General features: G+C 36.8%; 2 protein-coding genes and 2 pseudogenes across 4 annotated transcripts; 3 read left to right on the top strand and 1 right to left on the bottom strand.

The window, feature by feature from the left end:
• The first annotated feature begins 39,333 nt into the window (after positions 1-39,333).
• LOC122890879 lies at positions 39,334-65,036 on the top strand (annotated as a pseudogene).
• Positions 65,037-91,065: 26,029 nt separating this feature from the next.
• On the top strand, positions 91,066-634,779 carry SYT1 (synaptotagmin 1). 3 transcript variants are annotated; one of them, XM_044229383.1, is made up of 10 exons: positions 91,066-91,365; positions 284,120-284,168; positions 429,722-429,904; positions 481,299-481,483; positions 487,423-487,536; positions 489,880-490,047; positions 493,493-493,660; positions 538,859-538,976; positions 627,132-627,265; positions 631,695-634,779. In XM_044229383.1, the coding sequence occupies exons 3-10, from the start codon at positions 429,739-429,741 to the stop codon at positions 631,899-631,901; spliced, it is 1,260 nt and encodes a 419-aa protein (XP_044085318.1). In that variant the 5' UTR covers positions 91,066-91,365; positions 284,120-284,168; positions 429,722-429,738; the 3' UTR covers positions 631,902-634,779. The 3 variants fall into 3 exon arrangements, with proteins under 3 accessions (XP_044085318.1, XP_044085316.1, XP_044085317.1); XM_044229381.1 differs by having other exon boundaries at positions 91,067-91,365; positions 487,414-487,536; XM_044229382.1 differs by lacking the exons at positions 91,066-91,365; positions 284,120-284,168 and adding an exon at positions 357,541-357,794 and having other exon boundaries at positions 487,414-487,536.
• A 71,176-nt stretch (positions 634,780-705,955) lies between these two features.
• PAWR (pro-apoptotic WT1 regulator) lies at positions 705,956-820,231 on the bottom strand. The gene is made up of 6 exons (XM_044228882.1): positions 819,641-820,231; positions 749,149-749,280; positions 736,412-736,446; positions 715,691-715,835; positions 713,544-713,648; positions 705,956-710,951 (listed from the first exon to the last, which is right to left on the bottom strand). Exons 1-6 carry the CDS (start codon positions 820,166-820,168, stop codon positions 710,865-710,867), a joined length of 1,032 nt encoding a protein of 343 aa, XP_044084817.1. The 5' UTR covers positions 820,169-820,231; the 3' UTR covers positions 705,956-710,864.
• Positions 746,424-747,077, top strand: LOC122892267 (annotated as a pseudogene).
• Positions 820,232-875,644: the final 55,413 nt, after the last annotated feature.

The raw sequence follows: 875,644 nt of genomic DNA, 5'->3' as shown, positions 1-875,644 counted from the left end.
CTTTTCGTACCCCCCCAAGCACTCCACGTTGCATCTCCACTTCCTCATATCAGGGAGATCATATGATAGTTGTCTTCCTCCGATTGATTTATTTTGCTGAACATAATACCCTCTAGTTCCATCCATGTAGTCGCAAATGAAAAGATTTCATTTCTTTTGATGGATGCATAGTATTCCATTGTGTGTGTGTGTGTGTGTGTGTGTGTGTATATATATATATATATATATATATACACACCATTTCTTCTTTATCCGTTCATCTGTTGATGGACATCTAGGATCTTTCCATAGTTTGGCTATTGTGGACATTGCTGCTATAAACATTCGGGTACCTGTGCCCCTTTGGATCACTATGTTTGTATCCTTAGGGTAAATACCCAGCAGTGCAAATTCTGGGTCATAAGGTAGCTCTATTTTCAACTTTTTGAGGAATCTCCATGCTGTTTTCCAGAGCGGTTGCACTAGCTTGCATTCCCATCAACAGTGTAGGAGGGTTACCCTTTCTCCACATTCTTACCAGCATCTGTCATTTCCTGACTTGCTAATTTTAGCCATTCTGACTGGTGTGAGGTGATATCTCATTGTGGTTTTGAATTGTATTTCCCTGATACCGACTGATGTGAAGCACTTTTTCGTGTGTCTGTTGGCCATCTGGTTGTCTGCTTTGCATAAATGTCTGTTCATGTCCTCTGCCCATTTCTTGATTGGATTATTTGTTCTTTGGATGTTGAGTTTGAGAAGTTCTTTATAGATTTTGGATACTAGCCCTTTATCTGATATGTCATTTGCATTTATCTTCTCCCATTCTGTCAGTTGTCTTTTGGTTTTGTTAACTGTTTCCTTTGCTGTGCAAAAGCTTTTGATCTTGATGAAATCCCAGTGGTACATTTTTGCCCTCACTTCCCTCACCTTTGGCAATGTTCCTAGGAAGAGGTTGCTCTGGCTGAGGTCAAAAAGGTTGCTGCCTGTGTTCTCCTCAAGGATTTTGACGGATTCCTTTCTTACATTGAGGTCCTTCATCCATTTTGAGTTTATTTTCATGTGTGGTCTAAGGAAATGGTTCAATTTCATTTTTCTGCATGTGACTGTCCAATTTTCCTAACACCATTTGTTGAAGAGGCTGTTTTTTGTTTTGTTTTTTTGTTTTTGTTTTTGTTTTTCCATTGGACATTCTTTCCTGCTTTGTCGAAGATTAGTTGACCATAGAGTTGAGGGTCTATTTCTGGGCTCTCTCTTCTGTTCCATTGATCTATGTGTCTGTTTTTGTACCATTACCATACTGTTTTGATGATGACAGCTTTGTAATAGATCTTGAAGTCTGAAATTGTGATGCCACCAACTTTGGCTTTCTTTTTCACCATTCCTCTGGCTATTCGGGGTCTTTTGTGGTTCCATATAAATTTTAGAATTATTTGTTCCATTTCTTTGAAAAAATGGATTGTACTTTGATAGGGATTGCATTAAATTTGTAGATTGCTTTAGATAGCATAGACTTTCACAATATTTGTTCTTCCAATCTATGAGCATGGAATATTTTTCCATTTCTTTGTGTCTTCCTCCATTTCTTTCATGAGTACTTTATAGTTTTCTGAGTATAGATTCTTTGCCTCTTTCTTTAGGTTTATTCCTAGGTATCTTATGGTTTTGGGTGCAATTGTAAATGGGATTGACTCCTTAATTTCTCTTTCTTCTGTCTTGTTGTTGGTGTAAAGAAATGTAACTGATTTCTGTGCATTGATTTTATATCTGACACTTTACTGAATTCCTGTACAAGTTCTAGCAGATTTTGGGTGAAGGCTTTTGGGCTTTCCACATATAGTATCATATCATCTGCAAAGAGTGAGAGTTTGACCTCTTCTTTGCCAATTTGGATGCCTTTAATTTCTCTTTGTTGTCTGATTGCTGAGGCTAGGACTTCTAGTACTATGTTGAATAGCAGTGGTGATAATGGACATCCCTGCTGTGTTCCTGACCTTAGTGGAAAAGTTCTCAGTTTTTCTCCATTGAGAATGATACTTGCGGTGGGTTTTTCATAGATGACTTTGATGATATTGAGGTATGTGCCTTCTATCCCTACACTTTGAAGAGTTTTGATCAGGATGGGATGCTGTACTTTGTCAAATGCTTTTTCAGCATCTATTGAGAGTATCATATGGTTCTTGCTCTTTTATTAATGTATTGTATCACATAGATTGATTTGTGGATGTTGAACCAACCTTGCAGCCCAGGAATAAACCCCACTTGGTTGTGGTGAATAATGTACTGTTGTGAATTAATGTCACAACACTGTTGGAGCCTATTGGCTAGTATTTTGGTGAGAATTTTCGCATCTGTGTTCATCTAGGATATTAGTCTGTAATTCTCCTTTTTGGTAGAGTCTTTGTCTGGTTTTGGGATCAAGGTGATGCTGGCCTCATAAAATGAGTTTGGAAGTTTTCCTTCCATTTCTATTTTTTGGAACAATTTCAGGAGAATAGGAATTAATTCTTCTTTAAATGTTTGGTAGAATTCCCCTGGGAAGAACTTCCCTGGAGTTTGGAGGTTTGGAGGTTTGTTTGGAGATTTTTGATGACTGTTTCAATCTCCTTACTGGTTATGGGTCTGTTCAGGTTTTCTATTTCTTCCTGTTTCAGTTGTGGTAGTTTATATGTCTCTAGGAATGCATCCATCTCTTCCAGATTGTCAAATTTGTTGGCATAGAGTTACTCATAATATGTTCTTATAATTGTTTGTATTTCTTTGGTGTTGGTTGTGATTTCTCCTTTTCAATCATGATTTTATTTATTTGGGTCCTTTCTCTTTTCTTTTTGACAAGTCTGTCCAGGGGTTATCAATCTTATTAATTCTTTCAAACAACCAGCTTCTAGTTTTGTTGATTTGTTCTACTGTTGTTGTTGTTTGTTTGTGTGTTTGTTTGTATCTATTTCATTTATTTCTGCTCTGATCTTTATTATTTCTCTTCTTCTGCTGGGTTTAGGCTTTCTTTTTTGTTCTTTCTCCAGCTCCTTTAGGTGTAGGGTTAGGTTGTGTATTCAAGACCTTTCTTGTTTCTTGTTTCCTTTCAGGACTGCCTTTGCTGTGTCCCACAGATTTTGAACCATTGTGTTTTCATTAGCATTTGTTTCCATGAATTTTTTCAATTTTTCTTTAATTTCCTGGCTGACCCATTCATTCTATATTTTTTAAAAGATTTTATTTATTTATTTGAGAGAGAGAGAGAGTGCACAAGCCAGGGGGAGGGGCAGAGAAGGAAGGAGAAGCAGACTTCCCACTGAGCAGGGAGCCTGATGCAGGGCTCCACTCAAGACCCTGAGGTCATGACCAGAGCTGAAGGCAGATGCCTAATTGACTGAGCCGCCCAGGTGCCCCAGAAGTGATATTTAAATACCCAATACAAATATGGTTCCAGATGCTAGACTATAGTAGCATCTGTCATGTAAGGTTGTACATTCTTGTAATTTCTTATTCTTGCTAAAACTTGAGAGAAAGGAGGGAGGAAATAAAAAAAACTGGAACTCTTACCTTTTCTAGTTGGTAATTTGTGGCAGACACCGATGAGGGAAGAAGGAAAGAAGCTTTGAAAGGAAAGAGGATGTCCATTTTTGCTTTAGACCAATAGGGAATTTATGAATTAGAAAATGAGGCTTTTAGTCAGTATCTGAGTGACTGAAAATCTATGAATCTAGATGGTATTCAGGACCCAGGAGTATGAAAGAGTCTATTTTAATAATTGTATTCTTACAAGTTTATTTCATCTAGTAAATTGACATCTAGCACTTCAATATACATACAAATATTTTTAAACCTGGATCCATTTATTTTCATAAGTGACAAGTTTGGTCTTTCTCCACATATTTAGTTTCTTGATATTGTTATCTGAGAATTACATTAGATTAATATTTTTAAATAATTTATTTTCCTGTTAAGAATAATGTTTAAGCTTTATGTTATTTTTTAACCCCAGAAATTTTTAGACTACATCCTTCTATATTTCAACTGATATCCATTTAAAATCACAATCTCTTTGTTCTTCCATTCTTAATATAATTTATCACTCAGTCAATTGAAGTTATCTGTTTGACTAATTTTTTAAAGGAAGTATATTGCCCCCTCTTTTTTAGACACCTTTATTCAGTGTCATGATCAGACTATTATATTTAACAATCAATAGCATGGGTGCAAAAAAATTTTTAAAAATCTACATTAAAACTCTTTGTTGGAATGCTTTATACTTTCCATGAGACAGAAACTAAAATAATCTTTTATACAATTAGTCACAAATACAGTCCTAAGTATTTTGCTCCTATACATGAGTACTATCTAAAACGTGTCTTTGTAGCAGCTAGGCCCTGCCACCACTGTTCTTGACTGAGATCACAAGTCGTTTGTAATCTGTACCTTCCCTGTCACTTCGCTGGCTCTCCTCTCCTGCTAAACTTTGTTTCCTGGCAGTAATTAAGGCCTTCTGCCACCACCATAGCTACTGCTGCTGCTGGAACACAAAAGCCACCTTGGTTTTGTGGTTTGGCAAAGTATTAGCCCTCCACCACCAGAGGGGTTAGGGTTTCCACCTCCAAAATTTCTTCCTTTCATGGATCCAGAATTTGAGGATTGATTGTTGTAATTGCCAAAATCATTAGAGCTTCCACCATCTCTAAAGTTGCTTGTACTACCACCACCATAGCCGCCTCCTCCATTGTTATAACTATTCTAACTGCCACAGTCACCATTGCCACTGCCCTGTTTCTGTAAGTCTGTCTACCACTTTCATAGCCTCTGCTTCCTCCAGAGTAACCAGGGCTGCCTCCCCAATAACCACCATCATTACCAAATCCATTGCAGCCATCCCACTGCCACCATATCTACCACCACCTCAACTGCTACCATAGCCACCTCACCCACTGACCTCGTGACCAAAGTTGTCATTCCCACCAGAACTACCTCCATGTCCACCACCAAAGTTTCCAGGACCACTTTTACTTCCTTGGGTGGATGAAACATTACCCATCTCTTCCTTGGATAGGGCGTTCTTTACTTCACAGTTGTGGCCATTCACAGTGTAGTATTTTTGAATGACAATCTTGTCTACAGAGTCATGGGTTCTCAAATGTTACAAAAGCAAAGCTTCTCTTTTTGCCACTGCTTCAGTCAGTCATGACTTGAGTCACTTCAATTTTCCCATTCTATTCAAAATAATCTCTTAAATGATGTTCCTCAATGTCTTCTTTAATGCCATGAACAAAAAACTTTTTCACAGTTAAGTGGGCACTACATATTTGAAAATCTTCTATTGAGACAGCCCTCTTTGGTTCTACAACTCTTTCATCCACTTTGTGTGGCTTCACATTCATGGCTGCATCTACCTCATCCACAGTGGTGTAAGTGACAAACCCAGAACCTCTGGAGTGCTTAGTGTTGGGATCTCTCATTATCACACAGTCCATAAATGTTCCCCAGTCCAAAATGGTTCCTCAGACTCTCATCAGTTGTTTCAAAGCTCAAACTTCTGATGACAAGCTTCTACAGTTGTTCAGACTCTTTGGGAGACTCTGATTTAGACATGATGGTGGTGGTGGGAGTGGGGGTGGGGGTCACTTTAAGGATGATCACTCAGTCAGAATGTATATTGGCTTCATAATGTCTAAAAATGGTGTTATATGACATTTGTAAAAGAATGATAATTTGGTTGGATAAATATTTTCTGAACATGGAATCTTTTTTATTTTTTTATTTTTTTAATTAAATTTATTTTCAGCATAACAGTATTCATTATTTTTTCACCACACCCAGTGCTCCATGCAATCCGTGCCCTCTATAATACCCACCACCTGGTTCTCCAACCTCCCACCCCTGCCCCCGCCACTTCAAACCCCTCAGATTGAAAAACAATCTGAGGAATCTTTTTTATTTTAAAAGTTTTGGGCGGTGGCGGGGGTGTGCCTGGGTGGCTCAGTGGGTTAAAGCCTCTGCCTTCAGCTCAGGGCATGATCTCAGGATCCTGGAATCAAGCCCTGCGTCAGGCTCTCTGCTCAACAGGGAGCTTGCTTCCCTTCCTCTCTCTGCGCCTGCCTCTCCGCCTACTTGTAATCTCTTTCAAGTAAATAAATAAAAATCTTTTAAAAAAAAAACTTTTTTTTTTCCTGCTCAACAATGCACAGATGTGTGCTGAAAATCCGATTTGTGTTCTAAAAGTATTCGTGGCGTTTTGTTTTGTTTCATCCTTTGTCCTTTTTATTACCAGAATTTGTCTAAAAGGAATCTTAATTAAAATTGCTTTAAAAAGAAGTTTAGAAATCTTCCCAGGTCAAAAATGTTTTCTTCAATTTACTTGATCACTGCTTCTAATCCACCTACCCTGTTTCTCATTCTGAGAGATGTATTTATGCAAGTTGAGAGTCTTTATATCTTGTATGAGCTGGTCTCAAGGCTCTGTTTTGAATCTGTAGTAATGTTATGAGTATCTTCCCCATTGCTTCTCCCACATTTATATCTTCATATAAGAAATTCATTCTACAGGCACACTAACATAGATTTGCTAAAGCTTTGAAAGACTGACTTTTTCAGCACCGATACTGGTTTTCCTCCTTTGTTTATTCCTTTTGGCCGTGTGGAAATCTGGGAGAGAGTTGTTTCCTTCTGTAATCTAATAACAAGCTTATCCAGACATCCAAAAGCACTGATTTGAAGTGCTGTTATATGTTACAACCTTATAAGAATGTCTATATCCATGTTACTAATATAATGCCTAAGATAAATTCATATAAGTAGAATTATTGATACAAAATTATGAACATTGAAGCCTTTTTTAAAATTAAAAAAAATTTTTTTTGACAGAGAGAGATCAGAAGTAGGCAGAGAGGCAGGCAGAGAGAGAGAGTAGGAAGCAGGCTCCCCACCGAGCAGAGAGCCAGATGCGGGACTCGATCCCAGGACCCTGAGACCATGACCTGAGCCAAAGGCAGAGGCCTAACCCACTGAGCCACCCAGGTGCCCTGAAGCCTTTTTTTTTTTTTTTAATTCCAATATTAGTTAACATATGATGTTACATTAGTTCCAGGTGTACAATAATGATTCCATAATTCTTTGTATTACTCAGTGCTCATCTTTCTTTTTCTTTTGAACATTTAATTAATTAACTTATGTATATCTATATGTATGGGGGGTGTAGAAAGAGGGAGAGAATCCCAAGCAGATGCAGTATTGAGGATAGAGCCCAATCCAGGCTTTATCCCACACCCCTCAGATCATGACCTAAGCCCAAATCCAGAGTCAAATGCTTAACCAACTGAGCCACCTAGCCTACCCCCCCCCCACCAACCCTGGCTCATCTTGATAAGTGTTCTCTTAATCCCCTTCACCTATTTCACCCATCTAAGCACCCACATATGGGAACATCAAAATCTTTTGATGGTCATTATCAAAATAAATTCCATTACAGAAATGTAATGTCAAATTAAAAGTCTTCTATCAGTAGATTATGTTTTCATGTGTTTATTTTGAGAAGCTAAAAATTGTATCTCAATATTTAAGCCAATTTAAATTTTCTTCCAGTGAAGTTACACATGATTTAGTAAAATAACTTGATGCTGTATAAATTGTCTTTTCAGGTCTTTGATTTTTTTAAAAAATAGATTCCAATAAGTCACTTAATAAAGTTTGATCAGTTCTTTGTATAGTAAGTATACTAATGTCCTGTTATATTATTTATAATAGGTTCACCTCTATAAAAAATAGACCCTTAAAAGAATAATCTTTTATTGATATGCAAATTTATACTTTACATAGTTGCAGTTATTCTACATATGAATTTTAACAGTGGTCAACACAAAAATCTTTAAATTTCCATCTTTGTCAAGAATTCCTTTTCTGCAGAGGGAAAATATTTAGTTTTTATTTCATTTTTCTTCTAGCACAATAATTCCAAGTCGTTTTTATCAAAACATAAGATGGGGCACCTGGGTGGCTCGGTGAGTTAAGCTTCTACATTCAGCTCAGGTCATGATCCCAGGGTCTGGGAATCCAGCCCTGCATCCAGCTCCTTGCTTGGCAGTTCTCTCTGCTTGTTTTCTCTCTCTCTCTCTCTCTCTCGGCCCACACTTACTCTCTCTCAAATAAATAAATAAAATCTTTCTTAAAAACTAAAAAATAAATTTAAAATGTCATGTGACTTGTAGGATTAAGGATGTGGCTCAAAAATCACATTTTCCATTAGCCTAAAAATTGAGAACCAAAATTTATCCAACCCATAAGAGAAAAACTGAACAAATAAAATGAATTTCCAAAATCAAGAACCAACTGTATTAAAACTTAAAAAGTTTTTATACTAAATGTCCTTTATTTTAGTATGTTTGATTTTTTTATATATATTTCTCTGTAAAGCTCCATGAAAATAGTGTCTACTTCTGTTTTCATCACCAACTTCTCCTAAATCTTGGCAGAGTACCAGCTGAATTATAATATTTGTTAAATATAACAGATCTTACAGATGTATATGTGTGTGGAGGGATGTGTGTGTATGTGTGTGTGTGTGTGCATGCATTAATAGTGCATTTAATAAGTGCATAGGTGGTATATTTTCTGAGTCCTTGTATGTCTGAGAACCTAATGATCTATTACTATGTAGGAAGAAATCCTTGGTTTTCTACAGAATTCTTGAGTTTTATTTTTATTTTTTTTTAAGATTTTATTTATTTATTTGACAGACAGAGATCACAAGTAGGCAGAGAGGCAGGCAGAGATAGAGGGGGAAGCAGGCTCCCTGCTGAGCAGAAAGCCCGATGTGGGACTCGATCCCAGGACCCTGGGATCATGACCTGAGCTGAAGGCAGAGGCTTTAACCCACTAAGCCACCCAGGCACCCCGAATTCTTGAGTTTTAAACTTGTTTGTTCAATACCTTTAACTATCACTCCACTGCCTTTTAGCATTATATTATTATATGGTATAAATTCAAAGCTATTATATTTTTGTTCAGAGTTTATAGACCTTGATCCTCCTCTCTTCAAAATTCAAAACTTTTACTAAGACATGTCTTGATAAGGATCTTATTTGACTGATTCTGGGGGGAGTACAGTCCCCTTTTATCTATATACCTAGTTCATATTTTTTTAAAAGATTTTATTTATTTATTGGACAGAGAGAGAGATCACAAGGAGGCAGAGAGGCAGGCAGAGAGAGAGGAGGAAGCAGGCTCCCCGCTGAGCAGAGAGCCCAATGCGGGGCTCGATCCCAGCACCCTTGGGATCATGACCTGAGCCAAAGGCAGAGGCTTAACACACTGAGCCACCTAGGCGCCCCTACCTAGTTCATATTTTAATTAAAACAATTTTTCTTATTTTTTTCTTATTGTCTTTTATTATGTTATGTTAGTCACCATATAGTACATCATTAGTTTTGACGTAGGGTTCCAAGATTCATTGTTTACGTATAACTCCTAGTGCTCCATGCAATACATGCTCTCTGTAATATCACCAGGCCAACCCATCCTCCCACACCACTTCACTCTAAAACCCTCAGTTTGTTTCTTGGGGTCCACAGTCTCCCATGGTTCATCTCCCCCTCTGATTCACCCCCCTTCATTTTCCCTTCCTTTTCTAATGTACTCCATGTTATTCTTTATATTCCACAAATAAGTGAAACCATATGGTAATTGACTTTCTCTGTTTGACTTACTTCACTCAGGATAATCTCCTCCAGTCCCATCCATGTTGGTACAAAAGTTGGGTATTCATCATTTCTGATGGCTGAGCAATATTCCATTGTATATATGGACCATATCTTCTTTATTCATTCATCTGTTGAAGGGCATCTTTGCTCTTTCCACAGTTTGGTATTTTTAATATTGTTTCTGGTCTTATTTATTCTTCACCCACATTCAGAATTCCTAATTACCTTCCCATATTCTTTCATATAACTACTTCTGTCTTCCTTAATTCCATTTCTTAGATTTTAAAATAATTATTATAGGGGCAAGTGGGTGACTCAGTGGGTTAAAGCCTCTGCCTTCAGCTCAGATCATGATCCCAGGGTCCTGGGATCAAGCCCCGCATCGGGCTCTCTTCGCGGCAGGAAGCCTGCTTCCTGCTCTCTCTCTGCCTGCCTCTCTGCCTACTTGTGATCTCTGTCTGTCAAATAAATAAATAAATAATCTCTTTTAAAAAATAAAATAAAATAAAATAAAATGATTATTATAAAAGGAAAAAACTGAAGGAGGAGAAGTAGAAGCAGCAAGTCTTTACCACTGGGAAATAAAAACTCTTTAAAAATCACCTCTTACACCTAGGTGAAATAAAAAACTGAACAATATATAGATTCATATTGTACATCTGCCAGAACTTGAAAATATCTAGCTAAATGTTTCTTATAAGTTACAGAGAATAGGAAAAGGAATGTCATTGAAATCTGGTATCAACTGCACAAATAAAAAAAATTTCCACTCTTTGGAACAAACTATTTTCATATGAAGGTCAGGAGTTCAACAAAAGAAAGTGTAAACATGTCTTTTTTGAAGTATCTGCTTAGAACTAAACACTAGTACTTCTACCTTGTTTTATCGGAGCAAGTTGTATAGTCAAGTTTAAAATCAGTGAACAGGAAGGTATACTCAACCCCCAAGCAGATCTTGTTCTGGGAAGAAAATAATTATTTAAAACAAAAACCAAAAACCAAAGAGGATAGTATGCTAAAAGTATATCTACCAATTCCTATTTAATTGAACTAAAGTTTTAATCCAGAACGAAGGTTGAATTTTGTCCAGTGACTTTTTGGGGGAATATAACCCTATCATATATGAAATATTTATAAATATGTGAGGAAATAAGGGCTTTTTACTAAATTTGTTGTGAATAGTCACTTAAGAAGAGATAAAATTAGATTTGTATCTCACACCATATCACACAATAAATTCCAAATGGATCAGAGATAAAAATGTGGAAATGTAAACCACCATGTACTTAAAGAAGGCAACGATAAATCATTTATAACCAGAGAAAATTTTAATTATGACTCAAAACATTACTAAGTTTGAGCACATCAAAACCTGAATTCCAAGAAATAATAAAAAGAAAATACAAATGATAGTTACATATTGCAAAATATTTGAAACCTGTAATATATACAAAAGACAAATGGTTCTAATATAAGAACAGACTGTTCAGAGAAGAAGAAATAAAAATGGCCCAAACATGTGAAGAAATGGTGAAGCTCATACATAATAAAAATAAATATTAAAATTATATTTTCCAACTCTGGCCAAAATTCACAAATTTGACAACAAACTCTATTGTATGAAAACTGTAATAATACTGATACATCGCTAATGAGGATGCAAAGTGATTCAACACTTCTGGTGAAGAATGTAGCAAGACCTAGAAAAATTGCTAAGCATTTACCAATTTACTCAATTCCCTTCTAGGAGTCTACTCCTAATACAGATCAGCAAAAATATGAAATCTCTCATAAACAAAGTTATTCTTTGTGCTATTATTTGTAATATTATCGGAAATGACCCAAATATCCATCAGTTTGGTACTGATTGGATAAATTATAGAAATTTATCATATTATAAAAATATAAAAATATGAAATCTCTTATAAACAAAGTTACTCTTTGTGCTATTATTTGTAGTATTATCGGAAATGACCCAAATATCCATCAGTTTGGTACTGATTGGATAAATTATAGTCTGTGTAAGTAATCAATACAATACAGCTGAAAAATGGAATGAAGAATATTCCTATAAATTGAAATGTAGCAATCTTTAGGATATAATGTGAAATGAAAAAAGCAAAATGTCAAAAAATAAATACAGTATGTTATCTTTTCTGCAAGAAACATATAAACGTATATATATCTATTTTCTTACATTTGAAAAAAAAACACACTAGATTGGTAAATTAAAAACAATATTATGCCTGTAGAAGAACTGAGGAGATTTAAGGGTTTGGTTAAAAAAGTCACAAAATATAGTTACATTATTATTTTTGTAAATTATTTTCTGATATTATTTTTGTTTCAATCTTACATTTCTGGACTAAGCATAAGATCACCAGATAATATAAAAGGCATCTCCTTAAGGTGAAATGTTTGCATCCTTTTCAGGTCATCATGCCAATTTGTTTTTAATTGAAATTTTGTTGGCTTTGTGATTATTGGAGATTTTTCAATAGAATCTGAGAGTGAGTTGACTATGAGTCTACTTATTCCATGTAGTAATTTTTTTTTTTTTTAAGATTTAATTTTTAGGTAATCTCTATACCCAATGTGGAGCTCAAACTCAACCCTGAGATCAAGAGTCATGTGCTCCACTGACTAAGGCAGCCGGGTGCCCCAGTAATTTTCTTTTTTTAAATCTGTTCATAGACATCTTTTAAAAAGTGGAAAAATTTACATTATACTTCTCATATAAATTCACACACTAGGGACGCCTGGGTGGCTCAGTGTGTTAAGCCTCTGCCTTCGGCTCAGGTTGTAATCCCAGGGTCCTGGGATCAAATCCCGCAACGTGCTCCGTCTCAGCAGGGAGCCTTCTTCTCTCTCTGCCTTTGCCTGTCACTCTGCCTGCTTGTGCATTCACTCTCTCTCTCTCTCTGGCAAATATTTTTAAAAATTCACACACTAATTATGAAATTCTAATTATCTTTATGATATTTTTAAGATCTGACATAAATAATCTCAGTCTCCTTTTTAAAATGCCTTAGCTGATCTTCTTTATCTACTTAATTTAGTTAATATTCCAAGTCATACCAGCAAAAAATAAAACTTTCTTTATTTGAGATTTTTCTTCAAGTTGCTTAGGTCCATAATTGTTGGAAAAGACTTTGGAAATTTACATTATTTGTTTTTACTATAGAGGCTCATGACATGCCTTTTGATATCTAAGATTTCTCTCCTAATGTTTAACATTTTTTCAGAATTTTTATAATATAGTTTCACATATATATTAAAACTTTTCTGATATTTTTTGTGCCAATTAGAGTATAGGACAGCTATTTATTTTGGTATGATTATTTTGTGCTTAAGCACTTTTTTTTCTCATTAGTTCTTGCAGGTAGAAAAACACGTTTGCTCTTTTTATGACTATGATGTCAGGTTTCCAAAAGTTGCAGCCAACATATCTGAGTTGTGACTTATTGACTTAATAAAACATGAAATAAAATGTTTAATATCAAATTAAAGTGAGAATTCTTTCAGTTGCATTTAAATATGCTGATTATTCTTCATAGTAAGATAAAACCTATCTATTCTTATTTTACTATTGGGGATTTTCTATATACTATCCTATTATTAGTTTCTACTTTAAAAAGTGGGAATTCCAACAGATCTTTTAGGAGCACATTCCAATAATTAATAACCCTCATTATTAGAAGACATCTTTTAACTTACTTAAATTTTTAGTGTTTCAATTCGACCTAGGTACTTATACTCTTCCTCGTCAATTGAGATAGTTCATCATCAACATTTTGCTGTTTCTCTCAATGTTCATTTTTCATGTGAATGTTATTTATCCTTTTTCAATTATTTTCATACATCAAAAATATTTAATAAAGGGTCTCGTCATCTTCATAAATACATCATGGACTAAATTTTAATTACTACCTTTAATTCCTTATATAACCATACTTGTCATGCCTGAAAGGTTCAAGTGGCTTTTGACCTGATTTTTTAAATTATTTAATAGTAATTTTTACCTTTATCATTTAAAGAAAATGCTAACCAAAAAAAGATTATTCTAATTTTACTATAAACAATCACTAGGTAAAAGAAAATTCTTAAGCAATTAGATTTCTGGTGAAAATAAATATACTTATAAAACTAGTTTAACCACTTAAAATTATTTTTCTAAAGCATTCTGCATTGAAGATGATATTTTCCAGCTGTGCATTTTTTTAAAGATTTATTTATTTTAAAGCACATGTGAGCAAGTGGAGGGGCGTAAACAGAGAGGGAGAGACAATCTCATGCAAGCTCCATGCTCAGTGGGAAGCCTGATGCAGGGCTCAGTGTCATGACTCTGGGACCATGACATGAGCCAAAATCAAGAGTCAATCACTTAACTGACTGAGCCACCCAGGAGCCCCACCAGCTGCGCATTTTAAATTGAGCTTAGATAACTAATATTAGACGATTAGCCAAAAATAAATATGTATACTAGAAAATACATATGAATTAAAATGGACTTTATTAAATACATAATATCAATAGGTAAATATATAATAAGGCAATAAAAATACTAAATATGTGAAATATTTTTCAACTTACATTCAAAACTATGATTTAATACTTTCATTTTAGGTAAGAGGAAAGGATTTTTTTAATTGAACATTATTTTCTAGACAAAGATCAGTTAATCCAAGAGACCTTAAAAATGAGGACTACCTTGATATTGCTATATATACCCAGACATAGAACATTGCTTTCAGAAACAGTTCTCAAGACTTGTGACAGAAAAGTAATTTTGTTTTAATTAAGGTTTGTTGAATGAAATAATGACAATATATTTATTAAAATTAGCATAGTATATTTTTAATAAGATTCTGAAAATACCAAGGAAAGGCTTAGTTTCATGTTAATTTTTTATTTTGAAATTGATTTGTTCCTTAAAAATCTAGAAATTAATAATACTTAGAACATATCTAATTTTTAATTCAAATCAATGGAAATAAAAATGACTTTTTCTCTCTATAGTTCTCTAGATACGTGTATTTTACTTCAAGGAATATCTTTATCAGTAGAAACAGAAAATAAATATAAACTCTTCTCCTGTACAATATAGATTACTCAAGTCTAAACCTATGATAGACAACTATTCCCTCTTCACAGATTGACAATGACCTAAGCCAAAAAAAAAAAAAAAATCAAAAAGAATTATGTTTTGAACTTCTAAGTACTGTCTACTGTGATTGCTCGTCATAATTAAAATCAGAAATCTTTCAAGTGTCACTAACTTAAATAAGGCTTTTGTTGTTTTATAAAATCCAGTGGAGCATTTAGAATGGCTGAATCAATTTTTCTCCCTTACTATAGCCTCAGTGATCTAATTCAGTCATTACAAAACAATTCTTCCTTTATTCCTATGGCCTAAGCAAAAGTGAGTTAAAATAGTAGAGAAAAAGTGAGTATCATTGATTGAAACCAGAGAGAGAGATATTTTACTCATTAGCTTTGCTTTTTATTCTCCTAATTAGCTTGAGCTTTTCAATGAGAATGGGTGGCAGATCAGTGGGTAACGAGTTTGTTATTCAGTGATATGGAGAAATGCAATACAACTGATTATTGACTTTCCTGTGAGGTATAAAAGCTCCTTCACAAATAGTGTGCCACTTCATTTTTGGAACAAGCAAGAAAGTAAAGAAATTTGTGGTTAATGAAATCTAATAGAGAAGGTAGATTTTAACATGGGTCTGCTCATTCCCAAATGAGAGAGTTCTGTTCTCTGAAACTTATCTGCTATGACAGTAGAAGGAAAGAAATGAGATGGTATTTATCTGAGACATGTATTTTATGTGGTCACTGTATATTCATTTGTTCAATACAAATTTATTGAGTTCCTATTTGACAATTACTGATTATAGGCACTTAAATACAGTGATGAGCAACACAGATAAATTCTTTGCTCCTTGCATGGGGTTTATAATCTAGAAAGAGAAGACAAAAAAAAAAAAACATATAAATTAGGAAAAGTGCCATGTAAATGGATTTATAATTTTGCTAAGATGGGGTATTTTATAACAGATGAGTGTTCTATCACAAACCAAAAGGAAGCTTGATTTTTTAAAAAAGTTTAAACTATTATAAGCATTGAAACATTAAGTACTGAGTACTTAGAGTACATAATCTCTGAGAAGCAGCAGTGTAAGGTTAAACAAACTTTTTGAGTTACTTCTTTCCTTCAGGTTCTAAACAAAGGGCAGGAGACTGATGAACAAAGAATGGACCCAGAGAAAAGACCTTTCCTAGTATTTAGAGAGGGAGCATAGCTTTTTGTCAGCTCTACAAGGACAAAAAATAAAAACACAAGGGACCAAGATTTCAATAAAATGGGTTGTGCAGAGAACTAATATTAATGCTATGTCAGTTTCCACTCAAGATATTTAGCAAATGTTAAAGCTACATGAGGCATAAGACTGAGCAGGCAAGAAAGAACTCTATAAACAATCAAAGAAAATTTTTGGGTCGTCTATACATGTAAAGAAAACTAGGATTAGGCTTTAGAACTCACCAGTAAACAACCCCAATGTAGTTGGAAGGCCACATGTAAAGGAGCTTACCATTTATATGTTTTCCTTTAGGGGTGTTATGGCTTCAGGTCTTACATTGAAGTCTTAAATCCATTTTGAGTTCATTTTTGTATATGGTCAAGTTTCATTCTTTTGCACATGGCTGTATAATTTTCTTAGCACCATTTAGAGAGGACATTCTCATTTCCCTATTGTATATTCTTAGTTTCTTTATTGTAAATTAATTGGTCATACAGGCATCGGTTTATTTCTGAACTCTCTTTTCAGTTCCATTGATCTATGTGTCTGTTTTTATGCCAGTACCATACCATTTTGATTATGATAACTTTGTAATATAGTTTGAAATGCAAAATGCCATTTCAAGTTTTCTTTGGGTATAGTTGACAGGTAATGTTATATTAGTTTCAGGTGTACAACACCTGCAGGGATTTGACAGGTTTATACATTATGCTGTGTTCATTACAGGTATAGCTAGCATCTGTACCATTACATCGCTATTATATAATAGACTAATTCCTTACTCTGCTTTTTATTCCTATCACTTACTCATTCCATACCTGGAGGCATGTATCTCTTTCTCTATTTCACTCATTTTGCCCAACCTTCCCTCTGGCAACCATCAGTTTTTTCTCTGTAATTATAGTTCTGATTCTGTTTTCCTTTTGGTTATTTCTTTAGATTCCATTTATGAGTGAAATCATATGGCATTTGTCCTTCTTAATCTGACTTATTTCACTTAGTATAACACCTCATTCTTTTTTATGGGTGTGTATATTCCTGTGTGTGTGTGTGTGTGTGTGTGTACATACCACACTTTCCTTATCCATTCATTTACTGATAGACACTTAGGTTGCTTCCATGTCTTGGTTATGCTAAATATTGCAATAAACATAGGGATGCATATGTATTTTTGAAATAGTGTTTTGTTTTCTTTGGGTAAATATCTAAAAGTTGAAATAGTGGTATTTCTATTTTTAAGTTTTTGAGGAACCTCTGTTCTGTTTTCCACATAGCTATACCAGTTTACATTTCCACCAACAGTGCACAGGTTCCTTTTTCTCTACCTCTTCACCAACACTTGTTTCTTGTCTTCTTGGATTTTAGCCATTCTAATTGGTGTGAGGTGATATCTCATTGTGGTTGTGATTTGCATTTCCCTGATGATTACTGATGTTAAATATCTTTACATGGTCTTTTGGCCATCTACCTTAGTCTTCTTTGGAATAATATCTACACATGTCCTTTGCCCGTTTTTTAATAGGGTGTTTGGTTTTGGGGTATTGAGTTGTATCAAGTTTTTAATATGCTTTAGATACTGACGCTTCAACAGGGTATGTCATTTGCAAATATCTTCCCCATTCAGTCTTTTTGTTTTTTTGATCATTTCCTTTGCTGTGCAAAAACTTTTTATTTTGATGTAGTCCCAATAGCTTATTTTTTTTCTTATTTTTCTTACCTTAGGAGACATAGCTAGAAAAATGTTACTAGGGCTGATATTATAAGATGAATTACTGCCTATGTTTTCTTCCATGATTTTTATGGTTTCAGGTTTCACATTTTGGTGTTTAATTCAACTTAAGTTTATTTCTGTGTACGGTGTTAGGAAGTAGTCCAGTTTCATTTCTTTTACATGTAGCTGTCCAGTTTTCCCAGCATCATTTGTTGAAAAGATTGTGTTTTCCCTATTAACATGTTCTTCCCTCCTTTGCGATAGGTTAATAGACTGTACAAGTATGGGTTTATTTCTGGGGCTTTCTGTTCTGTTGATCTTGTTTTCCATTTTTGTGCCCATACCATACTGTTTTAATTACTACAGCTTTGTAGTATACCTTGAAATCTGGACTTGGGATACCGTCAGCTTTGTTCTTCATTCTCAGGAGAGCTTTGGCTATTTGGGGTCTTCTGTGGTTCCATGTAATTGTTACCATTATTTGTTCTAGTTCTGTAAAAACACTACTGGTATTTTAATAAGGATTGTATTGAATCTGTAGTTTGCATTGGATAATAAGCACATTTTGACAATATTAATTCTTCTACTCCATGAGCATAGAATATCTTTCCCTTTGTGTCATTTTCAGTTTGTTTCACAAATGTTTTATAGTTCTCAGAATACCAGACTTTCACCTCTTTGATTAAGTTTATTCCTGGGTATCCTATTCTTTTTGGTTTAGTTATAAATGGAGGTTTTTTTGTTTTTTTGTTTTTTAATTCCTGTTTCTATGACTTTGTGGTTAGTGTATAGAAACCCTACTGATTTCTGGGTATTAATTTTGTATCCTTACACTTGCTGATTTTTTTTTAAATTTCTAGTAGATTTTTTGATGATATCCTTAGGATTTCTAGGTATCGTATCATGTTGTCCAAAAATAATGACAATTTAATTCCTTTTTTTTACCAATAAGGATGGCTCTTATTTCTTTCTCTTGTCTGTTTACCATTGCTAGGGTTTCTGGTACCATTTTTAATAGATATGGAGAGAAATGGATCTTGCTCCTGACCTTGGAGAGAAAGCTCTGTTTTCATTCATCTTTATTGAGGAAGATGTTAGCAGTGAGTATTTCATATATGACCAGGACTGGTGTGCACTTGAGGACCCTGGGTTTGCTGATGTTGTAAGCTCCCCATGATGTCTTGACCCCACCATTTATGACATCTGGATTTGCCAGTTCGAGTGTCAGGATCCTGCAGTTATGCTGTTTAATCTCATCCTCATGGCATCCAGACCCTGCTCCAGTTTGGGCTTTTAAGGAGGAAGGGGAGGGACACCTGGGTGGTTCAGTCTGTTAAGCATCTGCCTTCAGCTCAGGTCATGACCTCAGTGTCCTGGGATCAAGTCCCACATCAGGCTCCTTGATCAGCAGGGAGCCTACTTCTCCCTCTGCCAGCTACTTTCCCTGTTTGTGCTCTCTCTATATATGTAGCAAATAAATAAATATTTTTTTAAAAGGTAGAAGGGGAGAAAGTGTTCCCACATCTCCTCAGCCCTATCAAATTGTGGCTTTTTTTTTTTTTTCCTGTACTCTATCATGACTAGGGCTGATGTGGATTTGCAGAAACTGGGCTCACTAATATTGCAAACTCAGAGATAACTGAACTCCCCAGTTGTGTGCCCAGACCCTGCTCCATCTTAGGCTTTTAATGTGGGGCAGAAACATAAACCATGTCATTCTCCAGTCCCTTTGACCTGGAGAGCTTTCCTGTAGTTTCCCCGCCACTCTGCAGAATTCTAGTGTTGTCTCTTCTATATGTTTGTGCCTCTTTTAATTTTAATTTTTATTTTTTAGTGTTCACCTTCTTTTTATTTATTTACTTTTATTTAAACCATGTCTTGTTTTCTGTGCCCAAGGACAGAGAAGGATCTATTTATGGTCGCTCAGTACTATTTTTCCCCACGGCTGTTTGCAGCACTGGGAACGGGTCTATATCTCTCTTATTATTCTCTTTTCATTCTGTCTTTGGTTGTTCAGTCATTTTACAGTCAGCCCTTATTCTTCAGGAGGATTTTTTCTGTTAATTGGTGTAATTTGGTGTGTTCTGTGGAGTGGGTGAGTTCAGGGTTTTCTTGCATTGCCATCTGAATGGGAGTGCCCCACAATTGGAATTTTGATAGAGATTGCATTGAATCGATAGACTGATATGGGTAGTAGTAGATTTTTAACAATATTCTTCTGATCCATAAACATGAAATATCATTCCATTTATTTGTGTCTTTAGTTTCCTTTATTAATGTCTGTTAGTTTTCAGAGCAGAGGTCTTTCACTTCCTTGATTAAATTTATTTCTTCATATTTCATTCTTTTGATGGAATTGTATATGAGATTACATTCTTTATTTCTTTTTCTCATAGTCCATTATTTGTGTATAGAAATGTAACAGAATTTTGTATATTGATTTTGTATCTTGCAACTTCACTGAGCTTGTGATTAGCTAACAGTATTTTGGAAAAGTCCCTAACATTTTCTTTACATGCCATCTGCAAATAGTGACATTTTTATTTCATCCTTTCCAAGTTAGATGCCTTTTCTTTATTTCTTCTTTCCTTCTTTTTCTCTTTCTTTCTCTCTTTTAACTGCTATAGCTAAGACTTCCAATACTTCATGGAATAAAAGTAGCAAGAGTGGGCATCTTTGTCTTTTTCCTGATTTTAGAGGAAAAGCTTATTCAGATCTTCAACATTAAAAACAAAGTTAGCTGTGGACTTGTCATATATAGCCTTTATTATGTAGCCTTTATTATTCTTATAAAGTATGTTTCTTATATACTCACTTTTATATTAAAGTATGTTCCCTCTATTCTCACTTTGTTGAGAGTATATAAGTCATAAATTGATGCTGAATTTTCTGAAATTATTTTTCTGCATCTATTTAGATGGCCATGAGATTTTTATCCTTCATTTTCTTAATATCGTGTAGCATGATGATTGATTTGCAGATGTTGAACCACACTTGCAATTTGGAATAAATTCCACTTGAGCATGGTATATGCTCTTATTAGTGTATTGTTAAATTCAGTTTTCTAATATTTTTTGATGGTTGTTGCATCTATGTTCTTCAGGGATATTGGCCTGTGCTTTTCCTGTTGATTCCTTGTCTGGTGCTGTTACAGTGATGTTAGCCTCATAACATAAGTTTGGAACGATTTGTCCTCAATTTGGAAGAGTCTGAGAAGGATTGGTATTAATTCTTTTTTGCATAGTGAGTAGAATTTACCAGTGATACCATCTGGTCTTGGACTTGTTCGTTGGAAAGATTTTGATTTTCAGATTGAATCTCTTTACTAGAAATCCATCTATTTAGATTTTCTATATTTTCATGATTCAGTCTTGGTGGGTTCTGTATTTCTAGTAACAACATTTTTTTAGGTCGTCTGATTTGTTAGCATATAATTGTTCAAATAGTCTTTATGATTCTTTGTATTTCTGTAGTATCAGTTGTAACATTCCTTTCATTCCTAATTTTATTTCTTTGAGCCCTCTTTTTTGTCTTGATGAATCTAATTAATGGCTTGTCAGTTGTGTTTATCTTTCAAAAACCAGTTCTTGGATTTATATTTTTATTGTCTTTTTTAGTCTCTATTTCATTTATTTCTGTTCTGATCTTATTTTTTTAAATTAACATATAATGTATTATTTACCCCAAGGGTACAGGTCTGTGAATCATCAAGTTTACACATTTCACAGCGCATACCATAGCACATACCCTCCCCAGTGTCCATAACCCAACCATCCTATCTGCACCCCCCACCCCCTAGCAACCCTCAGTTTGTTTCGTGAGACTAAGAATCTCTTATGGTTTGTCTTCCTCCTGATCCCATCTTTTTTTAGTTTTCACCCACTACCCCCAATGCCTCCCTGCTCTACCTCTCAAATTCTTCATATCAGAGAGATCATATGATAATTGTCTTTTTCTGATTCACTTATTTCACTTACATAATACCCTCTAGTTCCATCTTATTATTTCCCTTACTGTATTAACTTTGGCTTTTGTTTGTACTACATTTTCTAGTCTCTTGAGGTGTAAAGTTAGGATTGTGTTTTTGTTTTGAGATTTTTGTCCTTTTTCAAGGTAGGCATTTATCACCACGAACTTCTCTCTTAGAACTGCTTTTGCTGAACCCATAAGTTTTTAACATGTTACATTTCCATTTTCATTTGTCTCAAGGTATTTTTTTCTTTTTTGATTTATTCTTTGACCCATTGTTGTTCAGTAGCATATTGTTTAATTTTCACATATAATATTAATTTCCAGTTTTCATCTTATAATTGATTTCTAGTTTCATACCATTGTGATTGGAAAAGATGCTTGAAATGATTTCAGTTTTAAATTTATTAATACTTGTTTCATGGCCTCTATTCTGGAGAATATCCCATGCACACTTGAGAATAATATGTATTCTATTTCTTTTGGCTGGAATGCTCTGTATTTATCTGTTAAATCCATCTGGTTTAATGTGTCATTTAAGGCCAATGTTTTCTTATTGATTTTCTGTCTGGATGATCTATCCTCAATATAAGTAGGGTATTAAGTCCACCCATTTTTATTGTACTGTCTATTTCTCCTTTTAGGCCTGTTAATATTTGTTTTATAAATGTAGGTGTTCCTATCTGGGTGCATAAATATTTACAAATGTTATGTCCTTTTGCTGGATGACTCCTTTATCATTACAAAGCTCCCTTCTTTGTCTCTTATTACAGTCCTTGTTTTAATGTCTATTTGTCTGAGGTAAGCATAGCTACTCCGTGTTTCTTTGTCTTTCCATTTGCATGGACTATCTTTTTCCATTCTGTTGTTTCTGTATGTGTGTATCTTTATATCTGAACTAGTCTCTTACAGGCAGCGTATAGCTAGGTCTTATTTTTTTTATTATTCATATAGCCACTCTGTGTCTTTTGATTGGAAATTTTAGTCTATTTACATTTAAACTAATTATTGACAGATATGTACATATTGACACTTTATAAATTTTCTGGCTTTTTTATAGTTCTGCCTTATTCCTTTTTTCTTGCTTTTTTGTGGTTTGATGATTTTCTTTAGTGGTATGCTTAGATTCCTTTCTCATCATCTTTTGCGTACCTACAGTTGGTTTTTAGTTTGTAGTTACCATGAGGCTACATAAAACAACATATTTGTAGCAGTCTATTTTAAGTTGATAAGTTGTATAGTATATGTATATACTATATATACTATAACATATACTGTAGCTCTACATTTTTAGTTTCCCCAGCCCTCTACATTTTATTATCATTTGTTCACTTTTAGCAATTTCTTTTCTTCTCTTATTTTGTGCACTGAATGCATAAAAGAGGTGTGTTGATTTATACTGAAAATTATGATAGTTATGTACATATGTGTTTTGAAGGTAAAATAGAGCTCTCAGTTGACCTGAAATGTGCATGCAGCTTTAATGAATAAATAAAACTTTTTGTTGTCTTATGCCTCTGATACTATGTTATTGTAAATTACTGATATGTGACCTGACCTTACCTTGTCTGATACATTTTCCAAGATGATCCAACCATATATTCACTCTCCATCCTTCTCATCCTTCCATATTTCTTCAGACGTATTAGCTTTCTTGATGTTCTGAAACAAGGCAGATCCATTCCCAATTCAAGACCTTTAAATAGGAAATCTCAAAATTGAAATCACTTCCATCTGATATATGTGTGAAACAATCTCTCACATCTTCCACATCCTATGTCAAAAAGTTGTCTCCTCCATAAGGCCTCTCCCTACTGCCCTATTTAACATTTCAGTTTCTACATGATCCCTTTTCCTCTACCTGGCTTAATTAATTACCTATATATTAGATGGTGATAAATTATATAGGTATATATGGCTCGTTTTTTAAAAATTTTGTTTCTCCTCCACCAGAACATAAGGGCAAAACTTTTCCTTTATCTTTTTGAGAGAAGTTTTAGATTCACAGTAAAATTAAGAGGAAGGTAAGAGATTTCCTACATGCATCCTGTCCCCACACATGTAAAGGTCATTCCATTATCAACATCCCTCCAGAGTGGCACAATCATTACAATCATTACAGTCATTACAGTTGATGAACCTACACTGATACACAATAATCATTCAAAGTCCATAATTTATATTACATTTCACTTTTGGGGTGTAAATGCTATGAATCTGAACAAATGTCCAATAACATGTGTCAATTATGGTACCATACAGAGTATTTTAAGGGCCCTAAAAATCTTCTGTTCTCTGCCTATTGACTCTTCCAAACTTAACCTTTGGAACCACTGATCTTTGTATCATGTTGTCAGTTTTGTTTTTAGACACTGTGTAGCCTTTTCAGATTGGCTTCTTTGACCTACTAATATGCATTTGTTTCCTGTGTGTTTTCTCATGACTTAATAGTTTGTTGTTGTTTTAGCACTGAACAATATTCCATTATCTGGATGTACCATGGTTTATTTACCCATACACCTGCTAAAGGATTATATCTTTGTTGCTTCCAAGTTTTGGCAGTTACAAATCTACTATAAACATTGTAGTGCAGGTTTTTGGGTGAAAGTAAATGTTCAGCTCCTTTGGGTAAATATTAAAGAGGATGATTGTGAAGTTGTATGGTAAGAATATGTTTAATTTTTAAAGAACTACCAAAATTCTTTCAAAGTGGCTGTAGCATTTTACATGCCCACCAGCGGTGAATGAGAACTTCTATGGCTCCGTATCTTCACCAGTATATGGTATTGTCAGTGTTACAGATTTTGGTGATTCTAATAGCTTTCCAGTGGTATCTCACTGTTGCTTTAATCTGATAGAGGATGTGGAACATCTGCTTATTGGCCATGTTGGTATAACGTTTTTGGTGAGGTATCTGTTAAGGTCTTCATCCCCATTTTTTAATTGGCTTGTTTTTTGAGTTGTAAGTGTTCGTCATATATTGTGGATAATAGCCCTTCATCAGATGTTTCTTTTGCAACTATTTTCTCCCAGTTGGTGGCTTGTGTATTCATTGTCTTGAAAGTATCTTTCAAAAAGCAGAATTTTAAAATTTTCATTAAGTTCAGTTTTGTTTTGTTTTGTTTTCTTATGGATAATACGTCTTGATGTTGTGTTTAAAAAGTCCTTACCAAAGCCACAGTCATCTGGATTTTCTAGGTGTTATTTTCTAGGGATTTAATGGTTTTGTATTCTACATTTATACCTCTATTCTATTTTGAGTTAATTTTTATGAAGGGTTTAAACTCTATATTTGCATTCATGTTTTCACATATAGATGTTCAGTTCTGGCAGGGTTTTCTGTCTGTTCTTCAACTGATAAATCCCCATTTCCTAGAAAAGTGCTTGGTGCATAGTAGGGTCTCAATAACTTTTTTAAGTGAAAGAATTTATACTTATGAGTGTATCACAAAAATAGAAATAAAACTTCATTTGGATTAAGAAACATTTTTTTCAAATATGATTATTTATGGAGAGATTATTTAGGAATTTATTTACTAGTGAGATAATTTCTTAAACGTGTTTTTTATGTAACACTTGAAACTAAAAACTTTGAAGGGGTTAGGAGATTCAATTAATGGATGAGAATTAAAATAACTGGAAGAGGGAAAGAAAGGAGAAGGAAAGCCAAACTGGCCAGGTTAATAAGTAATCAAATATTTGAGTCCTGAAGGTCTTTGTGGCCAATATATCCTAAAGACTAGCTGCTATGCCTGCTTTCTAGAAAATAAATACACCTTTGAGAATCTCATCAAACTGTGGTCAATGAGTTAGATCTTAGAACAGATTCTGTTTGTTTTAGACAGACAAAATAATGTAGTATTCATTTCACCTAACTGTTTTAGAGCAAATTCATTTTCATTAGGGGAACATTGAATTCTTACTATGTTCCAGAAAAACTGCTAAACATTTTCATTGTAATTATGTCATTTAATCTTCACCAAAATCTTATAAGAAACAGTGCCAGGTTAGACTCCAGCTCTGCTTTGACTGTGAAGCACAGAGAATTTTTTCAAAAAGGGTATTTTGAGGTATAGTGCAGAAAGGTACCACAATAGGAAATTCAGTGGATCCCAGTAGGACATCAAGGACTGTTTTGGTCACCTAGGGAAAAGGGTGAAAGAAAGCTGGTTAAATGCCAAAACCTATGCATAAAAACTTATAAACATATTGTTATTCCAATCCTTTGGATAAGGAATATGATCTCTTACTCAAAGTGTGCAACATATGCAGCAGTATCTGCGTTACCTGGCAGTTTGTTAAAAACAAAGAATCCCAGACACATTTTAGACCTATGGAATAAAAACTTGAATTTTAACAGTATAAATGAGTGAATCTTATGCACCCTAATGTTTATGATACACTACACTAGGAGATAGAACAATCTGGATATGAAGTTTGGTTCTACCTTTATGACATAGGCCAACTACAGATCATATTCTTTATCCAAAGAGAGGTGAATGCAAAAATATTGAAAGGGTAACATATGCAAGATTAGCCTGTTATAACATTTGGATTCATTACAGAAAGAGTAACTGAAGTCTTACATATATTTTTTTCTACTACATGATGGCAATTCTTAGAATGAAGCAAGTACTTTTATTACACCTTTACTAGCAGAAACAGTCACAAGGTGAACAAAAATAAGTGGATAATGAAAACAACCATCCGTAGCATATCATACTCCAATAGGGCAGTAGGGGGCGTGGTGGGAAAGTCCTTGAGTTTTAGGTAGTCTTTTGCATATGGTTTCTGTATTGGGGAGAATATGTGCTATGGTGAGTGCCATGAATTATGTAAGACTGATGAATCACAGACCTGTACCCCTGAAAGAAATAGTACATTATATGTTAATTTAAAAAATAGGGTTTGTCCATGCCTTTCCCCCACTAAACCAAGATGGTTACTGAGGAGGAAGGTAAAATACAAAGAAATATAAGTTTTCTTCTTTCCTGTAGAAATTGAGCATGATTGTGTAAGATTGCTAGAATCATTGTGTTGAACTAAGCTAGAAAGATTTTAGATATTTGGCTAAATTTCACTCCTCCCAACACACCCACAGATACATTCCTGCCTGGTAGCTGCCTAGAAAGTGTCAAGAAAGTACTCATGAGATCAAATACAGATCCAATACATAGAGAAAAAATATATAATTGACTCTACCCGTCCACACCTGAACTATACTGTGAGCTAAATTTTGCTACATTAGTGTTTTAACATTTGGAATATAATCCATGACCTAATACCTATGCTTTTAAAAATTTGGTTATATTATTTTGCTTAATTGGAAGAATATCTGATAATAGTAACAGTATTTTAGATCATTATTTAGAATAATTTACTGCTAATTTTACAATTTTATATACATTGGTACTTCACTAAACCTGGCTTTTAAAAATTGTGTTCAGTTGCCTTTAATTCTTGCTTAATAATGAATTTAATCAAGGTTTTTAAGAAGCACATAAATTTGAAAAAAAATCTAAATGGTGGTGGATTGTTTTTAAATTAAGGACCTTATTTATAACTGCTATGATTGAATTATGCATATGAAACTGAAAAATCAAATTTTGTTTTCCTCTACTGGTTTTTATTGTCAAAACCACAAAGCTATTATTTTATGTTTAACTATAGTCTTTTCTGGTCTTTTGCATTCCATTCTTTTTAAAGTGTATACAGTTTGCTATATCACTTTTCACCTCAGGGTGACAGTCCCATTTTCTAGAACTTCTAAAAACTCATGAACAATACTTCTTCATGAGTTTTTAAAATATTATTTTCTTTTGGCTTGCCATATGAAAAGAGTGGAAGTTAGTAACAATAATAAGCCTATTTCTATGGAAATGGTCTAGATATTAGATATTATTTAATCAATCTTGCTAGATGCTAAACAATTCATGAACTTCTTGTTGAAATTCAATAAGCAGTTTATGAATCCTTGAATTGAGAGAATGTGTTTAAAGAAATCAGAAACTGGTAAGTTCCAATGGTGACAAAAGCTAAGCAGTCCAAATTCAAACTGGCAATGAAACATCTCCATTTTTACTCGTCGTGCGTGGGCTCATGGCAGTGAGAATAGAGAAGGTGTGACTATAAGGTAATGAAACTCATTTTCTTAGCTGGTTTGTAAAATAGGCTCTCTGAACAATTTCAGATGAGAAGTTCCAAAAGTGTTTCAAGCCATGGTAGCATCATTGTAATTAATGTAAAGTCTCCCAGCATCATTTCTTAGAAGGTCAGAATTCATTCTGGTATTTGTTAGCAATCGTCCTTGTTTTTTCCTTGTCACACCTTTTAAGTTGGTGTAAGGTGTTTTGCACCTGGAAGAATGCCTTTTAACGGCCCTTGGAAAGGATAGTACAAGGAGCCTCATTCACATGTGGAGTGTAGGAAAAGAAAATACAAACATATCCTTTGGTACTGTCAGTGTGCATTCTTTATTCTGCCATGGATACATTGCTTTTCATTTAAATTTTGGTTAACATACAGTGAAATACTGGTTTCAGGTGTAGAATTCGGTGTTATATTTTTAATTGCTCTCTTTAACAACCTTGATCCAAAAGCTTTAGAAGTAAACAGCTCCCTACCATTATCCTATTAGGAGTGAACAGTCTCTCAATCCTGACCTAATTTTTAGAAAGGAAAAAACAAAACAAGACAAAACAAAACAAACAAAAAAACCAAGCATTTAAAAAATCACTCTGAAACACAGTTTCTACGAACGTTTTCCTGTGGGTGATCTTACTAGTTTATTAAACATTTGTAATCACAGAACTTAAAATACGGAACCACAAGCATGTCAGCACAGTGTGTAATCTGAGTGCTCGCAGGGTAGGCAGCACTCACAGGGAGCGATTTCTAGAACTGTCGCTGCACCAGCTGTCCGGGGAGCGGAAGCTGCCAGTCTACCCTCCGATCCCCCTTGGAGGAGAATAGGTAGAAGCAACAATCCACGTGGGCGGAAACTGAGGAAATGGAGGAATAAAGTAGAGGCAGAGGGGAAGGTGGCGCGCGCATGGCTGTGATGGAATAAATGACACAGCTTGAGTTCAACAGCGCTTCTGTTCCTGTTTTTAGACTGATGATGCACAAAGCCCTATTTTCTCCCCCTCCTTTTTAAATTAGCAAACATAATCCTCACTAAGCACCTGACCGTCTCGATCCTAGACCGCAAGGGTGTCTGTCTCTTTTCATCTGTCATTTTAATGCAAAATATGAATGCAGTTTCACTGCTTTAAGAGATTCATTGGGAGCCTACTGATATTTTCCCAAGGACAAAAACACTTAAAGATACATCTTTTATCAGAATTTCAAGTATTGGAATAATAGAGGAGTGATGACAAGAATAAGCAAATGGCTTAGGGGAAAATCATAATCTACTTTCCAAAAGTAACCATTTTTAAGAATTTTTTGCTAACACAAGTCATAATTAAATTGTTACATGATTAAAATGAAACAATAGACAATGTAACTAAATGTTAGTCTTTCAGTATCTCTCTCTCTCTCTCTTTTTTCCCCAAAGGGATGAAGAATATAGGATGTAGTGGGCTGAAATGAATAGCCCAATTACACAAACATATTTTTGGTTGATTTGGAAAAATAATAAAAAATTTGCTACACCCATATATCAGCATGACCTTTTCTTCAACAACACCAATGTTTAAATCCCCTTTGGCTGCTCATGTGAATTCAGCCCAACCACCAGGCATGTACCTGGTTGCAATTAGCTGTAAACACACAATTCCCAAGATAGACTGCTTAAGTTTGGGTGGAAAGCCTGCCATTAGTATTTCTTAGACACAGGTAGGTTATTGCTATATCAAGGCCTAAGCATCCTCTCATGGAGGAAAGTATCTAGAGTATCTAGCTATATTCTTCATAGGATAATCTTTAATCAGAGTCTTTGCATTGAGTATATACACAAACTAAGATGAGACCGTCTGAAAGCTTTAAAATCTCCAGTTCTTTCGGGTCCTGAATATAGGACCCAAAGTGACAATTCAGCCAAGTCTGTGCCTGTGTCCTGTACATGATCAGGGGACCACTTATTTCATGTGCCCACTTCACTTTAGTGTATGTGAAAGCTTACAAAAAGTGGGGCAATCCCATATACAGAAAAAAGGACAGATAAATATAAACATAGAAAAGATGTCAAGTTGGATACATACCTTCCAGGACACTTGGTTATGTGGTTATAGAAAAAAAAAAAACAGATTGTGAAATTGATGGAATTAAAAAATAATTATACATGGGGGGGAAATGTCCAACTATGTGGACATTGCAAAATGTCTTTGGGAATTCTTCATTCAAATGTGGGTGTAGACACCAACTTATTTCATTTGTTATGTGTTTTTATTTTACAAGTTCCACATTTAAAAGCACATTCTAAAGTCTGAGCTGCAGAGCTAATGCGAAAATAGCCTATTTCTAAAATTATTTTCCTATTGCTGTTACTGTACAAATCTACTTTTGAAAATAATTAGATCTTTAATATCTTAAAAATTTAAGTTGAGAAATCTCATGAATAAAATATTCACGGGGATTTCTATTTGACAATGTGTGAAATAATGGATCCCAGTATCAAATTTATAAAATTGTAGCTCCACATTCGACAAAGAATTTTCTAAGTACAGACTAAAGATCTTTGGTATGTTTTATCATTTTAGCTGTATTGGAGACTGTCAAATTATCATAAACTCTGATAAAAGTTTACTCAGTTGAAGATCTAGTTCTTCATACAAAAGATTATAGTTAGTCAAAACTGTGGGTGGATTACCGCAGATTCACAGAAAATGCATTTCTGTTTTCAGAGAAGATAACTATTTCAAAAATGGTTTAAACACTTTCACAACTTATGGTAGGCTTGTTTTGTGAAGTGGTATATACTGTTAAGATCATGGAATTTCTGAATTCAGGTTGATCTGGATTTTATTCTGTGGCCTACCATTTACTTGCTTTTTCGGTGAGACCATCTTAGAGTCACAGAGTCTTAGTTTTCAGATTTATTAAGCAGAGATGACAATTTATCTCATGGAAATTTATGTGAGGATTTAAATGATATCAGTAAGTTGTTTAGGACAGGAAACAGAGGTATTGACCTAAAATCAAGAAGTTGAATCTGTTCATATTCAAAAAGAAATTAAGGCTATCTAAGATGTAAGGAAGATCTAGCCAAAGAGAAAAGTGGTCTTGTTTCAATGAAATAAAAATGTCAGAAGTAGTTAAGATGAGGTCTTCTCCTCATCTTAAGGAAGAATAGAGAATGTAAAGAGATACAGTGAAAATGAGAAACTAAGTATTACATAATTCAGCAATTCATATTGAAAGTTTTCATCTTCAGGTCAGTAGATCAAATATGATCTCAGGCAGTACAGAACACTCTAAATATACCGGTTGTTCCTGCTGTGAAAAAGACAGAGTATAATTAAGCTCTCATCCCACCCAGGTCCACACCAGACTCGGCTCACCCAGGAATGAGTCACAGCTCTGATGGGCTGATTGCCCTGGGCAGAGCCAAAGTAGTGATTAAATAGCTCAGAGCCCTGGAGCTTGAGGGAACCTCTGCTTTAATTCTCCCTCAAGCTTAAATTAAGGCTGATTCTGGAGGATATCCAGTGATTGCTAGGGATTTAAGAGGATGGTCTTCTGCAAACCATCCACAGGAACTGATGCCAACAAACTCTTCACTGAGCAGATGAAGTGCAGGTTGGGGAGCTCTTGGGCTAATTTGTTTCTCATATATGATGAATGTTTTCAAATATAAATTATTAAATGCATTTTAAAATTGACTGTATAAAATGAATTTTCAGTTAACCTACACTCCAAATGGTCTGCAACAAATAAACAACTAAAGATATGAAAACATTTCTTTACTCAACATATGACTAAGTTATTCCTTTGAATAAAACATTACTCCTCCCCACCCAAGGCTCTAGAATATACTAATTAACTCTTATTTTATTACATGAGAAGACTTTATTATAAGGATCCAAAAAGACCCTTTCTAAACTGCTCAAAATAATCTTTTAAGTTGCTTGGCCCAGAAGTTTATAATGGGTACTAATTAGTTTCACTGTTGAACATGATGATGCCGTTAAGGTCCGTGACTTGAGTTTTACATATCTAGGTTATCCATACACTATCCATGCATTGTGTATCCAAGTTCTCTGTGGATATTTCTGCATTGCCCATCCAACTGTGCATGGAAAATTTCAGTTCCCCACCCACATTTGTGCACATTCATGGTAATATAAATTTTAAAACATCTACCATATTAAATATGTGAGAAAGACTGTATGTAACCCATCACCTCTCTTCATTGTTCAAAATGAATATATATGGGGGAGTTATGAGGACAAAATGCATTTACATACAAAGTGAATCATATACATTTAATTTTGGACTTCTATAGGCTTATAATCAAACATAAGTGGACAGAATTTACATAGAGTATATATTATTATCATGGTAAATAAGTTCCTTTAAAAAAGTATTTGAACAAGCGGGATACTTGGGTAGCTCAGTCATTTCAGATTCTGACTCTTGATTTTGGCTCAGTTCATGATCTCAGGGTTCTAAGATGGGACTTCATGCTCAGCAGGGAGTTTGCTTAAGATTCTCTTCCTCTCCCTCTTCTCCTCCTCTGCTCTCTCTCTCTCTCTCTCAAACTAAATAAATAATTTTTTTAAAGTTTTTAAACAGTTGGGTTTCATTTTCAGTTATAAGTTACTGGAAATGTTTTTCCTCCACTGGAAAGAAGAATATACATTTCATCATGATTAAAATCTCCCACTCTGAAGCTGTACCCCTCTCATACATTTATAGTTGCTATTTTTCCAATTTGACTCAAGGGGGCTTGAACAATGAACGATATAATGAAAGCTTTACAGTTAAATTCAGATCATGTATCATACTCTGGAACTCACATTCCAACCATCTTGTTTGGGGCAAATGTTTAACTCCTCAGAATTAGTGTGTGTGTTTAATTTGGTAAGACAGGGATGCCTGGGTGGCTCAGTTGGTTAAGCAGCTGCCTTCGGCTCAGGTCATGATCCCAGCGTCCTGGGATCGAGTCCCACATAAGGCTCCTTGCTCGGCAGGGAACCTGCTTCTCCTTCTGCCTCTGCCTGCCATTCTGTCTGCCTGTGCTCGCTCTCACTCCCTCTCTCTCTGACAAATAAATAAAATCTTTAAAAAAATAATAATAATTTGGTAAGACAGTTTGTACTCTGATAAGTTTATAAGGTAAATTTTAATTATTTTATTAACAATTTTATTATTTTATTATGTCCTATTTTAATTATTTTATTATCAATTACTATTTTATTAATAATGTCCTATTTGCCCCAGGGGTACAGGTCTGTGAACTGTCAGGATTATACACTTTGCAGCACTCACCATATCACGTACTATCCCCAAAATACATGATCCAACCACCCTCTCCACAGCCCCACTCCCCCCAGGAACCCTCAGTCTGTTTTGCAAGATTAAGAGTCTCTTATGGTTTGTCTCCCTCCTGATCCCATCTTGTTTCATTTTTTCCATCTGTACCCCCCAAGCCCCCACTCTGCCTCCCAAATTCCTCATATCAGGGAGATTATATGATAATTGTTTTTCTCTGATTGACTTATTTTGCTCAGCATAATACCCTCTAGTTCCATCCATGTCATTGCAAATGGCAAGATTTTATTTCTTTTGATGGCTGCATAGTATTTCAGTGTGTGTGTGTGTGTGTATCTATATAGATATATATGCATACATACACATACACACTCCACATATTCTTTATCCATTCATCTGTTGATGGATATCTAGATTCTTTCCACAGTTTGGCTATCGTGGACATTACTGGTATAAATATTCAGGTGCACGTGCCCCTTCAATCACTACATTTTTATCTTTAGGGTAAAAACCCAGTAGTGCAATTGCTAGGTGGTAGGGAACCTCTATTTACAACTTGTTGAGGAAACTCCATGTTGTTTTTCAGAGTTGCAACTTGCATTCCCACCAACAGGGTAGGAAGGTTCCCCTTTCTCTACATCTTCTCCAATATCTGTCATTCCCTGACTTGTTAATTTTAGCCATTCTGACTGCTGTGAGGTGGTATCTCATTGTGGTTTTGATTTGTATTTTCCTGAATCCGAGTGATGTTGAGCACTTTTTCATGTGTCTGTTGGCCATTTGGATGTCTTCCTTGCAAAAATGTCTGTTTATATCCTCTGCCCACTTCTTGATTGGATTATTTGTTCTTTCAGTGTTGAGTTTGATAAATTCTTTATAGAATTTGGATACTAGCCTTTATCTGATTTGTCATTTGCAAATATCTTGCTTCCCTTGCCTTTGGGGATGTTTCTAGGAAGAAGTTGGTGTGGCTGAGGTCGAAGAGGTTGCTGCCTGTGTTGTCCTCAAGGATTTTGATGGATTCCTGTCTCACATTGAGATCTTTCATCCATTTTGAGTTGATTTTTTGTGTGTGATGTAAGGAAATGGTCCAGTTTCATTCTTCTGCATGTAGCTGTCCAGTTTTCCCAACACCATTTGTTGAAGAGACTGTCTTTTTTCCATTGGACATTCTTTCCTGCTTTGTAGAAGATTACTTGACCATAGAGTTGAGGGTCCATTTCCGGGCTGTCTATTCTGTTCCATTGAGTTATGTGTCTGTTTTTGTGTCAGTACCATGCCGATGATGACAGCTTTGTAATAGAGCTTGAGTCTGAAATTGTGATGTCACCAACTTTGGCTTTCTTTTTCAACATTCCTCTGGCTATTTGAGGTTTTTTCTGGTTCAATATAAATTTTAGGATCATTTGTTCCAGTTCTTTGAAAAAAAATGGATGGTATTTTGATAAGGATTGCATTAAATGTGTAGATTGCTTTAAGTAGCATAGACACTTTCACAATATTTGTTCTTCCAATCTATGAGCATGGAACGTTTTTCCATTTCTTCATTCCTTCCTCAATTTCTTTCATGATTACTTTAATAGTTTTCTGAGTACAGGTTCTTTGCTTCTTTGTTTAGGTTGATTCCTAGGTATCTTATGGTTTTGGGTGCAATTGCAAATGGGATTGACTCCTTAATTTCTCTTTCTTTTATCTTGTTGTTGATGTATAGAAATGCAACAGATTTCTGTGCATTGATTTTATATCCTGACACTTTACTGAATTCCTGTATGTGTTGCAGCAGTTTTGGAGTGGAGTCTTTTGGGTTTTCCACATAATGTATCATATCATTTGCAAAGAGTGAGAGTTTGTCTTCTTCTTTGCCAATTCAGATGCGTTTTATTTCTTTTTTTTTGTCTGATTGCTGAGACTAGGACTTCTAGTACTCTGTTGAAGAGCAGTGGTGATAGTGGACATCCCTGCCGTGTTCCTGACTTTAGGGGAAAAACTCGGTTTTTCCCCATTGATAATGATATGTGGGTTTTTTATAGATGGATTTGTTGATATTGAGGTATGTAACCTCTATCCCTACACTTTGAACAGTTTTGGTCAAGAAAGGATGCTGTACTGTGTCAAATGCTTTTTTAGTATCTATTGAGAGTACCATATGACTTTGTTCTTTCTTTTATTAATGTATTGTATGACATTGATTGATTTGCAGTTATTGAACCAACCTCACAGCCCTGGAATAAATCCCCCTTGGTCGTGGTGAATAATCCTTTTAATACTGTTGGATCCTATTGGCTAGTATTTTGGTGAGAATTTTTGCATCTGTGTTCATCAAGAATATTGGTCTGTAATTCGCCTTTTTGGTGGGTCTTTGTCTGGTTTTGGGATCAAGGTAATGCTGGCCTCATAAAATAAGTTTCGAAGTTTTCCTTCCATTAGTATTTTTTGGGACAGTTTCAGGAGAATAGGTATTAATTCTTCTTTAAATGTTTGGTAGATTTCCACTGGGAAGCCGTCTGGCCCTGGGCTCTTATTTGTTGGGAGATTTTTGATGACTGCTTCAAAATCTTTAATGGTTATAGGTTTGTTCAGGTTTCTTACTGGTTCAGATTTGGTAGTTTATACATTTTTAGGAATTCATCCATTTCTTCTAGATTGTCTAATTTGTTTGTGTAGAGTTGCTCATAGTATGTTCTTATAATTGTATTTCTTTGGTGTTAGTTGTGATCTCTCCTCCATCATTCATGATTTTATTTATTTGGGTCCTTTCTCTTTTCTTTTTGATAAGTCTGGCCAGGAGTTTATCAATCTTATTAATTCTTTCAAAGAACCAGCTTCTAGTTTCATTGATTTGTTCTACTGTTCTTTTGGTTTCCATTTTATTGATTTCTGCTCTGATCTTTATTATTTTTTTTTTCCTGCTGGGTTTAGGGTTTCTTTGCTGTTCTTTCTCCTACTCCTCTAGGTGTACATTTAGGTTGTATACTTGAGACCTTTCTTGTTTCTTGAGAAAGACTTTTATTGCTATATACTTTCCTCTCTTTTATTAATGTATTGTATGTCATTGATTGATTTGCAGTTACTGAACCAACCTCGCAGCCCTGGAATAAATCCTCCCCCCACCTTTTTTTTTTTGTCACCTTTGCTATGTCCCAAGTATTTTGAATAGTTGTGTTTTGATTTTTATTTATTTCCAGGATTTTTTCTCAATTCTTCTTTAATTTCCTGGCTGACCCATTCATTCTTTAGTATGATGCTCTTTAGCTTCCATGTATTTGAGTTCTTTCCAACTTCCCTCTTGTGATTGAGCTCTAGCTTCAGAATATTGTAGTCTGAAAATATGCAGGGAATGATTCTAATCTTTTGGTACCTGTCAGGTCAAATTCAGGTCTTTGACCCAGGATGGGATCTATTCTGGAGAACGTTCCATGTACAGTAGAGAATAATGTATTTTGTTGTTTTTGGCTGAAATGTTCTGAATATATCTGTGATGTCCATCTGGTCCAGTGATTCATTTAAGGCTTTTATTTTCTTGTTGATTTTTTGCTTGGATGATCTTTCCATTTTAGTGGGGGGGGGGTGTTAATGTCCCCTACTATTATTGTATCATTGTCAGTGTTTTTCTTTGATTTTGTTATTAATTGGTTTATATTGTTGGCCGCTCCCATGTTAGGGGCATAGATATTAAAAATTGTTAGATCTTCTTGTTGGACAGACCCTTTGAGTATGATATAGTGTCCTTCCTCATCTCTTATTATAGCCTTTGGCTTAAAACCTAATTTACCTGATATAGGGATTGCCACCTCAGCTTTCTTTGGATGTCCATTAACATGGAAAATCGTTATCCACACCCCCAACTTTAAATCTGGAGGTGTCTTTGGGTCTAAAATGAGTTTCTTGTAGACAGAATATAGGTGGGTTTTGGTTTTTTATCCATTCTGATACCCTGTGTCTTGATTGGGGCATTTAGCCCATTTACATTCAGGGTAACTATTGAAAGATTTGAATTTAGTGCCATTGTATTGCCTGTAAGATGACTGTTACTGTATATTATCTCTTTTCCTTTCTCTCTACTACTTTTAGGCTCTCTCTTTGCTTAGAAGAACCCTTTCAATATTTCCTATAGGGCTGGTTTGGTGTTTGCACATTCTTTTAATTTTTATTTGCTCTGGGAGCTTTTTATCTCTTCTTCTATTTTCAATGATAGTCTAGCTGGATATAGTATTCTTGGCTGCATATTTTTCTCATTTAGTGCTCTGAATATATCATGCCAGTTCTTTCTGGCCTGCCAGGTTTCTGTGGATAAGATTGTTGCCAATCTCATATTTCTACCATTGTATGTTACAGACTTCTTGTCCTGAGCTGCTTTCAGGATTTTCTCTTTGTCACTAAGACTTGTAAATCTTACTATTAGAGGATGGGATGTGGATCTATTTTTATTGATTTTGATGCCTCATTGATTCTCTATGCCTCCTGGATTTTGATGCTTGTCCCCTTTGCCGTATTAGGGAAATTCTCAACTATAATTCCAATATACCTTCTTCCCCTCTCTCACTTTCTTCTTCTTCTGGAACCCTAATATTCTAATATTGTTTCATCTTATGGTATCACTTATCTCTCTAATTCTCCCTCGTGGTCCAGTAGTTGTTTGTCTCTCTCTTCTGCTCAGCTTCTTTATTCTCCATCATTTGATCTTCTATATCACTAATTCTCTTCTGCCTCATTTATACTAGCAGTAAGAGCCTCCATTTTTTATTACACCTCATTAATGGCTTTTTTTATTTCAACTTGGTTAGATTTTAGTTATTTTATTTCTCCAGAAAGAGTTTCTCTAATAGCTTCCATACCATTTTTGAGTCCTGCTAGCACCTTGAGAATCATCATTCTGAACTCTAGTTCTGACATGTTACAAATGTCTGTATTGATTAGGTCCCTAGCCATTGGCTCTGCCTCCTTTTCTTTTTTTTTTTTTTTGTGGTGAGTTTTTCAGCCTTGTCATTTTATCAAGATAAGAATATGTGAATGAGAGAATAAAATACTAAAAGGGTGGCAAAGACCCCAGAAAGGTGCATACTAACCAAATCAGAAGAGATCCAAAACTGGGGGGAGGAGAAAGGGGGAAAAAAAAATAAAAAATAAAAAGTTTTATATATATATATATAAAATATATATACCATATGTATTATATCATATATAATATATATATCATATATATATATTAGACTAGTGAATAGAATAGAGCCACATAGTTGATTTGTATGTATTTTGGTCTCTCCCAATTTTAAAGAAAGAAAATAAAAAGAAATACATATATATATATATATATATATAAAATGAGTTTCTTGTAGACAGAATATAGGTGGGTTTTGGTTTTTTATCCATATAAATATATATATAAATATATATATATATATATATTAATAATATATTAATATAATATAATATATTATATTATATATTATAAATATATATTAATAATATATTATAATATAATATATTAATAATATATAAATAAATATATATATATAAATATATATATATAAATATATATATATATATATATATTTGGGTACACACAATGAAGGGATGCAATATGACTGTAAGGATGAAAATTTTTAAAAATTCTAAAAAAGGAATTGATAAGATAAGTTGGTTGGGAAAAAAAGAAAAAGAAAGGAGGAGGGAATGTGCACAGGCTGGAGAGTAAAGCAAAGCCATGTGCTAGATTAGGGTATATTGTCATTATTTTCTATTAGAAGAAATTGTGTCCCAAAATTTTTTAGGAAAAAAAAAATCCTATATATGTACAAAAAATAAGATTCAATACAATGAAGGGATAAAATATGACTATAACAATGAAGGTTTAAAAATATTTTTTTAAATAAAGGTATTGTTAAGATAAACTAGTTTTAAAATGGTAAAAAAGGAAAGAGGAAAATTTTAAAAAATAAAATTAAAATAATTAACTTTGGAAGACTAGAGGATCATGGGGGAAAAGCCATGAATTCTATGCATTGCTTTCCCCTAGCTCTGGAGTTCAGCTGTTTTCCTTGATTGGTGAGCTTGGTCTTGACTGGATGTTCTTCCTGATCTTCTGGGGTAGGGGCCTGCTGTAGTGATTCTCAAATGTCTTTGCATGTGACAGAATTGCACTACCCTTGCCAAGGATGGAGCTAAGTAATCTTCTCAGGTTCACTCTTGGAGCTTTTGTTCCCTGAACACTTTTGTAGAGCTTTGAAGGACAGGAATAAAAATGACAGCCTCCCAATCTCCAGTACCGGGGAGCCAAGACCTCGGGGCCCCACTCCTCAGAGCCCCCTCAAAGAAAAGCAATCTCTCCTGTCTCCCTTGTTTCCAGCGACACTCTGAGCTCACCCGGCCTGTGACCGAGCATTTTTGTCTCTGGCGCGAAGCCCTATTTGGTGTCTCCAAACCCAGCAGATTCCTGCCACACTGCTTCTCCCAGAGCAGGAAGGCTATTCTCCCCAGATGTGCCACTCGTGGGGTTCCTGCTCAAAGAGCAGTGTCCCGACTATGCCTTGGATCATGGTTTAAGGTAACCCTGATCTGAATGCTCACTCCTCAGCTCTGTCTCTGTTGCCGGCTTCTCCACTCTGATACCCGGCAGTTCTGCCACACTCAGACACCCTGATCTTTCTGTGACCCATAGGACCTGAGACCACACTGTCCCTGCGAGGGCTCTACCCCTGCTTAGCCTCTGGAGTGACACCCCTCAGTGGAGCAGAATTATACAAGTTCAGATTTTGTGCTCCATTGCTCCACCACTTGCCAAGGGCTAGCCTCACCCCCCACATTCTGTCTTCCCATTGCTTCAGATTCACTTTTCCACATGACCAGAAAGTGGTCAATTTTCTGTTCCTATAATTGTTTCTCTTCTTCTCTTCTATTTCCTGCTGAGTTTGTAGGTGTTCTGAATGGTTTGATACATCTCTAGCTGAACTCCTGGGATATGATATTGTTTCAGTCTGCTACTCCTCCACCATCTTGCCTCTCTCTCCTTTCTAGACTGTTATAAGGTCTTTAAAAAACAAAACAAACAAAAAAAAAGGAAACAAAAGTATTGGGGCACCTGGGTGACTCAGTGGGTTAAAGTCCCTGCTTTTGGCTCAGGTCATGATCTCAGAGTCCTGGAATGGAACCTGGCATCGGGCTCTCTGCTCAGCAGGGTGCCTGCTTCTTCCCTCCCACTCCTGTCTCCCTCTCTGCCTACTTGTGATCTCTGTCTGTCAAATAAATAAATAAAATCTTAAAATAAAAAAAGAAACAGAACTATTCCCTGAATTCCCTCATTATGCCGAGTGAAGTCTTAGACACTCAGTACTATTTGTAAAACCACATCGTCTCTCCCTTTTTTTAAACAATTGTTTGTTAAAACATTATTTCAGATGAAAAACATAATAATTTAATATTTGTATATATTCAAAATAATCATTACAACAAATCTAGTTAATGTCTTATAATTTTTTCTGATGAGGACTGCTAAGAACAACTCTCTGAGCAACTTGCAATATAAAATACACTGTTTTTATAGTCACCCTGCTATACTTATTTTTTTATCATTTAATTTTAATCTTTTGACCCCTTTCATCCATTTTACTCCCTGCTTTCCCAACTTTTGGCAACCACCAATTTGTTTTCGGTATCCAAAACTTTTGTCTTGTTTTGTCTGATTCCACATGTACATTAGAACATATGGTATCTGTCTTTGACTTATTTCCTTCAGCATAAACGCCCTCCAAATTCATCTATGTTGTTGTAAAGGGCAAGATTTCAGTCCTTTTTAAGGCTGAATAATATACCATTCCATTCCATATACTCCATACACACACATACACACACACACAAGCACAATTCACATCGTTTTTATCAGTTCATCCATTAATGGTTACTTTAATGGTTGTTACCATATCTTAGCTGTTACAAATAATGCTACAATAAATATGGGGATGCATATATCTATTCCAGCTAGTGTTTTCATTTTTCTTTAAATAAATACTCAAAGCTGGAATTTCTAGATTATATGACAGTTCTATTTTTAATTTTTTTAAGTATCTCACTACTGTTTTCCTTAGTGGTTGTACCAATTTACATTGCCTTCAACAGCACACAATGGTTCCCACATCCTCTGGATACTTTTACATTTTGTCTATTTAAGAATAGCAATTCTAACAGGTATGACCTGATACCTAATTTTTTTTTTAAGATTTTATTTATTTATTTGAGAGAGAGAGAGCATGAGAAGGGGGAGGGTTAGAGGGAGAAGCAGACTCTCCACCAAGCAGTGAGTCTGATGCGGGACTCAATCCCAGGACTCCAGGGTCATGACCTGAGCCGAAGGCAGTTGCTTAACCAACTGGGCCACCCAGGTGCCCCTGATACCTGATATTTTATTTGCATTTTTCTGATCATTAGTAATACTGAGCATCTTTGCATGTACTTATTTTCCATTCATCTGTCTTTTTTGGAAAAATGTCTATTCAGAATTTCTGCTCATTTCTTAATCCAATTGTTTTGGAATTTTTGCTATTGCACTATATGTGTTCTCCATAAATTTTGAAAATTAACTACATATCAGATATTTTCTCTCATTCAGTATGATATTTTTTCATTTTACTGATGGTTTCTTTTGTTGGATAGGGGTTTTCAATTTAATGTAGTCCTACTTGTTTTTTTGTTTTGTTTTGTTTTGCTTTGCTTTGCTTTTGTTGCCTTTGCTTTTGGTGCCTGAATCAAAAAATGAGGACCACAATAGATGTCAAGAAGTTCACCATCTGGTTTCTTCTAGGAGTTTTATGGCTTCGGGTCTTACATTTAAGTCTTTAATGCATTTTGACTTAATTTTTTAGTATGATGAGAGATAGTGGCCCAGTTTCATTCTTTCCAGGTAGGTGTCTAGTTTTCCAAGCACTATTTATTGAAGAAACTATTCTTTCTCCAATGTATACTGTTGGCTTTTTTGTCATAAATTAATTGCACATGTATGTGTAGGTTTATTTCTGAGTTCTCTATTTTGTTCCATTGATCTAAGTGTCTATTTTTATGCCTATGATTACTTTTGATTTGTAATATAGTTTAAACTCTGGGGGTTTGAAGTTTCCAGCTTTATTCCTCTCGAAAGACACAAAGCCTTTTCTTATTTTTTTTTTTCTTTTTGCTTTGACTATTCAGGGTCTTATGTGTTTCTATACAAATTTTAGGATGCTTTGTTCTATTTCTGTGAAAAATTACCATTGGGTTTTTCATAGGATTGCATTGAATCTATAGATTGCTTTGGGTAGTTTGGACATTTTAAAAACATTCTTTCAACTGGTGAGTACAGAATATCTTTTTATTTATTTCAGTCATCTTCAATTTCTTTCATCTATGTTTCATATTTTTCAGTGTACAGGTCTTTCACTTCCTTGGTTGAATTTATTCCTTATTTCTTATTGTTGAAATTGTAAATGAGATTGTGTTCTTAATTTTTCTTTCTGACAGCTCATTATTAGAAATGTAGAGGAATACAACAGATTTTGTATACCAATTTTATATCCTGAAATTTTACTAAATTTGTTGATTATTTATAAAAAAAAATTTTAAGGGAAGTCTTTAGTGTTTTCTATATACAATATCATGCTATCTGTAAATAGCAACAGTCTTCCTTTCCAATTTGAATGCTTTTTACTGTTTGTTTGTTTGTTTGTTTGTTTTCTTGCCTAACTGTTGTGGCTAAGACTTAAAATACTTTGTTGAATAAAAGTGTGAAGAGTGGACATTTTCTTATCTTAAAGGAAAAGCTTTTAGCTTTTCACCATAGATAGACTATGATGTTAGTTGTAGGTTTGTCATATATAGCCTTTATTATGTTGAAGTTCGTTCCCCATATACCCACTGTGCTGAGATTTTTACTATAAATACATACTGAATTTTGTCAAATGATTTTTCTGCATCAATTGAGATAATATTGAGATGATATGATTTTTATGCTTTGTTTTGTTAATGTTATGTATCACATTGATTGATTTGAGGATGTTGAATCATCCTTGCATCCCTGGCATAAATCTGCTTGAACATGGTGTATGATCTTTTAAATGTGTTGTTAAATTTGATTTGAGGATGTTGAATCATCCTTGCATCCTTGGCATAAATCTGCTTGATCATGGTGTATGAACTGTGCAATGTATTGTTTTGAATTCAGTTTGCTAATATGTAGAGAATTGTTACATCTATGTTCACCAAAGGTATTGGCCTGTAATTTTTTTTTTTCTTTTGGTGTTCTGGTCTGGTTTTAGAATTAGGACATACTCATAAAATTAATTTGCAAGTGTTTCCTTCTCTATTTTTTTTCCTTTGGAAGTGTTTGGGAAGGATTGGAATTAATTCTTTGAATGTTTATTAGAATTCACCAGTAAATCTGTCTGGTCGTGGACTTGGACTTATTGGAAAGTGTTTAATTATTGACTCACTCTCCTTACTAGTAAATTGTTCTTATTTTGAATTTTTTAATGACTCAGTCTTGATGGGCTGTATGTTTCCAAGAATTTATCTATTTCTTCTAGGTTGTTCAATTTGTTGGCATGTACTTGTTTATACCAGTCTCACAATCCTTTGTATTTCATCTGATTTTGTTTATTTGAGCACACTCTCTCTTTCCTATATTCTCTCTCTGATAACCTTAGCTGAAGTTATGTCAACTTTATCTTTTCAAAGAGCCAGTTTTTAGTTTCACTGATCTTTTCTGGGGTTTTTTTTGTTTGTTTGTTTCTCTTTAATCTCTAGTTCATTCATTTCCACTTTGATCTTTGTTATTCCTTTCCTTCTCCTAACTTTGGGTTTGATTTGTTTTAGTTCCTTGAGGTGTAAAGTTACGTTGTTGACATTTTTTTTCACATTTCTTGAGGTAGGCATTAATCACTATGAACCTCCCTCTTAGAACTGTTTTTGCTGCATTCCATAAGTTTTGGTATGTTAAATTTCCATTTTATTACTCTCAAATTATTGTTTTTGTTTGTTTCCTCTTGATTTCTTCATTTACCTATGGATCTTCAGGAAGATGCTGGTTATCTCCACATACTTGTGAATTTTCTGGTTTTCTTATAGTACTTATTTTTATACCATTGTGGTGAGCAAAGATACTTCATATAATTTCAATTTTAAATTTATTAAGACTTTGTTGTGGCTTACTCTATGATGTATCCTGGAGCATGTTCCATGTACATTCTTTGCTTTTGGACAGAATATTTTATATCTATATAGATATATATAGATATATATATAGATATATATCTGTTAAGTCCACCTGGTCTACTATATCTTTTCAAGCCATTGTTTTCTTATTCATATTTTGTCTGGATGATCTATTCATTGACATAAGTACATACTTTATTACATACTTAAATTTACTAATTGGCTTTTACACTTGTCCTTATCTTAAATAACAATCAAACTAGATGTATATAACTGGCTACCATGAAGAATATAAGATAAAGGAAAAACTAGTTCAATGCTTAATGAGAATTATGCATTTATTTTCTTTATTTCTTGTATTTATGTGAAAACTTTAAAACTTTATAACTAATATTTTACATTTTGCAATCCAACATATGACAACCCCCAAAACCTAAAAACTAAAAACCAATATTCAATGATATTTCCAATAAAACTCAGGAACAGATTTTCTTCTCTCCTATCTCAGTCAATACCAGATCAATTTCTTTTTCAAAAGATACAACAGGGGCGCCTGGGTGGCTCAGTGGGTTAAGCTGCTGCCTTCGGCTCAGGTCATGATCTCAGGGTCCTGGGATCCAGTCCCGCATGGGGCTCTCTGCTCGGCAGGGGGCCTGCTTCCCTTCCTCCCTTTCTGCCTACTTGTGATCTCTCTCTGTCAAATAAATAAATAAAATCTTTAAAAAAAAGATAAAACAGTATTGCCAATTGCTTCTATGAGTGAACTTGCATGCTTTCAATCAGTTACTGTTTCTGTCCCCTTATGTTATTTAAATAAAAGAACAATCTTAATTGGCAGAAATTCATTTATTAAGAGGGTTTATTAAATATTTTTTCAAAAATTTTTCCCCTCTCTGAGAGCTACAAAGTGGCAAAGAACATAGTGGATTTTTTTTCTACTCATGTCTAATCAGATTGCATAATGTCAAAATAATGTTAATCTGCTTATCACATCTGGAATGCGGTACAAAATACATAATCATATGGAAGACTTATCATTTGAATTAAAATACAAGAATGAATTGAAGTACTGAAACTGTATATATGGCTTCAACTTGGTAAGTTATTTAGTTTGAGACCAAAAAAATACAAAAAATCAACTTTAATTCAAGTAAAATAATGTAATATGGTACATTAATCTCTACAATTTGGAACTTTTAAATTTATTTCTTCATAATTGTAAGTGATTTCTAGATTTTGTTTTCATATAATTTTTCTTCCTTATTCTCTATATTATTTGTTTATATGTCTGATTCTGCAGCAAAAGCCCTATTTTCCTCAACTGGTATTCCCATTCAGCCACTATATTGTGCTTCACCTAGTGCAGGAGAATGTTTATTCTAATAAACAGATATGTAAATAATGGTACTGATATAGACAATTATGTACAAATTAAAGTTCTTTGAAAGAATATTTAAGAACAGAAAATATTTTAAAAACAATCTAAAAAAAGCAAAACATGATTTAAATTTATCTAATCATAAATACAATTCCAATTTTATATAGATATGCATACATATACATATGAAAATGCTAAAGATTAGTACATCAAGATAATATTCTATATGCTGGGGACTGAGAGCTAGAAAATAAGATTAGAGACATTAATTTTCTTTATATATTTATCTCCAAATTTCTACAGTGAATATGTATTATTTTTATAATAATATGTATTAAATCATGTTTTAAAGTATCTTTAAAATATTTTTATAAATAACAGAATTTGGTGTGAACTTTTGAAAAGCTAATGTCTCACTTCATTAATATCCAATCTAATCTTCCCAGAGATGATCATATACCTTTCATTACTCTAGCAGGAACGGAAAAGTACAGCTAGGTTCCTTGTTGACTATTATAAGTTGAGGAAAAATTAATTACTTCACCTTCTAGTTATATCTCCAATTTAAAACTACATATATTGAATAGGAAAAACTAAAGTTAAAAAAAATTCTGATCTGTCAACTTTGGAGTATTTCAATTTGTGGATAATATCAATAAAATTTTGTTTGTGAAAGAGTTACTGGTTTCCAGTTTTACACACACAAAAAGTTTTTTTTATAAACAGTTGAAAGAGCACAAGATAGAATTATATTTTTATTTTATCTTTTAAACTTTAGTACGAGCTGTAAATCAATGTGCAGAACTTTTTCAATTTTTATATATTCTTTTCTTTCTGAAAGTAATAAATGTTGAAAGTTTCTATAAAATGTAAGTGCCACTTGATAAATTGATAAAACAAAGATACAAAGAGCATATCGCACAGACAAGACCCAATTGGGCATGAGTTTTAACTGTAATCTTAGCTGACATTTATCTAAGATTGTCTTCTACTTTGTCATTACACTATTACAGGTACAAGTTTGGCCCATAAACCAGAGGTTCTCTAATTCTGTCTGAAAAGTCAAGGCTGATTCATTCAAATTTATCTGGAATCCCAAGGCTGTTAGAGGATGGATTATTAAATAGAGATGTATGGTTCTCTGCAAGGTAGCCAACACTGCATTGTGGTCCATAAAAGCTCTATAATTGCTCCAGTCTTTTAACTTACCAAAGCTCTCTATTTCAGAATAGAAGGTATAAAAAGAATAATCTTTACTTTATTGAAAAGCTTCAACCTATCCTGTTTTACTCATAGAAAAATTCTCTTAAACTGACCTTGGAAAGCTTTCTAAGAGATTGCTCTTTTAAAAGTGAAATCTTCCATACAAGAATTCTACCCAGGAGGTTTAGAGATGGTTTCATCTCCATTAGGTACATGGAGATTCTGAATAGTTAGTTAAATTTTCTGGTCCATTTTATGGATCAGTGCCTGATTCCTATCTCCCAATTTACCACTCTAATAGTATTTTCTCATTTGGTATGCATGGATATAAGGACAATGACATATGTGCACATATATTAAATTACTGCCATCCTTTACTAAATTTACATTTCTAAGTGTTTGATTTTCAAAACAAGGATTTGGGTCCTTTAAATAGCATCCAAAACAAACCAAGGATAACAAAACTCTAACTTTATCTTAAAAAAAACATAAACCAATCTTGAGTACTGTTTGATTATATATCCTTATGCTTGATATATTCTTATTTGAAATTTTGATCTAAATTTAAAATCTCTTTTTACACAAAATTTTATATAAGGACTAGTTGCAGGTTGATTTTTCAGTTCATTTAGTGCCTCAGTAAAAACAAACTTTATTAAGTTTCAAGTTTCTGGGAAGTATGGGGTTTTTTAAGCTCCAATTTTAGTTGTTTTTTTTTTTTTTTTTAATGAAGAGCTCTGAAAATTGTGGAGCACACATTTCCTGAGCTTCTTTTTTTTTTCCCCCAAGACTTTATTTATTTGACAGAGAGCACAAGTCGATGGGGTGGGGGGAAGCAGGCTCCCACTGAGCCATTCAGGCGCCCCACCCTAATTGTACTTTTAAAAACTCAGTGCATAATTTTTACTTTTGAAGGAAGATAACAATTTTTTAAAGATTGTATTTATTGATTTGAGACAGAGCACACAAACGTGGAGGGGGGGTAAGGGGGAAAGCAACAAGCAGACTCTGCACTGGAGCCCGAGATGAACCTTGACCCCAGGACCCTGAGATCATGATCTGAGCTAAATCAATAGTTGGACACTTAACTGACTGAACCACCCAGGTACCCCTGAAGGAAAATATGTTAAAACTTATTTGTCAAGATTACCAACTAAAGCAAATATGATGGCAAAATAAATACCTTTTTAATATTAAATTATTTAAAAGATGAAAACTCCAGAATTTATAGGGATAACCTCTATCATGAATTTCTTTTATTAAAACTATAATAATGAATATAAGTTAAAGAAAGTTTCAGAATTATGCCAGTTGAAGTCTTTCATAATTGTTACAGAGACTTAATGTCTTCACTTCATAAAGTACTACTTTAGTGCTTACAGTTGGACTGGCTCTCTTCTGTAAGGTCAATGTGAGGTGATAAATTGAATCCACCCATGAATGGAGAAAACCATACAAAGCTTCTAGACTTCTGTTTTTATCTAGTGTCTGCTTCTTGTATCAAGAGTGGGGAGGAAGGACATGGAATATTTGGCTTGGATCATGGCAATGCTGCAGATGGATAAAGTAGAAAAAGAACTTAATCATGTTTTTGCTTCTTCCTCCCATTACCTTGGGGCAAATAGAGCCTGACTCACACTAGTAATGTTTCAGAGCACTGGTAAGAGATTTGCTAGGAGTAATCTGAAGGCCTTATGCATTTAAGAATTTTATTAAAACAGATAAAACTAACTTAATTTGGGTAGTGCTTCCCCACCTCTTTTTCTAAATTTACTGGCCTGATAAATTATAATCTAAACAGGGTCTTATCCAATGTTTTACCTGGGGAGAGAATAAGGGTAAAGCTTTTTCTGACTCTAGGTAGAAAGAGTGAATTGTCCCTGGTTTTCTGGTGACTTTGGATCTTCATCCAAAGGCTCATTTGCTCTTTATTCCTTCAGCTCTGTGGAGCTGTTATGGCCTCCCTCCACTTTGTCTGACAAATAGTTGATATACTAAGGGCAAATGAGCTCACTGGGTAATATAAAATAAAAAATCAAACTCTCCCAGCACACCATTTATTAAATGAACTGTCCTTCACTCTGAAGGTAATCTTGAACTAACAGATGAAATCACCCAAACTCATTTATCCCCCATCCACAAAATAATCTGTTATTGCTGGTCCAGAAAAATATTAAAAAGCATAACAAATAGCATGGAGGACAAGGGGAGTTCGAGAGGAGTAGGGAATTTGGGTAAATTGTAAGGGGAGGTGAACCATGAGAGACTATGGACTCTGAAAAACAATCTGAGGGGTTTGAAGTGGTGGGGGGGTGGGAGGTTGGGGTACCAGGTGGTGGGTATTACAGAGGGCACGGCTTGCATGGAGCACTGGGTGTGGTGAAAAAATAATGAATACTGTTTTTCTGAAAATAAATAAATTGGAAAAAAAAAGTAAAAAAAAAAAGCTTATCAACAACAATAAAAAGAACCCATCATTCACAAAAAAAGCTCATGTGAGAAGAAAAGATAAAGTAAAAATCAAAATTTTTCAGCTAAAGAAATACTCCAAACCATGAAGCAGGAGACTACTGGTATACAGCATCAATATAAATTAAATCCAATTAAATAATCTAAAATACACCACAATGAATTAGAAATTCAAAAACTGAAAACAGAAATGAAAAACAACATTATTCAGGAAATTAATTGAAGGAAACAAGAAATCAACTCAAATAAATATTAAGATATAAAGTACCTAAGGAAGATAAGTATGACTGAATATCTCACTACAGTGAGATATAGGGAATATAAATACAAAAAGGAAACAAATAAAATCTGAAAAAAAATTTTTTTACAAGATGTTGAAGACAAACACAGGAGATCCAACATACATACAATTAGAATGGAAAGACAAAAAACTAAACAATGATAGAGCTAAATACTTCAGATTTTTCTGAAAAAAGAGCAGATCTGATCTATTAAAAGGATCCCTCTTTGTACAAGGAAAATTAACCTGGTGGGGTCAAGTTCAAAATAGATCAAATTAAATTTTTAGAAAAAAACTGTGCTTCCAGACACGAAAAGTCACTTAAAAAGAAATTGGTATAAATAACTTTTTCTTGTAAAATGTCTGTTCAAAATTTTTTTCTTTTGTTTAAACTAGGTTGGTTCTCTTATTATTGAGTTATGAGCTTTATAAAGCTTATTATTAAGAAATGTTATCATACACATATTCTCAAATGTTTTCTCCTGGTTTGTAGCATTGCAATTTCACATATACTTTTTAAACATTCGAAATGTGGCAAGTATGACCTAAGGAAATGAAATTTAAAAATTTAAATTTAGTCGATTTAAATTGAAATACAAATAGGCAAAAGAAGATAGATGAATGCCTAATCAACACTTTAAAAATATCCAACACCATTAATCATTTGACAAATGCAAAATAAATTATGAGATACCCCTCTAGATCCACTAGTACAGCTAAAAATGAAAGGAGATGGCAATATCAAGTGTTTCTGCAAATGTAGAACAACTGGAAATCTCATCTATGGCTGGTATAAACTCCACATTAGACTATACCTTACCAGATTATCCAACAATCCTACTCCTCTGTATTTAACCAAGAGAAATGAAAATTTATGTCTGCTCAAAGATTTGCAACTGTATGTTCGTAAAGTTTTATTCATAATGTCCACAAACTGAAATAACCCAAAGGTCTATCAAAAGGTAAATGAATAAACAAATTATGGAAAATCTATACAAAAGGAACAAACTAATTATTCACAATAATAAAGATGAATGTTATAAGCATATATTAAGTAAAAGAATCTTGAAACAAAAATATCATATATAATTCCAACTATATAAAATTTCACAAAAAGAAAATTTAATAATAATTGTCAGGGTTGGGATAGATATGTGGAGGGGATTTATTGCAAAAGGGCATGATGTAACTTGTGGGGATGATGGAAATATTCTCTATCTTGATTATGGTAGCAGGTATATGAGTACATACATTTGTCTCAAAACTAATGCAAGTCACTTAAAATTGATGAATTTTACTTTGTGCAAAGTATACTTTTACCTGATAATATTCCTAGAAATGAATGATTTTAAAAATAGTGCTTATAAAAACCTATAGAATTCAAAACTGGTGCTTTATGCAAAGCTTACAGCTAAAATATTTATATTACAAAGTAGAAAGACCAAAATGAATGAGTTCAACATCTAAATTATTTTAAATTGTTATAGGATACATGTAAATAAATAAAACAAAAGATAATAAAAGAAAAATTTAAATTTTAATATAAATAAGAGCAAATGCAATAAAGAGGACATTACAGCAGCTAAGAACAAAAACACAGGCATATTTGACAAGATCAATTAGGTTTTCAGTGTGAGTTCACTGGTGCTTATTGCATTATTTATTAAAATTAATGACCAAACAAAAGGGTGCTAATAGATAGTAGTGACAATGATAAATATGTTCAATGAACCAGAGATTATTTTTCATCTAATTCTGTGCATCTGAAGTACGATGAAGAAAAACACTGTTTTGGAAAACCTTCATACTTTTCTTTACAAACTCAAATAACAATAACAATGGCTGATACAAATGATTCTTGATGTTGAGGTCAGGGGTGCCAACCCCATGCACAACTGAAAATCCAGATGTAACTTTTGACTCCCCAAAAACTTGACTACTAATAGTCTACTGTTCACCAGAAGCTTTACTGGTAACATAAACAATTAACATATATTTCTTATGTTACATGTATTAATACTGTATTCTTATAATAAAGTAAAGTAGAGAAAAATGTTATTAAGAAAAGGAAAGATCCTCCTGGGTGGCTCAATCAGTTAAGCATCTGCCTTTGGCCAAAGTCATGATCCCAGGGTCCTGGGATCAAGTCCTGTGTCTAGCTCCTCGCTCAGTAGGAGTCTGCCTCTTCTTCTCCCTCTTCTGCTCCCTCTGCCACTGCCCCTGCTTCTGCTCTGTCTGTCTCTCTCCCTCAAATAAATAAAATCTTAAAAAAAGAAAGAAAGAAAATCATAAGAAAGGGCAAATACACTTATAGTACTGTACTGTATTTGTTTTTTTTTAAATCCACATAAGTGACCCACACAGTTCAAACCTGTGCTATTCAAAGGTCAACGTATTACTTTTTAGACATGTATGTATATCAACATATTACATGTTTGAATTTTCTATTTAAAACTTTCCAAATTTTCAAAAGACTATCTTTTTAAGGAAATATCAAGATTATTAATCATACTAATTTTTAATTAAATTTTTGAAATAGAACAACACAATAGGATGCATACTTATATGTGATTACAAATAACTACTATAAAATATTTTCACCCAAGGAAGTGCATTGTAGCGTGCACATGTGCACACACACACACACACATTTTATACAGTAAACATACCACAATATGTTGCATAGAAAAGTACATATATATTTTTGCCTTAACACTTCTTAGTTATTTCATCATTAAACAGTAGATATATCTGAATAGAACTACTTCCATACTTAAAATTATACTTATATCCTTAGTTTTTATATGAAAATCAGTTTCCTCTCTCATATAGCCTCACTCTGCAAAAGCACCCGCATGGATTTCCATTGGAATAGTTACTTTGTGTGCTCAAGTATTGGGATTCTAAGAAGCCAATAAGAATCCCACATGAGATGAAATGCAAAGCTGCAGATACAAATCCATCAACCAAATTTTAGTAACTAAAATTCAAGAAAAGTTTAGTTGTTGCTCACTTTTCAGTTTAAGAGGTGAATTCTGATCTTCAGACAGTTTTTCTATAAGTAGTAATTAGGAGACCAAGAATTCTTTCACCTATGGTTCCACTATACTATGGATTCTCTTTATAATTTGCATCCAGCTATTGGAGGGAGAAACAGTGTGGAGTTGGCTCTCACATTTTGTCCTGGATAAGACACATAGCCCTTACACTCCATCTCATTGGCTAGAACTTCATAATATGTTCACATCTAACTACGAGGAAGGCTGGGACCTGTAGCCAATTTGCGTGTCCAAGAAGAAGAGCAAATAGATTTCAATACATAGGAGTCACTGACACTGAAATTACTTCTATGCTGTATTTTTTAACATCTGAATGATGAAAAATGAAACGCTAAGCTAAGTGATGGAAAAAGTACTTGGCACGGTGTCCTAACCAGAGGATGAATTAAGAATGGTTATAGCTGGGTCCTATACTATCTCTACCTTTAACAATTGAGTAAATAGGTAAATCATTTTGTAAAATTCCATTTTGAGTTTTGTGACTGGATTATTTCTAAGATTAGCTATAACTCTAAACTACTATAATTATACTTTTGACAGTTTCTGAGCAGTTGAGTGAGACTTAAATGTACAAAGTTCCAGCATATTGAAAAAGGTGAAGAATAATTTCTGAAATGAATATTAAAGTTCATGTGGCTGATTTTTATTCCATATCAGAGTAGAGCTTTTTTTTCCAGGAATTAAAGGGAAAATCAGTAATTATATTACATAAAAATTTATTTAGCTCCAATTTTTCAAAAATTATGTATTTATTTTTACAATTGTGTGCTAACATTCTTATTTCTGGCACACTGGAAGACTGGATAATCATATGCTAAATGAATAATGCATGACTAAATGGATAAAATGAAATTTAACTTTGATAACTTGAATTTTTGTCAAAAATATCCCTTACCTTATAAACTATCTTCATGGTTAATAGAAAAAAATGCATACAAATAAAATACACATAAGAAAAATGTTCCAATAGAATTTAATACTTAAATGCAGTGCTCTCTTTTTCTTCAGATGGTGCTGTAAACAAAATCAATATTGGTCTAATAACTAAGCTAACTTTAGCAAAAGTCTAAAAACTGTAATTTTACAACTGGGACTGGTAAATATATAGATATAACATAGTTCACATGAAGAAGACTGCATTTTCCATAGCACATTACTTACAAGAATTTATATTTTTGGAAGAATTTCCTAAGGGAAAGAACGGGAGAAGAAATGTATTATGTAAATGTGAGAGGATTTAGATTCTGAAGCTGGCAGAAAGCTTCGAAACACTATGGGATAGACACATTTGGGCTTTCATATTCTCGAATATAGCTCATCCCATTCCCCTTCCAACCTGGAGGAGAGTTTCCCTTTCTCCGGTGTTTATAGAAGAGAAAATTTTACTTCCATTCAGGTAAGTGTAGGCAAATTTCCTCTACATTTATATAATTCTTGCATTTGTTCATTTCTTCAACAACTATTTTTGATTACCTACATCTTACAGTTTTCTTTTTTAAAAGATATAATTAGCAAATAACATATTAGTTTCAGGTATACAATGTAACAACTGAATGTTTGTATATATTATGAAATGATGACCATAATAAGTCGAGTTAATATCTATCGCTGTACAGAGTTACAAACTTTTTCTCTGTGATGAAATCTTGTAAGAGCTATTCTCTTAGCAACTTTCAAATATACAACAGGATTATGAACTATAGTCACCAGGCTATATATTAAATCTTCATGATTTATTTATTTTGTAACTGGAAGTTTGTGGTTTTTTATCTCCTTTACCCATTTATCTAACCCACTACCACCCCTGCCTCTGGAAACCACCTTTCTGTTCTCTGTCCCCATGAACTCACATTTTTTGTCTATTTTCTGCAATCCACATAAATGAAATCATATGGTATTTCTCTTTCTGTCTGATTTATTTCACTTAGCATAATGCCATCAAGTTCTATCCATGTTGTCACAAATGGCAAGATTTCATTCTTTTTTGTAGCTGAATAATATTCGTGTGTGTGTGTGTGTGTGTGTGTGTGTGAGAGAGATTTTCTTTATCCATTCATTCATGAACACTTAGGTTATTTCTATATCTTGGCTATTCTAACAACATTGCAATGAACATGAGGTACAAATATCTTTCTGTGCTAACATTTTTACTTTATTTGTATAAATACCCAGAAGTAGAAATGCTGGATCATATGGTAGTTTGATTTTAAATTTTTTGAGACACCTCTATACTAATTTCCATAGTGGTTGCACCAATTTGCACTCTCACCAACAGTGCACATCCTCCCTGTCACTTGTTATTTCTTGTCTTTTTGATAGTCATTCTAACAGGTATGAAGTGGTATCCTATTGTGGCTGTAATTTGCATCTCCCTAATGATTGGTGAGATTGAGAATCCTTTCATATACCTGTTGGTCATCTGTATGTCATCTCTGGAAAAATGTCTGTTCAGATCTTCTCATTTTAAAATCAGATTGTTTGGTGGTTTTGTTTTGTCCTGTTTGCTTTAAGTTGTTTGAGTTCTTTATATATTTTGGATATTAGCCTTTTATCAGATACATGCTGTGCAAATATTTTCTTCCATTCAGTAGGTTGCCTTTTTTTTTTTTTTTTGGTGGTAGATTTCCTTTGTTGTGCAGAAGTTTTTAGGTTGATGCCATCCCACCTGTATATTCTTATCTGTTATTTTTCATAGATTAATTGACTCTACATGCATGGCATTATTTCTGGGCTCCTTATTTTGTTCCATTTGTCTGTGTGTCTAATTTTATGCCAATATCATATTGTTTTGATTACTATAGTTCTGTGTCATAGTTTGAAATCAGGGAGCAGCCATGATCGTATAGTGGTTAGTACTCTGCGTTGTGAAATCAGGGAGCATGATGCCTCCAGCTTAGTTATTCTTTCTCAAGATTGCTTTGGTTATTTGGGTTTTTTATGGGTCCATTTTCAAATACTTATCAAATATTTTCTATGGACAGAAGATAGATCTTGCTCTAAATACATACTAGTGAGATAAACATATATGCTTTCATGAGATGTATAATCTCTAACAATAAATCCCAAATTATAGTATTGGAGTAAAAAATTTGGCACCTGTCAATTATAATAACACAAAACATTAGGAAGTTAAAATCAATATAAAGAGTTTAGTTTCACGTGAAGAGTTAAATGAAGTGATGTATTGGAAGGTTAAACCCTCTTCCTCTACATTTTAGTATCCAGAAAGGTATGGAAATGCTAGGAAAAATATTACAGATCTAAAATAAAAACCCAACTTGGAAGATAGGTATTATGAATTTTACTAATTCACTTATTTATTCTGCAAATATTGAGTTCCTACTATGCGCCAACACACAAGATTAATATGATATTCTCTAGATAAGAAACATAATTGGAATAAAAAAGCACAATATTATAAAGGACATGGAAGGGCCACTTAATATAAGGAAGCATATGTCGTAATTTAAGAAAACTTGGACGCTTTGTAATTTAAGAGAACTTGAGCACATAAGAAAAATTTCCAGGGAAGACCACTGTGTAAAAATAGATATTGTACAAAAAAGGTACCGTATTTGAACTAGAGATTCAAATCTGACAGTTTACTATGAATTTGGATACATGTTAACTTTCCGAGACTCAGTTTCCTCAGACATATCACAGAATTACACCTACTGCAAAGAGTTGTTGCAAGGATTTAAAATATAGGTCCAGATACTGATGCATAGTAGATCTTCTATAAATGGTCACCAGTATTAGGATTACATATGGAGTCTTATAAATTCAAGTAAGAGTTGTCAAGGATATTCCAGATAAATAAAACACAAACAGAAAGGCTGTAATAATAGAATGACTTTGTATTAGGTCTCCAGGTAACAACTGGAAAAAGTGGTAGGAAGTGGGCTGAATAGAGAAAAGATTGGTAAACAATGACTCTAGGGGCACCTGGGTGCTCAGTTGGTTGGGAGACTGCCTTCAGTTCAGGTCATGGTCTTGAAGTCACGGGATCAGGTCTCGCATTGGCCTCCCTGCTCAGCAGGGAGGCTGCTTCTCCCTCTGACCTTTCCCCCTCATGCTCTCTCTCTCTCTCAAATAAATAAATAAAAATAAAATCTTAAAAAAAAAAAGAATGAATCTAGAGAGGTAAAGTGGTAGAAGTTAAGTAGTGAAGGACTATATGATAGGATACACAATCAGATTTTTTGTTCCAGAAAATTACTCTGGTGACAATTGGAGTATGAAGTAGAGATGAGCAATATGGCAGTTCGATCATACACAAAACATTTGGATCAGATCTCACATCCTTCTATGTACCAGGCACAACAATAGGTGATATTAATAGACAACTGACAGGAATATAAACCCCTTGATGTGAGAAAGGAGAGACAGAAAAAGGCCAGTATGATTTCTCAGTTAGAACATTTTAAAGAACAGTTAGGTGAAGAGGGATGTTCCTGGACATTTTAGGATGAGTTCCATGTGAATGTTTACCAAATCTCCTCTCTACTGGAGAGAAACTTAATGAAGGACTTCATATCATTCTGTCTCATTGTAGACACCTGAAAGTTTGTCCAATGGGTTATTAAATAAAGTGGTTATTTGAGAGTAAGGAAAAGTATTCATCAGCTCAAAATCAGTCTTTGAATAAATGCTGACTTTGCTATACCACACAAAGAACCCAAATTTCCAGAAAAAAAACACCACCTCTGTGCCCTGAACTCACTAACATACCCCAAAGGGTACAGCCAACTAGATACCTGATATTAAGCATATAACATTGTACACATTTCCTTAAGGAGAGGGCATGAAAGAGGTATACATTCCTGATTTAATATATTTTTCTGTTCATCATGTTATATAAGCACAAACATTCATAGACCTTTAAATGCCTTATCCACTCTTCCAATATGATGATATCATCACTTTAAGGAAATTGTGTTATGGAAAAAATGAAATTCAAAATTATGATTCATAGGCCTTATCAGTTAATTGAAGATCAAGAAGCAGCTGCTATTATAAAATGATGAAATTTCTATTAAAATTTTTCCCTACATAAGAATTCAAATCATTTTTAGGTCTGGATATTATCTTATGCCTAGAGGATGTGCTACATGGTCTTTATAGATGTTGTCTTCCTCTCATAGCCAGAACTCATGGGTTAGGTCTCCTATGATGGAGTTTGACATGTAGCTGTCCCTAGGAAAGTAAATGACCCATTCATTTGTTTTATGTAACTGAAACAATATTTCTACAAATTAAAAACTGATACTGCTACTTGGCCATTGAGATTTTGGATGTCAATCAGTGAACAATCCTAAACTGAAGTTTACAAAGTTGCCATGGGCAATGGATCTGTTTTAAGGAAAACTGGGTTCCAATTTGCCACTACAGGAATTTCAGCCCTGTTTATGCTTCTCTACCTATTCTCTCTTTCATACTTACTACATTTTAACATTATATAAAATTTTCTTATTTATTTATATTTAATGTTATATATTATACATTACTTCATTCTTGAGTGTTAGTGACTCAAGGACAGAGAGATTTGTTTTGTCCACCAAAGTATCTCACTGTATAGAACAGTGCCTGAAATACATGAGTTATTAAAAATGTATATTGAGTGAATTGAAGCATGAATGGAACCAGAGACCCCTAATGTCACCTGTTCAGTGATAAAAGGTAATGGAAGACTGCTATAATCCATAACAAATAGGATCAGATCTCACAAGAATATTCTGTATCATCCTTACAAGTTGAAACAAATAAAACATAGTCAAGGTTCTGGCTAACGGCAAAAGTAATAATGAGTTGGTAATAAAGTTAAAAAGTCATAAATACCAACTTTTACCCTAAGACAGAAATGGACTAGACCTGCAAAAATAAGGATATTTTCTGTGCTTGCATTTTTTCCTCCTTTTCTCCCTTTCTTCCACTAGCATTTGTAGATCATTTTTACTGATATGGACTAATAATAGACTTAAGAAAATAAAAGGTGTCACCTAGAAGTCTTGGATTTGGACACCTAGACTCTTGGGGCTGTCTAGGTAACTCATGAGATTTGGGATTGCTTGCTTTTCTGGAGAGAATTGGGTATCTTTGCAATTTTAAGGTTGGTTAGGTTATGGTGAAGTGTTACTTTTAGAGATGTAGTTTAAGTTGAAGGATATATGAGGAAATAAAGTAGCCAAAGGAGTAATTTTGTTAACATTTCATGGTTTGAGCAACCACCAACATTGAACCCTCCTTCTACTGGTAAAAGAGGAAACATGTATTTGGTCCATTTCTCCCTGTGGAGACAGAGAAATGACACCTTCCAGCAGTAATGGTATATGAAAATACCTGGAGCTCAGCCTTGCATGTTGTGTCTGAAATGAGTGATGTAAAGAAATAAGATGGCTGATATTTGTTAAATTTAGCTCTGACTGACTGTGACCATACCTAGGAATACCCGATTTCTTTTATTTAGTTAGGACACATATATTGGTCTTATTATGTGCCAAGTCCAGCTCTAAGTGTTTTACAAATATTTACTCATTCAGGAACTTTCAGTAGTCATTTGTGCTCTTTGCCAAATATTCTGGGCTCAGTAAGATTGCACCCCCTGATGTCCCTCTGGTATAACCAAGTGACCAGTTTTGGCTTTTGAGTTGTAAGTTGAAATGATACTTAGGCCTACCAACTAGTTGCCAGTATGATACCCTCCAACCCTCTCTTAATGGACATTTACAATTCTCCAGAGAATATCTCTTCCTTCAGGCTGGATACAAGAGTCCAAAACATGACAAAAACATGGAGGTATCACCTAGCCAACTCATAAATATGTTCCGTGAACATAAAATGAATCTTTGTTTTTAAGTTAGTGAGATTTGGAGGAGTTATTTGTTATCAGAGCATAGCTTTCCCTATCCTAACACCAACCCTTATGAATATTTACAGAGAAAACTGAGCCATGGAAAGGTTAAGTAACTTAAACAAACTCATTCAGTATGAAACAACAGAGTCAGAATTCAAACTCAGGCTGATTTCAGAGTCTGTACTCCAACTGAAAGGCTATGCTGCCTTAATAGACAGTCATTTATAAAGGATAGTTTCTGTTCTTTCTGATTTTTGGAATTCCAAATTTTGTTACTGTAGGTCTTCCAAGATTATCCATTAGCTACCCATTACTAGTGCAGGCCCTCCAATAAATTTAGCTTTTTTTTTTAAATAGCCAGAGTCATATCCAAGCTTAGAAGCCTGAACCCTGAAAAAATATGTGTTTCTCTTAAAAGCAACAGGGATTTATTGAAGGAGTTTAAGCAAAGGAATAAGGAATTACATGATCTAATTGTATTTAAAATAAGCTAGATGATGTTTACATATGTCACAATTAAAAGTATATTATTAAAAATAAGTTGATAGGATATCTCAAAGTTTCAAAAAAAATGAGTCCTAAATCTCAGAGAATTTTAAATAATTTGAAAACATAATATAGTAAGAGAATTATAATTGAAATGCTAACTTCAAATGAATCCCAACTGAGACACAGTATATACTCTTTCCAATCCTTAGAAATGGTTTCTATGAACCTTAGAAATAGTGTCTATGACTAAGGAAATATATTCTGAAAGTCCCACAAAACTACTTTTCTATTCACGATTGATTTTAAAGTGTTTTAAAAACTTCTGGTTAAACATTTGAAACTCTATTTTAAAGGTAACAAAAGAAGATCTGAAAAACTAAGACTGGATTTAACATTCAATAAAACTGCCAATTGCTTTTCAGTTTGGTAGCTGAAAAATATTTAGAGAGTAAATTGAAAGTTTTTATACCTATCATTGAAAAGTGGTATTTATTTCCAGAGTGTCTAAGGTAAAAATATGTAATCAGGCAGAGGTCTAAGAAAATTTTTGTTTACAGTGGCTCATAATACCTATCTCCTGGAGGGGCGCCTGGGTGGCTCAGTGGGTTGAGCCGCTGCCTTCGGCTCAGGTCATGATCCCAGGGTCCTGGGATCGAGCCCCGCATTGGTCTCTCTGCTCAGCCGGGAGAGCCTGCTTCCTTCTCTCTCTCTCTGCCTGCCTCTCTGCCTGCTTGTGATCTCTCTGTGTCAAATAAATAAATAAAATCTTTAAAAAAAAAAAAAATACCTATCTCCTGGAAAGGAGACAATATATGTTGCTCACTTGTCTTCCATTGGTTCCATAATTGCCAGACTCTTTAAGTCAGATTTTAAAAATCTGAAAATAATAAAAGCAAAATCACAATTTTACCCATTCACTTGAAAACTGCAGAGAAAATTCTCTATTAATTTTCTATATTATGCCCTTCCTAGAGAATATAGATCTAGATATTACCACACAAAAGCAACAATAATTTTAATTTTTACGGTTCCTAAGATCACTAAGACTAATAAAATACAAAGGACACAAATTTCATTTAGGCCATTTAAAGAGAGAAGCTATGTTTATAAAACTTTTTTCCTTTTTTTATAGAAGAATTCAATATATCTGTGTGTGCATGTTTATTTTGATTTGCTATTATAGGTCTTTTAAAAATAATTATTCTAATTGCAATGACTTCTTTCTATGTGAATAGAGAATATTAGTAAATCTAAGGCCATTATTCCTACATAAGGTTTGCCTGAGGTCAATGCATTCTTTTCATAAAAGTACATTTGCATATTTGCATTTAGGAAAAATAAATTAACATATACAAATCCTATGAAATTTTTTTTTTTTGGTAGATCTTGCTGCATGACCCTATTATCTTAATCTATTTAGGGTGAGGTTTGTCCATTTATTTAAGTCTAATAAGATTGCTAAGCAAGGACCTTTGCTTAGCAAGTAGTGTTGGGAATAAAAACCAGGGATGCAATGAATAAATTTTTGTCATTAACATTGCCTAGTCACGGTCTAAATTTTTATCATAAGCTTTCTCCAGTGATAGAGAAGAATGGTCAAAAATTTGCCTGCTGAGGTAAAACTTTAGATTAAAGAGGACCTTGGTTTGCCCTAGCATGAGCAGGCCTGGCAGTTTATATGCCCAGGACCACTGAGACCTTGAAAGCATCAACTATTAGAAAGGGGACTGAAAGCAGTCATGAGACAGTGTGGTCTGGATATTACTGTTAGTAGAATATTTTTTTAAAAGATTTATTTATTTATTTGACAGAGAGAGAGATTACAAGTAGGCAGAGAGGCAAAGAGAGAGAGAGAGGAGGAAGCAGGCTCCCTGCTGAGCAGAGAGCCCAATGTGGGACTCCATCCCAGAACCCTGAGATCATGACCTAAGCCAAAGGCAGAGGCTTTAACCCACTGAGCCACCCAGGTGCCTACTGTTAGTAGAAAATTAACGGGCATGGCCTGATTTAGAAAGCAGAGTTCCCTTAAGTCTGGAGATCCTAAAACAACGAACTGACGGTGTCTATTTAGAATCTGGTACAAAACACCTAAAATAAGAACTAAAATGATTTCACTGTTTGTGTACTGTATTTCTCTAAGTGAATATGGAAAAAACTGAACTTTGATGTTTGTGCTGGAAATTTTACCATTATTAATCTCATCTGCCTAAATACTTACTATGCGATTACTACATGGGCAAGAATGTAATAGTGAAAGGAATAAGCATTAATTCCAAATTAAGGTTATCACTGAAGTCTGTGAATTGTACATTTTCTTAGTCTCTTAAATGAAGAAAGAATAGTCCTTATAATTATGTTATTTATTTACCTGAAAGGAACAGGAAGAGCTAAACATATGGTTTAGAATCACAATTAGATGGTTCCTTGCAGTGAGCCCAGTAATCCATGATAATTTGATACAAACTGACATTTGGCTAAAACTGTGACAAGGATAAAAGCCAATTCTCTTTGGGAAATAAGTGAATAATCTCCTATAATCCGGAAACTGGGAAAAAAACAGGAAATACAAGCTAAAATTTAGATTTGTAGCTGAATATAAACTCATAAGTGGTATAGCACTTTTCTTCCTCCAGATCTTCAACAAGACTATAATTCACAGTAGCCCTTTAGATCCCTTTCTTTTTGCCTTACACCCTTGTTTATTTTTCTTAAAAATGTCCCCAGTGACTGCAGACATTTTTCTTAACAGGTGATTTTTCAATGAAATGTCATTTTGGCTTTGTGAGTATCCTTAGTGGCATGTACCAAATGACTCATTTCATTTGTGACCAGAGCCAAATTCAAATTTAATTTTCCAGAGGGGACAAGTTAATGTATAACCTATTGTGCCACCTGGCATCCTAAATTAAATTTCCTGAACTGTTTTTACTGAGAACAGAATCAGGTATAGGTTTTGTAAAGGCATTTTTAACTGTCAGCTGTGCCTTCAATCACTTTTATAGTTATATAATTAATCCATTTGTTACAATTAGTAAATAATAAATACCCAAATAATTTTGAAATTGGGTATTCAAATAATTTTGAAAATGACAACTGGATCATTTAGTTCTATGGAACTGCAATGGCATACACTCTAAACATTAGAGAAATATGAAAACTTCTCACCTGAACTGTCATTATAAATCATATGCTAGAAATTGTGCCTCCTGTATGCTATCATAGAGTGAGATGTTCATTAGAGTTAAACCAAAACCAGTTTAATTCCAAAGCTCATATTCTTTCTACCACATAATGATAGAGTTATAGGTCTTTTGTTGCATTTTATGAAAAGAGTGAACATTGTGAAGTTAAATATAGAAAAAAAAGTTTTCAGACTACTTCAAAATGGTGTTTTGATACAAAGCCCTAATAACATATATTTAAAAAAAAAAAACCTGAGGCTGTGTATATCTAGAGTTCTAAGTTATTATTAAGGTCACTTGCTGTACTGAGTAGCCTGTCATGTTACTAAAACACTATAATTATCACACAATATGTGTCCTATAACTCATCAATTTACATTCTAGCAGCAATTTGCTCATTCATATCCAAATATTCAAAATTGCCCTATATGTTTGGCTAAACCCAAATGAGCCATTTTAAATAGTAAACAAAATATTTTACACTGCTTTGTTTTTTAAAAAATAAATAAGATACAAATTCTAGAATGAAATGATGTTTTCCTTATTCTTATTTAAGAAACAGTTACTCCCTTTCTTATTCTTAAGCAGAAGTTAAGGCTACAGATCCTGAATCAGATCAAATCTAAGTCCACCAGCTCCTGGCTGGGCAACTTTGGGAAGCAGTATGACCTCTCTGGGTTCTATCTAGACAGTGGAGATGACAATGATGATAATAACAAGAAGTATAACACTGACCTCATTTTGTAATTATGAGAATTAAACAATTTTACTTATGTAAAGAACTTTAGGCTCTCTGCTCCTCCCCATTTGGCAGACAGCTGCATTCTCTCGTGCAGTGCCAGAGACACAGGGTGAAGGTCAGAGTAAATGAATTTGGCCATCTTGGGCACCTGGTCACCAGGGCTGCTTTTATCTCTGGCAAAGTGGATATTGTGGTCATTAACGACCCCTTCATTAACCTCAACTACATGGTCTACATGTTCCAGTATGATTCCACCACAGTAAAGTTGACAGCACAAACAGCACAGTTAAGACTAAGAATGGGAAATCTGTCATCAAGAGAAAGCCACCTCCATCTTCTGGGAGCAAGAACCCCACCAATATCAAATGGAGTGAGGTCGATGTTGAGTATGTTGTAGAGTCCACTGGAGTCTTACACCATTGAGAAGGTGGGGGCTCACTTGAAGGGTGAGGCCAAAGAGGGTCATCATCTCTGCCCTTTCTGCTGATGCCATATTAGGGATAGGCATGAACCACGAGAAGTATGACAACTCCCCAAAGGTTGTCAGCAAAGTCTTGTGCACCAACTGCTTGGCCTCTCTGGCCAAGGTCATACATGACAACTTCAGCATTGTGGGGGGACTCATGACCACAGTCCAGGACATCACTACCACCCAGAAGACCATGGACAGCCCTTCTGTGAAGCTGTGGAGTGGTGGCCAAGAGGCTGCCCAGGACATTATCCCTGTTTCTATTGGCACTGCCAAGGCTATAGGCAAGGTCATCCCTGAGCTGAATGAGAAGTTCATTGGCATGGTCTTCCAAGTCCCCATCTTCAATATGTCAGGTGTGGATTTGACCTGCTGCCTGGAGAAAGCTTCAAAATATGATGACATCAAGAAGGTAGTGAAGCAGGCATCAGAGGTCACCCTCAAAGGTATCCTGGGCTACACTGAGGACCAGGTTGTCTCCTATGACTTTCACAGTGACATCCATTCTCCACCTTCAATGCTGGGGCTGGCATTGCTCTCAATGACCAATTTGTCAAGCTCATTTCCTGGTATGACAATGAATTTGGCTACAGTAACCAGGTGGTAGACCTTATGGTCTATATGGCCTCAATAAGCTTACTCTAAAGCTTACTCCAAGGAGTAAGAGGCCCATGGACCACCAGCTCCAGGAAGAGCAGGAGGAAGAGAGAGGCTCTCAGCTGCCAGGAGTCCTTGCCCCAACTCATCCCCTAACACACTGAGAATCTCATGACTTCTGCACATTTCCATCCCAGACCACTTGAAGAAGGAGAGGGGCTTGGGGAGCCCCAGCTTGTGTCATCAATAATGTATACTATACCCCTAAAAAAACCAAAACTTAAACATAATGAGTGTTCAAAAAACACATGTATATTAGTTATTAAAGTCTTCATGCTTATAGTGCCTTCTCATGATCACTGAACTATCTGTAATACTCAATTCCCACTCACTACTATATTTTTTTCTCCTTTTCTTCCTTTTTGCCTCATTTCTTCTGACCATAGTTGGTAAATAACAACTGCAGAATATTTAGAAATAAAGAAAATACATGATGTCTTTCCATCTAAGTTCATGCACTATAAATATTTTGGAATGTGTTTTCCTGTCCCCACTAGGCATACATATATACATGGTTACCATATTATATATACAATTCTAGGTATTATTTTATTCACAAAATGTTAAAAAAATTTATTTAAATCTCTTCACTGCAAAAATGGTTTAAGCTATAAACATATAATAGGTTTTAATGGTTTAAGCTGTGAATTTATACTAGGTTATTCAACAATCTTTCTATTGTGAATCAGTTTATATCTATCTCTTTTTCTTTTTCTTCTTCTTTTTTTAAATCATGATCGCTAATGCTATGATGGATTCAGTCACCAAGTTAGACTCTTTTCTGACTAGATGATAAAGTAGGGAACAAAAAAGGACAAAAGCCCTACCTTCATGGAACTAATGTTCTAGCCGAGGAAGGAGCAGGGCCTCTCTATACATATAAAGGAATGGCATGTGCTAGAAAGAACATTAAGTTAGGGGTGCCTGGGTGTCTCAGTCGTTAAGCACCTGCCTTCTGCTTGGGTCCTGGGAGGGAAACCCCTGTCAGGCTCCCTGCCCAGCGGGAGGCCTCCATCTCCCTCTCCCACTCCCCCTGTTTGTGTTCCCTCTCTCGCTGTGTCTCTTCTGTCAAATAAATAAATAAAATCTTAAAAAAAAAAAAAAGAACATTAAGATATGGGTATGCATGGTAATTGATGGTAATTGGGAGGCTCTCTTTTATTTTTTATTTTTTTTTCAATTTATTTATTTTCAGAAAAACATTATTCATTATTTTTTCACCACACCCAGTGCTCCATGCAAGCCGTGCCCTCTATAATACCCACCACCTGGTACCCCAACCTCCCACCCCCCCGCCACTTCAAACACCTCAGATTGTTTTTCAGAGGCTCTCTTTTAGATAAGTTGAATTTGGAAAACCTCTCTGAGGAAAAGATATTTGAAGAAACACCTGAATGGAATGATTAAGTCATAAAAATTCTGGTGTGTAAAACTTCTTATTGCAAGTCTTTTTAACTATTAGTAGTTCTGTAGGTGGGTGAAAATCAATAAATGTAAGACATGTACATAATTTCATGTCATCTCCTAAAGTCACTCCCTACCAAGTACTTAGCATAAAAAATTGAATATTATACCTCATTAACAATATAAATATAAATATGCTCAACTCAGTGGTTCCCGTATGAGAGGTTCAAGATATGGCTCAGAGAGTTCCATGAATACTCGGGCCAATTTCCTTCTCTGGTAGGTCAGAGGTCATAGATCTGAAAAACAACTTTATATTTGCCAGCAAATTCTCCCCATGTCTATAAAAGAAAATGTAATCAAATCCACGGATATGATTTGAACAGGTTCGTCTCTTTGGGCTCAAGTTTATTGGCAGCAACATACCTACCTATCTTTATACTTATAAAACAATCCAAAATCTCCTGTGGAATCCCAGTAGGCAGAAACGTATTATATTCAGTAATATGTAACCTGCGAAGAGTTACTGACAGTCAGAGTGCATAATGGAGATTGCCTTTGCTTAGAACTTTACATAATCGCTTACAGTCAGCCTTCCTGGAAAAGTCCCCACATTCAGCACTCCAGTCCTTTGATTATAATGCAATAGGACAAATGTCAGGAAATACATTCCCATAAAGTGAAATAAATTTTGTTCTTTAACCCAGAAATGACTATAAACATTACCCTCATGGAAATTTTTCTCATATACATATTTTCAGCTTCTGCAAGGAGAGCACTGAATGACAATTAGGTAGTGGTGTTTTAATTGAGGACAAGATTAAACCTTACTTATCAGATTTTCACATAGTGCAAGCTGATCATTTTGGTCTGTATGCTATAGTCAAGACATGACACAATGACCTCAAAGCATTCGAGAATTGTTTCATTTTCTTTGTCTAAAAATTAAATGGATTTTATTAAGTTATCTCAAGAAAGAATTATACAGTATTTATCCTTTTGTAGTATGCTTATGTATTTAGAAATAGGATTTTTCCTTTATTTTTCCTTTTGTAATATAACACTGTAGGTTTCTACCTCACATAGACGGAAAGTTGCAGAGTTTAAAAAACCTAAACAAAGACTTATGTATACATAAGTCCAAGCCTCATTAGATTCAAGAATAGGAAATAAGAAAGGGAAGAAAAGGGAAGAAAAGCAATGAGATAAGAATGGACTTAGAAACTCTAGAGGAGAATTATGTTAACATCAGGCATATAAGGGTCAGAAGTACCATGAGAGGAGAAAGCAGAGAGAGTAGAAAAAGAGACCTAAATTGTGGATAGAAATTAAGAGGCAAAAAGGAAAGGAAGAGAAAATAAATGTCAGTAGGGAGGATTATGTCAGACCTCAAATAAGTTTAAAAAAAAAAAAAAAGTCAGAAAGGGCAGAGATGGGAAATAAAAGATGTAGAGAAGAGGCAAAGGATCCAAAGTCAGGGCTCTTTTGACTGAAAATTACACAATCTTGCTACAACTATGTTGCAATTAAGAAGAAAATATCTCAAGGATGCATACATTTCTCAGAGAGCCCAAGACATAAAAGTTCTACCAGATCTTTCCAAGGACTAGCACCAGAAACCAGAAAGCTGACAGTGTCAAGTGTTCTTTTTCTTCTACCCTTTCCACTGGCTTCTGTTTGGAAGTTAGATTTTTCTAATGTCTGCCTTTCATTGCTAGTTATTTATCTACTTAGTACAATCAACGTGTCAACGAGTGCTAGGATTTCTGAATTTTAATCCCAAATTATCAAAGAAGATCATTCAATCCAGTCAGATCAAGGATCTACCCCTGGTATAATTGCTTCAGTCATCCTTCAGGAAGGAGGGATAATTAAATTGAGATGAGTTAGTCTTCCACCTGTGGGAAGGAAGGAGTATCCCACTCAGGGAAGGAAGTCATGGAATAGGCAGGAAAGTTCAAAGATAGCAACTTCTTAGAAGTAAAGAGAATAAATTAAAGGAGTAATGGGGGAAGAATCCCTGCAGTCAGTAAAGTAATGGAGTTTTGAAGAAAAACAAATAGGAGAGACTAGGAGAGACAGAATATGTTAAACAGGATTCAACCCAATCATAACCACAGTGCTTCCCACTGACATCTATGTTTGTGAAAACAACCTACCACCACAGAAATTGATTTTCAGCTCTACGTTTTTAGGAAGAATTCTGTTTTTGATACTGTGGAAGAAAAGTAATTCACATAACTTAATCTTCCACAACTGACATACTGAGGGCAAGCACTGACTTTTTCTTTCTGATGGTGGTGAGAAAATTAACAGGAGATCTACCCTCTTAAGAGATGCTTACATCTAAAATACAGTGTGATTAACTGTAAGCAAAATGTTGTATAGCAGTTCTCTAGAACTTATTTGTCTTGAATAACAAACTAGATACCCCTTGATTAACAACTTCCTAATTATCCCTCCCTTCAGTCCCTGGTGACATTCTTTCCTCTGCTTCTATGAATTTGACTATTTTAGATACCTGATAGAAGTGGAATCAGTGTTATTCTTTTTTGTGACTGGCTTATTTCACTTAGCATAATGTCTTCAACTTTCATCCATGTTGTCACATATTTCAGGATTTCTTTTTTAAGGTGGGATGATAATTCATTGTGGGTCTTGTCTTTATCTGTTCCTCTGTTGACCGACATTTAGGTTGTTTCTACATGCTGGCTATTATAAATAGTGCTGCAGTGAACATGGGAGTGCTAATATATCTTCAAGATCCCAATTTCAAATTTTTTAGTTAAATATTCAAAAGTGGGATTACTGAATCATATGATGGTTGTATTTTTAGTTTTTAAGGAACTTTCATACTGGCTTCCATAGAAGCTGTGCGATTTTGAATTCTCAGCAACAGTGTAGGAGGACTCCAATGTCTCCACATCCTCACCAATACTTTTTGGTCTCAGTCTCTGTCTTTGATAGTAGGCATCCCAACATTGTGATATCTCATTGTGGTTTTAATTTGTAGTTCCTAGGTAGTGATGATGAGCAACTTTTCATACATTTGTTGGTTGTTTACATATCTTCTTTGAAGAAATGTCTAGTCAAGTCCTTAGTCTTCTTTAAAAATTGGATTATTGGAGGGAGTGTTTTGTTATTGAGTTATAGAAATTCATTATGTATTTCAGATGTTAATCCTTTACTAGATACCTAGTCTATATCAATTGTCCCATTCCATAGATAACCGTTTGGTTTAGTTGATTATTTTCATTGCTTTGCAGAAGCCTAGTTTGATGTAGCCTCACTTGTTTATTTTTGTATTTGTTGCCTATAATTTTGGTGACATAGCAAAAAATACGTATATATATATATATATATATATATATATATATATATTGCCAAGACCAATGTCAATCTTTTTATCTGATTTCTCCTAGGAGTTCTACAGTTTCAGGTCTTACATTTAAGTCTTAATAATTTTGAGTTGATTTATATGTATAGTATAAGGTATGGCTCCGATTTTATTCTTTTGCCCGTGGCTATCTAGTTTTCCCAACCCCATTTATTGAAGAGACCAACTTTTCTCTCTTTTCGTCTTTTTGGCACCATTGTTAAAGATCAGTTAACCACATATGTGTAGATTTATTTCTAGGATCTCTGTTATGTTTCATTGGTTTATATGTATGTTCTTTTGTCAGTACCATTGTGTTTAACTACTGTAGCTTTGTCGTATAATTTGAAGTCAGAAAGTGTGATGCCTCCAGTTGTGTTCTTTTCTCTGAGGTTTGATTTGGACAATCGGATTCCTTTGTAGTTTCATATGAATTTAAAATTGCCTTTTCTGTTTCTATAAAAAATCTCATTGGCATTTTGTTATTGCATTGAATCTATAGATCATTTTGATGTATATAGTATGGCCATTTTAACAGAATTAAGTCTTCCAAATCATCAACATGGGTGTCTTTCCATTTGCTTGTATTTTCTTTAATTTCTTTTGTCAGTGTTTCATAATTTTCAGTGTACAAGTCTTTTACCTTCTTAGTTAAATCTATTTCTCAGTATTTTTAAAATTTTTGATATAATGTAAAATATTGTGTTTTTCTCATTTATTTTTCAGATTGTTGTTAGTGTGTGGAAACCCAACTGATTTTTTTAAATTATTTTTTCAATTTTTTAATAAACATAACGTATTTTTATCCCCAGGGGTACAGGTCTGTGAATCGCCAGGTCTACACTCTTCACAGCACTCACCATAGCACATACCCTCCCCAATGTCCATAACCCCACCCAACTGATTTTTTTTTTAATGTGATTTTGTATCCTGCAACTTTACTGAATGTATTTATTAGTTTTAACAGTTGGGTTTGTTGTTGTTGTTGTTGTTTGAAGTCTTTAGGATTTTCTATCTGTAAGATTCTGTCATCTGCAAACACGCAGTTTTACTCAGTTCTTTCTGATTCGGATGATTTTATTTCTTATTCTAGTACAATGTTGAATACAAGTGGCTAAAATAGGCACCCTTGCCTTGTGTCTGATCTAAGAGGGGGAAAAAAATTGAGTTTTCAGCATTGAGTATGACATTCACTCTTGCTTTTTCATATCTGGGCTTTATTATATTAAGGTAATTTCCGTCTGTTCCTAGTCTGTCAAGAGTATTCATGATGAAACTATGCCAGATTTTATAAAATACTTTTTCATCTATCACCAATAGCATATGACTTTCATTCTTCTATTAAAATTGATACTTACATGTTGAACTATCCTTGCATCCCAGGAATAAATCCCATTTGGTCATGGTTTATAAAACTTTTAGCATGCTATTGAACTGAGTTTGCTACAATTTTGTTAAAGATTTTTGCATCTATATTTATCAGAGATATTGACTTACAGCTTTTATTTCTTGCAGTGTCTTTATCTTTCTTTGATATCAAGAAAAGGCTGACCTCAAATATAAGTTTGGAAGTGTGCACCCTTCTTCAGTTTTTTGGACGTTTTTGAGAAAGATAACCATTAATTCTTCTTTAAATGGTAAAATACACCAGTTAACTCATCTGATTCTGGGCTTTTCTTATTGGGAAGTTTCTGATAACTGATTCAATCTCTTTATTGCTTACAGGTCTATTTCTACTTCTTCATGATTAAGTCTTTAAAAGTTGCATTTTTCTAGGTATTTATCCATTTCTTCTCATTTTTCTAATTTGCTGTCATACAATTATTCACAGTAGTCTCTTACCCTTTTTATTTCTGTGACATCAACTCTAATGTCTCCTCTTTCATGTATAATTTTTGAGTCATCTTTTTTCCTTAGATAATCTAGTTTGTCCATTTTTTAAAAAATCAACTATTTTATTGATTTTTTCTATTTCATTTCTATTTTCTACTTTCTTATTTCTGCTCTAATCTTTATTAATTCTTTCCTTCTGCTAATTTTGGCTTAGTTTTATCCTCTTTTTTTTCTAGTTCTCTGAGGTGTGAGTTCAGGTTGTTTATGTAAGATCTTTGTTCTTACTTCATTTTTCCTTTTTTTAATGTTTATTACTAAGAAACCCTCTTAGTACTATTTTGCTGCATCCCATAAGTTTTGATAGGTTATGTTTTTATTTCCATTTTCTAAAAATATTTTCTAATTTATCTTTGATTTCTTCTGTGACCCATTGGTTCAAAATAATTTATTTTCAAATTTTTGTATTTTCCATTTTCCTTCTGATTTGATTTCTAGTTTCATTCCATTGTGTTTGGACAAGGTACTTGTGTATGATTTAAATTTTTTAAAAATTTGGTAAGACTTGTTTTCTGAGAAACATGGAATCAATATATCCTAGAGATTATTATTCTGCAGCTTATTTTACATATATCTGTTAAGTCCATTTGGTCAATAGTGTTCAAGTCTGCTATTTCACTGTTGATGTTCTATTTGTTTCTTCTATCCATTATTGATTTATCGTACCATTACTATATTGCTGCCTATTTCTCCCTTCGATTCAATCAGTGCTTTCAGTCTATATGTTTTCTTTATATATTTAGGTGTTCTGATAGTGGGTGCATATATATTTATAATTGTTATATCTCCCTGTTGAATTGACTTATCATTATTTAATATGCTTCTTTGTCTCTTGTGATAATTTTTTACTTAAGTCTATTTTGTGTGATGTAAGTGTAGCCACTCCTGCTTTCTTTTGTTCACTATTTTCATAGAAGGTTGTTTTCTATGCTTTCATTCTCAGCTTATGTGTGTCCATAAGTCTAAAGTGAGACTCTTGTAGCCACCATATAGTTGGATTTTTTTAATCCATTCAGCCACTTTTGATTGTCTTTTGATTGGACAGTTTAATCCTTTTACATTTAAGATAATTAGTGATGGGAAAGTAAATTGATTTAACATCAGTTTTTTAATTGTTCTGTTTGTCTTGTGATTCATTTGTCACTCTATTCCTCTTGCTGTCTTCCCTGTTTTATTGATTTTTTTTTGTATTGATATGCTTTCTTTCTGTTTTCTTTTTCCATTGTGTTACTTTTATAGATATTTATTTGTGGTAACCATGGAACTCACATAAAATACAGCAATCTGTTGTAAACTGAAATCTAGTAGAAAAATCCTACACTTTCATTTCTTTACCCCACATGTACCTTGTTACTTATGTTGTAATTTACACCTGTTTTTAGTTTGTATCCATTAACATATTTTAGATATAATTATTTTAATACTTTTGTCTTTTGGCTTTTATACTAGAATTAAGTGATTTACCTACTTCCATTTTAGTAATATGTTTATACTTAGTTATCATGTTGCTACTTAGCTTTTTTATTTCAATTTGAAGAACTCTCCATAGCAACTCTTGCAGGATAGATCAAGTAGAGATTAATTCCCTCAGCTTTTGTTTATATGATGAAGTTGTTCTTGCTCCTTCGTTTTTAATGGATTAATTTGTCTAAAGTATTTTTGCTTGACTTTTTTTTTTCTTTATCACTTTGAGTAAATAGTTCCACTCCCTTTAGGCCTAAAAGATTTCTATTTAAAAAAATCTATGTACAGTCTTGTAGGGAATCCCTTGTACATGATAATCTTAATTCCCTTGCTGCTATCAAAATTCTCTCATTGTCTTTGACTTTTGACAAGTTGAATATAATTTGAGTCATTATGGATTTCTTTGGATTCACTTTACTTGAGATCCTTCGGGTTTCCTGGATCTAGATGTCCATTTTATTTCCCAGGTTTAGAAAATTTTCAATCATTATTTCTTTAAATAAGCTTTGCTTCTTTATTCTTCTGTGACTCATATAAAACATATACTGGTCTTCTTATTGATATCCCATAAATACTTTAAACTTTCTTACTTTTTTTTCCTTTTTGCTCTTCTAAATTAACTTAAAATATCTTCAAGTTACCTAGTCTTTCTTCTACTCAGTCTAGTCTGACATTGAACTCCTCTATTCAGTTTTTCAATCCAATTATATTCTTTAGCTCCAAAATTAATATTTGATTCTTATTAAACATTTTTCTCTTTGTTCAAATTTTCACTTAATTTTCATGCATTATTCTAAACACATTGGGTGTAATGAGCATTTTGATAATGGTTATTTTTAATTCTCTGTTTGGTAATTCATATATCTCCATTTCATTAGGAGTATTTTCTGGACTTTTAGCTTGTGCTTTTTTTTTTTTTTAAATCGTATTTCTCTCTCTCTTTTTAAAATTTGTCTTGACTCTTTGTGTTAGTATCTGTATGTTAGGCAAAAGTGCCACCTTTCTCAGTACTTGTGGATTGGCCCCATACATGAGATGATGTTCATCAATCCAGCCAGTCACAGCTTCTGTAGGCCTCTCAAATGTTTGTGTAGGTCCAAACCACCCTTTTTGTTCTTATTTCTTACAAGAGACAGAAACTAATCCTTTGTGTGGTAAGTGGAAAGAACCAGAACATTAAATGCACTCTCTAACTCTTTCTTTCCCCAGAAACAAGCTTGGAACTGGAGTTTTTCACTAGTTGTCCTAGTAGGAGTGTCGGGGGTGGGGGATGGTGGTGGTGAGTATTTGCGTCATAGTTCAAATAACCTTTATTCTTAGTGGTTCTGACATCTATAAAATGTCATGTCCCATCAGTGCTCTGATTCATGCAACAGAAAAGCCAATCCTTTAGGCAACCTCCGAAAAAGTTTGAACTTTCAATATACAGTCCAATTCTGTTCCTACCCAAAGAAAAGCTGTGAGCTGTTTTTGTTGTTGTTGTTTTAACCTGCTCATTCCATGTTGAGCAGAAGGAGGAGCCATGGTAAGTGTCCATGCATTAGTTTAATCTATTCCTTGTTCTCTGTTGATCCTCAAGGTCTAACATATGCCAAGTCCCATCAGTACTCTGAACAAGGCAATACAAAAAATAATCCCTCAGTAAGACCAAGAAAATTTGGAATGTTGAGTGTGTGACCCCACTATTTCCCTCCCTAGGACAAAGTTAATGGCTAGTTTTTTGTTTGGTTGGGTTGGGTTTCTACTTGCTCACTCTGTGCTGAGCCAGAAGGAACTATGGTGAGTGCCCACACACAAGTTCAAACAACCACCTTTGTTCTCTGTATCCATAGGAATCTAATGTAAGCGAGGTCCTGTCGATGCTTCAAGACAAGTAATTAATGCTAATTTCTTGGATGACACCCAAAAAAGAATTTTGGATGGGTAGTCCATATCTTTTCTTCCACAGAGAGAAGCTGGGAGCTGTTTTTTTTTTTTTTTCCTCCCTATCCACTTGTTGTGTTGAGCTTAAAATGTAGCTGTGGTGAGTTGATGTGTTCAGATTAAATTGCTCTCTTTGTTTTCTATAGTTCCAAGTTTCTAGCATATGTTGATTTTGTCAACACTGAGACAGGTGAGATAGAAGCTATCCCTTGGGCTGCACCCAAAATACTTGGAATGTTGTCTGTGGTCCAATTTTCTCTCTTTTCAGGGATAAGCTGGGACCTAGAAATTTCTTCCTAATTATATGGCAATGTATCAAGGGTCGGAACTATGGCAGGAGGATGTGTCCAATTTTTCATCACTTTTATAGCTGGCTTCATACTTGCCCGTACTGCAAAAGCCTTTCACCTCAACTAGTTTTTGGATTTGTCATAATAAGAATTGATCTGTGTATTGCTATTGAATCAATGTGTCCATTGGGAAAGAAAGCCCAGGGCTTCCTATTTTGCCATCCTGCTGACATGTCTTGAGCCTTGTTTTTATGCCAGCATTTTGCAAAATATCAGACACTTAATGCTTATGGATTAAGGATAGAAAGCAACATACTGTTGAAACCTTTATGCTATTGACTTATTGAATCATATATTCATTTTTAAAATTGAGTCTCTTGTTTACTAAACACCTTTTTCCTTAATATGAAAGATTCCCCATAGGAAAGACTGCTCATTCCAGATAAAATGGCCAACTCAACACACTTAATAAACAAATTGCTCCAGGCTAGGTTCTTTGAGGAAGTCAAATAAAGAGTGTCCTTCTTTTCTGCCTGGCTTCTGGACAAAATGAGAAGGAAGATAAAGGGTCAGCAGATGCAGAATCAACATATGTCCTTTACTACTGATAAAGGTTAAGAAGGACATAATGGGAAAATCAAAATTGCTTTGCTTACTGGATCCACAAAAAAAGACTGATTTACAAACAGGACAGCTTTACATTGGGTCAACCCTCTTACAAAAAAGAACCTGCCACCTGAGAGAAATAAAAAGGAAGTGTGATATCTGTGAATACTCCTAGAAGGCAGGAAACAAGAATGGTTTACCCCTATAGCATTCCAAGTTAATGTACACAAGTCTAAATTATAATGAGTGTGATACATTAATACTGAAACCAAAGTATCAATGGGTTATTTTGAAAAATAAGAATCAAAAAGTTATGCTGGATTTTTGTCTTAAAGATTTAATTTCATTCATTAATGATGTCACTGATTTCTGTTAGTAATTAATACATCATTATAGCTTTTATTTATTTCTTAATGACAAGGCTTTGGTTATAATTCTCCTATGTTAATTTAGTGGAAGCTATCCAGTGGCAATCTATTAGATTTTCCTAGTTAAATTAGCATGATGGGCTTTTAATAGATCTTTTAATAAACATTATGATCAAGAACATTGTGAGATTAAAATCACTTTCATGACATTTTTTACTTTGTATAGTAACAGATTTCGGTCATTGATTCTGGTTCTCTGAGTAATAACTCAAAATGCATTATTAATATATTTCTATACTGTTAGCAGTGACAAAGTGAACATGAACTAGGCCAAATTTAACAAGATTTTGTTAATACAATATTTAACTAGTTAATTTAAAGTTTTCATTTCCTGTCATTGTGGTTCTCTGACTCTGTGATCTTTCCCAGTAAAATATAAACAGAAGAGATGAGATTTGATTTAGAATTGCAACAGTAATAGATGTACCATCTATTTGCATTTATGTACTTTATGTCTTAGGGTTCAGACCACTAGCAAAGTCAAATCTTGAGTTTAACTTAACCTAAGTGTAAAACCACATTTCCTCTGGAATCTGAATTCTTAAAATTTTCATGTTCAGTTGGTGACTCCTTCTCTTTGCTTTGTGAAAAAACGCATCTAGATTCCTTGAATTAGTGAAAGCAGGAGAACCTCAATAACTGAACCTGCTTTCTGTCTTAAGAGAAGGCAGCTAAGCTGCATGCTGAGATTCTCCTAGGACATATTTGAAAGAAATTTCTGCAGGTGGTTGAGACTTGTCCTTAATGCAGCTGTGGTAATGGAATGAAAATTGCTTACTCTGGGAACATTGACTGTATCATCCTTAAATTATCTGTGCACTACTTAAGTAGTTTACATTGCTGTAGGGCTAGGAAGGCTCAGTTACGTTGCCATCCTGCCATCAGCACTGCCTATATACACTGAGTACTCAACACAAGCAAAGCAAATCATACTATATTTTTTATTTTAAACTTTTATTACATTTTTATTGCTATGTAATATATTGTGAGTAAGAAAAGGTAAAATATATGTGTAAAGACAAAAATGGATTTAGGAAAACTTTTCCTGTAATCTATCATTTAAATATAAACACCTAATATTTTAGATAATAACTATTCAGTATATTTATGTAAGAAGTATGTGTATTTTTCTTTATTTTCCCTCAAACACTCATGTAATAAGGAATCATGTAACACTGACATATCAAGACACTCTGGGGTGCTTGGCTGATTCAGCCAGTAGAGCATACAGCTCTTGATCTCGGAGTTGTGAGTTCAAACTCCACATTGAGCCTAGAGCTTACTTAAAAAGCAATGAAATCTCTTCAGGGCAAGCATTAACAGGCATTTTGAAAGACTGTAGAAAAGCACAGTATTGGCATGCATTAAAAATGAAGACGGAAATTGGCATATGTGTGCTATTTGCTCCATCTCTTCCAGAATCTTACTAAATGCAAAATACCCCATTTCTATAATCCTGTAAAGCTGGAACTTGTAAAGCCAAAGGGTCTGCAATTGTTTAAGTTAAAAATAACTTTTAAATAGCCCAGAAATGGATATTCTAAACTCTGACTTGTGTTTAAGAACTTTTTAGCTATATAGTCAAAGCTTGCACATAATATGTGATGCAATACAATTTTGAAAGCACATCGAAAGTTTAGGGGACTCGGGGTGATTAAGTGATTATAAAATGAGGGTAAAGGAACAAGATATTAACATTAAAAAAAGAAGAACTTGTAGTTCTTCCTCAGACTTAATTTGTCTAATATTGTGGAGACTGAAGGAATATACTGCCATTTCATCACATAGGGTCATTTGTACTATGATGTCCTGAAAATGTGTCAGATTTTAGTAGGGGATCAGAGTAATTAGATTCAGTATAAAAATATTTCAGTAAATTTCTTATACAGATGTGAAACTTCATGTAGCTCCCTTAAAGAAAAACTTTGGTTCAGCACACCGTCTGCATTGAATTAGGATACAGTTCCAAGTGTCTCATAACTATTCCCTTGATCTCTTGTAACCATACTAAACAGGGCCATCAAAAGTGATATTCTTGACACTTAAAACATAATGTCATTCTCTTGCCTTACTCTCTTCTTCTGGGCACGTGGTATCATCTTCTATTTCTTTTTTTGCTTGTTTGTTTTTACTGTGGTAAAACATTTACAATATATAACATAAAATTCACCATCTTAGCCATTTCAAAGTGTATGCCATTCAGTGGCAATTAGTGCAATGGTGTGCAATAATCCCTACTATATAGTTTCAGAATGATTTCATCATGCCAAAATGAAACACTGTACATCCTAAACAGTAACTCTGTGGTCATCTATCTCCTCAGCCCCTGGTAACAATTTATGTGCTTTGTGACTCTATGGATTAACTATTCTGTTTATTTCATATAAATGGAATCCTATAATCTGTGGCCTTTTGTGTCTGGCTTCTTTCACTTTTCAAGCCTTTTCAAGGCTTATCCATGTTGTAGCATGTGTCAGTACTTCAGTACTTTTTATGGATAACCAGGGTTCCGTTGTCTGCGTATACCACATCTTGTTTAGCCACTTATCAGTTGACTGATAGATACTTAGTTGTATCCACACTTTGGCCATTGGAAATAGTGCCGCTATGAATATTTATATACACATTTTTGTTTGAATATCTGCATTCAACTATTCTGAGTGTGTATCTAGGGGGTAGAATATCTGGATCATGTGATGACTCTGTGTTTTACTTATTGAGAAACTGCCAAACTCTTTTCCATAGCAGTTGAACCATTTGACATCCCTACCAGCATTGTATGAAGGTTAAGATTTCTATACATCTTGGGTTGCTTGAGTGGTTCAGTGGATTAAAGCCTCTGCCTTCAGCTCAGGTCACGATCTCAGGGTCCTGGGATCAAGCCCCGCATCGGGCTCTCTGTTCAGTGGGGAGTCTTCTTCCCTCCTCTCTCTCTCTGCCTGCCTCTCTGCCTACTTGTGAACTCTGTCAAATAAAAAAATAAAATATTTTTTAAAAATGCCTATATATCCTTAGCAACAATTGTTTTGATTTTTTTATTATTATAGCTATCCTAGTGGGTGCAAAGTGGTATGTCATGGTGGTTTGTATTTTAATCTTCCTAATAACAAATGATATACAGCACTTTGCATGTGCTTTTGGCAATTTTTGTAACTTCTTTGGAAAAATGTTCATTGAATTCTCTTGCACATATTTTAATAGGGTTGTTTGTCTTTCTGTTATTGAGTTATACATTTTCTTTATGTATTTATGTATTCTTAATACTAAACACCCTGATCACACATGATTTGCAAATATTTTCTACAAATTTGTGAGTTGTCTTTGGCTCTCTAGTGTCCTTTGCACAAAAGCTTTAAGCTTTGATAAAGTTTCATTTGTCTGTCACCTTGTGTTAGTCATATTCTTTGTGTCATAACTAAGAAATCGTTGTCATATCCCAGGTCACGGTTTCCCTGTTTTATTTTCATAGTTTTAGCTCTTAACTTTAGGCCTTTAATCCATTTTGAGTTAATTTTTAAGTATGGTGTGAGGTAAGGGGACAAATCTATTCTTTTTTCTGTCGCTATACAGTTGTCTCAGTACCATTTATTGAAAAGACTGTTCTTTCCCCCCCATAAATGGTCTTGGCACCTTTGTCAAAAATCAATTGGTTATAGATGCTTGATTTCTGTACTTTCAAGTCTATTTCATTGGTTAATATGTTTATCCTTATGTCAGTGCCATACTTGCTTAATTACTGTACATTTGTAGTTAGTTTTACAAACAGGAGATGTGAGTCCCCCTGTTTTTGTTTTCCTTTTTTGATATTGTTTTGGCCATCCAGAGGATCTTGAAATCTCACATTAATTTTAGGATCAGATTTTCATTTCTGCAAAATGGTGATTGTACTTTAATAGCGATTTCATTGATTAGGTAAATTGCTTAGAGGTATACTGCCATTTTAACAAAATGAAGTCTTCCAGTCCATGAACATGAGACATCTTTCCATTTATTTAAGTCTTTTAAGATTTATTTCATCAGTGTTTTGTGGGTTTTGGTGTACAAGTTTTATACTTTGTTAAAATTACTCCTAAGAATTTTATTCTTTTAATGTTATTATAAATGGAATTCTTGTCTAAATTTTCTTTTTTGGATTGTTTATTGATAATATATAGACATGTAAATAATATTTGTGTGTTGATGTTGTATTCTGCAACTTTTTTCCAATTTGTTCATTACTCCAAGAGTTGCATTTGTGGATTTTTAAAGTTTTACATATATAAGATACTGTCATCCAAGAATAAAGGTGATCTTACTTCTATTACAATTTAGATGCCTTTTATTTATCTTTCTTGCCTAAATGTGTAGGCTATAAATTCTAATACAATTTTGAAGTGCAAAAGTGTCTTTTTCCTGATTGTGAGGGAAAAGCTTCAGTTTTTCACCTTTGCTAATTATGTTAGATGTGGGTTACTTATAAAGAACCTTTATCATGTTGAGAAAGTTCCTTTCAGTTTATTGAATCTTATCTAGTTCTAGTTTATTGACTGTCAACCAGTTCTAGTTTATTGAATCTTATCATCATGAAATGGTGCTGGATTTCGTGAAGTTTTTTGTTTGTTTGTTTTGTTTTGTTTTTTGAATCATTTGAGATGATCATATTTTTTGTTTGTTTGTTTTTGTTGTTTTTGTCTTTCTTTACTAATGGGGCATGTAATATTGACTTTTATATATTCGACTACTTTTGCACTCCTAGAATAAATTCCACTTGGTCATGGTTTATAATCCTGTAAGTAGGCTACCAGATTCAGTCTGTTAGTATATTGTACAGGATTTTTGCATTTTTGTTCAGAAAAGATATTGCTCAGTTTTCTTGTGATGTCTGGCTTTTTATGAGACTAACCTCACAAAATATGTGAAGAAAGTGTAACCTAAAGTTAAGGAAGGATTTGAGTTAATTATTTGGTAAAAGTTTGAAAAAATTAACCATTAAAGTAATCTTCTCTTGTACTTTTCTTTTTTGGGAGGTTTTATGGGGACATTTCATGAGGTTTTAATTTGCAGTTTTCTTATCATTAATGATGTAAGTACTTTTCATGTACTTATTAGACATTTTTCTTATGTGAAGTATCTGTTAAACTCTGTCCCATTTTTAAGTTGTTAGCTGTCTTTTTATTGTTGGGTTGTAGGAATTGTTAATATATCCTAGACACAAATCAGGTATATATTTGTGACTGTTTTTTTTCCACAATATGTGGCTTGCTTATTCAATGTATTGTAACTAAAGAATTTTTTAATACTGATGAAGTTTAATTCTTTGTTATTTTCCTTTAACAAGTATTAGTTTGTTCTGAGATGCTTTTCTGGATTTAAGTCCTTTCTCAGATATATGGATTATAAATGACTTCTCTTAATTTGTGTTCTGCCTTTTCTCTCTTTTAATGATGTCTTTTCATGATCAGAAGTTAATTTAATGAAGTCATTTTTGTCAATCCTTCCATTACTGATTAGCATTTTCTGTATTCCATTTAAGAATTCTTTATCTTGGGACACCTGGGTGGCTCAGTCGGTTAAGTGTCTGCCTTCAGCTCAGGTTATGATCCTAAGATCCTGGGACTTAGTCCTGCATCTGGTTCTCTGCTCAGAAGGGAGTCTGCTTCTCCCTCTGCCTGATGTTCCCCACCCCCATAAACCCCCGACAAAGAAATTTTAAAAAAGAAAAGAATTCTTTATCTCAAGCTCATGAAGATATTCTCCTATACTTTATTCCAGAAGTTTTACTGTTTTTCCTTTCACATTTAGGTCTGTGATCTTTTTCCATTTATCCAATTAGATAAGAATCCAATTGGTTTAGGATCATTTGTAGATAGTAAATCCTTCCCCTACTGAATTAATGATATGTTTTTGTTACAAATTAGGTGATTTTCTCTCTCTATATATGAGTGTTTCTGGACTCTACTTTCAGTTCTATTAAACTGTTCTTGTATCAATAAGATGAATATTATGAATATGAAACTTTATAGTAGTTTCATATTAAGTAGGATAGGACTTTCAACTCTTTTGAACTTCTTTGATAATTTCATGGAAAATCTAAAAACTTTAGAGTTATGTATAAATTTTTAATTAGCTTGCCAATTTATATTAAAATTGGCATTGAATTGTATCTGTAAATCTATATGGGACAAATTGACACCCTGACACCAAACAAGATTTATTCCTCCAATACAAGAATATGTATTTCCATTTCCATTTCCATTTATTTAGGTTTCATTCAATTTTCCTCAGCAATGTACAATAGTTAATGTAAGGATTATACCCATATTTTTTAGATTTATTTTTAGGTATTTAATAGCTCTTGATGTTATTATAAATGGTATCATATTAAATCTTTCCTTCTTATTAATTATTTTTATTAACATATAATATATTATTTGCCCCAGGAGTACAGGTCTGTGAATCATCAGGTTTACACACTTCACAGTACTCACTAAATGTCTCTCTTTTTTTAAAATTTTATTTATTTAGTTGAGATAGCACAATGATGGTGGGGTTGGGGGAGGAGCAGAGGTAGAGGGAGAAGCAGACTTTCCAGAGGGGTCTGATGCAGGGTCTCCGTCTCAGGACCCTGGAGATCATGACCTGAGCATAAGGCAGATACTTAACTGACTGAGCCACCCAGGGGCCCCTTAAATGTCACTTCTACTATTTGTTTCTTATATATAAAAATTTACTTTTGTATATTGGCCATTTAGGTAGAAAACTTGGTAAATTCATTTATTCTAAGACTGTTGGCATATAGAAACATAATTTGCAAATTACATATTGTTTAGTTCATATACATCTCTCACATAGTCTTGTGTCAATGTGTCCAGGTACAAACTGTTTTCTGGAAGCTTCTATGTACAATGTCAAAATAGAATTGGTCCAGAGGTACTTGTGTGACATATGGAAGACAGAAGTAAAGCTGTACTGTTTTTCACTAAAGGTTCATATGTTCAGATGTGGTATTAGACAGAATCTGACAGATGTATAACAGAAATATCCTTAGTTTCTAGTTTGTCCCTGAATCTCTCTCTTTTTTTTTTCGAAAAACAACAATTTTATTTATTTATTTTTATGTATTTTTTTTCATTTATTTATTTTCAGAAAAACATTATTCATTATTTTTTCACCACACCCAGTGCTTCATGCAAGCCGTGCCCTCTATATTACCCACCACCTGGTACCCCAACCTCCCACCCCCCCGCCACTTCAAACCCCTCAGATTGTTTTTCAGAGTCCATAGTCTCTCATGGTTCACCTTCCCTTCCAATTTACCCAAATTCCCTTCTCCTCTATAATGCCCCTTGTCCTCCATGCTATTTGTTATGCTCCACAAATAAGTGAAACCATATGATAATTGACTCTCTCTGCTTGACTTATTTCACTCAGCATAATCTCTTCCAGTCCCGTCCATGTCTCTTTATCCCATGTTTAGGTTTTTTTTCCCCCCAAGTAACACTCACAGACCCATAACCAGACTGTTGCGTACAGACCTAAAGAAATAAACAAACAGGCAACAACTTGCCATAAGCTTCATGTGTTAAATTCCTGTTAAACCTTAAGCTTGTAATTATAAAGGATAAACAACTTAAACCTCTAAAAACTTTGCAAAGAGCAAATAAACAATAATAAATATTGTAAGATATTCAGAAGAAATATTTTTAATAAAGGAAGATATAAAATAAGTTTCTACCTTATGATGGGTTTCCTAAAAAAGGCTTGAGGTAGTATATAAAGAAATAGTTATTTAAGTTAATTATTTAAGGAAAAACACTATAATTGAACCACAAACAATTTATTTTATATTTAAAATTAAATGTCAACTTCTGGGGATATCAACAATGTAGATTGCTTAATCATTTTTTTATTTTAGCACTGTTCAATATGTAGTTTGCAAACAGATAAAATGCCACAAAATTTAAAGTATAAAAAAATTCTGCATGTTAAGTTTGATTTTATGCACATCTATTCTAATTGAGATTAGACAAAAAATCCAGCTCTTTTTTTTGAAAATTCATCTTTTTTTAAAAAAAGATTTTATTTATTTATTTTACAGAGAGATCACAAGTAGGCAGAGAGGCAGGCAGAGAGAGAGAGGGGGAAGCAGGCTCCCCGCTGAGCAGAGAGCCTGATGTGGGGCTTGATCCCAGGACCCTGGGACCATGACCTGAGCTGAAAGCAGAGGTTTAACCCACTGAGCCACTCAGGCAGCCTGAAAATTCATCATTTTAAATGAAAGTATAAACATATGGATTGTTGAGAAACCCATACTTAAGCAGAAAAAGCAAGGTATTTTGAAAAGAATATCACAACTGTAAGCAGTAATCATTGAATAGATGGTACAAAGTTCTTAATTCTTTTTGCATGAATGTTTACATTAGGCATGCCAAAACGTTTAACCTTACTTTGATAAAAGACCTAAGACAGTTGCATCCTGTAGACACATCATTTGAGAAATCAAATCATGGAAATCTCAGCTGTATATACTTCAGTTTTCACTACAGTCCCTCTCTTAACAGCAAATATCGAATCCACAGCCTTAGGAATAGGCAGCCCAGCAAAGTTAATTTCCTATACTGTTCTTTATTGGCCTATTGCTACCTCGATTTCTGAATTTCTCATTGACCTCCTCCAAATCAGTTCCATGGTCTTCTGGTCTGTTAGACATGCACAGAATCTGCCCTCCATCTGCTCAACACCACAAATGTTAAATTCTTAGTTTAATCTAATACCACTATAAGTCTTTGATCTCTTGGGGAAACCCCTTCTGATCATTGAATTGAAATAGCTACCTTTGCTTAATTACTCCAAATATCATTCCAGATTTGCTTACTGGCACCCCCTGAACCTAGTTGTAGGTGTGCTCCATTCTAGATTTGCCTGGCATCAGTGTATGCTCTCCCACTGCAAATGCAGTTAATAGAGAATGGGTCAAGAAATGGATATAGCATCAGTAGAACCAGGTTACACTTCCTGTTACCCTTAATACCCATTACCCCGTTACCCTTAATGCTCTGTAATTAGCAGACCCTTTAAACATTCTGACCCTCATCATCCTTTGTTAAGTGGAAACAACAGAATGACATTAGATGGCTATGAGATTAAAATGATATGGATAAAAATACTACAGAAAAACAAAGTATTACCATAAGACATGCTGATTTTCAAAATATCTTTGTAATATTCTGAGATAGGGCTGATTTTTTTTTCCTTGAGTAATAATATTAAAAGTGGTCATTAGGAACACTCAATATGGGATTATTATTACTAGACTTTGAGGTATAATAGATTATATTGGATTTTGTGAATTTCCTAGACGAATATTTGGACAGTATTTACATTTAAAATATATATGTGTGTATGTACATACGTATTGTATGTGTACGTATATATGTATATATACATATATGTATATATGTATATTTCCGAACAATTGATTCACAAATTTTTATTGATTGATTGATTTTCAGTAAGTGTATCTCTTCTTGGTATTCGCTATATAAAATTAAGATCTAAGAAACTTTTTAAGCAGGCTTAAAGTTGTTGAGATTCTTGCTTCTTTCCATGTTAAAAATTTTATACTAGAATAATAGTACAAATGACAAGATTTTTTTCTTTCTTATGCCCCTGTATGAAACCAATCACAAATAACTATTTCCATGTCTTTAAGTAAGTGATTTTATCTCTCTGGACAAACTTTTTTCACATAAGATGAATGAAACAGTTGGAATATAATTTTCTGTATGTTCATTTAATGGAAATCCTTCCTCTGATTTCAAAGAGTATTAATATAATTTTAATATTTTTGCTCTTTTAACAAACTTGTTTTCACTGCAGTATATTCCTTATATAATAGAGTATTTGAAAAAAAATATCACTTGTTTTCTTTCTAAGACCTTTAGCTAACATTAGCTCAAAGTACTTTTATTTTGCCCTTGAGATAGATTCACCTAAATAATATTTTCCTTGCTAACCTCAATAGCCTGACACGGTATATTACTTTTTGAGTCACTGTCCTCCTTTTCATTTCCAATATTTTCTTAGTCATAACTTTAAGAAAAGACTTTTGTAAAGCCACATCGAATATTGCTAGCTCTTTATTTTCTTTTCTTTGGAAATTGTGAAGTATTATAGTTCAGTTATGGGGTTCTTACTCTCTGCCCCAGAGAACTGACTCCCATCTGTATTTATTTTTCTCCTCTCATTCAATTCTGGATTTTCTTTATTCAACATTGTGGGTGTCCAGTTTAAAAATCCATGTGGTTAATTTCTCTTTATCTAATTCTGATACAGAGAGCCCTGATGTTTTTTAGCTACCAGTTAGCTATAAAATTATTAGCAGTACTGCCAGGTCAAATGATCTTGAGTAAAAGGAGTGGAAGGGAAACCAGAATGGATATCTCCTCTGCCTTTAAGTGTCATTAAAACAAGGGGATGGCTCCACTTATTTGCTAGAAAACAAAAACAGAGTGTTCATGAGCTTTTTAGCACTAGAATTAATTTTTTCTTAATTTTTAAAACACAATATAAACTAACTTTTAATTTAAAAATCGTACTTAAGAGCACATTCCCTAAAAATAAAAGTATTCATTTCCTAAAAGATTCAAGTGTAAGACTAACATGCCAGAGAGATAATTATTGACATTTTATGTATAAACACATTCTTATAACATGGATTTAATTTTCCTCTAACTTCAGTGTTCACCTCACTATTGGCTTAAATAGCCTGGATAAGGGAGGAAATCAAATCTAGAAATTAGGAATCTGAAAATGTAGCAGTAGTAGCAGTGACAATAATAAAAATAATAATGGCTAATATCTTCAAGTTCTTGATAAGTGATTGGAATTACTACTTTATATGCACTACTTTAACCTTACAAGAAAAGTTAAGGATCTAGTTTGTATCTTTATGTATCTGTTATAGATGAGAAAATTGAATCTTGGAGAGGGCTTTGTGCATTTTCAAGATCATACAGATAATTAGTGGTGAAATTGGAAGTCTATCCAAATTCTTTCTCCAGAAAATAAACATTTATTCAATTCTCTGTCTTGGAAAGAAACAAGAAAAAAGAAAAGCTGTATCTTGAAAGGCAATGGCAGAAAGTATATATACAATTAAAAAATAGCTATAAGTCTATATAAACATTAGGCAAAATTTAGAAAAGTTTATTATTTTTTCATTTTTTTCACAATCAAAAATGATACTTATGAATGGGTTTTACCAGTTAATGTGGTTATTAAAGGTATAAAGGTTAATGACATGTGGCAATCTTGATTGAATGGAACTCTAGAGTACAACTGATCTACAAGGATATACACGTCTTTACATCAACATGGAGCATTTTCTTGGAACCTCTCTTATGTAGTATCATTTCTGTGGTCTACAGAAAGCCTTAGCTAGGTTTACACTTAATGAATTTCTAGTTTCTAAAGTCTCTAATTCCCACACTTGCCATAAGACACACTTTTCTCCTCAGTGCCCCAATCCAATTTAGTTTCTATTCTGATTCAGTAGCCTAAAATAGATGGCAAAGGGAACATTAAAGTTGTAAATAAATGAATCCATTGAAAATGAATAAAGAAAATGATGAAATGAGATCTTAATCAGAACAAAAAATTTAAAGAAAAAATGAACAATAGTATTTTTATTTTTTAATTTTATTCATTTATTTGACAGAGACACAGTGAGAGAGGGAACACAAGCAGGGGGAGTGAGAGAGGGAGAAGCAGGCTTCCTGTCAAGCAGGGAGCCCCATGTGGGGCTCCATCCCAGGACCCCAGAATCATGCCCTGAGCAGAAGGCAGATGCTTAATGACTGAGCCACCCAGGCGCCCCAAACAATAATACTTTTTTAAGGTAAAGAACAGAGAAGAAAACATTAAGCAAAACAGATGAAAATACTTTTAAAATAGCAAATAATATTTTTAAAATCCCATACAATGAAGGGATAAATTAAATGTCAGTGACATGGAGTCTAGATTAAACAGTGTCTGGTAAATGAAATGAGAAAAGAGAGAAAAGGACAAATGACCTGACCTTCATTTAATGGATATAAGTCTTCTATAAAGGGCAAAGAGGTTATGTCAACAGATACGTCAGCCTAGTAGCACCAGGTAGAAGTCCTCAATCCATCCCCCAAGCTTGAGGAGAACATATGAATAAGAGAGGGAATAAAAATCTTTGTCTTGCAAAAGCTAGAGTACATCGACATCCAGTATGTAAGTAGTCTTCTTAATATTTGTGAACAGAAATAGTATTGATGGTAAATTTAATCTCAGTATACAAGTAAAACCCATTTCTTGTTAGCCAGTAGTCTCCTTTAAGGAATTTTTGGGATACACACATCTAATTCCATTTAAGTTGTCCAGGATTCTAACCATTGGGTATGATATAAGATAGGTGGGAGACAGGAAGAGAAATTGGCTAAAATATTGATAGGACCAAAGCCTGGAACACAGATAACTAACCTGGATTCGTATTCTACTTATTAATATCTTCTAAAGCTAGTTTACTTGCTTCTACATGCAGCTGTTGGATGCAGCTATTTAAATCATGTAGTTTATAATAAGTGGGATCTAGACATTGTGCTGGGAGTATTTTTAGAATAATTATTTCTTTCAAGTGGATATTATAATGATCCTCTCATACAAAGACATTTATTGGAAAACATACATTAAAAAAGTAATGGATTATTCTTGTCTTTTTCCTCCTCCCCCTCCTCCTTTTTTTCCCATCAAATATTTAAAATTGATTTTAAATTAACATCTATTACTTCAATTCCCCAACTATGAAACTATTCTAAAGTAAGATTTGAGAAATATTTTAGAAAATGGAAGATAAATATACACATAAAATTACAATTTTGCAAGATATACAAGAATGTCATTAAAAAGATTAGTTTATAGAGAGGTTGTCTTCTCTTACCCTACACTTAGAATAAGGGCCTTAATGTTAAACATTACATAAATAGGAGAGATTTAATTAAAACTTCAAGAAATGTGTTACTGTTAATTGAATTCTTGCTATAGTTACCTTTGCAAACCAACGTTAATGAAACTCCAGTTCAAAGTGGATGGGTTTGGGGAATTGAGATAGCTATTTATTTCCTTACCTGAGATGCCATGATAATTTTGTCAGTAGAATAGAGAGCCCAATTAGGAGAGTTCTCCTTTATAGCTATTGATCAAGTTTAGACAAACTGCTAGGATTTCTAAATAAAACGAATCAGAGGTTCAAAGGCCATAAAACAAGGTCAATGAGTGAGAAAGGGAAGTACTTCCCGCATTTTGAAAGCCTTTCACCTGTGGAGCAGAAAATGGACTTAACTCCTACCTGAAGCTAAGTTCCGCCCCGCCCCTCACCTAGCTGGCTGTCCCTGCCCCCAGCCGCTGAACCTCCCAGTCTGGTATCTCTCGCTATGGTATTACCAAGCTATAAATTGCCCCAGAGCTTAGAGACAATCAGGTCAGCGCCACTCTCACAAGGGAAAAGCTGCTTACTTCCGAGCAGAATGGTTCAGGGGAAAAAGAGGAGGGAGGGAACCCGTGCCTTAGTCGTCACTGCGCTGGCGAAGGGTGGAGAGAGATGGGGGAGGGGACTGACAGAAACTGCGACCCCAACGGGGTCGCACTTGGCCCAAGTCTGCAAACTTAGTGGCGGCTGCGGGGGAAACTCCCAGAGCACTCTCCAGCGCCAGGCAGCCGCAGCTGCTGGGTGGAGTCGCGCTCCCCGGCCCCACCTATGGGACAGATCTCCAGCATCGCTGGTCCGCAGCACCCTTCCCGAAAAGTCTCCAGGCATCCATCTAGCAAGACTTAGATCATTCCGCCCACCGCTTCCACCCCAGGACCCTGACAGAATACTATGACTAGCCTCAGATAGCCCAGAGGACCCCCTCCCTGTGTCTCAGTGTGAGGACGCTCGTGCAGAATCCTTTCGCATCCCCGCCTTGCTCCGCTTTCACAACTCTGCTGGGTCAAATGGCCAAAGACAAACTTCTGCCTCTCCTTCCGCTGCCACCTTTTCAAAAACCCACAGCCTGGGAACCCACACACATCGGAACTCCTAGGGTGCTGTTGTAGTCTGGGCATGCTCAGTATCAGAGCAGGTTTTGATTGAAAGTTAAAAAAAGAGAGAGAGAGAGAGAGAAGGAAAGAAAGAAAGGGTGAAAAAGCTTTGTATTATGCTGTCTCCTTCTCTTGTACAAATGGCTTGCTGAACAGGTTGTAGGGCATCCCCGCGTTTACCCAAAGGGTCTATCGGATGCCCTTGATTCCGTCTCCTTGGGATCTGTCCCCCTCTTAGTTCGCCCCCTCCCCCAGAATCTCCCTCTTCTGGTCCCTGTCCGCTGTGGGGATGGAGAGACACTAACAGAACTGGGATGGGCGATGTTGGCTGAGCGGATCCACCTATGATTAGTGCGCCCCGATTGGCTCCTTGGAGCAGCGTACCCGAGGTGGAACCAATCAGGCGCTCGGGGCTGGGAGATGATGGGCGGCCGCCTCCTCACTGGAGGGATTCCTGGAGAAGCTGCAGTGTGGGGATGCTCTAGACCCAGTACTGCCCTCGGTGTCTTTCCACCTCCTCCTTCTGCAGCGGCGGCGGCGGCGGCGGCGGCAGCAGCACTTAGCAGCGGCAACTTGAGGCTGCACCCCGGGCCAGCCCCCCAGGGTGGTGCTCAACTGAGAGGGGGGCTCAGCGCCCCAAGGGGTGTGTGTAGGGTGGGGGTGGCCAGCTGGGACCAGCTGGTGGCCCTGAAAAACCTCCCACACACCCACACCCACACACCCCTTTTGTGTTGCAGGCTGCCCCTCCAAGAGCAGAGGCAGCAAGAGGACGTGTGTGTCTTGCACAGGTCCACGCGGGGAGAGCAGTGGGGACGGAGACCGGCACCACCTTCTGGTCCTCGCTCCAGGTAAGACAGCGAGACTGGCAGCGTGGCCACCTCGGAGGTGCCCATTAGCTTGAATCCGTCCGCAACATTTTACTCTCGGTACACTTGGGTTTTGGTGGTGGGAGGCTGCAACCTGGGGAGAAAGCCCCGAGTGGCCTATTGTGAGAAACATAATGAGCCACATGTACATCTCCTGGAAAAGCACTTTGCACAGTGCCCGTGATTTAGAGCCTGGAGTTGCTGTTGGGCATCCCCCATCTTCTTGCGCCCTCTTTCCTTCCCATTCTTTCTTCTTCGACCCCCACCCCCAATCTCAATCTCTCACCTCCCCCGCCCCTCGCTCAGTCTCTCTCGCGTCTTCACCCTCCTCCCATCCTAAGGCGGCACAGGGTTTCTTTCTCATCCTGGAGAGGATTGCCTTTTCTCTGAGGAAAGGAGCGGGTTGGAGGTGATGGAGAAAAGAGAAAGATTTCTTTCTGCCCCCTCCCAGGGGGCGGGGGAGGGGGACCGAGGTAGAATGCAACCTCTGCGAAAATTAGAGTACAGAAAGCATTTAAACTGAATAAAGGGAGTAGACAAGCCATCCAGCCCAGGCTGTCAGAGAGGGGAAGCATCAAGTTTGACTTGATCTCCTCCTTGCAAGAGGCTGTGCCTCTTACTTGATTCCTTCAAATGAAACAAAAATAACCCACTGATCTAACCCACTTTCAACTGCTTAATTGCTGTTGCTTTTAAGTGCTAACCATCTGACTTTTCCTGTTTCCATCTGTCCTGTGGGGCTATTTGGTATTGCCCATCAGTGGTAATGTCTGAACTTTCAGGGGTTTCTCATGTAAAGAAAAAAAAAATTAAAAACAGATGGTTACTTTCCTCAGGTTCTCTGGTATAGCCTTTATGTTGGGAAGTAAAAAATGTAAAGTTTCAAAACATTTGTAAGTGACACTAGTGTTATCAAGAGGTTTGGATTTCTACTTTGAGATGACAAACCTCCTAGTTAGTTTTGTGTACATGTTGATTTTCACTTTATTGAACATTAACCCTTCGGTGAAATAAAGCAACAGTTTCACTTTTGTGTTAAAGCTAATTTTGTGTATGGATTGCCAGTTCATTCTACTTTTTCTCTGTGTTTGCATTTTATTGCCCAGATACCAGATTCATGCCTTGCCTTATTTTCCTTTAATGAGAATATTTAGTGGCTGTAAACATGGTGTTTATGCAATTTCAGTACTCCATTTGGAAGGCACATGGAAGCTCGGTTGGCCAAGAAGCCTCTTGTACTGGAACAAAGTTTAGAAAGTAATGGTAGGAAGATAGCCTCAAATTTAAAAAAATCTTAAAGGAAAATTGTTTTTGTTCTCATGTCTTATCATAAGAAAGAGAAGGCTTTCAAAACAACTGTGTTCCCTGGCCGCCTGCACAATAGGTCAAGTGAAAGGTACTTGTTGGACAGAGCCTTGACAGCAGCTTCAGCATCTAATTCCATCATCCGTGATATAAGCTTTCCTTTCCTATTATTCATCAGAGATGGCTAAGTGATTATTGTCAGATGGGAGGAGGTAGAGAGAAGTGCCTAGCTGAATGTAATGGAAAAGCATTCCAAGTGGGTTCTACATGAGCAGAGAGAAGCCAGCAGATGTTAGTGTCCAGATGAATCCTTTCCTTTGATTTATCAGGGGAAATGCCAAGTCTTACATTTTTTTCTACGTGCACACTTGGGATAAGAAAAGGCAGTTTTCTTTCTAACTCTGTTTGCTCTTCCACACTAATTTATGTACCCCAGAAAGTATTTTTTTCAGCACATATCTTTAGTGTATAAGTTTGTACACTGACTTAGAGAAGAGCTGGTTTCACTTACCATCAATGTAATGCATATTTTCTAAACTCATTTTCCATTTGAGACACTTATCTTTTCTATCTAAGTAACATTACCCAGAGTCACAAAAACAAGATCTTCTGTCTAGGGTTTTGACATTTAAATGCCTTTTCTTTCTTTCTTTCTTTTTCTTTTAATGTAGTGTCTCTGTTGAAAGCTAACTAATTTTTAGAGGTGCCACCTTTTGGATACAAGGACAAAAGGACAACCGCTTAATTGCCTCATGTGTGTACAAATGAATTAACAAGTTTAGACATGAAAAGATGTACAAAAAGGAAACCCAATTACTTCCCATGTGAGCAAATTAAGATTTTGTTTGCTTATTTCTCTACCGTCTTAGGAAAGGTAAAAGTTTGGGCTTGATTTGTAACATTTTCATGTCTTTTTACAAATGTTAACTATAGCAAAGACATGTGAGGGAGATGCATATAAGTATTGAGTTTTTCACATACTTCTGAAAAATTAAGCCTTTATATTCTGGAAGTCAGAACTAATTCCAATTTATAATGAGTGGGTTGAGAAGAGACTTGAAATGATACGTGGTAGGAAATTATTTCCCTGTCACCCCACAAAATGTTCTGGTGTGATAATTTCATACAATCTTCATATTTTCTCCTTTAAAAAGAATATCTTAGTAAATCTTATTAATGTTTCAGAGCAAATATGGTAATTAGACTTTTGCATATGTTTATCAGAACTAAAGGCTGCTCCTATAATAGGAAATCCTAAAAAATTAATTCCATAAAATACCACATGATAGAGAGTTGTTGCAGAGTGGTTTGTAGCTTCATTTCCTAATAGAGAATCTTATTCTATTTGGTCAAATGATCAGATAGTTCTAATCAAGAAATATGAAAATGGATAAATAACATGGTATTTACATGATAAGATTTGCACATTAGGCTTGGTGCTAACTGAAAATAAAACTAGAGTAAGTAGCTTGTTTTAATTATATTTGCAAAATGAAATAGGAGATTAATAAATAAAATGCAGAATGTGTTAGAAATCTGAAAGTTAATTTGAACTTCCTGTTAACCTAAAGACACCGTGGACATGATATCAATTCATCTCTTTTGAGGTCAGTTTATTAAATCAATTTAGAGAAATTCCCCAAGCAGGTTTTGAGAACTATCTAATCCTAAAGACCTCAACTTAAGACAGACAATTATATGAGCCTGAAATACTTATAGCTCTTGTGATTTCCAGTTTGTGCAACAGCCAGGAAGAGATATCATTAATGCCAAATTGGAACATAACATTTCTTTTTCTTATGGTAGTCATTAGATGATTTAGGGGAGGGAGAGCAGAAATAAAACAGTTTGATTACATAATGGAACAAATTTGGTCTGTTATTACAAAAAGCCAAGACCAAAGTTAGACTTTCTGCCATAGAATAATGTGGGTGTGGGTCTTGCAAGTGTTTTTGCGAAACAAAAATGCTTTTTAAAATTAATATCTGATCTACTTGTGGATTTTTAACATTTTTACATGATTTGCTTGTCATAAATCTATTTGTATCAAAAGTTTAATATATAAGAGATGCTTTTTAACTGAATTTGTTTTCCATTGAAGTTGGCCAAATCTATTTAAACAGGAATAAAGTATATGGCAGTCTAAATACATAAGTATTTATCATTTAGGGATACATACTCACACATACATATGTATACACATATGTGTATATTTGTATACATATACATGCCTATACATGTGTATACATTTTTAAATTATGTAACTTTTTCTAAAAGGATTAGAAATTAATGGGCAGTATCAATAATCTGCTGAAGCTGAGGCGTACTCCTGTAAAAAGTACCATTCAAAGAAAAACAACAATGTCTTGGGGTGTTTTTAATGGTTCTTTGGTTGAAAGCCTAGGAATACCCAGAGGCAAAATTAAAGGGGGTCTACATTTTTCCCTTTATATGGCTCTTCTATGGCTTTGGCTAGAAGTTATTTTTATATGAATTGTGTATTAAAACAAAATCTCTTGGTACGAGAAGATGCACCTCTATATACAGGTAACACGCTGAAGTCATATTTTCACATGATTTGGATGTAATGGAAGGATAAACTTTCTGTTTTTATAAGGCTCCTATCAGGTGTTTCTTTCAAAATTTGCATAAAGGTTAACTTGTTCCCCATCTTTTACATAATTGAATGACATGGTTATCACTGCTTTTTCAGGTAAGAGGGTGTGGTTGGTATCTTTGATAATTACTCTAGGAATGATAGTTATTTTTTGTAGTATTTTTGAAAACTTGATTGAAACCTCTCCATTGAGTGTGGCCATTTTTTTAAAGCAGGGATTTAATTTCTCCAGTTAGAAGACAGTATTTTTCCTTCAGCAACTCTGTCATTTTAAGAGTTCTTGAAGAAATACTTATATTGACTATAAGATAAACTATTGTAGTAGGGCATATGAACGTCATTCTACTCAGGTTTTAGGAAAGGAAAATAAACTTATTTTAAATCGTATTGCAAATATATTCATGCTATCTATTGTAAGTAAGAAAACATGCTGTCCTTTCTTGTATCTATGAATAAAACTTTAACTTTTATTGTTTTAAAAATATTATTTTAAAGTGTACAATGAGAAATATGCTATGCTGTCAAAGGAGTAAGCACTGGAGATGTTATTTGTGTAGTTTGAAATAGAATTGTAGAGGTCCTTTTGCAAAGAAGCCTCCTTTAAAAATATGTTTCCTTAATTTAAAAGCAATGTTTAGGAGAGTTCTAAAACAAAGCTCAATTTAGAATAAAAATAATACATTTGTAATAGTATTAGAAATGAATATTCTGCCACGTCTTAAAAAAATGAAAAGCATATTTAAAAAATTATTTCTCTAAATTCTATAATTTTTATATTTGGTTTAATTATAAATTTTATTTGTGTAGAACTAGTTCTTATTCTCTATGGGGTTTTGTTTTTGTTTTTTTTTTTTTTGTCTCTACAATGCTCAGGGCTTGGAAGTTTATGTGGCATGCTGGTTTCCATAACTTACCAGTAATGTAAATGAGGGGATGTCAAAGTTCATCTTTTCGGTTACTGCTATTGTGGAGATACAAAGAAAAAATACTGGTCATTCCTATATTGGTCTCACATGTAGTATGTCGAACATACTAATTATACACATAGGGAGTAATTTTGTTAAAGAGAAGCTCTGGAAAATTGTAAAGCAGATGAAGATAATAAATGCCCTTTATTTCGTAGCTGGTTGTACAAAATGGGAGCTGGAAAATTTCCATGCCACATGAGAATGGGCTTTTTCAGCTAGTATAAAATCTGGTGAAACTATTTGGTTAAGGTATAATTTCCTAACAGCCAGGTAAGACATTTCATCACACATACCAGATAACAACTCTGCTGTAATAACTCCAAACACTGTGAGTAAGACATACGGCTAAGTGTCTCAGTCAGAAATTAATTTTTGGTTGAAATATCCAATTAATTGAATCCAGATATTGTACTGAAACTTGGGTCTTACCACTTCCAAGTGAACCTATTTCCCTGTGAAATATAGCTTTCCTTTTAATTCTAAACAGTGTAGAGCTCATATAGTTATTATATTTTGCCAAAGAATATTATGAGTAAAAGGAGTTGTATGTTTTTCTCCTTCAGCAGGTAAATGTTTCCATTTTTTTTCTTTCTAAATAATTTAACTAGTTAATGAAGGATAAAATGCACATAGACACTTAAAGACAAATAGAATCACAGAGTTACTTAAATGGAGAACATTCTTATAGTACCATTGCTTGAATAAGACATACTATTTCTTGTCTTCCTCCTACATCCTGCCTGACCACAACCGTATTTTCAGTCACCTGGAAATTGAAGGGAAAGGCAGGCAAGACCACCTCATCCCTCTGATGAGAATTCCCTGGGTGTGGCCTCTAGAGGGCAGTCTCTTGTTTTTATCTGAGGTCCATTTCCTCTCTGCGTGGGCCTTGTGGCCCAGACTTCACTCCAGCTTGGAGGCAGGTAATTGGATTTACTAATTGCTACTTAGAGATTTGTAGGCATATTTTCATCAACATGAGGGCAAAAACACACAATACTCAGACAAAACATACACAGCTATACCAAAGTTACTACAAACACTTTCAAAAGGTGATGTTGATCTTCTGTGTTTTACCATAATCTATAAAAGAGCTTTTATTTCAGGTAATTTCTTTTTTTTATTCACAAATGATCCAAGCAAATGGTGAGATTGTTAAACTATGAATCAGTAACTTTTTGTACTTATGAACACCAGCGGATAAAGCTGAAATTATTGTTAAAAAGAATTTCAGATCCTTGGATTGGCTTTAGTACTTCTGAAACACGTACCTGTGTCTTGTTGTGGAGCCCTTAAGCATTTACATAACTTATCCTTATCATCGCAAATAATTGAGAATTGGTTTTCTTTTCTATGGAACTTCTGGATATTATTGTAAAACACCTCCTAAGATTGCTTTTGGGATGGATTATTAACAATCTATTTTCTGACATAATTTTATGTGAGTGTTACTGTAATTATAAACAATGGTATAGCATCACAGCAGCACGCTAGACTTACAAAAGTGTCAGTTTAGAATTTTGTGCTCTCTCCTTGAAAAGGAGAAAGAGCCAACTGAGTATATTTTTACTTCATGGTGTACTGTACCCCAGTATTCTAGCAATGTAAACCATGGATAGGACCTTGTTTACCATCTATAAAATGTGGACTCTGCTGACTTGAGAAAAAAAATCATCAATAATTTCTTTTTTTTTTTTTTTTTTAGACAAAGAACTTAATGACTTTTGAAACAAGGACATGTGGTATAACACAGGGTAGGAAGGCCTAGCTGAGCTTCTCTAGCCATTAGGCTTTGAGTGTGTAAGATTATTAAGAACAGTTGACACAATTTCTCAGGAGAAAGACAAGGTAGCAAAGCATTGAATCTGTTTCTCACTTAGACTCTCTGCCAGATTCTGGTTTACAAGGCTGGCTTTCTGCCTAATCCCCAGCATTTTCATCAGATTTGAGGAATGAATAAAGTGAACCATTGGGCATTACAGCATATTTCTAGAGCACCAGAATCTCTCCTATAAATAGAATAACATCACCATCCTATTTTAACTAGAGTCCAAACTCAAGGCCACAGTTTTTATATTTAAATATATATGAACCAGACTACTGTATGCCTAAAAATGCTTGAGTTTTATCTGTCTGGGTTCAGGAAATTCTCATGTTAAAACTCTAGTTAACAACATGATAGTACATATATTTATTTTTAGTATTTTTGTTAAAAAATATAATGTTAAACTTAAAAAAAAGCAAGCACCTTGAGATATATCTAATAATTCAAGAAAGTGACATGTCAACAAAAAGCCAATATACTCCTAAATTAACCAAAATGGCCCTGCTTTTAAATTTTGAAAACAAAGCAAAAAGGCAAAAAGTACTTGATATACAAGCTTCCAATTCTTTTAAAATCAAGATTTGTAGGTACTTTCTAAAGCACTTCTAGACACCACGAAATGAATATTGATGAGTGGAGAGCCAACTCCTTCAGGAAAGAGTAGACAGGTTCTGTTATGGCTTTGAGAATCTGTTTCATCGTTTATATATTGAACACAGAGCGACAGTTTTATTTCTCTTGACTTCTGGACCTTTAGACCCGTATGCCTTGAAGCATATTACTACTCACTGCTAGAGTGGAAGAGATTTGCTCTGCTCTCTGTCTAAGAGTAATCTTGTAACTCCCTTGCCTTTCCTTATATTTTCTTCCTTCTTCAACTCACCCTTCCTACCCTTTCCTTATTCTTCCTTCTTTCCTTTTTCTATCTTAATGAATTATCTTCCTATAGAACAGGGAGCTTAGTACTCTAGGGCCCGTACTAATCTCTACCAGCTGGATTTATTTTTTTGCCAACAAGCAAGAAATTTATCTCTTAATTTATAAACGTTTTAGGTTAGCTTCACAAAACAGCTGTATAGTTAAATAAGGGAGTAGTCTCTTAATTTGTTTATGGACTGTGCCATGATTTGAATGTTTTTAAGGTCTTACAGGAAAAGTCTAACCTATTGGTAATTCCTAGAACAAACTTGATTACAGAAAGATAGAACAATAATTTTTGGAAGTCCCAATAAATAGCAGGTCCTATTAGGTACTTTTTTTTCTATTTTGTTCTTCTAATGATAACAATAAAATCATTGTTTTCATGACACTTATATAGCACTGTATTTTTAGAGAATTACATTGCCTTATTTAATTTTGGTGATGAAGAGATTCTCCATTTTACAGATGCAATAGAGGAGACTAAGAAATTAAGTTACCTACTTGTAATTACATACTTAGGAAGCCTTTTATAATTTTCACCTACTGAATCATACTGCCTCAGCATTTAATTAAGGGGAAAAAAAGTACATTTTCAGATTTTCTCAATATATATGAAGTAGTTTGCTATTTCCGATCAAAATTTGAAACAAATGTCTGACATCACTAAAATTGGATATACTCTATTTACATTGAAAAGACATGGAAATTTTAATATGCTGTCATTACTTTTGTGATCCTAATTTTGAAATAAGTTGTATTTGTATTTTTAAATTATTCAAAGGACAGCTTTTTAAAATGTAAGAGAAGTCACTAAGCTTGAGTCACTGGGCTCGGCTGGCCCTTAGTCATTGCTATATCACTGCAATACAAGATATCCCTGCACTTGTTTCCTTACTTGTGAACTATAGGGTCCTAGGACACCTCCTGAGTGCACAGAGATATGAATGAGATAATGAGTGTTATAGCTTTACCCCAAGTTCTCCATCTTCATCTCTCATCTTCCTCATTTGTACTCATACACACAACTTATTACTGCTTCCTGAACCTAATATTAATGGAAGTTGTTCAGTATCGATACTTTTCTCTTCTATTCCAAGATGGAGAATGCTAAGCAGGGAACATATCCAAGCGCAATCAGTATTCTAGCCTCATGTGGATGAAGTCCATCACTTAGCAATTCTCAGTGTGAAGAAATAAACCCATTTGGGAGTGACTGCCAGGAGCCATACACGTTGCGATGTGGACCAACTTGATGGACTCTCTAGTTTATCTGATACAAGGAAACAGGAGTTTTAATTGGGAAATGGCTACAGAAAGAAAGCAAGATTAATTAGAGCATAGGAAAGGTATTTTATGGGGGCTTTTGGACAAAAATAAGCTAATCATATTCTCGTATTCTTACTGCATGTCAGGTACTTTTCTGTGTACTTTCTATGCTTCACACCATTTAATATTTCCAGTAATCTTCAGAGGTAGGTACTAATTTGTAATTCTTTACATGAGAAAATTGTGGGGAAAAAAGTAACTTGTCAGGGTCCTGTGACTGTTACGTAGTAGGACATTGATTCAAACCCAAGCAGTCTATTTATAGAACCAGTATTCAACCATAAGCAATCATATAATCATTCAGCTCCTCAGCGGAGGAAAGGGAGCAAATGGTGACCAAGAAGTAGAGGTTTCTAAAAGAGATTGAAGAGATACGCAGGCAAACTTTATCCACTTCATAGTTAGTCAATATGACCATGGTGGTGATGTGAGAAAAGCAGGGAACTTAGAGTCTTATAGTCCTTGGTACAGATACCTACTCTGTAATGGTGAGCTTCAATAAAATATTTCACTGCTAGAGGTTTCATTTCACTAGGAAGAAAAATGTAATAATGTTGGCAAATTGTCTCATACTCTGTTAGTAGGTGGCAGATCTGACTGACCACTCTTGTTACCCATTTTTATTAGTCAGGAACACTTTCACTTGCAAAAATTCCACCTAACTCAAAGTGATCTAAGAAAGAAAAGGGATTTTAGAACTTATGTTACCATAGAGTTCAAGAGTATTTTGGATTTAGTACTAGCAGGAAATGGGAAACCAAATCATAGGATCCCCTACTCCCTTCCCACCTCTCATATTGGTTCTACTTTCCTCTGCCAACACTTTATTCAGACTCAGGCTCTTTGTTTATGGTGGTTGCAATGCACCAAGTAACTATAGGGTTATGTAAGAAACTTTGATGTAAAGAGAACATCTTTTTTTGCCAAAAAATTCCAGGATAAACTTGATGGGAACAACTTGGGTCACATGCCCTGAACCCATGAAATAGGATATTTATGTAGGCTGACCATTGTGTCCTCCCTGGATTTAAAAGTTGGACATAGTATTATTTAACTAAATGGGAAGAGTTTTGTTGAAAATGTCTAGATTTAGGGCAAGCAAAAGCAGCAAACATCCAGTTCCTAAGGTATAGGCACTGACCCTGAGAAAGGATGTCAGCTGGCCTTAATGGTGGATCAGCCCCTATGGCTGGAGCCCCTATCAGCTCCCTGGAGAGCCCCTATTGTTCCAGACACGTACCTCAGTTGGTGGGTCAGGGGAAGATCCAGAAAATTCTACAGAAAGGTCCATAGTAGTTGAGGTTGTGGAGAGTAGTGGCACCCAGAGGCTTGAAGCAATGGCCATTTACCAACAAATATGGAAATGCTCAACAATTTGACAACAGGTATGACTATATCTGTATGGAGAGACTGAATATCAGAGGCAGAGGGCTAAGTTGAATGTCATTTAATTCTTTTGGAGTCTTTACTGCCTTTCTCAACCTTTTTTTAATACAGTATGCAGATACTTATAAAACTTGAGGATTCCTAAATTCTGAACTCAGTAGAGCCAACTGAAGATATGTACAGGGCCAGCTGTGCAGAGGTCAATACTTCAAATTTTTGTTGTGTGTTGGGGGGGAGTGACTTCCAATTTATAACTACCTTATTGCCCTAACCATCTATATATTGTTACAGATGGAACAGAATGAATTTGCACAAAAATATGATACTTTTTCTCCTTGCTGTACCCCAAAATGAAAAGGAATTATTTAGGAATAATGTGTCTTTCTTCAGGAAGCACCAACATGGTTTTATTACATGCAGGCACTGTTTTGGATGCTGGGAATCCAAAAAGGAACCCATGAGACAAACTTCCTGCTTTTAACACAGCTTGCATTCTAGGGAAGGATACAGACAATGAAAACTAGCATCAGTAACACCAAAACACAACTAAGGTGGTTTCAAAAAGTGAGAAACGCTATAAAATAATAAAACAGGCGACTAAATAAGGCAATATTGGGGAGTCTCATCAACTAAAATTATGCAAGTTGAGGCATAAAAGGAGAAGGGGCCACGACATAAAAATTTGAGGAGGAGCCCTGTAAGCAGAGGAAACCAGGTGCAGAAGCCCTATAGAGGGAATGAGTTTGATCTGCTCATGGAAGACACAGCAAACAGAGCTGAAGTGTAAAGATACTGGTTTCAGAGTAGAACCATGCTTTAATACTTTAATTAAAACAATCTTTAAACATGATTAAGGAAATTTCCAAAACAATATGATTGTGTATAACCTCAACATCGTTTCAGTATAGGTGGGATCTCATATCTGTGTGATGTATTTCCAGTCTGTTCATAGGCTTACATTAAAAAAAAAAAAAAAAAGATTTTATTTATTTATTTGACCAAGAATAAGAGAGTACAAGCAGGGGGAGCAGTAGAGGCAAAGGGAGAAGAAGGCTTCTTGCTGAGCAGGGAAGCCCAATGCAGGAATTGATCCCAGGACCCTGGGATCGTGACCTGAGCTGAAGACAGGCACTTAACTAACTGAGCCAACCAGGCAACCCATTGGCTTACATTTTTTTATGGTTACAATCACGGAATAATACTATTTCCACTCTGACTTTCAAAATGCATTGTTAGGTGTCTTACAAGTGTGTATTTTCATTTTCCATATTCATCTTTAGAAGTGTAACTCCCTTTCTTTTGTGGCATGTATCCCTTAGACACTTTCTATGTATCTTCTGTTGAATCTTGATAACCTTTCTTGTTTTGCCCTCCATTTCTAAGGGAATCGCATACATTGCCTACCCCCAATTTTATTATTTCTCTGAATTTAAGTGAACACCTTGGCTTTTTATCACATTAATGATTTTTTTCAGTGTAATTTCCTTTTGAGTATATATTTGATTATATCCTACAAGACTCTAATTTAGATTTTGAAACAAAAGTAAATAAACACTGGAAACATAATGAAACAAATCATTTTGTGTCGATTGTCATTTAGACAACATGGGTCTCAGTGCCTTAACCGGAAATTATTTTTCCTTTATCTAGTTTCATATCCTGATTTCAAGAACTCCATAACCCAAGTCTACCTAGGTCACTTTATGATAGTAAACTGGGTGCTGAAGAGGTATATTAACTTTTGTGAGATTGCAATACCACTCAATATGCCGCAGCAGTAATGAAGTAATAATTAAAGCATCAATCTTAAATGGCCTTCTTTTTTTCCCTTAAGAGTCCTCTGGACATTATATACTTTGATAGTGACCTATTTTGAAAATGGAGTTTTCTTTGCTGAAATTGCACAAAACCACCTATGTGTGAAGATAAAGAGTATTATGCTGAGTATTATAATCAGTATTCTTGTCAATAAATGATATGCTCTGTTTTCCTCATCTGTGGAACCAAGGTTCTTTTGTATCCAACTACCTTCCTTATGTTTTAGTATATAGATACATATATACTTGCATAGATTTGGATTTTTTAAAAATATTGCTGATGGTGCCACTAACTGCAAGTGTTTCAGGATTTTGCAATGATTTTTTTTTTATCATCTCTGATTTGCCAGTGCCTGAGAGATAGTTGGAAAATTATTATGTATAAAATTTTATATATATATAATAATATTATATATAAAATTAATATGTATACACATGGAGTCTGGGTTTCTTAGTCAGTTAAGCGTTTCCCTTTGGCTCAGTTCATGATCCCAGGGTCCTGGGATTGAGCCCCACGTTGGGCTCTCTGCTTAGTAGGGAGCGTATTTCTCCTTCTCCCTCTGCCTACTGCTCCCCATCTTTGTGCTGTCCAATAAAATCTTTAAAAACATTTTAAAATTATTATGTATACTTAATACACACACACAATATGGACAAAAGTCTACCCTACAACCCAGCAATTGCACTAGTGGGTATTTACCCTAAAGATACAAATGTAGTGATCCGAAGGGTCATGTGCACCCAGAATGTTTATAGCAGCAGTGTCCACAATAGCCAAACTATGGAAAGAACCTAGATGTCCATTAACAGATGAATGGATATATACAATGGAATCTTTTTTATGGTGTTATGTTCTAGTATTCTTCTTCAGTTCTCTTTTTTCTAATTCATTAAATAAATCTGGTCATGGCTAAGTAAGTTAACAACCTACTAACAAGTAACAATCTGCAGTTTTAAAAATACTTCTCATAAAAGTATTACCAATTTTCAAAAAATATAGTTCCTTTTAAAATATAGTACAATTAAAAATTAAGCATATGTAAGTACAATAGATATACAGAAATTTGCAGTGGCTTATTTTAAATATAGGGGACCATCATACAGCAAATGCATAAAGTTTAATAACATTTCCATACCAAACTTATAATGTTCTTGCTATATTCATATATGGATAATTTTTTATAAATTTGCACTGGATTATTGTGTTATTTTATTAGTTTTTATTGAAATTCCATTTAACATACAGTATTAGTTTCAGATGTACAATTAATTTACTGATTCAACACTTCCATATAACACCTGGTACTCATCACAACTGTATTCTTTAATCCCTATCAACTGTAACACCCATTCCCCTCACCCACCTCCCCTTTGGTAACCTTCAGTTTCTTCCATAATCTGTTTCTCAGTTTTCCTATTTTTCCCCCTATGATTGTTTTGTTTCTTAAATTCCACATATGAGAGAATCATATGGTATCTGTCTGTCTTTGAATGACTTATTTCGCCTTACATATTACTCTAGCTCCATCCACATTGTTACAAACAGCAAGTTTTCATTCTTTTTTTTTTAATTTTACTTATTTATTTGACACACAGAGATCACAAGTAGGCAGAGAAGCAGGCAAAGGGAGAGAAGGGGGAGGAAGCAGGCTTCCTGCCAAGCAGAGAGCCCAATGCGGATCCTGATCTCAGATCATGACCTGAGCCGAAGGCAGAGGCTTAACCCACTGAGCCACCCAGGCGCCCCTCATTCTTTTTTATGGCTGAATAATATTCCATGTGTATATACATATACACCACATCTTCTTTATCCATTCATCAGTCAGTGGACATTTGGATTCTTTCCATAATTTGGCTATTATTGATATGTTGCTATGAACATCGGGGTGTGTCAATGTGTTGTACTCCTTTTTTGGTATGGGTAAATTTTCTTGTAGAGTAGAGAAAAATACACAGATATGCTTAGAATGTTATTTCGCTTCTTTTAAAGTAGTGAGTACAGAACTAGTTTATGGAACCAAGAGTCAATAAAGATTAAGCACAGATATTTAGAATTTTGTGTTCAAATTTAAAAAGAGGCAAATAATATAAAGACCTACAATCTGTATCTAAATTAGTGATATGATTTTACTAGATGATCTCTCTGACACCTTTCATTATTCCCTTGGTTTTTCTACTGTCTGTGTGAATTTCTCCATAATGGTGCCTAAGATTGGAGATTATGTCCTCAATCTTTCAGTCATTTCATTCATTGCTTGAAACTATTTAAGGAGCACAAACTCCTAGACATCTTCAACCACCTGTAGAAGAATGAAATAAATTTCAGTTGAGACACACCATAAACCAGGAAAAATAGAATACCCAGATGTGAACTGTGAAATAGTAAGGCTAGGGTAGAATTTGCTTTGGTAATGAACAATAGGAAAACCTCAGAGGCTTAAACACCTAAGCCTTGTTTCTTGCTCCCACTACTTAACCACTATGGGTGTGTGTGTGTGTGTGTGTGTGTGTGGCAGAGGTTGAGGGGGGAGAATATTTCTCAGATCTACATAGTCATTCAAGGACCCAGAAGGATGAGACCCTCAGAGACTTTGATAACACTGTCATCCCAATATAATGCTTAAGGATTCATTGCAGTAAGGAGGAAAGCACTGGAAGCCTTCTCACCAGCATGTAACTACTTTGACCCTAGAAGAGGCATAAATAATTTCTGGTCAGATATGAACAGTCAGATCCAGTCCCCATGTCCAAACCTACAAGGGCACAGAATATATAACATAGCCTTGGGGTTGGAAGGAGAGGATATTGTTAAGTTCTTAAAGCCTCCTCTCTAAGTTGCAACTGGAGAGTACAAAGCTTTATGAAACCATGTAAGAATGAATGAATGATTACTTGAGACAGCGATGGCTTCATAGAGGAGGAGATGCATGATCTGCACTCTGAGGAACTTTTATATTATTATGAGGGATGCTTAGTTCATTCTTTAATGAAAGCTTGTCTGTCCTTGACCTGCATCTCAGACAATGGATATAGATTTGATTAAGAATGCTAGAGCTCCTGGGTCTTGTGGCTGGCTCAGTCAGTAGAGTCTGTGACTCTTGGTCTCCCAGTTGTGAGTTCAAGCTCCATGTTGGGTGTAGAGAAGACTTAAAATGAAAATCTTAAAAAAGAAAAATGTCAGCACTCCTGGCAAATTTGGATTGTACACTAAATCATTTTTTACTTACTAGGAGTCCAGACATGAAAACAAGTGCCAATTTAATAAATCTGTTGGGATACGTTAAAGACTCCTCACATCCACCACATGCAAACCTGAACTCATTCATTTCACCAACAAATCTAATCTTTCCCCAATAACTTTGATCCTAATGAATGATTCAACCATCCAACTAGTTGTGTTATTTAGAAATTTGATTTCATGGGTCTCTCATCCTTAATCCCAAATCCAAAATATATGATGTCTTGATCACTTTTGGCTCACAAATATCTTTTAAATTTATTTATTTTTCTCTACCTCCATTGCCACACCATAATCAAATCAACCTGGCCATCTTAATTCCTTCAGATCAATGCCTAGTCTGGATTCTGCTATTCCCCAGCCTATCTCATATTATTTCTCTCATCTTCATGCTCTGGTCACGCTGGTCTTCTTTCAGATTTTTAATATTCCAGTCTTCTTCCTGCTTCAGGACCCTAGCATGGGCTGCTCTCTATGTTTTGAGTATTATGGATGTATCTGCTATGGACAGACAAAAATATGATAAATTTAAAAATGTAATATGGCTGACTGTTTAAGAACAAATTTTTATTACTTATGTTTGAGAACAAATGTTCAGCTTTTCTATATTATAAGAGAACGAGTTTGTCACTTCTAAAAATTAACTGCAGAACTATCAAAAATTGGCAAACTGGGAATTTGAACAGTAATTGAATTTTTTTAAAAAAATTTCACATTTTGGGAAACTCTAAATCAAGTTTAAATTTGAAAATGTTGAATTCTTACCTCCTTTTAAAGAGAAAATGTATTTAGGAGGGCCTGGGTGACTCATGTTACTAAGTGTCTGCCTATAGCTCAGGTCCCACATTGGGATCCTTGTTCACAGGGACCCTGCTCTTCCCTCTCCTCCCTGCTCATGGTCTCTCTCGCTCTCTCTCAAAAAAATAAAAAAAAAATTTTAAAAAGAAGAAATGTACTTATAAATTCATATCTTATACTTGAGGATACTCATGAGACTAAATTTAAGTAATGAAGATCTTGAATGGGATGTAAAGAAATGCTTTAAGTTTATATCACTGAAATTTTAATCTTGGGTTTTTTCCCCCAATTATTTTGATAATGTGTTTTCTCAAAATCATAGCATCACAGATTTCTTTCTTGTTTGTTTCTTTTCTTTTTAATGGGAACACTCTGTGATCTAACATCCTCTGGGTGTGAAAACACACTTCCAGAAAATATCTGAAAAAAAATGCAGTGAAAATAAATCTAGCTAAAGATAAAATAGTGAGACTAACAAATACAGGCTGATATGATCTTTAAAATTCTTTGATTACTGATTACTCATTTGAGAATAATTGTGTCAAAAAAATCTCTGAGATATGTTTTCATTTCTATACTTTTTTCCAACAATAATGTATAAATTATAAAATTATAGCAATAAAGAATTAATGTTTACTATCCCAGTGCAAAAACTCAGATTGAACTTGAGTGCTCTGTGAGTGCAGGAACCATTTTTATGTTGTTTCCAATTATATCCTCATTGCTGACCTACCTAGCAGTCCTTAGCACTTACTAAGTAAGCACTTAAAAATCTTTGATGGGTATTACTAGATGAATCATCCTTGTTGATTTTATTTTCATTTGTTTCTCACTCATTCGCATTTTTCTTCAAATTAATATAGTAACTTAATGTGTGATCTTGGTAATAAGAATCTTCATGAACTGGAATTAATTATAGTTGACTCTCATTTTTATACAAGGCAAAAGATGACTTTATCAGTCTTTACTTTCCCCAAATAAATTGGCCAGAGAGCTCACTATTAAATTCCAAATGACCGTGTGTTGATATAAGTGTTCATTTTGTGGTAATTAAGAGGGCAAACATGTTGAAAGATATATTTCAATTTTACTTTAATGGGACTACTATTTCAGATTATTTGGGTCAGTGCTATCTTTCAAATAGATAATCATTCTTCGCTTTACCTTTTCACTCTCTCTTCATCTTTTCTTACTGCTGTTTTTAAGGAGTTCCTCAGTTGTACCATAAATCTGTATCATAATCAAAGCACAAAGAGTTCTATTACTGAAAAACAAAGACATTCATTCTGTATAGATTTTCAGTGTATGTTTAATTGTCTATATTGGAAACTATTTATTAATTTTTAAAAAGATTTTATTTATTTATTTATTTGTCAGAGAGAGAGAGTGAGCACACAAGCAGGAGGAACAGCAGGCAGTAAGAGAAGCAGACTCCCGGCTGAGCAGGGAGCCTGATGTGGGACTCAATCCCAGGACCGGGTTCATGACCTGAGCTGAAGGCAGATGTTTAACTGACTGAGCCACCCAGGCGTCCCTGTAACGGAAACTTTTTAAATTTTTTTTATTATTTTTTTAAGATTTTTATTTGACAGACAGAGATCATAAATAGGCAAAGAGACAGGCAGAGAGAGGAGGAAGCAGGCTCCCCGCTGAGCAGAGAGCCTGATGCAGGCCTCAATCCCAGAACCCTGAGATCATGACCTGAGCCAAAGGCAGAGGATTTAACCCACTGAGTCACCCAGGTGCCCCATAAAAACTTTTTTAAAAGTATGGTTTCTGGCTAGTAAAAAGCAATGCTTTTAAAGAAGTATTTTAACTTTTTAAATGAAAATGTATTCTCTAAAATATTTAATATATTCAAATAATCCAAAAATGTGAAAGTTGAAAAATAGCTCTTAGATCTTACTTTTCAGATATAGTAAGCTCTGTTACTATATTGTATGTGTAATATACATATGTATGTGTAATATACTATATGTGTAAGATACACATACACATATATTACATTTAAATTCAGTATTCCATTATATACAGTGTGTGTAATGTACATTTTGTTATTAGGTGATTTTATTTTGAATAATACTTTATTTCATATAGACTATAATGATTTTCAAATGTATGTATTTTTACTATTAGAAAGTTAGACATTTTTAATTAATGTAACATGAAATAATTCTATAAAATACATTATTTATAAGTGATTTGGTTTATTTTAAGCTAATTTGGTTTTATAATTTTAAGTTTTTTCTGGTATAATTTGTAATGATTGTGCCAATACACATAAAATACTAAATGTACTGATTTTATCATATGTAAAGATTTTTTTTTTTTTTATGGATTCTTCTCCTACCCACTTAAGCCCCCATGTTGCATCCATGAAACAAGATGGGATAGGGAGGGAGACAAACCATAAGTGACTCTTAATCTCATGAAACAAACTGTGGGTTGCTGGGGGGAGGGGGGTTGGGAGAAGGGGGGTAGGGTTATGGACATTGGGGAGGGTATGTGCTTTTGGGTAAATTGGAAGGGGAGGTGAACCATGAGAGACTATGGACTCTGAAAAACAATCTGAGGGGTTTGAAGTGGCGGGGGGGGGGGGGGGGCGGTGGGAGGTTGGGATACCAGGTGGTGGCTATTATAGAGGGCACAGCTTGCAGGGAGCACTGGGTGTGGTGAAAAAATAATGAATACTGTTTTTCTGAAAATAAATAAATTGGAGAAAAAAAATTCTAAAAAAAAAGTTTTTTTTTAAAGTTTCACTTTTATTACAAAGTATTCTTGGATGACAGATTTTTTAATTAATTTTTTTGTTTTTTTATAAACATATAATGTATTATTAGCCCCAGAAGTACAGGTCTGTGAATGGGTGACAGATATTATAATATCTTGTTTAAAATTAATGTTTCCATTAATTATTATTACCAGAGATCATAATCTCTAGTATTTTTAATGTTTATGGTCCTTTATATGTTCAGACACTACTATAAATAAAAATTTTATAATCACTTTAAATATATCTTTGGTTGGGGGCTACCATATACTAATCCTAAGGATTTTAAAGTATTTAAAAAGTATTTAAATTTTTTAAGAATAATCTTGCACATTTTAGCTATATGAAAAATATTTTAAAATATCTTAAAAAACAATATGGAAAATGTTTGAAGGAACATGAAGTGTTGAGGGGTCTTTATAAAACTCATTTAACTTAATAATAATAGTTTACATGTAGAGAGCTTTACATGCCATGTGCCATTCTAAGAATTATTGTGCATTACTCCTTTAATCCTACTTCAACCTTGTGAGATTTGCACTATTATTCTAATTTTTTAAAGGCTTTTTGGTTTTTTTTTTTAAGATTTTATTTATTTATTTGACAGAGAGAGAGCGATCACAAGTAGGCAGAGCAGCAGGCAGAGAGAGATGGGGAAACAGGCTCCCAGCTAAGCAGAGAGCCTGATGCGGGGCTTGATCCCAGGACCCTGAGATCATGACCTGAGCAGAAGGCAGAGGCTTAACCCACTGAGACACCCAGGTGCCCCTTTTAAAGGTTATTTATTTATTTATTGATTTGACAGACATTAGAAAGGGTGCAGACATAAGCAGGGGAAGAGGAGAGGGAGAAGCAGGCTTCCTCCTGAGCAGGGAACCTGATGCAGGACTCGATCCCAGGACCCTGGCCATCATGAACTGAGCCAAAGGCAGCCACTTAACCAAGTGAGCGACCCAGGTACCCCAATTATGCTCATTTTGGAAATGAGAAAATTGAGGTCACAGAAGTGATGCTATTACTTGCAGCCATATCACTGTCAGGTGTTACAGCTGGATTTCAATGAGGAGGGTTTGGCTTTAGAGTTAATTGTATCTAGATCATTTATTCATTCTTTAATTCAGAAAACTGAACATTAATTTAAAAATAATCAGTATCAATAACCTAGCAGCCATCAAAGAGCTTACCTTTTATTGGGTGCAGGAAACAAGTGGATAAAAGAAGGAAAATGAGAGAGGGAGAAAAAGACGGAGGGAGTGAAGGAGGTAGGAAGTAGAAAAGGAAAAGGATTTGGTGGTAGTATGTTTTATGTAGCTAAACGCCATCAAAGAAGTAAAAACAACAACAAAACAAGGAGAGAAAGTAGAGAGTGCCAGCTTTGGGGGATGAAGGTAGAATGCATTTTATTTTTATTTCCATTTGTGCTGAAAAAAAAAAATCTTTTTTTGCAATATAAAATTGAAATTTATTTCAATTATAATTCTTTCTTACATGTTGAAGTTATTTAACCTTTAGCAGCATACAGTTATTCAGAATAGATCATTTTTAATGACTATTAAAATGTGTGAAGTCATTTGATGATGCAATTAGCTTTTAAAAATTGAATTCTAATTAATATACTGTGCAATATTCGTTTTGGGTATACAACATAATGATTCAACAGTTCTGTACATTTATCAGTGCTTATCACAGAAAGTATAGTCTAAATTCCTTTATTTTACTGAGTTCCCGCCTCACCCCTCTAACAACTACCAGTTTTTCTCTGTATTTAAGGGCCATTTGTTTGTCTTTTTTTGTAATTAGTCCATTTGTTTTGTTTCTTAAATTCCGCATATAAGGGAAATTTTAGGGTATTCTCTATTGGACTTATTCACTTAGCATTATACCCTCTAGGTCCATCCATATTGTCCATCTTTTTTTTTTTTTTGGTGGCTGAGTATTATCCCATTGTGTGTGTGTGTACGTGTATCCATTATTCATTCATCTATTGATGGATACTTGGGTTGCTTCCATATCTTATTTTTTATAAATACTGCTGCAATAAACATGGGGTGCATATATCTTTTTGAATTAGTGTTTTCATTTTCCTTGGGTAAATACTCAGTAGTGGAATTACTGGATGATACAGTAATTTTTTTTTTTTAGTGATTTTATTTTTAACTTCTGAGGAAACTCCATTCTGTTTCCCCCCATGGTTACACCAATTTGCATTCCCACCAACAGTGCAAGGGATTCTCTTTTCTCCACATCCTTGCCTCCACTCATTATTTTTTGACTTTTTGAGTCTAAGCATCCTGACAGGTGTAAGATGATATCTCATTGTGGTTTTGATTGCATTTCTCTGATGATGAGTGATGTTGAACATCTTTTCATGCATCTGTTGCCATTTGTATATCCTCTCTGGAAAAATATCTGTTTAGGTTGTCTGTCTATTTTTAATCAGATTATTTGGGTTTTTTCAGTGTTGTATAGGTTTTTTATATATATTTAAGATATTAATCCTTTATTGGATATATCATTTGCAAATATCTTCTCCCACTTAGTAGGCTACTTTGCCAACTTGCTGACAATTTCCTTTGCTGTGCAATGGTTTTTTATTTTGCTGTAGTCCCAATTTTATTTTTGCTTTTGTTTCCTCTGCCTGAGGAGACATATCTAGAAAAATGTTTCTATGGCCGGTATCAGAGAGATTACTGCCTATGTTTTCTTCTAGGGTTATTATGGTTTCATGTCTCCCATTTAGGTCTTTAATCTGTTTCATCCATTTCATCCATTAAGTCTTTGGTCCAGTGTATGGTGTAAGACAGTCCCATTTCATTCTTTTTTGCACATAGCTATCCAGTTTGTCCAACACCATTTGTTGACAAGACTCTTTCCCCCATTGTATGTTCTTACTGCCTATGTCACAGATTGACCATGGAAGTGTGAGTTTATTTCTGGGGTCTCTATTCTGTTTCATTATTTATGTCTCTATTTTTGTGCCAGTATCATATGATTTTGATTAGTACAGCTTTATAGTATGTCTTGAAATCTTGGATTGTGATACCCCTAGCTTTGTTCTTCTTTCTCAAGACTGCTTTAGCTATTTGGGGTCTTCTGTAATTCCATACAAATGTTAGTAGTGTTTCTTCTAGTTCTGGTATTTTGATAGATCTATGAATTTTGATAAATTTATAGATTGCTTTGGGTTGTGTGGACATTTTAACAGTACTGATTCTTTCAATCCATGAGCATGAAATCTCTTTCCATTTGTTTGTATCATCTTCAGTTTCTATCATCAGTGTTTTCAGAGTACAGGTCTTTCACCTCCTTGGTTAAGTATATTCCTAGGTATTTTATTTTGGGGCATACAACTGTAAATTGGATTGTTTTCTTAATTTCTCTTTCTGCTAAGTCATTACTGTATAGAAATACAACAGATTTCTATAAATTATTTTGTATCCTGCAATTGTACTGAATCCATTTATCAGTTCTAGTGTTTTTTTGATGGAGTCTTTAGGGTTTCTGTATATAATGTTATGTCATTGGCAAATAGTGAGCATTTTAACTCTTCCTTACCAATTTGGCTAGCTTTTATATCTTTTTGTATCTGATTGCTATGGCTAGGATGTCCAGTACTATGTTGAATAGAAGTGGTGAGAATTGACATTTTTATTTTGTTCTTGCTATTAGAGGAAAAACTCTTAGTTTTTCATTGAGAAAGCTACAGGTTTTTCATATATGGCTTTTACTATGTTGAGATATGTTCCCTGTAAACCTATTTTGTGAGAATTTTTATCATCAATACATTTATCAGAATAGGGTGGTAGGTAAAGGTCACATTGGAACAAAGATCTGAAGGAAGTGAGAAACTGAACTTTGATAAGAGGTATATGGTGATTTAAGGAAAGCAGAGGATATTGTGCTCCAGTCAAAGTAAGTAATGGAGAAAGCAAAAGTTTATTTCAGTGAGGTAACATGTGACCAGATGGGGCAGGACACTGGATTGAATTTGGCTGTTATTCTGAATGAGATGGGAAACCATTGGAATGTTTTGAAGAGAAGGGTAAAATGTTTCAACCAAGGGGTTTGTTGTTGTTGTTGTGTTTTAGGATCATTTTGAATAAACTGCTTTTTCCTAGATTGAATGAATGTGACGAGAGTGGAAACAGAAGATTTGCCCTTCGTAGGTTTGTTAGAAACAAAATTGCCCTACACGCTCTCTCTATGTAGTTCCTAGATTTAATGGCCTGTAAATACATTAATAGAGCAGTAAAAAGTTCAGAAATATGTTACTGTAGGATGTTTATTTAAAAATGAGTTTAGAGGGGCACCTGGCTGGCTCAGTGGGTTAAAGCCTCTGCCTTCGGCTCAGGTCATGATCCCAGGGTCCTGGAATCCAGCCCAGCCATCAGGCTCTCTGCTCAGCAGAGAGCCTGCTTCCCTTCCTCTCTCTCTGCCTGCCTCTCTGCTTACTTGTGATCTCTGTCAAATAAATAAATAAAATCTTTTTAAGAAAATGAGTTTAGGGGTGCCTGAATGGCTCAGTTGATTAACTGTCTAATTCTTGGTTTTGGCTCAGGTCAAGATCTCAGGGTCGTGAGATCCAGGCCTGAATCAGGCTCTGTGCTCAGTGGGGAGTCTGCTTGAGATTATCTCTCTCCCTCTCCCTCCATCCACTCTCTCCACCCCCTCCCACCATCTGTCTTCTAGCTTTCTCTTCCTTTCTGCCTCCCCCCTTTGAAATAATGAATAAATCAGTCTTTAAAAAATAAAAATAAAAATGAATTTAATTTCCATCATACAAGCTAAAGCTTATATCATACCACTGATTATTTATTTGTTTGTTTGTTTATTTATTATTTTTACCATTTTATACATGCATTTCCCAGCCACTGTGCTATCTAATTCATTGTCTTGCGGCAAGTAGGTAAAAGTTAGGTTAACTTTAAGATATCTGGGAAAGTGGCAGAGAAAAAAAAAATTCCCTATGCTTGAAAGACTTACTAATGTACTCTCAAAGTCAGAGGAAGAGAAACATTAAGGGTTCATGAATATAAAGTGAGTGCAATTGGTTCTAAAAGCCATCCTCCATAAAATACCTGGATTGGCACTGATTTTCAAGAAAATTGTTTTTAGACAAAATGCTTTTGCTTTTCAATATCTTACATTTAATTTCATTTAAAAAAATACATCAGTGTCAGCATTTAAATGATACTCTGCTGAAGGCTGATTTTGAAAATTGTCAGACATTTGATGTTATTCTCTAAAATTAACCACTTAAATGTTGCTTATAGCTAAATGCATATCAACAAATTACCAATTAAAAGATACTTATAATGCTTACAACTGTGATGATCTATATATCAGTCAGTATGTCCTCCTGATGTTTTAGGTACCCAGTCAGCAAGTATTTTTCTGTTACTTACTAGAGCACTCAGCCACAGATTCTAGACTTTTTTTTCAAGGAGAGGATAATATACTTAAAGAGCTAAGGAAGATCAAAAAACTACTTTCAGTGAAAGTATAAGACAGTGCATTATTTGTTGATAAAGCAAAAAAGAATGGATAAATAAAAGACATGCCATATAAATAGATATGAGGTACTTAAGGTTAAATCACTAGGTTTCATGATCTGTAAGTGCTATTTAGTCATGTGATCTGGGAGCCTCACAAGTCAGGAAGATAGAATGCTAGTTGGTAAAATCAAGATAATAATCTCCTATGACATTTAAACTTTCTACCTTATAATATGGTTATTTGTATACATTTTTTACTTTTCCTATTACAACATGAGCTCCTTGAGAATAGGGAGAATGTCTTAATTGTCTTTATATCCCAAACAATGTCTTATACATAGCCACTATGGAATACTTACTTATTGAACGAGGTATGTGCATTCCTCCTATGATGATAATACATATCCTTTTGTTAGAAGAAATAGATTATTATTCCTTGAGAAGACTGATTATGTTTCTCAAATGTGATATTTTTGGTTACAGAAAAAAAGCTTATCTTTTCTAGATGGAAGTATTTAAAACTAAGTTTTATTTCTAAAGATAAATTCTCAAGTTTTGTATTCTAAAACTATTATTAGAGCAGTTAAACTAAGTTATGTTGAGATTATAGTTAGTAATCAAACTTATTATGTGAGAAAAGTGAGATCTAAACTAGTAACAATACTAGTAATAAAAAATATAAATTGGTAGAGCCTCAGACATAAAAATACATTTTTAGAAAGATTTAATTTATCTATTTATTTATTTATTTGAGACAAAGAGTGTGAAAGAGTGAGAGAGAGCGTGTGTACGCACACAAGCCAGGGGAGGGGAGAGCGGCAGAGGGGCAAGCAAACTCCCTGCTGTACTGGGAGCCCAATGTGGGGCTCCATTCCAGCACCCTGATATCATGACCAGAGCCAAAAACAGATGTTCAGCTTAACGGTTGAGCCACCTGGGTACCCCTTTAAATCATTTTTCAAAAATACTTTAAATCTTGTGTGATTTGGGAAGATTAAGTATTGCTCTTGTATGTAAAAGACTACACAACTACGTAATGTAGGCTTAAGTAAATTGCTCATATTTCAACTAATTTCCCATTTTACTTCCATTTTCTTAATATCATTGTGTATAATGCCCTAGTTAGATGGATAGACCCATTTTCATTTCTAAGCTTTAATGAAACATATTCAGGCTGCTGCAATAATAAAATATATTCAACCCACTGAGAAATAATGTGTGCAAAGTGATTAATATGATGCTTGACACAGACAGATGTTCGGTGAATGATAATTTTTTCTATAATGACAATTATTATCCTTACTAATCTTGTTGGAGTTGTTCTCTTTCTGAAGTGCTTCAGAGATAACTTCTGGCTACCTTCTGAACTCTGAACAGTTCATCCTACTTCTGCCTGGTGATTGGTTAATATCTTTGGTAGCTTCTGAGTCATGCTTCATCAGGAAACCAAGGGTGTGATTTGCATGCCAGCATATCCTCCTTCTTCCTGCTCACTGTCGTTTCTATTTTTACTTTAGAGCACAAGGTTCTTTAAGGCATCTTATATTCCAAGGTTTCCCACATGCACAGATTTACTACCTGTTTCTCTGTAAGAAATGTGTACCTGGTAACAAATTTTTACTAGAAAAAGGCAGCTATAGCTAGGTTAATACCTAGGGCCAAAGCTTTCCTTTCTCCTAAATCTCCTACTCCCCCTACTTCTTCCTGTCCCTGGACTGTTACCAATTTTCTGCCCCATTTCTCCCAGGGTTCCTAGTCCAGTTAATTTCCTTGAACAAGTCAAAAAATGTTTTGAGTACCTATAGCTAATCCACAGACAAGCATGTATTGAATTCCTACTTCATCCAGGGATGTTTGTTCAACACTAATTCAGGATATCTTATCTTGGAATCCGTGTTGCCTCAAAGGTTTTGGAATATTCAGAATTCTATGCAAAAAGTAGTGTGTATGTTTGCATAAGCAGTTTTCTAGGGGATTGAGCTCATAGTTTCCATAAGATTGTCAAAGGATGAAGACCCTAAAGAAATTATGATTTACCCACTAGAAAGTCAAAAATAGATAAAATATATTTTTCTGTTTGAGAAGCTTACAGTATAGGTGAGATGACATAGTAAATGGCAATATAAAAATAAGGGTAGAGTGGTATACAATACAATAGGTAGGAACAGAAAAATCACTTAGTGATAAATTAGAGGAGGAACTGGGATATGATCTGGTTTAGAAGTAAGTTAAGTAGTAAAGTTTCAGGGGACTTCCATCCTATGAGGAAAAGAGCATGAGTATGGCCTTACTGATTATAGTGGTTTGGGAAGATAACAAAGAAGCTATGTCTTGAATGATATTAGATTATAAAAAAAAAAAAAACTCATTGATGGTCACTTGGGTAGCTCAGTTGGTTAAGCAACAGATACTTGGTTTCAGGTCATAATCTCAGGAACATGAAATAGAGCCCTGCCAGGGTCCACACTCAGGAAGAACTCTTCTGTCCCTCTCCTTCCTCTTTTGCCCCTCTCCCCACATGTGCATGCATGCTCTCCCTCTCTCTCAAATAAATAAATAAATCTTTTTTTAAAAAGTTACTGAATATATGAGATATTAATAATTCACTTGGTTTAAAATGTTGAATAGTAAAATGATGTATGGCAGATTATCTTTTAACTAATCTTTAGATTTAAAAACATTAAGGTTTGAAAACCTTAAATAATCTTCAAGACCTTTTTTGTAAAATAACTCTTAATGACAACAGTCAGCATAGTATATCATTAAGAAACATGCTGTGGTCCATTTCATAAAAACACAAAGTATGGTTCTTCATTAACGCATCGTACTAACCTAGACTGAATGTTTATATTTTATTCTTCTTAAATATATCCAATGCACTCTCTTTTTGGGCTTATGTTTTCTCTAGTTGTAAGGGGGAGTGGAATGCTCAGATTTGATATGCATTAAGAGAGTAGATATCCCCACTTGAATATCATAGTGGTATCTCAAAATTAGTATTTCTTAAACTGGACTCTTGACAGCTTCTTTCTTCTCACATCAGCCTCCTTTTCTTTGGCTTTTCTTCAGAGCTTTACAGTTTCTACCAGTTGCAATCAATCTTTCATTCTCCGATATATCTTTCTCTCAATCTTTCCATCTTCACTCCCTACTCTACTTGCATTTCCAGGACCTCCAATGTTCTATCCAGAGTCCAACTCTTTTCTTTCCATAGACATAAATATTGCCCTACCTTCAAGGCTTAGCTGAAAAACCTCAGCTGTGGTGTTTCTAAAGAAAGACTATGCAAAAGTAATCACGCCCCTAACATGAGTACTAATAGATTTTGGAAATGAAGATAGCACCCTATTTTACACTGTCTTTTCCTTATAGACTTATTTAGAATTAATCCTACTGAGTTTTCAGGTTTACATATGTTACTTTTCTTCCTATCTGGGCTACTATCTTCTTGTTGGCAGGGTCAAGTCTCTTCTTGGTTTTTTGTTCATTTGCTTTGGTTTGTTTTTATCCATCACATCATTAAGCACAAAATGGACTCTTGATATATAGTTTTCTGTTGAAATATTGGCAAGATATGTTTTAGGAGAAAAATGACACATAAGCAAAACTAAACACATTGCAACTTACGCTGTACAGAGCTTTTGCCCATGCTTTTTCTCATTTACTGGTCATAACAACACTATTATATATCTTTCTCTTCATTTTGCAGGTAAGGAAACAGACTTGATCAAGAATAGGAAACTAGTAAATGGCTGCGCTGGGCATAAAACTTTGACTCCATACCCAGCTTTCCATCTATCAGAGCTGCCTTCTAAGATTACATTTTAGAAAAGAAATTTAAAGACTGAATTGTTTCTAATTCCTGTTTGATCAAAGAGAAATATATCTGAAACAAATATGTCAACATAGATTGCAGAAATTCTAGATGTTACTGAATTTTAAATTATCTACCATGAAATGACAATTGGGTGGTATTTACTTATATATGGAAGAAGACATTTTTAGCAGCTTTTTAAGGTGAAAAATTAAAGGTACTCAGAACATGAGGAGGAAAGGAAGCTTGGTCAGAAATGTCCCTAGAAACCTGTGACAATTTGAATTGTGTTCAAGAGGCAGGTCACAAATCAATGGCTTGCTGATATCCGTTAAGCAGTCTTTCCTGTCTTTAGAAGCTAAGTAGTGGGTACCAAAATAAACTGATCTCAAAATGCAATCATCTCGTGCCTGTCTTCCTAGATCCATAAAACCAGTGATGTTAAACCTAAGTGTTGAGGATTATTTAAATAAATTCTCTTATATGTGACAAATATTTGAAATAATTTAAGAAAACTATGAATAAATTAATAGCTATCTCATATCATATATATTAGCAATTATCCATTCTGTTCCTCTCAATGTGTGTTATTTTTGTCTTAGTGCTTATGAATCTAGGGTCCAGGCCTTTCTGGTTTCTTTCCATACCTTCTATGGTCTACCTGAGCTCTCCGGCTGGTGGACCCTTAGGAAGCTTAAACTATGCTAAATGGTCTAAATGGAACAGTACTTCGCATGGTTTGATAAAAACCAGATGGATTGCTTAACTTCTTAGAGTTGCTAAAATGAAAACCACCATCATTTTGTGTTTTTAACGTAAAAACAGCCTACCTAGTTCCTATCATTAATTTTAGAAATAACAATCTTATCATTTGTCAAATTATAATATATTTTGAATTCTACAAATAAAAGCCCTCAGGAATTAGCTTAGTCACACAACCAGGGATCTGTAACTGCTATTAAAAATATTTTAAAATAGGGGGGAAAAGTCTTTATGCTATTCAATATAAAAATAGAGAAATAGTTTAACAATCAAAAGAAAAATCACCAGCATCAAACCCCAAATAACTAGTTTACATCCCCTTTCCCTACTTCCCTTCACATACACTTTAATTATGATGAGGGGGAAGAGTTATTTTTAAGAGTTCCACAATATTTTTGAGATAACTAAATACAAATTCTAGTTTGAGAAGGATTGCTTTTGATAGAGTAAATAGAGACAAACATAAGTCAAATTCTAAAATTAAAAATTTGCATGTGTATTAGTATGATGTTGTCCTTATGATTTGTGTGTACTAGTAACTAAGTTGCCCGACTACATTATCTGCTGATGGCCTTTGCCAGCAGGTGTTTACCAAGATATAGAAGGTTTGTTCAGACAAATGGATCACTGCCATTGTTACAACCAGTATGAACGCCCTGAGCATGAGTATACGTGCAAAAACAATTCCAGATTTGCTGGCAATTGCAACATGAAAAGCAAGAGTAAGTAATAGTGAATGAAAATGAACTTTCAAATCTAATAATAATTCTTGCCTTATTTGGGAGAGGGGGCTTTCTATTGGCTGCTTTATCAGACTATATAAACACTGACAGTACAGTTATTGAGCATCTAGACCAATTGTATTATTTCTGAATATAACATACCTATTTATAAGTTAAACATTTTTAAATTATGCAAGATTTTATTTCAATACTAAGTGTAATTTCCAAAGACAGCTTATCTAGGCATATACAGTTCTCTCCATCTGTGTTAAAGAGAAAGAAAATATAAATACCAACATCACTGAATACTCAAAAAAAATCCAGAAAAATTAGATACTCGTGAAATATAGGCTATAAGAGGATTTTACAGAAAAGTTGAGTCAAAGATACTAAGCTTTCTATCTGAATAAAATTTAGTCTACTCTTATTTCTGCTAAAACGAGGCCAGTAGTTGATGACGTGTTAGTAAAAACAAACTTCTTTTAAGTGAAATCTTTTAAGTAAATCTTTTTAAAAGTAAATCTTTTAAGTAAAAACTGAGCCTAAATGTAGGTTATAGACTGGAGTTATGTCCCATTACACAGAGAACTGAAATAAATGAACAAACAAAACCCGATAAATGAATTTTAATGCATACTGTTTAGACATATGTTCCTGTCATAATCAATATACAAAACCTAATAAAGTGCTATCTGTGTTTCTCCTGGAGACCTCAATTTTCAGGGCCCCTCATGCACACAGACCCTCCCAGGTCATGGGAGACTAGGGAGGCTAGGAGTAGATATATTTTTTAGTAAAGTCTGGAAAAATGAGATATTTTAACCATAATTAGTGGGATAACTGTGTTCTTCCCACCTAACTTTGTGTCCATATTGCTTTTACTACCTTCTGATGGTCCCTCAGAATTTAGACAACTGTCAGGACATTCAACACCAGGAACTGCTCCTCTACGTTATCCCTCTGCTCAGAACTCACTTCTCTCTTACAAGTATTTCTTCAGTGCAGTGTTCTGATTTGTGAATAGCACTTTGATCATACCTCTTTTTAGTGTCACTCTTACTCAGTCTTCATTTATGGTATATGGTATTTTTTGCTTTTTGCCACTAGCGTCCTCTAGTAACAAAGACTCATTGCCAACCTCATGACTTTATGGTCGTGCGACCACACAAGTCACTCTCTTATTCATTTCGTGAGGATCGAAACAATAATATTTGGGGTTTTCTTGTTTTTAAGATTGATTATTTATTATTTATTTATTTATTTATGTGACACAGAGAGAGAGAGTGCACAAGTAGGCAGAACAGCAGGCAGAAAGAGAGGGAGAAGCAGGCTCTCTGCCGAGCAGGGAGCCTGATGCGGGGCTTGATCTCAGAACCCTGGGACCATGACCTGAGCCAAAGGCAGCTGCTTAACTGACTGAGCCACCTAGGCACCCCAATAATAATATTTGTCTCATAGACATGTTGTCAGGGGTAAATGAGACAGTGTTTATTGCAACACTTGGACAATAGTTAAAACACGTGAATTAGTTCTTAACATTATGACTATTTAAGTCGGAATTTATGCTCTTCCCTTCTCTTAGATTTCCATAGCATCCTGTAAGATACCTTAAAAATAAATAATTACAGGGGTGCCTGGGTGGCTCAGTGGGTTAAGCCTCTGTCTTCGGCTCAGGTCATGATCTCAGGGTCCTGGGATCAAGCCCCGCATCGGGCTCTCTGCTCAGTGGGGAGCCTGCTACCCCCCTCTCTACCTGCCTCTCTATCTACTTGTGATCTCTCTATATATATCAAATAAATAAAATCTTTTAAAAAATAAATAATTACATATTGAAATAGATTATTCATAAGGGAATTGTGATTTCAAGACAGAATCTATTTGAAATACAAAATAAGAAGGAACAAGGTATTATCCCCACAAAACTAATTCACGATATTTAGGATTATAGGATTAAGTAATCAACATAGTAAATAAGGGAATCAAAAATTCTTTGGTAAAATATTTATCCTGTTAAGTGATTAATGTAAAATAATATTTGTTTTAGCAATTACTAAAGAGTTGACATTTCTGTGTTTCCAGCATCCTAACCAAACTCTAAAAAAAATCCTCATTTGGTGGCTAGAACTATGATATTTTCATTTGAAAAATAAAACATGTTATCATAGAAACATTTGACATTTTAATAGGATCATACATTTGAAGACATAGGACTCAATAATGAATTATTGTCATATGTGCAAAGTATCTTAATAATATAAGCTAATTCTACTCTAGGACAATAAAAAGTGCAAGAGTAAAAGAAACTGTCAAATGCTCTAAGTAAATTCCATACTTGAAGTTCACGGCTAAATTCTAGTTTATAGTTTCTTTGACTAGCTGGGATTCCAATCTAGAGAAATCAGGCTTCCCACTATACTGAGGACTTAACGAAAAATGCAGTCAGTAGTATAGGAGAAAGAAAATGAACAAAAGAAACCTAAGGACAGAAGGCAAGCTCAAATTTATTTGCCATGCAATGGACAGTTACTTTACCCTGGACCCTTTTCCTGAAGTGTAAAATGGGAATGATTATACCAACTTTAAAGGTAGGTGATTCTTAAAACAGCTAAATCAGTTTCTGCATAAAGTCTGTGACTTTGCTAGATGACTGACTGAATGAAAGACTGTGTCTCTAATATCCAACTCTGCATATCACAAAATCTCTTTAATATTCTATTCTTAATCGTTCAGTATAAAGTTAGAACTTCATTTATTTTTTCCTCCTAAAATTGCTACTTGCCCCATCTGAATAAAGACCTGGCTATTTCTGCAGTTGTGCTAAATAGTAAATGAGTAGTGTCTTCACACAAATTATAAGAAAAATACATTGGAAAGAGTACTTGAAAAGATAAGAAAATATATGATAAATAACTAGGAAAGTTCCGAAGGTAAATTCTGAAGGAGAAAATTTTAGCTATCCTTTTCTGTTGAACAAGAAAATACAGTCAATGGAATAAGTATAAATCTCTTAGAAAAGAGAAATTTATCTGAGACCACCAAAAATTTTATTTAAGACTTGTTCTGAATATAAAGAGAACATATTCTGAAATATACACAAGGTGAGCTTAATTTAAAATGAGCAGAGGCATGCCTCGGGGACTCAGTTAAGCAGCCAACTCCTGATTTCAGCTCCGGTCATGGCCTCAGGGTTCTGGGATCAAGCCCCACGTTGGACTCTGTGCCTAGTGAGGAGTCTCCTTCCAGATTCTGTCTCTCCTTCTGCCCTACCTCCTGCTTGCCCCCTCTCCCTCGCTCTCTCTCAAATAAATAAATAAAATAAAAAATAAAGTAAATGAACAGCAACAACCCTCCCTAAGGCAGAAGTATCCCCAAACTACATATCCTCATGTAAATGGAGACTTTGCACTATTTAGGATGCAGTACGATTTCTATAATTGTTTATAACGTAGATTCCAAGTGATTTAATTAGTTTTGTTTGAAACAATATAAAATATTAAAGTACTAAACACATGAAAAGGAGATATCTTTGAATTAGCTTTGTTCCTCCTCGATAAATTTTTTAAAAAAGTAGTAATCTTGTGTCTCTTACAAAGGACAATAAGAATTTTAAATTTCAACATATAAAAAATCATTTTCTGCAGAAATATTAATTTTGATTAATGGAAACCTGTAATTAGAGAAATTACCTTCTTTAAGTCTCAGAATCTCACAATAATATGCCTAAGTTCTTTGACCTCAGATTTATAGACCGTGTCGGCAGTCAAAGACAGCATGTTTAAAATTTTACTTTAAACTTTTCCTTTTTTTTTTTTCTTTAAACATACCAGCTACAGAAGTGGTAGACAGTACATTTAAATATGTAACACTTTTGATTAAACTAAAATGTGCTATGGAGTAGCATTTGTACTTTCTTTGAAATATCATTTGAAAAAATATAAAGTCTAGTTTATTTTTATCAAATGCCAAGTATCAGGCTATTATTAATGACTTCTGAGTTAAGGGAAGAGCGACTTTCCTTTCTCATATTTCAATGGTATTAACATAGAAATATAACTTAATAAACGCTCCTTAGAGCACTCTGGGTAGGATTAAATGTTTGGTGACCAGGAATTAAAGTTTTGTTTTGTTTTTGTTTTTGTTTTTGTTTTTGTTTTTGTTTTTGTTTTTATTAGACCAGGTCTTGGATACTCTATAACTTGGAGCTGGATTTTCATCATTGCCTAGAACCCTGTAAGCTTGAAAAATGACAGTCCAATGGGGCGCCTGGATGGCTCAGTGGGTTAAAGCTTCTGCCTTTGGCTCGGGTCATGATTCCAGGGTCCTGGGATCGAGCCCCACATTGGGCTCTCTGCTCAGCAGGGAGCCTGCTTCCTCCTCTCTCTCTGCCTGCCTCTCTTCCTACTTGTGATCTCCGTCTGTCAAAAAAATAAATAAAATCTTAAAAAAAGAAAATGACAGTCCAAGACCCCTGTGTAGAGGTATAGGCCTCAGGCTGTCCTGATCCTTTAAAAGCAGAGGACAGATAATGCTTTGACACTGGCTCGCATTGGATGCCATCAACAGATTTGCTCCATACAACTAATAAGGATCTATGTAATTTATTAAGTGCCACAGGGGAAATTCTATGCTAGGGCTTTGCATCTGTCATTGCACAAAGATCACAATCTATTGATAAGTGTGTACTGCAAATTAAAATTTTTGGATGAGGTGAGCTTTCCCTTCTGAGTGGTTTTGGAATTTTGTGTTTATCGGGAATACAGTGCTGAGTCTCTGGTGTTCTCCCTGGTTTTTATTTTGTGAAGATAGTCCCCACAACACTGTGGGCAGAGCTAAAATTCTCAAGTTAGGAAATGAACCAATATAGAGGCCCATTCTAGCATTGTGCATAGGCGTCTGTCCTTGTCTTCAGCTCCCTAAGGGGTGAAACATCTCAGACTGAACTGTCTTCTTAACCAAAACTCCTAAACTTACTAATTAAAAATTTCTTTCTTTTTTTTTTTTTTTACCAACATCTTAGACTCTTTAATTTAACTGAAAGTTTCTTAAAGCATTCATGAGTGCTTGAATATTAGTGTTTTGGGTTTATAGTGACACAGATTATATCTTTTGTTCAGTCTGTATGTTTGAAAACGTGTTGTTGGAATAAGAATCTTATGCTATCACTGTACTTAAAAACTCTACAATCTTTGGCAAATTACTTAACCTTGCTGACTCAAATTTCTTACCTGTAAAATTAGAGTCAGAATACTATTATCTCACAGACTTGTTTGGAGGATTTAAATGACTTAATAAATGCTAATGTTCTTGAAACAATGCCTGGAAAGCAATAACAATAAATGTTAATTATCATTACTGTTCCATTTTTTATTATGTTCTCATATGTACGACAACTGTATACCATGCTAAGACAATTCGGGGAGGGGGAGAATAGCAGTCCAAATAGCCAGTTGGTGCAGGAATATTTATTTTCAGTTTGATTCTTTTATCATTGTGTCAAAGAATAACGAACAGGATAATCCCTATTCTCAAAACTTTCTCAGTCCTCTGATCTTCCCATAGTCACAGAAAGTGGGATTTGAATGGCTTTCATCTAGTTTGTCTTAGTAATAGACCCACAGTCCATCAAGAAACAAATGCCATTCTATGGCCCTAGTTAAACAGAATTCATGATTGTCTTTTCCCCTAGGACTTCCTTGCAACCGCAGATGAGAATGGCAGCCTACCAACAGACCCTGCCAGCTGGCGTGTCACTTCACTCTGGGTTTTAGAGAACAGGAGCACAGATATTTTTGATTCTGCAGGCCAATTCAAGTACAATGTACAATGGGGAAGAAAACCTCTAAGGAAAATTTCACATGCACTGAAGTGATGTCTTTAACATTAAAAAAAATGCAATTTCTTTATGTATATCCTTTCAAAATGGATACTGGTAAATTATCAGCTAAAACTGGACATTTATAAAAGAGCATGTTTTCTAACACTAATTGCAGACCCTGTAATGATACAAAATGATGGGCCTATTGATAGTGAAGTGTTTCATTCATCCCTACTTGGAATCATCTCTTCAATATGTATTCAGGGAGTGCCTACTCTATGCTCAGTCCTTAGCACAAGACTGCATTTATTTCATTATTGATGGCTTTGAATTGGCAAATTCTGCTGTGATACTATTACTTATACTAGACTCATATTAGAAAATGTTACTATCACCATGTTCAAACAAATGTGAGGTTACGAATTTGTACTTAGCAATTGATATTTGAGGTTTTTGGTGGTTTTCTCATGATTGTCTCTTGTGTAGGACTTTGCCTTGTCTTCCAGTATATTCCTAGAGCTAGAACATTGCCTCAAATGAATTAAAAGTGCAATAATAGTTGAATGAATGGATATGACAATCTAGGTAATGCAGATTGTCCCTTGGAGGCAGTAAGTTGATGATGAAAAGACATAAGCCTTGGAAACGAAATGTTTCTACTTCAAATTCTATGTGGTAGTCTCTTGATAATTTTTCTTTATACTTAAAAATGTACTTTATACATTAAACATGTATTAATGTATTATGTAGTAAAAGTTGTGCCATCTATAAGTGTGGGTAGAGATGGATACTCTCTACACCACATAAAGTTTTTAAAATGTACTTTGGAAATATGAACACTTTTCCCCTAAAAAGATTTTTCTTTCTTGCTTTCTTCTTATCCAAGAAGATTTTTCTCTTTGAAACTTAATGTAGCTTTTAAAAATGTTCTGTTCTCTCTTTAATCTGCAAACTCAATATGATTGGATTTTTTTGAAGGTGGCTCTTGAAACACTGTATGAAAACTTTTTCTCTAATATTCTTAGTTCAATATGCTTTATATTTTTATCAATGCTTTTTAATGAAACTCCAGAATTATTTTATATCTATATTATCTTATAGGTAAAACAGAATATTTTCCCAGTATAAAGACCTTTTGAAGGAAGTCATTAATTTTGTATAATTGAATTTAGCTTCTAGGTTTTTTTAATCTAAGTTACCTTTGAAACACAAATTAAGAAACCCATGTGAATAGACTCCTATCTAAATTAAGAATATCCTTATCTTGTTAGTTATAATTGTAGTTCAGTAAGACAAACACAAATGTGACAAAACAAGTAAAATAAATGGTCACTGGAAGTTGCTCATAGATCCACTGGTGATGATGGAGAAGCAGTGGATAAGGATAGCTATATTTCCATAGTTTTCTGGCAGAATACATGTTTTGATGGGAAAAAGATACTGAAAAGATGTTTATTTACTATTCCTTTGTTCAACAAATCTTAATTTGGCTGGTTTGCCAGACACCGTTCTGTTACTAGCGCTAGATGGGTGAGCCCGCTAGCCGACACATAACTCTCATAGAACTTATATTCCGGAAGAGCAGCCAGACATTAATAGGTACATTGGTAAGCAAACATGGTGAAATCAAGTATATTGAGTAGAAGAAGAAAATAACAAAGGCTAGAGAATGACTGTGGAAAGACACAGCTGGTTTTGATTGAATAGTCAAGAAAATTTCATTTGACCTGAGACCAAAATGATGAGATGCCAACCACTGGGTGATCTGTATCAGATGCTCTAGGCAGAAGGAAGAGCTAAAGGTTCCAAGGGAGAGGCCTGAGCATGGTATGAGTGAGAGATGGACAGAAGGCATGTTTGGAATCTGTACAACTAGGGAAAGGATGGGAGAGGAGGTTAGCGATAATAAGTAACACCCCCTCAGTCCTTGAAAGCCATGGGCAGAGTTGGACTATACCCTAAGTGTAATGAAGAATCGTAAACAGCATAATGTCGGGCTGTTGTTTATAATTTTAGGAGAAAACTCTTTTATGTGAAAGAATATTTGTTTATATTCCTTAAAGTTATAAGCATTTGGTCCTTGTTGGAGATAACATTTGTGTTAATGTAAATACTCAACACTGTCAAAATGCACATAATTTTGAACTTAATATGGTTTATCAGAACACTGAAAGGCAGTCAAAATCATTTGACATATTTTCCTTTTCATCCATTTGCACAAATGCATTTTTAAGTTCTCTTATAATAAGATAATTTAATCAAACATTTGACTTATTTATTTATCTACTTATTTACGAACTATGCGATGCCTTTGATTCCCATGACTTACTCCATAATTGGAGACTTGTATCTCCTGTTCCCTTAGCCTATTTTGCCAATCCCTCTCTTCCTCTTGCCTTCAAAACCAACAGTCTGTTCTCTGTAGTTCTGATTCTGCTTTTTGTTTCTTTATTTGCTTGCTTGATTTTGTAGATTCTACATATGAGTGAAATCATATAGTATTTGTCTTTCTGTTGGACTTATTTCACTTAGCATAATACCCTCTAGGTGTATCTATCTTATCACAAATGGCATGATCTCATCATTTTTGTGGTTATGTAATATTCCACATATGTATACGTGTGTGTATATATAATGTGTGCGTGTATATACATATACCTATATATATACACCTCTTCTTTATGCATTTGTCTATTTATGGACATTTAGGTTGCTTTCACATCTTGGCTATTAGAAATAGTGCCACAATAAACATGAAGGTAGATATATCTTTTCAAATTAGTGTTTTGTTTTCTTTAGGTAAATATCCAGGAGTAGAACTATTGGATCATACAATATTTCCATTTTTTAATTTTTTGAGGAACCTCCATACCATTTCCCACTTTGACTATCAGTTTGCATTCCCATCAACAGTGTACACTGGTTCCTTTTGTTTTTTCCAAATCCTCTCCAACACATTTTATTTCTTGTCTTTTTAATTGCAGCCATCCTGACAGGTGTAAGATGATATCTTATGTGATTTTGATTTTTGTTTCCCTGACGATGAGTGATGTTGAACATCTCTTCATGTGACTATTGGCTATCTGTATATCTTCTTTGGAAAAAAATGTCTATTCAGTTCCTCTGTCCATATTTAATTGGATTATTTATTTGGTCTTTTTTGGGGTGCTGAGTTATATAAATTCTTCATATATTTTGGGTATTAAGCCCTTTTTGAATATACCATTTGCAAATATTTTCTCCCTTTCAGTAGTTACCTTTTTGTTTTGTAATGCTTTCCTTTACTTTTTGTTTTGATGAAGCCTTACTAGTTTATTTTTACTTTTGTTTCCCTTGCTTTAGGAGACATATCTAGAAAGGTGTTGCTATAGCCAATGTCAGAGAAATTACTGTGTTCTCCTCTGGATTATATGGTTCAGGTCTCACATGTTAGGTCCTTAATATATTTTGAGTTTATTTTTATGTTTAGTGTAAGAAAGTAGTCTTGTTTTTTTCTTTCTCATGTAGCTGTCCAGTTTGTTTATGTCTCCAGTCCATTTATTTAACTATATCCTTCCTACATGAAAACTTTAGACATTATTTTTAAACGCGTACATATATGCCTGTCTCTCTGGCTGACTTGATACTATTCCATTGCTTATCTAACTAAAAAGAATGGTCATGAACAATGGTTTTCATTTCAACTATTTAACTAGCAACATTTTTCATAATGATAGTTTTGTATCTTCCAGAAACAGAAAATTTGAATTGAATTTGCATCTCTTCAACTAAATTTTTCCTAAAAAATGATAGTTTTCTTTTTGATTGATGAAAATTAAAATTGGTTATCAAGTTTTGAGATACTATTTGGTTCTAGTATTTTCCTTCTCTTTATTTTCCAGACATGACTATCTGCCAAACAAACACTGTATTTAAACCCCTGAGAAGTTCAAAAGGGATTGGAGACAGCAAAGGGAGTTCTTTTATATTTCAGTATCCTCTGTAATTAACATTTATGTCTCAGCATTAATGAAACTAAGCTTTTGCCTGCTTTTTATTTTCATTTTAGTGGTGAGGCCATTATTATTTGTAAGAAAGGACAGTCTAGCTGTTAAAAGTAACAGAAGTGTAAATTGGAGGGTAATTGGAAGAGATAATGTGCTGTTAGAAAAACATGTCCAAATATTTGTTTGTGTAGTTGTTGACAAAATGGTGATCATGAGGCCGAACAAATTCTCCTTCACAAGCACCAATTGGTTGTTGTTGAATGGCCTTCACAGTATTCCTGTGATCATATTCCATCTTCCATGCTTGAAACTGCATCTTAAAATGATGCAGTTGATGAAAGAAATGTGCATGCTGCTTCTTTCTCTCTACATCTTAAAATTTATTATAGCAAAGTGCTTTAATCAACCCTTATTAATTCTGGCCATATAGATATTTAACCTCAGCATTATGTGTGTGACTGTGCCCACTGATTCTTAGAAAAGACAAAAATCTTTAAGAACATTTATTTTCCAGGCCCCAAGTGGAAGCAAGCTCAACATACAATAGTAGTCAAAACATAAAGGGTACTTTAGAAACATCTCTGCACCCTCTATATCAGGCAAATAGAGTGTAATGTTTCTTATACATCCACTTCCCAAAGTTTTAATGATTTATAAACTCTGAAGCAAAATGGCAGCTATAATATAAGCTGACAGACAAACTAAATGTGACTGAATGGTAAAAACAGTACTTTATCAATTGTAATACCTGTCACTGAAATGTAGCAAAATTATTAACAAATACGGATATTGTTGATTTTCTCACTCAGGAATAATCTGTTTTTCTAGAAACTGGAAGAGCAAGAACTGGTTAACAACAAGATAAGCATCACTGATTAGTCATCAAATAAGGATAGATGAGAAATTTAAATTTATTTTCCATCTACATAGGCACATCTACATTAGTCTTAAAATGATAAGGTAATCATTGATTATTTCACTGGTATTAATTGCTCTGCATGATTTTGACCCTTCAAGGGAATAAAACTTTATTTTCTAATGGTCATGGAATTTGTAGCCTGCTCTGAAAGTCTTATTTAAGACATTATTAGTAATTTGAATTCTCAAATAAGCACTGGATATGGATATATCTGGTACACAATATTTGGTGTATCCAGTTTTCTCAAAGTAATTTGTGGGATTATAACATAAAACAGGGACCTTGAAACTCAGATTTTACTATTTAAACCCTAGTAATATAATTGCTGGGAGCTGAAGTGGGATTAAAATATATAATCAACTGGATTTGGCCATAGCTATACAGAATTAATTCTAAACTCAGAGAACTGAAAATAGCAATTTTATTTTACAGTTTTAAGGTAGTATGGTAATTCAAAGCTGGAAGTAAAATATATAATTGTTAAATCTCAAGTCAATCTTTCAAAGTAAATATGGATATATCTTTTGCTTTTTATGTAAAAAATAGGAAAATGTATTAAAATTTTAATAGTTTTGCATTAGAATTATATATAGAAGGTGATGGGTTTCTGTTCTTTCTGCAACTATATTTTGGTTAAAGTGATACATAAATATATCAATTCAAAAATTGCTGAGTGAAAATTATATTTTAAGATATTCTGAATACTTAAATTATAGCTATACATTTATATATAAAATGCTCATAATCTTGATGGCAAATAGCCCTTCACATTTTATGTTATTAATTTAACTAGAAAATATTTAACAAATAGTAATACATAAATTTATATATAAATATGAATTTTTTTTCATCTCCTACCCATATTAGAAAAATTATTTATGTCCTTTAAGCTAGGAGGTAATAATGCTTCCCCACTCATTTTTTTTTTCCAGTTAAAGTATCCACAAATGTGTTACAAGCATACCTCATTTTATTGCACTTTACTTAATTTTACTTCACAAATATTGTTTTTTTTTTTTTAATAAGTTTAAGATTTATGGCAACCTTGTGGTGAATATGCCATTTTTTCCCCACAACTTTTGTTCACTTCATGTCTTTGTGTCGTATTTTGGTAGTTCTTGCAATCTTTCACACTTTTTCATTATTATTATAGTCGTTATGGCAATCTGTGATCAGTGATCTTTGGTGCTAATCTCATAATTATTTGGGGGCTCCAGAATTTTAGAAGGCACACTTAATTGATAAGTATTGTGTGTGTTCTGACTGCTACACCACCCAGCTGTTCTCCCCATCTCTCTTTCTGTCCTTGGGCCTCCCTACTGGCTGACACACAACAATGTTGAAATTAAGCCAGTTGATAATCTTACAATGGCTTCCAGGCCTCCAGGTATTTTAAGTGAAAGGAAGAGTTGCATGTCTCTCACTTTAAAGCAAAAGCTAGTAATGATTAAGCGTAGTGAGGAAGGCACATTAAAAGCCAAGATCATTTGAAAGCTGGGTCTCTTGTTCCAATTCTCCCAAGTTGTGAATGCAAAAGAGAAATCTTAAAGGAAATTAAAAGTGCTGTTCTATTGAACACATGAATACTGATAAAGCAAAAAAATACTTTATTGCTGATATGGAGAAAGTTTGAGTGGTCTGGCTAGAAAATCATTTCTACAACATTTCCTTAAGCCAAACTCTAATCTAGAAAGCTCTAGATTCAGTTCTGTGAAGGCCAAGGGAGAGGAGAAAGCTGCAGAAGGAAAGTTTGAAGCTAGCAGAGATTGATTGGTTCATGAGGTTTAAAGAAAAGAAGCAATCTCCGTAACATCAAAGAGTGAGGGGAAGCAGCTAGTACTGATGGAGAAGATGCAGCAAGTTATCCAGAAAACGTAGCCAAATAATAAATGAAGGTAGTCACACTAAACAGACTTCATAGAAAAAACAATCTTGTATTGGAAGATGCTATCTAGGCATCTTTGAAGTTTCAAAGGCCAGGCTGACTCTCTTGTTAGGGGCTACTACAGCTGGTGACTTTAAGTTGCAGTCAGTGCTCATGTACCATTCCAGAAATCCTAGGGTCCTTAAGAATTATGCTAAATCTATTCTGCCTGTGTTCTATAAATGGAACAATAAAGCCTGGATGACAACACCTCTGTTTACAAATTTACTGAATATCTGAAGCTTGCTGTTGAGACATACTGCTCAGAAAAAAACATTGTCATTGATAGCCATTATTCTGACGGATCTGGGCAAAGCAAATTGAAAACCTTCTGAAACGGATTCACTGTCCTAAATACCATTAAGAACATTCATGATTTGGAAAGGCTGGGTGGCTTAGTTGGTTAAGCGTCTGCCTTTGCTTCAGGTCATGATTTCGGGGTCCTGGGATCGAGGCCCACATCAGGCTCCCTGCTTGGCGGGGAGCCTGCTTCTTCCTCTCCCTCTGCCTCTCCCCTGGCTTGCACATGTGCTCTCTCTCTCTCTCTCACTCACTCTTTCTCAAATAAATAAATAAAATCTTAAAAAGAAAATTCATGATTCATTAGAAGAGGTCAAAATATCCACATTAATGGGAGTTTGGAATATGGGAGTTTGGAAATGAGAGTTTGATTCCCACTCATGGGGATGACTTGGAGAGGTTGAAGGCTTCAGTGAGGAGAGTAACAGCTCACATGATGGAAATAGCAAGAGAACTAGAAACAGAGCTTGAAGATGTGGCTGAACGGCTGCAATCTCATGATAAAACTTGAGCAGACAAGGAGTTGCTTCTTGTGGGTGAGCAAAGAAAGTGGTTTTTGAGATGGAATTTACTCTTGCTGAAGGTGCTATGAAGACCGCTGAAATGACAACAAAGGATTTAGAATTTTATATAAACTTAGTTAATAAAACAGCAGTGTGGTTTGAGAAAATTGACTTCAATTTTTAAAGAAGTTCTACTGTGGGCAAAGTTCTGTCACAAAGCATTGCTTGAAACAGAAATTGTTCATGAAGTGTCAACTGATGAGGGAAACTTCATTGGTGCCGTATTTTAAGAGTTTGCCACAGCCACCCCAACCTTCAGCAACTGCTACCCTGATCAGTCAGCAGCCCTTTACATCAAGGCAAGACCTTCCACGAGAAAAAGAGTATGATTTTCTGAAAGCTCAGATGATGGTTAGCAGTATTTAGCAATAAAGTATTTTTTTAACTAAGGTATATATAGTTTTTTGGACATAATGCTACTTCATGTTTAATAGACTACACTGTAGTATAAACAGAACTTTCATATGCACTGAATAATAAAAAAAATTCATTTGACTTATCGCAGTATTTGCTTTATTGCAGTGGCTAGAACTGAACCCGCGATAGCTCTGAGGTATGCCTATATATCGTCTGAATCCATATAATGCAAAACTTGATCTGTCTGATCAGTGAAGCTAAATCAATAATGTATTAACAATAATTCAAATAGCTATGCATAAGAGTATTGAAATCCCAATTAACTAAAATTTAGTTAGACATCAAATTTGTCAATCTCATCACAAAGTGTTAGAATCTGAAGAGCAAATTGGAAATATTAGTGTGTATTAAATTTTAAATACTCTTTCATAGAGAAGGTGGCCTATGAATACTGGAAAGTTTCAACTCAGTCATATCTTGATATGTATGCATATGTAATTCATCCATTAGAAAGCCAATGCAAAGCTGAGATGTGTTTGTAGGTAGCTACTATTACCCCATAAAAAAGCACATAAGTTTAATTGTTCAGTAAGTATTTAATGTTCACTGAATGGGGCAAATCAATATATTGAATCTCTGGTAAAGAAAATCAGTGGATCTAAATGTTGGCATGCTGTATTTCATTAATGATATGAAATATTCTCAAAATTTTGTTGAAAAGAAGGTAGTAGAGGTGTGCAATACTTGATAAGTAACTAAAATTCCTCAGGTTTTTTTTTTTTCTTTTTTTTGTTGTTTTTAATTTTTTTAAATTCCTCAGTTTTAATTCTCATATTAAAAGCATACAGAATTCCAGAAGTTATTGGGGGATGTTTAGCTTAAAGAAATCGTGTTTAGGGGTGCCTGGCTGGCTCAGAGTTAAAGCCTCTGCCTTTGGCTCAGGTCATGAACCTGGGGACCTGGAATGGAGCCCCACATCAGGCTTTCTGCTCAGTAGGAAACCTGCTTCCCCCCCACCCCCTGCCTGCCTCTCTGCTTACTTGTGATCTCCGTCTTTCAAATAAATAAATAAAATCTTAAAAAAGAAATCATATTTAACTATCTTAAAAATCTGTTTTAACTTAATAAAGATAACTATTAATATATATTGCTGGCTCACTTTATGTGAGCCAGTTGCTGCTCTAAATTTATTATTGCTCAGAACACTTATAAGAGAGGCGTATGAGTATCAACATGATACATAAAGCATGCAGAAGTAAAGTTGAAACACTTTTCAAAATTGCTCATATATTCATATATTGCAATTCAATTTATATGTTAATCTAAAGAAAAATCTTTTTTTTTCTAAAGATTTTATTTATTCATTTGACAGACAGAGATCACAAGTAGGCACAGAGGCAGGCAGAGAGAGAGGAAGGGAAGCAGACTCCCTGTCGAGCAGAGAGCCGGATGCGGGGCTCAATACCAGGATCCTGGGATCATGACCTGAGCCGAAGGCAGAGGCTTTAAACCACGGAGCCACCCAGGTGCCCCTAAAGAAAAATCTTTTATTTCCCAAAACTGGTTAAATGTTTTATAATTTGTTTTTTTTTAATTTTTTAATTTTTATAAACATATATTTTTATCCCCAGGGGTACAGGTCTGTGAATCGCCAGGTTTACACACTTCACAGCACTCACCAAAGCACATACCTTCCCCAATGTCCATAACCCCACCCCCTTCTCCCAAACCTCCTCCCCCCAGCAACCCTCAGTTTGTTTTGTGAGATTAAGAGTCATTTATGGTTGTCTCCCTCCCAATCCCATCTTGTTTCATTTATTCTTCTCCTACCCACTTAAGCCCCCATGTTGCATCACCATTTCCTCCTATCAGGGAGATCATATGGTAGTTGTCTTTCTCCGCTTGACTTATTTCGCTAAGCATGATACGTTGTCGCAAATGGCAAGATTTTATAATTTCTTAATAGACATTTGAAAATTATTTATATTCTTAAAGTTGGAAGAATTAGTAAATAATTTTTTCATCTTTCTGTGAATCTCCTTGAATACTAATGAAACTCTGCAAAAGGTCGTATATTAAGAGATTACAGCTTATCAGGATTTCATTTACATTATTAAAATGTGAGAATCAATCAACATTTTTCCTTTCTAAAAACCCTTTGAGTCCTCATGATATGGTGCATAATGTAACACAATAATATAGTGAAATAAAGTAAAAAAAAAATAGAAGAACAATGGTATTTCCCTAAAAAATGAATATAATAGAGGAAGCAATTGCTCTCTGTTTTCAATGTAAAGGAAAACTAAATAAACATTATTAACTATAGGAATAACCTAATAATTAAAACTACTTTTAATACTTAAAAGGTAACACATAAAATGAGGGTTTTCTATTACTCACAGTGCTTTAGTTTCAGTGTGATGTTGAATCTATTAGGTAGGCATTAAATTTTTTTTGTCTTATAAATTCCATGACAACTTTAAGCCTTAGTGCACATAAACATGGACAGTAGTTTTCTCAAAGACTGTTACTCTTTAGGTACCCCCAAATAATTGTGTAGCTTTTCCTAAGGAACTAAAGTCATTCTTCAAGGTCTCCTCCTTCTGATTCTTCTTAATTAAAAAAAAAAAAAAAGTAAATTTTCGCTGGTGAAGATAAGAGTGCCATACATTGATTGTTTCTTAATGTGAAATATTGCAAGGCTACACAATGGAATACTATGCAGCCATCAAAAGAAATGAAATCTTGCCATTTGCGACAACGTGGATGGAACTAGAGGGTATCATGCTTAGTGAAATAAGTCAATCAGAGAAAGACAACTATCATATGATCTCTCTGATATGCGGAAGTAGAGATGCAACATGGGGGGTTACAGGGATAGGAGAAGAATAAATGAAACAAGATGGAACTGGGAGGGAGACAAACCATAAGTGACTCTTAATCTCACAAAACAAACTGAGGGTTGCTGGGGGGAGGGGGGTTGGGAGAAGGGGGGTGGAGTTATGGACATTGGGGAGGGTATGTGCTTTGGTGAGTGCTGTGAAGTGTGTAAACCTGGCGATTCACAGACCTGTACCCCTGGGGATAAAAATATATGTTTATAAAAAATTAAAAATTTAAAAAAAATAAATAAATCTTTAAAAAAAAAGATAAGAAAACCTGGATATTTTTGTACTATTTAGTTTTAAACATTTCCTTTTCATAAGAAGGGCAAATGTTTTGAGTACAAGTCCTGTGAAGTAGACAAAATGTTTATTTCATGGCTACTGGGTAGCTTTTGCCCAATTGCTTAGTAAAATTTAGATACTGTCCAATAAAAGAGCAGAAGCACAATTGTTATAGCCAAGTCTTGAAAAGAAAAGAAAAAGGCATAAGAAGAAAAATTTGTGAATGAGTTTGCAGTGGTACTTTCCAAGCATAAGTCCTAACTTGCTTGCCACTAAATATTTTTGAACCTAGGTTTTAATTTGCTAAGTACATTCATGTAATTTGAAAACACAGGTATTTTATATAGAGCTCTACATTTATTTTTAAACAAATTTTTGAAATTTTTGAAAATTATAAAATTTTCTAGACTTCACATAATACTTAAGCATACAATGCCTTAAACGTTATTTTCTGAACAAATTGTAAATGGTATTGTTAGTTATCAATTATTGAAACCTCTTTTTAGAATGATTTGCACATTAAAAACTCTCAAAGGAAAAATTTGGAAAAAGATAAATCATTTTTATACCTCTAGCCTTTTATTATCTTTCATCTACAATACAATTAGAGGTTGATTTTACTTAGAATTTGCCTTATTTTAATTTTAATTTCAGTTTTTATAACATAAACATATATACTAAAACACAGGTATACTATTTTCTAAAGTGACATATATTCGACATATAATATATTAGTTCCAGGTATACAATATAATGATTTGCTATTTGAATATATTGCAAAATGATCACAAGTTTAGGTGAGTTTTGAGTATGCAACATAGTGATTCAACAACTTTATACATTATTCTTTGTTCATAACTGTAGCTACCATCTGTCACCATACAACACAATTAAAAATACTATTGATTATATTCCCTATGGTGTACTTTAGTCCCAAAGATGTTTCTTTTAATAAAGAAGGCGAGGATTCAATTATTTTCAATACTCAGAAAATCTTTTAAAAAATCTAGAAAAATACAATAAAATATTAGTCCTCCTAACTGCTAATGACTAACTTTATTCTGGGTATTTGTGTACGTACCAAAAGAATAGGAAAGAGTTAGAATGTAAAACTGCCATTTCCTCATACAAAGCAGTTCTTCCAAACAGTTAACAAATAGTTAAAGAGTCCTCACCAAGCGCAAGACTCTAAGTGCTGAAAAAGCAATGACAAAACAGCCATCTCTGCCCTTAAGGGGAAGGCAGACATACCCAAAAGTAGAATATTAGCATGTCACATGAAAAAAAGTGCTATGGAGAAAGAAAAATGAGAATGGGCACATGTGCTTCTGCAGGAGTAGGGGTTGTCCTTGGGCCACCTCTCATGTGAGTAGCATTGAGTGACTTCGGTGACTAGAAGAATGACTTCAAAGTGGGATTAAAGCAGAATTCTGGGTGTCCTGATGCAATCATGATCCAACTATCAGAGGAATGGGTGAGAGAAAGCAGGGTCTGGGGCCCCATCGTCACTCTACCCAAGCATACATTATCTGTAGGTCATATTGATCATTCTGCCATTTCCTTTCATTTCGTTAAAATATCGATTTTAACGCCTACTATGCCAGACATGTGCTATATGCTGTAAGTCTGCTAAACCTAACCCTAAAATTCTGGCACCTTACTAATATCGACCAGTATAATTCTTTGATGTAAATTATTTAAAGATTATATTTTCATGTTCTGATTCATTAAAGCATACATTTATGTTAAACTGTTGTCAGAAAGGGAATTTAAGGGGTGCCTGGGTGGCTCAGTGGGTTAAGCCTCTGCCTTCAGCTTAGGTCATGATCCCAAGGTCCTGGGATCGAGCCCCACATCAGGCTCTCTGCTCAGTGGGGAGTCTACCCACTCTTCTCTCTCTGCCTTCCTGTCTGCCTGCTTGTGATCTCTGCCTGTCAAATAAATAAATAAAATATTTTAAAGAAAATGATTAAAAATATATATGTTAAAAAAGGGAATTTAACATTCAGTAAGGACATTCTCTTATTCAGGTTCTGGGGAGAATGTTTCATGTACATTAATTCATAAAATCACTAAAATAATCCTTATTGTGATTCTCACTTTAAGACAAGAGGGGGAAGGTATCTAAGTTTATGGAGTAAGCAAGTGGCAAAGCGGGCATTGAACCCTATGTCTTCATTTGTTTTTCATGTCAACGTATGTGTACAGAAATCACCACTCCATGAAAGAAATTCACTTTGTAGGTTGATGATATCATCACGATTGCATGTACAATATGGAAAAATTAAAATTATGTGAAAATGTGTTAAAAGATAATTGAGGAAAATTTATAGTATATATACACAAATATAACTCACAGAAACACATAGTATACATATACACTTCTCTAATGGTGGACTAAGAGACTGAATTCCTCCAAGCAAAATGATCAAGTTTAAGTGCTGATGCTTAGAGATTTACAACCTCAAAGCAGCTCTCCTTTCCAGAAGTTGCATACTTATTAGAGCATTAACTACTAAATTCTCCTTTTATGTACTGATGGAAGTCTCAAAAGACAAGCTGTCTGTAGCCAAAATATAAAATGCCATGTGCAGTTAGGTCAAACACTCTGATCTCCCTCCTAGTTATTACTGTCACAAAGCTACTTTTTATTTTGTCAGATGAAATAAAAATGTGAATTTGCTTATGCTTTATAACTAGAAAAACACCATCAAGACCACAAGTTCTTGAGATTTAACAGAAGCAAAATGATCAAAATGGCTGCTTTCACAAAACATTGGTCCAGTTCTCTGCCTTTTGCTTTGAAGGGAACACATAATTTTAATTACCTTTCGTGTATAGAGGGGAGTAAGATTTTTCTTCAGCCATTTCCCTAGGGTCTGCAATACTTGGAGTTACTCAGCCAGCAGCCATGTTGTTGCATGAAAAATCATGCAAATTTCATTTCATGGCCAAAAGGTGAAAATAATTGGGTTTATTAGAAATAAAAACTTTAAGACTATACCACAGTATTATTTTTTCTTGCTTACACATAGACACACATACTTTTATGTAAACCACTCACTCTCTCTCTCTTTCTATATTTGTGTGTATATATATGTGTGTGTGTGTATGTCTCAAACATTTAAAACCTAAAGTCTTATATTAAGCCTGGATAAGCTTTCTTGGGCTCTAGACATCAGATAGTAAAACTTCATAGGTTTGTTTTTTTTTTTTCTGCCCTTCTTATTCATTAACACAGCTTAAACCTTGGATATATACACCTATCTTGTTCAGACTACAAACATTAATTTGTTCATTCATTTAATTAGTGTTTATTGATTTCCTACTATGTGTTGCACATCTTTAATACAAAGAGGAGCAAAAACTAGCATAACCTTGTTGTCTAGAAAAGGAAAAAAAGGTAATTAGATGATTATAAAAAACAATTTCAACTCTAAAAAATCCTGCAAAAGAGAATAAGAAACACAATATTTTGAGAGCTCATAATAAAGACATTTTACTTTATTAGGTAAGTTAGGCATCCTAAATATGGTACACATGAGCTTCTATTGAAAGAATCTATAGAAATTAGCAGTTGATAAGTATGGGGAAGAAAATTCCAGTAAATTCTTGAGAGAGAAAACAGACAAGGAATGGAAAAGGCCACTATGTTAAAGCACAGGAACTGCAGAAAAGTATGCTGAGAAAAAATTAAAGAAGCAGAAATAATCAGATCATGTAGGGTTTGGGGGTAACATCAAGATTTGTCTAAGAAGGATGGGAGGCCACAAGGGAGAGAAGGGATCAGATTCTCATTTTTAAATTATCACCCAACTTTCAGTATTTTAAGTGAACAAAAGGGGCACTAAAGTGGAGATGGATAGATCAGTTTGTCATTAAGAGAGTTTTCTGACTTGTACAACTATATGGATGTAGGTGTTACTCAGCAAGATAGAAAATTCAGTGTGTGGAAAGATCATGAATTTAATTTTGGTCATGAATGTGTGTTTGGAAGTAAGTCCTAGGAGAGATGTCTTATAGGAAATTGAACGTATTGACTTAGAGCTCAGAAGAAATTACTTGTGTTTGGATAGTAATTCAAGCTGTGGACATGGAAGAGAGTGTAGAATAAAAGTAGGGAAAGCCTAAATCTAAACTTTGAGGTACTCCACCACTTAATGTCTGTGTACATAAGAAGGAGCCTTCAATCAATGAAGAAAGAACTGACCCAGAATGAGTGAAATATGGTAAATATGTGACAGAAGACCAGGGAAAAAATACGTTCTGAGAGGGAGGGATGACATTGTGTCAAAAACTATCATGGTATCAACTAAAATCTGAAAAATGTTCATGAGATTTAGTAACACGGAACTCTTTGGGAATCTCAGAAAGAGCTGTTTCAAAGGACTCGTGAAACTAGAGGCCAGAATGATGGGTGAGGAGTTGAGTGGAAGTCAAAGTGGAGATAAGTATAGACACCTCTACTTTCTCTAAGTCTTTGTGATTATGATGTTGGTGACTCCCTGGGGAAGTAAGGTAACTTAATACCTTGGAAATTCTTTTGCTATTGCTTTATTTCTTGTTCTTGTTTTATTCTATACGAGCTAGTGATACAGTTCTGGAGTGCCTCCCTGTCAGGACTGGCCACTTTGTTAATTTCTAAACATGATGAATACTTGCTTCCTATACTGCTTAATTGTATCAGTAGATTTTTTAAAATTTAAATTCAACTAGCCAGTGTATAGTATATTGTTAGTTTCAGATGCAGAGTTCAGTAATTCATCAGTTGCATATAATACCCAGTGCTAATCACATCATGTGGCTTCCTTAATGCCCATCACCTCATTCTCCTGACTGCCTCTCTTGCAGTAACCCTCAGTTTGTCTCCTACAGTTAACTGCCTCTCGTGTTCTTTTCCCTCTCTGATTTCTTCCTATTCAGTTTTCCTTCTCTTCCCCTGTGATCCAGTGCACTGAATCTTATAGTCCGCATATGAGTGAAACCATATGATAATTGTTTCTCTGATTATTTCACTGAACATAATACCCTCCAGTTCCATCCATATCAATGTAAATGGTAAGATTTTATCCTTTCTGATGACTGAGTAATCTTCTTCTGTGTGTGTGTGTGTGTGTGTGTGTGTGTGTGTGTATCACATCTTCTTTATCCATTAGTCTATTGAGGCACAGCTGACCTCTTTCCATAGTTTGGCTATTGTGGACATTGTTGCTATAAATATTGGAGTGCAGGTACCCCCTTTTGATCACTATTTTTGTATTTTTGTGGTAGATACCTAGTAGTGCAATTGCTGGATCATAGTGTAGCTCTATTTTTAACTTCTTGAGGAACCTCCACACTGTCTTCCAGAGTGGCTGCACCAGCTTACATTCTTACCAACAGTTTAAGTCTTCTCATCCTTAGCAACATTTGTTGTTTCCTGGCTTATTAATTTTATTAATAGATTTATAAAATCTTCTACAAGGCCCAAAATACAACATAACTGATGACATCTGTGTCCCAATTCCTATTTCCATGATTTCCTGGGTGAGTTTCAGTGATATGTCTAAGTTTTTTCTGTAGCCCTTAAGAATTGGAATTTAGAATTAGGGTACATAAGAAAGGTAATATAAGGGTGAAATATTAGGTATGAGGCAATTGTGATGTTTCAGACAGTGAAGATGGACTTATTATTACCTTTACTCCATTTCCTTCTTCCCTTTAAGTAATGCATACCTAATGAATATTCTATATTCCATAAGGCATTAGCTGATAAATAGGAAAGGTAAATGGAGATAATTATAAATACACTACAAATGCAAAAGAAAGGCTATGTCAGAGTAAACAAATACAAGATCGAAGATAATGAGATTAAGAGAATGAGTGCAAGATTCTTTTGAATACAAGACTGAGATGCAGTGATAAATAGAGAACTAGTAAGAAAGCAAAATTAAGGGTACCTGAATGGCTCCATCAGTCCAACATTGGACTCTTGGTTTTGGTGGCTCATGTTGTGATCTTGGGGGAGATAGAGCCCAGCATGGGGCTCCCTACTCAGTGGGGAGTCTGTTTTTCCTTCTTCCTTTGTCCCTCCTCCTACTCATGGTCTCTCTCAAATAAATAAATAAATCTTTAAAAAAATTAACTGAGATTATCTTAAAAACTCTGCACTGGTCTAAAAATAGAGAAATATTGGTTATTGTAATAATGCAGGTAATAATTTCGGAGAGTAAATATAAACAATAGGCATTATGTAATTGAAGTATTCTCAAGACTTAGTAAATACTGGGAACATGTAAAAGGGAAAGGCAGTCAGTCTGGAGTCAAAAGGAGCTTTACCTGAAAGATACTTTCAAATGGAGACATTTTTAATAAGTTTAAATATAATTTTTGGCTTCTTGGTCATCACGTGTTAGCAGGGCATCCAAGAATGCAGAAAAAAATAAAAATCCACTGAGATCTATCTTGCAGCTATCTAAACATTTCTTCAAATGTTCTCTGGGAAGGCCCACTCAGTAACCAGCATTTTCTAACATATCTCCTAGACTGATAAAGACAAGTAGGAAATTCCATTGATTGAAAATATGTCACAAATTTATTTAGTTATATTTACTTGCATCAGACTGGAAAGTTAAATTTGACTTTTAGTTGTAAGTAAAATCACTTTACTTTTATTAATTTCTAGTATGTGTTGTGAGTCTGTCTTAGACGACCTAAAGTATTTCAACTTTGTCATAAACAAATGTACACAGTACTCTCGATTTCTCATCTGAAGTTCTTCTAGAGAAGGTTTAATTTTAAGGAAATAAATTCTAAATGTTATGTCTTTATCTTTTAAACATATATTTGCTTTACTATATTGCCCTTGGGTTTTTTTTTTAAATAATTTTTAAGCATATGTATTTTGAAATAATCCACATGTACTAATAAGACCTAACAATGACCAAGAATCATAAGGTAATTTTAAACTAAGCCAAATATACTCAGTGTTTTATTTTTTTATTTTGTATTAGTTGAATAAACATTTGAGTCAAACCTTCAAGTTTGCATAATATTTGTCCAAAAAAGCTATAGATTTCTATTTAATCTAATATTAGATACTTTGTTGATATTTAAGGAACTTTATCTATTTTTTTCTTTGATCTCTTAGTCATTTAAAATTCATATATGCTTAAAAATGCTTTATTCTCATTTTCCAGGTTGTTCATTTGAAAAATTACCTCAGATGATGGCAGTTATGATTTTTATGAAATGCAGAATTCTCTCTTCATTCTTTGCTCTGAACAAGTCTTTAAGTAATTTTTTCCAGTATATAAGTTTTTAGGTTTATTTTTGGCTTTTGCCTGTCATTTTGCTTTGCTTCATTAATAATCAAATATTTTGCAAAATTTCCATGACATAGTAAAATATGTGATTTACTTGACTCAATGACTTATACAGATAATGATTAAACTCACAGTAATTGAAGTCTAATTATTAGCCAGTGATCTAGGTAATGAACAAATGAGCCATCTGTATCACTGTTCACACACTTGGAGACATTGAAAGGGTGTAGTAATATCTTCCTATCCAAAATATTGATTGTGTGTCTAGGAGTATCCTAAAAACTTAAATATCTTTGGGAAGATTAGGTATGTTGGGAAGGGAATTAAATTGGATATACCTTGGGAAAATCAGTTAGTTTTATTTAATTTTGGTTTTTTCATTTACAAAGTACAGATAATTTTTGTCACACAAATTATTCTCACTCTGAAGATATTTTCTGTGACTTTTTCATACCAGAACAATGATATTAATCTTCATTTATTCTTTTGATCACCTATCACCTATCCCTTAACAAAATTCTGAGGATATAAGGACATTTTCAAAGAGGTTTTGGGAAAATGACTATGGGACTCTGGCTCTGGAGAAAGAGAGATTATAGTAATGGCACCCAGGAAACTATATCTGTGGGTGGAAAGAGGGAGTTTGAGATGACAGTGAATAGTTGGTGCATAACTGGGTACCAGAAATACAGTGAAAAGAAATTTTTCTTTCTTGGTTTTGTTTCTGGAGTATGTTCTGTTAATATGACCTTCCACAGCAGATGTTTTCATACAATTTAGCCCCTGAACAGTTTAATGAGTTAGGCCTACTTTAACAGCAACAAATTATAGAGTAATTTGTTTCCTTTTATTGATGTTCATATTGTATATATGTTTCCACTGTAATGTCCTCATTTGCATGAGTTTAAATAGGCATATGAATTATGGCTCTAAGGCTGATGCACAACCGTTTATGGGTCCCTACACCTGACATCGGCTTAACAACACATACAGCTCAAATGCTCTATTAGAAACATTACTTGTTTTTTTTCTTATAAAAACTCTGAATGTAATTCTGAGACAAGAATGCTATTTTGTTTTCTATCTCCTCATGCATTAATTAATACAAATCATTATCTACTTTTGTGAAATATGTATGCAGTCTATAGCTTGATAATCCATTGTCCCTCTCAATTATATGCAATCTAATATAAAAAATAAAACATGGACAGATATTTATAATACAAAAGTCAAAGTTATAATCACTGCATGAATAATACAGAATGTTTTGGGAGTTCCAGTTAGGAAGTGATGATTTTTATCATAGGCAGTGAAAGTGGGCATCTTGGAGAAGGTGACTTTTTTTTTTTTTTTTAAAGATTTTATTTATTTATTTGACAGAGAGAGATCACAAGTAGGCAGAGAGGCAGGCAGAGAGAGAGAGAGGAGGAAGCAGGCTCCCACTGAGCAGAGAGCCCGATGCGGGACTCGATCCCAGGACCCTGAGACCATGACCTGAGCCGAAGGCAGTGGCTTAACCCACTGAGCCACCCAGGCGCCCCGAGAAGGTGACTTTAGATCTGTACTTTGAAAGACGACTGGTAATCTCCTGAAAAAGACAGACTGAAGATCATTTATGAGCTACTGAAGTTTTAGAATAGAAAGGGTATATCAGAGAGATGCTTCCAGTGGTGGCTGGAAGTGGTGGCTTGAGCCAAATGGATTAGAAAGGGGGGAGGGTGAATTTGCAAGTACAAATACAATTAAGGCAATATTTTAATAACAAGTCAGTAGGGATACCTGAGTGGTACAATTGGTTTCTGAGTGTCCATTCTTGGTTTCTGCACTGGTCATGTTCTCGGGATCCTAGGATCAAGCTCTACATCAGGCTCCGCGCTCAGTCTGGAGTATGCTTGAGATTCTCTTTCTCCCTCTGCCCATCTCACTCATGCTGTCTGTCTCTCTAAAATAAATAAAAATCCTAAAAAACAAAAAATAGATCAGTAATTCCCAAGCACTGACCCTCTGCCACAGAAGTATCACAAAGATTGTTTTCCCCATTTTACTGAGATGGAATTGGCATATAACATTATATTAGTTTAAAATATACAACATAATGATTTGATATATGTATATATTGTGAAATGATTACCACAGTAAATTTAGGTAATATCCATCCCTTCACATAATTACCATTTTTTTTTCTTGTGATGAGAACTTTTAAGATCTACTCTCTTAGCAACTTTTGAATACATAGTACAGCACTGTTAACTACAGTCATCATGAAATACATTGCATCCTTAGAACTTATAAATAGAAGTTGGTACCTTGGGACCATCTTTAACCAATCCTTCCCACCCACCCCCATCTCTGGCACCCACCAATCTGGTCTCTGTTATCCATGAATTTGGTTTTTTTCCATTTTACATAGAAGTGAGATCACACAGTATTTGTCTTTCTCTGTCTTATTTTATTTAACATAATGACTTCAAGGTCCATCCATGTTAACAAAAATGGGAAGTTTTGCCTCACCTTTTTGGGGGGTGAATAATAGTCCATTATATATATGGTTTATCCATCAGTGGACCTTTATGCCATCTCCATGTCTTGGCTATTATAAATAATACTTCAACAAAATAAAAATAAAAAATAAATAAACAATGCTTCAGTGGGCATTAGGGTGCATATATCTCATAGAGATAGTGATTTTCTACCTTTTGGATGTGTGCCCAGAGTAGAAATGCTGAATTGTGTGATATTTCTATTTTTAATTTTCTGAGGACTCTCCATACCTTTTTCCACAATGGCTACACCAATTTACATTCCCACCAACAGTGCATGAAGGTTCCCTTTTCTCCATATCCTTGCCAACATTTTTTATTTCTTGTCTTTTTGATGACAGCCATTCTAACAGGCGTGAGCTAATATCTCGTGGTTTGAATTGCATTTTCCTGGTGATTAGGGATGTTGAGCATCTTTTCATGTACCTGCTTTGCCATTTATATGTCTTCTTTGGAAAAATGTCTGTTCAGTTTTTCTGCTCATTTATTAATCATATTTTTTTCTGTTGATCTATATGAGATCTTTATATATTTTGGATATTAATACCTTACCAGATACATTTTTTAAACAGAAAACTTCCAGGTCCCTCATGAGACTTTGATTCAGTGGGTGTTAGTTAGGACTGCAGAACCAATACTGAAAACCTGCCACATGATTTGGATGCATATGCAAGTTTAGGAATCCTCGCTTCCAATGATAAATCTTCTGGCCTTATGGAGACTGGAATTTGGATAAGATAGATAATGGGAGCAAAAAGGAAAGAAATGTAGGAATGACGTAGAATTTACTTTACTACTATTAATTGTGAACATTCAAAATGACAATTTTCTACTATTAGTTGCATTTTATAAAATGTACTTGCAAAAAGTTTTCTTTATATTTATAGGGCATTTAAGGTCTATTTCTGCCATTGTTTACTCTTGACATTACAACAAATTTTGTCAAAATGTTTTAAAAACATTTCTTCTACTTATGCTGACTGTAATTCTGAAGTTATTTTAAAATTTTAAATCATTTTAATAACATTGAATTTTAAAATTACTTGTTATCATTTGTATTTTTAGGAAGAAAAATATCAGCTGATTAAGAAAGAAAAATTGTACTTCAAACAGTTTTCTGGGCTTTGTTACCTACTTTACATCCTCAATTCCTTCTCTTCATTAAGTTTCCCAAATGCATAAGAATAGAAACTATGATTTATGTTTAAATGTACATTTAACATAGGTATTTAATTATGCTATGTTTATAAGGGTGTTTTATTCTAATTTTAATCAGATGTTTCTAGGTAGAAATGAAATATAGTCTTATTTTAATTTAATGGTAGACTCTGCTTTAAAAAAAAAACAACAAAGTAGAAAAAGCTACAAGAAAAGAATCCTAATGCAAGATTCAGTTTTCAGTTGCTGATTTTGTAAATGTAAAGTAGCTCAGCATTCTAGCTGAGCCAGCCAGACAAGTTTAGAAATTATGTACAGGACCCATCTGTTAAGCCAGGATTTTCTTTTATTTAATTTCATTGAAATGTCTGAATATATTATCTAGCCAAATGTATGGTTTTCTGTTAAATATTAGAATCGTGGCAAAACCAACATTCTTATTAGAAGTAAATGATAATCCAGGTAATTACAGAGAAGGTCATTCAGAACTTATTTTTTAGTAAGGAATACTCAGATTGTTTATTGAAAACAACATTCACTTGATGACATTTCTCCTTTTAATGTCAAAGTTCAGTCTAGCTAAATCCATTTATTCCATTCTTTTTGTTTACTGGATACTAAATATATTTAGTTTATTGCTTATTGATCTGTTCTCTTGAATTATACAGTTTTCTTTCCCTATTGATGTACATAGAAAGCATTTTTTTAAAAATTTATAAATACCTTGTTTAGTTGCATCTACTGAAACTATGAAGATGCCTTTTTAACTACATCTAAAACTTTATTGTCTGTCCAAGTCTCTGGGCCTAAGATTTATGGAAACATAGTGTTTAATGCTATTTTGCTAGCTCATTTCTTTTCAAGAAATACATACTTGAAAACTTTTCTGTTCAGTCTCAGTATAAATTCTCAAAGCAGTTACAATTGACCCTGTGCTTTATCAGAAACTTCTTTCCTATATTGAGTTGAATATTTTTTTTCTATTTCTACCTATAGCTCAATCCCTGTGCCTATGCAGAACAAATCTTGTTCCATACAACAGCCTTGCAATTATATGAGGATGGTTATACTCATACTCCTACATTATTGTCCTGGGAGTTCTGCTGAGTCATAGCTCTGGTTTCTTTACATCCTGTCTTCAAATGTATCCCGATTGGTCTATGTAGCCAGAGTTGACTGCCAGACGCTGGAATTAATCTGAACATAACAAAATAAAGTAGGACCCACACTATCTTTGTTCCTGAGCATGTATTTCCATTGAGAGCCCTCACCACCCAGCCACACATAAGCATTCTCGCCTGATCAGATTAGCTTTTAAATTGTTCCATAGTGTTTTCTCATATTTAATTTAAAGTCAAATAAAATTTGAGGCATGCAATAGAACTTAAAAATCAGTTGTGGAAAAAGAAAAATAATGCAAAAAATATTTGCTTAAACCTTAAAAACTCGTGTGTTTTTTGAACAAATCTTTTAGAAATTTTTAAAGCCATGCATTGTCAAGAGACTTTTATGTTTTTCATTTAATTTTTAAGTACTGTTATATCAAACCCTATATAAAATAATTTAGCTCAGATGTTCAGGTAATTAACACAGATATTTTCCTTAAATTAAGACTGTACCATACGTGCTCTGAGTGGGCTTGATTCCTTAAGGGAAGAGACCAGGAAAGCATTGATGTGAGAAGAGACATTTCCTTATTGGTCTCTCCATTTCAGGAAGGTTGCCTGGCAAGGTCTCGTCCCTACCTGTGCAACTGCCAACATCAGTCCATGCAGCCTGCATGTATAATTTGCTTTTCTGGGGAACTATATCATGGCAGTGTTGACTTATTGAGAGCTTCAGACTTAGATGAGAGGGCTGCTCTGGGGACATAGAAGCTGCTTATGTTTTGGTCCTTTTTCAATCTAGGGAAATAGAGCTCTTGGTAAATTTAGAAAAGTCAGCGTTGGCTAGACTGACAATGCTCTCCTGAACACCGCAAGTAATCCTCATTGTAGATGCATTCTTTATGTAGCATTATTCATCACAGTGCTACCTAGATACATATAAAGCAATATACGAAGAGACCAGTTGGGACCCAATTTTATATAAAGAATAGTCTTCATAGAATTATTTATGATTGGAAGGAAAAAAAGATACCACCTAAGTGGCCAACAATTACAGTATTAATTATAGTACCTCCATACAAGGAAATGCTATACATCCATGAATGGTGATACTAAAGAAAAACCTTCAATATTTCCATAAAATATTGATGAGATACTAAAATAAGAATTTCAAGATAGTACAAATAGTAGATTTCATTGTTAAAACATGTAAGTAATGTATTTGGAGAGAAGTAATTGAGACTGAGCTACAGAGACAGAAGGAGAAAAAAAGATTATAAACTATAATTTTAAAGGATTTATCGCTAAATGGTGGAGTCACTGGTGACTTACTGTTTTAATTTCTGCATTTTTGCACATTTTTAAGTTCTTTTTTTAAAAAGATTTTATTTATTAGAGAGAGAGAGAGAGAGAGAGAGAACGTGAGCAGTGGGGAGGGGCAGAGGGAGAGAGAGAGAACCAGACTCCCCGGTGAGCGGGAAGCCCTGACGTGAGGCTAGATCCCAGGACACTGAGATCATGACCTGAGTTGAAGGTAGATGCTTAACTGAGTGAGCCACCCAGGTGCCCCTGAAAGGTGCAAATTTTATAATAAAAGTATATCATTAAAAAGTTAAACAATTATGACAGATATAAAAGTAAACTTTCTAAGTTACAAACAACAGAAATCAGCTCTAGCAAACTTAAGCAAAAAGGGATATTATCAATCATCAGGGTGGCTGGATCCATGATTGAGAAAGATGTCAAGGAAAGCAGGATACCAAGGGAAGCCAGGATAGCTAAACTGAGCTGAGTCAGGCAACATAAGGGAATAGTTTGCCTAAAACTCTTCTGCTTGGGGGGAAAATAAAACAAAAACTTTTCCTCTAATATATTTACCAGTGGACAGTGACTTGACACCTCTGCTCCCATCCCTGGAGTAATTACTCGTTATATCTTTTCCCTCATTTTGTGAAGACACAGTCCAAAGTTGGATGATGTGTGTTATTGGCTCACAACACAATGCATATGTCTACATCCAAGCTTCCAGGGCCCTGCATGACTAATTCTCTGCTTCTCTTGGCTTCAGATAGACACACCTCTTTCATTTTGTAATTATTATTACCTACCGTCAAAGAAAGGGTGTTGAAGGCTTAGTAGTGACAAATGTTCTGTACATCAAGTTTTGGACTGAGATATTGAAATACTGTATTAATACTACTCTAGGGATTCCTAAAAGTCTTAAATAAGATGCTAAAATAGATTTTTTTTCTGTATGAGAAATTCTAATTTTGTTTGCCACAATTTCTATGACTCCAGAACACTTTAAAAATGTGTATTTATGTGGGTCAGGCATAATAGGAATGCATTCTCCTGAAGACCAATATATAAACTAGTTCATGCATCCACTGCAGTCTTAGACACCATATATTAGTATCAATATATTGTAGAGTATCATCTGGATGGTTTTTGCTCAGGAAAGCTATGACATTTAGTTTTTTTATTTAATAGTAAAGGAAGATAAATTGCTAAACTGACAAAATTCAAATTTAAAGATATATAAATATTTTTATTTTTGTGTAAGATGTAGGAGTCTTTTTTAATGAATAGACTTGCAAGAAAAATGTAAACTAAAATTACAATCATGGAAATCCATGATTAGACTAGACATATAGTGATAACTTCTAATTAATAAAACAAACATTTAATAAGGGTGTTCTCTGTACTTTTGTAAGATGCTTCCCAAGGTCACAGAGAAAGTTATAGGTGCAGTACCTGCCGCTGATTTGCTTTATGAGCTAAAAGATGACATCAACAAATGGAAATGAGAAGACAGAGCACACATCAGAGATAAATATATGACTATGCCTCCCTAATCCTTTTGTTAAAAAGATATATATATATATATATATATATGCATATATACATATACTCTCTGCTTGACTTATTTCATATGTATGTATATATACATACATATATATAATATGACTATGTCATAGATGGATGTATGCTAAGAGATATTGGGATGGCTTTAAAACACTGAGATTCCTCTAATACAAATTCAAGGAACAATTAAGTTTTCAATTCACCTAAGACTTCCATAACCACAATGAGAACTTTTTCTTTTTTTAAATTGAAGAATAATTAACATGCAATGTTCTGTTAGTCTCAAGTATACAATATAATGATTCAATAATTCTATACAGTACTCAGTTCTTCTCCAGATTAGTGTACTCTTTTTATTTTATCTCAAGGGTTTTTTTTTATTTATTTTTTATTTTCAGCATAACAATATTCATTATTTTTGCACCACACCCAGTGCTCCATGCAATCCGTGCCCTCTATAATACCCACCACCTGGTACCCCGACCTCCCACCCCCCGCCCCTTCAAAACCCTCAGATTGTTTTTCAGAGTCCATAGTCTCTCATGGTTCACCTCCCCTTCCAATTTCCCCCAACTCCCTTCTCCTCTCTATCTCCCCATGTCCTCCATGCTATTTGTTATGCTCCACAAATAAGTGAAACCATATGATAATTGACTCTCTCTGCTTGACTTATTTCACTCAGCATAATCTCTTCCAGTCCCCAAAGATACAGATGTAGTGAAAAGAAGGGCCATCTGTACCCCAATGTTTATAGCAGCAATGGCCATGGTTGCCAAACTGTGGAAAGAACCAAGATGCCCTTCAACAGACGAATGGATAAGGAAGATGTGGGCCATATACACTATGGAGTATTATGCCTCATCAGAAAGGACGAATACCCAACTTTTGTAGCAAGATTAGTGTACTCTTAATACTCTATTTCAGCCATATCCTATCCACCTCCCTTCTGGCAACTATCAGTTTGTTCTCTGTATTCAAGAGTCTGTTGTTTTGTGGGGGGTTTTTTTTCTAATTTTTGTTTCTTCACTGTTTTATTTCTTAAATTCCACAGATGAATGAAATCATGTGGTATTTGGCTTTCTTAGACTGACTTATTTTACTTAGCATTATACTCTCTTGGTCCATCCATGTTGCCGCAAATGGCAAGATCTCATTCCTTTTTATGTTTGAGTAATATATTCTGTTGTGTGTGTGTATATATATCTTTATCCATTCATCCATCGATGGATACTTTTGTTTCATTCATATCTTGGTATTGTAAATAACCATGCTGAGAGTACTTTTTAATGGATGAAGAGGAGAAAAAGCCTTTTAATAATTGTTATTACTTTGTGTATAAATTATATATAAATTAAGTCTCAGTTGGCAATTCAAATCTTTCTGTGATCTGCTCAGTGGAAATTATTTCCTTTCCTTTCCTTCCCTGTATTCCCTGAACTTTGCTTTTACCTCTATTTTCTCATTCAAGTTTGCATGTGATGATGATGATGAAAATGATGATGAAGTTTTAGTGATTCAAGTACCAAAGTTGAGACAGATTAGCTAATTCAAGTTCATGTAGTTTATAAATAAAAATCACTAAGATTTAATCTTGAGCAGTCTGTCTCTGGAATCCATATATATATTTCAATGAAGTACAGTTGACACGCAATGTTACATTAGTCTCAGGTGCACAACAATGACTCAACAGCTCTATATATTATGCTGTGCTCATCACAAGTGTATCTAAGGGCTATCACCATATAGTGTTGTCATAATTCCATTGATTATATTCCCTGTGCTGTAACTTTCATCCCCATGACATTCATTCCATAACTGGAAGCCTATACCTCCCACTCTCCTTCACTCTTTTTGTCCATTCCCCTACCCACTTTCCTCTGGCAACTCCTCAGTTTAGTCTCTGTATTTTTCAGTTTATTTATGCTATGTGTGTGTGTGTGTGTGTGTGTGTGTGTGTGTGTTTGTGTGTGTGTGTGTGTTTAGATTCCATATATAAGTGAAAACCATATGGCATTTGTCATTCTCTGTATGACTTAGAGTCCATAGTTCTAATCCCTACCCCATGAATACATTATATGGGTTTTTCCCTCTTGTGATTCATCCATTTTGGGAGGTTAAGACATTCATCTTATTTAGTAACATAACTTCCCTTATATGTAAGACCATGATGACCACACAATAAATAAGATTAACAGGAAGTATACCAAAATGTTCAGTAGAGTTGTTATACAGTGTGATTATAAGTAATTTCATCATTTTACAACTTTAACATTGTCCTAATATTCTATAACGAGTAGAAGTCAGCATTGGGGATAGTTAAAAAGTGGACACTCTGCTCAAACACACCTGTTTTCCAGTTATCTATCCCTAATTTTGTGACTATAACAAGTTTTTCATGGCTTCAGTTCTAATCCATAAAATGGAAATATAATTGCCTATATGTTTACATAACACCACAGAGATTATTGCAATGTCATTAACAAAATTTATCTGGTATTTGTACTAAGCCTTGAATCATAAATATTGCAGAAATGTGGGTTAGGAGAGTATAAAAGATGATGAGAATTAGGTATAAAATTTAATAAATAATGCATGAATTTTGTAAATAAGCAAAAGAACATCATTTTTCGTATGTCTTTGTACTGGATAAAACAGCAAATTTAGGTCTGAGATAATAGAAAATATTTTCAAGTCAAAATATTCTTTGCTATCACTATAGAAATTTCAGTATATTTATCTTGTATCAAAAAGTTATTTCTTTCTAAAAGTTTCACTAGGGTTACACAACAAACCCAGAGAGGTATGGAATTACTTGACTTTTCTCTATGCAATTCCAAATCAAATCAGATTATCTGGGGGTGCCTGGGTGGCTCAGTGTGTTGCTGCCTTCGGCTCAGGTCATGATCGCAGGGTTCTGGGATCGAGCCCCGCAGGGGCTCTCTGCTCAGCCGGGAGCCTGCTTCCTTCTCTCTCTCTCTGCCTGCCTCTCTGCCTGCTTGTGATCTCTCTCTGTCAAATAAATAAATAAAATCTTTTTTAAAAAATCAGATTATCTGAAGAATGAGCTTCTGTGATCAGTTTGGAGATCTTAAACTGGACTGTCCCTTACACTAAGCATAGGAGATAGTTTTTCATATTTAACACCATTGTCCCAGTATGTTCTCAACAAATTTATAGGCAATGCCTAAATAATGGAATCATATAGCATAAAGGAGTGGGAATTGCAAGATCTATCTTTGATCCAAGGCTTTGTCACTTGCTGATTACTTAGCTTTGGGCAAGTAATGTAATATCTTAGAATGTAGGCATATTTATTTATAAAATTTAAAAGGTAATTTTCTTGGACCATATTGAGAAGATACATTAAATAACCTTCAAAAATTATAAATAATAATCATTATAAAACCATTTCTAAGGCAGAATGACAGTGGTCTTAATATCATGGAATCACAGTGTTTCTTGTATTGAAAGAAACCTTGAAAGTCCTTAAGTTCAACCATACCTTTGGTGCTTGATTATCTAAGTAAAGATGTGATGGATATAAAATACTTCATTTATTTTACACAGAAGAGATCATTAACTCTGTCCCCAATATGTCTTAGAACATTTTCTTTGAGTTATAGAGGAGTGTTATTTTCTTTTCTTTACTCCACTCTTTTAATCCTCACACAACTCCATTAAATGGATATTATTCCTCTCATAGATGAGGAAATCTAAAAAATAATTGTGATGTACGTTGCCAAGGATTCACAGCTAGTAAGTTGTAGAGCCTGGACTTGATCCCAGACAGCCAGGGTGCAGTCAATCTCCAGAATTTTACATAATCATAACAAACACAGCATATTATTTGTTCCCAGGTAATGCAGAATGTAGGAATCTCTTCTGCTCCCTGCATGGATAGATGTAAGAAGCATGCTTTTAGGGGCGCCTGGGTGGCTCAGTGGGTTAAAGCCTCTGCCTTAGGCTCAGGTCATGATCCCAAGGTCCTGGGATCGAGCCCCACATCAGGCTCTCTGCTCAGCAGGGAGCCTGCTTCCTCCTCTCTCTCTGCCTGCTTTCTCTGCCTACTTGTGATCATCCTTTTAAATGCCATAATAGTCTAGAGTCTAGATAAGCACAGTCTAATATTACTTTCTGAGATGAAGGAAATGTTCTATACCTGTACTGTCCAATATAGTAGCTAGTGGCCACATTTGACTTTGGAGCACTTGATATGTGCTAGTGGATCGAAGGACCAACTATTTAATTTTAATAATTTAAATTAAATAGCTACATGTGGCTAGCAGCCACATAGTGAGCCCTTATTGAACAATATAATTTTAGGTCAATTCTCTCATGGTTTTTTTTTTCCTTTGGCGTATCTGAAAACCTGCATTTCTGTGTGTGACGCTCTCCCTAGTTGGAGCCAGGGAAGACAAAGCAGTGGCAGAAATTTAGAACAGTACAATTAATTCCTGTATTCCTTCATTTGTAACCTCCAAGGTTAACTCCCTCTGTGCGTGTGTGTGTGTGTGTGTGTGTGTGTGATTATTTCTCTGAACCATTTGAGAGAACACCACAGGCATGATCCTCCTTTCCTTTACAGAATACTTAGATGTATATTCCCTAAAAATAAAGACATTATCTTATATAAACCAGAAAATTAACATTTATTAGTCATGCTATTATCTAATCTACAGACCTTATTCAGCTTTCAGCACTTGTCCCAATAATGTCTTTTATATCCAAGCAAATACCATCTTACTCTTTGCGCTTAATTTTCATGTCTCTTTAGTCTCCTTTATTCTGAAAGAGTTCTTCAGTCTTGATTTGCATTAAATGACATAGGCCAGTTTTCAGGCTTTCTCTCAATTTAGTTTTGTCCAATTCTTCCTTATGATTAAATTTATTTTGACAGTAAAGTGATGGTAGGAAGAACAGAGTGATATGTGTCTTTGTGGTGCATCATATCAAGAAGTACACAATGGCCCTTTGTCCCATGAAGGTGATGTTAACTTTGATCACTTTGTTAAGATTCTGTCTATCAGGAAGGTGTTTGCTAGTTAAGATCATGGTCCTTTATTTATTTTGATGCTCAATTATCTGCAGTTGGAGAGAGAAAGCCTTCACAAGCTGGCCCCTATATCTTTTTGACATGACTCCAATATTATTTGAGTATATCCCTTATTTCTGACACAAGAAGAATTTTAGATTCTTTTTTTTTTCTTCACTTTCCACAACTACCCTTGGAATCCGTAATTTTCCCAAAATGCCTAGATTTCTTTTTGTCCTTTTAGATTTCTCTTCGAAAGAGAGGTATTTTGAAATCAAGATCCTAGGGCCAATTTTGCTTCTTGTTGCTACTGGATGTGATTGTTTTTAGGCCTTTTTGGAAGATAGAACAAGGAAGTATACATATTTGTAGTGTATATATGGTACAGACACCCAAATCTCTGTATATTTTATATTAATTATATACCTATATATTTCTGTATCTTAAAAAGCCATAAGTTCAAACCAATATCTCTGATTTCAACCAATACCATGGAATTACATGCTCTCTTCCCCTTTTCTCGTATTTTAACCCTTCTCTGACAGTGTAAAACTAACCTGCTGTTGACACTGTATTTAATTGTTCATTTTTAGAACACAGAGAAAATAGTCTAAAATTATTAACCCACGAATATGAGGAAAGATGTCTACTACATAGAGTTCAATATTTGTTTAGAATTCTCTGTGTCTTCAGATTGAGGATATTTGGTCCAAATAGTTTTAAAATTACCTGAAATCTCCCTTCTGCCCCATAGCCAGTGTGGCTGTTACTCATTGGAAATATAACTCGTATTTTTCTAAGTTTTACTTTTTTCTTTTTTCTTTTTCTTTTTTTTACCACTTGTCGTGTCTATTTTTTTTTTTTTAAGTAAGTGAAACATTACAGATTTCTCAAAATCCAAACTCTTCCAGAAATTACACTCAGGGGTGCCTGGGTGGTGGCTCAGTTGGTTGAGCGTCTGCCTTCAGCTCTGGTCATGATCCTGGGTCCTGGGATCAAGCCTCGCATTGGGCTCCCTGTGCCGTGGGAAACCTTTTTGTCCCTCCTCTCTCTGCTTGTGTTCTCTCTCTTGTCTGTCATTCTCTCTCTCAAATAAAAATAAAAAGAAGAAAAAAAAATCTTGAAAAGAAAAAAGAAAGAAAGAAAGAAAAGAAATTACACTCAGAAGTGCTATTCCTCCTACCCTTCTTCGTAAAAGTTTAGAGGAGGTTATAAATAAGATTATAAATGTTCAGATTTTGCACACTCCTGGCACCTATTTAGGTTCCCAAAAGTCTGATCTAACTACTCCTTTTTTTTTTTTTTATAAACTTATAGTGTGTTATTTGTTTCAAAGGTACAGGTCTGTGATACATCAGTATTACACAATTCACAGCACTCACCATAGCACACACCCTCCTCATGTCCATCCCCAGCCACCCCATCCCTCCCACCCTCCTCCTCTCCAGCAGCCCTCAGTTTGTTTCCTAAGATTAAGTCTCTTACGGTTTGTCTCCCTCTCTGGTTTCACCTTGTTTCTTTTTCCTCCCTTTCCCTATGATCCTCTGCCCTGCCTCTCAAATTCCTCGTATCAGTGAGATCATATGATAATTATCTTTCTCTGATTGACTTATTTCAATTAGCATAATACCCTAAAGTTCCATCCAGGTTCTTGCAAATAACAAGATTTCGGGGGTTTTTGATGGTTGCATAACGTTCCATTGTATAATTACATAATGTTCATCTGTTGATGGACATCTAGGTTCTTTCCATAGTTTGGCTATTGTGGACGTTGCTGCTATAAACATTTGGGTGCACGTGCCCCTTCAGATCACTACTTGTGTATCTTTAGGGTAAATACCCAGTAGTGTGATTGTTGGGTCATAGGGTAGCTCTATTTCCAACTTTTTGAGGAACCTCCATACTGTTTTCCAGAGTGGCTTCACCTAGCTACCCATTTAATATTGCTTTACCTATGTTCGTGCTTTATACCTTTTCCTCTCCTATATGAAAACCAAATTGGAATGTGAATAAAATGCTTCTCAAGCTTGGGTATTTGAAACCTTACTAGTAATGGATTATTTGCATCCCTGTCACAATTGATCACAAAATGCTATTGTGTTTAATTTCCTAATTAAGAATTACTGGACTGTTTTATTTCTTAAAAGGCAGAATGTGGTTACTGTCTATGGGATAAGCATAATGTTATTGCAGGAGTGATGTGCAAAACATAATCAGAGTTAGACCTTATCAGTGGTGCCTTAAATGTGAAGAAAAAGCTGTAATTCTGTATGAAAGTTATAATTGTTAGTTGGAGTGAAACAAGTAAAGAGTCCTGAGGCATGTCTGAAGAAATAAGCAGATTACATGCTTACCTAATTATGAGTGATAAGGCTCCAGATTAGGTCATGCTCCACAAAAGGAAGGGGAGGAAGAAGCATTGTGTCATTATAATCACTTTTATTTTAATGCATTTATTTTAAGAAAAAGCTTTGGTTCTGAAAGTATTACTGCATTTTTCTCCTGAATTCTGTGCATACTTTAAACTAGTCATTCTATTATGTATACTTTGCTAATAGTATTTGATAAATATTTCAGAGAACAAATTTCTTCTCACGGTTAAATATTTGCAGTAAAAATTCTGGATCAAATCTGAGGCATTTCTTCCATTGGGAGGAATATATATATTTATTTCCTTTTATGATCACATAAAAGTTACTACATTTCACAAAAAAAATTAAAACACATTTAATTTTACTGTGATTTTATAACTAAGCAGTAGAAGAAACAAGGAAAACTGTATTTATAGAGAACTCATGAATGACAAAAACTACTATGCATCTTAAACATCTATAGGAAGTAAATACAGAGGATATATCAAGACCAAAATTGTAATAACCGTGTAGGTATTGGCAACATGACAGTCTCCCTATGATGGATACTTTTAAACATACTTTCTACATTCTTGATAGTATATCAAATGTCCACAATAGCCAAACTATGGAAAGACCTAGATGTCCATCAACAGATGAACATTATGCAATTATACAATGGATCAGTACACAGCTATTCTTTGATAGTATATCAAAACACATTTTCTTGTCCATATCTTAATAGCAGTGGAAACTTAGGGTTGTTAAATCAAACTACCAGTTGTACAAACTTAAAATGTTAGTTATACTATGTTTTTAGTAAATGTCATATCTCAATTTTGAAGGGAAAATTTAGCATGCTATCCTGTAGCACAGATATATTAAAGCCTTTTTATATATGAATAAGCATTTTCTAACATATCTCCAGTTTCACTACAAATTTTTCAAAGTGATACACAGCTGTGTCCTGCTTATTTAACACCCAATTTCCATATTTGTGGATCTCATCTTCCAAATGAGGTATGCACTGCCGTTCCTCAGACCCAAACTCTTCTCCATGCCATGACTGTGGTTTCCAAGGCCCCTCATTTCCCTGCACCTCCAACCCTCCTAAAGATTTCTTTCTTTTCCGACCTCTCATGCTTCTTTATATGTTTACCTCATAAATAACTTTATGTAAGTCATTTCTATGAGAAGTTGGGGTTCAATGTTCTAAGCAATTTAGCTGTAAATTTTAAGACTATCGTGAATCATAATTTTTAATTTTTTTTTATTTCCCATGATTGTAATATGTCCCATTCTTTAAATGTGACCAAGGGATCATACGTAAATTTTCCTGGTCCTTTGGAAATACCTTGCCAAATATCTAGAGTAGGTTTCTAACTAGCTAATGTTTTTCCCCTTCCTTTTCAGTCTGAATTAAGTATTGAAGAGAAATTATCCTAATAACTTTCTTTTCCTTTTCGAGATGAAACTGTTATCATGGCAAAGAAAAACAATTAACTTTTCTACTTCCATTGCAATAAGGTTTTCAATAGGTATCAGGAAACTCATCAGGCCCCTATTAGTACCAAAGCTTGCTTTTTCTCACACCTGATTCTATAATTATCATTAGGAATAAAGCACACACAGCCTCCAGCCAGGCATCCAAGCTGCTTCTGTCTGCATTTTTGTTAATTTCTCCCAATGGTCCTCTGTATGCTTCTAATAAAAAATATATAGATTCCTTGATACCATATTTTTCATTATTTCTCTCCACTTTTCCCTACTGGGATTTGAAAGTGCACTTGATCTCAGAGTAAGTAATACTAATTGACACAATTTTTAAAAAATCTGCTATTATAAGATGGGCAAAAGTATAGCTTTGAAAGATGTAATTTTCAAACAGCGATAAAAGAGTTTTGGACATTTTCTCTTGGCTGATCTCATTAGTAACTACTGTAAGAGTCATTTGACACTCCTTTAAAGTGTAAATATTTGACTCATGCTCAACTAGAAATAATTTATATAAGATGCAACATATGATGGCTTATCTTTGGGTATAACTCATTACCCCTGCATTTAATCATTTCTAAAAGATGGTACAATTAAAGAATATAGATGCTTTTATTTTTATGTCTATGATTATTTTGCCCTTGGATTAATTAAATAATAATCCATTACTCAATGCAGCTTAAAAAAATAAAGGTCAAAGAAAAATAATGACCTTAGAAAAGTTTGTGACTTCATTTAAAAAAAAAAAAGAGGAAAAAAGAAACATAAGAAAAAAATTCAAAATTTGGGAAATAAAAAAGATACAACAAATAGGGCATCTCAGGAAATCTGAGAATGTCATAACCCTGGTCATGCTATTCTAAAAAGTACAGTAAATTTTACCACTTTCTGAATCATAAATATAATCACATTGGGGTTATCTAACAGGGATTATCCTAATCTAGTTCATACGTCCATTTTGAGAACAAAAAATAGAAAAGCTTGTGTATTCACAATTTTTCCTGTGATTGTCTGGAAATACAGTGAATAGTTTTAATCCAAAATTTCCTGTATAAGAAGAGAATAAATTAGAAATAATGCTGATGCAGCTGAAGATCAGATAGTACTAGAAATAACAAGGAACCTAATATAAAACCAAAACTTAAAGATGTTAGAAACCTAGAGCACAAGGTAATATTAAGTCCATATTTCAGGAAGGATAATAAAGCAAAATGTTATCAGTTGGAGTCTACAAAAAATCTGGTGTTAGTTTACCTTATAGTTACAACTGATCACTCCAGGATGTGAACATTGTAGCTGGAATGTGACACTGCCTTCTATGCCCACAAAAGGGGCCAACAACACAGTAACCAGGTGGTACCATAGCCTACCTATACCTAATTCTGTTCTATTCTAAATATAACTTAAGTAAGCAGCTGCTAGTCACAGCATAGTTTTAAGGTGGAACTTAAGACTGTTAACTAAAAACAAACAAAAATAAATAAATAAAAATAAAAAGCATTGCAGAATATTACACACAATTTGTCTTATGTCTGAAATAATAATAAAGGAAAACAATAAATACAGAAAAAATTAATAATAGCAATTATTTGGGTGAAGATAGAATTTTTATTCAGTAATTGTACTTGAATAATTCTATAGTGTTTAAATATCAATTAGCAGTTATCACCTGATTATTTTTCAAAAGATCAACTCTACAGAAAAGTCAGCTGATATAATAAAGTCACAGAATTTATAGTCAAAACATGACAACTGTCTAGCCACATGATGTCATAGATGTCATGTATTTATTCTGAGCCTCAGTGTTCTTATCTGTAAAATACAATCAGTAACAAAATTACTTAGCTAAAAGTTTGCAATGTATGAGAAAGTACTTTATAAGCTGCAAATAGGAAGACACATTGGTAGTTATATGTGTACAATATTTATATTGAAACATAATGAACATACAATGTTATTAGTTTCAGGTGTACAACATACTGATTCAACTCTTCTGTATATTACTCAGTGCTCATAAAGATAAGTTTATTTTAATCCCCTTTGTTCTCTGTAGTTAAGGTTTCTTTTTTTGTTTTGCTTCTTCATTTTCTTTTTTAGATTCTACATCTATGGAAAATCATATGGTATTTGTCTTTCTCTTATTTTACTTAGCATAGTGAACTCTAGGTTCATCCATGTGGTTACAAATGGTAAGATCTCGTGTTTTTTATGGCTGAGTAATATTCCGTGTGTGTGTGTGTGTGTGTGTGTGTGTGTGTGTGTGTGTGTGTGTCTATCCTCTTTATCCATTTTTCTATCAATGGACAGTTGGGTTGCTTCCATATTTTGGCTATTGAAAATAATGCTGCAATAAATATACCAGTGCTTAGATCTTTTTCAATTAGTGTTTTTGTTTTCTTTGAGTAAATACCTGATAGTGGAATTACTGATTAAATGGTATTTCTATTTTTAATTTTTGGAGGCACCTCCATATTTTTCTGTAAATATAGTTGTATCGATTTATATTCCCACCAACGGTGTACAAGGGCGGTTTTGTCTCTACATCCTCGCCCACACTTGTTATTTGTCTTTTTGATTCTCATCATTCTGACAGGTGTATGGTGATATTTCATTGTGGTTTTGATTTGCATTTTCTTGAGATTAGTGAGGAGCATCTTTTTTTCTCATGGTCTGTTGGCCTTGAATAGGTCTTCTTTGGCAAAATGTCTATTCAAGTCTTCTTCCCATTTTCATCAGATTATTTTCATTTTTGGTGTTTGATTGTATAAGTTCTTTATATTTCAGATATTAGACCCTTACCAGATATGTCATTTGCAAATGACTTCTCCCATTCAGTAGGTTCCCTTTTCATTTTATTGATGACCTCCTTCACCGTGCAAAAGCTTTCTATTTTTGCTTCTATTTCCTCTGAGGAGACATAGGTAGGAAAATGTTGCTAAGGCTAATGACAGAGAAATTACTGCCTACATTTTCTTCTAGAAATTCTACGGTTTAATGTTTCACATTTAACTCTTTAATCCATTTCGAGTTTATTTTTTGTGTATGGTGTAAGAAAGCTGTGTAGTTTCATTCTTTTGCACATAGCTATCCAGTTTTTCCATCACCACTTATTGAAGAAATTATCCTTTCTTCATTGTATATTCTTGCCTACTTTGTCATAAATTAGTTGATCATATAAGCATGAGTTTTATTTCTGGACCCTTCTGTCCTATTGATCTATGTGTCTATTTTTGTTCTAGGACCATAACATTTTTATTACTCCAGCTTTGTATTATCTTGAAATCTGACATTGTCTTTTACCTCTAGCTTTATTCTTCTTTCTCAAGATTGCTTTGGTATTGAGGTCTTTTGTGGTTCCATACAAATTTTTGGATTATCTGTTCTAGTTCTGTGAAAAATGCTGCTGGCATCTTGATAGAGATTACATTTGAATTTGTAGATTGCTTTGGGTAATACTGACACTTTAATGATGTTAATTTTTCCAATCTATGAGCATGGAATATCTTTCTATTTTTTGTGCCATCTTTAATTTTTTCATCAATGTTGTATAGTTTTCTTTGGTTGTGTTTATTCCTAGGTTTTGTGTGTGTGTGTGTGTGTGTGTGTGTGTGTATAATTGTAAATGGGATTGTTTTCTTAATTTCTCTTTCTACCACATCATTACTAGTATATATAAATGAAGCAGACTTCTGTATATTAATTTTATGCCCTGCAAATTTACTGAATTCATTTATCAGTTCTGGTAGTTTTTGATATAGTCTTTAGGATTTTCTATATTCAGTATCATGTTATCTGTAAATAGTAACAGGTTTATTTCTTCTTTACCAATTTGGCTGCCTTTTATTCCTTTTCTTATCTGATTGTTGTGGCTACAATTCCAGTACTTTGTTGAATAAAAGTGGTAAGAGTGGACATCCTTGTCTTATTCGTGATCTTAGAGGAAGTGCTCTCAGTTTTTTACCATTGAGTATGATGTTAGCTGTGACTTTTTTATATATGGCCTTTATTGTGTTGAAGTATATTCCCTCTAGCCCTACTTTGTTGAGAATTGTTATCATGAGTGGATATTGTATCTTGTCAAATGCCTTTTCTGCATCTATTGAGATGATCATATTTTTTTTAATCCTTTCTCTCGTTAATGTGATATATCACACTGATTGATTTGCAAATATTGAACCACCCTCATATCCCTGAAATAAATCCTACTTGATCATAGCGAATGAATCTTTTATTGTATTGTTGGATTCAGTTCGCTAATATTTGTTGTGGATTTTTGCATCTATGTTCATCAGAGATATTAGCATGCAGTTATCTTTCTTTCTTTCTTTTTTTCTTTTTTCTTTGTAGTATCTGTCTGGTATTAGTATTAGGGTAATGCTGGCCTCATAGGATAAATGTGGAAGTTTTCTTTTTCTATTTTTTTTGTAATCTGTTAAAAAGAATAGTTATTAATTTTTCTCTAAACGTTTGGTAGAATTCATTTGTAAAGCCCTCAGTCTATTGTTTGTTGTGAGTTTTTTGATTACTGATTCAATTTCATACCTAGTTATCAGTCTGTTCAAATTTTCTATTTTTTCCTGATTCAGTTTTAGGTTATAAAATTTATAGCCTAAAGTTCAAATTTATCCATTTCTTCTAGGTTGTCCAATTTGTTGACATATAGTTTTCCATAATATTCTTATAATCCTTTATTTTTCTGTAGTGTCAGGTGTTATTTCTCTTCATTTGTTTCTGATTATGAATTTTCTCTTTTTCTTATTAAGTCTTGCTAAAGTTTTATCAATTTTTTTTAATCTTTTCAAAGAACCAATTCCTGGTTTCCTTAATATATTCCTGTTTTTTTTTGTTTGTTTGTTTGCTTGGTTTTTTTGTGTTTTTTTTTCTCTATTATTTATTTCCTTTATTAGTTTTGGCCTTTGTTTCTATTTTTCTAGTTCTTATAGGTGTAAGGTTAGGTTGTCTGAGATTTTTCTTGTTTCCTAAGGTATGCCTGTATTGCTATAAACTTCCTGCTTATAACAGTTTTTGCAGCATCCCCAAGATTTTGAAACATGTATTTTCATTTTCATTTGTCTTCATAAATGTTTAAATTTCCTGTTTTAGTTGACTCATTCATTGTGTAGCAGTAGGTTGTTTAGCCTCCATGTTTTTGTGTTCTTTTCAGATATTTTACTTGTAATTGATTTCTAGTTTTGTACCATTGTGGTCACAAAGGTTGCTTGATAGGATTTTAATTTTAAGTTTATTGAGATTTAATTTGTGGCTTGTTCTAATTTGTGATCTATTCTGAAGAATGCTCCATGTGCACTTGAAAAGAATGTGTATTCTGTTTTGAAGAGCAATGCACTGCTAGGTCCACCAGCTCTACTGTGTTGTTCAAAGCCACTGTTTCCTTGTTGAATTTTTTTTAGGTCTGGATGATCTATACATTGACGTAAGTGGGTGTTAAAATCCCTTACTATTACCATATTACTGTCAATTTCTCCCTTTATGTACATTAATAATTGTCTTATCAAAATGTTGGGTGCATAGATAATCTATAATTTTTACATATTTATAATTTGAAACATTTAAAATATTTATATAGATATACTTGTGTTAGATTATTCATTATTATGTAATGCCCTTTTGGTTCTTGCTATAGTCTTTGTTTCAAAGTCTATTTTGTTTGGTATAAATATTGCTAGTTATTCTATATAGCTAGAGGTTGGATGGTGGTCAAAGCTTAAAGATAGTTAAATGATATCACCCAAATTTGACCTTTTGAACACAATTCATTTCTTCAAAACCTCCAAGTAAAGATAAAACCAGGGCATAAATTAGAGAGTGAGGCAGATTGAAGCTCGGATCCTATTTGTATCACTTTCATAATCCTGTGCATATTATCTTCTTTGAACCTCATTTTTCTCATCTGTTAAATGAGAGTAAAAATAATAACTATCTCATGAGGTTGCCTGTAGAAGAAAAATATTTTAATACTTGAGACTGAATAGATGCTCATTAAATGGTCAAGAAAACAAGTATGCAGAGACCTTGCTTCTGCCTCTTAAAAACTGAGAACTTTAATCCTCCTGTTTAGAATTAAGATTGATGACTTAAAAAGGAGTGAATAAATATGTGGGTATGATATAGATTTGTTTATTTTTCTCTTAGAAGTTATCGTAACAAGTTTCTTTTGAGAATTTTTATAGACTTTCTGTAGCTTTCCTACTAACTTCATTTGTGCTGTGCCTCTTGCTGGCAACTACTTTTTGTCAATAAAGATAGGCTGGTTTACTTGATATTGTTTCTGTGGGAGAGAGAGGTCCTTTGGGTGCGAAGTGTAGCATGTGGAAGATTTTCCTAATCTAATGAATTAGAGATCTGAGCAGCCGGAAGTAGTGTTGTTAAAAACAGAGTCTATTTTGTTCTGTACACCACTCCCATCTTAGTACAAGAACCACTTGAAGATGACTTTTTTTGTTGTTGTTGTTGTTGTTGCTAAAAATTTTATTTATTTGACAGATAGAGAGAGAGAGATCATAAGTAGGCAGAGAGGCAGGCAGAGAATGAGAGTGAAGCAGGCTCCCCACCAAGCAGACAGCCCGATGCAGGGCTCGATTCCAGGACCCTGAGATCATGACCTGAGCCGAAGGCAGAGGCTTTAACCCACTGAGCCACCCAGATGCCTCTGAAGACGACTTTCACAGATATTATCATGTCTGAGTATGTTCATGGTTGAGTCTTACAGTGTGTTTGGACAGCCTCTTTCCCTCACTACAAGGTCCGCTGTCTTTTTATCCCTAGTGGTAGTTAGATTTATGAAATCTACTCTTGTCTGTGAAATTACAAAGCTAAATTTGTTTCCTCCTTTAAATCTGACATATGTAAAATATGGATATCCAAATGTAGATTTGGGTTTGGTTTCATCTTACCTTTTTTTTTTTTTTTTTTAAGTTTTCTTACCATAATGGCTTCTGTAGTGAGACAGTTAAGTGTAGCTTGTACTAGCCTGATAGTGGCAACTGTGAGAATATATGCTTGCTGCCTTTATGTGTTTTGTACCCTAGTTTCCTCATACATATTAGGAGATAAGTCAGTATTTTTCACTTGTCTCACAGGATTCATTAAATGTCAATTATTTTTGTTTTAAAATATCTACAGAGTATTTGTGTCTCCAAAATTATCTAATCTTGCAAAAACTGGTTTTGAAAGGATCCCTGTGGTCATGAGATTTATAGTTAAGCTGTCAGTTTAAAATATTGTGCTTTCAATTTTATTTAAAAAGCAAAATCCACTTCCAAGTTTAGTTTGTTATGTGAAATTTTAAAAATCTGTGTAAATAGTAACATCACAAAAACATCATAGAAATCTCATTTTGTTCAGTTTTATAGCCATCATTTATTTTAACTACCCTTGTAACTTTCTTTTCAGCAGCCTGTTAGGGAACATCGGAGTTGGCTCTAGAAGAGTTCTCATATCAATTCTTACAAATAAAAATCAAAAATTACATAAAAGTATACAAACATTTTATTCACTTGGCTAAAAGGCAGTTCATTCAATTCAGCCGAACTGGTTCTTTTATTACAATAAGTGTTCATTTTACTTCATCACTTCTGTTAAATTGTTAAAAGCCTTTTTTAGATTTTTTTTAAAAGATTCTATTTATTTGAGAGAGAGAGAGAGAGTGCACAGGGGCAGGGACAAACAGATTGCACACTGAGCATGGAGCCTAATGCACAGCTCGGTCCCATGACCCTGAGATCATGAACTAAGCCAAAATCAAGAGTCAGATGCTTAATCTATTGAGCCACTCAGGTGCCCTAATTGTTGTAGCCTTCTGAAACACAAAAACTCAAAAAGTCTTACTCATGTAAAAAAACAACAACGACAACAACAATAAAAAAAAACTACAACAACAGAAAATTTTAAAGTTCTATTTATATAAATCAAATTTTTGTCAAATTGAGGTGTCCAAAATTATAAAGGCTATAAGCCATCATTCTTAGTATCCTTGGAACTTGTTTAATTTTAAGGAAACTTTGTCTCTAAGCAATCAAGTAATATTTTTAAATTTTCTTTAAAAGGTTATGCCTATGGAAGAAATATCTAGGTCATAACTAATACACTCATCTCTCTTATATCATCTTGTATACTCGTATATTGGCATGTAATGTTTAGATGAATCTGTGTGACTAATATTTGAGCAATCTTGACCTAACCAGTATATCAACTTCTATGAGCCTGGTTATTCTCAAAAAATTTGTTGACTGAGGCATAGGGCCACTAAGGTATCCTAACTTGAAGAAGGAAGTCTAAAGAGGTAAAAAACAACAACACAACAACATCAACAAAAAACCATGCTATAACTTGCTAGATAAAAATTACATCATGTCATGTATTATCCAAAATACCTCAAGAAAACCATCCTTGAGTCTTCTAAGTCCTTTAGTTTAATAAAAATAAAAAAAATGATTTAAATATCTTGTTTCTTGAGGTAACATTTCTTTCAAACCTAAACTACTTGTCAAGTTCAGATCATGGGTTAGAGCATTAGTATTTTTCTAATACAATAAAATCTATCCCATTTGAAAGAGTAGAGAAATGGGAGTAGCTAAATGTCCTCAACATGTGTGTGTTGGAACCCCTTGGAGACTATCCATTTTAAGAATAGTTTAATACTTTCTGAATACTTATCATAACCTTCTATACAAGTATTAACAAGAGATCTAGAGGGTACATTTTCTTTATACATCCTTTGGCTTTTTGAGAGAGAAAGATAAAGTGGAATCCCACATGATTTGGATATATTTTAAAATGCCTGGTTTGTGTATTTAGTTCTTCCTAGAAATGGGAAAGTCATTAGAAGAATTTGTGGATTATCTATATGTAAGAACTGCAGTTTATATGTCTTATTGGTCATGGTCTCCCTAATGAAAGAACATTTTTCAAATCTCTTTACTCAATAAAGATGTATTAAAATATACCATGTATAAAATATTTTGTTGATCCTCACAACAATTCTTTTGGGTGAGTAAAAGCAGTATTATTATGTTTCTTTTTGGTATTGTTGCTAATTTGACTTTCTGACCCAGAGTCAGTACCAATCCATTCCACTTGGGAAAGACCTAAGAGTCAGCTAAAGAAGCAGTAAGTGGATAAAACCATTGGTTTTATCTCACATCTAGAATTGAGATGGCCTGTCAGCCAGTCAAAACAGATTAATTGCCTTTGTGCTATCAAACTAGATGTTGAAGTGAAAAATCTAAAGGGCTAAATATACAGATAAAAATAAATATGAGCTGTTTATGGAAAAGATACACTGAAATTTACTATGGGGGAAAAAAAAGAGAGAGAGAGAGCCAAAACTCTTCCTGATGAAGATTGCTGTATACAAATATATGTCTTTAGCATCTAGTAGAAGCACAGGGAGGAGCTGCACGACCCTCAGATTCCCTGGATGTAAATAGTATCTGGAATTTAGAGATTCTTACAGGTCACATGAAAATGAAGTCTGAAAAGCCAAAGGACCATTCTCTGGCTAGTACTCCACAGAAATCACGCTTTGCCTAATAAGTTTAGATTTGAATGTGTTTATTTCCAGTGAAAGAAGAGGAAGAGTTTTAAAATAGTTAAAACTGAACCTCAGATAATTTAAAAATTTAAGTTCTAAGGATAGTATGTTCTGGGTTTAGATCATTTGGAATCTCTCTTTGAACAGAAGGACAGCCATGGGAGCAATTAGGCTTCTTGTGATGACATCAGAGATATCTTATCCCCTGAGTGGCATTGGTTACATTTCCCAAGAAGGTTAGTCTAAAGTCTGAGGTAGAGTCTCTGCTGGTAAGATTACGAGGGGTGAGTTTTGGATCTCTTAATTTATGGGCTCATTTATTCAATTAATAAATTTTTTAGTTCCTGCCATTAGGCAGTATGCAGCTACAACATAGATAGGGCTGAAGTTTTCTGCAAACTTAAATTTTATTACTTTAGTAAAAATAATATTACTCATGAGAAGGGAAGCTAAATAAAAACATAAAAGAACAGAAGTAGGACCCCCAAAAGAGGAAGCAAATACGTAAGAATGGAAGTTGAAGTGTGGGCTCAGGTTGGGCAAATAAAAATGTGAGATTTATTGTTCTTTATTTATGATGAGAATTAAGGTGGTTGGGGAGGAATAATATCTCCCATAACTCTTAAAACTAGCCTGCTTTTATGTATTGGTTGCCGTTAGTCATTTGCCAGTGAGAACTTTTTTTTTTTTTGCTTTGTTTTTAAGATTTGATTTATTTATTTGAGAGTATAAGCAAGGTGAGCATCAGAGGGAGAAGATGAAGGGAGCCTGATGCCAGTCTTAATCCCAGAACCTGGGATCATGACCTGAGCTGAAGGCAGATGCTTAACTGACTGAGCTATCCAGGCACACTGAGCTTTTAGTTTTATTTTTAAAAAAATTTTATTTAAATTCAATTTAGTTAACATATAGTGTATTATTAGTTTCAGGGGTAGAATTAAGTGATTCATCAAGTGCCCTCCTTAACGTCCATGACCTAATTATCCCATCCCTCACTGACCACCCCTCCAAGCAAAGAGAGCTTTTATTTTTTTTTTTAAGATTTTATTTATTTATTTATTTGACAGAGAGAGAGAGATCACAAGTAGGCAGAGAGGCAGGCAGAGAGAGAGGGGGAAGCAGGCTTCCTGCTGAGCAGAGAGCCCGATGTGGGGCTTGATCCCAGGACCTTGGGATCATGACCTGAACCGAAGGCAGAGGCTTTAACTCACTGAGCCACCCAGGCACCCTGCAAAGAGAGCTTTTAGATAGCAGTTAAGAGAATCTGTAAGTCAAAACAAAAAGAGACAATCCTTACTACACCAAATTGTTAGAGATAATACACATAAGAAATTTGCTCTATAGTCATTTAAAAGGGTGTGCTGTAGTCATCTTAGCTAGTTAGTTATATAGATAAAGGGCCATCTTGTATTTTGGTAGCCTCAAAAAATATTTCAAAGTATAAAGACTCCTGTCTTTATAGTATTTGCTCTGGATAAAATAAAGGTAGAATAAATAAGCAAGGCTTTGGTTATAAGATAGGAAAAAATTGTAAGGAGAATCAATTACTGAACTTCCCTATATTTAAGTCAGTTATTTTTAAGTCACTTCTTTTAGAGTGGTAAAGTTAGGGAAAATTTCAGTGCAGAAACAGGTTTGATTTGGAAATGTTTCCTTAGAGAACGTCCTGTTCATGCTTCTTTATCGGTGATGGTAGTTGAACCAGCATTATATTTAAGTTTGCTAGTAACTTGAAAACTATGATTTTGAACTTAAACTTTAAGGAATCAAGCTCAAATGATGACTTGAATGCTCATTATTATATAATTGGAAAATTAGACCTTGTCTTTCTAAGGTTTATTAAATCATGACATATATATCTTTAAAAACAGCTTTAAGTATAATTCTTACGAATTGGCTTTGCAGAGATTCCTTTTTTTTCTCTCTCTTTCTTTAAATAGAATATTCATAGGTAACATTAGGAGGTACGTTTAATTACTATTTTTTTCCTCATTAAGATGCCAAAATTTCATGTTCACTAAATAACACAAAATTTAAATTCTTTATTTATTAGTAGGTGTGAACAATAATTTTCTCTGACTCTAACCCAGTGCTGCAACTTGACATAAGCAAGCAAAAATGTCTTGATTCAAGGCTGTTGCATTAGGAGAAGCCAGAACTCAATCTGAGTTCTATCCCACTGAAACAATGTGCAACAGTTTTAAGCGGTCTGGTAGAGGGTTCTGTTTGCTAACTGGCTTTTCCTACAGAAGGAAACTTTCCCATATCCTCAAGACAGGAGATAATTTTAGGACTTGGACCAGGACAGCTAAGATAGGGGCACTATCTTCCTTGATAATATCATTTCAAAGGGATGTCTTCCAGGTTCTTGAGGAAGACAGTTGTGAGCTGTGAAACTGGTAAGAAGCTTTTACAAAGATTTACATCTCAAAGAAGCAGAGAAAGATTTTACAATTACAAGTTTTCTAAAATGTTCTATGAAAAGAGAGATCAAGGCCCTCCAGTTTAGTGAAGCTGAAGGAAGCCATCTTGAACAAAATATTATGTTACAATTTGTACTTCTTTTCCAGATTCTTTGACTGTAGACCTGAGTATACCTTATTTGGATATGGAAAAGGAGAGAAAAAAATAGTGATAATGGTTTTGGTACTTTTCTTTGCTCTCTGATACTATTTCTTGAGAGGCTGCCTTTGTGACCTTTAAATGTTAGAATTTGAGAAGAAATTAGATTTTATCTTAGTAATGAACAAAACTGAAATCATATCTTAAATTATTAAAATTGCACAGAAAAGAATTATCATTGAAATACAATTAGTAGTAGTATTTTTAGTATTCTCATTGAACATAGCCATCATGCTGCATAAAAAAAGAGATGTGGTTGTAATATAAAGAGAAACAAATTAAGATAAGTCATGCTAAACAATTACTTAAATAGAATAGCCATGTTCTTATATCAGCAGCTTCTTATTTTCAAACTGGAATTAAAGGGTGTTTATATGCCATCTTGTTAAGGACACAGCAACAATGATAAATTCTCTTATTCTTTCAGAATCTTTTAAACAAAGAGCCTTACTTTGGAATAATTTCGTAGTGCTCCAATGCTGAAACATTGTTTGGAACAAAATAACTCAGAAAAATATTGTAAGAAGTGCTACCTAGATACTTCTCTGGAAGTTAGAATGCTATTTAAGATAATTAAATATGTTTTTCCAGTTACTTGGGGAAGAGGAAATGTGACTGATATTCCTGAGCTCATGATATGCTGTTTAATGTGATGCTGGCATACAAGATAACGTGAAGGTGTGAGGTAGTTAACAGAAGAAGTAAAGGTTTAGAACTGTGAGTCTTTGAACTATATTTTAAAGAACTATAGGAAGAGCTAAAAAAAATCTTATTCTTGTTTTCCTTCTTCTTTCTTTCTTTCCTTCTGCCATCCCTATAAAGCTGTATTTTCAGGATCTCCCTAATTTCTTTTTCCTTTGACACTGATCTTTGCTAGGAAAATAGAACACTGATATAATGTATCACTTCAAATCGCTAACAGGGAGTAAGCTCTCCTTATGCCAGTACTTAGTAAGCCAGGTCTGAAGATGCAACGTTTCCTCTGGGTTTCATAGGATAAAACTAGTAGTGGAATAGAAACTGAGAAATGAGGTCCAACTGATAAGGAAACCTTGTCATAAAGTATGAATTAGCAGCAGATTGCGAGATTTACTTCTGAAGTATTTCATGAGTATTATAGTACCTCTTTCATCCTTTGCTATGGACATATCACCAAAGATAATGACCCTCCAACTATTTGCACAGGTGCAGGAAAGGGGATGGAGAGCCAAAATATGCACACAGACAGAGAGTCACATAAGCATGCCAAGCATACTAGATTATAGAAAAGAATAACTCATCAGTAAGGTAAATGTTATAAAGCCCTGTGACTCATCATTCATGATTTACTCATCTCAAAATTACTTTTTAATTTGTTTTATAAGTTGACAGATTGGACCGGGCATAAATCTAAGCTATCCAGGAAGTATAACTCTACAGTAACATTATGGGAACAGCTGCTGTTTTTGTGTAGCTCATACATAGGTTGCTTTTGTAGACCCTAATGATAACAAAACCAATTAACAGACTAGAAATTGCCAGATATCATGGTTATCTTGCTTCAGACCCACTAAAAATGGAAAGTATTATGCTACTGCTTTTCTTCATTCATCTAAGAATGTGTTTTGTATGTAAATATCGCTGCTTAAGGAGATCATCCCTCATGCAGTTGCCAAATGACAAGGAGGGATACTTTATGAATCTGGGAAGATCTTCAGATCTATGGCACTGCTGAATTTCTGACCACAGATTAAAACTTTTAATCGATATTTTTAAATAAAATAAACCTAGTTCATAAAATGATCTGTTGAATAGTTTAATGTAAAAGAAAGCATTTCAAAGGCAACGTTATTTAAATGTAAATGTGGACTATCTACGAGTTATTAAAGAGAGCGTGGCTTTCATATTCCTGTTTTTCTAGACACCTGGGATCAAAGTCACCTTTTGAACTTGCAAAGTAAGCTTCTAAACTTAAATCTTACTGTGAGGATTTAAGTTCCTTATTTTCATTGTAAAAAGACAAATGCTACCTAAAGATTTATCTGTGGCATTAATATTTCTGTAATGACAGGGGAACTGAATTAACAGGGGAAAGGGTAGGACTCTGGAACATTTAGGTCATGGCTTTGGAATCAGAGCTCTCAGCAGTTTCGTGCTTTGGATAATTAAAATCGATACAAAATAATTACACAGCTAGAAGGATCTCCAGATACTTAATCCAGTCCCTTGCCTCTAGGAAAACTAGCTGTAGTCTAAACTAACTTCCACACGGCATTCAGGCTGTTGTGAGAGAAATGGGAATCTTAGGTTTACTTTCTGCACTTAGAACATTGCAAATGTGGCTTGGTAACAAGAGATTGTTTTTATACATGTGATATATGTACCATACAACAGTCTTCTACAGTCCCAAGATTAGCCGTGATAGCCAAAATGACACTCACTCTCTTATAATTACTTTAAAGAGATTTTAGAATTTCTGACCATGTCCCATTTTTAGTGTTTGTTATGTCACATCTGAAAAATACAAATCAAGTCCAGATTCTTCCTTACAACTTTAGTAATCTCAATGTCCATTGGTTATCTTATTTTTGATTCTTTAGTATTTAGTAAATAGATATAAAAGGAAGATAAAGATAACCATATAAAGTAACATTTGCATTCTCTCCACCTCAATGAGAGATCCTTGAATGCCTGTCCTTAGAGCTTACCACAGTGCTCTCTACTTAGTCATTACCCAGCAAATTCTAGTCCATAATATTTTTTTTCTAAATTGGATTGAAACTAATTCTTATCATCACTCTTCATGGGAGATGAGGTCAATCTTGACAAGTATTTAGTGTCTTGGCCGATTTCAATTCTCTCTCCCAACGTTATGTTTCTTTATTCCATTTTTAATTCTCCTTCTTTGCTTTATAGAGGTCAATTATCATAAGATCAAAGTAAAACAAATATTTCCAAGTTCCATTAATGTTCCACTTTCTTCAAGTAAAATTTAATTTGACAAAATTAGTGTACAACAAAAGATTTTAGATAGTCTTTTGGAGTTCAGTTTTATTTTTTAGATACACTTTTCCTAAAGAAAAAAGCAATGGTTCTTCAAGTTTTGTAAATTAGTAGATGTCAAAATCCCTAAAATACTGTGTCAAGCTAGATTACTGGTTTTGTCCAAGGATAGCTGAAAGTTTTAGGGAAATTTAATATATTACATTAACTACATGCTTTAGAAAAAAATTGAGAACTTTGAACTTATTGAACTCAGGCCACCTTAGGGAACTGCATTCTATTTGACCCATAATATCTCCCTTAATCCTGCCGTCTTTGACTATGGATCAAAACACAGGATTTCTATTATATATTTTCAATTGATTGTTAGGTCTACAACTAACTGCCGTCACAATCTCTTTATTTTATCACCTATATGCTACATTTCTTTATGGAATGTTCCTTTTTTTTTTTTTTTTTTTTTTTGGAGGTAATAAAAAGTTACTTCACGCACAAAGAAATAGAAATAACCCAAGTGGAAGCCGTTCATGCCCTTCCACCTGGAGTAGAGCTGGAGGGGAGGGCTGCAAGTGGAGATGATGTTCTAAGTTGCCATTCAAAGATCATCACTGATCCCTGAGATTACTTAAATCCAGCTCACTATCTTCCTTTGACCACAAATTCAACCACCCTTTTGTACAACCTCATTGTCTTAATAGAGGCCCCGTCAATTTGCTCTAAAAATTTCAACTAACACTCCATCAACACATATCATCAAAGCCCATACCCCAAGAAAATAATTTTCATTTGAGTCCTTTTGAGTCCTTTTATAATCTATTTAGCCTCCATGCACTTCAACCCTGTAATTACCAATTTATTCTTCCCCAAACACCACATTAATCTATGTAGTTGCCACCTGTTGAGTTGTCTTCATTCTGGTTTTCAAAAAACCATTAAAATTAGTCCTTGACATTTGTCTCTATACATTCTTATTCCTGGTAGAAGATTACAATCAGTACAGTAGTTCTCCAAATATGCCTAACTTTCTGAACTCCAACATATTCTCATAGCCTCTCTCTATCCTATCCTACCCCTCCCCCCAAAAAAACACATCTCTTTAGCATCCAAATTACCAAGTATTCTATGTCCTTCTATACGAAAGTGTCCATATCCATCTCAGAAGTTGTACAGAATTGCACCCCACTCTCTGAAAGCATTTATTTCTTCATTTTGTGGTTAACTATATTTATCTAGTTATATATATTTATCTAAATCTCTTTACTTAAAAAGTAGAATCAGCTTACTGTGTTAGTAAAATAGGGTATTAGTTCAATGCTTGCCTCTAATTAGCTCTTTCTGACATCACTTTGTTCCTCTGGACTGGAATGGTATAATATGTAAAATACAGATGTCAGTTAAAACAGCGTCTTAAATTTTGCATGTATTCTGTGAAATCGTCAGAAAATTGACCAGGGCTTTCTGTGGGTGTGTGTTTTTTTCTCCACATCATTCTCTGTATCATAGCCTGCAAATAGTTGACAATCAATAAATTTTCATTGAATAATGTATTAAAGGAGGTATTCACTAAATTATTTTGTACAGAGTACAATAATTGTTAAGAAATGAATAATCCACTTAAGGATATAGTTCACAGTCTACTATAGTTTCAGTCAACTACTAAAAATAGTATAGAAGCATGGCATGCAGGGTTTGGAAAAAGACTTGTAAGTTTTAGTGACAAGTTGTACAATGCTGCCATACCACTACTTTTTTGGAAAAGACTTTGCAAAACCTCTCAATTATACCTCATTGTTATTGTTAATAAAACTATGACTTTGTTGTTCACCATTAACAAAGTCCCATCGCATGGTTTATTTTGTTAAAATGTATGATTTATTATAAAGTTCAAACTTCTTGTTGGTATACTGGTTGCCTAGAGTTGTAAATTTTGCAAAATTATAGATTTTTTTCAATGATGATATCTTATAAACATGGGAAAATAGATCTTTCAGAAGCTCATATCTTTTTGGATTTATGCCTTGATAGGCAACAGTGAAAAAATTAGTTCTTACAAAGATATTAGAATTTTAATCTCTAAAAAACACTTAATTTTCAGAGCAATCCAAATATAGCCTATGCTCAGAGGACAGTTTTTCTTTTTAATGGTAATCTCAACAAATACCATCCTTGCCCTCACCCCCACCTTCTATGTGTAGTACAGGAATGATTACATTAGGCATTAAATAGATTAATTTCATTTGGCTTTTCCCTAGAGTTAAAGACTAAGCAAAAGATAGGAATATTTTTAACAAATTAGTTACTACAAGCAACAGTTTTGATTTAAAAAATGAAAATAAGCTACTAATTCAGCCCCAGGACTTTAATTTGATGTGTGTGTCATCTAATATTTGTTAATGGACTTGACTTTAGGCTTATCTTAGGAGTTCAGGATGCCAATATAACAACAAAATTCCTGAAAAAAAAAATTCAGCTGATGAAAACCCCTTTAAAGAACTGGTCAAAAGATAGGTTATTTTCTTTAAGGCAATAGATAAGATTACTGTGAACAAAATGTGAGTGATATGAGGCTAATTTGTATTAAATGCAAAAAGGAAATAAAATTAATGGATTGAAAACAGAACTTTACCTTACTTATAATCAGCTTACCTTATTTAGCTCAGTTTTTGATAATTCCTTTAATGTAATTTTGGGGGGTGCCTGGGTGGCTCATTTGGTTAAGCATCCAACTTCCCAGGGTCATGGGATTGAGCCCTGTGGTCAGTCTCTGTTCTCAGCCTGGGGTCGGCCTGCCCCTCTCCATCTCACTCTGCTCCTTTGTGTGCATGTGCGTTCTTTCGCTCTCAAATAACTTAAAAAGCAATGTAATTTTGGAAAACTTGTTCTTTTTTGGCTAAAATTTTATTTTAATAAACATGTACATGCTGCCAGTATAGCCCTCACTTAATATAGTTTCTGATGATTAATATCAATATGCAGAAGTCTTATTCCCTCAGATTTGAGACCTGATTCAGCATTCAAAACTTTGTACTCAAAGTCCCGATAAAATTTTCAGAGCAATTTCTGTTTTTATACACCAGAGTTTGGAAACACGTGCATGAAAAATGACAAGTCACCTGACTACCACGTTAGTTCTCATTTCTTGACAGTATCATAGTAAAACAATTTAAAAACAGGGCATAGCCACAGATATGTGTGGAACAGAAAGGAATTTAGAAATAGAACAATTCAGCTGTTGGATTTGTTTCAGAATAAATAAGGGACTATTTCCTAAATTATGTATATTATGTAGGATTGTAGAATCTGTAGGATTGCACAATTTCTGGTTATTCACTGACATGCTCAGGCAAATGTTACTAAGTCAAACCCCTCTTCTCTGTTCAGGAAATGATATCAGCAGTGCTTATATGAAACAGTCATGGAATCATCAGTCTTTGGTGTTAATTTAGTGTTGTGCTTCACTAATGTGGGTTTTAGCAGTGTAAGTCACAGATACAAATCTAACACTATTAATGGGAAATCAGTTCTGTTTGTATCAGAAGAGTAAAGGATAGATAATTGTGCTAACTCTGCCTTTATTACATTTCCTGTCTATCCCCCAGAACCATCATGCCTCCCATGTCTTACCTAAAATGGAAGGTGGCCCTTCTTGGCTTTATTACTTTTCTAATAATTCTTTTCCTCAGAGGAGAAAAATCCGAGGAGGGATAAAAAAAAAGTCTGATTGAAAATATGTGGTTTCCTTTTTAATGTCGCCACCGTACTTAACACTGTCAAAAGAAAAAGTCTGAACCATTTTTATCGTTAGCAGAAGACTTTATATACAAAAATCCTAATATAGAGCCCTTTTATATTTATTTCAGTAAAATATTCTTTAAAAAGTATTAAAATCCGAAAAAGTGTTTTGCTAAAAGATCGTCTCTCTGACAAGAAGGGAACACATTGTCATTTCCTAAGAATTCAAGGGCATCTGGTATATGCCAGCCATCTCTTAACTGGAGATACAGCAAAAAACAAAAAAAGCAAATTTCCTACCCCCAAGGAAGTCACTTTCTAGTAACACTTAATGGATAAAAGCCTATATTTATAAAACCAGAACTACTCTGAAAACCACTTCACTCAGTGACTTTATAGTGCTTATAACATCTTACACGAAATATATAATAATGTTTGTTTCGCTATATATTAACTCACCAAGTTGGAAGGCCAGTGAAAAATACATTTTTAGCTAAAATAGCTCAGCTTTATAGTGACCAAACAAAAAGTACTGGATTTGATCAGAATGCAGTACATAGTTACTAAGTATTGTTAGCATAAAGGATATGAGAATTATTTTAGATCTATTTTCAAAAACAACTTTAAAAATTTTGTTTTCCCATGAGAGACTATGGACTCTGAAAAACAATCTGAGGGGTTTGAAGTGGCGGGGGGGTGGGAGGTTGGGGTACCAGGTGGTGGGTATTATAGAGGGCTCGGCTTGCATGGAGTACTGGGTGTGGTGAAAAAATAATGAATACTGTTTTTCTGAAAATAAATAAATTGGAAAAAAAATTTTGTTTTCCAAAATGTTTAATGTCATTCATTAACAATGGTTTCTTAAAATATTGTGATAGAGGGGGCACCTGGGTGGCTTAGTGCGTTAAAGCCTCTGCCTTCGGCTCGGGTCATGGTCCTGGGGTCCTGGGATCGAGACCTGCATCGGGCTCTCTGCTCCATGTAGAACCTGCTTCCTCCTCTCTCTCTCTGCCTGCCTCTCCACCTACTTGTGATATCTCTCTCTGTCAAATAAATAAATAAAAACTAATATATATATATAGTGATAGAGTACCACCTAAGTTTTTCTGGTGTTTTTTTCAGTTGTTGTTGCTTGTTTTGTTTTTTTGTTGTTGTTGTTTTGTTTTTTTAATTTTATTCATTTATTTGACAGAGAGGGAGACCACAAGGAGGCAGAGAGGCAGGCAGAGAGAGAGGGAGAAGCAGGCTCCTCACCGAGCAGAGAGCCCGATGCAGTGCTTGATCCCAGGACCCTGAGACCATGACCTGAGCCAAAGGCAGAGGCTTAACCCACTGAGCCATTCAGGAGCCCCTGTTGCTTCTTGTTTTGATTTAATTATGCCTGAAACATGTGCAGCTACTTTCCCCCACTGGCTTGGTCCTTCCTAATTCTCCTTGGCAAATAGCAGGATTGTTATGCATAGAAGAATTAACCCTCAAGAAGATGCTTTAAATGGTGATGTCCTTGTGTACTGCCAAGTTCTGTAGCCTCTCTTTTGGGCACAACTTGGCAAAGGGAAGGTATGGGCAAAGGTAGAGGGGAAAGAGGAGGTTCATCTTGTACTGGCAATATTTCAGTGGTAAGCCCTTTTCTTAAAAGAAATGTCACTCGTATTTAGGCTAGATTATACATCATGACATGGAATTAGAAACCCAGTGGGTGGTGAGTTTGGACTCTTCTATGAGACAAGCCAAACAATTTAGGTTAGAGTCAGGGACTCTTCCTACAGGCTGTCACATTCAACCAAACGGAAGAGTGCCTGACAAAAGTTTGACAGAAACCAGCAAAGAAAAACATGCACTTAAAAGAAAATGACTACTAAGAGATTAAAATTTTTAAGTATGTACTGAAATTACTGTTGTTCAGGCTGATGAGACTCTTAGTGCCAACAGACCACCCCAAGGTCAGAAGAGCTATTATAACATTGTGGGATGACAGAGATTTTGTATGTTACTTATGTTTTATTCAAATTATTGTTGTTCTTTATGGGACTCCTTGAGTTCTTTTCCTTGGTCTAGAAAAGCGTGGGCCTGTTGCAAGAGGTACTCTAAAATGCAACTGAATTTAAAGAAATTGTGACTCTGTCTGATTGGAAGAAAAATAAATTTGGGTAGGTTTTTCATATAAACCAGTATCTTAAAATCTTAACATCTTATGTTAACCTAATGAAATATCCATAGAGCCTAGTAAAATTTTTGAAATACCAGCTATAAATTGCCAAGTTCATTTTTTCTCATAGCTTTTAAGAAAGCATAGATATACATATATATAAACTCATTAACAGTAGTGATTGAAAAAAACGCATATATAAAACATGAAGCATCCCATAGATTACTTTGACCATTTAAGTAGGAGGAAAGAAAGCACCATTTCTCAAATAATTTTTTAAAGTCACTATTACTATAACTCAATATATTAAATGCTCTCAAAATGAGGGAATTAGTTATGGAACAAAATTTTCTACAATTAATGACATATTTAATTTTCTTATTTAGTCATATTGCTATCTTTACTCCTAATCAAAATATAATTTAGAAAATGTATTATTTCATCTAGAAATTAACAGCTGGCTTGTAAGAAACACTTATGTCAGGTTAATTACTGTCTTTTAAAATTTTTATAATATACCGTGACAGAAAATTAAGGACGTTCACAGTATTTAGCATAGTTCATAACCCACATATAATGAAAATATACTGTTATTAATGATATACATTCTACAGTTATAATATATGCCGATTGCTGGTCATTTTGTTTCTTCTGTACAATGCTATAAAATGAAGCCATATTTATTCTGTTTATTAATTTAGGCTTCATGGGGTAAAATTTGCATTCATTATATTCATGTGTATATAGGATTATATGAATTTAATCAACCCAAGGCATGGCAAGTAGTATTTGACAGACAGTTTCCTCAAGATTCTAATCTGGTCAAGAATTCATTTTCCTTTCATCTTATCACAGACATATGAGCATCTTAAATCAGACTGAACATTTTAGCATTTTAAGTAGTATCCATTTCCTTCATGCTCACTATGCCAAAATAGAGATAAATGCTTGCTTGGTGTCCACAGAGAGATACTTTCATAGTATACACTGATATTACTATCTCCATTTCTGGTTTCTTAAGTACCTTAAGTTAAAATCCCTTTTCCTGTAATAAAAAGCAACATCCCTCACATTATAATACATCATTTGTCAAATTCCAGATTCTTAAATAAGACCACCTCTGTCTTTCTCCAAACCAAGGATTACAGTAATAGGAAAGACATCCTTCACCCTTAGGCTAATATGGGAAGAGTCATTTTTAGAACTATAGACCAAAAAAAATTAGAATGTCTTAATCATTTTACTTTAGAAGACACTTTGGAAATATGGACTTGCCATGGAATGCTTGAAGAAATACTGAAAGCCATATTTTTTAAAAGATTTTATTTATTTATTTGACAGATAGAGATCACAAGTAGGCAGAGAAGCAGGCAGAGACAGAGAGGAGGAAGCAGGCTTCCCACTGAGCAGAGAGCCCGACAGCAGTCCAGGACTTGATCCCAGGACCCTGGGATCATGACCAGAGCTGAAGGCAGAGGCTTTAACGCACTGAGCCACCCAGGTGCCCTGAAAACCGTATTTTTATGAATTGTCAGAACATCTACATTAAAAATACCTGTGAAATAATGTTTATTTTCATAAAATAACACCAGCCAATATCTGCAGAGCTATGATCATGAGTAAAATGTGTTCACTGGTTTTAAGATAGTTCCAAATGAGTTTAGAAGGTATGAATTGTCACAAAATACTATGGTTAGTATTTTTTTTTTTTTTAGTTTTAAAAACCTAAAACAATATCCAGTTTGAGAGACTTCAATCACAACCATTTCATTTATAATTCACTTTTAAGGGGTGCCTGGGTGGCTCAGTGGGGTAAGCCTTTGCCTTTGGCTCAGGTCATGATTTCAGGGTCCTAGAACCAAGCCTGGCATCTGGCTCTCTGCTCAGCAGGGAGCCTGCTTCCCTCTCTGTCTCTGCCTGCCTCTGCCTACTTGTGATCTCTCTCTCTCTCTGTCAAATAAATAAATAAAATCTTACAAAAATATATATATATATATATAATTCACTTTTAAGTGACTGTGTTCTAGAGATTGACTACAATGACAGGTGTTTCTGAGTCCTTGCTAGAGAAAATGTCTAAGATGGAAAATAGCAGAAATAAGTTCCTGTAAAAGGAACCAAGTAAGAGAAACTAATTTCTGAATAAGAAAATACAGCACACTCTCAAATATCTTTTTGGCACATGCCTCACATTGAAAAGAAAGCATAGGGGAAAAAAGCAGAGGAGTTAGAAGTAGTACGGTGGTTCCCTCTCATTAGCTGGAAAGGAGAAAAAAGGGACAAAGGGCATCCTAAGTTACATTAAATTATCTAAACTATAAAAACCTTTGGGATATGAATTTCCTTCTAATTTAATAGGAACACAGCAGTATAAAAGAATACTATAAGCAATGTTTGTACAGAGCAGCAGAATAAGATTTTTTTTCAAAATTTATGTTTTAGCATTTTTCAGTTACATCATAATTCTCAAAAATATTTTCAAAAACAAAAATATCCCTAAAAAGTAACTGTCAGTTTGGAATGGATCTTTTCAGATTTTTAGTGATATATATAGTTATATATTATATGCAATAACTATAATATTACTGCAGACTATGTTTTCACTCAGTCATATAAGATATAATGTATTTTTACATTTGAACCTACTGTATAATTTTTGTCACTATCCTGTTTCATTAAATGGGTGTATCAGGACTCATAGAGCGATCCCTTTCTAAGTAAATTATTATGATAATATAAACAACCATGAAATATACATATTTCTAGTGAAATTAACATTTTGACACAGTTTCTAATAAGTCCCAGTGATCAGTTGGGACTAGTTTTGGTGGTGTATATACAAAGTGCCAGGCACTTTTTCACATAGTAGTTCATGTAATCACAGCCACCTTTGGTTGTACAAGTCTTAAGCATCATTTTCCAGGGTAGAACAACATGTTTCAGGGAGGTTAAAAAGCTTATGGAAAGGCACATAGCTAGTAAATGACAAAACTAATATTTCAAACCAGTTATGTTTCAAATAGTCCTTATTCTTGCTATGTACAGTGTTACTCTTAAAGTATTTGTGGGAATGCAAACTGGTGCAGCCACTCTGGAGAATAATATGGATGTTCCTCAAAAAGGTAAAAATAGAAATAGCGTACAACCCAGCAAATGCACTACTAAATATTTAACCAAAAGATACAAAAATACTGACTCAAAGGGGTACGTGAATCTCAGTGTTTATAGTAGCATTATCAACAATAGCCAAACTATGGAAAGAGACCAAATATCCATCAAGTAATGAATGGATAAAGATGTGGTATATACACAATGGAATATTACTCAGCCATCAAAAGAATGAGCTCTTGCCATTTCTGATGACATGGATGGAGCTAGAGAGTATTATGCTGAGCAGATTAAGTCAGGGAAAGACAAATACCGTATTATTTCACTTCTGTGGAATTTAACAAACAAAACTGATAAACATAAGAGAGAAGGAGAAGAAGAGAAATGTGGGAAGCCACGCAGAAGCTTGAGATATGAGCCAAACCAGGCCCTGACTTGCACCTCCCTGACATTAAGCGGTTAAGCAACCTCAGCAATGGAAAGGTTGAGTAGCGCGGAGGAAGGGTCTGTGCTAGGAGTCTCATGATTGCCTACGTGACTACCCACTGGGGTTTATCAGGAACAGGACAATGCAGGCCTAAGTCTTAATCCATGCCTGACCTTGCTGTTCTTGCATGGGCCATAAAATGCATCGGGCGCCCTTTTTCAGTCCCTTCATCAATAGGGAACTTATCTGTAAATAAGCAACATGCTGGTGTCAGGATGTCTGAGTGTTTAACCTAAGGGAACTGGTAAACAGGAGCCTGGAGAAACTATTTTTGGTATGTGGCAGGCAGTTAGTCTCCCGTCGGTGCTTCTGCTTCCTATATAATCGTGCACACTTCGTATTAAAGTTGGCACTGCTTGGACATCATCCCCTGTGTCCCTCCTGTCCCCATCTCTTGACATCTCGTCTTCGTCTCACCATCTTCTTACCCTCTCGACCCTGGTCAGGCTGTCACGCTGGCCACGACAGAGAAGCTAGAAGGAGCCTTTTTTTATGTTAGAGAGTGTGTGGAAGGAGAGGCAGAGGGAAAGAATCTCAAGCAGATTCCCCGCTGAGCAGGGAGCCCAGCCTGGGGCTCGATCCCATGACTCTGAGATCATGACCTGAGCCAAAATCAAGAGTTGGAAGCTTACCTGACTGAGCCATTCAGGCGCCCCAAGAAACTCAAAATGATAGAGAACAAACTGAAGGTTGCTGGATGGGAGGTGGGTGGGATGAGAGACATTAAGGAGGGCACTTGTGGTGAGCGCTGGATGTTGTATGTAAGTGATGAATCACTAAATTCTTCTCTTGAAACCAATATAATGCTATATGTTAACTAACTAGAATTTAAATAAAAACTCGAAACAAACCAAAAAAAAAAAAAAAGGCAATACCACCCATGGACATCAAAAGATAAAGCCAATACATTTTTATCTTATTTGGGGGATGGTTACTTCAAATGGGAAATGAGAAAATCCTCTATGTAAACATGGAATATATCCTTTTAGAATAATAGTCACATTCAGATGGTCGGTATATGGATGAACTCTGCCCTAGTTCAGTATAACCATTCCCCCTCTTATTATAATAAAGCCTCACATTTATTTTTACAAAACAAAGATTCTTCTTTTTGATAGACGTCCTCAGCATCTGCTCATTACCTATGGCCCATGGAGGGACTAGGAGCTTCCCTCTTTTGCTTATTAAGCAAAAACTTATTAAACAATAATTTACCAGATTTATGCTGAAGCCTAGAGATATAAGAATGAATTAGAAATAAAGTCCATGTCCTCAAGGAGCTACCAATGTCATAGAAAAGGTATATGAGAAAGGAATTGGTACAAATATGATATAAGGTAAAATGGCAGTCCGGTGATAATTTGGGGTCCTAATACATGAAGACATTGATATATGAGATTTGTATATTAACAGTATACAAATCATAAGCAATTAGGATACTCCTAGTTTAAGAGATATCATTTACTATGTAATGTCAGTTTATAATTTTATAAACAAATAAAATGTGTTGACATTAAAATAAGACTCAGTCTATGTTATGTTAATACACCGAGCAAGTTAGTTAACCTACTATTCCACCAGATTTTTGGTTCACCTGAATGGATCTTTTGCTACAGTCTAGTCCTCACCGCCTTGCCGCTCCTAGTGATCTGGCTCCTAGAACACTTGCTGGAGTTTCTGTGTCATTCAGGATGTCTCTAGCCTCCGCACTTCTGCCTGTTCTAATGACCATGCTCAGCAAGCACCAGCTTTCGAAGGAGACGCCACTAATTAGCTTCGTTGATACAGCATCTGGTAACTGGTTGGTGGGATAAACAAAAAAGACTCCCGAAGTGCAGGACGGAGAAATGAATTCTCCAGACCACGAAGACCGAAATGAAATTATGGACACACAACCCAAAGCCATGAGCCGCTTGATCATTTACGTTGGCCATATCTTTAACATTGCTTGGCAGTAAATCCGGGGCCAAAATGTAGATAATTGGAGTTACACAATGCTCAGCACTTCAATTTGGCATCAGTTTCATAATATAATAAAGCTTATCATTTGTAAGCCCGTCTGCTTTTTGAAAAATAAAACCGAGAACAATTTGATCTGTCCTGCTACAGCAGACACTGATGCAGGTGGTTTAAAAACAAAGCATTTAATCAGGCAGGGTTTTACTTAAACTACTTGATGATTCATCATCCAGCCTCTGCTCATTGTCAACTGTGCCTCTCTGAGCTATTATTTATAGAATATTTAAAGAGCCTGGACTACATGTGCCTCTGTCTTAGGTTCTATTGTACTATAAATTATAGCTGCAATTTGTTTCAAATTCAGCATGCACTGTAAGGATACCATGACTCATACTTTGTTCAAATGAATACTGTATAGTAGTTATACCAAAAAGCACTGTTGTCACTATTAATTTATTAGTAATTCTGAAATATTTCTAGACTACAGTTTTATCATGTTTTCACCTCATAAAATCATTTTACTCCCACACTTTGTTGTGTTTTTGTTTTTGTTTTTGTTTTTTTAACAGGGCAAAATTTAATCAGCGGCTTAATGAACACTGTGTAGATTCTGGTCTCTTATAACGGCCATTGCTATATGAGATTGCTTCAGTTGACATAGTACATTCTCCCTGTGAAAATATCAGCATTCGTGGTATTCCCTTAGTAGAGATGACATAAATTTCTTGGATCACATTCTATACCCTGAGCTATTTTTTCATAATCTATTAAAAACAAAGAAAATAGAATGAAAGTTTAATCTTAAATAACAAAACCACGAGGACAGAATTTTTTTACCTGACATGCTTAGCACTTAATAACTGCAATTAAATTGTTATTTAGTTTACTTCACCCCATAGGCTGCCTGAAAGAATAAGTCTTGTCTTCATCACTGTATCCTCAACCTTTAACCACATACAGGGGCACAATAAAGACTGGTGGCAGGAATTCATGCACGAATGAATGATTCCAGCCTAGATCATTGGAAGGCTGGAGAAAGTTAGAAAAAGAGTAAAGTATGAAAATAGAGAAGAGCTGAAACTGATAATGTATTTATATTATCAATTTCAGATTCCACCACTCTCTTCGTTCATTTGGGTTGCGATAACAAATTGCCAGATGGACACCCATCTTACTGTGTCCTCTCATGGTGGATGGGACGAGAGAGTTCCCTGGTGTCTCTTTTGTAAGGGCACTAAGTCCATTCATGAGGGTGGAAACTCATTGATGATGAAGAATTCAAAATAGGAATTCGGGGGAAACATTCCATCTGTAAGAGCAACCTCAAATTGGGCATCCCCTTCTCAGAGCACATGTTGGTCATGTGCTTCTCTTATACCCAGTAGACGTGTTTGTTACAACTCCAGGGGTACTTAAATGGAGTTTCTTCATCTTTTCATTTCTGGCACAGTGTATGGCACATTAAGAAATACTGAGAGCATTTATGTATAGACTGAAGATATGTACACGGTATCATCATCAAATTCTAAAATGTCCCCAAGTCTAGAGAGAGCTGAAGTGTTGGGCTGAGAAATTATGCAAACTGCATAATATACCAGAAGCAATGCCTGAAAGAATTTAGGCATCCAGCAAACACAAGTTTCAGTGAGATTCGAAAATTCAGTCCACAGTACGAGGTGAAGAAAACACAAATTAGTTTTTCCAGAGGGAAAAGGCTTTTGCAATTTTTCATGGAAGAATCAAGAAGAAAAGAAGGTAGGGCATGGAGAGGGAGCATAGGAAGTAGGGAATACACAGGAGGGACCGGAAGACTATGTATCCAGTTTTCCATTAGGTCTAGCCTAGTTAGCTTGGGCCCTTAGAGATGATTTTTATACCTCTTCAGGTTTAAAAATAATTTTTAATGATGTTTTGAAGTCCACTGATATTTTAGTCATGTTTTAGGGTCTGTGATATGCAGGACAATTACTCAGACTTATATGGCAAAGATACTTAATAGAGTTCTTGGGCTGCTTAGAGAATCAGAGAAATGTTTCCTCCAGCTACTTCATTTGTGGCCTTAGAGAAATAAATGCATTAATCTGCAATTAGATCATGTCATCTTTCAGGATGTTTAGCTAAGGTGAAATGTGTAATTAGACATTTTAAATTGCATGTCACCTCCACCCACAGGGTTGACACATGTTGTTTTCTCTTCGGTACAGTTCTCTGTAAGGATTCACTCACTGTATCCAGAAGTCACCTTGACCATGAAAATAAGTCTGTTGCAAATTACAGTTTCAGAATTAAATCAAACATTATCTTCCATTATTTGTGTACTCTAATTTAAATGAGCATACGTTTGATAAAGAAGTTTTTCTTTTGACTTATTAATTGAACATAAATTTTATATTTGAAGCTATAATTATCAAAGTAATTAAAAGATAATGAATGACAGACTTAAAAATGCCCTTATACCCTGCATACCTTTCATTATGGCAGGAACATACATGAAAAGATATATAGATATACTTGTAGAGAGAAAGATAGAGAAGGTAATATATGTAAATATCCTCTTAATATTGAACCCAGTTTCATTTCATCACTTTGTTTTTCTCATGATAATTACCCTAGAACATTTTTTAAAATAATGGCATGTTTGTTATTATAAATAACTTTAAATATATATTTTTTCATTTGGGATTTTGTTAAATACTACCATGTGCAGGAAGAATAAGAGATGTAACTCATCTATATGTGTATAATAATGCACATTAAATGTTAAAGGCCCATTTACTAAAGTGTACTTAAACTAATGCAGCATTGCCTATGTTGTATTTCTCTACTCTTTTATTTCAGTGTTAATCAGGAATTTAAATTCTATTTTGGGACATGGTATCCTGAGTACTATGTGAAAAAGGAAGTGATGATGGAATTTTTATTTTAGTGTTAACAACAGTTTTCAAGGGAGCTAATTAAAATCTTTATCTGAACCTTGAAGATGGGGAAAACTGTGTGAATGCATATGCTGAGTTCATATGCCTTTGAGATTTTCTTTTCAATTTTATAATTTCCCATTTCTACTTTTTTTATCCTTTCTCCTGTAAAAGCAATATTTCTTGATATCATCAAATGCTCTTTCAATTTAAAGTGACAGTTAAACAGAGATTCTAAGATATTTTGAAATACCTTAAGAGAGTAAAGCATACTTTTTTAAGAGTTTAAGAATAATTCAAAAGTCCCATTTAGTCTCAGCCAGCTGTTACACAATATGTTATACTGAAGTAGTGTCTAGATGATCAGCGGAATCAGAATCCAGGAGATGAGAAAAAACGTTAGTTGATTAATTTTCAAACACACCATTCAGGTTTTGTCAGTATATTTTGAGTGGGGTAATAAAGGTTGGACCACAGGAAAAATAAATGCTTATTTGTCATGGAGCGGTTTAGTTGGTATCGTTGAACTGCACCTTAATAATGACCAGGAAAACAGGAAGAAAACAATCTTTTATCTTATCTTTTATCTAACAGTATTATGCATTTTATTTTCTGCCAAGGTATTGTGTGTGTGTTTGTGTTGGGGTGTGTGTGTGTGTGTGTGTGTGTGTGGAGTGTATGTGTGTGAGAGAAACACTTAAATACAGTGCCTTTTGCTCAATGGTCATCTAGCAGATCAATTGTATTTTCCTTTTCAAAATTTTAAGGTCAAATTCATAGTTTAAGATTAATATTTTTCTTTGCATGAAAATGTGGTGGTAAATATAGGTTGGGGTAGTGTAAGAGGCCAGGATGTGTGGGTAAGGATGGAAACTTCTTTAATATGAAACATTATGATGAAATGAAGTTGCTTTACTTGATAATGAGTTCATACTGTATAGTGATTTGAGAGGGAGTACCTTAGTAACAATGGAGTACTAACATTGATGAAGTGACTATAGTAGTGTGTATGTGTTCTTAATAAATATTTCACACAAGTGAAATAGCATTCTGGGAAATATTTGGAACAATTCAACATAATGTATTAATATAAAGTATAGTCAAAGAAACTGGAGGCACAGTGATTGAGTTTGAATCCTGACTCCTCCATCATGATGGGCAATTTATTTAATTTCTCTGAGCCTCAGTTTTTTTTCTTATCTGTAAAATTGGATAATAATAGCTTATTTTATTATTTAATCTCAAAATGCATTGAAGATTAGGTAAGTAATGTTCCTCTCCCTCCCCTTGCTGGAAGGGAAACTCCAGGAAGCCTTCACGTTTTTAAAGGATGTATATTAAATATCTGAAACAACAACAAAAACATTTTAAACTATTCATCAAAAGAAAAAAATATTAAAATTAATGGCTGGTGAGGACACTTGTACATAGGTTCCATGTTTTAAGAGCAGGTGTAAGATTATGGTGCTTATTGAGATCTGATCTTATATAGTCAGTAGATTGATTAGTAATGAATAATCGAGAAACTCTGGGAAAATACAGATTAGCATCTTAATCAAAGTTTATCTATTATGAAGAGTTCCCTTTCCATTTTCATGGAGAAAGATAATAATGCTAGAAAATGGAGGTAGAACATTACCTTAGCATCAGAGTTTACCAATTAAGAAAGTTGGAGGATTTTTGATCTTGTCTTTTAATGACAGACACCTTAAAGGACTTTGTTGCCCAGGATTGTGAAGGCCATTAGAGTAAAAAGTTCATCAACTTCTTGAAAAAAAACTTTTTTTGCTAAATACTGATCACTGGTTAAATAAACCTGATAACCAACAACAGAAGTCATTTATCTAGCGCTAATTATAAATTTGTTTTGTACTTTGTAATCTCTTACGCGTCCTTGAACTCTGTCTTCGCTCTATTGAATGGTACTGCCTATAGACCAATAGGGCATGTCTCTCTCCATAGCTGCACCTGCATAGCAAGCACAGTGCCTGGGTCTTGAAAAATGGTGGTTCAATGGTAATGAATGAAATGTGTCATTGCATTTTATTCCTATTTTATCGAGATTATTTCATTTCAAGGAGAAATAAGATTGATATTAAGACTCTTGCAGTAAAGTTATTGTCATGGGAAACCAAAGAGTTTAGGTGAAGTTGAGTAGTTACATGGTCAGAGAAGATAATCAGCCCCTGGACAGAGCTCAGATCTATGGAAATTGGCAGCTGTTGTAGAGATGCATGTATTATCTACATTTGCTGACCCGTGTTAAATACGATATCAAATGTTCACTGATCAGCTCTTTACCTTACTGAAACCACTGCTGATTGACAACTTCATTAATAATTAAATTAGAAAGCCAAAGGTATAAGTCAAACAAGCGGAAAAAAACTCCTACATTCTGTAGCAGGCTCTGTCAGAGATAATTGTCTATTAAAAATGCTGCCATGTTTCATATTTCATTGATGAGCAAGAGTCTGCTGTGGATGAAATGTTGATATTCACATATAAAAATCCTGGACTTATGAAATTATTCTGAAATTTATTCTGCATATCCTATCTTATACTTCATAATTGTGTTCCTTCTTCTATCTATATGGCCTGCTTCAATTTTTTTTTAATAATTTTTCAGCTTAAATGTGTTAAAAGGCCTCCTTTCTTTGGACTACTTAGCTGATATTTTAAAATTCTTATGAAAACTCATCTGCACCCCAAAGCCTTTCCTGACTAAAGAGAGAAAAATTAAGTAGGAAACCCAGATCAGTGATTTCAATAAAAATGTCCATCAAAAAGAACATGGACTCCACTCTCAGGTCGTTGTAACAGAGGACCAGGGAGATAATGCCACAGATTTGCTGTTGAACGTTGTATATACTGTATTCTACCCGGTATCCAGTGATTGAAGGAAACCAATTGACATTCTGTGTAATTTATCTATCACTTGTCAACTTAACGGAAAAGTAGGACAGTGTGCCCTGATTATTGGGAAGAATAACAAGTATTTGTAGGGTTTTCTTTTCTATTTAAATGAACACTTTCCTAATTTCTTAATCTACCACTTGCTGAAGCACTTGCTATATTTCAAGCATTGAGCTTAATACTGTAACTGACAAAAACTCTATGAGGTTGATTTTATTAATTATATTTTGCAACTTAGAGGGATCCAAAATGATTAAGTACTTTGCTAATGTACTTTGCTCATGTACCCAAACTAGTTGGGTAGAGACGGAATTGGATCCTGTCCTTCTAAATAAAAAGCCCACGTTCTTTCCTTTTATTGGAATTCAAAATACACTGAACTGGCCCAAATGCACTATACTTTTTCTTTGACTCAAAGGATTTTGCAAGATTGTGTGTACATTAAAAACTCCGTGGGTTAAGCCGCTGCCTTCGGCTCGGGTCATGATCTCAGGGTCCTGGGATCGAGTCCCGTGTCGGGCTCTCTGCTCGGTGGGGAGCCTGCTTCCCTCTCTCTCTCTGCCTGCCTCTCCATCTACTTGTGATTTCTCTCTGTCAAATAAATAAATAAAATCTTTAAAAAAAAAAAAACTCCAAAGATATTAATCTTATAATTTATTTTAAAAATACTCCCCAAGTATATAAATACAGAAATCCTAAAAAATATGAAAAAGTAGTGACATATCATATTTGGTTAAGGAATCATTTACCTTTAAAATTAATTTACTTAACCTGTTTTTTATACTCTAGCATTCAGATAACTTTCAAACATCATTAGAAACAACTTAGAAATTTCTTTTCCCTCAACTTCCTCTCTTATACCCTAAATCCTTACACAGCTTCATTTGGAATCACAGCCTCTTCTAATTCTGTTCAAATTGCAATTTTCAAGAAAAAGAAAAGCCACTTTTGAGTGTACCTTTCATCTTTCCTTGTGAAGAAAGGTACAGTTACAGATAAAGTTTTATCTCCCTTCTTCAAGTACCCTTCAATAAATGGATTATGCTTCTGAGGTCCAGGTTGTTCCAAACCACAACAAAATCACTGCATACAAGAGCTGTCACTTAGAAACCAAGGAATCAATAGATACTTCAAATTTCTCTTTTTAATTTATTTCACAAACCTAAACAGAGCAGAGGTTTGTCAATCACTACCTTGCCATTTGTTCTTCTGTTTATATATTCCAAAGTTATGATTCTTACCTTACCTAGTCGCTACCAGGCATGTTCAGACACATAGCAAAGATCATTCGGAATAGCATGTATTACTCTTTCCAGTGACTGAGTTTTATTACTTGAAGCTATAATTTAAATAAAATAAAGTACACTATGCTGTAATCTCATTTTGTATCATTTGTGCAAGTGTGAATACATTCAAGATCCATTTAATATCTATTGAGAAAAATATTTATAGGAACCAAGAGTCTATTGTACATAATATATATGAAATTATTTTATACATAAATATTTATTCCAAAGTATGCTAATTTTAAACTCATAGTCTCAATTTTTCCAGCAAAATTTTCAGCTATTTTTTTTTTACAAATATGGATCAAAAGTTGTGTTATCTAGTATCAGCTGCATTTTGTGGAATTTCAGCAGTGTTTTAAAAGTATTGAATCAGAGGGTGATGGGGTTATGGACATTGGGGAGGGGATGTGCTATGGTAAGTGCTGTGAAAGTGTGTAAACCTGGCGATTCACAGACCTGTACCCCTGGGGCGAATAATACATTATATGTTTATAAAAAAATTAAAAAAAATTTTTTTAAAGTATTGAATCAGCTAGAAGAAAAAAGTTCTTATTAAATATATATGATAAATGTATAATAAAATTTTATGTAACTACATATATTTTTAAATGTTTATTTATAGTTATTGAAATAATCTTAAGAGTAATTATAATTTAAAAGCATCCATACATGAAAACATTGATTTTATTGTGTCTCAAATGTCCTTTAATCCTTCTGCACCCATCTGTTACTACAAACATGTTGCTTATGAACTGATGCTGCTACCTTAAAACATAAATGAGGGTATATTCTACTAAAGAGATTCTTCTACATGAACACAAACGAGAGAGGTTAATAGATGCACTAATTCTGGGGCACCTGGGTGGCTCAGTGGGTTAAAGCCTCTGCCTTCAGCTCAGGTCATGATTCCAGGGTCCTGGGATCAAGCCCCACATCGGGCTCTCTGCTCAGCAGGGAGGCTGCTTCCCTCTCTCACTCTCTGCCTGCCTCTCTGCCTGCTTGTGATCTCTCTCTGTCAAATAAATAAATAAAATCTTAAAAAAAAAATAGATGCAGTAATTCTGATAGCTAATTCTTACAAGAGGCTCCTAAAAAGAAATAATCAAATATCTAGGCTCTATACTTACCACAGAACAACAGATGTCAGGGCTTCTTTATAAAATGTGTGCCCATCACAGAATGCCACTGGGTTCTACCCTGTTTCAAACTAATAAAAAGCAGTTGCAGTGCAGCAGTATGAGCTTGGGAGGAACTCAGTGGAGACGTGAAGTAACAGTTGGAAATGCTTCCATGTCCTTTGGAACTATAAGTACATTTGAATACTCTATCATGATCAGGGAGGCCACATGAAGTGATTCTGTTTCTGAGGAACGTAGTTCTAAAAATATGAGCTACGGGATTCAAAAAACAAAGAAACACTACTGATGATTTGAAAAACCATAGAAAGCCAGAGTTGGGATGATCTGTATTCCTTTCTAAAGTCTTAAAGTTATTTTACAGTCTAATAGTCAATATGTTATTAAAGAAACTTCATAAATATGGCACCTTTACTGCTTGTATGGTTTGTTGGGAGTTTTGCTGGTTATGAAAGAAGGCAGAATAGGAAATCTTAAGTACTTTGTGTTTTAATCCATGTACTCATCTTTAGGCTTTCCAGAGTTTCTCTTAATAAGTACTTCAAGTAGTGGCATAAATTTTAGGGAATTTAAAAGACATTCTCTTCTGTAACTTAGTATGTACAATAATCTGGCAATACAATGATCTGCAAAGTCAACGCTTATTTCTTGAGTGGGTAAATAAATATGTTTAATGAATAATTTGACAAATAAAAATACCTTTCTGAATCATTTCATCACCTAGTTCTTTATTTTAAAAAAAGAAGTGAGATCACTTAACAACTAATGAAACCATTTGGTGAGGTAGGTGTAATGAACGGATGCATTAACATGCTCCCTGCCTCTGGGACATCACACTCTACTGGAAAAGACCGCAAGTAAAGATCCCAGTGCAGAATAGTAGCATGAGTGGCACATTAAGACGGGGTCATGGGATGCTCTGGAGTAAACAGGAGGGACTCTCACTTAGATCAGTAGGGTTAGGGATGGTTTCTATGAAATATGAATTGGAATGAGGTACCCTTCTGAAAATTTTCAAATGAGGAAAAGTAGTCTAGATAAAGTTTTTAAAGAAGAACCTGCCATGGTTTTCCCTGTAGAACTAAATATATTAGTTCATACTTGATCTACAAAAATTTCTTTTAGTCCAGTGGTCTGTGTCCACATACTGGCTAAGGCACAAGTAATGGAGGCAGAAAGCAATATAAAATTATTGGAATTCTACTTTTTGTAGCCCCATATATATTTGTCATTTATTAATTATCTAAAGTATTCTTCAGACAGCCATATTTTCATTCTAGCTCTCAGAAGCTCTGCAATTCTATACTTGACATGCCCATTGTATGGAATTTCAATATTTGTTGTTGTCTCAAGTTTGCTATTTCAAACTGTCACTCCCTTAAATTCCAGTGATTCAAGAATGCTGCAAACAAGTCCCTGTAGACCAGTGGACTGCCTTTGTGTCTTCATAAATGTTGATTATATCCCTTTGGTTTTCTAAATGGAGATACTGTCTTTGCAACTGATGTTTCCCAAAGTAGTCTGCTCTTTCTCTGGATCACAGTAGGTCATATAAGAAAAACGAGAAGGTAGTTGGAGGCTACATTGCTTAAGTAATGAGCACTTCTTAGGTACTACTAATGATAAGTCAAAAATTAATTGGCAGAAGGACATTTAGCACCAGATAAAACGATCATCCTTCCAGAAGACAGAAGCTGTATAATTGAACTGGAATAACATGAGGCAATGAATTCATCACATCCTTTTCTGCTTGGCATGACATATTTGGTTAAGTGGATATAATCATTTACTAAGTTACCTGATGTTACACTTCAGCAACTTCAGAGTAAAACCTTTTGACTGCTATTACTCAGAACCAATCAGAGAATAAGTGTGATACTGTTACATTCCTATAGTTTTGTTAGAGGAAATCATCTGACATTTTTAAAAAGCATATTGTGATGAAAGTATCAGACTGTGGTTTTTGTTTTATAGGCTTTTTTGTGTTTTGTTTTTGTTTTTGTTTTTGTTTTGTTTTGTTTTTTTGCAGTGGGGGAATTTTTAAGTTTCATTAGTTTGATTTTGCTTACTTCATACTTTTGGACTGTGTTGATATGGATTGTCTGTGCAGAAATTTGAATCACATAATGTAGGGAATTATCTCAGTGAGGTTAGTTACATAATAGATCATGCATACATAGGAATTAGCAAATTGTTACAAAGATTATGTAACTTAATACAGGGTAGAGTGTTTACAACACTGCCTGGCACACAGTAATCATTCAACAGTATTCTTTTTTGGGTATTATAATTAGTATCATCCAGAGTCGAATTACCTTTGTCTCCATGCAAGCCTACCATGGGTAGCCTATAAATGATCAACAAAAATTGAACATCACTACTAAAAAACTAGCTCAAAGTTTATGACCTAACTACAACATCAAGTAAATATGTCAGCTTTGCAAAGAGATTAGAAAAATGTGGTGAGTGGATTTGTGTGTTTGTACATGTACATTTGTGAGGGAAGGGAGGGGAGAAGCTGGCCTATGTATGTTGTTAGTCCTTAATCTATATAGGACATCATAAAGGGAAGCAGTTCTTAAAGCTTAAAAAAAGTGGCTTATAAGAAGAATGAATTTGGTTGATTGGGTTTAAAAATAAATAATGTATAATTTATCCATTTTTTTTCTAAAATCTCTTCACCATGCCACAGCCAAAGTGATATTTTGAAAATTCAACTCTGATCAAGTTACTGCCCCACTTAAAGCTTTTTGATGATTTTATAAAGTACAAGAAAAATGTCCAAAATCATTCCTATGACATATAAGAGCCTCTGTGACCTGTATTCCCCTTATCTTTCTAACCTTATGGCTCCCCACGCCCCCTCTGCTCTCCATGGTAAAGCTGCCTTGGTTACACGCTCAATCACTTCTGAACTTTGCAAGTGCTGAACAATTTCCCTGGAATACTTTTCCCTCCAAACCTTGCCCAACTAATTTATAATTATAATTTGATCTCAACATATAGTAAGTACCCATAAATATATGTAGCATGAATGAAAAAAAATGAATCATTATTTGAATGTGTATTTTCTCAGAAGCTCTATCTTACAGAATAATTTGAAAGTTTTCATTACTAGTTTTCCCTCTAAATGAATTATATTGAAGTTAAAACTCAATTTCAAGATTCCCTTCTTTTATTCAAATTCATGTATCTGGATTTTTAAAAGATTCTTACCAGGTTAATAGAGGGGGGAGGCCTCTATTAAGGGAAAGGCCCTTTATGTGCTACTATATTTGTTTTCAGATTTAGAGTTGGTTTATAATAAAGGGGGAGGGAGATTATACGTCCTTTCTAGAATTTTGAGAGATTTTGAGATAAGACCCCAAACTTAGCTCTCCAAAAATGGAATGACTGCACATATCAAATCTATATTGAATGTCCACAACAATAATTTGCTGTACATGACATAAAAGCTCTATCATAACTTGTGCTGTAAAGATGTTGTGAAGCTATTGCCATACACATGTGCAAGCTTTACAATGTTAATCTCCTGCAACTGGCCCCTCTCATGACGACTCAAGTTGTTTACAGTGAAGAGCTTTGAGAAAAAAGAAATCCTTCGGGGGGGAAAAATGTTGACGCCCCCAAAGCTGATGAGTTTTTTTCTGTTCATAGAGTGGAAGAAAGAAAGAATGATGTAGCCTCTGAGCTTTCCTTCATATGTAACCGGGGTGTTGTCACCAAATGAAGAATTTAGAATTCTATACAATTCCAAAATAATGATATGAACGTGACAAGATTTTATTATTAATTACTCGTAATACCAAGAAATTCTGATATTCTATGGAGGAAAATTATTTCACATGCACTAGATAAAAGGGAAATGATACCCAATCAGAAATGAGAAATTATTCTTCATGTTTTATCTAAACTTTAAAACATTGTTCATAATTTCAAAGCCATCAAGAATTTACTATTCACTTTTATCTCCCTCAACTTGTTACTTCACACCATCAGGCTTACTTCTTAGAAAATAGGAATTAAATATTATGGGATTTTTTTAAGCCTACAAAAGATGTCTTTTTTTTTAGCTTTTGAAAATGCTAGTCAGTATATATCCTAAATGTCCCACACTGCTCATGTCCTCTGAGTAACAATTAGCAGCACACACATAAAAGTATTTCTCTGCCTAGTCTCTGGCACATGGTAAGTGCTCTATTAGATTTTTTTTTTATCAGTGTTATTACTGATTGGTCAGATACTTTGAACACAAGGAAATATAATACTGAATAAACAGGGACGCCTGGGTGGCTCAGTTGGTTGGACGACTGCCTTCGGCTCAGGTCATGATCCTGGAGTCCCGGGATCGAGTCCCGCATCAGGCTCCCAGCTCCACGGGGAGTCTGCTTCGCTCTCTGACCTTCTCCTCGCTCATGTTCTCTCTCACTGTCTCTCTCTCAAATAAATAAATAAAATCTTTAAAAAAAAAATACTGAATAAACAGATATGGCCACTGTTTTTCTAGAGCATGTAGTCTATAATCCTCTATTCTTGCCTCCTAATAGGCATTTATACTTGGCCGACCTGCTGGCATTTCACATAAAGGATATTTAAATTGAAATCGAGTACACGTTTCCCCCTCAAAACCTAAAATCTAGTCCTAATACTATTTAACATCTTTAAAATGATTATCACCTGTGGGAAACAGCATCAGTCACTAGCCAGTGATCATATAGTTACCAAGTCCTAGAGGTGACACTAGAGCCAACACTGCTGTCTTGACCCCTTGACCACATTATGCTCTATCGTTTAAGACAACATGTTGCCTGGAACCTAGTAGATCATCAATAAATATTCTTGAAAAAAAATGAATATAATGAACCCTTTATTAAATCCAAGGTGATATTTTTGACTATGTCTATTTTCTATTCTGTTGAAAGATAAGAGAGTGAGAAGGAACCAGTATATGCTGAGCACTAAACATTTACTTATTTTAATTATTGGTCATACTTTGACTTATCCTATTCTCATAATTCTAAGACTGGTGCCATTATCACCATTTTAAAGATGAGAAAACTCAAGAGTTTGACATTTTTCTCAAGATTTCTGAGCTGGCACATGTTAAAATCACAATTCAGTTCCAAGTCTTTCTAATTCTAAGGACCTACAGTCTTTCTGTTACACCATCTTGATTTATTTTGCTTGCAAATCTGTAGAGAATAGTTTGCTCTTACACCAAATTTTTAGCTTTTCATAACCTATATGTCAAAAATTTCTGTCATATTACTTGTTTTAGACAAGTCAGAATAAAAACTTTGACAAGGTAAGTCACCTGTTTACAGAACCTTAGCCAGAAACCAGTGTTATGATAAAAATTCAAGCATGTGAATTAATTCCCCTTTCCATCTTTTGGATATGAGACTGGGAAAAGGATAATTCCCTCTGTGTCCTTTTTACACATAGAAAGTTCTAAAATGATGAATAATCTTAAAAGCACTGTCTTACTCATAGGTACTGAGATAAATTTAAGTGATATGATCATTGATTTCTGAATTACATGAAAAGAAAGTCAATATATACTTCTGTTCTTTTTAATTTTTCCAGTGTACTGCTGAACAATTACTTATTCTAAAACTAAATACCAAGGATAATAAATATTAGCCAATATTGAACACCAACAATTAGGGACAATAATGTATTATTTTCTTATATCACAGTAGAGGATAGCATTTTAGCAAGCTTTGTACAATGATGACATGTTTTCTAAGTTGTTTTTTCTCACGTATCTCAATATAACAAACATTTATTAAGTGCATGCTGTGGTCAAGGTGACCCTATGGAGAATATAAAAGGGGCTAATATACCACTTCTGCCCTTGAGGAATTAATAATCTGATGGCAAAAGCAGACGTGCATGTAATCAACTGCAGTATTCAGAAGAATAAAGTGAGTCTTTTAATAGCAATACCGAGTGCTCTGATAGTGTCGAGAGAGCAAGGCTAGAGGGCAGAGCAATGTGGAGCTTGTATTGAAGTGGCAGGATATTAAAGGGAAGACATCAGTTATGAAGCTAAAGCACATATAAGCAATAACATGATAAGGGCCTGTAACAGTTAGTGGACTGATAGAATAGAAGGGAAAGCATTCCAGGGACATTTCAGGGGAACAATCAATAATATGTGACAATCAGATATAGGAGTAAAATAAGGTGCAATCAAATATAAATTTAAGTTTTATTATCAAACACTGATCTAAGAAACACAAATAAGAAAAAGCTGTGATGGAAGTACTCAGCGTTTCATTTGAGGTTTGTGGGTTTCATATGTCAGCAGGACATTTATAAGTAGATAGACATCAGGAGGAAATTTGGGTCTATAGTATAGCACAGAGGTCAATGCTAAATATATGCTATTAGGAATAGTCTGCAAAGCAATAATATTTGAAACTAATGCAGTACATGCAAAAATACAGAAACAGTAGAGAACTAAAAATAAAACCTTGGAATTAGACATGGATAAGACGAAGGAAGAGTAAGCAGAAACAGACTTAAATAAAATACTAAACTACCAAATAAAACAAAAAGCGTGTGTGTTGACACAGAATCAAAGCCTAACAATAGTAAAATGGTCCTTAACAATCTCAAAGATGTGGAGGAATTCAAAATAGACAAATATGTGTTGGACTTGACAGTCATGAGGTTCATAATGACTTCAGCAGAAGGAATGGGGAATCCAGATTGCCAAAGATTTAACAGTTATATGAAAGTAAAAGTAGAAAAGTTTAATATGAAAGCTTTGTAGTAAAGAAGAGAAAGCTGTGCATCTGATTAAAAGAGTAGTTGATATGGAATTAATATTTTGGCTTAGTATAAAGAACATTGAATGTGTTTGTAAACTGGTAGAAAAGAATATGAATAAGATTCTTAACCCAAGGTCCACAGAATAGGAGTCTCTTTGGGGCTTAATTTGGTTTTGATCTCTTGAAAGCATAAGCAATATATTGGGTGCATGTGAAAATTTTTAGAAGAGTCAGAAGTTTCTCAAAAGGATCCATACTCCCCACAGCCCCCCAGAAAGAAACTTGGAGTCTCTGAAATATACAGAGGGGACATTTTATGGGCAATACCCAAGAAAACAGGAGAAAATTAATTTAGAAGATATATATTATTTCATTGAGAAGCTAATCTGTGAATCTCATAGTGTTCCATGTATATTTATAACAAGTTTGAGAAGAGTTACTCATATGATCTCTTAATTTATTCTGAATTCTGAAAGGAAATAGATCTAAAAGGATCTTCACTGTATGTATTATTTCAATACATGGTTACTAAGTCTCACTTGTCTACTCTGTGGCAAATTTAGTACAGGGTAAACTCAAACAATTAAGCAGGACACCTAACCCAGGACACCTTAACTTTATGGGGACTATGACAGTGTAGGATTCAGTAATATTTTTAGCAGACATAATACCAAAGCTGAGACATGAAGAATTCATCCATTCACTCAACAAATGTTTGCAGAGTGCCCACATGGGCCAGATACTATCCAAGGTGCTGTTATCAGGCATAAATAAGGTAAAACTTCCTGCCTTCATGCATCGTGGCATGGGGGAAGACAAACAAATTATATCAGGTAGTAGTAAGTGTTTTAAAGAATATATGGGGAATAGATACAGTGACAATGGAAGACTTTCATACAAAGGCAACATCTGATAAGAGACTAGACTAAAATGAGGGAATAAGCCATACAAATATCCAGGGAAAGATTATGAGGAAGAATAGGGGCAAAGATCTTGGGTAGAAACAGGGCTCGTTGGGCTAGAGAAATGGCCAATATATCTAGAGCAGACTGAGGAAGACAGAACTCTGGATGCAGTGAGGAAAGGCCATCTAGGACATAGTAAGGAATTAGAGTAGGAAGCAGTACAATGAAAATTAGAGGAAGTAGCTTGACTTATTCCAGAAATTCAATTTGACTATGACTTAAAAACTGAGGGAAGCATGGGGAAAAAGCCTGGAGATGTTGGCAGGGTTCATAGAATAAAGAACATTCTAAGCCTAAAGAAGTAAGACATATCCTTAGAGCAAAAGTGAGCCTTGAGGACTTTAAAAGGGGGTGTAACATAGTTCATCAGTTTTGCATTTTCAATTTTACATTTTCACTGAATACTTTATGAAGAATACTTTGGCAGAGGTTCAAGATGGTCTTTCAAGGAGAAAATTTCTGTGTTTCCCCAAACTCAATGTCTTGTTCCTAAACTAGTACATTCTCTGCTAATAATGGGACTTGTTATATATACAAGCATTTGAGGAAAATTAATCTGATATTGGTGTGTAGGAGAGGTTGGAGGTAGAAGATTATTCCAGAGGTGGTTGTAGTAATCCAGTGATAAAGTGATAAAGACCTGAGATGGTGGTCTCAATCTATTAATGGTAGAAATGGAGAGAAAAAGGCAAGACGCTCCTGGAGACATTAAGAAGAATTGATAGACTTGTGGCTGGTTATAGAAAGAGGGAGGAAGCGAAGATGACTCCATATGGTGTTGATGACAAAAGTAACCATCGTTTGTATTTGTGTGCTTAGTATTTGTGTGTTTGTGTGTTTGTATTTGTGTGTTTAGCCCACTGTAAATCAACAACAAACTCAATCTAAGTGAATAAATGAATGAACACGTAACCAAATAAGAAAGCGAGGAAACAAGGCTGAGGGAGCTGGTTTTAGTTTGGGGCATTTTGAGCTGGAAAATGAAGTCCAAAAATCTGCCCAAATTAAAGGAAGTCATCAGCATACAATGTCCAAACTATACTATTTCAGCAGTATCATAAAAAATGAGCCAGTTTAGCTAGGTACTCCTATATTTTGGTCATTCTTTGAGAAATACAGCACAGTGTCATGTCATTGAGCCTAAAAGAGTGATAGCTGGGGATCAAATCTCAGCTCCACCTCTGACTACTGTGACCTTGATCAAACTGTATAATCATTTTATTCCTGAGTTTCCTAATCTGTAAAATGGGAATAATAATATTAGCTTCCTCATAGAATAGTCAGGACTTCATAAATGATCATTAGCCTTCAACCATATGCTAGAAACCTGAGGTTAGTAGACCAAAGACATTAAGTAAACTAATCATCCAAAATTCTCAACCAAAAGATATTATCTCTTTGTACAAGACACTATATTGAATACAAAGCTTCAGACTGGAATAGATATATTCTAATACAGTAAGTTTAGGTAATTATTGACTTTTTACTTGGCATTTGCTAGCTTTCCAATAGTTTTCAAAAATAAACATTCCACTGATTTATACTTAAATATTTTAAAGATCATGAAAATTAAATCATTACTGGGGCTTTTAAAAAACTTTAAATAATAAACAAGTACACAATAAATAGAAGATATATCATTTAGAAGTCAGTAATTTATGAAGTTTAAAATCAAAGGTTTGTAGATACTATTATATGGACAAGTTATTTCAATAGAGGTTTCCTTATTCTACTGTATTATACTTGCTATGTCTGGGTTCTCTCATATCTGGGTCCTTCTGCCACTGATAATGGGATATAAAAATAAAGGATGGGCATGGGACACCTGGGTGGCTCATTGGGTTAAAGCCTCTGCCTTCGGCTCGGGTCATGATCCCAAGTCGTGGGATCGAGCCTCACATTAGGCTCTCTGCTTGGTGGGGAGCCTGCTTCCTCCTCTCTCTCTCTGCCTGCCTCTCTGCCTACTTGTGATCTCTGTCTGTCAAATAAATAAATAAAATCTTAAAAAAAAGAAAAAAAAGGATGGGCTAAATACTTTGTTCAAAACAAACTGTTAGATCATAAATACATTTTTAAAATTTTTATAATTTAAATAATTTTTAAGATCTTTTTCTCATCAAAGTATACAACCCCTTCTGTAAATTAAAAAATCTTTTATTGTGGCTTAACTATAAATATCTCTAACCTAATTTATTTAGTGCTTCCTTACAAGAAAAAAAGCTAAAATTTGTCAGATAATAATAATATATAATCATTCTACTATCTGTATACCCTGCTTTCTTTATTGTAGTTAGTTTTTCATGATTTTGGAATTTCCATGATTATGGAAGTTTACATCTTTTGCAATTTCTTGCATTTAATACACTTTCTAAAATATCCACTATGTATATATTTATTTATGTCTTTATTTTTGTATTTGGCACTCCAACATTGGCACTGATTGAATTTAGCAAAGAGTAACAGAGTTTTAATTGAATTTTGCAAGAACCTAAGCAACACGAAGGTAAAGATTTTCTCTCTCTTGCCCTTTCAACTTCAGACCAACAAAACTACCTACTGCATACCGACTGCAAGGTGGGTGCTCAATAAATATGTATATAAAGGAAAAAAGAAAGGAGAGACAGAGGACAAGAGATAGGGAAAAATGAATTAATCACATTTTTTCCCTCAAGAGACTTAGATGCAGCATTAGGATATATGGTATGTACATAAAAAACTATGAACAATCTGTACAGTGATGCGCACTTCAGTATACTATAATTACACTTCCTATATAGCATTTAAAAATGGAAAACTCTAGGTTGTAGTGTTTTCAAATTTATAATTCTTTATATTAGCTTTATATTAAAAAGAATTATTTAACAAAAATGAGAGTAACAGAGCTGACCCAACAGGACTTAGTATGTGCTAGTATTTTTAATTGAATTAAGTTATCCAATCCTCTCAACTCTCCAATAATATTGGAGGGTTATTATATCCTTTTCTTTTTAGATGAAGACATTGAGGAATATAGTAGGAAATGCAAGACTCTGGGTTTGAACTCAAGCTGTCTGATGACAGAAATGACGACAACCAAAAATAAGTCTTTGAAAGATCAATTACGTCCTTTACTGTCAATATCCTCAAATTTTTATACAAGATTTCATTCATTTTTCTTAAATTGAATTTATAGTAAAATAGTAATAGTTATATATAACTATGTAAATGTTATTTTAAATTATTAAAAGTTTAAATTTATTAAACAGCCTAAGTGTTAATAATTATGCTTGATCAAAAAATTTGTTAAGAACACTTTTTTTTTTTTTTTTTTTATTTGACAGACAGATCACAAGTAAGCAGAGAGGCAGGCAGAGAGAGAGAAAGAGAGAGGAGGAAGCAGGCTCCCCACTGAACAGAGAGCCTGATGTGGGGCTCAATCCCAGGACACGGAAATCATAACATGAGCCAAAGGCAGGGACTTTAACCCACTGAGCCACCCAGGGACCCCTAGAGTGAAACAAGCAACCAAGGAAAATCTAAGAACATGTCAATATGTCAATATTCCTCTGGCTCTAGATTTTGTATCTCTAGATTTCTAACTGTACTTCAGATCAGAGTTCAACTATATTCCAACAGTGGTCAATTATTTCTAGTGTTGCTTTTGTTAGATATCTGTAGTTACTATACCACTAACAGTGGCCAATGGATCATGTGCATGTTGGCTAATTTTAGCAGATCTTTAGACTAGATTTCTCTCTGAACTAAATTTATCTTATAAAGAAGTCCAATCCTCTTGAATATTTTAAAATCAAACTTGAACATATTTTTTTTTTGTAAATTTATTCATTTGTCCCCACTAACAAAGGAATTGAGAAACTGAAGACAATCAGTTGAACAAAATCAGGTTGTCAAAATTCAGTGTATTCTGTGCTGAGACTTCAGGAAAAAATAATAATAAAAAGATGAAAGTAGATGCATTGTTTTGTGTATTAGATTGAACAAGAGAGCCAGGCTTTTGAAACTCATTTTTACTGACCGATTCAAGGAAAAATTATGTAAAATTTCTTGCAGCTTTCATCTCGCATTGACTAATATGCTAAAAGGATTTCTCTTGACATTTTTGCAAAAAAAAAAAAATCCTAATTCTAATATTAAAGCAAATACTTGTTTATCTAAGTATTTTAAGCTGTTTTAACACTGTATTCCTCAAGAAAGTAAAGTGCCAATGTTGGTTTGATTTGGATCATGGGTTATAGCAAAGAACTATGAAACCTATGATGAAAAAGGTACTTTTCATTCACTGGATTGAAAACCAAGACATGGATGACAGATTTGACTTTACTATTAATAGCCTTTTAATAATTACACTATAAAAAAAAGGAACATATATAAGTCAAAATTAAGGGCATCATAAGCAAACAACCTTTGGCAGTTTTCCTTGGAAAACCGTATCTTAAGCATGTTCCTCTAGATTATTGAAGAATTTTGGCATATTAAGGCAATTTATATCTAACCTAGTAAAATTTATAGCACATATGTTCAATAGAAGAAAATAATTGCTAAATTAAGGTACCTCTCACTTTGTGGAGACAGTCTGTTAAAATTCATAACTTATTTGCCTATGAAGTTTTATGAATTGATATCTGTGCCATAGAATGTGATCTTTTAATATTATAAAATTTGAAGTATATAGTTAGTTTACAGTATAGTCCTGTAAGTTCTCCGGTCAAATAAAGGGTATAAGAGACTGTATCCATCTCTAATTTGATAATAATTAAAAGATCTATTGTTCTATGAAAGTAGAGAATTTGCTGAAAAATGGAGCTCACTCCATTATGACTGAACCTACAATATCAGAGATGTACATTAGTTAGGACAAGGCATTTTCTTTCAAGTTAACCTCCTCACCTTTTATTTTTCATACATTTGTTTTAACAAATGGATTTTATTTATACTTTGCTCATAAGCTACAACAACTCTAAAGACTGTTTTTAATGACCAATCACCAGGAGCACATTTTGTTCCTCTGATATGTTCCCCTTCACTATGCAGAATTGACCTCACATGAAAGTGACCTAGGGAAAATAAAAACACTAAGTGATTGCTAGGATCGGGGAGGTAATTTTCAGAATTATCCATTCATTTGCATATTCAAGATACATTTGTTAAGCCACTATATTCCACACCAAAGAGTGTCTCAAGTGAACACTGATCAGTGAAACAGACGTATCAGTGGATACTTACCAGTGAAACAAACTGGAAAAAAATAAAACTATAGCTCCAGAGATTTTTGATGAGGTGGTCATGGCAAGAGGAGGAAACAAACAAGCATATATGTATAGTATTAAATACTATGAAGAAAAATGCAGTATTATTTAAATGAAAATAAATTAATTTCTGAATCAAAATGATAAATTTCACTTCTGAGAATAGTTAGATTTCTTTTAATCAGAATACATACCCCAATCACCCTACCCTCTATTTGAAAGTAACTAAAGGGATTAGATCTTTCAGTGGCTTCTCATGGTTCCCATACCTGCCACCTGCCTTGATTAACACCCTCCATGCTTCTCTACATGCATCATATTACAACCACACTGAGGGTTTTTTTTTTACACCTATTGTTCCAACTTCATTCTACCCCTTTACCCCACCCCACCTCCAAATCCAGCTAATTCCTAAATATGATTTCTGCACAGAAGCCAACTCTGGATGAGGATCCCTGCTTTCACTTTCCTAGCATCTTTACCTGTCCTTTTAGGAACTTATTACAATTTCTATTATGTAATGACATAATGTACCTTGTGTGTTTATCATCTATCTCTTTCATTAGCCTGCAGGTTCCATGGAATGAGGGGAGGTGGGGCACTGGAGGCAGCTGTGTCTCTCCCTTGCCAATGTACTTTCAGTATCTTGCACCCTGCCTAACAGAAAATAAGCATTTAAAAAATTGCGAGAGAAAGAATAATTTTCCATAAAAAATATCTCTGGTTTACAACACATGGTTTTATGCAACACATGGCAAAGTGGGTTCTGGTGAGAGCTGGTAATATCTTTTTAACCATGTGACTAAGCAAATGATTCCAGTTAAATCTTGTGTTTTTAAATCTGTGTTATACACTGTTCCTGCCCTAGACTCTGCTGGAAGTCTACTGCTTGCTTGCAGGCTCATACTCTCAATGACAGATGGTTTTTAATCTTTGCTATTTGGCTTCCAGAGTGGGTGTATATTGCTAACTCATGTATTTTCTCCCAACATGTAGAAAATGACTCTGGTGGCCATACTCTGTGAGGAATCAGATACTTTCTGGGCTCTGTAGCTATGGGAGAAAGGTTTTAAATGCTTTCTGGTGGGAAGAACCACTTTTTGCTTGGAATTATTGTTGAAAAAATATCCAACTATGAAAAGCCACAGTTGTGTAAATCATAAAGTCATTTCAACACTTTATTGTTTGATAACCTCATGCCCAGTACTCTGAAGGACGCAAATACATATTAGCAGGAACATACAGTGTTGGTAATATTTCCTACTTTTTTGACATGAAAAATTGGAATTCTCCTTGAAAATGGGAAGAATCCTTCCTTTGCACCTAGTATATTCTAAATCTCCATTGTGGCACTTGTCAATTTTTAGAGTACTATTTCCACATCTGTCTCTCTCTTTCAACAAGAAACTGTCTTTTCTCTTCTTACCCCTAAGACCTGGCCCAAAAAATAAGGCCCATGATAAATAGTCAATTAATATTCACTGAGCAAATCACAAATAATAAATAAGTCCTCACATTGGAATAGACACTCCCTTGTCTATTTCAGCCAAGCAAGATGGAGCTCAGGAGCCACTCAGGAAATAATGCTCTCATATGCAGCATCTATTCCTTTAAACCAAGTACTAAAGGTTTTCTCAAACCTTTAAGCCCCCAAAAGATTTTCCGACGTGGATTTATGCCAGAACCATTCGGTCCATTAGTTGGCAAATAGCACCCCTTAATAACTGCAGAGGAACTATAAAATTCTATTCCGAATATAATGAAAGCTGCAGGGGATTGTGTATTCATTTATCTTCTAGTAGGAAAACTTGAATCCTCAAACAACAGGGTGTTGCCATGTTAGCGTCCTCCGGAGAATTGAAACCCAAACTGTAAAGAAAGCGGAATGGGTCTGATTGGTATCAGAGCCACCAGAACCTGTAAAGCCTCCATTCTTCATTGGGACCAGAAGATTCAGCTGATAACAGTCTCCCTACCTGTGTCTCTACATGGGAAAGGATGATGCCATTTCACTTAGTATTTTGAGATCTCATATTCTAAAATCATTATTTAATAATCTGAAATAGAAGGTAATAGGTTGTATCAAAGAATAGATAAATGCAATAGAAGTATATTAAAACCAAGTAAAAGGAAGAAAAACAAAAAGAAAAGAATGGGGGAAAGAAGGAGAAAGGGGCGGGGAGGAAAGAACAAAGCAAGGAAGGAAGGGAACTATTAAAATATTTCATTGAGCTTCTCCCCATCCCAGATGTTATTGTATGTGCAGTATTTCAATGTCCTTCCTAGGTAAATAGCAAGGTTTTTCCTTTTTATTAGCACTGCCGCAGCTGCTGTTGCTTACAAAGAGATTCACAAATCAAAATAGATTCAGTTAGCTTTTCAATAATTCTAAAAGGTGGGAGAATATTGCCAGAGAAGGATAGCTCTCCAGTCTCCTAACAAGGAGTCTTGTTAGCAAAACAAAGTGTGAATTGCTCAGAGATAATTCCCTGCGGTTGGTAATTCCACTGGGCTCCTCCGCGCCAGCACGCGCTACTTCCCCTCAATAGACCAATGCCACTGAAAAGAATGTGTCAGAAGAAATGCAAAAAACCTGGCGTTCTTGAAACATTTATTCTTCTAGATTTTTCTTTATGTCAGCATGATTCATACTTATTGGTTCTTAGCCTGGAGCACCTAGCACAACCAGGAGGTGAGGAAGATAGAGCAGCGGGTGAATAATGAATGAGCTACACAAGCAGAAGTTTATATACCCTATCAATAGTAAAGGCAAATGCAGAGTGTCAGGCCAGAATTTTCCTGGATTATTTCTATTATTTTCCCTCTCAGGGGAAAACAGGAAGACGAGAATCAGCAAGAGCCAGAGTGACAAATGCCGGGATTGAGATTAGAAGACTATTCATTTCCCTCTTGCTTCATTCCTCGAAATTGCGTTACAACTGCCTGATTAAGGCATATGGGAAAACAGAAACTTACAGGTTTTTGTCGATGCATCCCTCTATCTCCATACATATCTCGAGACATGTGATGGGAGAGAAAGCATTTGAGTAGAAGACAGAAGGAACGTATCTCTTACCTTAAAAAGTGTTTCATGATATTAAAGGAAATATCAGAATTGTTCATGTCTTTTGAAATTATTACTAGGATTCGTGCCCTTGAAGTGCAAGTTTACTTGATGGGGCACTGGCCACTTAGATAACATGTGTTCTTTCTCTCCCTTCCACTCTGTACTTCATCCTATCTGAAGTGGTCATGGTTCATTATCTGTAGATGATCTTGAGCAGTCTTGCATTCTAAAAAATTATGCAATGGCATCTGCCTCTGTACTTTTGTGCCCTGCTGTACAGATGATATTTCCAGCAAGAGTATGGGGCAAGGGGGCGAGCGTGGAGGCAGGATTTTTCTCAGGCTGATGTTTCTTTGTACCATACTGTGTCTTCCTCTTTCGTAGGTGCCTAATTCAGCAATGAAGTACATATATCACATGGTGACTATTACATATGTTAGAGTACATAATTGGGGTTGTAAAGTATATGCTTGAATGTCTTAACTAATGAATTCCATCAAATTCAATTATCATTCCTAGATTTTTCATTAGCCAATCAAATTGTTTCTTTGGTCTAAGTCATTTCTCACACACTTTCATAGGCATAAACACAATTCTATGAAATAAACTGGGGTGACTGAATCATCTTAGAAGGCATTGTTTGGAGTCCTGTGTTACTGAAGTTTGGGATTCCTAAAGAATTGACTTTCACATTATTCTCATCGAATACAAGAGAAAGGATGTTAGAGTATGAGACTGTGTCTTCAGGTCTATATTTCACTATTTGCATCTTGACTCATTTTTCCTGAGGAAGTTGGTTATAGTAGGTCACCAATACTAAAACTGCACAGAACTAAACTGATTCTTATAAATGCATGGGCTTACAACACAAGCCTATTGGAGAGATTTATTTAATAGCACAAATCCTTTACCTTTTCAGAATGAACGGTTTCTGTACCACAAGTTTCTCCTCTCCCTCATGCAGTATGATACTTTGGTGCACAATCATACTTTTATTGTTGAAATTTGCTTCTTTTCTAATTCTCATAATTTCTTTACATGGACTATTAAAGTGGTTCTGAAAACACCTATATATTCAGAATCAAAAGTGCTTTAGTTTCCTAGGAAGGAACTGTCACAGTGCTAATACATCATGTTATTTCAATACCTTTATAATGAAGGACATGTGCTAATGTTCTGGCAGCCCGGTTCCTACCATTCAGTTCTTAAAATATTTCCATTTTATTTTATTTAATGTCTTCTATGAACAATTTTATCTTCCTTTATGCATATATTTTGAGAAACACCTGAAAACATAGCCTGAAGCCAACCTACAGAAACATTTATTTCTGGGTTTCATGCCACACTTACTTAAAGTCTTGGGATTGAGCTCTAGAACCAGCACTATAAATATGTGTATCAGATGACTCCAGTGAACTCCAAAGGTTAAGAACCACTACTCTACAGTTTGAGAGAGAGCAAGGAAACAGCTGAAGAGAAAGCATGATTAAACTAGATAGTACAAGGGACTTTAAACTGTTTTATTTCCCCTTTCATATGAGTCTTAAATATATTGAGATTAAAAATTCAATATTAAGGATGGCAAAGATAAGAATATCTATTAATTTAGAAGCTTCCCAAAGTTGCTAAATAATAAAGGATCTGGACAATGGCAAAAGGTATTAAATTCATAATTTGTACCAATATTATTTTCTCACCTGAATCTTAAGTCTTACAAAGCTTTCTAAATAACAAGTTATTCTTTCAACATTAGATATGTCTAATAAGCACCATTTGGTTAAGAATTTTAACATGTACTTTTGTTATGGTTTCCATTGAGACGAGTCCCAGGGGTGTTGAACTTTCAAAAGATAATTTATTGATGCAAATAAGCTAAACCTTTTGGGTTGAGGGTTCCCCATTTATATGTGCACATTTCTGTGCTCTCTAATATTAGTAAGAGAATTTTCTCATACTTTTATTTTTAGTGCAAACAAATTATACCTTGTTTGCCAATTTAATATGCCTGCTTCAAAAGTAAGCCTACACTTAAGTGGGAATTAGGGACAAAGAATTGTCTTCTGAGCCATGAAAAGCCGAACTTGCATGGATGAGAGCAGAAAGCAACATTAGATTCAATAGGAAAACTAGAGAGAATGTTTGAACAATAAAATTAATTCTTTCTACATGGTAGACTCCACTGAGACAAGGGTCTAAAAGAGAAAGTGCTCAAAACCTTTAGGTGAACTTTCAGGTTCTCTCAAAATCTTTCAGGTAAAATTATTTTATAAACATGTCCTAAAATGATTGGAATAATTTGTTTTCCAAATCCATAAGAATCCTTTCATAAATAAAAATATCCCTGGTTTTCAGCTAGTTTTAAAGATCACATTTGCAATTTAAGCAGACACTAACTTCAGTGGGACTACGCTTCAAAACCTTAATTTGTAAGTTAAATATTTAGGACTCTAACATCACTTTCACACAAAAACAATGGTATAAATGATAGATGTTCAGAGTCAATTTTTTTTTGAAATCCACAAAATTATAGTTAAATCCTATGATTTGTAAATAGAGCTTTGAGGTGAAAAATAGTAGAAAATGGTACTATATGATTCCAAAACATTAAACCAATTTAGTAACATATTTTTTAAAATCTTGTTTACTTTGAGTAACAGCTCTACAGGGAAGCACATTTGACTCTATGTGAATGAGAAATTAAAAGAGAAGGTAAGGCTTTTCTGAAATACAGAGATCATGGTGATGACATGAGCTGTATTCTCCTGAGTAGAGGAAAGGTATGGAGGAAGGGAAGAGATGTTGGGTAGAGCTAGAGAGGGGCAAAATGATCTCAAGTGTGGGTCCCCAAGCAGTATTGAACTAACTATTGAAGAGAAAGGAGAGTGATTCATGGCTATGTTTGTAACTCAGGGGAACAGGTATATTCAATGATTTTAAATTAATACATATAGTAGTTACACATTCATTTAGAAAGCAGATGAACAGAGGAAATGTTTCAGCAGAGACAAAGAGCATGAATGCTTATTCATGAGTACCCAGGAGCAGTGGGAAGAGAGAACTGGTGAGTCTCATAACCTTCTACTGATGGCTTTTTCTCTGAATTACTTGACCTAACACTCAAAGCTTTACTGAACTCCACTGTTTCTTTCTTTCTTTTATTTATTTATTTTTCAGACTTATTTATTTTAGAAAGAGAGATCGAGCATGGGGCAGGGACAGAGGGAGGGCATTTGGGGGAGAGAGAGGGTCTCCAGCAGACTCCATGCAGAGCATGGAGCCCAATGCAGGGCTCTGTCTGCTCTATCTCCTTAAGATCATGACTTGAACTAAAACCAAGAGTAAGATGCTCAACTAACTGCACCACTCAGGTGCTGAAATACTTCTCTCTCTCTCTCTCTCTCTCTCAAGGTTGATTGATTTATTTGAAAGAAAGAGAGATTACACGGTAGGGGAGAGCACAGGGGAGGGAGAGAGAAACTCAAGCAGACTCTGTCTTGAGCACAGAGCCCCATGCAATGCTCAATCTTACAACCCTGAGATTATGACCTAAGCCGAAAGCAAGATTTGGATGCTTAACAACTGCACCACCAGGTGCCCTGAACTCCAGTTTTTTTTTTTTTTTTAAGATTTTATTTATTTATTCAACAGACAGAGATCACAAGTAGGCAGAGGAGGCAGGCAGAGAGAGGGGGAGCAGCTCCCTGCTGAGCAGAGAGCCCGATGCGGTCTCTCGATCCCAGAACCCTGGAATCATGACCTGAGCCGAAGGCAAAGGCTTTAATCCATTGAGCCACCCAGGTGCCCCTGAACTCCATTTTTTAAGGAATTCTGCCTTCTATGTCTTTCAAAAAGTTAAGCACAGGTGTTCACAAGGACCAAATTTACTAATTTACTGCATTTATATTTATAGGTAGTCCTTTAATTTACCAAATATTTATTGTATACCCACTGTATTTTAGGCACTAAATTTGCTACTTTTAGCCTGGATATTAGACCAAAGAATATTCTGTTCTATTTAAATGCCACTATTTTATATTTTACTATTCCTCTTAATTTTTTGTTAATTAAATTTGGATGGTGTGAGGGTACAGAGAGCCACTGTACCTAGGGATGCAGGACCCAGGAGTATGAATAATCTAGGAAATAAGGCCCAATAACAATGTATTTATCTATTTTTCCTCTATTTCTTGGATGTCAAGGAGGTTTTAGCTGTCCCAAGTAGAGCCCCCTCTACTCCCATTTAACCAGAAGAACAAGTGTGAGGGGTGTGACTAAAAATCTCCATCCAAAGAAAAATTGTTTTCAAAATGAATGTCTGTAATGCATAGAATCTCTTGCTCTGAGCTAAGCCTCTTCTACTAAGCTAATCTGCAGTATAAGAAGCAAAAAGTTAGAAAGCCATCCTGAAAAAAGGGCCCAAAATTCTCTATCAATTCAAATTTTCAGTAAAAAAAAATTGTCTAAAAGAAAACTTTCCAAAATTTCTATTAATATTCTTTAGGTTGAGGCATAAGAGAATTCATCATCTGGGTTCCGAAGACCCCTCTTCACTCTAGATATTCCACTGGGGGAAAATAGTTTCTTTTCCATTGAAGAAAGTTGTTAAAGGATTCTTCAATGTTGGGTAACCCGCCCACCCCTCTTTTCCATTCCATTCTCAAGAAACAAGAACAAAGGATAAGAAGGGAGGGTTGAAAATGTTTGAAGGAGAGTCTTAGAACAGTCAATTCCTGTGTTGCATTATCTCCATCTCCATTTTGCATCTTCAAAAACTGTGAAAACCTGAGGTTAGGGATGCCTGGGTGGCTCACTTGGTTAAGTGTCTGACTCTTGGTTTTGGTTCAGGTCATAATCTTAGGGTTCTGGGATCCAGCCTTAATGTTGGGCTCCCCACTCAATGGGGAGTCTGATTGCCTCTCTCTCTCTCTCTCTCTGTCTCTCTCTCTCTGCCCCTTCCCCTGCTCACACACACTCTCTCTCAAATAAATAAAAAATCTTAAAAAAAACAAACACCTAAACTAAATAAGACACCAGTGATAACATTATCCAACCTTGTGTGTATTTCTCAAATGTTTTTCTCCCCTTATACCTTTCAACGGACTCATCAAAACTGCTTGACCAGAGCTATATCACCTGTTATCTTAATATGTAAACTTTTTGATGTTCCCTTTACTTAGATTTCCAATTAATATGTCTTTGTCTTCTATTCTCCCTTGGCCAACAAACCTTGACCATCATGGAGCCTGAGAGGGATAAAAAAATTAATTTATTTATTCAACAATGATTTTAGTGATGCACCTGGGTGGCTTAGTCATTAAGCATCTGATTTCAGTTCTGGTCATGATCCCAGGGTCCTAGGATCGAGCCCCGCATTAGGCTCCCTGATCAGCAGGAAGCCTACTTCTCCCTCTCCCACTTCCCCTGCTTGTGTTCTCTCTCGGCGCATCTCTGTGAAATAAATAAATGAAATCTTAAAGAAAGAGAAAACAATAATTTTTGTTAAGTACTTCATATGCCAGTCACTTTCCTAAGCCCTATGTCCAGGTTTCTGTTCTCATGGCAATTTCATGTTAGTGAAGAGATAGACCCTTCTGAAAGAACAAATACATAAATATTCAGAGCCACTAAAATACTGGTTATCCAGTAACTCAAATCATATTTTTTCTACATTTTCCTTCAAGGTTTTTCCAATGATCTTTCTCTGATCTTACTGATTCTTAGAGTTGTCAACCATGTACTAATATCTATCTGATCCACTTCCTTCAACTGTTTTAAGGTTTTATATCTCCTTAAATGGAAAGGACAAGGAAATGCATAAATTTACATATTACACAAAGCTATATTGCCTGATAAATCTAATCCAGATAGCTGGGCCCAAAAAACACCAGGATGGCTAGAGTGTAGTCCTTATGAAATCAAATACCCTACAAACCAATTCACAAAAACCGTCTTTTCTGATCCTGAGATTTTTCTTAATTATATTTTCCATGATTAAGTGTTCTATTCTGAATAAATCTTTTGCTCTATTGTTCTTCTGGCCAAGTGACTTTGGTATGGATTAAGTGAGACTAGTCACTTTTTAATTCAATAAAGATTATATGCATCTAGTCAATATAAAAACAGTAATAGACTTCAGAGAATTCACTGTAGTAACAGAAAAGAAAATGATTTAATTAAAGATATTGGATATAAAGCAGAAAAGAGAGGACAAGAAAATACATAGCAACTTATGTATATATTTTTAATATAAGAAGAGATAAACCAATATCCTGAAAAAGTTGTAGAAATAGGGTATAAATTAATAATTTCCCTAATTATCACTTAAAAATAAACTAGTAACATTTAAATGCAATACATAACTGAGGACCATTTTAATAATAGAAATGATTTTTATATTTGCTTATGCTGATACTTATTTCAGCCTAATAAAATATTTTATGGAGAGTTAAATACTTTTTGTGGTAATTTAATAAAAGCAAAAGTTTTGTTCCTTTCATTAGTTTATTTAGCATTGATTCATTTTTTTATTTGAATATATTTTTCCCCAACTTTAGCATTTAAAGAATCTTCATTTTGCCAAGCATTTAACTATTTAAGTAATGTGTAGCTAAGCATAACTTGAACATATGCCTAATAGAATACTCTAGTTCACATGAACATGGGGGAGAACTCAATATAATACTATAGAGAAACAAAGCCAAAGTAAGAAATATATAACATAGATAGAAAAATACATTTTTTAAAAACGCAGTAAGAATGTGAAGCAACTAAAGGATATGTTGAAGGCTAGAAAAATATTTCAGGTGCTATGAACTCTGGAAAGCTGTCCATTTCCTAACATTATAAAATTCACATTTAACTACCTGAAACATTTTCTAATTTTACTACATCCATCTAGATTAGTCATTGATCACAATTTGTATCAACAATTATGATGAACTGAGATGAAACAGTCACCACTCCTATTCATATATGCATATCTCAACAGTAATATTATTGTAAATATTTATAACTATATAGATCAACACAACTAAAAATTTAAAAACCTCAAGGGTAAAAAAAAGAACTCAAAAGCAGAGTACAAAGTAAGTAGAAAGGCTAACAGGTGATGTCATGATTGAACAGGGAGGGCTTGGTCCCTTATCAAGTCTCTAATGATTAGAGATCCGGAACTGAAAATCTCAAATACATTCCAGACCGAAGAAGAGCTACCTTCTCTTTGATGAAACAGCAAGAAAATTGCACTCATTGATCCAGGAAAGTGACGAGAGCTTGTCTGCCTAAGAATCTACAGGAAATGGGGGAAATAGTAGCTCTACTGGGACAAATCAAAACCAGGGCATGGTATATGCCAGTATGGGGTTTAAATTTATATTATTCACCATGCATGAATCCTTCAAAATTTTACATAAACTAGTGGAAACCTACAATTTTGTATAGAAACATATCTGAGCCAGAGCACACAGGACCCCTTAGTTAAAAAAAAAAATCTGGAAAATGATTTTCAATTTAACAATTAATGATAAGGCCCCCACATGAGAATTGCCCAACATAACCAAGAATAAGCAGGTACCATAAGCTAGAATCTTAAAAATTTGAAAAATAATTGTGAGGAAAAGAAACTTTATAACTTTATAAAAAGAAATTAATAAATTTGAAAAAGAAATAATACTCAAAGAGAAGAAAAATATAATTTTCAAATTTAAAAACTTAATGAAAACTTTAAGAAGGAAAAGAGAACATTAATGGCTATGAGTTATATCTAAAGAAATTATCTGAATGAGCACAAGAGTGTTAAGTTATGGAAAAGTTAAGAGACAGGAAAGAATAAAATGAAGTACATCATATATCTACTAGGAATTGGGGATGGATAATTGTAGGATAATAGCTGAGAATTTTCCCTGTTTGAAGAAAGACCTGCATACCATATAAAGAATCATTCCAGTCATGAGCCAGATAAGTAATAATAAATTCACCCATAGATATTGTAACAAAGCCACCGAACACCAAAGATAATGCAAAGACCTTAAAACTCAATTAGAACAGACAGTATATAAAAAAGCAATGAAAAAAATGGTCAAGTATTGATGGAAAACAGCAAACTCAAATTCCATGCTTATATAGGCCATTTTTTCAAGAGTGAGATCAAAATAAATACATTCTCAGAAAATGGCTAAAGAAGTTCACCACTCAAAACATTTTGAGTAACAAAATATGTATTCTCTGCATTTTAGTGAAATCCTGGTTGTAAATGTTTTAATCTTGAAAACTTGGTTATTCTAGGACTCAGTAAACCAAAAGACATTATCATCAATGGAATATTGTTAAAGACAAAATTCATTGCTAGCATATCTTTATATACCAAATGTTTGAAAATTTTAATAGCATAAGAGAGTTAGTAGCTAGCTAGTTAAGTGGCCTAAAATGTGGAAACTGTGCCCTCTCCTGAACATTTACCTTTTGGGGGGTTGTAAGCCATAGCATTGCTATTCTTCTGAACAGCAACTTCACATGTGAAATCTCTATGCTCTCCTAAGTTCATCTTTCTAATTCTCTGATGGTCATTAGAGTAGCCTTATGCATTTCAAAATGCACATTCAGACACTTAGATGTACATATACATGTATAAATGCCTATTTTGCTAAAATTTTACATAAACTAGTGGAAAAAACATATGCTAAAATATTCTGGAATAGTGTGAAAATTTTATAATTTAGTGGCTAAAACTTTATACCAATCTCTTGCTCAACACATTTAAGAAATATAGGATAGCTGAGCAGAGGTTGTAGAAAAGACTTTGGAATCACTGGAGTGAGTTATTACCAAACAACTTATGATCATTCACAGCTTCTCCATATTGAAACAAGTAATTCTGTGAAGACAGAAGAGCATAGACTAATGACTGAGTAGCTTAACAAAACTATGCCTTTACCCAGGACAAAAACTTAAGAACTCCTAGAGAAGACCAATTATTAAGACAAATGTGTGTAAATAACTTCTCTACCTCTTAAATTGATTAGAATATTTACCAATCAATTATAGTCCTTTATATACCTGTAATGTTTTCTTATGTCCTAAACAGAATGTGTCAAGATAATTAAGTATTCAAAGCCTCCTAGCAAGACAGTGGTATATAACTAGAATATTATTATCATTCTACTTAATTCTTGAAGTTAATGTACTTATTTATTAAGATAATCATAAATTAGGAAACAAAGGAATGAATTTAATAGAAGAAAAGCAATAAACACATTTATGAAAGGAATGCACCACATAAAAGTGAATTAAAATTTGCTATCAAATATATAGAAAATTAGATGGAGATTTTGTCTCACAATAGCTTATTGATGGGCAATATTAAAATGGTATTATAAATGAGCATATTCTAAGCTATCCATGTAGAAGGATTACAGGAATAATCCTGTGCATGATCACTAAGAACTGAGTGCAAATGTAAGTCTAACTTACAAGAATAAAAATGTGGAAGGACTAACAAAATTAAATTTTGTGTAATAACGTTGTAAAAAAAAAGGAATAAAGAAATTTCAAGATAAAATGAGATAAAACAAAGCACCAGATGAGGACATAAAGTAAACATATGCCATTACAAGAAACATTGTACACTGAGGACCAAAAGGAGAGAAACTTGTCTAAATTGTAAAACAGTGGTGGATGAGAGGATGTAATATTCTGGAGGAAAGAATGTTGAAATCTGCTCCTGCATTTATTTAAAAAGACAGATATTTATCTTTTTTGAAAACTTTTAATACAATTCTGACAATGGAAAGATGCATTTTTGATCCTCTCACATATTTCTAAATATTGAAACTGCACTTGGAAAGCTTATTGTAATAAATCTGAAGGTTTTTCTGAAATATGGGCACAACATGACAGTTTTTTAGGTGATAAGTTATCTTATGATTTTGTGCTTACTCTCCATAGGGGCAAAGGAAAACCGGAAAAAAAAAAAAAAACCTTTTAGGAAAATATCTTTCCAAAATGGCTCCCTGTCAAGATGGCAGCTGAGTACAGAGACTGAATACAATAATCCTTTGGGCTTAATGGTTGTTTTGATGTTCCATAGGAGAAACGATCACTCTGTCTTGGCATCCAAGAAAGCACTGCTCCAGGCATAGAGCAATCCTGCTCACATCTCTCACACCTCCCACTTATTAACGGGCACATTCCAGGTAGAAGATATGATAATGAATATTTTATGTAGTTTTAAGACTTCTAATTCTAAAACTATTGGAGGTTTTTAATCAACTGATATTAAATTTTTGAGTATAAATGTAAAAATCTTTAGTTTTATAATTTGGTTTTACAATTTAGCTGCTTGAGTAATTTTTTTAGACTGCTTTATGGTCAGCATGCTTCAAGTTCATTTAGGATGCAAAGTTTCTTCTCACACAATCTACCACAATCAATAAGGGAATCATTTCCAAAAAAAAGTATTCATCTAAAAAAAAAAAAGTATTCCTCTAATAAAAATTGTCTGTAGTCAGAAAATTTGGCATCAATCTACTTTTATTTACCAACATCCTTGTATTTTTTTCTTTATAAAAGCACTTTGGAGAAGGAAGAGAAATTAAAACAAAAAGGAGGGAAATTTATGTACAACTTTAAAAACTCTATGCAATTTTGCCTGATTTTCATGTAGTCTAGTATTCAATTCTTAGCTGGTCTTCTCTGATTCCATTACGGTAATGACAGGATGGCAGTGTTTTCCCACCATATCTTCTGTATAGATAAAAGCATTCAAACCAAAAACCTAACAGTTTGTGTTTTTCTACTGAAAGAAATATCTCTTGTAAGTAGGGAAGATGATTACGTGCATGTACCTGACTTAGAAATAATCTTTGTGTTCATCATAAAGTTGAATTTATATTGTTATCAAACATGTACTTCAGGTTTTTTTCATATATCTCTAACATACCATTTAGGTTATAGATCTCTGATACCTTAGAATACTGGACAGTTTAGAAAAATCCATTGTGTCTCCCTCCCAGTTTTTTTTTTTTTAATTTGGTATTTTTTCTTCTTTCTTTAATGAAAGATTTACTATTTACGGTTTATTTATTTATTTGAGAGAGAGAGAGCAGGAGAGAGAGAACCAGCCAGGGGGAGGTGCAGTGAGGCAGAGGGAAAGAGACTGTCTCTGATGAACTGAGAGCCCAATGAGGGGCTCGATCCCAGGAACCTGAGATCATGACCTGAGCCAAAAGCAGAAGCCTACGGACTGAGCTGCCTAGACACTGGAAACATAATTTAATGGTTACAAAAATGTTTGTAAAGTATTAGCTAACACATTGTAGTGACTGAAAATTACCTTTCCTGTTATTTACTGCTCAGAAAGTAAATTTTATATGTATTTATTCTATATCTATAAAGTAGAAAAACGTTATTTGGTTTCTTATACTGAAACTTCTTGTTTATATATAGCGAAGTTCCTAACAGGGGAAAAATAATTCTTCTACAATAAGCTTTTCCATTCATGTCCTGAAACTAACTCTTTCACTCATATATAAGTCATATATTTATTTGATATGGATGCTGAAATTTAGTTCATGGAACAGAATATTTACCTGTTTGTTTGTCTCTGTATAAGATGATTCTGGACTGTGGTGAGTGTCTTCCTATATACACATGAAGGATTAGATACTTGTCTTTCTTCTTTCCCAAAATGCCATCAGTATTGTGAGGCTCTGAATATAGGTGGAAAACAGACTCAATACTGCTGGTATTTCTTATTAAAATAATAGCCACAATGCAGAATAGAGCAACACTGAAATTTTATGAAACGTAACCATGAAATAAAACACCTGTTTTTTAAAAAAAGCTCATGTTCTGGAATTTATATCCAAATGCATGTTTTCCTTCATTGCGGTCATCTTAGATTTTAAAAATCCTGCCACTGTTGAAAATATTTTGGAACTGTTTTTAGAACCAGTTATGCACAAGGAAGCATCTCTCAACAAACCCTGGGAAGGCAGTGTTCATTACCGTCAGTGCAAATGTGAAGGCGATCTTTCACATTTCAATGAGTTTTTGACCTCATCAAGTATATTTTTATTTTAAATGGTCTTTTTTTTTTTCATAGACAAAAAGATGGATCAAGCAGATAGAAGAAGGGTTTTGAGGCTGATGGGCCCGTGAGATCACATGTTGGGGAAAGAAAGCATGAAACTGTTTCTAGATATTAAAAACCACACACACACAGAGGAAACATGAAGTTTCAGGCTGGATCCATAAGTATGAGTTCATTGTTTTACTCACTCCTTGTTATATCATTTAATTATACACTCATTCTAGGCAATCATGTAAGGTCCTTTCTAGAACCTAAAGACTATATATAACGTGTACCCGCTACCTCTTTTAATTGGGATACAGGACTTTACTGGAACCTGTAGTACTCTGCATGACACTTGATATTCAGTTTGCATAGGGATGAATAAAATGGACCCTAAAAAGCCAGCTTATACCAGGTCCAGATGGGTTCACTAATGAACATTACCAAACACTAAAGGAAGAAATGACACTGGTGTTCTACAATCCTTTCCAGAAGACAGAGACAGAGGGAATACTTCTAACTCATTCTATGAGACCAGCATTATCCAAACTCCCAAACTAGACCCATGCATTACAAGAGAACCACAGACCAATATTCCTCATAAACAGAAATGCAACAAACCTCAACAACAGCCAACCTGTAAGTGATCCTGGCAGAAGAAAACAGAATGGAGCTTGGAGGGATACTCTGCCTCCTGTAAAAAAAAAAAAACAAAAAAAAAAACTGTTCATTTATTCAACCAACATTTACTGTGCAGAACATTATTCTATGTGGTCATGAGATCAGTCTTATCACCCTCCCTCATTCAGTCACTTATTAATTTTGTCACCCAACAAATACTTCTCAAACATGCACAGTGTATCAGGCATTATACCTGGGGTTAGGAAATATAGCAGGGAGCAAAATGGGCCAAATTACTGCTTTCATGGAACTTACATTCTATTGAGGAAACAGACAATAAATAAGATCTACATGTAAAATGCAGACATGTATATATAGTAAAGATATCTGTGGTAAGATTGAAACACATTGTTGATGTGTGCGAGGAGGAGGAGATGAGAATTTAACATGTACATGGGGGTGATATTTATATCAGTTGTTCAGAAATGGCCTCTTTGAGAAGTTGACTTTATGTAAATCCCTAAAAGATGTGAAGGAGGGAATCTTAACAATGTCTCCTGGAAAAGAGAAGGTAGATGGAGAAGACACAGTAACTACCGAAGGATGTGAGAAGGGATGAGCTTGGAGATGAAATTGAGAAGATGGGATGACACTGACCCATGCAGGGCCTTGTCGGAAGTGGACAGAGCTTGGCTCTTCCACCTCATTTAATGGGAAGCCATTAGAGGGTCTTTCCATGGGGGAATGCCATAAAATGGTGATTTAAAAAGTTCATTGCAGTTTCTGTGCAGAAGGATATTTAGATATCAAAAGTTCAGGCAAAGAGCCAACAGGAAGTTATTAGAGTATGATAGGCAAAGAAACTACCGGAGGTGAGTAGCTTTAATTAGGCTCGTGAAAGGATAATGGTGAGAAATAAAGAGATTTGAGACATATTTTGAATAGAATCTGTAAGACATGTTGATGGATTAGTTATGGGGAAGCTAAGAGAAAAAAATAAACCAAGAATTCTCCCACGTTTTTGCCTTGAACAACTTGGCGAAGCCATTTACTGTGATGGGAAGGACTCAAATGGGAACAGATGAGGGAGGAGAAAGCCCATTTTAGTTTTTACACAGTAGCTTTGACATGCTCGTTGGACTTCCAAGAGGTGTCAAATAGGCAGTTAGATATGAGAGGTTGACCCCAGAGGGAAGACTGGGATGAAGATATCAAAATGAGATCTGTATGAAGAAAGCTCCTCAGTAGCAAATTAAGAAACACGTTGGTAAAGTTGCTTAACTATTAGTGACATGTATTATTATGTCACCTTATTATGTCTATTTATGAATTCTAACTTTAGGGAACACATGGGTCGATCCTACAGGTAGTTACTATCAAAACTTGGGTCAGCCTCTATGGGAATCTCTTGGCGTATGCCCCATGTTGGCAGCACAGGGGTAGCAATCCACATATGATGTTCTCGCATGGCAAGAGAAAGCAAGATAGCTGAAAGGAGAGAGTGTGACCGAAAAGGACCTTTGAAAAACATAGCTCTCTTTCCTAATCGGAGAGCAAAATCTTTTCTAGAAAATTACCAATAGACTTCCCCAGTGTCTTCCTATCCAGAGCAGTATTGAATGTCCATCCCTAAACCATTCCTTGCCGAGGGAGAAGAGTATTATCTAAACTTGATAAGACAAGCATGAGTCGCTTCTTCTAGCTGAGGTTCCTTCATTAATGAAAAAGCGAGGATATATTGGGAAGGTAATCATCCATGTCCGTCACACGTGGCACTGGTATAGATGGTACTTAAAATCAGGACAGGATGATGACACCAAAAATAAATCCACTGTACATTCCAAATATTTCCACTTTCTCTCTGTAATATCCATTATATGGCTACTGGTAGAACAAAATCATACATTCACCTAGAATGTCACTTATCAATGAGTTGCTTTTAAAAGTGAAAGAAAATCAAAACCCAGAACATCAGATGGTAATTATGAGGATTATCTCTTCCATAGATGAGAATTACACAGACACACACACAGAGACATACACACACTCACAGCATGATTTCTGGTTTCTTCCTGTTTTTATGTTCACATGGGTGAAACAAAGCCTAGAATATTATGATCTTAAGTATGTTTATTGTGGACTTAAATTCGGTAGATCTAATAGCCATTTTATCTTTATGAGCCATAATTTCCTCATCTTTGAAATAACTCACAGCTTTTGCCCTTGCTCTTTATTCAGGAAATTTTTTTCTTTTTTTTTTTTTAGATTTTATTTTATTTTATTTTATTTTATTTTATTTGAGAGATGGAGATCACAATAGGCATAGAGGCAGGCAGAGAGAGGAGGAATCAGGCTCCCCACTGAGCAGAGAGCCTGATGCAGGGCTCAGATCCCAGGACCCTGGGATCATGACCTGAACCAAAGGCAGAGGCTTTAACCCACTGAGCCACCCAGGTGCCCCAATTTTTTTCTTTTTAATTCACATTTTCTACTTCAAAATACCAAATGAATTAAAGTACATGACTATGCTTTCTTGGCCACAGTAATTGGTCTAAGGATGGGCACTAAATGCAAGCAAGTTAATTATGAAACTCCTTCATATGATTATAATGACTTTATTCACACATTTTTTTACTTGTTGGCTATTAACCTAGGTTTTCCTCTGTCTCTTAATTTAAAAATGGAATGAGAACAATGGCCTGCAATTTTGTACTATGTTTTTAAAATGTTAAAATTAGTCATTTGCCTATATGCCAAGATACAGATAAAAACCTTTCTTGGAAAAAATACAGCTGTATTTGTGGGTTTATGGGGTTACAAGTAATAAATTGGAATACAGACAGGAAAAGGAGCTAATATCACAAGATTAGCTCCACTGGCTCCTTAGTTTGCCTACCTACAAAACACAATTTTCTTGTTTGCTAACTCCAAGGCCCTTTTTTAAAAACCCACAACCACAAGACATATACATCATTTGGCTTAGGTGTTGGGAAGGTGCTTGATTAAGTTATCTGAAATGCATTTTCTAAATGACAGGAACTAAATTAGACATGAGAATTTTTCACAAATAAAATGTGATCAATGCATTTGAGTGTTTCACAGCCTAGTCAGAGACTGCACATAGTATGTTAAGTAAAATAAACAGAAAGAGGAATAAGAAATGTCGAGGATAAATGAGATCCAGAGAGAGTAAGATCTCTGAGGAAGGAAAAGAGGGAAAAAAAAAAAAAAAAGTTCAGATGTAAACATATTGATCCAAGGACTGTGCTGGAAAGTAAATGAAATCAGTTAAAAGAGAGAGAGAGAGAGAGAGAGAGAGATTAAATCAGCTAAGAATGAGGAATAATCCCCATTCTTAGAATATAAGAATATATAGACTATAAGAATCAGAAATGGGGGCGCCTGGGTGGCTCAGTGGGTTAAGCCGCTGCCTTCGGCTCAGGTCATGATCTCAGTGTCCTGGGATCGAGTCCCGCATCGGGCTCTCTGCTCAGCAGGGAGCCTGCTTCCTCCTCTCTCTCTCTCTCTGCCTGCCTCTCTGCCTACTTGTGATCTCTCTCTGTCAAATAAATAAATAAAATCTTAAAAAAAAAAAAGAATCAGAAATGGAATAATCAGAAATATTAGAAGGAGAGCTTAGAAAATTCACAGAATAACCTGAATTCCAGAAAAATCAGTTTTGGGGTGTGTGCACATTTAATAAAGGGGATACGGGATAGTATTTGAACATAAGCTTATGTGTGTGAATGTGTTAGGTTATCCTATGAATGTGGCCTTTCACCTGCCACTTCTGTGAACAGGGTTAACAGGTACTAACTGCTCATTCCTTTCCTGAGACTTTCCCATATGCCAAGCACTGTGGCAGAAACAAATAAAAGATGGGGGCTTCTGTCCTCAAAGAGGTCAGCATCTCTGATACACAGATAAAAAGCAATGTGATCAAATATATTTGCCACAGCTCCTATCCTGGTAATTTTTTTTTCCTTGTTTTAAAATCTTATCCAACTCGTCCATTGGCATTTAAATCATGACTATCTGGTTTATACCCTCCTTCCATACAGTTACTTTATTCTGGTTGTTCTATTATAGAAAACAAAAACAAAAACAAAAACAATGTGAGTTGATAACTGCATGTGTTTTAAAGTACAAACTCTTATCTGTGTCTGCCATATCACACTGTATTGTGAAAAGTCCAAAATTCAGGCTCTTTCTTAAATTTAATTATCTGGTCCTTTCCTACAGCAGTCTGTCTCCTATTGACATGTCAAATTTCATTTTGTTCACATATCTTTGGTGTGCGTCTCCTTGATATTGATAACAGTGGCTGGTGTAAGAGCTTATCTACTTTTGATTCTGAAAATGTAATAAAGAAGGGAAATACAAAGCAACAGCCAGATGTACTAGTTATTCAAGCATCCATCCAACTTCTGTATCAACGTTGGGGAATACGGTATGCACGCTGCAAGGCCGTCTCACAGCTATCAAAGACAAACAACAGTGGCAAGGGACCGCACATCTTTTACAAGTAATTCCTTTGCAGGAATAAATTATTAAAACAACACAAGCTAGAATGGTCTTGTGTGAACCTTTGTTTCACTTTTAAGGTATCATCATTTCATGAATGGGATCTTTGGCGTTTATCTTATTCTTTTTTACTTCGGAACTATGACGCTTCTATTTTTGCCTAAGTTTAGGAGTACAAAGGTCGTGAGAATTAGGAGAGACTTTGCTTTTTGCTCTTTTTTAATTTTAACTGAATTTGGTCCATTGGAGTAGATCTTAGGTAATTATCAAAATTAAAGAAATGTTTGATGGAAGACATAATATGAAAAGATGTCCTAAGATGTTATATAATTCCTGCCTGCCTGTGCAGATTTGTCATTTGTAAAGGCCTTCTGAAAAAGGAGTCTCACAACATCTTGTAGAAACTCTTCCTTATAGCTAACCCAAATCCTTAATATTCTGTATTAGTCTTGTATTTTCTTCTTTCTTAGAAAATCTGTAGTCGAGTATCATGTTTCTTTGGCCTATAGCCAATGCCAAAATCATGACAACTAATGTAGATATTTATCAATTGTTGACCCCTAGATAATTAATTCCATTTTCTTTGGATTTCACAGATGAAATTAAACTTAGATTTATAATAAAAAGAAGGGAAAAATTAGTCACTTGAAATCATTCTATGTAAAAGAAGATTTTTTTCATCCTTGATCTAAAATAATAAGCCAAACATTTTTATCCAAGAAAATTCTAGAGAAATAAATTTGATTTTCAAATGTGATTAGAAAAACTCAGACATTCAGCCTTGCCCTTTCTGTGAACTCTTAACAAGTTTTCTCAATCTCATTCTTTTTGGTGTTCATAAAACTAAATATAAAACTAATAGTTGCATGTAAACAAACAATCTATTTATAGATTTTATAAAATCATGCTGAATTGTTTAGTGGACCAGTATGCGTATGCCAAGTTGATTTGGTTCTGTGTGGTTTACTGTTTGAGGGGAAAAAAAAAAACAAAAACCAAAAACGAACAGCTGATTATTTTGTAGTGAGGGTTATTACATGAAGAGCCATTATTTCCGGGAACATTTATTTTGAGGCCTCACGTGTAGGCTGGGGCCATGAACAATTTGAGGGCCAGCCTGCTCATCAAGGTCATTGTCCATCTCCTACTATTGACTTTTTCCAACTCAGTATCACCTTGGGAGGGAGAAAAAAGAAAGGGATAGCACCTCTTTACTTATGCCCTGAGAGCCACAAACAGATCTCAGTGTGAGTTGAAATATTTAAGAGTTTTAGAAATGGTTATATCTGGATTTGAATCTTAACCCTACGAGCTACGGTCTGTGACTGGGCAAGGTGACTGACCCCGCCAGCATATTGTCTTTTATATGTAATAATTGATTTCTTTTAAATACTTTTTATTTATGCAGTAATTTAAAAGACTCCTCCCAACATCATCTCAGACAAGAAGTGAAGTAGATAAGCTTCTCCAAACTCTTTTGACTTCTAGTTTGTCAGTGGCATGAGGTTCTATTAAGACAAAACTTAGGGGCACCTGGGTGGCTCAGTGGGTTAAGCCACTGCCTTCCGCTCAGGTCATGATTTCAGGGTCCTGGGATCAAGTCCTGCATTGGGCTTTCCCCTCAGCAGGGAGCTTGCTCCCCTCTCTTTCTCCGCCTACTTGTGATTTCTCTGTCAAATAAATAAATAAGAAATCTTAAAAAAAAAAAAGACATAACTTAAAGTAATTTTTGTTACTAGTAGGTGGTGACATATGAATGGGTCCTGGAATCATCTTAGGGGCTTGTAACCAGCATTTTAAATGGAATGCAACAAAATAGTAAATATGTTACATCAAATATGTGAAAATTAATACTGCTTTAAGAAATGTTTTGTTTATATATTTGCATTTTGTGTACTGAGTGGTGCCTTAAATGTATTTCTTACCATGCATCAAAACTTGAAAAATCTTTAAAAGCTACGGGTCTAGGGAACTGGATCATGCAGTACAATATGAAAAGAAAACCAGAAAAAACTTATTCAAAATACAGAGCACAGACCAGCTATTCAGGAAGGAGTACAGTGATATCTGCAACGTCTGTGACTGCCTTGGGCCTTCCTCCTAGTCATGTTTTGCATTAAGTCAAGAGGCGGAGCCATGGATGTCCATGTGCAAGGGATATCGAGCGACTCACGATATGGGTCTAGTCAGACACTTGTGGGAAGCAAGCAAATAGATTAGTACATCCTTGTTTAAGAACTGTTTTTAGGTACCTCTCCTCAAAATTCACCATGCTAAGATTACTGCAGAGAAATTCTCTGTTTCCTCTATGTATTCGGATATTTATTCTTTGACTTTTTTTTTTTTTGTCAGCAACAAGATGGCTACCCTATGCTAATAAAATGCTCACACGTCACCCCGCAACTCATCCATTCCGCTAGCTATATATCTGAAGACTTAGAGCCTGCATTACATTTCTCTATTTCCCATAACAGAATATGAAGCTGTCGGGCCTAAATTATCCTGGACCCCAATCTGTGAAAGGACACATAATCCTAGGAAAAAATATATTCCTTATCAGAACAAGCAGCTGTGCTCCAATATTGACTGAGCTGCATAATCATTTGGGCAGAGTATTTCTTGCAAGGAAGGACGGTAATATTCAAATGCCTGAATTTTTATTTTCTGTGAGTTTGGTATTTTCCCTTCAGAGTAATCATTTTCCACATTCCTGGTGAAATCAGGTTGATGCATCAAATCAGCCATCCTCGAATATTTTAAGCCTTTGACATTAGGCCCTGTAAAGCTAATTTGCATATTGCCTACTGATGTGAATGCCCAGTCAGAAATTCAGCTATTCCCCAGGGACCCCACTTTTGTTTTTCTAAAAGCAGTTGCACATCCATAATATTCAGCTTCTGGAGAGAAAAACTTTCAAACTAGACAGACTGTGCTCATTTATGTTAAACTAATTTTTAAAAAAGCAAACAAAAGAAAACATATTTTTGAACCATATAAAATTGCTACTTGACTGATTTGGGCCTGTGAAAATGGCAATTTCAAATAGTTCAATCTAGGACTACATTTTTTTTTTTTCTATCTGATACTTGTTTTGAAGAAGACAAAATCCTGTGTCCAATATACAATTCCTTTTAAATATCCAGATTTTGAGTTTGGCCAGGGTTAGATATGATCTGATGCTCTTCTTTATTTTGTATTTAGCAAAGATTTTCCTAAATTCCTACTATATTCAGAATACCAGGCATGTGGTAAAGATGAAGGTAAAGCCAACAGACTTTAAGAATCATATAATGTTTTTTTCTGATAGTAAGCTGGTGGCAAAACAAAGAAAGTGAAATGTGACACAGAACTTGATAGTCCATCAAAATGTGTGGATTTTCTTAAATATTGCCTCAGTTTGAGATTACTATCATCAAATTGCTTCCTATATTGGCCCCATCCATATTTCCTCCTGAGTAGATTCACTGTACAGTCTACCTGCTGGTGTAACTTACTCTTTGCCAGGCATTGTTCTCCTGTCTTTAATATTAATGATCTACTCTAAGAATTCAACCACCTAAAGTATCTCTGTGTCTTGAAGTATTAACAAAACCAAGGCAAGTCTTTAATGTTTAATTGTAACAGCTATGGTCAATAAAATATACAGCTGTTCCTGTGTTACTGTTCCTTTGTTTTTTGAGGAGAGGCTGATGAATGGATGTCCATATAGCTTGTCCCTTTATAAAATTCACTGAATAGCTTATCTGTCGCTATTTCTAGTCATTTCACGTTTACTTTACAAGTTGCATCCTTTTGTGTGTTTTGTTTTGATTGAAGGGAGTCCTTTGTTCTATGTTACTATTTTTGAAGCTATTGCTACCTCTTGTCAATTGAGAATGCCATAGGGCTTTTGTTTTCTTCTAAGAATCCTCATTTTGTCTTCCCACTGACAGTCCCCTCTGTGACTGCTGCACTGAGGAACCCCAGATGGTAGCCTGAGTACAACTGGCAGAGCAGCTAAGCCAGTGGTTCTCAACCTGGGCTGCATGCTGGGATCACATGTGGAGTTTAAAAAACACTGACCCCTGGGTTTTGTTCCTGAGATTCTAATTAATTTGATCCAAACTGAGGCCAGGGCATTAAGATCTTTTAAATCCCGCCCTTACCCCTGGAGCAAGTCTAAAGCACAGTAAAGTCTGAGATACACTGAAGTTTTAAAAAGAAATCCCAGGCAGAGCTGTGTCTTTGGTCTCATTATGCTGGGCCCAAACTTTGGAGTTGGCTAAAAAGCTATATCTATATCTACTTTCAGTAACCTATTTTGGTGATCAGCTGGCTACCGTTTATATGGTTTTTGCCACCAGCCCAATAGTCATCAAAAGTGGAGTTCAGATCTCAACAAAGGTGAGAAACAATACCCATAATAGCCCTCAAGCCACTCTTTGGTCTCCATTGCAAGATTATTCTACTCACATGACAATTTGGGCAGCTTTCTCCTGAGAGTAATTAACATCTGTGTAAAGATGTAATCACCTGGAGCAGCTATGTAAGCCAGAGCAATCTCAAGAGCTTTCATTTCTAGAGGCAAAGAAATTGTATTACAGCAGCATTTTGCCAGCATATCTTAGAACATCAGTGTAATCAGTATTAGAATGAAGCATTGTAAGACTGAATAACAGAAAGAGATTAATTTCTATTAAATATCTTCATCTTTTGGTTCTCCAAAGTAGATTAGGCTGGGAAGGAATAATGAGGGATTTTACTCAGTCTCTTTTTACTCTGGGCACAATTCCTGCCCTAGATGGTGAAGCTCACCGGAAGGGAAAAAAAAGGAGTAAGAAGGAGCCCCAAACACAGTAACTAATCCCCAAATTAACTGCCATTTGAATGAACTGTATTGTTATTTTGATTCAGTTTTAATTTACATTGACAAGGACATCTTTTCCTTTTGAAAGATTTACTATGTAACATAATACACTTTCAGAGTCAAGAGCTTTCCAGAAGTTTCTGAGCTGAGTTTACTATTGTCCACATGTCAGTTTCATAATCATCCAGGTCTAGCCTCATCCATTATTGTTATAAAAAGGTCTACATATGCAATTATGAGTATAATTTTACCTCCTTCTTTCCACGTTCATATCATTTTAAGAGAACTGAAAGATCTTTGTCAGGTTTTGCTGTGACTTTTATGTTTCAAAGCCACAGTATATTCAGTAAACTATAAAAAATAGCCATCAATAGTAATTTTTAATGAATATAACATTTGTGTTCCTTATCAAAGCCCAGCTGCTCTCGAGAGAATCCCTTGATCATCTCTGCCGCTAAGATTCTGGCTTAGGGAAATGTTACTGAACACTAATTTTTGCGTAGAAAAAGGGTTAGCTACAAGACTTTATAGGAGAATCTCACAAAAATAACTTTTCCCTTTGACTTTAAACTATACTATGTTGATACCAATTTAAGAGGAAATCATGAAATAGGGGCTCTGCTGGGGTTCTACAGGTTTGGGGTCTTACTGGAACGTTTCATTGAAGCCCTTAGGGAAGAACTTTAAACTTCTCTTGTTGGTTATTCCTGTTGCTAAATAGTAAAGGCTATTCTCAAAGAGCCCCCAAATTCAGAAAGAACGCATTGACGCTGTCATCTGGTCAAGAGATAGGTTTCTAAATGCTGCATCAAACAGCATATGTAAGAATGGCCCCAAAGTATGATCTGAGGATGCTAGAGAGTCCTACTTCATATCCAGTAACCCCATGGACCTGCTTTACTAGACCCACCTGAGTCCAGTCAGGCAAAATACAGAAGATGGATCAAACAGATCAGAAACCTAAAGAAGGAAGAGAAACTTACACAAGTGGCCTTGGAATTACAATGTTTAAAGGAAACTCAGAGAAACAAGGATTGGATTACTCACGAAATACATGCAAGGCCTCATCACAGTATTTAGTAAGAATGGCAGGTACTGGAAACCCTTTGAGCTTGCATAAATTTCAGTGATTTTTATCAGAATAACACTGGGGTGTCTACACAACCCAAGGAAGCTTCACACCCAGGGGAGAATGGGATCCATCACACCTACAGGGACTTCTGTCGCAGGAATATGTTGTCCAGGTTTGTAGAAGTCTCCTACAGGCCCAACAGCTTAACTCCCTGTAGCTTCAGTTCAAATTCCAAATTAGCAGGAAAGTAATTTGATTTTCCTACTTGAGGTGAAGGGCCATTCCCATATTAATTAGCACAGCAAGGAAAGCTGTTCTTGGAACAAAAACATGGCCCTTGGGAGTCATTCCTATGGACAGTGTGGGCAGTTCTCAACCAGGAAAGCCCAGACAGATAACTCAATAGAATTCCGTTATGACTATTTTCAAACAGCCTAAAAATAAAAAAGAGAGATAATAAAATACAGGCCCATTTATGAATTGTGTTATTCCCAAAGTCTCAAGCCTTTCTATTTTGCCTAAATTACCTCATGTTCTTGACTGCTAAATATTATGTAATCATACATTGAGATAAGGTGGTAATTTCTTTTTCTTTTTTTTTTTTTTAAATAAGACCATGAAAAATATTGAGAATGGACATCTATTCCTTCTCTCTTGAGTTTCTGAGGGACTAAGAGAGGAGTGTGGCCCTGGAATGACCCTCTTCTTTCACAGAGGCTGACTTGTCCCCCGAATCTGTTTCCATTTTCTTTCCCTCTTTCTCTTTCCCTGTTTTGGAAAAAGAGATGGAGAAGAAGAGAGTGCAGTTAGGTGGGATGGGTAGGAAGAAAGTAGATGGTGGGAAAAAGACAAGGAAAGGCAGTGAGGGCAGAAGAGAGAATGAGGAAGAAGGAATACACAGGGGCAAAGAGAGTCTTCCAGAGAACACCATGTTCAAGAAAGTATGTTTCCTCACTCAGTAACCTGACGGAAATTTAGGGGGGAGCAACTGTCTCAAGGACCAATTTTAGGCAATTGAGGCTGGCTCTTACCATCGAGTCTGTCCTTTCCCAGGGAAACCTACTGCCCAAAGACTTTACAAGAGCTCAAAGTCTTCAGTTTGCATTTAGTAGGAAAAGATCTAGTTGATTTAAATTTAAAACAACTTGCAAGTTGACTTATATCAAAGCTTTGCTCAAAAATAAATTTTGAGGGGCCCCTGGGTGGCTCAGTGGGTTAAGCCCCTGCCTTCAGCTCAGGTCATGATCTCAGGGTCCTGGGATGGAGCCCCACATCAGCAGGGAGCCTGCTTCCCCCTTTTTCTCTGCCTGCCTCTCTGCCTACTTGTTATCTCTCTCTCTCTCTCTCTCTCTCTCTGTCAAATAAATAAAATCTTTAAAATAAATAAATATATATATATATTTTGATGGACTCAGAGAGGAACAGAAGAATTACAGTAACCCCAAAGGACGAAGGGGAAAGTGCATACTCTGAGAACTCCCAAAATCACCCTTGCTCTCCTCCTAATCTGCTTGGTGCTATCCTTAATTAGAAGTAATTTTACTTCATTTGTCTGGGTCAAATAAACCTATTGAAATTAAGACCCAGCTTGGAAATATTTCAAAGACCCTGGCCTTTAAGTTAGCTGAAAGGAGAGCTATGAAGGCAAGAGCGCAGTGGGCAGGATTTCACCAAGAGGTTTCACTCACCCTCTTTGGAAGGTAACCCTAAAATGTGTGAACTCAGGGGAACTCTTACGCTTTATCTGAAGACAATATTCTTTGCCAAAGAAAAGGGTTTCTTGCTTTGCTGTGGCCAGTGGAGTGCAAACACTAAGAAGGCAGCTGCCAGGTCTTAGATAGAAGAAATGAACACCCAGCACAGAGCATAGGGCCTACACATGGCGGTGCTGAGTAATCCGTTGAAGGGAAAGTAAGTCACGAAGCAGAGTCTAAACAACAACGCAAACTTCGAGAAATGTGGGGAAGCAGGGTAGTACTAACACAGTTTAAGAGTGGGGGCATGAGACTAAACCGATTCAATTGTGACACTGCCATTTTCTAGCTCTGTGATCTGTGCTGATTCGTTTCATCTCCCTGAACTTCATGTCCTTCTCTGCAAAACCAGGGTAATAACATGAATTTTTCTCATTAAATAGTTCTTTTATTTATTTATTTATTTATTTATTTGACAGAGAGAGAGATCACAAGTAGGCAGAGAGGCAGGCAGAGAGAGAGAGGAGGAAGCAGGCTCCCTGCCGAGCAGAGAGCCCCATGTGGGACTGGATCCCAGGACCCTGAGTTCATGACCTGAGCCGAAGGCAGCGGCTTAACCCACTGAGCCACCCAGGCGCCCTCTCATTAGATAGTTCTTAAAAATAAATCAGTTATTGGACAGAAAGCATTTAGCACATCTCCCGCCATACTAGTGCACAGACACATTAAGTATAACAAGTTGTCATACAGAGTTATATGCAAAATCCAATCAAATTTTGTAAATACTTTGAGTTTTGGTATTGATAGAAATTTTTATTTGATTATACTCATTACTTATCAAGGAATGGACAGAGTGAAGAGAGGTGATAAAAAGGTCCTATTTGGGGCTATTCACATTGATGTTCTATAGCAGCAATACTCTCTGACATGCGGCAAAGTATGGGGGATTATAGTTCTCCATTCTATCAAGTAACCCATAAATAAGCTATAAAATATTCTGATAGGAAGTCTGATCCATGAAGAATTTTGGAAATTCATACCTGCTGTTTTTCTTCCAACATCAGCATGACTCAAAAGCACCTGCGTGCTTGGCTGTGATTGCCAGTGTTTTTGAACTTTCATTTGTTAACACCTCCCTGAAGGGCAGCAAGTAATTTGGAGGCAACCTGATGGTGTGATTGCTAAAGGGGAGAGTCTTTTGCATTTTACAGTTTCACTTCCTGGGCATTATTTTTAAAGAGTCTGCATCTTTAACGTGTTTTTACATTCTTTGGCTAAAAATGGGAGATTAATGGTGGTGATCAAAAGCAGAATGACCATGGTATACATTGCTAGCCCTTCCAATGACAAGTTCAGTTCTGATTTATATTGCTATTCCTTTTCTAATCACTCCAGCCTGACAAAAATCATTTTTTAAAGTTTTATATATGTAAATAATCTCTACGCCTAATGTGCGGCTCAAATTCACAACCCAAGATCAAGAGTCACATGCTCTTCCAACAGAGCCAGCCAAGAGCCCCCAAAATAGTTTATTTTGGATTAAATTTATGTTTCTTGGATATATGTGTTTGTTTTTTTTTTAAGATTTTATTTATTTTTTTGACAGAGAGAGGCACAGCAGGGGGGGAGTGGGAGAGGGAGAAGCAGGCTTCCCACCAAGCAGGGAGCCCAATGCATGCTCGATCCCAGGACCCCAGGATCATGACCTGAGCCGAAGGCAGACGCTCAATGACCAAGCCACCCAGGCACCTCAATGCACATATGTGCTTAATAACAACTAGAATTAAGAGAACCCAATACTCCAAATTTGAAATTGTGTGTAACAGAGATGAAAGGTATGTGTCGTGCAGGGTCCAGTGCAATGCTTTGTCCACTCTATTAGATATTTTTCAGGAATCATTCACTGTCAGTAGTTAATGTATGCAGTAAGTTAGTGAGAAGGGGGGATGGGGTCATCAGTGAAATATAGAATCTGGTTAATATTCCTACAAAGAATTCATTAACTTCAATAAGATATGATTTGAGAGCAAAGGTTCTAATCACCACACATTTTAAATAAGCACTTGCACTTAATAGGTGTCAGGGTTTTGATTATCCAACTGGGAATTTCATACTGAGAAATGCTGGCGTATTTTAAAAGTTCTCCTTGAGGTTAGTAGAAACATACCAAATGACTGGCATGTGTAATAAATGCAAGCATTACTGATATTAGATCAGATTATATTAAATTGGATTGGGGTATGGTAAAATATAGGACAGGGTATATTTCAAAAGCAATTCAAAACTAATTCACCATTACAAATCTGTGATTCGGATGCAAGCAAAATGGGAAGTAGGGTGTTATTTTTCTTTTTCAGGTAAGCAGTGGAAAGATTAAAATTGTAAACTTACTCCAGGGAAACAAAGTACCTCTCTTGCTTTTCAACACAGATGGTATTTAGAAATCACTTTTTAGAACTGCCTTCCCACTTCCTTATTTTGAGTGTATAAAACTCTCTACCCTTGAAAAGTATACATTGTTTCTATAATCAAAGCTACCAAGGCTGAAGCTGAATTACCTAATAATTCCTTAGTAATAAAACTCACCAAGGGTGCCTGGGTGGCTCAGTGGGTTAAAGCCTCTGCCTTGGGCTCAGGTCATGATCTCAGGGTCCTGGGATTGAGTCCCACATCAGGCTCTCTGCTCCGCAGGGAGCCTGCTTCCTCCTCCCTCACTGCCTGCCTCTCTGCCTACTTGCGATTTCTGTCTGTCAAATAAATAAACAAAATCTTAAAAAAAAAAAAAAAAAAAAAAACACCTCACCAAGATTCAGAAGACTCTAATCAGTTTTTTTTTTTTTCAAATTTTGCCATCACCTTGTTATGAATTGAATATTGTTGTTGGACCAAGTGGTTTACCCTCCATGTCAATGTCAATTGGTCAAAAGTCTATGTACACTCCAAGCAATGCCAGTTTAAATTCCCAAATATATCTTTACTTGAAAATAGTAAATAATAAAGAGAAAATCATCTTAATCAAATTGTCAACAGAAATTATTTCAAATAAATTTAGTAACAGAGACAGTATCTTTTAAAGAATCCCAGAAGATCAGGGGCCCCTAGGAGGCTCAGTCCACTAAGTGTCAGACTCTTGATTTTCCTCATGTCATGATCTCAGGGTGATGAAATCAAACCTCATGTCAGGGTCTGTGCTGAGCAATGGAGACTGCTTAAGATACTCTCTCTTCCCTTCTTCTGCCCCTCTCCCTCCCTCTAAAAAAAAAAAAAAAAAAACAATAGGTCAGACTTCCAATGGTGTTGCGCATGGGATCCTTTTTTCTATAGGCAGAGTACCACGATGGTATTCACCTTCATATACTGTTGTGGTGAAAAATCACAATAAGTTTAAGAGGCTTTAGGAGAGGTCAATTCCCCTTTAACCTTTGCAATCTCTAAAAGCTGCCAGTAGATAGTTCCTCTATTTTACATGTTCTGTTTGATAGACTAAAATGGTGACATTTCACAGATCCTTTACACATTCTAAAGTTCATTTCAGTTAAAAAAAAATAATAAAAAGTCCCCAATCTCCCTAGAAAAGCCACAGCCAGAGTGATGGTAGAACATTCTGGCGGTTCATTATTCACCAATGATTAGAAGATACCTACTACAGATCCTAATTAATTGGATTAAAAAAATCAATGATTAGGACTTTTTTTAAGTACAAATTTTAACTCCAAGCCATTTTATAAATAAGAAGACAGTAAAATACGCTATTTAAGGAGAGAATGTGACTAGGATTGAGAAGACTCAAGATGTTACTCTGTTTTCCGTACAATCCGTTCACTCGGTTGGAAAGAGACTGTGTTATTACTGAGTCCAGAGAGGCTGCAAGAAGTGAGCACACCACCATTATCTGACTAATTGCTTTGTGAAGTGCTTTTAGAAAAACTGGAGCTGAAAGGCACTCCATACTACCAATTTATGGTCTATTCTTAGTGCCAATGATGCCCAAGAGAGCAGCACATTGTAAAGTCTGTTTTCCAGGTGATAATATTTTTGACAAAATGATTTGGATTTTAAAATACTCTCTTACTGAAAAGTGCCAAGTGATTATCTGCTTTGCATGATGTGAAGTTCATCACGAGTGTTCGCTTTCACGTCAACTTTCTTCATCCAAATCAACTTTTTTTTTTTTTGTACTTGTTTCAAATGTAAAAGAAGATGAACAGAGCACACAGATTAATTTCAGGAATTGGATTAACTGAGAGGTTTTGTTTAGGTTCATTTCAAAGTTTTAACATTTTAAGAGTGTTCTCTGCTTTAATCATCTTTGTAATAAAATAACTAAAATATTTAAGGAAAAACTGCAGTTGTGGGGTACACAGAAATGTTTGCAGACTTGTCAAAGGGATGGAAATATACTTTTTGCTACTCCTTATACTATTCAAAAAGATTTAGACAATTTTACTGCGATTTTTACTATCATCTTTGGCTGGCTAAAAAGAATGGCAGAATAACATTGATAAAGTAAATTTAAGGGAGGACGAAGCACCTCAGAAAGACTCTAAATTAAAAGTCATCATGGCCTGTGCTTTCTACTCATTTTTATCATTTTTCTTTATGAACAACTTATTTGTTTTTAGCTAAAATTTCATTGGCAGGAGGCATAGTAAGGTGCTTGTGCTTGCAAGAGTTAATAGCCCTTGTTTGGCTTTTACTCATTGTCTTATTGTTTCTTATGAGGGAAATTTTGCTTAGGATAATGTTGTCTCATCATTTCAGTTTTGAATTTTTTTTTTTTTCTCAAACGGATGAAATTTGCTTTTGAACCTGAGGTCTGGTGTATCCAGGTAGCAAGTGAGCTCTACAGAAAATGCTCTGGAGCTGTGTTTGCTGAGATGTCCTGAACTCTTGCCCTGAGCTTATTTCATTTATATTCCATGTCTATTCAAACTGTGAATTTAGTTTAGCATGACTAAACACGTTACATTTGCTTAATGACTGTGTATTCTTTGAATCTCAAATTCACTGAGTCACTCTTTTGGGATCCTTCTATTGTTGTTAAAGCAGGCAAGAAGAGGAAGTATGGCAAAATGAAAAAAAAAAAAAAAAAAAAAAACCCTTGAACTCTTATTTGCTTTGTTTGGAAAATGATTTCATAAAACCTATAGTATTTGGCTTTAAAAACTATATGTCTGTTATATTAAGATCGGTATATAACTTTCTTTTAAAATGAGTAGCAGGATATTACATTTATGAGGCACCTTTCACCTCCCAAGGAGTGTGTTACAAACTATATACAGAGCACAGAAATCACTTTACCCACCACTGAAGTGGAACACAGCAGTTGTTTAACAGAACACAATACTGCAAAATCATTTAAGAAAGGAATTGAATGAGAGTACAGCCTCCAAAAGAAACTACAGGGGGGATTTAAGAAAAGCAGAGGACAATCTCTCAGCTTGGAATTTGGCCAGGACATTCAATCCAAACAGTCCACTCCATTCCAATTTCTCCCTTAAATATCCTAGTGCCTTTGACTCAATGGTGTCTTGACATTTTAATGTTTCTATCCTATGACATCTACTGAAATCTAGTCCTTTAATAATTACTGGTCCAGAACTGACCCAGGAAGAAAAGTTCCAATCGATGACTTTTCAATTTTCACTCTTCTAATGCACCTGGGTTCCCACCTTCATATGATCTTGCCAAAATGCCACTAGTCCATGTTAAAAATACTACAATGCCTATGCTATTTAAATCCCAAGATGACAAAGTTACATGTTGTAAGATAGATTTTTCTCAATTTTTGTAAATATGAAAAGACACATGCTGAAGACATCACTGCAAAATTTGAAGGATTTTGAGAGATTCAAGGTAGTGAATAACATGTCGGTAAAATAGATCTAATGTGGTGTCTTTGAAAGATTGTTGCTCCCTTGTTTCTGATTATAAGAAAGGTCTACTTTAATTTACATTATACTATAGATCTTTCCAAAGTCCTGAATGATAGTGATCATTCTACAGGTGAACTTATTTTAAAAATATGTACATGTATTTCATTTTCCCTTGTGAAGAAACAATAGAAATGTTCATAGTTTCTTTGACCTACTCCTATTTTATGTTTTGGTGATGTAGCCTATCTTCTCAATTTATAAGTCTGATGGACAGTCTCTTTTCATTTTTGTAATTCTATAGAAGTTCTTCTACAAAAAAGAATGTAGGCTTTTAAATCAAATTAGAGCTATATTTTTTTATCTGCCAGGTTTGAATCATCACTCCTCTAAAAGGATTAATTTCTTTTGTTCCGATTTTAAAGTAACAATTGCCAGCATCTTGAAAAGTATAAATTATATGGAAAAACTGCTGTGAGCAGAAACCATAATAAAATAGCCAGTCTTCGGGACACCTGGGTGGCTCAGTCGGTTAGGTTGCTGCCTTCAGCTCAGGTCATGATCTCAGGGTCCTGGGATCAAGTCCCACATTGGACTCCTTGCTCGGCAGGGAGCCTGCTTCCCTCGCCCCTTCTGCCTTCCTCTCTGCCTATTTGTGATCTCTCTGTGAAATAAATAATCTTTAAAGAAAAAAAAATAGCCAGTCTTCATCTTTAATGATGATGTCACCAAGAACTTAATTTTCTGTGTTTTCATCTATACCATAATTCTGTTTTGTATCTAACATTCTAATCAAGAGAAGACAATCACACATAGTTTATGTATATGCCAAATAATAGTGAAGAAAACATACTTACATCCATTGAATTTTTGTTTGATTTACAGTTAATGATATAATTAACTTGTAGTCTAAATTTCTCAAAGTAATATATTTGAACATTTAAAAGTAAGTTTTTATTGAAAACAGATCATAAATATAAAGGTGGAAGCAATAGCAATTTCTCTTAAATAATTATAGAATGTAACTAATTCAGCTAATTCTTGTTGACTTTTATTATGTGTCTAATCAATTCCATGATTTGGATAGAAAGCACTTAAAACAGTGTTGGGAAATATTGAGCTCTATACAAATTTTGTCATTATTGTCATAGGACTGTTTCCTTTAGTTAGCATAACTAACTGTATTTCAGAAAATTTTCAGTAGTATCTTATGTGTAAGCTATTTTGTTTTGTTGATATAGGGCTAAAGATTAAAAAACATTGATGTTGCTCTTGGTTTGGGGTATTTCAAATACCCCAATTATTGGGGCGCCTGGGTGGCTCAGTGGGTTAAAGCCTCTGCCTTCAGCTCAGGTCATGATCCCAGGGTCCTGGGATCAAGCCCAGCATCGGGCTCTCTGCTCGGCGGGGAGTCTGCTTCCTCGTCTCTCTCTCTGCTGACTTGAGCTCTCTGTCTGTCAAATAAATAAATAAAATCTATAAAAAAAAAAAATACCCCAATTGTTAGCAATTCTTACTACCTACAGGTAGTAATGAGAATATGGTTTGAATACAGACATGGGAATTTTTCAAGTATCTATTATGTCCCCGTCTCCTGTAAATACCTTAAATCATTTCATTTTACAACAACATTATGAGGAAGACATTATTTTCATATCTAGATTTTAAAAATGGAGCAGAAAAGCATTCAGTAACTTACTCTAGGTCTCACAGTTATAAAGTGATAGATCAGTATACCTGACTCTAAACCCTTTCCACTCAACAATGACACTGGTTCGGTGAATAATGTGCTCACATAATGTCAAAGCTTTCAAAGGAGAACTTAAAAACTTGGAATTCAACCCTAAATCTATAGTATCTCCATGAAAAGAAGGATTCCATAAAACCTAACTTGAAAACCCTGCTAGATGGCATCTCACAAAGAGTCTGGGATTCCTACAGGTAGGGCACAACAACATTTTATTTATTTTTTCTTTTTTCTTTTTTTATTATTACAGGATTGATTTTATTTTTATTTTTTTAAATTTTTTTTATTTTTTCAGCATAACAGTATTCATTATTTTTGCACCACACCCAGTGCTGCATGCAATCCGTGCCCTCTCCAATACCCACCACCTGGATCCCCCAACCTCTCACCCCCTGCCCCTTCAAAACCCTCAGATTGTTTTTCAGAGTCCATAGTCTCTCATGGTTCACACAACAACATTTTCTGATAGCCCTCTGTATCTGAGTAGATAACAAGCCCCTGTAACTATGCTAATTTTGCTCCCCCCAGTTACACAAGATGAGGTCAGCAGGACACCCTGTGTTAAAGCCAACATCATGCGTTAGAGGCCATCTATAGACTTTAGAAAGTGAACATGAATCAACTCATAAAATATCTGAACCCATTTATAATCTTTTAATATGACAGTATTCAGAGGAAATTAAATAAGTGTTTATTAATAGGAAAAAATACCCACAGAAATAAAACACATGAACTTAAAGATCACACAAGCCTAGATTATCATCCTAGTTTTCCTTTTACTAGCTCTGGATATATGGCAAATCACTTCAACCCAATGATCTGCAGTTTCTTTATAGGAAAAATAATACTTGTAATAGTGTCTCAGGACTATTGTACAGTATGTATTAAATGAGATAATATACATAAAATTCAGGGTCTTTGACCCATAGGAAGCACTTCAGAAATGATGATTATTTTGTTCATATGGTAGCATTATTATTAATATATACCAGATAGCATGGAAGATCTGTAAGAGCAGATAGGCCCCCTACATAGACATGGATCTTACGGACTAAAAAGATAGGCAGTTAAACAAACATTGACCATGCAGCTCATAATTACTATGCTGGAAGAGGATTAACATTTTCAAGAGTTTCAGAATCTTTCACTTCATTTAGGAAAAAAAAATTCCAAATTGAGAACTAGTCCCACGGAAGGTAAATATTTTATGAGGCTGCTCCCAATCCAATCTCACATCTTCAAATTGCCCTTACCACTATGGAAATACCTGAGCATTCATGGTACCTAAGGGAGTACTGCCCTTCGGAGGGTGTTCAGTTTGCTGGCCTTTCCCCCCCTGTAATGGGTTTGCTTTGATGGCTGATGGTGTGCTTTTTGGAATGCTTAAAGACCATACATCTTGGTTCCTAGCAAAAAGATGTGACTGAGTAAAAACAACAAAACAACAAAAAACAAATTAAAAACCAGGAGGGTTTTTATGAAAGGTCTTCTGGGGAAGACCAAAATTTTGAAATTGACTGGAAACACCAATGTCCATTACAGCTTGGAAAAGAAGTGATGGAATTCATTACTTTAGGATTTTCTATCTCAGACCATGGGATATAAGGCATAGGAATTAAAGTATTAGATTCTGTGTCATTGAGGGAATATTTGGTTAGGTATTGGTTAGGACTGGCCAGTGCAATAATTTGCCAACAGCTGGCCAAAGTGCCAAGGCCAAAGGGTGGCTATTCTGCAAGGAGTGGTTTCCATAATTGTAATTGGAGTTTATTATGAGGGAAAGAGGAAAGGCAGAAGTGGCAATGACCATGAATGAGGTCCAGGCAACAGATGCTCTTTTTGGAAAACTCATCATGTTACTAAGAATGATGACATTGCAGGCTAGGATGTTTGGCTTTTCTTGTCTTTTGGCAGTCAGTAGGGATGAATATTTGGTGCCATCTTCTGAAAGTCCCTGAAATGACATCTGTCCAACCTATTTTATTTGTTGGTATTTTTTCTTTTTGTTTTGTTTTTGGTTATCTAAAATGTACTATGTGGGATCATCAGATATTCACAAAAAGACTTTCTCAGAAAGCTTCAGAGATTTAGGAAGTATGCTTCTGGTGCTGGATAAGGGGAGGATTCTTCAACATAGTTCCCACTTTCTCCATGGTGAGCCATGTCAAAGCATATGGCAAGTCATATTACTATCAGGATTAATTCCTTTGAAACACAGTTTAGGTTCAAATGATTAAGATATTTTGCATTGACTGCTAACTTCGGTTAATATGCAGTTACTGCTATTCTGTTCCTTTTACATGTTTAAAGCCTCTGGGAGAAATTAAAAAAAAAAAAAGATTTGCATCCATATTAATATACTCCTAAGGGGCTCTTCCCATTACCATTTCAGTTTGTGGAAGTTCTACATGTTTTCAGCCTCAAATTATCCATGGTTACCTTGTTGGCCATTTTTCAACAAAAAGGCTGCTGCCATTGACAGGCGTGGCAGCCAGCCAGGAGAAACTGGGCAGAGAGGAGATGCAAATTTCTCCTCAAAATTAGGTGAGGGGAAATTATGTGACTAAGTATAGCAGCTATTTAAAGCCAACAGTAATTCAAAGCCCATCGCAAATCCCTCCGCCTCCTCCAAATGCTTCTTTAATTACTCCAGGCCACAATGACCTCTCTGTCCTCTGTGTTTCTACAGCTCACAATTATCTCAGGTAGTTATGAAATTAAAATTAAAATGTATTTTAAAGTTTATGTATAAGTTGACAGATGAAACTATCTGCAGGAGGCATGCTTTATGTGATTGTTACATATTTTTAAAATTAGCTTTATTAATGTTAATAGGAAATTAATGCCTGGATCAACCCCAGAGCCAATGACCATCTTCTAGCAGTAACAGTACTGCAGAAACTGAATGTCCTAAGAACCTTTCTGTACCAACATCTAGAGTTCTCTTCCTCTTAAGTTAACAGATCATCTGAACTCACAAGGTAATAAAAGGTCAAGTTGGTAGTAGAGGAAAGAAACTAGATAATATTTATACTTCTTTATGTTATTACATGTCAACTTTGTTCTATGAGACATCAAGAAAAGGCCTTGGGAACAGGTGAATAGAAGATTTAAGGGCTCCGTTCCCATTAGGAAAGTAAAGAAAGCTTCTTCCATGCAAAAACTCAGGAAAGACAGAAAATAATTCTGGGAGTAGATGGCGTCAGTGATAGGGAATATATCTGGATGAAAGGTATAGGTAATGGCCACCTTCATTCATTCAACATTCAACTAACAAAGGCTTACTAGGCATCAGGCACTGGTTTTAGGGGGCACCTGGGGATGACAATAAATTTATTAACTAAGATCTCTGCCCTCAAGGAATTTACTCTCTAGTGGAGAACAGAAAATAAATAAACAAACCCACATATATATATAAATAGTTATTACTGTGGTGAGGGGGGAAAAAAAGACTTCTGTAGAAGATTGAGTGGAGAGTCGAGCATAGATGGGCTATTTATATAGGATGGTCAGAGAAGGCCTCTAAGTCAAAATGTAAAGAGTAACATCCAAAAAATAAAAATAAAAAATAGATAAAAATAAAAATAAAGAAACAATAACAACCATCCTGGAATAACTGTAGGGAGAGGGTTCCAAGCACAGGGTTCAGCATACACAAGAGAGTTAAGACAGGAATGACCCTGATTTGATCTAGGAGCAGAGGGTATGAGTTTAGAGCACAGAGAAGGGGAAAGTGAAATAGGCAGAGGCAAAACACATGGGATCTTATAAGCCAGGAGAAGTGATTAGATTTAATTGCAACTGTGATGGGGAATCACTGAAATATATTTTTTTAAGATTTTATTCATTTATTTGACAGACAGAGACCACAAGTAGGCAGAGAGGCAGGCAGAGAGAGAGGAGGAAGCAGGCTCCCTGCTGAGCAGAGAGCCCGACTCAGACTCCGGGCTCCATCCCAGGACCCAGTGTCCCTCACTGAAATATTTTAAGCAGAGAAATATTACAACCAATTTGTATTTAACAAGAAAATGCAGACTGTCGGTAGAATATTGCCTGTAGGTAGAAAAGAATAAAGACAGTAAAGCATTTATTTAAGGAAATGATGAAGGTTTTTTGGACTATGATGGTGGCTGTGGGAATGGTAAGAAGTGGTCAAATTTGGACCATTTTGTTGAGGTGGAGTGGGTAGGTTTTGATAACATACAGATTAAGGGAGAGAAAAAAAATCACAGACGATTCCCTGGACCCTGGGTTCGCCAAGGCGGGATGCATAAGGTATTCCAAATGATTCTCGTGTCATCTTCTACTGCTCACTCTGTGTTTTGTTCATCTTATTTCCCCAACAAATGCCCTCGTGAACAAATGCCCTAATGTCTTCTGTGCCCATTGTGTCTGTCCCAACAGGGTTCGATCAACACTCCATTAATTTATTTTCTCTGCTACTTGAATAAGAAAACACTATTCAAGAACAATCTTCCATAGGAAAAACGTTCTAAAAATTTTAGAAACTTTACTTTGTTCTCTCTGTATTTATACTACCAAGATTACTTAGAACATTATTATTCCATTTAGAAGCCTGGCATCAAATTTTAAATCTGAGTTGTTCACTTGCATTAAATGTTAAACTTTTATGATGATACCTCTTTTTGCTACCTGTAACAACTTCTGTGGTATTTGTTGTGAAGTGTAAGATGATATCTTACAAGATATATGAATTTTTAGTACTTTCCATAAGAAAAAACTCTATTAATACTTGTGTATTGTGTACTCCTGTATCAATACCTTAAATCCTAGTGGCTTTATCTTTACCATTTAGATAAAGATCCCTCTGATCTTTGTCTGTCTGTTTTGGACTTCCAATTACTTATACAATGCCATTCATTCTGTGGATTGTCTAAAGCAGTAGGCAAAGCTACTTTCAGTTTTCTCCTGATACCCAGAATAATTTTTGGTCATCTGCATATTTCATTATTGATGAATATTAGCAAATGGCAACAAAGCAAATCGTAGCTGTTTATACTAAATTACATGCATTAAGCTCCTACTTGTTTCCCAGAACCATAATAAACATTTGTATGTTTTATTTCACTTCTTAAATGTATATATGTTATAAAGTAAGTAGTATAATTATTGCCATTTTACTGATAAAGACTGAGACTTATAACGATTAAAGACTGTGTCTAAGATCACCCAAATGTCAATCAGAACTAAAAGAAATACAAATGTACAATTCAAACTCTTAACTGTAAGGTGTATTGGCTTATTGACATAAGAAAGTCATTCTGATTGGTATTTTAGTTATTTTATAATTTGGTCAATTGTAAATACTTATATTTTCCAAAATTTTGAAATTCTGCATGCTTTAACCTGTATCTCTTCTTTGTTTTCTTATCTATATCAATTTGATTTATTTCATTAACCTCTTACTTTATCTTTCTTTCATTTTCATCTTTTCTCCCTGAACCAGATTTTGTGTTTTACTCCATAGGTAAAGCTCAGCCCAGAGAAGGCATTCTCTCTATATTTCATGACACTTTCCCTCATTGCTCTCTCTTGGATTCATAATACTGAGCTCTGATAATTTTCTGAGATTTCTTAGCTTGTTTTCCAGTGTCTAAGAATGGAATATTGCAAGCTATGTGGAGCCCAAGGTATGATCCAGAGGTGTTAGGGGTTTCCTTTTATTGATAAATGAATACTATGGCATTCCTATTACTGGAAGTTAATGTTTTTTTTATCCTGTTCTTTCAACATTTTTCTAGTATAATAGAGAAAGAGGTTGGAAAATTGATGGAATTAGAATCGAAAAGATACCATGACAAGATGAAATTTGAACAGAAATAAATTGAATTTTTTTTTCAGTCTAAGTTCAAGATTAGACTAGATATCTCTTGCTTCTCAGAAAACAAAAGGTGAGGAATACCTCACATGAATCTATATCATGTCATGTTTGCCTGCCATGGAATCCTCCATTTCATTCTGAACAAACTCTCCTCCCAAGGTTATCTTGTTTTATGTTCATACCAGGGACCAAGTTGTCTCTAATAACTTTTCCCACTGCTTTCTTTCATGAGGCTCAAACTTTTTGCTACTCCTCTTGATATGAAACAATATTTGATAAGTTATCAAAGCCCATTGAACTATATTCTTTATTCAATCTGGATTCTTGATTAACAACTTCAGTGTTTCTTATAAAATCTCCAAGACACCCAGATCCTGATTTTTCAGTCTCACCTCTACTTTCTGTGTTCCTATACTTTAGGCTTATAGAGTCCTGTTCTGCTATCAGTTTTTATGCTAAATCTGTGGGTGCTTTTTTTCTTTTTTCCCATGGATCACATTCTAACAATTTTATTTTTCTAATACATGTATTATTTATTTCAGTCTTTGAAGACAATTTTCATCTAAAGCTAGATCTTCTATATCTACTTTTTATTTAATACCCATCTAATTCCTGAGCCATCTTGCTCCTATGAAGATGCCTTCATTTTTCAAGTCTATACAGGCTCCCTTTAAGGGAAAGATGGAGGCATTTTGGACTAGGATCATGGCTGCAAAGATGGTGAGAGGTCAGATTTGGGCCATTCTGCCAATCACTGTTGAGAAGTTCTACCAGAATTAGATGTCTATTTCATGAGTAGCCCCAAAAGTTGACTTAGAATCTAATATAAAACCTTAAATGAAACAATATATTTTCACTAGAGGTTAAAAGATATCAAAATCTTCAAGTAATTAAAAACATTTAACATTTCCTGCATATTTTTTCATTCAGTAAGTATTTATTAAGTGCCTCTTAAGTGCCAGGTAGTCTGCTAGATATCAGCAATTTTAAAGCATAAAATAGACATCTCCCAGAGTTTAGAGATATCTTAGAAGAAAAATAATCAGTTGTATTATAACGCATGAGGAATGCTCTGGGAATGCTTCACAGAGGCTTGTGAATCTACAGAGGAACATTCCATTTAATCAAGAGGCAATGACATTTTATATGAGATACAAAGAATGGTAAGAATGAATACTAACCTGGTGCTGAGGAAGAAAGCTGAAAAGGACAGTGTCCCTGACTTTGAAGAACTTATCATACAGGGATGTATGTGCTTTCTCAAACATCTTACTAGAAATTGTTCAAATAAACAGAAAAATAAACTGTTTTCTGTTCAAACAAACAGAAAAACTTTAGACCAACGGCTCTTGCCTTTGCGCTCAAAGTTCATTTAAGCTTCATTAAAAACAACAACAACAACAACAACAACAAAAAACTACTCCTAGTCACCCCAAATATCTTGAGTTAAACTTCTTGGATGTGTATCCTGGGAATTTCCATTTTATAAGCCTTCTATAAAATAAACTCTTCTATATAATAATGCTGAGGAATCATTTTTAAGAATTAAACATGAGTTTTCCTGAGAATCCTCTATTCACGTTTTACATCTGTGGATTCTTGAGCACACCTGAGAACGTTGAAGGTCTAGAACCAGGAGATCCAGACTTTTCATTTTTAAAAATCAGTCCAGTTGATTTGGGTTCAAGAGTAGGCAGACCACACATGGATAAACTGCTGTAAAGTTTTACAACAATATTATATGTTAAGATGACTATGGACTAGATAGTGATTTAAGTTTTAGAAGATGTTTTGGTCTAAGAAACTGGATGGCATCTTACTTTCTGGCCACATCTAACTCCAATCATCTCCCACTCAAGCCTAATTGACCAGTTATAACTCTGATGTGCAAATGGAAAATCATATTTCTTTGTTCATAAAAATATAAGTGTATGCAGAACTTTCAATACATAAGGAAACCACATGGGCTTTCCCAATTCTCTTATTTGTTTTTGTAACTCTTCTGAGATATAGGGGGTTTAAATCACCATTACATAGCTCTTGCTTTCAGAAAGAACTGAGAAAAAAATTATTGTACTACCTCCTGCTTCTTTTTAAAGTACATAGGCAAAACCTGACTGTTTCCTGTGGACAAGGGTTCCATTCTTCTGAGAAAAGCATAGTGCAATTTGTAGTTGCTTCCCATACCTCTTCCAAGATTATCCATGCCCTGAAGCCAGAGTGTAATTTCTTCCTGTGTTTTCTTATCATTCTTGATGATGAAGTCATTTTTTAATGAGGCCTGCCATACTCTATAGGATGTGATCTAACCTTCTTTCAACTGCATATCTCCTCTCTCTCTTTGCTTTATTAAATATGCCACATACCTCTATGTCATAGGACCCCTTCTTCCATGCAATCTCTTCTACCTGGAGATAGTTGTCTCCACTTAGTTTCATGTCAACCCAACTACGTACTCATCTTTCACATGTCAGCTCAAGAGTCACCTACTTAGAGAATCCAGCCTTAATTCCCAGTCAATGGCAATTTTTATTTGACACTATTCCTGTCTCAAAGAGTGTTTTCTAGAGTATTATTACATAGTTTTTCATAAATTTATTTGTTTAATGTCTCCATAATTAGATTGATAGAAAATGTGTGTGTATATATGTGTGTGTCTTTCTATTCACTGTATTGACTACACATAGTAGTAGGTGCTTAATAAATATTTGTCAAAGAACTGAATGAAGAGCTTAAAATACTATGAGTCAGGTTTGTGATTTCAGTTCATTCCACTGGTTCACTGCATATTTATTTAATATTTTGTTTTTGTTTTTGTTTTTGTTTTGGCTTACAACAACATAAATAATTCTCTTACAGTTCTTTTTTTTTTTTAAATTAACATATAATGTATATTTGCTTCAGGGGTACAGGTCTGTGAAACACCAGTCTTAAACAATTCATAGCACTCACCACAGCACATACTGTCCCCAATGTCCGTCACCCAGACACCCTGTCCCTCCCACTCCCCTCTCCTCCAGCAACCTTCAGTTTGTTTCCTGAGATTAAGAGTCTCTTATGGTTTGTCTCCCTCCCTGGTCCCATCTTGTTTCATTTCTTCCTCCCTTCCCCCTACAAGCCCCAGCCCTGTCTCTCAAATTCCTCATATCAGAGAGATCATATAATTGTCTTTCTCTGATTGACTTATTTAGCTTAACATAATATCCTCTAGTAATAAGCCTCAGGAATACAGAGATGAATTAACTGTTCATGAGCTATAACCACAATATGCACCCTCTGTTTTAGCCAACTGTCTTGCAATTAGATGTTGCTGTATCACTTTTCTGTGTTGGTGGTAATCCTTTCTCACTAATGCACCTCTCCTACTTATCTGCAATCAACTTGGGCATATTCCACTACATTCCCTCTGTTTTTTCCCATACAACACCTAGCTCGTTTTCAGGGAGTCTGAATAAGGCATCCAACCAAATCCAATTCTAAAATAACAAATATAACCTCATATTCATTCTTGATTTACTATGTGAAAAAGTACTTTTTTTCTAGGTAGTTTTAAAATGTAAGGACTGAGGGGCCCTGGGTGGCTCAGTGGGTTAAAGCCTCTGCCTTCAGCTCAGGTCATGATCCCAGTGTCCTGGGATCAAGGCCCGCATTGGGCTCTCTGCTCAGCAGGGAGTCTGCCTCCCTTCCTCTCTCTCTCTGCCTGCCTCTCTGTCTACTTGTGATCTCTGTCTGTCAAATAAATAAATAAAATCTTTTTAAAAAAATAAAATAAAATAAAAATAAAAAAATAGAATGTAAGGACTGACAAAATATATAGGAGATTAAGCAGTCCATCTCTTTTTTTTCTTTCTATGAAAAGAAGATTCTATCATTATATCAATTTTGTTTTAAAAATCTAGGGCATTTTTGATAATTTCTAATGAAAAAGCAAGTCAAATACTTTCATCAAAAACAATTCTCATAATAATTTATTTTTCCTTAAGCCTAACCTAAAATCTATATGCAAATATGATATAACTCTTTTCAAATACTTGATACCATTTGGAATAGTGTTTAGAATTCTTCTTCCCTTTAACCATTCTATATCATGCTTGTATTTGGTGCAAATATTTTTTCTCTCTGAAAATATATTCTAAAATCTTCATATTAAAATTAAGTTAAAAATTCAGAGCTAAAGCTGTACTCTAATATAAGCTTATTCTTCATAGACCTGACTCTATTTTAAATGTTTGTAATATTGTCCCTTCATTTTGAATAACAATAAGTCACCAACTTATATTATATTTGCTTTTCTTCTTTTTGGTTTAACTATGTATATCAATTAACATCACTTTTCTATCTTTGGAAGTTTCTTTATCTGATTAATATTGTTTCTACCTATATCACTTGCTACCTGGCTAATGGTTCCGAATATAAGAGTCACAGGCTAAATAGTCAAAATAATAAAATGGCATGTATTATAGAGTCTTAGGCAATATAGATTACATTTATATTATTCAAGTTTTATGCCAACAGATGTTTGGTCAACAGACCAAAATAAGTACCATAGCATCCGTTTAAATAAATTCCAAATACATAGTTGTCAGAAACACTCAATTCTACATGAAGATAGTCTGTTCAAAGGCTTTCGTTAGCGACACAGTAATATTAATCAACCACGGTTATCCTTCATATCAGTAATTTTTCATGTTCATACCTATTGAATATATAATGCCAGTGTTTGTTTTTGCCAAAGTGAGATAGACTAGGATTAGCTACACTTTACAAATGAAAAGAGGTAAGGAGCAGTAAAATGACTTTGCCAAGGTCACACAGTGAATACATAGAAGATCCAAGATGAAAACAAAGTGCAATGAGCCATGGTACCTCCCTTCCCAGAAAAACCATTTATCAAGCAGTTATCCCAAATCAAGATTAATTGGGTCAGATGATAGCTCCTCCTTCACCAAAACACATTCAACTTATAGAGCTGAGATGTTATTTGTGTGTTACCATTTTATATGAAGGATGTAATGAGGAAAAAAAAAAGTTAAAGACAGATGTTGTTTCCCCCTAATCACATCAAAAATGTTATATCCTTTCACCACCATCTGTGTGAGTTAGGCCATTATTGGGAATTTCTCATACATTATGTCCAGATAAAAGCTAATAAGAATAGGTTCATGGTTCTAATCTCATACTTGTTGTTTCTAGAATTAAAGCTGCCTCAAGTGTATTTCCATAAGCATTATGTTTTCCTTTGGAGTCAAGTTGTTCTTATTTAAACAGCTGTCCTCAGTTCTACTGCTGTCATACTGGTTGTAATTATATTTCAACTGAAAACCATTGTTGCATTTTTATTTATAACTTGGCAAAAGAGAGCAACTTAAACTACATGGAGGTCGGTTTTTCAGAACTGAGATCAATTATTTACTAAACGCACTGGTGTCAGAAACATTATCCCATGGTATATTTATAAATTTAAAGGGGAAAAACTAAATTAAAAAATCCATGAGCATTAAATGGGCAGCAGTGCTTTCTGCAACTTAATTTGAAATGGATTTTAAACTGAGTAAGAGTTGTTTCTAATGATGTCATGGAGGAGGCAGATTGTTAAGTTCCATCTATGCTTAGGATTTAAATATATAATTTTTATTAGAAGGATGGGATAGTATGATGGGTAGAAGCCACCATAGATTCAGGTCTCACCACACACACTAGCTAAAATCACTTTGGACATTACAAGGGACGAAACACTGGTCTCTTCGATTATCTACTCCCAGATATGGACAAAGAGCTTATTGTGTTCCTATCAATTCTCTTATTTCCATCACCCTCTTTTGAAGATACCAGCTGTGAGGATTTGTTGACTCATTTAAAATCCCTGGTGGGAACAGAGGAAAAGTGTAATGACTATATAATATTTCATAAGACTTCTAAAAGTGGTATTAAAGAAGATAACCTCAGGACAGCTGACTGAAACCAGGAAACTATTCTGCTTTTCAGGTACAGATACCCATATTTAAGGAAAGTATGATTTCAGAGCAGAAAAGAATATTAGAAATAATAGTATCCACATTCCACACTTATCTATATATTGGTCACTTGTTTTGCCTGGGCACTGTGCCAAATGTTAAGAATACAGAAATAACTAAGCATAGCCCTATCTTCTCATGATTTAATAAAATAATCAGGCATGTAAGCAAATAATCACAATGGAATGATAGTCTCTCTGAGGCATGTATATAAACCAGGAAACATCAAGTAGGGTAGTTTGAAAAAATATAGTAAAAGTTACACTAGAAAGATCATGGTTTAATGGTTTTGCAAAGATTTTTTTCTTTTTTTAACCACAGAATTGATAGATAGGGAGGGGCTGTGAGCAATGTGTGTGACACAACATTGGGAAAAAGAAAAGATCATGACGCTCTGTAGGTGACAGACTTCAGAATGGTCAAAACATGTTGGGTTAGGGGCCAGTGTTGGAAGAAGTCAAAAATGTTAAGAGAGATTAGGTTGATAAAGGCCTTGCATGCTCTCCTAAGGAATCTCAGGAAGCAGCTGTGGAAGACTTTTAACCAGAAAATTGACACGACTAGACTGTACTTTGATAAAATAACTCCGTCAACAAGGTAATAAATGGCCAGAATGAGAAGCATTTGAAGTTGGAAACTCGTGCTGGGGAGTCTAGTAAGAAAGCCGTGGTGATGGTTCAGGTAGAAGGGGAAGAGGTCAGTGGGGATGGTTAAAAGGAAACTGTTTGAAAGAAAGTTACTAACTTTTATTAGCATGGGTGTATATGGATAATGAGGGAGGAGGAGGAGCAGACCAAATTTATTCTATAAGGAGGAGGATCTCTAGGTTTAAAGCAAAAGATTTTCATTGGTTTTTTGGTTTTCTTTTGTTTTGTTTTTTGTTTTTAGCCATTCAATTCATTATTTCAAGTGATACAGATTCTGGGTGAAAGCTGAGGGCTAGAGAGGAAAAAAGTGCTAGAAACGGCTGTTTAAGTCATATAAAGACCTAGAGAAAAACATCTGCCATTTGAAGGTGGGGGGAGTCCAGAGCTGAGGCAGAAGGACTTTCCTGGAAGAAGTTGTTCCTTATAGCTGTCATTATTTAGCTTCGATAAACAAGACCCAAGCTAAGTTCTTTAACAGTTAAAATATTTTGTTAGAGTAATTTGAGAATGATACATGTTAATCCCAGTTCAAATTAGTAGGAGTATGACCCTGTGAGAATCCTCTGGTCTCTGAGATTCAGTTTTACTGTTGATTCATTCATTCATTCATTCATTCATTCATTCATTCATTCATTTATTGAGAGAGAGCACACATGCAGGCAGAAACTCATGCACAGGAGCAAGGGGGAGGGCCAGAAGGAGAGAGAGAATCTCAAGCAGGCTCCACATTCAGCACAAAGCCCAATGTAGGGCTTGATCTCATGACCCTAAGATCATGACCTGAGTAGAAATCAAGAGTCAGGTGCTGAACTGACTGAGCTACCTAGGCACCCCTATTACCCTTAAGATGGGTAAATAATACCTCCTTGTAGAATCACTTTGGGGAGTAAATGAAACAACAAAGGTAAGATGCTTTATGTTCTTCTCAGCATGTAATAAGAACTTTGTAAAATTAAAAATAGCTATTTGGAAATATTTATTGAAAGTAGAACAGGTATCATTTAAACTGAATTGCTATACCTCAAATTTATAATCCTTTCTATCCTGTTCACTCCTTTATTCATTCAGCAAATGGTTTTTGAGCCCCTGTCTTGTATCAAACTACATCTGGAGGTACAGATTGCTGCCTATGGTCTAACAGTCTAATGGGGAGAGAAATGCAATCAAAATAAAGACAGCACAGTATGATCCCATAGTTTATAAATCCATGAGCATGAGATGTCATTAATAGACATTCTGTTAATATCCTTAAAATAATTTATCCCTGCTCAGCTGGGAGTCTGCTTCTCCTTCTATTCCTACCCCCTGCTCATGATCTCTCTCAAATAAATAAATAAACACTTTTAAGGAATGTGGAGTGGGGACACCTGGGTGCCTCAATCGGCTAAGCATCTGCCTTTGGCTCAGGTCATGATCCCAGGGTCCTAGGATCAAACCCCCATCAGGTTCTGCTCAGCAGGGAGTCTACTTCTCCCTCTCACTCCCCCTATGTACTCTCTCTCTCTCTTTCTCAAATAACTAAATACAATCTGTAAAATAATTTAATTTGGGGGTGATTGTTTAAAACTACTGTAGAAATTTGAAGCCCAATTCAGTTAACCAAAAGATAACCAGATGAGATTACCACCAGCAGTACCAAAATTATACCACAACACTCACAGAGGATATGGCTACATAAGCCAATGTATATGGTGATGATTGGTATCATAATTACACTAAATGCAAACATTATAACTCAGCTATCCACCTAGCACAGTTGATACCTGTACAGATGTGAAGATCAAGAATAGCCAACATAAGAGGCCTTTTTAATGATTCATCTGTCCTGCTGGTACTGTGTTAGTTGCTTTTAACTTTGTTGGGCAAAATGTCATTTGGGTTTTTGTTTTGTTTTTTAGAAGTGAGGAACCTACAACATTTTTTCCTACTAAAATCCACTCCTGCCAGAGAAAGAGAAAATGGTTGATTAGAGAAAACAGAAGCAAAATTTGCAAGTGAAGTCAAAGAAAATACTGATCAATTCTTATATGTATTAAAAGGCTTTTATTTTCATAACCCATTTAGCAGATAGGTGTTTCCTGGGATGCAAAGATACATCTTTTTTCCTTTCAACACCTCTACAAATTGCTTTTGTGTACACAGCACAAAGGATACTCACCCAGAGAGCTGATGCAGAACTTCATTTGGAGAAACAAAAGCAGTGTCAATTTATATGGCAAGAGAATGAATACTACATTCCAAGTTGATATTGGATCTGACACTTCAAATCTAAAATAAATTATTTGGAAGGCCCACTATCTTTTTTCCCTGACCTTGGTATTAACAGCATTTGTGACCTCATATGCAAATGAAGTAAAATACTAAGGAAGTTTTTCATCAGTAAGAATTAGCTGTTTTTTTAAATGTATGTTTCTGTGATCATCCGTTTGTTTCCCAAAGTGTAATTTCAATCTCCCTAAATCAATTTAACTAGCAGCATGTTGCGAATGTGACTCATTTCATCTGAGCCTGTGGTTAGCATTATGTTGCCGCAACGAGAGCAACCTGGCAGATTTTTCAGCCTAGAAGTTGTCCATTTCAATTAACAGGACACTCAGGACATTCTCCTGTCAGGATAATAAAAGTGTGTGCTGATTTGCCTCCTCTCTTGAAACAGATGAAAGTATTATGTACTGTGAATAAGAAGTCAACCTCCCTTTTTCTTTTTTCAGAACACTAAGTCTTAGCGGGACCCGACTATAAATAATGGAAAACAATTCTGTATGCTGGAACTTAGAGAAGTGTGATTTCTTTTTTTCTCCACCTTACAGTGAATGCACCAGGCATTCCTTTCCTAATTCTGTCACTCCCGTAGAAAAATAGATGGACACATCTGTGAATTTATATTGCTGATCTTGCCTGCTGTTACCTGTCCATAGCAACACATCTGGGTTTTCTGTGCTTTGAAAAGGAAATGCTTTGAAGAAAATGCATCATTCTAATGTTTTAACATTGTTTGTTATATGAATCCTTTAAAGAATCTTACACTGTTTAATTCTCAGGCCGGTGCTAAGCAAGGCTACCTAACGGGTGGCAAAGGAAAAAAGTGCTGGGAAGATAACTCTAAACAGCTTTGTGAAGAATCAGTGCAGCTTTTCAATAATACTTTAATGAGATTAGAAACTCTGACATTGTCTCGTACCCAGTCAACATTGGCATGTGCCGGACGTTTCTTCTAAGTGCACCTGTAACCACAGCTTTTCTAGCCGAATTTAATTTGTCTGTGTTCTAATCCTGATATGTCTTTTTTGTTAATAGTTTTCATATGCCTCCATCAGAAAGGAAAACAAACTGAAGCAAGGCTTCTTTCGACTATAAAAGCATCCCTGCAAATATATGCACTCTTTAGATAGACCATTTTGTATGGTTAAGCTCCACAAGTGCATCTCTGCAGTAGGCTGCACATTTAACTGGGAGACAACTGAGTTATAAAATTGGCTTTGGACTACTGAGGGGAAAAAATAAAGGTAAAGTGGGGGAGATTCTATCATGAGGTGTAAAATAAGAACTTTTTCTTCTTATGTAAGTTTCTCTAACATTGGTTGATTTTCCTTTGTGTGGAGAAGGGTCATTATCCACATACCTCCCACTTGTCCTCCATGCCGTGGCCCGCAATTAACATTGTGCCTATACGTGTAGTGGTGAGAAGAGCCTAACATCTTGCAAATACCTTCTTTCTGTAACAATTCCAATGATTATTTAAGATTTGTGAACGGAAAGGATGAGTACCTAACCCTCTAAAAAATCATTTTAAAGATGAAAACTGCTATTCCAAGAGGTTGATTGTCTCCAAATCAGAAAGTCACTAGTGATGGAAGCACAGAGTGCCATGAGCTGCTCCCTAGAAAAGCATTTTACCCTTCAGTGTGCTGTGTAACTTGACTACAAGAATCAGGGACCGAGAAAATGTATACCGCCCACACCTAGGCTTCTTAAAGAAATAATTTAACATAACTCGTGTTTTTATTTTATCTTTCAAAGAGTTGAATTTTGCCTAAGTAGCACAGTTATTCATTTTTATTCTGCTGCCAAAATAAGTGCATTTCTTACATTTTAATGTCCCTTTTGCTTTTTCAAAACATCTTCAAATCATTTTCTTTTGTCACTGTTTCTGTCCAGTAAGGTAGCTATTCTTATTTCTGTTTGTTTTGTGTTTTGTTTTGTTTTGTTTTTTTCTCCCCTACTGAGGACAAGGAAAACAAGAGAGGTACAATATAACCTTAACCAAGTTCAGAAACCCATCCACACAGACATTAACAATGTAATTATGGGGCCACCTGGGTGGTTCAGTCATTAAGCTTCTGTGTCTTGATTTCAGCTCAGGTCATGATCTTAGATCATGAAGTCGAGCCCCACATCAAACCCCATGTGGAGTCCCACTTCAAGCCCCTCAGCAAGCTCCACACTTAGTGGGGAGTCTGCTGGAAATTCTCTCCCCTTCCCTCTGCCCACTACTCCCTCCCCTTTTTCCCCCCACTCTCAAATAATAAATAATTAAATCTTTAAAAATATGTAATTATGAATGTCAGCAAATTTGCAGAAGGAAAAGAGAGAGGAAACTTACCAAGTATGAGTGATTTGTGTTAAACTATTAGGAGAAGCTTTATGTGTTATTTCATTGAATTATCAGTTAAGGGGCATTATCTTGATTTTTTAAATGATATAGTGAGTCTCTTAAAAGGCAAATTCAACTGAGGCCTTAAAACTATTTAGAGGCAAGGGTGCCTGGGTGGCTCAGTGGGTTAAGCCGCTGCCTTTGGCTCAGGTCATGATCTCAGGGTCCTGGGATCGAGTCCCGCATTGGGCTCTCTGCTCAGCAGGGAGCCTGCTTCCTCCTCTCTCTCTCTCTGCCTGCCTCTGCCTACTTGTCATCTCTCTCTGTCAAATAAATAAATAAAATCTTTAAAAAAAAAACAAAAACAACAAAAAAAAAACTATTTAGAGGCGAACCTTAGATGCAAATTCAGGATTGTCAGTCCTAAACAAATGCTTGATTTTGTAGATTAGTGGTTCTCTGAGTGTGGTCTGAGGACTCTGTGGTTCCAAAGACCATTTCAGGAAGTCTATGAGATCAAAACTATTTTCTTAATATCTTCTTAAATCGTATTATCTAACTATTTCACAAGGGAGTTTCAAGAGTTATCCTGATACAAGAGTATGAAGAGGTTTCATGATATAACACAACAAACTGACTCAAGAAACAGACATGAGAGTCCAGCTATCTTGTATGAAATCAGATGTTTAAAAAAATTTGCAAATGTGTAAGACAGTGGTTTGTTTTGGACTATAGATTTTTTAAAATGTTAATGATATTAACATGTTATAGATTGTTCACTGTTGTTTTAATAAATTAGTAATATTTCACATTTCGTATTTTTAATTTCTAATAGGTTATATATCTGTGTATGGAATTTACATTGAAAAAAGTTCTCTTAGAATCCTCAATAAGAACATACAGGAGTTCTAAGACCAAAACATTTTAGAACCACTATCCTAAATGATGTTTCTTTACAGAGTAAATTTGGAAGCCTCAATGTACAGCAAAACAGCCTAGGACCTATCTTTCTAAAACAAGAAAAACCTATGTGTACTTCAACCTTAGAACTAGAAATGACTTTTAGATATTGGTGCCGGGTCATTTTTAAATGTAACTTATCCTAGAGAGAAAGCAATCATTAGTTCTTTTCTTGGAGGTCCCAAGTTATGAATTATCACTCTAACCAGGAATTTAAATCTAACTTTTGACTTAGTTTCAGCAAGAACCTCAAAGGCCAAGAAGGAAATGACAGGTGATAAAACCTGGGCATTCCAAAGCCAGAGGCTGAAATCTACATAGAACTTTTAGAAGCAATTTTTAAAGTTGGTTTGACAACCTCTCTCCTACCTGGATGACATAAAAGGGTAGAAGTAGGAAAAGCCGGATTGTTGGAAACTGAAGAATTCCCAGTATGCTTGGAGTCTTTATAGGGGAGAGATGAAGAAAGCATCCCTGTCTCACAAAAACTGAAGAATGGCACATTACGGATGCCATCTGGGAATCCTTTTCGACAACATACGGAGTCTGTGGGGCTCCACAGCTGATGCCTGACCTGAGCAGGAAAAGCCAAAAAGCAGGATTTTGTGACTGGCTCAGCCCTCAAATGCAGGGGCTTCAAAAAGAGGCTTCCTGGGAGCACTCTGGACCCACAAAGGTTGACTAGACCAAGTATGGTGAGTGCTTCCTCTCTGGGACCAAATATTAATGAAACAGCCTTGAGTAGTTATTCTTAGTGACTTCTAAAATTTTTATGACTATATATTTTATAATTCATAGTAGTCTATTACTACCTGTATAATTTCAGTCCTACAGAAGCATCACAATAGTAGGAAAAACTCCCATACACTCTACCAAGATTCTGCAATAGTTTATATTAATTTATGCCATTTGCTTTATCATTCCCTTTCTCTTTTCTCGATCAATCTCTCTCTCCATGCACATGCATACACAGAGTTTTTGGTTTGTTTGTTTGTTTTACCACTTGCCTGCAGGCTGAAGATATCAGGCCTTTTTACCCTTAAATACTTACGTGTATTTCCTAAGAATAAGCACATTTTCTTATATGTCCACAGTACCATTATCAATATCAGCAAATTTCTCACTGATACCATAATATTACCTAATCTATAGCTACAATTGTTTCAAATGCTCCCAAGAAGACTGACTAGAAGCGAATCCTGATCTCACAGAGGGGAAGAACTGATGATTTCCCAAAGATGGAGAGAGGAAGTATGAAGGACAAACAGATGAATATTCATAGGTCTCTAACCCAGTCTTGGGTGACTAGCAAAAATTCTAGGAAACTGGAGTTGGAGATCCAAAGGACTCAATCATGAAGAACAATTCAAAGGCTTATTTTCTGGGAAAGAAATAGCCACCGCCACCTGGCCTACAAACAGCAAGGCAAAGCCGCCTCCGATCTAACTTCAGAAGCAACTGCAGAACACAGGGCCATGCCATTTTGGTTGGTAGAGATCGTTCATACTCAGTGGCCAAGACTACATGCTGTACCATCGTCCAAAACCAGAATTTTTCTCTACCTATACCATTTCTACCATTCTAGAGCCGCAGAAATACTTATTCATTTAATAATCAAATAGTAACTACATGCCTACATTGTAAATCCTGGACAAAGAATAAATTCCTGAACATTATTTTCAATATTCGTTCATTCATTTATTCATGTATTCACTCAACAAATATTTAAAAGCTGTAAGAAGTATAATGTGCCATACTTTCTAGGTGCTAAGAAAACATTATATAACTAAAGTGGGCAAAATCCCTGCTCTCCTGCAAGTTACTGTCTAGGGTAAAGTCTGTGGTTCTTGTTGAATTTGAACTATTATCTTCGCAAGAGGATGCTGCAGTGATTTTTTTTTTTTTTTTATGTTGCGTGCTATAGTTTTGATGCTGTGGTGATTAAGGAAAGGATTTGGATCAGAGAATGACGCTAACAGAGAACTCAGTCTAGCTTTGTTCCCCTGTGGAGATGTATTGTCTCCTTGAAGTCCTGCTTGTTAGCTACATATTTTATTTAGTAATAGCTCCAAGATAGTAGGCACTTAATCCTGCATTTATTTTGACCTTTTGACAGTCAATTGCAAAGCAGAACACTCTTATTTAAAATGCCCTTGAAAATATTTCCTTAGGCCTATAGAATTCATATTCAAAAGCTAAGTCCCACATGTGTGTATACTAATTAATTTTGTGAACAACAAAGATGAGTGTTGATTTTCTATCCAAAGTTCTATGAATAGTTTTACCATTTAGGCAATTCTGACTTGTCTGGAAGCATGTTGACATGATACATGTATTAAACACTCAGGTCTGAATTTAGAAGAATGTTCCTTTGGAGGCAAAAAAAAAAAAAAGAAAGAAAGAAAAAGAGCTAAGCCATCATTACTTTTACTTCATTGGGAATCATGAGTCTCCTCAACATGATACCATTTTTTCAAATCTGACTTTAAAAACTCTCAAACCCAAAGCCAAAATAAAATGATATTTGTGAAACTTTATAAAAGCACTGGGAAACCTGGAAATGATGCTTAAATTATATGAACCTTAGAGTTTCTGGAAGCTGTTTTCAAAATCATTAGAAACTAAGTTTAAGAGCTTGCTTTGGGAACCTCATTTGAAATTCACAAATCTAGAGAGAAAAATCAGAGGTATACTTTGTATCGGACTCCTGGTTATTAATTTATAGAATAAAATTGTAATTTATTTTCTTAGTCATAGAAACATATACGCATGCACATACAACACGCATGTGTATCATGTATAAAGGCATTATGTATCTATTACATACCTGTAAATGCTGTTTTATTCTTCAGTGTCACATATGTGTGTATTTGAGTGTGTGAGAGCTTTTAAGTGGTAAAAAAGTGATAAAAAGGAGCACCTGGGTGTCTTGGATGTTTGGGCGTCTGCCTTAGGCTCAGGTCATGATCTCAGCATCCTGGGATCGAGCCCCATGTAGGGCTTCCAGCTTGGTGGGGAGTCTGCTTCTTCCTCCCTCCCTACCTCTCCCTCTGCTTGTTCTCTGTCTCTCTCTCTCTCTCAAATGAATAAATAAAATCTTCCCCAAAAAGTGATTAAAAAACTGAACACAGAGGTTTTTTTGTTTTGTTTTGTTTGTTTGTTTTTAATATACATATGACCTATATAATGACTTTTTGAGCTTGGTAATACAGACACACACATACATTGTTGAAAATTTTATTTTGATTTTGCTAAAGAGAAGTCTGTCTGTATTTGAGAACACAACTGGTTCAAAATGAATCTTCCTCCTCAGTATAAATATGAAATACCCAAGTAGGTATTTAAAAAGACCCTTGAAATTTAAATGCATTTGGCGTAATATTATAGCAAAGAATTACATCTTAAAGCTTGATTTGTTCATTTTATGCATCATTTATTTTAGTTTCTCACAATTTTTAAGGAAATATTACTTTTAACATGTTCAGAATCATTTTCTTTTTTTCTTTTTTTTTTTTTTAATATTTTATTTATTTGACAGAGAGAGATCACAAGCAGGCAGAGAGGCAGGCAGAGAGAGAGAGAGAGAGAGGAGGAAGCAGGTTCCCTGCTGAGCAGAGAGCCCGATGCGGGACTCGATCCCAGGACCCTGAGATCATGACCTGAGCCGAAGGCAGCGGCTTAACCCACTGAGCCACCCAGGCGCCCCTCAGAATCATTTTCTAACAGATTGACTATAGCAGTTTATGCTTCTGTTCACACACTTTCAAGAAAGAAGAAAGTTAGTAACCCACTGAGAATAAGAATTAGATCTGTTCTATAAACATATTCAAGTACACAAGAGTTATTAGTGTTTCCTGACCAAGGGAACTAGTGTCCTGGTTATAGAAAAGAGAAAGTGAAGACTCCAAGAAGCAATTGCATTCTGTGGATATTTAATGTATTTATCTATTGATCAATGGAAAAACTGCCCAAACTCATCCATGTAGGGGATTTTTACCTGATAAGAAAATGCCATTCTTCAATTTTCAAAAAAGACCATATTAAATAAAACACTTAGAATCACTTGATTTGTCTGGTTTTCGTTGTTAGAATATATTTAAAACTCTAAAAATCCACAGAGCATTAGATAGTGATGGGTTCCTTTTAAATCTTTTAACAAACCCTTTAAAATTATTTACACAGCAATCTAACCTAAATATTTGGGAAATGCTTTACTGCATCAAAGCAACTTATGTCATTATTATTCTGCTGTTTCTTGAACATAAGCAGTTTTCCCCCGCCTGAAGACATTGTGCTCTCCACCTGCAAGGTTCTTACCTGGATCCTTACACAGCTGGTTTTCTCATTTTACTCTACTCTCTGCTCAAATCTCTTTCCAGAGCTGACTTTCTTGACCACCTTACCTAAAATAGCATCTTCTGTCTGCTTCCTGCTTAATTCTTTTAAGCCTTACCTGCCTATATTTTTCTTTATAGCCATTGTTATGACCTGGAGTTAAACTGATTCTCTTTATCAATTACATGAGAATAGGGAATTTGTGTCCTATAATATTAATCTCTCTGAACAATGCCTATTATATAACAAGTGTTCAAAAAATTAAAAAGGGGTATAAGCAGGGTGTGTGTGTGTGACAGAGAGAGAGAGAGAGAGAAACCTCTGCTGAATGAATATAAAAAGAAAGTTGAAAACCAAAAGATTTGGGCAAGTAACAACCACATACACTTGAAGTCAATTTGTGATTAAATAATATCACACCCAAAATGACTGAAAAAATGGGTTCCTTTTTGCTCAGAAGTAGAAAACACACTATGCTATAGATATTTTTAACTTGGAATGATAGAAATGTGTTATTTAAAACACTGAAATAAGCTTTATTAAGATAAATTCTATTGCAACAGTTAATTTAAAAGTATACCATCACACTAATTATTTTGAATTTGCTTTAAATAAATAGAGACACAGTTAGCCATGAATTTGCATCCACCATCGGCCAAATGTTAATGGTCAGTTGCCTGTCTGTGAATAGATATATCTTCTAAAACAATCCCAGGCATTTGAACTTGTCTGTTTCTTTCTGAAGGTATAGTATGAACTGACAAAGATTTCATTAGGATAAAGGAGCAAAAGAAACATACTGAATATCATCAAATCTATAAGATGAGAATGTTGTTTGCTTGCTTGTTCAAGGAATATTGTAGAAATATATGGTTACTTTTGTCATCTCAAGTTATCTCCATAAAAGCATGTGTTAGAAAACTTCAGAAAAATAATGCAGTTTGTTGACAAGCCACTTCAAATTTCCTTTCTGTAGTTATTTGTTTTCTACTAGTCGGAACTTATCAGATATTTCCTTACTTCAATAGAAAAGTACCCTTTTAAACATTATCTTCTCATAGTCTTCTGCTGAAATTTAAGTGTAAATGTGGTGATGTAATGCATGCTCCTGGCCAGCCTAATGCTTTAGAGATTCCAAATGCAAAAACATGAAGATAAACTAGCATGGATAGAGCTAATTGCTATTCGTTTTTTCCCCGGAGAGAAAATTAGAGCATACTTATTCATTGCAGAGATTGTAAGCACCATGAGAGTAAAATCCTTGTTTATATCCTGATCTCTTCTATCTACAGCATGTTAGAACTACATCTGTCACAGGGTAACAATTCAATATATCTTCGTTGGGTTAAAAAATAAAAAATGAGTCTGTTTCAATGACCATCCTCCCCCCAAAAGAAGTATAAACCACTGCTTGCCATTGAGGTAGAACTGGTAAGTGATTAGTAATACAGTCTTATTTTTGTTCAGAAATGTGCCTGTTTTTCTGAACATGATATTACAAAGCAATGAAATATATCAGCATGATAATTGTGTAATTGAATGAAGATTTTATAGTTTTCCTTAAGGAAAAACTATATTCTACCACTGACCTCTCAAGGGCAACAGAGTAGTTAGAATGGGAATAAGAAATAGAAAACATATATAAGGGTTCCTTCCTTTCAGCACAGAATAATAACAGTTACAGATTTTTCTAAAGGTATTACTTCAAAGGAGTCTTTTATGTTGACAATAGTCACAAATACTGCTTCTTCCTGTATTCAGTGGTTGGAACATGACTCTCTTATTCAGGAAGCCGTACAAGAGATATTTGGGTTGTGAAATCCTACATGGTAGTAGGATACTTTCTCATCCCTAGGTAATTTTTACTAATGCAGATATCAATTATGCTTTCAAACTTTCCAATACTTCGCCCTTGTGTGTTATGGGTAGTGTAGATTGTTTTTGTTTTATAGCCTTTGTTAATGCATTTGTAGATTGCACTGAAAGAATCTGAGGAAATTACTCCATACATCAGCATTAACAGTGCAATATTTTAAATCTACATACTTTGCTAGTACACTGCATGGTACAAGCCAGTAAAGAAAAAAGAATAGGTGACTAACATTGGATCTGGAAGGTTGTAGGGCTAGAGCAAATATATTTTTGAATGTTTCTCGAAACTGAGCAACAGAAAAGGTTAAAAAAAAAAAAAAAAGGAAGATGAAACCAAACACAAACTCTCCCTTCTTCCAACCATCCAGATTCAGAAACATTCGCAACTCCTGACTTGGTGATTATTTTAGCATGATTTTTAAAATCAGTAAAACTAAAATATTTTTAATGCATGTAATGCTATTCTAAAGCTAACAAACCTTGAATGAAGTTTTCTTTATATAGGTGTGTTAAGTGTGAACACAGGAGGTTACATGGTACTTGTAAGTTAGTTAACTGATTATAACTATAACAAAGTTTCCTTTAAGAAGTTGTATGGTGGGGGCACCTGGGTGGCTCAGTGGGTTGAGGCCTCTGCCTTCAGCTCAGGTCACGATTTCTGAGTCCTGGGATCGAGCCCCATATCGGGCTCTCTGCTCAACAGGGAGCCTGCTTTCCCCTTTCTCTCTGCTGGCCTTTCTGCCTACTTGTGCTCTCTCTCTCTGTCAAATAAATTTTAAAAAAATTTAAAAAAAAGAAGTTATATGGTAACATTTTGCAAGTAAAGATAATTTTATAGCCAAGATAAGGCTCTTTCTTACTCAACCATGTATATAGCAGTCACTTTAACTGATTGCTACACTATTTCTAACCATAGCACAGGATAAATTCTAATACACTTGAGTGCCATGGTGTTTAATTTTTACCTCAGACTCACTTCACTTTCTATGCTTCCTTTTCTTTTTCCCTCTTGGGTACAGACTGTCAGTACCATATAGAACAAACTATAGGAAATTCTATGACTTTTAATCAGGCAATGTCTTTCTCTTCAATGTATCATAAATTTCAGTGTTAAGAACACTTTCATGAAAAAATCAAACTTGTTATACTTTACATACTTCATAACATACTTTCTAAAATTTGCCTTACACTATCTTGCTGCATTTTATTCAAATATTTTTGTGATACAAATTAAAATAAAATACAATTAATCAAAAGAATATGACCAAATTGCTTTGTAATATTTATCTTCTGAGAAACTCAACTGAACTCTTGAGAAACCTGCATTTGCTCCTTTTCACCTTCAATAATCTCATTCTAAGGTTTTCTGCAGTATGGTCCAGTCTACTTTTCCAGCCTTATTTCTCTTTCCTTCCAAGCTTGGCTTCTCTCCTGCCATACAAACTTATTACCAAGAACCCAAACATGCCCAGTGCGTTTTCCCTCCCATAAATTTCCCTCCATAACTTGTATCTCCAACAAAGACACCTGATATTAAAACTCATGCAAAGAATGGTCATCCTACAAATACCATATGCTATTAGGGCTTTTGCTACTCTGTGGGCTTTAGTATCTATACATGGAAAATTCATCATAGTCTTCTTTGTTTAAGAGTTATGAGTAGATTCAATATCCCTTCTCTTCCCTAATTCTGGATTCGAAATTATCAAGAGCAGAAATTCCTTCAGATTTCTCTTTTTTGTATGTGGAACAATGTTTGGCAAGTACTTTTCCCAAAGTATCCATCAAGAAAACATACTGAATATATATTAAGAAGGGTTTGCATCAATTGCTTTGGTGAGGCCTTCACAGAATAAAAGAAACAAGGATAGCTGTCTAAATAGCTTGGTGTTTAAATTAAGTGAAGTTATGTGATATTGTCAGCTGGACCTGGTCTTCAAAGTACAAGTACCTACATTTTCTTTAAATAATGACCAGATTCAGAGGATGTAGGTTGAGTTTCCTCAAGTGTATACTATCTCCAGTAGGGCTGCCTTGGTTCTTATCTCTAATACCTATCAAATATACATATTCATTCTGCAAGTCTACATGGTGTGTGCATGTATGTGCATATATTCTCTATGTATACACACACACACACACACACACACACACACCAGAAAGAATAAAACATGCACAGTTAAGTCTAGAATAAACACCTAAAATTTAAGGATTTATTTACCTAAAATCTACTAAAATCAATTTCCTCAATTAAATTAATATTAATTGAAATAATCATCAAAACATCATTTATGAGAAATTAACTATTAATGTCACAATTATTTTATTCCTCCCATATTAAAAGTATATTTTAAGAAATCAATATGAACAGTTTCTTTAGTTAAAATAGTATGTAAGGGGTACAGATGGCCCTTCTTTTCACGACATCTGTGTCTTTGGGGTAAATACCAAGGAGTGCAATTGCTGGGTCATAGGAAAGCTCTATTTTTAATTTCTTGAGGAATCTCCACACTGTTCTCCAAAGAGGCTGCACCAACCTGCATTCCCACCAACAGTGTAAGAGGGTTCCCCTTTCTCCACATCCTCTCCAACACGTGTTGTTTCCTGTTTTGTTAATTTTGGCCATTCTAACTGGTGTAAGGTGATATCTCAATGTGGTTTTAATTTGAATCTCCCTGAGGGTTAATGATGATGAACATTTTTTCATGTGTCTGATAGCCATTTGTATGTCTTGATTGGAGAAGTGTCTGTTCATATCTTCTGCCCATTTTTTGACGTGTTTGCCTGTTTCGTGTGTGTTGAGTTTGAGGAGTTCATTATAGATCCTGGATATCAACCTTTTGTCTGTACTGTCATTTGCAAATATCTTCTCCCATTCCGTGGGTTGCCTCTTTGTTTTTTTGACTGTTTCCTTTGCTGTGCAGAAGCTTTTGATTTTGATGAAGTCCCAAAAGTTTTGTTTCCTTTGCCTTTGGAGACGTATCTTGAAAGAAGTTGCTGTGGCTGATATCGAAGAGATTACTGCCTATGTTCTCCTCTAGGATTCTGATGGATTCCTGTCTCACGTTGAGGTCTTTTATCCATTTTGAGTTTATCTTTGTGTACGGTGTAAGAGAATGGTCGAGTTTCATTCTTTACATATAGCTGTCCAGTTTTCCCAGCACCATTTATTGAAGAGACTGTCTTTTTTCCACTGTATATTTTTTCCTGTTTTGTCGAAGATTAATTGACCATAGAGTGGAGGGTCCATATCTGGGTTCTCTACTCTGTTCCACTGGTCTATGTGTCTGTTTTTATGCCAGTACCATGCTCTCTTGGTGATCACAGCTTTGTAATAAAGCTTGAAATCAGGTAATGTGATGCCGCCAGCTTTATTTTTGTTTTTCAACATTTCCTTAGTGATTCGGGGTCTCTTCTGATTCCATACAAATTTTAGGATTATTTGCTCCAGCTCTTTGAAGAATGCCGGTGGAATTTTGATCGGAATGGCATTAAAAGTATAGATTGCTCTAGGCAGTATAGACATTTTAACAATGTTTATTCTTCCGATCCAAGAGCATGGAATGGTCTTCCATCTATTTGTGTCTTCTTCAATCTCTTTCATGAGTGTTCTGTAGTTCCTTGAGTACAGATCCTTTACCTCTTTGGTTAGGTTTATTCCCAGGTATCTTATGGTTCTTGGTGCTATAGTAAATGGAATCAAAATAAATAAATTGGAAAATAAATAAATAAATAAAAATAGTATGTAAGGGGCGCCTGGGTGGCTCAGTCGGTTAAAGCCTCTGCCTTCAGCTCAGGTCATGATCTCAGGGTCTTGGGATCGAGCCCCACATCGGGCTCTCTGCTCAGCAGGTAGCCTGCTTCCTCCCTTCTCCCTCTGCCTGCCTCTTTGCCTACTTGTGATCTCTGTCAAATAAATAAATAAAACCTTTTTAAAAAAATAAAATAGTATGTAATTTTTTATCATATACCTCTTGCAAATACTTCTGATCAATATTAAATAATGTAAAACTTGCTATTGTTGTAGATTATGCCTGATGTTAATCTATTTCATGGCATTTGCCTCTTTTTAATAAAGGAGCATTAAAACCATGATATAGAAACAAATTCTTAGGATCATGAGTAATCTGTTGTAACTTAACATAAAATTCAGTAGAATTTTTGTTTTTGTTTTTGGTTTGAGTATTCCTAATTCACCAAGTCGATCAGCTCTTACCACCTGTTAAGATGGTAATCCTTGTTAGTTCCCTACCATGTAACTTCCATACTAAATACATCACACAATTAACTCTGCCTTTTTTTCCCATTGACCTTAAAAGAAAAGTAAATGGGTACCTAAAAGGGACAGAGGCTAAAGTTTGAGGGATAGCGGGTATATACCTGGGAGAGAGAAAAGGTAATGGTATAGAAGAATATATAATATTCTGCAGTCAGGCATTTCTGACTAGAAATGTCTAGAGTATATGCCGTACATGACAAAATATCTCCTTATCCCTTTTCCTTCTAGTGGGATCACAAAATTAATTTAATTATGTAAGCTTCATATAAGTCTTTATGAAAATTGATCTAAATAAATAAATGCCATAGGAGATGATTAAAAACATTTTCATGTCTTATATAATCGCTAAACACTATGCAACATCAAGTAACTTTTTCACTTGCATAGAAAAACCAAGCGCAGAGCTGGCAACAAGTAACTGTCTACAAGTAACTGTAGCTCCACGATGCAACTACACCACCACAAATTGGCAAAGTACATTTTTAGTGAGAGGATGCTGTGTAGAGAAAGGAGACTGATTTGGGTTCTTCAAGAGTTTAGTTCAACAGTCATTTATGTAGAATCCCATATATGCCAGGAAATGTATTAAGCACTATGAACTAGAGATTGAAGAACTTCCATTGACATGGAGCTGACAACAAAACAAACTTGAACATTTGAGTGGGATTAATTGGATAGAGTTATGATTTAGGATTTTAAAGACAGGGACCTTTCTTCTACTTCTTTTTATTCCACACAACTCTTAGAATAGTACTATAGAAACTCAGTATTTGTTGAGATTTACCTGATTATAGAGATGAAACTGTGGCTTTACTTGGGTCTACCTTCAGTGTATTGACAATAAGACTGGGATTGGCATTCAACTAGGAAAAGGTCTATGTTTCCCATCAACCTCTACCAACCAAGTTTACTATTCTTAATATAATTAGCATTCAAATGATTTCACTATATTGATATTTTAGTTCATGATTGTTAGTAAAGTTAGAAATCCACATGTGATAGATGATATCACATAGAATACATTAAAGTCTGTTAAGATGAATTATATGATTACTTCTTGATTTTCCCTATATCAAGAATATGAAAATGGTTATAAAAAATCAGTTTCTTTTCAAAAATGATACTACCTTAAACTATAACTAAAGAGGAAATCACAATACTAGGGGCTTCTATGGCAAATACCACAATGACAGCACTGAGAAACAGTAAAATTTACTTGCTATTGTATGTAATTCCAAATGAATTTGGAATTTCAAATTGAAGGTGGGTTTCTTCAGTTGAGTTTCCTATGAGAGAGTCCAAAACTAATCATTTTAATCCCTGTCTGGAGTCCTCCAAGGAAACTTGCCTAAGGAATTAGTTCTAAGAAATTAATCTTGATTATATTCTTTTTGTCAGAAAATTAGTTGCTATTCACAATGGACAAATGAAAGATTAAAGAATAAAAGCTGAGAAAACAACTCACCCATGTTTTGCTTCACCTGCTCTGCTTTTATTTTATTCATTATAGCATTTCATGGACATGAGAATCTTTTTCAAACCCAGGTTAAATAGTATCAATTTTTAAATGAAATTTTATTGAACTGTCACCTAAATATCTAGTCCTAATTGCTTTCTGTAATGAAAAATGTACTAGAACTTAACTATACGTTACCCCTGTAATTTGATGGCTAGTCTTCATTTTTTTTTCTCACATATATTTAGAGTTTTTTAAACATCTTTTGAACTCTCAGAATAAATTATGATTTTATAAGATTGTATTTTTGCTCATTTTAAGAAATAATATTTTTATCAGAATTAGATTGTTGGTTCTTCTTATGGAAACTTCTTTCTTAGGATCCATCCCCTTTGATCTTTTCTATTTATCAATTTGATTTTACCCATTGATGGGGGAATCTAATATTCAGTCTAATATTCTGAAACAATCTTCATATTCTCTTTCAGAATTAAAATCCCACTCTATTCTTTGAATTTCTTACCATGTATAGCTCTACACATCTAAGAACTAACTTCTAAATTGTTTTACTCTGTTTATTATTGTTGTTTGAATTTCTAGAGCTTTGAAATTCAAGTGCTGTTCATTTAAAGAGTTGAAAGTACAACTATTTGCTTTATCTTGACTTTTGGGTTTTTAAGTCAGCACATAGCATCTTTTAGCCATCTCCATGGTATTTAGCTCTTAACTTAGACATTTAGTCAAATTTTGTAGGCTCTAATTAAGTGAAGATGTATCTCTAGCCTTCCATGACCTCAGAGTTTTTATTTCCTGCCTAATATAATTTAATGTGAATTACGTAGATATTTAGAGTTAAAAATTATAAGACAAAGGTTTTCTACCTCTTACAAACATATCCTGGAGGTAATCTTATAATATTAAATCCTCATATGTAGATGAAACTGTTAGGTTGATTTGGGATTCTTTTGTTTAATGTAGGAATAATGATATTCAGGCAAAAGTTCCAGAAGTACGGATTAATTTTAAAAAGGTTACATGTTGAACATTTTTTTAAAAAAGCTTCTATTTTTAAGGCTTCTTGTTCCTCTAAGATTAGATATATTCAATTACTTTTTTTGGTAAAGATTTTTTTAAAGATTTTGTTTGTTTATTGGAGAGAGAGTGAGAGAAAGCGTGAGTGGCGGGGTGGCTAGAGGGAGAAGCAGTATCCCCAGTGAGCCGGAAGCCCCACCCAGCAAGCATGAATGGGGGGAGGGGCAGAGGGAAAGGGAGAAGCAGACTGCCTGCTGAGCAGGGAGCCCAAAGTGGGGCTCAGTCCCAGGACTTTAGAGTCATGACCTGAACCCAAGGCAGATGTTTTACTGAGCCACCTAGGAGCCCCTCAATTACTCTTTTTGAAACTGAAGACACCTCAATAAACTGACTAATCTAATTACTTCCTTATGCTAAGTATTGTGTTAACCCATTTTACAGATGAAGCCATTTAGATTACTTATTTGAATTGCTTCAGGGGCTACACATTTAATAAGTGTTAATGAAATAGCTAGAAAATAGATTTTCTATCTTGTCAAATCTATTCCAACACTACAGAGACTTTGTTGCTAGGGGAAAACAGGATTTCAGTATACACAGGACTGAATCTAGCTAGACCCTCGCTCCACCACTTACCAACTCCAAAAAAGTTTTAACAACTACTTCACCACATCCTTGTAAATCTGAATGGGGTAAACATATGCATTCTGCTAAAGGCAGTTTATTAAAGAGCCATTCTAATTATTTTTTTAAATCATGCTGCATCTCCAACAATAGGCATATAACCACCCACAAAGACTCTCTGAAGAGGGCAGTTTTCATGTGAATGTCAAGGTCCAGGATATATATGAACCAATGTGTATTGTTTTTATTTGTACACCGCACATTTACTAACTAGAAAGAGATAAAGATGATTCTTGAGAATAAGGTTTAACTAAGAAATTGCTTATTTTCTTTTTTTTCTGTATGATTTTTCCCTACATGGATGTTAAATAGAGAAGACCCAGGACTACTCCTTAGTTGTGGTTTTGTCATACTTGGCTTTGAACTTCCAACTTGGTACCTTCCCATAGTGCTGAACTAAACTCAGAACACAGCACAGCACTAAAGCTGAGGCACTCAGCATAGAACTATAAAAATGTCCACCCTATTCCAACATCCCACTTATTTGTCCTATGGCATTTTGCTGGGTTTGAATTTGCACCAAACCAAGGTTTAAATAAATTAAATGTTCTCCTTTAGCCTTAAATGTGTGCATAGAATTGCTGCTACACTTTCCCCACCCAACCTCTAAAACTGGGAAATGTGAGTCAACTTAGTTTCATTTCTTGTAACTTCACCAACACCCTCTGTCACTTAGGAATTATGCAGTTTTTATAGTTACATTGGAGCCCTTTATAAATATATTTGGTGGGCTTCTGCTTTTCGTAAAACCAGCAATTATGTATCTACTCTATCTAAATATTCACCAGTCTCCAGTTGGACTCCAATAGTCTCCAGTTGTTGGAAGACTACAGTTTGTACAGAAATCAAAACTCTCTGAAAATAGTCTGGTACTTTTATGTTCTCTCTCTTTCTCTCGGACCTTCCTCCTCTTTTCTACCCCATCCTTCCTACAGGGACATTAATTCTGCCATCATTGACACACCAGCTTTCTTAAAGGGGTATTGCAATCAGTAGTCTTCCAAACAGAATTATAAGAAATATTCTGCTCTGGTCTGACAAAGCTAAGAACGTGGTCCCTGCTCACCTCATCTGTGGATCATACCCAAATGATAAGCTTATTTCAGGTTGTAGCTTCCCATGGCCTTAAGGCTATTCAACTAGATCTTTCTGTTTGAAGAATGGTATACCTTTTATCCCCATGATTGGTCTTTAGTACTTCTTCCCCAAAATGCCTAGGGAAATAGCCTGATGAGAAGAGAACAAGGTAGGCACTTCATGGAAGTCTCAGGATCATCCACCATGCTTGATGTCCAAGTCATTTTTGGTAGCTGCCTATCAGCACTCCAGTCCATTTCCTGACCTCAGTGCATCATGCCCCTCTCCTTCCACTGACCAGTGTTCATTGAGCACCTAACTCATTTTAGGGAATGCCTTACTTTAGGGAAACACAAATGCAAAGCCCTGGCCACCTCCGGTTGTCAATTCAAAATCAGTATAGATGGAACTGAGGAAAATAATGAGATCACATTGAAGTGAAAGCTAAATTATGTCTTATAGAATATAAATGCTCAAGAAGTTTGTAGAAAATAAAATGCATGAGAAAGCCAGTGTTAATTATCAAAGGCTTCATGAAGGTGTAAGCAGTTATGCCTGGTGGATCTTGAATTAAATAGGTCTTCATGGAATTAACTATAGATCCTAAGAGTTACTTCAGCTTTCTTTTCTCTAAGATAGGAAGTCCCAATTCTATGACCTTGTGGTAAAAGAACATTTATATAAACTCCGTCATTTATGGCTTCTTTTGAATGCTCTCCACTTCTGTTTTACTTGAGGACTCTCAAGGTGGAAGAAGGGAGTGTGTACAATCACCTTGATAATAACAAAAAGAACAGATAAAGTTCTCTACATCTGCATGCCTGTATCAATAGTACACATAAATGTCACTTCTAACATCAAAACCATAAATCACTTGCATTCTCTCTTCTATATTAAAGTCTCTTTCAGTGGGATTTATTTTCCATTACTTGAATCAATGCATTGCTCTTTCATTCATCTTCTCTATTTCTCTCCATTTCTCTTCATTTAAAACTCATATAAGGCTATTCTCTTCTACGAAAATGTTCACAGTTACCCATTTTAATAAACAGAACCATATACAGAAATATTTAGATCTGGAAGGCACCTTGGAGAATTACCTTTTTCCACTGTCTCATTTCACAGCTGATAAAATTAGATTAAGTGATTTGTCTAAAGTCACACATTAGATAGAGGCAGAAGCAGACTAGGATTATAGGACACTAAATTTTACTTTTGTCAATATATAATTATTCATTCAGCAAACATTTATTCATGTGGCAAGCACTATTCTAGGGGTTGGAAGCTGATATTCTGCTCCTGTACACTCCTGATTCTGTAAGATTCATTCTTCCTTAGGTGTGCTTTGAGTTTCTGCTCTACCTTTTATTTTAATAGTTTTATTTCTTCATGCTTTGATAGTGTCCTTATCTTTACTCATTCCCAATTAACTTCCCCGAGCTTCTCATTTAATTAATTCCCATCCTCGTTTTCAAGATACGAACTGGCTCTCCTGACTTAGCGCCATTCTGCCTCATTATCAGCCCCCCATTCTCAAATAATTATTTTGAATATAATGAAAATGTTAAACATGGTTGAACCCAGTATGTCATTATTGTAACTGACTGCGAACAAATGTTTTCATATGTTTCGACTTGTGTAATAAAGTGTCACAACAGAAAATGAGTAGACCCTTCATCCCTGTCCCCCTTTTCCAATCTCTGTTGGTAAACATTTGTTTTTATCATAATGAGGACAGGATTGTCAAATTAAGCCTCCTAAATGGATGTCAATGGTTCAACACAAAAAGAAAATACAGAAATATTCCTTTGTCCTCAATGTAGGGCAAAATATTTTGTCCTTCTACTTTTCTTTCAAGAAAAGTTCATATTCTGTATTATTGTCTTCCTACCATTCCTACCAGCAGCACCATAGGTACTAATAGTGACTGCATTTATTTGCAGAACACTCGTTTGTTTACTTTATTAATTGATACATTACTTTTCTTTTATTGCCTAATACTATTTTCCAGATAAATGTCACCATCTTTTACAGTTCCATGCAAAATGAGACAATCTCGTGCTTAATCAACAAAATAACAAGCCATAGTTCAGTGAAATATTTTGTAAGGATACTGAAAAGTGGCACTTTAGTTCTATTTCTTAAAGGTAGTTTTATAATCTTTTTGATAATGATCATTTTCTCTTTCATTAAAACTCTCAAAAAAGTTCCAAGGATAGTATAAGAAGTTCTTATATGTCCTTTACCTAGGTTAACCAACTGCTAAGGTTTTGTTCTGTATCATTTTCTCTGTCTATATTATTGTGTCTATTCTATATATTGTATCTATACTATAATACTACATATGTGTGTATATATACACAGTTTGTATATTTTTCCTAACTATTTAGGATTAGTTGGAGACCTGGTATGACTTATTCCGGTATTTTAGTGTATATTTCAGTATAATTCCTAAGAACAGGACATTTTTTTTTACACAGAACAGTATCAAACACATTCATCTAATTCATAGACCCTTGTCAAATTTCATCTGTTATAACATTAATGTTCTTTTTTTAAAAGATTTTATTTATTTATTTGACAGACAGAGATCACAAGTAGGCAGAGAGGGAGGCAGAGAGGGAGGGGGAAGCAGGATCCCCGCTGAGCAGAGAGCTGGATGTGGGGTTTGACCCCAGGACCCTGAGACCATGACCTGAGCCAAAGGCAGAGGCTTTAACCCGCTGAGCCAACCGGGTGCCCCACCATTAATGTTCTTAATAGCTAGTCATTTTGTCCTATTGGTCCAGGATCTGATCTAGAATCACGTGACATATTTAAGTGTCATGCAGTGTTTTATTTTAGTGTTTAAAATCTTAAACTCAGTCACTAATGACCTGGATCATGTTTCTTTTTAAAGTAATCTCTGCTTCCTGACTGCTGTTCCAAGAATAAGAATTTAAGCCAAAAAATGTCTAACAAAATCCCTTAGGATTAGTGATATCTGTGTTGAGGAAATGACACATCAACTTTGTAACTATTTTCTAAGCACAAGTTTTGGCATTTCAGTAGGAAGAAGTCCAAGGAAAAGAACTCCGAGTTTATCTTTAATTTGCAGTTTAGAGATTTTGATGCCATTCCAGTTGACCTGGGGCAAAGGGATAATGTTTACAAATGGCCGTTTTGCAAGGATTTGCAGCACATACTCTAAATCTAACCCTAAATAAATATTTAGGTTAGTGATAGGTTAGTAAAAGCTCCATTCGAACCAATATTTTCATCAAAATGAAATATTTGAGATATTTTAAACAAAGTTTGGATATAAACATCAGCTATTTGTCATTCCTCAAACTGAATCCTTTTGAAAAAAATACAACGGTGCATTTTTAAATATTGAACATAAAAATGAATACAAATAGTGCCCTCCTCCCACAAAACAAGGATTTGTAGTATTTATGCCTAAAGCATACAGTGTTTTGCTTAATTCTGTAAATAGAATTATGATTAGGGCCTCAAGGTACAGCGGTTTAATTTCTAGCTGTCATCAAGCAAAAGTAATCCCTAGGTCTCAGTTATTTTCTTTTTTCTCCATGTCAGGCCTGCTTCTAAAACTGGATAAAAAAACATGAAAGTGTCATCAGATTTATTGACTATGAATGCTCATACTGTTTTGTGAAAAATACATAAACCTACCTAAAAAGATTCATCTTTTTTTTGAAGTATCATATAAACACATCAAAGTACCAAGTCTCAATACCAGGAAACTGTCTGAATCAGACCTACTGATACCAATTACGTTACTGAAAAGCCAGATAGTTTGCAGAAAATGCAAAACCATCCTGTGCTATTTTCACTTTTTTCTTCTAAAATAGAGATGTTTATACATGCAAGAGACAGAAATGAACTACCAGAAAAATACGATGCACATCCACATTCAGTGCAGAGATTAAAAGTAAAATAGTTGTTTGTCCCCTACCGTAGAACAGGCTTGCCCATCCATCCTTGTGATAGATGTGTGTGCAAGTCCAAAATGAAATCAAATCCCTGCAGATGGCTCATAAGTCACAAAAACTGTTTAATCCTTCCCCAAGGGGAAGCCAACCCCTTGGTAAGTCTTAGTGTACAATAAATACAATGTCAAATATTCTTAGTTTTGTGGTAGAAAACCTTCGTTTATTGCAGCAGGTGCCTCGCCCCCAAGAGCTCTATGTCACTCTGGTTCCTTAGCATGTGCACTCATTGCATTTGGTTGTAGTTTTGTTTTAGTAAGAAAAGTGTCAGTAGACGGAAACTATATATAAAAATCTTATCTAAAATTGATTGTGGCTCAAAGTCGTATTTTAAGAGTCAGTCGGGCAAATCTAAATGCATTTTTACAATGCTCTTTCTAATGGCTTTTACTAGAAAACGGTTGAGTTTCAAGCAGAAATAAAATGAAAGCAGACCTTGGAGGTTTAAGCATTGAACAGATGCAGTAAATGTAGCTTTGGAAATATAGCTGTCACTTCAGATCTTTTATGCTGAGTACCCATATGCACCAATTGCCAGAGCTGCTAGCATTGTATCTGTGTAGCTCTGCTGAAACTGGACGCTGCAAGAACTCTTCAAAACAGAATAACATGCCTATTATGAACCTATTTCTAAATATTTCATTCTTTCTTGGTTTTCATTGTGCCTAAATTTTTTGAAGACTAAAACTGAAGAGAACTTACATAAAAAGGTACTCGTCTCTAGCACTACGAAATTTTTCCATTTGTACGTTGCTAACTTCTCAAAAAAAATCAGAAATTCTTGACATCTTTATTACATTAAAGCAATTCCTGATATTGACTCGGGAAGGATTTTATTTTCTTACTCCCTAAACTAAAAGTTGTACCTTTTTTTAAATGCAGTGATATGAGATTATTTTTCTCTTTATCCCTGATGAGGGGGATATATATATATGTATATACATATATATATACACACACACACACATACACACCTACACACACACACACACACACACACACACACACATACTTGACCCCTTAAACACCGTGGGTTTGAACTGCATGGGTCCATTTTAATCTGTGAATTTTTAAAATATATATATACACTACTGTATTGTACTATCAATGTATTTTCTTAACATTTCTTTTCTCTAGCTTACTTTATTCTAAGAATGCAGTATATAAAAACAAAATCGACTATTGATGTTATCGGGAAGGCTTCTGTTAGTCAAGTATGGTGGGAGTCAGAAGGCATACAAGGATTTCTGATTGTAAGGGGGGGTGTCAGTTCCCTTCACCCCCACATTGTTCAATGGTGAACTGTAATCATATCAATATTAAACATAGCCCCATGTGCTTAATTGGGTAATAATTATATAATTTTATATGATTCTTTTTAATAATGTAATATTCTCTAAAATGTCTACCTAGATTAGTATTACTTCATTTTTCAAGTTGAAAAACTATACCAGAAGCATAATTAACTTGTCACAAAAATGAATGTATAAACTACTCACAGAATCTTAATCTCTAACACTTGAAACCAACTTTAAGGGTGCCTGGGTGCCTCAGTGGGTTAAGCCGCTGCCTTCGGCTCAGGTCATGATCTCAGGGTCCTGGGATCGAGTCCTGCATCGGGCTCTCTGCTCAGCAGGGAGCCTGCTTCCCTCTCTCTCTCTCTCTGCCTGCCTCTCCGTCTACTTGTGATTTCTCTCTGTCAAATAAATAAATAAAATCTTTAAAAAAAAAAAAAAGAAACCAACTTTAAAATCCATATGTACTTATCATATACTATAGATACTAAATATACATAACATTATATTGTATTGTGTGTATATATATATACATATATACATATGTATCAAGATTTCTAAGTAGAAATACTACATAATAAAATTAATCAGTTATAATTATGACAATCTGAAATGACACTGAACTATGTAGTCAACTAATGAGTGCATATGTTATTTTCCTTTTAGAGAAAAAGAATCTGAAAGGACAAAATACCCCAGAATTCCTAACAGAACGGTAAGTACTTTCATCATACAATACTATTACATTCTCTACGTCTATACCTATAACATCCTATAAAATCAGAGGATTTTTCAAATTTCTTTTACAGAAACATTCGCCTTTCTATTTTCTTAAGATAAGAGATTAATATAGTAAGCAAATGGAGTCTTCTAAAAATAAATCCCAATTTAATGGAGTAAACTGAAAATAATTTATCCTATAATCCTCTTAAATAAGAGGGCAAGGTAATTCTTGTGATACATCCATGTGACAGAAATATTTATGCTGATTCCACCATATCTTCTGACTAGCATCATATCATTTTAAATTCTAAAGAAGAAAAATTAAGTAAAATTTCATCAAAGTGTCTCCCATCCTATGTGTGTGCTAGAAAATTTACTCATTTTGAACAAAATCTGAAACAGAATCAAGATGCTTGTTTTGTTTATAGTCATTAAATTGGAATTACCAAGAAAAATGGCAACCATCTGTAGGCTTTAAATCTATACTATAATCTCATTAGTACATTTCTTTCTAATCTCCTCACAACTTAACTACAACATGTTTTTCTTTCTTTACATAGCTATTAATTGATAGTAGGAATTTCTTTCCTAAATATGTTTCTGTGAAACAAAGTTAATATTTTTGATACCATTTCTTATGTTAGAATTGGTAACATTATGATTTCCTAGGTACAAACAATTATAAATTTTAAATACATGAATATAAAAAATAATAGAGGTGGAAAAGTCCATGTTGATGAACCATGTTATATCACTTTAATGCCGTAATTGTCTTGAAATGAGTTTGCAAATTCACTTCCAGGTTGAATTTTTAAATGGTCATTGATCATTTAAATGAGTCATAGATATGTGTTTACATTCTTCATACAAAAACCAGGTAATATTTACCATACCCCCCTCACAATTTTTTAGTCATCTTATAATTTCACTGTGAAGAGTCAACAATGGCTGTTTTTCTGATCTATCCTTAAGTGATTTTGTTTATTATTCAGGTGTGACTTATATAAATTGCTTGATTTGAATTGTACTTTTCATAATTATATTGAAATAGGATTTAGTATGGCATCCTTTGGAGAGAATCGATTCAAGTAATGAGATCTTTGCTCATTTGGAATAATCCTAGGAAAATAACACATATATGTCCAAGGAAGAAACCGTGCATTTTCTTGGCGTGTTTTGTGCTTTGTGGTAGTTCTTTTTAGCCTTCGTATTTTATTTACCAAGGACATGCTAAATGACTCACAAATAACTGTAAGGAAAAATGACTAACTCTAGCCCAAATTTAAAAGGCACTGTTTATGCCTTAATGATTTTATAAAATATTTACAAAGAGAAATACTCTGAAATACAATAATATTGTCAAAACATTATAAATATCTTAATATAGGTCTCATCTTCCAAGGAGTTCATGACTTAAGTGTGTCAGTACACAACGTAAAGTATGATATAAAGTGAAGACACTGGATAATGTAGTGACTATTTTTCTTGACTTTATAGAATATATGTCTGTGTTGCAAGCTCATGAATAATAAGTTTGTACAATTTGTATTTAAATCAAGCCTTATTAATTGAAAATTTTTAGTATAGGAAAACCATACAAACATATAATTTTGCCTCAAAGCCCATAGCTGAAGAACAATTTGGTAATTGATTAGAATTTTACGAATTATCTTTAGAGATACATTGCACTTATATTTCACAAAAGCTTTTGTGCTTAAGAAAGATAAGAAAAATAAGGAAAGGACCATTGAAAATTTTAAAATAGTAATTTTCCTCTGGATGACCGAAAACTCAGTGGTACTTTCAAGTACTCTAAGGGTCAGTTCTCTATAGACTGAATTAGTACACTGGATAATAATAATAACCAAGAAGATGCATTAAAAAAACATTCAGATGCTCAGGCATGCTTCTCAGAAACTATTCACATTATCTTAGATCCGCTAAACCTCTCTAAATACTACTGGGAGTTGATGTTCTCACTCAAAGCATGATTATTATTAACAATCTCTCTTTCTTGATATACCAAATAGAACAAGAAGTTTTCAGAAGTGTCCTAAGAGAAAATAGATTTTAACTAGGAAAGTATTCTGAGATTCACTAGTAAATAAATATTATTTGCAAATGCCCCTCATGACTTTCTATTAGTCAAACTCTTCTCCCTTTGAAGTAACAAGTTCTTATAATCAAAAAGTAGCATTGGTGGTATAGTGCTGAGCATAGCTGCCTTCCAAAAAGTAGAGGTGTGTGTGTGTCTGTGTGTGTGTGTGTGTGTCTGTGTGTGTGTAATAGTGGCATGGAGTTAAGAAAAAAATGTATCTATCTGGTGTACTATGTTCATTTTACAGACATTACTTCCTCTAATATCCTCATTTATAAAGGGCCAGATAAGTCAACTCATTTATCCAAGCTCTCTTATCTAGTGACAGAATCAAGAGAAATTCTGAATTAAATAACTATCCACTATCTTTTTTTGCCTGCCATATTAACTTTGAAAGTACTTCCATAAAAATTGAGGGTCTCTGATTGGTTCAAGAAACTTGTTCTCAAAGCTTAATTTTTTTTTCAGCTAAAACACTAATCCAATTTAGTACTATCTGCCTATAACTGTATCTTGATACAACTCATTAAAATGATGTTTATGGTAGAAAGAATTATATACACAGAGAGAATCTAAGTTTGAGTCTTGGCTTTACCCAACTCCCCCTCTCATAGTGAGGAGTTCTGGAGCATATGGGGAGGTCACACAGCTAAAAACTACCACATCATCATCATCATCATCATCATCAATAACAATATACACATACAATCTGTCATCAGCAATAGTTAAGCAATTACCTCTTTGACGCTCTGTTTTCTTATCTGGGTAATGGAGTGGTGGGGGGGAATGCCAAGTCTACTTTCCAAGACTTTCTGAGATCAAATTAGATACATGAGTGTGTAGTGATGTTTAATTATAAATTTTGGTTATTATATGATTATGGAAAACCTTTTATTGCTGTAAAAAGAACTTCCTTTTCTATGAAAATTTGCCTTTGTTGTTCTGGGAATCCAATAAATTATTTTACAACAGTGTATTGATGATGAAACTAAAACTGTTGATTGCTGTCTGTTCTAGATAATGGTCCTCCAGAAAAATAATGGTCCTCCAGAAAAAAGTTCCCTCTCCTTGAATCTATCTATAATTTACCCTTCATCCTGATTAGCTTTTTCATCCATAGGCCTAAGATGAGTTCTTATATAAAATAAGGAGAGTGAGGAAAAGTAAAGGGTACATTTTTGGGGTTCTTTGTCTATGTCAGATGCTCTACTAATCATATAATGACATTTCATTTAGTTATCAAAAGAACACTTCTGATGTTATCACAGCGTTGTAGATAAATGAAAATGAGAACTGAAATTTTTATAAAGTTAGTCTAATTAGTAGGCAACAAAATTACCATTTGAACTCAGGTCTGATTACCCCTTTCCAGGTTATCACTCTTAACTAAACACATCACAGTTGGTGAAGGCAAGGCATAGTGAATTTTCCTATATGAATGATGGCATAGTGAGAAGAGATAAAACTAAAGAATAGATCTTTTTAAAATTTGATTAGTCTATGTAAAATATTTGATGCACATATAATACCACTTTTCTTTATCACTTATCAATAAACATGAAATTGAATCATGCAAAGTTGTTCTTCAGATGCTAAAATTAAACAGGGTAGGAGAATTTAATTATTTAAGACAACTATCCTTAGACAGAAAAAGTAGAAGCAAAGTTGAAACAGATAATATCCATAAGTATAAAAGCTCAGTTAAAGGAGTAGAATTATATTCATTTTGTTTATAAAGAATATTATTACAAAATGAATGCTTATAATTTGTACTTCCTAGATATTTTATGCTTACTACATTATCTGGACTTATTTCCTTTAAGTTTTGGTACTATTTTGAAAATCCCTTCATTTATTTATTCTTTATTTTTTATTTAATAGTTGCTGCTGAGTACCTACTTTATACATTTTCCCAAGTGTTGGAGATACAGGAGTGAACAAAGCACAGCCTCTGTCATCAAGTTAGCTTATAGTTAGTATGACTACAAATACTGGACTATTCACTTTATATAGATAATAATAGTACTTTGGCTTATAATAATAGACTATCTTTTCAAGATATTCACGTGGTTAATCATCATTATGTTTTTATTTAATAAATGATTGACAATCTTGTCACCTTCTTTGGGCAACTGGGTAAAATGGGTTTTCCACAATGATTATTATTTATGCTAAGGCTAAAACAGATCAGATTTCATGACTTGAGTACTTCCAAGGATACTAAAGAATAAAAACTCACTTTGTGTTCAAATTCCAACTTCACTACTTAGTAACTATGGGATGTAAAGCTGTTTAGTAGACCTCTAGATGTCTTCATTTCTTCAGTGAGTCATTTGAAATAGTGTTACTTTGTTGATGGTAGGTACTATATAAAGTTAGCTACTATATATTAAGAAGGGCACCTATTGCATGGAGCACTGGGGGTTATACACAAACAGTGAGTCACGAACACTACATCAAAAACTAATGATGGACTATATGGTGCCTACCCTAACAATAAAAAAAAAAGTTAGATAATACGATTATTGATAGAATTCTGTCCATTATTTCTAGAAACAATCTGATTTGGATACTCCCATTGATATTTGTCTTTATTTTGTTCCAAAAACTTTATCATCTCTCATGACTGTAAGATATAACTTGTACAGTTATGAAAGAGATAAAGTAGAAATATTTAAAACCATATAGTTGATCTTAAAGCATATCATGTAAAGTCTCCAGTTAACAAAAGGTTAAAATGAATGATTTTTCTATCTGAATAATTTATGCTAATCTTGATCTGCTCTAACATTCTGATTTATTCACTTATTTGTCTGTACCAGGTCATTATTTTAGGTTGCATTATTTATTTTTGTAATTTAGAGCAGTGGCAATGGACAAAGAGCTACATTCAAGTTCTATTTCTGCCACATTGTGACTTTATGACCTCAGAAAGACAATTTGACCTCTTTTCCTCAATGTCCTTATCTGTAAAAATGAAGATAATAAATCATACTTTATAGGTTTATACAAAATTCCATGCATGTTAATTATGTGTTTATTACAGAAGTTTGCAAATAGTAATAATAACATTATAAGCAAATAGTAATTTGTTTGTTATATTTGCTATTAAGGATATCTCCTTTGAAATATTAAGGGAGCATCCTTTTAAAATTATAAAACATACACAAATCTACAAAGAATAGAAGAAAACAAGTGTGGCAGAAGAAAGAAGAGACGTGGAGGATGGTTAGAAATCTTAAATGCAAGATAAAATTTGGTTTTGATACAGTAGAATGTAGATATGCTCTGGGAGGGGCCCACCATGAGCCCTCTCCTTGAGGACCTCTTCCCCCTTAAAGTAAATACTAAAATTAGACATGGTCTATAGCATTTCTCTTCACAGAGGTTAAAAGGAAGACTTAAGACATTTTTTGACAGTCTTCATGGCCCTAGAGGTAAGCTGAATCAGTCCACATTATCATGTGTAGGTTACCAAAAAGGCTTTCTAACATGAAATTACTTACTTCAGAATCATGATGGGGTCATTTTCTCAGAGAAAATAAACTTAACCAAACTATAGGTTCAACAGGCTTCCAGAAATAAAATATATTCAACATACGTTATTATATAAACCATTTTAAAGGATAGTTTTATGCCATTGCATGGCAAAATGATACAGTCTACTTTCAAAATATTAAATAAAAATTTGTATATGATATCTGAAATTGAAATCACATGATTTATTTTTGTCACCAAGGAAACCTTAAAAAACAAAATTGCTCATTTTGCTGATTTCCCTATGGTAAAGAATATTTTATGAATTTTTTCTTCAGTTTACTTCAATTATTTTCTGTTATATATCTTTTATTTTAATTGTCTTTGTTGTTTAAGTCACTCTTTTGCAAATACAATAAAGATTCTCTTTACAATACTAACATGGAATATCAGTAGTAATACCACTCCCTCTTTTAATGTTAAATCTTGTTCTGCTTCTAAATATAAGCATATCTCAATCTTAGTAATAACCATTTCTACGTCAGCAAAATGCAATTTGCAGTAAATATCTTATCATTTTTCTCCTCTTTAAAATTTAATCCTTATATAAACTGCAGACAATTTTCTGTTCTAAAATACAAAAAATCTGGTTCAGCATATGTTCCATTGTACATTTGAGCAACTTATGTCCTGGTATTGTGCTTAATATAAATTGCTTAATCCTGATATTGTTTTTATTCTCTACTTCCAAAAAAAATCCTGCCAAAATCTGTGTTTATGAATTGGTACAAAATGTTTTGGAGTAAGGAAATAATGTCTCCACACGAATGCTCAAAATGCATTTGTTTTGCTACCTCAATGACCCCCAAAGCGATATTATCTGAATTTTCAATAGTCCAAAATGTCTTGTAAGAAATAACTCTTAGCACCAGTTTTGCAAGTTGCTCAGGGTTTTTGCTGTTTTATCCATTTTATGTTTGCATCGAGCATAGACACAATTTGTTATAACCTCTCCTGGGAAGTTATTTATTTTTTATTAGGAATGTAATGTTTGAACTCTGAAAGATTTAGCCTTGGATTTTCCTTCACTTTTAGACTTTAAAATACTTTTTTCTAATTTTAGAGACAATTTTCTTAATGCCTTCAAATTATGTCTTAGACCATTACATATATGCTTGTATTTACTTATTTATTTACCTGAATTAGATCTATTAACATAATTCTAGAAAAGGGGGTTTATGTAATTGTATAGTTATTAATATACCCATTAGTTTTAATTATGGTAGGATTTGCACAATTATCCATACGTTTTACAAAAGCAAAGCCAAATTTGTCATTGAGACAATAAAAATAATAGAGAAAATACAGGCAGTCCTCAACCTATGAAAGGGTTATAGAATAAGATACATTTTAAGATTTTTTTCTTTCCAGTTCATAGGATGGATATTTGCCCAGAGTGGTTGCACAAACAAATGCATGAAAACCCACAGTCTGCACGGAATCATGGTATTTGTAGGCATGGGGATGAGATAGGATGAGTGAGAGGAAGACAGGGGCAAAATGTTTCTTCATTTTTGCTGATACTCAATTGACCCTACCCAAAATGTAGACAATAAGTTCAACTGCCTTTCCACATGGACTTATTTTCTAACCTTTGCCTGTTTCCTGATGTGATTCTTCTGCTTCCCAATGGAGAGTCTCAAGCTGCCATTTCTTTAAACCAGACTTGACTTCAAAGTTCCCAGCCCCACTTTTCTCTTGATCATAATGCCTCAGGATGACTGGTATGAGAAAATGTCCAAGAAAAAAGGAATGGAGTCAAAGTATTTATACCAGCCCTACATTCTCCATGCCCTCTCCCTAACCCCTCACACACAACTGTTAAACCAAATAAGCAAATGACAGGTTTTTGGCAGTGCAAGATCCTGAAAGTGAATTTAGGTCATATGGGTGGAGATACTTGGGGATAGGAACCACAGGTTCTAGATGCAACATTCCTGCACTACTCTTTACATTTCCTTCAAATCCTCTATGTAGGAGCCCACAGTTCCTTTATTTTAATACCTACCAGTTTTCCCAAGGGGTTTTTCGAGGCTGGTGATAGAAGGTCTGTCAATTAGTTACAGTAGCCTAGAAATCATCTGCGCTTTTTTTTTTCTCTTTTAATGTAGCTAAAGTCCACAATTAAATATTATTTGCCTCTATTTTAATTTTTTAAATTTAAAATAAATTTATCCCCAATATAAAATGATCAATTCATGAAGTAAATATTTAAGTGTCCCTTCCACCTGAAGGAAATACCTTTATTTTCTACCAGTACCTTTGTCAGCTCAGTCTATAATGAACTATCACAGGCTTGGTGGCTTATAAATGATAGAAACTTACTTCTCACAGCTCTGGATGCTGGAGTTCTGAGATTGGTGTGTCAAATGTGGTTGTGTTCTGATAGGAGCCCTATTCCAAGTTGCAGATTTCTCATGCGGTAGAGAACTAGAGCGTATCATGCTTAGCGAAATAAGTCAAGCGGAGAAAGACAACTATCATATGATCTCCCTGATATGAGGAATTGGTGATGCAACATGGGGGCTTAAGTGGGTAGGAGAAGAATAAATGAAACAAGATGGGATAGGGAGGGAGACAAACCATAAGTGACTCTTAATCTCACGAAACAAACTGTGGGTTGCTGGGGGGAGGGGGGTTGGGAGAAGGGGGGTAGGGTAATGGACATTGGGGAGGGTATGTGCTTTTGGGTAAATTGGAAGGGGAGATGAACCATGAGAGACTATGGACTCTGAAAAACAATCTGAGGGGTTTGAAGTGGCGGGGGGGTGGGAGGTTGGGGTACCAGGTGGTGGGTATTATAGAGGGCACATCTTGCATGGAGCACTGGGTGTGGTGAAAAAATAATGAATACTGTTTTTCTGAAAATAAATAAATTGGAAAAAGAAAAAAAAAAAAAGAAAGAAAGAGGGTATGAGAGAGGTCTCTGAGATTCCTTTTATAAGACCACTAATCCCATCATGAGAGCTCCTCCACTCTCCTGATCTCACCTCCCAAAGACCCCACCTTCAGCACCATCACAGGGGTGTTAGGATTTAAGTGTGTGCGTTTTAGGGGAAGGAGAGAAAGCAGACATTCAGCCCCTCGCAACTATCTATACCACCCATCTTATTTGACAACTGAGATCAAGGCTATCATCTTCAAATTTTAACATTTAATATTTATTATAATTATGGTTATAAATATATGCTTTATTTTTTATTATTTAAAGACCTTATTTGAGAGCATGAGCAGGGGGAGGGGCAGACGGAGAGGGAGAAGCAGATTTCCCACTGAGCAGAGAGCCCAATATGGGGCTCAGTCCCAGGACCCTGAGACCATGATGTGAGCCAAGGGCAGATGCTTAACCAACTGAGCCACCCCAGGGCCCCTAAACACATGCTTTAAACAATCACCCCACTAGTGTTGATCAGACAAATGTTGTGCTCTTTTGGGGCTGGCATCAACAATTATGGAGGTGTCACAGGAAGGCCAAACCAGCCTATCACACATGATTTTGCCAGACTTGTCAGGCAGCCCCAACCAGCCCATACCTCTGTCCTAGTGTTACTACACGGGAGGGACCATTAAGAACTGAACATTTACTTCCTTCTGATGCTTTACATGTACTTTCTCAGAGAAGATATATCTATTCATATTTCATAAATAAGGGATTCTGAGAGGCAAACTAACTTCCTCAAGGTAACATAGCTAATAATTTTTGAGCCTGATGTAGACTTCGGTCTATGTAACGCAAAAACTTCTCCTCTTAGACACACAAATTTCTCAGACACACACCACAATGATGTTAGGCAAATCAACTTTTTATCCCAGACCCTGGCACAGAGTATGTGCTCAAGGCTAGTTGAATCAGAGTGATAGACTTTGTAATTCAGATCTCTCACAGCATTGACTTTATCCAAAGTTCTCTCTTCTCTTACTTATCTTCACTTAAAGCTAGCCTTATCTACCTCCCCCAAACACTGCATTACAATAAGTTTATTTTCAAGAGCTATAGTTTTAGCCTTAGACAAATCTGTAATTTGTTGACCTTTTTAAAATTGTGATACAATGTACATAAATTTACTGTTTTAGCCATTTCTAAGTGTACAGTTTGATGGTATTAAGTACATTCACACACAAAAAAAGTACATTCACACTTTTGTACAATCATTACCAACATCTAACCTCAGAACTTCATCTTTCCAAACTAAAATTCCATAGCTATTAAATAATAACTCCCCATTCCCTCTCTCCACAGTCCCTGGAAATCACTATGCTACTTTCTGTCTCTCTGAATCTGACTATGCTAGATATCTCATATAAGTAGAATCATGGATTATTCTGTGTCTGACTTATTTCACTTAGCATAATGTTTTTAATGTTATAGCATGTGTCAGAATTTCCATCTGTTTAAGTCTCAATAATTCCTTGGTGTGTATATACTCTATTTTGTTTATCCATTTATCTATAATTTATTGAATGACAGAGTTGTCTTACGTGGATTTTTTGCCAATTTCCTATCTAAAGATGCAAATGTAAAAATGCAGTAAGTTTGTGACTCCTAGAACATCTCTCTTTTTTATCATAAACTCTAAAATCAATCACAGAAAACTAGCTCAAAAAGGCAATCAGTAAAAGACTTAGATGAGTATAAGTTAATTTAGGGTTTCTGAGTCATAAATATGCCACATTTTACCTGCTTATATTAGACTTAGCCTGTCTTCATTTAATTATTTGATGTTTTTGTAATCTACTGATCTTTAGAAGATTTGCAAAGATAGAGGTATTTTAAAATTTCCTTTTCTCCAAAAATAAATAGAATAATAGGGAGGGGATTGTTGGTTCAAAATGGAAATACAAATTTATAGCCTTCAACTTTTCTAATACGGCCACTTAGCTTCTCATCTGCATTATGGAATATTATTCCTCAACAAATACTGGATGAATCTTAAATCTTAAAGTAAGTCCCTTCATATTTTCAACAAACATTCCTATATATTTACTAATAATTCTGTAACTAACATCTATTGAATGTCAGATACACACACATACATATGTATATATCATCTCTATATATCTTCTAATAGATAAGATTTATCCCCATTGTACAGATAAGGAATCTGAGGATCAGAAAGATGAAGTGATTTTCATAAGTAGTAAGTGTGAGAGTTAGTAAGTGTGAGAGTAGGATCTGAAGATCAGGACTTCTAGAAGCAGAACTGTTGCTTTCTGACACCTCACACTGTCTCCATGGTAGAGTAATTCACATTACAGTGGGATGAATGGACACTCTTGGAAGCCAGCAGGTGGACGTGGCTTAACACTGCCTGAAAAACTTTACAAAGGAAAGGACATTCCACGGTGACCTGACATGACTTACTACCATGCTGGTTTTCCACGTCTCTTAGGTGACCCTCAATAGTATGATCCATAACATTTTGTTGTTATTTTCTGGCCCATTGGGCGAGGTACCAAACCCCGCTTCCCAAGGTCTATGTTGCTTTAAGTTACTGTAGTGAGGAAATTTCACAGTGCTGTCATGCTTTTGGTTAATACAGTTTTGTGTTTTGCTTGGGAAAGACTATTCTGATAGTGCCCTATTGATTCAGATGTTTTCTGACAGTAGCTGCCTACCAGGTTTGCCTTCATTGACTTTTCAATGTTCTGTTACAAATAACTTGCATGTACAATTTGATATTGAAGGACACAGAAGGTTCCCTACTGTGCATGAAGTCGGAGCGGCCCTGAGCATGGGGTGGTGAGTGCTTATTATCATTCCGAAAATCACCCACTGGTCTGGGACTGCTGCCATAAAAGAGCTGTGTTTTCTCTGTTATTCTGTTTTCTTGTCCTCCTTGTTTTGTTTTTCCAGACATTCCAATGCACCTCTTATTCTTTAAAGGTTTAAACGTCACTCTTAGAAATCCTCCATGCTTACTGCAACTTGAAATATAAAAATCATAGGTGTTTTCACATTCTTTTGAATGCCTGGAATCCCATATAGCTTGAATAGCAAGTATTTGTTTTATTTGTAAAATTTAAAAGATATCTTCTTCGATATTTCTTTCTTTTTAAGATTTTATTTATTTATTCGACAGACAGAGATCACAAATAGGCAGAGAGGCAGGCAGAGAGGGAGGGAGGAAGCAGGCTCCCTGCTGAGCAGAGAGCCCGATGTGGGGCTCCATCCCAGGACCCTGTGATCATGACCTGAGCCGAAGGCAGAGGTTTAACCCACTGAGCCACCCAGGCGCCCCTCTTCTTCGATATTTCTAAAATTGTGGATGGTTAAAAATGTCTGTTGTAATAATAAAAATAACTATAATCTATGAAACTCCAGTATAGCACACTGTACATGTTATCTCTAATTTTGCCAATCCTACAAGTTAGGGATCATTCCTTTATTTTATAGATGAGGAAAGTAAGACACTGAGAGGCTACATCATTTGCCCAAGACAATAATAATTCTTTCCTCTTTTCCAGTCACACTCGACTATTAGTTCATCTAAAGTGGCAGCAATATAGTTCAGATTTGCCGAGAACTTCACAGTTCGTGTAGCCGTTTCACATATGGTACTTCTTTAACCTCACAAAACTTCTATTTATACCTGGCATTCCATCTTACTTTTTGGGAGGCCCTCTAAAGGCTCTAGATTCAGAAATGGATTATGGATTTTCTTACTCTAAAATATGTTCCTTTGTTAAGCGTCATTTGAAAAGGTGGCTTCATTTCTCCCACTATTAGTTTATGTTTGTACTTTATCAGGGGAGGAGGCAGCTAGAGAAATTGCTTGTTGATGCCCTTGAAGAATTCTTGAGATTGTGCTTACCCAGGAAATACTTGCCTGAATCAGAAATAAAATAATGTTTTTGAAACCAGTATTCAATGCCCCAAAAAACTTTATGGGAATTATATACATAATTTATATATTATATATATAATTATATACATCGGTGCTGTCTGTTTCCACATCTCCATATAAACCAAAGGCTCCTAGTCATTCAATATACATGTATAAACAGAGGGGGGATGGGAGGACAAAGAGACAGACACAGAGAGAATACCTTACAAAGATTAGATAATATGATAATGGATAGTAAGTCTATTTCTGTCTAATCACTAGTACTTCCAAAACCCAATGACATCATTCTCTGAGGTCATTTGGGATGAGAAGTAACTATTGGACAATGGGAACAACAAAAAAAGATTGGAAGATTAATAGAAGAAAAACTAAATATAATCCAACATGTATGTTACCCTCCAGCTCCATGGAAACACAAAGCCACCTTACTCATCATTCAGACACCAGAGCTTTAGCTGAAGAATTTGACCCTACTTTGCCTAGCCTAACTTCTTCTTAAGTGGAGTTATTTTCTCCCTCTTTCTTATATTCCCAGAGCGTCTAGGACCTGCCTCTACTGCAGTATTCATCTGATCTGCTGGATATGAGCAAAAACAGCCAGCCGGATCAGAACTTAACCACCTCCTCAGAACCCACTAGTCCAGAAAGCAATCCAGCACTTTGCTCAACAATGCCTAGCACATAGTATATGATTCTATGCAGTCACTCAACAGTACCAGACCCTGTACCAGGACTGAGGGCTGTCCTCAAAGAACATTTGAAGGAAAGAGAAAAGAAGAATGGAATGCAGAAGATGGGGGTGGAGAAATGAGAGAAAAAAGGACTTAAGGATAGGAAGACAGGAAGGGAGGAAGGCAGGCCAAAGATATAAGTAAAAACGTAATTACTTAATCTCTCACATAGTATTACATATAAACTTATTTTCTTTCAGCAAAGAAGTTTATTTGAAAAAATAAACATTTCAGAATGTTTCAAAACTCACATTGGAAATGAAGCAAATGAGTTTTTATATAAGACCAGAAGTCAAATCTTTTATGGTTTTTTTGCCCATTAATTTGGAAATTTATTTATCTTATTACCAAAATACTTCCATTTCATATATGAGAAGACAAGATCTTTGTTCACTCCTTAGTTGACAAATTTTAGAAACAGACTTTCTACTATGTCTTTGTAATGTAACAAAAGTCAGAAGAATGTATCACCCAATCTGAAATTACTGCATTAAAATATTCCTAAATAATACAAAATCTATCATATACATGCATAAGTGAGTACGAGTGTGTGTATGTATGTTTTCTTTCTCATCTCTTTGAGACTAATAATGCTAATTACACCAGTGCTCCTAGTAGGAACTAACTATTCCTCGCATAAAGAACTAACTATTCCTCACATAAAGACCATTTATTATCCATTTTCCTGCTAATGCGCTCTGAAGTTCTGTTTTCTTCCTTTTTATCCCCTCAGCTCTGCCCTTCCAAGTCCTAAGAAAACTCCTGATTTTCCTATTGCTTCTTTAACTTCGAGAGCTTCCACGCTGCCATTTTACTGCTTTTCATACATTCCGATTAGAAATTAAGGGTGGACTGTGATCAGACGAGGCTTTCTTGTTCTGCTTAATGAATGACACTTAATGTCAGCTCCTGCCATACCGGTGGGCAGATAATGTATTAAATAAGGCTGATATTTTATTTTTCTTCCTATCTTGCTGCTATTTTAAAACAAATAACCCAGTAACAATAATTAGTAGTCACCGAAGGCAAGAAGAGAAACAGAAAAATAGATCTTGAGGAAAAAAAATCAAGGGTGATTTTTGAATATGTATTACATAGTACCTTGAAATTCATCAAAATCACCTCCCAATTTCTGAATCAGATCTGACAAACACATGCCCCACTGTCTGTTAAATCTACTGGACAGTCGGTTATACAATGAGAATGGAACATTTATTAGTCTGTGTATTTACCCGTATAGAAGATGCTCTGTACCTTGGTTTGAATTTTCCTTCTTTTCATTGTCTTATGGTTTAATTGGTAATCGAAGAAAATGGGGGAGGGGGGGAGTAAAAGTTAATGCTCTAGATAAGGGGTTGCAGGAATTGTAAAAAAATAAAGTACTTATTCACAAGATAGAAAAGTAGATGTTTAACTGAGTTAGACTGTGAATTGGAAGGAAAAGACCACACACATACACACCCATCTGCATGCATATATCAGCCACACACAATATAATGGCCATACTCACGCACACACAAAGATGTGCCCACATGCCGACTCCACCATACACATACTCCACATACGGAAGTACTCGTACATATACTCACAAACACATGCAGAGACAGCAAAGTTATGCTCCCCATTTAATTACTAAGCCACAGGATTATATCAGAAGCAAGGTAGTACCATAGGATAGCAGTAGATATCCGAGGATCTTCCCCTGTTCCCCAGCACCACAGAGGGGGCTCATGGTTGCCTGTTATGACCAGCAACCAGATCTGTAAAGCTCATTTCTTTTTGCAGCACCACACTTTTATATGCCAGTGTACAGAATCATTCCAGAGAATCTTAAATTTATAATCCATGTGCTTCAGATTATCAGTAAGTGTTATGTCTTGCTTGGCAAGCCAACTCTGTGACACCTAGGCCATGTCGTCATCTAGAGAGAGCAGAGTCAGTGCCCAAGAGCCAAATTGCATTTCCTTGCATTGTGGGTTATCTTTAGTCTAATGCTGACTTTCTACAATGAAAAAAGTAAACTTTAACTAATAAAACAATGTCTGGTACATAAAAGAGGCTCTAAAAATGTAATGGAGAAGACTGAGGCATATTTTTACTTCTTTATTTTAATTAATGATTTCCAGCTCATCTTGGTTTGGTCAATTTCCCTTACAAATCCACTAGCTTAGAAAAGCAACTGGTATTTTCCAATTTGGTCATTTTTTAGTGTCCTACTATTAATAAGGGCTACTGAGTCCACATTAATATGTCTTTGAAATCTGAATAAAACCTCAAAAATTTCAAACATAGATAAGGAGTACACAATGCGTAATTTTATTTGTATATTTCCTCGATGCAGTCAATAGAATATGCTTTTAGATCTTATATCCATATAATGGAGGAAATCTCTGCTATGACTAGCCAGCTAAGTTGTAAGATTCATCCCCCAGTTTATAAGAATAAATATTTTTATTAAAGAACATTCTTTGAGGTGTCAAGAGCATGTCAATGATGTTGGATGAAAGTAATTTTATGTTATGGAAATCAGAACTCATGCCTATCCTTTCTTTCAGCTGTCCCTCCATACAAATATACAGTCCTTGTGTGCACTGAATTCTTAAAGTCGACTTTAAACACTGCTTCCTGTATGAAGAGGAAAAATAGAGTCATGGAACTGTGGAATTGGAATTTGGAAATATGTACTTCAATGCCATTTAAATATTAAAAGTATTAGGAAATTATATCAATAAGTAACCATTTTTGAGAATCAGTGCTAGATTATTTTTTGATCAATGTTTATTAACCATTAAGTAGTATACTCAGAGTCCCATAGAGAAAAATTTCCTATAAAGCTAACATCATATAAAAACCAAAGCTTGGGGTGCCTGGGTGGCTCAGTGGGTTAGGCCTCTGCCTTTGGCTTGGGTCATGATCTCAGGGTCCTGGGATCGAGCCCCACATCGGGCTCTCTGCTCAGCGGGGAGCCTGCTTTTCCCACCTTCTCTCTGCCTGCCTCTCTGCCTACTTGTGATCTCTGTCTGTCAGGTAAGTAGACAAAATCTTTTAAATAAATAAAATAAAATAAAATAAAATAAAATAAAATAAAAGCCAAAGCTTTCCAAACAGTTTTATGTGAACTTTGAAGCAAATAAATAGCAATATGCAAACACAAGCAAGGCCACACAGATGATTCTCTCTAGCTGTTAGCTTGAAAGGGGACCTTGTAGATTTGGTGAGGCTTCCAGGCAAACCATCAATATCAACTGTACCTTCATGCTCAGTGATGTAAAAAGGCAGAGGGAGAAAGTCAAGATATGAACACCGGGTCCTAGACTTGAAATATTCACTTAAACTTCCCCAATTCCTTATCTTAGGGTATATCCACCCCAGGACCACAGTTCCCTGGGCTGCAAACAAAGACTCAGAGAATATGCCCACACCCTAAGCCAGAACTGATGTAGAATATGTCATGTACCTCCACATTTCAGGGTTGAGTATAATCATTTGGCATTATCACTTCTATACGGTTATTTACTAAGTGTACATACACCCATGCAGCAAGACTGAAAGAGGAAGGCAGGAGCACAGATCATGCCTAGAGCCCCTGCCATGCTTTAGATTTTGTTCTTATTAATTGGAGTTGTAGCTGCAAAAAACCAGGCCAGAAATGACCTTTGATTATTTTATGAAACCCAAACACACTTGTCAAACCCAACCATGCAAAACGGCACAAATTAAGTCAACTTTCACTCTGGTTTCGTGCCAAATGGAATGAAGCCTCTGGTGGGTTGGACAGCTCTATTTCCTGCTTTCAATTTCAGAGAGTCCAATTAGTAAATCAAACTTTCAAAGGCTGTCTAAAATAATTAATTAGGTCATAATTACTCAGAAGCATATTTTATAGTGTACTCTAATCTAGTATCTGGTCTAAATGCTTGAAAAGGGTATCAATTTCATTATTAAAGAATTAATTATAATTGGGCCTAATCCTTTGGTGATAGAGGTTGAAAAAAAGATACTCTAGGGATAAACTGTTCACATATGTGAAGTAGATAAATTCTTCCAGAACTCAAGAGCTAGTTGAGTTCTAGAATTATTTGCTTCTTCCTTTGTTAAAACCTTACAGACTTTTCCCAACAAATAAATGCCTCATAGGAAAAAAGGGCCCTCTGTCTGAAAGTATTTATGATGTTTGGACAACTCATCTTCCTCCTACTCTGTCACAAACATTTTCAGTAATCAACATGTTTGTACCATAAAAGACGAAGAGAACACATGTGTTGTGCCACTCTACCAAGGAGTTTTTCCACTTTATCTAATTGAATCTAATAATGTAATACAGTAATTATATAATCCTATGAGAGATATATCATTTTTACATGTTGAGGAGCAAAGGTTCAGGGAGACTGAATGATTTTCACAGAGCTAATAAGGGCAGAAACTGGGAATTGAGTTCAGGACTATTTCATTCCGTACTTCACCCTATGTTTCTTATTTCAGTGTTTGTCACAATGGGGACCCTGGTAGCATGTTTTTATGAGGGTTCATGAGTATCAAAACACCATTTTAAAAAAATGTTCTTCTTTCATTTCAATAATATGAAAATGTATATATTTTACCATTTATGAATATAAAACAGTTAATGATGTCTCAAGCTACAACCCCTCAGCTCTCCTTGAGGAATCCTCAAAGATGTTTTGTGCGGGAGGGGAATTTGCCTGCACATGACACGTGCTTATAAAACTGTGTCTTGCACGGCCAAAGAATATTCCTTGTGGACTCTCGAATATTTTCCATTAATTCTTCAAATCCCAGGTTGTATTTATTTATTTTCACAAGCATGTTCAAGACTCACATGTTACAACATCAAGAGGTGTAAAGAAACTTCTAGTCATGAACTCTTGAGATTGAGCTGTATCACTATTCATTATGGGAAATTTTGTTTGGCCAACCAACCATTAGGAACCAGTGTAAGCATCTGAAACAAGAGCAGTTATTTGGTTAAATGATTCTTAGAGAAGATAACTCTTGCTGTTTTATACATTTAATATTATTATTACTTAATTTTACCCAGACCACTGAGTTCTCTTTTATATATTATTATTTGCTCCTGGTTTACATACATTTTAATGAGTTTCCTGAAGCCTGCTGTGATAATATCTTTGTCCCTTTCATGTGCTAGTACAGTATGCTTTTATTTGACAAATAGCTTTTTTCAACTGACATTTTAATGCCAGATTCACAAGAAATCAAGCAGAAATGCTAAATAATTTGTTTTGTCAGTGAGGTAGGGTTCTAAAGAGATTTCCATCAGAAAAGCTATATAAAAGGGATAATAAATGAAAGATGGCAAAATATAGACAAATACCTCACATCTTAATACTTACACAAGATAGCATAACTTATTACCAGTTGAGAATAGAAAAAAAATATTCTTTTGAAGACAACATTACATCATCCTTGAGAGACTAATTCTCAACTTTATTAAGATTCAATAATAGAAATTCTCTCTGCAAATTATCCTAAAGCTTCTCATTTGTAGTGACTGCTTTTTAGGTGTGTATTCTGTTTCTAAATGTTACTATTTTTAATATAATGCTTCTTAAGTTAAATGAAGGACTAATTTTCCCCAATCTTCTTTTTCATGAGCTAGGAAGGAGAATGCCAAGGGGAGAAATGTTACCCTATCTTTAAGCTTATACTTATTTCTTTTTAATGTTTCTTTTAGGGCCTAGCAAATTAGAGAAAAACTCAGCGTATCATAAATAGTAGTAACACATGAGATCAGTATAGCTTACCTGTACCTATACATGCCAGAGAGAAGATATAGATATGGGCAATTTCAATACCTTTCCTGTCTATTTAAGCAAGCGAAGATTGTAAAACCAAAGCTATCGAGTGCAATAAATCAAAGAGAGCTAATAATTATAGTTTTATGGGTAAATTGTTATAGTGTTTCTCAGAAGAAAGAGAAAAAGGGTGGCAGATGCTCACCTATAAATGGCCATGAGTAATGTGAAACCAAGAACACAGGTACTATACCCGCTAAGGGCTTCACAACAATTTAAACCACAGCAGAAAAAAACAAAAAAACAAAAAATAAAAATAAAACAAAACAAAAAAACCTTACATCCGTAAGTAGACAAGGTAATCAAGAATATTGTTCAGGTACTGTTTCATCTAGTTTATTAGGCTTCACGAAATACATGATATGCATAACTAAAACCATCATACTGACTTACTTTCTTATTTAAAATGCATTCTTGAAAAATTAAGAAACCTTTCATATTCTTTTAATGTTTATACACATTTCTATTTTTCTACAATTGTGTCTGATTATTGAGACTGATTTTTTCTTTTTTTAATATTTTATATATGGAGTTATAACACTAATTTTAGTAGTAATTAAAAATTAACATGAAAATATAAAAAGCAACCTAAAAACTCCTGTTCTAAAGGATGATGGCCACTAAATACCACTTGTACTGCAATTTGACTAACAAAAAAATATACAAGTATATCTGACAATGAATACATGATCAGTACAAATTCCGGATAGAGTCAGATGTTAAAATTCCTTTCTGGAACTCCATCCTCTTGGCAAACATGAGTATCGTGTAACTCAATGTTTTAATTGGAGAAAAGTGCTCGAGTAAAAGAATAATTTTTACTTTCATCTCTTTCCAAAAATGTATGCAAAATGGAAAAAAAATTGAATAGAATTAAGTATCTCATTGTCCAACAGACTGGATAAATAATAAGAAAATAAATACAAAAAGATGTTCAAATATAACCTTGAACATAATGCTTTGGAAGGTTGTAAGAATTTTCAAAATGCCTTCCATTTTCATCCTCTTCAATTTTTCAAAAGCTACTTAAGATATCATAGATAAGTAATAATGCTTCCATTATAATGACAGCTTATCTTTTGAAAGCTGTTTATCACCAATTCCTGCTATTTATATAATGGACCTACCAATATACAGAGTGAATGACATACAAACTGACCAAGACAGACTTAGGAAACAAAGTGCACATCCGTGCAAGAATAGCAGTTTGTCTAGTTTTAGGATTTTTGTCTTCAGAATGTTTTATGGGCCGCAAGATATTCTAATGACACCCCTGAGAGACCATTTGCTCTTATCATCAGTTTATGGAAAAGAAACTGATGGCTAAGTAATGTGCCTGAGGCTAAAGATGAGGATTTTCTGCCTTAAGTTTTCAGTCCAATTGATTATTGGCATGGCACTTTTTCTTTTAGGAATGTGGCATCGTTTTGTTTTTGCAAATCTATACTCAGGGCTATACTGGTACTTGAGATTACACTTCTATTTTAAAATTCCTATTTCCATCACCCACAGTTTTTTTGAAAGTTTTTCTACTTTTTTTTTTTTTTCAAACTTGATTTTATTCCAAAAACTTAAGCTAGAAAGTACTAAAAACTGCTTGGTCATGTTTAAATTAGGCAAAACTTGACAGAAATAGCAAATGCAAGTGGTAGAAAATTCTTCAAGCCCTAGGTCCTAACTCAGACCTAGGTTTCCCCCAAAGCAGAGTCTGAATGTGAGAAGAGAGTTTTGACTTTAAAAAGTGAGGATGTGTAGAGAAAAGAGAATGAGTGGCTTGAAATTCTGACCCTCCCTTTTGAAGAAACTACATCTGAACTAGAAAAACAACATCAAAATAGAGGGAATTTGGTCTGCGTTTGACTTTATGTTGGTGCTTGAAAACACTCCTCTTCAATACATTACTGCTAACATAGGAGAAGCCTTTGTGAATCAATTCCCGTTTGTTTTAAAAATAATTTATTGATGAGTTCACAACATTTTATTACTATCTTCTAGGCCAGACACCATTATGAGCACTGACGTTACAATAGTAAATTATATGGACCTTGCCCTTAAGAAGCTCAGTCAGTCTAAGAGAGATGAAGAGGAGAAAGGAAAAAGAAATAGAGTCTAATAAATTTGGGTTATGAGAGTACAAAGGAGGAAGAAGTGACTTTTGTAGACATTAAACATTTTAGATTGGAAAACTCAATCCTGAAGAATGAATGTTAAATACCTAGTTCTTTCCCCATATGCCATAACAGATTATCACAAATTTGGATGGCTTAAAACAACAGCTTTGTTCTCTCATAGTTCTGGAAGGTGAAAATCCAAAATCAGTTTGTTGAGTTGAGCCATGCACCCTGTGAACACGTTAGGTAGGGACCCTACCTTGCATCTTCCAGCTTCTGGAATCCCGGGCATTCCTTGCTTTGTGACTGCAGAACTCCAATATCAGCCTCTGCCTGCACAGACAGCTCTCCCTCTGTGTTTGTGTCTCCTTTCTTCTTCTATTAAAGATACCACTCCTATTGGATTTAGGGTCCATTCTACTCCAGTATGGCCTCGCATTAACTTAATCACAACTGCAAAGACCCTATTCTCAAATAAAGTCACATTTATAGGTATGGTGGGGCAGGGGTTAGGACTTCAACATGGCTTTTCAGAGGAGACAATTCAACACACAATACCATTAGCTAGGTGCTCATTAAAACACCAGATCCCTGTCCTTCTTGGTTTAAAAAGTAATAATGGTTTAATTTAAAAATCAGACAATAAAATAATTCATCATACGCTTTTATAGTTCACAATTCTCTATATATAGGCTTTTATATATTCAGTTCTCAGTGTTTCATTATTATCTGTAGCATTTGTTCTTCTGTCTTTAAATAATAAAAAGATTATCTTCTCTGAACAAGGAAAAAAAGATAAACTAGATTTAACCATCCATTAAAGATAAGGATGGGGCACTTGGGTGGCTCAGTGGGTTAAGCTTATGCCTTTGGCTCAGGTCATGATCCCAGAGCCCTGGAATTGAGCCTCACATTGGGCTCTCTGCTCAGTGGGGAGTCTGCTTCTCTCTCTCCCTCTCTGCTCTCTCATTCTTGCTCTCTCTCAAGTAAAAAAACAAAATTAAAAAAAAAGAGCACTGGCCCTTAAAACACAGCATCACTTCCCCTAGTAATTTGTTTAAAGAGGTAAACTAATGAAATGGGATGATGATATCTTGCCCACAGCTGAGGAAGGATCTTTTGGAATTATTAATTCATATCAAATCATTTTTAATAATTTTCTGGAATAACCTCAAGGGCAACAATTTGAATGTAATAAAATTTGAAATTTTTAAAATAAGAGGACACATGAGCAGGAATGTTTACATAAGATTGACAAATTTTATCTGTAATACATGTACTATGTATTATATTTAAAAATGCATGCACAACCTAAAAATAGACTATTTTATAATAGATTTTCCTATAGTTTTTAAGAATGCATGAATTGTACCTAAAAGTATTTTCAACTTTTTGCTTCCTTTAGTTGAATGTTACAAATTAATTCTATTCAAAAAATACCAAACTATATGCCAGATCCTACAGAGATATTTTCCATGACATTGTGAAGTATATTATTACCATAAGTGCTATATCTGTATAAACACAGGCCCTAAGAAATTTTACCAAGATCAGAATTGTGAGACAGAACGGATATTTCAGGAAAGTGGAATGATAGATTCCTTCATTCAACAAATATATGTGGAAAGTCTGCTGTATGCCAGACACTGGTTAAGGCACTGGAACACAATGGTAAACAGTGCTCCAAGTTTCTGCCTTTGAGTAACTTAAGTTCAGGTGGGCAGGGGAGCTAACACTAGATAAAATACAGGATGCCCTGTAAAACCTGAATTCTAGGCAAACAACATGTATGGTTTTGACATAAGTACATTCAACACAGTATTTGGGACACACTTGAATAATTATACAATGAACAAGCTTTCAGCATAAGTAATGACAAGTAGTAATATTTTAGTGTAAATACGTCTGGTGCAATATTTAGGACATACTTATACTACATAGTGGTTTTTTTTGCTCATCCAAAATTCAAACTTAACTCTGTGCCCTGTATTCAATATGATGATACAAAGATGGGTTCGACAGAAAACAAATGCACGATAAAGGAGTATGCCATGGTGATAAGTGCTATGTAGGAAAATAAAGTAGGCCTGGCAGAATTGGGAAGGCAAGAGTGCAGTTTCACCATGTTATAACACAGGTAAGACCTCTCCAAGAAGAGGCATTTGAGTAGAGGCTTAAAAGAATGAGGGTGTGATCCACGCCACCGACAGGAGGAAGAGCTTTCCTGGCTAAGGAGACGGGTATATTCCTGAGGCAGGAGTATTACTGCAAGGGTTTCAGGGAACCAAGAGAGTCCAGAGTGTCACAGTAGAGGGACCAGAGGAAAGGCAAAATTTTGTTACGCTTTCAGAACTTGTTATGAGCCAGAATTAATTTTTTGGCATTACTCAAAAGATAACCTTGAGTTGTATGCCTGTCCATCTCTCTGTGCATCTCTGAGTCTTTGTCTTTTTCTCTGCTGCTTTGCCAATGCGCACACACACAGGGTGTATATGTGTGTGTGTGTGTGTGTGTGTGTGTGTGCGCGCGCATGTATCTACTTATAGACTAAGCACAAAGTAATCTCTGCCGTGAGAAAAAATAATAAGCAACTTAATTAATCTGGGCCTTATTTACACTCTGTTGTCAATTTTGATCATTTGCTTATTTAACTAAAATGTTCTGCTTTCATTACAGTCATTAGCTTCCATCTATAAATAATAACATATTCACATTCCATACGTATGTTTGAGTTCCACACATTTTATCTTTCGCAGCAGAGACTAAGACACAGGGAGTATTTTTATTTAATGAAACCTCTAAACAAACCCTGTGGATTGACTAGCAATTGGTTAACCTTCCAAATAACACCACAAACTGGGACCGTAATGTCCACATTTGTTAAAATCATTCTTTGTTTTGAAAATCAGCCTCCATTTGGCATTCTGCCACACTGTCTACTGCCTAGCCCTTGCCCCTGCCACCCTTCTCTCTACACAGCTGGTCCCAACACAGGGATGCAACCCTGTTCTCAATTTTAAACACCAGGGCTTTAAATAGCTCTAGACCCAGGGGATGCTTACACAGCATTCACGTTCAAGTTCTGCTTCCATCCTTGTGTCTAAATCTCTGACTCAGTAGCTTCCCAAAACCACAACCCCTAGAAACATGGAACTCTACTTCTCTCCTGCCATTGACTCTTTTTTTTTTTTTTTCCATTGACTCTTTTCAAAACCCATTTCTTCTCTGATCTCTAGGCCTGATTGTTGAGATCATTTTACCTACTGATAAAACTTTCTGACTCAAATGTTTTGGATTAACAATCATTCTTCATCTCCGTGTTTTGTTTACCCATAGCCTGGGACATCCCAAATCAACTTCTTAGGTTCCCACTGCAGAGTTTTCATTTAGATTTGTGTCCGTGCTTCTTGACATAAGTCACAGTTTGCCCGATAGACTGAAATTTGTGAGAGCGTGGGCATGGCCTGGCTCTTAGTGTGCTCAAAGCTCAATCTGTGAATGGGATTCCAGACACTATCATCCCATCTGCGCTCACTGGATTTGGCGAGGCCAGGACACTTGGGCATAAGCTAGGCTTCTCCTTTTTTCCCCACTGATGGGACTGGTTGGATATTTCTCCTTACTTCTTACTTTCCAAAGAGTGAGAATGAAACAAAAATCATTATGTGTTTTACTCTGAATTCTCAAGTCAAAAGGATCCTTTGTCCCTGTAAGTAAACACCCATCCGTGACTAGGTCTCTAGATGAGACACATAATTGTCCTTCTTGCTGTGGGGAAGTGCTTCTGATGCTTTAATATTTATGTTCTAGATCTAAAATTTCTGCCCTTAGTTGTGTCCACCTAACCCCAAGTCTCAGTTTGCAAAAGGAGGATATTGAGGATAGTAACTATTTGATCTCCAAGGTCACCTACGCGCCTGCAGTCTGTAGTGCCACATTCATCAAGCTTGGCAGATCCTCTCCTCTTTATAAAACTGAAGTCTATTGAATCAGACAGACAACAAGAAAATGATGGCAGGCATGATCTTGTTCTATCGGGATTTCTATTGTCATTGTCATTTACTCATTTTTTAGAAAACCTTAAGAGGAAAAAATTAGGCAAATTAAAGATAAATATATATTAAATGATTATAAATCATAAATTATATCAGCTTTAAGAATAGAGAGAATATTACTAGAGTTTTCTAAAAAGAAATCTAGTGACTTTTATAAATTTTTATTTCTATGTGTCTGTTAATTCTTTACTGCTTTATTTGGGAGTACATATATAATTTTAAATTTTTCAAAATTAAGCAGATCAGAAGAAATGTAATTGTGATTCCTGTTCATCTGGTTTTGGGAGTAGATGTGTAAATCAGTGTGCATTTATTCCTAAGAATGTTAAATTTGAGGACTCTTTGTATCATAAACCTCACACTCCAGGACTGGTTCTAAATTAATAATGTTTATGAGAGTTATATATAAGTGATGAATCATTAAATTATACTCCTAAATCCAATATTATACTATATGTTAACTAATTAGAATTTAAATTAAAACTTGTAGTTAATTAACTAATTATTTAATTATGTTTAAAGAACAAGTTTGAAAGTGAAGACTCATATAGTAACATTATCTGAGAGATCCCAAATAATTAGAATTACTGGTTTCAAAATGAATTGGGATGATTTCTTAATTTTCTGTATAAACGCACATAGTTTACCGGTGGGTTTGTCTTTATACCCTCATTTGCAAGATTCCTCCTATTAATTCTTGAGGAAATCCTGATGAAGTGCAGATGCTTTAGGCAAGCCTCAGCCCAGCAGTGCAATGTGTTTGGAACATCTTGCTATTACATACCCAGCAAGTTTTAGTCCTGCCTTCATTCCTCAATTTCTACCACAGAATTGACCAACCATGGAGCTTTTGCTTCAGGCTCCTGCTGGACCTGAACTTCCTTGGCTAAAACACTGGCCTCATTTGGTTATTACCAGTTCCAATTCCAAAGAACAGCAGACTATTTGATCTCCAGTATGGCCATGGAATGACCCCCTCTGCCCAGAGACATAAGACTGCATCCAATTAATTTTGACCTTGAACTACTGCTTGTCCTTCCACAAGGATGGCCAGCTCAGACCACTGGGTTCAACACCCATAGTAACCACACAGAGATTTGCCATTTTACACACAATAACCTCATGGCTAACTAGGTCTACTTTCCAATTTCCAGATTTTTGTCCATATCTCTCTCCATCACCTCTTGTTGCTGAAATAACACTCTGACCTAAGGTTTCCAAATAGGAAGGGAAATTCCATAATTGTTTGGGTCATTCATGATAGACTTGGCATTCAATGTGGGAAAAAAATTGAGATTGTTTATGAAAATTCCTCTTGTAAAATTAAATGATATTAAGCAAGGTACTGAGGTGATCAACCACGCAGTGCTTGCAAAGATAAATATAAATTATTTAAATAAAGACATAAACTTTGACAAACTTGTTTTTCCTGTGCTGTTTGCTGAAGGGGACTATAAAAAGTTGAATGAAAATTGAAAATAATGTAACCTAAAAATAAGCATTGGGACATTCAATATCATAATATTAATATTTCTGGCCCTTTTAGAAATAATAAGCTCACTTGTAAAATCATGTGCTGTTTCTCCCTAGTTTGGTAATTTTTTGCTTTTAAGTTTCAAAACATTAAAAAGTACTATTCACATGGTTTTCTGGGTCATTTTCTGAAATAGTTTTGCACAAGTTTATGTGTTAGCAGAAACAGAGGAACATATTTAGAATAAAATTTGAGCATGTATTCTTAGCTTTTAGAACTGTTGCTTCCCACAAAAGATTTTTCCTAAAATTTCTGTAAGCTATCAACAGAACCATCAAAATGAGGAGGTCTACTTTCTGGTCACTGTCCATTTTGAACTTAAAATCCTATCATTTAAAGGGCAGAACAATGATAAGAAAGAGCATGTTGACTTCAGAGTCAAGAGAGCAAGGAGCTACCCCTAGTTTCTTCACTTACCTACCACTCTGTTCTCAGATCTTGCCCTCTCCAGCCCTAAAATTCTCTCATTTCTAAATGGTAAGATTATATCTTATTTATTCAAGGGTCAATGTGAGGACTAAAGTAGACAATATATGTAAATTACTTAATTCAGTGCCTGACCTATAGTTGGAGCATAATAAAATTATTTAAAATAACACATAAATTTATGTAACTCTGGAAGAATTGAGGCAGACATTGATAATGCAATGCTTGAATCTAGTTCTACTCATGCTTTTATTAAAAACCTTTTCTATTTTCCACTGTTTTTTCAAATATTAATAAGCTGTCTTTTAAAGCTAGAACTCATGGCTGCTTTTTGAAGTGAATAAATATTCTGTAAGATTCTACCTTAAGCCAGAATCATTTTTTGTATTAATATATGTTCAGAAAAAATATATTCTTCCATATCCATCCTGTTTTAGATTTTCAAAAAGGTCTTGTACACATTGGCTTGCCCCTAGATGCTCATGAATACTTAAGCTACATGGGGTAACTTTATGGAGAGTCGATTGTACTCAAAGGCAAGTGAAAAACAAACTCAGCTGTATAAAGGAGTAGAATTAAAAAGTCATGTTAGTTCAAGTAAGAAGGTGGCACAGGATCCACCTAATAAATTCCTTTCCGACACAGAACTAATTTAGGCTACGACCCAGAATCTCCAGTCCATTTAGTCCTTCTGGTGTTAAGATTCCCTACAAAAGTTCAAAAATAAAGAACAAATTTAAAAACATTCAGCATGCAATGACAGTAAAACAAGACATAGAAACTATTGCCACAGGCTGTAAAGAACGTGAGAAGGATATTACAATTGATTTCACCCTCTCCCTTTAACAGAGATTAATAGAGTAGTAATTTTTACTTTGATGTATAATCCATATTAAAGACACAGAGTGACTTAAATGGCTCCTGTGATGTATGGAACTTTCGATATATCAAAGGTCCCTGAACACAGGCACTAAAAATCCTAGAATCTGACAAAACAGTTGCCATGTATTTGTGGCATTATTTTGGGGTGATGTAGAATAGGAAGTTTAATCTAGCTTATTTTAAATTCCCATTAATACACATTACCATCTCATTTAAATTATGATCTCTATGCTACTGTTTGCATTAGCTACCTAGATGTTTTATATAGGTATTTCAAATGAAATTAAGGTAACAGAATAGGATGATAGAAATGTCATTTTCAGATATTTGACTTTCTCTGTTTTCTTTCTGAATTATGGAAATGTTCTCTATCAGCCACAAAACTGTAGAATATGTATATTATAATATAAACATAAAAATAAACAATATTATTTTGAAGTGGCACAATAATTTCAAATAACTATTTGCAGCTGACATATACAGCAATGAAATATACTGAAGTGATAAAAGAGACTTTGGGTTTTAAGGTTGTACTGGGTGCTATAAACCTTGAACAGATCCAAAGACATGAAAAATGGGCCATCTGTCCTTTTTGCTGACTCAGTTAGAATATCTTAAAAATAAGATCAATACTTTCAGATGGCTACTGATTGTAATGGATGAATAGAACCTCAAATTCACAGTACAGTATTTTGTATCCCTCATATCTGAGACATTGTTACAAAAGTAAAACCTTCACTTCTTCAAAAATACATCTCCTGCTCTTTCAATGAAATGAAGCATTTCAAAGACACTCATTTTAAATTTAACATTATATCATTGGGTCTTATGGGAAAATAGCCTGAGGATTTAATATGTAGGCACTTATCCATTTATATAACGTAATTATATTCAGACCCAAAAAAAGGGAAAATTATGCAAATTACTTATATATCTTGACATTATAACAAACATCTGGATATCCTGGGACACCTGTGTGTTTGACAACCACCAACCTCAATATGATTAACTGAGCATTTCATTTTTTATCTAAATGATTTGGCACCAAGGAGAAACAGATTTAATGATTATTAATTAACCTCCTGTCCAAGGAGAGTTCAAAATTTTCTATTGTGAAACATACAGAGAAGCTGTTCACTACACTAAAACTGTGTTGCCAAAGTCTGAATCTAAAAGCAATCACAACTGATACACATAAAAATACATATTCTTCTATCTTTGAGATAAAACAAATCACAAAAAGATGATGGAATCGAATATTTAGGTTTTAAATCACAAGTGAATATTAATATCACACTATCACAAATGCAAATTTGATGAGAAAGACTTGCATATAAACGAATAGCCACAACACCATGCAATATATAAACTCTAAAATCCTGAAATTTAAGCTCCATTATCTTGAAGGCACTGGAATCTTAACAAAGGCACTGGAGCCTTTCGCTTGGTTGCCACAACTCCAGAGAGGCAACCTAGCAGCCACAAGGATGCTTTTGACTAATGACATTGATCATTTCCATCGTCAATACCTTGTCAAAATAGTTTAAGATGACAGGTCAGGCAATGTAGGAGTCTTGACAACACACATAAAACTAGAAAGTGTCAACAGCCAAGATGTAGCTTACTGGTAAGAATGGATTGAAGGGGACGCTGTTGGGACTGGGGAAGGGGCGTGCGGGGGAGGGGTGCAGAATCACGCTATGGCTCCAGATGGTAAAGAACTTCATATGTGGGCAGTGAGGCAGCTGGGTATGGTGGGAATGGACTATAATGAAACTGACTAAGTTTGGGACTGAAGAGATTTTAAAAAAAATAAAAAGAGATTGGAAGAATTATATATTATGCCAAAAGCAATCACGTATGTGCATATGTGTGTGGGTGTGTATGCAAACCCTTACACATAACCAGTAACATTCTCCTCAACTTCCCCTCCCCCATTTCTTCTCCCCTTCCAGAGGCGGCCATATACCTGCAAACGTTTTAGAGCTTGTATATAAAATCTACAAAGAAAAAAAAAAAAACAGTTTATTACTACATTTTTTTTTTACGTATACAATATGGACACTGTATGTCCACATGTCTCATGTATTCACTTTTTGTCTAAGTTACACGTGAGATACCAAGTATCTGGTAATTGACCCCAGTTTCTCTCTTTATTCCATAGTTTCCTTTCCTTATCAAATTATCAGTTGCCTTCTATAATTTATTTCTCTGATATAACACATTCTCCATCAATGCAAGTACTTTTGCCAGCTCTCCTTGGGAGCTTCTAAGACCACAAACGACTGCTTTACCTTTGAATTCACCCTACTCTAAAGGAGTGTTTGTCATTATGAGCTTCTCTTTTTCTGACATGACAGTTGACTGATTACATGACTTTAAAACCTTAATTTCTTTGTATCTCAATTTTTTTCTACAACTGACATTAAAAAATTTACTTCTGAAACTGGTGCCGAAGAATAATAGTATAATAAGTTGGACCTCAAATGCTTGTATTTTAGAATGTTGACGCCGATTCAACATAGATTTGGCTGTGAAATATTGACTCCTCTGTAGGTCCTAAGAGATGAAGTCATATGGCCTTTTATCCCCACTTGTGTTCTACCCACACATCTGGTTTATTGTTTTTCACAAAAGGCTGAAGACCCCAAACTTCAAATCAACAGTCTGCAAGAAATAGCCTCAATTAGTGTCACAGAACAGCACCCTCCATCACTCATGTGATGCTGGATTCTTGAAAGAAAGAGCACACGCAGGAGCTTTTGTTTCATGAGTCAGGGAAGAAGCAGACCCCAGTAGAGGAGATACCTGAAAGGCGTCTCCAGTGAATGTGGTAGATTCTGGGGAAAGTCTGGCCAGAGGGGTGGATGAGCAAAGCCCTCCCATAAAGTGGTCCTTGCTGGGTCTATCTGTCTCCCCTGTCCTTGAGCAGACTCCAGATGAAGGATTTCTTTTTTTTTTTTCATCAAGAAACAAAAAAGCAAAAAGCATAAAAGAAAGGATTGTTAAAAATGACTCCACTAGGGGGGCGCCTGGGTGGCTCAGTGGGTTAAGCCGCTGCCTTCAGCTCAGGTCATGATCTCAGGGTCCTGGGATCGAGTCCTGCATCGGGCTCTCTGCTCAGCGGGGAGCCTGCTTCCTCCTCTCTCTCTCTGCCTGCCTCTCTGCCTACTTGTGATCTCTGTCAAATAAATAAATAAAATCTTTAAAAAAAAAAAAATGACTCCACTAGGATAAAGACTTGAATGAAGGTAAACTAAAAAAAAAAAAAAAAAAGGCAGAAGGACAAATCAAGTTTAAAAATATATAGTTGGAAAAAAAAAAAAATAGAACAGACCGGAGGAAAAAGGGGCAGAAAGGTAGACATTTGAGGAAAAAAAAAGTTAGAATGCAGTGATATATCCAAAGATGTTAAAGCTCACTAATAACATCTGAAATATTAATTAGGAGAAATTGACCAAAATTAACTTATAGTACACCAAGGTAGTAGTGAAGATGTGAAAGATAAGACTCCTATCCTTTACCAGTTGAAGTATAAATTAGTACCACCACAGAGGAGAACACCTTTCAAACACTTGTGAAATTTGAATATGCTCATGAGCTAGGACTCTGAAGTTTTACTACTAGATGAATTCTCTACTGAAACTGGCAAAACATTTCCGTAAGGAGGACGAAGAAGGATGCTCAGGTCTTCTCCCTCATTAAGAGTGAAACATAGCAGCAGCCTAATTATTCTTCATCAGGGAAATGGGTAAACTCTGTTCACACAGTAGGATAATGAACCAAAATTAAAATAAACTGTATTTACATATATTGACCTGAATAGATTACAATATCCACGGTGATTTTTCAAAAGAAAGTTGAAAAAGGTATTACATGATTTAAAGCTGGAAAAATGTATAAAATGTACTTATTTAAAAGGTTTTATTAAAGCTTTAAACCTAAAAAATAACCCTATATCCACTGTTTATACAGATACCCCGGTTTAATAAAATATAATGTTCTACATAGACTTTTCGACTTCCTGAATGTGATCCCAGCTGAGAAGGAGAGATCACTTGATCGTAGCCAAAAGGCCGAGAAGCGATGAGAGAAGGAGAGGGCGAAGGGGCAGGAGAGGTTTTAGCTGCAGGCATACCATTTGATTTTGAGAGAGAGCTCCCTGAGGCAGAGATGTCTGCAGGTCAGCTTCTGCTTCTTCATGGAATTGGACACTCTATAATATTTTCATATTAATGAAATCACAATTGCTGTGGGGGAGATTTCACAAACTGGCATACCTGATAACAAGAACAAAAAGGAGTGAGGTAGAACTGAAAGGCTGCCCATTAGAGGTGGCTTGGTGGTGTGCTCTGGGCTCAGCTCTGGAGGGATCCAGAGGCCACTGCTTACCTGACCTGCCTCATCGAGACAGTTATTTAACTTCTTGAAGATTCAGGTTTTTCCTCCATAAAGTGGAGAAGATTGTGGAATCTGCTTCACAGTATTACTGTGAAACAAAACGTTCTAGGATAGCATATACAAGACAATTAATTGGCACTGTGCCCAGAGTAAATGTTCCATAAACGTTGAACACATGGTCCACTCATTCATCAAGATATTATTAAAATTTCCAGGCTAAAAACATAATGTCATGAAGACATTATGAGGGCAAATGGAAAGACATGGTAATCTAATAGCAAGCATTAATCGAACATCAACTAGGCACCAGCACTTCATATAATTTACCTATAATCCTCCAAATGACCACGCAATGGCAAGTCTGTCATCCTGGGTAAGGAGACACAGGCCCTAAGAGGTTCAGGGTTTCGCCTCAATCTCTGAGCTTGTTCGAGCTGTGGGCCTGGAATAAATTCCACATCTGACTCCTGAGTTCTTTTATTTACAGTGATATTCAGACTGGGCTCCCACAGACCATGGCAGCTTTTAAAAGCTTGAGAACTCTTTTACACCATGTTGCCTTTCTAAATACTACACGTGTTCTAAGGTTGAAAGGACAGCCAGTATGTAGCTTGATACCAGTGTAATACTTCGATTGAAATATAAAATGTAACGCAGGGAAAGATTAAGAAGAACAAAATCACTGAGACAGAAACATATCTAAATTTTTAACTGTTTTACAATTGTGTAATGTATAGGTATAGGTAATTTGGTATAGGTAAATAAGCTGACTGGATGTTAGGTTATTGTTTTAATATGCACAGGGAAGTGGCTTTCAAATATATTTTGAGTCTTGAGACTCCTTTATTCACTTGAAATTTTAATTGAAAGTCAAATATGTCAATCTGAGCCTGGAAAGGGAACTTTAAGCACTCTACCTAAATCCTTGGAAATGTTTCAAGGAGCACTCTGGGACAACACAGAGATAACTTAGAAAAAAATAGTGGACAAGATAAACTCTAAGTTTAAAAAAATTAAGGAGAAAACTATGGGCCTTTAAATATAACCACATGGGTTTAGGTCCCAGGTCCAACACTTACTAGTTGCCTAACATTAACCAAATTACTTAACTGATAGAAAACTAGTCCCCTATAATCTATCTTGTAGGGTTACTGTATTAACAAATGCATGTCAAGCACTTAGTAAAGAGGTCAGTAATGTCACCAACCACTTCCCACCACCACCATTGTTATTATGAAATTAATCAAATATGTGGAAAAAAAACCCCTAGCAGCTGCCTGTCACAAGATCTGTGTGAGAGTACATGTGTGTATACTTACCTGCAACATTTTTCCTACTTTTATGCCTAGACATAAAGCACATCAGACACTAAGAATAAACAATGCTATTAGATTCGATTAAAAGGAAATGAGGAATGCAGTAGCAATCTCAAAACACGGTGCTGAGAAATGACTATTTTCTGCAGGTTAGAATAAATATTGAGCGTATGGTATTTTTGTTAGAAACTTTCCTTCATCCTCAGTAGCTCCGTATCTGCTCTTCTGTATATTTTCGTGGTTGAAACATTCCCGGCCACACAGACATGTGAATTGCTCATTAAAAGTCCTCGTCACTGCCTTATAAAGATGAGTCTGACAGCTTTAGTTCTTGATGAACTCTATGTGTGTAGGCTTGCCCTGACTTTGGACAAGTTGGCCACTGAAGCAGAAAAATCACCGCCAGAGTTGTCAAAAAACATCGGTGCAACGTGCCTTTCTGTGTGCCTCGCTGAGCAGCTTCCAATGACATCTGACGTGGGGTTTTCTCCCAAGGCCATGGCACGCTATGTGCAACAGAATCCAAGCTGAAAGACTAGTGCATGGCCGGGTATTCTTGGTAGGCCTCCAGGCATTCCACATTCACTTAAAAAATGCCTTCTTTCTATTTCAAATTAATCTTATATTTTCTCCCATCACCATTCTAATCCTCTTATGACCTTGTATTTTGACAGGCTTGAAATAGCCTGATAGGACTGAACTGAGGTATAAAAAACCCAAGTTACTACATGCGGGCTAACTGTACATTAAAAAAAGAACATTTAAAAAATTAATTAACTAATTAATCTAAAAAACAAACACACTACGATGGTCAGAAATGAACAAGAAAACAAAAACCAAGACTGCAGAGTTACCTTCACTGCTGTGTTAGGATGCCATCAGGCCTTATTTATTTTTTTATATATGCCTCTAAAATTATGTCTTTGTGTTTAATTAGACTGTGGTTATTATGTCTACAAACCAGTTCATCCATCTCCAAAATCTGTAACACTCCTGGTCATTCTCTGACTTTCTCCACAAATGCAAGCTCAGTCAGTGTCTGATTCATGGCAGAACTACTAACAACAGGAGAGGTATCATGTGTGTGTTTATGGGAGGCGTTAGCTTGATAATTAATCTGAGTGGCACATTTATTTAGACCCATCTAAGCAAAGCAAACTATACTTTTTTTTCTTCCTGCATATATAGCTCAATGCCCCAGTTAGGTTCAAATATATCTTTAGAATGTTAGCCACGATGTCTGTCAGTATCTATCCATTTCCTAAGCATGTATGTGGAACCTCCCCTGTGCCTAGCTTTGGGAATTCAGAAGCAAATGGGACCAAGATCCCATGCTCAGAGGATCCCTAGTCTGGAGGTGGAGGAGGATAAGTAAGCAAGGAAAGTGCAAGGTGTGCAGAACGCAGCGGTAGTCATGTGTAGTGGGCAGAGGGGCAACAGAAGAGAACAGGAGTTCAAGGAGACAAGGGATGGAAAAGGTGATACCTGAGCTGTTATCTGAGCAGTATAAAAGGGTCAAATAATGATCATCAGTGATAGGAAGTCAGAGTTTGGTCACTTGTTAACCAAAAGGATCCAAGTAATTGGAATCAAAATAGAAAAACTGAACTATTTATATGAAGCTCTATATTTAAATGGCACTTTCATGTAATTTCTTACTCATTCCCTCCTCCCTTTATAAAAGCCCCTTGAGATATACAAACCAGGATCTCTGAAATTTTTCAAGGCAGAAACTGGCTCTCAGAGTTCATATTCAGTGACTGTTCTCAGAATGAAAAAACTCAACGAATATTTTTTGAGTAAAAAATGACTCCTAAAAAAATTATTCCTATATTACTTCTGTGTGCCTCAATTCTTTATCTGTAAAATTAGCAAAAAATAAGTATTCCTCTTTATTAAGATTATTATGAAGAATAAAAGAGAATTGTGTTAGGCTCAAAGTAAGTATTATATAAGCCAGGTATTAATGCTAGTAGCTGTACGCTAAGTACTGTTTTAAGCACTGGTTTCGAGCAAAACAAAAGCTGACTTTCAGAGTTTACAGTAAAACTGCGGGGAGTATAAAGGGGGTGACTGTAAAAGGAAATAAGCCTGAAAGTTTTGTTGGCAGAGAGAAAGGCACAAGTTGCATATGAATTCATAAGCCATGGTAAGAAATTTTTTAAGCAAAAAAAAAAAAAAAAAAAAAAAAAGTGTGGGGCGGGGCCTGATCTAACTATTACTTTAAAAGAATTACTACTACTCTGAATAGACTGAAGGAATACAAGAATAGAAAGAACCCACCAGTTAGATGATTATTCAGATAATAGTGGCTTTGGGCCAGAATGTGTGTATATGTCAGAGACAGGGGTTGATAGATACAGGGAGAAATGGTCAAAGTTTTGATATATTTTGGAGATTCATCAGGCAGAATTTCTTGATGAATTAGTTGGGTGTTGTTCAAAAAAGAGAGGTTCAGGGGCGCCTGGGTGGCTCAGTGGGTTGAGGCCTCTGCCTTCAGCTCTGGTCATGATCCCGGGGTCCTAGGATCGGCAGGCCCCGCATCGGGCTCTCTGCTCAGTGGGGAGCCTGCTTCCCCACCCACCCCCCGCCTGCCTCTCTGCATGCTTGTGATCTCCCTCTGTCAAGTAAATAAATAAAATCTTAAAAAAAAAAAAAGAAAAGAAAGGGAGGTTCCAGACTTTCAGCCTAAGCAGTTTGAGGCTGCCATTTCTTGAGGTGGGAGAAGATTTATAAGGAAGAAAATTGGTGGTAGAAATCAAAACTTCCATTTTAGACATGTTAATACTAAATAGATTGATGAATATGACATGGTATTACAAAACCCAAGGAATTGACTTGGGTTAGGAAAATGGATAGAAGTGAAAGGAAGAAAGATATTATCATGGTTTGATAGATATTATCATCTAATGACACATGGATATATCATCAAAGTGAGAGGGGGGAGACAGTAAGGCTTATAATGGGATCTGGATGGGAAGGATCCCATCCAATTGTAATGAGAATTAAAACTGGAAACAAATTATCAGGGCTTGAAATGCTAAAATGAACAGTTTGAGCTACGTTTGCTAATTGATTGCCAATAGATAAGATCCTTCATGACAAGTTGATTTGAGCTAAGGATCTGAACATTTAACACATTACATTGGGTTAACTGTGTCTCTGCTTTGTTTTCCAGCTGAACTATGAGCCCCCCCTTTATTTTATTCACTATTGTATGACCATTGCCTGACACGATGCCTGCCTCATGGTCTGTACTCCATGATTATTTGCAGAAGGAGATTGAAAAGAAATGGCTTGTGCCTAAACAGGGTCTCTCTTTGACATTATAGGTTCCCTGTGTCTATTCTAAATTCAAACCACTCATGCTTGCGGAGCATTCAGGGTTACTGAGAAAGCTCCAGGTATCTGTCTTAGCACAGCAAAGAATGGTAACGCTCACTTTCCACAGTCTGAAAACAACTCTCAGTACCCTGCTACTACCTCATGTTGCTTCCTACCAGAGTCGAGAGCAACATTTCAGTGTTTCTCTTGCTTTTTAATTTATTTTTGCTAAACTCCAAGTCAAACTGAACCCTGGTCTACTTGAAAAAAATACAGAGATGTTATTTTCTCTTCCCTGGACACATTCACTTATCTGTACTTTAATTCACTCAAAACGCGGAGAAAAACGCATCTGTATTGAAACATTTGTATGGCATTGATTGCTCTCCATGGGATTATTCCGACAACAACTGTGTAACAACGTTAAGGTGAAAACAATCTCTGTAGCTTGTCTTGTGTGGGCTAACACCCCAGTGAGATGGACAAATAACCAAAGATGCATCTCTACTTTTCTCTGAGACCTGTCTTTTCAGTAAGTGTTTATTTACTAGACCTCCTGTTTACTTTTAGTGAGTGAATTATTTCTTGAAGGTAGAACAAATTCTGTCTTTCCACTTGTAAACACAATTTATTTTTATTGTAGTAAAACTATCCCATTAAGAAAGTTTTCAAAGATATGAGAGTAGATGTCATTTAAATTTGGTATAAACTCTTCAGATTTTTATAACAATAAATCAGACTAAAAGTATGATGACCCCACTTACAGCCAACACATCATTCCAGAATCATGACTTCCATTTTGTTTCTTACTCTTCTTCTCTCCCCTACATTTTTCTATCTCCCATAACACCTCTTTCACTTTCTTGTTTTATCCATCAACCCAGTATTCCTTCTTAATTAGATATTTGAGGCCACCAGAGACCCCTAACAGTACTGAGACTTAACAAAAATCATATTTGCCTGGTGAAAAGAAGTTGGCCTCCTCACCATGTGAGGAGTGTACCTCCTCACCATGATCCTTCAATGACTGGAGAGACAGGATACCTCGACAGACTTTGCTCAGTGTAATTCATGCTTCAATAGGTATTGTTCAGAGAAGACTTTAACTGTTCCTGAGACAATCAAGTAATATTTCATAGGAAATATGGTGTTTAGCTGAATCCTACAGGATGAGTAGGAATTTGCCAATGAAGGAAGGCATTTTGGATGAAAAAAGCAGCATATTAAGGGAACAGAGGAACTCAAGGAGAATTTGGAGAAAAGAAGTTAGTGCCTGGAAAGAAGGGTACTGAGAGGTGAATAGCCAAATATTAAAGGATTTTATCAGAGACCTGCCATCATCATATTAGAAGCAGTAAAGAAGATAAAATAATTTGGTTACCAAATTCAGGTGAAAATCTGTTGCCATATTCGCAATGAGTTGAGATGGAGTCAGGGGGATTAAGAGGCTGAGACAGAATTGAGAGATTTTTAGGAATCCAAAGCTGTATTAGTTAATGACGAAGTGCAGGAGGACAAGATGAGGGAGAAAGAGGAGGTAAAGGATAATACCCAGGTGTCATTCACTAAAAAAGAGAATGAAAGAGATATTGACTGTGACTGAATCAGCATGAGGAAGATGACATACCTGATTCTAGAAGAGTTGAGCATAAGTATCCTGTACTATGAGTTGACTTATACATGTGGGATTCTTTGTGTAGGTAGAAAAGTTGAAGTCATATGTGTGGATGCAATTACTCAAGGTAGAACATGTAAAATAAAAGGGAGATGGGATGAAACAAAAACAGCATTTGAGATTGTCTCAAGAATGTTGGTTTATGCCCCTACTGCTATAGTCAAAATCCAAGAGACCCTAATAAGCCTTGCCTTCCCCCAAATTACTGTAAGGGATATCAGCCATACTTCTGGGAAATCTCAAGTAGATATTCTCTAGTTGGCAAAATTAAAATATTTTCATCCTCTAATGACAATGACAGTACCAGAATCATCCACTGCCATTGATATCCTCTCTCCATCCTCTAAGATCTTAGATTACAGTTTTCAGGGGGCTATAGAAACAAATTTATCCTCTTTCTTATGAATACCCAAAGGAGTTGGTGTCACTATAATGTACTGTGTAATCTTTGAAAGTCCCTCCAGGACATCAAAACACTCATAAAGTAAAATTAAGTTTTGTCAGGTGAAGCTTTATCCAGTACTATTCAAGGAAGAAAGCAATCTTTTGACCTCTGGAAAACGACCTATTAGCCTTTCCCTCTAAAGAATTCCAGCGAAATTATTATAACTACAAGTGTATATTTAATAATGATAATTTAATAATGATAAAAAATGTTTAACTTTCAAGAATTCTGCTTGGAAATGGTAAAGCCGAACTTAACAAAGTTATATTACTAGTTACCACCTAGACAAGACCCTAGCTGTCCTCACCAGGAGCCTAATCACTTTAGGATGTGCGAATGTGCACAAATGCACACACAAACATTTACCTGAAATCTAATAGACGTTCCATGATCTTTTAAAATTTGTTTTGCTTTCCCTAAAATTTCTTCAGTTGTTTTTGCCTAACTCTTTTGGGTTAATAATTCCTCATAGCTACCATTTAAAGTATTTCTATTCTGTGCCAAACCATAGGAACTTCATGCTCTTTATTTCATTTCCTCTCCCAATGAATAAAATTTTCAAACCAGTTTTTTACATAAATCTGAATTTGAAATGCTAAATGAAAGGCTAAACAACTTGTTCAAGGTCTAACATCTAAAAGATGCACAGCCAGTATCTGAAGCTAAGTCTTTCTAACCCTAAAGCCCCTACTTCTTCGAAACACTGTCATCTCCAAATGAGCTGGGCAGATGGTAGTTTCTACTAATTTTAGGTTGTCTTAAGTCTGTTAATTTCAGACTTCAGCATTTAATAGCAACATTTTTATATTCCAGGAATTAGAAAAAGAATGGAAAATTCCAAAGTATTGTCAACAAGAGTACAATAAAAATGAAACACCCAGCAATAGGAACTCAATTGATATTCCCTGGATCTAAACTTGTCTAGACCAAATAACATTATTGATGTTATCCCATCTCAAAGGGTATGCTTGAACTTCAGGTTGTGAAGATTTAATTAAATAAATTAAATATTTTTAAATATATTCACTAAGAAATTATTTTATAAGGAGTCCAGTTTATCACAAGTAAAAACTTGAGATTCTGGCTGGCAGGGACTCAGAGTAATGTTCCTATCTTTGAGCTCTTGGCCCACTGCCATCTTGGCCATGTGGTACTCTGCAACAGCACAGGAGGAGAAAAATCACATGCCAGCACAGGCACCTGTCAGGACCCGTTGGGTGTTGAATCTCTTTGGGAACTAATAGGTGGCTCCCAAGACAGATCTGATTTAAGCAGAACATGATCCCCAAACTGTTGTCTTTCCACATGTTATTTTAGAACATGTGAACAGCACACTAAATAAATTGGTTGAAGAGCAACTTCAACTGGTTCAGTGTATGAGTATTGATTTTTTTTGTCCTTGAGAGCTTTAATGTAGCCACTCAAGGACAAATGAGGAAATAATTTCAAAGAATTCAGTCAACAGTAATTTTCTACATTATAAGAACAGGAAAGGGGAAATAAAAGATGAATGTTCTACCTAAATGCTATCCTTGGTAGCTCTATCCAGTCTTGGCAATGACAAAACTAAGTAAACTCTACCAAATGAAGGCAATGCAACCAGGAGGTGATTTTTTTTTTTTTTTTTTTTGTCTCACAGTTTATTATGCCACTGATCCTGCAAAAAAATTTTTTTAATTACTCTATGATGTCACTTAATCCCTCTCACCAATAAATACAAAAAAATCTGATTTTTGCCACAAAAGCGAAGCTCTTGCACAATAATCAGGGGGTTTTTTAAGCATTATTTATTCATTATAACTGAGAGTGTTAAAACAATGCAATTTGGAATAAACATATGCTTGGTTAATGTTATCCTTTAGAGAGGAATAAAAATTAATAATTTAAAGCCATATAATTGTTATGCATCTGATTTGATAGAAATGTACTCTTGAGATACAAGAGTGAAGAATTATTCAAAATCAGAAATACTGAAGGAATCACAACTTCCTGGATGGTTAATGTAATGTAATGTCTTCTGGAAACACAGAACGGCAGTTTCAAAAAATTTTTTAATTTTTTTCAGAGAGAAAGAGAGCGAACAGTAGAGAAAGGGCAGAAGGATGGAGAGAATCCCAAGCAGACTCCATGCCCCTCACGGAGCCTGACCTGGGGCTTGATCTCACAACTCTGAGATCATGATCTGATCTGAAATCAATAGTCAGATGCTTAACCAACGGAGCTACCCAGGCACCCCAAGAGTTTCAAACTCTATGTAGATTGTCATTTCTAGTAATGCAAAGAGAAATGTTGATCAATATTTTTGATAAATATCTTTTAAAGACTGAGAGGGTTTTTTTTTTAAATCTATGTCACTATTAACAACAAACTCTCATATGCTTTAACACATCAGTTTTGTCCTGTGTGATTTTATTTAAATGGCATAGACATTGACCTTTGAGTAGGATAGTGTCTTGTTGACCGGATTCAGCTGGAGCTGTATCTAGGTTGAGGTACCACCAAGTGTCTATGGTCTTATTCCAGATCTTCCAAGTCAGAATCTCAGGGGGTGTATTTCCATTTAACATCTTAGTGATTCTTATGCATGCTGAACGTTTAGAATCACAGTAATTCACATGGTGCCACAGAAATTTCCCATTTTGTCCATGTTTTAAATAACTTACATGGTTCCCCAATTTTAAGATAATAATGTATTATCTATATGTGATATAGATTTTATGTTAAACAATAACTAATACTTGAAGTGTTTATTTGGTGTAAGTACTATTTTAGGTAGTAATTCATTAATTTGAGTACTTCCAGCAATGGTATGAAGTATTATGTTTGCTGCCATTTTAGAATGAGGAGAAGAGGCAGAGAAAGGTTGAATAATTTTCTCAAGGTCACACAGCTAGCAAGCTGCAGAGCTAACTTTGGCCTCATGCACTATGGCTTCCAAAGTTTCATCTTAGAATACCAGATGATACTATGTTTTAAATGTCACTGAAAACTGGACTTCTTCAAAAGTCATAACAAAAGGAAGAAAATGCTCACAGCATATTGCTTTTTTGTAGCAGAATGAGGAGGAGGAAGAGAAGAAAGATCTTATGTAACAACATAGACACAGCAATAAAATTGGATAATATCACAGTGAGCGAGATGGCTAAAAGAGGTGAGAAAAGGGCCTTTTGTAAGAGAGGACTTACTCGAAATGTATTGGAATAAATGCTAAATAATAAATATAAGCAAATATTAAAACAAATTTTAATAAATATTGAATAAATATTTAAATGTGAATATATATTAAATATAAGTAAGATACAATAGGCAAAAATAAAATAAAATGCCAGTCTCTCAAATAAATATCCAGGGAATAGAGCATTCTAGGAAGAGAAAATAGTTTTGATGTGTTCATGTTGGAACAATAATCATCTTAATTTCAAGAAACAAAAAGGCCAGTGTGGCTGGAACAGAGTGAATGGGAGTGGTTCAGCATGAAGTCAAATGAGAGAGCCAAGCACAGGCCAGATCATGAAGAATCTAAAAAAAAGCATATTCCAGCAAGTACAGCAAAAGTGCAGAAAGAATCCAGAAGGTAGTGATGTAATGGTTGAACACACATTTGAGTTTGAAAGCAAAAGAATTTGCTTCAAGTTCTAGCTCTTCTGCGTCCTAATTGTTTAACATTTGCGAAATTACCTATTTTGACAGACCTCAGTTTTCACATCTTTATGCAAAAATAACAATGCTGCCTATCTTGCGGTTTTTGAGTACAAATTCATATAATGCATGTAAAGGGTTTAGACAAGTGTCTGGCACAAACGAAAGTGACTATTTTAGAACATTCGAGGGAATGCACTTTTATCCAGCTTGACTCTTACCTATGGGGTAGAGACATGAAAGATGAGTCTACAGTTATAACTGAAACCAGAATGAGTGGAACATAGAACAGACTATTTCATAAGTAGGAAAGAATCACTAAAATATATTTTAGCAAGGAAGTGGCATATCAGTGCTAGAATTCAGAAAGATTGATATAGCAGTTATTTGCAGAGTATTTTGGATCCTGGAGGTACAGAAGTAGGAAAATCAGTTAAGAACTGATTTAATTTGTTCTACAGTAGGGACCAAAAGGATGGGATGGATTGCCAACACTGCAGAGAGCAAACTGACAGGACTTTGTGACTAAGTAAATGAGAGCAGGCATCAAAGCTGGAGGCCGGAGAGAATAACTAAAATAGAGATGGTGATGGAAGAACCCAGTTTGAGTCAGAAGAAAATGACTCAGCTATAAACTCGCTGGTTTGAGATTCCAGCAGGTATCCAGCCAGCAGTTGAGAAAGCAGAACTAAAATAAGAGGGAAAGTCCTGGTTGGAAATGAAGGAAGGTTGGAAGTGAAGTACCATCAACGCTCAGATTAGAGCTGAAGGCTGCTGGATGGTGGGATATGGCTGCCAAGAGAAAAACCAAGATCAAAGAAAAGAATGTGAAGAAGGATGTAGCCCCAACATCCAAGTACATTCGACTGCTAAAACTAGGAGAAGGTGTCTGGGAATGTCAGGGAAGGTAGTGATCTGTATCCTCAAAGGACAGGAGAACATGAGGAGCAGATTCCGTATGTCACCTGCTGTCTATAAAGGCTACGTACCAATAATGAATTCAAACACTTTCATTTAGTGGATGCCAAACAATGAACTGGAAGACTGTTGATAGTGCTTTACAGTCAATGTTAAAGGGATATAAAAATTTTGGGACCTATGACTTTTTTCTGATATATATCTAACTCCTTATAAGCCCTTATAAGGTATTTGCTTCAAATGTCTTTTTTTTCTTATATATATCTAATTTCTTTACAAGCCCATATAAGGTATTTGTTTTAAGTGTTCTATTTCTACAGAGTAACTTCCTGCAAACGTTGTGAAATACTCAGACCATGAATAGCTACCTCCAAAATAGTCCTTTTAACAGCACTACATTTTTTTTCCTTTGACATAGTAGCTAAAGGTGATAAAATTATTTCCTCTTTAGATGATTCAAGTCCAATGGTAGCATTTAGGAGTACATATTAATTGAGGCATTATCACAAGATCTTTTTAACTGCTACACTTTTTTTCTCTAACTTTAACCATAACAGAAACAAAGTAGAAACAAAATCTGGTAGTATGAATAAAAATGATATGCATTGCTTTTATTTTACTAGTTATTCAACTCCGTATCTCCCTTTGTGTTATATAGACTAGAATTCCAAGCTAATAGGGAAAAAAAAAAAAGGTTTTTTTTCCAAACAAGCTGATATATAAATATAATTATGAATGAGATTAAAAGACAGCACAACTGATATAAAATATTGAAATACTAAGACGAAGTTTATGTTAATAAACTTGACAATGCCAAATAAGTATCTTGAAAGCTGTAACTGACAGTCTGAGGGGTTTGAAGTGGCGGGGGGGTGGGAGGTTGGGGTACCAGGTGGTGGGTATTATAGAGGGCACAGCTTGCATGGAGCACTGGGTGTGGTGAAAAAATAATGAATACTGTTTTTCTGAAAATAAATAAATTGGGAAAAAAAAAAAAAAAAAAAAAAAAAAAAAAAAGAATCCTATACAAGAAATAGTAAAGATGTAAGTCAGTTTTTTCCAGTCAGGCGGGGTGGGGGGGAGGGAGTGGGCTGACCTCCTGTGCTTCCTCTTTTGTTTTCTCTGTGATAAGATATAATAAAGAATAAAAGCTAACTTGAGAAAAAGGTAGCTTTCTTCAGTCCCATAGCACTCTATGAATAAAAAATTAAGGAATGCATTTTTTTTCTAAAATAAAAATTTTGTGGGGATTTGATTTTATTTTCCTATTAGTAATTGGAGAATCTAATCTCTTTAAATAGTGGAAAAATCCATGTAAATCTAAAAACATTTAGTTGTTAATTCGCATATAGTGTATATATACTTCAATCCTAAATCTAACTATTGAGATCAGAAATTTGCATCTTAGCTCTATCACTGATTAATACAACATATTTTTTTAATTTTATAAACTTTAATACTTGATCTAGCAGTCTGGTTTAACCAATGCTTTTTTTAAAAAGTTATCAGGTAATCTAGGCAGGGCTTTAATTAAACATGTATAGACTTGTAAATAAACCATAAATGGAAGTGCATAGAAAAAATGATTATTGGTTATTAAATAACAAAAGTTAACAGTTGTTGAACTCTTACCAAGTATCAGATAATGTACTTACTAATTATCTGTATTACTTCAATGTTCACAATAATTTCATAATTAAGTACTGTTATTTTATAGTCAAATGATTAATTTGCCCAAAGACATGCAACATAAATGATGAAATTGGGCTATGCGCCCATTGGTCTAACTCTACAGTGCTCCTCGCCACTCATCTACACTGTGGGTAACTTTCATTGTATTTATTTTTCATAATATTCACTATATATAATGTAACAGTGAAATATGAAGAATATTCTAAATCACCTTCATTGAAAATGTAAAAATTCTCATTTCACTGAGAAGAAAATCCTTATATGTCTCCATGATCTAGAATAGTATTCCTAACAAAGTTTAAGACAAAAGACTGTGGAGCAAAAAAAGAGAAATACACCAGAAATACACCAATATATGCTCAAGCCCACCTCCAAAATCCAGAAGTTCTCCTTTCCTTCTCATGCTTTATGTATCTTTCAAATACTCTTTCTCATCCTGGAATATTGTTTTCTGCTTCTACAACCCACTTTGGGGCTAGGTTTATCCTACAGGTCACCACTCACATTTTACCTTCCCAGGAAGCCCTCCTGCCACCATTCTTTTTTAGGTGCCTTTCCACCTGGTGACCCTCCTTCCTTGTCAGTCATAGGTGTCCTCATCCTCAGCCCACATACACAGTATGCTAACTCTTTGTTTATACTCCGGTCTCTTTTAGACTATTAGACCCCTCCAGTCAGAGACAATGATTTTTTCATTCCTCTGAACTTAGTATCAAGTTGTAAAAATGAAAGATTGTTATTTTTCTTCTATCTCCGAGGACTTCCATAATGTCTACCAGAGACTCAGCACTCAAAAAGTATTTTTTTCTTCATTTTCCCTTTTATTTTTTTATTGTGAACTTTTTTTATTAACCTATAATGTATTATTTACCCCAGGGGTACAGGTCTGTAAAGCATCAGGCTTACACCCTTCACAGCTCTCACGAAAAGTATTTTTTGAATGAACAAATATTTTTAAAAGTATCTCATGGTTGGTGATGTATTTTCTCATGTGTTACATCAGTTAAATTTTAAATCAAGCCTGTGTGGTGTGTGTAATGTTCTTCTTTTTGAATAATGAGAAGCCCAAGACAAAAGTTAAAAACCTTGGCCAAGGTCACAAATGCTCCAAAAACAAAAACAAAATGAGATCCAAACACCTGTCTTTGGACTCTGTCCAGTGTTGTTTCTTTTACAACTCAGATGAAAAGTTGGTCTCCTAGGAAAATACAAGTGGTGCTTCTGATATGCCAAATTTCACACTCAAAACATGTACCACATTGAAGCGGTAGCTTGCCACAGGAATTTAATTTTCCATCCCAAGTTAAATGGACAAAAGAAGAGTGTTCTTTAATTCAGTAACTGTTTAATGTAGAGTACATAGGTAGGAAATAATAAATACAATCTTGGCCCTTGAGAGAACTTAAGTTTGGTAGAAAGAATCAGAGAAAAACACAAATAACTGTAATTCAAGGCGATAAAGAGATGTTATGAGAGGGTCAATAGTTCACTGGACAAATCTTTATTGAGCAATTAGTTCCATATGTCAAGCCTGATGCAGTGTGTGAGGTATGGGAGGATTTTAAAACAGGGAGTTAGAGGTTCCCAAAGGCAAGAGATGTCATCCAGAGGGCTGGATTAAAAACAGACTCATGGAGTAGGATAATCTGAGAGGAAGCTCAAATTGGTGGTTTCAAAGGATGAGGGTCATCATTCTGTAAGACCCTGAGACATTAAACAAAACGTACAAGAAAGGGGCACCTGGGTGGCTCAGTGGGTTAAGCCGCTGCCTTCGGCTCAGGTCATGGTCTCAGGGTCCTGGGATCGAGTTCCGCATCGGGCTCTCTGCTCAGCAGGGAGCCTGCTTCCCTCTCTCTCTCTCTGCCTGCCTCTCCGACTACTTGTGATTTCTCTCTGTCAAATAAATAAATAAAATCTTTAAAAAAAAAAAAACGTACAAGAAACATGAAAGGCATGTTTTGAAGACAACCAGGTTAATTAGAGTGATAAGGGGACAACAGGAGGAGGAATGTGATGTTAGAACCTTCAATGCCAGCCTAAGGAGCTCACAATTTGCTAAGCAATGGGGAGCCATTGAGTTTTGAGCGGCAGAATGACATTATTAGAGCTGGGATTTGTAAAGATTTATCTACCAGGTGAATGTAGAACGCAGTAAGAAACTCAAGTTTTCAAAGCTACGGATGATAAAGTAACATCATTTAATTACACCATTATATCACAGAAAATATTTAGGTGTTCCAAAATAAACACATTCTTTTAGTTTATTTCCCTAAAACAGATGAAACAATTTTAAGAGAATCCCCATTGATGAGTTTTCGTACTAAACGAAATGCCTATTAAAGCGAGAGATTGCAACTCAGTACACTTCGATTAGATTTGATACTTTTTGGAACTAAACTCCCTTTGGTGGGTGTAGAGAACTTTGCAGATTTAAAAAGAAGAAGAACATGAAGCACACAGCAATTTTTCATCGTTATTACAGGTGACATCTAAACTGGCAGAGTGCAGACAAAGGAAAGGCATATAAATTAGATAAATAAAAGGATTTCTTTAGACTCATCTACAAACATCAATAGAAGTATATGAAGAGATAATGAACTTGTCTAAGGGTAGCTGCTGCTGAATGAGTAAGCCCAAATATCTTTCAATTCCAAAATGTCAAGTCAGGTTTGATTGCTATTTCCCAAAAGTAGTTATTTTTAGGATATTTGCCTTTCACATATAAGTTAACCTAAAATATTTTAGGTATGAGGTGTCAAATTTAATTGTGTTGATACTAAGTATATACTGCTAAATATAACTAACAATTTACATCCCTTCATGCCTTAGGGGATCAACTTCCAAGAATTAACTAGATGTTTTACAAGAAGACACTTGTTATAAGGGCAGGGGGGAAACGCTGTGCCTTTGAATCTGGCATTTATGGGCACTGAATAAATAGTTCTTTAATGATAGATATTTTATGCTAAAGAGATACGACTTTCAAACTAGATGGTGTTAGGTAGCCAAGAAACACTGTGGGTTGGTTAAATTCTATGAGACAATCTAGTAAAGAAAAATTCTATTGTCAATTAAATTTTGGAAATTTGCGTGTCTCTTTCCTTTGGAGCTATATACTATGTATTAAGCAGCATGTAACAAACTCTAATATGCTAAAAATAAAACTTACTTAACTTTATTCAACCCAGTGTTTTCCAAACTTAGGTGATCATAAAATCTATTTTCTTTTAACATCCATTTATATTCCATGCTGACTTCAGGAAATACTGTCAGAGAACAAAGAAGACAGCATTACCTTCCAGGGAAATGTGAAGTTTTAATAAAAGATCTGTTCACCACTAAACCCACTTCCCCAAACAGTTGTTAGTAGAATTCTGGTCTGGTTCAAGCTATGGGGTGATCCAAATTTGAGATCAGGATTCCCATAGTTGTATTTAGTGCCGCCTCAAAAATTGAAAATTATCTCTGATTATTTTGTCTCTCCATCTCTGCTGCCTCTGTTCAATGTTTTCTGTGTTCTGACTATGTAACAAGGAGCTTAATACATTCTGATGAAAAAATGGTGAGCAAACCCCCATGGTCTCTTCACCTTCAAGAAACAAGCAGTATAGCAGAAAAGCCCAGAAAGAGCCTGGCATGTTTTTGTTAAGGAGGACCCCTCGCACTGTGGGAACACAGATTACTAGTGTTCATACTGCCTTGATGGATTAAGGCAGTCATATGAATAAGCTGAAAACTGAAGAATGAGTAGGTAACAGAGAAGGAAGAGTTTCATCAAGACCTTGATGTGGAAGAGCATGACTTGTAGGAAAAACATAAATCATTAATTCATCCGATCCATGCAGTAAGGAGCCCAAAGGAAAATCTTTTCCTTGTCGTTGGATTTCCCTTCTCAGGAAAGTTTAGAAACACTACCCAAACCCTGGTACTTGTAGGATAATCCAAAGGTGAGGAGAGATAGCACAATGCCTTTGAGAAGCTTGAGATAGTTGCTCTTACTTGGAGATAAGAGGTGAACCCTGGACTCCCCCTTCCGGATGATTTAAACTCAGAGCTGCAGAGGGGCAACACAGCTACCCAACTCTCTCTGAAGTGCTCCTCCTTCTGGGGCTTTCCAAGCCTGGAAAAATTCCTTCATACAGCCTTCCACTCGAAGGCATGATTGTTTTTTTTTTTTTTTAAGATTTTATTTATTTATTTATTTGACAGACAGAGATCACAAGAAGGCAGAGAGGCAGGCAGAGAGAGAGGAAGCAAAGCAGGCTCCCCGCCAAGCAGAGAGCCCAACACAGGGCTCGATCCGAGGACCCTGGGACCACAACCCAAGCCGAAGGCAGAGGTTTTAACCCAACCACGCACTCCTGATTGTGATTTTAAGTCAAGGCCAGAACACTTAACTGGGGCAGACTATAGCTATCTGAAATATGTTCCCAAAATACAAGACATGTTTGGATACTTCTGGCCAGGACTATATGGATCGGATTACATCTGGACAAAACACTAATGTGTCTTTAATGAGGAGGTCCACTGGATTGTGAAACTGATGTGTGTGTCACATGGAGGCAAAAGGAAAGAGTTTCTAAAATTGAAAACATTAGCATCATTCACAAAAACTCAATAGAACACCAAACTAACAGCATTCTAATAAAATGAAGATTAAAATATTTTAAAAATGAAAACCTGGAATATGATTGTATGTGACATTTTTAAAAGGAAACATTCATAGGGGGATGTGAATCATTTATCATTCTGACCAGACCTTTCCCTAGTCTTTTCTCTTTAAAGTTGAAAATAGTGCAATTATTCTGTTATGCTTCATAAAATAGTAAATTCTCTCCAATTACTGCAAATGCATGGTAGCAATAAAATGCTTGTGTAGAACAACACACTCCCCATGGTCATCTTGGAATTTATTACAATATCATAAAATTATAACTCTGAGAAGAGTTTCAAAAACATGTCCAGCTTATTTTCCTTGCCTCTGGGCAGGACTGGGTTGCAAATAATTCCAGAAAAATAACTACCTAAGAGTAGATCTAACAATTATTCTTGTTGGCTACAGGGTTCAATTGCACTTACATAAAGACAAATATTTTCTCCATATGGCACACTTCTGAATGTTTCATTACGTTCCTTTCAGCTGCATTCTCAAAAATTCACCTTCTGCCACCTCCAGTGAATGGTCTTTAAACAATGACAATAATAACATCAATCTATCGATGACTTTACCTCATGAACTTTTGAAGAAATGCTTTCATTTTTTTGCCTTGATATTTCTGTTTTCCTCTAGAAGACAGGACGGCCTACACAAATTTTTAACCACTTCTAGGTGAAATATCAAAAAAGTGTCTTAAGGGCAGTAATCTAGACTCTGCACAAAAAAATGTGTTGTTATTCCCACTGAAGCCGTAAAGTGAGCACAGCTTCCTCTACTGACATTATAGAACATTAGTCATTTTTAAACATTGTAATTATGAATTTTTGCTGGGAACATGGGAGATGCCATGTTCTTCTGTGAAGTTTTGTACCATCTACTGTTCTCCTTTTATACTGAGCACGTTCTCTAGGCTCCCTTTCCAGAGCCTGCCCTTCCACAATTTAGTGCTGCTTTGAGCATTTCCAGACCAGTTTGGAGACCATCCATTAGTCTGCCAACTGAAGATGTATTAAGTTCCTATAAAATCTTCGTCTTCCCCACATTCTGCCCCAACTTCACATTCTGCCCCAACTTCAAAGGGCAGAGGGGTAGACGGTAGTGGCCTGAACAGGGTAGCAGGTGACCTTTGAATTAGAAAGATCTGTCTGATAGCCGGGTCTGTCACTGACTCACTCGATGACCTTGGAAATGTCCCTTACCTTCCCTGAGTTTCAGGTTCCTGTCTTTAAATGGAAGTAAGGATACCTACCTCCTCAGATAGAATAAGAATTAAGTGAGATAATTTATGGGAAGGAAAAATAGATGGCTGGCCAAACAAATTGACACTCAGCCCATGTTTGCAGTCACTGTTTCTATTATTATTGCTGATGTTGTTGTTGTTGTTGTTGTTGTTAGTGGTATGGCTACTAGGAACGCCAAAGCACAGAAACCCGAAAAGCTCAGCAAAGGTTAGGACGGGTATTAGTATTCCCTGGGAGACATGGTTGGGATATTATTTATGCTGACAAGGAGGTGTGCAGTGTGGAATGGAGATGACAAGGTATTTTTTTTCCTGTGGGGTGATCAGTTACTGACTTAGAATGCACAGAAAGTCACTGATAAAGCAAAACATCCTCTTATTTATATCCCACCTTATAGATGGGGAACACAAGGCTACAGTATTCATAGGGCATGTCCGACATGGTTAAACTAGGCTTGAAACCCTGGATTTCTGAGTCCAAAGTCCGTGATATACCCACTTAGACCAGAGTCTTTCCCCTTTTAGTACATCAGTCCTTCCTATAGCCTTCTCCAATCAGTCAACCTCTTAGTCATTGCCTATTTTGAATTCTCTTATATGTTATACTCACTTTATTACAGCATAATTTTTTGCTCTACTTTTTCTCTTAGTACTAAATCATGAGTTCCAAGAGGCCAAAGAGAATTCCCTATTCATGTCTATATCTCAAGGCCTACCCCTGAATTTTATTTCCACCTGTAGAAGATGGGGTGGACCAGTCTTCCTGCCCCCGCCCGCCCACACCGCAGAGAGGAGGGCAGCCACGGTTCTTTCTGGGCCCCTCTGAAATTCACAAACACTTCTACGAATGCAGAAGCATCCGTGTAGAGATTGGTGGGTAACATATATGAATAAAGAAGCTGGGGTAGAAAATTTAAAGCCTTTCAGATCTGGTCTAAGGATAAGTTCTTGAGTTTAGGAACTGTTTCTTGAAAGTCCTGTTACTGGAGAGATTAATCTACCAGCAATAATCAAGGACAGATTAGCAAGAGACGGAAGTTCCAGTGAAATCATTCATGGGCTAATTAAATTCCCTCTCCACTCAGTTTTGCTACAATTAAAATAATAAAAGATCTGTTTACATTTCTGATGCCTTGATATGTATTGAGAGATACAATCTTCTTAAGTAGGTTTTCCCTTTGCTTTTCTCTGCTTTAATATAATACAGTCATTATCCGTGTGGGCCCGCAGTGCCCTGTGTTAAATTCACCAACTGCTGTTCTGCACATTCCCTCAGCCAATTTATTTCAATTTCAGAAGGAGCAACCAACTCCACAGTGGATGTCTGCTGACTGCAGTTCCACACCATCACTCTTCAGGAGTAAACGCATATCAAGCTAAAAGCTTCCATGCGTGAACACAAATGTGCTCTGTCCCCCAGTGGTGGGAGCAGCAGCAGCTCCGGGCATGACATACCCATTTCTGCACCTGAGGATCAGAGCTAGACAGCTCACCTGCCTCTAGCACAGGACTGGATTTTTATGTTACGCAAACCACTATAGAAAAATGTAAGGGATCATAAATACTTGGCGTAGAGAAGACTTTCACACTAGTCGTTACCCCACATAAGAGCTGGGTGTGTTGAACCACATAGCTGGTGGTGACCAAATATCATAAATGGGGGGAAATGATAGAATTCTGAGGGTAATGGCTTAAAACTTATAATTTTCGTGGTGAGAGGTTTAGAGCCAAAGTGTTCAGATATTGTCCACAAATGTCTATCATTGACCTAAAATAATTGTGTTTACTAAATAAAGTTGTACTGAGTAGACGCATGAGGTAGAAAAAATTTACTTTAAAAAAAGTAAAAAAATTTACTGACCCAGAGACAGTAAATATGCTCCTTTGTCCCTATGACCTCCTCCATCTTGTCCCTTATTTTCTCTATATGCTGATTCCATCGAATAAGCTGATCTTTGTAGAAAAGACCTAGCCTGTTATTTGACAAGATTCTTTATTCTTGAACAACATCATCACTTCTCCCATTATCTTGCACTTGAGTAATACATTAGAATGAGCCAGGTCACTACTGAATATATGTACTTACGAATTACTGGTTATGTATTGCCACACTCCAGCTTAAACTATGATTTTCACACAGAAGTGGACGCTTCTAGAAATGCAGGTATAGCAATCCATTTGCAAATTATATATGATGACAGGGTCAAATATTTTTCAAGTGTAAGATTATGCAGTTTTTTCCCATGCAATTTGAATCAACAAGCCATTTCATTCAAGTCTACATAACATTATCACAGGGTACAACTGCCGCAAAAACCAACAACACACGTTCTGCTCTTATTTAAAGCAATAATCACATTTACCATCTCTGCTAGGTAATAAAGCTACAGCACTCGTATAGAAATGAAAGAGGAAGAAAAAGGAGCATTTAGGGATTCGCAAAGTTGAGTCAAACACTGTCCATGTGTTACCTCCTCTCGTTCCACAACACAAAAATGAAGTAGCTATTTTCTGAGTTTTGGGGGGTATTAAGTAATTTACCAAATGTGTCCGGCTGGCTGTTGAATGCTATAGCGCCACAGGCTTCTCTCCTGAGCACTCTGTTCTTCCACGGTACATGATTTCCCTGGATGCCCTGGTCTCTTTACATGATTTCAGCTGCTACTTATAGACTCTGATGAGCCTCCAATCCATTATTGCCCACCATCACCTTTCTTCTAAACCTCAGACCCATATACCCAGCCGCCTATCAGATAGCTCCCTTCCTTATCTCCCCAGACACTTCCTCCTCCAAACATCCTCTACTGATTCCCCTGTTCTCTCTACTCTGTCCACTGTATTCTTCAGTGGTTGCGGGTACCACCATCCAGCCAGGGTAGGAGAGAGCGGGTCATTTTATTTCTCTCAACTACCCTTAATATCCTTCTATAAATTTCACCTCCTCAATGTCATCCAAGTGCAACTGCCTGTTCTCTCCACCCTCAAACCTCTCTTTACTATGTCTATCATCATGAACGCCTCACAGTTTCTCCTACCTTCAGTTTTAACCCCTTCCACCGTGTCTCCCACAACACTGCTGGAGAAATCTGTATAAATAATGTAGATAGGCGATTGCCCTTTTAAAAACCTTAAGTGGCTCTCCGTTTCCTGTAGAAAACAGGATGAACTCCCTAATGGGGCCCTCTGTGACCTGGTTTGTGCTTTCTTCCATAAACTTCATCTTTCTTCATCCCCCACCCCCACTTTATTCTCTGGAAACACCAACTCCTTCTATTTTTTTCTTACATGATTTTTCTTTGGTCACAATATCCCTTCAACTTGGAAGTCCTTCTTATTTACACCCTCACTTTTTCTACCTGATTCGTCCTCCCCCTTTAAGATTCAGTAAATGTCACTATCACCAGAAATCCCACTTGACACAGTCCTACAAAAACCAGAATGGTGGGTTTATATTTGGAAGTTCCTAAGTGTCTGAAGAGTTGAGTTGACATCATTGGTGTTTGAGCTTAGTGGGCAGAAATATATGCTTGCAAATGAACTTGAAAAACCCAAGACTTGCTGAAACAAATAGAGAGGAACAGTTCAAATCATTCTGGAAAATTCCTTTATTTCCTGAATTAACTCGTAAGTTGTTTTTTCCCCCCTAAGCTGAATTACTTAAATAGCTTTATTCTCCCCTTGAGTAAGGATGGAAACTAATCAGGCATCCTCCAATACACAGAGGGAAAAGTATCATCTCCCTTCCTCTTATCTTAATCCCCAGTATAGCCAGATGTAGTGAAGATCCCAGCTGCTTCCTAAAGCAGTGCTGTGGGGCAACAGGATCCAAAAGGCTGCGCCAGCCAACCAAGCTTAACGTTTGCATCCAAAGGCCTACCCAGATGCAATAAATTCAGCTCTCCAGCTCCCTGCTCTCTGCTGCTTATGGGAAGTTTTACCACACAAAGAAATGGGCCTGTGCTTAGGGGAGAAAAACGTTTACCCAAGTCAGAACATTCTGTTGCCTCATGTGGTGATGTGAACCTTATCAACTCAGGAGAATAGAGCAATTAATTTTTATTTAATTTTTAAGGTACAAAAAAAGATAAAATCAGGTCCAGTTAGCTTCTCACGTTTGCAAGGTAGTTCATCTCAAGTTTCTGAAATAGAACTTGCTATCATTAATATATTTTACATTTATGATAAAGGAACAGAGGAAGAAGCCTCCATCATTGAATTGAGAACAAATATTTTCCTCTTCTAGTTTTTGTACTAGAATATGTATACGTATTTGTATGAATACGTATTTTTACAAGATTAAAATAAGTAGGCAAAAAAAGTACAAATTGCAAAATTTGAGACAGAAATCTTAGAACAGCTTCAGGGTGCCCGTGTTTCTTGAATTTCAACTTAGCAGCCAGAATTTTACAGTCACAGTATGTAATTTGCCTAAAATGACATAAGTTATCAGAAAGCTAGACTTGCATGACACATGCTTATCCAGTACCTTCTAGGATACTTCTGTTCCCCCCTGTACCTTAGCTGAGTGAAAGAAAAGCATAGGGGGGAAAAAAGGACTCCATATGAAAAAATGTGTATTTATCAAATGTTTCAAGTGATTAAATATGTGATGAAGTTTTAAGAGAATTTCCTTCAGTGTTTTATTTGGATAGCTTGGAGGGAGGCTGGGCATCACCTAGATCCAGATTTCTTGCTTTGCAGCTAAGAGTTAAATGTACAAAGCAGGGGGTTACTCATTCATGATTAGGCCTCCAGTATCTGCCTTGACTTCCCAGTCCCCTGACCCAGGAGGAAGCTCCACTGCACCCTGCAAACTTTTCTGCTTTTCAAAAAGCAATTACATAGGAGTGTGAGCCAGTGTTCGGAGGAGCAAAGGATAATACAATGTTTCACATCTGCGCAAGTCATCTATGTGTAGTCTCAAATTATCTTTCAGAGAATAGTGTGGCCTTAGTCCACAACGTCACACTGTTCTGTGTATGTACTCCGGGGTTGGGGTCTGTTTCTCTTCCCTGAAATTACTCCTAGTGTGTCTTTTCTTTCCTCTCCCTCTGGCAAACCCATTTCCCAATCAGGGGGATCCCATTGTTCACATCCACTCCGCTCATTGCTCTACCTGACTCCTAGCATGTGGGGACTGAGTTTAGCTGCCAAGAGACCTACTTCAAACCACCTCCTTTCCAGGCATTCCCGGAGTTGGTGTGTGAATGGTATTGGTCTCTAGAAGCAGTCAACCTCATATGCTAATTGAAGGTGAAAGTTTTTTCTCTCCGTTGGGTTTCTCTAATAGCCTAGAACAATCTGAAATAGAATATAGAGTACACTTTTAAGTAACATCAAATAAATCTAGAAAGAAAGGTAGACTGCTATTCGACATTGCTAGTCTCTTGCTGATTTCGGCAGCAGGGTCTCTGGAACGATGTATTCAATTTTGTCCTTTCGACCTCTCCCCACTCGGGGCCACAAACACTCATCATCCATCTCCGTGATCACCCAAAAGCTACTCTGGGGCCTGTTCCTAGCTAGGTATGCCTTGGAGAAGGTTTAAGGTCGGCTTAGTGAGTCTGCTAAACGTGTATGGAGCCCCCTGACATGCTACTAAAAGGGAAATTTTCTTACTAGCTGTTACCAAAAAAAAAAAAAAAAAAAAAAAAAAAATCTGAAGCCCTGTAGGGTTTTTCATGTCCCAAGGACAGACTTTATATGGAGGAGAAGTCAAACCTTTTTTTTTTTTAAATCAATAACCTGTCAAGGGACTAAATAATATACAGCATAGTAGATACCTTTCAAGTCAACGCACATTTATTCCTGATACATGATAGCCAGACTTAGCCAAAAATGAAAAATCCTGATCCCCCTAGTAAACGGAAACTAAGAAAAGCTTCATTTAACCGTAGGTATCTTCTGTGTAACATATTTCCTGGCAAGATTTTTAAGATCCTCCAAATTACAGAACTATAGCACATGTCTTAAGCATACCCTCTTTCCTCAAACTTATCATCACTCATATAATTAGGTATAAAAGACTACAGAAATGATAGGAAGTTCCTTCAACAAAAGGTCAATAAACAAATTTACACTCCAAATAAGTGTGTGAATTTTAACGAGTTATTAAAAGTTTCACATCAATTAAGTTTTTATTAAATTTGAATATATCTGATCCAGATTCCAAATGTGATAAGTAAAGCCATTTTTTTTTCTGGTCACATATAAGTTCTATTTATTTTATTGCTGATAAATTAAGTCTGGAAAGTTTGTGTGAGAAATATGGAAATAAAATATTGGGACCATGATATTTAAGGTGTTGCTTTGTTTCTACCAAGTCCCTAGTAAATAATAAATTCTTCATTATTTTCAGAAAATGGGGTTTTGGTTTTCCCCCTATTGTCCAAGCCACCAACTTACTATTCTATTAATCCAACTTGCTCAATTTTTTTTGAATAAATAATGATACCTCCTAACTAAGATGATCATTAACATCCATCATTTTTAAAAGTACTTTGACAGAAAGTGATGAATTATGATGAGAGGTGAGCCTGGTTTTACAAGGGATATTTTTCCCTTCTTGCAGGAGTAAGTTCTACAACCACCCCCAGAAATGGGCTTATTTAATTAAGTTATGATGAAAAGAATGAACTATCTTTTAAAAGCTTCGAATTCATCTGCCATCTAATCCACATGTTTCTAAGGGGTTCTAACACCAAGGAAGACAGAAGCTGGCGGATTCCTTGGGGAAAACCTACCTGACATTCCCATCTAGCTAGAAATGGGTCTTATGTTGGCTGCCTCAGCATTGTAATTTCCATCACTAAGCCCAATTCTTTGAGCCAGCCCATTGCTTCCAGTTACTCATCTCATGGCCCCATGAGTGTGGAGGTGAGGAGTGGGGGCGGGTGGTAGGAAGTATTTGCAGAAAGAAAACAGAAAAGGGTAAGTGTCCCGTGACCAACTTAGTAGAACTGATTATCAGATTCCTTGCTTCTACTTCAGAAATCAGAAAGGAAGAGAATCAAAGAAGAAACAAAATAGGCAATTATGTTAAGAAGAATAACACCTGCCCTTCCAGATACTAACATCACCCCCCCTTCTACAGATAAGGGAACTGAGGCTCATAGGACTAGAATGACTTGTTCAAGCCTGTGCTCCTAACCATAGCCCTGCATTACCATATTGCCAACAGTCCATTCACTTATAACTTTAGAAACACGTGTCCTGCATGGGTCCAGTTCCTCCATGCATGTCATCTTACTACGTATTTTTTCTTCTGGCTAAAATAAAATGGAAGCATTTTACAGTGGACAGATGTCTAAAGCTTTCGTTTCCCATTTTTGGTGTTAAGACCCAAAGGACTGTTTTTCAGAGTCCATAGTCTCTCATGGTTCACCTCCCCTTCCAATTTACCCAAATTCCCTACTACTCTCTAACGCCCCTTGTCCTCCATGCTATTGGTTATGCTCACAAATGAGTGAAACCATATGATAATTGACTCTCTCTGCTTGACTGAAAAACAGTCTGAGGGGTTTGAAGTGGCGGGGGGGTGGGAGGTTGGGGTACCAGGTGGTGGGTATTATAGAGGGCACAGCTTGCATGGAGCACTGGGTGTGGTGAAAAAATAATGAATACTGTTTTTCTGAAAATAAATAAATTGGGAAAAAAAAAAAAAAAAAAAGACCCAAAGGACTCAAATTAGTGATTCCTTATAAACATGAAAAAAAAAAAAAAAAAACAGAAACACTTTGTAAAAATTACTAAATAAAAGTTCCTGCTTCTATGGCCAGTAAATTGACAACAAGAAACACTGAATAGCTTCATTCTTCAATGAAGTGAAGAGGGAGCTAATTAAGAACTCTTACAGACACTGGTGGGAGAAATACCCTTTTCACCCTGCTTCTATTTTTGTGGTTGCTCTTGTCATGTTTTTAGCTAACACTTGTCAAACACATATGATGTTCCAGGCATAGGACAAGAACCTGCATCTATGTACTGAATGCTTGCCACACCCCCATGTATTCACAGACTAAAGCCACAGTGAAAGTTTCAAATGAAACTCTTATAGATAGACCAGGATTAACTCTCTAAAACTCACATTATTTACTCTACTCTAAAAAAGGCAGAAATATATCACCTTTCAAAATTATGTAGCCTACCTTAGGGAAGAATTCTCTGGCACCAATGGGATATAACAGAAATAGGATAGATACCCAGTGTTAGAATATACTCTTTGCAACATTTTTGTTGTATCAACTTGGAGGCAATACCCAACCTCTCAGAACTTCCATTCCCCAACCTGAAAAGAAAATTATGATACCAAACCCAAGGACATGAGGAAAGACTTAGACAAACTATAGATGACCTGGGAATAAGAGAGCCTAATATGAGTACTTTTTTTCATCACCATTACCAGCATCTTTATTCCATGGTATGTTCTCTGCTTCTGATAGAAAATCCTCCAGGTAGCGGTTGAATACATTGTATATATATGAATGTATATGTGTTTGCATACACATACATATGGAAGGGGGATTTTTTTTTTAATTTGGTGACTAGATGATTACATCCCTATTCCTTTTTGAGATTATCAAAGGTCCAGACCATAAAAATTCAGGAAGTATGGAGTAGTGTTAGTATTAGTAAAGGTCTCAATTCACTTCAAATGAGGTTAAAGGGAGAAAAAAAAGTTTAGACATTGTGAAAGATAAGGGAGAGAAGTAGAAACAATTGAGTGGGGGGGAATACATTAAGTGTTTCTTCTCCATTCTCTACCGTTGTGTGATTTTTATTTTTCATAAGGACTATACAGCATCAACATACACACCCTTGATTCTTGTTCTTTCTAATAGAGACTAATCCACTCCATCTTTGGTATATGTCTTAGGGTTTAGCAGACCACTTTATCTCAGAAAATTAAATCACAAAACCCTCAAGAAAATTGGATAGAAACCCTTAAAAACTGTGTAAGTGGAAAATAACAAGCCAGTTTTTTTTTTCTTTCTAATTCAGGATTCTGTTCTTCCTTGACAGACATTTTAAAGTAACAAAAATGTTCATAGCTCTTGTATTACTTACACAAAACTTAAAACATGAAAAAAAAAAAAACCTGTGATTTTCTCGACTGCTCTAATGTCAATATCACGTTGTCAATAGGTTTGTGATATTCCCAAAACAGGAATATGCACTCTTCCTGGAAAACGAGCTTTCACAGGTTCTCTCTGGTCTCTATTCAAAATCCACCTTGCCAGCAACGCCTGGGTGGCTCAGTTGATTAAGCAGCTGCCTTCGGCTCAGGTCATGATCCCAGCATCCTGGGATCGAGTCCCACATCAGGCTCCTTGCTCGGCAGGGAGCCTGCTTCTCCCTCTGCCTCTGCCTGCCATTCTGTCTGCCTGTGCTCCCTCTCTCCCCTCTCTCTCTCTCTCTGATAAATAAATTAAAAAAAAAAAATCCACCTTGCCAAAGATGCCTTTCATAACATCCTTGCCCACCCCATAACGGCCCATCCAGTTTTTCTGACCTTTATTTTCTTCAGAGCACTTGTTATCACCATGGGACATCTATCTGTTTAGTGTCCTTCTCAAACCATTGGAATGCAAGCTCCCATGAGACCGGAGACTTTCTTTTGCTCACTACTGTATGGCATGAAGAAAGAATTTAGTGACTGCTTGTTAAATGAGTAAATAGTAAAACAACAAAGTCTATCATTTAGAAGAGTAAAGCCCTTAGTTATTGGATTTCAGAAACTGGCAAAAACTAATTACCAGCACATTTAAAATATGGCTTCTATCTTTATTATGTAAGCCTGTATGTGTGTGTGTGTGTGTGTGTGTGTGAGAGAGAGAGAGAGAGAGAGAGAGACGGAGAGAGAAAAAGAGAAAGGCACTATTTAAATTGCTTTATAATATGATGGCATTGTCACGTAAGCGACTCCAGCCCAACAACCACTTTGGCGGAATTACATATGCCGTGTCAAATGATCTCATTTAGAGTGTCTATCCGGACACCTCAAAATGGTGTTAGTGAGATGTATTTTTAGACCCAGAGTAAGACAGGGTCCCAGATGTCCTCAATTACTGAATGAGCTGGTAGAAAGGGGGCAGTGGAGTGAAAACTACTGGAACAGTGACTCTGTTACCAAGACTGTAGTTAGGGTAGGGCCAACCAATTATGTGAATTCTGGGGTTGTCAACCTTGGGGTTTTAGTAATGAATTCAGGAAACCTCGGGCTTTCAACTTGAGAATTAGTGCCTCTGCTATATGATTACGATTCCGTGTTACTCAAATTCATGCAAGACTCCTACCTAGGACCACGCTTCATCAGGGGGAGGCTGTCAGAGCTCTGCGGGCGGCATCTCTCAGGGTTCCCTCTGTTATCTCATACAATGAAGATGTGGCCCCAAAGTTTCCTATCTTTTTCACTAATATAAAAACTCGGGAATAATCTAGACCTACCTTCCATTAAAAGCAGACAAATGACATTTTTTGTACTGAAGCATCATCCCTTAATGCTTCAAAGTCTCACCCTGTCACCGAAGCTGCTCATCAGAATATTCTTTCCAGAGGCAGAAACAAACTCTGGTTAAATACAAGTTTCTCCACAGTCTTACAACTCAAAGATAAATTTAGTCCCAGTCACACACTGGCTTTCTGGCCAACCTTTAATCTTTGCATTAGTTTAGTACTGGTTGCAAGAAAGATATGGTGGGGGGGAAAAAAAAACAGAAGTTCAATTTCCATCATGAAATAAACTGAAGTTCAGAGTTCAGCACTGTTAGCAGCAAGCGCTTTAAGGAAAGTTTGGTTTGGATTGCATCTGAGTTTGCCAAGCACAGCTACATGAATATGAGTAAGCTACTTAATATTTGTAAAGCTTAGATTCCTCACCTCTAATGGGAATAATGATAGGACCTAGCTCAGAGGAATGATGTGAGGATACTAAGTAAGTCTTTTTTTTCTTTTTTTTTTTTTTAAAGATTTTATTTATTTATTTGACAGAGAGAGATCACAAGTAGGCAGAGAGGCAGGCAGAGAGAGAGGAGGAAGCAGGCTCCCTGCTGAGCAGAGAGCCCGATGCGGGACTCGATCCCAGGACCCTGAGATCATGACCTGAGCCGAAGGCAGCGGCTTAACCCACTGAGCCACCCAGGCGCCCCACTAAGTCAGTCTTGAACGAAGCTGTCGTGAGGATGGAGCAGAACAGTGGGCATGAAGGTGCCTACCACAGAGCAGGTCAGCATGTCCATTTCCTTCTCTCGCCCTTAGCTTGGAGCAGAGCCATTCCCTGAGGCTTCACACGCTACCAGAATCCTGCCCTGATGTGACTGTTTCCAGCTGTCTTTAATCTGCCACATACAAGAATAAAAGCTGATAGGAAAGTTAAAAAAAAAAAAGATTATCTTGTTTTTACTTATTAAGGACAACGGAAGGGGCCCTTCCTTAGGAATAAATGTTGAATCATGTTGGTGAAAGTAATTAATATCATTTAATATTGTTTAAATGTAGCTACTTAGAAATCAGCTATCAAGCCAGAGAGATGATAGATAGATAGACAGACAGACAGATAGATAGATAGTTATGGGGTGAATAAACTATGAAAAAAAATCACAATCTGAAATTTAGGGTAAGGAAGGAAATTCTTAGAACTCTGTCTGGTGTTTGAATTATAACCAAGCACACTTGTGTTTATGTTTTAAACCTATGTTTTTCAGACTGCATACAGCATGGTGTACTCAGGTTGCAAGACAAACCTGGTACATTTTTCTAGAAATTCTATAGATCTTCAAATATTTGAAAGTTGTTCTTTATGTTTCTACTCCAAAGTTTACAAATATATTATAAAATAAGTTGGAAAGTTCATACATATTTCTTAGAAGAAACTCAAGCCTTCAATGTGATTTTATGTTAGAAAAGAGTGACCTTGGGTTACAGTCCCCCAGAATCTCTCAATGTTATGTATTATTTCCCCTTTGCCTTTATGAGTACTTTGATTAAAAATTTTAGAAATACATTGTCAAACAAAAGGTCACAACAATTGTTGTAGTATGAAACACAAACTTTTTACAATTCTTGTTCTACTTTGAATTGGTAATGTATACCTTAATTTTTGCTTGAGCAAAAAAAAAAAGAAAAAAAAAATACTGAGCAGAACAAGCTATAAGATACAATGGCGACCAGGACACAATTTGCCATGAGTAAGAGATAAAAGACACAGATGCATGTAAAGCCAAAAACTCTCTCTTGGGTTTATAAGAGCATAGTCAGTTGGATGAAAGTTCTACTGAAAGAAAGAAAATTGAACAGTGAAGGAACTGAAGGAATTGAATGAATTCCTGAAGGAATTGAACAGTGCACTGACCATGGGTGCTTTTCTAAAGCTACTTGGGAATATTGTTGTACTCTAGGAGAAATTGTACTGAAAAATATACTACCTCACTCACCATATTTGATGTGAGTGTCAACTAAGATTTTGTATTTGAAAGTGTGTTAAAGAAAGTAAAAGTGGTCAGTAATCGCTGGGTTAAATTTTGCAATTTAGATCAGAAGACTTACTGATACCTGTTAGCAGCATACCAAAAGAGGCTTTTAATAAGTGAGTCTAAGTATAAATGTGTAAAAATCCATTTAAGTCACAAGGCTTTGGATGGAATATAAAGTTATACCTAAGATGACTCAAGTGGGTATATTCTAAACATTTTCAGAAATGTATTATTTTGCAAATGGGCATAGACGTCTGCAAATGGACAGATGGAGAGAATTACACACACACAACAAACCCAAATTATATTTTAGTTTAAAAGTTTGCAGTTCTTTCTCAGAAGCCCTTGTATAAACAAGTCAACTTTTTTCTTCTTTATACATAAAAACTTGGGAAATTTGCTAAAATTCACCAGGAATTCTTGCATGTTTAGTCATAGTCTGCTAAGAAGAATTTTTATGATCATCTGGAAAGGATTCTTTTTTAATATTGAACGTGTTTTCACAGTGAGCTATTACTAGGTGACTCTATAACTTACGTACTAAAGTAGGACACTTCTGAGAGTGAGAGGCAGTGCTAAAACAAGATCGTCATTGCTCTACACCAGGCTATGCCATGGGCAAACTGGAACACACAGTCACGTTAGTAATAACAGCCATTACCTATCATTTGCCATCTCATACAGATCGTCCACCATCTCCAAATTAACAGAGACGCATCATCATATTGCTCAAAGACGGTTCATAGGGGTCATGTTTCTGCACACCCTGAGAGCACAGAAGGCAGGTGCCTAGTTCCAAGTCTTTTCGAGAATGTTTGTATGGCTGACTGCTCTTGAAGCTATACAACCAGAGCAAAAGTCAAAGCAAGCTTGTAAAGGATCTCCCTGGATCCCATTGTAAGAGTTGGGTTTCCTCAGCTGCAGATTCCTCAGCTGTGATGCACACCCCCAAAGGGCATGTCATTCCCCAGGGTCATGCCACATGACTTTCAGGGGCCTGGGCATGTCAGCGGGGACCGGCACAAAGATGAAGCCCACGCTGCCTTCCGGGCACAAGGACTGTGACAGTCCTGTTAAGCAGCTCTGAAAAATTGTTGCACTTCTCTATGGTCCCCAATTTCCCCATCTAGAAAGTAGTCAGAAGGGAAGCTGGCCTTTTAAGGTCCTTCTAAGTCTAAACTCTTTGGATTTGACTTAGTCTGTCCCATAACCCTGTCCTTCATTTTTATCAGATGATTTATTTATGTGTGGCGGCAGGTGGGAACTTACAAGGCACAGAATATTAGAGTGCGGAAGCTCCTTACAGATGATCTATTCTAGATATTTATGTAACTACGCTCTAATAAATCCTAGGACTCTTCAAAAAAAAAAAGATTTGGGGATTCTAAAACACTTGTTCAATTTTCATATAAATTTTAACTAGTTTCTCAATTGTAACCAAACAACACAGACACTCAACTGTGTTATAAGCCAAATATGAACTTGTAGAAGACCAACAGTGAAGTAACATATCCTTGTTGACCTTACAGAATGCAAATACCATACCATCTAATTTCTAAAATAAACTTAAGAAGTGAAATATTTCTTTGGGCTGTTCTCTATAGGGGCAGTTAAAAACAACCAGTCACTTTGAAAGGCTGATTTTATCAGAGATAAGAAATACTGATGTGTTGCAGGAATATTAGTCTAATGAAAGGGCCTATCATGAATTGGGGTAAAGAAGAAAAGAAAGTAGAGGTAACTGGATATGTATGGAGCTACTCTAATTTAGTTGAAGTTGGGTTTTTTTTTTCCTTCTAAGTTGAAGATCCCCTTTTGTTTCCTTTGAAGTCAAGTAGGTACAATAATTTGGAATGTGGGTTTACTACAGTGATTTTTGTTCCTATTGGACAAATGTTATTAAAAGTTTCCTTGAACAAAAGGATTTGCTTTATCATCATTCCTGTTTGGCATTGCTCCCTGCAAGGATGGGATGACAGAACTGAACTTGGGAGGAACCAGCCAGAATGGAAAAGGGTTAGGTATGAAAGGTCGTCCCGAAGAGGAATCACAGAATCCAATGGCTGCCTCATATACAAGAAAATGTCAATGTCACTCCTGCCTCTCAGTGCCTGAGGAAATAATGGTGACTTTGACAGGAATAGGAAAGGTGAACAAAGTAACCAGTATTGAAAGGAAAGATGAAGAGTGCAATTTTAGAGAGTTGGAGGTTGAAGAAACAGCAGGCCATTTGGTATAAATCTCCAACGAACAGACCAGAACTAAGGAGAGAGGCCTAGACAGAATTGTGGATTTGGTAGCCATCCATATCTATAGATTACAGGCTTCAGATACCAGAAATTATCTGTTATTCTTCAATCTGGTAGTGCCAGTCCTGCTGACAATTTTCTGCCACTCTTTCCAATAGAAAGTCCATTCCGATTTCACTGTGACTCAGTAAATTGCCTCAAATCTCATAGACTGTATTTTCCTTGTTGCATGGTGTCAAACCCAAATCTATCTCCACTTTAAGTGTAAAAGTTTTAAAAACAGTGTTGTGTATATGTAAACTGGGTAATTACATCTTCCTCTACCTAAGCAATATGGAAGTGTGAAAAAAGTAATAAATCATTTTCACCAATCAATGCAAGTAATTTAGGTTTACAAAGGCATCGTTGAATTACTATAAAAGAAAAGGAGGCCTGGCAATTTCTATTTGATTGTGGGATGTATAGCCTCATCAAAATGACAAGGTAAATGCCGAGGAGCATTTTTCTGAATTTGGAAGAATTGACTGAGTATTCAGCAGAAGCTAAATGAAATGTCAGGGTAACGATGAAGATTTCGCACTCTGATGACTGGTACATAGCAAGATTTGATTGTGGCTTCATGAAAGTAGGAAGCTGAACTTTCAAAGTCATTGCCTGTACTAGTATAGAATGCTCCTTTATTTTGCATTCAAGGCTTTTAAAAATACATACATTTTTAGGTTGCATGTGACTTGGCGAATGTGTATGTCCGCTAATCACATTTCATCCCTTGATTTCCATAGATAGTTTTTCTATTTCTATATAAGCAGAAAATGAGTCTAAACTTTTCTCAGGTAATAATAAATAAGTATCAAGGTTTCACTGAGTATCTACCAAGTGTCTACCACCAGGTTGGACATGATTGAAGTTCAAGATTAAAGAAATTACAATCTATTGGGGAGGCAAGATTGAATGTCATGAAATTATTATTCAGCGTTAAATTCTGTGATAAGGAAGAATAAGAAATTTGAGTGGGAAATGGCCGCTTAGTTGACATGAGCATCTTGATTTGACTGGTAAAAGACATCAGCTCAATCTCCATTGTGCTTTTATTTTCAGGGCTTCCAGGAGATGGGGGTTGGTGGTGGTAAATGGATGCTCATTCTCTTAGCAGAAGTAGAATTTGGGTATTTTGGGGGAATGGTTGAATTTGGGTTTGGGGGGGATTTTCTGGAATGGTCGAATTTCTGAACAAATAAAATTCTGGCAAGAGTAATTAAAATAAAGTGTTCACTAAAAGCTTTTGCTCTCTGACCTGGAGGAAGAAAACCCAAGCGGCAAGCTTTTACTCCAAGCCATGCCATTGCTCTGAAGCCCAGAATGGAAGCCTGAGACAGCACGGCCTGGAAATTTCCTGGATGCCTGAAAGGGGTTGGTCTGAGTTCAACTCAGCCTGAAAAATATGTTTATGTTTAGAATAAATACTTTTATTTTTAAATTTAACATTCAGACAGAAAAACACTTCCTTTTCCATTCTTATAAAAATAAATTCCCGTTAGTAGAGTAGACATCCTTTCAGCAGCTCTCTATCAAGCTCTTATTAACAACCACACGTTGTCTGCTGGCTGCATTACCTTGGTTAAACCTCATACAATATTATGAGGTTGGTATGTTACCTCATTTTTCCACACACACAAGAGACATGGAGAAGTTAAGTGACTTGTCCAAGACCCCTCGGCTCACAAGAGGCGAGGCTGGGATTAGAAACCAAACATGAGGATCCTGGAGTCATTTTGTCGACCACCGCCTTATATGCCTTATATTGCCAGCCTTGACCAACAACAAACTTCAGGTATTACACACGAATGCGCTTGGGAGAGTTATTTCCTGATTGCAAACAGACCTCTATTCCCCCGAGATTTTTTTTTCTGTATTTGCACATTACTATTAACACTATTTTCCATAGCTTCTAACAACATATAGTATCCTAATAATATTTTCATTATTATTGAAGGTAGCTAGTCTATCTCTCTAATTTTCATTTTTTAATGTTACCCAATGCATTTTTTGCTGAAGTATTTCTTCTTGGTCAGTAACTTACTACTTTTGTTAAACCAAAAGAAAAATCTAGAGGTTATTTCATGTAAGTGGTTAAGTCTGTTGTATTTAGAGGGGGAAAAAAATCAAGCTTTTCATTAATTATAAAGGCAACTAGTCAATTTTAAATATGGGCTCCCTCTGCATTTTAAATTGATTTTCCTCTCCATTTTTAATTCTGCAGGTATGACTTTGTTTGGGGAATAGGAAAAATATCAATTATTTTCATTATTCCATGTATGCAAGTTATGCATAGTCATTTCTGTAGGTCATGTCAAATATTTTTTTCTAAAATAGTATTCCTTTGCATCCAAAAAACAGCAAGAACAATTAGGTCCACCGTTTATTGAATAACTGATACACTTCAGGTATTGTACCTGGAACTTTTTTAGTGTTTGGCACTTTATGTCATTAATATTCATGACCATCTCATAAATTAGCTATCATGACCCACAATTACACAAGAATAATGTGGCTCAGAGAACTTAAGCACCTCTCCTAAATCATAAAGTCTAAATGACAAAAGCTGTTCCCCCAAACAAAGACCGCCGGACTCCTAACAGTAAAATTTTATCCTTTCTCTGTGCTCCCTCTCAGGTACCTTTGAAAATATTGAAAATTAAACCATCAGTGTACAAATAAATTCTTGATCCTTTTTGTTTTTTAATTCTTAATTCATTAACATTTCAGTGTATATTCTTCGATCTTAAATGAAAAAAATTATATTTAGCTCTAATTCTCTATTTTATTTCTTTAAATATTCAGTATCTTATTAACCTTTTGTGAGCATTGCTGACCTTTTCCAGCACCGGTATTTCTGTGTACAATCCTGCTTTTGTATTGACTATGGATATTTCTTTCTTTATCCCTGCACAAATCTCTTTGCTGTCATGTTGTTAGCAGATATTTATTCCACTCTGCAAGGAGTAATGCATAAAAATATGATCATAGATATTCATGTCCTTTCTCAAGCCCCAACACATACTGATTTAACCATCACGTCATTCATAGATATTTATTTCAGCATGACAAGAAGAGCAACATAAATAATTAATATTGATTCCCCCGATCTTGCCTCTAACTCATATAGCTTTCACCAGTACTGATTAATAGAGAAATACTTCACCTCTGAAGCTCTCTGACATTTAAATATTTTTACTTCCATCTCAAAGCACACTAAATAGTACTGGGTTACACAAAAAGAACTGCTAAAAAAGCAGTAATTCAATCTAAGAACTTGAGAAATCATGTGTAACCAAAAAATTTCCTGTAAAATTTTGAAAGGGTAACATTAGAAACTTATATTCTCAGCATCAAGTTTATATATTTAATTTCAGTGAAAGAGGTATAAACATTGCTCTTTAATAAAAAAAACTTGAATGATATTTTGTTGCATTTCCCACATGCTACACCACCAATAATTATTGTTCCAATAGTGTTTATGATTTACTCTCAATTTATAAACACATTACCCTGATTTCCATTCACCTTCTCCTTTCGACCCCAGCCCTGCACTTTGGACTAGTTATCTAACCTTTCCAAACTATTCTGTTCTCATCTTTCACATGTAAAACCAATGGATTAAATGAGAGAGAAAGAATGAGAGAGAGAGAGAGAGAGAGTGTGTGTGTGTGTTATAGCATATCTGCCCAATATATATCAACACATACATATTATAGACACATATATATTATACAGTAAATATATATGATGTGATATGTTATATTTATATATATAAATATAATATCTGACATATATGTAGTAGGCTCTCAATAAATGTGAATTTCTTCCCTTTCTTTCATTTTAATGTTTACCTCTGTATCACATACTGTGGATTTTGTTTAGTACATTGTACTTTGCAAGATGTTAGTCAGGGTGCAGTCAGGATGAGGCAAGTAAGTCACCTCCATCGTGCATAACATTTAAGATGGTGTCAAAACAATCCGTCATCACATACCCAATATTTTAAGGCAATGTTTTTTTAACATCAGAGTTTATCCAAAATTCCATGATGAGCAAGATACCCAAATGTTAAATAAGGCAGGATCAGTATCACTGGTTTTTCCTTCAGCACGGGCTCTGATACGGCTCGGCCGCACACTGCTTTCATCAGAATCACCTAAGCCTGTCTCGGAGCTCCCAGTCTCTCCACAGAGACTCCTCCCACCCTTGCTCTTCGTCCTGGGTCTCATGCAGGAGGCAGCTCACAGCCTCATTCTGTTAGCTCAGTTTGAGGACAAAAGGTTGAAGGCTTGAACCTGGAGACAGGAGTAAAGGCTGGAATGCTGAGGGCTTGAGAATGAAGCAAGAATGGGAATGTTTAGAGTCACAGAGATCGAGTGATGAGAGAGTTTCAGATCTAGACCTTGCCAAGCTTAAAAGGCCACAGATGACAGTCTCATTGCCTGTTCTACTTCAGTTTCCCCATCCAAAAATGATTTCTGACCATGGCAATAAATACATACCCATGTTCCTATAACGTTTGGGGGAGGCACAAAATAAATTTCTGGTTCTGTTTAGGCCTATGACTATACCAGAGTACTCCATGGTTATTTTTCTTTCTTTCGGACTTTGTGGAAAAAAATGCCCTGATGATTAATAGTCCTCTCTCTATATATATCCATATATATAGATGTACAGTTGATTTTAATAGTGCTTTTGAGAAGTTACAATGTTACATTCTCTATCACGTTTTCTGTGATTTCATGGTGCACCTATTCCCGAATATGTAAATAGGCTTCTACCAAAACCAGATTGTAGGCCAAGTAACAATGCTTGATGTTATTTGGTTTTGACTGATTCCCTCACTGACACAAGACATTTCTCTCTGGGGTTTACCCCAGGGGAAAGAACTGTATCACCCACAGGCAACCCAGTAAGCAGAATAACAAGGCCGTGGTGCCGAACGACTGGGTGACAGTGGTTCTATCCCTCACCTACTGAGTTATTCACAAAACCTATCTGCAGTTTGTGTTGCCATGTATGCAGCATTTCAGGGGGACTCGGGGTTGGCAAGAAAAGACCATCTGAACCTACAGAAAGTCCTGAATTTATTTAGCAAGTGTGCTGAAATTAATAGAAACACAATGGCTCCGCACAGTGGGAGCAGACCAGCAGCATATGGCTTTCCTCTTGCCCCTGGCTTCCCTGAGGGGCACACAGCTGCCAGAGACTCACTTCATCTGGGGGAGGTCCTGCAAGCATTAGAAATATAGCCAAGGTCTTGCTACACAACAATCTTTCAGAACATGGGGCATGCGGCACAGTCCAGGGAAATGTAGGCTAATAACCTATGTGCTTCTATTAAGGGAAAGACTACCGACTTTAGACTCTACAGCTTCTTCTACAAACTGTCCAGGAAGCCCCTGTCTTCTTCGGGAATAGAAAGCAGAGTCAGGTTTCTCTTTGTAGTGGAATCTGGGTATCTCCAAAAGCCATTTTCTAACAGAACACCCCTTTAGTATGATTTTACTAGCTGGTTTCAGTATACAGTTGGTCTGAAGGGAACACCAATTTAACTTCTCTGGAGTACATTTAGTTCTTACTATATGCAAAGTTAAGTTCCTACTGAATCCTTAGAGCCAATGAATGAGTTGGAACCCAAGCCTACCAACTTATAAAAGACTCGGTGCTTCATTACCATGCAGCAGAGTCATCTGGAATGGTATCAGTTGCAGAGTTTCTGGATGCCTCCCCAGATTTACTACTAAACATTAATCTCTGGGTATACAACCCGGGAATTGTTATTTTTACAAACTCCAAGTTGACTTGTGCACACTAAAGCCTGGCCATCAGCCGTCTATATCCTGCTTGCATTTACTCTCTTAGGATTTGAAATTCTTTGTTGTCTTAGAGGGAGAAGCCCACAGGCAAACAGGCTGGCAGCCCCACGGGGACATCGGCTCCTTGCCCCCCTCAAAAAAATCTCCACGGCTACTTGGCATCACTAATGCTCTAGTCACTACACCAGCCTGAGCTCAGCCAGGTTGAGCTCAGAACGATCTGGCTGCCAAAGCCACAGAGTCATGGGAGGATACTCCCTAAGTGTTCATCTTTTAAAAAGTAGGCCAGCCTGTTCCCCTTGCCTTCTATCCTGAGTTTCATTAAAACACAGACTATTTATATCTGTGGAAACACGCACGTATGCCATCTGTTTCCTTTCAGATATCAAAGTTCTATAATGTTTTCTCATTCAGCAACAAATATTTCACCCTTCCTTATGTTTATTCATCCTCATCTCCCCTTCTATACCTGCTTCATCTGGTCAGATTCAATGTAGATACGAATGGATACATGAACCTCTTCTTATACTTATCTTTTTCCTAATTTAGGCCAAAGGAATTTTGTATTCTAGTATCTTGGGACACCATAGATTCCCCATTTCTTCCAAAACACACTTCTTTGAAAATGTACAAATAATATCTATTTGTATCTTTACTATTTCTTAAGTTTAATTATTATTTAAACATGAGTTATTGCTTAAGTTTAATTATTATTTAAACATGCACTGTTGCATATATGAGACAAGCTAAAATGGACGATTTAATTAAAACAATCTATTTTGTTTGTTTCCATTAATACTATTGTGTTGATATCGTTTTACACATTTGAAAAACATGAGGCATATAGGCTAGTGACATTATTTTGCATGTCATAGCACAAAGCAAGTAAAACAACGTTCTAGCATTGTCAGTGAAAAGAGATGATTGAGTAATTGGGGTAAAGACTAAAAATATTTATACTAGTAATGGTTACTTGGAAATGGAAGGCCAGATATTATTTACAACAATACATGCAAACGTAAAAGTGCTTTAAAACAAATGGCTTCATACACACACACACACACACACACTATGTCTTTTTATACACACATTGTGTGTGTGTGTGTGTGTGTGTGTGTGTGTGCATGCACGCATGTGTGTGTGTATTCCAGAAATATGTTACTTGGCCTAATTAAGTTGGGCCCAGGATATGACATTCACTGCTTCTACTGCTTTCATGATTTTTTTTGTAGCTTATTGATCCCGTATCTTCTAAGGAGTATCATGGGGACTTAAGAACACATTGCATTAGGATGCATAATTCATTAGGTTAAACAGCATATGTCATTGACTTGGGTTTCCTTCTTCAGGGTGGCTCCTGAAGTACATCAGGATCCAGCTTAGCTAGCAGCAGTTTGAGATCCAGAATTAGCATATTGTTTCTCTGAGAATGCCCTTGAATGCGCCTGAGTCGCTGTCTTGTGCGAGGCCTGAGCAGAACTGCTGAGAGCCAGAGAGGAAACAGATTCCAGGCACCATGTAGGCATCCTGTGTGGCTGTTGCCTAGGTGGTATCTCACGCAAGGGCCTCAGGAAATGTCAGGATCATCGGTGACAGACTGACACCAAGTGCAGGTCAGTGCCGCACCTGGGGACTCCACAGCTCACGCAGGCTCCAGCACACCTATGCTGAATTCCAGAGCCAGGTAAGCATCTCACCCTCGATTCTAATAGTCAGAAGTTACTACTGAGAAATAACTGAGAAGTTATTTCTCAGTAGTAAGAAGGCCTTTCTCTGCTATTTGAAAATTAACATCATTTCTCTTTTTATGCGAAGGCTTAAAAATGTGCATTTTCTGGAAGGTTTTAAAGATGGAAATAAATACATGGAAGGCTGGGATAAGTAAACTAAAGCTATGGCCAGAGAAAAGGAAAACAAATCAGCCTTCATGTAGACCAACCATGAGAAACTTAGCAATAAGACTTTTTATTAATCTCACATGCCAGGAGACAGTCACTTACTAAGACAGATAGAATAGAATGTTTCCATTTGGCAAAATGCTTGGAGGTGAAGAAAATTTTAATCAATCAAATGTGACCATTAGTAAAATGAGGAGAAATAAGACACTATAAGCATATCACAATTTCATATGAACTTTCATTTGTCTTTTGAGCAGCAGGATAAAATGACTGTCACTGCTTTTAATCACTTGAGAACCAATTCTTTTCAGAGTTCTCTCACTTACCGTGGAATATACCTGTGTATGATGCAAACAGAAGAGTTGATTTGATTTGTATTAGCCACCAGACGCTTGAGGAATGTCACTTTTGCTTACAGAAAACAAAAAGGCATGCAGGATATATCCTTTGGCCTCAGGAGCATTTTAAGACAGGAGGTCAAACTCAAGTTGTCCTTGGGCAATTAAGCAGCGGAAATAACAAAACTTCAAAGCCTAGATTGTTTCCATGTAACACTGTGGGGTCCATGATTTGGAGAAAATCTTATATTAAAATTTAAAAAAAAAAATGGATGATTAGTGTAGAAAGTAATATACAGTTTTCTCTGGTGATACTCCAAAAATGGATTCTCAAGAGCAGATCCTGTCAAGATCTTTTCATGTTGCTAGGAGAATTGTTACCATAGGAACAATGGTACTAGTAAGCACCGCTTACCACACAACATGTTACCCGAAAAGTAATTTAATTAAAGTATTTTCAGAATTTTATATTGTGGTCTTTTGCAGCATTTGTGTGTGAATAGTATAATGTTAGCCCTGTTTGAGGCAAGGATGGGTAAATTTGTCCACTGACAGATTTTATTGGCTTAAATCCTTACTTTGTTACACTGAAGTTGTGTCTTTCTTTGGCATCTAAGAAAAAAAAAGCTTCATTATTCTCAGCTCAACTGTCATTTTTATTGGGGACACAGAGTTGCAGAAGTGGTGGGTGTTCAATCCTGATGGGCTGCCATCACCATATAAGAAAACATTGGTACTGCTGCTGATGTAAGTCCTGCTTCACCTGTAACCCAGTCATTTTATCCTGAGTATTATTTTGAAAACACAAAATCAGAACAAGTAGCCATCCTCAGTTTCCTGAAGATATGCTTTTTTTCTCCTCTTTCATTAAAAATCACAAACTCTGTTCAAATGGAAGAGAGCTCAGTGCAAGTTATATTCCTTGACTTCCACCTTTAAAATAATATTTAATAAGACTACCTTACACAGGTACTGAGTAGAGGCCCACGGTTTAATGTTCAAAGAATATGCTAGCTCAGGTTACAGAGCTCTCTAAAACCAAAAGCTTGAAGTCTGAATTCAGGACTTAAAATGTTAACATGCTGCCAGAAAACCAATTGGGAGAAGCATTCTCACATCGTGGTTTGAATTTGTGCAATGTTTATGGATTTCTGAAGTACTAAGTAGAAAGTTTTTGAGAGGTATTAAGGGAAGATAAAGCACACTACACTTAACCACAATAGGCTTCTGCTAATGTGATATCCATCACCACTTCTTTGACCTGCCATTTCCTCCTAAATTAGCTCATTTTACTATAGATCAAATTACTTTTCAATTTCTATCAATAAAGAGTGCTATCTATTACAGTAACTATGTAATATACTGTCAAAACACCAAAGTTATAACCCCTGAATTCCAAAGGCAGACAGGAAAGCAGAGTCAATAATGCCAGTTAATAAGGATTATGTATCCAACAACTTACATAAAATATTGCCTTTACGATTTAGAGAATAGAGACACAGACCATATGACCCAAGTCTCTTCCCTAACATTCCTTAGTGAGACACTCTTTTTCCCATGGGCCAGAAGGGCATGGTTTAATTATCTCCTCAGGCCACCCTGGGATGTGGGAAGGGAGCTTCTGACTGTCTATGAAAAGATATTTCCGAGAGCACCCAGATCATAGGCACCCATGGCCCAGGTGGCACAATTCCCACTTACAGATGACTTAGATAGCAGGAGAAAGTGATCTTTTCAACCAGACCCTCTTACTTGGGTCAGTCACAACAACTGCTCGCCCAGTGGGAAACATCAGAAAACCTCTTCACATCCTGGCTCAATTTGTTTTGAAAATCTTGTCTCCCGAGGACTTAGATGTGGGGTAAGTTTCCAATATACTTTCATTTTTAACTAGCAATAATTCTCCTTAACCTTTCCAGGATGGAAATAGCCCATAACAACCTGTACCACCAAAATCAAAAACCTTCCATCCCACTTAGTGGTAGCCAGAAGGTACTTTCTGTATTTTTATCGTGTCAGTATTCTGCATCATATTCGGCACATGGTCCTCTTACAATCAAGAGTGTCAGAATCTAACCTTACCCTGAACTATTTGCTCTCCCTCTAGTCATCGTAGAGCAAGAATGTTGTATTAGCAACTCTCCAAGCCTGGGTCTCCCAATATAGAAACCAAAGAGCATAACCTTACTCCATAGCATTGGAATATTCATAAGTATTAAACTAAATAATACATATAAATGTGCATAGCATAGTAACTGTAATAAACTCTTGAAGAGAGGATAGTCTACCATCACATTATCTGCGCAACTGGTTAAGAAGGAAATTAGACTAATATATCCCTAATTGTGATCAGCTTTATTTGAGTTTATTTTACATTTCTCTCCTCTTTGTGACTACCACCGATGTATCTTTTACTTTGAAATCTAAAATTAGTTCAAATTCCAGATTGGTGTTTTTCTTTTTCTTTTTCTTTTTTTTTTTTTAGATTGGTGTTTTTCAAACTCGCCTTCAGGAAATGCCCATAGTAATTCAAGAAGTACAATGTAGAAAAAGCATAAAGTCATAGAAACCTGAAAATGTTCAAGCCTAACAAGTCATCAGTTTTGTTTGCCTACCCTCGACTCTGGAGGTTATTTTCCAGTCTTTGTTTCTAAGGTCCCAAATGATGACACTGCTTCTATTTATTCCCCTTGAAAACTCTCCATCAACATATATTACTGTCAAAGATCTCTCCTACTAGACCAAATTTTATATTTCTACTCATTCTATTCTGTGACTTTTAGGTATGATCCAGAGTATTCCCAAGCTTTGCAGTTCTGTCTTTCAGACTCCCATATTTTGGAGGGAAAACCTACCTTGTTATTGCGGGGGTTTTTTTTTATGATTTCCTAAAGATTTTCTCTCACTTTTCTGAGCAAAGAACCAATGCTAACTTACATCTTTTGTAATATAATTTTTACAGTCCCTGGTGCTTCTTAGTATAAGATCTTCTAATTCCTATATTTCATTAGATTGCCTCAAAAGACAATTTCATCTTATTCCTTTCATTGTGTTGGCACCTCATTATCTTACCTATTTTTTTATAGTTCCCAATCTTAATTATATCCTCTTAGATCCTCACAGATGTGTACAAAAGAACTCCTGAACACAAATATACAAATATACCACACACTATATCAAATTCCTTTGGAGTAGAAACCATGAGATATAAGTTTATTTGGTGCTTAAAATCACATAGCTAAGAATTTTGTACATAGTAGTTAGTTCATAAATATTATAATGACTTTTTTTTCTCACATAGAGAAATTTGAAATAAATTTGAAATAAAAACAATCACTTTCCTAAGACTGGAAAGTTAAAAAGTAAGTTCTATTCACTTAGAAAGAAAATATAAAGAGTATTTTAGAAAAACTTCTTAAATCAAAAATTATCAGTAAAATAATGAACAAATGAGGTTCAGTTAAACTCAACTTTTAGGCTGCTGTATAAAAGCTAGCCACAAATTTATAAACAATAAAACCACCAAAATCCCCAAGAAATCTCAGAAGTTATTTTAGTCACATCTGAAAAAAATATTTCTCCAAACCAGGCTACAGAGGTTATTCTTTTATTAGTGTTTATTTCTCCATTTCAATTACTCTTTCTTTTAATCATTCTGTTTCCTACCTTCTTATAATCATTTGTCATAATTACCCTTGCAAGTGTTCTGGCACAATGGGATTCAGTGTTGATTTCATATTTCTTTAGCAAACCTCCCTTGCCAACTTCCATACTTTTTAGACTTTAGTCCAGAGTATTTTAGACTTTTAAATATGCCTAGTTACTAATTACTCCTATTAAATCACTTTGCATGGATATCATCCCTTTTACTACTGGTAAGACCTTATATTTTTTCCTCATTTAATCCATTACAAAAGTAATTATGCAATTATCTGTTTGTCTAATGTTCTGAGTCTTCCTCTTAATTGTAGGCTCCATGAAGAGAGTTTAGTTCACTACCATATCTCTATCTTAACTCACTCCTCTATGTCTAGTATAGTTCCTCACATTTAGTAGTTAGATAGCAAATAATTACTGAACAAGTGAATAATTACTGAACAAATAATTACTGAACAAGTGAAGGATGACTGGATGGATACAATTTTATTCTGGTAAATTTCCACTCCCTTAAGCAGCTGATGAACTTATCTTTGTACATCTTTATTTCTTAGTACTCCTTGTATAGTCATGAATTACCCAGGAACATAATACTAAGTTACCTATGGTTTGTCTATGTATAAAGAAGAGCTAGTGATATTTCCCATGAATTTTGCCCTTAACAAAAAAAAAACATTTGAAAAGAATCTATTGAATTTCTTGCTGAGTCATTCCTACCATGGGAACTTCATTTTCCTAATGGTGAAGCACACAGGGCAGGGAAATAGAAGCTGGAGTGGGTTAAATTGTGCTTCATAAAGGGAAAAGGGGTTTAGCATTGAGAAAAAATCAACAGACTTTTCCCCATAATAATAATTAAACAACAAATCAATTAAGTCAAGGATCAGTCATTTGGGTTAAACATCATCATACTGGTTGATGTCCAGTGGATGAAACACTGATATAATTCCTTTTTTTTTATGTTTTTCTATTCCTATTTTATGTTTCATAGAAGATTTCTGTATTAAATAGGAAAATTCCAGTCATAGTCGTTACCTAGTAAACATGCCTAATGTTTACTATGTAATTTGATAGGTCTTCATTTGTTTTAATGATAGGATCTACACTGTTTAATAAACTGTTCTTTTCTCAATAATTATTTCATCAATTTACTAATTATTGGTTTCAGACTTTACAGAACAATCATCAATCTAAAAAGTTTCAAGACCTTATCTGCTCATTTCCATTCTTACCTCAAAGGATTTAGATGGTAACAAATTCACTTAGTATTACCTACTATGTACTATATGCCTAATAATATGGTACCCAGTTTTCTAAATGTATGAAGCTTTGACCCATTTTCATTAAAAATCTGTCTTTCTAACTTAATTTAGAATATAATCTTTTTAAAAAATATACAATTTAGTATATCTTATTTTGTTATATATATGTTTAAAAGATCATAATCTCACCTAACTCATCAAAATTACATGTTTATTTTTAACTAATTCATTCAGTGCTTTTAAGCAAAACAATATTATTCATCCTGAGAACCATTTAGCCATCCTGAACCTGAGTTATTTGGGAACTAGTAATAGCTAACAGGTGCATGTGTTCACAGTATGCAAGATGCCATTATCATACCTTGCAGTTTTTATTATTAAATTCGCTCCTCTCATAGCAAAAGCCCAATGGAGATTGGCGTCATTATCAACAGACCTATTTTGCAGATGAGTGTGGAAAGGCACAAAGGTTTAAGTAACTTCCCCAACATCACAGACTGAATGAATTAAAGTCAAACAGTTGGACTCCAGAGCCCCAGCTTTAAACAATTATAATTGCCATGTAAACTGCCTGTCTTTTTACATATCATAGTTTAGGTCCAATGGAAAAGAAGGAAAAGGAAGATGCAAAAAAAAAAAAAGCCAAAAAGAAATAACTACAACAAAACAAAAACACAAAAACTACTTCGGATCTCTAAGAGCTTTTAATAATGAAAGAATTTATAACCCAATACATTAACCACACTCCTTGTCCCAAATGTATTCCCACAGATAGTCTGCATCTTCGCACACTCAGAACCAACCCTATACATACATCCACATACACACTTTAAAGCACAAAGCAAGTTACAGGAGAAAGTAAATTAACCTTGTGTAGGAAACAGTTTATTACAAGGAACAGAACCAGTATTTAGGGGTTTAAACCATATACCAAGCCTTTTCCTTATATTCTCTTGTGTGTTCTTCATGCCTTCATAGAAAGTACAACTGAGGCTTAAGGAAGTTCAGTGATTTGTGGAGGATCACAAAGACGATTATGAAAGAACTGGAATTTAAACCAAGTTGAGTCCAAGCCCTTGACACCACCACACCACAGAGCAGAAAAGATGATGTTTTGAGTGGTGTGAAATGCTAATGTACTCAACTGACTTGTCACAGAACCCAGCAGGAAACACTAAGAACAAAAAACAAACCTGTCTCCACTTTAGCAATTTTGGAAAATAATTAGCTTTAAGATCTGGCTTTGTGGAACGATGCGGTAGAAGAACAATCAGAGCCTGCTGAAATTCATCACAGAAAATTTTCTGGAAGTTTATAGACCTGACATGGGTTTTTGAAGAAATTGTGATAAAAATCTGCAAGGTAAAGGTGATATAAAAACTATATAGCACATATCTAGTTAAAAATGCATAAGTCTCTAGAATGTAATTATCATTTATAAAGTTAATCTTTACAATCATTTCCAAAAATTACTAATTAAGCTGCCTAATATTTGTTCCTCTCCTTAGCTAGGAGAGCTAGTATCATACTGATTCTTACTAGTATCATACTCATCTCTTAGCTACTATCATACTGATTCTTAACAATTACCTTCTTTAATCTCCTAGCACATAAAAAAAAGCACAGGCATTTTTCAAATATGCTTTTAGTATTCCCCTGTTTCTGAATTTCCAGATTGCAAATTTAATGAATATTAAAGACAAAGAAAGGAGCTAAAGTGTGTATTCTTCATGGTCTACACCTGTTTTATTCTAAATTTAAACTCCTTTTTCTTAAATCTTTGAGCACTGAAAGTGGAGAAGGGTTTATTATAATGCTCACTGCGATGACTATAACGGGTTTAGACAATTTTAAGAAGGCTTTGTGAAATTAACCATGTTAAAAGACCTTAAATTCAAAAGTTACTCAACTCATAGCTATGTTTCTTAAAATAAGTGTTTCGACACCGTATACTAGTAGCTATAATATTTAGCTCGAATAGTCCCATCACAATGATTAATGTCAACTGATACAAGGGAACAGGTAAATCTCAGGAGTTCTGAACATCTCTGAGATTAAAACTGTTAGGATTGATAATTTGTGTTAAAGTTTAAGTACTTTTTCGTCAGGATGAGAATAAAACTTAAAACATTTCAAGGATAGATAAAGGAATCTTTATTTGGTGAAGTAGCAATGAATTCCAACACTAACATATAATTGGTTTGAAACAGGAACTTTTGGTGCCACATCTGGAGAGTAGAATAATATAAGCCACTACAGGTAGTAATTACTGAAGGTAATTGTAATGCAGCTTGAGTGGTAAACATTAATGGGGAGAAAAAAAAAAAAAGGATTTCTAAGCAAATAAAATCTCAAGCATCAAAAAGACAAAAAGTTTGTGATAAATGGTTCATTTAGGCATGCAGTGCTGTGTGGGCAAAATTGGATTGCAATCATAGCCATTTCAAAAAATGAAAACATTAGGAGAAAAGAAAATTGAGCAGAAATGGCATGGAAATTACAGCCTTTGATCCATTCTGAAGAACCTTTTTTTTTTTTTTTTTTAAAGCATCATCATGAGTGGGCAGCAAACTCTTTCCAATCTCTTGGTAAAACCTTTATGAAAGCCTGACGAGCAGGAGATAGAAATAATCAATTCAGGACAGACAATGGAAATATTTTTCAGTGACAATCGTTTTTCCATAAAACTGTGAAAAATTAATCCCAGTGTTAAATTGCTATTTGATTTTGCAATAGACACTTTTAATTTAGGAAGGAAGTCTTTCCTGAATCATCCTTGACCTGTCCAACTACAGATCATTTAATTAGCACATGCTTCATGGTAATTAATAAAGAGATGACACCATTTCACATAAATAAAGAGTATTTTAATATCCCTGGTGTTATATCATGGGTGCCAGAATCATTATGTGAATAAGAATGCACACCTTGGAACATAAGTGGGCCTCACTCTTTGAAAATAGATCTTTGGCTATATAAATGATGCTTTTCAATTTCCAAAGACCTGCAGTGCTAGATCTGTATTTGCAAAAACTTAAATTAGTTCCTACAGCTTTGAAACAGTAATGATCATAGACTTGTTCAATCACTATTAAAATGTCTATAATTTGATTCTAGGACACTAAGTATTGAAATTACCCATTGGCTGTCTTTATTAAATACTGGTAATTAGTAATTTCATAAGGTTTTTGACCTATTTTGCTAAATCCAGGTTTTTTAAATTAACTTTCCAACAATCAGTTAAATTAGTTCTTACACATAAAATCATTTTAGGCTATTATCTTTGGGAGAATGTTACATCCTGATGTTAAAAAGGAGAATTATTTGTAAATAAGTATAAGAACATTGCTTTACATTTCAGTAAATAGCAGGCTTAATCTTCTGAGAAGGCTATTTGAATCAGATTTGCAATGCCTGAAGCAAAATCTTGGTTTATTTTCTTATTTTATTTGACTTGACTACATTTTGTTTTCATTAACATTTTCTATTTGACCTTTGGAGTTATAGACCACTTCTAATCTTAAAAAAAAAAAAGTTACTGTGAAAGAAGAATGTATCTGTTTCTTTTATGTCTTTGAAAATGACTATTGGTTTTATTGTTATTTTAAAGTATTAGTTATAAGATAGTGGTGAGAAATTTTAAACAAAATGACTGAAATATGGCTTTTTTTCTGTCAAAGTTTTTAATTCAACTATGAGTGAAATAGTTTCTTACTAAGGCTTGTTAGCCACATATAATTTCTATAAGCAAAATGACCCATTTTTATGGCTCTATTAAGGCTTTCATGATAATTTTTTTTTCAAATTATCTCTGAAGTAGCATAAAATAATTTTCTAAAATAGACTTTATCTTGAATCACTGCAACACACATTTTTTTTAATCCCAAAGAGATAAAATCCTATGGCAACTATCTTTCAAATCTGTCTTCCTATTAGACCATAAGCTGTGTAAGGACCCATGTCTTTTCTCTTGTTCACCACAGGATCTTTAGTGCCTGCCACCATTTCTGACACTTGATGGCTATTTTAATACATTCTTGTTGAATAAATCAATCAATGAGAGTGAATGAATGGATGAATGCTATAAATAAGTGTTCTGGCATTTAACCCAGACTAGACCATTTTTAACTGAGAACTAAGTCATAAAGGGAAGTCTAGATAAAGTTGAGGAGGGAGGGCATGGAAAATAAGATGTAACACATGCAGAGGCACAGAAGTGAGAAAGAGCATAGAACAGGTAAGATTGAAGGGAAGTAATCTAGAATAGCTAGAACATGCATTGTAGTTGTGAAGTAACAATGCAGAATATATGTCGAAATGTTATTTTTTATTTTCATCTTAACACTTTCCTCCCAGTAAGTAAACCATTTCTTGCCCTAGAGGGATTTCCTTTCCAGGGAAGAAAAGAGAAATCGCCAGAAATCAGTAGCACTCATTCTTTATTTTTTGAAATATATTTTATTGTAGTATAGTTAACATATGGTGTTGTATTGGTTTCAGATGTACAGCGTAATGACTGAACAGTTCTATACATTACTCAGTGTTCACCACGATAAGTGTAGTCACCATCTGTCACCAAACAATGTTATTACAGTCTTATTACTTTATTCTCTATGCTGTACTTTTCATCTCTGTGACTTATTTAATAACTGGAAGTTTGGACCTCTTAATTTCCTTTATCTATTTCACCCATCTACCCAACCATCCCCTCACTTTTTGTTTTCGAGAAGACTATAAACACACTGAAGAGTATACTTAGTATCCAGGAAAAGGAGCATAAAGAAAGCACGTTTTCTTAGAACAAAGATTCCTACTCTCCAAGTATGGAACGGAGAAAAGAAAACCACCAGAGTGAAAAACTAATTAAGAGGCCATGCTGGCTGAGACACTGGGCATCTCAGGGGAGACTAGAATGAACAGATGAATTATGACCAAATGAACTTCCAGGATTTGGGCATCCTGCAAGTGTCTGAACTTTGGAACAAGTTTTAGGTGATAACATCTGTATTTACTAAGATTGACATTTTTACCCACCAGGAAGGATGGAAGCTTGGAGTCTGTTTTAAGTAATTTAAGAAACTTAAGAAATACAGTTTTTTTGGTTTGGTTTTTTTTTTTTTTTTTTTTTTTTTTGTCATTTGCATTGGTAACTTTAGATTCAGATGTGCTACCTAAAAAAGAAAGCTGGGTTGGAGCCACTTTGTTGAAGGGCATCATATATCAAGCTAATAAGTCTGAACTTGACTCTGAAGAGAATCAGCCATCCACAGTTTTCAATCAAAGGAATTAGACATTTGCTTAGAAATTTTATAAACATCACTATAATAGCAATAGTGGATAGTTGGATTGGATAGCAATAAGACTAATGAGAAGTCAACCAGGTATGGGCAATAATGCCATCAAGAAATGATGAGCTGCACCCAAGATTCTAAGAATAGAAAGGAACTGATGATTTGAGAAACATTTAGGATAAACAATCATCCTGATTGGATGTCTCCCAGGTTTCTGGTTGGCCTGAGAGCAGAAGTGGGGGAATAGAGCGGAGACACAGAGGGAGATATAATGTTATCATTTGTACAAAAAGAATATGGAGGGTGAGCTGCCAAGAGAAGGGAGAAAATGATTTAAAGCTCAGAACAGATGAATTGGGGCTCATTGGTGGAGTTGAAGATTGAGGCTTATGTATGAGACATAGGCCAGGAAATGTGCGGAGAGCAAAAGGGCTGAGAATGCAACTCTGTGTGCTCAGGGAGAGAAGTGGCTGAGAAAGAGTGAACAGGAAGCTAGGAGAACAACAGAGAATGATACCCTGAAAATGAGCAGGAAAATTCCAAGAAGGAGTAAAATGGCTACTCTGTCAGAGACTGTGAAAATCTAAGGGTAATAAACTTTGAAAAATTTGCACCAAAAAAAAAAAAAAACCACCTTGGCAAAGAAAATTGATTTTTTTAAATATCGTGTATGACATCTTAGAGATACATTATATAATTTGATCAGGAGAAGAGAGACCCTAAGGACTCTACATGGGCTTTAGGATCAAGAAAGCTGAGCAATCTTCATCTTGATGCTGCTTCATGGGGGGAAATGTAGAGTAGGGGGTAGGGAGGGAAAGTAGAGGGAAAGAGTTTGAAGAGAAAATAAAGAAAAGATAAGGGAATGTTGTCGTCTGGCTGCAAAAAAGGCAGAAAGGGGCTGAGTGCAGGCAGACATGGAAGGGAAGGAAGTTAGAATTTTATGAAATCCGAATCATTTCATGTCTTTGTAGAGCAGGAAGAAGTGGCTGAAAAATACAAAATGTCAAGGAAATTACTGCCTGCTTGCCTCTATTTATCTGGGAGAAAAGAGACGAGAGAGTACTACCCCATTATGTGAGGAATGATCTATTTTCATGGAATCTCATATTATCTAAATATCTATTACATCTCTTCAATGAGGAATGATATAAAGGAATCTCTATTATATGAGAGAGGAATTGTCTGAAGAGAGTGAGGACACGGTTTGGAAGACACAGTTTGGAAGTGAGCATAGTAAACATTTGAATAACAGAGTGGGAGGGGGAGCTGATTGGGGATAAGTGGAATGATTACATAGTAATTTCTGCCAAGAGCAAAAAGCTTTCCTTTTGGGTCTAAACTATGGAAGTTAATTTACTGATGGTGGATTATAAAAAGCAGGGGGAAAATGTAAAAAGAAGAAAGATAAATTTAGACCTAGGAGAAAACTAAGATTTCATCCAGCCATACTACTCTCCTCCATTTATGCACAAGGTAACTCAACAGCCTACGACAGGTCGAGGAAGTTCCCCGAGCTCAGTGATGGCACTATATTCCAGCCCCTTCCAGCCATACCACAAGTCTTACCCCTGCAGCTGCCTCTTGACAAAGGGCCTGCATCTATACCTCGGAAAGATCTACCAGGGAGCTTTTTTTTTTGCAAGATCGGCAGAGCGCGCAGAGCCTGGCAGCCATGAGCACAAGCTTTTAAATCCATCATTTTCTCTGGATCTCTACTGCCTGTTTAGTTTTCAGGACCTGGAAATGTTTGCAGCTTCGAGCACCCTAGTTATTAAGTATTTAGACACTTAATTTCACAGGTGGACTCTCATGATTGAGTTCTTAAAAGGAGATATACCTCAATACCCACATTCTTGGGGGAAGTTTTACTCCTATCATTGTTTTAACAAACGCAGGAATAATTTCATGAATAGCTTACTAAAGTTTCTGGGTGATGGGACATCACTTGCCTTTTGAATACAAGATCTTGGGCCATTATTTTCTCAACAACCATGTTGCCTGAAATTGGCTATTGAGCAACAGTGCCACTTAATTTCTGGCATGAAATGGATTTCCCAAATTGTGTTACAGGTTGTGTTTTTGCTTTTGCTTTTCGTTTTTCCCAGTAATTATAAAATGTTACTTTTTTCACCTCTACCCTTACCAGTAAGTACCTAGTGCACCCTATTTTTCAAACCTTTTAAAGGGAAAAAAATAGTAAAATATTTTTTAAAAAGTAAAATATCACATTTTATAAATACAAATCTCCAAAGGATATCTGCTTTCCAGTTTGCACTACACTTAAATCCAAAAGAAAAACTCAGGATTTTAGAAATACTAAGGAAGCTCCAATAGATCAAAACAGGGGAGCCTACAAAACGTTTCCATGTAAGGGAGAAAGAAGTATTTTGGTGGCTCAATATCATGAGATTGTTAATCATAAAAGAAAAATCTCCTTCGTTTGGTTTTTAATGACTGAAGTAGCATGTAGCTTCCCCCAGGCTTACGACTCTCCTCATTATAAGACAGTTCAAGACCTGCAAGGCAAACTACTTTTGGACAGTAAACCACAAACATCTATTTCCCAAGTCTGGATCCATGCCTCAATACAACGCATGAATTAGAGAGTAACAAATTCACAGGAAGTCTGACCTGGGGAGGTGGGATGAGGTTCCAGCCCAGGGTCTGAGGATTAACCAATTTACTTCATTTACCAGGTTTCTCAATCTTTCTCACCTGGAAAATGGAAACTTTAAATCAGAGAGTCCTTATAATCCCAACAATTAACAGGATGCCAACCAGCCCAAATTCTCCCAGATTCAATCTTAACAATAAACCTCCACCCTTGACCACCTTTTCTCAGAAATCATGGGGAGGGGAGGATCCAGGAAACATACAGGAAAATTCTGTTCTGTTTCACGATCTAAAAGAAAATTGGAGCTCTACCTTTCAATGGTTTATAGACTACCTTAGTGCATGTATGTTCTAGAATGGCTATTATTAAAATTCGGTTGATGAACAATAGGGACACATTAATTTGACTAGACAGATAAACATAAGCCAGGAAAAGATAATGTGTTTTACATTCAAATTATCCTGCTTTAGGGCAGGTTGATTCAAACTGTGCAGCATTGGTCATCTTTCTTTTACGAAATATTGCTATTTTCAAAGCTTTTACTTCACTGGGTGGACTTGACAGATAAGTTCTCTGGCACATGAAAAATCATTCAGTTGTCATCACAGTATCTTAGGGAATTTGAAAGGTCAGAGGTCTTTACTTAAAATGAGTCACCACGGTGTTGCTATTTTTCTGTGGTCTACCCATGTACTCAATTAGACATCTGAGGTTCAGAAATGAAGTCAAGTTGAATGTTTATCAATTGAACGTAAATGAGGTACCATCTATAAATTACATGCTAATAATATTGTCTCTATTTTACAGTAAGGGAAAATTATGTTCAAAAGGATTAAAGAACTTATAAAGCCAAGCAGATTTTAATTGGCAAATCTGAGAACTGAGCCCCTGACTTTATAAATTTCAAGTCGGGTGATGCCCTCACTGTATTACATGAACTTTAACTACCTTCTACTAATTATTAGTATGAAGCTTTCCTGAGACTTATGAGCTTGTGTTAATTCTACCCTGACTCATGGTTAAATTTCTATGATGTTAAGTCAGAGCTAAAATATTCTAAGGGACATTAAGAAAGCCAAGAAAGAGCTAAGGTTTGAGAAATTACCAAAACAAAACAAAAAAAACAACAACCAAACCAACAAAATACCCTATAATTTTAGATTACTTCAGTGTTACATTGAAATAATAGTTAACACTTCTTGAGTGCTTGCTACACTGTGCTAGGAATTTAACAAATAAAACTCCTTAATCCTCAAAACAAGCCTATGGCATAGGTGCAGTTTTTCTCTCTCTTTAACAAATGAGGAATCTGAGAGGTAGAGAAGTGACGTATCAGGTTACACAGCTAGTGATATTTTGGAGCTAGGCCATGAAGGGAAGACTGACTCAGGAGCCCTTGCTCTACACCACTCTGAAGTAACAGGAAGAGGGGGAGAGATCATAACATTCTGTCTAATGAGTACTTATATTGCACACTTTCGTAGAAAACGGGAGAAATTCTGTAGAGTGAAGCACTGAGAAAATATCCCTTCTGGAGCATGTGATACCAAAATGGTGACTACACAGTGACAACGGGGAGAGATTTTGAAATGCCTTGAGCAAGGGACACTGAAGGCAAATGTTTTCATAGCTTCACCTGGGGACTTAGACAAATTCAGAAGGAAAAGCATATGGATTTGGGCCCTTGGAATCAACATGACATTCCTGCTTCTGTGCCCACTAAAGTTACACTGTATGCTGAGAGTGACCTCTACAAAGAAACCTCCCCAAGAGCCAGGAAATTTTCTCTACTCTCAGATAAAACAGCATATAGTCGTGGCATCACAATCCCACTCTCCTGAGCCCTAGTCTCAGGATCTGATGAATAACAACAACAGAAAGATAAATATTTGACCAAATGCCGATTAAAAATTTTAAGTATACTATTATCAAGTTAGTGGAAAAATTAGATTGCTGTACCTGAACTATGTGCTATCTTATTGAAGGACATACTGAAGAACTATATCCATTGCCATGGAGGACCAGACAAATCCAAGAAAGATGGGAATAAAGCCCGATTGCTCATTTTCATACCAAGTGTTATTTTATCAAAAATAGAATAGGCTGCCAGGAGGGATTACATAGCTTCTATTTCTGAATATCAGAAACGGTGCCATTCATTTTTATTAATTAAAAATTCAGACATCTAGATGTAGGAACTCTATTGTTTCATATAAAAATCCATATTCAGCTATAATTACTGTCTCTAAGGCAGTAACAAACCGAATATGGCTGAATTTCCTTATTGACATTATCTTCTTTTAAAATTCCTTTCTTCTCATCTATGCATCAAATCAACTATACATATTTTGTTTAAATTTATGAATAATTTAGTAGTGTCCTAGATTCACAGGGCAATGTCTCTAAATAATAAAAATTGTGTTTTAAATGCACTTTATACATCAGGACAGAGCCTATCAGAATTATGATTCCACTATTGCACGCTTTTAAAAAACTAGAAATATCTAGTTTAGCTTTTTTTTTTTTTTTAAGATTTTATTGATTTATTTGACAGAGAGAGATTACAAGTAGGCAGAGAGGCAGGTAGAGAGAGAAGGAGGAGGAAGCAGGCTCCCTGCTGAGCAGAGAGCCCGATGCGGGACTCGATCCCAGGACCCCGAGATCATGACCTGAGCCGAAGGCAGCGGCTTAACCCACTGAGGCACCCAGGCACCCTGGTTTAGCTTTTAAAATGGGTGTTAAAATGGAACAAACTTTTCTCTGGCAAACTTACTGGTGACTCCATTGCAGAAAGAATAAAAACCCTTTTTGAGTATTCCACCTTACTAAGTAGAAATTGAGTATTTTTAACTACAACTCAGTGGGAATTTGATAACAATTACATATTTGGGGTGTATGATTTGTTCACCTAATCATCCATTGTTGTATGTATAGAGATTACTAAATCATAAACTCAGTCTCTAACCAATATTCTAAAGGACCACATATTAAAATTCATTTGAGTTTACAGTTGGTCATTATACACCTACATCAAGTACTATGTTCCATGTATGTTACATATATGACCTCAAACTAACCTTGGCCATGATGAGTATTATCATTACTCCTTTTACAAACAATAAAGCCAAGACTCCGTAGGGTCTTACAAAATGATACAGCAGAATTTAAGGCTAATTTAGATAGATCGATTTGACTATAAAACCCATGATCAATGCACGAGGCCATATTGACCTCATTTTTATCAGGAAAGATCACTGAATACTCCTTTCAAACACTACTTCATACCTCTTACAAGGTTAATAATATATGTATTTAATGCTTTGAGGTAGACTGCCTTCAAAGGCTATGCTTTCCCCAAGCTGCATGAAAAATACGGACCGTTCAGTTTCTTTAACTCATTTGTTCATTTACTTAATACAAAAAAAGGTGAAAATTTAGTACAGTGTTAAGTCCCAATTAGCTATAGTCAGTGGTATCACTCCGAAAAGGGTCCTCTTTGGCAAGCATTACTGCTCTTTGACACAAGCAAACACTTCCAGGTCACCTTACCCATGACCAGGACAGGTGCCAAGCGTCCAGACCTCCAGGACCGGCTCAGGCAGAAGAGAAAGACAGACTGACGGAGAGAGGAAGAAAAGGGAGCAGTGTCACCGAACACTGGGGAGAAAAGAAAGATGGCGCTCAGTCGTAATTCCTTCTCTACCATCTCTGTGCCCCACCACACTGAGGACCCTGTCCTTTCCACTGTCAGACAAGCTTGTTCTACAAGACAAAGTGAACGGCCTGCAGTTTATTGCAAGGTAACATTTTAGCTGTGACCTTTAAAAGCACAATATTCTATAGGCATAACTATCACTCACCCTTTGCGTCGATGCAGCTGGTTGGAGTTATGACCCAGGTCACGCTCCCTAGGCAATTAAAAACTGCAAAAGATAAACTGACATGAGGTGAGAGAACCGAAATAGCACCCTCAGACACAAGCTCGATCCAGCCACTATTTTAATACTGCCCGTTCCAAGCAGGAGATGATAAGAAATCCCCCACTTTAAATGAAACGCTCACCACTTTTAACGCGCTCTGTGCACACAACCTGCCAAAAATAACTTAACCATTTGACCAAATATGACAAATTTGTGCTTCTCTTTGATGTTTAACAGATGGCACTCCTTATTAAGTGCTTATGGGATATGGATCCGTGTCAGGAGCTAGCCTGGGGCTTGAAGATGCAAAGAAAAGCAGGATATTGTCCCCATCAAGGAAAGGCTTGCTCTTTAACTGATGAGGCAAACAATTATCAGGCATTACACTCAAAACTGTACCTTTATTATGTACCCAGAACTCCCCTAAGTGATTTGAACATATTAACTCACATAATTCTCTCAACAACCTTGTAGGAAGTTGCTATTATTATCCCCATTTTCCTGAAGGAGAAAATGACGTACAGAGAGATCAAGTGACTACTAGTTTATTGAGCCGGTAAATGCTGTAGCTCGACCCAAACTCAGGCATTCTGACTCCAGATTCCACACTTCCAGCCACCTTGATAGGAAATACACAAAAAGGAGAGTGAGTCAGAGGATCCAGGAAAAACTTCTGAGAGATCCAGGAAAAATGAAACTCTATGAAGATAGGTTGAATTGAGTCATAGAAAAGTCTTTCAAGGCAAAACATATAGCACATACTGAGGCATGACTGTTCAAGAAATACTGATAAAGTTTGTGAAAATGACACTTAAAGTGTGTAGGAAACATGAAGAAAGGCAGGGAAATTACATTAGGATCAGATGGGGAAAGGCCTTTTATGTTATGCTAAAGAAGTTTAGGTTTTTATCCTACGAACAATAGACTTCAAAGAATTCCTAGGCAGGTAAGAAGAGGTAAGCATTAAGTTGAAGGGGATACAGGCTGCTGGATTCTGACCAAATAATGGAAAAAGTAAAATGAGAAAATAAGATAGGCTTAAGGATTATGCAAACATTTCATATTCAGTATTTTATTTTCTAAGACCTGTTCCGACTGCTCACAAAAAAGTCACTAGGGATCGATGAGACAGAGAAAACAGAAAGTCTTAGAGGCTGGGGAAGTAGTCAGAAAACCATTAGCATGTTTCATCAAATCCAAGGCACCATTCCTTTTAAGGTACATGAATTTAAGTAACAAAAATGCTCCCGATTAAACACCATCTATCATAAGATACATTCCAATTTCACAGATGTTTCACAGCACACCCTAGAATCTATGAAATGGGGTATAATAACTCAAGCAACAGATTTAATTACTGGTCCCAGTCACTCCTATGTTTATTGCATTATTTACAGTAACCAAGATATGGAAGCAACCTACGTGGCTAGCGATAGACGAACAGATAAAGGAGATGTGATATACATACACAAAATGGAGTGTTACTCGGCTCCCAAAAGAATGAAATCTTATTTGCAGCAACACTGATGGATCTAGAAGGTATTATGCTAAGGGAAATTAGTCAGAGAAAGACAAATACCATATGATTTCACTTGTATGTGGAAGTTAATCAGACCAAAAAAAAAAAAAAAAAAAACCCACAGAGAACATACTGGTGGTTGCCAGATGGCAAAATAAGCGAAGGGGATTAAGAGGTACAAACTTCCAGTTATAAAATAAGTAAGTCCTAGGGATGAAAATTACAGCACAAAAAATATAGTCAATGATATTGTCCTAACTTTGTACAGTGACAATTGGTAACCCTCTATCATGGCCAGCATTTTTTAATGTATAGAACTGTCAAATCACTATGCTGTACACCCGAAATTCGTGTAATACTGTATGCCAACTCTACTTCAAATTTTTAAAATATTACTCCTCAAGCAAAAGTAGATTTCATGGGGCACCTGGGTGCTCAGTGGGTTAAAGCCTCTGCCTTCGGCTCAGGTCATGATCTCAGGGTCCTGCGATCGAGTCCCGCATTGGGCTCTCTTCTCAGCAGGGAGCCTGCTTCCTCCTCTCTCTCTCAGCCTCTCTGCCTACTTGTGATCTGTGCCTGTCAAATAAATAAATTTTAAAAAAAAGTAGATTTCATTACTGGTTCCAGGCACTGAGTAAATTAGAACATAAACTAATTGAACAAATACTTATTGAATGTTGGTATGAAGATATATAATGGAATGTTGAGAATAAACAGCAGTAATGACTGAGGGAAAGAAATGATAACCGATATAAGGTATTTAGATAATAGAACTGTTGAGCTGTGTCATTTTACTAAACGCAAATGGTAAGGGAGAGGGCTTCAAGGATAACCATTAAATGTCTAAGATGGCTGACAAGGCAATGTTTCTAAGACTAAAAGCCCAAAACGAAGAGCATGTAGGTAGTAGTGACATCATAGGTGTAGCTTGGGACATGCTGAGGTTGAAATAAAGTAGAACTTACGAGTGGGAATGTTCATGAGTAGTTGGACTAAGTGGCCAGGCCCTGCTCAGGAAAGAGGAAAGGGCTAGAAATATTAATTTGGGGAGTGTCCAGGCGATGTGGTCCGTGAAACCATGGAAGTGCATGGAGCCACCCACAACAGGAAGCCTGGCCAAGAGGTGATGTTCGCTTGAGCTAATTGAACCTAATGCTCAGGAGAGAGCATTAGGAATAAATGAAAGGAGATGACTTTAAGACACATGGTGAACATAAAATTTCTCAGTCTTGATATCAATGGCCCTTAAGGTTGGGAGAAAATTGGTTCCATTAAGTGATTTGGGAAGCTAAGAAGTACAGCCATTTGGTTGGAGAGGAGAAAAATTTCAGTTCTAGGTGTGCTGTGTTGCAAAGTGCTGCCAGGAAATGCAAGTGAAAAAGACCCAAGAGTAGTTTAAACCATATGTAGTCTTAAAAGTGCCTGCATGAAGTGTCTAGGTGGCTCAGTGGGTTAAGCCTCTGCCTTTGGCTCAGGTCATGATCCCAGAGTCCTGAGATCAGGCCCCGCATTGGGCTCTCTGCTCAGCAGGGAGCCTACTTACCCCACCCTCCACTTGCATCTCTGCCTACTTGTGATCTCTCTCTCCCTGCCAAATAAATAAAAACTCTTAAAAAAAAAAAAAACCCTGCATATAGTCTGTATTTCTAGAAATGGTTTAAATCTAGAAATAAAAATTTAAATCATCTATTCATAGTAAAAGTTTCTGCCATGGTATAAAGATTGCCAAGAGAAAAACATATAAAAGGAGAATAGAAATAATGCAACCATATTCCCTTAAAGTCCGTTATATTTAGGTGGAAGAAGTAATGCTATTTTACCCTAAATAATACTAGTTAATAAGAGATTAAACAACTATGATTCATTGAATCTTAATGTGTGAGACATTTACACCTGACATTTGTAATACTTTTAAATAACTGCATGAGACATAATCAAATATTCATTTTGTAAATGAGGAAAATCTGAGGTCTAGTAACTTTCCTAGGATCACACAACAAGTGGCTGAGTGGGGATTCAAAGTCTTTCAAAGCAAGTCCCTTGCTTAAAAGCCCTCGTGCTTCATAACGTACTCCCAGCCTACACAAAGCCCTCCTCCTGTAATTTCATACATTGCTGTTCTTGACAGAGCCCATGAAACAAACCCAAGTCCCTGCAGAGGATACACACAAGTCATATGTTTAAGACACTTGAGCTGTCCCTAATGGTACCTAGTATTTTGACACTGACACCCTTCTTTTGACTAGGATGGTTTATTCTTTACTCCTATAAAAGAAAGACTTTCTTAAAACATATGATCCTCTGGGGCACCTGGGTGGCTCAGTCATTCAGGCATCCGACTCTGGGTTTAGGCTCAGGTCACGGTCTCAGGGTGATGGCTTTGCGCTCTGTGGGAGTCTGCTTGGATATTCTCTCTCTGCTCCTCACCAACCGCCCCCATCCCAAATAAATAAGTAAATCTTAAGAAAGAAAAAAAACATGTGGTCACCTACTTTCGTTTTTCCCAGTTTTAACTGAAACATGGAAACAAAGAAATCTTTCTTTACCGTAAGAAAACAACAGTGTAATATAATGATGAGAACAAAAGACACCCGAATTCAGTACTGAGGGTAATAGAAATGCTGAGTACTCTGGCAAAATGGGGAGGATAGCCCGATTCAAAAAGGTGACAGCCTGTGTGCTTGGGTAGCTCAGTCTGTTAACCGTCTGCCGTGGGCTCAGGCCATAATCCAAGAGTCCTGTAATAGAGCCCTGTGTCAGGCCCCTCGTTCAACTGGGAATTTGCTTCTCCCTCTGCCCCTCGCCCCTGCTAGTGTGTGCGCACTCGCTCGCTCTCTCTCTCGCCAAAATTTTTTAAAAAGTCTTTAAAAAAAAAAAAAAAAAGATGACGACCCTTCAAAGTCCAGCGCTGCCAAATCTTCAGATTTTGTAAGGGAAGGGGAAAATTTAAAAATGCAAGGTTTCATCTAACATTGTAACAGAACTCATTATTTTGAACTATTCAGACTAAAGGAAACCTGCCTCTGAGTAAAATGAATACAAAATGGTACCAATTTATGACTACGCTACGCTTCCATATGACAACGTTTTAACACTGAGGACATCACCCTGCCTTGTAGTCTCTAAGTTTAATATTCCCAGGTCCCTCCAGTAATCGTGTTGCTAGAGGTATCCAACGTTACTCTCCTTTGAACACTGTTCCTCTTAAAATATGACAGCAAGAGCTAAACAATCATGCAGCTTCTCTGGGACTGTTTCTGTCTTTGCGCTGAACAGCGTATGCTCGTGCAATCTAGCGTTACTTGAGCTTTTAGAGGACATTTACATCATTTCATTTGTGCCTAAAGGAGTTTTAGTGCATGAAAACCCTACTTTTTCAATATTAGCTTCCAAGACTGAGCTTCACTCATCCAATACTTGTAGAGTTGTGACTATTTTATTTTAAAATCCAATACAAGACTTTATATTTTCCTTAGTAAATTTTATTTATCTGGGCCCATTATTTGAAATTTTGGGTGGAGTTTCCAATCGTCTATCTCTTTCTGCTGCTCCAAGTATAAAACCCTGCAGCTCATCCCGGGGGCTATACTCAGACTCAAATCTTGTCCACCAACATGTACACCACTTCAAGAAAGATCCAAAGCAGAATTAATCCATAATTGGAATATTACATTATTCCGTAAGTATCGCCCACACACAATTTCCTACAAATCACCACAATTTTACTTACATTTGCCGCAACTACACCAATGCACTGAGACATACCACAATCACTGGCACACCCGCTTACAATAGGGTTAAAGTTTCAGTGAGCTCAGCTGTTTGACTTCTGCCATTATCCAGAATTCTAGCTTATATCTATTTGCCTTGATTTAAAAAAAAAATTCCTTGCTGGTAACTGAAAATACACATTTGATCATAAATTAAAGAATCTTTAATTTATGTCTAATTTAAGCTTATATCTATTTGTCTTGATTAAAAAAAAATTCCTTGCTGGTAACTGAAAATACACATTTGATCATAAATTAAAGAACATGCTCGTGTTGTTCCTCTGCCTCAAAGATGACACATCGATGAATAGCAATTGATCTGACTCACTGGGGCCGTGCATTCCACATGGTTTCCTTTCAGTGAACTATACAGGCTAGAGGAGCAGTGATAGCCCATGCTTCCTAAGGCTTCTCCATATAAGCCAAGCACTGGGCTGTGCATTTTTATCTCAGTCATCCCCCATGCTCCTTAACACCAATGCTTAAAGCACTTATAAATCCTTAACAGCCAAGTCACCAAGACATAAAGAATTTGCATAGTCTTTCACAGTCAGTAATGGTCTGGGTCTTCTTGCTGGGTAGTTCTGTCTGCACTGAAAACCCTGCTCGTAGTCATGGGTCTCATTCCTTGGCAGGTCATCTGGACTTTCCTCTTTTGATTTAATCAAATAAATCACCAACTGGAAGATGACACCCACAATCACATAACAAGCCTGAGTTCTGTGAAAGACCAAGGGTTATTTGGCAGGGGTGTATCAAGCCCTCCAGTGGGAATGCCCTGGCAGTCTACTCCTAGGCCTCTAATTTTAACCATTTTAGGACCAAGGGAGAACTGTTTCGAACATTTTTAAGTCCTTTCCTTAACCATCTGTTAGTTATCTGATGTACTGTCCAGCACATACCTTCATTTCTTCAAACTAAGCTATTGGTGAAATAGTGAATGAGAGAGAAAGCTGGGCTGTATCTCTGGGGTGTTATTTTCTGCCTTTTTTCCACCATGACACAGAAGATGGACAGTATACCGACCAGTACCACCAGTACCACAGAAGATGGACAGTACACCCACCAGTACCACAATTCACAATCCCCACTGCACTCACTCAATTTTGCGACTTCTTTTCCACCAAAAAAAAAAAAAAAAAACAGAGAGAGAGAGAGAGATATACACACACGTGTGCACACACGCACACACACACACACACACACACACACAGAGAAAGGGGAATAGGCCGGATGTTATCCCAGGAACACCATCACATCAGATATATATATATATATATTTTAAGTAAATAAGGAAATGCTGGTACTTTAGGATTAGTGATGAATTACTGGCATAACTAGAGAGCACTGTGAAGATCCCCTAGATTTGGGGGGCGCCTGGGTGGCTCAGTGGGTTAAGCCGCTGCCTTCGGCTGAGGTCGTGATCTCAGGGTCCTGGGATCGAGTCCCGCATCGGGCTCTCTGCTCAGCGGGGAGCCTGCTTCCTCCTCTCTCTCTGCCTGCCTCTCTGCCTACTTGTGATCTCTCTCTGTCAAATAAATAAATAAAATCTTAAAAAAAAAAAAAATCCCCTCGATTTGGAAGCGGTCAGAGAGACGCTAGTGTGTCCTTTCCTTTATTGGTCATTGGTTTTGTGTTGTTCTGTGGTATCCTTCCACTGTTCCACCAACTATGAATTCATTGAAATGAAACCGTCCTTTCGGTCCTCTTTTTTCCCACATGTTTTACAAAAACGTCACAGTAAGAGGTGTAAAAAAAAAAAAAAAAATGCCTTGTGCCCTTAAAATGCGTGTATGAATGAATACTCACAAATGGGTCATTTACCTCAGGGTTAGCCGTGAGAGACGAGACGAGAGTAACAGGGAGGGGCCGTGTTCGGTTACCGGCTTTGGCGCACGCTCAGTGAAACGCAAAGTAAAGCGAAAACCTCGGTAATGGCGTTTGTCAGAAGCTCCAATCCCTGTTGAGCCCCTCGTTTTGTCTTTGGAAATTCAATGTTTAGCCATTTTTTACTATGTCCCACTATTATTTTCTCACGAGAAAGAGCAAGCAGCAACAGACACTGTTCCCTTTGCAAAGTACATGCATTTGATTTAAACTGAGATTTTAAGTGGATCAAGAAACGGTCCGTTTTTACAATGTAATAAATGAGAAATGGCAGATGCACAAAGGGAAATGGTGACTAGAATACTGGTAGATACCTACATTTATGTTGATGGAAATTTACTCTTTTACTTATTAAGAATTTCAAAGTAAAAGATAAACATCTATAGAAGTAAGCAGTAAGCTTTTGGCCATCACTGGCTTTTTGGAAAAGAGTGGGGCATACATTTTGATAAGACGTAAAGAGTGAGGAGGAATCTTGTATCTGGATCCTTATGGAAGTGAGAGAAAAGCAGTAACAGTGGTGTTTTGTTTTTTTTTTTAATCATCCTAAAAATTTTGCTTAACAATGTCTCATTTCTGTTTAAAAATAAATCTTCCTTAGACAAATATCGGAGCTAACTTAAAGGAATTTTTTCTGGAGGACATTTTTGCTATAATTATCTTTAGAAATAATTTTTAACTTTGATATGTCATTTATGGTCGAAAATTATAATTGAACAGTTAGAAAAAATGTTAATTATATAGTCTACATCGTATCCAAATAGCACATTTATTACATATTTCTAGCTCAAGAAAATTCTCACAAATAAAAACTTTTTTTTTTTTTTTTTTGGTGGGCTGGGCACCATCCCAACTCAGTTTTAGAACAGTGTTGGAAAGGTTTTGTTCGCTGAACTTACTCTGCAATTTCTACTGTTCTATATTCTTTAAGGGAAATATGATTGATTTTATATGATAGTTGTGCTGTAAAGACTCTTCTATTAAAACGTACTTCACTGAGAATTTATTCTTCCAGCAGACGCCTAAGAAATTTATCTTGATTGCAGTGGAAGATGGCAATTTGGAACAATTATTTATCCTTATAATAACTCAAGAGCTTTTATCATCAAGCATTTGCTATTTGAAGACCTGACTCCCATTCCTAAATAAGTGAATATTAATCTGCTTGTTTTTAATTCTTATAACAACAATCTTTTTCTAGCACATTCTATGGTTAATGAGTACATATTAAATGGAAACTGAATTATCGACCTTCTCCATTGTTTATAAAGATATATATTAAACATACACAATAGGATGAGTACTGAAGCACATTTTCTTTTAAACATTTTTATTACTGGCAACTTTCTCTAGCCACTTCAGGCTAAAGTCTAATTACTTACTAAAAATTCACCCACTGAATTAATCAAGTCTCCCTTACCTTTTCTCATTTTGACTGCCTGATTTCTTAAATATAAATACAATATTGTTTACAAGGAATCATTATCCTGGCACTTAGGTGGCTTAGTTGGTTAAGCGTCTGCCTTCAGCTCAGGTCCTAATCCCAGGGTCCTGGGATTGAACCCCTCATCGGGCTCCCTGCTCAACAAGAAGCCTGCTTCTGCCTCTCCCACTCCCCCTGCTTGTGTTCCCTCTCTCGCTGTCTCTCTCTCTCTGTCAAATAAATAAATAAAATCTTTTTTTAAAAAGGGGAATTATTATCTTTTCTTTTCAGATGGAAATGGCAAACCAAAGATAAAAATCAAAATTGGATATTATGCCAGATTCATCCAATGGGGGTTCCAGGATTTGATTATACAAAACATGGACCAGTTGCTACAGAAAAAAAATTTACTTTGTTTATGTCATCTGGAACTTAAGAACCATAAGACCTGCCTTTGCAGAATACCACTTTGATACAATTTTTCAGAGAACAATTTAGAATTTTCAAACATATACCAGTTGTCAGAGTCTGTTAAAAAAAAATACTATTGGTAATTTTTTAATTCAATTCTGCCATAATAATTCTAATAGAATACATCAATAATGAACATAAAAGTTTAATGCAATGAGTAGAATAGAATTCAATAACTGATCTTAATAGTGCTCACTTCCTATTCTATGCAGGGAGGAACAAGTTCTGTATTGATGTATGCACTACAGAGACTACCCAGAAGACAAAGATGATGTTCTAAAGAAGCATATTTTAGGGATGAAAAAAAACAAGGTATTGAATAGCCATCTAGGTCATCTCTTTAGACCAAAATTTCATTTAATTTTATTTTTTGTGATGCTTTAGGAATGCTTCAGTAGCATTCCAAAGAGCCCTAAATCCTAGGTGATAACACGTTCTCCTTCCAGTTTTAGAAATGCAATGCACATTAAAATAGGTCTAAAAATGCCTACCTTCCTGGGTCTTGTGGGGATCAAATGAGCTCAAGTACATGAAAGCACTACAGATGCTCTACAAATGCTAGTTGGATTCTAGGGGAAGGCTTTTTAGAGACAGCTCTGACACTGTAGAAGGACACTTGGACTCAGTATTGGAAAACCTTAGATTTACTATCTGGGTTCTCTTAAATCACTTAAATTTAATTCCTGTGAGTTTCACTTTTTTTTTTTTCCCCCAAGATAACTTATTTATTCATTTATTTGAAAGAAAGAGAGAGAAAACTAGCAGGGGGAGGAACAGAGCGGGGCCCAGAGGAGGAGTAGAGGGAGAAGGAGAAGCAGACTCCGTCGCTGAGCAGGAGCAAGCCCCTGATGTGGGGCTTGATTCCAGGACTCTGAGATCATGACCTGAGCCGAATACAGACACTTAACTGACTGACTCACCCAGGTGCCCCAAGTTTCATTTTTCTATATCTGAAACAAGTACAGTTTCTACTACTGTTTTGTAAACCACCTCAAATACAATGAGATCTATAAAGAAGAGCTTTATGAGCAGAGAAGCACAACATGTTATTATTATTCATTAAATATAATGAGCTTTAAAGAAGAGCATTTGCTTATGGAAAGAATATATTTTTAATTTCTTATAACTGTATTAGTAATTTATTTTTATTTTATTTTTTATTTCCCTAAATAAAAACAATTGTTTAATTCAAATATCTATTTAGAAAGGTTAGGCATTTGAAGTGAGTTCTTCATTGAGTCCTTATCAAATAACCATCTCAGTGTCTCAGTGAAGTAGGCAGAGAAATGGTGGGCAAGTTCTGGCCTTGAACACCATCTCAAGAATGAGTAAGGCATACTTCGTGTTTGTGTTTCAAGATATAAAAGAAGTAAGCAAAAACCAAAAATTTATTCATGTTATGTGCCACTTTAATGGTCAAATCTGTCACCCAGCATCAAAAATACTTGCTTCAGTATTATGTACAAACGTTGTGTACAAATTGTATGCCCAACATGGTACACAAAACCTTATCCTGTGCTCTGATTTACAGTGTGACTGAGTGTGTGTGTTTAGGAAAGGGGGATGGTGTTAAAATATATACTATCAAAGGGTGTCTAGGTATTTCCTTCTCTGCGCTCAATAAGCTTATATACCTGTGAAGCTTATGAGGTTTTATAGTATAAGGAAGCATAAAATGAATGTCAAATGCCTTTTTTAAGGATGTTTTATTAAAAATTATTGATCCCATTACATAGACACTGGTCTTTACTGTTATCAAAAAATAATATTCAAAGATTAAAATGTCAGGGGCTGGGGCACCTGGGTGGCTCAGTGGGTTAAGCCTCTGCCTTCAGCTAGGGTCATGATCCCAGGGTCCTGGGATCGAGCCCCACATCGGGCTCTCCGCTCAGCAGGAAGCCTGCCCCCCACCCCGTCCTCTCTGTCTCTGCCTGCTTCTCTGTCTACCTGTGATCTCTGTCAAATAAATAAATAAAATCTTAAAAAAAAAAAAATGTCAGGGGCCACGTATATTTAGTCACACTTTCCCTAAAGTCCAATAAGTGAAAATTAAGACAAGGATTTAAGAAGACATTATGCTAAGGCTAAGGTTACACACACACACACACACACACACACACTTATTCAAGTCCTTAGTCTTCCAGTGATTGATTTAGACATGGGAAGAGGCAGGGTGCTTAGTGGAATCAATGAGATCTGGGATAAAGCCTTATTTGAGTGACACTTGTTGAATTACCTCACTGAGCCTCAGTTTCTTCATCTGTAACTACTGGGTTGTTTTAAAGATTCAACATTGTAGGGGCGCCAGGGCGCCTGGGTGGCTCAGTGGATTAAGCTGCTGCTTTCGGCTAGGGTCATGATCTCAGGGTTCTGGGATCAAGCCCTGCATCAGGCTCTCTGCTCAGCGGGGAGCCTGCTTCCCCCTCTCTCTCTCTGCCTGCCTCTCTGCCTACTTGTGATCTCTCTCTCGCTGTCAAATAAATAAATAAAAATCTTTAAAAAAAAAAAAAAAAGATTCAGCATTATAATGAACAAATGTGACTAAAACTATACCAGGCAAATGCATGGAGCTCAAAATGTAAGTGATAATATTCAGTAAGTAGAGAATCTTCATTTTTAATAAACCCACCAAATGATATTTTGATTTGGCAAAGATGGGACATCCTGCACTAAATTTAATTACTCTTTCTCCTTCTCACAGAATACTGTGAGTTTTTATCAGTGAATCATTAATATTTATAGAATAAAGACGTCTTTTTCACATTTTAATTTCACATTTTAAATGTTTTCAGTATAGTCACTAGGCAGGCAAAGGACAGTATTTGTTATGATTAGAAAACAACACACACTTTCCTAAATTCTCTTTAATTGAAAGAAATAGTTTGTCCTCAGAAATACTTGAGTCTGGGTATATTGTGTTATTTGAGAATAACCAGGATGTGATTCTTAAGGTCATTGTTATTGTTTATTGACCGTGTCTAAGATGAGAAACTAATTATCTGCAGGTTTACCTTAATAAGCAAATACCATTTTCTAGCATGGTTAGGCCTCAACAGTAATAAGCAGTCACATTTCTCAACAACTTTTTCATATCCTTTTGGGTCATGAGTTTCCTCATCTTTCAAGTTTCCAGTGTTCTTTTCAGGGCATCTTGAATACTTGAGCAGCAATTTTCCCTGTTTGAAGCAATCGCCAGTTGAATGCTTTTGTGAATGGGAAATTAAATGGATTTTCAACAATGTAGATACTTTTAAATGAGTCCCAATGAAATTATGGATGAATCAAGGGACAGCAGGAAGTCCGTGATTTTTCTGCATTCACAAATGTCTTTCTAAAAAATGCCATCCTTCAAACTCTACAGCCATTAACTCATTAATGCCAGTCTGTCTCTCGTTCTTTTAAGTAATTCTTATTCTTTTTAAAATGGCTCTAAAAACTCACACAGAGAAAGTAGAGTATACAGCAATACTTAATAAGTTGTATAAAGAACGGTAAAGATATTACCAGTCACTGGAGGACTCCTACAAAATATTTAAATCCCTGACTTCTTAAAGTCTAAAGTACAAATAATATGAAAAGAAAAGTCTTAAAATCTAAGGAGAATAAAAGAAATTTATGAGGGAAAAATTATATACAATTTTATTTAGCTACCTGGTTATTATCATCACATGAATCTGTTAGCAGAATGACTTAGAGATTTCCCAGATACAGGCAAACAGTTTAAAAACCTTTAAGATAGAAGATACAATCAGTGAAGGCTCAAAAATGGTAGAAATTAACCTGCAAAAACTGCAAGTATATTTGACCTAATGGGGGTGGTGAGATGAAGCAGCTAACTAACTGCCTTGGAAAGGAGACTTTTGGAATTCGCCATAGATGCTTCTGAGAAGGAGTGTGGCGTGAAGAGATCAGGATTTAAGGAAGAGGATTCCTGCTGCTACTAAATTACCAGAGAAGAGGAAGGATCATTGGACCTCCCGTATTAGTCATGTTGACAATTTTTTTTTAATTTTATTTTATTTAAAGATTTTATTTATTTATTTGACAGAGAGAGATTACAAGTAGGCAGAGAGGCAGGCAGAGAGAGAGGAGGAAGCAGGCTCCCTGCCGAGCAGAGAGCCCGATGCGGGACTCGATCCCAGGACCCTGAGATCATGACCTGAGCCGGAGGCAGAGGCTTAACCCACTGAGCCACCCAGGCGCCCCTCATGTTTACAAATTTAAATTGGGTTTTTCAAAGTAATTCCCACTATTTTCATATATTCCCTCCAGAATTCAACTATTCGTTCAATTCAGGGTTAATCTGAGAAAACCATTGCATGCTTTTCCAGAAGAGGAGTAGGTTAGCAGAGTGACCAGAAACACGGGCTCTGGAGCTACACCTTCCGGGTGGAGATCTTGCTCACACTCCTTGCCAGCTGTGTGACTTGGATAAACTCCTTAGTCTCTCCTAACTTCAGTCTCCTCATCTGTAAGATGGGGATAATTTAATGTCTCCCTCCTTATTGTAAAGAGAGGATGAAGTGACAGAGTATTGAAATAGTACTTAAATAATATTAAATATTACAAAGATTCAACACATGCTAATAAAGATTTATAAATGTAAAGAAATTGGTTATTTTTAAGGCATCTTTAATGAATCATCATGCAAACCTATACCTCTCTTCTTGATTTTCACAATAGAGAAAAAAAACTGTCAAAACTGACTGAGAAACTAAAAATTAATTTAAAAATGTGCCTCAGTAATTTCTAACTAGAGTTGTAGACATTTTTAAAAATTTTACATTTTAATTCACTGGACTTTTACAATGATTTCTTATAAAATGGTTGTAAATGCTTTGAACAAAATGCTTAATTTCACAGATTTGAAATTATTTTCAGACATAAGGTATATACATTGAGTAATCTAACTTTGGGTATATTAGGACTTCATTTTTAAGCTCTTTTAAAGTAATAAAACATCTGTTGAGAATAACAATAAAATCATTGTGAAAAATTATGAAGACTATCTGGGTGATGATGTTAGCTTTGACGTCTACTTAAAAGCAGACCTTGGTAATTGGAAAAGGTTAGATCTTTTTGTGGGTGTGTGGTTTTTTGTTTTTGGTTTTTTGGGGGGTTTTTTGCTAATATTGTTATTTTTGTTGTTCTGCTTTCTTCTTAGACTTAGCCTTCTAGAGATTAGGATTCGTTATACATGGACAATCTGATAATGATAACATTGCTAGTGCTCTGAACTAAACTTGATCTACAAAGCATCATTCCTACCATTTAGGACGTATCAATTTCTAGTGACTCATAGTTGTTCATTTTCAATCAGTTTTGATTCTGGAACTCCCATGATCTACTCTACACTTCCTTCAGTTATAATTGTTACAGAGTGAGACATTTTCTCTAAAGCCTAAGGCAGAAGTATCTTCCCTTGAAAATACTGTGATCATTTGTCAACAATACAATCTCAAATTTTAGATGCCTTTTTCACACAGGAATCATAGTTCAATGAATATGTGCCAAGATTCTACTACATAATGCAGATTAGTGAGAGTTCTTGCCCTCGAAAAAGGAGTTTTGCATCTAATAAGGAAGATTCCCAATGAATAAAATGATGTGGTCTAAAAGGCATACAAAGTCTTGGAATTTAGGGGACTGATTAATAGCATCTCTACTTTTTCCTCCCAAGTCCAAAACCATAGGAGAGGTAGACCGAGGAATTAAGCTGCTACAGATCAAAATCGCTTTGGGGAGTATAATAATTGCATTATGAGTCTTAAACATGCCACCCAATGCCATTCTTTGAATTGACCTTAATATTCAAATCTGCAGCGCTCCCCGAAGGCGCAAGTGTGTATCCCCTCTGTAAGTTAACTGCATATCCAACAGCATGCCTCCTCTCTGTGGGCAAGCAGATGCATAGTGGAAACGTATAGTCAGACGTCCTAGGCCAAGCATGCTCAATTTCTTCTCCCAAAGTCATCAGTTGGGCCAGCCACTCCTCCCCTGAGGAGGATGGAGAAAGGAAGCCAACAAGATGCAAGTGTCTCTTCCTTTATTTTCCTTTGGGAAGTACAGGGGAAATTCCCCCTTCAGGGGATGTGACTACAGAAATTTAAAGTAAGTGTTCTTGTTCCAGTGGAGACAACATGCATGGAATTCAAAGGCTGAAGAGTCCAGATGGTGGGAGGGTCAGGAAATAATTCAGAGAGCATAGGCTTAAAAGAAGAATATAAATTAAGCTTGATGAAAGAATAGGACTACCAATGAAGAGCCTGACAGGAAGTCCAAAAGAAAGAGCTAGAAGAATTCCCAAGCATCATAGAGGACCTAGGTGACACTCAAGTGAGTTTTCAGTGATTTGAGTCCTTTAGCAATAAAGGAGGCAAGAAATAGCCAGTCATCCCAAAAGGTTTAAGATTAGCAAGCACATGTATGTGGTATATGTTTCAGTGGATGTGACATTCTGTGGAAATAGTACATTATTAAAATAGACGTGGTAGGCTTCAGGCTCATTTGCTGGACAAACGAAACCAGCATCTGTGTCACAGAGTAGAGGGGCAGAGAATGAGAAAATGAACAAATTTATAGGGAAAAGATGAAAACGGCAGGCCACAGTAAAAGAAACAATTTTGGAAAGTATAATACAGAAAATGGGGCAATGCCCAGAGATGAAACCTAAACTATAATTAGAAATGGGACATTAAAAAATAATAATTATAAAGGAATTTGGAGAGCCAAGATGCAGAAGCTCATCAGTGGGCTGAAATCACTCAAGGAGGGTAACAGAATTCAGTACAAGCTGGTAGAGGATGGTGGACGCCCATCTCAGAAGCTGTTTGTGACACTGATGAGGAATTAAATAAACGTAAGTACAGAAAACCTAAGTGATAAGGGCTTGCAGATAATCGTGTAGAGGTAGTAATATGCCCCGTAATGTGCCCAGCTATTCTCCTGGCCTTATACGAAAAGAGGCTTGGAGTCATCAGGGGAAAATGAGGTTTCGGTTAATAAAAGGGAGAGTTTAGGAAAAAGATTTGAGCATTTATTCCAAGGTGTGATAAAATGCAGGCAGTCAATAACATGCTCGGCACAATACACGGAGAAGGACCAGAGTGTAAGTGATCTGGGGAAGAAAAGCAGTCTAAGTAAGGAAAGGGGGTGCAAAACGTGAATAACAAAGATTAAGAAACAAGAGTCCAGACACCAGCTCCAGGAAACAGGAGGTGGCATAATTTCATCATTTTCAGTCCTTTGGAATGGTATTGTCAAGTCACTTTGGGATGCTGAAAAACTATATTCCTTCAACATCTTTGTAATTAGGAACAGAAATTGATGTCATCCTACTGGGCCTTGCTGCTAAGGATGTGAGTTTTTAGAGACAAATAGGTGGTCTTGCCCACGCAATCTAATGTAGTCATGGCGCCATCCAGTGGTTAGTTTGCAGCTACTGCCCATCAATCTTTAAGAATATATTTTATATTATAGTGCATATCCATCTAAGTTTCATCAAGTTTCCATGAAAAGCATGTTATGGTATTCTCAGAAATCACATAGGAGGGATTTGATTTGCTATCCACTTCTAAACTAATGGAGTTATATCCAGCTTGTCCTCTATATGTGTTAGGCTCTGGGAAACATGATTTAGCCTGTCTTCTATCGAAATTAATGCAATAAGGAACCATGAAATAATGGGCCTTACACTGTATTCAATTTTAGTCCTAATGGAAACACAATGGAAAATAACATCTGCGACATAGGCCTGGTTGATCATGGGAAAGTAATGGATATTTTCTGCTGTGATTTTATTGGTGCTCTGGGTTTTATCCTTCATCATACGCTCATCAGGAGAGTAATAATGTAATACATACTTTGACTTGACTTGCCTTTCGTCTCAGTTTGTCTGTAAGGTCACATGGGTAAATTTAGCTGGGAGACTTTAATTTGGCGGCTGACAAAGTAGGATAAATCAAGATGCTACTAGAAGGAACCCTTCTTAAAATTTTTATAAAAGCACAGCTTTTAAATTTATGGCACACATCTTTAAAAATATATTTAACAGTAAATTTTAGTAACATTACATTTGGGACATTCAAACCTTTGGCAATGAAATCCTTCATTGGCACCGAAGTCCATTATTTCAATCTCCATGGCAAATTAGCTTTATGAGGTAGCTACTTTAATTATTTTCCTATGAATCAAAGGCTTGAGTAGAGACAATTTAATAATCTTTATCACTGCTTATATATGGAAGTACTAAACAGTTAGATCATGGAGAACCTGTAAGGCCTTTCAGTTTATCCCTTTACTGGCAGGCACAAACATGTCTAGCCACCCTAGAAAAATATACATTAATAACTAGTTTTGTTTCTAAACATCTAGAGAGAGAGAGACTCATTACCGATGACTATGTCAAACTGATGCAGTATTTTAAATCACTTCAGTTTAAAAGTGATGGGAGCCACTGATCATTTTCATACTATTTGTCATCAGACTTCTTAAACTGAGTTCAGAAAACACAGAATGGATTTAGGGAAGAAGGTGATGTTACATGTAAACAATGGCACTGACTGCCAATTTTCAAGGGTGTGGGAGCTAGAGATCTAATGCTATCTAGAGCGTGTGGCAAAACTGATGATGATGATTCCAGTGGAGATGCTTTATTGTTCATGAGTTACTACATTTGACCTTAACTCATGCAGTTAAGTACTTCATACTGTTTATCAATATTAAATAAATACAGCCTAATTTTTTACTTCAACTCCAAACTCAACCACTCTACAATCTGCAATCACATAATAGTACATTTGGGGGTCGTTTTGTTCTTGCTGTTGAGTTTTTGTAGTTTTGGGTTTTTAGAGTTTTTCAACTTTACATTTGGAAAAACTGTAAACTTACAAGAAAAGCTGAAGGAATAATGTGTTGAACGTACCCATGCCCTTTGCTTATACCCAATGGCAATGTTTTGCCACATTTGTTTTTTTTGTTTTTGGGGGGGGTTGTTTTTTTTTATTTTTTTATTTTTATAAACATATAATGTATTTTTATCCCCAGGGGTACAGGTCTGTGAATCGCCAGGTTTATACACTTCACGGCACTCACCATAGCACATACCCTTCCCAATGTCCATAATCCCACCCCCCTCCCCCCAGCAACCCTCAGTTTGTTTGTGAGATTATGAGTCACTTATGGTTTGTCTCCCTCCCAAACCCATCTTGTTTCATTCATTGTTCTCCTACCCCCTTAACACCCCATGTTGCATCTCCACTTCCTCATATCAGGGAGATCATGTTTTATCTATATAACTATATACTTTTATTTTTTTGGCTAAACAATATGGAAGTAAGTCCTAGGCACCTTACCCCTAAGTACTTCAGTAAGTATCTTAGGAATAAAAACAAGAATACTCTTCTGCATACCACAGCATCATTTTCAGGTATCCCAAAATTGAACAATGCTGTAATAATATTATCAAATTAATGTCTAAATATAAATATCCCCACATCTCCAAAAAATGCCCTGGACAGCTCCACTGTAAAGGTAACTTCTGGGTGCCTGGGTGGCTCAGCGGGCTGCACCTTGGCCTTTGGCTCAGGTCATGGTCTCAGGGTCCTGGGATCGAGCCCTGCATCGGGCTCTCTGTTCGGTGGGGAGTCTGTTTCCTCCTCTCTCTCTCTGCCTGCCTCTCTGCCTACTTGTGATCTCTCTCTGTCAAATAAATAAATAGAATCTTTTAAAAAAAAAAAAAGGTACACTTCTACCTTTATAACTAATATCCTGTTCCCCTTTTACACAATAGTTTTTGCATCTATGGATTTTTGCCTGAATCACTATTCTATTGGCTATTGTGGGAAAAAAAAAGGTGATTTTCTACTTTTATTATTACTTCTACATTTTGAGATAGCCCTCTACTGTGAGGAAGGAGATTTTAGTCCTTTTATTTAACCTTTTATTTAATAGTATCACCCTGGGTTCATGGTTTCTTTCTTTTTTTTTTTTTTAACTTTTTATAACCCATTCCCATCATTTTTCTTTTTCATGTTCTCATTGTCCTAAATTTTGTCAGCAGGAGCCCCTGAAAGCCCAAGTCTTGTGTCTTTTTGATACATTCCAAGCAATGCAAATTTGGAGCATGTCTTTACTTTCTTACATAAGAAGGTATAGGTCTACTTTGTTCCTTCCTTACCCCAGATTTAGAAATAAGAAGTCCTGGGGGCACCTGGGAGGCTCAGTCAGTTGAAAGCCCGGCTTTTGATTTCAGTTTAGGGTTGTGTGATCAAGCCCCACACAGGGATCTACACCTGGGCATGGAGCCTGCTTAAGATTCTTTCTCTCCTTCTCCCTCAGGACCTTCCCCCCTCTTTAAAAAAGAAAAAAAAAGGAAACAAAACAAGAAGTCCTGTTTTTCGTTCCTATGAGTAATGATCCTTAGAAACCAAAATATGTTTATTTTTACTAGATATCATTTTCTAGTGATATCTAAATCTATTGAATCTGTTTTTAGTGAACAGATTTTAAAAATACATATATTCAAACTTTACTTTTAAATCAAATCCCAACACTACAGGCTTCTTCCTCATCTTTCTCCATCCATCCCATATGCATATTTCACAGCTTCCACTTTGCTGACATTGCTATTTAACAAAACCAGTTTAGTGGCTCAGTGGGTTAAGCCTCTGTCTTCAGGTCAGCTCATGATCTCAGGGTCCTGGGATCGAGCCCCACATCAGGCTCTCTGCTCAGCGGGAATCTTCTTCCCCCTTTCTCTGCCTGCCTCTCTGCCTACCAGTGATCTTTCTCTCTCTCTCTCTCACAAATAAATAAATAAAATCTTTAAAAAATAAACAATATCAGTTTGCTTAGCATTTGCTCTATCATACAACACACAAAACAGAGTTTCAGAATTGCTGCACCATTAACGGTGCTAACAATACTGCTGTGTCAAGTTCAGTATTTCTAGCTATTCTTTTATGGCCTTAGACTACGTACCTCTATGGTGTTTCACTTAACACGTATCCTGAAACTCACTCCATAACGGTTTAGAGAGATACCTTATTCCTTTTCTTATGGGTTTATAGTACCTCATTTTAAGTATATATCAAGATGTACTCAACCAATCTATAATTTAGCATTTAGGTTTTTCTTTTTTCAGTATTATGCCACAATGATTATATTTTTATATATCATTGTGTATTTTTAAATGTGTATCTTTATGAGAAATTCCTAGATGTGGGACGGCAGAGGCAGGGATTACCAAAAATGTATACTTTTTTCCAAATATTGTCAAATTCCCCTCCACAGACATTATGCCATTTTGGACTTCCCCCACTGTACTTGTCACAAGAACCAAATCATTATTTGTCTCTGAAGATATTAAAATATTAACTGTTTAAATATTAAACAATAAAAGCTTTTTTAGAACAAATGTAAAGATAAGAATTTCTTATTCACCCACTTCCTGATTCCTGAAACTCAAATTCAAATTATGTAGATGATAGATACTACTACAGAAACAAAGCCAGACTAGAATCTTAAACAAATCTGGATAAGCAGTATTTTGAAACTACAGTATTTATGATTGCTTTTCTCGTGGACTAATGAAAAACACAAAATAATACAAGGTAATACATACATTGGAAATTTAGAATAGGAAGAAATCTCAGAGATTTATCAGTGAAGTACTGACAATATAAAAAAGATTGAATGCATATCACATTATATCTTGCAATATGGCGCTGTTTCTTAAAATATGCTGCTCTCCACTCAAAACGCAATTTCCCTTTTCCCTAGGGCTCTCTTTGGTCTCCACATCAACCCTATACCTGTCTAAATTTCTACTAGTTCTATTTAAATAGGTCCTAACATCCCCATAGTTCCTCAGTTGCCAGTGAGTATGGAAGACCAACTCATGTGACTGGACCCACTTAGGACACCCCTCATGTGACACCAATGGCCTTTGACTGCCACCCAGCAGTACCTCCTTCACCAGGGCCCAGAGTCTGAAAGTCTTCCCTTAATACCTTCTCTCTCAGCTGATGATCTTGGTTTTTACTTCATATGAAGACCAAAAATATTTCAATTGGACTTCCAACCAATTCTCTCCTCCCTTTCCTACAACATCTTTATTTTTAACTCTTTGTTTCTCTTCCTCCAGGCTAACTGTCCACTTCCCCAACCTCCTAACACTCCCCTGCCCCAATCCCCCAAATACACACCACTTTCTTCCTGTGGAGTTGTGCTCCATAAATCATCTCCTTTTTAGTTTACAAGTTTTAAAATCCTTTTTCTAGCAATTTTTCTTTGTCTACACACATGCTTAGGTCTCTCACATTCTAAAGACAGCTTCTTTCACCTTATTACCTTGAATTATTGCTTTGCCTTGTCCTTTCAACTACAAAATTCTGAATGTGACTGCATTAAAATAATAGCTTCTGTTTTCTCTCTTGTTGAGCCCTTGTAATCTGGCTTCCATTTCATTAAAGTTGTCCTCTTAAAACTTTCTAATCACCTCCTAATTCCAATATTCTCATACTGGTCTCCATCCTCTGTAATCTCACGAGGTTTGCCCGTACTTATGGCCTCCTTTCGGTGATTTTCAGGACACTTTGCTATCACAGTTTTCCTCCTGAACATTCCTTCTCTCTTGCTCTCTAGTATGTCCCAACCCTTAGAATCAGGTATTTCCTTAAAGTTCTTTCATAATCTCTACTTGGGCAGTTAACCAGATGAAGAAGTTGGAGGACCATACTCGAGGCTATGTCTCCTAGAGTGTGAAAATGGCATAATGAATCCTGGGGAAGCCCATTGCATAAAGTCCAAAAATAAATAGGGATACAGATAGGTTCTGATTATTTGTTAACAAATAATAGATTGATAACAGATATAGGTAGGTTCAGATTATATGCCATGTAGTTCCAGGACTTTATTTTTGGGTTATCATGTATCAGAATACTTACAAGCCACTAAGTCTTCTACTAATATATCTCAAAGCAACAGATTTTAGATGTCTGAAAGCAGAGGTCCAGACTATAATTAAAAACACAAGTGTTAACTCTTTCTTTAACATTTCTTCTAGAAAGTTTTTCTTTTCATCTAATACCCAAAGAAAAAATACATCATATTACTACATTTAAGCTGCTCTTGGTTATGGCATTAATAATCATCTATTAGACGCTAGAAATAACGTTAGAAATAAACTCTATTTTTTTTTCTTTTTAAAGGCCTAATAACAGGGAACATTTAAGTATTTTCTACAATAATAATATTGTTACAGCTTCTATTAACATAGAAGGTTAATTTCTGGTGTAACCAGGTCTGTACAGCAATCATTCAGAATAAAAACCTAAGATGTTATGATACTTTAGTCAGGAATTCAAGGATTAATTATCACACATCCATTGCCTGGCTTATAGCATCCATTTATTGTGCAATAACTGTATGCAAGGCACTATTCTGGGGGTTAAGGATTCAAGCCAGACCAAACCTTTGCCCCTGGAGCATACACATTTGGATGAGCTGACTTTGGTGTTAAGGCATATGTAGCCTGTACCTTCTCTATCTGCCGTGAGTGGTGCCGGACAGGTTACACCAGCTTTTACTGAACGCACAAGAAGATACTTGTCTCCTACAAAGAGACTCTGTTCCTCTTGCCCAGTGGTTCAAAACCAAGGTGATCTTGCCTTTGGGAATTTGGGGCGATATGTGGCAACATCTTTGGTTGCCACAACTGCCGTATTCTTCACATCCCGAAGTGCTGCCCAGCATCTTACAATGCACGTGACAGTTTCCTGAACAAAGATTCAGCCAGTCCAAAATGTCAGCAATGCCAAGGCAGAGAAACCCTGCCACAGGCTAAGGGGCGCAGGGTTTTCTCTTAGAGGAGGACCATAAACCACATTCTCCCATAGCCTTTCCTACCACTGACCATACAGAGCTCCCTTCAAGTTCATTCCTCTCATCTTCTTTGTTCCTTGGGTAAATACGTAATGTTCAGTGGAGAGCTCTACCTTCTATTTGTTTTCTGGGCTGTTCTCAAGGGTCAATCAATGCTTACAAAAGTTTTCAAGCAAGCACTAAGGTAGTAGGTTCCATGCCTGCTGGGTGTAATTATAGGAAACAACTTCATTTTTTTAAAAAAATCTCATAACAAGAAACACAAGTGCAATCCACAAATTACAACTCCTTTCCAGTGTGTTTGTGCCCTCAGCAGCTCACAGCAGGGCCAAATCCCAGCCTCTGCCAGCCACCATTTCTCTCGCCACCTTCCTAAAATATCAGAAGCAACAAACCTCCCAGGGAGAAGCAGAGTTCTGCAGTTGTGCCTCCATGGATCAGTACTTTTCCCATACAGGGGTTATGTTGATATAAAATAGTCAGTAATTATTTCTATTTAAACCATGAATACATACAAGGAGGAAGTGAGACTGTTGTTTATTATCCATATTACATATCATATGGTAGGAAACTTACGGGAGTCTCGGTTGTTAGTCCAAAATTCACTTTTAACTTCCCCTTTCATATAAATGTCATGTATTTTTTTAGGTTATAATTCTACTTCTATAATTGCATGAAGGGTTCTAACCTGTCACTTAACAACATTTAAGCTCCAGACGAATTTATACCTCACCACTGCGTAACATGCGACAACTCGCTTAACCTTTCAAGACTTGGATTTAGTAATGCACTCAGTAAACAGGATGAGCTAGTATCTGCGATGAGAACCCTGGGTTTTAAGTCAGCCTCACCAGTTTCTTCCAATCTGACCATCAGTAAGGCCCCCCAATTTTAAAGAGATTACAGTGAGATGAGATTGAGTATTTTTTTTAATTTTATTTATTTATTTGACAGAGAGAGATCACAAGCAGGCAGAGAGGCAGGCAGAGAGAGAGGAGGAAGCAGGCTCCCTGCTGAGCAGAGAGCTTGATGCGGGCCTCGATCCCAGGACCCTGAGATCATGACCTGAGCCGAAGGCAGCGGCTTAACCCACTGAGCCACCCAGGCGCCCGAGATTGAGTATTAAAGATTTTTGACCTTGCAACTGTCACCGCCTAACGGTTACCTTGAATGTGTCTTCTAGCTCTACAGACACAACTCAATATTTAATATCCAAACTGTATTTAACAGAGGATATTCCATATTCAGGTTGTCTAAATTGGCCAAAATCAAATAGGTTTTTAAATTCTGTTTCAGCTTTATCCCTAGTAAAATAATTTAACTGTGTATCTAGGCACAGAAACATAGGAGTGAAAAACATAATTTGCTCCCTGCAGATTCCAAACATTCTCTTTCCTAACACGCACACTCTGTTTTAGATTCACTAGGAAAGAATTAATAAATTAGAAACTGAATTCTTCTCTTTGGACAAGTAAAGGTTGAAATTTTTTTCCTGAAAATTCTCTCTCAGAATCATTCTTTCCTGATATAAAACTTCACAGGATCTGCTCTTACAGAGAAGGAACATCTTCACTAGCAAACAGAAGTGTCACCTAGCGTCAAGAATAGAGGGAGAGCCAGGTCCTCTCCACTATGAACTGCCGTTTTGGTCAGTAGGTACTGATCCTCAAAGAGCACTAGTAACACTCGGGAGTACACCCCAGACATCATTTGCTATCTTTTGTACATTTCTAATTAACTCTGCTCTCAAGAACTTAACCACCAATGTTGATGAAGAGTCACCTATCTGAACGACAACTAGATCCCAAGGGACTGTCGTCATAAAAATCAAATGCCACTTGATTTACTCTTCACCTAACCACTTGCATTTTGATTTATCCAGACCATGTTCCTAGGCAATCCTGCTTAGTATGGTAGAATCCATCAGGCATGCTTGAGGTTAGAAGCATGCTGGAGAGATTCTAGTGTGACAGTTTACAAAAAGCATCCCACTTTTCCAAAATCCCCTCTGTGCTAGATTTCTTCATAGCACCCAGGTCATAAATGGTCACAACACTCCATCTTCTTAAACAGGTACACATTATAGAAGGAATGGTCCAATTCTTTAAGAAGCTGACACCTTAGGGCGCCTGGGTGGCTCAGTGGATTAAAGCCTCTGCCTTCGGCTCAGGTCATGATCCCAGGGTCCTGGGATCGAGCCCCGCGTCGGGCTCTCTGCTCTGCAGGGAGCCTGCTTCCTCCTCATTCTCTCTCTCTCTGCCTGCCTCTCTGCCTACTTGTGATCTCTGTCAAATAAATAAATAAAATCTTTTAAAAAAAAAAAAAAGAAGCTGACACCTTCATTAGAGATAAATGACAAATACATGTAAAAAAAAAAAAAAGAGAGAGAGAGAGTCACCCATTCAAAAAGTAAAGAAGCTATATACAAGAAGTATGGATTAAAGATGTCTAACAATAGTATTTTTTAAAAAACTGATTAGAGGGACGCCTGGGTGGCTCTGTTGGTTAAGCAGCTGCCTTCGGCTCAGGTCATGATCCCAGCGTCCTGGGATCTAGTCCCACATCGGGCTCCTTGTTCCGCAGGGAGCCTGTTCTCCCTCTGCCTCTGCCTGCCATTCTGTCTGCCTGTGCTTGCTCTCTCTCCCTCTCTCTCTCTGACAAATAAATAAAATCTTTAAAAAAAAAACTGATTAGAAAATATCCATGAATATGTACAGTTTTACCTAACCAAGTAACTTATCATCATCAGATAAAAATAGGTATTTGATAGCAAAAGCTAACTATCCATGCCTTTTTTATAAGGGATATCTATTAATTTCCATTAGAAAATGTGAGACATGTTCTTATTTTTAACGATTCCAAAATGTTTGGTCGACAGAATCTAAGGGCAATCCTATAGCATGTCAGGAATTGATGTGTTTAATCTTCTGATCTTTCGGTCCTCAAAAAGAGTTCATGTTGCTTTTACAGTTTTCTTTTTAATATCGTTTTTCTTTATTCAACAAACTCCTCCATCTCTTTTTTCCTGAAACTCTAGGACTTTTTGGAGACTCAGAAATCCCCTCATATTCACATTTTCTGAAACTTTACTCTTTCTTCACCTAAAATTTTCTAGGATCCCTTGGATTTTACACAAGAGTAAAATACTTGTAACTCAAACGTTTCTTTAACAGTTCTGCACATTCTAACTTCTTTTTTTCAGTTTCTTTATCAGTTCTGCACATTCTAACTTTGTCAATTCGTACACAATACCTATGGTTCATTTGCATTTTACTTATGTTTGTTGTACATAAGCCATCACTTCGCAAAAATAACCTTGCAGAATAGTAGAGAGTGTAGCAGACTTTGGTTCTAAGTTCTATACAGTTTGGCATTTTCTTTCCTCAGATGTAGAATGGGAATATTCGAATTGTGTTCCTATTCCTATAACTCCTTTATGAGGACAGGGTTTTTATTCATGTGCCCTTTAATTTCTTACTCTCCTCAGGTCTAGAAAAGAAATGAAACTTTCAGAATTCTTTGAGAAAAAGGAAATAATTGTATTTCTGATGTCCATTTTAGTTAGCAAAAACATCTCTGAGGGGCTGATTCCTCAAAGATTTAATGTCCAATAAGTACTAAAGCCGGAAATGGACTCCCCACCCCCTCATTTCCCACAGTGCACACTAGCTGTGAGATACACTTCCTCCTGCCAGATTTCTCCTGAAAATGTAATTTGTCATCTTCTAAGTAGTAGACAATTAAGGCCTGAGATTCATTTTCATTGCAAATGAATAATTAGTGAATGTCAATTTCATATTTCCTCAATCCATGCAGAAGACAAAAAAAAAATAGTCATGTTAAAACACTTAACGGGCCCTTTAGCTGTGATGACACACCAATTCTTGGAGATGATGAACATAAATATTATTATTATTTTCCTCCTTAAAAGATCATCTAATCTGGTCTCATTTAAAAGTTTATTTAACATTTGTCTTCTCTATATATAACTTTAGGAGTGTTTTTGCTAATTAGAACACAAGAAAATATATAGTCATTTCTTTCAAACGTTATTTTATTTACACTTGGCTTTAGCTTTTTTATTGTTTCTTTTTTCTTCTACACCCCCTCACAGCACAAGGTATCTCCAACTCCAAGCAGCTGCCATCTGGTTATTTTACATAACTCTCTAATCCCATTCAAGTGGCAAAACACCAGTGTTGAATAAAATATATATATGTGTGTGTGTGTGTGTGTGTGTGTGTGTGTGTGTTGGTTGGAGCCCAAGAACTGCACCCAAAATAACTTTTTAAAAGTCATTGAGCATCACAGTGGGAATAACAGGGAGGTCCTAGCTGCAGCTGCTTGGGGAGGGATGGAACAGCCAGCCTTCCCATCACCGTGCAGCAGCTACAGTTAAGAAAGCAATACTCCGGGGGCGCCTGGGTGGCTCAGTGGGTTAAGCCGCTGCCTTCGGCTCAGGTCATGATCCCGGGGTCCCGGAATCGAGTCCCGCATCGGGCTCTCTGCTCAGCGGGGGCCCTGCTTCCCTCTCTCTCTCTCTGCCGGCCTCTCTGTCTACTTGTGATCTCTGTCTGTCAAATAAACAAAATCTTAAAAAAAAAAAAAAAAAAAGAAAGAAAGCAATACTCGGGCGCCTGGGTGGCTCAGTGGGTTAAGCCGCTGCCTTCAGCTCAGGTCATGATCTCAGGGTCCTGGAATCGAGTCCCGCATCGGGCTCTCTGCTCAGCAGGGAGCCTACTTCCCTCTATCTCTCTCTCTCTCTCTCTCTGCCTGCCTCTCCATCTACTTGTGATCTCTCTTCGTCAAATAAATAAATAAAATCTTTAAAAAAAAAAAAAGAAAGCAATACTCTTAGCACCCCTACCTTCTCCAATAGTTTTTATGCCTGCCTATCACTCGCATCTCTACAGCTGACAAGCACCTGGGATTCAATCCCTGCTGGACTGCAGAAATTCACATTAATTTTGGTAATTTCCCTATTCTAACAGTGAGAACCTTCTCCTCCCCCCGCCCCAGGTCGGGTGAGCAGCTTTAATATTTCATTGCATATTCATGTATCACCCTGCGTTATTTTTAGTTTCTAATGGAGAGAGCAGACAGGGTTTCATGAAAGATTAGTAAGAGCCCTACAAATAGCTTTCTCACTGTCCTAGTAGATTTTTTTTTTCTTAAGAGGCCAGACAAGAATTCCCTTCAAAGAAGACATAATTGGCAGTGAATACAAAAGAAACTTCCCAAGTCCACGAAGAATTTTCGTGATATGTGAAACTATCTTATTATGATCCCCCCGCCCCAAGAAGTCTATGCAGTGACACTCTTCCTCTATTGAAGGCATCAGCTAATCTTCCCATTTTGTCTCTTTCCCCCTAATTCTTCTCATTTGTATTACTTAAAGAATTTGTCATGTTTCATTATTTCCACATTTCTTTCAGTGAGATGGGAAAGAAATGTATCTTTAAAAAAAAAATGTTCCCACATATACAACAACAGTTTACTCTTGTGAACTGCAAATAATGCATTCACTCCATATTAATATCTTGTAACTTTTGTACTTACTGGGCTATTTTTTTTAAGCATTTTCTATTCTACTTCCCTTACTCATCCAGAGATTTTTATAAGAATGTATAGCATGCAATATAGTGAAAAGCCCTAAGTACCAGAAAATATTTTTAGAATGGAGACATTCTACAAATGACAGATTTTTTTTTTCCATTTTAAGCCTTATGAAAAATGGATTTGAAACTTATAAAAAATGTATCTGGAACATCTGAGTGCAAGGTTTTTGATTGGATTTTAGAATTCAGATCTATGATTCAAAAGCAATTTCTTTTTTTCTCAAAGTGGCCATGCCGAATTGATTTTTAAGGAGAAAGAAAGGGTGTAATTTGGATTTTGAACCCTTTTCTAAGAACTTGTATTGTTTTTACTTACGTTGATGCCCTTCATTCCTATTGCATCGTCACAGAGGAAAGTATGTCTTATAGCAACTCTTTTACAAGGACTGACCTTAGGCAAAGCTATAAATAAGGCTTCACATTCCTTTGTCCTGTTTCACCTTTTTCATTGTACATTTCCTATTACAAACCCACGGCGGTTTTCTAGCCAACATTTTATTTTTTTCTATCTTGAAGGGCTCTTATTATCTTACAGCAGCACTCAAAGAATTTGCTTTTCTTTCCACCCCCAATAAAGAATAAAGAAAGGAAATAATCAACATAAATGAATGAATCAGTAATAGTAGAGCGTCAAGTAAAAATCCAGTGAGTGTGAGATAGATGTCAAGGAGAGAAAAGTGGAAATTTTTCAAGTCTATGAAAATGCATGGAGGAATAGGGAGAATTCTGTTTCATTATTCTTCTGAAAAGCCAAAAATCACTAAACCCTATTTTAAAAACCTTGATCCTTGGGGCACCTGCATGGCTCAGTCATTAAGCATCTGCCTTTGGCTCAGGTCATGATCCCAGGGTTCTGAGATCGAGATCCACATTGGGCTCTCTGCTCAGCAGGAAGCTTATTTCACTTTATCCCATTCCCCCTGCTTATGTTTCCTCTCTCACTATGTCTCTCTCTGTCAAATAAATCTTTTTAAAAATAAATTTAATAAATAAATAAATAAAAACCTTGATCCTCATCAGCAATGTGAATGAACATTTTTTTCCACACTGCTGCTAAAGCAAATGCAAATTAATATTAACAAGATATTATTTTTACCCATCACATTTATAAAGTTAAAATTAAATAACAATAATAGCTGATATTATCCAGTGTTGAAAGGAGTGTGAAATTAGTGCCATGTATATTCTTCATAAGAGCATAACGTGGTATAGCCACTTTGGGAACAAAATAATTCTGTCAACATCTGCCTTAGAAATTTCACTTTCTCTATCCCTTATGCATAATAAACATCAAAGGAACCATGAAAAAAATTCAGAATTCAACCGTGATTAAAACAGCACTCTTTGTAGGAATAATAAAATAGATGATCTAACAAAATAAAACAAAAACAAAAATCTTGATCCTCAAACTCTGAAGGGTTTTCCTTCCCTCTTCTGTGACGGTTTCATCCACTTCCACTAATTTTAATACAGCTATTGGAGTAAACAAACAAAAAAGCCACTTGAATAAAACAGATGCATACATTGAAAATCAAAAACCAATCTCTGGTCTGATTTGCCAGAGCTAGCTCTCTGACTTTGGGAAGCAACTGGTCCTTTCTGATTTCCACCTCCAAAATTAGGAAGCTCAAGCATATTTTCTAAATAACTCCACAGCAATCTTCATTTAAATCTGAACTCTATAATTCTACTAGCTGTGTGGTCTTACACATGCTATGTCATCCACCTACACTTCTACATCTACAAAATGGAGATCATTGCACTACCTACCATGAAAGGAATTATATCAAGTTTTTGGAAGTGTTTAGTTAGGTTCTAATAATTTTTAGCTATTATTTAATTCTATGGGCTATGTTCAAGTTATTACAGATATATTAAACAGTTGTCATAACTGAAAAATGTGAACAATTTTTAAAATTTCTATAATAGCTATGTTTATCTAGTGCTTATTATGTGCCAAGCATTAAGTCATTCATTTGTAATTTCATTTAAGCCCCTCAATAACATAATGTAGAAGATAGAATTATCCTTGGTTTACCCTTGAGAAAACTGAAGCCTAGATAAGCACACAGACACAAATGAAAAAGTAGTAGAAGGGGTGGTAAGCAGTTCTTCCCTAGAGGCCATGCTTTTAATCACTGTGCCACACTGGTTTCCATTCTAGAGTTTTCGGCCTTCAGTCTAGATGATTAATACCCAAATAAATGCAGCAATAAGAGCCTAATAAAAATCCACCTTTCCATCTCCTGCATCATTTTTATGATCCCTATGTGCTATACATCAATTCTTCACCAAACCTGCCAGTGAACTTCGGAGCATGGTTAAGTATGCATTTTTTGACTATCCACACCCTTCAAATTAAAAAGGGTTTTCAAACTACAACGTGTTACCAAGTCCCCTTCCTTTCCTCTGGACGTGACATATGAAGGAGAAGAGTTTTCCAGAAGATCAGGGACTTGTCTAAATTCACCTAAAAGAAGATAAGATTAATGTTGAAAGGTCTGTAAGACCCCAACAGAGGAGATTACATCAAAACACACACACCCTTTCACTTCAAGTGGAAGAAGCCAGAGTTATCATATGCCACTCTTTTCCACAGATGGTGTAAGTCATGACAGCTAAAACGGACACATTTCATTCCCCAGGTTCTCAGGGTGCAACACTCCACTGCACTGAGAAAATTCTGTGTTTCATTCTCCAGATTAATTCTCCTCTTTCAGAGAAATGACTTTCAAATATTTTAGATGATATGCCCTCCACTTGGAAAGTGGTTAATATTCATTCACTCACAGCCATCAGGAACATCATGGATTGATTCTAAAAGCCACACTTTTCATTAATTCTGTTTGCAAGACTAATTTTTACAATAATTGATCATTTACTCCCAGTGGCTCCTTTTTTCCAGGACTTTGTGTCCCACAAACATTCTTCTGATGTAGTAGTCTATCACATGTTTCTAACTACAGAGGTGCGTCTATGCCCATAATAATGAGAGCAGATACTTACAAAAGCAAAAAGATTCATGTTCCTTGTGCTAATTATGCACAGAAAGATTTACCTTTCGCTTACCAGTGAGAATTAGAATGTGAGTCTTGGAGCAGAGAAGATCATGAGCTTAGATGCTTCTATAACACATATATTATTGGCACCTAATTTGCACTGAATATATGCAAACTCTTTGCTCCATTTCTCAAGTATCCTATTATTATTTACACTTGCAGCTGTTATTAATGCTAAATTCAAAGTCATCACAGGGTGTCTCCACATAAGTCACTACTGCCTTACCATAGCCAATGACAAAAATAAGGAATGACTTGATGGTAGATAAGAATATAGATATTACTGATCTTTAAGTACATGTTTTTAAGAGATTTTTTTCCCTTATTAAATTTTACTTTTCAAGAATACGTGAAGAAATCTAACTATTTTGCTGTTCAATGGCTCACACATGAAATAATCTTCCAAAGTGGTAAATTCTAGTACATGAGGAACCTGTGGAATAAAGAAGAGATAATTCCTACAATGATGATTCCTATGAATTGAGTATTTGTAATTACAATATGACATCTGATATTGTAGTTGCTATTAACATTTTTCCCTACTTCTACCTCCTGATACACATAGACATGAGGATGTGTGGGCTTCATTGTACCAGGATGGTTAGATAGAAATAGCTATTGAGATTTTAAGGAGAATTTTAGAACATTTTCCAAACTCCAAGAATGAGCTGTAAGTCATCTATTTTTTCTTGTCAACAAACTTGAACTGGGCATTACTACAACCCAGAAACTTCACACATACGTAAAATCTCCTCAATCAGCGAGGTAGTTGCTAATCTAATATAGAAGATGGGACATATACCTGAATGACCACAACTTCAGACATAAAAGGATGACCGTCATAAGCAAAGTAGAGTGTGTACTACCATAAGTATGAAGTACATATATATGTGTATATATCTACACACATATATAACAATAGCTATACAGAAGAAAATGTAAAAAGTTTATTTTAAAAAACTCCTTTAAAAGGTAACATTAGGGGGCGCCTGGGTGGCTCAGTGGATTAAGCCGCTGCCTTCGGCTCAGGTCATGATCTCAGGGTCCTGGGATCGAGTCCCGCATCAGGTTCTCTGCTCGGCAGGGAGCCTGCTTCCTCCTCTCTCTCTGCCTGCCTCTCTGCCTACATGTGATCTCTCTCCGTCAAGTAAATAAATAAAATCTTAACAAAAAAATAAAAAAGGTAACATTAGGGTTAGTCCTGAGGGTAAAAAGACATTTTCACTCCAGATCCTATGACTTGTTCTTCTCTTTAGAGGTGTATCACTAGCCTTATTCTTGTGCTACCAGAGAATAAGAGAAGGGTGATTGATACTCTGACAAAATAAGAAATGAAGGTGGGTGCACACGCAAGAAAGGAAGTGATAAAAGGCCAGAAAATATCTAAAGTATGTAGCAAGGACATTGAGTGAGAAGGAAGAAGACTGCGTGTTCACGGAAAAGAGAGTCTGAAAGAGGAGAACCAAGATCTTATTCCCAATGAGTTAAAAATAAAGGAGTGGGGAAGTGGGAAAGTCACTGCTTTAACACTTCCTTGGAGGCACCCACCAGCTAGCACCATCAAAACCATCTAGTTTATTTGGTGCCTGAGCTGACATAACTAGCGTCAGAGGAGAACCTGTCTACAGATCTCATGTATAGAACATTCAGGTTTCACGTGCTCATTCAAGAAATGGCTATGAGGGACCTTCACTTGTCCATGGTCCAGAACCATGTGAACAGAAAAGGAAGCAAAGGAAGAAAAAAAACACCTATTTTGATGGTGGCAAATATAACCTTTATCCCACAGTCCAGGCTGAGTAATCTTGCTTGTAGGTGAAGTATTTTGTGAAATCATTCTGGGTTGCTCAAGGGACCAGCCTGTTGACTGCTTCTCCACCATTCCTGGAAGGACAAAGTGACTGTCCCAAACATCACCCCAGGGAGTAAGAACTGATGAATATGAATGCATATATCATCTATGCAATTATTAAGACACATTAATCTCTGATACAAAGTTAGCATGTTTTTCCTTCCTTCCTATCTAATAATCTGATATCACTGCCTATGTTTTTCTCAAATATTTCTCTAGGATCAGGTGATTCCTTTCAAAATTGTGGCTGTTCAAACTGGCAAATCATACCCAAACTAAGATCAGTTCTACTCAAGTGACCCTATGCTCTGCTCTGCACAACACCATGGTAGACTGCCCTAAGGATCTCTAATGATTTCTTAATAGCCTGAAAGATTCCATGCAACTTTCCAACAAACTTCAGGAGAAATCCATAGCATAACAAAATACATCCAAGAAACGATTTTTTAAGCATCCTTTTTAAACCAAGGATTATTCTACACCTAAGGGGATACAACAATGCCACTACCAGACTCTCAAGAAATACACAATATAAGAAAAGTATGTGTAAGCAGCAAATAGTATCCTAGGCAGTATGACATAAAAGATACACAGTACTAAGAAAATAAATTAGTTCTGACTGGGCTGGCTCAGAGGAGAAGGAAACCTGGAACTTGAAGCATTAAAAAGATGAGGGTTAGTCAAAAATTTTGTGGAGGCAGAGTCTGGAGAAGAAAGTATGTTAGACTGGGGGAAATTGGGCTCCTATCAGGATGGTGAATTACAGAGGAAAGTAGAAATTCAGTGGTGTTTCATACCAGGAATTTACTTCAAAGTCTCTTAAAGCATTATACCTTAAAGAATTTACTTTAAATAACTTACTTTCATATTTTCATTTACAATTAAAATCCATCAAGACATCATGACCAAAAATATATCATTTTGTGTAGTACCTAAAAACTAGATGACACTAACTCTAAGTATCTTAGTCATTTCTTCAAATTTCAGGACACTTTTGCTTTTTGTATTCATTTTGTTTTTGTTGTATTTTTCACTACTTCTTAAGTATTTTTAAATCCCAGTATGCTCTGATAAATAATTACCAAGGAGCATATTAGAATTATAGAGGCTCAGATTAGTTTAAAAACTGGAATTTGAAAATGTAATTGGCTATAAAATCCACAGATTCTTATTATGGTAATAATCCAATTTCTGTTGAATCCTGAATTTCAAGTCCCTGCTAAGCACTGAAACTTGTTTAAATTCATTTGGAACAGCAGTGTTTCATGCGGGCTGAGCATCTGAAGCATAAATTCTCTATAGTCTAAAAAACCCTTGAAAACAAGCCTACCATAAAAATCAGGAGGCTAATTTTTCCTGTCTCAGTAAATCTGGCACAACATTAAAAGAGACCACTATTCTTAGTATGAGATCTAGATGAAAGAATCACCCTGAGTTAGAAGCCATGTCATATGAAAAAATTTAATTGTGTGTTCCCCCCCCCAGTGGGTATGGTTGCTGTTGCTTGTGTTTAATTATAAAACTACTCCAGTGGTTCTCAAAGATAAACATGCATCAGAATCACCTGGAGGGCTTGTTACACTAGACTGCAGAATTCTACCCTCAGTGGATCTGGAAAGGGGGTCTTGAAAATTTTCATTTCATCTGCTGGGGCTGTCCCAGGGACCTCACTTTGAAAATGACTGTGTGTATACAGACACACACACACACACACACACACACACACACAAAGTAACTACGTTTTTAAATTCTTGGTTATGAAGAATTTTTTTTAATGATAACTGTATGTGTGCACATCATTCAACCCAACTACATTCTTTAATCTATCAGCCCTTTTTTGCTTATTTGGTAGTATGGATAATCACCTCCATGCAAAATTTCTCTTTCAATATGCAAAGCTGGCAAAAAAAAAAAAAAAACAATTCCCACCTGCAGGGAATGCCTTAATGCTGAGACCAAATTTGCCAATAGAATCCTTCCTGCTTGGAATTAGTGCCAGGAGGTAGATATAAAGATGGCATTTCAGTAAAGCTACTTTGAGGGCACCTGGGTGGCTCAGTGGGTTAAGCCACTGCCTTCGGCTCAGGTCATGATCTCAGGGTCCTGGGATCGAGTCCCGCATCGGGCTCTCTGCTCAGCATGGAGCCTGCTTCCTCATCTCTCTCTCTCTCTCTGCCTGCCTCTCTGCCTACTTGTGATCTCTCTCTGTCAAATAAATAAATAAAATCTTTAAAAAAAAAAATAAAGCTACTTTGATAAACTTTAATAACACCAATTCTGTTAACCTTGGAGCCCTGATTAGAACCATAAATGAGGAAATCCCTATTGTTAACTAAGCCCATTTTGCATATTTATTGCTATCCCTTTTAATTTGTAAGGGCATGTCAGACTGCAGGATGAAATCTGTTGTCTGCTTGCTAGGTCTTTGATTTTGCCTCTTCCTCTTGTTATATCCGTTGTGGACGGCTGATGTACCCTTGGTAGCAACATTTTTACACTTGTAGAAAATATGAAAACCTTTGAAAAGTGTTTTTGGTGTCCTTTTCTTAACTTTCTAACTGTTCCCTCTCCTTGTCCACAAATCGCTTTCAAAATTTTCAACTTCTCACTCCACCAAAATGAAAATAACATCTATCATTAAATATTTATGTTAAAAAGAAGTGCCATATAATTGATTGTGTTAAGTTGTGCAGTCAGGCTCCCAGATGTTCAGTTAGAAGTTGTCCTTGCATGTCGGGCGACTCCAAGAGAGAGAACCGTGCATGAGAGAATGCACTACGAGTGGGCTGGGGTTGAAGAACGAGAATACGGAAATTCAGAAAAACACAGAAACCATGTAGCATCCAAGAAACTGGTCCCATGGTCATCAGCAGGCTTTGGGATTCCTTATGGGGAGGGAAGAGGATGCTCAAAGTTGGATAAGAAAAGGCTGGCAGCAAGGGTTTGGGTGTCGCAGATCAAAACCTGCCCAGGTCACATTTTCATCACACGATCAATTCTCATGTCGTTCAATCTGGGAGGAGCTGGGATAGAAAACACACACATACAAATACCAGATTTTCTACTTTTTCCTTGTATAGGGTTCTGTAAAGTTAGAGAAGGCAAGGTTAAACCACATATTTCTGTTTAACTGCCTCATCTATGGATTTCTTATAGAGAAGTGCCTTCAGCAACACAAATACTTTAAAACGGCTGACATGGTTTATATTCGAAGACCATAAATTACGTTCATCCATTCATTCAGCAGGTACTTACTCAGCAACTTCTATGTGCCAAGCATTAGGTAAAGGAAATACAGTTGTGAACACACACGCCTTGCCCAGCCTGGTGGCTGAGGCAGACCAAGAAACAATTCATTGCCCTGTGTGTTGACAATGGAGACAGGTACATGGAACTGTGAAGAGATCAGGGGTCACTAGTCTTAATTATAATGTCTTGGTGTTCCTGTCAAACTTAAAGAACCCTAATTGAGAATTTAAATTATATGTGGGGCAGGGAGACAATCGCATGCATTGTACACACCACAGGAGGTAAGAGAGTCAATCAATTAGGGGAACAATTAGTTCCAGTTTCTAGAATTTATTGGAGGTTGTAGATGAAATTGCCTGAAAATATTAAGAACAGTAAGGATCAGTGATAAAACCTAAAGAAATAAATTTATATTCAAGTTTTTGAGGCAGATGCTTAGTTGACACTGCTCTTCTGCAGATCCGTGACGTTAATGCAGTAATAATTATAGTTTGGCAGCAATTAATAAATAGACTGTCAAAACCAGTCAAGTTGTGTTCATGGTTTTGGAAAGCTGCTGATTTTAGCTTTGACATGATGTGGCTGAAGTGTTCTTGAAAAGCTCAAAATTGTTAATTAGAGGATGCAGTTCTGTAACTCCCCTTCTACGGGTCTAAGGTTTGAGATTGTTGGAAACAAACATTCAGTTGCAACCTGGTGTCTTCTTTGGGGTCCATGTTTAGTTGATCATCTGTATTTAGAAAAATGTAAAGTGTAGGAATATTCTAAGATTCAGGAGGCTGATAAACCTACAACCAAGAATACATGAAGTCAACTTGAAGAGATAGAATTTGATGGAATCCTCAGGCCCCATAGAATTCTAGACTGTTTTGGTTGCAATATCATAATGTAAAAATCAGGGTAGGGATAAAAATCATAGTGGACTAATAGCCTAGTTCTAAGTGAACTCAAAGTCCTAGCTCATGCAGAATATTCAGGAAGTCTAAACCTGCCAACTGACTAAGGCTCCTCTGCTCCAGCGAACAAGCAAGCAGAAAGAAAGGAAGAAAATGGTCAAGAAGATTTTATTTAAACAGTGAAAAAAGCAAGATGGCCAAGAACATTAATATAAATTCTATTACTTTTTCTTTAATATTTATTTATTTTGAGAGAGAGTGTGTGTGTATGCACATACTCTGTGTGCAGAGAGAGGGCCAAAAAGAGAGGGAGAGACAGAATCCTTAAGCAGCTCCCCACTGTGAACGGAGCCTACAATGGGGCTCCATCCCCAGACCCAGAGATCATGACCTGAGCCAAATCAAGAGCCTGAGCCTCGATGACCGAACCACCCAGGCGCCCTTAATTCTCCTTCTTTCAAAGCAAGAGATAAAAAGAAATTTAAAGCCATCATTTAACCAAGTTTTAAGCTTGGAGATTAGTCTCTCCTGACTTAATAATTATCAAAGATACCACAGCCCAGAATGTGAATCCCTGATCAGTTGCACACATCTGCTAGTTTGCCCAGACGTCAGCAAAGGAACAAAAAAAAAATGCTGATGTTAGTTAAAGTGTGTATGCATAATATTTAAAACCCAAACACATTCTGAGAGTGATGCTCTAGAATTACTCCAATGCAATCCCTTAGAGAAAATTTATATTTTTTAAAAGGTAGCACTGTACTTTGATGTATAATTTCCTGCCTAAAAAACAGATACAAATAAAACAGGAAGAAATAAGGCAAACAAACACCACCACCACCACCCCAAAAAAGGTAAAAATAACAGAAAATTCTAAACTTCTAGACCAAAGAAAGAATGAATTCATCTCTTTCTACAGCTTTAAGTAAAAAATCTTGTAGAAACTTGTTATAAAATTCCACTTCGTAATTTAATTCTAGGACTTAACCATGAGGAAAAGCAAATTGATATTCTCAGCTCCTTGTCTGTGGTGTTTAGTACTTATATCAACTTTCGTGCTGTAATTAATTTTACTAATCCCTTTAGTTAATGAATAAGTAAATCAAGACCAGGGGGGAAATCCATCAATTTTAAGACCAGTGGTAGAAAATTGCTAATTCAGAAGTGACCCACAGCTACCAAAGTGTTCTCGTCAGCATTACTTTGCTATCCCATTAATATTTTATTTTCTGTTTTATTGTTCTTCATTGAGCGCAATGGTTCACAGTTATTTTATTTCCAAGCTGTCTAAAGCATTGATCTGGCAGTAGCCAAATATTTGAATATAAATTGATTTTATGCAATACACAGAAAACAAGTATTTTATTGATATAAATGGTTTCTTTATTTGTAGAATTACACTAAAAATTATTTTGAAGCAGCATGATCCTTCTCTGGACCATATTAGAATTTCATGCCTAAATCAAGTTGAACATTAATTTTATAGGAATTTTCTGTCTTATGCAATAGCACAAATGTCTATGGTGAGAAGTGTCAAGGGAGTAGAGACGTAGATAAAAGCTTCGAGAAAGAAGATATAAGTGTGAAAGATGACAGAACGGCCACATGGGGAGAAATTGTTACCGCTTTTTGCTTTTTTAGGTCTATTCATAAAGACGATACTTAAAAGATTTAAGTCTCTTTATTTTCAAAATGGTTGTTAATAGCCTAAGACTCAGTCTAAATTACATATGCAGCACAGGCCATGTACAAACATCATGGAGACTGGCCACTGTGAGAAAGGGGAAGGCTCCATGAGTTTTGGGAACTGCAAACGTTGTACACGGGCATTCTAAAATCAGCCAGCATTCCGATATCCAGCCCCAGGCATCCCTCTCTGAGAAAGTATTTCTAGTCACTAAGCAGCCTGGCCAAAAGAGAGGAGTCTTAAGTACAGCAGAGACTCCCACTGTGTGTGCTGCCTGGGTCCTTCGACCCCTCCTCAGTGCCGCGCCATTCCTCTCTCATCTGGAATGCCATCTTCTCCCTCAGGCCTGTGTTCAGTCTTTGATGATGGACTTCTATAAAGGGCTGTCTTCATCAGTTGATTTCTGAGACTTTCCTTCTCTCCAACACCCTCTGCAAAATGCTGGCTTGCTTCCTCACTTGTTATCATGAATAACAGCAGGATTTTGCATGATCCCCTTTTTCAACACTGAATACTCTGTATCCGTTTTCTCCCTACCAGCTGCCTTCTGGCTCTTCCCTTGTCAGCATTTTGTGATAGAAAAGATTCAGGAACAATGCTTGCCCAATATTGTGTAGGTTTTATATTCACTCTGGGTTGGAAGCAGGCCTCCATATTTTACCATTGAAATGCTCTATCAACTCCCCAATTACTGATCTCCCTCAAATTGAACTTAATGTGTTCTAACATGCAAAACTTGGAATTGCATTCCATTAGGTATGCTGTTATTATTTTCATCTTTGCAGCTTTAAACTTCTTTTTTATTTAAATTCAAGTTAGTTAGCATATAGCGTATTACTAGTTTGAGGGATAGAATTCAGTGATTCATCAGTCCTATTACACCCTGTGTCCTCCTTACTGTCCATCACCCAGTTACCCCATCCCCCACCCCACGCCCCTCCAGCAACCCTCAGTTTGTTTCTCTCACTTAAGAGTCTTATGGTTTCGCTCCCTCTCTGTTTTTTTCCTTCCCTTCCCCTATATTCATCTGTTTTTTTCTTAAATTCCCCACATGAACGAAATCATATATTTTTCTCTGACTGAGGCTTTAAACTTTCTAGTAAAGCTACATTTTGCCTGTTCTTTCTACTTGTAGCCTGGAAAATTCTCTGATATTAACCTGCCATTCGAAAAAATCTCATATATTTCAGTTTGACTTTATAATTTTGCTCCATTAATTTTAGTGGTGCTTTGCTAGCGTCCCTACTGCTTTTTTGTCATCATTGTTGTTTTTAAGGCACAAAGCTTTCACACATCTTTTGTTTTCAGAGACTATTTTTTCCCATTGATTTTGTCTTTGATTACAAAAGCCCCCAAGTGATTTCTATGACCGAAATATTCAGTAAACAAGCAGAATTTTATTAAGTCCTATCTCCTATTTTTATTCTATATTTCACCTTCTGTGATACAGAGTGACTCTAGAATGATTAAAATCAACACTCATATTTTATTCATGCCATCAGTACACGTTTATCTTAGCAAAAGTGTTAGTTTATATGTAATATAATATCCAGTTATGAATTTGTAACAGTGTGCCCTCACTCTGAAATGTCTGCTTAGCCAGGTGGATATTGTTCGAGATTCTACATGTTGACATTAACCATTTTAAGGAAAAGCAGTGGTATAGTAACAGCACAGAATCAAAACAAAAACAAAACAACAACAACAAAAAACCACTTGACTAAATACAAACCTATTTTCCCCCAACAAAATCACCATAGCAACAAAATCACCATAGTTTTTAACCAGACTGATGAAACAAACTTGAGATTCTAATCGTCAGTAATCTTGACCTACACAATAGGGAATGTTGCAAATCTGGCCTTATCTGTTGTTCTACAGTGGTCTAGAGATGATTTCTACTTCATACTAATAAGTCATGATAATATGGCATTTTGAGATTAAAAGTCATCTAACACCTTTCAAGGACGGCACATTCGGGACAAGTACTTAAGATCACTTTTCAGTTTTCTTTTAGTGTGTCATAATATGTTTTGATCAATAAGTGTGGAAAAAGGGCCCCAAAACATGAGAGGATTGCCTATAGAATGGCTTTATTTTGAAGAAATTATAGTGTCTATAATTACTGAATATAAAATGAAAAGGCAATTTAGCTCCATATATTGCTGTCAGGAAGATAGCATGCCTGCTTATGATGTAAATGAGGAAGTATTTACAGATCATGCTTCTCAATGCAAATCATTACATGGAACTCTTTGTCTGAAGCTCTGAGATGCAAACTGTAGTAGTATATTCATCATATATTATTACTGAGCCACTCAGATGGAAATGGTTAAATCCAACTATTGGCCAAAATGAAAGTTTACAGAAATTGACAGATAATGATTTTTATCAAAGTCATTTTTTTCACAATGATGCTTAAATGTGAGATGGTGACTTGATAGTATTGGTTAAGAAATCTGTTCTTCAGCTCACCTTTTTTTTGTTTTAAAGATCTTATTTATTTGACAGAGAGAGATCATAAGTAGACAGAGCAGCAGGCAGAGAGAGAGGGGGAAGCAGGGTCCCCGCTGAGCAGAGAGCCCAATGCAGGGCTCGATCCCAGGACCCTGAGATCATGACCTGAACCGAAGGCAGAGGCTTAACCCACTGAACTACCCAGGTGCCCCTCACTTTCTTAAAGTGGTATGATCTGGGTTTGCCAAGAGGAAAGAAAAGCCATAAAACTGTTCATAGATACAGGTCTAACTCTATCAGACCTTGACTTGATGATGAGATGGAAAATAAGCTATTGCTTATTAAGAGCCAAAAGCAAAGGAGGAGAAGCAGCAGCAGCAAAAGAAGAAGAACCCACTGGGAAACACTTGGAGACCATGCTACATAATGAACCTAATAGGCTATCTCCCTTTCAAATATTCTTTCCAAACCTTGGGCTCCCCTGATTTAATTCTTAGTTGCTCTCAAGTGGATCAAGATGTAGCTGTTCACTGTCTCCTCTCTCACACACTGATTAATGATGGGTGCATTAGAGAAGGTAGAACATATAGTCTAAATATGCAAAATTAGAATCTTACCTAAACCTTTCAAATCTTCAAAATTAGATGAAAACCAATTTTTTTGTATTTCAAATCAATTTAATTCAGTTTTATCTATCAAGCACCATAGGATGTAGGGCAATAATCTTTATCTTAATTCATAGGATGTGGGGAAGACACAGTCCTTTTCTAAATAGAAGAAAATGTAATGAGTATCTCTTAGACTTATCAATAGCCAAAAACTAGGGATCAAAGGCACACACAGGTAAAGGGTATTAACAAGAAGTCAAGTTGGCAAAGTATAGTTTTTTTTAAAAAATCAGCCTATGGAAAAAGTAAATTTTATTTGTGTTATTGTGGGAAATTAGATTATAACGTATTTGTAGATACCTACTTTTGGCTGCAATCAACAGCAAGCCCAACACGAAATGCATTAAAGGATAAGGAAAATGTATTATCTCCCATTGCAAGAAGTTGCAAGGTATGATGCGCTTATAACCATAGTTAATACGGCAGCTCAGCAACATCATGAGGGTCAGGGTCAAAGTCAACATCCAGGAGCAGCATCTGTAAAGCATTAGGCTTCTTTGCTAGATTCTCTCACGATCACAACATGACTGCAAGCTCTTCCGAGTCACACACACAAACCCAGACACCACCAGCAGAAGAGAGACCGGTTTTTGTGTATCCATTTTTCAGAGTTAAAAAAACTTCCTCAGAAGTCACCCAACAGATTTCCTCTCCATCACAACAGGCCTGGACTGGATCACCTGCCCTTCCTTGCCTAAGCCAACCAGAGACAAAAACAATGAGATGACCATGAATGATACATATACAGAGAGAGAGACACAAATAAAGATTATCCATGAGTGGAGGATAAGGAAATAGTTGCCTGAAAAAAATAGGGCTTATCTTAAATCAGAAAGAGTGAATAGCTATTAGGTAAGCAGTTGACATGAGACTTTATAATTATTTTGTAAATTGTGGGTATTATCCATTGAGGTCTCGTGCCCCCAAACCAATTAGTTGGCACACAACAGAAGATAGCACTTAGGAAGAAGAATAACCAAATCACCACTTTCTATATTTCATGTCTGATATACATATACACCTACAGGTCTATATCTAGCATATAAACTAAGTCTTCAGACCCCACTACATTCAGATAGGTTAAATCTCAATGGTTTTCTGTCTGGTATCGTCTCTCAGTAGCCTCCTATAATTATTTCTACTACAATATATAACACATTGGATTCTAACCATCTGTATGCATTCCCAAGCATACAGATGGTGAATGAACTACTTGAAATTTATCCAAAGCACCAATTTATCCAAAGCACCTAGTATCATGTCACATGACACATTGTAGGCACCCAATTTATTCATTCACTCAACATCTCTCCATTCATTTATTAGTGAGGCAGAATTCCACGGATCCTGGAGCTAGCCTGTTTCACTCTAAATCTTTGCTCCAACACTTACTAGATGTGCAAAATTTGGCAAATTTTCATCTATAATGGAGATATAATAATATTGCCTGACTCACGGGGTTTATTTTATGAACATTAAATGAGCTTATATGCTTAAAGCTCTCATAAAAATGTCTGCCTGATCATATGGGCTTAGAAAGGGTTACTATTGTTATTTATTAATACACTATTTCTAACTGTAAACTGCAGAATTTTTCATCATCTTTGCCACAATCTGAACTGTGCCTGGATCGATTTTAAGCTTTGCTTCACTGTGTGACAAAACAATGACAGTTTGAACACAGTTTGATAAAAGAGGGCTTTGAGTTGCAAGCTTAGATTTTCTCTCAAGTGCCTGCCGCTCAGAAACAGCAAGAGCTCAGAGCTGAGTTTCAGCAAAGCAATGGAGAATGGGATTCCAAATTATCTATCTGCAGCTTCTATAGAAAACATTTTGAGAGCCAACTGGCTTGATCCGGCTACGCTGCTTCTCTTCAATCACTGCCAAAAGCATCTAGTTTCATCTTACTATGCCAAAGTTAAAGAGAGGTCACTTCAATTAATACCGTACACAATGAGCATTGTCACTGAAAACTATGTTAAATTGATCCATGCAAGATCAGTTTCATCTCTAGGTTTTCATGTCTACCTTTTCTAGCAAAGAAATTTTAAAAGAGATTTTGACCCTTATCATACAATTTTTAAAATGCTGTGATATACATTTGAAATCTTTGCAAGGTACTTGGAAGTCTATTTTGTTAGCTTTTCTTGATTATGACTCTGCCGTTCTTTTTTTTTTCCCCCTTTTTTTCTTTTTTTCATTTATTCATTTGACAGAGAAAGTACAAGGGAGGGGAGCGGGAGAAGCAGGGGGGAGCAGGAGAAGCAAGATTCCCGCTGAGCAGGGAGCCTGATGCAAGTTTCTATCCCAGGGTCCTGGGATCATGACTGGATCCAAAGGCAGATGTTTAACTGACTGAGCCACGAAGTTGCCCCAGCTCTGCCATTCTTAATAAAATCTTAGGAGACCCTTTCAAGCCATCAAAGTTCTCCATTAACTGGTGCTTTTAAAATAAATGGCAGCTTTTAAAACTTTTAAAAAATAAATTATTTTATTAGTCGAGAAATGGGTACACAATAAATTAGAAAAACAATCTTTAGTTTCTGAATTCACTAAATGCTTTTTCAAACTGCTCTCATATCCCAATTTTCAAGATTTATTTCCCTATTGTAGGTGGGAGGTTTTTTTTGTTTTTTGTTTTTTGTTTTTTAAGAACCCTAGACTTTCTGTATCATTTCATAGTAATTTAGTACTTGGGCTTTGAATTAGATGTGATTTACTTGTTTCCATTCTCTTATTCTCTATATTATAGGTCTGAAGTGGGAAATATTGTAGTACTAAATATAGTTCCCATTTGGTTCATGGATTTATTTTTATTTTAGCTGGTTCTTCTGAAATTTATATTGCTTTCAATTGCTAAATATAATTGTGGTGACTGATCTTCTGGGAATAAGAAATTCTTAAAAATTTTATCAAGTTCACTGCTTTATAACACACTATTTGTAAACAATGCTAATGCTTTCTCTTTTGTAGGAAATCTATATTTTATGCATTGTAAGAAACCATTAATTACAAGAAGCACCATTACTTTATACATGAAAAAATGTACAAATTCAACTATGTCGAAATGGTTTATCACTGTACTTACTGAAAAATCATTCACTTTGATTTTATTTTGTGTCCCTTTTATACATACAAATGAGGAAATTAAAAGCAAAATAGGTTGCTTAAGTTCTTAAAATTTCTAAACCTGTTCTCAATTCAGAGTTAATGGGGCCCATCTCTTTTTACACACCATTTATCTTTGTGCTACCATCAGTGTCAAATAAAGCTTTTCTTTAAATATTGCTCCACTAATGCTTCCAAAATCTTTCCAGACACTTGACTCTCCTTCTCCCAGTTTAACCGTGTAGGCTTCCGGTGGAAAGCTTTCAGACCACAGCCCGTCTGCAGATTCCTTCCTCAAATGGCCTTTCAAGGATTTGTTGACTGGAACTTTGATGGCAGTAATAAGCAGACTGAAAAGGCCCTGGGCCTGGCCAGATAGTAAGATGCCACAGACAGAAGGCAAATCCCCGTTTCTGAGGTGCAAAAATGTGGAAAAGTGCATTTAATGGAATGTTCCAAGCCCTCAATTCTCAGTTGGCCTCCACGGCCTTTGCCTAGGCCTGCAGATGACCGCACGCCCTCAGTTCTCCCAGTCCTCACACGCACGTAGTTATGAAGGTAGGGAGACTTGGTCACAGAATCACCGCCGCCGGCTTATCAATTTAAATAGCCCCCAAAACGACCTAGCCTAGTGAACCTAAAGGGTAGGTTTTACTTCTCATTATGCTTTCTCGATACCAAGGGATGGCTACCCCAATTCCTATCGTATTCGTTTCTATAGTGTACTACAAACTGGGCTCAAGGAAGCAGGGAAAACAGGAGGAGCGGCATTGCACTGTGGTCCCAGGGCTTGGACGCCTGTCTTTACCCCTTAATTCTGTGACAAGGAGCATGGTTCCTCTCTCTGCCTCAGTTTCTTCTGAGTACTTCATAGCGTCAGTCGCTGAGGGAGAGAATCTTAAAATAGTGCCATTGGCCTCGGGCCCACATCTAAGTGAGCTGTCCTTGAGTCAGACACTCGTCCTTCCTGAAATCCGCTGTGACTCTGCTGCAACGGGGTGGCCACGCAATCTACCTAGACTCTCGCCCATTATTAGAGCCTGTGAGCAGGACAATTTCCCTGGAAAGGAGTTACAAGCGGGTAAGCACTAGGCTTCACGTCTCGAGTACGTCTCTCACCCACTATCTGCGGGATCCAGGGTTAGACCACCAGTCTCTCTCCAGGGAAAACAAAGTTTAAAATAGAAAATAATGATTTTTGAACACGTTGGGCCAACCTGGAAATAAACCTTGAGAGTGATGACAGGTTTTGACATAGGACATTATTTTTTTAAACACTGGAAACTAGAGTGAGATGAGAGGATTACTGAATTCTTATACCCAGTATCCTTCTGCCTTTAAGGAAGATGGATCTTGAGCAACTGCTTTTGCTGGTCTCCGGGAGATGAGAATGGAAGGAGAGGAACACTGAAAAATTTAAAAAACTAAATTGTATTTTAAAAGATAAGAAATAAATCATGGAACACTACCTCAAAAACTAATGGTGTACTGTATGGTGACTAACATAACAGAACTATTTTAAAAAATCAAAAATAAATAAATAGATAAATAAAAGATAAAAATACAAAAATTTAAAAATAAAAGAAACAGTTCACATTAAAAATATGAAAAGTAGAACTGGATAAGCCCAAATTTTCCAACCTCTAGTATGAATAGCTAGCCATTTAAAGAGTCTGATCTCTGGCTTTTAATACAAATGTTTGCCTTTTAAGCTATCCTACTGTTTGAAGCACTTCACATCTATCCTTTGGATCCAAATTCCCTAATTCCTGGTCCTACTTGTTACTTCTTATTCTCGCTTTTCCGTCTGCCTCCTGGCAATCGGAGTCATGTTTCCAGTTGTTTCACTATGTCAAGAAGGTAACTGTGAGTTGCAATTTACCACTATTGGCATCAAGAGATAGGATCACGGACATATTGAGTTTCTGTAACGGCGGGAAAGAGAGCCAGGAGAAACTCCTGGGCTGTCTTGAGGGTGAGAACTGGGGTCTTACTCTCCTTTTCTCTGCCTCCACATAAGGCACAGGGCTCAGCCATCACTCAACATACATTGAACACCCAGTACCTGATAAATGAAACCCGTAGTAAGTATTGTTCTCCCCCTTTGAAGGGAAAAAGGTAAGAAAAGCCAAGATAAGGAGAGCAGAGGATTTTGATCCAAGAGAAGAAGAGAGAGAAAAAATAGAGAAAGAAGGAGAACCAAGATGGCTGTCGGTGGCCGAGACCGTTTACAAGGAGGCAGAGAAAAGACCTACAGCCCTTTGTATAGAGCCAGGAACTAGAGATTGTGGTGTTGCTTTCTTGGGTGTACTTACTCCAAACCCATTAGGTCGTAGACATTAAATATGTACAGCTCTTTCTGTAGGTCAGTCCCGCCTCGACCTCAATAAAGGGGCGAGTTAATGAACAAGTAGATTCCTAGGAAATGCAGCCGGTGAACGTTCACTCTTTCCTTCCTGCTCATGCTCTTCCACAGACACCTTCGGTATAAACATCTACACACCTTTCTGGTGTTTGTAGTGTGGTATTTTAGGGTTGGGGCGGGATGCAGCTTCTATTCTCAAAGTACAGCTAAGCAGACCCACTTACAGTCAAGGTGCAAAGTGTTTACGACAGATACTGCCTGAGAACCACACTCTTCAGCAAAATTCGCTCTGTGCCTCTTAGGAGGCTTTTGGGACTAAATGGGTAAAACCTGAAGCTAACTAGATCTATTTCAGAAGAAAAAGAAGAAAAAGATCCAAGAGCATGTACTTTTTATGGTTTCTGAAGGTAGGTGGCCTGTTGTGCTCCAGCTGCTTCAAGGCTGGAAAACCACCTTTCATCTCTCACCCTTACTAGGACTATCGCCAGAGTCAGCTGTCACTGCTGTAAGAGGGACCAGGTTTCCTCTTCCTTCAAGAGACAGTATCTATTCAAACTAGAGACAATATATACCTTAATCCTGACATTCAAACGTCTGCACATTTGTGGAAGATTTTGATAATGCTGCTAGACTTCACTTCGTGCCTACAGATCCCTGGGCTGGGAAAATTTTAAATGAAATGATGACAGTGGTTTGGGGTTTTTTCCCCCCCCAAAAATCTTCCAGAGTGGGTGCCACAGGTTGGATTCCCTGGGAAGCTGCTCTGAGTCCAACGTAGCTTACTGGGGGAATGCTATCCTGGTGAGGCAGTCATTGGATGTAGGTTGTCCATGGGGAAGTGGGTTTAACCTTGGGCATGGCAGTTCCCTCCCAGACAAGGGCAATTATTTAGGCGAGAACACTCAGCTCTGAGGTGTCCTTAGGCAGCACTCTCTGAAACCATGGGCCCCCTTTTTGAAAGGAAGGAGAGATGCACATGGCATCCTCTTATGGTTTCTACTTACACCTACAGAAGGTCAAGGCAAATTCTAATGGGATAACATCACTAACATTCTCCCTCCATCTCAAAAATATGTTCTAACATATTCCATGATATCTGCTGGACTCTTTATATAATTACTTTAATAGTTACTTTCAGTTTGGGGCATTTCTGCATTAGAATACTTTTTTTAAGTAATATTTTCAGTGTCTATTTGACCTTTGACCTTTTTCTCTGGTTTACTCCTTTTTTTTTTTTTTTTTCTTTTTTTCTGAGAGGTGGGGGCAGGTGAGCAGGGAAGAGGGAGACACAATCTCAAGCAGGCTCTATGCCCAGCATGGAGCCCAATGTGGGGCTCGATCTCACAACCCTGAGATTATGACCTGAATCAAGAGTCAGATGCTTAACTGACCGAGCCACCCAGGCGCCCCCCTCCTGTTTGCTTTTCAATTTTGCATGCTGTCATTATAAAATACAGTACTTAAGTAGAAATGAAAATGCTGCTTTCTCCTGAAACCATTACGTTTATGCAGAATGACAGACTAGCTCACTATATAATCTGAGAAATCTATATCAATTTATGGACCTAGAAACAGACATAATTAAAGTCCTACTAGAAGAATATAAGGGACAAAGGGAAGTTGTCATGGCAACCAAAAATCCTGATTTTCCTCATTTTATACCACAAAAGTATTAACTTCTATGATACCTTAATATTTTTTCTACACTGTATTTTAACCGGTGGCCATTTTGTACACTGTATTTGCTAAATGTGTAACTAAATCATTACTTCCTACAATTTAGCTTTTTACACTATATTTTAAAGTATGTTTTTGAAAATCTGGCACTAGGAAATTAAACTCTTTCTGCAAGACCATTTTTCTTAAGAGCAAACAGTGCTAAAGGTTTTTTTCTTTGTATAAATTAAAATATGTAAACATACAGGAAAAAAAAATGAATATTCTACCACAAGTTTAACATTTTAAATGTTTCTTTCCAACCTCTTTTATACAGGAGTTTTTATTTAGAAAAATTGGACATACTTTATTTAATGTTTCATACTTTGTTTTTTTCATCTAACACTCTAATGTATTTCTAGGTTTGCAAATATTTACTGTTAAGATCATTTTAGTAACTTCATTTAATGGATTACCATTATCTAAAATGTCTGTTAGTTTCTGCTCTTCTGACAAATAAATTACAATAAACTTCTGTAAACTGTTTATACACTTCAGATTAATTCTTTCTTGTTAATTCCTAGAAAAAAGAATGAGCTTTTCTATAGCTTTTTATATGTCCTATTACTTTGGCTACCATGAAGTATTTTCTACTCTACGGTCTTACCCAACTGCTCGCTTTTCTGAACTCTTCCCTTCACATCTACTTTTAGTCGCATTTACAAATGAATATATATTAATTAGTTCATTGTTATTTTAACTTTCAGGTTTTGGCTATTTGTAAAATTGTAAAATTAAACACTTTTTATCTGTCAGGAAGATGTATATTTCTTTGAGAATTGCTTGCTCATTTCATTCGTGCTAAACTTTCTCCTACAGGGGAATTTTATTCAATATTATTTCTCTTGACATACCTCAAGAGGCCAAATTCCACTTTAACCAATTCAATGACTACCCCTCTAAAATTAAGCAATCTGTTTCCCATTGGCAAGAAGACTTGTGTTTTCCATTTACTGGTAAATCAATTCAAAAGAAAATCATATCTTTCCAATACTGATTTAACTGTTTAATAATAGACCAGTATTATTATGAGAGAAGACCGGTAGAAAGAACCTTGAATTAGGCTAAATCTTCGTTGGACAAATCATTTAACCTCTCCGCAACCCAGTTTATCCTGTAAAATAAGACCAAGTTGCCTTTCAAGGTTGTGATGAGAACTGAGAGTATTATGCCAAGGACAGTATTTTGGCACACAGTGGGTTAATAAGTGGCATCTTTAGTTTTCGTTAGCCCCATTAATTTTTATTGTATCTTCCCAAGTCCTTTCTATGGTGGTTTTCCAAACTGTGGATCTCAACCATTAGAGGATGGTGAAAAAAGTGTATACAATTTGGGGGTACAACTAGAATTTTTAGTGAGAAAAGCTAAGTATATCAGAATATTTCATACATAATGAAGACAAGCATTTTTTCTATCAAGTTTTTGTTCCATTTAGAACATCTAGGTGGTGAGATGTTGATATGAGATATCAGATATCAGATATCAGATACATATCCTGTATGCTGGCGAACCATGTAAAATGTAGTTCTTATTATGGGTTATAGTAAAAAACTCCTTTGAAAATCACAATTTTATTGGATACTTGTCTCACAGTGTGTGAGTCCCTAACACTACAGCAGCTAAGACATCCATGTTCAAATCCCAACTCTACTAATTATTACTGTCTGACTCTGAACCAAATCATAACCTCTGTAGACCTTAGTCTCCTCACCATTAAATGGGTGGTAATTATACCTTTCATGGGAGTGTCATGGGAACTCTAGGTTTTCATACATCTAAACCACTTAGTGGGCATCAATAACGTTTGGCTGTTATTTTATCAAGACTTGGGTAGACCATAAATTTTTTCTGAATAAGCAATCAATGTTATATAAAAGAATATAAGGTTATCACATTAGGCAGAACCAAATAATTAGATAGCTTTTCCATCTACAAAATGATGGAAAATAAGAAATCAGCATCTTATTTCCACAAATATACATTCAAGGGCCATGTCACTGTTCTTAGTTTTGCTATTTACAAACAGCATCATCTCTCAAAATATAAAGGACAAAGAAGATAATATTAAATAAACTATTAGTCTTTCTTTTTCAGTATATTAGATCCTTAATTGCTCATTATATTTTTGTCTTTTATGAAAGACTTTAATTTCACAGTGGTATACATTAACTAAAAGGAGCACTGTCTCTAGAATCTTTCCTTGATTTAAAAATATCAGAAATGATACAGATAATACTATCATGGACCAGTAAGAGCCAAAGTTTATAGCTTTGTTTTGATAAAACACTTGTAAAGCATACCTTCGACTACAGAGGATTGTTTTTGGAAATTACAGAAACATTTGTTGCCTCTTTTAAAAAATGTACTGAGTAAACTTCAAGTCCATCTTCCAGATGTTGAGGCTTCTAAATAGCCTTTCAGATCATTCAATTTGTATGTTGAAATTTTTTCTATTCCATTATAAGCTGAGGGAACATGAAAATATTTAACAACCTGAGTGGCAAAGTGCCCAACCATCCCGGGGCACAAAGGCTAGAAACAATTGTGTAGCCATTTTGAGGTAGCAGTTGATAGGTCCAGATAACCAGCAACAGGGTCCCACTTCCAGAACAGGACCAAAATTGAGTGGAAACATAATTAGACAGCATAGTTTTAATTTAATGATGTTACTGTTGTATATAGGTATTTGTATTTAATGCAATACTTTCTTTTAAATCCTACAGTAAACCATGATCCCTCAAATATCCTCAACCAACCTGTGGAGATAAGTAATAAGGCATATCATATCTAGTGATTCTCATAGCCAAGGACCAAATTCAGTTTTTGAATACATACATACTAATACTTCATACATATGGATGTGTTTGTGTATGTATGTGTATATAATTTTAGTCCTGTTGACGCGCATGAAATATAGAAGTTACGGTATGATCAGTATCGAAGCTTCTCCTAAGTTATGCGAACAGAACTCCAGTTTTCTGCAGGCAAACAGATCCTAAGCTAAATAGAATCTAAAAAATCATGAAAATCTTTTAGAAAGTGACCTTGAGTTGGAGAAATACAATTTTCCACAACCTGGAAAATTCTGGGTTGCCAAGTATTCCTAAGGAGGAGAGGCGGGAGGACTGAGTCAATTGATCGACACATAGAAAGCTAAATTCATTGCATAGATTATCTCATTACATGCTCAAAAACATCATGTCTTTGGTATGACCACTCTCACCTTACAAATGAAGAAACTAAAGAACAAAGAAGATTTAAGCCCACATCTGTCTGATTTTCCCCTTTCAGGTTCTATTAGTAGCTACTAGCAGCAAATTAAAAGCTTTAAAAAGAGACTATATTATAAAATGAAAATTGATTATATGTGTGTATTATTAGCTTCAGCCCTCATCTCCTTTCAAGAGATCCAGAAATCTCTGGATTTTGATTCAAATTCTAATAATAATAATTCCACACATCTGAGATTATTCTGCTTTCAAGTGTACTTCCACTAAATATTTTAAGTATGCATAATTAACTCACAAAAAAATTTTAATTTTATAAAAATCCTTTGTCTGTTTGCTGGTTATCTCCATTTCTTTGCAAATCATAGGTCCATCAACTTTCCTGCTGAGACTGTGAAGTTTCTTTTGCCCAGACATGTTTGTATTTATCTATTTCTGCCCCAAATCCTGTTCCCTTTCTTATGAGCACTGCCTGAAATCTTAAGTCATACAGTAAAATTAATTAGGAAAGTCCAGGTTGGGAGAAGGGGGGTGGGGTTATGGACTTTGGGGAGGGTATGTGCTTTGGTGAGTGCTGTGAAGTGTGTAAACCTGGCCAATTCACAGACCTATACCCCTGGGGATAAAAATATATTATATGTTTATAAAAAATAAAAAATTTTAAAAAAATTAGGAAAGTCCAGAGTATGTTTAGGTTGGAGAATAGGACTTCAAGCCTACCTCTTCAGATTACCTTCTTTACATTTATAGAACACTTCACATACTGAGAAAAATCTAGGCAGGGCAGGTTGCTTCTACATATTTTGGAAGGCAGATAAATGAAGAGGTCAGATGCCTTGTCAGAATCCATTTAGCTATGAAGAGGACTCGAACTGAGGTCTTCTGCATTCAAGGGCTTAGATTTTTTTTCATTGGCTATCTCAAGGATTAAATGGGTTTTTGTTTTTAAACACTTTGGAGGTAAACACTTAAAATCAGAATAATTCAATAATATAATCAAATAGAATAAACTGAAATGATTTGACAGGCAGGCAGGTTTCATCATCAGTTGCTTGATGTATATAGTCAATCTTGCCACATTTACAGTGGCTCCCAACATTTTTCCAGCAAGACAAGGGAACTACTGGTCACAGTATTGTCCACAGTAAATGTCAAAAAGATTAAAAAAAACAAAAAAACAAAAAAAACACAGCAAAGGAAATGCACCATCAATAAATGAGATTCAAGAACTAACTCCTCTTTGACATTCATGACATCTTATAGTATCAATGTCATAACAGCGTGACTTACAACCATCTTAAAATTCACTAATATTTTGATGCATGCTATCATTCATCAACATTTTCAATATAAATATTTTATCTTTCTTTCCTCTTATAAGACACAAACGTTGAGAGCACAGAGCATGTATGTTCTCAGCAACTGCTTCATCATCCACAGTCCTGTAACATATGGATTAGAAATCACATCTGCACAGTAAATACTCGACGGTATAAACAGCTAATAGATTTGAAAGCTCCCACGTTATTGTTAGGAGAGGGTTTTCAGGATGTACGCCTGGTCTTACCTTCTGGAAAAGACTCTCCATGGTGGTTCCATAAATACTTTATGAACCAACATAAAGTAATATGCTAATGCTGGACTAGTTACCCAGGGAACAGGTGCACCCCCTGATGTGTCTCATCTCTGGTGTACCTTTGATGTGAGATCAGTTAAGCCATTCTGAATTGTTCTTTTATTTATTTATTTATTTTGCTTCCCTCCCCTGTTAGATTCACCTGCACCTAAAATGGTGAGCGAGAGTCATCATGAGGCACTGGCCGCCCCGCCAGTCACTACTGTTGCAACCGTTCTCCCCCATAACGCCACAGAGCCAGCCAGTCCTGGGGAAGGAAAGGAAGATGCCTTTTCCAAGCTGAAGGAGAAGTTTATGAATGAGCTGCATAAAATTCCACGTGAGTACGACTACATATGGTCGGTTGGTAGGGTCAAAAGAAATGCTTGAAAATGGCCTTACCCACTGCGGGGGAAAAGGCAGAATTTCTCTTGACATACTATAAACGTACATTTTTTTAAATTCTTGGCATGGTAACATTCCAATAAGAAGATGGAATATTAGAAATAGAATTTTTTAAATCTTTAAGTATACTTTATATCTCAAAGCCCTGTTTATTTAAAAAAAAATTGTATCTTGTGTTTAATGCAGGTAGGTATTTTTTTTAATGTCTGTTTTTCTCTAGAATATTCATGTTAATGCATTGTGTCGTATGTTTTAAATTTATATTTATGAAATTATTCCACTGTATAGATTATTCCTAAGCAATAGCTAAAATGTACTTTCCTGATATTGCAAGCTTGGTTTCCTTTCACTTATTAATATTTCAAAGTTTCTGCACAGTTTTTCTTTGTCCTCGGGAAAACAACCACCTCTACCTAAGTACATGTGTATGAGGGCAGCTCTAGTTCTACCAGCAACGTTTAAATCTGAAACCATAGGTTGGTCTGTTTATTCAGATTTGAACACTTCTGATAAACTAGAGAGTTTTTCAGATGCAGGAAAAGTACATTTTGGGCCTCACGAGGCTTATATTCTAGTGAAAAAAGTAACAAAGCAATAAAGATGCAAATATATACAGTAAGTCATGCAGTAAGAGATGATATAAGAGAAACTAAAGACAATGAAATCAGAGAGGGAGACAAACCGTAAGAGACTCCGAATCATAGCAAACAAACTGAGGGTTGCTGGAGGAGCGGGGGGGGGGGGGGGGTGGATCAATGCATGATGGACATTAAGGAGGGCACACGATGTAATGAGCATCAAGTCTTATAGAAATCTGATGAATCACAGACCTCTACCTCTGAAACTAATAATCTACTATATGTTATTTAATTGAAGTTAAATAAAGATAGTTTTTAAAGAAAGAAACTAAAGAGGAGTAAGTTGAATATAGAAGGGCATAGAGGGAAAAACATTATTTTTTAGGATGATCAGGGCTGGTTTCTTTTGTAAGGAATGAAGGGAATGGAGGAGGAAGTTTTAAATTCCAATATTTTAGTTTTAAATTTTAGTTTTAATTTTAATTCTGGGAATTCCAGACAAAGCCCCTTAGGCAAAAATCTGCTTGGAACAGCAAGGAGCCCAGGGAACTTTAGTAGAATGAATGAGGTGAGGGGTGGCAGAAGGTGAATTTGGACTTGTAACATAGGCCCCATCATGTGAGGCCATGTGCATTAGTCTAAGAACTTGGATTTTACTATGAGTGAAATAAAACGACTTTGTAGAGTTTTGAGCAGGGGTGTCCCATGATCTGACTCAGGTTTTTTTTAAAGATCACTCTAGCAACTGTGTTGAAAACGAGCTCCAGAAAGTCAAGGGCAGAAGATAAAGCAGAATGTTGCAGTAATCCAGATGAGAGATTTATCAATTTATAAGAAAATTATTCTGTAAGGACATTGAGAAAGCAAGAGAAAAAAAAATACACAGAATCAATTTCGTGTCTGTTAGTGACTAACGATTTGTTGATCGGTCTACTTTTAACAAATTCAAGTTCATCTGAGAGACACTCTCAGTATAGTGGCCAGTAATTATCCTTCTCGCAGGAAGATCCATAATCTAGAGGAGGTAGAGATGGACCAATAGATGGAGCCCTAGGATGGGAAATCCAAGTTCTTTTTCCTGCTCTGCTACAAGGTTGATGGAGGATCCCGGTGCTACTGATGAAACTTGGAGGTTGTAATGACAAGGCACAAACCAAAATTCATATGCGGGGCGGGGGGGAGTGGGTGAACTCTCACTTGAATATTTTATCAGCATGATTGCTTTATGAGAAATGAGCTAGCAGAGAAAGAAAGAACATCAAATAAAATGCATATTCTGCTTGATCTGCAATACTACCTTCTCTAGAATAAACCCCATGAGAGGCATGGCACTGGTACTAACTACGGGACTGAACGTTCTGCATACATCCACATAACTCATTCTCTCTTCTCTTTTCGGCTTTGTGCAAATGTCATCCTCTTAGTTAAGGACTTCCCCAACCGTGCTGCTTAAAATGATAACTCATTCATCCCACCCCATCTTTGCAGGAAGTTCCTGTCCTCACCCTTGCTCTATTTCTCACCGTATTATTTTGCATCGTGCTGCAGATGGTGCTCCTTATTATTTGTTTTTAAATTGCTCTGGATCCCTCCGAAATAATGTAAGCTCTCTGGAGAGCAAGGAGTTGGGTCTCTTCTTTGCACAGCTAAATCCCAGGCAGTGCCTGGTACATATGAGGCCTCCATGTCTACTTCCTGCATAAATGCATGACTGAATGTCTATTTAACTTACATCCTGAACCACCCTCTTCAACTTTGAGGCCTGAAGATGCTGAAAAATTAGAGCCTATTAAGAATCTTTAATTTTTAACATTAAGAATCATTTCAGAGCTTGACTGAGTCATTCACACTGAAAAAAGCAAATTGTTTCCATCCTTGCAGTGATACCTCCATGTTTTACCCTTTCCCACTTAGAGACAGCCATCATGTGCATTATATTTCCCTCCAGTTTAGCAGCAAGAAAACAGTCAGCTGGAAAACAAAAATTAGGAAATGCTCCCTTAGTTTCTTTCTTTCCTTGGCTAATTTCATTTCCTCCCAAGCCACTGTTCCACTCTCTTGTCCCATTCTTCTGCAGTGGTCCTGAGACCAGGTATCTCGTCTGTTCCTCCATGGAGGTTTGCTTTTAATCAGCAACCTAAAGTAATAGAATGTCAGAGGATCTGGGCAACACCTACAAAAATACCATATTTCTTAATCTCTCCTTGACTTAATAGAAAGAAACAAGCCCACTAACCAAATCTTAAAACAGTACACTAAATTAGAGTTAGAAAAACTTACCATAAACACAGCTGTATAGTTTCATTAAAAATGTGTAAGGGCATATTTTACCCTTTTGTTTTAATCCACCACAATTTTTACTGTCTGTGTAATTGAAATTTCTAATGGGATTTATGCGCCAGGAGCAACACTAAGCATAAATAAAACACATCCCGCAAATCAAATTCCTTTAGGAGCCTATGTTATATAAAGGTTATCACTTTTGACTTGGCATAATACAGTGTGACGCTAATGACAGGTAACAAATTAGAATATTAATTGATTTCAGTCTCTGAACTAAATCTCGGCTATCTGGCAGATGTGGTGTTTTTTTTTTTTTGCAAAATTGATAGCAAACAGCTTTAGTCTGTCACTTGAAATTCCCACTTGTGAGAAGAGAGGTGTCACAATGGCAAGGAGTAGGCATGTCATTAGTTGGGTAATCTACACGGTCCAGCAAGGAACATATTCAAACCAAATTGCCTGATGATATCATCCGTAACACCATGGGGCTTAAAAAGAGGGAAGAAAAGGAAATGGTAAATGCTGAGCATTTTTATCTTTCAATTCATTCTGCACACCGTTATCTAAATGAAGCAGACAAGGTTTTTCAGGATGTTTCTTTATTTTGCAACTTTGATTTTAATATGACTAGGGCCATGGTTGGTTTGTAAAGCGTGAACTCATGTCATCCAAAGAGCTGTGATTAAGGTTTTGATATTCATGAGCTTCTTCAAGTAGAGTGTCCCTTTCCTTGAGCACAGCAGAAAATCAAAGAGCCAGAACCTGTCTCTTAGTCCGGAGTAAGAGTGGACGAAGGGTAGTTGTATAATTCGTGCAGAAATGCCATTAGATAGTTTAACAGAGGGATTAAAAATGCAAGCTCTGGACACAGACTACATGGGTTCAAATCTAAGCTCCACCGTGTACCAGCTCTGTTCATCTTTCTGTGTATGAGTTTCTTCCTGTATAAAGTAAGGACAAAGATGGTATCTCCACCACAGGGTTGTTGGGTAAAGGGAGCAGGGCATTTAAAGGGCTTCATAGAGTATCTGGCACAGAGTAAGCATTCTATAAATGTTAGTTAGTATTAAACTCGAGCTGTCACTTTAACAAATCTATTTCCATTTTAGAAAAGCCATCTACTCAGGTCAGACAGAAACCCGAATTATGAAAATACCAAAAACTTTGCAGCCTACTATATGCACATTGCAGTCTCTAAACCCACTCCAATGATGTCTGATCTAGCAAAGGTGAATTCCCTCATGGTGTTTCCTTTCCCTATTATCACCTCCAATTTTCCTTTTTCTTTTTTAAATAACTTCTATAATTTCACTCTCTTGCTCCTTCATTCCTTTTGGCCCACACATATGCTCATGGTTCTCGTATCTGAAAGTGCCTAGCAAAAATTCAACACACAGTTAAGTGCTCAGGAAATGTTCCATTTTCTTCTTTCCTGCACTAAACTTTTCTTCTGCTTACTTTACCCCTCTGTCAAGCTACCATTATATCTTCTTCCTTCATATGTACACCAAAATTTATTGAAAAACATAACCTTGACCCAGATATCTCTTTCTTTAACTCCCATGAACAACTCAACTCCTTCCATTCTTATTTCCATTCTGCATGTGCCATTGAAGTTGTTTTCACTGGAATCACCAGCTACTTCTTGATGTTATAAAGGTTATGATCCACCTTCACTCAGTCAAATATTTCTGTATTATTATCGCTATTAGCCACCATCATCTGAAACTCTTGATTTCCAGGACTCTGCTTTTTCTCCTCTTCCTTCTCCGTCCATCCCTACACTCTTTCACTGGCTGGTCCTCCTCTTTCATTGTCTTTTCTCCTCTCACATGGAAGAGGATCCAGGATTACATTTTTTTTTTTTAAGATTTTATTTATTTGTTTGAGAGAGAGACAACATGAGCAAGGAGAAGGTCAGAGGGAGATGCAGACTCCCCATGGAGCTGGGAGCCTGATGCGGGACTTGATCCTGGGACTCCAGGATCATGACCTGAGCTGAAGGCAGTCGCTTAACCAACTGAGCCATCCAGGCGCCCCAGGATTACATTTTTAACCCTGTTCCATTTTTTGTTAGTTTGTTTGTTTTTCCAACATGTTCTCTCTGGGTGATCTCATTCACCTAGTCTTTCAAGTAAGAACTCTATCCATCATTCTTGCCTCCCTGATCCAGTTCACCTTCACTCCTATACCTGCAATTCATTACAGTCCTGTTAATTGTGCTCATGAAAAACCTCTCCAACCCAGCCAGCATTCACATTCCAGTGTTTTCTCTAATGCTCTTCTCTCTTCCCGGACTCCCTTCCGCCCTTAACACAGACACATTTTTTATCAGATGTTATCACTTGGAATGGAAGTTTCCTCATTTCCCAAAGCAGAATTACTTGAGTCTTCCTCCAACCTTCTAAAGCCCTTCATGAAAATCTTTATCTTGGTTATTCAGTTTTGTCTGGGGCCTCTACTCCTCATGAAAATGTAAATTCCTCAGAGACAGGAACCATTCCTTCCACATACTTATATTTACCATACTTTGAAAGTGCCTGACCCATGCCAGAAACTGTATAGATAGTTTCCCGTTGCAAACACTATTATACCAAACATTATACCCAATGCTCTTTGTGCCATGCTTGGAGAAACTGATCTAGGCAGTCTTGGTTTTCACAACATTTTAGCCAAGGATCCCTTTGTTTGAATGAAAATTATAGAAGCCTCTATTTCTAATATCAATAAAGCAAATCGAGGTGCTGTGGTGAGTTCAAAGTGTCTTCCTTACCCACCACCTCCCAAGATTCTCTCCCATGGGCAGCAACCAAAACCCCTGGCTGAGGGGGAACACTGAAAGCCGTGACTTGGAAAACTAATAGGGAAAGCCATGTCAGCCTTCCCAGCAACACCAGTGAAACTCAACCCCCAGTAGTGATAGATAGGTAGTTAAATAGGCATAAGCCTATCGGTGATGCAAAATGCAGTCCAATTACTCATCTTCCCTCATCTGACTGCCAAATGGACAGAAGGTCATTGTTGCGGGTCCTGTCACTGCTTTCTGTTAATGTCATGAATGTAACGTTAATGCCAGAAGACCATTTCAAGATCAAATGAAGAGAATCCTTAGGAACAGACAGGAATCCGTGACATGTGAATAACAGTAATTACTGTAGTGATAGCCAGCTTCGCGACCCTCATTTTACACATGAGAAAGCTCAGGCTCAGTCAGGTAAGTAATTTGTTCAAAGCAGCTACACATGGAGCAAGCTGTAGGTACGGGAGTATCAGGAAAAATCTCGAAATTTATAAATTTGCACGAACAGACTATCACTAAGGCTGCAAATCAACTCCACCATTCCTTATCACCACTAAGACTAAAACTATTAGGGTCTCATGTGCCTATATGAGGTGTTTGCCTCTTCATAGGTTTTAAAAGACTGAATACTTGGAACACAAATTTAATACTAATTCAGAGTTTCTCATTGGATTTAAAGTAGATACTTGTTCACTTCATGCTTCTGCATTTCTTTTCTTGCACTCAGTGCCAAGTTAGTAACTCACTACTAGGTAAGGACTAACCTTAGATTTTGTTTCATTCTATCAATGAACTCTGTGTATGACTCAGCTTCTGTGATCATCTGTTGACTCAGTTCTTCCTCAGGCTTCAGAAAAACAGTGGCCAAAATATTAAGTGTTATTATTCATTGTTAGCTTCTAGTCAATTGAAATAGCTCTAAGAAAAAAAAAAATTACAATACTGATGAGTGTTATTTTCAGAGCAAAGTAAGTCCTTTATAATACTGAGTGACTTCATCAATGCAACGCTAAAGGAATTGATTTAGGACAAGGACACTTAGAGATAAAAGGGTTGCAATTCATCACAGCACAATGTAGTAATTTGTGCTTATAGTCAAACATTTTTCATTAAATCTTAATTTATTTCATCATCTTTTTAAGTCTAATTCTGGTTCAAAACATAGAAAATACCTGCGTGTATATATAAATACAGACAGAGAAATATTTAAGAGCTACCATTAGTAAAAACTTAATCATTTAGTGTGAAGTCTGTTTGGTTTTTAGTAGAGTTGGCATTGTCTCTGGCTAGATATTCTGATATTCATTGGGCAATTTTTAGTGTGCTTAAAAATGGGTAAGAGGAATGGCAACTGGCATTTAAAGATCATGGGCTTAGGAGCCTACAAATCTTGTAATGTGTGAGACGGTTTCACACAATGAAAAATATTCCCACATTCCACACGATTTTCAAAATTTCCGTAAGACATGCATTTAGAAGAAAACTCTGTTTATAATTGTCTAAGCCTAGAACTATTTGACAAAAAATGTGGCTATACTGTATTTCTGCATGGTTCTAATATAACCTGAACATTCTAGCTTTTATTGTAATGTTCACCCAAACTCTGACTTTATTTTCTCCTAATTTTTTAAAATCTTGATTGTCTTACTTCTCTAACTCCAAAATCCCTTCTTGCATTGCAAGCATTTGATTATTTCAAATAATCAAACTAGAAGACTAGTGTCGTTACACCTGAAGATTTTTATACTGAAATGTAAATTATTTCATTATACACTGTTTTCTTATTTTCCCTTTTTATTATACTTACCACATTTTCTTGATTTGTAAAAATTATATACATAGACCTGTTGTATTATTTATACTTGAGAGTAAGGGGAATATTATAAACTATTTGTTATAAATTGGGACATTGTGTGTAATACGGATTTGTAAAGAACAGGTCTGCAAAATGATTCTATCAACAGCCTATTTTTGATGTGGAAACATTAAAAGAATATGCTACTGATATTTCAGGAAAGTTGTTTAAATGTGTCCTTGAATTGTGTTTCCCTCTTGGAAGCCTATTATGCAGAAAATTCCCCCAAGAAGTTCATGTCTTTCAACTGAACTAGTGTTGAGGGATTTTATAAATTTCCAAAACACTGGTAACACAGAGTAACGGTGAGCACATAAAGCCACCAAGTGAATTAAGATCTCAGTTAAGTTTCTCAACCTCATTTAGCTATATTCCATTAGCATTTCAAAGACATTAAGTAAATACACCTAAGGACAAAGAAGGGGAGTGGATATTTTGGCCACACATTAAAAATAGCTCAGGAATTACCTTGCTGAAATTCTTTACAAATATACAAATATATTTTAAAATAGCTTTGAATGTCTACCCCTTGCCACATAGCATTTGCATGTCAAAATACAGGTTGCATTTTCACAAGAGGAAGCCTGATTGCAAATGCAAATCTATAAAGAAAACAGCCGAGAAAGAGAAGCTGGGAGACCATGGCTTTCTCCTTTACTCTGAATGACTCCGCAGATCTTTTATGGCATGATGGACAGGTTTATGCCAGTTTCTATTAAATCGGACAAAGAATTTAGAAGCAGAAACCAGCAGGAAAATATATGATGTACTATTATATTTTTAACACTTGACTTTATTTTTTTGTTCTGATTTTCATGGAGGAGAAAACTATTATAAAGGATTTAAACTTGGTATCTTCAGATCCCACATGCCTCCCCAGCCTGCCTTTTAAGTGAATTTAGAGAAGTTTGAAATAAAAATTAAGATGCTATTGGCCCATTTAAAGCTTTCCTCACCAAACACTTTGAATGAAACTGCTGTCCTGACAGAATTTCAAATCCACTTAAACCTTTTTTTTTCTTTTTCGAGCTCTTTGTACACACAGAAGTTAAAAAGAAAAGCTGGGTGAGGGGTGCGTCAGTGGTAGACTATAAATAATAGAAATATAGTTGCCTTAGTAAATATAGAATGTACTGAAAGTAATGTGGACCTGTCCATTGAAATTTAGAAAAGATCCAGAATCTCTGTGTAGTAAACCTTAACTGACAGAGTTATATTGCTCATTGCCTTGAAAGTAAATTTTATAATTCCTTTTCAGAAGGATTTGGATCCAATTCTATAAAATCAGTAAACCATTACGGTGATTAGAAACATTGTTATAACCATGTAAATATTACTCCTTATTTTCTTTAATACACTCCGGAACCCCTCTCGTGTTAATACCTTGTCCAGGATACTACGCAAATCACTCAGAGACTCTGACCCAGTGTTAGTAACTAACCCAAGTTGGGACAGCATTGCTTGCTGTGATTCAAGGCCAGAGTATAAGTTCTGGAGTTAGTCTGTCTGGGTTCAGAATGGTGGTTCTGCTTTACTACTATATGACCTTGGGCAAATCATTTTACCTTTTTTTTTTTTTAATTTAATTTTTTATTTATTTTTAGCATAACAGTATTCATTGTTTTTGCACCACACCCAGTGCTCCATGCAATCCGGTCCCTCTATAATACCCACCACCTGGTACCCCGACCTCCCACCCCCGCCCCTTCAAAACCCTCAGATTGTTTTTCAGAGTCCATAGTCTCTCATGGTTCACCTCCCCTTCCAATTTCCCCCAACTCCCTTTTCCTCTCTATCTCCCCATGTCCTCCATGCCCTTTGTTATGCTCCACAAATAAGTGAAACCATATGATAATTGTCTTTCTCTGCTTGACTTATTTCACTCAGCATAATCTCTTCCAGTCCTGACCATGTTGCTACAAAAGTTGGGTATTCGTCCTTTCTGATGGAGGCACAATACTCCATAATGTATATGCACCACATCTTCCTTATCCATTCGTCCGTTGAAAGGCATCTTGGTTCTTTCCACAGTTTGGTGACCGTGGCCATTGCTGCTATAAACATTGGGGTACAGATGGCCCTTCTTTTCACGACATCTGTATCGAAAAACAGTCTGAGGGGTTTGAAGTGGCGGGGGGGTGGGAGGTTGGGGTACCAGGTGGTGGGTATTATAGAGGGCACGGCTTGCATGGAGCACTGGGTGTGGTGAAAAAATAATGAATAATGTTTTTCTGAAAATAAATAAATTGGAAAAAAAAAAAAATAAGCTGCAACTGTGAGAAAAAAAACTACAAAATTTTTCCCAAGGTCCTAAAGTAAGAGAGATAAAGAGACAATGATCCTAACAGAAAATGACTTTGCTTTGAAAAGATGAAGCTCTTTCCAAATTAATGAAGAGTTTCAATATAATTCTAATCAAAACTTCAATAAGATTATCTGTTGGTGCAGCCTCTTTGGAGAACAGTGTGGAGATTCCTCAAGGAATTAAAAATAGAGCTTCCCTATGACCCTGCAATTGCACTCCTGGGTATTTACCCCAAAGATACAGATGTCGTGAAAAATCTTTTTACCTTTAAGTAAAATATGTATAATAATGATTCTCCTCTAGCTCAAAAGATCCTAGATATTCATATTCTCAAGTAAAGGGCTTCCACTCATAGATACAGAAGGAAGACTGGTGGCTGCCGGCAGCAGGGAGTTGGGGGGATGGGTGAAATTGGGAGGCAGGGGGTCAAGAGGTACAAACTTCCAGTCATAAGATAAGTAAGTCCTAGAGCTACAACACAGAGCAGTGACTATAGTCACTACTGTATTGTATACTGGAAAGTTGCTAAGAAAGTAGACCTTCAAAGTTTTCATCACAAGGAAAACAATTGTAACTATGTTACAATTGTAACTATGTAACTATGTGTAGGGACGGATATTAACCAGACTTCATGGTGGTCATCATTTTGCTACACAAATACCAAGTCATTATATCATACACCTGAGAGGAATGTTCTATGTCAATTATACCTCTGTTTAGAAAAGAAGAAAGAAGGATGGGAGGGAGGGACTTCCAAAGGGATCTTACTGGAAAGGAGCAATAGCCATCATCAAAGGTAAAATGGACCATTACCCTGGATTAAGGATAGGTTACCTGCAAGGGCCGTTTTGTTCTGCCCTCAGCCACACAGCACTACACACTCACCTTTTCTCTTCCACCCTCTCTTTTTATTTTTCTCTTTTCTTCCTCAACCTTTCTTTAACTTTGTCATTTCCTGTTCTGTTTTCTATCCCTTTTGCCTGGGCTGAATAAAAATGTTCCCTGTTGGGCTGGAGGCAGCCCAGGCCCATTCAGTGCTAAGATACAGGCAGCTGCCATGTTGGTCCTCAGGGTAAATGGTTCTCTCCAGAAGTATTTTTATTCAAGTGGAGATCTGGGTTTTAGCTTCATCTTTTCATTTTAAAGATAATATGTTGCATTGGCATGCCCAAGAAACAGGACAGACTCTTTTCTTAGGACTATTGCTCCGTAACACAAACCAGTTTCTTGGGCTTTCATGGAGAGTTGAAAGACAACTTTAAGTGTTGTGTTTCAGCACCTTTTCCAGAAATGGGTACTTTTGTAAGGTCTGCTTGGGTAAATTTCGTGGTTACACCTTATCAGCTACACAAAACAGTGCAGTTTAGTTTCTCAGCTACTCCTGGTGCCAACAATGCCGCAAGAGTGAAGACATTGTGAAGTGGTGCCTCAAAATGGCCTTGTCCACCATCTTCTGCCCACACTAACTGGAACAGTGCCCTGTCACCTCCCCTTTCAAGAGCTGCTGGCATCCATCTACCTTCTAACTCCATATCTGCTACTGGGACTCTAATGCAATTTACCTGGCTGCTTTCCAGGCCTAATCAGTAGAGATCTGTTTTCACTGTTTTACAGTAAGTCAGCTTCAGCTCTCACAGTGTCAATCTGTTTTTTTTTTTTTTTTACAGTGGTTGTGTTATTAACATCTTGCCAGTGATGTAGGAGAGTTCCAATTGCTCTGTATCCTGGAAGTTTGTACCCTTTGACCAGTATGTCCCCACTTCCTCTATCTGGCAAGGTTTTTCTTTTTCTTTTTTCTTTTTTTTTTTTTTTTTTTATTTATTTGTCAGAGAGAGAGGGAGAGAGAGCGAGCACAGGCAGACAGAGAGGCAGGCAGAGGCAGAGGGAGAAGCAGGCTCCCTGCTGAGCAAGGAGCCCGATGTGGGACTCGATCCCAGGACGCTGGGATCATGACCTGAGCCGAAGGCAGCTGCTTAACCAACTGAGCCACCCAGGCGTCCCTGGCAAGGTTTTTCTTAAAAGGACACCCAAAAGCATTAACTATAAAGAAAAAGGTAGTAAAATCAACTTCTTCCAAAAAAAAGATTTTTTTGCTTTCTGAAACGTACCATTAGTAAAAAGGCAAGTCACAAACTGAGAGACAATATCCATAATAAATATATTTAATAAAGAAGCTGCTTCCAAAATATGTTTGGAAAAGAAAAAACCTCTTACAAACCAATACAAAAATGAGCAAAAGATTTGAACACAAACAATGAAAGAAGATACATCTGATTGATAAATTCATGTAAAGATGTTCAACATTTTTAGTCATTAGGGAAATGGAAATTAAAACAACAATGAGTTCCATTTTTGAAATGCGAAATCCACACATCTGTAGATGCTATTTGCAACTGAAATTAATATATCAAACTAAACTCACTTTTGCCCTCCAAAAAACAGATACATAAACATATATATCCTTCTATCTTGAAACTCAAAACTCAAACATCACTTTTGACATTTGCCACATTTTTCCCCATTATTCAACTTTTTATCAAGTCCTATTACCTCATTCTCTGTCCCCTCTTTCCTTCCCATGCCCACTGCCACTCCTCTATTTGGGTCCTTATCCATATCATAGTCCTTGGAGTCTCCTATGAGTTCATTCCACAATTTTCCACTCTTCTGCCAATCTGACCACATATAAGCTTTTGAGATGGTTCTTCCAAAATGCCTGCTCTGAACACCCAAGTCTCTTACTCCGGTACCTTACCCCCTTTGCTGACTTTTTTACTCCCTCATTGTCATCCAAGACCCTCTCTGTAGTATAGCCCCAACCTATCTTTCTAGCCTTCTTTCACCTTCTCTTAATTGAATTACTCACTGTTCCACAGTTACAACCCTACATTCTCTGCCCTTATTCCTTAGTCCATGGTGTTCCCATATTTGAAATGCCATTACTAGTCATTTTGTTTCTCCCAAACTTCAAGGAGTAGGTTGAAGTATCTGCATATCCCAGCCTCCATATCCTAAAGGATGAAGGCTCAATCCTTTACAGGAACGCTGTAAACACTAAATAAAACTAAACACCCATATTACTCCTTTAATATGCTTATCTTCTAGCATGTAATATAGTATTATACTCATCTCTCATATTCCTTCCTGAACTTTAAGTTCATTGAAGATAGCCTCCTAGTGCCACCCATTCTTTTCTTCTCTAGACTAGATATGACATGCCTTACAGAGAGCAGGCCATCAACAAACGCAGATGGCATGGACGAATGGTTGGTGGTCACATACCATATAGTTTAAGTTACCATTCTTATAATCTAATAAGAGAGAAAAGATAGGCATGGAAATAGTAATGATGTAAGACGTGACGCGTGCTGAAACCTCAGGGACGTGTAGAGTCGTCATCAAAAACAAGACTGGAAAAGTCATTTGGAATTCATTCGGAGAGGGCCATCAATATCAGGCTAAGGAGTTTAGACTTTATTTAATAGTTAAGGGGGAGCCAGGAACCATTCAAGATATTTAAACAAGGAAGTAACACAATTACAGTTTTGTTTCAGGAACATCAATCTGGTGGCAGTGTGTGGATAGGATAGATTGCAAGGGGAGGGCTGGAAAGAGGAAGAGGCAGAAAGGAAGTAGTTGAAGGGAACACTACAGATAACGAAAGCCTTAGCTGCTGTGAAAATAAAGGCACAGATTTGCTAGGCACTGCAAGTGAATGTGAGGGTGTCCAGGCAAAGAAAGAAAGGAATAGTTCCAGAGAAGCTGGGTACTCTGGGAAGGTCACACCCTCTAGGGAACGGGAATGCCAAAGGGGGTTCAGCATTAAAAATGGAGGTCTGGGTGTTGACCACACAGAAATTTAGGTTGAGAAACTGGGTGATGGCTGTTATTAAGAAAGTCTCATAGGGTGGAAAAGAGAAAGTGAATAAATTATTAAAATAAAAAATTCATGGTTGAGTAGGGAAACCAATGAAGAAATAAAAGAGTGAGTAAAGTAGAAATACAGTGTCAGAGAAGTGAAGGAAAAAGTTTCTGAGAAACGGTCGCCAATTGAATTAAAAACTTACTAAACCTACACCTTGAAGTTTGGGAGAAACAAAATGACTAAAGCATGCAATCTGCCCTGGTGTTATTTTCAGTCCAGCGAGGGACTAGGAGCAGATAACACTATCATCATCACCACCAGAAATCGCTGAGTAATTATATAGACCCCTCATCAATATATTAGGTTTGACCAATTATTCCTCAGAACAATCCTGCTGGGTATGTAGTTACCATCCCAATTTTATGAGAGGGTAAAGAATCTCAAAGATGTTAAGCAAAACATACTTTAGCCCAGGGCATAATGAAGTAGTAGAGGTAAGCCAGACACAAAGGAAGGAGAAAGGTTATGGGAATAAAAGAGAAAGAGTTAAAAAAAAGAAGTGGCCTTTCAATTATGCCTTGAACAGAGGAGGTGATTTGCATAACCAAGAAAGTGAAAGAAAGGTATTCCATACTGAACCACAAGAGTTGTTCAATACCAGTTGTGAGTACCATCACAGAGTTTTATGGTTAGCAGTTTAGCTGGTATAATTGGGTTATAGGATACACTGAATGATGAGATTGGAGAGAAAGCATGCGACCCCACTTAATGCTTTCCTCTGTAAACCATAAGGCTTTATGAGATTTCAGGAACAGAATATGATCTGACTTCTTTTTTTTTTTTTTTTTTATTTACCATGAGAAAGAAAAATTTGAGATTTACACAGTCAGACATGGAAGATTATAGATCATGGAAGATTATGCCTGAGAAATGGCCAGTGGATTTAGACCTCTTTGTTGACCTTGGCAAGCCTTGTTTCATTAGGGAGACAGAATCAGAAACCAGCTTGCAGGGTGTGAGGTGACAAGCTAAGAAGCGAGAAAGTGAAGTGAGAAAGTGAAAGCAATGAGTGTGATCTCTTCTCTCCTGCAAGGACAAACAGAATGATAGCCCATGCACTTGACAGAACAAAGAGAAATTGGGTAAGTGTTAAGACAGTGACTAGAATGAATAGAAAGCAAAATACACTGTCATTACCATAGGCAGAGCTAACTCTTGCCTGCCTACTTTTAAAACACTACCATGTACCTACACCCCTGGTATTATCACTAATCCCTCACAGTTTTTGTAATGGAAGATACTTGGGACTAGTTACTAGTCCAGGGACAGCTAGAATGTTAGACACTATAATACACTCAAATGACTAATGTACTTTGGGGCTCTCGGGTGATGCAGTCAGTTAAGCATCTGACTCTTGATTTCGGCTCAGGTCATGATCTCAGAGTCCAGAAACAGTCGGGAGACAGAGTCCCAGAGAAGAGTCCCTTCCTCCCCCACCCCCATAAGGCTCCCTGCTGAGCATGGAGGCTGCTGGAGGTTCTCTCCCTTTCTCCCTCTGCCACTCAGGCTCTCTCTCTCCCTCCTGCTCTCAAATAAATATATATATTTTTTTAATGACTAGTGAACTTTGACTATAAAATGCTCCTGAGACCGTAGGCCAATATATTTGGACTATTTTTCCTGCTTCCTTGATCAGAGGCTCCTTTGGACTTCCCTGCCCGTAGGTCTCATGCTTATGGCACTTGCCAGTTTTATTCTTTTGTTAGAGCTGTTTGTCTCATTCCTCCAGATTAGTCTAAATTCTTTGGGGGGCAGAAATGGACATTCTCATATATACAGTTCCTGTAGAGTAGACAGTAAGTAATTACTTACTAAATTAATTTGAGACTATGCTTTACTATTATGAATATACACCAAAAAAATGGTTTATAGGGAGAAATGTTAGTTTTCCAATGTTGCATAAAATGTTATGACATAATACAACATAATAACTTAAAATAATACACATTTATTTCCCAATTTATGTGGATCAGGAATCCAGGCATAGTTTTACCAGGACATTTGCTCAGGGTCTCACAAGACTACAGTCAACAGGTCAGTTAGAGGACTTAGGACCCTCTTCCAAAGTTCTTCAGATTTTGAAAAGAAATTCAGTTCCTAGCCATCGTAGGACTGAGACCCTCACTTCCTGGAGGTGCCCTTTTCAAAAGCAAGTTTATAACATGTTTGTCTCCTGAAAGTTAGCAGAACATCTCTCTCATCTCAGGAAGGATTCAGGTCCCTCTTGAAGGGGGTTCATCTGAGTAAGTCTGATCCACCCAGAACGATCTTCCTTTTGATTCAAAATTAACTGATTTAGAACCTTAAATATATCCCTACAGCTTGGTCATACAAAGTAACCTAATATGTTTCAGGTCTCATCCACATGCAAGGAGAAGATTACAAAAGGTAGTGTATTCCAGCAGTGGGGAGGGGAGAGAGAGGTCTTGGGAACCATCTCAGTATTCTACTTACCAAAGATCTGGAAAGGCAAAGAACAAAACAATGTTTACTTCAGGAGAAGTCACTGGAGATTTTCTTTTCCCTAACGTCAATTGGTACTATGTACATTTAGACAGATAGATAGATCAATAGATTTATTTATTTATTTTTATAAAATAAAAGAGAAAGCATCACACTTATTCTCATTCTGTTCTTTGTTTTGGTGGCATTTCATTCTAACCACTAACATAGTCTATTTCTGCAGCATTTACAGCAGCAAGGTTACAATGGTGAGATGTTATGGTGCAGGCTCTTTGGTATCCGAGCAATGTGACAAGAGTGTGAAAGCTGAAACAGTTTGCTATTCATACCTCCCTGTCTAGCAAATCCTTCAAAGGTTCTGTTTTGGTAATGGTAACCAGCTCATTTCAAGAGGTTTCAGAGTATCTATGAAAACACCGCTGGATCCCAAGTTGGAGAGGCTGTTGCAATTCTAAACTTTTGCTTTAAGAAATTGACTAAATACAGTTTCTGTTTTTAGTATGAACCCAGATGTAGGAGTTGAAATTATGAGCTACTGTGAGCTACTATGAACTATACTCGATATGATTATTAGAAAGTACAAGTTTGACATATTCATGTTTTAAAAATAATTATGTGTTATAAGCTTCTGATACTCTCCTTTAGAAGAAATACTCATATGAACGAAAATGTGGAGAATATTCTTTAAAAAAAAAAAAAAGGAAGAATTTTTTTGTATGGATAAAGTGCTCCCAGAGACTTAAGGTTTAGATTCTTATCATATCTCACATTCCAAAAGCTGTTTCAAACACACTGTAGATGAGACTCTGCATTTCTGAAACTGACATCTCTCTGGGTAAAATGACTTTTCAAAAATACTGAATATCTTATTATAAAAAGGTTCATTATTTTTTAAATCCCAGTAATGAAAACTGTTTTAGCCATGAACTACCAAGAAGGAAAACTCCTGTTTACTGATTGTGAAAACCAGTTTAGTCCTAAACCACAACAATGTTGGCTAAACAGTTGAGGTTTATAACTGATACCCAGTAGCCATCTCAATTACATGCATCACATTTCGACAAGGAGTTTGGTTTCTTCCTAGCACTGATTGTAAAAGAATGGTAAGAAAATTCTACGAGAAAAGACTTCAGAAAAAATTCTTTGTTTAATGAGGACTTTTTCCACACTGCCAACTTTTTGAGTATTTTTTTAAAGAAGAGAAGAAAATAAGTAGAAAATAAGGGGCATGGTAGAAAAAAAATACATATCCAGATTAAGAAATTAGAAATATATTTTTCAGTGCATAAGTATATAGTAGTATTGTGGATTGTACTATATGCCACAAAAAGATATTTTCAAGTACTAACTCCAAATACCCATGAATGTGACTTTTTTGGAAAGATCGTTACAGATCTAATCAAGTTAAGATGATACACTGGAGTAGAGTAGCTCTTAACCATCTGTGACTCATGGCCTTAAAAGAAGAGACATGGAGTCAGAGACACAGGGAGAAAGCCAGGTGGCAATGAAAGCGGAAACTGGAATGATGTTGTCTACAAGGCAAGAAACAACCAAGACTCCCCTCACACCAGAAACTAAAAGAAAGATACAGAACAGATTCTTTCCCACAGCCTTAAGGGAGAGCCTGGCCCTGCCAACACCTTGATTTTGGAACTTCCTCTAACCAGAGAAGAGTAACTGCCTATTGTTTTAAGCCACCCAGTCTATAATAATAGGTTTCAGTAGCTCTAGGACATTAATACAATGGCCAAGTTACATGAGAACTGATGTAGGAAAGATGTTAGGGTTCCAACCCAATGGCCAAGAAAGAATTCTTGAGACATGTCAGGTGCAAAAAGGGTGGTTTAATTAAAGCATGGGGACAGGACCCATGGTCGGAAAGAGCTGCACTGGGATCATGAGGTGTGGCCCATTACACACTTTCAAGATGGGAAGAGGTCAGAGATAGCATACGTCTCTAAGTAAATTAGGAAGTGAGGTCTCCAGGTACTTGAGGGGGTTAGCTATTGTTGGGAAATGGTCATTTCTTACCATCTCATAAAACCTGAGTCATGAGACCTTTCAGATATATATCGGTGGGCCATATGCTTGGGGGATGATTGCCAACATGGATCTTGAGGGGGTAGAGGTAAAGGAAGTTTTTTGTATGTTAAAGTAGACTTATAGGATCCTGGGGGTCAGGCTAAGATTCCCTTTTGCCCTCAGCAAAGTAGAGGAATGTCACTCTGCCTGTTTCAAGGATTTGTCAATAGGCTGTAGGTAGTAAGGAAATTTAACAATTTCTCTTCTGCCTTTGTTTCCCACATCAAGAATCACCTGGGTTTTTGCAAATGACAGGTCATTTTCCATCTGCCTACCTCATTCCCAATCACCTCTCTTCCAGGAAAGAGTGTCACTTGACAAGAACAAAGGTCCTCAGGAGCGAAGGAAGCCAGACTTCATGCACTTCATCTTCCCTCAGGCCATTTAGGTGTCCTTTCAATCCGGTGTAGAAGTTAGACTTTGACCAGATGCATTTTTGCCCAGAGGGACTTCGCCCAGGTGCTGAGCTTACTGGATGCTGCTTTATGCCCTGCGGCTGCAGAGAATACTGTAATACAGACTGTATGCGGGGTAGCTTTACACACTATCCTGATCACTACCACTTACTGAGTACATACCCAGGAACCCAGGAACCCACAGGCGCCATACATTACCTAACTTATTCCTTACAACAATCCTAGGAGGTCAATGCTAATATTCCTCCCAGTTTTATGGCTGATGAACTGAAGGTTAAGGAGAGTTAGTCACCAAGGCCATTCAACTACGAAGCAGCAGCAGAGGATTCCAGTGAAGCCCGAGGATCCCAAACCCATCTAGGCTCTCAACTTTCTTACAAGATGCCCTCTCTGCCCAAAACATTCATAGTAAGACTGTGTGTTGTATTTAATATTTATCTTGTATACAACGGTGCTATAGACTGAATGTTGGTGTTTGCTCACAAGTCCTATGCTGAAACCTAATCCCAAGGGGATAGTATTTAGAGGCAAGGCCTTTGGAAGGTGATTAAGTCCAGAAGGTAGAGCCCTCATGAATGAGATTAGTGCCCTGAGAGAAGAGGCCCCAGAGGGGCCCCATGTCCTTTTCTGCCATATGAGGACATGGCAAAAAGACAGCCATCTTTGAACCAAGAAGTAGGTTCTCACCGAACACCATATCTACCAGTGTCTTCCTGTTGCCTCCAGAACTACAAAAACAAATTTCTGTTGTTTTAAGTCCCCCAGCCTGTGTTATTTTTGTTATAACAACCTAAATGGACTAAGACAGGACATTTGACACTTTTCTCCTCGAATTGTCTCTCCAGAATTTGAAGAGAACAATTTTCCCATTTCTTCATTTTTCCATGACGTGTTTTTCCCTTGTGTGTTAAAGAGAATTTCTTAAATTACTCAAGTATAACCACATGCTTTCTCACATTTCAGTATCAAGCAAAACATCAGGCAGAGGGCATTTTTTTCACATTGATACAACTTTGTTGGTAAATTAAGAATACTTGTTAGATCCTTCTTCTGTTTCTATTTAAAATATTCTAAAATGAAATCAATGCAACAGGAATGAATTTGAGACCCTTATCCAGGAGCAAGGATGCAAAAATTATAGATGTACTGCAGAAAATTTCAACCCTTTTCTCGGTTTCTAAACTCCAGGATCACAAGCAGGAGATCTCAAGTTAATCATTCTGGAGTGGCATAAACTGTTGCTTTTAATGTTTGACTTTAAAAGAAATGTTCATTCTCCAAAGTCTACACTCTAAATGTGCGAAGTATCTTTAACTCAAAAATGGAAAACAAAGTTAATGGGGCCATCAAGAGGGTAGGAGGATGCCAACACTGCAAATTCAGTTAGCATGGAGAAGGAATAAGGGGGGAAAGGAGAAAAGAATGTGGTAGGGGAAGTAAAATTATACTTCATAAAGTTTAGGAACCTAATATAAATATTATTGCATAAAAGCATAATGCTTTATACTCTAATATAATGTAAAATAATCAGTTATCCACTTAACCCCGTTTCAAAATGGATGCATACCACATTTTTAAGTGTGTTGGAACAACTGATTAATTCATTTTGATTAATTATATTCTGGGCACTTTAAAGTACTGCAGGGAAGGATTTCAAACTGGTCACCATCAGTGTTCTTTGCTCTTTTCCAGGCCTACAATTAACATGCCTCTGTGAACACCTTCATCACTATCACTGACTTTGCACATTGCTACAACCTCATTATTTTTACAATTTGCTAAAGCTTTTTCTGTTAGGTAACCTTGCTCTTCAAGAACCTTCCACGTGATTTCCTTCAAGGGTTTATGATCTTTCTTCTCTCCTCATAGAACTTTCCTTTTCTATACACCTCTGCAGAAAACACCAACATTTGGTCATAGAACTAAAGAGATCTCTACTATATTAACCTATTAACCTTTCTGCCTTATGTTTTAACACATTTCAATTTCGTACTTGTTGAGCTCATAAAACTGGCCACCTAATTTTACTTTTGAAGAGCTTTTTTTTTGTAAACTGAGGTCTTGCTTTTTAGTTTCTTATGTGGTAAAAATGGCAAGAACATTCTTAAAGTTATTCTAAAACTTAGTCTGATGAAGCAGGCAGCAGTCTTAGCACATAAATGCAATTTCTAGAAATTGTTTCTATGGAGTGACAGCTATTATGACTGCAAAATCCAGTCTGAGCAATGAGGTTTTGTTGTTGTTGTTGTTACCAATGACTCTGAAATTGTTTTATCTTTGAATAGAAACCATGCTTTTAAAAGTATCATCTTGCTCTTTACTTCAAAACTCAAATATAAACAAATTTAACCTTGTTTTGATTTTTTAGGCAGAACCTTATGTTTTTGTACAGAATTTTATAAGAGGTGACATTTATGGGAAGAAATATCTAACTGCAAAGAACAGTGGCAAAAAGAAGGAAAAAATGAAAATAAATTTTCAATTTTGTTAATTCTTTCCAATATTAAGACAAGCTTTTATGAGGAACAACTCTGGAGAAAACCTCAAACTTGAATCTAAGAGCACCAAAAATGTGGTTTTACAGAAATTATTTATTTATTTATTTTAAAGATTTTACTTATGTATTTGACAGAGACATAGCAAGACAGGGAACACAAGCAGGGAGAGTGGGGGAGAGAGAAGCAGGCTCCCCACTGAGCAGAGAGCATGGTACGGGGCTCAATCCCAGGACTCTGGGATCAGGACCTGAGCCAAAGGCAAACGCTTAATGACTGAGCCATCCAGGTGCCCCTACAGAAATTATGTAAAACAGATTCTAGAGATCAGGAGACGTATTACTTGTCAATTCCAAAAGATGAAGGTCCTTTTGAGGGTATTGGGTATAATAGATGTTTTAGGACACTGTGATTGTTTTAAGCATGAAAATCAGCATGAAAATGAAAAGATTAAAAATTTAAACCTAGAGAAAGCTGAGCGAATGGGGGAACAATGGTAACTAGAAAGTTCAGAGCACGAATTTCATGAAAAGAAATGGAGATAAAAGTGTTCATGAGTAGCGCTCAATTACCGATGACCTTGAACACCAGGTCTCACTGGAGACCACTGAAGTATTTTGAGCAGGGAAATAACCTGAGCAGAGCTTAAAACAATTACTCAGGGTGTGCATTTCAGAATGGACTGGGGAAGGGAGAGGCTGGAAAAAGGGAAGCACTAAGGAAATGATCCAAATAATCGAGGCAAGAGGTAGGAAGTGCCTGATTTGAATAGTAGAAATAAATATTCAAAGACAGAAACCTAAATAAAGGATATTGTTCCCTTTTCCAATCTGGTACTTATTTTCGCCCCCATCCTTTTGTTCACACTGTGTGTCATTCCCCCATCAGCTCTGCAGGGGAGGATTCTGCACGGCCTTCATAAGGCCATCCTGATTCTTCTATTCTTGCTCTGAATTTCTCCATTTCTTTTCTACCTTTGCCTCTGAAGCAATTATCATTAATTCTATCTTGTATCATAACCATTTACATTCACCTCTTATCTTGGCTATTGTTAGTTCCCAGAAGATTGAGATGATGCCTTTCCTTCACCCTTAAACAGCCTACTGGCTAGAACAAGATTTCAGTATAAAGGTGACAGAGTATTCATTTGCTCAGAGTGCTACATGATAAAGTGACAGAACTTGAAATGTACGGGAAGTCAAACAAAAGCAAGAGTTTCAAAGGAGGAGGGACTTTTTTTAAACTTAAAAATATTAAATCTGTCTCCGACTCCAAGTGTCCATAAGAGGGAAGAGAAAGTGAAGATGATAATTGAATTTAGTGATTATCTTATCATCTGTGACCTTCCAATGTACAGTTTTTATAGAGAAGACATTAGGACACCAGGGACTGTGCCCCAGAGTCAAGGGTTATTAGGTATCTTCGTATCGTTCATGATTTCTGTTTACCAGTGCTTTTGGTTCACTGCTATTGAAAAGATACTAAAGTTGCAAACTAGCAACTTACAAAGTATAATTTATGAGGTAGGAATGATTTTCACATAGTTAGATTTTATGATATTGTTTTTAAACATTTTTGCATTGAACTAACATAGTACTACTGGGAGATATAAGCTATAATGAAAAGTAGAGCAAGTAAAATCAATGATTCACAGCTCTTTGCTGTGAGAGAAACAATTTATGAGGCACTATTAAAGACACTAGGGTTATTAACATCTCACTAGCAATTGGAGAAAATAACAACATATACTTCCTTCACACTTGGTAGATTGTTTTGCTACCACCTACACATTGGCAACTGATCAGTCAATATTTAATGAGTGCCTGTTGTGTGCTAAATGACCTTCTAGAATACACAGCAATGACAGTTGGGAGGGGGGTAGTTACAATACAATAGATGCTTGCAACACACAAACCTAGATACTCAAAAGCCTCACAGTTACGCAAAAGAAAACAACAAAACAAAACAAAACACATTCAAGAGTTGGAAAACACTTCTAGAGCAGGGGATCACAAAAAGCAAAGGAAACTACAATAAAAACGATGAATTTGCTCTAAAGGGAGCACACAGAGTAGTGTGTGAAAATATCCCCCATGAGAAAGTACATCTTGAATTGGATTTTCAGAAAAATCAAGGTCAATGAAGAACTGGTTAAAAAAGTTAATCAGGCTGGTCAAGTTTTTAAAATTCACTGTGGCAGAACGAAGCTCATTTGATCTGGTTAGTATCACAGGCCACTTTAATCCTACACAGAATGCCTCATATTGTGGCAAGTACAGTTGTCAAGGCTGATGCAAGACTAATGACATTTCTGAGAAAATACTCAAAGTTGAGTTCTCCACTGATGGAGAATTAAGAACATCGTTTCTGTACCCAAAAGATAAGATAAACTCTAAGTGGGAGGAGTGAAAGGTACACAAGAGTAGGTTGCTTAAAAGGGAAATATGTTATAAAAAAAACAAGGACTCAACAGAGGGAATGGTTGGATCCGGCAGGTGGTAGAGAACCTCCGTTGTACCTGACATCCTTTAAAGAGGGAAAGGAAAAATTGGGAAAAGAAAAATTATTTGAAAAATAGTATGAAAGCCAAAGACCTCTCTTGCTTCTTTGCTTAGAAACCATTCTGACAATTCAGCTACAGAAATACCAAAGGCATAAACAAGCATGGTGTTTGGAAAATGATGAAGTCTCGAGTCTCACAATGCCATAAAGAGGAATTTGGCAGTAAATAGGATGCAAATATGCAGCAACGAAGACAGAGAAGGCAAAATTAGCCAAAATATAAAAGTAGAAGAATAATGAAACAATAGGCTTAACAAAATGCAAATACTGAAAGGCAGCTCAGCTGGGCTGAGCTCAAAGGGGCAGGCAAAACAGGTTTGATGCAGGCTCCGATATTGCCGAGAAACGCCACTGGGCAAAAGCTGAATGAAGTCAACTGGAGACTTCAAGGAGGTTGCTGATAGATCGATTCTAACACACAAATGATTATGTAAAAAATCCAAGAACCAATAAAGAATTCATGGACTCAATTAATTTTCTGGTTTTAGAGATAGGACATCCTTGACAGAATAAACTAATTTTATGTTTCTGTGTATACTCTATTTTCCACCTCTCAAGCATGTTACCTAGAGCTATGTGGCTTTTCCAGGCACAGTGGTTCCAGGGCAACCACTGTGTGACTTATTCCTGCTTTTCCTCACATGTTCCCACAAGTCTTCCATCCCAAGAGTTCAAAGGGTAAATGGTGAGAAGACAAGGCCATCCAGAGGAGACAAATCCTGGGGGACATACACAATATAATGAGGGAGGTGCTGCTGAATCAAATGGCTGGAGAGAGATCACAGGTAAATTTTTCTTAGGCAAATGGCCAGCAAAACACTGAGCAGAGATAAGTAATGAGTACCCCCTGGGAGGAGGTGAAAACTAACATCTGATAATTTGAAGGTATCTAGGCAGGTTATGTGGCAATTAATAGCAGGAACCCAATCATAGAGACGATCTCACTACTTTGGACAGATCAACAACAACAAAAATCCTAGAAAAACTGGAATTTGAGACTTTTCATCCCAACAGCAGTTTAAAAGAATAAAGCCACTTTATAGAAAATGGACTAGAATGTTAAAAATGATGATTTTGAAGCCCACATACTGGTAGTGTATCTCCAAATCAAAACAAGGCTTATAGAAAGTTAGAACTTCTTAAAGCTACCAGACAAGAGACAGGTTACACCCTGAACCTTCTGATAGTAATAATAATTACCATTAATTAACAATACCAGTGAGTATTAAGTACCTTACCTGAATCTTACAATCCTCATATAAACCTATAATATAGGTATTATCTTTATTTCCACCATAAAGACAAAGTCAAACTTACACAGCTAGTATGTAGCCAGGAAACTACAAAATTCTTAAGTGTGTTTAAAAAAGATACCACTGTAAAGGTTAAAGGAAGATTCAGGCCAAGAGCTGAGCTTGTTAACAACACTCCTTCTAGAAATCCTTCTAGGAAGGAAAAGGCTGCTGCTGAGTATGTCTGCCTTCTAGGATAAGTTACTCCTGGTATGATAGAATTCTTTGCTCCTACTCTCATAAATGTTTTGTTAATAAATAGAAATCACAGTATGTAAATCTATCCCTATTACTACTCCCATCAAGAGCTTCTCCAGAATATTCACTGAAATCGAAGCATCCTCAAATACATCAACACCCTTGAGCCATTTAAAATATTTTAAATTGGAGAGTAGTTCTCCTGCACAACTGTGGTCTATCTCTGCAGGTGGCTTTATGGCTGCTATATAGTCAGCCTCTAATAAATTATGAGTGAAACATTCAAGTTGGTGACTTAGGGTAGTCACTGTCTACCTAAGGGTACCTAGGGTAGTCACATAGAGTTTTGGTCATTCCATTCTAATGGCCCAGAGCTGGAAGAGTCTCCACTCAGTAAAATGGTGATACATTCATCAATATTCTTCCCATGAAATCCAACTCTCGCTTACTTAAGTGGTAAGTGAATTCATTGGTTCTCAGAACTAACAAAAACCCACCTCCCCTGGCTTCTACATATCTGTGTCTTAAAGCTCCAGTTATATCATTAGTATTTGATTTTTCTCTTTTCAACCTTTAACTTTGCTTTCTTCAATTTTCACTTTCCTCTTAGGCAGGCCAACTTTACATGGTGGCTTCTGGGCAGCTCAAGGCTAACATTCAACCAGTGTAGCAAGATCAGCGTAACATGACTTTTTCATTCATTCAACAAATATATGTTGAGTGTCTACTGCGTATCAGCATTGCTCTAAATGCAGAGATAGATCATTAGGATGGGAAAATTTCTGCCCTTCTGTTGCCTTTTCTAGATGTAGCATTTGTCGCAATGGTCCAAGTCTGAGTACTGTTACACAGGCTTGAATAATGTGCCCACTGATGGACCAATCATTATGCCCTGGGGGATGGAATGCTGTCATTCACCAGACTGAGACTCACACCTGTGCTTTGAAAAGACAAGATTAGTAACACTCAAATCACCTTGATTAAGAATGAGGAAGTAGTAGTTTCCCCAAAGAGGAATTTTACCAAACCACAACTGTGAACCTGGGGGATGAATTTTTAAATTAGAACTCCAAAATCCAAAATCAGGAAGTCTCCTCTATAAATGATGAGAAGAACTTGATCAGACAAGAGAAAATTAAAATAGGAGTCAAAATAAATTTGAGGATCCCTAAGTCTAGATGCACTCTCATTTAGTCAATGAGTGCCAGTAAGAAAATAATCTACCAATAAAGAATAAGCTAGATCTAGTCACGCTTCTATGAATAATAACTATCTGCAGTCATTATCTGATTATAAGATTTATTTATGTGCAGAATTTGAATGCCCTCTAAGTGAGTAGCTCTGGGCTATGGGTACCTTCCTTCTTTCCATGGATGATGAAAGGTTTGTTCAATCTTGTTTCACTCCAGGTGAGTAGAGCTCATGCTATTAGTGACTGAGGCCTCAGGCTTGAAAATTTATAAAATTTACTTTGCTCATCTGTGTCATGGAAGAAAAACTGCCCCCTCTGCTTTGGGAAGATTGATTCTAAATTTGTCTGTCTAATGTGCTGATGCCAGCTTACAAGGTAGTAACTGACACTAATCAAGCTTTATCTTATCTTTTATGACAGGGTTGTGGTAGTTGCACATGTTTATTTTTTCTTAACATAGTAGAAAACTAGAAGATGGATCATAGGTATGGGGATGGGGGTGGGTGTATGAGTGTATTCGAAAAGAAAAACTATTAGAGACTTATAACATGGAAGTTAAGAATGTAGATTATGCTAAATTGCCTAAATTAACATCATGACTCCAACATTAACCTACTAAGGATTCCAAGCAAGAAACTTCTGAGACAATTCTTCATCAGAAAAGGGGAATAATAGTACTCACATTTTAAGATTTTTATACACATTAAATACAATAACATTTGACAAGACACAGAACAATGGCTGATATGCAGCTAATATCCAGTCATTTTAATCACCATCCTTACACTAAGGACGCCTTTGGTGCACTTCACAGGATTCTCAACTTAAGTTGATACAGTCATCATCAGTTCTGTTCAGTGGGTATTTCTCATCATTCTTCTCTAGGGGCATATGGCATAACTGTACCCTCCTGTAGGTGTTACTTTATGGCCAGTTCTGGGAGGTTAGTTGTGACTAGAAATAGTATGTGTCACTACTGGGTTAGAGCAGATAACAGCAAATAAGAAACTATCCAGAACTCACTCTTCCTTCTGGAACTGAATCCAGCAATTTTGGAGACATATCTACTCCATCAATCCAAATCTTTGAGTAACAACAACAACCAGAAACCCTGTTGACCCACCAAGATCTCCAACCTGAATGAGAAATAAGCCTCTGTCGTTTTAAGTTCCTGAGACTTTGGGCTGTTTGTTGCTGCTGCAGAGCCTAACTTATCCTGGCTGATACAGGCAACTTAGCCAATAAAGCATTTAACGGCCTCAGATAAAACTGAATCTTGGCACAGGCAGACCCAGAGCTAGTTTACAGCTCGAGTCAGTAACTTTAAGTAACTCTGAAGCCAGTAACTGAGCTTCCCTTGGGCGCCTCTGCATGACTGAAGGAGAGCTAGGACTGCTCCAAACATCAGATACAGAGCAGTCCAGTCAGGTAGTGCACTGGTGGGGAGAAAAGGCAAAAGGAATCTTATTCCCCTTCAGTACTATCATTTTCTCGGGGAGAAAAATAGTATTTCCCTGTCATCTTCTATGGTTTCCCTTTATAAAGTATTGGCAGTCATGGCTTTTATGCCCAAGCTCAGACCAATCAGTGACAAAAAGAAAAGAATTACAAAACTGACTTAATCCAATGATCATTCATCCAAAATCTGGAAAAAGGGCCTACTATTCTTGAGTATACTCAGAGCTGTGTGATACCTGAACAAAAAGTACTGTTCTCTTAGAAAGAGTCAGGAAGATTGGTGGTCTTTCTAAGCAACCAAGTAGTTAATGGCCGTTCACAAGAGTCATGGCCATCTACAGGTCTTCATTTCTTCTTTAAAATGAGATTCCCCCTGTACTTACCATATGTACAGTTGCTCCAGGAGAGGATTTTAAGGCTACTGAGAAGACAGTGGGGTGTACTGCAAAATCTCTCTGCTTGCATATTACAGTGGATAATGTGGATTTCCAAACAGATTTGCTCAGCCGCATTTTTAGACACCTCATGATTTAGGGTATTCAGAACTATGTTAATAGAGAGAAAGTTACATGAATTAATTACTTAGATTATGATGATCCCAATGTTAATCTGTTCTTGAATCAAAACATATGCTTAGAATAAAAAAAGAATAGTTTCTTACTTTGTTCTAAGGTAAGAGATAGAGGAAGAGAAGAGTTTGCCAGAGAATGATGATGATCTACTCTGCAGCCCCCTTAAGGCTTTGAAAAATGACAAAGTTTGCTGTTTGAAAGCATGGTTTCCAATTAAAGGCTAAAAACAAATGGCTGCCATGTCTTTCCCTAACAGGCAGATGACAAGAAAATCAGCAAAACAAATTCCATCTTCTGGCACACATTTCACTTACTAATATTTGCAATTCCAATTTTTATTAGCACAGGTGTATCTAATCACCTCCAAATATTAGAATGCAAACCTATTCAGTGTTGAGAATAGGAGCCCAAAAAGGAATCTAAGGCTTTGTTGGTCTGCAGAATCCCTTAGCTACAGACTGATTTTAATATATCCAAGATTTAGTGGAGAGGGGGAAAAAAAAAAAAAGACTTTGTTATTGTGCTTGGTTGCTTTAGAAAGTCATTTAAATTATCAAACCATTACCTTCTCAAGTACAGTGATTCCTGAGTTATTTGTGCTAAAATTGTAAGAATTTTACTGAATATCAATTGACCAAAGATAGTGATAAAAATGTGTATTTTCCTCATGCTATAGTTCCAAGATCTTTAAAAGGGGTTGGACTGGGGCTCCTGGATGGTGCAGTCAGGTAAGTGTCTGACTCCTGGTTTTGGCTCAGGCCTGATGTCAGGATCATGGGATTGAGCCCTATGTCAAGGTCCACGATGCCCAGGCAGAGTTTGCATGAGACTCTCTCTCCCCTGTCCCTCCCACCTTCAATTCCCATATTCCAGCACTCTCTCGCTCTCTCCCCGCTCTCATAAATAAATAAATAAATCTTTAAAAGGCGTTAAGTTGGGGTGCCTGCGTGGCTTAGTCAGGTAGGCAGCTGCCTTTGGCTCAGGTCAGGTAGGCAGCTGCCTTTGGCTCAGGTCATGATCCCAGGGTCCTGAGATGGAACCCTACATTGGCTCCTTGCTCAGTGGAAAGCCTGTCTGTCTCCTGGTTTCTGTTCTCAATCTTTGTCAAATAAATAAATAAAATCTTAGAAATAAATAAGTAAAAGAGGTTGGGTCAATAAAACCAAACCATTTTTTTTGACCAAGAGACCTACACTACTATTAAGAGTATGTGATTTTTCAAAAGTTTACTAACAGTAGGAATCCTTCCACAAAGTTAACGCTAATTACTCTCCCCAATGTGGAAGTAAAATATTGCCCACTCAAATGTATTAATCCATGTTTCTCATTTATCCTGCACTTTAATTGTATTCTGAGCAGTAATACTACAAAAACTTTGTACAAAATGTGAGGATACTGTATTTTCCCTGTTTATATCCATGAAATACCATTAGATTAACTATAAGAAATCTCATAGCTTGCTACTGTAAACTAGTACCCTCACTGGAGTCCATTTTACTCACAAAAATAGCTTCTGGCAACTGGTTGGGAGAAGCTCTGTGCAGCTATGGCCAAGATAAATGACCTTGAAGATTTAGAGCAATAGAGACAATCTTGTTAAATCTTGCCTCAACAGATATTTAGCAACATGTATCAAGACTGAATTTTACCTAAAACTAAAGGAAATGCACTGAAGATGAAAATAACTTACTTTCAAACTTACACACAAAAATATTAATTGAGATGTGGAAAAATAGCCAATCCCTATCCTTTTAAAATTGTCAAGCAGCATGTTTGATTCCTGGAAGTTTGCTTTTGATGATTAGCAATCATGCACTGAGGTTAAATGACATGTTTGTTTCATGGCTACTACTAACCAAATCTATCATATTGCCAGTGGTTAATGCAATGAGTTCACACTTATGGTGCAGAACAGACAGACACTAGGAATTTATCATCATCATCCCTCTGGAACTATACTGTTAAGTGAACCAAGAAGGAAGGAAGGAAAAGTATATGACTATTAAGCTCAAATACTTTTAAAAATGGATATTTTATCCATATCCCTCTCATACATTGGGTTATGGCCTCGGAAATGAAAATCCCTCACTGCACACAGTGGGTCAAAAAAGCAGGAAACAGGGCGCCTGGGTGGCTCAGTGGGTTAAGCCGCTGCCTTCGGCTCAGGTCATGATCTCAGGGTCCTGGGATTGAGTCCCGCATCGGGCTCTCTGCTCAGCAACAGGGAGCCTGCTTCCTCCTCTCTCTCTGTGCCTGCCTCTCTGCCTACTTGTAATCTCTCTCTGTCAAATAAATAAATAAAATCTTTAAAAAAAAAAAAAAAGCAGGAAACAAGCTAACTCAAATGTTTTCAAACGTGTCACATAGTATCCCCATCTTTTCTTCTGATGCTTAGCATTTTATTTCCCTAAGGGCAAAAATCCTAAAAGGAGAAAAAGATGAACTTCTTAGATGAAACAAATTAAGCAGTTAATGTAAAAAGAGATTATTTTATGTTGCTATAAAAATAAACAAGATAGCTCATTCTCAGTAGACGACCAACTTCAAGTACACCTTTATTTTACGAATCCCTGCGGATTGCACATTTAAGAACACTAACGTATAATGATTCTGATTTATTTGGTTTCAAAATGATTGTGACAGTGGTAGAAGGCAGAGTTTTAGGTTTGTTTTTCTGATTTAGCACCCCTCATTTCAAACAGTCCCAAGGAAATGAGAATGCCCACGACACAAGGCACAGAGGCAGAAGGCTGCCTGAAAGTGTCACTGGCATAAACCGTAATGGTCCTTCCTAAGGATACAGAGTGTGACTGCTGTGCTACATAGAAGATGCCTAGCGCGGACTTCAGGGTACGTGGGAGGTCTCTGGGCGACCTGGAAGACAAATCGTGTCCTGTGCACTTACTACACTGCTGTGGTTTTGAAGTTAGGCTATTATGACTCCAACCCGTGAAATGCAAAGAACTACTGAGACTTTTGCTATGATGGGTGCTGAAGTTCTCTTAGGAATGAAAAGTCTACGAAAAAAAAAAAACTTAAATCGAAAAAGTTCCTAAGAAGACTACTTATGTAAAAGCATGAAGAAATGAGCAGGAATAAAAAAAGTTTGATTTCATGCCGAGATTACTCTTGGGAAGAGAGAACAGAATGCGATCAGAGGTGGTGAGAGGTGGCTCAGCAGTACCTGTCATCTTTTAGTTCTTCAACTTAGAGTTGGAGTAAATGGACATCGTGCTTTTTTTTTTCCTTTTTACTTAGTTTTAATAATAATCTTTGAAAGACTCCATCAAATCCATGTAGCGAAATGTGAAAATTAATAATAAAAAAGCTGAATACGAAATTGCATGTGCCGTGAAGGCAACTCTAAACATACGTGTAACAGATGAGGACAAGAAGGGAAAATGTAAAGAAGTGACTAATCGTTAAAGTGGTAAACTATGGGACATTTGGACAGAAATTAATCAGAGATGATTTGAAGGTTTGGTGATAGAGAAAAGGAAAATAGAACCTGAGAAGAACTGAAGCTTCTCTCACATAAAAAGAAGGAAATATTCAGTATAAATCAATTTATATATTCAGTATACAGTTAACCCTTAAACAACACGGGGCTTAAGGGCAACCCCTACTCCCACACAGATGGAAATCTATAGCTTTTGACTCGCCAGAAACCGAACCACCAACAGCTTTCTGCTAAGCCTTACCGGTAACATCAACAGTCAATTAACATGTTTTGTACATGTCTTATTTACTATATTCTTACAATCAAGTAAGCTAAGGAAAAGAAAATGATAAGAAAATTAGAAGGAAAACACATTTGCAGTAGTATAAAAAAAATCCTGGGGTTATGGACATTGGGGAGACTATGTGCTATGGTGAGTGCTGTTAAGTGTGTAAACCTGGCGATTCACAGACCTGTACCCCTGGGGATAAAAATACATTATATGTTTATAAAAAAATTTTTTTAATTAAATTTAAAAAAAAATCCACATGTAAATGGACCCACATGGTTCAAACCAGTGCTATTCGTGGGTCAACTCTATAAGCAGTCTAAACCTGAGCTTTCTCTTCCTCTTCTCTGTACTCACCAAATCAGTTTCCATTTTTCCAATTAAAGAAAAACGTTTCATTTGGTATGCACATTTAGACTTAATATTCATCGTACTATAAGAAAATATAATTCAGAGCTCTAAACTTAAAACAAGGTGAAAGCACATTCATGGTTTTTAAATATGACAAATAATAATGGACATTATATTGAATTTCCCATTTATTGCATATTGGGAATTTGATACAGCCGAACACCTGTAGGCTTAGAACTTAAATTAGGCATGTAAAATAAAACAATGATTAAAGACATTTCTCACTTCCCTAGTCACTATGCCATTAAAAACCTCAGCTGTTTCTAAAGGTACTTGATTATGTAGAGACATACAAGGCAAAGGGCAAATACAGCTCAGAAAGATTCACAAATACCTAGTTTTCCTACAGACGTTCATAGCAAGAAAGAACAAAAATTTGCTGAATCTCATTTGCAAGATTTTCCTTTGTTTTAATTTCACTGTTCCTTATTTCCCATGACCTTGGATAAATTCAAATACAGGACTGTTTTGTTAAAACTCAGAGTAGAACCTCTAATTTATTTACTATTGTTCAGGTGCATTTACTTCATTTTAATCCATTTCAGCCAAGCTTTCTTGGTTGCTCCGAAATTGCAAAGTACTCAGTGTTCTTCTTGTGATTTGTTGAAGTAAATAAGCAGTTAGAGAAAAAAGCTATTTCCTTGAACTTCAAAGTAGACTTTAAAGAGTTTGCTGTTGTTCTTTGGCCCTAATAATGCAGGCAGTCAAGTTGTAGAAATATTCTGTCTGAGAAGACACTTTCATCGCTGGCATACTTCACATACGGACCCCCCCCCCCCAACAATGCCTTCAGAAACTGATACAAGATGTTTCCTCAGAGAACCACAAATACCATAAAAGTTCCATTTTTCTGTAATGCTACTCTAATAAGAAATTCAGATTTATGAAATCAAAGTTACTATAATAACCGGAATTTTCAAATCTATCCTATTTTCCACCAAGTGACAGCAACTTCCCATGCTTCATTAACTCTGGGCCAGTTAAAATGAACTGTAAAATAACATTCTGTTCTGTTCTGGTAATCCCATCGTTCTGAACTAAAACTCTGTCTTGTGCCTAGGATGATGCCAAGCAGTGAGGCTCTTAGCTTTCCCAGACCTGAACCTTCTCACATGACTGAGTTCTTCAGCTTCTAAATCTCATTTTGTTTTTCTGCGCCCACAGTCCTCATTCAATGATCAAACCTCTTCAGAAGTTGAAATTCAGAACCCTTCCATTTCTATCTGCATGTTAGAATACTTCTCTAACAAAAAATTAATAATTTATTGGTACAAAAAAGTGTCATTGTATTCCCATAGACCTCTCAAGCCATTCTGTTAAAGACAAAGAATGATAATTTTGTTACATTAAGATATCTGACCATTAAAAATATATATATATCTGACCATACTACGAGACCAAAGATAAAGACTTATCTGGAACCCCATCGCAAACTGCTAGGCATGGCTCAGAAGTCACCTCACTACTGGGAGCTGAGCCATCTCCGGCAGTCCCTCCAGTCCAACCTCACCCCACTTGACACTGTTCTCTGGGGTTATAAAGGCTGGGGTGCTCAACATTCTCTGTGCAGGTTCCCCCAACAGTATGAGTACACTTTAAAGCCACAGACTTAAAACCCAGTAAAGACACTGTAAGTGATAACCAGGCATGAAAAAAAAAAAAAAAATACTGCCTGCTAACCTTCATTGCCTCATACACTTAACCATCTATGCTCTTTTAAAAATTTGCTGCTATTTAAAAAATTCTTTCAATATACATTAGTTCTTTAAGTCAAGAGATTTCTTCTCTGCCTCCAATATTTTCAATCTCCCTGCTATACTCAATTTCCTCTCACTCTTCCTTCTCAGAAAATAGAGAACCTGTTCTCAATTCTCATGTAAGCCTAAGATTTGAATATCTTCCTTATTTTATACAGAATTAACTCCAAATTGTCTCTATTCCTTTCAAGCTGTAGAAGTTACACTGGACCAATTTTCTTTTAATTTTTAGAGAGGCAAATAGAGCAAGGTCTTTAGAGGGAACTCAGCAGGTTTTACAGTTTTATTCTCTGGGTCTCATCATTTTAAATATGTTTCAAAAAAATCCTTTTATCTTGCCATTTGGGACAACATGGTTGGATCTAGAGGGGTTATGGTAGGCAAAGTAAGTGAGACAGAAAACAAATACCATATGATTTCACGTATATGCAGAACCCGAAAAACAAATGGGCAAACCAAACAAACATACTTATATATACAGGAAACCAATTGCCAGTTACCAGAAAGCAGCTAGGTAGGGTGGGGAAGGGGATTAAGAAGTACAAACTTCCGGTAAGTCATGAGGGCATAATGTATAGCACAGGAAATACAATAAATAGTACTGTAACATCTTTCTATGATGACAGATGGTAACTAGACTTATCATGGGGTAGTTTTGTAATAGATAAAAATATTGAAATCTGTGATTTATACCTGGAACTAATAGGATACTGTATGTCAATTAAATTTCAATAAAAATACTTTTAGAGGGGCGCCTGGGTGGCTCAGTGGGATAAGCCGCTGCCTTCGGCTCAGGTCATGATCTCAGGGCCCTGGGATTGAGCCCTGCATCGGGCTCTCTGCTCAAGAGGAAGCCTGCTTCCTCCTCTCTCTCTCTGCCTGCCTCTCTGCCTGCTTGTGATCTCTCTCTGTCAAATAAATAAATAAAATCTTTATAAAAAATACTTTTAGAATAACAAAATTGGATTTTAGAACAGAATTTTATATGTATTATTTATTACTTAAAATGGGAAAAAATTAGCATTTTTTAAACCCCATCTATGTGCCAAGTATTCAAATGTATCATCTCACATAATTCTCACAATTAGTATTGTGGTATTATCCCCACTTTTCATGTAGAAGAAGACAAAAACTTACTGAATTTTAAACTCAGAGTTGAGGGGCATGGGGATGGTGCAGTCAGTTAAGCCTCTGCCTTCCGCTCAGGTCATGATCCCAGGGTCCCGGGATGGAGCCCTGCATCCGGCTCCCTGTGGAGCAGAGAGTCTGCTTCTTCCTCTCCCTCTGCCCCCCACCCCCAGCTGCTGCTCTCTCTTGCACTGTCTCTTTCAAATGAGTAAGATCTTTAAAAAATAAAACAAAATCAACTCAGTTGACGCCTAACATCTAGTACCTTCTAGTATACCATGATGAGTTGAATAGGTAACATTATAACTGATTTTCTAGGATTTTACTTTTTGTTATTTAATTCCACATTTATTAATATTCACCCAAACATTTTAACTTAAGGATTCCATGAGGTCAATTAGCCTGAATCTATTCTGATCTACAAAAAGTGAAACCCTTGTGTGTTGCTTTATAACAGAGTAATCATGTTTCAACCATCTGAGAAATTTCTTTTCCATTACTGTATATTGATTATGATTCTCATCAGTTGTGTTAAAAAGACTTTCTCTCTTTATACCTTGCTTTTTTTATTCCCCAAGGAACCTATTTTTTTTTAATAGCATAGTTGGACTTTTGCCTAGAAAATTACAAAATCACTCAAACAAAATTTATCTCATCTTTCTGAAGGAAAAGAAACTTCTCCTATCTAACTCCAACCTCATGACTCTTCTCTGATATTTTTCCAGCCGTAGGTGTTAGCATCTGCTGTTGGAGAATCTGGTTTTGATTGGTAGGGACTGGGGTGAGGGCTGGAGCCAAGATCACATTTTACATGAACTATTATATAATCATAGCATACGTCCAACTCCACAGATTACTGATACTTTATGAAAGAATGTACATCTTCAAGTTCATCTTCATCATTTTCGCATTTGTATTTTTGAGACTGTACCTGAAACTCTCATGCACACAACCCTCAAATAAGGCAAATGACACCCTTCTCATAATGTAGGAACATGGAGATGTCAGCTGCTTCCTCCTCTGCTACCTTTTGAGAACTGCAGCCGAGATCAGGCTCAAGCTCTTCTGGAAATGTACTGCACTCCTCAGACTATTTACTGCCTCTCCTCCCCATGTCACCATTTAGATGGCTGCTCAGGGACAATCAGAAAAACACCAAGGAACAAAATAGCTCCAAATAGCTCCCCCAGATTCCATGCTCTCTATTCTCCCTCTCTTTACGCCCCCACATGTCAAATATGCACAGAGCAGCCCACAGAGGAGGTAAATGGAAAAGAGAAAACCAAGGCATGAGGCAGCACCTTGTGCTTTGAGAAGGACCAGTAGTGCAGGGTGGAACCCCGTTTTCAGGGAGGGAGCTGAGCCAGGTTAGCACAAACACACACTTACTTACTGCCCCTTCCACAATGCCCATAGACTGCTTTCTGAAGTTTTATTCCATTTGTCTCAAATGTATGGTAGACTTCAAAAATCCCTGATTTTTTAAAAAAATGATTTAGAGCAATCAGCTGCCACTTAAAAGTCAACATCCTATACTTCCGGTGTCTGCTGTAAGCTTTTCAATAGGAGATAACGTTCTCCATTTTCTTCGTTGTTTTTTTCTGAACATCCTTCCTCTGATGATCTATTTTAAGTGTTCTGCTATTTTTTTTCCTTTCTGTCCATCAATAATTTCAAGTAAATATTCTTTTCAGAAAGAAGAGTATGACCCTCAGATTACATCAGCCCACTAAATTCTCTTTTTTAATTCTTTCACTTAAAAGCATTAAGATGAACTTCAAACATAAAATTTTACATTGCCTGAAAGGCATCTGCCTGAATATGTTAAGTAATGTATCCACTATCGTTTTTCCAAGAATCTTAAGAGGCCACTAGCATAGTAAGATTATTATATTTCTTCCAGGCAGTATCTGGATCTAGTGATTCCCTATGGATATAAACACTGTAATATTTGCACAGTAACCTGGTTCTTGACTTTGATGGTTACATGTAAGTAAAATACTGAAGAAAAACAAAAACCCACAGTTATTGCTTCCAGTAAGTTTCATAGTTTCTAATCTTTAAAGGAAATTCTCTATCTCACTACTTTACTAAATCATACTAAAATGTAATGTACAGCTCTAGGCTCCTAACCCATTTTCTTGAAAATTATGGGCAGAAACAACTCAAAATTAATAAGTAAGACATATTAAATGAACACAGCATTGGAAGGATTTAAATACAAAAGGACCAAAATTGTGATCCTGCGTAAATTTAAATCTTATCATCACTGACTGATTTGAAACAGGAAGAATCAGAGTTTGGATTAATAGAAAGAGCTCAATGGTACAAAGGGTTGAGTTTGAGATTGGACCATGATTTTTTTCTGAAGATCTTTGGACAGTCACAGTATTTCGGTACCTTAAATTTTCCATTTATGAAGGAAGATCAGAGTACTTAAGTGAAATAATGAATTTAATGTTGTAAATTATTCAGTGGAAACATATTACAAAGTTGGTTCTTAAAAACATCAGAATTTTAAAATGTAAATAACTACTGAATAAAAATGGACTCTGAAAAACAATCTGAGGGGTTTGAAGTGGCAGGGGGGTGGGAGGTTGGGGTACCAGGTGGTGGGTATTAGAGAGGGCATGGATTGCATGGAGCACTGGGTGTGGTGCAAAAATAATGAATACTGTTATGTTGAAAATAAAAAATAAATTTAAAAAAAAACACTGAATTTAAGGTAGCTTTTTACGTCACTTAAAATAGTTGGCCAATTTTAAAGGGAAAAAAAAGCAGCATCCAAGAGCATATTGTTGTTAATGCTTAAGCCCCACAGAATTGAGTGTAATCAAGCAAAACCTACCATTTTGTCATCAGAAAGAGTAAAATTCTTGCCACTAATACATTTATTACTGCTGCGTTAAAACATTTACCTCAGGTAGCGTTAGCTGGGCTGACTAATTATTGAAAATACAAAGCAGTGAATATTATGTTTATTTCCACTAGTACAAAATTTAATATTATTCCAATGCTGCTCACATTATTTGAATAAAAATCAGTTGTTCAGGCACTGTGATTTTAAAGAACTGTGATTTATTCTCCCCCAAAGTTTGATTTACTTATTCTATTACTTACCCACGAATAGCTTGAACACTGCCAAAATTCTTTGCCTCTGAGTTTTTTGACAGTCATCTTTATTTTAGAATGTTACCCTGACATTCTGCTGTATTATTAGCACAGAGCATGTCGAGTATGCTGGGAGTTTTAGTATACATACAATTTGTATTTCATCTTTTATCTATGTAATTTTTAGAGTTTTCTTAGTCAGGTTTTAAGCACTTTCAGATTATGAAATTTCATAAGACTTGCTGGCAAATAAAAATAACCGGCATGTAAAATCCTCCTTCACGTTACCCACCGTACAGAGTACTTTGCCTGTTACAAATTTACGTGTCACAAATTGCTTAGAGTTTATATTAGAGTTCCCTCTATCCACCCACCTCCCATATTATAGATGTTGAATATGAGGTTCAGAAAAGTTTAAATAACTTGGTTCAAATTTATTTGGCAATTTGAGTGGCAGAACTTGGGAGTCAAGATTCCTGATCCCCCCTGTGTGGCCCACTGATGTTATGATTATCGTCATTTTTTTTTTGACAAATGATTTTCACTGATTTGGCATAAACAATAAAATATTATTGCAGTTTGAAGAAGCCTGGTCGTCCTATACAAATATATTTGCCAAATCAAACTCTTCTGAGCAGGAATATAATTAGTGAATATTTGCTCAATATTCAGTGTGGACACAAAAGAGTGCCAAAATATATAGAAAGAGCATGAAAACTTTAGACCTAAGCCTGATCCCTACTCTAATGAGAACCACATTACGGAAGCTACATTTCAGATCCTCAGTGTTCTCACCTATAAAATGGAGATTCTGGTAACCACCACCTTAGCTCCTCTGCAATTGGGTCTTTTAGAGTCAAACGGGCTGAGGTAATGTGAAAGGGGCTCATAAAGTGAAAGAACTATATAAACGAGAAATTAGATTAGGGAATACAGCAAGTGCTGCCCATAAGAAAGGAAAAGCCATATCAGCATTATTAATACAATTCTTTAAGAGCATCTTTCTTGGGGATAGACAACATAAAAATAAGGGAAAATGACAGGAACAAAATGAATTTTATTGCTTTTTCCATAATCTTCTAGAAGAAAAAAATAAGGACTAGTTCCACATATTTTCTAAATGATCTGGAAAATTTATCAGGATTTATCTGTAGTATTTAAAAAAAAGTATACCCTTTAGTTTTAAAAGGAGTCCAATAGAGCCACATTCCCCCCCATGTTTAAACAATATTAGAAGAAGGCTTTCTTGGTCTCTAATTATGCTTTTGTTTCTTCAGTAAGCATTTCTGTGTTTTTTTGTTTGTTTTTTAAAGATTTATTTATTTGACAGAGAGAGAGAATCACAAGTAGGCAGAGAAGCAGGCAGAGAGAGAAGGGGCAAGCAGGCTCCCCGCTGAGCAGAGAGCCCAATACGGGTTCGATCCCAACATCCTGAGATCATGACCCGAGCCGAACGCTGAGGCTCAACCCACTGAGCCACCCAGGCGCCCCAGTAAGCATTTGTTTATGACTTCTCACATACCCAACACAACTATAATTCATGGAAGATCCAAGGAGAGGAAGGTCACAGTATCCCTCCTCAGGTGATGCCTCCATGTTGAAGAGGCAAATTACAAAGCTACTAGAAAACAAGGATCAATATATGATCATACTAGTGAGAAAACATAAATAAATGTGGGTGAGAGACAATATAAAGAGCTCATATGTGGTATTACTGAGGCAGACATTTGGAGGAAGTCTACCAGGAGTCTTTTAAGGGAGGAAATCACTAAGTTTGACAAGGAAAAGAGAATCAAGAAAATTGTACTTTCTCAGTGGAGATCTGGGCAAATTTACAAAAAAAAGCATGATTCACACAGGGTCCTGAGGTCATATGCTCATGGTTGCACTGAAGTACAAACTCTAAACAAAGGGAGATAAGATTTAAAAAGGGATAAGATTTAAAGGAATATATATATATATATATATCTTCTGAAGCAAGAATGAAAAATAAATCAAGAACCATGGGAACTGTAGAAAAATAAAGATGAAAGTTCAAATCCAAGAACCACAAAACAAAAAGAAGAAATGATGCTACAAATTGCCAGGGAGAAAAATACACTGAGATAAAGAGAGGCTGGAGAGGCAAATTAACAAGTTCAGTCTGTAGCAGCAGGAATCCATTGGATAATCAAGGAAAAATGTCCTGTGAATAGCCAGACAAGCAAGGGGCTTTGTTTTCACTGTTGTCTACCTGTCACTTTGTAGAGTCATGAAATTAACGAGCCGGACTCTTCCTTTTCATGACTGGAAAGACTCAAGCATCTGGCTCTTCTTCGCTTACGTGTAGCAACCACACAGTTCCTGGCAGTACAGTCAAATTGCTCCAAGTTACAGGGAACTCTAAAAATCTTGTCACGTGCCCCTAGAATAATAAATAGAAAGTACAGGGGGGAAAATCCTTCCAAAACAGGCGGCAGTAAGGTTAGATGGCATTTTTCTTTCTTTATTTCTTCTAACTGCTGGCCTGAAGTTGTACACTAGCACCAAGAAGCAGGGAACCTATCTGCCTGTTCAGCTGATGTTCTTTTACCATAATTGGATTTAATCATAATATGAAATTGCTTAAAAAAGAAACAAGTAGAGACTCAAATATTGAAATATCCAAAAGTTGCCCATAGGTACCCTATTCAAGTCTTGGAATCGATTTTTTTTCCTTGGGCCTCTCTGCCAAAGACAGAAAACAGATTAAAGATAATGTTAACTCGATTCAAAGCGTCCAAAGAAAACCAAAAACCAACTGATACAGAATCTAAGAAATTTTGAAAACTTTTAACACAAAAGAAGATAGTTAGCTTCCACTAGGGGAAGAAAATACCTGAGACATATTCCTTTTTGGTTTTGAACTTGGAAATCGGAACTCAAGAGAGACATGCTACAAATTTGATAGGATAAATGGATTTCCCTTTAACCACAAAATTGTGTTGTCCACAGCATGATTGAAAACTGTTACAAACTTCCAAAGGCTTCTGAACTGATTAGCCCATGAATCGTCTTCGCCTCTGCCAACCTACCTGGCATCGCCTCCTGTTTACCAATGCCCTTCTCCCTGGAGCCTGCAGACAGCAAGCTCCCAGGGCTGACTGGGACTTTATCTAAATCCCCTGGAAGTCATGCTGGGGCTTATCTCTCTGCCTGAACACCCAACATCATTTTCCCATGTCAAATTTCAGACATTCCAATATTGTGAAGATATGGATGACTTTGCCTTATCATTGAAAGCAGACTATTATTAGAGACATTTTATAAAATTAATTATTTGATTAATACCTGTGCAGATAAAACGGCTTTCAGTCAACAAACTTTCGTTATCAAGACTCATCATTGCATTCAATAAGAAACATCAATAACCTTACTAAGTTATTCAGAAGCGGCTGTTTTCTGTCCCCCTACCTACCAAAAATCACACAAACAGATAGAGGTTCTAGAAAAAATTTCTCAAATGTATAGGCTGTGATTTCATGCTTTTCAAAGCAACATATTTTACTGAAGTTTTTTTTTAATGTACTACCAACTTTTAAGTGATTTTGTGCTTTTTAAAGCAGTATATTTTACAGAAGTTTTAAAATGTATTAACAGTGTTTTAATGTATTAATAGTTTTTTTTTAAAGAGAGGTGGATTTCCCATTTTATTAAGTTTTAAGGTTTTTAAAAATAATTCTAAATAAGTGTTCATTTGATGAGTAAGGCTGCTGTGACCACATAATGGAATTAGAGTCAAGCCAAAGACCCTATTTAATTTGGCATTTATTGTTCACAATTTGCTTCATGTATATTAATCATACCTGCCCAGCTGGACTATAAGCTGTTTAATTACTGTAGACTTATTCGTTATTCCTTCAAGGTCTTGAGCATTAATGTGTTCTACAGACACTCAGATGGATGAGTGAATGAATGAATGAATGAATGAGCCTCTCTCTTAGATTACTGTTTACACAATCCATTTGCCTTAATGAGTAGCTAACTCTACTCAATGGCTTGGATCATTTTTACAGCCTATTTACACAGACACATCTTCCAGTTTGCTTTCTGTCAAGAGCACATATTGAAAAAGCTAAACAGAACTATATAAGAGAAGAATGTATTAAGAGGGTAATTCTGAAGGCTGTTTAGGGAAGGCTACATGTGTTTACTATAAGAAATTGCCTTCTCATTTACTGTGACCAAAAAAAAAAAAAAAAAGCCTCATGTAGTCTCTTTCCTAAGTGTCTTGCTGAGAGCTTTGTTTAAGAAAGGTAGTCACTGGGGTACCTGGGTGGTTCAGTGGATTAAGCCGCTGCCTTCAGCTCAGGTCATGATCTCAGTGTCCTGGGATGGAGCCCTGCATCCAGCTCTCTGCTCAGCGGGGAGCCTGCTTCCCCTTCTCTCTCTGCCTAACTCTCTGCCTACTTGTGATCTCTGTCTGTCAAATAAGAAAATAAAATCTTTAAAAAAAAAAAAAAGAAAGAAAGAAAGGTAGTCACTGAAGTTTAAGAAGTTAGAGTAAAAGGAATCTAAAAACCAAAGGAAGGATTAAGGAAGAAAAGGAAGGAGAGCGACAGGACAGACAAGAGGGAGGGAGTCAGAAAGGAAGGAAGAGAAGAAAAGAACTGGAGTCCCCAAAAGGCTATTTTCATTGTGCAGCAGGCAAAGTCTTGGAGCTTTCCTCAAGACTCACCTCCTATGTGGAGCTTTCATTGAACTCGAGGACCCACGACCTTACCCATCCCTAACCTGCCACCTACTCAGAGCCCACCTACTCTGCTGAATTTTATTTTTAACCCTGTACTGTCTATCTCTTTCTAGTTTTTTCCTGTGAGATAATCTTTGCACGCTCCTAGAGAGAAGGACTTGCCTTTTTTGTCCCCCCACCCCCGCATCATGTCCAGCACAGTATGAGCACGTCGCAGAATGCCAAAAAAAAACAAATAAATGTCAATGATCCAATGAAGGATTAGGTTTTTTGTTTGTTTTAAATTCCCTCATCTTGGTCAATTTTACCCTGATGCTTCTGGAAAAGGGTTTTTAACTTGGAACCCAATGGTCTTTGAGAGCAGGAACTGTAATCTCTACCAGGGTACCACACACTCCCGGTTGTACAGAAATTTAAATATACAGCACACACCCTGTGCTCCAACACACACTTATTCTCCCATGAAGACACTATAGATTTCGTTACATTTTAAACGAGGCACATAATTCAACGGAGGCTTCAAACTCTATCATCAAGACTGAGAAAAAAAGTTTGTTTAATACTGAGGAGCAAAGAATGCATGGTCTTTGAAGCAGTTTCTGTTTATAATGAGAAACTCTTCATTCTGACCTTTGGCTGGTTTATTCTTAAACCATATTCTGTAGGACCGCATACAGTGTTTCAAATCTCACATTTAATGTGCTGTCTCCAGAGGTGGTTAATAAGAATATTAATCCACATATTTCCAGTGCTTTATTCCTGTTTGCATTCTGCAATTTAGAAAACGACTTAAAATGCAAGACTTATTTGGCTTTTTGCCAATCCTTGAAAAATTTTCCTTGTGTGTTTAAAATTAGCCATCAACAGTCTAAAAGTAAAGCTTTGAGATAGATTCTTCTTCTTAGCATTTAACAGTAAAATTATTTTCACACTCTATCTGCACTCTTCCATCGACACCTGATGATCGGTAGAAAGACCGATTGTTTGGGGGTAAACCCGGAAGTTGGCAAAAAAGCTGCAGTGGACCTAAGATTGAAGAAATCTGTAGGTTCTTCATAAGATGAATGATACAGATACAGACATTAGTACAGCGATGAGGCACTCAGGACAAAACAGAGATACAGCAAAGGTAGAAAAGGCTTGGAGTCACTGCCGAATTTTTGTAGTGGCCATAGCAACGGTATTACCTAGATCATCATCTTGAGGCCCTTGGCTGAAATATCTAAGACTGAAGTAAATGCATGAGCTTCTATTTCTCAGAGAGGAAAATGCAGCCCATCTCGTGAAAGAGATATGGATTTTTAGGTTGTTTCTTATTAGGATGAATGGGAATGGAACCTTCCAGATAATGCAGAGGTGCCCTTGAAAATGAAATCGAGGCAGAAGTAAAAAGCAGTGAGTTTTGCCCTAGATTCTATCTAAAACCCAATGAGTAAATCCACCAGAAGGTTGCCAGCCTAGGTAAGCACTAGAGCTGCCTACATGGGGATGTAGCAGGAGAGTCAGAGCTGAGGAAATGCAACCGAGTAGCAGACTGAAGGAGACACGCCTGAGGCAGTGCAGTACCTCAGAGACCATCCCTCTCTACTTGTACTTGGGCCCAAGATCATGGCCGTGTGGGCTTTTCAAGCCACCAAACATTTACTGAGCACTAAGCGGGCAAGGGACTGAGTCAGGCATTTTAGAGATGAAAAAACAAACAAACAAACAAATTATATTTAGAAGTGAGAACTTAGAATCAGGAAATCTAGACCAGGCTCCTCTTGGCCATCGGGCACTTTGTGTAAATTTTATAAAGCTTCTGTCCTGACCAGTTCATTCTGTAGGACTCATCTGTGTGATGAGCAGACTTCGGATTGGGGGGCATAAATGGGACACCCTGGGCTGCTCTTCAATAATAGTAAGATTTTCCCTTTCATAAACGTACTGTCCTCAGTACCCTTGTTCTCAGCGCCAATTGGCTCCATTAAAGAGAAGGAAATTTGGAGTGTCTGCTTTTTCAAAAAAAGAAAGTTTACAAGGGCCTCTTAAATAAGTGATTTTTACAAATTTGCTTAGTGCCAAAGCCCCCTTGAAGAAAAAGAAATTACGTTTTTCAATCTTAGAATAATATTTTTATTGTAAAAAGGATATTTACTAGTCACTTTCATCAATAAATGTCCCCCTTAGAGCACTAAATCTGTACACAAGAGCACATGAAGCCGTGGAGATTCTATCTGAGAAGACCCTATTATCCTCTAAGTACTGAGTTTGGCAAATTTAAGAAATTTACTTCTGAAAGAGTAAATAAGACCTGGTTTTTAGCATGTAGGAAATAAATAGTAAGCTTCATGATTATACAAACTAAGCTTCGCCCTCTATTACAGCTCTGTAAAAAAATGCCAGGCAAATAGATGTTCAGTAACTATGTATTTAATTAAATACCTAATTTTTTAAACTCCTCCTGAAGGAATGCCCCTCCTGATAAGGGGAAACAGTTGTTTGGTTCCCCTCCCCCCAACAGAAGACCTGCTAATGCAAATTTACTTCTAAATGGTTCTAAAATATCTTTTTGTGTTTTCATCAAATATCAGTACTTCATTTCATGAATCATCTACAAAGAGCTGAGTTTTAAGAAGTGAATTTCATGTGTAGAAAGGAGTTATATTAAAATGTTTTTGATATATTTATACAGATTTGGATTTTTCAAATAATATGTCTTTTTATACCAACCTCAATGACCCAATGTAGTCTACCACATAGTCCATATTTCTCACTGGGTGGGAGGGGCAATTTTAGCAAGCGTACGTAGTATTTTTATTTAAAAATCTGTCAACATAGGGGCGCCTGGATGGCTCAGTGGGTTAAAGCCCCTGCCTTCGGCTCTGGTCATGATCCCAGGGTCCTGGGATCGAGCCCCGCATCAGACTTTCTGCTCAATGGGGTGCTTCCCACTGAAGCAATGGGCTGCTTCCCCCTCTCTCTCTGTCTGCCTCTCTGCCTACCTGTGTTCTCTGTCAAATAAATTTTTTAAAAAATCTGTCAACACAGACACTTTTGCTGAGCCTTGAGAAATAATGTTTAAATGAACTGAAGAAGAGGAATAGCATTGCAAGAAAGAAGGAATATGTTTGAGGAAGACCTGGGGATAGACCTGAGCAAAGAGCAACAAGTGATTCAGTGACATGGAGGTAACCTGAAGCCCACACCTTACGAGCAGAAATAGACGTGAAGGAAGCAGAAAACATACGGAAGAAGAAATAGCATGACTTGATCCTCGATCAGGCTTGGGAGAAAATTTTCCATGTGGTTTCAAGATCCACAAGCAGGCAATCACTGAAGCACTAAGAGGAACCATAGTGCTGGTTTGGTGAACAGGTTTGAGATGACGGATTCATAGAAAACATTCTGTAGGTAGTGGGAGATACAGTCCGAGTGTGTATAAGAGGGGACAGAATGGATAACTGATGTCAAAGTTTAAGGCATAGGAAAGAAGCCGTTCAACAGTGAGTTAGTGTGAAAACGAACAAGTAACTGAGAACCTTGAATAACAAAGTTAAAGACTTGGGAATGGGAAAGGAAAGAGGGAAAATGTCAGACCCATTGAAGACGATGCTGGCAAGGGCAGCAGAAACAGCATCGGAAGGAAATTTCAAAAAGGAATATATGATCAAGATGTTCTCCTACTACAGACAATGTTGTTTGTGTTTAGCCACAGGAAAACATCATCCTTGTTGTCACAAATGGCAGGATTTCCTTCTTTTTTTCCTTCTTTTTTTGTGGCTGAATAATATTCCAATTGTGTGTATATACTACATTTTCTTTAACCCTTGAACCATTCATAGACACTTGGGTTGCTTCTTTATCTTGACTTTTATGAATAATACTGCAGTGAACATAGGGGTGAATATACTACTGCACATAGGAATTTTGTTTGTTTGTTTGTTTCCCTGGGGTATATACCCAGAATGAGATTGCTGGATTATATGGTAGTTCTATTTTTAATTTTTTGTAGAACCTCCATAGTCTTTTCCATAATGGCTATACAAACTGATGCCTTCACAAAACTGTAGGGGAGAATCCATTTCCTTGCCTTTTCTGGCTTCTAAACACAGTTACATTCCTTGGCTCATGGTTCTTTCCTCCATGTTCAAAATCAGCAGTATAGAATCTTCAAATCTCTAATTCTGAAACTCCTGCCTGTGTTTTTCCACTTTTAAGGACTCTAGTAATTGCACAGTTCTATCTCAATGTAACCCAGGACAACCTCCCCATTCTCAAGATCCTAAATCACATTTGCCAAGTCCTTTTTGCCATGTAAGATAACATATTCATGGGTCCGAGGGGACAGCATGTGAACATTCAGAGGAATCCAAATTCTGCCTACCACAAAGTCTAAGTTAAAACATTAGAAGCTAGTTAGAACTGACTTTAATTTTTTATGCATCAGTTTACCTTTGGGTAAAACAATGTGAGATTAATTTATTAACTGGAAAATGAAAATAACATTTTTAATGGAAAGCTTTTACACTAATCTATTATTTTCTGCTGAAAGGTCTTTAAGTTAAATGTTAAAATTCTTTTTATTAAAATTTCCATTTAGTGATAGCTGGGTGGCAATAACAATAAGCTAATAGTTTTCTGCCAATAGCAATATTTTGATGAGCCCATTTTTTATTGAAGCCATATTTTATATTATGGAAATCACTTGGCAGCATCTTCTGCTGTTATTTATTTTTACTGTTTTTTTAATATAAAATGTTTTATTAAAAAGGCTTCAAAGATAAAGATTTTTTCCTTTGTATACACTTAAAATATGTATATTTTTAACCTAATAATATAAAGCTATATTTGAATTTCTCAAACTATTGGATCTATAGTTTTTCCTCTGTATAAAGTTTTTCCTGTATAAAATTGAAGGGATAATGAACAAAACCGCTATAAATATTAAATGAGATAATGTATGTACAACTGTAGCAGCTGCTAGCCCATATTAACTAGGTCTTCCATCAATTTTTAGCCTAATGGAAAATATGAGATTTTTTCACTCATATTGAAACATTTCTATAAATAAGAATGAATAGTTCTATAGATGGTGTTTCTTTGCAAACTTATCAAATTCTAAGTATTTGATCTCCACAGAATGTAAGATGAGAATTCAATTCAAATAACTCAATTAAAAATGGTAGTTTGTATTCCAAATATCTATTCAATTAGATTTCCATGGTAGAAGTACACAAAAGGATAATCTTAAGATTTTTTAAATCCTATATGAAGATGCCAGTAGATTGTGAGGAAAATTCTTTGAGTTTCATATATTCAATAGAGAATAGTTGAAGTTAGAAATTAAGCTACTCAGGAGATCAAACCTAGAATATGGTAGCATTTTAAGAAATAAAAATCACCAAATTTTCTCAGCGGCTATAATTTACCTTCAAGTTGCACTGTTTAAGATTTCCTTCTGTAATCCTATGCCCCTATGTCTTTAACTCCTTGTGATTAAATAATGTTCCTGTGCTTTCGCTGTCTATTTCCTTTTTGTGAAGTTGTCAAATGACCTCTGTCTTGTCCTGTGTAATTTAGGAGACTTTTATGTAGCTCTCTGAGAGACTATCACCCAAGTCCGACTGGAAGAGTAATTTACAAGGTTCAAAATGAAGGGTCATTATTAATATCATCTGGCCTGCAAAGAATACATAGACTCTCTCGTTCATGCATGGCAGGGTTTCAGTTAGATCACAAGAGATAGAAAGTTTTAAACGAGGTGTTATGAATGATATCATTGGTTACATAAATTTAATCTACATTTTAAAAATATGATCATTTAATGAGATTAGGAAACCTAAGAAAACATGGTGTTTAGTGTGGTCTTATATAGTCCTTTCTGGTATTTCTTTGACGAAAAACACAACTTCAGAAGTTGTGCTTGCACAGATCTTTAGGCTTACATTTATTAGCCAATCGTAAGTTAGAATAGGCATAGTAAGTGTTCGACACTATAAAGCCAAACACAGAGGGACAGCAAAGAGTGGGTTTTCTCGTTTTGAGGAGACGTTTAGTGCTTCTGTTTTATCAAAGTATTCCGGCCTTGTGTTCAGCAATCCTTGGTACTAATGTTTACGTAGGGAGAAGAAAATAGTACTTTTTCTTACCATTTCAGTGTCCAGTGTCTCTTCTTAATTACAGCAGGTAAATCTAATTGTTTCTGGTCAGTCTTAACACCTTTCTGGCCAAAGTGAAATCTTAATTATTTCCATTAGAGCTTTTTTATAATATATGTACATGGTATAGGATATACTAAATAAGAAAATATAATAACTTTTAGTAGATGGACAACTGTAGCAGAAAAATGCCTTTATTTATTTATATATTCTTTTTGTTTTAAACAGAGACTATAAATCTGAAGCCTCTCATCAAAAAAATCCCCTCTACCTCTCTATTTCCCCTAGCATATCAACTGAACTTCTGTTTTTTTTTTAATATGTATGTATTATTGTGCCTGTTTATGTCCTCCCATATACTTTAAGTGTTCCACGTTACCCATAATACTTAGCGGTATTCCTTGAAAATAAATAGCTAACATCAAGTTCCCGCTATGTGCTGGATGCCATTCTAAGTTTTTAGTATATTAACTCCCTTAATTTTCAAAGGAAATGAAAGAAGTACCACTATTATCTTCACCTTATAAAGGAGGGAACTAATTCAGAACAGTTAAGCAATCTAGCTAGAGTGACACAGCCTGAAAGTGGCCAAGCCCAAACCAAAGCCTGGTTTCAGGGCCACTGAACATAACCCCTGCCCTGCCCCTGCAGACCTTGAGCAGGTAAATGTCCTACTTTTGGGGGTAGGGGGATTATTATTTTTTTAATTAACATATGATGTATTATTTGTTTCAGGGGTACAGGTCTGAGATTCATCAATCTTACACAATTCACAGAGCTCACCATAGCACACACCCTCCCCAGTGTCCATCACCCAGACACCTCATCCCTCCCACCATCCTCCTCTCCAGCAACCCTCTGTTTGTTTCCTGAGATTAAGAGTCTCATGGTTTGTCTCCCTCTCTGGTTTCATCTTGTTTCGTTTTTCCCTCCCTTCCCCTATGATCCTATCCTGTTTCTCAAATTCCTCATATCAGTGAAATCATATAACAATTATCTTTCTCTGATGGACTTGTTTCCCTTAGCATAATACCCTTTAGTTCCATCCATATCATTGCAAATGGTTCGATTTTAGTTTTTTGATGGCTGCATAATACTCCAGTATGTATGTATGTATGTATATATATATATATATATATATATATATATATATATATATATATACCACATCTTTATGCATTCACCTCTTGATGGACATCTAGGCTCTTTCCATAGTTTGGCTATTGTGGATGGTAAATGTCCTACTTTTAGAGCTGGTGGCTTTCAGAGCACCAAGTACTTCTTCCTCACCTTTATTACCATTCTGATATTTGTTTTTTCTGGTTATTCAGATGATGCCTGTCCCTCCCATTATACCCAGAACATATTAATAGAGTCTCTAGTATTTAATAGACGAGTAATAGCAGCTAGTACTTATTATGCTTTTACCATGTGCCAGGAAATGTATCTTATTTTAATCTTCAAGAAGTCTATGAGACTGATCAGTTTACCTCCTACTTTGGAGATAAGGATACTGAGGCAGAGGGAGGTTAGAGGACTTGCCCAGGATCCTAGAGCTAATAAATGGTAGAGTAAGGATTTCAACTCCAAGGCCAAACTCCAGAGTTGTGCTCTGGATGAAGGAAGGAATGGATGAATGGACATACAGCTTGGAGGGAAGCATATCTGACTTATGTGCAGGGGTGAAGTGGAAACAGAAACCACCATCTGGGCAGTGGAGATGTGGGTACTATGACACAGAACAGGGTGCCTGGAATGCTCAATAAATATGAAGTAACCAGTGGATACCTTTGTAGCCCTTAGGTTAAAAGACTTTGCACACACAATGTTTGTTACTGATGCCTTCTATCTTTTTCTCTTTCAGTGCCACCGTGGGCCTTAATTGCCATAGCCATAGTCGCTGTCCTTTTAGTCTTGACCTGCTGCTTTTGTATCTGTAAGAAATGTTTGTTCAAAAAGAAAAACAAGAAGAAGGGCAAAGAGAAGGGAGGGAAGAATGCCATTAACATGAAAGATGTGAAAGACTTAGGGAAGACCATGAAAGATCAGGTAATGTCTTCATTCCATATTACTTCTTTGATGATTTTACTAAATATTAATCAATGGCTTCTTATTTTATACCAGATAAGTATAGAAGTAAACAACTTCTGGACAGATGTCACTGTTGTCAAAAATGCTTTGCGATCCTGGCCGTCATTAGTCAACATCCCAAAGTGCAATGTAAACATTTGGTAGGGTTTTCCAGACTCCTAAGCATCTGACCCAGAAAAGGGCATCAATGACTGGCAGGGCCATCTTGACGGGCCCAGAAGACTGGAGTGATGCCTGAGTATTTGGATTACATCTGCTCAGCCACTCTTAACTGCATTTAGAGTTAGAGAAACAAAATGGAGAGTATCTGAAAGTTTTCCCTTTGGGGCATGGTATCTTTCTCACATTACCACTATTCATACTCACTGTTAAATCACCCATACTTGTGGCCCTTTGTCACAGTAGATGAAAATTACCATTCCTATAGATCTAGCCTCCTCCATAATGAGCGCTCAGGAAGAGTGACTTAAACAGTGAGTTAGAAAAGAGAGAATTACGAGTTAGTCCTCAAGAACAGTGCATAATTTTAAGATGAAATTCTTGTTTTGATAGGGACAGTGAAACCACGACACAGGTTATGGAACCCATCCAGCTGGGTTATGTTCCAGAGCCTCAGGAAGCTATTTGGTTGTTCTTTACATCATTATTTATTTTAATTAAATTAACTGGATGATTTGGTTCAGAATAACATTTATTATTAATAGTTATTATTAAATGCCTCTTCATTATTTTTTGAATCATTTTCATAGTGGAAAATGTTAAATTAAATGTTCTTTAAAGAACATTGAATTCATTTTAATAATGTAAATGTAGAGCTTTTTCAAAGAAAGAACACTTTCAATTTGTTTCTATTTGTTTCCTTTCAAGTAATTCAAGTTTTATTTATTCTCAAATAGCAATACATATTAACAGTTTTTCTGTAAATACTTATAATAGTATTAAGTACTATTACTTGAACTCTTAAATAGGTAAATCTCCATAAGAACAGTTTAGTCAAGGAGGGCATTTTTAGCACATTTGGGTAGTTTCCTAGTTAACTACCTATTCAGGGCACTGACCCCACTCCCTGGATTGATATTTAAACACTTTTTGTCTAAGATACTGTAGTATCTAATGACAATGGTTTTACAAAGGCTCTTCTGTCCTCACTCAACTTTCATTTGGTTTCAGAGACATAGGATGTAGGCAGTGCCTGTACTAATGCTCAGAGACTTGTCCTGGGCTCAGAACAACAAGGTTTACATTCTTCTGAGTCTCTAATCCCAGCCACAGAAGTGTGTGTGCCCACATTCCATCACAGACGACTAATAAGGCTTTTTCTCTTCAGTTAATTTGTTATTAAAAACTACAATTAGTAGTAGAAAACATGCCTTGCTTTATTTCAACATTTTCAATAACAAGCAGAACTTGACAGATTTCTTTCAACAGTTTATTGGGAGATTGGGTGTAGGAACAATGTGCTAGATGGACAGTGACTGAATAATTTGCATGTGAATTTCAGATATATCTATGCAACCATTTGAAAATACGGCCTTATCATTTTTGTACCCATAATATAATGCAAATGTGATTTTCCCATATCCAAGAATTAACAGTTAAAAGCACTAAATAATGTTAAATTATAACTACAGCATTTTTTTCTCTAGCATATTTGTTTTCTTCTTTGTGGAATTTGTTCTGTATGATCTAAGATTGTGATTTATAGTATAGTAGTGGTATTTATTACCCCCGTAATAACCTGGATAAATGACCAAGATCTCAAAATACTACATACAGAGAACTGATGGTGGTTAATTTTTCAGTGATCATCTATTCCTTTGGATGTGAGAAGAAGAGAAAAATGAGTCAAATAAGGAAATACTAGTAGGAACTCAGTGATAGTTTATAGTGAGTGATCTATTATAACAAAGTATTTAGGATCTCAACCACTCACAAAGATCTCATCATTTTAAGATTACTTGTCTATGTAGGATTTTATAGATCTTAGTTTATGAACAATTAAGTATAAAAAATAAAATATAATTTGGACAAGCAAAAATAGGCCTCATCGGTAAACAGTTACATAGTAGCTTATACTACTTTTAAGGCATGTAGTAGTAGCTAAAGATGGGTTCTATTGTTTCACAAAGAGGAAGGATGAAGAAACAAAATAGCTTGTACAATTTTAAGATGTGCATCCCATGGGGACCATTCAATCATCCAACTTTAAAACAGCGTAAGTTTTGAAATTCAGTAATATTCCTAAAGAATTACATTTTCAGAATATTTTAAACAGTGTATTGATATGAGCGTGAGGAAAGCAAACACAGTCTATGCCTCTCATTTAAAAACACAACAAAAAATTTTTTTCGATTAAAAAAAAAAAACAGATGTGAGAGGCATTTTAGACATGATTTCTTAAGGTACATAGGCTCTGGCCAGTAGGTTTTCACCATTTCAACCTATGTAAGAATGGACAGAAATTCAAATTCCAATGATCATGGCTACCTGTCTCTATATTAAAATTTTATAATAAAGAGTTTTAAAATTCCATAATGACAACAAACTAACTAGTAACAGTGTATTCATACAAGGTAAGATTTATATAAAAAGGTTTTTGTTTTCGTTTTTAATTCCTGAAAGCTTGAGAACGCTGAAAATGCAGAGGGACGGTATCAATTTGCAAAGTCCTAGGTCTGGAAAGGTCATTTCTCCATGGTTTTTACTAATATGTGTGGATATTTTAATTTTCATTTCTTCCTTCTATGTCCTCCTTATCTGTGTTATGTCTCATGACTGTTCTGGACTGCCCTTTGCGGTAGGTTTCCTCTGCTCTTTAGAAACCCTCGTCAACGCTCGGATACATTTAGTGGCCTGGCAGCTGGGGCTCCACAGCTCAGGGTGTACCATTCTGACACACATCAAGAGGCTGAACTAAATTGATTTTTTTTTTTAAAGATAAAGAGTTCTCATTTTAAACATTACTAACTAATTAAATAGAACAGTATTAGAAAGCTCAAGTTTTTAGAAAGAAAATTCAGCCCCTGTTCTACCTTTAGGAAGTGTGCCTTATCTAATCCAAATCTGAACAATTTCACTTAGAACTTCCCCCTCAGATGGTTATAAATTATGCACCTTTTGAATGTTGAAGGAAGCCAGAAGTATGGATACTACATCTTTGAAATTTAAAACAAGATCTGATGTTCCCAGCACATAGCTTTCACTCCCACAGTTTAGCAAACCGTCAAAACTGCTGGGCTTACAAGCTTTTTCCTCTGTTTTTTGTTGAGGGGTATGGGGGTAGGTAGAGGGGTACTGCTCTTGAGATGTTATAATAGCTACTGATTTAATAGGTCTGAATTTAATGTGATGGCACAGAAGACATCCTGCTTAAGCTCAGCCTTCAGGACAAGAATAGACTTAATCACTTCGGTGATGAACAGTGGCACTGAGAAATTATCAAAAATTTAGCCCTATTTCATACAGAATAATTGCAGAGATGGTCCTGCACCTTTTATTAGGGCAAAAACCACTTAGGAAGAAGGAGATTTAATATCTCAGCTATTTCAAATTGCACTGGGCTGAAACACGATACGTAAATTGTCAGTTCTGAAAGAGACTTTTGAAAAAGCGTTTTAATCCATGAATTTTTTTGTAATTATGATAGAGTAACATATAGAGTTTTCAGACAGAATTATGCACTAAATAGCTTGCTATTATTTTTAAAAACTTAAAATCTTACAGGGAGGCAATTTACCAAGGCTGTAATTTTCTAAGCACATCCATGGGAGTGTTAAAGACTAACAGACAGCTAAGGTTTTGAAAGGGCAACGTGATTTCACTGCCTCAGCTCCTCTAATTAAACTCAGTCGTCTTTTCTGGTCACTTTACTAGCATGTTCCCTGTAATGACCTATCCCCCCACGCAAGTTAAAAGATAAAATTTTTAAGTAATTAAATTGTTTCCTGCCTTTGGTTATCAGGAAACCAGCATTTTACTCTTCAGGAAAACATTTCAGTATAAATTTTCCTACGCAGATGTAACGATGGTAATTTTTGATTTTCCGAACTCATTGTAGGCTCCTGAATATTTTCAAGAAGCACAGAAAGGGAGGCACCTCCAACTACAGCTCAACTCTGTTTATATGCTCTTCCCACCCAGATGAGTTCTGTTGATATATTGCCACCAAGTCTCAGTTTTTTGGGGGGGATCAAACCGGAGTAGGTGGAGTAGAGCCTAACTGGGAAATCCTGTCCATTTCAGTACCATTTTGAAGCACCAGAAAGAGTCTATGTGTAAATGAACGAGTGAACAGTAGACCTTTCTCTAACCAAACAAGACCACATAATCTGGAAGATGGGAAGAGGCTGGGTGATGGCACTATAACCTGACAACTCTTGCCTTTCTGAAATCTGGCTATACTTCAGCATTTGACTGATTTTCAGATTTAACTTTCTGACAAGAGTTAAAATTCTTTTATCACAGATATAAAGCAGTCTACCACACTGCCTTTTCTTGACTTCCGTGGGATTCTATAGTCTCTCTCTCTCTCTCACACACACACACACACACACACACGTGCACACGCATGCGCAAAAAGCAACAAAAAATGCCATAACCAAAAACCAGGGAAGAAGATTTGTAATATATAACAGAAAGTTGAGACCACTAAAATACGAAGAGTCTCTAGAAATCAATAAGACCCAAACACAGTAATAGAAAACTTAGCAAAGGATATATACCAGCAGTTCCCAGACAAATAAATACAATCCGTTATTATAAAGATTTACTAGCAGTCAGGGAAATGTAATTTTATCATTTTTAATTTTGAATAACTACAGATAGTTTTAAAAATTATTTTTCCTAATTCTCTGAAGCAATAAGAGTCTATATCCCTAGAAACAAACCTTACCTAATATTTATAATCTTTATAGCCTTTAATTTTTTTTTTTCAGCAAAGTTCTTGTACTTCATGGGGAAATACATTATCTATTTTCATTTTCAAAAAAGAGGAGCATTGCATATGTTTTATGAAATAATGAGCTTTCTAGTATTTCATTTCATATTACACTTAAGTTTTAGATCATAAAGAATATTCAGTTGGCCCAAACTGAGTTGAGAGTTCAGAACCAAGATTTTTGTTCATTGATACAAAATAAATCTTAACGCTGATTCCAGTTTGACAAAATTACAAACGTAACTGCTTTTATTTTTTTGATCTCAAATAGACCCATAAATCAATTTAATTCAGCCTAGCTTTCTGTGGAGCTGTTATAAAAATAAAATGGTAAACTTCAACTGGAAGTGGGGTAGATTTTCCTCTGAACATGCATTTGCTGGTGGCATGTTTTTCCACTTTTTCCATAACCATTATAAATGTCTATGTAAAACACAGGAAGTTAAAATTCTTTGAGAATCACTTACTCAGCTATCTTTCTCATAGGAAACAAAGCAAGAAAAGGCCACGCATTTCATCTAAGTTCTCCACTGCATGTAACGATGATGTTTTACACGATGCTGAGCTTAGATCTCTTTAAACTACATGAATGTGAAATCTGGCCTGGTTAATAGCATGTTTATCATACTTCTGAAAGAAGCAGTCTTACCAAAGCCAAACATGAAACCAAGTCAACATTTTCTCTGCACCAACTTGACATTTTTCGCTTGCCACATTCTGAGGGGCTTTTCCATCGCTTCCATATTGCTTGCTGACTGGGGAAGAAAATTCCGTGCACAAGTGGAATTTTAAAAATGTATAAGCAGCAAATGTGAATGTGTGTCAGACAAATGGATTTCCAGCATCTTAGTGCTTGCTTCTAACAGCTTGGAAGTATAACCACAGGCCCAGGTTGATACGGGTTTCAATGAATTCACCTGAATTCACATGTAATTCATTCCCCTGCTCCTAGGCTCTAAAGGACGATGATGCCGAAACTGGATTGACTGATGGGGAAGAAAAAGAAGAACCCAAAGAAGAGGAGAAACTGGGAAAACTTCAATATTCACTGGATTATGATTTCCAGAATAACCAGGTCTGAAGGGGGTGGGAAATGACTTCTAATTCCATGACGTTTTCTGAAATTACCAAGTAGAAATTGAAGCAAGATACTTCTTAAAACATTCCATTTGCTCAGAGGGGAAAAATGCAATTATCAAAGCTATTGATGAAATCATTTCGGAGTGCAGGCAGTCCCCTACTTGCTAATTTAACTTCTGATAATTAGAATTCACGGTATTCAACCGATTACATCTACTTATGGCACTTACAGCAGGCAGGCAGAATACAAATGAACTTGCAAGGAGCAGTCCGATTCTGACAGCTCCCACCAGCCCCTCAGCCTGAGCTACAGCAATCTCCCTTGGAATTCATGGAATTCGATCTTGCTGAGGTGAACCACCAATCAACCAAAGCTTTAAAACAAAACCTGTTTGATAAGGAATCAAAGATGAAAAACTGGCTGCCTCCCATGAATTTCAAAGGCAGGAATGCCTTATCATGATACTAGGTAAAATTCCTAGCACCCAGGGGAGGAGAAGGACCAGCAACTTGATTTCTAGTGCCTGCGACTGCTGCCCAAAAACGGTTACTTACGGAACTCAAGGCAGTAACAAAACACTCCTGCTTTCAATTTCTCAAAAAGCTTAGATGTGCCACCAAGATGGATGATAATATTACTACCTTTTATTAACTGCATTATAGAGGTAGCTCAAAGGAAAATGTTTAAAATCTCTACATTAAAAAAAATTATAATCATAATTAAAAAAACCACCTTCTAGGACACATGAAATTGACCATGTCCCTTTACCTTCTGATTTGTCAAATGAAAAAGCTAGGTAAGAATTAGTGGAGGGAGGGCGCCTGGGTGGCTCAGTGGGTTAAGCCGCTGCCTTCGGCTCAGGTCATGGTCTCAGGGTCCTGGGATCTAGTCCCGGTATCGGGCTCTCTGCTCAGCAGGGAGCCTGCTTCCTCCTCTCTCTCTGCCTGCCTCTCTGTCTACTTGTGATTTCTCTCTGTCAAATAAATAAATAAATAAATTTAAAAAAAAAATAAAAAATAAAAAAAATAAAGGTAAATTCCAAATAGCAACTTGGCAAATCAACAACCTGTTTGCTTTACTAATCATGTCTTAATAATCTGATGTCTATTTTAGCTATTCTTGTACCATCTGTGTTTTGTATACCTGCAATCCAGTGCTCTTAACTGACACTCACTAATATACTGAGCATTAAAATGGAAAAATCAGTCATTCAGAGCATTGGTCCTGGTTAAAAACTGAACTAGCCAAAGTGCTCTTTTTACAAATGCGATGGGTCAGTTTTATAGAAAATGAATGTGACTTTTTTTTTTTTTTTTTTAAAGGAAGTAATAGCTTTTCTACTCTATCTGGCTAAAAAGGCACAGACTCAAATGTTTCAGCCTGATGTGAAAAGCTGTAATGTAACCGCATTTACTGACACGTATATATCTTGTATAACCTTGACTAAGAGTCTACTTTTGTTTCCCATGTGAATCTAAACCAGTCTGTTGATACAAAACATCCGATGACAGAGCATCTGGAAGAGTCCACTCCCACATTTTATTTTCTTCCCCAAAACAGTAACAATGGCAGCCTACACTCACAGTCCTAAAACAGGATTGTATCACTGAGAAAACAAACCCGGAAAAATCTCAGTATTTGAAAAAAAAAATCAGAAACGTAGTCACTTAGCATTACAAACTATATCTGTAATTTTACATTCATTTATGTGAAGCTGAAATTATACTTCTTTGACTCCATGCCCCAGATTTAATTTCAGAATAAATAATAATTTTACTGTAAGTTAAAATAAGAAATAGGCAGCATACAAATAAAGGTCAAATGTGATAGAAACTTGCTCATCTTATTTTTATCTCAAAATGCTACCCAATTTCTAAGAAATTCCTATTTTGCTGGTCTGAAGCTTTGAGCGCAGAATAAAAATTTCCTACTTTATAATCACAGACTTGTTATTGTTTAACAATTTATTTCCACTTACAAATCATGCCCTGGAAAGGAAAATAATGCACGAGGGCTTTTAGCAACTGGAAAGTTATTTGATTGCAGCCCTTTTGCAAATATAAATTCCATATTTAACTGTAATCAGCAACCTTTTAAAAGCCTCTTTTGTGCTTAAAACCAGGCTTCCCAGAGCCTGTATCTGTCATAATTGGTTTCTGAAGTCTATATGGCTTGTTTCATTTGCCTTCTGTGTTTAGACTGATAAGAGAAATAGTTTATTAAAAGCAAAGAGGAAGAGAAAGCAAGAGATCATAATATGCAGCATCGCAAACAAGTCAATCTTGTCCAAAATGTCCACCAATGCTTGTGTTTGCTCTATTCTGTCTCTCATTACAGCTGCTGGTAGGGATTATCCAAGCTGCTGAGCTGCCTGCCTTAGACATGGGGGGCACATCTGATCCCTATGTCAAAGTGTTTCTGCTGCCTGATAAAAAGAAGAAATTTGAGACAAAAGTCCACCGAAAGACCCTTAATCCTGTCTTCAATGAGCAATTTACTTTCAAGGTATTTCTTTCTTCCTTTTTTTTTTTTTTTGTACCTACAATGACTTCGCTGTGGTTTTCAAGACCAATCTCATCCTGACACATACATAGATGTGCACATAGCCCCTTGTTCAGAGGCTCACAGATGAGTCTATTCAGAATATTTAAAATTCTTAACTTCAGTCCGGTGAGGATTCTATATTGCATTTAGATGTGGTCAGAGTAGGATTTGGCTCAGCCATTTCAGAACAGAATATAGCCTGGGAGATAACGAGGCTGTCATTCATGTCTCAAAAGGGAGGTCAACTAGGTAAGCCAATAGACTTGCACATGTCCCCCTCTCTAAAACAGAGCCCAAGCAAGAATGAAATCATTCTTTCTCTAAGTCTCGAAGTTCCTGAAAATAAATCACTATCACAGAACCGAGTAAACTGTGTTCCACTGTTTAAATGGTAGCAATTGGCTTTACTCTCGTTGTGAAATTCTGTGTACACACAGCCAATCTGAGCACACCGAAACCATTCTTAACTATCAATGAAAAGAATAGGAATCCCTTGTTTTTCAGCATTTCTAGCCTTTTCCCCCCTCAACGGTCCTCTCTTCCCTAATGGTCTTCATCTGTTGAGACACCTCAGTTGACAAACAATAACCAAAGGAGATTCTGGCCAAATGATAATGACTGGACAGGGAAACGGGCTCGGTGAGCCTCGGGCATCTCTGCATATACACAGTCCCATAGCTCTTGCCTCGAAGTCATGCACAAAAACAACGCTTTCATAGCTCTCTTTAATATGTGGGGAAAAAATTTAAATGCATTACTTAAAATAATACATTTCTGAAAAATGAAAGGTCTGTGAATATGCCAGCAGGCGGATTCAGAACTCCTCATCTATCAGCCAGCCTTCGCGACAGCATGTGCCTCATGTTGGCAAATACTGCGTAGGAAATAAATGGATGAAACCGAGGGCATGAGTCATTTTCTCAAGCCCTGTTTCCAATTTCGCAAAAGAGCAGTGTCTTTCTCTTCACTCTGAAATTTGAGGTTTTAAGACAAAAAAAGTCTCCAATGTCTTGTCAGTAATCTCTTTAAAAACTACAGTTTTCTATGCCCAGAGAGTTTGTTTAGAGTCTCAATGAAAACATTCTGAAACTACTCAGCTTATGAAGAACTAATCACTATGGCCAATCCACCACAAAACAAAATGAAAATAAAATAAAATATACAAATGGTAATCACAGTCATACTATTTGACTATATTTTAATCTTAATTTAGGTCAGGAGTTTCTAACAACAATTTAGGAAGCAGATTCTTAAATTATTTGAAATATTGGGGGATCTTTGTTTTGAGTTACCCGTATGTTAATTTTAAAAATGTGTTCCTAAAATTTGATGAGGCATGTTTAATTATTAAAATTTTTTAATTGTCTATAAAATTTTGTCAGGTTCCATTTTATTTCAGGAATGTTAATCAAACCATAAATCGATCCAAAGTGTAATATATTTTGATACACTGAAGAACCATGATGCTGTTTCGAGAATGGTTAATTTCGCCAGGAGATGTTATAGATTATGCATCCTGAAATGCCAATGGACAGGTTGTTCGAATAGAAGCACAACAGTTTTAAGATGATAGGCTTTAAAACTGAGTTCAAGTGGTACCTGGGTGGCTCAGTGGGTTAAAGCCTCTGCCTTAGGCTCAGGTCATGATCCCAGGGTTCTGGGATCAAGCCCTGCATCAGGCTCTCTGCTCAGCAGGGAGCCTGCTTCCCCCCCTCTCTCTTTCTGCCTGCCTCTCTGCCCACTTGTGATCTCCGTCTGTCAAATAAATGAATAAAATCTTTAAAAAAAAAACTGAGTTCTAATCCACTTGACATGAACTTGACATCCCCAACCTAAATGCGGCTTCTTCTCCTCCAAACTCCCAGCTAACAGAACTACTTATCATTCAAGTAACAAATACAGAAGGCCTACTATGTCAGCTTTGTGCTAAATGCCTCACATGTATTACCTTCACTCAGCCTCAAACGGCCTTATGAAGTGGGCCCTATTATCATCACTATTTGGTAAATGAGAAGTGTGAAGTTGGTTCACTTGCCCCAGGTCCTTCAGCTAGAAAGTGGGAAAACCCAGGCCCTGGCCTGCCTAACCCCAAGTCCAGGTTTTTTCAACTAATGTTATTTCAAAAGAATCACAAAAAAAAAAAAAAATTAGTAAATTTCTTTTTTTTTTTAAATCCAGAGTGAATTTGGAAATAAGATGAAATTTCTGGAGGTTACCCCTATTCTAAAATTCATCTCTTCCTTTGAAATTCAGCTGTTGGGAAGGGTTTATTTTTTTCTCCCAAAATGAAAAATGTATTGTTCCTCTTTTTTAATCAAAGTATTTTAATCAGATTCCAAATAGATGACAAGTGACAAAAAAACTCCTGAAAAACTGTAAACTCTTAAACATATACAGTCAAATATGCTTCCTTCCCCTTCCCTTAACATACAGAATTCATGGAGAAATGTTTGATGGAGCAAAGACAATCGTTTACACTGATAAATAAAAATTGATCAAAACTTCAATACAAGTCTAAACAATTTCTTAATTAGGCATTTCTACCCAGTTACTGAAGTGTAGCTTACTTAGATGGCACTACTCTCCCTGAATATTAAAAATGTCACTAATAAAATCCCAACCCATAGCATCTGTCCCAGATTCATCTGAGCAGCTGGAGAATTCATCAGTTCTTGGCCTTTTGCCACAACTCATCCTAAAAAGTGTCATACCTAAGAATGAACTTCAAGATCTATATTATAATGCATCTCTGATATTCAAAACATCCACTTCCTAGTCAGTTCCTGTCAATCAGTAAATTATTTTAGGGAGTAGGTAAGGCAACTTGTGAATTTCATTTCAATCCTTTCTGACTTCTAGCAGATTTATGAAAAGATCTGCTGCTCCATTCAATTGTGCCATCCAAATGGCTTGAAAGAGTTAACAGATTTTTTGAAACAAGTTTTCTACCTCAAATAAGTAACCCTGACAAGATAACTGATAACAATAACAAAATGTCCTACAAGTAAAACTTACACAGTCAAGTGCAATTAGCTTGGATTATTATTCTTCTATCAAACAAATTCCCACCTGATCATTCTAATCATTCAAAAGATGAATATTTAAGTGCCTACTGTGCGCCAACACTATTAAACCTTAAGGTGATTATAGCATGACTAATAGTAAGACTCATTATCAATAATACAATAGCTTCTAGAACTTTAGGATAAAGTGATGACTATGCTTGAGCCCCCATTGTCTCCCAATTTAGCTGCAAGTAGTTATTCAAACAAATTAATTTTTTAAAAAGTACAATTATCCCACTTTTGTTTATCCAACTAGAGTATTAAAATTAAACACTTTGAACAAGTCACACATTTTCAGCATTTTTGTGACCGGATTTTTATCCTCCTCTCTTTTTATTTAGGTGCCCTACTCAGAATTGGGTGGCAAGACCCTGGTGATGGCCGTGTATGACTTTGACCGTTTCTCTAAGCATGACATCATTGGGGAATTTAAAGTCCCCATGAACACGGTGGATTTCGGTCACGTAACTGAGGAATGGCGTGATCTGCAGAGTGCCGAGAAGGAAGAGGTAAGGAAAACATTAGCATTTCTAATACAATGAGCTGTACTCGCCAGTTGCTCCCCACATAATAACCTATTGAAAGAATCTCTCTGCACATGATGATGTGGGCCTCCAGCTGCTGACAGCTGGCAAAATAGGGTTAAGGGATTGATTGGATAACCTTATTAAAAAGCACACAGGTCTTCTGGGTCTTATTTGAAAGAAAAGAGAAAGATTTGCGTGCTGTGTCTATAGATAATTCCCTGGACACACACACACACGCCCACTATCTGCTTCCAAAAAGCTTCCAAAATGCCAGACACGCACACATCTACTTCTTTAAAAGGACAGTGAAAAATCATCTTATTCTTTGTATTTTTCCACAATCATTTTGTGTTTTCTACATAGGTTATGTAGCTATTAAACAGAAATCAAATAGCACTTTCCCCTTGATTATGTCTGCATATCACAGACCGTTCATTGTTTCTCCACAGATATCAGAGTATGATGGGTGGAACATCAAATATAATTCACAAAGGCTGATATTAAATCCATTTTTTAAATGACTCACATTTTTATAGTACTCTTCGCATTGTTTTTTCCCCAGTTTTAACAGTTCAGCCCAGAATTTTTCTGTGATTTAAAAAGGGAAGTTCAATATCCTTAGTGCATTTAAACTACATAATAATCAATTCTATTTGATTATGCTATGCCTGCCTAGCGTTTTTCTGTGCAAATGTTTCAACAGGCCAATATCAGAAAGGCAAACAACTCTAACTTCTCTGAATTCCTAAAGCAATAACTTTTCTAGCCATTTCTGGGGTCCTGACCATCCCTTAGGTGATTATAAGCCCAAGGGATGGTCAACAGCCTCCTGCAGGATTTCTAGGATTGTGTCATGTGTGATCCCTTTGGGGCTACCAGGGAGATGAAACAGAGAAATTCAGAGAAATTCAGCCAAGCCCATTACCTGGGAGTCCTCTCAACCTGAGATTTTCTATGATCTATGAAACTCAGTGAGGTTTTAGAACAGGTTTGTTGATTGCTGTACTGCAATCAAATCTTATTAGTGCTCTAAAATTATTATGTGGTTGTAAAAAAAGGAATAAAAGGTATTTGAGCTGAGCTCTGCTTTCCTTTTGGAAAGAAAGATATATAACTTAACCAAGTATGTTAGTCAGAATTAGATTCGTGGATACTGAAATCAATTTAGCCCCACTGTGGATATTATTTTAAAAAACCATGCAAGGATAATATTGAGTTTTTAAATTTTGTTATTTTTATAAGTAGTTCTTCTCTTTGAGTGCACTAGTATCAATATTAAATCCAACATGTTTGAAAACAATCACTTGATCATAATGTTTCTAATTATTGAGCAAAGTAATGAGCTGTTTCATTGAATTTTTATATTTTGTTGAAATGTTTTACTTTATCAATTCCTTGCAGTTGGGGTGCACAGTGGGACTATAACAAATACTTATTAACGGAAAGGGTTTTTATTAGCTGAATGGTTAGTGGTTAGCCTGTTGGGTATCAGAATATGACCCACTCATCCTTCACAATAGTTACCTGTCCAGAGTTCATACTGCTCACCTTCACCTGATAACTATCAAGTGGTATGATATTCCAAGATCATACTTACCTGCGTTTCTGAAATGTTGGCAAATATTTTTGCCTGAGTTAAGAAAATATTTAAGAAAAAAGAAAATGTAAGCCATCTAGCAGTTCTCCTCTTTCGAAAATTCTTTGAATATGAACAGAGTTTTAGACTTGGCAATAGGCCGACAGGCTTGGCTCTAGACTCTAGCAGAGTAGACAGACGGACCTAAAAGAATCACATTTTTCTTTTCACCCCCTTACTTGCTCTCTTCTTTCTCTCTCTTCTATTTCCTTCTTTCTTCTTCCATGTCTTCTCTCCCTATCTATGACTTTTGTAGCCCAACTCATTCAAAAATATTATGTGGATATTTACTATGTAGCACTACAATTCTAGAACTGTGTAAGTACTAAACAACGTGAATGGGTAGCCCCGGCTCCGGCTTTCGTGGAATACAGTGTGGTCTCCTTTTCCTTCCTCATGCCAATCTTTGTGTTACTCATTGTCAGTGACCCTGGTTTTAGGAAAAAGTCCTGTCTGAAAATCAAACACTCCTGGGTTTCAATTCTGACAAGTCCATTTACCAGATCAGAGAACTTGGACACACTGCTTTAGCTCTCTAAAATCCAGTCTGTTGATCTAGAAAGGGTTTTACCATCATCTACCCCTTGTCTTACAGATTAAGTAGGATAGAGTATGAAGTGCCCAGTAGAGAGCCTGGTATGCAGTAAGTGAGCAAGAAATCTCCCATTCTTTCTTCTTGGCCAATCTTTTCTGTGTTCTTTCACTTTGTTTTTACCTCCCTATTCATTCTGGCCTCTTCCCTCTATGCAAATCTACTTCTTTCTTCTTTTTCTCACCACCATTCTACTTACTGAATGTCTCTGCAAGTTTTTAATGGGAAATAATTCTACAACCACATTTTTAAACTCTTGAGCCTTTCCTCTTTGATATCTACTTGGGAATAACAATTTTTAATTTGAAGTTGAGGGACTATTTCCTTTTATCATGATATAGGAAGCCTCATAAAACAGATGTCTAGCTTATGAAATATCTCCAGATGACTACAACCAGGTGTAAACTTTCTCATAATAAATGAAGTAAGATTCCAATCACATTTTTGTACCTGAATAATTACTTATTCTCACTGATACACACTCTATTTATTTCATGCTACTGTCCATTAACTGCAGAAAATTATAGTTGTATGACTAAACTGTAGTCCAGATTTACTTCGGTTCTCACAATTTTAAAGATACTGTTTTTCCATTTTACATGAACAATTCTGTTCATGATTTTCATTTTCCTTTTATCTAACAGTGTTGAGTGTTGTTTTTAATATAAAAAGTAAAAGGTATTTACGAAAGTGAGGAGAAAGGGAATTCAAGAAACAGCTTTGGAATCTAGAAACCGAGGCACTCATCACAGTAGTCTGGTTCAGGTTGGCACTTAAATTTAAACAAGTTAAATCCAACCCGCTGAGATCCAACCCTGTGATTTTGGCTTTATTGCCAGAAAGTTAAAAATCATAAAAGTCATAAGATAGTGAAGCAATTATGTAAGTTAAAAATTTGTTATTTTAGTGATCAGCTAAATGTGCAAGCAGTTTAGGGGAGACAAGGGGAAATAGCCTTATCTGGAAGTTACCAAGCACATGTTGAAAATGTAAAGGTGTGTGAAAGAGATAAGCTATGCCAGGAAGAGCCCTAACAAGCACAGGGCTCCCACTGTTAGATTCTAGCCGCTAGGGAAAGCATCTCTGGTCAGATTTCCATTCTGACTTGGTAAGTTTCTCTGACACAGTCAAAGCCTCCTTACCGGTTTAAGTTCACTCAAGGTGTCTTGCCTTCCGCCTTCTAACAGATGAAGATGGAATTTGACTTTACAGACCACTAGACCTTTTTCTTACTTTTTGTTTCTTTAAAACAGAAAAGTACATCCTCTGAGTGGAGAGACAATAACAAAGCTTTTCTTTTTTCCCTTTTTTTAGGATAGGGCCTCAAAAATCATCTTTTTACAAAAGGCTTTTTAATCACCCATTTGCAAAATGTTTCTACTATTATAACCTCAGGCTACGTTTTTGAGATTTTCTTTTTAATCATTCAAAAAATATTGATGCCGCCCACCGGTCAAACCTGAACCCAGCCCTCATACTTTTATAATAGTCCAGATTGATACAACTGCTTAATTACTTCAAATGTTATAATCAATGGCTATAATTCCATTTTTCTTTTCTTCTTAAATTTTATGATTTTAGAAATTGTCTCAGTTCTGCATCCCAGCATCAGTTATCTTTAAAGCACTTAGTTCCTTTTGGTTTTTTTTGCATTTTATCCCTAATTTTTATGTATTTTTAGTATTTTGTCCCTAATTTATATATTTTAACCTCCACTACTACCTCTTATCTCTAAAAACAACATAAGAAATAGATACCGCCAAAAAACAACTGAGCCTTTTTTCTTTTTACTTTCAAACAAGTAATTTTTTTCCTCCATTAGAGAATAAGTCTATCACCTCTCCTTTGTGTGGAATTCGTTAAAGAGTGGTTTTTAAATGAGATTCGGTAATCCAGTGCAAATGGGAAAAAAATTGATTGCTGAATTAAAGCTAGTTGGAACATAATTTAATTAGTACCCAAGCAGAAGGGTAGAGAAACTACTTTATTGCCTTAATAGAAAATCAATTTTGCAACAAAATTTCACATTTTTAAGCCTAATTAGAAAAACATTTACTTCACAGAAAAGCATTTGGAAAATAAATATTCAGTCAAATGGCAAAAATTGTTCCAACTCCAATGGTCAATTACTTGATATTTCTTTGGAATTAAAGTCATTATTCCTTACGACATCTCTTATGGCCAAAGATCATAAAAGATCTGATGTTATTTCTAAGTGTATTTAGTAGTCAGATGGTAACTCATACCCTCTGAGAATCTCTGCACAGCAAATCAATGCCGTGAATGGAAATCCTCCCAAAGGTTAATTGGTGGAATTTAAACATGGATGCCAATAAGAACCTTCCTTGTCATTTACAATCCATCACATTAGAGAAGTCCACCAAAGACACCTATTTTGATCCATAACATTACAGAAAATTATATTTATTTGTTTTTGTTTTTTTTACTTGTTCATTGTCTGCCTTTCCTCCCCTCCCCCCCAGCCTTAAGACTATAAGCTCCATCCCAGCTGTGGCCATACCTATTGTTCCCCACTATGAGACCCAATTTGATCACAGGGGCAAGCACACAGTAGGTGTGCAAAAATATTTTTGATCGCAGGAATGGGGGAAGGTGTTTATCATACTGTGAGATATTTCAGCACTCCCTTTTTAAAGGCCCTCTCAGTAACAGTAATTCTGTTCTTGTTTTATAAATGAAGTCCAGGATCTTCTGAAAGCCCATCAACAAAATACACCAGCATTAAACAATGAAAATGGTTGACTAGATTTTTAGGTATTTTGGTCTTTCTTTTTTTCAGGATTTTATTTATTTATTGGAGAGAAAGAAAGAGAGAGCACACGTGAGCAGGGAGAGGGGCAGAGACACAGAATCTCAAGCGGACTTTGTCCAATGTGGGCTCTACCTCATGACCCATGAGATCATGACCTGAGCCAAAACCAAGAGTCAGATGTTCAACTGACTGAGCCACCCAGGCACCCCAGTCTGTTTCTTTTAAAAGCGAGGCAGTGTAGATGCTTAGCAAAATCACTGTTGTTACTGCTTTTGTTGATGGTCATTAAGATGATGATAGTGGTTAAGGCTTATTCAGTATGGTGTTCTCTGCAGCATTCTTATCACCCTGTTCTCATGATGCACAGAAAGCCTTGTGGTTTAGCTTAGTTTAACTTTATCTGAAAAGTTAAGGCTTAGTGAAAGCTATGATGTCAGTCTCTGCTTGCAACATGGAAATTTACCCAGGAAGAAGTGGAGAAGAATCAACTCCAAGGAGACTTCAAAGAACACGAACAAATATCTAAGTTTATCATAGTATTAATCACTACTCAGATTTATAACACAACAGATATGATATAGTGGTATTCAGTTGTCTTATAATAAGACCATGATATAATTTAATGCATTTACTATATATATGTTCATTTTATAGGACTTGGGATATAATAATTCCATTTCAACTATTACAGAAGTAGAGTTGCCTTTGATTTTTTAGCATGTTTTTGGCCATAGCTATGGTTTACTTGATTTTGAGTCTTCAATTACAATTTCAATCTCCAATTATAACAGTATTGCTATGCCTAACAAGCATTGTCTACTCCACGATGTGGTTTCTAAGAACATCATAGGAAAAAGAAAATAACTTGAAATATCCCTCTAATGTGTAGTAGCACTTGATTGCCTTTCTGGTTAAGAAGACTTTTCACGCACAAATGGACGAGACCAATCCTCACTTCGCGGAGTTTCTAAATGAAAATTTAATATCGTTTTATTTTTCATTGTGAATTCTCTAGAAAAGTAATCTAAATTTAGACTTTAAAGAATTAAATGGGGGGGGGAGTGACGCTGGGTATTTCCACAATCCCTCCGATGACCTTGCATTGCCCTACTTCATCCTGCGGCACTGCTCCCCCTTCTCGACTTTCACCGCCCAGAGGCCTGTATTCCCAGCTCTGCTCTCGGTTCCCAAACTCACCTTTATTAATACTCACTTTAACTTCTCCACCTAAGCTATAAACACAAATAATAAAAGCTACCTTTCACTGAGAGTCTACTATATGCCAACAAAAAGAGTTCTCACGGGGCGCCTGGGTGGCTCAGTGGGTTAAGCCGCTGCCTTCGGCTCAGGTCATGATCGCGGGGTCCTGGGATCAAGTCCCGCATCCGGCCCTCTGCTCAGCCGGGAGCCTGCTTCCTCCTCTCTCTCTCTCTGCCTCTCTGCCTACTTGTGATTTCTCTCTGTCAAATCAATAAATAAAATCTTTAAAAAAAAAAAAAAAAAGAGTTCTCACAACACTCTTCAAAACTGGCATTACTGTATCTATGTACAAAATGAAGGGATGAGACCTGAAGCCCAGGAAAATCTGAGTAATTTGTCCAAGTTCATACAACGGATGGCAGAGCTAAAATTCAAACACAGGTCTAAAGCCCACGCTTTTTCTATTTAACCATACCGTCTTCATTAGGCAGTCTTTTCCAGTTGTTTCAGCCCCCAAAATATAGCTGTAAACTCAATTTAAATACAATAACAAAAAACCAACTGATGGGAACTAGTTTTTCTCAGCTTTGACTTATTTTTTTCAGAATCTTAACATTTGGTCAGTCTGTTTTGACAACTTACACATTGTTAAAACTTCCATATATATGTATATACATATATATACATAATATATACATATATATACATATATTTATACATTTATATATATTTTATATTTTCCCCCTCCTAACTATATATATATATTCCCCTCCAATATTATAATATATTGCAAATGTATGTAACATAGCAAAAAAAAAAAACCAGCTCTGGCATTTTGTTTCTTTTTAATATTTCAAATAGCATGAACTCCTGCCCAAGATACAAAGTCTGCAAATGCCAAAGTACTCATTAATACAAACATGTTATTATTTACTCATGAGTGCTGATGAACTTAATGAAGGCAGAGGGATTTCTCTTTGCATTTAAAAAAAATAAATAGAATATGAATTCCTATCTACTCATTTAAAATGCAGTATCTATGCAATTAGTATAAAAATATATTATAAAGTATATGAAGTATATAAAACAAAAAATTAACACTCACATATGGGAAGTGGCAATAATAGTAACAAAACTTTATAAGGTAAAATAATAAAAGCTTCAGGAAGAGCAGAGGAAGAAGTATAAATTCAAATGTACCATATGTTTTAAGCAACAAGAAAAAACATGGACAGGGGGGCGCCCCTGAAGACTGGAAAAAAAGTGAACCAGTCGTTAAAACAGAGAATTGGAATAGGCAGAAAGAAATGGAGACTGCCCTCCAGAAGTGAAAAAAGGTCAGCAAGAGCAAATTTTCAGAGCTGAGACTGCCAACACCAGGCCCAGCAAACAATGGAGTGCCAGCTTGAACAGATACCCTGCAAGTGGATAAACGAGACTGAGCAAAGCAGTGTGCTGACAGCGTGTTTCTTAAACGTCAGACGGATGAATCTGGACTCAGGTCATTACGTGAACCTTGTTCTTCCCAAGGACAAGACTTGGACTAGGAGAGCCAGACCCACATCTGTGCCAAACACTCTACTAACTGCTTCTCTCACATTATTTCATGTGATTCTTGGGGCAGTCCTGTGGGGGTAACTCTTCTTCTCCCTGTTCCACATATTAGAAAATATAATTTGGGCACCTGGGTGGCTCAGAGGATTAAGCCTCTGCCTTCAGTTCGGGTCATGGTCTCAGGGTCCCAGGATCCAGTCCCGTATCAGGCTCTCTGCTCAGCAGGGAGCCTGCTTCCCCCACCCCCGCCTGCCTTACTGCCTACTTGTGATCATCGCGCTCTCTCTGTGTCAAATAAATAAATAACATCTTTAAAAAAAGAAAAGAAAATATAATTTGCCCAGTGCCATCCAGAAAACAAACAACAGAGCACAGATTTAGACCCAGGTCTGCGTGAATCACAAGCCCATTTTCTCTCTACTCTGCCATATAGCCACTCAGCTGATGAAAGCTCAGGGAGTACATGGATGCGGTCTCATGCACCTTATCTCCAGAGCCTATCACTGCACCTGGAACACCCACAGTGTTTAAATATTTCCAAGTGAACCGAGAAAATTAGAATGAGATGAGAATTTTATCGAACATACATCCTGAGTTATACCACCTTCAGGGAAGTCATCTTTGAAAGACGCCCAGTTGTCCCAGGGTACTGCTTTTATGGTACCCCAAAACCTTTTGAATTCTATCTTCTCCCTCCAGGAATCTCTCTCAGTGTACAGTACATTCTTTTCTCAATAGTGGCTACTTTTTGTCTTCCCAAGGTCCATTTTATTGAAGTGGCCATAAACTCTTTAGTGTCCTGTAGGAATGGATGATCAAATGGAGAAAAGTAATTTTAGTTACTGTGGTAAAATAAGAGGATGGATGTTCTTGTAAGCTTTGTATTCTGACTCTGGCCAAAATGTTGCGAATATTAGGATCATTGGGTGGTCTCTCACATGGGTCACTATAGGAAAAATTATTAGGAGATATAAGTTCTGACACATATAATATGAAGGAATCCAATTGTTTTAATAGCAACTGATGTAAGGGTTAAGTTTTCTTTTAACTCAAAGAATATAAAGGTTGTCAGTTGAATTTTGAGTAAAGCAGAGTAGATAGTTTAGAAGCACGGATTTTTGAAAACAGATTGGTAGAGCACCAGTGAAGAGTGGGAGTTGAAAGGGGAACAAACAGAAAACAAAAAAATGGGGAAAATGACAGAGGTAAGAACAGTCTTGCATGTATCAGGTTTATTATTGAAATAGTGAAGAGGTTCTTGAGTGGGAAGCAACGTGATCAATGCAGGAGAATGTCTTACTCTGTCATGTCCGCCATCTTCCCCACATTTGGATCTTTTACAATGTAATCCTTTCTGGGGAGTTCATCATATGTTTTACAACTTTTTTTTTATTATCTTGTTTGTGAATTCTTCAAATTAAATGTTTTTACCTTCTGTCTCACTCCTACCTCACTCTGAGCAGGCCAAATGTTTGTGTTGTGAAATCCGTAATCCATTACAATCTGTTACTCTGCAACTAGATGAAATGTCAGCAGTTGAGTTGTACTGTGTGTACTACAGAAAAAAGGAGAACGAGAACTCACTGAGAAGCACCAGCTTAAATAATTAAAAGATCAAAGAGAAGGAGCATCCACACCCACACTTGCTTGTTTTAAACAAGGCTAAAAGTTTTTTATGAATTTTATGAACAAGAGTCTCCAAATTGTTTTGAGGTACTTTAATTCATTTATTTTTATTTATTCAGCATGTATGTATTAAGTCCCTTTTATTAGCCAGAGACGATGCCAGTTTTCAGGACTACAACGGTAAAGAAGACAGACCCATTAAGCTTAGACAGTTATACTTTTATGGTGACACAGCACTGTAGGGGAGATTAAAGCTCTGGCCTTGGACTCAGCCTATGTGGACCCAACCATGACTCCACTTACTATCAGTGTTGCTTAACCCTTCCTAAAAATGGGTTATTACCCACCTGTGTGAGCTAAGATACACTCTAAATGAGATCAATCACATGAAGTACTTAGAACAATCCTTGACCTAATAAACTCTGAGTAAATGTTATTCTTATTGTTGGAAACACAAACCAGTCCCCCCTTCTTTCCTTGTCCTCAAACAAACAAACAAAAAAAAAAACCCATCACCCTGACCACTACACCTGTATCTTTCTTTTTGTGAAGAGACTTGGATAGACCAAGGGTTCAGAGGGCATTGTCAGGCACGGTTTTGATCAAAAGGAGGTGTCTGAGCACAGACCCCAAGTCTGAGAGACTGTGAAGTATGAAAAGAGGTCCTAAATGATAATGGGGGGGAAGGCAATTTACCTCCTAAGTGTATACCCAAGAAAAATGGAGGCACATGTACACACACACACACACACACACACCACCAAAACAAACAAAAACAAAAAACTGTATGAGAATGTTCACAGCAGTGTTTTTTAACAGCCAAAAATCAGAAGGAGCTCAAACTTCCATCAGGGGGTAAATAATTCAACGTGCTATATACATATAACAGAATATTATTCAGCCACACACACAAAGAGCAATGCCGCACTGATACAGGCTACAATACAGATGAACCAGAAGAGGCAAATCCACAGACAGAAAGCAGACTGACGGGGGCCGGAGGCTGGGAGTTGGGGGGTCGGTGGGGAGGAATGAAGAATGACCACTAATGGGTATGGGTTTCTTTGTGGGTAATGAAAGTATTCTAAAATTAGGGAGTGGTGATGGTTACACAATTCTGCAGATACCAACATCCACTGAATTAGACCATTTAAGAGGGTGAATTTTATGTTAGGGGAATTTTATCTCAGGAAAGCAGTTTTTTCAGAAGTGTTTCAAGCACTGAAACCCTATATAAGGAAGCCTGATGTTTGAGGTTGATCCACAGCCCCATTTGAAATCATACTCGGATACACTGTTGGTTCTTTCCTGGTGTGGTTTGAAAAGTTTAGAGAGGTTTCCTCAAAGTATTCTGGTTTCCCTTTGAACCACAGCATTTGTCTCCAAGATCACGCTCCTCACCACATGGCTCTTGATATAAGGTCAACACTATCATCCTTGGGTTGGAAAGAATGCAGGCCTATGCGCAGGCCACATGGCTAGCCAGGGAGAACCCAGGATTCAGACACCAGTGTTGATTCCAAAGCCATTGTCTCCTGGTCTATACCCCTCCGGGTAGGAAGTGTTAGTCTTAATTCTCCTGACATATAAACATTGTTTGAAAAATATGAAGACTAATCCTTTTACAGTCTGTCTCTACACCATAGCTTCTCAAATTCCCCCAGTCATTTAGTCACTCTTCTCTGGGCCCTTTCTCACAACATTATGCATTTTTTTAGGTAGAAACTGATACATAATAAACGCACTCCTATGAAATGTACATTTCAGCGTGTCTTCACTGTTTTGTCCACCACTATAACCACCACTGCAGGCAAGCTGCAGAAGGTTTCTTACCCCAGAAAAAGTCCCATGTGCCTCTTTGTCATCAATCCCCGGCGTCTAGAAGTAATCTGTTCTGCTTTTTCTCACCATGGCTTAGTTTGCCTGTTTTGAACTACATATAAATGGAATCCTACTGTTCTGGGTCCTGATTCTTTTGGTCCAGGTATTTCTGGGATTCTTCATAAAGCTGCATGCCACAGTTCTCTCCTTATAACTTAGTGTTCTAGTGCATGAAAGGGCCACAATTTACCCATTTTTGTGTTGATGGATGTTGGGGTTGTTTTCAGTTTTGAATTATGATGAACAGAGCTGCTGTCAATGTACTTGCCCACCTTTCTGGGGACACATGCTTTCATTTCACCCAGCACTGCTAGTTCATACGGAGGTGTATGTACCATGCTTTCTTAAGCTAAAGTGACCAGCACCCCAGGTAATAGTCCATGTAGAAATGTACTGGGATATTTACTATCTGGGATTCAATAGTATCTTCTCACTTTAAGGAGCCTCCTTGATGATGCTCAGCTCACTTTCATCCTTGACCTTGACAGTGTATTATCTATGCTATGCCATGCACTTGGCACCTTATTACATGCAGCCCTGTTGTGCAAGTGTAACTTCTTAGCCACATAACGCTCATACATGGAAAGATGCCTGGTTTTCCTGTTTTGCTGACTATGCAGGTGGGGTATGAGCTCCTTCCAAGGGAAGTATTTCATACTTTTGCACATCATCATGAGTGAGCGCCCAAGAAAAAGCATGGAATGGGTCAAGTGAGGATGTAATTCTGCGTCCAAATCCCATCAACTTTCTAAGCCTCATTTCTTTTTATGAAAAATGTAAAATAGAATATGTACTTTTACATTTGAAAACTGTTTTTTCCAATGGTGTGTACTAAATATATAGTTAATGCAACCACTAAAACAACCCAATTTTAGGATATTTCCATCGCCCCAAAAGGAAACTTCATGCCCATTTGCAATCATTCCCATTCCTACCCCTCATCCAGAGGCCACTGTTAATCTATTCCCTGTCCCTAAAGATTTGCCCCTTCTAGACTTTGCCTATCAGTGTAATCCTGTAATATGTGGCCTTAGAAAGTCTAATGTTGGGACGCCTGGATGGCTTAGTCAGATAAGCATCTAATTTTGGCTCAGGTCATGATCTCAGGGTTGTAGGATCAAGCCCCACCTGAGGCTATGTGCTGGGCATGGAGTCGGCTTAAGATTCTCTCTTTCCCTCCCCCTCTATTCCTCCCCGCCCCAAACCCTTGCCCACACTTGCCTTGTGCTCTTTCTCCCACTCTCAAAAAAAAAAAAAAAGAAAGAAAGAAAGAAAGAAAGAAAAAGAAAAGTTTAATGCCAAGTAAATTCCTAAAGTAAATGGATACATTGAGTAATGAGTCACTTTGTTTGATGGGGCAAAATCTATCCTTTGCAGTTCTGTTTAACAATTACGGGACATTTTTTCCCTCTTTCTGTGGGGCCAGTGACAGTCTCAGTATCTCTGGGCCATTCCTGTCCCCCGCTTTCCAGATTTCAAGTGCCTTCAGGCAAAGTGGAATGGCACCTAAGTTTTTGGAAAAGCTGATGAAAGAATTCTCCGTGGGTCTACTTCAATCAAAACAATCCTGGCACTTGTTGTCTCCTGCTCCTTATCTCCTCTCTCCCCTGTTCTTCATCTCTTCACAAGAGGAACTTCGGGGACAAAGAAACTATTGAGTTTACTTTTTTGTTCCACTTTTAATGTCCCCCAAGTCATTAATAATGTGCGATTATTTTCTCCCTGAGATGGCCAGGAATGTACGTCAGAGTGCTCACTGGAGTGTCTTTCTGCTGGGCTCCAGGAGCAAGCAAATTCTGGCGTGGAAAACAGGAGAGCCTGGGCCACCAGGTGAACCCAAAGCCCAGCAAATCCAGCCGTGAGCAAACCATCCGCATATGCATTTTAAAATGCTTAGAGGGCGGTGTTCTTAGAAGTGATGCCTTTCATCCTAGAATGAGCCCTTGCTTTCAACATCCTTTCTGAAACTAACTTCAAAAATCAGTATTTTTTTTTCATGTGGAACATAATTTATGCTCAAGGACAATTTTCTGGACTTCAGGGAACACCAGAGCATAGGGATGAACATTTCAGAGTAAAGCACAAGGCCCCGCAGACAATGCTATTTTTTTTTTTTAAATATTTAGAGAATGAGAAGACTTGGCTATAAGTTTCAAACACTTTGGCATGTGGTGAGAGGTTGTGTTTACCAAAAGTTAATCAACTACTCTTCAGTTTAAGATGTTATTTCTACATAAATAAATCAATATTCTGACAAGGTACTCCCCTGAAGTTTTGCTTTCTGCTAGTGTTCAAGGAGAGAAGAGGGAGGCAACATCTTTCTGGAACCAGCATGTCAGGAATAGTCTGTTCTTAATGTATCTCAGGGTCAAAAAATAAAAATAAAGTTGAGATTAGAATTTAAAATCGGTCAAGAGACTGGAGTTTTATGTTTTGATTTTAGAACACATTTTTCAACAGCTTAAGTCATAAAGAGGGAATCCAGACAGTCTTTGAAATACTAATATAAAATCAACGTCTATGTTTGACTTAGATTCTGAGGAGAGATGTATACTCTGTTTGAGGTCACTGACTTTCCAAGTACTATCATACTGCTATTTTGTTTATATTGAGGCCATGTTTGAAAATTACACGAAGGCTCTAGAACCTGGGTGTCACAGTAGACTTGCCTAATTTTAAGGGGTAAAAAGTCATCCATGTTTCTATTTGGTACACTATTTACAAAGCTCTATTACCCAGAAAAACCAGGTAGAGCAACACTTTCCATATTTATATTCCCATCTCCAGTGTTTATATGAGCCAGGCACTGTGCTAAGTATGGTAGCTCATTTACTCCTAACCACAACACTCTGAGTAGGTATTTTTATTATCCCAAAGGTATAGACGAAGAGGCCAAAACAGAGAAGTTAAAAATCATACCAGATCCTATAGCTAATGGGATAACTGAAACTCGGACTTTTGTCTGACTGCACAAACACCCTTTATGCTAGACAGCCTCTGAGAAAGAGGTGACAGGGCCTGTGATAGGGATATTTTCATCTATGAACACACGAACACACTGCATATGCCCTACGGTTTTTCTCCCTAACTCTTCTTCCAGCTCCCACGCCACGACCACGCTCTGTGAGGGAGGCTACGATGCCTGCCTCAGCTTGACACCTCTCCTTATTCTGAGATGCTCCCAGACTTTCTGGGTCCGTCTGCCTCTGGCAGAGGTAGACCTGGGAAAGACCCAACAGAACATCCCCAGGTTTCTGCTCCCAAGTCTCCCCATCCCATCCTCTGGTTTGCTCCATTCTGTTATGCTACAAGTTCCTGGAAATAGGAAATCATTGCTTCCCTGTCTTTCACTGCCTTTCCTTACAGCAAGTCTGAGAATGAACAGGGAGCAAGATGACCTACACTGTAATCATGCATAAAACACTAAAGATTAAGGGGACATTTTAATGTTCTCCAAACAATGTTTAATTGGATATAATGGAATGCAAGAACCTTTTTTTTTTTTCCAAAACAAGATATTTTGTATGCTTGAAGTTCTCTAAGCCCCTGTGATTCATAAAGCAATAGGAGAAGCTCCTGACTAACACCCTATGGGGAAAATCAGATAACCAAGATCTGCAGAATTATACAATTTTGGGTCATTGCTAAAATCGTTTTCAAAGCGCAAGCTGCCAAAAATGGATGATTCCCCTATAAAATAATACAATTTGAAATATGGCACTGACTACCCTCCTAGATTTCCATTTCAAAACTCTAACTCTTATGAGAAAAAGGGAAAGGAGGACAGAAAAAGCATGAGCTACATCTTACAAAGCCAAATGATTACTAAATGTATGCCATCCCATACCCAATTTTTTCTTTCCTCAAATCCAAATGTTTCCTATTTTGAAGATGGCATTGTAGCATTCCCACCTGGAGATTTTCATGCCATCTTTACAGGAGTTACTTTAAAGAGCTTCACATACAACTTAGCCAAATTTTTAAATACTTTTTATGTCAGATCTGAATTTTAGTGGGGTAACTGTATGAAATGAACAGTTGCTGGTGCCATTTTCAATCACGACTTTCAAAGCTCTTTATCAGTTGCTGCCTGTGCAGGAAACCAGATCGAGCACCATCTGTATCAGGTGATTTCTGGACACCTCGATTCTCACCACCACCACCACACCCCCAAGCCCCTAATCCCAGCCACTTCCTCCTGCTAGCTTGTGCTCCCTCTTCAAAAATTCTCTAATTTGCTAATGAGTATTCCAATTGCTCATCACTTTCCTTGGGAGGAAAAATAACTTACAAATTCAATTTAAATGCGAAGCAAGTAAGTACATTAGCTCAGTGAAATCCCACACACTATGGGATAGTTAGCCATGTTTGCAAGTGAAGAAACTGAGGCTCACAGGGGCTGAAACACTTGTCCAAAAATCATATAACAAGGAAGCAGTGACCAGACATTAAAATCAATGGTTTGATTTGCTCCAAAAAGTCCACATTAATTTTTATTTCTTCTACGTTTAAATTCTTTAAGAGCAAGAAGTTCACATTAAATTCCTAGCACTGGGAGTTAGGAATGATTTGAGGAATGTATAAGGGATGCTGGTAATGAACTCACAAGCAGCAACACATGCCTCTGGTGGCCTTTTGTGTTTTAAAAAAAGTGGATTGAGGGGTGCCTGGGTGGCTCAGTCAGCTAAGCAACCCACCCTGGATTTTGGCTCAGATCACGAGATCGATTCCCACGTGGAGCTCGGGCTCAGCTCGGAGTCGGCTGGAGAGTCTCCCTCTGTTCCTCCCATCACTTGTTCTTGTTCCCACTCACGCAAGCTCTCTCTAGAATAAATCAATCTCCTTTAAAAAGTGGGTTAAGGTTTTTCCTGAAGAAACAATCAGTATCAGAATGGTGCCTCTTTAAATTACATGCAAGTCTGAGTTCCTGTTCTTCCAGTCCAGGTGTGGTAAAGTGAAGGGAAATTCTTTATCTCAGTCACTGTTAGTCCAAATACAATAGGAATAAACCTGAACATAGAAGAGAGCTGATACACAGCTAAACTTTTTAACAAGGCTGATCTAGGGCAGAGCTGCTGTTTGGGGCATTTGGCCTGAGCCTGAGAGAAGTACTCACACCAGGATGCGTTGTACAAGTCACCGGGGATGAGTGCATGGCAAGACCCAGGACACAGTCTTGAGGATCGAGCCTCCTTTCAGATCCTCATGTTCCACATCTAATGAATTCAGTGCCTTGGGCTAGAACTTGAGTAACTGGAAGCAAAAAGCAGCCCGTCATTGTAATTTCTACAGGAAGACAATGCTTGGGACGCAGAGTGATCTCTGAGTGGAGCACAGAGCCACTTGCTCAGCCATTAGTTAGAATGCCACGGAGCCAAGTGGAAAGCAGAGGCGGGGAGCAGATGGGAGAAGAGTGCCGAGTACGGTCTGTCTGTAGTCCAGGTGCTGACCGGCTGTATCGCACCATCTCGTCCAGCCCTGCCAACATTCTCTAAGAAAAGGCTTCAGGCTGCAGCCTTTATGGATAAAATCATATGCACCTGACTTCAGAACTGAGCACGGAAATCATATCCTCAATGCAAGCTCTGGCAAACCTAAACCAAGACTGTGTAAATGTTAAGCTCCACTCTCTCAAAGAGTTTAAGACCTAAGTTATTCAAACACATTCTGAGACTGTGACAGGGTAGGACTAATCTATCCCCAAACAGAAACTGCTACTGACATCTTCTATGCCTCATCCTTCCGATTAAAAAGCTCTGAGAGTCCTTTCTTACTTAAAAGGCTGCATCCGTTTGGATGATCTTTTATGCCCCATATATTTCGACTTGTCTTAATTTACATTTGTCCCCTGTAATGTAGATCATTAAGCCAGTAAGGAGTTTAAGATAATTGATCTCTTTCTTTCTGAGTGTCATGGTGACTATTATAAATGTTAACTCACATTTGCATGAACTTTCATATGTGCTAGGGCCTGTGGGGACTCAGCCCTGTGCTTCTGAACCTAATTCTGCCCTCCTTCACATCTTGGGACTTTGGCCTCGATGGTAGTCACTGATAGGATTTGGGCTCTCATAAAAGGACCAGAATCTCTTTCTCAGAGTGAGGGAACTGAGTAATTCGTGTCCATTTCAAATATCCACTTGAGCCAACTTAGAATGACCTTCTGAAACCACTGAAGTCCAGGTACAAAGAAGGGCATTCAGATGACACATGGAAACCCAGAAGGACCCTATCTACAGTGTTCAGTGTTGAAACAGATATCTGAAAGAGCCTAGATCTCTGTAGGGTTTTTAAAAATAAGAATTGGGACATGGGTTTGTAGTCCTGCTCACAGTAAGGGAACAGACAAGGTGATCTCTCGTGGGATCTAGCAGTCTGGTGATTCATCAAAGAGGGTGTTTAAAAAGCAAAGGCATGAGAGAAACAGAGCTATGGCATCAATCTAAATCAAGGCTTACATGGATCTTTTTTTTTTTTTTTTTTAAATTTCCGATCTCTCCCTGCGTTTTCATAAGCCCTATCCCAGTAGGACATACTCTCTACGATCACTTTGACAAACAACGGTTTTGGTACTTAGGTTTTTAGTCTCTTTCAAAGTAATCAATTTCTGACAATGAAAAATAGCCAGATGTTGATTCCAAAGCTCTGGACCACAGTGATAGATTTGGGGAGCTGATTTAGCAAACTGGGTTTCTATACATCAGCCCCTGGCTTGGTTTCTTGGGCCTGTTGCCCGTGGACAGCACAGTCTCAGCAGAAGGTTAGACAAATGCAATAAAAATGGGAGTCATATCATGTTGACTTTCCTACCAGGTACCTTGTAAAGAAAGGTACTAGATAAAAATATTTTTTTCTTTATGTTTAATGAAGGTTACTTGTAGGAAAAAAAAAAAAAAATTCTGTCCAGACATGGGAAATTTCACATAGTAAAGAGTTCTTGCAGACAGAAGCACTAACAAGCTGAGCCTCTGGCCATCGTATCTAAACTAGGTAGATATTCATATTCGTGGATGCTGGCCTATGCTAACTTATTTCAACATGGTAAGAAAATGGCTACATATAAACTACCACTTAGTGGAATAGTAGACAGCCATTAGACATAATTACATGGAAAAAATGCTTTTGTATGTTAGGCAGAAAAAGCAAAATATCAAATTTATATATATGCCTTAGATGTGAATCTTTTTAATATTTGCATAAGGACAGAGGTAATTTGGGGATCTCTATAAGTGACAGTATGGTCTTAGAACGCCAAAAGTATTTTCGTTCTCCTTTTTAACATACATATATAAGTATGAATACACACATGCGATACACTTGACATAATAAATAATTACATTTCATAATTCAATCTAGTACATTCTGATTTCAGAACAGGTTTTCAAGTGCTCTACCATGAGTTGTAAGAAAACAGGGATCAACTCACCTAATCCCTCCTCCATTCCCTTTTCTGCTCCAAATACCTTGATACCAACTGCAATATAGACACATGAATGGGCTTCCATGTTAGCTTATGTTCAGCTAATGATCTCCTTTCCCTTGTCCCAAATTAGCTTGTCCCAGACATTTTCCCATAAATTTCTCCAAGAAAGCATTCAGTATTTTCCCTTATGAAATCATTAGGAAACAGGAAGGTCAAAACAGACCAACATTTAAAAATATGACCCAGAGGACCCCTGTAGTACTGCAGAGCCCAAACCCCACAGAAGCATCACTTATGTCCTACACACACAAACAAAGTAGGAAATCTGGAAAGGGCTAAGAAAAGCTGTATGGATGAAATAAATCTTGGCCAGCAAAGAGAAGTTTCTGTGGTAAATCTCGCTATGCCCCACAAAGGAATGGGGCAAAATAACAAGATGAAGGCTTATGCCTTGGGTCACAGCAGCAGCAAATATATTGTTAAAAGGCTTTCAAGGCCTTGGAGATACCATCACAAAATCCTATTGACCTAAAAGACTTCCCTGAAGCGTGGATTTTTAAAAACCTGCATTCAAAATGCCAGCTAAGTTCTAGGATAAGTAGCCCTCAAATCTGTCCTCCCTTCTCCTGGCCACCACAGTTTGGACATTCCCTAGAACATCTGAACGCCCCTTAAGTATCAGGGGCAGCTAAGGACCTGGGTGAACCCAAACTGTTCATGCATTTCTGGAAGACTTTAGCCTATTTCTGGTAGCTAAGGACATTGGGCTTCCGGGCTGTCCTACCAGAAGCTCACAGAGGGAGGCATCCCAGGATTTACTGTGTCACTTTGTAAATCCCAGTTTCAAAGTGTAACACGGAACACCTTCTTGGTGGGGAAACGCTGTGCAGTGGCTAAAAAGAAAAACTGTCATCTCTTTCTTGGTGGATGTAGTAAAACAGACCATCAGATACTGAACAGGAAAAATACTGTTATGGACCTAATTTCATACCAAAAAATAGAATTGATCTTTGAGCTTGCAATTACTTTTTTCAATACCAAGTTCGGGTCTCTTTGTAAATGCCAGCTTTGAGTAATTGAAAAACGTCTATAAAGTCATTTCCAAGAAACCTAGAGTTTATGAAAAGCAGAGAAAATATGGTCCATTTCTTGTAAGGCTTATGGTTTCCTCTTTTCTTTCTGATTTAGTGTGGCTGCAGAAGGCTCCTGTAGGAAGAAGGGTCTTTGTACTCAGGTAGACCTGGATTCAAATGCCTCTCCCATTCCTGAACTGGGCCAACAGAAGTCAGCTAGCCTCTCAGGCTTTTAATTTCGTTATGCATCAGATGGAGAATACAAAACCTTATCACAATGTCAATTATATCTCAATTAAAAAAAAAAAACCCTCATCACAGGCCATGGTAATAAGATGCAGTAACATGAGAAAACCTATAACTAGTAAGCATGAAATGAATACTAGCTCCCTTTTCTCCTTTTCCTTCCTTTACAGCTTTGGGCAGTTATAATTTACACAGTAACTATTTGTGTTAAATTGCCTACTACCTCTTTAAAATACAAAGATGCTACTTATTGATAAAGGGGAAAAATACGTAAAGCTTTCATCATGTGCCATGAAACATTTCCTGAGAGTGCAGTCCAATAAAATGGGACAGAGCTCTTCTTGCCATTCACGGAGAGTTAATTTTAGCATAATTATTAAAAAACTCAACTACTTGGGCTTTTTACAAGGTCGATCACATTACATTTCCTCTGCACGCCCTACGTTGGGCTATTCAGTCTGAGAGGCCTGTGACAAGCTATAGTTAATAAGTTTTCCATGGTGTCAAAAGTAATAATATTAACACGTCGTTGTGAGTTAAATTAATTTTGTTTTGTGCACTGGCCTGCATAAACATGAATGACATTTCGAAATATGATCAGGCAGGAACTGAGGAAGAGCCAAGTGGCAAAGCAGAATGAGACACGCTCACCAGAGCAGGGCAGCTGGCTGCATGCATCTGGGGACGCGGGAAGAGAGACACACAATATTATTATAGCAAACTATGGGGGGAAGGGGTGGATGCTTTAGTTCATTTCGTCCCTTAAAAAAAAAAAAAAAAATCCTGAAGAGAGATTTTGTCTTTAGAGAAACTAGAGAGATGTTTGACATCCTGGCTCTATTTAGAAAGGAAAGAGCATCTCTTGGCTAATCTCTGATTTCAAGTATCTTCAACACACAGATTTTTTTTCTTCGCCTGCAAGAGGCAGCTGATTGGTAATAGTTTTTAAATGGATGACCGTCAAGTGGCTTTTTCAAATCCTAATGGTTGTGTTTATTTCAGAGACTTCTTCAGATCCCCCCCTCCCAAAACCCTGCCAATGGCACCAATAAATATGCCATCTGTACACAGTTAGGAGATGCTGCTGAACTTAGAAAGAAAATATGTTACGATGACTCAGGGATCGGATGACCGAAGTGGCTGGTGTAATAGCTTGTCTTGTCCATTTGAGCTGTAGTATTTCAAGTGTTGCAACCACAAATCCAATTATGAGGAAAATGAAGATTTCCCTATTAAAATGGTTATTATAGGTAGGTGTTTTATAATCCTTTGTACATTACATAGAGCTATTATATGTTATCTAGAATGTTCTATGGACACAACTCCAAGCTTGACAATTTAGGCTATATCCTATTATAATAAACCTCTACATTTCTTTCATGTATCTGCCAGCACTTGTTTTTTTCTGTCTGTTCAGAAGTATGATTGATATACCACCCAATTTTTAAACTTTTATATACAAGTTACACAAGTTCTTTTTTTTTTTTTTTTTTTAAGAGAGAGAGCGTGGGGTGAGGTGGAGAGGGAAAGAGAGAATCTTAAGCCGGCTTCATGCCCAGGTCAGAGCCTCATGCTGGGCTTGATCTCAAGACCCTGAAATCATGACGTGAGTCAAAATCAAGATCAGACACTTAACCAACTGAGCCACCCAGGCACCTCTCTAAGTTTTTCTACTAAAATTAAGAGCACTCTGTTCTGGGGTGTCCATATTGTTTGATATCCACAGCCATCCCACACAATAGGAAGTATTGCTACCATCATTTTACAAAGGGAAAGTGAAGGGACTCTCCAAAAGTCATAGGACTTTTAAGTTACTGAGTTTGTAGGTTAGCTCACGTCAGTCTGACTCCAAAGCCAAGGCTCCAGGTGACCCATTCCACAAAGACCCTTGCCTTGTTTCTTCCCAGCCATCAATCCAGTATGTGTACTAATTGCCTAAATAAGTAACTGTATGTTTTATACCTTCTACATTTAATCTCAAATGGATTCATATCGGGAAAGGAAATGCCTCCTTTTTTTTTTTTTTTCATTAACCTGGTGATGTAATTCAGCAAACACACATCTAAAGATCATTCCATGCTGAAGCAAGGTGTTATAGAGATGGATTAGACCTTGTTTCTCCCCTCAAGGAGTTCATAGGTAATGAGAAAGGGACATTGCTGTCTGGAAGTAGAAAGTTCAAATGGAGACTGTGAAAGTAAATTGGAAGTGGGCTATAAAGGATGACTAGAAATTCAAGTTGAGAATAAGGTCTTTCAAGCAGAGGATACTGGCTGAGCTTTTGGAATATTTCAAGAACAAGATGCCTCGATCTGGCTAGGATCTAGTACATGCGAGAAGAAAATAATGGGGGGATAGGGATGAGGCAAAAAAATAAATAAGGGTAATATTTTAGGGCCTTGAATGTGGGAGGTAACATTTTAATTTCACAGCTGGGAGTCAGGAAGATATTAAAGCTGCCAGGGGCTGGATCGGTTGTGTGGTTCAGAAAGCTAATTCTTTAGCAATACAAAGATTAACTGAGGTCTCTGGCCTCCATTCAGGAAATCGTTGCAGAGTATATAACACTATATGGCAGTGAAGAAAACTCAAGTTTGAAAATGTTTTAAGAAATGTATTTACAAGCACACCTGGGTGGCTTAGTCAGTTAAGCGGCCGACTTTTGATTTTGACTCAGGTCATGATCTCAAGGTCATAGGATCAAGCTCTGCATCAGGACCCATGCTCAGCACAGAGTCAGCTTGTCTCCCTTCCTCTGCTCCTACCGCTGCTCATTCTCCCTCTCAAGTAAATAAATAAAATATTTTTTAAATATTCTTACAGAGCTTTGTTATCAGACAGGTAGGGGCAGAGAACCATTGAAAATGATTCTAATTCTAGCTTGGTTGACTAAGAAGTGAAGAAACAGAGCAATAAACAAAGTATTTTAAGAAAAAACAGTAAGTTCTATTTTGGACACATTGATTAAAACTGTTGATTTCAATTTAAGATATGTACACTTTCCCCACCCCCAATAACTTGCTTAATTTAAATGCTTTATGGATAGTATGTAAGATCTCCAAAACAGTACCATACCCATAATCAACTAACATTTTATTTTCTACTGTTCCTTACCAGTCTATTTGTGAGCAATTCAGAAGAATACTAGAAACAAAAGCCATATACTTAAAAAAAAAAAAAAAAAAAAAAAAAACCTCCATAGGAAAAAATGTCCTGAAGAACAGAAAATGGTCTTCATTCTTGTGGTCTAACCTGGTATATTTACAGGCTTCCTCAGGAGTTTCCTGATTGCCATTTCAACTCTTCCCAGCTAAGCAGCCAGGGGTAATAAATCACTGCAACCCCCTGTTCCTTACTGTGCTGATCCAAGCTCAGGACCGCTGAAAAGTCAGGTGGGAGGCAAAATCCAAGCCAAGAGTAGGATTCAGTGGACTTCAACTTTGATAGACCCACTGTGTGAGAAGATCCGGTGTCTTTCTGCAGAAGGAGAACCTAGGGAAGGGTCCAAGTGTGGTACCATACAAATCTCTGCACAGATTTCTTTTCAGACCCCCTTCCTGACTGTCCATGTGCCCTTCTATGTATCCAAGAACAATCTAGTAAGAGAGCCGACGAGAGTGGGGTGTCTATATAAACATTCACAGGGCATCGTCCTTCCATCTAGTAATGCAACAAAAATAAGAGTATCTGTTATGTGCCAGGCACTACACCAGGCACTAGCCAAGTAGTCATCCCAAAAAGATGGATCAAATACCACTTTTAAAAATCCTTAATTATTTATGGATAGAAATGCTACTGAGAAGAATAAACTAACTAGCAGGGATTATGCATTTACCATGTTCTAGACACTGCTCTATATACTTAACCTGTCTCATCTCATTGAATCCTCTCCACAACTAGCTGAGATCAGCACCATCATTTCCCCCATTTTATACAGTCAGAAACAGAAGCTCAAGGAGAAGGAACCATCTGCTTAGGTCACTCGCTCATTGGTGGCAATCTAGGGTTTCTTTCTTTTTTTTTTTTTAACTTTATTTTATTTTATTTATTTATTTGACAGTCAGATCACAAGTAGGAAAAGAGGCAGACAGAGAGAGAGGAGGAAGCAGGCTCCCTGCTGGGCAGAAAGCCCAATGTGGAGTTTGATCCCAGGACCCTGGGATCATGACCTGAGCTGAAGGCAGAGGTTTTAACCCACAGAGCCACCCAGGCGCCCCTGATCTGGGGTTTCAAATCTAGGTCTATGTGACTCAGGACTTCAACTCTAACCTCCACTACATGCAGCCCAGTAGGTGCGTCAATCACACAATCCATTGACCTTTGGCCACAGGAGAACCAAGAAGATTGTCCTTATCATTTGTTTAGAGAAAGGGCCTTGCTTTTCATATTTTTCTAATTCACTACTGAAAATAATCCCTTTCTTGCCTTTACCCCTCTTTTGCAGCAAGCCTATCCTTTCCTTTTTTTCTTCTTTGACCTCACTAAATCCTGAGGAGGAGGGATAATACATTTTATTACCCCTTCTGACTCAAGGCAGTGGAATACATCTCCTTTTAGTCAGTGTATTTAGCTCTGGCAGCCTCAGTAATGTAAAGGGAAATCGGGGAGCTTGTGTTTGGACATACTTCTGCTCCTCTGAGGAACACTTTCATCTCAATAGTCTGCAGATAGCTGTGCAAGACCTTGAGACGGTCATTCAGGAATTGTAGTCTGCTGATTCCTGTGCGTTCTGGAAGACATGAAAGCAGTTACAAATTGCTTAACAGATGATGCATAATATTGGAGATGAAGAATCTGGCTGTGAACACTTACACCAGGGAAATCCTGTGTGTTACTTTTTTTTTTTCCAGTATAACACCTTATGCTAAGGGTTTCTAACTGGCATAGAGTTTAATACCATTGAATAATGATCCATTATAAAAGGAAATTTCAGAAGTTTTATCACAGAAAGGATGAACATGGACTTTGGTGCTTAATAGACCTGTGTTCTGAGTTCTAAAAGCCATGTTCCCTTAGGAAAGTTAGTTACTTCACATGGTTGAACTTCAATTGGTTCACTCACTAGAAAGAATGCTACCCTGTATTTCGTGGCATGGGAAGATCTGAAATCCATAAATGAGGACTTGTAATTAAAAACAACGTTTATTGAGCACTTACTGTCAGGTTCTGTTGTAGGCACTGCACATATAGTAAGTCCTTAAATCTCACAATAGTCCTTTGAATTAGAGTTTTTTTGTTTGTTTGTTTGTTTAATTATCATTCACATTTTACTGGTGAGGATACAAAGTTCCACAGAAGTTAAGAGTATTCCCTGATCATACAGCTAGTAAGTGAGAAGCCAAGATTTGAACTCAGCAGTCTAATTGCAGTCATAACCACAGCAGTAACCCTCTCCAAAAGTTTTGGGAACCTAACATCTTATAGGAATACAGACTTAGGTTCCAATCCATTCTCCTTTCTTGATATACCTTAATTTTAAGAATAGGAAACTCTCTCAAAGACCCCAGGAAAAACTGCCCCAATTTATTTCTGCAACCTGTTCAATTTTAAGTTTTACCCACACACAACTGAAGGGTTTTTTTTTTTAAGTTTCTAATTTTAATTCCAATTAGTTAACATACAAGGTTACATTAGTTTCCAGTGTACAATACGGGGATTCAACACTTCTGTACATCACCCAGTGCTCATCATGACAAGTGCTCTCCTCACTCCCCATCACCTGTTTCACCCATCCCCCACCCCCACACACACCCTCTGTTTATTGGTTTGTCTCCCTCTCTCCTTTTCCCCCTTTGCTCTTTTGTTTTGTTCCTTAAATTCCACATATGAGTGAAATCATATGGTATTTGTCTTTTTCTGACTTATTTTGCTTAACATTATGTTCTCTAGCTCCAATCCATGTTGTTGCAGATAGCCAGACTTTATTTTTTAATGACTGAATAACATCCCATTGTATATATATATCACACATCTTTGTCCACTGATCAATCAATGGACACTTGGAGAAGTATTCTTAATTTATAATAGAAACACCTTCCTTCAGAAAGTTTTCCCACCTAACTCTGTACCATTCTCACCTATAAGCAACATCAATGGTTCATTTCTCTACCTTTAACTCATTCTGGATAAATTTCAAATTAACTGTTTTATATTATTATACATTCTCTACTTGTTTGTATGGTTTCTCCATAAGCTTAAAACTATAAGATTCTTGTATTGTAACTTCTCACAAAAGTAGTCATATGTCTCTATGGTTCACCATCTGCAGCCAAATGCTTTCAAATATTCAAGGACTCAGACTACCTAAAAAAAAAAAAATGCATTATCTGCAAAGGGTCTTTAAATATAATTAACAGTGTTATATTAACTTCAGGTGTACAATATAACGATTCAACAATCCTATACATTTCCGTGCTCATCACAATAAATATATTCTTAATCCCCTTGATCTATTTTACCCATCCCCCTACTCATTTTCCCTCTGGCAACCAGTAATTTGTTCACTGTGTTTCAATATCTTTGTCTTTTTCTTTATTCATTTGTTTCTAAAATTCCACATCTGAATGATACATCATGTGACACAAGGGACACAAATATCACATCATGGTATTGGTCTCTCTGTGATTGACTTATCTCACTTAGCAATATCCTCTCTACGTCCATCCATGTTGTAAATGGCAAGATGCCATTCTTTTTTTATGGCTGAGTAATAGTACATCACAGAGACACAGCGCACATCTTTATCCGTTCATCTGTGGATGGGTATTTGGCTTGCCTCTGTGTCTTGTCTATTGTAAATACCGCTGCAATTACATAGGGATGCATATATCTTTTCGAATTAGTGTTTTCATTATCTTGGGGTAAATACCCAGCAGTGGAATTACTAGATCATATTGTAATTCTATTTTTTTGTTGTTGTTATTTATCGTTTTCCACAGTAGCTGCACCAATTTGCATCTCTACCAATTTGCATTTGCGTACAAAAATTTCTTTTTCTCCACATCTTAATCAACACTGGTTATTCAGGTAGCAGTTTTATACTGTTCCTTTTAGTTTCAGTAGTTCAAAACGCTATCCCTTCTATTTCACATATTCTTTCTCCTGATTGAAAGATTTGGGGGAGTCTTGTGACACTTGTGTGATTTTTTTTTTTTTTTTTGCCAAGAATTAGTTTCCATTTCAAAGCAATGGAAATAAGGATTACCTTAGGCTCTTAATTTGTCCCTTTGCAGAATTTATTGAACAATTGTTATTATTTTTCTGAGGTAGATTTCATGGAAATCTACAAAGTATTTTAAGGTACAGTGTTGGTAAACATGATTTTACACGATTTCACATTGAAAAAGTACTTTTTAAAAAATTAGCATTGATTTCCCTTAATAAGCTATCATATAATAATAGATAAAAACACAGATAAAACAAAATCTTAATAAAATGATAAAAGTCATCTGGTGAAATTGATCAGAAATGTATGGGTCAGGTTTTTTGCTTATGTTTCCTAGAAACGTATGAAGATCTCTTTCATAAAAATATGTTCAAAAAGATGAAAGCCAGAATGCCGTTGCAAATAAGGAGGAAAATCATCATAGTTTAAGATGCCTGGAGTTAACAATGGCATAACATAGGTCTTAAATTCTTTTAGTAATCAGTGCTCACAAAATTCTGCGATGTACTTTACATAACTAAAAAAATCTGACATCTCAGCAGGGTCGCTCCAACCTTCAGTCTGAATACATGCAAAATGAAGCAAGTAAGATGTACTTATGTGTTTGTCTGAAGAGAGTAGTTGCCATTCAAATTCATATCATACTCTCTTGCAGATAAAGTATATTTTGCACTGTGTGATTTAGTGAATCCAAGAGACCACTGAATTCTCTAATGATGTTCTGATTTTCTTAACAATGAACACCAATGAACTTTCCCCTAGACAAACCAGATGGAAACTAAATTGTTTCTGCAAAATGAACAATTTGTGAAATCTTTGCAAATTGAATTCCAAATATACTTAGAGATGATCTTGACTTCCTCTGTAACAACATGCAATGCATTTAAGGCCTACATGAGAAATACACTAATTAGCTGTGCAACCTTTAAGCAGAGGTGAATGAGAACAGAAGATCACCACTGAAGAGATAGAAGTCAAAAACTCTGGGGGGGGGCGGTGGGGGGAAGTAATATGCAGATGAGACAGCTTCACTAAGAAACTACAAGATTAAGAAAGATGTCGTCAGGGATGTTCATTTATTGTCTCTGAGTTGTTCATGTTAATCTGTTTTCTGAAGGAAGTCACTGAAGTTAAGTATACTTCACATTGCTTCAAGTCAGTTAGATACCGTCAAGATGAAGAAGTTCAAATTCGTAGTCTATATGTCTATATACACTGTTCCACAGAATCTCATCTGTATCCAAAAACTGAAGGGACTATGCATGAGAAAGATTTTTTATATTACCCACAACCTAATGACAGTTTTCACAGTGACCTTAAGAAACTACCAAGTAGGGGCACCTGGGTGGTTCAGTTGGTTAAGCGGCTGCCTTCGGCTCAGGTCATGATCCCAGGGTCCTGGAATCGAGACCCGCATTGGGCGCCCTGCTCGGCAGGGAGTCTGCTTCTCCCTCTCCTTCTGCTTGCTGCTCTGCATACTTGTACTCTCTATCTCTCTGTCAAATAAATAAAATCTTAAAAAAAAAAAAAAGAAAGAAAGAAAATGAAAAAGAAAGAAACTACCCAGTAGGTACGACATGTTTGTAAGCACAAAAACTTCATCTCGAATAAAGCGTTTCTTACAATTCCCATGGCATTCCATCTATTACTTCCTTGGAAAAAACTAAAATGGCCATAGTCATAATTGACTTTAATACCTATTTAGACCTACTTAGACCTACTATACTTTTATACTTTTATATACTTTTTAAATACTTTTTTATACTTTTTTTATACTTTTTTATACTTTTATACTTTTATACCTACTTAGAAACTCAAATATTCCACCTCAGCTATTACGTCATCATGAAAAGGAGGGTTCTTCTGCGTCTTTATGAGATCCAGCTCCTCAATGTCTAAAAAAAGTTAATAATGAAGCAAAGAAGTAGGGGAAACTTTCAAAATGTTATTCTACTGTTATTAAACTAGCAAGAAAAAAAATGTTAATACCTTTCATTTCATGAAGCTCTTTTATATCTTTAATCTCATTTTATTCTCACCATTCAAAGGTAATTGTGTTATTATATATAAATCTAGTTACAATTTCTCTTCAAACATCAAACTAGAGAAATTCCTGATGTTATGTACCATTTTTAAAGCCTACACAGTCCTCCCAAATTACAATTGTTTTCTCTTTGCCTTTTCTACATTTTTGCTCTGCCAACTTATTTTCCCAAAGATCTTTATCCATTGTCTTCGGCATACCTACTCTCCTAGAAAGCTTGACCCCCAAAATCGTACATCCACTTTTTGCTTTTAATAAGAAATCCAAATGATTCTTTTTTTTTTAAAGATTTTTATTTATTTATTTGACAGACGGAGATTACAAGTAGGCAGAGGAGATAGGCAGAGAAAGGAGGAAGCAGGCTCCCCGCCGAGCAGAGAGCCTGATGTGGGGCTCGATCCCAGGACCCTGGGACCATGACCTGAGCCGAAGGCAGAGGCTTTAACCCACTGAGCCACGCAGGCGCCCCAAATCCAAATGATTCTTAACTCAAGAAAATTTATCAGCCAGGTGCTAGACATGGCCTCCTCCCCCTCCCAAGCCCACCCTCAATCACTAGGGTATATAACAGAGCCTTTTATTTTTCCCCTCTCAGCCTTGACCAACTAATTTCAAACTTTTCCTACTATAGCACAAAACCTAAGAATTGCTATTTTTCTCTGTCCTATGCCCTTCCTACAGTAAGATAAATTCTCTTGATCTGAGCTTTTATACTGACCTTTAGCCATATGGCACACACCATGTTAGACAAAACTGACTAAAACACTGGACTTATTTAATGAAAGAGGCAGATAAGTAAACAGACATGTAGACTGTGATATTACAAGTGCTATACTGAGAGTCTGGAAATTGTCATGGAAGCACAAAGATGGGAGAAAGAGCCAAACTCTTACTCAGGGAAAGACTCATAAAGAGGTAATAGTCGAGAAATAAGCAGGAATCCAGTAGAAAAACAAAGGGAGAGACGTTATACCAGGCAAAGGAAGCAGCATGTTCAAAGACGGAGCGCACAGTAGAACCAGGGACGATGAGGAACATTCCAGTATCGTTCTTGTTCTATTTCTTGCAAACACCAATGAAATTAGTTTCAGGTAATAATGTTTCTGCTGTATAGTGTGTATCTCCTTCAATACTGCTTTGCACAATACTTTCATAATTTTCCTTTTTATGGCCATGGACTTTATTTTCTACTTTTGCATTACCTGCATAGATGCCCTTTTTATTTTCAAACGTGTTCTCCAATGAGGCCATCGTTTCCACAAGTCTTTCTAAAGGGCAGTTGTGTTTCACCTGGATTCTTGCATTTCTGCCACCTTCATTCTCCTTCCTCTTAAAGACTCTGAGAGCCAGGCACATCCATAAAGCTCATCTTTTCCAGCTTTTGTCTTTCCCATTACACATTCACAGCCACGTCTAACCCATGCGTTCCCTTTCCAAGAATCCATTCCTCTGCTCTAGGTGCTGTTCTCCACCCCCCCAACAAAGGAAAATCAACCTCCCCCCCCAACCCCATAACCAATCCCTTCTGGAGTGTTAACTTCCCTCTTGCTTTATTGCAAAATTAATATATTCCTTTCAGTCAATAATAGTTTCCTCCATCTCCCCAAAAAGTACCCAACAGCAACTTTTAGGGGCCACCGACCCAGGAACACATGCCCTTCTTGCTAAACTCCTGATGCTACCTTATTCTTATCTACAACTTTTTATCTTCAGATTATTTTTTTGTCATAGGAGCTGTTGACACACATGTAAAGGACCTCTCTAGCTGTTCCAACCACCACCAGAATGCATCTCTGTTCTGGATTAAAAGCAAATTAGAAGCTACGTGCCCATGTTCTTCTCAATGGCTTTCTATTTCACACTTTCCTATGTCCCTATCCTAATGCCAAATCTCCCTGCTGCTGTTAATGGAACTTCAAAATATCATAGAAAAAAATTTTTTTGCACCAATGAGATCGCTGTAACCTATATCTCTTGTTTCAATCCTGAAGAAAACCAACAGTCTTAGCTTTACATTGCTCAGGGAAATCACCTCAGTGCTTTGTGCATTTCTTTCTGACACAGTCTACAGAATATATCCATCTTCTCTGTTATCTAAAGTTCAAATCAAATTCTTTATTTCTGTGGATTTGAATTACTGCAAATACCTCTCCTGGGTTCTCGCCAGTTGAACTAATAATTAAGGTCCCACCCCCGTAGTCCCTCGCCAGGCAGCAGGTCTCACCTCTTATGAAGTGAGTCCACACAAAAAAAAACTTCCAAATCCTCCCACTGCTTTTTTCACCATTCCCGAGTTGTTTGATTTTCCTTATCATCTCTTCCTTCTGCCCTCTTTCTAATAGAAGATGAAACAGATAAACATTTTTACTCTCTCCTTCAATTTTGTTCTTTCCTCTTTATTCCCTTCTCTGTTTTTTCCCGCTGCCTTGGTGCCCCAAACACAACTCATCAGCTTTCCTTCCCTGTCTTGTCTTTTCTTTAAGGCTCCCATTTGCTGTGGACAGACTCACTCCAGCTGAAGCCAGAGTGGAGAAGCTGGGTTGGCCCCTCTGACCTCCCTAATCTTGCTTTTAAGTAGCTTTTTCCCCGCCATCAGCTTCTCTGTGACTCGCCCGTCTATACCACAGTTCTTTTTATCACCTTCCTTTTGGTTTTCTCCTTGATTTTTGTGTTCCCCCAGGCTCACGTGTAGATCTTATGTAAGCCTCAAAGATACAGCAAATGCCGCTTATCTAGTTCAACAGCAAGAGAAGAATTTGCTTAGAGCGCCCCCTAGAGCTGTTTAGTGGCACAGCTTGGGTCTGCTCAGCATTTACCATCTCGTCTTTCACCCAGCTCTCTCAGGACGAAAAGGAAAACCTTTCTGAGCCAATGATGTTTCCTAACTGTGTGGCACTACCATTCCCTCCAGACTTCCTCTTGGTCATCATCATCGTGGAACTAAAAAGAGAAAAGTAGTCTCTGGATAAAAACAGCACCCTGGCTACTGAGCTTTCTCTGCCAAGACCTTATTACCCCACAGTATCCCCTTTCAAGTTAGTTAGCCTGCACCAGTCAATATAACTACAACTGACAAAAGGTCAGGATGCAAAGTCTTTACAGTTGTTGAGTATGATTAGTAAAAATTTAATGCTGCTTTATCAGTGCCTTGGTAGAAATCATCCAAATGCCTACCTCCATCACAAGAGATAACACTCTTCTCAAGGTGAAAAGTGCCCAACAATGCCTTCCAATGATTACCTGGCATTTTTTGTAGTTTGTTTTGTTGTTGTTGTTTTTTTTTTTTTTTTCAAAGATTTTATTTATTTGACAGACAGATCACAAGTAGGCAGAGAGGCAGGCAGAGAGAGAGGGGAAAGCAGGCTCCCTGCTGAGCAGAAAGCCCGATGCGGGGCTCGATCCCAGGACCCTGAGATCATGACCTGAGCCGAAGAGGCTTAACCCACTGAGCCACCCAGGCGCCCCTGTTTTGTTTTTTTAATGTATGTTCGAGGATCAATGGCTCACCTGCCACATATTTCTTTATAATGCTTCCTTTTAAGTGCAGAGGTCATTTTACATTTTTATTTAGAAATAAGTTGCCCTTATTTCAAAAGTACTTGCTATCTACATTTCACTTTTCACTACAGTGGATTAAAATACTTATTTGAATTATGGAAACCTGTGTTAAGAGTCCACTTGACCCCAGAACCTCAGTCACGTTTGTATGAGAAAATAGAATATTAAAAATCAGGCCTGACCCAGAAAATCAAGGACATGTAGTTAACACAGGGAGAAGATTAATGGGACAAGGCTACTTGGTAAAGTTTATCTTTGGATATCTTCCAAACTGTTTTCCATTTTCTCCTTTCTTCACATGTCCTCATACAATTGATTTACCTGGATTCCCACTTATGCCCTCTTCTAAGTAAAGCAGCATCCCAAATTATAGACATACTCAGGATCTTCCCCATTTTTGTCCATTCCCACTCAGATAAATCTTCCATACCCCCAAGAAACTGTCCACTAAAATTTAATACCATAATGGATTGTCCTATCATCCACTAGGGGGCAAAATGGTATTTATCATTTTAAAAGACTCCTAGAGATTGAAAGCTTTAATTAAAGGGTTTGAATGGTGGTATTTCAGGCATCATAGCACACTACGCCATGAAGACTCTTTTGACGAGGACTCCCTTTCCATTCTGTACTCTGTGCCCATTCCCCTACCTTCCACTCAAAATTCACATATAAAATTAACCATAACAAATTCCTCTACCTTCTCTATAGCGGTTCTTCCTAAAACATGTTTCTATAATGGCACTTGCCATTTTATGTTGTATCTGTTTTAGGCCTATTCTTCCTGGCCAAAAATAAGTCTCTTCAGGACAAGAACAAGTTTCAGTCAGCCTTTTTTTCCCAATACCTTGCACCATGACTGACATACTGAAAATATAAATTAGGTGTTCGGTAAACTGAATCAAGTACAAGACTAAGTGTTGTTCTCTTTTTGACAAATCACAGAAAGTGGAATGGATTACTAATCCCACTTCTGAGTGGATTCTGACAAACAGCTAGTAGTCTCTGACAGAGTGAAGCATTCGGTACACATATTCATTCTTTGACTCAATAAATATGTACTAACCATCTTCTATGGGCCAATCACTATGCATATAGATAAAAGGACACTATACAAAGATTATCAAATTCATGGGAGTGAGGTACAATGCAATGACCATACAAATTCATGATTGTTGTCCATGATTACAGTTACTGTAAGTGATTATAATATAGGACTATTACAATCAATATTTCAAGGAAGGGTATTGGAGGACGACTAAGGAATATATAAGAAGAGCCTTATTTAGTCTGGCAAGTCAGGAAACACCTCTTTAAATACTGAGGTAAGGTCTGACAGATGAGAAAAAGTTAACTAAACATAAGGGAGAACAAAAGGACAGAACGTGTCAAACAAAAGAACAGTTTATGTGATGGTTCTGAGTATGTTGTTAATGTGACATATTTGATCCTATGAAGATGACTGATGTGGCTGGAGCACAGAGGGGGCAAGTGCCAGGAGAGGAGGCTGAGGAGTAAGCAGGAGCCAGACCCCATATTATAACTGATGGTAAAGATGGCGGTCTTAATCCCTAGAGAGACAGGATACTGACCTGAGGATTTCGAGATTTGTTATTTAAAAGGTGATTCTGCCCACTATAGTTCAGGAGTAAATTTAGGAGGACCAACTAAGACTTCTAGAATAATCTAGATGACCGAATGGATTAGAGTGGTGAATATTCTAATACAGAATGTGAGATATATTGGCTAAGGATGAAAACAAGTGAGTCCACTTCTGAAATTCCTAACAGATAAAACACAACAAGCAGTTGTGATAAACAGATAAAACACAACAAGTAGTTGTGATCAATGGTAATGCCCAGTTTTCTGGCTTGCGCAACTAGTCGGAGGCTGACAGCAATTACTGAAATAGAGTGAACCAGGTTCGTGAAACTAGATCGTGAATTCAGTTTTTGAAATTTGAGTCAAAGATGTGTGTGAAATATCCTAGTATGGAAATGACAAGAAGGCAGTTGGAGAGAGTCTGGAGCTCAAAGTAAAGAGAAGACACACACTTGGCACGTGGCAATCACTTTTACGTTGTTATTAAAGCTGCAGACAGGGAGAGTATATGCATATTCCTTTTATTGCATTTACTGAGCTTTTTACAAATAGAAGGTTTGTGAAGCAAATCTATCACTACCATTTTTCCAACAGTATTTGCTTACAAATCTCTGCCTCTGTCACATTTTGATAATTCTTGCAATATTTCAAACTTTTTCATTATATTTGTGATGAGTGATCTATGATGAGTGATTACAAGTTGTAAGCACTCATCTGATGGACAGCATTTTGGGGGGAAGAATTAAGGTATGTACATTTTTTAGACACAATGCTATTGCACACTTAAAAGACTGCAGTATAGTATAAACTTCTATATGCACTGGAAACCAAAAAATTCATTTGACTCACATGATTGTGGTATTTGCATTATCGTGGCAGTCTGCAACCAAACTCGGAAGCTCTCCAGGTATACCTCTACTAGTTTATGGGAAAAAAAAGGGGGAGGGACTAGGATTAAGGCTTAAGAAAGACCAAGATCGGGGCGCCTGGATGGCTCAGTGGGTTAAGCTGCTGCCTTCAGCTTAGGTCATGATCTCAGGGTCCTGGGATCGAGTCCCGCATCGGGCTCTCTGCTCAGCAGGGAGCCCGCTTCCTCCTCCTCTCTCTCTCTGCCTGCCTCTCTGCCTACTTGTAATCTCTCTCTGTCAAATAAATAAATAAAATCTTAAAAAAAAAAAAAGAACATCCTTTCTTATAAAAAAAAAAAAGAAAGAAAGAAAGACCAAGATCAAGACTGAGTGGTCAGAGAGGCAGGTAAATCAAGAAAGCCTTGTATCGCAGAATCCAAGGAGGAGAGGGATGTCAAATTCTGCTGAGACTTCAAGGTAAAAAAATATTTACAGCTACGATGAATGTTATCTGGAACCCTAGCAGCAGCCATTTCAAAATAATGGAGAGCAAAACCAGTGGAACATGAATAAATAGGGACAGTGATTGTCACTAATTCACTCAAGAAATCTGGCTTGCAAAAGGAACAGAGGAATGAGGCATTATCTAGAGAAGAAGGTGGTTGAAATGGAATTTTTGTTAAAATACAGTAGTATTTGCTTTTTGATGAGCCAGATACTCATAACTTTATTATGTTTATTTTGCCCATTGATTTTTGTATGCTTTACTATGTCCTGGTACCTGTGTAGGAGATGTCCCATAAGTATCTGTTGAATGAACAGTACCTGTAGATAAATGCCCACATCTCATTCTACTGCTCTTTTCCCTCTTCTGTAATGTACTTTGCTGTTACTTATTTTTAATAGGCATTTTGATTTTCTACTTTCATCATTCTTATTTTGATCTGGTCAAAATACCTGTTTCTGTTGTAGCTAATAGGACTACAAGTGTAAAGCACATCTCCAATTGACAATAAATATATTAAGAGGAAATTTTGAAGATCTAAATCATAAAGCAGATATATTTAATTGTATGAATTTTATGAATTCTGTAGAAACTTGGTCACTTGTTTTAGGCGTTTTGTAACATTTGTAACTTGGTTTAAGCGGTTACAGGACTTTGCAGGTACATCCTTGTGTCTAGAACCTTTTTGCCCTCTTCTTCACGTGGTTCACACAGATTTTTCCTGTTGACCTTCATATCTCAGCTCAGGCACTTGCTACCCCAGGACATTTACTTATCACACCCCATACATACATACTGGCTCTGATTGAAACGGGAGACCTAGATGACTTGTTTTAAAGCTAGATTTGCATGGCAAGCCCATTAGTTTTACAAAGAATGTGCATTTGGGTGGCCAGAGAAATGACGATGATTATCGGGGATAAAAATCTCCAATTAAAGTATCCCCCCCTTAGTTCTGTCACTAGACCCTAGGAAGTTCCAACCTTCTCTTTACTCCTATAGCATTGGTGGCATCTCTATGGTATGATTGCTTGATTTTTCTCCATCTAAATCTGTCACTCTACTTCTTTCAGAACTTTTAAGGTCCTGCTATTCATCTAAGTATTTGGAGTCTGGACTAGTAGTCTTATGGTAGAACCCATTTTTTGTAAATAAGAAATTAATAATTAAATTAATCCAGAGTTAATAGGTTATATAGTATCCTCATAAAGTAAGTATTCAAAGATATAACATACTGTCTCATTCACCTGAACAATTCACTGTGTATTTGTACACTAGGCCAGGTTCAGTCTTTTTAGCCTCAATACATCCACACCACCATTTCATACTGTGACCATCTGGACCATTAGATATAAGTACTGATTTGGCAGATAATTTAGTGGTATGAGTATAGTTGTGAGAATAAAATGAATTTGAAAGCTACTACCACCCAAAGGATGTATTTAAAGCTACTCTTATTAAGATGAGAAACTTGACATTATCCTTTTTATAACTGGAAATGTCCTAGTATTTTTATAAATGAAGAATATGCAAATCATCTGAATTTTCATTTTGAGATTTTGGGGCTGCCATTTTTTAATTTGTCAACCTTTAAATAGACTCCCAACCTCAGAGAAAAACCCTCTACCCAGAGAAACTATCACCAATTTGACACATGGAAAAATCTTAGGATTAACATAAATAGAATATGTCCTTGTAAAATGTCACAGCATTAAGTCAACTCAGTTACCTTTTTAAAACTCATTCAAGAGTACAGCATTTCCAACAAGCTTGTGAACTTAGCTCCATTTGCAAGGTCACAAAAGATGAACCCCTCTTTTCACACATAAAATGATGTATGGTGCTATAGAAGCCATCAAATAAATATTCATTTTAAGTCAAGCTTTTTATTTATCCATTGGAGATGACCCCTGTTCTAAAATATATATGTAATGCTTTTCAAAAAGGAAAGGCATTGCTGTGGTTGTCTATTAAATCATTAATTTTTGTCTACTCTATTCAGTGGCTGCTTTAAAAAATAACAGAATTATCAAGCTGCTCAGAACAAAGGTTCTTTCTGATTGTCAGCTCCATATTCTAAAAGCGCGGGTTAATTTCTCTGAATTTCACAGCTGGAACTTTCTTCACTAACTGGCAGTTTCCACCTAGTGATCAAGGCAATTGACTAAAATAAATTATACATAAACCTGAAATTCCTAATAGTAATAAGGCCCCTTCATGAGATAATCACACCAGCAGAAGTACTCATCTGTTGGCTGCAACTCTATAGGGTTTTGAAATTATCTTACAAAAACCCCATTTCCAGAAATGTTTTCATTTCTAGTTCTGTGAAAGGGCTAACATGGCTACATCTATGGCACTAGGCACAAAGAAGGAGCTCCAAATATATTCACTAACTGACTCATTGATTAAACTGGATATACTGTTCATAAAGCACTAGAGTCCATGCTGTTTATAAAGCAAACAGTTGGCGAGGTACTGACTTCAAAAAACAATCAACAGTTATTTATACTGCTAGTATTAAGAAAGCACATAATAATGGTTTATGAAGTACAATCCCTGCTCCCCTGGAATTTAGGATGAGGGAAACTCATATATGAAATAAATAGGGGAAAAAATATCGCTAGGCACTATGCTGATGGCTATAAAGCAATCGTTAGCAGAAACCGACATTGGCTAGAATAGTAAGGGGGTACTTTGTTAACAATATAAACTTGGACTAAGGCTTAAAGGTTGGAGTAATTTTATTAGGCAGAAAGGACTAAAGACATTGCAGATGGATTTCCTGATTATGCAAAAATTTGGTGGTGAAAAGGAATAGAACTCATGGAAATGTAGTAATAAATGCTTTGATGAACTACCTCCCACACACACCAATCTTGCACCATCTGACTGCCTAGAGTGTTGATGGCTGATGGCTCATAACTGGGGTCCTTCTTCTTAGCACCACCCTCAGCAGCCTCAGCAGAAGAGACTGCTGGTAAGATGTGAGGACAACCCACACCCAATGACTGGTAGATTCAGGAGCATAAAAATCTCATCTCTTTAAAGAATTCAGAACCTATGTGATGAGCTATCCCAGCTCTAGATCTCCCCACAAGATTGGCTGAGACCTCTAATAAGACTACATCACAGCCCAACTTTTCCACCTATACAGTCCTGCTCCCTGCACTCTCCCACAGGTGCTGATCTAAAGAACACTCCACTCCCACTTGCAAATCTGAGTCTGCTTCCCTGGAGAACTTGACCTGTAGCAATAGAGTATAACGTGGGGACCAATCTGACTGTATTTGATAGAAAGCAATTTACATGTATTCATTCAAGGGGCATATATGGACTTTGACTCTGTGCCAGCCACTATTCTAGGGCTTAGAACATAGAGAATGAGAAAAATATTTCTCTTCTCTTGTACACCTGATATTCTGGTGGGGGAAACCTAAACAAAATAATAAAACTTTAAGTGATATGTGCTAGAATGAGAAAGAAGCAGAACAAAGGGACAGGTAGTGTGTATGCTTAGGAGCAGTTGGGGCTTTAGATAGGATGGCCATATAAAAACTCTGAAGAAGTGACGTATGAACAGAAAGCTAAATAAACTAATGGGACAATCCATGATAGTATCTCGGGGAAGAATACTGTAGACAGAAGGAACAGCCACGGCAAATGTCCTGAGGTAGAAGTGTGCCTGGCATGTCTTGAGGAGAGAAAAATCAGGAGCACAGTAGGATGTAGGGAATCAGACAATAGGCCTTTTTGTGTAAGGAATTCAGATCATTCTAAGTCAAATGAGAAGACAAGGAAGGGCTGTAACTAGGATGGCCTCATGATCAGATTTCCATTTTAAAAGATCCTTCTGCCTGAAAGGTGAGAAGGAATCTAGAAAGGAGCAAGACTGGAAGCAGACAGGTTATTAGGAGGCTGCTGTAGAGGTCTAAGCCAGCAATAAGAACTTGGGCTTAAGGTCATGAATCATAAGAGTTTGCCTGGGGCTGAAGTTTCTCAGGGTATACACAGGATATTTAGGGCTAAAACCAATAGTTTTCTGCAAATCAAGAGGGTTGGTCTCCCTATCTGTACCAGAGGGAAGGCCTTTAAGTAGAGAGTTGAGGTCAGATTCAAAATACATTCTGAAGGCTGAGCAGATAGTAAAGTAGAAGAAGGTTTAAATAGTTAGGGCAGAGACAAAGTACAGAGCTTCTTCAAAGTCAGGAAAGTGGGTTTGGACTTTGAAAGATTAGCCTGGCATTAGTATATAGTCTATACCGGACTTTGGAGAGACTATGTCTCATGAGTCATAGTCTCATCAGACTGCTGCAAGAAAAAGATGACAGAAATGTTTAGAGCTGGATCTCAAACACAATGGAGGCAGAAGGGATGGTAGTGATGATAGTGATGGCCACAGTGGCAAATATCACAGCAGAGACGAGGTCATATTGAAGGTAGAAGAGAGTAGAGGTCATGTTGATAAGAATAGGGAAAAATTAAGTAAAATTTAAAAATCCATTTGAGAGACATTGACAAAGAAAGAAATGTCAAGATTTGTGGGCTGAAGGACTAAAGGAAAACAGAAGAAACACTAGTCCCTGGAAACTGATTACTTAGTGACACTAACCAAAAGGGATGTTGGAAAGAACAGGTTGGGGGAAATCTGGTGAAGAACAACCATTTATTTAGATGGCACGACTGTAAAGTGAGAGTGGAATATCGAAGTAGGTTGTCAGTTGCAGAATCAGTTTATCTTTCCAGATGGCGATCTGATAGTAAAGAAAACTCACTATTTTGAGTCAAAGGACCTTGCTGAGGTCCACACTGAGATGGCTATGCAACCTCTGGGTCTTAAACTCTTCATGTCTAAAAGGGGCAAAACTACTTCACAGGGCTATTGTAGAAAAAACAAGACGAATTGTCAAGGAGAAGGAGCTGAGATGGAGATTGGAGGGTCATCTTTCTATGTCAGTTTTCCAGAACCACTTCTGTTCCCCATCACCATAACCCCACTAAAGAAATCTTTTTTTTTTTTTTTTTTAAGATTTTATTTATTGGGGCGCCTGGGTGGCTCAGTGGGTTAAGCCGCTGCCTTCGGCTCAGGTCATGATCTCAGGGTCCTGGGATCAAGTCCCGCATCGGGCTCTCTGCTCGGGAGGGAGCCTGCTTCCTCCTCTCTCTCTCTCTCTCTGCCTGCCTCTCTGCCTACTTGTAATCTCTATCTGTCAAATAAATAAATAAAATCTTTAAAACAAAACAAAAAAAAGATTTTATTTATTTATTTGACAGACAGAAATCACAAGCAGGCAGAGAGGCAGGCAGAGAGAGAGGGAGAAGCAGGATCCCCGCTGAGCAGAGAGCCCAATGTGGGGCTCGATCCCAGGACGCTGGGATCATGACCTGAGCTGAAGGCTGAGGCTTTAACCTACTGAGCCACACAGGTGCCCCAAGAAATCTTTTTTTAAATGGAGAAAATCTTGGTTTCTTGAACTTTAAAGTAATACATAAAAACTCTCGGTATGTGAAAATTGTGAAATAAGAGGTTGATGTTAAACTCTCCACAAAACTCAAACCATTCCAGTTCTTCTGTGTAAGTGACAGGAGATAGAGTAAAACCTTCATATGCTGGAACAAGAGTACATCTCCATCTAATCACAGAAGTTCAGTGCAAGATTTCATAGAGGATAAAAAAACTACTTGCTTTCCCACAACTCATAGTGATAGGAGTCCCCAATCTAAGATTCTAAAGTAACAACACTTACTTAAAACATAAGCCTCAGGGCACCTGGGTGGCTCAGTGGGTTAAACCCTCTGCCTTCGGCTCAGGTCATGATCCCAGGGTCCTGGGATCGAGCCCCACATCGGGCTGTCTGCTGAGCCGGGAGCCTGCTTCCTCCTCTCTCTCTCTCTCTCTGCCTGCCTCTCTGTCTACCTGTGATCTGTCAAATAAATAAATAAAATCTTAAAAAAAAAAAATAAGCCTCAAACCTAAGTCTTATTTCAGCTGTGGCCAAATAGACCCCATCTTCAGGACGGGTCAGCAGAAGCACCGAGTTCTGCCAGGCACGTACGTCTGAAGTACAGATTCCCCATGATGCATATCCTGGCTCTTCTTGCTTCATATGACCTTCAGATTCCCAGCTCATCCCCAACATATGAAAAACACATTGCCATCCTATTTGGAAATACCCTACATCAATTAATCTAGAGTCAAGCCAACATGTAGCAGAAGTCCTAATTCTGAAATTTTGTTTTAGAAAATTATTAAAGCCGTTTTTTAAAGAATTAGAAAAAGCATATATTTATATATTATTGAGATAGTGACAACAAAAAAAAAATATAACTAAAGGTTCATATGAATTAAACATTGCCTTTTCTTGAGAATGAGTTTCTATCTGCTTAATGCTGTAAAGAACACAAATTCCAGAACAGTGACTATCTTTCAAATGGAAGAGTTTCAAACACTGTAAAGTAACTCCAGTTGATTAGAATAAAAAGACATGTTCACTTTGGCATGTCAGTTATAATTTTATAAGCATATGAAATTTTATATATTCAAGTTCCTAAGTTAAGGAGTTAAAAGTAAATCTGAAAATAAGCAGTCTTCCAAGTTTTTCTTTCTCCTAAAATACCAGTTTTGATCTATTCTCCCTCCTGCCACACACACACTCATTCTTCCTCATCCCATAGCTTTATAATTACAAGTAACTTCACCTATTTCTCCTACCTGAGACAAGGTAGGTTCAAACTCTAACTCCTCCCTTCTAGAGAAGGGATAGAGATGACGCAAAATCTCAGAAATTCCCTATATATCACAGAATTGAATAATAAGGTACTGGAAGAAAAGAAAGTTGTATTGTTTCTTCAAAATAGGAGATGTCCTAAATTGAAGACTCTTATATAGAGAGGGGCCATTCAAAAGAACAGTCATATCTAAAATGCTTAACTAGGGGCGCCTGGGTGGCTCAGTGGGTTAAGCCGCTGCCTTCGGCTCAGGTCATGATCTCAGGATCCTGGGATCGAGTCCCACATCGGGCTCTCTGCTCGGGAGGGAGCCTGCTTCCTCCTCTCTCTCTCTCTGCCTGCTTCTCTGCCTACTTGTGATCTCTGTCTTTCAAATAAATAAATAAAATCTTTTTTAAAAAAATAAATAAATAAAATGAAATAAAATAAAATGCTTAACTAGAACAGTTAGAGTAACTTGGTTCTGAAACAGACGGAGTTCCCCAGGGAAGGTCCTGTGGCAGAAAGACAGAACCCTGCAGAAAGAATCCTCTTCCTAGTGAATATTTTTGGACTACAATTTTGTTCATTTACATTTATAAGGTTCAGATGAATCTGTCCACACTTTGTATTAATTTCTATCATCTTGATTCCCATTCTGAATTTTCACGAAGACTAAGAAAAGGAATATATTCGACTAGATTCTCCTCACGTGTAAAGTCATAGGGAGTAAGCAGACACTTTGGGTGAATTTAGCACATATAACTATTATCTAAACTAATGGAAGGGAGATAGGACCTAGATAATTCAAAACAGGGATATTTTCCAAATTTTTCATTTATTTATTTTTTGAGAATGCATAAGTGATAAATCAGCCAAGGACCAGTCTTCAAGGGGTCATGGGGGAAAATGGAGACATGTGCACAATAAAACAAAAACAGTCTTGAGTGACATAAGAGATATATGGGTAAGATGCTAGAAGGACTCAAGGAATCAAAGAACTGGGGGGTTTATAAACACATGTGGTGATGTTTTCAATAAAGCATTACTTAAGCAGAAAATCTATCCCTCTCCCTCTGCCCAACACACACATGGAATGATTACTTCTCACCTGTGGATAAGTCAGAAAAAGTAGATTTTTTATAAGATTTGAGAGGGGATGGGTAGAAGTATGGGGGCAGTGGACGGGCAGAAGGAGAGGGGGACAGAGTGCCAAGGAGACTCCCCACTGAGCTCAGAGCCCTGAACCAGTCTGGACCCCATGACCCTGAGATCACAACCTGAGCCAAGACCAGAGTCAAACACTTAACCCACCGCAACACCCAGGCACCCCACACACTTTGCTTTGATGGACAGAATGAAAACCCAGTAAAAGGAATTGTAGTTCCTTAAGCTGTTAAATTACATCTTGGGCAATTAACCTCCATACGGGAGACTAAGGCTGATTTAACACATACATGAAGTTGTAGATAATACAGTTTTAATAAGAGCATAAGAGGAAAAGGTCTTCTGTACCTTATTCTTATGTTAAGCCTATCTGCAGAAGTCTGATACAACCATCACCTTTAGAATCAGAATTTACTTTGTGGGGCAGGGTGGGGGCGCGGAGGGGAGAGCATGTCCTAAGAAATAAACCCCAATTTGCCATATACCTAATTCCCTGTATCAGAATTCCATGTAGATACCGCCAGCCTCCTGCCCATTCTCATGCTTATGTGAACTCAAATTCTCATGTTGAATACTACGGTTCTTAATTCACATCCTAGAAAGTAAGACACTTAAAGGTATCATAACCCATAGTTCTTTCCGGGGGAAGAAAAAAAAAGAAAGTCAAAGTTCTCTATACCATCACTTTAAACTTTGACTGAAATGTTCAGAAATGCCAGAGATACAGGGTTGGTGAATGTTCCTAGGACCTGAAATAGGATACCCCTGAAACAAGGGGAGGGGCTAGGACATGTGCTGTATTGCTGTATATTTCAATTTTCCAACCCGTTCCTTTGGTTTGTACAACTATTAGAATAAGGGGAAAAAGTTGAATCTCACTTGAAAGGAGTAAAACTGAAATGGCAAAACTTCTTATATGTTGCCTTTCAACTACTAGGAATTCAGAATTTCTCATTAATAATTCAGTCCAGGGGCACCCACTGGGCTCAGATGGTAGGGCATGTGACTCTTGATCTCAGGGTTGTGGGTTCAAGCCCCACACTGGGTGTAGATCTTACTTAAAAATAAAAATAAAAGAGTTAAATCTTTAAAAAAAAAAATCTTTTAAAAAATTGAGTCAAATGCAAATACAAGTCCTTCTCCCAAAAACTAAGCATTAGACATAATCCCATTTGAAATGTAAAAAGACAGAAATTTAGGTAGGTTGATTCTACTAAAGGAGCATTAGACTCTTTTCAAATCTATTTAATAAAGTTATGAAATTTTGCCAAGATCGTTGCAGTGCTATTCAGAGTAGAGTTTCTAAAAAAGTCATCTCGGTCTCATTTCCTGAACTATTGAATTATGGATATATTTTGATGAATGATAAAGTATAGATGAGCTATTTAAAACCAAAATGGGTTACAATCACTCTTCATACCTCAGTGAATGAAAGACCACTGGGTAAATGCCAATGAACCTAAAAGCTTTCACATTCTAATTATCCTAACCATCCTTGTGAAGAATTTGCAATATGTGTGTACAAACTATATTCACCTTTATTCGAAAAGTTACTTATAGTCTCTTCTTGGTTTCACAGCAAGAGAAATTGGGTGATATTTGCTTCTCCCTTCGCTATGTACCGACTGCCGGCAAGCTGACTGTTGTCATTCTGGAGGCAAAGAACCTGAAGAAGATGGACGTGGGTGGCTTATCTGGTAAGACTGTGATGTTTACTGGTTTGTTTTTTTAATGCTCTTTCATCGTGGATACCACATGCATTGCACACATACTGTGACCCCCCCATTCCTTATTGATCACAGCTTCCTTCCCATGGAGAATGGAAGCGGTCTCAGAATCCATCCCAACACAGTGCTCCAGAAGCTGCTCTCAATTTATTGGAACTGGCATAAAAGATGAAATCTATTTTCCTGTTTCATACCCAGAGTAGCAATCATTAGTTCTACTGCACTGAAGCCGGATTTTTTTTTTTTTCTTCTGCTTCTCTTGCAAAAGGCAACACCTATGACCATTTTGAATCCTTTTTCTGGGTGTTTTTTGTTTTTTTTTTTAATCAAAATTCATCCATGACATGAAACCAGAGTTTTAACTGAGACTTCTTTATTAGGCACTTGATAACCTAACAGTTTTTAGTAATACTGTTTTATTAAAGCTGCAGCATTTCAAATATAAGTAAACAAAATCTATTTGAGGGTGACTCCTCAAGGCAATGCATTTATTTCTATAGTCTATGATGGGGGTGGAGGAGACTTTTGGATTTTAAGTTCTACATAACCCAAACTTAGTTTAAAAAAAAAAGGTATACTCTTGCTCAAAAGCAAAGTCAACTGAAGGATTTCCACAATTGAATAGGATTTTTAAATTTTCTGTTCTGCGTAATTATATTTTCAATTTTTTAGTAAAACATGAGAAATTTTCCTTATGTGCCACAAGTTCATCATGAATACACTATAGTTATCATTGTTTGTGGTTGTGAAATTAGAACCCACATTACTGGTTATTCAGTGCTTTCTATTGCAAACTTCAAAAAGTCACCCTAATGCAACCTGGTCATTTTATATTCTAAAGCATAACAGCTCAAAAATGCTAAAGGTGAGTTTCCACTTGCTAAACTACTAATTTGTCGACCAAATTCTCTTGGTATTTATTTCTCTTTATAAATAAGTTGCCTGAGGAAGCTGCACTAATTCATGTCACAGAGACCCCACTTAAAAGCTTACTGCTTTCATTGCTTAAAGAATAACAGAGCAAATTTAAAACAACAAGCAGTTTCCTCCAGAAATATTTAAAAAAATCTAATGTGTGTAAGAGGGAAAATATATGTGTATGTATATGTATATACCATATATATATACACATATACACATATACACATATACATATATACATATATACATATATACATATATACATATATACATATATACATATACAGTGGCACTGAGCATCCCTAACACCAGATACAGCTTGAAAACAATTTCTCACTGGAAGAACCTGGTACTTACTAGAGAAACGGTAGGTTCCGGGTGTGGCACAGGAAGTATACAAGCCTAGAACATCTCATCTAATCAGAAAGCAAGGAAGCTACCAAAGAATACGAGGGTCTTGTCAAAAGACTTGAAAGCCACTGGCCAAAGATGTGATCACTTGAGCACTGGTAATCTAATAAATGCAGGGTATTCAAACCTAAAACAAAAGATCATTTAATGTACAGATAAATTCTCAGCTTTAAGGACAGTTCACTCCCAGATACTACTCAGTATCCTGAGGTAGGACTTCAGGCACCTTTGACCTTTCTTTCCTTTGGTTCAATGGTCATAATGGCTTTGTATTCTGCCGCTCATACTCCTCTCCCAACTCCCATGGCAACTATCACCTCATTACCTCTACCTAGTACTCCCCTAATCTTCTCCAATTCATTGTATTCCCTTTAACTGAGTTCCAGAGGCAGCTTAACCATGAAGCCAGTAAAACTCCAGGGTCCCTCATTTGTTCTGTCTTCTTCCAAGGTCCTAGAAATGCGTTCCCATGATCACTCATATTTCAGCCTCAATTTGTCAGTCACTGTCTGAGTCTCTGACTTTGCCACCATCATCCATCTCTTCTTGTTCAGCAGCATCTGAGTGGCTACAGGCATTTTTGAGATTTAGTTAAGGGAAGCTGGGTCTAGCAGAATAAATTTATGTAGCTTGTAATCACTACCATGTGTAATTGGGTTATTGGTGGCTACCAGGGGAAGGAAGGGCTGCTGGGAGGACTCCTACCACCCACTGCACTGTCTCAGCACCGTGACATAAAAGGGGCAAGGCCAGAAGTCATATATGCTCTAGTACTCATTGTTTTCTAGGGTTGTTTTTTTTTTCTTGTTTATGTTCTTTTTTTCAAATGTTAAACTCCATTTGCTAAAATGGCTAGATAATTTAACCAAAGTGGACTGTTTCACCAGGGTCTAAAGTTATATTAGCTTCAGGATCCACACACCCTGGGTCTACACCTACATTGGAATTACCTGGGATGATTTTGTTTAATTATTAAATATTAAATAAGGATATTTCAAGACTCCTAATTCCAAGGGCTCCATCTCCCTGTGAAGTTAAGTCAGTCATTCAGTTCCACATAACACAGATCCCTCCAGACTATGTCCCACTGCATTTCTGTATTTTAACCAAATTGTATTCTGTATTTTAACCAAATTTAACCAGCACACAGTTCTTCAAATAGACTATGTAATTTGCTGCTTCCATTTGTTGTTTAAATCATTTCCTTCACCTTGAATTCTTCCTTCCAACAATGCCCAGCTAAATGCTATCCATTCTTCAAGCCAAGCTTAAGTCTTATTTTTTTTTCCATCTGTTGAACAAATATATAGTGTTTTCCTCCTTTGTGTTAGGCATTGTTCTTAGACTAGATTTATATCAGTGGACAAAAGAGCCAAAAGACCCTGACCTTGTACACTTTACATCTTAATTTGGGGAGACAGAACCGATAAATAAGGATGCAGTGTGCCAATACATGATAAGTGTTATGGAAAAATCAAAGCAGGGAAGTAGGAGAAGAAATACTGGGGAGTAGTTTTAAGTGTGGTGGTCAGAGAAAGCCACAACCTGAAAGAGGTGAGGAAACAAGCCACGGGCTGTCCAGAGAAAAGAACATTTGGGTGGAGGGATTTCATAAAGTCTTTCCTGACTCATCCCGACAGGACGCATCTTTTCCTTTTTTAAATGCCAACAGCAGTTTGTTTACACCCTTCAAACATCACGATTCTCTCACTAGACTGTGCTCTGTATTTCTATCTCCCACAATGCCCTGACTGGTAGCACTGAACATAGCTGCTGAATGAATAATGAATTATTTACAGAAGAGCTATGGCCTGGAAAAACAAGTCTTGCATTTCAAATTTGTTTAACCTACTTACCATTAAAGTAACTTTAAGAACTTGGATGGTCTATCTCAAAGTAATTTAACCTATGTCTGAGACCAAAATTATATAATGAGATCATCCCAGGTAATTCAAATGTTTAACTACATTTGCTGGAAATGGCTAGTTAATTGGGTTAATTGGAACCAAAGTGGGTTGTTTTTACTAGGGTTGGAATCCCACTCTACCACTACCAGCAATTTGACACTGGACAAATTATTTAGTTTTCTGAGCCTTAGTTGCATTATCTATGAAGTGGAAGTAATAGGATTTTTTTTTATAAATGTGTTGTGAGAAATAAAGCACAGGGTCTAGCACACCTAAGTGCTCATAAATATTCTTGTAATCATTTCTGTTACTTTGTGAAATTTTGGGCTAAAAATGGAAAATGTGAAAGCAACCAATGAACAGTTTAACCAATTCTTGATTGAATGGGAAAAAAGAAAGTTTCATTTTATAAGACTGGCTGGTCAGTTAAGACAAAAATGAGATCAGTAGACCTATGCTTTACATAGACCAAACAGTGAATTAAGACAAGGTATTCAATTAACCAGGATATATTAGGGGAAAAAATGGAAAAAAAAAACTTTAATTTTTCTTACTACTCTATTGCAAGGTTTCTTTTCTACTGTGTAAATTCAAAATACATTGCATCAACATTTTACCTCTCTTATCTATCCATATAGCAAGTCACACAAATCCCAATCCTTCTTATAGGGACAAACTTGACTAGAGCATTCACATGTCTACAGTAGACCTTTGTACTTACAAGCTTAATATTCCAATTCTCAAGTATTTTCGAACAACAGCTAGAGTTTCTGAATCTAGCTATTTGTATTGAAACTTACAGGTTTCAGGGCTGTCCTTCAGGAATAAGTTTGTAAGTAGAAAATGAGTTGTAGGGACGCCTGGGTGGCTCAGTTGGTTAAGCAGCTGCCTTCGGCTCAGGTCATGATCGCAGCGTCCTGGGATCGAGTCCCACATCGGGCTCCTTGCTTGGCAGGGAGCCTGCTTCTCCCTCTGCCTCTGCCTGCCTCTCTGTCTGCCTGTGCTCACTCTCTCTCCCTCTCTCTCTCTGACAAATAAATAAAATCTTAAAAAAAAAAAAGAAAAGAAAATGAGTTGGGTTTCTTTTTGTCCTGTATTTGGAAACGGGGATGGAAAATCAAGCCGTCTGCCTAGTAACCACTTCTCAGTATCCTCACAGCCTTTTATACATCTGTGTGCTTGGAGTAAATTTCTCTTCAAATAATTATCTTTTTGTGAAAACTGAGGAAGAATATGAACAGTGTCTTAGTCCAGTTAGGCTACTATAACACTATCATAAACTGGGTGCCTTAAATGGAAATTTATTTCTCATAGTCCAAGATCAAGGCACCAGCAGGTTCCATGTCTGGTGAGAAACTGCTTCTTGGTTTATAGCCGCTGTCTTATTTTTGAGTCTTCACAAGGCAAAGGAAGCAATGGAGCTTCCTGGGATCCTTTTTATAAGGACACTAATCCTTTTCATGAAGGCTCCACACTCACATCCTAATCGCCTTCTAAGGGTCCCACCTCCAAATACCATCATATCAGGGATTTGGTTTCAACATGGGAATTTTAGGAGAATGCTAACATTCAGTCTACAGCATAGAAGTCTAAGAAACTGATGACATTAAAAAAGTTGAAGATTCTCAAAGGTGTGAGGTTGTAGGTCTTGTATTTTTGAGCTGTTTATTTTATAACATTCAAATCTATACCTGTGCAGACTTTTAAGTTACTCTCAAAGAGTAAATACCTTGCTTCTAACTGAATCCCTTGTACCTGTTTATGTTACAACTGCTTTCCTCACTTTTTGTTTTGGTTGGTCGGGTTTTTGTTTGTTTTCTGTGTGTGTGTGTGTGTGTGTGTTTGGAGGGGGTCTGTCATACCAGAAATTTAAGACTTCTAGGTACAGCTTTAGTGAGAATGTTTAAGACTAAGTTCATTTGGGCTTTATATCACAAATTAAAAATTTTTTAGGTCTTCTAACCTAAGAATAGAGCTGTTTGAAGAAAAAAAGACCAAATTCTTATTGAGCAAAATGGACAGGAATAGAGCTTTTAAATTTCACTTAGGTTGAAGCTTTTCAACCTAAATCTAAAAAGAAAATTTTTAACTCTTAAGTCATTATAATCCAGCTATAGAACATTTTCTAGTTTAGAAATCCCTTAACTTGGTTTTTTCATGTGGTTCTCATGATAGACCTGTGAGGTAATTTCTGAACATAATCTTCTCAGAAAATTGAAGCTTAAAGGCATTAGATAATGTGTATAAATCATTTTGCTTCATGCCTGACGCATAGAAGGTGTTCAATACTGGCAACCGCTGTTGACATTACTGATATTCAAAGTGAGTAGCTTGTAGATGGTATAGCTGGGACTAAAGCCCGGATTCAGATTCTGAATGCAGAATGTCTCAAAGACCATTCCATTTTCCCTTTTCCCTGCAGCTGGCACATAGTCCTTTTGAAATTTTGGCAAGTGGTTTGTACAGCCAGGAACCATGACAAATATACAAGAGTAAGAAGTTTGTCTATCCTGCCTCTTTGATTTGGTTTTAGTCACCTAAGTTGTGAAGAGAACCACAAAAGCCCATCAAGCATGCCAACAAGAAGGTGCTGGGAAAATATATACACAGGACTGAAGTCATAAACACCTATGCCAGCAGTCTCCTGAAAGTCAAGGGGCTAAGAAGCAGCCATGAGATGGGATCAGGTCAGATGTCCTGAGGGGATGTCTGGAACAAATGTAGTTGAAATGTCGTTGGAAGTGTTCTCCCTCATCATCTTTCTTCTATTCACTTTTTATCCCAGGCTCCACCCCTAGTCTTCTCCCTGGTCACCCCCATCCTGTCTTATCACTACAGAATTTACACTATGCAAAGCAAAGAGTAGGGCTGTAGGAGCACTCCCCATCCAAAAGCATCTGGATGTCCCTCCAAAAAAAAAAAAAGGGGGGGGGGTGGGACAATGAAATTCACAAATGGCAGCAATACTTAAGGGAGATAAGGAAAAAAAGCAGACTCGTGGTGATAAAGATGGTGGTAGAGTTACCATCCCCATGTAGCAGACTGCCAGGATGTGGTTGAGCCAACCAAACCCAAGCTAGTAAGATTTACCCTGCACACACACACAATGTTAAGATATGATTTTTAAGTTGCTCATACCTATGTCTTCTCATTTCTCCTGTTCTAGAAATAGAATTTGGAAAAGAGAACCAATTTAAATATTTGAAGTTACCTAGGAAAAAGCAACTCCACAACCTCAGGGAAACACTAGACTCCACCTAAAACCATGCATGAGCAGAGGCAGCTCATTATTTCAGGCACAGGTAGTAGGTAGATAGAATATCACATCACATAAAGATAGGGTATCCTACCTACATAAGAATCACCCCATTGTACATTGTAAAATTTAAGATGTCAGAGACTACCTCAGACCAAGCTATAACTGAATATAAAGGGAGTGGGAACCTAGAAATTATATTTTAAAAGTCCCCCATGTTATTCTTATGCATCTTAAATTTGAAAACAATACTTTATAGAAAGTATATAGAGTGTTAGCTGAAGTCAGGGAGGAAATCATATTGTAATATACCAGTGTATTAAATCAATATATTGTATACCTTTAACAATGTTATATCTCAACGATATCACAAGAAAAAAAAATTAAAAAGAGCTCTATTTAGAAGCTTAAATGTTACATCATAATATTAGCTGAGGTCCAGATCAGCTTAATTCCAATTTAGAATTTTTCTTTGGTCAGTGATATAGAATACATCCTTTGCCTTATATAATGGAATTTCCTTAAATAAGAAGTTCTATTTATTTTGTCAACCCAGTATACTCTTTCTTGAGAAATAACCTTGTCCACAGACATTTAAATGATATCTTCCTCAGTCCCTCCTACTGAAAGACAAAAACAGTAGGTTGTTCCTTGATACATTCATGACCATGATCCTTATCTGTCTTTCCATCAGTACTGAAAGCATGACAAAGGAAACCACTCTAAGCTCAAGTGATTTGAGCTAAAAGCCACTAGGCTGGGAGCTGAGCCAACATACAAAGTAGCAAAAACTTATTTGAGCCGATTAGATAGGGATATACAAATTAATTGGCCATGATATCAGGGTCAAGCAATAATATGCAAATAAACTAGCATCTTGAGCTAACAGGACAGGAATATGCATAATAAGTTGGCTGTGATGTCAGAAGTCTTCATCGTAATTCTAGGCTTGACAGTTACATTATAAAATTCCATGACACTTCAAGATGCTTAGTTATATTGATAAAATAATCTGAATCCCTATATGTGAACAAATTGATCTAAAAAGAAAAAAGAATGACATATCTTTAAACTGGATCATCTTAGAAATTGAGTTATTAAAAAGGGTTATATCAAAGCTTAATGCCAGTTGAGATGCAAGCACAGTTACCACAGAATGGACAGAGATGCTATGTCTGAAGGATTAACAGTGGTTTTGATGAAATGATAAGACCAGATAAGGAGTGTGGGCTAGATCTGAAATCAAGAAATGAGTGATAGGATGAAATGTATTAGTTCAGAACAATTAACACAAAAATGCCTAAATAAGTCCATTAGCTTCAGGTGCATCTCCAATCATTCAACAAATAATATTTCAATACCCATTCTGTGCCAAGCAGTATGCTTATCCTTGTTTACACAAGTAAGAATAACAGGGACACTTGTATAGAACAATGTGAGCTGGACACTGTTCTAAACACTTTATATGTCTTAACTGATTGAATCCCCATTACAACACTAAAAGGTAGATAATATTTTTAATGTTTTTCTATTGATGGAACCAGAGAGGTAAATAATTTTCCCAAGGTCACAGAATTAATTTTTGGCAGAATTAGGTTGTCAACCCAAGCAGTCTTCAGACTTCATGAATAAAACATGACTTCTAAGTTCTTATCCTTTCTCACCAGATTCAACCTGGGCAACAGATGGCTGACTACATGCTGCACTTTGAGGTCTGGCCAAGAATTCTACCCAATTCCAATAGTTCTTTGAAACCCAAACTAAAATTTCATCATGGAAACCACTAATATAAAATGAGTTGGTTGACTAGTTTTTGGTTACTTGGACACCAAAGACAGGGTCGATGAGTCCCTAAGATCGGACAACAAATATTAACAGCTTTCTGGGTTGAAAGGACAATCTCCATTTCTTTCTTATGTACAGATCTGTTATTTTAGTGATTGAGTCTTCGCACACTAAAGATGAAATTAAAAAAACAGGGTAGCTTCAACTATTTCACTGGTAGAGGTGTAGGGATGTTACTAAGATTTTATGGAAGAAGGTCTAAGAGAGTTGAATGCATAGGTGGGAGAAAAAACTGAGTAGTAGGCAAGTTTTTTTAGATTTTATCAAGAATTGATTCTGGAAGATAGTGTGTAATATTACTGGGAGACTGGGGCAATATGATTTTATGATATAAATCTTACTACCCCCTTGTCAAGTGCCATGGACTCTGGAAGTCAAAAATCACTTTTAAATAACCCCAAAGAAATTAGAATTGCAATTGACAACTTACCAAGAAAATAGAGCTCAGATGAAAAAAGTTACTAAGAAAAACCTGCAGATGGAGAAGTGGAAGTAGTAAGTTCCAAAGAGGTTTGTTCCAAGACATTTATACCAGTTACCTTGAAACTCTCCATTTTGAAGGTAACAGAAAGCTTTCCAGTCATTGAAAGCCAAGCTCAGAGGATAAATGAGAAGATCTTGCTAGGCTGAGTAAGCCAAAATACGGTAGATGAGCTTCAGTATGGGTAAGCTTAGAAATAAGATCGTTAAAGAAAAAGAACAAAAAGAATCAAATTAGTAGAAAATTAAGGTCCATAATAAAACAAGAAAAAAGTCACATAGAACCACCTACTGAAGACATGCACCAAGTACATGGCTACAATCAGACAGGCGTGGCATTGTCATGGAATTATTATAAGTACAAGAGGGGGGGAAGTGCCCTTTGTCTCAGACTAAAATTCACCCTTGTGTGGAATACACTTAGTTATGAACACCCACCTCAGGAAAAATATGGATGGTGTTAGATGACCAGCTGCCAGAGGAAGTGGCAGAGGGATGAAGGGGCTGTGTGTGAGGACAGGCTTAGAAGATTGGGTCTTTGTAGTCTGGGAAAGGAGAGCTGAGCAGACGTGATTAAAGTCTGAAAATCGTGACAGGTAGAGCTAGGGTAATACCTACCTGTTATCAAGTACCTGTTAGCAAGTGACCTTGATGTTTGAAAGGGAATACATAAAAGGAGGGCCATTCAGAATGACCTCAAAGGTACCTTTCTACTTAAAAATTCTTTGTCAAATTTTCTTTGCAGTTGGGTAGTAAAAACTTGTTACTCTAGGAGATGGAATAGGTTGAGCTAAATGTATGTTTATACATTTTTATATATGTTTGGAGATACAGACTTCAAAGGGGACATCTCTAAATCTTTATTTTCTGGTGTCTTATAGGACCCCCATGCTTTTCCTGGGTAACCATCAGAAAAAGATCCCCCAGAGCTGCGTATCTCAGTAATCCAACCCAGAATGACTACATTTGCATCCTTGATTTGGCCATTCTATCCTCTGCTCTCCAGTCACTATCCAAAGAAAGAAATAGGGAAGGTTAGAATTGGAACAGGTAATGGTGTTACCAGGATTAAAACCCCAAAATATTCCTGTTTTTAAAACTACATTTGGTGAGCCTCAAGAGGTTTGATTATCTATATCTGATAGAGCTTTTCAAATAAAACTATTAAAAATATATAGCAAACATCTATGCCATTTTTCTCTTTTATGAGGCTACAAGATACTTTTTAGGCCTACAACAGGTGACAAAAATGGAAAATACTATCAAGTCTTAAACAATGGCAACAACGTTCAAAGAAATAAACCGCAAAAACAACCGTTAAAAAAGACTGTACTCGATTCTCTTGGAACTGAAAAGGACTATAATATACTATTCGTACATCATTCCTTAATCCCATGTTCCTGCTCTCCACTAAAAATTTATCACTCTATTTTCCTCCATAGTCTTGCCACCTGCTGAACAATGAGCTACTTGGGGAGAGCAGAGATGGCTTCTACTTAATGTTTGCCTTCTCAGAGGCCCTAACACTCATGTCAGGGGAACAGACCTCAGTATTCTCCACCTCGACAACCAGTTAGGAACTTGACAGTTCTGCCAATCTAACAGGTTACTTTGTCCTCATCTTGTAACTGATCTGACTTAACTGTTTTTACTTAATGAAACTCTATTGGCCTTACATATAAGTCATATAACAGAAATAGCTAGTAAAATCAGAATAAACAAAATGTAATTTTTGAAATTACCTCAACTGTCATTTTCACATTTTCCTCCTTCATTCCTTCATCCTCTTTAGTTAACCAAAAAAGAAACAAACAAACAGACTATCTCCGGGGAATAAAGGAAGAGTGACCCAAAAATGTACGCATTACTATAGTTATTCCTCAGTGACACTCATAAAGGCATTTTCCAGTGAAGACAAAAATGGTCCACTAGTCACATCTTTTGCCCAGCATGAACAGATAAAGCAATGATTCATCATCTTACTTGTTCATTGCTTCATAGACTAACTCCATATGAAAAGAGTCAAGAAGCCATAGCCACTGGTTGACTTTTTGCATTGCTAATGACCTAACTTTTGTTATTCATCATTTTTAGAGCTCCCTGGAAAACCAGGAAGCTTCTTACAACTTTTTCTTCTACAAATAAATGATTATAAGTGTTTATTTAGGGAATTAAGTTTTTAACTTGAAAATATGAAATAGTATTTAATATCCTCAGTAACTGCTTTTACCCACAACTAAAGCAACCCAGTTGACTGACAAATGCATAGATTTCAAACTGACTTCAGCCAACATGACAGGGTAATTGTCCCCCATGAATGAAAAAGCTCTGAATGCATATTAAGTGACAACATACTTGCAGAATACATATACATAGGGAACTGAGATTTCGTAGTTATCTACCAATATTATAGCTGCCATTTGTTCATAACAACTTTCATATCCTAATTAAGGAAACAAACCCTTTCACAGAGAGTACTGTTACAGTATTTCCCTCGATTTTTAGTTTTAAAGTTCTAGAAAAGCTTAAGCGGAGTACATGGGTGTTGTTACTCTAGGAGATGGAATAGGTTGAGCTAAATGTATGTTTATACATTATAAACATGTTATACATAAAGGAAGATGCTCAGTCCCTTAAGCATCTTCCTTTAGCTCAGTTCCTGATTGTAGGGTCCTGGGATCAAGCCAGGCTCCCTGTTGCCAGTGGGGAGTTTGCTTCTCCCTCTCTCTGCCCTTCTCCCTGCTCATGATCACTCTCTACCTCTCTCAAATAAATAAGAAAAGTTTAAGAAGTTAAAACAACCCATAATCCTACCACTTTAATATGTGAGTTAAAGGACCAACTAGTCTTTCCAATCCCTTCCCATTCAAAGATAGTTAATTTCCTCAAGGAAACAATTTGAAATTTCTTATCCAGATTTCCTTTTCTGCTTTATATAAATTACACTCACATAAACATATGTGCATCTTACAAAAATGGGATTATATCAAACATTCTGTAATATTTTTTCACCTAACAATATAGAATAGAGATCCTTCGGGATCAGTATGTAGAAATGTACCACTACTTTTCTTAATTGCTTTGCATCCCTTTGTTTGGCTAGATCAGGGTATACTTCATAATCCCCTTATAATATGAGGAAAATTACTTAACTTCAAAGGATGTGAAGAACTTTAAATAGAAGAATAATATTCTCCTGGATAGGAATATGATGTCAGTTCCTCCCAAGTTAATATCAAACACCATAAATGAAGGCAGGACAAGTAACTTTTTTGGAAGAAAGCAGATAAGGCATCAATATCCTTGTAATACAAAGAGGTCAAATGGGGAAGAAAATGGGAGAAATTCACCATTTTTTAAAAACTTTCCTGAAATTTTCTTGCTGCTGCTTCTACTACTACTGGCTCCTTTTGCCAAAAGCTACAATATTACATTTTTATACAGTCTCATCATGCCTCTAAATACGAAAGGATTTTAAAGTAAGATGTAATTACCCTCAGTTCAAAACCTAAAAATGTGTTGCTTAAAAAGACAACCTCAATTGATTGCAAAGAGTACAAAAAATAAGTCAGGTCATTAGCTTATAGATTTTCAGATTTTCATCAACTATCTTTGCAAGAGTTTGAATCCATTAAAACACTCAATTCAGTGGCATTATTTTGATACCAACTTGAAAGTATCTGAGTCACTAAAAGTGAAAGTAAAATGCAAAAGTCAAAACCAACATTTAAGAGAGTTTCTCAATTTCTACACTGTATAAAACTATTTAAACATTTGAAAGCTACATCTATTAAAAGTTGCAATTTAAAGCATATATTTAAAATACTCTAAAAAATACTCTTTAATTTTATAGTACCTTTTTTGCATGCAGTGAAAACATTATAAATGAAACTAGCCTAAAGAACTTATTATATTACAGCAAAGCTGTCATTTACTATAATTAGAAATCTATTTTAGTCTTAACTGAAAGTTGTGTTCATGTTTTATATGAGAATTTCACTAAAATGTTTAAGAAATAGTTTAGTGGCAGAGATTTTAAAAGAGGCAGTGAATGCTTATGAATTATGCAAGTCTGAACTTTCATTTTAATAACTTCATTAAAATATAAAAACCTTAAAAGCCTCCCAAAAGGAATTTAACTTTATAAAAATGCTTTATACGTGCCCTGACCTTGCCAAAAGGCATGCCTAAGGCATGATTTACCCGTTATTACAGGGCAAAGCCTAATAATAAATACCTATCTGAAAATGCCAGCATCTGTCCTTGCCTGCTTGGCCTCCAGTGGAGTTGCAAGTCAGCCATAAACAGACCCTCTCCTGTGAGACAGCAGGACGCAGCAGACAGGGAACAGCAACCAGCATCGGAAAGTAGGATCCCAAGCCTTCCACCTTTCTGATCTTGTCTGTTCATCTATGCAGCTGGGGTATCCAGGAGAGCAATGAAGTAATGTCAGGTGGAAACTAAGTTGGCAGTGTTGATTATTTCTAAGCAAAAGACAGTTCTGGCTAATCTAGTTTCTCATCATATCCTGGCTCCTAGAAAATAAGTTCCTGTATGGCTACTACAAACATTTCTTGTTTTTAAGGCAACATCTCCATCATTTGGATACTGTCATCTACTTAGACCAACTTATCCCCAGAGAACATCATAAGGCTAACCAGCAAACTCTGCAATCCTTCCTGTTATTTGGCCACGAGACCAGGCTTGTTTTAAAAGAAATAAGACTAATAGTATATTTTTACCAACTTCAAATCCTTAGGTTGTTTCTTTGAATTTTCAAAGCTACTAAGTTGTCTTCCATATGGTTCTTTATAAAGGCCCAAGACAAACACATCTAATTGAGTCAACAAATAGGAATAAAGATGACCAATAGAGCCTTCCTTAGTCACCCTAATTATCAAGTTAATGTCTGGATGCTGGACAAACTCTCCCTCTTTCCAAAATGAAACACCGTAAGACATAACCCACTGTTGCTATGTTAATTTGACTAGAAATGGCAAGGCCTTGTACCCAAAGCAACCCCCACTGGTCTTTCCAAATAATGGTGCCCCAGCTAATGAATCCCTACTTGGATACAACAGGAGTCCGTGTTCCTTGCCCACTGTTGTTGCTTAATTGAATGGTCAAGAATTCCACCTCTTACCCTACATATTCTCAAATCTTCACAAATAATACCAACACCAAAAACAAGAGAAATGACCAATGAACTCCCATATCCTTGCACTCCTTTGACACTTGTTTTCAGCTTGACTCCTTTTTCAGCTTGTTTTCCTCCAGCTGAAATTTCTTTTTCTGTATCAAATGTACCCCAAGACTGAGCCCAGCCCGACATTTTAAAAAATGGAAAAAACTCGGGCTGGATTATACATCTACTCCACAGTCTTCTCCTTAAACCAAAGGAATTGCTCCAGCTGCTAATACAAAGAGCAACTCGTTTAAAATACTTACAAAGAACCAGGTGAGGACTGAAAACAAACAAACAAACAAAAAAACACCTATGGTGTTTTAGTCCCACAGCAGAGAAGCTTCCTCTACAGCTGCTCCGGCTTGTTATTTAAATGATTGCTACTTTTGCCCACATCAGGAATTTTAAACCATGCCTCTCTCCAACAACCAGCTAGCCTGACCCAAGGTTAGTTAAACCAACTGCTTAGGAAACATCTGTGAAGAAGATTATATTCCAAATTCCAGGGATAAAAGTGTCAGAGCTTCACAGGATGCTAAATCAGATATATATACACAACAAGGAGATATACATTCCAGCCTCATCCTCAACTTAAAGAAACTTCACAAACATATTGCAATCAGGGCTACCTTTTCTTTTCTTTTCTTTCTTTCTTTTTTTTAAATAAAGGTATCTTTAGTTATCCTGCAATAGGATTCAAAAAAACAGAAGTATTATGTAAATGTAGCTCAAAGCTAACGAGAAAAATACCATCCTCAAGCCAAATTCTATCCATCCTTATATCAAATACATACACGTATCTTTTAAAATCAATTGGCCTGCATATAATTATAGTGTAGAGTTTGATCCCTATAACTGCCACTTGATTTTTTTTAATCTAAATTAGTTCAGCCATCTTTCATGTTGTAAGAGGAACTAGTTATTAAAGCTACTAGAATGTGGTATTTGCTTGTAAGCAAGCTACAGAAATAGGATTTTTTTTTTTTTAATCTTGACTGGGTTAATGATTAGCAAAAAGACATGTCTTTTTACTTCAACTACTGTAGTATGGTGGTTCTTGTCATTGCTTAAATTGCCATTTAAATTTCAAAATGATTTAATCTGAAATGTGGAACAGCAGTGAAATCTTATTACCAACTGAGATTATTAGTTTCAAAAGATGAGACTCCAGCAACAGAGCTTCTCCATCCAACCCTGAGAAATCTGGAATATTGCATTCATTTCTGGAAACACACTTTGGAGGATAGACATTGGCTTTCTGAAGCAAATCCAGAGAGAAATCAGGGTCATGCAGAGGGCAGATATGGTCTCAGCTAAGGAACCATTCAAGGAATTCGAGCTGTTAAGGCTGCAAGTAAAAACTTCGAAGGCACAATAACTGCCTGCAAACATGTCTGAGAAGGACTGAATTTACCCTTGTTAACTACAAAGATCTGAACTGGGATCAATGGGAATAAGGAATGGAGGTCCATTCTGGGGTTCTTTCCATTTCAGTAGCTAAGCAAAGGCTAGAGGCAAGATCAGCAGACCTACGGAGTTAGGATGGTACCCTCCTTGGCTCCACAGGCTGGATGGTTAACCTGATAAATTCTTACAGTCTCCCAAGACGGTCTCATTCTAGGTGAGATATGAAGCTCTAGAAGATCTTGCACAGTTTGAAGCTACTCTGAGTCCAGGCGAAAGCACAAAGACAAATTCATCCCCCAAGAGCCATTATTTTATTTTTATTCCTTTAAAAAAAAAAAAATAAGGATGAATGATGATGGTAAATAACTATAATCTAGTCAACGCTTTTGTCTTATTTAAACCTAATCACAATTCCATGAGGCCAGTATTATCTCCATAGGCAAATGAGAAAACTAGGCTCGGACAAGTTAGGTGACTTGCTCAAGGTCACAAAGTGAATAGATGGCAAGTCCCCACTCCCCACTCCAGCTGTGTCTGTTAACAAAGTCGAAGTCGGTCTGCTTACCGGATACATTCCACTGTCTAGACTATGTTCGCTATAATTTCAATTGGCCATAATCCCCAAACCAGAGAAACCTCAACCGTAGAAGATAATAAATGCTTTTAAACTGCAAAATTATCATCAGTTGACTCACAATTAATACCGTCTATAGATTATTTTGACAAAGTAACGATATCCAACTGTGTCTGCAAATGCCAACACAAGAAACTGCTCTGACTTCACAGATCAACAGCAAATGCCCTAATGAGGAAGAAAACAACAATAACAACAACAAAAAACCCACCAAAAAAAAAAAAAAAACCACACAACTGCTTTTTATTTTTTCCTGTGTTTCTTATTTCTGCTGAAAAATAATGCCCCAAAGGAATTGCTCTTCTTTCCAAAAATTAAAAAAAAGGGGGGGGGGTGTTACTGTTTACACGTTTGCATAATACAAAAAAGACTGGCCAGGAAACAGTGAGCTGTGGCCTCCCAGTGGGAAGACAATCCTATGCAGCCAGTGAGTTCCTGGGCAGTTTTAATTTACTTTTAATCATTTCTGAAGTTGTGCCTCAAAGGTATGCACTAAAAAGCATCACAGCATCTTGGTTTTTTTTTTTTCTTTGCCCTTCCTTTTCCTGTTGGGCAAAAAGCAGCAAACAAACCAACCAACCTATGTAGAACCAATTTAAGTATTTGCTTCTCTAAGAAACTTCCCCAGAATAAGAATAACAAAGATGAGGCTAGGCTCTCTTTGCACTGTCCACATACTTCACTTGATCACTGACTTGTCTTTCTTTGATTGTATCCTAGAAATGCCTTTTCTCATTCATGAGACTGGATTCCATCATCAAGGTTGCCAGGCACCCTACTTCCTTTCTCTATGTTCCCATGGCCTGCTAACATTATCCCTTAGCGTGATTTATCACACCCTGTAGGTATCTGTGGCTCTTTCTCTGTGAAATCCTGTTGCTAGAGATCTGATCCTTCACTTTTGCAGGGCAATCATCTAGCACTGCCTAATACACAGTACGCCCCAGTAAGGTTAAAATTGAATGAAAATGCAAATTTTTCATTTTATTCTCTATGTTGGGCTTATCATATGAACTGAAGTGAACTGAATTAGAACAAATCAAATTGAACTGAACATTAAAACAGTATGTTACAGTACAGTAATCCAGATTTTATTTATAGACAAATTGATTAGTACAAGCTAGCTACGTTGTTGTGTGATTCTAGTGACTCATCATGCTAGGATTACTCACTAGGTTTCCACAGAAAGTGGTAATCTTTGGGCATAATAGTGTGGTTAGTTCTTTAAAACAAAGCCTAGGGGGCGCCTGGGTGGCTCAGTGGGTTAAAGCCTCTGCCTTCGGCTCAGGTCATGATCCCAGGGTCCTGGGATTGAGCCCCACATCGGGCTCTCTGCTCAACAGGGAGCCTGCCTCCCCCTCTCTCTCTGCCTGCCTCTCTGCCTGCTTGTGATCTCTGTCAAATAAATAAATAAAATCTTTAAAAAAAAAAAAAAAATGAAGCCTAGGTGCTTGGCTGCCTCAGTCAGCAGAGCATGTGACTTCTGATATTGGGGATATGAATTAGAGCCCCATGTTGGGTGTAGACTTTACTTAAAAATAAAATCTTTAAAAAGTAAAAACATGAAATTAAAATATAATGAAGCCTAAAATAGATCTACCCTAAAATAGATCAATTTTACCTCAAGTCACGACTGACACAGAGCTCACTCTCGAAGTCGGGCAGATGCCAGCTCTGTCATAGTCTTATTTTTCACTTTGTGTGAAATGAATTTACATTATCAGGTTTTCAAGTCACAGTTGTTTTCCAGGAATCACTTTAAACAACATGCTCATTTCATGAGGAATTAGTTTGGTTACAATTAAAGAATATAATCTGCAAATCAATATAATTTGGTTCACATAAACTTCAGTATATAGCAAATATATATACTTAAAGCAAATAAACCAGTTTAAGTCCTTCACATACCCCAACTTCCACTCTGATGCTCCCACGTCTCCTTCAGGAACCCTTGAATACAGTGTATGAGTCATGCCCAAACAAGGGCAGCAATGGGGCTCTGTACCTCAAATCTTAGTTAATCTCTAAGTCTTTATTTTTTTCCTCTGAAAATAAGTAGAAATTCTAATATTTTCTTCCCCACAGGGAGCATCCAACTCCATACTGGAGACCACAAAAGACTAAAGATTTCTAGTTTAAAAATAAAAAATCTGGGGTGCCTCAGTCATTGAGCATCTACCTGAGGCTCAGGTCATGATCCCAGGGTCCTGGGATCGAGCCCCGCATCGGGCTCTCTGCTGGGCAGGAAGCCTGCTTCTCCCTCTCTCACTCCGCCTACTTATGTTCCCTCTCTCGCTGTGTCTCTGTCAGATAAATAAAATCTTTAAAACATAATAATAATAATAAAAATTAAAATTAAAAATCTGGTCATCCTATGTTTATCTTCCTCATACCTCAGACAGAAAATCCTATCATGTTGTTTCGATTTTTTAAGTTTTTATTTATTTGAGAGAGATACAGAGAGTGGGGATAGGGAAGAGGGACAAGCAGACTCCTCATTGAGCAGGACATCGCGCAACTACTGAATTCTGCCCTTGTAACATGAAGACAGCTGCAGACAACATGTAAAGAATAAATATAGCTGTGTTCTAATAAAACGTTATTTGTGGACTCTGACACTTGCATTTCATATAGTTTCACATCTCATGGATTATTCTTTTGTTTTTTCCCCGACCTTTAAAAATCAGAAAACCTTATCTCACACCCACATACACATGCAGCAGCCAGATTCTCTCTGTGGACAGTCATCTGCTGAGCCCTGATAAAGATTAATAGCAGTTTACTGGAGCTCAGAGGAAAGGCAGGTAACCTCAACTGGGGTTATCATGGATGCTTCCTAGAGAAAGAACTGGGTGAAGGATTAAGCAAGAAAATGGACCCATAGGACCAGACGCTATAAGCAAAGGCACAGCTGTGTGAAACAGACCGGGGAATGCAGATGAACCACAGGCAATGCCGTTATGGCAGCAACTGACAAGCAAGGATGTCACAGAGATAGGCAGGGCCAGCTCAAGGGACTTGAACTTTATGCTTTGGATGTGCTAAGCAGCCATTGAGAGCTTTAATCAGTAAACTCTCACTGGAATGGTCAGCAACAGGGGACTTCAGAACCACAATTCTAGCCCTGCCTGTGAAGTCAGTCCCACCTGGGTTAGGGTCCCAATTCTGCCACTCCTCAGGCATGAGACCTCAAACCAGTTTCTTTTCCTCTGTAGATTTCAGTCCCCTCATCTGAAAGCCAAAGACAACCCTTAACCTTAGCATTTGTTATCCCCTCTTACTACACTCTGTTTCCCTTATCACACATAGCATTACACTGGTAATGTAAGCACATTTGTGGGACCCAAGCATAACCAATGAGCATCAAGTGCCCCGCATGCTGTCTGATGGAGTGGTACTCAAAGGTAGTTAAGGAAGAAAAGAAAAAGATAAACCCAACATTCCCCTGCCTTATCATTCTATCAGCATCCATACTTACTTCTCATTTTGCAAAGATAAAAATGTTGTAGCACTTACTTAAAACTTGTATCAAAAGCATTGAGGGGTGCCTGGGTGGCTCAGTGGGTTAAGCCTCTGCCTTTAGCTCGGGTCGTGATCTCTAGGTCCTGGGATCGAGCCCCTCATCGGGCTCTCTGCTCAGTGGGGAGCCTGCTTCCCCCCTCTCCCTCTGCCTGCCTCTCTACTTGTGATCTCTCTCTCTCTCTGTGAAATAAATAGATAAGATCTTTTTTTAAAAAAAGCATTGAGAGAAAAATGATTTCAATAATAATCAATAATAATAAAATCATTATTTAAATGATTTTAAATAATAAGTTTATTTTCCTGAAAGAGTTATAATTACTTTACATTTTGGTACATGGTTTTTCCCTCCTTTCTTCCGGTGATATATTTCTCCTCAAGAAATTTTCTTTCTCTAAATAGGCAATTTTGGGTTTATCTGGCACTAAACTTGAAGTTAAACAAAATCTTTCCAATGCAAAATTCATTAGGCTAACTTTATAACTTAAACTCAGACATAGGATGACAAGTAGCCCATTTCATGAATGATCCACAAATGACTTCTTTCTTGTGTAAATTGCCAAAAGACCTTCATATATTACCATCCAATATCAAATCGCATTATATACTATACATACATGGATTATCTAATCACAAGGTTTCTAGGACTCCTCTTCCAGGGCAAACCAGGAGGCAAGAGAATCCATGTTGATTTTTAGCTCAAATTGCTTCCTGTTCAAGTTCATTAAATCATTTCAATAAATTCTTAAAGAGCACCTATGTTGTGATGTACTCTTAAATCTCTCCTTTCAGAGAGATTCATGTAACATGTTTTTTATGTTCTAAGTTTAACTCTTACCCATTTTCCATATTGTGTGTAGGGGTAATACTGTCCTATGTAAAGAAAGTCTGTCAATTCTAAGGAAGGAGTAAAATAGAAAAATTTTATAGGACTATTTAAATCGTATGGATTTTAAGAAGCAAAATTCATAGGACTATTTAAATAAGAATTTTAAGTACTACCTTCAGTTTCTGTCATTCTTCTCATTTCCAAGAAATCATACCTTTAGCCTGAAATCTAACCACATTTACATATGACAGAATTGCTTATGAAAATTCAGATGTTAGCCCTCTTGCCATTGTTTTAGAAACAACTTAGTTCCTGTTCTCCCTTTCAGTCCTACAATCCTTTAAGGCTGATTATAAATTGAGAATACCCAGGATGCCAAAATGATACAAAATTCACTCACCATACCAAATCTGTTATTTAGAAAAGCCCTGTCATTTTCTAAGGAGTGCTTATAATTATATTCCAACACATATTTTGTCATCACTCCAGTCTCAAATAGGAGATACTGTACATAAGAAAATGGTTTCCTTATATTTCTGAGAAAGTTCTTTCAAGCAAACTCTGTCCAAATGTGATGAGATCCCCTGGGATTTTTTAAATTTTAATTTGAACTTACTAATTTGTTCACCCAAATAAGAGGAGACATACTCATTCTTTATGACAAATATGTAGTATATAAATATATGTGTATTATATAAGTATTCAAGTATGTTTATGATGTATGTATTCTAGGATATGTATTCTTTTTTTTTTTTTTAAAGAGCTGGATTTTTTTTTTTTAAAGATTTTATTTATTTATTTGACAGAGAGAGATCACAAGTAGGCAGAGAGGCAGGCAGAGAGAGAGAGAGGAGGAAGCAGGCTCCCCGCTGAGCAGAGAGCCCGATGTGGGACTCGATCCCAGGACCCTGAGATCATGACCCGAGCCGAAGGCAGCGGCTTAACCCACTGAGCCACCCAGGCGCCCTAGGATATGTATTCTGAAGTTATTTTATACAAGATCCTAAGGACAGATTAGCATTTTGGTGAAATATATACAATCTATATAAAATTTAGATACTTAACATTTAAGAAGGCACATTGTAAGTACACAAAAATAGCTGCTGAGTCAATTAAGAATAATTTTAATTTATGTTTGTTGCCCTTTCCCCTTCCTTTATATCTTTATTTGCTCATCAACTCAAGAGGGATAGCACATCTATGTACTAGGCAGTTCTGGAGGCTCAGGATACAGCAGTGAATAAAATAAGCAATCCTCCTTCATGAGGCTGATATTCTGGAGAGTGAGAAGAACACTAAATCAGATAAGTGAGTAAAATACAGTGTGTGCTAGATAGTAAGTGTTTAGGAGAAAAATTAAGCAGAAAACATTTAGGAAAGTGGTCAGATTCTGGACAGATTTTGAAGAACCAATAAGATTTGCTTCTGACAATGAAAGAGAGCAGGGGAGTCAAAGGTGGGTGCACCAGTTTTGGCCTGAACAGTGGCAAGAATAGAGTTGCTAAACACCAGTTTGGGGAAATCTGCAATATGCCAGGTTTGGGGAGAATGAACAGTATCAGCTATCTTTGCAACATGTTTTATTTATGATACCAATTAGAAAAACAAATGGAAATACCCAGTATGTAGTTAACCAAAATTAAAAAACTTTTTTTAAGATTGATTTATTTGGGAGAGAGAGAGAAAGAGAGAGCAAGCTTGGGGTAGAGGATAGGAAGGGCCACGGGGAGGCAGAGAGAACCTCAAGCAGACTCTACACTGAGTCAATCCGAGGCTTGATGTCACACCCTTAAGATCATGACTTGAGTCAAGACCAGAAGCTGGAAGCTCAACCAAACGAGCTATCCAGGTGCCCAAAAGTTTAACTTTTTAACCTAACATGGAAAATTACTTTTTTTTCCTTCAGCTAAACCATGATGAATTATTCCTATGTGTTTATGAAGTACATTTGAAGGCTATTAGCTAAGGTATCTTTCACGCTTATATTTTTTCTCCCTTCACTTATTCTTCATGTTATCTAATTCTTAACTATAAAACACAGGACATAAACCATGGAATTTACACTCATCCTCACTTTTAATCTTCTCCTTAAATTTATATGCATTCTTTATGCTACACACCAAACCAAAAAATACTTGTCTTCCCAGATTATCAAACTCAAATTTCCTCTTACAAATCTTTCCCTAACTAGAAGATGCTCAAGGCTTAATTCCTTTATGAAATCCTTTCAACCCAACCCAATATACTGATACCTGCCTTTCTCTAGGACAGGTCTAGAAACCTTCAGATATATCACAAGTATGACATAGTTTGGAGAATCTTCTGTTATAGAATCTGACACATAAATACAAACTTTTCTTTTTTAATTTTTAAAAATTTATTTGACAGACAGAGATCACAGGTAGACAGAGAGGCAGGCAGAGAGAGAGTAAGGAAAGCAGGCTCCCTACTGAGCAGAGAGCCAGATGTGGGGCTTGATCCCAGGACCCTGGGATCATGACCTGAGCCGAAAGCAGAGGTTTTAACCCACTGAGCCACCCAGGCACCCCATAAATACAAACTCTTAACACTCCCAAGAAAAATTGTCTATTGGAAAACAATGCTTTGGTTTTTCCTACTCAAGCTGGATTACATAGTGTATTTACAGAACAACCTACAGAAATGAATTTGTAAAGAATTTTTTTTTAATCAGTTGATCAGGGGGCATGGGTGGCTCAGCTGGTTAAACACCCAACTCTCGATTTCAGCTCAGGTCATGATCTCAGGGTTGTAGGATTAGGCCCCCATTGGACTCCACAATTAGCAGGAAGTCTGCTTGCGATTCTCTCTCCACTTCTCCCTTTGCTCCTCCCTCTACTTGCTCTTTCTCTCTCACGCTCTCTCAAATAAACAAATCTTAAAAAAGAAAAAAAAATCAATTGATGAGGTTAGTTTAGTGGCCTCATAGACTTCTACATTAAAAGCTAGTCTCCTTAATAGCAATCCTTCTCAAATCTTCCCCAAAACAAAAATTAAACCAAAACAAAGAGAAGGGAAAACTCCCAAACTCATTTAAAAAGCCAGCATCACCCTACCACCAAAACTTGAAAGGACACTAGTAGGAAAGAGAAAAAGGTTAATATCCCTGATGAATATAGATCTAAAAGTTCTCAATAAAATACCAGCAAACCAAATTCAACAACACATCAAAAGGATCATTCACCATGATCAACTGGGATTTATTCCTGGGATTCAAAGGTGGGTCAACATGTACAAAATCAGTTTGATACAACACATTAATAGAAAATCATATGATCATCTCAATAGACACAGAAAAAGCATTTTTTCAATATCCATTCATGATAAAAACACATTAGACATAGAAGGAACACATCTCAACATAACAAAAGCTATAGCTCAAGGCCATGGCTAACATCATATTCAATAGTAAAAGGATAAAAGCCTTTCCTCTAAGATCAGAAACAAGACAAGTGTGCCCACTCTTACCATTCTTACTCAATGTAGTATTCAAAGTCCTAGCTAGGATGATCAAGCAAGAAAAAATAAGTTACCAGAATTGGAAAGGAAATAAAATTGCATTTGTACAGGACATGATTTCATATATAGAAAACCCTAAAGATTCAACCAAAAAACTGTTAAATCAAACTAATGAATTCAATCAAGTTACAGAATACAGAATTAACATACAAAACTCAGTAGCATTTCTATATACTAACCATAAATTTTTTGAAAAAAAATCAATTCTACTTACAATACCATCAAAAACAAAGTACCTAAGAATAAACCTAACTGGGACACCTGGGTGGCTTAGTTGATTAAATATGGGCCTTCAGGTAAAGTAGTGATCCCAGGGTCCTGGGATCAAACCCTGCATTGGACTTCCCTGCTCAACTGGGAGCCTATTTCTCCCACTGCCTGCCTCTCCCACTGCTTGTTCAGTCTCAATCTCATGCACACTCTCTGACAAATAAAATCTTGAAAGAAAGAAATGAAGGAAGGGAGGGAGAGAGAGAGAGGATAAACCTAAGGAAGTGAAAGATCTCTACTCTGAAAACTACACGACATTGATGAAGGAAACCAAAGAAGACGAAGAAATGGAAAGTCATCCCATGCTCACAGATGGGAGGAATATTGTCAAAATTTCAAAACTACCAAAAGTCATCCATAGATTTGATGAAAGCTCAATAAAAACTCGAATGGTATTTTTTAATGAAGAAGGAAAAAAAAAACACTCAAAATGTATATGAAACCACAAAAGATCCTAAATAGCTAAAATAATAATAATAATAAAATTTAAAAAGGAGAAGGCATCACCTGATTTCAAGCAATGTGATAAAGCTGTAATCATCAAACAGTATGGTATTGGCACAAAACCAGACAAATAGACCAATGAAACAGAATCAAGAGCCTGGAAATAAACTGAAGTATATATGGCCAACATTTGACAAGCGAACCAAATATATGGAGAAGTATCTATGGAGAAAAGATACTTTCCAAACAATGGTGCTGGGATAATTGGATATTCACATGTAAAAAAATGAAACTGGAGCCATGTCTTACACCACTTGCAAAAATTAACTCAAAATAGATTAAAGTCTTAGGCATAAGACCTGAAATCATGAAACTCCTAGAACAAAACATAGGGATAAAGCTCCCTGTTCATGGATCTTGATAATGATTTTTTTTTTTGATACGACACCTAAAGCACAACCAACAAAAATCAAAAACAAGTGATCTACATCAAACTAAAAAGCTTCTATACAGCAAAAGAAACCGTCAATGAAGTAAAAAGACAATCTATAGAATGAAAAAATAAATATTTGCCAACCATATATCTAATTAGGTGTTAATATCTAAAACACATGAAGAATTCCTACAACTCTATCAAAAAACGACCCAAATTTTAAAATGTAAGGAAAGGATCTAAATAGATATTTCTCCAAAGATGATATACACAAGGCCAACAGGTACATGAAAAGATGGTTGACATCACTAGTCATTATGGAAATGGGAACTAAAGGCACAATGAGGTATCAACCCATGCCTTTTGAATGGCCATCATCAAAAAGAGATAACATGTGCTGATACAGATGTAGAAAAAAGAGAACCCTTGTGTGCTATTGGTGGAATTGTAAATTATCACAGACGCTATAGAAAACAGTATGGAGAATCCTCAAAACCCTAGAAAAAGAACCATCATATGACCTAACAATTCTACTTCTAGAAATACAACCAAAAAAAATGAAAACACTAACTCAAAAAGTTATTTGCACCCCTATCTTCACAGCATCATTATTTATAATAAGCAAGACATGGAAACATTCTAAAGGTCCATGTATGGATGAATTGTTAAAGTTGTTAGATACACACACACACAAGCATACACACACATGTGCATGCATGCACACACACCAGAATATTATACAGTCATAGAAAGCAAAGAAACCTTACCATTTGCAACTACATAGATGGGTCCTCAAGGCATTATGCTAAGTGAAATAAGTCAGATAGATTATCTCACTTCTTTTTTTAAAAATTTTTTATTTCTTTTCAGTGTAACAGTATTCATTGTTTTTCACCACACCCAGTGCTCCATGCAATCTGTGCCCTCTCTAATACCCACCACCTGGTTCCCCCAACCTCCCACCCCCCGCCCCTTCAAAACCCTCAGATTGTTTTTCAGAGTCCATAGTCTCTCATGGTTCACCTCCCCTTCCAATCTCCCTCAACTCCCTTCTCTGTCCATCTCACCTTGTCCTCCATGCTATTTGTTATGCTCCACAAATAAGTGAAACCATATGATATTGACTCTCTCTGCTTGACTTATTTCACTCAGCATAATCTCTTCCAGTCCCGTCCATGTTGCTACAAAAGCTAGGTATTCATCCTCTCTGATGGAGGCATAATACTCCATAGTGTATATGGACCACATCTTCCTTATCCATTCGTCCATTGAAGGGCATCTTGGTTCTTTCCACAGTTTGGCAACCGTGGCCATTGCTGCTATAAACAGTGGGGTACAGATGGCCCTTCTTTTTACTACATCTGTATCTTTCGGGTAAATACCCAGTAGTGCAATTGCAGGGTCCATAGGGAAGCTCTATTTTTAATTTCTTGAGGAATTTCCAGACTGTTATCTCACTTCTACATGGAATCTTAAAACAACAACAACCATGACAATAACAACAAAAATCATAGAAAAAAAAAATCGGACTTGTGGTTACCAGGAGTTGGGAGAATTGGAGGAGGGTGGTTAAATGGTACAGACTTCCAGTTATAAAGTAAGTATTAGTGATGTTATACACAATATGATAACTGCAACAAATACTGGTATAGCATATTCAGGAAAGTTGGTAGTCAATTCTAATAGTTCTCAAGACAAGAACATTTTCTTCCTTTTTTATCTGTAGCAAGAAATCGATGTTAGCTGAATCTATTGTAGTAATCATTTCATAATATATGTAAGTCAAACCATCATGCAGCAAGCCTTAAACTTATACAGTTTTAGGTCATTTACTTCTCAAGAAAGCTGGGTGTTTGGGGGAAGGTAAGTCTCAGTCCTAATTTGTCAGTGATTTTCACACCATTCTAATATAAGAACCACTTGTGAAGGTCAAAAGCACAATTTACTGACCCCAGGAGCCATAAAAACGAAACGTGACTCACAGTTGGGCAAATGCCTTTAATGAGATGCTAGCATTAAATCATGAACTCATGCCAAGAACCAAAGTTTAAATACTGGAATCCAGATCAGCAGTGATTAACCTGAAGAACATGCCAGAATGCCCACACACTGATCCAAACTAAATTCCTCATTTAGGGAATTACTAAATATAACTAAAAATGGCTAGTAGATGAATTTATTGCCCAAATTGGGAAAGCTCTTACATCAATTACTTGCATACATATCTTAAGAGATTTGTGAAAACCAGGACAATGACTCCTTAACTCAATAGAAAAATTAGTATGTTTGTCATACTCAATGGTGGGAAATTGAGAACTTTTTCCTGAAGGTCAAGAATAAGACAAAGATGTCCATTCTTACCACTCTTAGTCAACATAGTACTGGAAGTCCTAGTTACAACAGAGAAATAAAAGGCACCCAAATTGGTAAGGAAGAAGGAAACTCTCACTATATGCAGATGACATAAATATATATATATATATAAAATCCTAAAGAAGACACCAAAGACTACTAGATCTAATAAGTTCGGTAAAGTCACATGTTTGGCTTTACTGGAAAAAAGTCAAAAATCAAATAGAAAAATCAAGGTACAGATATTCTTCTACACCAATAATGAGGCAGCAGAGAGTGAAATTAAGAAAACACCCTATTTAAATTTCACCAAAAACAATAAAATATTTAAGAATAAACTGAACTAAGGAAGTGAAAGACCTGTGCTCTGAAAACTATGAAACACTGATGAAAAATTCAAGATGACATAAAGAAATGGGAAAAAAGTTCTATGCTCATAGATTCAAAGAACAAATACTGTTAAAATATCTATACTATGCAAATCAATCTACAGATTTAATGCAATCCCTAATAAAATACCACCAGCATTCTTCACAGAACTAGAACAAACAATCCTAAAATTTGTATGGAACCACAAAAGATCTCAAATAACCAAAGCAATCTTGAAAAAGTAAACGGGAGTTATACCAATTCCAGATTAAGTATATTACAAACCCATACTAATTAAGACAGTATGGTACTGGCATAAAAATGGATGCATAGATCAATGGAATAGAAAACCCAGGAAAAAACCCACAATTATATGTTGAATGAATCTTACACAAAGGAGGAAAGAATATACAATGGGGAAAAGACCGTTTCTTCAATAAATCGTGCTGGGACAACTGAAAAGCAATGGGCAAAAGGAGGACACTGGACCACTTTCCTTTACCATACACAAAAATAAACTCAAAACATATTAAACACCTAAATGTGAGACCTGAAACCATAAAAATCCTTGAAGAGAGCACAGGCAGTAATCTCTTGGACATTGGCCATAGCAATACTTTTCTAGATACCTCTCCTGAGGCAAAGGAGAAATAAGAGCAAAAATAAACTATTGGGACTACAGCAAAATTAAAAAACCTCTCCACAGTGAAGGAGACAATCCACAAAACTAAAGGACAACCCAAGGAATGGGAGAAGATATTTGCAAGTAACCTACCTGATAAAGGGTTAGTATCCAAAACATATAAAGAACTGATACAACTCAATACCCCAAAACAAATAATCAAATTTAAAAATGGGCAGAAGATATGAATGGACATTTCCCCAGAGAAGACCTACAGGTGGCCAGCAGACACATGAAAAGGTACTCAACATCACTTATTAGGAAAATGCAAATCAAAACCATAATAAGATATCCCCTCATACCTGGCAGAATGGCTAAAATCAACAACCCAAGAAATAGGTATTGGCAAAGATATGGAGAAAATGGAATCCTAGTGCATTGTTGGTGGGAATGCAAACTGGTGCAGCCACTGTGGAAAGCTGTATGATGTTTCCTCAAAAAATTAAAAACAGAATTATCCTATGACCCAACAATCACACTACTGGGTATTTTCTAAAAAACAAAACAAAACAACAACAACAAAAAAAACCACTAATCCAAAGGGATATATACACTGCTGTGTTTATTGCAGCATTATTTACAATAACCAAACTCTGGAAACAGCCCAAGTGTCTAGCGATAGATGACTGGATAAAGAAGAGCATACAATGGAATATTATTCAGCCACAAAAAAGAATGAGACTTCTCATTTGCAACAACGTGGATACAGCTAGAGAGTATAATGCTAAGTGAAATAAGTTAGAGTAAGACAAATACCATATAATCTCACTCATACTTGGAACTTAAGAAACAAAACAAACTAGCAAAGGGAAAGAGAGAAACAAAGAAATAGACTCTTAATTATAGAGAACAAATGGATGGTGAACAGAGCGGAGGTGAGTGGGGAATGTGGGAAAAAGGGAATGTGGATTAAAGACTACCCTTACCACGATAAAAAATAAAATGGAAAAAAGTAGAAGGAGGATTAAAAAAAATAATAACTTAGACTTAAGGGTGTACCACTGTGACTTTGCCAGGAAGCATAAATGAAAACGCCTATAGAAGATATAAAACTTGCCTTTCTATTTCTGAATTTACACTGTTAGGCATGAAATACTATTACGGTCCAGTTTTTACATGTAACTTCTTCAAACTCAAATCCCAAAATTAGTGCAAAAGATGTATTAATTAAGGCATAACAAAAAAAAAAAAAAAAAGAAGTATGTTTGAAAACAGGGCTTGTGTCAAGGTGTTTTTCAAAATGGGAGATCAGGGATCTGTTATCTTCCACCTCCCTACAGGCTAATTTCCTCCAGAGAAAAGAAATGTGTTTAATTCTTGTGTTCCTGTAATGGTTCTGACAACTTTCATCATCATTTTCAGTTCTGAGATTACAGTTTAGTAAATGGACCCAATAAACATACCAGCAGAGAAGTCTTTAGCAAATTACCAAAATGCAGGCAAGAGAATGGGATGTGCTTGAAATAACGAGTCACTTATTTAATTAGGTTAAGAAGACTACCAGGAAATAAAACCCTGTTGTTTTTTTAAAACCTCAGTTGAAAATGTCTGGTTAATGACATGTACATTTTCAAGGAATAAAGAAAATTAGCCTTCTGAAGGCTACCAAAACGTGCCAGCTGTGATACCATTCCAAAGGAGTCCTCTAGGGACCCTGAAAATACATAACGGTTTTGTTAATCATCTTAAAACCTCAAAGAGAAGTCTAAACTACACAAATCCACATAAAGCTTCCTGGTGTTTTACGGAAAGTCTTAGCCCAAGTGTTTGGATTGGTTGAAATCTTTATTTCCGAGCGTGGCAGCAAACCCCAGGACCTCTGGGATTTCAAACAAACCTCTCTGTTGTGTGTTTCGCCTCTCACTAGAGTAATCGCAGCTGTTTGTGTACTGAAACATCAACTGATAGAACCAGAACCTTGACAAGCAGGTTTACTAATATGAAGATTACCCGAGAACACACACAACAGTAACCGTTATCAAGGGCTTACTCTCTGGCATTCACTGTGCTTACTAGTTTACATGGGGGTACGTTATTTTCCAGTCCCAAAAGAGCTGAGACAGCTGGTGTCTACCCCCTCGAAAAGCTAGGGAAAAAACTGAGGACGTTAAAGTTCTTACCAAGTTCTCAGAGTGTAAACGAGTGAACCAGTCACCTACACCAGGCCTTCTAACTCAGAGCAGGTTTTCTGATTTGTCTGAGCCTAAACCCCCTTTCCAGAAACAACTTGATATCTTTGGAAAACTTTTAGAATTGACCCATCTTACCTAAAAAGATTCCCTTTGCTATTAAGATGACAATTTTAACGCTCATCTTGGCCTGTCTTTCAACACTATTTCAACTTCCCCTAAAAAGGAGGTAAAACAGCACCTGTCATTTAGATCTTTTGAGAAAATATTAACAGCAGGAACTAATTAGCATACCCTGAAGACAGATAGGAGTTCAGAGAGGCGCTCTGGCAAAGATAAAATCTGAAATGTGTTCCCAGAGCATATTCATTCACACTTACACCTAATTCAGTCAGCCAGTCAGCAAATACCTATCAGTCCTATCAGTGCAGGGGGTCAATCGAGTCCTTTCCTCAAAGTGAAGACAGCTCTTGTTTCACAGGAATGGAAGAAGCTGTCCTTGCAAACCCCCAATGCAGCTTTGCAAAAGAGGTTCTCCCCTCAACCTTACCATCTCCTAGCAATACCTACTTGCACCTTCTGCCTTCTTGAAACCCCAAATTTCCTGGTCCTGCTTAAGCATTCTCCCATGCAGAATCCCCAAGTCAGGCAGAGAAATGTACTATGTGTCCCAGAATGCCAGACCCACAAAAGATTTCACTAACGTGTAATCATACCATGTGCTCTGACGGAGCAGAAGTAACAGCTACCTTATTCAGACCTTACCATGCACTGGCACGGTGCTAAATATTTGACAATCTTTGTCTCATGTTATTCCTGGGATAATTCTAGGCAATATACGCTATCATTATCAACATTTTGCAGCCAAGATAACTATGGCTTCAAGAACTAAGGAATCTGAAGTCCAGGACACTAGCTACTGCACCATACTTCTTTGTTCTTGAAAAATTGATGATCAATGGCCTATATTAAGCTATAATACTGTGATTCTGAATTCTCTGATTTCTACTTTAAAAAAGTTTTTTTTTTTATACAGCATTAGAGATGCATCTTTTGCTGTCTCCAAAGGAAACTATCCCTTTGTTCAAATGTTAAACTGTATATCTAAACTTCGCAAAACCCTGTAGTTGAAGCCGTCTCAAGTTCCAATTGAATCAAGGAATTATATTATATATATATATAATATATCAGGATATTATATAATAATATAATTATAACATAATATATAATAATATTATATATAATTATATATATATATATATATATATATATATATATATCAATCAGGGAATTATATTACGATCTCCTCGAAGAACGTAAGTGGACCACCATGGTTGCAAAGGGCAGAGTAGCCAAAGCCAAGGTCCAGGTAGCAGCTCTGCCTTGAAATGCAGAAGCAGCTCTACGTACTTACTTCCCATCTCAGCACATGGCAGGGCAAGGGGCTTGAAGGGTTTGAACTCTGAATTTCTGTCAGAATAACTTCTGCCAAGAACAAGTCCAGAATGCACTTCTTATCCCCACAGAGAAAAACCAGCAGCTTCTCATGCAGGTCTTTGTCAAGATAATACCTACACCTGTTGTTGGGCTAAAGCTTTAGATACTCCTGGATGAAATGCCATGTTAGCTATGTGCAGGTTAGAAGCCTGGTTGAGCTACAAAGTACTTGGAAGCAAGCTGATTTTAAGTTGCCATGGCAAAGAAAATGCTGACAATTAGTGTTTTCCCTGTCTTGTTAGGATAGGACTGTCCAGCGGAGAGGTGCCTTTTATTCACACTTCGGGCATGAACAGATAAAATAATAACCACTAATTACAGAGTATTATAATGATCTCTGGCTTCACCTCAGAGGTGCAGATATCTGACTAGGTAATTACCTCTGACAGATAGGCTCCTGGTCCTCGATTCTCATGTAAAAACCTATTTCATTGCTTGCTGATGAAACCACAGTTGTGGGGCTGGGGGGTGGCGGTGTCTCACAAGGAGGCAGGCGCCTAAGACCATTTTCATCAGTGGGTTGTCTAGGTACCCCCCGACTTCAGCCCCCCCTCCCCTCACTAAGGAAATGTTTTATAGGGAAATGACCCAGGGCTCTCAGTCATGGGAAGAGTTTACTTCAGGGAAATGACTGAATGGTAATAGATGGTTCTCAGGTTGAAGTGGAAGGCATTTCATGAAAATAAGACACATGTGCCCATAGTGCTCTGAAGTTTATTCCTAGTACAAGAACGCTAAACTCCTTATGACACTTACGTTCCCTGAAGCATTCTTCTCCCCCACCGCCCCGCCCCACCACCACCCCACCCCCCACCCCCGCTAACTCAGGCTCACCTTTCTGTACAATTCTGGACAATGTTCAGAAGGCCCACTAACCTCAGGGACTCTAGAGAAGAACAGAAATACATGCTTTGCTCCCTTTCACATTCTCCAGAGAAACACCTTTTCTGACACCCTAATGTACTTAGCCAGGGAAAAAATGGGTGAGTGATTCTGTCCCCTTGTTATTTACTCAAATAACTAAGAATCTATAAAAGGAAAGGGGAAAAAAACAAAACAAACAAAAAAACAAAGAGAAATCAGAGGAGGTAGAAGAATTCTATATAAAGCTTTCCTCCAAAATGGAGGATGTAGGCATGTGCTACTCTTCTGGAATGATCCCGCTTAGTAAAATGGGGTTTCAGCATTTTTTCCTCTTAGCACTAATGTGAGTATAGGGTTTCAGAGGAAAAAGACAGATTTGAAACTATGGCAATGGTTTGTACTCCAAACACCAAATAGAGATTCGTGGGATTTGATGAAATGTCAATGTCACAGCACAGTCCCCTTTTTGAATTACTAAATAAATTCAAACGTTGCAGAAAAGCAAGCCTTTCTAGACTACTCATAAAATATAAGATTTTCTCTCAGGTAGTCTGTGGTATTTGGTACTACATATAATATAGGGTCACTTGCCCTCTTCTACGAATGCTCTAAGGGAAATTTACCCACATTTAACACAACTGTTGAAATATTTATTGTTAGCCTGTTAGAGGCTTTAATATGCTTTATAGAACAGACATTGCCATTTTCTAACTATTTTTATCCCAAGTAATAGAGTACAATGCAAAATAAATTCATATGGTACAGATGGCTATTCAAGCTAATTTTTTAAGTGTTCTTCCTTAAAAAGCAAAACAAAACAAAATCCTTCTGCTTTTCTAACTACCCTTTATGAACATTTTGCTGTTGTCCCTTGCAGAAGTGACAGTTAGACAAAACAGTGGAATGATCAGAATTTAATTAGGTTTACTTGTTGTTGCAATAGCTTTTAAATTCTTTCTTCTTATGAAAGAGTGAATCCCTAGATTACAGACACATGAAAATAAAGCCTAAACACAGAGAGGAATTTTACTTTGTACTTCTCAGTTCTTAATCATGTAAAGCAGTGCCTTTCTAAAAAAGCACAAATTCCTCTTTATGAGTTAATAAGATAAATTCACCTCTAGAACACTCTAAAAATGAAACTGTGATAACTGGCTCCTCGAATATAACCTTTCTTGGATCATGCCTACTATCTGGAAATTCTCTGGGAAAACTAGCATCTTACAGAACATATTTGTGCTCTAGTTATTCAACCAGAGTACTTACCCTCTTCTGAAGAACTTAATATTGAGGGTATGCTGAGAGGCGATCATTTTAATCTAGATAATTTTTCCAGAAATAAAGAAAATTGAGTCTTAGTAGAAACAAATTCTCTGTATACATCATGTTTTCATATTTCACAGAGGGCTGAATTATACCAGCAACAGAGCAAGTGAAAAGTTCCCAGCTTTGAAAATACCCAGCAGATTTTTAAGTATTTACCCTAACCACCTCTTAAACATAGGCTCATCGCAATTGCTAATATGCAAGTTTGTGTAAAAGTCTTTATAGTACATATTTCATAAACAGTATAAACCAAATTTTCCATGATTCGATTTGTATGCCAAAAATCACTAAACAGCCTTTTCCAGGTTTTTTTTAACTCATGGGTATTAAAGACAAAACCAACTGAACAGTTTTGTATTAAACACAAATGTATCATGTAACAGGGATCTGTAACCAGAGTGGTCATATCTGAAAGAGATATAAAAATGTTTAATATCCACTTAAGCATCAACATGTAAAATCTGCATTCACTGACAAAATACTTAAGTAGCTTTACATTGCCTGACCACATGGGTTAGAGACAAAAATGCTATGGCACGGAGATGGACTTTTGACAAACATTTCTCACAGTCTCTCCTGGGACATCTGGGGCACCATATACTCAGAGCCATGATGATGATTTAATAGTTCCCACATTTCAGGTTTTGAATAGAAGTGTATCAGCAAACAAGAATGAAAGTTGACTCAGTATCACTGGCAGATGTGAGAAAATATGACTTACTATAGGATAGGTTTAATTGTCTTTCTCCTGAATTACAGACATTATGTTCCTAATCTGTTTATACATAGGTGTTTAATTCCCTGATCTTTTGAGTTATTGTTTGATTATTTACTCTTTTCTGGTAATGGTTATTTCCACCAAGCAATTTATAATAATAGCTAATAGGGATGGGAGGAATATTGGGTTACACTGTGAAACAAGCAGGTATCAAGAATTTTGCTCCCAAACTCTATAGAGACAAGGACTATATAATCAGTTATTGGAAATGAATTCTCGGGATTGTGTATTTTTTTTCTATTTGTGGGTGCCCAATCAAGGTTTATGTATATTCATTGATTTTTGAAGTCTGATTAACTTTAAAAATATAACCAGAATCTTCCTGCTCATCCCCCAAAACGTCATCCACGCAATTAAAGTCGTGCTACCCAAATTACCCATGTCAGAGTGCCAAGATTTACAATTCAAAATGGTGCCAGGGCAAAATTATAAGCCAGACCATATATGCAGGATATTATTTGCTTTAGAATAAATGGGTATATTGGACCAAAGTTACCAATTTGAGGGGCACAATCAACTGTAGGTATAAATTTCATTACCTGTTTCTTAATTCAGGAAAATATATCTGATATAAGCATCATACCTGAAAGAAATAAGGGCATGAATAAAATTGCCTCTGGTGTCTCAGGTGAAAAAGTACATAGTGATTCATAGCTCTCCAAAGATTGCTTCTTTTCCAGCATTTGTTGCTTAGCTGGCCTGTCAGTGAACAAGCTAGAGTCTGTAGCTAAAAGGAAAATAAAATTTGTTATGGTAACTCGGGCTAGCTCAAGATGAAGATGGTGCATGTGAAGGTCATTGCCATGGTCTCTGACCTTGTCTTTGCGCTGTTAGAACTACTTTAAATCAATACTGCCTATCCTGGGCCCTGAATTAACCCAGTCCCTGGCCCTATGAGATAAGATTATTTTAAACACCCCCAAAGAAAGGTACAACATCCCTCTGCAGAAATTTGATTCTTAACATTTAAAATATGTTATCATAGAGAATCTAGTTAGAAAGGATACTTTTCTAACCCAAAAAAGTTCACAAATATAAGATTCTTCTGGAAATAGACACACTTTTCCCCAAAAAAGTCTTTGGAATTCCCCCCCCCATTTTCTCCATTTGTTTTCTACTGCATAGACTATCTTCCAAGACCATTAAACTTTTATATAAAATGTTAATAACTACCCTGCATGCCTAGAATTCCCTAGTGTTTAGGTTTTTAAGTATCTTTCACAACCATCATCTCTAACCTCATAATGATCTACAAAAATTCTCAGGGCTGTTTCCTGAAGTACATCATTTCCACGCATCCCCGCCCAGAGTCGCCCTGCCCGGCTGGGTCTGTGGGCACCCCTGCCCCACAGTGGCCTAGCTTCCCCTGCCATCCTGTACATGGCCTATGTTTCCAGAGTTCTGTGCCCTTCTCGCCCTTCCTGCTTGCTCTCATGACTTGGACTTCACACACATCAAAGACGTTCTATTCGAGCAGCAACTATCGTGGCATTTTGCAAAGTCATTCTGAACACATTTGACACAATGAAGTCTGCCCAGCCACCTGCCTGTAGGGGATCAAGGAAATGAGCTTGAGATCAGAGACGCTCCAAATCACCGTCACCATTAATATCTTAACCTGTCTATCTCATCTCAATTTGTCTTCATTTTCAGCACTTCTGGGATCTTCACCTCTTACCCACCTTATCATCTTTGAATATTTTATGCCACCGGTATCCTTCATAAGAGAAATATTTGACATACCGTACACTTTTGCTTGAAGAGATCACCGCAATCGCGCCATAATGAGAACCATAACCATGGGCAAGTCACATAGCTTGTCCAGACATCAATCTCTCAAAAGAAAAAATTAAACTATTTGACATCTGAAGTCTTTTCATCTTTAAATCAATGATTCTATTATTTTTTTATTTAATAAGCCGGCCTGTTGAAGTCACTGTAGAGAATAAAAATTACAGTCAAATAACTTCATATATATATAAGCTCACATATGAAGCTATTTAAATGTCCGCTATACAGAAATTTTTAAAATATCTCTAGCCAGTTATGATCACAATTTTCTTATTCTATTATTCTTTCCATGTGCATTTGATTAAGGATGATACATAAAATTCTCTTCATATGCGTTCTGTTGGGGATGCTAATTAAGATTTAGCTTATTTTGAAAGTTATTTATAATGTCAGTACATGTTAAGAAATGCCCAAGTAATAGTTGCTAAGAGAGAGACTACAATATCTATTAAATGGTCTTGGAAATTTCCCTAATATCTAATTATGTATAGATCCAGACTATTCATGCTTGCATACAAATAACTGTTGGGAATTAGAATGGTTTGACCACCGGTGCCTGGGCAGCTCAGTGGGTTAAAGCCTCTGCCTTTGGCTCAGGTCATGATCTCAAGGTCCTGGGATCAAGCCCCGAATAGGGCTTTCTGCTCAGCAGGGAGCCTGCTTCCCCCTCTCTCTCTGCCTACTTTTATCTATCTCGGTCAAATAAATAAATAAATAAATCTTTAGAATGGTTTGACCAATACATGAGATTAAGTGCACACATTTTAGATCTTTTCTTACAAAGTAGGCTTTTATTATAAGATCATATAATCATATTATCAACATATCAATTAGTGATCTATTCAATCCAAAATCTTTGACATCTTATGAAGGACATTAAGTTCTCATAAACAAAGTCACCTTGTTACATTAAAATAAAAGAGCCTCCATGTCCTGTGCACATTTTCTTCTATCCATTGTACAAATATCTAAAAATGTATGCATATAGCTATAGGGGGTTATAGATTGAGTTGGGTCAGAAAATATCTACAGAGCACTTGTAATAATTCTCCAGTTCCTCGGAGCCCATCTTTTACCACTGCTGCCTTTACCTATATCCTTTTTCTCTTATACACACACACACACACACACACACACACACAGTTTGTCTTACTTCTTTCAAAAACAAAAACAAAAAAAAACACTACTTTTTCCAGGGAAAGAACTATAGGCTTGAAACAGCACAAATTTTGTAGTGGTAGAAATTTTAAGAGGAGTTTCCATGTTCTATTCACAAGAAAAATTTATGGAAGAAGCCAGTACTTTAAATCCCAATTTCCAGGGCTAAATATGCTGTTAAAAATATCACTCGAGGACATGATATACATATACATGATTTCAGGCCTCCTTTGCTAAGTCTGTGACACACCTAAATCCTGCCATTTAACGAACTCCAATGGAACTCACCCTTGAATGTCATTAAGGATGTGTATTCACAGTGCCAGAAACCTGCCTATGCCATAAAATTCAGAAAAACATGCTTAGGAAGGAGATTAATCCCACTTGCCATTACACTCCAGGACTCTCTCTACTTGCTACGGAATTGTATGTAATCACATTATTCTCATTCACGTTAACAAACCCTGACAAGATATAAAAATGTGGAAATATCAGTTCTCTGACTCAAGGCACACTCTCAATAGACTAGAGACTATGTTACTAATCTTATTTTTTAGCAACACGGATGTCACCATTCCAGTAGGAGCTGTCTATACTTTTCCCTGTATCATGTCTTTGATAGGCTTTTTAAGCCCTAAATTATATGACAGCCAATGACAGCTAAGAGCATTTTTAATTAACTGGAATAACTTAAGATCCTGCATTTGCTAAGTGCTGGATATGAATCAGGCACTGTGTTATGCGCCTCACAGAGAAGATCCCGCCTAATCCTCACAGTAACCCTGGAGGCAGGTACTGTCATTATCATTTTGCGGAGGGGGAAACTGAAACTTTAAGAGCTTATGTAACTGTCCCGGACTTCAAAGGCGGAGCTAGGACTCAGGTTTGTCTGGCTTCTGAATCACTGATCTGTACTGCACTCTAGCAGCCTACCGACATTCAGGCTTCCTCTCCTAGCTCACCACAGACTGCTCCACCCCATCGCAGGAACACTGCAAATATCCTAGAATACTTCGTTCCACATCCAAGCTCTTCCATTGAATTCAAAGTCTTTCATGCACTTCATTCCAGCCACCCAGTGCAAATTGTGTTCTAGGAGCAATCAATAGTAGTAACGCTCAAGAGCAGTCATGGACCCTGGGTCCAGTGCTTATACGGTTGTTTCCTATCAGCAGAATGCATCTGAATCTCCTAGATGACTTGGCTGAAATACAGGTGCTCAGACACACACCCACCCCCCACAGTGATCATGATTATCTCTTGGACAGAGACCCAGGTATCTGCAAATTACTAACTCCATGTTATTCAATGCGAAGTTCTGAAGAATCACCCTTTGGGAAATACTAGCTCAAAGATACACAACAAAACACAAAAGCTAACAAGGTTTTTGTTTTTTGGGGTTTTTTTTTTTTTTTTTTAAACAAACCATAAAAGCAGCTTTTAAAATTCCTTTCTGGCTCTGAAATGTACACATCTGGGGAGGCCAGAATCCTACTGCTTAAGATTTTTGAAATGTGCCCCACCCCCTGGCCCCAAGAATGAAAAAAAACTAATTTAATGAAGAACGACACAGTCCATAGGTCATTAACTCCAAAGTATGTATTAAGAAGATGGCCAAGAGCTAAAGTGGTCTATTTTCATTGTTTTCTGAATGTGGCAAAGATGCTGCCAAGAGCAAGGACAAGATGACACTATCTTTTGTAATCTCTGTAATAGAATCTTTTGTTGGTCCCTCAACAGTTATGGTAGACAGAATTGCACATGATTACAGCCCTCAGGAAACTGAAAGGAAAATAAGATTTTTATTCATGATAGCAGATTTGTTGTGATCAGAAACCAAGGAATTTTAAAATACCAAGGAGTATAAACCTGCATTTGAGATTTGAAAGACAGTAGACAGAATACTAGAGGTCATGACTGACAATGAAGTCATCAATATAGGGTAATTTTGTAAACTACATGGAAAATATCAATCTGTTGCTAGCTCTCCAATCTCTATACATTTTAAACTCATACTCCAAATATGCTATATCTACACCAAATGAACAGCATGTACCACCACAAAAATAATCTTCTTTGAAGGATGAGTGGGTAACAAATACAGGAGATAGAACAACCTAATCCTAATCATTATTTCTCCAAAGGAAAAAGAGTTTGGATATTGTTTTAAGAGTGTATCTCCATGCATATTTTCAATCTTTAAAATGTATGTCTGAAATATCTAACTAGGCAAGTTTCCATGGAAATACACTTTGGACAACAATTTTAAAACATACTAATAATCACCAACTGTTTTCTAAGAAATGTTTATTTTCTAATATACCTACAAAACCACATCAACTTTTTTTTGCCATTGTGAAAAACTACATGTAATATGAGAAGTAATGATGTAGACAGTTTTACTATAGATTGTAACATCAGCTGTTCAAAGACTATATAAGAACCTAGCAAATACAGATTACGGACACATAAATTATAACAGGAAATGATTTGATAAAGCAAATGATAACAGGAAGATGGACGATACTTCTTTATTCTCTACTTGTAACATAAAACTTACTTAAGAGTATAAAGGACAAAGAAAGTATATAGAAAGAGAATCGAGAGGTAAACCAATTTAAGACAATGCAAAGTTTAAGAAGACAAATTTTTATATGTTTATATATATAATTTATATAGAGAGGCATATAGAGATGATTCAGCTTAATTAACAATGATCTGGTTCAGTTAAAGAAATCTGAGATGTAGTCTAACCATGTCTGGATAGACAATCCTAAAAATATTCCTTTGGACTCCTGTCAGCCTCCTGCCATCTTCCCCCACTTCATTCTGCTCTCCCCCTGCTCTTTGAAAAAGAGCAAACACTACCAATATTTACCCCTCCGCCAAACCCTAACATCTCTCTGCTGTTCCATTTGGGAAAGTGAGGACCAGCAACCACAGCCATTTCAATGTATACCTTGTTGCTTACTAACTTGAGAGCTACAGCAGGGACTGCATGGAAGAGAGAATACATTACTTGGCTGCAATCTGTTCTAATGCTTTAGCATCTGGTCCCATGTATTATTTAAAATCAGACAAATACATAAACTGTTCACGTAGCCCAGATGGCTGGGTGATAAGTACCTGGTAAATGCTAGAGGTATATAGCTAGGTATTAACTTGAATTGCAATAGACCGGCAGATACGAATATAATTTAGGATATCACTGAAGCAGTTGTCAAAATGGTAATAATATTGCTTTTGCTGGAAAGGAAAAATTGAAAGCAGTGAAAATGCACCTAGAAAAAAATTACAGGAAGAAGCTCAAACAGTGTGTCAGGTTTAACCTGTATAGGCAATTGATAAGCACTGATAAAGATAGATTGCTATACAGTATATGATACAGTCTGCAGATGATTCAGTATCCAAATATGAACCCATTTAAACTCATAAAGATCAATACCAATCAGAAGTTGACGACACATGTCCTACCCTTTATTCTCACATCTCATCTTAGAGGATGACACATTTCAAAATCATACATTTAAGAATGCCTGACTACTGAGATAGGAACGCATCTATTTGGCTTATTTTATGTTAAAGAAAACTTATTTCAGTCCACATCAACAACCTGAAATACCTAGTTAGAATACATCAAAAAAGATTTCCACAACATCATTTCAAAAAACAGATGATGGGTTTTCCCTCTTACCACTGAAATGCTAAAACAACTGGACCATAAATTTAATCTTACCAATGGTATATCTACACTCTAGATGTTTCGCTAATCATTAGTATTTAGTCATTAAATGGATTAGCCTGTCTATATAAAATTACTTCCATAATTATCAATAAAATTAAGGTTAAATAGATGAATCTCATTAGAATTCCAATGTTTGAAAAATTTTTATACACCATACATATAATTTTATATCATTTTTTAATGCCAAGTGATTTTTAAAAATATATTTATTTATTTATTTGTCAGAGAGAGAAAGCGGGAGCACAAGCGCACAAGCAGGCAGAGGCAGATAAAGAGAAGCAGGCTCCTGCTCAGCAGAGAGCCCGATGCGGGACTGGATCCCAGGACACTGGGATCATGACCTGAGCCAAAGGCAGTGGCTTAACCTACTGAGCCACCCAGGCGTCCCGATTTTTAAAAGTCCTGATACATAGCAGGCATTAAGCACATTTTCTTTACTCTCATTTGACAAAAGGTAGAGAAGAAGACTGGTTCTGGAAGAGACATAAATCAATCATGTCTGCACTACAAAAATTCTTCTGAATGATTTCATTGTAGATTGATTAGTAAAATAGAGAGCTTAGCATTGATAGACCTTACTATTAATCTCTGATTAATGAAAATATTTCTTCTCCTATTCTATGTAAGGTATATATTTTACTCAAAGAATATAATGAAAAGAAAGAATGTACAGGAATATCAAGGCGAAGGAAAAAAAGTTGATGTGTAGCATATCAAAAGTGAATTTCTAGTCAACAAGGTCTTCAGACCACACTCAAGGGGAAAAAAAAAGATGCCCAGATTTTCCTAAGTTAGTCATTGTAATAAAGTTAAGAAGACATTCTTATCATCCATGAGACAATCATGACTTTGTCTTAATATGGCTGCAAAATACTCAGTAATACTTTGCCCAGTAGTTACTATACCTAGACACATAATTTTTAATTGGTTAATGCTCAGACATGAAATTATCTATATCCATCTCTAAATCAAATGTTTTAATACTTTAGAAACCGAGGTATTTATTATGTAAACCATTTTATAGGCTTCAAAGAGTACATGAACAGATTTCCAGGCAACAGTAAGGAAAGGCTTATTATCATCTGAGATCGCCCCACCACACCACAGGATGATTGGCTGAGGTGGTTCCTACATAATTGATACTTTGTATTTCACTTCAATACATGCTAGGAGAATATATTTGACAATTTTGTAGCACATTTTAATATTAAAATATTGAAATATTAAATGGGATATTGGTCCAGACTTTCTGGATCTTTAGTACATCAGAGTTTCCCCCTAGCAGATTTTTAAAATACAGATGCCCAAGCTCTATCTCAAGAGAGAGAGCTGAAGATTACAGGAAACAATTATTTTTTTTAATGTTTCCCAGGTAATACTAATCTAGCACAAAACTAGGTTAAATGAAATCATTCTTTTTCTGATTAAGAATAAAGAAGTAGGGGCACCTGATAGATTTTTCCTAAGTCTAGATGATGTTCTAATCTCAACAGCTCTGATTCTAGGAAAAGTTTACATTATGTATTCTATAATGAACTTTAAACTCTGTATTACTATGTAGAGTTGAAATCTCTGGTTTCGTGTTTCTTAGAACATTTTTAATTTAGTCTTGTAACTGGATGAGGTTATAGTATGTTCCTGTTACCAACATTAGATTCTGAATTGTTGTTTCAAGCTAAAAGTTGGCCTTCTGACTTAATTTATTTCTAAAGGCAAAATATCTTTTTTGTTACTACCAGTTATAGTCCATTTGTCCTTCATTACACTTCAGACAGAGTGATCAGTATGCAAGGTCAGTATGATCCACAGAACAGGAGAACATTGGGGCAGGAGGGCCTACAACACAGCTGAGCTCCTCTGAACTCCCAGGGAAATCTGTTCAAACACCATTGAGGGAATTTCACACTTAGATCAATAGAATAAGAAGGTCTATGCTAAATTCCTATCAGTTGCTAACTTGTTTTTAATAATTTATTTGGCTTTCACCCACATTTAATTTATTATTATGTTTAATTAGCCAACATAGAGTACATCATTAGTTTTTGATGTAATGTTCAATGAATCATTAGTGGCATATAATACCCAGTGGTCATCACAACAGGTACCCTTCTTCATACCCATCACCAAGTTACCTCCCTCCCCCCATCACCTGAAATTTATTTGGCTTCTAAGCAAGTATCTTTAAAAATTTTTTTGAATTATTATGTTGAATTCTTAACTTATCCTGGCTTTGCATGATCAGCCAACTGTATTTTCCTGGGTTTACTTTTGGCACCTGTGTCTCAATGCCCATTATTGTGGAAAATATGCAATAGCAAATCAGTAGAGGTCTGCTGATCAAAACAAACACTTATAGAATATGATCTCAGGACTCCAGAAAAAAATTAAGATATGATTAATGTTTACTTACATAAATCAACATATATAAAATGTTGTCAACAAGAGATACATATCAAACATTTGCAGACAGGACTTATTAAGGAAGAAAGTTTTCAGGGAGAACTCGTTACTATTTAAGAAAAGAAAAGATGTGGTGTATGGAATGGCAGATTTTAGAAATGAAGGACTTTTAGGAGAAGGGAGAACTTGCTATTAGGAACCAGAAACAATTCTTTTCTCTCCAACAGTTATTTAACAAGATTTTTTCCACAGCTTTTCAAGCTGCTCCTTCCCCAAACTTCTATTTGCCATCACTCTCCAGCTCAAGATGATACAAATCACCAGTACCATGAAAATAAATCATGTAATTTCAACTTCCGCCTAGTCAGTGTAGGCAACATTAATACATAGTTCGGTACTGTTGTGCCCAGTCTCCTTTGAAATTCTGCAATCTTAGAATCCTATTATTTCAAAACTATTTCTTTTCTTAGGAGATCGGAATAAAGGAGGGAGGAGAAGGAATACTGATCTTCTCCTTGGTCTTTTTAAGTTTTAGAAGGATTACTGATACTGTTATTTATAAGTGCAGATGATTATAGGGCCTTGCAACAAGTCGTCTGTGGTCATTTGAATAATTTTTCCCTCTTAAAATTTCAATCATTGTCATCAGTAGATGTCAAAGAAAATATTGTGGTAAAGTCAAAAATCAGAGGTGATGTTCCTGTTATTTAGAACTCATATTTAATTTTCTCTAGAAGTCAATTGAACTGTTCAAGTACATTGCCAAGAAGGAAAAAACTTGCACTAGCTTTCTTTATATTAGGAACAGTCAACAAGTCGACATTGTTCCATTTATCTCATCTTCCAGAACCTATCAGGGGAGAAAGCAAATTAAGTCTTATCATGATGACTATTGATGGGTTTTTAAGGCTTTTTTTTTTTTTCATATATAAATGGGAAAAGAGATTAAATCCTCAAGTGGTAAATATTACAGAGTAAAGAATCAGCTCTCAAACTTGGGCATGCTTCAGAATCATTTGGAGGCCCAGGTCAAGGCAGACTGCTGGCCCTCTCAAGGAGGTCTGGGGTGGTACTCAAGAATCTGTATTTCTCATGAGTGCCCAGGGGATGTTGGTGTTGAAGTACGGAGAACCACTGGACTTCAGGATGGTTTTCTATCTCCTACTTTTCCTGAGGAATAGAATTTAAGACAACCCATTATATCCACAAGAACAGCATCTTTGAAGCAAAGCTTCCATAGATCTTTAACCACAAAGATTATAGATCTCTCATTTGCAGCTCTGCTGGGCAAACCAAATGGACTTAAATAAAAGCAGAGTGTTTATCTGAGCATCCTTCTCTCTGAGCCAAAAGGACTAGAACACACCTAGTTTCACCTTTTCTCCTATCCTTGGATCTCTACTTTTTCTCCAGATACCTTATCTGCACCCTCTGGGTGGAGTCCAAGCTCCCCACTCTCACACCTCTATGCTGAACTTAGCCTGTATGTGTACATGGTGCAACTACATAGAAACAAGTGGGCACAAGGACAGAAGGCTGATTAAGGCAAGAGCCACAGTTTTTCCAGTCAAAACAAAGATAAAACCTCCTTCTCTTGGCTAATTGATGAATAAAGGAGAGGCTAGATGCATAGAATCAAGCATAATGCCCAGCATATAGGAGGCCAGCTCTCCTCATTGCAGAACCCATTTCCATTCCATCCTTCTAGAACTTCCAGCCTTCCCATGTCATTTTATTACTCTCCCTGCCAGCTGCACTTTGCAACACTCCCCCATCCCCTAAATATCCTAGAGTGTACCAGGCAGAAAGTCAGAGAAAGAAGATGCATGGCAGAGTTGTCAGTTTTCCAGAAGGCAGAGAAAAACCAGAGGACAGATAGCTGGTTGCCTGTGAGAAAGCAAAGTATCAGCAACCAGAGCTCTAGAATTTTCTGGCCCTTTTAATCACCTCTGGCTCAACAGTTTTAGTTATAGGTCAGCAGGCCATCTGACAGAATTCAACAGATGCAACCACACAATGCTTGGTGGGCAGCTCTGGACTAATGGTGCCTTGCTGAAAGGCAAGCATTGGCTTTTTCACCGTTTCTAACTCACTGTTGTTCCTTTGTTGCCATATCCACAGGACATGCTAGTCCTTTGGTTTCTATGAAGTCCATGCAGAACCAAAACTCTAGTCCCAAAGTGGAACAAATATCAGTCTTATGCTTTCATTCACCCTTTTAGACAACAGAACAATGATCGATGGATTCAAGTAGTCAGCCCAGGAGTTTGAGAAGGGCTATGGTAGCAGTTAGGGACTGGGCATCTGGGTGCCAGTTTTAATAAACAATGTGACCTTGAATAAACCCCTTCAGAGTCTTATGTCCCTAACCTCATCTGTAAGACAAGATGTCAGCTGGCTAATCCACTTCACATTAGCATACAGAATCTATCAAAATGCTTCAAGTACAAATGTCCAACAGGGGCAAATTCAATACTGGTGGTTATGTTGAAATAACTACATTAACTAGAATCAAGTCAATCATCAACTTTCACATATATACCATTTTATCAAGAATGTGCCAGAAAATACCCATAATGTTTTCACTTAGCACGCATGAAGCTAATAATATAAACCCCTCCTCATGATACAGCGTTCGTCAAAAATCCATTGCCAATTTTTCCACTTTGGAATAAATGTCTTTTCTGAGTGCTTTTCTTGGCTAGCAGATTTCTGTGAAAAAAATTTCTTTTTCAATTTGTTTCACTTGTCAATAGGAGATAACCACTTGGAAAAAGTACTAACAATTAAGTCTCAAACCTTTTAGGAAAAAAGAATTAAGAAGTCAGAGGGCCCCTGGGGGTTTATGCTCCTAGCCCTGGTGTATACTCACAACACTGTTTGCCCAGTAAGTGCCTCAGCATTTTCAGAAGTGTAGAGCCCTTCACAGAACCTTCTGACACTGGAGCGGGCCCTCCAGCTTGAGTCAATCTACACTCCAGGCCTCAAAAACTCCAACAAGAATTTCTCCGGAGAAAAGTCACCGAAACGCCGCACACAAACCCTGCGGGGCTAGCCCCTGTCTTGCCTGGAAGTGGAGGTGCCTTTCCAGAGCTGCCGTACCACACTTGGCCAGTAGGTGCTGCCATCTCGACACGTGTGACTCTAGCCTGAGCACAGGTTCCAGGTTTCAAGCTCTCGCAGAGAAAACCTGGGTTTCGAGGTTGATAAAGTCTTTTTTTGCAGTTATCTAGGGTTGATCAATTCTGAAGGCTCTAATTTCTGTTCTTCGAGCTAACTTAAAGCAGGGCAGCCTGAGAAATACCTCTTAGACGGGCGGCCTGAGAAGCAGACTTCCACAGGTGTGCAAACCTAAATAGCCCCCTATCTTCAATCATGCCAACGCCAGAGGCAGAAGAAACCCTGCAACAAAGGATGAAAGGCGAGCGAGCTCAGGAAAGCTCGTGGCTCCCCCAGAGCTGTTTTAATGTAGATATCTCTGTGAAAGCTCATTAAGTCCTGTGTGTGTGTGTGTGTGTGTGTGTGTGTGAGAGAGAGAGAGAGAGAGAGAGAGAGAGAGAGAGAGGGAGAGAGGCAGGACTTAGGGAAAAGTCACAATGAAGGTAGTAACACACCATGTCCACCCATCCTGACACACTTGTAAAGCATTCAGACTATGCCAAAGAAATTTCCCGTGACTCCCCAGCATATGAAAGGCCTAAATTAGCTGTCCTCAGTAGACCCCAGTCCAGATGAACTGTTACGTACCTGGGAGGCAGTTGCCTTTGTTAGAACATGGACCACAAACAAAACCAGTTAAAAAGCAACTCCAAGCAGGAGGGTCCCACAATGGAACGCCAGTTAGGTCCTCTTCATGAGCAAAAAGCATTAGCCATACACCATGAATATCCAACCCATCAGAATAAATCATAATAAAAGAGGTTAAATGATGGCTGCATATGAGAAAAGCCAGTAAGTTTCTTTTTCCCAGTACTTTCCGCTCATTGGAAACCAGTCATAAGAAAAGGTTTATCCTCAGGCTTCAACCAGAAACTGAAGGGAATGAGACCTTGTATTAGGGTCCTCCAGAGAAACAGAACCAATGCGATGGATATGTGAGTTTAAAAAAATAAATAAATAAAATAGAAAGATTTTTAAACCAATGACTCACGAAATTGTAGACACGGCACGGTAGGCAGAGAGGCTGGAGGCCCAGGAGACACTCACACCCGGAGGCAGTCTGGGGGCAGCGTTTTCCCTTCCTGAGCAGTGGTTAGGCTTTTCATAATAGGCCTTCAGTTGGACTCAGCCCTCCTCGTTTTAACTTAAATTACCTATTTAAGACCCTGTCTCCAAATATAGCTGCATTCTGGGGGTGCTGGACCTTAGGGTTTCAACATATGAATTTGGGGTGACAGGGTCCAGCCCACTACAGACATGAACAGGCATGAGAACAATCTAGAGATTAAAACAGAGAAAGAGACAGTTAAGGAGAGGCTGGTAAAAACCTGGGTTTCTTGGAGCAGAGATTCTCAAAGCGTGCTTCCAGACCCAGCAAGATCTAGGAAACTGTTAGAAATGCAAATTCTTAGACCCCACCCAAGATGGGCTGCACCTTTGGCGGGGGGGGGGGGGGGGGGGGGGGGGGGGGGGTAGGGCACAACAATTTCTTTTTAAATTTTCATTACGCAAGTACAATTCATATACAATGTTATATTAGTTTCAGTCTAAAACATGATTAGATAATTCTGTACAGTACTCAAAGCTCAAAATGACATAGTGACCACTTGTCACCATAAAACACGTTATAATGTTATTTATGTTCCTTATGCTTTATTTTCATCCCCATTACCTATTTATTTTACAAATGGAATTTCCTACGTATTAATCCCCATCACCTATTTCATCCGTCTTCCCCCTCTCTTCTGACAACCACACATTTGTTTGTTCTCTGTACTGATGAGTCTGTTTCATGTCTGGTTTGTTTTGTTTTCTAGATTCCACATATAAGTGAAATCACACGGCATTTGTCTTTTTCTGTCAGATTTATTTCACTTAGCATAATGCCCTAATAATACCTAGAGGTCCATCCATGTCACTAATGACAAGATCTCATTCCTTTTTATAGCTGAATATATTCCATTGTGTATATACATACCACATTCTATTCCTCTATCAACAGACACTTGGGTGGCGGCTTCCATATCTGGGCTATTGTAAATAATGTTATAATAAATACAGGGGTGCACATATCTTTTCAAATTAGTGCTTTTGTTTTCATCGGGTAAATACCCAGTAGAATTACATGGTATTTCTGTTTTTTGTTTTCTGAGGAACTTCTATACTCTCTTCCACAGAGGCTGCACCAATTTACATTCCTACCAACAGTGTGTGAGGGTCCCTTTCCTCCACATCCTCACCAACACTTGTTTTTTCTTGTCATTTTGACACTAGCCATTTGGACTATCTCACTGTGGTTTTGATTTGCATTTCCCTGATGATTACTGATGTTGAATATCTTCTCAGGTATATCTGAAGGCCATTTGTATGTCTTCTTTAGAAAAATGTCTATTCAGGTCCTCTACTCATTTTTTTAATCAGATTATTTGCTTTCTCACTGCTGAGATTTATAAGTTCTTTATATACTTTTGATATTAAGCCCTGATTTGGACATATCATTTGCAAATATCTTCTCCTATTCAGTAGGTTAATTTTCCATTTTGTTGACAGTTTCTTTTTCTGTGCGAAGGCTATTTATTTTGGCATAGGTCCCAATATGTCTCCTGAAGCAAGGAAAACAGAAGCAAATATAAACTATTGGGAATATACCCCCCCAAAAAAAATTTTTTTTAAAAAGCTTTTTTACAGCAATTTGTTTTTAATAAGCTCTTCAGCAATTCCAATGATGGTCATAGTTTGAAAACAACCATCTTAGAAGTTGCCTGATTACAAAAACAATCTCACCTAAGAAATTTCCCAACAAACATGGGAGTATATATTATTTGATCTGTGTGGTTTCTTTAAATATATTAGGCTGAGTCATATTTTATAAATCAGCCCTGGAATCCATTTTACTCTTATAAATTGGAACTGGAGCCAGAGCTCTAAGGATAAGCATGATAACAACACTGCATAGGAACTTGGCCTCTGAATACAGATTTCACAGGGTAAAACCAAAACTGTGGGTACCCAATAAAGCTTATTTGTCAAATACCAGAGCAGTCTAATTGCTGTCTGTCTGGTTGGACACCTCAATTACTTTATGCAAGTCCCATAAATGGCAGATTAAATTACAATGGCTGGACTTAGTAAGATTAATTCTACTCTATTTAAAAATTGGAAAAACAAAACAAAACAAAACCCAGAAATAGAATTGTTCCGTGGTCATGTTTGAGCAAGGTTCAAATTTACACTATGCTATACCCGGCCCTAAAACACATTCTCAACACTCACAACTCAGCCTCTGCCAATGCAATGGCCAATAAACCTTTGGCCATGCTTGTCACCATGCCCTTCGGGAATCTACCGTGTTAGGAACAAAAAGATTGAATTCACCTGTGAGTTATTGTCAAGCCTCAGTGGCTGGTCAGATCTACAAGCAAGGACATGCACGACGTTTATCCGCAGAAGTCGACTTCATCTGAGATATACATGCTATCCAGTGGTCAGGTCCATGCCACTAAAGGTAAAGCCTACGTCCAGTAAGCCTTCCTGCTTGCCTAGCATAGTTCTCAGAACATAAGGTGCAGAATCACACTGCACAATACAACTAGACCCAACACTCATAATACTTTTTTCTTTTTTTTTTTTTTTTTGGTTTCTCATTCTTTTTTTTTCTTTCCAATTTATTTATTTTCAGAAAAACAGTATTCATTATTTTTTCACCACACCCAGTGCTCCATGCAAGCTGTGCCCTCTATAATACCCACCACCTGGTACCCCAACCTCCCACCCCACCCCCCCGCCACTTCAAACCCCTCAGATTGTTTTTCAGAGTCCATAGTCTCTCATGGTTCATCTCCCCTTCCAATTTACCCAAAAGCACATACCCTCCCCAATGTCCATAACCCTACCCCCCTTCTCCCAAACCCCCTCCCCCCAGCAACCCACAGTTTGTTTCGTGAGATTAATACTTTTTTCTTTTTAAGTAGGCTCCACACCCCAACATGGGGCTTGAGCTCATGACCTGAGATTAAGAGACTCATGCTCTACTGACCAAGCCAGCCAGGTGTCCCAATACTCATCAGTCTTTATGCAATTTAGGTGGCAAGTAGAGTAGGCGTGTTTGTCTTTACGCAGTATACTCAGAGTAGGCATACATTGCTGCTTCTTTTCCTCCGCCTTTGGCCACATCTCTGCTTCATGGAGACTTGTTTTTCCCAGCTACCTCCTCCTGCAAACAATAATCTTCCCTCCGTTAATCCTGTTCGTACCACCTTCCAACACTGGGCACTGCCAAAAGACATTGCTTCCAGAATGGGTTGAACCTCACATGCATGGGCAATATTCCTGACTCACCTGGAGGCAGTTTGGCCTGGGTATTAACACTTGAATTTTAAGCAGATGTATGTAAGAGCAGTTCCGGGATTAGCCACTCTGAACAGGAGATGGCAGTAGCAGCCTAGGCATTTGGTCACTCTGGTCCAAGTCCTTCGAATAAAGGGCATTTCCTGTCTGCTGTCATTTCTGGGCATAGTTTAGTCTCACCGAAGCCATGGTGGCTAAATAATGCATCCAAAGTCCCAGACCTTGTGCAGTCACAGAACTATCAAAGAACTAAAAATTGCTCAAATTGAAGACTAAATAACCAAATGAACAAGGTGGGAAGTTACTGTTAAGTCTCACTTCAAAGGAAAGGAAGAGTCCTCCAGAAAGCACAGATACTCCTACTCAGGTTGACATTAGTGAGATAGTTGGAAAAAGCAAAAATTTGAGATCCAGTGCATGTTCTTACTGAGACTTTGAGCAAGTTATTTAACAGAGGTGACTCAGCTCATGCCCATATGTGGATTAAAAGGGTAAGGAAGTCTTACCTCACAAATTGCACAAATTTCATAAAGGGCCAGATAAGTAATGCCCATGAAAACTTTGTAAACTATGACATGCAATAAACATACAAGGAAGGATTTTTGTTGGTTTGTCCCTGCAGGTTTTTTTGGTTTTGGTTTGGTTTGGTTTGATTTGGTTTGGGGGGGGGGCAGCATTGGGTTTAGGCTTGGGTTTTGTTTTGGGGGGTTTTTTTTTTGTTTGGTTTGGTTTGGTTTGGTTTGGTTTCTTTGGTCCAAGTAATATGTCCAGAAGCAGTTTGACCATGGGATCTACTATTTCTCTGATATTTATAAATCCCCAGAGAGTTATGGCACAGAAATTACTTTGTAACAGCTCTAAAATCTTCGTTTCATCCCGGGTCTACAATTATGCTTTCACCCAGACTCCTGTCATCTGTTGTTTTGATTTATGAAAGCTTCTGTTCTCTGATCTCATTTACTTCTGCCTCCTTTAAAACTTACAAAATGTGGCTGCAAGGTCAAATTTCTCATCATTACAGCATTACATCCTCAGGTATCATCATTACTGTCTTAATAAAGCAGGCAGTTAGTTCCACAATAGTCTGTTTAATCCACTGGATAATTGCTCAGGCTTCACTATATAATCCCCGGCCTATCCCTTGCTAGGATTCCAGAACCACTGTGCTGTGGTTTTAAACATTGATGTGTTTGTCACATATATTAATTAAAAATTTATTTCTAGTCAAGTATATGATGAATCAAGTACAGTGTAGAAGAAAAATCTACCTCATGTTAACCAGTTTTACTTGGAGTGAAAACAGTATGACCAGAAAGTTTTCTAGTAACTTCCATACATCTACAGACTTTGCAAAAGTTGAAAAGAAAAAAAAAAATCCCTAAAATTTAAAGTATTACAGTCTCAGTTAGGTATTATAGAAGATTTATGAAGCATGGAACCACATGAAATTTTTCATGTAGTTAATAAGACAAAGATATATTATTTCATTTTGCTCCACTTGTGACCCCGAGTGAATTATATCCACCATAAAATTAGACCTAACTGGACCCTGGTACCTGAATGGCCAAAAGGTATACAAATTTCCAGCACAGCTTTATTAGCAAGTGGGATATAACAAGACCATACTCTAAAGCCAGTCCTCAGTTTTATTATTTATTTTGCTGCCTTGATCATTTTTCTGTACTCATTTGGCTTGAAGGCACAGACATTCCCTGTTGATTATCTCTACTTGGCAGTGGGTTTCTGCTACACATTTTGATTCCTAATATGGTAGCAGGAGAGGGTTTTGTATGAGTTCCAGCCAGTTTCTCTGGGCTTGTGGAATGCAGTGAGGAAAGAATCCTACAGAGATGAAAACATGAACATTTGCATTGATAAAGACAAAAATAAAATAAAGAAAGGAAAAAGGGGATGTTTCTCTAAAGAAATTTGTTCTTTTTTTTTTTAAACTCTGGCCACTTTCTAATAATGTCTTACAGTTGGGAGATTAGGGGAGTTAATGTGTTTTTTAATTGCTTGTATTTTTTTTTTTACCATTTCAAGTCATTTAAAAAATGTCTGAGGGTTATTATAGAAGCAACACGAACAAAATTAGCTTTTCATCATCATCAAAGTTTAAATCCTTGAAGCACCCAATCATACTACCTTATAAATTAGCCATATAATGATGAAATCTGAGAAAGTAAGCTTCACGTCCCCAAAAAGCATAAGAAATAATGTTGTCTATTAAAGGTACAAATTATATTATTCCTCTTAATTTTTGTAGCAATATGAACTAATGCTAAAGAATCCATATATTGGTCTCAGAATTTAATATAGTTTTTCTCTCAAAGTCCTAAGTTCACAGAAATATTCATTTGGCAAAAATTCTTTAAGCAATACAGCTCAGATGATGAATTCTCCTTCAATAATGAGCTCATTTTCCCTAAATGTATTTATTTATTAAAGTGCTCTGTACTTTAATAAGCCACATTTGCACTTGTGTTAAAATGCCATTATTTCCATCATCATTAACATCCATTTTATGTTTAACTTTTATGTAATTAAGAATTACATTTGGAAGCTATTGCCTCCAAATTGGCTATATCAACATTTGAGGTTGTGTCTATATAGGCTTATCAGCTACATCTAAAAAAAAAAAAAATTCACTGTAGAAAGACTCATCTTGAAATCCAAGAAATTCAACTTGCCAGTATAGATACATTTAGCAACAACCATAAACACAATGTGTTTAGTGAGAAGGAATAAAGAAAATAAGCATAAACGGGTGCTCTTTAGTCAAAGTTCTTTAAGTCCCACACAGAATTTCCACTTGCATCTCAATGGCCAGAATCTAGTCTTGACCACCTTTCTTAGAAGGGAAGCTGGGAAATGAAGTCTTTTATTCTGGCTGGCAATGGGTCCAGTGACAAACTATGGTGCTAAAACCAAAGAAGTGGATATTAGAGTAGGAAACACACATTCTCCATCACAGTCAGGTTCACAGGTTCCTTAACTTGCTATTATTGTCAGGGTCAGAGGATGACTTAGCTTATTCGTATTTACTTATTTAAATTAGAAGTAGTGTTTTGTTTCACTGATGTAATTATGTATAAATTAAAGAAAATTTAAAATGCAAATAGAAAAAAATGTAAACAATCTTAAAATTTGCTACCCAGAAATAACTTAATTTTTTTGGTATATCATTCTATTAAATCATAATGTCTATCTTGTGTTGGTGGTATAGTGGTGAGCATAGCTGCCTTCCATAATGTCTATCTTTATGCACATATGTGTATCTATACACTTTCCCAGGACCCTGAGACCATGACCTGAGCCAAGGGCAAAGGCTTAAGCCACTGAGCCACCCAGGCGCCCCTGTATTTCTTTGATTACTATTAAAGATGAAATATTTAACCCTGCCTTAGATTTAGCCTTCTCTATTATCATTAAAATATACGGCAGGAGAGAAAGAGGTTCCATGGGCTCAAATTTGTAACTACTAACTTCAGACTGAAAGAAACAAGTCCCTGGTTGTTAGATAAGTCATGTATGCTAACTCGTGAGCGGCAACATAGAAGAACAGGTTATTCTTCCATTTCACTTGGCACTCAGTGAAGATGCCACATGACCACTTCACGTAAGGTACCCCAATTCATTCTTCCATCATTTAAGAAAGAAGTCACTGTGATCTTGGTTTAACTTGTGTTGAGTTTGAAGGATAATGCTTCCTATGTCACTTATCAGTTTTCTCCTAACCCAGTTATTCCTTTGAGTTGACTGTCAAGCTCGTGTCACAGCAGAGTGGCAAGCAGAAATATTCAGAGGGGCTCCATTTTAATTCAGGTTGTCAGTGAACCACAAGATCTGTCTGCTCCACTGCTTACATACTAGATCGATAGCTCCAGTCTAACTTTGCAACTGAGCTAAGAACACCTCTGTGCCTTCAAGTATCTGATGCTGGGTCACATATTACACCCCTGCAGCCAGGGTGATGTACAATAAGTAGTCAGATCACACCTTGCCAGGCAAACAGCTATTTGTGTCATTTCCTGATGTTGCTGAGTAGAGAACCTCCAATGTGTTGGGCACGTGCTCTCTGTGAGTGCGCTCAAGGTAGTTTGCCTCTGGCATTTTTTAACCCTTTCCTTGGACCCAAAAGTCAATTAGTAAAGTAAGAGTTAATATAAGAGAGTTTGAACACTGTAGGATAAATCCCACTTAGCCCATAAGGACAAACTTCATATAAGCATGTGCCTAAATACTAAGGTACAACTCCAACAGGAGGATTAAAATAAATTTCATCCTCTACCAGCAACACCAAAAATGAAACACTGAACACAACGATCTCTTTTTCTCTGTAAACCTAACAATTCTTTTCCCTATATGTAAGGAAGACAAATACGCATGTTTGTTTATAATTTAGGCTGGCCTTGTGCACACGGAGCACACTCTAGTGAAACTTCAATGGGCAATAACATGGAAAACTACAAACCCGTAGGTCTGTAAGACACCACTGGGGTTTGCCCCACCTCCACCGCCTTGCCAGTCTCTTTTTTTTCCCTCTGTAGGAAAAACTATTTAGTTAGAGTCAAGCATCATTAAATCAAAACACAAAGGAAGGAGAAATGAATTATGGGTTAATTCCACTTTACGTGCCATTGAGCCACAGTGGGTATAAAGTATTATTGTGGTTTAAAAATGCATTGTGTATTCCAGGAGGAGAAAGGATTTGGTAAACAAGGAATATGGGTGTGTACCAGGAAGTGGCCCCAGCCCAGGATTCTGAGAGTGTGTGTGTGTGTATGTGTGTGTGTTAGTGTGTGTGTTAGTAGGGTGAGGCCACCTGTAAAACCTCATTCTTCCACACAGAAGTTGAGACTTTGTCCTAAAGTAGGAATCTCCCAGAGGAATTGCAGCTACTCATCTACTATCCAGGAATGTCCCATTTTATGTAATTTGGCACACTCTGTGTGACCTCCTCCCTTTTACCACACAAAGAAGCCCTATACCTGCAATTTTAGTAGAGAAGTAAAACCCTGATTCCTAATCAGCAGAGCTGCAGGCTAACAAAGGGAACATTGTGATGAGAGCAGCTGTCATTAAGCAGAAGACCTCTTGTGCCATCCACTGCCTGGAGATAAAAGGAATACAATCAGTATGAATAAAGGGCAGATAGGCACCAACTCTAAAGCAGTATATTTCTTTTAATATGAGTGGAAAGAAGGCAGAGACCTAGGAAGGGCACAAGAACCACAGAAGGCTTCTCGGTGGAGGTGATGTTCGCTTTCCTAGACAGACTTGAGCCATAATGTTCAGGGTCCTGAAAGATCAAGCAGTAGGACTCCAGAGAACCTTCTCTTCCCTGGGGATATAATGAAGGGCAAAACAGACAAGTATTTTGTCTCATGAACCACCACAGAAAACACAAGGGCCTCTGTTCTTTTTGCAGGCCTTGTTGCAGTAGTTACACCCAAAAAACTCAGATAACTGTCCCTTTTCAATGGCCCATATGTTCATTTTTTTTTCACTTATTTATGTAGAATTCTTTAAAATTTATTTTTGAAATTATAAAATATTTGTCCACGACAAAGACCAGAAGTGTCCAGTCTCTTTCTCCACTCCCATGCCCAACCCTTCCATCCAGAGATATCCACTGTTTCAAGTACACCCTTGCGGAAATGTTTCATGCCTATATATGCCCAGACTCTATACTGTGCATAAATACTATACTATTATCTTATGTACCTATGCTATAATGATAGTTCCTGAGTGTTGATAGAGGAGGGAATTGATGGGGGCAATCTTTAGAAAAGGGTTTTAAAGCTGTACCGTAATACACTTAATATAAAGCAGAATATCAACTGTCTTTATCAAAGAAAGGGGGGTGCTGAAAAGTAGGAAACACTAAAGCCCTACCAAACAATTCCTTGCCTTTAGGAATCTTTGCATAAGAGCACAAAAACAGGGGCCTAAAATTCCACTGTGGGAATGGGTCATCACTTTTTAATCATTCCCCCAGTAGTAGATATTCAGATTGTACACAAGCTTTGGCTTTAATAAACAACACTACTTTGAACCCCTTTGGATACTTAGGCAAGGGAACCTGAGCAAAAATGCCTCCAAGCAGAATCCCTGAGTGGAAAGGAGTGATAAAATGTTGCCAAACCCCTCTCCCAAGACGTTGTTCCAATTTACAGTCAGTGGGAGAGACGATCTATATAATCTAGGATTTCCTTGTAGGAACTGCTAAGCTACGCTGCCACAGAACTAGTTCTGCAAGCTTAAGACTCAAGACCAAATTACCTGTTTGGAACTAGGATTCCAATCATGCATGCAAGTTCAGCTCTCTCTGAACTTTTTATGTCCCCGGTACAGTTTGCGTTAGTAGTGCAGCTAAATTGTGGCACAGCACTTCCCGTCTACCTTAAGAAGCATTTTTGTTTTAGCTTTCTGGAGTATAAATAGCTATGAGAGGGTCTCCATTGCAAACCTAGGGGAAATACTATAGAGAAGGCAAACTGATCAGAGAGAGGGAGCTGTGAAGGCCAAACGTGAGCGGCTGCTGTCAGGAAAGCGGACCAAAAGAAACGAGGCAGAGAGGTGAGTTCAGGAAATTAAGAACTATGTGACAGTCATGTGACCATTTTAAGCTGGGAGGGGAGCGCCTTAGATAATTGCCTGAACCACACCCCCCTCAACAGTGCGGGACCACAGCAAGGCTGAATGGCTATAACAAAAAGTTGAGCTCTTCTGCTGTTTTCACTTCATGTTCAAATGCTTTTCTGAAACATATGATTTCATCTCCGTTACCATTTTGATGTTTATATGTGCACGTGTGTGTGTGTGTCCTCTTCTAAACAGAGTTTGGGTTAATATTCAATGCTAGTATTCATCTGTGGTAAAATAAAGATGATCACTGTATTTTCAAATATATAAAAATAGGGGCACCTGGGTAGCTCAGTGGGTTAAAGCCTGTGCCTTCAGGTCATGATCCCAGGGTCCTGGGATCAAGCCCTGCATGGGGCTCTTGGCTCCATGGAGAGTCTGCTTCCTCCTCTCTCTCTGCCTGCCTCCCTGCCTACTTGTGATCTCTGTCAAATAAATAAATAAAATCTTAAAAAAAAAAAAAACCATATATATATATAAATATAACATAAAAAATGACAGCACTGGTACTTTTATTTCAGGTTTTGTCAAATACCTTTCAAAAATGCAGTTCATACACTAAGGCTTCTCATACATAATTTATGCTATTGGTTAAAATCTAAAAGTGGAATGGAAAAGTCCATTTTTATTTTTGCTAAGAGAATGAGTAAACTATTATCACCCGTGTTAATATTTCAAACAGCAAAGTCCTAGAAATTTATTTCTGCTCTTAAAAGAAAAGTTTGGGACTAATAAATTCCATTATACATGTTCTATTGATAAAGAAATGGGGAATAAAAGGTACAGTAGACTCTAGAATATAATTACACTATCAGTGACATACAAAACCTAACTCCTCTGTTAATCAGTAAGAAAACCCCTGTAGTCATGAAGGGCACAAATACAACAAAAATCCCAATATGTGCATAGATGTGGGTGTGTATTCCTCCAGCTCTTCACAGGTGCTACGAGGTTATACTGCAGTTTGACTTTATCTAAATCCTAAAGCCTGTATCAGTTGTCAGTCATCCCAAGTCTCCGCTGAGTATGATTTGAGTCCACACCGAAACAACAGAGACAAACATTTTCATTTAGTCTTTCCCACTTCTGCAGTTTGTCATTGGATACCCGTTTTCCTCCAAACCGCGTTGTTTTTACACTGTACTTTTATCTAGGATTAGGTATCTGAGCACTTAGGGGGTTTTTTTTGCTTGCTTGCATGTTGGTCTTTCGTTTCCCAATCACCTATGATGTATTTCAAAAAGGATTTTCCAGAAAGTGAGAATTGTCAGGTACTGGTAAGTCCTATTGCTCAGCTCTCCTGAACAGTTCCCTGTCTCCACCTCTGTCTCCTTTCCTGGGCCCCAGCCGGGTGTAGGTCCTTACCACTTCCCCGGTGATGGCAATGGCCTCCTAAAGCTGGATTCCCAGGGCTCTTGCCTTGACTTTCTTCCTTCCATCCTACACACTACTGCCAATGGCATCCTCCTAACACAAAAAAACTCCTGTTTAAACCTTTAATTGGCTTTAATTAGCTGCTCACTGCCTTTGTGATGAAATCCAAATTCCTTAGGATGCTCTACAAGCTCCTTCCTGACACGGCCCAGGCCTGTCTCTCCCAAAGCCGGCGTTTGTTCCTTATTTACCAGGTGCTTGAGCTATAATGGCACCAGACCACTTCACACACGAAAGCTTTTGCAAGTGTCATCCCTCAGCATCCAACCTGGAAAACCCCTAATTCTTCCTCTAAAATGCTTCTCAGGCCTTCATGTCCATATGAAGCCCTCAGAGGTCTTGCTAAAGTGGAGATTCTGCTTCCATCTGTCCATAGGTCTAGGATGGGGCCCGAGTTTCTGTTCTGGACCTCTAACAACTTCCCAGGAATGCTGAGGCTGCTCAAAACGCACACTGACAAGCCTCAGAAATGTGACTGTGTCTGAACGCCTCGTGCAAAACGCCTCCCCTATAGAGCTGATGGGCACAAAACTCCCTCTTCCTAACTGTATAGCTTGGGTATAGGGTGCATAGATCACCTTCTACATCACACTCTACTGTAATTCCTTGGTCACATGTCTGCCCTTCCAACCTCCTGTGGGTCATCTAAGGGCTGGAATGGCCACTGATACTTCCTCAACATTAACATCAGAGCCAAATGTATAGGCATTTTATAGAAGTATTTAGAATGGGAACTAGCAAAGACTCTTAAAGCAGTGTCTGCAAGGCTCCATGACAAAGTATGGTTAAAGATGACTTTGCTGGATTGGAAGGTTAAACTAAATTCTTAGCTCTCAAATTCATGCATTTTTTTTTTAATGTTACTACCATTGTCTCCAATGGGATTGGGGGTGGGATGGAGAAGGGAGGCCTGGGACTACTTGATTTCTATTCTTTTAGCCAGCATGTAAGTCTATAGGCTGACTGAGACTTTGAAGATTCCAGACCCGTTAGTCCAAAAAAGTGATGATCTTTGCAGCCTTGTCAGTGAGGTCTCCACCCACCTCCTAGCTCCCTGACCCCTCTACCTCCGCTGCACAGCACAGCCCTGCCCGTTTCCAAACACTTGGCCTTGCACAAAAGAATGAAGGAAAGCCAAGGCATGATGAATAATCGCCAGCAGGGCGTTGGGGAAAGAATGGCACATCAATGACATTTGTAGGTCTGAGTAGAGAGAATTAGTAGCAACAAACAACTACCCAGTGTTTCTTCCATCATATCCTATCACAAACAGAATGGGATGGGCCAGAAGTAACCATTCCAACTACAGTAAACCAATGGCTATGAAGATAACAATGGCAGCACACTGATTCTCTGTGCTGAATGTACATTACAATCACCTAGGAAGTGATACGGACAAAATGTAAACTCCTGCCCCCCCCACATCAACTAATTCGGAGTCTCTGGGGGCAAGACAATAGTTTTTTTTTTTTTTTAAAGATTTTATTTATTTATTTGAGAGAGAGAGAGAGACAGTGAGAGAGAGCATGAGCGAGGAGAAGGTCAGAGAGCGAAGCAGACTCCCCATGGAGCTGGGAGCCCGATGTGGGACTCGATCCCGGGACTCCAGGATCACGCCCTGGGCCGAAGGCAGTCGTCCAACCAACTGCGCCACCCAGGCGTCCCCAAGACAATAGTTTTAAGACTCTGCAGTGATTATAATGGGAGGCCAGAGTTGACAGCTACTATAGGGGTATCGCCACACTGGATGCTTGGGATCCCCTACAGCTTGCCTCAAAAGTGAATGTCTAGTCTCACTTTCAGGACCCAACAACTGGCCTCCAAGTCTTATCCATTACAGGTCACATAAGACCAACCCAGCATGTTTTGCCTTTTTCCTCAAGCAGCATGCACTGATGATTCTATAACAGAGGATTTATTTGTTCCCACATCTCTCATTACACAGTTTCTATTGAGAAATCAGTATGTTGAGGGAGAATGTGACCCACAAAAAGAAGGAAGTTGAATTCATTTGGAAGAGAAAATTTCAAATCCACCTGAAACACTTTCTTTTTTCTTTTTTAAAAGATTTTATTTTTTTATTAGACAGACAGAGATTACCAGTAGGCAGAGAGGCAGGCAGAGATAGAGGGGGAAGCAGGCTCTCGGCTGAGCAGAGAGCCCGATGTGCGGCTCAATCCCAGGACCCGGGATCATGACCTGAGCTGAAGGCAGAGGCTTTAACCCACTGAGCCACCCAGGTGCCCCCCTGATACCCTTTCTTAATAAGTCTTAATAATCTACCTTGCCTTGCTTCTCCTTCTCCCTACACCATCTTCTACAAGTTTACTGGTCAGAGTGGCGAGCTTACAGCATAGCGCAGGAGCTCAGGTAGGGCCACATTCACTGGATCTGAAGCTACAATGCAGACGTTTCAAGAAAAGAGGATTCTACTGCATTTAGGAGCACAGACTCCTCTAGAATTAGCTCCCATGCTGCCAAATGTGGAAGGGCACTGTACCAAATGCATGGAAGGAAATTTATTTTTTTTTAATATTTTTTAAAGTTTTTATATTTATTTATTTGACAGAGAGAGATCACAAGTAGGCAGAGAGGCAGGCAGAGAAAGAGGGAGAAGCAGGCTCCCCGCCAGCAGAAAGCCCGATGTAGGACTCGATCCCAGGACCCTGAGACCATGACCTAAGCCAAAGGCAGAGGCTTAACCCACTGAGCCACTCAGGTACCCTGGAAGGAACTTTATAAATTCTAGATGAAACTGAATCAGAACTCCTCAGTTTTATTTAATGAAATATTTCAGACCTTATAATAAATATAATATAATGAATATTCATAGTGAATAAGTATAATGAATACACAAAAGAATCAAACACAATACATTTAGTCAAAATCTTGTATGACTTTCCCTATCATGTTACGTGATTCCCAAGCCTATTTTCATGTCTTATGTTCATTATTTCTATGTTTGCTTTTAGTACATATAGTTTTAGTTTCATTTTCAGTTATGTAAATGGTATTACACTCTGTGTAGTTCATATGTTTACAAACTTTACATCAATAACGTATTCTGTATCTTTAAGCAACTAGTCTCTCCGTACTATATTCTTGAGATGTATGCATGTTGATTAATGTAAACTTGTTATTTTCAATTGCTGTACGTCATTCCATGGTAGGAATATACCCCAACCGATGTTTACAGCTTTCTGTGGATGGATATTTGGGTTGTTTCCAATTTCTTGCTGTCATAAACAATGCAACAAGGAGCATTCCTATACAAATCTCCTTATGCAAACGTCGAAGAGTATCTCCAGGAGACTCACATGAGCGTAAGATTGCTGAGATATAGGGAATGCACATCTCCAGCTTTTCTGGGCATTCCTTAATAAACACCCCAGAAGAGTATGAGTGTTCCTATTGCTCACATCTTTGTCAACATGGCTGTTTAGCCAGTTTTAACGGGTGTATTTTCCCCTAGAAATCCTGCAGAGGGCAGCATATCCCGGTATTACTTCTTAGGATGCATTCCAGTTCCTGGGTCCCTTCTTTCTTCACTCCTTGAAATCCCCTGCCCTAGGCCTCGACCCACACTTACCTCAGTCAATTCCCTGGCCGTATGTCACAAGGACAGACAAATGTAATACTGTTTGAAAGCTGAAAGCTCCCGCCGGCTTCTGATTCCACATTGCTGGCCCATTTCTGTTTTCTCTCAGGTTGAGAGGGGAAGAGAGACAAGTTAGTCTTGATTTAAAATAAGGTGCCTGAGGTGGCTCAGTTGGTTGAACATCCAAACCCTGATTTCAGTGCAGGTCACGGTCCCGGGGTCATGATCTCAGGTTCATGTGATAGAACCCCTTGACACGCTCAGTGGGGAGACTATTTCTCTCTCTCTGCCCTCCCCCTACTTGTGCATATTCTCTCCCTCCCCCTCAAATAAATAAATAAATGTTTAAAAAAAAATACTTTTTCCAGCTCAAAGTAGCACAAGAGAGGACGTGAGTAGACAGCAAAGTCTTCTACCACTCTGAAGCCATGGTATGTACCCTAACTAGGAGACACTGCACCCTGTCTGAAAGTGCTTATGTAAATTGGAGAAATACTGAGACTTAGGGGAAGGTAGTGCAAAGCAGCCAACACTTTGTTTTTCTTCTGGAATAGAAGATATTTACCCCTTTGCCTTCTTAGTTATGCTGTTCCTGGCTCCCTAAGGAAGAAAAACAGTATTCAGTTTCTCAACACCTCCTCCAATTTCTCTTTTTTTACTGTGCTGAAGTCCCGCCCCATCCAGAGTTCCGTGGTGGGAAGGCAGCCTTCAAAGATGCATTCCTTTCAACAAAGCAGAGGTGAAACTGAGCTTTGCTTAAGGATTTAAAATGGCTGCTTTAGGAAGGAATTTAGTGTTAGGACTTTCAAAGTAGCCCTACAACCACCACTCTGCTAGAGTACTATTTCCTTCCTGAAACCTGGTTTTAAGATTTTTAAAATGAATAAAGGAAGGAAGGAAGGATACAATTTTATTGCTGCCCTTGAGGCAGAAAGTAGACAAATACATATGATTTGCTTTTGGATCAGTTGCTTAATTTGAGTTATTAAATCTTTTCCCCTTCCAATATCATAGATCAAACTTTCTCCAAATGGAATCTGTCAAATACCCTTTCAGCAAGACTTTTTAATTTTTTTTTTTTTTAAATAAGTTCTATGTGCAAAATGGGGCTTGAACTCACGACCCCTAGATCAAGAGACTCTGGCTCTACTGACTGAGCCAGTCAGGCAAATGAAAATACATTTCAGGGGAAATGCTAGGTTGAAGCAAATTTTTTAAAAGAAAATCAGGTTTCAGAGGCACCTGGGTGGCTCAGTCGGTTGGTTAAGCATCGGACTCTTGATTTCAGCTCTGGTCAGGATCTCAAAATCATGAGATTGAGTCCTGCCTTGAGCTTAAAGTGTAGAGCCTGCTTAAGATTCTCTTTCCCTCCCACCTGCCTACCCTCCCTGCTCATGCGTGCGCACATGCATGTACGCACTCTCTCTCTAAAAAAGAAAAAAAAATTAAACCAGGTTTCTCTAACACAAAATGTTTTAGAGTCATTTCTATACTGGTGTGTACTATAAATCTCTAAGGCAAGACTTACAGATTCTGTTTCTAAGGGATTTAAGCATAGTTCCCTTTTTCATGGAACACCTGACAGGATTAGAGTTCAAAAGTCACACTTTGGAGACTGCTAAGAGAGGTATTCTAAGGTTGGCTACACCCTAGTCATTAAGACTCCAAATTCACAAGGCCCATGTATTTGGTGTCCTTGACTACAGTTCTTTCATGATAGAATGCTTGTCTCAACATGTTGGTTCGTGTACGCATTGCTCCTGGGTTGTTACTGTGGACATATTTAAGCCAGCCTAATATTTGCTCCCTTGTCTGTAACTTTTTTTTCTGCTTCAATGACTCAGGAATGTCTGTCTTCTTGAATTTCAATTATTCAACTGGGAATATGTATGTAGCATTGAACATTCTGTTATTAATACTTCCCAGAACATGGTATACTCTTTCAGTCTATAGATATGGTTACTCTTTGTCTCTAGTGAAATTTCTTTGAATGATATTTGTGAATATGTTTCCTGCTTTATGTATTGGACCCTCTTCTTCGGGGACATCAATTTTACTGACATTAAGTGCTTTGGAACTCAAATCTGTCATCTTCCAATTCTTTCAGTCCCCTCATGTCTACAAGCCTTTCTTCTAGCTCAAAAATTTTATTTGCAGCCATCTTTATTTTGTTCCTTGCTATATTACCTCATTTATTTGCTCTATAATATTGTTTTTTTGTTCTCAACTTCCTTAATTCTGAAACTTTCTTGTTGTTCTATCATCTTTAAGCTCATATTTTTCTGATTTCATGTTCTCATTAACTTGATTCATAGTACAAAGCACTTCTGAGGAATTTTGTTTTGTTTTTTGCATTATATTTTCTTCAGGAGTCGGGGTCGTATCGTCTTTTGGCATGCTATGTTCTTCTCTTTAAGGGTTGATTGGTTTCGTTTGCTTTTATTTGGGAGTGTTTCCTTAGCATATTTAGATATTTGCCAGTGCCTTGCCTCCCCTCTCCCCACCATCTTGTTCATACCTGTTAGCTCTATCCAGATCTTCTCTTTGTTCTGACCTGGGAGTAAAGGACTTCTCCATGACTCCATTTTCATGGATTCTAACATATTTTCCCCCTGACCTACAGTTTGAGAATTTGGTACAGAATACCACCTCCTTTACTGTAGATTGATGGAGGTGGGGGAAAGAAGGGAAGGGGAAAACTCTGTTGAAGCTACGTGACATCTGTCTGACCTAGAACTCCTGGGCACTGCTCTCTCTTCTTGGATTTGTAGGTGTTAACCCCTCCCTCTAAACAGGACTCATACCTCAATGAAAGGGATTTTGGAGGAGGGTGGGGGGTTCCAATCACTCAACCAATTTTGATTGAGTACCTATTCTCTGCTGGGTACTATTCTAATCAAGGCACTGGAAATACAGCTGTATGAACAAATGAAACCAAGAAAACAATTTCTTATGAGTTTATATTTGTTGTGCTATCTTTACAGGTACAATGTAGTATCAGAAAAAAGGAGCCAAATTCTGCCTAATAAACATTCAAAGCACTCCTCAGTCAAAAGGGGGAAGGATGGATAAAGACAGTCATTCACTTCATTTTGGTCTAGATTTGAGGGCTCTAGTCAAGTCTTAAGATTCATCAATTTAGCAGTAAAGCTTCAGAGGGTCAGGAAGGAAAGACAGGGTTAGGAGTTGCACTCTGTCACTCCAGAATCTTCTTTCCTTGGCCAGCATTTGTATGTGTGTGTGTGTACCTGCTCATGTTTCATTTGAGTGCCCATGATATTAAGTTGCACTTCTTGCCTTATTTGGTGGCTGATTTCTTACTGGAGAGGAGGAAGCTAAGTGCTTCTTGTTGTTGGCATTCACTTTTTTAGCTGTAATAGAGAGATAAAGATTCTATGAATCTGTTTTCATTCTATCACCTTCAGCTAAAGGCCTCAACCAGTTCTTTTAACTCTAATTGAACATCCTACCTATGGTCTGCAAATATGAGCTTGCCATGAGTTTTTCCTTAGGAATTAATCAAATACTTTAACATGCAAACAAAAAAGCATAAAGCTGAAGTGGTTTGCTTGGGTTGTATGCCAACTTCTCTTGACTAAAAAATATTTCAAGGACTTAAACTCCAGACTACTTCTAAGAAGTCAGTTTATCTTATCCCTGGACACTGAAAAATGGGTTCCCTCATATCTAGGAAAGAAATTCTTCTGAAGAGTTCCTCAATTTCATGATACCTTATGCTCAGGACTATTTCCGCACAGGCCCACAACAATCCATTCTCCCTCAAATATGTCAAACACCTATTCAGATAGTGGCAGGTAGAGACAAGATATGAGAATCAATGTGGATTCCCAGACTTCCTCCAAGATATTGGCTTCTGGGTCAGCATTAGAAATGCCACGCACCTAAATCTGTCTGCCTAATCTAAAGAGTAAAAGAAATAACCAAACACTGTGTCTTTCATCATGTACAGAGACTCAGCATTACCCACAAATGCCTCCCAAATAGATCATACTTAATTTAGATTACGACAAGGATATTTGATAAATACTGCACTTATAAGGGAAATTTTAATGGCGCTAGATTCCATCTTTTTGTGTTACAACCATGCTTCTAATGAAATTTCCCCCATCCAGAATTGTAATCCTTAGCCAATTGCCTTGAAAGCTGGTTACCGTGGAGATGATTATCAGTATTATGATGACCTATTTAGAGGAATTTCTGCAGTGCCAGAAAACAAATAACCATTGAGAATACCTGACAAATGAATGATGGTCTTTCCCTGAAAGTGCCTTTACAGATGAATACCATAGTGTAGTGTGTGTGCGTGTGTGTGCACGTGCACATGTGTGTGCGTTTGTGTGTGTGTGTGGTGTAGATTTGTTCATAATTAGCTTTTGCAAAAATTTTTGTGAAATGATGGTTGTCCATAAACACTTCAAGAGTAAAAATGGTAGCACAAACCACAGCAGGTATAAGCATCCAGACCGCTTTCTTCCTCCTACAGTCTGACATGCGTGGCCATACTTGTACCGATTTCCAGCAGTGTTAACAGGGTTTCTGTTTGCACAGTTTCCTTTTCTTGCCCGGGCTCTGTTTTTTGAGGCTTGTCAAGGGGTCCTGGAGTTTGGCTGGCAGGTGACTGGTGCAGATGGATTTTTACAAACTAATTGATTGGCCGTTAATTGTTCCTAAATAAACTGCAACTATTTGATAGCGATTTTGATTTCCTCAGAATTACGCCACAAAGTCTATACCATGACCTCTAGTTGGGTCTCCCATCTCTCATTTTCCTGTGAAACTTGTGCTTGTGATTGTATGCAGATCTGGGTTTTAAAGTTTTTATGTTTAAATGTTTCTCATGAATCATTGCGCTGTCCATTGATGCTTCAGCGGTTGTCTTCTTTTCATTTTGCTTTTTTAGAGAAATTTTTGGTACAACCTTACCAAGCATTACTGAAATAGGACAAACAGACCTAATTTCCTCCTTCTAATTCAACATTATGTTTTATGTCATTTTCATGTTTGTCCTCAGGTTTTCAAGTGAACTCCTTTACCTAATCGCATCTTTCACTCATTGTAACTTTCTTCAAGGTGTCCATATTTTCCACCATGTTCTCATATCATCCAGCAAAGTGCTGGACATACGATGAAAATTAAACACCCTTGACTCTTCATGTAATTTTTGCCCTCCGAGAACTTTCAAAACTTCTTCACTCAATGTTCATCTGTTCCTGTTCACAATGGCCTTGCAGCAAAATTATGTAGGAATCTCTTTCCTTAAAACCATATACAGTATGACTGTTTTCCATACAGCATCTTGAATCAATGTCAGTTAACTCATTTGGATTCTATTTTCAATTTCAGTACCATAGGCCTGTCCTTATGCCTGAAAATCACATTGCTCTGAACTGAGGACAAATATCAAATTCCTATGAGTTACCTCATTGAATTCTTTACACTGGTCTGACTGCCATACTGAAAATGCCACTGTATGAAAATTTTCTTTCATTTGACTAAATATGTACGATGGATGATATGTATTTCTCTTTCAACATTTTTGAAAGGGAAACACACTGATCTTTTAATAATTTCTAGCCCAATCTCAACTTCAAAGAATCCAGCACAACATATCCAAATTGATCATGCAAAATGTTGACTTCTCTCCATTTAACATAGGGGTACAGAAAAGGTTTTACCTTGAAAAAGCATTAATATTCTTACTGGCATGTGGCCTTGGACTCATGTATATATACCATTTCCTGAAAGAGGCACTGAAAACAGAGGGCTTTCTATCCCATTTAATTAAGGGTCCATAAATGGTAGCTTCTCCTAGAACATAACGTCTGCCCTCTTATTCCTGCATTCAAGAAGAGATTTAACTGTCCCTTTCAAATGGCCCTCAGATTAAGTAACAAGTTATGAGATGTTTGGAGTATATTCACTTCTAGCACTGCTTGGTAAGAATTAACTCTTTTGGAACTAGACTTAGAATCTAAATCATCCAGAATATTTCCAAAAACATTCAATGTCAAACCTCTGACTCTGCACAACAATTCCACTAAATTAATTCACTCTGCATTCTCTTGGATGGATTTTTCAAGGCAAATCATGAGCTTGCTTTAGAATATTCCTCTGTGTCTAATCTTCACTCCTAGAGATGACAGTGTTTAGAATTTAGTACTAGCAACCCTTCCCACCCTGAAGCTAAACTGGGAAGAATGAGAACAGAATGTTCTAACCTCATCCATACCACAGGCGGTTATGCAAGGAAAAAAACATATTTCACAGCCTTTCACTAGATAAACTTGCTTTACAAATAGGGCATAATCTTCTGAAGACTGATGTGGAATAGCTTTTCTCCAAAAACTTTCCATGGCTTTACTCCTGCTCTACGACAACTCATGTCCTAGCAAACCTAGCAATCCAAAGCAAATCATTTTATTAACTAACTATAATTATTACAGCTGGTAATTTTTGTCAAGGTCTGTTCAGTCTAGAGCAGTACATTTTAGAGGGCTTCTGATGAGAAACTCGGGGAAAGGGTTGGGTTAAGTTAGCTGTTTTCACTGAGTCCTGTTTATCATCCTTTTAGTGCATTATAGAGATCCTATATGAGGATTATGAAAGGAGAAGCTGCTTTAAAATGCAAAGTAAAAGTGTTTCCATGAGGAAGCGGTATTAGAGCTGAGCTTCATTAAAGAGCTGTGGGGTAGGGGTATGAAGAGGAGCAGCCCCAAGAGGGAAGGGCACACAGCATACCCAGTGAGCTGAAAGGGCAAGGTGGCTAGAGCAGGGGCAGCATGGGGGAGTGTTCTGAGAGATGAAATCGGAGAGGTACGTAGCAGACACATCATTCCGGGTCTAGTACTCTAGAAACGGGAATGTTTAAATTACAGTATAATTACTGGATTAGACATAATCTAAGGATGCATATCATATTTTAATTATCCCTCCTTTAAAAATGCATATAGTCTAACACTGATCAAGTTTATGAATGTGGAACTAAGATGAATGTTCAAAGTCACAGGACTTCTGTTACAACTAATATTAACTGTGTGATCATGAACCAATTAGACTCGGGTTCCTCAGCTGTAAAGTGAAGGTAATATGCTTACCTCTCAGGGAGATCATGAAGGATAAATGAGATAAACTAAAGACAGTAAATAGTACAGTGCCTACGGAGTTAAAAAATTGAAAGCATATTCAGTATGGAACAAACAAACAACAGCAACAAAAACAGAAACAGAATCATAAAAACAAAACTGATGGTTGCCAGAGCAGGGGGGTTGGGGGATGAATGAAATAGCTGAAGGGGATTAAGAGGTACAAGATTTGGGGCACCTGGCTGTGTCCCAAAACATGTGACTCTTGATCTTGGGATCAAGAGTTCAAATCTGTCATTGGGTATAGAGATTACTTAAAAAAAAAAAAAAAGGTGGGCTCCTGGGTGGCTCAGTGGGTTAAGCCACTGCCTTCAGCTCAGGTCATGATCTTGGGTCCTGGGATCGAGTCCCGCATCGGGCTCTCTGCTCAGCGGGGAGCCTGCTTCCCTCTATCTCCCTCTCTGCCTGCCTCTCTGCCTGCCTCTCTGTCTGCTTGTGATCTCTCTCTGTCAAATAAATAAATAAAATCTTTAAAAAAAAAAAAGGTACAAGCTTCCAGTTATAAAGTAAATATTTCACAGGGATGAAAATACAGTATAGGGAATACAGTCAATAATACTGTAATAATATTGTGTAGTGACAAATGATAACTACACTTACTGTAGTGATCATTACATAATATATACCACTGTCAAATCTTTATACTGTACACCTGAAACTAATATAACATGGTATATCAACTATGCTTCAATTAAAAAAAAGAATGCATAGTACAGCCCTTCAATGGGACCCTGCACTAGAGCCCAGAGTTTAGAGGGCCCCACTCTGGTCCTCTCCTAGCTACACTGCCAAGGGGATGAGGAGTCCACAAGAGCAATAGAACTTACTCATCTAGAGGTTGCACCTAACCCTCCAATCTAGACCAGGCTCTGAGTACCTGAGACCCAAGGTTCGCTGTCAAATGACCCCAAGTTGATTCATTTAAGACTTGTCCCCCAAGTCTGAGCACCTGAAGGCTGGTGCATACCCCACAGTTAAAGGATAGTTAAGAAGTAGGTTTGGGGGAATAAAGGTTGACCATGTAGGCTGGGGCATCCCCATATGCATATGTGAAATGGACCTCAGAGCTGAAGAGGAGGGGGGCAGGGCAGACCCTGGAGCACACTCTTCCACACTGCCAGTTTCTGCAGCAGAACCCCCAGGAGCCTGAGAGTTCTCAATTTAAAGCTGGGTTTCCCCGTCGCTATAAATGTGTATGTGTTAAAATATGAGAACAGAAAACGCATATTTCTAAGTTTGTATTTTAATCTAGAACTCCTAACAATTCAGACATACAGTACATGGACTTGCATTTGTAGTCATAACCTGGACCCTGAAAAATGTTACAAGCAGGCCTAATCCTCTAATTTGTAAAATCCTGCATATCACACAAAATTCCATTTCATTTAAACCATCTTAAAATGTATGGATTGCCTATTTATGAGAATCACATTAAGTTAACCATGAAATTCCATTATGCACAGAAAGACTAGGAAAGGCCCAAGGGAAAAACAAGTTCAAAGAAAGACAATCCATCTAGTGACCTCCTTCTCTCCCTACATAAACATTAACACTATCCAAATATCATTGTACTGGTGTTTTATGAAATTACACATCTGTATGTGGAGGTGAAGGGAAAAGAAGGTATGAGAACTGGTGATTTTTTGGTATTAATAAAAGGTCAGTTCTCTCTTTGTGACCTTTGTTTGGGCTTCTTAGAGGTACAGCCTTGAATTCAAACTAAGCATTTCCAGCTGAGTGAAGGGTATTCGTCTGCTGTGAAGTCCTCTTAGGATCACTGCTGTGCAAATCACTGAGCAAGAAAACATGCGCTGTCTTATGTTGTCTTTCCTACTACAGCTACATGTGTTGGTTCGAGCCTAACTCAGAATGTATGTCTTCTCTTCCCAACTTCCCAACCCAACTGTTAGCTCTCTGAAGAACAAATTGGCTTCTACAGTTTTCTGTATCCCCTCACTCTCTTCCCTAAGAGTTGCTCAATAGATACGTGTACTTTGCTGATTCATTCAGACATTTAGCAAATATTTACTGCATCCCTATCATGGGTTGGGCTCTGTGTCAAGTAAGAGGACAATTTGGAACAGGACGCTGGTTGAAAGGTAAATACCCAGCACATAACAGGCCCTCTGTGAGTGAGTAACTGAGTGAGTGAATGGACGGATTCTGTGCCCCAGAGCTAAAGAATACTACCAAGAAAAATGGAATAACCACTTAAGTTACCTTAGGACAAAAGTATTCAAGGTGGGAGATGTTAGCCTACAGAATATCTGTGATTCAAGTAAATGAGACCAGCGCTCCTCTTTGTACAGCTGGGCTATCGCTGTGACCATGTTGTGTGTGCCTCTGAAATCTTGCAAAGACTTAATCCATTTCTCAACAACAGATCCTCTATATAAAGAATCTGGCCCACTCTAACACCCCAACTCTCACTCTTGCAAGATTTAGGGAGGAAGTATCTTAGGTAATGTCAATAGCAAAGAAATCGGTGTACCCAATAACATTATTGTGAGTTTTTACTGAAATTTGAAATAGTGACATGTGGTGATTGACTTTAATCACAAATTTGCTTCATAGAAAGACAGTAAAATCACCACAGAATTCTATTACTCCGTGTCGTTTTCCTATATGCAGTATAATATCGAAGTCATAGCTTATTTTTATTTTTTCTTTACAATATTGTAAGAAAACCAAATTACCAAGGTAGAAGTGGATCTCTTCTGCAAAGCTCCTTATCTTCTTGACCTACAGAGCACTAGCTCATCTTAAACAGTGTCACAGCTTTATGAAAGAGACCCATATTTGGTCATCAATAAACCAAAATGAAATACCTCTCTTGAAGGTTAAGGGAAATAAACATTCAAATAAAGAAATTTAATAACAAGCCAACCCGGGTGCTCAAAGTTTTTTTTTTTTTTTTTTTGAAAGGACATGCATTATTCATACCATAAAATTTCAAACCAAAGATGGGAAGTATGAGTTATCAACAATATTATGATCCTTAAAATAATTACCTCTTTTTCTAAAGGGGAAATGAAAGCTGCATCATTAATCCTCTCTAGGGTCATAAGCTCAACAACGTCACTTAAACACAGGAAGGAGGACAGGAAGAGGAAAGAAACTCTCATGAAAACATTAACATACTTTCTTTTTCAAACAGAGAAAGAGCACTGAGACATTTCCAGCTAAGACACATGGGGGTCATTCCCTCACTCCCTGAGAAACATACTCCGACACTTGACAAGTTCTAGAAACAGTCAAAATGAAGATACAGAGAGAGATTCCTTCACTCCATCTGGAAACATTTCCAAATCACTCCTGCAATTATTGTAAGGCAGTCTCAGTCCATAAACTGTCCAGTGCTTAGATAGAAAAATGTTTAGAAGACACATAGACATTTTAAAGCAAGTATGTGCAAGAGATAGGGAGTTAATGAGAGTAAAATGGATTCTGGCTAAGCCAACCTGAGAACTAAGTGAGACTGAGGACACACCACTGCAGAGCACTAACTCTGTTTAGTCATATTATGTGTACGAGCATCCCTATTCTCACATTATTTGCATTTTCGCCTCATGGTGAATTGCTGAGAAACAACCTCGATGTGGAGAAGGAGTCAAATCTGAATCCATTTGTCATATTCCATGTGCATAAAAGTCCTAGAACTGTTACCAAGTGATGTTACCAATGCTGTCTCGTCGAGCACAAAAGTCTAATACAACTGTAAAAAGAGAAAGAAAGAAAAAAGAAAAAAGGAAGAAATATCTCCCCAATGACCTTTCATCTGACATAAATAGGAGGCTAAGCCCAAATCTCCAGAAAAGACAAAAAAGTCAAGTCAAATTTACCGTTTGCAGTTTAGTTTGTTTTACTGAATTCTGACTGTTTTTTGTTAATCAGCTCATACCAACAACTTACATTTGGTCATTCCGTCGAACTCTGTAGTCATTCAGAAAAAAGCAACCATAGTTACTATCTCCTGCTCTCGTATGTTGGCCCTTCCTAAAAGATTTTCCAAAGTACAGGGAAAAGAAGGGTGAATTATAGATAAAGAATTTCACATTAGAAACCAAAGAGAAAAGACTTGGGTTTTGCCAGGATGACTGACTCCTTCTTCTACCAAGACCCTCACAAGCTCTTGCACGTGCCTGGAAAGGCGATGCCTCAGTGAGAGCAATCCTTGACGCGTCTTCACTCCCCAGTGCTGGAACGTGCATCCTTACATTTTTAATCAAGAGGCTGGCAGTCCTGTACAATCCATTTGGCAATGTTAGAAATGATTGTTGGAATTCAATGGCTTCCTCCAGCACAACCAAAAATGTTTTCCATTTAATTCACAATAATAACATTTTGCATTTACGTTTTTGTCTCCTCAAAGCACTTTGCCACCATTAATGAACTAAATAAGCCCTTGCTATTTTATGGTCTGTCTCATTAAAATGAAGTTGATTTCCTCTGTGGCAGTCACTTATCTAATGCTGTTTTCTTCTAGCAAACACTGCACTTAACGAATGTAAATTCATTTTTAAATTGTGTGCTCACACAGAAAATTCTCCCAGAATATATTTTTAATGCTACATCCTTACATAACATTACAGGGAGCATTTTAAAAACTAGAAGACACATAAGCTTCTCAGTGTAGTCTTCTCTAAGTACTTGAAAATTATTAATAAAAACACCCTCAAGTTACTGCCACTGACGAAAATTGCTCTATGAACCCTATTACTATTTAATTATTTGTATACTATTAAATGATTGGTTTACTGGGGTGCCTGGGTGGCTCAGATGGTTAAGCCTCTGCCTTCAGCTCATGTCATGATTTCAGGGTCCTGGGATTAAGCCCCAGACTGGGCTCTCTGCTCAGCAGGGTGCCTGGTTTCCCCCTCTCTCTCTGCCTGCCTCTCTGCCTACTTGTGCGCTCTCGCTCTCTCTCTAATAAAGAAAATCTTTTTTATTAAAAATGGTTTACTGATAAAATAGGGCTACTCAATAAGCACAAAAGAAAAAGCTGCAGTACGCAAAAAAACTCTGACTCATAATTCTGCATGGTTTAACTCTGCTGTCTCTGCCATTGTTTGACCATGTGTACATGTGCGCAATGGCTCATTCCTAGGAATTTAATCTCAAGTGGAAGGAAATGTCTCTCTGCAAAGAAATGCTACACTCTTCCAAGTTTAGACAAAGATGGGATCCTAGAGAAGAGACACTAGATAGAAAAACGCTGCAAACATTGGTTGGTTGCATCCCAACTTGTACTTCCCACTGTTTTGGTAAGAGCCTTCAAATTCCTGTTTGAGGAATCACCAGATTCTTCTATTCTTAGCATTGTGCTTAGTATAGAGTTGAGCCTATCCCCAGCTCCCAAGATAGGACCCCTGGCTCTCCTGGTTGGTTTAGGGATAGATACATGACCCAGGACTAAGCCAACATAGCCCATCACATTCTCTTCACTCCAGGGATTAATAAAGTAGACATTTCTTCGTTGTTAGTCCAATCAGAGTGAGGTGGGACTTTTCATGGGAATTCTGATGTAGACTCTCTTTTCCCTTGGATGGTATAGTATGATACAAGACTCATAGCTAGTAAGGTCATATACATCCTTAAGTGAAGAGTCCAGGATGTCTTGGAGAGGCCACCATGTGGAATCTGAGGATAACTCCACAGAAAACAGAGTAGTGATACAACAGCCTGAGACCGAGCAGGTCTTGATGAATCTGTGCTACGTAGGGAACAGGCGAAGTGCTATCACAAAAAGCTGCCAAAATACAGTGGCTCAGAAAAACGGAATTTTTGTTTGAAATTCTTTATCTTCCATATGTGCACATGTGGGTGAGTAGACAATATTGGTAAGTGGTTTGGGGCTGTGGCTCCTTCAGGAACCCAGGATCTTCCTACCTTGTGCTGGCCCCCTTGAAGATGGTTTTCACATTACAAGGTAAAAGCTGATCCACTGCCCTCCTATCCTATCCATGTCTCAGTTTCAAGAAAAAGAAAGAAGGGAAGTCAAGAAGCTTATATTAAGGCACTGTTGATCAATGTTAGCTCTACTGACATTTTGGGCCTGATAACTCTTTATTGGTGAGGGCTGTCCTATGATTGCAGGTGTTTAATAAAACCCCTGGCCTCTGCCCTTTCAATGCCCGTATCACCTCCCTTCCAAATTATGACAATCAAATATGTCTCCAGACATGACCAAATGGCTGAGGGATAAAACAGCCCCCCATTAAGAACGGCTGGTTAAGGGGCACCTGGGTGGCTCAGTGGGTTAAAGCCTCTGCCTTCAGCTCAGGTCATGATCTCAGGGCCCTGGGATCGAGCCCCACACTGGGCTCTCTGCTCAGCAGGGAGCCTGCTTCCTCCTCTCTCTCTCTCTGCCTGCCTCTCTGCCTACTTATGATCTCTCTCTGTCAAATAAATAAATAAAACCTTAAAAAAAAAAAAAAAAAAAGAACAGCTGACTAAGGTTATGCTGTGGAGTTCCCACTCCCCACTCCCATTTACTTCCAATGACCAGAGGTTAGTCATTTGGCCATACTAGCTGCAAGACAGTCTGGAAGAAATATTTCCAGCTGGACGAACTGGTGCCCACATAAAACTTCAGGAGTTCTATTGCTAAAAAAGTTGGGGAAAATAGATTTCAGAGGACAATTAACAATCTTTGCCACCCAGACCTATTTCTGGACTTTTCCATCACATAAGTCAGTAAGTTACCTTTACAATTTACACCATTTTGAAATGGGTTTTAAGTTGATTGAAATTCAGAACTCTAACTGACACAAGTGTTACTTTCCTCTTCCAACACCAGAAGTTGAAATTTCGTGAACATTATCCCCAAAGGAAAAAGGATAAAAGGAATAATGCCTGTAGTTATTCAGAAGCTGGGTACTGGCTCAGAAGGACTGAACAAAACAGCTGAAATGAGGTTATTTCTTATCAAGAGAAGTCTTTGGCTGAAATGGAAAGGCCATGGTCACAGGGCCCACGAGCACTGTGGTAGTTAGGAAAGAAGACAGTATAATTACACAAAATTGTCCAAATGAAAACTGCAGGCATCTTGCATTATCCGGCTTTGAACTACGGCTCTCTCGTTCCCATTGTAAATACAAAAAGCCTTCAGTGGCTCTTTGATATCTCACACAAAAGGATCATTGCTCACAGCCAGCTGTTTTGCAATTATATTTGCATGAAGTTGGCATAATTTGACATTAGTAGGGCTGAAGGGAAACGGGGGTGACAATGTGCCAGGGTGTTAAAGTGGAGTATGGAATAGTAACAGAAGTCTAAGTTCTCCCCAAAGTTCATCTTGAAGCCAACAGCTCTGAATTCAAGACACCTTTTCCCATTAGAATACTGTTTTTGTGTTATTCACTGACCACAAAAGTTCTCCACTACCAGAAAAGAAAGAGATATGTACTTTACAAAACTACAAAAGAAAAGGCTGCAGGGCACAGAAAGGTCTGTCTGAAGGTTCTGACTGAGAAAATCATCAGTAAAATCTTCAGGGAAGAGGTGACTTTTAAACCAAACCTAAGATGGGAAAAGAAAGAAAGGGCATTTCGGGCTAAAGGACAGCCAGTTCAAAGACATGGCATTTTAAATTCTCTGTGAGAAATAGTGAGTGTTGACCATGAGTAGAGCACAGAGTTTGTGGACATGCTAAGTTAGGATGGGACTATGAAGGGCACGATAGAGTTTGGATGTTTTTATTTGGCAAGCCACTAAAGACTTTCTTTTTTTAAGATTTTATTTATTTATTTGTCAGAGAGAGATCACATGTAGACAGAGAGGCAGGCAGGGAGAGAGAGGGAAGCAGGCTCCCCGCCGAGCAGAGACCGGATGCGGGACTCGATCCCAGGACCCCGAGATTACGACCCGAGCCGAAGACAGCGGCCCAACCCACTGAGCCCCCAGGCGCCCTCCACTAAAGACTTTTAACAGGGGAATGGTGTGATCAAATACAGTTTTAACAATTATATGAATAGTATGGAAGTGAGGACAAGATCACAAGAAAGGCTGGATTTCTGATCTTGAGATGTGACAAGTCAGAAAGAGGGAAAAAGCCAGAGAGACAATGTGAGGGTAAACTGGCAGGATGTGGAGGCTAACTAGTCATAGGGAGTAGAGAGGAAGGAATCAGAGACAGCCCCAAATTTGGTAACTTTCTGGTGCAGGAGGCTGGAATCCTAGCACAAGCACAAGCTTAGAGGAGGTAATGAGCTCAGTGGGTTCGGTGTCTGTCTGTAAGATAAGAGCTAGATGGCTTTGACCTTATAATACAGCATATAGGTTGCATTTTTAAAATATTTTATTTATTTATTTGACAGAGAGATAGAAAAAGAGCAGGAACATAAGCAGGGACAGAGGGAGAGGGAGAAACGGGCTTCCCGCTGAGCAAGGAGCCTGATGCAGGGCTCCATGCCAGGACCCCGGGATCATGACCTAAGTCAAAGGCAGGCACTTAACAACTGAGCCACCCAAACACCCCATATAGGCTACATTTGTAAAATTTTCTCATGGGAGAGAGTAGCTGAACTGAAAAACGAAGGGAGGAGGTGTAGCTTTCACCTCTCTCCAACAACATATAGTATTACCCCATGCCCAACAACAGCAACAAATCTTAAGGCTGAGGGCTTCATTTTGCCTATTTTCTCATTTTAAGCAGCATAAGGGGAGTAGATACTTCATACACCCAAGTATATCAACATTAGTTGGCCTCAGCAACTGGAATGAAAGTTCAATAAATCAGTTTTGATTCACACCATCCTAAAGACTTCGTAAAAAGTCTTCACGTACAGCTCTCAAATTTAACTTTTTAGCTCTGAGTAATTTCATCCATTGACTTCAGGAGTAGGAGTAAACGGTAAACATCTCACACCTCAAGACCAACTCATTGGGTGATAATGAAAGAAACTCCCTCTGTCTCTTTCATCTCATACATGATTAAATTCTTCTTGAACAAACCAGCTTCTTAGGGTAGGTATGCTTGTTTTCAGAACTGAATCTGGGACTTGGGGCATCCAGGCTTACTTCTGCAGCAAGTAGTACAATGACAGGCACCATGTAAGCAAAGCTGGGCAAGAGTCTAATACCTAGATGCTGACTTAGATGTCAGCCCTTTCATAAAGCTATAATAATAATTAAGAATTAATAATAATAGGCATCAGGCACATATTCAAAGCATTTTCCACATAGTAACTCAATTAAATCTTCAGAACTCTACAAACTAGGTATCATTTCTCATCACTTTACATGGAAAGCAGTATGGCACAAAGAGGTTCAATGACTTGTCCAAGACCACACAGCTAGTAACAGACCCAAGATTCAAGTTAGTCCTGCTCCAGAGGTTGTACCTGTAACACTACACTAAATTGTTTATTGATACATCACAGAGAGCAAGAGGTTCTGAGTTGAAAGACCCTGGTTTGAATTCTTGGGGAAAAAAAAAATCAGCCTTCAGGAGCCCCTGTTTCTTCACTGGGCTGGTTTTAAGAATTAAAGGAGATGATATGATTTTTAAAGATATATATAATCCTAAAGGGCTTTACAAATATGGTAGAACGTTATTATATTAAACTGTGCAATGGATCTTACTTTAAAATTCAAAGCTAACAATTCATCCATTTTCTCTAATTTTATCATGGATTCTAAAACATCTGTACCTAACTATTATCTTCTGATTGTATGCTCTAGGTTAACTTTTTTTTAATTAAAAAACTTAAACTTTTTGAAGGTTTTTGCTTTGAAGAACAAAGTAATCATTTTCAGAAGTTTAGAGAAAAACATAAATTTTCTCCACTTCCCAGGCCTACTTAAATTTGATCACTTCCAGGGCACCTGGGTGGCTCAGTGGGTTAAGCCGCTGCCTTCGGCTCAGGTCGTGATCTCAGGGTCCTGGGATCGAGTCCCGCATCGGGCTCTCTGCTCAGCAGGGAGCCTGCTTCCTCCTCTCTCTCTCTGCCTGCCTCTCTGCCTACTTGTGATTTCTCTCTGACAAATAAATAAAATCTTAAAAAAAAAAATTTTGATCACTTCCCAGACTTATTTAAATTTGAGTCTCATCCTTAAACCTCCCTAGATTAACAACAGAATCCTCTCTTCAACTTTGGTTGTTGTATTAGTTTTCTATTGCTGCCATGATAAACTACAACAAACTTAATTTTTTTTAAAATGTGGTTATTATTTTAGAATTCTTTAAGTTATAGGTCTGACATGGGTCTCATTGGGCTAAGACCAAGGTGCCTATGGGGTTGCATTCCTTTCTGGAGGCTCCAGGTAAGAATACATTTCCTTGCCTTTTCCAACTTCTAGAGGCCCATCCCATGGCTAGTGCCCACTCCTCCGTCTGCAAAGCAAGCAAGGTAGTACACTCTGACCCTTCTTCTATTGTCTCTCTTTGACCACAGCCAGGAACGGTTGTTTCTGAGGACTCATGATTAGACTGGGCCCTCTTGGATCAGCTAGGATAATCTTCTCATCTCAAGATCCTTAACCCTAATCACATTTGTAAAGTCCCTTGCGCCCTATAAGGTAAATGTTCGCTGGTTCAGAGGATCAGGGTGTAGACATCTTTTGAGGGAATTATTATACTGCCTATCATAATGATGAACTTTAGGAATAAAAAAAAAAAACAGTTTCGTATATTAAAAAGGCTGGTCAACATACAAAAGTTTGCAAGTGATTTCATTACAGTGTCCTGAAAAACCTCTAAGTCATAACAGCTATTATGACAAAAAAGAAAGTTCAGTTAGGCTGATTTCTGATGAAAAGGAAACCTGACAAGCAAGCAGTGAATGAAGGGTAGCAATGCCACATAGATAATAAAACCAAATGATAAGCCTCAAAATCATTCAAAACGAGGTGATGAATTGCACTCATTGTACCTGAAGTTTATTAATGGGTATGAAGAACCTTCTTTCTGATCCCACTACATCCTTTTCTAGAACTGCAAGCTTACAGCCACAGGCTATTAGAGACTAAGCAGACATCAGAAAAGAGAACTTCCTTTCTACCAAAGTTAGAAAAGTAAAAAGACCCTACTCTGTTTTGAAGATAAATTAAAGAAACAAAGTGTCCCAAGTCCTGCCCACATGTCCATGGCAACAGGGATGATCTAAATGGTGCTAATGGAAGGTTTTCAGTAGGTAGATGATGAGGATTTCTATGAGTGTTTGTTTGGGGGAGAGAATGAAGTGATGCAACCATAGAAATATGAAGTCCCTGAGGACAGCAGCCCAGCTTGTACCTGGCATATTTTTCCATGCCATTTACATGTTGACAAAAACCTAATGGGTATTTGGATGCCACACATGGCATCCTAAGAAGTTATACTCAGGAAAAGCAATAGCGGTATTAGTGAATCTCATTACAGCCTATTTTATCATTTCCATAAAATTATGTCCCACTGTGTAACGACCAGAACTTCTAAGCCACCAAGAAACTCTGAAAAGACAAGGATTTGCTTTGTGGAACAGCCCCTAAAACAGAACAAATTTAATTATAGAGTCTTACTTTGCAGGAGAGGTGGTCCTTGCCGTAAAAAAAAAATACATGCATCCTTAAAGCATGGGTGTGACTCATAGTTAGATGATTCAAAGTCTTCCATTTAAGAGACTCACTCAGCCATAGTTATACAGGAGCAAGGTCTAGATTCCGTAAAAAGTTAAACTAATGAGCTAATCAGGAGATTAGGGCCATCTCCAACAGGACCAGAATTCAGGAAAAGACTCTGCACAATGAAAGAACCAGAGAACACAATTAAGCCAATCAAGGTTGAATGACGATGGAGAAGACTGGAGAAGTTGGAGAACAATCTAAGACTTCAGATGGCTGAGCCAAGAAGACCCTTAAATATGTCCACCTTGAATATATAACATATCAGGCTTAGACAGCCAAAACTTATCCAGGCACAAAAGGTGCTAAAGAATAAGATCTCTCACAACCTATGGAATGTGAGAAAATAGCAAACTATATATTAGATAAGGACTAACATCCAAAATATTTAAGGAACTCATACATCTTAATAACAAAATAATAATTATATGATTAAAAATGGACAGAGGATCTAAATAAACATTTTTCAAGAAAAGACATACAAATGGCCAACAGGTGCCTGAAAAGACGCTCAACTTTACTAATCATCAGGGAGATGCAAGTCAAAGCCACAATGAGATATCACCTCACACGTCTTAGAATGGCTATTATCAAAAAGACAAGAGATAACAAGCACCTGCTAGGATATGAAGAAAACAGAACCCTCATGCACCACTGGTGGGAATGCAAACTGGTGCAGCCACTATGGAAAATACCATGGATGTTCCTTAAAAAATTAAAAAGAAAACTACCCTGTTATCTAGTAATCCCATTTCTGGGCATAAACCTAAGGGAAATGAAATCACTATCTTAAAAAGAGATCTGTATCCCTATATTCATTGCAACATTATTCACAATAGCCGAGATGTGGACATAACCTACCTGTCTGATAGATGAATGGATAAAGAAGATGTAGTATGAGTATATATGCTATATATAATAAACATATAAAAATAAAATATTCTAAATATTACTAATTATTATTATTACTCATAGTATTCTAGAACAAAAAAATAACATATATAAATTAAAAATATTATTCAGCCATAAAAAAAAAGGAAATCCTATCGTTTGCAACAACATGGATGGACCTTAAGTGCATTATGCTAAGTGAAGTAAGTCAGACAGGCACAAATTCGGCATTACCTCACTTATATATGGAATCTGGGGTTTTTTTGGTTTGGTTTGGTTTGGTTTTAATTTCAAATACTTAGGGGCACTGCTCGGGTAGCTCACTTGGTTAAGCATCTGCCTTTGGTTGAGGTCATGATCTAGGGGTCCGGGGATGGACCCCACATTGGGCTCTCTGCTCAGAAAAGAATCGGCTTCTCCCTCTCTCTGTGCTTTCTCCCTCTCCCTCTGTGCTCTCTCCTACTCTCTCTCAAGTAAATAAAATAAATAAATCTTTAAAAAATAAAATTAAAAATAAATTCCAAAGTCATAGAAAACGGAGAATAAGATGGTGGTTTCCAAGCTAGGGGAAAAGGGAAAAGAGGACATGTTGATCAAAGGGTACAAACTTAAAGGATGAATACGTTTGGGAGATCTAATATATAGTATGGTAACTATAGCTGGCAAAGCTATACTGTTTAACTGAAAGCTGCTGAAGAGAGTATATCTTAAATGTTCTCACGACAAAGGAAATATAGTGATTATGCGAGATGTGTGTTATAAATATAGTAATTATGTAAGATGGATGTGTTAACAAAACATACTGTGGTGATCAGTACACAATACATATGTATAAGAAATCGTCACACTGCACACCTTAAACTTACACAGCATTATGTGTCAACCTGTATCTCAATAAATTTGGTGGGGGTCCGGGAAGGATAAGACCTCTGAGTTACTGTCAGCCTTGATTGTGATTAAGATGGAAATTCTGCCTGCAAAGTAAGTGCTTTGATACCTGTATTAGGATGAATCTTCAAAGACAAAAACTAACTCTGCCCATTTATGGCAACCCCAAACCGGCTCCTCCTCCAGCCCTCTGTCCGTTCTTGTAAGTATCGTGACATTATAGAATATTTCTGAATCACTGTCAGAATTGGCAGATTCTGCTTATGAAAGTGACAGTTAGCAGTGACCTCTCTGACTTCTGCAGCTACCTCTCTCCCCCTTGCTTTCCTTTTGTTCCACAAACATGCAAAAGGATGTGCTCTTTAGGGCCTTTGCGTGTCCCGTTCCTTCTGGCTGATACACGCTTCCACCACATCTTCAAATGACTGGCTCCTTCCTGTCATTTTGTTCTTAGCTCAAACCTGACCTCCTCAATGAAGACTTTGCTGAATTCCCTTTCTAAATTATCTTGTTCTCCCCAAGGCATTAATCACATCACATCAGAACATATATCTGAATCTGAAATTATCTTGTTGGGTTTTTAATTTGCTTACTCAAATGCAGGTGCACAGGAATTTTCTTGTCATTTACTGTGTTAAATGAATAAATATGTAGTCATCATGCATCTCTTGAGAAAAGTTCTACCTCAGTTAGGCTGATAAAGTTTCAACACATGAACATAGGAGGCATAAACATTGATTTATGGGTATTTAGTATTTAGGTATTCAGTCAGTGCCAAAAAGCAGCTGGAGACGTGCCCATCTTTGTAAATATACAAGGGGTTTGGACAGAGGAGCCAGGGAAGTTCTTAAGCAAACAAGATCTCTGAACCAAAAATCAGTATTAGTTGTGAAGAGCAAAATGGTTTATGGGTGAAAAAATCCATGTCCCCCCCAACATTTGCAATTATTTACAGTGGATTGTTTAACTGGCCAACTATTTAGTTAAGGGAGCTGGTTTCTCCTGTCTAGGTCTGGTTGAAAATCTTACGTTGAAAATCTTCATTACAAACGCCTTGAGTGGATGTAGCATTAAAAACAAAAACCAAAAGCCCAAGCTACACACACTCAGATTGCCTGCTGTGCGGACCCAGTGCGGGGCTTTGGGACAGTGGAGGATGACTGCACCAAGAGTAGGGAGATCCTGATTACCAGACCCTAAGTAAACCCCACTTACTCACTCAACAAAAACTGAATGGCGCCAGGCACTATTTAGTAAATTCAACTAGTGAACACCGCAGGCAGAGTAACTGTCCCACAGGAGTTACGTTCTACTGGAGGATAGGAAGAGAAAGATAAGAACAACCTGTTCGGCCGCACTGGCTGCTCTAGAAAAGTCACCTTCGCGTTGTTCTGGCGTCTGGTTGCGGCCTCTCACGGCCACCGTGGCAGCCACGGGCTCCGGCAACGTCCTCACCAGCGTGCCCAAGTCTCGCGTTACTTGTAAGGCGCTGCGTGGGCTCACCAGCCCCTCAGCCGGACACCTGCTGCGGGATCACCACCTCCGCGCACAGAGGGACTAGCGGAGGAGGCCGGGAATGAAAAAGACGCCGCTGCTAATGGGGGAAGCGGAGAATGAGGGAAATGGGGAGCCAGCAATGAGGTACATGGAGAAGAGGAAGAAGAGGTGGAAGAGGAAGACGATGGTGAAGAGGGTAGAGATAGAAAGCTGAGGCTGAGGCGGCTACAGGCAAACAGGCCGCTGAAGATGAGGAGGGGGTGATGGGGGCGCCAAGAAGAAGACCGATGAGGATGACCAGACAGCAAAAAAGGAAAAGCTTAAACTTTCAAACAATGAACAGAGAGGCCGCCATGACCAATTTACCCTCTACTTCCAGTCTCCGAATCTACACTGGGTCGCCAAGCAGAGTCCGGCCGGCTGGCGGCGCCCCCGCAGTGACACGTGCTCGCTCCCACACAGCCCAGACCACCACGTGAATCTGCAGCACGGAAGGAGAAGAGAGCCAACATCGCCTAGGCCGGGCTTTTCTCTTACAAATACTCAGAAAGAGGGGCGCCTGGGTGGCTCAGTGGGTTCAAGAGTCTGCTTCGGCTCAGGTCATGATCCCAGGGTCTTGGGATGGAGCCCCGCAGCGGGCTCTCTGCTCCACGAGGAGCCTGCTTCCCCCCTCCCCCGCTCTCTCTCTCTGCCTACTTGTGATCTCTGTCAAATAAATTATTTTTTAAATAATACTTAGAAAGGAAAATGTGTGTGTAATTTTATTTTCATTGTATGTTCTGTACATATTGTTGGGGTCAGCCATTTTTAAGTTTGAATTAACTCGCCAGCCTTGGGAGCATTGTCCGTCCTACTTCTGACTCTACTTGTAATGTGACCACGTTCATTACAATCTCAAAGGAGGGGAAAAAGAAAAGAAAAACAACACACACGCGCGCGTGCACACACACACAAACAAAACAGTCTTACTCCGAGAATTCCAGTAGCATTTTTTTGTGTACGCACTAAGCTGTACTATAAACAGCTGGTTTGTATGAGATGATTAAAGAGGCCAAAGAAGAAAGGTTTCTTTCCTCTTTTTTTTTTTAATTTTGTTTGTTTGTGTATGAAGTTGCTGCCGGATTTGGCCTGTTTGATGTATGTGTAAACAACGTTTTCCAGTAATAAACCAGAATTTTATTGTGCTGAAAAAATTACAGACCAGAAAATGTTGTTATCTAAAAATCCGTGGCTATTAAACTAGGTTATCTGTAAAGTTTCTCCAACCTTTGCACATACTGAAGGAGAGGAAGGCAATTTTAGAAAGCTTAGCAGGGCTTATTTTAAGGGAGTAAAATCATGGATGATTTTTTTTTCTCTGTTTATCATTGTTTTCCAATGTCTTTCTATAATGAATATGCATCACATGTAAACCGAACAAATACTTAAGAAAACAGTAGAAAGATGTTACTGTCAGAGCTGGGTGTTGGTTCTTAATAATCTGAAGGCTGAAGGTACCTCGTTCATCCATTAGTAATGAGAACTGTGAATGAGAATTATCTTACCCCTCCATTGATTTGCTTATTACTTTACCTTTACTTAATGAGGCTTTGGGGAAACTGCTGAGGGAATCCTGCTCCTTTTCTCATTACTTCTATGTGCACTGACTTACTCTCTACCTAGGGATTTTCAGGCCAGGTACTGGATCAATAGATCTCTCTCTTTCTCTCTCTCTGCCCTTGCCACCTACACCCCACTCATCATTGCACACACCACACGCGCACACACACACACACACAGCCTCTCCTCTCCCTTTAGCCTTCAAATCTCAGTTTAAATGTTACCTCCACAGAGAGCCCTTACTTGAGCAATCTAAGAATTCCATTGCTACCTTAGGCTCATCATACTATCCCTGCTCTTCTCAATCTTACCTCTGCTCTTGCTCTATTCTTCTAGAGCACTTTCTTCAACTTGTAATTTCATATGCATTTCATTTCTTTACAAGCCTACTCTCTCCCTCCCCCCTCGAGTCTGAAGTTTCCTTGTGAAAACAGCAATGATTGGTTTTATTTGCTGCTGTATCTCTGGGGCCTAACTAATAATGACTGAGTAAATGAATAAATGAATGCATAAAATGGCTCCTTTGTCCTTTCGTCAAGAGTTTTATTCCCATGCAGTGGTGCTGCAACTACTACTTTGCCAGCTCAGAAGAGCCAATTTTTAGTATTTTCAGGGATTTGGTAAGCTAGTTGTTAAACTATTTAGTAGCTTGAAATTAGCCATGCTGAGAGTATTTCTACCATGGAACTGGTAGATGTTAACTGGTAACTGGCAAATGTTACATGTCAAGACTATTCCCCAACCCCCCTCAAATTGCTGGTTTGTTAGCACACTATGGCTCTTATCCCCTAAATCCAGCCATAAATATTGAGACAGCATGGCAAAAACCTGGCCCAGAGGTTACTTAAAATCTTTCAGTAAAGAATGCTTACACTTAAAAAAATATATTAAATATATGCTATAAAGTGATTTCCCTGTTGGGAATACTCGAGATTTTTTAATAAGCTAAATTATAGTCTAAACTATGTATTCTTTTTTTTTTTTGAAAGTCAAGCAAAGCTTTATTTCGCGTCAAGCATCAAGAGTCAAACCGACCGTCAAACAGACCAGTTGGGGCCGCCCCTTTCAGAGAGGACGACCTAAACTATGTATTCTTGATCTCCCAAAGTTTTTGTTTCTGTTTTTCAGATCCTTATGTGAAGATCCATCTGATGCAGAATGGCAAGAGGCTGAAGAAGAAAAAGACAACAATTAAAAAGAACACACTTAACCCCTACTACAATGAGTCATTCAGCTTTGAAGTACCCTTTGAGCAAATCCAGGTAATGTCAAACATAATTTTGTCTTCCTATTCAGTTTTATTTCTTCAGACTGCATAAACGAAATGCATAAACCTTGTAAATTATCAGTGCACATGCCTTCATTAGATTTGCCATTCTTATTCCCATGCACACTTGATAATCAAGCCACATCAAGAAGGAAATGATGAAATATACAGCACAAGATGTGCTGACTCGTCAGCCAAAAACAGCTGGCATTCGGTTGAGCAGAAATAAAGTAGGAAAAAGAAAACCAACACAACGACTCTGCTAACTCAAAAACTACCATAAATGTTAAAAGGCCAAAAGAAAATGAACTTTTACTATTCATTCCCAGGCCACAATATGGAGTTCTCCTTATCACAGCCTTATAGCAAAAAAAAAAAAAAAGAGAGAGAGAGAGAGAGATAAAAGAAATATTTTAGTTGGTGATAAATATGCATCATCTTTACTCTTTCATTATTAAATTGTGATTAAAAATAGAAATATCAGACTAAGTCATATTTTTAATAGCTTATATTTAACTTCCTGTTTCTGAGTTGGAAAGGAAGGATATTTTTGTTAAGATGAAACCTTAATTTGCTAGATAATGATTGTTATGATAGGGAATATTCTATTAAAGGACTCTGTGGGTAAGATGTTCAGAACAGGATGCTACATGTAGCCACAATAATAGTATATGATCTTATTATTTAGCAATTTTTAAATAATTTTAGGTTCTCTTACCTTCTAGCCACAGTGATACTATTGGAACTCAAAGTTCACATCCAATAACTATTAGCTATTTCTTGCTAATCTTTAATGGATATTGGCTATTAGAAACTCAAATGCCTTAAAGCAACAGTACTTTTACACTTTATTAAATAATTGATATAGGTCTATCTCTTTGGTCCTATAAAAGTTTCCCCACAACGTGAAGGAGAAATGAAGTGTAGGCACTAAAACTACACCATGGGAATTTCTAAAGGTCCAGATTATAAAACACCAGTAAATATTCTTTAGTTGCATATTTTTACTTTAACCTAGAATCTAATTTAGAATATAGTATCTTATGAGCAAATCACACTTTTATTCCATGAAGAAAGCTAATATAAAGCTACATTTATTGTATATTTATTATGTATCTGGCCCAAATTTAAGCACTTTACATACATAATCTCATTAAGTCTTTTACAATAACCTTATGAGAGAGGTTATTATCCCAATTTTAAATATAAGGAAACCAAGGCTTAGAATCTCCTCACATATAAAATAGGAACAATAGAATCCATATGATTATGCATATGAAATCATTTGGAATGGTGAACGCTCAGTAAATAGTTCCCATCACCATTATTATTCACAGTATTAATTTTGTCTTTTTCAAATTCCACTTTATTAGAAAATAGATCTAACAATAAAATTAAAACAATATATGGATCAATGTTGTCTACTAGAACTCTCTTTGACAATGGAAATGTTTTATCATCTGTGTGGTCCAATACAGTAGTCAACAGCAAGTAGGTAATGAGCACCTCAACCACTAGTGTGATCAAGAAATTTTATTAAATTTAATTTACTTCAATTTAAATAGCTACATGTTGCCAGGAGTATTTATTGTATTGCATTGGGCAGTTCTTTAAAAATCAACGGCAATCTACCATCACTTCATGGTCTTTATATAACCTTTCTCGTGTACATTTTCACATGGTAGCAATTTACATATATTTACTTTCAACAGTTGTTATATAAGTAAATGACATTGCAGAGGACACTGATTCCTTGTCCCCAGTCACCTGTTTAATAGCCAGAACTACTGAGGTCACTGCTTTAGACCAACTGGCAACCCCCAAAGACACCCAATTTTCTCCAATTTATTTTGCAATATTTGTTCAGTGAACTCTTTTGAGTTCTAAGAGCTTACTCCTATGGAAACAAATACCTCTTGAAGTTTTGTTTTTTTTTTTTTTTTTTTAATTTAAGTTTATTTATTTATTTGACAGAGAGAGAGAGCACAAGCAGGGGGAGTGGCAGGCAGAGGGAGAGGGAGAATGTTCCCAGGCAAGCAGGAAACCCAATGTGGGGCTTGATCTCAGGACTCTGGGATCATGACCTGAGCTAAAGACAGACGCTTAACCAACTGAGCCATCCAGGCACCCTGAGCTTTGTTTTTTAATACTGTAAAACAATTTAAGACAAGGTATTGTGATGAAAAATCCTACCGTAAACTTTCTTTGAGCTACAATTCTACATCTGTTTAAAAAAAAAAAAAAAGGAGTAAATGTCCTTTTGCAACAATAAATTGTGCAAATGTAAATATATTAAACTGAAGGGGGTGCCTGGTGGGTCAGTTGCTTAAGCCTCTGACTTGGGCTAGGTCATGCATCAGACTCCCTGCCTAGTAGAGAGCCAGCTGGCTTCTCCCTCTGCCCAGCATACCACCCCCCCGACCCCCACACCAGCAGCTCGTGGCCCACACGCACCCTCTCTCTCTCTCAAATAAATAAAATCTTAAAAATAAGTGAAGCACATTAAAAACAAGACATATGCTGGGTTTCTGGGGGCAGCATTTTAGAGGAGCTAGTACTCTGTCAGGACAGAGAGGACCTGATCCCATCGTAGAGTACTTTTAGGCATGGCAATGATGAGCCCATCTCTGACCACATCCCTCCTCTTTCTCTGTTTCGCTTGTCAGTTTGTTCTTTTCTTTCTTCTTCCTCTCTTCTCTTTTTTAGTTTTTCCCAGGAGATTTGCTTTCCTAGTTTTCTTAGAGAAACAGTTGAACATTTTATGTACTAAAATAGGGGTCTGGGTTTCCTTTATTCTGAGGTTATAAGATTATCTGTTTTCTCTCTCTCTCTATCCCTATGAAATACATTATGAGCAAAATATGCTGATTTCCAAAAGTACATGTAAATGTTATACCCCCAAAATGTATAAATAAACTACATATGCAGCTACAAAAATTAATCCAAGACCTTCAGAAGGATATTCTGTCCTGAGTACGATTAATCAGTACATTCCGGGGTGAAACAATCAAAACCCACTCCAGCCATTCACTCCAGCCTCCAAAAAGCCCATTTCACCTTTGTGTATAATGTCTGTAATTAGCTCCTACTCCCCATTCTCTGCAATATGCTTTCTTCCTGACGAATTTGCTTGGGAGAAGCTCTGAGAATTTCCCTGAGAACCAAAGTGATTCTGTTCTCTTTTCCAAAACCATCCGGTGGATAGATGATGCCCTTGATAAAGGAATCAATCCAAGGCTACATAAGGGAAGAAGGTTTGTTTCCTTAATTGCCAATGTGTTACATTTTACATTCTAAATTCCACTTTCAAGAGTGGTTATTTCCTCTGCTGTGACGCTGTCCACGGATGCCATCTCTCAGTACACTGGGGCAATAATGCAGTTCTCAGAGTACAAAGTCCATGAAAGGGCCAGAACTCAGCAGGACCTTCATTTGGCCCTGGATTCCATCATTCCATTTTCTGTTCCTTTTAACTCTGGCCACCAAATGTTATGCATTCTACTTTATTCTAAGCTCTTCCTTTATCCCTGCACTCAGTTTCTAGATTAGAGCCTTCACATATTTTGACGAATCCATTATTTCGGAAGCAGTACTAAAATGTGCTTTCAAAAAGTGTGTCTTTCATATCATAATGGCATGGGTTTGCTTTCGTCAATTCAGGCAGTTCTAAAAAGTAAGTTATTAAATAAACTCTCACAGGGTAATGGAACAACTGAAGTAAATCTTGTGTGGCTAAAAGGTTATTTCCATTTGAGATCAGCGCTGGATACGCAACAGTTACTCAGCAAATGTTTATTGAGAAAATGTATAAATGGGAAAATTATCTTTAGTTATTACTTTTTAAAGATGTTTCACTCTATTGTCACATTTAATACTCATGATAATCATGTGATTATTGTACCAAATACCAATGCCAAAAATCTTGCTGATGAGACAGTTGAAACAAATGGACTTAGAGATGGACGCAGTTGACAGAAGGGATGGTGGGGGACACAAAGGGTGGGGGACAGAAGGGACCCAAAGACAAAAGGGATGGTGGATTAGGGCATAGACTGTGAAAACCAACCCACTCGTTCCTTGCACGACCCCAGGCCGGGAACTTAACGGCATCTTCTTTGTGTAATGGCAATATTAATAGGATCTATTATGAGAAGTAAATGAATAGTTCACATAAAAGACTTAGAATTGTGCCAAATACCTGACAGAATTTAACATTTATTCAGTATCTTGGAGAAGCTGAAGACAGTGGTGGTGGTGACGTAATGTTGAAATAGGAATTGCACGCAGGTTTTCACATACGAGTCATTTTCAGTCTCGGCCTGGTATTTTGAGACTGGGTCTTATTTCCAGTGGTTTCGATCTCAAGACAGCTTTGTAAGAGGACAGGGTGATTAATGTTTTTTTGTGTGTGTGTCCTCTTGCAGAAAGTGCAAGTGGTGGTAACTGTTTTGGACTATGACAAGATTGGCAAGAACGATGCCATCGGCAAAGTCTTTGTGGGCTACAATAGCACCGGGGCAGAGCTGCGACACTGGTCAGACATGCTGGCCAACCCCAGGCGACCCATTGCCCAGTGGCACACCCTACAGGTAGAGGAGGAAGTTGACGCCATGCTGGCGGTCAAGAAGTAAAGGAAAGAAGCCTTTCTGTGTTTGCCCACATAGTGCTCTTTAGCCAGTATCTGTAAATACCTCAGTAATATGGGTCCTTTCATCTATCCAGCCATGCATTCCTAACACAATTCTGTGGTACTTCAAATCCTGTTTTAATTTGCACAAATTTAAACATAGAGAGCCCCTAAGCCCTTCATTATGCCACTGCCCTCCAAATCTACTCTTCTTTTAAGCAATATGATGTGTAGATAGAGCATGACTGAAATTATTTATTGTATCACACTGTTGTATATACCAGTATGCTGAAGATTTATTTCTAGTTTGTGTATTTGTATGTTGTTAGCGTTTCCTAATCTGTGTATATCTAGATGTTTTTAATAAGATGTTCTATTTTAAATTATGTAAATTGACTGAAATATAGGAGAGCTGATAATATATTATATGGTAAATATAGTATTGTCTGCATTCCAGCAAAAATATCAACTTGTAAGGCACTAGTACAGTCAAACTGACATCTTAAAGGACAACTTAAACCTGAGCTTTCTACCGATCATTTGAGAACCAAGATACACTGACACCACATATTTGGTGGGTGAATCCAATTTTGTAGAATTTCTTTACAGGCAAATTAGCATGATCTGAACAGCATCCAGACTGACCTCCAGGAAGCATAGCCACAAAGCAGAACAGCATCTGTCTGTACACATCTACAAAGCTAAAACCAGGGCTTCACTCCTACATTCAAGGAAGCAACTGAACAGGAGTCAAAGATTTCATATTACTGCATATAGAGTAACAACGCAACGGTGTTCCATGTGTGTGTATGTGGGGGGGTGTGGGTGTGGGTGTATGGGTGTGTGGGTGCATTTGTTTGGGGACGGGGTGGGTGGGAAGAAGCTGAGAATTCAGCATTTCTGAAATATTGCCTGACTATTTAAAAAGAAAAAAAAAAAGTAGCTCTCCGTTATCACCTTTATACAAATGTGCATCCTGTAAATTCTGTTCCAGATTTCATACCTATAATAATTCCAAAAGGTTTGCACATTAGACTTTGTAACAAAATATTTTATTATTCAAAACCATATTAGAAGGAATGCAGAATATTTTTAACACAGCAATCTGTGCTTATTACACAAAATTACTTTGTGGTAAACAGACAGTATTGTAATCCCATCAAAAGATGAAAAAATAAACAATTAGCCATAGTTCTGAATGCACTTCAATTAAGCCAAAACAGCTAGTGATCTTTTTATATACTCTTTTTACTTAAATAAGTTTTAATTTGTCCTTTAAAAAAAAAAAAGGTGAAACAATACCAAGAACAAGTTCTAGCAAACTGGAGCAACCTCTTATGTATACTAGATGCTTGATTTAGGAGGAGTTTTTAATGTTCTCAATGTCATTATGTAGTAAATGGCACTATTATGAAGCTACTAGTCATTCCATAAGAGTCTTCAAGGACTGCTCTGTGTAACACTGTGACTGCCTTGTGTGCTTAGACACGTAGTTTCCTCAGTGGATAGCACTCAATTTATTCCGTAGTGATGTTGTAACAATACTGCCATTCCCTTCTACTGCACTGCCCAAGGTGTGTGTAGCACAAACAGTTCTCATTACAAAGGACCAATTCAGAACTGAAAAGCTATGCATAGGACAAGAAAGATACATAGACTGGGGTGGAACACACAGCATTTTGTCAAGCACTGTGCAATCTTCCATGTTTTTCCCCACGCTGGTAGACGACCACTTTGTGGAAGGGCAGCCGATTAGCTCGCGCTGCATCCACGCACTTCTGTGGCCCCTCGCGGCTCCTAGGCCACAGACAGCAGTGACGCGCTGAGGTGAAAGTTTGTCTTCATGAATACCAAAACAAGACGGAGGAAAACCGAGCATTAGCCTCGTGTTCAGACTTTAGGATACCATGCCGCGTTTTTCAAAACCTACAGAGAACTCAAAAAGGGCTGATGGGAGGCTTCACTGCACCGGCCTGGCTGTTTCCTGATAAAACTAGAATTCCTGTCATTCTTCTTTTCTCATCAAAGAAGAGGCAAGCCCTTGGCCTTTCAGCCCAGTCACCACAGGCAAACTCGTCAGGACTGGGCCAGACACAAAGGACAAGGGAGTATAACCTCTCTCTCTTCTGTGGATGGTCCATATTTTAAAAAAAAAAAAAAAATAGATAATAGAAGATGCACAAGTCATGATGTGAGATTTCATATCAGTTTGAACAGAAGAGTCAAATGAGAATCTTTCCAATTTAAGAGACCAAACTCTACCAAAGAGAGGGAGTCGACTGTCTTTTAAAAGTTCTTTCAACATCAGAAACAGACATTTAATTTCACTGTATTCAGCTTTAAGTTGTTCACACTGAAACAACACTTCCAGGCAAGCAGGTTCAAGCTGCCGAACACACATTATTTCTCACATTAAAGTACTACTAATGCATTCTCTTGCAACACTGCCAGACATGGGATTGTCACCATAGAATCAGTTGGGACTACGCCATGTTTCACCAGTCAGTGACTGAACCTGCTTTAAGACCAAGATTCATCCTCAGACACGCCACATGTACCTTTCTGACAAAGCTGTGTAAACTATTAGAAGCTGATGCTCTAGAAAGATCCTAGTTGCCTTTGTGTATATTTACTGCCTGCTTGAGTGTTTCTATGTGTGGGTTTTCTCTGTATCTTGTAGAAATGTTGGGGTGTTCTCTTCTGCCATATGGCTCGTGGCCCGCGAGCCAACTACTTTAGCTGTATTTACCTTCGTTTTTGATGAAGTGGTTTAAATTTTGTTTCACTTTGTGTAGTGACCCCACAATAGTTTTCTGATTGTTGTTAAAAATGACTTAACATATTACATGGATATTCAATAAAAATGTTTTATTTCCTGTTGATGTTGCCGCCTTTCAACTCTTTCTCTTCCTTGTCTCTGGGGCTGAGTCAGAGGCCAGAGGACTTCGGGGGCGGAACAAAAGCCTGCACTGCCCAGCGCCCCAAGTCGTGCCTGTGAATACAGAGCAGCTGATGCGAATACAATGCCCAGACCTGCGCTCCTCATTCTCCGTGTGTTTGTCTCTTCCAATTTATCAGCGATTCACCCGCACACCTTCAGGCTTTCCACTCTGCCCGAAAGGTGTCCTCCAGGGTTCTTATTCTACAGTTTGAGTCACAAAGCCTCTCCAAAATGGGACTGAAAATGAAACTTGTTTAACTCCGTTCTCGGAGGGCAGCGTGTCACATTAAATTCCCTGCCCACTGCTATGACTGGGTAAAACAAGTAAACATGTCTCCTCCACTACATTCGACACTGATTAGTGCCTCCTGTATACCGTGTGCTTACTGGATGCGGAGAGACAACAAATGAGGTAATAAGGTACCCCTGGCCCCAAGGAGCCCATAGGCTCAGACAGACACCTGAACGTACTATCACAGTACGTAATGATGGCACCCTGAGTCCCTGAGAACCTTCTCTAGACCGATCACAGTGGATGCCACGGTGTGCCATCCTGATCCCCCTTGGGCACCGAGGCAGTCAGCCTGCAGCTACTAGAAGCCTTGCTTGATGGCAGCTCACACCTCAGTAGAGGGCAGGATCCCTCTGGCCTCTACTGAGGAAGCTGCCTCACTAAGGTCAGGCATCCTCCCTAGCCACATTCCATGGCCCAGGCAGGATCTCTCTGAAGCTATATCTCAGTTTCCAGCCCCAAGGGTTAGTTGAGAAGGCTGTTGCAATGCCCTTCACCTTCTCCCTCTCCCCAGCCCATTTTCCTTGCTCCTTTGCAGCGGTTGTTTCCAAGTCCATTTCCCCATAAAACCCCTTCATCTCAGAATTGGTATCCTGAGGATCCTAGCCTATAACACATTGTTCAGGGGAGGAGATATCATGAAAAGTTTTAGAGGCTAAGTACTAAAGGAACTGGTAGGAGTTATCCAAGTCAGAGAGTGGGCAGGACTGTGGCAAAATTTATCTCATTATCAAGGCTGGCCACACCATACTCCCTTCAGCCAACTTTTATTAGGTAAAGCAAAACAAGGGTAGGGACTGAGCCCAAACTGCTTAGACAGGTGGAGAAAGGCCAGGAAGCAGTTAGCGGGGCTCTAAATGTAAAGTGAGAAAAGGAAAGTTTAGGCCCACTAAGATTAGATGCAAAAACAAAACAAAATAAGACCAAAAAAAAAAAAAGAGAGAAAGAAAGAAGCATTAAATATGTGTTTGATTTTCAAAAGTGAGCATTTTGTTTTTCTTTGTTGTTGTTGTTGCTGTTGTTGTTGTTGTTGTTTTGCATTTTGTTTTTCTTAAAGAGCTCTCAAAATTAGGTACAAAACTATTAAAAGAATATTTCTTGATTACCAAAAAAAAAGGAAAATCACACCAAACTTCTTTCAATGTCTATTTTCCCAAAAGGCTTTTAGGTTTGAGATATATACACTTAGGATATGTATTAGGTGTTTTATGACAACAAAACTATTCCAGGTATTTCAAAGGGGAAATTTAAGAAATTGGCCACATAGAGAGGGCTGAGAAAGCCAAGTACGGACTGTGGATTAACCCAGAGGTAAATCGATGTAGTTGAAGTTGTATGCTAGCCCTGCCCTAACAAAATCCCACAGACCTGGTGACTGAAGCAACAACAATTTCTTTTCTTACAGTTCTGGAAGTCAGAAGTCCTAGATCTAGTTGTCAGCAGGGTTGGTTTCTTCTGAAGCCTCTTTCTCTGGCTTGTAGATGGTCATCTGGTCCCATTGTCTTCACATGGTCTTCTCTTTATGTGTATCTGGGTCCCAACCTCCCCTTCGTATAAGAACAGGAGTCGTATTGAATTGGGGTCCACCCTAATGACCTCTTTTTAACTTAACTACCTCTTGAAGAACCCTATCTCCAAATAAAAGTCATGTTCTGAGGTACTGGGGGTTAAGACTTCAACATATGAATTTGGAGGGGTGGGGCACACTCCCCCATAAACACCAGGGTAAGTCTAGGTAAACAAAATAGAGGGGTGCCTGGGTGGCTCAGTTGGGTAAGTGTCTGACTTCAGCTTAAGGCATGATCTCAGGGTTCTGAGATCGAGCCCCGAGTCAGGTTCCCTGCTCAGCAGAGAGTCTGCTTGTTCCCCTCTGCCCCACCTGTCCCCCTGCTTGTGTTCTCTCTCTCAGAAAAATAAATAAAATCTTTAAAAAAAAAAATGGAAAACAAAACAGAATGGAGAAGATAGTGTTACCATAGCTCGGAACTCTAAAGGAGGGGCTAGAACCTGGGGGAGGTACCACAAAAGGTTTCCGAGTCAGCTGGTGAGGAAGATTAGGGAATAGTCTGCTGGGTCTTAGATCCCACCCCCAAGTACACGGCAGAGCGCAGAAAGGTGGGAACAAGGGCAGAGGAACAAGCAGGAAACGAACTAGCACGGTAAATGTCTTAGTCCCTTCATGCTGCTGTACCAACAGTACCATAGACAATGGTTTAAGGAACATATATGTATTTCTCACAGTTCTGGAGAATGGGAAATCCAAGACCAAAGCACCAGCAGATCCATTGGCTGTTGGGAGGCCGGCTCCTTGCCATGTGTCACCATGAGGTTGCCCTCTGAGGTCTCCTTTAATCAGGGCACTAATCCCATTCATGAGGTGTCCACCCTCATGACCTAATCTTACCTCTCAGGGAGCCCACTTCCTAATACAGGGCAATGGTGGTTAGGATTTCCACCTAAGAATTTGGGGTGGGAGATGGGGGAGACAGAAGCACTCAGTCCAGAACATTAGGAAACCTTTTAGGAGCTGCACTCACTTTCTAAATGGTCTTGTTTCTTCTTTAGAGGATTCAGGGGTTCCTATCTGAGCCACACAAGTCATCCCACCCCTGATGAAACAGATGTATCAGAATCACATTCTTATTTGATTTATGTGGAGAGTTTACTATTACAGATTTAAAAATTCCAACCATGATTGCCATTATCCCCAGCCTGCAAAACATCTTTATTCCCAATGCACAGGACTCTTTGATGTTTGGCAATTGATTTAAGCTGCACACAAATTTCTACAGTAAAATAGTCAGACAGTGACTTTGGAATAAGAAGGTAAAAGATCAAGAAAATAAAAATGAGAAATAGCCTGATAGTAAATGTACAAAGAAATTTTCCAAAACATACAGAGTAATAATTATGTAGGGGGAACCATCAAGAGGGAGCAGTAATAGAAACACCATGCAAACCTGATGATGATTTGTGTGATCGAAGTTCCAAGGCTGGCTCCAAGTTACTTGCATTTTTAAAATCTGCATTTCAGACATATTGATTTTTGTACCCTCCCCCACCAATACACATCGCTGAAGTTCCCACACTCATCCCTTTTCTTTAACAGTAACCATCCTGCCAGCAAGGCTTTTTCTGCTGTGCAAAATGTCTTTGCTGCTGTCCCGGTGCACAAAGGTTAAAAAGCATTTTGTAGCAAACAAGTCACTTCCTTCTCAGCTGTCCACATCACCTCTGTCACCTTCTTATTGCCTCCCAAAAGGAAGTGTAGCAAAGTTTGACATCTTTTATAGGCAAGATTGTTTGAGTTGTCTGTGGAAGGAACCCAATTTAAATCAGATTAAAGAAAAGAGAGGGGGAAAGAAGAAATGGGGAGAGGAAGAGAGAAAGAGAGAAAGAGAGACAGAGAGAACAACTATTGGATCATCTAACCAGGAAAGTATGGTTCCATTCAGGAACAGCTTGATCAAGGGCCTCCAACAATGGTATCATCCCCATTCATTCTCCCTCTTCCTTTCTCTCTCTCTCTCTCTCTCTCTCTGTCTCTCTCTCTCTCATTCTCTCTCTCCCCCTCGCAAGTCTACTATCCTCTGCATCAACTTCATTTTCAAGCTCCAGCATCACCATGTGGCAGCCTAGATGGCCCCGAGCAGCTCCAAGCTTCTGTTCTTCCAGCTTAGCCTGCTTGCAGAGAGTGCTGCTTGCACAATTACATCACCGAAATTCCCAGACCTAACGTACATGTTTGGGTCACATGCCCTCCTTAAAACAATCATGCCATGTTCACTTTAGCCAAACCTAGATTTTGTCCCCAGCTGTAGAGCCACATGGCATGACAGTTCCTCCAAGGATAATCATAATGCTACTACCAAGAAACAAAAGTGAATACTGCACAGATGAAAACAATGGGCATCTACTCTTTCGCTCCCCATATGCCCCTACCCTAAGAGGAGGAACACTGAAGGCACAAACTCGGGCCACAGCAAAAGCCTGATCATTCTTCCCTTTGAACAAAAACATTATTGGAGGGACGCCTGGGTGGTTCAGTCAGTTAGGAATATGACTTCATCTCAGCTCAGGTCCTGACCCCAGCATCAGGAGTTGGGGTCCATGTTGGGCTCCATGCTGGGCATGGAACCTACTTAAAACAACAACAACAATAACACACCTATTGGAAAGAAAATTTTAAAAGTATGCAGCACTTTTCAATTATCTGAAAACATCTATTTACCTTGCTATTTATCATCAGGAAAACCAATCAACTGCATATATTTTAAGCAGTATTTTTTTTTTTAAGAATTTTTTTTTTTTTTTTTTTACAGAGACAGCAAGAGAGGGAACACGAGCAGGGGCAGAGGGAGAGGGAGAAGCAGGCTCCCCGCTGATCAGGGAGCCCAATATGGGATCATGGGCAGATTATGACCTGAGCCGAAGGCAGACACTTAACGACTCAACCACCCAAGCCCTCCAAGCAGCCTTTTTTTGAAAGCACTGAGACATTAACATGATTTTTGATTCTTGAATTCATTAAATAACATTATAGAAACTGGATAGGAAGAAAGGGAAATGGGAAAAAATCGGGCACCTGGGTGGTTCAGTCAGTTAAACACCTGACTTCCGTTCAGATCATGTTGCCAGGGTCCTGGGATCAAGTCCTGTATCAGGATTCCAGCTCATCGGGGAGTCTGCTTCTCCCTCTCCCTCTCCCTCTGCCCTGTCCCCCTGCTCGTGCTCTCTTCCTCCCTCTCTCAAATAAATAAAATCTTTAAAAAAAAAAAAAAAGAAAGAAAGAAATAGGAAAAAATCACCTACACATCCTTGTTGTTTTGACATACTGGTCCATATACACCCACCTTTATAGTTTTACTCATAACATACATACAATTAAGTATCAGTTTCTTTCACTTAATGTGAAAAACAAGACTTTTTTCATGTTATCACATAGTCCTTACAATTCTTATTTTTTTTAAGATTTATTTATTTATTTGAGGGGAGGGGAAAGGGCAGAAGAGGGAGAGAGAGTCCCAAGCAGACACCCCGCTGAGCATTGAGCACATGCTCGGCTCTATCCCAGGACCCCAAGATCACCTCCTGAGCCAAAAACCAAGAGTCAGATGTTCAACGCACTGGGCCACCCAGGCACCCCTACAACTTCTATTTTTAATGGCCATCTGACATTTCTTCACGCAGGTAAACAAAAACTTAATCAACCATTTCCCTAATACCAGGTATTTGAGTTGTTACTAAAGAATTTCTTACATAAATAACATGGCAGTGGATACTTTAGTGAAATCTTCTTTTTCTATTACTCTATCAATATCTGTTATTAAATAGATTTTATCTATATTTTCTTCGGATAAGTCTCCAGAATTTTCCAATTTGGTTTCTTGGAAAGTTCTATCAAAAGACCCTGCCATTGGTGTTATGTGTTCAGGTTTTCCCACAGTGTCCCTAACTGTGGGCATCGTGATTTTAATGCCTGGCAGCTGTGGAGGGTCATGTGTCTAGGTAATGACAGGCCCAGAGCTGGAATAGGAGTCTCTGCATTCGGGGACTGCCGTCCTTGTCGCTAGTCCAGACAGCTTGGTTTGTCAAAAAATCCGTGGCATGAGAAAACCCTTGGTGGAGAGCCTGAGGAGCAGGGGTGTCAGGAGAGAACATTATAGAAGAGAATGGCCCAGGACAACAAGTGTTCAGAAGTGATTCCTTCCTCCCCCTCACCTTCACGTCAAAGCCTGAAGTCTGCCCTATGGAGCCTCTTCGCATGGGCCCTGCTCTCTATTTCCCCCACCGTGTGCCTCATGCAGACTTGCAGCCCTTCTCACCTTCAAGATCAAGGAGCCTCACCACAACCCTCCCTGAGCCCACCCTCACCTGCTCCGAACCCCAGCTGGACAGCTGGCAGCCTGGGCTCCAGTCCTGGTTCATCCACTTAGCTGAATAACCGAGGACAATTCCCTTAATTCTGCAAATTCAAAATAATGGATATTAAAATCTGGCATTAAATAAGCATTTAATTAATGGTAGTTATTATTTTTTTCAATCTAGCCTGTTGGCAAACTTTACGTGTAAAGAGACAGACTGTAAATAGTCAGGATGTTGTGGGTAATCTCTCCTCTTTGTCCATCCTTCCTTTCTTTCCAACCCTTCGAAAATGTAAAAACTCTTTGTAGCTCATGGGCCATACAAAAACAAGCGGCTGTATATAATTTGCTGACTAGATTCAAGTTACATTACTCTTAAAAGCCTCTCGTGTTCCTTCTTCCTTACAGATCAATCTTTAAATTCTTCCATGTCCCATGCAACGACCCCCTCCCCATATGAGCCAACCCCCCCCACCCTCCCACGTCCTTCAATCTCTGCCCCCTATGCTAGCTACACAATTCTCTGACCGCATCCACGGGTTCTCCCATCTCTGTGCCTTCACTTAGGCTGTCCCCTCCACCTGAAATTGCCTGACAAAGTCCTACAGCTGAAGGAGCGAGGTGGGAAGGAAGGGTGTGGAGAGATTCAGGCAGTCTGGGGAAGGAGGGATGTGATATTTATTTCTAAACGCACCGCACAGTCACTCTCTCTGTGAAGCACAACCCAAGGTGTCAGGCTCAGTTCACGGCTGCTGGGTCCTTCTAGCCCACACATGGTTCCTTCTACCCCCAAATGTCTCTCTGACCCTGAGGCAAACAACATTGTTCTTTAAAGTAACAATGTTTGAAAGATTCACCACTTTCCTTGAAATTGTATGTACATTATGAGTACATCTATTTAAAAGGTGGGTGTATGTGGACCAAAATGAAGAAACAACAAGGATGTGGATGTGTAGTGTGATTTTTTTTTTCCAATTTCTTTTCTTTCTTTCTTTTTTTATTTTTTTTTATTTTTTTTTTTTATTTGTCAGAGAGAGAGAGAGGGAGAGAGAGCGAACACAGGCAGACAGAATGGCAGGCAGAGGCAGAGGGAGAAGCAGACTCCCTGCCGAGCAAGGAGCCTGATGTGGGACTCGATCCCAGGACGCTGGGATCATGACCTGAGCCAAAGGCAGCTGCTTAACCAACGGAGCCACCCAGATGTCCCTTTTTTTTTTTTTTAAGATTTTATTTATCTGAGGGCAGCTGGGTGGCTCAGTCGTTAAGCATCTGCCTTTGGCTCAGGTCTGGATCCCAGGATCCTGGGACTCAGCCTTGCATCAGGCTCCTTGTTCTGTGGGAAGCCTGTTTCTCCCTCTCTCACTTCCCCTACTTGTGTTCCCTCCCTTGCTGTCTCTCCATAAAATCAATAAATTCTTTTAAAAAAAAAAAAAGGGACGCCTGGGTGGCTCAGTTGGTTAAGCAGCTGCCTTCGGCTCAGCTCATGATCCCAGCGTCCTGGGATCGAGTCCTACATCGGGCTCCTTGCTCGGCAGGGAGCCTGCTTCTCCCTCTGTCTCTGCCTGCCATTCTGTCTGCCTGTGCTCTCTCTCTCCCTCTCTCTCTCTGACAAATAAATAAAATCTTAAAAAAAAAAAAAGATTTTATTTATTTGAGAGAGAAAGTAGAATTTTTTTTTAAATTCAGGGGAAACTGAAAACATTTCAGAATATTAAAGCAATTCCTCCTCCAGCAAAAGCAAGATAGATGATTTATAAATTATCAGAAGGAGTTGGAAGGTAGGTGTCTAATTTCTTGTTGGTACCATGATTGCCCCATTTTCTCACATTGCCCTAATATATGTGCGGCTGGACTTCTCACAGCTAGGACCCAGACCTGGTGACTCAAATGAGACAGGCCTGGGAGGGTCATTCCTGGGCTGAGGGACTTGACTTCTACATTGCCTCCAGACAGTCCGCTCCCTGCTTGCATCCCCACCGCCAGGGTGAAGCCATCCATCTGTCTCTTGCCTCCCAGGCCCTGGAACCCACTGTGACGTCAAATGCACCCAGACCTGCATTTTTATCTTTGAAAACATCCTCCCACTTCACCAAGAGGTCCTTTGGCCCATGTACACGATCTCCACATATTTATTCAATATTAACTCTGAACTAAGTGCTAATTCTTTGATTGGGAGTCAGCAAGGGAAACTGAACTGGGATCACATTATAAACTGAAAATGGGCTTCCCCCAAGCTCCCATGTTAAGGCCATAGCTCCCAGCACTTCAGAATATGATTATATTTGGAGATAGGACCCTGAAAGAGGTGGTTAAGTTAAAATGAGTCCCTGAGGGTGGACCCCAATCCAATCTGACTGTTGTCCTTGTTTAAAAAAGATTAGGCTGCACAAGGGCACACCAGATGTGTGTGCACACAGAGGGAAGACAGTGCGCAGACAGCAAGTGGGTGGCCATCTGTAAGCCAAGGAGAGAGAGCCTTCAGAGGAGACCAACGCTGCTGGCACTTTGTGGACTTTAGTCCCTTGAACAGGAGGAAATAAATCTTTGTTGTTTAAGCCACCCGTTCTGTGGTATTGTGTTATGGGAACCCTGGCCGACTAATATAGGGCCCATCCCGTTGGCCCTTGACAGAACTCAAAATATTTAACCCAAGTGAAACCAGCCCTCCCAGGGCCATAGATCAGACCACCCCCAGCCCTTTCTCTTACTTGAAACAGAATATGCTCTTTCAGGGGCACCTGGGTGGCTTAAACAGTGGGTTAAAGCCTCTGTCTTCAGCTCAGGTCATGATCCCAGCATCCTGGGATCGAACCCCGAGTCAGGCTCTCTGCTCAGCAAGGAACCTGTTTCCCCCTCTCTCTCTCTGCCTGCCTTTCTGCCTGATTGTCATCTCTGTCTGTCAAATAAATCAATAAAATCTTAAAAAAAAAAAAAAAGAAAGAAAGAATATGCTCTTTCCAAAGCCTGTCCCAATATAGACCCTGCCCTTCCAGTCCTCCCCCTTTCCCCACCCTCAACAACCAGGGCCCTATAGCACTCATTTACCCACTCCCAGACTAATCTCTATTGTATAAAACTCTGGATTCTGGAGACAGGAGGGGAGGAGGTTTACACGGGGTATTTGTCTCCTTTGTCCTTTGTCTCCAACACATGTTCTCTCACTCAGGGTTCTCCAGAAAAACAGAACTAAGAGGAGTGTGTGTATAGACAGAGATTGGTTTTAAGGAAATGGCTCACATGATTGTGTAGACTCAGGAAAGAGTTGCAGTTCCAAGTCCAAAGACAGTCAGCTGGCAGAATTCCTTCTTGCTTGGGAGAGGTCAGTCTCTGTTCTTTTGAGGCCTTCAACTGATTGGATGAGGCCCATCCACGTTAGGGAGGGTAATCGGCTTCACTCAAAGTCCATTTAATGGTTAATCTCATCTAAAAAAACACCTCCAAAGAAACATCCAGAGTAATGTTTAGCCAAATATCTGAGCTCTCTGACCCAGAAAACTCACACATAAATTAACCATCACAGATGTCTTCCTTGTACTAAGCTGCTTTACCCTGTCCTCACCATAGTAGATAGAAGTACAATGTCCAAAATAATAGGTACTAGCCACATACAGATACTGAGCATTCGAAATGGGTCTAGCAAAGGTTGAGATGAGCTGTGCGTATAAAAATACACACGAAGTTCAAGACTAAGTATAACAAAAAGAATGTAAACATCTCATTAATAATTTTTTATATTGATTTCATATGCAGGTGATCATTTAGGGGCTATATTGAGTATACTCCTTTCCTATGATTGCCATGCAAATTATTTCCAACTTATTGGCTTAAAACAACACAAATTTATCATCTTACTTTTCTGTAGTTCAGAAGGCCAACGAGGTCTCATTAGGCTGTAACAATGTTTTGGTAGGGCTGTTTCTTCTAGAGACCCCAGGGGAGAGTCCACATCCTTGCCTCTTCTAGCATATTAGAGGGTGCCTACAGTCATTGGCTGGTGGCCCTCTAGCTCCACCTTCAAAGCCTCTCTTACCCTTCCTCCTTCTGAGCCATCTCTGACCACAGTCAGGAAAACTCCATGTTTAAGAACTCATGATTAAATTGGGCACACCTGGATAATTCAGCATACTCTCCTCGGATCAAGGTCCTGAACCTAAATCATTTCTGCAAACTTTTTTCTCTATGTAAGGAACATAAGTGTGAACATATTTATGTGTTCACAATGTGAAAGGGAACATAAAATGTGAATTTTATTGACATTTTAGGGATCTCAAACTTCTTTTGGGCCATTATTCTGCCTATCACATTGTACCATATAAATAGTAAAATTATTAATTTCACTTTTTAAAACTTTTCTTAAGGGGGCTACTATGATATTTTTAGTTACATACGTGACTCTCATTTGTGGCTCACATTACATTCTTACGGGACAATACTTTATTTGAAATCAAGAAATACAAAGATCAAGGGACTTGTCAAAACGTATAAATCACCTCAATACGGATGCTAAGAACTTTGAAGTGCCTCAGGGCTCCTGTCTTTCCACACTCATCCTGGGTGATCTCATCCTGTCTAATGACTTTAACGGTATTTATGGTCTGATGACTCCATCATTTTATCTCTAGCCCAGACCTTACCCTTGAACTCTAGTCTCATATATCCAACCACCGACCCAGTGTTTCCATGTGGATGTCTAACCGGCATCTCTAGTGTAACGCGTCTCAAACTGAACCCTTGCTCTTCCTCAGCACCAGTCCCATTCTACATCCAACGTGCTGTCCCTACAGTTTTCTCCCATCTCAGTAAGACTAAAGTTTCAAATGTATCCTTGATTGCTCTTTTTGTTTCCTGATCCACATGCTCGTTGTTTCCTGGTCAACAACTTCTAATACACACACACACACACACATATCAGTTAGTCCAATGTATCAGTTAGCTCTACCTTTGAAATACATCCAGTATCTAATTATTCTCAACAGCTCCTCAACCTGGTCCAAACCACCACTGTCTTTACCATAGTTAACAACAATTTCATATCAGGTCCTTATGCTTTGCTCCTTTTCCCCTTTTGGTTTATTTTTAATAGAGCAGCCAATGTGATCACATTAAAATATATAAATCATGTCATTTGTCATCTTAAAACTCTCCAGTAGTTCTCCATCTCATTCAAAAGAAAAGCTGAAGACTTGCCATGTTCTACAAGGCTCTCCTTGATCTGGGCTCCAGCCACCACTTTGATCCTGTCACCCACCACTCTCTCTTTGACTTATGCTATTCATTCATACTTGTCTTCTTGCTGATCCTCAAACATACCAAAAAAAAAAAAAAATGCTCCTACTTCAGGGCCTTTGCACCTGCTGTACCTGTTATTCTTTCACTCTACTTCAACAGTCATTCTCCAGGGAGCCTATAACTTATTCTTTCATTATCCTTAGGTCCTTACCTAAGTATCAACTTTCACCATCCCCATCACCTTCTCTCCCCCTATACTGCTTTATTTTTCTCCATAAAAAATACCACCTGGTTCTAAATACTTCCTGGTTTATGTTTACTGGGTGTTTCTTCTCAAAGAAATGTATCTATAAGGACTAAACCTTTCATCTGCTTTGTTAATTTCTGTATCTCTAGCATCTAAAACAGTACCTGATAGTAGACACTCAGTATGTACTGGACAATAAATATATAACTAATTGACTCAGAAAAAAATTAGTAATGTTAGGCTGAATAATTAAGAAAAAACTAGATAACCAGGTATTCAATATTATTTTTTCAGAACTGCAGTAGTTCTAGCAGATTTTTAAAGGCGTCTTTCAAGACTTATCAACCATGTTAACCAATTTCCAAGTAAAAATCATACCCTTCAAAGAGCTAGTGGTTTCAAACCCTAGTTGCCCTTTTGCCATTCAAAATCATTTTCTCTTTCATGGATAATTATTTAAATCCAGCTTTTAGAACTGGCAGAAGAAAAAAAAATGCAGATAATTGCTGCTACAATAAATGGAAAAGCAGCAAAAATTACCAATATTTTCAGTTCATTTAACCCCTAATCAACTGTCAAGCAAGACATCCTTTCTGACTGACATTTTCTGTTAGCAAACCATAGGACCTGCTTCTCTCAGGTTCCTGTCATACCATCAGTCTCAGAAAGCAAACTAAATAAGCAAAACTGCTTATCACGCATGCAGAATGGGAACAGGGGCATTATTTTTTCTTATTGCTATACAACTCTATTTCCCCATTTGCTAATGTTTTTGGAGCTGTTGGTCTCAACTTTTAAATCAAAAGCATTTTTTTCCTCAACCCGTACTGAAAGCAGCTGTTCAACTTTGACAGTAAATGTTTCCTTTGCTTTGCTTTTCTAAAATCACGTTGCCCTTGATGTTATTATCTCTATGCAACACTGTCATGTTGTAAAGAAACTTCCAAACTACCAAGAGTCTTCATCTTCGTCTTCTTTCCAGAAAACCTTGGGTAATGTCAACATATTTTCCCAACTCTTAACTAGTCTTATAACTAAAAGACATAAAAGGTATAAGTTGTTCTGCTAAATCACTTTTTGAATTACAAAAAAATTAAACCAAAAGTATCATAAAGTTGAAAGGAAATATCATAATTCATAAGCTAGGGGCAGTAGTTACTTCTACCCTACCAGATATTAAAAACTTAGTCACAATACCATACAGATAAACCAACAGAATAGACTAGAAAAGTCCATATAGATATCAAAACATATATAAGGATTTAGTATATAAGAAAGTAGCCATTTCAATACATCTTTTTTTTTTAAGATTTTATTTATTTATTTGACAGAGAGAGAGATCACAGTAGGCAGAGAGGCAGGCGGCGGGGCGGGGGTGGGGGGGGTGAGGGGAGCAGGCTCCCTGCTGAAAAGGAAGCCCGATGCAGGGCTCAACCCCAGGACACCAAGATGACCTGAGCCGAAGGCAGAGGCCCAACCCACTGAGCCACCCAGGCACCCCAATACATCTTTAATAGAATGTCTTATGATTACCCAGTCATTTGGGGAAAAAATTACTTCTTTTATTTTCATTAAATACTTTTTAATTTTTTGTTTTAATTCCGATATAGCTAACATACATTGTTATATTAGTTTTAGGTATACAATATAGTGATTCAACAATTCTATACATTACTCAGTGCTCACCATGGTAAGTATATTTTAATCTCCTTCCTCTATTTCACCCATTCCCCCACCCACCTCTCCGCTGGTAACCATCAGTTTGTTCTCTGTAGTTAAGGGTTTGGGGTTTTTTTGTTTGTTTTTTCCTTTGTTCATTTGTTTTATTTCTTAAATTCCACATATGAGTGAAATCATATGGTATTTGTCTTTTTCTGACTATCTTATTTCATGTAGCTTTATGCTTTCTAGATCCACTCATGTTATTGCAAATGGCAAATGGCAAGATTTCATTCTTTTTCTAGTGGCTGAGTAATATTCTGTTGTACATAGATACCACCTTTTCTTTATCCATTCATCTATTGATGGACACTTGGGCTGCTTCCATATCTTGGCTTTTGTAATTAATGCTGCCCTAAACATAGGAGTTCCCTTTGAATTAGTGTTTTTGTATTCTTTGGGTAAATACCCAGTAGTATGATTCCTGGTTTACCAGGTAGCTCCATTTTTAATTTTTTGAGGAACCTCCACACTGTTTTTCACTTTCCTACCAACAGCACAACAGCTCATTTTCCTCCCCATCCTCACCAACAATTGTTTCTTTTGTTTTTGTTTTAGCCATTCTGACAGGTGTGAGGTGATACCTCACTGTGGTTTGGATTTGCAATTCTCTGATGATGAGTGATGTTAAGCATCCTTTCATGTTTCTGTTGGCCACCTGGATGTCTTCTTTGGTGGAAAACAAAATATTTAAATCCTATATCAGTTCGGAATGCTCTGGCTACAAATAACAAAATAACAAAAACTAATGGAGACGTCACCTCTAAGGACGTTGAGGTTCGTACGGCATGAAGTCCAAAAGGAGGCAGTCTCAGAATTGGCTTAAAGATACTTAAAGATATTTTTAAGTCCTCAGACTGTTTTTATATTTCCTCTTCAACATTCTCAGGGGGCCTCCTTTTGTCCTTGGGCTTGTTGTTGCCTCATTATCCAAGATGGCTGTCATCACTCAAGACATCAAGTGCTCACATACCAAAGTAAAAGTAGGCCAGGCCCGCCTTTAGTGTCTCTCTCCTTTTATCATGGAGTTAAGCTGTCTTTCTAGAAACCTCCCAGAATTTCTCCTCTGTCTCATTGGCTAGGTTAGGCCCAGAATCATTCCCTGATGCAGAGGATGCTCGTTAAGCCAGTGTCTAACTTTTTCAGTCTGCAGCTGGGAGGTGGGCAAGGGAAAAGGGGGCTGGAAATAGTTATTGGGTAACCAACCAAACTCTCCATAATGCATATCAAATACCTGCTTCTGGCCATCACGAGAATAAATGCCACTGGTCTAGCCTTCCCCCGATACACGAGTATCAAACTAGAAAAAATATGTATAATGACTGTTTTCAGATGTTGGACAACGGAATAAATAGGATGGGCCTCACTGAGAAAGAGAAAGAAACAAAGTAAACCGCATGACCATTCCAGCTCTGGAGAAACTCTCAGACAGCCGCCCCAGACAACTGGGAAGCCCACACGAAGTACAATAGTCTTACTGAGTCAGGGAACTAGACTGAAGCTCTTAGCTATTAAGGTGGCTGGACTATGTGGAAGGTGCCAGAAAAAAAGGGAGATGTGCAGGCAAGGAGCTCCAAAACGCTAGCCAGGAGTCCCTTAGAATCTTTGGGTAAATACTAAACTGTGTGTGTACAAAATGAGACTCCATGAGTCTGTGCTGAAAAGAACTATTGGACAAGAACCACCATCAAGGCCTGCATGAGCCTGGGAGACATTTGAGTTTCAAGCAGTCGGAGTAAAAAGACCTTACTGAACACCCTGGGAATTTGGTGGAGGCTCCCAGGAAGGCTATGCTCAAGGTGTGGCCCATGTAGCCCTAGGGTAAAGACTACTCCAGACCTGGCCCAACAAAGCTGAAACACAGACCTGGAAAGACTCACACTGAGTCACAAGTACATTAATTACCTGCTGAGCAAAACTCACTGTTAAAGAAGAAAACAAATCCAGATGCTCAATTATGTAGTATCTGTCGCATTCGTATACTAGCAAATATTATCAAAAGATGGAGAAAAAACATGACCCATAGCCAAGAGAAAATCAGTCAGTGCAGCACTTGGGTGGCTCATTTGGTTAAGCACCTGCCTTCGGCTCAGGTCATGTTCCCCGGACTCTAAGAGTTGGCCTCACTGCTCAGCAGGGAGTCTCCCTCTGCTGCTCCCCCTACCCCTGACCTGCTTAGTGTTCTCTCTCCCTCATTTAAAAAAATGTTAAATGTTAAAAATGTTTAAAATGTAAAAATGTTAAAAATCTCTCCCTGATTTAAAAAAAAAATCAATCAAAACAGAAATCTATATGATTAAAATATTTGAAGGCAAAATGGAAAATATGAATGTGCTAAAAGAAAATGCAGGAAATTTCCATGCTTCACACTGAAAGTTTAAAAGTACCCAGAAAATGATCGCTAAATTTGACTTCCTACAAATTTAAAACAACTGTGAATCAACAACAGAATATTTTGTGAACTGAGTTAAAAAAAAAAAAATAAGCAGCAAACCGGAGAGAGTGCAGTTCCCCTGAAAAATGGCTTAGGTTATTAATATAGAAAGACTTTCTCAGATTAATAAGAAAAAAAAAAGTGATGCAAATGTTAAAACATGCAATGCTTATGAAAAGAACTGATGGTTGGGGCTTAAAGAGTACACTTATCATGATGAAAAAATTAAATTAAATTTTAAAAATACCAGTGGTCAATTAACATCAGTATTTAGCTTCATTAGTAATAAGATAAATGCATGTAATTACCAAAACGTGACCAAATCACGTCATACATTGGTGCAGAATAAAAAGTATAATATGCTGTTAACAAGGGCAAAGGGAAACTTTCATACACCACAGACAAGGAGAGAGATGTGGATCTGCTCTGAAGGGTAATTTGGCAGCAGTTGGTAACAGATGAAAAAACTGTTTATAACGTCCAACCCTGCAATTCTACTTCCAAGAATATAGCTCAAGAAAATAACTAGTTAAGTGCCCAGGAAAAGTGTATGATGATGTTGGTCACAGGGTAGGTTATAGCAAGCGGATTCTAAGGACAAAATGGCAGCAGACATTTGAACACTCACAGACTCAGCCCACTGGCAGCGCATATACAAGCTAATGAGACAAAGGCGAGTGAAAATTTGATGACCCATCTCACTAAACCCCGTCATAGGTAAGGGTCCTGTGGTCCTTAACTGTGCATCACACGGCGAGGACAGAGCCACTGAAAAAGCCTGCCAGCTCTCTGCTGAGCTATGAAGGCTAAGAACAGGCTGGATAGAAAGGTCTGCTTCAGAGAGGCAAAGGTCAACAGGTGGGCTCCTAGATTGATTTGTGTCCCATGAAAGACACTTGTGAGTCCTCCCAGAAATACTCATGTGGGAAGACCACTTAGCAAGGGGTTCAAGGAGGCAAGAGCAGATGGAAGCAAGACCCAAGGGATTTGAGTTTCCTGCTTAACATTCTCCAAGAAGGGAGAGGTGGGAGGAAAACCCAGTTCCCTATTATCACCTTCCCTAAGGAGACTCATCCCATCAAAACAAAACAAAACAAGACAAAACCACACTTCTAGTCTACATCCGAAGCTGCTAGAGAGTTTCCTTTCTCTCACTTAGTTTCTAAATTCCTCTTCCGTATTTCTTTGTCTTCTCTCTCTGTAGGACATTCCATCATTTTACTGATTATACTTTTTTAAAAACACAGATTTCTAATCTTTTGGAGATAAGGGAATAACGGGTACATTATTTTTCTTTACTTGGTTTTTTTACATTACTACATCTTGAAATTTAAAAATAATTGGGTTAAAAAACAACAAACAAACAAACAAAAAAACCATGTATCTATTGGGCAGCAAAAGTGAAAATTACCCAGAAGCAACCTTGACACACTACTCCGTAAACACTCTTCTTGTATTTCCATATTGCAATGAACTTATTCTGGATGCAGTACTCATCTCCACTGGACTATGTTCTAAATACATGTCTGGAAAAAGGAGCACATTCTCTAAACTGAACCTGTTGAGAGCAGGGACTTTTTCCTTTTAGCCATTCTTTTATTCAACAAAAACAACTATTAAGTGCTTCAAAGTATCAGGCACTAGATTTTACCCTGAGTTGATAACCTGAGCAAAAGATATACAATTTGTTCCAAAAAGAATTTTAGGTAAAGAGATTGTGCTTTTTCCCTTTATATCCAGGGGTCTCACAAAGGCCAGGAATAAAGGGCACCCTGGATAAATGTTGGTTTAACTAATAATGGCTAACTGCCCTGGGCTCCTGGGCCTTTATTTCCGGCCTCCCCAAACCCCCAAGGCTTTATTTATTCAACCATTGTTCATCCATTTCTGTGTTTTAATATTACCGATACATGTGCATATACCCTGCTTGCAAGACTGGACAACAAAGACCACACTAACACCTCTGCAAAGAGGGAGTGTGGATGGTGTGAGGGGCCAGAGTGGTGGTTCATGGATCTGTATAGAAGTCACCACCTTTGCTTCAGTAAGAGTTGTTATCACTGTGTTTATGACCCCTGTAGAAGCTTAACACATAGAGATCTTTGATGAAAGAGTTAAGGAAGGGGTATAGCCTATTAAAAAATAATACAGAAGAAGCCAGAAATGGCTGATTCTTTAAGAAAAAACAAACAAACATCTCTGTGTGTGTGTGTGTGTGTAGATGTGATGAATTCCAGTGATTTTGCTATTGCTCAAAATATTAACAGTATTCATAAAAATATCCTAAGGAGATATCCTCTCCTAAGGAGAGGTTTAACAAAAGTTTTTGGATACAGCTGAGATAGGAAGAATTTCTTTTGGTCATTCACAAGATAAAATTCTACTCAACGTGTCTCAAATTGGGATCCCTTTCATATTAGTCTTAGAAATAAAACAACAGAAGAATACTGTGGTCAAAAAAGTTTAGAAGTTATTTCAACCTAGTCTCCCTCTTGGAGACTTTTGAAGTATATCTCTGTCATATTATCATCAGCTCTTACTGTGTTTGTGGATTCCCAAACTAACTTGACTCAGAAATATTTTTATTTTAATTTTTCTTTTAAACTTGTATTTATTGGGCAGCCTGGGTAGCTCAGAAGGTTAAGGGACTGCCTTCAGCTCTGGTCATGATCTCCAGGTCCTGGGATCAAGCTCTATATCTGGCTCCTAGCTCAGCAGGGAATCTGCTCCTTCCTCTCCCTCTGCCTCTCCCCCTGCTTGTGCTCTCTCTCTCTGTCTCTCAAATGAATAAATCTTTTTAAAAATTATTTATTAGAGAGAGAGAGAGAATGAGAGCATGAGTAGGAAGGGCAGAGGGAGAAGGAGACCGAATCCCAAGGAGATTCCCCACTGAGCACAAAGCCCAATGTGGGGCTTGATCTCAGGACCCTGAGATCATGACTTGATCCAAAACAAAGAGTGTGCTGCTTAACTGACTGCACAACCCAGGCACCCCTTAAAAGTTTTTTTTTTTTTTAATTCCTATTAATATCTCCTAGAATGCACATTGGATAATCTGTTATTGAGATATGACTGACATATAATAAAATCTTTTTTTTTTTAAGTAACGCATGACCGTCTTGTGTAACTTAAAATTTTTTCCTAAAAGCACTTGGACGGAGAAAGACAACTATCATATGATCTCCCTGATATGAGGAAGTGGTGATGCTACATGGGGGCTTAAGTGGGTAGGAGAAGAATCCATGAAACAAGATGGGATTGGGAGGGAGACAAACCATAAGTGAGTCTTAATCTCACAAAACAAACTGAGGGGTGCTGGGGGGAGGGGGGTTGGGAGAAGGGGGTGGGGCTATGGACATTGGGGGGGGGTAGGTGCTTTGGTGAGTGCTGTGAGGTGTGTAAACCTGGCGATTCACAGACCTGTACCCCTGGGGATAAAAATATATTTTTATAAAAAATAAAAAATAAAATAAAAGCACTTGGACAGCGGTGCGTGGCTGGCTCAGTCAGTGGAGCACACACTCTTGATCTCAGGGCTGTGAGTTCGAGCCCCACACTGTATGTAAAGAGTATCTAAAAATAAAATCTTTTTAAAAATAAAATAAAAAATTAGGGATGCCCAGGTGGCTCAGTCAGTTAAGCAGCTGCCTTCAGCTCTGGTCATGATCTCCAGGTCCTGGGAGAACCAGGTAGAGGGGAGAACCCTCTACCTGCTCTGCCTGCTGTTTCCCCTGCTTGTGTTCTCTCTCTCTCTGATAAATAAATAAAATCTTAAAAATAAAAAAAAAATTAAAAAAAATCTTAAAAATAAATAAATAAAAACACTTAGACATACAGATTTTAGAAAAATATACCTGTTTTTAAAATCAGTCACTGAAGCGAAATCTCAAGTTTTATTTCTCATATCCATTTTTCCCTTCTGCCTTTAAAAACCAAAACAAATCTTTTCTGTTAAAAGTGGTAATGGGCTCGGCTGAAGAACGCTCACCTAATCTACATCCCTTTGTGCCCTTCTGACCAAGTTCTAGCAATTGAGATCTAAGCGGCAGTAATCAGGTTTGGTTTCTGGGAAAGCTGTTGGAGAGGGATGCTGCTGGTGTGCCAAGGAAGCCTTTGGCCTCTGTCCCTCTATCCTGCTGGGACACAGTCCTGACACGTGAGGTGCAGCCAGCCTCTGGTAACCAAGGACCCAGATGCAGGAGAAGAGCAGAGAGGTGAGTGGCCCGTGTCTCTCACTGAGGGCACCCTGGGCTGCCCTGGGCTCCAGGACTATGTTTGTTTCAGAAAAACTATCTTCTTTCTTGGTTAAGCCACTATCTGTCATGCTTTCTTTTAATTTCCTTTTTTTTTTTTTTAACATTCTTCACTGAGAATCACATTTGTGATCACATTTCACATCATTTTTATCTTGCAAAAAGTTGATTGTGTTTCAGACTTAGAATGTTTGTACTGTCACCATAATTCACTCAAACCCTTCTTGACAGTAAGTATTATATATAGGAACCAATAAAAATGTATGTATTTATAACTCTTGCAAGCTCTACAATGCAAACCTCTGTAGGTCAGCACAGAATATAGAAGCAGTTTCTGGGGCACCTGGCTGGCTTAGTCTGTGATGCATGTGGCTCTTAATCTCGGAGTCCTGAGTTCAAGCCCCACATTGGGCATAGAGCCTACATGGGGAAAAAAAGAAGAAGAAGAAAGAAGAAAAAAATATATGCAAGTAGTTTGTTAAGATTTTTCTACACCCGGAAGTGCCTGGGTGGCTCAGTTGGTTAAGTGCTTGCCTTTGGCTCAGACTGTGATTCCAGGGTGCTGGGATCAAGCCCCATGCCTGACTCCTGGCTCTGCGGTGAGTCTGCTTCTCCTGCTTACTCTGCTTGCTGCCCCCCAACTTGTGCTCTCTCTCAGAGAAATAAATAAAATCTTTTAAAAAATTTTTTTTCTAAACCTGAATATTGATCAAATTTAAAACCATTAGTTTAATTTGGTAGCAATCACCCCTTACTAATTCTGTTTGTAAATATACTTCTATTAATAATAAAGTAAGTAAGTGAAAATAAATTCTGTGGTGAGAATTTTTTTTCATCCTTTGTGAGAACTATAAATGTTTTTACATATTATTGTGTTGGGTTGGGGTGCCTGGATCTAGATACTTATCTTTAACTTCTACTTTGTTGTCTTCACATGGAGAAAATCTGATTCCACCCCAGTTCCCAGCCCAACTGGACTTGGGAATGCTGGGAAATGGGCAGCACTAAAATATGTGAGAAAATGAAGGGGATATAAATTGCTGAGTATTATCATCATCTTGATGGCAGAGTCTTTTTCTCTTCTTTAGGCATAGATTTAGGGACTAGGAAGAAAGATAAAATTGAACTCTGTAAGTCTAGGCAAGAATGGAAGGGCCATAACCCAAACCACTCTTGAAGTTCTATTGAAGATGAGCTGCTTTACCGTTATTGCAAATTGCCCTGCAATTTTTAAAGGTAACTATAAAGACTTGAAGTTTTTATCTGTAGGAAAGTGATGGAACAGAAGCCAGGCTTATTTAGAAAGTTGCAGCTGATTAAAAAAGAGTCAAGGAAATCAAGCTCGATTCTGGAAATTTCCATGCATATTAGTTCTTCATAACTACAAATGGAATTCTATTAAGTGCTGAAGCTGTCACTTAAGGACCTTCTAAATTACCTGCCATAACAATAGATATATCAAAAAGGAATGATATTCAGTATGTGGTTACTTGAAATAAACAACAAAGATGCCTCTCAGCTTTGCATGCAAAAAAATCTCCATTAGATAAGGAATTAATTAATCCTAAAGAGATCCTGAACAATTGTTATATTTAACAAACTTCACTGAGGACCTTACATCATTAACACTGAGATTCACGCTGAGGATACAAAAAGCATTTACATGGCAAAACTTTGTAACCTTTAAAAGTTTACAACTGAATAGTAAATATAAGACACATATAAAAGCAAAATACATAATGATACATAGATTAAATGTGTTACATCCAAGTGACACAGCTAAATGGACTACAGGAATTCAGGGAAATAAATAGAGTGCCATGGGTAAGTGCTTTATAAACAGGAAGAATGGGCTTGCATCCCTTTCCATCACCCTATACCTATGTGACCCTAGGCATGTTGAGTAACATGTTTATGCCTCAGTTTCCTCATCTGTAAAATGGGTGTAATAATTGTAACTACTGTACAAAATTGCTTTAAGAATTAAATAGAATAATGTATTTAAAACCCTTGGTATGGAGTCTGGCAACAGTAAGTACCCAATAAATATTACCCATCCTAGTTAATTAGTGGAGGAATAATAACTGAAGATGGGGTCTGTAGCTGAGCTGAGATCTTTCCAAAAATGTTATGAAATATCCAATTTAAACAAACAGAGAACAGAGGAGAGATAATAACTCAAAGAAAGGTCCAACATGAGAAAATACAGGGGAAAGCGGGGGTGCCTGGGTGGCTCAGTCAGTTAAGTGCCTGCCTTCAGCTCAGGTCATAATCTCAGGGTCCTGGGATCAAGCCCCACATTGGGCTCTCTGCTCAGCGGAAAGCCTGCTTCTCCCTCTCCCTCTGCCCATGGCTCTGCCTACTTGTGCTCTCTCTGTGTGTGTCAAATAAATAAATAAAATCTTTAAAAAAAAAAACAGGGAAAAAAGCATGCACAGGGTATGCTGTGGACTTGATGAATTTGAACACAGCTAAGCAATAGTTCTTAACTTTTAAAATTGAATAAAAAAGCCAAGGACATGAGCAGCAAATTCACCAGTTATGAAATAATTAGTAAACACATACATGAGAACAAATTCAGTCCTACTAGGAATCAAAAAACGCAAACTAAAACCCAATGAAAGGGTAATTGACAAAAAATGGTGGGTTAAGCACACAAATCTAATTATTCTCTTAACTCCAACTCCCAAAATGACAGGAATGATACAAAGAAGACAGAACAAAGTGCTATGAGTAGACTAAAAATGTGAAATTCTTGAACTATAAAAAATCACACTATACCGGATTGATGGAGGAAACCCAAAAGAGTCTGGAGGAAAAAAAAAAAAAAGACAGCTGCAGTGATGTTAGCCATTCTGGAGGTTACCCAAGTTCATAGATAATTAAAACATGAAGGAGCTTGGGATGATCAATGGGGGGATTATTGGGTAACTGCTATAACAGATACATCCTGAAACTTCTATGGTTTGACACAATAGAAGTTAATTTCCTTTACTCACATCACAAGCCATGGACGGCAGGGATGGGTGTGGGAGTTTCTGAGAAGGGAGCTGCTACATTCCGTCATTCAGACTGATGGAAGCCTTACCAGCTTCAAACCACAGCTTTGGTATTTCCCTGGGATAAGAAAGAAGGCAGATGCAGTCATACCCTTAGAGTGGAGGTAAGTGGGGTGCCTATCTTGAAGCATGCCCCTCAGGGATTCCTGGGCCTTGAAGTATCTTCCTTGAAATGTTCTCTGTCTGGTGCCTGGGACTGCTTGGAGACAGTCAACCAGAAGTGGTGCTTTTAAGACTGGACCTTGTCCAATGTGGGTCATGCTCACCAAAAGTCCCTTTACCAAGTTCCCCCCCCATTGACTGGGGAAAGATGGGAGCTACATGAGTATTTCCCCCCTCTCTTGCCCTCTTTCTCTGGAGCCCAATTACGTATGGCTTGATTGCTTGATATTGTCCCATAAATCATGATGCCTTCTTTCCAGACTTCTTGCTCTCTGCTTCCTTTTGGATGGTTTCTATTACTGTCTTGAAGCACAATGATCTTGTCTTCTCTGCTGCTTCATCTCTCTCAATTCCACCTGGTCTCTTCTTCATTTCAGATATGGTATTTTTTCATCTTTAAAAGTTCCTTTTGGAATCTGTATCTTCCATTTGTCTTTTCAACATGCTCATATTTTCTTCTACCTTCTTGAACATATGGAATATATTTATAATAGCTGCTTCAATGTTATTTTCTGTTAGTTCCATTATCTTAAGCTTGTTGTATTCCTTTGAATAAGGTTGAATATTTTTTCTGGCATACAAAGAAGTTATGGTGTCAGTTGAATGTTTTCAAGACTTACATTTTTTAGGGGATGTCTAGATGGCTCAGTCGGTTAAGTGTCCTACTCTTAACTTCAGCTCAGGTCCTGATGTCAGGGTCCTGGGATTGAGCCCTGTGTAGGGGCTTCCTGCTCAGTGGGGGATCTATCTGATTGTCTCCCTCTCTTTCTGCCCCTCCCCCACTCATGCACCCTCTGTCTCTCTAATAAATAAATAAATAAACCTTTTTTTTTTTTTTAAAGATTTACTTATTTTAAATTTTGTAGTTTTTGTTTTGTTTTGTTTTGTTTCCAGTAGGCTCCATGCCCAGCATGGAACCCAATGAGGGGTTTGAACTGATGAGCCTGAGTTTCCACTATGGCTGGTGAAAACATGAACTATTCCCAGGTTTATTTGAGTTCCAATAATTTTTCTATCTTCTTTCTGATGGTTGCTTTTCTGGTCTCAGAGAGTTTTCACTCTCACAGAAACACAGATCAGTACTCAGCCAAAACCTCAGGAGGATCCCTCGGCAGGATCCTTACTTGCTTGCTCTCCTGCCTTCTCCCTCTGTAACTCCTTCACCCTTCTCCCCACAGCTACATTCTCTGGGGGTCTCTGACCTACAAGTTGTTGACATCCTGGTCTTCCCAAACTCAGTCTCTGTCTCCACAATTAACTGAGACTACTTCATTTTGTTTGGGTTCCTCCTCCTTGTGCTGTGGCCTGGTAATTGGCTCTCGGCGATGAGCTGATGCAGTCATAGAGCCCTCCATGTTCATTTGCCTTCTCTTGGGAATGTATTTCTTGCTGCTTCTTATCCAATGTCTGGAAACTGCTGTTCCACTGTTCTGTGTATCTTGTCCAGATTTTCTAGTTAAACTGATAGATCCTCTTCATTTCTTCTGGTACAGAAACCTCTCTATGTAGCTTTAATTTACATTTCTCTGATACTAAGTTCTTGATCAAAGGACATGTACCTTTCAAAATTATGAGACATACTACTTGCTCTCTCAAAAGTGATGTTAAAAATTTATACCCCACCAAGAGTTCTGGAGAGTGTCTTCCTGCATTGGTGCCAGTACTAATAATTGCCAGTCTTAAAAACACCAGATATGGATAGACAGTAATCAGAACAGGAAACACAGTTGCCTTTAAATGTATGAAAATATGTTTAATCCTGGATAGAATATAGAAACACAAAGCACAAAATTAGGAAGAAAGTAATTTAGTAAAAATAGAGACCATGCAAAAAGAAAAACATCAAACAATATGTTATTAATCAAAGAAGATATTGCATTCATGAAACAAAAACCGGATGCTAGTTTTTAGAAGTAATTTACAAACAAAAAAAAATGCTCTCATAGGTTCAATACATGATCACAAAAGTTAACAAAAACATAAAGGAGTTGAGGAAATTTCCCATATGTGACACAGTCACACATAAAGAAGACAAAGATCTGGGAAATAAGAGAAAAAGAAAAAAAAAAAAAAAAGAAACCCAATCCAGGAAACGCAATGCCTGGATAGTACAAGCCCGACACAGAGAAAAAAGAGGAAGAAATTATCAACAAAATGACTGAGGGACATTCCAACAAACTGAGATATTGGATTGAAAGGATCCACTGAGTGCTTGGTACAAGTGGGTGAAAATAAACCTAGATGATTACTGTGAAATTTCAAAACACTGAACCAAAGAAAAGATTCTGTAAGTTTTGAGAGGAGAGGTGGAGGAAGAAGTCCATGTAACTGGATGTCTCAGGAGCTGCACTAAAGTCTAGAAGACAATGGGGAAATGACTTCAAATGATACCCAACCTAGAGTTCAATCCTCAACCAAGCTATCAAACAAGTGTTAAAGTGGAATATAGGCATTTTCAGATCTTCATGATCTAAAAAAAAAAAAAAAAAAAAAAAATCAATCTCCCACTAATCCATTAGTAAGTAAAACTGAATAATGTGTTCTATCTGAAAATGAGGAAGCAAGCCAAGAAAGAGAAAAACATGGGACTTAGGAAAACGGGAGATACAACACAAAAGGGAATCAAATGGAATCTCTAGGGGGAAAGTGAAGGAAGAGCCCAAGATGGCAGTCAGATAACAAGTATTCAGAGCAATCAGAACAGTCTTACTCAAAAGACTGACACACTGAGGATGATCATTAGCAAGATCTTCTTGCCTTTTGCCAACCTTGTAATCTGAGGACTGAATGCTCAAATAAAGCCTCGCCCAGTTTCTCATATACACTTGGCTTGTATGAACCATGGGCTAATGCCTTTCTTCTCCACTCCACATTCTGACTCTTGAATCAGGTGAGAATATTCATTTCTTTCTAGAGAAGTGTTTTGCTTCTCTAGAAGCGGAAAGTTTGAGGTAGGTCATAGTAAGCCTAAAATTACAACGCAGTCTCTTCCTTTCATCCTGTTCCTCCTGGACATCCATTACCAGGCCCATCTACTTCCACCAGATTCCCCCACTGGGCTAAGTCTTGCTTCCCAAAATTCACCTTCTAACTATGCATCCTGACTTCCCCAAGAGGGACTCCTAAGAATTTTCAGGAAAGTTGAGGCCAGGATATGACCCAGTCACTATGCAAGTTATGTTTTCCGTTTCATCTAAGAGTGTCCATATTGCAGTTTCCTTACACGGCGAGGCTTGTGCTTGCTACTCAGTTTTTTCATGTATTGTTGAAGGATACATGTGTGGGTGATTAAACCATGCATTGTTTCAAGGATACATGCGTGGGTGATAAAGCTATGAAAAGAAACACTGTAAGGAATATAAAATGAGCGTAACAGTTCCACTAGAAGGGTGAAAAGGAGGGACCCAAAGCTGTTTCTAAAGTGTTGGTAATGTTTTGATCTAGTTAGTGTATTTACAACTTTTCATTTTATAATAATTCTTTAAAATACACATATACATTTTATACACTCTTCTATGTGTGTGATACACTTCACAATAAAAAGAAAACATGTAGCAACATAATAATGTTCATAACTGGAAAAATGGGCCATAAGCTATGAATTTATGAAGCTATGATTACAACTATGTGCATTATATGACTAGAGGGAAAGAATGGAAGGCAGTTATACCTAAAAGAGAGCAGTAAATTATGGTTGAAATATCATGTGTGATTTTTCTCAAAAACATGACAGATTTCAAATGTTATCAAATGAATTATCCGATATAATCCTCAACATTCTGCAAGGCAAAGATTTCCACAACCCTCATATTATAAGTGGAGAAGCAGAACTTACATAGTTTAACAAACTTGCCCATAATCTCACCATCAAGGAACAATGGACCTGGGGACTCAAACTTCCATTGCCATACAACTTCCCTATGCCACTCATTTCTCTTGCCTTGGTTAGGTAACAACCTCACAAAACCTCAGCATCCTCATCTTTAAAATAATAATAATGCTGATGGGGCTTTATAACAAGAGTTGTCAGGATTAAATAAAGTATGTAAAGTACTTACATACAACCTAGCACCTTGAAGCACTTGATAACTACTACACATCAGTAATAGTAATGTTAATATTAAGGATTAATCACATGGTAGAGTTCAGTACCATGTAACTAGGCATTAGGCAAAGAAGAACGAATATGAGTTCATTGTCCAGCAGAAACAGACAAACAAATTCAAGAACCTATGGCAATGATGGAGGTATACATACACATGTGATGCCACGAGAATAGAGGAGAGGCACTTGATTGGACCTGGCCAGGTGAAGGCAGTTGGGGAAAGTTCCTCTGGGGTGTTACATACTCTGAGATGTGCAGGTGAATTGGAAAGGAGTCTATGTCCAGGCTATGCCCTCAACCCTTACCAGAGAAAGGGAAAATGATGATACTGGAGCTGAGATAAGGATATTACCATCCCAGAATTAAATCTTGTGTACTAAAACGGTCTACAGTGGGGGCCTTCATGGCTCAGCAGCTGAGTGTCTGACTCCTGATTCCAGCTCAGGTCATGATCTCATGAGTCATGGGATTGAGCCCTGTGTCAGGCTCCATGCTCAGCTGGGAGTCCCTGGAGTTTCTCTCCCTCTGCCCCACCCCCTACCTCCCCCCCGACTCACACGTGCTCACACTGTTCTTCTCACAGATGAATGAGTCTTTAAAAAAGAAAAAAATTAAACTAAATGGTCTATAGTGACTTTTGTATCAAGAGAATAAAGACAAAGCGTCATGGGTTTTGACAATTAAAAAATAACTAGTTTCAGAGAAACTTGAGATTGTGCCAGGAATTGCTCATTTTGTTACCAAAGTATTGCTCATTTTGTTAGAAGTGATGTGGTGGTTATACTTCTTTAATGTCTTTCTATTAGAGAGTTCAATTTCCAAACTTAACTCACACAAATGGCCCGCAGTAATGATGGGATGGGAATAGGGGTGATGATTATTAAAAAATAAAATAAAATAAGAAAGATATCACCAGGAATTCAATGAGAATAATCTTATCCCTACTTTTATATATATTTGACATTTTCCATGATAAAAATTTCAAATTAAAAAAAGTCACAAGCGACCTCACAAGCCACTTCAGATAAATGGTGTGGGGAGAAGACAGATGGCAAAGGGTCAGAGAGCCCATGGGTGGAGACATGAAGACAATGAGTACAACGTGACTCGACTCGAGAATTTTGGCCATAGTTCCGTGAAGGATCAGGTGGGAAAACGAAGATAAGAAAGAGATAAATTATACACAGATATAAACACGGTTCGGCTAAAAGGGAAATCTAAGCACAGTTGTAGGTCTAAAGGAAGAAGCTAGGGGAGGGAGGAAGATTGAAAGGGAAAAAAGAAGAGACAGTAGATTAAAATCCCAGATAGCAGGCAAGGGTCCTAAGGAGAGGGATGATTCAGCCACCAACGAGAGAGCAAAAGAAACTGCTTTCAAACCCGTGTCAGCTGGGGAAAATGCCAACCTGGCCTCACCTGTTTCAGAAAGACGGCAGCCATCACCACCGTGGCGGGTATGGAGCTTCTGAGGCCAGGCCTGACAGAGAAGGGCAGAGGTTACCAACAAAAGGAAGGGAAAAGGGAGTGAGGAAACATACAGATGGCAGGGAGACAGCTACTCAAAGTGAAAACTCTGACCAAAAAGGGACTGCTATTGGGGCGAATCGTATCATTCAGCCCCAGGCCTGTGCCTCACCACTCAGTCCCATCAGATTCCAGCAAACAGACCGCACACAGTCTCAGGTCTCCAGCTCAGGAAAGACAGGGTGTCTGGCCCAGGTTGGAGTTAGCAATCTCTGGGTTCCTATGGACTCAGCCTAAGGTAAAGGTAAAGAGGTGAAAGGGAACTATGTCCATTTCCCAGAATTTCCAAGACCCAGATTCAACAGGCCCTGAATCTCAAAGGTCAGTCCGAACCTGGGCCAACATTTTTGGTCTGGAATGGCAACAGGCTGCTGAAATGGCGACTCACTAACAGATTCCATGCTATTATCCGACATTAAATTTAATGATGCAGGAATTTTGGCTCACCATTTCTCTGTAACTCAATTCTCTTAAATTGGCCCATGGTGGGAGAAAATTATTCCAAGATAATTACCATAAGAAATAAATTATTTCAATGAGATGAATAATTCCTCTCCTCCATGCAAACCAAAGAAATATTTCCCACCTTTCCGCCTACATCCATCCAAAAAGGTATCTGAATCAGCAGTCCTTCGAGAGACAACAATAATTTCCAATTGTTTAGAAACTAGAATTCCACCAGAACAAATTATTTTCTTAACAATGCCAGCTGAGGAAGTGCAAACTATTTGTTGCACTGTTTAGTTGCTTTAATAGGGCATCATTAACATTCCCTCTTCCGTTCACTACTTGAGATGCAAAGCCAGGGAAATGGTCCACTAGGTGTGAGTACAGATACTCTAATTAGTGACATTGTAACCAGGGTTTCTGCCCACTGATATGCTAAATCATGTGAATCGCATGAATAGTGAAAGAAGAGTGGCATGTCTTTCAGATCGGCCTTCTGAGCTGAATCCGTATTCTGTTTCTAATTAGAGCTACACAGATTTGCTATATAAAATTTCGTATTTCTAACTCTGCCTCCATCTGTTACTGACTCTTCCTTAGAGCCACAGTCCTCCCAGCAATAATCCCTCCTGCGTGTGTGGTTTTTTTCCTTCCTGGGACAAAATCCATTTGACCTCTCCAGGAATTCTCAATGACAATACCTGAAGCGCAGAGTTATTCTTGGAGAACAGTTTGCCCAGTGCCAGGGCTTCATTTGTCTTACCCTGTGGGTCATTTATCACAGGGAGGTGACCTGTTGAGGTAAATCCTAATTGAAAGCCTGTACGGACAACCTGGATGCCAGCGCCGAGCAAAGGGAATTATTTTGCACCCTGCATACAGGTGCATGGCCACAGAGCTGGATAAAGTCCCACCAGCTGGCAACAGCACGTGCCCTATCGCTGTCTTTGGAGATGCTTCCAATTCTTGGAGAAGAATAATCATACCTTTCTGCAATTTACAAATGCAGTCTGAGATTTCCACCCGGCTAAAGGCTTTGGCTTCTATAGCAGCCATAACTTCCTGAATACATTTAGGTGTATTTCTGCTTCCATCTTCTGACACTTCCTTGCCTTTATATGCAGAACCCATTTATAAGTACCTCAGGTTCCTTCCCTCATTCAGCAAACACAAGCGCATGGTGTGCTCCAGGCACAGTGGTGGGCGTCACAGTGGTGGGCGTATCGAAATCACTGGAGGATGATGGAATTTCGATTTTGAAAGAGAATTCTACCTCACAATGATACAAGCCTTGATTGTTGATTTCCGACATTAAGAGTGAACCTATGCATCAAATCTGTAATTCATAAACAATGCACAGAGCAGAATGTGAATGCTGGCAAAACTGACAAAGTAACAACACAGATGGCAAATGCTGGGAAGTGGAAAGGAGGGAACGCTGCAGAGGGGCTGGGCTGGGGAATCAAGAGATACTTTCTAGGGTCTGTGGAAGAATAAATAAAAGTATAAACATTAAATCTACAAGGTGGTTGTAGTAGATATTACTGGTTCCTGCCCAGTTGTCACCTCTCCACATTATCCTTTGGAATCACATGCTGAGGAATGACTGGGGTAAATTATGATTCATTTAAATGGTGGTAACTCTGCATTTCTTGTCACTCCTTACTGGTGGGAATGTGGCTGGCTCTAGCCAGAGACATGAGGAGAAATCTGCACTGGCCTTCTGGGAAATACAAAGGAAGAAAGAGCCTCTCATATTCTTTGAGACATCATCTGAATTAATTAACCTTAGAGCTGTTCCCCTATCTTGGAACATCATATTGTGGGGAAAGATATTTTCTTACTGCTTAAATATTTGGAATTGATATTTTTTTCTTACTAGAAGTGAAAACAGCCTAACATAGAGTAACTCGTTGAGGAATTTAAAATGATATTTTAACTGAACTGGGTGGAAGGGGAAAAAGAAGGAAGGAGAAAATATAAGTGAAGTAAATTCCCATGTATAATAGCAGAATCAAGGTCAACATATTTTATACAGGATTATACATAAAAGTTTTTTAAAGAAAAGAAAAGTAAGCAGCATAAGCCTTCTATTTAGAGAGATGGAGGGAGTCATCAGAAGAAACAAGTTAAAAACGGACTGTAGCTGAGGGGAGGGATAAAGAAATGTTCCTTTTCATTATAAGTGCTTTTGCACTATTTTATTTTGAAACTATGTGCATGTGTTATTTTTGATAAAACCTTCAAAATTTACATAAAGAAGAAAAGGAATTCAAAACTAGAAATTAATTTCCTCTTCTGAGGCCACTAGAGAGAAAAATAAGATTCTTTTTCAGAGACAAATCAGCAAGTTAACAGAAGCACTTTTCACCCAGGAAGAATTCCAGGGCCCCAGTGCTTTTCCTCCTGGATCAGTGCAGGAGTGTTCCCTTTGTGCAGATGTGGATTAGGCTTTTGGCAGGGAAAGTGTTTGAAATAGGAGGAGATAAGGGAGCCTGGAGGGCCAAGAAAGAGAAAAACCCCCCAGCTACAGAGCAACCGGTTTTCCTCTCCCTCCAAAGATGCAAATGACACGGACTTTCAGATTCCAGTGTATTAAAATAGGTAGCAGCTATAGGAGTTGGATAACTAAGCATGCTGAATTTCTCCTACGCAAGGAAGGCACCCATTTTCTCCAAGCTGATTTCACTCTCAAAAATACAAGAGAAAATCGCCTTGGTTATCTTGACAGTCTCCTCAAGGATGTGAACAAAGATCACACTTCAAACTGCATTGCCCACACCCCTTTGACATTGTTGACTAAAAGTAACTAATGACCTAACTTGAGCCACCAGCATAGTTTTAAATCAGCTAAAGACATTCCTCTTCAACAAATCCCAAAGCTTCCAAAGCTGCGATTTTGTTCCCAGGGGATCAGAGTTACCAATTCTAGGACGAAGACAATCCTATAACTTCCAGAATCCAAGAGAAGTAAACCATGTTTTCCAACCTTATTCACATCATGGCCCATCGAACTCGTGGTCAATAGGACATTTCTTTTAAGCTGTTTTTCAGTAATGCAAGCCATACATATAGGTTTAAGGTCAGCTAAAATAAATCCTAGCTTGAACCTAGTAAAGTCTTCTAAAAACGAACCTATTTACCACATCAAATATGCATTGCCCTAGACATGCATATATCCAAGAATATCCTACAGAAATAAAGCATACACAGAAGTGCCTGGCTAGCTCAGTCAGTAGAGCACCCAAGTCCTGATCTCAGGGTTGTGAGTTCAAGCCCCATGTTGGGTGTGGAGAAGAAAGAAAAATAAATAAATAAATAAAACATCCAAGACTGTACACTGCAGCATCACTTGTTATGGCAAAAAATAAATTGAAAAAATAAGATTTAAAAAATCCTAAGAGTCAAACAGCAGGAGACTGAACAAATAATGACATATCCATGCTGCAGAGTATTAATAGAGTTATTAAAACAAAAAATAAAAACTAGATCGAACTTCATGAATTTTCATAGAAAAATGTCCGTGGTACATGAAACAAGCCAGTTGCAGAAATACGTGAACAATATAATTCCATTTTTACAAAAAGTATGTGTATGCGTGTTTTCACGTAACTGGGGAAAGATATGAAAAGATATACATCAAACTGTTCATGGTGATCACTCCAGGGCATGGAATTAGAAGGCAATAGAGTTTTACTTTATATACTAGTGAATATTTTGAATTGTTTTATCAACTGTGCAATACAAAGTAAAATTTGTTGGAAATGTGGGAAAGGTTATCAAATCTCCTTTCCCAGGATCATACCTAATATCACAATTTAATGAGAATCTGTCCAATTTCTTAAAATCTCCAGAAAATATTTTACGACCTTCTTCTGTAACTTTGTCATAACAATAGTTTCTATTTGTTGAAAGGCTAATATGTACCTGATATGGCTGTAGGTCCTTCTCATCTAGTTACTTATCTTGATCTTTCAGTAACAGCACAGGCTTTATTATCATTCTACATGTGAGGAGATAAAATTATTCAAACAAGATCACATAAATCCAAAAAGCAGCCCAGTCAGGACACCAAGGCAGATCTAACTGGAAGGCTTGTGTTCTTCACAGGACTACACCATATCTACTAAACACATGCGTCTAAGTTAAATCCCTCACTTCACTAAAAATCCAATTATTTTGTCAGTGGAAATAGCACGTACTATGGAGTCCCAAAACCTACCTCACAGAGTTGTTAGAAAAGAATCAAAGGACATCTGTCTCCGTTTCCTCCTCTTCTACTCATCAGGCTAGCCTCCTAAAGAAAACTGTCATTCCTAAGCCACCATGTCCTCTGCTACTCCAAGCCATGCTCTTCCAGCCCTATCTTCCAACTTTATCCAATTTCAAAAACTCTCCCAGTGAGGTCTCTCCGAATCCTCTAGATTTCTCTAGATGTCAAAATCTGAAGAGATATTTTCAATGTTGAAAATTACTTCACAGCTTCTAAAAGGCAAGATCTTACTCATGGGTTCCCATAGCCTGCAGGCACAGTGTACTATTTTGTATGTTAACAAAAACAAAGATAGTGTGGACTCTTGGTCATTTAACTAACACCTTTTTAGCTCTTCTTGCACACAGTTTGTCATTCCTGGCCCTGATAATACTGTAATATTTGTTAGTAACTCTGTGGGAGGGATGATGGTGAACAATTTTGAGAGGGACATGTTCATTAGAGCCAAAGAGGAAAACTGCGTAGGGTTTAGATAATGCATGGTAAATAAGAATAGGGAAAACACAATAGCCATTGGAGAGGGAGTAGCTCTGTCTCCTATCATGTACCCTGAGACATGACTGGATTTATTACTGATGCTGTATTCTCACACAGCTTCAGTGACCAGAAATGCCTTTCATCCCCTCTCTGGCTGGTGCAAAGATCATATTCCCCAGGGACCTAGCACTTCATAATAATGATTCATTATTTATTCCAGCCCCAGGACATTTCAAATGAGTGTTTCAAACCACTGCTGGTTATTATATTGGATTTAACTCTACTGATGCATTTACTGACACCACAGGAACCACTGAAATGCAGTGAAAGTCTCCATAACTCTTCGAAAGCTATATTTTATTTGATTTTCTTTCATGAATCTCAAAACCTAGCAGTCTTTTCTATAATAATTAATCAAAATCGATACCTTTAATGAATGAATTAATAAATGAGTGTTTAAACAAGCTAGCAGAGTAAAAGACTAAGGACTTTAAAGTTTTAAGGAATTATTTTTCTTAATGAGTACACCAAGCCTCTCCCAAACCTGTGCCAAAATAACCATGAGGATAAGAGCATCTGGTATTGCCAGCATACTAAGGCATTCAGTATTTGCTGAGGAAATGAATGACAAGCTTGCCACAACAAGTTTATTCTCATTATTTTTCCTGATGACATGATATAAGTGTTGTGGATTGGAAATTGGAAATTTATGTTGCTCCCTTTTTCTGTTTTTTACTACCTTTAATTTCTCTGCTTGGGCTCACTGTGTACCTGAGTCGTAGAGTCTATATATCCTACAAATAAAAAGATACATACCCACCAGAGAGAAAATTCAGTAGTCTGCTTCTAAGACATTTCCAGAAAATAAATCTTCAGAATCAATAGAAGGAAAGGAGACAAAACAACCCCTTCCCCACCCCCAGCCCCCAAAAGTATAGCCAAAGAATAGCTATGGCTAACTGGAAAGGATTCCTTAAACCATCAGAGGAAATCTCATCTGTAAATGTCCTTGAATTGGAAAATGACTCAGGTGGTAGCACCTAATAAAGCAATTACATTATAATAGATTTTAAAGCTACTGGTATTAACTGGTTTGGCAATTTTCTCACTCCGATTTGGAAGCATGTGCCTATGGAATTTCAAGAAGGCACTTACCATGACTCTGTCTTTCCTAAAGGTACTGAATACACCAATGGCTAAGCCACAAGCCTATGTATATGGAGGGGTGTGGGAGGGAGGTCACAGTCTGGGGACAGTTGAGGGGTGTTCCTCTTCATTTACATTTTATCTCCATACTGTTTTCCATAATGATTTTTCTGGTGTGGAAAGAGTAAGTCACTTCTACATGTGAAACTCTCCTATGACTCCCCCTTGCCCTCAAGATAACTTCCTCAATATGATGTGAATCTCCTTTCAGGATCTGGCACAAGGTTCTCAATCTGGAATCTCCATCTGAGAATATATATTCACGGTGGTGGGTGGGGAGAGACATGATCAATCGATCTACCTATCTCTACCTGAGAACCCAAGAAAACCGGGCATTTTAGATATTGTTGCTTTTTCACTTGGGGTTGTTGAACTGAAGATACTGAGGGATTGACTTGTGTTTTTCTTCTTATTCTCAAGGCTAATTTGCATCACTCACTTAATAGTCCAAAAGCCTCTGCAGGCAATAAGCAAACTATTTGATTGAAAATAAAATTATAACCTTGTCTTCTGTTGCCCAGAGAATTAATTAGAATCTCAACTCACTTCCTTAGTTTAGGGGGGGAAATCTAACTAAAGAAATCGCATGTTATCAGTATTAATGTTTCACCCAGGCCACAAATTGCAGGCCACTGATACCTGGGAAACAAAACTGTCACCTCAAAGCATCCCCATAGACATCACTAGCAAACTATTAGTGCAGACTTCTAATTACATCAATAGGGTAGTTTGGCACAGAATGGCTTATGTCTTTCACAAGTCTGAACAGAACTCTATAAAGAATCATTTCTCTATCAAACCTTCTTCCAACACTGCCAGAAGCTTTAGTCAATAGCGTCATCATTTACTCATTACTCAGGTCAAAGCTTTGTAGCCATCCCCAATTCTTCTTGCTCATTTTCTACAGCCAGTCGATTGAAAATCCTGACAGGTTGGATGACAATAAATATCTACACTGACCATCTCCCACCTTCACCATTACCACCTCGTCCACACTCACTGATGGGTCCCGGCCACCGCCACACTTGTCCCCTTTGTCTATCCTTTCCACAGCAGCTAAATTAAATGTTTTAATTACATCGGCCTGCATCCCTTTCCGACATAAAGCACTCAATGACTTCTCACGGCAACATGAATGAACTGCAGAGTCCTCCCTGTGGCCTGTACGGCCTTCAGAGACCCAGCCTCTGCCTCTCTCTCTCGCCTCATCCTCTCTTTCCCCTTGTTCACCAGAGCCCAAACCACTGGCCTTGTTTCTGTTAAACATGCTGAGCTCAGCCCCTCCACCCTCAAAATGGTCAAAGGGGCTGATTTCTTCCCGACATTCAGACCTCCACTCAGATGTCACTTCTCAGAGAAATCTTTCCTGACCCAAGTGTTCAATCTCTATCAGTTACCCTGTTTCCTTTCTTCCACGGCTCAACTTTTATCATCTGTCTCTTCTCACTGAAGTGGGAGCTCCGTAAGGGCAAGAACCTATCTGATTTGTTCTCTGCTCTGTCTTCATGGACTACAAGAGTTCTTGGCACAAACTACAGATGAATAAACATTTGCTAACGAAGTGCCACAAAAAAAGGATCTCCTTCCCCACATACCAGATGGCTAGTGTTTTGCCAAAATTAGCACACCTAGAAGGCCCTACAGTTTGAAAAACAACTTATGTCTTTGAAAGGAATGTTTCAGACCACTGTGAATCAGATTTTTATCCCAGAGTAAAGAAATGACTTGTCATAAGCAGACGCAAGAGTCGTTCATTTTTCCTCCTCATTGGATTAAGATTTAAAAGTCTGATTTCAGCGTCCTAAGCTCTTCTAACTACACCTGATGAGTTATTTCCCCTTTCCTGTCAACAGATAAACAGAAGCTGCTGGTCAATTCTTACTCTTCGTTTACTCGATCTTGGATCTTTGGGATTGTTTGCTTCATCTTAATGCAGTTACAGCTCCACTCTGTGGAAAAACAGAGAAAACAGGCGATGCAGAGCAGGTATGCTACCTATGTGACCGCAAAGACAATCTGGGGAACTGTCTAGAGATCACAGTCAGTAGCAAGATGCACAAGATAGCAAAATGATGACATGTCTTTTGTTCTTACTTGGATTGGATATGGTACTCTCTAAAACCTAACTGTGAATCACAGGCCAATAAATATTGGCTGGTTTACACTTGCTGCCTTCCCATAGTCCCACCTTCCCATCTCTCTTTTTTTCCACAGCAGGCTTGAAACTACTCAGCAAGTTTCTCTTTTCAGTAAACTAAAAACATGGTGACATGTATAAAAGTCACAAACACAAGACGCAAAGTTCATTTTGGCCAGACCCAGAAATGAGACAAAAGCAAATGATTTCCTATGTCTAGATGCACAGAAATACAGCCATGGAAACCAGAGGAGGCAGCACTGCCTTTTGTTAAAAGGAAAAGAACATTTTTCACTGATACCCCTTGACCCTCACCTACGAATAAGATCCTTCATGAAGCGGCCAATCATGATGAACAACATTGAATCAAGACCTAATCAATGTCCACCTGGTTCAGTTTCTAAGAGATGGGTGCAGATATGAGTGAACGACCACTCCCAGAAAAGCCCAGAAATATTTTTAACATATCTTTGGACTTAATATATTACAGTTTGGAGGTCTCCATGGTATCAAAGCACAGCTTGGTTTCCAGTAACACAGTGACACATGACACAAGAGCAACACTGCTTCCACCACTTTATCATCTAAGAATTTAAAACCATTTGGACCCAGTTTCAACGTAAGATTGATGGACACAGTATTCATCGTCCCTTCTCTACGTTGAGTTGAATTTGAGCTCCACTTCATACTGGGCTTTTCACTGACTAACTCATTAGAGAGCTTTAACCCTTAGTGAAATTAGAAACTCGGCAACATTTATCTTTGGTGACCCAAGATAACCCTTCATCTCCACCCTCCCCCATGCTCCTGACCCTCTTTACTTCTCAGGTTCTTTCCTTATCAAAACAGCCTCTAATGAAGAGATCTGAATTCCTTAGCACCAAAATAAATCTCTGCTAGGAGCTTCAAGGTTGACTTTTCTCAAGGAGCTAAGGGAACAAATAGGAATTACAGCTTTGAATTACACTGTTTTCAAGAATAAGAGAGCAAGCATAAGGGACAGATTAGTACAAAAAGGGAAAGTTTCATAGAGGAGCCAGTGACTGAACTTGGTTCTGAAGGATAAATAAGAATTTGTTCAGCAGTCAAGGTTAAAAGACATTTTAAGCAATGAGATCAAAATGAGCAAGGTAAGGTGGAGTGAAAGCATTGTTTTAGTAGCATGGCTTCTAATTTACCTCTCTTCCCCCTCCGGAAGATCTTGACCCTTGGGATTATAAAATCTGCTTACAATAATCGGTGCTCAGTTTTAGAACATAGATATGTACTGAGAATATTATTGATGGATATTCACTATGTGGAATACAGTGAGTCAGACACAGCCCAACCACAAAGCAATTCACAATATAATGGGTTTCGATAGAAGTGTATGCGTATCACATAAGAGACTGAAGATTGTCTAGGAGGGAGAGAGAATGCTACACAAACTGGATAAAAAGCCAGCTCGCCGTGAAGCTAGTCAGCCACTAGCTTCCAAATTCAAGTAAAGATGTACAGATGATTTAAAAGATCCTACCGAGCGATAAGGTCAATGTTATGAAGTCCTGCCTGAGTTAGAGGAGACTGGAGTGTGGGTAGAAGTGGTTGCCTTCGGTCCCATCGTAGTGTTTCCAATTTCTTGAATAAACTTAACTCACAAAGATCAGATTATCCCAGAAGGGGACAAAAACCAAAGGTTTTACATTTTCCACATTTATTAACTTATCACAGAAGAATCCTTCATCACAATAGAATTCACCCACAGCTTAAATCATGTGGGAGCGTTCTCAGCGAAAAGGGTGACCACTTTCTTGTCTGCTCTGACCGCAGGAAGCATCTTCCTTGAAAAAGAAATTAAACCTCAATATCCTGCTGATTCCTCAAAATCTTGCCTCTTGTTTCTAAGGGCTGCACATCCCGGTCATCTGCTTCCCTTGCACACCTCACCTCTCAGCCTCAGCTCCTTGATGTGGGTGGGGCCACATATACAGATCACTCAAAATGAAGTTCAGGAATTCTCTCAATCTGGGTAGAGTTCTCTCCATATCGCTGCTAGCAACAGTCCCGGCTGAGGCCAGCCTTCACTCAGCCAACAGTGTGAAGCCCAATTAGAGCGGGGAGGGAGAGCTTTCCTGCCACTGCAAATGTTGACAAATTGCCCTTCACCCATGGCTAGATCATGGTCTCTGTGTTGAGTCTGAGCTCGCTAAGAAGCCTCTGACCTCTCTGGTCAAACAACCAGCTGATTGTTCTGGACGATATGAATTGTGTCAATATTTTCTGAAGGCTGAATATTTTTAATAGTTTGAGAGAATGCTCTTCAAAGCTTCAGGTAGTGGGTCAAATGTACTTTTCCTCTAAAGAAAAAAAGGCTCTTCCTTTCTCTTTTTTACCTTTTGTAGCATTATGGACAATATTTGAAAAAGCTTCACTTTTTTTTTCTTGTTTGCCTTCTTGAGTGTGGAAGTTGGAAGGCCCATATTAAGATACCCTTCTCAAAAAAAAAAAAAAAAAAGATACCCTTCTCTCTTGTGAAAGCATCTCAAGTCCAAGCACATGCCTTCAGATTCCCACCAATGTAATAACATGAGCTCACACACACAATGAATGTACAGAGGATAAAATCAACCTCAGTAAACACTGAGTTTTCTATTACATGAAAATATGAACAGGGTATCCTATAGTTTCAAATCACAGAAACACAGATTCAAAAAGACTTCTGGGTATTATATATAAATGATGAGTTACTAAATTCTATTCCTGAAACCATTATCACACTATATGTTACCTAACTAGAATTTAAATAAAAACTAAAAAAAAAAAAGATTCAAAAGGACCTCAGAGACCATCTCCTCTAATCTCTCATTTTATGATTTAGGGAATTCATTCTCATTCATTCACTCATTTGTTTGAACTGGGCAAGATTCATCCCAGGCCAGCATTCATCCCAGTGATTCTCAAAGTGTGATTTCAGGACCAGCAACAGCCTCATCACCTGCGACCCTTTAAAAATGAAAATTCTTGTGCACCATCCCAGATCCACTGCATCAGAAATGGTGGAGGAAGGGCCCAGCAGTTGGTATCTTAACAAGTCTTCCAGGTTATTCTAAGGCACCCACAAGTCTGAGAATCATTTCCCTATACCCTATAAGTGGAATATTTTAGTCAGAGCTACTTATTTTAACTGGATTAAACAAAAAGGGACTGTTAGTCCATGCCAACTAAAGAGTTCAGAACTATCTTTGAAAAACACCCTGTTTCACTTTTCTTCAATGGCTGCAGATTTCCTCCTCCATCAGCTACAGACAGCTCAGTTAGGGCTGTCCACGCCATGTGCTAAGCTATCCGTCAAACTTGACTTCCCACTGCTCTCCAACAGCCACCTTGGACATAACTTTCAGTCTCTTCCCTATGGTTTGACCACAGCACAAACATCCTCGCATTGTCGTTTCATCCATGAAGTTCCCCTTGAATGAAACCTGGCCTTTCCCTCAGCCAGTCAAAAATCCTGCCCCGACTTCAAGAGTAAGCTCTAGTTCTACCACTTCCATAAAAAATTCTCTGTCGGCTCCAAACCTGTCTTAAAATTCTTTTGTGAACTCCTACAACTTTCAGTGTCTGACCCATAACAATACAACCCTTAATTACATGTTCAAAGCAGGGACCCTTTTGTTGTAAGAGAAAACATTCGTGCCCATTTAAATAAATAGAGATAGTTGTAAGGATTCAGAGGGACTTCATGTAACCCAATCACGGGGGAATTAGCTAAACCTCCAAAGTTTTGAAAAGTCCCAAATATTAGACTAGAATAATTATTCCTCAAGTTTTACAATGCATGGACTCTCCCCATACCCCTCAGTTTTGATTAATTATCTGATTGGTGACGTTGTGGTAAGAAACCACACACTACACACGTGTAGTCCCGTCCTCTGTCTTTTCAGGGGAATTTCTGTGGGGGTCATTCAGGGGCAGGTGCTCAGGGCAGGGAGAAATGGAGGCAGGGCAGCAGCCAACACTGTGGCTTTTAACTCTGCCTCTGATGAGGTGGACACTTTTATTTTAAAGGTGAAGATAGCGAGTCCCTTGTGATTGCAGGGTAAAAGTTGTTCTCCGAACAGTTTAATCAATAATAAAAGTGACACTTTCAACTCCATCTGTCTAACTTATTTGTCCTTTAATTGGTTCCAACTCTGGAGAAAAAGAAAAGGGTATTATTACAGGTCACCGTAAAATTTAAATAATAGGCAGCTGTTCTCTCTTTTTCCCTCTGGAGCTGCATATTTATCACCCTTGCTGTAAATCCACTCCAACTCCTCACATTCTGAAAATTCACTTCTTTTCAACTTGGACTTCTGGCTCCTCATTAACTTGGGCATTTGTGTGGAACTGAGTGTGACCATTAGTGACAGAGACTGCTAAGTTCCCCTGTATGTATTCCCTTCTTCTTGTTTAGTAACAGAACACCCAAATTTTAGCTGGGCACGTGGAAGCCCAGAATAAAGAATACATTCCCCAAGTAGATACAGTCATATGGTTAAGTTCTGTCCAGTGGGATTTAAGTGAAAGAGCTGTGGACAACTTCTGGAAGATATCTTTTAATAGGAGGGAATTCGCTCTTCTCTTCTGATTTCTTCCTTTCTACTAGTTGAAATGCAGTTTTTTTTTTTTTAAGATTTTATTTATTTATTTGGCAGAGAGAGAGAGAGAGAGAACAAACAGGGGGAGCAGCAGACAGAGGGAGAGGGAGAAGCAGGTTTCCTGCTGAGCAGGGAGCTCAATGCAGGGCTCTGATCCCAAGACCCTAGGATCACGACCTGAGCTGAAGGCAGATGCTTAACTGACTGAGCCACCCAGGAGCCCCTGAAATGTAGTTCTAATGTATGGAACCAGGGCAGTTATTTTGGACCATGAGGCAGAAGCAGTGGTATTTCAGCCTGGTTCATACAGGTTCAGGACAGCAGATCATTGAACATTCAGAAATTTTGCAGCCTGTTTATTAAAACATTGATAGCTTGAAATTGGCCATGGTGGGAATATTTCTACGCTAGGAATCAGGCAACGCTATGTGTCAAGCCACCCCCCTCCCCCAGAGCCAGCTCACCAGCACGGCACACACTGAAGCTGACAAAGCAATAGAATGGGGAAAGCCTGAGTCCCCGATGGCAGTGACATGGCTTTGCCGTACAAGCCCTGGGCCGCCTAAGCTCATGTGAGAGAGAAATGAGTTTCTATCTTGTTCAGGCATTTCCGCCTTTCCAGTTCTTGTTTTCCACCCTCAAAGGTTTACTGAGACCTAGTTGAGGCACTGGGCCTAACTCAGCATAGCCTGATCATAGTTTGGGATCATTAGGAAAGAGAAATCTAATTGCTTTAACTTAAGTCAAGTTTCCATATCCTAGACACAAACTAAGGGGAACAGAGGTGTGGGTTCCATGGTACAACCTGGCCAACTAAACCCCAGCAGGGGTGTGGGTTTACATCTGGGGGAAAAAAAAAGATCTGAATGGAGCAGACATCCAAACTGTACTATTGTTGACTACGGTATAAAATAGTAATATTATATATATTACATATAGTATGTTTATTATACTACCATTTAATATATTAGATACATCATCTAATGTCATTCCATGTAGTGTTTAAGTCTCTGTGTCTGAATTATTTTCCAAAATAGTTTATAAATCATTGTTTATATGAATTTTTCCCTATAACTGATCTATATTCCCCCTATGCCCTGCGTTCAACAGACTACACTACACTCTCTTGGCCCCTGAGAGTTCTGTCGCGCTACCCTGAGTTAAGTGTCTCGTTTATTCCAGTGTGGTCTCTCTCCATTTGTTTTATGTTCTGGCAAACAGCTCTGATCAATAAAGCTTGACAAAAGCCATTCAGATGACAGTGCTGTACCCACCAAAAGGAACGAGAAAGAGTATCACAGGAAATTTCAAATGCTTGTTTTATTGTAGTTCTAGGCACCTGCAAGGAAGCAGAAACTAAAGTTCCTTGGGCAATGAGACTCGTGGAAGTCCTTTAACTTTATGAAAACCTCATAAACATTACGACATCCAGGGCAGACTGGCCAACGATCGCATGAGTAAGTAGCTGGAGAGAGATACAGTTTGGAGGCAGAACTTTAGGGGATCTGAAGAGACTGAAAAATACTATTGCCAGTCTACTCAGAGGAAGTACATTTCCGGGGGACCTTGCTGCAAGGGACTTTTACATTGCCGATCCAGTTAAGAGTACCAAAATTCGAGACCACAACTGTACCACTGAGTGCAATATGCATCTACTTAAAATGTACACGGGTATTTATGTTTCATTTGTGGGTGATATTTTATCTCCAATCAGATTATAAATCCCAGAGGACATGGAGAGAGTAAGATAAAGAAGACAAGATCTTTGACCTGCTAGAGAAAACGGGCAAGTGAAGGGACTACTGCAGAACCGTGTGAAAGTGCTGGGAGAGAGATGGGCGGAGAGTAGGGGCTCCTGACGCTTCAGTGTCCGTTCTACTCCACGTGAATCATCTAGTCCGCTCATGAGAATCCCACCTCCTTCACTGGTCAGTGGTTTAAAAAGGGGCCTAGGACCCAATCTTGGTCACCAAGACATGAAAATAAGTGGATAATCTCGCTCCTAAAGAGACACACACACACACAAAAAGAGATGTTTCCTGTCTTCCTCTGGACTTCGGGGCCAACCACCTGCCCGGTGGGCTTACTCTAAGAAAGTAGACACTATTTCAGCAGGTGAAAAAGAAGGCCTAGAAAGATGAAAAAGCAGAGTAGAGTAGAGAGACTGAGACTCTCTGAGTAGAGAGACGTGAAGCGCTGTAGGAAGATGTAGCAATTACTTTGGTCATAGCCAGGAGATAAGCTTCTTAAGAAACCAGCTGATTTATACGATAACTATTTACAGAAATCTCAGCTTATCCCTATCCTCTACTATGTTATAGGGCAAGGACCATATCTAAAGGCCTCAGGCACAGTGCCCTGAGCAGCCCAATCAGCAGTGTTAAGAAAAAGTTCAAGAGCAAAAACTCCAATGAACCTTTTGCAAGGAATAAGATTGGGTATTTAATGGGTGAAAAAAACCAAAATCACTAGAAAGAATTTTGGAGGAAATAAAACAATTCCAGGATCCCCTCCCCAAATTCTTCCTCCATTAAACCATTTATACAAAAATCTACCTTCTTCTCTCTCTCTCTCTCTCTTTTAGATTTATTATTTATTTCACAGAAGGAGAGTGAGAGAGCACAAGTAGTGGGGACATTAGAGGCAGAGGGAGAAGATTCCCCGCTGAGAGGGAGCCCAGTGCGGGGCTTGATCCCAAAACCCTGGGATCATGACCTAAGCCAAAGGCAGATGTTTAACTGACTGAGCCACTCAGGTGTCCCAGAAGCCTATTTTCTTCAGTTGCAACTCAAGTACCTATTTCTCACTTCAGAATTAATTCTAAATCCTGTCACTTCAGGGTCCTATTCTGCCTGGCTCTGGCCATATAAACTTCTTAACCCTCACTCTATACCAAAATCACAAGGAGAATTTTTTAAAAAATACCAAAATGAGGTCCCACTTCCAGACTGATTGAATCTAATATGAAGCCAGGACTGAGAACCACAGTATCACCGTAAATAGACGTTGTTGGGTGCTAAATATCGAGAATTATTGGGGCACCTACTCGAAATATTAAAATATTTTTAAAAAATTATTGAGGAATGCCTGGAGCTAAGAACAAAACTGTATCCCACATTCCAAATTTGGAGAACTTACAGATGTAAGGGACAGACACCTTCACCCAGGAACTGGAGAGAGTCAACATTTCAGCAGACCTACTTCTTTGATTAAAGAGGAAGGATGGTAGAAAGACAGGGGTTACCTCTTTGGGGGCGGGGGGGGGAATGTACCCTGAATGTACCCTGATAGGGTGGCAACTATCCCTCCCATTACCCGTTTGTGTTCAGGTTAGAACTCTACCTGGGCCCTCCACACAATGAGATGGACACTGAAATGTTGCTTCCCACCACTATAGCTAAGTTGTGGGTTGGAGATGGGCTCTGGTCTGAGTGTGGGCAAATCACTGGTCAGGCACAGCACTTGATCTTCTGGAGAGCGGAACAAGGAGCAGGAGAGAGATGCTGAAGCTGATAGGAAGTATGGGAAGGCAAGCGACAATGCCACTTTTTGGAGTAGCAAGAATGCAGGGCTTTCCCACGGCTCTGACAAACTCTAAGGCAGGTGGCTGCTTTTACACAAAGCTGTATGCCCCATGAAATAAAGGAGAATACTGCACCTGAGAGAGAGATCCCAACCTGGAGCCTGGCCAGGGATAGCCTATAGAGCCCTTTGAAGAACAAGCCCTGTGCCCCAAGAGAGTAGCAGCATTCAGGCTTCTTCCACACAGAATCAAGCAAAGGACACTTCACGTTGGTCAAATAGCAGCCACAGCCTACAGAGAGAAGAGGTAGTACCAGATACGCTTACTCAAAGCGGGCAGGTAAGAGGACTCAATGTCAGCTTTAATTCCTATTGCAGAGCGTAAGCACAAAAAAGGGGGCTGAGATGAGAAAGAATTTAAGCATTTAAGATTAGTGGTCCTTCGGGGGATGAGCAAGAGAAGGAAGGAGGAGACTTTGAATAGAAAATCATTTTTAGGGGCACCTGGGTGGCTCAGTGGGTTAAGCCTCTGCCTTTGACTCAGGTTATGAACTCGGGGTCCTGGGATGGAGTCCTGCATAAGATCTCTTGCTCAGCAGGGAGCCTGCTTCTCTCCCCCTCTCTCTGCCTGCCTCTCTGCCTACTTGTGATCTCTGTCTGTTAAATAAATAAATAAAATCTTAAGAAAAAAATCATTTTTAAACTCAAACGAACATTACAGTGTCTTGAGATTTCAGTGACACTATTTCAATAAACTGGAAGTGACATAAATTATGGAATTAGGCTGGGACACCCTTAAGGGAGCTCACCACCAGTAGACAAAGAGTTTTGACAGAACACAGCCGTGATTATGGGAAAAATAAATCCCTTTCATGTTCATATAAGATTCTCACAAAACTGGTGGCATATGGCAATGTTCATAGTCCTTAAACGTGAGATGAAGTGTTGCCTATCCTAAGTAACGCATTTATGTTTCCAATGAGGTTTTTATGGAGACAAAGGTGGAAAAGGGTGCTGGTATGAGGTGGCGGCAGAGTTTGAGGGTATTAACTTGCCAAGAGCCAGATGTGCCTCAAAATAAAAGGTAAACAAATAATTCAAAAAAGGAGCCTCATATTACCTACCAACCAAATCATGTTCCCCATGTGAGATTCTTCTAATCGTCACAAAGATTGTTGGGTGTGTATGTAGGTTTCATGGTCACCCTCATAAATGTGAGTTAAGTGAAAAACATTTAAAAATAACCAAATAAAAAATGTGGAAAGAGAGCAAGAGGGACTCCAATGACAGTTCTGAGTCAGACTCTCCCCCATTTCCCCCCTCCTTTTCCTGTAATGAAATAAGATTCCAGCCTAATTTCCAGGATGCAGCAAATCCAGGATCAGTACCTTATGGCTCAGCCTTGAAGGGACTAATAGCTACAAAGTTGCCTCTGTTTGCTTACCAATTGTGTTGAATACAATAAAATAGTACAACAAATAACTCCTTTCTCAAGACCTAGAACCAGATTAATTTTGCACATCTGCAGTTTTCTACACCACAACCACCTATCCCAGAGGCCACTGCCCCCAGGTCAGCAGACAGAGAGGGACTCAAGATGAGACTCTGGCTTCAGAGTTTCATAGCCTGAGGTAATTGTGATGTGAGGTATTTTTGAAGGCCCTTTTCCTTTCCTCTGGGCCAAAACTTTCTTTCCAGTGGGTCTGCAAAGTAGTGCGTGAAATTCTCAGCATTCCTGTCATTCCCTAAGGGCTCGGGCAGCTCTCTAAACATTCTTACCCACAGGCACCTGAGGAATGGGCCCCCAAGTTCTTGTGTGGGAAGACAGCAGGAAGTTAAATGCACAGTGCAGAATATTTGGGAAATATTTGGGGAAATGACAGCGAGGCCTAAAGCAAACAGAAAAGAGTGGAGTGTATGCGATAAGGAGGTGGTCTACGTGAGCGCCTGCCACAGATGGTTCCACCACTCAGCTTGGTTAGTGACCTACCTTGAAATGGAATGTGGGCCAGAAGAAGCTGGTACAAAGCTTTGAAGGCTGGAAAGCAACCCAGCGCCCTAGCACAGATCCTTAATAAAAAGTTTTAGCCAGTTATCCCTTGCAGGAACGCTGGGAAAAAATGTTCTTACTGAGGTCCTAAATGGATCTCAGAAGCCCTGTTCAGAAAGCCCAGTCATTGTACACGGAGATGAGCTACACTGGCAAGAAACTTCTCCCCTTTCTTTCTTTTTCTCACCCTCCTTCCCTCCTCTTTTCTTTCCCACACACAATCTGGGAATTCAGTTGGGTAAATTTTTTTGGAGAACTGGGGTCCATCTGCAGTTTATTCGTTTAGGCCACAGACCGGCCACTAGAGGGCAGTGTCATCACTAATCACGGAAACTCGCCTGAGTTCCTTTGGCTTCAGTGTTGGAGGCAGGCCCATCTGCACATCCTGTGACAGGATGTTTCAGAACTTTTCCTTCAATTCCCATTGTAAATAAACAACCTCGGGGTGGACACATCCAGATGCACATCACAGCTGGTATGAATTGCCCAGGCCAAAGTTTCTGGTAATCGATAACCATCTTGCCCAAAATTGTGGGCGCAGTTCAGAATCCAGGGCTTACACTTGGCCTTCTAAATTTCTTCCTACATTTTGGAATTCCTCTCATATGCTATCCTCAAAAGCAAAAGGAACTTTTCAAAGACATGAAGAGTTAAATAATCCAGCACAACCTGTTTGTACAAGATTCTGTTTTGTTTCCATATCCAAGTTGCACGTGTTTGGCTTGCTCTAAAGCAGGGTTGCCCAACTGGTCGAAAGTTATTAGGAGAGTAGGCATGTGTGCAAACAGCGGGACCAAGGGCCACAGGTTTCTCTCTACTAGAGACACTGAGAGTGTAAAGTAAATTTGGTCCTCCGTAAGTATGCCAAAGAAAGCAAAGTTGCTAGAAGTTTGGGGCTTTTTTTTTTTTTTGGCATTATTCTTCTTCCTGTGAGTTCAACTAGTGCTCCTAGGCAGACTTTGCACCCTTGCATGGGGGCAGGCAAGCATCTGATTTTTCTGAAATGAGTATTTTAACAAGCCGTGCAAACTACCCTATTGACCAAACACCTGCATGCCATTATAAATCATCAGGTAAAGGACAGAACATGGCATAGGTATGGCTGCCCCAACACTGGTGCTATACTTCTTCAAACAACAGATAGCTGCTCGTATCAAGTTCAGCCTCGGTTTATCAACAGAAGCAGATAAGGTGAGGGAAACATCTGCAGCCAGACAGATTTCTGGAATTTTCCTACAGTGTTGAAATACCATCCAAAGTTCAAGTGGGCCATATTTGGACAAAGATTGCTGTTATTTTTTCTATCTTTTGTATTTTCTCTGCTATATCATAACATTAACACTCTTTACACAGGTCAGCACTATTTACCCAAGATTTTCCCACAGGTTTCTCTTCTTTCCTACCATCTCTTCTCAAAGCATCGTGAGTACATGCTACATTTTTTTGAGGAGTAAAATAAAATACAGGAAAAATGTACAGAAATTAGTCAGGTGGGGATTGTAAACTCAGCAAATCCACATTTACTGAGGCGAAGATGGACCTGAAAATTAGTCCCAAGGTTTAAAGATCATGTTTCAACAGAGGGCTTCCGGAGAGTTGGGCCAACATTGTGTTTCACAGCAGGTGAGGAGAGAAAAAAAATACAGGAAAACAAAGACAGAAGAGATTGCTGTGGAAGATGACTGATTCCTAAGCAAAACCTGACTAGGTAGACTACTGACCAAGCATGGAGATGGACTTGCAGACGACACCAGTGGCTTTCATCCACCTCCTCACAAACCTGGGAACATTACCAAGAAGACATCACAGCCTTTTCTTTCACAGGCACTCTCTTTACAAGACTGTGCCCCAGGAAATCAGGGAACAAGCACCTCTTTGGTTCCAGCTTCCCTTTACAAATCCAAGATCTTGGCACACTGGGACAAACAAAACAGAGAGGTAGGAAAGGATAAACAGGAGATGAGATCCCAATTGTAACTGCCTAAATAGAGTTGTTTTAGAACACAACAACTTGGTTTTTAGTCTGTATTATTCTGAATGTATGATCACTGTGGCCATCTTTTTCCAGGAAAAGAATTTTTGTTTTACTATTTTTCTTCTACCCTTTCACTCAGAATGAATGGCTTCCTCATTAGGCAGTGTTCACATGCCCTGGGAAAATGTGTTTGGAATAGAGACTCCCTGGAATCGCAGATTAAAATGCCAGCAGAGTTGAGTACGTTCTTCCCTATTCTGAGCTGGTTAAATGAGAACTTGTGTCGTTCTCCTTGCAGGGAAATTCTCAGGTAAGACTATTAAAGCCACGGAGCCATCTACTTAGTGTAGTTATCAAAATCCTATGGCACTCAGGTAAATAGTGAGTAAATTGGCAGCTAGAACATCTTTTCCCGTTCCAGCCTCTATATTTTCTGGATTTATACAGGCAAAACAAATAGGGAAGATTTGGGTCTTCTCACCCATTTTGAAGATAATAACTGAAAACCTACGCAATGTATTAGCCACTGGAGTGCAACAATGAACAGGGCCTCGTCGTGTTTGCCTTCAGAATTTAGAGTCATGAGGGAAACAAGCCAGTTAAAGGCAATTATAACTTCACACCTACTAGGGTAACTATCATTTAAAAATCACCCAAAAAGCAGAAATAACAAAGATTGGCAAGGAGGTGGAAAAACTAGAACCTCAGAGATTGTTGTGGGGATATAAAATGGTGTAAATGGTGTGGAAAACAGTTACCACATGACCTAGGAATACCATCCCTAGGTACATATCTGAGCGAATTAGAAACACAGGATCACAGAAAAACTTGTATACAAATGTTCATTAGAAGCATTATTCATAGTAGTCAAAAAGAGAAAATAACTTAAATGTCCATAAATTAATAAACTAATGACTATCAGATAAGCAAAATGTGGTATATTCATACCATGGAATATTATTCAGCCATAAAAAGGGATGGAGTACTGACACAGATTACAAAATGGATGATCCTTACATTATGCTTAGTGAAAGAAGCCAGGCACAAAAAGACAAATGTTGTATGATTCCAATTATATGAAATGCCCAGAACAGGCAAATACATAGAGGTAGAAATCAGATCAGTAGTTGTCAGTGGATGGGAGAAGTGGGGGGATTGGGGAGTGACTATCAATAGATGTGTGATTTCTTTGGGGGACGATGAAACTGTTCTGAAATTATACAGTGGTGATGGGTGCACAACCCTGTGAATATAAAAACCCCGGAATTGTATGCTTTGAAAGGGTGAATTTTATGGTATATGAGTTATATCTCAATAAAATGAGTTAATTACAATGCCACGTGATAAGTACCTCATGAGAACAGAGTGCTGTTTAACATATTTGGAGTGAAGCTGGAGAAGGAGTCCAGAAAGGTTTTCTGAAAGAAGGGGCTCTCAAGCAGAGACCACAACAGACACGTAGGAGTAAGAGGGACAAAGGAGAGGGAATGATCAAGGCTGAGGAGAGAGCAAAGCATGCCCACTGCTGAGGGGAGAGAACACAGGGCACTGTGAGCAGAAAGAACTTCTGCTGAGCCCAAGCAGTGCTGGCCACAGGCTGAGGAGAAAAAAGAGCCTAGGGCTAAAAGGGGCCTACAGGCTACGCTAAAGAATTTGGACTTTGTCCAGATTATAAGAGAAAACCCTTGCAAGAGTTAAAGCTTGGGAGCAACGGATCTGAACCGCTCTTCCAAAGGGTGCTTCCAAGGGCAGTGTGAAGAACAGATTGAAAGTGAGGCAAGTCTAGTGGCTGAGAGATTCGTTAGATTACTGCACTAATACCCGTCAGAACTGACCAAATAGGGGAAACTGGAAGGTACTGGGGAAGTTTATCCAAACTTTCTGTAATGTTCTGCCAACCCTAACAGCACTGGGCTCCACCAGGAGCGAGAAGATGTGGTCCTGTAAAGATGTAGTGCTGAGACTAACAACAGGCCCTAGCCCTGCCTTTGGCCTAGTTTCTTTTCTATTCAATCCCCTCTAGACTTGGTTTCCCTTTTCTGGCCACCATGACCATAAATATCCTCACCATTTGCAATGGAAAACTAGTCTACTTTTCATAGAGGATGAAATTGTGAGTCAGAAACACTTGGGATTTCAAATTCCTATTCTGCCATTTTCAAACTATGTGACCTTACGTAAACCATTCCATTTCTGACCTCAGTTTTCTTCAAATGTGAAATTTGGAAGAAACTGCATATCTCATAGTTTTTACTGAGGGTTATGACTACAGATGTAAAAAGCAGCCTTGTACCAGGCCTGTCTTTTGGTGGGTGTCCAACAGATGTGGTTCTGTACCATTCAAGCCCTCTGAGATGGTAACTCTGTGGTTAGAGTTGCCATCATAATTTCTCAATGCAAGTATGAAATCAAAGAGTGGTAAGTAAGCCTTAGGCCCGGCGCTGTCAATACTTTAGGAAGCGAGGAAAGACTATCCCACTAACAATCTAGAGACAGGTATTTAGACAGATGACAAACATAAGTCATTTGCATCCATGGCTCGTTAAGTACCACTTCGAAATCAAATATATTTAAATTAATTCCTAAAAGGAAAGATCTGAGAGCTCCTCAGACAACTCATCAAACAGGGCCTGTTTACAACCAAATAGAAAGGCCAAAGTTCCAGGTAAAGGCTCTCCTTTCTGGCGGCTCAGCATAACTCCGGGGCAGCAGACCATATAAATAGTTTGAGGTACTGAACAAATGGAATGCTGTCTGGAATGATAATGTGGAAAGAGAAAAACAGTTCATGTAAACACAGCAGGCAATTTAATTTAAAGAAACACATTTAACAAGCCACCTCTATGGAGCTTTCTAGGCACAAGTGTCTAGTTAGGTTTTTATGCAGAAAGGAACGCATTTAAAGAACAGCTAAGAAGAGAAAAATATCACAAAACGTCTTAAAACCTTACTTAAGGAGCTTATTGTTATCAGCACTAAAACCAAGGTCTTCACTCTCCTCCTTTACTAGGATGCAGTTTCTAGTGGTAAAATGTAACCTCGTAAATGAGCCCCTAAACTTTTGGAAAGATTTCTCTCTCTCCCTTTCTCTCTCTCACATCCACAGTCACACCCACACATGCAATTATCTTCCACGCATTTGAAATGTTTCCTTCTAACCCCCTTTTTATCATAAGAAAATTTATCTCCAAAGAAACAACCTTCCCAAGTATTTTTCTTTGTTCGCAGATTACTGTAATGGGTTTCCAAAAGCACAAGGTGGCAGAAGCGCACTAGGAATGGGGCTGGAATCAGCTTGGCTATCCTGGAAACTGCAGCAACAATCAAGTTATTTTTTAGAAAAATAAGAGATTTCTCCTTGTAAGAACAAATATGCTCAATAAAGCATGGGAAATAGGACTGTAAAAAGAAGAAAGAGAATGCTATCACCTAGAGATACAAATGTTTAATTCTTCTTCCAACTATCTCAGTAGTTGTGACTATACTAGTACATGGAACTTTATGTCCTTCTTTTAAAACTTTAATAAGGTAAGCACTTTTGAACCTTATTTATTCATAGAGCTCATTCCAAAAAAGATTTAAGGTATCTTCATGTGTCCATATTTTTGTAAACCCTTTAAAAAGATCGTTCATTAGAATGTGGCTCATTTAATCTAGATATTTTCCTCTTAACCAGCAACGAGAAACGTAATCAGTAATGTCTCACCAAGTAAATTTACATTTTTAAGATGCCATTTCCAAACACAAAAAGCCAGATATCAGAGAAAATCAGAACTGAGCAAATATAATGGCAATCATTTTTTTTTCTAAAACAGAGAATGAAATGATGGTATTCTTCTCTATCCAAACAGCATCTACTCAAAGACCTTTGTAACTCCAGTAAACAAATACAGAACATATGATCTCTTGAGCTGACCTATATGTAATTGGATCTTATTTTTCAAAACTGTACTATTGTGTATAAAATATATTATATGTGTGTATACTTGTTCATTTATGTATAATTTTATATGTAGAAAATATACATAATAAATTAGTTTTTTAAATATTTAAGTTCTTCCCAAAGCAGCCAGAAGTCATTTATATTTTTAAAAGATTGCCCTAATTAGCTTTGCTCTTGGAAAATTAGCCAAAGCCAAAATTTATTGCTGCTTTAGAATCATGAATCTGAATGCTGAAAGGAACTGTATACAAATAATGTTGGTCGAGTAAGCCATTATTGTTCCCCTCTGTTCAGGCAAGTGAAGCTTGCACCAGTATCAGGCAACTAAGGAGGAGACGAGGTGTTTAGAACTCTGTAGCAATTGGAAAAATTTCATATGTTTTGGGTCCTTAATTCATACCTTTAACACACAGGTCAAACTGAGCAATTAGAAATAATGTGACGATTCCTCTCCTTTTTTAAATGAAAACTTAATTTGCTCTGTTAAATGAGCAAAATACTGACTTCTGTAGGAGGGGAAATTCAATTGTCAGGAACAAATACTATTACATTCAAGAAACTCCTGAATGCTAAGTCTTGACTCTCTCCTTTGTAAGAACTTAGTAGATATCACATGAAATTCTCTTCCGAAGAACAACTCTATTTATGACTCCCCCTACCCCAGTCAGAACTCCAAACCAAAGGGCTCTCACTCTGATGGTTTCACTTACTCCTTTTCAGCCTCCTCCTTACCAGGCAGCTTTGAAGAAGTTTCTCATTTTATTCAAATGCTCTCAGTCAGTTCACAGAGGGGATTTCTTCTCCTCTGAACACCAAGGTTAAGTCTTCAGAGTTCAATACACTACAAGTTGGAAATAGCTGAAGGGGGGAAGAAAATCACCTTAAAGAAATTATTAGTGCAGGAACTTACTGTACTTTATCAACATTTCTTCTCTTTAGGCCTATATAAGAAACTCAAGAGTCCAGATAATCTGACTAGAACCTCAGTTACAGAAACTGTTTCTGCCTCCCTGAGTGCTGAGGTTTCCCAAAGATTGGGCTTATCCATTTCCAGAGCCCTGGGGAAGAGGAAAAAACAAGAACTATATTAAGTAGCAAGCCTTGTCTTTGGAGCATCCACATGTTAAAAGCCTAGAGATTCTGGTTTGGAAAAGCTAAAAAAGTAAACACCAACTATGATGACTGGAGAAGTTAATCTTTCCTTTGCTCAATCTTGTCCCCAAACTTCCAATAAAAATAATTTAGGTTTTTGCCCTCGGAATTATTTCCTTACAGAAACTGCTTACCATCATACAAGAATAGCTTCCCCTACTTTTTGTTTATTTGTCTTTCCTCTATTTCTATTCTTTCCCACATAGATTAAACCAAAATAAGATTAGCCAGACCTAATTTGATTCCAATCCAAACCACACACCCTATGTATTCCATTCCAAATCAAGTTTAATTTACTGACTTCCTTGGGTCCCAACTGAATGACCTACTGGAATTCATGAACGAGGTCACAGAATATTATTGCAGGCCAGAAAAAGAATGTGAAAAACACAAACAAGCCTGGAAACAGATTGGCCCAAAGACATGACTTGCTTAAGATGTTTTTTGTGGAATTCAAATGATAAAAGATCAAGTCTTCCAACAGGAAAAGCAGATGAAGAGAAGCAGATGCATTCGTATTTACCTATCATTCATTCATACATTCATTTGTTCATTCATTCATTCAGCAAATATTTATTGAGTACCTATCATACCATCAGCCCTTCCGCACTCATAGACCTTACAAAGGCACAGGAGACTTGAAGAAAACATCTGCTTTTTTGGTTCCCAATTTTGCATTGAACTGTACGTTGTAAAACCTGCGAGCATGAGCTTTACTTTTTATCTGCTTTATCTTTTGGTAATTTAGAAGCTAAATTAAAAACCTCCCTTTTGAAGATTTTATTTATTTATTTGACAGACCGAGATCACAAGTAGGCAGAGAGGCAGGCAGAGAGAGAGGAGGAAGCAGGCTCCCTGCTGAGCAGAGAGCCCGATGTGGGGCTCGATCCCAGGACCTTGGGATCATGACCCGAGCCGAAAGCAGAGGCTTTAACCCACTGAGCCACCCAGGCACCCCCTTTTGATTCTGGCAACCCATAGATTTTGGATTCCTTAATCCAAAGGATTTTAGACTTAAAAAAAAAAAAACCTTTGAAATAAGATTGACTGCTAAAAGATAATGCCAATTTCATTTGATAATAATATAAGAGCTAATAAGAGAACAGCTTTATATGGTTTTATACTAGTGGTAAGTCACTAATACTGTTATAGCTCATGTTACAAACTTTTTAATCAATTAATAAACAATTTTTAATCAAGAATTCCTCCTTATGATTCAGAAGATTCCTGCTTAGTCCTAAATCTTTGGTTTTGCTTTAACAATATATCATCTGCTCCATTTGGTTTAAAAACAGAAATTAAACAAATTAAACATGATAACAACAGAGTATAAATAGATAAGACTTCCATAAATAGAACAAAAATGGTCACTTCTTGGTTACAGCATGTCATTTTGGTGGACAGGAAATCAGAAAAACTATTTTAGTCCCCATTTCAGCATTATTTAGCTAATTAACTTTGGGCAAGTCCCTCAAGTTCTGTGCCACAATTTTATACACTATTAAGTGGGTATTAAAATTGTCCTTTTAAGTTTTACAAGCAGTACAAAATCATTAATTGTAAAATATTTTATGTAGTTCCTAGTGCTACTGGTATACGAATTCTGAAAGGTCCAGAAAAAAAGCCCATTTCCAGTTTCACTTTATATAGTATCTTAAGAGACAAGGTACATTTTTTTTTGAGGTTTCTTGTTTAATATCTAGAATATTGTGTTCACATTCAATGAATTCTTTAAATTCCTTTTACTGACATTCATTTGGACCATGAATCCAGAATCATGTAGGCATTTTTGCTATTACATGAATAGACTGACTGGTTTGCTCAAGTTACACAGTAAGTTAGTAGCAGGATCAAAGGTCAAAATCTCTGATCAATATCCTAAGCATGCCAGAATCATTAGGTGACACCTCTGCTAACAAGCGAGAACTGTGACACCCTCTCTAATGTATCAACAGAATTCTCTAAGCAGAGCCTTATTTTAGCTATCAGTTTCTCTCAATTCAGATACTAAATTTTTTTTTTTAACCAGATCTGCTTCTTTCTCTTTCTCTATTCATGCCTAACAAGCAAAGACACAGATAAAAGGAAACCTGTAAGTGCAGAGGCAAAGAATGAATAATCCACAAGCCAGAAAAACCTGACTAAATGAGAATTAACTAAATGGATTTCTTTTCTACAGTTTAGAAAGCAGATTACCTTAAATCATATGGTTAGTCTCAAGATCTACAGCAAGGTACAATGTGGGTGCAATTAAATTTCATTTTCATGAAAACTTTTACATAGTCATAACCTGGAGATGAGGAAGTGTGTAAGTTGGCTTATCCTAAGAGAAAGAAAAACATCTGTCACAACTCTCTCACCAGGGCAAAACAGTAAAAAATCATGAAAAGCTTTCAGAAAAGTTAGTATAATCATCGAAAGTAATTTATAAATTGGCTGGAGATCTATTGGTAGTACAGAGTCCTTAGAGATTAGGAAGAACTGGAATATACAGACAAAGCATATAATGGAAATAACAATACCAATGGTTCTGCATTTACCATATGACACACATTATTGATCCAGGAATTCTTTAAAATCTTACTTAATTCTTACAAATGCTAGATCCTGGGGCACCTGGGTGGCTCAGTGTGTTAAAGCCTCTGCTTTCAGCTTCGGTCATGATCCCAGGGTCCTGGGATCGAGCCTCGTATCAGGCTCTCTGCTCAGCGGGGAGCCAGCTTCCCCCCACGCTCTCTCTCTGCCTCTCTGCCTACTTGTGTTCTCTGTCAAATAATGAAACAAAATCTTAAAAAAAAAAAATGCTAGATTCTTAAAAAGTTCATCAATCCTTTCAGAGAATTAATCTCTCCTTCCTCTGTACTTGTTTACATCATGTCTATACTTTATGCAAATTTACCAAAAACAGAGGCAGTCTGATTGCCTGTAGTACTGCCTTGGGCATCTATCAAGTGCCCTGCCCAATAAATAGTACAGTTTAAACCAGTGGTTTTCAAACTTTGGATTACCAAGAGATTTGTTAAAAGGGCAAATCCCCAGGCTCCAGAAAACTGGACTCGGTACAGCTGAACTGAATCTAGTGATTAATTCAGATATTCAATAAACATTTATTAAATACTTTACGTGGTAGGTGTTATTAACTCCACTTTGTAGACAAGGAAACAAAGCTATGGGTAAAGTAACTTCCTAACAGTCATAAAACTTGTAATAAATAAGACTCAGGGTTAGGCTAACATAGCAATCAATCAATGTTTCTCATTCACTCATTCATTCTTTCTTGCATTTACTTATTCAATAAGTATTTGAAAACCTCCTATGGGCTTTCAAAAGGAAAGTAGAGGCAGACACTAAATGTGAATTATTTCAGCACCATTAACTAGCAGTCCTGGAAAAGCTTTCTCTACTAATATAGCCTGGAATAGCCATCAGAAAGGGTGCAAATCTAGAAGACAAAAGGGATGTCCTAGAGTTCTATTTCTAGATACAGCAGTGCTTCACTATTTTAGGAATAGCTTTTTACTTTGTACATTAAATTTATTCTATTGGGGATGTATTTTTTAAACTACCTTCTCAATCTCTTTTTCTGTATAGCAGCTTAGTTGGCCATTTTTAAGACATCAAGAAAATCCAACTATATTCTTTAATCCATATTACCTTTGGTAATGCCCACCAATTGAAATTTAAGTCCCAAATATTTTAGTTGAAAAACTAACCTCTATTGCCTGCTTTTTCTTATTAATGTCACTCATAGGGAAAAGTTCCTATTTCTGAACTTAGAGATTGGAGCACCTCGGTGGCTCAGTTGGTTGAGCACCCTACTTTTTTTTTTTTTTTTAAGAGTTTATTTATTTATTTGTCAGAGAGCAAGCGAGCGAGAGCGAGCACGGGCAGACAGAGTGGCAGGCAGAGTCAGAGGGAGAAGCAGGCTCCCTGCAGAGCAAGGAGCCCAATGTAAGACTCCATCCCAGGACGCTGGGATCATGACCTGAGCCGAAGGCAGCTGCTTAACCAATTGAGCCACCCAGGCATCCCGAGCACCCTACTTTTGATTTCAGCTCAGGTCACAATCTCAGGGCTGTGATATCGAGCCCCATGTCATCAGGCTCTGTGCTGAGCAGGCAGTCTGCTGGAGATTCTCTCTTCCTCTGCCCCTCATCCTGTGTGTGAATGCTCTCTCTAAAAATAAATAAATCTTAAAATAAATACAAAAGAGATTAAACTTTCTTATACTCTACAAATTTCATATAATGACAAGTGAATCACCTGTTTAAGCTGAGCAAGGTAGTATCCTGCTAGAGTGATACCAATCAGAAATGTAAGATCTAGGAATGGACAAGTATAAAATCCAGTATTTAAAGACAGAATACAAAAGGAATTACACTGTATGTACAATTTCAAGTTAATACATATAATTGGACAATAAAATGTTCACATCCTAGTTAACTTTTTTTAGGTCAGAAGATAAACACTGCTTTCAAATTTGTGCAATTCAGAGGGAAGTTGTTTTGTTCTAATCTTTTTGAATACCCCGTGGTATTCTGCCATAGTGATCAAAAAAATCACCCCCAGTAACACCTATAATTGCCATTCTCTATTTTACTGACTTACAGTAAGCATATCCAAATCAACAAAAATTGCTTCTTGTTATTAAGGACCAGGTCAGTAGACAAACAACTTCTTGCTTTGATATGCTTCCTGTTCTCTGTTATTAGGACATACTGGTCATAGTAATCAGGTACACTGAAAAAACAAGTGAAGTAGAGAAAGAAATTGACTTGTTGCCAAGCTTCATGAATTCACGCTGATTCATCCTGTTTGTTTAGTTCTCATATCAGCTTGGCTAATGACACTGCCCTGGAATATATTTGTTCAGGAGTCCAGGCAGAGGCATTTCTTAGCAGGAAAGCAGGCTGAGGATGAGGCTGGGGATTTGGAAAGAAGGGAGACCTAACTGGGAAATACTCAGAGCTTCTCAAGTAAACTAACTCAAGAAGCTCTTTATTTCTAGAAGATGTTTTTCTTTATCCAAGACTTTGTTCAATGTTCTTTCAATAGCTACATTTAGCAGGGGATATAAAAATTGTATTAGATACATACAATACATACAGCATTCTTTTTTAGCGCAGAGTTTTGACTTCCTTCTAAGGACAACCTCCCTAGAAAAGCAGAAATATAAAACCAAATGGTAGTTTTATTACTTATCCAGAGCTTCCTGATAACTTTTTTTTTTTTAATTTCAGGAAAGACAACCATTATAATGTTCTCAACTTCATTGGTACAAATCATACTATAAGAATTACCTCATTTTAATTCTTCTCCCATCATAGCTATGAACAGGCATTGTATCACACATTTTACATGCATTATCTCATTTATTCTTCACAATGACCCAGTTAAGTTAGCCCTACTTTGTCTTGTTGCAGATGGTGAGATTATAAAGCAACATGTTCAAGGTCCCACATCTAACAGTGGTACAGCCAGGATCTGATTTCAAGTAGGTCTAACTTGGAAACCAGTGCTCAAGTGGGTTGGAAGCTACCCCTTCAATAGGTGGTATGCATACAAAGAGCATTAGATGAGGCCTTTCACTGTAAAACCAGGATTCATCATACATTTTCTAAATATTTCTGGCTATAGTTGATACCAACCCTTCCTCCCCAACTCCTTCAAAGTTTGCTTCAAATGCTAGGTCCTAAAGAAGTCTATCCAAGTCTTCCAGGAATTCAATCTCTCACTCCTCTTTTACTTGTGTAGATTCTATTCCTTAAACATATGTAAGCTTTTCAGGAATAGTCTGACTCCTTTGAGTATTCCTGTGGATGCCAGGGGACTCTGATGTAAAAACAGAACAACTATCACACTTGAACACTGCCTCCGACTATTTGTGACACTGAATTGAAATCGTGTTCTAAAGAGGTAAGGTTAAAGTAAGAGTTAATTTCTATTCTCCATCAAAGAGTAAGTTTTATAACTTTCTGTATCTTACAGTATTTTGTAATCTCTAACATTCCCTCTAAACAGACCTGGGTTGCAGACCAGTCTTGTCAGTAATCAGACACCTCGGTTTTCAGGTTCTAGAAAGATATGATTCCACTTATACCACCATGTGACATCAGGGTAAATGACATGCTCTTCTCAGGCTTACTTCCTCATGTACAGAGATCATCAGCTTTTTAAAAGTTAGGAAGATGTTATAAACCCATTTGAGACCAAATAAGAGAACCTCCTCAAGTAGCCTGAAAAAGAGAAATAGCTCTTACCAAATTGCTATTTTTTTTAAATTTTTTATTTTTTATAAACATATATTTTTATCCCCAGGGGTACAGGTCTGTGAATCGCCAGGTTTACACACTTCACAGCACTCACCAAAGCACATACCCTCCCCAATGTCCATAGCCCCACCCCCCTTCTCCGAACCCCCCTCCCCCCAGCAACCCTCACTTTGTTTTGTGAGATTGAGAGTCACTTATGTTTTGTCTCCCTCCCAATCCCATCTTGTTTCATTGATTCTTCTCCTACCCCCTTAACCCCCCATGTTGCACCACCACTTCCTCATTCAGGGAGATCATATGATAGTTGTCTTTCTCCGCTTGACTTATTTCGCTGAGCATGATACGCTCTAGTTCCATCCATGTTGTCGCAAATGGCAAGATTTCATTTCTTTTGATGGCTGCATAGTATTCCATTGTGTATATATACCACATCTTCTTGATCCATTCATCTGTTGATGGACATCTAGGTTTTTTCCATAGTTTGGCTATTGTGGACATTGCTGCTATAAACATTCGGGTGCATGTGCCCCTTTGGATCACTACGTTTATATCTTTAGGGTAAATACCCAGTAGTGCAATTGCTGGGTCATAGGACAGTTCTATTTTCAACATTTTGAGGAACCTCCATGCTGTTTTCCAGAGTGGTTGCACCAGCTTGCATTCCCACCAACAGTGTAGGAGGGTTCCCCTTTCTCCACGTCCTCGCCAGCATCTGTCATTTCCTGACTTGTCGATTTTTGCCATTCTGACTGGTGTGAGGTGGTATCTCATTGTGGTTTTGATTTGTATTTCCCTGATGCCGAGTGATATGGAGCACTTTTTCATGTGTCTGTTGGCCATCTGGATGTCTTCTTTGCAGAAATGTCTGTTCATGTCCTCTGCCCATTTCTTGATTGGATTATTTGTTCTTTGGGTGTTGAGTTTGCTAAGTTCTTTATAGATTTTGGACACTAGTCCTTTATCTGATATGTCGTTTGCAAATATCTTCTCCCATTCTGTCAGTTGTCTTTTGATTTTGTTAACTGTTTCCTTTGCTGTGCAAAAGCTTTTGACCAAATTGCTATTTTTAAGAGTTTTTAAAAATCTAAGTATAAAAAGACTAATGCTATTCTATAAGTGAACCAGGGGTAAATCCTCAAAACTGGATCTAATTCTCCCACATATATCCTTTCCAAATAAAGTAAATCTTTAGGCAAGGACCACAAGAAAAGGATAAAATGTACTAACTACTCAATTACCAAAAAAAAAAAAAAAAAAAGAATTGGTGATTTCATCACAGGGGGAGCATTGCTCAAGTAACTAGACAACAAAAGCCTGTAAAATACACTGTACTTAGTTCTACCTCAACTGCAGAGCTCAAAAGAAAAGAAAAATCCAGGAAGAAAAAATTTATTAAGCTGTGGGTAACTTTGGGGCTCTAAATCCACAATCACTTTAAATTTCTCAAGATTAGGGGAATAAATCCTTTCCAAACATAAGATTTATAAGCATGATTTTGAGAACATAAACTATATAGCCCATGACATGTATTAAGGCTACCACTGCTTAGTGGTAAGCATTTATGCAAGGATAAATGAATTTCAATTCTCATCTTTGGAAGGTCCAAAGTACATTCTAAGAAGCAACCACTCCTCAACCCTGTGTCCACATTTTTTTTTAAAGATTTTATTTATTTATTTGACAGAGAGAGATTACAAGTAGGCAGAGAGGCAGGCAGAGAGAGAGAGGAGGAAGCAGGCTCCCTGCTGAGCAGAGAGCCCGATACGGGACTCGATCCCAGGACCCTGAGATCATGACCTGAGCCGAAGGCAGAAGCTTAACCCACCCACTGAGCCACCCAGGCGCCCCCTGTGTCCACATTTTTATTGGGCAATAAGAATAAAATGATGTAGGTTAAGATTTTTTCACTGTTATGTCCCTTGTACCTAGAGCAAAACCTAGCACAAAGTAGGTGAATCAATGTGAATCAATGCAATATGCAAGAATTTAGGCTAAGGTTGATTTCCATATTCAGGAATAAGAGTGGATCCTTCTTTTTGGATGGTATTGGCAGGGGTAAGTGATTTTGCCAATATTAATTATTAGGTAGTCCCCTAGGTGATGACTGCCAACAGCTGGGTTTTATTCTAAGCACTGTTTGACTCTCAATGGCCCAGTCAGTTACATGGTAACTTCACAACCTACCCTCTAGCCATCATTCAACATTTTCCTTTTCATTAAAAAAGTAAGGGAGTTTATATTAAGCAACATGTACCCTAACACTCAAGTTGATGCCTTTAAAAAAAAAAAAATCTAGTGTAGTTAACATATCGTGTGGTATTAGTTTCAGGTGTACAATATAGTGATTCAACAATTCTATCATGTCACTCAGTGTTCATCAGGATAAGTGTATTCTTACAACTCAATCACCTATAGCACCCATTCTTTCTCTGGTAACCATCAGTTTGTTCTCCGTAGTTGAAGAATCTGTTTCTCGGTTTCTCTTTCTCTTTGTTCATTTGTTTCTTAAATTCCACTAGTGAAATCATATGGCATTTCTTTTTCTGACTTATTTCACTTCTACTGTCTCCAACCATTTACTACAAATGACAAGATTTCATTCTTTTTTATGGCTGAGTAATATTCCATTGTATATTCCGTATTGCCTCCCCACCAACACTCCCATTTTCTTCAACCACTCATCCATCACCAGACACTTGGGCTGCTTCCATATTTTGGCAATTGTAAATAATGCTGCAATAAACACAGGGGTGCATATATCTTTTCAAATTAGTGTTTCCATATGTAGGTAAACACTCTGAAGTAGAATTACTAGATCATATGATAGTTCTATGTTTAATTTTTTAGTAATCCCCACACTGTTTTACACAGTGGATGTACCAGTTTGCATTCCATCATCCAACATTCTTATTGCCCCTCCATACCAGTTGATAAATACCAATGTTGATAAATGAAGATTTATCAATGGCTGGCACCTCTGCATAGGCTCTCATTCAGAGGTGACTAGAGATAGAAATGTCTAATCGCTATTAAAATCCACAGGATGAGTTTGAGTCAAATTTTAATGTGGTGGGGTGAAGAAACTGCAATTTGGGCACTTTTTTATTATGAATTTTAGCTTATTATATAAGCTGTCTTTTCACACCCAACTTAATATTTATACATTTTTACACAGTTATGTGGCTACATTCTAACTTGGAACACTTTAAAGAGACTTACCTACTTAAAAAAAAATCTGGACTTTTATAATTAATCTCCTGAGATTCTCAATAAACATGAATAGATTCAAATTTTTTTAAAAAATTAAGATATATTTAGGATTTACCTTCTATTTGCCCAGAAAATGGGTAAGAAGATAAGAAGATAAGTGAAAAATGGCAAAGGAACAAGTAGATTTCTGTCATCTCCTTAAAAATTTTCCCATGAAAACATAAGTTGGATTATTTCAATATCCACATAGCTTTCACAATTAAGAAAACCTCTACGAATGCCCTCTGGTTTTTATATCGTCTGATAATTTCAATGACTATCAAGGCTTTAATTTTTCACAAAGAAAGGTAGCTCTTGATTCTGTGTCCTGAAAGGGAATATACAGGATAAAACTGAAAAAATTATGCTGGAAAACAAGGAAGGGCTAAAGGGACACAAAAGCCAACTTGGAAGGGACTCCTACTAGCTAAACACAAGACAATGTGGACATAAAAATAGTAAGTGGACTAAAACACACTAAGTAAGCAAGCGGTGGACTAAAACACACTAAATATATAAACATACATATGACTTACCTTTGGAGATTGCTTTAGCTGTGGTCTATTATTACTAAAATGATAAAGGGAAACAAACAATGTGATCTTATCTTACTCATATTTTAAGGAACCAAGTATTGGTAATTCAAAATTTCTCTTTAAAGAATTTCAACTACTAAGGTACATAGAATCAAAGAATTAGAAAACTATATGATATAATGGCATCTAATGATATAATGGGTCTGGGCAATAATTATCAATGTCTGCTAAAATCATTACATAAAAGGTTGAAGAGGAACTTTAAAATAGAATAATCAAAAATGAAACAAGATGGGATCAGGAGGGAGACAAACCATAAGTGACTCTTAATCTCACAAAACAAACTGAGGGTTGCTGGAGGGAGGGGGAGTCGGGAGAGGAGGGTGGGGTTATGGACATTGGGGAGGGTATGTGCTATGGTGAGTGCTGTCAAGTGTGTAAACCTGGCGATTCACAGACCTGTACCCCTGGGGATAAAAATACATATATATTTATTTAAAAAATAATAAAAAAAGAATAATCAAGCTAACACTATCCCAAATCTGTTATTCTTAACATTACTAAAAGTGAGAAAAGACATAGGGTGCCTTCTCATGTGATTCAATACAAAGTACACACAACCTATGAATTACTGTACAAAAGGTATATATATTGAATCTAATAAAGCCTCTATCTAATAAATAATTTGCAGAAAAACAGTGGGGATAGAGGAACAAATTAAACAGCATCATTAAGATGCAATCTGTCAAACCCAGAAAGTGGGAAATTCTACAGAGCAAATTATCTAATTTCCTCAATTTAAAAATAGCAAAAAATTGGAGGTATAATTTATATGCTAAAAAAGACTTAAGAAACATATCAACCAAATGACTCTCATTTAGATCTTTATTTGAATAAACTACAATAAGGACATTTTTGAGGTGTCTGGGGAAATCTGAACATAAAGTACTTACTATCTATGTGAGAGCCATGCAAAGGGGCCTCTCTAGTCTCCTATTGTGGGGAAGGTAATTAACTGACAGTTCTGTGGTCTGAATTTACCATGGTCTTCAACTAAGTCCCTATTTCCTGCAGGTGCTCCCTGCCAACAAAGAAGCATAGCATAGAATACAAAGTCAAGCCCACCCCTGCAAGATGTAGGTCTACTGCAATGAACAGGCACCTTTGGTTTGAGGACTTTTACGCTTCCCTAAAACTTCTTTCAAGCTGCACTATTATAAAGACTTCCTGCTCAGCCATCCTTCTTCCCTCTCTCCTTCACAGTAATCAGACCTGTACTAAGGTCTCCCAGCCTCTCCTAGGTCCTCACGGGTATTTTCCCCCAATAAATCTCTTGCAGGCCTTCCCCTCAGGAACCTACGCTAAACAGATGATATAAAAAAATTAGCATTAAATTTCTTATGTATGATAATATTATGGTTATTTAAGTTCTTATCTATTAGAGAAACATACATGAAATGATAGGATGATTAAAATTTAACTTTACAATACCCCAGGATAAACAGAAAAACGGGGGATAAAATAAAATAGCAATATATGGGGGCGCCTGGGTGGCTCAGTTAATGCCTCTGCCTTCAGCTCAGGTCATGATCTCGGGGTCCTGGGATCAAGCCCCGCATTGGGTTCTCTGCTCAGTGGGGTGCCTGCTTCCTCCTCTCTCTCTGCCTGCCCCTCTGCCTACTTGGATCTCTGTCAAATAAAAATAAAATCTTTACCAAAAAAAAAAAAAAGATTAGCAATATATGAATTATTTTCTCAACTTCTGTGCATATCTGGAGATGGTCATAGTAACAAGTGAAAAATACCTAACCGGTAATCCTCAGAACTGTTAATGTCATAAAAAATAAGAGAAGTCTAAGAAACTCTCACAACTAAGAGGACTGTTCAGAAATATAACTACTAAATGTAATGTGGTGTCTTAGATTGGAACCTAGAACAGAGAAAAGACATCAGTGAAAAACTGAGGAAGTCTGAATCAAATATATTGATAATAATGTATCAATATTGGTTCATTAGTTGTGACAAATACACCATGCTATTTTTTAAAAGATTTATTTATTTTAGAGACAGAGTGCAAGTCAGAGGTAGGGAAGGGCAGGGAGAGATAGAGAATACCAAGTAGACTCTGTGCCTAGTTCAAAGTCCAGTGTGGGCCTTGATCCCATGAACCTGACATCATGACCTGCACTGAAACCAAGAGTCGACTGTACCAACTAGGTGCCCCCAATGACATTTTTATTAACATATAACGTAATATTTGTCCCAGGGGTACAGTCTGTGAATCATTAGTCTTACACAGCGTTCACCATAGCACATACCCTCCCCAGTGTCCATAACCCAGCCACCCTATCCCTACCTCCCCACCCCCCCAGTAGCTCTCAGTTTGTTTCAGGAGATTAAGAGCCTCTTATGGTTTGACTCCCTCCCAAATCCATCTTGTTTCATTTCTTCCCTCCCTACCTGCCACAACCCCCTGCCCTGCCTCTCAAATTCCTCATATCAGAGAGAGTATATGGTAATTGTCTTTCTCCAATTGACTTATTTCGCTTAGCATCATACCCTCTAGTTCCACCCATGTTACTGCAAATGGCAAGATTTCGTTTGATGGCTGCATAGTATTCTAGATTGTGTGTGTGCGCGCGCATGTGCGCACACACACACACACATATATACATACACACACCACTTCTTCTTTATCCAGTCATGTGTTGATGGACATCTAGGTTCTTTCCATACTTTGGCTATTGTGCACACTGCTGTCATAAACATTTGGGTCCATGTGCCCCTTTGGATCACTACATTAGTATCTTTAGGGTAAATACCCAGTAGTGTGATTGCTGGGTTGTAGGGTAGCTCTATTTTCAACTTTTTGAGGAGCCTCCATACTGTTTTTCAGAGTGGCTGCACCAGCTTGCATTCCCACCAACACTGTAGGAGAGGTCCCCTTTCTCTGCATCCTCACCAAAAATCTGTCGTTTCCTGACTTGTTAGACATTCTGACAGGTATGAGATGGTATCTCACTGTGGTTTTGATTTGTATTTCCCTGATGCCAAGTGATGTTGAGTACTTTTTCATGTGTCTGTTGGCCATTTGGATGTCTTCTTTGCTGAAATGTCTGTTCATGTCTTGTGTCCATTTCTTGATTGGATTATTTGTTCTTTGGGTGTTGAGTTTGATAAGTTCTTTATAGATTTTTAGATACTAGCCCTTTATCTGATGTTGTTTGCAAATACCTTCTCCCACTCTGTTGGTTGTCTTTTGGTTTTGTTGACTGTTTCCTTTACTGTGCAAAAGCTTTTGATCTTGGTGAAGTCCCAATAGTTTATTTTGCCTTTGCTTCCCTTGCCTTTGGTGATGTTACTAGGAAAAAGTTGCTGCGGCTGAGGTCAAAGAGGTTGCTGCCTATGTTCTCCTCAAGGATATTGATGGATTCCTTTCTCACATTGAGGTCCTTCAACCATTTTGAGTGTTTTCGTGTGTGGTGTAAGGAAATGGTCCAGTTTCATTTTTCTGCAAGTGGCTGTCCAATTTTCCCAACACCATTTGTTGAAGAGACTTTTTTCCATTGGACATTCTTTCCTGCTTTATAGAAGATGAGTTGACGATAGAGTTGAGGGTCTATTTCTGGGCTCTTTCTTCTGTTCCATTGATCTTTGTGTCTGTTTTTGTGCCAGTACCATACTGTCTTGATGATGACAGCAATGTAATAGAGCTTGAAGTCTGGATTTGTGATGCCACCAACTTTGGCTTTCTTTTTCAATATTCCTTTGGCTATTCGAGGTCTTTTCTGGCTCCACATAAATTTTAGGATTATTTGTTCCATTTCTTTGAAAAAAATGGATGGGACTTTGATAGGGATTGCATTAAATGTACAGATTGCTTTAGGTAGCATAGACATTTTCACAATATTTGTTCTTCCAATCCATGAACATGGAACATTTTTCCATTTCTTTGTGTCTTCTTCAATTTCTTTCATGAGTGCTTTATAGTTTTCTGAGTATAGATTCTTTGCCTCTTTGGTTAGGTTTATTCCTAGGTATCTTATGGTTTTGGGTGCAACTGTAAATGGGATTGTCTCCTTAATTTCTCTTTCTTCTGTCTTGTGGTTGGTGTAAAGAAATGGAACTGATTTCTGTGCATTGATTTTATATCCTGACACTTTACTGAATTCCTGTACAAGTTCTAGCAGATTTGGAGTCTTTGGGTTTTCCACATAAAGTGTCACATCATCTGCAAAGAATGATAGTTTGATTTCTTCTTTGCCAATTTGGATGCCGTTTTCCTTCTTTTTGTTGTCTGATTGCTGAGGCTAAAACTTCTAGTACTATGTTGAATACCAGTGGCATGCACCACACTAATGAAAAACATTAGTAATGAGGAAAACTGGGTGTGAGGTATTCTTTTACTCACTGTACTAACTTCTCAGTAACTCTTTAATTTAAAATTCCTCTCTAGTACTTAAAAAGCAGAAATAATTAAAAATAATAAACTACCTGGAAAGAAAAGAAATATTCTAAATCAATAAACATAGACTTCAAATTTTTTCTTTACTCACTGATATGCAACACTGAATTTCTCCTTACTGATGAATTAGCTAGAAGATACTACTGATATTCTGAGTTCACAGTGAATTTTGAAGATTCAATCTCCGCATGGGCCACCCCAGTGTCCATACATGGAAAAAAACAACAAACCCCCAAATCAACAAAAACAAAACTGTAACTGATGAAACATATATTTGTTCCAATCAAGTTTTAAAATTTGAAGAAAAAAACACATTACTAAAAACCTTCAGGCAATAAGAGAGATCAAGCTTAACACAGTAAAACAAAGATTTCATTCCACAGTCTGTTGGACTTAAGAATCCATTTGAGTTCCAGAGATAATACTAAACTAATGCAGTTATGTCAAGCTGCCAATATCCACGCTGGGTCTTTTCCTAATACACTCTTTTGCATCATAAGCAACAATGAAAAGATCACCTTTTTTTTTTTTTAAGTCCACATTATATTATGTATATAATGTCCAAAAAAAGACCAAGATCTTTACCTAAAAATAGAAATGCACAATGCAAATTTGCAAGCATTGATCTGTATCAGAATCACTAAAACATGGATTGCCGGGCCTTACCTCATTCAGGGTCCAAGAGGTACTATTTCTAATCGATTTCAAAGTGAAGTCAATACTACTAGTGTGGGGACCACACTTTGAGAACCACTGGCAAACTGTTGAATAGTACAATGATTATGTCATAAAAGTGAATATGTTACAGCGAAGCACAAAGCACTGCTTTGTGACTTTGGGCAAATCACCCTTCCCAATCTGTATTTTGCACAAGTTTTAAAGAGTCAAATAAAAATATTTAAAGCACTTAACACAATGCCTGGCAAATGGTGCTACTGAACTTCTAATTATTTAATGCTGTTATGCTATCTTGCATTAGCGTTAAAGTTGTGCTCAAACTGTCAACCGAGTCACTATACTTAGCTGAACCTCTTAAGCTACACTGATCTTAAAGGAGTTAAAAGAAACATACTTAGTTTTTTGAAAGTGAAGAGTAAAGTTGGGCATTTGGTCCAATATTAAAAGGGAAGGTTTGCTTTCTAGCTTCCTTTTCAACCTTATCTGGTTAGACATCAAAATAAAATGAATGAATTGTAAAGGATATTATAACCAGTCCTACCTCTTTAGTATGAAGGTCCAAAATTACATAATTTCTCTCCAAGAAGTTAACCAGGAAGAAAACATAACTGCTTATAGATGTGAAAAGGAAACTAGACACAGGAGATTAAGAAAATATGTGGGCAGTATACAGCTACTGATAGAATTGTGTGCACGCATAGAGTGAATCTAGAAGAAAAAAAACAGGGATTTGATGAAGTCTAAGATAAAGGCCTCAAGGTCCCATTACAACTAAGAGACCTTACAATTTTTTCAACAGGCTTACTAATGGAGTAGGTTCTTGTATAAGGACTTGAGACATTATCTAAACAGTCTGACTGAAGGATGCTTGTTCACTTGTTAGACATGCATGACATTACTGAGAAGATTAATTTACAGTTCTAGAAGTAAAGAAGACTGATTAGCTTGTGCAGGTGTATGAAAAACGACACATTAGCAAAAGGTTATGTAAACCATTTACTCAAAAAACAAAGACCAGATTTTTACATTCCCAGACTCCTACTTATCTTTTTCAAACTATCAAGGACCTGAAATTCTTTGAACACCATCAGATTTAGTTGATAAGAGATCCAAATTTGAATTAGGAAATTATTCATGGAGTTTTAAAACAAAGACCATTAAAATTTTCAGTCAGATTGAAAATGTACACTTCCTCACTTCTTCAAGAAATCCCACCACTGAAGTACACAGATCTTAGCAATATGGCATTTTTATTTTTTACAACATTTTTCCTTCTACAATAATGTATACTAAAGATTCAAATGTACTGTTTTAGTAAGAGGCACACAAATTAATTAGAATATTAACGTCATCCCTTAACTCCAGAAGTAAAACTCATGGTCAGCGTTTTACTGACAGTTCAGGGAGGAAAAAAGATAATTAACCATTGTTGAAAAATAAATGAAAATTTATTTTTATTGAGTATTATTTTACATGCAAAACATATTAGAAGTCAATCTATATCAAGTTGACTATTCCAACATGAAAACCTATGCCATGGTAATTATAAAAGCTCTCTACACAATACTAATGTCGTCAATAAATTATCCAGGTGTTTTTCTATAAATATTTAATTACCTGAATTAACTGATTTTTCAACAAAACAGTAAATTTTAGTTTTCATATGGTTTTTGCTGGTAGCAGGAGCCATCTGATACTTAAACTCAGAAGAAAAACCCTGATTAAAATAGCCAAATCTTCCCCCAAAAAAGTTCATCAAAAAAAGTAATGTATATCTGTTAGGTATCCAGAGGAGTCAAAACAAAATAGGAACATAATTAGTGTCCATCAAGTGATCATCACTAACACTCTATTATTACCAAAGAAATATGTGTCAGGATGTGAACTGCTTATTAAATGTAAATACTTAAAAACAAACTAGTAATCAGTAATGTACAGAGAATACCTTTAATAGTTTGTTGTATCTGAAATATTATTGAGTTCTTTTTACTTCATTACTGCTATATTCCTTAACAATATTCTCTTCATAAAGAATAATTACCTAAATGAAATATAGTAAGATATTTCCCAACATGCATCAGGTCTTCCACTCCACCATTCAGTAAATGCTGCAGCAAATTAAATGGTACCTATTAACTAGACCTGAAAGACAATGGCTAGGTAACACCAAAAACAAAAACCAAAAACCAAAAAACAAATTTTTGAATGAACCATTCAGATTAGACCAGCTAATGCTAATTAAGGTTATACTTTGTGCTACTGACACACACTACATAGACTGTACACTGCTGAATGAAAGGGCTGATCCATGTCCATTTTTTAAAAATGTCTATAAAAATTTAACTAGATACCTATCAGAATAGTAAATACTTGCGAAAAGATATGAAAATTTAATATATTTATAGTCCTCATCCATATTCCTCTCATATACTGACACGTAATTACTTTTAGAATGGGGAGAACATTTTAACATGCTGTGAGAGTCTAGCTAAGTAAAATTAAAAAAACAGCATGGGTTTAGGTTTTCTAGGATAACTTTTTAAGTCAATACTGAGAATGAAACAACCAACTTCTATACTTTAATGAGAAACTTAACAACATGGGGGAAGCACCTAAAGAGCAAAACATTTGTTGTCTATTAGTATTATGCTTTCAGCTTAATGGAACAACAAAAGTGGCACTAGTTCTCAGATAAGTAACATATAAATTATAATCCTAGTTGATGGGATGTCCTTTACTTATGAGAGTGAACACAGTTCACACAGTTCCAAAGCAAAGGAAGTAAAGCTTACCATTACATATTAGGAATGGTTCAGATACAGTAAGAGAATGTTCAGCACTCACTAACTCCTTGAATGCTAGATCTTTCTCAATACTATTTCTACCAATGAAAAACTGGTGTGTTTGGTTTCTTACATTACAAGATGAAAATCTATGCTGGAATCTTGTAACAGGCTATTAACTAAACCATGAACAGTTACTAAATAAGTGCCAATTACTAGGCACGGACTCAAGATTATAAAACTACAAAAAAGACAAAAGATGACTATCACTATACATATGAATATTGTCTAGGACATCAGATCAATGATCAAACCAAAGGTCTTTCCTGTTTTATATTACAGTGTTGAACTTACAAAGTCATTATACTGACTTGTATTTTCAACAAAGTGTTAGTGGACTCAAAATGTTACATTTTAATTTGCAATTATAAAAATCCAGATTAATCCAGAAAACATAAACCCACATATAATTGAGGTAGGGTTTTCACCTTAAGAATACATTGTTTTAAACCACAATTAAAAAGTTAATTAAAAAAAAATCATTGCTACATGTGTCTGCCCTGATACTAATTTTTTATGTTTTAAACTACTTGAGCCAGTGTGACTGTGCTAATCTTAATCTCTGTATTTAGTAAATTCCCTCAGAAATACATAACCACCAATCTCTTCCTTTCTAAAGGTGATTGTAGTACAATAAAATAATAATTCTAGAAAAATGAAAAATGGAGGTTACTTTGTAATTCCAAGTTAATGCATGTCAGAAATCAGGAAAGACAAGTCATGTTCATGCTTCAAAATTAATAAATTTCTTGTTTTGAAAATAATATCATAAACACATTAAAACTTTGAGTATGCTTTATTATGCCATAAATTCCCAGGAAATATAAGAAATATCATTTCTGAGTGGTACTAAAAATTTCACAAATACTAGCATTCTATTGACAACAGCCAAGTTTTCTAAGGTAATGCACATGTCTTTACCTTTTTAAAATCTCAATGTTTTTTTTCAACCTCAAGGCTTTTTATACATTTTAAAGGGAAATTGTAAAAGATCCTACTTAATTTTTCAATATTCAGTGTCAAAATCTATAAGTGATATAAATATACATTTTAAGGCCAAGAGGAAGGACTGCTTGTGAACTGCTTTGCTTAAGTTGTCAAGCTCCTGTATTTGCACTAGGTATTATGTAAAAAATCATTGCTGGAAACTTTTCTAACAAACTGAAGATAAGGAAAATTTAAAAACAGTCCCGTCTTTAAAAGCACTAATAACTGGCATAATTTTAAAAAGGGAAATGAAATATTCCTTTATTTACATATGGATTAAATAGAAGTTTCAAAAACTTTACTGAAAAACCAGCACACTAATATATTTTAAGGCTGGATACTGACAGCATTTTCACAACATCCAAAGCTTGGATGCAAACTAGGAAATACTGCTATTTCTACCACATACTTAAGGGTAATTGAAGGGAGATGAGTGCCTCAGAACCAAGGCAGTAACTGAACCTGGCATACCACTCTGATATGTGGAGAGCAGGTCACTGTTCCCATGTTTGCTAACATTCTTCAAAAAGGATGCCCTTATGCAATAATTCTGTAACTATATCAAGTTTGGTAATCTAACATTAAACTTTTGGGTAAATATACTTAAACATATGAAAACTTCCCCAGAGACCAGATAAATTATTAAATAAACTAAAAGGGGGACAAAATGCTCATAGCTAACATATGTTAATTATAGGGTCTGCAGTGGAAGATAGAGAAAGGAAAGAGGCAACAGGAGCTATTTCCAAACCTAGGTTATGATCAGAATCATCAGACAGTGAGATTTAAAAATTCTGTCCAGGGTCTCAACCTAAATCTATCTAGAAATTACAGCCTGGGAATTCTTTGTAGGCAAAAGTGATTCTGATGATCAACCAAGGCTGAAACTTCTGAATGAGAAGCCAACCTAGAATTATAGAATTCAACATGGATGATATTTATCATTTACTCTACATTTTGTCCAACCGTCTCATTTCCCTATTTTTCCAGTAGTAAATAATGAAAGGACTTGGCAAGTAAAGAAAAAGTTAGTAGGTTACCCAAAATGGATTTTACTATGTTTAATTGGACAAAACAGCATTAGTATACTGTTTGGGATTCAATTATCAGACAGACATTCCTTAATGTTTATATATTTTAAAAGAGGGGGTTTTCCTTACTCAACATGAAAATTTAATATACAACTCTAAACACTAAATGATATTTAATAGAAAATTTATATACTTCAAAAATTTTTTAAATTGTTTTTAAAAATCCAATGTTAGGAAGAAAATCCCTTAAATTTGAGGTAGGGAAATAATTCTCTCAAATGAGAATAACTGTATCATAGCGTTATTCTCCAAGTTAGAAATAAGCAAAGTATTTTGATATTATTTCTGTTTATGTGTTGTTTTGTAAATGTAAGTATAAATGTTTAAAGTGTGGATAAATATTTTGGTTTTGTTTTTAATGCAAATGATAATTAAAAATATAAATCTTTTTCTTTTACATTGAAATTGTACACACTCTACTGGAATGATGAGTTAACAACTTTTTAAATATTCTATGTTCATTTATAAACCTTGGAATAATAAAAACATAGTACCTACATAAGAAATTTTACAATGAAATTACAAGTTTATGTTTTTTAGACGTTATAGTGATTTTAAATTTTTTTCAATATTCAAATACAAAAATTGTATATTTTAATTTACTGTAGCACAATTCAAGTATTCTCTAAAATTTTTTATATTTAGCCAACTAGTACATGATATTAAATGACTTTTCATAATAGCTTTCCTTTTTAAAGATGACTGTTAGTACAAAATGGTATGACACTCTATTACTCTAAGCTGCTTAGAATAAGTTGAAAGAACAAATGACAATAGACAAAGCCTATATGAGTAAATCAACAACACATAAGTTTGCACACATCAGTAATAAGGCAATTGCAGGTAATTCCCCAAAATATTTGAATCCATGTAAACAAAGACTATGTATATTCCTTTAGGGAGAAAACACACTACCATAGATAAAATATATTCAAATGGTTGTGACTTTAAACCATATATTATTTGAATACCACACAAAACCAAAAGAGGCATAACTGATCATTTTAATAACTGAAAGATGTTACTTATTGGTGAAACAGAAGGTTGATACTGTTTTGAAATAATGAAAAAGAAGTATTTTGAAAATAAACACCCACTGTTTTCTCGAAATAAATATACATACTTAATGTATTGCAGCATAGGAATATTATCCTAGCATTAACCATAACATTCAATCAGTAGTTTTAAAATATTTTTTCCACACTGGGTCTTGAATCTTCTACCTTGTTAGCTGACCAACAACTTTCAAAAGAGTTTTATTTTCCTGCTTTAGTTGTTCATTTTCATCTTCTATGTCATCTAGGTCCTTAAGCAAACAAAAAAGAAAATAACATAGGAGTTTTTTAAGTACTTAAAAATATTCTAAAGTTGATTTTAAAAAACACTTCAAAATAAATACATTCAAAGATAATTCATACATGCACTTAATTTGGAAAAAAGGCCAAGTTCCAAAAACAACTTTAGGTAGAGTATGCCCCACACCTGAAGGGAGCACCCACTACTCAACTCCTTCTCATTATTATCATGGTTAAGACAGATCACGTCTTGCCAGATTTTTCATTTTTAAGAGAAATAAAAAATCAGAATTCTTTAACTGTGAATCTTCTAATTTTTAATCATTATAAACAGCTTAATTTTTTAGTTAAGAACACCCCCCCCCCCAAATTGAGGGCTAAACAAAATAAATATGTGGACAGTATGAGGTTCAGGGTCTCGGATAACAGCCTGTGTCAAATGAGACATCAGAAAGATCGAGGTACAAGTTCTGGATGTACTCCTACCACCTTGTGTATCTTTAACAAGAGTGTATGTTGTGAGGTGAAAATCTGAGGAAGTGATAAAATGGAGGCATACAGTAAAGGAGATCTGGAGCACAGAGAGTTGATCTGGTTCAATTCATGTTAGGTTCCTCTATAACATTTTGTTTGAGGAAAAGGTTTTTAAAGCTCAAAAAAAAGAGAAAGCCACTAAACTAAGTAATCATCCTCCAGCTTTAAAGTTATATGATTCCAGGTCTATGTTCCCTATGTTAATCCTAGCACCATATATACAACAATTTGGTAAATATGAAGATAATCCACTCTAAGTTTTAGTTAGAAGAAACTATTTCAAGGCAGAATGCTTACTGATAGTTCTAAAAGCACATGTTTTAGAATTATCCTTGTAATTCAAAATACTAAAAGTTGGAGTAATCAATTTAAATTATAAGCATGCTACCAGATAGCAGCATTCTGATAAATTCAGCATACTGCCTTTGGACAATTATGTAAGTGTTTTTAAAATGTGCAAAAGTAGAATCTGCATTTACTCACAAACTAAATGAATGATGCTGGGTAACTTACCTGTTGAAAACAACAATAATATACAAGATTCTGAAAATTACTACAACTGAGACCTTTCCAAGATGTAGAATTAAGTAAGATATATTTCTGTATCATTACTAGATTAGAAACTCTGTAAGAGCAGATGTTTTATTATTCTTTTTAAGGCACAGTGCCTAAGACAGTACTAATACTACTTCAAAACTATTTTCAGATTTTATTAAATCATATTCCAAAACCAGTAGAGGAACACCTGTGTTCTAAACCAAGATGGAAGACTGTCTACAAAAACGGAAGAGCTCAGAATTAGGATTTTGGAATACCTGCTGTCAAATACTGGCTCAGATAGTTACTCTGTGATTCCATCTATGACCTTGAGCAAGTTAAACTAAGTTTTGCTCTCCTCATCTATTACCTATAGTTAATGCCTCAGAGCTTTATTTAGAATGGGTCTATATAATGAAGCCTCTTTATTGCCTCTTCTTTCATTGTTAGGGTTAAGAATCGATTAGGAATCTGCTTCCTAGCACCTGGGTGGCTCAGTGGGTTAAGCCTCTGCCTTCGGCTCAGGTCATGATCTTGGGGTCCGGGGATCAAGTCCCGCATCAGGCTCTCTGCTCAGCAGGGAGCCTGCTTTCCGAACCCTCTTTCTCTGCCTGCCTCTCTGCCTACTTGTGATCTCTCTCTCTGTCAAATAAATAAATAAAATCTTAAAAAAAAAAAAAAAAAAAGGGGGGGAATCTGTTTCCCTCCCCTCACCCCCAAGCAAACTTTTTTTAAAAAGATTTTATTTATTTATTTGACAGACAGAGATCACAAGTAGGCAGAGAGGCAGGCAGAAAGAAAGGAAAGGCAGTAGGCTCCCTGCCGAACAGACAGCCCACCACGGGGCTCAATCCCAGGCCAGGCGGGGCTCAATCACAGGACCCTGGGATCATGACCTGAGCCAAAGGCAGAGGCTTTAACCCACTGAGCCACCCTGGCGCCCCAAACTTTTTTCTTTTATCCAAAGCATTCCAGTATGCAAAACTATGGAATCTCTTCTCATCAGCATTGCTTAAGTATGGCCCAGCACTAACACTTGCTTCTTAAGCAAAAAGTAAATTCTAGGCTGAAAGCAAGAAAAAGAATTACAAAATAGTATAATAGAGACCTAGTATAATGCTAAACTTAAGGGAGACATGCGTTAAGTACAACTGGGGAGAAAAAGATGGTGAAACACAAAGACATCTCAAGTTTCTTATGGCAAGAAAGCAGCAAGTTTTGCTCTTCACTGAGGCAACTCTGTACCAATGTCCTTTTATGTGTGGTGGTGACCAAGCTGCCTCTCACCTTGACTCTAACAAAACACCAAACAAATCCATTCATCAGTCCATCCCCAAAAGAACAATATTAACTGAATACAACTGATAACTGGCCAGAGGAATTCAGTTTATAGAAAGAAATGATGATTCTTATTACCACAAATTACCATCTCTTTAACAAAATAATGAAATTACATAATCTCTTCATATATATGTATTTTCATCCAACTGCCAGGAAAAAAAACTGTGAAACTGAAATGTGTGAATACTTACTCGATTTAATAAATCAATTTCTTCTTTGAGTTTTCCGATCATTTCCTCTTTATCTTGCATTAGTCTCACAAGTCTTAAGTTTTCTTGCCTTTCTCTTACTACTTCCTGGTAGATATAATTAATATGAAGTATTAATTGTGAAGTAACTGGTTGTTTTTAACCTTAAGTGACATGTATCTGCCAAGTTTGGTGACCTTAGATATATAAAGATTTCAATGATATATAAAGATTTATATAAAGATTTTATATAAAGATTTCAATGGATTTCTTAAGTCACCTGGTGAGGGAAGGAAAAACCCAGCCTAGGAAAGACCCAAAGAATGAGAGTAATACAGGAGATGTAAGATATATTCCTTCTTCTTCTTTTTTTTTTTTTTTAAAGGATTTATATATTTTATTTGAGAGAGAGAGAGAGAAAGAGAGTATGCCCCAGTAAAGGTGAGCATGGGCAAAAGGGGAGAGGGAAAGAATCCAAGCAAAATCCCAAGGCGGGGATTGATCTCACAATCTATTAGATCATGATACGAGAAGGACCCAAGAGTCAGATGCTTAACCAAATGAGCCATCGAGGTGCCCCATATTTTGATTAAACTGATGTTTACACAATTCTTTAACAAAGAGTAATACCCAATGACTTACCCTCTTTAGTTCATTACTACCATTAATAATGATATATCTTATTTTTTAAATGAATAATATCCTGTTTGAAGAAATTCAAATTTGTTATTTAAAATACAAAGTTTAAGGTGCACCGAGATGGTGCAGTTGGTTAAGCCTCCTACTCAGGTAGTGATCTCTGAGCCCCTTGTCAGCTCCAAGCTCAGCGGAGGGTGCTTGGGATTCTTTCTCCCTCACCACCTGTCCCTCCCCAACCAAGTAAGTAAATAAATATATCTTAAAAACAAAACAAAACAAACCCACAAAGTTTAAGAAAAGGAGATGGCTCTGGAAAACTAAACAGAAAAACAATGGTTCTCAATGTTACCTGTGGCTCTACCAGTTAATGGATAAAATAAAGGAACTGAAATAGATTACTGGTTTTTAAATTTTTTTTTTTTTTTTAAACAATGCAACACCTTTTTCAAAGAAATCTGACTTAGAATCCAGGGCCTTGGGCTGGGCTGACTACCATGGGGGCAAAGAAAAATTTTGCTCAGAATTTAACCTCTTTTCTGCTAGCCCTCAGAAAAAGCAGCCAGCGGGTCTCATTAAACAGCTGCTGCCAAACTACTCAGGACTGGATCCAAACTCATGAGGAACTGTAAAAGCCTTTCTAAAGAAAGCTTTTAAACTGGTTAGACTATGTATTCCTTGAAGTTTTTAATTTAAACTCACAGAAACTGGTATCAAAGCTGAAATATGAACTAAACAACAATCATAATGCATACAAATTTTTTAAAATTAAATTTCTACTTAAAGCAATCTTTGTATCACAGGGAATAATTTCAAGTCAGCAATACAAAACATTTTCAACAATCAGAAAGTAATCAGCACCATTACCAACTTTACATATTAAATGTCAACAGAAAAAAACCCCAGAGACTGTATGGTTAATATATTTATGACAATATTCATTTGACTTGTTCTCAACTACACTCCTGAATAGGTCTATTCTGACAATTGTTTCAAACACCAAAGATGACTCTAAGCTCTAAACAAAACCCAGAAGAAAGTCTACAAATGATACACTATACAGATTATATAATAAACACACAGCAGGGCACACAGCCAGCATAGATTTAGAATCATTTAAAAAGACTGTCTTTTAAAATGTTAGGGGTAACATGTAGCAGAATGGGAGTATACATTAAATATTAAGGAATGCAAGAACTGGCTTCATTCCTGAAAGTTTAAACAACAGAACTGGATAGAAAAGTGTTAATGGAGTCAGAAAATGTCTAGCCACAATGCATCTGGAAAATATATACTTAAGACAGTGATTTAAAGATGCAACTTGACTATATATGGAAATACCAATTAACCGTAATAGTATCTTCCACTAGCACCTCTCATTCTTTTCCTTTTGTTGGCACTATCTCTCCCATACAAATTTCAATTTATTTTCTCAGGGGCTCTAAAGGTAAAAAAAAAAGGAATCCCTACAGTATATGAAATTTATCAATCTTAAAATAGTTTGTAATTCATACCTTTTCAAGATCTTCAATTTTCTTTTCCAACATGCTACTTGAGACCAAATTACCTGAAGCATTTGCATCCCTGTTATATCTGCTGAACCCACTTCTATCTGTTCGGGGATATCTACTTGAAACATCTTCTTCTGAGGCAGTTGTGCTATGGAAATAAAAAGATGTATTTTATAAAAGTATCTAATACTCAGCAAGAAGAATGCCAAGAATATTTTCTATTCACCATAAATAATTACCATTCCCTGAGGACACATGGTTATAGTGGCCAACTCATTTATAACTAAAAAAGTTAACCATTATTCCAACACAACGAAAAAAAAATTAAAAAACAAAAAGTTAATTCTTCTGACCAATAACTACTGAGTAGCCACTAAGTACCAGACACTGTTCTGTGCATGAAGATATAGCAGCAAAGAAAGACACAGACTCTACCTTTCAAAGAGCTTTCAGTCTAACAGGGAATATAACCGATCATAATAAAGCAAGATGACCACCACAATAAGGTTAAATGTAGGGTACTATGACAACTGACAGGGAACTTAATGTAGATTACCTGTGGTGGAAAACCATTTTGTTTTCTTTTTCCATTTTTTTAAAAAAAATTCTAATCCATCATGGACCAATAGATCAAATGAAAACAAACTGGTGGAAAAATAGGCCATATTAAATACAAGTTCACTGTTTTATTAGCTATGCCCATAAAATTGTATTTCAATAATTAGAATGAACAGAAAAAAGAACTACATAAATTGTGTACTTTCATTGAACTGTGCATATAGGCAATCACAGAAAACAGCCATCACACTAATAACTTTTGCCATTTCATAATTATAAGTGAAAGTGATGACTGAAATGGCAATTCTTCATATTAAATACCAATTCACATTCCCTGAACTAATAGCATATATGCTCATATTTAAAGTTTTTAACATAATAAGTGAATTTTCTTCTTGTTTTTCATATTATTTATTACTACATTAAAAGTTACACCAAAACTTAGTGGCTTAAAACACCACACACTTATCTCACAATATCTGTTGGTTAGGAATCTGGAAGCAGTTTAGCTGGGTGGTTATGTTTCAAGGTCTTTTATGAGATTTTGGTCAGGACTACAGTCATCTGAAGGCCTGACTGGTCTAGAAAAATTTGCCTTTGAGTTCACTCATATGGCTGATGGCAAAAGGCTTCAGTTTCTAACTGGCTGTTGACCAAAAGCATTAGTTCCTCAGTATGTAGGCCTCATGTAGGGTTGTTCACCACGTGACAGCTGGTTTCCGGAGACAGACAAGACAGACACTGCAGTATCTATGACCTAATCTCGTAAGTGATATACTATCACATCAACCCTATATATACTGCCATATGGAAGGAGATTACGAAGATGTAAATACCAGGAGGTAGGGCATCCTGGGAGCTCTGTCAGAGGCTGGCTACCATGTTTGTAAATTGACCTATACTAGGTTAGACTGATGACATTGCCAGCCATGAGGGATAAGGTATATCTAAACTACTTCTAGGTTTTCCTTCAATAGCACTCATAACAGAAAACCTAGCTTCATAGCTGTATGTTAACAGGAACAGAAAGTATTTTAAAGCAATTTCAGCTCAGGATACTAATTTTTAACTTTTACCCAAAATCCAGAAAATGATGCTTTTTAAAATTTGTCTTCAATCCTTTATTAGTAGCCAATATCAATAATTTATCCATCAAAATTATAGTTCAATCCGTAATAGTTTTTGATGAAAAAACTGGATTCTTGAGCTATTGATTTTATGATTTTATATTTTAATAAAAAATAAAATTCAAAGTGTGTCTCACCAAATTTATAAATCTGTCAAACTTCTTACCAAGTTTGCCTTACCAATTTGATATTAACATTTTATAAATGTGCACTACAAAAATTACCAACCATTTTACTGACAATTGTTACTGTGAAACCCATCATAACAATCTGTGGAAATTTTTTCCCCAAATTTCTAAGTTTCATTTTTGTCCTTTGATATTATATAACATTAAAAACATCTGACTTTCTTTCCTTGCATGGAAAGGTAAAATCATTTTTAAAAATAATAAGGCTGTCAGACAAATAAAACTAATTCACATATTTAAAAAGTTTGGAGACCAAACTGGCTCCCTGCAAAAACATTAAGCGTTCATCCCAAAGTTCAAACACTTTTGTCTGAATATTTCCCTTTGAAAATTATTGTATTCCTTAGCATATGGTAACAGCTGACTGGCTCAGCTTCCAAACTATAGTTTATTTATTTATTTTTTTAGAAGATTTTATTTATTTATTTGACAGATAGAGATCACAAGTAGGCAGAGAGGCAGGCGGAGAGAGAGGAGAAAGGAGAAAGCAGGCTCCTCACTGAGCAGAGAGCCCGATGAGGGGCTCGATCCCAGGACCCTGGGATCATGACCTGAGCTGAAGGCAGAGGCTTTAATCCACTGAGTCGCCCAGGCGCCCCTAGTTTATTTTTTTTTTTAACTCAAATTTAATGCATTAGTGTTTGAGCAATTCACACTTTTAGTGAACTACTGTTAATTTAGCTGATAAAGGAAGTATACTGTTTAGTTCAGCTGACAATAGCAAGGCTTTCTCAATGAAAGAAGCTGAACATTGATTTACATTATGGCACGGGTTCCAGAGGGTTTTTCTTGTCACCATCTCTATTCCTAAATATATCAAGCTATGGTGTTGTCAGAAAATATTATATAAACTACCTTCTCTGCTATGGATTCATCCAACATTTCCAAAGAAACACCTTTGTCTTTTCATTTTTGTGTAGTTGTTTTTAATGTTAGCAACATGAAAATGAGACTTAGAAAGAAACTAAAAAAGCTCTAATGATTACATAAGAAATCCTGCAGATCTGCTTCTGTCAGCTTAACTGTAATATTCCTTCTTTCAAATAATTCATTTGTGGTTGTGAATGTACTTATGTAATACATATAAATGCCACTTAAATTTTGATGTTATTATTGTTGTAGCAGTCAGCACATCACTGCAAATAAACCATTGTGGTTTTAGCACTTCCCCATCAATTACGGGTAAAAACTGAACTCAACACAGGCATCCCTTGGCGATACTTTGGGTTTGGTTCCAAACCACCACAATGAAGCACGTATCGCAATAGAGTCAAATGAATTTTTTGACTTCCCAGTGCATATAAAAGTTATGTTTACACCATACAGTTGACTATTTTTTAAAAATTTATATGACTACAAAGTTTTTTTTTTTTTAAGACTTCATTTATTTATTTGACAGAGAAAGAGATAGATCACAAGTAGGCACAGAGGCAGGGGGAAGCAGGCTCCCTGCTGAGCAAAGAGCCTGATGTGGGGGCTCGATCCCAAGACCCTGAGATCATGACCTGAGCCGAAGGCGGAGGCTTAACCCGCTGAGCCACCCAGGCACCTGTGTAAGTTTTTTTTTGTTTGTTTATTATTTAAATTCTAGTTAGTTAAAATACAGTACAATATTGGTTTCAGGAGAATTCAGTGATTCATCACTTACATACAACATCCAGTCCTAATCATAACAAGTGCCCTCCTTTATCCCCATCACCCACCTAGCCCATTTCTCCCTCTCTCAACCTTCAGTTTGTCCTCTACCATTGAGTCCCTTATGGCTTGGCTCCTTCTCCTTTTTTCTTTACTCCCCTCCCATATGTTCATCTGTTTCTTTTTTCTTAAATTCCACATATGAATGAAATCATATGGTAAGTCTTTCTCTGACTTATTTTGCTTAGCATAATACTCTCCAGCTCCATCCACATCATTGCAAAAGGCAAGACTTTATTCTTTTTGATGGCTAAGTAATAGTCCATTGTATATACTACTACATCTTCTTTATCCATTCATCAGTTGATGGACATTTGAACTCTTTTCATAGTTTGGCTACTGTTGATAATGCTGCGTATAAACATCAGGGTAAATGTACCCCTTTGAATCAGTACTTTTGTATTCTTTGGGAAATTACCTAGTAGTGAAATTGCCAGCTGATATGGTAGTTCTATTTTTAACTTTTTGAGGGCCTCCATACTGTTTTCCAGAGTGGCTGTACCAGTTTGCATTCCCACCAATAGTGCAAAAGGGGTTTCCCTTCCTCCCCATCTTTGCCAACACCTGTACTATAGCCTATTAAGTGTGCAATAACATTATGTTTTAAAAAATGTACATGCTTAAATTTACAAATATTTTTTAAAATGTTAACCATTATCTGAACTTTCAATGAGTCTTAAGCTTTTTGCTGGTATTGGGGGGCAGGGGTCCATACTACCCAAAGTAATGTCTATACTACCCCAGAGCAATCTACATCTACTTCTGTGTTAATGGCTGCTGACTGATCAGGGTGATGGTTGCTCAAGGCTGGGGTGGTTGTGGCAATTTCTCAAAATAAGACAACAATGAAGTCTAATAGATTGACTGAATCTTTCTTTCACAAACAATTTCTCTGTAGCATGCAATGCTGTAACATAGCATTTTACTCACAGCAGAGTTTCTTTCAAAACCGGGAGTCATTCTCTCAAACCCTGCCAATGCTTCATCAACTACATTTATGTATTATCTAAATCCTCTGTTGTCCTTTCAACAATCTTCACAGCATCTTCACCAGGAGTAAAGATGAAAACACCCATCTCAACAAACCACTTTTTCTGCCCATTCATAAGAGACAACTCCTCATCCAGTAAGGTTCTATCACAAGACTTCAACAACTCAGTCACATCTTCAGGCTTCACTTTTAATTCTACTTCTCTTGCTTTTTTCTACCCCATGTGGAGTTACTTCCTCTACTGGTCTTGAACTTCAAACTGTAAAAAAGACAGTAACTACAAAACAAAAAAGCAGAGTGCAATAAAAGACAGTATGCCTATATAGGAAAACCAATGCTTCCCAACAAAACTAGCACAAACTCTTTTGGTCTGTAACTCTTTGAAATTACTTCCATCATCATCATCATCATCATCATTCTGAATGCTACTGTCGCATTCAGAAAAGGTATTCTCTTTTCCTATCAAAAGAAGTCTAGTAAAGCTTGTTTTATTATAGATAAATAGGATTAAAAATACGGATTAAAATTTTACTTCCTAGATTTAGATAACACTAACAAAAGCAGAAATGGAAAAGAATGAAAGATTTTCTATTTGTTTATTTTTAATTATTATATACTCACTTTTTAATTATCTTCCTTATGAAATAAGAATAAATAATGCCAGATTTTTAAAGTAAATAAATCCTTGTTGTTTCCTTCAGCTCTTACACATTTTGGATTACAACTGACTAACATAAAAATATTCTAGACCATAAAACACACCTTCACAAATTTAGAAGAACAGAAATCATACAAAATACTTTTAGACCAAAACAGAATTAAACTGGAAATTAATAACAGAAAGATAACTGGAAACTTGTAAAATGTGTAGAAATTAGTTATTGGAGTTCTAAATAATACACGAGTCAAAGAAGAAATCTCGAAGAATTTTTAAAATGTTTGAACTAGGGGCGCCTGGGTGGCTCAGAGGGTTAAGCCTCTGCCTTCGGCTCAGGTCATGATCTCAGGGTCCTGGGATCGAGCCCCACATCGGCTCTCTGCTCAGCAGTGAGCCTGCTTCCCCCTCTCTCTGCCTGCCTCTCTGCCTACTTGTGATCTCTCTCTCTCTCTCTGTCAAATAAATAAATAAATAAGGGGGAAAAAAAGATACTATTTTAAAAAAATAAATAAATAAAAATAAAATAAAATGTTTGAACTAAACAAAAATGAACCCACAACTTAAAATTTGTGCAATGAAAGCAGTATTTGCAGGGAACTTTATAGCACTGAATGCCTATGTTAGAAAAGAAAGAAAATCTACAATCAATACTTTAGGTTTCTGCCATAGGAAACTGGAAAAGGCAAATTAATCCAAAACAAGCAGAAGAAATAACAATCAGACCAGAAATCAATTATATTGGAAACAGGAAATCAATAAAGAAAATCAATGAAACCAAAAACTATCTCTTTGAAAAGATCAATAAATTCAATAGGCTAGGCTAACTAAGCAAATGAGAGGACACAGATTATTAGTATCAGAAATGAAAAAAGGGACAGCACTAGAGAGTGCATGGCCATTAAAAGGAATACTGTGAACTCTTCTCAAAAATTTAATAACCTAGGTGAAATGGACCAATTCCTTAAAAGATACAGTCTGCCAAAACTCACACAAGAAGAAATAGAAAATTTGAATAGGCCTATATCTGTTAAAGAAATTGAATCGATAATTGATAACCTTCCAAAAGAGAAACCACCAGGCCCAGACAGGTTCACTGGTGAATCCTGTCAAACATTTAAGGAAGAATTATACCAATTCTCTACAATATCTTTCAGAAAGACAGAAGCAGAAGGAATACTTCCTAACTTATTCTGTAAGGCCAGCATTACTCTAACACCATAATCAGCTGAAGATATCATAAGAACACTACAGACTGTTGTCGCTCATGAACATATAGATGCAAAAATCCTCAATAAAATATTTGCAAATAAAATTTAACACTGTATAAAAAAAATTACAGGGGAACCTGGGTGGCTCAGTTGGTTAAGTGTCTGCCTACGACTCAGGCATGATTCCAGGGTCCTGGGACCTGGCCCCATGTTGGGCTTCCTGCTCAGCGGGGAGTCTGCTCCTCCTTCTCCCTTTGCCTGCAGCTCTCTCTACTGTTCTCTCTCTCTAATACAAACATAAAATCTTTTTTAAAAAATTTTATTAAGCAGAATTTCCCAGGAATTCAAGGTTGGCTCAACAATTCAAAATCAATTAATGTAACTGACAGCTTTCCCCTAAGATCAGGAACAAGACAGGATGTCTACTCTCACCACTTTAATTCAACACAGTACCAGTGGTCTTAGCCAAAGCAATCAGACAGCATAAAGAAATAAAAGTCATCCAAGTTGATAGAGAAAAAGTAAAACTCTCACTATTTGCAGATGATAGGATACTATATACAGAAAACCCTAAAGAATCCACAAAAAGACTACTAGAACTAATAACTGAATTCAGTGAAGTAGCAGAATATTAAATCAATGTACAGAAATCTGTTGTGTTCTTATACACTAATAATAAAACAGCAGAAAGTGAAATTAAGAAAATAATCCCCTTTACAAAAACTGCAACAAAAACAGTAAAATACCAAGGAACAAATTTAACCAAAGAGGTGAAAGACCTATACTCTGAAAACTATAAAATACTGATGAAAGAAATTCAAGATGACACAAACAAATGGAAAGACATTTCAAGCTCATGTGTTGGAAAAACAATATTGTTAAAATATCTATACTACCGAAAGCAATCTACACATTTAATGCAATCCCAATAAAAATACCAACAGCATCTTTTACAGATCTAGAACAAACAATTCTAAAATCTTTTTTTTAAGATTTTTAAAATTTATTTATTTGACAGAGATCACAAGCAGGCAGAGAGAGAAGGAGGGGAAGCAGGCTCCCTGTCTGCCTGCAGGCTCACAAGCAGGCAGAGAGAGAAGGAGGGGAAGCAGGATTGAGCCTGATGCAGGGCTTGATCCCAGGACCCTAGGACTATGAGCCGAAGGCAGAGGCTTTAGCCCACTGAGTCACCCAGGCACCCCTAGAACAAACAATTCTAAAATTTTATGGAACTACAAAAGACCTTGAACAGCTAAAGCAATCTGGAAAAAGAAAAACTAAATTGCAAGTATCACAATGCCAAATCTCAAGTTATATTACAAAGCAGTGGTAATTAAACAGAATGGTACTGACATAAAAATAAATGCACAGATCAATGGACCAGAACAAAAAAACCTGGAAATAAACTCACAATTACATAGTGAATTAATCTTTGACAAAGGAGGAAAGAATATACAATGGAAAAAAAGTCTCTTCAATAAATGGTATTGGGACAACTGGACAGCAACAGGCAAAGAATGAAACTGGACTACTTTCTTTTGCCATACACAAAAATAAACTCCAAATGGATTAAACATCCAAATGTGAGACCTGAAACCATAAAAATCCTTGAAGACAGCACCGGCGGTAATCTCTCAGGGCCATAACATCTTCTAGCTATGTCTTCTAAGGCAAAGGAAATAAAATGAAAAATAAACTACTGGGACTACATCAAAACAAAAAGTTTCTGCACAGCAAAGGAAACAAAAGAAATGAATGGGAAGTGATATTTGATATGGGATACAATGATTAGTATCCAAAACATATAAAGTACTGATACAATTCAATACTTCAAAACAAATAATCCAATTAAAAATGGGCAGAGGACATGAACAGACATTTCTCCACTGAAGACATACAGATGGCCAATAGACACACAAAAAATTCTCAACATCACTTATCATCGAGAAAATGCAAATCAAAACTACAATGAAATACCTTGTGCCTGGCAGACTAGCTAAAATAAAAAACACAAGAAACAGCAAGTGTTGACAAGGATATGGATAAAAAGGAATCATCTTGCAGTATGGATGGAAATGCAAATTGATACAGCCACTGTGGAAAACAGCATGGAGGTTCCTCAAAGAATTAAAAACAAAACTATCTTATGACCCAGGAGTCACACTACTAAGTAACCAAGAAATATGAAAACTAATTCAAAGGGATACATGTATCCTTATGTTTACTGCAGCATTATTTACAATAGCCAAGACATGGAAGCAGCCCAAGTGTCCATCAATAGATGAATGGATAAAGAGGAGGTGAGAGATACATATATATATCTATATATATATGATATATATAGATATATATCATCTTGAGATATATATATATATCAAGAGGTGATATATATGTATATATTTATTTTATAGCTGAATAATATATACATTATTCAGCCATAAAAAAATTTTCCATTTCCAACAACATGGACAGAGTTAGAGGGTATAATGTTAATCTAAGTCAGTCAGAAAAAGACAAATAGCATATGATTTCACTCACATGTGGAATTTAAGAAAAAAACAAATGAGCAAGGGAAAAAAAGAGAGCAACAAAGCAAGAAGCAGACTCTTAATTATGGAGAACAAACTGATGGTTTACCAGAAGAAAGGTGGGTGGAGAGATGGGTGAAAAAGAGGATGGGATTTGGAGTATACTTACCATGATGAAAAAAAATAAAACAATTAAAAAAAAATCAATATAGTCCATCATGTCAACAAGCTAAAGAAGAAAATCAAATGATCATACCAATAGATGTAGAAAAAAAAATCACATAACAAAATCCAACAATTATTCATGAAGAAAATCTGAAACAAATTAAGCACAGAAGGGAATCTTCCTCAACTTGATAAAGAATACCTACAAAAAACCTACATCATACTAAATGGTGAGACACTTGAAGCTACCCTATTAAAAGATCAGAAACAAGGCCAAAATGTCTCCTCTCAGCCCTCCTTTTCAACATCTTAGAGAAGTCCTAGCTAATGCAACAAAACAAGAAAAGGAGATAAAAGGTATACAGATTGGGAAGACAAAAATAAAACTGTATTTGTTTACTGATGACATCATTGTCTATGTAGAAAATCTGAAAGAATCAACAAAAAGTTCCTGGGATCGAGTCCCGCATTGGGCTCTTTGCTCAGCAGGGAGCCTGAAAGGTACTTTATAGAAAAATTTGAACTAATGATCTCCAAACTTTATTTACTACATAACCATGTTGATATGTGTCTTTGTCTACTATTTTTATAATGACTTATAAACATATTATATGAATAATACATTTACATATAGTACATTATTACACAAATATATGAAATATATAACATATAATACATGTACATAATATAAAAATATTATTTACAATATAATCATACCATGAAAATGTTATCTGTATCACAAAAAATAGAACACAAAGGGATGAAAAGAATTTATGTTTTAATTATTTATGACACAAAATTTTTTTGTTTTCTTAAAAACAGACTATAGTATTTTTAGTAAAAATATAGTTGAGTATGTTTCATTACTTCTTAGGGTCTTACTTTAACACTCTGTGACATAGAGATTCAAAGAACTAGTTCTAAGATCAGCTAGCAAACTTGATCTTAAGTGGCCATCATAGCAAAAAGAGGTAACTGAAAATAAGAACTTAAATTTTTAAAAACCTTTCACTTACAACTCTGAAATAAGGATATAAGAACAGATCTGATTTTGTATATTTTGCCTGCTGACCAACCATGAGATCATCTTTGTACTTTATTTTTTTTTTAAGATTTATTTATTTACTTGAGAGAGAAAAAGTGTATGCGCACATGAGTGGAGAGGGAGAGGGGAAGCAGACTCCCCACTGAGTGCAGAGGCCCACACGGGGCTCAATCCCACACCCTGAGATCATGACCTGAAATTAAAAAAGATTTTCTTCTTGCATACTAGCATTATCTTGTGCATCACCCTACCTTGGAGACTAGTTTAGACTTAATTCAAAGGTCAAGGAAGCCATTAAAGCTGGGAAAGTAAAAAACTCATTTAACAAAAAGCATGAAAGAGAAACAAAACTGGAAGCCGGGAAGCCAGTTTGGAACCTATCCTAATAATCTATGTAAGGGATGATAATGTCCTAGACTGGGTGTGTTTGCACTGAAGATATGCAGGAGATATAAACTCAATCTTGATAAATGCCTGAATGTAGATGCAGTAGTGGGGGGATAAAAAAGTTCATAAACAATGTCCAGATTTCTAGCTTGAGTAAAAGTAGATTATGATGTCAACTACTGAAATTTAGCAGGTTTAACAAGTTTACTCTTGAACATGCTGAGTTTTGAAATACTTCTGAGATACCTGGTAAGTAGATATTTAAAAGTTGTTGGTTAATACAGATACAGAGTCAAGGACTTAGAAGCCACTGGTGTATGTATAGGTAGTACTGTAAGTCTGAGAAGTAAAGAAAATTTCTGGCATAAAAACACCAAACAAAAAGAAAATAAAGTTGAAGATAGATAGCTGAGTAATACCAACACATAAAGAACAAGTACAGGAAAGGATGAACTACAAATAAGACTGGGAAATAGCAGCAAAATGGTGGAGAGGAAATCAGGAGAGTAAGGTATCACTGAAGCCATATCATATTATAGAAGGGCACTGGAATAACTCTTAAAAAGCTTTTCACTTAAAAAATCTAGTTATCACATGAACAGACATTTCTGCAAAGAAGACATCCAGATGGCCAACAGACACATGAAAAAGTGCTCCAGATCACTCAGCATCAGGGAAATACAAATCAAAACCACAATGAGATACTACTACCTCGCACCAGTCAGAATGACTAAAATTAACAAGTCAGGAAATGACAGATGCTGGCGAGGATGCAGAGAAAGCGGAACCCTCCTACACTGTTGGTGGGAATGCAAGCTGGTGCAACCACTCTGGAAAACAGCATGGAGGTTCCTCAAAATGTTGAAAATAGAACTATCCTATGACCCAGCAATTGCACTACTGGGTATTTACCCTAAAGATACAAACATAGTGATCCGAAGGGGCACGTGCACCCGAATGTTTATAGCAGCAATGTCTACAATAGCCAAACTATGTTAAGAACCTAGATGTCCATCAACAGATGAGTGGATAAAGAAGATGTGGTATATATACACAAAGGAATACTATGCAGCCATCAAAAGAAATGAAATCTTGCCATTTGCAACGACGTGGATGGAACTAGAGGGTATCATGCTTAGCGAAATAAGTCAATAAGAGAAAGACAACTGTCATGTGATCTCCTTGATATGAGGAAGTGGAGATGCAACATGGGGGGTTAAGGGGGTAGGAGAAGAATCAATGAAACAAGATGGGATTGGGAGGGAGACAAACCATAAGTGACTCTCAATCTCACAAAACAAAGTGAGGGTTGCTGGGGGGAGGGGGGTTGGGAGAAGGGGGGTGGGGTTATGGACACTGGGGAGGGTATGTGCTATGGTGAGTACTGTGAAGTGTGTAAACCTGGCGATTCACAGACCTGTACCCCTCGGGATAAAAATATATGTTTATAAAAAATAAAAAATTTAAAAAAAATCTAGTTATCTGTATCAAACACAATACCATTTATGTAGAAATTACAATGCTGGCAATCACAAACATAAAAACCTAGAAATATGGCAATCCCTTAAGAGTTCGTATTTGCAGGGCACCTGGGTGGCTCAGTGGGTTAAAGCCTCTGCCTTCAGCTCAGGTCATGATCCCAAGGTCCTGGGATTGAGCCCCACGTCGGGCTCTCTGCTCAGTGGGAAGCCACTGAGGCAAGTAGGCAGAGGCCTGTCTCTCTGCCTACTTGTGATCTCTGTCAAATAAATAATTTTTTTTAAAAAAAGTTTGTATTTGCTTGATGCAGAAGCTTAGGATAGTATTTCAGAAAATTTAACCCATTAACAATTTCTGAAATCCTTCATATTAAGCTAGTAACTATATAAATCATACTATTCAATAATTTTAAAACAAGGAATAATTAATACTAAAAAAAATCAGTGCTTTATGTGCTATGTATTAGGTTTATAAGGAATACTGTCAAAATTATGAATAGTAGTTACTTTATCTTTTGCCAAATTTAGCTCTGTTTATTTTAAAAACAGAAATGTTTTCAACGTATTTTGAGGGACAGATTGTACAGTACAAAATACACAGAATAAAAGGTTGTTTCGTCAACTCCAAAAAGTTTGTAATATTCTACTTGGGAATGTTGACATAAAGCTCTAATACAATTCCAAAAAGAATCCCCTGTGCCCTTAGCTATAAAGTTCAGAAGAGGGAAAAGAATAAAGTGTCATAAAAGATAAATACTTCCATTCACTGGAAGTTTTTCCCCCTCTGGAATTTTCACATCTTCTGTGGAAAGACTAGGAGGTGTTACATTGGGGAATAAAAAACTGTTATTCTAAAAACTATCATGAGAACAAGATTGGCACAGCATTATAAGATTACAGCTAGAGGAATTTTCCACTAAAAAAGGTATTTTAAGGCTTAGCAATTAGAAGAAATACAAGATTCATAAGTAAAATCCCACTTTTAGAATGGTATCAAATATTTAGCAGTATTGAATAAACTATGAAATCCCTAAATAACCAACCAATACTGGATTGCCCTTAATATTTTTAACATGCTTTGCTATCTCTCTCCCACCATTACTCACACTCCTCCCTAAAAACAGTCCCTTACTCTGTGTAAGTCTTCACTTTCTTCCTTTACACACACACATACACATAGAGTAACAACTAAAGACCAAAATCAAAAACTCTCAGATTCATTCAAATTTATATACATTAACTGCAGGAAACAAAAAATATAAATCACTCCTCTCAGTAATCCCACCAATGCAGAGATAAGTACTGATATATTGTAAACATAGTAGTTCTTTTTTTAGATCACAGCCCCCTTTGAGAATATGATTAAACGATAATTACTTATTAATAAATGTTACATTCTATTACATATAATTTTAGTAATTTCAAGTTATGAAGACTTAATATATATTATGATACTTTGTTTTGTATCATTCTCTTTGTAACATGCCCACCCTCTCCCCACTTAACATATAGGTAATAATTATTCTACATAATTGTTTTCTACAGCATCAGATTAATGTCTGCATTGTAACTATTTATAATATATTAATATATTAATATATTATAGCTAATAACCTCCTCATTGTTAGAAATTTAAGTTTTTCCAGTTAGGGTCTATCATACATGCTCATTTCTGGTATATTACATATACTGAATTATCCTAACGAGATCAAATGACAGTTATCTCATCATTTTACTCAAATACCTGGTTGCTAAATTTCACTACCTGAGGGATAGACAAACCCAGAATACATTCTTCCAGAGGTAAGTCACTGCATTTGCTAAGCTAAGATTATATACTCTTCATTATTCTCTTAGCACGTGTCTCCTAAACACCAAGCATAGTACCTTGTACCTCAGAATTATTCAAAACATATTGACATAAAACATCTACTTTTTTCAGAAAAATTTTCAACTAAGCAATATGGAAAATTTCTGTGTATTAAGAATAAATAAGAACCACAAAAATTTACACATGAATGTTCACAGCATACTATATACTATATATCCTAATAAAATTCCTATGAGCCAAAAGGTAGAAACACCCTAAATATCCATCAAATGATGAATGGTTAAACAAAATGTGGTTTTATCCAGGTAGGCTACAACACAGACAAATCTTGGCAGGCATTATGCTATATGAAAGAAGCCAGACCAAAAAGCCACATATTATATGATTTCACTTATATGCATTACCCAGCATATGAAAATCTATTAAAAAACACAAAACAGAGTACTGGTTGCTTAAGCTAAGGGGAAGGGAATATGGGAACTGGCTGGCCATTTAACAGGCATGGGGTTTCCCCTTTTTTTTGGTGTGGAGGTAGTTCTGGAACTAGATCGTGGTAATGGGTATACAACCCTGTGTAAGTACTGTCGACCACTGAATTGTATACTTTCAAAGGATGAACTTTATGATATCTGAAGTACATTTCAAAGCTCTTAAAAACAGAGATTAAATATGGAAGAGCAAATTCAGATTAGTGATTAATTCCTAAGGAAATATAATACATAAAATGCACTTTAAAATAATGTACCAAATGTTATCACACAATTTATCTTTCGTGATTATAAAGATAACTTTAGATCTTGTTGGATTTGAAGATTAAGAAAAAAACTTATTTTCCCATGCTGTAGCCAGAATAAAAGTAAAGATAGCTGAGTGAACTCTGTGAAATCCAAAGCCACGTGAGTAGTAAACTATGTTAAACAAAAAAATCTAGTTATGGGTACCTTCTAGTTACTTGGGATTCAAAATAAGCAAAATGAAACTCTGAATCAAATACTCTACATTCTACCAACACTAAGCAAATTAATATTACCATGAGGTAAAGCAAAACATATGTTGATAAGATCAACCAATTAATATGTCTGATCTCAAAAAGACATTAAATTTCACTGTGCCTCAGTTTGCTCATTTGTAAAATGGGGATAATAAAACATCTTCCTCATAAGGTTACCAGGAGATTTAACGGAACTAATATATAAGGAAAGTACTCTGAATAGTGTATATTACATAATAAATACTATATAAATCCTAGCTACTAATATTTATAGCATAGATAAAAATTCACCAATCCACAAGGGAACCATGAGGTCCACAAAACGTACCAGTATCTCAATTATTTTTAAATTATCATTTTTTTGACATTCACATTCATTTGTAATATCCATTCACCAGAAGAACCACAGCTAGAACATACAGCTACTGTATGTCTTATAGCATTAGGTAAAATAAAGAATATATTAATAAAAAAACAAGACATTTTGAAAAGGAATATATTTCCTTAGAAAACACACAGTCCAAGAAACCTGGTTCCTCTTCAGTTACTAGAAGATACATTTGGTCTTTAGTCTGTAATTCTCACCTTTAAACAATCCAGCTGATTTTGGTTTGATCCCTAACCAAAAACCAAAGAAATTTCTTGTGACTCAGTGATTCTCAAAACACATGTGCAATCAAACAAGAACTACTGGTTTTAAAACAATGGTTATAGAGAAAGTGCCATTTAGAAAAAAAGTTGCAACATCTTAAAATCTTTGCATGAAATTTTTCTGAATAAATTATTTACCTTCCAAACCTAAATAGGTTCTATTTAATTTCCTATGAAAGAGCCTCAGAATCAAGTGACAACTAAAGGTTTGAATTTCTGTTTGGTAGTTCAAAGTAACAGATCTAAAATAATATCTGAGAAATAATCTGAAGATACAGTATCTTTTAAAAGTGATCCCTCTTTTTTTTTTCCACAAGAAGTGTAAGAAGGAGAGTTATCTGAAATCAAATGGGAAGTTGTGACACCACGTATGAATGAATGGCTGTGACTCACACTCAAGTCAGCTGGTAGATGTCTGAGGTGTGTGTCTTTTGTGTCTTCCTACATGGTTCAGTTAAGCTGGGTACAGTTTTACACGCTTACCTAGTGTTTCCGATGAACAAAATGGTGTCTTGACAAACACAAAAATCTGTGTTATGGCCAAACTGTTCCCTAATATATCCACTGGGGCAAATTCGAGTTTCCAAAAACATGTATTATAGCAGAACTGACAGGAAGATAATGCTGTTGTCATGTCTGTCCTAATAAAGAATTGAGGGACCCTGACTGGCTTAGTCAGAATAGCATGCAACTTTTTGATCTCAGGTCCATGTTGGGTATAGAGAGTACTTAAATAAATAAAAACTTAAAAATAAAAAATAAAGAAATTAAGGATCCCCAAAGGAGTTACAATGAGTTTCTCTGGTATATTTATGCTGTACTTCATGAAAGGGAGAAAAGAAGAGACTGCTCTATTGATATCAGCCATTCTATTGAAAACTTAAGAAGGAGCAAACCAGAATGCAAAATCATACATCCATTATGCCCATGGTCATTCAAATAAAAGCCTAAAAACTAAAGTGGAAGTAAAAAATTAAAATAATGTTAATAATGATTAACTTGGAGGGTAGTGTTATGAGTGGGCTTTTCCAATTCAAATCTTCCAATAGTGAGGACTGCCTTTAAAGAGAAGAAAACAATTTTTTTTTTAAAGATTTTGTTTATTTGACAGACAGAGATCACAAGTAGGCAGAGAGGCAGGCAGAGAGAGAGAGAGAGGGAAGCAGGCTCCCTGCCCAGCAGAGAGCCCGATGCGGGACTCGATCCCAGGACTCCGAGATCATGACCTGAGCCGAAGGCAGCGGCTTAACCCACTGAGCCACCCAGGCACCCAAGTAAACAATTTTTAAATCGTATAAAAATTCTACCCTGATCGCTTTTAGTAACAGCAAAAAATTATAAGGGAAGAAAAGTCCCAAAGAAGGTACACACATTAGAGTTATAGAAAGAAAGAGTAATAACATAAAACACTATAGATCTGAAATGGGATTTTGCACCTATGTTTTAGTTAAAACAATGTTTCTTCTTTCTAACATTCATATCCTGATGTGTCCATGCTCTTTGTAAAAGCAAAACCTTGTGGTGCCCAGGTGGTTCAGTCTGTTAAGCTTTAAGACTTGATTTCAGCTTCCTCTCCTATCAAAATCATCATCTAAATGACCTTGAGATTAGGCCCCTTGACAAGCTCTGTGAGGAGTGGGCTTCTCCCTTTGCACCACCCACCCTGCACTCACTGGGGAGCAGGTACCGTCTCTCACTCACTCAAATCTTTACAATAAAAAAATAAAGGAAAACCTTGTAATATTTCCTCTCTTGTAACTTAACTAATTTCTGCTCAGAGGCCATGTTGCAAAACAGAGGGTTCACTGAACTAAAGCCTTTTTCTTCACTTCGGAAAGAAGATACCTGTCCCGCTGCCTGATAGGATTACTGTTGGGTAATGTCTGTGAAGGTGCTTTGCATACCATTAAAAACTACATAAATGTAACCTAATGTTAAGGTTACTAGATGGGGGGAGGACTTAGAAGCATTTTTGACTCCATAATTACTTAATAAAACAATTAATACTGCATTAAATATATTTGTGAAAACAAAGAGACCAGTTAATTACAATGTGAGAATGAAAAAACTGAGTATTTGTCTTAAATCGCTTCCCTATTTTTTAATCAGAGCCATTCCTGACGGCTGAATTACATACATAAATAAAAATGGTAAATTATACACCCTGGTTAATCCTGTTCTTTGCAAGTCATTTAGAAGTGTCTTGCCTTTTGGGGGGGCAGTGTACGACAGTTTTATTTAGATATCACACTGAGTAGGGTAACCGGTCTTGCCTTTTTTAAAAAAAACCTTATTTTGACCAATGCACTATAAACTTAACGAAGTAGGCATATTAAGAAAAATCACACAATGAAAAACAAAAAAACCTACGAATATGTGATACTGATTCATTTTTCCTAAATCTTGAGCTGCAGAAATTTCATTACTCCCACCTCCAAATAGTTTCTAAATATGTTTTTTTTTAAAGATTTTATTTATTTGAGAGAGAAAGAGAGAGAGAGACAGGGCACAGGCAGGGGGAGGAGCAGAAGAAGAGGGAGAAGCAGACACCTCTTTGAGCAGGGAGCCCAATGTGGTACTTGACCTTGGGACTCCCCATGACCTGAGCCGAAGACAGCCACTTAACCGAGCCACCCAGGTGCCTCTAAATATGTTTTAAAAAGGAAATTAGTCCATATATAAGAGATGCCCGAGATAAACAAGAGTTGATTCAATAAAATACAGCCTAACTAGTACTTAACAGACTCAATTCTCAAAAAGTACATTCTTGCTATTTGTAAGAAAAATTAAATATTTAATTCATAATTTATAACAGCATGCATACAAACTAGTTCTGTGAGTTCTTGTATCCTCCAATGACTTTTTAAGAATTTGTCTAGCTGTGTACAGTATCTCATAAATTATTTGGTACAGTGGAAACATTTTCTAACATATGAGGCCAAATTTCTATTCTTTAGGCAGTTTTCCTTTTTTTAAATGCCCATTAGTCAGCAGACACCCTCACCAAGATCATCCATTCTCTAGTCCCTGCTACACGTGCTGACAGATTAATGAAAGTAATGAACTGCTGATGCACAATTTAACAAATTCCTTTAGATAAGTAATTAGTAATTTCAAATTAGATTCTAGATTTTATTTTTTTAGTTATTTTTCTCCTTTTTAAACAGTATTCAAACTACAAGTTGCTGTAAGTCAGGGAATAATGACTAGAAGCTTTAAAAAATGTTTGTTTTATAACAGAATTAAACAGGGCTAAACCTTTGAAAGCTGAAAATTAACAAAACATGCTCTAGGTCACGAAAACAAAAAAAGTATCAGTATAGCAACAGGTCCCAAGTAAAATAATGGTCTGAAAAGCTTAAAAATAGAAACATACATGATGGAAAACCAATCTTCTTCCTGATTTAACACAATGAAATGTAAATGAAGTATCTAATGAGTATTCATAAGAAAATTATTCCCTTGTTGATTCTACTTAACACTAATCTGAAGAGTGTCAATTATAATTCAAGGTTTACTATTTAATAAGTAAATATTTATACATTTATTAAGTTACTGAAGTTTATCTTTATCCCCAAACCCAAAAACTAATGATAAAAATGTTTCTGGTTTGAGAATGTGCCCTGGAAATAAGCCAAACCAAAGCTATTTGACCGGCAATAATTTCTAGCAAAAGAAATGAGATTCTTTCCAGTTTAAGGTACTCATGTTCAGTAAAAATTATTAAGCAATGTATAAATGTTAGACACTTTAAAAAGAATCACAGGTTTCATTATACCTAAATCAAAATTACTCAGAAATGAAAATTAAAACAGAAGCAGTAGCAAATATATTAAGTTCACCTGAGACCGTTTCACTTTCTTACAGTCAATAGTTGCTTATTTTGGTCTTTTTACCTTTTTCTACTACTAGTAGATATTATGGCCCATACTAAAAATTAAAAATTGGGTTTTGTTTATATGTAATAGTATTAAAATTAGAGCTCCTCTTAATCAATGTTTTATTTTAGAAGGAATATAGTAACTATAACTTTCAACCAAACACTTCAAACTTTAACATACAAATAGAGGAACTCGGTGGTTTTATATGTATAGATCTACATAGATGGTGCAGGCATGTGTATTCTGGAGTCAGGCTGTCTGAGTTCAAATCATGACTCTGCTAATGACTAACAAGCCTTATTCCCTAGTGAAATTATTCTACCTCTTGAATCCCACACTTCTCTCATCTACAAAATGAAAGTGAACATTGTATCTATTGTACCACCTTTTAAGACAATTGTGAGAATTGAATGAGATCGCTCTATGTAAAACACCTGAGACATTATAAGCACTTGATAAGGTTTACCACTATTCTATGATTATTAGCGCATGTATGACCATATCTTCTGTAACCTTTATGATGTCACTAGGGAAAGAGGAAGCTAAGAGCCCAACCATCTCCATTAAACAACTTCTCATATCTAATTCTGATTTTCCTCCTGTACATGTACATACATACTCAAACACATTTTCTGCTAAAAGTATTACTCATAGTGTAGAAGAATTGGTATTGTCTGAGTGTTCTGCAACCTCCCCAAAATTTTATGTTGAAATCCTCATGTTCAATGTGGTAGTATTAGGAGATAGAGCTTGGAGGTGTTTCAGAGGTTCTTAGGTCACAAACACAGAGTCCTCATGGATGGAATTAGTGGATAAAGCAATCTGAGAGAGCTCCTAGGCCCCTTCCTTACCACAGTAAGGACAGAGCAAGAGGTCTGCAACCGCGAAGATGGCCTTCACCAAAATCTGACCATGGTGGCTCTCTGATCCCTAACTGCCAGCCTCCAGAACCGTGAGAAAAGTAATTTCTGTTTAAGCCCTCCCTTTCTATGGTGTTTTGTTATGGCAGCCCAAGCTAATAAAGGTAGTATACTTATATTTTCAATGTTCAAATACAAAAGGGGTTATGATACTTAGTTTCTATTTTGCTTAATTTCATCAGTTCCATATAAATTCATGGTATGCACAGTTTTCAAAGACAGCAGGGTATAACAGAATAAGTCATGATCAAACAGACATTATTATACTCCTGCCTACAATGTAATTTCTTAACAGCACAATATTAAGGTTTCTTATTTTTCAACAAGCTGTTTGAAACAGTTCTACTTAGTTAAGCCATAGTCAGACAGATATTACAGTCACATCTATAACATGTTGTAAGTTAAAATTTAAGGAGTCTTACCTTTTATATCTGCCTGAAACTGTTCTAGATGGGTCCTGTAAAGCAATAATAATGACATCAATTTCGGTGTATGTGCAAGAACACAATTCCACATTACATAAAACAGTTAATAAATGATTTTGAAAGAAATTAATTTGGAACAAATATCACCGCCTTAAAAACTTGACACTTGATCTTAGCCAAAAGGCCGAAATCAATGCCAGTCAAACAAAGTAAGAGTCTACATCTGATTTCTCAGACAAAACCAAACACTTTTTAAAAATAGTATTTTTAATTTATAAGATTTTTAAAACTCAGAAAATTGAAAAAGGAAACATTATTCATCAACCAATCAGCTTAAATCACTTTGGAAGTCACTGAGCATTTAAAAACACAGACTACACACACACACACACACACACACACACACACGATTACATATACGTATATAATGTATCTCCCTCTTCTGCTTTTTTATACCCTCAATTAAAAAAGACTACCTCAAATACATATAATAATTAATGCTTATTTTAAAAGACAGCTAAAAATTAAAAGTAAGAAAGTATTGTTTATGCTGATAGTATGCTATCCAAAAGAAAGGCTGTTGTAAATTAACATTAACCACTGAGATGGGGAAATTATTACCTTGCAATTAACCAGGGATTTTTCTGTTCAATCTTTTTTTTTTTTTAAAGATTTTATTTATTTATTTGAGAGAGAGTGAGTGAGTGCCCACACCTGAGAGTACCAGGAGGAACACCAGAGGAGGTGAAGGAAGGTGGAAGAATCTAGACAGACAGTGCTGGGCTTGATCCCTTCACCCTGATCATGACCTGATCTGAAACCAAGAGTCAGACACTTAACCAAGTGAGGAACTCAGACACACCACTGAATCTTTTTTTTAAGATTTGATTTATTCACTTGAGAGAGAGAGAGAGAGAGAGAGAGAGACATCAAGAGACAGCATGAGCGGGTAGGAGAGAGAGAAGCACGCTCCCTGATGAACAGGGATCCTGATGCAGGGCTTAATCCCAAGACCCTAGTATCACGACCCCTAAGCATATGAGCCACTCTGGTGCCCCACCCTCTTTCAATCTTTTAATACTCCGGGCTCTCCAAATATTTTTTGCAGTTTCATTTTAATAAAACCTGTCAAAATGAAATGATGAGTCTTTTTAAAAATTGATCATTCTCTTCTTCTAGTTATCATTTAAAGTATTCAAGACTCTACAGTTAAAGAATGTCCCATGTTAAAATCAGAGAATCCACCCTTTTATAAATAAGATGACCAGATGCCAGACTAAAACAGCAAATACTGATTGCATGGTGCAATAAAGGACTCATCAATGTAGAGGAAACAGTATAGCAAACCACATGGTTTAGAGTAAGATTTAGATCCAAGTTCCAACCAGACAGGCTTCAGTAGCTATGAAGCAATGATAAGTTATTTAACTTCTCTCAGTCTCAGTTTCCTCATCTCTAAAATAGGTGTAACAATGTCTATGTTATTGGATTACGTGGGGATTAAAGGACATAAGTGAGTAAAAAAACTGCATAACTCCTTTACAATAGGCTTACAATTTAAAGTTTGAAGCGAAGATTTTTTTTTTTAAAGATTTTATTTGACAGACAGAGATGGCAAACAGGCAGAGAGGCAGGCAGAGAGATAGGGAAAGCAGACTCCCTGCTGAGCAGAGAGCCCGATGCGGGGCTCGATTCCAGGATGCTGGGATCATGACCTGAGCTGAAGGCAGCAGATTTAACCCACTGAGCCACCCAGGAGCCCCAAGATTTTTTTTTTTAAACTGGGATACAGAATAATCTTTACCAATTTTTCTATGTGGAATTTTAGTAAATCTGTTTCAATTGTTCCAAGTCAGTACATACCCATTACAACAGTCTAACCTACCTACTTAAATAAAAGTTTATCTCATTTTTTCATGTCTGATATATATCATATTTTCTGGAAGATGGGGATTCCCACCTTTGATAACTTTTTTGTCCCAACCCCCAGCTCAAATAGTATGGAATAAGTAATATGGGCAATGTATGAAAATAACCTCTCTAGTCACCTGCCACTATAGAAAAGTACCACTTTGGAATTAAGCAGTTGCAGAAAGTAACCAGGCTACAGATAGGATGCCAGAAGTGTCCGTATGTATGGGCTTGACCCCTAAACAGATTACCTTTGAGGAAGTTATGCTTTGACAGCTGGTTTAAAGACATTTTAACTCTCCCTACCCTGGCATCAGCTGTTCTTACAGAAGGGAGTAACAAAACCTACCAAGTAAACTTAAAAGAATTTATTAGTCTGTATTAAAGTGGCAGTACCTAAAGATAAGGCAGGTGAATCTTTGTACTTTATACATCAAACGTGTAAACGAATCATCTGTTTACAAAAATATTTCTTATAATCAACAAAAAATACTTTGTAAAACCTAGCTTTTCAGTTATTTTAAAAATCACAATAACTAGATTAAAATGTCTAATTACTTGCTGAAAAAGCATCTTACAAAGTACAGCATCCTTTCCTGATCAAAACTCTTCAAAGTGTAGGGAAAGAGGGTACATACCTCAATATCATCAAAGCCATCTATGAAAAACCCACCGCAAATATCATTCTCAATGGAGAAAAACTGAGAGCTTTTCCATTGAGGTCAGGAACACGGCAGGGATGTTCATTATCACCACTGCTATTCAACATAGTACTAGAAGTCCTAGCCTCAGCAATCAGACAACAAAAAGAAGGAAAAAGGCATCCAAACTGGCAAAGAAGAAATCAAACTATCACTCTTTGCAGATGATATGATACTTTATGTGGAAAACCCAAAGACTCCAAATCTGCTAGAACGTGTACAGGAATTCAATAAAGTGTCAAGATATAAAATCAACGCACAGAACTCAGTTCCATTTCTTTACACCAACCACAAGACAGAAGAAAGAGAAATTAAGGAGACAATCCCATTTACAGTTGCACCCAAAACCATAAGATACCTAGGAATAAACCTAACCAAAGAGGCAAAGAATCTATACTCAGAAAACTATAAAGCACTTATGAAAGAAATTGAGGAAGACACAAAGAAATGGAAAAATGTTCCATGTTCGTGGATTGGAAGAACAAATATTGTGAAAATGTCTATGCTACTTAGAGCAATCTATACATTTAATGCAATCCCTATCAAAGTCCCATCCATTTTTTTCAAAGAAATGGAACAAATAATCCTAAAATTTATACAGAACCAGAAAAGACCTCAAATAGCCAAAGGAATATTGAAAAAGAAAGCTAAAGTTGGTGCTCTCACAAATCCAGACTTCGAACTCTATTACAAAGCTGTCATCATCAAGACAGTATGGTACTGGCACAAAAACAGACACATAGATCAATGGAACAGAAGAGAGAGCCCAGAAATAGACCCTCAACTCTGTGGTCAACTAATCTTCAACAAAGCAGGGAAGAATGTCCAATGGGAAAGTCTCTTCAACAAATGGTGTTGGGAAAATTGGACAGCCACATGCAGAAAAATAAAACTGGACCATTTCCTTACACCACACATGAAAACAGACTCAAAATGGATGAAGGGCTTCAATGTGAGAAAGAAATCCATCATTATCCTTGAGGAGAATAGAGGCAGCAACCTCTTTGACCTCAGCCACAGCTACTTCTTCCTAGGAACGTCACCAAAGGCAAGGGAAGCAAGGGCAAAAATGAACTATTGGGACTTCATCAAGATCAAAAGCTTTTGCACAGCAAAGGAAACAGTTAACAAAACCAAAAGACAACTGACAGAATGGAAGAAGATATTTGCAAATGACATTATCAGATAAAGGGCTAGTATCCAAAATCTATAAAGAGTTTATCAAACTCAACACCCAAAGAACAAATAATCTAAAAACAAACAAACAAACAAAAAAACCCACAAATAATCCAATTAAGAAATGGGCAGAGAACATGAACAGACATTTCTGCAAGAAGACATCCAGATGGCAGCACATGAAAAAGTGCTCCACATCACTCAATATCAGGGAAATACAAATCAAAACCACAATGAGATACTACTACCTCACACCAGTCAGAATGGCTAAAATTGACAAATCAGGAAATGACAGATGCTGGCGAGGATGCAGAGAAAGGGGAACCCTGCTACACTGTTGGTGGGAATGCAAGCTGGTGCAGCCACTCTGGAAAACAGCATGGAGGTTCCTCAAAAAGTTGAAAATAGAGCTACCCTATAACTCAGCAATTGCACTACTGGGTATTTACCCTAAAAATACAAATGCAGTGATCCGAAGGGGCACGTGCACCCAAATGTTTATAGCAGCAATGTCCACAATAGCCAAACTATGGAAAAAACCTAGATGTCCATTGACAGATGAATGGATAAAGAAGATGTGGTATATATATGCAATGGAATACTATGCAGCCATCAGAAGAAATGAAATCTTGCCATTTGTGACGACGTGGATGGAACTAGAGGGTATTATGCTTAGCGAAATAAGTCAATAGGAGAAAGACAACTATCATATGATCTCCCTCGTAAGAAAAGGGGAGGTGCAACGTGGGGAGTTTGGGGTAGGAAAAGAATAAATGAAACAAGATGGGATTGGGAGACAAACCATAAGAGACTCTTAATCTCACAAAACAAACTGAGGGTTGCTGGGGAGAGGGGGGTAGGGAGAGAGTGGTAGGGTTACTGACACTGGGGAGGGTATGTGCTATGGTGAGTGCTGTGAAGTATGTAAACCTGGCGATTCACAGACCTATACCCCTGCAGCTAGTAATACATTATATATTAATAAAAAAATAAAAAAAATAATTTAAAAAAAGTCTAATCACTGATTATTTAGAAAAAGCAAAAATTCTAGGCTCATGTGTATCCAAAATACATTTTATTGAATGCATATGATGATTTCATATGAAACTTTAACCTCTAAATTTTCACAAACAGTACTCAACTAACATTTTATAAAGGTTGTCATTTACAAATTTCCCTAATCTTACTCTACATGAACTAAACAAAGACATAACACTAAATGATGTCTGCCTAAATATGCATTAGAAAAAATGTTAATTCCATAGATTCCAAAACAACACTCTCTCTCAGTTTGGTTATAACGGAAATATTTTAAAACACGACATCAGCTTGATTGCCCAGACTACCTTTTCCTGAAAGAAGTAACCACAATTGCCAAATGAGAACAGCCTTTATTGGATTTACTGATTTGTGGGTTACCAATAACACTGATTGAAATGATATGAACATTGCAATAAATAATATTTATGAAGCTTAACACGGGTATTTTCCTGAATATGGTAAATTTTGATTAATACAGAGTTAGAGCAGAATTTTTAAAAATACAGAAATATGAAATGAAGGATGTTTTCAGCAACACTAAGCTACAGTGGCACTGTAATAATTTTATACTCTGACCCAATTATAAATGACTTAAAGTCAATATCAGAGAAGTTTCTAGTTGAATGTACTAATAGGAAGTTATATAAGATCAGTTTTCCATATTTCTTGCAGTTTTTTTTTAAAACAATTAGTCACTTAGAACATATCTCAATCAAGTTTCATACAGTATTTTCTATACAGCTAGTATAGAAATCAGTAAAATAAGAATTCTGATCAAATCATTCCATGTTTATATCCAAGATGTGTAAACAATTAGAATTTAAGCTTATTTCTAGATAACCACTGTTTCAATAGTGAGGATTCTGAAGCAGAGAGAAGACACTTAAGCTTATTCTATATTGGTAGATTTAAATAGGGTATTTTATTAGATTATATATTTTGTAGCTAAATGTTATTTACAGTAATTCTAGTAATCAAATTACATTCCTTAACAATGGAATGTTCCCCAAACTGGACAGACTATATTAGTATGAGAACTAGTACCAGAAGAAATTGGGAGGAGTGGTAGTAGTCTGCTTCTCATGTGCATTCAATATGGTCAATTACAGATGGAGTTTAAAGAGATTTCTAACCTCTATCCAAAGAAAAAACTGAGCATTTCTTGAATGAGAAATATTAGACAGAAAAAGCAAAATCAACCTCTATACTGCAGCAAGAGTCACCTACAATTTTAAGAAGGAAAATGCTTGATGTTTTTACACATTAATACACAAATATAAACTTCACCTCAGATGTTTTAACAAGAAATCTCTGTATTCCTGTGGCAATAAAGACTTACAAACAAAGGATGACAACTCGGCAATTATGATACCTGTTAAAGTTGACAATTGCATTCTAAATGGGGGCGGGAGGTAAAAGAAATACCAGTATCACTGAAACCAGTTATAAGAACTACAACTGCTAAGAGTGACATTGATCTTAAAAGTTTCAAAGACTATGTAATTAGACCTTCCAATAACCCCAAAGCCTGTTATACAACTGATTTAAATATGCTTTGCCTGAAATAATCTCCCTTGCAATGGGATGGTTTATATTACTAAAGGGAGGGGTAAAGACCTATACAGCACTTAGAAAATGTTGGCAAGACACAAACTGTTTTGTGTAAGTTTAAATAAAACATGCTGCTTTAGTCAAGCTTAGAATGGTCAATGAGGAAATCCCATGAATTGTCTTTACAGGTGCAGTGGCAGATCAGAACTAAAGTATAAACAAATATAAAAGCATATGTGAAATAAGATCAGAGAAAATCCAAGACCAGCTAAATATAGCAAAACAATACTGAAGTTATTCAAATAAACTAATTACTGACAAAGCCACAGCCCTCAATAAAATTATGGCATTACATGCTAACTGGCTCTCAGGACTAACTTACAGGACTTATACTGGTAGACATAATGTAGCAAGATATACTGCTGAAGATGAATGCAGAACAAAATATCTGCAATGTGTAACTGATAAAAATAGCTAAGAAAATGAAAAACAAAACAAGAACTTTAACAAATTAACAAAGATTTTAAAAGGAAAAACTCATCATTCCCCTTCCTTTCTGAACGATTCAGTCCTAAAACCATTAGGTAGGGCAGAGCTAGATGGAGAGGAAACATAGTGGCCCAAACCAGGGTATCAGAGTACTGGAGCCCTATATGAAGAAGAGCTGCCTGGCACAGAGAATCACAGTGTAACAATGTCAGAAGCAAGTCCCATATAGGGAATATCAAGAGGCCCAAGTAGGGTGTGAGGGTCATTCATTCAGGAGAACAGAGAACAGGTGGCAGAGAACAGAGTTTTAGGGCTCCAGAAGAGTACAAAAGCAGAATGGCACAGAAGTTTGCAGCCCTTGCAGAGAGCCTCTCTACAGAAAGATTAACAGGGATGATATGCCAGAGCCAAAACATGATGAAGAGAGTGTCCACATTGAATGGTATTCTGGTCTGAAGGTGTCAAAACCCAATCAGGTTGATGATGGGTCTCCATGGAGAAGCAAATCAGCATGAGTTCTTAGAATCTGAACATGAACAAGGACCCTAGGAAGGGCAGCCTATCATAAGATGACAGAAGCTAAGCTGTATAAGGAGGGAATCCCAGGGTGGGGGGGGGGGGGTGTGTGTGTGATCCAGTGTGGGGAGTCACAATTCAAGCAGGGTATGGAGGGCATCCTACAGCCTTGCATAGGATGCCCAAGCCTGAAGAGGGTCAGCAAGAGTTCATGCACAAAGAAAGCCACCATGTGATGTCAGGACCCACTTGTGGTGAGGAGGGTATAAATATGGGGAAGGGGTGGCAATGGGAGATAAGTTACATAAAAGGGGATTGAACAAATAAGAAAATATTAAGGATAACGGGAAACAAGTTTCTCAATGTCACAAAAGGGAGTTACAACTACTAGAATAAATTATAGTATTAGATTGGAAGTTATCAGCATAAATTAGTTTCAGTATCTACACAGATGTAGGCAGGTGGGCAGACAGAAGACAGATATGTATATATACAGATATACATATATTCTGTAGGTCTATACACAGAGACGGACCAGGAATGGTGACATTTCAGTATCATAAACAAACCTACAGCCCAGATCGTGGCTTCAAAGTACTTTCTAGTGAAAGGAATCGGAGCTCCTTAGCTTCTCAAAGAAATGGCTACTTCCAATGTCCGTGTAGGAAAGTTAAAAATGAGCCTGTTAACATCATATTATGCCAAGTAGTAGTCCAAGAATGATGGAGATGTGGCAAAGGATACAAAAGCTCAAAAGAGTTTCCACTGGCAAAATCTGGGATAATTTGAACACCAAAATAAAGAATAATGGTGTAGTAGGCAGAATAATGACCCTCAAAAATGTCTATGTCCTAATTCCTGTAACCTTCAAACATATTAGATAATCCGACAAAGGGAAATAAAGGTTGCTAATCAACAACCTCAAATAGGGAGATTATCCTAGATTGTCTGACTGGCTCAATGTAATCACAAGATTCATTAAAAGTGGAAGACAGAGGCAGAAGAAGGTCAGAGGGAGATATGATTAAGAAGAAAGGTCAGAAGGACAAGATGCAGGAAGTACTCAACCTACCGTTGCAGGCTTTGATGGAAACCTTCTCCTCGCTCATGCTCTCTCTCACTGTCTCTCTCTCTCAAATAAATAAATAAAATCTTTAAAAAAAAAAAAAAAGAAAAGAAAAAAAAGAAGGAGGATCATAATCCAAAGAATGTGGGTAGTCACTGAGAAAGAGCTAAACAAGGTAAGAAAATGGATTCTCCCCCTAAAGCCTCCAAAAATGAATGTAGTCCTATTTTCGCCTTTGAAGCCTTTGATTTTAGTCCTTGATTTTGGCCAATTAGAACCGTGTTGGACTACCAAATTATAAAATTGTAAGATGATAAGTTTGTGCTGTTTTTAAGACAACAAATTTGTAGTAATTTGTTACAGGAGCAACAGTAAACTATTAGATTGTAACAGGGTACACAACCCATCAGATAAAATAGGTAACAGTGAGTCAATACAGATATACAGATATAAAGGCAGGAAGATGATAAAGTTTGATGGAGATTAAGATATCTACATGGTTCAAAGCACTTACCCACAAAATACTTTTTTTTTTTACTGTTAAAGGACTCATTTGATCATCAGTTCCACAAAATACTTACTAAGAAAGGGAAAGTGAAGCCTGAAAAAAAAAACTACCTTAATCATATGACCAGACTGATCAGCAGCCATGAGGGGACAAATTACAATTATGTGTGAACTGACAGGATACATAATGAGAAGAATATAGCATTAATTCTGTGATATTCCTGACAGAGATCTATAACCTGAATCTAGAAGTAAATATCAGGTAACCCAAACTGAAGGTATATCATAAAGTAACTGCCCTGTAGCCCTATAATCTTTTATTATTTTTAAAGATTTTATTCATTCATTTGAGAGAAAGAGAGAAAGCACAAGCAAGGGGAGAGGCAGGGAGAGAGGAAATCAGCAGACTCCCTGCTGAGCAGGGAACCCGATCAGGCTATCGATCCCAGGACCTTGGGATCATGACCTGAGCTGAAGGCAGACGCTTAACCATCTGAGCCACCCAGGCGCCCACCCTATAATCTTTTAAAGTGGGAAGATTAGGAAATTTATTTTTTTTAAAGATTGATTGATTGACTGATTTGACAGAGAGAGAGAAAGAGCACAAGCAGGGAGAGTGGCAGGCAGCGGGAGAAGCAGGCTCCCCACCAAGCAGGAAGCCCAATGTGGGGCTCCATCCCAGGGTCCTGGGATCATGACCTGAGCCAAAAGCAGACATTTAACCAACTGAGCCACCTAGGCCCCCCACAATAAGACATTTAAAGAGAGATTGCTTTAGATTAAAGGAAACTAAAGGGATAACAGCAACTAAATGCAACACCTGATTTGGAATGAGATCCTTCTGCTATACTTTGGAATATCACTGGGATAACTGGTGAAACCTGAATAAGGTCTAAATATTAAATGGTAAGAATGTATTATTTTTAATTTTCTATTTTTAAGAGCCATGTTGTTGTTATGTAGGCGACTCTGTTTGTAGAAAATACTCAGTAAAGGAAAGAAAGGCTCTTTCCTTTCTCTGTGGCAGCCATCAGCTCAAAGGTAAGCCAAGATGGGCAAAATTGTTCCTACCAATCAGAAGTCCATTCAGGAACTATGGAGGAAGACGTAGTCCACTACAATGTACTTTATTCTCAGGGTGCACTGCTGGCAGTACCACCAGCTCTCTGCACTCCATGGGGCCCCTGCTCAACCTGGCCCAATAAAGCGCACAGACTAGGGTACAATGCCAAGCAAAGTTACGTCATATTTAGGATTCGTGCACAATGTGGTAGCCACAATGCTCAGTCCCTACAGGTGTGACCTACGGCAAGCTTGTCCACCATGGTGTTAACCAGCTAAAGTTTGCCTGAAGCCTTCAGTCTGTTGCAGAGGAGTGAGCTGGACACCACTGTGGGCATCTGAAAGTCCTAGAAATTCTTACTTGATTGGCCAAGATTCCATATACAAATTGGGTTATCCTCATTGATCCATTCTATAAAGCTAGCAAAAGAAATCCTGACACCCAGTGGATCACCACACCAGTCCACAAGCACAGGGAGACACAAAGGCTGACATCTGCAGGCTGCAAGAATGTGGCCTTGGAAAGGGTCACAAGTTTCACCACACTAATGGTGGTTCTCGCTGTGCAGCATGGGGTAGCTCCACCATTACTGCTAATATAAGTAATGTTTGTAAAATTAAAAGTGTTCTTTGTCAAAATTAGTTGTCTGCAGAATGTTCCATGAATGCACTGTCAAATTATGAAAGTTAAAGTGCAATAATGTTTGAAGACTAAAAGTGAGGGTGAGGGTATATCTTGTTTCTTATAAGAGAAACGCTTTTATCTTTGCTCTATCTTATTAAGGTGTTTATATGTCAGTGTTTAAAATGCTATTTGGTATAACAGGTATAATACAAATTCGGTAAAAGCGAAATGCAGAAGTTAGCCATGTAGATTTGCTGGTGCGTGTAATGAAACCTACAGCTTCACTGTAGGCTGATGTTCACTGTACATCATCCAAGATGATGTGATGCTCTGCTAGTTTATTCTCAAATGGCTGTTTTTAAGGGTTTGGTAGAAACAATTTTTTTTTTTTTTTTAAAGATTTTATTTATTTGTTTGTTTGAGAGAGAGCATTTGGGGGGGGGGTGTCAGAGGGAGAAGCAGATTCCCCACAGAGGTGCCTGGTGCTATTTGAGTATACCAAAGTGGCATGACCAAGAATTAAAATTTTAATTCTTAATAAATTTTTAAAAAGACTTTATTTATTTATCTGACAGAGATCACAAGTAGGCAGAGAGGCAGGCGGAGGGGTCGGGAAGGAAGTAGGCTCCTTCCTGTCAGGCTGAGCAGAGAGTCTGACGACCGGCTCCATCCCAGGACCCTGAGATCATGACCTGAGCCGAAGGTAGAGGGCTTAATCCACTGAGCCACCCAAGTGCCCCCTTAATAAACTTATTCTTAATAAAAATACTGTATTGTCTCTATTTCAATAAATTAAGCCTCTATCTTCACCTGGAATATACCCAGATTTAACTTCAATTTTGTTAAAGGATACAAAGATATTTTAGACTATGAATAGTCACACAGATACTGAGAGAAACATGGCTTATTAGCTTACACCATGTCATAATAGGGTAGGTACTTCTAGTAACAGCAACTTAGATACAAAGAACAGATAAACTTGCATCATTTCATCATTCTTCCCATCAGTGTATCTGCCTCAAAGAGCAGATGACAAAGAAATTTTGCACCTGCATTTCCAAACTACCTCAAAATATTTGCCTCTTTCAAATGCCTTTTTATCATAACCTTACAAAGCAATAGAGTTTATATTTAATTTTTTTCATTAATAAAATGGGGTGATATTCGATCTGCTCAGAAATGCCTTTTAAAATGATATATAATAAAATGCATTTAAATAGTCAAAACTGGAGGCACCTGGCTGCCTCAGTCAGAAGAGTATGTAACTCTTGATCTCAGGGTCACATGTTTGAGCCCCACACTGGGTACGGGAGGTTACTTAAATAAATAATTTTTTTTAACATCAGAAGATGACAGAATAGTTTATGAACTCAATCATCAAATTAACATAAGATTAGATTATATAACAATCATTCCCAAATTCCAATTTAAATTAAACAATTCTGCAGAGTAGTTTGCTTTCTACTGAGGCATTCTAATACGATCAACTCCCAGTTTTCTTTGCCACAAAAACCCAAAATAACAGCTAATTTGAAATTGAGTTTAATTTTACTTGTATAATTATACAGAAGTGCAGATGTTTCTGGCAATTCACAATACTACATACAGTTCATTCTTTAGTTGCTATATAATTCTAATGCAATATCAGCCTAGAGCAGAACTGTCCACTCAAAAGCTTACTAATTCTAACTTTATTAAGAGCAAAGAGGAAATTATTTTTCCTAGCTATCACTGATCAGGAACCAAGAACCATACATACTTGTATTTGAACAGAAGGAAAGTCAATGATTAAATCCACTGAAAATACTTAAATGGAGCAGATGTAACCAAAAGGAGAATGGAAAAATTATTAAAAGCTACTTAAAAATGATTGTTAAAATAGCAACTGACATCCTAGTATTTTTAGATATTCATTTATAAACTAAAAAATTTTTAAAAATAGATTTTTAGGGGTGCCTGGCTGGCTTAGTTGGTTGAGCACGTCACTCTTCATCTTAGAGTTCACAATCAATCAACATATAGTAACTCATAATAAAATGAATTTTTAAGGTAATTCTTTTAAATTAAATTTAAATAAATAAATACTCACTTGTAGCAGGTAGGAACTGCCTGGATCTAATAAGCTGACAGCTTCATTCTGCATCGTGTTCTGTTGTGTAATTGCATCCTCACGTTTCCGCTCTTTCTGCCCTGCTTCATCATCTTCATATTCATCTAAGCACTAGAAGAAAAAATAGTTTCCATTTTATTTCCAGATAATACTAACAGATTGTATTGACAGTATGTGAAGATACATTTGGATAGCATTAAAGAAGTATCTGTGCATTCAGAAACTAATTTATGTGATAATGGTGTTCCTTTCAGTAATATGTACATTTAATTCCTGTAAATTAAATTATCTGCTTAAACCCCAAACTCCACATTCACACCCCTGACAACTTATCTTTCCTCTAGACTCTAAATAGCAGTGAGAAAGCTTGCTTAAAAGGCAAGGTTCTTTCTTTCACATTCATCCAACAAGTAAATGAAAGGTGTCTATCTTAAAAAAGGCACTTTTCAGAGGGTAACAAATGATATACCCAAGACATGGAATTTATAGTCTAGTGGGAAGTTAACACAGAAGATGTAAGATATACAGAGATATAGATATAGATGCAAATAACTCAATGATAAAGGCCATTTCCCAGCTTAGTACTACCTAAAAGTATACACAGAAAGAGTATTTTCACCTGGGGAATAGTCTTCTATAAAAACTCTGTAGGTGATACAACATGGGGGCTTAAGTGGGTAGGAGAAGAATCAATGAAACAAGATGGGATAGGGAGGGAGACAAACCATAAGTGACTCTTAATCTCACGAAACAAACTGTGGGTTGCTGGGGGGAGGGGGGTTGGGAAAAGGGGGGTAGGGTTATGGACATTGGGGAGGGTATGTGCTTTTGGGTAAATTGGAAGGGGAGATGAACCATGAGAGACTATGGACTCTGAAAAACAATCTGAGGGGTTTGAAGTGGCGGGGGGGTGGGAGGTTGGGGTACCAGGTGGTGGGTATTATAGAGGGCACAGCTTGCATGGAGCACTGGGTGTGGTGAAAAAATAATGAATACTGTTTTTCTGAAAATAAATAAATTGAAAAAAAAAAAAAAACTCTGTAGCAGAGTTTATAATTTAAAAGATGGGTAAAATTTAGAACTGCGGATATAGAAAAAAGAAAATTTGAGATGGTGGGAAGAGCAAATGAAAAGGTTGTTGCTAAAAAGCTGAATCAACATCTGCATTATCAATTTCCATACCCTACAGAAAAAAAAGTCATAAATAGAAACAAATTTCTATTCATTACAGCCATTGTGGAATGGGCTATCTGTTCCTTGCAAATGAACACATTCCTTTTTTTTTTAAGATTTTATTTATTTCTTTGAGAGAGAGAGAACAAGAGAGCACAAAAGCAGAGGGAACAGCTGAGGGAGAGGGAAAAGCAGGCAGCCCTAAGTGGGAGTCGATCCCAAGGACCTGGGATCACGACTTGAGCCAAAGGCAGATGCTTAACCAACTCAGACACCTAGGCACCCCTACAACTGAAAACATTCTTAACCAATATCGCCCTAAAGGGTTCTGTGAGACATGAAAAATAATGTTTCAGCAGGCAGCCTGTAAATAAGAAGGCACTAACAAAAGAAACAGGACCTACAAATTATAAAAAGAGAAAAAAATTTAAGTTACATCACTGGGAAAACCAAGAAGGGACACTAGAGTGTCTGGAATAGAAGGGACACAGTAGATAAGCAGCACATTCAAAGACACAAGGTTCAAGATGGGGGATATGGAAGAAAGCGCCTGAGATGGAGTCTTAAAAATTACAATGATATGGAAAGGAAGTGAGGGGAAAGAATGAAATCCCCTGCTCTCCCTATAATGGAACTGACTGTGTGTACAGGTGTCATCTGGCCCTAAATGGGACTTAGGTTATAGGTACCAAAAAAAAATTATGATATTGAGGCTACTTGACTCTGAACCAGAAGACTAGTGTATTCGGTCATGATTCATGAAATTACAGCAGGCTAACATGGTTAGTTTGTAAGCAGATGAGATCTCAAACCCTTCACAGCTCTTGACAGAGGTGAAGACTGGAAAGGCAATGCTCTGATCACAAAATTGGAAGGGGAGATGAACCATGAGAGACTATGGACTCTGAAAAACAATCTGAGGGGTTTGAAGTGGCGGGGGGTGGGAGGTTGGGGTACCAGGTGGTGGGTATTATAGAGGGCACAGCTTGCATGGAGCACTGGGTGTGGTAAATAAATAATGAATACTGTTTTTCTGAAAATAAATAAATTGGAAAAAAAAAAACACAAATAACCTGACAAGTGTGGACTTTTCACTACGTAACACAGAAAGATGTTATGGTGCTACAATTCCCTGGAATATAAGTAAAACATAATTAAAACTGATGCAGGGGTGGGGGGCACGTGGGAGGCTCAGATGGTTAAGCATCTGCTTTGCGCTCAGGTCATGATCTCCAAATCCTGGGATCCAGCCCCATGTCTGGCTCCTGGCTCAACAGGGAGTCTGCTTCTCCCCACCCCCTGACAGTGGTCTCTCTCTCTTTCTCAAAAGAATAAATAAAATCTTAAAAAAAAAACTGATTTTGGAAATAGAACCTATATAAAAAGCAGTTCAGAGTGGAAATTAACAGGGACCAAAAGTGGAGAGTAGACAACAAAGCAGACAATTTGATCCTATGAAAAATACCATATCCTAGGTAGAACACAGAATCAGTTAAAAGAAATCTAGTAAAGGGTTCTAAACTTTAAGAAACTAGTCCCAATTAGAAAAAGAATCTCTCTTAGGCTCTTTAGAGAACCTTTCTCAGACCAACAGATGGTATCATGTTTAACAGCAAAATATCAATAAAATTTAAAAGCAAAATCAGACTTAAAACACTGATATCCATTCTACTATAAACAGAGTTATTAACATCATTCTGGAGGTGCTATCTGATAAATCCAGGTAAGAAAAATAAAAGATTTTAGCAATAGGAAGAAGGCAAAATTCCATCACTTCAGATGATACAATTTTGTTGAAATAATATAAAAATCTTAGAATTATTAAAGTTCATTACAATGGTTTTTATAGACGTATGCAAAAATTGCTTCCCAAAGTAACATCAACAGCCAGACTGTATAATTTTAATAATAATTATAAAAATAAACCAAAAAACTTTATGAAAAAAACTACACAATTAAAATCAATTCTTACATTGAGAAAAACCTAATATTGTGAAGATGTCAATTATCTGTAAGCCAATTTATAAGTTGAATAAAAATTCCAATCAAAATCTTAAGGAAATTATTTGGAAAGTAGGGGTAACCATCTGGATAAATACATAAACATCCAGAAAACTTAACTTTTTAACTTTTAACTTTCTAACTTTAACTTTTTGTCATAACTTTTTTTTAAAAAAAGTTATGACAAAACAATCATTCTAACATTAAAATATATAAAACCACAATAATAAAAACTTTGTAATCGAGGTCCTAGAATAGAAAAGAGAATAAAGTAAAGGAATTTCTCAATACACATTACTGAGATAAAAGGTCAATCATTTAATGCAAAGTGGGGGCTGAGAAGCAAGTGTATAAGATCTGGAAAAAATAAAGAGTAATCTCATCTCTAGGCTTCTACTCCGTGAAAAGAATCATCTCATTCTCCAGTACCTGGACTGCAAAAACCCCTGACCTTGGGATCAAATGTCAGTAGTATAACGCTAGAACTCTTAAATCCTAACGTAGTGTAAACAAAATTAAAGCTGAATCAGATAGCCATGAACTCCCTGAGCACTGGAATATTATTTTATTAATCTTTGTTTTCATTTTCTGAGATCCAGTCCCTCAACACAAACCTCCCTTCCTTCCACTACCTCAATAAATGTATGCTCCCTTACCAACACTTTAAAAAGAAGAAAAAAAAATTCAGTAAATGCTTGATAAATGAATGAATGAGTTACCAAGATGAAACAAATCAGGGAGATGGACTATAGCACCTCAAGATAAAATAGAACATTCTTTTCTGTGGCAACACTGTTACCCACTGACCTGGGAGCCTATTCATCACACACGATCTCTGAGAAGAATGTGCGCATATTACTTCCAGGCAGCTTGGATTATATGATGAATCACAACTTCCCTCCAAGGTTCTAATTCTCTAAGCTATCTTATGTAACTGGGATAAATACACCTAGAGGAAACTTTGGTGGAAATGGTGAGAAGAAAGAATGAAAGCAAAAAAGAATTGAGTTAGTGGACCAAAGTGGGTTAAAACATTTTCCACTTCTATTGCTTTTTTTTTTTTTTTAAGATTTTATTTATTTATTTGACAGATCATAAGTAGGCAGAGAAGCAGGCAGAGAGAGAGAGAGGAGGAAGCAGGCTCCCCACTGAGCAGAGAGCCTGATTTGGGGCTCCATCCCAGGACCCTGGGATCACGACCTGAGCGGAAGGCAGAGGCTTTAACCCACTGAGCCACCCAGGTGCCCCTCCACTTTTATTTCTTGCAAAGATTAAGAATTCTCTACATGCACAGCTGATGGTATCCTTAATGGAGACAGAGTTATTTTGTTTTTTTTTAAAAAAACATTTTTTCATTTTTAAGTAATTTTTAAGTAATCTTAAAAATTAAATTAATTTTTAAGTAATCGCTATACCCACCATAGGGCTCAAACTTACAACCCCCAGATCAAGAGTCACATGCTCTATTTACACAGCCAGTCGTCCCAAGAGTAATTTTTTTTTTAAAGATTTTATTCCTTTATTTGACAGAAATCACAAGTAGGCAGAGAGGCAGGCAGAGAGAGAGAGGAAGGGAAGCAGGCTCCCTGCTGAGCAGAGAGTCCAATGCGGGGCTCAATCCCAGAACCCTCAGATCATGACCTGAGTGAAAGGCAGAGGCTTAACCCACTGAGCCACTCAGGCGCCCCCAAGAGTAATTTTAAAATAGGTACTAGCAAGAGAGAACCAAAAAGAACTCAAAAATGTTTTAAAGTTTATTTCTGGGCACTTGGGTGGCTCAGTGGTCAAGCCTCTGCCTTTGACTCCAGTCATATCTCAGGACCCTGGGATCAAGCCCTGTAACAGGCTCTCTGCTCATCAGGGAGCCTGCTTCCCCTCCCCTTCTGCCTGCCTCTCTGCCTACCTGTGATTCTGTCAAATAAATAAATAAAATCTTTTTTAAAAATTCAGTTTCTTTCTACTAATCAAAAGCTTTTTATCTGAGAGAGAAAAAGATGAGATGAAAATAAATGCTGGTTCTATATTATAATTACACCAACGTGTAACTCAATGCACTCTCTTCCCAGCTCTTATTTCTAGATAAATGTAATCACGTCAAAGTTACTGTGACCTTTTATATAGAATAGAGAGAACTGCATGAGAACAGGGTTAACAATTATTTTAAATTGAAACCAAAAAGCTTTATGAAATGACATTTTTTAAACAAAGTGAGAGTAAGTATCATTGATTGTCACCAAGCTCTTTACTATTCCCCAAACTGCATTTTGGAGCACCAGTATTTTGGCAAATAAAACTCCTGAATAAAACAAAAGTATGATTTCTCTCTTTTTTTTTTTGTGGCCATATAATATACCTTGTCTTTATTTCCTTCTTTTCAGTGTTCCAGAATTCATTGTTTATGCACCACACCCAGTGCTCCATGCAACATGTGCCCTCCATAACACCCACTACCAGGCTCACCCAACCCTCCACCCTCCTCCCCTCCAAAACCCTCAGTTTGTTTCTCAGAGTCCACAGCCTCTCACGGTTCGTCTCCCACTCCAATTTCCCCCAACTCACTTCTCCTCTCCATCTCCCCATGTCTTCCGTGTTATTCCTTATGCTCCACAAGCAAAACCATATAATTGACTCTCTCTGCTTGACTTATTTCACTCAGCATAATCTCCTCCAGTCCCGTCCATGTGGGGTATTCATCCTTTCTGATAGAGGCATAATACTCCATTAGTATATATAGACCATATCTTCTTTATTCATTCATTCGTTAAAGGGCATCTTGGTTTTTTCCACAGTTTGGTGACTGTGACCATTGCTGCTATGAACATTGGGGTATTGATGGCCCTTCTTTTCACTACATCTGTATCTTTGGGGTAAATACCCAATACTGCAATTGCAGGGTCATAGGGAAGCTCTATTTTTAATTGCTTAAGGAATCTCCATACTGTTTTCCAAAGTGGCTGCACCAACTTGCATTCCCACTAACAGTGTAAGATGGTTCCCCTTTCTCCATACCCTCTCCAAACATGTTGTTTACTGTCCTAACTTTGGCCATTCTGACTGTTTTAAATGTGTTATAAGGTGGTATCTCAATGTGATTTTGATTTGAATCTCCCTGATGGCTAATGATGATGAACATTTTTTCATGTGTCTGTTAGCCATCTGTATGTCTTTCTTTGGAGAAGTGTCTGTTCATGTCTTCTGACCACTTTTTGACGTGATTACATGTGTCTATTGCAAATATCTTCTCCTGTTCCATGGGTTGCCTCTTTTTTTTGTTGACTGTTTCCTTTGCTGTGCAGAAGCTTTTGATCTTGACGAAGTCCCAAAGTTCATTTTCGCTTTTCTTTCCTTTGCCTTTGGAGACGTATCTTGAAAGAAGTTGCTGTGGCCCATGTCAAAGAGGTTACTGTCTATGTTCTCCTTTAGGATTCTGATGGATTCCTGCCTCCCGCGGAGGTCTTTTATCCATTCCCAGTTTATCTTTGTGTATGGTGTAAGAGAATGGTCGAGTTTCAGTCTTCTATACATATATAGCTGTCCAATTTTCCCAGCACCATTTGTTGAAAAGACTGTCTTTTTTCCACTGTATATTTTTTCCTAGTTTGTCGAAGATTATTTCGCCATAGAGTTGCGGGTCCATATCTAGGCTCTCTACTCTGTTCCAGACCCCAGTTTTGTTTTTCTTTTTCAACATTTCCTTAGCAATTTGGGGTCTCCTTCTGGTTCATACGAATTTTAGGTTTGTTCCAGCTCTTTGAAAATGGTATTGAAAGTATAGACTGCTCTAGGCAGTATACACATTTTAACAATGTTTATTCTTCTGATCCATGAGCATGGAATAGCCTTCCATCTTTTTCTGTCTTCGATTTCTTTCATAAGTGTTCTGTAGTTCCTTGAGTACAGATCCTTTACCTCTTTGGTTAGGTTTATTCCCAGATATCTTATGGTTCTTGGTGCTATAGTAAATGGAATCAATCCTCTAATTTCCCTTTCTGTATTTTCATTGTTAGTGTATAACAAAGTAACTGATTTCTGTACATTGATTTTGTATCCTGCCACATTACTGAATTGCTGTAGGAGTTCTAGTAGTTTGGGGCTGGAGTCTTTTGGGTTTTCCATATAAAGTACCATGTCATCTGTGAAGAGAGAGAGTTTGACTTCTTCATTGCCAACTGGAATACCTTTTATTTCTTCTTGTTGTCTGAATGCTGTTGCAAGGACTAGTACTATGTTGAACAAGACTGGCAAGAGTGGGCATCCTTGTCATGTTCCTGATCTCAAAGCGAAGGCTGTCAGCTTTTCCCCATTGAGGATGATATTCACTGTGGGGTTTTCATAGATTTCATGAGGTTGAGGAATGTTCCCTCTATCCCTATACTTTGAAGCGTTTTAATCAGGAACAAATGCTGTGTCTTGTCAAATGCTTTTTCTATATCAATTGAGAGGACCATGAGGTTCTTCTCTCTTCTCATTGATTTGTTCTATCACATTGATTGATTTGTGAATGTTGAACCACTCCTGCATCCCATGGATAAATCCTACCTGGTCATGGTAGATAATCTTTTTAATGTATTGTTGGATCCTATTAGCTATATTAGCTAGGATCTTGTTGAGAATCTTAGCATCCATATTCATCAGGGATATTGGTCTGAAATTCTCCTTTCTGGTGGGTTCTTTGCCTGGTTTGGGGATCAGGGTAATGCTGGCTTCATAAAAAGAGTCTGGAAGTTTTCCTTCTGCTTCTATTTTTTGAAACAGCTTCAGGAGAATAGGTATTATTTCTTCTTTGAATGTTTGGTAGAATTCCCCAGGGAATTCTTCAGGTCCTGGGCTCTTGTTTTTTGGGAGGTTTTTGATCACTGCTTCCATCTCCTTACTAGATACTGGTCTATTCAGGTTGTCAATTTCTTCCTGATTCAGTTTTGGAAGTTTATAAGTTTCCAGAAATGCATCCATTTCGTCTAGGTTGCTTAACTTATTGGCATATAACTGTTGATGATAATTTCTGATGATTATTTCTATTTCCTTGGTGTTAGTCATTATCTCTCCCTTTTCATTCATAATTTTATTAATTTGGGTCCTCTCTCTTTTCTTTTGGATTAGTTTGGCCAATGGTTTATCGATCTTATTCTTTCAAAAAACCAGCTTCTAGTTTCGTTGATGTGTTCTACTATATGTCTAGTTTCTATCTCATTGATCTCTGCTCTAATCTTGATTATTTCCCTTCTTGTATGGGAGTTGGCTTAATTTGTTGTTGATGTCCAGTTGTTGTTGTTGTCCAGTTCTTTAAGGTGTAAAGAGAATTGGTGTATTCTGGATTTTTTCAATTTTTTTGAGGGAGGCTTGGATGGCTATGTATTTCCCCCTTAGGACAGCCTTTGCTGTATCCCATAGGTTTTGGACTCAAGTGTATTCATTCTCATTATTTACCATGAATTATTTAAGTTCTTCTTTGGTTTCCTGGTTGAACCAAACATTCTTAAGCAAGGTGGTTTTTAGCTTCCAGGTGTTTGAATTCCTTTCAAACTCTTCCTTGTGGTTGAATTCCAGTTTCAAAGCACTGTGGTCTGAGAATATGCAGGGAATAATCTCCATCTTTTGGTATAAGTTGAGTCCTGATTTGTGACCAGAGGTCTATTCTGGAGAAAGTTCCAGAGAACTTTTTTTAACCTATTTAACCTTTTTTAACCTCATCACAATGAAAGGTTCAATACAACAAATTCCATAATAATAACCTTTTAACTTAAACTTTTTTTTTATACATATACCTGTGCTTTGCTTTTTTCTTTTCTATTTTTTTTAATATTCATATAGAGATAAGCTTCAAGGGTAATCCTCTTTCCCCAATCAATACTATCCCTATATACTATCCCTATAAATAAACCAGTTTTAATCCCCCTTTATCTCTGGAAAGTTGAACCCTTTAACAAAGATATCAAGATACACCCAGGAAGAATCAAAATAACCTTCTCCCACACTGAGGATTTATAACCACCCTCCCGTAATTTCTTCTGTGTTTCTGTATATTGGTTTTTCTGGTAATATATAAATGTTCTGGTAATATGTAAATCTTATACTTGGGGTTCATTTTGGCAGGGTTCTTTTTTCCTTGTCATTTACTTTTGTCGTGTTCTTTTGTCTGTTTTTGTTTGTATACCTTATAAATCTTACCTTTGGGGCCCATTCTGGCTGGGTCTTCTTTCTCTTTCTCTCTCTCTTTTTTTTTTTTTTTCTGTCCTTCTCTTCCTCTCTCTTTTTTTTCCTTTTTCTTTCTTTTTGGTGGGGAGTCCCAATAGCTCGGAAGTGTGCCAGGGTGCACCTTGCCCAGATCATGGTTGATACATTCAGCTACATCCCCTCAGCCATCTCTCACCAAAATGACTAGGAGGAGGAATGCCCAACAGAGGAAAAATTCAGAGACTGTGCCCTCTCCATCAGAGCTATTGGATATGGATATAAACAGTATGCTGGAAAGGGAATTCAGGGTAACAATTATCCAAGCAATGGCTAGGTTGGAGAAAACCATTAATGACAACATGGAATCGATTAGGGCAGAAACGATTAGGGCAGAAACGAAAGCCACCAGGGAAGAAGTTAAAAATGCTATCAAGGAGTTCCAATCTAATCTAAATTCTCTAATAGCTAGGGTAAATGAGGCAGAAGATAGAATTAGTGATCTAGAGGATGAACCGAGAGAAAAAGGATCAGGAGGAGGCCTGGAACAAACAGCTTAGAAGCCATGAAAACAGAATTAGGGAAATAAATGACTCCATGAAACGTTCCAGTGTCAAAATTATGGGAATCACTGAGGGGGAGGAGAAAGAAAGAAGACTAGAAGATATAGCTGAACAAATTCTCCATGAAAATCTTCCCAATCTGGGAATAGAACCAGCATTCCTGTCCTAGGGCAGAAAGGTCTCCCCACCAAGATCAAAGAATCTAGAAAGACCTCAAAACACCTGACTGTGAAACTGATGAAATCGTAATTTTAGACAGGAGCCCTTGAGAGCAGCTAGGGGGAAGAGATTCCTCACGTACAGAGGAAGGCCCATCAGAATAACGTCAGACCTATATTGAAATACCTAAGATACTGATGATAAACACTGAGCTAATATGTCATTTGAGATCTGCTTCAAAATAACACAAGAAATAAAATGGGTAGTGTGTGGTGCGTATAGATAAAACTTGCCAGAAGTTGATAACTGTTGAAGCTGAAGGAGGCATACATGGAGAACTTCATTACAACATTTTCCTTAATTTTGTACATGATTAAAAGTCCCATAAGGTTTTTAAAAAAGCAGTAAAATTTAACTGACCATTTACTAAACAACTAAAACTAGATAAATATTTATTCTAAGGGCATTTGGGTGGTTCAGTTATTAGGCGGCTGCCTTAGGCTCAGATCATGAACCCAGACTCCTGTGATGGAGCCCTGCATCAGCTCCCTGCTTGGTGGGAAGCCTGCTTCTCCCTCTCCCGCTTCCTCTGCTTGTGTTCCCTCTCTATCAAGTAAATAAATAAAATCTTTAAAATATACATATATTTTATTCTAAGTAACACAACTCTTCTGCTTCTAGAGAATAAAATGATGGAGTATTATTCACAAAGTGTTTTCCAAGAAATGGGAAATGTTTGCAATTTCATGCAGAATGAAAAAAAGATATGAAATTCACTCAGCACATCACAACCCAGAATTTTTATGAAGAAGAAGAAAACAGAACAGAAAATATCAAAGAACATTTTTTTGTACAACTTTTGTTTTAGATTGTCTGTGAATGCACTGCCTCACTTAGTACAAGACAGAATTAGTAAAAGTTGCAGGGAAAAGAGTGGCTATGAGTTGACAATGGCTATAGCTAGATGACAGTTGGATAAGCATTTATCTACCCTACAGTTCTATATATGTGTATTTTTATTTTTTATTTTTTAACTTTAAAGAGACTTTCTGGAGGGATTCTATCAGATCTCATCTCGACATCTACTTTTGACTCTGACAGCAGGCCAAACTTCCCCAGGTCTCATCCATCACTGTACAGACCCTCATTTCCATTTTATTCTGTACATTCTATAATCTGCTTCAATCCTATATCCCCCTCCTCTCCCTTCCAAATCATCCCATTGTATCCTCTGAATTCCTGTAGATTAATATTTTGCTCTCCTCAACTGCAGAATGAAGTCTAGCTGGCTCCCTGAAAAATCCCTTTCCCCTATGGCTGTCTCAATTGAAAGCTATTTGTGTTTTAATTTCTCTAGTGTCAAAAAAAAAAAAAATGTCTCTAGTGTCTTCTCTGACTACCTATCTAGAACAAGTCTCTCCTTTGGTCACAAAGCTCTAGCCCAGTGATTCTCATTCAGTCAATACCACTCCCTACAAGGCATGGAATTTTTTGAAGGCGTTTTTGGCCATATTGATGACTAAGCCATGCTACTGGTTTATGGATCAGAGGCATGGAATGAATATCTTGCAATTTGAAAAACTAGTCCCTCTAAGAAAGAACTAACCCATAACCCATTCAACCGCAGAATATAATACTGAACAGTCATGCAGGTGAAAAACCCATTATTATAATTATCTGAGCCTAGACATATTCTACCTCTAAAATACAGTATGTTTTGGGGGTGGTTTACAGCATTTTAAAATATATAGAGATCTTTCCAGAAAGACAACTATATCCTGTAAACGATATTTTGTTAGTAATCTTATGAAAAAATTTGCTTGACATTTCAGAAAATGTCACTAACAGCAAAACTATTCATGGTATTTGAGTCATTAGTAAAGCACACTTTTATCAGTCCAAAACAAAGTTTGAAAGCCACTGCATTATGTTTTGATAGCTCTAAGACTTTGCGTAAGGCAACAGATTCCACCATCACAATAGCAACATCACCACAGTATATCACACTTATTACAAAACATGGCAGATATAGTATATATTCAATGTTTGCCGAACTAAATACTGGGTTGCACAGTGAAAAGACAAGACTAGACTGAACCAGGTTAAAAAGGACACTGAAACTAAGGAGAAGTTGGGGCTTAAAGTCCTAAACACAAAGTAACCAGACAATCATCACTTAATTTCTTGAACAAATGAGAGACATACTGGTTTTCAAAGACTAACCACAGAGTGATATATATATGTGAAATACGCAAATAAACTTGGCTTAGAACTCTTAAGGCTGTAGTTTCCTACTACTAAAATTTTTATGACTATACCTCAAAGGTTGTGAGGTTTTTACTTCTTTTCAGTTCAAACTCATTTCCCTTTTATTAAAGTCCAAGTTACCATTACATCGTTTGGTATTTAATAAAGGAAAACTTGTTCAAATAAGGTAAAATGTCATCCAGGATGACATCCTGGATGACGAACAATCATCCATGTCCATGATGACCATGGAGTATTTCCAAATACTGGAAATCACTATTTCCAGGTGGTTGTTTACAGCCAAGTAGCATCATGCATAAATCTTTAAGAAGCCCATCTATGAAGTTTATACTTTGTCAAGGCCCAATTCCTCTGGAGTGGAGATTCTCAGTTTATTTAAAGTTGATCTAAGTTCCTGAATGACTTAGGGGTAGATTTCCTTATGAGGTCCTACTTTGTTCTTAACAATCTCTAGGATGAAAACTACACTAGCAAAATCATTTCACCACCTACATGCCAGCAAAGCAGCATCATTGATTTTGGATTCTGGAACCAGATCATAGTCAACAAGCATGTTCATCCCTTCACAATTTCCAGGCATCAATATCTGGCTTATAGAAGTATGTCACCCAATGAGTATCAAATTCCTCATCTGTTTCCTCTGACCCACAAGAGTAGCAGCAAACTGGACAGTGGCAGTGGGGCAGGGGGCCTGGGACCAGGTACAGGAAGCCTCAAGGGCTGGTAACGGCCATTATAGCTACTGCTACAGTATGAAAGAGAACAACGCCAAGCCTAATGGTGAAGTCAGCATGTACTTTATCTATGTCAAGGTTTTTAATATATCAAAAATGTACTAGGTTCATAGAATAAAATAACTAAAAAGGATCCAATTCATAGCCAAATTGATAAAATCAATTTTATAAGGCAGAATTCCATGAAATTTAGGAGTTCAGAAAAAGCAATCAACATACCATTTGCCAACTTTATTATTTTTTTTAAAAATGTACATATTTGAGAGAGGGAGTGTGCGTGTGCAAGGGATGGGGGTGGGGGATGGGTATAGACAAAGAGGGAGGAGCAGACTTCCCTGCTGAACACAGAGCCCAACATGAAGCTCAATCTTAGGACTCTGGGATCATGACCTGAGCTGAAATTGAGAGTTAGCTGCTTAACCGACTGACCTACCCAGACGTCCGTCCCCATTTGCCAACTTTAAACACAATTTTATTAAGGTATTTTTAAATGTTTGTAATATATGGAAAAGAGCACACTCCATAGGACTTTTTACTTACACTAGTAAGAATTCTTGGACAGTAGGGGTATACCTAACCATAACAGATTACCATCATTCACAACTATTATTTATCTAAAACTACACATACAAAACAAAATACAATTTAAAAAAATTCTGATTCGAACACACTGAGAATTGTTAAAATTAATTTTTGTTAAATATAAATGCATAAGCCTAGTTTTGAGACTTTGGTATTTTGACAGTATAAATTGTGTGGCATACTATCTAGTTCTTGGAGGAGTTCAGCTAGAGACTGCTTCACATTCCTCTCTTTTTTCACAGCTATTCTTTTTCATAAGCAATGAGTCTTACAAAGAATGAAATAATCCATTCATCTCCAAACAATATTGAACAGTTCATAAAATTCATTAAAAAATGCTACTTCCTTTAATTTTCAGAATTCTCCCCAATTTTAATATTCTCTTCTATCCAAATGCTGAAGTCTGTATAACATACGCATATCTGATCTTAAAATAAAGAATCCCCATAAATTCCTTAAGTGTTCTCATTTTTCAATAAATTTTTGCAAAGTATAAATACTTCTCCAGGGAATAGGACATTTTCCTCATATGAATTAGAATGAGGACAAGAATTAAAACAGAACTAAAATGAAATGCAAATTTCAAACAGCCAGGTAAATTTAACTATCTATTATAATAAATCATATGAATGTGGCTCTAAAAGCATTCTCACTGTCCTTTAATTTAAAAGAAAATCAAGTAAGCAATCCTAGCAAAGCTTTTAGGGAAAAGAAAGAAAAGCTATATAGCTCCAAGAGAATGAAAAAAGTTTCTATTCAGGATCACACAATTACAAACCATAAATGTGGGTATGTAGCTATGCTTTTTCAAAATGAAAGTTACTATATCCATGAAAGGCATTAGGAAAGTTGAGATTTTGTTCAGTAAGACTATGTCAATCCCTATCGGTACCACTGCTGCTTTATCTGCCCCCCTTTCTGGTAACAACCTTTTTACATCCTCCATTAGCTCTTTTCTAGCATATAGCAGTCTGTCATCACTCAACCTCTGCCTAGCTTCTCCTCACCTTCCTCCCCCATAAGTCAAGAGGTTTACTTTGAATGGTTAAACAAAAGAAACATTTCAATAACAAAAAGAAAACTGAAATAAGATCAAAATAATAAGTATCTGTACATGAAAAGAACTGAACAAAATAACAAATGACCCCTCTCTCCTCTCATCAGGTGGCTGAAAAAGCCATGTGTATCTGTACCACAATGATTAAAAACTACTACTACTATTACCACAACAAACAGCCCTAAGCCAGAAAGTTTGGAAAATAAATGGAGTAAATTAAAATGTATGAAATTTCCAAAACTAATTATTAAATAAGAATTCAATAACAATTAGTTGTGTTTTCTAACAACTTTGTAATATCTAGCAGAAGTACTCTGATTTCATGGATTTAAAAGCTAAATTTACAATAAACACTAGCATTTTCAATAAAAAAGAAATCTTAGTTGTAAAGAATCTCAAAATATAACCCTCCAAAAACAAAAAATGAAATCAGAATTTCATTCTTACAGTTTTAAAGCACATTTCTCACCACTAAAATCTACACCAATACCATCAGATATGACGACTCAGCCATGGTCAGACCCAACCACACAATCTTGTGCTGGGATCCTACTGGACCTCAGGGCTAAGCAAGTGTTAAATTCTCTAAATAGCAATATTCATGATTAGACAGGTAGCACTTTCATTTTCAGCCATTTCAACTAATATTAGTAAACATAAGTCTTTAAAAATAATTTTAAAACTGCAGTTGGGTACTTTTATTTAAACAGAAAATGACATTTTTCCTAATTACAAAATTAATTAATGTACATTACCAAAACACTTTCGAAATAAAAAAGGAAAAGCACCTGTGTGGCTCAGCTGGTAAAGCATCACTCTTGATTTCAGCTCAGGTCATGATCTCAGGATCCTCAGATTGAGCCCTGGGTTGGGTTCTGTGCCCCTGGGGAATCTGTTTCTCACTCTTCCTCTCCCTGCCACACCATCCCTGCCCCCAGGCTCCCATTCACTCACTCTCTCTAAAATAAATAAATATTTTTTAAAATAATAGACAAAATTGTTATCACTTTGGTACAAATCCCTCCTTCCACTAGAACTTTCTTCTTAAACTCAGGTAATTATAGGCATCCTGTTGAGACCTACTTGTACATCTCTCTGTTTTCAACAAAAATTTTAGTAGCTGCATAGTATGATTTCACATTATGAATATACATCACGATTTATTTAATCATATCTGGTTGTACGTCATACAAGCTCAACAGTCTTTTATATAAATTCTAGTATACATCTCTAATTTTTATGGCTCTTTAAGAATGCTGCCAAAGGGGCACCTGGGTGGCTCAGTGGGTTAAAGCCTCTGCCTTCGGCTCAGATCATGATCCCCGGGTCCTGGGATGGAGCCCCACATCGGGCTGTCTGCTCAGCAGGGAGCCTGTTTCCTCCTCTCTCTCTGCCTACCTGTGATGTCTGTCAAATAAATAAATAAAATCTTTAAAAAAAAAAAGAAATGCTGCCAAATCTTCTGCCAAGAAAGTTGTTTCATCCTTACTATTTTTTTTAACTATCTCCAAACATATTAGGCAAATAATGGTTTGACTGAATCCTAATTAGCAAAATAAACTTGGGTTATCTTTATTAACCTTATGTATCTCTTTATGTATCTTTACTTTCCTCACTATGACCTCTCTCAATTTTTTTATTTTTTTTAAAGATTTTATTTATTTGTTAGAGAGAGAGAAAGAGCATGAGCACAGGCAGACAAAGTGGTAGGCAGAGGCAGAGGGAGAAGCAGGCTCCCCGCCCAGCAAGGAGCCCAATGTGGGACTCGATCCCAGGACGCTGGGATCATGACCTGAGCCGAAGGCAGCCGCCCAACCAACTGAACCACCCAGGGGCCCCTCCTCTCTCAATATTTATATTAGTTTCATTTCCCTAATATTTCTGAAAGCTCTTAATACAGTAAGATGGCAACTTCTATCATATAGCTAATCTTTTCCTAGCTCACCTTTTAATTCTGTTTCCTTTTGAAATTTTCTCCCTGTGGTTTTAAGAAAGTATTTTCCCATTTTGAGATCTAACAAACACATACACCTTCTAATTTTTACTATCTCATTATTAATTTCTTAACCCATTTCCTATTTAATTTGTTATATAGTCAGGCTGGAAACAAATCTGCTTCCTTTTTTTATAATAAGCAGCTGTTCTAGCCATATATATGGGATAATCCAGAACTGCAACACTGGTAGTGGGTTGTATGAGTAATGGCTCCTGGAGCACCCCCTCCAAGTTTCATACCCAGGGGCTCTGAACAACCCATCTCCCTACCATATACAAAATCCTACCTTTATTACATATTTATGGGTATGTTTTTAGCTTTCTATTATGTTCCACTGACCTACCTATACTAATACTCAAATCATATTAATTTTATCACTGTAAGTTAATAGTATCTAGTAATATCTAGCAGTTCAATTATTATTCATTTTTAAAACTCTCTTAACCATTCCCAGCCAATGTATTCTCCTAGAAGATTATTTCAATACATTTGAAGTAATGTATAAATTACTTGGAAAAAAATACTGACAACACTTATTAGCTGTGTGACCTTGTAAAATGGGGACAAGAGCAATGCCACACACTACGGTTGTTGCTAAATACGTTAGCAATAAGTTAGAACTAAGAAAATGAAAGTAGATATGGACAATGGATAGACATGGCAAACAGAAGTAGAACCTGACTAGACCTTTGGGAGAGCCAAAAGCAATCAAGTAGCAGTAATAAGATGACTCCTAGCTATCCAGCTCATGGTGTCATTCATGTACATAGGAAATTTAAAAAGGGAAATGATGAAGAGCTTGGTGTTGAGCATTTGAAACATTTGTAGGATATACAAGAGGAAAAGAAAGACCAAGGTACATATCAAAGGCTAACAAACCTCTACTAAAGCTGCAGGGAAGGTTCCCAATATGGATCTAGACAATATAGATTAAAAAAATAAATAAATAAAACAAAAAACCGAGAGAGTTCTGACTGAGAGCTCTCTAGTTTCTTCTCTGAGAGGTTAACTGCTCATCTGCTGACAGTCAAGGGTAGAAGTTTAGGACTAAAGTAATGGCTATGAGGTGGGTTAAAGGTTTAAAATACCTCTAATAGGAAATATAAAAGTGAGTGAAGGACTTTAAGACAAGTTCTGAGGGTCTCGCTCAGAATAAAGAACCTGAGACTTCAAAATGGCCCCAATCTAGGAAACCAGGTATTACTAATTTAAAACTCATTAGTGCTATGAGTCTAATTCTATTCTGAAAGCTTATTTATCAGTATTTTCAGCAAGTTGTCTAATTATTTCTGGAATGAATATGAAAGAGGGTCTTCCCATATCCCTCAATTGTAGAAACAGGTAATTCAGAAGCAAGTCCTGACTAGCAGGATATTAACTGTGTAATTATACTTGAATATATTAACTGGGCTACTATCATTTCCCATCAAAACTGACTACCCTATGGAATTTTTTTAAGTTCTTAAACTTAGTGAATCCAGGATTTTACTAGTTTTTGGCAGATTTTCTTTCCATAGCCTTATATTATACACTTTCTTCTATTACCCACAACCCAGGTCTCAACCTAGCTAGACTTGTTTTAATGCTTAGCAGTTGGGAGTAATAGGTCTTGGTATTTATAACATACGAATTCCTCAACATGAGTCACAAAAACAATGCTAGGAAAACAAACTAGGCACTAGTTTAAGTAAAGAGACTATCTTCAGAAGAAACTATTAAAAAAAAGACAAATATGCAAAACATATTCTATCTTAAATGTATCAATGATGGCTCTTAAGCATAGTGTTAAGATCAGAAAAATAAACATCATACTCTTCAGCTCAAGAGTTCACACATTACGGATTACAGCCCTAGAGAGCAATATGAATATCAAAGAAAATGAACAATCCAAGTTATCTACAGTTTTCAGCTATTATCAGATTTAAACAATCCAGTATTCACAGGCTTTCTTGAGCTACATCCAATGATGCAATCTAATCCCATGATAGTTATTCCTCAGCTTCCAAAATATTTGGGCAATATACTCAACCACTCTATGCTTGTTCTGCTCATCTACAAAATGGGGATAACACCAATAGATATTCCCATAGAACTGTAAGGATTAAAGGAAATAATGACCGCAGAAAAACTAAAACAGTAACACACAGCACTTAGTAAATACTGTATCATAACGCTCATCAAAGAACACTCATACATTTAAGCATGGTACTGACAGTAACAGCTAACTTTTACTACATACTTACTATGTACCAGATATTTTTCTAATACTTTACTTGGATTATTTCAGTTAATCCTCACAGGTAGGTACTACTATAGATTTAGTTGGTCAATGCTGCTTCAACTGGAATCCCCTTCTCCTTACTTGTCTATGTTTCCAATTCCCAGTATCCAATTCTTCCACATAGTAGGAATATAGGTATTTATTGAATGAAATCTTGTCTGATTATTTCAAATGTAAAAATCAGACTATAAATCCTTAAATTCTTAATATTTAACTCATTCTAGTTCCTGATTACCTACCACTACATTGCTCCTTTCTTTCATGTTACCTACTTAATTAGATTTTAAGGTTCCCAAAAGCAGGTATCTCATCCAGTATTGTTTCTGGACCCTTCAGTCTCTTGTCAGTAATAACTACAAAATGGGAAGTTAATAAATACAAATGCATATTTCTTAATTTAATATTTCCTAAGGACTTCCAATAATATTTTAAAATAATTTTAACAGCAAATTTATTAACTTATTCAAGGACATTCCTTTTTCTTAAAACTACAATTGGAAAAATACTCAGGAGAACTCTCATACATAACATGCTCTAAGAAACACTATACAAATGCAGTAAAGTCTTATTTCTTCTGCACTGAACAGGCCAAACCTCCCTATGTTCTAAATAATTAATATGGGTCACTCAACCTCAAACCCCTCCGTCTAAATAATGAAAAGCAGTGATTACTAAATTCAGAGGATCGAAAATTAAGTCTAAAAAGACTGCAGATAGAAGTTCTGAAACTTTTAGAGTAAGTTATGTCTTTCTAGTTTTTATGGGAATGTTTACTATAAAATCATTCAGAATTTCCTTTAAACTACCTATTGAGATTTTGGGAGCAGAAAGAGAGAAGACTATGGAACAGAAAGCAATCTACCACATGTTGAGATTTCTCCAATGCAATGTGCTTTTTCCGAGAATTTAGAAATATTTGGATAAGCACAATGACAGAATAATTTGTATACATACTTCAACAAAAGGAATGATAGCACTGAATCCTTTGGAACTGAGCAATTATCCTGGAATCTCTTTTATGCCTGGAGTAACAAAACTACCAAAGAGCTCTTCTCTATTTTAGCCAGAATTTTCAATAGAGAACATTACCATTTGGTCAATACTACTAAAAAGAAATTACTAAGTAAGGGAAAGTCATAGGAAAAGGAATCCTAAAGAAAAGATGGAGAGTCACAGTTTTGCTAAGGTTTCCACTTTCACAGCATAAAGTTTTGTAAAGGTTCTACAGAAAACCTACCTTTTCAGTTTAGTGTCTCTTAAGTGCATCTTCTTTTTTCCGTGAGGAACATTCATCTAGCCCCTCTTATGAAGTTATATTTCTGTTTAAATTTTCTTTTTCCCTATACACATCCTCTCCCACCCTCAATATAGTTCCACGAAAATAATTCAACTTAAACTTAACATATAAATCATTCATACTAATATGTAATTTCATTAAGAATGGGTTCTCTCAATAATTAATTAATTAATTAATTAGGAGTGTGTCTACATTAAACAAACTAAACTGATCTTGAATGTAAGTCAGCACTTAGCACAGAGGCTGGCACACTGCGGGTATTTAAAAATTAAGTAGATGAACAACTTAACAAGTGAACCAATGAATCTACTCTTGCCTAGCATGTTCCCACCCACCAAGGGTCTTTCCTCAGCACTCTCTTCGTCCTAGATCCTCCATTTTTCTCCCATCCGTTGGCCCCAAGACTCAAGGACCCAAGTCCTACGTGCTGTATCTTATTCTTCTATCCCAGGCGTACAACCACAGAGTGACCCAAACTGGCAAATCAACTTGTATAACCAAGAGAGATCCACCTTCTCAAATTTTTTAATCCTTTGGATACACATATCTCAGGCATGAAGAAGAGAAAGAACCTAGGAGAAAAACTACTTTGGGAGCACAGGGGTATAGCTTAAAGGAAGTCAATCCTAGAATAGTTTGACAGGTAGGGATCTTGGAAGACAGCTTATGCTTATATGTATCTGGGTCTGAGGTCAAGAGGAGTAACTAAAAACTGTAGTAGCAGTTTTTACAAGATAGTAAAGAAAATATAAGGAGAACTAAAAATTTAATCTCAATTTTGTCTAATTACCATATAACACCCACCACTGAATGGTGAATTCATTTTACTTTACATTTTATTGGATAACATTAAAGTCTATTTGTGCCCTTAATTCTCAGGTTTTTTTGATGATACAAATGTAGTAAAAATGATTTTTTTTTAATTTTCTATATAGTACATGATCATGCTAACTCAAATGTAGTAACAACAGTAATAGTTAACAATCATAGAACACTTCTAGGTCAGGCACTGGCCTAAGTGTTTTTCAGAGAATAACTCTTAATCGGCACAACCCTGTAAAAGAGAGGTATCATCAAACCCACTTTATAAATTCCAAAGCAGTTAAGTAACTTACCTAAAGTCATACAGCTAACAAGTTGATGGAACTGTGATTTGAACTCAGATAATGTATCGGCAGGGCCTATTTTATTTTATTTTTTTATTTTTTAGGGCCTATGTTCTTAATCAATAACCAGTATTTACTATTCTGTGGTGACTAGCTTATTCTCTACTCTTATAAAAAAAAATTTTTTTAAGTCTCAAATACAACAGATATTTTATAAAATGTTTACTAACAGGATTAAAAAAATCTAATGACTTACGAAGGGAAACCGCATATCTCCTTTCCTGAGCATTCTGAAAAATCATAAATATTTACCTGCTATGCTATAAGATGAAGATGGGGGAAGGTGCATAACAGGAATACTATTCTGTGGTGACTAGCTTATTCTCTACTTTAGAAAAAAAATTTTTAAAACGTCCCAAATAGGGACACCTGGGTGGCTCAGTGGGTTAAGCCTCTGCCTTCGGCTCAGGTCGTGATCCCAGGGTCCTGGGATCGAGTCCCACATCGGGCTTCCTGCTCAGCGGGGAGCCTGCTTCTCCCTCTGCCGTTGCTCCCCCTGTTTGTGCTTGCGCTCTCTCTCTCTCTCTCTCTCTGACAAATAAATAAAATTTAAAAAAAAAAAGGTCCCAAATACAGCGGCTATTTTATGTTTACTAATAGGAGTAAGAAAGTCTAATGATTTACCAAGGGAAACTGCATATCTCCTTTCCTGAACATTCTGAAAAATCATAAATATTTACCTGATATGCTGTAAGATGAAGGTAGGAGAGGGTGCATAACAGGCAAAATATATTTTATTAAATCAAAGATGCCAGTGATTTAAAACATACCATTATTTTACATGCCACTGACCCCCCCCCAAAAAAAACAAACACACATCTGCCAAAAGATAATGCAGTGTTATTTTAAAACATATCATATCTTAAATGAAAAGGGAACAAAGGTATAACTATGTCAACAAACTACAGTCACTTAATCAAGGAAACTTCAATATATAGTTGCTTAATAGATGAGACCATGTAAAGGAAGATTAGTATTTCCTGAAATCTGCTTTATTATTCTGGGTATCTACATATGTAGAAGAAATTAAAGACTGTAAAACAACCTAAGACTAGCTTTTAAACTGTGGTTGTAGAGAATTTTAAAACTACATGAGATATTGGTTTACCAACCATATGCCTAGATTAGTTAGCTGGGGCTACCATTAACAAAACACGATACAATGGGGGCCTAAAGAAGAGAACTTTAATTTTCTCGCAGTTCTGGAGGCTGAAAGTCCAAGACCAAGGTGTCAGCAGGTTTTGTTTCTACTGACACCTCTCTCCTTGGTTTGCAGACAGCTGGCTTCTCACAGTACCTTCATATGGCCTTTTCTGTGTGGGTGTGTTTCTCTGCTATCTCTTTCTCTTCTTATGGACACAAGTCATATTGGATTAGTGTCCCCCTCTCAAAATCTCATTTAACCTTAATTATCTCCTTAAGGGCCCTATCTCCAAGTATAGTCATATCGGAGGTTAGGGCTTAGGTGGATGGAAGGAGATAAAATTCAGTCTGTAATAAAATACAAGAGCACATCTTATTGGAACCCATTCCTAGAATGCAAAACATCATTTCTGTATAGGCAACTACTATTGATGTAATAGTCCTCAGTACAAAATCATTTCTACATTAGGATCGACAACTAAAAATTAATAATAATAAAATAATAATAATAGCTCTTCATTTGAGACTAAAAAAATTATTCTGGGATTTTTAAAAATTGTTTAAGGCTCAAGAAATTACCCTTATTTCTGGTTCTTGCTATATTCTCATATGAGAATCAATTTACATTTTACATGACAAATACTGCTTTCAGGCAATTTTTGCACATTACTCTATGTATTACTTAAGAATAAGAATCCTGGGGCGCCTGGGTGGCTCAGTGGGTTAAGCCGCTGCCTTCGGCTCAGGTCATGATCTCAGGGTCCTGGGATTGAGTCCCGCATCGGGCTCTCTGCTCAGCAGGGAGCCTGCTTCCCTCTCTCTCTCTCTGCCTGCCTCTCTGCCTACTTGTGATCTCCATCTGTCAAATAAATAAATAAAATTTAAAAAAAAAAAAAAAAGAAGAAGAAGAAGAATCCTATTTACCTTTGATTCCTTAGCACCTCACAAAGTGCCTGGCATGTGGTGGCTGCTTAGTAAGTATCAGGGGGGAAAATTGAAAGAAAAGAAGAAAGAAATAAGTTAATTTAGATACAGCACTCTTAACTCTTCCCAGTTTCTTCTAGTAGGTACTCTGTAGATTACTTGAACAAAGTACTTAACATTCAAAAAAGGTATAAAGAAATACCCAGCAAATTTAAGGTCTAACAGATTCGCTTCATGTCACAAATCATAAAAGTAGAAAGCAAGAAAATCTCATGAACAAAATGTCAGCTCCCCCTGAATAAGCATTTAAATGCTATTTGAAAGAAGAAAACAGGGACACCTGGGTGGCTCAGTTGGTTAAGCCGCTGCCTTTGGCTCAGGTCATGATTCCAGCGTCTTGGAATCGAGTTCCACATCAGGCTCCTTGCTCAGCAGGAGCCTGCTTCTCCGTCTGCCTCTGCCTGCCACTGTCTGCCTGTGCTCACTCTGACAAATAAATAAATAAAATATTAAAAAAAAAAAAAAAAGGAAAGAAGAAAACAGACACAGTTTAAAAGACCTTTCAAAGCTTAGAGGGTCTGTTTAAAAGTCTACTAGTTCAAAAGCTTGTTTTTGAAGCCTGCTAGATTCTACTGTTTCAACAAGAAACTTCTACAAAATTTTATTGGCTTTGTCCCCCAAGAAGCCTTCATAAAACACAGCATTTACTTACAATGCCTATTCTAAACCCTAGATTTTCAGAAACCATCCATGCAATAAGTCATCAGCTCATTCAAGGTTTATCATCTGTATGGCTCTACTGTACATGGAGAAAAGTGGAAGCATAGAGTAGGCTAGAGATAGGTGAAAAGAAAGATTCTGAAAGTGGTTACCCACTATTTTTCAACTGTCAAAGAGTATCAGAATGGATGTACAAACCAAAAATAAAGCAGTATCTAAATATTCAGTTGGGGGCGCCTGGGTGGCTTAGTTGGTTGAGCATCCAACTCTTGGTTTAGGCTCAGGTCATGATCTCATGGGTGGTGAAATGAGCCCTGCATCAGGTTCTGCACTCAGAGGGGAGTCTGCTTAAAGATTCTCTCCCCCTGACCCCCACCACTGGTGCATCTGTAACTTATGCATTTATGCATATGTGCTCTCTCTCAAATAAATATATAAATATTTAAATGTTTGGTTGGGATCTTAACCATAACAGATACATGAACGAAGGTGGACCATTTTTAGATTATTATTTGTGTCCATGCTTCTCCATAAATTTAGACAATTAAGTATGAAAGCAAACAGTAATAACACTACTTTGTCTTGACACATCTGAATCAATGAACATTAACACACAATAGTTATTTAGAAAGGAAAACATTCCTTCAGTACAAATGTGCTTATTACAAGGCTTCTTGTCTTTGTAATTTGAAATTTAAGATTTGTTTAAATTGCCAAAATCCCCTATCATTGAGTTTTAGTTTATTTTAAAAGGATCCAAAAAAGCTCTTGGTCTCATGTCAGAAGAAGTGAATAAGACTTTTATTATGAGGGAGAAAACAAAATGCCTACAGAAAATGATAAATTCATTTTGTCTTAAATCTGAGATTTACTGAAACATGTTCTTGTGTAGCATACTTTTCAAAGTCTTTCAAAGAATGATAATAATATGCTTTTCCTATTACATAGTTCAGATCAAATTACATGCCTAACAATTACAAACATGAAGTACTTATTTACATACCTTTTTTCAGTGTTCAGAACACGTTTCCTATTGACCAAATTGCTTATGTGAAAGATTTAAATAAGACATTAGGTAACAAAAGTCCATTTCTCATTTGTTTTCCTGTTCCTTTTATTAAATACTTTCTGAGCCATATCCTTAAATACTGATATCTAACTATATCCAAAATGTGTGTATATGTGTGTATATATATATCTATATATATATCTGCAACTATATCCAAAATATATTATTCTATAGCACTGCTTTGTATAATCTGGAGCCCCATGGAGCCAGCTCAATATTGATCTAGTTATAGCAATTCAAACAGCTCCTTTCAGTAGTAAGCCCAGTATCTCAATTAGGAACATGACGGCTGCAGTCAGGTTCTACTACCATGTACCTACCCTTAAAGCCGCGTCTCTACTTTTTTATATAACCACATTTAGTGTTGTTCAAATGAAATTATGCTTATTAAAATACCTCATAAAATGTTACTTGTTACACAATCTAATGGATACACCGTTCCTTCAAATATTTACATGCAAGGCACTGTGTTAGCAAATGGGGACTGAGAAAACAGAAAGAATCCCTCTCCTCATGGAACTCAGGTTCTAGCTGTGGAAATAATTAATAAACTTAATCTCAGTTTCCTTCCACTAAAGATGACAATGAAGAAATGTAAAAAAAGACTTTACTACATAATGACCAAAAAAAAAAAAAAAAAAAAGAGGCAACAGAAGGAGAGATGACGGCTAAGTCTTGGACTACAAAAAGCAGATGGACAACTGCTGATTTAGCAAAGTAGATAAAGCTGAAATCTACACATCAATCAAAAAAGAAAAAGTATACCAAGAAATTGAAGAAAAGGCTTAGGAACTAGAAGTATCAGAAGTCCCCTAAAGACAAGGAGGGGGGTTAAGCAAAAAGAGGAGGAATAGTAAAATCTCTATGTCAAAGGAAATTAGGACAACCTGCTTGTACCCTCAAGTCAACTATTTTCTCCCCACAGACAAGGTTTAACTCTTTACAAATACTGAACCAAAGAGGTGCCTGACTCTTGAGACTTCAGTAACAGCGATATCACTAACAGTTAAGGGTAGAAGTGAGGAATGAATCACCCTGAAACAAGGGAATGAACATACGTGCATATAAAATAGTTACATTTTTTAAAAACAGTGTCATTTTTTTTTAAGTGTCCTTTTCAGGGGCGACTGGGTGGCTCAGTGGGTTAAAGCCTCTGCCTTCAGCTCAGGTCATGAATTCAGGGTCCTGGGATCCCCATCAGGCTCTCTGCTCAGCAGGGAGCCTGCTCCGCTCCCCCCACCACCCGCACCCCCCTCCACCACCTCTCTCTGCCTGCCTCTCTACTTGAGATCTCTGTCAAATAAATAAATGAAATCTTTTTTTAAAAAAAACTATTTTTAAAAAAAGTGTCCTTTTCAGTCTTCTTCCATGACACGGATATCAAAACATCCAATGAAAAAAGTGCACCAAGTATTCTCCTTAATTTCAGACTTATCCATTAAGTCACATATTAAATACAATAAGTATTTATAATACTTCATCAAAAAGCTATATTTCTCTATCAAAATAATTTATTTATTATGTTCAGAGAAAAAGGACATAAGGAATTATTTTTGGAGGTTAGATGATGATTGATCATCCTGTCAGGGACTGCTTTAGGCAATGAATAAAAAGGTAAACAACACAATTTTAAATAGCATACAAATGGTTATTATTTTAACATACATTAGAAAAAATACTGCTATATACTGATCTGTAATTTCAGATATTATTGCTTAGTCAAGGCTAAAGTTAAAAAAATATTACTGTAAATACTAGCAAAGCACTTTGCAGAAGTAACAGCAGTATGTAAACATCTGCACTTCTAAGCACACTACTGCAGAGACAATGACTAAGTTGGCTAATAATATTAAGACCAGATAAAATTCCTTCAAACTCCAAGGATTACTTCAAATCTGATTCTAAAAATGTTTTCAATAGGGGTGTCTGGCTGGCTTAGGCCATAGAATATGCAATTCTTTGAGCTACAGTAATTTAAAATTTGAAAACAGAATAATAAATTAATGAAGAAATAAGGAAGTACTTAGAAAAAAAGGAGAATTAGAAGTTATATTAATAAAAACTACCATTTACTGAAGTTTTCTGTACTGAGTCAGACAATAGAAATAGGCAGTCTTCACAAAACTGTCGTTTACAGATTAAAAATCTAAGACTCAGAGATTAAGTAATGTAGCAGTGGTCCCAAACGGGGGAAAGATGGGAGGGAAAATTGAGACATAAGGGAAAAAATTATCTGAATATCAACTAAGTATCACAATCAAATTCTTCATATAGTTTTCTAACTTCCTAACATCTAAAAATCCTTATAAAAATCCATAAAGTAAATGACTAAAGACTATGAGGCAAATAAAATGGTCAATAAATTAGATTTACTTTAATTAACATTCCAAGGAGATATTATCCCCAGAAAAACCTTCAATTTGATAGAATAGATTCATCATGTTCATCTTATTCTGAGGATTTAATTACATTGCTGGTTCAGCCAATGAAGAGTCATAGCAAAACAAATGCCCAAAACTTAAATGGTAACATAACACTTTTCAATAACACAAAGTCATTGAGCTGATAACACGAAGTTACTGAGCAGCCCAACAAAACAACAACAACAAAACTTGGCCACATGCTTTGTATTTCTCTGACCTGTGTCCTTAGAATGTCAAAGGATCACATTAGCAGTTATACGTAAATTCTCTAAGTTTTCAGAAATCCTCCCATATTTGTATTATCATAAAAAGTAGTAATTTTGTGAAACTGAAGGGAGACTCTGCTATTCATGCTTTTAAAATGTGCTTTTAATTTTTCTGACTACTAAAGGCTATAATAATGTCACTTGGAAAACAGAAGGCTGAGTGAGCATCTGAGGGTAAAAAGGAATGTTTTCACAGGCGCAGTTGGTAAATACCACTGGCTCTAGATGAACATTCTTCCCTAACTGGAAGCCAATCACAATTCAACCTGAAAAATCTCCTTGTTACACAGAGCAATGGGAGATCGTATTATCTCAATTATCCCTTCACTTAAACACAAGGGTTCAACTAATACTTTAAACATTATCAACATCCGTTCCTTTTTACTGTTTCTAAGTCCATAACCAGAGTTAAGATTTAGCTGAACCAGTAAACAGGCCTACATGTTAGTTCTCTAGTTTGGGTACAACAAAAAGCTGGTTTTTATACTCCATACTTTGCAAACATTCAATTTGCAAGTTATAATACAAGTGCTCTAAGGAAAGAACTTGAGACCCCCAGTTCAAAATTTTAATGTCATAGCAATCATTCCTTGTATTATATGCAGCAGTATTCAGCACAGCTGAATAAGGACAATATTATGGGAAGATGTAATTCTATACAATTTCTAGAGTTAATAAATCTGCAATCAGTAAATCTATTTGGATACTAGAGTACATGATCTTGAACAGAAAGAACTAGATGTCCAGGAGAAACATGAAGTATAATCACATGAGGTAAGTAAAAATTTTTAAATTAAGCAAAATATTACATTTCTGAAAGTTAAAGTATTTTTCTTTCCTCTGACATAAATTTTTACTCTATGTGCCTGAATACTGAATACATCATAAACATCAACAGGCAACTCAGAAAACACCAATACCCAGTTAAGTAAGTGTAAACATGTACTATCTCAAAGAAAAGCAAATTACAATAAAAAAAGAGAGAACTGATTAAAGACATTATGGCACGCAATTCGAATTTGAAGCTTTCCTTTATAAGCCTGAATCCTCAATCCCAGATCATAGTCCTCCATATCTTGACTCAATCTCTCAATATAGATGCCCCATATGATATCTCAGCTTCCACCTGGACAGAGGATCAGGTTATGCTCACCTCTAGGCTGTACTAGCAAAACCAACACTCAAGTAACAATAAGAAAATCGAGGAGGAAAGGAAGAGTACCCTTGGTCCCTTCTACAGTCGATTTCTAAAACACTGTTCATAGTTGTAAAACACTAGGAACGACTGATGTGATCTGTATTTTAAATTTATGCTATAAAAGGAAAGAAAAGGAAGCAACCCATGTCACTCAGCTGATGAATGAACAAACACAAACAAAAGTGGTATATATGTGTGTGTGTGTACACACACACACAGCCTTAATAGGGAAATTCTGACACATGACAACATGGATGAGACATATGCTAAATGAAATAAATTAGTAACAGAAGGACAAATAACAGCATGATTCCACTTCTATGAGGTACCCAAAGCAGTCAAATTCATAGACAAAAAGTAGAATGATGGTTACTGGGGGTGGGGTGGGAAGGAAGGGGAACTAGGGATTTACCATCCAATAGAGTTTCAGTTTGGGAAGATGATTAAGTGGCTGCACAACAATGTCAATGTATTTACTTTAATGTATACTTTAAGACAGAATGGTAAATTTTATGTTATGTATATTCTACCACAGTAAAAAAGGAAAAGATAAAAACAATGAAGCTCACAACTGCAAAGATCCTTTAAGACTCTCAAAAGCACTAGTAGAACTTAAATACTTAATTGACTAATACAAGGATATTCTTTGGCTAAACATACCTTGTAATACAGACTACAACCTGATGAATGTGAGGATTTGCGCTGATAAAGGAAAGGCTTTCAATACAAGTCCATTTAAATCTTTCATATGGAAAAATCCTCCTATTTGTGATTCAATGGAGAATGTCATTTCAAAAGCTCTTTGGAAAGAGTTCTATGATAAAATAAGATAAAAATACGGACCTTGATGCACTTACTTCGTTTTCCAAACTCTATATTAACCTCTTCCTGAAAGGAATGCATATTCTGCAGCAAATCTTTTCATCAATCACCATGTGAAAACCTTTGGCAGGGACACTGTGCATTCCTGAGAGGATTTAAATGAGTTTGTGAGAGACTAAAACCTGGCTTAAAAGCAAAGAATTGGATTCATAATTTGACAAAGAGTTTCTTTTCTGAAGAACTAAAAATGTTCTATCATGAGTTTCATATTTATTTTCTCCATCATTAGCAAAGAAGCAAAATAAAATTATCTTTTGGTAGTTTTCTACACATTACTGCCCTAGCTCTGTCTATACTACAGTCCTATATTTGAGATCATATTCCTATTTTTAGCAAAAAATGAATAAACTAAAAATTCCAATTACAGGAAATCCTATTTCAAATCCATTATTTAAAAACTCTTAACTCATTATGGACATTGGGGAGGGTATGTGATATGGTGAGTGCTGTGAAGTGTGTAAACCTCGCGATTCACAGACCTGTACCCCTGGGGATAAAAATACATTATATGTTTATAAAAATTTTTTTTAAAAAAATTTAAAAAAAAAAACCTTAACTCATCTACTTTTGAACTCATTCTCTACTAGAAAACAGGATAATTTTTTTAAATGATGCGATTTCAATCTCTGTAAACATTTCACATGAATTGATACCAGCGCTTATTAAAAATAAATCCACCTTTTATTTCAAATTCTTGGGGTTTTTCTTAATGTTCATTTGTTGTGACAAATTATTTTAATTATAAAAAACAGACACTCATTTAATTCTGCAACATTTAGTTTACACCTAAAAACTGAAATTGCTCTAAAGAATCCTTATTTGTAGGGGTGCCTGGTGGCTCAGTGGGTTAAGCCTCTGCCTTTAGTCAGGTCATGATCTTAGGGTCCTGGGATGGTGCCCCCCCCCATCACATGGGGCTCTCTGCTCAGCGGGGAGCCTGCTTCCCTCTCTCTCTGCCTACTTGAGATCTCTCTCTCTCTCTCCTACTTGTGATCAAATAAATAAAATCTTTTTTAAAAAATCCTCATTTGTAGTGGAACAAATTACAGAAAATAAAGTACTCATACAGGTGCTATCTGAATGATACAAAATCTTCCTGGAAGAGCCAAATTGTCAGATCAGCTTAATTTAAGTACTCAAACATGTTAAAACAGCTGCTGTAAGCCCAGGAAAACAAGATAAAAAAATTTAAAAAAAACGAATTGACAGTCCTTGAAGAATAGAAGGGGGAAAACCAAAAGGTCCTTGTGAAGAATATTTCAGTCCTATGACTCAGGGAAATAGCATCCTACTGGCACAACAACAATGGTAAAAAAAAAAAAAAAAAAAAAACCGATAAAAGTCTACCCATAATGGCATCACCCACCATTTCCATAGGTAATATTTGCTTAAATACAACTGTATTTAAAATTTACCATAATTACAAATAATATTCTCTTAATTAAAGCAACAAAATGTGGGGGGTGGGAAAGAAGACATGAACTAGTCAATCCACTGGTGATAATATGACCAAATATAATAACAATAATAATAAGGCAGTCTCTGTGATCGATTTATTAAAAAGAGGGAATACACTCCCCATGTAACAGACAAAGCTTTGCATCAATTATAAGACAATGATTCAAATGACAGCTCTCTTATCCCTCTACACAAAAGCATGTGTTTCTCCTTCCCATAAATCAACTGACCAAGAAAGGCTCTGGAGAGTTTGCTTTACTTCTTAATATAGAAAACTGCTCAAAAAAGTCTAATTTTAATGGCGTTTTAAGACCTCATGCAAGGGACAATTATCACTTGGGTACTGGGGACTGCAGGCACTTCAATGCCCTTTTTCTTTTCAGTAAAAATCACGGAATACTTTCATCTTGTGAAGTACTGCTACTGTACTATGAGGAAAAAGCTAAGGTAGTAGAAGAAAGTTCATTTGTTTTTATTAAAGCCGCTTAACATCTCTATTACTTTTCTAATGTATTTCGGAGTGCTAAAAATGCAGAATCTCAGGCCTCTCCCTGGATTCTTTCAACAAAATCTGCATTTTACAAAAGCCTCAGGTAATTTGCAGGCACATGAAAGTCTGAGGTATATTCGTCTAAAATAGCCACACCTGCCAACCTCTGAATCAGCCCAGACCTAATTACATATCAGCAGTCTCCAAACATTTTTAAGCTTTAAAATGGAAGTGTGAAAGGAGCTCAAAATCTGAATATGAACTAACATTTCCTCCAGTATCAGACTAAAATGAGAGAGGACTTCAATGAAAGTATAGAATCCCCTTGGGAGTGTTAAGAAAATATTCATGTCTAGGACGCACGCCACAGGATTAAATACCAAGCATCAGTCCTCCAGATGACTTTAACATACAGCTAAAAAAGATAACCAATAAACTAGAGCCTGGCTTCTCACTTTAGTGCACCTATCACCTGTGGATTTGTAAAAGTGCAGATTCTAATTCATTCTCCAAAATGAGGCCTGAAATACAACATTTCCAAAAAGATTCTCAGAAGCAACAGCCTCTGTCCATGTGGTCTTACCAACTGAGGAACAGGTTGTCAAAAATAGAGATATTGAGTTATTGTGCACCTTATTTTCAATAGTCAAGTCTGAGTATGGATATTCAGAATATTCATATTATGTGTCAGACCCTGTTTTAGACAAACCACTACAAAAATTAACGAGATACATAGAATTCCTACCCTCATGGAGTGGACCATCTAATACACGAAAGAGACAAGCAATTAAAATAGTGCTGATGGAGATACCTAACGCAGACCTGGAATGGAGAGAGATTTTTTAAATACCATATGACAGAGTTGAGCACATTTGGGATAGAATTCCTTCAGGGGCAGCAGACAGTGCATCTGAAGGTATCAAGGTGAGGAAGACATCACACTGAGGAATCCAATATTCACTATGTCTAAAGTTCAAAACATGAAGGAGAGAATCTGGGAGATGGGACTGAAGGTCAGACTGAGCAAAGGCCAAAACATGAAGAGTCTGGTAAACTAAGAGTCTAGACATTTCCTAACTCCTTTTTGAATAGGAGAATTATATGACCAGATTTGTGTTTTGAAATCTAGCTTTTACTACAGGACGGAGAACAGACTGGAGGCAGATAAATTAATTCGAAGCTACCACAGTGATCCAAATTAAGTGATACTGGTGGCTTGAATTATTGCAGTAATAATGAGGATGGGAAAAAAAGTAGATGAATCTTGCAGTAATAATGAGGATGGGAAAAAAGTAGATGAATCTGAGTGATAGTGAGGAACTAAAGTTGACAAGATGTAGTGAATGAATGGATGTGATATGGAAGTGGAGCAAGAAAATATAGAAGATAATCATGTTAATTCAGAGCATTCATAACAAAAACTTAGCGAAACTAGATGGTCATACTACTCACAAGTTAAGGAACACCAGAACAATAAAGTTCAGCAGGAAAAGGTTATAAATTTTTAGGGAAAAAATGCAGAAATATTTAGTAGGCAGACTGCACACATGTCTCAAGCTCAAGAGGAAAAAAGACACTGGAAATACAGTCATAAATTAACAGTGATGACATCAATTTCTGGCCAAGCTGGAGTAACAGGGACCAGACTTAACTTCCTGTCTGGGGTGGAAAAACAAACAAACAAAAAAACAGTTGAAATATATGAAATAATGATTTCAGACAATGAACATAAGGTAGCATACAATAATGAACCCTGAGAGAAAGAAAACTAAGAAGTAAATTCCAAAGTTACTGCTTAGTTTCCAGACTGCAACACAGTGAAGAAGAACCTGGGCAGAGCCCAGCAATCTCTAGGAATTGAAGAAATAGATGTGGGAGTCTTGGAGTGCCTAGAATTTGCAGGGCAGAATTCTGAAGAGGACAGAGGCACAGAAATCTCCAGAGATGGAATCCCCTCAAGATTTAAGCTAAGTATTGATCAATGTGTGCACATGAGAAAGTACCCCAAAGCAGGGCAGAAAACCATCCATGAGGATTAATGGGAACAAATCTAAACAAAGCTAAATAGGCAACACCACTATGCTGAAGGAAACCAAATTTAAGAGTACATACTGTATTATTACAAGTATATAAAATTCTAGAAAATGCCAAGTAATCTATTGTGACAGAAAACAGATCACTGGTTGCCTTGGATGGGGGAAAAATTACAAAGGGGTAATGGGTAAACTACTGAGAGCAACGGATGTGTTCAGTATCTTAATTCTAGTGGTAGTTTCATGGGTGTATACAAAAGTCAAAACTTGTATACTGTACACTTTAAATATGTATGGTTTACATAGTGTTTATCTCTCAATAAAATTTTTTAAAAAACCATCAGCATATACATACAAACTGAGGCTATGGAGTAGCTAAGATTGCTGAGCAATCACATATAGATTCAGAAGATGATCTAGGTAAGACCATAAAGAATACCAATATTTAGGGGCACCTGGGTGGCTCAGTGGGTTAAAGCCTCTGCCTTCGGCTCAGGTCATGATCCCAGGGTCCTGGGATCGAGCCCCACATCAGGCTCTCTGCTCAGTGGGGAGCCTGCTTCCCCCTCTCTCTCTCTGCCTGCCTCTCCATCTACTTGTGATCTCTGTCAAATGAATAAAATCTAAAAAAAAAAAAAAAAAAAAGAATACCAATATTTAAAGAAGTAATAAAGCAAAGAGATTGTGAAGGAGTGTCCAAAGAATTAAAGGAGAAATCTGGAGAGTATGGCATCACTGAAGCAAAAAAGTAAGTTTTCTCTCAGGAAGTCTGTTAAGGAAAGAGCAGTCTATGATGTCAAATATAAGGCCTACGAAAAGTTCAATGTGCAAAAGAGATGAAGACTATGAGGCAGGCAACATGGCTTAGTAAAAAGAGCACCAAGACAAACATTCTTTATTCAATAATTTGTCAAATTTAACAAGAAAGACTAAGAAATAGGGTGAAATTTTTATTTTAGGTTTGACAGCTAAGAAAAACCATGAATCCTAGATGCCGACAGACTGTTACATCTGGCACTAGCACCCTCCTAACTGATATACTATATACAATATAAACAACAGTAATTAATTATCCCTAATTGAGTCTTTAAAGGAAATTAAATCAGAATCATATTCTCATGAAGTATGAAAAAAAATCCAACTTGGAGGTCTATCTTCCCATCTAAATTTAATAGGAAACTAAATACTTGAAATTCTTCCAGTTTTTCTTTTTTGATGAGTAATAGGGTTATTTATGTTCTTCCTATCAACCAACCATAGCAGAACAAGATTTTTTTGCCTCATGCTAAAATAAAAATTTATGTTTACATACAGATGCACACTATCAGAACACATAAGAATTTAATTCAGTAAATTAAAGTTAGTGAAAAATCTTTAAAACAAATGAAGATTTATCTATGTTATATAACACTAAAATTCCAAGATAATAAATTAGTCATCCTTCAAAGTAAATACCAGAAAGTAGTTGTTTTATTGCTCCTTTTAAATGTTTATCCAGATTCAACTTACTAAATATCTCAAAATGAAAAAGTTATAGATTCTATCTATATGTTAGTCTCCTGACTCTCTCTATATATTTTAATCCAAATTCAAGCTACAAATATCGGTAATATTTTGTAGCAGGAGCACTTTACTTTTACTTTTTTCAGTGTTCCAAGATTCACTGTTTATGCAACACACCCAGTGTTCCATGCAATACGTGCCCTCCTTAATACCCACCCCCAGGTTCACCCAAACCCTAACCCCCTCCCCTCCAAAACCCTCAGTTTGTTTCTCAGAGTTCAGTCTCTCAATGCTTCGTCTCTCCCTCCGATTTCCCCCAATTCACTTTTCCTTTCCTTCCATGTTATTCCTTATGCTCCACAAATAAGTGAAACCATACGATAATTGACTCTGTCTGCTTGACTTATTTCACTCAGCATAATCTCCTCCAGTCCCATCCATGTTTATACAAAAGTTGGGTATTCATCCTTTCTGATGGAGGCGTAATATTCCATTGTATATATGGACCATATCTTCTTTATCCATTCATTTGTTGAAGGGCATCTTGGCTCTTTCCACAGTTTGGCAATTGTGTCCACTGCTGTTATGAACATTGGGGTACATATGGCCCTTCTTTACACTACACTTGTATCTTTGGGGTAAATACCCAGTAATGCAATTGCAGGATCATAGAGAAGCTCTATTTTTCATTTCTTAAGGAATCTCCACACTGTTTTCCAAAGTGGCTACACCAACTTGAATTCCCACCAACAGTGTAAGAGAGCTTTCCTTTCTCCACATCCTCTCCAACACTTGTTGTCTACTGTCTTGTCAATTTTGGCCATTCTAAATGGTGTAAGGTGGTATCTCAATGTGGTTTTGATTTGAATCTCCCTGATGGCTAATGATGATGAACATCATTTCACGTGTCTCTTAGCCATTTGTATGTCTTCTTTGGAGAAGTGTCTGTTCATGTGTTCTGCCCATTTTTTGACATAATTATATGTTCTGTGTGTGATGAGTCTGAGGAGTTCTTTATAGATCTTGGATATCAGCCCTTTGTACGGTCATTTGCGAAGATCTTCTCCCATTCCGTGGGTTCTTTGTTTCATTGACTGTTTCCTTTGCTGTGCAGAAACTTTTTATCTTGAAGAAGTCCCAAAAGTTCATTTTCGCTTTTCTTTCCTTTGCCTTTGGAGATGTATCTTGAAAGAAGTTGCTGTGGCCCGTGTGGAAGAGGTTACTGCCTATGTTCTCCTTGAGGATTTTGATAGACTCCTGTCTCACACTGAGGTCTTTTATCCATTTCGAGTTTATCTTTGTGTATGGTGTAAGAGACTGGTCCAGTTTCATTCTTTTATACATAGCTGTCCAATTTTCCCAGCACCATTTATTGAAGAGACCGTCTTTTTTCCACTGGATATTTTTTCCTAGTTCGTCGAAGATTATTTGGCCATAGAGTTGCAGGTCCATATCTGGGCTCCCTACTCTGTTCCACTGGTCTATGTGTCTGTGACAGTACCATGCTGTCTTGGTGATCACAGCTTTGTAGTAAAGCTTGAAATCAGGCAACATGATGTCCCCAGTTGTTTTTCTTTTTCAACATTTCCTTAGCAATTTGGGGTCTTTTTTGGTTCCATATAAATTTTAGGGTTGTTTGTTCCAGCACTTTGAAAAGTGCAGGAGCATTTTAGATACTGGATAAAATAAGCCGATAGAGAAGGCCAAATACAGCCACAGGCATTCACAAGCATAGACAGGCTTTATTTGATCTTGTCATGAAAAACACTGCCCCACATTCTCCCTCGTTTTACTAGCATCATCTCCACCTGTACAGTAGTAATATATGACTGGAGAAAACCCACTAGTTCTCATATAGTCTTATATGAGAATATATTAAGACCAACTGTGATCCCTAAATAAGATTAAAATGTTAAATTTTTTTTTCACAGTAAATTCCATTTTATAACAATGCATATTTCTATCTGTGGTCATTCAGAATATTTACTGCATTTTCATGTAACTATAAGAGAAAAATAAGCTATAGCAGCTTAAGACTACACATTAATTATCATTTATCAATGATAAAGAAGATTAAGGTTTTTAAAAATAATTTACAGTGATATTTAAAAAGGATTTTGTCTCTGATCTGTCCGGTTTCCCTTTTTTCTTTTATTATATTTAACAGAAGAAAATATTGGAGTTTAAAAGACTACATACTCCCCAAACACAGTGATACAAACTGTTCAAAAGTAGAAAGGATAAAGAGAGGTGGGGGAGAGAGACATGGAATGAAGAGTAACTCATACTAACCAACAATTTTATTAGACGAGGCTGCAAGAAATAACAGTAAAAAGAAAACAAAAACAATATATTCCTCGTGTTTAGTGTAAGGCCCATGTTGAAAGTCTGAGAGACATAACTAGCCTATAAAAGGCATTAAAAGCAAATTTACCATAGACATATGAATTATAAATACAAGTATTTGGGAGCTCTACAATCACCTACAGTGAGCAGCCCGAAGTCTCTGATGAATTTACCCTGGTCAGGAGTAGCAAGGGAAATGAAGCAAGGGAAACAGGAAACAGCATGGATAAAATGGTTTTTCCTAAGGTAAACGTCAAAGCACCACTGACAGGAATCTGGTCCTTTCCTGATCAACTGAACATGTTAAGAGGCAGAGGAAAGTAAATAGTTATTAGGTACCACAATACAATTCAAGATGACAGAAAGAAACATGCAGCAGAAGTACAAAGAAAAGGAACCGGGAAAAGAGAGGAGAATGAAGGGAAAGTAAAGATTAAAAAACACCTTCCGGGAATAATTTTCTTAAACACACACTATAACCACCACTATCATCTCACAAGTCAAGGATACTTTCCTGTCATATAGACTTTCATAATAGCCTATAACAAAAGCTTTTTGTTTTTTTTTTAAGATTTTATTTATTCGACAGAGATCACAAGTAGGCAGAGCAGCAGGCAGAGAGAGAGAGGGGGAAGCAGGCTCGCCGCTGAGCAGGGAGCCCAACGCTGGGCTTGATCCCAGGACCTTGGGACCACAACCTGAGCCAAAGGCAGAGGCTTTAACCCAATGAGCCACACAGGAGCCCCTACACCAAAAGTTCTTAAGCTCTAGCATCCATCAGTAAAATACCCAGGGAGCTTGCTAAAACACTAGGTCCCGGAGTGAAGTACAAGAATTTGAATTTCTAACAGGGCTGTTAGAAACTCTCACATTTGATGAGGCTGCCAGACCCAGAAACACACTTTAAGAAGCACTGCTCTATATTTACCTTTTTCTAACACTTACCCTACTTATGACCACTTATTTAATATCTGTCATCTGAGAGGGGAGAGACTCTGTTAAATCCATCACTATATGCCTATCTCCCAGCACAATAGGTGATATACATCATAGTCTCCAAATATTATACAATGAATAAAGACCACCATGAAAAACCTGGAATGCACACAAAACAGAAGTAAATGGGGGTGGGGGAAAATGCACTAAAAAGAGAAATAAAAGTTCAAAGCTGTAGGAAACAAAAGCACAATATAAATTTACAAGCATTTACCAACAAGAACTGTCCAAGTCTTTTTTTTGTTTTTTTAAGATTTTATTTATTTATTTGACGGAGAGAGAGAGATCACAAGTAGGCAGAGAGGCAGGCAGAGAGAGGGGGAAGCAGGCTCCCCACCGAGCAGAGAGCCCGATGGGGGGCTCGATCCCAGGACCCTGAGATCATGACCTGAGCTGAAGGCAGAGGTTCAACCCACTCAGCCACCCAGATGCCCCAAGAACTGCCCATGTCTTAATGAGAACGGCACTAACTGTACACGGATCTAATTTCACATAGAGGTAGTAAGCAGAGAAATGTGTGTGACAATGAGCCAGGAAAAGTAAAAACGTTAGAAGTAAAGGAAGAAAAGTCAAAGAGTATTGATATCATTAAAAAGATGGTATTTTAGATGGAAAGAGTGGTAAATTACATTCAAGTGGAGAAAATTTGTTATGGACATACTGCTGTTAGACAGCTGTGATCCTAATCATCAACATCGCTACTAAAATTCATTAAGTACCTATGAGTCAGACACTACATTAAGCAGTTACATTTGACTAACCACTCCAGATAGTTGTTCTCTACATTTTACAGATAAGGAAACTAGACTAAATGATAAAATCATTGGCCTTTAGAGTCAGACGGACCTAGACTTGAATCCCTAGAATAGCCTTTAGCAAATATTTTAGCCTTTTAACCTCTTGCTTAACTGTTATTCCTCCCATTAAATCAGTTTTTTCTTAAAGTTGTTTATTTTGTTTTTAACTTAGCATTTAATGAGTTCCCTGTGTGCTAAATAAATGGTGGTCAAGAGCACCAAGATGTAAACTCAATGCCTAGGTTGATTTCACAATAAAATGGATATAATAATAAGACCACTAGCCACACAGGCTTAGAAAAGTGTCTAGCAATAAAACCTAACATCTATTATCATTACACATCATGGCCATTATTACTATTAATCCATATACCAACACAGATATTAGTCCAAGCCAAAAGAGAATAGGACCTAGTAACTAACTGTTATCTATTTAAGTATTTGTTGGATTTAGTTGTTTTATCTATACTCAAAATGCTACTAATTAACTTTTTACAAAGTTTAGAGAATTGAGTCTTCTCATTTACAGGAAATGATTTTTCTGTATGCGATGGGGGGAAGGGGAGCAAAATTGTCAGGGGAGCTGTGTAACAAAACTAACATCTAAGTAAGAATAGAGAGTAAAAGAGAAAAGAAAGCAGAAGGCGACACACCTTGTTATGTCCAGAACTCATAAAAGAGGCCCTCAAGATATACTTGATCTTATATATTTCTACTTTCTTGGAAGGTGTATCTCTCATTTCTGGATACAATCACCCTTCCTGGAAATACACCATGATACCCTGGTACGCAGAGGCACAAAACATATATGATCTATTCTTACAGTACCAAATATACTCAAAGATGCAGAAGGGGGTGGTACATAGAGGAAAGGAGACTTCAAAGAACTATGCAACCATACCAGTACAACTTGGGCCACTTGTGATACACAGAACTGTATGCTCTCCTGCCCAGGAGTTATTTGGTGGCAGTTTGAAAATTACTGGTTTCTATAATAAACCTATCAGTGGTGTAATACTAAATCTTTTTCTATAATTACTAAAACTGAGGTCAGTATGATCAAATCAGATAACACATGTACATTTTCTTCAAACTGTCAAGAACTACCACATAAATTTGTATCAATGTCCTCTTCAGTTTTAAAATACTATGACTTGGGGGCACCTGGGTAGCTCAATGGGTTAAAACCTCTGCCTTCGGCTCAGGTCATGATCCCAGGGTCCTGGGATCAAGCCCCGAATGAGGCTCTCTGCTCAACAGGGAGCCTGCTTCCTCCTCTCTCTCTCTGCCTGCCTCTTTGCCTACTTGTGATCTCTGTCTGTCAAATAAATAAAAATGAAAAAAATCTTAAAAAAAAGAAAATACTGTGACTCCCCTCCTTGAGGAAAGGCCTCATGTAACAAATAGTTATTTTTCTCTCCAAAGTCATTTTTATAACTAACATTTATAGAAGATTTCCTACCACTATATTTTTAGAATACCTATGCGAATTGCTAGTGTCAAGCCATTTAAAGATAATAGATCTTTGTTAATCTTTTTTTTTTTTAAGGATTTATTTATTTGAGAGGCACATGTGTGCATGAGTGGGAGGGACAAAGGGAGAGGGAGAGAGAATCTCAAGCACTCTCCATGCTGAGCATAGAGCCCAATACAGGGTTCAATCTCAGGACCCTAAGATCATGATCCAAGCCAAAATCAAGAGTCAGGTGCTTAACCAACTATGCCACCCAGGTGCCCGTATTAATCTTTTCCTAAAATTATATGATTCACTATCTAGGTTCATCTCTTTACTTACATCCAAAGTTTTTTCAACTGCTGACAAATACCAGAATATTAAAAATCAGTTGTTTCTGATTTTCCCTATCCCCAAATCCATGCTATCCAACAGAAATAAATTATAAGCCAGAGAGATTATTTTAAATGTTCTAGTAACCACATTAAAAAGAAGTCAAAAGAAGCAGATAAAATTAATTTTGATAATATACTTTATTTCATCCAATAGACCAAAAGTATAATTTTATTTTATTTAAAGATTTTATTTATTTGACAGAGATCACAAGTAGGCAGAGAGGCAGGCAGAGAGAGAGAGGAGGAAGCAAACTCCCTGCTAAGCAGAAAGCCTGATTCGGGGCTCGATCCCAGGACCCTGGGATCATGACCTGAGCCGAAGGCAGTGGCTTTAACCCACTGAGCCACCCAGGTGCCCCAAAAGTATAATTTCAATATGTAATTCATATAAAGTTTAACATTTTAATATTCTCACAATTTTATACTAATATTTTTTCAAACAAAATCTTCAAAACTCAGTTTATATTTTATTTGGTCTCCCCCCCAGTGTGTATTTTATACTTAACAGCACATCTCAACTCAGACGAGTCACATTTCAGGTGCTCAATACCCACCTGTAACGGTGGCTATCATATAAGATACAGAAACCCTATTTGGTGACACAAACAGTTTCACTAACCTAAATGCTACAAATTCCTGATCTTATGCCTACCTAATCTACTAAAGGAATTAAGAGAGAAAACTTCTACTCACTCTCCCTTCATTGTATATCAGATTAAAACTGAAACTGAATGCAGAAAAAGATCTAATTCAACAAAATAAATACAAGTATAAACCTCTGCACCAGCAAAATTAAAGATTCAGTAGCACATCAACAAACCAGAAACCAAAAAACCCATGAAAGTGAAAATTCATTAACTGAGTACCTACTGTGTTTAATATTAATCTATAAAAAATACAGCTCTAAGTATCAGTTAGTGATTCTCAAACATGGCTGGAATTCATACACAGGCAAACTAACTTCAGAATTAGAAAATTCCACTAGAATTTTTTTGCTGGGTACCATGTTCTTTCTGTCATAAATCCAAATGACTTCCCTCTTGGTAACTGCCAATACTTCCCCCACTTTTACATCACACCAACTTCCTCTGGCCAGCCTAGATATGCAAGAGTCCCGATCGTAATCCCTTCCTTTCCTCCTGAAGGCAGGTATACAGACCTTTTCTTTAAAACACACAAATTCTTTCCTCAAGAATTTCTTAAATCCTTTACCATGTTTGTGTGTATTCTGAAACATCCAAGAAACAGTAATAGGACACAAAAAATATTCCAAATTTATTTAACTATTAGAACTCTTCTCCTCCTCCTGGACATGACTTCACCCCTACATTACTCCATCCCTTGACTCCATTAACTAAATAAACATGCTCAGTGCTCAGCTCTCAAAATTCTGCTCTTGTATATCTAAGCTACCTCCCTATATCTACTCTTACATGGTTTAAACAACACATACCATTAATTCCCAAAGTGTGGTCAGCAAAGTAAAAGCAGCATCACTTGGGGACATGTGCAAAATGTAAATTCTTGGACATCACTCCAGACCTACTGAAGAAGAAACTATTTGGGTGGACCCCAGCAATTGCATGTTAGAACAAGTCGTCTAAGTGATGTTAATGTGTGCTGAAGTTTGAGAACCACTGCTCATGACAGACCTTCTAGCTCCAAATTATTATCTCTAGGCCAGACCTCTTCCTTGAAATACAGGCTTAGCCTATGTAGTAAGATAGCCAAAAAGCACCTTATTGTATTTTTCTAAACATGGGATTTACATAAACTAGAGAATAATATAAATAGTAAATATTTACCTATAGCTAAGAGAAAAAATATCTGCCCTTAAGAACTTCTATTTCAATTTTTTTTTTTTAAAGATTTTATTTACTTATTTGACAGAGAGGAGACAGCAAGAGAGGGAATACAAGCAGGGGGAGGGGGAGAGGGAGAAGCAGGCTTCCTGCTAAGCAGGGAGCCTGATGCAGGGCTTGCTTCCAGGACCCTAGGATCATGACAAGAGCTGAAGGCAGACGCTTAGCGACTGAGCCACCAGGCGACCCTATTTCAACTCTTAACCATAAGATTTCTAACTAAAAAACTTAATAACAAAAGATTTCAAACTGAGTATGGTATTCATTATCAGCCTTGAAAGAATCTCTGGGGATATTCATATATATTTGCTGGTAAAAAAAAATCTCTGGAAGGCATACAAGTCAAGTTAACAGTGGTTATTTATATATACCATTTGATTTTGTCGTGGGCATGTTAAGTTTTAAAAATTAATATATTTAAGGTACTATTTCACTTTTAGTTGTAAGAAGATAGTTTTCTTACTTTCTTAAAAAACTGTTATTAGTAGCTCTATCTCTCTGTCAAATAAATTTAAGAAAAAAAAAGCCCCTATAGATAGGCTGTGATATCAGAATAACTAGGTTATGATGTCTTTACCAAATAAAGAAATCAAAGATCAAAGAAGTTAGGTAACCGCTCAGAGTCATATAGTCACAGAAAAGTAAAAAATATTTTAGTCCTTAATCTGTGACCTTCTACTGTATCTAGGGGAAATCTATGGGGAAATCTAGATCATCTGGAATTATTAATCTCTTCCTTCCACTCGCATCCTCATTCCGGCCCATTCACCAATGGACTCTACTGCCAAACTGAACTAGAATTCAGTTCAGCTTGCTTCCCTCTAGCAAAGCAAAAGGAATCATTCACACATAAAGGCCCAGCTCTTCTGGATTCCAGGGTAAGAAATCTATACGAAGGCTTAAACCAAATCATATAAAGTCCTTTTAAGCATCTGCAAACTGTAATAAAATGGCATCCATTCCAGTCAGGCTTATTCTAGAAAAGAGAGGACAGAAATAAACAGAAATAGCTCTAAAGTGTATGAATCAACACTTAAAACCATAAGCAAGATAGGAAAAATGGGCAGGACACCAACAAGAATCTCAGCAGATCTCCACACACCTGCTAAAACACAGAGGAAGTGACTGGAGTTCATTCCACCGCAACACTGATCCTCACTTTATCAAACATTTACCCATTCATCAGATTTATTAATTCTTAATATTTATCCTTCATATTCATTCTTAATAAATATTATTGAATACTGTTAACTATTAAAGATGTTCATTAAGAAGGATGGATGTCCAAGTGAGATAAACCTGAATTTCAATCTTAACACCATCAGTTAGTAGCTATGTAAAACTGGGTAAGGGCACAGGTGGCGCTTTAGAAAAATGGAGTCACTCAACTATCTTTAGATTAAATTAAATAAGTTAAATTTAAATTTAATTTTTAAATAAATTTACTTATTTATTAAATAAACTAAATAAATTTATCATTTAGGATTAAATAAATTTATTTCTCACAGTTCTGGAGGCTGGGAATTCCAAAATCAAAGTGCTGGCAGTTTGGTTGTCTGGTGAGAGCCCACTTCTTCATTCAAGACAAGGGTCTCTTGGGGCCCCTGGGTGGCTCAGTGGGTTAAGCCGCTGCCTTCGGCTCAGGTCATGATCTCAGAGTCCTGGGATCGAGTCCCACATCGGGCTCTCTGCTCGGCGGGGAGCCTGCTTCCCTCTCTCTCTCTCTGCCTGCCTCTCTGCCTACTTGTGATTTCTCTCTGTCAAATAAATAAATAAAATCTTTAAAAAAAAAAAAAAAAAGACAAGGGTCTCTTTTGCTCTCCACTCAAGGTGGAAGGTGCAAGGGAGCTCACTGGAACCTTTTAGAAGGGCACTTATCCCATTCATGAAGGCTCTGCCTTCCCAACCTAATCACTTCCCAAAACCCCCCACCTCCAAATACCATCATCACATATGAATTTGGGGGAAAACACTTAAGTCTATAGAAGCTTATAATGAAGTTGTCCTTTACACTCTAAACAAAAAAATTGCCCATCAAAAATAAACAGACCTAGTGAGAAATTTACTATCTACTTTTCATAAGTGATTATTTTCTTAAAGAGCTGTACAAAACAAATCTCCTGAATATAGTCACCAAAGGCCACCACTTCAAAGGCTGAATAGCAACTAGCCCCCAATATTTTAAAGACTTTATTTATTTTTATTTGTTTATTTATTTACTTATTTATTTGAGAAAGGGAGAACGTGCACAAATGTGGGCGTGGTGGGGGGGCTTTAGGGAGAGGGAGAAGTAGACTCTCCACTAAGCAGAGAACCTGATACAGGGCACAATCCCAGGATGGTGAGATCATGACCTGAACCTAAGACAGATGCTTAGCCGACTTAAGCCACTCAGGCACCCTGTCCCTAATTTTTTTAAGTGAGTTTTCTTTAGCCAAAATGATTTGGAGATTGAAAAAAAGGATCCGAATAATCCTCTTCTTTGACTGCAACTCAGCAAAACCCTCCCTCAATTTAAAGAGAAATCACATAATAAATTAAGCACTCAAAAAGGAAGTCTCTTTACTGTCTTAAGAGTCTTCTCGAGGGGTGCCTGGGTGGCTCAGTGGCTTAAGCCTCTGCCTTCAGCTCAGGTCATGATCTCAGGGTCCTGGGATCAAGTCCCGCATCAGGCTCTCTGCTCGGCAGGCAGCCTGCTTCCTCCTCTCTCTCCGCCTGTCTCTCTGCCTATTTGTAATCTCTGTCTGTCAAATAAATAAATAAAATCTTAAAAAAAAAAAAAAAGAGTCTTGTCTAAATTTTGGCCCAGTAGGATAATGTAGTGTTTTTAAATTATTAATTACCATGAACTATCATTACCAAGTTTTTACACTGAATCGTATTGACAGGAACATGCCCTGGAAATATATTTTTGTTTTTAAACCCACGATATTATCTTGTTTTGGGTCATATTATTGTTTTTTAGTAAGGTTTTTTTTTTGTTTTGAAGTAATTATACCCAGGGGCGCCTGGGTGGTTCAGTGGATTAAGCCCCTGCCTTCGGCTCAGGTCATGATCTCCGGGTCCTGAGATCGAGTCCCACATCGGGCTCTCAGCTCAGCAGGTAGTCTGCTTCCCTCTCCCTCTCTCTCTGCCTGCCTCTCTAACTACTTGTGATCTCTGTCAAATAAATAAATAAAACCTCTAAAAAAAAAAAGATTCTCAAAAAAAAGCAAAAATTTTATAAATGCAAAAATTAATTTTTAAGTTCTTCTTATAGTCTACAAATACAAAACTAAAATAGATACCTTCAAACCATAGCTATGCTATTAAATTCTAATCTCTAAAATAGTTTTCAACAGCTCCAAAAACAACAAGAGTCTAACTAGAGATTTATTTTGCTGACAGATTATTCTTTGTGGTTCAGCTTCCTTCCAGCCTTCAACTCATATCCTTCTTACTTCTAACCCACATTAAATAACCACTCAAACTGCCAAATATTTTAAGATCTATAGATAGCTGGCTTAATAAACTTGTCTCAACATATTCCTATTGTATTGTAAAAATTCCAAAAGTCAATTAAAATAAAAATTGTTAAGTACAAGAAAACTCATTCCACATTTCATCTCAAATATACATAAATAAGGAATTAAGATGACCTCCCCTCTTTCATTTATGAAATTTTATTATGACTAATTAATCTATTGCTTACACTACTCTGACACACATCATCTCTCTCCAGACTTCATTCCATTCCAAGTTTTAGTCTCTGGGCTTTATCATTTTTGACAGCTTACAACTCCCAGTCTTGCTCAAATTTTGGAAGCAATTCTGGAACTGGATTACACAGTTCAGTTTTCTAAAATCAAACTGTGGTAAAGCCTAACATCCCATAACAGAATCTGTATTTTAACTTCTACGGAGTTAGCAATAATATATCTCACAATACCCAAGAGCTTTAAACTATTCACAGACATTATCTTGTTAATCTTCACAACATTTCTATAAGGAAGTGATAGGTAAAAGCATCAGACAGCTTGGAAGCTTTCAATCCTTTTTAAACTCAAGTAGTTTCTTAGAGATTACGTTATTTGACATACTACTAAAATAAGCAACCTCTAAGATACAAACTGCATCCTAAATAAGGCAGCAACTCAAATGGACTAGCAAAGGGCTTCCTTTCTCTTGTAGGAATCTAACTGAAAGTAGTTTCAGTTAGTATAAAGGGGGTTTTGTGGTCCTCTTTCTCACACAATAAAACAAATGCAATAAAGCTTTTATCTCCTTAAAGAGAAAGAATTAATAATTTAACTCACCTTATTTGTACAAACCATATCTCAGGGTAACTAAATAGTTGATAAAATAAAAGTTCTTTTTATAAAATACTCCAGCTAATAAGTATTTTTTTAAGAGTTATTTATTTGACAGAGAGAAAACACATGTGCACACAAGTGAGGGGGGCAGAGGGAGAGAGAGAGAATTTCCAGCAGACTCCCCAGTGAGCACAGAACAGACGCAGGGCTCATCTGAGGCAAAACCAAGAGTCTGCTGCTTAACCATCTGAGTCACCCAAGCACTCCTAGCTAATAAATTTTAAGGGTATGACAGAATTAGAATATCACCATTTTGCAGCCCCTAATAAAATGGATCCTGACCAAGAATCCCTGGGCATCGCTATGGGTCCCTAAAACCCTTTCAGAGAATCTGCAAAGTCAAAACTATTTACATTACTAAAATGTTGGGGCATCTGGGTGGCTCAGTCAGTTAAGTGGCTATCTTTGGCTCAGGTCATGATCCCAGGGTCTGGGATTGAGTCTCCTGTCAGGTTCCCTGCTCAACAGAGAGCCTGCCTTTCCCTCTGTCTCTGTCTGCTGCTCTGCCTACTTGTGCACTCTCTCTCGCTCGCACTCTCTCTCTCTCAAGTAAATAAAATCTTAAAAAAAAAAAACTAAAATGTTACTTGTGTCCCCCCCCATGCTCTCATTTGTATATATGAAGTTTCCAGAAGCTACAGGATACAGATATCACAAAAAAAACTAAATGATAAAGTAGATATGAGAATCCAGCAGTCTTTTTTAAGCCAGATAGTAGAGATTTCCAAAAATGTAAAACAATGCCACTCTTCTCACTAAGTTTATGTTCTTGAAATAGTTTTCACAAAAACGTTATTCAGATAAACATGCAGTTTTTGTTATTTTTAAATAAATGATTATTTCTAAAATTTGTTTTAATTTCTATTAAAATAAATACCAATAGAGGGGCGCCTGGGTGGCTCAGTGGGTTAAGCCGCTGCCTTCGGCTCAGGTCATGATCTCAGGGTCCTGGGATCGAGTCCCGCATCGGGCTCTCTGCTCGGCAGGGAGCCTGCTTCCCTCTCTCTCTCTGCCTGCCTCTCTGCCTACTTGCGATCTCTCTCTCCCTCTCTGTCAAATAAATAAATAAAATCTTTAAAAAATAATAATAATAATAATAAATACCAATAGATATGATATTTATACATAAACAAACTCTCTAGGGTCCTTAATAATTTTTAGGAATAAAAAGGGGTCCTGGGACTAAAAAGTTTTGGGACAACTGATCTAAGCAATTCATTAGTAACTGCTAACATCATAAAAATCATAAAAAGAGAGATAACCAAACAATTTATCCCTCCTGACATAAGTACCAAATATCAAATATGAGGTATCCTTAACCCACAAAAAAACAAAAAAACAAAAAAAAAAAACAAAAAACACAACACATCTGAACATGACTCTGATCAGCTTCTAGTTTAAATAAAATCTACCAACTTACAGGAAATACAGGGTGCACAGGTTTACAATAAATACCACCATGGGGATGCATTCAGCAAAATCCAGACTACAGTAAATACTACACATCAGCTTTATTCAATAAATAAACTGTCAAAGAATATAGGAGAAAGAATGTAAAGAGTAAAAAAAGTAAGAGACATAGTAACCAACTGCAGCATATAAACCTTATTTAGGTATAATATTAAAAAAATATATGAAACAATTACACAAATGTGAACAATGGATATTTGATATTAAGGAATTATTATCTACCTGTAATCATATTATAAAAGTAATATTGTGGTTATCATTAAAAGAGTCTTTATCTTTTATAAACCTTTTCTATTTACAAATGAAATGACAGGATTCAAGGATGTCTCAAAATAATGAGGACTGATGGAAAATAAAATTACTGAATCCAGATAGTTAACGGTTGTACACAGGGTTCACTATACTATTTTGTTTACCTTTGTTCTTTTGGTTTTTCTATAAGTTGCTGTTGCTTTTTAATGTTTGAAGTTAGGAGAAAATGTATTTCCATATGTTAAGGTCATTCACTCACTCTGAAACCAAAGAGAGCTATAACCAGTATTTCCTCCCATTAAGCTACCTGATAATGTGTTGTTTCAGCTTCACAAGGCAGCCCTACGCAGTTTGTCATTGGTTATCCAGCATCCTACTTCTGAACTTATCACCTCCAATAATATTATTTAAAAAAAAAAAAAAAAAACTGAGGACAAATACAAAGAGAGGAATCCGGACAAGTTGGGGACTTCACACTAGAAGGAAACAATCTCTTTCCAATAGAACAAACATAGGCATGCTTACACAGAGGCACATATTGTCCATTATAGCCCAGAAATGGGAAAGTGCAAAACAGAGCCAGGGAAAGGAAGGAATGAGTGCATTGCTTTTTAAAGATTTATTTATTTGAGAGAGAGAGAGAGAGAGAGTGAGCATGGGCCGGGGGGGGTGGGGGGGGACAAGGGAGAGAGAGAGAATCCCAAGCAGGCTCCCCTCTGAGTGCAGAGCCAGATATGGGGCTCAGTCTCATGATGCTGAGACCACCACCCAAGCCAAAATCAAGAGTCGAATGCTCAACTAAGCCACCCAGGTACCCCTGTAATGAGTGTTTTTTTTTTTTTAAACTTAAGTTCAATTAGCCAACCTACAGTGGTACACCATTAGTTTTTGATGTAGTACTCAATGAGTGCATTTTAAAATAATTGTACTCCTATCTTTTTCTATTACAGACACATCAAAGATTGATTAGTTTTCACATTTTGATTTGAAGTCTTCAGTCCTAGAGTTGTTGAAAGGCAAGCCCTAAAAGTTACTGCCTTTAGTTATCTATAGAATACCCCACCAACTGGAGACTATGTAAAGATTAAAGTTATAAAATCAATAATCTTAAATTTAGAGTTTCTTGCACATGGTATTACTTGTTTTTTAAAAGTAATCTGCATGACAAACTTATGAATCCCAAAGGCTTCAATCTTTCCCTGCAAGGAAGGAAAGGGTAAGCCATATTCTCAAATAGGACCAGGTCCATTTATCTAAGATCATCCACATTTCAAATTTCCTATCTTGTCATCAGGTCCTACATTCTGATTATTGGTTTGAGGAAAAAAAGTCATCGATTCACAGAACTTAAGTAACTAAGAAATATATTTAAATAACATCTAAACAAACAAACAAACAAACAAACAGCATCTTTCCCAATATAAGGTTGCACTTCCAAGACCTCCAAAAGAAGCACCTCTATCAATCATCTATCAGGAGTTGAATAACTCTGAATAAAGTTTAAATAACTTTAAAAAACAAATCATATAATAAATGGAAAAATTAACTGAAAATTAACTGAAAAATTAACTTAGATAAGTTATTCTATATTGATGGTAGTTAGTCTTTATTTTTAATGATCACTTTTCAAGAAAAAACTCAGTATTTTTAACTTATACATGGACAAAAAGCAGAAGAATCTGTCTTCAAAATAGGGAAGAAAGCTGTTAATCACAGTTTCATTCCTTGAACCAGAGCACATTTTTAATATTTTCCATTTTAGCAACATAAACAGTTTATACAAAACAACAAAAAGTTTTAAAGAACTAATTGATAGGATCCCTGGGTGGCTCAGTTGGTAATGCAACTGCCTTCAGCTCAAGTCATGATCCTGGAGTCCTGGGATCAAGTCCCACATCAGGCTCCCACATCCAGGGTAAGTCTGCTTCTCCCTCTGACCTCCCCTCTCATGCTCTCTCACTCTGTCTCTCTCAAATAAATAAATAAAATCTTTAAAAAAGAACTAACAGATAGTATGTAACCAAGGCCAAGAGAAAAATGCAAAGGAAAATTACAAAAGGGTTTTTGTTTGTTTTCAAAACTATATTCTCAAAGACTACCACGGAATCACATAATTTAAACCTAAAAAATGAACTATCATCCTAGTTAATACAGTAAGAAAAGAAAATGTATACAGATTGGAAAGGAAGAAATAAAACTGTCTTTGTTCACAGATGACATGATGGTCTATATAGAAACATCAAAGAATCAAAAACAACAACAAAAAAAAATGCTGGAAATAGGGCACCAGAAATGGGATGGTTCAGTGGGTTGAGTATCTGCCTATGGTTCAGGTCATGATTCCAGGGTTCTGGAATTGAGCCTCGCGTTGGGTTGGCTCTCTGCTCAGCAAGTGAGTGTGCTTTTCCCTCTCCTCCCACCTTCCCCCCTCATGCTCACTCTCTCAATCTCAAATAAGTAAGTAAAATCTTTTTTAAAAATTCCAAAAATGATAAGCAATTACAGAAAAGTTGCAGAATACATAATTAATACAAAAAAATCATTTTCCCATACATCAGCAATAAACAAGTGGAATTTGAAACAAAAACACACTTCTATTAGCACCCCCAAAAATAAGAAACCTAGATGTAAATCTAACAAAAATATATGCACAATCTATATGAAGAAAACCAAAAAACTCTGAGGAGAGTTGTCAAAGAAGAGCTAAATAAATGGAGAGATATTCCCTATTTATGGTTAGGAAGACTCAGCACTGTCAAGATGTCAGTTCTTTCCAACTAATCTATAAAGTCAATGAAAGCCCAATCAAAATTCCAGCAGTAAATATTTTGTGGATATAGACTAACTGATTCTGGAGAGGCCAAAGTCCCAGAACAGCCAACAAAATACTAAAAGAGAAGAACAAAGCTGGAGGACCAAAACTACCCAACTTCAAGACTTACTATAAAGCTTCAATAATCAAGACAGTATGGCACTGCTGAAAGAATAGACAAATAGGAGCAGTAGAATAGACAGAGAGCCCAGAAACAGATCCATGTAAATACAGTCCACCTGACAAAGGAGCAAAGGCAATACAATAGAGCAAAGACAATCTTTTCAACAAATGGTGCTAGAACTACTGGACATCCATATGCAAAAATTCTATCTAGTCACAGACCTTACAACTCTCCAAAAAAATTAATTCAAACTGGACTACAGACTTAAGTACAAAACATTAAACTATAAAACTCCTGGAAAAAAACTAACATAGGGGGCCTGGGTGACTCAGTGGTTGGGCGTCTGCCTTTGGTACAGGTCATGAGGGTAGGGTCCTGGGATCAAGTCCCACATCAGGCTCCCTGCTTAGTGGGAAGCCTGCTTCTCCCTCTCCCACTCCCCCTGCTTGGAACTCCCGTGCTCGCTCTCTGTCAAATAAATAAATAAAATCTTAAAAAAAAAAAAAAAGAAAGAAAATTACTAATATAGGAGAAAACCTATATGATCTTGGGTTTTACAATGACTTTTTAGATCTAATGCCAAAGACACAATTCATGAAAGAAATAAGTGAGGAGCTAAGACTTCATTAAAATTAAAAATTTCTACTCTGAGAAAGACACTGTCAAAAAAATGAGGAATGGAAAACAACATTTACAAAAAAAACATTAAAGACTGTTATCCAAAGAACTCATAAAATGCAGCAAGAAAACAACCCAAAAAATGGTCCAAAGACCTTAAAAGACAATTCACCAAAGACATACAGATAGCAAATAAGCATATGAAAAGATGCTTCATATCACATGTCAGAGGGAAATGCAAATTAAAATTACATAGGCATGTTACCTATCAATCAGAATGGCCAAAATCAAAAACACTGACAACCCCAAATGATGTCAAGGATATGGAGCAACGGGAACTCTCACTGTTCATAGGAATACAAAATAGTACAAACACTGCAGAAGACAAAACTATACACTTGGGTGCCTAGGTGGCTCAGGTGGTCAAGTATATAGGACTTTTGGTTTTGGCTCTGGTCATGATCTCAGGGTCCTGGGATGGAGCGCCATCTCAGGCTCCCTGCTCACCAGGGAGTATGCTTGAGATCCTCTCTCTCCCTCTGTCCCTCTCCCTGCGCGCATGCACACATTTTCTGTCTCTCTAAAATAAATAAATAAATAAAAATAACTAAGCATACTCTCACCATTCAATCCATCAATCACACTCCTTGGTATTTACCTAAAGAAACTGAAAATTTAGAAGAAAAAAGAACTGAAACTGAAGATTGTGTCCACAGAAAAACCTGCACATGGATGGTTATAATAGCTTTAATTATAATTGCCACAACTTGGAACCAATCTTCTTTAGTAGGTGAGTGGATAGAGTGGTACCATCCAGACAATGGAATATTATTCAACACTAAAAAGAGCTAATGAAAAGATGGAGGAAACTTAAATGCATATTACTAAGTGAAAGAAGCCAGTATAAAAAGACTACATACTGTATGATTCCTACTATACGACATTCTGGTAAAGACAAAGCTATGGAGATAGTAAAAAGATCTGTGATTGCCAAGGGTGGGGAGGGAAGGGCTGAAGAGATTGAACACAAAGGATTCTCAAGCATGTGAAACTACTCTGTATGATACTATAACAATGGATACATACCATTATATATTTATCCAAACTCACAGAACATACAAAGCCAAGAATGAATCATAACATAAAATACAGACTTGGTAATAATGATGGGTCAGTGCGATTCATCAATTCTAAACAAACAAACAAATAAACAATTCTAAACAAATAAACAAATCACCTAACTCTTGTTAGGTGATACTGATAATGGGGGAATCTATGCATAGGTGGGGGCAGAAGATACACCGGAGATCTCTGTATCTTCTCTTCAATTTTGCTCTAAGTATAAAATTGCTCTAAAATATAAAGTCTAGGGGCACCTATGTGGCTCAACTGGTTAAGCTCAGTTGATTAAGCTGGTTAATAAGCTCCTTTGGTTAGGAGTTCTGCGATCAAGCCCTGTGTCAGGCTCCTGGCTCAGCCAGGAATCAGCTTGTCCCTCTACCTCTGCCCTGCTCATGCTCTAATAATAAATAAATTAAAAACCTTATTAAAAATTTTTTTAAATAAAATATAGAGCCTATTAAAAAAAGCTATCAGATCTGGTCCTGGAACCAAAATTAAATGGATGAAACATCTTAACATTAAAATACCCATTTTATGTGTTGTTGTTATAAATTTCTTTTCTTGAACAAAAAATGCCAATTAGTTAAGAGTAAAAATTCTTCATAGAAAAATCAATTGGCTTCAAAAACACTAAAAATAATTCATTCAGAGTGCCTGGCTGGCTCAGTCCATAGGATTCTCAAAGCATACTCTTATCTTAGGATTGGGAAGTCAAGCCACATGTTGGGTATATAGCTTACTTTAAAAATAAATAGGGACACCTGGGTGGCTCAGTTGGTTAAGTATCTGCCTCTTGCTCAGGTCATGGTCCCAGGGTTCTGGGATTGGAGTCCCGCATTGGGCTCCTTGCTTGGTAGGGAGCCTGCTATGGGGATTCCCTACTTTCTAATCAATTTCCCTATAAACCTAAAACTGCTCCAACATGTTACTATAATCTAATATAAGTGGCTCAGATCATGCAGAGTAGAGCTCTGAAAGAAACATTAGGGGTACCTGGATGGCTCAGTCAGTTGATCATCTACTCTTGGTTTAGGTTTGGGTCATGATCTCAGGGTAGTGGGAGTAGGCCCCACGCTGGGTTCCTCACTTGGTACAGAATCTGCTTCAGATTCTCTCCCTCTCCCTTTGGCCCTCCCCCTGCTCGTGCTCTCTCCCTAAATAAATAGATTCTTTAAAGAAAAGAAAAGAAAGAAAGAAACATCAAACCAAACTACCGGTTTTAATATCTGTACCCCTCTACTACGTGTTTGAAAACTGAGATTTTACAGTTATGTATTTTTTCCATTAACCTTCTGCTTATAAAATGTAATTCTGTCAAAGTTCAAGAAGAAATTGACAAACCAACAGCAATTAACATCAGTATGTCGTCTAAGAAACAACAGATCAAACAAGACAGAAATAAGTTAAGGTTAAATGATGTGGAGCATAATTTGGGAGATTGGCTTAACAGAAAATACTCAGAATTCTATACTCAGAAAATACACACCTTTTCAAATACCCCTGGAATATCTACAGAAACTTCCCATGCCTTAGGTCACGGAGAAAATCTTAACAAAGAAAGATTACACAAAGAACATTCCAACAACAAAAATCTCCTCAATTCAACCATCCAGAGATAATCACTATTAATCAGTCCATGGATATCTTTCCAAATCATTTGCTATGCATCTCTCACATGCAGCTTTTACCTCAAAATAAGCAGGAAAGAGAAAAAAATCTCTTAAAACAAACTAATTAATTAAAAACCTGAAAGACTGGAACACGTGGGTGGCTCAGTCAGTTAAGCATCTACCTTCCGCTCAGGTTATGATCCCAGAGTCCTGGGATCCAGTCCCTCATCAGGCTCCTCGCTCAGCAGGGAGCCTGCTTCTCCCTCTCTTTCTGCCTGCTGCTCCCATCGCTTGTGCTCTCTTTCTCTGACAAACAAATAAAAAAAAAAAAATCTTTAATAAAATAAAAACCTGAAAGCAAGTTAAATATAAGGATGTCAACTTTGCTCAGGCTAATGCTAAAAGGTGATACTGCTCCTACTGTAAACTTGAAAGCATGGGGGTGAAGAGGCAAAGTTGGCATCTAATTCTTTAAATCAGAAATTCAATATGGCTTATCATCTCTGTACTTCACTTTCCTCATCAGTAAAACATATAGCAGTTACCTTCCTGGAGTTTTTCTAAAAATTTAGTGAGTTCAGGGCGCCTTGGTGGCTCAGCTGGTTGGGCATCTGCCTTCGACTCAGATCACGATCCCACAGTCCTGGGATCAATCCCCATGTCTGGCTCTCTGCTCAGAGCCCACTTCTCCCCCTCTGCCCACCTGCTGCTCCCCCTGGCTCCCCGCGCTTGTGCTCTGTCAAATAAATAAATAAAACCTTCAAAATAAATAAATAAAATAAAAATAAGAATAAAACTTTAGCGAGTTCATACCCATAAAGGGCTTAGAATAGTGCCAGGCCCAGTAAGCATGCAAATGCTACCTATTTATTAACATGGCTTGCTTATCCTAAGAGACAAATGTCTTTCTCTTCACCTACAATCTAAATAATAAAATATTCTAAAAGCCAGTTTGTAGTATAAGTGATTTCTGGTTTATTATCTTTGAAATATTCATGTAACTCATAACAAGCCCCCCTAAGCACTCCAACTGAAGACAGTAATAGTCAATTAATCAAGACATAAAACTAAGAATGTTAATGAACTATATTCTACTACAATGTTCTAATGGTTTTACATACAATGTCTCCCCACTGTGTATGACAACCTCCCAATTCATTTCCTTACTTATGTTCTCCCCTTCCTCTAACCTATTCTACACATCACTACCCAGCTGATCCTGTTAAATTCCTGGTGTCACAAATATGAACATATCCTGCTCAAGGTTCTCCTTAGGCTGACACATCAAGCCTAAAATTTTCAGCCCAGTTTTTAAGATCCTTCACAATTCTGCTCCCTAACTATAATTATTACCTAATATAAACCACTTATTCCAATCAAGTTGCTAACTCCGACCTTTGTAACTTTACCCACCCTGCTCTCTCAGTCTGAAATAAGGACTCCCTTCTTTATGTATCCACTTCTTACAGTCCCTCAAGATCAGCTCAAATCTCACACTCACTCCATGAAACTTCCCGGCTCTCTGTACTAACAGCACGGCATAACATTTAACACTTTATTATGCATTTCTCTTTAATGTTTCAAAATTGTCCTACATAATACATATTTCTCCAAATTAGATAACTTGCTCAAGGACAAAAAGATGAACTATATTGTACATTCAAATCCTGAGTGCAGGTAACAGAACAGATACAGCAATTCATATGCCCAAAAGGCCTACATCAGTGTCTAACATGTATTACGTACTGAGACTGAATAATAAAATAAAATATGTACTAAGACTGTAGCAAATGTATGGTAGCTTTATCAGAACATCATATTATGAAATATTCTATATTAAGAGTAACAACAACACAGTGGGGCACCTGGCTGGCTCAATCAGAACACATGACTCTTGATCTCCAGGCTGTGAGTTCAAGCTCCATACTGGGTGTAGAGATTACTAAAAAATAAAAACAAATTAAAAAAAAAATAACAACACAGGTATATATTTGCTGGCATACAAAGATGCTCATGAGATACTGAAAACAAAAAGGTTTAATAGTATTTGTAGAATGATTAAATTTCTGGATATATTTATTTTTATACTCAAGAATTATATGCCAAAACTATAAAGTAAGAGTTACCACTGGACAGTGGGAGTTATGATTATGAAGCAAAAAATATTCAGTAATTAACATCTCTTCCAAAAAGTTTAAAAGGAAATAATAAGATTATTATTGACCATGTTCAATGATAGGTCATATTTAAGTTTCTAAAAATGTACACAATATAATCCCACTGTGTAAAAATAAAAATGGAAAAACATGTCAAATTGATATAGTAATCTATAGCTGATTTTTGCACAATCCTGTTTTCGCTAATTTTACTTCTAATTTTCTACAAAGAAGCAGGCATTACCTTCGCATCACCAAAACTAAATACTATTCCTAAACATCATTTGGAGAAGCACTTGACTTCCTCTAAGATAACAGAGGCAGAAGGGATAAGGGGGCAGCAGCCGGGGAGCATCTGTGGAAGTTGAGCAAATAGTATGTGAGAAACGATTCAAAGGCAATGCTCACCCTTTAACACCTGTATCCCAAGAATCTATATCACAAGATCAATCGTAAGAAAGTGGGAATGGAAAAAACATTACCTTTCACATCAAGTACCAAGCCACATCTAAACCCAGGGACAATATTAAACTATAAACTTCTTCATGGTAACACTCATTAATACCATCAGAGTCTCCATCTCCTCCCTCCTACTCCACTAAAAATGCCACTCCCAAATCTACCTACAGTACAGAATTATTTTTGTAATAAAAGGAATTACTTGGGCACAACTCTGCTTAGAGGTTATCCTCTCATTTCTTTTTAACCCATATGGAAATTCAGAATTATTTATTCTATTATATGCATATAATTTTTACCTAATTTTATATTGTTTATTATTTTTGAACAGATACCTGCCTCTGAACAAGAAGATCCTCTTAATGACTTCAAATTAGGCAGGCTAAAGTTTTCCATTCCAGAAGCAGTCAGCATTACTAGATATACAGGTATGGAAAGAGGAAGGAAATACCCAGCCAACAACACTAACAGAAGAATAGCAGAATAAAGTCTGAATTCCTTGGCATGACATTCAGTTCCAGCACAATCGGTCCATCCTATTCTTCTTCAGCCACTCTCCATTCACTCCCCACCAAGAATTCTCTGAACATCAAAGTTTCCTCTGTTAGAATATATCCCTCCCTCTTTCCAACAGTGACAACCCATGTGTATGCACTGGCACCCAAACAAATCTGGAGTCAAATCCAAGTTCTGCCAGTATGGCCTTTGGGCAAGTCACAACTTCTTCGAGGCATCTTGTAAAACGAGGAATGTATTTTTAAAACCTACCTTGTGAATCAAAGTGAAGATTAGAATTAACACATGGAAATCCCCCAATACAATGCAGGGTACAGAGGAGATATATTTGTAATAGAATGTTATTATTTCCTGGCTTTGTGCCTTCACAAATGCTAGTTCCTCCACACAAAATGTTACCGAGTCTCCCCTCTCCAATTGGGAAATCCTTCTTATCAGTCAAGACACAGGGCTCAATACTACTTTATCTTATGTAAAGCCCTCCTTGACTCCCTCATGTAACTAATGGTTCCCTTTTCGGAGCTAGTTCAGTACTCTGTTCTTTTCTCTATCATAGTTCTCATTATACCAAATTCCATTTATTTGGAATGTGTCTCCCCAAAATTTCTAGGTCAAGACCCTAACCCCCAATTTTACAATATTAGGTGGGTCCCTTGAGATTAGCTCATAAGGATGGGGCCCCTCATGAGTGGGATTAGTGCCCTGATAAAAGGTAACTCTCTCACCCCTTCCACCATGTGAGTGAACCAGGAAGCAGGCTCTTACTAGACACCAATTCTGCTGCTGCCTGACACTTCGCAGCCTCCAGAACTGTGAGAGTAAAGTTCTGTTGTTTGGAAGCCACCCAGTCTATGGTATGGTTATGGCAGCCTGAACTAAAAATTATTTTTTCTCTGAGAGATGACAGAAAGTTCCTTAAAGACTGGTGAGTATGTAATTCATCTATCTATCATCTAGCACTGAGCTTGGGGCAAATGGCAGGCAATCAAATGTTTCTGAGTAAACCAAGTAAAAAAGAATCTAACAAAAATGCTGTAGCACCCAAGGGAGAAAAATGACAAGGGCAAATACTACAGGGAAGTCAAATAGGCTGAAAGTAGAAAAAAAGCCATTTGGCCATTAGGAGGTCACAAGCAACCTTGTAGAGATCAACTTCAATGAGGTAACAGGAAATGAGCAATGAAATGGAAGTTAACAGGTGAAAACAATACTGCAACTTGAGCAATTAAGTTGAAAGTGAAGCAGAATTAAGGTAACAGTTCTTCATGGCAAGATGAACGAACCAAGAGGGAAAGTAGATGTATTTAAGAAAGAAGGAAAATACTAAGCAAGATTTAGATAGGAATCCCGGTACAGGTAGCCCTGGAGGGTGAGAAGGTGTGTGCTACCCTCAGCTAGAGGCAGGAATATATAAGAGGCAGGAAGGTTGAGGAGGAATTTTCCAGCTCAAAACACTGTTACATAATTTTCTAATACCAATGAAATACCTCTTAATCCATCCATTCCTTTCCTTTTTTAACTGCCATTGCCCTAGGAATCAGTACTATTATACTCTTAAATAAGTATTCTTATCTCTAGTCACACCTGCTCCCTAGCCCTTTCTCCGTCTCATTACTTAGATTGAATTTCTCAAGCCACTGTTTCACATATTTTTGGATGAAAGAAGATGTGCACATAAATGTATAAATAGATGTATACATATGGATATTTACATATACATTATAATATTTGTTTGGAAAACTGATTTATTTGTTCCAACACAACTGATATATTAGGGAGCAAGTCGAGCATAATATAAATACATCTGCTTACATGCAACTGAAAGAAACACTAGGTGAGCACAGAAAATGCAACTCAGTCACACAGAATGACACAGAACACACACATCTTAAATGTCTGCCAGCTCACTCCTGGTGTAGGAACCCATCCACATCTGGAGTTAACAGTTTCAATCCAATTCAGATAACCATTCTTCCAACACTTCACAAATTGTCACCCTTTTGATACCCATTTCTGTAAGAAAACTCAGGTTTTTTTCAAGGTCGAGTTTCCTATCTATTGTAGTATTTACATATTTCTTAACCGTTTAACATGTGTAAAATTGTGCAGCTCTTTATTATATTTCTATCTTTTTACATGTTACTGATAAAATTTCTGAGTATTATGACCCTAAACTCCATTTTTCCTTATGTCCTACATTTTCATTGTGTGATTTTGCATGTATAATTAGGAGCAGTTAAGTTGAATTACAACTTACACACACTTATAATTATTCCAACTGTGATCACCAATTTCCCACTGAAATCAAAGGCCACAGAGGAGGTTTAAAAAAAGGGGGGGGCATGGGGCATCTTAGTTAAGTATCCAACTCTTGATTTCAGCTCAGGTCATCATCTCAGGGTTCTGGGATCCAGCCGCATGCTGGGCTCCATGCTCAGCTGAGAGTTCACTTGAGGATCCTTTCTCTTCCCGCCCCCTGCCCTCTCTCTCTCTTCTTCTCAAATAAATAAACAAATCTTGAAAAAATTGGGCATCCCTCACAAAAATCTGAAGGTCCTAGTATCTATGAGGTGCTTTGAAAGACCCAAACACTTGTCTTAAAGAACGCTTCAGGAAACAAATACATGAAAACAAAAAATATATATCTGTTTATCTTAAGACAACTTACTTATCTGCCAATTAGACAACTACATAATAGAGCAAAGAAGCAATAGAGTCCTTTACCAATGAAGTAATACTCAAGTATTATAATACCAAATAACACAACCATATCCATCCCTAAAGACAGAAGTATAATGGTAGTTGCCAGGGACTAAGTAGGTAGAATGAGGAATTATTGTTTAATAGGTAACAGAGTTTCAATGTTACAACACGAAAAGAGTAATGCGATGGGCTGTGATGATAACTGTACAGTAATATGAATATATTTAATACCACTAAATATACACTCAAAACAGTTAGAATTTTCTTAATAATATTTTACCACAAAGAAAATAATCCCTATATTGCACACCTGAAACTCATTTTTTTAAAAATCCATCCTTATTTTTGAAGAACACCATCACAAAAACTCACGATGAATGACTACTAAGTGCACATAAAACGTGTATAGTGTGGTTCCATTTTTTATGTAGATATAGAGAAAAAAGATCTGAAATAAATATTTATATAAATAAGATAACAGGTGATGTTTATCTTTTCCTGTATTTCTACAAGGGAACTACAGTGAACACATTTTTTTTTTAAACATGTTACTTTTACCAGCAGAAAAAAATTAAGATTATGTAAGTTTAGTGTAGATCAATTTTTGCCTGCACTACAGGATATCAAGTCCTGCCAAGAATTCGAAACCCAAAGTAACCTCTTTGACTACTGCAGCTAATACAATCTTACTTTTTATTCCTCAAGTACCATATTCTGAATATTAATACTGTTCTTCAAACTGATTTCCATTCTTTTTTAAAGTACTACTAAAAATATTCTGGGGGCGCCTGGGTGGCTCAGTCGTTAAGCATCTGCCTTCGGCTCAGGTCATGATCCTGGGGTCGTGGGATCAAGCCCCCCATCAGGCTCCATGCTGAGCAGGAAGCCTGCCTTTCCCTCTCTCACTCCCCCTGCTTGTGTTCCCTCTCTTGCTGTGTCTCCGTCAAATACACAAAATCTTTAAAAATAAAACAAAATAAATAAATAATAAAAATTAAGATGTTCTGCACAAAATTCCAAAAGCAATACAAAGTCATTACATACTTTGTATAACTTGTGAATTTCACTTTATGTCCATAAGCTTAATATTAAATAGCATCTTTTAAAGTTAATTTTATTATAAAACATGTTTTCATCTTGTATTTCAAACTGTATTATTTTTATTTCTTATTCAGCTAGTCCCCTAGGGTTTATATAAAGAAACTGCAAACACAATTTTAACTATTACAGAAATGTAATCTTTAAATTCTCTTTCTATTCATTTCAGCAAAACCCTAAAATACCTTCAGAATACAACAGACTGTTTTAAAAAAAATTCAGCCCTATAAAACAAATGAAACTATTACTGAAAACTATATTATGACCCACAGAATTTGGTGAAGGAATTTTCTAAAGACTATCAGAGGATATATATTTAATATCCAATTTTCACATGCTAGGTTTTGAACTCACTGGAGCAGTTCCTACCTTTTGAGATATGTAATTTTGCCACATGTAGAAACTACATGTTCCTACAATTTCATTCAGACATGGTGCCTAGTGTATTTTTAAGTAACCCAAGAAGAATATGAAAGATGGCTAAGGCTTGATTCTATACAGTATGTCTATGGCTCTAAACACAAATGCCTAAGATTTAAACTGAAAAGTTCCCTCAGCAAAACCAGATATTTTAAGAATCAACTGGCTAGCTAAGAATGCCTATAGATTTAATATGTAATAGTGAACAAGAGAAAAAATCATGCAGTTGGGAATATTTTGTGATAAGATGGACAAAACCTGATGTAAGAGTTTGAACCACTAAGTATTAAATACACTTACAAACACGATTATACACCTTCCCTTAAAGATATGTAAAAATGAAAAATGAATGAAAGTTCAAATTACATATTAATGTCTTGTTTTGGGGGTTTATTCCTATAGTCTATGCTTCTAACAAATTCAAAATAAGGAAGGCAGATGCAACATTTTTCATAAATGTTTAAGTTCAAGTTATCTTTGTTAAAATGTTTAAGAAGTTTTTAATTAGAGGCACCTGGGTAGCTCAGTGGGTTAAAGCCTCCGCTTTCAGCTCTGGTCATGATCCCAGGGTCCTGGGATCGAGCCCCTCATTGTGTTCTCTTCTCAGCAGGGAGCCTGCTTCTCCCTCTCTCTCTCTGCCCACCTCTCTTCCTACTTGTGATCTCTCTCTGTTAAATAGATAAATAAAATCTCAAAAAAAATTTTTTTAAAGTTTTTAATTAGAAGGGAAAAAAAAAGAATTTAACATCCCAATAAGAAATTTCCATTAGAGATCAACAGTTATCGATATAACCACACAGTAACTATAATTTATCACTTTATCATTTTTAGAACACATATACCAACATTATTCTGATTGCTGTAACAATCCTGTTAGATAATCAGTATCAATTTCACTTGACAGATCAGTAAACCATCACACTGCATTTAAGTCAGTTCTTCCCAAACTTCAGGGTGTACAAGAATCACTCAGGAACATGTTAAGACTCTGCAGTCTCAGTAACCCCTCCCTCTCCCCAGACTGAGCTGGATCCCAGAAATCTCCATTCCAAATAAACAACACAGGTAATACTTGTACAGGAGGTCCTAATCCCCACATCCCCAAGCCACTAAGATACTGACTTAAGTAACATGACTAAGATTTCACGTGGTTTAAAATTCCATTTTTACTGTGAATCAAAGTTCCCAAATGTTTAGATAGAAGAGCTGCGCAGAGCTCCTTGAAAGATATGTAAAATTTTAATTTTAAAAAAATTTTCTATTTATTTAAAATTTTAATTTTTTTTAAGATTTTATTTATTTGAGAGAGTGTGCGAGCATGAGAGGGTGCAGGGTCAGAGGGAGGCGGAGACTCCCTCTGCTAAGCAGGGAGCCAGATGCAGGACTCCTTCTGGGACTCCAGGATCATGACTTGAGCAGAAGGCAGTCACTTAACCAAGTGAGCCACCCAGGCACCCTAAAAACTTAACTTTTAAAAAATTTTACATTCAGTTTAATTAAATACCTCTTATACTAAACTCCTATATGAACAAATGGTAGATGTTTAAAGAAATATAAAATGGAGAAAATTCTACCATAATTTCATTTTCTCTGTGAAATGCAAGAAAAGCTGAGATTGAATTATTTGAATACAGCTGCATTTTATAGGGTGGGAAGCTAAAACTTAGGTACCACATGTTCTAAAAACATAATGAAAAATTAAGATGAAAATATAAAAGCACTTAGAGCACAACTTCGTGAATACATTAAAAACCACTGACCTGAATAATTTAAAGGATTAATTTTATAATCAATGAATTATATCTCACTTTTTAAAAGGAAAAAAAGCACTCAAAAATTTGAAACTCTAATTTGTCAATCATTTTAAACTTCTAAAACATATATTATCCTTGCTACTAAACAGCATAATTTTCTGGCCTACATCACAGGTGCTAAAAACCAATGCACAAATAATAAAGAGCATAAATAAAGCCACTAGCTTGTAGTGATTTTTTTTTAAAGATTTTTTATTTATTCATTTGAGAGAGACAGAGACAGATAGCAACAGCAGGGAGAAGAGGGAAAAGCAGGGAGAAGAGGAAAAAGCAGGGAGAAGAGGAAAAAGCAGGCTCTCACTGAGCAGGGAGCCCCAATGCAGGGCTCCATCCCGGACCCCAGGATCATGACCTGAGCCGAAGGCAGATGCTTAACTGACTGAGCCACCCACGCAACCCTTGACAGTGATTTTAAATAAGAATTTTAATGTTACTGTTTATTTGCTCTCAAGTTTTTCTAATAAAGTTCAACTTTATCTGCCTTTTATTACAGGACTATTTTCAAATTCTATAGTCACATGGTAGCATCTTCTAGTTTACTGCTAAAATAATCTTTGTCTTTCTTAAACTAGGTATAAAGTATCAATACACTGAAATACAGTAAGATGGTTTAAAGGCAGACTATCTCTACTCTGCTGCATACCACATTTGTGACTCGAAGCAAGTAAACTTACTTGCTCTCCTCCATCTTCCCATAGGGTCGCAGTGAGAATTAAATGCACCAATACATGTGAAGTGCTTAGAACAGTACCTAGCACTTAATAAGCACACCATAAATGTTATCTATTTTAATTACATAATTATTCTTATAGAAAAAGGCATCTCAGCTTAGATGACTCTTTACAAATCTAATAATACTAAAATTTTAATTTACTTTATCAAGGAGTTCAAACATTTAGGGAAGTTGGGCTTCATACCTTATTAAGCAGTCTTAATGTTTTTGCTATATCTACCCTATTCACAAGTTCAATTTTCCCCAACCTGAGTCACTATTAGTTCCTCTTCTGACTCATCACATAGAAAGGTAGACAGTCTGGAACATACTGGGCATACCGAAAGGCATTTCTTAATCTACCTGGATTTACATAGTTTACTAAGTAGAACTTGTCCTACATAATGTTCAATAAGTACGTTAAATAATTATAACTTAAAACTGTGCTCACTTAAAAGTCCTTTCTATATATCACATGCTCCTTCAAACTGTAGTGTGTTTAGTCCCATCTTGACAGAAAAACAACATATCACTTAAGTAAAAACAAAGACACATTTTCTGACTTCTAGCCAAAACAGATTTTGCTGGTGATCTGGTGTTCAAAATCTTGCCAAGCAAACTAGAAATTAGAGTCAGAAGCAATGTCTGAGCCTACAAATAGACCTTTATTTCTATTCAGTTCCTTTTACTGTTTTTCCCAATCAGTTGTTTAAATTATTTAGGAGAACCTCTAATAAAGAGTTAGAGAAAAAAACAAAAAGCTATAGGGAAATAAACTAAATAATGCAAAATAGGTTCTTTTTTTATTTTTTATTTTTTTAATTTTACGTAGGCTTTACACTCAATATAGGGCTTGAAATCATGACCCCAAGATCAAGAATTACACACTCTACCAACTGAGTCAGCCAGGTGGCCCCAGAGTAGGTTAATTCCTAAAAACACTTTCCCAAAATGCACATACATTACACACACACACACACATTTAAAATATTGCTCTACCACTTATTCACCTTCCATGTGATCCCGAGTCATTTAAATTCTCTAAGCCTCCATTTTATCTTCTGGAAATGAAGATAAAAAGAGAAACTATAACTACCACCTGGGATTGCTGTGAGCATGAATTAAAACAACACAAAGCACTCTAGCCAATCACTATGAAAATAGTAAGTTTTTATATATGCTAACTTTATATTTAAATCAAAACTTCAGTGCCAGTTGACCTTGACCTATTGAATTATTATATCTTCATAAGCACTCTGAAAACTGGAGTGGTATAGTAGAGCAATCCTTCCTCAACTATCCCCTCCACAAGTTAGATACCCTGCTCAGGAAACAGGCTGTACTTAGCGCTGTACTTTACCTCAGTTCCCTATATTACTTGAGAGGCCCTATGGAAAAGGCCTGTGTCCTATTCATTTCTCTATCCCCAGACTGCAGCCCAATAGTTCTGAACCCTGACTCACAGCAGAATCACATGTGAAATTTATCAAAATATTAATGCCTGGTATCCATCCCAGACCCATTAAATTAAAACGGAGTCAGGGAGGGAGAGGGCAAGTATTCTCCATGGGGAGCATTTTTTTAAGATCCTCACATGATTTTAATTTGCTACAATTAAGAACCACTGCACTGATACTTAAAATACTATACAAACAAGTATATACGTGTATGTGTGAATATATGTTAAAATATATAACTACAGAAAAACAAGTCTCAGCTCAAGATCTTCATCCTCAGTAGATTCTCACTTTCCTCTAAACACAAAATATATAGAGATTTTTTTTTTAAGTAATCTCCACACCCAATGAGGGCTTGAACTCACAACCGTGAGATTAAGGGTTGCACGCTCCACTAAGTCAGTCAGGCACCCCTAAACACAAAATATTTCTAATAAACAATTTGCAGTGTTAAGATGGCTTTTCAATTGTTAACTCAGTACTTAAATTTTTTCATATAATTATGCCTTATCCTTCCTCCTGGATTATAGTTCAGCTCCTTAAGAATATACACTGTCTTACTCTTCTTTTTCTACAGCACTTACAATAGTGCCTTGAAAACAGACATGTAATAAACATCTGACTGATCTAATAAACATATACCAAAATGACCCGCAGGAGGTATGTCACATCCAAATTATCCAATTTGGGCTACTGCCCCTAAAAATAAAGTAAAAATTTAGAAAAAAACATTTTTAAAATAATCTTTACCTCAGTAAATGAGAACTAAAGTTTGCCCAACAACTGAATATTTGCACTTTTTATTAAAATTATTACAAGCAGTATCTACCCCCCCAGCTTCCCAACCCCATCTACACTTTAAGTTTTTGACTTGCTTCCTCACTGAAACTATCTTCTAGCTATTTGTGGTATCTTCAGCTGTTGTCAGGTATCTTTACAACAATTTTATAATACTCTGTAATTACTAAAATAAGTTAATGAAAGTCACAATGTGTCACACAGACGTTTAATAAATACTTCGTGAACGAGCTTAATGTTTATCAACCACTAAAATAGGCTTTTGCATACAAGTTACATGCTACTCTTCTACTAAAAACTTGGCTGAGAATATTGCCTGAAAATAAGTCTTTCTCAACGTTATATAAGATGACAAGTCCACACCTAAATGACACATTGGTGATTTTCTGTTTTTATTATATTTGCAAACCTGAAAATTTTTTAAAATATTATGACTTCTTAAACCAGGATTGCTAAATTGTATTACACAAGAAACTCCACAGCAACTGACATTCTCAATGTTGAAACTACTACGAGGAATGAATAGTGCACAATTCTAAAAAAACCACCACCTACAACAACCTAAAGATATAAAGATGGCCCACCTTTAAAGTTTCGTGTCATGTATTTACCACTATTAAAATAATCTGTATGACTTAAGTTGTTTTAAATGAAAATGAAAAGGCCCTTAAGAAGTATGCCTGCTAATTAGATATTGCAGTAAAACATTACCATGTTTTGTTGCGTCCTACACCAGCAACAGATAGAACCATAGTTACCACAAAAGAAAGCAGTCTTCAATTCCCTATTCAATAAAAAAGGTTCAAATTCCACAGACAAAAAATGGTACCCTGAGCTGTTTGTTTTTAAGGAAGATTAAATTTAGGAGTTGCCAACACCCAAACGAAAAACATTCCAGAGTATTAGACTCAATTGTAGTGGGGAGTCATCTACATTCTCAGCACTATGTTTTCTAACCCAAAGCAGCAGTATTAACAAAGGATGTTTTTTAGGATCTCGTAAGATACACCACACTTATTTCCCCCAGTAAACATTACCCTTGTTAAAAACAAAAACAAAAAAGGTACTTGAGAAGTAACAATTCTAGCACAAGCAGCCAGACAAAAATGAAGTTTAACATCTGCCAAGACATTTCCCAAAATAAGACCCCTGTCAGATGAACAATGAGGAAAAGATTGAAATGACTAATTCTTTTATTTGGACCATCAGCTACTTTTAAAAATAAAGTTGAGGAATGTAGCTTTTCCAAAGCCTTGTCTTTAGTTTCCCCTTAATCTTCATATTTTTAACTAAAAAAAAAAAAAAACAAAAACAAAAAAAAAACCTAGAAATTTGATTACCACTCTCATGAAATTCCTTTTAAAGCAATTTAATGAATAACAGATCTTTTGTGCAAGTAGCAAACCACAGAGGACAGTTCTGCTGGCTGATAAAAATCTGTCTGAAACATGCATATAAAAATATATCCTTCAAAGACAAACCGTAATTTTCCAGGTATGGAAAACATATTAACACTTAAAAAGCTGGGTATGTCTGACACACACCCTAACTTACTGCGAATGCTTTTACTTAAATCACAAAGTTAGTATACTCTTATTATTTACTGGTCATCAAAGTTGAATAAATTAGAAAATCACGAGTAAAAAAATGTAAAAAATTTAAAAATAAAAAAACCTGAAGAGCCAATGAGAAAAAGATGCAACTACTTTGGGTGAAACAAAGTTGTGTAATCACTTCCCAAAACCAGTGCGCTTCTATTAAAGTAGCCAAAATTGTTTAGGACTTTTTTTTTTTTTTGAGGGCAGAGATAGGTGCGGTTACACATTAAGTAAAAATGTTTCACCACTCACTCTAATAGGAAGATGCTGCTGCCTGCAGGAATGTTGAGACAGCTCAAAAATACAAAACAAAAACAAAACCCCTACCACAACTCTTTCCCGCAATATACAGAGCCAAATACTTAAATACAAGGAAAGATCATCTTAGCAAAAAGAATTATGGATTACTACAACTTTCCTATTGTCCTATCACTCAGAATTAACTGCGGGGGGGGGGGGCTGAGGAGCGCTCTTCCCCAAAGCTGGTTTATAGATAAAACAGTAATATCTTTAGTTGGATATTCTCATCTGGATACACTGAAAAAGTTGTGCTGGATAGTTAGTGCTAAGGACACGTTTTTTTACAGGTGCTATTAAACACTGTCAAGAGAAAAGAGATAAACAATCTGATAACTTCAGATAGACACGTGGGAAACCAAACTTAGTATGTCGTCATCGCCATTAATCAATTTTTTTAACTGATGAGGCGAAAACAAACAACCCTAGGTGGGCAAGTTTCGGAGTTTTGTCTTTCCACCGCTACAGAGAAGGATCCTGAATTTTCAGCCAGGAAGCCCGAAAAGCACGTGTCCCACTTGGGGTTTGGGGAACTTCCCAGGAAGCACCGAGTAAAACTCCATCACCCCCTGCCTGCCTAACCCGGTGAAAGGATAAGTAATGCGGGACGGGCTAGAGCGGGGAAACTCGGCGGCCTGGGGGCCGGGGGAGCTCCCCCCGCCGCCCCCGCCGCTCACCTCGGCCGCGGGGATGTTGACCACGCCGGTGGAGCGACGCTTCTCCCGCAGCTTTCTCTTCTCGATCTGCCCCTTGCCTTTCCTGGCACTGGGGCCCGAGCTCTTGCCTTTCTCCGCGGCGCCGTCCCGCTCCTCCTCGTCGCCCCGGGCCGGCTGTGCCCCCGAGGCGGAGACCGCGGCGGTGGCCGTGGGGGGCGGCTCGTCCTCGGGCCGCCGGGAGCCGGGGGTGGACCGGGGCAGCGCCGCGGGGCCCACCGCGCAGTTCACGCCCCCAGAGCCGGGGGCGGCAGGTGCGGCCGCGCCGCCCGGGAGGTTGTTGTTGAGCTCGTTGGCTGCGGCTGCGGCCGAGGTGCCCGGAGCCCCCGCCGGGGGCTTCCCGGTCGCGTCACTGCCGCCCCCGCTCGGAGCAGCCGGGCCCGAGGGGTTCTGCTTGGCGCGCATCTTCTCGCGCTTCGCCTTCCACTCCTCCAGGAAGTCTGTGGTGCTGCCGCTGCTGCCGCTGCTGGTCCGGTAGCCACCGGTCGCCATATTCCCAGCGGGGCCGGCCGGGCTCTCACCTCAGGCCGCCCAGCCCCGCTCCGGCCGCCGCCGCCGCCGCGTTCCCGAGGCCGGGAGGATGCGAGGGAACGACCCCCGGGCGCGGGGGCGGCCGAGGCTCCCCCGGTGGCCGGTGAGTCTGAGGGGAAACACAAAAGGGGGCGGGGAAGAGAAGCGTTCAGGTCCCTCGCCCGGCCGGAGGGTCTGCCCGCCGGCCCGCCTCGGAGCCCCCCGCCCCCCGCAGAGCGCTCTGCCCTATGCCGCCAGCAAGTGGCTGCCCAGTCCCCACCCTGCAAAGTTTCTCCGACGCACCTACACAGAGGGCCTGGACGATCGCCGCCCCTCGAGGGGAGGAGAAAAGGGCCTGTCCCCACCCCCGGCCCGCCCGCCCCATCCCCACCGGGGTCTGCGCCCGCGGCGGTCGGGGGACCAGGGCCAGACCCCTCCACCCGTCGGCCCGTCGGACCTCCTGCCCCTCGCTCCGGCCACCGTGGGCCAAGGTCCCCACCACCAACACCTTCGTTCCTGGGCGAGGCGCGAAGCCCCTAGGCGGCTCGCTGAGGCGGCGGGACGCGTACACACACCAGCTGTCCGGCCGCCTCGAGGGTCCAGCTCGGGCGGCCCAAGCAGCCCCTTACCTGAGAAGAGTTTTGGTGGGGGGCGAGGCGTGGGGTCTGGGAGTAGGCGTCCAGGTGAGCCCGCCCGGCGGCGCGGAAGGAGCGGCTGCAAACTCGCGGCCAGAACTCACGGCTCCGCCGGGCCAGAGGGAGGGCGCGAGGGGCGGGAGGTGAACCGAGCGGCGCCGAAGCGCGGGCGGAAAGGGCCGAGACGGCGCGCGAGGGGCGCGGCGCGCCGTGCGGGGGGTCGTGCCCGCCGACGCCCCGCCCCCGGCGCTCAGGTGCGCGCCGCCTGGTCCAGCCCGCCGCTGCAGCCCGCCCCGCGCCCGCCTGTCCCACCGCACATTCCTGGGCTCGCGGCCCTGCAGCGGCGGGCCCCGCGGCAACGCTGACTCGGAGCGGGACAGCCCTCCACGCCCTGCACCCCGCTCCTGTTCTCCGCCTCTCCGTCTCCCACCACTCTTCCTTTTAAGTACAAGTTATATTCTTCGAGGGAAAATCAAGAATGGGGCTGGCCGAGGGGGAAAATGCAATGAAGTTGGGATGATTCAGCCCTGACTGGCTGGGATGGGAAAACAGTCGCGCGTCACTTTTCCTGGTCGCTGCCCCCTCTTCAGATGTACTAGAGTGGCAGGCAGAAGAGTTGGAAACAACAACAACCAACAACAACAAAACCGAAACAAACCCAGACCCTTCTCTCTGAGCAAAACCTGTGGTTTCTGGGTGAAAGGGTGGGCTGAAAAAAGGAGGGGCTTAAATTATCAGTGAACTATCAAGGGATTACTATTTTAGGCTTGCAAGAGAAAAGGAAAAACTCGTTTTTACAGTGTATTGCACTTGCATCCGAATCCTATTTGGAATTGTCCTTTTAACCCTTCTCTACACCTCTTCTTTACAGAGAGAAAATTTAAGATACCAAGATACCAAAACTGCGTTGATGCTGATCTAATGTGACCTGGGGCGGTAATTGACTCTATTTTTCTATCTTGAACATGTCATAGGGTATATCTTATCCTCAGAGGCAAGTCATCTAACATTTCTGGATCGGGGCTGGGTGGACTGCCACCATCATACACCTCAAGAGACAGATCTCACTATATTACAAGTGGAGCCAGGGCACATCATTGTCACAGCCTACAACTGCCAGGTCACCACTTTGAAAAAAAAAAAAAAAAAAAGTAGGCGAGCCCTGAGTCACACTCTTACCTAACATAAAACTTTCTTCTTTCTTAGTATTCCTGTTTTGCCCAGGTGGCACATGGTGGGTGGGCAGTCAGTGTGTGCCTGCCACAAGAATGAGATTGGGAGAAAGTGATTCACATGCTATTTATTTCTCAGAGGGAAAGTCACACAGTTCTCTTTGGTCTGGCTGTTGGGGTGAACATGTGGGTAGCAGGGAGAGAACTCTGGAAAAATCCTTAGAAAATTAAAGGCCTTCCTTGGGAATTGGTTTCAAAGGCTGAGCCTAACTGGTACCATCCGGGGTGTGCCACCTGAAATTCCTCAATTACAGATTCAATACAGTGTTTTGTTTTCTGAGTTTTAAGGGGGTGGTAGGAAGGTTGGGCATTAGACAGATTCACATTAATGCTTTTTAACTTACCAAAGAATTTTCACCTGGAGGGGCCTGCAGGATACAGTGGAAAGAGGATTCAGTGTGCCTGAACACAAATTCATAAGTAGCTGAGAGATCTTGGAGGTGTTGTTTAAATTGTCTGAAACTCAGCTTTCTTTACTATAAAATCAGTAACAACAGCATGTATTTTTAAGCTATTATAAGAATCAACACTATGCTTGGTTCAAGGGAGACACTCAGTAAATATCCTCTTGTTAACAGGATATCAAACAATTTTTGGTCTCTAAGAAGTGGGGGAGGAGTGTGGGAGAGAGAAGGCAGGCAAAAAAGATAAAGTACTGAATACACTATTAATTTGAAAATTATGACAGAGAATAAACTAGAATAACACTTACGCCACATGAATTTATCACACACTATTGGACTAGTTCTCTTAGTATTAATAGGCTCTGACTCAGGAATTGGCTACTACTGACTCCTGTGGCTTCGGGCAAGTTGCTTAACTTTTGTGCCTCTGTTTACTTACATATAAAATGGGGATAATGATACTTCCTACATTGTGAGAGTGTTGTGAAGGTGCCTGAGATCCTTGGATAAAAGGTAGTATATGAGAACCAGAGTAGTTATTATTAGTCTATAAATGCCCTAGGAACCATGGATGAAAGAGATTATTGAGGTACAAAGCACTGTGTATTATTATTGTTATCATTTATTATACCTTTTGTCTTTACCTTACCATTCTCATTTCCAAAGATGTATTTCACAGTCAGACTGCTTCCAGCCCTGCACCAAGCTATTTAGCTGAGTCAGTCCTAAATTGTAAAATGTTTGCATATCATCAGTCTTTATGTTTAGTGTCTGATGAAATAATCCTCAAAGACTGAGAGCATGGTTTCTCAACCATGGCGCTACAGACATTGAACTTGGTAATTCCTGGGGGTTTGTCCTGTCCATTGTAGGATGTTTAGCAGCATCTTTGGCTTGTAGCCTCTGGATACCAGTGGCTGCCCTTGTCCCCCAGTTGTGACTATGCCGAATGTTCCCTGAAGGGAAGAATCTTCCCCAGTTGAGAACTGAGATAGCCCTAAAATAATATTGGTGATGCACTTGCCCTTAATAATAAAAGTAAATATGATTATGCTAACAAATAAAAGGATTCATTGTAATATGTCTGAATGAAATTCACTCTAAATGTTAAGTCTTACTTCATGTTTTCCAGGCAGTGGATTAGCCATAATGTGAAATAGCCCATTTGTATGTATTGAAATAATTAATAGGGTATTGAGGAATAGTCATTGTGCCTTCAATGCCAGTATTTCTAGAACATATGCAATTCACCCTCTAAAATCAAAATAATACATGCATATAGTCTTAGAAGGTAAATACTTTAGTTCTGCAAGGATTATTACAAAAGACAATACCCTACCTAGCCTTCCCACTCCCCCCCAAAAAAAGTTGTTATAACTATGCAAATATTGTTCACAGCTGAGCCATGCAGTGTACTATGACTGCATTTTTACAACTTTTGTCTTGTTACACAATTATTTCTTTTTCCTCCACAGTTAAAACTTGCCATTTTTAAAATCATTTCATCATAGTCCATATACCAGTCATAAATTGAAACCCAAATTTTCCTCCTCTCAGTACAATTAGTCATGTCAGGTAATCTATAAGTTCTATTTCTCATTTTCTTGGAGATATCTCTCTTGGAGCCCTCTATCCCCTGCTGTGATCTGGGCTGACTTTAACAGCTCATGGCTCTATGGTCATCTTAGGATTGTTTCCCTAACATCCTGAGAATCAGTCCTATGCAAACCTCTTGTTTCCTGAATCCCATATTGTCCTCTTTCCTTTTTTCCCCCATTATTTCAGTGGAGTATAATTTCAGTTTATTCTGGAGGTAGGATTACACATTCCTGAAGACACTGTGTGTGGAAAATGTTTTTAATCTATCTTCACACTCAACAGTTTGTAGGGTGTGGAACTCTAGGTTAGAAATCACTTCCTTGGGGCGCCTGGGTGGCTCAGTGGGTTAAGCCGCTGCCTTCAGCTCAGGTCATGATCTTAGGGTCCTGGGATCGAGCCCCGCATCAGGCTCTCTGCTCAGCAGGTAGCCTGCTTCCTCCTCTCTCTCTTTGCCGGCCGCTCTGCCTACTTGTGATCTCTATCTGTCGGATAAATAAATAAAATATTTAAAAAAAAAAAAAAGAAAGAAAGAAATCACTTCCTTCATAATTTTAAGGGAGTCATGGAGTGTCTGGTGGCTCAGTTGGTTGGGCATCCAACTCTTGATTTCGGCTCACGTCATGATCTCAGGGTCCATGACATGAAGTCCCGTGTGGGGGGTGGAGGAGGGGGAACACTCCATCTTAGCAGGGGGTCTGCACAAGATTCTCTTCCTCTGTCCTCCCCCATCCCACACTCTGTCTCTCTTTAAAAAAAAGAAAAAGGGTGTCACTATATTGTCTTCTAGTTTCCAGAGTTGATGCTGAGAAGATCAAATGCATTGATTCCTTTGTGTTTTCTCTCTGGAATTTTCTGAACTTTTTAACCCAAATCTTCTGGAATATCTTGATTTGCCTTGATTTAGCCTTTTTTCATTATAATATTAGGCACTCGGTGGGCCCTTTCAGTCTGCCATCTGCCCTTCAGCTGGGAAATTTCCTTATCCTATTACCTTTGGTAATTCTTCTCTTCAGTTTTCTCTGTTCTCTCTAGAACTTTTGTTAAATAAATGTTTGACTTCCAAACGTTCTCTAATAAATGTTTACTCTTTTCCTGTTTCCATCTCTTTGGCATGTTATTCTACTTTCAGTGAAATTTCCTCTATTTTATATGCCAACATTTCCATCCAATTTTCTGTTTCTGCCACCATTTTTTTTTGTAAGATTTGTTTCTTATTCTCTAAGTTCTTTTTTCATCCATATCATCATGTTCTTATGTCATAGATTCACCATCTTTTCTCTCCCAAAGGGAATTTCTTTAACTTTTCTTCTACTGGTCCTGCACTCTGTCTCATCTATATGTTCCTTTTTTCACTTTATTTTTTTTTTTTAAGATTTTATTTATTTGACAGGCAGAGAGGCAGGCAGAGAGAATGAGGAGGAAGCAGGCTCCCCGCTGAGCAGAGCCCGATGCAGGGCTCCATCCCAGGACCCTGAGATCATGACCTGAGCCAAAGGCAGAGGCTTTAACCCACTGAGCCACCCAGGTGCCCCTCCTTTTTTCACTTTTTTATTGCTTTAGCCTTCATCTTTCTGTTAGAAGATTTCCTCCTCCATCTGCCATTCATTCATATTTAAGACAGAAGTACTAAAAAGCCAACTGGATGCTCTGAAAAGGCAGAGCTTGTGGACTGATGGTCCTTATTTAGGAGGCTGATGTTTGGACCCAGGCATTCTGTGGAGGCATGTGTCAAATGTCAGTATTTATGGGACTTTTCTCTTGGCCAGAACAGTTTCCCTGAGAGAACTTGCGTTTCTGCCTGTGTTGCCAGTTGTCAACCATTTCAGGTGCCAAGAAGGGAAAGAGGACTTGGGAAGTCTTATTTCTCAATATGCAAGTTTTACCCCATACCTATGCTCAATATTCCTGGAGTACACAAGTTCGGTACATTTGAGATTCAGCAACTGCAGACTGTGAACTTCCAGGTCTCTGGCAGGATCAGGGGAGACAGCCTCCTTGCTCCTGGGCCTTAGAGAAGGGACTTGAGAATCTAACTGTTCCTTTCACAGATTTTCAACTAATTCTTCTGTTTTCACCACCTTCTTCTGTTTTCGTAAGTACATGATTCTGCCTCCAATTTCTGAGCTTTCTTCCGGACAAAAGGTGTTATTTCTTGTCAGTTCTGTCTCTTGGAGGTGGTTGGAAGTCACCTTTCTCTGCTCTGCTAATGTCTGTTTCCCAGCTTCCAACATTTTGTTCTTGTCTCCCATTCCCTTTGTTATGACTGGTTTATTAGTTTATTTTTGTTTTGGTAAAATTACTTGAGGACATAGAGGTAAACATGTGTATTCTGCCTGTTATATTTAACAGGAAGCCTAATCTATCCAATTTGCAGATTTCCAGATACTTTGAAATCTAATCTGTGTTGAGGCCAGATAAGTAGAGCCCTCTATATCTCCTTATTGAATTACATCATAAGACCCTATGGATAGACACTGTGAGAAAGAACTCATGAGATGTGTTGTCTCTAGGCTGTCTATAAAGATGTGGCACGTGATATTACATAATGTTCCTATTATAATAAAAACTAGGAAAAATGCCTGACATTAATATTAAATATAGTTACACAGTATTGTAATAGCACTGTACAGTGATAGACAGTAGCTGCACTTGTAGTGAGCATAGCATAACAGAGTTGCTGAATCACTACACCACACACCTGAAACTAATGTAACATTATGTGCTAGCTATACTTCAATATATAAAAGTAGAAATAAAATAAAATGAGGGTGTCAGACAGAGCCTTTCACATTGCAGTCATGACCCCTTAATGGGCCGTGGTCGAGTTAGTTGGCTATTTTTTAAAAAAGAAAAAAGAAAAACATTAGAGAAAAGCCCTCACGTAAAGGTGAAGGTTGTTTGATGACCTGTTGGTCTCAATTATGTGAGGAGCCCCCCTGGGAGCATGTGAAGTTCATTCCATATGGTAAGCAGAGTCAAAAAAAGCATGAAAACCAGTATCATAAATAAATATTTATAAAGATATGGAGTAATAAAAAACAGACAAATAAAAATATGGAGTAGGGCTTATCCACTTAAAATGCAAAAAGCAGTTTACATAACCAAATGCACATTATAATCCCATTCTGTGGAAGAAAAAAAGAATAGCAGCATATTTCTTTTGTTAATGGTTTTGTGGGGTTTTTTTAACCATAGTAAAACTACATGTTATATAGCTTGTAAATTTTCCCTTGACTTCTGGTAATCTTAAGCCACATTTGTGGCTTATCCAGGAAAGACCTCGGTTTTGTGGTATCTGAGGCTTATGTAACTTAAGAAACTTCATTAAGAAAAAGAATGTGTAAGAAAATAAATATTTAGGATAAGACAGCTTTAAAAATTGTAAGTTTTAATAAACTGAAAAATGCCATAAACAATTGCAAAACCCAGAAAGACAACCTAAATTATTTTACTCTGGCGTATTTTATAATACTATTTTGTCTGCATTTTTATTATTGATTTTATTATTACTTACTGATGCACAAAATAGATGACTTTACACACAGACGTATCCTCTATTTGCAGAACAAATATGTAGATTAATGTACCATACATACAGGAACTCTGATAAATCCAATTTCATACTATTTCCATCAAAAAAGAAAATAATATACTCAGCATTTATCATCTTACGGCTTGTATTATGAAATATATCCTAGATAGGAAAGAACTTCTGTTTCAACTAGACTTGCCAACCCCTATATAAGGGCAACCTCTTTGCTGGGGTCACTAGCCAACTTCCCCGCCACTCTGAATCACTGAGGATCTTAGCTCCTGGTTGACTGTTTTCTCCTATTTATGTCACTTCTTAGTGATAATTTGCAAAGATAACCTATCCAATCTTCTGGCATCTCAGATTCTTGACTTTACTTCCAATAATCTTTTCCTCTTTACCTCTCCTCGGTTAGGCAGCTCCACAGTTAGTCTCTTGACTTTGTCATCACCAGCCAGTACACCTCCAGATTCTCAGTTTAAACATCCCATTTCCCAACCACTACCTCCTACTCCTCTAGCACACTTACTCCAGTATCCCCACCAACCATTTTGTTTCTGTTGATCCCACCGATTTTTCGTTATCTATGTCCATGTCCTAACTTCCTTACTCAGCTTAGATTCTGAAGTTGATTGTTATTAGCCTCCTCTGTGCCTGTACCCGCTCAACTAAATAAGGTTAATTAAAAACAGTAGGGCAGGGGCACCTGGGTGGCTCAGTGGGTTAAAGCCTCTGCCTTCGGCTTGGGTCATGATCCCAGGGTGCTGGGATCGAGCCCCGCATTGGGCTCTGCTCAGTGGGGAGCATGCTTCCTCCTCTCTCTCTCTGCCTGCCTCTCTGCCTGCTTGTGATCTCTGTCTGTCAAAAAAAAAAAAAAAATTAAAAAAAAGAAAAAAAAAAAGTAGGGCATGCTTTCTAACCCTACGTGAAATGTATGACCATAGTCTCAACTGACCAGTCTATACAGTCTAGCAATCCTGCAGTCCTCGTAAGCTTGCTCTTCTGTGCTCCAGAATGACTAGTTCACATTAGTCCCTTAAACTTCCAATACCCCTTTTCCACCCTGGCACTCAGTTGAACTTGTTTTCCTATTTCATTGACTAAAGTAGGACTGATCAGAGCGGAGCTCCTCGTATTCCTAAGACAGCTCTACCCACTTTCCTATACCTGGATGCACTCTCTGCCTTCTTTCTTTAAGATGAAGTTCTCTACTCCTTTCAAAAGCAGTTCTGCCATCTGTGTCTTTCCCTTCTCAGGGGTTTGCTCCTGCTACCACACTCTCCTCTTGCACATAATCAGTTCCTCGTTCTCTATTAAATCATCCCCTTCAACATACAAATAAACTCCAGTAATCCCTTCTGTATTGATTTTCTCTTTATTGCTCTAACAAAATTTCACAGATGTAGCATCTTAAACAACACTTTATCATTGTATAGTTCTATAGTAGATGTCCCACATGGGTCTCACTCATCAAAAATGAGGGGACTGGCAGGGCTGCCCTCCTTTTGGGAGGGTTTCTGTAAGAACCTGTTTCCTTGCCGTTTCCAACAGTTAGAACCTCCCACATTCCTTGGCTCCAGGTCCTCTTCCCCCATTTTCAAAATAAGGAATGTTGTATCTCTCTATATCTTCCTTTCATTATCACCAATCCCTATGATTCTCTCTTCTGCCTCCCTTTTCCACTTGTAAGGATCCACGATTGCATTGCGGGTACCTGTATATTCCAGGATAATCTATTAAAGTTAGCTGATTAGCAATATTAATCCCATCTTCAACCTTAATTCTCCTTTGCTGTAATTCAACATACTCACAGGTTCTAGGAATTAGGGCCTGGAAACACTTTGGGGGCCATTATTTTAACTTTAGCATCCTCTTAAAGGGGAAAAAAAAAATTCCCATGACTAGGGGATCTATTCTGGTCAATGTCCCATTTCTCCTATGGTGTTCAGTCAAAATTCTTGGAAGAGTCATCTTTACTCACTGTTGCAGTCTTATGGGACTGGGTCACTAACCAGTAGGATCTGTGCTAACTCCAGGTAGTTAATGTTACCACTGAATTAATTGTAGGACATCTGATTAGTGTTCAGAGAGTGGGAGAACTGGTTAGTGTGAGAACCCACCCCCCAACATTTGGTGTTAGAATTGTTGAGAGTAAAGGAACACACTGCTTCCCCTTTTACCTGGCTAAGTTGATGATGTGATTTTTTTTATTTTTTACTTTTAGTAACATCTAATGTATTATTTGCCCTAGGGGTACAGGTCGGTGAATCATCAGGCCTACACATTTCACAACACTCACCACAGTACATACCCTCCACAATGTCTAACCCCACCACCCTATCCCTACACTCCCACCCCCCAGCAGCCCTGTTTGTTTCATGAGAATAAGAGTCTCTTATTGTTTCCCTCCCGATCCTATCTTGTTTCATTTTTTCCTTCCCTACCCACCCCCCCACAACCCCTACCTTGCTTCTCAAATTCCTCATATCAGAGAGATCAAATAACTGTCTTTCTCTGATTGACTTATTTCACTCAGCTAATACCCTCTAGTTCAATCCATGTCGTCGCAAATGGCAAGATTTCATTTCTTTTGATGGCTGAATAGTATTCCACTGTGTGTGTATATATATATATATATATATATATATATACCACAAAGATGTGATTGATATATATATATATATATATATATATATCACAAAGATGTGATTTCCTGACACTCCAGTGATGGTACCCTCAGGTATATCCCCTAGAGAAACTATGACATAAACAGGGACACATGGACATAAAGGTTCTTCACTGCAGTACTTATCTTAATAGTGAAAATGTGGAGATGTACCTATAGTTAGCAGGAGAGTGAATATATAAATTTACAGTTTATTAATACAACAGAACATTTAGAGCATTTCAGAAATGCTCATTAAAAGAAATGCTCATTACATACCCATTTGAAACTGGGTTTTAATGCTCATTAAAACCCAGTTTCAAATGGGTATGTAATGTATACTCTTTGTATAAATTTCTAAAATGTGTAATAAAAATAAACATGTGCATATATTTGACAAATACTTACTTTTGTAATATAAACACAAACACAACAAACCACCAATTCAGTGTATTAATGACTCCTGAGGACAGATGGGAGGAAAAGATAGAGGAACTATAATTTGCTTTATTTATGTATTTATGTTTTATTATTTAAAAAATAGAAGAGATCAGGGACACCTGGGTGGCGCAGTCAGTTAAGCATCAAACTCTGTTCCCACTCAATTCATGGTCTCAGTGTTGTGATTGAGCCCTACCTCAGGCTCCGTGCTCAGCATGGAGTCTGCTTAAAGCTCACTCTTCCTCTTCCCCCTCTCCTCTCACCCTCCCTTTCTTTCTCCCTTTAAAATAAATAAATCTTTTAAAAAATAAAAAATAAAAGAGATCTAAGATAAATGTTTCAAATCATTAACGTTTGTTAAATCTCAATGGGGGATGGAGAGGACCTAGGCTCTTTGTTATATTATTTTCTATACTTTTGTATGTTTAAAATATGCTAGAATTTAAAGTAATTTTTAAAAGAAAATTTCTGGACTTCAATAAATCATTTTATAAGACAAGGTTTGATTTTTAAAAGGCCAAAACTTTAACAAAATTGTACTTGCCTATCACATCTTGGAGCAATTTTAAAACAGCCCCGTTTTTTATGCCAAGCAAAAGAAGAATCAAAATTGTAGAAAATCAAAATTGTAGAAAATCTAATTGTAGAATCAAAATTGTAGAAAATACAATAATGTAGAAAATTGTAGAAAATCTAATGGCAATCTTAAAACAGCCCCATTTTTTTATGCCAAGCAAAAGAAGAATCAAAATTGTAGCAGCCATGTACCCTGGAAATATTGGAAGTGGTTTATTGCTTGGGGCAAAGGAAGAAAACTGAAGGCATTCCAGTTTCAGAGGGCACGATCCCCTTGATAATCACTGATCTTCCCTCTAATATGTGGAAACATGTCGCTAAACCATCTCCTAAACCACTTTTATTCAATAGGCAAACAACTGGAAGAAACTGCTGATGCCATGTAACCCTGGAAATATTGGAAGTGGTTTATTGCTTGGGGCAAAGGAAGAAAACTGAAGGCATTCCAGTTTCAGAGGGCACGATCCCCTTGATAATCACTGATCTTCCCTCTAATATGTGGAAACATGTCGCTAAACCATCTCCTAAACCACTTTTATTCAATAGGCAAACAACTGGAAGAAACTGCTGATGCCTCTCATTTCAACTGCTCTTTATTATTATTTATTTAATAATATATTTGTTTATATTATTTTACATATATAAATATATATTATATTTTAAATATTATATATTTACATATATATTATGTAGATTTAATATATAAATACATATTTATATGTATGTATTTGTATATTATATAAAATATATTTTATATAATATATATAAATATAGATATTGGAATACTTCTTTAGTAGCATCAGTGTAGAAATTAAATAATAATAATTTATTATTAATAATTATATATTAATTAATTATTATATACCCATATAAATATATTTATATACTCAAGAAGTACTCCAATTTTTCTGCTCCCGTTTCAGAAACTTGACAATTCATTGTCATGTTCCAAATAGTGAAAAAATGTGTCTTTGTCAAGGAAAGTTTCGTGCAGAAAGAGTGGTTCTCTGGGCGAGGTAACATACCTGGTTGAGCGACTTTGCTGAAGGTGCTCCACGTGTTGTCATGACTTATTGCCCTCAGCATCAACAGGAATTGATTCGTGCCAGCAATTCTCAAAGGCGTCTTGTTTACTGCTGTGAAAGTCATCAACTCTATCGCAGCCTGATCCTGACCTCAGCCTTTTCAAGAAATTTTGACTAGAAAAGAGATCAGAGTAGGAAGTTCTCTATTACACTTAGTCCACTAACTTTACAAAGAATACATCTTCAAGTATGTGATTAAACCTCATGCTTAAGTTGTATGTGTGCTCTAAGGAGAGAGAAGCAGAGAGAGAGAGAGAGAGAGAACAGTTCTCAGAACAATGTAATTAAGAGGAGTTCCTTCCTGGTTTTGTTACATCATTGATATTTCTGACCAGGAGACTAAAGCAAATCTTTTGATTTAAGGGTCTACAGAGGGTGTTACGGATACTGCTAAAAGGAACCCACCAATTCATTGCTGAGCACCATTTCAGGAAGTGAAGACAGAATGCAGGCAACACTGTAAGCTTTCCAGTGAGGAGAAGGGCTTTCTATGGTCTGAAGCCCACTGAGAAAGTCTTTTTTTTTTTTTTAAGATTTTATCTATTTGACATATAGAGAGAGACAGCGAGAGAGGGAACACAAGCAGGGGGAGTGGGAGAGGGAAAAGCAGGACACCCACCAAGTGGGGAGCCCAATGTGGGGCTTGATCCCAGGACCCTGGGATCATGACCTGAACTGAAGGCAGACACTTAACAACTGAGCCACCCAGGCATCCCCCACTGAGAAAGTCTTATTAATTTCCCTACAAACAGAAAATTTCAATATCCCCAAACACCATAGAATTCTTTTACAAGTTGCTTCTGGTCCCATGACTTTAAAATTAAAACACAAAGTAATCCTTTTTGGTCCCCCCCCGAAAGCTTCTACAATATACCTAATCAAAGATAGTTTCATTAATTTAAAGTGGTGGTGATGAAGCAAGAATTCAACTTAATCTTAGTGTATGTTTTTGACCTGTAGGAGCCAATGTTTTCAGTGTTTATTACCACTAAAAAAGAAGTGAAATCAAGTGGATGACATAAATGACATAACTTTTTTTTTTTTTTAAATAACCCAACTTCTTATTCAAATCAAAAGCATCCTTTCACTGGAATTTACTACTGAGTACAGTTAAGGTTGCCTTTGATTTTATTGGCACTCAAATTAATGAAGACAATATTTTGCATAATAACACTAATAGCAGTAAGTCCTTGCTTACTACACTCTAGGGACTGCGCTGTCACTTCGTGTGTAACACCTAACAATTCTCAACAGTCCTATCAGGGGAGCACTAATATTCCTTTGACAGATCAGCAAACTGAGGCATAGTGATAGTAAGTAATTTGTCCGGTGTCACAGCTAGTACATGATAAAGCCAAGTACTTCAGCACATAGCTGTCTGATTCCTGAGCCCATCCTATATTATGTCAAAGGCATTTATTTTCAATGCTTTAAAGCAAACTAAATGCAAACAGACTAGTTTCTGTGCATTTTTCCGTGAAAGATTTGTTTTGGTTTCATCAAAATTTTAGGGTTTCATAATCAGTGATTCTTAGGACTAAGAGCAACTGCCTTAGACAAACCACAGCACTTGGGAAACCTGAGCAGCCCCTTCCCTCTCTGTCTTTGTATCCTAGTGTCTGGTCTACAGCAGGTGCTCTGCATATAAAAACTTCTCAAAAGGCATGCAGGCAGGATGGCTGTCCTAAGGTTGCCCTGGAAGCAGACTGTCCGCCAGGGCTTACTGGGGCAGCGGGAGAGCGGGCACAGTTCTGGTTGGAGAAGTAGTCCTGGATGTCTGTACCGTAGTCAGCCTTTGATCCTCAGCATCGCCGATTCAAAACTCTGATTTTTTTTTTTTTAAGATTTTATTCATTTATTAGACAGACAGAGATCACAAGCAGGCAGAGAGGCAGGCAGAGAGACGAGGAAGCAGGCTCCCTGCTGAGCAGAGAGCCCGATGCAGGGCTCCATCCCAGGACCCTGGGATCATGACCTGAGCCGAAGGCAGCGGCTTAACCCACTGAGCCACCCAGGCGCCCCCAGAACTCTGATTTTATCAGCAATTAGAGAGTGTATTAATTTTCAACAGTACATTCACATTAATGTAGCCCACTTGCCTGATGTCTAAGTGCCAAATAACTCATTGATTTATGATGAAAAAATATGAAGGTCAGAAACACAGGAATGTTAAAGCCATCCCTAAGAGTGTGTAATCTCCAAGAAGGCAGACCTACAGGGGAGTGAAAACATAACTGGAAGTTTACTTGGTGAATATGGAAAACGAACAATAGAGGTTAATTCGAGGAATCCAGTGTTTATTGCCCTCTGGTAAGAGAGCCAGCGCATTCATCCCCACAAATAAGGAGAGTCTTGCCAAACCTAAGAGAACAGAATGGCTCTCCCCAGGACCTTTGCATTCCATCTCTTGTTTGCTAAGGAAGCTGCTAACTTGGCTACTGATGGACACATTCTTTCTTTGTATATGTTAATGATTTTAATCTGGTTATGGTCCTATTTTCTTGGTCAGACCTCTTTCAGGTGAATTTGAATATTTCCACAAAATCCATCTATTGAGTTTTTAAAAATTATTTTAAAAATATTTTAAAAGATTTTATTTATTTATTAGATAGAGAGCATGCACCAGAGGGGAGGGACAGCAGAGAGGGGAGAAAGAATCTGAAGCAGATTCCAAACTGGTCTTGGAACCCTATGTGGGGCTCAATCCCATGACCACAGCATCGTGACCTGAGCTGAAACCAAGAGACCGTGGCTTAACAGACTGAGACTCCAGGCGCCCCATTTATTGAAGTTGAATTCTCCCTGGATGATGTTATTGGTGGGCATTCTACTGTAACTTCAGTGTGCTGATGATGACTAACATTTTCTAAAGCCCCTCAGTAAAAGTCTGTGGTCTGTTGATCTTGCAATAGAAATTGCTCCTCATTTTAAAGTTAATGTATAAGCTACAAGAAGAGAAGGATTGTGGGTCATTCATAAACACTTTGGGGGTGTACCTACTGTGCATCAGGCTTGTTCCATGCAAGTTACTGTTTAGACAATGTATGGATGACAGCTCCTACCTTCAAGGCACTTGCAGGTGGGTAAAGACTTACATAACAAAAAGAGATACTACAGAAGAACATCTGTATAAAAAGACTTGGAAAGTGCATTCCAACAGACGGACCCACAGAAGCTCAAACACAGAATTGTAAAGTGTGCACGAGAAATGGGGAAGGTGAGGCCCTTGGAAGGCTGGGAGGGGCGACACAGGTGAGCTGGAGGAAATGGAGGCACAGAGATGACAGGGCTTAAGCTCTTTAGGGCCAAAGGCACAGGAGACATTTCCTCCCTCTCCCACGCTCCTTCCCTCATCCCCAGAACATTCGTTTTTCTATGTTTGCCTCTTGGGCCTCTAGTTATTAATTCTCTGTTTCTTTCAGAAGCTTCTGTTTTGGGGTGTCTGGGTGGCTCAGTGGGTTAAGCCTCTGCCTTCAGTTCAGGCCATGATCTCAGGGTCCTGGGATCGAGCCCCGAATCGGCTCTCTGCCCAGCAGGGAGCCTGCTTCCCCGACACCGCCCCCACCCGCCCCTGCTGGCTGTTCTGTCTACTTGTGATCTCTCTCTCTGAGAGATATATAAATAATCAAATAAATTACAAATAAATAAATAATTTTTTTAAAAAAGCCATTAAAAAAAAGAAACTTCTGTTTTCTCAGATTCATTTTTTAAATCAATAATTTTTTAAAAACTGGGGACCTTGGTTGGTTCGGTCAGTACAGCATGCAACCCTGGATCTCAGTGTCATGGGTTTGAGTCCCATGTTTGGTATAAAGATTACTCTAAATAAAAAAATACATAAATAAAATTTTTAAAATTTGGGTTTTGGTTACATAATACCTCTTTGTGGAATGAAGATCAAGAGCTATAAGGGCGGGGTGCCTGGGTGGCTCAGTGGGTTAAAGCCTCTGACTTTAGCTCAGGTCATGATCCCAGGGTCCTGGGATCGAGTCCCGCATCGGGCTTTCTGCTCAGCAGGAAGCCTGCTTCCCTTCCTCTCTCTCTGCCTGCCTCTCTGCCTACTTGTGATCTCTGTCTGTCAAATAAATAAATAAAATTAAAAAAAAAAAAAGAGAGCTATAAGGGCAAAGTGCAATAAACCTAGTTTCCCTCCTACCTGGGCCACCTGCCCAGCTCTGCTCTTCTGATCCTAGGGACAACCACTGGCACTGGCTTCCTGTATTTCCTTCCATTAAGTCTCTGGATAGGCAAGCATTTATGTGTGTGTATAAGTGCACGGCTATGTGTGTATATAATTTTTTACACCAAGAGTAGAATACTACTGCATTTTGCTTTCTCCACTTTAAAATGGATTTTAGAGATTTTTCTATATCTGTCCCTTCTTTTATGCATTCAGTTGACAAGTTCTTATGCAGCATCTACCATGTGCCGGGCACTCTTAGATGGTAAAGATAGAGCAGTGGACAAAAATCTCTGCCTTCGTGGAACTCCTCTTCTAGGAGAGGGGTACAGGAAAGACAAACACACACCAAAGAAGCAACAAAGTACGTACAGGATGCCAGATGGAGAGGAGAGCTAAAGGAGAGTGCTGGAAGGGTAGACGCTGGAGAGGGGCTGCAGCCATCTAAAGGAGGGAAAAACAGAGGCTGAGAGAGAAAGGCCTAGTTCTTCTGTTGGCCCCATGGCATTCTGTCAGATGAATATACCATAATTTGTTTAATCAGTTGCCTACTGACATTTACCTTGCTTCTCACACTTTGCTGTTACAGTAACGCAAATCTTGCCTAGAGGTCATTAGACACATCTAAGAGTATATTTGTAAGTTAAATTCCTAGAAGTGGAATTGCCATTTTAAGGGTCTGTGCTTTTTTAATTTTATTTTTAATTTTAACAGATATTGCTAAATTACTTTCTGCAGAGTACCAACTTACAGTTCTTTCAGTAATGAATGGGAGGACCCCACCAGCTACAGCAACACTGTGTTGTCAAGATTTGTGATGTTTGCTTATGTGATGAGTAAGCTATGAAATCTTGTTATAAGTCTAATTTGCATTTTACTGTTTATGATTGAAGTAAGACGTCTAAAGCCCCCTCTCCTTTTTAAAAGATTTTATTTATTTATTTGACAGAGAGAGATCACAAGTAGGCAGAGAGGCAGGCAGAGAGAGGGGGGAAGCAGGCTCCCTGCTGAGGGGCTCGATCCCAGGACCCTGAGATCATGACCTGAGCCAAAGGCAGAGGCTTAACCCACTGAGCCACCCAGGCGCCCCTCTAAAGGCCCTTTTTATTCCTTCTAAACTGATCATGTCCTTTGCCAAATTTTCTACTGTATGTGTGAGGAGTGGGGCCGGGGGTTGTTGCTTCGTTTTGTTTTATTTCTGATTCATAGAAAGACTTCTCAGTAAAGAGTTATAGCTTTCTTGGGATGTAGGTAGCAAAAATTTTACCTAATTTGTCAGTTCTCTTTTGATTGTGTTTATAATAAATGGTTTTCATAATACAGAAAATTTTTACTATTATATATAACCCAGTTAAATAATCTTTTAAATGACTTTTTAAATATTTTATTTATTTATTTGAGAGAGAGAATGAGAGAGGGAAGGTCAGAGGGAGAAGCAAACTCGCTGCTGACCAGGGAGCCCGATGCGGGATTCAAAGTGGGACTCAATCCTGGGACTCCAGGATCATGACCTGAGCAAAGGCAGTCACATAACCAACTGAGCCACCCAGGAATTATTTTTTTTTAATTACTGTTTTTCTTCTAGTACTTCAACATTTTTTTTTTAAGATTTTATTTATTTGAGAGAGTGAGAGAGAGAGAGAAAGAGATGAGGGGGTAGATCCCAGAACCCCCAGATCATAACTGAGCCACCTAAGCGCCCCAACTGTGTGTTTTTTAACATTTAAATATTTGATTCATTTAGAATTCATTTTATGGAAGGTGTGAGGCATGGTTCCAATTTTTTTTTTTTTCCCAACGGGTTACCCAATTGTCCCAACCCCATTGATAGAATACTTCCTCTTTTCTCCATGACTTTTTTTTTTAATATTTTATTTTTTTAAGTAATCTCTATACCCAACATGGGGTTCAAATTTACAATCCAGAGATCAAAAGTCACGTGTTCTACCAACAGAGCCAGCCAGGCATTCCTCCATGACTTTTATTTTATTTTATTTTATTTTTAAAGATTTTATTTATTTATTTGACAGAGAGAGATTACAAGTAGGCAGAGAGGCAGGTAGAGAGAGAGAGGAGGAAGCAGGCTCCCTGCTGAGCAGAGAGCCCGATGCGGGACTCGATCCCAGGACCCTGAGATCATGATCTGAGCGGAAGGCAGCGGCTTAACCCACTGAGCCACCCAGGCGCCCCTCTCCATGACTTTTAAATTCCACTTCTTCACATGATAAATTCCAGTAAGAATTTGGGTCCAATTTGGGTTTTCTAGACAAATCTGTTGATTCTACTTTTTCATTTAATCAACAATTTGTATATTATATGTGCCAAGTACTGTTCTACATGCATTAGTAATATTTTAAATGTTACAGCTTGTAAAATATAGTGTACTATCTGATAGAAGAGTACATCTTATTTTTCCTATTCTTCTTGACTTTCCCAGGCTCTTTTTATTTTCTTATTTTCCATTTGAACTTTAGGATCAGTTTATCTAGTTCCAAAATAAATCATCTCAGTGTTTTTATTGGGATTACACTGAATTTATAGATTAATTGACATCTCTCTCATGCTAAAATTTTCTGAACAAGAGTATAGGACGTCCTGTAGTACATCTTTTTTTGCGTGTGTCCCTCAGTAGTCTTTTAGTTTTCTTCATATAAATTGTTCACACTCTCTGTAAATCTCACCTTTTTCCAGTTTTTTCCTTTATATTGGCTCCATGAATGTTCTTATGGATTTTGAATTCTCTTACTGTTTCTAACAGTTTTTCATTAAATTCTCTTTCACTTTCTGATTTAAAAAAAAAAAATCATACCATAAGCAAATAATGATGATTTTACTTCACTTTTTCTAATTTTTATTTTTTTCTTTTTATTTTATTATTATTATTATTTTATTTTTTTATTTTTATTTTTTTTATTTTATTTTTATTCATTTCAGTTTTCTAATTATATTGGCTAAATAGTAGTGGTGATAAAGAAGACCCTTAACTTACTCCTGATTTGAATGGGAATGCTACCCCAACAGAAGCTTCTTTGTCAAAGCTAGAGGCAGAAGGTTCCACTCAGAAGTTTTTAATCATCAGAATTTGGGGTGTTCACCAGCGATCAAACTTTTGGAAAATGAAGAGGCTCATGTATAGGTTCTTTCTAGTGATAGAGATTTATTATAAAGATGTTTGGGAAAACAAAGGATAGAGGAAACCATGGCAATGTGGTTGCTAATACTTATTGTTTCATTCTTTTTTTGCTAACCTAACACTATGCTACCATTTTTACACATATGAGGTTGTTTGAAATTAATCTCCTCAAGGGTTACAGGCAATATGCAGAAGCAAAATGCCTGAAAAAGAAAGTTAAATGATAGAAGTTTCCATGTCTTGCTCTGAAATTGCTCATTCTTTTATTTTTTTAAGACTTATTTATTTATTTGAGAGAGAAGGAAAGTGTGTGACCACCCATGCACATGTGCGCACGAGGGAAGGGGGAGAGGGAGAGAGGGAATCTTAAGCAGACTCCCTGTTGAGTGAGGAGATCAATGTAGGGCTTGATCTCATGATCTTCAGATCATGACCTAAGCCAAAATCAAGAGTTGGGAACTTATCGACCTAAGCCATCCAGGCACCCCTGATATTGTTCATTCTTTAATGGATGTACCAGAGGAGAATAAAATTGCCAAACAAAAAGAGTAGGAAGGAGGTATGAGATCCAAATAACCCAATAGCATGCTAACTCATCAACTTTTAATTAGCCAAAACTTGGCCTTAATTTAGACCTTTTTTCTCTCAAATGTTAAAAAAAAAAAAAAAAAAAAAACTCCTGCTTGTGTAATCTATCAATACTCAAGTTTTCCTGTTTCAAAAAATTGCCTTGATATTGTTCAAAGGCTTTCATTTACCTCCACAATGCCTTAAATATAAAAATAATAATATAAGAGATGTTTAAAAAGATCAGCTGAGGGACGCCTGGGTGGCTCAGTCTGTTAAGCGTCTGCCTTCAGCTTCAGTCATAATCCCAGGGTCCTGGGATGGAATCTGCATCAGGTTCCCCACTCATGGGGGAGTGTGCTTCCCTCTCTGCTTGCCTCTCCCTGTGCTTGTGTTCTCTCTCTGATAAATAAATAAATAAAATAAAATATAAGTTGAATGAGTGAATGTTAGGTAATTAGCATATCCTATCCTATATGATTTTAAACTAGTGATCTGTCGCAATGTCTGTTAAACAAGGAAAGACTTGTTAGTCTGACATAGGCATCAGCTTTTTAGAAGATGGTGAAGGTAGATAGTTTGAAAATGTCATATTGCTATAAAAATATATTGATGGATTGCTAACAATTGGATTTGTACTGAAACTTTATCGATCATTATGGTTAAAATTTACTCTATCTTTTGTTATTTTATGTTTTTCTTTAAAACACCACAAAAAGACAGTATAACTCTGTAAATCAGATATTCATTAATAGCACGCATGTTAAGATAAGGACATTTCCAAAACTAATTGCTGTCTTTTTAGAGCTTTTAGACCCTGATTTTTTTTTCAAGTTGCAACGTAGGAGTGAGAGTTGAGTAACTTATATACTACTCTACGTGTGGTAAGCAGAAAAACTAGGACTATTTTAGCAGTCTGGAAAAAAAAGGTTTCTCAAAACAGCCTCTTTGTTTTAAGTCTCTAGATGTTATTTGGAAGATAACATCTGTTTGGTTCGGTTGTCACAATACAGTATCACTTTCCTCCATGGGTTCTTACCTCAAGTTCCTGGCCATCCTGTGGGTCAGCAGCTTCCAAGCACTGTGACCACAATCTACAGTAATAAGTGTGTTACATTGAAGTCTGATGCACATGTGCGTATACCCGTAGAGTTTCTTTCTTTTTTTTTTAAGATTTTATTTATTTATTTGACAGACAGAGATCACAAGGAGGCAGAGAGGCAGGCAGAGAGAGAGGAAAGGAAGCAGGCTCCCTGCTGAGCAGAGAGCCCGATGCGGGACTCGATCCCAGGACCCCGAGATCATGACCTGAGCCGAAGGCACCGGCTTAACACACTGAGCCACCCAGGCGCCCCACCCGTAGAGTTTCTTAAGACAACACTTAAGCCATCTGCATGTTTTATAGTCTGATCTTCTCTGTTCTGAACCTAGCCTATCCTATCCCATTCTGCTCTATTCAATTAAAAAATTTGCTTGTCCTGACTTGCCAAATAGATTTCATAACTCTGCACTTTGAAAAACAATGCTATAAATCAGTGCTTCTCAAATCTCGAAGCTCACCAAATCACCTAGAGATCTTGTTAAAAATGCAGATTCTGATTCAGTAGGCTCTAAGAATGAGCACTTTTAAGAAATTCACAGATGCTGCTGCTGCTGGTCTGCCACACTTTGGAGAAGTAAGCCTATAGATATTTGTCTGCCCACCCCCATCTCTGATTTAATTGGCCGTGATGGGCACGGAGAGCAGCGTAGACTCTTGTCAGTGACATTCTGTTCCAAAATTGAGGTACATAGCATGTGTCTCCTGAACACGATTTATTTTATACTTACTGTGGGCCGGGCCCAATTCTCAGACAAGCTAAAGTCCTTCTTTTTGTATTTCACGTTTAATGTGTAATTACAAATTGTGGTAAGTGCAAAAAAGAGAAACGAAGCCAGCTAAAGAAAAGATAATGGCAGTGTAGGGGCACCGACTTTTATATTGGGGGTATAGACAATGCCTACATGGGTCAGTGACACTTGACAGAGACTGAAGGAAGGGTGATGGCCAGGGGAAGAACTAGAGGAAGGATGGTTGAGTCACAACAGACAAGGACACAGGTTCTCAGAGGGGAAGAAATTGGTAGTGTCTCAGGGACTGGTAGGAAGGCAGTAAGTCACGCCCTTACCAGAGGGTAAAAGATGGAGTCAGCGAGGCAAGGAACCCTGATGATATAGCATGTGATAGGCTGAGGTAAATTGGGATTTCATCCTAAGGGTGATGGGAAACATTGGAGAGTTTTGAGCAAGGAAATGACATGAAATTTCAGTTGTAAATAAACACCCTGGTAGATATGTCGGGACCTACTACCAATGGATGAGATAAAGTATGGAGACTGGCCAGGATGTCAGAGCAGTGACTTGCTATTTCCACTAATAGGACTGTGCCCGTTTATTTTTTAGAATAGGAGATAAATTCAGGTATTTTGAATACTGAAATGATACACGATTGAAATACAGAGATATGCACTTGTATTATGAACTTTTGTGGATAATTGATATCTAATAATGCCGGATGCCAAATTCAACAAAGGATAAATCAGTTAAAAAATATAATTTTGGGGCCCATCCTTCTGTAAATGGAGCTATTTAGGTGAGCTCCAAACCTGCACATCATCATCTGACCTTCATCTCTCAATATCCAGCTTCCATAGTTGAAATTTCACCTGCCTAGAATCACCAAGAATCCCATGTGCAGCAGAACAGGAATGTGGTTTTTGTTTTAAGTAATAAAGTACTGCAATATGGTTAAAAGTACCACCACCCTCATCTCTCATAGGTGATGACCTTTTCCCTCCTAGCCCTCGTGCCCAAAGCTGATCTCTCTGCTGTATTCCTGATCTTATTTCCCATATTATACTCAGTCTGAGATGTCATCGTGAGGCTGATGCACCATTATTTATTGTATCATGGAGGAAGAACAAAAGTACTGAAAACATTAAGTAGAAATACCGTGGAACGTAAAGTGGGTTTCAATCTCAGGGATGTTGTATGTGAAAAGAAAAGTGTGTTTTATAGAATTAATGAAATACATATTATTATAATCCGTCGAGTCAGAAACCTGGAGGTAATCACAGGCTCCCCTCTTTCAACTCCCCCACTCCAACAGTAACAACTCCCTGGAGTTTCTACTTCCCAAATCTCATACAATTCTGCCCCAGCTCCCATTTTGGAAACTCTTATCTGTTCTCACATGGATGACTTACTGAACCACTCACAATAAAAGCAGAATGGCATTTTAAAACATAAATCCCATGATTACATTATTGGATTAAAATTCTTCATTTTTCTCTAGTGTGTTTCAGGGTAAAATCTAATCTTAGCATTACCTAAACATATTTTGTAATCATGTCTCTCTTTTTCAGGTAGGTTCAGGTACATACAAACAAAGAAATTTTATTTTCTCCTTTTGTAGTAGCTTCCTTTGCTCCCTTTCTGACTTGAAAACACCTACTCATTCTTCATGAATCAGGTGAAATGTCACCCCCTCACTCCCTCAGGTTCCCTCTGTGCTCATTTTTGAAGGAGCTAAGTACATACTCCTCTGTAGTAGTTGACTCACAGGTCCCTACTTTAGGCATTTTCATATTTTATAATTGTTTGTACTTCTGGATTATGAGCCCCTCAAGGGTAACCACCATATTTTATCCATTTTTCTATCCTTTAGCTTTAATCCTGGCACACAAGCAGGCACTTGGCAAATGTTTACCAAATGAATAAGCAAACGATGTGAACCTGAAAAAGAACCACCTTACTAAATAATATGAGATCCCAAAGTTATGAAATATATATCACTCCAGCTTTGAAGAGGGAGTCAGGCCAAAGAACAGGCTTGGCTCTCTTGCCCTCCTTAGCCCCTAATGTAAAGTCCACTGGTGTTGCATGGGGTCCAAGAGCATGATGGAACCCCAGTCTTGGGACCCTTTGTGTCTTCCGTCTCCCCAAACCCACGTTTGTGAGGCCATACAACACAGGTGATCACAGAACTTAGGGTGCCTTTTGGCCATCTCCATATTTAAGAAAAGGAATCTAGACTGATGATCATTTCATCCATTTGGCTTATCATTAAAAATTATTTTGCAGAGGGGCGCCTGGGTGGCTCGGTTTGTTAAGCACCCGATTCTTGATTTCAGCTCAGGTCATGATCTCAGGGTCATGAGATCAAGCCCCATGTCTGGCTCTGTGCTCAGTGGGGAGTCTACTGGAGATTCTCTCTCTCTCCCTCAGCCCCTCCCCCTACTCACATGCTCACTCACTCTCTCTCAAATAATAAGTAAATAATAAATCAGTCTTTTTGAAAGAAGAAATTATTTTACAGAACTATCAACCACCATTAAAAAAATCATAATTAATAATTTGCAGTTGTTCAGCAATAAGGTGAAAAAGCAACAGCTCCCAGCAGATTTTTCTCTATAACTCTCCCTCAAGGACATATGCTCACAAACCAGAAAATTCCAAGGAGAGCTTAATAGTTAAGTATATAAGCTCTCCTTTAAATTCTTCTCAACCAATATGATGGTTTTTTTTTTTCATTTTATATCTTTCTACACCTTACCATCATATAGAGTGCCAGTACCTTGTAGGTACTTGATACATGTTGATTGAAAAATGCTGAAAAGAGGAACTGACTTTGAAAAACTTTCCAGCTTTTTTTGGTTTGGCTTGTTTCTTTCAATCCTGGATAAGTAACAGGGAAAACATATTTGCTAGTTTAAACCACTAAAATCATGACTAGTATCCCTATTGTCCTATGTTATTCAATATAAATATTATAATAAATGTACAAAATGATGTTCAAAGGTAGGAGGTCAAAAGGCAATAGGCCTGTATTATAAGAAAGGTGAGGCCCAAATTTCTTATTCTATTATTTTCAGACTTATAAAAGGATTGAGCATTAGGAGAGAGTATGTAGGTATTCAAGAAGTCAAAGAAGATGAAAGAAAAGAGCTATCTTGAGAAAGACAAGTATATTATAAATATATATATATGACATTGCCATTATTGTGAATGGTTGACTATCACTAATTTGATATGGCTCTACCAAATAGCAAAAACAAAGGGAAAATGGAGGGGAAGTATTCCCTCCATTGTTGATGCCATGTTAATATTCTGAAGAACTCAAACAAAAATGAAGATGGCCTTTTAGTATCAGAATCAGCCAGGGGCGATATAGCATACTGGTTAAGATATGAATTTCAAAATCAGACTTCCTTTCATTGAATCCTGCTTATACCACTTACTGTGTTGTGTGATCTTGGTCAAGTTAATTTCTTCTGCCTCAGTTCCTTCACCTGTAAAAGGGAAAAATAGTAACTCTTACTTCATTTGGTTTTAGAGTAGATTGAATAGAATAAACGTGAGGGTGAAACTGTGCTTTAATGCAAACCAAGTTTCAGCCAAATAAATATTATTTCTATCAGTCTTCTTAAGTCAGAAGGGAAACCTTGAAGTTAGCAGGCATATATGTGAAAATAAATAAGGTTCAAAGTTCTTGATTATTTTTTAAGATTGATTTATTTATTTGAGAGAGAGAGAGCATGGAGTGAGGGAGAAAGAGAATCCTAAGCAGGCTCCAAGCCCAGGGTGGAGCCCAATGCAGGGCTCCATCTTACAACCCTGAGATCATGACCTGAGCAGAATCAAGAGGCTGATGTTTAATGAACTAAGCTACCCAGGCACCCCTTTTGATTATTTTTATTAGATATTTATCAGAGGATATCAGGCTTTGGGGTCAAATAGATCTGGGTTTGTCTTTGGGGAAATTTGCTTACCTTTTCTAAGTATCATCTTTTTATCTGTAAAATGGGCAAAAGATTATACTTAATTCATATGGTTGTTGTGAAAAGTAAATGGAATTTTTTATATAAAATCCTCAACAGGGACGTCACTAAGTGCCTAACAAGTTGCAGCTATTACAATTAAAAAATAATTAGCTACACAGACTTGAATATTACAAATATATCTTCTTTCATTTTCCTAAAATTAACCAATTCAATAAGGAGGTTAAAATGTTTATTTCAGAAACTTTTCCTTGAATATTCTGTAATAGTCATTGTTTAGTTAATTTTTTAAAGGTTTTATTTATTTACTTATTTGAGAGAGAAAGAGAGAAAGAGAATCTCAAGCAGCAGGGCTCAATCCCACAGCCCTGAGATTGTGAACTAGCCAAAACCAAGAGCCAGATGCTTACCCAACTGAGTCTCCCACGGGCCCCAAGTTAATTTTTATTTATTTATTTGACAGGCAGAGATCACAAATAGGCAGAGAGGCAGGCAGAGAGAGAGGAAGGGAAGCAGGCTCCCCACCCCCCCCCCAGCCCCGGCTGAGCAGAGAACCCGATGCAGGACTCGATCCCAGGACCCTGAGATCATGACCTGAGCCAAATGCAGAGGCTTTAACCCACTGAGCCACCCAGGTGCCCCCCCAAGTTAGTTTTTTAAGACATGAATTAGAATTTTTAAAAAATGTATGTATTCCATAGACATACTCAGTTTGATATAATTCAAATGTATGAATCATGTTGTAATTTCAAAATGAGTACCTTAAAAAATCATCAGAAATATTACTTCATGTAGCATAAAGTCATAGTTATAAAGTTCTTTGATACAAAAATGTAAAAATAAATAGAATGAAAGGAAATGCTGTTTGGTGTTCTGGCAAACAAAGACCTATTATGTTGATCAATACAATGAAATGAAGGCAAGAAAAGGGTTGTCAGACTAGTAAGGGGTGCCATATATCATAAGAGGTAGCTAATGTTCTATCTTCCTTTGTTAAATTCCTATACAGCTCTGACATTGTGGTATCGTCATAGGCTTCAACTCTAGGGAAATATTCTTCCAGCCAGATGCTCTTATAAGTGATACCTACCATTCAAAGGCAAGGAAGAAAGAGCAAGATCAGTTGCTGAAGTTGACTCAGAAAATTTAGGAGACAAGCAGGTAGAATATGAACAAGAACAATGAGACGATCAGTTGGGATTCAGTCTTCAAATAATTATGGGAGGTGTTTGTTTAGAAAGACATTCCAGGGATCCATATGTTCCAAGAGAAAAAGAATGAGTTCAAAGATGATATCATTGGGATGGATTTGATTAATGAAAAGGACAACATTGTTAAAGGAGAAGTGCTTTTATATAACTTGAAAAGGTAGAACTGATATACAACTTCATCATACTTAATTAACTAGGAATGTATTTTCCCCTGAGGCTCAAGAGCTTTAAAGCCACATAAAATATTTCATTTGTCTTGTGATTCAGAATGCTGGAACATTTCACATCACACTCAATTAAACAACAGTGCACCCTTCCTCACATTATCTTCCCACAGAAAAACTGAGGAACATTAAAGCAAGTGACACTGTCAGGAGTACAATCTTCACATTTATATTCAATATTTTGCTCATTTCTTATTTGGTATCTCCACACCTCACTTTAAATGTCTGATTCCAATGTCACTGTGTGCTCCCATATTTTTTTTTTAAAAGATTATTTATTTATTTATTTGACAGAGAGAGATCACAAGTAGGCAGAGAGGCAGGCAGAGGGAGAGAGAGGAGGAAGCAGGCTCCCTGCTGAGCAGAGAGCCCGATGCGGGACTTGATCCCAGGGCCCTGAGATCATGACCTGAGCCGAAGCCACCCAGGTGCCCTGTGCTCCCATATTTTTTTCAGTATTTCAGTAGTCTACAATAGTATAGTTTTGGTTCGAACTAGACAGATAGCACCCAGAGTTCCCTTCTGCATGCATTTTTTTTTTTAATTTTGAAAATAATGAATCTGCACAGCAGAGTGGTTAAAGTTCGGTATTTGGTTTCAGATAGACTTAGTTCAAATGCAAGACCTGGCATATTTACTTCAAGTCTCTAAGCCTCACTTTTCCTCAATGGGAAGACTGATGGCTGTAATCATGCTTACAGCATTTGGCTGTTGAGAGGATTAATTGCATATAAGACAACCAACATAGTGTCTGGCACATAGTAAAAGGTAAAGGCATGATAATTATTTTTGAGCTCTTTATTAGATAATGTTTGGAGAATTATAGGACTTACGTGATGGCATTTACTTATTCAGATGGGAACTGGAGTCATTTTTGCTTCTCGAAGTATCCTGAAGCTGTAACAATCTCTTCTGATTTGACACTAATTGCACACTTTGAGATACTTTTATTATTACTTTCTACAGTAAGGTAGAGATTATTGCCTCTACAGATGAGATAAAAAGGCTAGAAATAAGACTTCTACTTCTGGGAAGAGGCAGTAAGTATACTTTTCCCTACTTCTGCCATTAAGTACAACTTGAAAGTCTGCACAGACATAAGTGATTCTGAAAGGTGGAGAGAAGGAGGCAGACCAGCTAGGGAGTTTTGAACCCAAGGAATGACAGGATGGTGGATCCCCTAGGTTTCCTTTTTGTCTCATTTATCCTGGAATAGATGCTAGAGAAGCCCCCAAACTAGACATATCAGTCGGCACAAACAGATGCCAAAAACATCTGTTCTCTCTAACCAAAGAACCAAGAAAGCAGTAGCCTAAGAAGACAGAAAACTTGGACACAACTACTCTGCCCCAGCCAGTACCACAGAAAAATCTCTCTCCACCTCTACCCACACCAGGAAAAGTAAAAAGAAAAACAACAACAACAACAACAAAAACCCCATACAGAATTGCATATCTTACCAGTGAGGATTATTCCATGGATGCATGGTTGCTTTAATACTTGAAAATCAATCAGTGTCATTGTCATCCTAATGGAGTAAGAATGAACAAAATGCATGATAACATCAACTGATGCAGAAAAATCACTTGAGAAAACTCAGTACACATATATAATAAAAATACTCAGAAAAACAGGAACAGAAGGGAACTTCCTTAATTTGATCAACACCTACAAAAAACCTACAGATTACATCATACTTAATAGTGAATGATAATGCTTTCCCCCTAAGACTGGAAACAAGGAAAAACACCTACTCTTACCACTTTCATTCAGCATAGTGCTAGAAATTCTAGCCAGTGAAATAAAGCAAGAAAAGAAAAGAAAATGCATACAAATCAAGAAGGAAGAGATAAAACTGTCCCTATTTATGGATGACATAATTATCTGCATAGAAAATCCTAAGGAATGTACAAAAAAGACTTCTACAACTAATAATTGAGTTCCTCAAGGTCACAGGATACTCAGTAAGCACATTAAAATAAATTGTGTTTCTATATACTAGCAATTAACATGTGGATACCCAACATTAAAAATACAATACCATTTAGGGGTGCCTGGGTGGTTCAGTGGGTTGAGGTCTCTGCCTTCAGCTCAGGTCATGATCTCAGGGTCCTGGGATCGAGCCCCACATTGGGCTCTCTGCTCCACAGGGAGCCTGCTTTCCTTCCTCTCTCTCTGCCTGCCTCTCTGCCGACTTGTGATCTCTGTCTGTCAAATAAATGAATAAAATCTTTAAAAAAAACACCATTTACAATCACTCAAAAAACTGAAATACTTAGGTAAAAATATCACAAAAACAGGTACAGGACTTGTATGCTAGAAACTATAGAACACTGGCAAAAGAAATAAAACATCTAAATAAATGGAGAGATAAACTATGTTCATGGATTAGAAGACTCAACATAGTAAAGATGAAAATTTCCCCTGATTTGATATGAAAGTTTAATGCTATTTCTATCAAAATCCCAGCAATGATTTTGTAGATATAAACAAGGCTATTTTAAAATATAAATGGGAAAGGTAAAATATTCTTGAAAAAGAAGAATTAAGTAGGAAGAATAATTTTTTCCATTTCAGTATTTTTTCATATATTTCATTAATGAAGATAATGTGGTATGGGTGAAGAGATAGATACTAAATCAATGAGCTAGAATAGAGAGCCCAGAAGTAAAATATGCCCAGATGATTTTTGACAAAAGTTATAAACATGATTCAGTGGAAGAAAGATGGCTTTAAAAAAAAAAAGTGCTGAAGCAATTGGACATTCATTAAAAATAAAAATTTTCAAACTAACCTTCAGACCTTGTTCAAAACTAGCTAAAAATGATCATGGACATATATGTAAAATAAAAAAACTATAAAACTTTTAGAAAAAAGTAGTTGAAAAAATCTTTGAAATATCTTTGGAATCTAGCAATAAACAAAGAGTTCTTAAACCTGACACCAAAACCTGATTCATAAAAGGAACAATGGACAGATGGGACTTCAACAAAATTGAAAATTTTTGCTCTGTAAACGATTCTGTTAAGAGGATGAAAAGACAAAGACTAATGTTTGGAATACATAAAGACCTCTTAAAACTCAACACTTAAAACTTCATTAGAAAATGAACAAAATACATAGAGACATTTCATAAAACAGAAAACACTGATAGCAAACAAGCACAAAGAATGCTGTTTAACATTAATAGCCATTAGGGAAATGCAAAATTAAAACCGCAATGACAGAGTTGCTTGGGTGGCTCAGTCAGTTAAGGGTCTACCTTGGGCTCAGGTCATGATCCCAGGGTCCTGGGATCGAGCCCCACTCCGGGATCCCTGCTCCTGAGGGAGCCTGCTTTTCCTTCTCCCTCTGCCCCTCAACCCCCACTTGTGCTCTCTCTCCTGTTCACTCTGCTCTCTCTCTCTCAAATAAATAAAACATAAAAAAAAAAAAACCCACAATGACATATCACTAAACACCTATCAGAATGGTTAAAATTTTTTGAAAAGTAATGCAAATATCAAATTCTGGTAAGGATGGGGAGACACTGGATCTTGCATACATCGCTAGTGAGAATGGACAATAGTATATCTGTTTGGAAAACAGTTTAGCAGTTTCTTTAAAAAATTAAGCATGCAACTACACAGTGACTCAATAATTGCACTCTTAGCTATTTATCCCATAGAAATGAAAACTTACATTCATACAAGAATCTATATACAAATGCTCATAACATCTTTACTCCTAAGAGCCCAAACCTGAAAACAACCCACATATCCTTCAGTGGGTGAATGGTTAAAAATCTGTGGCACATCCATATCATTCTTCATATTCTTCAGCAATAAAAAGGAATGAATACTTGATATATGCCACAGTCTGAATAAATCTAAGGAATTATGATGAATGAAAAACTGAGCCTTAAAAGGTTATATACTGTGATTTCGTTTTGTTTTGTTTTTGGAGAGAGAGCAGAGAGCAAGCACATACACATGGGAGAGGAGTGGAGAGGGGGAGGAGAAGACAAGAGAGAATCTTAAGCAGGCTCCACACTCAGACTTGAGGTTCTATCTCTTGACCCTGGGATCATGACCTGAGCCGAAATCAAGAGTTAACCGACTTAGCCCCGGCGCCCCAATATATGATTTCACTTATATAACATTCTTGAGATGACAAAATCAAAGAAATGGAGAACAAATTAGTGGTCCCAGGGGACTATGGCGAGAACTGTGTATAACTATAAATGTACAACACAGGAATTTCTGTGGTGGTGTAATTGTTCTGTATCTTTCTTCTTTTCTTTCTTTTTTTAAGTAGGCCCTACACCCTGTGTAGAGCCCATCATAGGGCCTGAACTCATGACCCTGATATCAAGACCCAAGCAGAGATCAAGAGTTGGCACCCTACTGACTGAGTTACCCAGGGGCCCTTAATTGTTCTTTATTTTGACTGTGTTAAGTGTCCATATCCTGGTTCTATAGTACTTCAATTTTGCAAAATATTACCATTAGGAAAAACCAAGTAAATAGTACGTGTGATTTCCCTTTTATTTATTTATTTTCAAAAAAGATTTTATTTTTCAGTAATCTCTCTACCTAACATGGGGATTGAACTCATGACCCTGAGATCAAGCATGGAAAAGCGCTATCAACTGATCCAGCCAGCTGCTCCACTCTGTGTTATTTTTTTTATAACTGCATGTGAATCTATACTTTTATCAAAATAAATAGCTGGCTAACTGAACATATAATATAAATATATAAATAGTTGAATTAAAATAAAAACTATAAGTCCTAGATTCCGATCCTATGTCTAGGTGATTTTTTAGAAACACATTACTCAGGGCGCCTGGGTGGCTTAGTGGGTTAAAGCCTCTGCCTTTGGCTCAGGTCATGATCCCAGGATCCTGGAATCAAGCCCTGTATTGGGCTCTCTGCTCACCAGGGAGCCTGCTTCCCCCCACCCAGCCCTGCCTCCTGCCTCTCTGCCTACTTGTGATCTCTGTCTGTCAAATAAATAATAAATAAAATATTAAAAAAAAAAAAAAAGAAACACATTACTCAGTTTACTCATTCGTAAAATGGAGGAAGTAGTATTTGTACCATATCCTGGAGTTGGGCAAGTAAAGTTTAAAAAAAAAATGTTTAAGAAATTGCACATGCTACATATTTGGATCAGACTTCTGGAATGGAAGGGACCTTAGTAATTTCCTACCCCATTGGTCTCCAAATCATTTTTTTCTGGACCTAGGGACCCTGGTTGGACATTGTACAGAGGGATGAGAGGAAGATCAGAAAGTGCTTCCCATATATCCCTCTCCTTCCAACACTCCATCGGTTCCCCCTCCCCTCCCAGCCTCACTTTCACTGGTTTTCCATACAGTTCTGGGAGATTTTGTAAAAGTGTTTTTTACTTAATACATTTTGGTATTAACTCTTCTCTTTTTTCCTAGTCTTTCATTTTACTGGCTAGAAGACTGGTAACCAGATAGGCTTAGTGACTTAGAGAGGACACTAAGATGGCTGGTTGGTAGAGATGAGAACAGAACCGGGGCTATCGACTTTCAGCCCAGCATCGTTTCACTCAATCGCAGTGCGTTGTATTTGGATAGATGGCTCAACATTTTTGCCAAAAGTGGTTTCTTAAGCAGCTAGAAATCCTAAAGTAATAGCATTTAAGGTTGTCTCGAGCCATAACTTTATATGGTCTTCCTTAAACACATGGATTGAATGTGTAGACATGCCGGTAGTGATCGTATCAGGTATTGTTCATAAGTGGATGGAATTCAAGGAGCGTCTTAAACCTACATCCTTTAGTGTACATATTTGGAAAAAGCTTGTTGGTGCCACCTAGTGGCTCAAGTGGTAGCTATTATACTGCGGCAGAAATTCAGAAGACGTTTTAGATTTCCCTTTTGTTAAATGCTGTTTCAATTAATATACTAAAACTCATTGCCAACTACCTCAGCCACCTTATTTCTTTGATGTTTCACTGAAAATGCATTTCAGAATATACAGGAAGAGGCTCATTTTTGGCTTAGCTGTCCAATTTATGTCTGCCAGTTGAAAACTTTCTTCTTAGAGAAAATTACTTAGATGAATTTTTTTTTTAAGATTTTATTTTTATGTAATCTCTACACCGAACATGAGGCTTAAACTCATGACCTCAAGATCAAAAATTGCATGCACCTTGGGGTGCCTGGGTGGCTCAGTGGGTTAAAGCCTCTGCCTTCTGCCTTGGGCTCAGGTCATGATCCCAGGGTCCTGGGATTGAGCCCAGCATCCGGCTCTCTGCTCAGCAGGGAGCCTGCTCCCCCCTCTCTCTGCCTGCCTCTCTGCCTACTTGTGATCTCTGTCAAATAAATAAATAAAATCTTAAAAAAAAAAAAAAGAATTTCATACTCCACCAACTGAACCAGCCAGGTGTCTCAAGATGAATTTTTTTCAAGCCCAAATTACTTGTTAATTCAACCAATTTTCAAATAAGAATAGTGAATTCTTACTTAGTACAGATCCTAAGAATTCCTGTAAAATTAATGGTCAGGTTGCAGTAGAAATTGAAAAGTACTCACATCTTCTTTTTAAAAAATCTACAATTCAGACTTTTCACTTAGTGGGGTATTACTTTGTGTAAAAAAAAAAATCTGTGATCATGTTAAATACTAATACCATAAGGGCTATAGTTGGAAATAATAAGTGCACAATTTAACCATTAGATGGGATTCAACTCTTTGAAGTTTTCTAATGAACATACATTTTTTTTTCAGTGAAAACTTGCACTTAATCTTCCTCCTAACACTAAAGTAATTATTTGAGCAGACCAAACCCCATATCAAAAACTATTGAATGCTTAAAATGCTTACTTGCTTCTATATTCTCACCATATAACAATTTTTTTTCTTTTACGATAGGTCATGAAAGGAGTGAATCATAAAATCATTTGTTTGCTCAAGGTGTTATTAATTTAAGAAATTGCTGGTCTTCTGGGCTGGTCCACTTATCAAAGTTATTTTTAGAACAATAATGACTAAACCCAAGTACACGAAAGACATTTGGTAGACAAGGATAAGGGAAGTTGTTGATAAGTTTGTGGAGGGAGGGAATCTGGAACCAAGAATAGCAGGATACAAAGCAGCCATCAGGAAAATGGAACCAGTGACAAAACGATAAGAAAAGAAAGTTTTAGGAACAGAGGTGAGGTACCACGAGGGCAAAAGCTGTGAAGGTCTCAGATAATGCTTGAAGGGGCTGCAGAAGTTAACAGGATAAATTTGAAAAACAAGCTTAAGCCTCATGTAAAAGTTTCAACCTGTACCAATTATGCTTTCAGTTGTTCCAGATTTATTTTAATAACTGAATATTTTTTAACCATTGACTAGAGGTATATTTTCACACTGCCAACACAAAAAAGATTTATTTAAGAACACGTGATACAAGTGTGGCCCATTTCCAAGGGTTAGGATCAGAGACGGACTTTACGGGTATCTTTCATTAGTTATTTCAAGTGATGCTAAGCTCTTCATGTAAGTTACCCACTGCCAAATTAAAGCCACTTCCTCCTTAAAAAAAAATCGAGGGGTGCCTGAATGGCTCAGTCGTTAGGCATCTGCCTTTGGCTCAGGTAACAGTCCCGGGTCCTGGGATGGGCCCTGGCATCGGGCTCCTTGTTCATCAGGGAATCTCTTTCTCCCTCTTCCACTCCCCCTGCTTGTGTTCCCTCTCTCACTGTACCGGTCAAATAAACAAATAAACTTAAAAAATAATCTGAACACTATTGGAATACCTTAGGATCATTGCAATTAAAACAGATCATATCAATTGTTGAAGACAGGTGGGAACAAAATAGATTTTGAAGAAAGTCTATGAGGCTTTTTAAAATTAAAAAAAATTTTTTTAAAATATTTTGTTTTAAAGTAAGATCTACATTCAACATGGGGGTTCAAACTCACAGCCCCCAAGTCAAGAATCATATGCTTTTCTGACTGGGCCAGTCAGGTGCCCCCAAGACCTTTTATGTTGACTTCTTGAAGCTGCATGAAGTGGAATGGGTGCTGAGTCAGATCCTGGCTTTTTGGCTTATGCCGTGAGTTCGTTTATGACTTCATAAACTGGAATGATACTGCCTCTCACACACTTGCTATGTGGATAACATATGTTATATATATGTGTATATATATGTATATGTTATCTATATCTATATATAGATATCTATACCTATATATCAATATATAGATATCTATATCTATATATAGATAACATATACATATATACATATATGTATATATAGATAACATATACATATCTATACATATATGTATAGATATATGTATATATACATATATACACACACATATATATGTTATGTGGATTAAATTATATGTATGTATATACATATATGTTATGTGGATTAAAGCATATATATATATACATGATACACACATACACACTGTGCATAAGGTGCTTGTGAACACGTGGCACACAGTAGGTGATTAAGAAATGTTCATTTCTTTTTTCTTTGAGACTCCTAGATAATATTTAGTAAAGCAATCAGCAAAGAATTCAAAGTTTTTTCCCATGGTCTTTGCTTTTACTGGCAGCACAGACTTGCATTAGCAAAGAAGTCATGAGCTGTTTTTAATAAGATTCACATAAAATTCTTAATGCAATAAGAATCTATTATTATACATAATTATAACAAGTAGGTTTTGTGCCTGGGGATACATATTTTTAAATCTTCTAATAATTACAAGAGAGTGAAACTCACTTGTTCCATTTTAACTTGCGGTTACAAATTTCTTAGTTAAGAGCCAACACATAGCTTTTTAAAGAATTAAGGGAATAATAAGTATGTAGGCTACAAAAAGAGCAGTTCTATTTTTAGGATCGGTATCAACCAGATGTGAAATGATTGTGGTGGGGGCTCCTGGGTAGCTCAATCACCCTGAGTCCTGGGATCAAGTCCTGTATCGGGCTCCCTGGCTTCTCCCTCTGCCTGCTGCTCCCCCTGCTTGTGTTCTCTCTCTCTGAAAAATAAATAAAATCTTAAAAAAATAGTGGTGGTGTCGAAAGAGATTTTTGTACCAAGATTTGAGAAAATACTCGTTTCTTTCTTTTTTTAAAATATTTATTTGCTTATTTATTTATTTATTTAGAGAGCAGGGGGAGGGGCAAACGGAGAAAGAATCTCAGGCAGACTCAGTGCTGAGCTTGGAGCCGGACTTAGGGCTCAATCCCACCATCTGAGCCAAAACCAAGAGTTAGATGCTTAACTGACTGAGCTCCCCAGGCACCCCAATACTCCTCTTTCTATTAACATTTACAAAGATGTATAAATGAACACAGATTATAATTTCAAGGTGCTCTTCAAGACTGACTATCCCTTCTGACATTTTTACTGTCCAATATCTGGAATCTAAATATGCTAAAATGTCAGTCCTGAGATGTAGTGTCTAACTCTGGGACCCCTAAAAACTGTTTAATACCAACATGTTCTTGCATCAATAAGTTGTGCTTATAGATAAATACTTTCTTAACTCAGTGGTGTATTGATGGACTAGCAAAAAAAAAAAATGTTGGCATATTGGTAAAGGGCAAATTCAGCCCTTTTAAGAAAATCTGGAAATATTTAAAGTAAAATTATAATGAGAATTTAAAATAAGCTTTTAAAACTTTGATGACTATATGTAAGAAATAATTCTTAAGTATGCCTATTTATATAGCTTTGCCATTTGAAATATAACTTAACATTACTAAGCCACTGAATGGGGGCACCTGGGTGGCTCAGTAGGTTAAGCATCCCTTGATTTCAGCTCTGGTTGTGATGCCAGGGTCATGAGATCGAGTCCCCAGTCAGGCTCCACACTCAAGTGCAGCATCTGGTTGGCATTCTCTCTCTCCCTCTTCCTCAGCCCCTCCCCATCTCATTTTTTTTCTCTCTCTCATTCTCTAAAATAAAAAAAAAACTAATCTTAAAAAAGTAAGTCACTCAATATATTTTGTCTCTTTATCTTTTCCAACTAGATAATTTAAAAACTTAAAGCACCTCAACATTTTTCTTTCCTTTTTCAAATTTACATTATTGTCTATTTATATCTACTATTATTCTATAGTATAGATATACTATGCCCTTTAGCTACTTAACCATTCATTCATTCACGTGGTTTTGGGTGTTTCTCCCAGTAGCTGTGGGTTCGCCTGGGGTCCTAATGCATGCATTGCGTGTACCAAGGCGGCAGGGGAAACACTCAGAAGTGCGTTTCTTTAGATGTATGCTCCACGGTCACTCCAAGGAGTATAGAAGGGAGTATAGGAGCTTCCAAAGGCTCCCACCCCCCAGCTGCAGGGGTAGAGGAAAGAGAGCACTTGTAGGGGATGTGCACATGGGAGCTCCACGGCTGGGACCACAAGTCCCTGCAGGGAGATGCCTGTGGTGTGTGAATGCGAAGTCTTTTTCCACAGTGGTGGTAACTGGCACCCCTTCTCCTCCAGCCTGGCTTGTCATTCCTCCTTTATGTCCTGTGACCCTCTAGCCTGTTTGCCCAGAAATTCATCTGGCCTTATAAGGAGAAGCTGACCTTTTAAAAGGACATGAGATCCATTCTAATTCTGAGATTCTGTGACGTTCCCTAAATCTTTTTATTAAATTTTATGAATGATAAAATGCTTCATTAAACACATATATTGCTATGTTTTTTCATTAGCTTCAAAGAATATGCCCCCCCCCCCGACCCATGTCACTGAGCTCGTTTTTACCTCCTAGCATATCATACATATTGTTCTTTTACGCTTAAAATAGCCTCTAAAATAGACTCAATTTATACAAATGTAAAGGGAAGAAATGACTCATTTCAGGGCCTTTGACAAAAATAAGATGTGCTGCTGACTTACGGTCTGGCGGGAGGAACTGATGTACTCACAGCCGATTATAACCCCCGTGGCAGAGGCTGAAAGTACAGGCGTGGGAGCCCAGAGAAAATCAGGCTTTGCCAGAGGGATGCGCCGCCGCCGAGCCTCCACAGCTCTGTAGGAACCGCCGCAGGTCCTGGGCTCTGTAGGAACCGCGGCAGGTCCTGAGTGGCGGCGCAAGGGTTCTGAGGCCTGGCCCAGGGGGGGTGCAAGCCTGCTAGTGCGGCGGCAGCACGGAGGCGGGCCAGTCCCCGCGCGATCGGAGAAGCAGGCCTGGCCCAGCACTTGGCCTAGAGCAGGAGCTCAGTCAACGCTGAAAGAGACCAAGATGGATTATGTCCCTCTCATGCTCCGAATCTTCGCAGCATACATGGGATACAATCCCAGGACCTTCCTCTGGTTCCGGAGGCCCTACAATTCCTGCCTCCTTAGCTCTCCCCCTCTGTTTATTACCACCCTTGACCCTGTTAGTTTTGCTCTAACTCACTATCTCCTTTCTCTTCCTCAAACATGTGACGTCTGTTCCTGTCTCAGGACTGTCCCTTGCAGTCCCCTCTGTGAATCCCACTCTCCTTCCACATATGCGTGCAGCTCAGCTGTCACTTTTCTCTGGTCCTTCCTCAGAGATGCCTTCCTTGTCCGCCTCATCTGGAAGAGTCATCCCATACCCAGTTACGACCCACTTCCTCTATTTTGGCTTTTCTGTGCAGGGCTTACTGCTGCCCAGAATTACATCTTTTGTTTACTTGTTAATATTCTATCGTCCCTACTAGGCTATAAACTAAGTCACTGAGGATAGGGACTTCATTTTGTGGACCCTCATGTCTCCAGAGCCTCTACATAGTAGGTCTCAATAAATTATTTGGGGAAGGAAAGGAGAGAATAAGGAGCCAATCGGCAGAAAGTTTGAATACCACGCCCAGTTACTCAGCACACAAACTCCCACCAGTCACATTTATTTATCTCTGATGAATAAATCCTTGTTCTTTCCTTTATTAAATAGGTACATATTAAGTGCTGAGTATGTATTTAATATATTATTATGCATAAGAAGGAAAGAAACCCATAGACAATTGTCTAAGTCAACCAATATTTGCTGGGCACTTATTGCCAGGTACTGGGCTAAGTGCTGGTAAAAAGTAGAGAGCAGGAGCGCCTGGGTGGCTCAGTGGGTTAAAGCCTCTGCCTTCAGCTCAGGCCGTGATCCTGGGGTCCTGGGATGGAGCCCTCCATCAGGCTCTCTGCTCAGCGGGGAGCCTGCTTCCCCTTCTCTCTCTGCCTGCTGCTCTGCCTGCTTGTGATGTCTGTCTGTCAAGTAAATTTAAAAAAAAAAAAAATCTTAAAAAAAAAAAGTAGCGAACAGTGGGGCACCTGGGTGGCTCAGTGGGTTAAAGCCTGTACCTTTGGCTCAGGTCATGATCTCGGGGTCCTGAGATCAAGCCCCACATTGGGCTCTCTGCTTGGTGCAGAGCCTGCTTCTCCCTTCCCCTCTCTCTGCCTGTCTCTCTGCCTACTTGTGATCTCTCTCTGTCAAATAAATACACAAAATATTAAAAAAAAAAAGAAGTAGTGAACAAGTCAGGTATAGTCTCACTGAGCTAAGAGGCAAGTAGGAAGACATATAGTGAAGTGTGATGAGTGTTTTATAAAAGGGAAAAGCCTAGATACTCTTGACTAGTTGATGAAAGCTTATTGGAAGAATGTTCAAGCTGAGACCTGATGGTGAATTAGCCAAGTAAAAGGGGAAAGATGAAGGCTATCTCAGGATGTGCAGAAGATGGTGTGAAGAAATCAAAGAAATTGATGCCTGAGGCCTTAAGTTCTCAGTCTTCCAGCTACTTATGTCAGGTAGAGAGATGATGACATTTGAGACAGTTAATAAGAATGCATGAGGGACACCTGGGTGGCTCAGTAGGTTAAGTGTCTGCCTTTGGCCCAGGTCCGATCCCAGGGTCCTGGGATAGAGCCCCGCATCAGGCTCCCTGCTCAGTCGGAGCCTGCTTCTCCCTCTTCCTCTGCCTGCCACTCCCCCTGCTTGTGCTCTCTTTCTCTGTCAAATAAATAAATAAAATATTTGAAAAAGAATAGTTCCCCATAATCTCCCCAAAATCAAGTGTGTCATCAGTCTCTGTCTAGGAATTCCATGGGAATGTAAAAATAATCTGTTATGTGCATCCCAGAGAGAAAAAATTATGATCTTTAAAAAATTTAAAAATTTTAAAAAAATTATGATTTAATGCAGTAGCCTTAAAAATCATTCTCAGATTTCATCACTCTACAAATTAGTTTTCCTTTTTCCATATCCCTTTCTGATCTATATCAAGATGCATACATATTGGTTGTATATGTACATTAGTTATTTTATGTAATATTAAGTTGGGAATTTTTAATAACTTTTTCTATGGCAGACTCAGTTATTCTTCCACTGCATAAAAGAATCCAGAAGTTTTACAACTCAAGCTATTTGGAAATGAATTGAGGCTAATTGCCTTTGTACGTGGCAAAGTTTCCTTATTTCTTTATACTCTTCCACCCTTACAAAACCATCCTGCTCTCACCTAACAGCTGACCCTAAGATGACTCATGTTCTCCATATAAACACACCTTTTACTTTAATTTATATCCTTCCTACTATTTGGAATGCCTCGCCCTCTCCATACAAATTCTATTCATTAAAAAATGCTTAACCGTAAGAAACTGCATTACAGAAAATTCAGAGAATAGGGGATATTACCTATAAAACTATTCTCTAGGAAATATGCTATGGTTTGTTCCACTTGTTCTAGCCTACTTAGTTTTCTAATTAATTTTTATGTGTGTGTGTGTGCCTTTTGAGGGGAGGCACTTTTTGGGGAGGCACTGAGAGGTGTGGGTTTAGGGGTCAGACTACAAATGAATTGCAAGGTTGGGGGGTTGCAATGCCGACCGAGCATGTTCTTGCTCCCTCCGCCAATGCCTTTGGTGTGGGATGATCTGTGCATGTGCTCCTGCGTGTGTGAGTGTGGGTATGAGAGTGTGCATGTGAGTGTGTACCCACCAGGGGTCAGCAGGTGCATGTGTCTGGGTTGGAGAGAATGAGGCAAAATCTTTTTTTTTTTTTTTTTTTTTTTCAGTAATCTCTACACCCAACATGGGGCTTGAATTTACAATCCTGAGATCAAGAGTCACATGCTCTACTGACTGAGCCAGTGAGGTGCCCCTGTTCTAGCCTTTCTAAAAGCTAGTTTTTAAATTATTAAAATGATACAGAGATTTTGCTTCCAGTAATGGCAGAGTAGCTTATCTTGGACTAAGCCTCCCACAGGTAATGATATGGAGTCTGGACAAAATATGAAAAATTGCTGGAAAGCAAACAAACGTTGGCAGGCCTACACTATAAAGGACTCAACCCTGGAAAAAAGAAACCACACTTGGTGAGATGCATATTTAAGCAGATTACCTCTGAGGGCCTTCCCCATCGAGTGCATTAGAGGGTGGTTAGAACTAAACTGAAGGTATCAGAGAACAGAGTTCGGGGCTGCCAGAACAACTGGAAATTGAGGCGGAAAATTCTGGAAATGAGATTCACTGAGATGGAAGTCCCAAAATCTATGTACAAATTTCCTTTAAACCTTTGGATGAGTTGATTATACCTGGTCTCAAAAACAAAACAAAACAAAACAAAACAAAAAAAACCCAGGAAAAGAACAGCAAGAAAATACAGAGCAGAGATTTCCATTGTTGCCAAGATAGAGGAGACAGAGTCTGGACTTTGAATATTGCTGTTAGCCCGTTTGGTCTTCTGTGACAAAAATCTCATAGGCTGAGTAGTTTATAAACAAGAGAAATTATTTTTCACCATTCCGAAGATGAAAGTTCAAGATCGAGGTGTCAGCATGGTGGGGTGAGAGGCTTCTCATATCCACCCTGATGGAGGAGACTAAGGAGCTCTGTGGGGTCTCTCTTATAAAAGCACTAATCCTACTCATGACTATTCTATCTTCATGACCTAATCACTTCTAAAGGCCTCACCTCCTAATACCATAACACTTGGTGTTAGGATTACATGTGAATTTTGGGGGAACACAGACATTTAGAGCAAAGTCCTACCAAGTCAGAAGGGTTTGGTAAACATCTCAAGCTCTTAATCAAAACTCAAAAGGAGCTACACCTGTGGCATAAAGACTATTTCCTGGGACTAAAGATTTGCTCTAGAACTAAGAATAAAATTGACATAGATCCATCCTAAAAATATAAAAAGTAAGCTTACACAAGTTCAAAGTCATCAGCCAATAAAGGTATCAGTAACTTAGCTGCCCACTAGAATGGAAATCAGAATCCTTCAGAGGAAGATAAATTCATGTACTGTCTACAATGTTTAGGATAAAAAATATTAAACATGTGGGAGGCCTGGCTGGCTTAGCTGGTGGAACATTCAACTCTGGATCTTTGAGTTGTGAGTGCAACCCCATGTTTGGATGTAGAGCTTACTAAAAGATTTTTAAACATTTTTTCTTTTTTTTAATGAAACATGTAAAGACACAAGAAAACATTACCCAAGATAAGAGAATAAAAGTATCAATAGAAACAGGCTCTGAGGTGACCCATGACTTTAAAGGAATTTAGAACAGTTATTATAAATATTTTCAAGGACTTATATCAAAAGATAACCATAGGGCGCCTGGGTGGCTCAGTGGGTTAAGCCGCTGCCTTCGGCTCAGGTCATGATCTCAGGGTCCTGGGATCGAGGCCCGCATCGGGCTCTCTGCTAAGCAGGAAGCCTGCTTCTCTCTCTCTGCCTGCCTCTCCATCTACTTGTGATTTCTCTCTGTCAAATAAATAAATAAAATCTTAAAAAAATTTTTTTTCAAAAAAACAAAAGATAACCATAGTGAGTGAGCAAATGGAGGAATTTCAGGAGAAAATGAAAACTATTTAAAAAAACTAAAATGAAATTCTAGCACCGGAAAGTATAATATCTGAAATGAAATGTTCTCTAGATGGGTCTAATATCAGAATGGAGATGGCAAAAGTATAAGCGAATTTGAAGAAGATCAATAATAATATGCAATCTGAAAGATAAAGAGAAAAAAGATGAAGAAAATAGAACAAAGCTTAGTAAGTTGTTAGACAGTATTAAGCAGCCTAACATGCATGCAATTGGAAACCAAAAGGGGAAGAGAGAAATTATGCAATGGGGAAGAAGAAATATTTGAAACAATAGTAGCTGAAAAATTCCCAAATTTGATGGAAATATCAACTTATAGTTCTGAAAATTTCAACGAACCCCTAGCAGCAAAAGCACAAAGACAATCACACTTACACACTACCAAACTGCTGAAAACCAAAAATAAAGAGAAAAATCTTAAAACAACCAAAGGGAAAAAATACATATAAGGGGAAAACGAAAAAATATTTCTCTTATGAGAAACGATGGGGACCAGAAGACAATTGTATGACAACTTCAAAGAGCTGAATGGAAGAAAAAATAAGTCATACTAGAATTCCATATCCAGAGAAAATCATCCCCATAATGAAAGGTAACTAAAGACAATAAAAACATAAAGATAAAAGAGAGTTGAGAGAATCATCACCAGTAGACCTCTATTACAAGGAACACATAAAAGATGTTCCTTAAGTTAAAAGTAAATGACATGAGAGGACAATTTTTATCTACAGAAGAATTTAAGAGCACCTGAAAAAGTAAATACAAAACACTATCTAGATTGGTTTCTGTAAAAGTGTAAAAACACTTCTAGATTGCTACTGTAACCAATTGCCACATGTGGCTAAAAATAAGACACATTTACTGTCTTCGACTTGGAAGGTCAGAGGTCTGAAATGGGCTGCACTGAGCTAAAATTAAGGCGTTAGCTATGCTCCTTCTGGAGCCTTATAGAGCAGAATCCATTTCCTTGTTTTTCCAGTTTCTAGAGGCTCGCTGCCCTCCTGGACTTGTGGCCCCATCTTCAAAGCCAGCGATGCCACTCTGAGTCCTTTTCATGCTGCTATTTCTATTAGTTTTCTTCTGCCTTTTCTTTCTCCATTTTAGGGACCCTTCAAATTGTTTTGGGCCTAGTTGGATAATTCAAGATAATGCCCCTATCTTAAAGTCAATTGTTTAGCATTGATAATTTAATCTGCTACCATAATTCCTCTTTGATATGTAACCTAACTTATTCACAACTTCTGGGCATTAGGACATGACATATTTGGGGGAGACATCATTCTGCTGACCACACCAACTTTTTCCCCCTCTTAATTTTTATACAGGACAATTTATTATTATTGTGAAAATTACAACATAGTATTGTATTTATAAATAAGTAGATATCAAATGTAGATAGCACAAGGACTAGAAAGTGGCAAATGAGAGAAACTATTGCAAGTTTCTTCCATTTTATATGAAGTGTTATAAAATCAACTTGTAGGGGCACCTGGGTGGCTCAGTGGGTTAAAGCCTCTGCCTTCAGCTCAGGTCATGATCCCAGGGTCCTGGGATCGAGCCCCACATTGGGGTCTCTGCTCAGCATGGAGCCTGCTTCCTCCTCTCTCTGCCTGCCTCTCTGTCTACATGTGATCTCTGTCTGTCAAATAAATAAATAAAATCTTAAAAACAAAAACAAAAACAAAAACTCTTAAGAGTTGAAATTTGGAAATTTGGAAAGATGCTACAAAAAAATGGTTACCTTTATTAAATAAAGACTAATTTACTTAAGAATTTTTTTGAAACTGTTTCAAAATGTGGAAAAAAGAGCGCATACATCCTATGCTACATACAGAAACCTAGGGGCTTAGCAGAGAAAGAGTTTGAGGTTAAGAGACTTACAAGTACTTTCAGGAAAAGAGAGGACTAGAGTTTGCTCAGGACTTTGAAACCAAGCAGTTATGGAAATGAGCCCCCTTAGCTAGCAAACACTTTTTTTTCCTAATCCTATGAACCTGTTGAAAAAAAATCTCTGCAAGAATCATAGTACAGGTTTTGATTTCAATTGACAAGCTGCTTGGATTTTTTTTTTTTTAAAGATTTTATTTATTTGACAGACAGAGATCACAGGTGGACAGAGAAGCAGGCAGAGAGAGAGGGAGGAAGCAGACTCCCTGCTGAGCAGAGAGCCCGATGCGGGGCTCCATCCCAGGACCCTGAGATCATGACCTGAGCCAAAGGCAGAGGCTTAACCCACTGAGCCACCCAGGTGCCCCAACAAGCTGCTTGGATTTTGAAGGAAATGGAATTTTGGGGGAAATATTGCAAAGGGGAATTTTGAAATGTTTCCTCTGCTGCTTGGGTTTGAGAGAGAGGAGGACTATCACCCAGTGTCCGGTTTTGTGAAGGCACGTGGAAGAACTGCAGAACAGAAGTGAAGAGTATTTGCCCCCACTTCCAGGCAAGTGTGACTCAAGGAAGGTCCTTTTCTCTATCTTCTGCTCAGCTTGAGGATTTGTGAGTGGCAGGCTGATTGTACACCAAGATGAGATTTACTTATCTGCCCCTAGACAAGTTTTGGATTTCTGTAAAAAAGAAGATTCTGTCATTCATAGGAAAACAAAGGACAATTTACTACAGTTTTCAACTTAACTAAACTTTTTCAACTTAAGTTAAACCCAGAACTGAGGACATGTTAAAAACACATAACTAATATGTATGCTCTAAGAATCTTACACTAATAGGCTTCCGTCTTTCGTACTATTGTTATTGGTGTGTTATTTTACATATGTTAAAAACCCTCAATATATTGTTCTTATTTTTGGTTAGGCCATCAATTATTTTAAGAGCTTTAAATAGAAGTACATTGTTCTTTATATTTATGTACATTTTAAGGCCTTCGTTCACTCTTCATTTCTTTGTGGAGATCAAACTACTCTCTGATATTCTATTCTTTCTGACTCAAGAACTTCAACATTTTTTTTTTTTGCAGTATAGATCTATTTTTCCAATTTTTTTTTCTGAAAAAGCATTTTTTTAAAAAAGATTTTACTTATTTAAGAGAGAGAGAGAATGGGAGCAAGAGGGAGAGGGAGAAGCTGGCTCCTTGCTGAGCAGAGGACCCTGAGACCGTGACCTGAGCCAAAGGCAGACAATTAGCTGACTTAAGTCACCCAGGCGGCCCTCTTTATTTTTCAAACATGGTTTTGTTATTGTGCACAGAATTTAGATCCATCAATTCTCTCTAATTTTAGCACTTTATAGATCACTCCACTGTTGTTGGGCATGCCCAGTGCTGAGACCAACATTTAACACCTCTTGGCCTTTGCTTGTTTCAGGCAATTCATTAAACCACGATCTCTAACAAAACGCTCAGTTACATCTTGCAGAGATGAGCCCCATTTGAGAAACTCTACTCCAGGAACTGCAATATCCATCCCTAATTTATGACAGTCTGCTACAAGTTAGTATTATTGCACTTTATATAAAATGGAAGAAAACTGTGTTCATCTCATCTTTGTTCTGTATACAGACATCTTATTTTTCCCCATTGTTTGCTTATGAGATTTTCTCTTTGTCTTTGGTTTTTAGCCGTTTGAATGTAGTGTATCTAGGTTAAAAAAAAAATTCCTTACCATTCTCTGAGCTTTTTGCAACTATGTTTTGGTATGTTTCATTAATTTTGAAGATTTCTTGACCATTATCTCTTCAAACATTTCTTCTGTCCCATTCATCTCTCTCTTCCTCCTGGGATTCAAATGACACATACAGTAGACTATACGATATTGTCCCACAGCTTTGGTGGGGTTATGTTACTGCCTTTTTTTTTACTCTCTCTCTCTCTTCTTTTCTTTTTGAGCTTCAGTTTGCATAACTTCTTTCGACCTATCTTCAATTCAATCTTTCTTTGGCTGTGTCAGATTACTAATGTGTCTTCACATCAGTCACTAGGCAGTCTTCCTATCTGTTACTACAGTTTTTCATTCCATCTTTTCCATGTGAGGGTTTTTTTTTTTTTTTTGGTTATTTTTATTATTTTTTAAAATTATGCTCTATGGCCAATGTGGGGCTTGAAATCACGACCCCAAGATCAAGAGTTGCATTCCCTAATAACTGAGCCAGCCGGGCACCTCAATGTTCTTTCTTTAAATTTTTTTTTTTTAATTGGAGTATACTTGACATATAACATATTATTTCCAGTAAACAACATAATGATTTGATATTTGTATACTCTGTTGAAATGATCATTATAGTAAATTAATTTATCATTCACCACCATACAGTTATTAAGTTTTTTTTCACGTAGGATAATTTTAGGATTTACTCACTTGGCAACTTTCAAGTATGTCCTACAATATTATTGACCATAGTCAGCAGGCTGTGCATTATATCCTCCTTATTTTATAATTGAAAGTTTGTATCTCTTGACCCTCTTCATCCATTTTGCCTGCCTCCCAAATCCCCCTCCCCTCTAGCCGCCACAGTTCTATTCTCTGTATCTTTGAGTTTTATTTTTTAGATTCCACATATAAGTGGTATTTGTATTTTTCTGATTTATCACTTAGCATAATTCCCTCAAGGTCCATCCATGTTGTAAATGGCAAGCTTTTATTTTTCTTCATGGCCAAGCAGTATTCCATTGTATATATTATATACATGAATGACATCTTTATCCACTTATTCATCAATGGAAACTTAGGTTGTTTCCATATCTTGGCTGTTCTAAATGATGCTGCAATAAACATAGGGGCACATATATCTTTTTGAATTAGTGTTTTTGTTTTCTTTGGATAAATTACCTAGTAGTGGAATTGCTGAATTATATGATAGTTATACTTAAACAATTTGGAGGAAACTTCTTGCTGTTTTCCATACTGGCTGTACCACTTATATTCCCACCAACCGTGCACAGAGGTCCCCTTTTCTCCACATCCTTATTAACACTTTTTTTTTTTTTTTAATACTAGCCATTCTAACACGTGTGAGATGGTATCTCATTGTGATTTTGATTTGCATTTCCTTGTTAGTGATGTTGAGCCTCTTTTCATGCATCTGTCGGCCATCTGTATGTCTTCTATAGAAAAATGTCTTCTCAGGAGCACCTGGTTGGCTCAATTGGTAGAGCATGCAACTCTTGACCTCAGGGTCCTGAGTCTAAGCCCCATGTTGATGTAGCACTTGAAGAAAGAAAAGAAAAGAAAAAAAGGAAAGAGAAAAGAAAAAAGAGAAGAGAAAAGAAAAGGGAAGGGGAAGAAAACAAAAGGGAAGAAAAGAGAAGAGAAGAGAGAAGAGGAGAAGAGAAAAGGAAAGAAAAAAGAAAAAGAAAAAGATAGGAAGGAGAAAGGGAGGGAGGAAGGAAGGGGAGGGAGGGAGGGAGGGAAGGGAAGTCTATTCAGGTCCTCTGCTCATTTTTTCTTTTTTTTAAAGTAGGCGCTATACCCAACATGGAGATTGAGCTTACAACCCTGAGATCAAGACCTGAGCTGAGATCAAGAGTCAGATGCTTAACTGAGCCACCCAGGTGCCCCAACTTGCTCGTTTTTAAATTGGAGTTTGGGGATTTTTTTGGTGTTTGAGTTATATATTAGCATTTATATATTTTGGATATTAACCCCTTGTTGGATATATGATTTACAAATATTTTCTCACATTCAGTACATTGTCTTTTAATTTTGTTGATGGTTTCCTTTGCTATGCAGAAGCTTTTTAGCTTGATATAATCCCATTACTTTATTTTGGCTTTTGTTGCCTGTTTTGGATCAGATCCAAAAAAAAAATCATTGCTGAGATTGATGCAAAGGAGCTTATTGCCCATGTTTTCTTCTAGGAATTTTAAAGTTTCAGGTTTTGCACTAAACTCTTTAATACATTTTGAGTTAATTTTTTGTATATGGTGTAAGATAGTGGTCCAGTTTCATTCATTTGCATATGGCTGTTCAGTTTTCCCACATAATTTGAAAAGACTGTTCTTCTTGTATTATATATCCTTCTTTGTCATAAATTAATTGACTGTATGTGTATGGGCTTATTTCTGGAGTTTCCATTCTCTACTTTTGATCTATGTGTCTGGCTTTATGCCAGTGCCATATTGTTTTGATTACTACACCTTGTGATAGAATTTGAAACCAGACAGTATGATGCCTCCAGCTTTGCTTTCTTTCTCAACACTGGTTTGGCTAATGGAACCACAAAAGACCCCAAGTATCCCCCTGTGTGGGGTGCTCAACTTTATGATGAAGGTCCTAAAGGTTGGGGTGCTTGCTGTGGGGCATGAATCCTTAGTCCTCAGGGAGAAGCTCAGCCTTCATCATACCCCTCCTGATTTTGGGTTGCTGTACTGGGGTGGGGTTTTTGGTGAGACCATATCTTTGCCTCTCCTACCAGTCTCAATGTGGCGCTTTAATCTTTTGTTCTGGAGTGCTACTTTTCAGGCCCTTTTCAGAGGGAATTGTTCCGGATGTAGTTATCGATTTGCTACATCTCTGGGAGGAAGTGAGTTCAGGACCTCATCACCATGGACTGCCCTTTCCCATTTGACTCTTCTATAGCTTCTGTCTCTCTGCTGAATTTCCTTCTCTGTTTATTCATGTTCCCTACCTTTTCTGCTTTAGGTTAATATATTAATCATAATTATTCTAGATTTCCTATCTGGTCATTCCATCCATGTCATAGCTAAGTGTGGTTCTCCTGATTGCGTTGTCTCTTGGTGATGGGGTTTTAAAAAGTTTATATTTCATATTTTGTACTTGCTTGCTGCACATAATGTATAGAACAGTAGATACTGAGGCAAATAGTATTTATTGGAAGTGACACCTCTTCTTTTGCCAGGCCTATGGATGGCTGAGTCAATGCCAGCCTGAGCTGAACTGAGCTGGGTTTGTCTTTTGTTACTGCTATGTTTACTTTCCATGTCTCATGTTTTAAATTGTACTGAATTTTCCTTGTGATTCGGGTGGGAATTGGTTTTCTCATTGTTCTGCTTCTCCTTTAAGTCTTCTCTTTGAGTTTGTGCTTCAGAGAGGGTCTCTCCATGTTCTTGTCTCTTCCCCAACAATAGACTTGTTGCTTGTTACTTGGTACTTATTTGGTGGTTGCCAGAAGGCTGGGGAGAGTGGAGAGGGGGCAGAGGAGGGTTCTCAGCCTCAACCTTAGACTTTGGATTTCCGATTTCAAGGGTGTGGTTTTTCTTAGTGATTCTGTACCTCACCTTGAGGTAGACTGGGGCTATACTTGTAACTTTATAAGCACTGAATAAACTCATTTTACAGTACAGCCAATTATTTCTCCGAACAAAAATTTCTTGCTGGGTTCCTTTTGAAGGCATCCACTACAGGGGATGCTTTCTTCCTTTGAGGTGGATCTGCTCCACTTCAGATTAATTCATCCGATTATGACCCTTTCAAATCCAGTTTCAAGAGTAAAATGTTTCCCAGGACTTTTCAGATCGAGGGAGTGAAACCTGCAGCATGCTCTCAGCACAGCTAGAGAATCCTTACTCCCTCGTGATCATTCTTCTAAATTTCCACCAATGAAGTCTAAAGAGAAATTAAAAAAAAACAAAACAAAACATTTAACTCATTCAGTCCAGGTTATCTGGATTTAAAAACTTCAGACCCGTAGTTCTCAAATTCTGAGAACTACGGGTCTGAAGTTTTTAAACTGTGCTGGGAGCATGCTGCATCATCATCTCTTGGAGGGTTTGTTGAAGACTGTTGGGCCTCATCTTCAGGTTCTGATTCACTGGGTCTGGGGTAGGGCCCAAGAATTTGCATGTCTAATAACGTCCCCGTTGATGCTGACACTGTTGGGTCTCAGGATGGCAATTTAAACTCTGATAGAGATTTGCACATCTATTCCTATAAAGCCAGCCACTTAGGCCATGCAGGAAAAAATGGATGCATGTTTAGACATAGTAGAGTCCTATAGCATGCTGAGTAGTGCTAATGAGGTGCTTTATGTAATGCAGGTAGCTTGGGCTTTTTTTATTTTTTAAAGATTTTATTTATTTGACAGAGAGAGACACAGCAAGAGAGGGAACACAAGCAGGGGGAGCAGAGAGGAAGAAGCAGGCTTCCTGCTGAGCAGGGGGCTCGATCCCAGATCCCAGGCTCAGGAATCGTGACCTGAGCAGAAGACAGAGGCTTATCAACTGAGCCACCTGGGCATCCCTAGTTTGGGCTTTTAAGGTAAGGAGGTAGTTGTGTTAGCTTTCCTGATTTAAGCTTGTGAGAAAGCTAGATTTTTAAGACATTTGCCCCACCCCTCACCCCAACCTGTAGTTTTAGGCTTTTTATCTCTCTAGCAAGTGGAGAAAATGTAAGGGCTTTGGTTACCCTTTTCCTGACCAAATGTATGGGACTGTTGTCAAGTTGCTTTTCTCATGGAAAAAAAAATCCTTTTCTGTTTTAATTTTTTTTTTTTTTAAGATTTTATTTGACAGAGAGAGATCACAAGTAGAAGCAGGCAGAGAGAGGGGGAAGCAGGCTTCCCGCTGAGCAGAGAGCCCAATACAGGGCTCAATCCCAGGACCCTGGGATCATGACCTGAGCTGAAGCCAGAACCTTTAACCCACTGAGCCACCAAGGCGCCCCTCTGTTTTGATTTCTTGGCAAACTGTATGTCATTTGTTTGCATGTGTCCTTTTCCTCAGCCCAGGTATGTGTTGGCCATATGATCTCTTAAACTACCACTAGTATTACTCAAGGTTTAGTATCTCTATAATCTCTTTTTAACTATTAATATAGTATACCTACATTTTGATTTCTCACAAGGGACTTTACTTTCAAATTGTGTACTTTCATTCAGGAGATGGACAAATGATACTGTCCATGTATGTAATGCCATCCATCTCCAAATACAGTCCCTCAACCAGCAGTATCAGCATCACCTGGTTAACTTGATAGAAATGCAAATTCACTGGTCCCTCTCAAGACTCTAAATACTGAGTCATAAGTAGGAATGGGGCTCAAGCTGGGTCTGAACAAGCTCACCAAGTGACTCTTATTTGAGAACCACTGTTGTAGAAGAATGATTAAGCTAACCTTCCTGGGATAGTCCTAGGACAAGAAAGACAGTGGATACTACACACTGGGATTGAAGTAATCTGATCCTTTTGGGAACATTTTAGCAATTATAGAATCACATCTTACAATCTAGATTTTGGTATCGAAAGCAGAAATGAGAACTGACCACCTGAACAGAAAGAAATACTACCACCAAAAAACAAATGAACAAACCCCACAAATGAGGATAATGCAATAGGTATACAGACCAATGGTAAAACCGATGAGAAAAATTCTTTTGAGAACTGACCTAAAATATTAATTTTGCCCAAAGAACTGATGTGCTTCTTTTATATAGTATTGACATTTATAATAATGTTTTTCCATTTCCAACTTCGCTGCTAGGAGTCTTAGCAAATTTTTTACATTTACTTAAGTTTCCCCCTAGGAGACCTAAGTCTAAGTTTTCTAGTATAATTATTCTAATTCAAAATTTATTATCTAGTTTTTAAAATAAAAAATAGTATACAGGCTTGTATTATAAAGAGTGACAAGTTATTGTTAGCAAAAGGGCATAAATAAAGTAGTAAGTTTGTTGAAGCAAGTCTATCACTCAGGAGCAAGGCTAGTGTACAGTACAGAGCTGGTACCTCTCTAGATGAAGTCCCTAATCTAGCTCTTGGTTGCCTCTCTGCTCTCTCCTCCTCCTCTTGCTCATGTGGCTGGAACACTAGCCTGTAAGTCAGACGTTTGAGAACACCTGCATCTCAGGGTCTTTGCTTTCCTTGCTTGCTCCCTGTGAAAACACTCTTCTCCCAGATACTGGTGGTACTTTCCTCCTCTCCTTCTTCGAGTTTTGGCTCAAATGCTATCCTATTTTTGTTGTGTAAGATTTTATTTTTAAAAAAATATACCCAAGGCTGGAACTTACAACCCTGAAACCAAGAATCATATATTCTACCGACTGAGCCAGCCAGGTGCCCCTCAAATATCTTCTCAGTGAGGCCTTCTCTAAGCAGCTCTCTGCTCCTTCATCCCCGGAAATTCTTATCCTGTTTTGTTTTGTTTTTTCCATAGCTCTTATCTTCTGTCACAGTGCATTTGCCTATTTTCAATCTTCCCACTATTTGAATGTAACCTCCAAAGGCAAGAGTTTTGTTGTTGCCTGCTTTGTTTCTAAGTGGGTGCCCACCACATAGGGCAATGGCTGGCATGTAAGTGCTAACAAGAACTTGTTGAATGACTGAAAGTCTGCAGGAATCAGAATGTTGATATTTAGTAGCTTAAATTCCACAAAGTGTGTATATCAGAATTTAATTATTTGAGTTTACTTGTTCCTATTTTTTTTTAAAGATTTTATTTATTTATTTTGAGAGAGAGAAAGAGAAAGAGAGGTCACAGGTAGGCAGAGAGAGAGGGGGAAGCAGGCTCCCCACTGAGCAGAGAGCCTGATGTGGGGCTCAATCCCAGGACCCTGAGACCATGACCTGAGCCAAAGGCAGAGGCTTAACCACTGAGCCACCCAGGTGCCCTACTCGTTCCTTTTTAAAAACATTCAGCAAACACTAACTATGGGCAAGGCACTAGGCTAAGTGCTGAGACAAAAATGAAAAAGACCCTGTTCTTTCAAGGGGCTCACATTAGAGCAAAATAAAAGAAACAGCTTAAAAAAATTTTTTTTTGAACCACAAAACCAAGATAAGTACAGTGTGTGGTACACAGAAAATAGTAAAATTTAGCTGCCTTCCCTCTGGTTTTTCTACTGCTGGTTACAGTAAAGCAAGTACTAGACAGATGTATAGTCTGGTATTGTGTAAAAATAAGAGACAAGACTATAAATTTCAGACAAAGGATAAATAAAGTAATACAGCTCTTATGCAGAACATCATTATGTAACAAGGTTAGTCTGATCTGAAGGTTAATAAACAACCGAGATGATCAAAGGACATCTTATGAAAAGCACCATGCAAACTTTAAAAGAATCCAAAATTAGTGATGATCCTGACATTCCAACAACTATAAATCTTAAGGAAAACAACTATTGAGTAGCAGTTTTTTAAAAATTAATTTTTATTATGTTCAGTTAGCAATTATTACAAGTATTAAAACATTTACTGGCCCATACTTACCACCTGCCTCTTCTATGGCAAATAAATTTTCATGTCATATATATAAATTCTGTCACTTTCCCCCATACCTCTTTGCTAACAGCAACTGCAATCCATAATGGATTAGATTTACACCATTAGAACCAGTGTCCATGGAATCTGTTGGCACATATGTGGCATGGTTAGAGAGGTGTACCTTTTCCTTCTTTGCAATGGTTGAAGGAAGTCCTCTGAAATCCACCTCCTACATATCTTTCTTATTGACCCTAGAGTAAAAAATCAGCTGTTTATGGTAACTAGGTAAATCGTTCCAAAATTTTATTTTAATATATTCTAAGAAGAAACAATTAAAATTTTAACTACTACAAGTTTCTCTGGGCCATAATCTCAGGGTCATGAAATTGAGTCCCATGTGGGGCTCTGGGCTCAGCAGGGAATTGGCTTGAGGCTCTCTCCCTCTCTCTGCCCCTGCCCCCGCTCTCTCTAAAATAAATGGAGAGATCTTTAAAAAATGTTACAAGCTTCTCTGGAAATATGCTGACATTATCAAACAATCTTAACAAAAATAAATTACATTCCCAAGTATATTAGTACTTTCAGAAAGTCATTGTAATTTCTTCAAAGTAATAATAATTGCAATTTTGAGCATCTATCTACTGAACTCTACAAGTAGTCAACACACTTTATACAGATACATCATTAACCTGAAGAAATTGACCCCGGATGGTTAATTTGACCAGTGCCACACGGTCATAAAGTGGTGAAACTAAGGTTTACATGGAGATCTGAATGAATTCAAAACTCTTTTCTTGTCAAGTGTTTAAAAACATAGAATCTAAGTAACAAGTAAGAAAATCATGCTGCTGTCATGCTACTGTCTTAGGCTTATTTTGAGTACTTTCCTTTGGGGTGAGGTCATATCTGGGTTAATGTAAATACAATTTTCATGTTATATACTGACATCCCACAGACTTTTACCGGGGAGCAAAACCACAGCACTATTAATATTGCCTATCTTACTTGGGAATAAAGAAGTTGGGAATTAAGCTCTAATCACCAACTAAAAATGTCTATTTTTTAAGAATGCAGTTCTTTCGCATGTGGGTATGTGAAGATATCTTTAAAAACTTGATGGTCTACCAGATACAGTTAGAATTTGCATCAGAGCATCAACTAGCTGCTTGGACTTTAAAGCATTCATCTAAAAAAAATCCCATTATAGGGCAGAATGGTTTAGTAATAACAGGTTCTAAGGA

This window comes from Neovison vison, chromosome 12, assembly GCF_020171115.1.
Source record: "Neovison vison isolate M4711 chromosome 12, ASM_NN_V1, whole genome shotgun sequence".
Lineage (NCBI taxonomy): Eukaryota > Metazoa > Chordata > Mammalia > Carnivora > Mustelidae > Neogale > Neogale vison.
The sequence above is the reverse complement of the archived record's forward strand: the minus strand, read 5'-3'. Positions and strand labels throughout refer to the sequence as shown.

Bases quoted from the DNA above. Each gene is read 5' to 3' on its own strand.
- SYT1 (XM_044229381.1), top strand. From the start codon at position 429,739: ATGGTGAGCGAGAGTCATCATGAGGCACTGGCCGCCCCGCCAGTCACT. The intron at 487,537-489,879 runs GTCTGAAGGGGG...CTCTCATTACAG, and splicing joins ATGATTTCCAGAATAACCAG to CTGCTGGTAGGGATTATCCA. The intron at 538,977-627,131 runs GTAAGACTGTGA...TCTGTTTTTCAG, and splicing joins GGACGTGGGTGGCTTATCTG to ATCCTTATGTGAAGATCCAT.
- PAWR (XM_044228882.1), bottom strand. From the start codon at position 820,168: ATGGCGACCGGTGGCTACCGGACCAGCAGCGGCAGCAGCGGCAGCACC. The intron at 736,447-749,148 runs GTGAGTATTTAT...ATTGCTTTACAG, and splicing joins GCAGTTCCTACCTGCTACAA to GACCCATCTAGAACAGTTTC. The intron at 710,952-713,543 runs GTAAGTATTCAC...TGTTTGCTTAAG, and splicing joins AAATTGATTTATTAAATCGA to GACCTAGATGACATAGAAGA.